We start from the raw sequence: 1,153,433 nt of genomic DNA, 5'->3' as shown, positions 1-1,153,433 counted from the left end.
ATGGCACTCACACACACACACACACACACATCCCCCTGCAGCCTGCTCTTTCAAAAATGGTTTCTCTAGCATAGTTTCCATAGCAACAGTCCAGTTCTTGTGTTCTGTTGTTTCTTCGCAGACAGAGAGCAGCTAATTTATCAAAATGAGGGTCTTTGATGATGAAGGAAGCTAAGTTCCAAGATTTACATAATGAAGGGATGCCGCAGCAGATCAGCTGCCTCCTCGTGCTGATTATTGCTTTTTGATGAATTTCGGTCCCCTTATGCCTCTTGCTAGCTCAGCTACAGCAGACTATTGTGTCGTTCATCAATCTATCCATCTATACAGGTCAGTCTTTGTCTCACTGTAGCCTGAAAATGTAGTCATGAAAACGTTGCCGGAAGGAAAGAAGGAAAGAGAAAATAGCCCATATGTCCAAGTGCTTTACTTGCAGATGTGGTGCATTTAGACCATTTAGACATGCTAAGAAGTTATATGTATTTCACAAAAAACAGCATTTGCGGCTTTGTGATGCAGGTGAAATGCTACTAAAATGACATAATTTTTTTCCCCAAAATGTTTATTCTCGTAAAATTGTGTTTTTTCTCATTCGATTATGGCTTTTTCCTTTTAATGTTTTTACTTTATTCTCATAAAATTACAGAAGTATTTCAATTTTCTATTTCAATTTTTTTTTTCATAATTAGGACTTTATTAATATAATGATATAATATTTTCCACAATCTAATTTAAAAAAAAATTACAACTGCTTTGTTTGTTTGTCATAATGTTACGACTTAAAAAAAAATATATATTTTTTTGGTAATATTTCAACTCTATGCGACTCTCGTAAAATTGTGGCTTTTTTTCTCATTAAATGATGACTTTTTTCTTTTAACATTTTGACTTTATTCTTGTACAATTCCTTTTCTTTTTACCATTTTTAGAATTTTCCAAACATTTCAACTTTCTTCTCGTAAAGTTCTTTCTCACAATATTATGACTTTATTCCCATAATATTTTTACTCTATTCCCGTAATATGAGTTTTTCCCAAAGTGACAACTTCATTCTTTTTTTTGTTACAAATTATTTTTTTCTTTAATATTTCAACTTTATGCTACTAAAATGACATTATTTTTCCTCATAACATTGTGAAATTATGACTTTTTTTGTTACATCATGACTTATTTTCTTAATATTTTGACTTTATTCTTGTAAATTCTTGTGTTGATGTTTGCTGTTTCTGGTGGGGTTATTTTTGTTTTGTTTTGTTTTCTTGTTAAATTATATTTTTAGACTCTGCCGTGGGTCGACGTAAAAACATCAGAAGGCCGCACTTTGGACACCACTGATTTAGACCCATTCCAGCACCCCTAAATTTCATCACACACCTTATAAGTACTGAAAATTTGAATAGTTTAACATGCACATAAAAAAGTGTAGAGGTCAAATTAAGGTTATAGTGCATTTTAGATTCATCCTGAAATTTTACCCAAAAGCCAAATATCCCAAACTGTGTACAATGAATTGTGTAATTACTTTGTAGCATTTCATCCAACTGAGAAATAGAGAATTCTCTACAATAACAGCAACATGGTTTGTTGTCATGGAGCTGTCGCATAGCTGTTCCTCTTTTGGCAGTGCAGTCTCTCATTAGCGCCCATGTTAGCGCCTTTGGATCAAGTTTAAGTGATAGTTCTATGACACGATTCAGTGGCCCAAAATATAGAGTTGACACACACATGTATTTGTTCTTGAAATTCTGTCTGTGGTTCCCTTCGCTAGTGGTTATTAGTTTGCACAGTCAGTCCTTGAGTTCCCTAATATGCGCCTGAGTTTGGCCGATCTCTCCATTATAAAAGTTGAATTTGAGAACGAGTTAACAGTGATAGAATTATCATTGCAGCTTTCACGCTAACAACTGTTAGTTTAATTGGCGACTCTAAATTGTCCATAGGTATCAATGTGAGTGTGAATGGTTGTTTGTCTATGTGTGCCCTGCAATTGGCTGGCCCGCCTGTCGCCCGAAGTCAGCTGGGATAAGCTCCAGCATATCCCCCCGAAAATGGATGGATGTTGATGTTTCAACCTTGTTTTAAAATTCAAATCCTAGGTAAATATAACTATTCATACTGAACTTTTCACTTACGTTCATTTGTCCATCAGCAGGTGCAAGACGCGTGCTGTGTGTGTTCCTGTGTATGTGAGTGTGCATATTGTATACGCCTGCGTGCACGGGGTTTGTCAATGGGGAATGACAGAATTTAATCACACCCGGACAGATGTGTGCAGTATTGATTTGTGGCTGGTTTGTGAGCACAGCTCCAGGCCCTCAGAGAGGGACGTAAAGCCCTCTATCAAAGCAGCCTCCTCCCAGGATTTACTACACAGCCACACACCGCATCCCATCTGTGTAAAGCACGTGGAGAAGTGTGAGTTTTCTTGTGCGGTGCAAAGGTGAATCTGAAATTATGCTTGTTCAACTAGCAGTCTCAGGGGTGTGCTACACAAAGCTAATGTGCAATATAGATTTTTTTTTTAAATGGAGTTGGCATAAACAAACATTTAGAAACAAGAGCAATCGGAGGCGGACAGACCTCCACCAAGGCCAAAAAAAATCTTGCCACCGAGCTGAGCAACAACTCACAACTGAAAAAGAATAAAATAACACTCTCTAGCACAATGTAGATCAGCACACTAGCTATATACATATTTCTTGACTACTAATAGGCTGTAGTAAACCACAAAACAGCAATGATTAATTTTTAATATATTTTGAAAAAAACGTGTAAAAGTGAAGCCGCAAAATTTGAAGCGCAAAGTGGCGATAGATCAATGGAAAGGCAGAAAAAAACGATACCGATATCTCTTTTTTTATGCCAAAACCTGCAGATAATATCAATCGGCTGCCATTATCGGACATCCCAAATTAAAATGATTGACAACATGTGAAACAACAAAAAAAGATGTCCTCAGGTTGGTGATAACTAAAATACTCCTTGATCAGCGAGCTTGCTGTTGTGTTTGCTAGTCCCAAGACTCTCCCCCACAAACTATAGTGATGCTGCTAACAAATAAACACATGCAGATGAAAACGTAACCTCCTGCCTTCTGCTTTGCACAAGTAATTAACCAAACTGGCACGAGGGGGCCACTTTTCAGCAAACAATGTATTGCAGTCATCGTGAGGGAGAGAAGATAAGAAATATTTCGCCCAGTGGAACTTTTTTTTTTCTTTCTACAGTCTGACGGCTGAAATTACATGACCTTTAATGTAACCTCTAATGTCAGTGTGATGCCACTCCCCCCTTGAAGCAATGTCTCCTTACCCATTTCCAGGTCATGCCCACGTCATACACAATCAGACTCTTGCACACTTTTTGATGCTCTCTCTCAGCAGTCCGTTTGGCTTCAAACGCCAAAAAAACCTGACACCTGCCTCACTGAACAACTCGGGGAAAAGAAGCCTTGTTTGAAGCCATTTCTAATATCCTCGTTACCACTAATCTGTGGGGAGTGTGAAGCGCAAAGTGAAGGAAGTTGGAGAGAATGAGGAGGCGAGTATAGTAGTAACGTTAAAGTGAGATTGGGGGAAAAAAAGAGCGAGACACAGTGAGTGACCAGTGAACTCGTCTCTGCTCTTTAATAGCTTCCCTGATGGACTGTGATTGGCTCATTAACCCCGCCTCTCCGGGGTGGCAACGCTGGCCCTGCTATATATTCAAACCACGTGCACACGCTCGGCCACACAGCATCCCACACACATGCAAACAAATATGCTCATTAACAAGGCAATGAAGTGGGCAAACGTTCACATATAGTATATATCTTCATTAGACACACCGCCGATGGATCATTACGCTAAGTATGCACTATGTCAAGCCTGAACGTTGAACAACAATGATCGCAGCGTGGCGCAGTGCCATGCAAAGTTCAAAGAACGGCCAAAGAACTAGTCAGGAATACACTAGAATGTGTACTTATATCATAAATAAAATCAATTAAAGCCAGTTTTTGGGTCTTAACCATAGTCAAAGATGGAAGTTGTTTTATATATAAAGCATTTACAGTCAAGCCTCGGTTTTCATATGCGCCAGTTTTTGTATGATTCGTTTTTTGTCAAATTTTTAACACTGTACTGGTTTTCATACAGTACTGCACGTAACAAACTAGTCAGTTTTTCCTGTACTGTATTGTTCCATGAAATCAAGTGCACCCTACAACTTTGAAAAAAAAAAGGGGGAGGAACACTGTTCAATTTAATCGCGCCAGGATGTACAGAAAGTTTAGAATAATTCTAATTATTACCTCCGCCAAGTGCAGCGCAAGCGCAGCGCAGAGGTTACGTTCTTGCCGGCATTTATCTGTCTGTCTTGTTTGTTTGTTATCTCCGCCAAGCGCAGCGCAAAGCGCAAGCGAGATAGGAGAAAGGACATTGCGAGATAGGACCATTTTTGGCGTTTGTGCATATAACTTCATATAGCTTCACAAAAAATGGTCAGAGCACTTGGGGGGAAACAAGAATACAGGCCAAGTTTCCAACAGGTTCTACAAAATATCAAAGACTGGTCGAAAAAATGACCCCGCCTGTCACCTGAAGTCAGCTGGGATAGGCTCCAGCATACCCCCGCGACCCTAATGAGGATAAGCAGGATAGAAAATGGATGGATGGATCATCCAAACAATGTAGGATTATTATTTTGGTGTGAATCACAATATGGGTGGAATTATGGCGGTTGGCGTACGTCTGCGCTCTCCGAGTTCTTCTCTAGTTTCGCATTGTTTTCTTCATGTAAAACTGTAATTATTGGCAATAAAATGTGTTTTGTGTTAATATTTCTGGATGTCTGGAAAGGATTAATTGGACTTACATTATTTCCTTTTGTAAAATTGCCTTGGTTTTTGTACGTGTCATTTTTTGTTGAACCTTCTGGAACAAACTAATAGCAGACGTACCACTGTACTTGTATCATAAACTAAATCAATTCAAGCAAGTTTTGGGGTCTTAACCAACGTCAAATGTGGAAATATGGAAATAGTTTTATATGGCGATACATGAGATTGGGTCTACGAGAAAATTACAATATGTTGCAATCTACTAATATAATTTTTATTACGTTACACTCTTCTGCACTCTGTATGTACTGTATGCTTCGGGCCCCATCTCCACCTACTGAAACAAAGAGATCGTATGTATTAAGAAGAGGGCTCACTCCGTTCAAGCTGTTGTTATATGGAACAAACGCACTAAGGTGCTGAAAACAATGCACAGAGTGAACTCCTCCTACTTATCATTATTATGAATGTTCTCTCTTTTTTTGGGGGGAGGGCTATCTCACCGTTATCTATTATGTGTTATCCTGACTATCACTGAAAACACGACATGGAATCCAGGAAGTGAACTACATGTACTGTACTAGATGTAGAATGGATGGGGGGTAGGATTAAATAAGCTTTGCTTCTTCCTACTCCTTTTGGACATGTGGAACTGTCAAAGAATGATTCATGAGATGTATTCCATTGTAACCTTCATGTTCAAATAAACTAAACCAAACCAAACCAAACCAAACCAAACTTGTTAAGAAGCGAGAGACGCAGAAAACAGAGACACTTGCACATGGCAATGTATTGAGGCTGGTTCATTTGCTGTGTGATTAATTAATTCATTTATTATAGTCCCAGGCCTAGTGCCCACGAGGCATTTTTTTTTCTGAACAAGAAATCTTGTCACATTTTAATCTTGCGAGATCTTGTGACACCTTTAATATAAAGCATTTGTCCAATTTTGGGGGGATTTTGACAAACAACATGTTAGCAACTACAATATGTCTTGTATATCAACTCTGCTAGTTGCTTTTACTGTTTTGTTTTAGAGAGAGCTGGAGCTGGCACTCTCATGGCTCATTGCTCAGTTAATTTGATGAATAGGGTTCACATATCTAAATGCCCTTACTGAAAAATTGCTCCAAATGAAGATGGAATGCCATAGGCCCTTTGTTGCATGTTGTATCACCGTGCTTTAAATTTCGGACACAATTTCAAACAACTCATCAGCATGGAAGCAGAAAATCTATGGACGCTGGAGAATTTTGCTTCCAGCACTTGATTATCAAAAATATCTTATGTGAAACTTGAAGTAGTGCACAAATACAATTAACAACGTACAGTAAATGTTCCCATGAAGTGCATTTTCCGGTACACTCAAGAGCCCCGAATTTGTGCTCTGACGAGTGCAAACATTAGCAGTCGGTGTCGGGTCCTCGGTTGCTTCATCACGTTGTTTCACACTGTCAGCGATTATAATGAACGGGAGGTCGTAAACCCTGATCTCTTGGCTGTGTTTTATGCTCGGGTCGCTGTTCAATTTATAACCTTTTGCATTTGAGGTTGGGAGCGATTAATTCCTCAGGCCAGGGTGGAAGTGCAAGGTTATAAAAGTTGTTGCTGGATGGTTAATGTCAAAGGCAGTTGGTCATGTACCAATGTGTCCCATTGTGATTACTAATTAGATGTGTGTTGTGACTTTGGGAATTTTAACTCAAGCTGCCTGCAACGAAATTAATACCTGTAATCCAGGGGTGATCAAACTTTTCCACAGGGGGCCGCATAGTGGAAAAATCAAAAGATGCAGGGGACACTTTGATAATTGTATATATATATATATTTTTTTTTATATTTTGTACAAACGTTCAACAAAATGTACAGTATAATTAAAGACAAAGATTTCTGTTATGATTTATTAACAGGGGCCGCACGGTGGTCTAGTGGTTAGCACGTTGTCCAATACAGGAACAGCCTGGAGATCGGGAAGACCTGGGTTCGTTTCTCCCCTGGGCATTTCTGTGTGGAGATTGCATGTTCTCCCCGTGTGCGCGTGGGTTTTCTCCGGGCACTCCGGCTTCCTCCCACATTCCCAAAAACATGCAGGTGAGATTAATTGGCGACTCTAAATTGTCCATAGGTATGAATGTGAGTGTGAATGGTTGTTTGTCTATATGTGCCTTGCGATTGGCTGGCGACCAGTCCAGGGTGTACCCCGCCTGTCGCCCGAAGTCAGCTGGGATAGGCTCCAGCATGCCCCCGCGACCCTAATGAGGATGAAGCGGTATAGAAAATGGATGGATGGATGGATGGATGGATTTATTAACAGTATCAACATTCAAGCTCTATTTTCCCAGGAGTTAAGCCGCACCCACTAAATTTTGAGAAGAAAAACAGATTTGTACATATATAAGCCGCACAAGTCCACGTCATAGAATGACATATTGTGGCACGCACAAGTCCGTGAGGACCAGGCAGATTTTTATTTGACAGGAGCCAATCATGATCTAGGAGAAAAAACACGAGGAGGTCATAACTGTATATAACAGTCTGACTCACGGTATCATCTTAGGTAAAGGGTAAAATTATCACACAGCAACTTAACACTCAAAAGGTAGCTAAGAAATATACAAGACAAGTTTAAAATAAAAAGCAGCTATTTTAAGTTCTTCCCATAAGGTATTTCTTCCCAGCAGAGCAGTTCATTATCCATGGCTTCTGGGGCACTGAAATGATTCATTCAGCTGCCTGTGTCCACCAGATCCACCAGAGGGAGCTCATGAGTTCACTGTTATATTGAGTAATGACCTCCTGCGACTGATGAGTTGACAAGCTCGTCATGAGTTCCGTTGTAGCTCGTAATTGGCCCCTGCAAAAGAAAGAGCTACCGTTTCCTCACTGACTCGCGAGCGGCATGGTATTCAAACGATTAGTAGTAGTCACAAGATTAGAACATGGTCATAAATTAGCCGGGCACCGCTGTATAAGCCGCAGGGTTTAAAGTTTAAGAAAAAAGTAGCGGCTTATACACCGGAAATTACGGAATATTTCTACCGTGTGCACCAGTAAAAAAGAAGCCGCACACCGCCAATGGCCCCTGACGGCACTTTGGACACTCCTGGACTAAATGAAGAAATGTGTTGTACTAAAACTATGCATTGGTTTGTGGCTGTTCAGCACTGATCCACAGACTGCTTATTAAAGTATGAGTTATTGAATGATTTGCATTTTACATTTTAAAAAAGTGGACGTGTTGCTTCAAAGCATGCAACTTGTCAATGTTGTGCGCTGCCAACGTCACTGCTGCTACAATAACAACAATGGCGTAAAACATTAGCTCTAAGCCAAGCCCCTGTGTTCAGGCTAACGATGTCTGTGTCCGGACTCGGCACACCTTCTCCCGGTGGAAGGGGAGTAATGTCGGCCGCTGATTCAGCCTCAAAGAATAATATATTGTACACTTGTTTTACCACCATAATGTGGGCTTTTTGTTTCAGTGAATAAAAGAGACGTACAGAAACAGATACGGATAGGAGCTTGTCCAATGGGATGTCAGCCTCTGCACACATTGCTACAAAATCCTCAACAAACTGGAATGCTCGTGCTTGTGGTTAAGGAAGATGTAGCAGCAATGCAATTCCAAACAGCAAACACAACACATTGTAAACAGTAGGTCAAACTGGTGTTTCAATTAAGAAGTACAAAACAGTTAAGTACATATTACATGCGGGCCATAGTCCATATGTTTTTAAACTTTGACACGGGCCAGTTGAAAATGGATCTCGGGCCACATTTGGCCCAACCCACTCTACTTTCTATCAAAACTCTATCTTCCTGGTCATGATCATCACTAGGAAATTCAGGGGACGATGCTTTCTGTCGCTTCAGAAACCATTGGAATCATTTTGACAGTACAAGTCTTCCATAATGATAAAAAATAATAGCATTTCAAATTATTTGCCAGTACAGCTTTGATGATCAATGTAGAAAAATAGAAAAATAATCATTTGGAAACATCAGATGGGTCATAAAAAACTTAATGGGCCGTATATAGCCCGCGGGCCGTAGTTTGCCCATGTCTGCACTAAGCGTAAGTGTAAGTATTTAGACGTTTTCTATACAAAAATTAATATGAGACGCAAATTTGATTTGGCCATGATGTCTTTGAAATATGAGAACTGAATCACATGTGAACAGATTATTAATGTGTGGCTATTTGTGAGCATAGCTCCAGGCCCCCGCAGAGGGACATAAACCCCTCAATCAAAGCAGCCTTCTCCTAGGATTTACTCCACAGTCACACACGGCATCCCATGTGTGGAAAGCACATAGAGGAGTGGGACTTTTCTTTATTCTTGCAGTGCAAAAATGAGTCTATAATGCAAGAGGTAGTGGATGGGGATGATCACATTGATTGATACAGTTCAGACCTTTAAGTAAACTATTGGTGTCTAAAGGGTGTGCAGGGGCCATTCTCGGCCCACAGCTAATTTTTTTCTTGGCCCTCGGCATATTGTGAAATAAAATGAATTCATTATTAATGAGATACATTATTAGATATTATATTAATTTGCTTTGTCACTAATAACACAAAGCTAATAAGGATGCCCTCGTTGGCATTGGTGCGCGGGTGAGACCTCATCAAACTGCACTGTGCCTCACACAGCAACAAGCTCAGTATGTCCACGGTGTGAAAGTATTAAGTTTTGCCTTGGATTGTAAAAATGCAATTTTAAATGACTGTAGTTTTGGTCTATGTGTGTAATCCGGCTACACCTAAACAGTAGCACTGACAAATAATACTACTAATAAGCATGTATTGTTGCACATGCTTTCCAGTGATCGCAAAGCAGCTGCACTTGGAAACAGCAAGCCAAATAAGATAACAAAACAGGAAACCACAAGAAGACTTAGGAAAACCAAAACTAAAGTCCAACCTGCCATGTAAAACATGACAAAAAGCACTGGTTATACAAGGAGGGAGTAAGACATCTTCCTTCAATACGTCACACCTTAGGAAGACTCACAATGCAGCATTTGTCTTATTTTGCACAATGTTTATTTGTGAAATCCATCAAATAGAAGAAGCATAATGTGTTCATTATACAACATTAGTTTGAGGGAAGAGCTGCTGTCGAAATCGGTATTGATTGATATTGGTATCGGTAATGAAGTGCTGGGCAATATCGGATATCGGTAAGAAAACTAATATCGAGCATCTGAAAAAGCTTTGTTGAGATAGCTTAGCTTATATTGACGTACACTGAATTGGTTTTCGCATCTTCAATGTATAAAATGTATCAAAGTGGCCCCCTTGCATCCTTTGATTTTTCTGTGTGCGGCCCTCAAAAACGTTTGGACCCCTTTTGAAATACACCATGTTGGCATGAGAAACACTTATCTGAAAGCAAACTTGCAAATGCTAATTATGATACTGTGGCAACATGTTTTTTGCACAAGCATCCTTTTATTTTGTTTGCGGGAGGCCAGTCAGGTGTACAAACAATAACTACACTTGACATTGATCAATTGTTTGTTAAAACGCAAAATGAATAGGAAATTTCTTTTCACTTGAAATTGATAACCCATTGTAGGGGGCGAGCCCTCTCAAAAAGCTCATTAACAGTTATTTTTCACCCACCATTGTTTTCTTTTTACTCTTTAGAACATTTGCATTAGAAAGTTAGTTAATCTGTGCCTATAGATTCTAATGTCACCCTACCGCAAGGTCCATTTACTCTTCATTTATGTATATTCGCTTTTATTGCATGTAGGGGAGCATTCGATTTTGTGTCTGTCACTGATTTCTTTTTAATGAACACCATTGATTTTTTTCTCTCATCAAATCTTCATTAATCATAATGAAACTGTGTGTTCACAATGGCTGCTGCATTCATAATTGGAGGAAGCCTTCACACCTCCCCCTCGACTGAACAAATTCCTTGTAGCATGTTTCACATTAGCAATTCGGTGCTTGCTTTTTTTAAGCGAACCATAATGCCGTCCAGGGGGTAAAAACATAGGCATGTCCAGCTGTGTGCACATGCATATATATTAGCACCCATGTATGATAGTATTTCTTGTTTTAAGGGTTGTGAGACTGCATGCATGTAGTGAAGGTGGGAAGCCACACCTGCTTCATTGCTCCAATGTTTCTCATGCAGCTCTTGTGGACTGAGAGCCACGAACAGAATGTATATGAACCACCATCTCACATTCTCCAAATGGAGTATGAGCTCGCAGTATCAGCACTACGGCTCCAAGTCGATCATAGTCTGCCAGTATGAAACACTGCATCATCACTGGAGTTGAATGGCCATACTTTATGTAAAAACCAGTATTGATAATGGTGGCTGCAACAAGGGAGGAGGTAATGGGCAAGGCTTGATGAAGTCGGGGAGATCCATTGAATATTTCACTGCATCTGCATGGCAATACACTGGTGGGGGCTTGCTACTTAAGAGGAAAGGTTGCTACCATATCAGTGTTTTTGCTATACATTCATTTATTTGTACACAAATAGATTTGGCGCTCCCTGTTCGCCTCTGCTCTTTATACAAATTATAATGGGACTGTCTGTGGAACTCAGCTTGTAAGACGTAGCAGGAGGGATCGGTGATGCCAAATTAGTGACATGGTTGCTATATTGAGCAAGTACAGTCGTCCCTCGTTTATTGGTTAATTGGCTCCAGGCCAAACCGAGATAAGTGAATGTCCGCAAAGTAGGAGTCACTATTAAAGGGATAGTTCAGATTTTTTGACATTAAGTTGTATGACATCCCCATCAGCGGTGTAGTCCATCAACTGTGACTTACCCGCACTTGGTCCTGTGAGCTGAGTTGTGGTCGGATTTCAGTGATGAGAAACATAGTTCCGGTTAATTATTGGTGTTACTGAAGTACAGAGTTTGGCTTCACAAAACAATATGCGTTCGAAAGACTAATACATTCGCATGACAAAAATGCCTCCTCGGAAAAATCTGATCTCACAAATCGCTTGGATTTACTTTCTGGGTGTCCAATGCTGTGTATGTGATGAAAATGGCTGCAGCCCTCGCATCTTCATCTGCTGTGGAACACATACGTAAACAAGATGGCTACGACATCGCGGCATCTTCGTCATACACACAACAATAGACAGCCGATAGCACTTATTAATATGACGTCGAGAAAGTAAAGCCGAGCTATTTGTGAGGTTTGATTTTTTTCAAGGAGGCATTTTTGTTGTGCAAATGTATTACTCTTTCGAACGCATATTGTTTTCAGAAGCCAAACTCTTTACTTAAGTAAAGATCTCCCCCATCTCAAAGCAATCACAGGCTTGTCGGACACATTAAAAAAAAAAAAAAACGACAAAAAGAAGCGAGAGACAAAATTTCATGTGTAGTGCTAAACATATTTGTTGTGCTGTTCATGTTTTTTAATCACTTTTTGCCTCGCACAAATGTATTCCTCTGTCCTACAGCGTCCATTACAATTACATGCAAATGCGTCATGGTCTAGTGTTTAGCTTGAAGCCTCACATTCCACTGCCTGTCCAAACAATTACTGGATATTTGACTGTCACTTTTCTATTTGAACATAGTCATTTGTGCCAATCCCTAGTTTCTTTGTGTACATGTTGCTTTGTGTATTCAGCAATGGAGAGTACACTTCTTCCCCACAGAAACGAGGTCTGATCCTTTGTCTTCCTTGAACCTCTGTTGAACTGTCCCTCCATTGTCTTTGCCAAGAACCCTCCTCACATACACCACGGGATGTTTCCCCTGCCGTCACCACCTCCCCTCCCCAACACCTCTATTGGCCAGCAAATTTAGCTCCTTGATGGCCTTCTGCACTGCGACACTTAGTTTCTGTCCATTGCCTGCTGCCTGCTAATCGGGATTGGTGGAAAAGAAATCATCACTGCGTCTGACACACACTGCGCCCCCTGAAGCCCACAGAAACGGGCCAAGGTCGCTTGCATCGCTCTCGCGCAACTGCTGCCCGCTGCGAACCAGCAGGAATTTGACACTTTAAAGGACAGAAAGATAAGAGAGGTCCCAGTAACTTCAGAAATCTAAAATACATGACAAAGGAAATAACTTTATTACTGAAATTAGCAACAAGAAACAAAAATGTTTGCAAAAAATGATGGCCACAAGATGATATTCCTATTTCCTCTTTTATGTTAGCGTGAGCTCTTAAGTAACCTATTTTCTGCTCTCTTCTTGATCAACACTCATTAATAATTCACTCTCACCCGATTCGTTTTGTAAGAAAAGCTTGAGAGCAATTCCCGCTTGTTAGGGATTTGTCTTTTCCACTAGGAACACATGACGTTGCTCAAAAAGGCCGGTCACCTGTCACTTCCCATACCTCGGTGTTGGCCTTACAATCTTAATTAAACATGAAACATATTTGGAAATGTGTTTGTCTTGCAGACAAAAGTGAACATCTACTTGTTACTTCCAACACATTGGTGTTAACCTTACAACCTTAAGCAGGGGCACTCACCCTGAGTTGTTTTGATGCACTGCCATTCAGCGGCCCATTTCTCCGCTTAAGTTGATGTTTTATGGAATGTACGCACAGGTGGACACAGACATACACAGTGACAACAAGATGGTTGTTCTATTGCTTTTGCCGTAATTGTCGCTGTCTGGTACGCCGCCATTTTTTCACACAGTGTTTTAAGAAATCACGACTTGTTTACCAGCCAGTGTTCACACATTTTTCATGCCAAGTGTCAGCAGTGCTGTGGGATTTTTGCTGTTTCACTTGGCAACAAGCAATTGTGTGCTTGAAACTGCCCGTCTATCTCGTCTCTCTCGTCTCTCTCTTGTTGAAGTTTAACACACAGCTGGAATGGGTAAAGGTGACCTCTGATGTTGGTACGCTATATCAGTGCTTGCAAAGTCCAGTTTATATGCTCCCACCCACAAGCTCATCTCTCGTTAACTGGCTTTCATCCATATGCTCATCTGTAAGCCCGCTCAAGCGTCCCCGCTTCCTCATCCAACCTTAACACGCTAACTGGATCTGTGCCCACTCCTCAGCACTGTTTCTGAGCCCACTTTGCAAGTCCCCTAATCTCCCTCTGGCTGTACACACCACTTTGTCACAATGATTTCTGATTAGGTGCTTAAAATGATTGTGTTTTAGTGCTGGAAGAGCATACAGAGATACATAATTAAGAGCTGGGTAGGGACCAAAAGGCTTTCAACTTGTCATTTCTTTTTCTCAGGTCTCCTCGGCATTGCTCTGCTGACACAGGAGGACACAGTGACTATGACCCATCACAAGACGAGACGGCGCACAGGCTTTTGCTCTTCAACGCATGCAAACTGACAGGTGCCAGCCTATCACAGACAACAACACAATGTAAAAGAAGTTATTAAATGCAGTCAAAGTATCATGAAATGCATCGATATTGAACTACAGGTGGCCATTACCATGGAAATGAAAATGAACATCATAAAAAGGTCAGACAGAAGAGACACAAATATCTTTTGGTCTCGACCACTCAGCCACGCAACGGCTGCAACCATCATCAAGGAAAAATATGATTGAATGCTAATGAATGCTAGATGGGTCATGGATTCCTTGCTCTGTTACAAGGAGATCTGGGAAGAGAAGAGGACGGTATCGTTCCAGACTAGCCTGGGGCAATATTTGAAGAAGGAACACTTTCCTAAAGAAATAATAATCGGTGACATTCATACCGCCTCATTCAACCCTCCCTTTTTCCCTGGAAAACGACCTTATTTTGCCTTTCTTTTGCATCGTCCTCCCATTTAAAGGAAAACTGCACTTTTTGGGTAATTTTGCCCATCATCCACAATCCTTATGTGAGACATGAAGACCTATGTCTTTCTCTTTTCTGTGGGTTCTAAAGATATAAAAACAGATAAGCCACTAGCTTCACCACACACTTGCCCGTAGTGCGTCAGCGCCGCGCCCACAGTGACTCAAACCACTACCAAAAAGGTAATGCTACATGCAGTATTCGAGCTGCCGCCACTGCTGCTGAGTTTGCGAGGAATGAAGTTCCGGTAATGCTTAAAAGGACCCAAAATACAGCAAAATACTGTAAGTATTACATGTTATCGTGAATGTACCTGTTACTAAATGGTTACAGCAAGTATATAAAACCTTGTTGGAGGTGGTTTTTGGAGGTGTTTTAATAGCGGTCTTTGTAGGCGGAATAGGTGTGTCCAATTACGTGATGTAATGAGCTGTCTCTTTTTATCTGTTTTTATATCTTCAGAACGCACAGAAACGAGAAAGACGTGTGTTCATGTCTCGCATAAGGATTGTGGATGATGGCCAAAATTCCCCAAAAAAATGCACTTTTCCTTTAAATAGTTTCTCATAAATTTCCCGTGTTTTAACTTTCATCAAAGAAAACTGCAAGTGACAAAGGTAACGGTGTATCCCCCCAACCCCACCCTGTGGACGACCAGAAAAGCCCCCAATAAAACCATAGCTTGATTAAGGACAAAAGGGCAAATACAAAGTAAAATATGTGTTTTAAAATACGTGAGACTCAAAGTCAGGAAGGGACTGAAAAGCTGTTCAAGCCCCTACAGGGCAGAGTTTCTGTCCTCCAATCTGGCTTTTTCGCAAAACAATAAAGCTGAGAGAAGACTTGGTAAATCAGGCGTAAGGCAGCAATCTGTTTCTTTCTGTTATCACAAGTAGGTCTAATCCATTACAGCCAGCGGGGGCGGAAAAGCAGCGGAGTATTCTTCTAAAACTGGATGTGGTTGTGTATATGTAGGATTACTCCAGAGCAGGATGGAGGAAAATTTTGCTTTGATTGATTGAAAATGTTTGGTAGCCAACATCATTGTACACATCTTGAATCAGCTCCTGCAGATGAGTCTAAATCAGTTGAGGATTGGAAGGACAATTTTCTTTTCTACTTCAACAGTAAACATGACTGAAATGTAATCATGTCTAACCAACATAGAGTATGTTGATGTACATTTAAGAGCAAGTAATTGTAGCTTTATCAATACAGTGGAGCCACTGATAGTGTGGACACAGGATAGACACAGGATGAATGAATGGACAGACTACTTGATGGAGAAGAACTGTACCAGACAACTTTATTGAAGATTCTGATTTGCAAATAGCACTTTTATACTTTTCTCATGTCAACTTGAGTAACAGTTTGTGGCAAGGGTTAGCATACATGTGCAAGACTTTACCCTTATGCAGTATATCAAGGCCTGGCTGTTCAACTTGAGAGCTACGATTTCCATCTGCAGAGAGCATTCTGTGTGTAGCTTCCCTGGTACACAGAAATTCAGGATATCAGCCACCTAAGTTTGAACACAAGCTTGTCCAAGTTTGAACACAAGCTTGTCCAAGATGATTCGCAACATCGGAAACAGTTTTTCCCAGAGGAAAAACTGGAAATCCGCTGCATTGTTCCTCTTCACACACAAAAGCTGCAAAATGCAAAAGACATGAGCAAAACATGTGCCCATAATTAATACCTCAATGCTTTTTTTTCCCAGAAATGTTGGTGAAATTGTTAGTTCAGAAAGCGCTAGTGCCTTGTACATAATGTTGCAGTGAATTTTGCACGTTGGCGACCCATTTGCCTTAGCCTTTTGTTTTAGGCATTTGAATTCCTGTCAACTTTCATAGTTTAAAGCAGCAATATAAGGGGCCCTTATCCTGCTGAAATGGATCCCAATGGGGCACTAAAGAAAGACAAACTACACATAAATAAGACATAACATAGAGTCACTCATTGCAGCATAGCATTGGGAAATTTCCTTGTTGTTTTTTCTTGACAGGTACTTCTAATGTAACATTACTGACACCTAGTAACCACAATAGAATGCTACATCTCACATCTTTGAATACATCTTCTGAATGCCTTACACAGTCGTCCCTCGTTTATAGCGGTTAATTGGTCCCAGACCACGATAATGAATAGGATTCAGTATTAATACAAGGAATATTTTTGTAGTTAGAGCATAGAAAACTTGTTTATCACTTTCTAAATACAGGTTTTACCGTTATTAGAGACCTGTAGACATGAAATAACACCCCTACAGTCACCTTTCCACTCCTATTATTCTTTTCTTAGACCACGTTGCGCAACTGTTATGCTCATGCTACGGGATCACTGCAGGGACACAAGAGACAGCCGCCGCTTTAAGTATAGCATGCTCACGGGGCTTAGCTTCCAATTTATTTATTCTAAACTTAAGAAAGGGTTTCAAACGGAGTGGGGAAGAAGGACAAAGTAAGAAGCCAAAAACGTAACACTTCTACACGGAATGGGAGGAGAACTTTTTTTCCACTATGTCTTGTCGGACATGCCATCTGACTCCATGGGTTAAGGTAATATAATGTCTCCTCGATGTAACGTTACTGACGCCTCATGACCAGAATACTACATATGACTTATCTTTCAATATTTTATGCCATTGTCAGCCATGAAAAGAGCAATCATTTATTAATAAATACATTTTTTGAAAAACCGAGAGAGCAAGGGAGCGATGTTTGAACCGCAAAGTGGCGAGAGATAACTGTATTTGTCGTTTTTATGCTTGTAAATAATTCAGGCCAACCATATGTACAATTTGCTTAAATATGTTTTTTTGTTTTTTTTACTAATAACAGGCCGTAGTCACCCCCAAAATAGCAATAATTAAATATTGATTTCTTTAGAAAAACGGACGACTGTATACATGAGTATATAAAGTTGTAAACGTATGAAAGAGCCTTTTTTTTTAAATAACTTTTTGTAAGACTTTTTCCTAAATACCTTCTTAACAAAACAGTTGAGGTCATTTGAAGTGTTAAGTACTGCTGCAGGAAGTGAAAGCTGAAAAGAAAGGAGATAAGTCAGGAAGAAATCGCACATGTGAAAACAATGGTAGATGTCACACTCACCTTGAAAAAGTACATTTTAAGAACAAACTCGTTTGGAAGGAACTAATGAAACTACAGCACCAGAACGCTCAGCATGATTTATCAAAAACACCGTCATCATTTTTACTCCACTTAACCAAGGCAACATGTACGAGTAATTGGATGGCAGCAAACCCCGCTCTGTTCCTCCAAGATCAAACTCTTCAGAACCGATTGTATTTCCACTCGTGCTGACGCACATTTGCCCCCGCAGAAGAACCCAGACAGAGGTTGTTACAGCAGGTTGCAACCTACATTTTATCAGCAGCTGCCAGCATTCGCATGGAGTCCACTTCACACGCCAACACCTTGATAAGTGATGACTATTTCATTGAACGTGCTCGTCAGACAATCAGAGATATGCGAGAGGTGTATTGCTCACGCCACCATTTGCATATGGATACATATTAATGTTCTCCACACACAATCAGTCGGCAAGCTGCATTAATATTCTTTCTGATTTCTATGCTGCCATTCCTGTCTTTGGTGCTATGGAAATATATCAAAAGTCACACTGAACGTGTGTTAATGCTTCCACTGCAAGGGTGTATTCCCCCCTCCATCCTTTATGCTCAGCCCGGTAGGAGGTCTGCTCCAGCCACGCATCCATGACCCCAAACTCTGGCTGGAAAAGGGTTCTGCGTCTCTGAAGTTCCTTTTTTTTTAATTGAATTATTGCAGTAATAGGAGGCTGTCTTCGCTCCCTGTCTTGTTTTTTTTCTCCCCCTCACTCCACTAATTGCTCCATTTTCCCTGCATCCTTTTCAGCGCCAACTCCATGCAATTTTCTGCTTGATGTGTCTTCCCATTTCCTCCACAGCCCCTGTCAACATTTTTACACAAACCGTCTCTAATATTTTTGCTCTCTGTATTTATTTTAATCATCCTGCCCTTTGTTTCCTGGCCACATACACACATATTAGACATCCAAAAGAGGCTCTTTTATCTCAATTCCTACATGCCGTGCCATTTACTATATTTCACTTGATGCTTTTTGCACCCTGAGATATGTTTACAATTTTCAAAACCTCACACAATAGACATATTGTACAGTGGAGACAGAACGTATCATTGTGCACAAAGACATCACTGTTTGACAGCGTTGTTACTTTCCTTCACTTACAAAAATCTGGTAAAATGTCTGCCATAGAAAGGAAAGTGTTACCAGCGTATGTCACCTGGAAGACGTCATGTGGTTTTGTGTGCGAGAGGTCGTTGTTAGGAATGCGTACTAAAAGTCAGTATCACAGTACGAAAGCGGAAGGAACTGGACCGAAAAACTAAGCAGCTATCCATGCCTCATTTTGCAGCTAAATTAATAACTCAGCCAAGTGCAACAAGTGCTTGAAGCTGTTATTGTGCAGTGTCCCAACAGAGGAACACAGAGCCCGACGCTCTTTTTAAACTTTATTGCCGACCTTAAAATGCCAACAGCAGTGCTCAGTTCCAACACCTCACACACAGCACAAAAAAAGCAGAGAAGGAAAGCCAAATCTGATAATTTCACGCAGAACTCCAAAAATGGACTGAAAAAAATTATTAGCACCTTATCAAGATGGTTAGAAATAATTATATTGCAAGCATGCAATGATCCTTTTATTTGTAATTAAAGTCATCTGTGGCAAAAAACAGGTGCTCGGTATTTGAATGAATACCTTTTTTGTTGCGTGTCTGAGTATACCACACTGCACATGGGGGAAAAGAAAAAAAGAGCAAAGAATTGTCAGAGGATTTGAAAACCTAAACTGTGGAAAAGCATGGACAGTCTCAAAGCTACAAGTCTATCTCCAGACATCTGAACGTTCCTGTGTCTACCGTGCGCAACATCAAGAAGTTCACAGCCCGTGGCACTGTAGCCAACCTCCCTGGATGTGGACGGAAAACAAAAATTGATGAAAGGTTGCAGTGAATAATTTTTCGAATGACGAACCTCGATCTATTTCCAAGTAAATTCCATCTCACTTGCTGACTAGGGATGGGTACCTGTCACATTTGAACCGATAAGGTACCGATACCCGGTACCTGGGAATTGGTACTTTTGTGTGTTTAGAGAGTTCCATTGACGTCAATGCAACCCGGACTTCCTTATATGCCCAGCAATCCTGCTCTGCTTCGCTCTGTTCACGGTGCTAACACGTCGAGTAATGACTCCCAGGAAATGTTTGTTCGGGTGTGCCGAAAGAGGCAAGCATCAGGCAGAAGTGGTTGGAGTTGCAGAAAAATATGCTCATCTGTCAACAGCACTTCACACGGGACTGTTTTGTCAACATGGGCCAATACGAAGCTAGACTATCTGCCAAACTGTTGCTCAAGTCTGACACCTTTCTAACGTTACTCGGCTGTGTTGAAGAGTCAGAAGAGCAAGCTGTAAGTAGCAACTTATCAGTGTGCTGCTTATTTTGTGTAAGTAGTCGGACAAAAGGGGTTCGGCAGCTGTCCGGAAGTCCTCGGGAGCACGAACAATCACATCGGATTGGGCTCGGCGGGAGGCTTACCTGGAGGAGGGCCGGGGGTGGAGTAAATTATATACACTTAGGAAAGCTCTGGAAGATCTAGAAAGCTTTCTGTGCAGGTTCTCGTGTGTAGCTGCTCTATAGGAGTCCAGAACTCAACACAAAGGCCCGAAAATGAGTATAATAGGTCCCCTTTAATGTATGCTTAAATGACATCTGCTTTGGTTCTTGCGGTTGTGGTGCTCCTGATAGCCATAGAAGTAAATCGCCATTGTGATAGATTGAGTTGACTATTTAAATACAAACTGTCTGCTACATAGTGAATTATTTTTTCATTTCTGGGTTGCATGTCATTGACATCTAAATTGTTGGAATGCAAACAAAAGAAATAAACATGTGACTACCGAAGCATTTGTAATTGGAATTGCTACAATTGTGCTACAATTTTGAAAAAATTATAAAAGTGGGGTATTATCTGACAGAAGCACAATGTTTTTGTCCATGACTGTATGTGCGACTTTATGCATTTGGTCCCCTGGCCAAGTGTGGATGCAAACCAGACTGCACTGAAGTGACCACCGAGTATCTTTTTAACATTTTTGGTCCTGACAAAAGTAAGGCTGTAAGTTTGAATGCACTTGTAGACCATCACTCTTGACTATACACTGTGTGCACAATTATCAGGCAATTTGCATTATTTATGATTAGTTTTATTATTTAGCACTAACAGTGCTCTTGGTCAATCCCGAATGTTAATAAACCCCAAACTTCAATATTTAAGGAAGTGAAAGTGAGGTTTTGGCTTTTGTTGAGAATATCTCTGTGTGCACAATTATTAGGCAACTCAAAGAAAAACAAAAATGTTCCCATCTCACTACATTATTTTCATTTTTTTAAAACTCTGAATGATAAACAAACACCACAAACTTTACACAGTTGTGACTTTTCCAAAAATAAATCGGTGACCAATATAGGCACCCTTCTTTTCAATAACATGGAAAAGCCCTCCATACATGGAGTCCGTCAGTTTCTTGATCATTTGACCATCAACTTTTTGTGCAGCAGCAACCAAAGCCTCCCAGACACTGTTCAGAGAAGTGGTCCTTTTATCTTCACTGTAAATCTTATGTTTAGGGGCCCAAAAGTGCTCAATAGGGTTTAGGTCCGGTCATGTCATTATTTTTTAAGACCTTTACTAGCTAGCCACATAAGATAGAGCATAAAAATCATCCATCTTCAAACTGAAAAGGTCCAACAAGCTCATCTTTGAATAATTCCAGCCCTTACCAGTACCCCACCTCCACCTTGCTGGCGTCTGAGTTGGAGTGGAGTTGGAGCTGGAGCGAAGCTCTCTGCCCATCATCAGTCTATAAAACTTTTGAAAAATCTGTCTTCAGATATTTCTTCGCCAAGTCATAGCCTTTCAACTTGTGTGTCTTGATCAGCGGTGTTCAGGTTTCAGCCTTTCTTACCTTGGCCATGTCTCTCAGCACTGAACACCATGTACCGTACTTCTGGACACTCCAGGTACATTACAGTTGGCGGTTTTCATGTTTTTCCTCTTAACACGTTTCTTGCGACCCTTTTGTGCACTTGCAACAAAACATTTAACGGTTCTGTGGTCACATCCTAATATCTTGGCAATTTCGGCAATTTCAGGAGTGCTGCTTCACTATGAAAGATGTTTTCCAGTTCTTGACTTTTCAGAGTCTGTTAAATCTCATTTCTGGCCCATTTTTCCAGAGGAAAAGAGGCTGCCTAAGGCCACACCCTCCCTCAGTACACACATGCACATCACTTGGTATGCTTAAACCCAACAGGCATTCAAGTTTATTCAGCTTGGGGTTGGAAAATATGCATAAAAATGACAATATGGTCAAAGTACTGACTTGCCTAATCATGCACACAGTGGATGTCTAATAACCAGTTGTCTGAATATCTCATTGCTTGGCTTTGTAAATCTGCATTGATCCCAGGGGTTGAAAAGTGCTACTCTTGACTTTTTTTCCTGTTTCTATACCTATCTCAGTTGGCACATCATGCGGAACAAATGTGTGTCCCTAATATCTGACACTTGCTGGTGATTAAAAATGAGTTTCTCTGAATGAGTTCTAAGATGCCCGCAGGCCAGATCATGCAGTACGCTAGGTCACACTGGCCAGTGGTGACAGTTTTTTGCTTATTAATTGTAATTTAGCCACCTTGTGTTTGATGCACTGCGGCTCCGACTGGCCAGTCCACTGCAGGCCGCTCCCCTCTGCACTCTGCTCACTCCTCTTTGCACAAGGCCGCTGTCATATGCGCTAAGGGCTACACTGACACCTGCTGGTCATGGATGGCACTTCAACGCAAGATTTAACCCATGCAGTGAGTGATGACTAGTAATAATGATAAAAATATGTTTGACAACTAAAAACTCAGCAGCTACATTCACATGGTGATATGGCCATTGGTCCCTGACGTTGTACAAATGTTCCATTATTTAGGAGTTACGGGGCAGAGCTAAGCATTTAAGTGTGGTTTAAAATGTCCCTTAAGACATTAAGTCATGCCCTATTTTATCCTCCCACTTTTTTTTAATCCATCATTGCCTTCAATAAATAACAAGACCGAGGGAGTCTGCAAAACAATGTTGTAGTTCTAAGTCTTTTTTTTATATATATATTATTTAGATGACATGGCTTGCTGTTTAAATATGGACTCTTGTTTTTAGTACTAAGTTGCTATCTCCATTCCCAGAAGCAAAAAAAAAATCCCTGTCTACCCCAGCAGCAGCATCGGTAGCTCCATACACTTTGTGTGTTTGTGTGTGGGTGTGTGCTCGTCTGCATCTTCACTCTTAACTTTTAATGTAGCAGTGAAGAGCTTTTTGCTCTGTGGGGATTATTCATCACTGAAATGTCTTTTGCACACCCCGTAATCTTTCCAAGCACTCATTTTCCTGTTCTCTCACTTTACACACACACACACACACACACACACACACACACACACACACACACACACACACACACAGCCCCTCCCACCAGGTAAATTAACATTATTGGCTCTGAGGCAAAAAAGTAATATCAACATGTCATCACAGGGTTTTTAATAATATCAGCAGGATTATATTGACACAGAGGATTAAATTGTCCTACACGGAATATTATGAATCCTCTGAGGGGATTGGGCTTTATAAATTGCTATTAACTCTTAATGCAATCCCATCTCCTACTAAAGGCCTATCACTGTCTCCTCTACTTATCCACTTATTAACATACTGTATTGGCCAGCTGACAGAAATCCACCACTTGATAAATAGGCTTTATTGATCCAGGAAATAGACCAAAGTGAGCTTTGCTTGTGGTTTTAGTAATGAGGGGGGCTAATGAGTGAATGTAAATTAAATTCTGGGCTGAACCCTTTTATAATTATTGACTAGATCCCACTGGTGAAGTACATAATTGCTGCATAGTTACTTTGTTGCAAGCGTCATATCGACCAGAGATGAATATTAATTATACTGGCATAACCTGCAATAATTGAGAAAAAGACATTTTGGAGAAACCGCACACTACTTTCTCTTACCTCATGGGTTTCGGGACTCAAATTGATTTAACACTTACGTCTAAATGATTTTCCTTGAAGGATATTTGCTATGCTGCTTTTTTATGCCGATGCTGCATTGTTGTTTTATGGAGACATAATGAGACGCTGGCCGATAAAGTGTATAATTTCCATGCTTTTGTTACAATGGAGAAGCTGTCTAGTCAGCTGGCCTTGGCTGACTCTTTTGGGTGCACGCCCAATGCTTGATGTAATGCATGGTTGCAATGATTCAGTTGCTTGTATAAAATATTAACACAAGGTGGAGCTCTTGTTGTCTAAAAGAGCTTCCTGTCTCCCTGATGCTCTCAGGCTCTCAGATTGCTGATCACTTACTGCTGATAACACACACAATGTTGAAAGTGAGGACTTAAATGAGTAGCTGGTCCGTTGCTTTTTCATTCTAAATCTTATTCATTCTGATGCATTCTCCACCCATCCATTTTTTTTATACCGCTTGTTTTCACTAGGATCGTGGATATGCTGGAGCCTATACCAGGCAGGGCACACTCTGGACTGGTCGCAAGCCAATCGCAGGTGTTCTCCTGATAATGTAATGCTATATGATCCTTGTACTCTCCATAAGTACACTAACTTGCACTGAAAATGCAGTAGATAGAGCTTGAAGAAATATTAGGATTAGGTATTAGGATTAAGGTATACTGTTTTATATTTGGAGGTGGGCTGGTGTAGGGTGGGTTGCTGGGCGGGGGCGGTAGATGACGTCATAGGAATAATTGGCCATGATCTGTGTGCATGTGATTTTTATGGACACTCTTATGGTCAAACTTTTTTCGGTTGCTTCTTTTTGTGTGTTTTTTTGTTTGTTTAATGTCACAAGCTAGATGGGGCTGCCTTGCTGGTGGGGGCTGGGGGGCAGCATGGCCTGCTGCTTGTTGAGGATGGCAAAAGTGTAGAAAAAGGCCAGAAAAAGTTGCTACATTTGTCACTAGTCACTTTTTTGAAAAAGACTATCTAGAGGGGTTTGAATACTTGCTAAACATGGGAACAAATCTGCTAAATTGGCAAGACTTATCTGTCCTGCACTGTCTTCTTATTCTCTGGCAAACCAGATGCATATGAGGTGTGTTAAGAAGCGGAATTACAATGCCATCTACTGTTGGGAGTTGGAATGACAAGCTAAATTCACAGAGTCCCATTATAATGTGTTTAGGGGCGAGGACAAACAGTTAGTGGCAAAACTATTTATGGTGGTCCATATTTATTCTTATTTATTCTGCCACAAATAAATGAATGTAGAGGAACACTGACATACAAAAATCCATCCATACATCTATTTTCCTCTGCTTATCCGAGATAGCAGTCTCAGTCGGGAAGTTGAGACTTCCACGTCTCCAGCCACCGCTTCCAGTTCCACCGGGAAGCCACCAAGGCGTTCCCAGGCCAGCTGTGAGACATAATCCCTCCAGCGTGTCTGCCCCGGGGCCTACCCCCGGCTGGGCATGCCCGTAACACCTCACCATGGAGGCGTCCAGGAGGCATCCGGACTAGACGCCCCAGCCACCTCCACTGGCTCCTGTTGATGTGAAAAGCACAAAGACAAACATGTATTCCTATTTCTCATTGTGTCAGGTGTGCTTAATATGTGTTCAATGTTTTGGTCTGTTTGGAGATGTCATTCCAAAGCATTTCCCTTTCAGGATGATCGAAATTCACCTCTACTGTACCGATTACCAACAACAGCATGTAAAAATTGTCTTTCAGCCAGATGGTTTGGTTAATATTCAGACGGGGGAGACCTGTGTCCTTTGTGTCTCCAATGGCTGGTTGAAGTTATTGCAATGAATCCATGTTGGCCTCACATACAGTTTAGTGTCACCTCCATTTCTACTACTATAATTTGTTCCAAACATGAGACGTTGTGGGACAAAATCAGGTGTTTGGGAACGGAGCCTTGAGGAGCTCCGTATTTCACTTTAGATAGCTTTAAGAGCTGCACTTGCCACCAATAAAACATTGGGGGTGGTGGACTTGGTATCAATTGAAAGCAGTGATTCTTAGTCAGGGCAGTGTAAATGTGGTGACAGCAACTGAAAGCAGTGTGGAAAGATTAATAGGCAACTTCAGTACTTATTGAAAGAATGGGGTGAACCTGACTTATAATTATTACGCCATCTTGGAGGAAGGTCAAAGATAAGTGGAATTAGACTTTAAAGTAAAACACCTGCGAGTTAGATGCAATGAATGTGCTAAAAGAGGCCAGGGGTCTTTTAGTTTTTCAGTGAATAAGAAACCAAATGATATCGGTAAACTGGATTTTTTTTTTGTTAGTTGTTAAAAATCCTGTCACTCTCTACTTTAAGATGAATTTTTTTTTTTTTTTAAAGATACACTTTATCAATCAGGAAATAGTCAAACGTGTGTTAGCTTGGTTAGCATTATCCTGCAAGGTTATGTGAGCAGGCAGTGGAGTTCAGTTGTCCACAGTCTGTTTTGTGTCTTTTTAGCTACAGGGGGGAAAATCCGGCAAAGCTGGAGCATCCCCGCCCCTCGACGGCCGCCTCGCTCTTTTCCCTTTCTGTGGCCTTCAGTGGTGTCCTGACCGTGCCCAAGTCATTTCAATCTAAATGCAAATTTCATCAGCCTCTCGCTAAAAAGTCTGATATTAGTATTGAAATCAATGTGTTGGCCGGACATGTCACTCTCAATAGCAGCTAAAGCGCATGTAGCAGCCCATTTTTTGAGAATGAAACTCACATGTACGTATTTCTCTTTTCCTTTCTTCTCATCATTTTTTTACCTCTGCCGAGGAGGATGTGTTGCAATTGTTTTGGTAGCAGTATAATGCAAAAACTTGTTCCTGCAAACTTATCCCATAGCAATAAGGGCATTTTTTTGACATTTTTCTTAATTTGCTGGAAAAACACGGAAAGGAAAACTGCAGTCTTACATGAGACATGAACACACATGTCGTTCTCTTTTCTGTGAGCTCTGAAGATATAAAAACAGCTAAAAAGAGGCAGTAAAGAATGCACGTAATAACATGCAACTATTCCGCCTATAAAGGCCTCTGAAAAAGCCTCCAAAAGCAACCAACAATGTTCCATTTACATATAATGTATGACCTGCATATTAACTAAGCTGCAGTGACGTTCTTATAGTTATTGTTATTAACACTGTTACGCCGAAGAACCACTTTACTGGTGTAGTGACACCTTGCCACACCACACCGGCTAGCTACTAGCTTCACCACGCGCTCACAGCACAGCGCTCACAATGACTCAGGCCACCACCGAAAGGTAACTTTGCCGCCACGATTGCTGTTGTGTTCTTCCTTTTGAGTTTGTAAAAATTAATGCTAGGTGTAGTGTTCATTTCTATGTTGCTATGTGAAATCAATGCGACCAGGAAAAAAGATCCCGTAATGCTTAAAATGACCAAAGTATGGCAAAATACTGTAAAATACTGTAATATTGAAAAAAACTGTAATATTACATGTTATTATGTTATTACATGTTATGAATGTGCCTGTTACTACGTGATTACAGCATGGATATAAAATGATAGAATGTTGTTGGAGGTGTTTTAATAGCTTTGTAGGTGAAATAGGTGTGTCTCATTGTTTGCATTAATTAGATGCCTCTTTTTAGCTGTTTTTATATTGGAAGGCAAAGAAAAGAGAAAGACGTGTGTTCATGTCTCACATAAGGATTGTGGATGATGGACAATATTAAAAAAAAAGTGCAGTTTTCCTTTAACAAAAATATACGTAAATGCAAGGTTTTTTTTCTACTATTTTTCTTACACCCAACTCAAAGATGTAAAACTTATTGTATGCACACAAATGGATTATTTCTCTCAAATATTGATGTGTCTAAATCTGTGTTATTGAGCATTCATAAATCATCCACCTCACAATTGTGGCATATCAAGATGTGGATTTTTGCACGGGTGTGCGTTAAGTTGGCCAAATAAAAGGCCACTCAAATGTTGCAGTTTAACTGGATTGGGAGGGGGTGGCCTATGGGGTCTTAAGACAGCATCTTGTGTTACCACCATTTGCCTCAAATACCGTACACGGTAATCCAAAGCGTCCCAAACATGCCCAATGGGTGACATGTCCGGTGTGTAAGCTGGCCATGCAAGAACTGGCATGTTTTCAGCTTCCAGGAATTGTGTACAGATCCTTGCAACATGGGGCCGAGCATTATCATGCTGCAACATGATTGGATGGTCGTGGCTGAATGGCACAACAATGGGCCTCAGGACCTCGTCACAGTATGGCTGTGCATTCAAAATGCCATCAGTAAAATGAATGTGTGTTGTGGAACCACGTGGCCCCATGGTGGTGGTGGTGTTATGGTACGACTAGAGCTGTGACGGATAATCGATGATTATTCAGACCGTTTAACTGTGTTTCAGGAGAAACAAGATAGTCACACACTATGGAAAAGAGCAGTTGACATTTTTGCCTCTTTCTGACATCTCGCGAAGCACACCACTGCAGAGATGTGTGCGTAGAGCGTGCCTAAGAACATTCCCACACAAAGTATGGGATTCATCCACTTGTACTTGTGCGTAGGACCATGCGTACATTTATGCACAACTCTTATCATGCGTACACACAAAACCTAGTGGTAGGACAGTGACACTACAAATAGCGATGGCTGTGCCTGTCCAGCGCAGGCCATATCACCTTGCTCCATGCTTCACAACTTGACCATCAAACAAGGCACCGCCCTTCCCCTCGGAGCAGACGAGCCAATGCCAAATGCAAAGCCTGCATTTTATTTCGTTTTTTTATTTGTTATTTCTTATTTATTTATAGGTGATGCACATGTAGCAGTCTGTGCCAGTGACTCCTTGATTTGCAGTAGAGTGTTTGTGATGATTGTCAGTTTATTGTTTATACTTCTCTACTTCAATTTCGGTGTCGGAGAAATTCTTCTTCCTCTCCCTCTTTGCTATGATTTTGATGAGGGAAGAAGTCCATTCTTAAAGGGATTGCTGCTAAGAGGCGGGAATTAAAAATGTGGTTTTTTTTTACTCCTTTTTTTAAAAAAAATATTGACTGATTAATCGGTTATTCAAATAATTGTTAGTTGCAGCCTTAGTGTAGACAGGTGTATGTTATGGACAATGTACGCAGGTGCATATTATTGATGGCATTTTGGCACAGAGATAATGAGCATGTTTGGGATGCTCTGCAAATGGTTGTCACACCAGGCTGCCGTAGAGCTTTGAGTTCAGCTCATGAAAAATGGGTGCTGCGCTTATATTTTTGTTGTGTATAATATACAGGTAGTTGGTTTACAGTTTAGTAGTGATGCACTGTGTGACTGTTTGGCCTGTGCGTTGCTGAGTGTCATTCTAGCGCTCATTGTCTCTTGGCGCCTGTCTCAATTCCTTTTCTGGCACCCTCTCACACCCCTCCTTTCTGGCCGTTTTTCCAAAAAGCCCTCCAAATAAAACCTCATTAGCTGTCCATATGTTGTGTTTCACCTCTGCAAGCACTCTTGCCCCTGTTTTGCAGCAGCTCAATGGGACTCTGTACACAAGACTAGGAGAGAAACCCACCAAAGATACACTTTGCACGTACACTCATCTCCTTCCTTTAACGTTCATCTTTCCCCTCTGCCTCTTCCATGTCCTCCATTTTGCCCTCCTGTGTCCTCTCTGTTGTTGCAGTCCACTTAGGTGAGGTGGGCTGGTGAGGAGGTAAAGGGAGGCAGAAAGTGGAGGGCTGTACGAAGAGAGGGGAGGTGCAGAGGCTGAGAGAGGAGTAAGAGCACCCCAGGGAGGCTGCGCTCTCGGGGTTGTTAACATGCAGGTTGCATATTTCTGAATTGCAGAGCAGCCTTATCTCGCCACGCTGGGTCACTGAAGCACTTCCTTGCTCTCTCACAGACGTTTGTGCATTCCTGAACGAGTGTGCATTGCATGCACGTCTGCATTAAGAGCATATGTGCACGTGTGCATGCCGTCATGTAAACATGTGGTATATGTATGCTGGGAGAAGCCCGAAACGTGAAGCTCTGATGGGGAGGGATTCTCTCTTTCTCTCTCTCTCTCTCTCTCTCTCTCTCCCTTTTTCCCCTTCCCTCTCTCTCTTTCGCGCACTGCAGCAAGAAACACTCATCAAACTGCAACACACATCTCACAGAAGCTCTGAGATAGAGCAGCAGCAGCAGAGCCCGGACCTCCTGTTAACACACAGACGTGACACAGCGACAGACAACAGCTTAACACTCTGCTCCCAAGCTGGCAATGCTCTCAGGTGGGCCACTAAGGTCTGCCAGATAAAAGCTAGCACCACAGGATATTTGTTCAGGCCAGGGTGTGACTCCCCGTGTCACTCTGTGTCACTTGCTTATATATTTCTATATGATATATCTGGTCTTTAGTGTTGTGTAAGTTTAGGATTCTGGCCTTTGCGCGTGTCCTTGGGAGGGCACATTCCACTCACAGCTGCATTACACGCTGGGCCCGCATCCTCAGACATGCACTGCACACTAAATAAGCATCCCTTCCTCGTAGCTTTGTCACGGTTGTTCCAGTGTGGCAGGAACACAATTGGCATATACTTAGTCGCCATCATCCAACAGCTCAGTGTCAGTGGAAGCTCCCATGATGGTTGTGCTTCTTTCATTCAATTACTTTAATTTCCACCACCACAAAGAGGGTCTGTTTAGATCAACATTGTGTTGTTTGGTAAGCAAGAATTTACTCAAGATATTCCAACAAAATATATCCGAAATCCGAGGAGGCTTCAGACTAGCGCTGTCCTATCTAGTCAGACTAGAAAGACTAGACGGGACGTTGAGCATGAATTGATGAGGCCTGCTCGGATGAGTCTTCTAAGGCAACCTGAACAGTCCAGTTGCAATCGATTCAATGCCCTGAGAATACAATGAGCTGGATGAATAAGAATATTCCCAGGCATTTGTCTCATGAATAAAACCCATGTCAATGATGTCAGCTATCAACCCTATAGTCATACGACATAATATTATATTCCCGCACAACACAGAATTACATGTTTGCCCCACTGATCTCATGTTATTCTGTCAACTATGTCAAAGTGGGCTCCCATGCGTGGTTGTCAATGTTTGACTGTGTAATGTGTGTGTCAGTATGTTTTCTGTGGTGCGTGAGAAGAGAGGGCTCCAATGGTGTGACCCATCCCCGGGGTCGCTTCATGACTGAGTGGTCTTGCACTTTGCAGATTCAGGTTCACAAACGCAGCTTAGAATAGATCCACTTTAGGTTTTAGTGAGCAACATTGCTCCAGCCTTGAATGGAACATGCAGTAACATGTTGGCGTTAAACCACAACATGTGCGTCCTGGGTCCTTGAAGAACACTTTACCAGAGGCAAGGTGCTCTGTTTCTGCTCAGCTGGCTTCACTCTTGATCTCTGCCCTCTGCAAACACAAACATTATAAAAGCTATACATTTACCCAATTCAGGGCAGTGTGGTTTCTCGGAGGTCTCTTTCTGCTGCTGTCAGGCCAGGCTAAAATCCCACGGTTACTGTGATCATGCACCAACACAAACTGTGCCAAATGAAGATTCGGTGGAAATTAAACGGCTTGCATCCAATATAATATAATAAAATCCTTGTGAGGGCTTAATTTAATTTTTGTTTTGTTTGTTTGTTTTATTTTCATTTTCATTTGCATTTGCATCTCAAAGGGATTCAGACATTTTAAGTAGTGAGTAGTCTTCAGTGGAATTTTTTAAGTTGAACAAGTTCTGTTTTGTTGACCTACCATTTGTTTAGTTTGATTGCCAAACATGTTTCCCTTTAGAAAACCATAGAAATAATCTGTTTATGAAAACCTTTATTAATTGTACAGGCATTTTTGTATTGAAGAAATAAATTAGTCATATATTTTCATGCTAACATATCATACACTTTATGAAATGAGTATTTTTTTTTCCACCATGTTTCTGCTTTGTAATAATTATGTAGTATTTTGTAGGATACAATAGTGTAGTCGTAAATTGGGGGGTGTTTGCCTGCATAAGAAATGGTTAACCTATAGGTCGTATAAGTCAGGGATCTCACAAGGACAGGCGCAGAGACCAGGAAGTTAGTTTATTCATTCTAAGGTAAGAGTTGTGGAGTCAGGTTATTGCAAGAAGAGTTTTAACAAGAAAATTCCAGAATGAGGTCCAGACGCAACCCCGAACAGGATGTGTGGCCTGTGATTGAAGAGAGATCAAAGGATACCCCCCACACTCTTGCTCGGAGGGGGACAAAAACTATTGGAAGAAAGAGGGGGTAGACATATTAGAGGACGGTCATCATACGCTTAGAGCATATGTGTCAAACTCAGGCCCTTTTCATCCGGCCAGCAGAACTGTTTGGAAAATAGCGTTGAGTTGGTCCGTGTTGGCCTCAAAAAACTATCTATGTAATCAAATAATATCAGCGTATCAGCTACTCCTCTGGCGTTTCAGGAGTTAAAGTGGTCACAGCCTTATACAGTGGTGTGAAAAAGTGTTTGCCCTCTTCCTGATTTCTTTTTTTGTGGGGGGAGAAAAAAAAACAAAACCTACATGGCCGTGTGAAAAAGTGAAAATATTGATGACACATATAGAGACTCCAGAGTCTAGTCTGAAGGACTGACAGGTGCAGGGTGAATCTTTTGCTGCTCGCTGAACTAGGGTCTAAGAGGTGCTGGGAATGAAGGGTTCTAACTGTTTTCATGCCGTTTTAGAGGCATATTTCCCCTTAAAATGCTGGTCATACGGCCCCTGAGAGGTTCAACATTAGAGGTCGCACTGTATTAAAAAGAGGATTGGATATGGCTTACAGTATACAGTCAAGAAAAGCCAATGCATTTACCTTTACCTTACATTTTCTTTGGCTTTTTATGGTCTCTGTGTTGTTGATTTGATCATATTTTACAATATCTCACAAAAATATGTACACCTCTCACATTTCAGCAACCATTTTTATAATGTCCTCACAAGGGAAAATCGTATAAAAATGAAACTTGGATATGTTTTCTGATGGAGAACAGATTCCGATCTTCATTTGTAAAGCCACACTTAGATGAAATGCCTATCCCAATTTGTCAGCATCCTCATATAATTTTCCTATTTATATTAGCGAATGTGTTACTTCAATCTCTATTGACTTGTGTTCTGCTTTTATTGGTTGCGTGCTTTCCCAGCCTGAATCATATCTCTTCTGCATGACTCGCTCATTTTGCTAACCAGCCCAAATGGGAGGCATCGAAACGATGGAATTCTCAGGGGGCGCTGCCGGGGGCAGCCGAGGGTCCGCATGTTCGCCTGACAGGACTCGTCAGGGGAGGTGAGGCCTCTAAAGTAAAGATTAGAAGAAGTGGGGGAGTATCTGTGCCTGTGCAATGAATTGCATGAGAGCTCAGTGAGTGACACGCTGAATAGCTGGCTGATTGACAGATTCACTGGCATAACAGCTTGAATGCTTCCATGGTGCTATGAGGTCCACCACAAGGCTTGGATGAGTAACAAGTCATGTATTGGCTCGCTGCGGACATCTTCTCCCCCCTGCAGCATCTTCACTTGGAGAAATGGGGAAGGAAGCACAGATGGAACAGGCAGAGTGACAGGAACATATTAAGAGACTGGATAAAAGGTTTTGGATGTTGCACCATGAGGAATTATGGCTTTGTGTTTGCACACATGCTGTAAATGTGTGTGAGTGCATTCACATGTTGCCATGTTTGTGGAACAACTGCAGTGATGTGTAATGGGCTTCAGGAGGGAGCTTAGTGCAGGGAGATGTCTGATTGAGTCAGGCTTTGCCACTGATCTCATGCCCGGTCAGGTCCGACTTCCCTCTCACTCTCCATTTCCCTCCTGTTTCACTGTTCTCTCCCACCACCATCCTTCTCCCCCCATTTTCAGTCTGCTATAGAGCTGACAGCTCGGTCCCAGCAGCGCACTAACCAGATTACCTGAAATCACCACTGTCATTATCCCGCACTGGGCCTACTGGAGCTTGAAAGTCACTCCCAACTTCTCTGCTGGTTAATAGGTGTGTGTGGAGGGGAGATTACATCCCAAAGGCAACCTGGTGTCCAACAAATCCGTGATCCCCGCACCCCCATTCCCTTTTCCAGACTTCCACACTAGATTTAATGACTAGAGACAGCTATAAGTACAGGTAGGTGTATCTGGAACATTTACAACAATGGTTGACAAGGTAAGATGATGTTAAGATGTACCTTTTGTCAGGTTGTATCTCAATTATTCAAATGCAGATTCAAAGCTTGTCAAATTCCAAATTGTATGGCCTCAAAGAGGTTCAACATTAGAACTTGATTGAACCTGATTGGGTATATGTGCTGTGTATATGGCTTACATTTTCAACAAAAACAAATGTAGATAGTTTGCTTTTGAGACAGGGACTAAACTGCAATATTAGCATTTTTGTCTGGATATGCACCGACTCTTTGTTGCTTCTTCATTTTCCGAACATATGCCAGTCCTACACAAAGTTTCATTGCAACTGGTAAGGTATTTTTTGCGTGAGCCGTCTACCTGTGGTGGCATTACCTCTGAAGTATGAGGGTTAAGCACTGTGGACAAAATTGCCACGAGTTACTGCTAGTCTGCTAGAATACTGTTGAGGTTCCCTTGACCAGAGCACAAAAAACCCAGCCAGTTCACCGTATGGTTGTCTGCCTTTCGCCTGAAGTAAACTGGGATAGGCTTCAGTTCTCAGCGTCTCTAAGTAATAATAAGAAAACATATAAGCAGTGAATCTGGACTCGTATACAATAAAGAACAACAAACCAATGCGCTTGATGTTGTTTAGTCGTAAATACAGACATTTGTCCATGTATTGATAGTTTTGTTGAGGTTGTTTGTAACTGTCACTTGTGATGCGGTCAGAATAGAGAAAAGACTGTGCCTTTACACAAATATTGCATTAGACATGTCACTTCAAATAGGTACTGGCCAAAGATGGACGTGTCCATTACCCCCGCCCTGTTAGAAAGAACATCAAATGGATACAGAAACAGCCAGAATCACCCAATGCGTACAAAACATTTAAAACCAGGATACTGTCCCTTTCAAAATACGCAAATAATGAATCATTTGCGGTGATTCAATGTAGAGGCCTGTGTATGTTTTGATCCAGAGTTTTTGAACAAAATTTCCAAGCTGATAATCAACATCCAGGATTGAATGTAATGGAAAGCAAAACCGAAACCGTTAGCAAGAAGACTATTTTGGGGAGAGATACTAAGGGCAAAATCTCTACTTTTTAAACACTTTTCCATTAGCAGCCAATTACATGGCTGAAAAATTGACCTGCGGTCGTTTTAGTGACCAAGGCTGACATTCTACTTCTCAAATGCCAGTCTGTTAATTATGCAAATGAAATGCTACAAGGCCCCTGTATGAATATATACAATACATAAACAGTTCCATATATTACAGAATACTGTATAATGTTTCAGTATTGTATAAAAAAATAAGTTTGACCACAAAACGGATGAACAGCTGGCTAAAATTAGGTTATGGAGGGAGTTTATATGTGCCGGTGTGCATTTCCAGAAAACATAGTGACACACACACTTACGGTACAGATGCATTGCTGTTAGCGAGGTTATTTGCAGTAGCATTCCAAGTCCGCAGACAGCAAAACGTCTTCTCAATTAGTTTTGACTGTCAGCAACAGTTTGAACTGCCAACACCTGCAGGACCCAAGTGGAATAGCAAGGACACGAACGCGGTTCGAGTGAGCAGTCGAGTCGTGTCTCCCAGTCAGTGTGTACAATTTGTGCGCTTCAGTTGTGTGCCTTGAGATTTGTCGAGTGATTTACTCTTACACGGTGAGTTCGAAAATCATACAGTGTGTGGTTTAACACATTAGTCAGATGGTTTTGTAAGTAATTAAGGGGATTAAGAAAGAAGCGGCAGGAATGTTTTTTTGTTTGTTTCAGTGTTCTGTAGCAAAAGAACCAAGTTGGAAAAGCTAGTTATCTCATGTTTTAAACTTTAACCTAGTTAACGTCGAAAGTTTATGCCAAAATTTTGCTTCGGTTTGTGTACATTTTCCGGTTAGCGTACAATACGCCACTCATCTTGTCATGTTAGCTTGCTAATACATGGAAACAGGAACAGGAAGTCAGCTCTTTTGCCCGTCAATGATGTCGTCAGTGGTTGACCCTCTTTGCTCTAGTACTTTGCTAACTAGCACAGTTACGCTGCAAGTCTCTGCTTTTTTGGTGATCACGGCTACAAAAATAACCCACAATGGACCCAAGGAAAGTTGCAAGTGCCAGCATTTAGAGAAAGAAGGTGAAAAACACCACTGCATTTAAAGAAATAACTCATCGCAAAACACAAAGGTGGTGTCCGGATGGATCTTGCTGCTACATCACTGTCTTATGTGCGTTTTGAATTGTTTTGTGCATTTAAAACTATGATTGTAAAACTGTAAAAACATGCTTTGGCTTTCTGGAACAGATTAATTGGATTTACATTATTTCTTATGGGAAGAAAGTTAGGTTAAGTTCAAGTCGGACTTTTGGAAATTGATTTATGACGCTAACCAAAGTTCCACTGTACTTGCACAGTTTAACATTCATCATTTTGCAAAGTACCTATTTTACAGTTTAGATTGGGTTTTCAAAAAATGAAGTCTTGTATGAACGGCTCTTTAGTCCGCATGGTGTTGTCATCATGAAATTGGTTTGATTCTGAAGCCTTGGGGGAGCTCAGTGCGATATTGTAAGAGTGTTAGGAGTCTCCAGTGACACACACGTCTCATCTTTTTCGTCTCTTCAGATAACCCGAGGTTCAATCTTCCCACCCTCTTCCCTACATTGTTGTCTGATTACTGTCTCTAAACAAGAGGCCCCAGCAATTAAGTGTGTGCTACTCATTCGCAGATGGATAATTGTTTTCTTTTTCACTTCAATAACATTGGCACCAATGTAGTCAGGTGTTATGCAGAAGGCATCGCGGGATAATATCACCTAAGCCTCAAGGATAGTTCATGTTTTTCTTTCCCCCTCTCCTTATTTTAATTAAAGAACAGCTTGTCCTCATCAGCAGGGCAACTGGCCAAGACAACATATGATTGGCTCAAGAAGCAACAAGTCTAGTCGTCTGTTGCAGACAAGCGAGCCAACCAAAACACACACTCACTGAGTCCTATGAATAACTCAATATTCAATGAAACTATTTATTGCGAGGCGTTAAACTTGACAAAACATACAGCCGCATGCGCCATGGTGCATTTATCCTGCAGCTTGGTGTGTTCCTGCAGGAATGGTTGCTCATTGAGGTGGAAGTAAAGCCTTGTGGCTCTTTGGAGACATGCCCTGCATGTTTTATGACAATGGGTGGCTCTGCACCGCTTTCCATTCTCCTCACAATTTAAAAGACTTTGAGGGGAATGTCATGACACAGTCATAAAACAACCTCCAAAAATGCCTCACGTAATCCCTGTTGTAAAATATCCCCTGCTAAGTGTTTTTTGCCTTGGTCCTGCTTAGCCACCATATATTCCGTAGATTACTCCTCACCCCCCTTCGACATACAGTATGTCCCACATGCCTATAGATCGGCCCTTTTCTCCCCCCATTGCATCTGCATCTTGAGAAAGGGAAGGGAGGTGAATCACCACCGGGAAGTACATATTTACTGCTTCCTCCGTCAGCTGGGGGCTCTCCTTATTATTGTGATGGATGGTGAGGGAAAAGGGGAGAGCGATGGCCCTTGCCTCCTCATCACCTATCCGTGAGCAGCAAGCAGCTCAACTGACAGTGAGGTAATTACGCCACAATTACAATGCGTGCACATGTGCGCAGGCATACACACTCCCGCCTTGCATAAACACCGCCCTGTGAAAACACCAGATGGGGTTCCCACTTCCTCTTAGCATCAGCAAGGGAATTATGTGTGTGTTTGTATTTGTGTGCATGACAGCAGTTTTGGGGATTGTGTTCACAGCACTGATTTTTTTAAGTATCCTCCCAAATAGTAGACCGAGTTCTTTTATTATTTTGAGCAATAAAGTGTTCCCTCATTTATCGCGGGGGATGGGGTCCCAAAATAGCCCGCAAGAAGTGAAGTAGCCATCTTTTTTTTTTTTTTACAATTTTATATATATGTTTTAGGGCTGTAAAACTCCTCACCATACACTTTACACACTTTTCTCAAACAGGCATTAACATTTCTCTTTTGTTTAAACACTCAAAAAAAGTAAAAACTTTTGTTTGAATTTTAATGATCAACCTACGAGGTTGGACACAAGAAATTATTAAGTGACTCATATGTATTTCACTCCTATGGCCGTGCATCTTGGTCCTGGCGCCGTTCCGCTGTATTGTAACGTTTTAGTATCCTGGCTAAAACATATTGCTCCTGTCGTCGAATTTTCCTTCGCCTCGTCCTCCTCCTCGAACCGAAGATTCATTTATTCTGTAATGGCGCCCTACAGCCGCAAGTTCTACCTTCCTTCAGCATGTCCACAAGTCCAACTTTTTTTGCAACGGTTAGCCTCCTCCTCTGCCTTTTGGGTGCGACCGCAGGTGCCTCTGACTGTGCAGAACGTTTCATGGACATTGCAGGTGTTGCTGGGGATAAACCTTGCAAAGATAGCACTTCAGACTGCTAGCGATGGAACATTTATGTAAATTTGGCGAGCCGAAGGCATTCTGTACTGCACTGAAAGACACGGAGGAGATTGGTTGACAATGGTGTACAGTCCCTTAGCCAATCAGGACGCAGAACACAATTCGTGGGTTCTCCCTTAGCCAATCAGTACACAGACACAACATATGGGTTCTTCCTTAGCCAATCAAGAGGCAGAACACAATGCACATTCATACACTGTAAAAAAAAAACAAAAAACAAAAACACACACACACAAAAATGTCCGTGAAACAGCGAGTCCACGAAAGGTGAACCGCAAAGTAGCGAGGGAACACTGTATAAAACTCGAGTAGGCACTCAAAAGTCAGGATTGCTAAAACAATGCGATCTCGAGTCACATGAGCATGATAATAATGTTTTAAATCTTACTTAACAAGCTGGATCACAAACAAACGCTGCCATTTTACTCAAGGTCATTGGCTTGCTGGAGGAGCTTGACTTGTCTTCTGAATTGTCTTAATTACAAGCATGAGTGTACTGTCGAGTGCCATGTTTTTGACTTGATGGCTTATTTTCCTTCTCTTTATTCATTTCTATCAAGAAAGTGTCCCTCTGGAACCTGAAGACTGACAGGAAGACCATTGGCTAAAATTGTGCCATTACTTCATAACGCTGCATTGCAATACCACTTTCCTGACTTATTGGGTGATTTGGGCTTGTTGTGCTTATTAACATTGTTCAAGGTGGTGCTTATAATTAATAACTGTCAGGAGAAGCAATGGATTATACAACTGTGTGTGGCTGTGTGCTTTGACTTTGTGGATCATTAATGTTACGCAAGGTGGCGGTCATCATTAATATGCAGCGCGAAGAATGATCACATTGTCCAGGTTGGGCGTGTATTCGAAAGTCCTCCGAGGACAACTATGATTATATCGACTCTAGAGCAGGGGCGATCAGCCATAGAGTGAACTTATTAAAAGTGACAAAAAATGAATATATCCTCAGTTTTATACAGTCCATCAAAATGTAATGTTGTACTCCACTATCCACATCATACAGTATTTAGGCCATATTTAACTGTCTATGCTGTATGGTATAGTATACATCAATGATTGCTGTATTTCAATGATATGAGGATTGCATCCAATGTGCCTGTTTATGCTGCCATATCAGTCATATCAGATTTTGTATCCAGAGTTGGAAGAGGCCTGATTCCAGACTAAATCTGATGCATATAGCAATGGAATGTGCCACAATAAATTCAGAAAATGATCAAATAGTCAAGAAAAGTGAAAGTAAAAGGTGATGTTCAAGGAAATCTTTGAAATGTATTTCAAAAAGATCCCATTTTGCATTGCTATCGGTGAGTGAGCAGTGAGGCTCTCTCTTGGCAGGTGATAGCATGAGAACACTTGCTAACAGGATCCTATCGGCCCCCTTTTTAGCCCACTACTCTTCTCGGGTTTACATATTTTATTGTCTCACCCTGCAAACGGCAGCGATTCTGTCTCTAACGTTACACAATCTACCGTAATTATTCCATTTTCTATTTGACTCTACCAAGAGACTTGAAGTATCTGACATACTCGCACACCTAGAAGATGGAAATATAAAAAGGCATAACCCAAAGAATAGTGGTGACCATAAAGTGTGGGATAGGTGTTTGCATTATGTTTTCACCATTTCATAGCCTCTATATAGGCTGATAGAGCAGATATTTTGTAGGCAGATACTGCATATATTTGAAATCCACCATTGGCAGAGTGAAACATTTAAAATTAATTCAAAATGAAGTGAACAGTGGGCATCCTGAGCTCACTTTCTCAGCAAATGTTGTTCGAAACAAGTCATTTGAAGGACTCTTGGTCCCATTAAACATTTAGATAGCGCCCCTTTCTGCACCTCCCAACATGTTGCCACCAATATGGACTTCCCAGCACTGAGTGGGTTCCTACCATGCCAACGAGGACACTGCAATCTGGTGCGGTTTTGGCTTTTGTATACTATTCAACCAAAACGGAAAGCTGCTTCCTCAGCTCAACTGAGTTCATTACTTCCTTGATAGAGATGAAGAACGTAAATTGTGTTTCAGTCCAACATTACCTCCTAAAGGTTTCAACTCAATGGATTTAGTAGAAACATGTCTCTGCATGCCTGTCAGTTTCATGGTTGGTTCGCTGGAGACACACATGGCAACATGCATGAAGCGAGCCAATCAAGCTGGAAGTGTGGACCCATTTCTTGCAACTGTGTGCATGTATGTGTGTGTGTGTGTGTGTGTGTATACAGTATGTGTGTGTTAATGAATTATGCATATTGATACCAAAGCTGGAGCATGGACATTTTCTTTCCATGAGAACAAACAAGAGAAATTATACACAGTGGAAGCGTGCAGAAAGTCTATAAATAGCAGCAGAGCTTTTTTAGCCGGGGGATGTGGTTGCATTTTTTACAGGTCAGACTATGATCTTCTCCCATAAGCCTCTGCTTTGAGACTTAACAGACATTCATCTTAGGGGTCATGGTGGCAGAGCAGAGGTGCATCATTGGGGGGATTAATAGGAGGGGGACCCCACATACAATGTTATATCTGAAAGTAATTTTTTGGCCATATAAAAGTATGTAAAAACTACCTTGGAATGCCATCCCACAACAGTGTGTGACCAGGCTGATGACCAACATGAAGAGGAGGTGCCAGGCTGATCTTGTCTAATTGAACCTTCGTCAATAACAAAAGCAGAATGAGCTGTTTACATAGGCGGTGAAGATTTGGCACATTTTACATGCGTGCGACATACATAGTTGTGCTCCCGCAAATGCACGTTTCTTAAAAATTGGGCATCACTTAAAAAGAAAGTAACCTGTATACAATGTTTTTGCAAGAAGCATTGTTGTGACAGTGACAGTGTGCACACTCCATCTCTGTTGGCAACAGTCAAGGGACCTTCTCAACTCACACAACACACTTCCAGTCTTCAAAATAAGACTGCCGAGGTCTATCTCTTGTTTACTTGTGTTAACAGAATAAGGGTGTCATAAAAAATAGTAAACAAGTAAACATCTTTTGTGAAAGTGTACTCTTGTATATATTCAAGTTGCATGGTTTGAAATGTATATACTAGTTGAAAATAGCCCTGTAACAAATACATAGTAAAGTTGATAAAAAGTTCATATCATTAAACAATTGATTGAGAAGTTCAGACATTTCATCCAAAAGGAACTCTGTTTAGCGCCGTCATTTAAACCATGCAAACTTTTACGACCCTGCCTTTTAAAAGCATCAGAAATTAAGAATCGTTACCAACCGGAATCAAAACGAGGAATCAGATCGTTCAAATTCACACGATGCCCAACCCTTGTCAGGACTAATGTCACAACACAGAGTGTTGGAAATCACAAAACTCTTTAATACCACACATAACTGCCAGGTTGCTGCAGAATCCTTGAGCATGTTCAAGGATCTGCTCCTACACTGTGAAATCCATTAGTTAACCTTACTTTAAAAAAAACAAAAACAAACTGCAAACCGATTGCCTTGAAAAAAACAAGTAAATGGAAGTTACTAGTTATAGTTGACCACAATAGTGGTCAACTATAACAATGGTGAACTTTTTTTTTAACAAGTTTGTTTTACTTATTTATCTGATTTGAGAATGCTATTAGATTTTACGGTAATCGTTTTTTAAAATTATTGTTGCTTTATTCTTGTATTTCGTGTTTTTATTCATGTATTGTGTGTTCTATGTACAGCATGAGTTACTTAATGTTGATATACTTATGAGTTCTGACTTGCGGAACAGAACTTGTTCATAACCAAGGACCACCTGTATTTAATTTTACATGCGCTGTATGTTTTTTTTTCCACTTTTTGATATGTATATGACATAAACAATGTGTGAATTTTACCACAATACAATATCAGTAGAATGGTTCTTTAAAAATACCGATTTGACGTGGGTCTGACGTTGAACAGCGTTGTCCATAGTGATGTGTGTCGTCCATAGTGATGCGTGGAGTTATAGTGTGTCAGTGGGCCAACTGAGTGATGCACACGTCCATGTAGTGATTGCTCGACATTCTACTCATCTCGCCTGCCATTTTTTCCCCTTGCCATATCCCAACCCTCCTCATCTCCCTCCTCTTTTTTTCTTCTTCCTCCATCCCTGCTTCCTCCTCCTCCTCCTCCTCCTCCTCCTCCTCCTCCTCCCTCTCCCCAGCAAGTTCGATGCGATCGGCTCTGGGCCCGTGAGTTCTCGGTGCGGGCGACAGCGCTGCTGAACATGGCGTCAGACGGGATGATTTTAACGAACCACGACCACCAAATCCGGGTCGGAGTCCTGACAGGTAAGACGAGAGAAGCGTTGTCTTTTTTTTTAATTCACATTATTTAGATCTGAACTCGACTGCATCTTGAACGTGTCCGGCTGCTGCTTGTGAACGCCTTGTATGTTCACGAAAAGAACCATCCACGGTAGGATGCGTGAAGCGTGTGCGGTGGATGTGGATGTCAAGGTGGGCTCGGCGTCGCTTTGTGTCCTCTCATGTCGAATCCTTGAAGGGAAGGAGGAGGAAGAGGCGCCCGGTTGATGTGCATTGAATAATTCATGTCCCGATCTACTTGTCAGAGCTGGAAATTACAGCTGAGCGTGTGTCGTTAAACATGAATGTGTGCAGATTGTTTTTTATTATTTCATTATATCTTACCGGATGGCACGGCATGGCCTGTGTCAAAATGACCATGTGTGTGCGGAGGTGAATGACAGTGCCGTGCTCATGACACATGTTGGCGGCTCCGGCTGGGTTTGGATGGGGCTGAACACGCAGCGTGGACGGTGGATGGCGTGGAGGGATGTGGATGTGTTGGATCTGTTTGCCGTCGGCCTTCATTTGTGCGTGTATTGCTTTGTCATGTGACCGTGGGTTTGTCTTGATGCCTTACTAAATTATATTTTTGGGGTGGGGGGGTGATGGGGTGGATGCACGATTAAAGCTGTCCACAGGAATATCCTCGCAACCCCCACCCGCCTCCCCCCACACTCCCTGCCTTTCTTGCTGTCCATCCTGTGTGAGGCTGCCTCGATCAATATTTCATGCAAGGCGAGATCTCACACATGCGACAGACTTTATTCCCCCACATGGATGCAGCGGTGGTGGTGGCTTTGTGTGTGAAGCAATGTGCTAATGACCGTGTCCTGAAATCTACCAGGGAGCACCCCACCGCCCCACCCCACCCCACCGCACCCCAACACACACACACCCTTACCAAAAAGAAGCGCCAGCACAGCCTTTCACCTCCTCCCAACCCGGTGAGAGACTGATGATGCTGTCCGTGGTGCTGAAATCAGGCTTCAGCACTGACCTTAGCATGCTACTCCTGCTGCATCAGCCATGCAGAGCAACCTCACTTCCTCGGTTTTGTTGTTGGAAAAGAAAATGGACATCACCTTTCCCATAGGCTGTGGTTTCAGTTATGCCACAATAACGCTTCGGTATGTACCTCGATTGTAAGGTCATGTTTCGATACAGTAAGGGTGCGTTCACACTCGTGGTTTCCTACTCTTGTCCGGACCAAAAATATTTTAAAAAATAAATACTTGGTGGTCACAATAGTGCGTTCTGGTTTGTCTTCACACTTTTCTTAATTAATCATGGGCATAAAGTCCCGCCTCAATTGGACAGCATATCTGACGTGTACATTATCCGACGACCTCATGCACTCAAAACAACATGGCGTCTTCCGGGTCACTTTCCTTTCTATGTAGGTTTAACTACTGTATTCACCATTCAGGGATTAAATGTAACTTTTATTTTGTGATGATATTTAGTCATTTTTCTGTTGGGTGTTGCTGTGCATCAGCTGGTTACACTCGCATTTGGTGACATAATACCTGGTGTTATGTTGTGTTGATGCAGTCGGCGTTTGCACTTGCCTCACTCAGGACTAGAGTCTGCTGCAGGCAGACCAAGACCTATTTCTCAGGCAGTCTCCGTGAGTCCGTTTTGTCCGGTCCGTTTGGTACAGGTGTGCGCTCACACTTGACCAAACAAACCATACTAGCAGATGAAACGGACTAGAGTGCGTTTTAACCGGACCAAAAATCACAAGTGTGAACCAAACAGGAAACAGAAAACCAAAATAAGAGCACAAAACAGGAAACGATGTGAAAACCAAAACTGAAGTCCAAACTGTCATGTGGAACATGACATAAACCGCTGGTTATGTGAGGGGTGAGTAAGATGTCTTCATTTGAGACGTCTTATCTAATATCACACCTCAGGAAGAAGACACACGCAGCGATTTGGCACGTTTTGTATAACTTGTATTGCATATTGCAGTATTTGTCTTATTCGGCACAATCAGTGTTTATTTGTGAAATGCATGTGGTAAAAGCCTAATGTGTTCATTACACAACATTAGTTTGACGGAAGAGCTGCTGTCTATATTGGTATTGGTTGGCGATATCAGATATCGGTAAGAAAGCCAATAACGAGCCGGTGTACTTCTTAGCTTTTATGTAAACAGCTTTAATGACTTTAACAATCAAAACATTAAAAAGTGTTAACTTCTGGCTGGTGATTCTTCAATAAATGAAATTCTCAAATAAAAATAATAAGAATATAGATATATAGCATACAGAAAAATGGAAGGAACTTTGGTACATTTTGTGCATGCTAAAACCAACCCAATGTAGGTCAAAACATTAGCATCTTAGTCTTTAACGAGCACATTACTGCAATATCTAACAATGTATCTCATTAATAATGAATTATTTTTATTTTTAGAATATGCTGAGGTCCACAAGCTGCAGGCCAAAAACTGTGTGAATGATTATTTGATTTTTAGGAAATGTACTGCTTTTGGTGTTTTGTTGGTTACTGAGTCCATTAAGCCACTTTTTCCTAATCCAAACCATGTTATGTTTGAGTTCTTTTTACACTTGGATGACAAATGTGTTAAGAAAGGGGATGTGGGACACCAGTCGCCTTGTTTTAGGCTTTCATCGTGCATCACTAAAATTAGGATTTGAGGTTTTATTGCATTTTTGCAAAGACATGGGCTCCACCAAGTAGGTTATTTTTCATTGCTTTCGGTGTCCTTGCTTGTTTTGTATTACTGTTTTTATGCTGTAATATCAATAGTTGTTCACTTGTTTTTACACTTGTATGACAATTAATACGTGGCTGAGATGCAAAACAAAACAAATCACAATTCCACCACCCGGAAGGGGAACATACCAAATCCCAGAGTTATAGGAAGTGATAACATTTGGACCAATCAGCACCGAGGAGTTGGGACATACGATTATCGCATGTCACCATCCAGCGACGTGCGAAATTCTTGCATGTGAAAGTTTGCGCTTGTTCGTGTCATGCGACGCGTGTCTTGGGAGAAGAGTGTGGTAAATTAGCTGTAACTTCGTTGCTAGTCACACAAATGAAGTTGACGTCAGAAGTGTCGTTTCTTGGCTTTACTTTTCTTCGTTACACAACATACATTCAACATGTGCGATTGTAACATTTCTTCCTGAACGACTTCTTCTACGCTCTTTTCAACCTTGCGAATTAGCGACACCTGTGGTCAAAACATGTCACTTCACATACCAATTATCACATCTATTGCACAACACTACCATATTCTTAACTACTGTATAATGCAACCATATTTAAATTAACTAAACACACACAAATATATACAACAGACCAATCAGCGGGAGTTTCATTGATCGACCAATGAGCGAACAGGATGCTAATCAGTACACTATACTTGCCGTGTCAGATTTCCCGGAGCTATTTGACATTTCTACAAAAAGAATATAGAGATATAAAAAAAAAAAGCAGCGGGTTGGGAACTCATTGGCGCCAGAGTAAACATATCTAGTACGTTTACATTAATTAGGTAAGTTTATCTTCAATACTGAGATCCGTTACTAGCAAGAGTCCTCGATCAACACCAGCCGCTTTCCCTCCTCTGAACAACTTTGATACCCCCAAATTCCCTCTGCAGACTCGTACCGCTCTGGATGTGACTGCGTCGCTCACCTGTGTAGCTTCGAATCGCTTGTCGCCTCTCGTGTGCATGGTTTCATACGCGATGGCGGAGAATTTCTCCAATCGCGGCCGTTTGTCGCCTCCCGTGTGTGGCGCCCATCACGTGGGGCGTGGCTTGCGATGTAGGAACAGGAAGAAGTTGGGATATAATGCAACACCTACAGAAGTTAGCACCCCCCCAAGTAGTACAAAACCAAGGCACACGGCGCCTTTAAGTTGTTTTTACACATGTATGACAAATGTGTTAGACAAGGAAGCACATGATTCCAATCAGCTGTGTGTTAGGTAGTCATCACGCATCATTAAAGCGAGGACTGTTAGCAGTGTTAATATTTTAATATGTGTGTAACAGTGGTGAGTTTCTTTTTACGCTTGTATGACAATTAAGGATGTGCACTATTCAAATTCGTGACTGCGTCACGCCTTTACCACGCCGCATGAAAGTTAGGAGTATTTGTTTTATTGCTTCTATGTCATTACCTCTGCCAAGGAAGTGTGTGATCATTGCTTTTGGTGTTTTCTTGGTTAGTAAATCGCATTACACCAAACCACTTTTTACTGAGCCAATTCAATTGATCTTGTTCTAGTAAGTTCGTCAACCTTTTTTTATGATCCAAATTAGGATTGATGGCCCTCGGTGGAGGTTTGTATTTTAATTGGTGCTGTTGTAATTCCTCAGTGTGGGCGACTGTTTGCCTTCTCGCTAACTGAAGGTTCTTGATATACCGGGACCTTTTTTTTAACACTTCATCAGTGGCAACGCCACATCAGAGGGGGTTAATTTCTGTGTGTATGTGTCATCAGTCACTCAGATCCCCCCCAGCGCATGCAGTGACAGATTGCCAGTTTGATCTCACTGCGCGGTGTTGACAATTTCCACATACATATGGCGACGTTGATGCACAAACAAGAGGCGTATTTGTCTTTTTGATGTTCTTTTGTGTATAGAGTAAGATGGCTTGCATTGTCAGCGGGAACAAGGCATGAAAAAAATGATGGAGGCATAGCAGTGCATGGTGGCATTGGGTTGACATGTGATCCTCAGCCCTTTGGTCATGGTCGTGGTTTGTTTGTTTTAAGACACGCTTAACAAGTTACGTTGAGAAACAGCACATGTTTGACTTGAAAAGTTCTGAATGGATTGGGATGAAATTTTCAGGAATTGTTGGAAATGTGATATGGGAGAACTGCTTAAATGTTGGCGGTGATCCTGATCACCGTCTGGATCCAAGAATTTTTTTAATGATTCTTTAACATTGCCAGATAGGACTATTTTCGGCATTTGTGCATAGAACTCCACAAAAAATGGTCAGAGCACTTAGGGAAAAAATACAGGTCCCCAACAGGTTATACTGTACAAAATATCAAAGACTGATCCAGGTAATGGAATAATTCCGGATAATACTGTATGATCCAGAATATGAAAAAATAGGGGACCTTTGGAAATTTCATCAGGAAGACAACAAATGAAGCTATAAACATGCAACAACCACCTTTACAAATAGCCAAGACACTGTGGAATCTGGAGTGTGCCGACTGATTTGTTGTATCTTCAAAAGCTATGGCGCTCGATCCAAAAGAAAACCGCCATTACGGAAAATGCGTTTTCTTTGTAACTACTGAACTATAATATTGACATCATCATGAATCCAATATGCTAATGGTATGTTTTCATGGTCAAGGAATCTAAATATGTAGATAAAATACACGTACGACGAATATTTATTGTGTAAATCACAATATGGGGGGAACTATGGCGCTCGGCGGAGATCTGTGCTCTCCGAGTGCTTTTCTAGTTGATAATTGCTTGTGCTTTCATGTACAATGTACATGTTGACACTTAACTGACACATTTAATAATCAAATGAGAGTAGAAAAACTGACAGAATATAGCTTTTGCCATGATCAAGGAAAAGAAAACGCTAAAATGTGTTAAAACAATTAAAGTAAAATAAAAATTAAAAGTTCTGTAAATAATAAGAGTAAATGAAATCAGAAACGTTTGAGTGAATGATTTATAGAAAACAAAATACAGTAATTACAATACGATTATAATCATGGCAGCATTTTATGTGGCCACTGTTTTTTGTGGTCTGCTGCTATAAAGTACAGTGGGACCTTTAAAGTAGCAGTCTTACAACTTGCAATTCAACTAAAATTGCACAAAACCCCCCGCAAGACCTTATCATAAGTATCACGGGATTAATTCATCAACATTTGTGTTGCTTTTTCTTTGGTGTTTTGTAGCTGTTTTGTACTTATTCCAAATGAAGAGCCATCCTCAACAAGAGGTGTTAAGAACATGTGACGATAAGAAAAATAGAGTCAGAAGTTATGCAAAGTAGCTTATTTATTGACCCAAATATAAGACGATCCCTTTTTTTAAAGACCTGTTTTTGGACAATTTTTTTTAAACTAGCCTAACCTTTGAGCCATTTTTTTCAAGTGGGTGTTTGTGTCGCAACTGCATCTCTCGAGGTCACTGGTATGTGAGTGACACAGCAAGAAAAGCACTAACTCGCTTGGGGAGAAGTTTGGCGCCACCTGTTGGTCTCATATCTACTGTAAATATAACAGTTTTTCACAGTTTTGACTGCTCCCTCACAGTAGGTTGAAAGATGGCACCAAATTTAACAGAATAGTCATTTCTATACTTCAATGATATGAATACAATTATAACTAAGTAATACATTCACCACATTCACAACAATGTGTCATAATTATCACAGCAACACCAGCAGCCATCCATCCATCCATCTTCTACTGCTTATCCGAGATTGGGTCGCGGGGGCAGCGGCCTAAGCAGGGAGGCCCAGATTTTCCTCTCCCCGGCCACTTCGTCCAGCTCCTCCCGGCAGATCCCGAGGCGTTCCCAGGCCAGTTGGGAGACATAGTCTCTCCAACGTGTCCTGGGTCTTCCTCGAGGCCTCCTACTGGTCGGACTTGCCCTGAAAACCTCCCCAGGGAGGCGTCCGGGAGGCGTCCTGACCAGATGCCCAAGTCACCTCATCTGGCTCCTCTCAATGCGGAGGAGTAGCGGTTCTACTCCGAGTTTCTCCCGGATGACGGTGCTTCTCACCTTATCTCTAAAGGAGAGCCCAGCCACCCTATGGAGAAAACTCATTTCGGCCGTTCGTACCCGCGATCTTGTCCTTTCGGTCACTATGCAAAACCAGCAGCAATGCAGTTAATAGTAACGATTAATGTAGAACCCAAATAACACCAAAGTGTACTTAGTTTGATCTGCTTACGTAGGAATCAGTGCGATTATGGTGCTAATTTTCGATACAATCCCTATGAGTGAGGAAAATCAGGTACAAAAATCCATCCAATCACAGCCTTTTTGGTTTGCATTGCAGAAAGATTTGGAGGGGGAGGAGCGAATGCCACTGCCAGGCTTAAGACTGGTATGTCACCATATGCAATGTTACGCTTCAGTAGTTAACTTCTTTACGCTTGCATGACACAAAAAGACATGCAAGATTGTTTTTTTTTGTTGTTGCTGTTTGTTTGTTCTTTTTACACTCATCAAAAACTGTGATTAACTTCTTATAATGCTTTCACTTTGACAGTTAAGACTGTTAAAAAAAATGTCTCTACAGTAAATAAAAGTTCTACGATGAGTGACGGTTTGACCTTGGAACAGATTATTTCTATTTCCATCATTTCCAAGTCTAAATTGATGGATCGCAGTTGACCTTGAAGGTTGGGCTTTATTCAGTTCCCCGCACAGCTCCTAAAAATCCGTAATCACGTTGCAAACAGAACACCACAGCAGCCAGTAGCGGTGCTCAATCTTCTTTCCTGCAAAGGTCAGAGGTCAGCTGTCCACCGTTGCATGCAGTCGCCAGGGAGGAGATGAGACCTCGGCTCCCCCTCCTCATCATTTACCCCACTCCTACCCCTTCAGGCAGGTGACATGGAGCCCAGGGGACGTCTCTGTTTAGACTCTGGACACGCAGTACGGGGGGGGTAGGTGTGCTTGTGTCGAATAATTGATGAATTTCACCGCGTGTTTGAATAAAAGGTCTGGTTTGTTTGCAAGGGTGGTTATGGTAAGCTTGAGGCAGGATAAATGCGATGAGCTGTGCTGTCACTTGTCAAAGATATCACACTGAAAATGTGAGCTTTGTTAGGAGCGAAATGGAAGCTTTTTACTTCCCTTTTTTCCTAGGACTACTTATGCGTGTGCGTGTTGGTGCATGGCTGCGTAATGCCCAGTGTTCTGTCTGCTAAGCTTGAGTTTTAATATGAGTTTTAATTGGGCCAAGTCTTAACTCCCCGGTCTGCCTCAGGCACTCAGCTACACATCCACTCACCTGATTTCCAAATGTGTTGGCCAGCACTTTATGTCGTGACTTAGTGGTGAAATGCAGCAGTGAACTGAGGCGTTCATATGCCTGTGATCTGCGGTCCCAAGAATGAGCAGCAATTTGAGGCCGAACATAATTCTTCAGGTGTAAAGTTGCCAATCTTCACGTACACGGTTACTAGATTTATCTTTTACCAAGTGCAACATGCGTGATCTGAGTGCAAATTGTGCTTCGTCGGTTTCCACCCACCATAGCGAACCGAATCACCACCACCCTACACACTTACGTCCTCCAGCAATGGTTACACTATGCGCGCCTCTCATGATTGTACAATTCCACAGAAAGACTAAGAAAGGTTGTCAAAGATAGAGACCTACGTCGTACCGTCATATCGGTTGACTAGATGCTTTCCCGAAAGGAAACAAATGTGACGAGAAAAGATACGTTTCAGGTAAAAATGCAGGCAATGTAACAATTTAAAATAGGGCTGTCAAATGATTAAACGTTTTAATCAGATTATAAATGACAGGACGGGATTATATATATTGTATTAACAGCTCCAAATGAACTGAATATGTCAATCAAGCTAAGAAAATCTCTTTGTCTAACACTTGTCTCTTTAATAGTAGCGGATCATTTGAATCACACTTTAAACCGCGTTATTATGAGCAATGAGGGGTTGCGTTCAATGACGTCACATCATTTAAGGTACATTTACTTGTTTTCAGTGTATTTTCCAGCATACTTAAATGTAGCAAATTGCACAATCGAATTAAGAGTTAGGTAGTGAGTGACAAAAATATCCACTTCATGTTTTTCTTTATCTTCCTGTTTATTTACACACACACACACACACACACACACACACACAAACACACGTATTATAAAGCCATTTTTTTAAATGTTCAGAGTGTCCCTGAATCACATCACTTCACATCACAAAGTGATGTTGCAGTTAGAAATCTGCTTGAACAGTTAAAAAGTGTAAAAAGAAGTTAACCACTGTTCATAATACAACAATAAAATACCCCCAACCCTCAATCCATCCATTTTCTATGCCGCTTATCGTCATTAGGGACCCCCAACCAATTAAAAAATAAATACATTAAATACATTTTTTTTTATTATTTCAAATTTACACACCAATAAAATTAAACATAAAATATTACAAGAAGAATGAATAAATAAATAGATAAATAAATACATAAGAAGAAAATCAAAAATACACCCCTAGCCTTTTCTATGTGATGACACTGCTTACTTCACGTAAGCTCTGGTGCATATTCTTCTTTTAACACTGCAAAAAAGTCACAAAAATCCAAAGATTTGTACAACCTCAGGGGCAGTGGCATATTTTTCATTGGGGTGTCCAAAGTGAGACCATTACTCACATAGGGGCGGCAATAAGTTGATACCTGAATTGTGTAGATGGTCAGTGGGGTGGCCGGAGAGTGCCCAGGGGTGGCCACGGCCACCGCTGGCCACCCCATCCAAAACTTTTGGACCGTCTATTAGGGCATTAATAGCTGAGCAGTGCGATGAGGACATGTTTTGAATGCATAGTTTTTGGATTCTGCTCACCATCAACGCGGCCAAACCCGTGCAGGGCATAATACGGAAGTGGCACTCCTGTTTTAACTCTAGAGTCCGTGGTTTACATGCCCACTCATGCTGCTACAGAGAGCTCCCAATATTAACAGGTTTATGTGCTGACTCACGCTAAGTCAAAGTCAACACGAGAACACTTGACCGGAGCCGACCAAAGTAATCATGGAACGTACCTACCGCTTGCAGCTCATGCAAGATGCGGTTTTATTGACAGCTCCTTCCCAAAATAGACAGCTTCTCTTCTGCTCTCCCACGGAAAGTTGTGTGTTGCACTGAAATGCGTCCAAGCGGAAACGGCGGTTAGGCTGAACTCGTGTTCTGCACTACAGAGCCGCGTTTGTCTAAACTGTCCCCCATCCGTGGGGGTGGCCACTAGGGTGGCCGGAGAGTGACCAAGTTTCCACTGTATGTGTAATGTCACTGTATATAGTGGGTGTGGGCACAGTAGTGTGTTTGTAAGTAAACTTCCACCCCATCCTCAAAGAAAGTGATATTCCAATGAGGAGCCATTGGATTGGGTTCTAACCCGTGTGTTTCAGTGTCTCACCATCTGCTTGCCGTTATATGCTGGTATTTTTATTTCTATCACCCATGGTTTTAACAGCCGAGAGAGGTCCCCGGCAGCACGTGGGCTGCTCTCCAAACTTACATGTTTATCAGAATGACATGAATCGACGGCACGCAGGCTTCCCCCAGACAACCGTGTTTAGATGGCGCCCTCAATCTCCTGCTCGGATGGATGTAATGCTTTGCCTCGCTGTCCAATTGGGTTGAAAGCTTTCACTTTGGTGAGGTCATCAGACAATGGAGAAAAATGAGTGAAACATTTCATTTGCTTTTACAGATAATTTACTCTCTGGCGTTTGTCCATAGCTCACCTTGAAACTGCTCAGATGATAACAAGGCGTACTCAAGCTACTACCGCTAATACTCATTTATCTTTGATACAGTGGTGTATCAGTTCAGAATGTTACCAGGAGATAAAGGCCTCTGACGTTGCACAAATCATGCAAAAAAATTGACTCTGTGAATGTGTTTAGCTTTTTCTTTGGCTTTTTGTGAGGTTTATATATTTTTACTCTTATTCTAAAGCCGCTTTAAGTAAACAAACTTGCATTCAAAGTCGTAAGACTCCAGACGCCGTGCATGTCATTACTTTTTAACAGAAAGTTTTGTATTTGTTATGTATCATTTTAACACATTGCAACTTTGCACGGAATCTAACGTTTAGTTAACTTATTGCATTTGTGTGACAGCTAAGAAAGTTACATTGGTACAGTTAATTCAAGCAACCCCTCAAAATGTCACTCTTCTCCTTTTGCAGTGCAAATTGCAGTGCACTCATTATGCAAAAAAAAAAAAAAAAAAAATCCTACAAAATGTCTTTGCTAAAACAAAAATTGGGGGAGTTGGAGCAAAACCCACACGTTGTAACATGACTTCACATGTCATAATCACTGTGGTAATATCCCCTCTTCGTTTTTGCTTCTGGGGACCCTCACCACGGCCAAACATGACATCATAGCTGGTTTAAAAAAAAACAAAAAACGCAAAGTGGATGTTAACATTCAGATCACAGGTGTTTTAAAGAAGCGTGGCTTGTATTTAAATTAGTGAGCCCAAGGCGTGTGTCTACCCACTGCCACGATTTTTGTTCCTCCCTTCTTTTTCCCCCCCGCTTTGACCCAACGCTGTGTGTCTGTGTATGCTTGAATCATCTCTAAGCTGCTACTGGGGTGTTTCCCTCACAAAGACATCCAGGCATCTGTTCAACAATATGCTACTTTGAGAATGGAACCCTTTCCAAAATCTCACTGAGCCTTTTTGCATTTTGCTCTAAATTCCGTAATTGGTGTCTGTGTCAACCTTGGTATGTTTATTTTTAGGCTGTAAGGATTATATGTTTGTTAGCACCAAACTAAATGTTAGTCAGAGACTTTGCAGGCTTCATTATAAATGTTGTGTGTCAACACAGTCGTGCAAAAAATGAATCACTATTTTCTTGCTCGGAATTGAGATCGCAATTCTTTGCGATACTTTTTTTCACACAAAGAAATCATCCTGTTTTTTGTATTATTATGATCATCATTATTGTCGTTGTCTTGTTCTGCTTTAAAGGAATTTCCGGTGGTCCTTCTGATGTTCTTCATTGGAGGTCTCAGTAGAACAGCTGATGGGGCACTTGTCTAATAGAAATGAATAAAAAGACTGAAAATATTCCATTAAGTCAAAAACATGGCACGCTCCCCTCACTACTTGAAAAAAATTGAAATTGAAACTGATTTTGATTTTTGAAAAATACATCACTGTATAGAATGTAAAAATAAATGTACCAAAAAAAATTTCATATTAAATATAATTATGATTCACTCTATAATTAAATTTTTAATATATATATATATATATTATTTTGATAGTTGAGATTCTGTTTTTTTCAGATTGAAATCTTATTTTTTCTCATGCTTTTTATAAAGTTTTCTTTCCTCACTTTCCACTTTTTTTTCCACTTTCAGATCTATGTTCATCTGCAACATTTACTATTTCTGATGTGGACGGTAAGCGTTCACCGCTGCTCACTAGCATTTGCCTTGTTTTCAACTATTTAATGTCCTTACTCAACACACCATGCACACTCACACGATTATAACTCATTTCTACGACATGCAGCCTGCATAAAGTGTTGAGTTGAACTGTTTTAGTTCCCTGAAGGCAACGTGATATTGGAGCGTCCGCAGCCTTTTTGTTAAGCTGCCTGTCACACACACTCTCACACACACACACACACACACACAATCTGGGCCAAAATTCTGCACGTGAAAAGAACAGAGGCTTGCTAACGGCAGTGCAGTCAGTGTGAGTCCTTGAGTAATTTCGAAATTAGATCGCATGTTAGTGTGAATGCAGATCACATTTTTTTGTGTGCGTGCAGCCATAGTGTCGTTACTGCTGTAGCAGTGCATAAAACACACATTGACCCTCTCACTGTGCACACACAAACACACACACACACATACACACAGCTGTCACAGTGGACAGCAGTAAGGCAGGCGGCCACATGAGCAGAATAAACAATCAGAATCGGGGACACACAAACAGAATGAGAATTATGTCTTCTCCGCAATTATTTTCCGTGCTGAATCAGCCAGAGTGCAGCGTAGTGTTGTTGTTGGGGGAAGATTGAGACATTCGCTCCTCCCGTTTTTAGCACACACCCATCATGCTCCCTATGAGCTCATCGTCCATGGACTTAATCCTCCCTTACAGTAAACAGGCTTTAATTGGAATGAGAGCTAGAACAAGAGGCAGACGGTATTTCAGAAAAAGGAGTCTCTTTCGTCTTGGCTGCCTGGAAAGCAATTCTGAGAGTGGACGTGTAGGTGGAAGAGATTTGGTTGGTTGCTACCCCCTTCCTGGCCCAGAACGCTGATACAGTCTGTCATTCAGATGAGGTGATAAACATGGAAAGCGAGCATTGCCAGCAAAGACGGCAACCGTGTTGGGTGTTCTTCATAGGAGGGCAAAAATTATCAAGTGATGCTTTTTAATGCCAATAGTGTGTTGGACAGTCAGTGCTGGATGTAGTTTTCCAGTGTTGGTGATGTAGACATTCATGGTAGCATCACTTTTTAGCAAGCAAAAATGGATATTGTCATTGCCAGGCAAGGATTAAGCTACACACATTTCTCATATGCAAATTCAACAGAAGATTAGATTTTGCTCACTGCGTCTTTTTATGAGGCCCACGAAAGCATGGAAATATTACAACACCAGACACACAATAGATGCACGATGTCTTTAAATGACAAAGAAGTGTACTGTTAGAGTAGTGTTCATCCCGAACTAAACTCAAACCCCAAACTACGTCTTTAGTGTTTGACCATGCAACAAAGTCACATCAAACAGTCCTAACAGGCTTCATCAGTTCACGCTCATGACTAGATAGGACTACTCTTCTATCTAGTTGCTCGGATGAGAGGCGTAGCAACTTCTAAGACATTCCGGTTGCGATCGATCCAATGCCCCAAGAGTACAATGAACTGGATGGATGAGAATATTTACAGATATTTACTCATGCATGATTTTTGATTGCTTTATTTGGCATTTTTGTGACATTTTTTCGAAATCATTGTGAAAGTGTGAGACGGGGGAGACGAAATTAATCGATTTTTAGGTCCTAGGGCGAGAAAGGAAACTGTCTGGGGTGAGCAAACGTAACAAAGTTTTAATGTCTTCTTCATTTTGCTTCGGCGTCACAGTTACTGATGTTAAAACTAAGGCTGCCAAAAAGAATGCGCTAACGGCGGTAAATAATTTAACTCATTGCGTTAACTTTTTTGGTGTAGTTAATGCACGCGCCTCTCTGTCATGACGGCGGACGGCAGCAAGTGAAGCGTCACCAAAGACGCACACTAACTTTTAACCGTATCTCCAACTCGCGATCTTCTGTCTGTTTTCAGAACAGCAAGGTGCAAAAGTAGCTTACGTAAGTAGTCTTTTATTTTCCACAACAAAAAGATGGTCCAATTTAATTGTGTAAGATAAAAGTGTGGTAACTGTACTGCGTTAGAAAAATGTACATCCAGCCTATAGCCTAGTTCAGAGGAACTGCATGCAAGAAACACGGCAAACAGATCAACTGATATTATGGTGTGTAGCAGGTTTTATTCGTGTTTTGAATTTTGAAACTGTCAGCACATACATTATATTAAATATATATAATTGTGTCCTTATTATCGTTCTGTGAATGAAATGCGCATATTGCAGACAGTATTGATTGATCATGATTAATTAATTAGTAAAATGTGATTAATCGGATTGCAAATGTTAATCATTTGACAGCCCTGACGAGAATCTGCTGAGAATCACCCAGCGCATGAAGCTTTGGTCATCCGTCATTAAAGTTACAACTGTTTGACGTTAACAACAGTGCGTCATTTACTTATTATTTATTTATGTTTACATTTGCATGGCTGGTAATTAAGGTGTACGACCTTGGAAAAATTGTTTCTATTTTTATTATAACATATGGGAAAATTTGTTAGGAAATGGTAAACAGCATTCTGGAACAGATTTTTTTAAACCTAAGTCCGCATAGAGAAAAATAAAGGATGCGGGGGCCATTTTGACACATTTTGTACATGAAGGATGCTGAAAACCAATCCAATGTAGGTCAGTATATGCCAATTTATTTGAACAAAGCAACTACATCTTATCTAATGAATTAATTTTAGTTTTTACAATATGCAGAGGTCCAAAAAAAAACAAGATGTGGGCTGAAAATAGTCACTGGGCCACACTTTGAAACCCCTGTCCACTAAAAGCAAACTCATGTAACAAAGTTATAGATTCTTCTTTCAACACTCCTTAATTATTAATCCTATCAGTTAACCTTTTGCCTCAGTTCACTTTTTTGCTTTATTTTAATCCAGAGTATTTTATTTTAAATAATGAAATGCATAAGGTGACTTTTATCCTTTACAGCTACACAGCTGTAAGTGTTCTGAGTAGGAGACCCTCCATGTTGTTCAGATGTTAATTACAAAAAGGTTAATTAATCATATGCCATTTTGGACACGCTGAGATCCCACCACTTCACTCTCTTGTTAGGGATGTGCTAGAACCATACATTTTGTGCATCACTTTCTACAACTGTCACATCTGTATGGAAAATAACTATTCCATCCTCAGGGAGAGAGCAAAGGTTACATACAGTCTGTGTTTTCGATCCACATCTTGCAATGTATGTCATGCATGAAGTGTCCTGTGAGTGGATACTTTAATCAGAGCTCCCTGCTGTACTTTAACAACCCCTTGATTTGAGACAAAGATGCTTTATAGTGGATTTTCACTGCATTGTTGTTATTTTTTTGATTTGAATAGACAGAGATGGAGCTTCCCCTCCTTTGTTTGGGTCAGTCCCTGGCGATAACCTGTGCAAAGGAGAGAAACTGCTGAGTGATTGCGATGGAGATTCAGATAAGAGATACGGCTCTTGGTTTCAAATGATGAGTTCCTCTTGTGGTTTGCTGCTGCTGCATCCCGTGTCCTGAGCTGAGGTGTTAATTAGACCTGGAGGGATGGAGGGGGTGAAGAATGCAGGAGGACGACAGTCAGAGGGGAAAAAAGAGCAGCATGCACTGCCATGCTCTTATCAGTATTTAAAAGGTGCTAGCAGTGGAAATCTCTTGTTGTGTGTGTCAGAGGAGGTCAGCTGGTTTGTCTGCATCATTTATCACATTCAGACTGGCGACTCATATCACCTTGCAATGTGTTCTCTCACAAGACAACACAGCAAAACGTCCATTATTGTGCTTGATACATTTTGTCTAAATTTCCCTACATTACAATTTATTTTAATTAATGTTCATGAAAACAAACAAAACAGTGTTTGACACATTCACGATTCAGCATTCACTGCCCCGCAAATTTGCAGGTTTTTTTTGTCAAATTTGTATATTTTTTCCTCCGAAAATAGGCTTTTTGTCCCACAGAAAACACATCTCATTCACCCTAAGTTTGTAATAATTTACAAATCAGTGATAATACAGGTAAATTGTATGGCATACATGTACCAGTGTTTAAAAAAAGCCCACGATTTTTACATGTAAACGTCTTTATGCTTCACTTTATGTTTTTTCATCAAGGGTTGCAGTTTCACACTTTGTGTGGCGGTCTTTGAACACACCGTAGTCTCTATGAGACACCAAAATGAAGCTTTTGAAAATGTTGCCTCAGTTTGCATACATTTCTCGGTTAGCATAAAGTATCTATCTATCGATCTATCGATCTGTCTATGTGTTTATCTGTCTATCTATCTAGCTATCTTCCGCTCATCTTGTCGTGTTATTAATACATTGCTTAAGTACAAGTGTGTTTATAACATATCTTTATCACAAAGGGTCCCTGTTAGCATTGTGTTAGTTAGTTGTCCCACAGCTCCGTTTCCTGTCTATAACGTCATCAGCGGTTAACTCTGTAGTTCTTTGCAAACAAACACAGTTACGCCACAAGTCTCTGCATTTCTTATGGATCATGGCTGCAAAATAACCCTACAATGGAGCCAAAGAACCTGCACAAATTTCCAGCAATTTGATAAAGAAGGCGACCAACACCCTTGAATTCAAGAAATAACTCATAGCAAACACGGCCTTGCTGCCACATAGCCATCTTTATCAACAATCATGTCTTCAATTAAGGTAAAAGTAATGTAAAATGTAGATCAGAAATCGGAGGAGAACGTCAACATCAAGCTAGCAGGAGGCTTTGGAAGGGGAGTGAGCCGTGTGTCAAAAATAGACATTGTCACGGGGAGCTCAATTACTTGTCGATTTTTTGCTGTTGGTCCGGGAACATAACCCAAAAAGCGGGGATTTAATGTATTTCCAAAATCATTTAGTGAAAGTTTCCATTGAAAGTTCTGGGTGTGATGTCTGCTTTGTCTCCCTGCGCTTGTGTGGGTTTATTCCTGGTTAGGGTTGGGCATTGCTTGAATTTGAATGATTTCGGTTCCGATTCCAATTCTTCGTTTCGATTCTGGTACTCGATTCCGATGCTTTTTAGAGGCAGTGTCATAAAAGTTTGCATGGTTTAAATGAAGGTGCTAACCAGAGTTCTTTTTGGATGGAATGTCTGAACTTCTCCATGAATTATACGATATCAACTTTTTATCACTTTACTATGAATTTCTTACAGCTATTTTCAACCAGCATATAAATATCAAACCATTCAACTTGAATATAAATGTTATAAAGATTATTTTTTATCGGAGTACACTTTCACAAATGATGTTTACTTTTTAACAAGTTTTGTTTATTTTGTGAACACAGGTAAAAAGTTTATAGCTCAAAGCGCTTCTTCGCTGGTGTTCTCCAGCTTCTTCTTCCTTGGTGTTCTTCTTCGTCGGTGAAGTGCGCATCAAAGCTAGGAATCATAATAAATACATTTGAACGATCCTGAGAGAATTGGTATGTCAGTCCCGGTTCCCATGGATGCTCAAGACTCGATGCCCAACTGTGTTCCTGGTGTGCATCCCAAAAAGATGATGTTAGGTTAATTGGAGATCCTGAATTATCGCACCCAAAGTCAGCTGGGATAGGATCCCTCTCACCCATGACCCAGAATAAGCTAACCAGTAGAAAAAGAGTCTGAATTGGGTGCGTCTTTTCTCTTGTCTAATGCTCTAATATCGTATGTCATGTAAGATCTCTTTGGGAGAGTACCTCCAAGGCGTCGTTTGATCATCGAACCCTCCTGGGATTCGTCATATTTTTGTTTTTCTGTTTGATCAGGATCCTGTAAACATTGTCTTTTGGAGAGAGGGTTGTGAGTTTTGTGTTCATATGTGTATTTTGTTGCGTTTCCAAATGCATAGACCTTAAAGAGACCAAGCAGAGTAAGATGCTTGTCACTGCATCATTTTCTTCATATTAGACTCAATTGTAAAGACTAAAATGGGGGTGTAGCGGTTCACTGACTTTGTTATAGCTGGTATGGGATTGATTCTAACTCAGTGGCCTAACCACAGTCACCCTACATGTGACTAGCAACTAATCCTGGTTGTAGTCCATTTGGTAGCAATGTTAATGGAAAATAAAATTGAACATTTTTGCAGTCTTGTACCAAATCTTACCAGATGAGCATGGAGGATTTTATAACCTTTAATCTACAAATTCGGAATCATTCTGAAGGTTATGTCAGTTCATCATTGATTGTACAGAACAGTGGTAATACCGTATTGTAATAGAGAAAGGTTTCCAATGTCAAATGGCCTAAATCAGTTGTTTGTTGAATTCCTACCTGCCTTTTCCCACCAGCTAGAGTTGCAATGGGGATTGCCACCGTTGCCTTCATAATTGACAGTAATGACTTCACTCACTCGATACATTAGAAACATTAATTGCTGTCATCAATTCCAAATCAATGATGATTAAAATCTAGTTTGCCTAATGCCAGTACACACCATGAGATGAGATAAACCTGTAAACACGTCGTCCCTCCTTTGCCTCACTCAAATATCTCCCTGTTTTTCCTCGCTTGCTATTTCTGTCACCATCGCCTCGCTCCTCTTCCTTTCTTTCAGGCAACCTTTCTCACTTTTTTTTTTATACCTTTGTTATCTGTCTGCACTCATTGCACTAGTCCATTTCTCCGGCCAAGAGAGGCAGCGAGCAGTAAAAGGGGAGCATGTATGAGTGAATAATAGAGGAGGCCAGAGTCTCCCTAACGAGGTGTGTTTGATGGCTGACCTTGGCTGTGTGTGTGCGCATGTGTGTGTGTGCGTGTGTATGTGTGTGTGTGTGTGTGTGTGTGTGTACCCCTTCAATTATTCAGAGTCATGCCTTTCCAGTTTTTACCCATAAACCCTTTCAGATTGTGGGCACCAGAGAATCAAATGTTAATACACACCCGCCCAAATGCACAAGCGACACACACAACAGCCGGTGTGACTGACAGGACAAAGCACGACTCAGCGGCTTTGTAGCCCTTTTAGGATCATTCATGGTTTGCAGGCGCGGCAGGTGTTTTCCAATCTGAGCACATGACATGTTGTGTTTGTGTACATTCGGAAGTGTGAGTCAGCATGTAGTTCTCAATAATATGACGCAACCCGGTGAATGTGTGAAAAGTTTAGTCACTAACACCAAAACCCAACGTCGAGTAAACAGTAATTTCCGGACTATTAAGCGCACCTGTCTATAAGCCGGTGGTGTCCATGTTGTAACGTGGGATATTTAGTACACAGAAAGATTTAATTGAATAATACTTTTTTCCAAACAGTGCGTCTAAAACAGCTCGTTAAACAGTAGCCTACCAGAAAAGTCATTCATTCCTCTTAATTCCTTCGTCACACACTTTGTTGTGTTGCTGTCGCTCTCTCTCTTTTGCTGTCGCTCTCACTGTCACTTTTGGCTCGAGACAAATTAGCCCTTGAGCTTGTGCTGTCCTCTTCATCACGTCCGGCCTTTTGAAACAAATAGTAGTGGTTTATACGCCGGAAATTATGGTAATTTACAATGGAATTATGTTTGTCTATATATGGGAATGTCATTTATAAGAACTTATGTTTGTTTTTCTCTTATGGAAATAATACCACAGCTGTAAATAAACTTATTATAGTCATTTTACACTTACAAGAAGCGGTAATATGGAACCCAGATTACCAATTTATACCGGTCTTCATGTATATATATTTAATAAAATGTTTATTTCTGTCTCCTCTCTTAGTTATGCAACTTAGCAGGTTTATAACACATTTTTCTTTGTTTTTCTCAAGCTGCTGCATCTCCCCTGAAGTCCTCTGGTGCCTCGCGCTTTGAAAAGCGCTGGCTTGGCTTCTTTTTCTCTGTTAGTAAATTCATATTTGCTGCTGCAGGTTTATATTTACCACAGTAGCTTGGAAGTAAATTATATCACAACTGTATGGGGAGTCTGAGAGCAAAAAATGAGGGGAAAAAAAACATTTCATTCCGTTACTTAAGTCATTTTAAATGTGACACTGTGTATATTCTTTACAGAGGTGAAATGCATATATTTGCATGCAACATGAGTGCGATGTGACATTTCATTTACAAATGAGTCAGCAATCATCCTAAGTGGTGAATAAGTATTATTACATGGCATGTATGCATCACATATGCGTGGCAGTGTAGCTCATTTCAGCTCCACGCGGATCTGCTTCAGTCATTCAACGTCACAGGTTTGATTCCCTGTCAGATCCTAAATGTGCTCATTCTCCAGGGGCTTCCCTCTTGGTTTCCCCTACCGTCCAGACTTGGGCATGTATGTGTGTCTTAGTAGGATAAGTGATGAGATGTGTGAAATAAAGCAAGTGGAGCACTCTATTAGGCAGCCCCTTGCCTCCAGGCCAGTCTACTCCTTTATCCACAATGGCTGGCAGTGGAGAGAGATGTCACAGAGGCAGCACTGGGGTCATGGCTGCCTGGAGTCTGATGGGTTTGGGGTTCCATCAGCGTCAGCAGCTAGTATTCGCCATGAGAAAATGGCTTGCTAAGTAATGTATGTATAATGTACTGTATTTTCCAGGGAACTTTGCAATTGTCTAACGGCGCCCCTGAGCAATACCGCTCATCATAAATAAACCTGGCTTGGTCACCGTCCAAGTGACACTGGGCTTATCAACCCAACTGATAGTAGATATTACAAACAGCTGCACACAGTTCCACTAGGGTAAAGGGGCTGCATGTTACACCCCACAGGAAGCATGCCATGCAAAATACACGCGCATGACAGGCTGCACGCGATCAGGCAGTTGTGGGGTTTGCATCAGCGGTTCTCAAAAATTCAACTACGTTAACGAGGCGTCTCTTGTTAAATTGCATTACCATAGTGCTGTCAACAAAGACTTATTGTAATAGTAGTGTAAAGGTGTCTATAGGGGTGTTATTTCATGTCTACGTGGCCCTAATAATGGTTCAAAAAATGTGTTTAAAAAGTCATAAACAGGTTTTATATGCTCTAACTACGAAAATATTCTATTTATTAATATTGAATCCTATTTCGCGGAAATTCCCTTACCGCGGTAGGGCCTGGAACCAATTAACCACGATGCACGAGGGACAAACTGTAGCGCCAATTCACAGCAGAAGTTATCTTAAGGCACATTAAACACGGAGAACTTGTAGAACCACACTCTTCATACATTAAAGACAAGCAACTGAGCCCCACATGAGCAAGCAGTTGGCAAAGAAGGCAAGGAAAACCCCCCCCTGGGGAAGAAACCTCGAACCGAACGCGGGCTCTGTGTGGCAGCCGTCTGTCTCGGCCGGTTGGGTTGAGATGCAGAAACACAGTAGAGGGACACAGAGAGGGATAGAGGGGTTGAGCAAATGGGGGAGGGATGGGAGAACAATGGACACAACCACAGCCGGATCAACAACAGTAATAGTAATAATGATGACAGCAACGACGGTAATGGTCCACTCCCAGCACTACCGTCACCAGCCTCGCCACAACCAATAACGAGCAGATAAACATGAAAGTGCAACGGTGTCCCTGCCGGCCGGTGCAAGTTAGGCACACATTGTATTGATGATCAAGTTAAGGTTAATGTATATCACTTTATATCACCACCAGTGACATACATGACAACCATAAGTGCAATTTCAGCATGAGCGTGTGCGCCTGCTGACATTGTCCAGAGGGTTGGATGTAATAAGGTAGCTGCGTACTGGCTGCTTCATTAGTACCGGGTCTGGGGTACACTGTGTCTGATTTTATGTGCGTGTGTTTTTGTGTGTGTGGGCATGTAAAACTGTGCATCTTGGGAAATAAGAAGAGTCCAATGGTTCATGCACATCCATATGCTCACAGATACACACACACACACACACACACACATATTACCACCCGCCCACTTGCCCATTAACAGACACATCAACAAGCGTTGTCGCGTGTGCCTGTTTTTGTGTATGTGTTAGTTGTAACTTTAATACATATGAGTAAATTTCCGCTGTGTGTTTGTGTCTCTCAGCAAAGGACACTTCAGGAAATAAGACAAAAGAGCAATATTGCTGCTTCACCACACATCATCTAAATGGCACATACCGCACAACTCAAATGCAAAATTGATCATTCATTGCATTACCTTGCATTCATTGGAAATAATCCATTGCAGCAATGTGCAGTGTATACATGCGATGTATTCCTGCAAACAGACTTGTGAAGCAAATGTCATTTTAGCTTAGCACCGTGTTTCATGTCGGACAGAGCACTCAAGATAATCTTGCATTAGCTGATTGGACCTGACCGATTGATTCATGCTGTATAATCCTTGGTTCCTCAGCTGGTTGGTGTCTGATTAGACCCGTCCACTCGGTGTCATGCTCGGCTGATAGATCCATGCTAATTTGCTTTGCTGTTGCACTTCTGTCCACCACTCTAACCAACATTTAGCTTTTGTGTGTATGCCATTTTTTATTTTAGACTGTCCTCACTTGGTACAAAAGTGTTGGGTTTGCTTTTTGTGCTGAGGTGACGTGGGGACGAGAGGATTGAAGACCTACTCCTGCCATTGTACCCTTCAGCAAGGCACCAGACACATTTGTATAGCTGAATTACATTCCTTGGTCATGGAGGATGTTAGTGCCATTTTGGGTGTGGAAGGGACAAATCTATTCAGTGTTTTTTGTGTAATCCTGCCTACTTTCTAACTAAGCAACATAAAACAATTTGTGTACTTTGCAATAGTCGGAGGTACTAAAGAATGAAGCAGGAGTTGTCTATGGGGTGACCTTCAGCAGAGTGTGTGAGTTTTCTCTAGACGTCACGCTCGGAAAAGCTTCATCCAGCGGGGAGAGCTTCGGCGTCATTGTGGGTGCAACGGAGTTCCACTTTGCTTTGTCCCGCCAATTTTACGATGATTGTCGGCACTGTGTTCCGAAACTTCAGCTGTGTCAGTCGGGCTTTTGTTTCGCCTCTTCAGAAGCTCGGCTGGCATGAAATAGGATTTGTGGACGGTGAGCGGGGGCCTGGTCACAGGGAGGGCAGCTGGTGAAACCACAGCAAGATGAGATGTTATGTGGCTTCATTGTAATATACTGCAAGTCTGATTGAGTGCCTTTATTTAATATCACCACACACGCACATGCACATAACTCATGTAAAACAATACACACAGGACAAGGAAGCAAACATACATTATATCATATACCGTCGCAATGACCGACTCGTATGTCCACTTTTTGATTTTGACTTTTTCTCATAATTGACCTTTCGGTAGACCAGCTCCCTGCAATGGAGCACTGCCAGGAAAGTGTCCGACCTCTGGGCTGAGTTTGTTCTGCTTTGTGATAGGCCAGTTATAGCATTTTGGGGACGTGGGTTAGCAAAACATCAAGTGGATTAAATGTACTGTTTAAACTGTGTAGCCAGTTTGTACGAACGCATCTTCCAAAGTGTCCAGGGGGCTGTGGGGATAGAGCATGGATATGGATGGCACAGCTCCGGCTCCATTTCCTATTTCTTCATGTTATCGGCTTCCATTAATGAAGAAAGTGATCAAGTACTGGTGGTGGGTCAGTACCAGCACCAAAACGCAAACAAAGGCGTTCGTTATACGAAATGACGCACATTGCGTCATGACGTTTGAACTGAACATGGAAATGTACACCCTCTGAATGTTACCTGTGCAGTGGACTGTCAGCCTGTCAACAAACACTCCGCACATTTGTGATTCAATAGTCATGGCCCTGCAAATATGTGTATTTTTGGTAAAAAAGAAATGTTTTTTTTCTTCAAATACAGGCTTTTTCCCCCCACAGAAAACACATTTTATTGACCATAAGAATGTATAAATATGTGATGATACAGGTATAATGTACACAACTTTAACATATATATATAAACATCTTTTTCCACTTCTGATACGATTCCGATATTGCAGCCTTGAGTATCGGTATACCAATATAAATAAAATATCAGCACAAGTTCTACCTACTTATATTACTTGTTTAGCAGCCTGCACAAGGGATATTACTCAAACAAAGAACAATAGTCAGCAACAGTAGGAATGCCCCATTTCCTTTTGATGTATCTGGTGTGTAGTTTTAACCACAATGGGCATAACGTAGCGAGGCTTGAAGTGCTCAATGAACCGTCATCACTACCAACATTACTCACTACCGACGGGCTGGCTCTTTTCTGTTACAGCCAATGGTTTTTGGAATCCTGTGGGAGCTTGTCATGCTTTGCAGATGTGTCAAACAGCGGTGGATGTTTCAGGAAGCAGTGGTGTTGCGAACATCCTGTTTCAAATGTCCGATGAGATTAGTCGTATTAAACTTCCCCGGTTCTGTGCAACCGAGGTAAACTTGTGCAAGTGTTGCACTCAGCTGCAATATTCAGACTTTAACGACAAATACTGCCACATGGCCGACATAGTTCCTACTGCTTAGTAAACACGCTAGCACACACTGTTGTTGTGATCACGTGGGTTCAGCATGCTGAATAGAAGTGCTGCTGGAGAAAAGTGCTGATGCGGGGTCCGGAATGGACAATATCTGAGATTTTAGATGCAGGCCGATGAAATCTGATTCAGTGACTCTGATCTCATCTGTTCATCATCTTACATTATCATTCATCAGTGAGGAGTTTACTTTTTTTAAATACTAAAATATGTGTAATAAGTGTAGGAGGCCTATTGAAGAGAGAAGGGGAGGGTTCTGGAGCTGAATCTAATGTAATAATTACAAAAGTCACTCTTATTGCAAATGTTGATCTGAAATCAGAGGAGAGCATCAACATGAAGCTAGCAGGAGGGTTTGGAGGGGGAGGAAGCTGCATGTCAAAAACAGGCATTTTAATGGGCGTCTCAACTAGCGTTTTTTCACCATTCGTTGGAACATGCAGGGATCGACTGCATACACACTACGTCATCGATATACCGCTCACATTGACGCATATGTTACATACACTCATCATCACACTGGCAGATATGTGATTCATTCATATTTTTATCCATATGGTTGATTGACGACTGATTTGGATCTGCGACTATTCCAATTCCATGTGTTTTTGTTTACATTGCCATGGGGCAAAACTCCAAGAAAAGTGGGAATTGAGTCACTTGAATCATGTAGTGCACATCCAGCCTTAGTGGACAGTGTGTCATGTCCAATAGGGGTTCTTTATCTGAGTACTGTCGGGCCAAACTGAGTGCATGACCCACAGACCAGCAGCCCGGCATTGATTTTGGATTGTCGCCTGACATGCCAACCTTGATTCCTGAAGCTATACTTGTAACCGTACCATAACCCTTGACCTCTGCCTTGGATCTTCCCTCTTATCGTCCCTTTGGGTGAGTGATCACTAGGGCTAGAAGGGCATTAATGTTCCTGTGTGAGGACGGTCAATACCTGATCTGATTAAACCTCAACAGTCATGTTTGACGACACACTCTAAAACCTAGCAAAGGAAGAGCTGTGTTACTCGCCATGTTACCCGCTACCTCCCGTGCTTCGATCTTTAGTCCTGTTTGAATGAGGTGCAATAAATGTGGGGGGGTATTCTCTGTGGAGTCACACGGCTTGTCCAAGGATACGGACCGGAATGTGTAGCTAAGCTGCGGTTGTTGTGGGTTTCCCTGCATCAGCATCTTGGAGGGATGTAGAAGTAGGTGGAAGGATGGAGGAGGATGGGGTGGAGGGGATTAGAGGATGTGGAGGGAGTGTAGGGAAAATTCAGAAGGGAGGTATTAGAAATGTGCAGCTGTATTGATGCCGGTGTAAGCACATTTCTATTGAAATCAATAGAACTGCTCTCAAGCTCATTTTGGCTTCGAACGAGAGAAAGGTACCTGGTGTACTAATGGAGCAGCTACAGTACATATAGCACACACACACTGCTGAGGTGAGAATACAAATGACTACAAAAGCAGGTGTGAATTAATTTTGCCTATTCTGTTCGTCATATCGTTAACTATGTCACCTTAACAGGCATTTTATACATGTTTATCACATCCCCACTACACCACAGGAGGTTAATAGCGACAAAAATGGACACTTCTTAATTCTTTCTTTGCTGTTGTCATGCACAAACAGTCCAGTATGACTTCTACGTTTTCTCCATCTTCAAATAGCATCTTATCATTTTCACAGTAACCTGCACGCCATGCATTCAGAGAACCCCATGCATATCTTGTAAAAAGCTCTCGGAAATACCTCAACACTGGCTTGCTGTGGGCTCTTTCCCATCAGCATGTCATACAAGGTGCCAAAAAAAGATGCAATAGCCACAGGAGCACAAACAGGTCACATGCATGCACACACACACACGCAAATCCCCACTCGTCTTTGAGATGATGCCATGCCGAGCCACGGACACATTCATCGTGCCTGTTGTCATTAGAAAAAACCCTCATTAAACACAGAGCCCATGATTTATGATTGATATTTTCAAGGGGGGTGGCGTGCATGTCAACCCCCTTCAATTCATTGATCCCATCGATCATGAAAAACACAGGGGGGCGTAGGTGATGGGCGTAGGCAGGGTGCGTTGTGTGTGCGTGCAGAGCAAACTGCAGGGCAATTCCAATCATGGCATGGGGAAATGATATTAAGGAGAAGGATGGTAGAAAGGAGTATAGGGTGCCGTATTCAAGGTCGCTGTATTCCCTCACGCTGTAAATAGTCTCTGGAGCTTTTCGCGTGGCTTCATTAGTAAGTGTCTTTTCAATATTTATGGCCTTGTTAATAAAACATCAATACAAGAGGCCTTTGTGAAGAACTGTGCGGTGCTGCAGTCTCAAACTTAGGCTGTTCGCTTGTTAAAGACGGTTGCTCAGGTGAGTAATGTGCAAGAACATGGAGGTGGAAGACTGCGGAAGGTCACAAAAAGGACATTTTTAAGAGAAAGGCTGGATTAAATGCTGTGCAAGGGACTCATTTGTGAGAGATGGCTAGTTAATTGGGATTTTGAATGGATTTTGCAATAGTGGGGTGCGCGGTAGTTGGAATGTGCTGGTCATGTGTTTTCAACCTTGCTCTTGTTTTATTCATGGCGGCCCAGTGGAGAGTGTTAGCTCAGGACACCACAGGGGTCACAGCGCTTTTTTGTTTCCTTCCTTCTGTTTCTTGCGACATACATTGCATCTGCAGTCCAAATATTGTCTCATACACTCACACTGTCAATATTACAACATAGTGACACTTCTTAGTTAACTTTATCCACTTAATTATTTCTGCCAAGTGGCAGTGCACCAAAGAAAAGGAAAGCCATCACCATGGAAGTGAAAATGAACATGAAATGAATATAAAGAACACATCAACATTGATAAAAGTAAGGAGTTGTTCTCTTTCTATCACTCTTTGATTCTTGTATGTAAACTTTTTATTACTGTATTTTATATGTCATGTCGACATCTGACAAAGTTGAAAGGTTACGATGTTGTACCTTTAGTGCAAAATCTACCCACTTGATTTACATTTACAGGACAGTATAATTAGACACCGTTTTGAGAAGCCGATCATATTTTGGCTCACCTGATAAAATTTAGATGAAAATTATACATAAAGTGTCAAGTTCATAAGTAGGCACTTCAAAACAATAGCAATCATGCTATATTTAAAGGAAAAGTGCACCTTTTTTTGGAATTTAGCCCATCATCCACAATCCTTATGAGACATGAACACATGTACTTTTATTTTCTGTGCGTTTTAAAGCTATAAAAACAATTAAAAAGAGCCACCTCGTTACTGCACGTATGGGACGCACTTATTCCTTCTATAAAGTCGTCTGAAAAAGTCTCCAAAAAGCGCCAACAACACTCCATTTACATATAATGTGACGTGCATATTAACCAAGCTACAGCGACATTGTTTTTATTATTATTAACATTAACATTGTTACGCCGATCGAACTACGTAAGTGGCACATTGACACTTAGCCATACCACACCGGCTACCTACTAGCCTGCCAGCGACTAGCTTCACCACAGACTCGCTCGTAGCGCATCAGCGTCGCGCTCACAATGCCTCAGACACTACCAAAAGGGAAGGCTATCAATACGCCAAGCCAGGAAGTTCCGTTTTTGCTTTGAAATACGCAAAATACTGTAAGTATTATATGTTGTCATGAATGTGCCTGTTACTACATGGTTACAGCATGTATATAAAACCATAAAACATTGTTGGAGGCGTGATGATCAACAGTTAACGGAAAAAGCAAAGGAGGGCTGCCAGGACACATTTTTCATTCATCATCCATTCTGTTTTTTGACATTTTTCTATCTCTGATTCTTGCCTTGACTTTCATCTGCTTGCTCCCTCCCCATATGTATTTTTATTGTTCCTTCTTCCCATCTTGCCCCGTCTCTCTCTCTTTGCCTTCAGAGTATTCCCACGATGCTCCAACCTCCCACTTCACCCCGCAGGTTCCCCCTCCTCTCGATCCAGTGTGAATTGGTGCTCTCTTAAGCTTGTCAGGGGTTCACTTCCAAATCAACCTCCCTCAGCTGCACTTGTCCATCCCAGCAACACTCCTCCTCCTCCTCACTCCCCACAGGCCTGCCTGGGACTCAGCTGTGAACAAGAGAAATGTCTGTTCCTCTTTGTCTTTCTGTCCATGCACATCTGTTGCGTGCGTGCTTAAAGTGGTTCTTGCTGGTGTGTCCAAGGTTCAGTATGGATGCCGGGTTTCAGTCGCAATGAGGGTTGGACTTGAGATGTTACAGAGGAACATCAAAAGTCAAACATAATCCTTTCTGTTATGCTGGTTGACATTTGGTTTGTTTCGAAACAATGAAATAGATAAATACATGTAAATAATCCTGCCTCAACAATCATAAAGCCTTTATCAACCATACTGGTAATTCTTAAAGTAGTCTTTTAACAATTTTAACAGTCACACAAGTGTAAAAAAAAGTTAGCCACCGTACAAGGTAAAAACGTAAAAACACACGTGTATAATATACATTTTTTTAACTAAAAATGTTGTTTCTGTACCTCTGTTTGACTAAAAACAACATTTTAAAGCGCAAAGAGTAAAAAATAAACAGGTGAATGTTTTTGAAAACACAGTCGTTATTTGATCTTGCATAAACAACTTCATGTCAAAAAATCCAAACTATCCCTTTAAGGAAATGCAATCAAAGTGTACAGTGTGTGTTATTTTAAGCATCAGCGGAGATTCATTACACTCAGAACTCAAATTCTCAAACCAAATATATGCAGGGTAGACTATTCAAATATGCTTTTGAGTAAGACTGGGAGGACAAGGAGCTGGTGTGTGTGGTAAGTCCGAAAAAGGTGCGCATTCACACTGCTCTACGGCAATCAAGCTTTGGCCCCCACCCTTTTCGTGTGCCATCACTTCATCATACAACACTGTAGCGCTGCAACTTCCTGAGATTTGTGGGTTATTTGAGTCATTGTGCTCATTTCTTACTGGGCATGGCGGAGGTTATCATTTATAACCGGCAAGAGGAGCAATCACATTAATTATATGACACCAGTGCGGCATGCGTGTATTTGCCAGTGCATGAGTAAGCGTGGCATGGATTTTTCCTTTGGGGATTATTTTGACTTTTTCTTTGTGGCGCAAGGTGGCGCTTATCATTAAGAACTGGCAGGAGGTATAATAGATCACAGCACCATTCAAACAAGCCAGCCGTTAAGTGTCAAGTGGGCCCGAAGTGTGAGTCCATCCTTCATCTTTTGCTCGCTAAACCAAGGTATTGTGACACCAGAGGTCTTCAGTATACTGCCAGCTTAAGTCTGAAGTCTTGTGTCATGTTTTCCACCAAACCTTTGGTTGACAAGAGGTGATAATTAGTGGCGATACAGTGTGGGAACGGTGCTATTTATTTATTGCCGGTTGTTTTCCTCCGTATAGTGTTCTGCATTGGCCGACACAACAGCAGTCAGGTGGAGTGTCGCTCTCCTTGTGTTATGTAACTCTCCCCCCAAAATTAGATCCAACTTCAAATAAATGAAAACCAAGCCGCTGGTTGGCTCCTTCCCCCCACAGATATAAATAGCATCCTCAAATCTTATCTAGAAACCGTGTTGTGGAGAGGAGAGGCTTTGAAACGCGGCCCGACGATTAGGATCCCATTGTTCCGCTCCACACCCCCTCCCTTCTCCCGGCTGCTTACAGTAAGCCGGAGGATCTGTGTGTGGATGCGACGTCTGAGCGTGTGCGCCTTGCACGTGTGTATGCATTCATCTGGATCACACGCTGATGGAGATGGTGGCCATGATAGCATGTGCGAGGTGTCGTGGGTTTGTGTGTTAATTGGTGTGTGTGCCGTGCTTCTGCTGCTTACCCCACTGATCCTCTCAGAATTAACAAGGTTGCTAAGATACATTGGGCTTATATTAGATTAGTTTATCTGCTGTTATTGCTGTTACTATATTTTACTCAGCACCGTGGATCCTTTATTAATAAATGCAGATGTTGGCGCTCCTTTCCTGTCCTGGTGTTGGAGGGGCTTTAGCATGGAAAGCCCTCCAGTTAGATGTCTACCCCACCCCATTACAATCTGGAGGCGGATCCATACCTCCATTTATCATTAAATCATTTAATCCAAGGCCTTGGGCTCAGTGTTTCTATTCTGCATAGAACAAGCCAGTAAAAGAGGAGACAAGAGGCAGTGATCTCACTTTGGCTGAGGCTTATTGGCGTAAAGAGGTGTTGTCCCTCCTACCAGCAGATGTCTGCTCAATCTAATGTCTGACCTCCATAATGGCTTCTCCAAGCTGGAGGGCCATTGGCGCTGCCGTTAGCAGATAAAGAACAGGAAACAATGGCAATACCAAGTGGACTGGTAAAACAAAAGGCCGCCACGCTCTACAGCCGTTCCATCCAATTTGCATGTATATTTAATAATGAACTTGTCACTTTTTGGACAAAACAGTTGTTGGGATGTTGGAACTTGCAAGTGCATCCATCATTATTTTAGAGAGGTCTTGCCAAAGCTTCAAAGCCTTACATGTTGATGCATTGGGGCAGCATGGTGGATGTGTGGTTAGCATGTCTCCCTCACAGCCAGATGGTCGTGGATTCAAATCTGGCTTTGACCTCTGTGTGTGGAGTTCTCCCATGGTCTCCCTGCGTTCGCATGGGTTTACTCCAAGTACAGGGAATCCCCGCACATTTGTGAGTCAGTATTTACGGCCTCTCAAATTTGCTGATTTTTAGTGTTTGGTTTTTTTTCGTTTTTACAAAAAGGGGCCGTTCTTTCTGCAAAGCACACATCTCATTCACCATAAGGCATCATTTATAAATATTAGGGCTGTCATAATATTTCCACCATGGATGAAAATTTTACTTCCGCAGTAAGAATTACGTTAAGCGGGCCTTACATCCCGATGTATGTGTTACCACATGCACGGGATCTGCAATTTTTGGGAAATTTGGCCAGCACGTAGAGGAAGTAAGGTATCAGAGGGGTTGCAAATGTGTCGTACTTATGGAGCAAGTGATTCGTGGCACCCACGTGCTTGCCGCTCGCCCTCCGTTGGTAGCTTTTAGGTTCGTGAGTGCGGCATGCGACTTGTGGGTGCTCGGTGCGCTTCATGTAATGCTGTCATACGTTTCACTTACTGGGGACGTACGTGTGTGAGCATCGTACAAGACTCGTGCAGCCCACTCACTTCGATTGCAAGAAATTACGTCTATCGTGACCGGGAGAACCAGAGTGTACAGCGGGAACAGTCGCCCGCCATGGCTGGGCAAGTCGCATTAATGTCGGATACGCTATGTGAGCAGCCGCCGTGCGTCCACAGAGGTCGGGAGAACCGGAGTGTAGAGCTGGAGGAGTGCCCCCCCCCCCCCCCCCCCCCCCCCCCCCCCACGGGAGGAGCCGCTGCAATGGCCGGTCAATGTACTGTTTGACTTTGTCTTTCTCTTTGTTGTTGTGATGTTTGGAGTGTACATGAGTGCCACTTCCTGCAGTCTGGTGACAATGAAGAAGGGTTGAACTAGAGACGTGCTTCTGAGTTGGAGATGCATATATGGTGTTAGAATTGCACTGCCGGTGGTCTGTTTAGGTCAGAATAAAGTTTGAAAATAGCGTCAGACTCTGTGTGACTGTGTGGGAACGCTGTGGCGCATCAGTCCGCCATTATAACTGCGTTAATAACTCTAATAATGAAATTAATTAGTCATTCTCTGGTGATAAGCTATCTGGTTGCATCTCACATGCCCAAAACATGCGTGTTACGGTAACTGGAGACTCTATACTGTCCATAGGTTTGAATGTGAGTGTGAATGGTTGTTGTGTCTATATATGACCCCGCCTCTCGCTCAAAGTCATCTCCAGCTCACCCGAATGAGAACAAGCGGAAAATAAAATGGAAGCATGGATGTATGAATGTCTGCATTGGTCTTTTCAAGAGCAGCAGTTATTAATGCCAGGAAGACAGACTAAAGTATTCATGAGATGTTTGACATCTCTCTGTACCTGACTATACATGCTGTTTGTGTGTAGTTAGTAGTTAGTAGTAGCATTCTGGCCTGCTATGAGGGAAAAAAGCCCATTAGGGTAGGACTTTAAGGAGATATAGATTGCTGACTGTTTTATGCCCTGGAAATGATTGAGTGGATACGACTTGGACTTTATGAACCCTGCCAGGTTGACAGCACATGGCTTGTAGAACTTATAACAGAATTAAGGATGGATTAAAAAACTATGTGGGGGTGTGTTTGCACCAGATATTTTTTAAGTGGAAACTGAACAGAACAGACATTTTGGTTGTTTGTTTACATGGAAGCAGCTTTTTGGAGCCTGAGAACAACAAAATACAACACAGATACAAATACAAATACAACACCGTTATTGTTTGTGTCTAAAGGACATGCACGGTAAGCCTGTACAACATTTTGTATTGATTCTTTTTGACAACAATGAGCCAAAATTTCCATTTACCATAATGCTTTTTACGTGCACGGAAAGAAAATACAGTTTATCTTGACACTCTTCGGACTGGCTGACTGACTTTGACATAGGCGCTTGTTGACATAGCCCAAATCGAAAGCGAAACTAACCATTGGTTACTTGTGGCTATGGCAAGAGACATGAGCAGGATGGACAATGATAAAGCATTTTTGAACCTACAGCAGTTTGTTGACATGGTTTGCCTCCGTTTGTGCATATTTTTATTTTGATTCTTCAGTTTTTTTTTAGTTGGAGTATTGTGTATGGTTCTGGGCAGTGATTCAGGGGTTGACCTACAGGGGGCAGCGGAATCTGGATGCTAATTAGAGCCAGCCCAAGAGAGAAGAAGAGTTGCCATGCTGCGTTGGCGACATTGACGTGTGGAGTGCATCTGTCAATAAAAGACAGATTTGTGCACAGTCATCCTGCCTCATTGTCATTCCGTCAACATGACAATATTTAATACTGTTATCTAACTGCGGTGATTTTGTCGTATGTCTTGACGACAATGACAAGCGTTCACACCAGTCTTTCTTTCAGTCGATGGCAATCTGAAAAAAAACCCAATAAATGTATGTAGAATCCAGGTTAATGCTGCCATGATTTTTTATTTCAAAGCTTGTTTTGCACTGAACGGGAAGCCACTGTGTGCACGTTTTAATGCTGTGTAACTAGACAGTAAGTATGTTGTGGCAAGCTGCTTAGCGATAATGAGAAAGTTGACAACACTATAACACATGCTGACATACAGTCATGGAGAAAATGATTAGACCACCCTTGTTTCTTCAGTTTCTCGTTCATTTTAATGCCCGGTAACTAAAGGTACATTTGTTTGGACAAATATAATGACGACAACAAAAGTAGCTCGTAAGAGTTTAATTTAAGCGCTGATATGTAGCCATTTCTATGATTTTCTTGATAATAACCAAAGCCACATAAGTTCTCGTTTCTTACTCAGTACAGATTGGTGTCCTGTCGCATTGTTTTCGACAGCGCTCGTATAAGTATAAGTATAAGCATAAGTTTGCCAGAAAATAGTTCTTTGTTTTAGCTGCTACAGTAATAATGTTGCTATAGCTTGGTTAAATACAGGTCAGTTATGTAAATAAAACTATGTTGGTCGTTTTCGGAGGGTTTTTTTTGGGCTTTGTAGTGGAAATAGCTGTGTTTTAGATGGTTTTCTGTCTTTAGAACGCGCAGAAAAGAGAAAGACGTGTGGTCATGCGTCACGTAAGGATTATGGATGATGGGCAAAATTCCCCCAAAAAGTGCAGTTTTTCTTTAAAAGCGAGCTCCTGTGTAATTACCAGGAGGAATTGGAAAGTGTGTCCATGTTTGTGGTAACTTTGGATTGTTCTACAACAACAGCTAGTAGGTTGGTCATGGTGCTGCATTAACGTGGACTTTTACAAACTGTTACTGTTGGCTTTTGTCAGCTAACATGATATCCGTCTTCCATTTCCTTTTGGTTGGAGTTTGGCAGTGACGCTGGTGGCTGTGAGAGTGGACCCGTGTTCACGTCGTTTCATGCTGTGCTCCTATTGGGTGGCAGTGAGGGGCATATTACCGTGAATGGTTAGAATTTGTAACTTTTATTGTATACTATGGGCGGTATCAGGACTTGTCATTATTTCCCCAGTTGATTAAAGAAGGTATAACAAAATATTTATCGGAGTAGATTTTGCCTCTTCAAAGCATAAATGCTGATTGCTACGTTGATTGATTGATTGATTTATACGTACCGATTGACATTTTGTCTCCCTGATCACGTTTTGCTATCTCGATGTCTTCCCCTGTGTCCTGATCTCCTCCGCTCCGGCATGGCTCAATAATTAACCCTTTAACAGCAAGCGTGAGCTCCTGTTTGTGTTGGTTTGTGCACATCTACATCTCATGTGTGAGCAATTTTGGCCTGCATCATGCTTGTGAAGCACCCGCCTCCTGCTCACCTCCCACTGCCGTTGCCTGGGGACATGCAGGCTGCTGCTCTCACATACGCTTCCAATCACAGGTAGCACCGATAGACATCAATTTGTTAATAGATACAGCCTGTTTGGGTATTAGAGAGGATCAAGCATCACACCTGTGCTATGTTGATTTACACAGACGTAACACGACTATGTAATTAATCTTTTATTAGGACTTTTGGATATTGTGTTGAATTGATTGTTGCTTAATTTTGAAGAAATTGAGGCAAAATTGACTGCAGTACTTGGCTGCAACCAGCAGAGATGCTGTTGATTTGCAGTCGAAAGAACAACATACACTCAGATATGGGAAGTCAAGCTGCGTCCTTGCAGACCTCAACTACGGCGGAGCATTTTTCTGCGCAATACAACACTGATATTGAAACAGGAGTTCAGAACATTCAAAGAGAGATTGCGCCTACCCTACTACTAAAAAAATAATGACTGACTGAGTGTTAATAGGAATTCAGTCAAATGTCCATCCTTAAATACACTTTTTACGATGATCACTGCAAAACAGGGAAAATGACCTACATACGGTATCTCTTTTCTATCTTATCTGTAAAAAAAAAAAAAAAAAAAAGCTGCTTATAGTGCAATAAAAACAAAAACATGTTATTACGTTAAGAAAGATCTATCCATCCCTTTTCTATACCCCAGGTGAGCTGGAGCATACACCAGCTGACTTTGGGCAAGAGGCAGGGTGCACCCCGGGCTGGTCACAAGTCAGTCACAGGGCACATGTGATCACAGACACCTATGGACAATTTGGAGTCTCCAATTATCAGTGCGTGCGGTGAGGTTCATGGCTGGTGAGGCACTGACTTTTTTTTAGTGTTAATACTGTACAGGTTAATACAATACTTCGTAGTCGCATTTTTTTTTTTAAATATCGGAAAAATATTTCTAAAGCAAATTATTCATCTGTTCATTAGTGGCTGAGGGATGTTTCCATCTAAATTGTTGCTATGGTGTTTCAGAAGATCTCTAGTTGTCATATTTCGCTATTATTTGATTGAGCGTTGCCCAAGGATTCAAGGGCATCGTGGCTGATGTTGAATCAAAAAAGTCTTTAACGAACAAAAGGTCTGTTCACACGCAGCGGCACGACACAAAAAATACCAAAATAAAGTACGAGTACCAAAGTAACAGCAAAGCCAGGAGGGTCCGCCAAGGCTAAACAGAAAACTCACCATGGGAGGTGGAAACAAGAACACAACTGCTTACGGGAACGCAAACAGGGTGCATCGAATCCAGGTGTAAGAGTTTCGGACAAACAAAGCGGCTAATCAAAGCCCCAGCTGAACTAAATAGAACTCTAATTACACTTCACAGTTGCGCGCCCAGCTCTCGCCTAACAAAAGTAAAGGTCATGCATATGGTGCTAAACAAAAGTAAATAAAAAAATACATTGCGGAACAGAGAAAAACTAAAACAAGAGTCCAACCTGTATAGTGTGACACTCAAAAATGCATACAGGTAGTAGGTGTTAGCTGTAGCTAAAGCAGTGGTTCTAAATCGGTGGGTCATGACCCAAAAGTGGCCCATTCTGTGTCGGTCGCGGATAGCTCGTCAGATGTTCTCAAGGCACCGAATGGATCGCAACTGGACTGTTCATGTTGTCTTAGAAGACGTTTTGTCTCGCATCCTAGCAGACTTCATCAGTTCATGCGCAAATACTCAAGTCTGGCGCTCTAGGCTAGAGCTGCAATATTTCCTATATGTAAAAGTTCAACTTATTCAACAAACTTATAAAGCACAATACTTGTTTGCAGTTATTTTCTGGAAGGTCATAGATGCATTGTGTTGGGTTGCATGAGTTGTAACAACAGAACTAAAGAGTCATAGAACGGCAGCACAGTCTTGACTCTGGCAGATGTCTGCCTGCCCTGTGCTGCGTGTGTCCAAGTGCTTGTCCAGCCATGAAGAAGAGTCGTCCTTTTAGCATCCAGCACAGGAAATAGTGCTCTCTAGAGTGGGTGAAGGGTCAGTGCAGTGCATGATTGCTTCACAGTTGCATTTTGGAGCCCAAGCTCTTGTTGCATTGAGAAGCAGGGTTCCCCTGCCCCGGATTTACCTAAGGACAGGAGGGTGAGCAAGGAAGGTGCAAGCACTCCTTTTTGTTTCTTCTTCTCCTGTCTTCATCTTTGCTTGCACACAATCACATTAATATTCCTTTGATGCCTCTTTCAACTGGAGCCACTCCCTCCTCTCCTCTCTCTTCCATGCTTACTCTTCCTCTCCCTTGTCTTCTTCCGTTTTTCTTCCTTTGCCATCGTTTAGAAAGAAGGGATCGCTTTTACTCAATTTCTACAAATTGTTGGCAGCGTGCAGAAGGACGGGATGGATGCAGTGGAGGCTGTTTCATACCTTCAGCCGGGGGTTTCCCTTGTTGCGCGCACACGTGGATAGGTGGCGGGCACACATGCCTTTGACAGAGCACGTTGATTGGTTCAAAATGGTTGCTGCCTCTTGTAGGAAAAAGGAATGGCTATTTTTAGATCAAGGGGTAGCTGGGAGAGAAAGACTGAGGAGGGCTATGTGTGTGTTATCTATGTGTGTGTGAGGAGCACTGCAGTCATGAAGGAGGTCCCCCCCCATTACACACGTTTACAGCATACGATGCTCCCCTTTTTCATCCCTCCACTTCCTTTGTCTTCCTCTATCTCTCCCTCTACCCTCTCTCGTTCCTTCTTTCCGAGCTGGCCTGGGTGTGCAAATGTCAGCACTCTCACATTTATTTGCCCACAGCAACGTCCTGCACATTCCTGTTTACCTCCACATCGCTGAGCCGCCCCCTCCACCTAAAAACGTCACCCTTCATTTTATTTTTCATAACTTTTCACCCCCCCCCACACACACACACCTTTTATCGCTTCTTGCCCACCCCTTTTCACACTGATTTAGCTTACCGCCACCCCTGCCTCTCATCTCTCTGTATAGTTTCCATCTTTTACACCATTCTTGCTTCACCTACCAGCTAAAAACACCCAACCCCCCCACCCCGTTCATGGATCATGGCACTTCACTGGAGCACCATCATGACATTTGCAGCCTCGTCTACAACTTGTTTTTCGCATCAGGTCCACTCCAGCATCATCATCATCATCATCAACCCCTCCCCCCGTCCCCAATGTGCTTGATTTTCATCTAATTTTAGGATATGTGCACGTCATGTCTGTTCATGTTTGGCACCCCACCTGCATCGTCCATCTCTTTCTGATTCTTCTCATCATATTTGTCTCCCGCCCTGTCGCACTTGATACGTTTGTGACCGTGTGATGACTCATGTGGCTCACACCTGCTCTGCAGTCAAGGGACCACTCTTTTGTTTTTTTAATGGAAGGTAGTGTGGGTTCACACCATCTTAGGCTGTACGGATCTTTTTAAAATCGCACATTTCCCCCAAAAAATGTCCATCCACACGAGTGGAGTTTAAAAAAAAATGTCTGTCCACATTAAAACACATTCAAAATAAAAAAGACACACACACACTTTAAAATCTCCACTTTGGCCGGAGTTTTCCAAAAGCATTGTTTTCAGAAAAATATGCCTCCTTAAAATATCCGTACGTGTGTGGACATGGCCTTAGTTTATTTTTAAATTTTCACATCCGATATGATACCAGCCTTGAGTATCAGCCCATACCAATATCAGTGTTGGTGTTCTTATATTCCATCCATCTATTTTCTATGCCGCTTATCCTCATTAGCGTTGCGGGGGTGTGCTGGAGCCTATCCCAAGCGAGAGGTGGGGTACACCCTGGACTGGTCGCCAGCCAATCGCAGGGCACATATAGACAAACAACCATTCACACTCACATCCACACTTATGGACAATTTAGAGTCGCCAATTAACTTAACATGCATGAAACTGGAGTACCCGGACAAAACCCACGTACGCACAAGGAGAACACAACTCCACACAGAGATGCCCAAGGGAGATTCAAACCCAGGTCTTCCCAACTTCCCGACTGTGTGACCAACATGCTAACCACTCGGCCACCGTGCAGCCGTGTTTTTATATTCTTAAAATTTAATTTGGAAGGAGTTGCATACGGTCCCTTTAATGCGGCCATGCAGCTTAATTTGCAGTAGGGTTGTCACAATAGCAGAATTTCAGTATCCATCCGTTTTCGATGCCGCTTATCCTCATTAGGGACGCAGGGGTATGCTGAAGCCTATCCCAGCTGACTTTGGGCGAGAGGCGGGGTACGCCCTGGACAAGCATTCACACTCACATTCATGCCTATGGACAATTTAGAGTCGGCAATTAAGTAAACATGCGTGTTTTTGGAATGTGGGAGGAAACCGGAGTACCCAGAGAAAACCGACACACGCACGGGGAGAACATGCAAGCGCCACACAGAAATGCCCAACGGAGATTTGAAGTCTTCCTGATATCCTGACTAACCACTCAGCCACCGTGCAGCCAGAATTTCAGTGGTGGATACCAATGCCTGTGAATTTCCAAGCTTCCTGATACTTTTTCGATATTGCGATAAAAATTAAAAAAAACAGAACCCATGTCTTTTTTTAATTCACAACTTCATTGAAAACTGTTTCAAACTGTGAAGTAAGCTGCAAATGGCCCACAGGCCGCGAGTTTGAAGCACCTGCTTTACAGTGTAAAGAAAAAAATCCACATTTAGTTCAAACATCAACTCAGATATTGTCAGAGATCATCTCATTATGTAACATATCATGACAGTGTCGCTACTTTATTATTTGAATATCTCCAGTATTAGAAGCATAGTACGCTGGATCTCAAGCCTGAATAACGGGCCATATCGCCAGGTCATGTATAACGTTACAAAAGCGACATTAAACTCAAACGTACTCACCTTGAATTCTTTAAACAAGTCAGGGTGTCTGTCTTTCAGGTGTTTTGCCAGGTTTGTAGTGTTTCCTTCTTAGTTTTGTAAACTTCGGACAGACTGTTTGCATGTCAGTTTTTGTGATTTCATGATTGCAGCACTTTCATCCACCTCGAATGCAAAGCGTCTCCACACGGACTCCTACTACCTGGCTAATCGATATGTGCTTGACTCGTACTAAGCCATTTTTTAAGGTCTTGCCCGCTCAGCAGTGTTGCCAGGTCTCGTGACAGAAACAAGCGACTAGCTCTCTGAAAACAAGCCCAAAACAACAGGGAACTTTGGAATTTGCAAGCGACCTTACAAAAAAAAACAAGCCCAAAGTCGCTTATGATAAACGGGCACTGCTGCTCAGTCGTCTCAGTGCTCATACACGTATGCTGGCCATGTCAGGTCCTCCAAGATCCAATACAGGTTGCCGATGGAAAACTTGTATAGTCGATACTGACGATACCTAAAAAAGCAGGCATTGATGTATTTTATATGGGTTGCTATTGACTTGGTAAGTATTGATTCTTGTGACAACCCTACTTTGCACTGAACAAGAAGTCACCGTGTGTACGTGTAAAACCGTAAAACCGTGTGTTTTAATTCTGTGTAGTAGCTATGTTCTTGTCATTGTTTCATGCTGCTTAGCAATAAGGAGGAAGTTACAATACTACAACACATAGAATCCAGGTTAACACTGCCATGCTTTTATTTTGACAATTTTTTTTTTTTGCACAGCGCAAAGTCACTGTGTGCACATTTTAATGCTGTGTAGATAGTAGAAGTTGTGGCAAACTGCTTAATGAGGAAGTAAACAATACTACAACACAAGTTGACATACACAGACCCTTTTTTTTTTTAAATAGAAATGCCTGTCTCAAATTTTATGCCGACAAAAGCGTTCGACCACGTATGTTGGCTTCCACCTAAGCGAGCACTTTTTAGATTATAGTGCACATTCAAGGTGGAAAAGGTTCTGAAATAATCATCATCTTGGTCTCATTGTTTTACATCACAGGGGTGTGTTGACCTTTTATAGCCACTGTAAATATACTTTAATTTCCCTTACGGGTTTAATAATGAAGGATAGTAATAAAACGTAATAGTGAAACTGAAAATGTTGCGTTCATGTGTACCACTTTCATGTGGTGTTGCTCGCACCAATGGAGTTGACCGTGTTTTTGTCTGGTGGAGTTACAGGTTATACAGGATCTTAATTGGTCTTTAACATGTTGTGTGGTGATTAAATGTTCTTCTTCTCTGTCTTTGTAGTGAGTGACAGCTGTTTTCGAAACCTCGCAGAGGACCGCAGTGGCGTAAACCTCAAAGATCTCGTCCACGATCCATCACTGTGAGTATGAGCCTGATTGACGATAATGACTCAGACGGCAAAGAAGGATAACTCATTCACGCGTCATTTTTTAAAGTTATTTCTTAAATGAAAATGACTTTGTGTGTGTGTGAGTGTGTGTGTGTGTGTGTGTGCACATTTGAGGGAGGAAGGTTTTTTTATGCAGGAATGTAACAAAGACACTAAAAATATCTCTTTAACACAACATGTCGGGGCTCAGTGTCGCCCTGTGGAGGGAAATTCCCAGCATGCTTGGCAACAACAAAAGAGCTGCAGAGCTCCTCTCTTTCAGGATGGCTCTGTGTGGCTGCAGGAGTCGTTAATTTCACAAAGAGGAGGTGAAATGTGCAATTGTTTTTATGAACAAGGATGTGGAGCGTGAAAAGGACCATGAATAAAAAAAACTATAATCACTATAAATGCAGCGTGTCTCAAATTAAAAAGATCCAACGCACTAAACTGCGCTTTCATGGCGGCGGGCATGTGCTTTAGAACACATAAAAGATCGATGGAAGAGTGACTAACACTTTTATTAATGATCTTTTTAAAATTGCATGCGCCACACATTGCCTTCTTAAATGCCACCGGTGCCAGTGACTCCAACCACCTTCTCTTGTTGCCTGGGTCATTCTCATTACATGCATTGATTTGCTGGCGCGAGGGTGTCAGCATCAGTGCAGTGTCTGTGTCTCCTGCTTGAGGGACCCTGAAGTGGTTCCTGCTTGTCACATCTTTGGCAGCAGGTCCACTTCAAGGCTCATGTACTTGTGTGTGACAGGGGAGTTGTGCCATGTTGTGTTTGTCATGCAAGACCGAGCGACAGATTGTGATCAGGAACTCATTATAGCCTCTTACACGGTTGTTATTATTATATCATAGGGCACAATACAAGGTTACAAAAAACACCAGAGAAGATTACATTTTAAATCTAGACATGCATTGGTAGTAGGGCTGCACGATCCTGCAAAAAAAATTACAGTTTTCTTACTTAGAATTGAGATTCTGTGGAATGGTTTTCACTCACACACAACACACACACACACACACACATCATGGTCAGAGCCATGTGTTTTCATTTTAAATAAATCACCCTGTCTTTTTTTTTTTTTACATAGTTCTCTTTTAAAGAAACTTGCAATGGTCAATCTGCCGGGAGGTCACAGAAGGACTTTTTTTTTTAAATAGAAATGAACAGAAAGGTACATTCAGTACATTCATGCATGTAATAATGCGATTGGTCCTCCCACAAACTGATGAATTATGTCCAGCGAACCCAAACGTGTAAGGAGGAAGTGTAGGTCGTCATGTCTGTCGGTGGTAGCAAGAGTGGAGTAGACATTCTTGAGAACAATCGTGATGCGCCCAGATGCTCTCCCTTCACGAGGAGGCCGCTCGAGATTGTACATTTTTGCTTCAATCGGTCACACTGTTAAATGAATCTAAGACCGTGAATTGACAGCCACTTCGGTGAGTCTTTATTTGACAACACGCTCAGACGTTGATTCCAGGACCACCCTCATGTTTCTCCTTTCACGGTTCTGTGGTTTTGTCTTTCACATTTTTCCTCATTGGAAGAAGGATCGCCATTTTGTCCAGCTCCTCCTCACGGATCCTGAGGCGTTCCCGGGCCAGTTGAGAGAGAGTCTCTCCAACGTGTCCTGGGTCTTCCCCGAGGCCTCCTACCTCCCCTGGGAGGCGTCCGGGAGGCATCCTGACCAGATGGCCGAGCCATGTCATCTGGCTCCTCTCAGTGCTCTACTCCAAGTCTCTCCCAGATGACAGTGCTTCTCACCTTATCTCTAAGAGAGAGCCCAGCCACACTGCATTTCCCGCTTGTACCCGCGACCTTGTCCTTTTGGTCACTACCCAAAGCTCACGACCATAGGTGAGGGTAGGAATGTAGATCGGTAAGTTGAGAGCTTTTCCTTTCGGCTCAGCTCCCTGTTCACCAGGCCGATGCAGAGTCCGCATCAATGATCAATGAGTGCTCATGAATAAATAATTATACATTTAAGAAAATGCAAAACACGGCAAATTTACTCAAAAAACTATGGCTTAAAAAGCCCTTTGCCAAGAAATTGGGCGCTTGGCCTGCTTGACGATCAGTAAAATAGCTGAAAGTCGGTGTTCTCAAAGGAGGAGCAACTAAATAAAAATAAAAAACAAAAACAAACTTTAACTAACTTCATTTACGTCAAAGGCAAAATGAATTGATGTTAAGTTCATGAGTATGCAGAGTTAGGAGTGAGCCGAAAACACCAGAAAGTTGGGTTTTTGCGGTTGGGCGGGGGCCCCAATTTTATTATATTATCTGAGGTGGGCTGACTGTGCCACACTTTCAAAACCACCGGATTAAAGCATTTTGTTTTTGCATCAATAAAAAAAATAATAAATTGGACTCTTAAATCTAAGTGTAGGAAAACCTACTTTAGATGCTCGCTGAAATGAAATCTTGTGGGAAATCCTCAAATCGTGCATGATGAGATTTCCAAATTTGTTTGATGTGTTTGATTTCCAAATTGTCCATCCGGTAACCCATTACATTTGAGATATTTTGCTGGACAGTGAAAAGTTACAATGTGCTACATTTTTGGCATATATGTGATGCAGCGTAAGGCTGGATTACAGATTGGAGACAAAAACCGAAGGGTTGAGCCGAGAGTTAAGTTGCACCCATCTGTTACCTTAGTGTGTGGATTTCATCACCGCACACACACAATCTTGGGCTTGATATGACATTTCAGGTGATGGGTTCTAAAGTCTGATTAAGATCAGCGATCAGTGAGTCATTATTTCTACTGATAGTGAGGGATCGTGGGGAGCACTGCAGAACTGGCCGGGTGCTTTTTGCTTTGTGGTACATCTGCTCTTCCCAATATAAAGCTAGCACACAAAATAAGCCCTAACATGGCATCTATTATAAACTATGACTACACTATCTTGTAGGATCACACACACACACACACACACACAATCAGATCGGCCAGTTTAGCATTCAAGGGCATCCAGAGGTTGTCATGACAAATGAAACCCAAAAGACACACACATGAGAGGATGTGCGTATGTCCTACTTTTTTGCATTCATTTTTATGTTTTGTCCTTTTTGGACAGATTGATGTTTTGCACATTTGTTTTCATGGAAACTCCTTCTTGTCAGGAGTGTTGATCTTGGCAGTTAAAGGCAATAATTTCAAATTTCAAGATATCGCGTGCTTTCTTGGTATGCAGTAAATATTATGTTATACATGCATGATACAATATTCAGTGATGATGTCATTGTCTAGTTGGCAGAGTTGGCCATGACGCAAAACTCAGTGACAGATAAAAGGACAGGTAATGTGTGACTTTATGTCATGTTTTTGAAGCTTATTTAACAACAGGAAATGAAGTTCTTGACTGTGCAGTAGTAGACACGTATGCGCACGCCTTTTAACACGCATGGACAGTAAAAAAAAAACATTAATAATGTGTCCTGGGTTCCTTGTGAGTGTACATGTTATTTTAGATCCAATATCTCACTGGAATACCCAGCATGCCTTGCAGGCACTTTGTAACTAACGCTTAAAGTTACATGTTGGTTGTTAGCGCTTAGTTGTTGCCCACATAGGATTGTCGTTCATTGTAGGTGTGTGTTGTGCTGTTTATTTTTTGGTCTTCACAGTGAGTACGACTGTTGTTCTGTTTGATGATGATGAGCTAGTTGTTTGCTATCACTTGTAAATTGAAGAGCACCTTCCTTTAGCAAGCTGAAGTGCCTCTGACTATGCAGTGACGATGCCATCTACTGGACAGAGTTGTAATGACAAGCCATTCAGTCAGTCTTATTATAATACAAGTATGATTGTGAGCGAGGGTGACCAGATAGCAACAAATCTAAAAAGAAATAAAGAAAATATAGTGACATATCTTTCTGTGATGGTCTGAATTTAATTGTGGTGGGCCGCCACAAGTAAATGGATGTATGGGAAACCCAATTGGAGGATGGCCAGTGGGATACATTGTAATTGTTTGCAGCCTTAAGGTAGAAATTGTAATACAGGTTCAAAAATATGACTTAACAGATACACAAGCATGGCTCAGCCCAAGTGTCCTTGGGAAAGATACTGAACCCCCAGTTGCTCCTGATGCTGCATCATCAGTAGGTAAATGTGCTAGCAGTGTAGCAGTGTAGCCTTGGAGGTGGAAAAGTGCTATACAAGTGAAAGACCATTTACCAAAGATATGTAAAAAAAAAAAGATGATTGAAATGGAATTCCTGTGTTTGGTGGACTATTTTAAAGCATGTGTTGAGTGGAAAAATGGGAATGGAACCCTTTGCTAAGCACTCAGAGCTCCCCCTCAAGTCGGGGGAAGATGTGGGTTTGTGCCCCTCCCCCATTCCTCCATCAGTTGAGAGGTGACCCCTTGAGAGCTCCCCTACATATGGATGGGCTGTAATGGGCTCGATGCCACTACGAGGATTGTGTGTGCGTGTGTGTGTATGTGTGTGTGCGTGCATGCATGTATGTGCCCTCACAGTGCACTGTGTGTGAAAAAGAAAGGGAACGTGAGACTGAGTGCCCTGTGCAGAGAGCTTGTTTATTATTAATAAAATCACCCTGGCAGATGGGTTTCATCTTAAAAGTGTCCCACAACCACTGAGATTTGCTGCGCACACACATGCACACTTGTCTCTCAGTAAGTGTACCCATAACGGTGTATCTCATGGCGCTCTCACTCTTTTCACTCTGTGTCTCATTCTGCCTTTATCCTCTCACACTGCTCGTCTTTTATTCATAGAAAGATTTGGACGTCCAGGCTTTCAGGCCGAGACTACTACCGTACAGACGACTTGACTGACTCTTTCTCCTTTTTCCCACATCAGGTTTTTTCCACACCTCTGGCGAAAAGACTGCAAATTGAGCGTGAACTTTGGTTGGTTTCTGATGCTTATAGTCTAGATGAATTTCATTGGTGGCAGATTACAAAGTCTACTGTTTCTTACACTTACACTACACATATATTCATGTCTTGTCATGGCGACCATGTTCTCACAAGCAGTTAGCAGGATACCCCATGAAAACGAAGCACTGTCATTCGTACAAGTGCTGCCAAAATATAGAGTGAAATCGCCGAGGTCGACAGTCATCATCACTAAAATAATCTTTCAGTGTTTCCCTTGCATTCATTTATTGGTGGTTGTCTGCCACAAATAGATTTGGGCAACGACAAATAGATTTGGCGTTACTAGTTCACCTTCGTTCATAAACACATTATAATGTAAATGTAGGGTGTTGTTACAACTCTGTACAATAGATGGCAGTGCAATTTTAGAACTATGTGTCATGGGTAAGCAAATGTACTGCAATGAGTGGAACACTGACATCTTAATGTCTAAATTATGGCAACGTGTACTGTAGCTTTTTCTTGAGCAGCGCTTTAATGCATGTCTGTGGAAAGTCGGCCATCTTTGTGGAATTGCCTACTTGCAGAATTCTACTTCTCTAGAGTCTGTTGCTAAGCAGAGCTTGTACAAATGCATTGTCCGTTACGTTGTTGGAAAATATCCAGTTTGTACCTCAATAAAGTGCTTAACTTTAGTCATTTCCTACCAAATACTTAAACATCCTCCATATGGCGTCATTTTGGTGATAGATATCCATGCATTTAGGTCACAGTTAACGTGTATGCTTGCCATGTAGTTAACTGCTACTTTATTTCATTCAAGTGCATAATGTAAAGTCGTGTTGCCCATAGGACTGCAATCTATTTGTGGTGTAATGTTTTGCGGGTGGATGATGTAATGGTCAAATTTGCCGAATTGGGCAGCAGTGGCTCAGAAGGCTTCGGAGGTAGAGCAGGTTGTCCTGAAACCGGAAGTTTGGCGGTTTCGCTCGAGTCACTGTTGTTGTGTCCCTGGGCAAGACACTTCACCCACCTTGCCTCCAGTGCTGCCCACACTGGTGTATGAATGTGAAGGAATGTTTGATGGTGGTCAGAGAGGCCGTAGGCGTGAAGTGGCAGCCACGTTCCTGTCAGTCTACCCCAGGGCAGCTGTGGATACAGATGTAGTATACCATCAGTGTGTCTTTGGGTGCCTTGAAAAGCGCTATTTGAAATCAAATCCATTATTATTATTAATTGGCCATGATGTTTTTGCAAAAAGTGAAAAAAACACATGAAAAGCAAAACAAATATGTTTAGAGCTACAGATGATATTCCTTGTGTCACGTCTTTTTTTTTTTTTAATGTTACAAACTTTGAGTGCTTTCATGTCAGAGTTCCAAAAATCTCTTCACTAGAACACCGATCCCTCCTGCTACGTCTTCTTATTCTCTGGAAGTGTTTAGTGTGTTGGGAAAACAGAATTCCAAACAGGTAGCACCAACTCTAAGTGTGACAGTGCAAATGTATCTGTGGCGGGCCGCCAGAAATAAATGAATGGATATGGGAAGCACTGTGAAGTGGTCCAATGCAATTACATTTCATCACTGTTGATCGATGTGAATGCGCACAGACACGTATTGACAGCTGAGCTAAATGTCGCAGGTCCAGTCAGCAACCTCCTCACCCAAAAATACCGTCCGTGATCGCAACAACAACATTCGCAAACATTCACTGGTGCACACAAACTCCCTCACACACACACACTCATGATGAACACCACAGCGACTAGAAGCTTCAGACAGGAGGGGTTGCCTAGGAAACAGTGGGAAGGAACCCTCGTTATTTGTGTTGAGCATATTTTCATTTGGGCTGAAACAGAGCGCCATAAAAACCCCAGGAGAGGGAGAGAGGTGATTTGTCTTGACAGCTCCTTTACTCTCCGAGGTGTAACACACATACACACACACACACACACACACACACACACAATATAGAGCGAGTGCTTGAGCACGCTCAGATCCACATAAACTTGCATACGTACAAAGATGGCCATCCTCCCTCCATAGCACATCAGTGGAAGTAAATCACTTGTGCCATCACTGAAATGTCTTGTCAGCAAAGGAGTGTGTGTGTGTGTGTGTGTGTGTGTGTCAATGTGTGTTTTGGGGGTGGGTTGCTCTTGGTTGTACCATGTAATGCTTTTGGGGGAAAAAAATGGACCTTTAAAGAGTCTCTTTTAGCAGCTGTAAGCTTATGTGTGGGTAAAAGCGTCTGAAAGGCTTAAAAATGAATGTTCCCAGAGTTGGGGGTATCATGGTGTTTAAGTGGCTGTCACAGAGGGGAAACATGATGCACTTCTCTTCCAAAAATAGCACACACTAAAAAAGGAGGGGTGGTGGTGGTTACATAAGAGGTGTCTGTGCAGAGCCTTCACCTTGAGCCTAGGGTTGTTTTGGGGGGAGGTGTCATTCTCAATGTGACCACAAGAGGTCGCAAGGGTTCGACAGCATCAGGATAAGCAGTTTCCTCTTCAGTGTCCTCTTCTGTCCTTTGGAAAATCCTTCTATGAGGAGATGTTCAAGGGCATCCTTTCTGGCCTGTCCTCTATTTTCTTTTTTCTTTTCAACACACTTTTGTGTTGCATCTAGGTTAATGCTTCCCCCATTGGTTCTCCACCTTGTACACATAAAGGTTCCTTTAGGGGGGCATTTTACTGTAACTCATTCAATCCCAGCCATTCACCGTAAGCGACATCATGGTGCACTTGTCTATTACTGTACTGTACTTGCTATATTTTCCATGTAATAATTTTAGGTTACCAACTAAAGGCCAATTTTGCTCCATGTTGGGTTTATTAGCGTCACTTCACTCACTACTCGGCCCTTCTTCCTGTTTATACTGTATTATTATGACCAATCAGAGAAGTTATACTTATTGTATGGTTTTGTTCTTTTTTCAGGTTGGGTGGTATGATTGTGGCCTACAAGATAGTACCAGATGAAATAGATGAAATCAAGGTACACCACCATTTTCACAGCTACAATTTTACACACGCGTGTCTAATGAGTGTACCTTGATGTACCAACAGGAAACTCTAGTGGACTGGTGCGATGAAAAGGAACTTAACCTCATTTTAACCACAGGGGGTACCGGCTTTGCTCCAAGAGACGTCACACCAGAGGTGAGTTCACTTGTTTTTTCATTGCAACGTTGACCATGTCTTTTTATTGCCGGGTTTATTCCGTTATTGAAACTACAAAAACAACATACAGTGGAGCCTATAAGGCCCAACACAATCAAATTGAATTTGAATTGTTTGGATTAAGAATCAGGATGGTAAAAAGTGGAAATACAAATTATGATATATAATATAATAATAGTATAATTGTATTACCTGTATGTGCATTTTTAGGTAGACATCTTGACATTCCAACAACTGCCGTACAAGTGTAAAAAGAAGCTCATTCATTCAGTCGTTCGTTTTATGTGCCGCTTAGTCCTTATTAGGGTCATCAGTTAACTGCTGTTAATATCGAAACATCAACACAGTTTTAAAAGTTAAGTCTTCACTTGGCAAATGTGGTTTGTGTTGCAGAGGCGCCTCATGCATTGCACACAATTCTCACAATAATGGAAAATATAAGTTAACCACAATTATGGTAATAGGCCCTTGGGTCCATTGCTATATAAATCTAAGTATTTTTATTTGCATTTTTCCATTATTTGGCATTTTATTACTAGTGAATGTTAAAAGAAACAGCACCCCCCCCCCCCCCCCCAAAAAAAAAAAAAACACACACACACACACACAAAAACTACAAAAAACAAAAACATATGGAGTGAAACCTTTGACGCCTACTCTCAGTTAGTGTCAGACATCATGACTGTTCAAAGTGTGCAACTTTGGAGGTCGATTTTACCTTGTCTGTCTTTAGAGGTTTCAGAAACGAAAAGACAGACAAATCTCTCCTGTTGTGTTTGTGTTCTGAATGCAAGCCATTTTTGCTGACACACACTTGCTTACATATTTGCGTGTGTGTGCATGCGTGCGTGCGTGTGTGTGGTGGCGATGATTAACATATAATTAGCCCCACAGTCCCTTGGGAAATAAAGAGGCTGAAGTCAAATCCTTACTGATTCTCTTTTTTTGCCGTAATGTGTCATCTTGTAAGCAATTAAGCCGCAATGGGTGGCAGGTGGCAGTACATTTGTGTCGTGTGTGTCGAGCACTTCTGGTATTACTCTTTTATGTTTTTTACTCGCTCTCTTCAGAGGTTATGTTTGATATTTGTTTTAGTTATCACAATACCATTTGCCGTGCATCCAGGATATAGGTTCACGGCCGAGACCAGGGATCTTGGCCTCAAAAAGGTGACCACTGGTGTAGAGTATCAAAAATAGGCATTTTAGGACTTTTTATGGATGCATCCATTATTTGCCATTTTTCACCATTTGCAGGGGATCTACTACTTGTACATTTTAAAAAACACAATTATAAATGTTATATATAATGGTATATCACCCTGACTGTATGCTTATTTGCTGTGCTTTAATATAGAGTATATACAGCCAGCTATGGCTACAGTAAGTGTTAATCATTAAAAAACATGTAATTATAGATTCTTTATTGTGTCTTACTTTTTCCGGAAGAACAAACTGGACTTATACTGCATGATTATCCTCCGTCTCGCACACACACATACACACACACTCAACTTGGCAGGAGCTGAGCTTCAGCAGTATCGCTGGCCATCATCAATCATGTCAGACAGCAGCAATCTTCCTGGAAGGAAAGAAAGAAGGGAAAAAAGAGGAGATGTGTACACACTGTCTGATAATAGCAGCTATCTGGTTTCACCCTGTACGCTGTAGTGGACCAACACATCTCTGTTTTACTATGCACATGACAATAAAACTCTTGAATCTTGAATCTTCATCTCCATGTGTGCTCACGGGGTTTAAGATACACCTTGTGACTGTATTTGGTCTTAATCGATAACAAGAACCTTATAAGACTATAAGACTGGTTTCCTCTGTGTTTATCTCACAGGAATTGGAAATGTGTAAACTGAGAAGTTACTTTTACAGTTATATTTTGAAATACTTGTATATGTCCAATGAGTTGTACTGTACTTATATCTAATGCATATCCTTCGAAACATCTCAAGGTCAACATAACTAAACCAGAGGTCCAATGCTTCTAAATGCTAAATTATCCATCCATTTTGTATACCGCTTGTCCTTACTAGGGTTGCGAGTATGCGTCAGCCTATCCCAGCTGCCTTCTGGTGAGAATTTGACAGAACATACAGTACAGGCCAAAAGTTTGGACACACACAACACAACTGATGGTCCCAACCCCATTAATAAGGCAAGAAATTCCACTAAGTAACCCTGACAAGGCACACCTGTGAAGTGAAAACCATTTCAGGTGACTGCCTCATGAAGCCCATTTAGAGAACACCAAGGGTTTGCAGCGCTTAAAAAAAAAAAAAAAAAAATAGACATAAAATATATCTATAAAATTTAAGACATATTTATAATTCTTTCACGCTTTTTCTAGTACATAATTCCACATGTGTTCATTCATACTTTTAAGAATCTACAATGTACTGTATATACCCTAGTAAGGACAAGTATAAACAATGGATGGATGGATAATTTAGCATGTTTTTAAATGATTAAAATTAATTTAAACTGACTGACATGAACCAAGGATTGCATTGCCGTAGAAAGCCGCAAGAGAGCGTTCTAGGCTTGTGACAACTATGTGCTGCTCCTGCCATTCTGTAATGTGGGATGAGATAGGGAGCTCGGTGAACTTGGTGAACTTGCTTACCGGTAACTTGTTTGTTGGACTTGCTGGCTTGTTATGTTAAGTAGCCTATTCAGCCTCCCAGGTATTGTCTTTATGCTATTGTACATTTGAATGTCATGTGTTACTGCACACCTATTCAGCCTGTTTTTTCGTGTGACTTGTAGTCCGGAAAATACGTTAATATCTCCTTTGCAGTATTAATTAAAACTAAGCATTATAAGCTTTATTAGCCTATGTTGGTGTGCCTAATATTGTGATTAGTAAGTGTGTTTTGCATAATTTTGTATTGCTGTAGTATATTAATGTTTTATACATTCAAAAGGAAAGTCACGCAGAAATGTAGAGCTAATCATTTTGTACTCAGTTCTCCTGAGAACAGGCTGTCCAATCGGTCAATCTTCCTGTCATCCAATCAGTGTCTTTACATGACAAATGATATGGACCATACATCTATCACCAAGCCCCTCCTTCAGTCCTTCCCCCTTCCCCCTTTGGTCCATCACACCCCTTCACTCAGTCCCTCCTACACTCCTTCCCTTCTCTCTCTTGAGTCAAGGCCCACAATACCCATCGGTGACTTGTCTTCTTTGAAGTCTTTTTTTTTTTCCTTCCCGCCCTCCCCCATGCTAATGGTGCATTTGAAGTGTCACTCAAGTCAAGGGCAACGTAGCGCACACACACAGCTGGAGGAGAAGACCATATTTCCTCCATCTATCTGGAAGCAATCCAGCGCCTCAAGTAATATAACATAAATGTATGCAGAAGGCCCTGCAAACTTCTGTTAAAGGATTAAAAAGAAATGAAGCAGTGACAGGGTAGTGCAGTAACCACCTCGTGTCTCATAAGGATGTTTAATTACTAGCTGGTAGAGGAATATGCACGGTTCCTCATTGATTTTTAAGATGGAATCAATCTTGGTAGTCAATGAACCTTGTAGATTGGGAGGTCATGTAAGGATTTTACGTCCTTGAGACAGCTGATAAAAGATTGTGTGGGATTGTAAATCAATATCTGAAGGTCAGATCGCCATAACTTCTTCATTTTTCTGAATTGTTGTTTCATTCTCTGTGTGTAAAATCTTCACTGTCTATGCTGGTAAAATGGTCATTTCTGATGTTGCATTTGGTGTTCTTTGGTGAACTGGATGACTGAAGTGTTCAGAAACAAGGAGAAACAAGACATATTGGTCATTTGCTGGTCAGCCTGGTCACACACTGCTGTGGGATGGCATTCCACTCCTCAACCAGGAGTCTTCCCACGTTAGGTTGTGTTGGAACAAAACTTCCAACTGTTAAGTTGCTTTGAGGTCAGAAATGTTTCTACTCCCAAATTCTGGAGCTGTAGTCTCTGTCATCTTGTAGGGTGGAGTTCAGTTCCAGACTGTGACAGTGGATTTTCACTGGTTGCAGAATCTCCTCTCACTATTTCTCTGCATTGAGCTTACATTCAGTGGTTGGTTCTTTCACGTGTCATTGAGCCTGACATTGTAACATTGCCAATATGTCTTGTTTTGTCCTGACTCCAATAAGCCTTCAATCAGCCAAACAAACACCAAACAGTAGTCCATAGAATCAGCGGAACACCTGTTTGTCACAAACACAGAAGATGTGACGCATTTTACACAGACATAACACACGTTTATACAAATGGTAATCATTTAAGGGGAATAAACATGCTTTCCAATGGCATGAAATGTATTGGCATACAACAGATGAATAATCCAATACAACCACACAAATGTACAGTTGTATTGCATCTATTTGTAAAGGTGAATCCACAGCAAAGGGAAACCTAAGATGCAGGCAGTTTGTTCAGCTATGATCCCACTAATGCATCGCTCCCTCTGTTCTGTCATTTCTCCAGGCCACTAAGGAGGTGATAGAGCGTGAGGCTCCGGGGATGTCGCTGGCAATGTTGATGGGATCCCTCAACGTCACACCGCTAGGCATGCTTTCCAGGTCAGAAACTCCCTCTCTTTTATTATTTCCTCCACAAAAGAAGTTATGTTTATTCCACACTCTGGATTTTAGGTGCCTTACCAAAGATTACATTTGATGAGAATGTAATTACAGTTCTCTGTCTCTGAAACTTGCTTTCACTGACTTGAGTTCGTTTGAGTCACTCACTGAAGTGAACTGGGTACTCGATTCACTTGAGTCAGTCATCACAAAGCGCATGTGCAGAAACTCGCACATGCACGTGAGTCAGTGAATTTCGACGCTTCGTCACGCACCTTGGTCGGGGCTCGTTTAAGCTTTTCAACCCGACTTTATTCACCACCGACATGATGTCATCTTAATACACACGCTGACATCACTCCTACTCCATGCTTAACACGTTAGCACACGCTGTTGTTGTGATCACATGGCCTCTATCCGGCTGTTGATGAATAGACGTGCTGGGGCGGAGTCTGTTCGTATCGGTGTGCCAATATTGGAGATTTTAGTTGTAGACCGACGTATTTGATACTTGTTTTTTTGCTGATATCGGCCCGATATCCGATATCAATATTGAAGTGGGACACCCCTATCTGTGAGTGAGTGAAACCCGGGTCTTCGTCAACCCATGAGTCAGTGAAACTTGAGTTTCCATCAAGCAAGTCAGTGAAACTCAAGTCTTCATCAACCCATGAGGCAATAAAACTTGAGTCCTTCTTGAGCACCCATGAGTCAGTGAAACCCACGGGCTGAGCGAGTGAATTGTAAATTTTGTCGAGTCTGTGATGCAGCTCGGCCAGGAAGGAATCTGTTTCTTTTTCCACGTGGTGAATACATGTATACAAATGCAGTAAGAGTAACAATTCCACAATTAATAATGGTTTTTGTTTTTAATGACTGATGTGAGTACATTAAGGAGTTAACGGCGACAAGCACCCGTGAGTCCCAATTCAGTAAAGACATTTGTGTGTTTTGAACGACTTGTTCAGGACTCGCACATCTCTATCTTCTCACATTTCACCAGAGCGAGCGAGTGGTTCATGCATGGTAGATATGAAAAAGTTAAAATTGTGGAATGGGTTAAATAAAGTTGCAAACCGCATTACTGCAATATTTTGTAATTAGAAAGGAAAATGATCTATTTACCAAAACATTGAACGTCAAATTTCGTGTTTGATACTGGCAAACATGATTTTCACAGAGTATCATTGCAGTCACACATGTAATTGTCCACGTCTGTGTGTAAACGCCATGAGTACAATATTTTGATTGTGTGTAAATGTAATATAACAATCTAATATATGTCAATACAAAACTTGACCAAAAATGTTTAGAAAGGCAATAACACTAACTCATTCAATACCAAAGACGTATTTATATGTTTTATAAAAAACAGACGCCCGATCCCAAAGACGTAGTTGCACGTCTTTTACGTTTCTTTTACGCGAGAGGCAAAAAGAGGTGATGACGCAACTGCACACTAATAGTTGTCACTGTTGGAGCAGTTTTAAGCCATAGAAATGGCCACAAGGGGGCAGAAGTGCATTTGATAAGAGCTAGGCATGGATCATTTGCATGTATTAACACACTCGACAGCAAGGAGGAAGTGGAAGAGCGTGGAGGAGCGTAGTGTGCAGAAGGGATGAATGTGGGATTGAATGAGTTCACTTACACTGGTCATTACCCCACTGGTCATTGATATGTATAAGCAAGCACACAATTATGCATCTTACATCAGTAATACTCAAAATTTGTCATATCTAGAATATGTTATGCAATAACCCAGTCCGATTTGAGTCAAACTATACATTTATGCTGACATAAAAGTGAAAATTGGATATGAAGAAAGGTGTGTGTATAAAACATAACATTATAATACATAAAAGGTGATTAGCATTACGTTCGTGTTGACTAGTTGTGTTGTCTTGGTACTGTATGTACACGGGAATATTGCTTGGTATTTGTGAGTCAGGGAGCATGTCTTTTTCTAACGTGTTTATCTCACTGCAAAGTTTAAATAGGGTGTTTTATTTGGCCGTGAGGACTGCTGTCTTCTTTTCAGCATATAAAACAGCATCTAATCTTCTTTTTCAAAGCATTTTCACTATAGTCACAGCTTGTTAATGTTTTTCAGTTTTCCCCATTTTCACAAACTTCCCACACTCAACATACAAGTCGGCATGGCAAATCTTGAAAGAGGCATGTGAGCTTGCCTTTAAAGCTTTCCGTTCCCACGCGCTGAAATTTGCTTGATGATATTTACTTTTTGACTGATTTCAGTTCGCTGCTTCTTCGACTTCCTCCTCTTCTCATAGGCTAAACCAGAGCGATGTGCTCTTTCAGGATTACCGCTTGTTGTCTGGGTGGAAAATGCAGACGTACTAATACATTTTATCAGGTGTAAATTCAGAAAATTGCAAAGATGTGACACTGAGAGAGAGACCAGTGAGACATTGGAGTCTCCCGAGACAATTGGGAGGGTTGGCAACTGCACAATGTGGTGCTCAAAATATTTCTTCCAAGATAGTTTTGTGCAGATATAATTAGAAGCACTGTACCATTTTTAGATTTAGCTACGAATAATTATTTTAGATTAGCTGTGAGGATCCGAGATGTATTCTTTATTTTGCTGGGGATCTATGTTTTGCTTTTGCTTGGAGTGCTCTTGTTCACTTCCTGCTTCCATGTTTCCTTTGTGTTTGCGTATTTCAGACCTGTGTGCGGTATCCGAGGGAAGACGCTCATCATTAACTTACCAGGAAGTAAGAAAGGCTCCCAGGTAGGTTGATGACATTTTACTGCATTGAAATGAAGTTAGAAATTGGAGATAAAGCATTTGGGGGTTATTTAAGATTCCAGTATATTTGTTTATTGATACTTTTCGGACTGCTTGACTATTGTAACCTTCTACTCATCATTCCTACCATGCTGACCTGTATACAGTAGATCCCCGCATATTAGTGGATTTATTTCCTCTGCTTTAAATTGTAATTTTTACAATAACGTAACGTGCTATCTGCCGGCGAAAAAAGAAAAGCGCTACAGCTTTGAGTCTAGCAGATGCCGCTGTCTCACCAGTCATTTCACCCAACATTTTCCAGCAGGAAGATGCTAAGACGTGACGTTTTGTAACATGCACGTTTTGTTAGTATACTGTACTGCTATATACTGTAAGCCTGTTATTTCTTAATGTGTAAAACTGAATTTAACATGCTTTTAATAACTGTGAGAGGTATATTATAGGTTTTAGAGCAGGGGTGCCCATTATGTTGAACGCTGTGTAGCTATTTACAACATACTACTCAGGAAGAACTATTGACGAGTTATTGACGAGTCATATTGAATTGAATTGTGAATAATTGATAGACATGTACAGTGTACATACATTTATAAATATACTAAATACATACTGTATATTCTCCATGTTCATAGCAGGAGGTAGCTCTTTTGAGACTTGGGTCATTTTAAAAGTAGCTCACAGGCGGAAAAGTGTGAGCAACCCTGGTTTAGATTATCCCAAGTAGCTTTTGATGGGTGTGTCCATTATTTGCTGGGGGGGGGGTTGCCATTCGCAGAGGATTTATTGTATCTAAGTTCTGTTCTGAGTAGAAAATACTTCAAAAGTTGAGCGCTGTGTTACTTCAGATTGGACTATTTTTGCAGTAATTGCACAAAACATTTTTGTACTTTTGCACCGAAATGTACGAGATTCTCTGGAGAACAGGCTCATCCAAGCCTGTTACTGTGTATACGCCATACAGTATACGTATGGATTTGAAAAGCGAATGTGTGTGTCCTTGTGTACTCATTGGAGTGATTCATTGACTGTATCTAGAAAGGCATGGACCACAGTACATGTGTGGGCTTGTGTTGCGTGTTTGTTTGAATGTCTGAGTCCATCCACTTGTCTTAATTTTTTTGCTGTCTGCCGTGGTGATGACCACATCCGTCTTTGTCTCATTGCACACCCGTGTCTGCTGATCGATTTTTACTATTGCTTTTAATCAATTACCTCCCTGCCCCACCTATCTGCTGCCATGCAAGCATCTTCATAAAAGCAAGACATTATCTGTATTATAAATAATTGTATTTTTAAAATACCATGAAAGTAATTGTTACTTGTATTTCTTTCATGTTCGTAAGTATGACCGCGGGACCATGAATCCTACACTTAAAGCCTTTGAAGCGTTGAAAAGAATTGGTTATAGATTTTGTATTTACATTATTGTTGTTAAATTTTCAATATAATTCATAATTGCATTACAGTCAAAGACATATCTTATGGAATGAAGTATGCCAACCGTCATTTAACTTTTCTTGGTATGCCATCACCAGTGTCGACAAAGACACCCCCGGTTTGCAGTGTTTCTTCTTAGGAAGGTGCAACAGTAAGAGTTCGAACAGGGTTTGATGATTATTTCATTTTTAGTAAAGTTCCTTAACTGAAGTGCAGTGTTAATAGCTGTAGAATGCAGCACCGTTCTCATCTCTGCAGAACAATGGCAGCACGCTGCTTTCATCTTTGTCCGTTTAGAGAGGTGACGTGTGCAAAAACAGGTGCCCCACACCTCGACGTCGGGGCCAGGCGACGGGGCCGCCCGATGGGCAAGTAGCTGAGGAGATCATCTGGGTCCGAGTCGCCTCCGCTTATCGGCAACACAGACGGGCGGAGTCGCACTATGTTCTCCGATATAGACTCTGTCTTATACTCTGTCGCCAAATGCCTCACCTTTTCATCTGCTTTTATGCAGACTGTCCCTCACTTGAAATATGTACAGTGTGGGAAATGGGACAGGGGTTTTTGCTAGCCTGGACAGGCACACACATACACACACACAAACTGTATTGCATCCCTAATCTTCATCACGCGTGCATGAGCAAGTGTACCATGGAATTCGACTTTATGGATTATTTCAAGTTGTTTTGTTTATCTCTCTTATGCAAGGTGGTGGTTATCATTCATTATAGGCGGCAGAAGCAATTACATGATTAATAGCACACAACAGGTTGGGCACTTGTGTGTGCTCATGCATTATCAATCACAAAGTGTAGCGTACTTGAGCCCATATCGGAGAGCTCACAGTAGTCAAACTAACCAGACAGAAGGTGTCAGCGTGGGGGTTTGACCTTAACGGCACAAATTTTCTCCTCACTTTGCGTCCGTCTGTCTTTTTGGTCCTGTCTGTCATGCAGCGGTCCTCTTCATCATCACCAGCCACCCTTGTACACCCGGGCTTTTTCCTCTTTTTTGCTGTCATGCTTTGGCCCTGCATTTACTTCACTGGCAGTATATCCAGGGATTCTGCTCTTTAGTGTTTTGGACAGTTACTCCCCTCCAGGACAAAGCAGTACCCAAAGATACCCAAGCTTTCAACGCAAGCACAAAGTGTAAGAAAGTTGTAGGTAAATACTGTGGATAAAATGACAAATACTCTGACCTGCTGGGACAGAAGAGAGAGACATAAATGCAGTTAGAGTCAAGGTCATATTTTTAATCTAGACTGCTTAGAAGACAAATGGTGGTGTGTAAACCCATTTGCAAATTGTGTGGATACAGTAAAGCTTTGGCTTGATTAATAATGTATATTTTCAGTGCTTAAAATATACAGGAAGATAAATAATTTCACAGATTAGCTTTTCTCTCAGCAGAGAGGAGAATGGAGTGTTTAGCATGGCGGAGCAGCCAACGGCACACTGACACATAAACTGAGCGACCAGAAAGCAAACCACAGAGGAAACAGTATGCTCAAACATGACTAAATGAATTAATAAATAATCCCTTTTTTGTATGTTTAAACTCGAGTCACAGTAGGAAACTAACCAAGTCCTTGGTAACTCATCGTAGACATGTCAGCTCAAACGCATGATGGGAAGCCCACACGCCTAAATGACCTTTCATAAATGTACAATCCTTTTTTTCCATTTCAATATAGTTATGGTTTTAGAGGGTTAATGATGTGTTGTGGCCATGACAGGAATGCTTCCAGTTCATCCTGCCGGCGCTGCCCCACGCCATCGACCTCCTGCGTGACGCCGTGGTGAAAGTCAAGGAGGCGGCGGACGAGCTGGAGGACCTGCCGTCGCCGCCGCCGCCTCTCTCGCCGCCACCCAACAGTTCGCCACGGCGTCAGACGGAGGACAAGGGCGTGCAGTGCGAAGAGGAGGATGAGGAGAAGAAAGACAGCGGCGTGGCGTCCACAGAGGACAGCTCCTCCTCCCACATCACCGCAGCATCCATCGCCGCCAAGGTACAAATGAACTGATTGGATTCTGTGGTTTTACAGTCATGGCCAAAAATGATGGGCGTGCCAAAGATGCCAATGTTTTTGTTATGTTTGTGACGCAACACTTTTTACAGCGCAGGAACTCCAAACAACAGCGCATTGGAACAAATCCATAGGCTGTTTTAATAGAAATCATACAAAAATATAGGGATTATCACTTGAATATTAATAGATTATTTGATCTGTGAGATTCTATGTAAACATAAGTAATATTCTACATGAACACGACAAATTCCAATCTCGTTTTGTAAGACATAGCAGTTGTACAAGTCTTTAATTGAATTTCTGCAAATTTGGATCAGTGTGTGATGCGGCGCAAAAATAACGCATTTTGCTGAAACTGCAGATTGTAGATTTTGCCATTAATAAATGACATTTGCGTGATTTTTCTTTTGTAATCACATCACCAGTACAATAATCCCTCGGTTAATTGGTTCCAGACCCAACCGTGATAAGTGAATTTTTCCGCAAAGTAGGATTCTTTAATTAGAAATGGAATATGTTCATAGTTTGCTAATGAACATTGACAACTAAAGCAACATGTAAAATGGGACTGGAACTGGACCTAAATGACACTTTTATTGCGAATGTTGATCCAGAATCGGTGGAGAAGGTTTAAGAAAAAGGACTAATTACCAAGTGGCTCGTCAGGGTGTGGCTTGTCACTCCGCCAGCAAGACGGAAAAGGTCTGTCATGACACTACACTGAAGGAAACTATGTATGTAGCGTTACCTACATTTTAGTGGCCAAACAGGTTTTGTGGGTGGGTTTTAATTTGGTGGAAACGGGCCCGTATGCCTCTTTTGATGCTAAAGGTTGCTGACCCTCAGTCTAGTTCAGTTGGAAAAATTTGCAGTTGAGGCGCAAAGCAGTTGAAGAGAGAGTCTTCTCATTCTCATCAACCGTCAGTGATTTGAAGTTATGTTAAGGACAACATGGTACACGTGTTGTTACAAAATGCTACAAATAGCACTTTTAAATGACGTATTTGCTCTTTTTCATCTCTCGCTTGCATCAAATGTATTTGTATCTGTAAATGTTAGTGGCACAGTTTCAATCACTTGAAGTTAAGCTATAAATATTCCATGGCCATTGATATACAGTATGCAGCGCATCTGTCAACATAACTTCATCATGTGTCTGCATCATACGGTATACCTGTGTGTTTTGTGTGTCTACATGGTGTTTGTCCTCCACGTGTTACATCCAGTAACTCTCCATTCCCATCATCGCATCCTCTTTGACAAAATAACATCCCACCTCAATTTCCAGTCACAAGTACATGTGGGTAAGATTCCCTCCTCTCCATACTGCAACAATCCTAGTTTGCCATTTCCATGTGCATCAGTCCTGTGAGTGCAGCTTTGACATTGTCGCATGTATGTGTGTGTGCATGCATATGGCTGTATTGCGTGTGGTACATAAATATGCACGTGTGTGTGACCTCAGATCCCAGACTCCATCATCTCGCGGGGTGTCCAGGTGTTGCCCAGGGATACGGCCTCTCTCAGCACCACGCCCTCCGAGTCGCCTCGCGCCCAGGCCACATCTCGCCTCTCTACCGCTTCCTGTCCCACACCCAAAGTATGTACATACACACTGCAGCGTCTCAGTTTTGCTAAAACAGCGTGACCTCTGCTGCCATACGCACCACAGTAGTTTGGGATGAAGCTGTTATCCAGGAAACCGTTACCATGACAACTGCCCATTCATGTTAACATTTAGCATTACTATCGTAGAATTTGACAATCCAGTCTTGAATCATATCATTAACTTGTGTTGACATGATCCACTTATGTGCTAACATATCTCTCCTGCAGGATTTAAACCCAAAAAAAAGCCGATGGGCAACCCCCCCGTTCTTGCTCTCTCTCCTCCCCTCTCTCTCTCTTTCACCTCATGTGTCAGTGTCACATCGCCATGTGTCTGGCGGACAGCAGGCAGGTGACATGGGAATAGAAAAGGGGGTTGCCATGGGAACGGGAGGACAAGGATGTCAGTAGAGGGAGGGAGAGCGGGTCATGCGACAGAAGGCAGCCACGAGGAATCTGTTTCTTTCTCCCACGAGTTTGTCGAGCTGTGCTAACCCTTTGCTATAAATGTTAAGCCACATGCAAGTGTTGCTGAAACTCAGCACTCAGTTTAACCCGTGAAGAGTTTTTTCACACATATGCCACAACTGATTTTTTTGCCCAAATTTGGCTCTGTCTTTAAAATGTAATAACTCAGTCATTTCTGAATACTTTTTTACTTTCGACCACTCAAAATTTTCAGTGGCATCAGACCTATCCATACATATATAGTTTTTATTTATTTATTTATTTTTGATACCCTCTATGTACAATAAAAGCAATAATGTGCTTTCAGCAAAAAACAATTATGTGTATATCTATATAAAAAAATTAATTAAAATTGGAATGTTTGATATGAATAATTAGGGCCTTGAATATGTTAAAAAATCACAACAACAGATTTTTTGTGGCATGCACATTTTTTTGACAATGGCAATTTTATGTTAATTACCCCATAACGCGTTTTTTTGTTCAAATATTGACAGACCCTTGGAAGTGTATAATTTCTGAATATTTTTTTTACTTTCAACCACTCAAAATATTCAGTGGCATCAGACCTATCCATGCATATATAGTTTTTTGTATTTATTTATTTTTGAACGTGAATGAACATGAACAATAAACAACTTTTTTTTTTTTCGAACAATTCATGCAAGTCGGCCTCATATGATTTCGTCATACTGATACGCCGCATTTCGAGCAGACATTGGACGCTCTCAGTGGGTGTGTCACAAAGTCCACACTGCTTTCTCTTTCGTGAAGGTCCAGGTGTGGCCTCTGCAGCATGCAAGAAAGCGTTTTGCAAGGTTTTAAAAGCCAAAAAGCTGTCTTGCAGACAAAAAGCTGTTTTATCGACAAAAAGCTGTTTTGCAGAGAAAAAGCTTGTTTTCCAAGGCGAGCCGCATTGGGAAATGCTCTCAAAACACCGCTATCCAATAGGAAGAGGGAGGGGGGGGGGTCAGATTCAAACGCTGGACCAATAGAAACATCAAACTACAACTCCCAGCATTCCCCCAAGCAGAGCCGCCATGTTGGAGTGACGCGCCGCTTACGCGCCGCTGACGCGCCGCTGACGCTGCAACCACAGACACGCATGCTCCGTGCATACATGCACAATTTTGCAAATAACACTTTATTTTGCAAAATAACTTCACCCAGCAATGCACACACACACACACGCACCTATTCTAGCAAGATGGACAGTTTCCATGACGTTCATTTTGCACGATTGGGCGCTCATTGCAAAGACGCTATTAGTTAGGCTGTGTCGCCATCCAGTGGATTGTGGGTGTAAATTCAAAAAAAAAAAAAAAATCCCTCTCTGCTGTTTTTCGACTCGCCACTGAATGGATTGAAGCGGAAATCACGGGAAATGCATGATAAAATATGAGGTTTTCAGTGCATCAAAAAATAGACATTATAATGGGAGTCTATGTGTCAAAACTTGGACTTTTGTAACGTTCTGGAGCATTTTTATTTTGCTCAGAGATGCAACACTTTACAAATGTTGGCATGGTGCCATTTTTTTTGTTTTTCATCTATTTCCAACCTGGGAGACCTTGAAGCAATCAAACGTTTTTTCCCCAAATGCTTTTCTCTTTAAAATAAATCTCACTGTCCAAAATATGGACAATAACTCTTCAAGGGTTAAAGTAATGCAAAACAGTTTAGAGTCATATGGTGGTATTTTTCCTATCTACAGTAGTTGTCTTATCTGCAATGTCTTGACTTTAGGGCTAATTTCCTTCTTTCCTTGTTGTGTGCGTACTGTTCACTTACTCATGTCTTACATGGTAGAAGGGGGCATAAGCAGTGGCTCATTTGCATGAGACACATTGGCTGCTCTGAACAGGGCTGTTTAGAAAGAACCTTGGCGTATTCTGACCAAAGCATAACAGGAACTGCTTTAATATTGTTTAAAAAACTGCATAACGTGCCCTTTGAGTGTGTTTGCATTCAGCCGTAATGATGACTGTGTTGTGTCTAACTGTGTTCCTAAAATATGTCCCTGTTCTTTCTCTGCTGTATGGGGCGGCAAGATATCAAATTACCGTATTATTCGCGCTCTAAGTCGCTCCGAGGTATAAGTCAAAGAAGGAGTCATAAAAAAATATATATATATTAGTCACACTGGACTGTAAGTCACATTTACTGGTATTTATGATGGAGCTATCATCAGTGTGAGCTTTTTTCACACGAGAAGAAGACGAATCCAGAGGCAGGGGACAATGTTTACACAAACAAGGGGACAAACCATCATTCCACCACATGACGCCTGGATGCATCCCTGTGCGTAGAAACGTATCATAGAGCTGTATTTTAACACCAAAACGTCATTTTTGTATTCAAAAATTCATTAAAACAGGCAGAAAATAGTATGTCTGTATTTAGTTAATCAGCGCCTGACACAGCAGCTGCAGTCTCCAAACTAGACATAATTACTGTCCTAATCAAACAACACTGCTGTTGAAAATACGACGTATCCCAAGTGCACAAAGGTATCATTTAATTATTGTTGCACATGACTTACAGACACAAGGCAGAAGCGTATTGGAAAGTATTTCGTAACAAAAAAGCGTCCGGTATGCTCTCTATCATTGAATTTGTGTGCCTAACTGGGTCACAACAAGCTCAACTCAGTCAATTACTACGGCTAATAAGTCTGCCAAAAAAAAAACATCCACCACCCCACTTTAACTTAAAAGCAGCACATTTAGTTAAATTATATATATATTGTGATACATAAGTCATACTTAAGGATAAGCCGCAGGATCAGCAAAACTATTAAAAAAATTGTGACTCATACTCCGGAAAATACAATATTTTTCTATGGCTTTTTTTATGAAGTATTCGAAAGTGGCCAAATTGTTGATCTACCTTCACTACCAAGTGGTTGTGTTTGCATAGAAAAATGCCAATCCTCAACCATGGGTAAATTGACCTGAACTGACTCATACCAACAATAACAACTAGACTGTATTGTTCCATTTTTGAGGTGGTCTGCCAGTGAACTGTTAAGGTACAATTAAGAACATTTGTACATACAGCTGATTCTTTTTGCCCTTTTTCATTTGTTTTCCTAATGCAGAGACTGGCGTGTATGATAATGTTATTATAATGTTACACGGGTGATGAGACATGTGATGCATGTGCTGGTTTAAGAGTGTAATGGCTTGAGGATGGCTGCTGTTTGCATCCAATGCTCTGCTTTCCCTGACATACAAAGCTATATACTGTACACCTGTCTTACCAATGAAGCTTTCAGATGTCAGTGACCTATTTTGAGTGGCCCTGCATGGCCCATTCACATGCCAACAGCATTAGTCAGCGAATGATGTGTGTGGTCATGTGTGCGTGGCAGATAACAGACAGCCGGAAGGCTTTTTGAGGTATAGCTAGGTTCATTTCTCTTGTTTTTTTTTCTTTAATCACAGCCACAAGCTGACATATGTTCTTTGAAAATCCCCACGTTGCAAGCGGCTGCTGACAGTGTGTAAAGAATGTCCCCAGAGACAGTGGCATTCAGGTTCTGTTCACTGATGCATTTCGTGTGCCACCTCGAGCTGTGGCTGTTTGTTACTCTATGCGGTGGCTTCAAGAGGCAAAGGTCTTAATTGTGTATCGCCGTCCTTGTGCTACGACTGCCAATGCACAAAGGCCTGACACCAGGGTCAGGCAAGGTAACACTATTGAAGGCCGTACTTAATATGTGCAAAGTTGCTGCTTTTTCAAGTGCACTCTATTTTGCATGTGTCAAATGGGCCCAGTCATGTAAAGCTTGTGTGTGTCTGTGTGCACATGCGCGTTCTTGTGTTCCTCCAAATGTAGTCTACAACCATGGATACACATGCATACCCGCAAGCACAAATATATGCTAAATAAGACATGCTTCAGGGAGAAAGTGTCCATTTTGCTGCCTAATGCACCGCACAGTGTACAAAATGCAGATATGAAGGATTACAAGCACTGCAGCTCCACAACCATTCATGTAAACCCATTTTCTTTTTCCGTCACAGTTTCTCTTCCTTGTGCACGTGCACAACAGAGCGCACACTTACATGCAGGAGACACAGGAAGGGGTGGTTGTGCCCTTCCACTCTCGTTAGCATTTAGCACAGTTACATAATGGTGCGTTTGGATTAATGAAGCATATGGGCAGATAGGGCTTGCACTCGGGATGGTAGACAGCATGTGGATACATTGTGTTAGTCATGTACAGGAGGACATACTGTAAATAAGGGCGTGTTTGTAAACCACGTTGCCATCCATGCAGTCATGATCTGACGCCATGTAGTTGTGATTGTGTCCCATATTTTTTATTTTGCAGTTGGGAGTACTTCTTGGGGAGTTCTGGTGGCTCCAGTATATGTACTGTATGTATGTATGTAACAGTAATGTATGCTGAATTTCCCCTTAAGGGAGGAACAACAGGTTGTTTTTCTTTTCCCATTTTACCATTACCACAAGAAGCAGATAGAGCCAACACAGTGGCGTTTTCTCCTTATGGGTTGATATTTAAAGTTAAATTAAAGTTTCTCACGAATGATGCAAACAAGGTAGCAATGAACACCAGCCTCTAATTGTCTGTGATGCTATGTTCCATTTTCTTCCAAGCGTGATTATCACCTACATACAGTACATTGCACAAGTGAAACCTCCATTTGAAGCCAGTTATGTCATCCTGCCCAGATATACATTGTCTGCAAGCAGGAGCAAGCCACTGCTACAAATGTGTAGAATTTTTTTATGGATAAATCATCCAACCTTTCCCATATAGTCTGCCACAGATAAGTTTGGACCGCCACAGATAGATTTGGCGCTATCTGTTCACCCTCGCACGTTCCAGGTGGTCCTTGGGTTACGTACGAGTTCTGTTCCTACACTGTGATGTAAGTTAAGTTTTGGTGTAAGTCAGCTCTTATACCTAAAGTATAGCTAAATTGACGCCCAAGTTACTCAAACTGTACACAGAACACATGAAGAACATATAAAATACCGTAATAAAACACAAAATACAACAATTCTGTGGAACAGTAATAAAATATAATAATACATAAATAAATAACATTAATAAATAAACGCCAATGCACTTATTTTATTATTGTATTCCACCAGGAGAAACCACCTGGAACTCCATTTTGATTGGCACCCATCCATCGCCACCGCCACGACTGTAGAAATTGTTTGTGTGAAGAACACAAGAGAAGAGTTTTATGTGGATCTTATTCAAATTTTGTGTGCCTGTAAAAGTACACGCGTCCTCAACGTGGGACAAAAATTGTAGCTTTTATGAAATTATGGCTGTTTTTCTATCAGCCAAATGCAACCAAATTCGTAAAAAATGTTTCAAACGAGTCATTAGAAGAAGGATTTAATGTGGAGGATGACATCTGACTCCAGTATGGCCACTTTGAAGTTACATACAGTATAAACTTAAATGTGCCATTAATGCTGAGCAACATGCTTATTCGGGTCGTCAACCATGTTTTTTGTTTACTTTCAATTGGAACACTTTCTAGGATATTTCCTACTCCCCAGCAGTCTGGAATGCAGCATAGGTTTGTTTCTGAGCTGCACACACAGATGGAGGTAATGGTGGTTCCACCTGTACCAAACCTAATAGTTAACTTGCTTCCCGCTGTCACTGTAACACCGTTAACGTCCGTACTCCATCCACTTACACTTCATCAAACAGGACGCCCCATCAGTTATCTTACATTTCACCGAACCGAGCCCTTCAAACGTGAACAGAACCCAAAGACTGTGCAGTGTTTTATTCCATTCATTTTGAATCATATTCCTGTTTCAGTATGTTTCATCAGATAATTACGACTACGCACGAGCAGTCTCCTAAGATCATAGCTTTTCTGCTTGTATGCACTCTATATTGTATCATAAAAGCTGCCAATGCAATGATAATAATGAACTGCATCATACTGAGAGATGTTTGTATAGTACACTTGTACACCACTGCAATCTACCACCACAATAGCTAACATATTGTTCAGCTGATGTCTATAAAAGTGTCAAACAAAACTGAATGCTATTATCTTGGCTGAATATTTGATACACGAGGCCACCTACTGTTTAGTCCGGTGACCAGGCCTGAGGGAGAGCTGTTTTTAAAGTCTTAAGACTTAATATTTTACGGTGTTATCGAGCAGCCGATTATAACAACCATGTGTTTAATGAAGACGTAAAAAAAATTACCTTTTCATTCCACCCACTTTATTCAGGGCATCCCACTCATGTCTTTAAAGATGGATATCCCTCAGGTCTGGGAACCCTGGTAGTCTAGGTAACTTCCTGGTACCCTGACTATAACTTCCACAGCATTTCTCTCATGCAGATGTTTTTGCAGTTTGTGTGCGTTTTTGGCATTTGTAGCATTTATTTTTGATCCTGCAGCATTTATGTGATGGCAACATTTTCAAGTTGCAATGTGTTTTATGGTGTTTGGTTGTAGATCATTTTTGTGTTCAGAGCGTTTGGACGTTGCTGCACATTTACCCCTGTCGGCCACCATCGTTTAATAAAAAGAAAAAGCACATAGGTTTTGTTGAAGAGCTGTGATGGCACATGTACAGTATCATAACCAATTGGCATGTGCCCAGTGGGATGCAATATAGTTCTCTCCAACCATGCATTTCTATTTATTAATGTGTTGTTTGGCTTTGGAGTAGAGGCCAAGGCTTATGTAAATCAGTTCCTCCCTTTCCTGCCCTAATATGGCAAGTGATTCAAGGTGCACTGGTGCAATTCAGCCCACGTCACTCGCATGACCTTAGTTGACAATTTATTTCCATTCTGGTCACAACCAGCGCTCGAACAAGGGCATCATGCACACCAGGTTGCAAACCAGCTAGCTCATGTACAAACACTGGCAAAAAAAAAAGCATATTTCAGACTGTCATTGCAATAAATGTTGCTTTTGTTCAAGTGAATCACGTTTTTGAAGTCACCTGTATTTGCATGCAAACACGCTTGTTGGATTTGTTGATTTTTATTCTATGATGCACGTGCTGCTTTTAAGTATTGTTTGCAAAGATAGCGTTTTCCGCTGAATGACGTACAGCTCATGTGATGTACTCTAGCAGAGAACATTTTCTAGGTTACTTAGGGAAGAATTCAGGGAATTCAAGCATTCAAAGAATTGCGAGTAGTCCTTGCAATGACATTCTTTATTTCACTCCGCCTCAATTACCCTAACGATCATAATTGCTTTGGCAAAGTAAATCAAATCTAGCATTTTTGGTGCTGATGATTTTTTTTTTTGATACAATTTCTTGTGATGCTAAATGATAATTGTACAAGAGTCAAAAACAATGTGACAGCCATGATGTGTATAGTCTTTGATGAAAATAACTACTGACAGAGGATTATTGATAGTGTGACAAGATCAGGCAGAAGGAAAGGGATTTCTGCATGGCCACTGTTAAAATGCCAACAAAACGAGCTGTTGCGTGGCTGTTTATTGATCCAGCATCTTATAATCCACTGGTGTTTCTTGTTACAGGCTCGAGATGTTTAGATGTTCCGATTGTTTTGTGTGTTGTGCCTTCCTGTTTGCTATGAAGACAAGTTGTTGTGCAAAAATGTGTTGACTCGTCGTGTCAAGGTTCTCTGTCTGAGGTGTGTTATTGTTTTTGTGTATGTGTGGCAATCATTTCATGAAAGTATGACTTCCCAAGGGACAATACAATAGAAAAGAAACGAGATCAACTTTAGAGTAGTCAGTGTACAGCTTGTCAAGCAGTATAGATTTACCATCCACTGAAAATGACGCAACACAAAGCCATTATGGTCTAAATGGCTGGCAACACAAGTGAATACCAAGTTTCATTTATGTAGTATTGTCTCTTGAGAAGACATAATTTAATTGCTGAAATGTGAGGGATGTACTTACTTTGGCGAGATACTGTAAACATCTAAAAACTCACTTTGCAGCGCAAAATGATTTATAGCCTGCGCATGTTGATTTACAGTGATTTTTAAATTGTTTTATTTTTTAACTTCCACCGTAGTCTACATTGGGGTTTTCAAAGTGTGGCACAGTTATGTAGGAACTACAAAGCAGTTCTTTAAGCCACTGTCACTCTCCACTCTCGCCTGGACTATTCCACCTCCTTATACTTCGGCCTTGAACAGTCCTCCACTCGCCACTTTACAACTGGTCCAAAATGCGGCTGCCTGCCTGCTTACAGGAACTAGAAGGCACAAGCACATCACTCCTGCGCTTCTCTCTAGGGTCGTGGGGGTATGCTGGAGCCTATCCCAGCTGTCTTCAGTTGCGAGGCAGGCTAAATGAAGTAAACTACAAATATAAGACATTCAGAAGATGCATTCAAAGACGTGATTAGGTGTAGTATTCTACACCGGTCACTGGATGTGACCAGTGTTACTGTAATGTTCGGTGAGACACACAAGCACCAGACTTGATCGCCGGAAAAGCAAGCTTTTATTGCAGGTTTGAATGAGCTAACAGGCACAATAATAATAACATAATAATCATAGTAATAATAGTCCTAATAACAATGGCTACTATTGGAACCGTAATCCACTCCAAGCTAAAACTCAACTCTGAACTCCCATTCATTCATCTTATTTGCTGCTTATCCTCACTGGGGTCGCAGGTATGTTGGAGCCTATCCCAGCTGACTTCAGGCAACAGGCGGGGTACACCCTTGACTGGCCGCCAGCCAATCGCAGGGCGCATATGGACAAACCACAATTCACACTCACATTCATACCTATGGACAATTTTGAGTCACCAATTAACCTAACATGCATGTTTTTGGAATGTGGGAGGAAACGGGAGTACCCAGAGAAAACCCAAACACAGGGAGAACATGCAAACTCCACACAGAGATGCCAAATGTAATTTCTAACCCAGATCTTTCCGATCTCCTGACTGTGTGGCCAACATGGTAACCACGAGTCCACCGTGCGGCCCAACCCTGAAGTCATATACAGTAAATTCATAGAAATGACAAATGAAAGGGATAAATGAGCATTTAACGTCACTTTTACCTTGAATGAAGACGTAATTGTTGACAAAGACACAATGTGGCAGTGAGAGCAACATGGACGCTACCCTTGTGTTTTGCTCTGCGTTATTTCTTGAATTCAGTCGTGTTTCTCACCTTCTTCATAAAAAATGCTGGCATTTGCAACTTTCCTCGGCTCCACTGTGGGTTATTTTGCAGCCGTGATAAAAAAGAAAAGCAGACTTGTGGGGCAACTGTGTTTGTTGCAGGCAACGGAGCTGACTTCCGTTTCCTGTTTCCAAGTAATAGCAAGCTAATAGGCTGCTAAGAAGGACGTCATATGATGAAAAATACATTAAGAACAGTTGAACTGACACACTGTATTGTAGTGTGAATTTTGTCGTGACTGTTCCACGTTAAATCCGAAAACCGCGGTTTCACTTGATAGTTCTTTTTGTATAAAACGTAAACATCCCATTCTGTGTACTTCGCATGCGCATGCAGTCAGTGAATGAGTGTGGAATCATTTAAAGAGCTAGCTTTCTTCTTACAGCTCGTGTCGTCACCCCTTCCAGGTTTATTCCCCTCTAGAAAGGATTCATAGCAGCCGTTACGTGCTTTTGTGTTTGCGCTGAAATAACGCCACGTTTGTTTTTGGGTCTGACGGTATTGATCTCGTTTGTGTCTTCCTGCTGTCTTTGTAGAAGTAGAAGAACTAGATATGTGTTATTGTCCTCTTGTCCCGGGCCCATAAAGTCGCTTGCTTGTCTCCTTGGTCGGCTGGAGGTGGAGGGGATTTATGAGATAGGAAAGGGGAGAAAGAAAAAAGGGATATAAAGCGGGAGGAGGAGAGTTAACGATCTAGAGAGGACAAGGCGGAGGAAGGAGTGATAGCAAGTGATGCAGATGGAGTTGGGCCTGTGTGTCTTTATGCATCTTTCAATCCAGCTCACCTCTCTTGGTGTCATCTCACATCATGGTGACAATGAAAGCGACGCAGCACACACGATAACGCCACCCGTGCACATCACAGCTCCACATGTGCTGCAAGAACCTCTTCTCTTCACCTCTCTTGCGTTTTGTCGTTGTCACTCTCCCTCCAGCACTGCTCTCGCCTCTCCTCCTCTCTCTCTCTCTCTCTCTCTCTCTCTCTTGATATCGCCCGCCCATACACACTCTTGCTGTAAAGCATGCGTGCGTCCTCCTGGTGCCGCCGAGCTCATTCTGTTGCGACTCCAGGCAGAAGATGGTAAGTGGTGGTCTTTCCTTTCTGCATAGCGTAGATTGTATTGACACGTTTTAGCAGATAGTTTTGTGCGCCTGTTTGTCATTTTGTAGGCTGTGGATGCGTTGCAAGGATGGCAGTGTTTGGTAAACACATTGAATACAAGTCTATGCTGGTGTGTGTGTGTGTGTGTGTGTGTGTGTGTGGCTAAATGTTTCTGATGATGGGGATGCCTGCAGGAGGTGATGCTTTCAGCCCCTGAGTGAGTTTAAAGAGGTATGAGGTTGAGTCAAGGGTGAAGGCACTTTATAATCTTCTAATGTGACCAGAAACTGGAGGCAAAAGGCTGAAGGCTGAGGGAGATGAACTTCGAACGCTTTATTTCTTGCTCATGCAATAGAGCCCGTTGATTCTCACTCCACTTTTTGCTTACCATAAATAGAAATGAGCGTCATGTTGATTAAAAATAAATAAAGTGTGGAAGCAGCACCTTCACAGTCCAAAATGGCTCTGATCAGCTGACAAGTGCAGCGACACCGTCATCAATATGAGCTTTATCAGTGCCTTTACGCACCCGCCGCGGTGTGTACAATTGCTCCGTTACATGCTTCATGTAATCTCGCTCCTAACTTTTGCATTCTCGTGTGTTTGTGACGGCGACCATTTCTGTCATAGTCGCACTGCCAGACTAGAGTTTTGTCCAGAATGTGACTTTTTCCACACACACATGTGCCAGATAGCTTAGCATAGCATTCAGGCAGAAAATGGACTGTTTATCTCCTGGGGTTTGTCACCTGTCTCATCATAAGGCAAAAACATCCCTTTCATAGAAACAAAACTCGAGCATATTTGTGGCGGCGTTACACAACTTACTTGAAACTAGTTAGAGGTAGTTAAATCACACATAATTGCTTTTTTATTGATGTTGTACGGGTCCTATGATGGTGTTTATGACCACCAAACGTGAGTCGGTTTTGACCTTGCAGGTCCTCATGGACATGATACTGCTTCCAGCCCGCACTCAGCTTGATGAGTCACACCACTACTTCACGTGGAAAAGAGGGGGGAAAAAAACAGGCTTTGCTACACGTCTTAAAATAAAGCCTGCAGCTCTGCCAACTATCTGTCAGTCAGCTCCAGTCGTGGGAGCTGTACGTTTTGTCATGTGTTTTTTATCAGCGATGTAGCTAACCTGTCTTAAACTGTATTGTTAGCGCCGTAGCTCGCGTTTTGTCAACCGAACAAATATAAGAACACCATCAACAGCTAACATATGTTAGCAATAATGGTGTAAGAGAACACATAGGAAAAAAATGCATATATTTTTCCAAATTAGGAGTTAAACTGCATAAAAATTGGCGTACATTTTTGTTTCGGCCTGTTCGTGTACATGTCCGTAGCGCGTCCACACACACAAAAGCAGTCTCAGAGAGGCAATCAACAAATGTAGTTATAATACGCTATACATTCAATGATAGCTAACATCAGTGGCTAAATCGTTATCATTAGCTGATAACAAATACGACTAATGCGTGTGTTACGTACTCAAAGCAGGAAGAGGGCGGGTGGCGTACGTTTTTTAAATTGATTGCCCCCCAGGCAGCCGCTCTCCATGACGTACCGCAGCTTTAATGTTACGTTGTTGTATGCGGCTTGTATTATGTTGGACAAGTGCAGAGTTACAGTACATACTGTATGTTAAAAGTGGGTGAAATACACACACACAGGCGCAGACAAACGCTTTAAAGCTACAGACACACAGCGTGCTCCTTGCACGGTTTTGTGAATAATACGTTTGAAGGCTAGTTTTGCAACCTGCTTTGAATACACTCTTGCGGGACCTGAAAAATAGAATAATACGGGACCTTTACAACGTTTCAGCTTTTCTCTGGTGGTGTTCTTTGTATTTTTGAAGATTGTAGTCATAGAGAAATGGTGTTAAAAGGTATTAAACATTTGATTGTATTGAATGTTTTATAAATTATTCATACCCATGACAATTTTGTGTAAACACTACTTTGCACCATCTGAAGAATCCTGCTAACTTGTAGCAAAGTGCCTTGCGGTCTTTTATCACTTCCTTCAGTCATTTCCAGCTCAAAGATGAAAAATGGCAAAGAAATGTCGCCAGCGTATGAATGCTTTCAAGCTTAACTCTGCATATTTCCTGAAAAACAATACTGTGTAATCATTTCAAAAGGACAGGCTGCATTGCTGGGCTCACACATTTCTTCCCATTTTATGCAAATAACCCAAACAATTTCGATTTACTTTTGATGCTGGGTATGATGTCATCTCATCAAACTGGAATATTTAGTCATTATTTAAAACAATCTGCAGCTGTGTACGATGTTAGTAATTTAACAATGCTAGCTAAATGTTAGAAGTTTTTCTTTTGATACATTATTAGAACAACCAGTAGACAGAAAAAAAGACTTTTGTGTCTTATTTTGGGTACACACACACACACACACACACACACATACACACGCACACACTCCTTGTCTGGCTCATACTAAAAAGACCATTTGGGTCAAATTGCTTTGGGCTTGAAGTCAAAATAACCGAATCCAGTGTCCTCATTCATGCGTGTGTGTGTGTGTGTGTGTGTGTGTGTGTGTGTCCATCAGCCTGTATGCGCATGTGAAGGACTTTTTTGTGTTTTATGACAAAAGTATGTGCTGTGTGATGTGTTTGCATCCTCCCGAAGAGATGGTGACCACTTGTGTGTGTGTGTATGTGTTAGCTTTGCATGCGTCTATGCGATATTACTCACGCTGTAGCAGTTTGCCTCGCAGCGGAATGGAGAGAGAGAGAGAGAGAGAAAATAGGAAGAATTCTGACTAGCAAGAGGTGGGAAAGAAAAAGAGGCACTGGAGGACAGACAGGAAATGAAAAAGGACCAGATGAGAGCGTCTGACCAGCTGGACCGAGCGTGCTCATTGGCCATGTGGGCTGATGGGAAGCGGGGGAGACTGGCGAGCGTCGTAACACGGGCCTGTCAAATCTGCTGTGTTCGCTCCCACTCTGTGCCAACGCTGGCAAACGCATTCAGAAGCTCATTAATTTCTATTTTCTAATTCCTGTCTAATACGGTGGGACATGGAGACAGCCATGGGAGGCCTGTGATGAATAAATGTGCTGGAGGATAAAGCACTTAGATGTGCCTCGTCAGCTTTGGTTATTGGTTTGCTTGGCTTCTGCACACTACTACAACGACAGTGCAACCTACAAAGCTGAACACAATGCTGTCAGTGATGCAGGTTGACTTGCTTATTCTAATAATGTGGAGTGAATTGATGCATTCTAGGCTCAAACTGTTAACTAGTGGCACTTTATGGATATTGCTATACAGTATATTCACATTAGCATACGCTACAGAACACTTATTAGTTCCAGCAATACCTATGAAATGCCACCAGGTAATAGTAGTGTACAGTATATGGGTCATTCCAGTTAATCCTTGCCATTTGCTTGTTGTAATGCTTTCATTTTTGTTGAAGTTGTTTCCTAGGCAAAGATCACCCATTCAAGCAACAGGACTGACAGTAACAGGAGTGAGTGTTTAGCACTTTAGCAAACAGATGAACTAAAGCCACATGGCATTTTCCCCTACAGCATGTTGACACTAAGCGCAGTGATGCAACAAAAAAAATTACAAATAAATTACATCCAAAAAATAATTTAGGTAACAGGACTGTGCTGAGGTTTTAAATATTATGAACTATATGAATATACAGAAAAATAAATGAGGTAACTTACTTTGGGCCTGCTGAGGAATTGAACAATGCAACGTCCTGTGGACTGTGTGACTTGTAAACTTCTTCAGAGCGGGTGATGTGTTCAGGTAACAGGACTGAGTGAAAACCCAAGGACACGACTGAAGCTCAAATTTTAACTAAATTGTTTTTCTTTAAAAAAAAAAAAAAACGCTAGTATTTAGTATATGTATAGTTGGGATTATTATTATACATTATTATTACATATTTACATCCAATTGTATTACATGGTGAAGTCTAACAAATGCAGTTTTTCCAGTATTCAAGGTAGTTTTAATTAATCTTTTAAATTGTATTTAATAAATATTCAATGATATCAATATGCAGGACACTTTGCACAATAGAAAATCTATTTTGCAGTTCATACCACTGTACATTTATGCATTTTATTTCCTGGAGATGGGAGATGGCACCAATGCAGCAGAAGGCATGGGTTTAATGCATCGGGAAGGGCATCCGACGTAAAAAGTATCAATTTCTTTGTGTAATGTATGTAATTGATATTTGACTTAATGTTCAGTTAATATGTACTGAGCAGCCGGATGATTTCCCAATATCACATTAAGTTCCATTCCCGGTTCTATGGTTATCATCACACTTTTCCACTTAGCCATTACGGGTACCCTTCTGTGGTGAGCCCCAGAAAAAGTTAGTAAACCAGGAATTAAATGAGCATCTGAAGTTTAGATACTCATTAAATCTGAATTCCAAGTGTCCCTTAACTTGTGATGCACATTTCTCAAGAGAATGATGATCGAATTCCAAATTGCTCAAGTAAGGCATGTATGACAAAGAAGCTTTCTGTTGTTGTTTGTTCATCTTTTTCTATGTTTTACGCAACGCAACTGACTGACATCCCGATGATTCCCTGCCTGTTTGATGCAGACAACTTGTGTGAATCTACAGCATTTTAATTAGAGAGGGGAGACGCGATTCGTATCTCTTTGACAGCCCCTCTTTATTAAAGCAATTTGTTATATAATCTAAAACGCTACTGTGTCATAATGAAAGGGTTGGTTTTAACTAATTGCTTTAGTAATAATTCATAATGAGCTTGCCTTTGGTTGCTGGCAGCTTTTCTTTTTGCTGGAAGAGAAGTGATATTTCTTCGTAGACGTGTGTGCCAGGGATGTGTCAGATTTGGAAGAAGATGGTGTATCGGGCTAGCATATGCCTAAAGGAGGCTGTGTTTATGTGCTTGTTTGATTTAGGAAAAAAAAAACGTGAAAGAAATGTCATGTAGCACCTGCCCTGGACGTCACACGTCTGTCAAAAAATGGTGACAGAAATGGGATCCGTCCAGCAATATTTATACTGAGCCATCTGTCGTTTTTATTAGGTCTCCTGAAACACAACCCCCAAAATATGTGTTTTCTCTCTCACATAAAGCACAATGTGTTCAACTGCTACAAAATCTAATATCTACCTCAGGATAATATAAGGGACATCCAAATGGCCATAGAGTGGACCGGAATGTGCAAAAACATGCATGATTTATTATATTTGTCTTTTTTGCGTTTACAAATTTGGTCACTCGATTAGTTCAGGGTTTTAAAAAAAAGGGATGTTAGAGCCAATACAGTTTGCACATATTTATGATTAAGGCTTAAAATACTAAGATGGGAGAAATTTGTTGTGACATTACAGCCAATCAAACCAATCAAATTTTTTATATGCATTATTATTATTATTATATTGATTTGTAAGTCTTATTTTATTTAGTATTTGTATATAAGATCCAAGTGGCCGCCTTGGTACATTTTGTGCATAAAAGATGCGCTAAAACCAAGCCAAAGTACAGGGTGCCTGTGCAGAACTGTTCACAATTATTTATTTTTAATTTAATATAGAGACTGTAAGTAAATTGTATGTAAATACATACTGTGTTTTCTTCTTTTTAATAATTTTAATGTGTTATATATATATTTATATACATATACATATATATATATATATATATATATATATATATATATATATATATATATATATATATATATATATATTCTTTTTTTTTTAAGTAATGGACTTTTAGCATTTTTAAATGATTTCATTTTATTACTTTTACAATTGAATGAAATTATTATTGATTGTATTATTTATGTATTTATTTATTATAAATTACACAGAACTTTTTTTGTAGCATATTATATGCATATTATGTAAGATATGCACGTATGCATATTATATTTATATGTGAATGTTGCAAGTCCGTCCTTTAGGTACACCCTTTATGCTAACCTCTCTGGACAAAACATTTTAGCTTTTGTGTCATTAAAAAGGCAAATTAGTGAAACATGTAGCAATATATCTCTAGTATAATGAATTGATTTTATTTTTAGAATATGCCAAGGGCCAATAAAAAACAATCTGCGGACAGAAAATGGCCTTTATGTTTTACAGGCATGTGTACTTTAAAAGTCATTTCGCCACTATTGCTTTAAGGTGAGTTTCTTATCGTAGCATGACATTCGGTACAATAAAACATGTTGGGAGTGACACCTCTCCATGTAGCTCCTACCTGCTGTCCTGACCTGACCTCCTCTGTCCTACCTTGTCCAGTCCTGTCCTGTTCTGTCTGTCCCATCTTTCGTTGCCTTTGTCCAATCCGAGACAGTCACACAGAGACCGATCATCCAAGATGTCATCCCCCAAAAGACAGGGGGCCCTTCAGTCTCTGTGTGCCTCTGTCCCCTCCTGCTCAACCCAGCTTTGGCTCTGATAACCCTCTTTCTCTTTTCCCCCTTCCTTTTTTTGTGGCACCAGGCGCGGCTCCCCTCCTGTTCATCCACCCTAAGCATTGCTGAGGTACTCCTGCATGTGTTTTGATGCATTGTTACAGGACGCCATCATTTCTTCTTCTCTTCTCGAATCACACTGCTTCCTGCCTGGCATGATTTCTTTCTTCCTCAATCCTTGAGCGCATGTGTGTGTGTGTGTGTGTGTGTGTGTGTGTGTGTGTGTGTGTGTGTGTGTGTGTGTGTGTGTGTGTGTGTGTGTGTGTGTGTGTGTTGGCTTGTTTGTTTACTCCCCATATCTCTTTCTTTTATTTTTGAAGATGTGAAATGTCTTTTTCTGCTACAGTCTAACCCTTGCCTTTGCTCTCCACCCTAACACAGCCTCTTAACTAAACATACATTCACCATCACTTAGCATATTCCTTAACTCCGTTCAACCTCAGGAATGGAGTTGAACACTGCTCGAACGATGTATTTGAACTAAGTGATTTTCTTCCCTCCGCGCCCGCACCCGCTCTCTCACACGCTTGGTGTTTGTGCTGCAAGCGTTTAGCAGCTCCACAGTGCCTGTTACGTTGGCCCAAGGCCCAGGGATTGTGATCCGTAGCTGATAAAGGCGTGACCGAGCTAACACTTGTCCAATCTGATCTCACAATCCATTGATCTTCTGTACTTGCACGATAATGAGAGTCTGGGAACGCCACGTTTTGTTGGAATTTAATTACTTTTCTATCACGTGCAGTATCAGGAAATGTAGAAGGTTAATGCCCAAATGCAAACTGCAGGTTTGATGTGTGAAGCATTACTTCCACTCCAGTGAGATTATAGTAAGATATCCTACAAGTATTTTGCTTCTTATAAAAAGTGACTACATAAAAGGGAGAAATATAAAGCCAGTGTAATACGCAGCAGTACTGCACAATGCACAAACATGGCACGCTTAGGCCAAATACATTTCATAGCATTCGTTTATTAGGCTCCAGCATGTGTATTTTGCGTTTTCGTTCTTTTTTTTTTGTGTGACGCCATCACCGAATGGTAACAGTGAGTCAGAAATGTGGTAAAAACGAGGTGACGATGCTCACATTTCTGTCCTGGCCGGTGCAATATTGCAAATAATAAAAGATGTACATTTTATGTAATAAATGTACCATTTTTGGACATAACTAAACCATGACATCTGCCAGGCTGGCACTTTTCCCAGCAATTATGGAACGCTACGCTGCGTTTGCTTAGTCTCATTGTGCAAATTCTGTCCTTTGATACACACACCTCCGTCCAGGCTGCTCAGCACAATATGGCTAACTCTGAAAACAAAAAGCAGAAGAAGCACTCAGGTACACCACATAGCGGTCAACTCAGATGCACGTTGGTAAACCTCACTCCTTGACACGTTGAACCCAGGGCTGGCTGAACGAGGCAGTTAAGAATGTTAGAAAAAGACACTTAAACCATCATGTGTACCTTTAATAAAACTTTTATGCAGGTGCCTGTGTGACTCTGTGTGACATTAGAATTACAATTGACCCATTTAGGGAAACGTCTTTGGAATATTCAATGTCATGAACTTGATTCAACTTTGGAGGTTTACTTTTAAATGAATTAAAATGCATGTATTAGTTTAAAAAAGTGGTGTGTAACTCATATGGCGTCCCATCTGTACACCATCAAACCAAAACACCCAGTATTGGTTCCTGCTGTCTTTTATTTTGTATGAGTGTGTGTGATTAGATCTGGTTTACATGTATGATGTGTGTGTTTAATATGAGCAACGTCTGTGTTATTCCAAGCGCTTTACTAACTGATAACGCTCAAAGACACAAGCGGACGTGCATGCGTGTTCCCTTCTGTGTGCGTGCGTGCGCGTGTGTGTGTGAAGGTCGCATGAACTATCCTGTGACTGTCCTGTGGCTTCCCACAGGCCTCACGGAGAGAATTCAGGGCTCACCTGGATGAAGTCATCACGCTCAAGTCAAGGTACTCTACCTTGGACCAGGTAAACCCCGTTAACCTTCTCTCAACCTCTTCTCAACCGGCATGCAGGCCACCGGCATCCCACATAGCACCTAACCGCGCTCATAACACACACACTGACAAGCAATTGCCTTAAGAAGCCTGGTACTGTACAGTAGCTATGTCATGTAATGCCTTCATTTAAGAAGTGTAGCACACTTTGGAAGAAAGCGTTTACTGTATGTAGCTGTGGCATCAGCAGCCTCAATGCACTTCCACTTCTATTAACGTGATCTGGAACTGTTTTATGCATTTAAGAAAGACTAGATGCATGTATAAAGTATCCAGCTCCAGGTTTAATGGAGGTGTTGTCCAAGGGGAGGCGTGTGTTTTACACCACACATGCCACGGGAAAATAAATTAAATACAACACAATTACATACACTGCCCTGCGATTGGCTGGCAACCAGTCCAGGGTGTACCCCGCCTCTCGCCCGAAGTCAGCTGGGATAGGCTCCAGCATATCCCCACGACCCTAATGAGGATATAAAATAGAAAATGGATGGATGGACAATTACATACACCAGGTAAAGGAAGTGGTGGATTTAGCAGCCCCTTTTAGCTGCCATATGTATCACCACCTTCAATAGTCAACAACACTGCTCCTCAGGGCATCTCATTCCAGATGCACTATGTGGACAAAAATATTTGGACTTAGAGGTCGAATGCCTTTTCCAAGTCCACACTTCAGCATGCTCCAGTACTCCCTCTAGGTTCTAAGTTGCTTTTTGACACCTAAGTGCAGACAACAGCCAGCTCCCGTCCCCCCACCCAAAGGCGGAGGGAAACTACCCTCTCCCTCACCGGGTTAAACTCCAACATACAGACCCTGAGCCGGGGGGCAACAAGAACTATCATAACTGCCTGCCTTCCCATGAGTGGTGAGCTCATTGGAGTGGGGCCTCTTCGGGCCACCAGGTGCTTGCCATCATGCCCTACCTCCAGGCCTGGCCAAAAAATAATGAATGTAGTCTGGTACATCTGGAAAAAGGAGCACCTACTACAGAAAAAAGAGAGCGACACAACTTAGTATATACATATTGTATCAATAGCGGTAATTGCGCTAGTATGATTATATTATAAGAATATCTGGAAGCAGGAGCACCTGCTACTGGGGACAGAGAAGGGGGGATTGGTAATATTTTTGTTGTACTGTACACATACAGGAGCATGGAAGTAGTCTTTCTCTTTCTACATTTTCAAGAATAAAAGAAAAAGGTCAATGAAATAAAAATGTAACAATATGAAAGACAATGAAATAGGAAGAATGCATTGATTGTGCTGTCCCGTTACTTTTGTCCACATAGTTTATCTCTATCAGCACTCATTTTCTTTCATTCATCACCCATTTGTTGTTAGTTATATCAGTTTTCTTTGTAGAATGTAGAACAGTTTAGTTTGAGCTGCTGTGAGCCTTTAGCTTCCCCCTTGGCGCTTGCTTGTCCCCCCCCCCCCAGGCTGTTGCCTCACTCCCCAGGGAGGGGAACTTGGCTGCGGTAGCACTTTGTCCCTCTCTTGGCCCCGCTGTACCGTTGCTCGCCCTCCAGCATTCTGTCGTCCGCTCCATCCCTCTACCTCGTCGTCTCTCCAAGAGCACTTCCTGAATTGTCACAGCCCTCTTCCTCTTCCTCATGACCATAAAGATAAATCTCCCCCTTTTTTGCATAATTTGTCTGACAGGCCCTTTATTTTTGTGCTGAGCTTAGCACCGCCGCGGTTACATCTCATCATTTCCTGCAGCGTCTCCTCAACTCGGATGGTTATTAGCGCTATCGATTTCTTGTGGAGCTTTGCCACCCCCGTCTCGCTGACCTGGCCAAGCTCACTGTTTTGTATTCTACAAGGGAGGGCAAATTTGAGGGACCCTTGAATCATATTCAAAGCAATGGGGCCCAATATCAAAAGTCATTAGCTTTGACCACAACCATTGTTGGGCTCTTTTTGCAGCAATGGCATGTAGAGAGATTCATATGTGTGTGCATGTGTGTGTGTGTGTGTGTGTGTGTGTGTGTGTGTGTGTGTGTCTCAGCATTGCAAACACACTCCAGTAGCCAGCAGTCAAATCACACACGCTCATACTGTATGTAAATAAATTCTTCCAGTGGTTTTGATTCACGTATCGTGTGCATGTTGCGAGTGTTCACATTTGCACTCCCTTCTGTCACTTTATTGATCGCTACAGCAGAAATCAGAGCTAGGGGGTTGCGAGGTACATTAGAATTAAGCGTGAGTGAAAGCGTTTTCTGACATCCTTCATCCTGCTTTTGCACTCATACCACAACACACTGTATTTGACCACCGTGTTCATTGTTCACATGTCTTATCCCTTGTCACCACTCTCTGATAGTGTAGTCTTCTGTATGGACGCTCTGTGTGTGTGCCACCACGCCACACGTGCCCCGAGGCTTCTTGCTGTGTCTTAGTTCTTGGTGACTGCATCACCTCCAGCTGCAGGACTGACTTCATGTTATGTAGCCATGAGGGATGTATCAAGTTGAGACACTTGTTTGGGGGACTTTGTTATCATGTTTAGAGAGCAGCTGAGTTATAGTGAGTCTGTTTTCCAATTGAATTGTTTCTGCTTAATCGTGTCACTGTTGGGACGCAACATGTGTGAGGATGTCCATCGCTGTCTTTATTTGTGCTTCTCAATGTTGAAAAAAATGTTATCTGTGTGTTGCTTTTAGTTGTTTTTAGTTCCCCTGTGTCGTCACCCTCCAAACCCCACCTCTTCATGCTTTTCAGGCGGTGCTTGTGTGGCTCAACAAAAATATAAATACAATAGATCCCTGCTTTTTTGGGTTATTTTCCTGGACTACCAGCAAAAATCACGAATAATTGATACGCCCATAAAAATGTCTATTTTTGACACATTGTATTAAAAAATATGAGTAATATATTTGGTTACAGAGCTAGACTCTACAGAGAGCCCAGAATGAAAGTACACAGAGTCTATATAGCGTTTGCCGCGCCCCCCTAGAAAGTGAAAGTTAAGTTTGTTCGCAAGAAAGAGAGGACAATGCACCTTTTATGTGCTTTATTTTTCATGAGTCGTATCTAAGTGTTGCGCAACTCTGATTGTTCTATGTGAGTGTGCGTCAAGAAGGCCTTCCATGCGAAGCTATTAGGCTGAAAATGCACTGAGCTAATAGACTGACTCTAAAGGTGTAATAATAATATTTTACCATACTCTGATTGATCAAAAAAGATGATTGATGTCACATATATAAATTTCACTTTTGCATCTCACAGCAACTATCGTGCGTTCAAGGACCGCCAAACAAAGTGCGAAATCTCAACCCTTGACGAAAAAACATTGTCAGTGTAGCACAAAGAATAAATACGTAAAAATTGCGTGCCTTTTTCACAGTATGCTGTACATTTGACCTGCATTGTCATGTGTTACTGATAAAGTGATAAATATCCCTCAACTGCTTAGGTGTTTATCAATGTGGGATTTCATACGTGAGTAGTAATTTCAAGAAAACAAAAACGTGTTATTAGACCAAAAAAAATAGTGTAATTTACAGTATTGTGCAAAAGTATTAGGCCACCACTAACTTTATTCATTTTTTGACACAGTAATACAGTAAATAGGACAAAAATACCAAACTTTGTAGAGATGTTGCACATGCACCAAGGAAGAATATGTCCATATTTGGTGAGGATGTGGATAAAGGTGCAAATACAGGAATATTATTATTACAGTTTGAGTCACTATGGAATCAAAGGGACAGTCCATGTATTGCTTAAAGGACATATGGAACACACTTGCACGGTACTGTACGTGAATACTTGTAGGTACAAAAAGTGTCAGAATATTATTATTATATTTATTGGCCTCCAGCAGAGGTTGGATTTGGATAAAAATGCAAAACTGTTTTTGAGACTTTATTTGGTAGTTTTATTGCAAAACCAACAATATACTGTGCAGTGAAGCCGCCTGCTCCTCTTACTCCTTCCCTTCCCTTTACTGTTCCATGTTTGTTGCTTCCCTCTATTGTCCTGCTAGGGTTGTCCTGTGTGTGTGTGTGTTATTTGTGTGTGCGTGTGTAGTGTTGTGGTTGCCAGGACAGATGCACTGATGCCTGTGATTCGATGCTTTATCTCCACTAGCTCCAGTGTAGGTTGGAGGGGCTTAAAGATGATCGCAGGAGGACCTTCAGCTCTCGAGTAACTATCCCGCCCCCACCCACCCCGCTGCCCTTTGCCTCACCCTCCTCTGAGGAGCGCGCAAAACAAACGCCCCGCTCTGTGTCCCCCTTTCTCTCTTTCTCTCCTTTCTCTTTTTACTCCCTCTCTGTTGTCCCACACCCTGCCTCCCTTGTTCTCATTCTGTCTGTTATTTCTTTTCTCTCCATGCAAAGTCTGTCTGTCGTCGTTGGCTTTGTCCGTCTGTCTCCGCGGTCGACATTAGTCTGCTTTCACTAGCAATGTCTGGTGTGTTGGATGTCTGTCAAGTAGATGCCATTAGGCCGCTGTAGTGGTCTTTATTGTTTCTTCTTTTCTTACTGCAATGTCTGGGCTCTGTAGTTTAGTCAAGTCTGTCCAAGTCTGTGCTTTCTATTTCTGTTCTTTTATTTAACTATACGGGCTGTTGGGCCACGTCATGCTCATTCTTGAACTTGCTGTCCCCTGACTTGTCTTACGTCTCCGTCTGTCCATGCACACACATCCCCTCATCCCACCCATCCTCCCGCCCACTCACCTTGGCTGTTTGGTGCCCGGTATGATGGCGGCAAGGGAGGGGAGGAGAGATAAAGGCTTGTTTTAGTTCAACAAAGACTTCTTAAGCGTGATTCATAGAGTTGACTTGACTCCACAAAGGCTTTGAATTGTATCAGAGTTGTTTTCGCAGACAACCGTTGTCAGCCTGTTAGGTGTTAAGAGGATAAGCTAAGTAATATTCATCAATTATTACTTGACAATGTTTATTTTACAGAAGCTCAGGTGTAAAACACAACAAACCTCTACAAAAACTTCAAATGTTGACACGATAATGTATTTCGCTTCTACAATTACTCACAGCAGGATCAACAGCAGTTGAAATTACAATTAAAAATTGAATTGAAATAACTAATACAGCCACAACTACGTACTATGTATCCATTTTTGGCACATTCGTTAGCCATTAATACCCTACTTTAGATAATATTTTTCTATTTGTATTTTTAATATTTTGTCAATATTTTTTAACATAGTGGAATCTCCTCAAAAATGTAACAGTAGGTAATACTACCTACTACCTCCTTGTATCCATTTTTACCACATTCATTTGCAACTGAAGAAAAGTACGTTATTTAAATATAAAAATTAAATAAGTATTAAAATAATTAAATAAAAATATTATTTTAGAGGGGGCACATTACTCATATAAAAACGTATATTTGTGGTATTTCAATAAGTGCTAAAATTTATTTCCCCTTAAAATGTATTTATTTTATTGTTATATATATATATATATATATATATATATATATATATATTTGTCAAAAATACATGTTATATTTATTTTATTATTATTTCATTATATATGCTTTATTATACAGCATATTGATCACATTTCATTTCATTTTAATTTTTTTTAATCTGTGTTTCTTACATCACATGGTAAGCGGCTTTATTTTATTTGTCCATCTTTTATTTTTCATAAAATGACTCATTGGTATATTGCTTCTACAAATGATATTAAATACTGTTATGATTAGGGACATTCATAATTACTTGGATTTTCACTGAGTCTGTCTTTTGTTTGCATATCTAATTAAAAACGGAGTTACTACAGCAAATTGGCAGCAGCAAGCTACCCCGCTCTCCTCCCCACCTGTCTTTGTAGTCAAGTGCAATAGTGCAGCCTCAATCTAAACTCGACACGACATTTCCACCACATTTGGATGTCACGCCGTGAACACATTTGGAATGTCATTCACTAATGTCACTCTGTATGTTGCTGCCTTTGTCCTCATAGTCCTCTTAGTGCAATCCAATGATAGTGTCACATATCATGTGCGCCTTCACCAACAATGATGATGATGCAGTAGTGCACAGTGTAAACCGCAGTAGGCTAGCGATCATGATGGAGATGCTGCCGTCTCCCAACAGCAGGACAAAGCGCACAGTGTATCGTGACATGACACTTTGTCATCACACGCGTGTCAAAATAGCACCACTGTTTATCTCCAATTTCCACTACTCTCTCTCTCCCTGTTTCTCTCCCTGCATCCTCTGTGTCTCTCTCTCTCTCTCCATCTCTAGGTGCAGTCGAGATGCAGCAGCAAAGAAAATATCCTAAGATCAAGTGAGTGCTAAGGTTTTTGATCACCGTAACTCATCATAGCACTTTATGGCCCGATGATTTGGTAGGATTTGGTCCAAAAAATTGTACAAATACAAGACTCTACTGGGAATATTAGTGATTTATTTGTGATAAATACATGCAGTATGTTCTAACCCAAAAGTTTGTCGCATGAATCTCACAACACAAATTACCCGTGAGAATAACTTGCTCTTTGCCACGGCGTGTACTCCTTGTATAGGTCTTATTTATGCTTGTGATGTGACAAGTAATGCATGATTTGTGGGTTTGTTACGCTGCGTTACGCGTGCGTGTCTCTGCCTGTGTGATGTTTTGCCAGAAGGTTGTTAAGCCTCGTGTCGAGCAGCGAGCGGAATGTGCTGCGGAAAGCGTAAGTGTGTGTTTAAAGGCAAGAAATTGGGTCAAGGGAAATCAGAGCATTGCGCCGATTCGTCGCTGTGAGGCAAACAAGAGCGGGAGCGGGAAGTATAGAGAGCAAGATTACATATTAGTTACACCGTCTTTGTTCTTTTTACCTTTGCTATCATTAGAAGGCTATTATTAGAGCAACATGGCTGCTATCAAGCATCTCCATCATCCACTCACTCACTCTGTTATTCTTATGTACCCAAAAATTTACCCAGGCTTACTCAAGTAGAAGATACTGGATAGAAGAATACAGTATATGTAGGTAGCCTGCATTATTATAACTACATACTGTATATCTTTTGCAACCTTTTGGAGTCCGGGGTAGTTTTATGTTTTTACATACTTTTGTGTTTACCTTTTATATTTCACCTTGAAAACGTTTTTTCTTGCCGTGTTTGGTTTTCTTGTATTCAGTGCAACCTCCCGTGTGTGACTGTGCAGTTCAGTACAATTTCATTTTGGCATAGTGTACTATCACATTGGGTGTGAAATCACCCCAAAAAAACTCACATCCGGTGTATTTTTTTTCGTTTTTAGTGTACAAATGTGTGTAATGAACCCTTCTCATAACTGAGAAATCAAATCAAATTCCAAAACTCACATGCAAATTTGGCAAACAACAAAGTTAAATGTAGAGAAATACTTATTATTTACCTTCCAACCAAGGGAGGCCTTAAGTAGTTACTATTTTGAATTATTCCCCAAAAAATAACCTTTTCATCCACCTCAAGAAATACATTATTCAGTGTTTCCCACAGGATTGCAATCTATTTGTGGCAGGGGTGGGCGTAGATAACATCAATGACATTTGTTTTTATTTGGTTTTTAGTCAATGTTGCACTGAAAGGTTTTGCACATCATTTTCGTTGTGCTCTGTACATGACAGTGAAGTTTCTGATTCTGATTCCGACATCTAATTTGCATAATTCCCCATGACGCACGTGCATGTCATTTTAATGGTCGCCGTGGGAGACAACAAGTGAGCAAAAATCGTAAAAAGCCAGATAAATATGTTGGGAAATAAAAATTAAGTTTCCTATGTTGCTTCACCCGCTGATCGTTGAGAAGAGCTAAAGGGCTTTTGTTTTATAGTCTCCAAAAGTGTCCAACACTCTTTTGAAAAACAGAATCTAGAGGTGTCTGAATACGAAATAAGAGGGGCGTCACAAGAGCTTGCGAGATTAAAATGTGAAAAGAAAAAAGTCTCGCCATAATCAATAAATAAATAAATCACACCATAAATGAAAAAGAAGTCAATAATTTTGCCGGCCTCCATGCATTGTCATGTACATGCATGTCTGTTTTCCTCGTCTCTCGGCTCCAAAAGGGGCAGGAAGAGCGTTCACTGCATTGTGCGTTGCTTCAGCACCTGGACGCTTCATAGAACAACAGCATTCCATAGAACAACAGAGTGAGACCTCTTGTCAGTCATACAATCGCTGTGTTTCTGTGGGGGGAGGCGGGGTCACAAGCACACACACACAGAGCTGTGCAGCAAGGGAGCCGTGTGAGGAGCAATGCAAGGTAATGTAGTAGAAATTAGGAGGAAAAATGATGATTGCCAAGCCCAAATCGGTTAAATTAAAGAGTTTGTTTGTCCGGTCATATTTTTTTCATTGTACTTTTTTTAATGAATTTTAAACTCTTGTCTCCTCTCGTTCGTGTGGACCCAATCCCGTGCATTGTCTCGTCTTGTGAGTTGGGTGTCTCGTGACAGCCCTACTAAATAATAATAAATAAATACAGCAACAAAGTCGCAAAGTTGGTATCAATTATCCCTCCTGCTTCGTCATCTTATTCTCCGGGAGACCGGGTGCATATGAAGTGTGTTAAGAAGCAGAGTTATGACGCTAGCTACTGTACGGCGTTAGAACGACAAGCTACGTTCACAGACAGTCCCATTATAATGTGTTTACGAGTGAGGGCAAACAGGTAGCTCCAAATCTATTTGAATGAATGTATGGGAAACACTTTCATTGAAGTGTCAGGCCTGTGTAGGAATTTCAAAGCTATGACGTACGTCTTCATGTCATTCGTCCACATGATGGCAGTGTTTGGCTTACCCTCCGCCCTTTTGGAGCGAGTGCCTTTCTGCGCCGAAAGCGCATACAAATGAGAAATACTGTGACGACACAATAACAAAACCACGGTGAACATTACTGATAATAAAATCTGTTTCTGCTTGACTGATACGAGGTTGTGTATTAATCAAAGTACTTTAGGCCTGATTTGTGTGTGTAACAATACATGAGACGAGCAGGGTCATAATTGATCATAATTGCCAGAGTCGGTGATGCCAACCAAACGCAAATCAGTATTTTATCCATTTTTTTTAAGTCACTCATGGGCCTAAAGAGAAAACACAGGCGGGGAATCAGTAGAGCTCGAGCATAATGTGATTTTATATGAAATTGTACCTTATTGTGATGTCTCACTCAGGTCACAGTGCTGTAGACATCACTAAGGTGGCCCGGAGACACCGCATGTCCCCTTTTCCCCTCACCTCCATGGACAAGGCCTTCATCACTGTGCTGGAGATGACCGCCGTCCTTGGCACTGAGATCATCAACTACCGAGGTGAGCACCGTGGCGGTTTTCATTTTGAAATACACACAAGCGGAATATGTGTGTGTAGAGTCTCAGTCATGCAGATCATGGAGATGGGTTGAATCGAGGCAGCTGGACTCTTCTTGTTTGTTGAAGATGTTCACCTTTAATCCAAAAAGATCTTCAGTTCTGAATGTTGAAGTGTGGAGTCACCCTATTTATGTCTCTGGTGGGTGTGTCCCCCGAGGGTAGTCACAATAGTGTCGCTTGTGTTGCTGGTGACCGACTGTCCTGCATAACAATATGTCGTTCGCCTGATTAGTGGCGAAACAACTCTTTAGTGGCCACTCAATCTTTGGGGGGGAGATGTCAGGACATTGTTGTAAGCAGATGATAGGTGATGGCGCAAAACTTCCATCCAGAATTGTTGTCCTCAACCTTCAAGCAGACAAAAAAAGTGTATTTTATTACTTGCCCTGTCGTTTGCAATGTTCCTGTGTGCCACCTGCTCCTGCTCCAGTAGGCTTGAATGTCTGCTGATGTAGCAACATGCTAACGCTAACTTCACATGACAGCTGGTAAACACAGTCAGGCATCTCGCTGAAGCAGCGCTTTGTACCATACACATACACACACACACACACACACACTTGCTTTAAGGGGTGTTATAACTAGAGCGGACACTCAAAACAACTGGGATATGAACTGATGCAGTGCGTAGCTTCTCATTTTTTGAACAACAATGTTGAAAAGACCCATCCTGTGGTCATGGAAAAGAAGGGTTGAATTTTTGGCAGGCATAAAGCAAGAGAAAACATCTAAGGAGATTGCTGAAACTACAAAAATCGGGTTCAGAGATGTCCAGCACGTTATTAAAAAGTGGAAGGGCAGTAGGGAAACTTTGTACAGTGGTCCGAATCAATATAAGACTTTGGCCAAAAATTAATGTAGTCTGGATAAAAATAAATGTTGTGGTATGTAACCTTCTTTTTTTTTTTTGCTCAAGCAGTGCATGCACATGGTCCTCGGCTTACGGCGTTCCAAGTTAAAGCATGTGTGGTTACTTACGCTCTCCCATAGATCAATTGAAAGCTTAATTTGGTCCGTACGAACTAGTTACAACGTGGCTTGCCATGGAAGAATACACTATGTGCTCAATATTGGCCGCACTTGTTTCAATCACGTGACCGTCATGAAGGATAAAGATTCTTTTTGAGCCCTGGTATCGCTACATTATATACCCTCCTACGACCTGGCGTCCACATGTGTGGACATCACATTTTTGGTTGTCAAAACTACAATGTTAAATTTTGGACTACAAGGGCCTGGCATCCACTTATGAGGACATTAAACTGCCACCTAGTGGTGGAAGAAGAGTGTAACCAAGCACATGTAAAATTCAAGATGGCTGACAACCCACCCAAACATTCAGATGGCTCCTCCCAATCCAAAAGTTGACCAGATAAAAAATTCAAACAAATTTCAGGGCTGATTCTTGCTCAGATATGTTTAGAAGTGTTCAATGTGTGTTGTGGAAGTTGAATTTTGCAAAAGTAAGAAAATTTGACGATTTACCATGCTGCTAAACTTGATGTACACATATGTGGACAGAGGGACTTAGTTTTGTTGATTTTGTTGAACATGTCCACAAATGTGGACAGAGGGAGTTGGTTTAGAATTTGTATTTTGGGATGATTTTGTTAGAAAACGTCATTTTATACAGTACAAACAAATATGGCATGTTTTAAAAATAAATCTATGTAGATTTGTTTTTGGTTTGAAACAAATTGGGTTTTTTTCCAAGAGCGTTATTCTCTGCAACAAGTAATGGAAATGCTGGGGTTAATTGGTGGAGACAACTCCGAGGTGGAGGATTTATCAGTCATCGATGATCCTGTGGGAGATGCTGAATATCAACCTCCTCCCACCAGCAGTGAGGAAGACAGTAGTGGGTGTGAGGACCACAGCCCTGTCAGCCTATCAGGGGACGCAAACGTTTGCGCAAGGAATACGAGGGATATCGGTCAGATCGTGACATTGCCACATCACGCACCCCCAGGCTTCGCTCTCAGACACCGCAGGAAGAGGCTGATGTCTCAGGCATGTCTCTGAAGATACAACACCAGGACCCAGTCATGTAGAACAGTCCAACAAAGGGTACCAAGTGGTTTGACAATAAACCAGTGTTGATGTCTACTGTACTTGCTCAAGAGCCAGAAGACACGTGCCAGAGATGGGACAAGAAACTGAAACGGTATGTGACCATCTCTCCACCATGTGTTATCCGTGAATACAACTCCAAGATGGGTGGAGTTGACCTTGTGGATAGAATGATCAGCTACTATCGAATGAGTGTCCGTACAAAAAAATGGACATTGCGGATGCTGATGCACTTTACCGATCTGGCTTTAGCCAACAGCTGGCTACTGTACCGCAAAGACCTCACTCTGAATGGCACACCAAAGAAGAACATCACGCAGTTTCTTCAGTTCCTCATGGAAGTGGCCATGACCTTCTTGGCTCAGAGAGACAATGACAACTCTGACTTTTCGGAGCAGGAAGATGACACAGAAGTTTCAGTCCAAGGGAAACAGCATCCAGTGCAGGCAGTGCCCCACATCTCATTCTGCAGGAAGGCTAATGCACATCTGCCAGAAGTGGTACACTCAAAGAACGCATCACGATGCAGAGCAAAAGGATGCTCAGGCAAAACTCAAGTGCAGTGTGTTACATGCAAGGTGTTCCTCTGCTTACAGGCAGATCGCAACTGTTACGCTGCCTTTCATACATAGGCATGAACATTTTCCCAAGGGGAAAAAATGTTGGAGCACTTTTGGTGTGCAAGTTTCACGTTTCACACCATGTTCAGAAATTGAAATGAATAGTTCAACAGTAGCAATGAAAAATATTTTTGAAGGTTTACTTGTTTTATATCTGTCCTCCTGCAACTGATAGCAGCACTTCATATGACTTGCGGAAAGGGGCACAAGTTGTTGCTTTGAATTTTGTTTTTGCACTTGGAAAAAATGCTGCTGTGTTCAGGCAACAAATAAAGTTTTGCACATCATTACTCAATTGTGACGTTATTGTGTTCACTCAAATTTAAAACGAATGTCCTCATATGCGGACATCATTTTTCTCAGAAACTACATCATGTAAAAAGATAATTCTTTGTTTTTACACTCATCAGGTCCCAATTAGCCTAAATATCAAAGAGAAAATAAAAATGCATGCCTTGAAAGAGTTCAGGTCTTAGGAGGATACTGTACTATATATGCGTGGGTGCGTGTGTGCGTTATAAGTGATACATATTTAAAAACAAAGCTTTGTGTTGATATTGCCAGGCTTTGGGAACCGAGCTCAGGGCTGGGTGCGTGCCTGGAGAGCAGCGAGACACATGGCCGTGTTCAATGGTCACAATGTGTGTCTGTGGGTCACCCTCCAGCAGGGGAGGGCACTGATGTAATAATGCATTTATTTTCCCTAATATTTTTGCGATTGTAGCGGAGAGCTAGGGCTGTATGTGATTTAAGCAAATTCACTGGAGCACCTCCTTCACTCCAGTAAGAGAGCCAGACGCAAGGGAACGTTTGATGGGCTTTTTTAACATACAGTTGAGATTTTCATCCAGCTGACTGATTTGACATTGATATCACGGCTGATGTAATGTCTGGTATCTTTTATCACAAACACAGACAGACATAAATGGCTCGAATGCGCCATTGGTCCTAAGAACCCTTAGCTGTCCTGAAAGGTGCCTCGTGTTACAAAACTCGACTTACGGTACATCACAGTCTAGGAACAGAACTTGAACATAACCCGTGGAGTTACTGTAAGAAACACCAAGGGTTGTCTTTTTGGGTTTGAAGATGAGGAAAAGAGTTGCATGAGGCATACACAAGGAAAGTTATCAAAAAAATATGTCTGTTTTTACGAATGATAGTGTTACTCTTTGTAAATAAAATCCCGTCAATCATCATTAGCTTTAATATATCCACTTACAAATGACTTCTACACTTGAAGGTGGCCTCAGAACCAGAGGATGATCCTGCCATTGTGCACATGGTGGAGGGCAATGGTGGCGTGTAGCACACGTGTGATGCTAGGAAGGAGTTCTGTTTCTTTCCTCGGCTTTATAGTGGTGTTTAATTGTTTTTAGGAAGGGGGGAGGGAGGGGGGGAGGGAGGGAGGGGGAGGGAGAATGTTGGATTTGCAGAAACACAGCTGGCGAGGCGACAGCGCGGTGAGGACGAGGGGATTTGAGAGATGAAATATTTAGACAGGCAACAGCTGGAGGAGCTACCCTGCTGGAATATTGTGTGTGTGTGTGTGTGTGTGTGTGTGTGTGTGTGTGCGGGTGTGTATTTTGTCGATGATAGTGTTATAACTCACATGTATGCCCTAAGAATGATAAATCGCCATGATGTAGAATTCAGTATTCTTTAAAAATGGTGGCCCCTGACTGTTAAAGTGACTGATCACAAGAACTATAGAATTGTCCAAAATGTAACATGGAAGAATTAAGATTCAGGGTGAAGGAGTCGGTCCAGCCCAGGGGTCGGCAACCTTCCCTCTCTTCCAGTAAAGAATAATAGTCTGGAGCTACAAAACATAGCACCAGCTTATAAACTTTGAAAACCTGTCATCTTTCTACATTGTACCTGTTACAACAACAGAATACAACAAACAGAAGTGCTGTGTGCTCGTACGTTGGTTAAACAACACTCGCTGACATGTGCAGCATGGTGAATTGACAGACGGTTCCTTTAACATTGCTCCACTAAACTCTCAATCAGTGGACGTACAGTATGTGGTCGACAGTTCGAGCCCAGCGTGTGCAGGCCTGGACTGCAAGGATGACCACTGTTACACAGTCCTACTATGAAATAAATGTGTATTTTTCTGAAAATGCTGAGTGCTTGTTTTGAAAATGTGCTCATTTTTCACCACATATGAAGCATATTGGCAAACAAAGGAATCTGTCCATCCATCCATTTTCTATACCGCTTGCCCTCACTAGGGTCGTGGGTATGCTGGAGCCTATCCCATCTGTCTTCGAGCGAGAGGCAGGTTACACTCTGGACTGGTTGCCAGCCAACGGAGTATGTCCATGCAGAATTAAACTCTCTATTTTCTTCTGAGATGTTTTATTTTTGGCATTCATGATTATCTTACCGCGGGGGAAAACAGATGTCTTGCCAGTCCCCCCCCCCTCCCCCGTACGCAGGCAGGCAGGCACTGCGCTCAGGCAAGCACACACCAGCTTCCCCTCCCATTCCCTTGCTCATCCAATCACCAGTCAGAATTCAGCCAGGGTGCATTCACGGACTTACAAATCATAAGTCTTTTCAAAAATGCTAATTTTCCCCACTTGGATGTTTAAAACATATTCAAGCTCTGCAAAGGGAGCCACGACAAGGATGCTGTGCTGCTGTGTGTATTTAAGTGTCAAATTGGATGCTGAGTACACCAAATTCATACATGTTGGCAGGTCTGTACTAATATTGAAAGTCCTCCCTGCCCCTCACGCCACCACAACAGTTCACCGCCCCCCCCCAATGGGGGCCCGCCCCACTATTTGAGAAGCACAGGTCGAGCCCAACCCCTGATTTACTAATTAAGAATGTCCCAGTCTACAGAGTGTACTTTTGTTAGAAGAGTGCAAATGTGCAGGTTATGCATGTACACTGCGTCACTGTGAGCCAATACAGAGAAAGTTGTAATCTGTAATGCAAATCCCAGTAATACACCTTTCATCACGAAACATTTCCCTTGGGTGGTAGGTTTGAAACTAGAAAGAAAGGATGCATTTTATCACACGCACCTTTAAAACTGTTGATGTACATTCCAAGCTTTGTGCTTTTAACGAGCTGTTTAAATAGTGCTGACAGAAAAGAAATACAGAAAATAAGCAGCCTCTATAATTGACATGCAGTTATTTAGTGTCACATGTTGAGCAGTGTGTGGATGTACTCTACATGCACTCATTGATATCGACGCTTAGATCTTCATATTAACGCCCACGTTTGCATGGAAGCTCCAAAGAAAATGAGAGAAAGTCTATATATAGCACAACACAGCAGCTTATGATATTTTTATTGCAGGGTTTTTCTTCCCCCTCCACCCACTCTACCTCTCATTTTCTGTCTTTCTTTAACTTCCTTTTTTCTCTATGAGCTGATGTTGTCTCAGCGCGTCGCCATGCTTAGTGTATGTGTTGCTCATTTACATTCGCAAGATGAAACAGACATAGCGTGGATACATCTAGATATGGCTTCAGTCTCTTTTAGGAGGATTTCAAAAAAACGTCAAGCCCAATAATTAGTAGACAATAAATTATATTTAATAATAATAGTAATAATAATCATTTTAGAGACAAAGCAGGCATAAATGTATTCATTTTCTCATGTAAACATACTTGTATTTGTTGTTTATCTACAGACGGAATGGGTCGAGTCCTAGCTCAGGACGTTTATGCCAAAGACAACCTGCCGCCATTCCCTGCTTCTGTCAAGGATGGTTATGCTGTGAGAGGTAAGAACAGTTGGTTCCTTCATGTCCCCATCATTTTGTGTCCTCTTAGCTTTCCTTGTGCATGTTGAGTTGTTTGTCAGGAGCATAACTTTCTAAGTACTCATGGGATCTGTATGTCAAAACACATTATTGACAAACCGACATGACAGGAAGCTTACTTAAATAGAGTAGAACAACTTAGATTGAGCGCAGTCTGTCATAGAAATTGTCTGCTTCTGTCCCCATCGTGATGCGGGGGTGTTGCAAGGGAGGGAAAGAAAGGCTTTATTAGAAGGAGGATGTCTCACTGCGACTGCTATGCTGTTTAGTTATCACTGTCAATTTCATAAGAGCAGATCCTTTCACATGTTCATCCTTGATGACAGAGCTGGCCCTACCCAAAGGGGCGCCCTAGGTGAGATTTTATATAGTGCCCCTTTCCATCAGCGATCTGCATAGAAAGAAATCGAATGGCATTGTTTTCACCGATGTCTTTAATTTGGAAGATAACATGCCACCCAATTTACTGACTAGCACTGACTAGATACAAAAACCAAATAAAATAACCTATAAAATAAGCTAATATTAATCTAATATTAATATTTTTTCCACACTAAAGTTACATTTCTAGTAGTTTTTAGAATCAGTTTTAGCTCTTCCATTATAAAAGTTTATCTTAATTACTAGTTTTAATATAATCAAATTAGAGGTGATTTAAAAAAAAAATTGGCGCCCCCTGGAGGCCATTGTGCCCTTAGCATTTGCCTACATTGCCTAATGGGCTAGATGGTCCTGCTTTATGATGGTCCGGACAGTCCAACAGCTTAGACCAAACATGCGGCCAATAATGGTGGCCATTTGTTCCATTTCTGATCAATTTCACTTCACTTTTCACTTTCACTTTCCTTTTCTTTGACGCACGCAGAAGATCTGCCTCTCGCCGGGGAGACATAATGGAGGTTAAAGTTAAAAAGTGAACTGAAAAGACCAAAAGGGGGCCATGCAACATGCGACTACATATTCTTTCTGCAGAACGCACTACTTCTCCTTTTCGCTTTGTACACGATTAATCATTTATCGGAGTACGTTGTAACACAGAACGTTGTTACTTGAGGACCGCCTGTATAGGCAATCACTCAAAAGTTTGGACACACCTTCTCATTAAATAGCATGAGAACGTGTGTACACATTTTTGACTGTTACTGTACAAGTGTAAAAATAAGTTTAAAATTGGTTACATTACAATGATGTACACAGAGGTTTTGTACAATATTTAAAATACGTTTTCTTTGACACCATACATGATGGTGGTCCACACTCATTTTTCCAGAAATTTTGGTTAAATTCTGCATTTCATGACCTCAGGGCAATTTACTTACAGGTACGCACACAACTGCCAAGCCACATCCGGACATCTCCAAATGCATTTACTGATGTACTGTATGTTGCAGGGTTTTTGGTATGTAGAGCAGCAAAACTGTTTTAGCTTTTTATACACAAATATCCCTGAAAGAGTGCCTTTTTGAATTTCATTTTAGGTGTTAATATCCCAAAGAGAGTTGTTATCAGGGGTTCAAGGGGAGCAACAACAGACCTGGGAAGCCGGAGAGAAGGGCAGCAGCTTGTTGGCTCCAGGCACCTTAAAAAACTCTTGCACAAAGCATCTGCTGTTAGCGCTAGCTGGTTGAGAAGGAGAGACTGTACACAACAGGTCTTCTCCGTGTTTTATGCATCTGTCCTGAGGGTCTGCAGAGGCATTCATGTGCAGAGATCCCAGTGCTTGGGTGGTGTCTGCGCACTTCAGGCTGGATTTCGTGACTTATGAAAACAAACATGCTGGCATGGTTTGGCCAGATTCAGGCCTGACTGCGAGACTTAATTATTAAAATAAAGTACAACACAATATAATGAAGTTTCTAATAATCTCACATTTATCTGACCTCTTTATCGCTCGCTCTGTAGCCCACTGAAAGAGAATGACTCAACTAAATGATACACGCCTACACTCCTAGTTTCAGGACGCACGATTGACTAACACATTTCTTGTTATTTCAGCGGCCGACGGCCCAGGCGACCGCTTCATCATCGGAGAGTCCCAAGCAGGAGAGCAGGTCAGCACTTAAAACCACACTTAACGTGCATATGCGTCCATTTTGCTCACGAAAACTCCCACACAACTTGCTCATAAAGTTGAAATTCATGTGAAGCTTGATCAGAGATACTGTACATGCACGCCAAGTTATAGTTGGAGCTGTAAGACAAGAGAGACGTTACGTGGTTTAAACCAGAAACTGCAATTGCAAGTGCTGCAGTTGAAATTAAACATGCAAATACATGCTATAAGTAATTTGACAGAAGCCTTCTTAAGCATTAGCTTACCTTTGGTTGTCTTGCGGAAAAATTCTAATATTTTGCAACAGCTAATGTAGTTTTCAAAAAAAAAAAAAAGTGATGGGTTAATACCTGTACTGAGCTGCTATTGAGCACAAATTACACATCATACTTTTTGGACACACAATAGCATCAGTTATTCACTGCTGTCAGAAACATTACTTGGAATGGAAGTTTTTTAATTGGCGTAATATGGAATTGAGGCATTCTAATGAATGGCTGATGACTGCAGATTTCAGAAAGATTACAATGACCTCACCGCCACTTGTTCTTGTGTGTCTTGGTGCAGCCCACCCACACGGTGATGCCTGGCCAGGTGATGAGGGTGACAACCGGAGCTCCAATTCCCTGCGGGGCTGATGCCGTTGTTCAGGTGGAAGACACTGAGCTCCTCCGTGAGTCTGAAGATGTGAGTCTGACTTTAATGGAAGGCAGTGTCAACCTCAGCCCGAACAGTGCCTACCAATGCCACTTTTCCACTGCACGGTAACTGCTTAGCTCAGGATGGCTCGATTAATGTAGGTGTGCCGCGACAATGCAATATGGATAAACCTCTGCTGGTCACTCATTGGTGGAGCATATTCAAGCCTATGGAACATTTGAGGATTCATGGCTAGAAATCACAAAAACAAATGTTAATGTTTGTTTAACATTAACATTCTGGGCCTGCGTTACACCCCACAGTCTCCACATGACTGCCGTGATCCCTTGCCTTGTTTCTCTCACCTGCCTCTCTAATACATTTAATCAACTTAGAGTAGACACTCCATTGTGTGTTTGTTATTGTCTCATTCCAACTGATGCTTTCAACCAGGGGGTACTATTTTGAAGTGGAAAACAACTACCTTAACCCCCCCAGGTGTGTGTGGAGTCAAGCTGGCATTGTACAGAGGAAAAGTGGCATAGTTAGTTAAAAAGGCTTCTGTGTTGTGTTGTAGTTCTGAAGCTGTCAGGATACTGTGGTGAGCCGTGTGGCGGTTTTAGCTATAGGCCACACGAGCAATTTCCCAGGGCTGCATTATCGAGGGGACGCCGCGAGGATGAGGGGGAAAAAAAGATTCATATTTGTTTATGCTCACTTGGCATCCTCTATTACGGGAAACTGGCGCCCCAAAGACTGCTGAGTTGAAGTGGATAAAACCAAACTGAGTCTCAAACATATTGTGGCAAGCTTGAGTCGCAAATGAAATGGTCAGAGCCAACCTTCAATTTGCTTTAAGGAAGTGCGCTTTTATTTACTCATAGCAGCTTAGCAAACATTAACCCACACAGCACAAAGGAACAGAGGGTCATCAACTTGAGCCACTATCTCACTCACCATGCAGTCAACACAAGGAGGTTCTCTCACAGCGCCCAATGGGGGCTATAACCGCTACTGTGTGACCCTATCAGCTGCTTTGTCTTTCAGGGCACAGAGGAGCTGGAAGTACGAATTTTGGTCCAGGCTCGGCCAGGCCAGGATATCAGGTTAGTGCCTGGGAGTGAAATGTGAATTTCAAAACACAGAATTGACCCTACACCAGTCATTATTGTAATTAATCTCATGTCAAATAAAAATGTTTTCCTAAAACTACAACTGTGCTGCAGTAATGTCTAATATGACTACAGCATTATAGAATGGGATCAGGTGGATACACAGGTTAATTATGTACCTTCTGCCATCTACAGTAGTGGTATAACATGTAATTGTTCTGCCTGTCACTATACATTGCTGGCATAGGTTGATGAAGAAAGATACATTATTTGTAGAAATTTGACACATATCGGCACACTGGTTGGGAATTCCTGTTTGCCTCCTTTTATACCATGTATACGGTTGTCAACCTTCAAGGCATTTTTCCTTGTGATCCAGGGCTCCAGACTGCGACTAAACGGTCACATTTTGCGACTAAAATATGAGACATCGCAAACAAACCTTTAATCTACTCACGCATGAGCTACCGTATAAACTTTGTCCCGTATTACTGTGAGAATGAAAAGCCTATCAAAGCGAGCATGTGTGATCGCTCAAGTTTCAATCGCATTCTATTGACTTTTCTACCATCTTTGTTTACACATTTTGCCTGGCTCCACTGTCTCTCTGGCACCAGCTAGCTATAGTTATCCACCTAGCCTCTGGTCCACGGACTCTTTTTAAAGTTTCACTGAATATTTGCCTAAACTCTTAGTATTTTTCTAAGTGTTCAATTCAGACATGATGCCGGTATTTAATGTCAAATGACCACAAAATAGCATAAAGAAAATAAGCATTTGTAAATCTTTGTAAATCAAGTACAATGGAAATGTTGGCAGTGCAATAAAACACAATATAGCAATAGCGCACCTCTCCTTTCTGTTTGTCAAAGTAGCTTTAATAGTGCTGGAAGTTGGATACACCTGTGTTGTCATAAACCTGGACAATCAATGAATACTATTTTACACAGGACAGATATGTATAAAAAATATATATATATTTAAATCGTTATTTGATTTGAACAAATATATAGTCTTGAACAATTAATTTCTCATGTACGGGTATTAGTATGACTCTTAAACAGGCATCAAATTCAATTCAGGTTTGTGTCAAGTAGTGCAAAATTTGTTTCACACATTTATAGACCAAAAAAACCCCAAAAAACCTGGTGGCTTTGTTGGCCCAGCTACAAGGTGTCCCTTATTTATTTTCACAGAAGTTGGCAACCTTACCGGTGCAATTTCCTATTTTATTTTATTATCATTTCGTTCTTTTTTCTTTGTTGCTGACAAACTTATGCTCCGCACTTCAACCCGGTGCGCAAATGAGCTAGTTTGCCAACCCACACTAACTCCTAAAGAGGAAGAAAGGAGACAAACCCCAAAGACGAAGAAGGCGGGCCGACGTGTGTGAAAAGAGGGCTGAATTGGAGTGAATAGTATTTATCATTAATACAGTGAAAATGAGAGGAAATGTGAATGTTAAGTTTGCAAGTCGATTCCAGTGTGCACCCCTAAATTTTCTGCTCGTACTTCGACAATTTTAAGTTAGGGGCCACTGTGCTCCTCGTGAGGAAAGTTAGTGTGGAGCCCTGTGATCCCTGAAATCCTCCTTCCCATCAGGCCTATCGGTCATGACATCAAGCGTGGCGAGTGTGTGCTGGCCAAAGGCACCCACATGGGTCCCTCTGAGATCGGTCTCCTTGCCACAGTGGGGGTCACAGAGGTGGAGGTCCAGAAATTTCCTGTGGTGGCAGTGATGTCGACAGGAAATGAGGTAAACGTTGACTTTGTTTCATTTTTTTATTAGGTGTTACGATTACTTTGTTTCATTTTTTATTAAGTGTTGGGAATTTCTATATCAGTGCACATCGCTGTTTGTGTTTAGAAAAAGGCTCAGCTGCAGAAAGAGTGTGCCAGTTGTTCTGGCAGCGTGCCGTCCTCATGTTTATGCGCAGTCATCGTTGTCTGTTTTGACCGCCGGCCCAAAATTCAGTGTATGAAGTGTTCAGTTGTTAGGAGCATGTTGACAAAAGACGCTGCGTGTCATTTAAAACATAGTGACATGTATTTTCACACACACGTTCTGAATAGAACAGCTTTAATTTTGCTTTACGTTTTTATGAACATTTCTCAAAGCGCATATTCATTGTGCTAAAAATGAGGCCGTTGTTTTTTGTTGTTTAATGTAAATATTTGTACTCCCATGTTTCCGTAGCTGCTCAACCCAGAAGATGACCTTCATCCTGGGAAGATCAGAGACAGCAATCGCTCCACCCTGCTGGCCACCATCCAGGAGCACGGCTACCCAACTATTAACCTGGGCATTGTGGGAGACAAGTATACCTTCATTTATGTTCTCTCATTCTTAGTAGGAAACCATCACTTTCCTGCTCTACATACTGTACTTCTGTGTGTGTAACCCTGTTGGTGTGATTGCTGTGTGCATCCCACAGCCCCGATGACCTTCTCAACGCTCTGAATGAAGGCATCAGCCGTGCTGATGTCATTATCACCTCAGGCGGAGTGTCCATGGGGGAGAAGGTACTGACACCAAGTGCACACATTCAGTCAGTGTTTTGCTGGCACCTTGTGGTAGATACTAAGTATTGCCACTTTAAATTGCAAGCAATGAAGATGAAATTATTGTTTCACTACAATATTTTGGTAGGACTACCTTAAGCAGGTGCTGGATATAGATCTTCATGCTCAGATCCATTTTGGTCGGGTCTTCATGAAACCAGGGTAAACAACAGCAGCTTCTATTAGGTGCTATTACATGTTGACTAGAGGCGGGTAAACACAATCCTACTTAACATTCTCTATATGCATTCTCTGTAGGCTCCCTACAACATTTGCCACACTGGACATTGACGGTGCTCGTAAACTCATCTTTGCCCTCCCAGGTAGTGTGTGAAGTTGAGAGAAAGACTTGATTTACTCTGTGTTCTATGAGGAGGTGGTCTTCATTTATCTCCCTCTCGCTGTCCTCTCTCTCTCTCTCTCTCTTTCTATCTGTCAATCTGTCCACACGTCCGTCTGTCCTAGGAAACCCCGTATCCGCTGTCGTCACGTGTAATCTTTTTGTCATCCCTGCCTTGAGGAAGATGCAGGGCATTTTGGACCCAAGGCCTACAATCATCAAAGCCAGGGTAAGCAGTCTGCATGGTTGTTACATCTTCACACATTAGACAACTCTTCTAAGTCTTTTTGGTGAAAATACTGGTAGCATATTATAAGTGGACTGTTCCAGTTTAGCTTAATTATCTAGAAGCAAACAAAATATATTAAATACTTATCAGTGAAAGATATGGAGAACAGGTAGCATTCTGAATTATAAAGTTCTGCTTCTTCCTACTCCTTATCGGACATGTTGAATTGTGTAAATTTTACCACGTAATGTAACTTGGTAAGCATGTCTGAAACAAATAAACAATACCATACCATATACCACACCATACACTTTTATGGCAACCGTGTTGTGCTCCATTCTGTATCATTATATAATAATATAATAATAATATAATATAATATAATATAATATAATATAATATAATATAATATAATATAATATAATATAATATAATATAATATAATATAATATAATATAATGTCCATCCATCCATCTTCTTCCGCTTATTTGAGGTCCGGTCGTGGGGGCAGCAGCCTAAGCAAGGAAGCCCAGACTTCCCTGTCCCCGGCTACTTTGTCCAGCTCCTCCCTCCCGAGGCGTTCCCAGGCCAGTTGAGAGATGTAGTCTCTCCAGCGTGTCCTGGGTCTTCCCCAAGGCTTCCTACCGGTCGGACGTGCCCTGAACACCTCTCCAGGGAGGCGTCCGGGAGGCATCCTGACCATATGCCCGAGCCACCTCACCTGGCTCCTCTCAATGCGGAGGAGCAGCGGTTCCACCCCGAGTTTCTCCCGGATGACAATGTGCAATGTAATGCAATGTAACGTAATATGCAACTATGCAAAGTGCCTTTTTTCCGAATGTAATTCAAGAAAAATAGCTGCCATTATTTTTTTTTTATAATTGGAGGATTCCCAATACGTTTGACAGAAACAAAAAAATTTAATATGTAAAAAATTTAATTAAAAATAGTTGAGTTGATACAGATACCCATGCCTTATAAATTTTATGAATTTTTCAAGATCATGGAAAGCTTTTGTGATTTTTACCTTTAATTTGATGATTATGATTGCAGTCACAATAAAACACAGCACAAGCATTTTTGGTAAAATAAAAATACTTTAATAATATAAAACAATATAACAATAGCAACAAAATAATATGATTATTCCTTTTATTCAAGCAATTATTATTTCAAGTCCTTGTTTTTTTTTGCCCCCATGGTCCTCCTGTGTCCAATAACTTATTCCCTGAGTTTGTAAAAAGAAAAAAAAAACACACACAACATATTTGTGCAACACAATAAAAAAACACACAAATATTACTGATGAAAAACATACTGTACATAGAAGAGAATATAAAAATATTGATCTCATCACACTTTTATTATATCTGATACTATGATGGTAAATTTCACCCTTCACTTGTTTCAAAATGTAGCATGTAGTAAACAGAAGTAAGTATCAGATCAAGCCTTATCAGGACACTGATGGTGTTGTTGCAGTTGTCTTGCGACGTGAAGCTGGATCCTCGCCCTGAATACCACCGCTGCATTCTGACATGGCATCACCAAGAGCCTCTGCCGTGGGCACAGAGCACAGGTAACATCAGAGGTGTTCCCCTGAAGGCCTCATGAGAGAGATGCTCCTTCTAGTGTGGCCGAGGTTTGTCCTTAGGCCTCCTTTTACACATACCTGCAACAGCTCACCGTGGCTGTCCAGGAGGCAGATCTAGTTCGAGATGCCAGGTGCAAGGTACTTTCATATTCATAGCACAAACGAATAATACGCTGATTCTGGTTGGCCGCTACCCCACTTGCCTATCATTCGTAACAGGAATCAAATGCTAAACCAGTGCTACTCAATAGACGGGCTGCAGGATACATACTGTACATCCACCAAAGCCTTCCTATGGCCTACCAAACATCACTCAAGTAATAACACTGAAAGTGTCCTTTATTTATTGATGCCATGTGGCCCTTATAGTGTCTGCTGAGAAAGTTTGTAGCTATTTAAGCCAAATTTAATTGAGGACCTCTGCTGTTATCTCCCCAAAAAAGCCCGACAAGGATGGGATTCAAACCCACACATGCAGAGCACAATGGATTAGCAGTCCATTGCCTTAACCACTCGGCCACCTCATCCCAGTATACCTTCTGCCACCATTTTGTTTGTACTCGCATACAGTAAGCTGCTCTCTGGTTCAGTGAGGATGATGCACAAGCACGTGATTGTTGTAATTCAGTCCTTTATTTCAGATTTTTTTTAATACACATTTTCAAGTACCGCAAAAGTATGTATAACTTTTGAATAAATCAATGTTTATTTCAGACAAGCTAGAATATTACAATGCAGAGTAGAAATAAGTCGATTGTGATATTAAAATCAATCTGTGGCTCTTAGACCCCTGCCAAGTCTGAATAATCCTTTACATGCCCATCCGACTTGTTTGATATACAAAAAAATCTAATTTTGTGGTCATATTGCAGCTCTGTTTGCCCACTGACCAACCTGGCCCTAATGCAAGTGGGTTAAGTAAAAACTGTGCTACCAAAATGCTACTCGACAAAGTTTCTTTGAAATGGTAGTAAAATAAAGCTTGCTAACCAATAAACTATCAGAACGGCCTGACATATTTGTATTTGTTTTTTCACTTTTATTTTAGAAGGCTACTTCCTTGTTTGTGGATGATACAGTATGCATACCTGTCAACCCTCTTGTTTTTGCCAGGAAACTACCGTATTTTCCCCTTATTTCCCGTTAAGCTCTCATTTAAATAGAGGGGATTTCCCTCATTTTTCCAGAAAATGCCCCTTATTTTCAAATTCAAATGTTGATAGGTATAATGATATGACTCACGACAACAGGACTGTACTATTTTGGATTATGGGACAAAGGACAGTTCCATTCTGGGTCAAAATGTCAAAATCTTGGGGGTTCCAGGCCTCTGCAAAGTTTAATAGAAATCCTTTTGATAGTGTTTGCCAAGTCCTGCCAACTAACAAACCAGGAACTATTCCAATATGTTTGCAAAAGGCAATATTTACTGTAGGTAGAGGTTTAGGTCTCCTTTCCCAGGTGCCCTGTCCATAGCTGGAAGCTGATTTGAAAGTCTTTTGTCCCCTGTAGGGAACCAGGTGAGCAGCAGACTGATGAGCATGCGCAGTGCCAACGGGCTCCTGATGCTACCTCCCAAAACAGAGCAATACGTGGAGCTGCACAAGGGCGAGGTGGTGGACGTCATGGTCATCGGACGGCTATGATGTCATCACCGAGGCGGGTGGAGAGTCGCCGTCGTTAATAGGGAGCGGCGGGAATGGGTGGTTCACGGTGCATGTCCACATATCATTGACTATTCTGTAATATGCAACGGCACAGCTAGTTTTTATTGATTTGGAGAACATGGAGGTATAGTCGACATCTTGATCACAGCCTAGATACATAAGAGAACATTGATTTAAGAAGATTATAGTATTTCAGAGAAAGAAAATATAACTTTTAATGGAAAAAAAATCTAATTATAAAAAGAGATTTATTCTGTAATATATTATTATGATTATTCTTCTTATTATTATGATTATTCTTCTTATCATTATTATATTAAGGCAACTTTGTTCCTTTCATTGCAATTGCTTTGTGTGTTCAATGCTAGACCTTATCTATAGCAGTAGCATTTTAATAGACAGCTGTAGGTGCCTGCCAGGACAAAAAATATATATATATTATTTTCTCATCTTTAGTGGAAAAAAAAAGCTCTAATCCTTTTTATTTTATTTTGACAATGAAGAAAAAAACTGAGGAAGACTCCAGATTTCCCATGGTGCTGCAGCTAAACAGGAAAAGGTGGGAGGGGGCACACGGAGGTCTTTTTCTCTTGTGTGCACCCATCAAGGTGACACATTTTCTCTTGTTAGTATGCATCATATTGGCTTCACAAAGAGCTTTGCTTGTCGTTTATCTCGTGAGTCTTGTTTATGTGCGCGGTGCCAAATGACTAGACGGGGGTGTGGGAGGGGGTGTAGGGGATGGTTGGAAGGAGGGGGGGCAGTGGGGTTTGTCACCTGGAGACCTGGTGGAATATTTGCTCCTAGAGACTGCTCACCCCCTCTACAACCCTCTTCCCAGGGATGAGCTTGGGGGGGGGAATATATTTTATTTGAGCAACTATTTAAGAAAAAAAAGCAAGAAAAGAAGCAGCTTCTTTAATTGCTGACAGCCTTTTTAACCGACTTCACAAAATTGTACAGAAAAAAAAGAGAACCATATTGTACAGATATGTGACCAGCACTCCTAAGGAAATTATTATTATAATTATTATTATTATTAAGCAACGAGGAGACATTGAACAACGCTGTACTATAAACATTTTCTGTAATGATGCTGAAACTGACGAAAGAGACGACGGTAATAAAAATCCTTGATCATTATGTAAAAAAAAAAGGTTATTGTTGGGTTCCTTTTTTAATAAAATATATCTAACAAACTACAAGAGAACTCGTTTTTGGGTTTGAGTTGGTTTGGGGCAGCCATCGACCTCGACTGCATGGGTCAAGACGAGATGGTGAAGGGGTGGGCTGAAAAAAAGCATGGAGGCTATGTACATACAAATACGGATGTTTTAAAAACGCATATTTTTCTGTGAGTCTCGACCTCTCAGCCACACAGAAACTTAGGTTTTAGTTTTTATAAAACAAGGAAAACTCCAGCTAGAGTGGGGATTTTCAAAAACTCCGGCTTCAGCGTTTGTGTGTGGACGGGTAAAACAAAGCTTTTTGAGTTGTGTCAGAAGAAATGTGTGACATTATCTCATGTTTTTAAAGCTTACCGTAAATTCCTATGTATGAGCCGCTACTTTTTTCTTAAACTTTGAACCCTGTGTCTTATTTATGGCTAAATTCTAATCTCGTGACATCTCCTTTACTTCAGAACTACTACTAATTGCCTAAATACTGTGACGTTCGCGAGTCAGTGAGGAAACGGTAGCTCTTTCTTTGGCAGGAGCCAATCACGAGCTATCAGTGGACTCACAACAAGCTTGTCAACCCACTGGAAACCACAGGAGGTCATTATATATAACAGTATAACAATATACCAGTCTGACTCACCGTGTCATCTTACTCAGAAAACTAAACTCATCACACAGCAACTTAACACTCAAAAGTACGCATTTATTGGGGTGCTGCAATCACGTCAGCCTCCCTGTGGGCTCCGCACATGCAATAAAAAAAAATTGTGATATTTTCTGGGCTTCATGCTGTGATTTAAAAAATAATGTGCATGTCTTCGTACGTTTAATACTCACTGTATTGATGAACGGAGGTGTTATAATGCACGATCAACTCAACTGTGGTTTATTCAAGCTTCTGATTGGCCAAAATGCACATTACGGCCAGTGAATGTGTTTTTAGGTGGACAGGGATGTTTTTTTAAACTGCACTCGTGTGGATGGAGATTTCAACACCAGTGTTGGAGAAATGTGCGTTTGTGTGAACATGGCCAGAGACTACTGCTAATATTACAAATACAGCCAAGCTTCTCAACCTGTGGTTTCTTGGAATTTGAACAATTTTCCCTTAGGACATTTAGAGAACAAGTGATAAACACAAACAACAACTAGCCAGGCAATTAGGAGTGAACTTGCTACCTGAATTTCCACCAATTTCTCACAATCACTGCTTTTCACAAAAAAATGTGTTTCTGAATGTTACGACCTTTGGAGCGTCCCATTTTTAGCTACCAATGTAGTACCAATAATACATCTGGTATGGTTGACATTTACATTTCTGGACGCTTCTGGCTGTCGGCTTGTACGGTGGCCAGAACCCACTCAAACTACATGGCCATAATTATAGACTCACAATGTCCCCACTTGTTTACCAGTGGTTTTACAGGACAGGGGAAATCCCCAGGCAGACAAACCTAAGCCAGCTCTAACTATAAGCTTGATAAAAAACAAAAGTTGTATATTTAAATATCGAGAGCGTGTCTACCCCTCACGGTTCTGCCCAAAAAGAGGCTGAAGGGTCTACTTTCGTAGAGTCTGGGAACCATAGTGGGTTTTATCCCTGCACATAAGGAATTGCAATGCAATGCTGCAATGGACTGTGACTTGGTTTCTTTTCAGGAAAGGTACGCAGTCAAGAAGGAGCTGGCGTGAGTGAGTGTAAAGAGAGAAGTGAAAGAAGGGATTACCCTCATAGAAAGTCTGCAAGGTGAAATGACACAGGATCCCATTAACTGCTGATGATTAATAGCACTGTGACATGAACTTGCTTCCAATTCATCCATGTGTGGAGCGTGTTGAGTCTAAGGGGATTAGCATGGAGATGATGCTATAATTTAACACGGATGTTTTCATATGCTCAAGTGCATTAAGCCTTCAATTATTTATTGGGCGGGGGATAAAACTGCCTGCAAAGATATAGAAGGGTTTTTATCTCTTGTGTGAGTTGTAAGAGGAGTTGCAATTAGCAAGCTCATGGGAAGCAAAATGTATTCATGCACTTTCAATGTATGCTACATTTTGTTTTTTAAGCCATATGTACAGGTTCATATCCATATATTAGAACATCCATCCATCCATTTTCTATACCGCTTCTCCTCTTTAGGGTCGCAGGGGCATGCTGGAGCCTATCCCAGCTGACTTCGGGCGACAGGCGGGGTCTATGATTAAAAATCAAATTTAATTCATTACTATTTCAAATCTTAATGTCATTACCGCTACAGACAGGACATGTGGCATCTTAATATGTACTGATGGGACTGAAGTTACTGCACATTTATGAAGGAGTACTTCCATTACTAATTCAATTATTTTTGGGGAAAAGTCACTAGTTGGTATAACTACTTTTTAAAAGTAATTTGCCCAACACTGTTCACTACACACAGCAAAATATATAAAGAATGCATAATTTCGTAATGTGATGATTGTACAGTAACTTACAGTTAATAAAGACTGATAAATCCCCCAAATTCAGTTGACTTTCCTGCGCAACTGCATTTTTTTTCCATAACATCAATTTAGAAACATTTTTCAATGTGGTTCAATGACATACACACCCCGGATTCTTGTAGAAAGTCATCCATAGCTATTTTGGCTGTTATTTTTCCTGTATGTGTCCCAATTCTTTTGACCAAACCGCCTTGGCGATTATGTAAATCCACGTCTGGCCAAGGAGTGTCGCTGTGGTGCCTTCCTGTTGCCAGGGAGACCACATAAAACACCTCCTGCACTTCTTCAATGGTTTCAAGTGTCCCAGCGGTGCCTGAATGCAACTCTTACTACAAGACGCTGGACACGGACAACCGGGAACCCCAAGACGGAAACAAATCTGCTTTTGTTGTTACGTTTTACTGTGGATAAAACGAGTTTTTGTCCAAGAAGCGGCGGTGGATTTAAACAAGGAGCAGGCGTTCCTTAAGCCGTATTCACGGACACTGAAGCGGTGAGTCGTCGCAGTCTGTTAACGGGGCAGCTACGTAGTTGACTTGGGAGTTAGCGGCACCGGGCTACTGAGCTAATTCTACTTTAAGGTATTTATTTCAAATAATGACGTATTTGCACACATTTAGACTTCTCTTATTAGCGTGAATGAATATGTTTAAACAGTTTGTTGTGTGTACGGTCACCAAAATGAACATAGCTAAATAGTTCTATGTGAAGGCTATTTAAACTAATCTCTGAGCAAAGCAGTCGCTATTTGTTTCATAGCACAGCTATGACTAATACATTTAAGACTATTTTAACGCTCTGATTGAATGTCGATTTATTACTTCGTGATAAAATCTATTCAATTTAGTTCAATCTGGCTACTACTTTTATTTTAATAAGTGTCAAATCTTTTGTGTTACAGTATGCTAATACTTTAGCCTCGTCTCGTGCACTTTTCATCACTATTTAAATGTACAGTACTAACAAATGACAGCGCTTAAAGATAAACTAAAGCATAACTGCATCAAAAGTAATTATATATATCAGACAGAAAGCAGAATTTCTTTCCTTAAGTCTGGAAAGTGATTGGGTCATACTGTACATACATTTTAGCACAGTGGAATGAATGCAAATGGACTATTTGTCAATCAACACGCAAGACTTAAGTCACAAACATGATTGTTTTTTTTTTAGTAGTCTCACAGATTGTAAAGAAAGATATCACACGAGATGGGGTATTTATTAGACATGTAGATTGAAAAGAAAGATATCACACGAGATGGGGTATTTATTAGACATGTGCACTTTAATTTATTCAACCGCATTGTAAATGACTTATTTGCAAAATGTGCAATACTTTTCAGTAGACTGTTGTGTCTTTTATTGGTTCATTGCAAACTCCTGCAAGTTTCTCGAAAGTACAAATGCATATAACTTACAGTCGTGTAACTTTTGTATTTGAAGGCATGTCAAGTCGGAATCATTATTTCACCACCTATCATGTGATCATACATCACCCTCCTGTTCAGGTACCTCGGCTGCTTGAGATATCCAAGGATTAACTAAGGCCGTGGCGACAGATGGCCATCTTGAAGTCTCCGCTGTTGTGTCAGCCGCCAGTCTAAACACAGATAAATGCTTCCAGAGCTTGGAGCAAGAGCTGGGGGGGGTGCTGGCCAGCCCTGCCAATTGTGATTAGCTGTGGGAAGTCAGGAATAGAGGGGGGAGGGCTACCATGTCTATGATATGAATGACTGTTTGACCTGAGCTTTTAAGATGGCCCTCGGTGTCTGTATGAGCATAGGATGGTTTCTAGTTAAACATTCCCGATGAAAGATCTTCAGCACGGTTGAAGATGATGTCGTGCACTGTGTCAAGAATGGCGTTCACTGCATAATATCAACGGTGGACGTATTTAAATTAAGCTGGTCATGACCAAGGGACAGTGGAAGACATGCGTACGCAAGTCGAAGACTGGATGAGGGATTTTAGGTGACTGAGGCCAGAGAGCTTTCCATGCTGAGAGTATAGATTAGCGCAAGGTAAGAGCAAACGTCAGCCTGGTTACTAGTGCAGCAAGTGAAAGGCTACTGTTAATACAATACACAATTTAATGTATATTAAAAATGATTCCTCATTTTTTCATACACACGATTCACAATGTTAGAATGAAATGCAGTCGTTTGAGACAACTCTTGTATTGCATTAGGTTGTGCAGGTGTGCCTAATTTTGTGGCTGGTACCGGTCCCCAACAAGTACTAAATTATTGAAATAACCCAGATTAGATGGCTCCTATGTTGGCTAGTATAGAATGCTTTCTTGCATTAGTTTTAGTTGCCTGAGAGAGCAAAGCAGTTGACCTTTTCTTACACATATTACACATACTGACATTTATTTTTGCACATATTTCAGGATGAATGTTTGCAGCAGGAACTCAAAGGACCGCATCCACTGTTGGTGTGAAATGGCCCCTGATGAGCGCAGTCTCTGCATCAGTTCCTCTTAACACCCAAAGGAGCTCAGCCAGCACTGAAGTGGTCTGAGCCGCATGCTAGAGGGGCAGGCATGATCACCTCCCATATGAACGGTTATGTGCAGGAGGGCTCTGCCAACCACAGGGAGCGGGCTGTGGACTGTCCCGGCGACGACACTTGCCTCGTCAAACCTCCACACTGCAGCGCCCACATGGAGAGGATTCAGCAGTACCAGGAGGAGCTGAGGAAGAGGAGGGACGAGGACGGCCGGGGGAAGCACGACATTGACCCCAATGCTTCGCTCAGACTCAAGAAGCTGTCGCAGAACCCCAAAGTGGGCGTTGACAATCCCACCTTTGAGGGGAAGGAGAATGCCGCCAAAGACGTACGTCACCAGGCTCCAGTTGATGGTGAGTTTGAGAAGAATAGACTATCCGACGCTCTTTGTTGGTGGGGGGAGAACCAGTGGTGACCACCAGAGAAGAATAGGAAGTTGTAAGCTGTTGGGAGAGATCAAACAAAAGGAGACGAAACAATGTCTTTTAAGGGGGCGGGAGTGGAAGTGGGTAATGTGTTGAGGTCAAGGAACCATATTTGGTCACAAGTTGAACACTGCCAGAAGTACTATATAGTAGTAGTAGAACCATGTGATTTCTCCCAGCCAATCAGTGAAGAAAGATAACCTTTTAAAAATGACAATAAAAAATGACTTGAATTACTTTAAAATCATAAAATAAAAGTATGTTCTACTGTTAGCTTGCAGAAAGATACATAATATTATGAGGACATAATTTGAACACAAGTATTGGGACACCAAGCCATTACTGTATGCTAACAGGAAGTAACATTGGAAGAACAGGAGTTGGTCCCCCTCAAAAAAAAGTATGCTGTTTTATTTAAAATAACCTGCACAACACCATCACTTTATATAGGAGAATACAGTCACGTAAACATCAAACATCTGTCAGAGCCTAACTGTGTGTACTGCTCCTCTGAATGTTCCTGTATCTCCATCTCCATCACAGAGCTGGAGGAGATGCTGCAGGCTGTGAAGTGGGTGCAGCAATGCCTGAATGATGCTCAGAGTCAGCAGGATACAGAGCTGCTACTCCAGCTGCTTGCAAAGGAAGACTTCAAGTGCGCCTACAGCATCTACACTGTTGTGTCCCAGAAGATGAACCGAGTGAACCCCACCTCGCCCCTCACAGTGCAAGCACAGGACCTTTGCTTGGAGGTAAGCATCATTGAGCTGTGTCCAGCAATTAGAAACACAGCCAGTAAGAGTCAACTAAGAATAATGATTTGGTGGTATAGTAGGTTAGAGTTAATACCTCTCCTATAATGTAAAAATAGGAAATTACATTAAATAAATAATTACATTTAAATGTAAAAAATAATAAATACATTAAATTAACTAATTTTCTACTGACTGAAATTGGAAACTGTCCGCACGGTGGTCTAGTGGTTAGCACGTTGGCCAACACAGTAACAGCTTGGAGATCGGGAAGACCTGGGTTCGATTCTCCCCTGGGCGTTTCTGTGTGGAGTTTGCATGTTCACATTCCAAAAAACATGCAGGTGAGGTTAATTGGCGACTCTAAATTGTCCATAGGTATGAATGTGAGTGTGAATGGTTGTTTGTCTACATGTGCCCTGCGATTGGCTGGCGACCAGTCCAGGGTGTACCCCGCCTGTCGCCCGAAGTCAGCTGGGATAGGCTCCAGCATACCCCCGCGACCCTAATGAGGAAGAAGCGGTATAGAAAATGGATGGATGGATGAAATTGGAAAATGAAAGATGGTAAACTCCAAAGTCTGATGGAAATATAAAATGGGACACAGAGACGCTTTGTACTTTCTCACCTTGTTTGAGTTCAGGTTATGCACATTTTTTGTGACTTTTGCACCGTAATGTTCCCGCATTAAATTCCCAGTTTTCATCAGCAAAATGTTAAAGGTCAGCATTCTAAAGGCAAACTGACAGTGTGTGGTTACTCAAATTCAGTACCAGTCAAAAGTTGGCTAGTATAGTATGTTCAAAAGTTTAGGTGGTGCTCTGCATCCAGTATGCTTTCATATGATATTGTCTACACTTAAACTTAAGGCGTTTGTGGCAGAGCAAAGGAGGTTTTGTCATAATTAGGTCTAAGGAGAAGTGAAATTGACTTTGATGACACAAACACAAGTAAGTCAGTCCTAAAGTAAAGCAAAGCATTAGTAATGGACTTATGTCCTTGCATAGTTGAGCCCGTGCCAGCAGACAGCTAATATGTATCCCGCCACACAGAGCCAGTCATTGTGTACATTGTAATATAGTTTCGCTGCATTTCACTCATGATAACAACAGGCCCTCCATTGGGGTTAGTGTCAGCTAACAGTCACACAATGTAATGTATACACATGTGGCAGAATCAGCCCTAATTCTGATGCAACTCAATTAGAGGCGTGTAAAGTTCATTTAAAGGGCACCCAGCAGCACCGCCGCTATTCCCGTCTTTCCATGAGACGACCCAGCTGAGCGGATCTATTTTGCTCTCAGACATGGCAACGCGTCGTCCTCCTGTGGACAGTAAATCGGCGTGTGCTCTCACCCACCGGGCACAGCTCCCGAAGCTCTTTAGCGACGCCTAATCGATTGAGCTGCGCCGTGTGGCCTGGCTGTGTTAGACGCTCCAATTGGGCCCTGGCTAAAGTAATCTCCCGGCAGCCTGCGATGCAGCACAGTGCAGCAAGGAGGCCAGGAAAAGAAACTCCAGCAGCTTACTGTAGTGTGGTTTGAGAAGCTGTACCACCGAGGAAGGGAGAAGTGCGTCACCTTGTGAAAGCTTTGATTAGTGTAATGAACACAACAGACTCCTAACAAGGGACCAAAGCTTTGTCCACACTAACATGCTTATATAATAATACAGGCACTCCTGCTTACCTGATGCATCACGATTCTTCCATGTGACACACCACAACTAAATTATTCAAGTGCCAGTGATCAAGATTTAGTGGGGAAGTGTGCTCCATCCCACACTTCTTCTGCTCATTAACGAAGTAGGCTTGCAGCATGATTGCATGAATATACACCTTGTTTATGCTGTGAGTCTTCCCAATGTGGGACTAATCCTATCTGATCTCAGGTCAGCTACCATTGTGAAAACACATTTTGAACTTGAAGGGAACCATGTGTTCAGACATGTGATATTAAAAGCACTATTTACAGTGCCCTCCAGAAGTATTGGAACAGTGAGGCCAATTGTTTTATTTTTGCCGTAGACTGAAAACAGTTGGGTTGAGCATCAAATGATGAATTTGAGACCAGAGAACAACAGTTCAGCTTTTATTTTCAGGTACAATATTTACATCTGGATTGGATAGCACCTGTTGTTTGAGTCCACACATTTTTCACATGAGAAAAAGCACTGGAATGTGTGACTAACGTGTGTTTTGTTGCCCAGGTATGTGTTATGACATTGTTTCTTTAATCAGTAAATAGCACGGAATGTCGACATGCGGTTTAAGATTGGGTAGGGTGGGTTTTGTCTTTGTAGACTGCATTTAGAGATGAAAATAACATGAACAGCAGAGAGCTGTCTACGGGTGAAAAAACAAGCGATCGTGAATCTGAGAGAAGTGGGAAAACGAATGTATGGGAAACACTGACGTTGTAGTTGTTTTTTTATTCAAAGAAATATCACAACCCTTGGGGCCCCCATGTTGCAGTACAATGATGTTAGTTGTTGCACTGAGCGATATCATGCTGCATTCCGGACTGCTGAGGAGCTTCCGAGATCCGACCTCAAAGCATTCCAGTTGAAAGTAAACAGAAAACATGGATGACAAACTCAGTGAGATTGTTGTCCAGCTCGAAGGTAAATTCAAGTCCATATGTTGAAAACGTGTACAGTTGGGTGTAAAATGTTTATCAGTACTTTTCGATCCGCTCAGTTTTTGTCTGACATGACGGGGAACTTCATCATGTGACCTCACCATGCTGTATGTGTGTGCTCAGGTCCAGAAGATCCTCAAATCCAGCCAACAGAGGGAAGGCTTGGAGCTCAGAGCTCTGCTAACAAATCCTCATCTCCAGGTCAGCTGCCTTATCATATCTTTCTTGAACCCGCAGTGTGAGTGTCACCATTGACTTAACCAGCATGTTTGCACCACAACAGTTGTGAAGGGTAGCCTGCTTGTGGTCTATTGACAGTGGTAAACATGCAGTTGTTGACAACCATGGTAAAGTAATACAGCCATCCCTCATTTTTCGTTGTTAAATGGTTCCAGACCCAACCTCAATGGAATATTTTTGTAGCTATGGCAAAGAAAACGTGTTTACAATCTTCTAAATACGTTATTAGATCCCTCTAGACATGGAATAACACCCACATAATCACCTTTACATTTGAAAATAAGATGACATAGACTCACACCTTCGCAGTTCCTTGTTTTTTTCTGAACAGCGTACGTCCTGCAGTGGCTATTACCTCATCAGTGTATTGTAATCCCGGATATACATTTGTATTATCCAATATAGCAGACAAAATTATTGTAAATAAGCAATTTAAGACATAAATAAAACTCCTGCCCGGGCAGTGTCACAGTAAATGTGTTCCCTAGGGGTCCTTAGTGGCGGGCGGACAGATATGTGGAGGACAAGAAGTGACGTCGGAGGTTCAGAGTTGAGTTTTAGCTTGTCGACTGTTATGGACCAGGCAGTAGCCTGTGTTATTATTATGAGTATTATGTTATTATTGTGCCAGTTGTAAGATCATTTAACCTGCAAGAAATGCCTGGTTCTGACGATCACGTCTAGTGCCTGTCTCACCAAACAATTACTGACACCTAGTGGCCAATGTATAATACAGTACTACATTCACAATTAAAATACATCCTCAGCTTTGTATTTGTATTTTAGTTCATTTAATTTGTTCATTTAGCCATTTTTATGCCTGAAAATGCTTAATTTAGACCGAGAAGTACAATTTGCTTAAATATGCATTTTTTTTTTACCAATAATAGGCCATATTCAACCACAAAACAGCTATCATTTATTAATTCATGGATTTTTGACAAACTGCGATAGAGTGAGGTCGCAATGTACGAACCACGATGTAGGGAGGGACGTACTAAAACTGTATTTAAGTAGGCTCAGCTAAGACCTGAGGTTACATGAGGCTTCCTCTCTGGGAGTGGGATTCACCAGCGAGGCTGTGTGTAATATCAGAAGTCCACTTTCCTTTATTGCAGGGAACATGGGAGTCCTAAGTATAGTACACAAAACCAATAGATGGAGACAGAAGTCCACTTTCCTTTATTGCAGGGAACATGGGAGTCCTAAGTATAGTACACAAAACCAATAGATGGAGACAGGTGTGTGTGTGAGTTTGACAGTGTCTTCGGTGCCTGATTTGATTGATTCTTACTGGCTGCTGTGTGTGCACAGGCGCTGATGCAGGCCCACGACAGCTTAGCAGTGCAGGAAATGGCAGAGGACAATGTGATTCAGTATCTTGGAGAAACAGTTAAAATGGTGCGGCTGCAGAAGACCCGTGACACACCACTGGTGAGACACCATCTCCGCACTGTTTGTCCATTGACGTGTAGGTCTTTTAAAGAAAATCACCTTTTCCAAGATCGCCATCCAAAAACCCTTTGACACATATGCCAAAAGATTTGAACACCTGCATGTGTCTACCACCAGGGCGCCACCGTGCGTAACGACATGGACAGTGTGGTGGTGAGCCGTGTGGTTAAAGGTGGGACTGCAGAGCGGAGCGGCCTCCTCAGCGAGGGGGATGAGATCTTGGAGATCAACGGTATATCCGTTCGCGGGAAGCATGTCAACGAAGTTCACGATTTACTGGTGAGGACAGGTTACCATTACAAAATAAATACCTACTGCCATTAGCTGCTGCTTTCATGTACTTCAGCGTTTGTGATATCACTCTCACTCCAGCAGCCTATAGATGTTTTACCAAAGCTTGAATACTAACAAATGCGCTTGCCAACCTGATATGAAAGAAAGCAATTAAGCTTATAATGCAAGTAAAATGTTTCACATATCATAGACACCATGCCTTCACAGTGTCCATCTGACGTCCTTTCTCATCTTTTCCATCAGCAACGAATGCATGGCACTTTGACCTTCCTCCTCATCCCGAGCTCTCAGATTAAACCTGCCCCACACAGACAGACTGTGGTAAGTCTGTAAAGAGTGGACATGTGTGGCCCGTCTGCACGCATGCATGCGACAGCAGCCATGACAGTGTAAGGCTCCTCCCTTAACTCCCCCTGCAGATGCACGTACGTGCTTACTTTGACTACGACCCCTCCGATGACCCTTTCGTGCCATGTCGGGAGCTGGGCCTGTCCTTCCAGAAAGGAGATATTCTCCACGTCATCAGCCAGGATGACCCCAATTGGTGGCAGGCCTACCGGGACGGAGATGAGGAAAACCAGTTGCTGGCTGGACTCATTCCAGGTAGGCATCAATATGTATTATTTAAATATCTTAAAATGATTAGATTTAATTTTTACATAATGAATTGCGGCAAGATGCTAATTAATAGTACCAAACTGCTCGCTCCTGCCCCTCCAAACGAGATTTGGTCCATGAGGACGAGACGAGATTTTAACATTAACATCAACTTTGTGAAAAGTACAATGAAAAAGTATGACTGGACAAACAAACTTTATTATTGAACGAGTCACAAAACAATGCAGATGTGTTTTGAAATGTTTACTGTTCCACAAATTGACGTCCAGTTTTAAGCCCCAAATATGCGTCACACACTATACATTACAGTATTACCACCTTATAAAATAAATAATTATAAAATAATAGTAACAGATAAATACATTTTAAAAATGCAAATTTGTGGAGCCATACATGCGAAATTGCGACTGTGCAGGGATCCACTGCACATGAACATTATTATTTACTCCGCTCGACTAGTGATTGAGGGAAATCCAAACAGCCCATAGTGGCAGGCAACTAACCAAACTCGATCTGAACTGTCCCAGCAGGAAAGCCCCGCCCATCTGGCACATTCAGTAGATTAAAACAAACACCTGAGAAATGAGATTACTCTTCGACCCAAGCCTGTGGGGTTTGCTAGAAAAGGAGGTTAATCAGTGGAAATGGAAAGTGGGCCAACTAAGACAAACTGATGGGAAATGGGAAATTCATCCATCAATATTCTATAACGCATTACCCTCATTAGGGTCGCGGGGGTACGCTGGAGCATATCCCAGCTGGCTTCGGACGACAGGCAGGGTACACCCCGGACTGGTCGCCAGCCAATCGCAAGGCACATATAGACAAACAATCATTCACATGGACAATTAACTTTTCCGGTCCGGGAGGTGGGCAAAACCCACCAAACATTCATCAGGGGTCCCGGCAGGACCCAAAGAAGGTAAAAAACGCCACTTTTCCGAGGGGTTGATTTTCACCCGTTTTTTTCAGTGCCGCGGCTGTTGCGAAATTGCATATTTTCAACTTGCTGAAATGACACTTTTCCGGTCCGGGAGGTGGGCCAAACCCCCCCAAACATTCATCGGGGGTCCCGGCAGTATGCAAAGAAGGCAAAAAACGCCACTTTTCCGACAGGTCGTTTTTCGTCCGTTTTTTTGTCGCAAAATCGCATTTTTTCAAGTTGCTGAAAGGACACTTAGGTTCATTGGCAACTCTAAATTGTCCAAACATGCATGTTTTTTTAATGTGGGAGGAAACCGGAGTACCCGGAGAAAACCCACGCACGGGGAGAACATGCAAACTCCACACAGAAATGCCCAACGGAGATTCAAACCCAGGTCTTCCCCATCTCCTGACTGTGACTGTGTGGCCAACATGCTAACCACTAGACCACCGTGTGGCCCGAAATGGGAAATTATTACATAGTATTTAAAAGGATGGTATTGGAAGGAGATGTTCAGCCAGTTCATGAATAAGTTCAGTTCTTGGTTGAAGTACAGCTAGAGAAATGTTCAAATCACGTTTACTTGTATACATTCACATGAACAGTCAAATCATTGTATTACTCAGGGAAGAACTTCCAGCAACAGAGAGAGACCTTGAAGAGAACGACACCAGACAAGAACCAAGAGCAGCAAGGTAAGAAGGTTGTATTGCACTGTGATGGTTACCAATCGACAGGATGAGATTTTACCAATAACTTCGCCCACCTTAACCGGACCATTTTTTTCTCCAGGGAAACGTTGGTATGTGAAAAAAGGCAAGAAACAGAAGAAGAAAAGCGCATCTTCTCTGAGCAAAAACAATGGTAAGTACTTTTTTCATCAACAAGCCTGGAAAGTAATTTCCTGTCTTAAACAAAGTCTTCCCTTCCCTTTCCGCGAGTCTTCTCACAGTTAAGTGCTGTCAGTCTGCAAGCATTGTGTGTTTGAATGCTTCACGAACTGCTACTTGCTACAGTTGACATGACCTCGCCTCTTCCTGGCTTAGATTAGTGCTGTCTTCATTGACAGGATCAGAGGAAGCACCAACAGGTGCCCAGCAGGTGCCTAAATGGCTTGAAGGGCCCTGTTTTGTCATGTGGTGCACACTGTTGTACACACAAACACATGTGCCTGGAGCTGCTTAGTGTACTTGTATGCTTCGTGTGCCCCGCTGTGGGTACAAAGCAGATTTTTGGCTAAATCTGCACATAAAAAGCAACAACAATGGGCATCATTCATGAACAATTTTGTGCAAAAATCCTATTTATACACTTCCTTTGTCCCCGTTTTGTCCAAAGTTGTGAATGCCAGTAGTATCTGTATCCTGTGATTGACTGGAGACACATGCAGGGTGTATCCCGCCTCTCACCAAAAGTCAGCTAGGATAGGCTCCAGCTCACCCGTGACCCTCAATGGGATTTGAAAGCTAAATGAATAGCGTAAAAAAACACATTGGTGAAAGTAATGATGTGGTACTTCTTTGATCCCAAACCTCAGTAGAGAGAGAGAGGTCGGTGGTCAGCATAAGTCACTAAATGTTTGACCTTGAGCCCCTCCGAATTGTCTCCTCAGACGGCGATGACTTCCTGACGTATGAGGAGATGTCCCTCTATCACCAGCCTGCTAACCGCAAACGCCCCATCGCTCTGATCGGTCCTACAAACAGCGGCCATGACGAGCTGCGTCGGCGGCTCCTCGCCATCGAGCCGGACAAGTTTGCAGTCGCCGTCCCACGTAAGTTCATTCAGATGAAACCCACTGCAACAGGCCGTGACATTTAAATGTCAAAATCTTTTCACAATCGTAGACACCACCAGGAACCCCCGACTTCACGAGCGGAATGGCCGCGAGTACCACTTTGTGAGCCGACCCGGATTTGAATCAGACTTAGCCGTGGGGAAGTTCATTGAGTCCGGCGAGTATGAGAAGAACTTGTACGGAACCAGCACGGACTCTGTGCGACACGTGGTCAACTCGGGACGCATCTGTGTGCTCTGCCTACACACCAGGGTAGGATGCTGTGCTATCCTCACTACTTAGCCGTATAGTGGAGCCCCCGCACATTCGCCATTTTTAATTTTTATTATTTTTTAAAATCCAAAAATAAGCAGAAATATTTTTCTGCAGAAAACACATCGTTCAGCATAAGCATTTATAAATATTTGATCATGCATGTACCAAAGTATTTTTACATGTTTATGTTTACGTGTTTTTTCGTCAAGTGTTGAGATTTTGCACTTTGGGCGGTGGTCCTTGAACGTACCATAGTTGCTGTGAGACCCAAAACATGTAGTCTATAACTTCTACACCGTGACTTCAGTTCCATCTGCTCATGGATCTTCTTACATTATCATTCATTATAGCGGGGAGTACGCATATACGTTTTATATTTTATAATGTCTTTAATAAGTGTGTGAGGCATTTTGAAGAGGGCTGTATCTTATCTAATAATTAACAGAAATTAGTTGATTTTTTTAATGAGTTTCCTTCGTAGGGTGTATGGACTCACCGTAAGAGATAGGGTGAGGAGCTCAGTCATCCGGGAGGGGCTCAGAGTAGCAGTAGTAGTAGTAGTTGCTTCTTCACTTTGAGAGGAGCCAGTTGAGGTGGCTCGGGCAGTCCAGATGCCTCCTGGACTCCTCCCTGATGAGGTGTTCTGAGCATGCCCAGCCAGGAGGCCCCGGGGCAGACCGAGGACACGTTGTTGGGATTATGTCTCAAAGCTGGCTCGGGAACGCCTTGGTGTCCTCCCAGTGGAACTGGAGGAGGTGGCCGGGGACTGGGAAGTCTGGACTTGCCTACCGAGACTGCTGCCCCCTCAACCCGGACGCGGATAAGCGGAAGAAAATGAATGCATGGATGCTATTTTTTTTTTTTTGGTAATTTTGTTTGTTTTGTCAACATTATTTCCTCTTTGACAGTCGTTGAGAGTGCTGAGATCCTCCAACCTCAAGCCCTTCGTCATCTTCATCGCTCCTCCTTCTCAGGAACGACTGCGCACCCTGCTGGCCACTGAAGGAAAGACACCCAAGGTACTAGATAAGTCTTCATCCATCGTATACATTGTGTATGTTCATACACCTTTATGTCAGCTCATGTTGTCATATTCAGCCCGAGGAGCTTAAGGAGGTCATCGAGAAAGCCCGTGAGATGGAGCAGGATTTCGGCCCCTTTTTTGACGCCACCATTGTGAACACGGAGCCAAACGAAGCTTTCCTGGATCTGCGCAGAATGATAGAGAAGCTGGACACTGAGCCTCAATGGGTTCCCACTTCCTGGCTATGCTAGGCTGGAAAGGGTAGACAGTGGTAAATTTGCACATTTTCCTCGTTTGTAGAGGAGGTGAACATTAGCACGCTGTGCAGAGATGAACTCAGGTTTCTTACCTTTCTTCTTATCTGTGTGTCTTTTGTGCGTCTGTTTTTTCCTGCTTTGTCATGTTGAGTCATTTTATGAGACGAATAGAAATATTTCTATCCTGTTATTAATATTTATAATTGTAAATACAGATTTTTTTTTTAGACAAAGATACAATATTTTACTCCTGAATTTAATGTCAAATTGATGTAATGGCACTCTGCCATTCATTACTAGAGAAAACCGCAGTTCTTTCTTCTTACCGTGGTCAGTATTATTTTGTTGTCTCATTCGTGCTGTGTTGACAGGCCTCAAAGAAAACGTGTCTATACTGGCTTGTTATCATTAAACTGTATATCACACGGCAAGCTTCCTGCTAGCCTGATGCGCCTTCATTCATGCTAACTAATGTGTGTTAAATGTAGCAGTGTGCTGCAAAATGTCTCGCAGGATCCATCCAGCTGCCTTTTCTAAGAAGGCGTCAACATTCTGACTTGTGGTGACTTGGCAAGAATATCAGGTAATGTTTGAATTGTGAGTATATCTTTTATTGAATGATATTGATATTGAGTGTTGAAATGTTTTTACAGCAACAATCTGGTCAGTGAGGTAACAACAATCCCAGAGGGACACACACACACACACTCTTGACTATTACAATTGGTTTAAGCTTTACAGCATGCAATGTGAGGAGCAAAAATCACCAACATAATCACAACTGACTTCATATTATATTTATATATCCTTATTTTACCTGCATTTCGGGCGCAGTGACGCTTCAGTTCTGTACAAAGACGAAAACATGGACACCAAAATCACACTTTCATGAGAGGACGTAGACGCGGGCCGGGAGGCACGGAATAAATAGGTTTAAGGGTTGCCTTGGCGACGAGGTCACTCAAAGAGCAAGTCTTCATCCGTCTCCTCTGTCAGCATGTTGGCGGGCTCCGCGATGGGGCCGAGCTTGGCCAGGCGAGCTGCAATCTCTTTTTCTGTCTTTTCTCTCAGCTGCTTCTTCTTCTCTTGGATCTTCTTCAGCCTAAGGGAGGAGACATCACACACGCTCAGAAGCTCACACTTGACCAATTAAGGATTTTTAGGCAGACCTGTAGAACTCCTCTCGTTCCCTCTCATCCAACTCGGTAATGATGTAAGTCAGGGTGCGATCGATGCGGGGGATGATCACTGAAAGTTGTGACAAGGAGCAGAATTTAAACATTCCTCCAAATGTATGATTTAAAATGTGTCAGATTTACCGTGTTCAATGGCGTTCACGCGGCGGTTGGTGATTTTTATGGCCTCATCAAGAGTGACAAAAGATGTCTGGGAACAAATATGGGTAGAAGTTGTTTTGAAGAGGGATAAAAATATTAACCTGACCTAAATAAAGCACAAACCATAACTTCTTTCTTACAGTGTGTCACAAGTAGGCTGTAGTAACTTCAACAGCATGTGAATTAGCAGTCATTTCGTTGAAACGGCACCCCCTCTCTGTTGGGAAGCGAACTTCACCAGCAGCTCTTGTTCATTCGTCACTAGCCATCAAAATTGGAGATACAATTTCTGGCCCGTGTTGAGATTTTAAGTACTATTATAAAGTAGGGCTGTCAAATGAATTTTCAGTCAGATGAATCAGTTTATAAATGAATGAATTATGATTAACTCATTCAATCCCAGCCATTTTTCAATAGACAACCCCTTCAGTACCGGCCATTTCAGACGATTTTGACTGATTTTGTGTTCTATGGTTATATAAAACATGGACTCTACCAAAAGAAAGCTTAGACTCTCGTCTTTCATCAGGAAAAGAAAGTTTGTTTCTACCTTTTCCCATTCTTTAGAAATCCGCAGTAGAACATAGGTACATTTCAGGAAAATATCAGTTCCCGACGAGAAAAGGGAAAAAAACAGCTTTTTGTGAAAAGATACATTTCAAGCATAGCTTTCACACCATTTTTTTGCTTTTGTGACAGCTCAAATATCTAAACAACTATACCACATCAACAATTCCAAAAACAATAATCGTTTATTTACAAATATAACACTATGAACTATTTACAGTTTTCACATTTGGAACTAAACTGTGTGTGCGTTCACGTGTGTTAAAATTTAAAACTTTTTGCAGGTTACACTCCCCCATGCTCTTCCACTTCCTCCTTGCTGTTGAGTGTGTTTTTACACGCAAAAGATCCATGCCGCGCTCTTATCAAATGCACTTCTGCACCTTGTGGCCGTTTTTATGGCTTAAAACTGCTCTAAACGTGACATCTTTTAGTGTGCAGTTGCGCCATCGCCTCTTTTTGCCTCTCGGAAAAGTCCCCTACGACCTGCTTTTGTTGCGCTGATGTTCGGAATTCGGAGTGTATGCGAATGCACCTTGTACAAGTTTGGTGTAGAAAGAGGAAGTGTTGTTCCGAGGAATAACGGGAAGGTATGTTTGCAGGTTGGAAACACATACATGGTGTTGGAATTACACTGCCGTTGATGTGTTAAGGTAGGCTTAAAGTCCATCTGTCGTCATAACAGAAAGGTGTGGCTTGCCATAATGTACATGCGTTAATTACTGTAAAAATATTGACATACTGTAATACTGGAATGAATGACATACTGCTGTCTGCTGTAAACTGTGTGTATCTTTGGACGAGCGCCCCCTACCTGTAGGGAGGCCAGTTCCACCAGCAGCTCCACAGCTCTGGCATAGTTCCTCTTCAACCTGGACAGCTGCTCTCCTCCTCTGGCCAGACCAGTCAGCTCATAGCCTGACAAACACAAAACAGGGCTTCAACTCACCACTGCAAAAACCTTTAATAAAAAAAAAAAAAATCAAAATTAGTTTCACTCACTGTCACCGCCTTCTTGGTAATGCTCAAAAACTGGAAGTGTTACACCTGAGAGAGAGAGAGGGAAAAAAAACACACCATTGTTGTTCTCCATCACTCAGCAATGAGGATAAAGATTGAGAAACTTTTTTTTAACCAACCTGCCACATTGTCTTTTTTGGCTCGGACCTTCACCTGAGCTTTGTTGACATTCTGGATGACAGTTGTGCTGCGGACGCAATTACACACGTGAGATTTTGTACACCAATAATGTCATTTTATAACTGTTTTACCTGAAATCACCAGCTGCAAACTTGGCTTCGGCCAAAGAGAAGGCCGCCTCTCTCATCACCTCTCCCATTTTGGTCTTCGTCTAATAGGGGGGAAAAAAAACTGCCATTTGATATGCGCTCAACAGTGTACGTATGGGTTACATACAAAAAGGACAATAAAAGTGCAACTGACCTCGATAATCTTGCGGAGGATTTGACGGAATCGCATGGAGAGGGCGTCTGACTTCTTCTTGAGCAGGTTGCGTCCTGTCTGTGCTCCTTTCATGCGAGCCTTCATGATGGTCTGAGCCCTGTAAAACAACAGTAGACACAATTCTCTCTGGGCGGTAGTGACGGTGACATTTTCACCCAAATACGTGAAAGATGTGGCCAGGATGACCATTAAATCACAAGTGTTTCTTCTCTGATGTCTCCCATTCTCAACACACACTAATGGGCTCCAAGAACCTGATTTGATGCACCCTCTTCTGGTGGTGACAGGGCACCAAAACATTACATTTGACCAAAAAGCAAGATCTACAGGTGTGCCTAAAAGTTTTGTGTCCATTTCACAAGAATTATGTCACCGTGGTTACACAAAATGTTATGAAATATATACTGGATAGCATACCGAGATGTAACGTGTAGGTTCTTTGCATGCCAATGCTGTGATTTAAACATTTTGTGTGTACCTACTCTATTGACCCAATTGTGACCTTTACATCGCCATGGTTACATGAAATGCTACAACATTCCAATGTTTGAGACACACCTAGCGACATAATGCGTGGGGCTTCTTTGCAAGCTGTGACCAAAAGTGTTAAGATATAATAAATGAGCAATAATAGCATTAGGAGCTATTGCTTTGCAGGCAGGGCCCATAATTACCCAAATGATCCAAACAGGATATGAATTAAAAATAAATAAAAGTCATAATGTCATCAAAATTGACAAATGATATTTTCAGGCCATGCTGTCACCTGTTTTCCCACTCAACTACATTCCCTGTGGTATTCCTTTTTAGAAATTTACTGATTTTTTTGCATCGTTCATGTTTTAGATGATATTATATTCACGGGACATTGCACCATATGCTAGCTATACAAGACTAACAGAGTGGAAGATAATGATTAGCCCTTGTAATGTTCTTGTTTCCTTGTCATTTTTACAAAGTGATCTAATTCAGGTGTTCCGGCAAAATAACTAAATAGCTAAAAAGTTGAATTTGCCGAATACAAACAATTATAAGACCTTTCTTTTTATGTAAGAATACGGAGTGCTTTCTAAAAAAAAAAAACCGTCACATGACAACGACTCTTCCGCTTTTAAAAACTAGAACGTAAATAAATCTAATTGCGATCACATTAGAAAGAAGAAATATGCAGACATAATAAGATCGGTATAGATGTAGTTAAACGCTAAAACGCTGTTAGCAAAAACAGGCTTACATTCTGGAGGGGAATATGTCGATCCTGTCTTTTCCAGACATCTTGTCGGCGTTCCGGTAATGATTTCTTGACACGAATTAGGATTATTTTCCAATCGGTGCTGTAAATGTCATAAAATGTTGTTTGTGAGGGATTACGGGTACAGGTTGAGATGATCTTGTCAGACTCTCCGGTCGTGTGGAATCAGCTGACCTCTTGTCACGTGACTCTAACAGCGCATGCGCGGGTGAGAAACCACCGACGATCTTTTTCCGGGTCGAAAAATTAGCGCAGCCGTGAATGTGAGCTAGCCGATGTTAGTTGTCTATTACTAAAACAACCACAGTGGCGACATAATAGGACATTTAAACACACAGTACAACACTTTAAGGTGTCTTCTCAGCTAAACACATGACAAAGGTGAGTTTGAAAGGCCGAAGCTGATGTTTAAGTGGCGGCGAGCGCTGCTAGTTAGCTGGGCTGGCTAGCTGCTTTCGAGTCGTGCATGTGCCGCATGTGAGCTGTGAGCCCGGCTACTAGCTTGATGCTAATAACGATACGAGCTACTGTATTAATTTTTAAAATAATCTCTGTTGGTAAATATGACAACACTGTTTTATGATTGATGCACAGTTTAAGGTTTGTATCTTTAGTGTATGTGACATGGCAAAATGAGAAAACATTACAGCTATCTTTTTATATTGCATCATCTTTTCTCTGACAAAAAATCCAATTGATAAATTACACAGATTTTCTTTACTACTTTTCTTTACTTTACTCTTTAATGTAATTCTTTTTGGCCTCCTTTTAGACTATTGCATATTTAAATAAGAAGGAAAATAATTGGCATGACGCTTCAACATTTAGGAAAAATGCAAGTTACTATTCCCTCATTTAAATGCCTGTTTGTATTAGCATTAGTGGTGTACGTATATATGCATTCACCTCTAATGCTCATGTTTTTGTTTTTTTTTCCTAAACATTCAATTGACATAAAGATGATTGGGAAAAAATATGAATAATCTGGTGCACAAAGGGCGGTGTTACATCAACAAAAACACAAGTGAATCCCAGCAAGTTTCCTTATGTTTTTGAACAGTGCATATACCTTTTTGTTGTTGTTGTTGTTCTTGCAGCGATGCCGGGCCTCAGTTGTCGATTTTACCAGCACCGCTTCCCCGAGGTGGAGGACGTCGTCATGGTGAACGTGAGGTCCATCGCTGAGATGGGCGCTTACGTCAACCTGTTGGAATACAACAGCATCGAGGGCATGATCCTCCTCAGCGAGCTCTCGCGTCGACGTATTCGCTCCATCAACAAGCTCATCCGCATTGGACGCAATGAATGCGTGGTGGTCATCCGAGTAGACAAAGAGAAAGGTAAGATGTTGGTGCTCTGTCCTTTACTTTTGTTTATTAGGATGGGAATGTCACATTTTCACCCATCAATGTTTTATTGTGCGTCCCTTACCTCAATGCAGCTATCTGTTTCGCAACCAAAATAATTTACACTACTGTAGAAAAACGTCACGGCACACCACCAAGCATGCCATGACATATTCTTTTTAGGAGTGGGGCCGATTGGTTTCCGATACCAGCATAATTAATGCGTCGGAAATTGCCGATTCTGCTTCCCGAGATTTCCGATCCACGAGCCACGTCTGTGCTTTAGTGTTGTCGGCTTGTTTTTGTTTACCAACGTAGCCAAAAGAGCATCAGCGAATGCAGCTGTCTCCGCACATGCACTGCAGCCATCATCCTCACTCAACACACACACATTCATGGCCACACTAAACAGTCGGACATCTACAACACACGGAATTACACAACGTCATACTTACCTGTATACAGTTTCTTACAGCTGCATTATAAAATCAACAATATTCTTTTGGCGTGGTTGCATATTAAAGCAAACAGATCTCGGGTATCCAAATTCAGGTATCAATGTGAAAAAGTCTCAGTGCATCCGTAATGTCAATGATGGCATTGTTTTCTGCCATCATGATGCCATTCTGCCATCTAGTGGAAGAGCATGTAATTGTCGTGCCTGTCTCTATACGTCACTGGTACAGACACATACAGACCCTTTCCAAAAAATTAGAATGTCATGGAAAAGTTGTTTAATTTCCATAATTCCATTCTAAAAGTTAAACTTTCATAGATTATAGATTCAGGGCCCACAATTTAAACGATTTCAAGTATTTATTTGTTTATTTTTACATAATTTGGGCTTTCAGCTCATAAAACCCACAAAAACAGGAATTCAAAAAATTAGAATACTGTGAAGAAATCAGCCTAAATTTTGCAGGGCATGAATGTTTTAAAGTGAGTGTCACACACTAATCATCTACTAAGCTCAAATCACCTGCACAGGCTTCCCCAGGTGTCATTAAATTGCTTCAGTTTGTTCAATTGTCTCATTTCGGTTCAATATGGGGAAGACTGCAGACATGACAACATCATTGATACCCTCCATAGGATGGGTAAGCCACAAAAGTTCATAGCTAAGGAGGCTGGTTGTTCAGAGTGCTGTGTCCAAGCATATCAATGGAAAGTCTAGAGGAAGGGCAAAATGTGGCAGGAGAAGATGCACCAGCAAAAGAGATGACCGTGGGCTTCAGCGGATTATCAAACAGGGAAGATTCAAGAATCTGGCAGAGATCCAGAAAGAGTGGAATGAGGTGGGAGTCACAGCTTCAAAAACCACCACATTCAGACGCATCCGGGAGATGGGCTACAACTGTCGGGTTCCTCGGGTCAAGCCACTTCTGAACCTGAGCCAACGTAGGAAGCGTCTCCACTGGGCCAAGGAGAAGAAGGACTGGACTGTTGGCCAGTGGTCCAAGGTCCTCTTTTCCCATGAAAGTAAAGTGTGCCTTTCATTTGGGAATCAAAGTCCAAGGGTTTGGAGGAAGACGGGTGAGGAACAGAACCCAAGCTGCCTGAGGTCCAGTGTGAAATATCCACAGTCCGTCATGATTTGGGGTGCAATGTCCGGTGCAGGTGTTGGTAAACTCTGCTTTCTTAAATCCAAGGTCACCGCAACAGTCTACCAGAATGTTTTAATGTAGAGGATCTGTATGGAGATGCAGATTTCATCTTCCAGCAGGACCTGGCCCCTGCCCATACCGCCAGAAGCACCAAAACCTGGTTTGATGCCCATGCCATCACAGTGCTTGACTGGCCAGCCAACTCAGCGGACCTAAACCCCATTGAGAATCTATGGGGTATTCTCAAGAGGAAAATGAGGGGCACCAGACCCAACAACAAAGAAGAGCTGACAGCAAGCATCAAGGAAATCTGGGCTTCCATAACTCCCAGGCAATGCCACAGGCTGATTGCTTCAATGCCACGTGGCATCCAGGCAGTGATTAAGGCAAAGGGATTCCCAACCAAGTATTGAAGATTGAAATATCGTTTTGAAAGTAGCATATTTTGATTGATTTGATGTGATCCTAATTTCTTTCTTTTTTCCTGCAAAAACTGAGAAGTAAATGGTGATTTCTTCACAGTATTCTAATTTTTTGAATTCCTGTTTTTGTGGGTTTTATGAGCTGGAAGCCCAAATTACATAAAAATAAACAAATTAACACTTGAAATCGTTTAAATTGTGGGCCCTGAATCTATAATCTATGAAAGTTTTACTTTTTAAATGGAATTATGGAAATTAAACAACTTTTCCATGACATTCTAATTTTTTGGAAAGGGTCTGTAGATGAACAAAAATACAGTATTTGTAGTAAACAAAGAAGAGTTTTTGTAGCAATTAAGTGAATAATTTCTTATGCCGCAGTAGTTGGACATCACTGCTCTAACCAATAGCAAGCAATATTGACATAATTATAATTATAGCCAAGTTACGGTGACTGTCAGTCAAACCAGGAAGTGGCATCACCATGCATCTCCACTGCTTTCCTCCAGGATACATTGACCTTTCCAAAAGAAGAGTTTCCCCCGAGGAGGCCATCAAGTGTGAAGATAAATTCACCAAATCCAAAACTGTAAGTGATGTTTCTCTCCAACTATATATTTTATCCTGTACAGGGACAACTAGGTTGTTTTGATATGTACACACGAGTGAAAATATAACAGAAGACACCAAGAGAAAATCAAAATCAAAATCACTATATACATTTCCACTTGGAATGATTCAAATTCTTCCACACTGGTGCTGCATAAAAAAAAATGTAATTAAACAGTGATGACTTATAATATTAGATGTGCTTTTAGATTTTCAATGAGGGTTTTTATTATGTTAATGTATCAGGGGGCTGCCAAGTTGCATTGTAATCATGCAGTTGCACACATAGTTGCGAGAGAGTAGGCTGGTTATCAGAGTATAAATAAAATGCCACATTGTACCGTCATGTATGATGTGTCTGCACAATGAAGTAAATGCATGACTTACTCGGGCAACACTTAATACTGTGAAGCTTGTGGATCTTCCTCCGTGATCAGGGTCATATTAGAAGAGACGTTTTGGTTTAGTAAAACAGTAGCACACAATTAGCATTATGCAAAAAAAAAAAAGGCATGAATGGAAGCACCAGGAGGTCTGCACTGTAATGAATGACATCTTAGTTGTACCGTGCATGTATTCACAACAATTCACTTTTTACACATTTTATTCTGAAATGGAATTCATTCTTTTTTTCCCCCCCTCAAAATTCCCTCAAAAACACACAACACCCCATATTTTTTTTTTATTTTTTACAAAATTATTTTAAAAGCAACTTTTAAAAATGAAGTGAGCCAACGTCGCTCTTTGTTTGTGGTTGCTGAGTGTCCGTTCAATAAATGCTGCCTTCCTGTAAAGACGACCAACTTGTGTGAGTGCAGGTGTACAGCATTTTGCGACACGTGGCAGAAGTGTTGGAGTACAGTAAAGATGAGCAGCTGGAGAGCTTGTACCAGCGCACCGCCTGGGTCTTTGATGAGAAGTACAAGCGGCCAGGATACGGCGCTTACGACGTCTTCAAACAGGCCGTATCGTAAGTATACTAGCTATTGTGATATATTTGGCTTTTGGACTTCAGTGCACAAACTATTTATTAGGGTTGTGAGCGATAAACCAATGTGACTGGATATCCTGTTAGACAAGCGAGAGATACGTTTGCATCGGTAGCAGCAACCTGGATGGGTAAGAATCAGCCACAAGTCCTTACATTGATTGTAGAGACAAGACTAGGTTGACAGTGTCTCTTAAACAAGGCGAGCGCCTGAGCTGCTGGCAAATGATTGTTGCGCATGTTCCGTAGCTTAGCATGAGTGAAGACAGCTGGAAACATTTTCAACACATCAGCAAAACATATGTACATTATAGTGATCTTATTTATTGTGTAAAACTATGACAGGAACAACATCAAATTAAAAGCACAAAATGAATACAGAGCCACCATCCACCAGTGAGCCTGGAAGGTTGTTTTTTGTTTTTTTTTTAGAGGTGCACCAGTCTTTATTATACTTATTGTTCTGTCATGCGTGTTTTTATTTTTTTATTTATTTATTACACTATTATATGGAATGCAGGAAGTGAACAATATGTACTGTACAAGATGTGGAATGGATGGGGGGTAGGATTAAATAAGCTTTGCTTCTTCCTACTCCTTTTGGACATGTGGAAGTGTGAAATGATTCATGAGATGTATTCCATTGTAACCTTCATGCATGTTCAAATCAAATTAAACCAGTGAGGTAATCAAATCTCACCTTTTATGCATTCCCACACAGTATCAGCATTTGGGACCAAATATGCAGTGAAAATTATAGTAGTCTATCTGTGCAGCGTGGGAGAAAGCATGTATATGTATCCCTATTCTTTATGTGCTGTCAAGTTCTACAAACTGCTTAAAGCTTAACACTCTTCCCCCCCCCCCCAAAAAATCTTGTTAATCTTGCAGTGATCCTTCAATCCTTGGCGATCTGGACTTGACAGAAGAAGAGCGAGCTGTGCTGATCGACAACATCAACAGGCGACTCACCCCACAGGCCGTCAAGATCCGAGCAGGTATGTTTGCAGTGTTGGCTTTTGTCAGCATAAGAGGGGGAGGGAAAGAAAATCACCCCCCATCTTCCTGCAGACATTGAAGTGGCGTGTTATGGATATGAGGGCATCGATGCTGTGAAGGAAGCGCTGAGGGCCGGACTCGGCTGCTCTACGGAGGCCATGCCCATCAAGGTAATATCACCATGTCATGTAACAAATGTTATTTATGTTTAAAAAAAAACAAAAGCTGAACTCTCTCAAAACAATGTGGCAGTGCAACCAATAACTGATGACGGTCAGCAGTTATTGGTTGGATTCGGGAGACTTGTAAAAAGCTCATTCTGTGTATTTTCCACACAAGATGTTGCTATAGCTGCTGTCCTATTTTTCGACATGAATAAGTAATGTGTGTGTGTCTTCAATGCAAACATTTACAGTGTGCTGTAAATAAGATGGGTGGTTTGTGCAGATTAATCTCATTGCTCCTCCACGTTACGTGATGACCACCACTACGCTGGAGCGCACAGAAGGCCTGTCAGTCCTCAACCAGGCCATGGCTGCCATCAAGGAGAAGATCGAGGAGAAGAGAGGTGTCTTTAACATCCAAATGGAGGTAAGCAAAGGCATTTTGTAGTATTGTCTCCATGATGTGTTCTGAGCTAGCATTGTTACTACGGTAACGTAACTGTCCTTCAGCCGAAGGTGGTGACAGACACAGATGAGACGGAGCTGGCCCGGCAGCTGGAGAGGCTAGAGCGGGAAAATGCCGAGGTGGACGGAGACGATGACGCTGAGGAGATGGAGGCTAAAACAGAGGACTAGAGTCTGTCCTCAGGGAAGACAATGATGTGGACCGTCAGTCCAGCACACATCAACTTTCACACTGCAAACATGAACTGCTATTAAAAGTTCGCGATTATGACTTTTAACAGAAGTTGATGTTTGCCTGGCTTGTCTCAGAAGGTTGTTGTCCTTGTCCTCACGGAAGGTAGAACGACACCATGCGCTTCTATTTTTAATGACATCACATTGAAATAATAAAGTCAAGCGGCGACCTTCAGAGTCCTTAGTATCAGTGATTGTGAACGGAATGCGCAGGTTCCTCTGTCATGCAGTGGCTTTTCCAAATGATAGTACTCTTGTTGGCTTATTTGCTATCAGTAGAAGTGTAAAAGTTTATCTCATTTAGGGCATTTCATTTCCTAAAAGTACTGCTGGACTGTGGATTACAAAGTTAAATAACTTTGCAAATGACTACAAAACAACTCAATTTTATTCAAATGTTTACCAATACAAAAAAAAAGTATCTTGTTAAAGCTAACATCCAGCAGTGGTTATGACAAATGCTTTAGCTGCAGGGATGTTGTGTAGTTGTATTCAGGGCCTCAGTTAACAAGCACTTTATCTAAAACTTGTTCCATGTATGCACACCCAAATCCATCCAGTTAAGCTACTTACATTAGCATGGCAGCACATTTTCACACACTGATGAAGGTAACGCTGCTGAAGAACTTCATCAAAAGAAGCAGATAAAAACAAATGGTCCTGGATGTAAATCAGCTGTTCCCTTCCAAATGATTTGATCAAGTGAAACTATTTACAAAAAAAAGAGAAGACAGTGAGTGTCTTTTTAAGATGATGAGCAGCAGGTTAGGACAAGTTGCTTTGTTTGGGGGGTGACAAAACCAACTATTATACAACCTGGAAAGGAAATGGTTATCTTTTGGTGGCTCTTTCAATTATTTGACCAACCCGATCTTTTTGGCCTCCGTTTCATAGATGAGTAACCTCCACATCTTCACAATGAAGACTTCAGCTTCTTCATCAAGAACCTACCAAAGGTAAAGATAATGATGACTGATGTTTCATTCACCTTGTTAATGATGAGGAAAAAAGCCAAGAACTCACCATAGCAACATCATCCAAGATGCCCTGTGGGGTGCTGTGAGCCATCACCTGAAAACACAAACATGAGTGCAGTCATTGTACACGTGTAACAAATGGCAGGAAGGGTAACAAGATGGATACCTTGGAGCAAACAAAGTCCACCAACGTTGGCTCCTCCTCTCCGATGTACTCAATGATCTTTTTATTGATCCAAGGCCGAACGCGTCGTTCCATTAACGTCTGCAGAGAGAGAGGAGAAACATTTCATGCAGTGAAACAGGAAGTCAGCAGAGTAAAAAGGTTGGGTCCTCACTGTGTCCACCATGGACCAGTCCAGCGGGTAGGAGAACAGGTCTGGCTTGGCTGTAGGAATCTTCTCAATCAGGCTCTTGATGTGTTTGCGCTTCTCTTCAGAGTTGGGCCCTTTGACTGCCGAAAATCCGGCGCCGTCCACCCCCAGACTCTTGTCGTCATCGTAGTCCAGGGGCACCAGCTTCCTCTTGCGTGGCTGTTCCTCCATTTCCTCCTCGTCGAACTTGTCAAAGACGCTGTCGACTGGGAGCTTCTTCCTCTTGCCGGCGTTGGGCTGACTAGGACTTCCTGTTGCACCTGCATGAAGACATGAACATGCCATCTTTTTCTATCAACATGAAGACAAGCTTTCTATGTGTTAATGGTAGACATTGCACTCTGTATGCATTATAAATGCAGCTCACCCAGTTTGAGACTGAGGCCAATTTTGGGTCTGTTCTCATCCTGGGGTAGCGCATCAGGAGGAGAGTTCTCGTGGGGAATGATGATGCCGCATGGCGACTCGTTGCCGGGTGTGTCAGGAGACACGTTGCCACTGGCCGATGACACGGAGGGCGCCGCCGTGATGGGCCTCATTGTGGGCTTGAGGCAGGGTTTCACTTCGGGGTTATCTTCGTCATCATAATCGTCATCTTCGCCTTCCTCCACCTCATCCTCTGAGCGGGCAGGGCCCGGGCGAGCCTCTGGTCTGTCTTGGTCCTCTCTGCGATCCCGGTGGTCTCTGTGGTCCCTTGAACCCCTATGGCGCTCCCGTGGCTCTTCGGGCTCAGGCTCGGGGACCACGGGAGGTCGTCTTAGACGCTCCTCCTCTTCCTCCTCCATCTGCACCAATAAAACATGCAGTACAGAGAGCACCGGTGATGCATGGTGAAGACACCACAATATGTGCAGGGAATGATTAAGTGACCTTCACAAAGACAAAACACATGCATGCTCTCTCACACTCCCACACACAAAGACATGAATTAGCAACACACCCTGCGTAGCTCTGCGTCTGGATCTGGATGTCCCTCGTCTAGCAGCCGCTGTCTGATCTCCTCCAGCTCCTCCTTCTCCCTCTTCCTGTCACGTTCATCCGCCTCCACCTCCTTCTCTCGGTCACGGAGGCGCTTCTGCAGTGCACTGCCCCTAGTGGTCACAGCGAGCAACGACATGCTTCAGAACAATAGCTGCAGTTTCCCTCCCCATCAAGTCTGACACGAGAATGCTAATGTGGGCCACAGAGCGTCTGGGGTGCCACTTTTTCGTTTTATGTACATATATATTTTATGTCACAAATGCAAAATACTAAAGACTAATTATGTTTCAAAAAATCCTCTGAATTGGACACTTAGGGCATCTTTAATAGAAATCCAGTATGTCATTCATTTTGTCTCTCTTAACTCAAATCAAGTAGACAAAAATGTGGAAAACAACTTTCTATAAAAAGGTAAAACTACACACACACACACGTGTGTTAGTATGTATTAAAATGAGACTGCTTTTACAAAAAACAATGGCCAATTTTAACACCCAGTCATAAACATATTCATTGATCAATATGTTTATTATTGTGGTGGACAATTGTGACTCACTGACAACTGCTTGTACTACACTACACTCTTCTCCAACGACGTTCCCCCTAATTTGTCCAAGTGTCTGAGCATACACACAAATGACCTGAGCTGTCCTTGGGACCTCTGCACACTGTCCAACACCTGACGACTGAGTAGTCCAACTTCCATTGTCATATTTTGTATATGAGTGGGTTCAAACAGACGGCAAGGCGTATTTCACAATGTAGCTTTCTTTCTCAAGCCCAGGCAAAACAAGCCATGGTCTCATAGAATTACCCTTTTGAGTCTTGTAGAAAGCCCCTAGCTTATTTCATTTTCTTCTTGTTTGACTGTCACTTTGTTTTGCAGCAGCCTGTTCTGGCTTCATCCTGGAAATTTACTTCAAATTGGTGCCATGTGTTTTATATGTTTGCTTTATTTATTGGCTTTTGTCTATAAAAAAAAACAAACAAAAAAAAACAAAAAAAAAACACACCTTTCAGTCCCTTCGCAACACAAACTCGGCGTAACACTTCCTGTATGTTTGGCCGTCAAAATAAGCAGTAAAACATTGCACAGTTATGCCGCACATTCAATCCACGTCTCATTCCAAAAACTTGCTTGCTACTTTGGGACATGTTTTTAGAGCAGCCCTTTCTCATTTGAAAAAGAAACATCTCACACAGTTTCAGCTCTTGTTCACACATACTGTACTTCGGTAGTCAGTGGCATGTACATCTACTACTACGTTGAGAAGCACGCCTGGTGGGGTTTGGGTCGCTGAGTCATTTTCGCCTGTTGTATTGTTGTAATGTATTGTTGTTGAGCAGGAAGAGGGTGGGATATGATGCTTGCAACACGTTACAAAGTAAGCACCCTCCGCAAGTACAGGCCCTTTAAATATAAGATATTTAAGAAGTTTTAGTTGGAAAAATTTCTGCAATTTGGGTCATCGCTTGTCATTGTGGGGCGATGGTGGGTCCCACAGCCAAACCACTTGAGAACCACTGTACTACGTAACGCGCTGTTAATGAATTGATTGGCTGTGTAAGTAAATACATACGCATCATGATCTTCTCCGCTTGTGTTCGCCTGTCACTCACCGCCTTGCTTTAAAAAATGGTAAAAAAAAAATAATTGTGTTTAATTTACAGTTCAGCTTGGATTTTATTTTCTGTGGCACATGGACTTGCTGTGCACCAACAACTGGGGAGCAGTGCGTGGCTGCGCAGGCGTGCAGCTTACACAGAACATTGCTGACAGCATTTGAGTTTGTGTACAAACACCGCATCGGTCGCCACCGACCTGTAATATTTGGGGTCATCTCGGTCATCATCGTAGTCCTCCAGGAACTCTTTTAGTCGCTTGCCTTCCTTCACCTGACACACAAATTACATTAGATAGAAACATCTTACGGTGATTCTTATTGCACATTTTCTGATAGATCTAATGACCTTTAAAAGTGAAAGTACAGTAAGAATATTGCTCTCACCATCTCTCGTCTGCGCTCATCTTCCCTCTCGGCATCTTTGCCGTAGTCTCGTGCTTTCTTTCTCTCCCTGAGCTCCCAGTTTTTTAGGCGCTGTAACCAGTGAATTAATATTTAAACCTTGATACTTATGTTTTTATTCAAAGTGTTGTACGACTGGACAGTAACAAAGCATCATATTCTCACCTCCTGATAGGCTGCTTCTTTGTCTCTGAGCTTCCTCTCCAGCCTCCTGCGTTCATGCACGTCCTCTTCATCCTCTTGCTCTCGTTTCTTTTCTCTGTCTCGATCTCGGCTTTTCTCCCTACGAATAGGAGAGTTAAAGCTAGCATTTTTCTAAATATGTGCTCTACTTTTATTCCATGATGGACTTCACAGTAGAGTGGACACTCCAAAAACATTTTATTGATGGGAATAAACGCTTTGTATGCCGTTTTCTTCTTAGAGTACATGATAATATTTGTATTATTCGTTTATGAAATTTTCTTTATAATATGGTGTGATATGACATAGAAGGGTGCAACATCATGTTGGATTCATTTTTTCCTAGATTCCCCAATGTTGTAATAGTGTGACTTTAATGGAAATTACATTTGGTCCAAGCATTTGATTGGCTAAAATGGCCTGCTGGTTTATTACATGCTTTGATTTGTGCTTGAACAAAAGCAAAAGCAATTGCAGTTGTTTTTTTTACACCCGGGGTAGACAATGATTTCCTTGTTATAAATTATATTTGTTTATAAACTTGCTATTGGAAATAGTTGTGAGCAGTGAAGGTGATTTTCTTTACCTGGACCGGCTGCGAGCAGCGCTCCTGTCTCGGCTGATGTCCCTCTCCCAGTCCCGCTCTCGTTCTCTGGTCCTGCGCTCGCGGTCTTTGTCTCGGTCCCTGTCCCGCTCTCGTTCCCTTTCCCTCTCCCTCTCCCGTTCCCGCTCCCTCTCGCGCTCCTTCTCCCGTTCGCGATCCCGCCGCTCTCTCTCCCGCTCCCTCTCCTTTTCTCGTTCCTTCCTTTCCCGCTCAAACTCCAGACGCTCCTTCTCGCGCTTGTCCTTCTCCTCTTCCAGTTTCTGTGGAGGAAAGCACAGGGAGGGTCATGTGACTGTAAGAGTGAGGAGAGTGTAAGCAATCAGCTTGCTGCAGTGCACAGATCAAGTGGTTTCCAGACTGTGAAGACAAGACTAAGAGCTGTCGTACGCTCTTTACTCGTCGGTGCAAACGGCTACACATCCAGCTTTACTTGTGGTATAAAGTACAGTTTAGCATAAATGGAACTGGAAACCACTTTATAAAATGATCAAAAGATCTGTGGAACACTGGCAACGAGAAAAAGGCGCGGCAAGACATATTGCTTTTTCTCTCTCCTTAAAAGTGCTCCTCTCAGCACAAGGAAATACAGAAACAAAGAACAGGCGTCAGTCTTTGCTTGAACTAGTTGTTTGGGACTTACAGGTGTCGAACTATGGACTCAGCCCTTCGCTGCCCCTACAAGCCTTTTAAGTTAGGCCTGGGAGGAAAGCAGGTCACACGGTATACAAGGGAAAGACATTATGGGATTGTGTCTTGCTTAAGCATCGTTATTAATGTCATCAACAACAGAAACAACCTTTTTATTCCAGTCAGCACATTGGATAAATTGCAAGAAAGGAACATCAACAACATTTCTGCACAGATAAATTTAAATATTGTAGAAGCGGTCTTACCCCTGCAGAAGTCCTCAGGGACTCTTGGCGACTCAAGACACACTTACACACCCATACATACACACACACACCTCAACTCCGCCTTTATGGGTATTACACACAAGGCTTTAAGGTTTTGAGTGGAGTTTTGCGATTACAGTGGGCGGGGAGGAATCATCCAGAACGAAAGAACAGGCCGTTACATACCATCATGCAGCTAGCTACAAGCAACCAGCTCACTCTAGCAGCTATGATGGACAAGCCTTGGGTCTAATCAAATGCTACACCGAGATACTTACAATGGAACAGAGGGAATATCATTTAGTACATAGATGAGTATGTTACTAAAAGAACATCACATCAATTATTGCACTTACCTCTTTACAACATCAGCCAGTCCTCCTTTAATAACAAAAGATGAAGTGGTAAAAATATATCCTGAACTTGAATTGTATGTCTTCAAATAGTGGTGCTGCCTCAATTAATCGCTAGGTGTGTTGTCCGCTTTAACAAATAATTATTGTAAATATAATATAAATTATTAACACTTATGTAGTTTTAAATATAGTCTTCATTCATTCATTCCTACCATTATAATTGGATTTTTTTTAATTTTTTTTTACACAAATGTATAAAATGAATTACTATCATACTAGATTGGTACAAAAGAAAGACCACTCCTTAAAAGCCTTACCTCTATTAAGCACCTGGTACTTTCTGCAGTTACTGTTATACAGCATCATAGTAAATGACAAAACTTCAAATGAAATGCCAAAATAGCTGCTGAAAGTGTTTTATTTCTAAAAAGATTAAAATAAAAAATAGAACACAAGCTTATGATTGCATGCTCAATAAAAACATTTAATATTAAGGCAGAGTGAGCCAGGCACTGACAGACCACAAGAGATTGAAGCAACACCTCAGAACATCACCACACACAAATGCACGTACCTTCAAAGTCTTCAGAGCAGCGTGCTGCTGTGGAAAGGGCACCCCCCCCCTTTACCCAGTAATAGTTAAGACTACAGCAATTACTGCAGTGGTTATTGCAAAAGGTTTCTGCTTTAAACATAACCATCGTTATGACAATACTTGTTTACAGAGGACTCGCAGGAGGTTGACGCACTCTTTGGCTTTCAGAAGCACCACCAATGGGCACAAAGTGATACTATGAGCTGGAATGCTGTCAAAACAGGCCAAAGTGCAGTGCAGTTGCCCCTCTGCCAGCCCTCAAGAGGGGGATGCCCAGTTTATGTAGAAAGTAAAGGAAGGCTCATACTTACATCCTATCCTCGCAACTTTTTCCAAAGCTCTGAGATTCATCTTGCTTTAGTCACCATATGATCACTATCATAATGGTGGGGTTTAATGAATAGATTAGCTTTTTAAGTAACTTTACATTGTCTCCATGCATTTTTTGTATGTGTGCGCGTGCGTGCGTGTGTGTGTGTGTGTAATATGTGCAGTATGATCACACCTAAGTAAATGTACTACTACACAAGTGACAAAATCTGTCCAACTATGATTTCTCAACATTGCACATGAAACATTACATGAACAATAAAGCATGTTCAAATGTGTCGCCATGTGTTTTAATGGCAGCCAGTTGCTCGTGCAGTTTGCATGTTGGTAAATGTGTCAAATATTGCTGAATGTGCAAGCTACAGGAGTGAACTAAATGATCAGCTGCTGTCCAAAACCTGTAACATCAACTAAAGAATCAAAAACTTATTTTACCTTGTGAGTGTCTCGAAATTTACTAATCTCTCTGGAAATCAGGTCTCTCTTGTCATCCTCCATATCAATTGTGTTCAAGTCATCCTATGAATTACAGGAAAGAGACGTTCTTGAAATAGCTCACACAATTTTTTATGCCAAGACTGGAAAGGTGTGTCAATCCACCTCTTCCTTTCTGTCCTTTTTTCTCTTTCGCCGCTGGGAATCATCATCTTGTGAAGGCGCGTTGAGCTCGTCCGCATACTCTCTCATTAATCCATCAATAGCACCTTTCACATTTTGATCCTTCTTCTTGGTTTCCTCATCCAGAACCTCCTCTTTATCGTCTCCATTGTCTGCATCTACCTTCTGCCAACACAAGAAGTGGGTTATTTAGGGTACTGCCAAGGACTGGTATTCCTGGAGAGAGAAATTAAAAAAAAAAAAAATAATAAATAAATAAATAAATAACATTCTTACCCCATTTGCGCTCTTCTTCTTGGCTTTCCACTCATCAAGCTGTGCTTCCGTCTTGGCGTCCACCTTCACGAGAAGGTTTTTGTCACCGATGTGCAAGTCATGAAGTAGCCGCAGGGCTCGCAAAGTGGATTCCGGCTCTTTGTACTCACAAAACCCAAAAGCTGCCCACAGACAAATATAAATGATTAGAGAAGGAAAGCTCAAATAGGTTTGAGAGGCATCAAAGACTTTTATCCTTCTGTCAGTGAAACAGCATGCACATACAGTAAGACCTCTCACGACAAAGGTCCCGGAAGTCTTACAGAGCCAAATTAGAGAAATATGACTAAACCCACAGAAGAAATCCTGATTCAAAAGAAGCGGTTAACTTATTTTTACACTTGCATGACAGTTGAGAATTGTAATGCATTAAGTCAACTTGTTAGTGGCAAACTTCAATTATGCTTAACAGGAAATGAGTAAACAATTGTTTTTAAGAGAGTTATCATACAGTGGTTAACATTTATATACTTGTTTGACAGTCAACAATGTAACAATCATAAGAAATGTGCGACATTATGTCATGCTTTTATGGTAGTGTAAAAAATTTTTTTTTTTTTTTAGAAAATATAGTGCCAAATCTATCTGTGGCTCGCCAAACTTCATTGTGGCAGATCGCTACAAATTAATGGGACAGTTTGGGGCTGGAACATATTCCAACATATTCCTTGGCTTTGTAAATCAAAACAAATTGGGCATTTGACCAGCATCACGGGAAAAAAAACTGTCATTTCTGTTTACCTTGAAGCTTGCCTGAGGCTCCCTGGACTCTTTTCCAGCTCAAGACTATTCCACATTTCTGCAACAGACCCAGGAAAGTTAATTTCCACAAAGGCCAACAAATACAACCATTAACGGTGGTAATATGACATTGCTCAGACTAATCAGTAAAAAGATATAGAATAAAACCCTGTCCCTTACCGCCAGAAGTTGTCGAATCAACATATCCGACGCTTTTTCGGATATGTTACCCACAAACACTGTGGTGGTAGGCCCACAGTCGTCGTCTTTAGCTCGGAGAAAAGCATCTTTCTTATGGACAGGAGGTTTACTGACCACAGGCAGAGACGACACCATTACAGGGGTGGGCGTCATGATGCCCATATGGACTGGGATCATTGGGGCTGATGAAACAACAACTTCTTTAATATTTAATATAGCATTCATATTTTTAAATCAATTTAAAAATAAAAACATTGATTTAGGTTCTTACCTGTAGGAAAGCCATACTGAGGGGGTAACCCGGGAGGGGGCAACAGTGGCCGGTTTAAATGAGGGGGGAACGACATCCTGGGTCTTGAGTCGAATCAACCTAATATCGAAATAAATCATAGGTCATGAACTTTTAATGTTCGTTCCAACTATTGAACATATGCGATAAACTAGACGCCAAGAATAAGAGTGACATTTTAATACTTTTGTGTAACGTTAGCTAACGTCGGTGAATCATTCAGCCGCCACATGCCAATTGTTGTGAACTGTGCTAAGGAAATAGACAAATAGCTGTGTCTAAAGTTCATTGGTTTAGTGCCACTTCGTTTCAATATATAATAAAACAGGCTGGCATGTTGCTTTCCAATAGGTTGTTAGTTACTAACTTATTCATGACAACTAAAACGACCGAGGGCCAAGCTAACAGCTAAAGCGATCATTAACCACGCCATATTAACCGGCATGGCTAAATGAGCTAAGCTAATATATGCTACAGCTAAGACGCGGCAAACAGTTTAGTTTAATGAATACTGGCGCAGATTAAGACAATGTGAGTATACGTACCCCAAAATAGGTGTTGTATGAGCGTATACAGGAACAACCTGGTTAATTTTACGTGCAGAATCCTTTCTAATGCACCTGTAGTTGGATTAGCAACAACAGCTAGTCACGGGCCCTCTTACACAGACGCAAGCGCCTCTTTGTAGCGGCAGTAGAAGAGCGCTTGGTTTATGTTTTACTATGTTCCCGACGGACGGAGCTTCACTGAGAGCAGGGCAGGAAGGTCTATTTAACTCAAACGAACGCACTATTATCTGTACGGTAATAGAGCCCAAATGTATTCATTTGTATTCACTGATGTGGAATCTGTGTGTTGTTGTTCAAGTTAAAAGCACGTTTTCCAATAAATAAAATCGTCAACCAGTGCCCTTTTGATCAATGGGGTGCATAACAAGTGAATTGCAGGTAGGTGCGTTCCAGTTGCCTCGGAAGTCGGCACACTCGAATTGGAGGCGTTGTCAAACTTGTCAGAAAGCCAAGTCAAAGACTTTGTTTGATGTTTATGATGTTTTATTGTTTGTCTATTCAAAGAACACACGAACAATCACAAATATGAAAGAATTACGTCCCTTAACATTGGTCATTGTTCTGCCCTTACCGCTCCTAGGTAACGAATTAAAAAGTTGCCTTAATTAACATATACCGACAATAACACGCCTAGGTACAGAAGTTGAACCGCACCGTAAGTAAACGATAAATGACAAATTTTCGTGCCGAACTTGAAGGCGACATTGGCCAGCCAGTATATACAGTATGTTTATATCTCAATAAGGTAGCACTGACATGCTGGGTATTTTTGTAATCGCCTAGTTCGAATTTATAATGTTAAGTACGATGCCTTATTGACCAATTAAAAACACCTATCCCGTTCAATATATTTATATATAGAATTCATTTGTGTTACTTGTATCCCAATAAATGAAAAATTGGAAATATTTGCAAAGAAATCTGTCCTTTTCAAAAATAAACGAACCCTGACAATATGTTTATTTGACCGTCTAATTGTGTCTTAAATAACACAAATCTATTCATTTGTTGTTTCAAAAAAGCGTTGATACTCCTTGCATCACAAAAAGGTTGCCATGGTGTTTGTGTTTGGAAGTAGCAGCTGGACAGCGAGGGCTGCAGTTGACAAGCATGTGACGTCACTTTTAGGCGGGTTTCTTTTTTTTCATGGTAGAAAGTGCTAGAACAAACGAAGCACACCCTTTTCGTTTCTCGTATCCTTCCTACAGATCAAAAAGATCCCGCTGTGTTTTTGAGCCTACCACAACATGAGCAAAGTCGTGCTTGTTTTTTCTTAAAATTATTATGTTATGATGATGAAATGAGTTTTGTTTCGACATTCATATTTAGGAATAACTCGTCTCCCTTAAAACGGTTTCGAAATGGCAAAACAGTCCTGATGCCACAAGATGGCAGCACAACATTCAGCACATATACCTCAATTTGCTTGTATAAAATGCACTCATTATATTGCAATGTAGTTTTATGTACATCATCTATGTATCAAATTTTGAGACTTTATGGAGAATTTGTCATATCATTTACAAGGCTGTCATCCACGTATAGTATTAGTTAAAAAGAGGGGCAATAGCTTGCACGCTGCACCGCGGATGGATATGACTTGCACGTCGAAACGCGTGTGTATAAAGATTCCGGTCTACTAAAAGGAAGTTCCTTTCCTTTTTCCTGCGTCAGAGAGCAGAAGGGACATTGTTTTGGTTGCATTTTATTCAAGAAAAACCCCACACAACAATCAAGGTTGGTAAAAAGGATTCCTCTAATTATATTTATCATAGTATTTAAACAAATTCGACCGTCATAGTAATGATGCGTGAGTCCCCTGAGTCACGATGATAACCTCAGCATCATTTGTCTGTTAAGTCACAATATGTCGCATAATGTGTATTTTTAATGTTGGTACACATTGTCCAGTCGTGTTTGGATGCGGCACTGCGGAGCGAGAGAAGGCCGTTAGGTCGAGCATTGGTTGCATAAAAGCAGGTGTGGTGAAAGATGGTGGTCGAGCTTGTGTAGCTAACCGTATTGATTGCATTATTAGCATTAGACAAGGACATACTGGAGCTCGGTCTCCATTTTCGCATATTATAACACTATCGTGTAGATTATACATAGTGTTCTGTCAGCTATTACATATACATCAAGCAAACATTTGACTAACAATCGTCAATTTAATGGCCCAGAATGAATGGCGAGCTTGATGCTATTGTTGAAGAAGGTAGTGTTTCGATAGCGAAAGCGTTACCGTGATGTATTGAGAAATCTGCGTATTATTTATAATGGCTGTAATTTTAAAGCATATGTCCTTGTGGTATATAAGCACGTGTTTGCTGCGGCCATTGTCTGCACAAGGACGCCATATTGGTTAACGGTTACTTCCGCCATCCGGCGCAGCGCGCTACTGACTGCCCACATTTAGCGAACATTTCCCTTAAGCACGTTGATGTTCCAATAACTGAGCGGCATTACAAGTGGCCACGTAAATGGCGTTGTAACACTTGTTGATCAATGTGCAGATGCCTGAAGAAATGCACCAAGAGGAGGAGGCGGAGACCTTTGCCTTCCAGGCAGAGATTGCTCAGCTGATGTCCCTGATCATCAACACATTCTACTCAAACAAAGAGATCTTCCTCAGGGAGTTGATCTCCAATGCCTCTGATGTAAGTCTGCAAAGCACTAACACGTTTTAATGCGTTTTTTGAATTAACATTATTATTCATAACAATGATTAAACCATTCACATCACTTTGTATTTAGGCATTGGACAAAATTCGTTATGAAAGCCTTACTGAGCCCACAAAGCTGGACAGCGGCAAGGATCTGAAAATTGACATCATCCCCAACAAAGCTGACCGCACACTGACACTCATTGATACTGGAATTGGCATGACCAAAGCTGACCTGATCAACAATCTGGGAACCATTGCCAAGTCTGGCACCAAGGCCTTCATGGAGGCTTTGCAGGTAAAGGAGTGGATGGCTTACATTTATTATACGTGTATTGTTGATTGCCAATAAGTGTAAGCCACTTTTTTCGTGACAATTTCACTAGCATTGTCTTGTTGTGCTGCATGCAATTCAGGGCTCCAGATTGACTGGTCTCATTTTGAGACCTTCTTATTAAGGTTAGGGGCCACTGTGCTCCGAGTTTAATAATAACAATAAAATTTGTCTGGAGCCCTACAAATTTAGTGTTTGTACAATGCTTGAACAAATATCTCCATTCACCACCCCAACTCAAGTCTGATGCTTACAATCCCATAAGACAAGCTTGGATAATACAGCATTTACAAAGTGGTATATTTCCACTGAAGACATTTTTAACGCAGACAAATCAAATCGGGTCGCAAAAGTAGCCATCAAGGAAAATATCTCCAAGTATTTGTATGTCATCCTCCAGCGACATCCTGTCTGCTTTAATATTTTAGCTGTGTAAGATAAAGCTGTCTTATTATTCATGAAGCCTGTTCATTTTCGGGTCAGCGCTAGTGGATTTCTGATTCTCCAGCATACCGGCGACCCTAGTGAGAATAAGCGGCATGGAAGATGGATGGTTAGTTCATTCTGGAAGGATTTGGGCTTGGGGGGCAATGGAATCTTATATAGTATCTTATATCTCCAATATAGTAGAAAGAGGACATATATTAGACATAAATAAGACTTAACAGACTCCGTTACCATTGAGAGTTTGGACAGCTATTGTCATCAGTGTAACATTACGTCTTGACTTCTAAATGCCGTATTTTTGTTTTAGCCATTATGGTTAAATTCTTAATTGACACAAAAATTCGACCCACAAACTGGCGAGGGAAGACTGTCTTATTTAGGTCTAGAGATTTATACATGAAAACTGGGTGGGCCAAGACAGGAATTTTTTATGGCAAATTTCAATCCCCACCAGTATTAAAATGTATATGAATGTTTGTTTCCCCAAAAATGCAGTGAAAATCAGTGTTATATTGGGGTCAATACAGTAATAAATGCATGGTTGTGAATATCCATTACTCTTTCTACTTCTGCATCATTTTTTTTTTTTTTTTTCTCTTTACTGTCACAGGCTGGAGCTGACATCTCCATGATTGGTCAGTTTGGTGTGGGATTCTACTCTGCCTACCTCGTCGCTGAGAAAGTGGTAGTCATCACCAAGCACAATGATGACGAACAGTACGCTTGGGAGTCCTCTGCTGGTGGCTCCTTCACAGTCAAGGTTGACAACGGTACGTGTCCAAACTCAACCAATGCTGACGAATTGGCCTGATTCCTGCAGCTTTATCTTGGCAGCTTGTTGGAACATGGTGTACTAATGGTTGCACAACTCCTCACAGGAGAGCCAATCGGCCGTGGAACAAAGATCATCCTGCATTTGAAGGAAGACCAAACTGAGTACATTGAGGAGAAGCGGGTGAAGGAAATAGTGAAGAAACACTCTCAGTTCATTGGCTACCCAATCACCCTCTTTGTAAGTATCAGTTTTGGATCCTGTCTGTCCAGGTCGCATGAAAGCACCCTCAATGACTTCTCAATGTCCCGCTTCAGGTAGAGAAGGAGCGCGACAAGGAGATCAGCGACGACGAGGCTGAGGAAGAGAAGCCCGAGAAGGAAGAAAAGGACGAAGCTGAGGACGACAAGCCCAAGATCGAAGATGTCGGCTCAGAAGACGAGGAAGACTCCAAAGACAAGGACAAGAAGAAGAAAAAGAAGATCAAGGAGAAGTACATTGACCAGGAGGAGCTGAACAAGACCAAGCCCATCTGGACCAGGAACCCTGATGACATCACCAATGAGGAATATGGAGAGTTCTACAAGAGTCTCACCAATGACTGGGAGGACCACCTGGCTGTGAAGGTACACCGACTAGCTTTCACACATTTGCCAGCATGAGGAAAATATGCTTCTTAAACTTGTCCTTTCTTTCTGCAGCACTTCTCCGTGGAAGGCCAGCTTGAGTTCCGTGCCTTGCTCTTCATTCCTCGTCGTGCACCTTTTGACCTCTTTGAGAACAAGAAAAAGAAGAATAACATCAAGCTGTATGTCAGGAGAGTCTTCATCATGGACAACTGCGAAGAGCTCATCCCAGAGTACCTGAGTGAGTATCTGACAATGTCCTAAAGTGCAACTGGAATCCACCCGGCTTCCGGAGGCCTAATGAAATGTTTTGTGGGGTCACCTGTAGACTTTGTTCGGGGCGTGGTGGACTCTGAGGATCTGCCCCTGAACATCTCTAGAGAGATGCTGCAACAAAGCAAGATCTTGAAGGTCATCCGTAAGAACATCGTCAAGAAGTGTCTGGAGCTCTTTGCAGAGCTGGCTGAAGACAAGGAGAACTACAAGAAGTTCTATGAAGGCTTTTCCAAGAACATCAAGGTATGGTGGTTAAATGCAATATTGTCACCTGCCCTGAATGCGGGAGATGTCAAGATTTTTAAAAAGCAACTGTTGTCCACGCAGCTGGGCATCCATGAGGACTCCCAAAACCGTAAGAAGTTGTCAGAGTTGCTTCGTTACCACAGCTCCCAGTCTGGAGATGAGACCACATCCCTCACAGAGTACCTCACCCGCATGAAGGACAACCAGAAGTCCATCTACTACATCACTGGTCAGACTGAGTTTTTTTTTTATGTAAAGCTCTTATGAGGAAATGCTCATAATTTACAAACTATTACTCTCAGGTGAGAGCAAGGACCAGGTGGCCAACTCTGCCTTTGTGGAGCGTGTCCGCAAGCGTGGCTTTGAGGTCTTGTACATGACTGAGCCCATCGATGAGTACTGTGTGCAGCAGCTGAAGGAATTTGACGGCAAGAGCCTGGTCTCTGTCACCAAAGAGGGCCTGGAGCTGCCTGAGGATGAGGAGGAGAAGAAAAAGATGGAGGAGGACAAGGCCAAGTTTGAGAACCTCTGCAAGCTCATGAAGGAGATCCTGGACAAGAAAGTGGAGAAGGTTGGTAGAGATGAAAATGCCTGAATTGAATATGCAGAAGAATGTGGTCTTCTTGTACAACTACAGTGGACTGTCTTGTTGTAAACAGGTGCCTAGTTGAACATAACTTAAATTGGTGAGTCACAGTGTGCCTTTTTTTGTTTACTGCAGAAGAGTCCAGAATGCAACCTAACTTAGAAATATCAGCTAACATTGCCAGAGTTTGACTTTGAACATTAAGGTTTGACATGAACAAATGTAGCTTCTGAGTGCAAGATGTTAGTGTTGGATTTTGTGAGCATTTTCTAACTTTGCATGATTTTGAAAGACTTACCCTGATGAGTGCATGTTCTGCGGTGTGAGACAATGCATGCTGAGGTCCTGTGGTCCATGTGCGCAGGTGACAGTTTCCAACCGCCTGGTGTCGTCTCCCTGCTGCATCGTGACCAGCACTTACGGCTGGACTGCCAACATGGAGAGGATTATGAAGGCCCAGGCCCTCAGGGACAACTCCACCATGGGCTACATGATGGCCAAGAAGCACCTGGAGATCAACCCGGACCACCCCATCGTGGAAACACTTAGGCAGAAGGCAGAGGCAGACAAGAACGACAAGGCGGTGAAGGACCTGGTCATCCTGCTGTTCGAGACCGCCCTGCTGTCCTCCGGTTTCTCTCTGGATGACCCCCAGACCCACTCCAACCGTATCTACAGAATGATCAAGCTTGGTCTTGGTAGGAACATGAAGCTTTTGTGTGGTTTTCCCCACTTTGACATGACCGTAATGTTTTGTTTTTTTTTTTTTTAGGTATTGATGACGATGACGCCCCTATTGAGGAGGCCACCTCTACATCAGTCCCAGACGAGATCCCTCCACTAGAAGGCGATGGCGATGATGATGCCTCACGCATGGAAGAAGTTGATTAAACTTCCCAGATTTCTATCCCTTGGCCTCACGTTTCAATTGTTCATCCTTTTTAAACTGCAGTAACTTTAAAATGGTTATTCATGTCGTATGGTGGACCAGTGTTGCTCTTGTCGTCGAGCATTTATCTGCAAGACCCCTTTTTTTTAAAGAAGCAGTTTTGTTTTTTGCTGTAAAAGTTAATGGTGACAGCACATTCGTTTTATCAAGTACCCTGTTGCACTGAGTTGTAAATGTTGGGAGTGAACATCGGAGATTGCTACATTCCGTCATCTGGTCTGGTGAAGGTTTGGATGGGTTCGGCAACACTGCACGCTGCATGGAGAGAGAAGACCAACTAAGATTCCTTTGCCCGAGTCCAGGCTTGTCTGTATTCCAAGTATTGTTTTGAAAAAAATAAAAGATGCAATACCTTAAAGACTTTGCTGTGTTTCTGTTACAACTGTTATTGTGACTGTCTTAGTATAGAGTTCTTAAAGTGACCACTAGGCGGCCAGCTTGTACTTGAAACCAACCAGGAAGGTTAATACGAATGACTTGCTCAAACCAGGATGACTACTAATCCATTAGCTAGTTTTAATGTTAAAGGAAATACGTGTTTCCTGGAAGGTGTATTTTGCGGTACAGCTTTGGAGGGGGTGGAATTTATTTTTTTCCTCTTAGAACACTACGCGTGGGAGTATGCCCCTATTCGTCAAGATTGTACATTCAGGGAACTAAAGTTGTCATCCAGAAACTACACAACCAACGCCCTCTAGTTTTTCCCTACAATTTAGAGAGCAGAACACTCATTTAAACACAATGTAAAGTTCAAGCAGCTTCAACTATTGAATGGTTAAACAATGTTTGACATCACAATTTAAAATGACTCATTGTAGTCACAATCATAAATCACCTACTGCGTAGCCCCCACGAACACAAGGGTGCATCCCTACTACTCACTGACACTTTGATAACAAAAACTAGTGAAGTGAATCTTAGTTATTAAGACTATCAAGTGTATAAAATGAACACAAGTGTAAAAAAAAAAAAACCTGTTAAAAACACTTTAAATGTTAACACGATTATCAAAATATACAATTTACAGTGTTAAACAACTTTTAACACAAGTGTAAAAATATTGAATTTGTAAAAAAAAAAAATTTTTTTAAATGTTATTACCATTTTAAGTTGAAGAAAATTCACTATAAAGTGCTACAAAAATCAACACTATTAAGTAAGAGTGTTACAAGATCCCATGTCACAAAATTTCACAAGATCAAAACATGACCAGATTTCTTATTCAGAAAAACCTTGTAGGCCTGGGATGATAATTAATTAATCACACAATAACTGAAAATTAGCTTGATAGTTTTGCCGGCCTCAGTATATTGCCATGTGCATGGGTGTCTGTTTTCGTCTTTCGCCTCCTTGGTTTCAGCATCTTGGCATGTTTGTTCCATCAAACAATGGCACGAACGGAGTGAGCCCTTTTGTCAGTCATACAATCTCTAAGTGGGTGGAGGCGGGGCCGCTAGCATACACATGAGGAGCAATTCAAGTTAATGTAAATTAAATGAGTAGATTAAAATATATTGTATACTGTTATATTTTTCTTTTCCATTGTACTTTTCGTAAAATCTTAAAAGCTTGTCTCGAGTATCGTCCCGACTCATGACACCTTTATTATTGTTTTAAAAAAAAACAAAGATTTAATATTATTATCAGCACTATTAAGTGCAAAAACATGCAATTATAGTGTTAAAAATCAACACTATTAGGTGCAAAAAAAATGTAACTGTTAGAAAACACTATTAATGTTATTTATTAGCACTTTTAAGTGCAACAAAAAACACTATAAAGTGTTAAAAACAAAAAAAACATGATCAAGTGTTAAAAAAGCAACACTATTAATGTTATTTATTAACACTTAAGTGCAAAAAAATTCACTTTAAAGTCTTAAAAAAACAACACTACAAATGTTACTTATCAGCACTATTAAGTGTAAAAACATACTACTTTGTTTAAAATTAACACTATTAATCGCACAGAAAATCACTAACACTTAAGAGCAAAAAAATTCATGATGTTAAAAAACGACACTTAATGTTTTCAGCACTTTTATGTGTAAAAATTATAATTATAAAAATTATAAAGTATAGTGTTAAAAATCAACACTATTTTTTGAATTCACTATAACGTGTTAAAAAAAAACACTATTGTTACTCATTAAAATGTTTGAGTGCAAAAGACTCACAATAAAGTGTTACAAAACAACATTGTTACTTATCTGCACTGTTAAGTGTAAAAATATACAAATATACAATATTCAGTCCAAAAAATCAACACTATTAATTGCAAAAAACCCCACTAAAAAGTATTTCCAAAACAATATTCTTAGTGTTATTTATTAACACTTAAGTGCAAAACAATTCACTATAGTGTTAAAGAAACATTATTAATGGGAGTTATTGACACCTTTAACTCAAAAGGTTTACTATAAACATTATTCATGTTATTTATTAACACCATTACTGTAAAAGACTAATTTTAAATGGTAACAAAAACACCACTATTAAAGTTATCACTATTAATGTTATTTATTAATTCTATTAAGTGTAAAATTCCTATTTAAAATGTTAAAAAGCAACACTAGCAATTCTAGTTTATATTACTATCAAGCGTATAAACAAACAGCATTAATAAAAATATACTATTTAAAGTGTTAAAATGCTCTCCCACCCACAAATACACTCATTTGGTGAGGGGGGGTTCCTCTCTGTTTCGTGTCACACCGTTTGGTAACCTTTGCGGCCCACGGTGTCTCGTCCATAAATGTCTGACTTGTAAAATGTCTTCACTTGTGGGAAGCGCGTTTCCTCGGTCGCTGAAAACTTTGTTTAAGGTACAAAAGTGAAAATCTTTTACGATAAATTTCCCCGAAACTGTTTGGCAGCAAAAATCATGCTTAAACTGGTCAAAGTGCAGTCCAAGGACAGTTTAGTAGCATACAGTGTCATGGCTGCTTACTGCAAATCACACAAAGCAGTAAGTATCAATGCATGATTTCTTCAGCATCTCCGAACCAATGAATCATCAAGGTCAGAGAGGCTCTACGAGGTGCAGAGGAGACAACACAGGCTCTGCACACTTGCACAGCATGGTATACTCTGGGGTAACACTGATAGTTGAGATGTGTCAGGAAATTCCCCAGCCGGGCAGCTGTATGACTGACAGTTGGGGTGGGGTGCGAGTTCCCGCACATGACAGTCAAACGCAGCCTTCAGATTGATGTTGAGTGAATCATTTATAACGCATGTTGAGGTTTGTGACTCAGCACACGGCTGTCAGTCCGTCTCTTAACAGGATTATAGTACTACCAAAACAAATAAAGGGAACACATACAGTACACATCACAGTGTGACCCATAGTAAATAATTTAGGTTTCCATTGACTTTTGTCATGGTATTACATACCGTATATTTAATATAATAAAAACCAACAGCATCTCAGCTTTGTGTTATACTGTAGGTGCCATTAGTATCACTATATTGCCGTGCCTGAAAACGCCGGCTTGGCAATACGACAGGCAATACGAGAACGATGACGTCACCGACCCCCCCCCGGCCGGCTCGTCGCTGTCACGTGACCAGAAGTGAGCTTTGACAAGCCGACGTAACCGAATATTTCGAGTGCCATGACTCACCGCAGTCGACATTCTCCCAGTATTTTCTTGTCTTATACTCCCAAAATGACGCACATGTAACTCCACGAGCTTTGGAAAGCTGAAGACGCCGGACTTGTGCGCAGCCGTTCTTTCTTCTTCTATGGTTCGGCGTCACGTGGTTCCGTCCGCATCTGTTCACAGCGCCACACATAGGTGTGCCTTGCGGATTACATCGTTATCCGTTCCCGTCTGGGTGTTACTATTTATTAATCCGGCACAGCACACAGTATGGACGCAACTTTTTTCACATTTTTTCCTAATATTATATATCTGCCTTCCATGAGCTTGGAGGACTCGATCCATATGTCTCAGCAATGACTCAAAAACCTAATTGATAAAATCATCTGGAATGGCAAAGAAAGCAGTCTTGCACTTCTACTCAGACTTCATCAAGAGTCATGGCTTTCATCTTCCAAACCCCCTCCTTCATCTAATCCCAAACATGCTCAATAATGCTCATGTCAGGTGACTGGGCAGGCCAATCCTGGAGTGACCGTCTTTGCTATCAGGAACTTGCATATGGAAGCCAAAGTATGAAAAGGAGCGCCATCCTGCTGGAGAATTTACACTTTCTTGTAATTTGGAGGTAATGGGCAGCAAAAATTTAAGGACAACCCAACAATTGTTAGATTTGCCAAGGCTCACAGATTGCAGAATTGTGCAATCACCCATCCATACTTATACAACATACAATACAATAAGACGGGGGAAGACAGGACAGGATGATTGGGCGATAAAAAGGGGGTAGAGGAAAGGGAACAACAAGAGGAGGAAAAATAACTAAGCTCCTATGGGGAGTACAGTGTGGGACTGGCAACATAGGCACAAATAAGCACACTTTACAACATGAACTCGAGACTTACGCCAGGGGAGGAGGAAAGGGAAGTGGAGGTGTTCCCAGCGCAGTACTGTTTTGTCCATTCCGGTCTCATGGTGTCATTGTAACTTTTTCTCTACTTACTTTCTGAATTTTTCCCATCATCCTTAATGCTTCAAATTTTGCTTTTATTCCACCTTTCTGACTTTATTCTTGTGAAATTTAAACTTTATTCTTGAAAGGTTAGACCTTTTTTTCTTGTAATATGATGACTTTATTTGCGTTAATGTTACTGGTCAGTTTTCCTTTTTGTTTGTTTTAGTTTTCTTGTTAAATTGTATTTCCACAGGCAACCAATGGCTCCTGGTGCCACACTTTGGACACACCTACCTTCGAATATTTGCTCCGACATAAAAATTGTGCAAATACTGTGAAAGGTGATTGCTGTGATTTGACTTTTGACTTCACATCCCAAATCTAGTCTAACACACACACACACACACACACACACACTGATCCCGCAGTCAACATTACAGTTCATTACCGACAAATTCATATAACAACACTTTTTAAGTGAATACGTTTTATTATCAATTCTGTCACCATTTTAAAGGGGAATGACACGGCAGCACTGCGCCTTGCTGTCATTCATCACAATCGTTCATATGGAGCAGTTCAACGCACACGACGCAGTACAACAGACAAAGGGAATATAAAGAAGATATATTAAGTGGATTCTAAAAGAAAGCTATGCTGTGAAGATTTTTTTTGAATTAACAAAAGAAAAACAAACTCCCAGCAGCATGTGTTTTGGTCACGTCAAGGCCAGAATTGCACCATTAGCGCATACTGTTTTTGTGACATACACTTACAGGCCACAACATTAGGTACACCTACACAATTCAGTGCGATTAAAATACAAGAACAAAACATTCGTCCCCAAACAAATATGTTAATGCTGATTTAGACAGAGGGGTATATTTTTTTTTTATAATACAGAGTGCTGAAAACATTGTTCAATTAATAGTATAGATGGGCTATTTCCTTCATTAACTATGAGGACAAATAATAAATTAATTAAAATTATATAATCGCATGGGAGGATCTTTCTCTGAATGTTCTGACCTCCTGTTTCCATGCCAGTATTATGGTGTTCTTCAGCGAATCAAGACTGACTGAACGGCGCCTCTGCTGGTCATAGCCAAGTAGTAAACTCTATTGTGCCTCAGATGCAGAGAAAACATTAGCAATCACACACTTTGAGCAATCAGTTAGTTGATTATTATACCATTCGTAAGTGAGCATTATTACCTTTTTAAAGGCAGAAATGTGAATACAGCTTTTGTTTTAGAGCTGCTCAGATTGTCCAAGTGGCCATTAAATGTATGCACCGTGTGTTCAAGCTATTTTTTTTCAGTTTTCTAAACTAAAAATCCACCCGCTCTCCACGTGTGGCTGTGAAAAAAAAAAAAAAAAATCTTATGAACATCTTCAGTGTGATTTCAATTAAATGCATCAATAGTCTTTAAAAATAAAACGCCCACACTCTCAGTAACTGGAAGTGGCCACCTGTGGTGGTTTGGTAAGAAGAACATCTTGTGACTGTTACGAGGCAGGTTGCGAAACAGAACCCTCGGAGGCACCTTGGGTTCAAACAAAATCCCTTTCAGTACCGAATAAAAACATAAAGCAGTGAATGTGAACAGTTCAAATAAAAACATACAAATTGACACAAAAAAAGCACCACGAAAAACGTGGTGTCAGTCCCCAGTTCGGTGCGAGCGCTACACATTCTGTGCGGGCGGCTGCGCTACCCCCCGGCCCGACTTCATGCGACTGCGTGCGTACACTCGCAGAAAGAGAGCTAGGAAAACTATGGCGACGCCAAAGCCGCCGACGACAGTGACAGTGTGGCCGTACAGGAAACAGGAGAGGAGAATGGCGATGGCTTGGCGCAGGGTCATGATGATGGTGAAGACGGCCGCGCCGAACTGGTTGATGGTGTAGAAGATGAAGAGCTGGCCGCACGCCGAGCACACGCTGAGGAGCACGGCATGGAAGGTGAACTCAGAGTGGCGCATCATGAACGCCAAGGAGTCAAACAAGGCGCCCTGCTCGAGCAGCGAGCCCACGGTGAAGAGACAGGAGAACAGGTTGACCCCAAACATCATCTGGACTGACGACATCTTGTACTTGAACAGGTTGTCCTGCCAGTTCGAGGTGAAGCTGTCAAAGACGATGTAGCCCACAAGGATGATCACGCCACTGAAGGTGGTGACGGTGGACGGTTGCTTGTTGTCAGTGCTGGACAGCAGGAACATGCTGACGCCCAAAGAGATCAATGCGGCCGTTAAGTACTCCCAGTACTCGTATCTCTTCCTGGAGATGACCTTACCCATCAGCATGACGGGAATAACCTTGGAGGCCTTGGCCAGGACTTGGGTGGGGAAGCTGATGTACTTGAGAGCCTCGTACTGACACCAGCTGCTCATGATGTTAGAGAGTGAGGCGAAGGAGTACTTGTACATGGGGGCGCCGTGGCGGGGCTGCTTGAACAGGACGCACCACAGGCCCGACACGGTCAGGGCCAAAATGCGGTTCATGAAGACCAAAAACTGAGAGTCCTTGAATTTCTCACCCTCCTCCTCTGGCGATGAGGCGCCGTAGGAACGGGTCATGACCCTCTCTTGCAGGACCCCCCATGTTAGGTATGACGCCTGGCAGGCCGAGACATCACAGGAAGCAGGAAAATGTTGTAAATGAACGTTTTAAAAGCGTTTTAAAGTTGCGTAAATTATCTTTTTATGATGTAACTGTTAATCCACATCTCCACCATTAACTAATATTAGCGTTTAAAAGTGAAATAAAGATATATGTAGATATACACAGTGTCCACTTCACCTCATACTTCCATGCAGGATTTACAAAGACTCATACATTCACAAGTTAATGTCTTCATTAAAATAACTTTGAAAATGTTCATTTATGTATTTAGTTGTCATTTGATATGACATGTTTTTAAAGCAGCTACATTGTTATATAAAATGGAGTTTAGTCCTTGTTTTAAGTCTACTAACGTGATGCATGTTTTGATTATTTCTTATTTTGTTTGCAGTCAACTCCCCCCCCCAACACACACACACACACACACACACACACACACACACACACACACACACACTTTTTAATGTTTGCTTCAGCATTTGTTTTTGAGCTGTTTGCAAATACCCAGTGGCTGTAGATGGAACTTTTCAATAGCTAGTAAATATGACTAATTGATATCGGTAAGCTGTTTTTGTGAATGAGCCTTTTGTTTAAAAACACCTCACATTAGCTTATGTAGTGTCACTTGCAGCCTAATGCAGCCACTTGTATAGTAGCATAGCATCAAATTCTGACCAAAATGCACTAAATTTTGATAAATAAGGCTAATTTTAATTGAAACTGTCCCTTAATGTTTATTATTGTGGTGTACAAACACATTCTCAAACTGAGCTGTTTCTAATATTTACATACCTAATTCAAAGAAAAATTGGTCAACTGTTTTCCAGAATTTCACAGAGCTTTGTAAAAGTTTTCCTAAATGAAGGAACATTGCTGAAAATAACTGCCAGTGAGATCACACTTTTGCTAAATCAAACATTCAACAACCCTGGCTGTGGCTGCGCAAATAGGATGGGATCATAAAAGCATTAGATGACACCTCACCTATTTAAGTTTACATATATTCTTATGTATTTAATGGGAGGGTCCTCACCTGAAGTCCAGCAGCACAAAAGATCAACCTAATGGCCTGTCTCAGCGACGAGCCGGAATCACCCTCGTTCCTGGAGGTGACGGACAAGTTATCCGGCAGACCCGCCTCTGTGCCAAACACACAGGTCTTGATGATGGGATAGAAGAAGCCACTACCTGAATAGGAACAAAGAACAAACAGCGTGAGATGTTAAATTAAATGTGGAAGAGATGTCACAGCCAAACAGACACTAGGCCACACCTGTCTCTAAGTAATTGGTGCGCTTCAAATAGCTTATGAGGAGGAAGCCGGGGATGATAATGGTGGAGTATCCCAGCATGTTGACCAGGAAGCGAAAAATCCACACATCTCGCCAGCCATCCAGAAGCAATGAATCTTCTTCGGCGGCAATGGAGGAAGGAAAGAGAAGCGACACCAGGGCAGGCCAAACCCTAGGAGGCAATCACACATCAGGACACATTGAATTAAAAGTGACAAAAATGACTACTTGCTACTAGGCATGGGCCGGTTACCGGTTTCAAGGTATACCACGTTATGAAAATGGGGCAATCACTTTTTCCACACAGGGCCAGGTTTGGATGTTTTTTCTCCCTTAATAATTAAAAGTTTCATTTAAAAACTGCACTTTGTATTCAGTCGTGTTGTCATTGACTAATATTTAAATTTGTTTGATGATCTGAAACATTTAATGTGACAAATACGCAAAAAAAAAAAATCTGGAAGAGAGCAAACACTTTTTCACACCACTGTATTATCCCAGCGTCTTTGAATACGTCTTCTGAATGCCTTATTTAGCTTAATTTAGGCAAAAAATACATAAAATTAGTTTTAATGTGCATATTTTTGTCTAATAATAGGCTGTATTCAACCACAAAAAAGCATGATTTGTTAATATATTTTTGGAAAACAGTGATAAGAGTTAAGCCGCGAAATTCGAAGCACTAAGTGGCGAGGGACGGCTGTATGTGGAAAAATACATTCCTTAGTATTTTCCTTAGATGCACGCAATTGCCCTCCCTTCCAACATATTAGGTAGCACTGATGAGTCAAGCACATCTGTGGTGAAACCCAAGCTAGCTCCTCGTGAATGAAGAACGTGTGCTCCATTGCCTTCGTGGCACAGGGATCGGATCCCATTCAGGGTGCAACCCTAGTGGGAAGAGAGGCCCGTGTGCCTGACTTAGACAGAGACCGTCTTTGTGCAAGGGCCTGGACTGCCAGGAGCCCACTGCAGCAAAAACCTGAACCTGAACAAGCAGCTGATTGCATGCTGGAATGCTGTGCACACAAAAAAGACTGAGAGGGAGGCTTGAACTGCTTGTGAAGGGCTCCTGTTCGCAAGTACGGCAAAAGATAATAAGGACAACATTGATTACATTCATTTCTCATAGGGAAGGAGCGCGCGGGCTTGAATAGACTTGACAATCCAGTAACTTTGTTGAAAGTGGACGCTGCGTAACATACACACCCACATTGCGTCTTCAGTTGCAATGTATAACTGTAACTAAAGCGGTAATATAGTAAAAACGGACTGTATCAACATAAGTGGTAACAAGCTAAGGGAAGAAAACAGAAATTGAGTCAGTACACTGTGACCGACTTAGCACTAGTTTACTGTTGTATTATGTGTATAGAGTCAGTACACTGTGACCGACGTAGCACTGGTTTGTATTTAAAGCTCTATTTGCTCCAACATTACCTCCATGAAAAAGATGACATTTTTCCCTTCGGTGGCCCGACACCTGGCGCAGCTCACACGCCGACTCACACACTCAGAATCTTCGGCTGAAACCAAACATAAAATGTGTAGATCAGGAAGACACAGATAAGGGAAACAGGTTTGTTGTCTGTGTAACGAGCTACTGCTAGCCTGTTAGCTTTCAACTTGTGCTCAAAAGCCGCTGTGATGACTTGAGCATGAAAAGAGCCCTCCTTCTTTCTCAACTGTGACGTCGATGACTGTGAAGCACAATTAACATAGCGCCCCCTGTCGTTCTGGAGGATTCATCGCACTATCGTCAAATCTGACGTCATCAAGTTTGCAGCGTATTAATAGAGTGCAAAACAACATGATACTGTAAATATTTTCTTGTGTTTGCTGCAAAATAACATAACACAGACTTTCTCTATTTGCTGTTATTTTCTAAATATTTTTTTTTACAAATTGTGTCTAAATGATTCCTCGCAGTTCATATAAATGTATATGTACTCGGGATGCTGTCGATTCCGAAAGCGATCATAAATGAGTGAACTCGAACTGCCAGGAGGCCCAAAAAATAGGTAATTAGTAATTAATTAAAAAGGGGGGGGGGATTTTTTTTCCTGCACGCACCTCTATTGGCTTATATATGAAAAAAGGAACCATATGTTAATTTAGACAATAACATATTTGACTTTTTTAAGAAAACATATCACTCGTGAAATTTGAAGAGGATGAGACATCTTCTTTAAGGAGACTTTGGATGTGAGATCGATATTTTTCATGGCATGTGTTGGCAGTTAAGTTCCACACGGCAGACATGTTTGCTTTTGGTGTGGCACGCCTGCGCAGTGTGAAGGAAAGTGGGCTGAGGATGTTACCCAAGACGTTACGGTAAGACACTACCCTGCACGCAGTGATCGCGACTGGCTGCAATAGTACGAGCCACAGGTGATCGGCTTTTGTCGGCATATGCCGATCACTTGCTTTTTCACGGAAATCGGTCAATACTGATGAATGGCCAATCGATCGGAGCATCCCTAGTACCTGTATGTATACACAACAGATTTGAGTTTTAAATCAATCGCTTTGCAGACAGTATATATATTTCTTACAACTATTGCAGCAAATGGAATTTATAAAATTATAATTACGAGAAGAACATTTACAAGAGGAAAGCCGAACTGATATAGTTGGAAAATTAAAAAAAAAAAAACAAAAAAACAGCAGAAATGAAAAAATACAGCTGTAATTTTATGGGAATTTTTACCAGAGTAACATCAAAATTTTAAGAGAAAAAAATAGAGAGAACAGTTGCAATTTTATAGAGAATAAACTTATAATATAAAAAATATATAATTTTAGTAACAATGTTGAAATAAAGAAAAAATACATTATAAAGTTATAATATACGAGAAGAAAACTTACAAGAGGAAAGCTGAACTGATATACTGTAGTTGGAAGATTAAAAAAACCCCAGCAGAAATGGAAAAAAACAGCTGGAATTTTATGGAAATAAAATCAAAATATTAAGAAAAAAAGTCCTAATCGAATGAAGAACAAAAGTCTCAATTTTACAAGAATAAAGTTGTATTATGGAAAAAAAACGTCATTTTTTCTTAGCACATCTCTATGTGTTGGTTTACAAAATATCAGTGGCCCTTGCATCCATTCATTTTTCAGTATGTGGCCTTCGCTGGAAAAAGCTTGGGACACCCCTGCTCTACAGTCTTCGTGGATCAAAGTTTAGTGCCACCCTTCGTCAATCTGACATGTGCAGTGTAATCAGACACGAAAATGACATTTGCTCACACGGGACGTGATGTGATCATTTTAAAATCCATTTTATTACAAAATAAATGAGCATAAAATTGCTTTTATCATCTAAACAGGCCAGTGCAATGAACCCTAAATAGTAAAGCAGAAATCTGACCGCCAAACAATTTAATGTCATACATTACAATTCCATATAGGGCTACGTAGCATTGTAATAGCTACAATGAAACACTTTTAATAAAGCAACCCAGCAAAATATAGCTCTGATGATGTTTGAGAAACAGGAAACTAAGCTCGATTTCTAGCAAAACTGTTGATGAGAAAGAGGTAGATGTGTGAAAAGATTTGAATGGATGTGCTGATAGAAAGTGACAGTAAGGAGCAAGCAGAGTGTATCGGGTGTATTGATTTTTCAGTGTTCAAATGGAAGATGGTGAAGCGGAAATGCACTTTAGCTTTGTCCTGGGACATAAAGTTTATGTGAAGCAATTGTGTGCCTATAGTACATATAAATACGGGTTCAATCAGAAATACTACAAATAGTTCAGTTCCGTTCAAATGGTTGAAGCCGACGTGATCCTCGGAGTCATCTTTCGGAGTCTGCGTTGCAGCTCAAAAGTTCACACCAACCACTGACCTCCCCGAGATCTGAATGTCATCAAATGGAAATAAAGCCAGAATCTGAAAGACACAACGTAGTATTACTTCAAAAGATGTTTGCTATGTTTAGCATGGTGAGTATACGTTACTATTACTTACATCACTGTTGCCATCAGCCAGGTCCAACGCCGTCTCGTCCTCCATGTTCCGCAGCATGGTGTCGGCGCCGGACTGGCAAAGGAGGTTGGCGATGGTGGCGTCCTGCCTGCCCACGGCCAGGTGCAGCGGCGTGCATCCGTTGTACATGGCGGCGTCCACGTTGGCCCCCCTGCTCAGCAGCAGCTTCACCGACGCAACGTCGTGCTGCTCGACGGCGAGGTGGAGAGGCGTTTTGCCGCTGGTTCCTTCCTGCAATGAGAGTTTGGTCAAGATACTTTATGCTAAACACTTAAATATAGTTGCTACATACTACACAACAATATTGAAATGTAACTCTTTCATCCATCATCTTTTCAACTGTTTAGATGAGGAATGAGATATTTATTGTGAATAAAACAAATTATCACCAATTTATAAGTGCTACTTGTATATCTTTTTGTATATTTTTATTAACATTGTAAATTCTGTGCCACACTTTCCCAGGTTTTTATTACAAACTATACTGCAAGGAGCACTTTTTCTTCTTCGTTAAACGCATGCATTTCTGCATCTTGATATACCATCTTCATCATTTTATACCAGTGGTGTCCAAAGTGCGGCCCGGGGGACTTCCTACGGCTCTTTTTTTTTTTTTTATTGGCCGGTGGCAAATTCTTTCCAAAAGTATAATTTAACAAGAAAACTTGGAACTTAACATCATTTTAGTAGCATACAGTTTAAATGCTAAAGAAAAAAAGACATTATTTTTTTAAAAGTCGGAATATTATGAAAAACAAACCAAAAAACTAACTTTTGGAAAATTAGGCTGCGGCGAAAGCTATTGTCTTAAAGTCAAAATAGTATGGAAATAAAGTAATAAAAAAATATACAAAATAAAGTCAAGAAATTTGAAATAGTTGGCAAATAAAAACAGCAGAGATGAAAAAAAAATAGCTGTCATTTTACAAAAATAATGTGAAGAATGTTGTATTCTAACAAAGTTGCACTTCCCGAGAATAAACTACAAATTAAACTCTACACTAAAAATAATGTGATTATACGAGCATGGAGTTGAAATATTAACGAGAAAATATTGTCTTCTTTTTTTTTTAAGCACAGTAAAACAAAATAAAGCTGTCACTTTTGGAAAATCAGGTTGGGGAAAAAGGCATATTTGAAAAAAAAAACAAAGAAAAAACAGCAGAAATGGGGGAAAAAAGAGCCAAAACCGAAGTTCATATTAATACGGTTTTTCACCTATGTAAAAAAGTTGAGAGGGAAGTTTTTTCTTGAATTTATAGAACATCTGAGCATATCTCAAAATATCAAAGTGGCCCTGGCATCCTTTCATTCAAAAGTTTGGACACCCCGTTTTTATATGAATAAATAATAAGTCTTCATGTCCACCATAGAAGACATTGGGAAATTGTTTAAAAATAATTACGTTACCAAAAACAAAGTTCCGGGGGTGCTTGCCACAGTTTTATGCTTGAATGTTATGTTATGCTTGAGTGTTCAAGGTCAGTGTTAAGCTTGTCCCTCACAGAAGGAAAAAAAATGCATTTTCAGTTGTTTTTTTTTTTTTTTTAACTTTTAGAGTTAAATTATTTTCTTTACAATGACAGATAAAATAAATAACAAATATTTATATAATTAATACATATCATATTTTTGAATATCTAAATTGATCCAGTAAGTTTCTTTTATAACGAAGCAATTTTTTGCACATTTACAATGTTCTGATGCAGACCACATTTCATGTTTTGAGGGGTTTTTTTTCAAATTTTCCACAAGCCAATAAAAAAAACAAACTATCCCCAGCCTGCAATTTGGACACCATCTCGCTAGATCGCTAGATCATTGGATTATTTCTGGCTGGTTGATGACTATTTCATGTGTGTGCTTAATGACATAACTTTCAGTGTAAAACCAGCAAAGTACTTTTAGCATAATCTTGCAAACCAACAACGCAGCACGACTGAGTTAATCAGATGTGATCCAGTGTGATGTTCTTGGGTGGTGATTTAAAGCAAGAGGAATCCCTGGGGTGGTTTCTGAACCGAGCACCCGGGCTCCCCTCCCTTCGATCAAAACCATATCTCAGAGCTAATTATGTACTTGGTGAATCCTGCAGCACCGCCGAGCCCAGCTCATATCGCTTTTGGCATTGCATTGCACAAGTGCAGCACATTTACATGCAAGGACCAGTAAACAAAGTGCGCAAGGGACAGTTGTAACTAAAAAATAAACAAAATCTGTACTGCAGGCCAATATTAGACACAAAGTTAACAGTTTGAGATTTTATCTCATGAACTCATGTACCAAAATGCCAGTGATTTTGCTACCGATTAAACCGCTGGATTTGCTGTTGAAGGGGAGCCAAATATTTAAAGATGACGTTTGTGGGGCATCAACGCCAGGCCACACTGGAGAGACTAACCTGGATATTCAGGTCTGCGCCCTTTTTCATCAACAGCTTCATAATCTGCTGTTGCCTGTTGAGCGCGGCGAGGTGCAGACAGGCGAGACCTGCAAGTACGTGTGTGCGTTTTGAGATGTGGAACATGCATGAGACAGGTAATGCAAGTGGCTTTCCCAAACACAAGAGAATAACAGACAAAAATAACAGACATGGCCGGTGAAGCCGTGCGGCAGACTTTTTACCTCACCTCTCCAGTTTTGGGTTTCCAGGACCAACGCCAGCTTGCTGGGGGAAATCTCACTGGTCATCTCCGTGGCGCACATCGTCAGGCCGTGGTGGCAGGCGACGTGGAGCGCCGTGTTTCCATCCTGGTCCTGCAGCTCAAGGCTGACCTTTTTGGCAACCAGACTCTTCACTACTTCTGCCAGGTTCAGGTAGGTGGCCAGATGCAAAGGGCTCTGTGGAATTATCAATTAGTAAGCAACTGCTGACATGAAGGACACAGTGAATGGCAGCGTTTCACCTACATTCATTTATTTGTGGCGGCCTGCCAGCACTGTATGTATGTATGTATGTATGTATGTATGTATATATATATATATATATATATATATATATATATATATATATATATATATATATATATATATATATATATATATATATATATTCTCTTCTTGAGTCTCTTTGCTCATGCAAAATGGTCCACAATTAAGATAGATTAAAAATAACTGATATTTAATCGTGATTAAGCAACCCTGTGATTCACTTTTAATCGTTTGGCAGCAATAATTTCTAAACATTTGTTTTGCTGTTCATGTTTTATTGCTGCTTTCACGTAAAGAGACTCACCTCTCCCAGGCACATGCAGTAATCTTCCCTCTGCATTTGTGTTTTTTAGCGTGGTCAATTTTAAAGATACAGTAGTTAACTCTGCGTATATGGGTTTAGAGCGGCAACAGTTAATTAACTATTTTGGTGATCGATTAATCGTTTTTTGATGTAAACATAGTCTGATTTCCTCTCAAATGTGAATATTTTTAACAATATTTGTAATATTTTTCTTAGTCATCCATGAAAGCAGAGCTATTGTCTCTGTGTTTTAGCCAAAACAAGATACTCACACTTATCAGCTCTGGCTTTGGAAAACAGTTATGGGCATTTTTGCCTCTTTTCTGATTTGTTGCGGCGCGGACCCAACCACTAACTGCAGGTGTTTGTTTCATATTAACTTGGTCCATCCATGGCCTAACCGATTACTCCAATCATTGAAACAAGCTTCAGATTAATCTACTAAAAAAATGATCGTGATTGTATTTTTGATTTCATTTATTGTTTCACGGAAGCTACTTGACAAACATTTAGATGTTTTATTATTTAACATTATTTTAATAGATTTTTCAAGCGGCAACCTGGTGTTTGTGCACTTATTTGCTCTGTCAGTTCAAATCTCCTATTTCTAGGATAACGAGGCGGAAATAAAAAATGTGTTTTTTAAAAATCTGATTTATATAAAAAAAACAAAAAATCGACAGATTAATCGGTTATTAAAATAATCAACGGTTATTAAAATAATTGTTAGTTGCAAGCCCTATATGGGTTAAGTGTGTTGAAATGTTACTTAGAAATTGCCAGTTAATGAAAGGTTTAGTAGTGGTGGCGACAGTTTAACCCTGGGACAGATTCCTGTGTGAAAAATCAACAAATTGGAGGTCAACCAGCGTCAAGTTCAAGTGTGAAATGTCTTAGAATGACTACTCAGAGGAAATTAGGCAAGCATGGTGGAGTGGGTAAGAGAAGAATGCTAAGTCTATGTCATAGGACTAAGTGAGTCATTGCTGAGTCTTTGCTTCTTCTGAGGTTTCCACTCACAAGTTCTGTCACTTTGCTCCATTTTCACTTTGGCTTCTACTACAGGCAAGAACCTGGTCTGATATCTTTAAGGATGGTAACAATTCACTCCCTGCGCGGTCCTATTTCTACAGGAGGAAGAGCACGGGAGTTTCCACTCAAAGCAACTAGTGAGCCAACACTGCAACCACCTACAGCGACTTTCCAAAGAGACTGCATATAAAAAGAGGAACAATAGTTCTCTGGAAGAACACAAAAAAACTACTTCCACAATCCACATGCCAACACAGCAGAGGCACAGTGGAGGCTTGCGGAGTTGTTGAGACAGGACCTACCTGGTACAAATTGTTCTGGATGTCCAGGACTTCTGAGGGGAATATTTGGATTAACTGCTGTGCGATCAATTCTTCCTCGTGGATGATGGCCAAGTGCAGGATTCTACACACAAAACGTATTTTTAATACAGGCATAAACATGTTACATGGCAGTCAGAGAGATTCATGACTTGCAGAATGGTATGATACTGTTTTGCTTATTTCAGTGGTGCCCAAAATTATCACAGACATTTGATCTGAAGCCATGTACCCCCTTACTCCTGCACACTTAAACACATCAGTGTCTGTAAGCACACACACACAAACACACATACACACACACACACACACAACAACTTATTCTAAATTATTTCTTGCCTGTGTAATTTAATCAATTATTATTTATTAGGGACATCCCGATCCACACTTTTTGGCTTGACTTTTTTTTTTTTTTACAAACTCTCTTTGGGCTCCATGAAATCGGTTTTATTTTTTTTCCAAAATTCCGTTTTTTTCTGTTTAAAATTTTTTTGAATTCATTTTTTTTACCTTTTCCACTTATTTTAGCAGCATAGGGTGTGTGCTATTTGGATTAGTGAATAAAATGCAAAAATCCTTACATTTATTGATGCAATACATCATTGGCCCATTTTGTCTAGTCATTGAGAAATGGATGTAGCTTAGCTAACAACAAACTGTAATGCCCGTGCTTGTGATTCAGGACGATGTAGTCACACATGTAATTCCAATTGCGTTATTAATGCAAGATATTTGAATGACACCCTTATGTTGTTTACACAATTAGACAAAGTGAGAGGGAAGTACGCTGCAGCTACGAGGCCGAATGGCCAATGTGAAACCAACTTCACCACGGTTCACCGTGGTCATGTACAGTATGCATGGTGCTGTTGCGTTTTCTTCTTCTTGCGGGTGGCGGGAGTCGAGTGGCAAACAGATCTGAGGAGCTTTACTGCACCAACCATCTTGGAGTGAGGCTCAGAGTTACGAACGTGGTACGGCAACCGGATCGACCGTGGCGGAAGCTGATATTATCCAATCTCGACAAATACAGCAAATCGGCCATCGATCCTGAAGATTGGATTGGGGCATTCCTATTGTTTATAATATGTGATATATCTATGATGGGCCGCACGGCCGCATGTCAGCTGGGATAGGCTCCAGCATACCCGCGACCCTGAGGATAAGCGGCATAGAAAAAGAATGGATGGATATTTATGATATTTTCAATATGTAAGAATTTCTTTTATTAATGTTATTTATTTAATTAAGAATTATGACATACAATTATGCTTATTTATTCATATAACCCACACAGAACAATGAACAACTTCCTGGCGTTCAAACGCACTGCGTAACTCTCAGTGTTAGGCTTTCAGACACTAATGTAAGGCTTTCAGACACTAATGTAGTCACGCTGTTTTCAATTTTCATTCACGTACCCCCATGACAATTTGAGTACCCTACTTTTGGAACCTATGGTTTTGTTTCGGATGATTAACATGCTTAACAAGTTACTGCAAGGGGACTCTGTTCAAAAGACACAACCAGATGACACAGGCTTTCAAACATGCCAAAACAAAATTCAATACTAAAAACACAGAAACCTCAAGACCCGAGGAGGAAGTTATAGCAAATTAAATGTTGCATTGTTGTGTCCAAAAGACAGGAAATGGAACCAAGCATTATAGCTTAATTTAGACTCAGGAACAAAACAAGAGTTCGACACACACTCGGGAAAATAGTTTAGCAATGTTGAATGAGGCAACACAATTATTTGCATTATCTTTTAAGTTAAATGGCTGTTTATGTTTGCTATATTCTTTTCAACTTACTTCCCTTTGACCTTTTTGAATAGTGATGTTTCATCACTGACATATACAAATAAAGCAACACATTGAATAATATATTGAGTGGTGACGAGTGGGTCGGCCACTCAACCAAACATCTGCATGAAGACTTCCTGGATTGAGTCAGCATTAGATTAATACCAGCTAAAAAAATCCCACAGAGGAAAGCTGAAGTCTGAAAGGTGCTCTTTAAAAATGCCTCTCCTTCCCCTCGCAGGTATTGATAGTTTACATGCAAGAGTGAAACCATGTGGCATCACAACTAAGATAGAGCGGAAACAAAACAAGGTCAGACGCACAACAACAATTGTGCAATTCTGCAAATACGTTGATTGCTGGAGTCTGCGACGTCAGTCAACGCAGTAGCAATGATGGACTTGCGCACAAGGCCTTACACGGCATGCGTGTTTCATTGACTCAAACTGAAAGGTGAAAGGCGGCCAGATGACATTCAAGCAGTCCCCTTGCAGGACAACAACACCGGATGGCAAGAAGAGAGACTTGTCCACTAATAAGCAAGATAACACAGAACCAGTACTGCGTGTTACCCTGATGAACAAGTTTCTTGGATGAAAAACAAGCCACGCCACCCTTACAGCGTCTACTTTGTCTGCACCGTGTGGGGAAGTCCAGGCCTGTCTCTTTCACTTCTGTTTTCTCAGTGAAAAGCCTCACAGCAATCTGTCTGCATACATGACAATGCCAAAGTTCACTAAATACATGAAATCCCCCTTCAAAACCAGCATCATGGACAAACTTGAGCCGCCTTTAATTTAATGTTCTCTCCAGGCTACATGTTTTACGTGACGTGTGGTTAGAGCTGGTAAATGCATCATTTACGTAAAAGTTAACTTGTACAGTGCATGCATATTCGCAGATACTTGGTCAAAATTTTTTTTTTTTTCCTCCGAAAATAAGCCAAACAGACAACATATCTCATTGTTAATAATTTGTAAATACACGACAATACAAGTAAAATGCACAGCATACAAGTACCGCTGTAAGAACGCCCACAGTTTTTACATGTTTATGAATTTATGCTTTTTCGTCGCACTTTGTTCGGCGGTCCTTGACGTTTTGTGCTATGCGATGCACAAGTTTGTTTTGGCTACAGAAGCACTAGCTTTGACAGTCAATCCGGCCTCAAAACCTGCAGCGAGGTGAACACAAGTTAATATATTATCAGTTCCATCTGTTCAGCAGTCACCTTACATTATCTTTCATTAGTGGTGAGCACCTATAAAGTTTAATAAGCAGTGTGAGGCATATTTAGGGCTTAAACCTGGATTGTGTCGCAAGTGAACAATGGCAACTGAACAGTGAAGGGGGAGTTGGAGCTGAATCAAATATAATAATTACAACAGCCTGTTTTATTCCAAATGTTGATCTGGAACAGATCAAGCAAGCGAGGCATTTGTCAAAAAGGCATTTTTATGCTCGTATCAATCACCATTCGCTAATGCCCCGGAAGGTAACCCCTGCAGCCACAATACCCATAATAAAGCTAGAAATAGCAAAGAAACCTACTGAGGACTACCATGCTTTGTATGACAGGATTCCACACAAATCCAACGCCTACTGAGCAGTAAAGGGTTGACCTTAGTGCCTCTGATTGGACGATGCTCAGCGATGATCAGTGACACTTCTATGATGCCATCTTTTATCTTTTTGTCAAGCACAAACAACAACAGCATCTCACTAAACAAGTCCAATCATAGGAGAAACATCATTTCCACGCACCATCATTAGTATGAGTGAGTCAGCATTCACTCACACTTACCGCTGGTTGCTTTTTATAAGTGTGTGTTTAATAGGCGCACTCATCCCATGCAGAAGCATGTAACAAAAAGTAAGGGTGTTGAGTAGAACTGCGTAGAGTTGAGTATCCTCTCACACTTAAAACCCTGTTTTCCCTGTGTTTTGAAAGTAGAGGCAAAATGTATTCGGAATTCATGCACTATAGTAAATCAAAAATATGCACTTATAATGGGAGTAAGTAAGACCAGATTGGTCCTGAGGGTAAAGAGTGAAGGCATATATGCAAATCTCGTACAGCACAGTGAGACTCCCCTCATGATATGACTGGGGCCTCCCCCCCAAAACACAGCTTTTCAGGAGCATATTTTGTGGTGTTTTCTGCATAGTCCAGACATTACTTTCAACGTAGGAAGTAAACCTCGATTCATTTAGCATCCGTACATAAGTGAAGTTAGCTTAGCAGGTTTGAAATAGTCTCCTCACCTTTGCCCTATTATTATTTGGAAAAGTGCAACGTGAGATTTTCTGTTTGCATCATTTGTTTGTTTATTCAGTAACAGCAATTTCACTTTTGGGTGTTAAGAGACCACTTGCATCGGTGCAAAGTGGGTGCACTGACCGACTCAACAGAAAGGATGCGGGGACCATTCTCAACATAGCGTGAATCTTCTAAAATGGCCAATCCAACATAAATATGCTAAATTATACAACTACCTGCATAGATGCAAAAACAATAATATTATTATTAGTAGTAGTGTTGTATCAACGTTTCAACTTTTTGATTTTTTCCCTAGTTGTGCTGTTGTTTTTTCTAGTTTAACTGTCCTTAACCGCATTTGGGACACCCCTTGTGCACACGTTTGGTCTTCAAAGATGTAGAAACACAACCGCATTTGGGACACCCCTGGTGCACATGTTTGGTCTTCAAAGATGCAGAAACACAGTAGTAAATTATGAATCAGAAACCTACGTGTCTCCATCTTCAGTTATAGATGTGATCAGGTTCTCCTCCGGTTCTGGGAGTCCAGAGTTCGCTGCTTCTCGCTCAAGAGTGCAGCCCTCCACTATGTCTGACAGGCTCTCCACCGTGAGCGATGCCGAGCCGTAGGCCGAATCCAAGCGCTCCTCCGCGTGGGGAAACTTGTCCCGAGGACCGCTGAGTTCGGTCCTCTGCTCCTCCGACTTGAGCATGGAGCGGTAGGACTCGATGCCCGAGTCCACGCGGTTTTCCTCGGTAAAGTCATCTTTGCGACAGTCGCCGCTCGCCATGGTGGTGGGTATCCCCTCACTAATTTCCGGGTGCTGTTAACGGGTCTAGAGGCGGGGGTCACCGTCGGAGACCGGGACTCCGAGGACAGCCTGAAGACCGTCGCTTGTAAAGAGAAGAACCGTGGGCACGAACGACGGGCTGGTGCCTTTCATGCCAATGGACTACTAATGTGACGTGCTACTGACTCCTTTCAAAGTTTCTACACACGCTGCGCTCATTACGAACAAGAAGCCGTTTGCCTGTCGTCAAGATATCCGGTAACGGCACCAGTTCCTCCGGGCGGGGAGCATAGGAGCAATGAAAGGCGAGAAGAGGAAGAGACGACATGTGAAGAGCTGAGCTGTTTTTGTCAGGCGGGGAATCCCCAGTCGGCTTGGATAAGGTGGGCGGATCGATACATATATCGATATTGCCGACACCGAGGATGGTATCGGTAAAGATGATATTGTTGATATTGTTATATTTATATATAGTTTACTCTAGGTGGATTTGAAGGGAAAAAGCCAATAGTATTTTTTGCTTTATGCACAATTGACTTTATTTTGCTCAAGCAATTGTATATAATAAAACGAAATGAGGGAAACATTGTGTTATATTCTTATAGTCTTATAATGTTATATATATATACATGTACATTGTTAAATTGTTCACAATTAAGTTGGTTGATATTTTTTCTTTGCCTAAATCTTTGTCCTGTATTTTTTTTAATTAGAAACATGATCAACAAATTATAGGCAAAATCACAATATTATTCAATGAGCTTTAAAAGGTTCATGTAAAAAGTATCAGTATCGGAAATACTGGCACTCTATAGGGGTGGGCCTTGCAATACACCATATTACAAGGCCACTTGGATTAGAACCTACTTTCCCAAAGTGGGGTTAGCGTACCCCTAGAGTTACGCAGACTGCCGTAGGGGGTCCGTGTATAAAAATCAAAAGCGGCTTGACTATATTAGCGCCGAACCCTGAGATTTATGTGCTCTAACGCCTCACGTGAACAGCCACAGCTGGTAGTACAGTGCAGAAGAAAGGTGACAGCATGAAGTTGTTCATTGTTGTGTGCGTTAGATGAACAAATAAGTAAGTTTGATGACGACATTGTGCATTCAAAGTGTTTAATCTTCAAGATTTAAATGAGAGCTGGCCTTCTTACATGGTGCTGTGATTAATTGGTGTGTTTTCTGAGCTGTATGATGTACAGTGGTTTTAAAAAGTGTTTGCTCCCTTCCTGAGTTCTTATTTTTGTGTATGTTTGTGACACGTGAATGTTTTAGATCATCAAACAAATTTAAATATCAGTCAATGACAGCACAACATGAACACAAAATGCAGTTTTTAAATGAAACTTTTTATTATTCAGGGAGAAAAGAAATCCAAACCTACAACCTACAGTTGGGCCACCCTCAGCAGCAACAACTGTAATGAAGTGTTTGCGATAACTTGCAATGAGTCTCTTACAGCGCTGTGGAAGAATTTTGGCCCACTCATCTTTGCAGAATTGTTGTAATTCAGCCACATTGGAGGGTTTGTCAGCATGAGGCGCCTTTTTAAGGTCATGCCACAGCACCTCAATAGGATTCAGGTCAGGACTTTAACTAGGCCGCTCCAAAGTCTTCATTTTGTTTTTCTTCAGCCATTCAGAGGTGGACTTGCTGGTGTGTTTTGGATCATTGTCCTGCTGCAGAACCCAAGTTGGTTTCAGTTTGAGGTCACCACCATATTTTACTGTTGGTGTGATGTTCTTTTTCTGAAATGCAGCGTTACTTTTACACCAGACGTAATGGGACACATGCCTTCCAAAAAGTTAAACTTTTGTCTCATCAGGCCACAGAGTATTTTCCCAAAGGTCTTGGGGATTATTAAAATGTTTTCTGGCAAAATTGAGAGGAGCCTTAATGTTGTTTTTGTTCAGCAGTGGTTTTCGTCTTGGAACTCTGTCATGCAGGCCGTTTTTGCCCAGTGTCTTTCTTATGGTGGAGTCAAGAACACTGACCTTAACTGAGGCATGTGAGGTCTGACGGTTCTTTGGATGTTGTTGTGGGTTCTTTTCTTACCTCTTATATAAGTCGTTGCTGCGCACTTGGGGTAATTTTGGTTGGCTGGCCACTCCTGGGGATGTTCACCACTGTTCCATGTTTTCACCATGTGTGAATAATGGCTCTCACTGTGGTTTGCTGGAGTCCCAAAGCTTTAGAAATGGCTTTATAACCTTTTCTAGACGAATAGATCTCAATTCATCTCAGTTATGTTTTAACATGGGGGGGCAATCACTTTTTCACACAGGTCCATGTAGGTTTGGATTTTTTTTCTCCTATAATAATAAAAAGTTTAATTTAAAAACTGCATTTTGTGTTGTCATTGACTAATATTTACATTTGTTTGATGATCTGAAACATTTAAGTGCGACAAACATGCAAAAAAATAGGAAACCAGGAAGTGGACAAACACTTTTTCACACCACTGTATATGATATATTGTTAAACTGTCTTATATTGTTGTATTCATATATTGTTAATTTGTACACAAATGCTGTTTGTTAATAAATTTTTTTGTTTACTTAATATTTTGTCTTTTATTCGGCTTATAATCATGATCAACAAATTATAGGCAAAATCACAAAATCATTTGATCTTTTTTTCAAGTCAATATTATCACAACAGTGGATCCTCTCATGTTCTTAGTTCAACGTTTTTTTCCATAGAAAACACATCTCATTCACCCTAAGTCGATAATAATACGTTATAGTACAGGCCAAATATACAGCATTCATACACCACTGTTTACAAAGCCCACAATATTTACATGTTTATATCTTTATGCTTCGTTGATGTTTTTTCATCAAGCGGTGAGATTTCTCACTTTGTTCGGCGGTCCTTGAAAGCACCGTAGTTACAATGAGTCGCAAAACTGAAACGTATGTATAACTCCTACACCGTGACTCCGATTCCATCTGTTCATCGATCATTTTACATTATCATTCCCTTGGGTGAGTTTTATAATAAAAAAATGACATAGTGTACTTACTAGAGTACACGGTATTAGTGGTAATTAAGATCACTAGTACCGTATTCCATTTGTATTCAAACATAGTCAGTATAGTCAGTGTCCTATAGTAATCAAACATTGCAATAATAATAAATATTGCTGCCCAGTGATAAGATTTCTTTTGTTGTTTTTAAATTAAGCATCGTTCTATTACTGAAAGCCAAGCGGTGCACACTTCTCATGTCCACACCTCCCAAAAGGCTCAGGAATAACTTCTTCCACTTATTTCCTGTTCCAGCTTGAATATACTTATTGTGGTTTGGCCTTTAGAGGGCTCACTCACACAGCCTTGCTAAAAAAAAACATATTTGACTGTCAAGAGAGGAAACAATATTGCTGCCAAGAGCCACCATCTGTTTTTATCCAGTTATGCTTACTTATTTCTTTTTATGCCAAGAGTCCATCCACTGTTCATAGTGTATGAGGTGATACAGTACACACATGAAACATAGTATACTGTGCATTATAATATTCTTGTTTATATATATATCATCATTCATTATGAGGAGTCATCCCACCTGTCATACAATCTGTTGACCTTCCTGCCTAACAGTTTATTTCCCCAAGATGTCAGAATCCTGTTATCAAACACTCTACTAGAGTAGACAGTAATCTCTCATTTATCGTGATTAATTGGTTTCCAGGCCCTACCATGCAGTGGAGGAAGTGAATGAAAGTATAGACAGGAATCCCAGCTCCATGTTCCTCACTGGTGTGACAAAAGAGGAAATAATTGATATTGTCAACAAATATAAGTAAAAACATCAACTGATTGTAATGAAATTGAAATGGAACCGATAAAAAGGTCATTAATGAGAACGCAGAACCATTGACGTACATCACTCAGTTTTCCTTTCAAACAGGTCAATTTCCAAACAAAATGAAAATAGCCCAAGTAGTACCGATGTTCAAAACTGGAGACAAACATGAATTTAAAAACTACTGCCCAGTTTTATTACCACAATTTTCCGAAATCATTGAAATGCTAGTCAACAACAGGTTAGACAAATTTATAAAGAAGAATGAATTAGAGCTGACATTTCAACATCGATGGCACTAATCACTCTAACCCAGGAAATTACCAACGTTAAAGACAGCAGAGAGCGTGCCCAGCTGCAGTATTTATGGCTCTAACAAAAGCATTCGATAGAATTCATCACAATATCTTGAGATATTGGCTTGATAGAAGGCGGGTTATAGGGGTGGGTGGTACGGGTCTCGGCCGACGGCCTGTATAGGCCCGGTACGACGGCGCTTCATTGATTTCACTGAGCAACATAGAAACCAACGCTACACCTAGAGTTACTTTTCCAAACTTGAAAACAAAAACACAGCAGCAGTGGCGACAGCTCAAATATGTAGCGTTATCTTTAGGTAGTGGCCTGAGGCGCTGTGAGCGAGTGTGCGGTGAAGCTAGTTGCTAGCTGACTAGTAGCTAGCCGGTGTGGTGTGGCGAGGTGTCACTATGCCATAACATAGTTCTTCAGCGTAACAATGTTAAAGACAATAATAATAACGATGTCGCTGTAGCTTGGTTAATATGCAGGTCACATTACGTAAATAGAGCACTGTTTTTTTTCAGAAGGCTTTATAGATGGAATAGGTACGTCCCATTACGTAAATTCTTAGCTGCCTGATACCTTTACAATGCACAGAAAAGAGAAAGACAGAGATTGTGGATGATGGGCAAAATTCCCAAAAAGTGCACTTTTCCTTTAAAATCAGCACGCACTTAGAAAACATCAAACATCTTAACGGGAAGTATTTGGCCAACGGGCTGTAGTTTGCCCATGTCAGGTTGTGGTCAACATACAATATGCATACCATGCTATACTAACTGCTTTTACCTCCTTTGTAATGTTCGGATGTGGTCTTAAAGTCTTTAATTGTATTCTTAGATGTTACTGTGGGCCAGCAAAAAGAGAGCTGCAAATGCGCCCAGTACCTATCTTGTAGCTGCGATGGTGACTTCTAATCATGAGCATTGCAGCAGGTCAAGCACGTGTACAGGTGCGATAAAAGGGGTTGGTTCGGGCTCGGCTGTGGCAGCTCCGCCCCGCCTCCAGCGTGGACGCGCAACAACGTGCACGCGCGTATTTGTTATCGCTACGGTGGCGTGGTGTCTGCTCACATGTGCCACCCTCTGTCTTCTTCTTTGTCTTCTCTCCCGGCGTCACTGGCTGCCATGGCCACTTCCTCGAGGCTTTTGTCATTTCCGAGCATCCCCTGAAGCGCTCCCGTCTCATCCGGCATCCAGACATCGCGTCTCTCTCTCGGAGTGTTTACCCGTGCCACGGTGCTCCACTTCCAGCTGGCACGTCCGCCCTGCCCACCTGGAACCTGGAGGATTTCCTTCAAGCCTTCTGGCTGCTCTCTTGGAGATGATGCGCAGATGGTTTCTCCATGTGTTTAGGTTGTGGAGCACCCCCTCCTCATCATCATCCCATCCCAAGTGGAGCTCCATGTCCGGCTTCTTTTGTCAACATGTCCCCAGCATCGGCTGCAGCGGCCAGTGAAGGCAGCACCATAAGCATCGCCCCTGAAGAGGACTTGGACAACAATCCCAGAGCTGAGGTGAGGTATTAAATGTTTGCATCCAAATGGGGCAAATTAAATCTAATTGGGGTGGCATATTGCATGTATAGTATAGTTTCCGTCATAATCTGGTCAGATTGTGGGGATCTAAGTGGTTTGATCACAAGTGAATTTTAAAGTGGTTTCCAAATTAGGTCCTCTGGCAGGTTGTAATAGGAGAAACACAGACGATACTCAAAACTGAAGATTTGAGATAAAATCCACATGTAATCATCAGAATCAGAAGCGGAGTGTGTTTGTGTTTGTGTAATCTTCAACCCTGCTAGTCACACTGCAGAATTGAACACAATGACAACAGAAGTTCGTCCAATAACTTCTAACCATGACATGTCCATTACACAAGAAGCTTTTTATGTAACAGAGCTGGTCTTATTATGTCAAGACAAAATGGCCATGAGTGTTGAGGGACTTCATCACATTCAGTGACCTCACATATTGTGGTATTGTTTTATATATAAATACTTTTTCATTAGCCTGTTTCAAACATTTTTTACTATATATTTTAGACATTTGATGCAAACACATCCAATTTCTGTTTGAAATCTACTTGGTGATTTAAAAAAAAGTAAATTTCATCTTAATTTTATGCATTTTCATTAGCCGGCTTTAAACCATATTTCCGTTCCGTACACACATACTATTTGTGACAAAATGTTGATTAAAAAACTGCACCATTTCTTACTAAATTTGTGCATTTTCATTTAATAGCCAGTTTGAAACAGACATATCTATGATATATGGAAGATATTTGATGCAAACACAAGCAATTTCTGTTTGAAATCTACTTGGGGATACAAAAAATGTATAATTTCTTACAAAATTTGTGCATTTTCATTGATTAGTCTGTTTCAAACAAACATATTCACTATATATTTACGATATTTGATGCAAACACATGCACATGTGCATTTTTATTTATTTGCCTGTTTCAAGAACATCTTTTATTTACAATATTCGGTGCAGACATGATGATAAGTTTGTAATTTGTACTCATTTTGTGCATTTTCATTTATTAACCTGCTTCAAACAAACATAGTATATATTTAAGATATTTGATGTTAACACATACAATTTGTTTAAAAAATTGTGATAAAAATGTCTAATTTCTAAAAAAAAAAAAAAAAGTGTGCATTTATGAATGCAGCATGGTTCAAACAAACACCTTTACTATAGATTCACAATATTTGATGCACACATGCAATTTCTGTTTGAAATCAAATTATAATACAAATTTATGTAAAAATGTATAATTTCTGACTCATTTTGTGCATTTGTGGGTAGAATGCAATCTACTCCATTCATACAAACACTACTGGCAACCTAACAAAAGGCACTGTATGCATTCTATCACATATTCCTATCAGGAGATTTATTATTTATTATTTCTCACGTAATTTTTTGTGGCACACTGTAAAGTTTGTTCGTTTTGTATGCATTTTATTTCACGCTGCAAAGGTTGCTACCAAACAACTATGTTTTTTGATATTCTGCAAATTTTAGAAATGGGAGCAGGAGCACATCATTTCAACCAAATCCATAAATATAACCACATTTCCTTTATCTGTCTATCTAGATTTATCTCTTTGTGTCCCTACACTTGCACTAAATATGTGTTCTTATCTGTTAGCCGTAGGGATGTCCGATATTGGCTTTTTTGCAGATAACCGATATGCCGATATGGTCCAACTCTCAATTTCCGATATCAACAGATACCAATACCGATATGTGTAGGGGTATTGTTTAAAATACATGAATTTGCTGATTATTATTTTACTTTCATGTTTTTATTTTATATTCTCGTTGTATTGCATTAAAACTACCCATAAAAACTACTACATAATGTGTGTGTGTGTGTGTGTGTGTGTGTGTGTGTGAATGTATAAACGAGAGGCATTAACACATTTCTTTGTAGAAGGGCGCTTTATGAAAGTACGGCTCAGCATTGTGGCGTCTACGTATATGGTTTTGACAACATTTCCTGTTTCCCAGACTGCTTTGCTGTGCTGTTGTAAACGGCTGCTAAGTTACATGTCCAGGGCTCACATTATTGTTGATTGTTCAGCATTATTCGTTGGTAGTGTCTTGTCTGTTATCTACCTATTACGTTGCTGCTCTTTCTTTAAAGACACCGTGAGTAATGGTAATCCCCGCAATTTCTATGGAGCTGCTAACTTCATTGTGAGCTCAGCTCTGTTGCTTGCTAAAAAAAAGAGTTACTTTTTCCTCACAGACTTGTGAGTCGAACAACATTACGACATGAATCAGCAATGTTGCAATTTTGTGATGTTGGCGCTAAAATCTATTTATCGGCTTTCAAGTGTAGGGAAAAAAAACGATACCGATGTTGGCCAATATCACATTTACGTGCCAATATCAGGCTGATAATTATCAGTGGCCAATATTATCGGACATCCCTAGTTAACAGGCTATTTTGCATTAAAACACCACTTTCCTCCTATCTATAGGTCCGATGAAGGTCATTTGAATAACCTGCCAGTGATATTCATACACTTAAAGCATATAACAGCTTATTAGTATCCCTGCTGCTTCACCAGAGGCCATAAAAGAGTAATGTGAGCCATAAAGTGTGTCATGTATTGATTGTAGTTGTACTGCATGCATAGATACCGGTAAATACTTCTTGTGCAGTGGGCTCATCATCTCAATGGGAGTTTCAAAGTTAATCCCCTTCACCTCTGTGGGGTGTAAAGGTGGAAGTGAGAATTATGAAGGAATAACATTTGTTATTTATGCTCGCCTGCCACTTGGAAGTGTTGCTGACACGTTGTATTCAATACATCAATGTGGAGTGACTGTTGTCCACTCATATGCAGGGTTTGACCTACGCACTGTCCTGTAGAACAAGATGGTTGGCAATAACTGTTTGCGCAGATGATTCTTTTCATCTTAAAACATGTCCGAACAAAGTCAGCTCCACCCATAGCGTCATGACTATTCAGTGAATTTGGAAAAAATCCTTTCTTGATGGGACTTTTGAGTCCTTGCCAGGTTTGCATGGCAGCTTTCCCAAAAAGCGTGACTAAGTCATGATCCAGGCATGGGGGCTTGCTCTTCCCTGAGGTGATGCAGGACGCCACCAGCTTTATGCTATAGTCCCACAGCTCCCCCGCATCCCCGCCTCCTCACAGGCTTGGCATTGAATATGGCCTTTAATTAGCATGCACACACTACATGAGCATTGACTTCATAGGAGCACAGGCAAAGTGCAAGCAGACAGACACGCATTGTACTTTTATCTCCAATGGGATTCTTTGACTTGATGGTGGGCCAGCCTCTGGATGGTGGATATGTACAGACCGTGACATGTGGAACAGCTCATGCATAAACTATGCCAAAGCACTTACAACACAGAATATTTTACTAAATATTTCATAGGCACGAGCCGCTGATTTTGAGTCATTTTTAGCTTCATACAGATATTTTGCTCCATCTATGTCTGTCAGATTATCTATTGTTTTTTTTTTGTTTCGTGAGGCTGAGTTACTGTATGTTTTCATGGTAATACTTTTTTTTGTTTTGTTTTTTGTGTCATTTAGATTGATGACATTTGTTTTGAAGAAAGGTTGAATCTGGCATTTAACGCTTTTTTTGCCTTTTTTCAGTGAGATATTGTTTCTGTAGAGCAGGGGTGTCCAAACATTTTCCCACTTATGGAAAAACCTATGGAAAAATCAAAGGATGCGGGGTGTACCTTTTATGTTTTTATGTATTTTAAAATTTTGTAAAAAGACTAAAAATTGATAGATATTTAAACACAAAGCTTATTATTAGTTGTTAGCATCAACATGTCAGCTTTTTCTTTTTACTTACTGCCTTTATGTCCTATTTTTCCCATTTTCGCTAGGGTTGTTTTCAATTTTATTTTATTTCCGAAATCTGCTGTGGGCCACATACTGTAGCGGATCGATATAATTTATAATACTTGGAAAGCACTGCTGCAGAAAAGTCCTATTTGTGTCATATCTTTGATCTGGATTACATTTGCTTTGTGCATCTGAAGCTGTAAAGCCAATGATCAACTTGATTTTAATGTGAAATTGTCATCATTAGTTGGTGCTTATGTTATTAGCTAAAAGGATGTCAAGTTTTATCCACAATGTCTACTGGGAACAATGGTTTTGTAGGTGGTATACCTGGGATCATGATAACCCTCTTAACTGTCATTGACGTTAACCACTGTATAATACGAAATAAAATAAAAGTACTCACCCTTTGAGGATGTGTGATGGAAACATGGCCTGGAAAGGAAGGGTTTGTGCAAGGGAACATTTTCACGTTGTCAAGTGTAAAAATAAGTTAACTGTTGCATAAACAACTTAAAATAATTGATTGCATTTGTATCTTCACATAAAGACAGAAAAGAGCCAAAGAAAAGGCAAAACACAGCAACATTTGGGGCAGTTTAGAGGTAGCACTGTGTGTGATTAAACAAGATATAAAATACCTGACCGTGGTTGTTTCCTCTTCTGTGTGCAGCAGCAACCTCAGAAACAGTCCCTGCTGAAGTCTTTGTGTCAGGAGACCCACTGGAAATGCCTGCTGCTCTCCCTGCTCATGTACGGCTGTGTGGGCGCCATGGCCTGGTGCCAGGTGACCACCGTGACACGCCTCTCCTTCGACAGCGCCTACAAGGGCAAGTCCATGATGTACCACGACAGTCCCTGCGCCAATGGCTACATCTACATCCCCTTAGCCTTCCTGGTCATGCTGTACGTGGTCTACTTGGTGGAGTGCTGGCACTGCTACACCAGGAACGAGCTGCAGTACAAAGTGGACGTGGACAACGTGGCCGAGCGCATCCAGAGGATGAAGCAGGCCACGCCGTGCATCTGGTGGAAGGCCATCAGCTACCACTACGTGAGGAGGACGCGGCAGGTGACACGCTACCGTAACGGCGATGCGTACACCACCACGCAGGTCTACCACGAGAGAGTCAACACGCATGTGGCGGAGGCCGAATTTGACTATGGGAACTGCGGGGTGAAGGACATCTCCAAGAACCTGCAGGGCATGGAGTGCTTCCCGATTACCAAGCTGAGGTTCACCAAGTGCTTTAGCTTTGCCAACGTGGAGTCGGAGAACTCTTACCTGACCCAGAGGGCCAGGTTCTTCACAGAGAATGAAGGCTTGGATGACTACATGGAGGCCCGTGAGGGGATGCACCTAAAGAATGTAGACTTTAAGGAATACATGATTGCCTTCTCTGATCCAGATCACCTTCCCTGGTATGCAGCACATTCCACCTTCTGGGCAGCAGCTGCTTTGACTCTCTCCTGGCCTTTACGTGTGCTGAGTGAGTGTCGAACCGCGTGCGTCCACTACCACGTGGAGAAGCTCTTTGGCTTTGACTATGTGCCGGTGACGCCTTCTGAGGAGCGTCCTTACTGCGGGCACATCCCACGGGTCAACACCATCGACAGCACGGAGCTGGAGTGGCACATCCGCTCCAACCAGCAGCTGGTGCCCAGCTACTCCGAGGCGGTTCTCATGGACCTGGCCCAGATCTCAGGCAGCTGCAATAACTACTCCGTTTGTCGGCGCTACGGCAGCTACAGGCAGAACTGCCAGCGTTGCCAGCGCGCCATCAGCAGCTCCTCCATTTTCTCTCGCAGCGCCCTGAGCATCTGCAACACGGCGAGCCCTCGCCTGCCCTTCAGCGCCAGCCGCTTCTCGTTGGGCCGCCTCTACAGCTCCAGGCGTAGCTGCCCGTGGAGGAGCAGTGGGAGCCTGAACGAGCCCAGCCGGCCGACGGAGAGCACACGGTGCCTATCGGGCCAGCCGGACAGGGAGGAGAGCCCTCCGGCGTACCAAGACGCACTATACTTTCCCGTACTCATTGTACATAACAATGAAGGCTGCCTCAACCACGACCATCGCTCTCTGCACAGGAATGGATCCTGTGTGGAGACTTCTCTATGACCTTTGACCCTGGACACGGATAAAGACAACACGGTTGGCTGAGACAGATCACAAACAAGACACTGAGTCAGGGGAAGCAAATATGATGTGATTGTTGCATAGGGTACACTGTGACTGTGGTTCATTTATCAAGACTGTCCTGTAAAGAATCAAACTACAAATACACATGGGAGTACTAAATGTCCTACTTTTTAGACTTTTGGCTTCTAGTCTAAATCAGAGGAAATGCTGTGGAACATCTATATAATCTCTTCTTTCCCTCTGCTGCCATAGTAAAACCTTTAATAAATGTACAGGGAATTTTTTTAAGTAACATTTTAACATTTTTGTAATGGTCATACAAGTAAAGACAAGTTAACCAGTATTAAAATGTAAAAACAATAAACAGCTGTAACATTGATTGCAAAGGCGTAATGTTGAGATGATTCACAGTCACAGATGTGCCTAACATTTTCACTTATGACACGGCCACTGTTAATAATAGTACAACAACACAAGAACAAAACATGATAACTGATGGTGATGCTGTAGTCGTGCTGCTTGTGGGAAACTCGTTAAAATGTGAGTCCATTCGTCATACTCATCTTTTGGGGGGGAAAAAAAGTGTTGCAAAAAAGCAAAGGTTTCTAAGCATATTTTCAGATTCACCTGTCGCCCGTGCATTGTTGTGTATGTGTTCCACAGCGGTTTTCATCCGCGCATGTAAACACTGTGGAACACATACACAACAATGGACAGGCGACAGCGTGCAGTGATACGACGGGAGAGAAAGTAACGCCAAGCGATTGATTTTTTTGAAGCTGGCATTTTTAGGATGCAAATGTATTACTCTTTAACGCATATTGTTTTGAGAAGTCAAAGTCTTTACTCAGGTGGTCCCACCAACTAACCGGAACGACGTTCCTCATCACCGAAATCCGACCAGAGCTGGGCTCACCGGACAAAGTGGGTGTGGAGGTAGGTACTGTAAGTGTTGATGCACTACACTGATGAAGGGGATGTTATACAACATGTCAAAAAATCCGAACTATCCCTTTAAGAGTATAAACAAAAAAAGGAGACTAATTCACTTTGGTTAAAAAAAATATTTTCAGATACTTCTTGCATTTTTTTTATATATAAATTGAAAAACATTTGTGTGCTTACCTGTGATTTGTATTTCCCTTCTCCAGGAGAAGTTCTGATTACCTCCTGGTGAGTTTGGGTTTATAATCCTCCATCTTGGCAGTCAAATTCATTCATTCATTCAGCAGAGCATAAAAATAAATTGAATGCATTTAATTTTCTGCTAGCTAGTGCTAGCTAATGCTAGCAAAAAAAAAACCAAACAAATGGCTTTTCCTCTGTGGAAGGACATCATGTGACAAGAATAATCATGTCATGCTTACATTAAAGACATTACACAGGCTGCAAAAAGTCATGGTGTATGATAAATGTTTTTGCAACATATTATTTGCGACATGCTGCCAAACGGAAATTGGCAGGCGCCATGAGGCAACTCAGCGTGCAATCAAACAGTAGGCGGGGCTTGCGCAGTAAGCAGAGAAGCCACACTCATTGTGGCCTCACCTTAGGTTTCTTCCTTCTTCCTTTGATTAGGAAATCTGCAAATTCAGCCTTTTTACTTAAGAAAATGTTAAAAACAATTGGAATCATCGAGAAATACACATACATTTAAAGAGCTGCCAGCCTGATAAATGCTGAACTATCAAGTTAGCAGAAATTGGCTTCGTTGCGATGACATTACACTTCCTGGCTTGGTAAATATAGCAACACAGATTATTAATAATTCAGCAGAGGAGTGCTAAAGGACACATGCAATACCAGCATTTCCTCAAGGCTTTCACACTGGCTGTAAACTGTTGTCTTGTATAAATACCAACCAAAAACTAATAAACCTTACAATGACAAACCTAACTAGTTCCAAACGTTACTTTTAATACTATTTCTTATTCCACCTACCTGTCTAATTAAGTGCCTAAAAATTGTGGTTACTGACAAACATGTTGTCCTCTATTTCAAATTAAGCACGTCATGCCTCCTTTTAAATGGTTTTGAATACAATCATTGATTTTGCTTCTTCCGGATGGTGTAATGGAGCTGTGGCATAGCTGGATGCTGCTTCTGCTGCTCCGGCTGCTGATGCATATCAGAGAGACAAGCAGAGAGCTGGCTCTCAAAGACGCTGAAAATAGGCAGAGGCCTGCGTTCACTGATGATAGTGTCACATGTAATAATACCAGAAGATGGCTTTAAAGAACTGAAAGAACACTCACAACTGCAGAGTGGATGTCAGTGTATGTTCAGTCTGATTTTCAAAAGGGAATGGTAATGGAAATCGGGAGTGCCGCAACTTTATAGAGACAGATATGAAGTAGGACAGAGCCCTTCAAATTAAGATTAGTTCTAAAGTAGAAGCCAGCGGAACACGTCAGCTCTTTAAGTGGATGTTATTTCCTCATTCAGTGTTTGGGATGTGAAACAAGCATAGCTGTTTGAATGAAGTGTGGAGGATCCTTATTAGCTATGATAAAATGTGAAGAAATTGGGCTGGAAAAGATGAACAATACTTTGGAGAAGTCAGTGTACAGCTTGTAGAGCAGTTTTTACAAAACACTAAGACATCAACACAGCCATTATCGACTAAACAGCTGGCAACACAAGTGAGTACCAAGATAATTGTGACTGTAGCATCATGTTCTGGGGCTGCATGAGTGCTGACGGTGCTGGGAGCTGCGGTTCATTGAGGGAAACATGAATTCCAACATGAACGGTGACATTCTGAAGCACGGCACAGAGCCCCTCCCATGGGAAACTGGACTGCATGGCTGTTTTCCAGCATGGTAAATGCACCTCCAAGATGAGCAAGTGCGAGCAAGTGGAAGGAAGGTGGAGAAACGCAAAGTGTCTCGCATCCACCAGCTATGCATCATGGAAAAGGATTCTGGTGAATTCCATGCCCATGATGGATCAAGGCAGTGCGAGATAATGGTGCTCAAAACTTGTACATTTTCACTATGAGGTGTGCACACTTGTTTTTCAAGCTATTTAGAGAATAATGGCAATGAGTGTTGAGTTATTTTTAAAGCATATTAAATCTATAGTACTATGCAGGCTGTATGTTGACTACTCTTAAGTTAATGTGAATCAAAGTTTTGTCCCTTGAGAACATCAAATAAAATGGTTAGTGACTGAAGGGTGTACTCACTTTTGTGGCTGATTCTACTTGAGCATCAATGTACAGTTGTTTGTACACAGTCCGGTTGCTCGTTAGACATAGTAACTGAAAGGTGTATACAGTCATGCATCCATCTGCAATGAGCTAGACCAAAACATTTTTTATAAAAAACTGAAGAGTCCAGTTATCCTGGATTCATAAAGCCCTGACCCTTTACTGGACCATAATTATTCAATCTGCTCATTATTTTCCAGAATTAACTGCAGTTTCTTCTTGTTCTTGTTCTTCTTGTTCTTCTTCTTCTTCTTCTTCTTCGTCGTCTTCTTCATCTTCTTCTTCTTCTTCTTCGTCTTTGTCTTCTTCTTTTTGTTCTTCATCTTCTTCTTCTTCTTCTTCTTCTTCTTCTTCTTCTGATTTTTGATGCTGTATACCCTGATGACGAGTTTCAGGTACGTGATGTGGGTCCTACAGCATAAGAAACAGAGGAGGGTAAATTGTAGCTACTGGGCTTTAATAAAGTCATTACTAAAAAAAGGCAATATGTCAGCATATTTAGTTTTACAGCGTTCAAATATACACTGAAATCATAGGGAATCAGCCATTAGACATTCGCACGACTTACTAAAAGTGCTGAAAGTAATGGAAATCGACATTGACATGTTTTTTCCACATCTCATGGATTGAAAACACATCCACATCCATTATTATGTCGAGCCCGTTTCCGGTGAACGTTGGCGTCCGCCAAGGCTGCCCTTTGTCACTGATTCTGTTCATAATTTTCATGGACAGAATTTCGAGGCGCAGACAAGGCGTCAAGAGAGTCCATTTCGGGGGTCTTAGGATCTCGTCTCTGCGATTTGCAGATGATGTGGTCGTGATGGCCTCATTTGCCTGTGACCTTCAGCGTTTACTGGGGTGGTTTACAGCTGAGCGTGAAGCTTCTGGGATGAGACTCAGCACCTCCAAATCAGAGGCCATGGTCCTCTGTCAAAAAAGGGTGGATTGCACCCTCTGGGTTAGGAATGTGGTCCTACCCCAGGAGTTCAAGTATCTTGGGGTCTTGTTCACGAGTGAGGGAAGGTTGGAGCGTGAGGTCAACAGGCGGATTGGCGCAGCATTTGCAGTAACGCGGTCGCTGGAACAGACCGTCGTGGTGAAGAGAGAGCTGAGCCCTCACCTACGGCCATGAGCTTTGGGTCGTGACCAAAAGAACGAGATTACGGATACAAGTGGCTGAGTTTCCTCCGTAATAGATAGGATGAGGAGCTCAGTCATTTGGGAGGGGCTCAGAGTAGAGCCGCTGCTCCTTCACATCGAGAGGAGCCAGTTGAGATGGCTCGTGCATCTAGTCCGGCAGGTGTTCTGGGCATGCTAAGTCGGGTGAAGGCCCCAAAGCAGACTAAGGACACGCTGGAGGGATTATGTTTCACAGCTGGCCTGGGAACGCCTTGGGTGTCCTCCTGGTGGAACTGTAGGAGGTGGCCGGGCACCGGGAAGTGTGGACTTCCGTACTGAGACTGCTGCCCCCGCAACCCGGACCGGGATAAGCGGAAGGAAATGGATGGATGGATGGATGGATAATATCCATGGTAAGTGTCCAACTTTTCGATTTAATACACTTGTATTCCTGTTGCTCTCATGTCTACATGCAGTTTACAGTTAATTACACAATGCAGATTCAGAAATGATCCGTTTGTTGTTGCAAAGAAAGTTTGTGGATTAGTATACCGTAAAGCACCGTGTATAAACCGCACCCGTGTATTAACCGCACCCCCATTTTTTTTAGCTCATAAATGCTTGCCAACTCTTTCATCTCAAATCAACATGCGTAAAGGTACTAAGCAATTTCAAAAAGAAGAATAAAGGAGAAATCTGAACTTCGGCATCTAGATCTTTAATATTATGGCTAAGCACAGATTAATAATAATAATAATAATAATACTAAAAAATCAAAATAAAGAAATTTGCAATTTTCAGAGATGTTTTGATATCTTTCACTGCTTCTCTTTTTCTCTATTATTATTTTATTACATTGCTTCAGTGTGAATTTGAATAAACTCCAACGTTGTATTGTATTTTACAACTGCAATGTTTTAATGGAAGCTTAGGTTAGCTTCAGTGTATATAGAGATCGTTTCACTGTGTGAAAATACAGACAGCCGTCAGATAAGTTAGTTGCATACACTAGCATTTTCAGCAACTGTACAGCAGAGGGCGCTAAAGTCAAAGCAACTGTCTGACCCACAGACGCTATTCTAAAATGGGCTTCTCGTCAATTTCTGTGTCTGGTCACAGACCTGTCATCGTGTATAAACCGCACCCCGATTTTTTGCTTCTTATCAGTGGAAAAAAAGTGCGGTTTATACATGGTGCTTTACGTTAAAGTATTTTTATCCAATTTTCATTGCATAGGACTAAATTGATGAATTAAAATCTACTACATTAACAAAAACTATGAAAATGTGTACAACTGTAAGGCAAAGCAGGCATTAGAGTTCAGATTTAAGATAATAATAAATGGTGGTATATCTACTGTACCTCGGTATCTTGTGTTTGTTGCTTTCCTTCTGATCTCTCATTGATCCAAACCACCCGATTGATGATAGAGGCGCTCTGCTCGTCGATCTCCGTCAGCCGGACATCACATTCTGTTAAGCAGCTGTTTTGAGATATGGTCTCCTCCAGAGCTTTTCCTCCATCCTGCACACACATTCAGACAAGGGAGAACTCAGTATCTGTATTTGGTGCCTGCTGCATATTGTTGTTCTTGCACCTTGCTTCATTAAGACAGAAATGGGGCATCTTGCACATTGCTGTCCCCTATGATAGACTTCTTTTTGAAAATAATGATGTCAAATGTGGAAAAAAAAACACAGGAAAAAGGTGGCACTATGCTGGCAAAAGAGGTAAAAAATGTAAGATGGGCTGACTAACTTTGTTCTAGTACGTAATCATTTTTCCCTGCGCCTTGTTTTAGCAAGGTGATCTTCAGGTGATCACTTAGACCCAAAAAGGGGAAAAATCTGCATGAAAATTGTGCCATAAGCTGGCAAAAGAAGTGGTTAAATGTATATTTTATGATATGGCCTAAATGATTGTATTGCAATTTAATTTGTGGGCATTCTTTGTGCTACTAGTCCTAAAAAAAACAAGCTTCACCCAAAACATTAACAAAATCTGCAGAAAAACAGGGTGCTATACGGGAAAAATATGCGGTTGCGATTGTAATTCTACTCGTCATGAAAGTGGGGCTGCATGATTCTGCAAAAAATGTGTATCACGATTTATGGACATAATAAAGACAAGTCAAAAGACCAGCCCGGGCAGTGGAGCCAACTCGCTCCTTGAGTAAAATGACAGCGTTTGTTTGTGATGCAGTTCCTTACATAATCTGTGTCAATTAGATATTACACTGCAGATCTTTTTTTGTGCAGCGCCAATGAACTGTGTAATGCAATTTTCACTTTTTGAGGTAACACAGAAAATACAAGACATTATTAATACAATTTTGGCAATATAGTGTTTCCCACAGGACTGCAATCTATTCGTAGCGGTGAGTTGCGAGAGGCAAGAGTGGTGCTTGATGATGTCATCTAATTTGCATAATCTGCAATGACGTAGAATTTTTATGGACGCTATGGGACACAAAAAATTTGCAAAAAGACATGAAAAGCCAAACAAATCTGTTTAGAAATGCAAATAATTTTTTTTTTCACAAGCAAAACGTTTTACACGCGGCTGTCGCGAAATCGCATTTTTTCAACTTGCTGAAATGACACTTTTCCGGTCCGGGAGGTGGGCCAAACCCCCCAAACATTCATCGGGTGTCCCGGCAGGACCCAAAGAAGGCCAAAAACGCCACTTTTCCGACGGGTCGATTTTCGCCCGTTTTTTCAGTGCCCTCAGCAGCACCGGTTTCTCGGTGGGAAGAGTTCTATGTGATTTCATGTTACAAATAGTAGCTGAAAGTGACGGAAAGGACAAGATTGCGGGTACAAGCGGCTGAAATGAGTTTTCTCTGTAGGTTGGCTGAGCTCCCCGTTAGAGATAAGGTGAGAAGCCTTGTCACCCGGCAGAAACTCGGGAGTAGAATCGCTGCTCCTCTGCATTTGGAGGAGCCAGATGAGGTGGCTCGGGCATCTGGTCAGGATGCCTCCCAGACGCCTCCCCGAGGAGGTGTTTAGGGCATGTCCGACCAGTAGGCGGCCTCGAGGAAGACCCAAGGCACGTTGGAGAGACTATGTCTCTCAACAGGCCTGGGAACGCCTTGGGATCAGCTCGGGAGGAGCTGGACGAAGTGGCCGAGGAGAGGGAAGTCTGGGCTTCCCTGCTTCGGCTTCTGCCCCTGCGACACAACCTTAGATAAGCGGTAGAAGATGGATGGATGGATGGATGGTCTCCAAAAGCACCCAGTAAGACCAGAAAAAGTTGCTATATTTGTCTCTAGTTGCTTTTGTGAAAATCATAATTTAGAGGTGTCTGAATACAAGCTACCTATACCGTCAAATCGCTAACATAGCTCCTCTTATTCTCTGGCAAACCCGGTGTGGATTAAGTGTAGCGTGCCACCACAAATAAATCAATGTATGGAAAACACTATGTTATACATGTTAATGGGCCTATTCAGATTATTATCAGTGTATTTATAATTTGTTGTTTTGGCGTATTTAAATTCAATGTCATTCCTTTTAATATCATTTAAAAGTAACGCATAGATAGTGTAATTACAGTTACAATTACAATTTTGACTCACCACACCCAGTTTGTTGCAGGAGAGGTTGATGCTCTTCAGGGTTTGATTTTTAGCCAGTGCTTCTGATAGAGTGATGGCAGTGGGCCCGGTCATCAGGTTGGCTCCCAGGTGCAGGTGGATCAAGGTCTCGTTGTTCAGCAAGGCCATGGCAATGGCCTGACCACCCTCGTCGCTCACGCGGTTGATGCGAAGGTTGAGGGACAATAGGGGGCAGTTATTGGACAGGGCGGCAGCGATGGCGTTGGCTCCCAAGTCTCGAATAAGGTTGTCGCTCATGTTCAGGATCTCTAGTTTGCTGGTTTGGAGCAGCTTGCCGACCGCCTTGGCCCCCCTGTCTCCGATGATGTTATGCGAAAGGTTGAGCTCTGTCAGGGACGGGTGGTTCACAAGATAGCCGACCAGCATCTTGCACTTATGATCATCAATGTGGCTTTCGTAGAGCCGTAAGACCTCGAGAAACATCACATAAAGGTGGATAAGCCAAGTATTTTTTAGCTGCACTGAAGCACATTAAACATGCATTTGTCTTGAAAATGTGAAGGAATACTTTCGGGCAAAATAGTTATAGCATTTCAAAAATATCTGCTGACATTTCAACTTGTAAGACTTTGTGCTACAAAATACAAATAAATCAACCTATAGGTGCGTCTTATGTGTCCTATGTCCATGGATAGACAGACTCTGGAAAAAAAAATTAATATTTTGTTCATTTTCACCCAAAATACACAAAAACCTACAGAAAAAAGGGGTGCTAGACTGGTAAAATACCTTCTTAATTATAAAAAGTGTTTATTTATATTTATTTATTATTATGCTTGAATAGTCATTACAGTGCATGATATGTGGCATTTAGAGTAACTATTGAATTTTGCTTTTAAAATTAGTATGGTTTTGTTCATTTGGATCAAAAATACAGCAAGATTTGTAGAAAAACAGTGTGTTATGCTGGTGAAATAAAAATATGTTAAAAATAACAGCGGTTACAGACAGTAAAATGTGGCATGATATTATGCACTGATTTTATTATTTTACACTAATTACATTTATGAATTTCATTCTATTAATGATTTTGGAAAATAAATAGTAAATAAAATGACTTACCCAACACTGACATATGTGACTATGCCCCCAACACTAACCCATTACAAAAGTAATGTACTTACAGTAATTATCGCTTGTGTTCAGTTTTAAAACCACTCGTTATTTTTGTGCAGTTATGCATATCAGCTGGAATAGTAACAATCATGCATGATGATGTTGAGAGCCGTTGATTAGTTGGCCCTTTTTCCTCATAACAAGAAGATAGTGGGTTCCATCTGTGGATAAGATGTATGCGTTGTTGGTGTGGAGGTCCAAGATGTGCAACTATGAAGCAACTATGCAGCCAACAGTCGATCTGAGGTCTTAGAACACATAATAAAGGTATCTCACAAAGGTTCCATACTTACCTTCAAGGTCTTGCAGGATTCAAGAGCCATGGAGAGAGTCTCGCAGTCTCGTTCCGCCATCTCAAACATCCTCCATTCAAAGTTCATTCCACACTGTTTGACCCAGTAGGTCAAGTGGAGCTCCTCCAGGCTGCCCAGCTTGTCCAGAAGATGGCGGAAGTCAAAGTGTTCCATGAGGACAGCGTCCGAGTCCGCTTCGCTCAGCAAGTCCACTTCCTCTCCGTGCTTTCCTGGCTTGGCTTCTTTGACAGGAGGGAGCATTTGGGAGATGTCCAGCCTCTTCACGTACCTCTCGCACAGAGGGATGAACTCTGTAACTGTCTTAGAGTGGGTCGTCTCCGGAATGAAATGCTCAATAATATTTTCCAGGTGTCTCTCGAAGAACATCCGCTTCCAGCTGTGGCCGTAATGAGACACGTCACAAATGTCCCACCGCTGCTCACAGCATCGCCTCCAGTAGATGCCATCATCAATCAAGTTGGCCGTCACAGGAAGGGGCAGAGATGTTGACAGTCTCTCCTGCACAAATTCTCTCTGGCTCGGTCTAAGCTCCTCATAGATGGGAGTTCCTGCCACACATGGAGGGTTTCAAATTACGGCATCTACTGGGACTAATGACCTAAGGTGGTAAAAATAATGGCATACCCTCAAAATTTTTCACAATACACTCTAAGCAGAGGTTTGATAAAAAGGGAACAAGGCCCAAGGACCAGTTTGGATTCTCAGCAATGATCCTCCTCAGTCTCCTGCTGTCCGCAATCAGGGTGCTTTGGCATCCAGTGTGTCTAGACATTATTACATTGAGGACTTCTTCTGTAACGTTACTGAAAAAAATACAATTGGAAATCGCATAAAGCTTATGTTAATCTAATTGTAATTAAATACAATTATGATGCACTGTATGTAAACATAATGCTTGGCAGTGACAGGCTTTTCTAGCCTTCTTGCTAACGTAAATCAGAGAGACTGAAGATCTCCCCAAATAGTTTCCAAAATTGTAAGGTACAATGTTATTCCAAAATGGATGAATACATTTTTAGCCAGGGATTTCATGATATCACTGTCTAATGACAAAGAGAAAAAGGATTTATTGAAATTCTTGCAACTGTATTAAAATTATAACACTTAAATGTGAATATCACACACTTTACTCACACTTAGGCAGCAATTAACAATCTCCAATCTTCTTGTGTATGATGCCACTTGCTTGGCACACCTAATTTGGAGCGGTTTCTCCCATTTTCTTTTTTGCTAATGTTTTCTGTAGGGGGAAAAAAGTGCATTTTTAATAGGTCTGTGACATAAAATGCTGCTAGGCACATACATTTTACGGCTGGCTTTACATAGCATAATATCCACATAAATATTTTTGCTGCCTTAACTTGTTTTTTTACCTGTACTTGTGTACTTGTGTACTTGTGCATGCATTCTATTACAATTATCCATACAGGATAATTTAACAATATGGCCGTAACAAATAACATCCCTATAACAAGCACATCCAGATAACAAGTTGATCACTTTATTAAAATAAAAACACTTACCTCGATTGCAAAAATTATACTTATTTTACTGTTTTGCAGTGCCAAGAACTAAAGATGTTTTTTTCATTTTACAAATAGCCATACTGCGTCATCAGTAACGTTATCTTGAATTTCTAATTTAGCCTTTATCATGGGGGTGATGCCAGTTTTGCAGTATACAAATGGACAGACACATCTGTGACACATAACGTGTGCCAAAAGTATAAAATACACTGTCGATAATTTCAGATATATTGGACGTCTCCATCGTTGGATAAATAAATTAAAGTGTGACAATAGTTGTATCGTACAATAAATCGAAATTTGTAGCAAAAACAGGCTTGGATTACATTGCTTATTTCTGCTGTTAATGGTTTTAATGAGTTACTCGTCATGCTAGGTAGCTACCTTGCTAACACACTTCTTGTTAAAAGGTAAGCAGAACTTTGATCAATGTTAGTCAAATACAGTGGCTGTTGCAAACATTAGCTGTGCTACATCTCAAAGGGGAATATCAACTAAAACAATTTATATTGGAAACCAACTGGAGGACATACCTGCAACGAACAGTCCCGTTGACACTTATTTCCATAACAACCGAACGCCGGCCAACTAAAAGCCACTAGCTAAACTAAATGCTGCCACCTGCAGCCCAAACCCGTCAGGCAGTAAATTGGCTGCAACACAATTCTTTGATTTTTTTTAAACAATATCACACAAAAACAACACTGTTAACTTGTTACACTTTTGACCTGAGAATATTGAGTCAAACAGCTCCAGCATTACAGCCTGAGAGATGATATGCACAGGAACATTTTTTATTCTAGATGTTGGAAAACAAACAAAAAAACAGGACAGACTCGTTTCTCAAGGACATCCTGGGGAAACATGACAAATAAGACCACTTCTTGTTCCAGTCTTCTGCAGAAAAATAAATGAATTAAGAGAAAACTAATTCAGGAACTTCTTTCAGGACTGCTGTGAGTGTCCATAGTCTTGACCACTTCTACTGATGCTGCTTCTGTTTCTGCTGCTGTCATCCTCATCTTGGATCACAATCACATGTGCAGAGTCAGCATCTGGCAAGTCAACAGAAAGAAATAATTTCACATTTACATTGTTTTTTTTTTTTAATTATTGGTGGTGACTTATCGTCACTTTACATTATCACAAAAAACACAAAGTCAATCATTTAGATGCTCACTAAGATCAAGTTTTCCAAGATTTGCAGATGTGCAAGTTCATCATGCAAGTTTCTGTGTGACCTTAGAGGTATACAGCTTCTCACCAATACTTTTGCAACGCGTTGTGTTACAGTTGACAAACAAATTAGTGTAATACTTAGTGTAATATATCTCATTAATAATCAATTCATTGTATTTTTAGAATATACGTGGCAGTTTTCTACAGGAGGTGAGGGTGCTTTATAATGTCACAGTACATGTTGGAATTATTTGTTTTACACTGAACCGCAGCTCCCCCAGTGTTGGCAGCACTTTTGCACGCTACCACCACGCTTCATGAGACTTCATGACAAGACACAATTACATTGCTACTCTAAATACGTGAATGTATTTCTAAGTTTACGTCATACAGACCTGGAGAATATATACTGTAATAAAAATGTTTGCTGAAATGTGAGGGATCTACTCATTTTTGTGAGATACAAAATGGGCCCCCTGAGAATACCAAAGACCAAAAAGAGCATTGTGTTATTGAGTTACTGGGGCCTTTGACTTGGTCAACTCTTAATGCACCTTTCCTCTCAGTGACCAGCATCTTCCGCCTGGCTTTCATATCCAAGCTCAGGTTCTCCACCATGCTGTCGATGCAGTTGTCCAGTGCCAGGCATCGGGTTTGAGACTTGATGGCCTGTCGGCAGATAGGACACTCCTTTTTCTTTTTGCACCACTGCTTGATGCAGTAACAACAGAAGCTGTGAGCACAGTTCAGGATGACTGCCTACAAATACCAACGAGAAGCATTTTAGTGTTTATGATGCTATGATTTGCTCACTCAAACATGCAATTAGGTGCTTGTGACTCACACCTCGACAAAGAGCTCAGAGCAGATGATGCACTGAAGCTCGTTTTCCAAGACCTCTGTCACTTGAGTGACAACCTCCTCCTTCTGGGCCCTGGCCTTTTCCTTCTCCTCCTAAGAAGAAACATGGAATGAGGCTGTACACATGCAAGGTCATATTGAAAACAAAACCGGAGTGATGACTCACCTTTGTTACTTCAAGTTCTTTGTTTTTGGCCAGGATAATCTCCTCAAAGCTTTTCCGAGAGTGAGCGAGTTCATCCATTACTTTCTTTTGCTAATGGTGTAGAGTGCAAGTTCGCAAACATAAATTCAGCAATACATGCATTAGGTAATCACATGTTTATATGTGGTCAGTTGGCTTCATGTTATTGTGTGGTGTTTACCTCCTGCAGGGCTTCTTCCAACTGTTTTTTCATCAGCTCCTCTTGCTGCTGTGTTCTCAGAGCCTTTAAATACACAAGAGAAGCAAAACAACAATTACTGCTAATACACCATGAGGAAATGAAGACTATTTTTCAGATTGCATATCATAAAAATGACTACCAAGGAGTCCTTGCATCTCATTTCCATGTACTAGTATCTGATGTATTGCTATAGCTATGGGTTCATCTCTGTTTGCTTTTAGGATTTTAGGGTAGTTTGGTTAGAAAAAAAAAAATTGAGAACATGAAATGTATCTGAATTTTGACATTTTTGTGAATAAACTACAATGAAAGTTTTTTTTACATTTTTGTGAATAAACTACAATGAAAGTTTTTTTTTTTAACTTTCTTTCATCACTACATGTTCTCTCACCTCTGGCTGCTGCACAGTTGCACGGAAGGATCTCTCTAATGTCTTCATTTGTTGCATCTTGGCACAGAGGCTCTTCAGCGGCCGTAGCAATTCCTTGACCTGCTCCTCTATGTACGGGTCAGTCGATTGTGGCCCACCCTCCAGCATGGCGACCTGCCGTTCCGTGTTATCCACCTGCTCCCTCAGCATCAACATGTTCTGGCTGAACCTGCGAGAAGGGAGAGCAGATTCCGTTGCTGCTGCATGCAGCCTTAAAGTGTGTGTTTAATACTGTGATCACTTACTAAAGCTAGCTGCAGCCCAATAATTAAAACTGATTCTAAACAGTAGCCCCAATCATACTAAGATTTAGCAACTTTGGCTTGTCACAGATATAACAGTAGAGCTAGCATTTATTTTGTCTGTGCTTTTCACACTACCCAGTGACACAGCAAAAAGCACTCAACATTTCAAGTTTCCAGGCTTGTGTGTCTAATGACAAACGTACGTCTGCAAGTTGTCTAGGTCACAGGGAGCACCTGAGGCACCACAGGTCAGTATGGTTTCTTCCATGTGTCGATGGGGAGCGGTCTGCTCTGTCTGGGGGTGATCGCAGTGTCGGTCGTGCATGACTGGAGGCAGAGGGCAAGACTGAGCCAATGACTTGTCTGCGGATGAGCAGCGGTACAGTTTGGACTTTGAGGTGGACGGCTCCACTTCTTCCGGGACCAACTTCCTCTTGGGTTTCTTGGCTATGTGGGCTACTTTTGTGCCCCCATTAGGTCTCTTTGCCAAGTTATGCCTAACTTCTCTCAGCGGTCGCTGCACAAGCGTGAAGTCATACTCCATATTGGACCCCACAGGCACACCAAGTTGTATGGAGTCTCCAAGTTTAAGAGGGTGGGCTTCTTCGGTGGGGATACGGCAGCCATTCACCCACACGCCATTGAGAGACTGCATGATCACAAAGAGAAGAGATATACTTCATACAGAATAAACAACATGGCTTTATTTGCCTATTCTGCCTCTCTTTCAGCTCCTCCCTTCAGGTGGGGTCACCACAGAGAGTCATGCTCTTCCATCACCCCGTTGCATCATGTCCATCTGCTCTTTGGTCTTGCTTTTGCTCTCTTGCTTGAGACTCTATATTTTCTTCTACCTGGTAAGTCCACTGTTCCTCCTCACACTTTTGTTCTATCTCAGCATCTTCATCTCTGCTTCTTGTCTTTTGTTTTGGGCTATCGTCTCCAAACCAAGCATCATTACTGTCCTGTTTTGACTTTCATTCCTCTTCTTTGCAGCGCATACCTCCACTTGTACTCACTACAAAGTACAGTACAGTGGCATGCAAACATCATAGTCCACGGAGATTCCTGCCTTACCTCATTTGTCAGCCTGTCCAACACTACTGCAAACAAGAATAGGCTTACATCTTACCGTGGGCGCACTTAATTCTTCATTTACAATTTATTAATTATTATGCAACATTAAAAAATACAGCATCTGTGCTCCACAATACCATTTCCAGTTGCACTCCCTGGCGAATTACGGATACACACTTCTGCCTCTCATTCGATTCCCGGCCAGGGTTGTGTCAGAAAGGGCATTCATGCAATTGACTCGCTGTGGCAACCCCTGACAGGTCAAAGCCGAAAGTGTAAAGTTCTCCCAACGAAAAAACATGTCCATCAAAGAGCATGTACATCAAAGAGCATGTACAAAACGCAAGCACCGACAGCAAAATCTACTTCAAATTAAATGGAGGAACCGGAGGAAGCGAGAGTACAGTACAGCACAATACATCAAGGAACTGGACATACTGTAAACCGGTGATTCCCAAACTTTTTACAGTCGCGTACCGCCTCAGACATTTGACTTGAAGCCATGTACCCCTACTGCTGCACACTTAAAAAACAAACCATTTTTACATTTCATTTAACTGTAATGCCACATGAAAAGCCCACTTTTAGATAGACTACATTCACAGCCTCTATTAAAACCTCATTCCCACTACTGAATACCTTTTTGTCCGTGACTGTCCAGTGTCCATCTTCCCTTTGAATGAAAGTACAGTGCAGCCTGGATATCATTAAAGGGTAACTAGGAGACAAGAGCTGATAGGTCACATCAAAGCCTCGGCCAACAGTAACCTAAAGACAAAAATGACACCAGTTACTTTTGAACACTCACGTTAATGCCACCAGTGGCGGTTGTAGATATGGTCATATGGTCCATTTGGGCAGGGGTCGCTACAAGGGATCCTATTTATTATGCTTGGAGCTGATATGCTCCTCAAGTCAGGATATGTGTTCACAGGGGCACCCTACAACATTAAATTGCTCAAAAATAACACATATTTCTGTCTTAATATTGTACAATATTGATTATATCCCAGGCCAAGAGTTTCAAACTCGTTATTTCACAACGAAAATGTGAACTAAATCCGAGCCTGGAATTGTAAGTCAGTATGACTTGGTTTTAGCCTTGAGTGCTTGTTGGGTGACAGTGATTATGACAGATGATTATGATTAAAGTGTCATCAATTTTTGTCAACAAAACTTGCAAGAGAGACTCAAAGTCAAAGATATCGGGTGCACAATTTAGAAAGTAGAGTAATAAAGACGAGGAGAAAGGGGCCAAAGATAAAAGGTACAGAGCAATGTCATCACTTTTATGTATACCATATTATGTATGTATGTATGTATGTATGTATGTATGTACTTTATTTATCCCACAGCGGGGAAATTTACTTGTTACAGCAGCAAGCAAGCAAGATACGCAAGTAAAGAGTAAAGTGTAAAGAATGCATAGTGACTACAACATGGTTCGGGTGGTGCAGGTGTTGTAGAGCCTGACAGCGGTCGGTATGAAGGACCTGCGGAACCTCTTATGGAATGCATGTGATAAGCTAACTGCAGTGCATTTGTGTATTGGATTTTAGTAACAGTAGTAGTTATTCGGTTGTTTAGAAACATAGCAGTCGGGGGGGGTGAGGTTGAAGGAAAGGGGGGCTTGGCGAGTTGAATTTGAAGGATTTGTGCAATGCAGAAAAATATTTTCCATTCTATCTATGTTGCATTTAACAGTTGTTTTGTTATTTACACCTATTCAATTATAATTGTATATATAATATATCTACAGAGTAAACATACAATTTTCAGTGTGTGGAGGGCTACTTAACACAGACACATTAAACAGCAGATTGTTTTGATTAGCGAGTTAGATGGCTGAGCAAGCTAGCAAAGTGTACCTCTGTGTTTTCGAACAAGCGAAGCCAGTCGGAATTCCTCCCGACTCTCATCAAACATATAACCTCTGTGTCCAAACTTTCATCTTCATCAGCCACAGAAGAGCCAGATGCGACTTTATCCATTTTATCCCATTGTGGAGGAGGTTCCCGTTGTTGCAACTTGCTGTTAGCACGTCGGCCCTGCCTTGCTGCCGTAGTAAGGAAGGATTGACACAGCTGTATCGTTGACATTTACTGCACCGGAAAAGGTATGTTAATATTTTCAAAATAAATATATATTAGTCGGATGTGCATTGATATTTTATTAAATGAAAACATATTTCACGTCCTATGTCTCCAATCGAATACGTCATGTATAATAATGTGTGTATACTAAGTACTTAGTTCGTGAGGGTGTGAGTTTTGACAGTGTACTGCCATTCGAAATTGATTACTATCGCAGTTACCGGAAATGACGATCGTAATATTTAGCCGCTTCCTCTTCTTCGTTACCTTTTTCTCCTTTTCTTATTGAACGTAAGTAGTCAATGACAATAAGGCATAATACATGTAAGTGTGGAAGTGCGCGATTTGAGACACAGCTATCGAAAACCGCCCGTATGGGCTACGCCGTTTATCAAATCGCGCGCATCCCGAGCACCAGGCGGGACTTCCGTTGACTTCCTTGCGGATGGGACTTTACAGTGAGCAGTCAGAAAGGGCTTGGTCCGGGTCTGGTCAGGGTGTTACCGGTGTGTGAGTCAGTGCGGCCCCCGGACAGCAGACAAACCGAGCGGGACACGCTGTAGCCCGAAGCACCGTAGATGAACGTCGTCCTCGGCTATGCTGTCCTGAGAGCGCCGCCGGTACCCGCCCTGCCATCATGTCTGATGTCAACAAGACTCTACAGAAATGGCACGCCAGTTTCAGAAAAGGCACAGACTTTGACTCTTGGGGACAATTAGTGGAGGCTATAGACGAGTACCAGATGTAAGTTGGAATTAAACATGTATGTACTGCCTTTTACATGCACACACACATGCATGCATGCAGCGCTTTCCTGCCCTTTGCAGCCCTGCATCGCTCCTCAGATGTACTGGGAGTCAGCGGGAGATCTCACAAGTTGGCCCCACAGCTGTCAGTCATTTCAGTGAAGCCTTCCCACCCTTGACGTGATGTGGCATTTGTTGCAGTAGATCACCGTGTGTATGTGCAAAGCTATTAATGCAGCATTGTGTTACATGCGTGACATGCTGTGCAGACATTCACAATATTCCTCAGAGTATTGAGAAATATCAGCCACACCCTCTCATTGTTATGGGTGGGTTTCCTGTGGTTTGACAGGAAATGCTTTCTAATAAGAAAAAAAGACCCATCCCTCAGGAAAAGCAAAATAACACGTCACCATCATTTCATCAACTACGCATCCTAAGTTAAAAACTGCCTAATAACAAAAGACTTAGATTGTGACGCATTTTCTGCGACCACCAGGGGGCGTTAAGGTGCGCAGAACCACACGTTAATATAAAGTTGTACAAGCTTTTAACATTGCGGGCGTTTCTTTTTGTTTAACTTAGCCTTGCCCGGCAACTGCAAAAAGAAGTTCAGTCAACAAACTCCTCAGACTTCACTGAAGACCAAAAGGTAGACAACTTAAGTGTTCTTCTACAGTCAGCATTTATCACAAGACTTACATTTTCTTTGGTTGCTATTTTTAGAAAACCTTAGGGAAGATTGCAACATGCCTGGAGATGAGAAGTGCCAGTTTGCAGGTTTGTATGAATATGACTAACATTTACTCCTAAGTGTAGCTATGTACAAATGATGTAGGTTTGCTATCTATGGTGCTTACCTCATGTGATGTGGTACGTGTGTTATGTTTCAGTGCACACAGGCAACAGAAGAGTTCAAGTTGGAAGACCTGAAGAAACTGGAGAGCAGTAAGTAACGCACAGTTGACTGATTCTCCTCATTCTAATGTCACTTATTCACGTCTTTCCTCCTTTTTCTGTTTAGTTATCAAAAACTTGCTGACGTTCAACAAAGAATTTCCCTTCGACGTCCAACCAGTGCCCTTAAGGTAACAACACCCTTCATTGTGAGTCCATATTTGAGCTTGCATTGCACAATACAGTAGAAGCCCCAAAGTTGAACTGTTGACTTCCAAGTTCCTAAAGAGTTTGGAAAGGAAATAATGTCAAGTGTATTAACTCCCAGGAGTCCAGACTTCAACCTGCACACGAGTCTTTAAATGGTCAAAATGGGCCAAGTAAAACCAAATGTGTGATCAACAATGTTCACTATGATTTTGTTATTGTATCATCGAGTGGTCATTTGTATGCAGTCTTGGTGCAGGAAGGCACCGCTTCAGAAGCGTAAGTAAACATGCAATGAAACGTTGACACCACTTTCCTATTGGTGGGGAAGAAACTTGTCAATCAGTCAAAACACGGACAGTCATTTGGTTGCAGAGGGAGAAGGGTAAGCAAACATTGTCATCGAGTGGCCGACTGGGACACATTATTTATTGTTTACATAGTAAATAGTCAAAATCAAAATAGTCTCTACTGATTGTAGATTTTTGGGTGATTTTAAGTCCCGTGTGTTAATAGTGTGTCAAAATGAAAAAAATAATTGTACTAGGGATGTCCCGATCCGATCTTCAGGTCTTTTGAAGATCGGTTAATATCGGCTTCCGCCACGAGATCGGGCCGATATCACAGTCGTAACGCTGAGCCACACTTCAACATGGTAGGTGCAGTAATGCGCCTCAAAGTCGGTTGCCACTCGACTCCCGCCACCTGCAAGAAATAGAAAACGCAACACCACGATGCAGACATGTCCGCGGTGTACCGTGGTGATGTTACTTTCACAACCGACGTTGGATGTTCGGCTCCGTAATTAAATACTGACCAGACCAAACTGATAGTTTGTCCACGATGAGATTATCTTAATGTAATTGTTTTGGCGTAACCTCACCAATTGCCGTATTTTCCGGACTATAAGTCACCCTTTTTTTTTTCATGTTTGGGCTGGTCCTGCGACTTATACTCTGCACCAACTTTTTTTTTTCCCACACCGACAGCCCCAAGAGGGCGCTCTAGGCTTGTGCGGCAATAACTGCTACACCCCATCACTCCTGTACCACTGAAAATATTCAATGTAAACATCAACTTATAAAGATAACTGAGAAAGAGGGAGCACAAATGCCCACAAAAAGAAAATAATATTCTGCAGATTACAAGCTGCAAGTAAAGTCTAGTGAGTGTAACATGTAACCATTTTCTCTCATCTTTATCAGAAGAATCCTCGCTCCTGGTGAAGAGGAGAACCTGGAGCTGGAGGAGGAAGATGCCGCAGCTCTTGCGGGTTCCACTGCAGCTTTTCCTCCAAGAGCTCCCGGTACGTTTACGCCGGCCAGTTGCAGTGTTATAATAAATGTACCAGCCCTTTTGCTTGCCTGGTTGTGTCCCAATGTCCAATGCCGTTTTGTGTTTTTCTGTCCTTTCTGTTGGCGCTGTGCATGGCTTCATCGCTTTTTCTTGCCTGCCTCATTCAGTCTTACAAGGTAGGATCAATGGATGAATAGATGGAGACTGTAAATTGTCCGTATGTGTGATTGACTGGTGACCTGTCCAGGGTTTACCCTGCCCCTCACCCAAAGTCAGCTGGGATAGGCTCCAGCTCATCCGTGACCCTAATGAGGACAAGCAGTATCAAGAATGAATGGATGAACAAACTGTGACATCTTTGTCCACTGCAGGTACCTTGTTGCCACGGTTACCCTCCGAGCCTGGGATGACGCTCCTGACAATAAGAATAGACAAAATTGGTCTGAAAGATGCTGGGCAGTGCATCGACCCTTACATGAGCATTAGTGTTAAAGGTAGTGAACTCCACTTTATCGCAATGTATCCTTTGTCTCATTTAGTGCCACTTTATTTTGAAAATCTGTTTCTGTGCCTGCAGATTTGAACGGGGTGGACCTGAACCCAATGCAGGACACCCCTGTGGCCACCAAGAAGGAGGACATCTACATTCATTTCAGCATGGATGTAGAGATCCAAAGGCATCTGGAGAAATTACCTAAAGGTAACATCTGATACTTTTAAAGCAAGCCAGCAGACAAATGCTTAGAAGCGATATCTTACCCAAAAGTGCAATAAAATGCAAGTAGAATGGACTTCTGCCAAAGGTGAACACAAAGTTTCTGCAGTCAGCAGCGTGCGATCTGGCTAGAGTGAGGCAGTAGATTGGAATGCCAGCTAATCATTCACGCAGGATGGTAAGATGACAGGACCGTACCATTTTTTTTTTTGGTATAGCAACGGTAAATTCCTCCAAAAAAAACTTTCTGGTTCAGTGACATGAAAAGAAGAATGCCATGTTTGTAATATGTAATGTTAGAGCTTTCCATGCAAATGCGGATGTTTAAGTGGTCCAAATATCAACTTCTCATCTCCAGGAGCAGCCATTTTCTTTGAATTCAAGCACTACAAACCCAAAAAGAGGTTTACCAGCACAAAATGTTTTGCGTTCTTGGAAATGGACGAGATCAAGCCTGGACCCATCGTGATCGAGCTGTGAGTCACCCTACACTACTCCCATCACACCGCAAATGCGCCGATTAATGCCGCTGTGCAATTTACGGCAGCAACTCCTACAGTTATCGGGGGTTATTGGGGTCTCTAGTTAGGTTGGGTCAAAAAACACTGGCATTAACAGCTGTGGCTGTAGGCAACCTCCCGGTGCATTTTAAAAAAAATGAATGGCAGCAAATGCATTGGAAGTATGAGGAGTCAGAATCCATCAGCTTTAACTATCTTTGCATGCGCTTTTAGATGTTTGTGTGAAACTCAATGTTGGCTGAGCAGTTTGCGGCTTGCCCCATTACAACATTGGTTCTGTTGCTGCTGTGTTGTGATGTTACCGAAAATATATATATATTTTTTTTGGATTGTAGGTACAAGAAGCCCACAGACTTTAGGAGGAAGAAACTCCAGCTTCTCACAAAGAAACCACTTTATCTCCATCTTCACCAAACCTTGCACAAGGACAGCTAAGACATACAAACTTGATCACAGAAGTCCAATACAGCTACCACTGAATCAGAATAATGTTTTTCCACAACTATATTAAGAAAGTAAAAGGGAACTGAGCCAAACGTTGGGCCACAATACAGTAGATCCCCGCCTATTCGCAAATTTCTTTGTTTATGGTGATTAAAATAGAAAGTGGTTTGTGGGGGTTATCCCCTCTGGGGGAAAACTTCTGCAGCTATGAATCCCAGGGGGGCGCTGTCGCACAAGTCAATTCACTCAACATGTTCCAGCAGGAAGACACTTTAACAAGATGCAATGTGTAACTGCACGTTTAAGTACAATACGGTAAGACTGTTTAATGTGTACAAATCTATTTCAAATGTGATTAATAACTGAGAGGCATGTTTTCCAAAACAGGAATTTTTTGTGATTTTTTTTTTTTTTGTTCGGTTTTCCACCACTCACTGGGTGTCTTGGAACGTAACCACCACAATAGCGAGGATCTCCTGTATGTGTCTTTCCTGCAAATGAGGCGCTTACATCCCCCCTTAGGCTTGCTGTAAAAACAGTGTTATGGTCATTTAGAGGACATGTTTCATGCTGCAACACTTATTTACACTAACCAGTTCATTGACAGTCTTCCTTCAAGCGTAGCACCAGGTGCTCACCTACAATATCTCTTGTTTGCGCTGTTGGACTTTGAAACAGAAATCTGCAAAACATTACAAAAGGCTGCCAAAAAAAGTGGACTTGTGTGGGATTCAGCACAGCATGGTCATGGAATCAAAAGGCAGACCTGTCCTGAGGCCAGTTGTAGGTGCTAAATTACCAGATTGGAATTTAGTATTCTGTACAATGCTGAAGGTAAATAAGTATTAAAGCTAAAAGGCAACTTTGAGAATATCCACCAAGTGTGACGCAAGTGTCAGCATTAACTCTAAATATATTTAACTTCCTGGTTTCAAGCTCTGCTTGCCCACCCACCAATTCTCATAATGATTAAATATCATTAATAAATTAAAATCAAATTGTATTTTACTGTTCCTGGTTCCAACTCCGCCCCCTTCTCCCCCAGGTTTCATAATCATCAGCCCTGTAATTTTGGTAAAATTCAGCCTAAAAAGTAAACTTCCCCTCCCCCAACTGTTAAATATTTATCATTTAATTTTGATATTTTCTGGTTCAAGCTCTGCCCCTTCACCAGATAAAAATATATATTACTAAGAATAGTATATACATTTAAAAATATTTAATGCTTCTTGGTTCAAACATTGGCTGAGCAACAAATATTAAATATCTTAAGCATATATCAAATATGATAAAACCCCTGGTAATTAAAAGCTAATTTGATTTATTTAAACTCTGCTTTAATTGCCCAGTTTATATAAAATACACAAATTAAACACAAAAAAGCCCTAACCCTTCATCACATTTTATTTAATTAAAATTACTACTTAATTACTAATTTAAAAAAAAATACAGCATATATAAAATAGTAATAAAACATGCTTTGCCCCTTCACCAATTTTTATAAATCAAAAAAAGTAAAATACAGTAATTAAAAAAAATTGTTATTGAAATAAATTTAGCCTGTGCACAAAGTTTCATACAGTTAGGTCCAGATGTATTTGGACAATGACAAATTTTTGTCTTAATATGCCACTAGTGTTTCTTTGTGACAGCGGATAACATCTAAGAACATTCTATGAAATTAAACATTTAGTTACACCTGTAGTGTGTTTTTACTTGTGTTTGCTCAACATGGACACCACGATGGATTCCAGCAGCGGCACTTAAATTGGTTCAGTTATTATGTCTTTATATTACCTTTATTTTCTACTTGTCATGTGGCATTTGTAGAGTATTGATAACAAACCTAATTTCAATGTCACATCATTAGGCATAAATGTGTTTCTCACAAAATGCAGCAATGAGTCAACAAAATGCAATGTGGTTTGCATGTTATATATTTAACCCGGATGTTAACCCCAGAATTTTTTTTTTTTTTTTTTTAAAGGAATGTATGTCTGAATTATGGTCTTGTGTGGTGTGTAAGAAGTGTTCATTTTTATTGCAATACTTGATTTTAGATTTTATTTTTGTAATGTTACAATGTCCAGGACTGTAAATGACTTGTAAGATACGCTAACAGATGAAGATGCAGTAACTGAATGTGTGACGTGTGATGGTATGCTTGGACTGACAAGACTGACGGAATTTTATCAAACATTCATTTCTAATAAACAGAAAAGGCATTTTAGGTAATGTGCATTGGCTTACTTTGTTCACTTTTTCAGCTGGCAGCACTCATACACCCTCTGCCCCATGCTTGACTGTAGGGAAGACACAATCAGGTATTTCGACAATAATGGCTATGTTGAGTCATTTTCCGTGGATAGAAAATCTAAGATACTATGCAAGCTGTACACTGACTACGCTACAGTATTTTCAAGTTTCAGTTCATTAGGATTGTCCCTTGAGAAGCTATCCTCGTTTTTTGTGAGGTGCTGCAAAATTCTTCTTGCAGGTGAACTGTATTCAAGTTAAGACCAGCGGTTTTTGTATTCTTTATTATTAAAAAGGTTCTACCAACATAGTAAAATAAGTTATACATCTGGCCATCAAATTACACATTTGCTTTACAGTCGGCTCCAGAGGAAAGTTTGCTTTGAGAAAAATGATGGTGGATCCTGAAATGCTTAAAAGCTAGCTAATCTCCTTCCTCCCTTTTTTTAAAAAATAATTTCCACAGGAAATGTCATTAAAAAAAATCTTTAAAAATCATTGCTATATTTTTCTTTTTAAAGAATGCAAACCCTCTGACATTATTGCACAATAGGATGTTAAAAAAAGTGGCAACCCTCTCAGCTCTTAAGTATATAGAATTTCCCACACGATCTTTGATGATGCTTTAATTTAAGGACCTTATTTTTATAAATGTCTCTGCTGTTTTTATTTCATGGAATATAGATGTAATGTTTGTGGCTAACAGGACAGCTTTATGGGGAGTGTTCAAGTTCACTGCCATAGTTGGTTGCATTTTTAAGGCTCCACCATGGCTGACCTTGCTGAGTCCTGAGAGGCCTCCTGCTTTGGGGGCGGGTCCTGACTGGGGCGAGCTCCAGGATGACCAAAGGCTTCACTGCGACCAGGGTGTGGCAGGACACCTGGAGGCAAGTCCATTGGAGGGCCCAGGTGGTCACGTGGTCCTGGGAAGCGCATGTCAGGAGGGAAAGGTGGACGCGGTCCCATGACTCCACGAGGACCTGCATTAAAAAGACAGTACAGCAATGAGATTGTGTTTCTAGTGTTATATTATTTGGCATTGCACTGTGTTAGGACAAAAGAAAAAGCACAACATGAATACAGGCGGAACATACCATGCAGCGGAGGCATCGGCCCAAAATGATGAGGTGGACGGAAATGTGGCGGCGGAGGACCTCGAGGATCAATGACATGGCCGGGACCAGGCCTAGGGTGGAATGTGTGTCCATTGGCGGGACGAGGTCCAAACTCTCCTACCATGGGTCCTGGTACAGGAAAACCAGGGTGGCCGTTGGCTGGCAGCGGGGGTCCAGGAGGAGGGAGAGGCACATTTGGAGGAGGACCGTGGGCTCCTGGTGTTGGATGGTAGAGAGGTGGCCTTGGAGGTCTGTAGGGCCCGCCAGGTGGCAGCCGGCCATGTGGTCCTGGAGGGAAAAGTGGATCATGGAGTCCTGGACCCGGTGGAGGTCCTTGACCAAGGGGGCCAGGCGAGTCTCTAATGGGTGATGCTAGGAAAGATCCAGGGCCCTAAAAGACAGAAAACGGCAAGTTGATGTGGTTCAACATGTGGTCAAGCAGGGGTGTCCAAAGTGCAGCCCGGGGGTCATTTTGTGTCTGCAGGTTGCTTGTTGTGCTTTTTTGCCTTGTCACCTATAACACAAAGCTAAGATGTCGATATTTTGTTCAGATAGCTTAGCATATATTGACCGACATATTAATTTTAGCATCTTTATTGTACAAAATGTTTCAAAGTGGTCCCTGCATCCTTTAATTTGTCTGTATGCGGCCCTCAGTGGGAGAACTTTGGACACCCGTGTGGTTATGTGTTTGGATCCAGATTGTCAGCTTCTAATTTATTAACTCAGGACACTATTTTAGGATACAGAGCAATCCCATAAAAAAAACCCACTAACCCCAAACCATGATTATTTGGAGAGAACACACGCACCAGATTGATTAAACCTCTGAAACACTTGCAAATGTCAACAACACCTTCATATCAAAATCGCATGAGCCCTGCAGCAGTTAGGTGTTGAAACAACTGTTGCTTGTTGTGGTGTTAAAAACACAACATGCAGCCAAGCCCATTAGGATGCACTATATCCAAGTGTGGTTAAGAAGTAGGGGGGTGGGGCGGGAGCAGCTATCAATCACCTTCACACCGAGCACAGAGACCCAAAAACAGCCTCTTTACTCACTGGCTCTGGACCCTCTTTGGAGGCGTCAACCTGAGTGTCGTCTGTTATCTGTGCATCTACTTCCTGCGTCTGCTTCAGGACATATAATACAAAAGGTAGTAAAGGCAGGCATGATGGATGGGTATTTCAATACATATCCCTGAATACTCCATGTTTAATTATGAAAAGAATCACTGTAATATGCTTCTTTTAGGAGTTAACACCTGGAAGGCACTCAGAATCAGTTTCCCGAAGGACTGCAATCTATCTGTGGTGTTGGGTTGAACAATGAGTTATTGACTTACAAGTGTTGTGTACACGGGCAATTTAAAAAAAACATTCATGATGTTTCCTGGGCTCAGTGTGAGCTGATTTTAAAGATAATGTTCAAATCATTGTCCATCTAATATCACAATATTGGTGAATAGGTGCATTTTAATTGTGCGATAAAGTCAGTTGTGGTATGTCCATATGACGTGTGTTATGAAGCAGATAGTCATCCCTTGTTTATCGCGGTGAATTGGTTCAAGACCTGACCGCGATAAATTAATTCTGAAAAGTAGGATTCAATATTAATAAAACTGAATATTTTCATAGTTACAGCATAGAAAACCTGTTTATGATTTTCTAAATACAGTTTTTACCATTATTAGAGCCCTGTGGACATTAAATAACACCCTTATAGTCACCTTTACACTCCTATTATTCTTTGTTTACACCATTTTGCGCAAACACTAATGCCCAGGCTATGGGATACTGCAGGGACATAAGACGACCACTGCTAATACCATATAGCAAGCTACCAAGCTAACTAGTTAGCCTCCAATTTATTTTTTGTCACCTCAAACGGAGTAGGGAAAAAGGACAAAGAAACCAAAAATGTACAACTTCCACACAGAATGGCAAAATATTTTTTTACCCTATTGTGTCGGATGTGCCATGGCTAACTCCATGCAGTGTTAAGCTATCATCTCATCAATGTTACATTACTGACAGCTAGTGACCAGAATACTACATGACTCTTATTTCAATATTTTTTGACTAAGAAGAGGCCATAGTCAACCACAAAACAGCGATCATTAATTAATCAATATTTTTTTAGATGCCACACACAGTGTATGTATGTATGTGGAACCTCACTCCATTCACTGTCCATTAGTTTGTTGCTGGTATACATGGTATTGCATGGTTATTATTTTTCATGTTTCATGCACCAAACTTTGCTGGCAACTTGCATGTAGTGTAATTCAATATTTATTTTTATAAACTGCTTATGCCCAACAGCAGACCAACAACACAAAGGAGGGAGGGGTGGGGAATAGGATGGCTTAAATTTTTTTTTTTATATATTGGAATGAGACTTACAGAGCCATCCAGGTTGGCGGGTGATGAGCTACGGGGGCCTGACATGTCTAAAAAGAAAAAAAAAAAAAAAAAGACAAATCTTCAGCAGCAGTATAGAGGTTTCAAAAGCAAACCACAGCCCTCCAGAGCTCAGCAACAGTCTTACCCATCCCAGGGATGTGTTTGTTGTCAGGATAACGACTGTGTGGGTCCGATGGAGGGCGTGGACCTGAGAGGCAGCAAGAACAAGATGCTGAATGATGAATAAATAATAACAACCTCTCACTGCCTGCACAACTTCTGGGTATAAAGAGGGCAGGCATTCCACAGTAGAGAACATACAATCTGACTCAACAAATAAACAGAATAAACATCACTACTCAAGGCCAAGCATCTTCATCCAAAATGCATTCACAATAAAAAAAAAAAAACAAATACTATGTAGGATCTTTGGAGAGAAGAGGGGGCAAGAGCAAAACAAATCTTCATGGGTTGAGGAAGAAAAACAAAAACCTGAAGAATTTGAGAGTGAAGAAAGGTCGAAGAGGAAAAACAGTGATGAAGGTTGAAGTGGAGAGGTGACCGGGCAAGGGAGTAAAAGCTGACGAAGGAATCCACTGGACTCACCATAGGGGTCAATTCTTCGACCCACAGGGGCAGAGGGAGGGCGCCTGGGACCCTCGATCATTAACGGCGGGGATGGCGCCCCCCCACTCACTGGGGAGGGCCCATATGAATCGCCTGTTGTGATCAAAAAATTGTAGAGACCTCCTTAAAGCTCAGGTCAGAACTTGAACCACACCCACAACTGAACGGGGCATATGGTTCTAAACAGTCTTGTAGACCAGGCAACCATCATGATTACTAAAATAAGAGAGTGGGTATGTGAGGCCAGCTCACCTTGACAAACGCCAGCAGCTTGTCCTGAGTTGGGTCTGAAGAGAGGAGCGCGTCGCTCATTCAGCTGAGATGTCAGTCCTGCCAACCTGTGAAGGCAGGAGCAAAAAAAAAACAAACCCAACTTCAATTACAACTGCTTTCAAATGCGTAAAAGGGATTCTTCTACAGCAACAATTGTTCCTCAAAGGAGGAGAAAAAGAGGGGAAATGAGAAATTAATACTGTCAGTCTAGGTTTCACTTACTTTTCACGCAGTTTTGATGATTCAAGTTTCTCTTGATTCAAAGCCCGCTCAGCGTTGCGAGCATTGACCTACGAAATCAAGTTAAAATTTAAATATTGACATGCAAGCCACATTCCTGAACAAACTGATATAGTCTGTACAGCATACCCAGTTTGAATGAGTTTTGTTTTCCTGTTCTTTAATCTAATAAGAAAAAAAGAGAAGGTAACATTAAGCAGGGATTTGGTGTGAAATATTTTAGTTTTAACAAAGAAAAAGAAAACCTCATTTGATTCTACCTGCTCCTTATAGACTTCCTCTGTCTTCTTCATCTGCTCCTCCATTTCATTAATACGCTGACGCAAGACTTTAACCTGCTCCTCGGCCTCCAGAGCTTTTCCTCCTACCTCGGACAGCATATTCTCTTTGCTGCGCCGCTCCAGCTCCTCCTTGGTGAGCCTCCTGTGACATCACAAGAACAACACGCTGTCAATAAGTGGCACCTTGCTCTCAACAGATGCCCGCAATCTCTGCAGTTAAGTAAATTAACTGTATTTTACAGAATAATGCAACTGCACTGCATCTGTGAAAGGACAGTGTGTGTTCATATGATTCCGTGTTAAATGTAATCTGTATCCTTTTCACATGTTTTATGACTGCAATGAAAGCATGAAGTAACTTACTGCTGCAGAGCATTTTCCTTCTGTTGGTACATTTCCACCATAATTTCATTCTTCTGCTGCAGGATCTTGAGCTGGTTTTCCACATGGCTCTTCTCGCTTTTGAGGGTTGCAATGGCATGTTCCAGTTCCTGATGTTTTTCTGTGGCACAAGGTTTAATTGTACAACACTGTCCTATATCACTTTGTTACAACATCCATGTTCTCTGTGAGCTACACACCTTCCAGAGCTTTCCTAGACTTTTCCTCATGAAGAAGTTTGGACATAAATCGGTCTCGCTCTTCTTCGATCACTGTAAGTGTGGTTTGGACCTGGATAGATGATCATGAGTAGTTTAGGACTCCACAAAACATTTACATTCGTAATCAGTCAGGCCTATGTTGAGTTTGGCTACATTACCCTGGAAACATCCATCATCTGCTTGATCCTGTTCTTTACTGCAGTCTTCTTATCTGTACAAGATACAAGAACACATTGTAACGAACTCTGTCCAAATTCCATTTTGTGTGATCTTCGCCTTCGCTGGACCTACCAGGTGCTACTTCGCCGTTCACTAACATCTTGCCATCACCTTTTTGCAACTCACAAGCATCGAGATCAGCCAGGAGTTCTGACAAAACCTGTAAGAAAATTTGTATGGTGAGCTAATTATTTTGTGGATTGACTTGTTGATTGCTGAAGCATCACAACAACCATGCTGTGTAAGAAAGTGCTGACCTCCACGTTGTGATCTTTGAGCACTACAGAGTCCTCCAGCTCTTTTTGGGCCTTTTGATAGACTTTAATCTGTTCACTGAGTGTGGTGTGTTTGTCCTCCCAGTCTTTTATGGTAACTTTAAGCTGGAAAATGAACACAATGTTGTTAAAAGTATTCAGAATTGCAGAGCTCCATCAAGGCCGACACAAAATCAATGAGTAAGCAACTCCAAGATCCAACAACCTTCATTTCCGCTTTATCCAAGGGAACAAAACGTAATTAAATCCAAAACAAGTACAACAAATAAGGTCTAATGCCGCTTTTCCATTGCGCAGTATTATATCGGTTTTGTGCATCCACTTCAAAATAGCATTGCGGGAAACTGAAAACTGTGCATTACTGAACGAAGCAGCGGAGTGACACGCTTAAATTTCTCAGCCAGGAGCTGTTCACTGTGGTATAAATTCAAACTATATTCAGTAGGAGACTGAGGGCAACAAGAAAAATCCAGACTACTACCGCTAAGAGACTGGAGTGTAATACTGCAACGTATGGAGCTAAGCCCCAACAAGAGCTAATGTAAGCATTTGTTTAGTTTTGTCATTTCTAGCTGTGTATGACAGTCCCATTATAATGCGTTTGTGGGCAAGGGCTAATGGGTAGTTCTATATCAAAAAAAAAAAACAACAAAAATATAGCGCCAAATTCAAATTTATTAGTGGCGGGCCACCACATACAAAGGAATACAGTGCCTTGTTTATGGCAATTAATTGGTTCCAGACACGACCACGATAAGTGAATTTCCGCAAAGTAGGAATCTAAATGGAATATTTTTGTAGTTAGAGCATAGAAAACCTGTTTATGACTTTTTAAATACTATTTTTTACCATTATTAGAACCCTGAAGACGTGAAAAAACACCGCTATAGTCACCTTTACTTTCCTATTAATTATTGTTGACAACACATTGCTCAACTGTAATGCGCAGGCAACAGGATCACTGGAGGGGCACAAGAGACGGCCGCTGCTTTAAACATAGCATGCGACCGAGCTAACTAGTTAGCCTCAAATGTATTTATTCTACACTTACGAAAGGATTTCAAACTGAGTGGGGAAGATGGATAACGTAAGAAGCCAAATACCTACCACTTCCACACGGAATGGGAGTGGAACTCCCCCCCAATATGTCATGTCGGACATGCCATGGCACAGCCATGACTGCAGTGTGTACGTACATCAAATGTAAGGTCATGTCTCATCAATGTAAAATTACAGACACCTATTGACCACAATACTACATAACTTCTCTTTCAATATTTTTTGACTAATAATGGTCCGTAATCAACCACAAAACAGCAGTCATTTACTAATTAATTTTCCAAAAAATGCGATAGCATGAGGGGGGCGATGTTTGAACCGTGATGTAGTGAGGGACAACTGTATATGTATATACTGTATATATTTTTTTGTTATTTTCTTTTCTTATTTTTTTATTATTTTTCATGAAGTCACAAAGACGTGGACAGAAGTGACACAAAATTACAATGAATGCAGAGCCATAAATAAAAAAATATGCAGGACACAAAAATTTAAACTACAGTAAGCCAAAGCAAACTTGAAACACTCAAATGGGTTTATGCAACACAAAAAGTTCTTACATTTTTATTTTCTTCTTTCAGGGTCGCAAGCTCCTTCTCAAGGCATTTGTGCTGAACATTCCTCGCATCTTCCCGGATCTTGGCCTCATCCAGGAGAACAGTAGTCTGAGGCAAATGTGTTGCATTTACTACACACGTTGAAATGAAATCTCACAGGATTAATTGATCAAAAGATTATAGAATTATTTGTACCTTAGCTAAGGTTTCCTGGACTTTCTTCCTGCTCAGCTGTAGCTTCTCGTTTGACTTCTCCAATTTTTGTATCTATTTAAAAGAGACCAGTGTGCATTGTGAGACAGCGAGTTCATTTTACAACACTGATAATAATGATTTATTTACCCGGTGTCCAATTTGTATTGAGTTTTGTTTTTCTTCTTCGAGCTGTTTTTGGTACAACTTTTTTTCCTCCGCCATGTGCTCATTCTGCTTTTCTGCCTTGAAAACCTGACTCTATTAAAAGTACAGAAAAAAAATGGATAGAAATTAAATGTAGTAAAGAGTAAAACATTTACAGCAGATCCCTGCTTTTCAACCACCCGTGAATGGCATAGAAATGCAAGAAAAGCAATTAAAACACCCACAAAAATGCCTACTTTGACATTCTTAAACGCAAACCAACAGGAGGTAATCAAACCAAATGTCTCCCTCACTCACGGTGCAACCAAACATAACATGTGGAACACACAAAGTAACCGCACCACATGGACTATGCTGGTATCACAATAAACACACATAACACACTAATATACATGCAAAACAATACTATTTTACTTCATGTTGGAGAAATGTGTGCGTGGGCTTACAAGCATGCCTTTGGGGTTATAAATTATTATAAAATAGTATTGCTTTGCATGTACAGTATATTAGTGTGCAAGTGTCTTTCAATACCCACAGCCGTTATGGTATAGTTACATTGTGTGTTCCACGTGTGTTACTTGGTATTTTTGGTTGCACCGTGAGTGAGGGAGGGAAGGAGGCTTTTGGGTTGATAAGCTCCTGTTGGTTCATGATGTGCGAGTAAGGGTGTTAAATATCAAGCTGAGTCACTGCATAAAAAAACACCTCAAGTAAGTTGAAGCTTGCCTCTGACTACTTTTTGTGCAACTCAAGCATAACAAGATTGATTTTCTACCAATACATGGCCCAATTATGGAGATTAAAAGCACAAAATGGTAGGTTTTCCCACAAAAATCTGTGAGTTTACCAGATCACTAATACTAAATTGCAAATGTTTAAGATCCACCGCATTGCTAATATGTAACAGAACCATCTTTGAGCATTACCTCCAACTGTTGCATCTTTTTCACTGCACAGTTAACTGTCTCTGCAGACTCTTTTTGACTTTCTTTCAGTTGTTCAGTCTAACAGAGGAAAAACACAGGAAAACAAAACTTACAAACAACAAAACAAAGCATTCAATAGATGAACATGGACGGACATTTCACCCCCAAGGTTACCTGTTTCTGGAGTTCAGACATTCTAGCCAGTGTATCATTCTTCTCATTTTTAAGTGCTTGGATTTGGTCAGCCAGTCTTTTTTCATCCACTGAATGGAAATGTATCAGTTAGCTATAAATGACTAGTTAACAGTGTGACTTATTTCTGGGAAGAATAAAACTTACCAAGATATTCCCTCTTATTTACCTGCAAATTTAAAAAAGAGCAATCAATACAACGTAATAATGCTACAAATTATGAATGACAACATTTTCTTGATTGGTGTATGGGGAAAATGTAGCATCAATTCATTGTTACTTTTTAGACCATTTGAATGGACTGGAATAATCTTTCTCTGAATGTCTGTTTTCCATGTCAGTGTTACAAAATAATTACTTTCTAGCAACATTTCATCATTTGTGCAAATTGCACTAGAAAAAAAAATCACACCTCACATTATGTCAACACTCACCACCAGCACAGTTTTCCAGAAGAAGATGGTGAAGGTCATGACTCCAACGACAGCAGTGATGATGACAGCCTGCCAAGGACAGCCAAAGAAGGTTTCCCCAGGCTTCCACTCATCTGGCAGCAGTGAAATAATCTGAGGACAAAAACAACTCTCTCATTAAGGGACTTCATTTCATCGAGGAAAAGAGAATAGGCCTGGGGATTACTGCTGAATGTGTGCCAGGGAAACTCGCGTTGAAGCATTAAGTGAATGAGTGGCTGTAGTGTCTTGCAAATAAAAATACACACAAGACGACACTTAGACACAAAGCTAATAGAGGTGCTTTTGAGTGTGGCATTAGAGCACCAAATGCTTATTAACACGTCAGCGGGTCATTAAAACATACTAATACATAATATCCATCATGGGTATAAGCCTTGTCTATGTCTTTTTATACTTACATGTTGAAGCTCCTTGAGAAGAATCATGTATAAATGATTCAGTTCCATGACAGAACGTGTTAGCATGTCGCTCTCCGTGGCGGTTTGTCGCATACAACCGTAACCCAACTAGCCCAAGTATGCTAGTTTGACAGATGCTAGCCTTTTAGCGCGTTAGCTAAAAATAGACGCTACAAAACAAAACAGCGTCAAAGGCCAACGTGTGCGCTACAAGTGAGACACACGCTAATAATACTACAACAAATACCGCAATGTCGAGGCGGTTTAATGTTGGATTTGTAAACGGTAGTTGGGCTACCGGCGATTATCAATACGAGTCGTCGAATCCCATTCGCTGTCGATCCCATACGACAGACTTGTTAGCCATGCGATAGCTAGCTAGCTCACGGATAGGTTACACTACGACAAGCGACACTGGTACAAAGATAGATAAAGGTTGCTGAAGAAATGACACGGCTGAGTGTCAAGATGGTTATCCCTGCCAGAAAAAGACCCAACGTTTATACTAATAGCTGCCTGCAAAGCACCGGCTGTGTTGAACTTCAGCCTTTCATTGCCAGTAAATAACACAGGAGGAGGAGGGCCATGAGGCGTTCAAGACAACTCGGAATTTTGAGGTGTTCTACACGTTTTCGTATTAAGGCACTCATATTAAGACACATTAACACCTGATGAAACCAGTTACTGTATGTAAATATTAAACATTGCTGTTTAAATTCAACATCGGTACAACAAAATGGTAAATTGAGGGATTAATGGCAACAAAAAATAAACATTTGTGTCATGTTCCATTGTATTGTTATTATAGATACGATGCAGTAGCTAACTAGAAGATATGGATTACAAAATTTGCATTTCAGCATGTGTCTATTTTTACTTTGACAAAGTTAAATTAAACTCATCGATGGAACACATGTCAAGACTTTAGCGCTTATACTTACAATAAGTGTCCACTCTGCAACTTTACTCCTGACCAATGCAGCAGCAGAGCACAGAAAAGCAAGTCCATCTGAGAGTATTCCCACTTCTTCGTCGTGAAATTCAGGTGACGCATCCATGGAGTCCAAAGATCCTGAATAAACCAATTTAAGAAGATAGCTTCAGCTGTACATCAGAAAGTGTTCAACTCCCCTCTACAGTATAAACCTAAATGGTTGTCATTGGGAGGCTCGCTACTATAGGATAATAAAAAAAAAGTAAACTGTTATTATATCTGGTTTAAATGAAAGGATAGATTCTTTGAATTCAACTCTCTCCCAACTACAGAAGTTGGATTTTATCATCCGTCTCAGAGATTTCATATCTGCAGAACACAGGTCACAATTTTTATTTTTCCGTATGTATTAGAATGGATGACAAAATGCAGATATTGGGTGGGATGCATTGTGGCCATCAATGACAATGCAATTCTAGTTTTACAATAAATATCTAATTTGATACAAGTGCTGTTTGGATTACCTGAGGGCGAGCTCTCCACCTCAGTGAGACCCATCTCTAAGGGATTTTCCAATGTGGCTTGCGGGAACTTTTGCATCTCATCTGACGAGCTGAAACTCGGCTGGTTTTCTTTGTTTTTGTTGAAGTGTCCGCCATCCTCCCCCACGTTAATATCCTGTGCGGCATGCGCTTCATCCACAACGAACTGCTCTTTTTTCATTTCTGTCGCATTTTCCAGAAGATCTGTGAGGTTGTCGTTGTGCTCCACCTCTGAGATGTTAGCTTTCTTCACTTCAACCATGTGAGGCAAATCTTCAGGTTTATCTGCAACGACTGACAAACGCAATAGCTTTAGAACAGAGGTCATATTAAGGGCAAGTACTGTATTTTTTGTCTCGTTTAAAAAAACAATAACATTAAACTCTGGTAAAGACTGGTAGTCTTATACTGGGGGGTCTTTATATATGGAAGTCAACAGGTGGAAGCCAGTTATTCACTTATGGGGGGGGGGTTGGTTGTATTTGGTTGGTTGCACAAAATACAACCAACCCCCCCCGTAAATCAGTTATTCATTTACAGGGGGTGTTGGTTGTATTTTATATTTTTGGTTGTATTTATGTTCTGTTGTTAAATGAGGTTTAGAAACATGAGATAATGTCTCACATCTCTTGTGATTGGGTTTACCTGTCCACACACAAAAGAGTGGTCGTCTTTTATGCAGGTTAGGGTTATGGTAAGAAAAAATATGACAAATTTGGATTAAAAAGCAGACCTACCCTGGTCATAATCTGATGCTTTCTTTGTTGCCAAAGGTGTGCTATCACTCGCTGCAGAATACTTCTGCCGCAGGTGGAAGGCTAGCTCCTGGAAGTCATCCAGTAGTTCTGTTTCCTCATCTAGCATGCCTATTTGCTGCTCATCGTCATACTTCGCATCTCGGCTGTCCAGCATCTTTTCAATTTCATCCAAGATGGTGTTCTCTGAGGTCTCCAAGATGTTCTCGAGCGCACCTTCCATGTCTTGCACTGTGCCAGAGTGTGCAAGACGGGTAGCCTGCAGTTCGATGTCCAGGTCTGAGAACATGGCCTCTACTTTGTAGAGATTCTTGAGCCCTAGAAACTTCTGAAAGCGCACCATCTTCTCTAGGCTGTAGTACCCTTGCAGCAGAGTTAGTCTCAACACACTGTCGCTGTATTTTAGCTCGGGAGTTGCGGGTGGACTCATCGCTGTTGACTGTTTTTTAGACTCTGCATCATATGCCTGTGACAAATAAAGTGCATTTTCATCTTCAAGTAGTTCTTCTATTTCCTCAGATTTCTCTTCATGCATCTCTGCATCTTTCTTATCCGCGTCAAGGGGTCCCTCATCAATAGGTGGCTCGTCCTGCTGTTCATTATTGTTTTCAAGACCAAGGAGGATGTAATCTCCTGCAGGCTTAGCCTCAGGTTCGTTAAGCGAATCGAAGGATTCCATCTCCTCTGAGGACACACCACGAATAGTTTCTGGAACAATTTCTGGAATTTCTTCTTGTATTTCTGTTTTATTTTCATGTAACACCTCCTCTAAATTGTACTTATGCTCCATTGCAATGGCGCTGTCGTGTGTATCTTCTTTAACAACCAGTGGATCCTCTTCCTTTCTATCCTCACTGCGTTCATCTGTCACTTTGTTAGGTAAGTGGTCCAGTGGTTCATTCTGTGTAATAGGATTGGATATGACTGTACTCGCTCTTTCTTGTCGTTCTGGCTCATCGGTGGGTTTTGGTGTTTCGTCTTGAAGATCCTCGTGTTTGACAGCTAAGTCATCAGAACTATCGTCAAGATCAAACAAGAGTTCCTCAACAATTGATTCTGGTGAATCTAGAGTCTCTGTTGCTTTGTTTTTGTCAGGGTGTCCAAATGCAGAATCTGTTGAATCATTATGGACTGAGTCTAGGTTTTCTGGTGCTTTGTTTTCGTCAGGGTGTACAACTGCAGAATCTGGCAAATCTCGAAGGATCGAATCAAGGTTATCTGGTGCGTCATTTTCTTCAGGGTGTTCAACTGTAGAATCAGGCGAAGCTCTATGAATCGAATGAAGGCTTTCTGGTGCTTCGTTTTCTTCAGGGTGTACAAATGCTGAATCTGGTGAATCACCATGGACTGTATCCATGTTCTCTTCTGCTGCTTCTTCTTGTGCTTCCTCAAAATCCTGAATCGTTTCTGACTCTGGCTCTTCCAAGTCATCGTCTTCTTCTTCTGAACTTGTTTCCCCGTCCGTCTTCACTCCACCAGTCACAGCTGAAAAAATGTCATCAAATAGTGTCGATGTGACCTCGTCTTCAGTTTTTGGTGTGTCATGTGTCGCCACAGGATTTTCTTCATCTTTGCGGGGAACAGAGGTTGCTTTGTCAGCCGTCTCATCTCCTTCAGAGAAAGCTAGCAATGGATTTGGTCTTATCTTGTCCGCATCATGTTCATCTTCAGAAAGATCCTCAAGCATTTCCTCCTGCTTGTATGGCGTGACATTCGTGGTGGACTCTGCATCTGTTGCGACGGCGTCGAAGGTCAAGCCAAAGGTAGTTTTTAAATCTAAGATTTTCTCTCCTTGAGAAGTCGAGAATGTTTTGCTTTCAGACACGAGATCGTCTTTGTGCTGAGAGTCCTCATGTTGTTTGCGGGCATCTTTGGCTTCATGCTTTTCTAACTCACTATCTTTAGGAAAAGAGGCTACGGTTGTTCGTTTCTCATTCTGTTGGTCTTCTGCAGCCCTGTCAGTGTCATCAAGTGGAGCTGATGTGTCAGGCACTTCTTCTTGAGTGGCGGGTGATTCATTTGCCACATTAAGTTCAGGCAAAGAGGCACTTTGATCATGTGGGACCATGCCAATATCAGCAGTTATTACATTGCTGTCAATCACCTCCTCTTCCTTCTCCTCTGGTGGCTCCTCTGGCACTTGGGTTAGGTCAGAATCACCAATAATTCCACTGTCACTCTCCTTAGATGAGGAGCCCAATAAGGAGTCTATCTCATAGTTGTCAAAGCGGTCAAATCCGGTGTCAAAACAGACAAAATCTGTCTCCTGTAAAGCAGACAGAAGACAACTGATTTCCAGCATCACTGCTTTTTAAACAAACTATATGCAAATAATGCACTGATTTCCAACCACTGTGCCTCTGCAAATTGGTGTGCCTTGAGAGATAACCAGGTGTGTCGCAGAAAATCCTCCAATTTCACTGAATTACATGTTAAATATTATTTATTTACTCCAAATGATGTGTCTTTGTGGATCTATCTATTGCAGCAATGTAAAGTGGAACCTCGGTTTTTGATGAAAATTACTGTCACAAATACGTCTTGGTTATTGTACAGACAAACAGTGCGCCTAACAAACAAGTCACGTGCCCAAACAAAGGATACACGCATTGGTGACTCAGTCTCTGTGAAGAATGGCTAGTGGTTCTTTTAGAGTTGAGACACTATACACAGATTCCGACCAGGGAATCCTTTCATCATCTTTATTGTGTATGTACTCTGTATCTGTCTCATTCCTACCTCCTTTCAAGCACTGTGCTGATGAGGCGTTCAAGTGCACTGCATATTTCTGAGTACTTTTTTATGGACTTTGCAAGCGCCAGAACTTTAATAAAGATGGCGAGAAACACTACTGAATTTAAGAAAAAACTCATAGCAAAGTACGAAGGTAGTATCTGAAACCATAGGATTGTAATGTAAAGGTTCCTAGTTCACACAGGTTGCAGGAAGAAAGGTTGAAGTCTTCAATAAAGGTAAAAATCATGTTAAATGTTCATTTATGCATTTAATTTGTTATTTGTATATATTTTGCTTTGTTTTCTGAGTGTGAAACTATAATTATACTCTATAAAATGTGTTTTGTGTTAATACTTTTGGGTGTCTGGAATCGGATTTACATTATTTCTGAAACTTTATTCAGTTTTCATACGTTGCGGTTTCCGTCTAACCTTTTGGAACGGATTAATGACGAAAAGCAAGGTTGCACTGTATAGTGACAGGCAGTATTCATACAACACTTGTGCTCTGGTGGTGTGGCGTGAGATTTTTCCAATGTAAAATATGTGCCTTGTCAGAATAAAGGTTGGGAAAAATTTAAATGATGTACTGCAAACAAAACAATGCATTGTGGTGTGACAATTTTAAAGCTCGAGGCAGTTTAAAATAAACATGTTCTACCTCTGTCGGAATTTCAACTTCTTTGTCAGTATACACATGGTTGACAGCAAGGAGGTCCATTGGGAAATAACCAAAATGGCTTCCAACCTGCAGACAAGAAGCACAAATATATCAACCCTACTACGACGGAGAGGCTAGTAACGGCATAGTTCTTTAGTAGAATATACTCACGCTCCCAGCCCATATGTCAGGTCTTCTTCCTGACAATTTGTAGTACACATAGACAGTTTCTGATTTCTTGAATGACAAGAAGCGACAGTCCGGTCCTGAGAAATCTTCCACTGCTTTCCCACGACATAGGAGCACTGAAAAACAAGGGTATTGGAAAATGTGTGTCGTTATTGATCAGCTTGTTTCCTAACAACATACATCACTTTCTATGAATCCCAATGTTCTCCCTTTTATAGACAATCAAAATCGATGGTTCAACAAAAAAAAGCGTGGAAGCTTTCCAATACTGGGGGAGGGAACACTGGTTCGAAATCCATCATATTATTATATTTAACATGCTAGGTAGACAATGTGGACCAACATCCAGATGCTCCAAATGCAGAAAAAAACAAAAACACACAAACACCATAAAATAAATGCAAAAGAAAAATGCTGCAATCACATAAACACCACAAGACTGAAAGTCAAAAGTCGGATTGAAAAGTTACATTCTTACGTATGTCTTTGATAAGCACAGTTTTGCATTACAGAGCAACCAATTTACGTAGCTAATGTTAGCGTAGCGTAGGTCTGGCTCCCCCGGCAGACTGGAAAACGTATATTTTGTTCTGTCAATTTGCAGCATTTCTGTCATAAAAGTTGTTTTTGCCGTTTGTGAGTGTTTTTGGCATTTGCAGCATTTTCCTGTTGCGTTTGTGTGTTAATCAGTGAGATGCATTCAGGGGAGGCAGGTGAGGCAGCGCCTTACCAGTCATGATGAAAAATAAAAAAAAAAATAAATAAATAATAATAACAAATACCATAAATAACACATATTAAAATTTCTTCATTGAACTGTGTTCTAAATGTATTTTCTGTATGACTCCAAACATTTTTAACATTTTCTTAAGTAAAATCGCTGATGCCGCGAGCGTGCCTGCCTACCGTCACACTGCGCATTCGACACCAAGTTGGATGATGGTGCCTGCCAATTTCTGTTTGTCAGCATCTCGCGAAAAATAATGCAAAAATATTTATTATACACCATGACATCATACAGGCTGTGTAATGTCTTTAATGTTAAGTGTGACATCATTATTATTGCTAATCCGACAATACACAGAAATGTCATACGGGAGGCAATTGCAGTACCGCTGCATCCTGGAGGGGTGGGGGCGTGCGTGAGCTGGAAAGTGCTTGTCACTGCCGTCCTTCCCGAGAAAAAGCTAGTGTTTTTTTTTTAACTTTTCGACAGCATGAGCACTAGCTATCAGAAAGTCAAATGCATTTAATATATTTTTATGCTCTGCTGAATGAATGAATTAATGATTTATTTTCTTTTTTCCTCTCTTTAATGAATTTGACTGCCAAGATGGAACTAGATGGAACTATCAGAACTAGCTAGGCTACGTGTACTTCAGTTCAAATAGCGACAAAAGGTAAGAACACAAATGCTTTCCAGTTAATAAATAAAAAATAAACCGGACTATGAATCATGTACATCACATCACGTCAATGGTGTTTATCGTTTTAGACAATTTCTGTGTTAGGACATTGCTTCGAGTTTGCCCCTATCGGCCACCGTATCTTTTATTGTTTCCTGAAAAGTTTCTGCTGAGCTTTATTTTACATCGCCGCAAACCTTCAGGTGACATTCCAAAGGCACTTGACTACAAAATGGAGTAAAATAATAAGCGAAAATAAAAATAAAAAACTCAAATTAGACCCTGATTTTGCTGACCATATATTTGTACAGTTCCCCCCGATAATAGCATTATCTGTGGTTGCGTTTAGCTATCTTAGCTTATGAAGTAAACAAAAAAGTTTACACTCGGTTGCTTGACAACATCCCTAACAACGTGTGTGCTAGTGTTAGCTGTTACTTGCAACGCTGGTGCTAATGCTAGTTGCTGTTAGCTATTGTTTAAGCAGGTATTTTTTGTCAACATGACTGACCGGTGGCTAATTAGCTGCTAATAGTAGCTAGCGCGACCCGGCCATCAAAGCAGGCCGAAAGCTGCCAGGCAACCGGCCAACGCAGAATGACCTTCACTCAGCCAACCTTGGCAAACTGGTCAATAATAGCAAAGTTGTCGCTGAGATAAAAAAAAAAAACAAACCCACCACCAGTCCGGGTTATCTCTGCTACAATAATCGACAGGCAACAGGTCATGCGATAAGGCGTAGTTTATGGCTAGCAGTGTAGGGATGGAGGAAGCGGCATCCCTAAGCTTGATGGTTAACTTACTGCTGCACTCCTCGTCCGCACATCTCTTCAAGTCGGAGAATCGCTTCTCCAAGGCTGCGGTTGAGATAAACTCAAATAATAGTAATAAAAAGCCGTTTCGGTAAAAGTGTTTGGCTGCCATGCTGGCTTGGTTCGGCTTGCTGGAGGGGCATGAGCACTGACTGACTGACTGGGGTGGGAACAGGGAGGCGACACGTCAGCACATCAGATCCGGCAACACGGCTCGGTTTTCACTGCACGGCTTCCAGGATGAATTTTGTCTGCTTTTGCTCGCTGATATCTATGAGAAACACACTGCTGCAGCGATAACACAACATGCACAAGGACGATGCTGCATAATTCAGGGCTGGTTGTTATGCAGGGGTCATTTTCAGAGATGTTCTTCACTTTATTCTTTAAGTCAAGGGTGTCCAAACGTTTTACAGAAATCAGTGGAAGCAGGGGTCATTTATCTTTTGTATTTATATGTGTATAATACAGCCTGCATCACTGCTTTGTGTTATAGAATTGTATTATTAGTTTTATTAGAATCATTTCATCTCATAATTTTTTCTCACTACTTTTATGTTTTTTTTTTTCTTTGTTTAATCATTTTTTGCCGCTGTTTTCTCATTTGATTGTATTTTTAGCATATGCCACGGGCCAATAAAAAACAAGCTGTGGGTCGCAAATGGCCCCTGGACCACACTTTGGACATCAACTTGTTTTAGGTAAAAGTTATTCATGCTACGTTTAAAAACAACAGGTTGTCCTCGGATTACGACGTTCCGTGTTACTGCATTCCGTGTTACAACGTTTTGTAGTTACAAACACGTTCCCATAAATTAATTACAAACATAATTTTGGTCCATCAACACTCGCCCAAGAACTAGTTGTGCCGGCAGAAGAGTACGAGCCACGCGCAGCAAAAGAATGTAGTGTGTGCTTCATGCTTGGTGGATGAATAAGTGTGTTCCTGCGCAGCCACACTGAGGAACAATAACTCACTTATTGGTTAACTTGCCACATTTGATTATATCCCAAGTGGGATGTGCCAAAAGAAAAGGAAAGTCATCATCATGGAAGTGAAAATGAACATCATAGCTCAGAGAGAGGAGACATGACCACCAATATTGGCCCCTCTTTTGGTCTCAGCCCCTCAACCACCATGAGCATCATTAGGATAAAGATGCTTAATGCTGAATGTTATTGAATGCTAGAGGTGTCATGGATTCCGTGCGCTGTTACAGGAGTTTATCCTTCCAAACTGTCCATCCTTCCATTTTCGACGCTGTTTATCCAATCACAGGGCACATATAGACAAACAATTATTCACGCTCACATTCATACCTACGGACAATTTAGAGTCGCCAATTACGGTAACCTAACATGCATGTTTTTGGAATGTGGGAGGAAACCGGAGTACCTGGAGAAAACCCCCCCACACACAGGGAGAACATGCAAACTCCACACAGAGATTCGAAACCAGGTCTTCCCGATCTCCTGACTGTGTGGCCACCATGCTAACCACTCATTTAGATATGTTACAACTTGCACAGTCTAACCTGAGCACCACCTCTACTCTATTCTCTATATCATGGCTGAAATAACCCTGAGGTTTATGCAAGAGTGAAAATCCCCCCCAAAACTTTGCTGTCCTGTGTCCATTTGCTTCACTGTCAGCAATCATCTATTGCAAGAGTTTTGTGTGTAGGGTCACAGTTCAGGAGAGGCGGCAGCTTGAGATAAAAAAAACAAAAACATCTTTTTCATGCCTGCTGAGCTGACTTCAGTTATGTCACAAAATGAATTGATTTCTAGTTCCTACAGAAAGCGAGTATCGACTGAGCAGAAAACTCCAAAAAATATGCTTCAGAAAATATTTTTTGGGGGGGCGTAGGGTTGGCCTCAACTGTATTATGTTGTCTGAGAGAGGCTCTTACACATAATACACAAGAAAGTTGATACAGTAAACACAGGCCTACTTTTGTATAAGACAATATGTAAACTGATTTCTAACATCCTCCAGGAAAGCCTCAATGTCCCTGAGATAAATTTACAATAATCTCTTTGTTCCAAACAACTGTTAGTATGAGGCAGTTTTTGGAGCAAACTGAACAAATACTACACAATACATATTGCGCATTTTCACACGCTGCCTCCAGGTGAAACCTGCAGGGGGCAGCATCGTGTTGCAATGTAGTCTTGTCCGCCTACAAAAATACCAGAAGAAGACCCTCGCTCGTAACAACATTACTCATGTTGAAGATGTCCTCAACACGAGGGATATAAGGCGTACTTTCATACGAATAACTGTTTGGTTTCTAAACTTGAATTTAATTTCACCAAAGAGCTCGTATCACTTTGTACAGGTAGGAGTAATTTCAGCTATGTTTCGAAACAAAAACACCAACTTTGCCTCTTCTGATGATGGTGGACAGCATCAAGCATGTTATTAATTGGACACGTTCGCATGTGATTTTTTTTTTAAAACATATTTTTTTTATTATGACCATTCTTGTAGTTTTATACGACAGAAATTTTGTTCTCTCAGGTGGAACTGCTACTCTGAGCATCAAAGGAAGGTGATAATAGTAGTCTGCCACCGTGTTGATGACGATGGACGATCTAGAACATGAGCTTTGGCCTCCTGTACAGTTAGAGGATTGTACCGATTCTTCTGACAATACGTCAGCAAAAGAAAGGAAAAAGCCAAGGCTTCCACTGGCAGATTCATTTTTTGTCGGTGAGCTGAACATACACTTCCAGTACGTACAGAACATACATAACCAGAGCTGTAATAAAAAATACAACACTGCTTTGATAGTAAACCTGAATACTGCTAACAAATGCAATGACACCGTTATTAATTTGCGCCTTCAGAGACAAAAAGGGAAACAGGCTTTCACCGATCCACAAGGCTTTGTCTGGAGAGGATCAGAGAGGCGATGCTCCATCACAGATGGCAAGAGGCAGCAGAATATATGGCATGGTACCCCCAAATGATAGAAGACACAACAGCCGGTTCGGGACACCACTACAAAGAGGTAGATTTAGTTGGTCACCCATAAACTGTGAAATACCAAGTTTTAAGGGCTTCGCGTGCAATAAATGCATGGTTATTGTATGAATTCTGAGATATTATTCGACTAATACACTTAATAGCAATGCCATACACTGCGTGCTCAAGCTTTACTCTCGCGATCATCATTGAGGATAAAGATCGTATATTTAATGTCTACCTGGATGTTGTAAGGATGACGAGGAGGTGGTCTCTTTACTGCAAAAACAAAACAGGCTACTGTCGGCGGCAACCACGCTAAAACAACATCGCAAACTTAACTGTCCTCTCTCCATGCAGCCGGCCTTTTCGGCCCGCACCCACACACACAGTCAGGCCTCATGTCACTTTCAAAGACAGTCGAAAATTAAAAAATCGCTACAGTACACATAACTGTCAGGTTGCTGATCCTCTGAAAGGGACAGTAGTGGTCTTATTATTGAGATGGAAAGGTTACTAGGGCTTTGGCATTTATTTATTTCATTTAATTATTGTATCTGTCACTGTATTTGATGTCCCCCATGTGTTCTGTGTGCAGTGCGAGTGACTTAGTAGGACATTAAGGTATAATTTAGGCGTAAGATCTGACTTCCGAAACTCGACTTACATCACAGTCTAGGAAAGGAACTCGTACGTAACCCGAGGACCACGTGTAACATGGTTGTTAAGGTTTAAGGCTAATAATTGTGTCTTTTGCTTTTCAGATAATTTGGAGAATGAGCACAGAAATCCTCCACCATCACCCCAACTCAAAGATGGATGACTACAATGTCATCTACGAGCGAATTAAACATTCTGGAGTTAAACATTACCTGATGGTACATCAACAACATTGCTGGGCACAACTGTCTCACACGTGTGTTTCCCTGTAAACATCCTCACCAATTGCGTTTTCAGATCTGTCTGGAACATTCCTTCCACCTAATGCTGCACGGCCAGATGGAGAACGCAAAGCGTCACCTCTCCATTGCTGAGAGTTGGCGGCATGGGAAAGAGTCAGCATGTCAGATTCAGATGACAAAACTCATCCAAGCCTACAAGAGTTTGCTCGATTTTATCATCTGGAGCGACAAGAAAAACGCACCCAGCAGCACCAGTAAGGCAATACACAGGTCAACACCCCATTGGATGTATTATTTAAGAAGGTGTATGTTACCCTTGCATTGTGCATACATTTATATGGTTAAACACTGCCACCTACAGGGTAAATCTGTTATTTTTAAACGAGATGATTGAGTGGTGAGAAATCTCATTTCTCCTTGTATTTAACATGTTGTTTATGCATTTTTAAAGATATAACCGACCCCCAGAGCAGCCAAGACCTGCATAACTATTTTAGACAGGCTTCAGTCAATCTAAAGGAGATTTTGAAATATCCTGGTGTCTGGGATACCTTCATACTGAGTTATGTTGAGGTATATATCTTCTTTTTACTAATGCATATACATTTTGGCTTCTGTTTAACACAATTTTTGCGTGTATTTTGCAATGTAAGACCAAATTCACGAGAAAATATTAAAATCCTTGTCTTTATTTCAAAAGATGCTGGAATTCAATGAGGATTACCAAGAGGCAGAGAAAGTCTTGCAAGACTATGCGTACGACAACACTTTCCCAAGTAATCCAAATGCACACGCCTATCTGTTTAGATACTTGCAAAGACACAACGCCTCCAAGAGAAAGTTGATGAACGTTTTGAAGGTACATCAACATGCCATATGCTGTGATGAGAGCCTAAATATTTGTTTAGGGAGCACAAAACTCCTATAGGACTATTCTTTTCATTGTAAGTCTTCCTTTCTTGTTTTTTTAGATCCTCCATAAATTAGTTCCAAGCCATGAGCTGATGTTGGACTACAGTTCCTTTCTGCTGGTCTCAGGTAATTAGATGTGAACATGCACGTAAACATGCTCCATGCATGACTCGAAGGCCACATAATATGGGTCGTACTTGACATCAAAGTTTACTGTTACTGTAGCCCGCAATCCCATAAGCAATGGCCAGAAGCACTTCAGCTTGCTTAAAGGAAGAAACTCTTTAATTGGGCAAGCAATAGCCAACACTGAAGTAGCAAGTGCAGTTCTCATACGGAAACAACAAGCTTCAGATTAATCGACTAAGAAAATGATCAGGATTGTATTTTTGCATACGTTTATTGTTTCACTGAAGCTATTGTATCGTATTGTATTGTATTAGTTGAAATCTTCCATTTCTGAATAAAAAGGCTGAAATTTGAAAATGTTTATCCAATTCATCGATTAATCAAAAAAATAATCAACCGATTAATCTGTTATTAAAATAATCGTGAGTTGCAGCCCTAATGGGAATAATAATAACTATGTTAACTCTAAACACATAACTGATGCAACTTTTCACAAAACCGCAGTCTGCCGCGAGGCATGCAAGGCATGCTGGGAAGCCGGAATCACTCCCAGCGATTTTATATTTTTATATTAGTTTGTTACATTTTCTTTCTTTCGGAAGACCCCGGGTCAGTTGAGTTTGAGACCCTTGATGTAGAGCAGAAGTGGAACTGTATATTGCTATTACTGAATCTGTGATCATTATACAGCCATCGGTATAATGTTGCCTCAAAGCGGGCGTCTGCATGAATCAACTTTGTATCGCTGATATCATGTTGTACTTTGTAGCACAAATTAGGTGATACGGAATCCACAGTGTCTCTGCTGGTTGCAGTCTTCAAGAGTCCAAGAAGCCATTAATCAACAATCATTGTCATGCAAGCGATTAATTCTGAACAGTTGGTAAATTAATTATCATGCGCATACTCCATTGTCTCTCTGTTTTCTCAGAGAAAAAAAGCAACACAAAGAAGGCTTTGGGGATCCTCCTTGATATGCTGGACTACGCCTGTTGGAGGACAAGCATGGACGTATGGGGAGGATTAAAATATGTTATTGATAAATTGCAATTGCAGTACGTATATGCTTTTAGGCTATTCTTTACTGCTAAGATTTACAAAGCAACTCATGTCGGTGTGGGTGTGAACTGTCAACTCCATTGTGTGCATGGAAACAGAGAGGACTGGACGGAGGTTGTTGCTGAGAAGATGTCTGCAAGAAAAGGATGGTGGCCTGCATTGCACTTCACAAGGTTTCATGCTACTGAAGATGCTGAGCAAAGACATCAGTTGATGGAAGTGAAAGCATCATTGGCCGAAATCCTCTGTCCAGGTAAGGTTTATTTGTTACTCAAAGAAACCATTCAAGAGTTTGTAGGACACTGAACAGAAGCTGATGTTCATAGAGAGTGTTAATAATAGTGCCTCTCTGAGGCAAAAGCCACACAACTAATGTGACCCTTCTTTTCGCGGGGGTTACGGCCCAAGAACCCCGGCAAACAACAGATGCATCCATAAGAAGCCTATAAATGCATATTTTTGATACCTATAATATGACTCACGGGTATTAAACGAACACATCTAAACATGGAATAACACCAGCAGGCTTTGATACTATTGCACCGAGCACTTAAACACTTTAGCACTCAAGTACTTTAACACCTAAACAATTTAGCAGTTTAGTACTTTGTCTCCCCCAAACACGTGGTTTTGTCAGGGACGCACGGTGTTATGCCTCCTGTTTATCTATCTGATTACCGTTTTTATGTCAACTCTTACTGTTATTTTACTAAACCATGAACCTGTCAGTGCCAAAACACAGAAATTAGCCTATAATCTTGCATCATTCATATGCGCTGGCCCTGTTTTTATTAAATAAATAAATGTACACATTTACATTCTAAATTCAGTTTTGTACTTGCAAAACGTGCACTTGCACAACATCACCTCTTGTCAATGCATCTTCCTGCTGGAAAATGTGAAAAGTGAATTCACTTGTGAGACAGCGCCCTCTGCTGGATTGATAGCTGCAGCAGACTTTTACCCTGCAGATCGTGCTATCACATCACTTTCGATTTAGGTTACAGTATAAAAAGTATAACAATATTTGTAATGCTTTATTATTAATACTTTAATAATATGGATGCAACATGTTGGCCTGATGAATATATAGATATTTCAAGTACTGCAGTTGCTATCACAGTTAAATAATGCAGGGAATGTTTTACATGAAGTCACTATATGTCAGTGTTGCATCGCCCAGCGTTTTGATTTATTATTCATTTAACCCTCAAAGGAAAAAAAAAAAGAATCTGATGCTTCATGAAATATTGATTGAACCATTTTCACATAAGGGAATATAAAAATAGGGTGGTAGCTGTCTCTAACACTAATCTGAAAGCAGTTTTGTTAATCATCAAAGTCATCCCAAATGCTCACGGGTTCCAGTAAAAAGCTTTAAAAAAAAAAATAACATAGATTACAATGTAAAGGATATACAGTTATGGTCAGTTTTTCGCCATGCTTGGGTGGAATGCAACCAAATCCGCCTAATTTACGCAGCCATGGCCAAAAACATTGGCATCTTCAGCATGTCTATATTTTTGGCCATGATTGTATATTCAAACTAAATTTAAAACATTATAGAGAATAAATTAATTAGAGATAAATTACAGCATCAATAGTTGTTAATTTTGTTCATTTATTTTTGTCCTTCCAGATATAAAGCTCACATATTCTGCCGTCCAAACAATCAATGGTGACCGGTGAGAGAACCTGAAGACCACAAATAATTTAGAGAACTTCTTGATTTGATTGTCAAGATGACTAATTTGGGAACAAGATATGGTAGTGTCCTCTCTGTCCACCAAGGGGCGCTCTCGCTCCGTATTTTACTTGAATCTGTGGTTGAGATGACAGCCTTTTCTGGACAGAACGCAAATTTAGCTCAGAGCCAGCATTCATGTGTATTTTATGGTTTTTGTAGCATTTAATTGGAAGTCTCCCTCTGTCCTCGGTTGACTTTTGCCGCACCATTGGTGCACACACACATAGCCTCTCCGTCAGCTCTGTTGTCATGACAGATTACTCAACCAACACAGACCTCTCAACAATCCAGCGTGCTTTAATTTGGATTAGCATGGCAGATTGTTGACAGGAGGCTTCTATTGTGCGGTAACAACAGCAGTTATGAATTAAAATGAAAGCTTTTTAGGACATGCTGATGAAATGGTGGTCAAGCTGCACAATAAATGTGCTAATATTTAGCAGACTGTAAATTATGGTGAATATCTTTCAGTGTAACTTCATCATTTGGATGACTGCATGTACTCCTGAGTCTTTTGTACTATACTGTGAAATAAAGTCTGCACCGAGCAGGATGCCAATTTAATAAATGGAAGTGTTTTGTAATGATTCTGCTTACTTGAGTCGGCCTGCCACAATGTTGGCGTAGCCGTGTGTGCGCGTGTGTGTGTGCGTGTGTGTGTGTGTGTGTGTGTGTGTGTGTTGCTTTGCAGTCATTACATAAACCAAAAGCCCAGAGCACTTGCCTGACCATAGACGCAGCTGCTGAAGAGATCTGGGAATACAAGTTGCATGTCATTTGAAAACTCCAAACAGTCACCACTGTGGATTGTGCCATGCTTGACTTGACATTTTTAACAGAAATTGCTTCACGTTAATATTGATTACCAAATTGCACTGGCATCCTTTGGTTATTGCCCTTGGTTAGCACAAATAACTATACTTTGATTGACTATGATTGTAAACCAAGTTGCACTTTTACTGAGAATATGATTTATTAGGCATATGGAATTAATTGTTGATTGAGCACAACTGTGGAAAATGGAGTGCAGTACTACTATGAGTGCAGTACCCATAGTATACAGTATACATTGTATGTACGTTTTAGTGAAACAATATCAAGCTGACACGAAAATGAATCATTATCAGCAACACAGCGACATTCCTTGTGGTGATATTCCAGTACAACATGGCCTGTAAAAAATTCATTTCTAAACGGGGAAAGATCGATTTTGCCTATCAGTCGTTATGTTAGACATGAACACACATCTCTCCTTTGTGTGCATCCGAAAGATATAAAAAGAGGCACAAAGAGGCACGTAATGGGACGTACCTATTTCGTCCATAAAGCCTTCTGAAAACACTTCCAAAAACAGCCAACAACATCCCATTTACATAATGTGACCTGTATAATAACCAAGCTCCAGCAACATTGTTATTAACATTGTTACGCCAAAGAACTACATTACTGGCGTAGTGACACCTCGCCACACCACACTGGCTAGCTACAAACTGGCTAGCAACTAGCTTCACCAAACACTCGCCCCCAACGCATCAGGGCCGCGCTCACAATACCTCAGGCTACTACCGAAAGGTAACGCTACTTATTAGAGCTTCCGCCACTACTGCTATGTTTTTGTTTTAGAGTTTGGAAAAGTTAATGCTAGGTGTATTACATGTTATCATGAATAAACCTGTTACTACATGGTCACATCATGTATGTAAAACCATAAAACGATTTAACTCTTTCAATACCAAAGATGTAATCCGGAACGCCCGATCCCAAGAATGTATTCATACATCTTTTATGTTGTTTTTGCATGAAAGGCAAAGAGGTGATGGTGATGACGCAACTCTCCACTAATGCATTAACATTTCACAGCACTTTTAAGCCATAAAAACGGCCACAAGGTGGCAGAAGTGCATTGATAAGAGCTCGGCAGGGATCACGTCAATGGAAGAATCACACTTGACAGGAAGGAGGAAGTGAGCGCATGGAGGAGTGTAGTATACAGAAGGTTATGCTTTGTAAGGAAATGTTAACGCATGCACACGCGTGCACACATACTGCAGTTCAGTTCCAAATTGTGAATAGTTCATGGTGTTATAGTTGTACATAAATAGTTATTTTGATATAAAACAACCCCTTTTTTGTGTTGTTTATGTTGATATAGTTGTCTAGATATTTGAGCTGTTACAAAAGCAAAAAATATTTGTCCATCCGTCCATTTTCTATGCCGCTTTTCCTCATTAGGGTCGTGGGGGTATGCTGGAGCTGGAGCCTATCCCAGCTGACTTCGGGTGACAGGCGGGGTACACCCTGGACTGGTCGCCAGCCAACCGCAGGGCACATAGAGACAATCAACCATTCACTCTCACATTCATACCTATGAACAATTTACAGTCACTAATTAACCTAACATGCATGTTTTGGGAATGTGGGAGGAAACCGGAGTACCCGGAGAGAACCCACGCACGCACGGGGAGAACATGCAAACTCCACACAGAGATGCCCAATGGAGATTCGAACCCAGATCTTCCCGATCTCCGGACTGTAACTGTGTGGCCAACATGCTAACCACGTGTGACAGTGAAAGTTATGCTTGAAATGTATCTTTTTCTCCCTTTTCTAGGACTGATATTTTCCTGAAACTTAACCATTGTTCTACTGCTGATTACCAAAGAACGGAAAAAGGTAGAAACAAACTTTTTTTTCTCATGAAAGATGGGAGTCTCATCTTTCTTTTGGTAGGCTCCTTGTGTATATAGACATATATAATGACAAAAATAATCTTAAATGGCCGGAACTGAAGGGGTTGTCTTTTGAAAAATAGCTGGGATTGAATGAGTTAATAGCGGGCTTTGTAGGCGGAGTAGTTGTGCTCCTTTACCTGCCTCTTTTGTTCTTTTTTTTAAAATATCTTTAGAATGCACAGAAAAGAGAAAGTCATGTGTTCATGTCTCACATAAAGATTGTGGATTACCGGCAAAATTTAAAAAAATTAGGCAATGTTGGGGGAAAAATGGGATCCACACTAAAGGGTCACACTTTTGACCAAATTTGGACATTTTCACTTTGGCATGTACTCTGTTTTGTTCCCCCTTTTTTGTGAGGTACTGTACATCTGACTTTGGCTCTGTCTTTCAGTACTGCCCCAAGAAGCTTAGGTGCCTGCAGATCATTCAAAATAAAACTAAAACTGGCTCACAGACTCTCATTGTACTGTACATCCTACATCCTCAACAACATAATAGTACTTCCTAATATACTTAATGCATCGCAGACACACACGTATTGGACTTCTGTCTTGTCCCTGCCTCTCATACTGTCAAATGAATGAAACAAAAATGTAAACCCTGACCTGTCCCTCCAGGCTCATGTTCTTTAATATCTAAGATTTCCACTGGACTTCGTGGAGGCTTCAGGCATGTGTCAACGAAGAACCCATTGAATTTGGGTACTTATTCAGATAAAAGACCACAATCCAGGATTATTCTTTCACACACTTAAAATAGTTTTACAGCATTTCCTTTCACTGCGGTTAAAAGATGAATCTTACTGATGAAATTCACACAGTATCCAGAGGACGTGTATCTATGAAAGTGTCATTTTAGTTTGAATGAATGCCCCAAAAGTCGTATAATTGAAATCACCCTCCTGCTCGCTTGACATTCGACGTTGTGCTCCAATTTCGGATCAGCATTTGCAATGAAAGCGGAAATGGACAAATGGGACCGGAGTTACGGTGTACGAGTTATATATGAGTTTCAGTTTTGCGTGTGAAGGGCCACTGAGCAAAACGCAAAATCTCAACACTTGACACAAAAACATTACCAGTGATGCATAAAGACATAAACATGTAAAATGTGGGCATTTCTAACAGCGGTACATGTGTGCTATATGTTTTACGTATATTATCACATATTTATAAATCATGACCGACTTATGGTGAATGAGATGTGTTGTGTTTGGGAAAAACGGCCAATTTACGGAGAAAAAAATGAAAATACTGTATATATGTGTTTTTTTTTAAAACAAAAAATCACATGAATCCATTGTAGTTTTTAAAATGTCTGTCTGTTACAATAAACCTACAATTAAAAGTCTGTACTGTTCATATCTTTGTAAGTGGGTTCAACTTACATAATCAGAAGGGGATCAAATACTTCATATATGTACTTTAAAAAATCTCAAATACCCACTGGAGTGCATTGAGAACCAGTGTCCTATACCAACAACAGTAAATGTGTGGAGTGAATTGATAAAAGATGCATACAAACTTGTCCTTTTTCCCGCCTTTATGGGTATTTGTATGTGTTGAACTATCAGAGCAGGTTCCAAGGAGAATCTGATGAGAAATAGTTGAGAAAGGAAGCATGTTTAATTCATTGTTGGGCCTAGAAAGGTGCTGACTATTTCTCTGTAGTGTACAGCGACATTAATTGAATTCTCCTTCCCCCTTGTACAGTTCCTCTTTCTCTACCCACATTGGGAAAAAAAACAGACAGTTGGTGCTCAGAGTCTCGCTTGGGCGGCTCAGAGGATTTGTAACCTAAAATCCAGTCGTACACCGTGGCAGCACAACATCTTAGCAACTGCACGACATTTGAAGTCGGGTTCGCCGAGAGAATGCGGGGTGCTAAAAGAGATATGGAGGGTGAAAATGTGTTAATTTAGCCTTGCAACTGGGGCTTAACATACTGATTTGTTTGCCAGCGCCGCACGCACAAAAAAGAGAAAGAGTTAAAAAGACGGAAACACAAGGCCGCTGTCAGAATCTTCTTGAAGACGCGACTGAAGATCAAACCAGGAAACGGAATCCAGCTGATGACAATCCAGCAGAAGTCAGCACTATTACGTCTTATCTTAATTGCATTGCTGCGGTGCAGTTATTTCATGTATAATTGGTATATTCCAAACATGATGGCCCTTGAACAAATCGCTTTCAACACCAGCAGATGCTAAGACAAAATTGCTTGAGGGGAGACATGTCTTGTGGAACTTCAGGGGAAAGGAAACAAAGATTCCCAAAATATCCCCTCCGTACTGGCTGTGAAGCTGAAAGTTGACAACCGCAATACCTTTGTTCTCCCAGTGCAAAAAATAGCTTTCAATAATGTATTGGAGGAGTAAAGACTGTGCTGATTTCTGGGGACAAGACGTGCAGATGTGGTCGGCTTGGACTAGAAACCTCTTCTTTGTGCTCTGCAAAGAAAAATGAACATGCCTGCAAAATGTAGATCCCGGCTTTGGAGCAGTGAATGGCAAACTAATGATATTTATAAGTATATTATCTTGTATGTTATATATATAGTTCTGTGAGCGCCCTCGCTAACAGAACGCTGACCGTAGACTGTAAAGGATGTAATTTGTTGCATGCCTGAGTGTGATAAGCGGCAATCTAAATCTCGGGACTTTCCTTCAGACTTCAGAATGCATTGCAAATTACAGCATGAGGAGATTTTTCAAAATTAAAGACAAGCACAACATAATTTTCAGGCTGGTATGAATGATTAAGATTCCACAAGCGCCAGGATTTGGTGAACACTTACGGTCTGAAGATTGTTGTCGAAGTTACGTAATCTTAACATATTGGATTGACAAACATCAGATGATATCATATTTTATAAATAAAATAGCGGCCTCTGCGCTAATAGATGCAATGCCTCAATTTACTGTCCTGTGTAGACAAATACACACCACACCTTAAATAAATCCATCCTGGTAAAGTATTGGAATATATGGATGTCACACAGTATAGCATTTACTGTACATAGATCATGTAAAGGGAGGATACTCTCCCACCACCTTTGTAATTCTTATAAAGCATGTGAGTCATGAACAAGTGTGAGCTTGTTCCCCCCACAAGCGCCGAGGTCTGTGCAGTATGGGTGGGCAGGTCGATTTAAATATAGATAGTATTGATACCAAGGGTTGTATCAGGATTGAATCGATACCAGTGTGATAAGTGATCGAGTTTCTCATCTATGTTTTGAAAATAGTCGTAATTTATTGAATAAAAGAATAAGGGAATCGTTTTTTTTTTATTTTGCTGGGCTGTGGCCGGTACGGTGGTCTAGTGTTTAGCACGTCGGCCAAACAGTCAGGAGATCTGGAAGATCTGGGATCGTAGCTCTGTTTGGGCATGTTGTCCCCATGCATGCGTTTCTCCGGGTACTCCGGCTTCCTCCCACATTCCGCAAATACGCACTTTAGGTTAACTGGAGACTCAAAATTGTCCATAGGTATGAATGTGAGTGTGAATGGTTGTTTGTCTATATGTGCCTCTCGCCCAAAGGCAGCTGGGATAGGCTCCAGCATACCCGCGCGACCCTAGTAAGGACAAGGAATGAGTGAATGCTGGGCTGTAATTTTGGGGAATGTTGCTGGAGTCAAAACAGTAATTATGTTATTGTACAAAAACATATACTGCAATTATGTCAGTGTATGAATAGCGTGTACACAAATACGTCTGTGTACATGTAGCAAGTGCAATAATATGTCAAAACATGTAATAACATCAGCAGGTTCTGGTAATGTAGCGCTTAGGCACTTTAGCACTCATGTACTTTAACACCTAAACACTTTAGCACTTTTTTGACCTATTGTTTTACTGTTTTTATTTATTCTTTTACGTCAAGCGTTATTGTTACTGCACTTAACAGCAATATATTTACATGAAAATACTGATCAACATGCACCGTCTCTGTCTTTCGCAGATAAATACACCTACACATATTCTCACATTAAAAAAATTAAAGGCAAAATCATTCATTGATTACAAAAAAATTTCGATCTCAAGAAGATATATCTGGCCTTGTATTTACTTGGATCGGATCGATATCAAATTTGCAGTATCTCTACCGCTCAGTGGGCGATTGTATTGTTGGAAAGACATTTATTTTGAGCGTGGGAAGCTGTTTGTCAGCTTCTTTTTTTTTCTCCCCCACTCATGTTTTCCTCTACCAGCACCTCCTCTCACCTTCTGTAATGAGTGTGTCTGATTTCACAATATTTTCTACTTCTTGGCTTAAATATCCATATTTATTTGTATACTATACTATATTATATTTTTTTTAATATGATCTACTTGGAATATTTTTTATATTATATATATTAATATTTTTTTTTTATATTTTTAATATTATATATTACATTTTAACCTGCACAGGAAAAATGTTGGGCGATTTAATACATTTTAGATGTAATTCCATGAAATGAACGACACTAATAGCTAAACTAATCATTTAAATGGTGAAAAAAGATCTTCCACTTTCAATGAACAACAATTTGCAAAAATAACTCAACAACTGCACTTTGGGTAAAACCTGAACTCTAATATGCAGAAGAAGCAGTTGGAACAATACCGCAAACTCATTGGCTCATTTAAAGCCTTTCAGTGAATCTGTCTAATGGTCACTTTTTATTGCCTGACCTCAATCAAAGCGCTGTTCTTTTGTGCCGGTTTTGGTTTACGCTGGCTTTTAAATGTGCTGTTTGTGTGTCTTTGTCTTGTGTGTAGCTATCTGTGTGTTGGGTCAGATTAACAAATGTTAAGGCCGGTGGCAGGCTGAATGACAGCATTAACCGGCGGACAATGGGAGCATGGGACAAAGGCCTTTCACGACCTGTCTGACAGCTTGTAGCGTTGATGTCATCCTCTGACTCAGGCTGTTGCCGCCGTCTCTGTCACACTGGACGCTCGGGATGGATGACATCACCAAGTGACACATCTCTCTCTCTGTCTGCTTGCCTTTTCCATTTTCCTTGCTTTTGTGGGGTCATTAATGACGTCATAAGCTTTCATGCATGTGGGCTTCTGTTGTGTCAAGAGATAAGAGCATTAGCTTACTCTAAGGAGACGAACAAGGAAATGGAATTTGAGTAGTTATGTCTTGATTGAGGCTTGAGAAGGAAAGTATGAACTATGATAATTATCGCTGAATATAATGAATATTAAATCAGAGGCAGGCAGTGCCTCAGAAGTAATAAATACTTCAATCCCATTTATGTGAATATTTTTCGCGTATGCCAGAATAGATGGTGTCAAACTACTTTTACAAAGACAAAAATGACCTTTCACGCTCAATAATGAGCACAAAAATGGCATAACACAACTTTCACACACAATCTGTGTCCTGCAGTAGACAAATTGAAAAGTAACATTTTCTCCACGGTGCATTTCTCTAATCTGGTTAACATCTGTCCACAGCAAAAACACACAATTACAAAAAATATATTGTGAAATATCCAAATGAAATCCCCAGAGCCATGCAGGAAACTCAAGCACTGCTCTCCCCGTTGCTACTGTACATGCATGACTAGTAAACTGTTCTTCATGTGTAAAGTCAGTGGACTGACATTTGAACGCACCCTTAATGGCAGGCTAACCTTTAGTAGTAGTGACAACAAATGGAAAGGACAAGGATCAAGCTAGGATGTGCACGTCAGTGAATGATGGATCATGCTAGCGCTCATTTACACATACATAAATGCGGAACATTCCGCTTCCTGGTACGTAATCTAATTTGTGCTGGGTCAAAGCAAACTAGGAATGTAAAATATCTTTACGGTAGTTATGTCGCTATTGGAGTTTCACGCTGCTTAGCCATAATGAGGAAATTGACGATGTGGATCCTCGCACATTGCCGTTCAGGATTTTGGTCAAAGAAATAATTACAAAAAAAATATTTTCTCTTCAGAAAACACATCTCATTACCCTAAGTTGATAATCATTTATAGATAAGTGATAATGGAGGTAAAATGTATGGCACACATGTACCACTGTTAAACACTGCACCACAATTTGCACGTTTATGTCTGTTTATGTCTGTTTTTTAGTCAAGTGTTGAGATTTCGCACTTTGTTCGGCATTAGTGGTGAGTACCTATACTTTTTTCCCAGGTCCTGTCCTGGCCATCCTGTTTGTTTTTTTTTAGAAAGTAATGAAAATGTCCTAGTTTTAATAGTTTTGCTAATATAGCTAATATCACATGAATCCCTTGTTTATCACGGTTACTTGGTTCCAGATCGGACCGATATTGTGTGGTTAGAACACAGAAAACCTGTTTCCGACCTTCTAAACACAGTTTGTAACATTATTAGAGCCCTCCAGACATGAAATAACAACCCTACAGTCACTTTTACACTCGTATTACCCAATATTGTAGACATAACTAACAGAAGATAAGCCATTGAGGACATAAATAAGACTCATACTTGTGTGTGTTGCTCTAAATGTCCAGACAGGAAGCGACGCAGGGGGTTCAGAGTTGAGTTTTAGCTTGTCGTGGGATACTGTCGCAGCAGTAGCCAGAGGTAGGGATTATTGTGCCTGAAATAAAATGATGCATTACAGTAATATTACTGACACCTAGTGACCAGTGTACAGTCCTACTATCTTTGAATTTTAGTTCATTAAGCTGTTTTCATGCTTGAAAATGCTTAATTGAGGCAAAAAATACGTACCGTTAGATTAAATCTGCATATTTTTGTCTAATAATAGGCCATATTCTACTATGAAACAGCACAATTTATCGATTGATATCTTTCTGAAAAAACATGATGGAGTGACGCTGTGAAATTCAAAACACGAAGTCAACAATTATAGTTTTTAATAATAATAATAAGAACACCGTCAACTGGGACTTGGTGATGAGCTGGTTGTCGACATGAGCGGGTTGCTCTGTGTATTTGTGCTTTGTAACACAGGTGTGATTTATAGCAGGAAAAGATCAAATCTGCAATGATAGATGGCACATCTGTTCTTCACTAAATCATTTTCTTTGCTATCCCATGTACCTGCTGTCCTCTCCCATCTTCCTCCGTCGTACAGGAAGTCAACAGCTTTAACCGAGGGAGTTAGCCTGGACAGAAGGTGGCTGACTCGACGGTGGAAGACGGCTTAAGGCAGCACAAGAAAAGCCACACTCTTAATAAAAATATTTTTTGAGATTGTGCAAAAAGCCCCTATGGGACAGTCCCACGTTCCCACACATGCAACAGGTGACCCCCGTCCTAGAGACAGTTGCTGTTTAGACATGATTAGCAACAGGCTTAGGGAGTCATTGTTATTTATATTTAAGCGCTATGTTTAGGTCAGCGATGGAGGCGTGGGGGGGGGGGCGCAAGTATTTCTGATGAGCTGCTCGGTCGGCTTGCGGTGAAATTTGCTATAAACCTTCTTGTTTATAAACATGCGCTTACTGTGGGTATAAATATCGCTCCGCATCATCCAATCCCCTCAAATTCATCCGTGTGTGTGATATGCTTCCATTCTGGGAGAAGGTCACGACTAAACTGGGCTCCCACCGCAGGCAGAATGACAATATTTGCTGTTCTGGAGATCATTATCTCACATTTCATCATAAATGAAGCATGGAATCAAGATATTGAGTGCGCACATGGCCACCGATCAACAGCAGTGGCTGTATTTATGCACAATAATTGTACAATATATGTGCAAGTTTACAATTTCTGATCATTAACTCGACAATATTTACTAGTTGCTAGGTGACCACTAGGATGATTCAGCCCTCCCCTCAGGCTAGGGGACATGCCAACGTGAATGAATAATACCCAGCAGGCCGGCACAACTAAATAGGTTTGTTATAAGTGCAGAGATGTTATGGTGAGGTGTAAACCCACCTCTATCTGTGGTGTGTCACCCGCCACTGAAAGCGGACGTACTTGTACTTGAAAAGTGCATGAGGATTATTCCACAACCTTCACATTTTATAATCATCGCCAAAGGGGGTTGTCAAAGGGACAGGCTTTAGACATGGATGAAGAGAAACAGATAAATGCACTCCATGTTGTTATGTAACCCGTGAAAGCCAGTAAATAATCGCAGAATAAATTACAGTCGAGCCTCGCTTCTTGCAGGGTTTACGTTCTACCAGTGAATTGTGACTAAATGATACACTCATAATAATGTCGCTTTTTGATACAAGGCTTTTGATACAAATTCAGCCATCACGGTCGGGTCTGGAACTAATTAACCGCGCTAAATGAGGGATGACTGTAGTTTGTTACACGTAATGATGGCAAAACCAAGATGGTGTACGAAAAGTGGGATGAAATCAGGTGGAAAATTGTACAAAAAGTAAGGCGGACATGTTTGACTGGTTAGTTTTCTGTTCAGTCTTCGTCCGGTCCCCATTGTTCGTGGGGACTCTTCTCCTTTGTACTTCATGCTTCTCTTGTCGCAGTATTTTGGGATTTGGCTTTTCGTCTTTCATCCTGATGGCCAAGCTTTTTATAATTTTTTGTAAATGAGCCCTGCCTGCATCCCAACCTCCTGTTTGCTGCATTTAGATTGACCTGGCTTGGCCTTTGTCCCCTCTTGAAGACCACCGAGTATTTATTTGAGTCTTGTCTCATGGGAGCTCGAAATGTTTTTCATGTTGCTCTCAGCTACAATATTGGAATGAAAAATACCCACTTAGATTTAGACTTTCAAGTCCTAAGACAAGTTTCGCTGTGCCTCCTGTGAATGGAAGGGAGCATAGGGTGACAGGCTGTTGCGTCTTTGGCAGAGTCTTTTGGTGGACATGTTGCTTTTCAAGCTGTTGGCTTTGCAGTAGGCCCATCTGTGCCATCATATGTCCCTAATATTCTCAGTGTTGATGCAGTGGTTGGCCAGATAGGATAAAGTACCGCAAGCTTGTTGATGACATATTAAAGACTGAAATGAGTAAACAGATTCATTTGAAATTCAGCCACAGTCCCCTTGCGTGTTTGCTAACTACATTGATGTATGATAACTGCTTTCCAGGGTTATATAATGTCTCCTCACGCTGCTCAAAATGTGACATTGACTCTGTACCTTGTCGGAGGAAGTGGTTTTGCGTTTCTTCTGGGCCAGCGACTACCACGTCAGCATCAGTCACATTTTCCATGCTGCGAGAAAAACACAAAAAGCAACCACTTGACAGTATTTCACTTCAACGTTTGTCATGATCTCATACTGGTGTGATCTCAAAGCAGATATGGAAAGCCACATTCTCTCATGCTTTCCACTGGCTGACATTTACATGTAAGTCAAGTCAGTCGGCTCGATGTGGTTTACGCTCGAAAAGAAAAAAAGGCACAAAATGAGATTTCTCCAGCGTTTGAAAATGAATAATGAAGTACTTGCAACGTCTGACAGTCTTCATCCTTTGCCTACTTCTGTCTCCGCGCACAACGCAGACATTCATCATGCTTTACAGTAAAGCACAGATGATCGGAGTGAACATAACAGGTGGGCGTATCGATGTAAATATTAATATGATCAATACCAGAGTGGTATCCCAATGATACAAACATTCATGACGTTGAGCATTTAGAGTTGAGACAACGTTGCAAACTAGTTGTATTTGTCAATGGAGACAACGTCAAGGTGTAACATTTAAGCAACGTACTGCAATGTTGCAAAATAGTTGTATTCGTAAATTGCCACTATTTTATTTTACTATTACTAGTATTTTATTATTATGACTAATTCTCTTTTGTCAAAAAAAACGAATCAAATTTGGAACATTATTTGAGAGGTGACCAAGATCCAACGTCAGAAGCCGACGCACGCTGTTTCAACGTTGTGTTTGTGTCGTTCGACGTCATGACCTAACTCAGCAATTTATCAACGTTGTTTCAATGTCGTGTGGCTACTGGGATCAGCATCGGACTAACGTGATGAGGTCTATATTTTTTTGTTGTTTTCTATGTTTATTTATACATTTTTGTTCAAATATATTGTGTATATTGAGATGTCATTACAGTGTAACCTCGCTTTTCGTCATGAATCCGTTCCAAAAGGTCCAACAAATGCATTTTTTCCATAAAAAAATCATGTGAAGCTAATGAATCCATTCCAGACACCCAGAAATATTAACACAAAACACATTTGATCAAGAATATAGTTTTACATGCAGAAAACAATGGGAAATACATATAAATGAAGAATGCAATTGACTTCTTTGGCGTCCTAGTGGGTTATTTAGCAGCCGTAGCCAATGAAAAAAAGCACCCAAAATTACGCAGTGCACTTGAACGTCTTATTAGCACGGGGCGCATGGCGCTTATTAAGAGGAAGAAAGGAAACAGAGGAGACTGAGTCTGTGGTGTTGTGGAGGCGACCCCAGGATGCGAGAGATGAGACCCGATTACAGGTAAAATGGTTCTTTTTATAATAACAGTAACTGTGCAGTGGCAGGGGTCCACAAAAGAGCCGTTCAATGACAGTTCTCCAACAAAGGACAAAGCTCACATCTGAACTAAATCGAAGCGTGACTGAAATTAGCCACGTGCAAGAGATAAACGCAAAGCAGGAAAACACAGAGCAAGGCAAAGCAGGAAGAACTACCAAAATAAGAGCATCGAAACAGGAACTTAGGCATAAAAAAAGGGAAAATAAGCAAACTGTCACGCAGACAAACCCCCAGGGTGTGACAGTGTGCGTTCTATGAACAAATAAAACACACCCGCACACACAATAAAGACGATTAAAGGATTCCCTGGCTGGAATCTGTCCATCGTGTCCCAGCTGTAAAAGAACCGTTGTTCATTCTTCACAGAGACTGAATCACCAACGCACGGGTACTTTGTTTGGGCACTGGATTCCAAGGAACGATACGTGGGGCAGATGGACTAGTTTGTTAGGTGCAACGATTGGCTGTACAAAAACCGCAACATATTTTGGGCAATAATTTTAATTGAAAACAGAATCCTACAAAAAGCAGGGCATATGAAAACCGAGGTTCCACTTCGTAGTACGTACTACCAACAGCGCTTTTAGATTTGTTTAGGTATTTTGCACACAATTGTATTCACAGTTCCGCATGTCCAAAAGGAGTAGGATGAAGCAAAGCTTTTTTAATCCTACCCCCCCATCCGTTTTACATCAATTGCAATACATTTGTTCACTTCCTGTATTCCAAATACGCTCTCTCCTCGTTCAATACATTGGAAATTAATGACATAATGTAATAATGCGATAAATAGTAGAAAAATAGTAGTCGAGTTTCAAATGTAGTCAAATGTCTTGTCACCATAACTACTTGATTTGACGATCCTAAGGAATAATATGAAATAGACATAACAAAACATAGTTGGATAATGGGTGAGTACTGGCAATGTACTCACGAAGGAATAAAGAGTAATAAGTGTAATAATTGTTTGTAATAAAAGGGAATCATTTCACTATTTTGGTGATATGTTTAATTTTCCTTATATTGTTGTCTTACATATTATTACATTGTTCACAAATAAGTGTGTTGATACAAATATTTGTCTAAAATCTTGTGTTTTATCCTGATTATAATCACGAGCAACAAATTCAAGGCAAAAATCACAAACGCATTCAGTGATATTGAAAAATGTTCATGTAAGAAGTATCGGTATTGGTGATATTGTCCCTGTTTTTACTTGGCACTCGAAAATCACCCCTCGATTGATGATTTCTCCTAACTCCTTCTTGCATCTTTATTCCTCTGAATGATAAACGTTCACATCATGATAGGAGGGCATTAGTATATGCCGCCAGTTTGACTTTTAGCTCCATGGAACCAGTCCCGCTGGCCGAACTGGTTGAATTTAAATAACTGCTCGGGTCATGCAAACATCTTCTTTAAAAGCAGCATGTCTTTCCCATCACCGCGACTATCGTTTCCGAATGTCTGTCATAAACCTTGCATTGATACTGAGGAACTGCTACAAGCGTGGCAATGGTGAGGTACTGTTGATCACTTGTTGGTCTCGTCGTGTCAAAACGTGAACGGCATGATGAAGAGGATTGTTTAAATATCAATTCCAATTGAAAGCAGACCATCAGCTCCTTGTTAGAGAACAGCACATTGTGCAAAAAGTACTGAAACACTGAACAGGACATGCGCATTCAGAAGTTTAGAGAAGGCTGCATCCAGATATCCCTAACTTTTTGTGAATAGTGTAATTGAAGTGGTCTGCTGGAAAGACAAACAGCTTTGTCACAATGCAGATGTTCCATCATACATTTGGATTTAGTCCAGATGGTAAAGTAATACTTTTCTTGCCATGGAAGGTAGATTCAGACGCAGGTAATTGAATTGATAAAGCTTGAGTCGTTTGTATTCATTTTATGCGTTCCAATTAAATACCCTATACCCAGCACAGTATAAACAAAATATAGTAGTACACAACAGCGTATGACACAACATCTTGTGCCTTACATTATGACAGAGCATTCGCTCTTCACACAAATTCATCAGGAGCTGGGAATCCAATCCGAATAGGCTTGTCCATTTATAAATAACTGTACAGTGCACTAATAATAGCAGCAATAATAAATGCCCTGCATTGTTTCAGGTTGCTGAGGCTAAATGGGGAGCTGAGAGTATATTTAGGGTCTAAAGCCAGCATGAGTCTTGTCATATGTATAACAATGTAGTCAGCCAAGTGGGCGCACTCATTGGCACTGCTGCCAAATACATCATTTCTTGTTTCATTCTCCCTTGAAGGTCCCTTGATATTTTTCTTTGTGCCACCTTAAAGATACACACATGAACTTTGTTTTACAGTGTGTGTACCATGCTGGAAAATATGCAAAAGAGATGGTTTGGTTAAAAGAAAAAAGAAAGCATGACATTTTCCTATCTCTGAAATGACAGATGAGACATGAAGAGCGGAATAACAATGTCAGGCTTTTCCTAAAATAGAACCTTGATGTATGTACAGTGCATTGCTTAAACATGACAGAAGTACCGTAGTACGTTTGTGGAAAGCAGATAAAGAAAAAAAAACCCATGAAAATCTGCATTTAATTATACTTACTATCCTGCCACAGTTGTATCCCCGCAAGGAGCTCACAGTTATGATTGTTATGACAAGAAACGTCTTTCATTCAGATTCCAATGTAACAAACCATTTTTTAATAACAGCAGACACAATGTAATCGCATGATGTCTCACTTGATACAAATAACAGCAGTGGGCTAACATGCACGTCATCAAAACACCGCATTTAGCAGCTCGGTGAAACAATGCAGTATGTTGTTTGCATGTATGCCTGCGGCAAAAGGGTGTCAATGAATTTGCATCAAACTGCCAATGTCATTAATGAACTGTCACAGGAATTAGATTTACAGACACTCTCAGTGCTAAACTCAGTGATTTAGTAACTTATTGTGTTTCGACGTTTAAGCATGAGCTGCATTCAAATATACAGGACTTTAGTATTATATCTCTTTTAGTTGTACATTGAATATTTGCTTGGCTTCTTTAGATTTGCTAAATACCAAATACATATATTGTGTTGGTTCGACACATTTGACACATGTGACTAAAAGGCAACAATGACAACAAAAAAGACATAAAAAAAATGAAAATGATCAAAACTCTTCTTATTGCCGTAGCTTGACATATGGGGTTCTGTTCAAAAGTCTTAGGCCGCCACTATTTTATTGTTTAATGGACTGTTTAACAGCAATCATGTTGCCACAGCTAAACGTCCAAACAATTAGCAGGATTGCAGTCATCGCTCGCGGTTCGATTATCGCTCCCTAGCAATATCGTGTTTTTTCAGAAATTAATTAATTAATTAATGGTAGCTGTTTCACGGTAGACTGTGGTCTATTATCAGTCAAAACATATTGAAATACAAGGGATATGTAGTATTCTGGTCTCTAGGCGGCAGTAATGTCATTACCTTACCTGGCACTTGATGTAGCCAGCCATGGATGCAGACTGAAAAAAAGGCTCTCCTCCCATTCCATGTGGAAGTGGTAAGTTTTTCTTCTTACTTTGTCTCTCTTCCCCACTCCGTTTGAAACCAATTCTTAAGTTTAGAAGAAATAAGGCTAACTGATTCGCTCGCTAGCGTGTTACCTCTGAGTCCCTGCAGCATAAGAGTTGTGCACTGCGGTGTAAACAATGAATAATAGGAGTGTAATGGTGACCATAGGGATGTCATTTCATGTCTTCAGGGCTCCAGTAAGGTTAAAAAACCTATTTCAGAACTGTTTCTTTTTTTGCTCTAACTACGAAAATAGTCCATTTATTAATATTCAATCTAATACCACGGAAATTCATTTATCGCGGTCGGGTCTGGAGCCAATTAACTGCTATAAATGAAGGACGACTGTACACTAAAAATACAAAACTGATTTCCATTAAAATAGAAAACATTTCATAATTACAGCAGAAGAAAAACTGAAATAATATTTGATGTAGTCAAATAGTCACAGGTTTATGCACATATGTATCAATACAGTAGTTTAATGTGCGCTGTTTAAATGCACCTGCGGAAACGCGGACTATAACTTTCAACATAATTTACAATAGCCCTATTTTCTTTAAAGCAGGGGTGTCCAAAGTGCGTCCCTGGGGCCATTTGTGGTCCAAGGCTTGTTTTAATTGGCCCGTGGAACATTCTAAAAATACAATTAAACAACAGCAAAAGTTAAAAAACAAGCATATCTACATGGGTTGGTTTTAGACTGTTTAAACAATTTCAAAATATCAAAACGGCCCTCTGGTCTTTTGATTTTTCAGTATGCTGACCTCAGCGGATAAAGTTTGCTTGAAAGTGTTGAGAATAGGTGTGGGTGGATCTGTCCGAATATCGATAGTATCAATACCGAGGGCAGAATCAGTATAAGCTTGATACTGTCATGATGAGCTCGACATCTTGGGGTTCTCTCCTATGTTAATTTTCACAATATCTGCTTTTTTGTGTTGTTGATATTCTTAAATGTGTTTTATTGTTTACAAACTCAGGGAATAAGTTCTTGGACACAAGGGGCAAAAAACTCAAAGATTTGAATGAAAGCCAAGAGTAGCTTTTGCATTACTTAACTAATTTTGCACTATTGCCTTGATTTTGCTCAATTAATTGTACTAGCACATCATAAAAAAGAACAAGGGAATCATTTTATCATTTGGTTGATATTATTACATCGTTTTATACTACAGGTATTGTATCTTAAATTAATTAAAAGAAATATATCATCAAAATATAAAATATTAAATTGTTCAGTAAGCAAGTTTGTTGATAAAAATATAGATTTTTGTGTTTTATTCTGATTATAATCAGATTATGATCAGAAATGAAAGGCAATAATCAAAAAATTCTTAAATGATCTTTACATTTGCAAATAAAAAGTTAATACCGCAGTATTGGCCCTGTATTTACTGTACTTGGTATCGAGTAGACACCACAAGTTTTAGTATTGCCAACCCCCAGTTGACGAGCAGTACACGAACGCACCGCGTCTTCTTTTCCAAAACGACGAAGCGGCACGTGAACGCACCGCGTCTTCTTCCTGTAGTCTGCTGACGTGGTTTCTGATTGGCTGCTTGTGACATCATCGCTGCTCGTACTTGAGGCTGAAGGCGGTTGAAGCCGCGGTTTTGAAGCGACACTCCCATCCTTCCTCCTCCTCCTCCACTGGCTCGGAACCAGACGCCCCGGTTAAACCCCTCCCACGGCAGGGCGGGACGTCACTGTACTCAAAAGATCACGTTTAATATTCATGAAGTCGCGAATTGGCTCCTACTCGCGTCAGTCCCGCTGCGCGACTTCTGTAGGCTGGCTCACTTCCTTCAACATTATATCTGGGCAACCCGGGTAAAAGTATAAAAAAAATGTTGCCGATCCACTGTACGTGCACCGACTGAATGGAGGCACCCCTGACACCGAGCGGAGATCGTACATTACTGGGCCAAAGACCGCAACACACACCGGTAAGCAGACATTCAAGGCAAGTTTGGCAATTAGAAGTTGTTACAAAGAATGCACTTAATGCATTCATTTCCGTGCATCCATTTCAATTCGGTTGAAATGCATTTAATATAAAATGCAACATTGTCCATATTTCTTTATTCATTCTGAACGCCACGTTTTATTCAAAGCACGTCCTCCTGCCGGGTTTTCTTCAATGAATTTGTCCATGAATGATTTTTGTGCTGTGTGCTGGAGGATGACCACGGCAGGGGAGTGTGCATGCATGGCTGGAGTCCTTACATAACATGCGCTTAAAACGCTTACATTATAAGGAACTGCCGTCCATCTTTATGACTCTCCACTTGTGGGGGGAGATAAAACTGCAGTGATGCAGTATTTTGGTTTTTATCTCGCCTGGTAAAAGCTTTGAACAACATTGCAGTAGCAGGAGGCTGATAATTACCTTGAAGTGACTCACTTTAAAGGCTGTTCATTAATAATGTGATTAGTGTGGGTGTTGCCACCTCCAGTGTTTTGCTTCAGCAGATGTTATGCACGGTGATCAAACAGAAGCAAGCAGACTGTGTTTATTCACACTTTTCATCTCACTGAAACTCGCAATTCTTCAATAATATCAAATATTTGCCTGTCTTGTGTCAGAGCGGCGTTTTGAGTTCTCCGTAAACGTCCAGCCCTCGGCCTCCCCATGCCTCCATCTCCTCTCGACGACAGAATTGTGGTGGCGCTGCCAAGGCCGATCCGACCTCAGGAACTCCAACTGCGACTGGACACCAGCTACCTGGACTCCATCGCCTCCACCAGCAGCGACGAGACGGTCATCAGCACCACCGTGGTGAAGATTCGGGCGACGGCCAATCTTGTGACGTATATGCCCTCATCCAAGGGCTCCACGCGCTCCTTGTCGTGTGGATGCAGCAGTGCCAGCTGCTGCTCTGTCACCACCTACGAGAAGGACAGCCCGAGCCTGAACCACGGTCAGGTGAGCGCCAGCAGCCCCAACCTCAGCTATGCTGGACCACCTATGCTCAGCAACCACGAAGCATTAAGCGCCACCAGCCTCGCCCCGGGCGCCGCCACTGTGAGAGTAATCCACCCCAATGAGCTGGCAAAGCGGATGACCTGCTGCCCCATGGGTCACCCTATCGGGCCGGTGCCGGTCATCATCGACTGCCGGGCCTTCACGGAGTACAACAAGAGCCACATTCGGGGGGCCGTGCACATCAACTGCTCTGACAAGATCAGCCGGCGGAGGCTGCAGCAGGGAAAAATCACCGTGCTGGACCTCATCTCCTGCCGGGAGGGCAAGGACTCATTTAAGGGCATCTTCTCCAAAGATATCGTGGTCTACGACGAAACCACCGCGGACCCCAACAGGCTGGGGCCCTCGCAGCCTCTTCACGTGGTCCTGGAGTCGCTGAGGAGGGAGGGCAAGGACCCCATTATTCTCAAAGGTGAGTGGATTTGTCAAGGGATGGCGATACAAAGGCATGATAGGCTGGAAATGGCAGCATATAAAGGGATAGAAAGTGCAATTTCATGGGCCTTAGTTTGACTCTGGAGGCACTAAATCATTGTAGACGTCTGGGAGCAATAAGCGCTTTTGCGGCGGTTGGAGCTTTAGTGGCAACATAAACCCTCATGAAGCCGTTAGGGGTTGCATAATAGCGTGCAGTGTTTGTGTAAGGCCTGTTAAACTTTGACCTTTATTGTTTTGCTCAGCTGACCTGGCCTGTCAGCTCTGTGATTGTCGTTTAATCACGCACACTGCAGCATAAACACCTCACGTTGTATAATATACTAGCTTCTGTATGATTGTTGACATAAATAAGAGTACAGTGCCGGATGGAAGCAGCAGCTGTTGGTTAAGGCAGTGTGTTGAGACGCTGCCATGTTTTCCGTCAGTGGCGTGTGTGTGTGTGTGTGTGTGTGTGTGTGTGGAGCTGGAGCAGTGTGTTGTATTAGGGGGCTGGGCTGTGAGTGGTCTCTCAACGCCCCTGAATCACTGTCTGGTTGTGTAAATGCTGAGATTCAAGCATTCGTACCGATGCTGTTAAGCATTATTATTCCACATAGCGTTGCCACGTCTCAACGGATAAGAACAAAATGTGCTGCTTGTGCAGGACGGGTGATTTATTACATTTCTTGGTCCAAACGCTTATTGGTAGCAACCTCTAAGGTCGAATGCGTTCATGAATGCTGCAAGACTTCCAATTTTTCCATTCGAAATGATAGAAAAACAATCCAAACTGTCGCTATTATAAAACCTTTAACCAGAAAACATTAACAGCTGTGGCTGTAGGCAACCTCCCACAAGATGGCAGTAACTTTATCTACCTTTGCATGCGCTTTAAAATGTATGCACGGATCAGCTGTCAGCTGTGTGAAACTTATGTGTGTTGCTGTACTGTTGTCTCATTGATGGTTTTAATGCTGCCTGAGCAGTTTGCACCTCATCGCCATCAAAACATCGGTTCTGTTGCTGCAGTGTCGTGCAATACAGTCGCAATCCAGCATTTGCGACCCTGCAAATTTGCAGATTTTTGATCAAAACATATTTTAATCTGTGGGCAAAATTGTCCAAAATTAGGCCATTTATTGGTTGAAAACGCATCTTATTCGCCCTATGTGGGTGAAGCTTGAGTTGAGCACAGGGAGGAGTCAGAGGCAAACTTCAATTTGCTTGAGGTGTTCTTTATATGCAGTCAACACACTTACCCATCACAACACAGCTTATCAACCCAAATGCCTACCCCACTCACGGTGCAACCAGTAATAACAACACATGTGGAACACATGTAACTGTACCACAAGAACTATGTGGGTATCAAAATAGATGCTGTAATACACATACACATGCAAAATAATGGTATTTTACACTAATTTATGATCCGCAAGGCATGCTGGGAAGCCCACCTGCACACTTCCCCAACAGGAAGTTACACAGCATGCCTTGCAGGTTATAAATGAGTATAAAATAGTGTTGTTTTTCATGTGTTTGTAAAGCTATCAATGTGAGTAATTGAGACGACCATAAAAAAGTCTATTTTTTACACTCTTAACACAAACCAACAGGAGGTCATCAAACCAAACGCCTCCCTCACTCACGGTGCAACCAAAAATAACACAACTAGTAATACAAAATGTAACTTTACAACCCACAGGGCATGCTGGGAAGCCTTCGCTCACGCTTCCCCAACAGGAAGTTACTCAGCATGCTTTGCGGGGTATAACTTTACATTTTGTGTTCCACATGTGTTATTTGGTGTGTTATTTTTGGTTGCATCGTGAGTGAGGGAGGCGTATGGTTTGATGACATCCTGTTGGTTTGTGTTAAGAGTGTAAAAAATAGACATTTTTATGGGCATCTCAATTACTCACATTTTTTTGCCATTCGTGGGGATCTACTGTATACCAGTGAAATAGTATTACGTAAAATTGACCAAATGTGTTTGTCGGAATGATGACTTGACTCACTTTTTAATCACATGGAATAGTCACACATCTTTAATTCCATGATTTTGTCCTCAGTCATGCAAATGTCCCACACTGCTTCCTTTGTCCACACTGAATTCAACCGCATAACGTTCCGTGCTTGACCCATTTTTGACCTAGCCTCCAACTAATTGAATATTCCCTATTAAAAGCCCCTGTGTAGGGCATAGGACCCTAGGCCGCCTCCATTTCTGACATGCACTTTCCTCAGAGGCCAAAGAGCTCCGTTCAACATTCGCTGTCCAAATCGCAGAGATGAGATGACAATTCAGACGGAGCCAAATGAAACAGGCTCTCTTGTGATTAACATACTGTATTTGCTATGTTGTCAAACATGAAATACATCATTACTGTTTTCTGCTTCATGCTCCATGAAAACGGAACCTTCCTATACATAAATGCTGCACTGTGCGCCTGTTGTCTGTGGCACGTAAACAGCAATTGTAGTGTAGTACTATAGATGTGGATAATAGAAACTGTACATATTTCTATTGAATTAGCTTTGTATTTAACTGAATCAAAACCAAAAACTGTCAAGAGAGGTATTCTTTTAATGTTTATCACTGCAATTTTTGTTTTTAGTTGTGTAGCGTGTGGGACAAAATATCGACATTGTGATGTATTGTTGTCGCTTTCGCTAATGGCATATATGACAGTGTCGAATATTGATAGTATGCCTGTCAATGTATTGTATTGCAATGTTTAGACTGTCTAATCTGTCTAAAATGGGGAGCTGTTCAATGACCTCATACTGAATCATGACGATCCTTGCACTGTGACCAATATGTGCACTGACAGTGTGTGTGTGGGTGTGTGTGTGTGTGTGTGTGTGTGTGTGTGTGTGTGTGTGGGAGGGGGCAGCTGATCTCCACAATGCAACGGCATCAGAGGCGACAGGTGCAAACCAGTTATTTAGAGGTCAAAAGTTCATTGCAAGCCATAAAAAAAATATTAAAAAAACTGTAAATTGTTTATGTAATCACAATTGTGGTAAATTCTTCTTCTAATTCTGTTGTTTAAACAAGACACAATAGACTTTTGCCAAGGTCGCACAATAATGCCTCCCAGCTTAGCGGCTAGTATAAAGCTGCATTCAAGACAACTGGTTATGTTCCAACCTGGAAAAATGCATTGGAACTCCGCTCAAGGTAGCAAAGAGCATAAAAGACTACATAAATGACCTTTTTTCTTTTGTTATACTAGATAATAAAACCATAAAACACAACAGGTTCTGCATTAAATCTGGTGCATAGACATCTTGGTTTGTTTGTATAAAAATTTACTACTAATAAATTTGGGCCAGTGAAACCCGCTCTTACTCATAAACACACAATAATGGGACTCAACTCTGTACTCATATGCACCTGGTCCGCCAGAGAATAAGAAGACACAGCATGAAGGATTAGTGTTGCCAACTACTGTATATTTAGCGAGTTATCTAATCGGACCCCTTTAGATTCAGACAAGTGACAACAGGCAAGCGACAAATCTAGTAAAGAGACTTTTGGAAACGCTGACATGATAGCACGTTCTATTTGTAAATACATTGTTATTTGGATGTAAAACAACCCCCTTTTGTGTGGTTTATGTTGGTATAGTTGTTTAGATATTTGAGCTGTCACAAAAGCAAAAAATATTTGAAAGTTATGCTTGAAATTGATCTTTTCACCCAAAAGTTGTTTTTCTCCCTTTTCTAGTCAGGAACTGATATTTTCCTGAAACTTACTTATGTTCTACGGCTGATTACTAAAGAACGGAAAAAGGTAGACACAAACTTTTTTTTCTGATGAAAGACAGGAGTCTAATCTTTCTTTTGGTAGGTTCCATGTTTATATAACCATAGAACACATTATTATGTGTGCCTTGAAAGATCGGTCAAAATCGTCTAAAATGGCCGGTACTGAAGGCGTAGTCTTTTGAAAAATGTCTGGGATTGAATGAGTTAATAGCATGAGAAAGTGTCTCCATACGTTTGACTGGTATTGTATATGTCGCATGGTGGCACTCATTTCATCGCTTGTGTTTGCAGGAGGCCTTAGCTGCTTCAGGCAGAGCCATGAGAACCTGTGTGAACACTCGCTGCACCTTCACGAAGGCTTGGACATGGGCGCAACTGCCGGCCTCTCGGGGGCGCTACCTCACACTCTGCCCTCCACCCCGGACATAGAGAACGCAGACGTGACGCCCGTCTTGCCCTTCCTCTATTTGGGCAACGAGCACGATGCTCAGGACATCAACTTGCTGCAGCGCCTGAACGTGGGCTTCATCCTCAACGTGACCACCCATCTGCCGCTCTACCACTACGACACGGGCCTGTTCATCTACAAGCGCCTGCCTGCCACCGACAGCAACAAGCAGAACCTTCGCCAGTACTTTGAGGAGGCTTTTGAATTCATTGGTAGGAAAACATATACGCATGTTAACATAATGCTGCATATTTACGTATGAATGAAAGTCTGTAAATATGTAGTGTGTGGACCAAGGAAGAACGAATTCAATTTGAATCTGACATTTTTTGTGCACCATTACCATCGTGCTTAACCTGTCCAGTATGTGAGAACACGCTGGCTAACAAAAGTCTTTGTATGAACTCGTTTTTGTTCAGTAAAAGAAACTTTGACACAATTTAGCCAATGCATTTTTAAAAAGAGATGTTTGTACCAGAGTAGTACTGACATTTGATAACCGCACACTGAATGTTGCGCTAATAACTTTTTCCAGTGAAAGGTATTTATACCCATATGTTGTGAGTTTGTGTTTTTTATTATAAGAATATTATAGAATATGTTAAGGAAAAAAATTCAAATATGAAAGGATGATAAATACCGACCTACAATAGCAGTCAAAAGTTTGGAGGCATGTTCTCATTTAATAGCATGAGAATCTGTCTCAACTTTTGACTGCTGGTCTGTATGGCAATTAAATAAAATGAATTAAAGCTAAAGCGGTCCTGTTGAGGACAATGTCCTCAAGTTGCATGCGTTCCAAATATTTTGCAGTCAAAGACCAAAGAAAATACAAATAATAACAATAATTTACTGAAATGCACGCTAAATACAGTTTGCATTTGAAAATAAGACACTGGGAGGTGAACAAGGCATGAAAAAGGGCCTAAAAAGGGAAAAATCCAACCAAAAAAACACAGGAAAAGGTCTGAGTGTGACTATTTTCAGATACAATCTAAACTACAACATTATCTGTCATTGGATTTGTTTGGCTGATTGTGTCACATGGGCAGAGGTACAACGCATGCTGTTGGTCTGTGTATTATTTTCTCTGTGCTTACAGTTACTACCGTAAAGACCAGAAAAACTGTGCAGGTTTATGTAAATCTGTAGTACTTCCCTAAAATGTATAATTGTTAAGCATCAAAGTAACGTAATGATATGTTTGGGTGTGTATAGAAACGTCTGGATCCTACGTTGACACTAATTGTCACTATGTTGTGGTTCCGTTGTTCCAGAGGAAGCACACCAGGCTGGTATGGGCCTTCTGATCCACTGTCAGGCCGGCGTGTCTCGCTCAGCCACCATCGTCATCGCCTACTTGATGAAGCACACCTGGATGACCATGACGGATGCCTACAAGTTTGTGAAAACCCGGAGGCCCATCATCTCCCCGAACCTCAACTTCATGGGCCAGCTGCTGGAGTTTGAGGAAGACCTCAACAACGGAATCACGCCACGGATCCTCACGCCAAAGCTGATGGGTGTGGAGACCATTGTCTGAAACCGCTCGCAACACTCACTGGGCATCCAGTTTGGAATGTGAGTAAGCCGCTATTTTCTTCTTTGAATCTCCCCACCCGTGCTCATCTTGGACTCTCTGGAGTGCCAAAGCTGTGGGTCAGCAAAGCTGTGTGGGTCAGCACTGATGAGAAATGCCAAAAATCCCTACTGTTTGGAACCTGGCCTGCGTCCCGGAGGAGGAGTGGATGAGTTAGAGATGTTGAGACAGACAGACAGAGAAGGTGCTTGGAAGAGTTCCATTTGGGACTGCAGAGGAGCGAGTGTGCGGATAGAAGATGTGACGGGAGAAACTCCGCTTTACACTGTGGCACACGTGTTGGCGGGACTGGCCAAACCAAAAAAAAAAATAAACAGTTGAAGACATGTCTGGTGTGTTAATGTTCTATTTTTATACAGGGGTGACCATTACAAGCCCACAATGGCTTACTGTGCAATAATTTCAACATGGAATGCAACCTTGATATTACGTGTATATATTGCTAATGATGAAGAAACATTTCCAGCTGAATATTGCTGTATTGTAATTATTACTGTTTGGTTCAGTACAATTATGTTTAGGTTGCATTATTATTATTAGGGATGGGCTTTGACCACATTTCCTTCAACTAAAAAGAAAATGAACGGAATGGGAGAATATCTGAATGTTCTGAACTCCTGTTTTTACGCCAGTGTTGTACTGAGCAAGGATACTGTTTCCCAACCTTTACTGAGCCAAGGTAGCAAAAATGTCATGGCACACCACCAAGCATGCCATGGCTTATTCTGTTGTACGAATGGCAACAAGCGGAGAGACAGGTTCATGATGTACACTGTCTGTCTGTTTTGGGATACGTTCCTTTTTGATAGCATCAGAAACTGTCTCCAAACTCTTCCACTAGTTAGCAGAAGGCACTACCAGTCAAAAGTTTTGGGATGCTTTATCATTTAATTGTATGAGAAAATGTCTCCAAACTTTTGATTGGTAGAGAATCAAGTGGAAGCACATTTAATTTACATAAATGATCATTTTCAGGCCAATTAAGTGAGATTGGGCCACTAATGTGCCGCTGCACAGTGGTTGGGAATCACTGGGGTAGAATGAAGCTGCACCTGGATGTAGTTAAACTTCCCATAGCTGACATGGCAAACTGGAGGCCATGTCCACACAAATACGGTTATTTTAAAAACGTGTTTTTTGTTTTGGTCATGCGCAAACCTAGATTTTGTCTTTAAAAATTGAGCTTTTGGAAAACACAAAAATTCCAGCATCAGATTTTTGTGTGTGTGGGGGGAGGGGGGCGTTAAAATGTATCTTTTTGCTTTGTGTCATAAGAAATGTGCGACCTTATCTTATGTTTTTAAACCTTATTTGACGACAAAACATGACATTTTTGGCTTGTGCGTGCATGCGTATTTTAACAGCCATGGCCGGTTAAAAAAAAAAATTCTTGTTGTAAGTGAACAAGGATTTTTAAGCTAAGTACATGTCATTGTGCATTTAATATCTCACTATTTAGATGAACAGAGGCGTTAAAATGCTCAACCAAGTCAGCTGTGGTAGCTTTTTCAGGATTGTGATTAGACAAAATGTGCGTTAATATGTCGACAGATATTGTTTTGGAAACGCCATGCAAGGATGGCAATTATTTAACACCGAAATGTGCGTTTTTTAAAAATATCCGTGTTCATGTGGTCATAATTGAGTGAATCAACAGCGCCTCTGCTGGTTACAGCGAACTAGTGCACTCAATTTTGTTTCAATTTCTTAATACATCATGAAATCAACAATTATATCGACATAACAGCCAACAATTGTAAATGATTACGCCCATCCCTAATAGTTATTGGCACAGATGACTGAGTGCATCAGTGTTTTTCCTTTTGCCAAAACCAAGAGAACCACAAAGAAAAAGCACTGAAATAATCAGTGACCATAACAAAACAGGGCTACTTGTGATTTAAATGGAACATAAGAGAATAACTTCACTGCCTGCTTTTCTTGTCTTTTTTTGCTCTTTGTGCCAGCTCTATTGTAACAAGTCCTTATTGTGTGTGGCTGTGTGGCCTAATACGTCTTCTGTGAGCGCTCTTCATTATCAGCCAAGCTGTGGTAATAACACATGGTAGCAGCGGTGAGATGCAGCCTCAAGCGCTTAAAGGTTGCTGTCCGGTGTGACCTTTTTAACTCTTGTTCTTGTTGACACTGAGCTACAGTCGAGCGAGCATTTTTGCCTTGTGTAGGTGCAAGGTGTTGCTGTCACGTGCTGTTTCTCTAGTGCCTCTTTCAATGCCTTAACGCTCGTGTCACCACCGGGCCTGTGCGCGGTGACATCACGCGCACATGAATGCAGACCACAATGAAGTCGTGTTTGATACAAAACGTACATACCACCATGAGTTAAGTAGAACCTCTTCATGAGAATCTAGTTGGATTTAGTACAAAAAAGTTGTGTAATGAGTAGAAAATGGCTTTTTGTGGGGTCGCATTAAAAAGTACAAAGTAGTTTTGACATACAGTGGTGTGAAAAAGTGTTTGCCCCCTTCCTGCTTTCTTATTTTTTTGCATGATTGTCACGCTTAAACGTTTCAGATCATCGAACAAATTGAAATATTTGTCAGTGACACACAACACAACTGAACACAAAATGCAGTTTTTAAATGAAGCTTTTTTGAAAAAAATCCAAACCTACATGGCCCTGTGTGGGGAAAAAAGTGATTGTGCCCTAAACCTAATAACTGGTTGGGCCACCCTTAGCAGCAACAACTACAATCAAGTGTTTATGATAACTTGCAATGAGTCTCTTACAGCGCTGTGGAGGAATTTTGGCCCACTCATCTTTGCAGAATTGTTGTAATTCAGCCACATTGGAGCGTTTTCAAGCATGAACCACCTTTTTAAGGTCATGCCACAGCATCTCAATAGGATTCAGGTCAGGACTTCAACTAGACCACTCCAAAGTCTTCATTTTGTTTTTCTTCAGCCATTCAGAGGTGGACTTGCTGGTGTGTTTTGGATCATTGTCCTGCTGCAGAACGCAAGTTGGTTTCAGCTTGAGGTCACCAACAGATGGCCGGACGTTCTCCTTCAGGATTTTTTGGTAGACAGCAGAATTCATGGTTCCGTTTCTCACAGCAAGTCTTCCAGGTCCTGAAGCAACAAAACAGCCGAACACCATCACACTACCACCACCACATTTTACTGTTGGTATGATGTTCTTTTTCTGAAATGCAGTGTTAACTTTTACACCAAACGTAATGGGATAGACACCTTCCGAAAAGTCCAACTTTTGTCCTGTCAGACCACAGAGTATTTTCCCAAAGGTCTTGGGGATCATCAAGATGTTTTCTGACAAAATTGCGCCAAACCTTAATGTTTTTGTTCAGCGGTGGTTTTCGTCTTGGAAACCTGCCATGCTGGCTGTTTTTGCCCAGTGTCTTTCTTATGGTGGAGTCATGAACACTGACCTTAACTGAGGCAAGTGAGGCCTGCAGTTCTTTGGATGTTGTTGTAGGGTCTTTTTGTGACCTCTTTGATGAGTCGTCGCCGCGCTCTTGGGGTCATTTTGATTGGCCGGCCACTCCTGGGGAGGTTCATCACTGTTCCATGTTTTCACCATTGTGGATGATGGCTCTCACTGTGGTTTGCCAACCTTTTTCAGACTGATAGAACTTAATTATCAGTCTGATAGATTTTAATTAATTTATGCGTTAATTATGCTTTAACGGGGAGGGCAATCACTTCTTCCACACACGGCCATTTAGGTTTGGGTTTTGTTTCTCCCTTCATAATAAAAAGTTTCATTGAAAAACTGCATTCTGTGTTCAGTTGTGTTGTCATTGACTAAGATTTAAAGTTGTTTGATGATCTGAAACATTTAAGTCTGACAAACATGCAAAAAAAAAAAAAAAAATCAGGAGGGGGCAAACACTTTTTCACACCACAGTACATAATGCCCTGAACGCAAACCAGAAAAATTGTGCAGTCACAATAATACTTTTTGTTGCCATTCAATGTGATTTTCCTACTAAATTCTTGGCAAACAAAAAAACACATGAATTGATCTTAATTATTCATACACAAGCCCACATTTGGATGGGAATGGGTCTTATCTTGTGAAAGTGGCAAAAGATTGTTAGCCGAGAGTGTTAGCCGATCCCAGCTGACTTTGGGCGAAAGGCAGGGTCCACCCTGGACTGACCGCCAGTCAATCACAGGGCACATACAAACAGGAAAGGAAAGGAAAAGGAAAGTATTAAAAGATACTAATTTCAATATATATATATATATATATATACATATATATATATATATATATATATACTGTATATATTTTTACACTTTTACAAAAACTTCCACTTGGCAAAATATTCAAACCCGTTCTCAATACAGGCATGTGAAATGTACGATATCAAAGAATACAAAAATAAAACCATAAAATGAGATATTTTGCTTACATTGAGCACAAATCACAACTGCATGTGTAAAAGTGACCTAAAGTAAATATCCCATTTATGATCAGACCAAATGAAATCAGTGAAGCAGACAGGTGTGTGCTCTAATGAGTCTTTTAATTAGTGTTGGGTGACTGTGCTGTGTCCAACCTGTTTTGCAACAAGATGTGTTACATGGTGATGTTGAAGGTGTCACATATCAGTGTATGAAAACCGACTTTTTTACTATACTGGGTACATATTTAAATTTTGCTATAAACATTAATAATAGCTACAACCCTGGACTGTTGAATGTTTCTGGGAAAAAAAATGTTTGCGATACGTCCGACAGGGCTGTACCATGGACTAGTGGTTGGCATGTTGGACGTACAGTCAGGAGATCGGGAAGATCTGGGTTTGAATCTCCGTCTGTGTGGAGTTTGCATGCACTCGCCAGGTACTCCGGAGAATATGCATGTTGGGTTAATTGGAGACTCTACATTGTCCATATGAATGGCTGGCGAACTGCCTGTCAAACCCTGGCCAAAGTCAGCTGGGATAGGCCCTAGCATACCCCCGCGACCCTAGGCATAGAAAATGGATGGACATTTGCGATCCACTTTTGGGTCCCAAACCACCAATTGACAAACACCACCAATCACTGCTCTAGATGAGGGGTGTCCAAAGTTTGTCCCGGGTTGGGGGGGTTCGGGGAGTATACAAGGAAGTGTATACTTAATTGTGTATACTTGTGTATACTTAAGTGTATACTTAATTTTCAAAATGCAAAAAAAAAAAAAGAAAATGGTGAATATATAATATGTATACTATAATAATATACAATATATTCACTCATATTTTGAACACAAATTTGTCTTTTGCCACTTTGTGTCATTTCCGACCAGAATGATCTCGCCAGGGCATGCTTGTCCATGCTGTCCACCCTGCCCCTCTTTCTCGTCGCTCTGCCGTTTGAATAGTCTCCGCAGCAATCTGCGAAGACAATTTTGCAACGCAGTCGGGTCATTCGAGGGGGGAGGGAGTGAACCTTGTTTTCCAGAAAATGTCCAAATGTAAATGTCAGGTACTGTATGAGCCAGGGAATACATTATTTTGGGCTTTACTCGTGTAACTGTGAAATGACAAAGTGAGCCCCATGACTATTAATGCAATTTAAAAACAATATGCACATGCACAAAGTTTACCCTTAAACTGCTGCATCTGAGTATATTCTCTCATTTTGTGCCAGTTAAAATGAATTTTACTTTCTGTTGCGTTAGAGAATTACAGTCCTGGAAATGATTCTACATATAGACTTCTAATGAGGAGACTTAATTGACTGAACACACCAGACGGACGTGCAGTCATCGCATACTGTAGACTGATTTATCTTTCATTGAAATTTGCATGGAAATAAACACATACTGTAGCTACAGAACAGGGACAGCATTAACACCATTTTTATCACACACCCCCTTGCTAAAAAAAAGGCCATCAATTTCAAAAGTCAGCGAGAAGATGTGAAGAGTGAAAACACACACACACACACACAGATACGTCAATAATCTCTTTTGGAAATCCGTGCTATGCAAATGAAAAGGTAATTTTGAGGATGTTTCTGCAACTCCGAAGCATGAATGACAGATTGCAACCTCAGTGTGGATGATGTTTTATAAAAATGTGTAAAAAAAAAAAAAAACGCGCTGACGTGTCCTCACATGTATCATTGTGTCTTTCGGTGTCAACTGGTGCTGTGCTGTAAGTAACCATTTGGCACGTTTGTAGCTTCTGCATTTATATTCAGCGATTACCCTCGGGCAAAAAAAAAAACCCAACAAAAAACTAGGAGCTTGCCATCTGAGCCAATGTTATTTACAAATAATGTATGTTTTCTTTGCTGGCTTTTTTTCATATGCACTGATCTATTCGATTGAACAATGTAAACAGTGTACTGTAAATTGCTTGAACAAAGAAGCATGCTAATTGCTCCTGGTGTGTGTGAAGGACTCTTGCAGTCATTCTGGTGCTGTCCGTCTTTCCCACAGCCTTTTTAAAATGAGTCCATAGCTAGATCTGTTTTGTTTATTGCGTTCCAGAATATTATATTTGATGTCTTGAGTCTCTGCTTTGGGCTCAGAGGCTCCATTGGAATGGGCTGTAGTGTATAGTTCTATATTTTATTTTGTTTGTGTTTCTTATCAGCATAAGTATATACAACATGTGAATATATATATATATTTTCTTTGTATGCGTACAGTATATCATGACTATTTTTGCACTGACCTATGGACAGATGGATTTATTTTTCTCCACAATGGGTGCTATTATAACGGAGGCCTTCTCCCTCACCTTTTTGCATGACTTGCTCAAAATTCAACTGGTTTGTCATCTGTCCTCCTCTTCTTCTACTCCTCCTCCTCCTCCTCCTTGAAACTGTTACCACTGAAGCACTGTAATTTTGTAATCTCTACTTGTAAGCTTTGAAAATAAACAGGGAGGCCTCATGTTTGGTGATCTGGAAGTCTATTTTCTACCCCAGAAAATCATTTCTTTGTTTTAATAACTGGCTTTGTTTTGATTGACAAAGCTTATTCACAAACTCATCAGTTTCGAAGGAGACTTTCTCATAAACGGAAACAGTTCCCATCTGTCTCAAGAATGACATCACTCTCTAAGCGGTCCTGTTCACTGCAGCCTTTTTTGGAGGCCGACACATGTACGGCTTTGCGTTACCATGATGGCGATCAAACGTGAACCATGGGAGAGACATGGCTTCCGGAGAAAGGACATTTCCAACCTACAGTGCTGTAAAGTATCTCACAAGTGAGGATACCCTTCATTTCAGTAACCATTATATTCTCTAAACAGGGACAACACTACTATGATTTTAATAAAACTGCTTCAGAATGAGGATAAGCGGCATAGAAGATGGATGCATGGATGCTTCAGAATGTCACGATTCATGTCTCCCTCAATGAACTGCAGGTCCCCAGTGCCGGCGGCACTCATGCAGCCCCAGATCATGATGCTACCATAACCATGATTGACTGTAGGCAGGACACAATTATCTTGGCACTCACTTGTGTTGCAACAATGGCTGTGTGTTGACTCATTTTGACTCAGTGACTAGTAAATCTGACTACTTTAAAGTATATCCGAGTTTCATGTCTATAGTGTTGTTCCATGAGAAGATACACTGTAATACGGTTGCTGAAATATGAGGAGTGTCCTCACTTTTGCGAGATACTGTTCCGTTTAGTCCGGCAGTCGCTTGCAAAGGAAGAAAATGGCAGATCGTCACCCGGCTAGCTGCCAAAATCATGGGTGGAGAAAGTCGATGTGGGCTTGATATTATTTAAACTAGCCCGAAATCTAAACAGCTTGCTTAAAAGACACTTTTTCTGACATAGGCAACTCAAAAATCGCACCTGATGGTTGGAGACGCACCCCAGAGATCCAAATATGTGTTTACAAGCAATAAAGTTTTCAACAATATAGAGTGGTACTTAATTTGTTCCAAAAAGGTCCAACTACAACCCAAACTGAGGCATTTTTTCCCACAGGAAATACTATAAATCTAATTAATTAGTCCCAGACACGCAGAAATATTAAGAAAAATACATTTTATTGGGAATAATTTTAGTTTTACATGCTGAAAACAATGCAAATTAATTATAAATGAAAAATAGATGGAACTTATTGTCAATGCAGACTTCACGTAGATCCTGGCAAATTCAACAGTGTTTCTCACCTTCTTTATCAAATTGGCGGCACCGTCTATGGGCCCATGGCTGGTTATTTAGCAGTCGCACAGACAGCGAGTTAGCAATGCCTAGGGTTTGTTTAGGCACTTGATTTCGCAAAACAATACAGTACAGAGCAAACCGACTGGTTTGTTCTGTGCAGTGTTGTACAAAAACCGACAGAGTGTACAAAAACTGAATGTTTGAAGGAAACTAAATCATAGAAACATTGGGGCATACAAACACAGAGGGTTGACTGTATCATCTTTCATTTACTCAGGTGCAACATTTGGTAATTCTACATTCATTTGTGTTTTGGACCCTCAAGCTTTGTGATTTGATTAACTCTGCAGTCTTTCATCAGCAATTGACAAGCACTCCAATAAAGCCTGCTCTACAGTCCCAGCCCTCAATAACAACAAAACAAATCTGACAGCATGTATTTTAAGAGAAAGCGATATCATCCTTGTGAAATGTGAGCGCCGAATGGAGTACGCGGCCAGACTCGTGAATGATTGCGCTCAACTCTTTTGGACCATGTGTCACGTCGCTGCGGGGCCTATATTTACTCAGGCAGTGGGGGTCTGGCCTAAGGGGTCAAGATCCCAGCATAGGAACAGGCACAAAAATAGTGGTTAGCGTTGCTTCTAATTACGAGTTGATGAGAGCCCCGCCTCATTAATCCTTTCCTATCAGCGCTGGGCAGGCTGGCAGCACCAGAATAGACCTGATCTTTCCAGCAAGCCTCTCGCATGGACGTATTAGGCAAAGAGAGCCTGAGAGGAGGGCCTACCTTTTCCCGAAACGCACACAGAGAGAGGTGCACGCATATCCACAAACACAAGTGTGTGTGCATGACCTCACAACCACAGAGGAGGCGGTGAAATGCGACAGAGGAGCTGTGTGAGCCCGAGGACGGCCGCACTGGTTATCATCAAAGCAGCTCCCTTTGTCACAGGAAGATGCACTCGCACGACATTGCACACTAAATGCCACTGCAGACACACTTTGCACTTCAACACGGTGCTGCTCTCGCAAAGAAAATATGACAAGTGAAAGCAAGGACATGAGACGACACATTCACCTGCCACAACATTAGGTGCACCATCTAATAGAAATCCAACTTTCAACAATGTGCCCTTTGCCCCATAAGGGCCACCATATTCAGGGAACTTTGAGGTTAAATCTAAAAAACTCTAGCAAACCCTGCTAGGGGTGGGTGGCTCGATGGAAATATCATGATACTATGGGTAGTATCAGTATGGGATTGATACAAGCATGATCAGATCTATATTTTTCAGTTCCCCACTATGTGTATTTTCACATACACAGTATGTTGGTATTAAGTTAGCTGAATAGTGCATAACGCTTTGATCTTTTTGCTTACACCATGGCCATCGTTAGTGTCCTTTGTAGTTCCCCTCCTTTCTTTCCTGCTGTGTGCCAAGCTCAATGCAAGTTTCGCCCTTACAACTGCCTGCCCAAATAAAGAGCAACTTCCTAACAAGCAGCTGAAGTGCCTCTGAACGTTGCTTCGGCAATATGAGATTGCATATTTTGTTATGAGGATTTGAATGAGAACCAGTCATATTTTTTGCTTTTCTTTAGTGATTTTGTTAGGGAATAGGGAAATAATTCATCTATCCATCCATTTTCTATACCGCTTCTCCTCATTAGGGTCGCGGGGGCATGCTGGAGCCTATCCCAGCTGACTTCGGGCGACAGGTGGGGTACACCCCGGACTGGTCGCCAGCCAATCGCAGGGCACATATTGACAAACAACCATTCACACTCACATTCATACCTATGGACAATTTAGAGTCACCAATTCACCTAGCATGTATTATTTAACTATTGCATATATTATTATATAGTATTGGGTATTAAAAGAAATTGTATAGCATTATTTAAATAGTTTTAATTCATAAATTGATTTGTTAATGCACTTTTTTTTGGTGTTTGCCTAGAATCTTAGTTTTTCATTGTGATTATAATCATTGTCATGAATGAAGAGCAGAATCACAAAATCATGAAATAATATTGAAAATGTTAAAGTTTTCGCCAATACTGGCCCTTCTGTATTCCCTATGGTATTGGCTCCACGCTTGCCTTTGCAGATATAATTTACATGAACAAACCTGTTAACATGTTTTTCCAAATAAAAAGGGTCCTAATACACCCACGCTAATAATGTATTCTAATAGATGTACTGTGTGTATCCTGCCTTTTAAGGAGGAGCTCCAACCTGTGCTTCCCCTCATTCAGCTCACACTCGGTGAATCATTCCCCCCCATGCAAGTGTGTGTGTGAGACACAAGAGTGTCAGACAGCGATACAAGCAGGGCAGCCAGAGGATGGCGAGAGTGAGACAGACAGACAGAAAGAGAGATGAGGCTCTTGGCCTATTTTACGCTGTACAAAAAGCAGCTTCCAGTTGGCATGACACAGGTCCACCGTGGCAATGTAAATATTCAGATATGGCATTTACACAGGTGCCGAAGGGGCCGAGAAGGATGAAAAGAAACAATTTTCGGCTTCTGCACAAGATCACATCTAGATCCGCTGACGTGAACAAGGGCTTGTTAGCGCACATTGGACCTTTGTGGTCTGTCATGGTTTTGTTTTTGCGTATTTGTCACTGCGCGACGCATAGAACACAACATTTCAGTGTGGTGACGCCCGGCCATATGTCATATAGGCTCAATGTGGAGCTATGCTGCCATGTTTGGGATTAGGTGGCGTGAGGAGAACCCCCTCACTCCCTGCCAGTGACTTTATCACAACATAACACACATCTTATTTATTTATGTATGCATAAACAGTGATTTAGCTACGAGCACTAATTTGCTTCATGATTCATGAGGTGAATGTACTCACGGAGTGCTGAGTGTAGCATTCACACGGTCGTCATTCTCTTTGCATTTACAGTATATTTTTCTTTGTGTATTACTGTATTAGAACACAGTATTTATACACAAGAAAAAAAGCCTGAAAAAGAGGAGTTGTCTTATAGTCCGGGTCTTGAGGTTTATACACGCAAACCAGAGTCAGAGCTTTTCGTCCTGTCTCTCAAATGCACCAGTGACCTGGAGAGATGCAGCTGTGACACAAATCTTAGATTCTGTCTTAAAAATCCATCTATCCATCCATTTTCTATACCGCTTCTCCTCTTTAGGGTTGCAAGGGCATGCTGGAGCCTATCCCAGCTGACTTGGGGCGACAGGCGGGGTACACCCTGGACTGGTCGCCAGCCAATGGCAGGGCAATGTCTTAAAAAATATTTTGTCAAATTGAGGGGTTGTCTTATATTTGGAGTTGAGCAATTTCTACATGCAAACTTAAATTATGTAAACTACCGTGACATGACACAAATTCTTTCATTTTGTTTATTTGGAGTCTTGAGGATTATACATCCAAACCAGAGTCAGAGCTTTTCTTCCTGTCACTCAAACACAACGGTGACCTAGAGAGATGCAGCTGTGACACAAATCTTAGATTCTGTCTTAAAAATATTTTGTCAAATTGAGGGGTTGTCTTATATTTGGGGTTGAGCAATTTATACATGCAAACTTGAGTCAGAGCTTTTCTTCTTGCCACTCAAACATACCAGTGACCTGGAGAGATGCAGATGTGCAGCTGTGACACAAGTCTTTGACTCTGTCTTGAAAAATCTTTTTTCAAAACAAAGGGTTGTCTTATATTTGGGGTCTAGAGATTTGTACATGCAAACCAGAGTCTGAGCTTTTCTACTAGTACTCAAATACACCAGTAACTTGGGGAGACGCATCCATGACATGGCTGGTGAGGCACTTACTCCTTTGGAATTTTTTATGTCAATACAGGTTGCTCATCTAGAGGATAAGCAATAAAAGAGGAGAATAATTCACTTTGGACACGCTCAAAACATTACGTATCTGATCTTAGGAGGATGCACTAGTTGCAACAACAGGCTAGCAAACATCCTTAATATAAGAAACCCTTTCACCCCAAGATGACTGAATAATGATACAGTGCATTGTTGAGTCTTCTTCTGCTCCAGATACATTATTTTAATTACTGGCCTCATTTTGCTTTAACGCCTCAAATCACACAAGCGTGCACACACATAACCAGCGTTGGTTCAGGCTTAAAACCTGAGGGGAATCACCAGGGGTACTCGTGTTGCATCATTTCACCAAATGACATGTCACATATGGAATATGAAATGTTGAGGCTCTGATGCAAAAATACAACACATGGATTTTGATATTGTTCCACAAAGAAGGGACTTTAATTACACTGATCATTAAAATGGCCTTTGCAGTTCTTAATTTGATGCTCCACTTCGGGCTAGTGCTCCAGATATGAACTTCCAGCTTGGCTATTGCATATTTAAAGGAACACAATGAGATTTAACATTCTTAGTTACTGTGTGTGTGTGTGTGTGTGTGTGTGTGTGTGTGTGTGAGACAGAGAGAGACAGAGAGGCACCCTCCCTCCTTCTTGTCATTGTATCTACTTTGTACATTGGGAAACCCCCCACAATACCAGTCTTCATGTTACATTCAAACCAACTATTATGTTGCACGGTGGGGGGCCTAACAAACCAAAACAACAATTCAGAACCCATTTTACTGCGTGAGTAATCTAACGCACACACTTTTTAAGGTGGATGGATGCTTGGATGCTTTGGTGTGGAAGAACTTGACAGTCTTGACCTACAGTAAACCCCACCAAACACCTTTAATGGGGTGTCTAGAAAGTCTTTCCAGCAGAGTTTTTACAGCTGTAAAGCGGGCTCAGTTTGCGTCTATCATCTTCCGTGGCCAGGTGTCCCAATACTTATGTCCGTATGCTTCCTTTATGGCTCTAGTGGGACAAATATAGCTTGAAATTGCTCCTGTGAGTATTAACAGATTGTGACCTTTGAGTAAAGCATGTATGTACGTACACACTGGACATACACATGGAGTGCATGTCCACATGTGATAACTCATAATGGCGCATAGTAAATCAGCAGCTTGTCATAGTAGTGTAGACGGTGAGCTGCAGGGGCAAAGTAGCGCCAATATTAGTGTCCAGACACGGAGGTTTCATATGTAGTGCCATGTAACTCAATAGGGCCATTAATTATCTTGGTTTCCTTGGTGACCTCGCAAACAGCAGCTGCAGCGTTTAATAAACTAGACTTGCAACTCAATCACAGGGCTCACCAGCATCAGTCTTATGTAGTTTTTTATCCGAGTTGTGTCAAGTTATGGTAGGTTTTTTTTCTCCACGCTAACTGGAAAGTCATTCAAGACTCTGTCCTTGAACGCGTCTCTCCTCCCTAAGTGTCGATTTGAGTCACTGCGCCTCCTCCACACACTGCTCAGGTTTTTATTTTGCTTTATTCATGCACAGAAAACACAACGTGGCAATAAAGGAAACGTCTCTGTCGAAGAGGTCGCAAGATGGCAGCAAATGGCCATGACTTAATGACAGCAATTCACGTTCTTATATTGCAGGTGTGTCCGAAGTGTGGCACGCGGACCATTTTTTATTGGCCTGTGACATATTGTAGAAATAAAATTAAACAAAAAAAAGGCACAATCTAAAGAGAAAAAGCTGAAATGCTGAGACTAATAATGACACAAACATAAAACATACATACTGTAAGTTTGTGTGTGTCTCAGTTTCCATACATTACTGCGCGTAACAAACGAGTCCGTTTACCCTGTACTGTATTGTTCCAGGAAATTGAGTGCACAAACAAAGGACTCTACACGCTGCTGACTCTCTGCCTGTGCATTTTCTAAATAACCCACCATGGGGCCAAAAAAGTTGCGCGTAGCGTCAGTTTGATAAAGAAGATGAGAAGCATAATTTGATCTCGCCAGTCTGCATCAATAAGTTTCATCCAGTTGCCATTTCTAATTATTTTTGCATTGTTTTCTGCATCTAAAACTACAACTATTTGACAAATAATGTATTTTTGGGGTGTCTGGAACGGATAAATTGTATTTACGTTATTTTCTATGGGAATAATTGCCTCATTTTTGGTTTTCGTTGAAACTTTTGGAACAAATTAATAACAAAAAACAAGGTTTGACTGTGTAACTTTTTTTTTTTTTTTAGCCTTTTTACAAAATCCAAAAATATTGAAAAATATCCAATTCCCCTAACCCCAACCCACCCTCACAAGTTTGGATGCCCCTGTTATAGCATGATAGCAATGTTTTACAGATCCATTTACAGTCCTCTTTTGCTGGACTGAGTAGAGGGTCATGAGGTACTGTGCAATGTTTCAAAAGTTAAAGCAAAGTATGTTGCGTTTCTTTACCTTCTTCACCAAAGTGTTGCTGCTGCCATTCAGAAAGCTAATGGTCATTAAATCTGCCAAATATAACATGACTAGCATTAAATGTGATACTGTATATTGTACAGTCACATAAGCAGATTTGCTGTGCCTGAGTATGCAAGATGGTGAGGATACGACCAGCGTCAAGTGACCATGATGATGTGGAAATGCACACACTATGGAGTACAGCAAAAATGTTACACTGATGTATTTTTCATAGTCTTTCCACCCCACTGTGTGCGCAACATCATGAGCAAAAGAAAGTGACAGTTGAACGCACAAGAAGCACATTTGCAGAACAAGACTTGAATGAAGTGATTGACATGGCATGAAACATACTGTATATTTCAACACACGAAATGCACATCAACTGGAGTGACTTAGACTCTTTCATTTGTTTTGGGTGCCATATTTTTTTTTCCTTCCAGAGAGGAGACATCAGTGGAGCTGAATCAGGGCTTTTATAAATAACTCAAACTGTGTTAGCACAACAGTACAGCTCAGTGATGCTGAAGCTTCCTGCCGCCTCGTGACAACTGCACACAAATGCAGGAAGCTGCTGCACTCTTGTGGACGATGTAGTGATGGGCTCTTGTGTTTTGCACCCTGGATGCAGACAAGCATCATCAAGGAACATTGTGCTCATTACTGCTAGAAGGATAAAGTACAAAAACACAGTAGGACCCAACTTAAGAGTGTTTTTCTACACAGTATCCCAAGTTTTGTTGGCTTCACATGTGGTTTTAACATTACTAGCGATCTGAATATGTGCCAAGAGAGCATTTTAATCTTGGCAGAAGTTATTGTCAAACTGTAATTACCGTAATTTCCGGTGTATAAGCCGCTACTTTTTTCTTAAACTTTGAACCCTCTGTCTTAGACAGAGGTGTGGCTAATTTATGGCTATGTTCTAATCTTGTGACATCTCCTTTACTTCAGAAATACTACTAATTGTTTAAATACTGCGCTGCTCGCGAGTCAGTCAGGAAATGGCTTCTCATTCTTTGGCAGGAGCCAATCACGAGCTATAAGTGCACTCACGATGAGCTGGTCAACTCTTTGGAAATCAAAGGTCATTACTCAATATAACACTCACAGTGTCATCTTAGAAAGAACCCTAAACTTGTTACACAGCAACTTAACGCTCAAAAGGTAGCTAAGAAATATACAATACGGGTACCAATACGAGTTTAAAATGAAAAACAACTATTTTAACGGCTTCCCATCATGCATTTTGTCCCACCAAAGCATTTCATTGGTTATGGCTGCCGGGGTGCTGCAATGGGCCCAGAGCCGAGAGGGAGGCTGACATCATTGCAGCACCCCAGCAGCCACAAGTCCCTGTGGTGGGAAGACTGAAAAGCTGCGATTGCAGCAGTCCTATTCAAAGGAAAGCACGTATCGCTCTTCTCAACGAACAGCAGGGCCCCCCCCCCACATCTAAAAGCTTTTCCGTCTTTTGACTTGTGCCATAAAAGAACACAAAAAGAAGTGACAAAAATAAGTTCATTTGTACTCCTGAACATATTTTGTTTTGCTTTCATGTTTTTTTGCCTTGCACAGCGTCCATTAATAGACAATTATTGCATGATTCTGGATGACTTTGAGTAGTGCAAGTCACCACTCTTGCATGCTAAATAAGTACATATTTCATGTTTATGAGTTGCCGCATGTTGATTTTCTGCGAGTGTGTGTGTATATTCTTGCCATTTGCTCTCCTTTTACCAGCTCTACTGACATGAAGAAACAGGGCATGACAGGCTGGGGGTGGCGTGTCACAGCAGGACAGAGGGACGCTGCAACCTGCAATAAAAGTGTCATTTTTCACCTCCTTTATAAACAGGTCGTAATGTTGAGATGAGCCATTGCCTATTATGGGCTCCATCAGTAAACACAGCGCGTTGGAGCTCTCCATGAGCGCCTGGGCTGAACCAATGACGAGCGTGTTGTGGGGCGTCTGGACTAGCTCGGCCCTTAGCAACCCAGGCAGACAACACGCTTGTTATGGTAGAGCCTGGGAACAGACGAGGGTCTAACACTTATCAAGCTGTCCTGTGAGGCACAAACTTTGCTTTCAGACTGAGGGGTTGGATCATGAATATTATAGAGGTTATGGGGTTATGGGACAGCTTTATTACTTTGACAAACACCATTTCTCCGTGGGGTTTAGGTGGGAGGACCAGACAACCATATGCCTTGATTGCTGTGCAAAAAGAGGCTGCTGAACTCTTTACTCCTCTGCGTGACTTTTGATTCACCCTTCATTGTGCACTTCACCAAATCTTTGAACCCAACAGTTCAGCCAGCAGTCACAGGTCCTGATTGGAGCGGGGGTGAAAGGCTGCAGGATATTGGGGAAATATTGTGACTCCCAATGACACACTTTGGGCCTTGTGAAACAATTATTTTTCTATTCATGCACTGATTTACAAGCGGCTGAATCAGCCTTCGGAGAGAATCATCGCCATAATGCACAAATGAAACAAGATCAAACAAATCCTCCCCTTTTTAATTCAAAAGACATCTATTAGTATGCATTTATATGTCTACCTACTTAGTATATGCTCCTTAATTGCTAAAATGTTGCCTGTCAAATGAAATTACCAAAATATTAGACACAGTATGATGCAGCTTAAACAATAAACATATTAAATACAGATCAAAAGACGCACTATTATCTCTGTAAAGATAGCGTTACAGAGTTTAATGATACAACTCTTTGGAAGCCATTGTACAGCATAAAAAAGGGACATACGCCCTCTTGTGCACAATGGGAGTATTGCACGGTTAATATGACCATATACAGTAGTTAGGTGACATAAGGTCCATACTCCTTTAGATAAATTAGGATTGCTGCACACTTCATTGTGTCATTTTTTGAATTATACCTATTTCTGTCTCGACTTCTTCTGGATTCCCCTGTGCTTGTAAACTACATTTAATAAAGAGGAATATCAATCTTAATGTGACACACAATGTGACCTGAGGGTCAGGTGAATGAGGTTAAAACCAGGACCTCCAGGGCTCCTGTACCCCCATGCAATTCTCGCATGTAAAACTGTGAGACGAACACACTCCCACAACACAAGACATCCTATGAAAATATTATCAGTCATATTTATTATGTGATAGAATGTAATTTCGTGCTATTTAAAAAAATATATTTTAATGACCACCTGGCATTCACACAAATACAAATAGGAATAACATACTTTAAAAGATAAAATAAAATAATGACATTAATTAAATAAAATGCAATTAATATTGCTCCAATGTTTCAAGGCGTGTGATTAAAATTTAATATAATATTGTACCTAATAATATTAATTATATTAAATACATAAATGATATTTTTTTTATTAAAAATAAAAATTTATGATAAAAAAATACATATAGTAAGAACAAAATAACTAAAACTTACATTGATGACGTGTCATTGTTGAAAGCTAATAATGGTCAATGGTTTGAAAATTCTTCTGGGTCTTCAATTGTATTTCAAGAGAGGTTACGGTGAGAATTCTACCTCTAAGTCATCATAATGAGTTAGAAGTAACGCTTTTGGGAGAAAAGCTCCACATGCACCCTTTTATGAAGGGATGTGTGTTTAAATCTACTGTCAGTTATGAACTGTTGTGATCATTCAGGGTTTTGTGACAGGCGCCGGACTCAAAAAATTGCAGAAACTCAACCCATCAGAAAAGTGTCATTTTCTGCCATTTTTGGTTCCTGCCGGGATGGTTTGGGAGGTTTCACCCACGTCCCACAGTAGTCCTGCTTACAGCAACAGATCATCAGTAGGGTAAAACTATCCTGTCCTGAACAAAAGTGCTGAAAATGAACCAGTCAGAAATGTGGCATTTTCTGACATTTTTTGGTCCAGCCAGGACCCCTGTTGAGGGTTTGGGGGGGTTCCCATATCGTAAAAGTGCACTTGAAGCCATCTGAAAAAGACATGATTTCGCGAACGCCACAGGGCTGAAAAAAGTGCCGAAAAGTGGCGTTTTCTGCCATAAAGCCATCTCCCGCACAGTAAAAGTGCATTTCTTGCCATTTTCCAGTCCTCCCAGGACCCCTGACGAATGTGTGGTAGGTATCCCCCACATCCCACACCAGAAAACTGTAGTTTCAGTAGCTTGAATTACTGCGATTTTGCAGAAAATTGACACGTAAGAAAAGTGGTGTTTCTTGCCATTTTCAGGTCCTCCTGGGACCCCTGATGAATGTGTGGTAGGTCTCCCCCATCTCCCAAACCAGAAAAGTGTTGTGTCAGCAGATTGAAAAAGTGTGATTTTGCGACAGCGGAGGACCTGAAAAAAAAGGGCGAAAATTGGCAGGTCAGAAAAGTGGTGTTTTTTTGCCATTTTCAGATCCTCCAGGGACCCCTGATGAATGCATGGTAGGTCTCCCCCATCTCCTGGAACAAAAAAGTGTAGTTTCAGCAACTTGAAAAAGTGTGATTTTGCAAATCCTGCGGACTTGGAAAAAAAGGCCAAAAATTCAGAAAATATTCGTTTCTTGCCATTTTCAGATCCTTCTGGCTCCACCTCTTGGACCAGAAAAGTCCAGAAAAGCAGCTTAAAAAAAGTGTGAACTTTGTGCGAACTTTGTGCAAAAATTGAAAAAGTTTGATTGTCAGAAGAGTGCCTTTTTTTTTTTTTTGCCATTTTCAGGTCCTCCCGGGATCCCTGATGAATGTATGGTAGGTGTCCCCCAACACCTGGACCAGAAAAGTGCCAAGAGAGCGACACACAACGGCAGTACCTCTTGGTACTGCTTGCTTATTTTTAAAATGGACAATAAAGAGACTCCACTGTTAAAACAACAGATCATCTTCACTGGCTGCGCAAGCGAAGGCTGCGGATGTCCTCCGTCCTGCTGTTCTGAGGACACCATGATGGATTTAACTGGCCCGCCTGCCAAATTCACAACTCTGTTCCACATTTCGGAGTGCATCAAAATCTGTCATATCGTTTTAACAGTTTTTCAGCTCAACCTTTTTCCATTGTGCTTGGATCCTGGAGCCACCTTGTTCCATTTCTCAGTACTTTGTTCAGCTGACATCAACGTCCTACTTAATGGATGCGAAGACAATGAAGGCTTTTGGGACAAGGATGGATTCAGTGACTAAGACAGCTGATAAAATGAATCTCGGAGTGGATGCTCTGATGGAAATCCAGACGTGTGTGTGCAAGGGATGATTACATCATTTCATCTGAGATTAATTACAAAAACAGTTTGAGAGCGAACGAGAGTGATTCATTGCCCGCGTCGATAATGATTTCTGTTTTTTTCCTGTGATTTCAGTGGAACAGAGAATGAGAGAAAAAGCTAATTTTAGGATAATGGTGGTCAATGAAGCAGAGTCATCAAACAACTAGACAAAGAGAAGAAATATTAGATTTTTTAAAATGTATTTATATCTCTCTGTTCTTTCACTGATATTGAAAACATAATTGAAAATTGTCTTTTTTGTCTTTTTTGTCCAAAAAAAAGCATCTTTACATGCACAATTTTTAAAAAATGATTTGGATTATTGCATGGATTGGAGTAAAACAAGCTTTTAAACACGCATGTAAACACCTTAATTAGATCGTGTTTGACTTTTTAAAAGTCACACTAACATATCTAGATTATGCAATTGGAAACTAGCTCTCTCTCTTGCATGTGTGTGCACACACGCCAGTCTCCACTGTGGGATGTAACCCAGAATCAATTGAGTCCAAGTGAGTTATGATTGTGTAGAAATGGCTAAACATTTGCTGTATGCACATTGCTAGTAGCTGTCCAAGCTATAATGTGTCAGTGCTCAGTGGTTGTTGCTTGTAGCTAAGCTAATATACCGTATGTCCATGTTCGGTGGATGTAACTTCAACTACGATCTAAATTGTTGCCGGGTCACTCATGAATGTGGAGAAAAACAGAAAACTGTCTACCAATCGTGGCTATCAGAAAGTAGGAGGAAGCCAAACGGTCGTACTTTGTGATGTAAAAAAGTAGCCATCACCCTGCGGCAACCTGTATGTGTTCTTTCTGTGCAAATTGCTAGCCATCCAGGTCAAGATGCTCGTCATAAATTGAATAGTTTTCAACAGTTGTGTCTGGCAGGTAACTGTTTTGCGTAATCACTTCAACGGACACATATAGTTGATAGAACATGTATATGGTAGAATCCGGTCTCATGCACATTTGCAGGTTTTGTGACAGAAACAAGTGACTAGCGCTCTGAAAACAAGGCAAAAACAACAAAGAACTTCGCCAGCGTCTTTACAAAAGAAACCAAACAAACCAAAGTCGCTTACAATAAGCAAATCTGGCAGCGCTGACCAAGATGCTCTTTTTATATGTGACACAATAGGTCAACTGCAAGGGTGAAACCTTTACCTAAACATAAGCGCCATCTAGTGTTTTAGGAGGCACACAGCCTATGACCAATAACTGCAGCGTATACTTGTATGCATACTGTATATGTAAATAGGGACGTCATGCTGATTCAGGAATATGACAGGTGCATGGAAACGTACTGAGTTTGTCTTACATTTGGTCACAAAGTCATTGCGGTTGTCATGCTTTTGCTGACACAAAAGTGTCATGAGCCCCTTTCACACTGCCCTCAAAAGCCAGCTGTTCTGTGTGAGCAGCACTGACACGGAATGGGGTGGTCGGTCGGGGATGGCGGTGAAGTTAATATTCTGGCTACGGGGTAGTAATAGTTGTGATAGAGGCAGGACCGAGGCAGAGCAAAAGTGCATAACCGTAACAATTTGATGTCCTCACAGAAGAAATCTGATACTTTGCAACGGTTTGATATTTTTGACTAAGAAAAGTACGGTAATTCCACATCCACATTTTGTGTGTTGTCGTGTTGCTATTGGCCGCGATACAAACAAGCCAAAGAATAATGATTCATATTTCAGCTACATGTTGTAAGCAGATGTCGTGTTAAATGTTGAGGGAACATTGACCCACCCACCAGAATAATGAGGCTGCGTCATGATCATGCTGGGTGGCAAGGCTGTGGCACGCCACAGGAAAGCATTACTTACGCATGGTGTTAATAGATGTACTTAACTTCTGAGTCCTCGTTGCTCTTTCCAATTAATCAATGCATCTGGAGCCACAAATCATCCACAAGGACCTTTCTTAATGATTTCTTCACCGGCGCAGGAAACAAGAGACTTAAAATTGACCTGAAGGCCCAGTTTGCACTTCCGTTTACTGCAGCATGCAAAACATCACTGCTGCCATCTCCTATTATGGCAGCCGTCCTCCAACACACTCCAAAACCTCAGTCTGTTCCCCTGTGCTATTTCAGCAGAACTGCAACTTTTATTAAATGAATTAAGTAATCGAAAAATCCCACCGCCTGTGTGTTACAGAAGAATTTCCATATTACAGCATGTGATACTCCCTGTTCACAGCACTCCTACGCAACCAATGCTAGGCCTTGGCCAAGCAGCCTGTAACTGGATAGGGAAAGGGACGGTACTGCTACAGCTACATTTCCGACAGAGGTGAGTGGTGGAGGTGATCACAAAATATCTTTTTAAAAAAAATTGGTCTTAGTGTAACAAATAATCTTACATAGGTGGTCCTCAATTGATGACATTCCACGTTACGACATTTCAACATGCTCGAACGTGCTCCCATAAATTAATTAAAAACGTAACTTTGTTCTGTAAACACGAGACTCGCATCACAGTGGAAAAATACAGGCCATGTGCAGAAAGAATACAGCGTGTGCCTGCGCAATTTACACTTGATTACGTCTCCCAAGCGGCAGTGCACCAAAGAAAAGGAAAGTTATCATAACGGAAGTGAAAATGAACATAAAAAGATCTGAGAGAGGGGACAAGCCCATCAATCATCATCGGCTGCTCTTTGGGTCCAAATCCTAAAGATTATTGAATGCTCATGAATGAAATATAAGGAGATCTGGAAAAAAGAAGAGGAGGTTATCCTTCTGGGACAATATTATGAGAAGGGATCATCTATTTCATTTAATTCTTGTATTTCATCTTTTTCTTACTATATTTTTCAATGTTGAATGAATTGGGTTCTGTCTTATATAGAGTTATATGAAGAAAACCTGTCTGAACAGCTCATAAACCCATAAGGACGGAGGACGACACACTTGACTTTCTGCACAGGCATGGGTTCGTGCATAGCTTGGCGACGGCTGCCAATAAATTTGGACGAGCTAATAGGCCGAAAGTTAGAAGCAGTAGAGGATAGTGTTCGAAGAATGTCTTACACTAGTGATATGCGGATCAATACTGAAATATCGATGCTCTAAAATCGATTCTCAAAACAAAATATCCACACTTTTGATACTTCAGTCATTTGAGGTAATGTGTATCATAAACAGGATCATAGAGGAAAGTAAACTATTGAGAGCTACAGGGAAGAAAACTAGCAAACAAAAGGCATCAACGATCGTTAGACGAGTCGTGTGCTACTGGCCGGAAGCCACTCGACAAAATTCCGACAAGGCGATGTGCAGTACTGATGAACAGTTGCCACAAATGTATTCTTGCAGTTATTGCTCCAAAAGAACCTTCCACCCACTTCAAAGAAGCTCAGTTTTTTTTGTTGAAGCGGCATTTCCCATTCTTTGTGGTTACTTTCTGCTAAATTCTTTGTAGCCTGTGTCTTTGTGGCCTGTGGCAATTTTCACAGTTGGAGGCAGTGAGGGCAGAACTGTCACAGGTTTGGCCTGCACTTGACCAACATATGATTGACAGCCAAAACAGCTTTTTGATGATAGCCACTGGAAGCAAACTGATTTTAGAGTCTAGCTGGCGTTGGTTTGGTTTGCACTTATGCCCCAATGTATAGAAAATCTGTTTATTCAGGTTTCTAACTAGATACACAAAGGCTGGATTTATACTACATGGCTCATTTTAATCCCATTTGGCCCAATTCAGATATATAGTAATGTGTAAACGTCTTAGACCACCACTGATTCTATTGTTTTAATGACAGTAATGAAAGTTGAAGGACACGCACACGTTTGTAGCATTACCTTACGAAACACCAGTCAACTTTTGCATTATAAAATAAAGAAAATTTTCCAGAAAAATAAGGGAAACAGGAAAAACAATACTGATGCTCCACAATAATTTCCACCAGCACCAGATTTAAACCCTAAATATGCCTCACACACTTATTAAATACATTTAAAGTTATAATGCACAGGTGCTCGCTACTTAGAAATGATAATGCAAGGTGATCGAAGATGTCAGAGCTAGTGCTTCTGTAGCCAAACACACTTTTGCATCTCAGCACAAACTATGGTGCGTTAAAAGACCACCAAACAAAGTGCGAAACCTCAAGGTTTCTTGAAAAAGCATCATCAGTGAAGCATAATAACAAACGTGTAAAAATAGTGGGCTTTCAAAATGTGTTGTGCAATTTACCTGTTTTATCACGTATTTATACATTAGTACTGACTCACGGTGAATTAGATGTGTTTTGTGGGGAAAAAACAACCTATTTTGAAATAAAAGGAAATCCGGGAATCCACTTTATATATATATATATATATATATATAAACATTACAATTATTCCCCTTTTTAATGATCACGAACCTCCCGTTTGTATCCCTCCGTTGTGTTATTGTTTATTATTTTTCGGTGAAAAGCCATGTGAGGAAATTACATGCATTTCCCAACACAACTACAAGCTATTTTCATCGAGTGAATCAAAGGGAAGAAAATAAGATGCACGCACACAAAAGGTTGACTGGATTATTTTGGCAAACGGTGAGTTTATTATTTCGTTTTATGGGGCTGGGAGGTGGGAGGGGAGCTTGTTTTGTGATACGGCGGCTCTGTTTGTGCCTTTGTGAGAAAGGAAGCGCGAGCAAGATCAATACATCCTCCCCGTAGATTTCCAGCGGTGTGTGACGTGCGTGCAGGGAAATGAGCTGGGCCGAGGATACTTTGCTTGTTATGGATTTGACATGAACTTGGCCCTCCGCCCCTCACAATGTGATGAATGTATTATTTAATCTTCCTGTCTTTGTTAACCTCTTTTTGGCAGTGAGCACAGTGGTTTTCTGCCTGTGAGTGGATGAAACAACATCTCCAGTTTGACCTTTGGGTTCTGATGCAGTATAATAATAGCCAGTAAATAAAGTACAACCTCTCCACTAAAGACACTCTACTGGAAATTGTGCTTTAATTTTAGGCACACGTGGGTCAGCACTGATTTCAATGAACACACTGGGTGCAGCTGCAACAATACAGGCCTTTTCAAGGTCATAGGAAGTCTAGGTGTGTCCTCATAGTTCTCTTCCATGCAATGTATTGTTACCAGACATTAAAATATTGTAACGCAATTTATTTTATGATAACACAAGTGTCACTTTGTGGGTGTCTGCAGAAACACATGCCTCAAATATGACAGGGTGAGGGTGAAGAAAAATTGCAGGACAACCTGATAGTAGGAAATAACAGCCATTGCAAGGTCAAGGCATGAACTCCAAAGATTTACTAAAAACAAAAAGTGACAGGAGGCATAAGACATTAGCGCAAAACGTATAAATGTACTTTGCAGCCTTGTCGCTATGGTGGAATAGTGTTTGGAATTATGTAAACATTTTATAAACAAGACGTGACTGTGGCAACTTTGATGAAGTTTTTCCTGTCTTTTTTCTCCTATGCCGGTACTATTTCGCCGGAGGAATAGCATCCTTTTTCAAAATATTTTTATACTGTACTTTCAAGCCAAATGCTTCTTGTATAGGTCTTCCTTCATAGCAGTCATCAGTGAAATGATCACTGCAAAGAGAAGTCAAGGTGGACATCCATCTGTCTCTCATTCTCTGCACTTGCTTCGTCCTGGTCTTAAACCTTCCCCTTTCGGAAAATAAAACAACCTTACAGTATCACTCGGATACTGTAAACATCCAGCTGCAACACGACATTTTGGCATGACTACTATTTTTATGAAAAATATCCTGAACAAGGTGGACGACATACCTTGAAAAACGTTTGCGTACTCTGCTTTAGCTGAGAGGTCAGTTCCGAAAATGAAACTGAACAGCGAGAGCTAGCTGGTCATGGGTGGCACCATGAACTATAAATGTAATTTTTGTGAATTTCCTGTTCACGTTCAAAAATTGAACAACGTAGAACATAATTACAAATAACAGGGTTTCCGCTACGTGTAATTGATTGTGGTGCACCGCCACTACAAAATAAAAGCTGCCACACCTTAAGGACTTACTGTATTAATGCATGCTATATAGATACAGATACTGTATAGCTTATTATTTATTTACGCACATATTGAACACAACTAGTATATTTTAAACTAAAGTGCCCTGTTGGCACTTGTGCATGTGTGACCAGATGAAAGTATGCGTCTTGTGCTGAGATTCACTTTGTTCCTTATTATCGTGAGAATGAAAAATAGTCCGTAAAATGTGTAGTCAATTGACGGCGGCTCGTCACAGGCTAAGCCAGCGTGTGATCACTCACGTTTCAATCTCATTCGACTTTGTGGCATCTTTGTTTACGCATTTTGCCTCTCACCGCCTCTCTGGTGGGAGCTGGCTAGCTTGGTGAGCTGGAGCCTATCCCAGCTAGCTTTGGATGAGAGACGGGGTACACCTTGGACTGGTCGCCAGTCGATTGAATCACAGAGCAAGCTGATTACACATTGCGCAAAAACTGTCACACTCTCACACACTGCATAACGATACAAATTCAACAAATTCTCACATTTCAAAATCGCACCATGTGGATAATGAAAAAACTCCAAAGAACTAGTACTGTGAATATTGGTCTGTTATGAGTACTGTGATTATTACCACATACCGATCATAATTACCACTCAATGCTTTGCATTATGCGCATAATCATTGAAATCAATGATAACTGAATTGAATCTCATAGATTGATTGATAATGCAAGTGTCTCGGTCACATTAGTCCTGCATAACTATGAGTTAAAAAGAAAATATAATCACCCCACAGCCTCAGTAATGACCAGTTCCACACCATTTATTGAAACGTATCAACCTTCAAATTTTATGCCTCTTCCTTTTCTTCCTTCAATTTTTGTCACAAAATATGGAGATACATGTTTTTTACTGAATGCCATGTAAGAGGATAAATGTCTTGTGTGTGTGTGTGTGTGCGCGCGCACGCGGAAAGAAGACAGGCTAAAAATAAACATCTTGCCAGCGGCCTTAGACAATGACAATACTCTTTGGAGTTTAGAGACGTCAGAGCTTTTGGGCAGACGCCAATTTTAGACCCTTCAGTGGGAAAGATCTCGGTCAGCTTGGGGTCACAGAAATTTCAGTCGACATTGAAATGAATGTGAGAAATAAGCCAGTAAACGTACACTTGAACACTTCAGACACCGAGGGATGCCTGAGGTTGACATCAGCTCTTATGATTTTATACTGCAAAGTGTTTATGGTGTTTAAATATGATGTGAAAATCCAAGTTAACTTTTTACAATAGAACCTCTAAGGTCCTACACAAGCTGGTCTGTTGTTCAAAGTAAAAAAAAAAAAATCCCATTGGAAATAAATGAGTAAATAAATTAGCTGTTGTCATGATAAAACCTTTATTATTAATTCCATAGGCTATGTTTTTAGTCAGTTAAGTATTGTATAATAAAACTAAAATAAAGTAAAACTACTCACGCTAACATGTAATACTGAAGCAATAAGTCACCTAGTAGGGTTGTATAGGTACTGCTGGAATGAACATGCGTGCCGTGTATGATACATGTATTTATATTAGCATATGCTTGGTAAAACTTGTGTAAAAGGTGTGTATGTAATCGATATTTGTCATTGAATAGCTCATATTGTACCGAGAAGCCACACTCTCTCCTGTGTTGCGAGTTCAGTTTTTAGTTCTGTGGTTATTATCACATTTTTCTGTTTACCATCACGGGCACGGGTGGCATCACACAAAAAATACATATATAAAAAAAAAGAGAAACGCACTTTATAATAATTCTTAGAGTTTGACTTAGCTGAAGTCTCATGTGTTGCCATGAGGGCTTAAACTACTGCAATTTTATTTTATTTATTCATTTATTTTTACTTGTGAGGCATATTGTTTATATACATTTTATTCTAAAAAAATTATAATGACATCCTCAATCCATCAAATACTGACTGACCTTTAAAACTACGTAATACCATGTTTAATGTAAAACACACATGCAAAAAAATAACATTTTGTAGGTTCTAATGTTATACTTATTTAGTTTTGCATCACTTACACCAGTGGCCCTCAATAGGCTGCCAAAGCTTTTCATTTGGCCCACCAAACATCCCCCAAATAATGTAAACCAGTCTAACTAGAGAAGTGCCGGTTCAGTACTTCCTCGGCTCTGCAGGGGGGCAACAGCGAGGCGTATGTGTCACACTGAAGCAGCAGTAGACGAAAATGACTTGTCACGATAATCAATAAAACTGATGAATCGAACAATAAATAAAAATGAAGTCGATAATTTTGCCAGCCTCTATAAATTGACATGTGCATGCGTGTTTGTTTTCCTCTCCCTCCTCTCTATTTTACCACACAGGCTGGATGACAAGAGGGCATGTTTCTGGGCGCGTTGGTTCTCTATTGGAATGAACGGAGAGAGTGACCCCTCCTCTCATCCATTCAGCCTCTTTGTCCTAGTAGGTGGAGGCGGGGCTGGAAGTCAACGCTTACTGAGGCGTTGGCGGACACAGTGAATATAAACAAAAGAGCACAAAATGGTGCACAATCACAGACGGTGTCGTTCATCCATTTTATTTTCATTGGGGTTTTAACTAATTTGATCAGGAGTGTATAATATCTTCATAGAAATCCATCTGGCCCACACAGTGTCAGAGAAAAATTCTGGCCCTTCGACAAATGCTCCAAATGCACCACTGACTTACACTAATGCATGAAAATCAAACACATGTGGTTCATTTGAGTTAGTAATTACTCTTTTCAGTCCAAACAGAACTCAAAAAAGTAGAGTATAAAGAAGATAAAAGGGAAGAAGTACTATATTATTGCTAATTCCAAAACCCAATGGCCCAAAGACAAAACTGTACTCATTAAGCTCTTACAACAGGAGCATGTTACTGAAGACAATAGACCACAAACTGAGCCAGGAAGCTCAGGTCCTTGATGATTTACTACTCCACCTCCTTGCTCACAGGGCAGACCTTTCACCAATCCACGTTCCATGCTTAAATGGCAATACAGTGCTGTCTAAATTAAAGAGCATTTAAGGGGGAACTTGAACAATGCACACCAAGATCTGTTCTACACATTTCTGGGAAGGAAGTGAATGTCAATACATATGTTTCTGGTTCTTTCTGCCCTCAGTGATCCATTATATGACAGTGAATCTGGAAGCAGGAGTTGAGAGGTCTCCAAAGTCCCATCACGTGCATGCCTCAACAGCATGCCCCCATCTGGCCAGGATACAGGAGGTTTGGATATGCTCAATGCCTCAAAGTAGGAGATGACTTAATATAGAAGAAGAAATCATCGCGTTGATGTTAATCCAAAGACTACATGAGAAAGAAAGCGGCAACTTTTCGCAAAAACCCGCGTGCCAAATGTTTTACTGTGTTTTACGGTATCTTCTCTGCTCAGTGGCCCCCAGGAGACCTTGAGATTAGCTAAAATGTGATGAGATGGTGACAAATATGCAACACTCTCTCACATGGACAATTCGGGTGAACAAAGAAGAAGTGGACTTGCACTGGGCCAAAAAAAACAAACAAAACAAAAAAAAGGAGGCCGAGTCAGGAAGCAAGATATCCATTTCATGGCCCGTTCTGTTTGCCCGCCACCTGTTAGACATGATCATTACCACAGTGCGAGGGGGCATAGGGGGCTAAGCCGGCCACATTTATATCAACAAGCTGAGATAAAACTGTCTAATTATCCCCCACGGCCCCCCTGGTTTAGCCCCCGGGCTCTCCTCATGAGGCAATTGCCAGCCGGGCTTTGGGCCAACAGGCTGGCATGTTAAAGCCCATCCTAATGACAGCTCTCTTTCAATGTCAGGGTGTCGTAAATGCTTTGGGCAGATTATGTACATTACAGGGGACTAGTCTAACTCAATGGAAGGTCAAGAAGCATTGAGTAGGTTTATGCATTAGCATTCACGTCACAAATCATAAACCAGCAGATTATCAACCCAAACGCCTACCTCACTCACGGTGCAAACAACAATAACATGTGGAACACACAATGTAGCTGTACCACATAAATCATGCAGGTATTGAAACACAGTTGCATCATGGTTCACTATTGCGTTAGAAAAAAAATTGTATTATTTAATAAATGCTCGCCGGTTTGTGGTTGACTATGGCCTATTAATAGTAAAAAAAATATTGAAATACAATGTGTACGTAGTGCCCTGTGATTGGCTGGCGACAAGTCCAGGGTGTACCCCGCCTGTCGCCCGAAGTCAGTCCAGCATACCCCCGCAACCCTAATGAGGAGAAGCGGCATAGAAAATGGATGGATGGATGGATGGATGGATGGATGGATGTGTGTATGTAGTAATCTGCTATCTAGGCGTCAATAATGACACTAAACATTGAACATGACATTTCATTACATCACCATCACACGTCCAACATGACAGAGTGAAAAGGAGTTCTCCTCATGTTACGTGTGGCTTTCTTCTCCACTCCGTTTGAAACCCTTCCTTTATTTCAGAATAAATAAATTGGAGGCTAACTAGTTAACTCGCTAGCATGCTTTGCAGCCATGGCAGTCTCTTGTGTTCCTGCAGTGATCCCGCAGCCTGCACATTAGCAATGTGGTGTAAACAAAGAATAATACGACTGTACTGGTGACTTTAGGGATGTTATTTTATGTCTACATGGCTCTAATAATGGTAAAAACAAATTCACTTATCGCGATCTGGTCTGGAATCAGTTAACCTCGATAAACGAGCGACGACTGCAGATGCTTTGACACTAATATACATGCAAAACAATATCTAACGTATAACCCGCAAGGCAGCTGGGTAATGTACTAGCTCTACTATCTAGCAGATAAATATAGCCTTTGATGGTAACTAAGCTTTATTGAGATTTTCAAGTATTAATTTCACTCGTAAGTAAACATGCTGCTGATGACCAAATGTCTAAATCTGTGTATTATGCTTTGCTGAGAGCAAATGAAGAGCCAACGTAAACACTTTGCACCTGTGCAAAGCTGACAATTACCATTACAGTTTTGACCGCTATAGATGGAATGCAACGGGTAGGAGCGGGGGAATCCATGTCCTCCTGGGAGGTAGCATTAAAGTCTTAATTAGGACACAGGGGGAACGATTCAAAGTACTCCGGCATGACGAGGGAAGCAGCAATGGATCGTCTTTCCTAGTTCAAGGCTAATTGCTGAAAAGGGATCTGACATGGATGTGCAGGGAAACACAGGGGGTATTTGGAATGATGATGTGAGGTCATCTCCACTGGTTGCCTTTAGTAGCTTGGAGATCCTTTGATTTCAAACTTTAAACACCACATATCTGAGTGATATCAGAAATGACTGTAAATTACCTAGCATTTCATGAAACGTCACAGAAAAATTGATACTGGGGAGTGGTGTTGTCAGTATATCCGCGGATTTCTAAAACGCAACCGGTGACAGAATCATCACTCAGCAAAAGCTGTAGCAGTGGCCTGTTTACTTCCAGGAATACAGTCGTCTCCGGGATCTGTGATGAAGCGGCAGCTGTGGCAGATATGATTACTACAACTGGGCACGAACGCGACGCAGCCTCGCCAAGTGCTTTGCAGCATGCATAGACTGAAAAAACAATACCACAAGAGAGGAACAACTAAAGCGATTGCAATTGCCTGTACATATGCAGGCAGACATTTAAACTCTTTATCTACCGTTGTGGGTAACATTTAAAGGCTAACTTTTCGTTAATTTGCCTTTATTCTAAAATTAGTCAGTACTGCTTTTGTATGCATTTGTTGTGCTTTTATATATTTTTTATTTTGTACCACTGACATGGGCATTCAAACAACAACAATTTTACTTATGTGGTAAAAAATACCAGAGTGCCCTTTAAGGCATGTCTCTGTGTTACAGCTGCATCTCTCCAGGTCACTGGAACGTGTTGGTGTAAATATCTATACCCTGAATATAAGATGACCCGGCCCCCACACTAAATGCTGAAAAAATACTATAAAAAGAATCTGACACGGTTGCAGTGACGAGATTATTTTGTGTATTTTAACCACTAAATTTCAGATTTCAGTATAAATATTCATTGTTTTCTACAGGAGTGCAATGTATTTGTGCTGGTGGGTTGGAGGGGCACAAAATGACATCAATTAGCATAATTGGCAATGATGCTTGTCCATGTAATTGTAACGGATGCTGGAGAAGAGAGGACTAATGTTGTGGTAGAGACAAACAGCATATGTTTACTAGGGCTACAACTAACAGTAAGAACCTGACACTCCAAATGAGGCTTGAGTGTAATGAGTAGTAGTTTATTGAAGATCAAGAAACATTTAAGTTTTAGATCCACGGATTCACGGCTGCGTAGAGCTCCACTACGCTCACAGTGTGCCGCGGGAGCTGACTGCTTTGGGGCAGGACGGACCTCTCAGTAGCACTCGCCGCTGCTCAGTGAACAGAAACTGCAGAACAATGCTTTTACTTTTAAGTCCCAAAATACCAAAAATCTTATCCGACGACGCCACAAAAAGTCACTACATTCGTCGCTAGTCGCTTTTGAGAAAATATGTCGCCAACAGGGTTTGGAATGTCACCGGATTTGGTGGTCAACTTGGCAACGCTGATCAGAAAAGAGGCAAAAATGTCAATCACTGTTTTCAAAAGTCAAAGCTGGGTGTCTAAAACGCAAAGATAATAGGTCTGCTTTCATAGATACCTGTAACGAAGGAATTAAACAATATTCACATTAGAGAGGCTGACATCAGAGGATATTTACATTTTTTAACCAAAAAACAATTAATCGTATACCAAAACAGTTGTCTATTAATTGATTAATTCGATTATCAATTCCTTGTTTAACTGCAGCTCTAATGTTTACAAATATAATTTAACTTTCTTCTTCGCTTATTTTTGTCATTTTTTTGTCATGTCACAAACAAGACTGAGCCACATGTGAGTGCTTTCAGATGAAGCAAAGGCCCACAACAGCACCCGCTGCTCGTTAAAAAGAGCGATACGTGCTTTCACGTCAATCCTGTAAGACCAGAAAAAGTCGGTATATTTGTTACGAGTCGCTTTTTTTGAAAAACAGTACCTTGAGGGGTCTGAATATAGCAACTAAGCCACTAAGTTGGCAACACTGATCCCTTCTGCTACGTCTTTTTATTCTCTGGCAGACCATGAGGTGTATTAAGAAGCAGAGTTACGATGCATACCGCCACCTACTGTACAGAGTTGTAATGACAAGCTACATTCACAGACAGTCCGATTATACTGTAATGTGATTATAAGCGAGGCCAAACAGGTAGCGCCAAATCTATATGTGGTCATCTAAATTGACCTAACATACTAAGTTCCCAGTAAGAAAATAAAGCTCTTCGTAGTCATAAATAAGCACCGCTGACCTAGGTCTCAGAGCCAAAATATAATCACTTTATCATGTGGTGAATTAACTAATTCACCACATGATAATGAATGGTCACAGCCATCTGAAACCAGGGCATTAAAATTTTATATTAACAAGGCACTGAATTTACCACAAGCTCCAAATCTGATTGATTTCCAGGATGACTGCACTTGCCACCAACATTTACCAAAAGATCCAAAAGTTATTTAATATCCGTCAACGAGTGAGATCAGGTTATGACGTGACTCTGATTGTTCTATTTTAACTGGCTGAAGCCTTTGTGATGGCTAGCCAAAATCCACTCACGGGGATACTTCTAATAAATGGTAGTTGCAGACTTTTTCTGTGAAGTTAAAAAAAAATATTTGTAATTGAAATAATTGTTCCAGATACAAAAATTTCCGGGCGGATTTATGAGACTGCGGTTCCTACTGAGAAACAATTCCCTTGAGAGTGTACAATCTTTGCAGTGTAGTCTAAAGCATGAACAAAAATACAAGTACTTTTCTTCCTCTTTCAAAGACATTTTGCCAGTCACTTTAAATCACATTTAATTTCTTTTACATGCTGATGTATTATTTATATAAGTGTTGAAAGATCTCAAAAATGCGGCCTTGTCCTTACCGTTTCCTTCATAGAAAGGAAAAGATCCCCAGCTTTGAAGCAGTTAGTGTATCGAGATAAAGTCTCCACATGAAATAGGAAGACAGGGTTCCACTGGGAGACACCAAATTGAATCTAAGGCTGTACCCGCTGGACCACAGGATATGCCTGCAAAATGTAGAAATATCAAAATGGTGAAACAGTCTGTTCGTGCCCATTCATATAAACTGTCTTGTAATGTTCTCAGGCCCTTGGGGGATACTTGCATGGTTGGGGAAAAGCTACAGGAAGAGAAGAATGGTTTTCACATAACTTCTTTTTTTAAAGCACACTACTGCTTTTCTCTCCTCCCTGCAGTTAAATGCTGTATTCCACGGGGTCCCGGAAGGAAGCAGCCCAGTAAATCCCTGCTGCTCGACTTAAAACGGAAACAGTATCTTAGGACAGGTGAAAAACTTAAAGATAAGTACGTCCAGGGCCCCTTGCCTTTTGTCTCCAGAGGGTAATCTTGCAACCACACAATGTAAAGGCGCAGGCGTTGAGTTTAAATTTAGCCAGGCGGGAAGCTATAATGATGAAATAACACTCGCTTACTTTGGAAAACAGAGATCCACCTGATTAAACATCATATGTTTAGGTTTTTTTAACAGTCATCTTAGTTTTCGGGCCAATTTGCAATGTTAAACAGTGCAAGTGTTACATTTAAAACCAAGAGGTTCTCTTGAGGGTTCAGGGGTGGTAGGTGGATTAGGGAGTCTTTACTTAGTTGAGTGTAATGGACTCAGCCGATGTGTGAACTTGTAAGGTTTTATTCAGAGGAAGGATGTTGGGAGTTCAAAGGTAAACAATGAGAAGGGCTTCAGAAGGGTGCCCATATGTTTTTTATGATTTAAGTTCAACTCAGGTACAGTGAAATCACAATTCCAAAACACCTTAAAGATCCTAAAAATCGGAGTCTAGACAAAACGTTTTGGAAAAGAATGCATTAAATGTTGTTCAAACTTTCGACTTGATTTTGTATTTTTTTTGGAGGATCAAACGGATCATTCTCAGCAAAATGTGTCGAGAGTAGAAACGTGAGAAGAGAAGAAGAATTCACTGGAAGTTACCATGAAATAAGCAAACCAGTTTCTAGCAGTTTCCAGTGTATCTTTGCCCAGTTTTATTTCTTTCAGAAAAATCTATCCGTCTATCTGCTTGGATAACAGTGTACATTTATTGTCTCCTGTCCCCATTTACTGTCAAATTAACTCAATACAGCCGTTAATGTCTCAAAGTTAGTGCACCCCTCAGTGAAAATATCCAAACTGGGCCCTATAAGCCATTTTCCCCGGTGTCATGTGAATACTTACTGTTACTTGGTCTCAGCTGTGAATGGGGAGCCAATGTGTTAAACTCTGTGTTATCGCTGTCACGCTGGTCACTGAAAGTTCAACATGGCAGCTCATGGCAAAGAACTCTGAGGATGTCAAAAAAAGAATTGTTGCTCTACATAAAGATATTCTAGGCTCCAAGATGATTGCCACTACCTTGAAAGTGAGCTGCAGCACGGTGGGAAAGACCATAGCCACACAAAATATTGACACTTTTGGCCCAATTTGGACATATTCTCTTTGGGGTGTACTCACTTTTGTTCCCAGCGGTTTGGACATTAATGGCTGAGTGTTGAGGTATTTTGATGGAACAGTAAATTGACACAGTTATGCAAGCTGTACACGGATTATTTTATATTGTGTCAAATTTATTCAGTGTTTAAAAGATGAAAGTTGCAGAAATGTGAGAGGTGTACTCACTTTTGTGATGTGTGGATGACTGTTGTATTAAGCAATGTTTCGTGTTGTTACTTATGTTTTGGTCAGTCGACTTCCTGTTTTATTGTTGTCATTCCTGTTGGCTTGATAGGCCTCGTAGCAAACAAGCCCTTTGTGAACAAAGGACTTTGATGCGGATCTTGACTGACTGGTGTCATGCATCTGTTTTTGTTGAGCACTGAGTGAGGATGTAGACTGCTGTGTTAGGGGTTTTGTGCTATCTAAATCGCCGCCGATTGGCTAGCCACATGCTTGTCACATTGTGTCAATGTTATATGTGTGTTTTTATGTTTTGCATTACATTTGTGGTTGATTTCATGTTATACTTTACTAGGCAAGACAGGTTTTATTTTTCCTCTATATGCATTATAAAGTTAAGAAAGTGTTATATTGTTTTTAGGTTATATATAAAATGCAATATCATGTGAGATAATATGAAAATGTTTTGCCCGTACAGTCCATTTGTTGTGATTTGTCATTTGTTGTAACCTTAAACAATCCCCAGTCTAGTACTTGTGTGGTTGCAGCACAACATGCATTTGCGAGACATGGAATTAAAGATGAATTGAAAATAAAACTAATGCTTGTGTCTTGACAGGCATGCAATTTAAAAAATGATGCGCTTTGAATTTAAACGATCTCAAGAGCTTTCCCGACATAGCCCTGTGCGACTGCCATGTTGTAGGTTAGTAATCACTGTCAGGGTGTGTCTGTTAAAGGGGATAAAACGTCCACCATCTGCTGTGCTCCAAGATGAATACGTGTGTCATCGGGTGTTGATGGTATCCAAAACATCACTGAGTGCTTTATGGAGCCATCTAGTCAAGTAATACACTGTCGAACAAAATATTTATTATTCAGTTGATAAGTGTGTGTAAATGTTCTGTGTTTTTCCTCTGCAGTGTCATACAGTATGAACCTCAATACCAGTCTCATCTTTAAGGGGAGTTCATTATTTTGTAGTTAAAGGAAATCATCGGGTCTCCGAGTGCAGATGAACATGTGTTTCACAATATTGAAACATCTACTTTGTTCTGAGCCGCTCATTTAGTTTAACTTTATTCAAATAAACACACTTGAGTGTTACCAGCTGGCTAACAGAACGGAAAATAATACAGTGGTACAGCGAATTGCTTCAACATGAAACTACAATTCAAAGCAGGAATCATATTCAGGCTATACATCTTCTTGTGTGTGTGTGTTAGATCAGGGATTTTTCTATATGCCAATCATTTGGAATCGCAAAACCACACAAATATGTAGAGTAAAATGAAAAAGGATGAGAGCAACAATTGCTTAACAAGACCTATACCAAATGTGTTAAAAAAACGGATGAAATAAAATAAAACTATGATTTGCAAAAACCAAAACATGCTATGAACATCTGTTATTCCTTGGATGCTTGGGGGAGCCAAAGTAGAGGTCTGCAGTGATGCACAAGCTCAATAAAATAGCCTAGACCCACAGAGGCATCCTTCTACTTGTCCACTGCTAATTCATTTGGGAACTAATAGTGAAAGACAGTGAGAGGGGTCATCTGAAAGACATCTGTAAACATGTCAGTAAATCACCCGCAGCGATGGCAGGGAAACTCCCCCACTCCGCAGAATCATCTTGTGGTTGGATGACTACATGGCCGATGGAGGACATTAAGATTATTCCCAGATTCTTCTTTTGCTCCCAACACATGATGGGAACCTTTCATAGATATTGTAAGTAATGGAAAGCCTTTAAAAACAAACAAAATTGTTTTACGAGTTGTGTCAGGACCACACCACCCGGTTGCACACCTCATAAACTAGCTACTGTGGGTGATATCCAGCTCAATAGTACAAGCAACAAGCAAACAGTATGGTCACACATTTCTTCCCAAATAAATGTTTAACACACCGTGATGACAATAAACATTGTGTCTTCACATTCCAGTCAATGCTCCAAGTAATGGTTTTTCATGAATTGACTGCCTTCGATCTACAAAAGCAAATAACAGCACTGAAGACTTTGATCAAAAAATAAACACAACTGTGGCTGTAGGCAACCAACTGAACAACTGAACTCCTCAAGATGACAGCTGCTGCATTTGAAATATCATGAGTCCGCATCCACCAGTTTTATCTGCCTCTGCATGCGCTGTAAAATATTGGCTGTTGGGGTGAAACCCATTCGTGTCGCACTTGCAGACCTGTCAACATGTACAATGTTGTTTTGCGTAGACAGCACGCATTTTTATCTTCAATACGCTTGTGCCCTTTGCTGCTCTCCGGGTACAGATTTGGTCGCATTTCACGGGTTTCAGCTTTGAGTTCAGTCTGTCCAAGACCTACAAAAGCAAGTGTGTCAAAAGTGCGGCCAGGCGGCCATTTGCGGTTGTTGACATATTAGAAAAAGGAATAATGTGTAACTAACCATGACACACAGCTTTGTCCTCAAATATATATCACATTCTTTAGCTGTAAAGCCCATAAAACTGTGTATTTTTGACACAAAATAAAAAATTTTCAAATAATTTTGCAAATTTGTGGGGCCATGAATGCTCAGTTGTAAATCTGCGAATCATCGACCGTATTATATCATGTCAGTTACTGTATATTTTAACAACCTGTTCTAAGAAAGAATAACATTGACTGGTTAGCGGTGCCTAAGTTTGTGCTCCGATGTCTTTGTTTTTTCAGAGCTAAAAAATTTTATTTTGTCAGTATTAGGTCAGAGATTCACAATTTGTGCGTCTACTCCAAAAAGTTTAAATCCTGCTTATGTTCAAGCTCTGTGCTTTAGTGCTTGCTCATCCCTGATTGCTGTTGAAAAGGTTTGAAAGGCTAGTTTGTGGGGGCTTTCATCAAAGGGTCAATTTGCATATTCAAACTTCCCATAAATCCACAGTTAATCTTGGGGATTTCTGTCTTGATGTTAGTAAAATAGAAGTCAATCTTTATGCATATGTAGTGGGTTTTTTTTAAAGTTTTTCTTCAAGCAGCAGACATAACACACAACACGGCTGTAAACACCCATAAAAAAATGCCAAATCATATATCAAAATCCATCTAATCCATATGCACTGACATATTGTCCTCATAAAATAATCACAACTGCCCTCAAGCACATTGTATCTTTAATCGCTTTAAAAAGGCTTCAAATACACTCCGAAAGCATCAAGATGAATTTATTGGCAGCGCTAATGTGAGTACATGTTTTTTTTTTTTTTTTCTGGTGAAAAAAGGGAATTTTCCTCTGCACGGCCTCGCCAAGTGCGGGAGGGGGAAATCAATTCCATTCAACTATTCGTCAACTCCCTTTAGAAACATTTAATAGTGATAAAATTTATGGTTCCACTTTCCAGAGGATATTGCCAATGAAGTTCATCTTTGCGAAAGTGGTTGTAAACGCTACCATTGTCTCCGATTTTGGGTTATAGTTCAAACTTTTCATGCAGTTTTAAGAATTTGTTAGTATATGTGGATGCTTATAAGCGTTTGTATATGTACTCAGCATATATACACCACGCTGTCCACATGGACTAGAAGATGGAGAAGATGCTATCCTCAAGCAATGACAGAAACAGATCATTTTCAGGAATCCACCTTAAGCACTGTGTTCAAAATGAACTTTCCATATGGCTGTAAAGCTTAAATGTTGCCCCAAGACGCATTACAGCATGAACACACGCTTGTATCATAAGTCTGTTTGCAATTAAAGCTTATATAAACTTAAAAACACTAGCAAAAGAAAGAAAAGTCAGGTCTTCCGACTTTGGGATTGAAAGGCAATTTAACAAGATTGAATCCCTCAGGTTGGCTGTCATTTGTACATTTTCTTGCAACGTTTACCTTGATTGCATGACTGTATTTAACATAGGTATTATAAAATCTGTGAGTCATAATATGGATTGCAATTCAGTGTGAAAGCCTTTTATTGGCCTGCATAGAGTTGCCTATAATAGAGTCATTAAAACATGGAAGAGGATTGCACATCCAGCATGGAAGAGAACATGGGAGTTCTAGTCGAAGTGAGTTATGGATCATCCAGGAGCAGTTAAGGCCAGCGATGAATTAACATGTACTTACATTTTTTTCTTTCCCTTTTTACTTTTTGACACAGGGAAGGAAATGTTCCTGGTTTTCTTCAGGATGTGCAATTTTCTTCTCTTCATCTCTCTTGAATTCTCCTGCTGAATCGTCGAGCCATCAAATTGAGCGTTTAAAGGCCTTTATATGGCTCCCTGCGGGGGCTTTCTCACGATGCCCGGAGGCAAATGTGCGGGGTCAGGGAGGAAAATCAATTCACAGGGAAGAGGGGAGATATTCCAAAAAACTTGGCAAAACTTCTGTAATTTAGTTTCATGTGGCTCATCAATCAATCACTTTATGCTGTAATTGCTGGGAAATTGTGTAAATCTTGTACGGACTCTTAAACAAGTACTGTCGTGAAAAGGAGAGGGTGACTCACTCAATAAGATCTAATGCATGTATATACTGCACATTTATTTTGCTTGGATTGTAATGGTGGTTTTCACATCTGATTATGTGAATGGAAAAAAAAGATAAATATTGTTGATTTAGGGTTTTTTTTCTAATTAAATATGAAGCAAGTTGAACAGATAAGTATGATATGAATCAATGTATTAAAATGTCCATGAATCTATTAAATTGTGAAATATAATTTGAAACACAGTAATGCCTTGTTTATTGCGGGTAATTGGTTCCACATCCAACTGTGATGAGTGAATTTCCTCAAAGTAGGATTGCTTCCAATCATTTAAATACGGTTTTTAAGACTATTCGAGCGCTCTAGACATGAAATAACACCCCTATAGTCACCTCGTATTACCCAATATAGTAGACATAAAAGAAATTAAGACATAATAAAGACTCACACATCTTAGTATTGAGAGAGTTCCTTCTTGTTGCTATTTCCTGTTTTGTGCAGTACTTCCTGTGGTGGCCATTGTCTTATCAAGGTAACATTACTGACACCTAGTGACCAGTGTGGAGTACTACATATCATCACGTCTTTGAATGCCTTATATTTGTATTTGAGATCATTTTGCCATTTTCCATCCATCCATTTTCTATGCCGCTTCTCCTCATTGGGGATGCGGGGGTATGCTGGAGCCTATCCCAGCTGACTTCGGGCGAAAGGCAGGGTACACCCTCGGCTTAGAAATGCTTCATTCAGACAAAAAAAAAATTGCTTAAATATGAATATTTTCTCAGTAATAATATGCGGCATTCAACCACAAGCAATTAATATATATTTTAATTTTTTTTAATTTTAAAAGGAAACTCTTTTTGATTGAATTTCATTGTGCCTTTTTGCTCTATTTTTCCCATTTTTGCTGTTTTTTTAGTGTTTAATTTTCATTCCACAAATGTGCCGTGGGCCAATAATAAACGAGGCCGGGGCCACACTTTGCACACCCCCGATTTAACCCATTCATTCATTACTCACTTCATGACTACTTTATTTATTTCATGCCTGATTTATATGTTTCAGGACCCTTTTTCTTATCTAATGGCATATTATTTTATGATGCTGCAGCACACTGAAAAACATCTTTGAAAGCATTGTGGAATGCAACATGAATCATCAATAAATAACACAATGACACAAATAAAAAGTTTGAACTTTGACTTTCACCACATCACCAATGAATTTTCCCAGACTCGGGACAAGCGCATCAACATTAAAGCATGCATCTGTCATATCCCAAGTGCATAAGAGCATCCTTTGTGAGTCAGGATGACATGAGATGATGCTGCTCAGCTGACAGGTGGCGGAAGTGATGATAGAGGTGTGGAAAGCCCCAAACAAAACAATAATTTATGAATATACTGTTGGTTAAGAATGAAGCACATACAGATTTGCTGCGGTAGAGGCATTAATTGGAGCATTCATTGTAGTTTAATATTTTGTGCATCTGTCATTGACTGGTTAGTGGCCCTGCTGTTGTGGATCGTGGATATGAGTTGAAATGTACACAACTTGGTGTTTTTCTTTCAGCTGTTAGCATGTGACTTTGTCAAATCCGACCCTCTCCTCTAAAGTCAGAGAGGACATTCGGTGAAGTGTCATAAGGTGCGACTGCCTGCAGGCCGAATGGGAAAAGTTCTGCTCCAAATGGGGTTCACCAGCTTAAATTATGAGACCAGAGAGTAATTACCTATTCCCACACGACAAACCTTCCAACAATTATGAGTTTTGCCTTCTTAACTGACTGTGTTTCCTGAAATTAAATCATTAAATCAAGTAGAAGCGATGAGGTCACACATGACAGGAAAACCCGAGGCAACACTCAACTACACTCAATTTCTGTCAAGACACACGGAAAATATTGTGGTGTAAAATGAGTTTAAGTCATCTTTGTTACGCTTTAAACTGTTATTTAACAGTGCATGTGTTGGGCTGTGCCACTACATCTGCAAAGTTCACTGTCTCAGAGGGAGCTGCAAAGTTTTATAAACTGGAAGTGACATCACATCCCTTCACCTTTGTAGTCCCCACCAAGACCATGACTGGGATATTAGCTGCCTGCCTACTACCCATGCCAGACACCTGCATTAAAAGAACTAATGCCCCCAACATTTTGGTTTACAGTAGATCATGGAGGTTACATTCCATGACCACCAGCAAATGGCAAAAAGTAATTGATACTGTATGCTCAAAAGAATGTCTATTTTTTGACACATGACTCGCTTCCCTCCTCCACACCCTCCTGCTAACTTGACCTTGTCCTCTGATTTTGGATGAACATTTGAAATTGTGGGCTTTTTTTCCCCCAACCGTGGCACATGTATGCTGTACATTTTAATAATGGATTAGAGCAGTTTTCAAGGTACCCAAAGCTCTTTACAATGAAGTGAACTCATTTTCCATTCACTCCTCAGTCACACACTGGTGGTGGTAAACTACATCTGTAACCACAGCTGCCCTGGGTCTGTCTGACAGTAGTCTGACAGAAACGTTGCCAATTTCACCTACGGCCTCTCCGACCACCAGACATTCATTCACATTCATACACCCGCGTGGGCAGCACTGGGGTCAAGGTGGGTGAAGTGTCACAACGACAGTGACTGGGTGGAGGGAGCGAGGAGCGAACCACCAACCTTCCGGTTCCTGGGTGACCTGCTGTACCTCCTGAGCCACTGCCACTCTATTTTACCTTTATTATCATGTATTTAGAAATTATTACTGACTTGAGGAGAATGAGTTATGTTTTCTGTGGAAAAAACAACTTATTTCCAGAGGGGGGAAAAATTATTTTGTAAAAAAATGTTGACTAAAAAAATATCTGGCTGGAATAATTATGGTGGAGGAATGAATAAATAAAAATCAAAGAAAGTTAAAACTAAATATGTTTTTAATGAATGTAACAGAAGTGCAGGTATAGGTATAGTCCCCACACCGTCACCGATTTTTATTTTACAGTTCCCTGCTGTGTTTAAGGTTGTACTGCAAAAAAGTCACAGATTTTTATATGAGAATTTATTAAAAACATCAGTTTCCGTCAGTAACCTGTTCCAAAAAGTCTGACAAAAAATGAAATGTAGGAAAGTAATATTTTCCCATAAAAAATAATGTATATCCAATTAATCCCTTCCAGACACACAAAAAGATTTAACATAAGAAAAATTACATATAAATAAAATGCAATTTATAAATAAAAATATAAAAAATAATTTTTCTGATCTGTGTGATGCATTGTTTGGGTCCAATTCCACAAAATGTACTAGTTTGTTGTGTGTAATGTTTGCCCGTACAACAAACAAGATGGTCTGCGTAAACTGAGATGACATTTTGTTCAAAAAAATTTTCGGCGAAAACCCAATTGTACAAAAAGTAGAGCGTACAAAAATCAAGGTTTCACTGTATAATGCTGTTTACCCTTTTCTTAAGTTGTGCTTCTAAAAAAAATCACTTTTTAAAGTTAGCAAAGTTGACATTAATATTGAAATATACAGTGCAATATTCTACATCATCCAACAACATGGAAATGCCAAATTTGCCTCCAAGAATAACATTTCCACTCTGAATTAAAGTGTGTGTACTGCCGTACGAAAGCAGACACATAAAAAGGTAGAAGGATAAATCCGTTGACACATCAGACCTGTGAAGAGGTTTCTTCCAGCCAGGGAGATTTTTTTCAGCCTACGTTTTCAGCCAAAAAGCTGAAGCTGTTCCTCATGCAATAGACAAGGTCAAGGAAATAATCTTTGATCTGTTATGGCACTCTTATAATTATTTGGACCCTGGAGGAGGAACTTTTCTTTGGCTTGGCTACTGCGAGCTAATATTTCACTTGAAAGATGTGAAAACCTAAAGAGCGGATTTGCTAGTAAATAGTAAAGTTTCTTAGAAATTCTTCCTTCTTAATTTATTATTCATTTATTATTTTGTGATTTATTGCAATGTATTTTTTCTCGCCGTTAATTGCTGCACTGTATGCCGGCATGAATATCAGTTTAGTATTATGTAGCAGTATTCTGAATATAATTTGATATAGAGTAGGTGCATTTAACATACAGTATACTTTCTTCACACATTCATAACATTTCATTTAGAGCATGAAATTCTCCTTACAGGCTGTAAAAAACCCCAACCTCTCAAACTCAAACCTCAAATACCCCTATGTATTTATCCAGCTATGTCATTTTCATACATTTACCGTAAAAGAAAATGTCCGTCCAGGACAAATAGATTGTAGGTATTAATGGTTGGGCTTCTCCATCATATTAGTCAAAGAAGAGAAGGCCGAGCAGTGACCCTAACATGAGTGTAGGAGGAACTGAAAAGTGCTGTTAAAACAATATACATTTATTCCTAAAAGCCAGGCTAAAAGTCAAGCCAGTGTTATTTCTTTCAATAAATCTCCCACAAGAGAACGAGCGAGAGGAAAACGCGATGTCTCATAATCCGTTGAACCCAAGTGTTTCTTTACGTGATGACTTATAAGAAAGTTCAGCTGCTATATAAGATGTCCCTCACCCACGTGTCCACTTGAATATAAGGGGAAATGGTGGTCAGCCTCGCCGAAGTGGGTGACCTCTCCATTGACATAGTTCTGAATGCAGCTCGAGATGACTTACTGCATCCACAGGCAGCAGAATGACAGCATGGCAGGTTTATAGGCAGGAGGAAATGATAGTAAAAGAATATATGCTTGTCCAAAACACAAAGAGGAAAAAAAGGTAAAATCACTGGCGGAGATGGTCCGAAATGTCTTAAAAATGTGTCCTGTGTGTCTGTTTTACAGTGCATATGCACATCACTTGGGATTTAAAAACGACAACTGGCTATCTTTTCATACACACATGCACCTTTACAGATGGAAAATATGATAAATGCTTGAAGGAGCTTTTAAATTGCTTATATAAACATTTTGTACTATGAATCAAAGCTGTGTTTATTGAATTTGAGACTAACTTTTTATGATATGACATGCACTTGTGGTTTTATTTTTGCAGGATTTTGAGATACCAACTTTGCACCAATTTAAATTGTGTAGCCCTACGCAAAGCACAGACCTCCACCTATTGCCAAATATACTGTCAAGCACAAATGTCTTCACATCCTGGCCAAATTTTAAATTAAAGCAGATTTCCATTTGTTGAATGGGTACCTTTTAGCTGGAAATGATTGTAATCAAAAGTTTGTAACTGTTATAAGCGGTCAGGAGAGGCAGGTGAGGCACAGCCTCACTTGTCATGATTAAAAAAAAAAATAGAAAAGAATCATAACATAAAATAAATATTCATTTGTCCATTGAACTCTATTATAAATGTATTTCCTGTATGAATCCAATCGTTTTTAACGTCTTAAGTAAAAATCACAAAATTGGCAAGCCCCGCCTACCGTCTGAGTGCCCACGGAGTTGGCTCACGGAGCCTGTCAGTTTGTGTTTGTCAGCATGGTCGCCTATAATATAAAGTTGCAGAAACATTTATTATACACCATGACTTTCTACAGCCCGTATAACGTCTTTAATGTAAGTGTGACATCAGTGTTCTTGCTAATGGGACAATAAAATGGACAGAATAATGCAGCTCACCGGGAGGTGATCAGACTTTTACAACAAAGAATCAGAACTTTTCCTAGTGAAGGAGGGTGCATGTACTTCATAAACAGATAAAAGGTAAGAACACAAATGTTTTTAAGTTTTCCATAAAAAATGAAGTGAATCCGTATCAACATAAAATAAACAAAATAATATAACATATAAGAATATAAAATAACAAAAAAATATATAAAAAAAATCAAAATCAGTCCCTCAGCAGCCATGAACCACACCGCACATCACTGATGATATCACTGGAAAACACAACTCTAGTCATATTACTTCGACATTTTCACAAAAATGTTAACTTTTTCATACCCTTTCTCAAAACAGTTTTACGCAGAGCTGCTTAAAACTAGGGAGGATTTTTTATTTCTTTTTTTGTTAGAATTACTCAGGTCAACAGCAATCAATCTGCGCCGTTTGCCTTTCAGGATATCCTTGAATGCGGTAGCCTACTGTTTAACTATCGTCAAGTATTGTGAGAAACATTCTGGAAAACATTTGTTGCACTTTTTAATTATTTAATACAGTAACTCAATAACAATTTCTTTAGAGCAAGCATACAGCCAAGCTCCTGTATTATTCTAATATGAACAATCTCTTTAAATTAAACAGAACATAAAAAGAGATGAATTGCGATTACATTTTTCAATTGTTAGTCAGGGTTTAACAAATACTGTCAGCCTAAGAGCCAATTTGATTCCTCCCCAGGACTCAAACATACCAAAATACAACATAAAATGTACAAAAGCTAATGGTAAAGAACCTAGACAACATCATTTTATTATAACAATGATGGATTAAACAGCTACACTTGCCAACTCTTCTGATTTTCCTGCATGGGAGACTTCCATATTTCACTGCCCTCTCCTGGCATTGTCCCCATATTTACAGATTTATTAGTTTGCGTCATAATCAACGCTACCGTTTCTTGAAAACAAACCAGTTGCACCAGATACTGATATATTTTAAAAGAGGAGGGATTTAAGGAAGCGTAAGTGAAAAATAATCAAACAAATTTTAAATCGGCAGAATGCTCAAATGAAAAAGTACTTGGATATTTTTCTCTGACAATTGCCGACTCAATAAACATTGACCCGTGGCACGTCTTGGGTCCTGACCCTACTCTAAAGAATGACTGCTAAAAAAGTCAGTCTGATATACTGTATGTTTTCTGACCTTTGCCTATCATCCATATTAGTATTGACACACATTTTATGCTAGCTGCCAAGTAACGATAAATGTAGTTGTATGGAAGAGATTATCCGTCGACGCATTTGACCCAAGAGACTGTAACTACACGTTTCTATCAATCAATTCAAGCTCGGAAAAGTACAGCACGGACATTTACGAAAAGTTCAAGTGATTGACCGTGCAAGATGCGATCACTCATCACAAATGGACCCTATTTTCCTTCTCCGTTTCCTCTCTCGCTCCTTCAGATGCCACGCATTCCTCTTTGTTTGCTCATACTCCTCCCTGCGGATCCGGAGCCTGACTTTCCCAAAGCCGATATTAATATCACAGGCCATTGTAATGGAGTTATTTTCATGGAAGCCCCGGAGGAAGTCACGTGGCTATGATTAGTCCCCCGAGGGCCCGGAGTCTCCATTAAGCTCGTTGTTTTAACTCCCATAACTATCAATGAAGTGGAAAAGCTGAGGAAGTAGCGATTGCTCGGGCCGGCTGGGGTGTTTTCTAAGCACCTATTTTGTTAATGGGGCCAGAAAACACCCCCCCCGAGGCACCCCCCCACTCGTTTTTTGTCTCAGGGAGTGGAATTATTCTTCAACTGCAGCTTGCAGAAAGAGCCTACACATGTGTGCGTTTACATTGACCCACCTCCACTGAGATTGATAGCAATGGGATCTGGTGGTTAACACACTGTTTAAGCTTGGGGGGGGCGAGGTACGGAGGGGGGGAAAAACAACATAAGGAAAAGCACAAGGACTCACACACACTCAGCAACTACACGCAAGGGTGATCTCCAATGCATCTGCCATCAGGAAGACGAGTTGAGTTAAGATGGAAAAAAAAAATAAGCGCTCTGGGATACGTTTGCTCTGTCAGGTTAGCACTTAAACACACATGAGTGAGAAAAGCAGACACTGCCACATGCATGCTTCCCCTCATAATTCTGTTCACCTTCTTCTTGACCCAAAAGCCACTGGGCCACTTTAGCACCGAGCCGCTTCCAAGGAAACAGGAAGAACTGGGCCGGCGAGGCAGTTGACAGCTTTCAGATGGACTATTGCAGATATCTGCCATGTTCAGAGACCCCAACTTAGAGGAAGTAAGGGCTGTTCCTATTCTCAGCAGGGGCGCGGTAAAGGGGGGAAAACTTAGGACAATTCCAAGGGCCCCTGACTGACAGGGTAAAATTATTTTGCTGTCTGGTTGTGATTTTTTAAAAATATATACAGTCAGAAAACGATTAAAACAATCTCTTCTATTTGGTAGCAACAATTAAACATCCACATTGACCGAAAATAAACTTCCGTATTGAGTGAGCACCCCCCCAAAACTACATGAAATGGTTTGGTCCACTACTAACTTCACAGTGCTTCATAACTGCAGCTTGTTGCCTGCCAGTCTGCAGTTGCAGCAAAGCAGAGTGAAATTATGCTGCCAGTGCCTAGTAAAATAAAGCCTAGATTAGCTAGCCAGTCTGCGCATCGCTCAAATTAACCTATTAGCTTAATGTCCACAATGAAATAAGCTAGCAGAGTGTTAGCATGTTGTGTTGGCCTACATCTCTCTCCTTTTGAAATGTTTAGCATGTATTGTCAAATCAGTTGTCACCACCCCATTTAACAGATTTAACAACAGATGAGTCAGTAGCAGCCCTGTCTCCCCATAACTTTACCCCTCCCTGTCCCAGTGAAGAAGGTGAGCAACACTGTGTTCAATGACATGTCAGTTAGTGTCATTGCAGGGAGACCGTGGGAATGACAAAAAAAGAAAAATACACATTTGTGATGACAAATTCAAACAATTTTTTTTCACATACTGATACCGTTTCAAATGTATTTTCTTGCTGGCAGATTTAAAAGTTAAGGTACTGTATACTTATTTTTTTTAAGTCTTTCATAAATGTTAAACATTTAGGAATTTTACAATGAAAACTAAAGTGCGACTGTAAAAGATGGCCGTTAGCACGTGTGTTATGTTCTCTTGCATCAAACAGTGATTCACATTCTACAGTATATGCCAACTTGCATGGACAACCCACTAGCAGTAAATATTATGCTGGTAGTGTTGAACAATAAGAAGCAAGATATTTGCAAACATGTAGAGTTGGAGTTATGTAAAGCTCTTGATGGGTTAGTTAAGGTTCTAGAGATGTGGCGAGAACAGCTGCCGGAGGGTTTTTTTTTTTTTTGTGATTTTTTTTCCATGGGGCCCAGAATTCCTGGCGGCCCCCCCCTGATTCTGAACCTAATTGTCAAAGGAAATTACCGTCTTGCTGTCAGCTAATTAAAACAACGACAAGACCAAATAAAACAAATGAATTTGTGTTGGCTTCAATGTTTTATTGCTTACATTTTCATAGAAATACTGTATGATAATGGCTTTGGTTTGCAGGTTAAGCGTATTTTGTTTATTATTTATTTAACACAGTATATCCACAGTGTGAACATACAAACTCCACACAAGGTTGTTCCAATGGAGATTTGAACCCAGGTCATCTGATTGTGGGGCCAGCATGCTAACCACCCGTCCACTGTGGTTAGTATGTCAGCCACACAGTCATGAGATCTGGAAGATCTGGGTTTGAAGACAACTAACCGTTCCATGAAGCACTAGTAATTTGATTATGTCTTAACAAGATAACTGATGTAAATGTGAGACATGTTTAGTTTGGGACCACATCTTTGCCAACTCAGCGATGCACATTTACTGCTGTCCAATAAAAACACATTACATTTGTAGCGTGAGAGAAGATGTAGTGTTGAATTAAATCCGAAACACTTTAGTTTAGGATGACACATTTTCCAATAAATGAAGGATTTGTTGAAATTGGATTAATAACAAACCATCCCACATGATGAATGTCTAAAAACAAAAACTGAATTTAATGTCATTGACGTTTGCTATGTTTTCATGGGCTTCCCTGAGTCAGACGTTTCCAAAATACATTTACTTTACTAACAAATAAATCTGGGGATCAGAGCAATCCCACTGTCATCATTATGGAAATAAAACATAAGCATTTACGCACATCTGTATGTCATCTATAGTGTCATAAGTTGCCTTTGTTCATGTCTAATTCATGTTGTGAGCTACATAAGCGGCCCCCCACATGTTCATTAGACACACGCAGCAGCGACTCTATGTGGGCCCCATCTGACCCGCGTGTGTTAAACACACACACACACATGCACACCATTGTTTTTTTTCGGGAAAATGGAAGATCCACATGGAGCTTGTGACACGGCGGCCCTCTGTATTTCCCCAGTCACAAAGACCAGAGGAGGCCGACTGGACCCTTTGCACATGAACTGGAGCAGGTGCAGTGAGCACGGGCTTGTTTTTCTTCAATGGCTCCTCAGGAAATCATAAAGCAAATATATTGCAGGAGGACGGTTTTCGGGGTGCCCTGTGAGCAAACTGAGAGGGGAAATGGATCAGCGAGTAGCCACCGGGGACAGTAAATCAACAGGCTAAAAGGAGAGCTGAATGTACTGTGGAGGCCCCGGGAGCCCAGCTCAGGGCCAGGGCCCTTGTCAGTCAGAACCTGCTTTTAATGTCAAAGCCAGCTGGAGCAGGACGCACACGCCTATGAGGAAATCATTGAGCTGCCAGTGTCAATTGCTGGTGTACCACTTGTGGTCATCATGCCACTACCTTTTTTTTTTTTTTTTTTAAACGTTCCATTTCAAATCTTTCCAATCTTTTTCGACAGTTCAAAGTGCGCCAAAGTAAGCTGTATTTTTCTCAACCGCCAGTACACACAACACTCGGGAAGATAGTCAAGCGTGGTCATTTTAAACGTATTTCCAAGTGAGTTTCATTTTCCAAGAGTGCAGTTGAAAATGTGCTCTTTTGGTGTAACGGGTCATCACTAATTGATACGTACTGCCTGTTTAAACTGCACTGAGGTTTTCCTTGTCACTGTCAATCACACACTCGCACAAAACACACACACACACACACACACGCACACACAGTGTTACTGCACTTGATTCAGTCATTATCAGTTGGGACCATGTGGCCCTCCATGCCCTCCTCCCCACTGTACACACACACTGGAAAACTTTTACTCTTGGCACGTTTACAAATTAGAGCAGCTGAGGTTTACTGCTACTTCAAGGGGGGGGGCACTCTATCTGGTTACCTTCTGAATGAGGCATTCTTATAAGAGCCGGAGACACGAGCCAGTCCAGCCCAATTTCTCTGATTGAGTGTTTCAACACATCATATAAGGAAACAGCTGTGCTACAAATTAGTGTGTTGTCTTTGACATTGACTAATGTGCTGCTTGGACACCGTAGAAACCCAGACGCTTTCCAGCGTTTGCTCAAAACCACCACGCTCACACTTTACGTACACACACTTTAAAAAAATTATACACTTGTCAGATGAGTGTGTAAGTTTCCATGTAGGGGATCGCTCCACTTAATCATTTGTCATTCTAGTTTTTGGTGCCAAAATGTGTAGATTGTTGAGTAATGGGAAAGCATTTAAAAGTATGCTGAAAGTGAACTTTATATAATGTTTCAGGCAAAGTAAGACAGCTACATCTATAATGATTTAAGAAACCTAAACCAGAAGTAATATACAGTATATACTACTAGCCAAAATTTGAGACACTTTCTCATATATACAGTAGTAGACCTTCTTTGTTTTAATGACAACGTCAATTGAACATAGACAACAATAAATAGTAGGACACATGTTAGCAATGGAATGTTTATCCCACAGGACTGCAATCTATTTGTGGAAATGGTGGGTTGTTGACGTAACGTACGTAACAACATAATCAAATCTAATTTGTATAATTGGCCACGACACATTTGCAAAAAGTGAGCAAAAACCATGAAAAACAAAGCAAATATGTTTAAAACTACCAATGAACATTGTTTTTGTATTATACATATACATATATATATATATATATATATATATATATATATATATATATATATATATATATACTGTATATATATATATATATATAATATATATAAATGTCACAAAACTGAGCAAACAGTGAGTGCTTTTAGATGGGGGAGGTGCCCAGAACTTGCTGCTCATTGAGAAGCGCAACACGTCCTTTCATTTCAGAGTCTCATATAGACTCTTCACTAGATTTGTTGCTAGTCGCGTTTTGAAAAACGGAGTATCTAGACGTGCCTGATTACTCGCTAAAAGCTACAGCAACAAAGTTGGGAAGTCACTGAGTTGGCAACACTGATCCCTCCTGCTCTGTCCTTTTATTCTTTGGCAGACCAGGTGCATTATAATGTGTTAGCGGCAAATCTATTTGTGGCAGTCCAATTTTATTTGTGGCAGGCCACCTGCATTAACTTGAGTTACATACCATTTAGTTGTTCATTTGTGTGTGTGTGTGTGTGTGTGTGTGTGGGGGGGGGGGGGGGGGGGGGGTTCCAGTCGTCCCTCGTTTACCGCAGTTCCAGGCCTCATAAACCGATAAATGAATTTCCGCAAGATAGCATTTAATGTTAATAATGAAATATTTTTGTCATTAAAGCATAGAACTTTCTTTCATTTTTATACCATTTTTAGAGCCATGTAGACAGGAAATAACACCCCGATAGTCACCTTTATACGCATTCCTTGTTTACACCACATTGCCCATGCGCAGGCTATGGGATCACTGCAGGGACACATGAGACGGCCGCATAGCATGCTAGCAAGCTAACTAGTTAGCCTCCAATTTACTTACTGTAAACTTAAGAAAGGTTTTCAAACGCAGTGGGGAAAAAGACAAAATAAGAAGCCAAAAACCTGCCATCACACTACCACCACCAAATTTAATGTTCGTATGATGTTCGACGTTACTTTTACACCAGACGTAATGCGACACACACCTTCCAAAAAGTTTAACTTTTGTCTCGTCAGACCAAAGAGTATTTTCCCCAAAGGTCTTGGGGATCATCAAGATGTTTTCTGTCAAAATTGAGAGGAGCCTTAATGTTGTTTTTGATCAGCAGGGGTTTTCATCTTTGAACTCTGCCGTGCAGGCCGTTTTTGCCCACTGTCTTTCTTATGGTGGAGTTATGAACACTGACCTTAACTGAGGCAAGTGAGGCCTGCAGTTTTTTGGATGTTGTGGGGTCTTTTGTGACCTCTTGGATGCGCTCTTGGGGTCATTTTGGTTGGCCGGCCACTCCTGGGGAGGTTCACCAATGTTCCATGTTTTCTCCATTTGTGGATAATGGCTCTCACTGTGGTTCGCTGGAGTCCCAAAGCTTTAGAAATTACTTTACAACCTGATAACTGATAGATCTCAATTAATCTCAGTTATGTTTTAACTTAGATTTTACAATGGATCAGAATGAGAATACAACATTCCCACACCACACTCAACACACACTCCAACAACTTGTAGAAAAGTGTGTGGAAGGGAGGGGGGCAACTGTGGAATTATTTTTTTGATGAAACCTGTTACGTCCCCCCACACTTTTAAGAACCACTGTTTTCAGGTCAATGTATGCTTCAGTTGTGCAGTTAATTGTTTGCAAAAGTGTTTGTGGCTGTTTTTTGAAAATGCGGGAAAAAAGGGAATTTTTTTTTTTTTTTTAAATGGGGGGCGGGGTAGACAGGTATGGATTTAAGAGGTTTTAAGTACAGTATTGCACAAAAAAAGTACATGTTGATTATGTTTTTCCAATTAATACATTTCCAGGAAATGACTTGTTTCACCTTATTTTCCAAAGGGCACAGCTCTTTACGGTTACACTAGAGCGCAATGCCAGTAAATAATCCAGATCCACTGTGGTCTTGAGTATTGCACATACACACGCACAGTTGAAGATGGAGGAGTGATTGTACAAAACTCACCAGGTATTTTGCAACTTAAACGAAAATCTTAAGCCTTAGAGAAGTGAAACTACTCTTGGTGTATTGCTACTGGAGCAGCTGGAGTGAGCAGGTTCCAAGGTTCATGTAACAGGGAAATAAAAATGGTACTTCCTCATTTTAATACTGTTATTTATATATTTTGCTCCTACTAAATAAAAAAACATGTCTACCACTAAAGTATAAGACAGCAGTGCGACCTGAAAGAAAACAAATGCATATAACTACTGTCCTGTCCACATTTCTGCATCTTTGGATCATTGTTTTAGTGGTGTTGGCCACTCATAATTTCTTCAGAAAGCTATAATGATACCACAGCATCTTTACTTCCCCTTTCTGACAATGACACATTGTGACCGTTTCCTGTTTTAATATTATCAGCAGAAGGGCCCAGCAAGGATGTACTGTTTACAGTATTAAAGTAGAAAAGTACATACAATATCGGCACCATACAAATTGTGGTGTACCCCATCACTTGACAAACAGCCCTAATGGCACTCTCAAAAGCATGCGAGCAGCCAAACCGCATATTTCATACGCTCATCTGCCATATGGTAACCCAATATCACTGCAAAAATGTATGTTTATAAATATTTCACTGGACTACCGTACACCGACGCTTACAGTTACACATCTGCCACCAGAAGCTGTTAAATGATTTGAAAGCTATGAGTGATAAATTGCACAGTTATTTTCACCTGCACTATAATTAAGTAGTTCCCTTCAACAAGTGGTGCAATTATACCAATAAATGCCAATGATGAATGATATTGTTTATGGGAGTCATTTCACCGTAGCATAAAATCTCCCCAAAAATAAAGTGGACTGCGAAGATTGAAAACAGGGCATCCGAGTCCAAAGAAATAGAAGAGCCAAGTACTTACTTGTGTTAGTGGTGAGAGGGAAGTCTAACTGGATCTCTAGTCACAACAATAATCATTCCTCTTGATCACCAAGCTGTTGGAACAATAGAGTTTATCTTGTGTAAATTGTTGTCAGGACATTTTGGAAACTTTCAGAGGTCATATTGACACTTGGACTGTCCCTGTGAACCGTCGCTGTTCAACCCATAACAATATTACAATGCATTTTTAATTCCATTACATCACCTTTGTAGATGCTGAAGAGTGGAAACTATTCAGTGAAATGATGCACGTTTCAGTAGAAATATAGAAAACAATATAAATCAATGTATTGGAAACTGTAGTGTGATGTGTATGGCTGTTCACTTTATACAATGTGCAATATTGTACCGACAATATTTAGTCTCCTGGGGTCAGATAATGCACAACGCAATTTTTTGGAGGAATTGATTTGATTTCTGTGCTGTTTGAGTAACAATGGAAACATCCCCCACGCTCCAAAATAAAAAAATGGTACAATGGTCCATCATCTCATGTCATCCTCGCCCTGTACAAAATACTGTACAGTAGAACGCTGCTTTTTGCGGGAGTTAGGTTCCGCAAGTCCATAAAAATGTCTATTTTTGTCACACGGCTCGCTCCTCCCCCTCCAAACCCTCCTGCTAGCTTGATGTTGACGTTCTCCGATTTTGGATCGTTTGCACTAAGTGTGACTGTTGTAAATATTCATTTGGATTCTGCTCGAGAGTCCTCCGCTTCTCTCTTCGATTGCCATTCTTCGCTCCCTCGTCACACAGTTCTAGGTTTAAACCCTAAATATGCCTCACACACTTATTAAATACATTTAAATTATACTGTGTATGTGAATTAGCGTGTTTTCTGCCTAAAAAAAGGGCTTATTTTCGCTTTTTTTTCTTTTTTTTAAACCAAAAATCAGCAAATTTGAGGGGCCGTCAACGCTGAATCACAAATGTGTGAGGACCCACCATCATATGATTTCCGTTTTTAAGTGAGGCATGTTGTTTATATGTTGAATTGTCATCTACTGCCTTGTTCTTATCAGAGTGCACACTGCTAACTGCAGGAATGGACGCACACAGAAAACAAATACGCTGATCTACAGTTTATTTTCCAACCTGAACGCCAGATATTTACTCTCATTTGTTGAGATGATCACATACACATGAGCATATGTTAAAATTCAAATGAACATACTTGTAGAAATGGACACGAAATGACATGAAAACAGCCAATTCCAGAATGGCATGAGCTTGAACAGCATAAGCAGCATAAGCACACAATTCACGTGAGAGAACCTCAGGACAATTAAACGTGAATAAATGTACGTGTGCTCCACTCCACCCCTGTGAGAGGATCTGGGAGTCCTTTATCACCTTCCTGAGCTGTTGAGCAAAAATAAAGTGGCCTCTGTTATTCTCATCAGCGACGCAATGAGCGAAGTCTGAGGGGATATCCTGTTGGCCACTTAAACACATTCATCCTGCTTGCGGTGGTTTTTGTGACACAAGATTTACAAAATGCTCCGCTCGCCTCCACAGCCCCCCTGTCACAATATTCTGTATTTAGAGCAATGGACCTCGGATGTTATGTTATTAGAGAAAACAAATAATAATAGAGGATCCATTTTGAACCGTGGAGAGCCAAAACCACTCGTTCTGTTCACAGTTACTTAACAGGATGGATTACTTTGTTTATTCTGGCACTTTTCTGCAAAAAATGTAGATATACAGTGCAACCTCCAAAGTCGAACACCCCGAAAGTTGTACAATGTGGAATTGAAGCTGTCTCTAAAGTTGGAGGAACCGTCAATGCTTCCATGAATCTCATGAGACTTCGGCTTCGGGTTGTTTTCCTTCGCAGGGATACGAAGGAAGCATTATGAAGACCATAGAAGTGAAAATGGATGCATCATTTGGTAAAATGAGACACGTCTGTGTCTGCTTCAGTATTATTGTTATTTGGCAGTGATGGGGAAACTCAATTCCTTTTATGAGTCACTCACTGAAGTGAATCTGGAGCGTTCGGGTCACATTGAAAAAAAAAAATCAGCGATTCGAGAATAAAGTCGTTAATTTACAGTACAAGAAAAAAAGTCGTAAATTTAGGAGAAATTCAGGAAGGAAGCAAACTTTCCTCTTACTTCAGGCAAGCTTTTATTTCTAATGTAGCAGCAAACCCCCCTCCACATGCTCAAGGCCAAAGGTCACATAAGTCCTCACTTTTCATAGACGTCTATTTCCTCATAATTTACAATTTTTTTTCTTATAAATTTAGGACTTTCTTCTAGTAAATTTTCCGACTTTTTTCTCATAAATTTACGACTTCATTCTCTTAAAATTCTGACTTATTTTTTCAATGTGGCCATAGTACTTAGGCACAATCGCTCAAGTCACTCGTTTAGCTCTCTAAGTGCCAATGAGTCAGTGAACCTCGAGTCTCCGTTGACTACTCATGAGTCAGTGAAACTCGAGTCGTTGTCCAGTACCCGTGAGTCAGTGAAACTCAAGCCTTTGTTGAGCACCGTTAGAGTTATGTGATATAAACAATATAAATTTGGCACATGATAGAGGTTTTCATTCTATCGCCCTGTCTTGATAACGCATGTTGATGACACAATCTAGCCGTGCCCCGCAAAATTGAGAGCAACAAGCTGTAACGAGTCATCAATGTAATGTAGCATCTTGGTAGAGGGGACTAGCTAGCGCGACTAAAGTATGTCCATCTATGTTGCGGAGTCACTCCTGTAAGTTGCTAATTCTCACCTCTGTGGCGGCAAATAAACAACATTTTCACAAGTACCATTATCCCTGTCAGAATGGCGAAGTGGCACAGATTAGCCATTAGCTTAGCATTAGCACCGAGCAAGTGAGAGCAGGAGAAGTAATGGCAAATGCTAAACTAGCTTGAATGTAAATTAGCGACAACCGAACAGAACCTCCATCCATTTTCTATGCTGCCTAATCCTACGTTATGAACAAGAAATTAGTAAGAAGTAAGAGTCAAAAGTCAAAAGTCAAAAGACCATTTCCGAAAACCTGAAATGACGAAATACGTTACCGCATACGTCAGCAGCCAAAGGAGGTTTTGAAATTTGAAACTGATCTACTGGCCTATAGTGATGGAAATTCCGGCTCTTTTTAGAGAGCCGGTTAGCTTGGCTCCGTTCACTAAAAAGAGTGGCTCCTCAGATTTTTTTTGTTGTCTCAAATTAATTTATTACTCAAATATGTGTATTGTGTAAAAACAGTTACTCATGTAAAAAACACATATCAAATATTTATTATTTAAATGGATTTATTTAAATCCTCAATGAACATGTTGTTCATTTCAAAGAGCAGGCTCTTAGGGCCGACTATTGGCCTAGCTTGGAAGCTAAAAAATAGCTGTTCCAACTGTACAAGCATTTATTGTCTAAACCTCAGTGAAAAAGCAGCATTTAAGCATACCCAGTTGCAGTGATATCTACATTTTCATATGTACGTTAAGCATCAATGTCAAAACCAAAATCAGTTATTGTAACGTTTGAGGGAACCCAGCTAGAAATGACCAAAATAAACACATGCTAACGTTAGCTTACCTTGTTGCTGCGCCCCAGCGCTGGACAATGCAGTACTGCACTCCTCAGTCTTTGCTGTACCAGTCTGTTGTCTTGCTACCATGAGTCTCCTCCTAAATGAAATATTACATAGTTTAAGTAGTAAAAATACAAGACCTTAATTATCCTTCATTAGTGTTCTGACTGATGCATTCACTACAGTCTGGTTTTTGCGGTTTCCATCGCCTCTGTACCTTTATGACGAAATGCATAAATGGTGTGGACAGTCTGACATCGGAACTAATTATTTTAATTGTAATGGAACGGTATGAAAATAAAAAAAACATTTACAATGAATAGTTGCGGAGATAAATATTTACAAAGCGACCCAATATCAAACTTATTTAATTGTATTTATTCGTGAAATAAAGTTAACAACACACACTTTAATATTATTCAACAAGTCAATGACTTAAGCAACCTTTTTAAGCCATTTGTGGGCTGCATAAGGAGGAACTATTAAGTTCCTGGAGTAATTCAGAATATCCACTAACCATTATTCGTTGTGTGGTTTCTCATTTCTGGAAAGTGAAAGAACTGAAAACAATCAGACTTTTAAAAATTGCACCCACATTTGTCTTTTATTGTGAAATGTAGCGCTATATCCTGCTAGCTAGTCTGACCATACCTGTGGTGAAGTCATGTCAAACCTTTAAAGCACTAGCATTAACATCAGAAACCAGAGGACGCCCTGTACAGGCCACCCAGGTTATTTTGGATGAAGCTACCTCCATTTTCCCTATTTGGATTTTACACAGGCGACCATCCCCGCTCAGTAAATCATTCATGTGGTTTTGAAAACGGATGCCGAGTCTCATATATGATGATTTCTGCCTCCAAGAGTTCATACTTGAATCACCCATCACGTACAAAGCATCGTCATCTCACCAAGCAGAGGTTCTGGCCAGTTGTCTCATAATAGAGATTTTTATTTTGACAACCAACCTTAAACGGTAGCTTGGCTCAAATAACTAATCCCCCTTCAGTACTAAATATTTTTTATATCTTCCATTTTCAAGACGTCTCCAAGCCGACCACCATTTATAGGAATATGTTGAGCAAAGGCCCCCACATGGGACTATTTTTTTGGTTTAACACAGTAAGCCCATTCATTCCCTGACTTGTTATTGTATGTAGCTTCATCCAATCTCCATAACTTTGATTTTTATCTCACTACCGTGATGATTCCTGCAGCACAAAGGGTGGGAGATGTTTCGGAAAGTACGATAGCAAATGCTAACTGGACGTAATACATGAACCGTGTGTCTAATGAACACCGCGTAGCTATTTTGACTGACATATGCTAGCAGCACTCAGGTTATGTACACCACTATCGTAGAATTATGTGTAATTATCTTTGCCATAATGAATATAATTCTGATAACGACTTTGATTACCTGTGGTATATGGTTTTGCTTTCATGTCAATGCCAACAAACAACTTGTCTGGTAGAAGTTCTGATGGAAAGACCAGAATTTCAAGCTATGTCCGAGACTGCAGCTTTGAATTGCAGCTAGCAGCAAGATGACAAGAAATTAAATAGCATTTAAAAAAAAAAAAAAACATTTCTGCGCTATGCTATTTGTCAGGCTATATTAAAAATAAACAGGATTCTTATTGGTGAAATGAAAGGCAATAATCACTAAAATACATTTAAACTCTATTCCTACACTTTATATAATAATTCATAGAATTTTCAGTGAACAACTTATAATGTTTGAGTTTGTGGTATGCTTTCACTTCAGTCAGCGTTGCGTGTCTGCGTGGACCACTCAGACAATAAAAATTCCTTTGTTTAAAACAACATCATTCAAGCCTTTGTGGGCTGCTTTGCTGAGCTGGGAGAAAGTTCAGCTTAAATCCAGCTGCGCTGTCATAGATGAGCCTGCTTGGAATGTGCCATTAAAGTCAAGCAGAGGGGAGCGTGTGCGTGAACATGTTTAGATTCAAAACCTCACCAGTGCATTAGGCAGAACGTAAACACTCGCAGCAGATGCACTCGGAAACCAGTCTGGTGGAACGCACTTGCGGAGTAACAATCATTGCAACAAACTGCAAAATGTGTCTATTTAAATTCATTCATCCATTCATTTTCTCCAACTTACAGTATGTTGGGGGTTCCTGGAGCCTATCCCAGCTGACTTCGGACACTGCAATGGTCTCCTGTCAATCACAGGACACAGACAAACGATCATTCACGCTCACATTCACATCCTATGCACAATTTAGAGCCTCCAGTGTCTCCTAATTGATAAATAGATTAAAAAGATGAAGGGTTAAGTGGATCAACTTTAGCACTGCAATCATAATTCCTCTGAATGGTCAGGAAATCTGTAAACAACAAACACCAAGACAGACAGGACAGAAAAGTCAAGTTTCCATACATAGCCTCTTGAGCCCAAAAGATTCTGGCAACAAGGCTCTGGCAAGGCTATATTAATAACATTGGTTCGTCACCATCACCACTTAAGTGCTATCCATCTATGTAACGCAACAAATGTCAGCTAAAAGCGCAGCAAAAACAATTTTAGGAGAATTCTAACCACAAACATTTAAATTCCCACGTCAAAAACAAGCAAACACTGCCTGTATCGTGAAGTTACAAGTTTTTCTCGTAGATTTACAAGAATGAAGTCGTAAATTTACGAGAAAAACTTGTAACTTTAAGAGAAAAACTTGTAACTTTATTCTTGAAATGTCTGATTTTTTTTCCCCCAATGTGGCCCTAATGCTCAGTCGTAACAGGCATGTTACAACTGAAGAGCTCCATTTTCCCTCTGACACGGTGACACGTAACATTTGGACTTTATTCTCGGAAATTTACGACTTTATTCTCGTACCTTTCTCTCGTAAATGTACAACTTTGTCGTAAATTTACGATTTTATTCTTGAAATTGCAGATTTTTTTCCCCCAACGTGGCCCTAATACTCCGTCGTACTTTCTGCTATGTTATATTTTTGAAAAAAGCCTTCCTTCCTACAAGTTGAGCGTGAACACAGAAAAAAGCTACTTAGCATTTGTAACTGAACCGAGACATGAATTCAAATGACAAATGAACAAATATTTCTTGTCGTTACTTTCCAAGGTGTAATACATAAGTGCAGTATCACTCATCATTGTGGCAAGAATGGGCTTAGTCACTTAACTGGTCTAAACATCAACAACAAGTGATTTAAGGCCCCTATCAGACACCGAGGTGTTTATTTAACTTAACCTTGTATGCTAGAGACGACCTGTTATTTATGCTCAGAGAAGATGCGAGATGTCTTCCGCCACGCTGAAATGCGACCAAACACTGTTGTGACTTAGTGTGATTGTTTGGGGTTGTGTGGGCGCGTCAGTCAGGTGGGTGCAGGTGGTGTCAGGCTAGTGAGTAACACCAACAGTGCTAAATCAGCTCTGACGCTCAACTAATCAGACGCTGAATGCACACAGACGTGAGTGCGCAACACAAGGTGGGTTGTGTGTTTGAGTCAACAAATGCTCTAAGGGATCAATACAGGTTTAAGCTGGTATTGCCGATCATGAACTTCACTAGTCCTTGGACTCTACTCAGTGGAACCTCCAGAGCCGAAAACAATACAGGTGGTCCTGGACTTACAAAGGAGTCGTGTTCCTGGACTGTGGTGTAAGTTGGAATTTATTCCTACATTAACTCTGAAGTCACTGATAGACAGGACACATGAACATAAAAATACAGTAATAAAAACAAATACAAGAATTAAATGATAGCGTAATATAAAAACTCCTTACTTTCATCCCTGTGGTTGTCTTGAAGGCCTGGCTAGTTTCTTAAATAACCTGCTCTACTCCTCCCACATCTCCTTGTAACAGTGCACAGAATCCATGACCCTCTTTCATTAGCATTTAAGAATCTTTATCCTTCATGAAAACAGTCAAGAATGGCCAATATCGGTGGGCGGGACAACTCTCGCTGAGCTTTTTATGATCTTCATTTAAAAGGAATATACACTGTATTTTCCTGCTCAGCATGAGGTACATGTTGTATCACGTATTAATTAGTTTCAGGCTCCAACTATCGCCACCATAAAACCTTAATCAACGTTTTTGTGCAGTGTATCAAAAGTATAAGCATTAGCATCTACTTGGTACAACTCGTTTGTGTGTATATAATTGTTAACTGTATGTAATTCAATTTCTCAGAAATTTCTCACATTGTCATCTGGCAGAGCCCTTTTAAAGTTGCATTAAGCTCCATTTCAGGTTCAGTGGTTATCATCACATTTTCTGACTTTATAGAGAACACAAAAACGCCAAAGAATAAGGAGATTTTATTTAGTTCATCCTAAAATGCTCACTGAGCTGAAGTCTCAAGAGATCGCATGATGATTGTGAAGCATATTTTTTAAATTCCTTCTGTGGTCTTTGGATTGACGTGTATGTCCATACATCCATGTGCTGCCTTCCTGAAGGCCATGAAAGTAATAATTCACTATTGCATATTCACTAATACTTGTCTGCTGGTCCTGATGGATGCCGACGGCTCCAGAGATGGACTGTTGCAGATAGGGAGTGACCAGAGAGGAGCCTGATTAAAAGTAGTGGAGCACGGCGGTAGGTGATAACCCTGATCCAGAGGTGATGAATCCACTCTGGACGGGCTGCTGTCTCATTAGGCTCTAACCTCAGCCAGGCACCGCGTGTCCAAATAAACGTTGAAACAATCCTGCTTTTATCAGCGGGATTATGATTGTTTTCCTTTCGGCGGCTTGACTTGTGTGGGCTCGTATGGAGCATCCTCCCCCTCAGTGAGTCTCTGTAAACCTGAGGTGTGATTCACCAGCCTGACTTCACTGTGTTTACACAAATCTGGGTCTATCTGCTTGAATTAATGAGACCAACAGCACCATTAGGCACGTAGTCTTCTGTGTGAAACCGTGAGGACAAGTTGGAATCATCTGCCCTTTATTTGTCATAACATGAACAGCAGAGTTGTTTAAAAGGCTGATAATGTTAAATATTGGCCTGAGGGAGGTGGTAGTTTACATTCTCACTAGAGTGGTCTTGATAACAGGCCAGAGGCAATATGAGCCCCTTTAAATATGTGCATTAGTGTAATTTATTGCTCTGCAACTTTGTAACAAAAAGCAGGCCGGAGTTCAACAAAGGAGAGAAAAATCTTGCTTATCTCATAAAAACAATGGCACATTTGCTGCCTAATAACCGCACAATGTTCCACTGGCCTCCTCCCTTCTGACCAAGGAGTAAGCAACTCCTCCGTGCAGAACTGAGTGATTTACTCCCCACGATTAAGAAATCACCACTGGAGTGGCGGAGAGGAGTGTCGGGAAGGGTGGGGCCAGAGATTTCATAATTCTCTGTGTATGTCTGGAAGTTGTCCGTGCACTGCGATTTTCAACCAATTTATGTCTAAACAGAATGACCCAGGGAATTAATGAGGCTCTGGCTGTGAGTTCCAGCACCAGGAAGGTCAAGTAAATCATAGTTTAGGGCTCCAGTCCTCCCCGCTCTGCTCCCTCCCCCTTCCAAACTCCATATCCTGTGATAACGCAAAGACAAGGGGCCTGAGAAATACCACCTCATCCACACTTGTGTTCATCCAGGAGGACATATTTTAGAAGGCAAGCGCCAAGCAGCAGTAAAGACTGCTTTTAGTTGAGCCTCCTAACTGATGGATGGAAGTGGAGCAGGCGCAGTGGGACAAGAGGTCACTGTCTTCATTTCACATTTCACAGACACGACTGTTGACGTTAGACACATTTCTCTCTCCAGAGGATTTTCTTTTTCTCTTCCAAGCCGGTGCTTTATTGGGACATTATAAAGCGCTTATGTTTGATTTAGCTGTGCCATTTCCCTTTGAAAGAATAAGTGTCAGGGCACGTACACACGTGGGAAAGGATGACATCATTAGGCATAATACCGTGTAACCCAAGCGAGCAACACCCAAGTAATGAGCACTGCAAATCAGTCATCTCGTTTTATGTGGAAAAATAATTTGTCTTTTCATTTGAGAGCTGTTAAATCACTGCGGATTTTATGCACGTGTTTAGTGTTTCATACTCGAGAGTTAAAAAGAGTGACAACGTTTTCAAACAAGCATGAAATTGGAAATTGGAGCACAGTTGACCACTCAGAGAGAGAGTTGGAGAGCGCCAACTGTTTATGTTCAGCTATAACCACAGTATTAGTACCTCTGAGGTGACTTCTCCTTCGAACGGTCTTCACACTGAAAGTATCAATTCAAAACAGATTCTACATCAAGACAAGAAAATGACACTTATTTACACCAATGTGCAAAACCGACTGAAATTCCTGGGCCAGTAGTTAGCACTTTCACTTAGGAGAGAAACACAATGACTCCTGAGCTGTGTCTCCATTTGCACGCTTCCATATTTGCAATTAGCGTGTGTTGGTAATGAGAAGTACAGCAAAATGCAGTGCGCTCAACACCCCCCCAAATGGTGAGCGTGCAGGGATGTAGCCTAACTTTGCCACTATCTTTGCCAAATTAGCTCAGGAGCGGAATATTCAAGTGGTTGCAGTTAATTAAATAGGATAGAAGAAGAAGACAAGAAAATGTCAGTACAATGTGTACTTAGTTCAGGACAGTGTAGGGTTGGCCCAAATCCATTACTTTTGTTGCACACTTTCAGGGAATGATAATCATAGTATTTATCCGCATCCACTTCTTCTTCTCTCCCTTTTAAATGTGAACTGCAATCTCTTTGGTGGTTTGCATTTACTCAGTGCAAACAATTTTTGGCGCTGCACGGCACACAGGTGGGGGTCCGTGATGACCAAATGAAGTCATTCACCTATAGGACAGTTTAACTGAACAGTCAACTTCTGAAAATGGAAAATCCACAATAAACCTGTTTCGGCTTTAAAACACATCGGAACCCCACCCCTCGTGAGCATCCTCTCGGCTGGTTAGATTACAGGCAACATGTGTCTGTGCGTGGTGTGGCCTATGCTGCCGTCTGCTGAGGAGTGCTGCTTCCCATCCGTAATGGAAGCCAGATGTCCTGCTGTCTGTTTAAGGATCATAATCAATAGCCTCACTCAGTTTCTTTTCCTCTCTCCTTGCAGACAGCTTGTTAGGAGGGGATCTGTGAGGGAGTGACGTGTCTGTGTTGCAAACAATTGGAAGTGTGTCAAGAGTAAGATGAACTAATTACATTTCCCACAGGAGGAGGAGAGGGCCGCTAGTGAAAGGAAGGGATCCCTCATTGCAGCCTCAACAAGCTACATGACACTGCAGGCATGTTCCTTCAACGCCTAGCAAAGGTATCATGGGGCTTTAAAAGGAGGGAAGGGGATTCCCATGTAGAAATAAAAAAAAGCTATTAATAAATAACCTGAAGTGGCAACTGAAGCAACTCCATTTGCTCCATAGCTGCTTCCTGGAGTCCAACAGGATCGCTTTACAACTCAATTCCTGATCTGGTGTCGAGGGAAACATTGTGAAGCTGATGATTTGAGAGAGAATGAGTTTCGTGTGCAGCGCAGGTTTAAAGCGGGCAGACGCAAAAGGTGTGGTGATTGGAGAGTGAAGATCGTGACCTCCAACTTGTGAAGATCACCGCAGGGATGCTGTGAGCCGTGAGGTCAACCATGTGTCAGAGGAGAGAAAGAGAGTGTAACACAGTAATGCAAGTCTGAATAAATGAGGTCGCATCCTTTGGAAGACCGGAACCATACTGTATTGAACATGGCATACCTCGGCTGTACGTCAATGACCACCTTTTGGAATGATGTGCCAAATTTAAATGTCACCTATTTTTTTAAAAAGTAAGTAAAAGTGAGTAAAGTAAGAAGTCTTCACGACCACATCCTGAAATAAAGCCTAGCGCTCTACCAACTGTCAGTCAGCTACAAACGTGAAAGCTGTAAGTTTGATCAACCTTTGATCACTCTCGCTTACATTGTGCTAGTGTGCTCACGTTTTTGCGCTCCCCCACTCCTTGATTTTACGTTGTTCATATGTGAAATGTGGCATCTTTATGCAAGTACGCAATAGACAAACACAGCTTGGTATTAAAGGCGTGTGCCCAGCAGGGCTTCCTAAAAGCGCTTTTAAACTGTCTAATTTGCAACATCGAGGCTAGATTTTGGGCAGCACTCTACACTGTTGTGGCACCTCTGAGACTTATTTAAAATAGTTGAAAAATAGCGTAATATGAGACCTTTAACTTTCTTCTTCGGGTGATTTTTACAGGTGATTACTGTAGCCGGTGGCTTAGCGCCTAGTTAAATACTGTACCATAAACAGTCGAGCACGCCGAGGACAGCCGGGCCTTAAACACAGTCGTAAAGTCACACAGTTGTAAGATGCATAAGTCGTAAATAGACGAACGCCTGGACACATGAAGGCGCGAGCTGACATGTAAATTTTCCCTCGTGGTAGATCAAGTGCAGCAGTGGGAATAAGTTCATTTCCTCTGATAAAGCACCTGGCTTTGTGGACGCTCAGTGAAGTTTTATAGTCAAATATGTGCGGATGATTAGTCCAGCTGTGCAGTGTCATGTATTCCTAAACAAACCCGGCGAGACCTGAACTCTCACCCCGTGCACATGTCGGTTACAGGGCTCGTGCTCTCAAATACGTGCAAACGTTGTGCACACAAAGCATTTTTACAGACCCGCCATATCACAAGCACGCCGTGGTTCTCAATTATTTTCTGTCATGCCCCCCCCAGGGGACAGACATTTTTTTCAGGCCCACCCCCAATTTGAAATATTATTGAGAACATGATCATATTTATTTGTCTGTACAAACCACTGTATGAGTTGCTGGCACCAGCATCGTTCAAGCATGAATAAAAGGCACAATTAATACAAACCAGCAAAGAGTGCATTTATGTAGAATACAGGAATTTATTGCAATTGATCTAAAATGGATGGGGGGCAGGATTAAACAAGCTTTGCTTCTTTCTACTCCTTTTGGACATGTGGAACTGGGAATTGTAATATGTGATGTGTTCCAATGTAACTTGTTTGCATGTCCAAGTAAATTTAAACCATAACAATATTGAAAGTCACCCCTGCCTATTACCCCCAATTAAAAGTGTTCACTATCTGAGAAGCACTGTATTAGAGTCTCAATGTAACCACACTGATGCAAATGACAACGGTGATTAGGATCTGTCGCCCGCATATGAAACTGGCAGCTAAATCGGTTAGAAGGAAGTTGAAATTACGGACATGAAACTGAGTTTTTATAAATCACCTGTTCACTTTTGCCTGGTTGCTGTGTTGCTGTGCAAATGCATGGCACTTTCACAATTGTTTTGATCAAAAGGGGCTGTAGAACACGACACAGTCGCATTGCAAAGGCCCCGGAGTTCCCTGCGCCTGGCTCTGTTTATTTTGGAACAAGAACAAGACAAACCCAAGTGACGTCTTATTTATTTTCCAGCTCTTGCCCTCTCCTCCCCTAACAAGCAGAGCCGTGAAGGAGAATTCCCTGATAATCCGTCAGTATCAGTCTGAAGTGTGTGTTCTTTAGAGTGTTGACATGGTGCGCATACTACATAATGGGGAGTGACCAGGCCCAATACAACACAGATAAAGAAAAAAAAAAAAGTGGGGAGCGTCGTCAGATAACAGGGTTGGGGGGCGTAGAGGGCATGAGCAATGAGCCGGGTGACATGTTTGATTGTGTTACTGGTTCCTCAGGGTGGTCCAAGTGCTGGAGGCCAGAAACCTCTCACACAATAAAAGAAACAATTTTGACTTTAAAGAACATTATACCAAATATCAGACACACGTGATGAAATTTCACGCAGTAAATTAACACATTTGCCCGTCAAGCATCACACTTTCTTGGTTGGTGTTCACATTTAGCCTGCATCTGCAAGCAATGATAAGCACCAAAAAGGGGAAACATGGGAACCTCAGACTAAACCCATCAGACTTGACCTTTATCTTTATGCAGGTGACTCAAAATTGCATCACACATCAAGGTTGTGTAAGACTGAAATAAAGTTTGCTTTTAAAAAGGCTCTCGACTGCCGTATTTTATTCAGCGCAATAAAGGATACACTAAGCAACTTAATCATACTCATCACTCTCTGCTATTTTTCTATGCATTTTCTTTTCTTTTTTTTTTTAATTGCTTAACTTTACGTTCAACTGTGTGCATATGACGCTATACTCACATTTTTTTTTTTTTGTCTTTCAGCTTTTCCCGAGAGACAATCGTAGACAGCAGAGCTCTGCTTTTCCCCTGGCTTACATTCCGGAAACATCAGCGAATGGCGAAAATCCATGAGTAATTGAGACGCCCATAAAAATGTCTATTTTTGACACACAGTTCGCTTCCCCCTCCCTCTCCAAACCCTCCTGCTAGATTGACGTTGACGTTTTCCTTCGATTTTAGATCAACATTTGCAAAACAACCCGGCTGTTGAAATTATTAGATTAGATTTAGCTCCAGAAACCTCCCCTTTTCTCTTCAGTAAACTTCACACACACACAAAGGTACTCACACTAATGAATTATAATCCAAGTTGATTGATGAACAGATGGAGAACCTATATAAGTTTCACTTTTGCGTTTCACAGCAACGGTGTATTCACGGACCGCCAAACAGCATACGAAATCTCAGCGCTTGACGAAAAAAAAACATTAGAAGTGAACCATAGACACATAAACATGTACAAAGTGTCGGCTTTTGTAACAGTGGTACATTTATGCTTATTTTACCTGTATTATCACAGATTTATTACATTATTGCCAGCTTATGATGAATGAGATGTTTTTTCTGTGGAAAAAAAAAAAAGACGCATTTTCAGAGAAAAAAATATAAAATGGCTTTTTTTTTTTTTCACTAAAAAGCTGCAAATTTGTCCGGCCGTGAATGCTGAATTGCAAATGTGTGAGGATACACTGCATTTGATTTTATTTGGCGGTTTTTGTTTTAAACCAGATGCCCTTCCTGATGCAACCCTCCCATTTATCCTGGCTTTATCCCGGCACTGGACATCTCCAATAGGTGGGTATTGGGGGACCAGGCCAGGACTCAAACCCACGCCATGTGCATGAAAGCCAGCAGCGTATACCATGACAGTAGCAATTTACGCACATACATTCGCTGTTTTAATTGCCTCACCATTTTGGTTTCTGTGCCTTTTCCTGATATGACTTTTTGTCTGAACTGCTAATAAAAAAAAAATAAATAAAAACTGAATTTAAAAAAAAAATATTTTATTGTTTTTTTGGGGGGCACACTAGAGTCGATGTTCTAACTTCTCCCAATGTTTTATTTGGTCTTTTTTTGTCTGCAAGTTGGCCTTTAAAAGTGGTTTTCCCAAAAGGGTCTTGAAAAAGAGTGGCCAACTTATATTCATTGTTGTCTTACATTTGGGTCAATACGGTAATAGGTGGGGAAAATATCCATCTTAGAAAATACCAGTGAACATGTGGACAGAGCATCACGCTGCAGGCAGTTCACCCAAGCAGAGAGAAAATGTGCTTTTGATGACAGCTCATGTGAAATATAAGAGCTTTTTTTTTTTTTTTTTTTTTACATCCTCTCTTTTTTGTTTACTTCTCAGTTGGCAGCCAGGGAGCGGCCATAATCCCCACCACTTTCTGTATGTTCATCACTCAGTAAATTTCGGCCTCTATGGAAAAAGGGCCTTACTTAATACCAATCTTCTGCACCCTTCACAAATTACAACCTTTACCTCACAAGTCAACAGTCTGCAGGCTGCAATAAAACGGTTCCTTCTTCCTGCACGCCACATTAAACCACATGGCGGTAGGTCGGAGGACTTGTAGCTTATAACTGATTGCTGCTGGCCATCAATTCTGAGTGTGTGGAGGCTGTGCATTATTTGAGAAGCGTGCTGAAAGAGCGCTTAAGTAGCGCTGTCCAGGTGGCGGCTTCTCCCAGGGATTCTCCCCCTGTGAGGGCCATCCAAGGAAAACGAGAAGCATCTGGAGCTGGCCACCCCACAGTGCCCCACTGTGCCGGGCTGGCCGGGGTCCGCAGCCGGTGCAGCAGTAGGTGAGCCTCGAGCCAAGGTGGAAGGGAGGGAACTCGGAGAGAAACCATGAAAAATGTGGAGCATGAAAATGTCTCCCTTGGTTTTATGGCAGTGCAGCCAAGCTTCCAAGAGAAACACATCTTTAAATTTAACTTGAGATGTATTACTTCTTTTTTTGTTCCACTCCCAACTACTGGCAAGGGCCCAGTTTTGAACGAGTCGCCAAGATGCTTGGCAACTGCAGCCATGTTAAAAAAGCACTCAATAATGTGGCTTTTTTGGAAATGTGGTGACAGCTTCTGTACGAGGGGCTCGGCTTACGGCGTCAGTGAACATGTGAGCTACATATGCAGCTGCTCAGAAACACTTCACTTCTTAGTCAGTTGTATGTTGAGCTGTCCACTGGATTTATCCGAGTACAGATTCAAGTGTTATGACTGAAAATGTTGTATTTTAACGGAAGAAAAATGGAATAAAAGCCAGAGATCCCAGACAATTTCCTTAAGTGAAATGGATATAAATGTGACTGGGTGACTGGAAACATCTTGGCCTGATAGCAAATTAAAGGTTCGGACCATGTAATGATATTTTGTGGGCCTCTGGAGGAAGTTATCCATCGTGCGGATGATTGAGAGCTCCTTTTAGACAGTCAAGTCATAAATCAACTTTTGATGGAACAAACATACCTCTGAAGGAAGAGACTGTGTTTCCAGAGCGTCCACGTTCACTGACCTGGCCTCAGCGAATAAATAAAATGCTCCATGGATGAGTAAGACATTTGGCTATAAACTAGAGCGCACATGATCCCAAAAGTGACACATCGACACGCGGCGGAGGCCTTTAGATATCGATTCATGTCTGAAATATTAAAAAATATTGCTCAATGACCTCATGTTTTGTGTTTTATTTTGAATGTTTCAAATTGACAGCAAACATGCGCTTCTATCTTCACACATTAATCGTCATACCCCAGCAAACCCTCCCGTTTTACCACGGAAACTCCCGTATATTGCCCCTTCTTTCCTGTCGGCCAGGGCAGATTTCAGGCAGGAGAAACGTAGTTCCGGTTATTTGCTGAGGTCACTTAAGTAAAGAGTTTGGCTTCAAACTGACCCCAGCAACTAACCGGAACTACGCTCATGGAACACAGTGGGGAGGTAAGTCACTGTTGATACACTACACTGCTCTGGGGATGTCGTACAACGTCACGCCAAAAAATCCAAACTATCCCTTTAAGAATAGATTGTTTGCAGCTGGGAGATGCCAGTTCTTTCATCCGTGCTTTAACTTGGACTTTTACTTTTTGGACATTTAATAGTTGTCACGTCTTGTAGTAGCAGGCCCAATTGTTTTGTTTTATAACAGGAAGTTTTCATGGTGCCTTTTTTCAGTTACGTTGTTGGGCACAAGGTAGGCATGGGCCGGTATGAGATTCTGACGGTATGATAACCTTAGGCAAAAATATGACAGTTTCACTGTATCACCGTAAGGTATTGCAGTATAATTACAGCTCATTTTAAAATATCTGTTGAAAAGAAGAGGGGGAAAAAACTACCTACTACCTCTTTCTGTTTTTAAACAATATAATAGAACATGATGGAAGTGGAGCATATGTGTTTAAAATAAATAACTGAATTCTTTCGAATTACAGTGGAACCTCGGTTAGCGTCCGCCCCGGTTTGCATGTTTTTCGCTTAAGGTCGACAACGCATGCCACAATTTCGCCTCGGTTTGCGTGCATTCTCCGGTTCGCGTACAATATGGCACGCGTGTTGTCGTGTTTTTAACACACTCCATGCGCCTCATCTGTGTTCTTAATGCATTTATGACAAAACGTCCTCTCTTGTTAGCATCCCATTAGCTAGCTAACAAAATGGAAACCGGAAGTCCGTTATGTTACGCCAAACACCTATGATGTCATCAGCGGCTGACTCTCAAAAATGTTAACACAAAAACATCTCTTTTATAGCTCTACATGCATAAAACAATTCTAAATGCATATACACCCCCCTCCAACACCTGCAGGTGTTCCCAAACATTTGGAGGGGAGTGTAAATGATGAATGAAACGGGTAAATGAACACTTAAGGTTACTTTTACCTTCAGTGACGACGTGACTGTTCCCACAAAGACAATGTGGCAGCGAGATCAAACACCACCACCTTCCTGTTTTCCATCCATCCATCTTCTATGCTCGTTGGGGTATGCTGGAGCCTATCCCAGGTATACTTTGCCCGAGAGGTGGGGTACACCCTGGACTGGTGGCACCTTCCTGTTTTCCCATGAGTTATTTCTTGAATTCAATAGCGTTTCTCACCTTCTTTCTCAGAATGCCGACACTTGCAACTTTGTTTGGCTTTATTTTCGGTTATTGAGATGAGATGTTACATTTGGTACTTTGGCGGACCCCAGATGCAGGGACCAAGAGGTGAGTGTTGTAACAAGTCTTTTAATTCAGTCCAAAAAGTTAAACATACAGCGACGAAGGCACACCATGGAATAGTCCAAACTAAAATGGAACTCCCAAAACTGGGCAGGAGGAGGCCAACGTCCAATGAACAGTTTGGGAAAGCAGTCCGAAAGGTGCAGTAGCAACTACAAGGAAAAATGGTTGGATAAGAAGCTGAACATACCGAAATGTGGAGCTGCTACAGCACTGTCGTGGGAGACACAATGGAACAACCCAGCAATGCTCAGCTGTCAGCAGTGAGCTTAAGTAGCCCAGCAGCAATCAGCTACAGGTGTGCCCAGCGGCACCGCCTCCTGCCAGAGTAGGGAGTTCTGTGGACAGGAAAAAAAAAAAAACCACAGAGGTGGAAAACGCAGGGACAAAATAATAGGAAGGCTCAGGTTCAGGGAGAACGGAACATGGGAAACACTATTGAATTCAAGAAATGACTCATGGCACAACAGGGGGTGGTGGTTGCTCTCGCTGCCACATCGTGTCTTTGGCAACAGTCGTAAAGAATCACTTTTTCAGTGGAAGCAAAAGTAACTTAAATGTTTCTGTGTATTTTGAATATCCATCCATCCATTTTCTATGCCGCTTATCCTCACTAGGGTTGCGGGTATGCTGGAGCCTATCCCAGCTGACTTCAGGCGAGAGGCGGGGTGCACCCTGGACTGGTCGCCAGACATTCATACCTATGGACAATTTAGAGTCACCAATTAACCTACCATGCATGTTTTTGGAATGTGGGAGGAAACCGGATTACCCGGAGAAAACCCACACACGCACGGGAAAAACGTGCAAACTCCACACAGAGATGCCTAATAGAGATTCGAACCCAGACCTTCCCAATCTCCTGACTGTGTGGCCAACATGCTAACCACTAGGCCACCGTGCGGCGCGTTTTGAATAGTTGTTTTCCAATAAATATTTGAATAAATATTCTCTTTGCAGAAAAAGCCAAAGCAAATTGTAACTAAATGCCATCGCTAAGTGTCTAATGTTACGTAATAATTTCATAGCATGGTGAATATGGAGGTCCACAAGCCCACAATATAGTTAAGACATTCACCACGTTGCTCTTTGTTTTGCGGGTCTTGTGATTGTTGTAGCAACAGAGTCATCGCTCAGTGGTTGTTTCTTGTTGTTCCGTGGCGGGTAAACAGTTTATACCACTTATCCTCGACTCCTGTCTTGTTCTGAATCACATCTCCACATTTGGTGACTCTCGACGTGGGTAACATGTCGACCAACGGCGCCGTTCGATGCTAATGAGGCAGCTAACCTCCATGCTATCTATGCCGCGACGGTTAAGTTGCCTGACTTCTGGCAACACAGCCCACGCCCGAGGTTTCAACACATCGAAGCCCAGTTCCAACTGCGAGGAATAACACAGGACGTGGCAAAGTATTTGCACTTAGCGTATAACGGAAATTTTTAGCGGTTTTGAAACCATGACTTTTTCATACCGTGGTATACCTTGAAACCGGTAACCGGCCCGTGCCCGATTGCGCACCATCACCTGTGGTCTCTTTGTCGTACTTTGTGTGACTCTCATTAAAGAGAGTTTAACTGTTTTTCGGCCTCACACCACTGCATCTGGGGGCCAGACCTACACAGCACGCACATTTATCACCACACCTTCTGTCTTTGCCATCACTGGTACCTTTCTGTGGTCGCATCTCAAAAAACACTCTTGGTGTCAAATCTTTAGATGCTATCAAGCCTCATGAGATTTTTTTTTGGAGTCTTATGATGACATAAAAGTTTCGAATTTCAGTTGAACTCCAAATTGTACCACTTTTAGTGTGTTTGGCTTCGGAGGTTCCACTGCACTACTTATCCCGGATCACCTCTTAAGTACGCCATTTTTGAGCACTTGCTGACTTACGTTATGGTGGTCTTTCCTCCAAAGACACGTCTCCATCAGCCTATCAAGCAGGTTCACAGATAAAGCCTCAAAGAGCCGGAGACGCCACTGCTTTTAGTCGCTTTAATCCCCTCTCCGAGACAGAAACCTCCCCCTCTCGGTCCACCAGAGGTCATTTGTTTTTACACTTTGCTTTTTTAGCCCAGAGTGTTAAAAATTGGTGACTCTGCTTTGCTTTCTGGTTGGCCTTGTCCTGGTTGCCAAGAGGGATGTATGCACGGGACAGCTTTTAATGGCGGCTGAAAGGCTGACATTAAATACTCACCAGATGGACTTTCTCCTGTCCTGCTCATAAAAGTTCTGAAGACAGTTCACAAATCACGGCCTCGCACTATTATGTTAAGCGTTTGGGTTGTTATTGTTATAGTACATTTGCAAATACTCCTGTAATTTATAGCTTTTCGAGGATAAGTGGGCGCTCAACTCACCTAGGCACCTTGTGTGTAGACGTTTATTTCGGTTAATATCACTTTTATAAAGAGCCCGGAACTGCGGCAGCTCAAAACCAGTTTTCAATAAGCTGCAAAGACGAAGACAAAAGCCATCACATGACACATCGCTGATAGCTTCCAGTATAGAATATCAGCTGTGTATGCGCATGACCCACAAAGCCAGGAGAGGAAAAATGAAAAGTGAAATTCAAGATGCGAAAGGAAAAACTGCGTCTTTCCGAGGGGGGTCTCGTCCTCTTTTTCCGGAGGAGTGGAAAGCGGACCCCGTGGCGGTGAAAGTTTGCGGTGGTCCGGGTTTGGGGTCACTCAGTCACTCACTCACTATTGATGCTGCCGTAAATACAGAAAAATACCAGAAGGATCGCAAATTCCTCACATGTTTTTTTTTCATTTTGTTGAAACAAATATGCAAAATAGGCCCTGTTTCAACAAAAGTGGATGTTTAAATGCTAAAATAACGATTATTAATAAATAAATGCCTTTCGTGTAGCACTTTTCAAAATGTGCTTATGGTTGTGATTTTCCTATTTGATTATTTTTAAAAGGCACAACCTGCGATTTTAAACGTGAAAACACAACCTTAATACTCTGAACAACCGATTTTAATCATGGCACCTCCACTTGTTTCTTTGGTCGTGGATTGTCCCTGTGAGAAAAGGGTAACGTGGCCATTTTAAACACAGGAAGTGAACAAACTCTGCTTCTTCCTACTCCTTTTCGGACATTTTGAATTGTGCAAGTTGAAGTGATGTATCTTGTTAAGAAAGAAACAAACGAACCTTACAAACGCACCTTGCAACAAATACCTGCACCGATGCGTAGTGCCACATTGCACAAGATCAGGAATATCTTATGGCTGGATTGCAGATGGCGGACAGCGTTAATCCCGACAGTTTCTAAATGAACCTGTATATAAGAGTTGGATGTCACAGCTGATGAAAAACAACACAAATCATAATAAGACCAGAAATGAGCCTCATTTAGGTGAAGTTGACATTATTAAAAAAATCAACAAAAGATTTTATTTGTATACAATTTGCATTCTGCTCATAGGGAATTTATATTTCACAGCCCTTATTTATTTATTGCATGCGATGTGCGAGAGCAGCACTATAAATGGAGCAGCTGTAGAATAGAGACTTGGAACTGCTTGGGTCAGCATAAATAAAATATATACTCATTCAGGCCACGGCTGCTATCTGGAGCCGTGAAATGTATACACACTATAAATTTCCTTTTTTTTGTTTTTTTTTACTGTGTGTGCTGCAAGAGTCTGATTTACATGAGCCTGCTTGCCTTGTTTATGCATGTGGAGATGCATATTTATACTTTTATTTATTGAATTATATATTTAATATTCATTTTGTGGTTTTTCCCCACTTAATTTAGGAAAGCATCATTTTAATATACTTTTTAAAAGAACAATAAGTAATAATTACTATATAAAAACCCCTGTTGTCGGCCTGCACGTAAAAAACTAACATCAATTATTGATTACTAGAAATTTGACCTACAAATAAAAAATAGTTTTCCACTTAAATAAGGTTTACGACGGTACTAAAAATAAGCATCCTTTTTCATCAAAAATAATGACACGTGCATCAGGAAAAAAAACAGACTTTTATTTACAATACTTTCAGTGCAAATGATATTAACAACAACAACACACAAAAAGACATGTACACTGTGTGTCCCGAGATTTCTTTTATACAACGTGAAGGGCAACAACATTTACAACTGCACATTTTATTTACGTGTTTTAAACCGTTTGAGGACAGCATCATGCACACTGAAGCTCTTCTGTCAAATTAAATAAACGCAACCTCAGCGGCTTCCATTGTGTCTCTTATGAATTGGATCCAAATAAGAGTCCAGGATCAATTGCGTTCATATTAGAAGCTGTGAAGAAGAGGAGGCAGAGTCCAAGTGCGTGTCATCCACGCCGCCGCTCATGATGACGCTGGTTTTGTTGTGCTCGCAAACGTCCAAATGTCTTTTGTCCTCTTTGTCCTCCGCTTCGTCGGACTCACACTCGCTGCGGTCCTCGCTGTCACACTCCGACTCGGCCGTCTCTTTCGGATCTCTGCCGGACTCGGGAGTCCTGTCCGGCTGCTCCTTCTCCTTGTCCTTCTGGGCCTGGGCCTCCTTGGAGTGCCGCCACTTCATGCGCCGGTTTTGGAACCACACTTTCACCTGTGGGCACACCGAGGATGCCACACGTTATACACTACTTGACCCAAACCACTCACATAAAAAAAAACAAAACGTTGAAAATCGTTAATATTTTATGCGCATTATTTACAAAGTGTGTACTGCATGACTTGCACATTTCAACCCTGCACATTTTGCATAAAATGAAAACAGAATGGCATCGCATAATGTACATAGGGAGGCATAATGTTTATTTTTATTGAATTTCATTTCTGTTTCTTTTACTTAATATTTTTTATTCTTATTTTATTTTTGTTTGGGATCAGTATAGGTCAAATATGCATTACTTGCGCCTTGTTTAAATTGTGTTCACTACATTTTGCACTCTATTTTAATACTTATTGTGCTTGTCTGCGATTGACTGGCGACCGGTCCAGGCCTCTCGACCGAATCCAGTTGGGATAGGCTCCAGCATCCTCGCGACCCAAGTGAGGATACGCGGCATAGAAGATGGATGGATGGACTTATTGTGCCTTTCTTGTATGTGTGCCCTTAATATAGTTTGCATTGATATGCAGTAAATGAACATTTTATTATTCCTAAAAAAAAAAAAAAAAAAGTGGCTTCCTGTATGCGAATAAAAACATGCTGCAGACTTGATAACAATTCAAACACGTTCTACAATATTTCATGCAAAATTTTGTTTTTAAAACGAGTCAATAATAAAACACCAGGACTTTAGTGGCGTTACAGTAAATTGGCGGATGTTTTTTGCAACTCAAGTTTTTCGTTTTTATTTGGGAGGTGTGAATTCAACTTAGTTGAAGTCGTTTTGTTTGTTGTTGTTGTTTATTTCTGCAAAATAACGTGACGACACATATGGTAATTAATTGTTAATGTAAATTAATACAGAAAAAATGCCAATCTGGGTTTGATATTCCACATTAGACTGATTCATGTTGCACATGGAATACTTCAGGGGAATAGAAGATGTGATTTCTCCCTGCCAATCAGCAACAACTACGTTTGTAAATAATGAAAAAGGTTTCTAATTAAATAGAATACTGATATATCAGTATTGCAAATACACTGATAATCATGAATTTATTTTTGATTTGAAAAAAACAATGTTTTAATGCGTGCCTCCAGGTTATTTTTATTGTTTTCGCAGCTAAACTTGACAAAATCAACATAATATAACAATGGCACACATGAAGTCAAGCAGACCTCCACCAAAGCCAAGCCATGTAGCAAATAACCAATTGGATGAAAAGTGTAAGGATGTGTGCTCGCTCAGACGAACTACCTTGTAAGCCAAAGATGTGTTTGTGTGCTATTCCACAGGGGGGTCATGACCTCATCTTACCTGAGCGTCTGTCAGGCCCAGCATGGCCGCCAGCTGTTTCCTATCCGGCTTGGTGACATACTTCTGGATCTCAAACCTCTTCTCCAGGCCTTTCCTCTGCAGGTTTGAAAAGACCGCCCTGGACCACGACCTCTTCCTCTTGTACGTCTGCGGCATTGTGTCTTTGGTGAGGACGGCGTATGGACCTGTGGGTCACCAAGACAAGACAGGAGGCATGGCGTTAGGGAAAAAAAAAAAAAAAAAGAGGTCCAAATAAACATTTCCTATAAACATTGATGTCCCTTTACAGTCCTATTCAAGTGGGACTACCTGGGAAGGTGTCCTGAAACTGATGCTGGCCTGATTGTCTGCCGCTGCTGCCTAGTGAACTCATCATGGAGGAGTCGTTCATCCCGGCCTCTATGGAGGAGAAGTACTGGCCGGCCGCTGGCTGAATGGGGATGTGGATGCCTGACTGACGGTTGGCGCTAACAATGGACGTGAGATCTGTTGTGTAGGACGAGAAATGGACTTAGTTCATAGCAAGGTAGCGGACAACTGCTGATGTTTCTTATAAAGGGCATGAAGTTCAGAGACGCTATACAGGGATGTCCGGGGGTTATTGAACAAATACAATTAAAAAAAGGGGGGGGAATAGAGCAGAAAGATACAATGTAATGAAGAAATGCTTAAATCTCAATATTAATCACACAAAGCGATGTCTTAAATGTAATTTAAAAAATAAAATACCTAATTAAAATTCAAATAAATATATATCAAAGTGGCCTCACGCATCCTTTGAATTTTCAGTAGTTTGGACACCCCTACACCAGTGCCCCTACACCTTCTGCACTACATTCTGACCTATGACCCCCTACTCTGTCACAATTTATCCCGAGGTAGGAGGCATTTTCTGTCCCTATCTATCCAGACTCACTTAACTACAGTACATAATGCCTTAACATGGACATACTGTATAAATACACAACATTAATCAAAGCAAAAACATGATCATAAAATACTTCAGGTGCTTCTTTAGGCCAATAGAGATGTGCTTACAAGCAAAAGCCATGTATTTTTACATGATGGCACCACTTCTCACTACGTCCATCATTTTCTTATGAAATAAAGTGCATGTTGTGAGAGGGTCTTCGTGTCTTGTCACCCCTCACCTCTTAACGACGTCTGTTCCTTCCCCTTTGCGTCAAAATCTGTGGACAAAATCCGATCAATTCCAAATTTGAGGTCCTTGCTTGAAGGTGGAGGAGCTTGCGGGGAGCTGAGCGCGCCTCTGGGCACAGAAGTCATCTGTAGTCCGTGTCTGTGGTACGGGGACGCGGGGCTCACCCTCGCCCCGTACACCGCCGCCTCCCCGGGCCCGACTGGTGCCGGCCGCAGCGGGGAGCCTCCGGAGGACGCCCGGTGCTGCTGAGCCTGCACGTGCACCATGAGGGCCGACGAACCGGCCATGTTCTCTGCATCTCCAGCCTGCAGGAGCTCTGCTATGCAAAACGATGGTTTCTTGGCGGTGTCCACTGCGAAGCCTCCTGCACAGTACGCAGACCAGAGGCTGAAATTGGAGGCGTAAAACGGATTGAGTCCGGTCGTGTACATCCCGGAGGTTTTTATGAATTCTCAGATGCTATGAGGAGACGGGCATGCAAAAAAAAACCGAAACCAGCAGCGTTATTGGACCTCTTGTTGTAAGACTCCTGCAACTCTGAAATCCAAACTCCACAGTTCCACTCCAAAGTTACTTCGTTGCTTTTGATTGGTTGCTGTGTCAGCCAATGGGGGCGTTGTATTTGCTCTCCTATGAGCTGGAGACTGGCGAGACGTTCATGGACACGACTTTTAAACACTCATTTTTAAACACCAATTTCACTTTGGAGACCATAGATAATAAGAATGGTACAATGCATATTTTGCAAAATAGAACTAATATTTAATACGTCAAATCCTAAGAATAGTTTATGATCAACCAGTTTTTTGTAGGCTGCTATATTTACCTCCAAAATAGAACCTATTTAAGTATTTTAGGATGCAACACAAATCCTTATTTCTTCCGGAGTAGAAGCAGGAGAAGGGTAGGGGTGGTGGTGGGGTGGCTACTTTATAATGACTGTTAGAACTTCCCTTTTTCAATATTTGTGCAACTTTATCTCGACGTGCAAGTTGCACGCTGACGCAAATCCGTCCCCATGCTCATAATAAACAGAGGAAATCTATTCCCCGCGAAAACGAAAACACAATTAACTTCAGAGGCCGCACTTCATCCGCAAGGACCCTCAAGATTCACACGCTGGGAGCTGGCCAACCTCACACTCCAACCCGCAAAAAAAACCAACAAAAAACCTCAACAAAACATGAGAATATCCAATTCTTTACATTTGTCCTCGCAGTTAATCAATTACGCACTGACGACGTCATGTTTGAATACAAGTTTATGCACCTGCCACTTCAAACAATAGTACACAACGTTATTATTGCTGATAAACTCCCATGTTTTTGCATGCATGTGTCCAAACAATAGCTTGTGAAGGCCGCATTCATTAGTCTTGATCCATAGTGCCGGAAGCGCAGATGACCCTGGCTGCCTCCTATCATGGTGTTTTCGAGTGACACTTTTCCGGGTTAATTTTAGAAATGACATGCAACGTTTGCCCTCCGCCGTGCAGTCAAAACAATCCATGGAAGAGGATGCAGATATTTCAGGTGCTGATGAGCTTTGCAGCGGGAAGCATAAAGAAAAAACAAAAAACAAAAAAACAACAACACACGGGCCTCACATCCCGAAACGCCACAAGCAGCCTCATAATAGCCTAATATGCAATGCAACGTAATGCATGTAATAGGCTGTCTTTACGTTTTCATTATTATCAGCGTGCCCTGATGTTTACGGTAAATTAACAAAAAACGAGGAAATAAAGGAAAATATTATATTGTTATTAATACATTACAATTAAATAAATAATGAATTACATAATTCATAATTAAGACATTTCTTTCATTACAAATTATGTACAATATCTTTGCATCTAAGATCAAATAACATAAGATCAACTTGATTTATCCCACATGGGGGCTGTTGCAAAATAAGCACATATTATTAATATTATTACAGCAGAAACAGGAAAATAAACAAGACTAAAATAATTTAAAAAAACTGAAAATGAAACTAAAAACAAAAAAAATCGATTCGAATTTTCTAATCATCAAGCAAAATCCTGTATTTCAATTAAATAAGTTCAAATTTTGATGCATTTTCTTGCACAAAATTTGATTTTGTGATTTAAAATGCACATATAGGTACTGTGGAGCAACTAAAAACTCTTCTACTTCCTTTCGGACGTGCAAGTGTGAACGTGATGTTCTTTATTGTAACTTTGTTAAGAATTTTCGAAACACACTAAACCGTGATCAGTATATGTTGCATCAGCCCCAGATGTTTAAAAAGTTAACTTTTCCTTTTTATAAGTCATGATTCAGCGACATTTTCTGCACAGTCACAAATGAACGTGTGGAGTTTTGCATATTCTTACACACTTTTTTTGCTTGTCACTGAAACATATTTTAGTTTCAATTAAGATGTTTTTTCAGTAAAACAGTCTACAGTGTTCCCTCGCTCCATCGTGGTTCACCTTTCGCTGACTCACTGTTTCACTGATTTTTTTGTGCTTTTTTTTTTTACAGCATATGATGTGGTTACAGTCGAGCCTGGCCCTTTAACAAGAATTGCATTGTGGGAAGTTGAGTGTTGTAGTTTGTGTTGTATCTCTATTCTCTCGCTTCTGTCTGCACCGCCCATTGTCTTCTGCATCCTGATTGGCTGCAGACCACTGTCAATCAATCTCCTTCGTGCCGTCTCCTGTTGTGGTCATGGCTACCAAACTAGCTAACCAGTGAGCCGCTTGCTAACCGCCAATACTGTAAACAATAGAAGAAAGAGAAGAAGCTAAAACACTCCGACATGAGCGATACGTTTGAAAAAAGATACAAAACGCTACAGCCGAACGGCGCCAGGGCGAGGCATGGCCAGAGGAGTAAAATATGCGTGAGTCACTTTATAATTTCTTGTGTCAAACCTACAAGGTTGATCATTAAAATTCAAAGGATATTAGAACTATGAGAGTGTTTAAACAAGAAAGAAATTTGCTAAAATGTTAACGGCTGTCTGAGGAAAATGTATAAAGTGGTATGGTGAGTGGTTTCACAGCCTAAAATAATGTGGGCTACTTCGCGGATTTCACTTATTGCGGGCTATTTTGGGAACCTATACGAGGGAACACTGTACGTCAAAAGTTTGAAGACGTTTTCTTATTCAAAAGCATGGGAAAGTGTGTCCAAATTTTGCCTTGTGGTGTATAAGGTGATTGCAAAACATCTACAGTATATAAAACTGAATAGAGAACGGTTCATTTTGGGTCCAAAAGGAAGAAGTATTGCTTTTCATGCTGGAATCCAGCTGGATATTTCACCTTTATTTCCCTCCTTTCTAAACCTGGTCTCCGTGGAGCTGTTAGATGAGCTCAGATTACTGCTCGAGCCAAACGTCTCCTTGAATAAGTACACTTGAGTTCGTCTTAGGCAATCACTGCAGCACAACAGGTGACATATTCTCATTGGGCTGTGGTCAACATCATTCAAGTGAATGGATTGAGTTTATCTTCTTTAACTCCATTTGTCCTGCAAAGATGACAGACAACGATGCTGTTGCAACGTGCATCCAGTGCAGCACGGTGAAGATGAAATGTCCAAACATTTGCGCATCACATGCATGCACACGGCGGCTGACGTTCACATGCTTAGAGCCTATTGTTGTGGCCTGATTGCTCGCTGTGTGTTTTTCAGGAAGTCTTATCGGGCAGAGGAAAAACTGAATGAGGGGCTCGCACCACGGCTCTTGCAGGATCAGAGGCTGGACAGAATCAAATGAGTTCCATTATTACGCTGAGAATTATTGCTCCCCTCTGTACGGCTCCTGCTCCAGCCAAGATTACTATTTCTGGCAATGTTTGCCTTAGGAAGGAACTTTCGCAGATTTAATGGGACCTGGGCCATTGTGCACAGCCTTCTGTATGGCACGCTGCCATCATCTGCACACAGGGAGAACTGAAGGATACTGAAGCCCATTCAAAACAAGGCTGTCCTATTTTTGACAGTGACCCTGAATGCATCTGATGCATGTCACCACTCTCAGGTTGACTTCAACTCAAATGATCTCCAAACGGCATCGTGTTGAGGTTAAAGGTCAGAGGAGGCCTCGTGACTGCATGCAGGCGTCAATAAAACTTACAGGAACCCGCAAAGATCCCTGCTCCGTGATCTCATTTTAGGTTCTCATAAAAAGCAGTGAGGCCATACTATAAATGTCAAAATGAGTAGAATGCAATTCAAGTCACAGAAAGAAAGAGAATCTTGTGAAATGTGTTATCTAATTATTATCTTTATGGCTTGGAACAGCATTTTCAAGTTGGATGTAGCCTGCTCTCCTTTGGGGGCCATCACGTTGGTTGAAACTGTTAACAGAGTTTTTTTCCGCTCAGCCCAGAGTCAATTCGGTTCATTTTTCTTTTGCCATCATTCAAATTAGCTTATGAGAGTACATGTTGTTGTTTGGATGTGATGTTATAAGATGTGTTTTTCTTTATTTTTCTCCAGCTGCTATGCCCCCGTGAAGTTTTCTGCTGCGTCCCAGGAGAGTAATGACCAAGTGGATTAATAACAAAATATTTTACTGTCCTCATGGAAATTTAGTAGGGAAAAAATGTAAAATATTAAAATTTTATTACATTTAACATGGACGATCTAGTCCGGATGCCTCCCGGACGCCTCCCTAGTGAGGTGTTTCGGGCATGCCCAACCGGGAGAAGGCCCCGGGGAAGACCTAGGACACGCTGGAGGGATTATGTCTCACAGCTGGCCTGGGAACGCCTTGGTGTCCTCCCGGTGGAGCTGGAGGAGTTAGTTGGGGACCGGGAAGTCTGGGCTTCCCTACCAAGACTGCTGCCCCCGCGACCCGGACCCGGATAAGCAGAGGAGAATGGAATGGAAAGGAATGGAATGGAAAGGAATGGAATGGACGATTTTAATTAACATCACCACAAATGTGGTAGACGTAATGCAAATTTGAAAAAAAAATTACATTGTTTTTATTATTTTCATAAAATTAAATCTTGAAATAATCTTTCAAGTTGTGTGGCAAATAACATCACACAGACGTCTTACTAACCGGCCCTTATTGAAATCATGTAAAGCTCTGCTTCTTCCTACTCCTTTTCGGTGCTGTGTAATCACGTGAAAGTTTTGAGATGATGCCGTATTCATCTTAACTGGTAAGTGAACAAGACACAGCAGTTTAAGTTGAAATGAGTGTCATGGCGCTTCAGGATGAACATCATGAGAGCTTCTTTTAGTGGCTTTTGACTCCTCCGTGCTCCGTCAGAGCCATTAAGTGGTCATTAGCTGGACGTCGGAGTGGTGCAGACTAATCACACTCACTCTGACCTGCCCTCTGCCGTAAACAAGCGAAGGGCTGCTGTAATGGATGCTTTTAAATATGATGGCGATGTGGTTGCATTTGAGCAAAGCCATCTGTTTATGTTGAAGCAGATTTAAAGTCGCCTCCAGTGCCCCCGTGTGCAAATGTACACAAGGTTAAATCACACATGCTGTGAGCTAAATAAGAGAGGAGGCTAATGGAAAAAGTCATAATAACAAACCGTTAGACTCGCACCTTATATGTAATAATATTACAACTGATGTACTCTGGTTCTCTAATAAGAATAATATTCTCTCTTTTTATGTTTGAAAGTCATGGAATGGAAGTCATTAGCTGGTTGCAACCAGAAGAGGCGCTGCTGATTCAATCTCAGACAACATGGGAAGCATCCGCATCGCATCCACATCCACGAAAACGGGCAGCATTGTGACACTGGCATGGAAACAGGAGTTCAGCACATTCAGAAAGAGGTTCTCGTAGCCCGTTAAAAACACATACAGTAGATCCCCACTTTTCACAGAGGTTACACGCTCCCTTCGATCGGCCACCGATCAGTGTCGGCACATAATCGGCACATGGCGACCAACGCCGATCACAAAAGCTCACCACCTCTGGCTCGTGCCACTGCAGCCTTCAGCCAAATCAACATTTGCTATAAAAGCGACAGAATTATTGGCTTGGATTCTCTTCTCTTCTCTTCCCTAATGAATGATACTGGTGATAAATAGAACAGACAGAATCGCTAGCCAGTCACAGCACACAATTATGGCGCCTTCAAGGATCGCCCAACATGGTGCAAAATCTCAGTGCTTGACGAAAAACATGATCAGTTGAAGCATGACTACGTAAACATGGAATGATTGTGGGCTTTCTTAACATTGTATGCTGTACATTATACCTGTATTAGGACGTGTGTATGTTGTATAAATGATTACCCGTTTAGGGGGAATGAGATGTGTTTTCTGCGGAAAAAAATGGCCACCTTTTGGAGATTTTTTAAACCAAAAATCCTCTTTTTGTCTCTGTGTTTATTTTGGTTTGTGTCTTTAGTTTGTACTATGTTAAATTGTTGTTTATTTTCAAAAGAAAATAGATTTTTTTTTACCAAAACTATGCAAATTTGCCGGGATGTGAATGCTGAATAATGGCTACGCGGGGATCCACAGTACATCCAAAAATTAGTTTATTCATTTTCCCCATTGTGTATTATGGACAATGCCGATTCCTATCAATAATTCTGGTGGACCAGCCTGGATGCTTCACACATTGTATTAGCACGTGACATTCTTGTCATTGTTGATGGCTGTGCATAGTGCTTGTAAATCATACAACTGTAGGGGGAGCCCTAGAAAAAAAATAATCTCATTTCTTACAGTTACTGTAAAGACGCCTCAAGCAAACTTTGTAAAATAGATCAAAATATGCTCAAAGATCCAACACAACGTAGAAATAGTCAGCTAAACTGTTCATTATTAAAGGAAACATCATCTTTAGATCAGGGGCAAACGCAGGCAACTGCCTGGGGCCCCGAGATTACCAGGGACAGACTCACATTTTGTAAAAATTCTACACAAAAAAAAGGGATGTCAAGGGCCCCAATGGCTTGGTTTGCCTTTCGATAAATATCTGCAAGAAACGCTCAACAAATGTTCATATAGAGACTTTTTGGGTCTCCTCACATCCATCATTTTATCCATCATCTGTTTAAGTCGTTCACAAACTTATTTCATGCTGAGGCTTTGTCTCGTGGGAGGACATGTCTCACTGGGACAATTTCAGCAGAAAGCAGCTACTGCATGGAAGCCTGTTTGTACAAAGTCCCAAGAGCTACTTGGGTTTATTTGCTTTATGTATTTTAATACTGCATACTGCGATCCAACAGGCCATAAAATAAATTCCCTCATCAATTTGATTCACATGCTTTGTACAAACTCTCCATACTGTATAGTATTTATTCGTGATTATAATCTCAGCACCTCATTCAGACCTGGTGCTAAGTTTTGACCCATGCACTGTAACTTACACTGCTTCCATATGTGATAACTTTGAATTATTATAGTTTTCTGATTTCCCTCAAGCTGCGCAGTTATTCAGTTTTATGACCTGGATAAATGTGGACAGCATGACGTTCTCACCTTCAAGCAAGATCCGGACAGCAGAGATGGAGGTGAAGTAGTTGACGTTGCATTGCCATCTAGCGGCCATCCACAGTTTCACAGGGAAGTGCTGCAACGACACACACTTTTAAATAAAAGCTCCTTCTAAGTGATTTTGTTTAAGATGGTGACCCACCTTTCTGTGCATGGCTGGGTCACGGGGGTCCACTCCTGCGCGGGAAGGGAAGCTGTCCCCTCTCCTTACGCCCCTGGGTTTGTGCGCATATCTGGCCATAGTGGGAGGTTCTGGAATGTGTCTTGTTGCTGCAGCCAGGTGGGGGCATCTTCAGTGGGGTCCCTTTCTTCCTGCGCTCCATAGATTGGGCGGGGGGGCCTTTGCTAGTTCCGGGCTGACTTGCTCCTTAGCAGTCCACTACTGACCACTTCCAGTGACAAACTTGCTCACACGCAGTACATGCTCAATGTCGGTTGATGCACTTTTTTGTGGGCATCATGCGTGAGTACGTGTTTGTCGAAGCCAGCAGGGTTCAAATCTTTTCCACTGAGGCCCACATATAGAAAAAGTGAAGGACCTGGGGGCCGCTACTGTAAGTCCTTAAGCATGCTCATATCAGTCAGTATTTTTTTGGCAACTAAATCACCTTTTTGAGGGCTTTAACATACTCAAAATTTACCAAATCTTGCGAGCACGTGTATGTGCATGCACCTTATAACACGCACAGGTGACAAAAAATAAAAACATGACTTTTCTGGGTCCCGGATGCCCCCCAGGGGAGGCACGTCACCGGTAGAAGGCCTCACGGAAGATCCAGAACACCTTGGCGAGACTATGTCTCTCAACCTGCCTGGGAACGCCTCCGGATCTGCCGGGAGGAGCTGGACGAAGTGGCCGGGAGAGGTAAATCTGTGTTTCCCTGCTTAGGCTGCTGCCCCGGCAACCTGACCTCATATAAGCCATAGAAGATGGATGGATGGATGGATTTTTCTGGGTGTGCGCTCATTTAAAAGATAATGTGTATGTCACAGTACATCTAATATCTCCCTATATTGATGAACAGATGCAATATAATGCGCAACCAAGTCATTTGTGGTAGTGCATGAGGTGTGTTGAAAAGCAGTTCCGATGCCATCTGCTGTACTGAGTTGTAACAGCAAAGCTACACAAACAGTCCCATTCTAATGTGTTACAGGGTGAATGAACAGATAGCACTATAACACTATGGAGTCTAGTGATGGTCCAAATGTATTCATGGTGGGCCACCACAAATAAATGTATGTGAAATATTGTGTGGTTATCGTTGGACGGCAAAACAATTCTTAATATTGTCTCCATTGTGGTTGGAATGTTTGCATTTTCTGTTGGCACTCAAACACGTATTAGCTGCATTAAATTATTGTCCAAAGTGCGGAACTTTCAAAATATACAATTTAAAACAGCAAAAAATTAAAAAATCAGCAGTAATTTTACAAGAATACAATCAATATTAAGAGAAAAAAGGTGTAATCTGATGAGAAAAAGTCAGAATTTTCAGAGAATAACCTTTTAATATTATGAAAAAAATATATGGAAAAATAATGGGTTTTTTGTTTTTTATGAGAAACAAACTAAAGATGTCCTTTCTGGAAAATTATGTTGGGGAAAAAGTTATAATATTGTGGGAATAAAGTCATTACAAGAATTTACAAAGATTATTTAGGAAGAAATTTGAAATATTTGTGACAAAACCTAACAGAAAAAATGAGCAAAGATTAAAGTTCATACTAATAGTACGCTTTTGAAAATATATTACAAAGCTGAGATGCAGTTTCTTCTTGAAATATAGCGTATATAAGTTCTTAGCATATCTACATGTGTTGGGTCCTAAACCATCAAATTTCTTTTTTCAGTATGTGGCACTTGGTGGAAAAAGTTTGAACACCGGTGCTTTAAGGCTTTGCGCACTATCACTATATATTGGCCATAAATCACTGTGTCATTGTGGCTAATTAACACATTATTCCTGCATCCTGTTTGAGGGTCATGTGCACAAATCCTAAGGGATTCTTTTGGTTTAAACTTTGACCTCCATTAAAGCATTACAACTGTCCTCAGGGAGGATGTTGGGCTGACTCAGGATGTGAACGGCCAGCAGGTGTCAGCTGCTGCTGTTAGCCGTGCGGTAATTGGACCCTTTTTTGGTTGTTAAGAAAGTTACTAATTGTACGTATATAACATTTGTTGACCATGACATGATTTAAATACTAGGATTTAATGACAGTTCCCTTTTTTCATTTACAGCAATGTGAAATGAAGTAGACACTCTGTTAATACAACTTGTGCAAATCCCTTATTCTTAGTGACAGACTCTTTCAATAACAGAAATCATTTCCCCCATAAAATAAACAATCATTTTAGTGCCTTCCAGTCACGGCAGTGGAATTGAATTTTGTGAACTCTTTGGCACGATCTCGCTGCTCAGTCAGCGTCATTAAAAAAATAATCCTAACAATAATAATTACAATTAAAAAAATGCGTTTCAACAAATTAAAAGTTCTTTTCAAAAACAGCACGGCAGTGAGCCTACCAGTAAAATCCACATAAAACATCCCACTGAGCTTTAAAATGGTTTCTGACTAGTAAGTTTCATGTTCTTTGTGAGAACATGCATTAAAATAAGGATACTTGGCTAAAAACAACATTTTAGGAGTCCAAAAAAAGCATAGTCTAAGAAGACCTGTTTCTAAAATGCAATGGGATGTTAAAATCTGTGTTTAGTAAAAAGGTACAGTGTTTTTGACTTAAGGATGTTGTGTGTGTGTGTGCAAAGTGTACCAGCTGCTACTTTAGCTCTCGTCAGGTGCCTGCACCGAGCCGTCTCCAAGCAGTCTCTCCCTTTCTCCTGCACTGCTCTCCTCCTCTACGCCGGCCAGCCCAGCGCAGCAAGGTATTCTGGCCAGTAGAGGGCGATGCAGTCCATTGTAGAGGGCTGTCCCCACCAGCAGAACCAAGAAACCCAGCACCTGGAGGCCGTGGAACTGCTCCCAACCCAGTGCCAGGCTCACCACCCAGATGACCAGCGTACGCAGGCTGTCCAGCACCATGCGTGTGGTTGCGCTGATCTCCTTGGTGACACTGATGCCGGCGAAGTTGAAGAAGGCGATGCTGACGGTGTTTCCCAGCAAGGCCAACAAGATGAGTGGCCGGTGACCGATTTGACAGAAGGCGTCCAGCGCGTCCTCCAAAACCTGTCGAGGGGTGTCGCTGAATTCGCCCACGTAGATGAAATACATGGGGATGAGCAGCAGCGACAGGACAAAGAAACCGAAGAAACCTGGACACAGAAAATGGCGTATAATCCATCTATTATCTATTCTGCGTATTGCTTGCAAGGTCACAACAGACGCTGGAGTCTATCCCCGGAGCAAAAGGCAGGCTCGCAGGGAGCTGGAACCTATCCCTCAGTCGTGCATCAAAAATAGACATTTTTGTGGGCGTATCAATTAGACGTAATCCCGGCAAAAAGTTGTGATCTACTGTATTGACTTCCTTTTCTGCGGTACTCTATAAACATTAGTAACCTGGTATATGTCAACACAGGACGTGAACAAACTAATAGTCATTGCGGAGACACGGAGAAGGGTAGGATTAAATAAACTCTGCTTCTTCCTAGTCCTTTTCAGACTTGTCAAATTGTGAAAGTGTAAACATTAGGGTTATGAAAGATAATCCGATGCGACCGGATATCCGGTTTGACAAGTGAGCAGCTTCCTGGATCAATAAAAATCTGCCAAAAATCCTTAAGACTAATCGATTATAGAGACATGCACCCGGTATTGCAAGACTTGCACCGAACAAATACGCACATTAGCACTCAATGTCATCATCCAATCTTACCTTTATGCATTCCCACATAGTATTAGCATTTGGGGCAAAATATGAGGTGAAAGAAAAACGGGGAAAGTACAGTGTACTGGTCTGTGTAGCATGGGAGAAAGTCAGATGGTGCGTTCAAGGACCGTGGAACAAAGTGGACCAGGTCGCTGCTTGCAACAAACAGCATAAACATGCAAACTGTGGAATTTCTAACGTATATTGTTTTTTTGAATAAAATAATGGGTAATATTTCCAAAATTGATATTCATTTACATAAAATTCAATGTATTTATTCACATTTTCTTAAGTGTTTTTTTTTAATCACTGCACCTGAAAGTTTCTCGGTGGCAGCGGACCCCTGCCTTGCAGCATGCTTGGGGATATGAAGTGCTCATTTATACATTTGAAAATACTGTAAGAACGTCACTTCTATTGAATTGGCTCATCACGTAAGATTAATGTCTACATCAACAAATGTAACCGTAGAATGGGATTGAATAGAATCGCATCAAATCATTGTTTTTAAAATATATCCTTTTTGAATCGCATCGTAACCAGATGTACTGTACATCCCTAGTAAACATGTGATGTTGTGACTTTGTTATGCATGTTGTAAATAAACTCAACCAACACCATTCTGCTCTTGAAGCTATTGAGTAGAAACCATTCTCAAATGTGAGGTCTTTGTTCTTAATATTTCACGGATGCACGTTTTATGTATCTGCTTTACCCTCAATTCCAACAGCCCGCAGAGGATGGACATCATGTTTGTACACAAACTTTTCCTCCAGCACCATCTGCACAGACACAATGACCTGAGCCAGGATGATCAGAAGGTCTCCTAAAAGACAGAAGAGAGGAATTGTGGTCCAAATTAGGATTGGGTTTGGAATTCATTGTCATACTTAATACTAATAACTAACTAATACTAATAATTTCACATTTTTTTCCCCACAGGAAATAATGCAAAGTCAATGAACTCGTTCCAGGGAAGTTAACAACTATACAGTAAAAGTAAAATATGAATCACCCTTGAAGACACATAACAGAAGCATCATACTGCCACATAACGGTGTTTTATGGACATTGCTCTAATTAATAGGTGTGGTGTAGTCTGTAATAAGTTTGAATGTGTTAGTTATTCAGTTAATTGTGTCGCTTTTCCTTGTTTTGTAGTAGCATGACAAAAACATTAAAACATCAAAATAAATCCATGAAATTTTGGTTGAACTACATTTTTTTGGTGTGTTAAACTTTGAATGTGTACATTTCCTAGTTGAAAAGGGTCAGCAAGTTTGCCCTTTCTTCTTATGTTCACAATTAGCATTACATGTTGATTAAACCTCTATAAAACATTTACTTGTACGCCACATTGTGGCATCAAATTGAGCATCATCTGCCTCACCTGTGATGACGTCACTGAGTTTGTGACTGCCGTCTTGGTGTCCACTGAGGAAGTCGGCCAGGCCCACTATTACCAGACCCAGGATGGTTGTGAGGATCCCCAGCCACTGACTGGCTAGCAGCCGTCGCCCCAGAAATGCCACAGAAAGTAGACCTGTGAAGATGATGACAGCGCCACGAAGCATCTGGAAGCTGGAGGCGCTGGTCATGCTGAGAGCTAAACATTCAGACACGGATATAATCAGGACATGTGACGCTGAAGGATGCAGTTATCGGACAAATATGAATGTTAAAAACAGGTATTATAAAAGGCTGTCATGACTTACCAACATACATGGTTGAGGTGGCCAACATGTCACACATGGCCGGGGGAAAGAAGAGGAAAGGGTTGAAGTTCTGGCCTGGGTTCATCTGGGGTTCGGGACTGCGGCGGTCGTGGCACAGTAGGATGTAGAAGACTGCCAGACAGCTGAACTCGCCCAGAAACATCCCCACTGCCTTGGTGAGAAACACAAAGATTAACAGGAAAGTCATTCCTAATCATACTCCACATTCCTTTTTGCATGAAAATCGATACAATTTTTCATAGTTTCATAGACAGTGAAGGGAATTAAGTACAGTGGAACCTTCTTTAGCGTCATTAATTAGTTCCAAAATGTCCGACTCTGATAGAAACGGACACTAACCAAATCAATTTCTCCCATAAGAAATAATGTAAATCTAATTCATCCGTTTCAGAAAGCCAAAAATGTTCACACAAAACACGTTTTTATAGTTTTGCAATGATAGTGTTATATGCAGAAAACTATTCGAAATGCATTAAATACATAAAAATAATGAATGAAAGGGATAAATGGACATTTAAGCTTACTTTTACCTTCACTGAAGACGTGATTCTGACTTGACTGTTCCCAAAGATGCAATGTGGCGGCGAGATCAACACCTTGCTCTTCAACACCACCTTCCTGTTTTGCTAGGAGTTATTTCTTGAATTCAATAGTGTTTCTCCTCTCAGTAACCCAAAACTGATCCACAGAAAAATAGAGAAACACTATTGAATTCAAGAAATAACTCATGGCAAAACAGGAAGATGGTGTTGAAGAGGAAGGTGTTAACCTCGCTGCCACATCGTGTCTTTGGGAACAGTCACGTCGTCAATGAACATAAAATTAACTTTAAATGTTCATGTATCCCTTTTTATTTGTCGTTTATATGCATTTAGAATTGTTTTGTGCATGTAAAACTAATTGAAAAACTATAAAAATTTGTTTTGTGATAACATTCTTGAGAGTCAACCATTGGTGACATAATAGACAAGCGACAAAGCTGACTTCCGGTTGCCATTTTGCTAGCAAACTAAGGATGCTAACAGGACATTTTGTGGTAAAAATACATTAAGAACACAGTGGGGCTCATGCGGTAACACGACAAGACGTGCCCCATATTGTACGCTAACCGGAAAATGTACGCAAACAGAGGAAACATTTTGTTCCACTGTATTTGATTTTCCAGTAGACTATGTTTGAGTATAAAATATATGCATTTTGAAACCAAGGCAATGCATTACCTGGACAAACGGGTGAGAGAATGCATGATCAGGGTCACTATTGCAGCCCGGTGCTCTGAATGTGTCTGCCCATCTGTTGGTGAAAAAAAACATTACATTTCAAATTTGTTCTTGCACATTTATTCTTGCAATATTCTGACTTTATTATTGGAATATTATAACTTTTTATCCAACCCAATTTAAAAAAAATTGCAACTTTATTCTTTGTTTTGCTTCTTTCGTATATTACAAATTTTTTTATTTACATTTTTCAGCTCCATGCTCTTTTTTTCTAAAATTCTTTAATAAATATACCATGCCACACCAATATAGCTGTTGAGGTTTTAAAACTCACTTTGAATTTGTTATACTAAATAGCTCATCTTACACAGAGATATTTTATCCCTTGCCTGGTGAAAAGTAGTTCATGTCATGGTGCACAAATCCACACAAAGTTTCATAGTCAGGCCATAAGAGGAAGCATGACCCATGTGCTGTCCTTTTCAATGTGCAAGACAGAAGAATGTGGCCGTGAAACGTGATGACGCAGCACTTCCCTCAAGCTCAGCTCCTCGCCACACTTCAGAACCTACACTTTGTTGCCCGATTCCTTGTGGCGCTTCCGTAAAAGTAAACCAAGCAAGGTGCAACGAACCCTGCAAGATTGTATCTTATCATGTGACTGTAGTGAAACTTTAGCTGTTAGTAGCAATATATGTCTGTCTGCAACATGACCTGCTGGTAAATGTCTGCACTGAGCAATGTGAACTTTACACATTGAGCGTGGATGCTGCTCGGCTGACACACCAACAATGGTCGACGAGTGTGAGTCAGGCAGTAGAAAGCTGACATTACACATTGTTGGGGAAGTAAAGAAAAACGGATTCGGTTCGTTATGAGATATTTTCATCTTTGTTATGCCTTTTAATTTATCATACTGATTATAATCCCTCATGATTTGGATATATTGTGTATATTGTGTTGCCAACACACATAATCAGACCACAGCCATGCAGGCATGCACGAAGAGATGTCAGAGTAAGATGGCGTGCTTGCTCAAGGGCATCTGAAAGCAGGCCTGGAATATTCAACTAGTAGTCAAAATGTTTTCCTGACATTTAAGGCTAAATAATACAGCTGTATTATGGTGTGTCTATGTGTCTTAATGAGCTCAATTTATAAGGACTCGGCTTAAAAGCTGGAAGGTGGCAGGTTTATGCTTCTCTATGGAAGCCCTAAAATGAGAAAATTGGGTCTGGTTGCTGGGCATGATAGGACTGGCATAAAAATAATCACAATATCAAAATATTGACTTGAATTCCTAGATTATGATTCTAAAGAAAGGTCCACTTTACTCAACAGCTGTCAAATTATATCTGATGTTGTCAAAACTTTTTGACAATTGTTCTTGTTGTCGCTTTTGGTATAATTAAATACATTTAGCACAGACAAGCTGTCCTCAGTTTACGACATTTCGTGGTTAAGATGCACCCCCATAAATTACCGTATTTTACGGAGTAAAAGTCACTTTTTTCATGGTTTAACTGTTCCTGCGACTTATACTCCGGTGAGAGGGCGCTCCAGGCTTGTGTGCCAGTATCTGCTACTCACTATCACTGCTGTACCACTGAAAATGTACAATGTAAACAAACATCAACTTATAAAGACAACTGAGAAAAACTGAACACTAATTCCCCCCCCCAAAGAAAATCATATTCTGCAGATTACAATGTTGTTTAGGCTATAGTTATGTCAATAACTGTTAATACTGTTAATGTGGTACTTACAGTACTTTATGTTTCGACCGAAATTGATATGAAATGTTACATTAGTTGTTAAAAAATATATTAAAATATAATGCCTGTCAGTCATTGCATGTACTCGTGACCTAACATGTTGAGTCATGTTATGAACACCCCATGCTGTCCATTATCCTGTTATTTCACCAGCAGAACTTGAGTCACTGTTGTTTAGTCTTCAGATAAAGATGTTTGAGTAGTGTTTCCCTTCTGGCTGCAGCCTTATCTTACTTGTCGATTCATGCACATGAGAAGGATTCATTAGCAGCGTTGTTAGTCTCTCATTTGTTAGCAGTTAGCATTGCATGCTAGCAACTAAGCAGTAGTTACTTGTAAATTACGATGAGTGAAAAATCATAATAAAATGAGCTCAATGACTACACTTTGCCTTATGACTACGCAGGACAATGTCTTAAACGAAACGCGGTATTTTGTGAAGTAAACAAAGACACAGTCCCTACATGGTTAGTTTTTAGCTAGCATCACTGTGTCAAAATAACGCTTACTTACTTCGCCGACAACGTGTTGATGGAGCCAGTTGTCAGCATAAGTCCCGCCAGGAATAGCTGGTATTTGGTCCACGCCATGCTGGAAATCTGAACGGGACAAACAAAACCCGCACGAGAGACCACTTTCAAATCTCCACTCTCCGTGGGATTCCAGCAGACTGTGAACGCCACATGACACACTCAAGAGTCAGGTGACCGCAGCTACAACAACACGCCCCATTCAGGGTGCGTCGGAACTCAGTTTGTCGAAAGGATCGTTAATTACCATACAATGACTGTGATAAAATAAGATTACAATGTTTGTATATTGAAGTTAAATAACATTTATATCACATTGTAGGCGGCAGTGTACATCGCTGTTATTTGTTTCAACTATTGTATGCAGTTTGAGGTGGTTACAGCCACACGTTTGGTGTTTCTATCAAATATACTAACATAAAATATTAACTATGGCCTATATATTCTCAACCCTGTAAACATCCATTCAAACAATATCCGGTCATTTACGTCTGTACGTCTGTGTAAAGATGAAACTCATTTTTACACAGAAGCCTGAATCTACCAAGATAGAGTTGCTGCCAAACAGCAGAGGGAGACAAAGACCACATGTAAGTGTTATTTAAGTGCGCGCACTTTTTCTTTTTTTTTTACAATTACTACAATTTCTACTTGTAGTAACATATTAAGTAATTAATTTGTTTCACAACCAATGGCCTGAAAGTATTTGAAGATGTGCGATAAAGTCAATTACAAGCAAATGTAAGGCAAAGTAAGCACACCCGGAGTGTTGCACATTTACAACTCTTTTCTTGTTTCACGCCTAAACATGATTTTGGTGACAGACACTTAATCACAAGTGCCTTTTGCAGAAGTGTCATGACAACTCTCTGTCAACTGCAGAACCTCTTTGCTCCCACTGCTTCGCACATCTCTACTGTCAAGTGCTGACGCGCATGCAAAAACTGTCATTGTCAGGCTTCAGACATGTCACATGACAGCTTCGTGCGACTGCTGCCCACCTTCCTGCACCGTGCTTTAAACAGACCTGACTGCAGTTACAGTATGCACAAGTGAACACTGCTCATGCAATGTTCACTTGTGCATACTTTACACATTTCACTGGCGTCGTCTCTGCTGTTATTTTAATTGCAAATTCAGCATCCCCCGCTCACGGATGTCATATAACTGCAACTGTTTTATACATTCTTTCCATAGGGAAACATATGCCCAAACCAAATAATACATAAAATATTGTCACGTCGCTCAAGTGCTTCCAGGTTTCCAGCATGCTTTGCGACACCTTTTTGTAAATAGTTTTTAGAATTACATGTTTAGCGCCACGATAAATTGTTGTTTATCATCCCCGTAGTACTAGCAGTTGCCCTGTGTGTGTTTTACTGGTTAGGTGTCCTGTGTCGCGTTTATCTCTTTTGTTTATATACATTTATAAAATGCAACTATACATCTATTTAGTAATTAGCTGCTAGCTAAAAAAAAAAGTATGATACCTTCTTTGTAGTATTGCGTATTATAATTATAATTCATTCATTCATTTAACCCATTAACCTGTTCAGGGTCGTTGGGCGTTAACTAGCTGTCAGTCACAGGCCTCATTAAGATAACCAACCATTCACTCTCGCATTCATGCCATCGATGAGTGCCATTTTAGTCTTATAATGTGGTATCAATTTGTGCTTTCACGTCACTTCCTCACAACGACTACAAGGCCTGACATGACAGGATTCTGGTTTGTTTACGTAATTATTCATCTGATCCCACAGGCATCCCTCATCACATTGCAGTGCATCTCATTAATGCAAGTATGTGTGTTGTCAGGAAACATCTGAGTGCTGTAGCTGTATTGATCAAGAGCAAACGGGTTAATTAACAGATAAATCAGCAGGATGAGTATTGCCATGCTTGGGCATGTAAATTGTATGGTACGTTGATTTCCCATGCAATACAATCAGGGACAATAATGCTTAAATGTTTATTGGCTGGATTCAATCAGCTTGGATTCAGTTGTTCATCAGGTGGATGGCTGTGATGAAGCCTGACAGACACATAATGGAGAGGGAGCTGTTTGCGGAGGAATACTGCCCCTAGTGGCCTTTTATGTGTATTGCTTGAATTCCTAGGCATTTGCGCAGCATGGATGATGATGGTTTGAACTTTTGAAACTATTGGTTGAACTCCAAATTGTTTGACTTTTGGCCGCCCAACTTTGGAGGTGACTCGGGCCGTGTCATTTTGACTTTGTAACAAAAAAATAAAACATACAGTCATCCCTCACTACATGACGGCTCCCTCACTCTATCACAGTTTTTCAAAAGTTCATTAATAAATGATTGCTGTTTCGTGGTTGACGGCCTATTATTCCGTGTGGAAGTGGTACATTTTTGCCTCCTTATTTTGTCCTTCTTCCTCACTCGGTTTCAAACCCATTCTGACGTTTAGGATAAATAATTTGAAGGCTAACTAATTAGCTCGGTATACAGTATTGCTATGTTTAAAGCAGCGGCCGTCTCTTGTGTCACTTAAGAGATGCCTTCGCAAAAGCCATGCATGCACAATGTGACGTAAACAACGCCAGCAGTGCTGTCAGAGTGTACGTCAATGTATGGCAGATGCATGTCAGACTAGCATGAATATGTCAATCAAGTGACAAACGTCACAATGCGTTTGAGATACTACGAGAACGGGGAACTTTCCCAATGCTAACGGTGAGTTATTATGTCTTATTATTGCTTATCATGTCTACTATATTAGGTAATAAGTATAAAGGTGACTATAGGGGTGTTATTTCATGTTTATAGGGTTCTAATAATGTAAAAAAAAAACATTTTTAGAAGGTCATGAACAGTTTTTCTATGCTCTAACTATGAAAATATTACATTTATTAATATTGAATCCTACTTTGCGGAAATCCACGTATTGCGGTTGGGTCTGGAACCAATTAACAGCGATAAACGAGGGACGACTGTATATATTGACACAAAGAGTACAGTAAAATGAACAATGGAGCAACAAAAATGCATTGCAAATAGGTAAGGCATACAAAACAGATGCTCAATAATATGTTGAGTCTGGACCACAATTAATAATAAAACAATGTCAGCCACTCCAACTAGTGCCCGATATGACCTATTACCTCACACAGTAACTTAACTTTAGGCAGGAAGTTGTTAAAATGCTTCATAACGCTGAGTAAACCTCGATGCATTTTAGGAGATGACAAAATCCTGAAGTGACGCGATGACGTCCGACCCTTGACCCACCGTCCTTTCTGTCTACTCCTGCTCTCCAACCATTATCTACTGTATCAGCAACACACCAGGACAGTTGTCGTGACCACGCGTGAGACACTCAGGGCCGACATTGGTTACGCAACTCGGTCTCCAGCAGTGCTAATAGCCAGGACCGATCCTCGCTTTCGACTCCGTGTGGTCAAAGGCCGTCAAAAACATGTCGCTTTAGAAGGCGGCTCACCCCCTCGAGAGGTTCTAAAGAGGGCCGCAATGTAGGAAGTCAGTTTGAGATGCCAAAGAAAATCGACCTCTTCAAACTCACCTGGTGTGAAAATCATCTTGTGCATTTTCTTCCCCATCAAAGTGTAGCCTACAAAGATGTTAGAAATGTGGGTTCGTGTTTTAATCTCTTTTCTCTCAGACGACAGCGATTTCAGCCATGTTTCCACTAACAGGCACCCCTCATTGCTGCATGCCAACGTGCAGTTTAGAGCACTAAACCCTGACCTGGCTTGTGTTCCCATTGTGGGATAATGATAACGGCATCAGCTTCATCAAAAGTCAGCATCTGCCTCCAGCAGCAGATCTAAAAGTGACACAGTGCTGATGTTATTTTGGTACCTCGGAGGGGAAATAGCGCCTAATTTCAAAGCAAAACACATTTGTGTATTTTAATGATTTATTTGAGCATTCTTCTTCCAGGGCTGAATAATTACACAACGTTCATCCTTCAATTAACTTTAAACCACACAGAGTCGCCGAACAAAGCGCCAAATCTCGATGCTTGATTAAAAGCGTCTGAAGTTGAAGAGCATCCGAGCGAAAAGGTTTGCAAACATGAACACATAAACGCTCCAGAAAATGCTGCCCCTAGAATTTCAGTGGAGAATTGCACGTTAAGCGCTCGCCCCTGGCCGGAGGGCTAGAAATGGCTCAAAATGCCGTCAGAAGGGCCAGTTTAATACCGAAACGTCGCTGTGGTATCATTCAGCCTTTATGGTGAATGAGCTGTGTTTTCTGTGGAACAAAAGCTCCTCTTTTTGGGACAAAAATACACTTTGACCAAAAATCTGTGAATTTGGGAAGACATGACTGCCGAATCAGGAATGTGCAATATACCTGAACAACGGTGCTATTTTTGCTGTCATAAAACAATTGTGAGAAGATGAATAGTCATTCCTGATGTTTTATTCCCACATTCCTGACACAAGCCTTGTTGTGTGGTTGGCAGCATAATCATCGCGGCTCCAATCTCTTCTGATCAGCAAGCTGTTGAGTGTCTTTTCAGCATGGCTAGGAGTGCAGGCTGTACGAGGCCTGGCAAATTCTCCTGCACATCATCTCGGAGGACACCTAATCACAAGTGACACCGGTGCAGCATTGCAGATATGACGCTAATCTCTGTGGAAGTCAGAAACATTTCTGAGCCTCTGAGCGGTTCTTTTAGATAAAACGGCGCAATTGAAACTGGGAGGAAAACTGCTATGTGATATCTCGTTCAGTCACGTCTTGACATTTTCCACAACCTCTACCTTTACGAATGCCAGTATTTTTTTTCCATGAGCAGTTATTGTTATTTTTATTTAATAAAAAAGTATAGCAATCTGTGAAAAAAAAAATCTTTCAAAAAGTAATATATTTTTTTTAAATAAAAAAATGTGTCTTGTGATTTTTCGGGGTGAAAAAAAGTCCTGCTTTTGAGGAGTTAATGTCAAATTCCCCACACAAACCTAAACACAACAGTCTGAGACCAGCAACTGCTGACCTAACATGAATTCATTGGGTAACACACTCATTTTAACACCAGTTCAAAAATGGCAAGAATTTACATTTTGTACGAAAGTGGCTTCAAAATGCAAAATGAAGAAATGAGAGTGGGAAAAAAACACATTTTATTACAACAACAGCTGAAATACGTAGGCTGTTCATCGGCTGAGCAAGCGTTTAAGACCAGAGCTAAAACAGAAATAAAAATGTGAAAAAATGCCTCAGTAATGCGTAGCTCTGACATTTTTGGTTTGGGCATGCTTGGTGCCGGTTCTTCCAGGCTAGTAAGAATGTTGCTCCAGGTGGTGAAGATGGCGCTCCCGGCTGTGCGCGGGCTCCTTTCCGGTTGGCGGTGGGGCCCGTTGGTGTGTGGCCCCCGGTGTCCGTCTGCCTTTGTGGGGTGTGATCTCTCTCCGGTCTCGGGGGTTGGTTGTCCTCCGGCCTGCCGGTGCCCTGTTTCTGGTCGGGCTTGCCTCTCCGCGGCCCCTTGCTGGTCTTCCCGGGGGGTCTGGGGTCAGTCTTGGTTCTGCCCGCCCCGTGCGTGGCTGTGTGGGGCTAGGCTTGCTGGGTGGTGGGAAGCAGTCCCTCTCCTTTCATACATTCTCAGTGACAATCACACGTTCACGCATACGTGCACATTTCTACACATGAAGACTTGCACACATACACCAAGACACCTGTACACGCGTACACATGATCACTCACAGTGCATACGTACTTCCCCACATCACTCATTCATTTATCCAGGGTGTTATTATGTTGTTGCTTTTATTACAGTGATGGTGATGTCGGAAATATGATTATAGTTGTTGCAATTGTGTACATGACAGTTATTGTCACTCTCTTCCCTATCATGGTTAATCATTTCATTACTATTATTACCACTAATATGCATGACTGTTTCAATGCAGTGTTATCACTGTGGCTGTTGCTGATTAGTCGTCCTGTTTGTTTCTGCTGCTCTGTTATTGTCGTTGCAATTGTTGTTGTTGCTGTTGTTCTTGTTTCTCTCTGTAGGAAAAAAAAAAGGTAAAACTGCAATCTAAGCGATACCAAACATGGTCCGTGTAACAGACGAACCCGAGCAACATCAAATCACGATAATTACAATTGAACTCGCAGCAATTCACGCGCCACACTTCAAAGCCAACGTGGCCCGACAACTCTTCTTCTGTCTTGGCCTGGCTATAACTGGCAGGCAAATGCCACAGTCTCCTTTCGCCCAATCCCGGAATCACAGCTCTAAACCAGGCGCCAGGGGTGTCCAAACTGCAGCCCGGGGGCCATTTGAGGCCAGCGGCTGTTTCTGTTATTGGCCAACGGCACATTCTAAAATTAGAATTTAACCCCCCCAAAAAAAACAGACATTGTAGAACCTTCAGCACCGCTTATTAAAATATTCCGGTAAATGCATGTACAGTATGATTAAGATTTACAGTATCTTCTCAGTAAGGCTCTAATAGTGTTTTAAAGAAGACAACTTTATTTAAAAAAATGATCTTCTTTATTCTATTTATTACCTAAAAGTATGATGAAAACCAGTATTTTCACTGAAAAATATGACTTTCACACTATTATTTTTCTCATCGTGTCCCTACTTGACATACTGTACATACTAACGTATCACAAGAGGATGATACACGATGTGCCCAAGTTGTTCAGAAAGCAAAACAATACATTATTATTATTTTTTGGCTGTCAAAGCAGCCTTTAGGCTTCAGGGTGGACACATGTGACGCAGCGTGCCTGTAGCCCTCTACAACAAGAGGGCGTTGCTTTTTTGGGGGTTGTGAACCTAATGTGTTGTGACAATGGAGAAGGCCTCCAAGAAAGGATGACTAATGATGACACAACGACAACATTAGAAGCTAACACTGCTGAGTTTCATTTGCAATTTATTGATATCAAAAAATTGACAGGCAAAGTGAAACAATTGTTTTTTTTCACACACGCAAAGTTGACACAATATGGACACGATATCGATCGTCATGATGAGACAACAAAGTGTCTTACCCAGTGGTTCCCATTCATTTGTTTACAAATACATTTGAAGCGCGACAAATGTGTTTGGAATGAATTTGTGACTTTTAGAGATTAAAACGGAGCGGCTCTCCTGGGATTTTACTGGTTTAGCGTGGCAAAGCGATAGCTATGTTCACGTGAAAGAACACAGATGTTTGTCCGATTTATTAAGCTGCCGTAGCGTCTGAGAGAGTTATGTATAGCTTTCATTTTTGCGTCTCATCGTGCATCAACTGTGGTGCATTCAAGGACCGCCGAACAAAGCGTGAAATCTTAATACTTGACAAAAAAAAAACAATATTAATGAAAGAAAGACATAGCGGGCTTTCTAACAGAGACTCTGACATGAAAGCACGTTTCGCTCTTCTCAACAAGCAGCGGGTGCTGCTGTAGGCCCCTCCCCCAACTCAAAGCACTCACGGGCTGCTCCATCATGTTTGTGACATAAAAAATAAGAAAAAGAATCGACAGAGAAAATGTATTTGTAGTTCTAAACATGTGTGTTGTGCTTTTCATGGTTTTTATTCACTGTTTGTCTCCCACAATATTATTCCTCTCCTATAGCGTCCATTACGAGTACATGCAAATGCCTGATGGCCAGTTATGCAAATTAGACGATTGCCACAAAGCTGACCGAAAGCTCTTGGTGATTTTTTTAATGCAATTTCTAAGAAAAGGGCTTACACTATAGCGTATACCCACAAAAGAGTCAGAAGCAAGTTTTATTTTGAAAATCGAGTGCATCCGCCTGTACCTCTGGACCAGTGGCGGAGCTACGTGGTGGCCAGGGGTCACCCCCACGGCTGGGGGCCAATTTTGACAAACGCGGCTCTGTGGTGCAGAACATTAGTATAGCCTAACCGCCGTTTTCCCTTGGGCGCATTTCACTGCAGCACACAACTTTCCGTCCTGCATGAACTAGGTAGGTTTCCCATGATTTACTTTGGTCGGTTCTGGTCAACTTTTCTCACTATGTTGGCTTTGACCTAAATTCTGAAGCGTGATTCAGCACATAAATCTGTTAAAAGCGGAAGCTCTCTGCAGCAGCGTGAGCGGACATGTAAACCAAGGAGTCTAGAGTTAAAACAGGAGTGCCAATCCACTTCTGTATTATGCCCTGCCGCCATCATGGGGAGCAGAATGTAGAAAGTGTGCATTGAAAACATGCCCTCGGCACGCTGCTCAGCTATTAATTGGTCTGATAGACGGTCCAAAAGCAATGGCGGAGCTACAGGGTGGCCAGTTGTGGCTGTAGCCACCTTTGGTCACTCTCCAGCCACCCCACGGGACATCTAGACAATTCAGGTATGAACTTATTGCCACCCCTATGTGAGTAATGGTCTCACCTTGGTCGCCCATAATGAAAAATGTCTGGCTCCCCCACTGCTCTGCACACATAACATTTGTCTCCGTCACGTGATTATGGTAGAAAAAAATAAGCCCACAAGTTAGCAAAGTGTACTTTGCCGGTGTTCCGGATTAAAGTAAATTTGTTTTTATTTGTTTCCATGTCGGTCTGTGTAAATATTGCTTTACACGTACTAAAATCAGTAAGATTGCTTTAGGCGTCACTCTACATGCTCCTGCAAGAATTCTTGCACATTCTCTTCTCAGCTGATGGGGTTGGAACATCTCAGCAAGTGCCAACAGCTTGTTTGGTAACAAAGCTGGCTTCATGTCTGAAGCCGTGCAAGCAGAATAATTACAGAGGATATGGGAGGTGGATGCTAGGAGGGGGAGAACTGTACCCGAGTCAACGGCAGCAGAGCTGGAGGTCACAGTTATGCAACAGCGCTAATGTCAGACCATCACATAAGATGATATCCTACAGTATTCCCTTTGCTGCATGCAGTTTTCTTTGAAATAAATTAACCCAGAAAAAGCCACAATGTAGAGACCACTAAGTATATATATTCTAATAAATGATATATATTAGCCATTCAGTTCAATCCAATCTATTCTAGTTTTTATAAACACACATTATTTGGCTGCATGTACGGTAAATCAAGCGCATTGACATAATAGACACATCCAGTCATAATAATAATCAGTGACCATAAATAACAAAAACATGTCCACTTTATGTACAGTACCAGTACCAATTAGCACAAATAGCATTAGGCGTATGGTGGGGGTGTATCATGTAACAGTGGAAGCTAGCAAGCCAGACTTGTTGCTTCCTGTGTTATCATCACTATAAGACAGTGACGAGCCTGAATGCAAGAACCAGCCAGCCTCTAATTTCTCATGTTTAAAATATGACCAAAATTATGAATAGATTGAACTATTGATTGAATTACATATAGATATGCATTATTAACAATAATATATTACATAATAAATGCATTAAAATGAGTATATTTTGTCCTGTATTGGATACATGAGAGTTTTACAGTATATAAATGATTCTTATCTAATAAAGATGAGCCATATCCATCCATCCATCCATTTTCTTTACCGCTTCATCCTCATTAGGGTCGCGGGGGCATGCTGGAGCCTATCCCAGCTGACTTTGGGCGACAGGCGGGGTTGTTACAATATTGCAAGCAAAATACGACGTAAAAAACAATTGAATGAACATAGTCTCAGCACCTCTTAGACACTTCTATCACAATATTTAAAATACAGTGGTACCTGGGTCAACATCCTCCCCGCTTAGCGCCTTTTCCGGTTAACAACCAATTTTTTTTTTGCAAAAATTTTGGCTTTGGCTTGGCTTGTTTAGCGTCCAAAATACCATCCGGTTTGCTTATGCCGCCATCTTGGATCGCGCGGCTGAGAAGAAGTGTTGCAATATTTGCATGCGCATGTGCGTGCCCCACCTAGTCTTTGAGCATGAACTTATGAAGCTCGTTCGGATGAGAGGCAAAACGTTTTCTAAGGCAACTGGAGCAGTCCGGTTGCCTTGAGAAAACTGCCTATACAGTTTACATCGGAATCATCATTTCTGGTTTAATGATTAATTTACTCACCCGATTTCGACTTGTGCACTTCTCATAGTGACAGTATTGATATCTGTTTTATTGCTTAACAGTGAAGTGCCTCAAATGATGAAAAAAACCCACATTGACTGAAAAACTACAGTATATGAAGTTCAATCTGTTATTGTGACATGTCTGTGCATAATAATAACTCGATATATCGCTGGAGAGACAGCTTTCAGCACATGAGACGACATTTCCTCTCCGTGTGATTAAGAGAGTGGAGCAGACCATTAATGGCATTCTCGGCTTGAGAGATAACGGTCCAGGCAGCCAGGCGTTTTTCCTGTGAAAAATGAGTAGGCCGAAATCCAACCAAATGGAACGCAGATGCAAAGGGAGGTGAACACCGCGCATGCAGACGTGACAATGCTGACAAAAAGCGAAGGAAGGCCATCACACGGCAATTCATCATTTACTCCTGCGAACATGGTCTGCTGCCTCCCAGAAGAGCTCATTTGGTTTTTCCTGGGAAAGAATGATAATTGATTGCAGGCATGGAGCTTAAAATGTGCATTGCTGATGAGAATCACGCTTCTTGTACCGCCAGGTTAGTGACTAACCTGTTGTCTTCAAAATCAGTCAATACCTCGATTTAACAGCTTGTTGGTTATCAGGTGTTTACCACTGGAAGCACTGAAGCTGGCGATAGATGCGAAGCGTGGGTATGATGTACGGCAGCAAGACCTCAGTAGCCATAGCTCCAATCCAAGGAAGTGCTCAGCCATTCATGCATGGACATTTCAAGTTTGTCGGACGTTCTCTTGCATGTGTACATAAAGCATGCAGTGGTGATTATGACTGCAATCAACTGCTTGCTCGAAATGTTTTGTTGTCGCACTCCCGTTTCTTCCTTTTGCATTGAAGAACTTAGAACTTCCTTAAGATCCAACATCCAAAATGTACATTCGATTTTCATCAGGAGTGAATGACAGGCACCCATTCACATTCGCTCCATCTTCGAGTGGGCACTGAACCCACACTAATCAGGAAAGTCAACCACCAGACCATCCATGATGACCGTATAGCCACACTCAACCGATAACAAGGACTGCACGACACGAACAATTGTTTTAAATCAAAATATTTTATTCGGAATAAAGTAAAAGCATTGTGGAAATGTACAGTATCGTCCCACACATTGTTGACTGAAGTCCATCTGTCAGAAGTATTTTGCAGATAACCAGTATCTTCATGTAGAAAAATAGATGTGTCAGAATTTCTTATGTGACGAGAGTACAGGAACAGAATAAGAAAGCACATGCAACAAATGACGCATAAAGCGATACAAGTCAATCAGAAGGACTGAAGGATAAAAGAAGGACACTGCTTGAAGACCTGGAATAGTCTGACATGTTATTTGAGCCAAGTGCATGAGGTTCAAACTCGGAGGCCATTTATCATTGAGTTGTACTACCAGTAATCTCAGTCATCAACAGCAAAGTGAATCATCGAAATGAAACCATTAGGGCACATGATTTATAAAACTAAATATAATGTGGCTTCTATAGAAAAAGAAACAAATGCACACTGAATTCCAGCGTTCTAAAGCATAAAACAATCTTCTAAGGTGCAGCAGTGAATTCGATATGTGGTTCTACTATGTACAAAGTGAGTTCACACGCAAGCGCTGCTATGCAAGAACACATGATGAGTAAATACAACTCAGACGTGGAAGAAGAAACCAAGATAACATAAATCAATCTGTATAAAACTGTGAGGTCTGATAGGAGTGGTGAGGAGGTCCAGTGATTGAAAACACAGTCGCTAGTGTCCCGTACCTCCACGACGTATGTGATTACGCACAATCATTTGTAACTTTAACATAAAGTATCTCTGTATCTCTAAGATGAAGCCTATCGAAATGGGCTTAAACAGGACACAAAGGAAAGGACACTCAGATTTATTTAGCATGTCTACTGAAAAACTAAATCTATTAAAGTGTCTTAATATGTAAATCTTAATGTGTAAAATATATACAACCATACTTTTTATTTGCAATAATGGAAACTTCATTAAAATCATTTGATTTCAGAAGGGTGATATTTACATGTAGTGCCGTGTGCTCCCTTTGAAAAACTCATCTCACAGTATAATTTGTCCATTTTTGCCCAACAATATACATTACAAATTACACAACTGTAAAATGTCAGGGGTTCAGAATAAGCTGTACATGTCGTTTACAGTAAAGGTTTCTGTAGTCTGTGAAAGAAATGGCTTTGAAACTCCCACTCTATCATTAAGCCTGACCCTTTTCACTAGGTTTTCACCTGTGGGTCAAGGAAGTAACCGTTGGAAAGTGTCAGAAGTGATTCAGAGCATGCTAGTCAAGTATGTGCCCTGTGCCCGTGTAAAACGTGCCAAATCTTTGCTGCCTATGCCTAACAGACTTTTCTGCTGTTGCTATTGACTCTTGTTTTGAGCTTCACATACTCAAAGGCCCTGACTTGCGCCAAAGGTGCCTCATTGTAATGTGATGGTGTGGCGTGGTATCTCCATCACTGGAAAAACGAGGCTTTCTATCATTGAAGGCGATCTCAGGGAGATATATGGACATCCCATATCTCCACAGCCCGGGACTAAACTTGATTCACCAAGACGGCAGCACCAGCCCACGGAGCGGTGTTGATCGGCGACAATCTCCAGAATTTGGTAGTAGAGAGACTGGGTGGCTTGCAAAGTGGGATCAGCTTGGCCGTGCTGTTTGCATTCGAGTGACCAACTCAACCGTGTTGTAATAACTCCCGGTTGAGGAGTGGAAGGCGTGTGACCGTGCTGGGGATGTGCCAAGCTTTTGAGCCTGTGTGTTGTCCTTCCGCATCCTCCTTATCAACATGCCTTGCTTGCTTCTTGCTACTGATATGACTTCAATCATCCAATCCACCAAAGACCGCCAATTAAGAGTCAATAGCAGCAGAAATAATCGTATGCAGTGAAGATCTGGCACACTTTGGATTCAATGCACATATTCTGCTGCTTTCCTTTACAAATGAAACATCATTGAAAAAGAAAATGAAACAGGTTACAAGGTGCTTCTCAGAGCATGCCGTCCTGTCTAGATCGAGCTCCTTCGTTTATTGAGTCTCCTGTACACGTTGATGCTGTGCAGACCAGTGGACACTGAGCTGATGCCTGAGTGGGGCTGCAGACTGCACATGCAGCCGTTGGAGTGGAGGGGGTTGGAGAAAGCCTCCCCCTGCTCCATGTAGCTGTCAGAGTTGGAGAGGTCACGTGGGATGATCATCGGTATGGAGTATTGCAGCTTCTCTCTACTCTTGTACCAAAGGCATGAGCACATGGACTGGAAGTGGAGCACCTCGGCATAAACATTACGCAGACCCCGGCTCGCGGCTCCTCCCCCGCCGCCTCCAATTGCACTCCCTCCTACACATCCTGACGCCGTAGAGGAAGGGGATGCTTGGTCCATGGAGCAGTGAATGTGTCTGCCTGCCTGGCCGTTATGAGCGAGTAGAGCCCTCTGCTCGGCATCCCTTTTCTCGTCCTCAGCGTTCATGGTCATGAAGCGCAGGACGGCTAAGTTGAGGAAGGCTCCAATCACAGCCAATCCCGTCAAGATGTAGATGAAGCTGAAGGCCACATAGTCCAGCTTGTTCTGGAGAGCGTGGTTGTTCTGCAGCGCCACGTAGTCGCCGAAGCCGATGGTGGTGAGCGTGATGAAGCAGTAGTAGTAGGCGTGAAAGAAGCTCCATCCCTCAAAGTGGGAGAAAGCCAGCGCCCCCACACACAGTGTGATCATGCAGGATATCAAACCGACAGTCACCATGTTGAACATAGAGACCTCAGTTTGTCTCATGCCAAGGCACTTCTTCAGGCGATGGAGAAGATACCTGACGAAGGTGTTAATCCGTTCACCCACACTCTGGAACATGACCAAGGTGAGAGGGATGCCCAGGAGAGCATAGACCATGCAGAACACCTTCCCTCCATCTGTGCTGGGGGCCGCATGGCCGTATCCTGGGGGACAGAGGGACACAGACAGACGGTTACTGGAGCAGAACTAATTAAACGTACTGCCCACAAGACAGTGAAGATGTAGGGAGGCACTCTGCCAAGAAGGCATTCAATCCTGGTGCAAAGCTGGTAGAAACAATTATTATTCTTCCAGCATGTCTTCTGATAAAATTTAAAAACTTCATTTCACAACGGCGGAGTGAAATTGGAGATGAGAATGCACAGCAGCGTGGCGGGAACGACATTGATGTTGTGTACAGGAGAGAGAGCTTGAATTATTCATTGACGATTGTCCTCAGCAGAGTGGCCCAGCTAATCAGTACTTTTGCACCTAATTAGCCCTCTGCATTTTTCGCAGCAGCTCAGATGAATAGGACACCAAAGGGTGTGTTACAAAATCAGCTCTTATTTTGTACTGGAGAGAGAGAAAGATGATGTTGTACCGCCATACACTCCTCATTTGGGCCATGCATTAGGATCATTTAGTCTGTCTGGTGCCATAGCTTTTGGTTTGGTTGTTCATCTTCATCATAGAAGCTGACCTCCAAAGTAAAATCAGTACATGTTTCTAGATATTACATGTTTAAGGTGGCAGTGGCTCAGGAGGTAGGGCGGGCCGTCCAGAAACTGGAAGGATGGCGGTTCGATCCTTGTTCCCTCCAACCAGGCACTAGTTGTGTCCCTGGGCAAGACACTCCACCCACCTTGCCTCCAGTGCCCATACTGGCGTATGAATGTGTGGTGGCAGCCACGTTTCCATCAGACTCCCTGAGGGCAGCTGTGTCTACAGATGTAGATAACCAACACCAGCGTGTGACTGAGGAATGAATCATGGCGCTTTGAAAAGCGCTATATAACATCTAATCCATTATTATTACATGTAAAAAAACTCGGTTTTCCACAACATGAGCTATTAAAAGGCCAAGGTAACTGGACTGGTGGCTCCACGTTGCTGCATGGTCATTTATAAATCACTTTATGATTTATTGAAGTGTCTAAGCACAAAACGTGCAATGAACACAATGTGACTGACGTAGCTCAGCTCAAAAGTCAAATATATAACTCGGATTTTTCCATTCACATCTTTCTACCTATTTTAAACACATAACTTACACACAAGCTAGAGGAAATATTGCTCGTGACAGGTTTTCAATACCATCCAACACAAGCTAACTAATCTCAAACCTAATGTTCCTCATATAGTTGCCATACTGTATGTGTTTTGTTACTCATCTTCCAAATGAACCTGGCATCTATTTGGGTTAATTAAGGCATTTATGTTGTGAGTGAAGCTTATTTATACAAATGTGTTTTTATCATTATGATTTTATAATGTTGTAAAATGTCCTAAGGGTGTTTTTCACATGACTGTTTTGTTTCACATGACATATTTGTTTGTGCAAGCTAGATCTTGTTGTCCTCAATCGCTGCACACAACAGCGTAAAAAAATGGGCAAAACACGAACCCTATTGTGTGATCTTGGCTATTATTTTTTGGGGGAATACACCTGTTTGTTTGACCCCAATCAGTCGAATTGACTTGAAATTCTCCCACAGCTCAATACACCCTAGATAACACTCACGCTAGCTTCAGTGGGTTTAGCCAAATCACCACGGAATTTGGAACACACCTTTGGGAGGCTGACAAGCATACCTCTGGAAAATTTGACCAAGACTGGTTGAACAGCACACATCCACAACACTCATTATTCACACTCCTACCGTCAGGCAGACGCTACAGGAGTTTGAAGTCCAGGACCACAAGGCTGGCAAACAGCTTTTACCCACAGGCCATCAGGCTCCTCAACGAAGCACTCACACACGCAACACACGCACACACTCATAGCACTTTATTTATTTATTTGTATTATTTATTGTATTAATGTCTCTTCTGTTTTTGTTGCTTAATTTATTGGTATTTATGTGTATGTGTTTATGTTTCTTATGTTCTTATTCTTTCTTGTGTTTTCTTTCTTTTCTTGGGAGAATGAACAGAATAAGATTTTCATTGCATGGTATAACTGCTGTTTTACCATGCACATGACAATAAAACTCTCTTGAATCTTGAATCTTGAATCTTGAAAACCATGGTCATCAGCAACCAACGGATGGGACTTAGCAACTAATCGTCCATAAGTCATTGCCCACAAAACCCACTGGGCGCTGCCACAAATGTCATTTATAGTCATGTAAAAAATTAGGACACCCCACGGCAATAATTATATTACTGATCAAAAGGAACACCAGACCCCCCCATCTACAACCCTCGGGAGTCTGTGGACGCAGTAAATGCAAACGCAGCATAATAGGTTGCATAACATGATGACCACACAACCAGCCAGACTCTCCCTTTCGGCTCACATCGAAAATGCATACTTCAAACGAGTCTTTAAATGGTGAAAGTCCGTCAAGTAGAAACAGATTTGTGATCAATATAATAATAGAATAATAAATTCTTGCAATTTTTCAACTGGTCTTTGAATTTTGATCATGAGCGCATATTAGTTGAACAACTGTTGACACTCCAACCTCTCTCATTCGGCTTTGCTGCAAAAGAAACAACATTTCCACTTTAAGAAGGCATGCCTTTGCATTATTGTTGTAAGCAAGTGAGCAGAACAGTGTGTACAGGTGAGCTGTCAGGAGATGTCAGCACCACCGTGTCACATGATTGACAGCTGTGCTCTTCACCAACAGGCGCAGGAGCCGCAGGCGACAAGCCCCGGCAGTGTGTGAGAGTGAGAGTGTGAGAGTGAAGAGGCCCACCTTCTTTCCTCTCATCCCCTGCCAGCCTGTGCTGCTACCCGCAACAGTGAAGAAGTTCTCATGAGACAGCAAGTCCCCAAGGCATCTACTGTAAAGCTACCGGAGCTGCTCCATCCAGAAGGATCGGACTCGATGGTAAAAATAAAAAAATAAATAAATAAGTGCAGCGCTTCATCAGTGATGCATAAAAACTCACTGAAAGGAGGGTTTTGATTGCTCTTGCCTCTTTTTGAAAGCTGTTTGTCTGCATTAATGCTTTGGTGTTTAAACACCTGTGCAGGAATTTGAGCAAGATGTACAGTAGAAGTTGTGGTATCATCCAATCCACGTCAGGCACCAGACTAGTGTGGAACAATGCCTCAACGGTGATCCCTGTAATTTACCAGGAACTATGCTTGATAGTGCCAGTAACGAGGGAATGGCTGCAATTATTTGCCCAATTTTCAAGGGATGGATGGAAAAAAAAAATATTGTTCCAAGTAAAAATACATTTTCCCTAAATTTGGCTTTTTCTTTTTCTTCTGCAGCCAGTAAAAAGGGTATCAAACACACTCTGCCGCAACCTGAGGCTGAAGCTTGTCTCATAACCTAATTTCTGTGATTATCATGTGAATGGGAATATGGAAACTGCATAACATTAGCGATAAGAACCTTTAAAAGACTGATTAGCCAAAACTAACAAGCCGGAGAGGCTTATAAATGTCAACGGAGCACAGGTGCACCATAGTCACCGCTCTCACCCCTCCTCCTCCTCCTCACTGCTGCCTCTCATTACTAGATCATTTAAAAACCCTTTTACATGAATGCCTTACAAGCCTTGAGCGAGACATCATTTAAGTGCCACTGCCAACTGTTTGTTATTTGGATATTACATCTTCAGACTTTAAAAAAATATATTCATTTTTAGCAGAATGGCCACATTAACCCCTTAGTCACCTGTTCTCCAAACTGACTGATCTGTAGCAATGCATGCTGTATTATATAATGTCTTGTGCTGCTTTAACCTTTCTGCTCTCGTTGTTACCACTTTGTCCCTCACGATGAAAGCTACCTTGGGCACTTTAAGACAAAACACCACTGACTGCATGCGACGTCTTCATTACTCTGATTAATTAGGCACCGCTAAGTGTGCGCTTTCAGATACATCAAAGAATGGCATCATTTGGTCTGCTTGGTCTCTAGCTCCCTTGTCATCCAATTAAATTCTCGTTGATCACCAGGCCCAGTTTGTTCTTGACATCAAAACGAGGTCCATAATCTATTTATCAAGCTGAGCACCTCTCAGGACAATTTGTTTTTCCAGGGAAAAATACTGCAGGAATAAAAAGGGCCACGAGGGAAAGCCAAACACTATAAAGTAATGATCAAACGCTGTAAAGTTACGAGAATAAAGCTGTAATGCTACGGGAATGACAATGAAATATAAGCAGGATAAATAATAATGTTAGGAGAACACAGCTGCATTGTTATAAATATAATGTTGAAATATTAAACGGATAAAGTCGTGAGAAACAACAAGCTTTCAAGAAAACCCTCAAACGTTTGTCACAAAATTAACCGCAAAAGTCAAAGACCAGCAGCCACCACCATGTCTTCCTGGAGACGTACCACGTAATAGAAACATGATGTATTCATGGTAAGTGTTTTGTTAATCTCAGACATGCGGAACAGAGTTACATCATGTTTACACTTGCACAAAAAGCAGTAGGAAGAAGCAGAGCTTGTTTAATCCCGCTGCCTCAGCAGTTATTGATAGCTTGTCCACTTCCTGTGTTATAATGTACCAGGTTATCATTTTCTCATAAGGAAAAAAAAAAGTCTAAATAATATGTTGTATTAATATATTTGAATTTCTTAACACACAAAACGAGGTCATTTTATGAGGGCTGTCTTTGACTAAGGATTCTCATAGTTGAATCTGATTTGTTAGATTTTGTCCACAGTCGACTAATTGTGGAATGCGCAGCTGATGGCGATCCCTACGAATAAACAGGTCTCATTTGCGACTTTTTCCACCTCAAAGAAAAAGGATAAAATACTCAGATAAACAAATAAACATGGCAGGTGTTCAATAACAGTACCTTAATTTATTTCGGGACACTTACTTTTGCAACATTTACGGTCGCTGACGGCAAGTGGGCATATTACTCGGGCAGTCTTCACGTGCAGGTGGGTTAGATAACACTTTATTCTCATAACAATAGGTTTGTGATTATTCTCATTCATCCCCGTCATTGTATTCTCAGGACCTTGAATTGATTGCGTCCGGACTGTTCAGGTCGTCTTAGACAACTACTGTCGTTGGCAGGCAGGGGCCTCACTCCACTGTGTCTTAATGACTGTCGTTTGTGTTTTCCGTGACAAAAGAGTGAAACCAGTCTTGGTTGGGAGTGGAGGAGTTGGGGTGGAGTCTTGCATCATCCCCTCAGACGAGAGCTGTCCTATCTGGTCTTTCAGCAAGAACTGATGAAGCCTGCTCGGATGAAACGTCTCCTAAGACAACCGGTACAGTTCAGTTGTGATTGATTCAATGCCCTGAGAAGCTCACAACAATAACGTGCACATTTGTTGTCATAATAATACAAACCACCGGCTTTTTTCGCACAAAATTACGACTTCATTCTACCTGGTTTAAATTACTTTGAACATGCATACAAGTTACATTGGAATACATCACATAGTACAATTCACAGTTCCACATGTCCAAAAAGGAGTCGGAAGAAGCAAAACGAATTTAATCCTACCCCCTCTCTGTTTCACATCAATTGCTAGTACATTTGTTCACTTCCTGTATTCCAAATGTCTGATTTTGAAATACGTACGAAAATGAGAAGGCAGTATAACAATATGGTACGTTTTTCTTTTCAATGTGGCCCCTAATACTCCTTTGTGCAGAAACACGTAATTAAAAGGGCTGATTTTATGCAGCGCCTGTCAGGATCCCTCCTCCCCTTCAAAGACAGTTCCTTCCTTTATTGCAGTGCCCTGTTGTATAACGCCTTTAAAGGCCCTGATGTGGAATCATCTTTGCTGCCATGCCTTAAAGGCCCATCCGGAGGAAGAAACATCACCAGATTGTTAACAACTATCTAGTGTGGGATTTGCCTTCTTTCCCACCTGCTGCTTCATGCTCTGCCCAGCCGTTCCTGCACTGCCCACCGAGAATTCCCCCCGCTCCCATTCATGTAGTCTGAGGCCCTGTCCACACGGGAACGCTTCTGAGATTTTAAAAAAATAATACAATTGCATCCACACTGTCCCAGATTAGTAAATAGTTGCATCCAGACGGAAAAGGATCACTGAGTGAAAACGATGTATAACACACACGCAGACGAAACCACGTGAGACATACAATACTATCGAAGAACGAACGAACGCATGCGCACAAGTCTGTTGTTTTCCGCTTTCCGTGCTCGTCTAGACTTACGACAAAAGTGGAATTATATGTGCGGCATTTTAGTATATTGAGTATAAAACAAGAAAATACGAGGGGAACGTCGACTGCAATGAGTCAAGACACTCGAAATATTCAGATATTATGTTGGCCTGTCGGCAGCGGAATGCTCGTTTCCACGAAACGACGAGCCGGCGTTTTCACATTTTCTCACTCTGGAAACCGTTGTCAAAAAACACCATTTCAGGGCAACCAGCACGCCGTTGCCGTGTGGATGAGAGACTGAAACGATCAAATACTTTGCCGTTTTCACCTGAAAACGTTTCTGCGTGGATAGCCTCTGAGTATCAATAAACTCTTGTCTTTTGGAGTTCAGTCCGCGACACCGAACCCACACACATGAGAATGATGATGGCGCAATGACAATGAGAAGCAAACATCTCATTCACCAATTGTAACAACAACCTGGGTGTTCAGTATCACAATTTCCCATTAGGATATCCAACCCACCGAGATATACCACCCTGAAACGTAAACACCAGATAACAAATTGCAGCAATTTGTTGCATATAAACGCAACCGCATGTATTTGGTGGTGCTCTTTGAAGTTTCGTAGCTTCTAATAGTGTCTTCAAAAGTGGAGATACCCTGTTGACCAGGAATGGCACGCTGTATAATAGAACAAACCACACGGCTCCACTCAAGACAAGAGAGGCAAAGGTGGAAACAGGAGCCCTCTGGATATTGTTGTCTGTGCATAATTGCACCAACATAATTAAAGGATAGAGCGTCTCATGTGGCTTATTGAGTTCAACACAAAGTGTTTACTGGTGAGCAAAGGGGGGGGGGGGACCTTATTTATTTATCTAAATACTCTTAAACGCCCATCATTTGACATCTTTGATTTTGGTTTCTCTCACAAATCTATCAACGTGTGTTATTCTTCATACATGTGTCCATAAGGGGACAAAAGAAGGACTGTAATGTCAACGGTCTTGTGCAGTCAGCTGTACGCCTGTATCTCAGGCATACAGGTGGCCGAAGCAGTGTGACGTCACTCTTAATCTACGTTTACACCATCTGGAAAAGGCTGCACATATCAGGGAATGTTCCATTCGACTGCACATAAACACAGATCGTGTAATCCCCTCGGAACAGGCTATCTTTGAGCGGCGGCCCATTCTTGCTTTTCCCCACAGTTTGCTTTTAAGGCCAACGACATCAGTACGCGACCCTTCCGACCGCAACCCTTCAACACAGTCAAAATTGTGAGTCAAAGATGACGATGAGAGTAGACGTTCCCACATGCAGATCCACAGACAGACGTCGTCTCTTAGTCACAGACACCCCAAACTCCAGACGACCCCGTCATTGTTTACTCTGGCACTTTAACACAACCTTGGTCCCCTAATCTTCCCGACATTACTCTCGTAACTTTTCTGACCCTGCTGGCAGCCGCTGCGTAAAGAGCATGTGAGTGAAAGCAGAGAATTCTAGGAACATCAGAACAAGTTTGACTATTTAGAGCCAGGAAGGGATAACAACGGTTACGGCACACAAACAAAACAGAACGTATTGCGCTGTTTTAATGACTTGATATGGTTTCAGAAGAGGACTAGTCAGCAGCAATCCAGCATGCATTAATCACCTGCAGTCTGATGTAACATCAGAGGAGACGGCACTTTGGCAAGGCCTCCGTCTGGGTTCACATTAACTCACTTACCCTGTGTGGGCTTTAAATTGAGAATGTGTCTGCGCAAACATCGCGGAGTTGACAAGATCGAATAGTAAATCCCGCAACATGAACACAAAAAACATCATCAATTCAACGAACCTTATGTTTTGCTCTCACCATTAAAAAAAAAAAAAAAAAACAGACCAATTTTGAACATGCTCTTCAGGTTCCTTTTTAGGGGATATGAGAGGAAAACTTGGCAGACATAAGTTTTCCATGAGCTCAGTGAGCGCGGCATTCCAAGTGGAGTGTGAGATCTTTGTGAGGGGGCTGGCTAATTAAATAAATCACATGATTTACGGTGCTGACACACACTGGATGCAGACTTGTTTTAAAAGTTGTAACACAGCTGGACTGGAATGGGGTTTGCATTAACATGGGTGGTGGTGGGGGGGCTTGCGGGGAAGGGTCATTGCGGATGGTAAGTCGATGACAAGTTCAGAAACCAGACTGGGGGAATGGGAACGATAAACAAGCTGTCATTTTTTAAATCTTAATTTCAATGGTACAGTTGATGGAAAATACGATAACAAAGAAGATATTAAATAACATTTTGAAGTCAGCCAGGACATCGTTTGTGTTTTTTTTAGGGATATCGTTTATGATGAAATGATTAGACCATGTTTATTTCAAAACGTGCTATATTGATGATAGCTTACGTTAAAATTTGCCACTCACATTGTTAGTGTTGGGTTTTTGAGCTTTAAATTTCAACTTCATTACTGTGTTTATTGGGTTTTTTTGTATAATGAGTAGGGATGTATAATGAGTTTGCATGTTCTCTCTGTGCGTGCGTGGGCATTACATTTTACATCATATTTTAGTGAGAATTTGGATAAATGTTGCCAAGATACCGTTCAAAGGTGTATGCTGCATTTGTACAACCTTTGTTGCGCTCTAAATTGGCCAAGCAGTGTTGTGTAGCGGGAGCAAACAAACGGTATATTTCTATATATTTAGATCTATTTAGACAATAGCAAATATTGAAGTCGTGGTCTTGTATGCGGGCTTTTAGGAGGTCAGCTCAAAGAACAGATGGATCTGTTTCAAGTGCTCCATTTGGGCTTTCAAAGTGGTCCTGTGTGGGCAGACTCGAGCGGAAAAAAGTGAAGAGAAATATGGAAAGAACATGTTGTGTAATATGATACTAGAATTTCAAATAGTTTCTTTTGCAACACTGCCAAAACATACAGTATGTGCAATCAAAATATACCGAACTAGTGGACCATCGCTGTAGTCCATGTGACATCTAAAAAATGTAACTTTTTTCCCTCGGTTCTTTAAATGCGACATGACGATAAAGTGGTATTGGACTTCATTCTCAGTCACAAATATCCCTTTTGATGAGTTGAGAATGGCAAAGGTATTTTTCAGTGGTACATAAAAAGCTGAGACACTCTCACATTTCGGCATGGAAATGGATCAAGTGTGAATGAGGAGACTATTGAATGAACACATGATTAAGCTCTCTCTGTGTTTTGGTTGTACCGCACGTGACAGTAGTTCGTCAGAAGCACTTGACCTAAAAAGCCAGCTTAGCGTCAACAAAGGAACAAAACCTCTGAGTCAAGCAACGTAATATAATACTCATTTCACGCCTTATGTTTTATGGAAATTCGGTGTGCAGAAATAGCGACCGCTTTGCTGTCTCATTCCTCTGGCTTTTCCTTTCCCTTTACTTTTATTGAGACATTTTCCACATTTGTCACGCTTTCCGTGTGTTTGCTCTGGGTTCTGTGGCCTGTTCACCCGTCTCTGCCACCTGATGGAAATGAGCTACTGTATATCCCTATGGACGGGTTCGGTGGCTTTTCGGGAGCAGATGCTGTCCTAAAGTGACATGCGCTGGCAATGTAGCCGGGCACATAAGACGCAGATCAGTTTACTCAGTGAAAGCGTGAATGCAATATGGAAAAAGGCCTGGATTAAACAGAGACACTGAGAGGCACACTGATAAACATCAGAGCCGAGTAGCACAAATTACATTGCCTACATTTAGTGGGAAGCGGAATTGGATGCATTATGTGCCCATAAACTTTTATCTGTGTGTGCTCTTACAAAACAATTACTATGCAAATCAACATGTTGAGTTCTAAGGTTAGGATGATGCAACATGCTATACATGCCAGTCAACATTTGCCTTTGAAAATAAGGGAAATGTTGTCAAAAATAAGGGAAAATGAGGGAAATTGTGAAGACTTCACTGCCTACTACAGTGCGTGTTTCACTGTCAGCCACAGCGAGGATGGTTTTGGCTTTACCGACTTTACCGACTACAGGATGCATTAGGCCGAGAGAGAATTTTTTTCTCATAATCGTTATAATACAGGAAACTATTAAAACGGGAGTAAAGAGGCTCAAATAAGGGAGTTTTCCATGGAAAACCGGAGGGTTGACAGGCATGTTGCTATACTTAAAGTATAAGCAAAGAATACCTCGATAGCTTTCCTCGTATTTGGGAAACATACATTTTCTATACCGATTATGGTGTTCAGATGTAGCCTGCGTTCCACCTGAGCTTGAACCAGAGTCTGCAGAATGACAGTCATGAGCACTAGCCATCCAGTTAAAAGCCAGAGCTGTTAACTCAATGTCCAGTGTGACTCTGAAGATGCCAGGTATCTTTCTATCAGCTGCACCACCTGGCATTTCTTACACTAATCCCCTTAATTCTCACTCTCATCCGGGTCACAACACCAACGTAACCCACTTGGTCCAGCCAGCCCCTGTGTTCCGCTCGGGCTTCAACCAGGGCCCACAGAATGAGAGTCGAGGCGCTAGCCAGCAAGCTAAAAACCCGAGCTGTCGAGCTGTCAAGTCGCTGACCAGCACGACTCTTAAGTCGTCGGAGTGAGGTTTGGCATCCGTTACACAGGACTACATACACACTAATGGACAACTGAGTCTCCGATGAACCTAAAATGCACGTTTTTCTACTCTCTACTAAAACCAAAGCCAGCACAGGGCTTGCATGCAAACTCCCCACAGAGGGCCAAAGCCGAAATTGGACATGACACACTAAGATGTATTTCTCCAAACTTTCATAGAATGACCATCCAGTTTTATCTGAGTGGCAGGTCGTCTTGACCCTTCTGTGGGGCGACCACAGCCTTGGGCGGTCCAGATGGCGGCACAGGCAGACATGGAGAAAAGCAACTCCACCTCCACTCAATCTGTAACTTCACCTTACAAGACCTGAGTCACGCACAAACGGAATATCCATCTGTCACGTTACTTCATATACAGTAGAAGGCCAGTTTCACTTTGACCTTATTATTGTTACAACATTGACGAAACTACGAACAAAGACACACCACTGGAAGCATGTTGTGTATAAAAGACTGAACAATTGTAAACTTGTGTGTTTGACTCGTTCATGACCATACTGTTCCACTCCAGCCCTTTAGGTGGCAGTAATGTATTAAAAAGCAGTTACCAAAATGTCTTGGGTTATTACTTGGCCCATGCAGCAAACTAAGTCATTCACGAAACAGTCATCCACAAAAAGGCTAAAATACATCCTCTCGGCACACTTGGCAATTTTGTCACTAGATCTGGTGACATTCCATCCCCCTTGACGACGTATTTTCTCAAAAGTGACAAGCGACAAATGTAGCGACTGTTTCCTAAAATTGAAAGCACGTATTGTTCTGCATTTTGTGTTCTCAATGAGCAGCAGCGGATGCTGTTGAAAGGTCCGGCCCGCCCAAAGGCAGGCACAAGCGGGCGGTGTACAGTCAGCTTCCGCGGCACACTGACCACATGTTTGGAGCTCTATGCATTGCAACGCATGCGTGAGCCGTGATGCCGCGGGGCTGGAGCCTGCTTTACACAGCGAGATCTAAAACGCAAACGTTTCTTCAATCTTCCGTAAGCCTTGATAAATAAGAAAGGTGTGTTTTTTGTGATTATACTTTATTGTTAGTCTTTTGCTACTCTTTATTTACAAAATGAAGTGGATTATCTTAAGTAGTAATTGATAAGCCTACTGTATTGCTACAGGTATGTTTACCGTGACGCTCAGTTGCTATTACGTATATTCACCAGAAGAGTGTGCTACTCGCGAACCAGACTGAGTCATGTTAATGTGAGCCATAGAGTAAACACAGCATAATCTGTTATTCGCTGTTTAGTCGTGCTAATTTTAAACAGTTCTCAATAGCCATTGTGTGGTCGGAAAACTGGCCAAGATAAATTATTAACGTTTTTTTATTTTGATGAAATGATGGCCAATTTTAAATTAACAAACCAAGAATTAGGTTTACTTGTACTTCTACAATAATTAAGGTGTTTTCACTCACTTTTTTGTCTCTCCTATGAGGTTATGCTTTTTTCCTACAGCGTATTATCATATGCAAATGATATGCAAATTAGACTGACATCATCGAGCGACTTCAGTGACTTCTTGGACACCCAATAGCTACTTTTCTTCCGGAAAAGTTGGCAACAGTGGTAGGAAATGAGCTGAGGTGAAAGTAGATTATTTCTCTCTTACCAAAATAGCAAAAATGCATGCTTAAGTCAAAACATGTGCTTTTCTTACTTTTCAGCCCCGGAGTCTCTCTGCACTTGAGAATAAATTTACATTTGAAATGTGATGTTTTTTTTACAATAAGCTCCGAGCCTGTTGTTTTAGTGCTTGTATATATTATTTTCCTGGATATTAAATGTGTTCTCATAAGCTCGCAATGTGATGGGGGCCCTCCAGGGTAAACACGACTCACCTGTGACTGTAACTGTTATTATCATTAGGGCCCCGTGTGTGACAGCCCACTTCATCCAGGTTGGCTTGTTGTCATAGTAAGCAGATGCTGAAAACAAATTGGAAAACAAATTTCCCTTGGAGACAGAATATAAGCAGGAAGGCTTCAGCCATTTGCTGCCGTCTGACTAAATCATTCCGGTGTTCTGAACCGCTTGGGGTAGGCAGGAAGCTAATAGAGCAGCACGGGTACCAGTGTATTGAACGCAGTCAGTCTCTAGGGACTGGGAGAATGTTGAAGGTTGGTTAAATGTGACAAAATTACTTCTGGATGTTCAATAATGAGACTCCTTTAGTGTAGTATGCTGAACCATAAAGATACTCGACGCTAAAATAGCCCTCAGTAGAATCCTGAAAGGCTGACACTCAAGTGGACTGCAGCAGTAAACCTTTCCACCACTCCGCCATCCCTTGTCTGTGTTGATGTACAGGGTCGTCATACTGAAACGTGATTTTAGTATGAGTAGATGCAGTTTGTTGAGCTCATTACTAATGAAGTTTGGACTCGGGACAATCACCATCGAAAAGTAATCAGCCATTAACCTGCTATAGATCCATCCAATGGGATGGAAACGTGGTATGGCGAGGCTTTTAGTGGTTTATGAGAGCTACTTTTACCTCGACGCTTTCACTTGTCAAATGTTATTATGTTATTATGCACTTGATCTAACATAAGCGTTTACCGAGCCTACGGTTATGATTGTGTCCTAGAATGATGTAGAGTAGATCCCCGCTATACGCGAGGGCTACCTTCCAAGACTACCCGCAAATGGCGGAAAACAGTGAGTAATTGACACTTCCATAAAAATGTCTGTTTTTCATACACGGCTCACTCCGACACCTTCAGACCCTCCATTGTTTTAAGTCCTTAATTATATGCCTCACACACTTATTAAATGTATTTAAATTGGATTGAAATCAACATTTATAGGTACTCATCACTAATGAATGATAATGTACGATGCTCAATGAACAGATGCAATTGGCGTCACAGCGTAGCCTTTAGTCTGGTGTCAGGCTAGCGCTTGGCGCTAGAGGCCATTTCTCCGAGCGGCGTCTACATAATTGACACTGCTTGCCTGTTATAATTCCAGCAACAATTAGCATTAATATGTTTAATTGCGGTCGCCTCACTGCAAGTTTTGAGCTTGTGCCTCATTCACTTTTGCATCTCGCATGGTGGGTTCATGGACTGCCGAACAGAGTGTGACATCTCAACAGCGTTATCGGTGAAGCATATATTGTAGGTTTTCTAACAGTGGTACGTTTATGCTGTACAATTAACACGTATCATGTATTTATCAATTATTACCGACTTATGGTGAATGAGATGCGTTTTTTGACAAAACAAATCACTAAAAACACATTTTTTGGATCAAAAATCCACAAATTGCTGAACGCTGAATTTGTGGAGATCCACAAATACACAATTTCATACACATTTTGAGCCCTGAATATGTTTGCATGCTTCACTCATTTTGTTGCATTTCGCCATTTTCAGATTCAAATTCAGTCTACGAAGCCTTTATTAGGCTCCTGTGTCAAGGCGCCAGCGTATGCCACGCCGGCTCGCTCCTCCTCTTGCGACTTGTTACGTGCACCTTCAAAAAAATCTAACCTCATGCTGTCACGAAGCTGGCCGTAAAGGCTGTGATCGCTCAGCTTTGTGTGTGTATGACTCGTTCATAGGGCTTACTGCCCACTTTCATGAACACCTTCTCCTCAGATTTGCAATACAAATGACTGTCATTAGTTCCAGCTCCAACAGCACCCTTCTCTCTTTAATTACCATAGTTCACAAAACAAAGACGCTAAATCGCTGATGAGAATTGTGGCTGTGCACGGAGTTGACGTCACATCACGCGCTCAACCCTGGCGAAGAGCTAAAAGGATCAAGACGGTGTCGGAAAGGGCGGACTGGTGATTTGGCAGAAGCATCCATACTTGAGCAACAGCAACCTCTGCGCAGGTGGAGTGAAAAGCTTAAAAAAATACATTTGAAATGGTTTTTATGACCAAAATACTTGTTTCTTCAAGGTCGGCGGGCCTGCGTTTGACATTGCTGTGACGCTGACCTTCATCAGACGCTCTTGCCTTAGCATTAGCCGTAAAATAAAATAACCAATGTCATGAATGTCAAGTGGTGCGAGTATTTGTGAGTTAAAAGCAAAATGTGTGCAGACAAACAAATCAACCAATAAATAATTAAAACAACAGCTCTCGCCCTCTGGCTTATGCACTTGGTGGAAGTAATTAACTGTTCCCCTCCGTCTTTGGACACGCTCAACACTACACAGCAAATGTCTTTTTTTGGGTGGTGTTTGTACTGAGGCAGAAAAACTAATGTAACCACGGCTCTCCCGTCATTGACATGCTCGGGAGACAGCTCAGTGCTTCTGCAATCATATCGCAACACAGTCAGCTGATATGAAGCCCCCCCACCAGCGACCCACCACCCTGAAAGATATGTGTGTGAGAGCTGCATTTCAAGATAATGCGCATTCCTCAGGGAGGATTCCTCTATGGTGGCTGTGCAACTGCGTATTTGCTTTTTACATCACAAAGAGGCTTGTTTAACTTGTGTTTTAAGCCTCCAGTCGTACAGGAGACACTAATATGTTGATTTGGCTTGGAAGGCGCCGCTATCTATGATAAATAGAATTGTTCTTGGTAAGAGAAAGGTTTATCCTGTGAGCACGTCTTATGTAAGGTGGGTTATTAAAGGCAGTTAATGACCTTAAAGTTCAAATGTGTGCCTGTGATAGACTGGAGATTTGCCCAGGGTGTCTCCTGCCTCATTAGGACATGCCCATATGCTGCCGCTGATGAGTTACATTACAAAAAATGTGTCTTTTTCTCAGCAAAAAAACTTCTCTATTTGATTCTGTCTTCCCACAGTCCAAATAATACGACTTTATGTATAAAAACACTCACCAAAAATATAACACTTTGGTTTTTTGCTCCCATTTTTCACAAGCTGACCTCATAGATAACATACGCCTGCCGCGGGCCACTCAATCCACAACAAAGGTGATAGCAAAAACTACCTTTTGCATTACGCCTTCAGCATTAAAATAATGTATATTTCCACTTAAATGCCAGATAAGAATATTCAAATATGACTTAAAACATTGCCCGAATAGTTTATGATAGCGACAGTTTGACCCTGGCAGAAACTACTTCCATTATTTCCTATGAGGAAAAACTTGACATCTGAAAAAGTGAAAAGTGTCAGTTTCTACTATACTTATAAGTACTATACTATTTTATACAAAATGCTACTAGATACTGTATGCTCAGCAGGAATCATACTCCTCTTGGCTGCTGTTTGCTTCCCATCAGCTCAATAATAAAACTGCAGGTTGTACTGAAAGCTAAGAGCTATATACAAGCACAGGCAAACATAATCCGCACATAAATTTCACATTAGCATTCAAACATTTCCTCTAATGAATACGCACAGACACTTTGAAACAACAGTAAGAGAAACCGATGCCTTTTAGTACCGTCACACACACACGCACACACATAATTCTGCACATTTACAAAACACAAAGGCAGCTCATATGAAGCAGCTCTCATGGATTTATAAATCTCTACTCACCGCATGTAATTGTGTATACAGGAGGTTCAATGACTAATGTACGAATTTCTTTTGGTGGGTTACATAATACTGTATATGCTATATATGCATACTAGGGGCGGGGGAAATAATTGATTCTTGGACACGTCGCGATGCGGACATTGACGATTATTAATCAATTCATCAATGTCAATATTCGATGCTGACGGAACGAGAAATAAGCGGAAGTGCCGCCCGGACAGTTTATGGTGGTGCACTTAATGACGGATGAACAGATGGAATCGGAGTTGCGGTGTACCCTTTCGGTTGGTTGTCTAAAGTTTCTCCAAGTCGCGTCTACATAATCCATAATCCCCTTGTGATTCCAGTATTATATTGACACGCGTTCACATCTCTGCAAGTTTTGAGGCCGATTTGAAGCCTGTGCTTCATTTACTTTCAGAGCATGGCGCAGCACACAACTATGGTGCGCTCGAGGACCACCGAACAAAGTCCGAAATGGCGAAAAAACAGTATCAGTGAAGCTTAAAGACATAAAAATGTAAAAACGAGGGTACATGTATGCTGTACATTTTATCTGTATTATATCACATATTTAGCAAATATTTTGTGGGTTCTGCATTTTTTTCTGCGAAAAACAAAACAATTCAAATTAAAAAAAAATATATATATTATAAACAATTTTTGGGGATTTTTTTTAATTCTCAACATTTTTCCTTTCCTTTTTTCCCTTTTGATGCTTTGTCATTATCGTGGTCATTATTTCTTTGACCCAACTACCACATATGTATAAAATGTTTCCCCCTTTCAATTGTTCCACTGTAAGCATGACCAAAATGTTTCTGTAAACCTTGATCTTTCCGTGTAAACGCTCTCTGACGGATCCAAGCATTGTTCCGGGAATCATCGCCAAAGTGTCTACACACGACTCACGTTCCCAATACCTTTCCTTTTCGGGCCACGAGAGGAGAACCATGGAGACAGAGTGCCATGTGAATAGCAGGACAGCTTCTACTACTGTACACACAAAGCTCAACCTTACACGCCTGGAGAGATGATCTTATCTTTGGACGTGATCAGGGAAAACATGAAAGAAACGAGCATACAATGCAAAAAAACCCCAATAAAATCAAGACAACCAAGCTAGAATAAACACATGGTGCATAACAGAAGCAGAAGCGGAAGCTTATACATTTCTAGTGTTGTCAGCATCTTCCTGGGGCACGGTGACATATGTTACTAATACATTTGAAATGGAAGGATGTTAAAGGACAACATTAAAGCTAAAAGCTCTTGGCTTATTCCAGGGCATGAGATCTTAGGTAGTCTTCGTTTCACATGAAAAAAAAAAAGCTTTTTCTTCATGTCCGTCATGCAGCGTATATTTATACCACAGGACGAGGTCAGAAGGGAGCTTCAAGTTAAACAGCTCTCACTACCGGACACTGTTTGCTTTGGTTCAACTCCAATCGCGTCCATGCGGCTGGATCGGGGGAGTCTAATAAATACAAATGTTTTGCTTTGTGAGTCAGGCAACTTTCCATTGAGGCAGTGGAGCATAAAGCAGACGTGTGAGAGGTAAACAATGGCGAGTCATGTGACTCACGTGAAGGCAGCTGCAGCATGAAGCACTTTCATCAACATTCATCAGGCTCAATAACGACCATTCACAATATCAGGAAAAGTATGATAAACTACATGGGGGGCAGCATGGTGGATAAGTGGTTAACGTGTCTGCCTCACAGCTTGGAGGTGGGATGTTTGAACCTCTGGTTTGCATGCTCTCTCCGTGTGTGTTTATTCCAGTTTTATCCCACGGTCCAAAACATGCCAGTTAATTGAAGACTCGTTTGTGTGAATGTGAGTGTTAATGGTTTGCCTATATGTGCCCTCTGGTTGTCGGGGGTGCACTCCACTTCTCACCCAGAGTCAGCTGGGATAGCCTGCTGAAATTGGGACCCTGAATACAATAAGAAAATCAATAAATGAATACACTACGATGAACATGCATTATAGCACAGAGTGAGTTTCCAGAAACAGGAAAATATAAGAGCGTCCAATGAGTGACCTGCAATAAAAACCTGTTGTTCTGGCGATCAAACCTGGTGTGTGTGTCTCACTCAACATTACAGTAACATTACTGACACCTGCTGACCAGTGTAGAATACTACATAATGAAATGGAATGCCTTCTGAATGCCTTATATTTGTATTTCACTTAAGTCTTTCAGTACCAAAGACATATTTCCACGTTTTCATAATCTCGAACGCCCGACCCCGACAACATATTTATACGTGATGCAACTCGGCACTGATGCATCAGCATTTCAGAGCACTTTTAAGTCATAAAAACGGCCAAGAGATGGCAGAAGTGCATTTGATAAGTGCTTGGCAGGGATCATTTCAATGGAAGAATCACTCATGACAGGAAGGAGGAAGTGAGAGAGCGTGGAGGACTGTCGAGGGTTGCAGAAGGTTACGCACTGTGGGGAAATTTTAACGCAAGCACACACATACTTCAGTTCCAAATGTGAAAATTGTTTATGGTTCATGGTGTCATATTTGTAAATACATTTGGATGTAAAACAACACCTTTTTGCGTTGTTTATGTTGGTATAGTTGTTTAGATATTTCAGCTGGAAGTTATGCTGGAAATGTGTCTCCACAAAAAGCTGGTTTTCTCTCTTTTTTTTTTTTTAGTCGGGAACTGATATTTTCCTGAAACTTACCTATGCTCTACCGCTGATTACTAAAGAACGGAAAAAGGTAGAAACTAACTTTTTTCCTGTTGAAAGACAGGAGTCTAATCTCTCTTTTGGTAGGGTCCATGTTTATATAACCATAGAACACATTATTATGTGTGCCTTGAAAGATCAGACATCGTCTAAAATGGCCGCTACTGAAGGGCTTGTCTTTTGAAAAATGGCTGGGATTGAATGACTTAATTTTTTATGCTTAATTTGGCCCAAAAAATACATAACATTTGCTTAAATATAGATAATTAATTATTAGATTAAATTTGTATTCATAATCGGATTCAAGCCCCAGACAGCGTGATTTATTCATTCATATATTTTGGAAACATCAAACAGTGCAAGCCGCAAACAACTGTACTTTAAAATGAGTCTCCCTTTTGCTATAATGGTAGGCACTCATTGTCACCAATGGATAAGGAATATAACAGAATAAAAACTTCAAAGTGCGGCATTAGCTTCCACTCGCCAAACAGTGAGCTTATGCTTTATGTTTATCTCGTTTTACCTATTTAACCTATTTTCGTCCAATTTAACGTACTATAACGCATCTGTAGACTTGCCTTGTTGCCTTGCTAATAATCCCGCTTGTTACATCCAAAACTGTAGCCGCAGGGTTGTAAACAAACAAAAACCCACACAGATAAAAACATAACCTCTTTGTAGGAGGCGAGAGAGTAAAATAAAATAGAATCAACGAGAGAGGGCATGAAAGTGTTTACTTGTGACGCAAACTTCATACTTTGTTTACAGTATGTGATATTAAACAACTACGCCCCCGTACAGTATGTAATAAGAGGGAAGGTCATTGTGGTGAAGTGTTGGTCCAGCCAGCCCTTCATCAATCAATGAGGATCAATATTGTTCTTGTAACTAACATCCATCAGCAACGTAACATTTAATATGCACTATAGTCTCCCCAAACACTGGAATTAAGTTGGAAATCATACAAAATCATTCAGCCACAAGGAGACAGACAACCTAAAGAAATTGCAAGTGTACCTTCGCAGCAAACATGGTGGACGCTGCACTGAAATCTGCCAGGATTCACCACGAAATGTCAGCCTTGCATGGACTCCTTCTAAATGATTGCAAAAACAGGCTGCACAGGTGTTACCCATACGCTTCACCAACAAAACAGGTGTGACCAGCCAACCGGCTCATTATCTCTCATCTCTCATGTGATTGAATAGAATTACCCGGGCAAACACTTGACAATGTATTATGAATCTCATATAAACCAACGGAGGTTTGCAGCTTTATTTTCAGATGCATTATGGTCATTTTTTATTACCCTACTGGCCTGGTTCATCCAAATAAACGTTTCTCGGAGTGGCCACAACTCAAATATTTAATCTTCATCAGTGGAACATGATGTTCTTTTCTTATATTTTTGCAGCTGCACATGCGAAACGGCCTTGGAGTATCGATTAATTTAATTCATTTTGATGTTGAGTTACTGTGAGTGGAAATAAACTAACTTTCTCCTGGTTTTGGCTTTTCAATATCAAAGTGTTGATCACACCAATAGAGGGCTTTTATTGTGAATGTATAGAATGTATATACTGTGGTATTTGATTTATTCGTTACTGGTAGTCTTTCTAAACTCCAGGCATGAGTGTCGTGGAAAGTTGCTGATCTTGACACAGGAAGTCCAAACAAGGAAACAGGATGCGAGGAAGAGATAAACAACCATGTGAAATGTAAAATCTGTAATGTAGAGAAACATACACTACTGGAAAAAAGCTAGCGCATTTTTTCAATTTAGGAATTTTGTCACTATATTTAGCGAGTTCTGTTTTGTAAAAAAAAAAAAAAGTGACGAGCAACAAAACCGCAGGCTTCTCTGGTCTTATTGGATACTTTCACATACTGTTTGTGTGAGTTATAGTGTAGCCAGGCCAGGAGCTGCCGTCATAGAGCTTACAGAAGTGTGAGCAACTCGTCTGCGCACGTTTAGATGCCTGTGCTTTGTGGCTTTGGACGTCGGACATAGACAGCTTAGTCATTTGGTCTTGGTGACTCCGTGACGTTCGTTAACCGCACAGATAAGAGCAGCAAAACTGTCATCCACGGCTTGTCCTTTTTTTCAAAGGTATTGTGACATTTCAAGGATACACAGACGCCTATTAGAAAAATGTGTTTTATAATGCAAGGGCTAATGTCATTTGACATCACAGTGAGCGTCCATCATAATTACGACGGGCATTCCCTCGCTTCAACATTGGGAGGAGACATGCCTTATTCCATTCACACTCTTGCTATACTGTTTGTCAAATCCTGTTTTATTATTCCTATTATTAGTGTTATTCCCATTAGTGTTATTCTAGGTTTAACTGCACTCGCTGCCCACAGCTCCAAAATTTCTGCAAGAAAGGCAAAATTGTATAACAAAATTGTATAACTTCCACTTTTACGCAAATATATTTTGCTTTTGTGACAGCTCAAATATCTAAACAACTATACAAACATAAACAACACAAAGTAACCATTTATTTATAAATTTAACACCATGAAGAATACAATTTTTACATTTGGAACTGAACCATATGAGTCCACACGTGTGCACGCGTGCATGCGTTAAAATGTCCCGACAATGCGTAACCTTCTGCACGCTACACTCCTCCACGCTCTCTCACTTCCTCCTTCCTGTCATGTGTTATTTTTACATTACGTGATCCCTGCCGAGCGCTTATCAAATTCAATTCTGCCACCTTGTGGCCGTTTTTATGGCTTAAAAGTGCTCTGAAATGTTAATGCATTAGTGGAGAGTTGCATCATCACCTCTTTTTGCCTCTCGCGCAAAAAAAAAACAACGTAAAAGACGTATACATACGATCGGGTGTTCGGGATTATAAAAAAAAGTCTAAATACGTCCTTGGTATTGAATGAGTTAAGGCAAAATTGACTGTATATTGACTGACACCAGCAGGGGTGCTGTTGATTCATGCTCAACTAATTTGTGTCTTGAAGAAGAACGTCAACTAAAGCCGACAACCAAGCAGACCCTCATCGTCGCAGAATTCCTCTTTGCAGCATTATTTTGAAAAATACACCACTGGCATGGAAACAAAAGTTCAGAACCTTCACTCAGATTCCGTCAACCCTAAATTGCTACCTGACACACTTTTATTTCGAGTAACTAAGCACCCAAGATACTTGTATGGCTCACAGACTCATTTGCATAGCATCTGGGTATTGCTATGATACGCCGTGATAAATTAACCTGCCATAGTCCTCAATTCATTTCTTCATCCTTGGCATTTCAGCCTTTCCCAGCATTCACACAGCGTTTGGAGTTCTGAAAAGCGCAGCCATCAGGGAGGCTATAGCTAGTTTAGCATTTGAAGTATCCATCACCCTCTGCATGATAGATACGTAGAAGTGGAAAGGTTAGCGAGTTATATTCTCTGTGCGCTCGGCCACTTACGGCGCGAAGCACCGGTGCTGAGTGAATAATAACAATGATGCTAATGCAAGTCATTACCATTAAACATTCAAAGCTGCCACCTCGAAATACGCAACCGCCTGAATCACAGTTAACGACAATATAGCAGGGACGAAGTTAACATGTTTTATTCAGCGATGGTCCACGTATAGAAACATTCAATTACGTGACCGAGAGAGAGCTGCTGCACGTGTCTGCTCTTTTATGGCACGCTTCACATTCATTCAGAGATGGGCTTCCACACTCGGCATAGTAACAGCTGAAATCTGGGTGGTGGCGTGGAAAGTACGTTCCAGCTTGCATCCTTTCCTCTTCTAATGTGACTAAGGAGTCTTGTTTGGCAGCAACAGGCACATTTTTCAATGAATCGTATCAACAAGAAGGCCCGACTCAAAATGAGTTCGCTGGAGATGATTCACATCAATAAAAAAACAAGCAAACAGAGTGCGTCAACCGGATGCTAATTCCGTTTACGAGTCTGAAATGGGTGATAAAGAGGCGTTTTAATAGCTTCAGCAATCAGACGAAATGTTCAAAGTCTAAATGCCTTTGACTGAAGGTCAGTTGCACTGAGGTGCCGCGGAACCTCTCAAGTCAAAGTCAGAACATTTTCTGGAAAGCATGCCTCAAAAGCCGCGCAAAACTCGGCAGTTCAAACCATCACAATGCACGACGTCAGCAAATTGCTGTGTCAGATTAATAAGCATCTAATTGTTGTTGTGTTCTGCTGGAGCTGCCCTGCTGCGCCGCTCTGCTTTATGTCGCAGTGCACTGCTGGTCCTGCCAGGGCGGGGCCACCTGCGCACACCTGAGAGCAATCATAATTAGGCCTTCATTAGCCATGCTGGGAGACTCACCTGCCGCCAGATTGTTAGCTTGTATTTACTCATTCTCTGCTCCACCACTGCTTCGCGTTGTGCTTCCGTGTGTGTAGCTAGCTTTGTGGACACATGAGGGGGGTGTACGACAAAAGCGGCTCAACAAACCCAGGCTTTGTGCTCAAGATGTAGCTCGACAAAACCTAACCTCCGCAATCAGGCTTAATTGGTCCCCTGACGGCGGTTATCAACTGACTTTGTCAAGTGCGCTTTTCGGCTTTGTGCTAAGTGCGCGTTCACGTGAAAGGGGGCGTTTGACGTCATATTATTCTACTTCCGCTGAAAAGTGACGCCATCCCAGCCAGTGTATTTTACAAAAAATGACTACGTAATTATTATGATTATTATTCTGACTGCTAAAAGCAACACTGTGATCGCCAATAAAGCGAGGAAGGAGCGCTGACAGAATGATGCTGAGCATGTAATAGGCAGGTTAACCCTGATTTATTTTACTAACACTGCACAACTTTGGCATTTTAACACTTACCAATTTAAAGCATAAATAAATTGAGCAAAAACCTTTTTTTTTAAATCTTTGCAGTATTGACGTGAGTACTCATGCGGTGTTGCATTTCTTCTAGCGTCTTCCCTCGTCTGAAAATCTATCTCGCTTATAGATGGATAATATCATCAGGGAATGCTCTTTTTTAAAAATTGTTTTTTTCTCCGTGTCCCCTCGGGAACCTCATAGGTTAAATAAATGGTGACGCCATCTCCGAGTTAGTTAAACAGCGAAACAGTGGCACTTTCATAGCCGATTTCAAGCTGAAAGCCTGGACGTAACCTGGTCGGGACCAGGTTTTGTATTTAGCCAATGGTGATAGAGCAGCTTTTTTAAAAGCGCTACCTTCGCTGAACACGCAAGTCAGGCTTTCAACTCAACACGGCTCGCTAACACACTAAAGTCGCGTCGCCGTATACTCCCTTGCTCTACTAGCATTCATGTTCTGCTTGGCATACTTCAGTAGCTCTTTTGCTACCTTGCATTTTTACTCTGCCGGTATTTTTGTTAGCTTCTATTCCTGCTTGGCTTTTTCCAGCAGTGCTCTCTGTTCTCTAGTTTAGCGTGGCTTTGCCTGGTAGTTTTATTCTGTACTTTGTTTTTGTAGGTGTTCCTCCACGCCGATGGAGTGTATTAAGCTTTTTATGTACACCTTGGGTTTCTGTCGTCTCTGCATTGGGGCCCAATCACTGCCTAACGCCGTTTTTAACACACAAACACCATCCAACACAATGATAATATATGATATGAATATAATATAGTATTGATATGATGTATGAATATTGAGCGAAAAATGAAAATGTGCCGTTTTTCTAATTTTTACAGCCAAGTGTATTAACAGAGACACACAAAAAAGTGCCTTTTCATTCCGCCAACTTTCTACTGGGCATCCTGCTCAAGTCTTTCAAGACGGGCGTCCCTCGTGCACATTACTTAAACTGCCCACCTTTCTCCTTTTTGCCGTTTCGCTCCTGCATTGACAAAAAGTGTTGCAATTGGACCTGTAATGTATGTTCATACTATGACATTTTCCAAGGAAAAAAAAATGATCAAAGAAAAGCTCATACAAACACACCAAACGCTCCAGAGCACATGATAACAACCAGAGGATACCAGCCTTCAGTCACCTTTCAAGTTAGTCTTCAGTACGGTCTTGGATGACCTTGAAATGCAAGCAGGGCAGTCATCGCTGGGGTCGCGCATGTGACACATCTGCCCGCATCTCGGACGATGCAAGGAAATTGTTTCCTTAAACAGGCGAGCCACCATAAGCCGTGTTTATCACATGAGCATCTCCACCACACATGATGCCGCCCCAATCGCTTTCCTGCTCCAACCTCATTTATTTCCCTCGTATGGCAATCCTCACATGGCCTCAACACTGGATGGACACCCTGAGCCTCCCGCTCATGCGTTCCTCAGTGGAAAGCAATGATTGATTGGGTGTTCTCCTCCTCTCTTTACCTAGGTTATAGCATCCAGAATGCTGGGGGGAAGGAAATATTCCACTTGGAACTTCCAAGGTCCCACCACAGTTCAAAACACAACCACTGGAGCACTTATTTAGAGGTTTCACCGATGTGGCAATACTGTCCTTAAAAATGACTTGACAGCAGGTCATGGAAGCATGATTTGGGTGTAGAAGTACTCACAACATCAACGCTGCGAGCCACCAGGCCAGTGGAACAGTGGAACAGCGGAACAGTGGAACAGTCAGGCTCTGGTGTTATCATTAATATGTAATGGCAGGTGTCTGCAGCCGCCGCAGGGTTCACGGTTACAGAAGACCTGGGTTGGGTTGATGTGCAATTAGCCGCCCATGTCTGATTGGGTTACAAGCCACATGTCTGTGCTGCGCTGCTCTCTAAGTACCTGGATAGGACATGATGATAAAACGGTGCTGAAGATAAAAAATATGAACGCAAAAATGCCGGGTGGGTCTACAATCGCAGTTTTGAGTCTAAAAGTTTAAATCACCAAGCTCGGTAAAAAGCCCGCAGGGACTTTGTGAGCTGGTAATCACAACAGCAAAAGAGAAGCAGCATTAACATTCGAGCATCTTCTAATTACAGCTTTTTTTTTTTTTATTCTGAGAAGCACCACTTCTTATTTTGGGTGCATTTGCATTTAAAGAGGCACTGCAGCTGCAGCATCATGTTTGACTTTAAGGTGACCCACAATGCTGCAATTCAACAAAATGCTGCGAGCTCAATAAGCTCTGACGTGGAACAATGTTGTCTATTTATAAAGGCGTCCTCTCAGCTCTCGGTTTGTGTGAGGCCGCAAAGACACGTCGCAGCATATTTGCATGCTTACATTTAATGTGGACACTGCGGTGTTGTCAACCTGTACAGTATGTACTACAGTATACTGTACGCTGGTGTAATGACCACATTTCATATCAAGTCAAGTTGTTCGTCCCACTCATTTGTTATATCTCTTTTTTGGTTTTTCAATCAGAATCTGAAAAACAGTAGATATACAGTTAATGTGAATAAAATTCCCAATGAATGAACATTTTCATCCATCCATGCATTTTGCCACTATCCTCATTAGGGTTGCAGGGGTATGCTGGAGTCTATCCCAGCTGCCTTCAGGCGAGAGGCAGGGTACACCCTGGACTGGTCACCAATCACAGGGCACATACAGACAAACAACCATTCACATTCACATTCATACCTATGGACAATTTAGACCCGCCATGCAAACTCCACACAGAAATGCCCGATGGAGATTCGAACTCTGGTCTTCCCGATCTCCTGACTGTGTGGCCAACATGCTAACCACTCATGAAAACATTTTAAAAACTGAACCCCCGCCCCAAAAAAACGTGTAGATAAATTAGTTAATTGGTTGATTTCATTCCCAATTTGTATGTTTTACTTCTCTTTTGAGCCACTATTGTTATTTTAGTATTTTATTTATCATGCTCTCTCATAAATTGTATTTATTTACACTATTCACACTACTTTGTTAGATTTGATTTCTTACAGCACTTCAACTAGGGTTGTTTTAAATATGCTATAGAAATCAAATTTGTATTGAATTTAGAAATCATTATGAGTCATTCATTTTTATTCTAAAATGTTGTATTGTCTTGTTCACATTGTATTGTCAGTTTGCCATAACACATGGAAATACTTATTTTACTTAATAATACATGAATACAATCAGTATACAAAATGATATGCAACTTTAGGAAGTTTTGTTTGTTATCCAACTCTGTACTGCTTCTCTTGCATGCCATAAATCACTGTAGTGTCCCCATGATGTGCTGCAAGTGGACACCTGTGGTGGTGTTGCAATGCACTGCATGTGAAATGCTTTAAAACAAATGCACGGTTCGATGCATCATATTTAGATGCGCCACCAGTCAAAGTTGACTAAAAAGGGACGATGCCTTACCTATAGTGGTGATCACAGTGATTGCAAAGTAAAAAGAGCCGGCCAATTGCCACTGCACGCCTGCTTTGTGCGGCTTGAGCTGCAGCACCACCTTCTCCAGATCGTCAAAGTCCTCCGCGGACAAGTTGAAGGTGTGGAGCAACTCGGCCCGGCGCAGGGCCACCTCTCTCCTCTGGCTCGTCTCCATCTGCGACTCCAGCGCGTCGAAAATCGCGGCGCCCACGATCAGGTAGGTGAAGGTGCAGATGATGAGGGCGAGGGTCCGCACGTTTTGCCTCTTCATGGTGCTGCGTGTCAGGGAGACGAGCCGAAAACGAGCGCGGGTCTGGAGGACGGCGAGCTGGGTTGGTTCATGGCTGTGCTGCTCTGGAGGAGCTCCGTGTGTACTTTATGAGACAGGAGCTGTCCATTCAGCACCACTCCCCTCCCTCCCCCTGCGCCCGCCACTCCTTCCGCACACTCTCCCCGAGTCAAACATGTGACCAGATCCATCATCCCTGTTTAATCCTCATTTCAAACACGGAGCGCACTTGGTGGGACCTCTTATTCTAGTGGGTATGCTCAGGATGAGGTATTCACACATCCACTGCTTACACCAAAACTTTCTATCCTGCACTACTCCACACTAAAATAACAATAATGTATTTTATCATGCATTTATACGAACGGTTTTAACTCTGTTGTGCACCGAAATGTTTTTATTTCCACTATAATCCACAAACAGACCACAACTCCCAAAATAAAATGTGTAATTGCCTTAGAAACATTATTACTTTTCAGTTATTGAAACTAAAATCTTACAAAAGGCGAGCGCATGGTCAAAATAAGCTATGCTGCACAATGATGCCATGGCCTCCCCTGTAGCTGGTGTGGCCAGGAAGGCATTTATGGCAGTGGTTCAATTTTTATATCGTAGAAAATCAAATTAAACAAGAAAAAACAGCAAAAATGGGGGAAAAAATAGCGCAAAAGAGTGCAATGCACAGAGAAAATGCTAAAATGTTGATACTACTATATAATAAAATATAACTAATCTTTGTCAAAAATGTTTTTGCCTTTTTTTGCCTGTTATGGCGCAAAATGAAATTCCCCCCATATAGCAGTTAGCAGTTACCACAACAATAAACATGTCAACTGAGGATGTAGCATTCCTATCTTTGCAAAGGAAGAATTGTCTATACATGTTTTTGTTATGTATTGCAAATGCACCTAATATGATGGACAGTGATTCTATACTTCCGAATTGGCTACTTTCAAAACAGTAGAAGATAAAAAAATCTTAAAAGTATTTTTGTTTATCCACATTCACTGCTATGACGACATTCTGCTTGTTTTTTTTGTTTGTTTTTTTCAACTGAAGGGAAACTTTTCCATCCAGTATGTGTGTCTCTCTAAACATGACTCACTCACTACCAAAAATGTCAGCGTGACTCCAAGAGTTTGCTCTGTGGGGATTTGGAGTTGCCCGGCATAGACTGCAAGCAACTACTTAAAATCGGAAATATATTTATTGTTAATAGAAGTTCATGAACTACACAAAGGGTTGCCACCACTCGAGGTGCGTCTTTCTTTTACAAGTCCAGTGATGAGCTCATTTGACCCTTTGGGGCCACACTACGTCAAGCTTGTTGTGCTTGGCAATGTGGAAGTGGGCATGAACAGTGTAAATCTGTACATGTGACAAGTCACATCACATTTGTTTGATGCATCACACATAACCCTGTCATTTACATCCACACATTAATGTCAGTCTTGTCTTGACAATCAGGGACTCTTAAATAAGAGCAAAGCTGGAAGCAACTCTGAAATTCTATCAACAAAATTGTGTTTGGTAGATTATTTCAATTTTGATACAATACATTTTATAACACAAAGCTTATTTCCCTTTTATATGATACACCATAGATAAGGAACGTGTATTTGTGGGATGAGCAACATTCATAGCCACTTCACGCTTCTAATTTTGCAGGGTCGCTATCAAATTTTAAGTATTTTTGCATAAATTAACAAATTTCAAGCATTAAAATTGCTCAGTGAACTAAAATACAAATATAAGGCATTCAGAAAACGCATTCAAAGAAGCTGTGATGATATGTAGTATTCTACACTGGTCACTAGGTGTCAGTAATGCTACCGTAATAAGCACCAGACTTGACAGCCGGAACAACGGGCTTTTATTGTAGGTTTGAATGATCTCAAAACGGGCACAATAATCCCTAACGTGCGGCCATCCACGCCAAGCTAAAACTCAACTCTGAACCCTAGATGTCACTTCCTGTCCACCTCAACTCAGCTCCCCTAGTACCAGAGACAGATTTAAAGCGACACACACAAGCACAAGTCTTATTTATGTTAAATGTCTTTTTTCCTCTCATTATGTCTACCACATTGGGTAACACAAGTGTAAAGATGATTATAGGGGTGATAGTTAATGTCTAGAGGGCTCTAATAATGTTAAAACCCGTATTTAGAAGGTTGTAAACAGGTTTGCTATGCTCTAACTACAAACATAATCCATTTATAAAGAAAGAATCATACTTCAGGGAAATTCATTTGTCACGGGTGATAAACGAGGGACTACTGTATATGCTCGTGTGTGTCAATGTAAAACGTGCTTATGCTGAACAGTTTCTTTCATTATTGCTATTGATTCTTGACCGAGTGCGGCAGAATTGGTCATATCTCCAAGATGACAACACACGCCACCCACATAGTTGTGTTTATCAGAGACGACACCTCCAGAATTTGGGAATAGAAAGAATGGAACGGCCTGCCAACAACACTTGGGCATACTGTTCATGCCAGAGTGACCAACACAACCATTTGGGCTGACTTGTGACAATCCCTGGTTAAGGAGTGGAGTGCCATCCCACTGCAGTGTGTGACCAGTATGAGAAGGAGATTACTGAGGTTGTTACTGAAGCTCCTGGCCATTTGTTGTTCCGCATCTAGACTTATTTAATTCAAACCTGGAAGATAAATTGTTCAGTGAATCGATTGTTCAATGAAGCATCATCTAAATTCACACTATGTCGCCTGCTCTGCACCTCACTGCCTCTGTGGCTCGCTGATAGACTGGTCTCAATCTTAAGTTCCACACCATGAGCCATGCCAAAAATAGCTCTGGCTTCAATAACCAGGTCAGTCAAGTCAACTGTGACTGAGCCCACCTAAATCCTCCAATCACATCCCGGGGAGCTGCAGGCACCGGCCCAATCAATACATTGATTAATCCACGACACTTTGATCAGAACTGTGGCCTTTCAAACACGCTGTGGCTGCCAAAGGTCGAGGGAATTAGATAGTGTTACGATACACTCACTTCATTCCAAATCTATCTTTATGCTTGTCAAAGAACTATACATGTGAAGTAAAGCCTTGCATTCATCAATTAAATGAACAGGACGTTGTTTTTCAATTGCAATGCAACACATTTGACAGATAAAAAGACTTAATTAAAGATTTCAATCATTTGATGAGCTTGGCTGAGAGATTTCCGCTTCTAAACACAAAAAAGGCATCAGTGTGGACGGCATGCATCATCACGCAGACCTGCAGGGCTTTAGGCTGCAGGCCAGCCAGTCCTCTATATCCTTCACTGCATAATCACCAGTAGACTCTCATGAACCACAACACTTCCTGCATTCGCTGACCCATCAGAACAGAATTTTCCGGTGGCAGGTTCTGACCCCCGGCGTCTTCAGTGGGGGATAAAGCCTGTACCCTCATTACTGCGATTTTGGAGAGACTGCAAAGTCAACACTAAACTTGGCGCTTGGTTGCTCTTTGAACCTGTGGATGTTCAGAGTGGAAGACCTTCATACATCACAGTTTCCAATTCCAAGAAGGGGCAAAAATATAGAAGGCAGTCGTTTTTCTTATAATTGACTTTTTATTTACATTTTTATAACAATTCCTAAAGGTTATTAAATTCTTTTCTTGGCTGTGTACACTGTAAAACTGAAATTAAGTTAAATGTCTGAAATCAAGATCTTATTTTTTCACTTTCTATGTTCATAAAGATGCTTGATATTGGATTTCTTACTGATGTACCGATATCCGATGTTGTCCAGCACTTAGTACGAATACCAATATCAGCCGATACCGATATATGCATCAGCTTTTCCCTGAAACTGTTGTGTAGTGAACACATTATGCTTCTTCTACTGAACGCATTTCACAAATAAACACGGTTTGTGCAAAATACGACAAATACTGCAATATGCGATACAGGTCATAGAAAAAGTGCCAACAACCTGCATGTGACTTGGAGTGATTCTTCCCGAGTTGTACAATTAGATTAGAAGTATTGAAAGACGCCTTACTCCCCCCCACCCCCTTTCATAACCAGTCTTGTTCTGCATGACAGGTTGGACTTCAGCTTTGGTTTTCTTTTTTGTTTCCTGTGTGGTGCGATGTCCAGCGGTTTTGCGGTAGCTGGAAAGCGGCGGTACCAGTTTCTCACTGGTAGTCAGCACTACGATTTAGGTGTAGCCGCATCACGCGCACAAAACGCCAAATGTAACGTTTAGGAGTCATTGCACATTGCATACTGAGCACTGTGGACACACTGAGCTTGTTTCGGAGGTCTCACTTGCTCACATCATTATGGGCAGAAAAACCAACACCAATATTATCCGATATCTCATTTTATGCCGATATACCTACAAATGTCCTTATCTTAAGTAACATGCAATGACATCTGAAACATGCTGTACGTTTTAAAATAACAGATGTTTCAGTTTTTGCTCTGTAGTTTTGGTATAACAAACTAACAAATGCATACACTACAACAACAAACAATTACTTTCCTGCACTTGAAATATGTCATAATGAACAGAACCAGTTCATTCTCCTCTCTGATATGTTCCCCTGTCCCATCCCATCTTTGAATCATAAAAGTAACTGTAAAAATAAATGAATAAATCCTTATCGGCCATAAAAAAAATCATTTAATTTGTGAGCAATCCAGTGGGAAAAAAATAATCTCATTTGTCTTGACAGCACTGTATGTGCTTTTAATATACGCACTTAGTATAGGTACATATACACACCACACTGCTTTTGCAGTCGTCATCAGTGCTGGAAGGGTCCAAAGGCTGACTACATCATGGCTGGAGAGCACATTACATAATGTAATGTGATGAGGACATTGTTAAGGCAAAGCCATGAAGACAGAAGCCATCCCAGAGTCTTCACCCCGCCTATTCCCAAGTAGCAAAGCATCCTGGGAGGGGTGCCCTTCAGCTTCCTACATCTCATTATATGTGCTTCAACATAGCCTGCAGCTTCCCGCTGACATTCAATTAAAGTCTTTCATTTTGTCATCATTTGCCATGCCTCCATGACTCTGGCAGCCCTCCCGCTGTCATTTGATAATTATTCCTAGCGTGCATCCAATTAGGTGTGATTCTATTTATTAGCTGTATTTATTGGCACCCCGATGGGCGAAGTACACCTGCACTTCTCTACTGGATGAAAGGAAGTGGCAACGGGAGTGGAAGTGATAATGGAGCTCATTTGGAATTCTAGGAACGAAGAGCTCCAGTCAAACGTCTGGCTGTTCAGATGGTTTGCCATGATTGGTGGTTCATCATGGTTCAAACTTCATTTGGGACTTGATTGCTTTATGGTAGAGAAGAGATTTTTCTCTTAGAATTACAGGATTTAGACATCTGTCCACATAGACAGTGAATATGCAGACCTCAATAATATTGTTGGGACACCTGTGAAAGAAAGAAAAATCCACAATCTTCAAAAAACTCGAAACTGACAAAATTAATGACAAAAAAAATAAAATACTGGAGTTTGCCAAGCTACAAAGCTTCTGGGAGACAAATCTGGGGCTGATACCAGTCAGACATGACCTAAACACCTCCCGAGGAAGGCGTCCGGGAGGCAACCTGGCCAGATGCCCGAGCCACCTCATCTGGCTCCTCTAAATGCGGAGGAGTAGCGGTTCTACTCCAAGTTCCTCCCGGGTGACAGTGCTTCTCACGTTATCTCTAAGGGAGAGCTCAGTCGCCCTACGAAGAAAACTCATTTCAGCCGCTTGGATTCGCAATCTTGTCCTTTCGGTCACTACCCAAAGCTCATGACCATAGGTGAGGAGGAGACACGTGATGTTCTAAAGCTGCTTTACGACGATCCGGTACAGCAACCGTATCACTGCAGACACTGCACCGATCCACCTGTGGATCTCCCACTCTACCCTTCCCTCACTCGTGAACAAGACTCCAAGATACTTGATCTCCTCCGCCTGAGACAAGACCTCACTCCAAACCGGAAGGGTGCAATCCACCCTCTTCCGCCTCGGATTTTGAGGCACGGAGTTGACATGTTCCATTACTGTAACATTCTGCTTATTCTACAGGGTGACATGGCTCAGGAGGTAGAGTGGTTGTTTTCCCAACTCAGTGTTTGGCACTTTGCTTCTTGTTCCCGCTGTCATCATTCAACTTATTTATACATTAAGTCTTCATTTTTACTTTCCAAGATTGACGTTACATTTTAGCCTGCCAAAAGCGATTGTATGTGTAATTTTATATTTATTTTTTTCATACTAACAGAACATTTACAGTGCGGCGACAGTGACCTGACGTCCCTATGGCTCCTGTGTCTTTGTCCTTCCTAACGAGTCATTCCCGCTGTCTGGATTACCGTCATCATCTCTAACGAACATTGTCACACATCTTTGTATTACATAAGACTTGTCTCTCCATATGAGCGGTGATTGCCCACCCCCCCGTCACCTTTTCTTCCCATAGATCTGCCGTCAACATTGACAGCGTGACCCTCATTAAGCATCAAGCCACAAAGGTCACAAATTCCAGTTTACGCATCAATTTTGCTAAAGCTGGAGCTACAGTGTGCTAAACATGAGGACACCGGGAGATGAAGACATGAGAAAAAAGATGCATGTAGATGAAATGAATGAGTGTATATGACCGATAGCTATTAGACATTGCAGCAGCGCTCTTACATCAACAAGTGCATTATAGGATCATCGGTGGCATCCCTTTGAAATACTCATAGTCTTGACAACTACGTTACTCTTGAGTTATTTTCACCAAATGTGACACTTCCTCGTCCCCGTTTCAGAACACGGAAAGCAGACTGAAGACAAAACACAGAAATAAAACATAAAAGGGTGACTGTGAGTGTGGCTGGCAGGCTACATGACACAATGTATACATACTGACTCTGTTTGCAGCTGCAGACGCAGGCCATATCTCCTCCACGCATGCATTTACACAGTGTGTATACACTGTGGTTGGGAAGTCCACAGCCTGCACGTGTGTGACACTTTGCACAGCGTGGATGGGACGGCCTGCTGTTGGGCTCACTGTTTCACTTTAAGAAATGCTTACAGTACTCGTTCCAGGGCATACAGTGGTGTGAAACAGTGTTTGCCCCATTCCTGATTTCTTAGTTTTTTTGCACGTTTGTCCCCACGACCTTTGGGAAAATACTCTGTGGTCTGACGAGACAAAAGCTGAACTTTTTGGAAGGTGTGCGTCCCATTCCATCTGGCTCAAAACTAATGCTGCATTTCACAAAAAGAATATCAAACCAAAAGTAAAATGTGGTGGTGGTAGTGTGATGGTCTGGGGTTGTTTTGCTGCTTCACGACCTGGAAGACTTGCTGTGATAAATGACACCATTCTGCTCTGTACCAAAAAATCCATCTGGCCATCTGTTTGTGACCAGTTGTGTTGTTATTGACAAATATTTAACATAACATAACACAATTTTTATATGATGTTATATTATACTATACTGTATATCCTCAGGCTTCATTCGGTTTTGCATGAATTAAAGAAAAGACCATAGTAAGTCAGTATTTGCATATATAATGATGTTATATAATGACATTTTATTTGTCTAAAGTAAGAATATACCTTCAGGGCTCATTCATGTCTGTGAAATAATTAGCATAAATCCATACTGTATATAATGCAATGTATATTGGCCAATATTGGTACCAAGCATGTAATTCAAAAGTGACTGTGGATACCTGCCAATCATCTTTAGGCAAAAAACCAAACACCGAAACAATGCATAGTAGGCAAAGTGTGGGAGCTGACTGTATGTTTACTGTCACTTTTTGTGTTAGAATATAATATCACATTTGTGCAAATTCAGTGGGCCGGGAAATATTTCTTATTCCACTGTGGCAAAGTTTTGATGGGAATATTTGCTTTACATATATTATTTGCGGAAACAATCTATGAGCAAACAGACATCCATGTATAAATCCACACCTGACAGAAGCTTTCAATACACGGTGCAGAAGATTGTGACATGTTGAATGAATAATTCAAGGCAAATGTACAAGTGACTACACTAAGTCTCATGGGAAGGATGCGACTGTAACCGTCAGCTAATGAATTCTTTAAGCACATCTTCCGCTGCTCATGTATCTGCATTATTGAAAAAGACAGCAGTCAGTCAATTCCGCTCTAGGGTAGGGTATGGCATGGTACTGTTTGTTACATTAAGCAACATCACGTGAAACATTTGCACAATTCAACAAAATAACAATCAAATAAGATTAAAATTGAATACAAGTGATATTAAATTGGAACAAATGGTTAATAATAAATAGAATGAGCTCGATAGAGTGGCGACTTTAAATAAAACAAGCAAATCATAAACACTGAGGATGAATATATAAATACTGGCGTCGAAATTTTGACTGAATTGCACAATTTTTAAGTAATAACTTAAATATATTGAGCAACAACTTATTGGTGAAAAATCAATGAAATGTGTTTATTAATACTGTTGAATTTAGCATAATCTGTGTTACTGTAGAGTTGTTGATTGTTGATTATTGTTGACTTCCAGATGACTTCCATGCCAGGTCATCATTGGAAATGAGAAGCTGTTCTCGTTAAATCTAACCTTGTAAAGTAAAGGTGAAATAAAATAAAATTTCAAAAACTTCAAGCGGCATCAAGTCCATAATGTCCTTGACGTAATCTTCATTATACTTTTCCACTTCTTTGATGGCCTCCTCCGGTCCTCCATTTAACCTGATGCAGATTTTGAAGTCCCAGCTTCCTTAAGTTGTGTGCCTTCTTGTTCTGTCAGGTGTACACGCATGAGGTTTGTGCCTTTCAGCTTGCTTCTCTGCCTGTATTCTGTTCGGTTTGTTGGGTGTTTGGGATTCCACAAGAGTCATATCGAAGTACCTGTGCTGTACAATAAAAAAAAGGCTCCGAAAGACCTTCCCAACTTGTGTAAATCTACATTTACTCTTCTTCACCGAGTTCCTTGGACTTTCCCGTTCTTCTGAGTATTGGTAAATGCAATGAGTAAATATTTTTTCCTGACAGAGCAGTCAATCCTGATCACAAATGAGTAGTTAATAGGCTTGGCCTTGTCAAATAAAAAAGCATTCTTGAACCTTCAGCGCCACTGCTTAAAGGATTTTGGTGAACATAAATGCACAGGTTGTATGTCAAACCTCAGGTTTTGTACGCCCCAGTGATTCGCTTCAATGTTTTTGTGCACCGTCTCTGTTGCACACTTCAGAAACTAGTCTGTTTGCCCTGTGCTGTATCGTTCTGCAAAATCAAGGGCCCATGTAAAGCAACCTATGTGTTGCTGAATAACCCGGTGAGTGCTAAATAACCCGCCATGGGGCCAAAAGAAGTTGTGAGTGCCGGCAATTTGATAAAGAAGGTGAGAAACACTATTGAATTCCATCTGGCCAGGATGCACGGGAAGTCTGCATCAACACTAAGTTCCATGACTCAACTAAACCACTAAGGGCCAAACATTAAGACACGTCCATGATGATGGTATGTAAACTTCAGAGCCCAACTTTAAGTGGTGAATACCTAAAGCCATGAATGCCTGAGTGAAGTTTTTGTCCCACAAATAGTAGGTTTAAATCACATTAATCTTAAATACTTGAGCATTCTTTGCAACTAAGCATGTTTTTGTATCAGCCTGTTCGTAAAGGAATTTAATGGGAGTTTTGTACAAAAAAAAATGGCACTCTTAATAGTAGAGGCATTTTTTCATGACTTCTAATAAGACATGATATGGACGTTGTACACTGTAATCCAGATGCTATGAAACTATGAAATTTTTGTTGTTAAATATAGCATTGTCATAAGTGCTGAGTTTCATGTTTGATTTAAGAAAGGTTATGAGAAGGAGGGAAGAACGTGAGGCGAGAACAGTAAGTGCTGCATGTGTTTCGTCCACATGGAAGGTCATATGTAGCCCAGCTGTGAGGCGGACACTCTGCTTCGAGACGTGACGAACAGCGGTTGGTCCGCCACCCACATTGTGAGCGTCTCATATCCCATCATCGTAAGGAAAACTACACATCGTGTAACACATAGTCCTCGCACAACCTTGCATGTTTTTAATGACAACATAAACCCTGATTTGGTTGCACAATGGGACCGTACACAAACACACACATTCACAGCGGGGCAAAGATAAACATGAGCTGAGGACAGATGACCCCGGGGATTGTTTGCGAGTCAAGAAAAGGCTGAGGTCAGGGGTCACGAGTTCCAGCGTATTATCAAGTGATCATGTGACGCGGCTGGATATGGAGAAAACCAGGCTGGACCTCAGAGAGCAGAATAATATATCTGCTTGCTTCACTGTATGTTCTGCTAACAGGGTTTATTTCACAGTAGAAAAACACATCTTTTACCACGTTAACAGTGTTGCAACATCGCCATCTTGTGGATGCCTTTAGCCACAGATAAAATTCAGTATCAGTATAGCTTCTCAAGGGTCCGACTGAACTTGAGAGCAGTGTTTCCCAAACTTTTTACAGTCGCGTTCCCCTTTAGACATTAGATCTGAAGCCATGTACCTCCTACTCCTGCGCACTTAAAAAACATAAACCTTTTTATCTTAATTAACTTGAAACATTGAACATAATTAATTGGTTAATACATTTTATAGTACTTCCGGTCAAAAATGTGTATTTTGCATGGTCACATTTTGATGACGTTTCACATGAGCACTGATAAATGAATAAGTGATCATCCTACATATCCACAACATATCTACAACATCAAACTGGAATGAATCCAGTTTGATGTTGGCATCCTTCCGTTTGAATGGCTTCAATTTGAGTTTCACTGCGTCTCCTTTCTGCTCCGCTCTCCTTGGGCCGTGAGGCGTTCAGGTACACTCGTAATTGTGAGTGTTAGGCAATAATTGTTTGTCCTTTTTATTCACGTACCCCCTATGACTATTGGTGTACCCCTGGGGAAACGCGTACTCCACTTTGGGAACCTAGGTTTGAGAGTAGTCAGTGTACAGCACGTTTAGCAGTTACCATCCACTGAAAACGACCAAAATACTGAATTACTAAACAGCTGGCAACCCAAGTGAGTACCGATATAATTATGTCTTGGTGACAGTCAAGCACGGTGGTGAGAGCATCATGGTCTGGGGCTGCACTGTGGAGCACCCGTTCACTGAGGGAAACATGAATGCGTGCTGTTTCATAAGTTTCATTGCTAAAATAATGTCCTGGGACATTACTTTTCCTTTCCCTCTTAAATGGTAGCTGAAATGTGACGGATGTACTTTTGTGAGATGCTGTAATTATCTCTCAGGGGTGCTTGTGTATTCATTTATCTATTCATTAAAATAATTTGAATAAAAATAAGCAGTTAAAAATAATTGCCGAAAAAAATCCTTAAAATAGGTAAATTGGGGTCAAATTTAAACCGGATCCAAAATTTTATCTGGATACAAAGAAACACGATGTTATAAAATAAAAATTCTAAAATAAAATCGTTTTAAAATGTGGCAGTACTCCGCCCTGGCCGCAAGGTGGCGACAACACTCAAATGCCTACATAAGTCTCGTCATTGCAACCTGAAGCAACAGCTAGCTAGGATTTTAGGCATGTCCCAACATAAATGACTGAATGAATGAAGTTGGCATTTAAACCCGCTACGGCCCACGGTGACATTTACTGGTTTTACAGTAAATCCAAATAGTGGAACTTCACATGGCGTGTCTCCCCGCGACTTGGGAAAACTTTGCAGACGTCAAAGAAACGAGGCGGTGCTACACTTGAGCCCACATCCCATTCCGCACTCTTACTTTTTTTCAACTCCACACTCACACACACAGACAGAGTGTCTGTGGCGTGGGACACCCAAGCGGCCGTCATGGAAGCTAAGCAGACAGAGGAGCAGTCGGTGTCCGTGCTTGGGACCTTGGAGCCGGAGAGTCAGATCACACAGAAGAAGAGCAACCGTTGTAAAATCATCTCAGGGGTAGGTTCACGCTTTATGAACATCCACTTCACACCAGTATACTCTGCATGTTTAAGGTTATGTTTTATTATAAACAACAATAATTCAAGCGCTTTCTGACTCTGTCATTAATTTACAGCCTAGGGGTGTTACGGGTGGGCGTGTCGATCCGAATGTCGACATCACAGGAGGATCGATATCAGGTCCAATTTAGCACGATGAGATCGATATTTTTCAATTTTCTTCTATGATTATTTTCACAAATATGTTTTTTTGTTGTGTTGTTCATTTTTGTAAATTGTTGATACTGTAATATTAATATAAACTATTATAAACTATATAAACTATTGGAAACATGGACTTGAGAGCCAACAGTAGTTTTTGCTTTTTTGTAGGTATTTCAATAGGGAATAATTGGATAATTGTTGATATCGTTACATTGTTGTATACTGTTGTACAGTGGAACCTCGGTTATCGCGCCAGTCCCGGTTAGCGTGTTTTTTGGCTAATGTAGAAAATTTTGCATTGGTTGGCATGCATTCTCTGGTTAGCGTCTTGTTGTGTTATTAATCCACTGCCTTCAGTCCATCTGCATTCTTATATATATATATATATATATATATATATATATATATATAGATATATATACATTGATCAGAAAACGTCTTTACTTGTTAGCTTGTTAGCTAGCGAACACAATGGCAACCGGAGCCGGTTACTTCGCCTGTCTATATGTGTATGAACACAAAACACGTTTTTATAGTTTTAGAATTATAGTTTTACATGCATGAAACAACTCTAAATGCATATAAATTACGAATGAAAGGACAAATGAATATTTAAGGTTAATGTGGCAGAGACACCACACGGACGCCACCCTCCTGTTTTGTCATGAGTTATTTCTCATATTCAATAGCGTTCCTCGCCTTCTTATCAAAATGCTGGCACTCGCAACCGTCTTTGGCCCCATTTTGGGTCAAATTATTAAGGTGGTGTCGGTTGATCGTGGCTTTGGGGATAGTCGTCAAGAATCACGTCTTCAGTGAAGTATAAGTAACCTTAAATGTTCATTTATCCCTTTCATTTATCGTTTATATGTATTTCTATGCATATCGAATTGTTTTCTGCATGTCAAACTATCATTGTAAAACGATAAAAATGTGTTTTATGTTAACATTTTTGGCTTTCTGGAACGGATTAATTGGATTTACATTATTTGTTATGTGAAAAATGTATTCAGTTAGCGTACCTTCTGGAGCTAATTAATGACGCTAACCAAAGTTCCACTGTATTTATCTATCATTAAGTTGTTCACAAATAAGTCAGTTCGTAAAATCATGATCAGCAAATTACAAATGATCCAATTACCTTGAAAAAATTTCAAGAAAAAAAACATTGGTATCGGCAGTAGTGGCCTCTGTTTTTACTTTGTATCGGGTCGATAGCAACATTTGTAGTATGGCCCATCCCTACTGCATGTGTGTGTGTGTGTGAACACGGAAACAAGATGTTGACACCCCAATGCCAAAAGACAGAGGCCAGGAGTGTCACCCCAGTCGGGGGTTAGTGTGGGTTCGTGGTTGAGGGTCTTTTTCCAGCTGCTGGTGAAATGCAGAGCCTCTTGTCTGCTTGGGATCCGGAAGAGCAAAGTGACAGGGGATGTGTTTATGACGCTATTCGTGACACTATTTTTCAGCAGAACTTGCAGTTTCAGCTTAGGAACGCTGACAATCCAATTATAAAAAAAAAAAAAAAAGAAAGAAAAGCAATCCAAGTGATCAATGTAAAACGCTGCCCTCTCAAAAGTCAATGACACGCAGTTTGAATGCAATTCTCAGTACGGTGCTGTGCAGTAGCACACTACTGCAAACCACAACCACGACTTGTTGCAATCCAAAATGAGCATTTTTATCTTAGTGAAGGCAGGATGTTTGCAACAGCTCTCACTAGACTGTGCAGGTATACCCAATTTGTCTGTTGCTTTTCTATCACGGAGACGTTTAGTGAGGTCACAGTCCGGTCAAAGGATCAGTTTGTTATGTACACAGGGTTGTTATACTGTACACAAGTAATGTTACCACATGCAGGTAGTTGCGTCTTAAAACGCTGTCCAAAGAGGAAAAAAAATAGCACCATATATTGTTTACTCTTTGTGGAATGAAGCCGAGCCACAAATATTCACGGGTAGGCTAAATCCGGAATGCACATCTTTGCTTAAACTAACCCTATGACTCTTTGAGTGTACTGCAGTACAAAAATACACACACTTTTACCAGCAGTTTAGCGACGTATCTTCTGTGAGCACCTTTTGCAAGCTAAATGGCATCAAAGAGTCTCAGGAGAAGCCTTGATTAGAGACATATGTGGCAAACTGGAGACTCCAATCGGGTGTTTCCTGAAATGCAACAGCCACCATGCATCTGTTTGTAATTCTAACACTAGTCCTTGTTAAACTGGACTCTTATGCAAGAGTTTGCAAAAAAACACGTGTTAAAGATGCAATAAGGAATAAACTATACTTAGTTATTTTGTGTTAGTTTTGATCCAAGGCTTTTTTTGAAATTATTAATTCCATAAACTGTCAGTAACTGCTCATGAGAGCCGGGTCTTTCGGATCTTTCAGCTCCCAAACGGCTTTTTTGTGAAGATTCTCTCTCTACTTTCACATAATGGTATGATCCTATATCCTCACGTGTGATTGGCCGGAAGGCATTGCCATCAAAGCAAAGTTCCGAGCAGAGCTGAGAGCGAGAGCTGAATGTGCAAAAGGAAAACAAAAATTGGGGCGCAGACTCTCACTCTTTGGGAATCGACTCTTCTGATTCACTACAAAGCATGTGTGGCAGGGTTCCCTTATTTACCTCTGCATGCGCTTTAAAATGATCATTTCGCTAACTCGCTGTTGGTGTGAAACTCATGCATGTGGCACTCGCCGTGCTGTTGTTTACAATGAACTCATAAGCACTATCAACTGTGGCTGAGCAGTTTGTGCCTTACTGCTATTACAACATTGGTTCCGTTGCTGCTGTGTTGCGCAATATCCTTGTTAATAAATGACCATGAGGTCAGTGAGGTATGTTTTCCATTTCGCTTTCTCATGCACTGCAGATTATTATTGAAATTTAAAGACGTTAAAAGGGAACGTGTCTATACTTCATACTGCCTCTTTAACATGTTTAACATTTAACATGGAAAGCACTTGAAAAATGAAATTACTCCGAGATCAAATCAGTGCTTCCCGTAATGCGAGCTCACTTTGACACTTTGAACACACCAAATGCCAAGAAGACCTACAAAATGTTGTCAAGTGTGTACCAAGTGCGTCTTCACCAGACAGGCTGTTTACTTTCACAGACCACAAAGCCTTGCAGAGGAGCCAGCTCACCCCCTTTATATCGTCCCGTATAGCGGCAGTAAAAGCAACCCTCACACCAACACAGACGCTGTGACCACAGCATATTTTCATACCTGTCTAGGAATTCTAGCCTGCTCTAAATCAGTCACTCAGGGCAGGTGATTCCCCAAATACTAAAAAACAGAATCAGGAGGGAATATTTGTCCAAGGCCATGGATGACACAACATTTGTTTACAAAGCAGTCCATCTTAACAAGGGCATGGAGATAACGACAGTTTGAAACCGACAAAAGTGTGTTTTTGAAGACTTGTTTGTGAATATTTAGAGAGCAGAAGTGAGGAGAGGCCAAAGAAAAGTCAAAATTGCCTGCATAAATGAACACAATGAGCTGCACGGTACCGTGTGCTAACGCTGTTTAATCTGCATTTACACAACAATAATAAATAACAATGGCTTGTTTTTATATATCGCCTTCTTACAAGGTACCCAAAGCACTTCACAGTGAAGTGAACCCATCATTCATTCACTCCTCAGTCGCACACTAGTGGTGGTAAACTACATCTGTAGCTACAGCTGTCCTGGGGTAGACGTGCAGAACTGTGGCTGCCAATTCACGCCTACGGCCTCCTCTAGCCTATTTTCAAATGCAAATGTTGACAGGTATGAATATAATCCTATGGTGGATTTCTAAAAATGACACAGCCATGCTAGGAAGTTTTGACAACACTGACTGGAATGTATCAAGCTATTTTATCAATATTTTTCCAACTCATCCATAATAAGTAGTGCAGTGCTGCAGGTCTGATGTGGCTGCACCAATGATAAAACTGGAGGGCTCTCCCTGACTGCATGAACTGATCTGCAAAAATCCCCTCTAATTATAAAGCCCCGCCCCCAGTATAAACCAAGCAGCCAAGCAAGGAGCTGCCTTCCAATTACAGGGGGGGCCAAAAGTAACATTTGAAAGTCATTTGTGGGAAAGATGGGGCAGATTAGAACATCTGGGTATGGAAATAAACGATAGCTCATTCTTAGTAATTATGGCTGAAGAGGTTCAAGTGGATCCCACTGAGTAAATACAATAACGTACGACTCCGCAAGGACAAATGACTTAGCTCACATTCTGTTATGACGAGCAAAGAGCGGCTTCTCTCACTTTTGGCAAAATACCTCGGAAGGGTTTGCTTACATGAGGATGACGAATTCGCAGATGTTACAGTCTATATGGCAAAGCTTCAACTTCCATCTGTTTTCTATGCCACTTATCCTCATCAGGGTATGCAGGAGCCTATCCCAGCTGACTTCGGGCGAGAGGCGGGGTAGACCCTGGACTGGTCGCCAGCCAGTCGCAGGCCACATATACACAAACAATCATTCACTCTCACATTCATACCCATGGACAACTTAGCCCACGCATGCACGGGGAGAACATGCAAACTCCACACAGACGGGGTTCGAACCCAGGTCTTCCTGATCTCCTGACCGTGTGGCCAACATGCTAACCACCGTGCGGCAAGCTTCAGCTTACATCGACTATTTGTAAACTGCAGTCAGGCTTAACAGAGGAAGTGAAACTATGTGAAATGCAAGGAAGAGCGCTTGCTTGATGACGTTCATGTGTCATGAGTGGTGGATTTGCGATGTATATTGACCAACATCATTAATATTACTGTAACTAATATCACTCATTGTGGTGCGTTGTGTGATATTGTAGGGACCTGGACCTTTTGTGTCCTATTAAGAGTGATGTCCAACTATTTTGTGTGGCTGTGGACGTGTCATGCAGAACGCTTGTGTGTGTGTGTGTGTGTGTGTGTGTGGCGTGAGTGAGGAGGAATGGATGCGGTGCATATGTGGAGACAGCTACGTTTGCTGATATTCTTCAAGCTACGTTTCTTGACAACAGCAAACCACAAACCTGGCTCATGGATCGACCTCCGGAGATTTCCGTGAATTCCGCTGTTATCTGAACCCCATACTGATACTGGATTGGATCAGACCCATCCCCACATTCCCACAGCAGCACGGTCTGCTCGCTGAGAAGAGTGATATGTGCTTTCGTGCCAGTCTCCAAGGATTCTTCATTAGATTTGTTGCCAGTCGCTTTTTTAATTACTGATTACTTGCTCGATATCGCAAAACACTCACTAAGTTGGTCCTCTTATTCTCTGACAGACCAGGTGCATTAAATTTGTTCAGGGAAAACCGGTAGCAAACCAAATCAATTTGTGGCGGTCCAAATTAATTTGTGGCAGGATGGATAAATTAAACTGCGTGAAAATTGTCGTGAATTTTCCTTTGGCCTGAATAAAATAACTGGCGTTCATGGCTGTCACTCACGGCTGCTGGTATTGTTACGGCCCCTAGGGTCCTCTTGGGGGCGCTGTCAGCTGGTTGGGTGACCTGCAGCACCTGTGGCGGCTAGGAGTCAGAGGTGATTTAAGACCCAGCTGCCAACTAATCAGTCTCTGCTTCTCATTCTCCAGCCTGGGAACATGCAGCAGGTCCTACTCCCAATTTTAGCTTGCTTTGTTAGTTTTTGTTGACTGTAGGTTTACACTCTTCAATACACATACACACTTCCAGGCATGCACACCCTACACTCTACATTTACTGATGTTCACTTACATTGTTTTATTATTTAGGTCATATTTGGATTAGGTTTCATTTGGCTTAATTTGGCCCGGTTTGGTTTAGTTTGCTTTAATCAAGTACTGTTTGGTTAACCGTGCATCCGGTGTGTCTCCTTTTGTTGTGGCCCTTGAGGCGGGTTGTAACACGTGCTTGGGCATACACACACAAAGAAGTAGCCTCAGAGAGGCAACCAACAATTTTTTTTTAGCTAAACTTTGCCAAATTGCTATCATTAGCTGACAACAAACATAACGAGTGCGTGGTGACATATACAGTAATGCTTGCGGTACGTTCAAATGTTGCACACGGTCCCTTTAACAAACACATGGAGAGAAGATTAAAAAAAAGTAGGATTGAAGAATGAAAACTTTGGAGTTTAATATATGCCGAATGCATATGAAAATCGAATTTCTTTTTTTTTTTTTTTTATTCCAGGCTCTGATTCTCTGCTTATTGTTGATCATCCTTGCACTGGCCTTTTCTCTGAGCAGCAGCAGCAGCAGCAGCAGCGAGAAAGGTAGGTTTTACCGATGATGACGCTTCACCGCGCAGTCTTTACTGCAAGGAATTTGAAGCATGTCTTGTGCAAATGTATCACTGTGCATAACGTTTCACCCTTGTTATATATCCTTGGCGTCACTGTGGCTGTTTAAAAAACACTCAACAGCTTTTGCCTAATTTAAAGGACTTGCTTGTCAACTGAGTAAGATTAAATTGATACTTTCTTTCTCTCTGAGGCTACAAATTTTTTTTTTTTTTTTTTTTTGGTTCCAAGAATGTCCCCGTTTGCCAAGATAAGTAATTGGAACACCGCAAAGGGGAGGGTCACCTAACCAAACAGTACTGAGAGAGTGGTGACATACAACAGGATACAGTTATCATAAAGACAGTTTGAAACTAGTCTTGCAACACCCAAACGGTTTGTTGTCCAAATCTTCTCGTGTATCTTAGCAGCTGCCTTGCTGACTGTGCAGCTGTCCCCATCCTGGGTGGGGTGCCTTCTCTGTTGTGACACCACCGTTTGACTGATACAGTATGTCCTATTTAATGTAGAATGAAAACCATATGGAAGGAATTACGACTTAACCACAACCACACCAGTGTTATTTTGGCATGAGACAGATCGGTGCATCTTTTGTGTGGGGGATTGTACAAGTCTCACAAAATTGCCTTCCTGGAAAACAAGTTCAAAAATAGAAGAAATGACTGAAGAAGGATTTCATTGATTCCGTTGCGAGAGAGTTTCCCCTCACCTACTCTCCACCACATAATCTCCAGAGACAGAAATGGGTCGTTTTTCATCCAAGCCGCACTACTGGTCTGGCGAGGTCGTAAGTTTCTCAGCAGCATGCTAAGAAAGTTTTTGTCACATGTCCAGCCAGAAGATGTGATCAGATGAGAAGCAACATTCCAGGAAATATCTTAAACACGTGGGCCGTATTCACAAAGCATCCTGAGGCTAAAAGTAGCTCTTAGTGACGTCACTCTTAGAAAAATCTTACAATTCCTTGGATTCTAAGATTGTTCTTAGAATTTTTCCTTTCCTTTTTTGCTTTTATTCACCAAGCGTTTTAGGTCTTGAGAGCTCCTAAGGTGGAAACATGTTAGGAGTGGGCAGGAGGACTTTTAAGCAGCCTAAGAGTCAGCAGTCACAGGAATGGCTGACAGCTGAGTCTGTCCTGCATGGTCAGTGAACATAACATTAAGGGTATCAATATAGTAGCCTCGTTTTAAGTAAAACACAATGTACATAATCCCAGTTTGAAAAGAGATAACCTCGTCCTAGATGTAGCTATAGTAAACATTATTCTGTATTATTTTGACCTCATGATGGGATCGTCTATGAATTGACCATATATACAGAAAATATAACCCAGACACTCCTCTTCATTTTCCAGGTGATGGTGAGCTCTGGCTGCAGTATGAGGCGGCGTCATTGGGAAGTGAAAAGCCACAGTGTCCATCAGGGTAATTATTTTGAACTTCTGGAATTTAAAGTGAACATAACACAGGGACAGCAGACCCTCCAAAAAGTGTAGATGTTTAGAATTCAACCAAAGTTTTGGGGAAAAATAAGTAGAGTGTGTATTTTTTGACACAATTACGGTACTTAGGCAGTATATAGCAACACTGGTAGTGTAGTGGTACACACTGCTGACTTTCTTGCAGTCGGTAACTTCTCTATACTTTGATGAAAGTAAAGAATGTTAAAATGTAACTTAAAACATTGCCTGTATGGGTAATGGGTAGTTTTTATTGTAGCAGTTTTCCCCTAGAAGTTGCTACTGTTGAAATGACGACAATATGGAAACCAGTCCGTGTCACGCTTGGAGCTTTCGCTGTATTCCAGTCTAAGCTGTCCTGCTTTCATAAACATCAGAGCCATGTTCATGTCTTTATGTAAAGTAGCCAGTTTCATAAATAAAAGCATTGACTTGCGGTATGAGTGGGGGCCATTGTTCCCATGCAGCAGGCTGTTTGGCAGCTGTGGTCCCAGAATACAAAAAGGATTGTTTTATCGCTGCCTCAGTTTTTTGTTTTTTAAGCAACTTTTTGTGGTGGAAGTGATGGTGTGGAAAAATAACTCTCTGTGGAAAACGGGGCTAATGACTCGTAGTACTCAGACATGTGTGCCCCAGACAGACTTATTAGAACATGGGCGGAAAATAAGCAAACTCCGGTTCTAAATGAAATGATCCGTGCTTATTTTTAAATGCAGTGTCGTCTTATTTCACATCCTCATTCCACTACGTTTTTGGCAAACCGCAGGCGTGATTTGTCATGTTGAGAAAATGCAAATTGGTGCTCACAAGTTATTAATGAAACCTTCCCCAATTCTTGAAGTTTGCCTGTTTGCATTTGAGTGGTCTGCGGAAAGATTACACAACATGGCAAAGCAGCAACATAGTTTACGGCAACCCAGTGTTGACAGTTTTTTTTTTTTTCCTCCCCCCCATATAAACTCTGCTAAAGGTTTTTGGGGTTTTTTGTACTTGCATGGGGCAGATGTCTGTGCTCAAGCGTCCTTTCAAAGCCATCTGCTAAGCTGTTAAAGGGGAATTTCTTCAGCAAAAATTAGTTTAGACAAACATTGCGTGTGTGACATTCAGCTGAAGAAGTGCTTGTCACATTAGTGGAAGACTAAAGTACACAGCGCTATGTTGACAAGTCAGGATAAGAGTGGAAACATCCCTTTCAACCACTATTTGGGAAGCACTGGTAAAGACTAAGTTGTGGCCCCAAGAACGACATGTTAGCTAATACGACACTGGCACGGAAATAGCAGTTCAGAACATTCAGAGAGACTCTGCCATCTATCAGTTGCAGCATTTCCTACTGATGTAAAGTTATTAGTGAATTTACATAGGCTAGCAAAGTTCGCAAGCAGGCTACTAAACACAGAACAGGACTATCTGTGAATGTAGCTTGTCGTTCCACTGTACAGTAGATGACTTTGTAACATTGTAGTTTCCTCAACACACCTCATACGTGCCCGGGTCTGCCAGAGAATAATCACACGTAGCAGGAGGGATCAGTGTTGCCAACTGTATTTTGCGACTATTCGGGCACCTTTTTCAAAACGGCGCGAGCAACAAATATAGCAAATTTTCCCGGTCTTAGTGGCCACTTCTAGAAACTAACATGAAAGTACGCATCACTCTTCTCAAAGCTGCTGTGCCTGTGCCACAAATAGATTGCAGTCCTGTGGGAAACACTGCATCAGTATCTTTTATAGTTAATACAGAACAGTACAGAAATCTTTGGTGAATTATCAGACAAATTTGTCTTCCTCTTGTCTTCCAGTGTTCTTAGGGTGACTTTATTTCTTCTTTTGGGGCCTCAAAGGGCTGTTTTGTGTTCTCTGTACACTGAGCCACTGTACTGTACTGCATTCCCCCCACACTACCTAGGCAACAATCACTAAGAGTCATAAGTCATGCTATGCAGTATTTATCCATCCTCCCTGTAACAAATCTATTAGTACACCGTTGAAAGCATCCTACTAATCTTCCTGCCTCGTGCCCAGTTTCACCAGGTCTCCCCTCATCCTGGTGTCCTTGGATGGTTTCCGGGCGGAATATCTGAAAGATCACGGCAGCCACCTCCCCGTGATCACCAAGTTACGTAAGTCACAAAAAAGCTCTTTGTGCGCCGTGTGGTTTAAGACGCATCCTGATGTCAAACATTGTGTTGCAGGAGCCTGGGGTACAACCACACCACATTTGAGGCCAATGTATCCCACAAAGACATTCCCAAACCACTACAGCATCGTCACCGTAAGTCTTGCCTGGGCCGTTCAGATCATGTTTTCACCATCTTGTGTACGATCGTGCAACTTCCTTAGACTTTGTAGAGGGAGGATGTACGGATGTAGGAAGAACTTCTACCTGCACTGCATTGTCCCCTCATCACTGCTGGGTTTCGAATCTACAAATAAGTCAAATTTGTGTTACTACTTTAATTGTTATAGGGTCTGTACCCGGAATCTCATGGGATTGTTGACAACAAGATGTACGATGTAAACCGGAATGCATTCTTCAGCTTGAAAACTGAGGAGAAGTTCAACCCGAAATGGTACCAAGGAGAACCAGTAAGTGATGGTGTGCAACCATGACGCTATGTGTCGTAAATGCTCTAATTATGTATTTACCTGACCCGCAAAGAGCACTGGGCATTAATTGGAAGGGAGAGAGGTTATTTCAGAGATCTGAAAACAAATTTTATATATTGTTATATTCTCTTCAGGTTTGGATCACCGCCAAGCATCACAAATTAAAAACAGGAACCTTCTTCTGGCCCGGCTCAGATGTGGCCATCAATGGGAGCTTCCCGGATTTCTACAAAATCTACGATAAGTAAGAGTGACACTATTTACACAACACAACCTCCTTTTCAATGCTCTACTTTAATGTTGTGTTACATAATATTGCTGTTTGCTGGTGTTCATGCACAGAAGCACCGCATTCGAGACCAGAGTGTCAACGCTGTTTGAGTGGCTGGATTTGGCGCAAGAAAAACGGTATCTCAGGTTTCCAACCCAAAACGGGCTGTCACGCTGCTCTCAGAGGACCTGACTGCTTAATGTGTGATTTTTAGACCTGACCTTTACACTTTGTACCTGGAAGAGCCTGACTCATCAGGACACCGCTATGGACCAGCAAGCACGCAGGTTAGGTATTGCTTGGACATGAAAGTAGTAGTGACCAACTATGCTGTTGCTTTCAACTGCAACACCAAAAAAGTTCTACTTATGGAAGGACTTGCTTGTAAAGATACGGCATTTGGCTAACAAATGATCAAAGTATGAGTTATACAGTTCTCTAAATTGACTGACTTGGCAGTGAATTAATATTAATACTATTATATTTTCAATATAATAATAAAAATGCAATTTTCTTAGTTATTAGCAGTGTTAAAGATTGTTACAGGTAAGTTTTCATGTTTATAAATACACACAGTATTTTCTTTCACGCTTCGTCAGCCTAAAACACTTACTATGACAACATCATGCAGATTGCGATGAAACCTCGCTAACGTTTTAAACTGTTTACTTCAGGTCATAGATGCTCTCAAGCACGTGGACCGGATTATGGGCACCCTGATGGATGGCCTGATCCAGAGAAACCTGCTCCACTGTGTCAACATTATCATTTCATCGGACCATGGTGAGTTGAGAACACAAGATAGGAAACCATAAACCGAGGCTCATGTGGGTTCAGCAGGCTGATTATGAATGTGGAGGCCTGACTCTGCTGCCATAACAACACCACTGCAGTTGAGCAGCCTAAATGAATGAACTTACTGAAATAAGTATGTGACCAGAGAGCCCAGAACGATGGTGTAAGTTGGAGGTCACCAACCATCGTGGTGCGAGCGGTCTTAAGTCTGTGTGGTTTCCCAGTTGTAAGACATCCAATGAGCCCGCACTGAAGCCTAGATGGCGTAGAGTCTGCTTCCAAATGTTTGACTTGGTTGACTCATTGCTGTCATTAACCTGTACTCGCATGCCAACGGGGAACTAGAAAATGACTGCGTAAACAAATTTCCCAGCTGTATCTTAAAATAGAAATGTAAATGCACCTCCTCGTGCAAGTACACAACCTACATTTCCAAAATACAATGCAACTGCTGGGCAGTGTTCCAACCATTACCTGTGTGTTAAAAAAAAAACAAAGCAGCCTATTTCATGTCATTCTGTATTTGTACACCAACTCGCCACAAGGAAAGGTAAATAGAATGCGGCCAGCAAATGATTACACAGCATGGCAAAGCATCAACATTGTTTATGGCAACCAAATGTTGTGACAATTTTGTTTTCCCATATAAAAAGACTCTTTACTAAAACCACTTTGCTAGAGTTTTGTACTTGCATGGGGCAGATGTCTGTGCTCAAGTGTCCTTTCAAAGCCATCTGCTAAGGAGTTGATAGAAGCGGTTCGGAAAGGGGGATTTTTTTTTTAAGGCAAAAATTAGTTCAGACAGTCGGTGTGACATTCAGTTGGAGATCTACTCGTCAGATCAGTAGAAGACTAAAAGTACGCAGCGCTGTGACAAGCCGGGATAAAAGTGGAAACATCCTTTTCAGAACCCTTCATTCGTTGTTTTGATTGAGACATGTTCAATTCAATAAAACTGCTGCTATGGCAACGCCCTTGTTACCTCTTCAAGAAATGGGCATATTCATGAATTGGTGGCTTTGTGTCTCGATTCAATTGAGACAAAATTGAGTGCAGTAATTTGTTGCAACCAGCAGTGGCACTGTTGAGTCAGTATAGACTAAATGTGGCCCGAAGGAGGACGACGACATGAAGTCGGCTAAATACGACACTGGCACGGAAATAGCAGTTCAGAACATTCAGAGGGACTCTGCCATCTATCAGCTGCAGCATTTCATGCTGATGGAAAGTCGTTGTCGAAGTTGGCAAGCAGGCTAGTACGTCAGCAGTGTTTTTACTTGTGGCGGCCTGCAACAAATAAATTTGGACTGCCAGAAACAAATTTGGTGCTACCACATTACCCTAGCTAATAAACACAATATAGCGGCAGTAAAGACGAAGGCGACGTAACTCGAATGCGGTCAGCAAATGACACCAGTTTAAAAACATGTAACATGGATGCAAAGTCCATTCATTGTCCTGTGATACAGCATGTTTACTTGTGCCATCACTTCGTATAACACTGCATTACTTAAACTTTCTTGACTTTTTGTATTATTTCAGATGTTATGAATTGTCAAAAGTGTCGGTTATCATTAATAACTGCTAGGAGAAGCGACTGCTTATATGACATATTTATTTTTTCAAGTTGTTGTGGTTATTTGATGCAAGGGGGCGGTTGTCGTATATAAGTAGCAGAAGAAGCGATGGCATTGATTAAACACAAGTGTCCCCTTCGGACGACCAGGCGTGACTGTATCAACTTTGGAACTGGGGTAAACGTATTAATACTCCAAAAAATGAATCGCTCCTTATCTTTATACCGCTGCTCCCTGTGGCAGTGTGAATGAGACCATTTCAATTTTGGGGCAGGAGGGGTGATGGGCCCATTTACAACCAAATGTGATGACCATATTTGTATTCACATAATCCGCTAAAGTTAATGGGTTCTATCCACAATGTTTCATGGCAATCAGGGTCATTTTTGCTCAATTCTGCTTACTAACAAAGCCAAAGCAGTGTTTCTTATAATTGACCCTGTAATGTACAGTATTTAAATAAAGTGACAAAATATTCACCATTAAGCTTTCTTTTTTTTTTCCCGTAGGCATGGAAGAAGCATCATGTGAAAGGGCAGTGTTTGTGTCTCCCTACCTGAAAAACACTGACGACTTTACTGTCATCCAAGGCCCAGCTGCTCGTATCAGACCCAGCAGCCTCCCAGATGACTTCTTTTCCTGTGAGTTCCCCCCACGATAACTGCCAACTTCCCGTCTCCCCACCCTAGCAGCATCCCTCACAGTGTCGGTTTGGTTTCAAGAGGCGCCTCTGACCTTGTGCCCACTGTGAATATTCTTTTGTTTCTCTCTCCCCCCGCCCCCTCCCGACAGTTGACTACGAGGGCCTGATGAAGAACCTGTCGGTATGCAGAGAATTCCAAACGTGACATTTTGTATTGAGAGAAGTGCATGAAAGATTATCTGCTTGTCAAACCAACTGCTATGTGTTGATCCTTCACGGTTTGTGTGTGTTCTGAAGTGCAGGACCCCCGAGCAGCAAATGAGGCCGTATCTTAAAGAGCACCTCCCCAAACGGCTGCATTTTGCCAACAACGTGAGAATAGAGAGAGGCCACCTGTATATGGAAGAAGGCTGGCAGGCGGCGCTGTAAGTGATCATTTGTACTAACTTAGGTGCTCATCTGTCCTTTTATGGACAACTTTGAACAGTCAATATATTGTATTTATATATGTATTAGTATAGGGGGCTATTAACGTGTCAAGAGTTCATTGCACATACAAGAAGAGGATAAGACTATTTTCAGGCATATTGGTTTTTGAAGTAACTAACATTCTTAGCTGTCATAGAAGTATAAAAAGAAGGCAGCCACTGATAAAACTACAAAGTAAAATTAGTGCTGTTGACAGGCTTCTGATTATTTTTGTAATGAAAGTCATTTTCCATCATGCTTCCAGCTACATGCTATTTACTTGAGCATCTGGTTGGTTCAAATTCATTTATGTATGCCAGTACTTCAGTCCTCCGAGGGGCGTAAGTTAAGGAGTGGGAGGCAGTGGGGACTATACTCATGAAATTCAAGGTCGGCAAGTCTGTTCGTCTTTGACTCTCGAACGATGCTAGTGCACGCAGCTCATACAGGGGTTTGTACACATTAGCAGGTTGTGAACATGAAAAAATTCAGTCCCCTAGGGGGCATGACCGAAAATAATTCTGAATCATTACGTAATTTATACCTGTCCACCCTCTCGTTTTCCCTTGGAAAGTCACGCATTTTGTCCTTCTCTCCCGTCGCTAATACTAAACAATGTAGTTTCCCTGCTTCAATGTTTCAGAATATTTTGTTTTCGGGGGGCCCCAAATCCCTGGCGGCACCCCCGTCTATCATCACACTTGCCATTTGTGGTATGCTTTTGCGGCGGAATCACAAAAAAATGCACCCACACTTACCAAATTTGCCCACAGTGATAATTTGAACTTAGTTTGTTATGATTTGTTTGACTTTTCAGGCATATTTTACCAGAGAGGTTTGAATTTGGATTTTGGCGTGTTCAACTGTTTTGGGTCAAGAAAATGTTTTATGTACTGTAGTTTGCAGTGAGCATAGTTTCATAGATGTTTTGTAATACTTTGGCTTCCCTGTTTTTTAGCTACAAGTATTAAATAGCTCTAACAGTGTCAATCAAAACTCAGCATTATTTAACAGTGTCATTTTTGATCCATGTATCGTATTGGAGCTCATCACATTGTGCTGTCCTGTGAGTGCAGCTTTCTTTAAAAGTACTTTAACTTTAGGACAGTAGATTCGTGATAAACTGCTATTTTGAGCCTAAAACTAAATATAGACTCATCTTTTGTGTGACAGAATTTCTTCTATTTAGCTCCTCGGATAAAATTAAGTTGAATTTGTGTGCAGAAACAGGAAGGAAATCAAGTACTGTACGGGCGGGTTCCATGGTTCAGATAACGTCTTCACCAACATGCAGGTGAGAAACACACGATGTTCCTTTAAATATCTGCTTTATAGACGTCAAACATTGGTTTATCAAGGTGATGTTAAATATCTTGATGAAGGTGCAATCATTTTATAGGTGGAGTTGCATTCCTTTTATTGTCTTTCCTGGAAATGAAAACCCCTGGTTATATTATTTCTATCGAAATACAGTAGCTAAATGTCGAAATATGGTGGTTTTTTAGTCTGATGCATGTCATTTAAAAGTCCCCAAGGTAAAATTAACCTTAAATGTTCATTAATCCCTTTCATTCATCGTATATTTATACGCATTTTGAATCGTTTTCTGCACTTACATATATAATGGTAAAATTATTTTTCAAAAAAAATGCAAAAACATTTTTGCATTTCTGCAACGGATTGATTGGATTTACATGATTTCTTATGAGGAAAATTGATTCGGTTAGCGTCTGGAACAAATGGATGACTCTAACCAAGGTCCCAATGTTTTTCCAGGCAATCTTCATCGGTTATGGTCCAGGATTTAAAAGCAGCACTGTTGTGCCTCCTTTTGAGAACATTGAACTCTACAACCTTATGTGCGGTAAGTGACACTTTGTTGTGTACTTTTTTTTTCCTCCATAAAAGCAACATTCTAATATATGTAGAGTGTTACTTGAGCAGCGAGCAATGATTTTAATGGAAATATACTGTATAGTTTTATAAAGTACAGATTTAAGTTGTTTTAACCATATTCTGAACTCTTTTGATACCTACTGTACACTGTCTTAGTCTTACATACTTATGTTGTCTTAGCATTGCTTTAATGAGTACATGTACTGTAGCTAGAACATGCATCTCATTCACCATAAATGTATAAATGCATAATAATACAGGTCAAATGTACAACATACATACAGCACTGTTAGAAAGCCTATCATTTCTTAGATGTTTTTTATGCTTCAGTGGTCTTTCATCAAGCGTTGAGATTTCTGTGGTCCTTTAATGCACCGTAGTTGTGTGCTGCGATGCAAAATTTTGCTTGGCTTTAATTTTGATCGCTTAAATGACCTGATGCACGTTACATGATGCACTCCAGATCTTTTGGGTGTTCCTCCTGCTCCAAACAACGGTACACACGGGAGTCTGAACCACCTCTTGAAACGTCCAGTCCACTTCCCTGTTCACCCTGCACAGCTCTCCCATGACATCCCCTGTGAGACCAGTAACCTCCGCCCCATTGCCGACCTAAATTGCTCCTGCCAGCCCAGAACAACAGATGAGGTCAAATGCTTCTTTTCTTCCACTCCTCTCCAGTGTATTTGCATGCCTGCTGTATATTTGAACTAATACACATTATACTTGCAGGAGGAACAGTTGAACAGATTAATGATTAATAGAAGTGATGGTGAGTGTTGTTTTTTTTGTATTAAGTGTACATTCATGATGGTTTGAAGACCGCATAGAAGATAACTAGAGTGTGTTATATAGCCCTTTAAGTGGCAAAGTCACAAAATAGGTACAAGCAACATTGCTGAACAAGCCATTTCTTCAAACATGGTCCCTTATGTAGTTAATACTTTACATCAGATGACTTTCAACTACCGTGCACGTGCGACAGCGGGTCCGCCCGTCAGTCCACAAGCAGCATATACTTTAGCCGATGCTTTGCTTAACCATCTTTGGGATGGCAGGAGGGGACGTGGTGGGTTGTCATTTGTGAGCGGGGGTAGCAGGAATATTGTAAAACAACAAAACGCAGGAATAGTGGCATGCGCGGGAGAGTCCGCGGCAAAAAATGCATTCCTAATAGATAAGACCCGAGAATACAATGACCTGGATGAATGATAATATTCACAGGCATAATAGATCTATATCAGGCATCTATAACTATAGATATAAAATATCCATCTACATGTGATAGCAGTGGAGGCAGCAGTGGTGCTCAAGATCGTGTGGGTGTGGACTATGATGGCTGGTTTTGCTTGGGAGATGAAGAGTATCACAAGTGGATGAGACATTTTGATGAGCCGGTATCGTGGTGACGCGGATCTGACAAATTCTGAGCCTTGCGACATCACAGACTTTGGGTCATACTGCTGATTTTTCTCATTTCCAGTATGCCTTTATCTTGAACCATTTTCAAGCTACAACCTTTTGATATGGTAACGTAAAACTGAAAAAAGACTCTGGCGCCTAAATGGTTAATGGTGCATCGTGCTAATTGGGCATTTGACTTGAGCAGTATGCTTTCCAGCATCCTCATGTCACCTTGTACTCAGTGGAGACTATAAAATGTTTTCCCAAACTTTCTCTGTAAGGAATAGCAGCCAAACCCTGCGGTTGAGTAAGCAAGAGCAAGCACCCCCATACATTAAGAGGGTTAGCAACTGCTGATGGCCTCTTTTAGCATTCCCGTAGAGATGCAATCACTCCTGCAGAATCTGGGGGTACAGGCTGCAAAAGTGGGTGGTCTTTTGGCTGCCACTTTGATTTCCCCACGTGCTATTGTGAGCTACAGATTAGTTCTGCTATGTCTGCTTAGGTTCTTGACATTTCTTTGCATTGAGTCCTATTTAGTTCAATACTCCAGTTTTGTCTGACATATATTAGCCTATGCATTGTTTAACTAAGCATTGTTCTTTGTGATGATTCAAATGGGGTGAATCATGCGGTAATTTGTTCTGTGACGGCGCTCGGAATTTAAATGACTCGTGTGTCAAATCAGTTTTCCCCATTGAAGTGAATTTAAATGCCATTCATCTGTTCCGGGCCCCCCAAAAAGCACCAATATTTTTTGGTTATGAGTTTTTAAGTAAGAAAATTGTACTTGTAATGTACTTACTGCAGCAAATCAGAGCTTCCTGCGGACTAGCCTCTGTCACGGTATCTTCTGTGAGCTGCTTCTCCAGGTGTTTACAAATGCTTTCTTCTGCTTCAGTATGGTGCAGATCATAGAAGTGCTACGCTCGTACTGCTCCGACAAGTCTGATACACGCAGACCTTTATCATGTTTTTCGATAATTTCTTTCGGAAATATACAACACGAGACACCGGATTCTGGGAGGAGGTTATCGCGTTCTTTATGCTAACTAGCGTGCAACTCAAAGCAATAAATCGGTCAATGGTTTTGTATCTCACACTTGCTAGTTGGGACACTTGTAAGTCAAGGTAGCACTATTTGATATTATAAAAACTAAAGTAATAAACTACTTTAGTTGTGCCACATTGCGGTTTGAATTTCACGTCTTCACTCATAATAAATTAATTACAGTATTGCTGATTTATGGTTGGCCCATTAGTAAAAAAAAAAAAATATGCGTGTTTAAGCAAACGTTATGTATTCTTGGCCTAAATTACACATTTTCAAGCGTAAAAATGGCTAAATGAACAAAAATACAAATACAAATATAAGGCATTCAGAAGACTCATTCAAAGATGTCAGGTGTATAAGAATTCTACGCTGGTCACTAGGTGCCACGAGGAAGTACGCTGTCTGGGGGGGGGATCAACAAGACACACTACCAATGCTAACATGTGAGTCTGTTATGTCTACAATATTGGGTAATACAAGTGTAAAGGTGACTATAGGGGTGTTATTACATGTCTAGAGGGCTCTAATGTTAAACACTGAGGTCAAACAGTTGTTCTATACTCCTAACTACAAAAATATGAATCCTACTTCGTGGAAATTCACTTATGGTCAAGTCTGGAACCAATTACTGTATGTGAGCAAATTCATACCTCCATTTGGGAAAACTCTGTAGATGCCCTGTGGACTACGTTATGGTTGTTTACAAGCCTGTCCTTTTAATTTAGTGTTAGAAGTTTGAAGTGTAATGTTTGTTTTTTTCTATTTTAGCTAAAGCTACCTTACGCCGCCTGCACCATCCTTTCGGCGTCCCCAGCGTCGTCCTACCAGACGCCACCTTTTGTCTGCTTCACCAGACAGACTACGTTATTGGATACAGCCAAGACCGTCACATGGCTCTTTGGGTGTCGTACACCGTCCCCCGTGTGGTGAGTGGGCTGCTACAAGCTGTCTTTCATCCCTAAACATAGCCATGGCGGGTGGTTTGGGTTTGGCTTCAGAGTGAATGAGGTTTTAAGGGTTTGAAGTCCTCCTCTAAGCTGCTGTTACTCATCTCCACAATCGTGTCGGCTCAAGTTTCTCTCACTGTTCTCATTAAATGGTTGAGTCTTTGTGTAAACAGTGACCTCAGGCTGAGTGAGTCATTCCACATTTGGGTATTGTACACCTTTTTATGTAAATACATTAGGCCAGGTAAAGGTGAGCCCCCAATATTTGCATCTAATGAATAACTGCACACAGCAACTTAAAGTGCCTGAACACAAACACAAACAAAATTTGGTCAACAAAGAAAATGGTTTGTACGTATTCGGATGAACGGATGTTAACTAAACTGCCGTTTTTATACACTTTTCTTGCTTTAGGTGTGTGTGGGTGGAGTCACAATACACTCCATTAGTTTGTGCACATGCAGTATTTACCACAGTAATGACCACAAATGTATACACATAGTTGTATAGCGTAAATTCTCCCAAAATGTGTTATATTAAGTGTACTTTAAAATTGTGTAATAACTCTGGGTCGGTATAGAAGGCCGTCTGGGGCGGAGACAGATGTGGACTCGGGTCTGGGGACCTCTGCAGGAGAAGCTATTTTGATTATAGACCCTAAATGTGGGTACCCCATCACTAGCTTTCTTGCTGTTGATTTTATCATTTGAAATTCTAATTAAAGACTTAATTAAGATATCTTAAACGTTCAACAATAAAAAATACCGGATGGAAGAACACATGACAGGAATAGGTCCATTGATTATCTATATTATTATTATAATATCTAATATTACATTTATATTATCTCATTGTATACAATGTTTGTTAGCTTTAACTACAATATACAGTATACTGTTTCTCCATTGTCTTTTTTTTTTTTAACCGCCATCTAGTGTTACATTCTTTTCCTTTTTTCCCCGATTAGAAAATAGGCCATAAACACAGTAAGTCAACAAATGATGAGTAACTGCCATGTTGAATTGTGCTGTTCCTAAATGTGACTTGTTAAGCATGTTGGAAGTAAACCCTGCATTATTTCCCATTTGTATTCTTAGCTTTATACAGTAGTTGCCCAACATGACATGTAAATATCTTAGATGCCACAGTAGTGTTCTCCCCATTGGGCTCATCCTTCGCACTGATCTCAACAGGCGCCATAGAGCGAGGTTAAACATTTTGCGTATCCAGCACCACCCACGGTATTGACACCCGGTTCTGGCCTCCCCAGCTATGTTGGTGGTGTCTCTCATTCCACGTGTTATTTTGGGCCATGTTTCCGCTTGTTTACTTGCAGGTGTCCAGTGAAACACAACTTGCAGTTGATTCTATTCTGAGCATGTGACCAATTTAGGTGTCTAACGTCTATGGAGTGACTTACTCACACACAAAGCAGCATTATGTGGTGATTTAAGCCGAAAATATTGGCTTTAAATCATTGATGATATGCAGGAGGCTTCCAAGTGTCAGTAGGGGCTTCCCTTTCTCCCCCCGCTACTAATATTTCCATTTACGCAGAATACAGGTTTCATCTCTGTCCAATATAAAGAATATTTTTTTTTCAGATTTTGAGGTTTTTTTTTCTTTAAGCCAAAACCGAAAGAAAGTGTTTTGCTGATATAGGCTTGGTCTTGGACCAAAAAAAAAATCCACATTCACTGGGGCAACATTTAATGTTAACATTTGAAGACAAAAGGAAAAAGCTAAAATGATATTTCAACTTTAAATGACTTATTTTATTTGTATGTGTCAGGCAGCCATCTCTCCTATATTCATCAGGCAATGTCATTTTATTTATTTATATATATATAACGACTTTTGCTCTTTCAGCTTAAAGTGTTTTTCTTGGCTCCATCTTTGGAGGCGTGTGTTCGCGTAGACCCTCGCATTCCACCGGCCACCAGCCAGACGTGTGACAACGCTTACGGCCTTCTGCATTACCCCAGTGAGTGTGTGTGTGTGTGTGTGTGTGTGTTGCTCACAGCTCCATCATCCCCTGCAGGATGCTGAATTAAAGCTGACATGTTTCATAGCTGTACTGTAATGTAATGTAATGTAAAAAAAAAAAAATCCACCCAATTATTCCTTTTGTTCAGGGCTTTATGAATCTGTCCTTTAGTCGGAAACAAGAATTGCAAGAGAAATACCTTAATTGATTAGCTTATTGATTCTCAGTTTATCTGCACAAGGCCAGAAGATGGTCATGGTTTTATTTGTACAATTCAACGTGTCCAAAACATAGTAGGAAGACGCAGAGCTTATTCAAATGGTAGGAGAGTCACAAACCTTTCTCTGATTTTCTTCAAGGTCTGAACGGTGATGGACCACTAACAGACTCACTCATCACAAGCAACATGGTGCCAATGTTCCCTGCATTTAAAGGTGAGGTTGTCCGACCACCTGTGTGATGTATGGCTCGCTGGCTGCACATCAGTGATGCAGGTGTTGAAATGAATGAAAACCGTTAAGAATATATTTTAACTCATAATTTATTTGTATCCTTCTCAGTGATCATTTATAGCACAAAGCGTCCACTTTGAGAGGCAGAGATAAAATGAAGTTATTTTGATGAAATGGACAATCTTAATTTAACCAAGAATCAAGTTTATTTGTAGTTCTAAACGCAATTAAGCTGTTTTTTTTACTCTTTGTCTCTCCTGCAAGGTTATGCTACAGTATTTTACATCATATGCAAATTAGACAAGGACTTCATCCAGCGACTTCTATGACAGCCAATAGCTACTTTTCTTACTGAAATGTAGGCAACAGTGGTGGGGCAGAGCAGAGAAGGCGAGAGGAAAACAGATTTGATCTAAACTACCGAAGGTGTCAACCTTTTTCACAGTCACAACAAAGTAGACACACGAGGGCGGCAGCACCGCTACTGTGAGTTTTAGAGATGACGCTGAGAGTCACTCTTGTCAGCACAAAGCTGTTAGTGTATTGTGACTATCTAGCCTAGGAAATAGAATTTTCTCATTCACATTTGTTAGTAGATGATAAACAATATTTCAAATCGCGTATATAAACATGGCTATGTAACTAGCAACTTACAACTCACATTTAGTAAAAAAACAAAAAAAAGGCAGAGCCCCAATGACTAAACAATCCTCTGGGTGTGTGATGAACGCGTTAAGAAGGCAAAAGTACCCAACAACACAGCTCTGACTAACTTTTCCCTGGGACCACCCAGTAAATGGAAACTACAGTGAAAAAATGTTGAATTAGTGTGGAAATGCTGACCCCGAGTGGCAAGCATGTGCTACTGCATGGCAAGGACACTTTCGCAACAAAATAACATAAAAACTCCACTACAGTTAAGTCCATTTAATCATACATACCATGTACTATTAAACTATAGCCCACATACTGAAAATGGTGTGGTTTTTTCCCTCCTAACAGATGTTTGGGTTCATTTCCAAATTTTCCTGCTTCCCAACTATGCAGAGCAGCTGGATGGACTCAACGTACTGAGTGGACCAATATTTGATGAAGACTATAATGGGAAAGTTGACGCCTACAAGCCATCCGCACCGTGAGCCCTTCACATTTTTAGAGGCTTTGTTGAATAAATGACTAGTGCAAGTAGTACACTGGAAATTACAAGTAGTAATTACCTGAATGGCAAAAAAATGAGCTGTTAACTGGGACACTTTAAAGTGCATGCAGGGGTAGATCAAGCTGATCACTTGTACTTAAATGCAGCTACTGCCATCTTGTGAACTACACCAGGAGGTTGCCTACAGTCACAGCGGTTAATGGCAATGTTTTTTTTTTTTTTGGACCCTGCACTAATTAGAGACCCTTGCGGTTTGTGCTTTAATAGACTACGCACCCAGTAACTATATTGTAGGGTTTTTTTTAGGACACACTTCCCAGAATTGACAGTTTCTTTCTCCAGGAACGAGGCCCACATCCCCACACATTTCTTTGTGATCCTGACCAGTTGTGGCAATTCCACACTGGGTCCTTCGAACTGTAAGGGTCCTCTTCGAGTTAGGTCCTTCATCCTGCCCCACAGAGCTGATTACACAGAGAGCTGCTCTGTGAGTAACGCCGTCATGTGTCAAACTCTTTTCAATGGCTGCACCTCTGAATGTGTCGTCCTCCCGTTCTCTTTAGAATGGCTCAGATTTCACGTGGGTGGAGGACTGGATGCAGCTGCACACCGCCCGCGTGCGGGACATCGAACTGCTGACTGGACTGAGCTTCTACCACGACAGGTTGTCCGTGGAAGAGACACTACAGCTGAAGACTTTTTTACACAGTGCTTGAACTCTTTACCGACTGTGTAATCAGGTAACATGTTTATCTGAGATTGTTGCACTTATAAAAATGATTTTTGTACCTACTTTGGTTGTAGAGTCCTATAATCGGGATATAAGATTGAGAAAGAAGAACCAAAGATGGACTGACGCAAACCTACAAAAAACATTCTGCTGAAATTCTGATGCCATTTGCATCCAAAGTTTGAAGGGATCCTGCTAAAGGATTGTACATTTAACGAGTCACATTGCCATACTATCTTTTTTTTAATACAATGTTTGTTTTAGTATGTAAATTGTGATGTAATATTTGAGTGTCTGCACATGTGTAGACCTTGGAATGTAGAGGTGAGTTTATTTGTTTTTTTTCCTGAACTGGTATAATCACACACCTTCCCTGAAATTGGGGCTCCATAGCAAAAAGCCCACCAATAGCGCCAGAAAATGATTTAAACATGATACCCTTTACAGTTTCCAAGAACATGCTGGGTTGGAGTGGCATTAAAAAAAAAAAAAAAAAAGTGTACAGCGCCCCTTCAGGTCACACACGGTATGGTACTGTTGTGTATATTCTTTCCATAATGCCATCTCCATGGTCAAACAGTATTACAGGTTTCAAATTTGTGTTATACTGAGGAGATATAAACACATTAAATGCAATTGTGACTAAATATTTCAAATGATATTCAACTTTAATCTCAGGTTTCACAAAAATATGAATTTTTACCATTTGGGAACTACAGCCATTGTTGGTAGAATTTGTACATTTTCAGGGGCTCAATATTTGCATAGTTGGCGTTATCGCAAATATAAAAGGCTTGTAAACCCTTTGCAGTCACGTGGGTGCCTGAGCATCTTTGCTTCAACACTAAATCACACTTGTGACGTAGACATGGGCTGTCAACCTGAGCCAATGCACAAATATTTACATTTTCCTTGGAAACCTGGACTAGATAGAAACCAGATGCCTTAGAATAATCCATCAGGAAGAGTAGGTATTTAATTGCATGACTTGATCCCACTGTTGAATCACTACTCTGCATTCAATAGAAATACATAACAGTACAGTACTGTACGACGGTTTTCGGAGCAATCGACTGAATGTGGCGGGGCATTAGCAAACTTGCACTTCTTTCATATGCAAACTAAATGGTGAGGTGATTTGTAAGTCAAATCAGTGATTTCTTATGTCTTGATGAACTCCCATTAAAAAAAAAAAAAAAAAAAGCACCCGCATTGGAACTGATGAAATGACAAAGGGTCCATTACAGTTGCCGTGTGTGTGTGTGTGTGTGTGTGTGTGTGTGTGTAATAGATGCACATACAGTAGATGAGGCTCAGCCAGACTTCAGGGCTTGCAGCACCGACTGTGGTACTCTGCTGATGTAGTAGTCGTGGTTTCTTAGTGTTGCAAGAACACCTGCAGAGTTCAGGTGCTTCACTTCAGCATCATAGCGGTATGCATTGTTATGCATGTCCGTCAGTTTACCTGGCAAGAAAAGAAACGGGATGCTTGTTAAGACATATTAATGACTCATTAGCGGCTGAATCCGAAATGATGTATACCTCCAACACAATGCAGAATAACTTCAGGAGCACACGTGTCCCACTTCTTGGTTCCTGGACTTGCAAAGACATATGCAGAAGCCTTCCCCTCAACAAGCTGAATGATCTGCAGACAATTTCATGAGACCATTGCATTTTTAAAAATTCATGCCAACTTAGCGACTGTCACTATATTTAGCGAGTATTCAGAAGCCTCTAGATTCTGTTTAAAAAAAAAAAAAAGTCACATTTGATACACACTTTAACGGTGTTATTACGAGCCACAAAGAGTTTCGTTCAAAGGCACCAAGTAATTTAAGTTAAATTAAGTTTTGAGTGTCGATGTATTTTATGGGATTTCCGAGCAATACTTGAATGCATGAACTCGTACCTCCATAGTGACGGTAACATTAGCGAGTGGTACGTTTATCCACTTATTGTTTTGCTTGAGACACCGCATACGCGCATAATAAACATTGTGATTTTCGGAGTGTCTGTGAATGCATCTCGTGGTCTCCTGTGACAATGAGGAAGAGTCGTTCCGAGGGGGACGAGAGATGTGTTTGTGTGAGATAAATACATACATGGTGTTGGAATTGCACTGCTGTTTATGAATTCGGGTAAGATTTAAGTTATAAAAGAGCATCAGACGCTGCGACTGTGTGGGACTACGCTTCCGTCTGCCGGCAAAACAGAGGGGTGTGGCTTGATAGGATGTGCATGTGTTAATTACACAAAAAAATTTGACATAAATAAATTAGTTCCCGCTGTTAACAAGCTATTTTTGACAGCCCTAAAAAAAACAAACACACACAAAAAGAAGCAACAGAAGAGAGTTGATTCTAACAATGAAACGTATCCTACCTTGTTTCCTGCACCGCCCACTCGTATAACCTCATGAGGTTCCATGGCATTAACGCAGTCTGTTACGAGCTTGTTGCTATGTGAACGTGTGGTTGTGACAATGCGTTTATCGTCTGGCACTTCCCGCAACTGAAATCCAAAGGCACCCACTCCGAGAATTCCCCACATGGTTCTTCCCAGTTTTGCCCCCGGCCCAAGCTGCAAAAGACAAACATCTTAAGCTAAACCACAAAGTGATGCGTGAGAGAAGCTGGATCGTTTAGTTTGGTCTGGACCTGGTAGTTGTAGAAAGGCTGGTTGATGACGCCTGCGATCGCTCTGCCTGCGTACGCGATTCCAATAAGCACAGTCACGTTATCGAGGAGGCCTGATGGCACAAAACAAGCACAGTTGACATAACATTCATGCAATTTTGTCTTTTTTTTTTTTGTAATGCACTTTACATTTCAAACTAATCTCAGAAAGATAACTGGAGAAAAAAAAAATTAACATTTTTTGCTATTTTTTTTCAAAAATAATAATAAAATACCCCATTGAACCAAATATAAGTTTGAAAAAAAGACTAGCGGTCTTATACAAGCAAATCAACATGCGGCGCCAAATGACTTCTCCAAACCAGAGCTTTTCTTCCTGTCACTTACACACACCTTGACACAAGACACGTAGGACAAATTTGTCTCAAAGGTTGGGCAAGTAAGTGATGAACACAAGAGGAGTTTTGGTGCCAATTTTAAGATGAGAAACTGTCAAAGCGCTAACAAAAAAAATGTAATGTGTACCAGTTATTATCCTGACATTAAACAAGTAAACATGAATTTGTTTTTAATTCTTTTGATTGTACAAGAACCTACGTTTGTTCATGGAAAAACAATGCTAAGTAATTAGCATATAATACGGAGGCTGATATGTGCATCAACTGTGGCTTTGTATCCGCTGTCTAGCGGATTAGCTCATTTTTATGATTTGTTTCTTTTTTTTTTTAATTCCAAAAAAGGGTACTAAAAAAGATGGGTCATCTTATATTGGGTCAACCATTTACTATGCCGCTTGTCCTCATTAGGGTCACGGGGGTATGCTGGAGCCTATCCCAGCCAACTTTGGGCGAGACGCAGTGTGCACCCTGGACTGGTTGCCAACCAATCACAGTGCATCATCTTATATCCCGGTCAATGTGATTCATAAAATAAATGAGGAAAGACTGATATTTACGTCTTCTGTGGTGACCTTTGATTGATGGCCCCGCAAATGACTTATATAGAATGATTGATAGGTGGTTTTGACAAAAAAGCTTGTTTCCAGTCTTCTGTGTTTTACTTTTAAGCCAGGTAATATAGGATTGTGTGTATATGGAATGTGACCTTACTCACCTTCAGTATACTCCTTTGTGCCATCAAGCGGATCCACCCACACAACTAGCTTAAAATTGAAAAAGACAGACATAACACAATTTAACACCAAAGCTCAGAGCTCCAGAAGTATTTATATAGTAAAAGAGTTGTAATGATTCTGCCTTGTACACCACCACAATGAATGCAATTGCCAATGAGGCAGCCATATTGTACATCTACTGGTTGTTACCTCTTCTTCTTTCACTCCACCATATTCAGCAGGACAGCGTTTCTTGAGGATTTCTTCTGCTTGGCCATTTTCAATCAGGTCCTCGGTCACCTCCTCAGCGGGAAGGTCCTACACAGGAGTGAGATGGTTGAACATTCAAATCAAAAGGCATTCTATGTGACGACAAAACATCTTGGGTGCACTCACCTCCTCGCCAATGATGGTTGCTTTGGGGAAGCGTCTGGACAGTGAAGCACAAATGCTTTTCTGTGCAAGTCTGTCCGCTAGTGTCTGCAGATCATTAGCGCCATCCTGTGGACAAAGTTGACAGTCTCAGTTGAGCTTGTCTTTACTGTAGATGCAATTCATTTGTACTTGTGTGGCAACACGAGGGTGGTAAGAGGTACGTTTTTAACAAAAGTAAACCGATAACGCCAGGTTGGGATGCTAGGTTCGTTGCACCAGTGAGGCAGAAGACGTGTTTTCAAGCATACAACGTTATTTTTAGTACAATTTGTTAAAAATACATTATGTTGCCGGGGGGAGAAATATTAATATTTTAATATCAAGTTCAAACTCAAAAACACTGCAAACCCAGAGCAAAAGCAAGAAAAAGTAAAATATGTAACAAAACCAAATATGTAATCTACACACCAAATAAGAGTCAAACCAATCACTATAACGAAAGTAGTAATAAACACAAATACACCACAGTCCTGGGGAAACTGGTCACGAAGGGCAAAACCATTTAATGGCGCCCGTCAACAAGATAAAATTTGCTATATCCTAAGGCAGGCGACAACCGGTCGTTTCCGCACAGGGGAGGCGCCGTGAGCATGGACGCCGGTGGAGGGCAGCGCCGGGACTAACCCACTGCCACGTCTGTAAGGTTTCCGTGCTGGAAAGGGGAGACCAGGCACCAAACACTCGTGACGACACTGTCAACCGCAGTACCGGGAGAACGAGACAGCCTGAAGTCAACAACTGGTTCCGCAATGCTGGTTGACAAAGTCCATCCTGCCACACTTGGATGCCCAAGACACATTCTAAAGTGATAACTAAACAAGAAAACAGCAAAAAATGGGGGGAATAGCAGTGGTTGGGGACCACAGCTGTAGTCAATGTAACAATTTCTCACCTTTTCCACAATGCCAAGTTCTCCACGGTGAAGCACCTTCCTCACAATGTCCCCAGCCTTTTCAGCCACAGTGTAGGCTGATGCCACCAAGCGAAGCACCACGGCTGGACTCCCAGACATTGCTAAATACAACACACTGGTTACTTTTAGTGTGTCAATTCAACATATTGTACATATAATACTCAACACGCTACATGACCATGATAATTGTGAAGTGTGTCCACCATTTATCCAAATAACAGCCAGAAAGGTTGTGTCAAAAGAACAAATTTGTCTGATAATTTGTCTGATCTGATATACCACCCAGACTGAAGCGAAAAGGTCTAAATTGACAGGTGAACTGTATGACAATGTAATCAAAGGTACCAGCTGGGTTACATCTTTAGCTAAACCGGAAGATAGCACGCCACTTGCGATTTAAGGGAAAAACACATTAATACACATCAGTTGCAGGTCTCAGTGGTAAAGTATGAAGAATACTTACTGGTATACTCACTAGTACCTGTACTACTACAGTCGCTGTTACCGTAAATAACCTTAGGAGTAGTTAGTGAAGTGTCACAGTTAGTGACAAGACAAGTACTGGCCGAGAGACTACGAGGGAGCTCCTCGAAAAACAGAAAAACTGCTAATTTAAAATCAATCTCCCATAACTTGCAACAAATGTCATCCTGTGATGATTGTATAAACCATGAGTATTACTTTGGTATCTCTATTATATATTATTAATGAGTCGATTACAAAACGAATGCGGAAGTACAAAGGGGTATCGCTCTCGCTTTGTTGTAAAAAAAAATGTAACTTTTCTATGGAAAGAATACAACGCTGCCCCTAGTGGACGTTTGATTTGCTTAAGGAAAAACATTCAAAGGATTACAACCGCTTTCTAAATAATTTGTGTACTTGTAATTAAAAATACGTCTGGAAACGCTATAATAATTATATTCTATTTCTAATTATATTGTATTTATTGATATATTTATTATTATATTTTTGTGTATATTATTATATTTACTATATTACAGAGTGTAGTATTTATATATTATTAATAATCTAAATCTATATTAATGGTAACATTTGAATTTGAGTGAAGCGAATGCAACTCTCCATTGTGTTGTTGCTGTATTATTAGGAAGTTTTAACTTGTATGTGTGGCATTTCAGTAGGCATTTAACAACATAATTTTAAGAAAAATAAATTTAACACACATTCCTTCAAACATGAAACAGCAATGGAAATAATACATTTAATGTGAAATCAAAAACAGTACAATCTACACACATTTCATCTGTTTGCCAGGGGTCTGTATCCCATCTCTCCCTCCAGCTGCTCTGCAGTAAGAGCACCCAACAAAGGTTGACAGTCTGGATTGAAGACGGAATAAGCGCTCATTTCTCCAGGTTTCCTCGCTGCAGGGCTACGCAGTCCTTCATACAGCCAGTAAAAGAGGGAAACGACGAAGAAGGGCAAGCCAAACTCCAGTTCTGCAAACATGCCAAGCAGGACCAGCCAGAGCAGAACTTTGAGGAACGTGATGCTTGAGATGACATATTTTTTTGAGGCCAGCCATCTTCCAAGAGCGCTGTCCAGCAGCCAGTCACTACCACCCTGCAGGAATAAAATACATTTAGCTCATGCAAACATTGCATTATTTACATTGGCCTGGATAGTATAAATTAATCAATTGCAATATATTTATATTTGATTATTTGTATTGATTACATTTGGACAGAGTAATCTTCTTGTTACAGGTATTCACACCGTCTCACCTCCATTTGTGAGTCCTGGCCTAGAGGGTGTTCTGAAGTCTCCTCTTTAAGTGGACTGTCATTTGTAGTGGTGTCCACGTTAGCTTTAGCAAATTGATCTTTATTATTAATATTAGGAGCATTTTCGCCCTGTCGACGTGCCCTAAACTCCGCAAGTTTCCGCTCCATTGTCAATAATCTTACAAATGACAGGCCACGCAGAAGAGATCACATTAATGTAATCTTCCTAACTTGCTCCACAATGACAGCAATAACCTATATCCTTGAATAAAACGTACTGAATCGGCCACTTTACCACGTTTTAGTGATATTTCTGTCGCTATCTGACGTTGTTTACTTTTCCTAGCACGGCTGTCTGAAAGGAGGGTGTACTGTCGCAAACGTCTGGTGACTGTCGTGAAAAGGTGCCGTTTTGCCACACCAAGCTTTTGGCTAGCGAGCTTGTTGTTGACGTTGTGGTGAGTTGCATTTTACTATGCTGCATTTTTATTGAGTATGCATCAGCTTTTACATGGTTAAAACGTCACAAGTTATTATCAAAAATGCGTATTGTAAACCACCGTAGACGCATCATAACCACACCAAATTCAACGTTGAATTAGGTGTGGGTATGAGACATCGACGATGGTTGCCACATAACACTAGCTCCTTTACAAACCTCCCTTTTACAGTACTAACATTAGCTTTACTATGAGTGTAACAATATGTAATAATGTTTTGCAACTGTTTTCATTGCCCATTCACCTGATTACGATGTTCAAAATATAATACAAATGTTATTAAACAGGCTCTTTTGTTTTCAGACATGGCCTCTGCCCCAGCACAACAGCCCACCCTGACCGTGGAGCAGACTAGAGGTGAGAAGTCACGACCCAGATTCATTTGTAGAACCCCATTGTGGAGCTTAGCGATTTTATGTACTTTTGCATTTACCATCATATCTCACCTTCCCGTGGTGTGTTGACACACAGGGTCTAAAATCACACTAAAACCAAACCAAGTACACAACGGATAACGTTCCCCAAAATTACTTCTGTCAGTTGGGCACTTGGTGGCACTGTTGGATTAGCTCCCTCTGCAACCAAATGGCCCCTAATAATTTGAATGACTGATGACAAGCTTTTTTCCCTCCATTATGGGGTGCCTTTCCTTTCCTTTTGCACTTAAACCGCTTACAAATGTGAGAACTAATGCGACGACACAATGACAAAATCATGGCGAACATTATTAATCATAACTCTGGTTTCAAGTTACACCTGGACCTCATGTTACTGAGGCTAAATAAATCGGTGTTTTTATTATCATGTGTGGCGTAGTGGTGCTCAGTGAGGTGATCCAGGCCTTCGCGGTCCCAGAGAATGCAGTACGGATGGAGGAGGCCAGAGAGAGCGCCTGCAACGACATGGGCAAGATGCTGCAGCTGGTGCTCCCCGTGGCCACTCAGATCCAACAGGAAGTCATCAAAGCTTACGGATTCAACAATGAAGGAGAAGGTGGGACGACCGCTTCACTTGAATGCACTTGACACTCCACACACGATTACCTGTGATGGGCTCTTTATTGCATTTGAAAGGCAATAGTGCAAATGGAAATCGTACCAGAGGATAAACATTAACCATTATTTTGCTTTTAATATCAAATAATTTTGGCGGTTTAATTGTGGGTGTGCCTCTCTTTTAGGTGTACTCAAATTTGCCAGATTAGTGAAGATGTATGAAACCCAAGACCCAGAAATAGCGGCCATGTCAGCAAAACTCAAGTCTCTCCTCCTGCCCCCATTGTCAACACCACCTATAGGTGGCACCATCCCAGCCTCATAGAACAATCCAAGTGCCTGCATCAAGTGAAGATTGTTTGCGATATCACCTTAAACATCATTCCGTATTCGCATTTAGAGGGTATTCTGCGAAACTAGTTTAGTGGGTAAAAGAAGGGTGTTGAGTGTAAAGCCACGCTTGGCTGTTCAGCGGATGAATCACCATGGTAACACCAGTTTATGTCCGGACTTTCACATTAAAATCGAATATGAAAGCGTTGCGGTTTCACAGTAACTCATTCAGAGATGGTCTCACCATTAATTGAGAACCCGGTGGACATGGGAGCAAGAACAATTTGAGCAGCACTGCGACGGGAGTGGCTACTTTGAGATCACACTGATTCGCTAGCATTCCCTGATGAAGTTCTCTATAAAAGATAATTATCAGCGGAGAGAATACACTACTTTTGCTCACTTTTCCACCCGCGCATGAGGTATGAAATGCAAATGAAATATTAACTCAGCCACTGTTTGCAGACGTACATGTCACAGCACTCCTTGCATGAGTACTCAGCCTGTTAGTCTTCTTATATTTGCTGGAGGAATAAGCACTCTGAGGCATCAATTAACTGGAAGAAAACCCTTCTTTATTCTAACAAAACAAAGGTCGCCACAAAACGTCAACACTGCCACTTAGTGGTCACAACAAGATAAAACATTTAGCAGTAAACTGACAAATAGACATATTTCAAACACGAAAAAGGCAGTTGCTGTATTTTATTTTTATATTATAATATAATAATCAGTGTTAACTTGCGCATTTACACGCTCAGCATTATTCGGCCAGCAGTGCTCCCTCGTTCTGGCAGTAATAATCCTTAAACTCCTCATAATGTTCCATAACAATGACTTGCTCATCTTGTGTAAATACGCTTCATTTTTGCACGGAGGTAGAATAATTTGACGCCCCCTTTTATGTGAACGCGCACTGAGCGCAAAGCCGAGAAACGTACTTGACAAAGGAAGTTGATAATCACCGTTGCCGTACCATTTACCACTCTGTTTGGGGAACTCTGGTTTCGTTCACCTGCATCTTGAGCACAAAGCCCGGGCTGGTTGAGCCACTTTCGCAGAATACCCCCTTAGTGTCCTTACCTGAAAATATCAACATTCAAGTACAGCCAAATGATCAGTTAATGTCATTTCATGTGCTTAAAAATGCTATATTGTTTTTTTGTTAATGACATACAGTAAGTATGGATTTGTGGTTGTATTTATCTACATTGCTGAAACATTTCCATTAACCCAATTTTCACATTGTTTTATATATATATATATATATATTTATGTTAATAAATGTTTTATATTCTGGTTCTGGTTGATGCTCTCAAACACAACATGTACTGCAGTGTTTCTCATATGTTCGTTTGTGGCGACCCGCTACAAGTAAATATGGACCGTCACAAATAGATTTGACACTACCTGTTCGCCCTGGCTGATAACACATTGGAAGGAGACAGTCTGTGAACGTAGATGGTGTCGTAACTCTTGCTTCTTATCACATCTCATATGCACCTGGTCTGCCACAGAATAAGACGACATTGCAGGAGCGATCAGTGTTGCCAGCGAGTATTCCGATTTTTAATTTTTAATATCTAGTGACTTTTTCTGGTCTTATTGGACAATTTTGGTTAACATGAAAGCACATATAGCTCTTCTCAACGAGCAGCAGGTCCTGCTAGGAGTGGAGTTGTGTTTTGGTGGCTCCTTCGGGTTCTTAAGTTCCTTAAAAAAAAACTGCACAGTGAATAGTGTTTATGCATATATACTATATATTTATATATATATATTACCTTTATTATTGCATAAAGTCTTCAGGCAACAACTTCATTGCTTGATGTTTAAAAAGGAGAAACACATTTTCTAAAATTTTCCTCACAGACAGTAAAAAAACAAAACATTTGAACAATAAAAGTGGGTTCATGTCTTTGGCTGCATGCAGACAATGAATGTGACAACCACAGCAGATGATGATACTTATCAGCTAAGATAAGACTAAAGTGCCCCATTCCCAAGAGAGTTTTCATTAAAGTGCTAATTTCCTTTAAACATAAACGTAGGTGCAAACCAGTGCATCGTAGCTTCACCAAAAGAAATGTGACATGAGTTCATTTTGTAATGTAAAAAGTACTTTGTGTACGGTGCAACAACGTGGCTGCTTGCCTTATTCAGTATGAGCGATTTTAAACAGAAAAGGTAAAACTAAAACAGCACTACGCAACCATGAAGGATCCATAAAAATGTTGCATAATAGTAGTTTTACAGTCTTATTGCAAACACAGGGTTTCGACGCAGGCAGCGGAGATGGTACCTCACTTCTCAAAATGATGAAATATGCTTTCCACGTAGCCCAGAACCTTCTGCCAGTCTGGACCATCTGACTTCAGCATCTCCTCCGTAGACTGCAAAAAATGATGATATGAAAGAGAGCAAGAGAATAAGCATTGCTGCAGGTGATTACAATTAGTTCCACCGGGCATATATTGTATTTATGCATCATAGAAACAATCAGTATGCAGTTCAGTGCAACATCTGTACTACTACTCATTAGAGATGCCATACATCTGACCTGTTTTCTCCTCACCCGAAACAAATCTCTTTCAGCATCATCCACCAAACTGAATGATATTGGCAAAAGTAATGAACACACTTATTTTATGCTAAAGACCCAACAACAAGGCTAAATCGCTCCCACTGGGAAAGCTTTCATTTCTAGATGACCTTTTTTTGGTCCGTTTTATTTGGATCACGATCAGACGTATTAGTAACGCTACTTAAGATCCCAACATGGCTTCTCTTTCTTGCATTTTTTGACAGATGGACAACATTTTTACATCAAATGTTGTAATATGGAGAAGAAGTATAGTGGAGCCATGCTTTCATCCACTTGTGTACAAGAACCGAGTGCACTTTCTCCATGCAGCATCCACCGCTCGCAAATTCACATTTTTGGTTAAAAAAAAAAGAAAAATTCTTTAATTTAAGACATTTTTTCCACAAAAGAACACCTCATATAAATACGTGATGATACAGGGCGGCAGGGCACGGTCAGGAGATCGGGAAGACCTGGGTTCGAATCGCCGCTTGGGCATCTCTGTGTGGAATTTGCATGTTGTGCATGTTCTCCGGCTTCCTCCCACATTCCAAAAACATGCACGTTAGGTTAACTGGCGACTCTAAATTGTCCATAAATATGAATGACTGTTTGTTAATACAGTATGTGCCCTGCGGTTGACTGGCCGACCAGTCCAGGGTGTAAGGACAAGGACAAGCGGCATAGAAAATGAGTGACGACACAGGTAAAATGTACATCATACCTGTACCACTATTAGAAAACCCGCAATTTCTGCACGGTTATGGCTTTATGCATCACTGATGAGTTTTTTTTCGTCGTTTTTGTTCTAGCTGCTCTTTGATCAGCTTTCATATCAATCATTAGTGGTGAGTACCTATCCATTTCCCACTTGAAATGTGTTCAATAAGTGTGGAAGGCATATTTAGGGCTTCATCCTGGATTGTGTCATGAGTGAACAATGACAATTGAAGAGAGAAGGGCAATGTTCTGGAGCTAATGTAATCATTCTAAACAGTCACTTTTATTGTAAATGTTGAACCAAAATCGGAGCACAACCGGTTTTCTAGTGGCGGCCGAAGACATTTTCACAGTACGCGTTCTTATTGTTTCAACAGCTTTTTTCATAAAAAAAATAAAATAAAATAAAAAATTAAAGCATAATTAAAATCTCACCAGAGTGGCTGTGATTCCAACAGACTCTCCCGTCTTAAAAGCAAGCTCCAAATTTCCTTTCTGGGGAATTAAAAAAAAAAGAAGGAGTTATTAAAAAGGTTCAGTTCATGGAATCTTGTTACAATAATATGATTGCCTCCTTCAGAAGGTACTGTGTAATGCATTACCTTGAGAGATGTACACATAAAAAGTAGTATTGTACCTTGTCTGCTGGGTTGAGGCTGTTGTACGGGATGTGAGTGGGCAGGTAAGTGTGATAGACCGCACAGAAGGCCAAACCATCCTCCCAACAGGTGCTGAAGTTTGTGATATCAATATTCTGTCAAACGTTAAAATACATGAAAGTTGCATTTTTTACTAAGGATTGAGTACTCGTATTCAGTAAAAAAAAAAAAAAAAGATGAAGTCTGATTTTGAACCTGATACCCTTGAGTACGACTTTGACACCAGAAGAGCAGGGAGTTTCTTCTGGAGCCACCGTGACGCCGAGGCACGGAGCGGACTCTGTCCTGAGGTCTACAAGTGTCAGCATTTCAGCATATTCAGTGCAGTATTCATTTTAAAAAAAGCCTTACGCAGACACTCTACTTACTTAATAGTATCTGAATTTGGGTTTTCATCCCGTTTCCCTGCAACAAATACATAACGGTCACAATCACACAAACGTGGTAACCCACAGGCCTCACTAGGAGTCATCATAGAATTTCTCACCATTACCTGCTTGTACTTGCACTTGCTGCACATGCTTCCATTTTGCCAATAGCATTCAATTTGAAGGACTGATGTTGTAATTATGACATTTTATTGCATCCCAGAGAGGGAGCAGGTCCTCTGTTGACTGCTGTCACACATGACTTTTGTGTGTGCTCACACAAGTCGCAGTATTATGTGGTTCTCGTCCAAATTTTGATTTCAAGTCAACAATATGTTGTCTGAGAAGTGTAGTCATGTGGGGAAATTACAATGCAAGCGATTTGTCAGTGCACCGGTCCATTTATTACCGTTTTGACCGAAAAAAGCTGTGAATGTGAGGAAACAGTTCATTCATTGTGCAGCTTATCCTGTTCATGGGAGAGCCGGAGCCTATCCCAGCTGACTTTGGGTGAGGGGGTACACACTGGACTGGTCACCAGTCAATCACATGACACATACACTATATACATGCGTGCACACTCACATTCACACCAGTGGACAAACATGCAAATCCCACACAGAGAGGTCCAGGCCGTATTCCAACCCAGAACCACCTTGCTGTGCGGCAGGCTAATAATCACACGCTCCACATTGATGCCCTGAGGAAAAAGTTGGGCATGTTAAAATTAACAACATGTCTAGGTCCATGTCGTACAGATCTGGACCACAGTTGACCATCTTGTGCTCCGAAGGCTTTAAACTCACCTGCATGAAAGCTAGAGCAGCTGTCCACACGTTTCAAACCGTGAGTCGTATTTCTCGCTCGTGTTGGCTCCTCTTTCTGAAATGAAAGTTAATCAGGGGAAGATCAGGGCTTTGGTCATTTCTTTTGCAATGAACTGAACCTGTTTTTACCTTGCATGATGGCAACGTTGAGCTCGTGTTGTTATTATTAACGGCGTCAGCTGGCAGTGGAAGGCGTGACATACTCCTAAAATGTCAAAAGTTAACAAGTTAAAAAGGGACATATCATGCAAAACTGACTTTTTAATTGCTTGTATCCAAATATTTGGGTCTCTGGATTTTTCAGCTACCATTTTTATGTTAACTGCCTACTGCAGAAAATGTGTCTTCCAAGCAAGCCACTCAGATTCTCCACCAAGACATAAGAATAGACCTAATTTACAGAGTTTCAGAAGCTTACCGGGCAAATCAGACTATACGGAACTAATATCACGTCAAAGCCAAAAGAAAAGCAGAGCTGCAGTGTTATTGGGTGCACAAATTGTTACACATCATTACATCATAGCAAAGTGGATGCATTTATTTATGATTGGGGGTCCCCACCATGGTTGGGAGCAAAGGGGAGCACTATCTGCTGCTGCAAAGCACCAGTGATTTAGAAAAAGTAAGTCAAATATGTTTTTGTCCAAATTTGATGGTTTCCCTTTCATATCATATAGCCAGCGGTCACCCAAGGAGCCCCCCACGACCGAGAGGCGCCTGCAAGGCTGCTTTTCATTCAGGTTTTCAGTTAATAATGTGTGAACACTAGAAATAAATGCATTCTGAAATACAAAATGTGAGTTGTGGATACCAGCATTCTGTTAATGTTGCGGTACAACAAACACATTCGCTTTGTTTTGGTTGAAATAAGCTATGAAAATAAATCTTTTTTTATTTAAAAATGTACACTTAATCTATGTGATCGGTAGGGGCCGATTTCACTCGTGGATGATCGGTACTGGCAGCATGAAAACCTGATCAGCGCATCCCTACTTGATGTTTTGTTTTTTTACATCAAACCTCCGTTTCAACGTAAGACATGCACAAAGCCGCTCCGTCACACTCATTCTTTCAACAGCTCTACTTCATTCGCTTTTTGCTCGGCCCTTACAGAGCAAACCTCGTCTGACAGCTACTGCAGGACACGAGGGCAGTGGATTATTTACATGAGGACAGGCTGCTCTGACTAGGCTGTTTAAAGAGGGATGTTCTTGATCATTGGTGTATTTTGACGGAAGCATGCATGTTGTCAAGACAGTAAGAAAAATGTATAAAATGTCTCCTGTAAAGACTATTGTAGTAAGTTTGGAAATGTCATCTACACCTACCAAGATCTTTCAGACAACATGACGATCTTCCTTGGCTCACTTTGACTCCGTCCTTCTTTTTTCTTCTCCCGTGCAGCCAAACTTCGAAGGTATCCTTCTGCTATACCCTTTCCTGTCAGCTGGAAGCTTTTTCCAGAAGTCTCATCATTAGTTTCAGGCTCCTCTTTTTGTCCTTTAACCACTGTCACTTCATCTTCCTGCGTAGCATTTTCTATCTCCATCCCTCGAACCTTCTCAGAGTCTTGTGTCTCTGGCGTTTCTCCGCAGGCTGCTGTTGTGTCTTCCATTTCTTGTTCACGCTGCTGCTGCACTTCAAGTGCAGACAGTCTCGTGCACACGTCTCTTTGTTCGGACCGTACACGTTCAAGCTCTCGCTCGGTCTCTTGCCGTCTGCTGTGGGCCTGAGCCAGCTGGTTCTGCACGCTCCTGTGTTTGCCCTGGAGCACAGCTAGGGCCTGCTCCGATTCCGCTCGCAGACGATCGGCCACCGACACGGCGATCTGCATGTCACACTGGAACCGATGCCATTCTAACCTCTCAGCCTGCCACAGAGCACAAAGAAAATAGCCCTTCGTGTATCAAGTTTTTAATAGCAAAACAGTTCTTTAGGATACATTTTGCAATCTAATGAGATCTGATGCAAGAGGTGTATCCAAAATGATGCCTTTTATGAAGTCTCATTTGATTGTGAAATCACTCCAGTCCTGTAGGTGGCGGTGCAAAGTGGTCACAACCACTACCACAGCTTGATCTGGATCTTAGCCCGTAAGGCTGGACGATATGGACCAAAACTCATATCCCAACATATTTAGCTTGAATATCGATATACGATGCATATCCCGATATTTTTACATATCGTAGCAATGTGATAGGACACCTGTTTATAATAGCACACCACTTTGCTTTTGCTTTCATGAGGAACGCAACAGGAAAAAGAAGCAAGCAAATGAGCTTTGTGTCGTGGCAGGAGTCGTGCAGCCGGCGCGCAGCTTCACAAATTCTTTGTATTCGAGTTTGTGAGTTTTAAGGTGGTGAAAAATATGTTTTAATGCTCTGAATGCGAAGTACCTTCACATTACTGAGCTACTGCTTTTTGGTTGCCGGCTAGTTCTTCCACCGCAGACGCCGTTGCTTCAACTGAGCTGCCGGCCTTCTGCTCGGTCCTTCCTCCTGCATGCAGGGATGTGGGAGATACTGGCAAATCCAGTCTATATCGATATGGGTGATATTGTTGTTTTGAAATCTTGCTTAAAGTACATATTGATATATTAATAATAGATATATTGCCCAGCCCGAGCCCCGAAGCAAGTCCAATTAAGACATTAGATGTTTAGTTGTTGTAAAAGTCTCGAGTCAGGTCTCAAGTCAAGGCAAGACAGGTCGAGTTAAGTCGGAAGTCACTGGCTTAACATTTTGAATCCTTACAAGTCATAAGCACCATTTAGTGTTTACCAAATAAAATGCCATTTTAACAACGTTTAACTTGGACAAATACAGGTTGGACTCACCTTCAGCATCTCTCGCAGGCTGTTTACCTCGTCGGTGAGTCTGTCTCTCTCGGCTATGAAATGTCTGAGCAGTTCTGACAGATCACGCAAGGAACACCAAAGACATACACAAGCGTGAAAAAGTGATTCATCATCAGTGTTCTAAATGATTCTCTACGCTAATGGCTGCCTGTCGATACAACTAAAAGAAACACTTTATATTCACCCATTCAAATATTTTCCTGTACTTTTATAATATTTACACACAAAGTTGTGCACAAGCATTCCTGCGCCAATGAAAACCCAAGATAAAAAAAGAGAAGGCCGACCTTCAGCTCCCATAGAAGTGCTGGGGCTGATGCCCAGTGAGGTCTTGTACCGCTCCACCAGGCCATGGAAGCTCAGGGACAGATCCTCTGCAGACGTCTCCGCTGCAGCCTGAGGCTCCAACCCGCTGTCCCTCTCCTGCCAACTCTGCTCCGAAGGCCACGCCCTGGACGCAGGTACTGATGACAGGCTGGGCAGACTCACCGCCCTCGCCTCTTCGTGTCCCGCTACTTCATCACTTATGTTTGTCTCTGGAGACACGACGCTGTCTACGCTTATGACTGCCCACTCGGAAGGAGGAGACAGCTTCTGTGCCCAGTCTGTAACTGCAAAGGTGGTGGCGAGAGAAGCGTGCGCCGCCATGTCTATTGAGGGTGTCTGCGTCTTGCTGGAGGAGGAGCAGACGGATAAAGCCAAGGCGGACAGATCTGCCTCTGATGGTGTCGTAGGAGCAGTTTGGAATAAATCTAAAGGAGATCCTGAAAGAGAGATGGTTAAATAAAAGTTCCGAGTCACTGCTTTTGCTCAATGCAGCACTGTGTCCTCTCCCTTTGTGCACTACCCTGATGCAGCAGAAACACTCTTAATGCCAATATCTGAGCTGGCACACACACACGCATGCAGGGCAGTGGGCTCCATGCTTCCACTCCTTGCCCTTGTGCTGTACTACAGGAGCTGCAGACTCATCATTTATCTTCTGTCAGCAATATCAGATAGTTTCTTTCCCCACAGGCTCACTTGCTCCACAGAGAAACAGAGTTTAAAATGAGCTTGAGTGAGGCCCAAAATAAAGATACAGTGGAACCCCGGTTTTCATCATTCATCCGTTCCAACAGATTAAACAAAAAACCTAAACCTATGAAAACTGAATCATTTTTCCTCCCCATAACAATTCATGTAAATCCAATCCAGTTTTACGTGCAGAAAACAAGGCGGAATACAGACACATGATGAATGAAATGGATAAATGGACATTTAACATCATTTTTACTTCTTTCTTCTTCATTTCTACTGAAGATGGCCATAAGGAGGAAGGAGAAGAGAGTGGGAAGGAAGAGCCACGCGGACGCTATTTCATTCTAGTCCGTGACAACTTTAACTTGAAAGAGTGGACGGTTAGAGCTGTATGCTTTCTCACGTGGACTTTATTGTCAACTTCAGTAGCAGGTACGATCGTCATTACACGTACCGGCCCGGCTCACAATCACTTATGTGTCTGTTAAACCACTCCTCCTTAACTAAGGAACCTTTACATTACAATCCTGTAGTAACACACACTACCTTTGTACTTTATAACGTCTTTTTTGAATTCAATCGTGTTTCTCACCTTCTTTATCTGCAACTTTATCTGCACCTGCAACTTTTTTTTTTGCAGCCGTGTTTAATAACAAAATAAAGGATAGATCCCTCTAACACTCGGAAATTGTGCAGTGCTCTTGAATGCCTCATCAGTGCACGGCACACACTGCTTATGGGGACGAAAGAAGACAGAAACAGGGTTGTTCGTTCAAATAAACCACACACACAATAAAGGTGAGAGTCTGTCTGTAGTGTCCTAACCAAAAAAAGAATCGCCATCCATTCTTCACAGAAACTGAGTCACCAACGTGTGGATGTTTTGTTTGGGTACTCCATTCCGTGGACTAGTTTGTTAGACGCACTATTTGGCAATACAGTAGAAGCACCAAAACATATTTTTAGCAATCATTTTTGCTAATGACACAATAAAGACATCGTATATATATATATTTTTTGTACTTTTGAGAGAAAGTTTAATGTCCAAAATAACTTTTTCTCAAATGTTAAGAATGTGCAGTTCATTAGTTGAATTCTGGGGCCTTGGTTCCCAAAGTGGGGTACGTGAATAAAAATGAAAAACAATTAGCGCTTAGCACAATTACACCTGAACGCCTCACTGTGCAAGGAGAATGGAGCAGAAAGGAGACGGAGCATGAAGTTGTTCATTGCTCTGTGTGTGTTATATGAACAAATAAGTAAGTTTGATGATTATTCTGTGCATTGAGATGTGCATGGATATGTATTTATATGTTCTATGTTTTATATACAATTTGCTGCATGTTTTGCATATAGTCATCCCTTAATGTAAACAGTTTAGTCTCGTTTCATTACGACCATAGGTCTGGTCATAGTGGCTGTGTCCAAAAATTGTGTCATTTTAGTGGAGTTGGCGTACCTCCTGAGGAGTGGCCGTTGGTATTCCCCATGATGATGCAGAGATTGATGACTATGTCTGCACAGGAGGGAGCCAATCTAAAATAAAAAATATTCACAAACAATATCACATTAGGACAGTTTGAACACGTCATCGTAAAAAAACAGTACATATTGACTGCCATTTTGAAACAGCAAAACATGTTATAAAAGTTTAAATACGGTGCATACCTTTAGTTATTGACTATATAGCAGTGCCACCTGGAACTAAGCTGCTACGAAATGAGAAACTATGATACATTTTAACACCCAGAAACGCTTAACAAGCTATGATTCATTGACATCTACAGTCTACAATCTACAGAATTGTAAAGTTGACCATCAACAGTCCAATTAAGTCCCAGTTTCTACGACTATGACACATTAAACATGATCACATGGATCAAATGCAATGACGCAATACATGCTGCACTTATTTTCCACATTGACTTGAACCTCTGCAGACAGCTAGCGCTGCCTTCCATCAAGCTACAGCGTGCTCTGTCCTGCGACCCAAAACTCGTCGTTTTGTGAATGGAGTTTTGAAGGACGCGTGTCCCCCGAACCACATAAGACTACCATGCCTGCCTGCCTGCCTGCGTGCACGCATGCATGCATGCATACCTGCCACAGCTGCACGTCTTCCGGCCAAGCGTCCAAAAGTCTGCAGGTTTTGCTCCGCCCACTCCGAAATCAGGCACGCACACGTCGAGCAGTGTTGATGACGCGCATTGTTCCTCAAATGTGCACAAAGCTTTGGAGGTGGAGGCGCCATCGAGAAGTTAACGTCAGTTCCCTGCAGCTGCATCTTCTTCTTCTCCTTTAAAGACAATGCGACAAAAGGAGGGAGGAACTTAAGTGTTGGCGCAGCAGACGCACATGAAGAACATGAAAAGTGGTGCAATATCTTATGTTCACGTGGACATATCGTATATGTTTAATTATTCACATTTCTAATATCGTAAAACATTTTAGTTAGTGTACTCATACTGCATATTCGTGCAACACGCGCAATGGAAACCAATACAAAAAACACTGCATTTGTATCTAATGAAGTTTACAATAAAAACATTTGAAAAGTTAGTACTTTAATTTCAATTACTGGAATTTTCCCCCCAAATTATGGCAATACAATTTGTCTGCATGAAGACAGCATGTTGCACCGTAATAATGAGGACTGTGGGGCCTTTTGAGCCAATCAGAAACCTGGAGAAAGTCAGTTCCACAAAAGGCAGAATATCACAAATGTTGACTATTAATATATACTATATATATACTATAATATAATGACTTAGTCCTGACTATCACACTTTAATTAAATGAAGCAAACAAAGTAAGCATAAAAAACAACAAAAAAAGCATACCTTTAGATCAGATTATATAACGTTACCAAAAAAAATGTTAAAAATCATGTGGCAAAAGGATCAACATCTTGAAAGAAGAGAAAAAAGCGTTTTCAAACCTGCTAAGATTATTTCAGTTCTAATGTTTCCATCTAGTGTCCAACGTTTGCAACACCTCGACACGTGGAATTACACTTAACAAAAAAAAAAAATAGTACAAAACGATTGAGGCTTTGGTTGTGTCACTTCTGAGTTTTTAGTGTGGCTAATTTTACAATCATGTTTACTTTAATTCAATGATTATTTGTGATTGTCAGTCAGTACCTTGGACAGGGGAAGGACGCAAAGGCATCTAAATATCGCCATCTAGTGACCAATCGCAAGAACTAATGCTTCGGCTATTTCCACCATTCTAAGTAGTATTTTTGTTTTATTCAATGTGCACATGTATTTAAAATCGCTAGGTATGGGTAGGTATGGAAATCGAAATGTTTAATCAGTTCAGACACATCCACCATCCCCAGTCGCTTCATGGCATACAATCACATTAAATCCAATTCAAAAGCTGCTTCAAAAAATACGCATTTTTAAAGGCATGATCTGTATTAACAATATCATGTCGAGTGCATCACATTAAACGTTGGTTCTAAAATGTTACTTACCTTTATCTTGCAGTTATATACCGTTCTTGGAAACACATTTTAACATACATATGTGTTTAAAAATAAATGCAATACATAACTATTAAAAGTGTGACCTAAAACTGCATTTTTTGGATAAAGCTCTCGTATTAGATTGCATATTTATCACAGCATGAATTGGGTGCATTGCAAGTCAAACGTAACCGCATAAGGACCACTTCCTGTACTGAGGCGAGGAGGAGGAAGAACCAGACTTTTCTATTTATAGTAGTAGCTAAGAAGTTGTGTCCTGCAAGTGAGTCTGCATCAACATCAAGTGTGGTTGCAGACTTTGGAGGGGGGGAAATGGCGTCAAACGTCTCACTGTTAGAGACCCGAATGCCACATCTGGACGAGTACTGGACTCCAGAAGGTCTGCAGATGGTTTGGGACTACTCTTCCCGGCTCCTCCACGGTGGCTCCATCATCGAGGGGGACCACGCACATGTTTCCCGCCGCGGGGATTACTGACCTCATCACGGAGACATGATCGTCGCTCTGTATCAGAAGTTATCCCAGGCAAGAAGTGACCTTCGCCGTGGAAGAACATACCAGCCATGAAGAAGGTGACGTACGATGACGTGCACGCGCGCACAGCTTAAGCACGTTGTTGTTATTGTTGTTGTCGTGCACACGTCTGCAAAACAATGTGAGTGGGTCGCTCCCTCTAACAGTGTACGTTGAAGAATATGGTGTCTGTACGTGTGTGTGTGTGTGTGTGTGTGTGTGGGGGGGGGGGGGGGGGGGGGGGGGGCTACAGTTCAAGCAGTTTGAATGGACCTCCCATTGTTCCCAAGGTGCCTCTCGTTTAGCAAATGTTTGCACTGGAGTGACTCAGCTGTATTGTACTATTAGCTGTCACACATATCTTCATCATGTGTCACAGGTGTTGCCATGGTTACTGAAGACCCACTGCTGTCTTTTCTTTGACAAGAATTCAGGTAAGATGTATGTGTGTGTGTGTGTGTGTGTTTGTGCTATAAGTCTAGCATGTTGTGAGCAAGATTTAAAATGATTGTCATTGGGTTACAATTTACGACGACAGAAAGTGGGACATTTGCACCTTACCTGTGAGTAAAGGTAAAGGAGAAGCCTATAGCATCTTGATGGCGGTGAAAGGGAGTCAACCGAGGGCTTTTCATTCACTGGCCATGCTGTGAGACGACTGTCCATGACTGCCCAAGAAAGATATTAATCCACATTAACAAAAGAATATCAATTGATGATATACCCTAATTTTCGGACTATAGAGCACACCGGTATATAAACCGCACCCACTAAATTAAAAAGAGAAAATATGATTCGTACATAAGAGGTTGCACCGGTCTATAAGCCGCAGATATCCACGTTGTAACATGGGATATTTAGTATCCAGAAGGATGTTACACAGAAAGATTTGTTTAACTTTTGATTAAATAAATATCTTTTTTTCCAAACAGCGCCGAACAGTGCGTGTAACGTGGCTAGTTAAACAGTAGCCTACCAGAAAAGTCATTCATCACCGTCTTCATCCTCCTCCTGGGACCTAAAACCACTAACGTCGTGTTCTTCATTGTCAGAATTGAACAACCTCATAATTCCTTCATCACACACTTTGTCAGTCTCTGTCTCTCTCTTTCATTGTCGCTCTCTGTGTCACTTTTGTCTCGAGCTGTCCTCTTCATCACACAGTAGCCCAGCCATTCGAAACCCTTTGGTGATAGTGGACTTTTTTGACACACTATAAACCTTGCAATCCTACCTCCACTTGATGTTCCCAGCATCACTCGATACCTCTGATGATGACACGTGAGAGCCTTTTTCTTTAATCATCTGCTGCAGTCTGAGCAGTCTAAACAGAAGCTGTAGTAATTTTACACTTGATCAAATTTACTTAAGATGTGTCAGAGATCTCTGCATAAGACTTCCAATTGTGATATTAGCTTCCACTTCACTCATGCAATTTTAGCCGCATTACTGTATAAGCCACAGTGCTCAAAGCATGAGAAAAAAGCTAACACATCGGAAATTACAATATTTGTTTTTGTCTGACCAGTTTTGTCATCATACAGTGGCGTAAAAAAATGTTGGCCCCCTTCCTGATTTCTTATTTTTTTGCATTTTTGTCACACTTAAATGTTTCAGATCATCAAACAAATTTAAATGACAAGACAGCTGAACACAAAATGCAGTTTTTAAATGAAACTTTTTATTATTGAGGGAGAAAAAACTCCAAACCTCCATGGCCCTCTGTGAAATAGCTAAATAACATAATAACTGGTTGGGCCACACTTAGCAGCAACAACTGCAATCAAGCGTTTGCGATAACTTGCAATGAGTCTCTTACAGCGCTGTGGAGGAATTTTGGCTCACTCATTTTTGCAGAATTGTTGTAATTCAGCCACATTGGAGGGTTTTCCAGCATGAGGCGCCTTTTTAAGGTCATGCCACAGCATCTCAGTAGGATTCAGGTCAGGACTTTAACTAGGTCCCTCCAAAGTCTTCATTTTGTTTTTCTTCAGCCATTCAGAGGTGGACTTGCTGGTGTGTTTTGGATCATTGTCCTGCTGCAGAACCCAAGTTGGTTTCAGCTTGAGGTCACCAACAGATGGCCGGACGTTCTCCTTCAGGATTTTTTGGTAGACAGCATAATTCATGGTTCCATTTATCACAGCAAGTCTTTCAGGTCCTGAAGCAGCTAAACAGCCCCAGACCGTCACACTACCACCACCACATTTTACTGTTAGTATGACGTTCTTTTTCTGAAATGCGGCGTTACGTACTGGAAATGATAGAGCAATGGTCACGTAAGTTGAATACTTTGAATGGAGACACATTTTTTTTGAGTGAAAGTTGAGTAGAAGTGTTTTCAAATTATCAGACGAAAGTCCCGAGTCATTGATGTCAAAGTCCAAATCGACTTGCAAGTCTTTGATGACATTGTCAAGTCCAAAGTCATCAAAATTGTGACTGGAGTCAAAGTCGTATGACTCGAGTCCACACCTCTTGTCACCATCCCCATGAACATGATGTCACTGATAGATGGTAAGAATGATTTTGTTTCTCTGTGTAGTTGGCAGAATAAAAGATGGCATAACCATTTGGATCTAAAACTGCAGTGTTCTCTTAAGAAATAAGTAGGATTTGTCATTTCAGCTTAAAGCTCTGTCTTGCTTGTGACATAAAAAAAACACAAAAAGAAATGACAGAAGAAAGTCCATTAGTATTTCTGAATATATTTGTTTTCCTTTTCATGATTTGCTCTTACTTTGTGTGTTCACAACGTTCATAAAAATAACATGCACGTGCAACATAGCCAGTTATGAAACGAGACGTTGACATCATCGAGACCCCGCACCCCGAAATTATTTTTATCACAATAATCACATGCAATGTTCATACCATTTCGTCTCTAGCGCGTTGGTGCTTAATTATTGCGTTGGCTGCTAAAATGCATTAAACAACAGAGTGCAGGGTTTAACCAAGACTGTAATTTACAGAGCTGTCTACTTCTCTTTATGTGTGGGTTTAAGTGCCTGACAAATAGTGCAGTGCATGATGGGAAAGTCTTAAACCCAGCGTGACCCACAAAGAGTACAGTGAATCAATGATACTGACCTCACATCAGCTTGAAGGGGGTGATGGCTGCTGCGGTTTGCAGGGAAGTTGGAAATACTAAATAGCCGATTATACTGGTGACACTCAGCAGGGGTCATAAAGACCAGAAAGGCATCTATAAAAACACACCAAGGGTCCTCCTCCTTTTGAACAGAAAATTCTGGCTTACATCAGCACAAACATCGGCCGGTAAAGCCTGATCAGGCTGATATCAATTGGGACAGTGATGTAGTGTTTCCCACAGGATTGCAATATACTCGTGGCAGTCGTCAGATTTGCATCATTGGCCATAACACATTTGCAACTAGTGAGTGTTGTTATTCTCTGGCTGACCAGGTGCGTTATAATGTGTTTATGAATGAGGGCTAAAAGGTAGTGCCAAATCCATTTGTGGTGGTCCAAATTTGTTTGTGGCGGGCCACCTCAAATAAATTAATGTATGGGAAAGCTGTGTCACCCACTTGTACCCTGACGACAGTAAACAAGCGACACGAATGCCATAAATTCCTGTCTCGATCTTAATCCATGCTGCCTACTGATTCTATTCCATTTCTGTTCCACTGAAGTGACAATTCTCCCTTCACCAATCGATGGGGAAGCACAGGACCCCCAACAAAAGGTGTCCTAGAAATAGGGGTGGCACGAGTCGGGTGGCCTTTTCTGTTGTCTACCCGAGCTGTGGAACACTCTCTCCCCCCTCATGTAAAAACGGCCCCCGCAGCTGAATGCTTTTAAGTCTCGTCTTAAAACCCACTTTTATTTTCCGGCGTTTAACTCGGAGTGAGTTGTGTGGTCGTCTACCTATTTGTTTTTATTTATTGTTTTTATTACTGTTATAAATGTTTTTGTATTTATTTGACTTGATAGCTTTTAGATATTCATTTGTACTTTTTAAAAATTGTTTTATTAGCACTTTGGAAACTGTGTTTATAAAATGCTACATAAATAAAGTGGACTGGATTGGATATTTTTGGGAACATTTACAATACAAACGCTGAAAAATGCTCGGTGGAAATGTGATTACGTGCATACTTTTATAACATGGGAGTCAAACCAATTGGCCAAAATATTGCAACTCATCAGGGCGTAATGAACTATTACTGTCCAACGTTTACAGTATTACACAAAAGTGAGCACACACCCACATTTCAGCAACCATTGTGTTGATGGTAAATGCATGCCGCTATACAAGCTGTCCACGGCAACACGACCACGGCACATCAAAGTGTCATCCCTATAGCATTGTCCCTTGACAAGATATACTTTTAAAAAATGCTCGGTGAAATGTGAGGGGTGTACTCACTTCTGCGAGACAATGTATTAGTAAATAAATATTTAACTTTTCACCACAGCATCACCCCAGTCAGATTGCTCGCATGTAACCCTGGCTACTGCTTACAGCCACTAGAGGGCATGTTTGAGCGTAATATGACATGCTCACGTGAATGAAGCAGCTGCAGAATGTCATTGAATTTTAATTTTTAGATACAATATGTGTTCATTCTCTCTGTGTTACAAGTGAAGAAACATAATGTCTTGGATTATATCTGAGGTATAATATCTGATTTAGCACTTTCTTTAGTTTATGATTGAGTGTACGGTATATCTTATTGTCATGTTAATTCATTCCATTATTACCTTACAAATGGGCTGACGGTAGACTTTTGGTCCGTCCACACATCTGAGATGATCTTGAGAGTTCATTTTATGATTTTCCTGGCTTTCTCAGGAAAAAAATGCTCACAGCAGATAGGGGGAAACACTGAGTCTCAATAATTATAATAATATAATTAGCATTTTAAAATTATAGCCTTTTTTTAATGCAGCGCAATGTGGCGACTAAAGATTGTTCGAGTGTGCCAGTGGAGTGTGGGGGAGAGAAGGTGAGTCAAGGTGCTTATCAAGCACGAAACGTTTCAAAAGGTAGTGGAAGCATGGAGCGAGTTAGAGGAGACATAATGCAGTACTTAGCTTTGGTCTTCAATGGATTCCACACAATCACGAAAAAGCCACCCAGGCTCGTCATCTTCATCTCACAATAACTGTATACACTTTTTTTTCCTCACCCACTTTTTTCCAGCTCAGCCGTGTTTCCTTTTATCGCCTCCTCACTTTTTGTTCCTTTGTTGGACTTCTTGAGTCACCCGCTCCAATCTGAAGCAATTTATATACAGTGGTATCTCGATTTTCGTTACAGAAGGTCAGACAAAAACTGAAACATGAAAAACAAAGTAATTTTTCCCACAGGATATAATGTAAATCAATTAGTTCCAGACACCCAAAAAATATTTAAAAAATACATTTTATAGACAATCATATAGTTTTACAAGCAGGAAAAAAAGAAAAATGATTATAAATAACAAATGAAATGGATATATGAACAACACTTTTACCTTTATTTAAACCTGTCACGATAACAAATTTTGCTGGATGATAATTGTTGGATAAATTATTGGCGATAAACGATATTATTGTCAATAATATTTTGAGACCATGCTTACACTAATATAATGACAATATATGGCATAATAATGCGAGAGTACACTATCTAGAGCAAGAAACTTTAATTTAAGTATTTAACATTATAATTGTAATGTCAAGAGGTTTTAAATAAAATAAACAAAAAAGTCTGGGACTTGTGGGAACGTGGGTCCGTGGGTTAAAAAAAGTTGGGGGGCGCTACCTTACAGGATATCGTAGTACCGCGTAGACCAAGTATCGCCAATCACCGGTGGAAATGTACTAGAAGTGATGTAAGTCAGATGTATTGCTGAATATGTATAAGAATATGAGGGGACTTGTACTGGTAAAACACAGTTATTCAAAAAGAATGAGCTGATTTCATGACGCATTGCTTCAGTTCTCAAGCATAGTCATGGGATGACTCAGTGACCATTTCAAAGAGGAGCTCTGTAAGTTCTGAAGTGGTGTTGTTCCTCCAGTAGCGTTGGTTGGAAGGGGGCCCAAGGCCTTGCTCTCTGTGCTTGGCCTGCGAGATCCCCAGACTTCACTATGTGTGTGTTTTGTTTTTTTTTTGTGGGGGACATGTAAAAGATCACCTTTATGGTCCACCCCTACCCACTAACCTTGATGACTTTACACATCGAATAACAGCGATCAACTCACGCTGATACACGTCTGGGAGGAATTCTCTTATCACATCAATGTTGCCTGTGCTACAGGTGGTGGCCGCATTGAACACTTGTAAGACAGGAAATGCAACTTGTTTGTGAGTAGAATACTTGTGACTTGGCTGGAGTTTCGTATTGCTTTTCCTTAAAAAAAATACTGCGTCATGAAATTGGTTCATTCTTTTTGGATAAAGCCTCGTTCACACTTGGACACATTTTGTCCCCATAGTGGTACGCAATTGTGCGTGCCAATGAGGAAATTGGTTGTAAACAGGTGTGAAGTATGTGTAAAGTGTGCAGAGAAATTTGTGGCACGCATAATTTCCATGAACTGGTCGAGAACGCAATGTGAACGCACTGCGAACGCACCGCAACCTATGCCTGAACAATGCGGTGAGTGCGTATCAAAGCGTGTCTCGTTCATATGAATCTGTGATTTTTTCCCTCACCTCTTGGAATCAGACGGAATTCTCAAGTAATTTCTATATTCTTTTGGATCTGTTTTGTTAATTTTTCTTAGTAACTAATCATAATTCCCAAAACAATGTCTTCTAGACAGCAAATTCCCTCTCGCACACAGTCGATGTCTCTTAGTTTGCCTCCTCCTTGCTCTTCACGCATTCTCAGTACAGTATTCCCTCATTCTATCGTGGTTTTGGCCCTTTAAGAATAATTGCATTGTGTCTATCTCGTCCCTCTCTTGTCTGTCTGCACCGTCCAATGTTTTCTGCGTCCTGATTGGCTGTAGATCATTGCCAACAAATCTCCTTCTTGCTGCCATGTCTCCTGTGTTATCGCCAGATTGCTAGCTTGTGAATGAATCTTTGGTTCATCTGCAGGAATATTTTTTAACAAGGATACAAAATCACAACAGTACAGCGGCGCCAGGACGCAGAGGCACGGTCACAGGAGTGAAATATGCGCGAGTGACTTAATACCTTCTTGTGTTGATCATTAAGATTGAAACGTAAGTTTGAACTTTTCTGAGAGTGTTTAAACTAGAGAGAGAAATGTGAGAAAATGTTATTGCCTGTCTGAGAAAAGTGTATAAGGTGTATGATGAGTATAATTGTAAAAAAAAAAAAAAACAAGTTGGCTACTTCGCGGATTTGACTTATTGCGGGCTATTTTGGGAACCTATCCACGAGGGAACACTGTACTTGACAAGGTGTCAGTGCGCCAATGTGCACCGTTATGTGCACCGTTATCCGTAAACACAACACAAACAGTGCGCAAACTAGTCTTAACACTTTTCAGGCGCGCCATAAATAAATAAATAAATACATGACACATACTGCCACGGCAAAATGCGTGCAAGTGTAAATGCCGCTTCACTCTGGACTGTAGTCACAGCGAGCTTACGGGGATCGTGGCTATTACTTAATGTGTTGGAGTTCCCCTGCCTCTAAACGTCTGCATGGTGCATCACTAGCGAGTCTATTGCTCTACACGGGTGACTGTGATTCAACCCCCGACATGGCACATACTGTATTTACTATCAGTATTGTATTGTTTTTGATACTGGCTCTCACGGTGTTGAACTAATTTGTATGTACAGTGATCTCCAATCACAGGTGTACACATAACACTAAATACTTGCGAAAAACCCAGCAAGATCCAGTCTTGAATACATAAACAATAGCATACCTGATTTGTGTATTCTTTAAATTCATCATTATTTCTTCACTGATTGACTTTACCAATAGACAGAATGTTACAGATCAGTTGCTACATTAAGAGTTGAGCATTTTTGTTGAGTTATTTTCAGTTATAGAGGTTTGATGTCATTTATCATGAAGAATTTATTCCCATTTTTCTGTGTTGGCCTTGCGTTCGTCCTTGTTTCTTCGATCTGCTTGTCGTTTTTTTTTTTTTTCTATCACAAGAACAGCATTCACATTTCTCTTGAGTACTACTTGTACTCAATCAGAATGCCAATGAGTTGTACTCACGACCTCAAATCAATATGGTCAGTTTTTTTTTTTAATAAAGGATTTATTCAATTTTAAAATGGCCTCTTAACCTAAAAGTATGCTGTGCCGTAGGACACAAAAGAGGCTGATAAAGAAAGGAAAGCATGACGGCAAAACTTTTGTGTTGGTGGACTAAAGTAATGATTCAGAAAATGATTGGTCATGTAAAAGACACCCACCTTCTGTGTACGCAAGAACAAATGACACACTTATATGCATATACCTTGGCCTGTACCGATAACAAATCTCGCTGGATGATAATTGTCCTACAAATTACTGTCGATAAACGATATTATTGTCAACATTATTTTGACACCATTTTTGTCACTAATGTAATGATAGTACGACATAATAATGCGAGTCAAAAGCAATAAACTTGAATTTATAAAAAGTATTAAGCATTGTAATTGGAATGTCAAGAGCTTAAATAAAAATAAATCAAACAACATAATTAAACAAACATAAAAAGACAAAAAAACATTGAAAATAAAATGGACTCAGTCTATTTTAGCAAAAATTGCACTTAAATCCCAATCAATCATAATATTTCTGATTTTGAATCAGTGTCACTTTTGTTACAGTCCAAGACTAGATGCCTGAGTCACCTCAACTGACTCCTCTTAATGCTAAGGAGCAGCGGCTCGACTCTGAGTTCCTCCTGGATAACCAAGCTCCTCACCCTATCTAGTGTGAGTTCAGCCACAAAGTCATTTCGGCCGCTTGTATCCATGCTCTTGCTCTTTCGTCAGTGCCTAAATCTCAGGACCACAGGCCACTGTAAGAGCGACCTTTGACTTCTGTCTCAGCTCGACGATCCGGTACAGTGACAACAATACTGCAGAGGCTGTGCCGATTTGCCTGTCGACCTCACAATCCAGCCTTTCCTCACTCTTGAACAAGATCCCGAGATACTTCAACTCATCCACTTGGGGCAAGACCTCACTGCCGAACTGAAGGGTGCAATCCACCCTTTTCCGGCCACAGGTTTGGAAATGCTAAGTCTCATCCCAGACGTTTTGAAGTGAACCACCCCAGTAAACGCTGAAGGTCTCAGCTTGATGAGGCCATCAGGACCACATCATCTGCAAATAGCAGAGATGAGATCCAAAGTCTCCCTAAACTGGACCCCCTAGACCTGCCTTGGCTGTGTCTAGAAATTCTGACCCCGAAAATTATGAACAGAATCGGTGACAAAGGGCAGCGTTCCCCGTGAACAGGCTTGACTTGGCAATGCGAAACAGATTTTTTTCGCTTTTTAAAAATGTTTTGTTATTTGGGAGTAATGCAAAAGCTGAGTCACTGATTATTAATACATAAAAGCACAATACAAACAAGCTACTTGGCAGATTTCGTAGCAGAACTGTATAAATCTAACTTTTCAAAGTCACTGAATGTTGTACTGAACTGCATACTAAGAATTGGACAGTGACGGTATTGACACATTTTCTTTGCCAATCTTTGGCATTCTCTTTTGTGGCGTCATATCAGCGACAGTGATGGTTTGAGACTATGTTTGAAGCTTTATTCTGCTGGATGTGACATGACAACTCCAGTCAGGACAGGCCCACACGCCACCAAGACGTTGAGAAAATGTCCTCAAGCCTTACGACCAAGGGGTACAAGTCAGGCAATGGCGTCAACTCAGAGAGGGCACCGTGTGAGAAGAGACGTCAGCATGCATGCTGATGGGGGATGAAGCGCATGGTGCAACAGAGCTGCAGAATCCTGAATCCGTCAGGATGGAGAATCCACATCCTTGTTTTGTGGTGATGTGTGGGAGCCTGTGAAACAAGCAGCTCGCACTGCTGCAGTGGAGGAGTAAATGCGGAGCCCAACAGTGCTCCAGGTGATCCACAGCAGCCCAGCCCGGCACACTGCTGCCTCCTCAGCCTTCCCTCTCCTCCTCCTCCTCCTCCTCCTCTTCCTCCTCCTTCTCCTCCTCCTCTTCCTCCTCCTCTTCTTCCTTCATCTGTCTGCGCTTCATTTCTCTGAGGGCTTTACAAAAAGAACAGAAAAACAGGAGAAACCCTGCTTTCCCCCTCTATGTTCTCTGATGTGAAGCACCTCTTCTCGGCTGGCCGCAGCTTCCCAGTCATCGTGTGATGACACACAGCATATGTGCTCCAATGTCTCCGCAACATAGGCTCGCTGCACGGTAAGACGCACTCTTGCAGTTTTTCTGCTTTGTTATTTCCAAAAGGAAGATTTTCTGTGAAACCGTTGCTGCCTTGAGTGTGTGAATTTAACAGGTAGACGACAAGTTGCCTCAGAGGGATGGCTGTGATATCCTCACAATGAAACAGTCCGATTAGACACAGCCTTCAGTCTTGGCAAAATTCTCATTCACAATGTCCATACGGGTTGTGTGTGTGTGTGACACAATCTAGCAGGGTGGGAGGGATTGCCCCAGAATCAGCCTTCTCGATGGGCAACAGGGGGATATTTATCTCAACAATGTGGCCAAACAGCTTAACATCAATCATTCTGCCGCGGATGGAGGCAATATCTACGGCAGCTAAACATTGTCTTATCATTGCATTGTCTTACCCAACAATATTCATCATTATGTAATCATTTTTATTGATTTGGTCTGGGCCGGGGGTGAGCAAAAAAATCTATACTCTCAATTAATCGTGACTTGTTTTTCATTGACGGAATGAATTTATGATGATGAGAGAAGTGAGAGGGCATAACAGTGAGATGTGGTCAGGGAGATGAAGAGGATAGTTGGGGGGCACTACTCTACATCATGCTGGCCACCTACTGAACTATGTCATGTGTTGCTTCTGGCAGCTCAAAGTCTCATGTGACCTAATGACGGTTCACCACATATGCCTACTGTATATCCAAATTAGCAACGGAGTTAAACGGCTACTGGAGTCATAGCGAAATCCTGCCTCCTGCTGTCTGAGAGGGCTTCAGGCTTTTTGGATTGCTGTGAGTGGGTGTCTTAGCTAAGTCACTCGTAATATAATAATGCATCACCCGCTCATCCCCATGAAAAAAGAAAAAATGTAGTGTTTATGCACTGCAGGACAACATCAATATGGCAATGTATCATACACTATTGATACACAAAGGGAATTCTACCGCCAATTTCTATACAGCTTAGTACCTCAAGGGTCCTCACATTAATATTGTGTGACGCGTACCCGGTTTCCCTCCAATATATTGATCATTGCTTAGTCGTAAAGTTAGCCCTCGCTCATAAACACATTATGATGGGACTGTCTGTGAAGGTCACTTGTTGTTACAACTCCGTACAGTACATGTGATCGTAACTCTGCTTCTTAACACCTCATTCGCTCCTGGTCTGCCAGAGAATAAGAAGACATCAGTGTTGCTAACGTCGCGGGTATTCAGACCCCTCTAGCGACAATTATCATGGCTTTTTTTGGCCTTATTGGACACTTTTTGAGACTAAGATGAAAGCAAGTATCGCTCTACTCAACGAGCAGTGGGTCCGTGTGAGGGCCCTCCCGCCATCTAAAAAGCACTTGCATGCAATTCGTCTTGCTTGTGACATAAAAAAAAAAAAAAGAAAGTTTATTTTTATTTCTAAACATTTGTTTTGCTTTTCATATTTCCGGCTCAGTGTTTGTCTCTCCCGCATTGGCCAAAAAAACGACATGCACATGTGTCATAGGAAGTTATGCAAATTAGACGATGACGTCATCTACGCCCTCTCTTCTCATGCAGTGGAACTTCTAAAGTGAATGCCTCAAAAGCCGTCTAATTTGGACTTGCTTGGAACAATATCAACAATAGTCATACATGACGTTACATCCGTCAACAGACTTCAGCACAGGCAAAATCTGGAGGATTTTTTTCTGGGGGATTTTTTGTGATGCCGCCACAAAAGCGTACCAGTGATGGCAAAGAGGAAACGTACAATAAACATATAACCGGAAATGGAACGTAATTGCGGCGATGGAAAAGGTCTGGCTCAGTACACTAATAGCAAAATAATGAATTCAGTGTCAATAAAAGGCATTCATGGTATGAAATTACACAGTAGATGCGTAAATAGCATGTAGCTGACAACATAATGGCTAAGCGTATTTTCTATTTCACAGCTAAAGTGCACTTTATGACAACAAAGAAACCACAAATCTCAAGCAGTGTTGTCACGCCACCTGTGGACAAGCACAATACTAATTAATTACAGCAATACTGATTAAGGGCCGTGACGTGACAGCATCACTCTGCAAAACACCTTCTTGTTCCTTCTCCGTCAGGCGTCTTTCAAATGGTGAGTAGTTTTATTTCACTTTAGTTTTTTTTTTTTTTATACTTTTAGCAGAAGTGGGAGGAAGCGTTTCGCAAGTCCAAGTCTAGTCTCAAAACAAGGCAAGACAGATCGAGTCTCGTCTCAAGTCTACGCTTGAAATTTTCGTGTCCTTACAAGTCACAAGCACTGTTTAGTACCATTTTACCAATGTAACAATCTATATAATACAATATACTATACAATGAATGCATTTTCAATTGTTTTATTACTATTAAAGTCAAGCTGCCATAGAATTCAGGATTTAGTCAGTGCAAACCAGTACAACAACAAATAAACTTCTGAAGACGCTAAAGAGATATTTATTTTACCGAATTAACTTTGTGTGTGCATGTGAATAACATTCTACCATGCTCCAGCAGTCTGGCGCGCACAGAAATGTAAGCCACACCCTTGTTTGTTCTTCACCCGATTGGACGTTAATGGATGCATTGGATGTGGCAGATTCTGTGGGGAAATGAGTTGTCTTGCTGGAAATAAGCTAACAATGGTCATGTTAGTTGCCTGCTTTCAATGGGGGCACATCTTACGGAACACTGAAAGTCTCAGTCATCAGACTAAAGTCGGGAGTCATTGATGTCCAAGTCCAAGTTGCAAGTATTTGATGATATTGTCATTGAAATTGTGACTTGAGTCCACATCTGTGACCTTTCCCATACAGTGATTAACTAAACTTATCTTCATAAGTACAAAACAATGAAAGATTTTAACATGTAAAACATTCGTTTTTTTATGTAAAAAAATGCTTGGAAGTCAACCAGCATCATGGAACACATTGTGTTTGACTTTTGAGGTGGAAGTCACCAGCGTGTGTGACCGAGGTGGTTATCATGGACAGCATTTCAGAGAGTCTGAGCTCACTGCAGCTCGCTGGCAGCTTTTCACTTCTCTGATCCCCCAGAGGCTACATAAGCATCCCCAAACGCCTCGTTGAGATGGCTCAGGGAAATTCTTGGAGCTTTCTGCAAGCAGCCCCGAGAGGCTAAAAGGGACTTCTACTGTGCAATGCCATTCCTGGTAGGAATGCAGTTAGTGACTAGATAGATAGGTGCTCAGTTGACAGCACTCCTCCACCAAGGGTAAAAAAAAAAAAAAAAAAAAAGGTGGCGTTCCACATTTGTGTTTGTCCATCTGACACTTCCTAGTCTAAGGAGGATCAAGTAAAAATGTACAAATGGCCAAATGCACATTCTATGGGTGCTGTCTTTTTCGTGGACAATGGTGCAACATGTTGGGACGAGACACATGGGACGCCAACATTTCCATAGTGGGGTGGGAAGAAAGGTTTGCGCCATATCTTAATGGGTTCTTCATGTGCCTTTATGGAATTTGTCCGTGTAGTTTCTGTGTAATCCTAACAGTCAAACAATACTACCTCATAGAATTCATTCATTCATTCATTCTCTATGCCGCTTGTCCTGACTAGGGTCACGGGGGTATGCTGGAGCCTATCCCAGCTGACTGGTCACCTTATACAATTTCCACACTCAAAACAGTGCCTAACCCAGTGTTTCTTGACTTTATTGAGCCAAAGCACACATTTTACATTAAACAAATCACACCACCAAACAAAAATGTCACAAAAAGTGACTTGTATGAATGGCAACAGGTGGATAATCAGGCTAATTATGTCCCTGTTTGCCATTTAGTGGAAAAACATTGAATTGTTCTGCCTCTCAGTGTACGCCGCTGGCATACAGTAGCTTGATGAACCAAGATATTTATAGTTAATAAATAAAAGTTCTGTGTCTAGAGTGGTGGTGACTGGGCGTAATATCACACTTCAGCACATTCAAATATATGTGTCAGTCACTCCTTTTGTGCGGTATCGCTTGCTTGCTGAGTAAACACCCCTTTGGCTTAAAGTTTGAGTTTAAGATCCACCCCGCAGTGCATCCGGTTATGGCGACATTTTCATCTTGTCAGACCACGTTTGTGTCACACAGCAAAATAGCAACCACAAAAGCTACCATTCAAGAGTACAAGATGTGTTCCCCCCTAAACCGACAGTGCTGTGATTTTTTTAAATTCATCTTTTTCAATGTGGAAATGACTACTGAGTACAGCATGTTCAGAATATGAAATGGTGTCATATCAGTAGTATGGATCCTATCACAAGACTCTGTTTATATTCACCAAGGCTATGTTGTTTATTACATTTTGTTAACTGAACCCACGTTGGCTGCACGGAAGTAAGCCGAGTGAACCGCGACACCATCTGCGGCTAAAACACAATCTCTATACAGTGGAACCTCAGTTTGCGGATGCTTTCGGTTAACACTGAAAATTTACGCCAATCTTTTGCCTCAGTTTGCCTACATTTTCTGGTAAGCGTACATTATAGCGCACCTCTTGTCATGTTATTAATACACTGTGTGAGTCCAACCGTGTTTTTATCACGAAACATCCTTGTTAGCAGCTTATTAGCTTGCTAATACATGGAAACAGGAACCGATAGTCAGCTCCGTCGTCCATTTATGAGGTCACTGGCGGTTGACTTTGTAGTTCTTTGCTAACTAACACAGTTATGCCACAAGTCTCTACCTTTCTTTTGGTCACGACTGCAAAATAAACCAAAATGGAGCCAATGAAAGTTGCAAGTGTCAGCATTTTGATAAACACTATTGAATTCAAGAGAGTAAAACAGGTGGTGTCCGAGTGGATCTTGCTGCCATGTCACAGTCCTTGTCAACACTCACGTTAAATGTTCATTTATCCCTTTCATTTGTCATTGATATGCCTTTTCGAAGTGTTTCCTGCATGTAAAACTATAATTACTCTAACTTGACTCGTTTACAGTATGTTTCGGTTAGAGTCGGACCCTCTAGTACAGATTAATGATGCTAACCGAGGTTCCACTGTATCTGTACGTCAGATGTTCTGTGAAAAAAGAATAGTTGGATGCTTCCATTTATCAAACACACTCAGTGTGTTTATATCGTTGTGCAGCGGCTCCCCGCATGTCACAAATTTGCAGATTTTTGGTCAAAACATGTGATTTAATTTTTTTTTCTCCGAAAACAGGCAATTTTTCCCGCAGAAAACACATCTCAGTCACCAAAAGTTGGTAATATTTATTTAATATGTCATAATGCAGGTAAAAGGTACATCATACATGTACCATTGTTAGAAAGCCCACAATTTGTTGATGTCTTTATGCTTCACTGATGAGGTTTTCTGATCAAGCATGGAAATTTCGCGCTTTGTTCAGCAGTCCTTGAATGCACCATAGTTAGCACCATGGTGTGCTGTGACTCGGATTTCATTTTATTATTGATCATCTTGCATTATCAGTGTGTCAAAATATACATTTTGATGGGCATATGGCTTCCTTGCATCTTTTTGGTGGTGCTTACTGTACATGTACTGATGGATAATATCAGCTAATTTCGTCCTACCATCTATTCTAAAGTTTTCTGACTAGCTGGTCTTCAATTTCACGGTGGAACTGACAAGATAGAAACATCCAGAATCCTTGATTCCCATTTTAATCCTTGCACGTGTTCTTTGGAACATGACCATGTTAGGTAGTGAGCAAGGACGTGTGGGTGTAGGAGTGAGTGGAAGAGTGAGTTTGAGAGCGCTCATCGGAGTCAGCCTTCTATTGGAAGCAAAGTGTACAATTGATACGATTGGTTATGTGCTTAGATCATACATAACCATTCTCCAGGGCTTCTTTGACCCACGTATGTACTCTAAATATGGATTCCAGAGGCGGAGAAGATAAGACTCAGTAGTATCAGCCACGTCTGAGTGTCACCTGCAGCTCCGTGGCTCAACCTTGAATTTCTCACTGCAACATTTATTTCTTGGCACTCCAGCTGCCTGTCATTGTCACCGAACATCTGCCAAAAAAGGGGCTTTCCTGCACAACACCTCCTCTTGCAGCACATGCACCACGGAGATAGCCTCCTAAACTTGTAGACTCCCTTCACTTTTGACTCCAAGGTCACAAATCAGTTTGAAAAAAAACTGCGAAACCTCATTTTTCATCATGATTCCTTTCCAAAAGGTCAGATAAATACCAAAACGTACAAAAAACTAACCTAACCCATAAGAAATAAGGCAAATCCGATGAATCTGTTCCAGAAACATATTTTATGGAGAATAATAATTTGTTTTACGTACAGAAAACAAAACAAATACATATAAATGACTAATAAAATGGACATTTATCATCACTTTTACAGCAAACAAAGGATGAGTGGAGGGAGTGAGGGAGGGGGCGGGATGCTATTTCATTCTAGTACGTTACAAACTTAACTTTAAGGCGTGGATGGTTAGAGCTGTATACCTGCTCGCTTGAACTTTATTGTAAATTGTCCGCAGCAAGTACAATCATCATTACACACACTGGCCTGGCTCACTTTCTGTCATGTGTCCCCGTTAAACCGTTCCCCCTGCAACCTGTGTCAACTAAAGAACCTTTGCAATACAATTCAACTGTAACAGACGCTACCTTTGTACTTTACCACAACTTCTTTCTTGAATTCAGTAGCGTTTTCCCACCTTTATTAAAGCTCTGGCAGCTTTTTTTTGCAGCTGTACTAAATAAAAAAATAAAAATCACAGATTTCTGTAACACTCAGAAATACAGAGTACACTTCAATGCCTAAAAAAAAGGAAGGAAAGAGACAGATATAGAGTTGTCCATCTTTGTGTGTGCGTTCTATGAACAAATAAACTACACACACACACACACACACACACACACACACACATAAAAAGATGATTAAAATATATGTCTATTGTGTCCCAACTCTAAAACAACCACAATCCATTCTTCGCAGAGACTGAATCACCAATGCGTGGATACTTTGTTTGGGCACTGTTTGGCCGTATGATAACCGAGACAGTCTACGAAAACCGAGACTTACAGTACTTGTGGCAGCAATTTTAATCGATAACCGAATCCTACGAAAACCGGGGCGTACAAAGACCAAGGTTCCCCTGTATCTGAAATGCTTTCTTCACTTGTGGAGGTGTGTATATGATTTTTTTCCGAGAGGAAAGCCCCTGCACCCAGGTGTGCATGTGCGCACGTGCATGTTTGAGGAGAAAAAGCTGGTACAATTAATAATGGAATCAACCTCCTGGTGTGTGGTGTTATTCTTTGGCTTCCCTAATGAGAACTAGATTCATCTTCAGTCTCTGACAGTATGCTGAGCGGGAAATGTTGCTCTCCTGCCTGTTTCCATGGAGATGCTCATGGAGCTGTAACACCCCACCACCTTACCAACCAATACCCCCCCACCCCACCTCCTTGCTTCTGCTGTACATACCATCCAACAGTGCGGCTTCATAAGCAGGATCTGGGCCAGCGTGTGTGTGTGTGTGTGTGTGTGTACGGGGGGGACTATAATGGTTCGTTAAAAGATATTTTCACATCCGTGTGTGACATTGTTTGCTGCGCAAGTGTGTTTTTTCTCATGTTGTGGCTGATAATTGGTGAACGTGTGTGAAATCATAGATGTGTGTGTGTTATGAAGGCAGAATTATCAGGAAATCTTTGCCATCGACAGTCCATGAAAGCTAATGTACCGTGTGTGTGTATTTGTGTGTGAGATTTTGAGTCAGAGGAACGGCGAGGATGAGGGTAAAGCTTGTCATGAGGAGAATGAGAGGGTAAAGAAGGTCAGGAACAGAGACAGAGGAAACGACAAATAGACGCTTGACGTAAAGGATGCAGAAAACTGTAACATGTTGCAGAAAATATGCATTTGGATTAGTAGTTACTGTATTTGTCCCTAAAGGCAGCAATTTAAAGTGGAAAATCCGATGTAACAAGCTAGCTCAAACCAATCCAATGTAGGTCAAAGTACCATAAGCAGTGAGATATATAATTTTGAATGTTACTTTCAGTATGGCCTTAATCTTCTATTGAAATGTTCTGATGAGGGCTGCGTTTTGTTTAATATTTAGGAAATGCCTCAGGGCCAATAAAGAACAAGCTGCGAGCCGCAAATGGCCCCCGGGCTGGACATTAGACACCACTATTTTATGCATAAAAGAGCTACATTTATCCAGATGCACTAAAAACGTCAGGTGCCAGTGGGATTTTTCAGGTGAAAAATGCACTTTCTCTCTTTGTCGAGGCGGTATATAAGTGCACATTTTGCGGTAGTCAAAAAAGCTCAAAAAACTTTGACCACAAAATGACCACATCTGATAAGCCATAACGGAGATAGGGTGTACTCAATCATTATTTGGGACCAGCGTAGGTACACTCCTGACCAAAATTTAAAAAAACAGTTGAAAAATTGCAATAATTTTCATTTTGCACCGTTGGTTTTTAAGGAGGTTCTAAGTAGAGCTTCAAAACAAAATGTGAGAAAAAAAAAATTGAGAAAGCAATTTATTGCAAACAAGCATTAAAGTGAAATAAGTTGTTCATCAGCTGTTCAAAAGTTTAAGACCACAGTCTTTATAAGCCAAAATATCGGCAAAAATGCGGATTCAATGTCATTTTCTGTCAGGCATTCACAGTGTCATGATCTCTTGATGGCAAATGTAAGAAAGCTTTCTGTCTTTGAACGCAGTTGGCTTGTTGAGATGCAAAATGACAGTTTGACAGTCTTTTGAAACTTCTTCAAAGATCCTGATGGTTATGGAACAAAAAAGTCAAGTGGTAGACCCAAAAAAATGTCACGGACCCTGAGCCCGAGTATCCGAGTTTTTACCTGTCCAGACTTGTTATCTTTCCTCAAAAGCCTTCATATCAGCAATGCTACCATGAAAGTACATCTGAGACCGGTACAATCAAATGCATTATGATTGGTTAACCGGAGTAAAAAGGTGAGGTTTGAATGTCACATTTATAGTACAGGTGGTCCTCGGATTACAAATGAGTTCCACTCCTAGCCTGTGATGTCAAATCCAAGTCTGCAATCAAGTGAATGTTACAATTACATTCATCAGGTGGCCAAGAACCGCATCCGCATCCACATATTAAAATGTTACTGATGCTAATGTCTGCTGTGTGTGAATAAGCAACAGCTTACTCACAATAGCAACTCCGTGAGGTGATAATATGACAATGTGCAAATAATATGCCAATTCATTCATAATGGATGCATGTTCAAACAGTGTGGGCACACAACTACGGAGAAAATAAATGATGTATTTCCCTGTCCAGTGCTATTTCCTGCTGAATACACATACTTACACACGCAAACCTTCGACATGCCACAACCTTCTGCTCCCATCACTTCACCTCTCATTCTCCACATCCTCATCGGGATTATTGCAACATTTTAGGAGATTCATACAAAGGAGGCCCACTCTGCCAGATGATGTAAAAATAATCATAGTGGTTTACAGTTGCTTGGATACACCGAGATGGCAGAGAAAACACTCCAGCCAGGTCATGTTGTCTCTGTCACCACGACAACCGGAAATTTTTGCATCAACCGATGAACTGCCGTATAAGCTGTGCAGCTGTGTATTTTTCTTTAAGGTGATGTAATTTATCGTTACAGTGCTGCTCCAGTGTGATGCTCTGCATATGTTTTGGAACACTTGTTTAGCCATTAAGTGCATCTCTATGTAGCCTAATTAAACAGTTGCTTGAAAAACTTAAATTACCAATATACAGCAGTAATTGAGACGCCCTTAAAAATGATTATTCTTGACACTCTAATCAAGCCTGCAGTCACCGTACCTAACATTAATTTGCTTGAGGAAGTGCTGCCTATTTGCAATGAATTTGCTTGACATTTACACCCTTAATCACACAGTACAAACCAACAGGCGGTCATCCAACCAACTGCCTCCCTCACTCACAGTGAAATCAAAAATAGCACAACAAGTAACACATGTGGAATGCAGATATCAGAACAAATGGTGAGTTGGTGAGTGGCCTAATGTGGCCTAATGAGTGGCCTAGGCCTAGTGGCCTAGTTGGTGAGTTCTTCTTGAAATCCGAATGGGCATGAGTGAGTGAGTTTAAAAAAATCATGTCTTTTTTCTTTAATAATTCTATTTTATGCTACTACATTTTTGTCATTGCTGTTTTTTTTTTTTTAGTTTTCTTGTTAGATTATATTTGTAGAATGTGGTCCAGGCCAAAAAAAAAAAGCTGCCGGCCGCAAGTGGCCCCCAAGCCGCACTTTGGACACCCCTGGTCTGCATGAATTGCACGATAAAGCTGCCGAACGGGACAGGTTAAAATTTGTTAATGCCAAAGTGTATTTTAAGCAAGAGATGATGTGTGTAGTTTGTAGAAACATGCCTCTACAATAAAGATTTGTACACTACAATAGCAAGATATCGGTTTTAAGTCGCCATTTTTCCGCGCAGGCTGTGTAGTGACAAGCCCTGTTATCACCATGTGCTGCTCTGATGCCAGGGATCTTTGAGAGACTGACTGTGACCTTGGGGGGAGGCCAAGCCGACTGGGCCTGTCTGGATGACATGGGCACTTGCAGCCAGCTGTCCCTTAGTTTGGGAGCAACACGCGCTCTCATGAGTCAGTGACGGCTCTTTAGATCAAGTGCTTACATCATGCTGTCATTTTTTGGTTGCTAAAAAAGGCAATTCAAGTCGTTTCTGCTTCATTAGGCCACAGAACAGAAGCTTAGCTTTTTGAAGAGGTATGGTCGAAAGCTTAATCCCCGAGTTTCCAGTATTTGTGACCATTTTCAGTTTGTATGCACTCACGATGTTCTTTGACACTGTCATGTCAGGAGAAATTATGCTGAGTTTTTTTTTTTTTTTATACGCTACAGAGAACATTACACCCCTTCATTACACCATCATGGCTAATGCCTGTAATGACCCATACTCCAAACCTACTCTTGTTCTATTCAGTTCTACATCCTTGACATGAAGCCCAGGAAATTCAAGTTGAAGAAGGAAATCTAAATAACGTATGAGTTCCGTTCCAACACTCTCTGTACTGTAATGTACTGTAAGTCGAGCTTTGGTGTAAGCCGGATCTTAAACCTAAATAATACCTAAATGAACTCCTATGTCACACCCACTGTACACAGAACACATGAAGGACATACAATACAGTAATAAAACACTAAATACAAGAATGAAATGAAAGAGTAATAGAAAATATAAGCCAAAGCACTAGTAACCTTTCCATGTCTATAATAAGACCACTACACTGCTTTGTTCTGCTGTCGCTTTCATAGGAGCAGATTCTTTAACATCCTCAAGGATGCTGTATCGACCTGGTAGTTATGTGTAGTGTCTTGTAAGCTGCGCGGTGCGGAATCGCGGACTGATCTTGTGTTCTCTGCGCAGAGGAAATCCTTGCTGCGCAACAAAATAAAATCTAGCCAGAACTGTAAATAAAATAAACACATCATTTAATTCTGTACCATTTTGCAATGCAACGCTGCGATATAACACAATGACGAACCCCGTCCAGCCAATGATAAGAGCCTGTTTGCACGTGTTTACTCACGCAGGTGGACTGGCTGTCGCAGTATGTGTGAACAGAAGAACAAGAGTTGAATAATATGGGTGAGATTTTTTCTTTTGTGGATGGTAAAGGGCTGCTCTGAGACAGTTTACTGAGTGAAAAGTGTGGACTAAATGAGTGGCTTAACCGTGCATTGAGAAACATTGAGGGAACCAACCATGTAACCACCATGCAACGTTAAAAAAAACAGAAAAACTTTCCGCTGCAGCCAAGGGGCCAACAGATGCTCAAAACCAAACCAAAAAAAATGTTTCTGGAATGAAAAAGCTAAGTTTTCATAACATTTTGGTACTGAGACGTGTCAGAAAATATTAGAAACAGAGGCGAAGCAAACCTGTAATATAATCAGAAAAACCAAGCAACCCTGCTGTGCCACCTAGATAGATACCATTTTTATGTCAGTTTTGAAGTTATATAATAAATCATGAATAATTTGCGTTGCCTGTGCTGTTTTTATGATTTGACAACAAAAGAATGCATCTGACAGGATGTGAGAATATGGTTGTGTTCCTGGTATGCAGCCTACCTCATATTGGCTTTCCTTTTAAAGGCTACTGGAGGGGAGTTGGGAAATTTAAGGACTATATTGTAGAAAATCACCGACTGAAAAGCTAATAAATCACTGAACTAAATATATGAATAATAAAAGTGCTTTGTCAGTTGCTCTGGCTTATAGCAGCACTGCAGTGGCGGCCAGTTAGTCATGGTCGATCTGTTTAGGGCCAGCAAAGACGAGGGAATTAACAGTGAGAGAAAGGCGTGGATTGTTACAGCTTGCCTGCCAAAGTATGCAAATGGTGTCAGGGGAGAGCTGAATGTCACCTCAAAAGATGACACGGACTTATTGGCATGGACGTGTATTCATGCAAACATGAGTGAGCGGCACAACAACAGCGTTTGTGGTCTTCTTGTGTTTTGATTTATTTCAAGCTCACAACCCACATACTCACATGCCTGAGGGGACATTTGACACTGCGGAAGCACAGACATTTGAGATTTATTTTGGCATCGTTATAAGCAGACAAATTGCTACACTGATGCTCAAAGCCTGCACTAACAGTAGTGTGCTGTCTAATAGAGCATCGTTCAACATCACATCTAAGGTGTTGTGATTGCAGTAAATCCTTGTGTTGGCCCCTTCTTCGCAGGAATGTGAAGTCAACTTCACCTACAACAGACATCATTGCACTTTTTTCAGACTTTCAAAATCCTAACGATGAAGTGAACAAGCCACTAATTGGTCTGCTGAGGCAGAGGTAGTCAAATTCCCAAAACATAAAGAGAGAGAAAATAAATCCCTTCCTCCTCCTGCAGTGAAATCACTATAGTATAACTCCCCTGAGGTCGTTGTGTAAACAACACAAAAAAACTTTCCAATTTGACTCACCATCAAGCATGGCATCACCTTACAGTATAGCCAGGTCTCAGTTGAAGGGGATCTATTATGCTTTTCCTCTTTTCTGACCTATAAATGTTGTATTCTTGTGTTAAACGATGCCAGGTAATGAGATTTGGAAGTGGAGACCTGAAAACAGTTTTAGACGGCTCTGCACGCTGTTTTTTTTTTTTTTATCACAGAGTTCGACTGATGCCAATGCAACACAGACTTCCTTATATGGGCATGCCCAGGCAAACACTCCCCCTGCTCTGCTTCGCTCTGCTCTGTTTACCGTGTTAGCACATATGGCTCCCAGGAAGTATTTGTTCGGGTGTGCCTAAAGAGGCAAGCATCAGTGGTTGGGGTTGCTGATTCCCGTCCAGGAAGAGAAAAATATGCTCATCTGTCAAGGGCATTTCACACGGACTGTTTTGTGAACATGGGCAAATATGAAGCAGGACTATCTGACAAACTCTTGCTGAGGTCCGACGCTTTTCCAACATTACTTGGTCGTGTTGAGGAGTCAGAGCAGCAATCTATAAGTAGCAATTTATCAGTTTCATAACTGTTTTTTTAAGTAATCAGAGAAAAGGGGTTCGGCAGCTGTCCGGAAGTCCTCAGGAGCGCTTGGGAGTGTGACCAATCGGGAGGCGTACCTGGAGGCGGGCTGGGTGGAGTAAATTACATAGATCTTTTCGGCGGGAGGCAGGAAACACTGCAGGAAGAGATGCAGAGTCTGGGAGATCTAGAAAGCTGTCTGTGCGGAGCTGCTCTATAGGAGTCCACTTTAAGGAATAGTTTGAGCAATTATGCATGTTTTCCTTTTATCTACGGCTTTTTCCAACTTTTTTTGGCAAGATTTTCTCTGAAAGAAGAATGCATGACACGAGTGATGACATTCTCCACACAACAGCATGCTTGGCTAGTTCAGTACATCCGTGACCTGGAATTGTTTTGGACTGCAAACATGCAATTTTCAACATTTTGCTTTTTCTGCATGGAATGCGGCTCCACCTAAATAGCAGCGCTGATTACTACTAAACAGGTACTGTCGCACGCGCTTTCCAGCGATCGCAAAGCAGCTGCACGTCATGCTGAACAGTGAACAGAACACCAAAATAAGAACACAAAATGCCTTTCAAATGTCGTATTCTTGCTCTACATGATGTGGAAGTCCCATATTATGAGGCTGTTGTGTTTTGAAGTTATCAATCGTTTCATTTTTTACTCCTAAATCTCTTGAACGGTCAAGTTGTCGACTTTCAAGAGAGTTCGACAGTTTCTCACGTCACAACTGTAGGAAGTCCATGTATGGCAACTTGCCGCTTGTGCAGCGGTAGGCGCTGCTCAGCACTGTTTGTCGCTTTTTCGTCAAAATGGCAGCCAAAAAGTGTTTTTTTGGGATGTAAAAATTGTAAGAATTTGACCATGGAATGGATGATGTCTTTTTTCATTATTTCCTGTGTGAAAAATACGTCCAATCGAAACTGTTTGGCCTAATAGGCTTACTGGATCAGAACAGAAAGAAAGCCTGCGTTAAAGTTTTAAAGCAAGTTTAACCAACTAAAAATGTATGTGCATCAACCCCGATGGAGCATTTAACTTGCCCTTATCTCTCAGTTATGTTTCAGATGTCTCACTGAACACAGCAGCCATGTACGGTTCAATAACTACGCGGCAGGATCATTTATCAACATGACATATTTGGACTTTGCCGAGTATTTTTCAGTGTTGACAAGCAGTAAAACTGTTTCGACTTAGATTTGCTGTCTAGTTTCATTCTCTTCTTGAAAAAAAGTACAATATTGTTCAATCTTTCAGTCTCTCTCCTGACATATCCGGTGTTGCCTGGCAACAACTGTCTTTTTTTTTTTTTTGTGAAGGGTACCCAAACGCCCGTGTCTTTGAAAAAAAAAAAGGCACAGTAAAGGCTAAGTTCTTTGAGCTCCGACTGTGGGTGTTTAAACCGAAATACTCGCTTGTGCTCCTCAGCAAACACAGTGAGGAGTGTGCCAATCTTTTTTTAAGGGTTCATCTAGTCCAAAAAATATGAAAATATGAAATATGAAAATGAATAATGATCCCTTTGTGAAAGGATAAAGGGAAAGTTTGATTTCTCCACAAGATTAATGGGATATTATGCCTTTGGGTCGGAAATCAGAGGCACGTTGCTACAGTGACATTGTAACCTAGTGCATAAAAAAATATTAAATGTAACTGTACCAATGTTGCATGTTTGAGTACAGTGTATTACAGTTGAACACACATGAGAGTGTGTAATTGCTGCAATTAGGGGTCTTTTAATATACCAATCAAACTAGAGTCCATGCAATACAGTTAGATTAGGCATAAAGTCATTCAGTCATTTAGCCATTCATTAGCCACTGTTACCAGCCAGGCCAGCATGTTGCATGGATAATCATAGAAAAATGAATAAAACCCATCATAATCTTTTGTTATATTGTTACTGGCATCTACTGTATAGAAGACTTAATTATATATTATATATATATGTATATTAGGGCTGTCAAAAATTGGCTGTCAAAAATTGGTTGTCACCGGCGGTAACTAATTTATTTCATTAATTACGTAAAAATCTTTAGCGTAATTAACGCATACGCCTTAAGGCAAGCCACATCTCACTGTTATGACGACAGACAGCAGCACAGTGTAGCTCCCCACAGAGTCACACAGAGTCTGACGCTCTTTTATAACTTTAATCTAACCTGAACACATCAACAGCGGTGCAAATCCAAGACCATATGCGTATTTCCAAATCACAAATGCCTCTTTTGTCCCTTCGTCGTCAGAACAACACTTCCTCATTAACGCTACACGGCCGCGAGATACATTCAGGGACACCGCGAACATCACAAGAACGTCTTTATTATGCGTCTCAATAAACAGAAAGACAAAGAAAACCAACAAGTGGGTATTCTTATCACTCACTTTCTAACTCTAAATGAGGAAGTACAATTTGCTGCATTTAGGTGTGCTCGGAAATGCCAGAAAATACACTCACAGTCCAAATTCAACTTTAATGATGTGGTGTGTTTGAACGCAACCCCTCATTGCTCATAATAACATGGTTAAAGTGTAATTCAAATGTTCTGCCACTATTAAATAAAGTAGTGTTAGGTTAATAAAATCATTTCAAATGTTGATTAATCATGATTAATTCATTTGAAACCCATGATTAATCTGATTAAAATGTTCATAATTTAACAGCACTAATATATACAGTATATATATATACAATATATATATATATATATGTATGTTATATGTAATAGTCTTAATGATTGCAGGTGCACCCATTCTCCCCTGCAATAACATACGGCCACCGTATTGATAGGTTCATTACTTAGTCACCATCCCGGTCTAATAACATGATAATGGATTCAGAACAGCAGCTGATCCTGCTGTAACTGTAATTATCGCCACATCCTGCTTTTACTTTCATTAGCAGTCCGTCTCCTAACAGAAAGCTCGATGAGGACACATTTATGACGTTCTGGAATTGTCCTTACACACCGAGGGAAGAAACTGCCAGAAGAACTGACACACGTGCCACTGCTCTCCGTGGCTTCATTCATAAACTCAATTACACTGAAACGTGCCGAACACCCCACTTGTGGTTAAGAGGGCATAAACAACGAATGACTTGTTGCACAAACATGTCATTAAGGAGTAGAGGTTGACAGTCTTTTGGTCTACAAAGGGTGGGGTTTACACGATGGAATACAGTAGTGTAATACATTTATGCCACTGTGATGTCCTGACTGGTGCTTTATTTAACATTACAGGCCACTAAAGTGGGTGATCTATGGCAGTAATGGTCAAGAAAGGCTCCTTATTATTAGCGATGTCCGATATAATGATATCGGCGCATGAGTGATGATGTGCTCCATACTGCTACAAGCTTCCTGGCTCAGTATGTCTGCGATCTGGCATTATTTGCAAGTTATCCCTTTGTATTGTAACATGCAATTTTCGTGTCATAGTGTGTCCCAATCCGGTATTGATTCCGATACCAGCAAAAATTGGTTAGATTATATCAGGCTGCATAAAATCTCCGATATTGGCACTCCGATACAAGCAGTGCATTCTGCCCCAGCACTTACATCCAGCAGCAACGTGATAATAACAATGTGTGCTAATGTGTTAATAGTAGCAAGAAGTAGAAGCGATGTTGGCCATTTGTCAGTGTTTTTCATTTTATGTCTGAAAAAGTGTGCAACCCATGACCCAAAATGGCACAGAACTGGGGAAGTTTAATACGACCAACCTCATCACGCATTTGAACCAGCATCGCAAAAAAATGCATGAGGCACGTTGTCCGAAACTTTTGCATAGCGTGAGAAACTCCGAAATGAATGTTAGTTTGCCGCTGCCTATGTTGGTATTGGTTGATATCCATCCATCCATCCATCTTCTATGCTGCTTATCCTCACTACGGTCGCGGGGGTAAGCTGGAGCCTATCCCAGCTAGCTTCGGGCGAGAGGGAGGATACACCTTGGACTGATCACCAGCCAATGGCAGGGCACATACAGACAAATAACCATTCACTCTCACATTCATGCCTATGGATAGTTTAGAGTCGCCAATTAACCTAACATGCATGTTTGTTTTGGAATGTGGGAGAAAACCCCACGCACGAGAAGAACATGCAAGCTCCACACAGAGATGCCCAACGAAGATTCGAACCCAGATCTCCTCAATCTCCTGACTGGTTGATATCAGTACCTGAAAATGAAACTAGGTTGCCAGATGAATGGGAAGATAGATAGACATCACCTTTGTATTGACTATATTGCACAGTCAATAATGCAAAAGAAGTCCTCATTTTTAATGCATTTAATCTACCCAAACACATTCAAGTTGCACTGCCTGATTATTTATGCACATCGCGTCCAGATTCCTGAAATTATTCTGATAAATTACTTTCCCTGCGGTAAAATCAATGTGTGGCACACTCAGGCATAAAACAAACCCAGTTACCTGCCCTCCTATGGAAAAAAAAAAAGGTTTCCGCACTTTATACCTAATGTTTACTTTATGAATCATGCATGTGAGAGTGGAGTACGTCTCTAATTCATTTCTTTTTAACTTTGTAACCATGGCGTGAAATGCAAAAGAGTCATGGGTAACATACATCAACCAACCACAACACTGAATACTAATGCACTAAAGAGAATCATGAATCTGGCCTTTACAACGCAATGGTTTGTAACGTTTTTAACTCTTAACTTATTATGATGCAGTGCACCTCTACACAACTACAAACTAGTCATGCAATGATGAATACAGTATCTGACAAAAGTGAGAGCATCACCATTTTAATGCCTGCATGTCGTCTCAAGTAGTCAGTGTACAGCTTGTACAGCAGTTTAAATATACTCGCCATTGAAAATGACCATTATTGGCTAAGTAGCTGCATCCAGTTTCATGGTGTGGGTATGCACGAGTGCTGCCAGCCCTGGGGAGCTGCGGTTCATTGACAGAACTGTGTCGTGTCATCATGGAGGAGTGGAAGAAGATTCCAGTAACAACATGTGCAGCTCTGGCGAATTCCATACCCAAGAGGATTAAGGCAGTGCAAGATAACAGTGGTGCTCACACTAAATATCGACACTTTGGACGCAATATGAACATGTGCATTGTGAGGTGTACTGACTTTTTACTGTAACTATGTCTTTGGCATCTGCATCACGCCCGAGTCTCCTGAGGAAGCTTACTTGGTGGATCTCTTTGACATCTAACCATTTTCTCCGCACGGAGATGATTATAAACTTAACAGAAACCTGATCTTTTGGATCACTCTGGCTCGACGCGTCAACCAAAGTTCCCTTGATTTGCCATTGTGCTATGTTCAAGGCTAAATGGCTAAAATGGCCTCATAGTTGTGGTTACCTGCTGCTTTGCATGCGCTTGACAACCTGCTCGTACATACTAATGACAACCTGGCTGTTAGTGTGGACTTTTCTGTGTGGTGCGTGAACTTCTTTTATGGTAGAGAACTGCTTTAAAACTGTTTTGCGTATTTGACACCATGTAATTTTAACCCACTCATGTTATTGGGACATGTCTGTCAACATTTACATTTGAGAATAATGCTATTTTTCCAGAAAATAAGGAAAAGCAGCGGTTGGGAAAAACCTGACCTCCTATCACTATTGTCACCTGCATTGCTGTGTTCTTAAATATTGAAATACTACATTACCCAGAGGGCTTAGCGCTGTACACCAGAATAGGAAAATGGTATACTGTTGTGTGTGCTATGAGCTAAAGATATTGTTACACGTTGCTGTTCCTGGATTGTCTACACAAGAAACAAGTGATGTGTGCATCGACACTCAACTATCAATACCTCTGATACCAGAGCTTTATTGACCAAAACAGATCCCCACTCAAACAGTGTGGCCATCGTCTTTATGCTTTTTGTGCTCATTTGTCATTACATAAAGGCATAAAGTCTGAATTCAACAGTCATAATAAACATTTTTTTTTGGAAAAAACTACTAAGAGTTGAGGCAAATATCCTTCGACCCTTTGGTGAGCTACTCAAAATCAGCTGGTGAGATAGGAGACCCCTGTGATAGTATCACCATCATGAAGCTGGACACACTACAGTATGTGTTTATGCTCATAATACGATGACTCACAAATAGTGTTTAGAGGACAAGACATAATTAGTATAATGACAACAAGAGAGCAAAATTGTTCAGTGACGCTAACGTCACTAATGCGATATACTGTACACTTGTAGCTTGTGAATTAGTTTTCTTTCTCATAGTAGTTCTTCATCACTTATTTTAATGGTTTTTATTGGTTTCCTTATTGTCTTTTTTATTGTTTAAAACATCATTTTTACATCATATTTTATGATTTTGTCCTCTGTTTTTTCCGTTGTTGTATATTAGCTCGGCTATGTTGTAAATCACGGCGCTAGCTCATTATACTTCCAAGTTTAACATAATGACAGTTGTGTATGCTAAGATTTGAAATACACTGCTTTTTCAAATTTACCAGACACATTCGGTGCATTTTCACAATCGAATCGGTATCGCCGATACCAGACTCAATTTTACTCAGTAGGATCGGGAAGGAAATCGGTGGTGTCGCACATCACGAAAACGAACATAACATGTATTTTAATTGGTGCGCGAGGGGAAGGAACGGCAAATATGGGACTTTCCTGGGGAAAACGAGAGGATTGTCAGGTATATATCAGGATGGTAACTGACAGTCTATCCATAAAATTCTTCATCCTAAAAAAATACACTTTGACACAGGTCCCCTCCCCCCTTCTGTCCTTCCTATCCGGCGCAGTAAGAGGAAGACAGATGAATCAGTACATGACTACACAGGCCGATTAGGAGAACAGTCTACTTCTGAATGTCCACACATGGAAACACCCTTGAGTCCGAAAATGATGGCATTGACAGAAGCAGCAAAAACATTTGAAAATTGTTATCATCCATCTTGAGCTGCAAAACAATTGCTATTACTGCCCTTGGATCCTTATGGTAGGAATCTGTTTATGTCCTTCAAGATCTGCACAGACGTACTACATACAGTATTTAGCGAATAGACTGGCTGACGAGAACATTCGTCATTTGTGAACTGATCATAGCGAGCAGCTAATAAGCAGAAATGCAGCTCTGCTAATGATGATTAGCATTTGAGTGCAGCAAAGCTATGAAGTTCAAATCTCTCATCAGTGCAAAATAATGTTTCCTACTGAGCGTGATGGAGGTTAATGGGACCGAGGCTGCAAGACTGACAGGCTGAGGTGTGTGTAAAAATATTGCCAAGCGGTGTGGCAAAACACTTGGAACAATTTTTCTTTTGGGCAGCATCAATATTGAATGGGTTGCCACTAGCCATTTCATTTTTTTTAATCAATGCATCTGTCTGTAAAAGACAGCGTGAGTCACAGTGGATCGTGTGTTTTGTGTCAATGTGGACGCCTTTCCAGCTGTATTTTTCACTTTCACTGCCGCTTCTCAATGATGGTATACACATGCCAATGCGCTTGGCACAACTATTAAAACTAATGCAGTATGTTACAACGGCACTGGAAAATGTGTTTATGAGGATTATAATTTGCCGTTTCAGTTGGATGTGTTTGAGATTTATTTTATTGGAAGCGGGGATCTGTGGTGCTGTACAAACTTTACTAGGGTTTATGACAGACGCTACACTGCATCTTGTGCACTCCATCCATCCATTTCCAACATGGCTTCAGTGTTATGGTAAGGCTTGATGGACTCCATCCTGGAGTGGCTGCTTGTCATTTGTAGAACTTTGTGAACCACTACACTATCAATGGCCCGCCCACCTTGCCTGGCCAACCCATCCATTTTCTCTACCACTTGTCCTCATCAGCATCACAGGTGAGCTGGAGCCTATCCCAGCTGGCTTTGGGCGAGAAGCAACGAACACCCTGGATTGGTCACCAGTCTGTCCTGTTACCACACCTCATGCACACCTGGTCTGCCAGAGAATAAGAAGATGTAGCAGGACGGATCAGTGCCGCCAACTTCATGACATTGTCGATATACTGTAGTTAGAGAGTAATCAGACCCCTCTAGATACCCTTTTTAAAAAAAAACAAAATCAATGAGAGACAAATCTAGTGAAGAGACTTTTGGGGACTAAAACAGACAGGCTGTAAAAAGGGTGAGATGTCACCTGGCATTTAACTGGTTTAGAGTGGCAAAGTTAAAGATGTTTGTGTTCAAGTTAAAGAACACAACAGTTTGTCTTCCATTTTGTGGATTTAATCACCTGTGGCAGTGTTGGAGAAACATTATTATATTACATTATGCATAGGTTTCACTTTAGCGTATCATAGCACATAACTATGGTGTGTTCAAGGAGCACCGAACAAAGTGCGAACTCTTAATGCTTTGACAAAAAACATTATCAACGATACAAAGACATAAACATGGGGAAATTGGGGGCTTTCAAACTGAAGCTCTGACATGAAAGCACAGATCACTCTTCTTAACGAGCAGAAGGTGCTGCTGTGAGCCCCCCCCCCATTTTAAAGCACTCACAGACGGCTCCGTTTGTGACATTAAAGAAAACAACAAAAAGAAGCGACAGAGGACAGTTAATTTGTAGTTCTAATCATATTTGTTGTGCTTTTCATGGTTTTTACGCACTCTTTATTCCTCGTTACTCACCCGTTATTCCGAAAGAGAGAGAGACAACGTTTTATCAGAATTAGGACGCCGTTCAATTCTGGCACGGATTCACCAAGCGTTGGATTGTTCACCCACTAATAGGGAACGTGAGCTGGGATTAGACCGTCGTGAGACAGGTTAGTTTCACCCTGTTGATGTGTTGTATGACGAGTTTAAAACATCTTTCTGTGCACTAAATATCCCATTTTACACGTTTCTATATTTCTGAGGTATAACGTGTCAGTGTAGTTGCTGTGTGATAAGTTTAATGTTGTTTGTAAGATGACACCATGAGCCAGACTGTTATACTGAGTAATGACCTCCTGCAATTTCCAATGAGTTCATTCATAGCTCATGATTGGCTTCTGCCAAAGAGCTGACTGGTCATCACAGACTCATGCGCGCCACAATATGCCATTTTATGACGTGGATATGTGCGGCTTATACACCGGTGTGGCTTATATAAGAACACATCTGGGTTTTCCTTTAAATGTAGTGGGTGTGGCTTATACAATATGGGACATGCAAATGCGTCATGGTCAATTATGCAAATTAGACGATGATGTCATTACATCACACACAGTCCGGTGGGAAACACTGTACTGTACAGACAAATAAGCATTTACACTCACATCCATACGAGTTACCCAATTTACAGTCTCCAATTAACCTAACATGCATGTTTGTGGACACATGGAGAACATGCAAACTCCACACAGAGATGTTTCAACAGAGATTCATTCTCCATTGTGCTGACTGTTATATATCCTACTTATACAATAAAGGTTGACAGGTTTCAGCATACAGCAACTGAAGCGTTCTTCAAGGGCAAGAACGTTTACAATCCGTGTAAAATACTACATTACTAAAGAACAAAGCAGACTATGTCTGACTGTGGTTGTAGTACCTAAGGCAGTGAAGCTATTAACTTGTACAGGAAAGGAAGCCAGGGTGTGATTGCAGGACAGGTGTAGCCTCAGACGCAATGATTTATATTCCATAGTGTACTGTATAATGCACTCCCTTCATACTGACACCACAAATTGATTTCTCGGGATGTGATAATTACATTTCAGCAATTCAGTGTCATTCATCAGCCAGTGAATTGGAGCAATTACAAGAACGATCACAGCTAAACCCCTTCAGGCATGTTGCCCCCGTGATAATGGCAGCATGGTAGAACATGTGGTTAGTTCATCTACCTCACAGAAAGGGTTGGGTTGGAATTTGCATATTCCTCGTGCTTGCAAAGGTTCACTTCGGGTAATCCAGTTTCCTCCTACAGTCCAGAACCATGGGTTTTAGGTCTAAACTGCCCACTGGAGTGAATATGACGAGGACATTTGAAAGGTAACTGCCTATTTTAACATATTTAAGGCGCGCCGTCATGGGGAAGCAGCCATAAGTTGTCCTGCCACAACTCTCGACGCTTCTCGTGCACTGAACAAAGCATACGGCATAATATGTTTTTGTAGACATGCTGGTTCATTGTGTGGCCTTGCGGCAAGAACTGGGACGATGCCCCTCACAACGACAGCCCTGAAACTTTTCTGACACACTTTGCGTATGCGCCCTATGATTGGTGCTGTACAACCATACTAGGGTGTATGGATGAACACCGCATAGCTAACATCTTGTCCGTGCCATCTATTTGCAATATGCCATCAGGGTAATGGTAAAGGCTAGAGCCAATCCCAGCTGACTTGAGACGAAAGGTGGCCTAACTTGCAAGCATGTAGTATTACACAGTAGACATAATGTATTAAATCCTTGTCTAAATATTAAAAGCAGCTGCTTAACCCACCTACGTACAAATGCTAAAGTGTACCTGATGTCTCATTACTTGAACTCACATATTCTTTGTTGAGTATGACTCATACAATGGAAACATTCTGGATGAGCAGTTTCAACATTTACTCCTTCAGCTTGAACTGAGACGACTTCATACTCTTAAATGTTCTTACTTTACCTTACTAACCTTATTACCTGATTAAGACACGATATGTCTCAAGCCAGTCTTTCTGTGACGTGTTTGTGTGACCAGACAGTAGTGCAGAAGGCTTTATGGACTGATGCGCAGTGAGTACTGATGGATTGTAAGATCCATATTTGGCCATTGAAGGGCGTAGAGAAGAGACAGGCTGTGTCCAAAGTGTGAGGCATCACTGTGGCAGTCGGCGTCTGCCTTCTGCACAGAACAGCGGTGGGATGAAGTGGGCGGAAATGAAATGGTGAATTCATCCTGTGCTGCAAATTTGAATATGATGTTGCGAGATCTAGCACTCATTCCACTTATGTAACGTTTACTGCAATTCCTGTCTGTGTATATGAGTCCAAGCTACTACTTTTTAAGCTCACGTTTTCTCCCAGTGATGATACACTATGATGACACACACAAAGATGCTCCGTAATGTCCAAACTTCATCTTAACAAGACATCATTCTGTCCTTCCTGCATTGTGGTAGCAGTTTAGGGAAGGTCCTTTAATATAGGATGATTGTAGTGTTGACAAACTTGTCAACACTATCAACACCGGTGATAGTGTCGTCCGTGTGTTCTGCGTGGGAGCAACGTCAGTGTTAATTTAGGTATTCTGACTTAGACTAAAATTCGACTTACAACGCGTCGTATGAACAGAACTTGCTCGTAATCCGAGGACCACCCGTGTCTGTTTCTGCACATACAGATTGTTACGGACACTACATGGCTACAACACCGCACACCCACTGAACTTAATGGTGATAATACCAACACATCACAAACACACTATTAACACCCACATCTTCTGGCAAGGATGATACTTTCCCTACATTTGTTTCTACATACAGTAGCTGGTCACAGGGAAGCTGGAGTCTATGCCAGTTCACTGTGGGTGAGAGGCGCGTTATACCCTGGACAGACAATTGTTGACAGGCACATTCACAATTTTAGTGTTCAAATAAGTACCAAATTGACTGTCAATGTTGGTGTATCCAACGCCTCCCACCAACCCATATTGTGTTTAGTTTTTTTTTGTGGTTATTATAATATTGGCTGAGAAAAGTGTATGTTGTGGCTGTAGGTGTATGCTGTGACTGTCACAGTATCCTCAGTAAGCAAGGATAATTTGCATTTATTTACTTGTTTAAGTCCATGATAAGTCTTACACGCCATACAAAGGTACCTGGTAACCACATCCAGTTTTTTAGTGAAATGCACTGGTTAGGAAGAGTGTCTCAGCGAGTAAAGATGATCAAGGACATATGCTTTGTCAACAGCGATCAATAAATTACCATACAGAAAACATTTTTCACTGCCATGATTCATGCTCTACAGTTTGGCTGCCTGTTGCGTTGTGCCTCCCTGCGGCATTTTGCTAGCTGTGTATTGGTGTGGAGGAGGAAGGCTTCATTTATGCCAAGTTATGCAACCATCTTGGGAAATGCACGGCCAGGAGACGACTGTAGCCTCGTTACACAGCTTTAGCAGTCAGCAGCACACTAGTTTCCCTGCAGAGCAAAAGAAGAGCATGCAGTGAGGCTTTCCCCTCTCCTTTTTTTTCTCTGCTACACTAGCAATCATGCCACCTCCCCCCTCTGTGTGTGACATCTTTCTCAGGATGAAAGTGGGTTACAAGCTGCATCAGGTGCTGACAAAAGCACATTTAAGGTAGAGGGGAAATAGCCGATGGCTTTTACACCACACAATAGCTGTTGCGTAAGTTGTGAGGCAAGAAATCTCACATGCGTGTTCTGGAAGCGACAGCAGGTAATTCAAAATGCCAAATACACTATAGCGGTGAAAGCATTTGGATATCCGCAGGAAGTGAAAATGGAATACAACAGGGAATTGCACGGCCCCTTTGCAGCTATACAGTGGATCCCCATGCGTTAGCGATTCAGATTTCACAGCCCTGCAAATTCATAGGTTTTGGTCATCATTTTTTCACACACACATTGGTAATCTATTAGGAGGTGATAATGGAGATAAAATATATATAATCATGAATCATTACCAAAATTACAACAGTCACGAGTGAACAATTGCAACTGAATAGAGAAGGGGAGGGAGCTGAATCTAATAATTACAACAGTCACTTTTATTGCAAATGTTGATCTGAAATCAGAGGAGAGCGACAATATCAAGCTAGCAGAAGAGTTTGGAATGGGGGAGGAGTGAGAAGTGTGTCAAAAATATTTTTATGGGCGTATTAATCACTTATAATTATAATTAACTTATAATTAACGATATGGAGCACCTACAGTAAATGGTCTATCCCAGTGGTCAGCAACCTTTAGCTTCAAAAGAGCCATTTGGGCCCATTTCCACTAAATTAAAACCCACTTGGAGCCACAAAACCTACTACCTATACATTTATTTTTAGATTTTAACACTACATACAGTACATTGTTTCTTAAACGTACTGCCACGGTTATTTTCTGTCTTCCTGCTCCTCCTGGTAGAGTGACGTGCCACACCTGTTGCTACCTGGCAATCTTAAAATCACTCTTTTCCCCAGTTTGGTGCGGGATGATTCTGTCCTGAGCCATTGTGTTCCCACAAATCTCCTTCTCCGCCATTGTTGTCAAGTATTTTCACGGTTCAGTATTTTTGCGCCCACACTGTTCCGGATTAATAAATAGTCACATCGGGAATGGATCGCTGGGTGAATACGATGGCGCACATACGTGTTCCTACGTGACACACAGACGAAACCACCTTACACACCAAACTACAGAAGAACAAACGCTTGCGCATAAGTCAGTCATCTTCTGCTTGGCCGGCTTGTCTAGACTTATGGAGAAGTGGAATTACTTCTGCGAGTCATTTTGGAGTATGAGACAACAAAATATCAGGAGAATGTTGAATGGGGTGAGTCATGCCAGTCGAAGTTGTTGACTTGTGGGCTTGTCACGTGACGGCAACTGGGTGGTGTCACCGTTTTCATTAAGTAGCGGTTTGCTTGTCTACATGGAAACAACAACCCGGCGCTATCAGATTTTCCCACGCTTGAAGCCTTGAAGCCATTTAAAAAAAATACTGTTTCAGGCCATCCGGAATGCCGTTTCCATGTGAATGAAAGCCTGAAACGATAAAATACTTTGCCGTTTTTACCTGAAAACGTTACCGTGTGGAAAGCCCCTATAAGAGCCAGAACCCTGATCTATCGCAACATGCATCCCTCCATTCATTTTCTATACAGCTTGTCCTCACTAGGGTTGCGGGTATGCTGGGGCCTATCGCAGCCGTCTTGGGGCGAGGGGCGGGGCACACCCTGGACTGGTCGCCGGCCAATCGCAGGGCACATATACACAAACAACGTTCACACTCGATTATATCCCAACAAGACAGATAATCTGTATAGTGCATTACAGTAATATTTCTTCCCGTTTTCTGCATCCACATTCTCTTTTCTTCTACATGTTCCAAATCTCCTCTCACACCACAAAGAAGTGCAAGTTTGTGCAGAACATTCCAGGTAAGGCAGACCTACAGGCTCCAAGCCTAGCTGAAAAGGAAGGTCTTTGGGGTTCTGTACGTGACTGAGCTTAAGTACTTTTCAAAAGCCTGAAATGGGTGCTCTTTTGGAATCTTAAATTGTGTGGTCAGATGGAAGTTCGCTCAAACAGACACTTGACAAAAACTCCACAGGTCAATCTGGGGGATGATAGAGGCTAACTCTGCTCTATATCAGCTTATTGCACAGTGAGAGTGGGCGGTATTGTCCAAGACAGAGCTCACAAACCTCCCCTCTCCTACTTCTCTTACTGCCTGCAGGGCATCCAGACGCAGCCAGATGACACAAGTTTGTTTTCCAGCATCCGCTACCTTGATGTCACCTCCTCCGCACACATAATACACTACACTGACCACTACGCATTAGCAAATACCGCAGCCAGTCTGCTGCAAATATTTAATAACCTGGACCTCCTTGGGATGCATGTATTTTTGCTGTTATTCGAGAAAATGAAATGTTGAAGTTGACGGCATGTGCGTCATTAACCTCTTGTTCTGCTGGGAAATATGCTCCAGGGATTTTCAGTTTACTAATGAAGGTGATAGTTGATATATACAATACTTAAGCTAAACACTCAGTAGAAGTGTTTATCCATCTGTCTGTATTTTAGTCGGACACTCCTTGGGTTATGGAGGAGGACAACACAATAGGAATCATACTACAATTTTTGTACATTTGAGTTTTAGGTGGATCTTTTGGAATGGATGAATCACAAAAATTGAGACAATTTCTTATTGTGTATCATTATCACTGGAAGGTGAGGAACATGTGACACACCGAGCAAGAGAACACTGACGTAATTTAGGCCAAAAAAAGGTAAAATTTGCTTAAATATTTTCAAATAATAATCGTCCATATTCAATCACGAAACAGCATGATTAATTAATTAATTAATAATTTTTTGAACAACTGTGATAGAGTGAAGCCCCAAAATTTGAAGCCCAAAGTGGCAAGGAATGACTATACTACAAGATACAAGTATTTATATTTCATCAGACACTATTAAATGCTGATCATGTTCCATAAAAATGAAAATATAAGCAGAACATTCACGAGTATTTAGCACTTGATTTTTTTTTATTTGTTGCGTGCCTCCAAATTTAACCTGAACAAAATGCCAAACAATCTGCAATGCAATACGCAGAAGATCGTCCGTATGGCAAAATAAGCGCAAGTGGCTTTGTCCCATTTTGCACAGTACTGTGTCCTTATCCTTTCCTGTGTGGCTGGGTTCCACCCCAAACAACCTTGAAAATCCTGTTACAGAACTGAGGTTTTTCAGCAGTGGTTGCCATGACAACTGTGCAATTTATTTCTGGCTCTTTTCAAATGGTGTGTGAGATCAGAGATCCCGAGCATTATGTAAGACGGAGAGCACTGTTCTACACCGGGGTTTCCTGCTGCAGAGGAGAGAAGTAATTAATGAGCTCATGGTGCAGGTAACACGGTGGGAAGTTGGAAATAGCTCATTTGAATTTACTACCCACCTTGTAACCACTCGATGGTGGTCGGAAAAGTCACTGTTTTCATCTGGAGTTGCTCCTGATTATTAGTTCTAGCATATTGTTTAGATTTTTGGGAGTTTGACACAGAACATTATAATTCAAGTTGACACATTTCATGTCCAAATGTCTCGTACTAAAAGAAGGTAGAATTAAATAAATACTTAGCATTTCTACTTCAAAAGATTAAACATCATTTTGATACTTTTGGAGACTCATTTGAAACATGACTTTGTTAAAAAAAAAAAAAAAGAATAATTGAGGAATCCAGCTTAATGCACTAAAAGGGGTTGTGCACATTTAAAACAATACGTCAAATGAAAAAACTACAGCCTCCTTACTGTTTTTCTTACTTTTTGGTTTTCTTTCTTTCTTCTCCAAAACAGACCAAAAGTTTACACCTTGGTCCCGGTCTCGAAAGTTCAATGAAGGCAGACATCTTCCTCCGGCCAGGAACATGAAGGGCTTATCGGGCAGCCGCTCCCAACACCAAATCCCTTTACCCCATGGCCTTGACTATGACCCCCATGTGCATGACCTCCATGGGCACCATGGCTCAGACTCCCGTCACTCCTCCTACCTGCTCAGTCCAACAGAGAGCTGCCCAATGGACTTCCAACATCGCTATTCACCACGCAGTTCCATCCATTCCGACTGCATGATGATGGCCCCGGTTATGATGCCTCCCGTCCCCGCGTCTGACCATATCTCCAGCAGCACCTTCCCCAGAATGCACTACAGCTCTCAATATTATGACTCCGCCACACGGGATGACTGCGTCGCCATCACAGCCTCTGCCACATCACCGGCAGTCGCCGCAGCTGCAGCTGCGGCCGCCGCCTCCTCGCACCACGCCGGCACCAAGAGCAATCGCCTACCTGCCAACCTGTTGGACCAGTTTGAGAAACAAATGCCACTACACCGGGATGGCTTCCACACATTACAGTACCAGCGCACATCCACTACCGCTGAGCAACGCAGCGAGAGTCCAGGCCGCATCCGACACCTCGTTCATTCTGTCCAGAAGCTCTTCACAAAATCCCACTCCCTGGAGGGATCGTCCAAGATGAACGGCACAAAAGGCGACATTGTAGGAGGTGGAGGAGCAGGGAGTTACTATCATCACGGCCATCAGCCTAACAAACATGGTAGCAAGAGGAGCAAAAGCAAAGAACGTAAGCATCGCTCCGGCGGTTGGTGGAGCTCTGACGACAACCTGGATAGCGACAGCACCTACCGCACTCCCAGTGTCATGTCACGGCACCACGGAGAACACGTCACCCACTGTTACCCAGATTCCATACATGGACACCACTTTGGAGACCTGTCACTCAAGACCTCCAAGAGTAACAACGATGTTAAGTGCTCAGCGTGCGACAGCCTGGCCATGGCGCCCGAAGGTAAATTCATGAAGAGGAGCTCCTGGTCTACACTGACAGTTAGCCAAGCTAAGGAGGCCTACAGAAAGTCATCACTCAATTTAGAGAAAACCATGATGCACCCAGACCTCAAGCCTTCACGAACCTGTCATTATCTGCAGGTGAGTGCCACCAGAAAAATACGCAACACATAATAAATGAGAGAAGCCGCAGGTCAAATCGAATGCAATGAGTCACAAATGTTAATAAAGGTCTCCCAAGGCAGAATATTATTGGTAAAGTGAAAGGGAGAATGCATAAGGACCTGAGCATGACCAATTTGACAATGACTGAGATCAATATCTAAAAATCCCAAGCCAGCTTCCTTTGAATAAAACAAAAATCATGCAAGTGATGTATTGATTAGTGATCCAGCAAAAGAGGCCTTTCGGTTTCCTCTGTAATTTCTATTTGTCAATTACAGTGTCCATGACATAGAGCGGCCAATATATTTAACCAGGATTCCCTTTTGTGTGTGGACTCCTCTGGGAACTATTGTGTTTTTCATAGCTCTACTGAGTGAATCATTGTCATGGTGGCACTGAGAACAAAAAGCTACCGTACCAAAGCGTCACAACCAGCAGCGAGTTCCAGGTTCTTTCCTAAAAAATGAAAAGGAGTGCAAAAATAGAAAATGCTTTGGATCTCCAGTGTCTCAAATGTCTGCAAAAACACATTCAAAAGCCAAGTGTGTGGACTCCTGCCTTAGGTTTACTATTTACCACTCAAATAAGTGCAAGTAGTGAAATGTACTACATATAAAACACTATACTTTTCACCACGACAAAGTTGTTCATCCAGAATATCCTGCAAAAAAAGGATAGAAGGGGAAACCTAATGACATTGTGGTGCCTCAACCCATCCATGATTCCTGGCCATGATTTAAAAAAAAAAAAAAAAGTGGTTTGAATATCTGCATGCACATCCAGCTGAAGACTCCAAAGTAGCAGCCGTTGAAAAATCGTCAATACAGCAGCTCTCTCAAAGGCGTTTAACAGGCTTTGTGTGTCAGCTGTCAGAGTACCTCCAGCTGCCACCTGGCCACATTTAGCTCGTTCTCATGAGAATCTGGTAGGACTTCTGTCAAAAAGCAACACACAGTAATTACTTCTGACATAATTTTAGGGTTAAATAAAATAGCTGTGATTTTTTTTGACTGTATGTATGACGTTATACATGTTCAATGCAATTAATTTTCAGTGGAGCACTGCATTTGGAGTCAGAGTTTACAGGTAGAGTCAAACATGTTGAGTTTTCACACTTTGTTCAGTGCTGCTTGAAAGCACAATAGTTTTTGTGAAAGTGAAAGTGAAACATATTTATATTTGCTAGTGGTCCGGAATCGTAAAAAGTGGGGGGGATCTGTTGTGTCACAGAACCCCTTTGGATCTTAAATTTTATGTCGACGAAAGCAGTCCGCGACGTATAGGCACTTTTTAGTAGTGATAACAATCCAGTGGACCGAGACTTGATGAGCTCTGTGACATGAGTTGTTGACATAAGTGGGACCAACTTAACCGGGCTCAACTGTAGTAAAGAAATCTCAACGTCATATAATAGAGGAGAAACATATTTAGTTTAGCTACACTTTTCCCAAGATAACACTTCACACAGAAGCGATAAATTGTCTGTATTTTCATACGGTGGCCTTACACTGTGTGTTCCTGACTTTCACGCCCAGCTCAGGCTCGTCGTCAACCGAGGAAGTGTCACACGACTGAAAATAAGAGTAATCAGCCACTCGTCTCAGTGCAAAGGCAGACAAGCTGTATGACTGGGTAAAGTGAGTCACTGTTAGAGTATTATAGGGACAGTGCTGTGCCTGGAGCTATTCCACTGTGCAGTGGACTTACTGCTCCATGTGCACCACACATTGATGCTGATGTTTCCTGGGTCAGTACAGTACAGTGTGTGATCCAGTGTGTGATCCAGTCTCATCAGTAACGGCCCCAGGTAATTAAATAGACATTTGTAGTAGTATACCACAGTTACTTAGGGTGAGCCGTATGCTCTTTACAAAACACACCAATCTTATTAGACTTAACTCCCAATCACATCCCGGCACCTGCATTTGGATATCTGCCAATGCCGATACTATTCCAATATCAAAGCTCTGTTTGCTTTAATATTATTATTATAGCATCTGTAGACACGAGGAGGTGACACATCACAGACAGTTGCACAAGACAGAACTCTTAACAGCTCACGTAACTTCCGGATGGCGACATTATCATTATTGTTGATTTTATATGTTGCTCTAACAAATTCCTCTCTACAGGAAAGTATGATATTGTAGCAACTCTGACATTTTTGATAGTGTTAAGACTTTGTGATGTCCAGCTGTTCTGTGTGGTCATGAACGCGCCATGAATCGGTAGAGCGCTTGTGTGTGTGTGTGTGTGTGGCGCAAGTGAGTTCATGTGTGGCGACAGCTATGTTCGCTGATACTCTTGGCCACATTTGCTGATGACACGAAAACACAGATGCGGCTCATGGATCGCTGCACATGATATCTGCAATTTCCGATACAAAAATTACACTGGTATAGGAACCCGATACTGAATCGGATCGGCCCCATCTCTACACTATTTTCTCGTGTATCTGACCACGTCCTTTCAACTTACAGGGTTTATACAGTATGTACAGTCATGAAAAAAAAATATTGGACCACCCTCTTTTCTTGTTCATTTTAATGCCTGATACAACTAAAGGCAATTTTATTTGGACAAAAATAACAATGACAACAACAATAGCTCATAAGATTTACATTTTTTGCTAGTACAAACATAAGTGATTTTGGTTATCATCAAGAAAACGATGCAAGTTGTTAGATATCAGCTCTTCAATTCAACTCTTATGAGCTACATTTGTTATCATCATTATGTTTGTCCAAACAAATGTGCCTTTAGTTGTACCAGGAATTAAAATGGATCAACAAACTGAAGAAACAAGGTTGGTCTAGTCAATTTTTCCATGACTGTACTTCCCCAACTTGTGTTCACAAAAGGAATGAGATATAAGTGAATAATGAGATTAATAATGGTCATTTATTATTGATCCTTGTAAAATTAAATCTAAAGTGCCTCATGGCAGCCAAGTGACAAGTACAAACTGCTGCACGACATTTTTTTTTCACAAATGTGGCAAAATGTGTTATCGATACACTTCAGTTCAACTCTCACAACTGAGTGATCCGACCGCAACGATTCAACACCAGCCAAAAGCGATGCTTATTAAGACGACAGTATACCCGAAAACTCTGTATAACTGTATGAAAACCGTATGCCTGTATCCCAGATATTACAAAATGAATAAATGTTTACCATTTAAAGATTGTGAAATGTTCACCAAGAAGCAGTCAACTAAAAATGCAAATGTACAGACTGACGCTTCATTTCTGGAAAACAAAAACGTTTACTTTTCGCGTTCCACTTTAGTTATGTCCTTGCCAGCACCGTTGCAAAAAGTGCCTTATTACAGATTCAGATAGGAACTGAAGCAGACTGCGTCGAATTCTCATGGGAGTGCAGAGAGAAACTGTTGTGTATCAGTTAAATGTTCTCTTTACAGCAAAACCAGCAAGAGCTTATGCAACTTATGTCTGAAACAGGCTTCACACTCATTTGGCTAATTAGGCCGCATTGTACTTGCAAATGATATCGCTAGTTGCCCAAACAGGTCTCATACTTGGTCTCATTGAGGGAAATTGCATCTATGCTCTATTGTTCCTTAACAAAGTATACTAAATAGGCTGAAATGCGGGATTCATAGAAGCTCATTCTTGCCCGCTAGGTACCTCAAGATGAATGGGGTGGATACCCCGGCGAGAAGGATGAGGAGATCCCATGTCGGCGGATGAGGAGCAGTAGCTATGTCAAGGCTATGGGAGAGGTGGATGATGATAGTGGCGATTCTGAAAGCAGCCCCAAAACCTCCCCACAAAAAGGCATTAGGCCGGATGCTCTCATCCTCAAGTCGGCCATGCAGAGACCCCATTTCGACTCCCAAAGGTAGGTCAGGTTCTGTCCATGTGTATCACTTTATGCAATGTTGTGTTATGAACCAATCAAGCACGTATTTGCCAATTATATTGATTAGTAGTTTAAAACGTTGTTGTGCTGTGTCCACCACCATATAGGGTTTGTATGTATCGTACTAGGGATGCGTACCAAACTTACCCACCGAAAACATATCCGCCCAAGCCAGTTTTCCCATGGGGAAAAACTACACATGAAGATGCAGAGCTTTCGTCCTGACAGTCAACACTCACTGACATGTTTGTTTGACAACGTAAATTCAAATGGAACCTTGCAAAATGGAATGCGCTCACAGAAAGGGAACGCAAATTATACGTCACAAACGCCAATTCCACCACTTTACAACAGTGTTCTTCTGCATGTCACAAAATTCTGTAAAAATAAAAAGGCATTGAGATTGGGCCTCATTCACCAATGTCTTCCTAGGAATCTTCTTCGATTTTCTTGTAAACTGTTCTTAAGAGGGTTCTTAAGAAAACTCTATGTCAGATTCATAAAAAAAAAACCAAAAAACGGAGAATTGTTTGCAGCTGTGTTCTTAAATTGATGGATCCTATCTCCTCGTAAACTGCGTGTGCAGGTGAGCCGAATCAACATGTGATTAGCATAGGTAACAGCCCATAAAAGGGCATGAGACTGCAGGGTCGTGAACAGACGCAGATTTCAAAATGGAGATACTGCTGGAGAAAATCTGCCACAGGAAAAAAAGAACTACTGTATTTGGGTTGATAAACATATGCATGTAGACATGTATTTGCATATGGTTTTATTTAACGTGTTTATCTAGGTGACTGTTTTCAGGCAGTACAACTCTCAAAAAGCCAAATGTAAGAAGGCAGGACGGAGTTGTGCATCTGACATCCACTTCTATTTTTGCTGATATCCTCACAATGGGGTCCTTCTGTGGGGCCACTTGTCACATTGGCAAATACATTAGTTATGTCTTTACAGTATTACAGCGTTTATTGTTGATGTCCGATGAAAACCTACCAGTATCTTTAGGTACTTTTAACATTAGATTACCCCGTGTTCTACTGCATGTCCTGTTAAAACTACGTAGCCAAACAACCATAACAAAAAACATGCATAAAGTCACAACGGTATGACAGTTTTGTGATATATTTATTATGTGACAAAACTCAAAATTACCACGAAAAATGCCATCTGCTCGTTTAAATACATTTGTTATTTTATATTTTCCTATTTTTACCAGCTGAGATGTCACGAAAAGCTTCTAAAATGTAGCACTCACCCACACACGCAGATGGAAACAAGCTGCATAGGGATGGTGCATCAGACGCATGTGCTGTTAAATAATGATTTTGAACTATATGATTTCTCTATGCTTTCCGATGCCGTTTTAACACGGGTCCCTGTCGTTAAGCTCAAGTGCACCGAACTACACCATAGTTCACTTTCAAGAAGATTGAGTGGTCTCGGTCTCAGGTTTCGAATGATAGTGTCTACACTTGCCAAAGAAACCATATGAACATTATTATGCAATCCCAGACGTGAACCACCAATACAGGATACCCCCCCATCAAAACCAGGCAATATTACTATTATTATTTATTATTACACCCACTACAGTATCCTATCAGGTTGACTTCAATAGACTCATTGTCTTCCATTACCAAATAAAATGGTTTTTATTTGACACTCCATGCGTGGCTTCTTCTCCATCCTTACCCCCTATCTTTATTCAGCCCGGGGTACCGTTTGCAAACCATGAGAGATATGCGGGCCCACCCGAGTGTTACGCTGGCTCCTGCCACCACCTTTCATCATCCGCCGCCCTTCCGCTCTCGCAACCAGAGCTACATGCGCGCTGTCAGCACCCTCAGCCAGGCTAGCTGCGTCAGCCAGGTGAGTGGTAAACATGCATGTTACACGGAAGCAATTTGCAAATACTTGTATCATATGAACTGCTTGTGTTTGTGGATGTTTGTACAGATTTAAACACTGAGCGAGCCATACTGGAGGTCCACTGTTGGTTGTGTTCTGCAGACTGAAATTTCGTTATTTGACTGAAATTGATATTTAGCCGTTACCTCCCTGTGAAATATCACACACATACTTTGAAACTGCTTGTTTTCTGATAACGTTAACGTTGATGATCTGTGAACAGTTGCAGAGAGAGTGCAAATCTGCATGTCTGGAGGAGGCCGCTGAGACACGATTAATCACTCACTTGTCGTCACGGCTTGACAATTAATTAGCTTACTAACATGTCAAAACAGCGGCTTGTTACTTGCGTCAAGATGAGATTAGTGGCTAGGCACAGGGGCTGTGAGACGAAGCTTCATGATTAACCACACATCAACATTTTCAGGTATTTCCCTTTTCATACGCTGCTATCAGTTGCTATCGAGACTGTTCTGGAGCTCCTTTGGACCCTGGTGGTTGCTACAGTAAAAAGATTTGTGACACAAGTCCAAGTAAGAACAGGAAAATATCATTTGTGCAAAATCTAAAACAATGGTTGTACAAATCAGTTTGCATTTGTGGATGCTACGGCCTACATTATTAGTGAAAGTAAAAAAGTGTGAATCAATGACACTGAAGAATAGTATAAATACAGTGAAACCTCGGTTAGCGTACGCCCCGGTTAGCTTATTTTTTGGTTTAAGTCGAAAATTTAGGCGAAAAGTTTGCTTCGGTTCAAGTACATTTCCCGATTAGCGTACAATAGCGTCTTGTCGTGTTAACACGTTGCATGAGTCCAACTGTGTTTGTAACGTATTCGTCACGGAACCAGAAATAATTTTCTCCCAGTTCCGTCGCCCTTCTATGACATCATTAGCGGTTCACTCTGTAGTTCTTTGCTAACTAACACTACAAAATAACCCACAAAGGAGCCAAAGAAAGTTGAAAGTACCAGCATTTACCTAAAGAAGGTGATAAACACTACTGAATCATCGGTTTTCATGAGTGATACATTCCAAACATTTGAGGAAAACCGAACTGTACAAAAACCAAATAAACAAAAAAAATACATTTTATAGAGAATAATTATAACTTTGCATACAGAAAACAATGGCAAATAAATGACAAATGACATGGATAAATGAACATTTAAAATGGCTTTTACCTTCATTGAGGACTTGTTGGCGATTTCTTTTTGCTTCGCCAGGATGGAACTCATTGTTGATGCGGACATCCCCGCCACATCGGCAGTGCATGCGCCACTTTCGTACTTTGCACTCGCAACTTGGGTTATTTTGCAGTTGCACTTGATTTTTTTTTTTAAAAAGCACAAAAAACAATGGATTACGCAGCATTTTTTGGATGAACGTCTATGGTGATGTGCACTCAACAAGAAGCAAACAAAGACTGAGTCAACAATGCGCGTGATGATTTGTTTGGCCGTTGGAGTCTGTGAAATAATACGCAAACGGACAAGTTTGCTGTGTACAATGTTTGGCTGTACAAAAACTGAGACAGTGTACGAAAACTGTAGACGGAATTTTGATGACAACTGAAAAGTAGGGCGTACGAAAAGCGAAGTTTTACTGTACTTTAATGGTCAGTTGACTAATAAAATTAAATATATTGTTTTTCACACAGTTAAAATGTGTAAGTGTGTATGATTCCAATTCCAGCATGTCCCCGTCTGTGATTAGGACAAAAAGACAAAATAACACTAAATTTGTAACAGAAAAGAAAGTCAATTATAATAATGTATATATATTTTTTTAATAAAAATATGCATTAGTTTGGAAGGAAAAGGTTGTGTAAAATGAAATATGTTGTGCAATACAAAGTGACCATATTTCTGACTGTGTTTTGCTCTGTTTCATTTGATCTTGACATTCCTGCTGTTTAAGTTGGTTCGGAATTGTCAGTGGCATGCCCTTATGCTAACGCTCCTTCATATTTGCTGTGCAAAGGGGAAGAATCAAAGTGAGAAAGAGAAAGGAAGAGGAAAAATTAAGGACTGCTATTCCTGTTTTTGTCTCTCAGGTGAGTGAGACTGAGATCAATGGCCAGTTTGAGTCAGTTTGCGAGTCCGTTTTTAGTGAAGTAGAATCCCAGGCTATGGAGGCCTTGGACCTGCCGGGTTCGTTCCGCACTCGAAGCCACAGTTACCTCCGTGCAATACAGGCTGGTTATTCCCAAGATGACGACTGCTTGCCTTCAATGACATCCTCCACTGTCACTTCAACTCTCAGATCCACAACAGGTAAAACAATAAACCCGTTAAGTGAGAGAGGGCCTAGACCACATATCCTCATGCATCCTATACATGCGCACAATCTTGACATACCTACATATGTACAGTGGGGAACCCTTGAATTTCTTGAGATGCCGAGCTGTTTTTTCTCTGGATGTTTTCTTGCATTGCCCTGATTGCTTAGATGAATTTGCTTGCGTGTCAGTTTGCACACTCCATGCATCATTAGGTTATGCTGTTGCCAAGCTCTAGTCAGGCAAAAGGGTGGGAGGGTTTCACACACTTTACCACCACACAATCCCACAACATGGCACAGGCACATTACAAGGCATGTCTAAAAGGAAAAGGCCCTGAGCATGTGAAACTGTGGTGTTCTATGTACAGTATACACAATGTGTTGTCAGTCTTAGGAGGGATGAAGGGTGGCATGGGCAAGGGGTCAGGGACTGGTAAGGATGAAACATATTTCCTCAGAGAGAATAAACTACCTGTACCTCCCTCTGCCCTGTTGCACCTGTATATTAATATATAATCATGTCATTGACAAAATACCAACATAACTTTACATTTTAAGGTAAGTTAACAAACATATACATGCTGGTTGCACAAAAGAACCATTGAGAAGTCAAGGATGGCATTGAGTATTTGACATATTGCTGTATTGTGTTGCATGAAATCTTTGAAGACAACTTGCAGTCCAAATTACCTCCAGGACCACTGGCTAACCGAACTGGTTTGAGATAATCAAACCCCTAATGATATTTTCCAATTTCAGGATTCTGGTATGGTTGTGTTGCTCTTGAAGTGCATTTCCACAGCTTTATGCAACACAGTATTTGCAATATGAAACGATAGGTTTGTTTGTGCAAGCAGAGAATTCCCTCACTAAGTGGATTTGGTGTTTGCCGTCAAGAGTAAAGCTATGAACCCTATTGAAACATTTTTTTTTTCTTTAACTATGTGCACTTCTGAATGCCTTACTTATTTTTTTTATTGTTGTTTACTTTTCTGTCAATTCCAAATGTTCAATTAGGATTTTTTTTCTTAATCTACCAACTTTGAATTCTTCTCTGTGACAGAAGCACTGAGGATAAAGGAGTGTTATCCAATCCCACCGTCTTATTTGCTGAACTTGAAACAGGCCAAACAAGTCATTTTTGAAGACTGCCGTTATGCATTAATCAGAAATTGGCAACACAGAGGAAGGGCTCCCCTGGTTGTGCTTAGGTCCGTATGTCTCCTATGATGCACTACTCGCACTGTTCCGAGGGAATAGTGACCTAGACATTAATGTTACCTATACTGGCTGGGACAAAGATCGATTCCTGCAATCAAGTTTTTGATGCTAGCATACGGACCTAGTTTATGTCTGAACTGTAAGGGGTCTGTGAACATATCCCCCTGTGAGGATAGTGGGAGGGGAAGGGATCCCATGCGGTGCTCTGTAAGGGCAGATGAACAGCAAACCCCTCTCCATTTGACCATCCATCTCTTGAAGGATAACCAGGGGAAAAGAACAACTGGAGGCATCAGTGATGATTTTTGCAGGTATTTTAATACTGAAGCATACATATATCTATGTATATGTGTTTGCACTGCCTTCTCAGTGAAAAAAATAGCTATTAACTTGTAGAGCTTTGTTGGTAGAATAACTCTGTTATCTTGAGCAAACAACTCACAACAACTCAGATTAAATTTCCTCTTAAACCCGTGCTGAATCAACCACAACAGCAGCAAATGTAACACTGACTTTTGTGAGTTGTTTGCCATGCCGGTATTACGGGTGCGTAGACATTGGTAAACATAAATGTCTGAGAGATGTATACTTCCAAAAGGTCGAAATGTTTTCACCTCGCAGTCATAGACTCGCCATTGTCTCAGATGTCTCACATGTGAACGTTATCTCTTTTTTTTTTCTTCCCATGAAAGTGTGGCGTTTTTTTTGTAAATGGCCAGGAGTGGCAAAGTCTACATCTCGGCATTGCGTCTGTCAGCTGTCTTTGACTGTGGGATTGCAGCTCTCCCTTGTGTAGCCCTCAAAGTAGGGTGGGGAGGTGTCAAATCAGTCACCTTGGACCTAATATGTTCAATAGGGTTCATAACTGCTTCTTGGTCCAGCGGGTTGTGGATATTACACATTCTTAGCATCTTTTCGTTTGCACAAAGTGGCACAGTCACTGAGAAACATTTTGACAAATCAATTCTCAAAGTCGACGATTGATGAGTTGATGATGTTTGATTCCACTCTTTTCTGTGCTGTGCAGTGAAAAGATGGGAAGAAGCTCATTATTCTTTGACATGACTGAGAAGGCAGTGTAAAAACATTGGGAAAAGCCTACACTATGTGAGTTTTGTTTGGTAATGGTCTACACAAACGTGTACACAAACCGACAGCACCTTTTACTACCACCTATTACCACATGTCTCCATAACTGGAGAACCATTGGGTTTTATTGTGCATGTGTCTGGAACCACCTTCTGACTCACATATTGTATGTTTTCCATAGATATGTGTAGTAGATGCTTTCATTGACAACCCTGATGAAATCACACTCCAGCTGTTCCTTTCACCTTCCATTTCCCTCTGTTTGTATATTCAAATCTTTCTTCCAGAGGGATATGATATTGTGGATGCAACGTCATTTCTAAATGACGACATGATAGAGGACGATGACGGTGCCAGCTCCTCTGCTTATGCAGAGCTGGAGAGGCTGGAGAGAGAGACGGCGGCTGCTCGTAGCCAGCACAGTACGAGCTCCACCGTAACGGCCATCTCGGTGCCTCCAGCAACACCACCTTCATACAGGGTGCCCAGTGCCTCACCCATAGCCACCACTGAGCCACCGGTCCCTCAAGCGATCCAGGCCTTCAAGGAATCTGCAAATATGGTCGCTGCCTTCAACATGCAGTGGAAGGATGAAATCTCAGCCATGCGGTACGAGCTCGCAGAGCTACGGCGAGACGTCTGTGGGGAGCTGAAGACTTTCAACAGCAATTTCTTCAACTTCACTCAGTGCTACAATATGTGGACATTGTGTCGGGAGCCATGCAGCGACAGCACCACACAAACAGAAGACAGAGTGTCCATAGGAATCCAAGCAGGGTCCAGCTGGTCCATTCGGCATAATTTGGAGGACAAGTCAGTGATGTGTCAACCCGAACCGGCACCCTTTAGTATCATGGATTTAATGAACCCACCTCGAATTGAGATCATAGAGGGAACCCCCGAGAGCACACCAGAGGGTTCAGGCAGTCCTGCAAGCCCGCTTCCAATAGAAGACTTCCCATGGGAAATAACTAAAAAGCAAAGGGTCCCTAAACCGCAGGAAATATGTGGCCACACAGGCGGTCACAGAAGTGCCAGTCTTGAACTGTGGTGCAGGAAGTACACCAGTGGGCCCATGTCATATATGTCTATGTCATTCTAATCATTCCCATCTTTCACACTACAGGCATAGATGAGCAAGCCATGGTAAAACCTTGTATTACATATAAAGGCTGTTGTTCGTCCCTTTACTCTTTGCAGACACAGTCTGTCATCTGTCAAACAGGTAACTTAAGTTCTTTTAACAGCCTTGGAATCCAAGAGACCGCTTGTTTTTTCACCTTCAGAATGAGGTGACGCGAATGTGAGCAGGATGGTAGCTGATCTTGAGATCAACAAGTGCCGACGAGAGCAGCGTTGTCTTTCCTGAGTTGTCTTAAATAGCCAACAGACAAAAAAAATTGTACCCTCGCAAAAAGCTGAGGGTCACTTGACGCTAAAACTCAATCAGCCATTTTGAGTTGCATCTAAACTCATTGTCATTCCAGTTTCTCTTCATGTAGAAACCCTCTCTTGAGCACCTAAGTATACTGTGAATAACTTTACAAACCCTAAAAACTGTTTTCTATTGAATTCATTAAAATGATGACATTCATTTTTTAAATAAAGTTTGCTTTTCAGTTATTCTAATCAAAGCCTTCTGTCTCGATGGCCTTTGGTTTTACTCATTTTGTAAGCACATTTCGAAGATTTCTAACATTAAAAATGTTTCTGCTGTTGAAAACAGAAAATATAATATGATTACTGATATACAAAAGATAATAAGGCTACAGGTGGTCCTCGGGTTATGAACAATTTCCATCCCAAAATGTGTTGGAAGTGAAATTTCTGTATAAGTTGGAACTCATACAAAAAGTAAGACTTAAGTCACTCACACTGTACACATGTAGACATAAAATACAGTAATAAAACACTAAATACAAGAACTAAGTGAAACGGTAATAAAACATTAAAAAAAATAAAAACGCTACTTAATTACTGTCGCTTTCATAGGAGCAGATCCTTTAACATGTGCCAGGATACTGTAGCGACCTGGCAAGTATGTGTAATTTGAAAGAGTTTGTGAGTCCCGTCCTGTCCTGTCTGTGAGTCCTGACTGTGGGCAATGACTGCGTGGATGAGGGAGGACGGCGGTCCCGTACAGAGAAGACAGTTGACTTTGCTGATGTTGTTTTGGCGTGGTTACGGCCGAAAGTAGCCTGTTTTGTTTTTGCAATAAAGAAATTGTCTATCGACCACCTCCTCGCCTGCGTAGACATACAATATGATCTTTATCTTTAATTATGGCGAGACAGTCGAGTGTTGAGCGTAGTGTAGCGGCACAAGAGCGGCACATGGTGTATTCTTGCACCCTGACCTCTCCTGTTGTACGGACCAAAATTACGTTTTTAAGTCATTTATGGGAGTGCCTTCATAACCACAAAACGCTGGAACACGTAACATTGTAAACAGAGGACCACCTGTAATGAAATTAACAGTCCCGTTTAAAAAAAAAAAAAGCCTCACTCTGTAATAGGGTTTATGACACTGTAGCTTGAGGTTATGAACCTTCAAAATGAATGAATTTAAATGATGAAAATAAGGACGGGTCTTCAAATTGATCATACAGCATAAATGTAATGGCTTCAATTCATCCGAGCACAAACTACTTTTATGTTGTATCCATGTATTTGTATTTAATGTACAAATTTGTAAATAGACAAAAGCTTATATTCAATACATGTACTGGTTACAGTTATAAACATACTGTGTTGAATCAGCTGTGAGATGGGTTAGTGAAGAGTAGTACATCTGGTTCCAAACCAACCACAGCACCTTTCTTCTCTTTGAGGCCTGCCGCCATTTATTTCATCATGTCCATCACTTGGTTGGTAGCAACGATCGCTGAAGTTTTGGTGAAGAGTCACAACAATCTGTTTGGTTTTATTTGTTTTGGTGCATGAGCATACACATTTTTAATTAGAAAGGGTAGAGCTTCAGCCAAATTCTAACTCAACTGTCCTGCTGCTGAAAGATTGGTCCCCAACCATAGACAATCAAAGCCGCTGAGGGTCTCTACCTCGCCGACAAGTCCCCAGAGGTGCAGTATGGTACCAGTGAATGTACTAACACCGCCCCACTAGTGATGGCTAAGTTGGGCTCCTGACTAACCTTAATGGGTCTGAGTCACTGTTGAGTTTGTCGGCCAAGACCTCGCTTATACATATAACAGTAGTAGCCTGTTAGTCACTCGCATTCCCTCCATCCACTCCATTGTCCCATTGTGCCAAAATGGTGTACCAAAGCTAATAACGAGGTCCAAGGAACTGAGGCCGAAAGCAACCATCTCCATGTTTGTAAGCACTTATTTCTGGACTATCACAGGATCATGAAATGTGTGATGTATCACAGTCCTAAGTGAAATGTGAACCTGTCAAAGAGACTACTGAGCTGCCTTGAGAGAGAACGGAGCTTCTTCCCCCTTTGTGCGACCAAAAGGCAATAGTTGCAGCAATTTGTATGTAGTTTTGAAAGTAAGTCTGTACAAAAGAAAAAGTTGTTACAAAGTTATACAATAAAAAATGCAGACATTCCACGGAGGGATGGGCGGTATAATTGATGAACTGATCGTTAAGTATTGATCGACTGTGTAAAACTGTTGAATAGTTGACTCTTGAAGTGACTGAATTTCCAATGGGAGTGCACCACTCGGCTGCAACTAGCAGAGGCACTGTTGATTCAGTCTGCGGATTAAAGAAGAACAACACGCTCCACTGAAACAGAAGTTCAGTATTCTCTGCTAACATTAATGGGACTGTATGAGGCGGATAGGTAAGACGTAACGCACGCACGCTCATCAGTACTGTTTGTTGTCAGATAATGATAGCGAAGTGGCTAATTTATCACCAAATTTTAGCTATGAAGGAATGAAAAGCCTATCATAACCACACAATGACTCCAAATCGTCGGTCGCTTCTCCGTGACTGCTTTTTGCGTATGTGCACCCACCACAGACATGTATGTGAACACCAGACAGTGACAAGTGAGCCATGAACGCCAGTTATTTCGAAAATTTATGACAATTTTTCTGCGGTTTAAATTATAACTGTTAAAAATGTAAAATCTGTTTTTTTAAACCACCATTGGTAACATATGCTATCCGGCGGTTATTCCGTTGTTTTGGTTTAAAAAAATGTAATTTGAAGCGAGTTGCATACATTTCCTTTAAGAGAAAATATTTTTAAATAATTTCCTTGACTGACTTGATTCCCTTGACTGAAAAAAATACTGCTCAAGTAATCGATTGGGTTGTTTTTAAAAACCATATTTTTATATTAATTATAGGTGGGCGAATACAGTGCTAAGTAAATAGACTGTGTTTCTGATACTGATACCATACTGCAGGTAGAATGAGGGCTTGACTGTCTTGTTCTGTAGACTGAATCAACAGCACCTCTGATGGCTGTAGCACAGTATCGCACTCCATGTTTCCCCCATCTGCAAAATTCTTAACAATAAATAAATGGATTGGTTATTTTCCCCAATCCTGGGGAGCAGCATTTACAATATGATTAATTCAGTTCTTGGCATTGCAAGATATCTTTTCTTGTTATGTATGGCAGCAGAAGGGTGTGTAGATGAGCAAAACATGATTCACTGTTGCATTGCCCACATTTGCAATACTGAATATTTTTCATTGTTTGAAAAAGAAAAAAAATCAATAAAAAGGTGGGTTTTTATTATTGAACTGAGGGCATATGACTGTGAAAATATTTAGCTTATAAAGATTTATTATATATGTACACATATACAATATGTTCAAAAATGAAAAGTTATTCAAGGGAATTGCAATGGCATTTCTCTCATATTTTTCTCCCTTTGCTTGGGGAGTGCAAGGTAATTTTAAGGTGCTGGCTAATCATGATGTCTCCAATCTATATTCATTCATTCTATGCAAATCCTTGGTTTTTGGTGTGTTTTTCCGTCATCTAAATATATGAATTTGCTTGTGAAGGCTCGTTTCTTTTGGTGGAACTTTCCTTCATGATTATGTTGTTATGAAAATGACTTTTTTTTGGTCTACCACAATCAAATCCTTAGATGTTGAATTTCTTTTGTAGTAGCATCGTATACTCAACGTTTTTTTGTTTTGGTTATTGTTGATTGCAAATGCTGTGTAAAATCATATTTTTCTAAAACGATGGGATTTCGAGTTATCTCAGTTTCATCTTAGTGTCATGAGTTTTTCCAAAGAATGTAAATGTCCCTTGATATAAGTGAAGAAATGTAGCAAAATAAGATGGATTGGACGATAAAAGATTTTAGAATGCAAATATAAAAAAAGAGACACACTTAAAATGAGAGAAAATTGACAAAGTGTATTATTTTTCAAATGAATGATATAACCATTTGTCCGAGGTGTGCTCGGTTTATCCATCCCATTGGATTTGTTTGGGATTCCAGTGTTTCCCATGCATTCATTTATTTGTTGCAGCCCGTAAGCACTATTGCTCTTCTCAACAAGCAGCGAGTGCTGCTGTGGGCCCCTCCCCCATCTCAAAGCACTCACAGACGGCTTTGTCTTGTTTGTGACATAAAATAAAAAAAACAAAAAGAATAACCCGAACGCATAAAGTTCATTTGTAGTTGTAAACATATTTGTTTTGCGTTTCCTGTTTTATTGCCCAGTATGTGTCAAAACCAATCAAAATTTGACGATGATGGCATTACATGATCCCCCCCCACGCCCCAATGCCACAAATAGGTTACAGTCCTGTGGGAAACACTGGATTCTGTTGAGATTATGTACCCAGAGATCCAATGAAACAACTGTGCCACATATGTGACATCCAATTATTAGGGCAAACACTTTTGGATAGATATCATTTGCACTCAAAACTCCCTGAATTGAATCCCTTGGTTCTTGTCCTGTATTTTATTTAAGAGGAAACGTGCTTCTCTGTTTTGCATCAGTCATGACGCAATTTTCAGGGATCTCAGACTGCAGTGTTTAGTCAGAATCAGAATATGTCCATGTCACAAAACATCCTTTTTGAACACAATTGTTTAGCGTGCATTTCTTAGCTTGTGCTTATTTTGTATATGAATGAAACATGTACGTAACACTTTTGCTTTCAAATTCGGTTTGCTTGTTGTGGTGTTTTTTTTTTTCTCTCTCTCTGTGAATTCTTATTCCAACATTTTCTGGCCTTATGTATTTTTCATAAATTGATATAAAACACTGGATTAAAATTGCTCTCATTATGTTTATGTTGATGATAACAGAATGGGGGTCATAGCTTTACAATGACATCCAACAAGGAAGTTGCACACAGTGAGTTGTTTACACCAAAATACATGAAAACTACAACGCATGAGAACGTTTTCACTTGAGCTTTTTCTACGTGTTTTGCTTTTCGGGCAAGCTGTCATTTTTTTGGTTGGTTATTATTTCCTTTTTCTTTTATTCCCCATTTCAGGCGCCCGTAGCTTAGCTGGGGGGCGTAGAGAGTACGGTAGGTCCGGTAGGGAACAGCTTTATTATTTCTTTCTTTTCTATGTTTCATACATTTTGTCTGACTCATTGACATTTTTCACTTGGTAGAAATGAATGATATCATGCTCGCTCGAAGAACTTGAACTGTCTTTATCATGATTTCACATTAAAGTCAGTGGAATATTTGTGTGCTAGTACTTGATCGGGAGGAGTGTGTGTTACGAGATAACGCCAAAGAGCAAAACAACTGGTAAACAAAAAAAAAAAAAAAAAATGGAGATACCTTAGTAGAAATCTGCACTATATCATTTAATTCTGAAAAATACAGCATACAATTTATAGATTCCATTCGACTTAAGTTTTTATTTGCATTTTTTTGTTTGTTTCTTTAAAATTCCATTAAATCCTATTGGTTTTAACACAAATTCTCCATGCCTCCATTAGAATTTATTTGAATAAACAGTAGAATCAATAAGGACACTAAACTGTATCTTTGTCTTTGAAATATACCGGCACGCAGCATGACAGGTTTTGTTCCACAAACCAGCACAAAAATCAATGCTCAGTGAAAAGAACTTTTATTGTGGCATTTACTACAGTGGGCCCTCTAAAGTCAAATATCCTGGAGATTGTATCATTTGGAAAACAATCAATATTTTGTGGAAAAGCACACCTTTTAAATCCAACATGTTGAGTTCCAAGTACCATGATACATTATGTCACAGAGCAGGTCAATGTACTAACTGAGTATTATTCTTTTATTCTTTAGCTTTCTGCTTCTTTATTCCAATATATGTTTAGCAAAAATGAATATACAGTGGATACTTGCGATTCAGCATTTGTGCATTTTCGATATTGATATTTATTTAGGCCTGTCACGATACTAATTTTGCTGGACAATAATTGCCCTACAAATTATTGGCGATAATCGATATTATTGACAAAAACATTTTTTGCTGTTTTTTTGCAATTTTTTGCTGCTAGTACTGGGTCTGTATATCCACTCACGAGGAGCCCCACCTCCACGTACTGGGACAAAGACTGACAGGAGGGTTCACTCTCTCTGTTCATTCCACTATAGAACCAATGCGCACAGACACATGCAGAGTGAACCCTCTTGTCATCCAGGCTGTGTGGTACAGAGAGACGAGGAAAACAAACAGGCGCACATGCAAATGTCAATTAAATAAGGCCGGCAAAATTACAGATTTTGTTTTCTTTTATCGTTTGATTAATTGATTTATCGTGACAGTATTTTTTGTTTGTGGGAAAATCCACAAAATCCATTTTGTGTTTATAATCTCCATAATTAGGCCTTTTATCATCTAAATTGCTCAACATTGGCAAAGCTTGAGTTGCACAGAAAGTAGTCAGAGGCAAACTTCAACTTGTTTGAGGAGGTGTTCTTTATATGCAGTGAATCAGCTTGATATTTACACCCTTATTCACACATTACAAACCAACAGGAACGCATCAACCCAAAAGCCTCCCTCATTCACGGTGCAACCAAAATAACACAACACGTAATCTCGACTGGTTTGGCTGTGTGACCCACCATCACCCCTTAAATGACAATTGGAATTTCTGAACTAACTTCGCCACTCGATATCCTTCCTCTCCCACTCAAGCGTGACAGTCACCCAGAAACATGGCATGCACCTCATGGCAGCGTAGCAAGCGGACAGTGCAGACAAGAATGTGAGGTGCATTCACAGACATTGGGTCATTATATTACTTTTTAATTTTTTTTCCCCACGCAAAGACCTTAAAGCCACTGAAAACGGCTCTGCGACCTACTTTGGGTCCCGACCCACTAGTTGAGAACCACTGATGTTACACATGTGGAACACACAATGTAACTGCACCACGGGTATTGAAATAGGCACAAAACAATACTATTTTATGCTCATGTACTGTATAACCAAGGCATGTTGGGAAAGTGTCTATATCATGGTGCAGTTATATTGCCAGTTCCTGACGTGTTACTTGTTGTGTTATTTTTGGTTGCACTGTGAGCGACGGAGCCGTTTGTTTTTTTGGGGGGGTTTTTTTCCTGTTGGTTTTTGTTAAGATTGTCAACATAGACATTTTTATGGGCGTCCCAAATGCTTGCAGATGTTCGGCATTTACTGATACAACGCGGGGTGTTTTCAGTATATCGGAAGTTATGTGAAATAAGTGGACTCACATTCAGAGCAGTATGACTCCAGCATCAACAGAGAGGGTTTCACTGTTTTTGCAGTGGTTATTTTCTTTTTACACTTGCGTGACAATTAATAATGTTAAAAGTAGGGATGCTCCGATCCATCGGCCATTGATCAGTATCGGCCGATCTCCGTGAAAAAGCGCATGATCGACATATGCCGATAAATGCCTTTCAACGCCAATCACAAAAGCCAATCACCTGTGGATAGTACAATTGCAGCCTGCGGCGATCCCTGTGTGGAGTGTAGCGTCTTGCCTTCACGTCTTGTGTAGCGTCTTCCTCCCACTTTCCTTCACACTGCGCAGGCGTGCCAAAACAAAACAAAACAAACATGTCTGCCATGTGGAACTTACCTACCAACACCATATGTTTGGCCTAAATTCATTAATTCATTTATTTGATGTTTCCTTTTCTCATATCATATAGCCAATCACAGGGCTGCAGCCAGGAATTCTGCGCCTCATGTAATTTTTTTTTTTTTTTAATCATATTGCCCCTCCCCGTTTTATTAATTATTAACTTTTATTAGTAATTACCTATTTTTCAGGGGACCTTGGAATTTTCCTGACTTTTCCCCCTTATACGGCACCCCGGCCAATAGCACTCACCATGAATAAAGTGAAAAATGTATAATTATCCATTTGATCGGGTCGGCCGATTTCACTCATGGATGGTCGGTATTGGACTCGGCAGCATAAAAACCTGATCGGAGCATCCCGAGTTAAAAGGTTAGTTGCTTGAGGCGCATCAGTGACATGAATTACATTAGCAATACAACAAGGTCATTCAGCTGGAGACTGTTTAATTATTTTAATAACTAATATTGAATGTAATAGTTTGTATTCCACTTGTTTGACTTAACAACGTTAACTCATTCAATCCCGGCCATTTTTCAAAAGACAACCCCTTCAGTATCGGCCATTTTAGACGATGTTGACGGATCTTTCAAGGCACACAGAATATTGTGTTCTATGGCTATATAGACACAAAGCCTACCAAAAGAAAGATTAGACTCCCGTCATTTATCAGAAAAAAACGTTTCTTTCTACCTTTTTCCGTTCTTTAGTAATCAGCAGTATAACATGTTGTGTCATCACTTCTTTTGGTCTCCTGCGCAAAAAAACATAAAAAAAAAATGTATGAATACATTTCGGGCTCGGGCGTTTGGGTTTAGAAAAACGTATAAATACGTATTTGGTATTCATTGAGCTAAAATGCAATGTTTCAAATTCCAGGCAAATGAAATGTTGACTAGCACCCCAGGACAAAGGCTTTAAAGGTTCCATTGTAAACACCTTTTTTTTTAGGAATTGAATGAATGAAGTTTTTCATCACTATGCCAATTTTAATCTGCTACGCCAATGATTGTTCTTGTGAAGGATTATAGGGATATGCAATCATGATGTCTAGAGCATATGACCTCTGACAGGGTGCCAATAACTAGTATTATTTTTGCTCCCTGGCTCCCCCTTAATTTGATTCAACCACTTTGGCACTTAGGTCTGTGATAGTGCAGCAAAGTATGTACACATGCTGCGCAAATCTCTGAACAGTGGCATTCCCACTGATGCAAGAACTAACAAAACGTGAGGTGTCCTGGCTGGTCCACCCTTATTTAAGGCCACTCAAGTAGCTGATCAAGGGTGGCCATGCTTTTATTATGAGCCATTGTTTTATAATAATGGTTTTAAGGCCGCTATGCTAAAATTTAAAAAAAAAGTTAGCCTCATCAAAGGTGGGTATGGAGACATTTTTACCTTTTGGGAAGCCAAACATCCAGATGACAGGATAACAATATCATAAAAAGATGGATTATTGAGAAGATCGCACGTACTGCAGTCATTGATTTGTATTGGTTTGCTGTGATAGAGCACACATGTAAGGTAATTCCACCTTGCATCCATGGGGGCATCACCACTGTATGTATATATGTATGTGACCACCAGACAACATGCTTGTTTTATTGTGCAACCAAATTGGCAAAAAAAACAACTACCAACCTTTGGGATGTAGGAAATCCAGCAGCAGAATCATGCACACCTTCAGCTCCTCTGAGATGTCCTCTGTCAGATCACTTATACATCCCTCCATCAACTCAGCGACCACTCATCCATCTCCATGAACCAGCTGTAACAGAATGGTCAATAGGACATGATGATTAGCACAGCCTGTGACAACAAGCAGAGAATATACATTACTCAAGCAAAGTCATTGTAGGACGGTTTAGTCAATGTGAAGCAATACAATTGGAAATGTCAAGCTATGCAGCATTTTTGGCTTTTTTAAAGCCTTTTTTAGAGACATTAGTAATAGGACTTTGCCCTGTTTCCACCGTTTGGTATGGTACACAATTTTCTGCTTCCATTATAAAAACTCTCCCAAACTATAACCTGCAGTGTGATCACTTTTCAGCACACATTTCTCTGGATTTACATTTGTGTGAGTTTAGTTTAGTTGGTTTAAACATGATGCTCTCCACTTATTGGGCAATAGAGATTCAGTACTTTTGCGCTACAGGCGGTAACTGTGAATTACCGGTGGACATTATAATGGGGCCGTGTCGTGTCTTAAACAACTGAAGCAAATAAAGTGAATAATCCAACCAGCAGAGATGCTCAGTGTGTCCCCTGCCATTACTGTATATTGAGGGAGGGGCGCATTAATCATGAAACACGTCTTTATTTTGTGCATAAATACAGTATACTCACGAGCGAGTAAGCATAGTATTTGTTTTCATTTTGTGGATTACCGTAGATCACCGCTTTTCGCAGGGGTTGTATTCCGGCAACAGCAGCGAATGGCAAAAAACCCGCAAGTAACTGATATGCCCATAAAAAGGTCTTGCTGACCACTTCCAAAATCTCCTGCTACCTTGACCTTGACGTTCTCCTCCGATTTTGGATCAACATTTGCAATACAAGAGACTTTTGTGATTTTTCAGAGGATTCCATTGTTCACTCGTGACTCAACCTGGGTTTAATCCTCAAATATGTCTCAAACACACACGTTTTAAGTATAAAATATACCACTACCACTACCGAGCCACCACTACAGCACACAAGGACTGCCGGACAAAATGCGAAATGTCAACGTTTGACAGAAAAATTCAAAGTAAACCATAAAGACACAAACATGTAAAAATTGTCAATTAGATTTGATTTCTGTGGGAAAAAAACGGCCTATTTTTTGAGACAATTTTTTTTTTTTTACGGGGCCCTGAATGCTGAGTTGCTCAGTTGATATCTAATATGAAAGGTGGAGGCTATTATCATATATAACTGGCAACTAGAATTCACACTACAGTCATTTGATGTCATGTGTCAGTGTTTGTCACAAATTCTTCGATTAGAATTTACCGATCGGAGCCAACCTGAACTGTACCGCTTGGTGGAAACATTGCTAAATCGGTCAAATCACTAAAGTTTAACTCTTGACGAGGTAAAGGTTTCAACTTTAAAAATATTAGGAATTAGTGCCTGTGAAACACTCCTAATTTCCCAACGAAACATTTTTTGTGGTAAACCTTTTTTTTGTCAGGGTGATTTTCCTCCACTAATCAGTGATGGTATCGCAGACTACACAATCAGCATATTAACTCACTGCTTATCAAGCTGTTTGGCAAAGCGCAGAGATTAAATGTTTATCGCTAAAGGATTAGTTTTAGTGGTTTTGAGGCTTTGGAAGCCTAATATGTATCTTCATCATAATTTACATACATAGTTGTCCCTTTGTCCCTGCAAAGATGAAATGAGGCTTGATGGCAGGATTAGCAGAACACGGACGCTACACAATCACTCTGGTCCATCTCCAGCCCCCATGCCCATGCACAGCTCGTCAGTCATTGCACGTCATTAAGCCACGATCCGCCCTGATCTGCGTCAGAGCAGCCTCTCACCAGCCTCTCTGCCAGCCCCGACTTCACAACTGTGGCAAAGACGGCGTCTGGCACGAGTGGACGGAATCGCATGGCGAGGACAGACTGTTAGAGCAATCACACTAAATCTTAACGAAAATTGTAAAAACAACGCGCAACGGTGATGGTCTGTCACGTTAACTGCGTATACGAGTCCTTGTAAGTGACATTGTGTTTCTATAGTACACGTATGCAATCTTAGTGTACATGAGTAGAAGTAGAAAAAGTGGGGTTGTTATTTAAAGTTGATAACTTGCTCCACATTAAAAATACTGTATTATGTCTTCAATGAGGCAGTCCAGAGGTCCCAGTTTGTTCTGTGTTTAATTTTTATTGACATGTTTGGAATGCATTGCAAGATTTCTACATTTAACTAGATTTTATATTTGTCTTGTGTATATATATATATATATATCTATGTACATTACGATGACATGTTGTTGTCTGTTTTGAGATGCATGAGTAGTATGGATTGCTTTCTATAATTCATCATAATACATGGGCAACACATTTAAGTGCAGACATAAATACGTTGATTTTGATCACATACATTTTTGCATTCTAATTTTCTACAATGTTCGCCTTTTTCAATATTGATAAGTGGATTAAACTGTGCTAATTTGAAAGAATTGTTGCCCAGTGTATGATGATATTGCCAGCAGCAGAAGAAACACAGGTAAAGCTATGAGCTACACACTAATTAGTATACAGCTGCAAAGCTAGTCATTAAATTATTATGTCCTCTTCATGTTAGGTCACCCGTAAAGCTCATTAAACAAAGAACTGTGCAGTAAATCTCAAGTAACTGTGTTTCTTTCTGCCGGCTTCTCACTGATTTAAAAACTATGGTTGCAAGGAGAAGACGTCAATATTTGCTTTAGAACTCAAGTCGAGTCTGTATGTAAATGTAGTCCCAGTGTGTGTGTGCGTGTGTTTATCTGTTTCACGCTTGGACGAGCCTCCAATAACTGGTTGTGCTTGGCTCTTACAGGGATTCAGTTTCGCCTCCCTACTTCCTGCAGTGTGGACCGTGCTCAGCCACCACCAGGTACCAATCAGTTGCTGTCTTTTAGCTTTACTTTATGCTACCTGTCGTACTGTACATCTTATACACTTACAGGAGATGTATGAAAGAGTATCTGGGTGGTAAAATCTGAAAAAAACAAAAAATCTACAGATTCCTGAGAGTTTTAGTTAGACTGTATAATCAACTTTGTGAAAAACCACACAGATGAAGTAGGACATTGGAGAAATTACATAGCATTTCTGCTATGTAAGTGCAGTTCTGTTGGGGTATGAGTTACCATTTTTATCTGTCAAAAAAGCAAAAGGCAAGGTGGTGCTCAAGTTCCGTTCTTACAGACTCATCCTACTGTTTATTTTGCTGTTTATTCATAGTTTATACAAGTGACATATCTCCAGTTAATTAGTGCAAGAGCGTTATTCTATGTTGCTATTCTGTGGGTGACATTGTCTCCACCTTTCTGACAAGACTTGAGTCATGCAGCCTTGAAATGGCAACAGGTCATTGTGGAGAAAGAGATAATGACATCAGAAGCAAGAGTAAGGTTGTTATTTTGTCTTTAGCTGCAGGAGGGTGTCTCCGTGTCTGACCTGTGGCAGACTAATGTGGGTTACTTTGGAAACTGGTCAAAAGCTGTCTCCGGAGAACTGCCATTAGGATGTGTCCAAATAATTGTTTTCATGTGAGGATTGAGGATTCTCACTCTCATCTTATTAGTACTCGCAGAACATTTTAGCCATGAGCAACACACACATTGGATAGCAATGACATTCAGGTTGATTTATTCCTGACACAACCTTCAGTGTTGACCGATCTATGCAGCAAATTCAAATACAAGTATGCAGAGCTGGGTGCAACAAAGGACGGGATACAACAACCAGGCTTTTAGCTGAATTTTTGAGGACTTTTGTACTTTAAGTCTCTTAATGATGTTGTGCATTTGAGGGCCCTCAAGGATGACATACGCAAGAGGGTCGAAAGATCTGAGGTACAGGTAGAATTACTTTCAAAACTGGGATGTATGAGAAAACTATGCTACGTATGAAGTCCTTGCTTTAGTAGTCGTCTGCGTGGTACCTAAGCCGCTTGGCACCATTCTACTCCACGCTTTCCCACTGGGAAAAACAGGTACTACAGTTTACTACCAGGTCTCTAGTACCAACCTTCCAAGCATGCAGAGCAGATAGTACCATAAACCACGGACAGTCACAAAATATTTGTTCCTGTTGTGTCAAGTACCGTTTGAGGATATCCATCCATCCATCCATCCATTTTCTTCCGATTATCTGGGTCCGGGTCGTGGGGGCAGCAGTCTCAGACTTCCCAGTCTCCAGCCACCTCTTCCAGTTCCACCGGGAGAACACCAAGGCGTTCACAGGCCAGCTTTGAGACATAATCCCTCCAGCGTGTCCTGGGTCTGCCCTAGGGCCTTCTCCTGGCTGGGCATGCCCGGAACACCTCACCAGGGAGACCTCAAGGAGGAATCCGGACTAGATGCCTGAGCCACATCAATGACTGCTCTCGATGTGAAGGAGCAGCGGCGCTACCTGAGCCCCTCCCGGATGACCAAGCTCCTCACCCTATCTCTTCTAGCCACCATACTGAGGAAACTCATTTCCGCCGCTTGTATCCGTGATCTCGTTCTTTCGGTCACGACCCAAAGCTCATGACCATAGGTGAGGGTGGGAACATAGATCAACTGCTAAATTGCGAGCTTTGCCTTCCGGCTCAGCTCTCTTCACCATGACGGTCCAGTACAGCGATCACATTACTGCAGACGCTGCGCCGACCCACCTGTCGACCTCACACTCCAACGTTCTCTCAATCGTGAACAAGACCCCGAGATACTTGAACTCCTCCACCTGGGGCAAGACCTCACTCCCAAACCGGAGTCTGAGGATACACGGTTAGAAATTAAAAAACAAATACATGCCGTGCTTTGCTCTGGGTACTGCAGTCTACTTTGACGTTGTAGTCTACTGTATGAGTGAATCTTTCCAAACAACAACAAAAAAATCTATGGTTGTCATGTTAGCATATCCTCACACTTAAGACTGAAAAAGATCGACATGGAAAGCAGTCTTTCGTTTCTAACATTCAGCAGGTGGCAAAGAAGTCTGTAACAAATTCAGTGCTGAATGGATGTCAGATGGGTAGAAGACGTATAAATAGACAAGGTGGTGTTTCATATTGCCTGAGTCACTGAGCTCTTTTCATTTTGGAATCCACCCACTGTTTCTTGCAGCGCTGCAGCCCCCTTCAAGCTGGAAGAAAGTCAAGTCTGTGATCGGATTTGTCTAAACAGAATTCCTGTGGTTTTGTTGCACTTAATTAGCTCAAATCCAATGAAGTCTGCGTTTGTGTGTGTTGAGGGCTGCAACTGCACCTGTTCAGACCGATGTATGTGTTTTAGCAGGCAACAGATTGCCTATTTAGTCAGTAATCTGTATATTTGACTGTGTATGAATTATTGCATGGGTGTCAGAATGCGGAACATTTGGCAGATTTTGTCTGGAAAAATGTTACGACTATTGATTTATGTTGAATTTCTTTTACTAATGTCGGAATTCCATTTAGTCCATACCATCTGATTGCTGAACATTAGATTATTAGATTACATGTTTCAGAATTTTTACATACAAATTACGGATTTTAAGTATTGTACTGATATTATTATTATTATTATTATTCCTGTAAACACATGCTAACAATTAATTTGACTTAAGAAAACTAACAAAAGTCTTGTGACACGCATTTTAATCAGATGTTTAGCGGATGTGGAATGTCTTCCCAAGAGAGAGGAGGCTGGGGAGGGAGACTTATTTTCTCCACTTCCTGGAGGTGTAATGGCTAGCTGTCCCACCACTGTTGTTTATATCGAGTACTCTGTCCTCACGAATTTCCTAGAATGTTCCCTTGTGAGCCAATTAGATGACTAGAAATCCAGAGAAGTTGCATGTGGATGAATCAGCACCTGATAGGGGAGATCTCCTCTATTAGCCTTCATTTCATTTCCACCAATAACCGCAGACATTTAGCAATCTGCTGCTTTGCCACTTATGGAACGTCCGCATCACCTCAATGACCTTTTCCCTGCTAAAATACACAAATGATCTGATTTGCCATCATGCTTTTCAGTCACTTGCCTACAGTTTTTGGGCTTTTTTTCAATTTTAAGTTCTGCTTTTATTCATTCTCTGCCCTTGTTTTGCCTTGTCCTCGTCCTGTCATCCTGCTTGTGCTATCCAGCGGTCTCATATCCTCCTAGTTACAAGAAGACTCCCCCTCCTCCTGTGCCCCCACGTGCCACCACCAAGCCTCTTATCTCTGTGACAGCCCAGAGCAGCACCGAGTCTACCCAAGATGCCTACCAGGAGGGAAGGCAACCACGGGGCGGTCTATGGACCACTGACAGCCTCGGACGTCCCATCTACAGTTCCACAGACAGCTTGGATAGCTCCAAGGCAGTCACGATGGCCATAGAGTCTGCGGCGGCCAAGAGGCACGCATCTTTGGGCAGCCACACCTCCATCCAGACATGTGACAAAGCAGTGTTGGTATCCAAGGCGGAGGAGTACCTCAAAACCCCTCGATCCTCTATCGGGATACAGGTATATAGACCGTAGAAGAGTAGTATTAGGGATGCAACTAACGATTATTTCTCAGTGGATTAATCTGGAGCTTGTTTCAATTATTCGAGTAATCGGTTAGGCCCTAGATGGACCCAATCAATATGAGCTAAACACAAACAGTTAGTGGTTTGGTCTGCAACATATCAGAAAAGAGGCACAAATCTCAATCACTGTTTTCCAAAGTTAAAGCTGATGTGTGTGAATATTTTGTTTTGCCTAAAACACAAAGATAATAGGGCTGCTTTCACGGATGGCAAAGGAAATTTTAAAATATTCACATTTGAAAGGCTGAAATCAGAGGATATTGCCATAAAAAAACATTACCAAAATAGTTGTTAATGAGATAATTAATTCATTCATTTTTGCAGCTTTCTGTATGTTCCCTGCCTGCCAAATACACGTTGCAACCAATTAAAGAAGCCAGTATACTATTTTAATAACAATTTCAAGTATTTACATCTTATTCATTGGAACCTATATTAGTTTCGCTACACTCAGTCTGAATTAGGGATGTAAATCTGATAAAAGTTCCTTGACCGGCAGTAGGAAATATAATAATCATGTGATGTTTCCGCATTCTTAACAAGATGGGTGAATATTCTGAACTTCTGTTTCCATGAAAGTGTCATATTGAGCAAATTAATGCCATAGTGGAGGTCTATGTGGAAGTAGCTCAACTTCCTGTAGCTGAGTATGTTTTGGTCTTCTAAACAGCACCTCTGCTGGTTGCAGCCATGTACTGCATTCCATTTTACCTCAGTTGCTTCACGATGTAATTTATCGATTTAACACCACTGAACGAGACATTATTACACTATCTGATTATGATGCACATCCCGAACCTCCACCACATGCCTAAACCTGCAACTGTTTATCCATAGAGTTGAGACGCTTTGGATTTTTTAACCTGCATATCATTGTTGTAATGTCATAAAAGTTCAGTTTAGATGAATTTCATACCAACAATGTCACCAAAACGCCAATACATAACCACATTTGCTTCGGCATATTAATATAAATCACTCCAAGAGTTTGTTTGTATATTCTGATTAGAATGTCTCAACAGGTGGAAACTGTGACAGACTCCGAAACTGAAAGTAAAGGCCTTCCTCAATTTCACTCAATAGGTATCCAGGTGGAGGATCACAAACGGTATGTGGAATTTTTGTTTTTCAAATCTGCGATGTTGATTCACTTTGACTTCATGACGTATGCACACTTAGGCGAGGGCGGATCAAGCGTTCCAACAGTGTTACCACTGCAGTGCAAGCCGACATGGAGCTGGAGGGCTTCCCCTCCATGGAAGACAAGGGTCTGCAGTTTGGTGGGGCTTTTGGTCGGCACTCTGAACCCAGCACCCCCACGCAGTACGGGGCTATCCGCACGGTGCGCACACAGGGCCTGTTTAGCTACAGGGAGGATTACCGGGCCTCCAGCGGGCCTCCCAGCCCACAGCCTGAACCGTGGCTGGCTGAACCCAGCCTGGAGGCCACAGAGACGGGCCGAGTGTCTCCTCTACGCAGGGATGGCGGCTGGTTCATGCAGCTTCTTCACAATGAAACCAAAAGGTTGGAGGGATGGTGCAAAGACATGGAGAGGGAGGCGGAAGAGCATGACCTGTCGGAAGAGAGTAAGCATCCTTCTTTTGTTTGGCGTAACTTTACCCGTTGTGGGGGCCGCACAGACAGTACAATGTACAGTACTGTAAATAGGAAGCATCAGCTACATGTGTTACTTTGAGAAAGGATGGACATAATCATCGATTGATGTGGCTGAAATATTTTCAGCCACCTGAAATTCTCATAAAAATAGTAAATAAAAAAATATATTGATGAATTAACCAGGAGGAATTTGCTGAATTATGAAATTGTTGATTGATCACATTTTGAGTCATTTGAGGAAAACCCTTGCTTAGTATTTTCTGCCGCCTAAAAATGTAATAATAAAAAATATTTTAAAATAAAATAAATAACTAAAAAATGAAAATAAAAATTTTATTAAAATATAAATGTATCATTTAATTAGTCTAAACAATTTTGACAAAATTTTTTGAATTTTGTGATACCGACTGTAGATTCCTCGTGTCTTGAAGTTATTAAGAAAACCTACTTTGCTAATAAATGGCTAATTTTTTCTCTAAAATTTACATTTCAAAATATTATAATTATCAAAATAACAATTTATATTATCCACTAAATGATCATGAATAATTGTGTGGAATTGATTACAGATTAATCATGTCTTGATGCAAGAAGAAAAAAAATAAAATAAAAATATTTCTCAATAAATTAATAATAAATTTATTGTTCGGGACTCACCAATTTTTTTTATTTTCACCAATAGTGTGATATTTATTGCCTAATATACCATTAATAATTCGGTTGATTATGTGGAATTAATTGTTGATTAATCGTATTAAATGAGGAAAAACACAGATTAAAATTATATTTTAAAAATGAAAATGAAACCAACAAATTGATTGTAAATTTGTCCCATAGTTGATCGAGAAAATTAAGTTAAATGTCCATCCTTAACCCCTACAGAGCATTCACTATGCTTGCTGTCTGTGCTGAATGGAAAGACCATCTTACATTACACCTTGACTTGAATTGAGTCGTAGTGAGTGACACTACTCAAGATTGTCACTTTTCTCTGTGTGTGTACACGCAGTTCTCGGGAAAATCCGGAGTGCGGTGGGGAGTGCTCAGCTGCTAATGTCCCAAAAGTTTCAGCAATTTTACTGGCTGTGTCAGCAAAATCTGGTGAGTGATTGGTAACACAACCTTTATGAACTGTTGTAAATCCCATCTGTATCAGACAACATGCTATTAATTTGCTTCTTAGAAAGTTGCATTATGGGTATTATGGGTCTCTTCGCCTGAGCTTGGAAAAGGTGTTCAGCCTGACTCGGCTCTTGTTCGCCCTCCAGAAATAGACCGCAGAAATCAATAGCGAAACGGTCCCTCCGCTGCTGTCGAGCCCTGAGGAAACGAAAGGGGAATTCCAATCGGAAGGAGTTGAGCCCTCCATTAATGCACATAGGCAGCAGTTTGAATTGAACCTCAGAGTCTGAATAATGGACTGCCACTCCATCTCGCTGCTTTGTCCTCATGTCACCGCTCCACACCAAGGCCTCCTGTGGTGTCCTGCCTGCACTAAAACACCCCTTAAGAGTGCCCTGTTACATTGTCAGGGGCATCGTATGGGAAGGAAAAGTTACGATAATTCCAAAAAATGGTTAATATGTAAAAAATGGGGGGGGGGCCAATGTGATGGGGCCTGTGTCCATTGTGTACATTCTACAACAACCTCACACAACATCTAATAGGAGCAAATAACGCTATAAAATTCTGCTTTTGTAGAGTCAATCATGCTAACTTTTGAAGGGTATTCATTTAACAATAATGTATTATTGTGGGTGCTGCAGGCAGTGGGGTAGAAATGTACATCCATACTGACAAGAAGTGTCTTTATCTTGTTTTTTAGCTCACCTCATTTAGCTAGAAGCGAGTCAAAATGTGCCATATTAGAATAACTGCCATTACTAATGACGTTTCATAAAAATCAATGAACACAATTCAACAGGTCCACGCGCATCATTAAATAATGATATTAAATGAAAGTACTATACTTACCAGGCTGTTGAGTTCAATGACTGCTGTTCAATTAAGTGTGCTTCTCAGTTACAGCAATAAGTCATATTAGTACACTAGTATAAAGTATATCCACGACTAAAACCCATTTTTTATCACAAAAACCCGAAATAACAGACTGATACACTACAGGTGCAGTTTTGCTAGCTTTACAATTTCACTCTCGGAGTCCAATCAAATAACGTCGTCTTTACCCGGATATGTCTGGGACGATTCTTGCTATCCATTGGACGATGCACATTCAAGAGATTCAAGAGATTCAAGAGAGTTTTATTGTCATGTGCATGGTAAAACAGCAGTTATACCATGCAATGAAAATCTTATTCTGTTCATTCTCCCAAGGAAAAGAAAGAAAAACACAAGAAAGAATAAGAACATAAGAAACATAAACACATATACATAAATACCAAGAAATTAAGCAACAACAACAGAAGAGACATTAATGCAAGTAAATAATACAAATAAATAAATAAATAAATAAAGTGCTATGAGTGTGTGTTGCGTGTGGCGTGTCTGAGTGCTTCATTGAGAAGCCTGATGGCCTGTGGGTAAAAGCTGTTTGCCAGCCTTGTGGTCCTGGACTTCAAACTCCTGTAGCGTCTGCCTGACGGTAGGAGTGTGAATAATGAGTGTTGTGGATGTGTGCTGTCCTTGATGAGGTTGTGTGTTCTGCGTAGGACTCTAGATGTATAAATGTCTTGCAGTGAGGGGAGGGCTGCCCCAACAATGTTCTGTGAGGTCTTGATCACCCGCTGGAGTGCCTTCCTATCACGTGTTGTACAGTTACCGTACCAAACAGTGATGGAGGCGGTAAGGACACTTTCGATAGTGCATCTGTAGAAGCAACTCAGGATTTTGGTGGACATGCCAAATTTCCTCAGTCTTCTCAGGAAGTACAGTCTCCTTTGGGACTTCTTCAGAATTTGTTGGGTGTTGTGAGACCAGGTGAGGTCCTCGCTGATGTGTGTGCCAAGGAACTTGAAGGTTTTCACCCTCTCCACCTCAGTCTCACCAATAAACAGGGGTCTATGCGGCTCCTTTTCCCTTGTTCTTGGGTCGATGATCATCTCTTTAGTCTTATCTGTATTGAGAAGGAGATTGTTATCACGACACCAAGCTATGAGGTCCGCCACCTCTCTTCTGTATGATGTTTCAACACCACCAGTGATCAGGCCGATGACTGTAGTGTCATCCGCAAATTTAATGATGCTGGTGTTGTTCTGGGAGGCCACGCAATCGTAGGTGAAGAGCGTGTAGAGGAGTGGACTCAGCACACACCCCTGTGGGGTCCCAGTGCTCACAATTCTTGAGCTGGATGTGCGGTTGTGGACTCTGACTGACTGGGGTCTGCCTGTGAGAAAGTTAAACACCCAGTTACAGAGGGAGGGAGACAGGCCAAGTGTGAGGAGCTTATTTGTGAGTTTGTGGGGGCTGACTGTATTAAAAGCGGAGCTATAGTCTATAAATAGCATTCTGACGTATGTGTCCTGGCCCTGACATGTCAATCGTTGTACGCAGGCCTTTGATTGGTTACAATATCACTTGGTGTGTGTACACAGAGATTATTCCCCACTTTGCGTTATTTCCTTGTCTATTTTATAAATTACATTTTTTTCTATCAAAAAGACATGTTCTGACCTTTGTAAAACAAACAAGGAAGACAAAAACTACTTGTATTTTAGCATCTGACTTTTTCATTTTACTTTAATTATATTTATTCATTTGAATGTATTGTTTTGACATTGGTATCTTGTTGGAGGGCTTCAATACGCCCCCAAACCCACTTTTGTTTCATTTTCATTCATTCTTTTCAATAGGTACAGGGCAGTTCAGGTTCTGAATGTTTAGAGGCAGTAGATTTATTTTCTTACATAGTAACACATAGGGCTGCAGTTTTAACAAAGGGGAGAGCAATCAAATGAAGATTGTGACACAATCCCTGTGACACACTTAATTTTCCCTTACAGTCGTACACCTTGCATACTGTATATCATAACAGAATAGTATCATAATATGTGTGGAGATGCATGTGCACATTTTAGTGCATATGCATCAGACTTTAACAGGGTGGTTAAAACCTACTTTGTGTATGTGTGCTGCTGTTTCTTGGCTGATTCAGGGTCACGTCTCACCCCACAGATAATGGCGTGATGAATTAAGTCTCTCATTGGCTGTGACAAGTTTAGATTGCTTGGATTGAAGAGGGTGTCTGTATGGACTGAAGCAAAAGCATGATGTCAACAAAATAGAAAAACATGGACATTGTGGTACTTGGGATACCTTTGCAACATTTTGATATTCTGATTTACTTGTACTGTATACTGCAATGAGTATCAAGTCATTTTACTGGAAGCCTTCACGAGTGCTGTGACGTATACTATTAAGCACTATTGGGGCTGCACTGCCCCCTCGTGGCAGCCCTGGCAAAAGCCATTAAAATGCATTCTCTCCATAAGGTACACACAAATTGTGGTTGGTAGATTTTGAAATGTTAAGATATTGTTTATCAACTATGTATTTGTTGACAAAAATCAAGGACCCCAGCGCCATGCCCAGACCCACTTCTCAGGACCTGGCTGGATTCTGGGACCTCTTGCAGCTTTCCATTGATGACGTCACTGCCAAGTTTGATGAGCTGCAACAGATCAAGAACAACCAGTGGCAGATGGTGGAGAGTCCGGAGAAGAAGGTAAAAACACATCAACGTGCCAACAGCCAACCATCCCGCTTCTGATACCATTTGTCATGGAAGTCTAAGGAGTAGTATTTTAAAAAGATGTACACCATTGTGATTAACCTTCATCCATCATGCTTCACCTGTTCAAGGGTCCTTTAAACTGGGAAATGGTCCTCATGCCTAACCATCCTACTTCTGACACCGTTTAACATTAATGTATCCTGAACCAGATTTAGTCTTTAAAAATTGTTTTACTGTGAAGCATTGAACCAGTGTCTAGGCTCACTACCGCACTTACCCCTTCAGAGGGGGTACCTTGTTCCTATCTGCGATACCTGTTGTAAGGTCCCATTGCCAACCATCCTACTTCTGATGCCATTTGTCATGGAATTCCATCCTGACTCAAATTCAAACCTGGGTCTAATGGGTTGGTCAAAGTATTATAGTACCATACAGTGCACATCACTATGCCCTTATCCTTCCCAAGGTTCAACAAACTGCTAAACATCCCACTTCTGACACCATTTGTCACAAATATCTGTGGAATATTACTATAAACTTAGATGTAAAGCCAAGAAAAACCTATTCTCTGCCCATCTACACATCAACAAGATTATAAAGAGAAGAGTCATTAGAACAGAGCCCAAACTTGTGTGAATGGAAGATTCTATACTATACAATCACACTACCTGCCCCTCCTTGTCATCCTAGTGCTTCATCAATTATACTTAACCTGTCCCTAGATCTTTCAAATTGGGGCCTGGGCCTAATCATCCCACTTCTGACTCCATCTGCCTAGGAAGTCTAGAGTATTAGTATCATCAGAAAAGATTTACAAGAGAAAAATTGCCACAATGACCCTAGTAGTCATAGTACTGCAGAATGCATATCGCACTAATCATCCCGCTTCTGACACCGACTAACAGAAGTCTCAAGAGTAGTACTCTCACTAAGTTTAGTGTTTCAAAGTGTACTGTGAGGAAGTGAACTGTACCATGTGGTGAAAATATGGACAATTTCCAGAATTATCATCTAGAGTATGTCATTCTCTTACCTGAGGAGCGAAAGTGGATTCCTGCCCTTACCAAGAGGCCTGCCAGGGGGCGTGGCGGCGTGATGCGGGAACGATCCCTGGACCTGCAGGACCGCCAGCGGCAGGAAGCCCGCAGACGGCTCATGGCGGCCAAACGAGCAGCGTCATTCAGACAGAACTCAGCCACCGAGCGGGCCGACAGCATTGAGATCTACATCCCGGAAGCTCAGACCAGGCTTTGAGGTCCACGGATTCATGCTTGATCTCCTGTTTGTTTGCCGTCTTCAGCCAACACCAGTTCGCAGCTGCCATTTCTCACTTTCTGATGTTGTATGTTACACAACATTTCATTCATGGGGGGAGGGGCTTGCTGGAAGATTTCTACAACAATATGCAACCCTTCAGTTACCATTAGCACATGAGGACATACTCCTCCTCTAAATCACCATTTAATTCCTGTATTCTTTCATATTAAATAACCCTTTACCACAGAAACATACTGTGTGGTAGCGAAGTTCAAATCCCTAAAATAACTTGGATACATTTTTTTTAGGGAAATCAAGGAAAATAAAACTCATTATCATTTCTATTTTCATCCATTTGACTTTAGAGTTCTAACGTCCCATTTCAACTTTACATACAAACTGTATTTTTCGCTGCTGGATGTGTTCCAATTGCAAAACAAATGTGTATGAACTAAAAAGGTTTGAGGGTAAACAACAACAACAAAAAAAAAGTATTTTGCGCCTTATGATATTCATGTTTGTATTTCCAAGGGAAATGTAGTTTATGAAGCTCATGTGATAATGTTGCAGTTGAACTGCAAAGGACACTTTTTTTTTTCCTTCATGTCATTCATTTTGCCCCTAAGGCCTCTCATAGTTCAAATATTGTGATAAATCTAACTGATTTACATTACAATCTACATTTAGTATTGATGCATTGTTGGTTGATTTGGGGATGCTTCTACGCTGCAACATTTAGTTCAGTTTGAACAAAAAAAAAAAAAAAGTCATTCAGTCGTGAAAAGACAAGGCGCAAATGACACGAACACCGGTCAGTTACTATAGTAAATGGTGCTGCTTTTTACTCTCCAACTCTTGTCCTTAAACCAGGCCTATGTGCACATATACACACACGCGCGCGCACACACACACACACACACACACACACTCAAGGACTTTTTAAACAGAGATTTATCAACATGGTGCCCCGTCCTCTGTCTCTGCGGTGATGTGTGTTCGATTGTGACTTTAGAAAGGATCATCTTTGCAATGCTCTTGGCCCTCGCTCCTTAGTTGACTTTAACATAGCAGCTTTACAATCATGTGCATGCTACACTGGGTTCTCACAAGGAGAGTTGTGTCTGTGTTGTTGCCGTGGCGACTGCAGATCAATGTACATAGGTGGACCAGCCAGGAACACTTACATGCACCACGTTGGCTGAAGTGCATAGCATCACAAATTTAGGGCTAAGCCTGCAAGCAAAAGCAGAACAGTTATTCCTTAATGTTCCTTTAATGTAGGGGGTGTCCAATTTTTTTTTCAAAACTTAAAAGATGCAAGGAGCCACTTTCAGGTTTTTATATATTTTTTAAAATTCGGTAAAAATGCTAAAAAAAAGTATATATATATATATATATATATATATATATATATATATATATATATATATATATATATATACACACACACACACACACAGTCATGGATAAAATTATTAAACCACTCTCATTTCTTCAGTTTCTTGTTCATTTTAATGCCTGATACGACTAAAGACAAATATAAAAGTGACAACAAAAATACCTCATAAGAGTTACATTTTTTGCCAGTACAATGCTATAGCTATTCATGTAAGAACTTACGTGATTTTGGTTATTATCAAGAAAACCATAGAAGTTGCTAGATATCAGCTCTTAAATTAAACTCTGATATTTGTTATCATCATTACATTTGTCCAAAAAAATGTACCTTTAGTTGTACCAGGCATATATATATATATATATATATATATATATATATATATATATATATATATACTGTTTATTTAAAGACAAAGCTTTGTATTTATTATTTTTTTCAGATTTTTCTCTACTTTTCGCTGTCTTTTTCCCATTTTACTGTTTTTAAAATTTTATTTCTGCAAAAAAAACAAACCATGAGCCACAAATGTCCCCTGGGGCCACACTTTGGACACCCCTGCTTTAATGTCATTTATACAGTTTGGGTTTTTTCCTGCTTTGGCAAAGCAAAATATCACTAATATTTTTAAAACATGCCCCGCCCCCCCCAATAATCAATAATCTAGTGAGGACAAGCGGTACAGAAAATGGATGGCTAGATGGATAAATGAGGATGGAGTTAAAGAAACCGTATGTTAAAAAAAACAACAACAACAACAAAACAGCAATTTTCACGATCATAGGGAGGCTACACTCATTTGTTATATAAATTTACCATCATTCATTCATATGAACCGCAATGGCTGGAGGTCAAGGTTGTGCACACCAAACTCATCCAAGCATGCCTTTATGGACACTGCTTTGTTCACGGGGAAATGTTTTCATATTGCGGGATGGATACAATTCTTTTTGTATGCTGGTGAAATAAGATTATTGGAATCTTTCTGCCAATTTCCAATTCCCTTTGGCCTTAAATGCAACACGAGCATTGAGAAAACGAGATTGCTTTAGTAAACCGGTGTTTTTTTCTATTAATTCTAATCCCGCCATCGTCCCCACTAGGCAAAGCCACTAATTGTGCTTTTATTCACTTAAACTCGGTGGGATACGTTGTGGTCATCTACCATGATGAATTTCCTGTAGTTACATTACAGGTTATGGGCGAAAAATCACATGTTTTTCATTCAGACTCTCAGGTTTCTTCTCGGGGTTGAGTCTAGTAGGACATTAGTTTACAGTCACAATTATATCGTATTTCAAGTGACTTGTTAAGCCAGGTGGTGTATTTTCATGCCACGTGTAAGGGTAGAATACAGTATCTTAAATCTACCATCTAATCTCTCTGCAGGCTTCATCAGATGGTGTATTTACGCTTTGTTTTTGTACAATTAGAATTACATTACGTACAATTATAATGTTAATAAAGGGCATTTCTTCTTTTTTGATCTTATTTACGCTGTTTAACTTGAAGATAAAGAGCAGACTGGCTATATAGTTTCTCTAAATGCTGTTTTTTTTTTCCTTTTTCACATTGTGCATGTTGAGTCGAGGACATTTCTCAAAGTCAGTGGTTCTGAAATAGTGGAGCAGGCCCCCCTGTGGGGGCGCGGTGAGGTTTTGGGGGGGGGGGTTAGTGGCAGGGCGGTCTATACTATATGGAATATCTTCTTTATTTACGCTTTAACAGTGCAACTCATGCAGTGGTTTGTACAAATGAATACATTAATAATACAAGTTCCAAGAGTATTTCAATTTGGGGGTGGCGTGTGAACAAATTTGTCCCTTTGGGGGTTCTTATCTATTGAAGGTGAAGTGAAAGGTTGAATTTATATATCATACAACATACTTAAGAGAGGCTTTGGTTGTTTTTTTTCCTGCGTCACGACAGCAACAAAATATGAAAGCTTGGACAAAAACTACCTACTACAAGCAGATTTGTGTGTTGCGATGTGTGGAAGTGAAGAATGAACGTTTACGGGGTTTTAGGGCCCAAAGTTGGGTGTGTATTGGTGTAAAAAAATAATAAAAGACACCCCTTGAGCTAACGTGTTGTTGCGTGCACCATCACACTTTACTGGTATCATGCGGGGCTATTCTTTAATCATGGTACTGCTTGGCACACATGAACAAATGAAAGCCAAATATATTTGCTATGAGAGGGGCTTTGGCAACTATGTACGTGACAATTCCTCAGGTGCCTTACAGTGTGATGCTGGCAAGATGTGAATGTGCGTGAGGAGAACACTTCCTCTTTCGCATTACAAAGGGCTGCAAACTGGGCGCGAGTCACACCGATGACTTTCGGAGAGGAGATCCAACACGGGATGCACGGCGTGCACAGCTAGTTTTAAAAGTTTCACTTGTGTATCTTTTATTTATTTATTTATTGTTAGTAAAAAAAAAAAAAAAATAATCTGGACAAAGAGGAGCTGCCAAAAAGTGCAATAGTTGTCCCACACAAAGGCTGGAATTACACTACAAGGTTCAAGTGGCCCAATTCTATTGGTTTTAAGTGTTTTTAAGTTTGGCTGAACACTGCAAACACTAATTTGATGACAGAATTTATGCTGAAAAATTCAAATTGTCTCACATCCGGTGGGGAGTGTTATGGAGTGCAAACCAAAACAACTTCTCCCCCGAGTGAGTCAGAGGTTTTCTTCCTGTCACTCACACAAAGACCCGCATGCTAATTTTAAGACAACCAGACCAATGAAGCAGATTCGTCAAGCTGTCAAGCAGCTAAATAATATATTCTTTTTTAAAATGTATTTACTGTAATCAATCAGCAATTTCAAGATTTTTTTTTTTACTCAAACTTGAAAAAAGGGGTTGGAAACCCTGCATTTTATTCACGCATTTACTCCAGCATTTACAGCCTCGCAAAGTCACAGATTTTTTATAAAAAATATACATACATCTTATTTTTACAAAAATAGGCCATTTTTGGGGGGACAAAAAGCACATCTCACCCACCCTAAGTCGGTAATAATTTCCTAAATCTGTGATAATACAAATGAAATGTACAACATACAATGTTTGCATGTTTATGTCTTTATGGGTCACTGATACTGTGTTTTCATCAAACGCTCAGATTTCGCACTTTGTTCGGCCGTCCTTGAATGCATGATATTCGCTGCAGGACGCAAAAGTGAAACCCATACCGTAAATTCCGGTGTATAAGCCGCTAATTTTTTCTTAAACTTTGAACCCTGCGTCTTATTTATGGCTAAATTCTAATCTCGTGACATCTCCTTTACTTCAGAACTACTACTAATTGTCAAAATACTGTGCCGCTCGCGAGTCAGTGAGGAAACGGTAGCTCTTCCTCTGGCAGGAGCCTATCAAGAGCTATCAGTGCACTCACAACAAGCTTGTACAACCCATTGGAAATTGCAGGAGATCATTATATATATATCACAGTATAACAATATAACAGTCTGAATCACCGTGTCATCTCACTCACAACACTGAACTCATCACACAGCAACTTGACACTCAAAAGGTATACCCGGCAAATATACCAACATGTACCAATATGAGTTTGAAATGAAAAAAAAAAAACAACTCTTTTAAAGTTTTCCCACAATACATTCCATCTGAACAACGCATTGATCTTGGGGGGTTGCAATGACGTCAGTCTCCCTCTGGGCTCTGGGCTCCTCTATTGGACAGAGGCAGCATTGCGGCGCCATCCATCCATTTTCTACACTGCTTGTCCTAAAATGAAATGCTTTACTCAAATGCATTATGGGAAAACTTTATTTTTTAAAACTTGTATTGTACATGTTTGTATATACCTTGAGTGTTAAGTTGCTGTGTGATGACTTTAGTATTCCGAGTAAGTAATGACCTCCTACAATTTCCCAATGGGTTGACAAGCTCGTCGTGAGTTTTCTCATAGATCATGACTGGTGCCTGTCAAATAAAAAACTGTCTGGTCCTCACAAACTCGTGCACACCACAATATGCCATTTTATGAGGTGGACACATGCTGCTCATACACCGTGTGTGCTAATCTGTTTTCTCCTCTAAATTTAGTGGGTGCAGCTTAAACATCGGTGGTGAGTACTTATACATTTTATAATTTAAATGCGTTAAATAAGTGTGACAGGCATATTTAGGGCTTAAACCTGTCTTGTATTGCGAGTGAACAATGGCGATTGAAGAGAGAAGGGGAGAGTTCTGGAGCTGAATCAAATCTAATAATTACAACAGTCCCGTTTATTGCAAATGTTGATCTGAAGTCGGAGGTTCATGTCTACATCAAGCTAGGAGGACTTCTGCCATTCGCTGGTGGTCCTGGAACATAATCCCCATGGATAGCTCAGATTTTAGTACACAATTGGTTTAACAACAGTGGTAAATCAGAACTAAAAGAGGTAAACACTATTTAAGGGACACCTGCTTTTCTTCTGTTCACAAGACCTTGCAGTGTCATCCCAGCCTATGTTACCTCACAGTGTCTTCTTGCAAACATGACGTATAGGAGGCATTGTTGGGCGGCCATGCTTGCATACTATGCAGTGTGTGTGTGTGTGTGTGTGTGTGTGTGTGTGTGTGTGTGTGTGTGTGTATGATGAGGGGTTTAGATGTGCGTCAGAAGCTGCTTTGAGGCACCAATCACATTAAGTCATAGACGTTTGTACAGGTGCTCAGTCTATCCACTTTAGTTCTGGAATTTTCTTTATTATTGTGACAATCACACACACACACTTACACTAGACAGAACCCTTTTTTCTTGCCCCCACTCTACTTTGAATTTTCTCCTTGTTTACGCACTGCAAAGATGTCCTTCTATCGTTTTGCTCTCTCTCCTCATAAACGCATTGATGACACCTTCACAGCTTTATCTGCTCCTAAAAGCAATAAGCTTCTTTGACATGGTTGACACGGAGAACGCTACGATTGTGATGTGTGTCACACACCACTGCACTGCTTCCACTTGAACGCACCACTGGGAGAAAAAGTGCTCCTTCCACTTGGTGGCGCTTTTTTTTTTTTGTTTGTTTTTTTGTCCATTTAATGATGATTTATGAGGCGAGAGAGCAGTCACACTGTTGTTTGCCTGTGGTGGAGAAGTGTGTCGTGTTGTGGACGTTGGTGGAAAAACTAAATAGTATTAATAATCATTTTTAAAAAAAGAAAAAGAAAAAGGCCTTTTATAGGTTTTGGAACATTTGACGGCATTTCAAGGTGGTTATCTTAAATCTATTTTGAATTGTTAGATATATGGGGATAAATATCAATGCCAAATATTCTGTATTTGTACAAAATTATACATATATAAATATATAATATATGCCTAATTTGAATGGAACTATTTTACGCGCTTGACCATGTTTTTGTTGTTTGGAAACTCCTTTTATGATTTTATAAGCTCTTCAGAAAGCATGCAGGGTAGTGAAAATAATGAATGTATTATTTAGTGTTTCATTGCTGTTCAATATTACGGCATTTTACAGATCGGTTAATGTTTATAAGATTCATTTGAGATTTCCTTTCAGGGTTTGTTTACCCCAGTAAGATTTCTTTTTTTTATGCAAGGTTTGGACTCAACCATTCATTTCTGTTCATATTTTTTTTCCTGCTTTGTTATAATGTGTTTAACAGTATAATTTGCCTCTTTACTGACATCTATCATCTGTAAATAAAGATGCTAATTAAACTTTTTAAAGAAAGCAGCAGGGCTCTGACACATACTGATTTTGCATTCTGGTTTTTGTCGTTAACAGAAGTCTGGATATTGTAGCATATAACCACTTTGTCTTTAAAAGGTATGCACGTCGCTCCAAATTGCATTTTTTTAAACTAAAAAACGAACACCTCCAACGGCTATCATACAGTAATCCCTTGTTTATCGCCGGTAACTGATAGATTGGTGAATTTCCACAAAGGCGGATTCCTTTATGAATGGAATATTTTCAACCTGTTTAAGAATAAATATATTCTCTTTTTAATATTAGAGCCATCTAAACATTACATAACAGCCATGCAGTCACATTTACATTTATATTACCCACAATAGTAGACATTATCAGAGAAAATTAGCCATTTAAAAGTTTACCTTGTAGGGGAGCAGATTCGAGGACGGACAGGAAGTGACGTCGGGGGTTCCGAGAAACTACAAAATGAACACCACCGCCGGACACCATATGTTACCAATACAGTAATTCCTTGTATGGTTGAAAGGTGAATTTCCACAAAGTGGGATTCCTTCTTTATAAATGGAATATTTTAGTTATGACGTAGAAAACCTGTTTAAGTATATATATATATATATATATATATATATATATATATATATATATATATATATATATATATAATGGCAGACAGAGTTGAGTTTTAGCTTGTTGTGAGCTATGGCCGCAACAGTAGCTTGTGTTATTATGAGGATTATCATTGTGCCTGTTGTGAGATAATTTAAAGCTGCTGTAACAACAGTTACGTCTCATTCTAGTAGAATCCAGGTAATAACTCGCTCCAATAATGCAATGTCCAGACAGATCACGTTCTTTTTTTACATATAGGTTCTGTACAGGTATTGTCTCATCAATGTAGCATTACTGACATCTAGTGACCAGTGTAGAATACTACACATCACATGTTTTAAGTGTAGCTTCTGAATGCCTTATATTTGTATTTGAGTTAATTTAGCCTTTTTATGCTTAATTTAGGCCAAAAATACATAACATTTGCTTAAATACGCATATATTTGGACTAATAATAGGCCGTAGTCAACTCCAGAACAACTATGATTTATTTAAGCTGCAAAATTTGAAGTGCACAGTGGCGAGGGATTACTGTACCTGCTTTACTCCCCACTCATCTATCAGCATGCACTGCTGCGCCTCCACAGTCCACGTTGTCAACTCGGATGTTATGAACTGCTGAATTATGGGCCCTAAAAAGGTACAAAAGGCAAAGCATTGCAATATTAAAGTTGTAACGTGTGGAGCCTTACTGTTTGCTATCAATTACATGCGGCAGTCGTCTTCAAAGTAGTGGTATTTTTTTTATTACAGCAAAGAAACCAAACATTACAGACAAGAAGAACTATGAATATCTTATAATTTTATATTCAGACCGGCTTCGTAGCAAACGTTTCTATCATGGTCGTTACTTCACTTTTACTGGAATGCTGGATTCCTTAACTCGCTGTTGCTCCACATCTTTTCTTTAAAAAAAAAAAAACAAACAAACAAAAAAAATGCAGAAAATAAGACAATTTCGATTCCACCTATAGAATAAACATTAAAACGTTCTGTGTACAGGCGGCAACAAACAATTTCAAAGCCCGACGTTTGTTTTTCTATGTACAAACAGAACTGATCTAACATTTCAGCCGTCAAGTTACGTCTCTACTGTACAGTAGAGCCTTTTAAATGTACTCTTCACTGTCTATTTACAGCAAACATCCCCTCATTCTATTTACAAACATGTTTTTTTTTCTCTGAATGAAGGTTGTGCAAAAACAGTAAGCACAAGTCAACGTGAAACATTGATCGTCCATGAGGATGCATTCAACGTCTGCCGTCATAACGCGCGACAAAATGATCAGGCACAATAATCGTTTTGTTTCACTCGTTAAGCCTGGGATAAATACGACGCTTATCCCGTCTTTTTCTGATGATGCAAAAATACAGCACTGACCACGGAGGAAGTGATGTTTGCACAAAATGAAAAGCACAGGAACATCACAGACTCATTAAGTGAAAACAAGACAATACTACAGAGTAAATACTGAAACAAAAACAAAACAAAAAAGTACCGTAATGCTCCGATATACAGCTCGGTTCTTACACTCTCCTCTGCTGACGGGCCCGTGACGTCACACTTTCACCCCACTCGGGTGTCGGTGGCGTAAACGTGGAGTGAAGAATGATTGTTCTTACAAGCAATGCAAGTAAACAATAAATACAAACAATGTGCTTTAACCTTATAGACATATTTACACCAAAGTCTTTGGCTTATGGAGGAAAACGCACGCAGCTACGACACAACAAAATCATAGAAAAGACAAATAGGTTGGTTGGCAAGTCAGGATGCAGCATTTAGTCCTTACACCTTTAAGGAGCTCGTCAGCTGGGATTTCTAATAAGGTGTTCAAATTGAAAGAGTCCCGGGCCCAGCCCTCAATTCAAACTGAATAAAGTGTTCACCGTTAACTGCTCAGGGTGCAGAGAAGACTTCAGTCCATCTGCACAACAAAGACATTGAGAGAAAATCAACTTACACGTTTACACATTAAAAAAAAAAAATCACATTTTGTAAGACTATTAACTTCTTCATGACATGACAAATGTAAAAACCTAATAATACTCAACATGAAAACGTTTATTGTCAGTGTCGACATGACAAGCACACCCAATTCATTAACATTTTTTTCTTCTATTTATGTATTTTGGCTCATATAAAAAAAATAAAAATAAAAAACTTAAAATGATACTGCAGAACTAATCTAAAAGTTCTTGTACTAATTTGCAGTGCTGGGGAGGCCCCTTGAGGGCAGGTAGGAGTACTGCAACTCTGGTGAGGGACTGAACATTAATGCATGGCCCCAGCACATTTAGGGTCCAAACTGGCACTCATGAAGCTGTACAATAAGAATGGCGAAGTCCATCCAAAGTCCGCTCCTCAGTGCACCACCACTAGGTGACGCTGTGGCGTGGTTTGTGAGGAATGACAGCATGCTACGCAAGAGGAGGCGAGGCCTTTTTCCCCCCTCCTCCTCTGTCGTTTATGAGGACTCTATGAACTCCAGGGCCAGGTCGTAGCAGAACCTGTACTGCTCCTGTCAACACAAACAGCAGAGAATTCATACTTTTCATGGTACATAACACTTACAGCTGTGGTAATAATGACAATAATGCAATGTTATGCCAACCATATACAATTACATCTATTACTAAGCAATATATTATTACTTACAGTAACTTACGTTTGTCACATACTGTGTATATAGTTACTGTAAATTAACGCTTCTATTCAATCTGAATTAGCGCTGAATCGAAAAACACCGCCAGCTGTGGCTGTAGGCGACCTGATTTAGTTGTTATTAACGCCACAAGAAGGCAGAAGCTCATGAGTATCATGAGTGATCAGAATCATGCCGCTTTATCTACATTCGCATGCTACTCTGTACGCAATATGCTTCCAAGCTGATTACATTCCCAAGTCTTGTTTCGACTCACCGGAGTGTCCACCATATTGGGCTTGCTGTTCCTCAACGTTTTGACGGCGTGAAAGACGTCAACCACGCTCTGCCTCTTGGCCATCTCACACACGATGCTGCTGGCACAGAATACTCCACTACGGCCTCCTCCGTTTCTGCAAAACACGCACACACAACCAAAGGAGTTAGGCAAAGTGCTAAGACTTCTATGGAATGTTTGGCGTGCACTCACAGGCAGTGGACGATGGTTCTTCCCTCTCCCTCCTCCCCCTCACGTTGCCACTGGTCCACCTGCAGGATGAGCTTGAGGAAACTTCGCTTGGAGGCCGGGACCTCCCTGTGTCCCGCCCAGCCCAAGTACTGGAACTGACGAACCATCAAGTAGCCTTCCTGAGGCTAACGCAAGCAATGGATGGAGACGGCATATATGAATGGATGAGACTTAAACTAATCAGTACAGCATGTGAAGACTCACCCTGGTAAGGTTGCAGACTCTGAAGAGCCGGCTGATCACATCACAGTCCATTGAGCAGGACATACATTCCACCTGGACGGGCCCATAGCGCAGCATGCCCTCTTCTGGCCAATACTGGGGACAACCCTGCAGAATAAGCACACATATTTAGGGTTTAAATGAAAAAGTGACTTTTGAATGATGCTGTATATCTCTCGAGCTTGGTTATGAGCGCCAACTGTGAGAAAAATCTATCATCTCTGTCACTTGCTTGCAACTTGCTCCACGTTTGAGAAGAAGAGACATGTTTTGGGTTTAGATGACGTCATGAAGGTAAAACTTCAATCCTCATGGACATGACACAGGGTCGCCAAACATCCTGTTTTCACCTGCCTGTCCTGTTTTAATTATGTGTGTATGTTTGGTCTAAATAAACAGAAATACAAAGGAAAATCAATAAGTGGGTATTCTCATCACTCACTTTGTAACACTTCATGCAGAAGTGCAATTTGCTGCGTATGCCAAGAATATACACTCAATATGTGAATTCAGCTTATCTTTGAACTCAACCTCTCATAGCTCATAAAGACAAAGTTAAAGTGGGATTCAAATGTATTGCTGCTGTTAAAGAAACTAGTGTCAGGTAAATAGATTTTCACATGTGCTATCCTTTAGCTTGATTTAAATTTCCAGTTCATATCTAGCTGTTAATGCATAGAAATATATATAATCCTGCCCTGTCACCTATCTTTCTTTCAGTAAAATACAGTAAAAATGGACATCTTTGAGACATAGTTGCAAATGGTGATTAATCATAATTAATTAATGCGATTAATCAAATGATGATCAGATGGAAATGTCCTGGTTTTCATTGTTTTACACTGGGCCATTAACCTGACCAGCACTAGGGCGATCTGCTGCATATGACGTAATCCCTGAGAGGCTGCCGTGTGAGCGGCTTTTTAAATTAGTGTTGCCAAAAATCCAAAGAAAAAGCACAACATACTAATCCTCAGACGCTTGCCGAGTTGATGTCTCTGAAAGAAACTGAAAACGTCATGCACAAGTTCTTGAGACTATGGAGGGCTAATTTTTCCCCAAAACTCGCTGTTTTTAGCGCTTTTTTTTTTTAAAACAGTGTATGAACAGTGCATTGTGTTCTGCATCCTGATTGGTTAAGGGACTGTAGACCATTGTCAATCAATCTCCTCCATGCCTTCCTGTCCAGTACAGAATGCGTTAGCCTTGCCAAATTGACATAAATGTCTGATCGCTAGCAGTGTGACTCTGAAGTGCTGTATGTTTGCAAGTCTTATCCCCGACAACACCCACAATGTCGACGAAACGTTCTGCACCGTCAAAGGCACCTGCGGCCGCACCCAAAAGGCATAGGAGGATGCTAACCGCCGTACAAAAAGCTGGACTTCCGGAGGAGGAAAACACGACGACAGGAGCAATATGTTTTAACAAGGACACAAAAACGCTACAGTACTGCCGAACGGCACCAGGGTGAAGAGGAGTGAAATACGTGTGAGTCACTTAATAATTTCTGGTGTCCATCCTCATAGGTTGAGCATTCAAATGTGAACTTTTTTGAGTGTTTCAACATGAGATAAATGTGAGAAAATGTTAATACCTGTCTGAAAAAGTGTAGAAAGTGTATGGTGAGGAGTTTCACAGCCTTAAAACATATATAATAAAGTTACCTACTGCGTGGATTTAACTTATTGCGGGCTATTTTGGGAACATATCCCCCGCGATAAACTGGAAAACAATTTTCTGAATTTTCAGAGTATCTTATTGCAGAGCAGAGTGTCCTGGTTCTCGCTAATCAAAATATGGTCACTCTACATGACATAGCCCACAACTATATGATGAACCCGGCTTTTGGAGGAAAGCTAAGCGACATGGGAGCTGTAAGTTCATTTAGTTGTTCTTCAGCAAATACATGTGTATATACAGTGTATATAAAAACATGACTGTATGTAAAAAGTGGTGCACAAAATTAGTAAAAAGCGCTTCTCGTCGCCACACTCTGTCGGCAGATGAAGACAAATACCTGCGCTAGGTCGATTTCATTGAGCATCACCAGACTGGTGCATCCATAGTCGTACACCAGGCGCCAAAAGTCTTTGACGGTGTTGGGCAAAGGATGCTGAGTGACGATGAAGGCAGCGGGTTGTCTGTAGCTCTGAAAGTAAATCAAAACAAGCAACATCAGAGGTTCCGTATTAAAACGGGAGCTGATAGGAGACACGTTCACGCAGGGCGGGGTTGGTCGACAACAACACTGGTTCGAATGTTTGGTCGCATGATCATGCAGTGGGTGAGGAGCATGCTTCACATACACAAACACCTATGAGTGTCAACTTCCAGTCCATTTCTCAATTCAGCTCTGACAATATCAGGAACATAAAAGAAGCATGTTCTAAGGAACTGACTGAAGTTGACGGTGGGATTAATACGCAGTGACACGTGTGGCACGGCTGTCAATGACTTGTGGGGTCTAACATGAGATGACAAAGACACGCGTGTGTATGTGAAGGAGGCTGGGAGGGGTGGGTGGGGGTTTGGGGTGGGTCGGGGGCTTAGTGGGGGTCAATGGCAAACATGAAACTGGTGGCGGAAAGACAGCGAAGCCATGAAACAAATCCAGTATTTGAAGTGAAACCTCATTACCTGGAACTCCTCTGACAGCTTGGTTAGAGAGAGGCCAAAGTGAAGTTTAACTATAACTGGGATCTGAAGGGTTTTTTTTTTTTTTTTTTTTAAACAAACTGCACTGATGTCCATCAGACGTATCACAACCTCACTACCTTTGCCCTAGATGTTAGGTTTCTTTACTCACCATTGCAAATAATACATGATGTGCTGCACCCACTACAAATACAAGTATGTTTCAGGAGACGACAGAGGAAAAAAGTACTATATTTTGTACACAACATGATGGTCACTGTGTCACTGTCATTTATCCACAACACACCCAAATGATGTATGCCCAGCTCAGGTCAAATTGTAAGATATTTGAGCCATTTATTTCCTAAATACAGTTACTTTTCGTCCACATCCTCCTGCTTTCCCATGAAAATAAGCTGCACAAGTTTCCCTCGCAGCTGTATTGTTTCTATGACAACAAATGCCAGTAAACCCAAACTATGGCTGACAATGACAGGGACAGTTGGACAATTATATTTTTGTCATAGGCCACTTTAAATGATGCTTGCGCTGCATCTTTTTCCTTTAAAGCAAAACCTGGATTTGTCTCTAGCTTTCTTGTGCTTAAACCACAAACACAGCATCACACAAACAGGGAGGGGAGACTGTATGTGTGTGTGTGAGTGACTGAATAAACACGTGCATAAATAAATAATTTGCATGTACTCTACTGGTCAAAGGTTTTAGAAAAACCTCCATTTCCCAGGGAAGGATCTTTGTCCTATTTTTTTTTCCACTTGACCCTTCTAAAATGTTTGACCAGTAGTGTCTTCATTCATGTATCACACGTTTTCAGGTATTTAGTGTTATTAAGTAGTATTTAACAGAACGCTAATGTCAAAATCAGTGTTGCTAATAAGTCTTTGCGCAGAATGAACTTACGTCCATGAGAGCGGCGTTGATGTAGTTGCTGCTTTCCCCATCTATCGTAATGAGGAAGGGGAGGCATCTGTCTGGAGGAAGGCCGTCCATAAAGCGGTTCTTGTCCTGGTTTCTAGGCAACAACGCAATGCTGCAGTCTTCAGGCTGAGGCTGAGGAGTCACGGAGTTTAATGTCTGCAGGACGCACAGGGACAAATCAAAAGATAAGATGCGGACACAAGTTCACTGTGCCCTGAACGAGGCTGCTTATTTGCATGACTAAGATGAGGAGGTTCAGTGGTGTTGGAGTTGTGGACTTAATTGGTCTGCGGCCAAAAAGTGAAGAGAGAAGTGGTGCTGTAAGTTCTAGTTTACACTGCTAATAGCTAAAATAACCTACAAGTCCTTCAGAATAACAATGATTCAGGTTATACAGTCATTCCCCATGCAGGCATATTTGCGGCAGCCCGCCACAAATAAACAGATTTGGCCCTAACTCTCTTTTTAAATTATTATTTGTTTTTAATTTGGTGCCGCCTCATCAACCTTGCTCATAAACACACAATGGAAGCATGTGTGTCTTGTGGTTACAACTCCATACAGTAGGTGGCATCATAAACCTGCTTCTTAACACACCTCATACTCACCACATAACACATTCATCGGCTGTCACGCTCATTTTGGCCAATCAGAAACAATCACTACAGTGCGATATTAGATGTAGACTCGTGTGTACATTATGTTTAAAATCAGTGCACATGTACACGGAGTCCAGGAAACATGAATGCTTGCGTGTCAGAAGGCGCATGCACGTGCATCTACAGCTGCATGAAACCAGCCACCATCTGTAAGTCAATAACTTCATGTTCTGTTGTTAAATAAGGTTTAAAAACATGAAACAATGTTGCATATTCCTAGTGAAGCAAACCAGAAAGCTCAGTTTTACCTGTCCACACACAAATACGGGGCCGCATTTTTTGAAAATCTTCACTGGAATTTTCCAAAACCTCAATTTTTAAGAACAAAAATGTGGACAGGAGGCCAAAACACATTAAAATATACCGTACGTTTATAAAATACCCGTATTTGTGCGGACATGGCCACTTATGCACCCCCTAGCAACACGACACCACACATAGTCGTCAGTCCTGTGGAAAACACGGCTACAATCATTTTAATTTCAGGTTACCTGGAATTCATCCTTCAGATGTGACGAGTTGGTCTGGGAGTCGATGCGGATCAGCTCATAAAAGGCCGCTTTAAATTCGCAGACCGGAATGGCCGTTTCTCCGCAGAGACAAGCCTCTAATATGGCATCATGGATGAATATGTACTGCTCCTGGAGAACGTAGAACAGGATTGCATTTTACCACAGTCGGACACACACACACACACGCACACTAAAGGAGGTCATATAACAACTTGTCACATGCAGACAACATGAAGCACAGTTGGAGGCGAGCAAACAAACACTGAGTGAGGGGTGGCGGATGACAGGTGGCGTCATGGAGGTGATGAATGACGACTTACTTGCGCTACGGGTTTCCAAGTTAGTTCTTTGGACTTAACCTTTCACCATGTGATGGAGGCATTTAAAATTTGGATTAGAGCATTTAAAGTTAATTACATTTCTAACATTAAAATAAATGTCTGTTTTATGAATAACCACAATTATAACAGTGCCCACTTCAATTTGCATCCGAATTCTATGCTCCGGAGAATACTGCTTATTGAAATCATTGCAAAAAACTGCAGGTGCAATTACGTTTTTGTCTTTCTTCTACCACCAAATGGCAGCAGATTGAGTTTGCTAACAGAAGACAATCCTTTTTTACACAACTGGTACTCTAACTTTACCTATGGGTCTTTTGTTTACACCATCCCGCAAGAGTGTGCTGTTTTATCGCCAACTTAACAACAAGTTTACAACTTAAAGTTATAGATAAGGGTGAATAATACTGTAGTAATACTGTAGTTATCTATCGATTAGTATGTCGCCACGTTGTTTATACGTGTTGTTGTTGTCGAATGCTTGCATTCACGGCACTTAAGTGAAGTGCGGAGATGTGGCAACACAAACAAACAAAAAAGATGAAAGGTGGATGGGTGGGTGGATGGATGTCGTCCCTTCAGCTTATACCAAGTCCACGTCCAGTGAGTTGTTTCCGTGTCTACCCTAGCCATGTTGATGCAGATGGATGATGGGTAATGCAGTCACCTCAGTCTGTACCATGTTGATCCTCCTGGACCGAAGTGCCTTGACACAGTTGTAGATGTCGACCACGCCCTCTCTCTCGGCCATGTCCAGCATGATGTCGATGACGATGAAGCAGCCTGTGCGTCCTGCTCCAGCACTGCAGAGAAAATAAACAATGAGATAAGTCTTTGTGAGAATGTACGCTGGTGTGCATGTGAAGGCGTGTAGAATTGATTTGTACCTGCAGTGGACCACAATAGGCCCAGCAGAGGGCGGATTGGAGATTTTAACTCTGCGGATGAAGGAAAGCAGTCCAGTGGCGTGATACGGAACTCCGTGATCAGGCCAGCCTGTGAAGTGAAACTGCTTGACTTCTCGCACCTCGTTGAAACCGCGCTGAAGAAACAAAGCATAAGAATGAAAAATAGCATTATTACGAATATATCATTAATATCTTGAGACCCAGCAATGCATTTTTGCCCTCTGTAAGGGACAAGTGTTTCAGAGCCTTATTACCTCTGCCAGGGAGGTTAAGTTTTTGCTGTCTTTTATCTGTTTGTTGGTTTGCACCGTTTGGATCCAGGAATTTTTTTAAAGGATTCTCGAGATAGGACCATTTTTGGCAGTTGTGCATACAACTCCACAAAAAAAATAAATAAATAAAAATAAAAAAATGCAGGACACATTTCCAACTGGGTACTATCATCGAGAATAGGAAAAAATGACTTTTTTCATCATAGGAAGACAACAAATGAAGCTATAAACATTAGAAAACACCGTTATATATAGATAAGACACTGTGAGTGTGCCAACGGGTTTGTTGTATCGCCAAAGGCCATGGAGATGGATCCAGAAGAAAACCACCATTACGGAAAATGCGATTTTTGTGAATAACTACTGAACTAACATTGATATCATTAAGAATCAATGTAGGACTAATGTAGGACTAATATTTATGGTGTAAATCACAATATGGGGTGGGGGGGACTATGGTTATTGGCGGAGGTCTGCGCTCGTCGAGTGCTTTTCTAGTCTTAAATGCAAAACACTGTGGGGATGGTCCAATGAAATAGAAGATCTGTCTGTCCCTAAATGTCTGCCATGCATACCAGCCAGCTAAGTTGAGTGTTTTTTGAAGCGGGTGGTAACAATTATAGAATTATGTAGTATAATTCTGCAGTTGTTCACTGTTAAGAACATTGATTATAAAATTTCGCCATATTTGTAATTATTTAAATGCAAACATGTCTTTGGTGGGTGGGGGTATGAGGATGTTAAATACCAAAATGTAACAAAATAATAGTACTTCTACTCACCCTCTCCAATGTAAATGTGCGCACCACGTATTCAGCAAGCGGTTCCACCTCGACAAAAGTCACCTTGAAGTCACCGTACACCTCAGCATCATCTGGCCAGTACTTGTAGCACTTGACCTGGATACACAAAAACAGTCAAAAGAAACATTGCATGTACATTGGAACAAGTGGGAGAGTACTGAGCAGCATTGTGAAGTCCAGGCAAAAGGGAAAGAGCAACCTACCCTTCCAACCTCCACCAGATTGGTTACCATGACAATACAGGCCGACTGTTCCTGCCACACCATCCTCCAGAAGTCATACACGGTCTCATGCACAGGACCTAACAACCCAAAACAGTGCTTTTAGGACTTCTCTATAATAAAACTATGCCTCATAAATACCTTGTAACTTTAGTTTGTTGTATAAAATGTACTTCATCTTACCTTGAGTAGCAATGTAGTGGCTTGGTCTCTGATAGCCCTGTGAACACGTAATATGGTGATGCAACAAATTCGTATTAGGAAGACTTTTTGATCTTTTTTGTCAAAAGAAAACATTATGCAAGATCCCCATGATTCACTGTACTGACCCAAATATAAGACAACCCAGAATATAAAACAGCCATTTTCATCTTTTTTTAAAATGTAATGTTTCAAATGTAATTAATTGTTTTAATTACAGCAGTGAAATAAAAACTGGGATATTACAACCAAAACATGTTTTTCACTTTATGATGCTGCTGCTTCAACATTGTCTGAAAATTGGCATCACAGCTCCCCTGTTTGCTAACTTGCACAACCTTTGAGACATTTTTTGAGCCTGTGTGTGTGTGTGTGTGTGTGTGTGTGTGTGTGTGTGTGTGTGTGTGTGTGTGTGTCATAGCTGCATCTCTCTGAGGTCAGTGGCGTGTGTGAGTGACAGGAAGAAAATTGGGGAGAGGTTTTTCCGGGTCAACACGGCATGTAGAGGACTTTTTGGTATGTTAAATGTATAACAGCAGTGTCTTGTCAAATTCGATACCTGTGATGAAAGTGGTCACATTTACAACTGTCAAGTGTGCACTTGGCAATGGCAACACGTGATTGTCATGTCCAAACGGCATGAGACATGGAAAGGGAGTGTAACACATGAGCACAGTAATAACAGTGCAAAGCGAGTAACACAAAGTAGGGGCGAGATGAGGTGACAATTTTCATGCCGGCGAGATCCCAAAAAAACCCTCAAAAGCGGGGAAATAGCCTGGCCCTGAGCGTTTGACGCCTGGTTGGGTGCATGGATGGATGTGTCAAGTTTGAGGAGCATGAGTGGAGGAATCCACAGTGATACTTACATCCCTGTACAGCCAAATCTACAGGCCAAGCCACAGGCAGAATAGAAGGAGTGGAAGAAAGTAGGAAGGACGGAAGGAAGGAAAGAAAGAAAGAAAGCACAATAATGTCAGTGAGCGTCAACCAGAAACAGAAAAGTTGCATTGACATGATGGAAGTGTATGAACACAGCATGCAAAACAAAACAAAAAAACTAGAATGATGTAGAATAGAAAGCGTATATCCCGCTATTGGTTCGAGAAATGTGGCTACATTTCTGATTTTATACAGTACAGACAACACATCCATTACTGTGGCGTTATGACTTCCCTGTGCTTTTTACATGTTTTAGCAAGCACAGTCCCGTGATGTGTTAATGTAAAAGTTGATGCATCAGGAAATACTCCACTCTTCTAGCTCTAATTCGAGTTAACGGAGTGGCAGCTAGGAATACAATGAGTAGATTACAAAAATAAAGATCACATGAGAACATGGCTGTAAAAGTGACAGCGGGTGGAAAGATGAAGCTGATGGAATAAAGCAAAGATAAAAGTGAGGTGCGTCTGCTGTGTAGGATGAATGAATGGACGGACAGATGGATTCAATGCATCACTTTCATGCACCTCATTAGTGAAAACACATCTTGACAATATATTACTACTATACAACTACTTATCTAAACTAGTTCCAAGAATTTGGGAGCAGAGACTCTACAACAGAGGTTCCCAAACTTTTCGCAGCCGGGTACCTCTTCAGACATTTGACCTGAAGCCATGTACCCCCTTACTCCTGCACACTTAAAAACCTTTAGGCTTTTTTTAATCTTAATGAACTTGAAATATTGCCATAATTAATTGGTTAATTCATTTTGTAGTAATTTCGGATTAAAAATGTGTATTTAGCATGGTGACATTTTGATAAAATATCTTTTATTCCAGTCTGATGTTGGCATCCTTCCGTTTGAATGGCTTGCATTTGAGCAACACTTTTTACATCCACTCACTATGGCTATGGTTTAAGTCTATGGTTTGATACCAAATTGAAGGGGAAGGTTTAACAATCACTATAAAGCAGTATCTGAGGCACAAAAATACAGTACATACACTCAAAGATAAAGCCTCATTTTAGGGGGGAGTTCCCAGTTGCAGTGACAGGATTTGGAACACCAATATAAATAAAATATCTAAAATTAAACACATCTTAATGTACAAATTAATAATCACTCGGCACACTTGTACTTGTGAGTGTTAGGCGCTGCTTGTTTTTCATTTGAATTCACGTACCCCCGGGACAATTGGCGTACCCCACTTTGGGAACCAAGGCTCTACAATGACTCATATCCCCCCCTTGTGGTGCAAACTGGCATAACAAGGATAGAAAGAGGCTAAGCAATCATTGAATAGTGTTTTAGTTTAGTGTGTTAGTCACACACGTTGTTTCCATAATATGTATGTAAAATTTAATACTGTAATAATGTAGATGTAATATAGTCAATCAAATTAGAATACTAACAATAGACATCTTCAGAAATGAATGGATGGATGAAAAAGTTGAAAACAACAACACCCAAAAAGACAACACTTGTTGATAAATGTTGTGAAAATGGTGAAATGCATAAAAATGGGGCAATGGATGACTTGGAGATGCAATTAAGGTATAGAGGCCTGACATACGAGCGAGGGAGTGTGGTTTCGTTGGTTTCTTTGGGAGCCAATAGTAGCATTCGATGCGTTTCCACTTACATCGATGTAGTTGGCGTTGATGTAGTCGGAGGAGGGGTCGTCTTCTATGGGCTGGAGAATGACCCTTGAATGATCATCTGAAGAAAGAGACACAGGCACAGTGTGGGACAACAAAGAGAAGAGGAAACAGCCAGCGTGAGACAGCGAAACCATCAACACAGCCACACTGTTCCCGACCATTTCTTCCTTCCTCCATTTGCCTGTGAACGTAACAATCCAAGAAATACAACCTCATTTTAAAATGAGTTGCTTACATGCTATAATGTTGCCATAACGGTTCTTGGTGCGGTTTTGCTCCTTCTTTGCCACATCCCAGGTGGCTGACTGGCCTTCGAAAAAACTCTGAATCACCAACAACAGAGACAAAATAAAACATAGAATTAAATATGACAGGCTTCCTTGTAAATATCACAGTTGTGCACGATTAAGTCAGATCATTCTTATGAGACACTAAGTATCAAAACAATGGATACAAAGGTAGTAAATATGAAATCTTGTCCAAAGTGTCTCAGAAATCACACAAACATGTGACAACTATTTTAACTAGACCTGTCAAAAATTGTGCGTTAATCACGGTAGCCAATTTATTTCATTAATTACGTTAACATTTTTAGTGATATATATACGCATGTGCATCATGTCAAGCCATAACTGTCTGTTATGACGGCAGATGGAAGCATAGTGTAGTGAGTGTCCCCACACAATCACACAAAGTCCGACGCTCTTTTATAACATTATTCTGACCTGAACACATCAACAGCAGTGCAATTCCAACACCATGTACTGCATGTACCTCCCACTCACAAGCACGTCTATAGTCCTACTCGGAACGACACTTTATCATTGTCACGAGACCGCGAGATGCATTCAGGGACACTCCAAAAATCACAACAATGTTTTAAGTATGCGCGCCTGTATGGTCTAAATAAACAGAACGACAAAGAAGAACAATAAGTGGATTTTCTTATCAATCACTAACCAAACTCTTACTGCGGAAGTACAGTTCGATGCTTTTAAGTATGCTCGGAAATCCCAGAAAGTAGATCTACGCTCAAAATGTGAATTCAACTTAAATTACTTGGAGTCTTTGAATGCAACGCTTCATGGCTCATAATAACACGGTTGAAGTGTGATGCAAATGTTGTGCTACTATTGAAGAGATTCGTGTTCGGTAAATTGATTTTCCAGACATGTGAGCCATCTTTTAGCTTGAGTTACATTTCCAGTTCATTTAGAGCTGTTAATACATAAAAATATATATGTAATTGCATCCTGTCATTTATCTTTTGTATCATTTATCTTTTTGTTCATAAAATCCAGTAAAAATGGGCATATTTTACACATAGTTGCAAATGGTGATTAATCATGATGAATTAATTTGAATACTGTGATTAATTAGATTTTTTTTTTCCCCATTTGACAGCCCTAATTTTAAATTATTTGTAATCTTTATATGACCCCCACCCCAAATGTGCTTATTCTCACCAGGGTGTTTATTGACCTTAATTGGAATCAGGCGATAACTGGAGAGAGGCTGTAACTGCCAAAATTTGAAAACTCATTATAAATGTATTATAATGTTTTAATTGTTCCAACTTTAATCATTTTGACACTACATTTTTAAATGCATTTATCTCATTTTATTTATCTATCTGCTCATGGAGTGTTTATTTATCTATTAAATGATTTGGGGGGCATGAGAAAGTGGAAAGGAAAACTAGCTTTCTTTGACCACATCAGCATTTATCAACAAGTATTGCACAACACAGCAGCAACAGAACCAGTGTTTTTAATACCGGTAAGCAGCAAACTGCTCAGCCAGCATTAGTACCGCTGATGACGGCATTGTAGAGTACAAGTACAACACGTATGACTTTCAACAGCTGCGTAGCACAACTCATATATGAAAGTACATTCTGAATAGCGGCTTCAATTAGAGAATTTGCAGTCCGTTATTGTGCCAACTTACTTCATACTCCTCCTTAAAGCCGTAGCTATCGGATGTTTTCATCAAGTTGATGTGTTGCAGAAGGTCAGCCACTCTGATGGCGGGGTGGAGCTGTCCCGTCTGATATGGTGATTCGGTCCCTTCACAGTGATAGCGAGGAACGTCCAGAAGCCTGCTGTTCTCCGCCGCCGAGGCACTGTGGTTCTCATCTGTCAGCGGGAGGAAATGATGGATTAGTTAAAGTCAACTTCTATGACCTTTGGACAGCTCCTACAAACAATGAACAGGCTACTTTCCACCCCTAAGAAAAGCAATGTTTGTATTTGTGCACCTACCTGTGATTGGAACTACATTTCCAAGCAGCACAAAAAGAAGAGCAAAATGTTAAACTGGCAAATGAGTGGATTTGTCAGAAAGAGTTGATGTTTTCAGGGGTACACATGGTGAATTATCCCAGAATGGTGGGGGAATGGCAAAAAAATAAAATAAAATAAAAATCGATCCCTCATTTTTGTTCATATTATTACAAAAAAAGATGATTTTAAAGAAACAATTACATTGTAGGTAGATGGATGGATCCATATCAAGGTGAACATCTATGATTTGTTTTCTCTGCATATATGGCGAGATGTAGAAATAGTCCTATTATTTTATTTCTCAAGGAAGAATGCTGATATTTAACATAATAAGAAAAGTGAATACCGTATTTTCCGGACTATAAGTTGCACTTTTTTCATAGTTTGGCTGATCCAACGACTTATATTAAGGTGAGACTTATAAAGCACAATATATACTGTTAATATCATTTAACATGTGCTGCCTTTAAGTTAAAGTGGGGTAGTGGTTGTCTTGGTGGTTTGTCAAACCTCGTGGCCACAGTGAGTTCAGTTTGTGACACGGTTAGGCAACCAAATTGAATGATACAGAGATTGTTTTACGGAATAAGTTCTAATTTGCTTTGGAGACTGTGTCTGTAAGTAATGTGCAACTATAATTATATGATACCTAAATGTATTTTAGACAGCAGTGTTGTTTAATTAAAACACTACAGTATGTCTAGCTTGGAGATTGTAGCTGCTGCGTCAGCCACTGACTAACTAAATACACACATTCATTTCCAGTCCCTTTTAATTCATTTGTCAGTACAAAATTGATGTTGCGGCATTAAAATATGGCTGTTTGATACGTTTCTACACGACAGGATGCATCCAAGCGTCATGTCACGTATTAAAAGTGTCTCCTTTGAGGATATTCTGACATTTACTGAACAGGTAAGTTTTTATTGTATCCATGTACTTTAAAAAAAATGACAAGATATTACCATTCAAGGCCCGCATTTGTGCGCTGGGAGGGATCAGCGGGTTTGCAGTGATTGACACGCAGTATAAGGTCAAAGCTTTGGGGTTGCCAGACAACCAACTGCTTCGTCTTCGCGACTGCTTATTAACTGACACTGTTTATTTCATCCACCCGATGCTTTTCTTTGCTCTGTGGACATGTTAGCTCATTAATGACCGCTAAGGTTTGTTATGCCCTCGTCAGGCAAATTAACCGTCAACATGACCTGACAGTGGCTTTTAATTCGCTACTCCCCAGGACCCCTACTACTCTGTGACGTGATTGGCAGGGACAGACTGTAACAACATCTTTCAGTCCGAATTAAAGGTTACGGAACGCTTGATCAACACAGTTTGGTGCTGGTGTTTATTTTGGAGGCCTTGAGGCTATGTTACAATTGCAGTGATGTTGCACTGTCAACTCCAGACTTGTCGACAATGAATCAAAACATCACAACTTACGACTGGATCGTGGCAAAAACTAAAGCTTTCATGAGTTCAGCACTGAATAAGTCACGTGGGAATAACACAGATGCAGGATGCTCAAGCTGGCCAGAATGCAGCAGCAGCAGCACGGCAATGTTTCCTCCTCTCTTTGAGCATCCGTGTCTGTTGCTTTGCGGGACGGGGAATTACATGCCTCTCAAAACAAGTCAAAACTGTGGAAATAATTAGGCCTCTGAGGAGGAGGATTGTAATTACACTGACGATCAAAAATGCTCAGTGGGAAAAAGAAATTATGGTGAGAACTAGGAATGATTGAATCTGATGGATGAAGAGCTTGGATGTGATGTGTTTTTAGGACTGGACAAGTTTTGCACAAGGCTATTTTATACTGTATTTAAGTTATTGATAAGCCAAACTATCCACCAATGCAGAGATGACGACTGAGATGGAGGATCAGGCATTTTAAATGAAAATTCCTGGTTTTAGCTTTCAATTAGGACTTGATGACACATGAGAACATACAAGACATCTACAAACACAAGGGCCCTTCCATGGGGTGACAGGTTGCTATGGGACATTTGTTGGTGGGGAATGTGACATGTTCAAACCTAAAGGGGGTCTCACCTAACACAGCAGTGGGGACCAGAGGATCGTTGGGCACTGCGGGGAGGAAGCACCATGAGAAAATGTTCTAAATTTCCCGTATGACTCCAGAAAAACAACTCAAAAATGAGAAGGAATTTTAAGCTCTAAGCCAGTTCGTGGCCTGTTTGCACTACACTTTCTCACAGGTTACTCTTTTTAGAGCTCTAAAAAGAAAATAAGTCAAATTTGGCTGAAAAAAACGGATGACTCAAGCTAAATGAAACCTTAAACACAGAGGCAATAGAAGAGTTGTGATTTTGTGTGTGTGCGTGTTGTGTTGTGATTGTAAACGAGTCAACGTACATCTGTTGTTGTGGTTGTGAGAGTCCATGAAGGTCACCGTCATGGGGTCCTCGGCATGCAGAGTGCTCTGGTCCGCATAGCTGCGATCCATGGCGTTCACCATGTGCGTCATTTCCTGTCGGGTTGTTCCGATGGCGTCCTTACGCTTCTTTGCGAGCTTCCTGTCAGGAGGAAAAAAAGACAATCAAAGTCAGGTGACTTTCAAAGTAATACATAAATGTCATCAGCTGACCTGCAGACCACGACCTTACTCGGGTTTGTCTTGCATGGAGACAAATAGGGATGTGCATAATAATCCTTTGTCAATGAATTAGTTGATTGTGTCTAGCGTGAACTACTGACTGTCGCCAGCAGAGGCACTGTCGAGTCAGTCTCGTCTAGTTTGCACACTACATCTTTCACGGGACAAATCTCCTGTTCATTTTACCAATTACATTGAAACAGGAGTTCAGAACATTCATTATTTTTTTTGCGCTGTCAATTAAGAAAATATAGTCAAATGCTCATCCCGATGCTTAATTACTTTAGCATGAAGTACATGCTACAAGGTCTGCTTTAGAGCAACAATAGCAAAGCTGGGGGCTGCAGGCGGCTGATTCAAGATGCAAAAAGGAAAAGGAAAAGAAATGTGGAGAGGAGAAAAAAGAAGAAGGGGAAGAAATAAACAGGCAAGGATGGCAGATGACAAATAGTGAATGGCAGCATGTGCCGGGCTCAACTATAGGAGCAAAGGGAACGCAGGCTTTGACCTCAGGTTAGTCAAAGAAAAAGTCGTCAGAAGAACGCTATTTAATGTAGTGGTACTACTTTTTTAATCTGACAGAAAAATCCCAGTGGAGTAAGGCAGCAAGCGACACCATTTACTAAACACATAATTGATCACAGGAGTTGTGTTTGGGGTTAGGACATAAATAGCCGGTCGAGCATTAAGGAACATTTTAGGAGAGATGCATCTTAGTAGGACACCTTACTTGTCACATAATATAGTGGAATAAAGAAGTATTTGAGAACGTGCACAAAGAAAGGTTTATTTTTCAAATAATGGGAAGTGCTGCCTGGAGAAGAAAAATAACAGCTATGTATCGACAGACAGTGAGGTATGATTCTTGGTTGCTCCAATCCCTGCGACCTAAGGAACAATTTGGAGGACTTTAGAGGACTTGTACTTCTGAGCATGACAAAGCATGCAGGAAAGTTATTGCACACAGAGCCATAGGTGTGTATCAGTTCAGACATGTTCTCACTTGATTAGAATTACTTTTTGAAATTGACCTCTACAAATGTGGTTTAGCTTTTGAAGAAATTGTATCCAAAGTTTGCGTAACAGTTGCCAGACTGATAGAGTATACGGCTCTGACTTCTTCCTAGTAGACAGGCAGGAAACATGCTGCGTGTTTTTGTTGTTGTTGTTGATATTTTACCTCATTTTCCCTCAAAATACACCAACTCCACGGCTAAAGCCACAGACACACATGACACACACCCACAGTGCCACACCCCTAGTACCACCGAGCAAGTGTTCTTATGGTTTTGCTGCAAAGTCCTGGATTTGAATTAGGGAAGGACAAGGAGAAGATGGCTGTGACCACAACAATAATGGGTTTTTTTATGACTATTAGACTGGTATTGATTTGTGGTGGCCCGCCATGAATGGTTTTTGTGATGTTATGAAGGAAAAAATCTTCCTCCTCATGAAGATGATCCCCTCTGACCTGTCCCTGGCGTGATAAGCCCGCCCCATGGACAGGTATACGCCCACCACTTCATGGAAATAGATTTGTTATAAAAAAGGTACATCTTAAAATAAAGCCTGTAGCTCTGCCAACTTCCTGTCAGTCAGTTCTTGACGTGGGAGCTATGAGTTAGCTATGATAGCCTAAACGTGACTGCATTGTTACCACTGCAGCTCACATGCCCAAGTTGGTTTCCTCCTTCCCGACTGCTTAATGTTACGTTGTTGTATCTGAAAGAACGGCAACTGTTAACTTAGACAAGTGCTGAGTCCGTGTATGTAAAAAGTGGATAAAGTGCACAGTGTTGCTTGTTCGAGCAACACACTCTGACAGTCACAGATATGGACAAACGCAGCTCTTTAGCATTATAAGCTACAGACACAGAAAATGGCAGAACTGTCTAAATTCCAGCATCCAAATAGTGGGACCTCTGAAACTTTTTGAAAAATAGCATAAAACAGAACCTTTAATGTTTGTTCACACTTTGGTCACAGCCAGTGAGAGAAGACAGAGAAGTGTAGAGGAAAAAAAAAAAAGTAGTCAAACCACCACAGAAGCAACCGACCCACAATAAAAAGGCCTCCCCAAAGAGGGCGCAGTGGTTCCGATCCACTGTCAGCAAAGAGTGTCCATGATACCTGTGACTTGATGGGCGGATGGATGATCACATGACTACATGCACACAAAGAGCTACAAGTCACAAGTGCAGCATTCTTTTTTCAAATAACACACTCGGGCCAGGGCCGGCCCACTTTGGCCTGCTGTGCTCTGGCCAACTTGGGCCCTTTGGTAAGATGTCTACTTCAGAGCGACTTTGGAGCATGTAGAGGACACCGGGGCTGAGGGGCAATTCACTTTCAATGCAGTCCTTTTTGACCAAATGTCTCGAGAGCGTGAAATCGGTGCATGTGATGCTGATTTTCATTCATTCATAACAGATTTGAATGCAGAAAATGCAGATGTGACTGTGGCGGCAGTGAATTGTCCCCCACCCTGGCAGGGCGTCAATGAGGATGGCTTTGGCTGGTCGGTCAGAGTTGAAAATGTGTTTTTGTCTTGAAAAAAGTATACTGCATCTTTAAAAATAACAACATCTAGCCACTATAACCCAGTAAGATATCAGCAGCTGGACACGCTGATTGTTGGGGTTGTCGTTTACTTACAGGTAATAAGAGTATGAATAGTAGGTCCTCCTGGGGTTGTAAGCCAATCAGAAAGCAAAGAGACATAGGGATCATGAATATGCAAATGAGGACAATATTGTCCTGTCCCAACCAGCAACAACAGAAACAGAACAAAACATCTTTGGGTTACTACAGCTTGAGGGTCATGCAAAAAGGTCTGGTTTTATCACTAAGGGCCAAGTCTAAAACACTCTATGGAAAGACTCAAGTAACTAACAACACAGAAGTGACTCTTACTCTAATAAAACCGCTCACATGATATTGTTCTCTGCCATTATCTATCCTGGCTATTACATTTTTACCGACCTAAAGCTCACTTTTTGTCAAGCAAGCGTGATATGCCGTATTCCACCATTTTAAAGATGCAGTATTGCTCAAAGTTGCAAAAGGTTCGGTGACAATGGATTTTGATCTCCCCACAAACCTTTACTGTATGAAAGAGCTGCTAAATCAGCGGCCACCGCTTAGTGTGAGAAAACCAATGTTTTCAAAATGAGTTTGGTGTATCAGGCTGACCAATTAACAAACACTCATGAACCACACACAAAAAACCTAAACAAGCATACAGTCGGCCTAATGTGTGCATCGACATTTATCGTTTCTTTCAACTAACAAGACTCCTATGGTTGGTATCTTTGAAGCTGCATTCGTACATTTGGAGCTTGGCGATGGTTCAATTGCATCACAGCAGGAAGACACGATGCCAAGTACACCCGCAACACACAGAATAAACAACCCATCTCTCAAAAGATACTTGACTTTTTAATCCGCAAAAAAAATCTCATCCTCAAAAAGGGACGGGTTGATGTGGCCTGTGTGGATGTTGCGTATCAGAGAGGTGAGCACCAAATGGCATAGTTGCTCAATAAATGGCAATTCCTTTCAAGCAAACCTACAGCAAAGGTTGTTTTGGGGGAAAAGAATGCATTCATTGATGAAGTAAATTGAAGGCTGGTGCCGAGGGTTCATTGTTGCATGATTTTATATTTGTTATTTGAGTGAGAATGTAATTATACTGTATGTTATCAAGCCTTTTATTAATGTGCCCCCACCCCCCTTGGTTACCTGAGCAAAGCATTTTCTTAAAAAGGTCACAAGAGGAACAATTTAATAATCTCACAGATGCATGCACGTATACGTATGCACCCTGGTACACCCAGTTTGTCTTTAGCATATCTGTGTAGTGTGAGAAAATGTAGTAACCCCCGTCTAAAAGCAGGTATTTTAAGAGTAACAGACTAGCAGTAATGCAAGGGTGTATTCCGGTAAAACTGTTTTATTATCAGTGTGACAGAAGTTTGTAAATAATGCAGATTTTCTGCTTATGGGTGGAAATTCAATGTTTACTTTACTCCTGCAAAGACATTTAAAGTTGATTCATACCTGTCAAACTCTCACATTTTCCCCGGGAAACTCACGTATTTTGCACTTCTTTCCCGTCAACCTCCCGTTTATAGTTTTCCGGTAAATTCCTGTGTTTTAAATATCATCCAAAAAAAAAATGGTACTGCAGGCAGTGGCGGAGCCAGAAATTTTTCATTGGGGTGGCCAAGGTGAGGCTATCACTCACATAGTGGTGGCAATAAACTGATACCTGAAATGTGCAGATGGCCAGTCAGCCACCATTGCCCACCACGTAGCTCTGCCACTGACTGCAGGTGGCGATACTGACAGTATCCATGCTTGAAACACAGCAATCAGCGAGGATGATGGTGCAGCGGGCAGTGGGCCCTCCCGCCTTTCCACCCAGGTACTTTGGATGTGGGATGGGGGAGGTATTTCACTTATTTTCCAGAAAAGTTTGAAAAGAATTCAAATGCAATCAGGTGTGGCTTGACCATTCCTGAAAAAGGGTTGCTGCTGTCCAGTGACAATATGATCTTCCTAACTTGTAGCTGCGTTTAGTGACCGCATGGTGGCGCTCTGCACTAAACAGTTACAGTTGGAGCGAATTCATTTCCTCAGCCACTCAGCTTCTTGTTATTGTGCTTTGCAGGCACAAACTAATATGTTATTATGTGTAATTATGCGCATGATTGTCCTTGCATGTGGCATATTGTTTTCTGAAATGTCTTGAATTAGTTTTTTTTGTCTTTGTGGAGAATTAATAATTCTAATTGTTGTAAATATGCATCAACATCACTTGTAAACCCCTGCATTTGTAATCAAAAGAATGTCATGATGACGACTGAATACTATAACACACACATAATGCAACATTATGACGCCACCGTACTCCGTGAGCTTGAGGAGTACTCTTTAACGAGTCTTGCACCAAGACTTGCTGTCAAAAGATGTAAGAAAAGTGTTTGGTGATATGGTTCTACAGGGAGATCAACGTTCATGGTGGATGAATGGAAGATGGTGTTACTGCAGCAAATAGTGGTCCAACACAAAACACGAGAATGCATTTTTGTGTGTGTCTCCTCGTTCGCCAAGTGTGCCGGAATTCGTGGTGATCTGTGCGGGGTTGCCACTCACCTTTTCTTGACCAATAAGATGGCTACCAGCACCAGCAGTATGAAGACCAGGACTCCGGCGCTGATACCGGCAATCTTCACCACGCGGTCCGTCTGTTTAGCGGGGTCAGGGATGACTTCGGGCTCCTCAGTGGCACCTTCCGCAATAGCGACAAGTCATCAGTATTGTGCTTCTCATTTGCGAGCTTTGTTTTCAGTCAATAACAGTTATTTCCTGGTTAGCAGGAAGAAGTGTCAAGATTAATGATCATCTCGTATTCACAGGAAGCAAAAGTTTTTTATTGTTTTGGGGTTTTTAAAAAAAAAAAAAAAAAAAAAGTAATCAGGCTTATTCTTGCTTTATAAATGTACACCTCACGTTAAAGCAGCGTTAACATCAAATAAAGGAACATTATCTGGGTTGGAAAGATTCAACCTAAATTTAAGAGAAATGTTTTGAAAATGTGTGTGCTTAATATCAAGAATGTAATATTCTCAGATGACTATCATTATAAACGCCATGGCAACCGTCATTCATGATGCAAACACAGCTGAAAGCTCTGTCTGGGGATCTAATACAGTTCACAGAAATATTTTGAATGGTAGCGACGTCAACAGCATCTACGCATATAGTATAGAAGTGAGAAATACTGCTAGATGGCTCCAAAACTCATGTCCGATCCACTGCGTGACCATTTCAAGGAATGCAGCAAAAAAGGACGCTTAACAAGTACATGCTGTAGAGGAGTTTGCATCCTGTTGATCACAAAAGCACAAAGCATCTGTTTTGATGCGCCTAATCTCTACTTACTGATCTCATAACACCAGAAACGTTTGTACTGCAGTATAAGGACATTAGTGTATTATGATAATCCAAATAATCCAAAATAAAAACGCGCACAAAACTACATTTCACGGAGTATATCCGTCAAAGCGTAATCCACTTCCAATGCTAAATATCAACAAGATCAACATAATCTCTTGTTCTTTTTATCTGCCTCTGTATTTGTAAGCATATTATTTTTGTTCTAAAACGTTTCTGATGCTGTGATCTTTGGAAATGCCCCAATGCGACCCCTGGGATATTATGTAATGTTATTTTACTACCATTGTACTACAAAGTCAGACTGAAAGTTGAGGCACAGACTGTACTGGACGACGGGATTCTTGCAAAGAAGATTAAACAATGCCTCATGCATACAGTGTAATACTCTGTGGTTCTTTTTGGGGGAGGGGTCTTTTCCTTCACCAAATAGTTCTATGAAGTTGTCAAAAAAATAGAGTTTGGATTTAGAGTGGATTTAAAACACATTTATACACGCTATGTTAGTCCACACAGTCACAGTCTGGAGATCGAGGAGATCTGGGTTCCATTCTCCCTTGGGCATCTCTGTGTGGAGTTTGCATGTTCCCCCCCGTGCGTGTGTGGGTTTTCTCCGGGTACTCGGTTTCCTCCCACATTCCAAAAACATGCATGTTAGGTTAATTGGCGACTCTAAATTGTCCATAGGTATGAATGTGAGTTTGAATGGTTGTTTGTCTATATGTGCCCGCCATTGGCTGGCGACCAGTCCAGGGTGTCACCTGGGATCGGCTCCAGCATACCCCCGCAACCCTAATGAGGAGAAGCGGCATAGAAGATGGATCTGCCAAAATAAATAAGGGACACCTTGGTGGCCGGGCCAACCAACCCACCTGTTTGGGTTGGGTTTTTTTGCCTTTAATTGTATAATTTGATGCCTGTATTAGAGTAATACAGATAGATAGGAAATAATTGTTCAATAACATATATATTTTTGTTCCAAATAACACAAGAGAATAAAATAATTATTTAAATATCTGTTTGGTGTGATGACCGCTGGTTGGTTTGTGTTAAGAGTCAAAGTAGGCATTTTTAATCAGTCGTCTCGGATTTACATTTACTTTATTAATTTAACTGTTGGGGATATTTCTTTAAATGTTCTTAAAGCTGACCGGATTGACCCTAATATAAAATGGTATTAAGGTCGTCTTATATGTGGGGGCAAGTGATTTATGCATGCAAACCAACAGGCGGTGCCAAACGACTTCTCCCCAAGCGAGTCAGAGCTTTTCTTCCCGTCACTCACACCAGCGAGGATGCAACCGCAAAAAAAGCTCGAAAAAGTAGATCAAAGGTTGGGCAAACGAGCATATGACGGAGGAGATATAATGCTAATTTTAATAAGATGGTGATCAATGAAGCAGAGCCAAAAAACTGTCAAGCATTCAGGTAATACAGTAGATCCCTGCTCTTTGTGGGGGGGGGGTTCTGTTTCAGACTTACCAGCGACTGGTGAAAAAGGGAGACGCCCGTAAAAATGTCTACTTTTGACACACGGCTCCCCTCCAAACCCTCCTGCCATGTATTCGATGTACTGATGGATTTATGAACCTGTGACAGCGTCGGCACGTTATACAGTATATAAGTGTTGCTTTCGCTTTGCTTCGCATTCAACGACCACTGAACAAAGTTGCAACATCTCGACGCTTGGCAAAAAAAAAAAAAAACATTGTATGTGTAAAAAAGTGTGGGGTGGTGCATGTTTATTGACATTTTACCTGTATTTATATTACGTATTTATGCATTCTTAGCAACTTAGGGTGAATGAGATGTGTTTTCTTCAGAAAAAACAGCCTATTCTCAGGGGAAACAAACTGTCTTGAAAAAGAGTGGTCGTCTTGTATTCGGGTCTATACAATATTACTTCAATTTTGGGATTAACCCAGTTTCACCTTTGTTGTACTTTAGAGGACAGAGTGTAGTTATAACAGAATGTAAACAATATTTATAAGGTTCCAAGTCTGACCTCATTATGTGAGCAGTAGCTTTTAATTTCTGTAATAACATATCCAGGTCAGTACACTAACACTCACATACAACACAAGAGAGAAAAGTCCCTGAGGCAGCAATGACAATACACAATAGCCAAGATGACCCAATAGGACCACCAACACTTAATCCTCCCTCCCGGATGCACGCTCCAATGCACACACACTTGCAGACGGGCAAAGGGAGAAAGGAAGGGACATGTCGTCTGACCTCTGCGACCATTAGCGGTGCCTTTCTCCTTTATCACTGCATGAAAATCTAAATTCTGTCACCTCACTCATATTTCTAACTCTTCAGGCTAAAAGACAAAAGGGGGCAGTGGCCTATTTAAAAGCCACCCGTTAACAGTTGCAATATGATAACTCTGCTCACATGAGCGTTCCTGATTGTCCTTTTATTTAACAGGAGAAATAAGACACCGTTCAAAATGGCATGGAGCCCCCACTTGGGGACATTAAGTAGTCCCGTTGTGAACTTGCATGCGCGTGTCCATGTTGTCCTGGTCAAACTAAGCCAGGGGTGTCCAAAGTGCGGCCCCGGGGCCATTTGTGACACGTAGCTGTTCTTTTTACTGGCCTGCGGCACATTGTCAAAGTATAATTTCACAAGAAAGCTGAGGAAAAAAAAACAATAAAGTAAAATAAAGTATTAGAAGAAAAAAGTTGTTATTCACGAGACAACGTCGTAATTTTACGAAAACAACGTGATGTTATGAGGAAAAAGAACGACGTTTTAGTCGCCAAAAGTTGAAACATTAAAGAAGATTGTTTTAATTGTTTTTTTTAATTTTTTATTTTTTTTATTGTTTTTAATGTCGTAATATTATGAAAAATAAAACAACAAATAAAGCTGTAGTTTTCAAAAAATTAGGTTGCAGAAAGAGTTATTATATTATGAGAATAAAGTCAAAATATTATGGGAGTAAAGTCCTAATTATGAGAAGAAAATGTACATGAAGAATTTGGAAAGAGTTGGGGGAAAAAAATAAATAAAACAGTAGAAATGGCGAAAACAGCTGTAATTCTACAAGATTAAATCAAAATATTAAGAGAAAAAGTTGTATTCTAATGAGGAAAAAAGGCTATAAAAAGAATAAACTCAATCTTATGAGGAAAAATAATGCCATTTTAGCAGCATAGAGTTGGAATATTAAAGAAAAAGACATAATTTTTTAAAAGTCATAATATCATGAGACGCAAACAAGACAAAAGTTGCAATTTTTTGAAAATTAGGATGGGGAAAAAGTGAAAATATTATGGGAATAAAGTCATAATATTAGAAAACGAAATGTGTGAAGATTATTTAAGAAGAAAGCTCAAATATTTGGAAAAAAAATGGAGAAAAGCAAAGAGCCAAGTTCATACAAATAATATGCTTTTTCATCTGCAGTATATCACAAACCTGATATGCATTTAGTTTTTTTCTTGAAAAGCACATAACTTCTTAGCAACACGTGTAGCTACATGTGTTGCTTTGCAAACTATCAAAGTGCATCTTTTCCTTTTTCAGCATGTGGCCCTCGGTGGAAAAAAGTATGGACACCCCTGAACTAAACAGAATGCAGTGCTTGATGAACTGCTTTAAGACAACAATTGTATCCATAAAGACTCAATGTGACTTTCCAAAACACTAAGCATTACGTCTGGTCCACTAGTTCAGTTGGAATAGTTTGGCTTTTAATCTGCTGTGTTTTCTCTTTTACAATGTCACAATCAGAGAGGCCATCTCATGAAAATAAATGGATTTATATAATAGATGAATCGTAATGATTGCACCAGGAGCCATATTCTAGTGCCATGCTGTCCCTGACTCCGCTAACTCTGCTCCATAACCTGGCCTTTATGGTACACACACACACACACACACACACACACACACACACACACACACACAAAAATCAGCTTTAATGATTCATTCTGCAGTCATTAAAGCTGATTGTATTCGAAATAATGTCCCTTTTTACAGTCTAGTTTAACAATCCTTCAAGGTCTATCAGGGCAAAGCGAGGTCTGTCAGTTTAGTGAAGGGTGTCAATACTTTCTATTACCATCACACGGCGATAGGATGTGCACCTGCTCCGACCTTCCCAGTTCGACGTTTTTGTCATTAAAATCTAAAATCTACTGTATCACTACCAACCATCATGTTTCACGTAGAACAGGTCGGGGCTGCAAGAGTGTGTGTTCATAACTGCGGCGTCCATCTGCCTTGTATCTATCTGCAGAGTAATCACTAGTGTTGACGTCTCATTGTATTTTATCCATTTACCCATTTTTTTTAACATGTCATGACTGTTTACCCACAGGATAGTGGATTTCACTGAAAACACTGCCATGTTTTCCACCCTATTTATCCTTTATGTTCTTCCTCCAAACAACCCAGAGCCATCATCTATTTATGAAATCTTTCCTCAAAACAACTGGATGTATTTCGAGGTGCATGAGTGCATCTGTGGGGATTAAATAAGCACCTTTTAAAAGCAGTGTATTAGTCTGTCAAACATATGGCCCCAGATAAACACATCACATTTAGACTGTGTGCACACTGATCCTTTCTGTACATGCACATACAAACTAGTATTACGGTATATCTCTTAATAATCCTGATGTAGCTGTGGGCTCTTATGGAACACTCCACTAACTAAGAGGATGATAAGTTGTTAACACAGTTCAGAACAATCCGTTATTAAAAAGAGAAATCCTTAAGAGTGAGAAAAACAACTAAATACAGCGGATCCCTGCAGCATTCACAGCCCTGCAAATTTGTGGCTTTCTGGTAAATTTTCATTTTGTTTCTGTTTTTTCCTGGCAGAAAACATATCTCAGTCACCATGCAGTATGTCGGTAATCATTTATGAATACGTGACAGTACGTGTACCACTGTTGGAAAGCCCACAATTTTTACATGTTTATGTCTTGATGCTTCACTGATAACGTTTTTCGTCAAGCGTTGAGATGTTGCGCTTTTTTCGCCGGTCCCTGAACGCACCACAGTTGTATGCTGTGATGCGCATAACTTTGTTTGTTTACGGAAGCACTACAGGGTGGGCCAAAAGGAGTTACCCATCGTTTTTTCTGCACTATTCAAAAATGCTTGCAGACAAACATGACACACATTGAACACAGTTTCCATACTTTATTGTCAACCACCAAAAAGATTTACATCTCAATATGGCCACCCTTTGCCTTTATCATAGCCTGGAGACGACCTGGCACTGCCTGGCATGAGCACCGCACTCTCTCTGCATCAAGTTTTGACCATGATGTCATCAAAGCTTTCTTCAAAGCGGTGACACTGCTGTGATATACTCTTGAGACCTCCCTCTCCAGGATAGACCAGATCGCAAAGTCCATTGGGTTGATGTCCAGACTTGATGGAGGCCACATGTTCTTGTCCCAGAAGCCAGGAAAGTGCTCCTTGCACCAGGTTTGTGTGACATTGGATGTGTGAGCGGGTGCACCATCTTGTGTGAAAATATACTGGTTTCCAAACGCATTGGTACACCATGGCAACACGTTTTCTTCAAGCATTTGAATGTAGACCTGGCTGTTCACTTTCACACCCTCCTGAATGAAGACCAAAGGAGATTTTGAGCCATCAGATGCAACAGCAGCCCACACCATGACTCCAGCTGGCTTCTGACGACGGAAATGAGTTCTGCAGCCTTCTGGTAGGTGCTGTGTACTATGTGCATAAACCCTGTCATTCTGGGAATTGACCACTGCCTGAACGGTGAAGATCTTCTCATCAGACCAAACCAGGACTTTGTTTGCGGCACTCTGGATCTCCTGCAGCATCATTTTCCCCCTGTGAAGCCGTTTTTTCTTTGAAGCGGCTGAAATTAGTTGTCTGTGTTGCATTTTTAGTGCTTTCAGTCTAAGATCCTGTTTGACAATTCTTCTCAATGAAGTTCTTGAGATGTTCACTTCCTTTGCTGTTGCCCTCATGCTCCTGCGAGGATTCCTTTGGACTCTCTTCCTCACCATCTCAACAACCCTTTTGGTTCGGACTGAACGTTTTCTTCCAGGGATTGGCTTGCTGGTGGTCTCGCCAGTCTCCTTGTATCGTTTCATGACAGTGTAGACAGTCTTACGACAAACATTCACCTTTTCATGATTTCCTTTGTCAGTCCAGCCTCCTTCAAGGCCACAATCTGGTCACGTTTACCCTTCGATGCCATACTCGACACTCATTAGGAGTAAACAACTGAACTTTGGTACATCAAAAGCTATACCTTTTGAGAGAAACTATCCAAAATTTTAAGTTTCTAGGACAAAACCTAAGCGAACACGATAGAGATATGCGATGGGTAACTCCTTTTGGCCCACCCTGTAGCTTTGAGAGTCAATACAGCCTCAAAACCTGCATCGAGGTGAACACAAGCTCAAATCTTATCATAAGTCGTTACTGGAATTACAACAGGCAAGCGCTGTGGATGATGTTGATGTGGCTTACTAGCCTGCCGACTAGGCTAAAGACTACACCTACGTGACTCCGATTCCATCACTCATCTGACATTGTCCATTATTTTATACTTTAAATGCATTTCATAAGTGTGTAAGGCCTATTAAGGGCTTGAACCTGGATTGTGTTGCAAGTGAGCAATGGCAATTGAAGAGAGAAGGGGAGGGTTCTGGAGCTGAATCTAATCTAATGATTCCAACAGTGACTTTTATTGCCAATGTTGAGCCGGAATCGGAGGAGAACGTCACAGTCATAGCAGAGATTGGGGGCAAGAGGCGAGACAATGGTTTTTCGTCATTCGCTGGTGGTCCCAGAATCTAACTGTCACCAGCAGGGATCTATTATACACCAACTTCATTCCACTGTACCACAACTGAACATAGTGGTACGGTGATACAAATGTGACTTTCACGATGGATTACCTTTAGTAGCCAGCCTCAGACACTGTGTTTTAGTTTCCTGAAGAAAAAAAACGGCATTTAAGTCATGGGTTCACACACAAAACAGAACATTAATCAAGAGAATTAAGAACGAATAAAGTTGCTATGTGCAACTTGGTTGGAATAAGCTTGTGTTCTGAGTATGAGTTGTATTGTTGATCAGTTTGTATCAGTTCATAAGAAATGGTAGAAAACTATGACATGAATGTATTATTGTTGAGTCAGTGCCTCCTTAGCTTTGGCCACCATAAATTTAAATACGTTTTCCATACAGCACATCTATTTGCTTGCTGCAGAAGTTGGCACATAGGACTTTTAAAATGTTCATTGTGTGCCCTCATGACGACATAGTTACCCGCTCAGTGCTGCTAACAGCTTGAAGGTAGATGTTGTAGTTCTTCCTTGGAGCCAAAGGAGCGTTCCAGAAACCCTGCGGATTAAAAAGAAAATGACCGTCAGACAACGGCTTCACTCACAACCTGGATTTTAGTTGATGCCTGTGCATTTCCTGCATGTGTATGGGTTTAAGAAGCATGCCTGATATGTCCTGTTGTCTCCAACGGTGAACGGGAGGGGCTCTGGGAGGTTGCTGGGTGACAGCTGAGCAGCATAATAATATGGAGATCCACCAGTAGATGCACTGTGGTAGGAAACTGGAACCTGCGAGAGAAGAGAAGAGAAGAGAAGAGAAGAAAATAAAAATAACATTATCTTTAGGAGAGTGGGGATTCAGTGGTCACTCAAGCCAAATCCTGAGCATTTACTGTAAAACAATTTATCTTAGAAAGGGAGTTCACTGTGTGTAAAGAACATTTATAATGACCTCATAACAGTCAGAGGAAGCTTGGCGACGTGTTCGCTGGGGATTCACTTCCTCCACCACAATTTGGTAAGCACTGTAAAAAATAAAAAAATAAAAAAGTAAAAAGTAATACCCATGCATGTATGCCATGACACAGACTATCAAGTCTTTTTGACCTTCTTGATCATGACCTTATGTCTATTTAACTGCACTGTTACATTTAGCAGTACCTCATACTAATGAGATGTGTTGAAATGGAAAAAATAAATGTTTATATACTCTATTATCCATGCCTAATGCTGTATTACCTTATAGGCGCTCCCTTAGCCTGGGCTGGTTTCAACAGAACGGTGATGGTCGTTGCAGTTTCGTTCAGGAAGGCCTCTGAGCCATCGTACTCATCTATTGTTGGGGCTAAAGAAAGACAACAGGTTTACATCACAGTTACGAGCAACGTAACACTGTAGTAAATGTTCATCTGCTGATTTTTTTTTTGTATCGACTACCTGAAATATTAGTCGTCACATTGAGTGTGGTAGCAGGACCAAATCCTTTCGAGGTGGATGCTCGTATGGAGAGCTGGTAAGTGACCCCTGGGTGGAGCTGGGAGAAGAGGTGATGGGTGGCGTTAGAGGGTAAAGACACCGTGAGCCCAGGCCGCTGCAGAGGCACCGATGGGTCGAAGGAACGCAAACCGCTGTAGCTGATCTGTGGTGGAGCAGAGACAAGGTTTTAAATGTAGTTCCATCATCTTACAGTCTCTTTTGTGTCATAATATTTACAAACTCTTATTGCTGGTGGCTACCTCATATTGTATGATCACGCCATTGGGCTCCGATGGTTCTTTCCAGTAAAGGAGAATTCTGTCCTCAAATGGTGTGGCTCGTACTGACTGAGTGGGGACTGGACCTGGAACTGTTAACGCAAAGACACAAAGTTGCACACCGACTATGAAATAGATGGTAAAATGTGCTCCCTAATAAATGCATACAAGTCACAGTGGCTTTCCTGAAACTTTCCCCAATATAAAAAGGGATAGAACTTGTTGGGCAGCTTTAATTAACATTCAGAACTCATAAATGACACACAATTGTCCGATTGTCCAATTTATGTTCTTTCAGGTACAATTCATACTAATGTACCTCATTTGGTTGTTTATTGGAATTCAGGGTGTCTCAAAATTGTGTTACTCTCACCTGGGCCAAACATGTTCCAGTCATCCCTCGTTTATCGCAGTTAATTGGTTTCAGACCAGACCACAAAAAGTGAATTTCCGCAAAGTACGATTCAATATTAATGAACGGTCAATTTTCGTAGTTCGTGCACCGAAAACCTGTGCATGACTTTCGAAATACGGTTTTTAACTTTATAATCCTGTAGACATAAAACGACACCCCTACGATCACCTTTACACTCCTATTATCCTTCTTTTACACCACACTGAGCAGGCTACAGGATCACTGCACGGACATAAGAGACAGCTGCCATTAGCATAGCAAGCTACCGAGCTAAGTAGTTAGCCTCTCCAATTAACTTATTCTAAACTTAGTGTTTCAAAAGGAGTGGGGAAGGAGGACAAAGTAAGAAGCCAAAAACGTACCACTTCCGCACGTAAAAGGAGGATAACTTTTTTCCACTATCATGTCGGACATTTCACGGCTGACTCCAAGCAGTGTGAAGATAATGTAATATAATGTAATGTCTCAGCAGTGTAACATTACTGATGCCTAGTGACCGGAATACTATATATAATGTGTCTTTCAATCTTTTTTGACCAATAAGGAGCCATAGTCAACCACAAAACAGCTACCATTTATTAATACATTTTGGAAAAAACGTGATAGCGAGAGAGTGATGTTTGAATCACAATGTAGCGAGGGGTGACAGTATCACTAAAAGTTCAATGTTGTATTTTTCTGTGAGCGTAGCATCTAGACAGGCACACCAAGAGTTGAAGAAAGAGGCAGAAAAGTTGCATATATCGCACCATCTTCATCAGTCTGGATGATTGTTTCATCACTCTCTTTTCTTCCCTCTGGGTTGGTCAAAATCATCTTCAGACTGACATTGGTGTAAGGTGGCAGATTTCCCACGATGTGGCGTGGTGCTGCAATGGGAGGAAAAAAAGGGAAAATAAATATCATTTATCCTATATAAAATGGAATGTTTCGTATAATAAGTGCGCCAATTAATGTCTCTATTCAATTAACTGCCAAAAAATGAAAATTATTTCCAGGGTCACCAATTAGTGCATCGTTAAAAAAAAAACAAAAAAAAACAGGCAACTTCCTGATTTCTGTTTTTTTTTTTTTATTAACTCAAGATGGCAGTAGCTGTATTTAAAGTATCTTGAGTGGTCAGTAATCAGCAACTTTATCTAGCTCTGTAGGCGCTTTAAAATGTTGGTGTTGGTGTGAAGGTCACGTGTTACACTTGCCATACTGTTTACAATAATCTCATCACCAATATTAATAATGGCTGAGTAGTTCTATTCTTATTTTACTTTACACAGTTGTTGCTACAGTGCTGTGCAATACACTTTGCGCCAGCGCCACTTTGAGTTACCTTTTTCTTCCCATTTTCTCATGCAGTCTACCTTTATTAAAGTTTAGAGACATATTTGAAGCAACAATGGCTTCTCCTGAGTGTGCGTGATGTTTTATCCATCTTATGATATGATAGTTGGAACGACAGCTGTGTTTATTTAGTCAACACCAACTGGAATCCATAAAAATGACATGCAAGTGCATCGTGGCCAATTATACAAATTAGACAATGACATCATTTAAAGCCAAAGTGGTCATCATGGGGCACAACAGGTACCTTTTGGGTCCATGTCGAGGCAGTCAGCCTTACTGCGGTTGTTTGCCGTCATGTAATGATAGCAAATGGTGACGTTAAAGGTGTGACAGCGGGTGATGTTGTAACCTAACGATTCCCAGTCCACTGCTATCAGGCGGGACCTGGTCTCAGCGATCTTCAGCCTCTTGGGAGTACGCATGGGTTCTACAGAGAGAAACATACATAGGGAAATGAAAAGGTAAGCAAGAGTAAGCAGAAACGTATTTCCATTGCTAGTGCTAGTACATTTTACTACAAGTTGTAAATAAAGTATGGATGTGACCAATAAAGAACTCCTTTCTGCTCAGGCCTTAAGTAACTGGATCAATAGGACCCCACAGACATCTACTTCCTTACATTGGTAGAAAATATTTAGTCGGTAGGCTTGAGTGAATTATGTTAGCAACATGTGCTTTTCCATTAAGGGCGGGACTGCAATTGTTACCCATCGACCTCTAAGGAGCTGCCATTCTGTTACTAGCACATCAGACATCCCCTTTATTTAAGAGGCACTACTACTCACTCAGCACTTCCCCACCAATAGAGCAATGGTTAAAAGACGATTTATAGTTGTGCACCACAGCAGTTCCTGGCATTAACGGAATTACATTGATGGATCAGACACTTTTGAGTTTTCAGATACAAGTATTCTAAAATGCATTGTAGTCAAAAGAAATGGTGACTTTTCGTCACTTTAACCAACTTTCCGGCTGACATTCCTGCAAAAACAAACCTCAGCTCGCTGTTAACTTTTTCACATCCCTGCCATGCAGGTCTTCTCTCCCTCTTAGAGGAGACAGCGCAAGGACACAAACTTAGCAATTCCATTGACAAGCCATTATCTGTCCATCGCTCACCACACACACACACCGGCAGACACACTATTATTACACATAAATATGTGGATGTGTGTGTGTGCAGGTTTACGTTCACAGTGCCCGGAGACAACCTGGTGACACTTGCACAACGTGTCTCACGGGTTTGGCGCAATCTCGGTTTGACCTAAGGTTAGGGTTCCAATTATCAATGGCTTTATATTGAAAGAGTCTCTATGACATTATTGTAAATCAATATAAATCTCTAATGTGTCGGCATTACAGACAAACAGCGTGTGTGTGTGTGTGTGTACCTCAATAGGAATGAATAGTGAAGGGCAAACATTCTTCACACACATTCACAGACAGATATACATAGGGCTACTGTGTTTTGACATTTACATTAAATGGTTTACTAATAGCAACACAAAGACGTGAAAGTAAAGAAGAATGGAAATAAAAAAATACATAATGATGACAAGTAACAAGTAGCTGGCTCATGTAAAAACCTCTTCATGGATGGGTGACATTTAAATAGGAAATCCTTCCTTTCATTTCGTCCTTTTTGCATATTATTATAACAACACAGAATTAATGCAGAGACTCAAGATGTGTCACAGACAGTGTGAGGAGTCATGGCATTCCAAACATTTCCAGTTTCATACACGAGGTAATTCTTGAGTGCTTTTCCAGAAAAAACAAAAAAATAATTAAAAAAATAACCAATTAACTAGTAACGAAAATGAATTACTTTTTAACGTAATTTGCCCAACATTGGTCACAAACAAACCCTGACGCAAAACACAGACTTCTAAAATGGAAAACTGCTATTTTCCGAGACATAATGCTGCTCATCCTTGACGATTTCATCAAAGGATAGAAGAGTTAAGTCATTTAGAGAGAAAATTAAACTGAGACAGCAGGGAGCAAAGAAAAGATAGAGAGTAAAGGGAGAGAAAGAGGAGCTAAAGATGAGAGCGAGGGGGGGAAAGGAAAGCAAAACAACTGGAGGAGGAACACGGAGAGACGATAACTAGTCTGGAACGTGGCCAAAGTCAAGCGGGACCTGGTCCAATGGTAAACCACAGAGGCTGCCTTGTCCCTTTCCCCTCCTCCGGTAAAGAGACAAACGGCTGGATTCATGTTGGAACTAAAAGGCTTTGTTCTCCACAGTTGGAGCTTTGAACAACAAAAACAATACCAATAAACACCAACAATAACACCAAGGACAGCAGGCGTCATATCAGCCCAACCCAGAGGTTGGTATTAAACAACAGAATACAAAAGCGGCGGAATGAGACTAAATGAAATGGAACCACACAAAAAAAATCGTAGCGAAGCCAAGATGTTGTAGCCAGAGGAACATTGAATAGAAAGAAATGGCTTTGAAAAAACAGGGAGTCAAAAAAACCAAGGAATAACGGGGGAGGGAGCAGCAAGGGTTGACAGGAGATGCAGCTAAATCTAAGTTAATCTGTTCAATTAGTTCTTGTTAATCCTTCCACTGCCAGGAGGAAGAAAGACATGAAACTGCAGTCATTCATTCCGTCTTAGGTCCTCACTTCTAAACATCTCTGCGGGCCTTAACGCACATGGACGATGCAGAACTGCGCTTGAACTATTAATTGTGAGGTTTCCCTCAGCAGGGGTTGATTATCTTATCTGTAATTAGGACAGCCTTCAAGAGTTTAAGACATAGAATAATGACTCATCAGCTGAGATGAAAACACCATGATAGTTACAAATGGAATGCTCATGAATAAGTAAATCGCTTTTTTGACATCAGATGTGTTTTCTGATTAAATAGTACACAACAGTTTGTCATTCCGAAGCCATGCAGAAAATGGCTCGTGTGTCTTTTGGATGTTATTTCAAGGGCCTTCCACTTAAAGCACCCCACTATGACAGAGTGTGTGTGTGTTTTCTCAAATATAAAGAAGCACAATTGATATATATTGTGTGCTCCCTATATGTGGGCTTGTGTGGGCAGATAGGAGACTTCTGTGATTCCAGTTTTCCATTTATCCATGTGATGCTGAGCTTGTGCAGCAATAGCAGAATTACTGCAACTCCCCAGAACTTTGTGTGTGTGTGTGTGTGTGTGTGGGGGTGTGTGTGTGTGTGTGTGTGTGTGTGTGTGTGTGTGTGTGTGTCTCTCTCTATACCTTCTAGCGTGGGTTTATGTCCATGCCCGTGTGTGTGTTTGAGAGTGCGTGACAAACAGACCATGAGGTTTTGGAGGGTCAGGATATGGATTAAAAGCTACTTCATCTCTCACACACACACGCGCGCACACACACACACACGCACGTCTTCTCTTCAACTTGATTATTTTTCACCCTTCAGACAAGAGCAATAAATCACCACAGAGGAAAAATCGAGAACAGTGGGGAAAAAGAAGAGAAAGGAGCAGATAGAACATGTGCAGAGAACTGGGTTGGCTCTGTGCTATTAAATTAATTAATATTGATCATATAGTCGCATACATTGGATTTATTTTCCAAAGTGTTTTGCATCCCTTCCCTTGAAGATTATGTGTTAAATATTCAGTAAACTACAGGTGGTAGGATCAGACAAACTTAACCAAACAGAACGCAAAGGCATCATTACCATTTAAATAACATTTCTGCCGCTCTATGTGTATCAGGAAGCACACATGAGACTACACACAGGTGTATTTAAGTGTGTGTTTGTCAGAATGTGCATGAGAAACTGCGGGACATGCGTTCAATATTGAATCCAGAAAGTGGGCTGTTTAACATATGGAACATGCTGCTCTATTTCATGTACTCTTTCAAAGTTCTGATGAGAGAAAAAAGAACGTTTCAGTCAAGTCACTACTAATAATGACAGGCAGGTGGAAGTTCATAGTACCTCTATAAGGCTGTACGATTCAGAATTTGTCCCAGATTTGCAGGAGAATAAAATGCAAGACACCGCCATACCTCATGTAACCTCAGTTCAGCGAGCAGAGGATTCATTCCGCTCGCGTTTTGCTTTTTCTTTGGCTTGTTCTGCATGATTTGATTCAAGCACGAACACTTGTGTCACATATGGTGGTGGCACTAGATCTCATGAGATTTAAACGTGATGATATTTATCATTTATAGACAATAACAGGGCAGCCAGAAGTTTATCAGACTGAACTACGGCATCGCTACTGTGACTGATAACACATGTAATATGGAAGTGGCAGCTTGCGAGGCAGGATTGGAACTACAGTAAATATTAAATGCTTTACGCACACTATAAACCATGCAGTCCAACCTACCTCGGTGTTCCCAGCATCACTTGTTTGCTCGTGACGCGTCTATTTTTCCATCGGAGTTCAACAGCTGCCGCGGTGTGAATGTCGAAGCAGCAGCTGTAGTAATTCTACATTTGATCAAACTTACTTAAAATTTGTCAAATCAAAACACGATCGCTGAATAAGACTTCTATCAAAACATGATACGAGAGTCTATTTCACCACCTCCTGGTAGCGCACTCTAAGCATCATGGAAACTGTAGTTCTTTTAGCGTAACCATAAAAGTAATCTACTGCAATCGGCAATCTATCTCACATGTGTCTTTTTAGAAGTACACGTTAACATAAATGATTAGTAGTAGCAGTTACAACCGCCGTCGTTATTTTAAACTTAGCATTTTTAGTTTTTGTTTCAACTTGTGGAAAAAAGTGCAACAGCGAACAGGGTTTCCCCAAGGATTTTTTAAAGCCGTGGTGGTGGGCTGCATGGGAGGAAGGACTGCCGCCGCTGTGTTGTGCCACTGCTGCCAAATAGCTTTTTTTTAATGATTTATTTCTTTAACAATTAGCCAAACATGAACCGAGAACGTTGCAAATTGTTAATTTAATGGCAAAATTGCTGAGAGCACTGCCAACATTTAAATGACACTTTATTTAAAAAGCACATCTCCACTCAGTGTGCTCATTTGTCATTAAATACAGGCGTCATGTTTGAATACAACACTTACAGAAACACTAAGAGGTGAAGCAAATATTCTTTGGTGAACTACTCAACATCAGCTGGTGAGCTACTGCGAGCTTACGTGCAACTGTTGGAGACCCCTGTGATAGCGTCACTGTCTAAAGCTGCACACGCTACGGGGTTTCAGGTGCACAACTTCGACACACAGCTAGTGTTTTGAAGACAAGCCAGAAGTGACACTTTAGAAACGTTGTGATGGTAATCGATGATTGGTGTATCCCATGAACGTAATAGCCACTTGCTAGTTGGATGCGGCCAGCCAGGCTTGTAAACAAAAATGCCGGAAAGTGGAATGATACTGAAACATGAGCGATCACACACGCTGAAATAGATTGTAAATAGATTGTAAATCGACTACACATTTTACGGGCTATTTTTTCATTCCCTGATAATAAGAAACAGAGTGAAAGTCAACACAAGTATTGTCCCGTGAGCTCGGTGCATCGTGACATCCCTACCATTTAGTGTAACTATCATTCTACTTGTATGACCGTTATTAAGAATAATAAAATGTTACTTTTCAAACTTGACAATATGCTTCAAAGTTACTACGACTGCGACCGTTTGACCCCTGACCCTCCTAAGGAGAAAATGTTACCTGTCAAACCTTCCGTTTTCCCTGGGATACTCTGGTATTTTGCCCTTCTTCCCGGCATTCTCCCGTTCCTGCATTTTTCTTGTATTTTTTTTTTTTTTTTTTTTTTTTTACTTCCATGGGGAAAAAAATCCTGTCTTTTATGGCTGGCAGTGGGAGCAGCACAGATTCCGGTCCACTCGGCAAACATAGGTGCACCATCAGGTGATCAAACACCCTGTTTTGTCAGGACCTGTCCTGTTGCCACGTCCTGGCAAGCCGCTTGTCACGTGATTCAAATGAAATTGACAGCGCGAGACAGATGGATGGACATGAAGACATCAAAATATAGTCACAAAAGGCTTATTATCCTTTCAGGTTCCACTGCATTAGTAAAGTGAGTGGATAGCGGAAGTGACAGGCTGGTGCAATAGCCGTGAGTCCTCAGAGGTCTCATTGCAGCAATGGGTAGTTCAGATAAGGGTTAAAGTTAAATTGTGGCTATAACCCATCTGTAGATCATAAAGTTGCTCCATATACTACGACTATCTTGATGCAAGGGGAAACCCAAAAATGACCTAAGAAACCTGTAATGGAGTCAAACGTTGCATCGCTGAGCTATTGTTCTTGCTACGAGCTACAAGAATGGCTTCTGCTTAGCGAACAAAGAGCTTCATTGGGAATTCATTACTCCATTGTGCTGTGATGGACTGATATCTACGCATTGTGTGGATTACAATGAGTTACCATCGTTTGCACAAAACTGTGAGTGACGCGAAGATTAATTTCCACCCTGTCAAAAAGGAAACTGTTCAATACACAAGTCGCACGGAATAAGTCCCTCACTTTCAATAAACACAGGCAATGAAACAACACACACGCACACATTCACACAAACATGGTTTGGCAGACATCAGTCAGGCCCCGCAGTTATGAATTTTCATCTCTTTTTCATTTTCCTTCGCAAGTTTCATCATTCCGCCTCTCGCCACGTCCATTCTCTGTGCTCCTTCACTCTTGTGTATTTTCATCATCTCCCACCATTGCCGCCTCACTCTATTTCTCATTGCTTTTCTTTGGAGTCCCCTCTCGCGATGTCCCACTCCCTCAGGCCAGCAGTGTTTTTATTTCACACGTTTATTTCTACAAATGTCAGACAGAGTTTCCGCCCTCTGTCTATTGATCCGCAGAGAGGAGGATATGAAATGAAGGCAAGGGGAGGGATGAAGGGACAGTAAGGGGTTAAATGACTATTTTTTTTTTTATTATGTATTGTTTTATTGTTTCCTACCTGCACATTTGGTCCGCGTAATGAGCGTCGGCCCGGGTTTGCCTGTCCCGCCCTCTCCCGGTCGCGTGAGTAAGACCCTGATCTCGTACTCTGTATCTGGGTCGAGATGCCACAACTTATAGTTGGGTGAGTTGACGGCATGAGTCTCCGTCCAAGTGCCCGATGTCATGCGGTACTCCACCTAGAGGAATAGATGTCATTTTAAACTCTACACATTTATTTTTTATATAACCATATTAGTGTTGGTATTGGTATGCACACTACACACAGTAACTTTGTGGATTCGTACATTAAAAAAAAATACAGAACAATAAAAGAAGCTGCGATCAGTTTGAATGGGACCAAATTTGGTCACGATCAGTGAAATTGGTGGCAGAGACTCATTTTTGTAACATTTAGAGGGGGTGTGATTTTGGGGGGAGGGGTTCAAGTTGGAGACATTTGACATTTTTCACCAGGACTGACGCCCCCAAAAATGTGAGAAAAAGAACAGAATAATAACATAGCAGTCCCAGTAGGGGTGACAATGATAGTACACACCTCTTTAAGTATAATAGGACCATCTCCAAAGATGGAGTTGGCATTGAGCTGAATCAGCAGGTAGGTAGGGCCAACACCGAGCAGCTGGGGTGGGGCTATAGGGTGTGGAGGCTCTGAGGAGAGAAAAATAACAAGATCAACAAAAGAAGACCCACATGGGAATGATAGAACATTGATAGAAGACTGAAACAAGGTAAAAAAAAAACAAAAACAAAAACAATATGACAGTCTCGGGGTGTGCTGTTGTCGCAGTAATAAAAAGTCTAACAAATATTCAAAAGAAGAGCATGCAGAGAGCACAGCCCTCTTCAAAGTCAATGGGTGCAATTGATATTTTGTTCTCTTGGATCCAAAAAGAATTTTGACTCTGCAAGCACAACAAATTGCAACCTGATAGGATACAAACTGACAGCGATAGAAGTGTCTAAGCATGTTTAATTGGATTTGTGTTCATTTTTATTTGTCAAAAGCATTTTAACAATGTTAGCAATGTGTAATTGATGAAAGTGTACTACTTGATTGCAACCAGCAGAGGCGCTGTCAATTTAGTATTGTGCTCAACATAAAGAACAAGATGTTAGCTATCAGAAGCTGCATTAGAGCAGTACTTCTCAAATAGTGAGGCGGTGAGGTGTTGGAGGGGGATGAGAGCCAAGGAAGTCACTTTAGTCTCGAGGCAAATTTGCCACTTAGCTGGAGCTATCCTCTTCATCACGCAGTAGTCCAGCCTTTTGAAACCCGTTGGTGATAGTGGACAGTTGGTAGTCCGAGCAGCCCAAACAGACGCTGTAGTAATTCTACACTTGATCAAAGTTACTTCAGATGTGTCAGAGACCGCTCGGTAAGACTTCAAAAGGTGACTTTAGCTTCCACTTCACTTGTCCACGTCACTACTTCCTGAAGCTGCACTCAAGCATCATGGGAAAAGTTTGAGGAAAAAGTAATGCCGGAAATTACGGTACTTTTCCTAGTTAATATCTGTCAAAAGCCCGTGACTGAAGGAATAAATTAGAACAGCTATGCATTAAAATTGACAATGAACATTGTAAGGGACCTTCTATCTTAATCATACCAGTATTTCATGGTGTTTAAAGGTTAATTTAAGGCATGTCTACCATACATTCCTTCACTCCTAGTATACAGCGTATAATCCCATGCTACATTTTATTTATAAAGTCAACTTTCAGAGGCAGTTTGCAGCTGTTTTATGGATTAGTTTCTTTGGCGTGCGTAGAATTATAATGATCACAGCATTAAAGCAACTTTTGGAAGCTGCATATCATCAAAAGACTTCCACCTTAAGCAGAAAGCGCTCGGATGCTTTTGTTGGGGAGCGGCTATGAAAAAATGCCAACGACAGTCGCGGATTTGATCGCCCCGTTAAATATATAGCATTCAGCGGTCAAAACAAACACTCAACGGCCTCTCCATTTTGGACACCTGCATTATCTCACGTGATGTAACAATTAGCCTCTCTCTTACTAAGTTTCTATTGACACTGTGAGAGACGTATTCATTTAATGTAAATATTACTGTCCTTGATTGGATGTGTTGGTTCATGGTCAGCACGTTGATGTCTATGTAAAAGCAGATGAACACATGCATTTCACCCTCTGTAAATCAAATAGATTTGATAGATCTGTCCTTACAATCTATAGAAGCAGTTTTGCAGCCTTATCATGAGTAGTTTCTAAATTGTGTGCTTATTGTTGGGTGTGCGCGTGCGTGGGTTTATTGTTCCAGCACTACTTTTAATAACATTGTGCATTGCCATCACTTTTCCCATCCCCGTGTGTGCACATCTACATGTTTGTTTGCATTGCAGTTAGTTAGTTTGTGTGTGTGTGTGTGTGTGTGTGTGTGTGTGTGTGTGTGTGTGGAATGTGGCTTGTCAGAGAGAGAAGCGTCTTTTTAGCAACACATGAAACACTGTAGTTTGACAGTGCGCAGGCTTGAATTCAGATAATGAATGTTGAAACGGGTTCAGAAAACCAATGACGTCAACAACGTGTCAGCTCGCGACGCCGTCAAGTAAAAAACAACATGGTGATTAAAAAGTGAAAAACAACCGGATATAAAAGCAGGGAGATGAATACACTGGTGTATTAAAACAGTTCAGTCTTCTGGCAGCGTGTGTGTTCATCTAAATGCAAGTTTGTTTGCTCCTTATAAACCTACTGAATATCTAAAACATAAATAATAGACGAAAAATAAAACAGTAAGGCATGTAAGTGGGTCATCATGTGACTCCAGAGAAATCATTGCTGAAGTGGGCTTTCTTGCTTTTGATTTTCCTTCTTTTTTCATGATTTGACATTTGTACAGTTGACCTAAAAACGTAAGAAATCATCAATGGGGTTGTGATGAGATGGGTTTGTTGTCACCATCTTTTGTATTATTAATTGCGTGTGATTCGCTTTTTGGGGTCAAAAGGAAATGATATTAAGTAAACAAATCCTGGCAAAATGTCACGTTTGTGTCGATTCTGGCACAACACATGATTCATTCAATGAGACTTGGAGAGAAAGAAAGGGCATACGGATGGAAAGGAGAACCTTCCTTCAGTCTTTTGGCTTTTTTTCTTTCCTTCCTATCTTTTATCCTTAATTATTGCCTATTTTGTGATTGATTCCTATTTTTCTTACTATTATTTGTTTTGATGATAATGATCATCCATCCATCCATCCATCCATCTTCTATGCCGCTTATCCTCATTAGGGTCGAAAGGGTATGCTGGAGCCTATCCCAGCTGACTTCAGGCGACAGGCGGGATACACTAGTGATAATGACGATGATGATAATAATAATAATAATAATAATAATAACAACAATATGTACAATCATAATACAAAATATTACTTTTATTCCTACTATTCCATATTTTATTCTTCCTTTCTTTTGATTTCCTCCTGCTTTCCTTCATGCTTTTAAAATTAAATATTGATTATTATTGGTCATTATTATCAGTACTGTAAAAGGTAATATGCTATATTATATTATATTAGTGTAATATTCAATATTTCATTCATTTCCTTTCTTTTTTTTTTGATCGCCCTCTGCTTCCCTTAGTGTTTAAATTAAATTGAACAATAGCAGCAACAATAATGATAGTAAAATATAATAAATCATATATTTTCATAAAGTTTGTTACTAATTTAATAACAATAACAATTAAAAATAAGAAAAGGCAAAACAATCAATAAGGGGGGAAAAGGAATTCGCCAAAAAAAGACAGCAACAAAGAAAAAGGTGAGTAAGAAAGAACACAAAACAAGCAGCAAAACACAAAAGGAAAAAAAAATCCAAATGAATAAATAAAAGGGCAGAAGAAAATGACATTGAAAAAAGAAGCACTAAAACAAAGACCATAAAAGTGGTATTAAGGATGAAGGAAGGGCAAGAATTAAGGAGAAAAGAAAGCGAGGAGAAAAAGCAGAAATTGTGTTGGTGACCAAAGCCCAGTAGGCATCGCCGTCCAACGTCAGCAACCTTGTCAATAAAGTTTAGTTTTCCACAAAGCACTGCTGACATCGCTATAGAAGCACTGGAGGCCATTTGACCTCCACAACAAGCCAGGATGTGTGTGTATAGCAGTGTTTTGTGACACTATCAAGAGTCTCTCCACTTTGGAAGCACCTGGAGCTCCAGCTGTCACTATCAGTTCAACGACTCAGTACGTTTAAGATGAGGAGAGTGAAAACAACATTTTAGAAGTGCTCCATTACAGGTTTAGGACGGTCGTATGGATTCATGTGTGTTTGTATGCACGCATGCGTGTGACAGTAATATTGCAGGAGCTTTTTAGGCCATGGCTTGTCTGTAATGCAAGCTGGCATTGCTGTAAGTGTGTGTGCGTGCGTGTGTGTGTGTGTGTGTGTGTGTGTGTGTGTGTCATGATGATGTACTCTGTCACTGTGGGAACCAGAGGGCAAGACTTTGAGCTCCACTCTGACCATACAACTCCTGACAAACGCTAACGTTGACGTGCACACTGAAATGCACTGACAGATTCTTTTATACTTTCTTATTAGTTGGTATCTCTTCCAAACACATGACGACGTGACCTACTACATCGTGTTGTGGTGTGTGCTGATACGTCACGAGTATAATAAACATTTTTCCTCCAAAATACAACGCAACATTGTAAAACATGATAGAAAAATACAATAAGCGTGACTGCTAGTGATATCAACGTCTTCAAAGGAGTATTAGCTACACTGGAAAAAAACTTTTCCAGTGTAATAACATTTTCTCCCTTAATTTTAATAGTTCTTTTCGTTGTGGCCCTAGTACTCCTTCCTAACCTTCAGTGCCTGCGGGACACTGAGATTTAATTCACAATTTTGTAATTTTTAATAATCAAAACGACATTGTTTTATATATTCATATACATTTTTAGATATTCAGGGACAAAGCAAGCGATTCATACTGAAAATACTTTTGAGCTCAATCAAAACAAATCATTGACGAATTGATGTAAAAGCAGTCAAGATGATATTTGTCGTTCTCCCTGCTTGTGAAAGAGAAAAACACCTCCAGGAGTGATCTGGGAATCCCAAATCAGATCTCTCATCATGCGTTTGTGCTGGTAAAAAATGTCTTCTTTGCTCTGATCCTGACAGACCCAGCACGCACAGGGGGGAGCAGTTAATGGCACATCTCTGTCATCTACATAAATATCAATGGACTGGGCCTGTGTGTATCTGCTTGCAGGCAATCTCACATCACCCAGTGGACCAGTTTCAGCCTCTGAAAATGAAACCTGGATCAATGCCCTGCTGCAGAACATGTTTTATGTATCCAAGTCATATCTGGGAATGCACCTGCATTCTCTTCTGCTGTTTTCTCAGATTAGCAGATACATTTTCCTAACGCAACCCCCCCCCCACCAACAACTCCCTCTGCTGATTTCACAATGGCATATATATTTAAATGTTGAATGAATATTAATATAAAAACGCCAAGCAAACACGGCAGTGGTGGGGCTTAGTTCTGTCCATACAGTGTTTGTCCTGCATACATATTAAAATTCCTGCATATTTTTAGAGGCAAAAAAACCAACATGTTCAATATTTCTTTGATTTCCCTCCGCTTCACATCTTGATGTTTCTAATAAATAAACATGAAGTGCGAATGAAGCTGCTATCATTTCTTCATTGTGATACCTTTGTCACATTCAGACAGGATTAATATTCTTTTTTTTTTTTTTTGCCTATATCCCACAGAGCTGCAAAAACATCTTTTCACATATTGGAAGAGCACGTTGATTTCGAGCGTACAATGCATTTAAATAGGGCTCGCTGAACCCTGAATGTACTTTCATCAGGATCCTCATCTAGATTGGTGGCATTCATGACTGAACAACTGTCTCCTGCTGTGACAGGATCCCTTATTTATTTGTTTATTACTGCTTTCATATTTTACAGGGGAAAAAAGATGAAATAATCACTATTCATGCTACATAAACATCAACCATTCGTGTTTTCAGTCTAAATGGCCGTGTTTGACGGCCAAATTTGGAGAGTCACACCTTGCTCACACAATACTTAGTACAGACATACGCTCATGCAGACATATAGTATGTACGAAATGTCAATGATTAGAAAGTTCTAGAATTGATTTCTTTTCCCCAAAGTGTGGCACAGCGAGCCTCCCCTCCACAGAACACCTCAGCCCGTTTACCCTCTCACCGCTCATTTTGCCTTTTAAAAGTTTTTCTTTATTTTTCTCAAGCGGCCTGGCGTCCCCTGAAGCAGTCTGACACCTCTTTGAAAAACGCTGCTCTCGATTATTCAAAAAGAAGGTTGTGTTTCTTCACACCTGTCCTAACAGATTAGGGATGTGCATATTTATACTACTTTTAAAATGAATGAAAACAGCTTCATTAATGGCTGACTTTAATAGTACACAACATCTCACAGGGTTTTATGGCATCTGCCCAAGGTATGATTTTACACACGTTTCAGACTTGTAGTCAACTTAATCTTGCTTGTTGGCACATTCTAAAATACAATTAAACAAAACAATGGGGAAAAAAAGAATAACGGGCCAAGCGTACTGTGTTTGGGCCCACTTCAAACCTAAAAATCCAACACTTTATCCAGTGTGAGTGCTCTAATACACGCTCAAGTTCGACACGCTTCACCTCCTTTGGCATGATTGGAATGGATGGGCCAGATCACAGCACAACTGTATGCACGTGCACTTGCACGCATGAAACGTAACCAAGTCATATGATGCCTAATGCGATCGCTTCCTGCGGGTTCTTAATGATAACAGACACATTTTACAATGAAAGGAAGTAAAGACTCAAAATAATCCACAAGTAAAACCCACGGCACACTCCCTCACCAGCGACTACGTTGGTGTGTGTAATAAAGACGTGTCATTTCATCAGTCATTAACGCCAGCTGTCACCTTGCGCAATAAAAACAATCAGAACGGCTAAAAAATAAAACTGAAATTAATCCACAGAGTCAGGGAAATTGTAGTAATACAGCAGTGTGGAAGTGATGCAACAACAAATGGGTCAAAGTTCGAATGCTTCGTGCGAGCGGGAGGTGAAATCCCGCCCAGCACACGACAGAGCGGTCTGGTGCGAGTATGCTTTGTCAGTTTATATTCATAGTATTCGCTTCGGTGTTGGTTTCGCCTTTCTTCCTCCGCTTCCATATTATATGCAGAATAATAAATATGAGATTGTTCCTCTGTTTACATATGCACACATTGTCCTGAATCTGATATGGGTATATTCTTTGGATAATGAGCTGACTATCTACATTTAACGTTTTCCTCACCCTCTTCTCGATGTCTGTTCTTACCCGCCTCCTGCCTTTCTGTCACTCTCGTATCCATTCCATTCTGAATCGCGCTCGCCTTTACCCCAAGTGCTTGTGTGCCCCCCGCTCTCTCTCTACATCTCCCTGGGAGATGATTTGAATATGTGAGCTTTTCAATGTGAATGAATAAAGAATCTAGTCACAAACACACATTGGTGACACCTTATTAACCACATGTCAACTGCACGTGACAGCTGAAGTGCACACAGACATGCATGTGCACGTGCACACATGCACACACGCACTCCCTTTCCGTGTGTGTCAATATTGGATTAGTGCGTTAGTGTCTTAATAGTTTGGGAAAGTGATCAAATTTGACATTCACCACTTTTGAATTTGTATAATTCTTTTTAACACTTAACATTTTCCTAGTGATCACGTGGATCTGATCAGATGTAAGCATACGCAGGAGGTAGGTTACAAGTGGCACCAGTCGACTACATTTCCTCGATCAACTTTTTAAAATGGATTTAATGGGATGGGAGCATCTCTGAATGTTCTGAACTCCTGTGTCGATGAAAGTGTCGCTCAGCTTTCCATAGCTGATGTCAAGTTGTTGACTGTAAACTAATTGAGACGACAGTAGCAGTGACTCCACTGGCTACAGCCAAGTACTGCATCCAAATTCTCCTCCATTGATTCAAGACACGACGAATCAACAATCAATTCCACATAATTGAGCAAACTGTTTGGATTGCTTAGCCTTGGTGGAGGTCTGTGTGAGTGTGTGGTGTGTCAGGAGTTGGATACAAACACAAATGCGTTTTCGTCTGTGTGATTTGAGACCTCAAACATCAATTTTCAACAAGCCCTCACCTCTGACGATAAGACCGGCAAAGTTGGACACCCCGGAGCCGCGCTCTGACTGTGTGACACAGCGATACAGATCTTGATCCTGATTGGTGACTTCGTTGAGATGGAATGAGGCGGAGAATCGTCTGTGGTTGATGTTTTTCCTCTGAGACACGGGAATATCTTCTCCGTTTCTCCTCTGTAGCGTGGACATGGAAGAGGGCATGAGGGTTAACCATCTTGCTCAAGGTCTCACGGCAGCACACACACACACACACACACACACACACACACACACACACACACACACACTTGTATGTATCATATCTCACTGGCAGCAGGTTTGAAGGTCATGACTACAATAGAGCTGGAATGAAATCAGCAGCTATTAAAGTCTTAATCGTATTAGCTGCCAGAATGTATGGCCTGGGGCGCGTATGTGTGTGTGATTTTACTCGTTATATAAAGTACGGTGAAAGGGTTGTGTTTACTTTTCGTTCATTTCCAACATCTATTGACCAACATGCCAGGCTTCCTTTAACATGTTCAGGACATTTGCTTTCAATAAAGTGCGTCTGTTAAGCCACACAACTGCTTCTGTTGTTGGTGGTGTATGGATGTTTCGTGCACTCCAGCGTGTGTGTCTTTACCTGAAGCCAGAGTTTATTGTTCAATGTATCTCGTCCGGTGGCGATGCATTGAAAAGTGGCGTTCTGACCGGCGTTCACCTCTACATCTCCAAGACGCAGGAAATGAGGGGATTTATCTGCAGAAAATGAACAGATTTATAGGAATATGCACCTGGTTGTAGAGTTTATAGCTCAGCTCTATGTTCATTCAGTGGGCAGTATGACTTAGACAGGTACAAACAATGTATACATTTTGGAACATTTTGTAACCCGCAGCAATATGTTCACTATTACTACGATTAGATTTTAGAGGAGTCAGAAGAAGCTAGACCCAAACATTGCCACTGGCTGGTAACATCGTTGTCACAATGTCACAGCTTCTAATACTTAAGCACCACGCTAAGGTATGGAATAAGCCTTCTGAACCCCCGAAGAGGCAGTGTGGCTATTTTTATTCTAGGGATGTGATTGCAATCATAGATAACAGCTGAACAAACACACACAAACCCACACTAAAAGAAGCGCACACACACAAACCTGTGTGTCCACAAATGCAGCTGTGAGAATGAATGCTTCCACTGTGGAAGTTATACTTGCCGCTTTCTATTCAGTTTCTCCTATCTTAATATTCAGACCACTCCCAGGTCACTTCACTGATGTAAGAATTTGAGACATTTTGACAGCCTCTAATTGGGATGTGTTTTATACATTTTAGCTGTATGACATTAACTCAATAGACTATTAGAAGTCGGGCCTTGCTGAAACGTGTCACCGCTGCCACGAGACACATGACCAAACGGGGATTTAATTGCCGTCATTCCTATATGTTTGCATCCTCCAGACGCCTGTCGACTGGCTTTCGATGAACTCACGTGAGAGTTTTAGGAAGAGGCCTCTGGTGGTGCGGAAACACCAAGGAGAGAAAGAGGTTCGGAACGTAACATGAATTTAAAAACGATCGCAAACCTCATCACTTTGCTGTCAGCGCAAAACAGGACAGCCACTGTTCACTGCGTGCGTGCGTGCGTGCGTGCGTGTCTGTTTCAAAGAGAAAGAGAGCTGAGTGGTCAGAATCTTCTCTCTCCATGACTGACCTAATACCGTTTCATTTCCCGCTTCACTCTCTCCGATTCCCCCCGTCTTTCGTCTCCCGTCTCACACTCTTTGACTCCTGTTTTATTTATCTCGTTTACCTACTACAACTTGGTGGCCCCCCACTTGCTGCTTCCCTCCTTCTTTGAGTCACCTTCTAGTCATTCCCACTTATCTGTCCATTCAACTGCGACAAAAACCATCCCCGGTTCAGTCTAATTAGTGGCCAGAGCTATAAGCGTCTACTCAGCGAACTAGGACTAATTGCTAGCATGCTAATGACTCACCGCATGGGTAACTGAGCACCTGAATGTCATCTATAACGATGAAGCCGGCTTTCCTGTCCGAAATCTCTGCTTCAAATATAACCTGAGGACAAGAAATAACAGGGTTAGCCTTTTATATACATAACAGAGAAGAGAAGTCAAAGCAACTGAACTTTAAAACACACAGACTAAAAGGTGCAGTGGATCCACAAATGTTCACAATTTAGCACAATTTCACAATTTAGTTTTTGGTCAAAAATATTTTTCCTCCAAAAACAGGTGTTCTTTTTCAGTAAAAATAAGCATTTAATTTGGTTTATGCCGGAAATAATTTATAAATACTTGATAACACAGGTAAAATTCACAACATACATGTACCACTGTTAAAAATGGCCACAATTTTTACATGTTTATCTTTATGCACTTATTGATCATTTATTTTCATCAAGCATTGAGGTTTCGCACTTTGTTCGGCGGTCCATGAACACACTGTAGTCATGTGCTACACTGGCAACACCATGGCTCAGATTCCATCTGTTCTTGGATCACCTTACATTATCATTCATTAGTGGTGAGTACCTATAAATTTTATACTTCTAATGACTTTAATAAGTGTGTGAGGCATTTTTAGGGCTTAAGCCTGGATTGTGTTGCAAGTGAACAATGGCAATTGAAGAGAAAAGGGGAGGGCTCTGGTGCTGAATTTAATAATCAGTCTCTTCTACTGCAAATGTCGCTTTTCGCTGGTGGTTTGAGAAGGTAACCCCCACCAAAGAGCGGGGATCAACTGTACACATGCACTTGTGGCACCCCTATGAGTTGTACTCAAAATGCTTTGGAAGACATGTTAGATACAGATATCCTCAGTTTACAGTACATAGTGTTATAACCTAGTGTTATAACCATTAGCCAAATAGGTTTCCCCCCCCGCAAAAACGTTTTGGTGGCCATGTTTTCCTAAAATCTTTTTACAGACTTGTGCTTTTTCCAATTCAGTGATGATTCGACAAAACACGATAAAGTCACAGTGGGTTGTTCTCTAGAGTGCATTGAGCTGTGTCAGGAATTTTAAGTAAATCAAATTTTTTACAACTTTGGGGTATAAATAACAGCACATGCAACACAGTGTGGGTGCCGTTTAGCTGAATGTTCCACTTTGTGTGCGGCGGTTCAGAAGTATAGGTTATACAAATGCATACAAAACAATAGGACACGACAAAAACAAAACACACACAGTAAATAAACAGCTGTAATTGTAATTGCATCTCTTTGGTCACTATTTACATTAGCTGTCAAAGAGACAGAGCTAGAAAAGTTGCAGCAAGATGAAGTCCGCACGAGCCCCGAGTGCGGTACAGATAAGAACATGATGACCTGCCGGGTGTTTGGATTCATATATTCAGTCCAACAACCCTCTGAGATTAATGCTTCTTCCTGTTGGACCACAGTAATCTCCTTTGGTACACATAAAATGCCTGACAGAAAAACTAATAGAACGCAAGTGAGGTTTGGAATGAAGGCCGCATACTGTACATATGCTCCTCATTCCCACTTCCATTCCTGTGTCATTGCTCTTTTCCCGTTTCTTTTCATTCTCTTGGGTTTATTTTTGCCAATCGACATGAATGCGGGCACACTGTAAAGCCGATGTGACCTCCTCGTTGACACGTGTCTACAGAAAAGCTGATTGGCTGGTTTCAAGACATACTGCTCGTATCATACAGTCGTCCCTTGTCACATCGCTCTCCTCTACCTCACTCTCTCAGTTTTTCAAAAATGAATGAATAAATGATAGTTGTTTCGTGGTTGATACAGCCTATTAGAAAACACCATGCATATTTACGCAAATTGTACGTATTTTTGGCCTAAACTAAGCATTTTCAAGCAAATGGGTAAATGAATGACAATACATATAGCATAAGGCATTCAGAAGACATATGTTGTGTAATATCTGTGACGTGCCAAGGGGCCTGGGAAGTGACGTGTGTTACGTCAGCTAGTTAGAGATGACTGTGTTTAGCGGAGTGTTCGCCGTGTGGAGATTGACATTACATTGATGAGCCAATAGGCACTGCAGGAAGTACGCTGCTGATGCTAACACGTGAGTCTTTTATTTATGTATATTCTATTCTATTCTATTATTATGGTGAATGATATTTTCACTGTTAGTAACCTACTGATGACGCAGCATCAGGAGCAACTTCTTACCCAAGGATACACGATCACGGGAGTACGGAGGATCGAACCTGCAACCTTCAGGTTGGGAGACGACTAATGACTCCACCACCTGAGCCTAAAATATGAATACATTATTATATATTACTGCAGTTATTACTGTATAATTATTGCAATTTTTATTTCAAAATAGATTAAATATCACAATCATCATTGAATTCATTATAAATATTAGAATGTATTTTTTTTAATAAATAATACATTTTCTTTATTACCCTTACCTTCCTTCACTAATTATTATAGTGAGGTGTATGGAGTTCATTTCAACGTCGGTTAATGCTACCAATTGTACACGTTTTCATTGTGTTTCTTTGGAGAGGAGCACACAATTGAACAGATGAGAGACAAGAGAGAGGATTAACCGGTTGTTGTCATTCATCAACCGTAAAAGCATCCATGAACTGTTTACCCATGACATGTTCTACCCTCCCCTACCAATCTATTCTGTCTGTGCACTCATCATTCTTCCCGCCAACTCCAACGCCAGCTCCACTCTTAGTTGGTACCTTTACGGCATTCCTTCTGCAGAAATAACGGAGTTGTAGATTTTGAATAAAAATGTCAAACCAGGCAAGGATAAGGATGTCGCGTGGGTTCACGGCTGTCTGGGTTATTGGCTACTGTCAAGAGCGAAACAAACCTAACATTATGAATTCTGAGGAATTCCAAGCCGTCACTTTGATCACAGAGCAGGCCGTAGGTGATGGTGTTAAATCCTGTAATTATATTGTAAATAATCTGCAGGAATGAAATCGTAGAGAAAGTACTTGGTCATGACAATGTGCAAAAGTCTACCATTTTTTTCCCATTTTCATACTTTCAAAAAATGTTTCAGATCATCAAACAAATTTCAATATGGGTTAATGACAACACAACTAAATACAAAATGCAGATTATAAATGAAACTTTTTATTAAGGGTGGCTGGACATTCTCCATCAGAATCACTGTGTGGTTTTTTTTCTCCCTGAATAATAAAAAGTTTCATTTAAAAACTGCGTTTGGTGCTCAATTGTGTTGTCGTTGACTCATATTTAAATTTGTTTGATGATCTGAAACATTTACGTGTGACAAACCTCATCAGGAAGGGGGCAAACACTTTTTCACACCACTGTATATACAGTAATTTGTCAAGTAATAAATAGCTCAAATAAATAAATAAATACAAACCCCATCTTTCTAATCATGGCTGCCGTATGGGTGTGAACGTACACTCCCTAGCCTCATTACCATGCAAGCTTAAGTGCTAACACAGAAACATGTTTGAACACGAGAAGATAGCGTCATACCACTACCAAACCAAACCCGTTTTCTTACACTGAAAAAAACGCAATATGCCCTCAGCAAACAAGGAATAATTAGGTTCAATTAGAACATGTTGACACATGTTTTTTTTTTTTATGCTGGCCATCTCCTCTCACAGTCACCGAGGGGGGAATGGGCACCAGATGGGTCCTTTGGAAGATTCTTCCACCCTTCGCTTTACAGTGGTGTTATGTGGTCCCAAGGCTGTATGTATTCATCAGGCTGTGTGAATGTGTGCCTGCCCTGACACTCATCTGCCACATGCATGTCAACAACACCCTACCACTACTGAGACACACACAGATTATACAGACTAAAATTGCACAACTATACAATACGAGAAGTTGTCAAGTTTTCACATGGCATCAGCTAAAATAAATATAAGACATAGCGGCAATGTTCAGAATGATTAACATACACACCCTCGCACACCCCATGATCTCTCACTACGTCTTTCTTGCCTGATCGTCACCTCCTGAGCCTCAGTCAACACAAATAAATCAGTGGCCTGCCTCACAGCATGTGCATATTTGTTTCTGACGCTGTGTGTAATGTTTAAACTACAACACAACAAAAATATACGTATAGGACATACCCTTCAATTAGTTCATTCATCAATCAGAGTTTGGGCTTTTCAAAGTGTGATAAGACACCAGAAGACTTAAGGGGATGTGCAGCAGCTTCAGAAATTTAAAGAAAAAATGTGTTTTTCAAACCTATGCTGAATTGAGTTGTGTTTAAAGGCAAAATTTATTGATTTTTTTTGCAAAAGAGTATACGGTGGGTGGAAAACGCCACAAAATATGCCCCAGAAAATCTATTTTAGAGTAAGGAAGGCTGAGGAGGGAGACTCATTGTGCCACACTTTGAAAACCCCTGGGCTAGGTCATTTGAGCCTTATTCAGACTGCCAAAGACTATGTTTTGGATATCACAATGGCATTTTGCTTCACTTTGCAATTGTGGAGATTCAAGATCCAGTTTGTGTAACAATTGAATGACCTCGCAAATTATTTTCTTCAGGATAAAAGAATTTATACAGGCACAATCAAACAATCGTGTAGAAAGTCTTTACAGAAAAGTGAAAGCCACAAAGACCAACACAATATTGTGCTTCACTTCCTGTAGGTGTATATACTTTGTCCTTAGTCGTATGCAGTACTTCCTTTCTAAATTTGGATATCTGCTGATACCGATAGTACTCCGATACCAGAGCTCCATTTGCTTCAATATTATTATCATTGTAGTGTCTGCAGAAAGTGGTGGTCGATCAACAATCACTTTATTGAACAAAACAGGTTACTGTCTGTTGCAACCCCGCCAAAATAATATCAGAGAATATAGCTAGACGAATCAGTGGATCAGCACATGCAATACCCCCCCCCCCCCCCCCCCCCCCACCACACACACACACACACACTCAGCCAGACACTTTCACGACTTCACAGAATTCTTAACATCGCACATAACTTCTGGGTCACTAAGTCTACTGGAGAGTATGATATTGTAGAGACACGGGTGTTTTTTGTAGTGTTAAGCGTTTGTGATGTCTGACTGTCACGTGTGGCCATGAGCGTGTGCGGCTCGAGTGAGGACGACGGCTGCAGTGCATGCGTGGAGACAACTAAATTCGCGGATACTGATACTGATAACTGGATGAGATCGGCCCAATTCCTACAGGAAATAGTAGGGAATATACTGAATTTTAGAAAACCAAAGGCTCAAGAGGGAGCTCACCTGGTATTCATTGGGCCAGAAGGTGGAGACGGCGAGTTCGGCCTTCAGCCAGTCTTTACCTGTCAAGATACATCAGTGAGCAGATGTGAACTGTTCACTTAGTGTTGGAATATTTCAAAAGATAAGAATGTGATTGGTGCTGGAGTTGTTACCAGTGTAGGAAGTTACATTCCAAATAGGGTTGGCCAAGGGACCCTTGTTAACCTACAGTCATAAAAAATGAAAAATGTTACATAGAGGTCAGTACAGCTTTTATGTGGCACTGTACAGCTCCAGAGAAACCAACAAGATGGTGTCAATTATTTGTAGTAAGTGTGATTTCAAATCATTCCACATATTATACTGATGATTTTCTCCTTCAATTCTTTCTCTTCCTTAAAAGTGGCACGAAAGGCAGCATTATCATCCTGTAGCACCTCGATATCATCCTGTAGTACTTTGATATCATTGCACAATGCCCCTATTTTCCTCCATAGGGTTTTTGACCTCCATAAAAGTGAGGTCAGGCAGCATTATCATCCTGTAGTACCTTGAAATCATCCCGTAGTAGCTTGATTTCATTATTTATATCTTTCAAAGAATCTGTACCTCTCGCTGGTCTGAGTTCAAGTTGATGGTGTGGGCAAGCTGTTCTGATCCCCGAAGTGTAGTTGGGGAAAGCGCCAAAATAGTTCAAAACTCTAGAAGTAACGGTAGAATTCTTGCCATGATTGTCCTTTCCAGTCAACCACAATAAAAATGGCTTTAATAATGTTAAAAAACGTATTTAGAAGATCGTAAACAGGTTTTCCATGCCATAACTATGGAAATATTCCATTTATAAAAAGGGAATCCTACTTTTCGGAAATTGATTTATCGCGGCAGAGTCTGGAACCAATTAACAGTGCTAAACGAGGGATTACTGTAATATCATTTGTAAGTGAAATAAACATTGCTGTTTTCTGTACCTTGACCAGGACATTGAGGGTCCCAGGACTGGAGCCATCAGGGCTGATGAGTTGATAGTTGAAGTCAATACAGTGGGTGTCATTCTCCTTCATCACCGGCAGTTGAAACCTGGCCTTCTCCCCAACTTCATACTGAGAGACATCCACATACATGTAGGAACCTGGGAACAAGATAGGGGGTTGTCTTATACTCTATTCAATACGGTAATCTGTCCTTTAATTCATTGTTAATGTTAATTCTGTTGAATATGCAGAATTGATTGTTTAGTTATGTCTTGAAGTGACTGAAGACAAATACAAATACAAACAGTGCCCAAATAAAATAATTTACAGATAATTGGTAATTTTCCTCACTGTTGAGTCAAGAAATGTAGTAAAATTCCATTGTGGCCGTGGTCTATATACACATCTACAGTAGTTAAGTGTTCCAAAACATACATCACGTGGCGGTGCTAACAGAATGACTTTACACCCAATCCAGATGTTTTAATAATCAGCTTAAACCTAATCAGATGCTGTGCCGGTGAAATATGATGATATGCGATACTTACACTCTATAATCTCCAGTTATGCTGTACCACATACATACAAAGTAGGCCGAAAAATACCACTAGCAGAATATATACACAATACTTTTATTGGAATATTGGCTAACTCATCCATGCCTTCACTGGAAAAAGATGCACAATACATAATGCTAAATAATACATATTATCTGTGCACCATTTATGTAAATACAATACTCCACTGTAGCCAGTTAATTGTATTTGACAGTTAGAATATACACATTAAGAGTGCTACAATTGACTGTAGAAGAGTGATGATTATCCATCATTGTTCGGCTAATCTACAGTGAGAATATATTGTTCTCTGTAGAATAGAAAAGGGCAAACAGTAGCAGATTTTCAATTGGTGCACAAAAACACGTCTGCATTGCGACGCCCCCACACACACTGTATGCCAATCATTGGTCCTTCTCGTTTCATCTCTCTTCTGCACACATACACACTGACAAGCAATGTCTATCCTTGGCACAATAATCCTTGCATTTTGAAAGTCCCCAACAGGAAGCAATATGACTTCATCCAAGATGGACGACAGCCACATGGACCAAAAAAAAACCTTTCTGGGAAAACTCTAATATTAGTCTATCTTACACAGACACACAATAGATGTCACTGCTGTTCCTTCTGGTATCAAACTGATACTGAGACAGTGACATGAAGTGGATTTAAGATGCCAGGGCTGTGTGGCAGCTAAAAATACATGTATCAGTCAGAGCCCCAGTTATGTCAAAACGTACAACATGGCAAGATATAACCTTTACTTAATCATATCATTGCCAGGTAGAAAAAAAAATATGGAAACTTTTAAATCACTAAAATCAATAAGTGGATTAATACACCTGGGGAAGACATTCCCAAGATACTGCGCAAAACTTCAAGGTTTGTAGACAAAAAGAAAACGAAAATTGCCCTAGCAATGCTGTATAACAAAAAAAACGTATTTGTAGTCGGAAAAAAAATTAAACAACCTTGCATGACAAAAGCCCTACAAAATCAAACTAACAACAACACCTGAAATCTGCCAATTTCTAAGATGGCTGCAGTCTTTGAACTGCCGACGTCTAAAATGGACACTAATGGAATGACGACACAAAAGTAACAAGGCTAAAAATACCCCTGAGACAGACTTAAGACCTAGATATGTCACATCAAAGCGACAACTGCAGACTTTAGACAGAAGAAGCCTTTCTTCAACATAACGTAACATCCTCCTGTTGGTAAAAGTTATGTTTTATTTTATGCAACCATTCAAATTGCAAGCAGTTGTAGGAAGAAAATACCCACAATCGTGCCATTTATCAAAAAAAATACTTACGTTTTAAGACAGGTTTTTCAATAATGCCGAGTGGTATGTAAAAGTAAGTGATTACTGTTTATTTTTCCTGGTTTGTCACATTTGGACTTACTTTGTTATACGTCAGTGTACAATGCTACAGCCTTGAATGGACAAATAATGAGCTCTGGTGCAGTTCTACGCCTGTTCCCATCCTCCTCGGCTGCTGACAAATGGAGACGTGAGGAGAATGGCAAGCCAAAGAGGTTTGAAGTGGAGCTCGCTGACAACATTATGAGTCAAGAGTATCTACTTTAGTCCGCTGAATCACACAGTCCCAGCCCGTGAATGTTCAACTGGCACCAAGCACACTGCCAGCGTAGCGCCTAAACCCCACAGCAGCGAGCTTGTGCCAACGCCAACCCCCGTGGCGATTACATAGATGAGTTTTATCTCAATTGCAAAAACAGCCAAAACCCTCTCCTGCAACTAACAACTGCAACTAACAACTAAGACAAATCAGTGTGGGTTTTAAGCATCAACGGTACAACTGAACTACCAAATGACTGTAAATTAAAAACACTGAGTCCAGCTTTTATTGTGTAGCTTGTATTACAGCTTGTTTTGTGTAATGATTGAACATTTGTATCAACAGAGGCTTGCAATTATTCCTCTGCATCTCTGCAACTTCAGGGAATTGGAACCTGACCAAAACTTAGGGGGAAAAAAAGTTCCACAAAACTTCTGTCATTCATGACTTTGTGCAATACTGTACTTCAATTTGCCGAGACTTTAAAAGCATCAAAGTTCGGGTGTGTTCTGCCTTTTCTGGGATTTTTTTTACTTTTTAGGAACGTTCATTGAAAAAATTTAACACTGTCATGCATTACATCACGCACAATGTCAGCGTACAACATACAAACATCCGATTGGCGAGTAGGCTTGGGCGATCATTTTTATATTTACCGGTATACATTTTTCCAATGATAAAAAAAAGACTCATACCGGTATAAATGGTCATTTAAAAAAAAACGGAAAAACGCAGAGTTGACGTGTTTTTCCTGTGACTGCGCACTGTATCGACGCATTGGCGCATCACGTCTACCACAGCATGGTCCAGCGGTGGCGGAGAAAGCAGAGCAAACAACAAAACAACAAAAGAGAGAAAATGAGCATGGCCGAAGGCAGAGGAGAAGCAGCCGAAGAAACTGTGGCTACACAGGGAGGTTCCTCTGTAACATGAAAGTGGTTTGGTTTCGATAGAGCAGACATCTTTAGTACGGACATGTGACTAGCCGAGCGACTCGACCATATATTAGACTCTACGTCTACTACCTAACTAGCGACTGAACTTTGAAGTTGTCCTGTCTCCAGACGTTTTTTTTTCAGGAGGAACACACAGGTGAAAACATCATGAGTGAGGACTATTTTACGACGACCACTATTTTACCACTAATGCTAAAATATGCTAGCCTGTGGTGGTGTTCTTATATGTATTGTTTTTTTTAAATGTAACGTTGAGACAGTTGCAAACAGACCGTATACCTAATTTACACTAGTATCATAGCTCAGAATGTTAAGTTAAGAAACTTAAAAGTTGCCTTTACAGTGAATAAAGGCTGTTTTCACATGAAAACGTCTCAGCAAAAGTTGGTGGACTGCAGCTATTTTATTTTGTAACAGTTGGCTGTTGCATATAAAAGTGATGAGGTTTTGCTCACACAGCCTCGAGGCTCTGCTGTGTTTCTGTTATGCTCTTTTTGCAAAACAAGGCCTTTAATGTTTAATTGGTTTAAGACTGGAATATAAATTTATTGTGGGATTAATATTTAATTGTTGGAAAGCAGTATTTCACGCAGCCCAAAATGAAAACACAAAGTAACCGATCCTGTATTTTCCCTACACTTGATAATGACATTCTTTGAAATTACCAACCCAGGAAGAAATCTCAAATACTGGATCTTTCACCCCCTCAAGCAAAACATGTTTTGCAGCCGCAGCACTGGTGTTCTACACACTTTATATTATCGTACTATCACTTAAAGTGTTAGTCTATGTAACCATACCTTTAGGCGAGACTCTTTCGCAAGCAACATCTCCAAACCATGAACCGACTCTGCCAACCGAGCGCTCCTGCACTGACTAGCTTCTAAATTCATGCAAATACCTGTTAACTCTCGGGCTCGGCATTTAACCTCTTGAAATGTCCCAACTCTTCCCTGTCAACGAATTGACACCACTTCTGATGATATAAATAGCACCTTACTGGACAGGGTTCTTCAAGACAATGTTTGCACAATCATGCACCAAAACACACATGATGATAAGCAGCAGAGATAAATAACATCGCATTGTCATGGTAACAAAATCTTAATCTTCCGCAGCAGAGGTGCAGAGAGGCGAAAGCAGCGAGGATGAGAGGTGAGAGAGAGTAAATGTTAAAGGCGAGGAGAAAATCATTTCATCAACAAGAGCTTCGACCCAACTTTTGCCGTGTTTTGTGTTCTTGCACAGAAGGCTGCAACTTCTAACAACGCCTGCATAGTTTTAGTTAAACATGTTGCTTTTAACATTGTAAAATAGGCAACCTTCCCTGTTCCCTCCTTTTGATTAATGACCTCCTGTTCTTAATTAGACCCTCAGCCCTGAGGCAGAAAGATTTAATTCCCCCTTCATCATCATCATCATGGAAAAAAATCCAACACAATTACGGAGGAGAACGAGGCAGGCTTTGAGTTTGGATTGGATAACAAGCGAGGAGCTGACGGAAGATGCTGTAGTATTCATCTCTCCATCGGCTGTATATAGCTTTAATCCTGCTCGGGGTCACACAAAGCTGGAGCCTATCCCAGCTGACTTTGGGAGAAAGGCGGACTACACCCTGGATAGGTTGTGACTGTACGTCAGCTGAGTGAACAAGGACACAATGAGAGGCCTAATGCTGTCCTCGTGCAAGACCAACAGTTCTTGGCCCGCTTCGGTCTGTTTTACAAAAACCCAACCCCTAGAGTTATGTCGCCGTGCCCACAGATCCCCTTGATGGACACCATTTATTTGTCAATAGAGATAAAGTAGTTGTGTTATCAATTATGTGGTCTGTCTCATCAGTTTAAATTGATATCTTGAATTGATACCTATTTCAAATGTACACGTCATCCTCTTGATGTAAATTCTTAGATATCAAAAATAATATTTTAAACAGCTATCTGCATGGATGTACCTGTAGTTACTCTTGTTTGACACTGACTCATGAGTGACTCCGCTGGTTGTAGGCAAGTAGCGCACTCCATTGTGTCACAATTGTTTCAAGACGCGCCTATTTAACAATCACTTCTGCACACCTGACTGTAGGAGTGGCCGATATAAATGATACGCAATAAAAATTCGCCTACGATAGAGATTTGAATTCTATTGCAGTAATGCATGTTGATGATGCAACCTAGCCGTGCCCTGCAAAACTGAGCGAAAAAGTGCAACACGTCGTCAATGTAATGCGGAGCTGTAGCTACAATGACTAAAGTATATATGGAGCCGCCCATCTAGTTACTAATCCTCAGTATCATTATTACTCAAAGAAGACGAGGAATAGCGATGCTAAGACAGAGAAGCCATGCTAACCGGTAAGCTAGCTTGAATGTAACGTTGCCAAAAAAACAAAAAGTGCTTAGTACCCTTTGACACAAGTCTACCTCGCGTTACAGCGGAAAGAAACCAGCTTTGAACAGGAAATTAGCAAGTACAGTCGTCCCTTCTTTGTCGTGATAAGTGAATTTCTACAAAGTAGAATGTAATGTTAATAAACACAATCATTTTTTTGGAAATTTCATAGAAAACCTCTTTGATTTTCTAATTATGGTTTTTACCATTATTAGAGCCCTGTATGCATGATATAACACCCCTATAGTCACCTTTACATACCTTGACTTTGTCTTACACAAAATAGTAAGGCAAAGTAAGAAGCCAAAAACGTACCACACTTCCACATGGAATGGGAGGAGAACTTTTTTTTTCCCCAGTCTATCACGTCGGACATGCCATGGCTGATTCCATGCAGTGTGAAGGTAATGTAATTATATAATAGGTATCGTCTCGTCAGTGTAGCATTACTGCCACCTAGTGACCAGAATACTACATGACTTGTCTTTCAATGTTGTCTGAGTAAAAATAGGCCATTGTCAACCACAAAACAGCGATTATTTATAAATTAATTCTTTTTTTTTTTTTAAGAACCACCATAGAGTGAGGGAGCGATGTTCGAAAAGCGATGTGGCGAGGGATGACTGTACAGTAGATTAATAAGCGTCTCGAAAGAGAATAATACAACAGTTACACAGAGCAACTACGCTGTGAGCGAACGCCTCCGAGAACCGCAAAGGTTGCAAAACGTTATTGCATACGTCAGCATCCAAAGAAGGAGCCTTTGTAGCCTGCAACCTGTTTAGAAATAGTTCTACTATAATTTATATGTCAATGAATATATCATGATATATATCGTTATCGCAAAATAACAGGTAATTTATTTTGCCCATCCCTATTCTCAGTGATAGTTACCCTTGAAAAGGTTAAGACCAGTTTACTTACCTTCCTATACTGTGGCTTAAAAGAGAGAAGTTGACAAAATACATCTAAAATACATCGAGTACAATCGCTCACCTTTGGGCAAGTAGGGGGACACGTATGGCACTTCCTGGGTATTGATGTGTGTCCAGTCAAAGTCATCATAGGGATCTTGTTGGTAATCACACTGAGAGAAGCCTTCATCAAACATACAGCTTCCTGCAACAAGGAATGGAAACAAGCTTGGTTGACCTCACTTTAAAAAGAAAGCATAATGCCAATGTCACGGTTGGCATAATATAAATGAAGCAGGTTATGATGACATTGACTAGACTGAACATTTCTGGTATTGCACTTTTAATACATCTGTTATTTTTGTTGTGCGTGTGTTGGAACTGATAAATAAAGCACCAGGAGTCCAAGTTCCAACAGTCATCCATCAAGGTTAGACACAATCACCCCTGACTCAACCGTCAGCAGCCTTCAGCTGATCATCTGAGCCCATCACCACCACCTCTGGGCACGCATGTGTGAGCTGGCCGCCACAGGCCCCGCCCTAACAGGAAGTCGCACTAATACAGAGAGACGCCGCCTGTCCCTGGTGGCCAGCAGAAGCAATCAACTCGCGATGATATGTGGCTTGTACCGGCAATGTTGCTGGTAGGAATTTAGCATGGCGATTACTGCTAGCCATCTGATTCATTGACCCCACAGCTAGGCATGGTTTGTGCTAATAACATGGCAAAGAAAAGCCCAGGACCATCTGATGCAAGTCTCTAATTGTCAGCTGGGACGAGATGAGGCTTGTCTTGGCAAGCAAAAGCAATATGAACAAATCTATTTAGCCCTCTATAAATAATATCAAAGACAGTGGCACTACATCCCTATACCAATATAAGGAATCACCCCTTCATCCCAAAATGCTGTCATTCGAAAGCTGGTTTCATCAAACCAAGCGAGCGAACATGACAGCTGATGATTGATTAAATGGGTAATAACTTTAGCTCTGCAGATGATAATGAGCCATTGTTCTCCACAAGATTAAAAAACGGTTGGGAAAAATAATCATGCAAATGATCTGATTGTGTTGGCACAGTTTCATGTAAAGGCCGAGGCACACTTAAAAGTCTGGAATGCTCACATCTAACAGTTCAGTTCGCTGCAGCTGGGTACAATATGGTAAACACCGGGCGTGTAGCAAGATCTCGCGAGATTAAAGCGTGACAAGCGTTCTCGTCCAGAAAAAAAATGCTTTGTGGGCACCAGGCCTGTGACAATAACAAATAAATTGTTATGTAGAACAACGGCATGAACAGAGTGAGCCCTTTTGTCAGTCATACAGTCTCTTCGTCTTGGTGGGTACAGGCTGGGCCGGTATCATATGCACAGAGTGCAGAAGAGTGTAATGTAGAAACGATATTAGTAGATTGCAATGTATTGTCATTTTTTAAAAATGTTTTTATTTTATATATTTAGTCATTGGTGCCCTGCGATCGACTGGTCCAGGGTGTACCCCGCCTCTTGCCCAAAGTCAGCTGGGATAGGCTCCAGCATACCCGCCACCCTGGTGAGGATAAGCGGCATAGAAAATGGATGGAGGGATATTTTTTCATTGTACTTTTCTTAAAAGTAAAGTTAAAATCTCATCTTGTTCTTGTGGGCGCAATCTCATGTGTCGTCTTGTCAACTGGTCTCTTGACACCTCTTGTAAATATTTATGACTGCATTGTAAACGTTTGCAAAATATCTGATCTGAATTGTCCCCCTTTTTAGTCGCGCTTTGTTTGGGTGCCACTCAGAGTGGTACATGTAGCCACGCTTGTGGAGAAAGACGTCCGTTGTCCAGGTACAAGACAAAGTAATCGTTTTCTCCCAGTAGTTCCAGAAGTTGAGAAAGCAGTGTTAGTTTTTGAGTAAAGTCAGTGCACTGCATTCACTGCACGGTATTGCATTCATTTTCTTGAATTTAAACAGGGGTTATGATCCAAACCGGGCCGCATGGTGGCCTAGTGTTAGCATTTTGGCTTCACAGTCAGGACATCGTGGGTTCGTATCTCTGTGTGGAGTTTGCATGTTCTCCAGCTTCCTCCCACATTTCAGAAGTGTGCATGTTAGGATAATTGGCGACTCTTATGAATGCGAGTCTGAATGGCTGTCTATGTGTGCCCTGCAATTGGCTGGCGACCAATGACGCATGGTGTGCACGCTCCTCACCCAAAGACAGCTGGGATAGGCTCCAGCACACCTGTGACCCTAGTGAGGACAAGCGGTATAGAAAATGGATGGATGATCCAAACTATATTGTGGCGAACTGAACTTCTTTGTGGAAATGTGGCTTGTCTTGTTCACAATCTGAATACTTTAGTAACAAAGATGTATTCCAACAACAACAACAACAACAACGGTCTTCTTCCAATACCCCAAACCACAAGCAAAATGTGATCCATGTATCTTAAAGCAAGCCACGACAAAGCACTTCCAGCAACATAAATCTCTAAGTATTCGGTTAGAGCTGCAGCTACCTGTGTCCTAGAGCGAGCCGCAGCGGTCGTGATGGAGAGCAAAACGACAGGCCTTGAGATCCCCCACTGATCTGAGCTGGAGCTACAGTGGGATACCAAGAGGAGACAGCCGCTGCCGCAGGAGAAGCAAGTTAACGTCAAACTAAGTGACTGATTTCGGCTGCTGGCTGTATGGCTGGCTGTGACTCACAGCCTCAGAGATGCATCGGACCACATTCCTTTTGGCGTTCTTCTGAAAACCAGCCTCTCTCCGTGCAATTCCGTTCAGTTCCATTCAATTCTTTTAAGTTTTTGTCACAGCGGGTTACCTCCGCACGTGACGTGCAGAGGGCATGCAGTGCGGCTCCGACAACGCACATTTTATCGAATTTGAACTTGGAACTTAATTCCGCTGATATGTGTGTATGTGCGTGTGTGTGGAAAGGACTTGATTTTTTGTCCCCCACAGTGTGTGTGTCACTTTACATCTTACTGTTTGGTAGTTCCCTGCATGAGTGGAAACAGCAAAGTGTGCACACCATGCTTCGTGTCATGAGAAATCCGTAGCAACAGCAAGTGTCTGTAGACATTACACACCTTGTGTATGTTAAGTGACGGATGTTTATTAGTTACAGCTTCACAATGTTATGTACTACCGTAGGCTCCACTATTTGGGAACATACAGTAAGCTTTATCTCTTTAAAAGGCAGACATTTTGACCAATATTGTGCATGTGCAAATTATGTCGCCAGTGATTGTAGTTCAATACAAAGCAACGTAGTTCTCAAGGGTCTGCTTATGTTGTCACACACTTACTTGTATCTAGCATGTGACATGCGGAGACGTTGCTGATTAAGAGTATAATAAGAAACAAAAAAGAGAACCAGTTACTGTCGTTGAAAACTTTGTTTTCAAATACTTCTTACTCTCCTATTTGTTTTATAAAGTGAAAAATATTTGTGGTCCTACTTTTTATTCGTATATGAAGTACGGTGTGAATATTAAAAGGGTGACTGAAAATACATTTCTGGGGATCGTAAATCAAAAATCACTCCATACTCATTACTGTTCTCTGGTATTACCATATCTAACTTATTGTGTCGAGATATGGGGTAATAATTATAAAAGTAATAATAATAATAATAATAATAATAATAATAATAATAATTCGCTAAATGTACTGTCAAAAAAGTTAAGATAATCCATAACGCCGCATATAGAGAACATACAAATCCTGTATTTCTAAAATCACAAATATTAAAATTTCTGATCTGGTGAATCTGCTTTTCTTCTCTATGGAAGGACGGCAGCGACAAGCACCTTCCACCTCCCGCATTCCCCCGCCCCTTTATGGTGGGATGGAGTACTGCAGCGCCTCAGCATATGATATTTCTATGTATTTTATTGTCCAATTAGCAAGAACTCTGATGTCACACTACTTATGAAAATGATAAAAACGATTGGGATCATACAGAATAAACAAAACAGAAACATTTACAACAGTTCAATGGCCAAATAATATTTATTTTATGCTATTACCCCCCCCCCCCCAGGTGAGGTGACAGGTGAGGTTCTGCCTCCTGTATCATACTACATAAAGAGTATCTAGCATGTCAAATTGTTACACAAGAAGGTAAAGTGAAGTACCAGATGTTTGGGGGTCTGCTAAATTCCCACCAACTTAAACTTTACAAGGGCTTGTAAGTCCATTATAGTCACCATGTAGACGTTAACCTTGTCTGCCTGCCACCTGATGCCGCTTATGGACAATTATCCGACTAATTCGCTGAGAACAGCTGTAGACAGTAAGGGTGAAACTAAACACTGAAATTTAAAGATATAGTACTATGATAAAGGCATATAACAGCAACCTCACTGTGCAGTGCGTGTATATATATGCAAATCCAAATACGTGTATTTAAAATGCTTGTGCGCATAGCTTAATGTAGTAGTTTTAAAAAAATCATATAGGTATATGCAGTATACGCACAAGCTCGTGTCCAGATGGGTCATTATGGCCCCCCCTCTACTCCATTCACAAGGACACAGAGTGAGAAACATGACTGCCCTGCTAATCACTTTCTAATCAGCTTCTGTGATTGGCTGCCTTGCTAATGGAATAATGGTGACTCATTTGCATAATAAAATAATTAGAGGAATTTGATAAAGGCTCAAGGGCAGAGGGGGCATCACACACACACACACACACATAATTGCACACCAGAGTGACAAAGGATAGAATGTAGCGTTGGCATAAACCTTGTTGAAAGGCAGCAGACACATTTGTCCCTGTCACTCCAAATTTTTGCGGTTATTTGCAATGACCCCACCCCCAAACAGTCGAACGTAAATGCTTCACTGTTCAGATTTTGGTTACTTCCAAGGGAGACTCCAGAAAAGCTTGGACAATGTTAATAAGTCACATCTAAGCTTGGATCACAATGATCCAGTAGCCAAAGGTAAGGTTTATAAAAGGTAGGTTGGTTGAAAGACTGTATGGAAGGTTGTGCAAGAGGGGTATTCTAATTAGCCTCTACCTATGTGGTGTACAGTAACATTAACAAAAATTAGGGGTGTCCCGGTCCGATAATACCGAATAGCAGTCCAATATCAGCTAAAAAAAAAAACAGATTATATCGGCCTGCCTCTAAAATCTCTGATATTGGCACTCCGATACAAGCAGTCCAACCGGGGGAGTTTAATACAACCAACCTCACCAACCAACTTAAGTGTAAAGTCTGAAGTCATCAGTGAAACCATTAACTGGGCTCATTCAGCACGCCTCCGTTGATCGATGAAGTGTGATATTGTGCGGTGAGGTGCAATATACAGTCTTTGAAAATGTATTTTAAATTTACATTCCGAAGGCTAAACTTGGAAATAATTCCAGACCACCGTGAACATGCTAAGCTAGTGAGTGTGTTGCTGTGTGGCGCACAACGTCATTGCAAGCACACAAATATCATAAATCGGCAGAAAAAAACGATAAGCCACATCTAATTTTTAGGCCAATACCGGAAGATATCGGTCTACATTCCTAAGTGGTGGTGCATGAGCCACGACCCTGAAGTCAAGAGAAAAGCATTCTTGATGTGAATTTCCACAGTAGTGACTTGCTTTTGTTTGCTTGTGTGCGTCTTTGTTTTGCAATCTATGCTGACTGCAAGGGACACTAATAAAGTTGCCTTATTTACTCTGTGTCATCTTTACTTTTTTTTGTTATCTCCCCATGTCTGAGAATAGGTGAAATTAACCTGAAATGATACAAGGTGACATCAGAGAAGCTGACACACTCCCACTCGCACTCACAGACACCCTCTCTCTCCTTTCTGTCACGCTTCGGTGGCCCTTGCAGCACAATGCCATCAAAGCCCGGACCCCATATACACACACACACCTCGCCTGGTAACCATATACAGGACCAACCACACACACAAATACTTGTACACACGACTTGCACTGAAACACACAGACACATGAACACACTCAGAGCTGGAGTTTAATTGGAAGTGCTGAAGGCTGAAGAATTTCTCCTTCATCTCACAATGCTGTAATTGAATCTGAGGTTTGTGTGTGTGAGTGTGTGTGTGTGTGTGTGTGTGTGTGTGCGCACACAAGTGTATGAGTGTGTATTTCGCTGATTCAGGAGTTTGCATTGAATGTGAAAGAGCAACGTGTGTTTTTCCTTAAGTACCGAGCCTGTCCTTCCATCCCTGCCAATCCTCACCTCTCGCGCCGCTCCTCTCTTAGGGTTTATGCCATTCTTCAACACCAATTCAAACTCTAGCAATTTGGAAGCTCTCCATCATTTGCAATAAACGGCTGAAAACGTGACTGGTGCTCTATTCAGGGTAGCCATGACCTCCTTCACCGCATGTTGCCATTTTATTCACAACAAAATCTACAATATACCCCGAGTCGCCATCCTTTAAAATGCTTTTGTCAGAAAATAGTCGGCATTTTGAGCGTTTAAATTGTCAGACAAAATTTTATGGAAATGTCTGTGAGGCGAAAGATGTGAATGTAGGACATGTACCAAATACGTGTTCTGCAAACAAAAAGCGAGTTACTAATGACCCATCATCACAATAATTAAAACAGAGCGGAGCGGAGTCATCACTAGACACCACAATGGGCCTCATTGAGCAAAATGTTTGGCTCCGTATGGAGTGCAAAAGATTTAAACCCTTTATTGGAAAACAGCTAAGACAAACATCCTAAGATTGCTCTATGATGGCCTCTCAAACATAACCGTTTTCAGGCTTTTATCAGGATGCACAGTAACTTCAAATTACTGGCAGTTAGTCCACTTTTACAAATGAAAACAATGTATCAATCATGTTTTTTGTGTTTGATGTGACTACCACAAATTGCAGCTACTTTGTCTGACTTCTGACTAAAGATACACAAATATCAAAAAAGCAAATTGATGTTTGATGTTGAGAACAAAAATGGGCAACAATTGGACTGAAATGAGATTTTTGTTTTTAATTATGAACAACCCCTGTGTTTGACTCAGACAGGATGGGTGGGTTGTATGGCTAAGTTTTTATGGGGGGGACAAAAAAAAAAGAAAAAAAATCAACCATAATCAGAATAGACAGTCACAAGAAAACAACAATGTAACCCACCGGACATCTTACAGTACACCTCAAGTGGTTCTACCAAACTAAGTTCTTCTTGTTAACATAATTCCATATTGCATTCAATCTGCCACTCAACCATTCAGAAATCGTGACGGCATCTGTTAAGTGTACAAGTTTGTGCTGATCCAACTGAATTTGAATTTTTAGCCCGTGATGGATGTCTGCATTTCATTGAATTGCATTCTGGTTCAATTGAATATGGTCGCATCTTTAAACATTCTGAATTACTTTAACAGCCAAAGGTAAACCCTCTTTGGGGATTTCTTTTGCAGTCTACAGGTGCTCCTCAGTTTACTGTGTTCTCTGTTACGTGACGTTTCGTGGTTACAAACACGACACTACCACTGTCGCGAACATCATTAAGCATAAACATCGTCTTATAACACCTTGCCTGACGTAAGGATGACGAGGAGACTCGACACATTCACTTTACTGCAAAAACAACATCAGCAAACTCAACTGTCCCCTCTGCATGCAGCCATCCATGACCACACCTGTCATGTTCACGGCCTCAGAGAGTCAAAAATCACAAAACTCTTTAATACTACACAACTGCCAGGTCGCTACAGTATCCTTGAGCACGTTATAGGATCTGCTCCTATGAAAGCGACAGTAAGCAGGTTAGTGTTTTGTTCTGTTTTACTCATTCACTTCTTGTGTTTAGTGTTTATCACTTTATTTTATGTCCTTTGTGCGTTCTGTGTACAGTGTCAGTGACTAAAGTGTTACTTTTTTTAACTATAAATTACAGCACGTCAAAAGAATAGAACTCGTTTGTACTACCTGTATTAGTCATAGTATATAAATTGTGTCTTTATATATCTTAAAAGCACAACTAGCAGTGGTGGACAACTACGATAGTGACACTTTCAGCTACGAGTCACCTCTCGCTGGCACTTTTCTTTCCTTTTCATGCTGACATTTAAGCCACTTCAAATGCCGGCTGTTTGACCGACAAGCAGGCAGATAAGGCAGGGGACTCGAGACAGGAAGTGGAGGATGGAGAGTGTGCTTGCCGTTGACAAAAGCCTCTGTTACTCGGCCATTTCAATGTGGGAATGCAACACCTCTGTAACGTCGGTGCAAAAGAGTGCAAAAAAGATTGTGGGTAGTGAGGGTTATCTCCCATCCCACTTAGTGCTTTAGTATCCATGAGTGAGTTCACCCGAAAGTCCAGAGGGAGTCAGATTTCACCCATTCTCAGGAAATGTGATCCATCTTGCTCACTTAATCAGCGTGGTATACATGTTGGAACTAGAATTGCTGCTTCAACATCTCACCGTAAAATTCAGGAGGGCATTGTGAAATCTGAGTGTTTTGCCAAGCATTTGCCACTGTGCCAGAGAGAGCTGAAACTGCAAGAGACAGCAGATGACATCACTCAACGACGAGTCCATAAACCATCTCTCCAGGATCACAGGCTATGTCAACGTGTGTGATTCAAAACAAGTCAGGGGACCCATGATTACGCTCTTTGGCGGCACTCGCTCACTCGTCTCAGACCTGAGAGCACAGCTGGTAAGTTAGTAGCTAAATCCCCAAACGACAAGTCTGAACTGGCTACTTTCCTCCTCCCCTTTACCGCACCCTTGACCTCAAAATGTGGATGGCTGACTCAGTACCGACTCTGGGCCCGTTTTAGCTTTTGCTGTGTCAAGTCAAACTGAAAAAAAAAATAAATCAGGAAACAATCATTTATCCTGACTAATCACTTTGACGTGCATCTGTAACAGTGACTAAAACTCATAGCAAAATTATCCTTGTAATTAGTCACAGAGATTGAGGACCGTGAAAGCATCAACCCGATGTGGACCGTTCAAATTGTCAAACCTCAATGTCAGCTTGTGGTAGATTGCTGGCTCCTGTCACATACCGCACATTTACGTGATAAGCATCTATCTTCTCAAACCTCGGACACCAAACCTTTCTGCATGCTCCCTAATGGCTCACCAATATGATGAAATAATGCTTCATCCATTGTAGAAGATTCGAATAGGCCAATCACTGAGCAAACAGGATGCAGTTGGTCTCTAAGCCAATTGGGCTAGAGCTGAGGTTTTGGACTGAAAAGCAGGTCTGGTGTGGATGAGATAAGAGCAAAACAAACACACATTAAACACCAACCCCCACAGACAGGAACACACTGAAATTGAAATACAATGTAAGTCGGTATAAATGGCCGCTGAAAGGGGAAAATTGCGGGATGGGGGGGTAAGTGGAGGTAAGTTAGGAGAAAGGTGCGGTGAGGTAGAATCTTATCAGGGGAAAAATATAACCCATGAGCTTTAAGGCGGTTCAATCTGAAGCAGCTAGCCTAGCAGGTTGTGGAGACCGGTGTCACGCTGAATTGGCGAGCTGACCTCTCCAATTGACCGGCAAGTCAGTTCAAAAGCTGACTGATTTACTGACTGAACGGCTGGCGGGTGGGATTTAGTCTATCCTGTGGTTGTGCAGCAGAAGCATTTCTGTTGTTCCGCCTGTCCAGCCTAAAGCAGTTCTCTGGACAGACATACAAAGAACAACCTGAAACAGCACTTACACTGACAGTGAGAGGACAGTAGCAGAGGCAGGAGAAAACAGTACACATAAAATCATAACAAGTACAACATCCAACTTAAAAGAGGTAACTGCACCAAAAATAAAAATTTGGGAAATGTTTGTTGGACATCTGAGACCTATAAAAATTAAATAATATATATATATATCCCAAAGATGAAAGATATAGTGTCAGGTGAGTGCTTTCATCTGTGTTTGTGACACAGTTCTGTCGTACAACAAAAGATAGCTCGCGATAGCATTTAGAATCCTGGTGGAAATGTACTTTTCACTCAGAGCACAGAAAAAGACCAGCAAACACAAGTGATGGAAACCTCAGAGACTCAAACAAAGAAAACAAATACAAGAGGGAATAACAAAGATTCAAGCAGTCCAGACATGAAGCATCTCACCAGGGTCTTCTGAGTTAAACACATAATAACGACAATTTCTGTCAGGCTGTCAGATAGATGGCCTGGCAGGGGTTTAAAAAGCGCTGGCAAATAAAAATCCAATTGGATTTCCCCAAGTGGGGCAACCCTGTTTCTAAAAAAGGTACACAACAACATAAAAACATACCCACTTGAAAAAACAAGTTACTGCTTATGAAAATATACTCAATATAAACTTAGTTTTGAGAAGCCATACTTCATAAAATGCTACCAACGAAGTCAAATTGTGGCTATTGGCCAAGGTAACAGATTAATACACGCTTTTGTCTTAAGGTGTTTTTCATATTCTATGCACATGATTATCATTAATCCATTCCAGTAGGTCCAACTCAAACAGAAACATACTCGAACCAATCCATTTTTCCCCTAAGAAATAATGTGCATCCAATTAATCCGTACTGGAGACCCAAAATGTTAAAAATTTTAATAGTTTTAGATGCAGAAAACAATTCAAGATGCATATAAATGCCAAATAAAAAGGATAAATGAACATTTAACGTCCCGTTTACCTTGATTTGAGACGTGACCGCTGACAAAGATGGCGATGTGGCAGCGTCATCCACTCTGATACCACCTTCGTGTTTTGCTTTGCAGTGTTTTTTCCACCTTCTTTATCAAAACGCTGGCACTTGCAACTTTCCTTGGCTCCGTTGTGAGTTATTTTATAGCTGTGACCCAAAAGAAATGCAGAGGCTTGTGGCGTAACTGTTAGCCGCTGAGGACGTCAGACGTTCGACAAAGCTGAAGGACAATGACTTCCGGTTTTGGTTTCCATGACCGCAGAGATGTTTTGTGATAAAAAATACCTTACGAACACAGTCGGATTCACGCAATGTATTAATAACATGACAAGCAAGTGTCATATTGTACACTAACCAGGAAGTACACACTAACCGAGGCAAAAATCTTTGTGTAAATTTTCAACATAAACCAAAAAAATACACTAACCGGGGCGTAGAAATGAGAATGTGAATGCTATGACTTTCTGTTCCATCTCTTTCACCTGGCCACAGTCTGACACATAATTGGAAGGAGGCCCACCTTGAAAGTGTGGTGGAGAAATACTGAAACAGGAGAGACATGGACTGAGAGACACTCGGGAAAAAGGGTTAAAAGAAATACAAAGACCTTGACTACCCCTTCCCTACAGTGTGTGTGTGCGTGTAAGTGTATATGTGCTAAATGAGTATTGGGAGTTGTAGTCTCTTTACAATAGCTGTAACTGGCCTGAGGACAGCTACTATTACATTTTACAACGGGGAATTACTGTACACGACTGATTGTGTGTGCGCATGACTGTGTGTACGTAGTATTGGAGAAAAAAAAATGTAGCAAGACCACAGCTGTTTATTTGGTACTTGTGTCCTTGTAGGAATATGAGGAAAATTAAAGGTAATTAAAGGCGGCTGTCATTCAGGAGAGAAGCAGTCTTGGCAAATCACATGAATTGACCTTGATATAATTAAGCGTCAGCATTTGAATGCATGACTCGCTGGGTAGTGAGTCAGGTAAGGGTGCGTTAACGACAGTGGGAGTGGCTTTGCGTGTGTGCATTGTGAAATCCAAAGGCTCTTAGGATGAGTTGAACCGGTTTCTAACTCAAATTCAGGTTACACAGCATTGCCTCAGGCACAGACACACACACCAGACAGTATTGTTAACTGAGTCCGTTCTGTTTTTTTGTCTCAGCCTGCCCTTACTGAGGCCAGTAGACAGATATAAATGGTCAGATGAATTAGTGGATAGTTGCTAGTTTAAATTTTTTTAATCACTGCATATTCGAGAACCAGTGGTTCTCAATTATTTTCTGCCAAGCCCCCCTAGGGAACAGATTTTTTTTCCCGCTCTGTAGTCAGAAATTAGCTACCATTGGGACGTAAAATGTGCCAGCCCTGTCTCTTTTTGAGCCGTGGAAAATGTTTGGCTGAATGTATGCTTATTTTGGCTTATTTTGAATATTAAAGAGGTGTTTGAAATTGCCATGCAAATAGCTAATGCTAATTGCTACCATGTATATGGGCTTTTTCACGTAAAATAGCAATGAGCGAGAGCAGCTGTTTTATTGTATTTTGTTCATGTTGAATGTCACAGAGTCACAATTTTGTATCTTATACTGTAAGTCATATTTTACATGCGTTATTTCTGTATGTTCAGTTTTCAAAGTAAAGGCTCAAACTCAATTGGAGTCTTTATTGAGATCCTATTGTCTGTCTTCTGACATAGCACAGACTAAACATGAGCCGGGGGGCAGAACAACACTGGCAGTGAAGGTCCCCGTGCCCCTTGCCCTTGGACTGTGGGAGGAAATCGGAAGAAACCTACGCAAGCAAAAGGCAGACATGCAAACTCAACACAAAGCTAAGATTCAAACCCAGAACCTTCCTTTTATGAGGTAGACATGCTAACAACATGCTACACCATGTTGTCACTATGAACCATAAAGTACTTACTTTCTTTAGTGTTTCTGTTTCGTCTTTGTATCATGAAAAAAAACAAACATACAGAATATCCTCAGAGAGTGGCCTCCTCGGAACACCTGGTACCTTCTGTAGTTGAGTAAAACCACACCCCATGCCACTATGTGAAGAAATACAGTACTCTTTAAAATCAACATGCCTCTCCTGTGTGGAACAATTTAAGTCTTGTGGTTAAATAATGGCGTCCAAATCCCATTAGAGAAGAATAACCATTTCAACTTTGCTAATTAAACCGCTGCACTTCTATTTGCAATACGGTTATTCATTGTGATGTTAGTGTTGCTTTTCCAAATTAGATTAACACTCTAGATTATTTTATTATCAGCCTCTCTAATGAGGGAGATAGGGGCTGAGAGTCGGAATGTTGTTCCACATGCAAGCGTTGCAAAGAGAAAAAGCACCATGGAAACCAAGTGAGAAAATGTGATTCTGTGTACTGTATAGTGGCCTTGCTGTAAACAATGATGCCGGTCCCTCGGTTAGGCATGCGTATTTATATCTCGCCAGTGCTGAACAGATATCGCCATCACTTGTACCTCAACTGACAGCCGAACATTGTCTCCTGTGAGCAAAAAGTTTCCTGACCTTCACAGAGGAACCACACCATTGATTTGAGGATAGCAATGCACAAATGGCTCCGTGGCGGCTTCATACAAATGGTGCCGTAAAAACTTTGTGAACGCTAATTAGAATTAAAGAGCTGCAATATTCATCACTTGCTGAGTGATTGGCAACTTTAAAAACAAACCAAAGGCAGTGAAAATATTCGATTTAGGGGCGTCTGCCATGATCCCGATGTGTCCATTTCATGGGGAGTGCAAGCAGTGATTTGGTGGCCTACTGCCCCAGGACATCAGACCCTGTGTCCCTATTCCTTCACAAACATAGACTCTGCCAGGAGCCCTTTTTATATTATACAAGGGCATGTAGAGGAGGGCATCACTGGAGCATGTACACACCCATTCCAGCTCCTTAAGTCCTTGACACAGACACTGAACATGCTACGCCAAAGTGGCTACACGCAAGTGGTTCCCTGAGGTTCTGTCCCATTTTGTATCATGTACAAAAAAAACTGCAATTAGAAATGCAAGGTCAGAAATGACCGCTGGGTCACTGCTGACCACCGGACAGCCTCCTAAATTGTACCATAATCAATCAAGTCCAATTAATAAGATCAGTTAAAATGATACCCTTCGCCTCCGTTTAAATGGCATTGTATCTACAGGGGAAAAAATGACATAACTTCTTCAAAAGTTTATAGAGAAACCATTTTGACCCATGTTAATGTACTGTTACAAACACACAAAACATGTGTTGTGCACTGCAGCGTGTCAACAATGAATCCAATGCATTCCCTTGGTTCTCCCAGTTGACTACAATGTTGTAGAAACTACGAACCATTGCAAAACTGCTTCATATTTCGATACAGAAAACGCTGCTTGTGTCCCTCTTCATGCTTTCAAAACTTTCCCACAGCACTGTCTTTCCTGGCATTGTCTCTGACACACATACATGAGGCCCATCTTTTTGTACAGATACATTCACAAGCCCCCAGCCCCATTGTGGCACGTCCAAGCCGAATTACGTGCCAAGTAATTACCGCTGTTTGTGTTTGCTCTGCGAACTGTTGGGGACCTTGATAATGGAAAACAAGTGCAGACTGGCCGCATTGTCATAACCCAATCTATTAATATATGTCCATGATTCCTTCCACGGCTACGCCTCCTGATCATTCATCTCTTCCTTGATAATCATAATCAACCTCAGTCCTCATATTCTTTGATTCATCTACCATGACGGAGAGGCAGATTCCACTGTAAACTGTGGCATACGTTACACAACGACAACAACAATCCCTGCTCTGTTAGGTTGTTGACGTGTGCCAGGGCAGAATACAGGAGATATAAAAAAAGGTCGAGCTCTCTTCACTGAAGTGCACACTCAGCCAAATCGAGAGTCCGGCCTTTTTCTTGCTCATGTTAATGTAAGTAATCCAAGTGGACAGGATGCTTTGCGGGACACTGAGAGAGCGAGTTAGAACGGCAGAGAGACAGCGAGAGAAAGACAGGAGGCGAGTGATCACCTGCTTTAAATGTCCGCTCCTTTCTTCCTACTGGGAAACAATGACACAAAGAAACACTGATGATTTTCTACTAATTTCCCCCGAGTCCTGGAATCCGGAATCCTCACACTTTCCTTGGAATATGATGTACAGTAGATGCAGTTTGCCAACATATACCCACCTTTTATAGGATGAATCTGGCCGTTAAAGCTTGATCACCCTATGATGCATGGAGCTGCAGTTGGAAAAGATGTAACAAGAAAATATATATGGGTGCGTGTGTGTTTGTGTGTTGTTGTGCCATGCCCACAAGACTTAAAGCCGATACAGCCAGGCCAAGATGTGCATGTCCGTATGCACATATCTCTCTGAATATATGTGTATGTTTGTGATGGTATGCCAAGGGCGTAGAGAGAGGAAAAACCCACTCGAACAAACAACTTGAAGAGCAAAAAGCAGCTTCCTTGGACTGAGAATATGTAGCCGTGGGCAATGTGAGTGTGGATGTGTATGCGCATGTCTGAGTGTTGGCCTGAGGCAGTGTGACTGTGTGCGCCGAGTGGACTCGGAGAGAGTAAATGTCCAATATAAACATGCCAGTCTTCTTGTGAGAATACACTGTCCTGAATCTTACCTTACTTATTAAGCAGCATACAGGGTTCACTAACCAGTACTAAACCCCTTAAACCTCTCTCATCAACCAACTGTATTGACTCACACTGTACATAAAAATTGTATTTTTCCCCCCAAAAACAGGCTGAAAAAGACAGGTCATCTTACATTCAGGGTCTAGAGGATTATACATGAAAACCAACAGGCCGTTTCCATGCACCCGTGTTAGCGGAGCATTGTGCCAGACACATTGTGCGAGAGAGGAACAGTGATACAGGGCCGAAGATGCATTTTCTCTTGTAATTTCTGCATGCTTTTTGCTGCAATTTTAACACTGCTCCTTGTCTCTGATCGGTGCAGCGTTCACAGCAGAGTGCTTCACGGCTCACAATGGCAGGTGTGCTGCAATGACGGCCTTCAAAGATTAATAATAAAAACATAACTAAAACAACGTTATATTGATCTCCCGCCGTATTCCTGCGCACTGTCGCCTGTGCATTCTTGTGTATGTGACAAAGACACTCGCATCTTATTCCGCTGTGGAACACATATGTAAACAAGATGGCCGCGGTGCTCCGCCGTTGAAGTAGATGCGAGTGTCTTTGTCACATAAATATAAAGCAGAGCATTTTGTGGGGTCAGATTTTTTGAGAAGGCATTTGTATGCAAATGTATTCATCTTTTGAACGCATATTGTTTGAGAAGCCAAACTCTTTACTTAACTGTCCCCAGCAACTAAACGGAACTACATTCATCACAAAAATCTGAGCAGAACTGGACTTAGGAGACCAAGTGGGGGGTAAGTCGTTGTTAATGGACTACAATGCTGATGGGGATGTCATACAACTTCATGTCAAAAAATCCGAACTATCCCTTTAACGGTCATTCAGGTCAATAAGGTAATTCCCAAAGCAATATAGTCGTCCCTCGCCACTTAATGGCCTATTTTCTCTGATTATATATACTATATTGGGTAATACAAGTGCAAAGGTGACTATAGGAGGCGTTATTTCTTCTCTAGAGGGCTCTAATAATGTTCAAAAACGTATGTAGAAGGCCATAAAAGATTTTCTATACTCTGACTATGAAAATATTCCATTTATGAATAAGGAATCCTACTTCGCTTCGCGGAAATTTACTTATCACGGCCAGGTCTGGAAGCAATTCACTGGAATAAACAAGGGATGACTGTGATTCCTAGCAAATAACAGAACATTTGCATTGTTACATATATAAAAGTCAAAGTGCTTCCATTTAAAAAAACAAACGACCTAATCTCACACTGTGCTGCACACACCCACACGTCAGCACGCTCACTTGTGCCATCACTTCATGACAACTCCGCGTCCTATTTGACACATGTATGTGGTGTAGCAGCAGTAATAATAAAAGCTTGCAACACTGGTCAAGTTTCAGAACTGTATTGGGGTAACCCAGCATGCGACTACTGCGTATGTATTGAGGCCCTATAGCAGCCAGGCTGTGCTGGAATAAGGAGTGTTAACTTTGCATTTAGAGTAGAGCAAGCCAGTAAGCCGCAATGCCATACTATGCACACTCCCCATGTATCAAACACACACTGATCTTTAGAATATTAAAAAGGTAAATCTGTCTATAACAGCAGAAAGGCTGAATGGAGCACATTCCTCCATGCAGACTAAAGCTGATTCCATTATAGATAAATCTCATTTATCTATCCAATCTCTCTCTCCTATCTGTCTGTCACATTCTATTTCTCTCCCTTTATTCCTGCCAATGTGTGTCATTTCCCAGTTTCGGGGCTCCTGCACTCGCCCACATTTTTTTTTAAAACTTCTCTTAGCTCCTTATCCTCCAATGCTTCTCCATTTGTGTCGCTTCAGCTATCCGTGTCATCTGTTGAATGTAATTGGTAAGCATATATATTGAGAGGAGGAACGACACTGGTTGAGAAACGCAGTCGAGAAATGCTGGAGGGGGGAAATAATAGAACACAGAGAAAGAGGGAGTGAGAGATTAAAAAAAAAAAAGGTGCTGTGTTTGAAAACGGAGTCCACCAGAGCAATCACAATGAATTCATCTCTCGTTCTCTCTATTCTTGCTTTGGGTCTCTGTCTTCCCCTCTGATACAAGCTGGCCTCAGTAATACAATAAAAGAACTTGGTTTTGCTCTGCATGTGTGCGCGCGTGCGTGCGTGTGTGTGTGTGTGTGTGGGGGGGGGTTGACAACTCTTACTCCCAACTCTCTGCCTCATCATTGCACTCTTCCACTGAGGTGTGTTTCAATATATCACCCTGTCACACACACATGCAGGCACACACACCTAGTCAGTGTCTGCTTAATAAGCTGTATTCAGAGCTCCTGGGTTTATAGAAGCTGAAACTGCACAAAAACTGGAGTCTTTTCTTTCCTTTGGAGGTTCTGTATGTATTTCCTCTTTCTTCTGCTTTCAGTGCAGTGTTTTACTTTTTACCATATTTCATCTTTTTCCTCTATTAACATTTGGAAGCTCACTTTTCTGGTTGAGACACATTTTATCTCAACACTTCTTTCATAAGTTTTCAGGCATCGACAAGGCAGAGATAACACAATGTAGCAAAAATACTTGGTCCAACTATGTCACACACACTTGTGTGAGGTCTGCATGTTCTTTGCTGTGTCTCACTCGTCTCCAAGCTGACAAACTATCACACCGCATGTGAGGAATCTGTCGCTGGTCCAAAGCTTGTCAAACATGGGTACATCTGACGGTGAGGAAGCAGACAAGTGTGGAAAAAGAGCAAAGAGGGCCGGTGGGAGGAGAAGAATGGACACCTGGACGAGTCCTGAGGCTCTGCAGGGAGGTGGGGAGGAAGGAGGATGGGCGGAATGGTGAGGGGATTCTCCCAGCTGTAACCTGTGTGTATGTGTGTGTGTGTGTGTGTGTGTGTGTGTGTGTGTGTGTGTGTTCCATATGTGCACTAGTGCTGCAGGAGTTTAACAGGGGGTCGTAACAGATGGGCGCACACACACAAACAGAGAAAATGACAGATTCCACCCATTGGCAGCATGTAACCACTATTCAGCAGTTCTGCACGCACGTTCTGCCACCTTAATGCTGCAACATATGAGCAGAGTTTATGGCACGAAGACTCAATCAAGATTTTCCATTAATACCCTAAATACAGTGGAATGGATAAAGTTGAACGTTGGGCATCTCTGTGGAATTTGCATGTTCTCCCTGTACATGCGTGGGTGGGTTTTCTCCAGGTACTCCGGTTTCCTACCACATTCCAAAAAGCATGCATGTTAGGTTAATTGGCGACTCCCATTGTCCGTAGGTATGCATGTGAGTGTGAATGATTGTTTGTCTATATGTGCCCTGCGATTGGCTGGCGACCAGTCCAGGATGTACCCCGCCTCTCGCCTGAAGTCAGCTGGGATAGGCTCCAGCATACCCGCGACCTTATTGAGGATAAGCAGCATAGAAGATGGACGGACGGACGGATAAGGTTGAACACCAGCCATACAACACCGTTTGAAATTTGACCAATAATTATGTTAAAAACAAAACGTAGGAGATCCAGTGAACATTACACAAGATGCATGACGAGTAGTTGGATTAAGGATTTATTAGGCGATTTGTTTTCCCCCCACGGTGGTTAACTTGTTTGTACAGTTAATAAAGGTTTAATGAAAGTGACAGTTTGACACTGGGATAGATAAGTTTTATTTCTATTTTTTTTCCCCATTTATCCAAAATACGGTATCCACTATGCAATATTTTAGCCCTTTACTGCAGATATTCAACGACGACATGAACATTTAAAAAAAATTAAATGTCACAGAAAATCTAATGGTATACACTTTTTTTTTTTAATAAATCGGAACTATTCCAAAAGAGAGACTCAAACATACAGTGGTTGATCTTTGGGGCATCACATGCAATGTCTTTTCTACAAAGCCACTTTTTCTTCAGAGTGGATCCTCCAAAATCTCTCCGGCAGCAATTGTGTCAATCTGTGCCCATCAACCTCTCGCTCGACAGACACACGGATAAATCACACACACTTCAGAGCAATTCTACTCGACACATCATTCCTCGCCCAGTAAACGAGATCTTTGTGTATGTGTGTGTGTGGCGCTAGGTGATAGGGTTAATGATGGTCATTAAGATTCATCTCAGAGTTCACTACTAGCAAAGCAAAGCACAACACACACACACACGCAGGTCTGTCAGAGAGGAGCATCTGACTCTGGCCTGCCATTTAGGCTAACTGAAATCCCTGCATGTATAATGAATGCAGCACCCAGGGAACAAAGTCAACAGGAAGCAAGTATCACATACAGTACATGCATCTCATTTTGTTTTAAATTCGCATTTGCTTTCTCTCGGACCACCTGCTGCCTCTAGACAGGAATGAAGGAAAAAATAAACTTAGGACGGGATAATGGCTAGAGAAGGCAAAGAGAAGCAAGTAAATGATTGTTTACTTGACATAACGGCGAGTGTTTCTTAATGAGTTAATCCCTTCCTTGCCCACAGGTGACTGTCAGACTATGAACTGCTTTAGGTCCTTTAATTCTAATTTCTACACACATAACAAGACACATCATCTGTAAACATAGCAGCTAATTAACACCTGCCAGTCTGACCCGAATGAAAACATCATATAATTAGCCACAACACACACACACAAAGTTGTTTCTTTCCTTTAAACCCAGGACTGAAAAAAAACATCAACTCAAAACTAAGTACAGGCGGTCCTCATTTGATGACGTCTTGTGTTATGGCGTTTCGTGTTTGTGACGCACTCCCATAAATGTTTAAAAAGGTGCTGTCTGTCATGGGTAGGTACTGCAATGAGGGGTGCTAGCGTTACAACATACTATATCCCGCCATCTTGTTCAGCACCATACCTGATTTGGATTGCTTCTCTAAGATTGCGCGTGTGTGGTGTAGAAAACTCGACTTACAATGCCTGCGTAGCAGCATAACTCGTGCTTAGGAAGAGGCATCCTAGCCAAAGACACGTTCTGTTGTCACAACAAATGTGATTAAAATGATTTGAATTTGAACACAGATGACCAGAGTAGCCAGCAGAGTGGAAATGTCTGCTGCTAAATGTGCTTTGAAAAAAATAAATATGCTTTTGTCCGCGTCTATGATGCTCTCTCAAGTCTAACAAGCAACTAATATATGCTGTTCAGTTGGCTAAACAACATTAGAATAATGTATTTGGCTGTCCGGTTTCTCTTCTACTACTAGTGAGCATCCGCGCCCATCCACAGTGCATTAAGCAGCGATGCAGGTTCACTGAAACTGCATTTGTGCGTCCGCTTCATAACAAAGCATGACTAGTGTGCGTGTCAGTGAAAACGTGAGTGATCGGGTTAATGAGCAAGCAAACAAGAAGGAAGAGAGAGAAAGAAGAGGTACAGAGAGAACAGTATTCATTTCTTTTTTCATAAAATTTCTCTACACTTAAAGAAATTCTATGTTCCAGCAGATAGTAAGATCATTTTTCTAATGAAGAAAAAAACAGTGAGAACAGAGCTGCAACAAATAATCAACGAACCGATCATTAATCGAGTATCCAATAAATCAACAACTAGTTTGGTATTCAATTACACGTTTTGGATTTAAAAATGTAAATTTCCTCCAATTTTGGCCTCTCAAGTGTGACATTTTTTAATTACCTTCATCATCCACGAAAGCAGACCGATTATCTTTGTGCTTTGGCTAAACAAGATATTCACACACGTCAGCTTTGACTGTGGCAAACAGTGATCAACGTTTTTGCCTCTTTTCTGACATGTTGTGTTGGTATGGTCCGTCTAGGGCTGGGGTGTCAAACTCTCGCACAGAGGGTCAAAACAACCCTCTCACCAGATTAAATGTTTCCCAGCATGCTTTGCTGTAGTTCAAATGATCATTTTTGACTGTCTTATGCCTCTTTAAAGCGTTATTTCTTACAGACAGGGTGTAATAGTTTTAAAGTGGTGTCACTTTTAGTCGTGTAGTTAAACTATTGTTACTTTGAGCCCAAATCTACCGTGGCCACTTCAGTTTAGCAACGCTACCGGAATAGTTGAAACTAAGCACGTTGTTTGTTGTGGCCAGCAATACGGCCCAACTTAATGCCAGTTTCCAAACAGTTCCGTGGGCCACATCATGATGATGTGAAATGATGTGGCGGGCACATAAAATGACAATTGGCCTGAGGGCCTTGAGTTCGACACTTGTGGTCTAGGGCCTAACCCATTACGCGATTAATCTGAAGCTTGCCGTTTGGATTAATCGACTAAGAAATCGTTAGTTGCAGCCGTAGTTGAGAATGTTCTGAGCTCCTGTTTGGATGCTGTTGTCTCACTGAGCATAGGAATGCTGACCAAATCGGTGGTGATATTTGTCCACAGATGAAATCAAGGGAACATACTGAAAAATTTCAGATCCATAAAATGTTCCACAAATTTTGGGTAAAATGAACAAATCCCGATAAGTTCCTCATTTCACTGATACTGTATTTCCTGGCAGTCTGGGGAGACTCGACAGTATGAAGACTATTACACATTGAGGTGAGTCATGGGTTTACAGGACTGAAGTAGTCATTTTACCCTCCACTTCATTTCGCTGGTTAAACAGCTCCTGCCAAAAGCAAAAGAATGTGAAAGAGAAACATACCCCCTGAAAGACAAACAAACAGACCGCAGAGTAGACATGTGCAACTCTCTCTAGAGGTTTCCAGGTAGTTAACAGAGTAAGCAAATACACCTATGAGATTGAGTGTCAAAGTTCTTTTCTCAGGAGTGTGTGTGTGTGTGTGTGTGTGCACATGAATGTAGGCTAATGATTAGAGATTGGGCTATGCGTATAAGCCAACTAAAGCCTGCTCTGTTTTCCAGATGTGTGAATAGAGTTGAGAGAAGCGGCTGGCGTGAAAGTTTGGGTTGGGGGTGGGGGGGCTGTTCACCCTATCAATCCTGCAAATTCCCCCTCCCTCTCTGTGCAACGTCGTTATCAGCAGATATGGAGTAGGCTCAGGAATGAGAGTACAGCTGCAAGCGTTTATTGTGTCACTTTTCTGAGTTCTTGCATAGTTCTTTATCACACTTGAAACAGCTATTGCTTCCTCTCCCACACACTTTTCTTCTCTGCCTACCTCTCTTCTGAATCATATACTCCCATTTCGCTGTCCACTTCATAAAGAATGCGGAGTGCAAATATGTGTCACTCAGTTCACAGCCAGGAAAGCACATCTATATCTATTTCGGGATGAACATTGCATGCCACCAATTAGAATCTGAAAAATACAAAGATATGTTACAAATTAAAATCGGTCATTTTGAATGTGTTGGTTAGGTAGGGAAAAAAAACATCGGCAAATGTTAAATGCAAAACAGCTGAAACTGTGAACCAACGTCAAGGCTTTATTCAAGCTGAAGGTTAGCTGCATTTATGTTATGCACACGCCATTTCTAAAGTTGATGTGTAATAGGATAGTTACAAGTGTATGTTATTCCTCGAAGACCTTGAAAACCAATGCACAAGCAACCTGCTTACAAAGTGAACAAAAGGACAAAACCTTGGGAACACACTGAAACCTGTTTTCAATGGTGCATTGACCGTTTAACTGCAGATTATTTCGCTATAAACCAACACTACACAATTAGAGGCTCATAACCTGACCTAAATTAACACACACAACAAATCCTTGCATTCTCCACATCATAAGAAGTACGTGTGAAATGATCAAGTTTATACACAATGATTGCAGATGTTCACGTTCTTGTTGGATCAATTTTCAGTCTCAGGTGGTGTCAGGGTTATGCAAGCCCTTGGTCTTGGTACTTCACACAAACATGCACATACACAGACTGACAAGGACACACACAGAAGCGTATGGTGAATGCAAGATGTACTTGACCATGGTAAAGTACAAGTGGTTCGTTTGGGGCCAGTGCAAGGTAAAAGTGTGGCTAACTTAAACCACATGTGGCTCCCACTGTTTCACAGTCCACAAGTATGAACGCCTTTGAAGTGTGTGTGTGTGTGTGTGTGTGTGTGTGTATGTGTGTGTTTGAGTAACAGAGCGATAAGGCACAAACTTAGGAAGCGGGTGCTTTTTAGTAGAAGCTCCTCTATACCACAACGGGATGTTTTAATCCTCTGTAACAAAGCTGTTTGCTATTGTGCGCAAACACAAATGACTTTCCCCAAGGCTTCTGATTTGAAGCAATTATCAGCATAGATAATGCCATTTTGTTGCTGTAAAAATGCTTTTATGTGAAGTTCTGAAAACACTGGTTTCCAAACACACACGTACACTGTGTATGGACACAGGCAGAGGCGATTGTTTGAAATAATTTTGTGAGATACAAAATCACTTAAAAATAGGGGCCACACTGTGATACTCAACCTTAATTAGATACAGAGCATTTTTTCAGGTTTATAAAAATCACCCAACTGCATATTACTAGACATTTTAAGACAGAGAAGAATGAGAAGAATTTCCAAAAGCCATGGAGATAAGATCACAAATGCTCTGAAGCACAGAGCACTTGCATTTTTTCTACCTTCAGCATAAAAACAGTAGGTCTAAAAATCAAGGTACCTAACTGAAAGGCCACTTAATGTTTTTCAGGTTGCCACTTATGTGTTTACAAGTAGACAGTTGCCTTTCATTCAAAACCCAACACACAGACTACAATTGTCCTGTTTCAGAGTTGTACTCAACATCATTACGCACACATCCAACATTGGCACTAACCATACAAGACAATCCTGAGTTGAGGGAGCAAAGTGTGTTTGTGTGTACGTGTGTGTGTGTTTATTGGTGCATGTTTGTGAGACTGAGTGCAAGAGACATCTTATGTCATGGGGAGGCATCGCTGTATGTGTTAACTCTTAGTCCAACAAGACAGCTCCCTTTACGTGCAAACTCACACACACGCGCACACACGCACACTCTGTTTACCTTTGGTGCAATTCTAACAGTTATATACAGTTACACAAATAAATAAAGCTGTTGGCTTTTATAAGACAAGGGTCTGGAACCCACGGCTCCGGCGCTGCATGCGGCTCTTTTCCCCTTCTGCTGTGGCTCCAGCTAGTTTATGCTTCTGTGCAGTCACAACGCCGTCTGTTCTAACATCATCATCATGAACCTTTCAAATTTCAGCGTCGGAATCAAGTGTGTGCCGTGCAATTCTCCTCCAAAGTGTTTTCTGTGGGCAGTGTTTTCTGGTAAGTCAACTCGGCGAGAAACCGTGATGCTAGACAACCATTTTGCTTGTTAGCTTTGTTTGCCGTTAATGAACAATGGCACCTAAAAAAAGTGACATGGAGATTGGTACTGGAACTGGAAGTAATTGATGTGTTACAAACTTTTATTGCAAATGCTGATCTGAGATCGGTGAGGAAGACTTAAGAAACATGACAACAGCTGTGGCTCCGCCAGAAAGACAGGAAAGCAACGTAACAATACACTTAAGGAAACTATATATAGTATATAATGTGACTTTCATTTTAGTAGTCAAATAGGTTTTGTTGTCCCAAGTGTGTTTTCATTTGGTGAAAAGGGCCCAAATGGCTCTTTTGATGCTAAAGGAGGTACATTTTTGTCTGAACTCAACGCCAAGACCAATCAACGCATACCAGAAGGAGTTCAAAACGGCAACAGAGAGATAACGAAAGGCAAAATGGGAAAGACCTTGGAGAGAGATATTTGGGTGAGGAAAAACTGAGAAGGAAAATAATGTTCCTTGTGTTTTCAGTCATTGAAGAAGCAAAAAAATAAAATAAACTTATAATATAGCAACATTCTGTCACACATTCGTTCTTTTCTGCCTTCATGAGAGCAACTTAATCATCAATGGGTTTTATAAACCACAACATATGGGAAGGTTCTCGTGTTTGCCTTGTTTCGTTCCAGGAGGATTACCAGGATATCTGAATCTCCATGTTGCACCCGTGTTACCCACGGAGTGACCTACTTCACAATTCACACCATTTTCAACTTTAAAATAATCTGCACAGTTTATCCCTGTAACACAACACCATTCAGTCCGGATTAGGCCTAACGAAATCCCCGCCCTCACTCTTGTTGGCAGAGGAAGCACAGAAACCGGGGACTAGGGAGGAGAAGAAAAGTGGGGGGCAATGAAGGTGAAGATGTAAAGGGGGAGGGGCAGTAAAGTAAGTAAAAAGTACACAAGAAAGGGAGGTCAGTCTGTTGTGTTGTTTGTTAGTGAGCCATAAAAGCCTAGAAGAATGGAATGAGTGATTCTAACCTGTGGGAGTTGAACATGGATGTGTGAGGTGAGGATAGCCCACCAGACACAGTGGAGTCAGCTCAGTTTAAATATCACAGTGGTGTGGATTCTTCTATTAGGGTTTAACTGGTGTATGTATCAACAGAAATGAATATTCAAATGAAACATCTCAGGTTACCGACAGTACAGGAATTTAACCGCGCAGCCTTGTCTTATCTAATTCTGTGGAAAGATCTCTCTCTCTCTCTCTCTCTGGGCATCTCCATTCTTTTGTATGTCTTGCGTGCATGGAAAAATTCACAGAGAATCCTGGAATCTGGAATCTTTCAATCAAACAATCTTGCAGGCTTGTATTTGGACAAATAGAATCAAAAGACAGTTTCCCACAAGCATGTTTATGGTGCTTTCACTTTAAAACAGGCTGGAAGAAATATGGTGGCAGTATCGGACTTTCAGCCTGAAACCCGAGACAAAGCTATTGTTTAGTTTGATGGATGGCTGGAAATCAATCTTAATGTTTGCAAGTGAGCAGTCAGTCACCATTAAGAAACAGAACAAATAGAAACCTTTTTTTCAATGAAATCACAAGTGCACCGTTACGTTCTTAGTATTTAACTGTGACTCTGGCAAGAACACTAGCATTTAAGCATTTTTTTAAGCACAGACTGCAAATAGAGGTCGTTATTGTAATGGTCACTCGCTTGTTGGTAGACCTTTTCAGAACCTGAGGCATCTAGGCCACTGACAGAGACACGTTGTGCAGCGCCAGCCTGTTACAAGTGATGCACTGCAGGTTCGTGGACATGTGGAAGATCACCGTCATCCCGAGCATGTGTCTGCAGTCAACCTGCCATCCAATGACAGTTGGGCTGCATGCAGACCAGGCAGGACAGTGTTACAAAAGGCAGGAAGACAGAGTGGTTTAAGGAGCATGAATGGTCTGTAGAAGTTCTCCAACTGAGCTGTTTGAGTACCTTATGATCACCCTGACACCTTACTCAGACAGATGATTTAAGTCAACTAATCTCTCATTTATAGCTCAGGAATATCTGCTTGACAATTGAAATCCTTGGCAGCGTCAACAGAGAGAAGCCCAGAATTGCGTTGATATGAAGATATAAATACGGCATAGAGATGATCATCTTAATGGAGCGGTCATCCGACTGTAAACCCTCGATTCACACAGAAAGGGTTTATATATCTCGAAAGCTTTCCAGCACTCTTAAAACCAAATCAGCTTAAAGAGGAGAGCTACTGGACATGAATGTAATGACAGCAAGAAGGGGGGGCTGAAGAAAAACATCCCCTGGGATTTTCTCATGACTGGGATCAGGAAGATCAGGAGTCTATGGTATACCGAGCATAGACTGCTTATGGCTACTTTGGTGTGGGTGTGGGTGTGTGTACGTAATGCTGCTTCTAGACAGATGTCCTCCTAACTGGACTAATGGAAACCACTTCAGCCAGTGCCCATAGCCACATACAGAGACGCACAAAAGAGCCCTTTGGCGGCCACCTGAAGCCTGTTATAAAGAGGCTGAGTCTAGCAGACACATTTTTAAAGGCGCACACCAACTGTCACATTTACTCAACATCCACAAAACAAAGTCCTAGAAACTAAAATAAATAGACCTTTCATGGATGATTTATCTCCCTCTTGAACAAATGCTAATGCCGCCTGCCAATGAAGAGTTTCTTATCTTGGATTGTCTAAATGATCTTATTTGAAATGGCAATTCTTGAGGAAAAATTCCTACTGAATTGCTATTTTTGGACAAACTTTAACGTTGATGGTGTGATGATGTGTGACGATGTGACCCAGCTCCAGGACTAAAATCTTGAGTTAGTTAAACTAAAACCAAGTGAGTCATCACATTTCCCAAAATCTGTGGTTGGTTTAACCTCAGTATCAAACATTTGCCGAAAATACAGGACACTGCTAGAGTTGGGTTGCTGTCACAACCGAGGAACTTCATATTTGAGGTTCTAAGCGTTGGCTCTTTAGAATAAATTCCCAGGTTGACTTTTAATAATTTTGATAGGATTCTTACGAGCTAAAAATAAAAACATGGAGGGGGGGAAACAGAATTCTTAAATGTTGAAACAAGAGCTCTTTGCTCGGATTAAATCCTTAACAGGCACAAAATGATGCTAAAAAGGAACAAAAACAGAAAGATGAAAGCATATTTCAGCTTTTAAATACGGATACATCTCCATCCAACAAATTACGTCCACTTTCAGACAAATTGATTTGACAAATCTTTTCCTGCAACAGTGTTGACTTTCATGACTCTTGCAAATACAGGCGAGCAGTTCCACTAAAAATCCATATTCTCTGGTTGAGTTGAAATCTACTAAGATTAGTTGGAGCACATGTAGGACCTGCCAAGGGAACTTGTCCTGCCTAATGTGAACTGACAGAATTTCTGCACAGCGGCACTTTCATTAGGCTCCTGTTGTTTCTGTATTAAATGCGTTTCAGAGCAGAGAACTACACACATAAAGAGATGAAAATGAATAGATCAACTTTAGTATTTACAAGACGGCGACTTTGCATGAAACGAACGGGGAACATTTCCTTTGATTTCTGCAAAGTAAAAATGTTAAAATTGTCCATTTATAGTGTAAGAGTAAAACCTTGTGGGAAACTGCTGCTACACCTCGACCACCCCTCGTCTGTCTGGGCTGTGCGAGGAGTCTGTGGTTTATGTTACTAAGCTGTCACTTTCACAGTGAAAACCAACTCCCAACAAGCAGCCGCTGGGAGTGTTTGGAGTGTGAAAGAGTAAGACAGAGCGGGAGGAAAGATAGAGGATATGTGTGAGACGGAGTGGAAGGAGGTAGGCCTTCCTTAGACCCTTTCAAACAGCTGCTACAGGCCAAGAATGCGGCGCCGCTGTTGTGCTTCAACGCTCTTGATAAAGTGCGAAAGAAATAGAAAGACGAATTAGCCTACTCAAAGTAGGAGTGTTGTAATGATGGGTGCGCTGGGATGGTGGAGGCCCGGGAGAGGAGGAGTTAGACTCAAGTCATTTACGGTAATTTGGGACCAGCCTCAGCTAAACAAACAGCACCTGGACACTTCAAATATGCCGTCAAGCTGTTTAACTACTTACTGAGCGCAACACATGAAGGAATGCCAGCACACACAAATGGTGAATAGATCTACAAAGATAGGACCTGACCTGCAACAGGTTTGGTCAAAAATAATTCCATTGTGCAGTCAAAAATAATTCCATTGTGCAGTGCTAAAACTTCCAGTCAAAACCTAACAGAGAAACTTAAAAAAATAAAAATAAAAAAACAACTGTACACCTTCATACGCACTCACCACGAAAACATGCAAATTTTGGAGAAAAACAGATGCCCGCTAGTGTGGCTGTGAGAAAGTACGATGGTAAGCCTCACTCCCTGATGCCTTAAGAGTCACGATGGGCATCAAGTTGACAGCTAGAGCTTTTAGCTCGATGGCTAGCGTTCGTGACTGTCACTCTGCAGACCCTGGTGTGAGCCCAGTTGGAACACAGGAATGGCTGGACGAGGCGGGTTACATTGGTGCCATGACCAGGATGAGAGTGAGGTTTTTGGGGGGTGAGATTAACGAGTGCCAGCCAGTGTGGCTGAGCGGATGTACGTTAGTAAACCTCACTCTCTGACACCTTAAGAGTCGTACTGGACTTTGACTTGACAGTCCGGGCATTTACCTTGATGGCTAGCGCTCTCAACTGTCATTCTGCCTGGTTCGAGCACGGGCAGAAAGCGGGGCTGGCTGACTCAGACGTGTTACATAAGGACTTCTTAAAAAAAACGGCCTCATTGACCCGGGTGATGAAAGAGTTAATTGACAACAAAACTTCCAAACATCACCGTGTGCTTCCACCGTATGATGTGTTAGTAATGTTCCAACACACATTGAAGATGTCCGACATATAAATTGAATGAAATGGCCGTTAAGTTGAATGTAACCGACAGTAAAGACATCACAGATGGAAAATGGGATGACAAAAAAAAAAAAAAAACACACACACACACCAACCCCATCAAGACAACTAAGGGACTTCCAATGTTAAGGTGAAGATGACGAGCTAACTATGATGGTGACGTGATGCTAGGCTATTGGCTGGCTAAGTGTAACTCACCCTTCTCAGCGCGTCCCATGTGAGCTGGGTCCAAGGAAGCAACAGAGAACAATAAAACAGAATTAGATACCGTATATAGCATGCACATATTGCATACATTTGCATTTTAAACAGATACATTAGCCACAATGTGGTGCTTCTGAAACAATACACAAGTTACTCCCAAACATGAAGTGAATTCAAGAAAAACGTGAAAATAAAAAAAACATCACCTTATACTCCGCACATATTTGGCTGTAAATCTTCAAACTGAGTGAGCACAGTCTCGTATGTGTTCCCGTACGCCAACTTAAACCAACACATGGCTGACCTCAATCTTTAACCTCTGCTTCCCCTTACACTTGTGCTAGCCCTTAAAATATTTACGTCCAAGTCTGTCATCACCTGCTGCTGTGTCTCCATTTCTAATTGACACCATTAGTCAGGAAATGTGTTTCTACCATCACAAAATCGTCTACAAATGTTTTGATACAAATGTCTGCTGCGCCTACCCTGGGGCACATTATTTGCATGAGGCATTTTAAAAACAGGTAAGCAAAGAGTACATTTGTTTCTACTAATAAGTACAAGTTACATTTTGCACAAAATCCAACCAAATTCTTGCGGGAATAGGCTCACTATCTGTATTTGAGTGTTCATTTGCGCACACTGCAATGTAATTAATCAGTCGAGAGTGTTGATTACTTAATCTGTCATTAAGCAGCCATGTGTGGAAGGGACTGTGCGCTGGTTTTTGGATGCGTATGCAGTGCAGCAGTGACTTCACGCTCCCGTGTACTGACAGCTGTGACCTGAGCCCAACAGGGCACCAAAAAGATTGATGACACTGGACGAACACCATCATCCATCAATGATATGCTCTTTCCAGGATTCTGATCTGTTGCAAACATGTCTCTTCCTACATTTTTCTAGCATGCTCACAGTTTACTTCCGGTGTTCTGACGAATGGTTAGCACCCACCATGCTCCCTTCCAAAAGACTAATCCCAGACAATAACGCAAGTTACCATACCCGTATTTCCCATTTGAAACCCGACTTTGGGAGAAGTATCAAAGGTGTAACAGAAGTGGGATGGTGGATTTGTAAAACAGGAAGAGCAGAAAGCTGGAACAGGAGAGTGACGATTAACACCCTAGACGCCCTTCTCCTGTGCTGTTGTGTCAAAAAACATTGCTGCCCAAAAATTCTTTGAAGTATATAGGGATTCTGTGACTGCAAACACACACTTAATTTCCTGCTCCACTGGGTCCTGTGTGAAAGGCACAGACTGAACTTTACTTATAAATCTGGACGGCTACAAATAGATTTGGTGCTACCTGTTCACGCTTGTTCATAAAGAAATTAAATATAATGCGCATGGTCTGCCAGCGGAGACAACGAAGCAAAAGGGATCAGTGTTGCCAACTCAGCGAGCCCGACATGAAAGTACGTACATTCGTCACTCGCTTCATCGCGGTTCTAACATCATTCCCTCACTCTATCACGTTTTTTGCCAATGGTCACTGTTTTGTGGTTGACTATGACTCATTATTAGTCAACAAATATTGAAAAACAAGTCATATGTAGTATTCTGGTCACTAGGCATAAGTAATGACACAAAACAATGATGAGACATGACATTACATTACCTCAACACTGCATGTAGTTACCTATGGCATGTCCGACATGATAGAGTGAAAAAGAGTTCTCCCATTTCGTGTGGAAGTGGTAAGTTTTTAGCTTCTTTCTTTGTCCTTTCCCACTCCGTTTGAAACCCTTCTTAAGTTTAGAATAAATACATTGGTGTCTAACTAGTTAGCTAGCTAGCATGCGATGCTTAAAGCCGTGGCAGTCCGTGTCCCTGCAGTGATCCCGTAGCTTGCTCATTAGCAATGTGGTGTAAACAAACAGGAGTGTAAAGGTGACTCTCAGAGTGTTATTTCAAGTCTACAGAGCTCTAATAATGTTTAAAAAAAAAACATATTTAGAAAGTTACAAACAGGTTCTCTATATGCTCTAACTACGAAATATTCAATTTATTAATATTGAATCATATTTCGTGGAAATTCACTTATCGTGGTAGGGTCTGGAACCAATTAACTGAGAAAAACGAGGGACAGCTATGTATCGCTCTTCTCCATGAGCGATGCTGTGGACCCGCCTCCACCCAAAACCACTCCCAGGCGGCTCTATTGTTTATAAAATTTGACGATGACATTACAGCACCCCCCACATTTGCAGCTATTGTTGCACATTTTCAGCTTTTATGGGTCTTTAAACCTATGACCATCCAGTCTTCATGCCTTATAGAACAAGTTTCCTTAATTACATTTGCTTGCCCTTGAGGTCCACTTTGAAAATACTGATTGGTTTCAATTTGACCAAACTTGCACAACTTTTTGTGGCTCGGAGGCGACATTTTTGTATGACACACGCTGGGACGATATGAAAACCTGAGTAACATCTTGTGCTAGAGACTGTAAGGTCACCGTCTTTGTGATTGCTCCTTGTCCATCTTTCAATGCCAAACCCTTCCATTCATTCAAGCACACAAATCTAATGAGGGATTAGCTAATGAATTCTGAGCAGATTAATTACACTTTACACACGCGCGTGTGGGTGCCTGCAGACCCCATCCCCAAACTGCTGAAGAAATGAGCTAGTGCTTTTTTTTTTTCCATCAGCAACCATATTGAAATCCATAGATGTGCTTCGAGCAGAGAAACGTCAGGTTTGAGAAGCAAACATTAAGGGAGATCTGCGTGGCAGCATTACTTTTAACAAGAAAATGAATAAAACAGTTTTGATTTGGCAACATTTTACATGGCCACAGTAGATTGAGGAGGGATTTTCATAGGAATCGAAATGAGACGAAAACATTTCATATTTCTCTTTGTATCACTTTACTACAGAGGGCTTAAAAGTACCACACTCGCTCTTTAAGTGACAGCACACACACACACACCACACACACACAAAGAGGACATGACAGCAAAACACACAGATGCACCCCTCCTGCCGTTTTCACAGTCTCTTGAGTGGAAGAGATGCCCACGGCCAAGAACCAATGGTTGCATGTTGTTTTCTTCCTCCTCCTCACTCTCCCTTCCTCATGTCTTTTGCTGGGAAAACAAATTTTTATTTCATCTTCCAAATGGTGCTGTAAAGTCATTTTAATTAAACCAACTTTGTACTTGCACTCAAAATATATATATATATTAAAAAAAACATGATTTACAATTATAATTAAACCGGCTCTGATGTGATGTTCAGCAGCAGACGTCTAATTTGTCATGAGAAGCTAATGGAAAACAATTATTTCACTTCATTAGGATTAAAGACACCACAGCGCGGGTCACTGCTCGCTCCCGAGAGGTGACGCGTTTAGAAAAGTTGTCACATCGACATCCAGTCAGTTATTGACATTGTAAAGGCAAGCGCGACAGACACGCTGGGCCACATTTATTACTCAGAGCGTGGAGGTGATAAGCTGAAACGAGGCTGCAGCAAAGCAGCGTTGATAAGCGCAGACGCCACAGAGACCGGTTCTCATAAAACACCACCATTTATTATAGCATAATTTCATTTTGAGCATTATAAATGAGGGGAAGTAGAGAATAATGCAGCTAAATGAGACCAGTTTATAGAAAGGACATCTGAACAATCCCAAAGTGATTGTGGTAATATATGACAGTTTTCATCCCTTTTCAACTCGTCCTTGCGTGTGTTTGAAGGGGAATGAGAGGATGAGCTGCACAACTCACATTTCTGCTGTCAGTCACTATTTAACCAGTGAAAGCCCTGCATTTCGATTGGAATAAGCACACGTTAATGACTGCGGTAACTTTTTGGACCCAACCAGAACGTGATGTACCAGTGGGCATCACTGTACAATGCAACCACAGACTTTGATTTACAGATCACAAATGTTGTCTTGCACCTTCTTTAACCACATTGACGGCCCACCTCCAGGCTATGTAAAGCAGCATCTCGTATTTACTTGCAAATTAACAGCACTCGCATTCCCAGAGAGGCCTCAAAGAAATTCCACACATTTGTTGCCCTGCAGACCAAATGGCCCCAAGGGAGGGGAAAGAGGGGAGTAGTTGGTGGAGGGGATAGAAGGAGGGGAGGGGGAGGCAATAAAGCTCTGAAGAATGGGTAATTAATGTGTAATTTTTATGCAAATCACGAAAGAGCCGGGCATTCTGGAGTACACTTTCTTGCCCCTTCACATGCACTCTCTAGTAATGTCGGGCACATAAATCAAGCTAGGTGGGTGCACCGTTTCACACAGCTTTATGTGGGGTGAGATTGGAGGTCAAATACAGCACACCACACATACGACAGAAAAACACACCCGTGCAATCCTGGAAGTCAAAAACTTGCTTTTTGGGCGTTTTTCAGTGCAACGTCGGAGGTGTAAAAAAAAAAAAAAAAGTTGTTTTTCGTGCACTGTCAGTGCAGATGCATGCTTCTTTTAAATCATGTGAGAGTTTTGCACAAGCAGTTCTATATCTATCTGCACAGACTAGCACAAAAGGATTGGTGCTTTAATGCAATCATAATTCCAAAGAAGTTTGACACTTATTTTAAACACAGCGGCTTAAAGTTGAACAATTTCGACAGGAGTTCAAACTGCAGAGCTCCGATACAGTATGGAACATGACACATATCCACCAAGTGAGAATATGCACGCAAATTGTGGTTTGCTAGTGAAAGAAAATGCGTCCGCACAGTGCACACATTGTCTGTATTATAACATGTGACGCATCTTTATTCCCCAATGATCCGGGACAAGCTTGCCGATCATCGGAACTCGAACAACACGTCTGCTTTTGCGATTCAGACACTAAGTGAAGCAGTCTGTAAATAACCGATATCGATAACACAAGTCGTGGGTGATAATGAATGAACACAACCAGAACTTTTTCCTCCTCCGTTTACGCGATGCGTCTGTGTGCTCAATCCTGCATGTTCCAACGTTCAAATACAACGGATTGAGGGGGACTTTTATACAGTTCTAGTTAAAAAAAAAAAAAAAAAAGTGACAAGAAAACGAATAGACACGGTTGGTTTGTGTAAAGTAAGCAAAGAACTGCCTACTTGGCAAACAGCCCAAATTCAAACGTGAAGCGAACCATTCATTCGTTGCAAAAATGTCTATTTTTCCCACACATATAATGTCCGTTTTGACATGTTGTGTCATTTGATGACATTTAATGGTATTTTACAGACGGTAGAAGAAGAACGGCGGTTGTTGGTAACTTTTCCTGCTCCGCCTCGAACACACCTGGCAGGAACTCGCTTGATTGCAAACAGGAGTATTCACTTAAAACGTACGACGAGACAAGCATACAAAAACCATTCTAAATGCACAATTTTGCTTCAGTTTTAGCCTACCTGGTGGCATCTGCGCGGAGACATCACCAACAGCCGAGATCAGGAACAAGAGTCCCGGCAAAAGAGAGAAAAGTGTATCCATGTTTAAACCACCGTCCAGACGAGAAGTGTGGAACACTTTCCCTCGCACTAAGTTGACTTTCTTCTGTGAGTTTGTCCGTCTTCCAGTGTCTCTGCGGTGGGCTGTTGGCAGTGTTTTAGTGATTATTCCTCCTGCCGTAGCCGAGTCGAGCGCTCCATTCTCTCCTTTCTTTTCTGGCTTTTGGCTTCCCAACAGGCTCACAGGACGCCGTATTTTGAGTGAGGCAGCGGAGCAGAGGCGCCTGCACGCGCTAGAGGGCGTGACGTCACACAGTGAGAGTTGACACACTATCAACACTTCCTGATGCTAAAAGCAAACCATATTAATCATAACGTTCACAAAGTGTTTTTTACACTGCTTACCCTTTGTCTCGAGAATGAACAGGGAGGGCATGTAAACTCCATAACGACGTCAGTTCTTCCCACAGGACTGGAATGTATTTGTGGCGGTTTGGGACGACTGTTAGAGCCGGTTCTTTGACGTGAAAGAGTCGTCGTTTTTGTCTGTTAAAGACAGACCACGGTGATTGGTACAAATGTGTGGCGCCACGCTCAGGTGGGGGAGGTACACACACAAGCAAGCTGAAAAGTCGAACAGAGGTAGGTCTTGTCTTTGTTTTTGTATTTGTAATTCGTTTTTTGTTGCAAGCAGTTCCACACTGAGCATATACTGTAAATAATAAACATTTGATGCAATTATGTTATGTTAATTTTTTACATGTATTTTGGTAATACATTAATTTAAGCAACAAAAGAGGCATTTGGGAGCTCAAAGAGTCAGCTCTTTTTAGAGAGCTGAGCGAAAAGAACCTTTAAAAGAGCTGAAATTCCCATCATGAGTGGCTGTGGGTGGAGTCTAATTTGCATAATTGGCCATGATGCATGTGCATGTCATTTTGATGGACACTGGGTGACAAAAAGTGAGCCAAAAAATAAAAAGGAAAACAAATACGCTTATAAATACAAATTCATGTTAGAGTCTCCAAAGTCTTCAATAAGACCTGAAAAAGTCGCTATATTTGTCGCTTGTTATATACACTCGCTAAATCACCCACCATCGAGACCACTGCCAAAACCATAGACCACTCAAAAGTGGCAAAGCAGCAGGAGTTGGTGGAATTCCACCTGAGATCTGAAAGCATGGAGGTCCAACACTACACCGCAAGCTCCATGAACTCCTCGTCTGCTGCTGAGAACAGGGGAAGCTACCGCAAGATCTTCAAGACGGAGTCCTCATCATGCTGTACAAAGACTAGGGAGAAAAATCAGAGTGGTCCAACCATTGGGGGATCACCCTTCTGTCCTTCACTGGTAAAGTCCTTGCCAGAATACTGCTGAACATGTCTGTACCATCCATTGCCGAAGAACATCTTCCAGAGAGTCAATGTGGCTTCAGAGCCAACAGACGTACAATAGACATGGTGTTCGTTCTTTGTCAACTCCAGGAAAAGTGCCATGAACAAAACAAGGGTCTGTATGTAACATTTAAAACAAAAGCCTTTGACATTGTCAGCAGGAAAGGTCTGTGGCAATTCCTGAGTGTCTCGGCTGTCCCAGATAATTCCTCAACATGGTGATCCAGCTGCACGAAGACCAACGTGGCCCACCATCATCAAGATCAACAAGGAAATTGACAACAGACCGGCAAAGGCGAACAGCACCTTCGGTAGACTCTATAAGCTTGTGTGGAACTATAAGAGCTTGAAATGCAAGACCAAGACCAAGATCAGTGTTTACGGAGCTACTGTGCTCACTACTCTACTCTACAGCTCTGACACCTGGACCACATACCGCCGCCACATCAAACTGCTTCAGCATTTCCATCAGCGTTGCCTTCACACCATCCTTAACATCCACTGAAGCGACTTTGTCACAAATGTCGAGGTCCTCAAACAGGTTGAAGTTCCCAGTATTGACGCCATGCTATTGAATAACAGCTTCGGTGGGCTGGGCATGTGACCCGGATGGAGGAACATCGCCTTCCCAAGACCGGCAACTGAGACAGAGGGGCACCAAAGAAAATATACAAAGACTGCCTCAAGTAGTCACTCAAATCCTCCAACATTCGCTGACAGCCATCGCTGCCGTGCGGGACGGTTGACACCAGACAGTCAATACAGCTGTCAAACTTTGAAACCATACACGGTGGAGCCCTTAAAGAAAAACATCAGCAGAAAAAACAGAGCTGCTGCTGTCCCAGGGTACCAAAACCCTGATCAGACCTTCAAACGCCACCATTGCACTCAAACCCGCCTGTCCCGGATTGGCCTCGTCAGCCATGAGCGGGCCTGCAGTCAACATGGACATCCCCCTTCCTGATCTTCGTACATGAAGCCAAGCCAAGGTAAGTTGGCAACACTGATCAGTCCTGCTGCGTCCTTTTATCCAGGAGCAGAGTTAGAATGACATGACTTAAATCAATGTACGTAAAAAAGAAAGTAATTAACATACAAGTAGTAGCTGTGTAGCCTGTTCAGATGCAAAAACATTTTGGGCTTGATTATGACGGACATATTTGTATGATTACTGAACTGTGATCATACACTCGGCACAAATGTTATGGATACAATGGCTTGTCATTAGGATGACTGTTAAAGCTTTGGAACATACCTCTACCCTTTTGGCCTCTTCAAAGCTACAAACACTTACCTTGAAGCCCAATAATGAGCACTATGGAGTACCTGAAGTACCGAAAAAATTGCCACTGCTTTAAAACATAGTACCACCTAATACTTTTGATAAAAATCATTGCTCTCAAGTGATCTCTTCACTGCAGCACTCCAGTTGAAGGATGACCTTTACATTGATTACTTTAAATGTCAGAAAGCTGCATTCAGCGCTATTAAGTCATTTTATAGTTCCTCTCTGAATTCTATGTGCATAATTATATCATTGCTAACACTGGCCGTACTTTATCGGCACTTTCCTGCTGAATAAATAAGTTGCCTGGGTGCCACCAATAGCGGTGACAGCGTGTCAGAGCAAGGTTGACAAAAATATTCTCTGAATTCTTGCACTTTTGTGCTATAAATAAAGATGCTGAAATGTAGGGGAAACAACAGTTAATATAGTCTGAGTGTTTTTATTCCCCCTCCTCGATGTAGAAGGTGCTCTTTTTGGTGTCAGGAATGTTAGCATAGGCAATCTTAGTCTGGATCTAGAGGAGAAATACCTAATGAGGTTATTACAGCAGCTGCATTGCAAGTGTGCACTGGTGATTTGCTGTTCTTCCACTGTCCGAGCAGTAAATGTGAATTTCTGGCCAGCAAATTAGCCTGTTTCCCAACCGCTATGTATCTCTCTTGCATTGTCACTCTTGTGTGGCAGTAAATATTGTGTCTCTGCTGAAAATGACTCAATAAACAGTCGTTATTGTCTAAATAGCTGGCAAAGCAAACGAGGAAGCAAAATAATCATGGTCTGTGGTTGTATGAGTTCTGCTGGCACTAGGGAGCTGCGGTTCATTGAGGCGAATTGAATTCCAACATGCACTGTGACATTCTGACGCAGAGCATGATCCTCTCCTTTCAGAATGGCAGTTTTCCAACATGGCAATGAGCCCAAACGCACCTCCAAGATAACAAGTGTCTTGCTGAGGAAGCGGAAGGTGATGGAGTGACCAAGTGCATCTTCAGACCTGTTGAGGAAGAGACCATTCAATGTTGGCGCAAAAGCAGATTTTGATGGAACCATGTCCGTAAGAAGTAGTAGATACCAAAAATAAGTACCAGATTCTCTGCCCCCAGACATACGCCTCTTAAAAGGCCGTCCCTGAAGTCTCTAGTCTATACTTTGGTTGTTTGTGTGGTTTGTGAATGGTGTTGTTTTAGCATTCAAACATATAGATAAACATATAGACATAAGCAGCATGGGGATGTTTGTTTGTGTTGCTGAATGTAACCGCTGTGACACATTCATTAAATAACGTTTAAAATTTAATTAAATATGCATTTAAAAAAAAAAAAAAATAGGCCGAAATCAACCACAAAACAGCATGCTTCTTTAATTTATATATTTTTGAAAAACCGTGATAGAGTGAAGCCATGAAATTCCAGGTGCGATGTGGCAAGGGACTCCTGAATGACACTTTTATTGGGAATTAGTTTCTCTTTTTGTACTGCAATGATCAAAAATGGTATGGTCTCATTGTTTAGCATAGAGACGAATACGCCACTTTATAGGCACCCTGTCAGGAACAATACTGTAACGTCGCTAGGAGCACTTCCTGACTCCCAGTATGCTTTGCTGGACTGCTTTGTAAATATGACCTGTATAATGTTATGTAAGTTGTTGTTTGTCATTCCCCACGGTATTTGTAGTTGGCGGAAAAAAAATATGTGTTTCTGCTTACCTGTTGGTGTTAAGTCTGCTGTATAGTACTTATCTCTTTTTTTTTTTTAAATCTTTGCTGACACCATGGCCTTGGTTTGTATTCTTTTCATTCGTATTGTGTGCCAAGCTCATTGCAAGTTCCGTCCTGACAACTGCCCGCCCAAACAAAGAGCAACTTCCTTTCAAGCAGCTCGCTGACTTGTGAACGCCACAGTATTTTCGCGTTTGAAAATGCTATTTTTCTGCTTTTCAAATCCAGAGTGGGTCTAATAACTGAGCTTTGTTCTCAGAATTTGGGGAAGATTTGTGTAACCTAAATCAGAGCTGCTTTCTTTCCAGGTCAGGATTTGACAAATGATTCTAGAATAATATGAGGAGAATGTGCTTTCTTTAGTAGATAAATCCGAAGTGCTGTCTGTTTGGGTCGAACCATTTTGCGTCTGTGTGTGAAAGATGTGCGCTGTTGACGTCCAGGCTCAAGGTCTTTGCGGTAGTACGGAACAGCTATGTGGAAGTGTGTTTATATTTAAAAGAAAGATGAGGGGAGACAAAGTTCGTGTTTGTCGAATCTTTCACACTCAGATCTCAGGTATGCAAACTGGTGTAGGAGTGTGTAAACACACATGCACGGAGATATGCACCTTTACATACCTTACATTCTCACAAGAAGCCAGTTTTGCAGCTCATCATTTAGCAAGCTTTTGTACAAGACAGATGTTAGAAACCCGTCCAACCAACGAAAACTGGAAAAAAAACAAAACAGACCTGCTTGCAATCCTCTAAAGTGAAACCACTTTCAAATCTGCGCACATGAAGGTAGAGTGAACCTGCTATGGCTATGCACACAAGGCATGAAAGACACTATCCTCTACAAACAAGCATAGCATCATCTCCCAGTTTTGCATATACAAACCATCCCTTGTGTTGTTCTGTTTTTTTTTTTTACATATTTTATTGTCCTGGCCACTTCATGCGGGCGATTCCCACATAGGAAAGTCAGCCACTGGGACACGGGATTAGTCCACACTTCAACTGGAGCCAGCTTTCCCACACTGGTTGCAGTGCTCTCACATTCAGCCAGGACATGGTTGGTTGTGTTTCAGTCAAATACATGAATTCACAAAAAGCTGCCAACATTCTTTTAAGTAAAAATGTTCCGGGACCTTTTATTTTGCTTTAAATACAAATGTGAGATAAACGGGTACTATAGAACTGTAAATAGATGACCAAGGTTTGGAATTGGGACACAAAGTAGGTTTAAGTAATGACAGGTATATGGAAAAATGCAAACTTACGGAATGTAGATTCTTAGCTGCATCTTTTTTGTTGTTGTTGCTGTTTTTATATCTTTAGAATGCACAGGAAAGAGAAAGGCATACAGTACGTGTTCATGTCTCACATAGGGATTGTGGATGATGGGCAAAATTTTTTAAAAAAGTGCGGTTTTCCTATAAATCTTTAGGTATTCAGCCTCCATTATAGCCCCATTTATAGAAAATCAGTATTATAAATTGAGAACTTGAATGGGTGAGATGGAGCCTATCCCAGCTGACTTTGAGCAAGAGGTATGGTACACCCTGGACTGGTCGTCAGTCAATCACAGGGCATGTACTGTACAGTATCAACACTCACATTCACACTTACGGCCAATGAACCTATTTTTTGGACTGTCGGAGGAAACCAGGGTACCAGGAAAAAACTCACGTAAGCACAAGGAGAACATGCAAACTCCATATTGAGAGGAAGCTGGAGTTAGGAAATAGATCAGGCATCTCCCAACCTGTGGGTGTGCTACTAGTGTTGTCAGTAGGTGATTGAGAAGACAAAACAGCTTTGAGTACCTTGAAGTTCGGAAACTTCACCAAACAAGTGATAGCCCGTCTCAGTGTTACATAAGGTCGAATTGCGCCTAGTGGTCTTTTGGTCCACACAAGCGTAGAAGCCCATCCTATTTGTGTGTGTGCTTGTGTTCCAGGTCCAGCTCAGCCAGCAAGCTTTGGGCAATGCCCACTTGTCTCTTCAGCCGTTGCCATGACGATGCCCACCAATGCCAGGCCAACACCATATGGTTGCTATGGTAACTTTAAAAAAATGTTTTGGCCAATTCCGGTGAGCCAGGTGTATCTGCCAGCTGGTAATGACAGGTGGATGGTGGGAGTGAGTGTGTGTTGTGTCTGTTTTGGAGCCGATAATCCCAAACAGTGAGCCTCCAGGAGACTGAATAAAACAGGGCACAGTGAACAGCACTTGTCTTATAAAAACAGACAGAATAGAGCTACTGATGTGTTTTGACTGACTCCCAAACACTGATATTTACAAGCATCCGCGCATTATTGTGTAAAATCCATGATCTGATTGTGATCAGCTACTGAGAAATGTTGATGCCAGCAACTGGCCATTTGGTACATTTGGCCAGTAATGACCTTGCGTGTCTGTGATGGAGGGCCAACCACCCATCTGTGTAGCTTAGGTTATCTGTCACTGACCACTGATGATCCCAAACCCATATAATCCCAAACCCATATATCTTTGGGGTCTGAACGATGACCTTTTATAATGTATGAAAGCATTTGTTGCCTATTTGAATTTGTTTCCTCGTCTCAGCAGCAAAATAATCTTTTGTACCTCTTCCAATGGTGCACTTTTCCTTGTATGAGTCAGCAGAATTGGTGTCTCTGTAGTAATAGTGAACAATGCCCACTGAAATGACATTGTTTATATAGTTATGACTGCATAATAATGCGCTACATTTCACTGTTAGTAAAGGTATAACATAGTTATAGTAATTAATGAGATTACCCTTTGCTGGAAAACAATAATGGTGTTTTTTTAATGGTGTTTTAATTGTATTATTTATTACAGCCTATGAACGCTGTTAGAGGCCGAGCCTGGCCCTTTAAGAAGAATTGCATTGTGGGAAGTTGAGGGTCTCCTCCCTCGTTGGTCTGTCTGCACTGCCCATTGTTTTCTGCGTCCTGATTGGCTGTAGACCAATCAATCTCCTTTGTGCACTGCTGCCATGTCTCCTATGCCATTGCTAGCCTGCTTGCTTGCTAGCTTGTAAATTAATCATTGGTTCGTCTGCAGCGATATGGTTTAACAAGGATACAAAAGCTCAGTTTTACCCATTCGGACTTTTTGGAAATCTTTGGTCAGTTTTCTAAAAGCTCCATTTTTAAGGAGAGAGGCCTCACGCATAGAGAAATATGCATTTTCAAAATATCCATATCCCTATGGCATCCCCCAAATATAATTGTAGGTGAAAAATTGCACACTTATTTGTTTGGATGCACTTTATTAGGGTGGGTGTGAATGTGAAATTTAATGCGATTCCGTCGTCTGCATTAGTAAATGTACACTTTGCTGAAGACGTGTTACAAGCGCAATGCGAAAGCGTCTTGGCCCCCCATTGTTGTTTTTGGCAAATACCGTAAATTCCGGTGTATAAGACTCACGCATGTATATAACAGTATAACAACATAACAGTCTGACTATGAATACTTTACTAAGAACACTCAGAACACTGAACTCCTCACACAGCAATTCAAAAGGTATACCAGACAAACATGTACCAATACGAGCAAGTAATGAAAAAATACAGCTCCTTTAAAGTTTTCCCATAATGCATTACGTCTGACCAACGTATTCATTGGGCATCGCAATGACGTCAGCCTCCCTCAGGGCTCTGAGCTCCAAGCCTCTCTAGCTCCCTCTGGTGGACCGGGGCAGGATTGCTGCACCATGCATCCATCGTCTGTGCTGCTTGTACTCCAATGAAATTGCTCCAACAAAATGCGTTATGGGAAAACTTTAAAATGTTTTTTTTTCTCTTTATTTTAAACTCATATTGGTACATGTTTGTATATTTCTGAGGTATACCTTTTGAGTGTTAAGTTGCTGTGTGGTGTGTTTCATGTTTGTAAGATGACAATGTGAGTCAGGCTGTTATATTGAATAATGACCTCCTGCAAATTCCAATGAGTTGACAAGCTCCTTGTGAGTTTTTTCATAGCTCATGATTGGCTCCTGTTAAGTAAAGTGCTGTCTGGTCCTCACGGACGCCGTTGCAGCTTATATACCAGTATACGCAAGTCTGCTTTTTCCTATAAAATTTAGTGGGTGCATCTTTTACACCGGAATTCACGGTATAGTATACCCAAACTGAACATTTAATCAATTTAACACATTTTTAAACACAGAAACAATAGCGACCTTGAGGCCTGTTTTCATGCTTATAACAGTATATTGTAATTCAGGCATCTTCGTCATTGCTGTGCGTGGATACAACCCGCCCCCACAATCGCCATTGTACAACAACATCAGATGGCCTAAAGGGGTAAACCTAAGTGTAAGGACTAGATAATCATGTTTTTATGTGTATCACTTGTCACAAACAAGGACAAACATCTCCACTGCATACATGCTAAAGCTCTTCTGCTGCAGCTATAGAGGCGCCCGTCTGTCCAACTGATAGTGATTTATCATAATAAGTCTTCCCTTGACCAGCTCTGTTGACATCCTCGGCGATACAACGATACATACTTATCTACAGTAGCAGGACAAGGTTACCTCTGGAAGCAATAATCTTTACGTTATGGTGGTCTAGTGGGAAAATGATTTGTTTTCATGACTGTAATAGCGGATAAAACAGTGAGTCAAGCAGAGAAACTCTATTCCTATTTGCTACTTTAAATGATTTCATTATCAACCTGTCACTGAGAGACAAGCACCCCAGAGGCCAAGTTTTCGTTTTAAAAGAAAAAGTATTACACACTTGTCAAACGCAATAACAAAAAATATCGGTAAAATGACACTTGACTTCTGATGCATAAAATCTCTTCAAGGACTTGTTAGAGCAGAACAATGCAAGAAATGAATTCTTGTTTATATGTCATAAAACAATGCAAGAAATGAATTCTTGTTTATATGTCATAAAATAAACGCAGTTGTCAAGCAGAACACATTGTTCTTGGAGTTTTATAGTGTACATTTGGACTACAACATAGTAGCTTTTTTCCTGACCCAGGAGCAACACTGGTAAAGATATTACTTTCATTACATGAAGACCTGCCTCCTTTTGGTTCCAAAATGTAAAAAAAATAAGTATACACAGCGTTGTTAGGCATGGTGAGTTTTGCAAGTGCAGACAAACGTGCCTCCAAACTCCTCCATCCTTCCTCTTTCTGGTTGTGTTTGCCAAGGGTGTTCACTGCAGGAAAAATGATGTTAAAGGGGTAGTTCAGATTTTTTGACGTAAAGTTGTAAGACATCCCCATCAGCAGTGTAGTGTATCAACAGTGGCTTACCCTGCACTTTGTTCCGTGAGTGGAGTTCTGGTTGGATTTGTAGTTCCGATTAGTTGCTGGGGTCACTTAAGTAAAGACTTCGGCTTCTTAAAACAATACGGGTTCAAAAGAATCATACATTTGCATCTCAAAACCACTGCTAACAAAAAAGGCAGACCTCTCAGTCGCTCGGCGTTATTTCGTTTCTGTTTGTATCACTACGCGCTCTCACCTGTCCATTGTTGTGGTTTGAGTTTGACCTTCTGGAACGGACAAATATACCTGACAAATATACAAACATGTACCAATACGAGCAAGTAATGAAAAAAAATCTAACTCTTTTAAAGTTTTCCCATAATGCATTACGTCTGACCAACGTATTCATTGGGGCGCCGCAATGACGTCAGCCTCCGTCTGGGCTCTGAGCTCCTCTGGCTCCCTCTGGTGGACGGAGGCAGTATCCATCTATTGTTTATGTATATTGTCCTCCAATGAAATTGCTCCAACAAAATGCATTATGGGAAAACTGTAAAAATTTTTTTTAAAAAGCTCATATTGGTATATGTTTGTATATTTCTGACATATACCTTTTGAGTGTTAAGTTGCTGTGCGATGTGTTTCATGTTTGTAAGATGACACTGTGAATCAGACTGTTATATTGAATAATGACCTCCTGCAAATTCCAATGGGTTGACAAGCTCGTTGGAATGAATTAATGATGCAATACAAGGCACTTGTGTGTGTGTGTGTGTGTATATATATATATATATATATATATATATATATATATATATATATATATATATATATATATTATAGTAGTATAGTATTGAATGTTCAAAATGTAATTCAGTGTGTGTACATGTTAATGTTTTTAGTTTTTTAGAAGTAACTTTGGATATGAAATGTGGAAATTACAGAAATGCACACAAGATTATTTTGGGACACATTTTAGACCTTTATTGTTAAGTTGTCCTAATCAGGAAAACATTTACATTCACAATACCCTGTGAATATAAAAACAAGTTCAAAGTCTGTTTATGGCATTTACTTTCACACAAACCAAGCCTCAAGCGCGTATTAAGATAAAAGACGTGGTGTTTTACTATTAATTTATTCCTCAGTGTTATGTTTGTCAGGGGCTTCAAAGGTTTTTTTTTTTGTAATTTACTTTCATATTTTTGCTCACACAAGATGACCATTTATATTTAATGATAAAATCGTTGTCCAAAAGTGCAAGTTGCAGCTTCTTTTTGTATCAATTTGCAACAGCAATGCGCCACAGTAATAGTAATGGTATTTGTGATGCGGGTATGATAATTACAATACACTTGACAAGGATTTGTGATGAAGACGTTTACTGTTGTCGTCACCTGGCAACAACTTGTGCATGGGCACGATGACGTGAGCTGGGTGTGTTTATTAGAAAGCAGTAAATGCCAACAGACTGCAACATATCATATTCACTGCTCTCATATCATATCATGTCTGTCTCCAGGCTCTGTTTGATGAAGCTATCCCCTTCTCGGCTTCAGCCGAAGATCTCACAGTGCTGATTTCCTTGATGCGCTACATCATGCTTTCTAATCTATCTAATCTTTCAAATCACAGCCGTCTGAGAGTGGGGATACAGAAGACAGATCAATGAATGGAATGATGTTTTTATAACTGCGAGCGCTAGATGTTAGGACATCATACACCGCCATGAAAGCCTCGGTTGAAACACACGGGAACGTCGATTTGGTAGGACAGGAATGTGAAAAGATATGCTGGATTTAATACATGAATTAACAGAATTGTGTGAAAATCAATGAATAATTGGCACGTCATTCACATTGACTGCAAAACTGTCAGGCCCGTGTCTTAATTATAATGAATATCTTCAAGCTAAGAAAAGACAACAATACAGTGGAACCTCAAAGTCAAACGTTTTTAGGAAAAACAACTCAAAGTCACACTAGCATGCATAATATAAGCCAAGACTTCAGTTCAGCGAACATTAAACGACTAAGTCATTGCTTGTTAATTGTTTTTTGCCGCTTTAAATGACACCGATATATGCTTATCATAAGCATTAGTAATGGGAAACTCAAATTTGAATGAGTCATTCACTGACGTCGTCGTTTGTCTGCCTTGGGGCAAAACAACTCTTACCCTGTAATGAAACAAGCTTTGGGGGACGAATGTCTCCAAACAGAGGAGGAGGTTCGCACCATTACTTATCGTCTGCAGCAGTTAACAGCAAGCTGATGCTAGGTTAGCCTATCCCCTGAAGAAAAACGAAATAATCAAACTGACTGACAGATGGGTGGTTGGCAGAGCTCCACACTTTATTTTAAGATGGTAGTGAAGCCTGCTTTTCAAAAATAAAGCTGCCCATGGGGAATCGGGCTGTTGCATACTTTGTAAAGTCCTGAGACTACAACCAATATTATCTGAGTAACTGTAGCACATTTTACCGGTAGTGATCCTGTTTTGTCAAATGATCTAATTATGTAGGCAAAACTGTAATTGCTCTCTGCAGACATATTGATAGTTATTCTGAAAATTTCATAACAGGACGCTTCCCCATAGATCAAGTGATGTATCACGTCCCAAATTTGGGGTCAGAAGGTTTCTAATTGACATTAAGAGTGTGCCAGAAAGGACAGAGCACATGAAAAATCACAGCAGGCGTCAGGTTTGTTCTTGCCAGGGGATGTGTGTGCGTGTCACCATGGACGTGTGTGTGTGTGTGTGTGTGTGTGTGTGTGTGTGTGTGTGTGTGTATCCTCCTGTGGAGAGAGGAGGTACATTTATATGAGACGTTTTTTGCTAAAGGCGTGGTAATTATGGCAGTTTTTAATAACTATGCTTTATAATCATTTGGCTCTGATGATGCATGAACACACACACTCACACACATGCAAATACACATAGCAGAACAACACACATTATCATCTCTTGAGGCACAAATGAATTCAGATGTGATAGGCACTGGAGCTTAACTAAAGAAGATGGGGGAGATGGATGGGTGGATAAGAAGGCAGGAAGTTCAAGAGACAGAAAGGCGGGAAAACTTTGTTTTCGCTCGCACAAAATAACCACTCTTGCGTGGCAATATTTTGTGCTGCTTCGATCATTTCTCATCAATGTGTAATGTGGGAACGAATGATAACCGCTTCAACAGACTCTCAAACACAGCTAAAAATATCAAAAATGTTTTAAAACCCTCTCGGCTTACATTATACATATGTTTATATTATCAATCGCATTGAGTCTACTAAATATAATTTTACTGCATGATCGTCTTTGTTCTTTTTTTCCCACGTGTAGTTTTTTTTCGTTGAGCCAAAGAATATTTAGATCCGTCTCGGGACTTTAACTCTCTGTATTTAGAAAGCAGTGCAAAACAAAGAATCATTTTCTTTACATGTGAGCGTGTCTCATAGAGAAAAGGGAATAAGTAGTAAAAATAGGTTAAAAATCTGAATAGGTTACAAAAAAATGTGCACCAAAAGTATAGGAAAAAAATCGCAGCCACTAGGTATGACTGGCCAGTAAATGGAGACATATTTTCACAAATTAAAACAGTTCCAAGGCGTGTTTTGGTCAAAAGACCCCAAACATTTCAGCACACTTAAAACCCTCCATCCTTTTGCGGTGGTCGTCCAGTAACTAGAGGGTTGGTGGTTCAAACCAAGCTTCCTTTATTCATCCCAGTAACTTGGGCAAGACATGTTAACCACATTTCCGTCAGTTTGCCCTCGTGCAGCCGTGGATACAAATGTAGATTACCATGACCAGTGGAGTAGATGAATAATGAGCTACAGTCATCCCTCGTTTATTGCGGTTAATTGGTTCCGGACCCGGGATAAGTGAATTTTCGTGAAGTAGGATTCAATATCAATGAATGGAATATTTTCGTAGTTAGAGCATAGAAAACCTGTTTACTTTCTAAATACAATGTTTACCCTTATTAGTGCCCTGTAGACATGAAGTAACACCCCATAGTCACCTTTACACTCCTATTATTCTTTGTTTACATTACACTGCTAATGCGCAGGCTACAAGCTCACTGCTGGGACACAAGAGACAGCCACGGCTCTGAGCATAGCATGCTAGTGACCAAACAGGTTAGCCTCCAATGTATTTATTTTAAACTGAAGAACGTGTTTCAAAGGAGTGGGGAAGAAGTACAAAGTAAGAAGCCCAAAACTTTGCACTGCTGCAGCCTAAGCAGGGAAGCCCGATCTTCCCTCTACCGGCTACTAAGTCCAGCTCCTCCGGGCGTTCCCAGGCCAGTTGAGAGACATAGTCTCTCCAAAGTGTCCTGGGTCTTCCCCAAGGCCTCCTGCCAGTCGGATGTGCCCTGAACACCTCCTGACCAGACGCCCTGACCAAATGCCCGAGCCACCTCATCTGTCTCCTTTCAATGCGGAGGAGCAGAGGTTCTACACCGAGTTTCTCCTGGATGACACTGCTTCTCACCTTATCTCTAACGGAGAGCCCAGCCACCCTATGGAGAAAACTCATTTTGGCGGCTTGTACCCACAATATTGTCCTTTCGGTCACTACCCAAAGCTCATGACCAAAGGTGAGGGTAGGAACGGAGATCGACCCGTAAATTGAGAGCGTGACCTGAGAGATCACGTTCAGAGATTCACTGGGCTGTGACCTTCAACTTTCACTGGATCTGTTCACCGTTGGGTGTGAAGCGGTTGGGATGAGAATCAGCACCTCCAAGTCCGAGTACATGGTTCTCGCACAGAAAAGGGTTGCTATCATCTCCGGGTCGGGGAAGAGAGCCTGCCCTAAGTGGAGGAGTTCAAGTACCTTGGGGTCTTGCTCACAAGTGAGGGAAAGGTGGAACGCAGTATTGGCAATTTCAAATACGTGAATTACTCTGGTATCAGAACCCGATACCGTTACTGGATCGTAACCTGATGCCTTCGCTTGATTGGCCCCATCCCTTGTTGAATCCAAAGTATGAATAATTTATTAAATCAGAAGCAAAAATCAATGTATCAGCACGAGTACAGCATGTCGTATTTATCAATAAACATTATGCCAGCTCAGACACGTCAGAGTGAGTCTATAGTTAGCTTTTGTTACGTTTCTGATCCTCGCTCCTCGTTGAGCTTTCGGTTTGCGAGTTGAAGCAGGAAGCTCCCTTTCTCTGCTGCTCACAGGTTTAGACAGGTACTGAGCGAGGCAGCGCTGAGTGAATTGGTTGCTGAGATGGGTCATTAGCTTTTCGCCCTCGCCATCGATCTGCAGCAGGAGAGCCAGGGAAGAGAGAGAGTGAGCGAGCCCCAATTGACGCCGCCGTGGCTTTTTAAATTGGGAGGTGGTGAGAATCAAAGAATGAATGGAGTAACCGATACAGGATTGGCCAGGTTAAATTGATGAAAGTGTCCAGAGTGCTTTGTTTTAACTTAATGTCACAGGTCCAGTAAGTGTGCTTGATAAGGCGGCCATGACGGTTTAGTCACTTTCTCGCTGAGCACAATACGACTTATGCAGAATCTATAAAACCGGCAAACAGGATTATTTTATTCTCACTTTCCTCAACTGCTGAGCTGTATTAACAAACTATTTCAAGGCGCAAGACGCCTGGATGTCATTCTAATTAATTCTATTGCAATTTTCATGTTGAAAATTTAATAGAACAGTACTCTGGCTGAAAGCTGGGAAAAGGCCGGGATAATTCACTTAAATTCAGCTTCAAGTGTCATTTTTTTCTTCAGTTTCATAATGTTTAATTGCCTCCTCTATGGTCTCCCCTTCTGTGACTTCAGCAAGCACTTTCTAAACTCATATTGCCATGAAAAATGTGCTCTACGTCTTTCATTTCAGCCTTTTATGCAACCTGGGATAGAAATTCCTTGACTAAAACACATCAGTCCGCTCCACTCATCCCCAGCAACATCTTCCCGATCTTAATGAGCTGTGACATCACTCTCTTGCTGTTCTAACGGACTGTGACATCACTGCAGTCGTGTCGCTTGATTAAAATGCTGGCAGCCTTCAGGAAGTCGAAATAAGATCCCAATCCAATCACGGCTCGACTTAATGGCATTAGTAGCCGCCATTGGCTTGCTGCTTGCGTCGTAACCTGATTAGTGTTAAAGTAGTTTGATGTTAATGAGATTTGCTCTTATTGGTGTCTGATCACATCACATCACTTATGCATGTGCACTCACACACACGCACGTACACTTAAGCAAAGAGGTGTATCTGCATATGTAAACTTGGACTAAAAGCACACGAGCAAAAACTCCATTGCATCAAAATGACAACAACGGCAAAATACAGCTAAATTCTGTTTCTCTTTATGTTTTTCCTGTATTTTACTTATTTTTATGCACAGCCCTTTGTTTTCAACTGTGGTTGTGGTTAAAGTGCACAACCACAGTTACCATACTAATAAAGTTATACCATACATGTCATACTACGTACTGCCATACTAGTTCCAGTTTTTCAGAGGGGAAAATGTTTTGGGGAAACAGGACTGAGTGAAAACCCAGAGAACTAAAATGTAACAATTTTTTCAAAAATGTAACTAAATTGAAAAATTAACTTAACCAGTAATTTCCGGTGTAGAAACCGCTATGGCTAATTTATGGCTAAAAGAACTACAGTTCTCATGATGCTTACAGTGCAGCAAATAGTGAATTGGACGCTGATATCACGTTTTGAAGTCTTACGCAGTGATCGTGTCTCGATCTGACAAATGGTTTTAAGTTTGATCAAGTGTCAGATTAATCCAGCTTCTGTTTGGACTGCTTGGAATTCGGCAAACGTTGACCTGCGATGAAAAAAGCGTCTCACGTCTCATCATTGGCGCTAACGAGTGACGCTGGGAGCGTCGAGTGGAAGTAGGATTGCAAGATTTATAGTGTGTCAAAAAATCCGCTATCACCAACGGGTTTTGAAAGGCTGGAATATTGTGTGATGAAGAGGACCGCTCAAGCTAAAGGGCTAATTTGCCTGAAGACGAAAGTGACACAGAGAGCAACAACAAAAGAAGAAAGGATGTTCAATTCTGATGCCGTAGAAGATGATTTTAGAGGTTTTAGTTCCCAGGAGGAGGATGAAGACGGTGATGAATGACTTTTCTGGCAGGCTATTGTTTAACTAGCCGAATTACATGCACTGTTTGGCAAAAAAACATTTATTTAATCAAAGGTTTAAAAAAAAAAATCTTCCCGTTTAACATATTCCATGTTACGACATGGACACCTGCAGCTTATAGACAGGTGCGGCTCATATATGTACACATCTTTTTTTCTCTTTAAATTTAGTGGGTGCAGCTTATATAGTATATATTATCTATCGTCTGGAAATTACGGTACAGTTGCAAAAAAAACTAAATTATTCTGAAGCATTTCAGTGGTTACATTTATGGTAAAGTAGTCACATTTTAGGAATTGGGGACATACAATAAATGCTGTTTTCTTGTGTTCAAGGTAGTTTAAATTAATCTCAAATGTAATATTTCTTAAATATGCGATCAGATCAATGTGCACCACACTTATCTCAACAAAAAAAATATTTGAAAGTTAATTTTATTGTGCATTTATACATTTATTATTTCCTGGGGACGCAGATGGCACAGATTCGGTGGCGTTTCATGGAACTTAGTGATGTAGGTTTATCACGGTTCTTATGTAAAATGGACATTTACGTTGGTAAAATATTGATTATGGACTGTACAATATATAAGACGTGCTTCTAGGGTTGGTGTTCGGCATATTTGAGCTAAGAGTAACACAACTGTGTGTGAGTGTGTATGTGTGGAGGTGTACGATTCCTTTCTACTCTTTTGTGAGCTAAAATTCCAACTCGTCTTTTCACTCTTTCTGATCCCCGTATAATTAATCAAGCATGCAATTATAGAAGAGAAAGGAAAGAGAGCGAGGTAGCAGTCGAGGAGAAAACTTGCATGTAAAACTATGCTGTGGGAGCACGACAAAATGGAAAAAGGCGAGAGAGGAGATGTAGAAAGAGTGGGTTTCTCTTGAAAGGTGATAATAAGGAGACCTTAAAAGAACAATGAAAGTGTCACACACCCCTCCTTACTGCACCTCCACACCGTCCCCGCTCCGGCCTAATGAGAGAGAAAGTGAAAGAGAACGACATGTCGAAACAACGCCGTAGTTTTGTCGTACGCCTTTCCTCCTCCTTTCCTTTCCTGCCACCCCACTTCACCCGTCTGCCTTTATTGTTGTTTTGTCTCCAATAAACACAAGTCTTACTTATACTCACCCTCGCCAGCCGCTTCTGCTGCTGCTTTTTCACCCAGACTCCATTATCTGCAACATTAATTCCAGCTTGTTATCAAAACGGCAGGTTTTGATCAGACGAGAGTCTCCACTCTCCACCCACTCTCCGCCAATTGAAATATCACTTATTGTGGTAATCATACACACTTTGATATCAAAACCAATTGTATTGTCCCAGACAAGTTTCATTATTCTCCGGCTGCCCTCATTACACAAAAGCGCTCTTGTGTTGAGAGGACAGAACGTGTAGGTAGAATCAAATCTGAGTTTTATGGCAATAATATAACGGCTTCATGTACTATTTTACAACAATTGTAAATAATAAAATCCCACAATAGTGTATTCAAAGGGTTGGAATACGACATTTTGCGCATCTGTAGCTTTAATGCTAATGAGCTGTATTTGTCCATGCCTGTCTCCGACAAGAACGTATACGTTATCAACACTAACTCGGCACTCTGTCCAACATAATTGCCATATATCAGATTCAACAACGTAACATTAAGGAGCGGGACAAGACACAAATGTTAGCAACACGAGCATATCTATGGGAGCTAAAGTGCTAACATTATAATAATCCCTCATGTATCTAAGTTACCGTAATTGGTTCCAGATCCGACCGTGATCAGTGAACTTTTGTGATGTAGGATTCTTTATTTATAAATGAAATATTTTCATATGTTAGAGCATAGAAAACGTGTTTACGACCTTCTAAATATGTTTTTTTTAACATTATTAGAGAACTCTAGTCATGAATTAACACCCCTATAGTCATTTTTACACTCGTGTTACCCAATGTAGTAGACAAAATAAGCCTTTTAAGACATATGTAAGACTGGTGATCATGTGTGTTGCTATAAATGTGTTCTTTAGTGGAGGAGAGTGAGTGCGGACAGGAAGTGACATTGGGGGTTCACAGGTGAGGTTGAAATGCTGCAACAGTAGCATGTTTTTGTTAGGGATTTTTAGTAGGGATTATTGTGCCTGTTGTGAGATCATTCAAATTTCTGGTGCTTGTGGATGCTTCTTAAAGCTGTCCTCTGTCCTCTACATCGGGGTAGGTCAGAGGCAGGATCATGTCCATGAGTAAGGAGGGTTTTTTTATATGTCATGTAAAACCAAAACTTCAAAACCTACGGTTTGAGGGCTGTTTTTACATATTGTTTGCCTAAATTAAGCATTTTCACTTTCAATGAACTAAAATACAGATATAAGGCATTCAGAAGATGTATTCAAAGATGTTGTGATGATATGTAACATTCTACACTGGTCAGTAGGTGTCGGTAAGGTTACATTGATGAGACAATAGCCACCGAAGGAAGTACTGTACAGAAACAGGAAGTGAAAAAGGAACTAGGAGAAACTATCCCAATGTTAACGTGTGTGAGTCTATATTATGTCTTATTTATGTCTATTATATTGTGTAATATGAGTGTAAAGGTGACTAAGGGGGTATTTCATGTCTAGAAGACGCTAATAATGTTAAAACCATTTAGAAGGTCATAAACAGGTTTTCTAGGGTCTAATTATGAAAATATTTGATTGAAGTCTCCCACTCTTCCCGTGGAATGAGACAATGTTTGGGCAGAGATGTCAGGACATTGTTGTAAGAGGACGATAGGTGGTGGTGCAAACCGAGGAGACGGCCTTTCTAGTTTGACGTAAATGTCTTCGTTGTTCTGCCATGCGTTTGTATAAGGGTTCCTTGGTCTCTCCAACATAGAGGTTTAAGATACAACAGAAAACAAAATCCAAGTATTGATACCTTTAAGAACTGGTTATTCCATTCAGAGTTTATCATCTGCAAGCCACTTTTGCATGACTGCAGTTATGCAACCAGACTGATAACAACACAATTACCAAACGATAGAGGCACTTTGTGTTTGTGTGTACACAGCAGCTGGGCAATAAAAGAAAGAGTGAATTAATTGTCACACATCACATCATACAAATGACCGATTAATAACCACTGGACTGCTCCTCTGACATTTTTGATACAAACATAAAGACACACCTACCTTGATGAGAATATTCATTAAAATAATTAATTCCTTTGCCCTCGTCCTTAACCTTGAATTATCTCAGCAAAGGGTCTCGTATTTTCTATTCTTTACCTCTACTCATTGTGCTTGTCCTCATCAAGATAGATGGACACATACGTTGGAACATGGGCTAGCGTACGCCCTGTTAGCATGTTTTTTGGTCAACATTGAAAATGTCACTCAAAATTTGACCTCGGTTAGCGTACATTTTCCGTTTAACGTCCGATATGGCGAATGTCTTCTCGTGCTATTAATACACCGCACGACGCCATCTGTGTTCTTAATGTATTTTTTTTAATCACAAAGCATCCTTGTTAACAGCCTTTTAGCTTGCTACTACATGGAAACAGGAAGTGGAAGTCAACTCTGTCGCCCGTCTGTGATGTCATCAGCGGCCGACTGTATTTCTTTGCTAACTGACACACTTACGCCACAAGTCTAAAAAATATTAACAAAAAGACAGTTGTTTTTTTTTTTATAGTTTTGCAATTATACTTTTACATGCATAAAACAATTTTAAATGCATATAAATGATAAATGAACATTGAAGGTTACTTTTACTTTCATTGAAGACATGACTGTTGACAAAGATGTGGCAGCGAGATCAACACAGACACTCCCCTTATGTTTTGCCGTGAGTTACTTCTTGAATTCCGTAGTATTTCTCACCTTCTTTATCAAAATCCTGGCACTTGCAACTTTCTTTGGCTCCATTTTTAGAAAGGCTAAAGATGGTATCCATGTTGATGTCACTGCCACATTATCAGAGATGCGCCGATGGATCGGCCACCGATTTAGTATCGGACGATTTCTGTAAAAAAAAAACACGTGATTGGCATATGCCGATAAATGCCTTTCAAAGCTGATCACAAAAAACAATTGCTTTGCGGCGGCAACATGACAATTCATGTCACGACAACACACACATGACATGAATGTGCATGTGTGCTGTGTCACGTAGGGTTCCCAACACCCGTATTGAGCCACAAGAATCAACACTAGTCTGTAAAACCACAATGGTTTGACATTTTGTTTTTAAAACAAACAAGGAACGCGCATAGTTTGGCGCTCTTTTGTGTCCCACGGGGAAGTGGATATTACGTCCATCGGGTAGGTACTAACTTCTGTGTGTCTATACTAATAATGTCCCGTCCTCCAAACGCTATTTGTGTGTTATTGTTTAATGAACACATAACTATTTGCCAGGGTTCCTCGGAATTGTCTAATGGCGACCCTGCCCGATAGCACTCATGATAAATAAATTGAAAAATGTACAGGTCATCCATGTGATCGGGATCGGTATTGGCCGATCTCACTCATGGATGATCAATTTCAGAATCTGCAGCATAAAACCCTGATCGGAGCATCCCTCATTTATATGCATTTTGAATTGTTTTCGGCTTGTCAAACTACAATTGTAAAACTACAAAAACATGTTTTGTGTTAACGTTTTCAGCTTTCCGGAACAGGATTTACATCATTTGTTATCGGAAAAATGGATTCAGTTTGAGTATGTTTCAGTTAAAGTCAGACATTCTGGAGCGGATTAACGACGCTAACCAAGGTTCCACTGTGCTCCTACTTTAAGTCATTCTGTTTAGGTCTTATGTGGAAGGTGATGGTTATCATTTATAACATGTGGGAGGGCTGACCGTATTAATATAATGACACGTCTTGAAAATGTATGTTAGATGTACTTGAAAGTGTGTAGGTCACATGTGTCAAACTCGTGCCATGGAGGGCCGAGACGCTGCAGGTTTTCTCTCCAACCTTCTTCAGCAGGTGATTTCATTGATGAGCTCCTTCCCTCAAACTGAAGGTGTTGATCATTAAAATCACCTGCTTTAGTGACTGGCTGGAAAGAAAACCTGCAGTGTCTCGGCCCTCCATGGCACGAGTTTGACACCCCTGATGTAGTGGGTTATGATTTTTTTGAGTACTCCTACTATATGGTGGTTGTCATTAAGAACTGGCAAAGAGCAATCACATTACAGTCACTCGACAACTCGGGACCAATAAGCGCATGCCTTTTATGTAATTTAATGCAAAAACTAACAAAACGTTGCGATTAATCATGATTAAACACTCTTTTACTGACGACTACTTATTTGTATGCGTTTGTTTCCATAACTCAAAAAGTTGCGGTCAGATTTGTAGCTTATTGTGTCAGAATTACAAACCTGGCACTGATTCAAATTTGGATTGCTCGGCCTCGGTGGCGATGCCATAGCAGCATTAAATGATGTTAGAAGTAACAAATTAAACGACTTGGACTGTGTTTTAGAGAGAGAAAGCTGAATAAAAATAGTTAGAGACTGACGCAAGGATGCACGGGGATTGTGTCTATTGTTTTTTTCCTCCACCACAGAGGGCTCATTGCCTCTAATCCATTTAGGCACAGTGGGGTAGCACTCACACATACTGTTGTGTATCTGTTACTTCATATCACGTTACACCGACTTATTCGGTTTTAGCGAAACATAACCGATCAAGACTTCCCAAACCTGTGCTCCAAAACCGAGTCTTCTTCCTGGAATTGCGGAGAGTTCATGATAAAAGATTTATGTCACCACAACAAGACCATTATCTGGAGAACACACACACAAACATCATGTGGTTCCACTTAAAGAAAATCAAATGGGCACCCGATATTCATTGTGGTTGTCATTGTAGCATTGTCTGTTGTTTGAATAGCAATAATTAATGTTCTTTGTGCTCGTATGAAGTGTCTTTTTCTCGCCATTATTCATTGCATGACTGTCGTCTGTGTTCTGTTGCTCAGCCGTATGACCGTATTTTCTGCAGGGAAGCAGCCAATAAAAAATGAACCAAACATAAAGCGAAAGAAATTAATTGTTTCTGCTTCGGTTCAGAAAAAAATGTGCTGGTTTAATGAATACATTGTCAACTGTCATTTATTTGCACTTTGAAGAAAAATATATTTTTAAAGTATAAATGCATCTGCAAAGAAAGGGATGAAAAAATGGGAAACGACAGTCTCGGTCAGGGGGGTCCGAAGTGCGGCCCGCGGCTTGTTTTTTTATTGGCCCATAGCACATTGTAGGAATAAAACTAAGCCAAAAAAACCCCCGAAAAATGGGAAAAATTGAGCAAAAAGGATAAATGTGAAGAGAAGTAGCTGAAATGTTGTTACTGATAACTATAAAGCAAAGTTTTGTCTTTAAAAATATATAACTTTTTTAGTCTTTTTACAGCAATAAAATACATACTGCAATTGGCTGGCAACCAGTCCAGGGTGTACCCCGTCTCTCGCCCAAAGTCAGCTAGGATAGGCTCCAGCATACCCACGCGACCCTAGTGAGGACAAGCAGCATAGAAAATGAGGGAATGAATGAAAAAAGTACATAAAGGTATCAAAGTGGGCCCCCACATCCTTTGATTTTCAGTATGGGGCCCTCGGTGGAAAAAGTTTGGACACCCCTGATCTAGATGGACGGTTTTAAGGTTTAAGTCTCACAGCCAACATGATTGAAATACTAACAATAATACAATAATAAACAACTGTTCCTAATGTGATATTATTGGATTTAGTAGGCTCTATATAGACTGGCTAAGCTCACATATCTGAAGCAAGCTTATAGATATAAAGACTCATCTAAACCCTTTGTTTTTAATCTGAAAAATGCATACATAACCGTGGCTGTCCAGTTGTCTCGGATTTCGCCACTTCACTCTATCATGGTTTTTCAAAATATATCAATAATCATGCTGTTTTGTGGTTGAATGCAGTTTTTTTTGCCTAGATTAAGCATTTTCAAGCATAAAATAGCTAAATCAACTATATTACAAATATAAGGTATTCAAAAGACGCATTCAAAAATGCTGACGTAGTATTCTACACTGGTCACTAGGTGTCAGTAATGTTACTGTAATGTTTGGTGAGACACAAACGCACCAGACTTGATTGCTGGAACAACAGCCTTTTATTGCAGGTCTGAATCATCCCTCAACAGGCACAGTAATCCCTAATAACAACACGGGCTACTGTCACCAAAGTAACCCACCTTAAGATAGAACTCTTCCTGTTCGGCCGCCACTCATCCACACATTAAAAGCAACACACACGAGCAGGAGTTTTTATGTCTTAAATGGTTTATTTACTCTTATTATGTCTACTATATTGGGTAATACGAGTGTAAAGGTGACTATAGGGGTGTTATTTCATGTCTAGAAGGCTCTAATAATGTTAAAAACCATATTTAGAAGGTCTTAAACATGTTTTCTGTGCTCTAACTAAGGAAATATTTCATTTCTAAATAAGGAATCCTACTTTGCTTATCACAGTCGTGTCTGTAACTAATGAATCGCGATAAAAGAGGGATTACTGTATATGGTAATTCTTCATGTTTGTCTTCATCAGCACATCAGCAAGTCAGCTACAAGGAACTGTGTGTGTCTTTAAGAGGCACAGTGACTATTGTATGAACTGGAAACTCCGCACTCATTAGTCAACATAATGGACAGAAAAAGAGTGGTAGGAGAGCGCAAGAGAGAGGCAGTGTTGGATCTGTGGGAGTGTGTCTCACACTTGATCAAGCAATATTACCTCTCTAATAGATAAAGTATAAAAAATGCTGAGGTGTACTTTTCCCGCCTCTCAACTGGACCATCTATCTCACTAACTGCAGCAGCCTGTGGAAGCTGCTATTTCTACAGGAAATTACCATAGAGGCTTTACTTTCCTATAGAATGACCACATTAGCCTTATCTCTAATAGAAAGCACACTGCCCGTTTCCACGCTATAGCTTTTTTTACTGTTTAAAAAAAAATAACAGTTTAGTTGAATCGTTTGTGGGATCATTAAATCCAGCAACTCCTCTGGGAAGTCTTGGACCCAAGAAACTTTAGAGTTCATATTGAAGGATATATATATATATATATATATATATATATATATATATATATATATATATATATATATATATACACACACACACACACACCACCCATTCCAATCAGGAAGACCAGCGCAGTACTAATTAACGTTAAGGAGATACTATATAAGTACTACAATGGATGGTGCCGAGACTTACTGTTTAAACAAAATGATAAAAATAAAAACAAATTGAATTTATAATGTAAACCGAGGTACCACTGTACCCGGTGGTTCTGTTGCTGTTGTGTTGTGCAATATACTTGTCAATAAATGACCATGTAAGTAAATATAATATTTCCCACTTTCTCATGTGCTCCATATTATTATTATTATTATTATTATTGTTGGAGTTTTTTCAAATGTTATTGTTTATTGCTCCCAGAATGACAGTAAAATATCAAATATCACCCTAACACTATACGAGTATCTTAAAATAATGCACTGGTACGCCTAGATTTTCCATAATATAACAGTACACCATCATCATCAACTAAAATGTTGTGATATTATATATTCCTTCATATGGACACATGTCCCACAGTTGGAGTGTGGGAACAAGTAGACACTTCATGATAGGAAAACCTGACACACACGCACACACAAACACACACAAGGATCATCCAGGGTCTTGCTAGTGAGCTGGATTAGGTCAACAGATGCAGAGAAGCAATATCACTAATGACTGACCCATAACACACACACACACACACATGTGGCATTGCTGCTGGTATGGACTCATACAGTATATGTGTCAGATGTGCATGCGGTCTGGGTTTGATGCTATTAAGTTTAATCATCGTCTGTCTGTCCACACCACAGCTGGTGAGCCATAGAACGAGGTATACTAGACTGGACCGGCTCATAAAAAAACTGCAATGAAACAATGACGTTTTATTGTTTTATTGAGCGTGTTATACAATGACAACTGTTTTAAACACATACAGCCATGTGCAACACATTATACACGACTCACAAAAAGTTAGTGATAATTGGACATGTCTATTTGAAAGTTTAGAGGTCAAATTAAGTTCATCTGTAAAGGTTTTAGTTCATTTTAGGTTTGTCCTGAAATTTCACCCAAAAATTGAATATCCATAACTTTTTGTGAGTTGTGTTGGGCGTCTTGTGTTACGAGGTTTTGTGGTTATTATGTCACGTTCTCGTACAATGCGTGACCCCATGATGCAGAGGCAGAAGCAAAAAGGGACTTTAACATAGAGCATTTGAAGCTTTTGTTTTGGAGTATTAAGAAACAAGACAAGACAACAAGACTGCAGTTTGAGGGATAGGGGGGATCCAATCTTTTATTCAACCACTGTTAAATAGGGCTCTAAACGATAACAATTACGTGGCATTACCAGAATTTATTCCTTATCTGGACGTCCTTCCATCTACGGGAAGCGGGGCTTTTGGCAGGAGTAACAGGTACACATCGCACTTAAGGAATTTACCAAAATATGCTGTACAAGAGCAACCTCAGATCAAGTTGACCTCTTCTTTAGTGCAGTTCTTTAGTGGAGTTCACAGAAAGATTCATTCTACAATATAATTTCCCCCTTTGGGGGTCCCAGAACCGCCAAAACAAACGAAAATGTCCCTTGTTTATAGCTTTGCGTCCCTATATCATTTCAACATGGTCGTTTCTTGAAATGAGTTTGCGGATGAAATTCATCGCAATGCGTGTTCATCCTGACGAAAAGGGCATAGAGGGAAAGGGAAAGTGTTATGTGCAGCGGTTCCTCATGGGGCAAAGGGGCAAAAGGAGAGTGAGCAATGTTTTAGCTCACAGTATCACCTCCCAGAGGATTATTGTGCCTCTGTAAAAACAGTCTCGGCCATCTTTAGTCCCTTTCTTCCATCACCCACTGATAATCCGCACGATCTGATCTGGAGGGACTCTTTGTGATGAGGGGCTTCCTTCGCCAGGCGCGCTTGAACAGAAAAGTAAAGGCAGCTGAAAACAGAGCAGAACAAAACAGGAAGTGGAACAAATAACTGGAACAGAGGCAGGAAGTAACAAGCCGCCAAACACAATTTTGATCCGTAAAAACACGGGACTTGCTCGGGACCTAGTTACAGCACATCCGGCGAAACAATACGCACAACAGTGCAAGGATGCAGTGTGTGCCTCGAGCACGATTTGTGTGTGGTTGGGCAGATACACCAAAGAAGGATAACATCGCTGATTAGTTAACTTTTTGGCCAAGCGCAAGTGCGCCAAAGAAAAGGAAAGTCATCACCACGGAAGTTAAGATGAACATCATAAAAAGCTCTGAGAGTGTAGAAACCGTTCTTGGCCACAGCGATAAAAGGCACACATATTCATAAACATTAGTGGCTCCTCATCGTGAATACAAAATACTCGTATGTACTATCGCGTGTGTTGAACTCTACAAATACAAAAAAAGAGGTTAAGGCAGACGCACACTCAATATTTCAATAACACAAAAAAGCGATGATTTTCTGCCGTTTGGAATTTATTAAGTAACTCTCTCTTCTGGCCAGGCGTTTTGAGAGCAATTCTCCTGCTGAATGACTCCCCTCTTTCACTTGACCTTTGTCCTGACAATTATTCATGATTCCCATCCCCCTACTGGTGATCAGAATCGAGTTAACCTCAAGGTGAAAAATGCCTATCTGGTTTCAAATCAACTTTAATGGTATGAGTCTGAATACATTTCAGGAGCGGGAAATGAAAAGCTTTAAAATACTAAATGCTGCCTTGTGTTACTTACATTAGTATATCTGCTGTCGTAAATATGTTAAGTGTTCAGTTTTTTTTCCAACCATCAATCCGAGTGAGTTTATTTCTGTCTTCCTGATAAACAACTGGAATCCATGCTAATGGTTAGTGAATTTAGTGATAATACAAAATGAATGGAGAAATGTTTAATTTGTCATACTATCCTTATATTGTGGTTTGTGGATTATTTTTTATCAGTGTGTTGCCAGAGCCATTTGGCCCATAAGGCAATATAGGCAAATACTAAGGGTGCAGTGGCCTCCAGGGGGCGCCAAAAATCAGGGAATTTAAAAAAAAATCTTTAATATAAGAATTTACATCAGTTTTTCTTGCTTTCATAGTTATCTAGACTTGTGGTAGCTGACATGGAGAAATACCTGAGTGTCTCTTAGGGGCTAGGGGCGTTTTTCAAGTCAACTAGTGAGCAACCATGACACTCATGGACAATTAGCGTTCTTTGTCACTAGTTAACAATGGCAATCAAAGAGAGATGGGGATTGTTAATGGAATCAACAGTCACTTTTACTTTTACTGGACGAGAAAGCGTTTGCGAAGGTGGACTTTACGCTCTCCGAACAAGGAAATAAAACCAATCACAGTCTTTACTGTCTGTGCGATGCACGGTTACATTGTTTTAGAGGCGTAGCATAAGATGCTGCCTCTGCGCAGAAGCATATTTCAGGCTTCAAACATCAGTACCAGTTTTGATCTCCCCCTACTGGTAGATGGTAGTAATTACAAAAATTTCCAGCTTTATTTTTTCAGAGTGTTTTTAAATTGGAAAATAATCTGAGAACTGGAGCCTCGTCCGGCGCAATGCAAGGTAACGTAGAAATTAGGAGGGAAAAAGATGCCACAGGCCCCGTGTGGGAATACTAATGAGTGACGTGAGCCCATCAACACGATCGAGCCAGTATGCCGAATTTATTCGAAAGTGGTAGCAACATAAAAGGCAACAAAACGAATATATCCACTTCAAACATATCCACCCAATCCAGTTTTCCCATCTGGAAAAAAAGCCTTTGTCCCAACAGTCAACACTCACTGAAACATTTGTTTAGCAAAGTAAATAAAAACGAAACAGCGCAAAATCCTGTGCACTCACGGAAAGTAATCGCAAAAGAAATACTGCTCTTTAATACAGTTGAAAAGCCAGCATTTCAAGAAATGCTGCAAATGTGTGACAGACAGTATGTGATAGTGAAAGTATTTGTTCATTGTACTTTTCTGACAATGAATGTTATAATCTCATCTTGCCTCGTCTCGTGGACTCGTGAGTTGGGTGTCTCGTGAGACCCCTGTTACTTACTACTGTCTCTCCTAAACATGTTGCCAAAATTATATTTCCGAGAACCGGGAAACTTTTATAACGAGCAACTTTTTCAGCCTTTAATGCCACCATGGTTTTTTGTCCAAGCTAAACAAAAGTGTGCCAAATAATAGACTCGCTGTAACCACTGATCACGCACCTATTATGCTGGGAAAACCCGGAAATTTAAAATACAATGGCACTACCTCTTGAATGTACCACTGACACCACCGAAAGTACAATCATGTTTTCTGTAAACAATCCCAAAATAAATATAACAAATGTTTGTTCTGTACTGGCATTTCTATGATGAGATATTCTCCACAGCTGCTCACCCGTGGGTCAAAGGGATTAGATATAACCCAAGCTTATTATGATTTTTAATTACCATAATGCTCTCATTATGATGCCATGCAATATTGTTGTTTATATTTGTTTAATTCATCAGGGTTAGCAGGAAATAAATTCATATTTTCTGTGACGTCTGAGAGAGCTGGGGTTGAGCCAAAGAAACGACAAAGTAAGTGTGAGGATGGCTCAAACATGCGAGGTGGTAAGTGCAGCAACCAATGAATGTTTGACCAACCCATTTTTTAAAGGATATGGGTGGGATGAAGAATCAATTTGGGGGATTTGGGAAGCTTACTGCAGTCTCTGGCAGTGTCACAGCGGCGTGGGTTACAGCCAAAAGAGTTATGAATGATGACGAAGACGAAGAGGAGGAAAGGAAGAGGGCTGGAAATGGCTGGAGCTGTGGACGGGTGGGCTTAGATAAAGTCAAGTGTTGCCAAGGATGGATTTGCAGATGAGTTAACTTGAGAAATGAGTATGAACTGAAGTGACGGACCAGTAGGATGTAAATATTTATAACTGCCAGCTCACTAAAGTGGTTATGTTAATGTGCGCGTCAGCAGCTCACCTGCAACGTGTTCACAAAAAAATAGTAGTATGATACATGACAACCAAATTGGTCATTTTTAGCAACGGTAAACGGCAAAAACATGGTCAGACGCTATGGAAGCTGAGTAAATGAATGCTAACACTAACAACACTTAATAATAATAATACTAATAGAAATGATTATAATAAAGGTGGTCCCGCACGGTGGCCTAGTGGTTAGCATGTTTGCCACACAGTCAGGAGATCGGGAACATCTGGGTTCCGTGTGAAGTTTGCATGTTCTCCCCGTGCGTGCGTGGGTTTTCTCCGGGTACTCCGGTTTCCTCCCACATTCCAAAAACATGCATGTTAGGTTAATTGGTGACTCTAAATTGTCCGTAGGTGTGAATGTGAGAGTGAATGGTTGTTTGTCTATATGTGCCCTGCGATTGGCTGGCGACCAATCCAGGGATAGGCTCCAGCATACCCGCGACCCTAGTGAGGATAAGCGGCATAGAAGATGGATGGAAGGTGGTACTGGCACTGTACACAGAACACATGAAGAACATATGAAAGACCGTAATAAACAAAAAATATATAGAATTAAAGGAAACAGATAGAAAAACTGTTACTTTTATCCCTGTTGTTTCCTACCTTGTTAAAATATTGTCTCAGCCTAGGCCAGATCTGCTTGTAACAGTGCACAGAATCCATGACCCCTCTAGCATTCATGAGCATTCAAAAATTTATGTTGTGACAGTCGAGCGGTATGCACCAAAAAAGAGGCCAATGACGTTTTCTCCTCTCTCAGCTTTGTATAATGTTCACTTTCATGGTGATGGCTTTCCTTTTCTTTGGCGCACTGCCGCTTGGGAGACATAATGAGGTGCAAGAATTCAGTAAGCGACGACATTCCTCCTCAATGTAACGCTGTATTGCTCCGCCGCACGCTGTTACGACTCTAGTTCTAGAGCAAAATTAAGTTCTTAGCCCATTCGTAACCAAGAAACGTTGTGGAGTGCTTTTCCAGGTACTCTAATGCTGTTATTCTCACGTACTGAAATAAACATATGATACTTCAAGTGTTGGGCATGCACTGTATATACTGTAGCTCTAAACAGTAAGGTTAGCATTGAATAAACATGAAAGGTGTCCTGGCAGGTCCGTTTATATTCCATACTACTACAGTAAAGTTGGTTGCAATCACAGAAATCATCCTTGTTACTGGCAAGTAAAATGACATTAATGTTCGCTTTTTTTCTTTAACCTGCATGCAGCATGCAAGTACAAAAAGCCTGAAATTGATGATAACTACGCGAGTTGTATTGTTCCCGTTTTCCATAATTCCTTATGAAAATGTGACCTGCAGCTCTACCTCTTTATGGTAATATCGCCTCACTCAGTGCAGCTGATGTGAAAAGGCATAGAAAAGATGACCACATTAGCCTCGTCCTGACCTCGCCGTGTGACATATTGCATGCACTTGCACCATCTCAAGTGTCTGTGAGCTCTGAATATCATCATTTCTCTTTTGTGTCTTTCTGCGTGCTTAATTAATGCACAACATGAAGAAAATGTAAAAGATTTCAGAAAAATGACATCTTTTTAGCCTTATTTAAAATAAGACGTTTAGCTTTCCTACTGCCGTCTGTGATTTCAGAAGTCACAAAGTTTGCACTGGGCAAAGATCTTCTAAATGACAGGAACATTCTGCTCTTCTCAAGGACCTAGTTAACAATACAATCAAAGATTCTCTAAGTTACAGCACAAATCTGCTGTTTTTAGTAATATGTTGTTTTAAGGACCTATTTAAGAAACACTAGTCAAAGATCATCTGTATAACAGGAGAACACATCTGTTTTTAGGAATGTGCTGGAAAAATACAAGTCAAAGATCCTCTCTATAGGTGAAGAGCTCTTCTTTTGAAAGACCTACCGCAACAACACTTGTCTATGTAAGAGGACAACTCCGCTGTTTTAGGAATCTGTTTTAGATTTTAGAGGAATTCATACAGCATTGTCTGCAGAACAGGATAGCTGCATGCATACAAGCAATGTAATTGCACTAAACAAGACCAGTGTTGCCAACTTAATCTGGCGACATTCCAAACCCTCTTGGCGACATATTTTCTCAAAAGCGACTCGCGACAAATCTAGCGTGTTTTTCTGGTGTCGTTGGAGAGTTTTCTGGTATTTGGGGACTTGTGAAAGCACGTATTGTTCTGCAGTTTCTGTTCTCACTGAGCAGCAGTGGGTGCTGTCGAGCAGTCACAAGCCGTCAGTGCACCGTCAGCTCCCACGGCACACTGAGAGCACAGTGGAGCTCTACGCATCCATGAATCGTGCATGGGCGAGACGCGATGCCACCGGGGTGGACCTCACCCTGTTTTACAGAGCGGGATCTAAAACGTAAATGTTTCCTAATCTTCATTAAATGACTACTTATTACCCTCAATCCTCATTCGGATTCAGTCACTTGCCTGTTAGTGTATCAGAAGGCGTGATGGGAGAATGTTGTGTGATAAATGAAACAAGTAGTCCTAACTGCAAGATAAAAGGCGGAGGCTGGAGGTGAGTACGGATGTAAATGCTTGTCGAGATTTTGAGAGGTGCTGGCTGAGATAGAACATTAAAATTATTGTATTTTCTTGAAGTGATGGCCAATTTAAAGTTATTTGTAGTTCAAAATGTAACTAGTTGTAAACGTCTGCTACGAGGTTATGCTTTTTTCCTACAGAATCTGTTACAACAGCATATGCAAGTAAGATGCAAATTATCCGATGCCATCATCTAGCGACTTCTAGGTCAACCAATAGCTACTTTTCTTACTGAGGATTTGGCAACAGTGACCACAAAAGACCACAAAATCAGATATTTCAATTACAGTAGGTATAGATGACTAAAATATTGCCAAATTTGACTTCTCTCAACGGTATTCAGAATGGAGGTACAGTTGTATATTACGTATTTTAATGTCATTTTTGACTTGCTGTCTGCGACCCAGAACCAGTGCTCTATATAACCAAAAAGACCTGCCGCAAAAACACGAGTCGAAGATCCTCTATATAAAAGGACAACTCTGCTGTTTGTAGGAATCTCACTGATCAGCTTGACGTTGACATTCTCTTTCGAACATTTGCAATAAAAGTTGTAATTACTAGATTAGATTCAGCTCCAGCCGTCACCTTCTCTCTTCAATTGCCGTTGTTCACTTGCGACACAATCCAGGTTTAAGCTCTAAATGTGCCTCACACGCTTAAACAGAATTAAACACATTTAAAGGTACTCGCCACTAAAGAATGATAATGTTAGATCATCCATGAACAGACGGAATCAGAGTCACGGTGCATCACAACTACGGTGCTTTCAAGGACCAAAAAAAACATGACCGGTGGAGCATTAAGCCATAAGCATGTAAAAACTGTGGACTTTCTAACAGTGTGGAAATGATTGCAGACTTATGGTGAATGACACGGGTTTTCTGTGGAAAACAACAGCCTTTTTTGGAGAAAAAGCCTCTGACTGGCAAATGTGTAAGGATCCGCTGTTGTATGTTTGCGAAGGCATATTTATTTGATACAGCTGTTGTAGCTGATACGTTTAAAAGGACTTGAGTCTGTCAAGTTTTCTTCATGACTATTTGATCCCTCCATGCTGTTGGAGCATACTGTATAGATTATGCATAGAATACGGGCAAGCGCGCTCCCGTGCAGGCATTATGAATAATAGGCTGATGGCACACCCACACCCACACCCACACTCACACACGAGCGCAGTGTCTTAGCGGGCCAGATGTGGGGAGGATTAGCAAAGTTGGCAGTCAGCACAAAGCTCCTTATCCACTGGAGTTAATTCACTTACGTACACCACGTCTCTCTGACTGTATCTTTGTCTTCCTCTTCACCTTTGAAACTGTTGCTTTTCCTCGCTTTCTCATCATTTTCACGCTGTCTTTGCCCTCCTTTGCTTCTTTCATTTCCAGTCGCAATTTGTTTTGAATTTTCTACCTCCGTCAGCTGAAATTTGTCTTGGAAAGCGTCCCGTGCCTCTGGCCGTAAAAGCCTTCTGCTGATGAAAGGTGACATTACTAATGAGGCGCTCTCCATCTTTGAAAATAGACTAAAGGTGACTCAATGTGATTTTTTGAAAACTATTTTGAGGCTACTTAACGTTTATATCATTTCCAATTTAATCCAAATTTTTGCTTTTTATTTGGCTTTTTGCTTCTTAGTCTAAAAAAACGGACTAGCCTCAATAAGAATACACACCGAAAGTATTTTCTTTTATTTATTACATAATTTTTTGTATAAATTTGAGTATTTTTTACATTTGCAGTTCATATAAGCATATCAACATACCATAAGAAAATGCCTAAAAGATAACCCTACATGGCCCTGTGTGAAAAAGTGATTGCTGATGATCAAAACGGGACTTAACTGAGATTAATTGAGCTGTATCTGTCTGGAAAAGGTTATAAAGCTATTTCTAAAGCTTTGGGACTCTAGCAAACCACAGTGAGAGTTATCATCTGCAAATGGCGAAAAAATGGAACAGTGATGAACCTTCCCAGGAGTGGCCAGCCAACCAAAATGACCCCAAGAGAGCGACGCCTCTTCCAAGAGTTCACAAAAGACCCCACAACAACGTCCAAAGAAGTGCAGTTGCCTCAGTTAAGGTTAGTGTTCAGGACAAAGACAAAGACACTGGGCAAAAACAGAGTTCCAAGATGAAAACCACTGCTGAACAAAAAGAACATTAAGGCTCATCTCAATTTTGCCAGAAAACATGTTGATGATCCCCAACACCTTTGCGAAAATACTCTGTGGTCTGAGGAAACAAAAGTTAAACTTTTTGGAAGGTGTGTGTGCCATTACATCTGGCGTATAAGTAACACCACATTTCAGAAAAAGAATGTCATACAAACAGTAAAATATGGTGGTGGTAGTGTGATGGTCTGGGCTGTTTTGCTGCTTCAGGACCTGGAAGACTTGCCGTGATAAATGAAACCATGAATTCTGCTGTCTACCAAAAAACCCTGAAGGAGAATGTCCGGCCATTTGTTGGTGACCTCAAGCTGAAACCAACTTGCTTTTGTTTACTTTTTTTTGCACAATTGCTTAAACAGTTGTATGTATAAATGTGTACAAAGTGTGAATCATTTTATCATGGTCATGAAGCATGCATACGCAGTCATGCCCAAGTCCAGCATGGTAGGAATAACCTAGAGTGGATTTATTGACTTCCTAGCTCAATAATGAGTATGATCACACCGAAGAGCAGTGGACATACTTGGATCATTGACTGACAGCTGCAGTGACTGCCATGCATCAAACACAGCATGCACAAAAACAACTCACTGTGCTGCCAATGCTTATCGTGTGCCTAATTGGCCCTGGTGGCGTTCTCTACAATGACCCTTTTGACCTGACCTCCGCTGATGTAGCACAAAAGCCCAAATGTAAAAGGAACCCACCATCGAATGCAAACATGAAATGTGAGATGACTATTAAATAACGTGCTTTAATCAACCTCAGCATGTACAGTAAAGTGTGTCATTTATCATCTTAGATAATGGGAGGATCATTTTGGGGGCGACTGCGGCAGTGATAACAAGATATGACGCGTCAGTAAACACAGAGGTCACCGACTAACGGCGTAGATGTGAACATTGATTATTTTTTATGTGGCTTCTGAAAGAATCAATTACATTTTAAGTGCTGTGATGATTAAAATATGACCGTAAAATCAACTGTGCAGCCATTGTAGAAAAAAAGTACCACCGCTAAGTGCACCGCTTTCTCCGTCGCATTTGATTTTGTGGTTGGCGCTGACTGGTCACTAGGTTCATCTCGCGAGCATCATATTTAAAAATGTTCCATATTCATGTGTTTTCATTGTGATGCTGCAATTACACGGTCAATGTCATAAACCCCTGGGACACAGTCGGTAGCGGCACTCCTGATAAATGAAGCGGTTTATGATAAATAAGTAGATAAACCTTGATATTGTACCGTGTGAGCTGATTTTGAGGTTGCCGGGAAAAAAAAACACTTCACAGACTACAGAATCCATTCACTGTGGCGCTTTATTCATAACATATCAGTTTTTTAATTACTAATGCGCTTGTGAAAAGTCATGGCAAGGCTGGCTTGACACCTGACTCTTGAGAAAACAAAATAATTTGATTACTGCCACAAGGCTCTTCATTGTTTCCTGTTTCCAGATTTTTTTTTCGATTAAAATAAGTATTTCATCACAAAAAGCAAGGTCTTTCCATTCATGTCTTTGTAGCGTCAGAGCAAAATTTGTGGAGAAGTGTTCCTTTATGACAGCAAACAAAAAAACAAGGCTAAATCCCAATGGAAGGGACACTGCCTGCTGAGACCTCGTCTTGCAATGTTTTTTTTGTTATGTGGCTACTTGTGGTATGAAAGCTGGATGGATACCTGGAATGGGCTTTAAAAACAATTTGAATACTGACTTATGTTTATTATGTATTTGTTTGGTCTTCTGGCAGCATTAAAAAAAACATAAATAAATAAAAATGAATGTAAACAGCGTAGCGATGTGACGATTGCTTTCTTAGTGAATTAATTTGAAGCTTTGTTTCAGTGATGATACATTTTTTTGGTAAGCATTGAGATTTTTCACTTTGTTTGGCTGTCCTTGAATGCATCGTTACTCTGATTCCATCTGTTTGTCATACATTAGCGCTCATTAGTGGTGAGTACGCTTGAAAGTGCGTTGAAGAAGTGTGTGAGGCATATTGAGGAGAGACGCTACGACAGTCACTTTTATTGCAAATGTTGATCCGAAATCGGAAAAGAATGTTAACGTCAGGCTATAGCAGGAGGGTTTGGAGGGGGAGGAGCGAGCCAAGTGTCAAAAACACATTTTTATGGGCGTCTCGATTACTCGCGGATATTCGCGGGTGATCTTGGAACAGGATCTATACTGTATTATGTATTCATATTTTCTTAACACATCATCTCGTTTGTTTCATTTGATACATTTTTTAACGGTATTTTTTAATGGAAATAATTAAGATTATGTTGCTAAAAGTGTGAAGTACTGTAATAGATGTTCAAAGCAGCTGTTTTACTTTTTACACAGAATTTTACACGGAATATGTCATTAAACAAATAATAAATTCAAGGCTTTCTTTAATTGGCTCTGATTTCTGCTTTGCTCTTCTTCTCCTAGTTCACATTTTCAACGTGATGGTTTAACCAGTGTGAAAGATATGTGTCTCATTGCGTCTTTTCTTTGCCTTTCGAGTTGCTTCTTGGTTCATTTCACTCCCACAATGGGTTACATGCACATGGAAAGATGTTGAACCAAAGCCAAGTAATGACACTCACTCATACACGCATGCTTTCAAACAGTGGCTATTGGAGGGAGAAACATTAGCGTGATCATGGAAGCCCCAAAATCACCCTGAAATGTTCGTTTACGCCCAACAAAGACTCACAAAGCTGCTGTCAGTTTCAGATTCAGAGTCTTGCATTTATTTTACAGTGTGATTGATTGAAGCAACAATGCACAATCTCGAGAACATCCTGGTGCATCATGGCTGAGCTAAAAAAAAAAAATGTCTGGTCGACTCACATTCTATCTTACAGGTGGGGGGTTTTCCTTAGATAATCTCTTTTGGCTTGGTTCCCATGGCAATGCATTAACATCCGAGTGTAGTGGTATGGTGTGTCTGAGGCTTTTAGCCTGACCATTTACAGTTGTATCCTATAGTTATACGTATAATATATTTTTTGAGTAATACTGTACAGTATATTCCTTCAGTGTTCATATTATGAGATCCCCCACTGCCTCAAACACAATAAGAAGTGTAAAAAATGGATTGAAATAGATGGGTATTATTATTCGATTACAAATTCATGCTGAGCTGTCATTTAAGCATAACGCACAAAAAATGGCCGATGTTATGGCACTAATTATCCCAGCGTCCCCGCGTCGAAACAGCAAACAAATCAGTCTCTCCATGAACAAAAGTCGTCGGGATGGAATTGTAGGCGCAAGTTAGAGACATTATCTTACGGAAAGGAAAATAACTCAGGCAAAGGAGCACACATGCACATGTCTACATCTTCCTCTCAAAATGAGATTTGAACATTTTGACAGCTTAGTTAATGGAAAATCCATGGCAGTGACAGATGAATCCATAAGAAAAACATATGCTGCACTTTTCCTTTCTGTTATTCATCAATTCTCTGTTTACGTGGGTCTTCCCCCCCCTCGTTTTTACTTCAACTAAAAGAGTTGCATGTCACCATAAAATGTCGTATGCTTGGCTCTGCCGTGTAATCTTGCGTGATGCAATTTGAAGAAAAATGCCAAGTTTAATAGAACACAAGCAAAGACACTGGTCATGTAACTATACTGTACATTCTATGCAAAACCAGTCTGAAAATGCTAACGCTAACGTGCTGATGCTATACAGGGTTTGTGTCCCCATCACCGAGGCAGAAGTAATATGCACTGCGAACACCAAAACACGTTTAAGATACACTCTTGATAATAAGCAATAAATAAGCAATAAATAAAGTTTGAATTGAAATAGGCTGATCAAAAGTTTAAGACCATATTTCAAAATAACCCTTTGTCAGGCAGGCATTGAGAACTGCAGTGTTGTCCTGTTGAAAAAAGCCCAGTCATTACCACACAGACGAGGGCCTTCAGTCATGAGGCATGCCCCCTGCAACATCTCCACACACCCAGATGCTGTTTGACGCCCCTGCACAACATGAAGCTTCATTGTTCCATTGAAGGAAACAGCACCACCTCTGCTGTACCGTGCGGAAAACATCTCAGGTGGGATGTCCTTGTCATGTCAGTAATGTTGCCATCAGGACCGTCAAGGTTCCATTTTTTCTCATCAGAGAATAAAGCTTTCTTCCACCTTTCAATGTCCCATGTTTGGTGCTCTCGTGCAAATTCCAAACTGGCAGTTTTGTGGTATTGAAGGAGACGAGGCCTTTGAAGGTGCTTTTAGTTCTGAAAACCCTCCTCTCGCAGATGCCGTCTGATGGTTATTGGACTGCACTCGGCACAGGTAACAACCTTAATTTGGGCCGAGGATCGTCCTGTGTCTTGACGGACAGCCAATCGAAACCAATTCTTGCAAGTTTTCAACTGGTCTTAAAATTTTGATCAAGAGTGTATCTATAAGGAAACCAGGAGTTGCTGTTCCAAGATCAGTGTGCTTAATCATGCCTCTGGCCATACTGCTGCCCTGCCGCTTGCTAACTGATTTCAGACCAATGTCCACCCACAGCCTGCTATGCTCCCTGGCCCATACACTGATAAGCCCGAAGAAGTGTTCGAGTGTCAGTGAAGTAGGATCCGTTTCATCAGCTTCTCGTTTGTGATGTTTACTTACTTTCAGTCTGTTGGTGATGGTGTACTATCTGAGTCGGGTCAGGAGCCGGTCTTGGTCCCATCTGTCTCTCAGCAGGGACCCAGAGGAGTTTGTTATATCTGTGGGCGTCAGCATCTTCTGATCTCCCTACCTCCTCTAGAGGGCAGCATGGAAGACAGAGATCATTTTAACACCATGTTGTGCTGGACACACTTTTTGGCCTGTATCATGAAAACAATGTTGCTGAATATCTCATGCAGTCATTGATTTCCTGTGGTGTTTCCTGTTCAGGGTTATGGGTGAGCGAGAGCCTATCCCGGCACTGGCTTTGGCTGAGAGGCAGAGTATATCCTGGACTGGTCATCAATCACGGGGCACATATGGAAGTACAACCATTCATGCTCAAATTCACACCTACGGACAATTTAGAATCTCCAATTAACCTAAAATGCATGTTTTTTTTCAGTGAGAAAATGGGCCACTGCAGCAAAATGGAGACTGTGGAGTACATTACTGCAGCATCCACTCTTTGAACCAGACTATCCAGGTACCAGATTTATATACTGGATTATATATGATAGATACAATGGAAAAGTGTCAGTCACGGGTTGCGTTAAAGGCAGTGGAAATGGATTAGTGGTTTCGAAATTTTATGCAGGGATTAATTATTTTCTCATTATTTCTAAAGTAAAATGAATTCAAAGTCCAAACAAACGAGTACGTGGAAAAGCCTCCTGTATTGGATTAGGTTGGAGTTCTGAGGGTGGTTTGTATGAACAAAGAAACAACAGCTATGAACAAAGTGCTTGCAAGTATCGGCATTGGAGTGAATGATTGTTTTCCTCCTCCATTAGGCTGTGTTGACCTGGGGTGCAGAGGCCGGTGAGGTCATCACAGACAACATCCCTCATGACCTCTGACCTCTTCTCAGCCTGTGTCTGCTGGCTAAAACCCTGCTGTCTGTACCCTCTGCCATTCTACTCTTCTGCGGCGACTGTCCACACCTGAACGCTGGTGACACTAATGACGAGGTGAGCGCTAATGACCAACACTGATGATCGATTTTCAATTCAAGACGACCCCTTTTGTTCTTTTTATGTCCTGCAGCCTACCCTGCTTCAAGCCATGTCCACAAGCTGCTTTCTTATTACTGATGACGTCATACCTCCGTGTTGGTGCCCGAGTTCTCTTTGCTGATGGGTTCGACAGGCACTGTGACAGGCACCCCCCACACCAAACCAAACCACCGAGAGACGATGAGAGGTAATCATCACCAATGGACATCAGTGTGAACAAGGAAGTGGTGATGTGAGTGTGTGCGACACATTCGATTGGTTGGACAGTTGACGTGCACGTTTGAGGCTACTCCGGGATCAATTTGATTGCCAAAAATGTACAGGGAAGTTGTGAGGTGGCACAGAATTTGTGGGGAATTGCACAGTCTCACACAGCTAATGAAGCTGTTGAGGTAGGTGAAAAAACTGCCAACATAAGTCCTCCCCGACAATGCAGGCCCATTCCGCTAACACCAAGAAAATATGTAAGGAACTGAGAATAGAACACACCAGAGGACAAAACCTTTGTTGTTCTTTGTACAAACAGGCAACCAGGATCTTCCCTGTGTGGTTACAAGACCATGCTTGAAAGAACCAGAAGAACCAATCCGATGTAAGCCTGACAAAGCCAGAGCAAAGCGCAAAGCAACACCAAGATGCCCTGAAGGAGGACAAAAGGAGAGGAAAGCTAGAACTGTATAACTGCAATTACTTTAAAATACACGTTTCACACAGAAGCTATAATTGCTGTTATGATGATAAGTGGAAAAACAATCTTCACTGCAGGTGAAAAGGAGAGAAGGATTAAGGTGAAGGGCGCCGATGAATGAAGATGGACGTGGAATTTGGTTAGAGGATGAGGAGATGAAGATATATTTGGCGTAAGGCCCAGAGAACTCCAGCATGCAGGAGCAGAGGAAGGAGGAGGAGCGCTTTGGCTCTTCACCAAGTGACTCCCAGGGAGAACCGGTGTGCATGTCGAAGGTACAGGTGAGAAGAAAAGGAGACAGAAGAGAAGGAAGGGGAAGAAGAGGCTGGACCTTTTGGATGCAGGGCGGGAGGTTGGAGGAGGAAGATGAGAGGAGGGCATGGAGCTACTTTGATGGAGCGTGTGTGTTGTGGATGTTGGAACATGCTGATGCACAGGCTCGCTGTGAGAGCTGTGGTAGCACATCACACGGCAGACATGCGCACATCCACATCCAACTTTGATGTGGGAAAACGGAACCGCTCGGGAAGAAAGCGGCTCGTGGAAGGATCTGACGCTCAAGTGCGCGATGACCCCCCCCCGCCATGGCCACCACCGTCAGCCTCCTCCCTTCCTCCTTCCCTCTGTCACTTCTACTTTCTCTCTGTGATCCTGCCAGTTAATTCCTAATTGGCTACTCTGTGCACAACCTGAAGACGATTCCAATCACAGCAAGCCTCAGAGACCGGGAAACGAAAATCCCTCAGTGGCTCTGAAGAAGATGCCGATCTGAGAGATTCTTTTCAACTCCAGCCAGTAGCCAGACCCTTTAGAATCCATTCATCCACGCTACGATGATCAAAATGCTTTACATTCATCTTCACAAAATATAGAGGATTATACAGTCTGGGCTTCCTTGGTGGATGACTTCAATTACTACCCTTCAGCAGTCATATGCACAAGTGACAAGTGATAGCTTTCCTCATCGTGGGGGAATTGTGGGACGTCGGCAAAGCAGGAACAGACAGGTTTTACTTTTAATTAACAACAGGCTCTGTTTATTCAGGTTATATCCCCAAATGCAATCAATTGTTCCACTAAACTTAAAATCAGCGAAAACGATTAAACGCTATATTTGCTAATGAAGTGTGGCTACAAGCAATGTGCGTTTTCTGTTGATAAAATATGTGTTTAAATAATAAGAGCGTTTGTCTTTAACGGTAAGAATGCGAATGATATTATTGTGGTTGCAGTTTGGCTTGGTTGCAGCTTCCTAAAAACTACTGTAAATATTGTGTAGCAATATTTTTTTTCCCACTTTAAGCAAGTAAAATAAAAACACGGACACAAACACACACACACACAAACACACACACACACACAATTATTTGTCAAATCTCACATAGTGACGCGATTACGCAAGATGCCCGTGCAGAAAACAATGAGAAATTTTGCTGCATGCTTTGAATGGGAAAAAGAAAAAAAGAAAATGTAAAAATGAAAATGGAAAGCCAGCTGTCCAACTGGAATAGCTGGAATATTAGTTCACGAGAAGATAAAACTGGGCTCCAAATTTTTTTGTCACTACCAACAAAAGAAAAAAAAAAAAAGAATGGCGCAAAATGTCGTACATTATAGCTATCTAATTTATCTTATTGATTATGTATTGTGTAAAACTAAGACATGAATAACATCAAATTAAAAGCCCAAAATGAATGCCGACCCGCCATCCACCAGTTCAAGTTCCAGCCAAGTTTTTCCAGAGAGATGATTACATGGCTGTTTGACATGTGTGGTAAAAGGCAGTGTGCTAGCATGAATTAACTTGCGAAAAATGTGCACATTAGCACTCAATAAGTCATCAAAACTTACCTTTATGCATTCCCACATAGTATCAGCATTTGACACCAAATATGAGGTGAAAGAAAAATGGTAAAAATACAGTAGTGGTCTATCTGTGCGGCGGGAGATAAAGTTAGCACACGCACGATGGACGGATGTAACAGAGAGAATCCGGCCACTTTTCAAAATAAAACATAAAAAAAGAAATAATGGAAATATTTTTTTCTTTCTGTGCGGCCCGGTACCAAATGACCCACGGCCCGGGGGTTGGGATCACTGTATTAGAGCACCTTTTATGAGCTGAATATCATAGAAGTGATGCTAACGCTTGATAACAATCTTAATGATGTACTCATTGTGATGGGAAGTATCACTGAACCAAATCATGTTACCTGCTTTAAACTGTCTTATGTACATTTGTATTGGTTGCAGATGCCCCTAATAAATAAATACGTAGCGCTCTATGTGTCCTAGAACAGATATGAAGATTTTTTTTTTTTTAACATCGAGTCTTGTAATTACGTTTTACATTTTAAAAAAATCATCACACTCGAGGTCAGTTTATTTAACTAACTCAGGTCTGACATCTAAATCTGTGATGGACAAACTCATGAAGAAGCAGTGGGAATCCAAACCAACTTCCATCCTATTCCCAAATTGGCAGCCTTAAGAGCTTGAGAAAGATTACGCATTTCATCTTGCCAGCGATTTTGCCCCTCAATAAGAAACTTTATTAAGCTGGCACACAGTGAGTTATATTGGCACCAATAAACCGGCAGCGGAAAAAATCATATTTTCTGTTTAATAGGATATAAAGCTGTTGTTCTTTTTTTACATTTGAGGTCATTCGTCAGCCCTTCAACAAACAGTCATACTTTTAATACGCACCTTTTTATGGGGCTTTCAGCCACCACAAATCCTCAATTACAGCATTTTAATATAATATGTTATTTTAGTAATAAACCAAACACGTAAATGACTTTCATATAAAGCAAAAAAAAATCCTTTACATGTATTATGCATGGACAACTGTGACATCTTATTTTCAGCTTGATTCCTTGATGGACCATGAGTGCATGTATATGTCATCCTTGTTTTCCACACACACAGTTCTCCCTAATATTGTCCTTAAAGAGCTAGGAACACAGTTTCATCACACTACAGTTATTCACGCAAGAGCACTTTAACATGAGTGCCGCAATTGAGCACGCCTCAGAATTCATAGCATAATAAGCTATTTGCATTACGAACACAAGGATGTGCAATCTAGTTCATGCTTTATTTGATTAGAAGCACTGCCTGCGTACACGGCACCACATTGTTCAGTCATATTTAAACAGTCGGAGCAGATGAAATGCGGTGCACGCTTAAGGATGCCTTTTCAATGCAGAGTGGAGAACAGAAGCCATTTGTATTCGTGCATTTGTATCCTGCAAAATGACGCCAGCGTAGCAGTAGACTTCTGCCGTCACCTTTGTTATTTTGTATATAATGTCAATACAAGGAACTGTCACATTTCTACCTCATATAGCCATAAATCAAGTCATACTGGTGGTGCACTGGTGGAAAATGAACGGAGTGCGGTTCCTCTGGCTGATGAAGTTAGCCTGTAGTAAACTTTAGGCGGTGGTGAATTCATTAATTTTGTCAGTTAACGATGAGCTGTCACCATTTGCATTTAAAAATAAGGGACATTTTCTGGAAAATAAGGGAAATTGTGTTCTTTCCACCTCTGAGGGCCGCATACATAAAGTGAAGGATGCGGGGGGCTGCTTTGATATACTGTATTTTGTGCATTAATGGTGCTAAAACTGTTCCAATGTACGTCAATATAGTCTAGGCTACCTGAACAAAACATCTTAGCTTTGTGTTACAGGTGACAAAGCAAATTAGTGTCATATCTAACAATACATCCCATTAATAATGAATTCACTTTATTATTAAAATATAAAATAACCCCCAAAAATGGCTGACATTGCCACAACAACAACAGATATATATATATTTCATAGAAAAAAAGTAATTCCAAATAATTGCCAAGTAGCGTACATGTTGTGCAGGAAATGAGGTTCAAAGAAGCCAAAAAAGAAGAGAATTATAATTGAAGCTGTAATTAGTTAAGAAATGCCAGTGGAAAAAAATCTGTTTGTGTTTCTGCACAACAAAAAACAGCAATTAAGCAGAAAATTGTGGGAAAATGTATTTTTGGTGTTTTTGTTGCTCTCTCACCTGAATGATTTGCTATGTTCTAGCCAGCTTTGCAAGATGTGATGGTTGGATTGAAAAGTCTGGTTCCTCGAGCAGATGGTGCTTTTTCCGCCTTTTGCAAGATTACTTCACCTCGTTCGCTGGCCTTTCCTTTCTCGACGGGTCGCTTCTTCTGCTTTGTTGTGAAAGCGGTTAATGTTACTGTGGGTCCAGTAGGGGTTCTCGTTGTTTTGGTTGAACGGTGCTGGTGGATCCAACAATGACAGGTCTGGCATCTACTTCCATTGGAATTCAGAAGGCTTTGTTTTTTTTATTCTAGTGTCATGGAATTTCAGTCTGTTGTCCTCTTCGTAGGTTCTGTTCAACCCATCAGTCTGGGTCGGAATATGCATCTCTAGATCATCCTGAACAAATCTGACGGTGAAAAAGCATTTTATTAGACGTAGAGACATTAGTATTGTTATGTTCATGCTATATGTCATATAATGCTGGTAATGTTACAAAATAGACCTCACGCAGGACCACAGAGACCCGGCAGCACACCAGGCCACCCCGGTGCTCCGAGCCCAGGGAAGAGAGGCCATTTTCAGCCTTACTCTCCGCAGGACCAGCCTCTGTGCTTCTGGAGGAAGACACTGGGCACACATGATGGTGAACTGCACACATACTAACTGAAAAGCCATCATGAACGTTAATGTCGTGTTTTACGGTGGTTAACTTCTTTTTACGCTTGCAAGACGGTTACTAACGATAAAAAATGTGATATTTGATGCACATCATTCTCTTATCAATCATTCTTAAGAAGTAGTAGTAGTAGTATTTCTGCCTAGAACAAACAAGGGTCATTTTGTATTGTAGGTTTCGAGATATATGCATGCAAACCAACAGGTGGTGCCAAATAACGTCTCCCAAAGCCAGTCAGAGCTTTTCTTCCCGTCACTCACACCCACCAGTGATCTGGATAGATGTAGCAGCAACTGTCGAGTACCAAAGAATATTTTCTTATTGACATTTATCAGGTGTTATTTCACAGATACTGAAACCATGATTTAAAAATATTTTTCCAAAAATGGGTTGTCTTGTATTTTGATTGCGTAGGTGCGGTCTAGCTAGCAATCAATCCAGAATGAAGGGAATGGTTAAAATGTCTTTTATTGTGTCAGCATTGTACCATTTACTAACAGCGCATAATGTATTTTTTGATATGTCAAATGTTACTAAAAACTGTTGTTAAAGGTTTCTGACAGCCACAATTTGACATTGTCATGGAACTGATTATTTTTGTTAGTTCCAATATTTCCTGTTGGAATTTTTTAAATTAAAATTCTAATATAGGTCATTATTGTGATGGATGGGTTTTTTTTTTTTGCTAACGTTGTGATTTTGGAGATTTTTGTTGCCAATTTCTCTGTAAAAAAGTCTTCTAATGACAAAATTCAGGCATATTCAAGTGTTGGTTACCATTACAAGTTTTTCTGTCTTTCTGTTTTACCTTTTTTAGTGTTCACATAATTGGGTGTTCCAGTATTTTTACTGCAAATATTCCAAACATATTTAATAACGGTTGCCTGTGTAGGCACTCGCTTAGTCAGAGTGCGGTGAGTTGAGCAGGGCAGCAGGAGGAGCCCTAAAACAGTTGTACTGTGTCAAGTTAGACGAAAACTTTTCCTCCACTACTTTTTTCTTTGTTGCAGTCACATTTTTTGCGCCCTCTCCTTTTCCCGTGAGCTGTTTTGTCCATGAAAGCCAAAGCAGTTTCCGATGCAACATTTAATTTAATGTTTCCCAAAATTGTTTATGCTAGATACCAGCAGCTAAAGTTAATTTAAGGGTTGATTTAATGCCTTTTAGTGAATGCAAATGTGATCACCAACGTGGAAACAAAACAGTACTGAATGAGAACACCATTTCCATATGTTCCCTCTGTTTCCCATTCAGACCACGAGGGGAAGGAGGAGAGAGAGGAGGAGGAGGAGTGCAAAGTTCGGCTGAAGTCCTGTGCTAGTGGCAGCTCACAGTCGCACGCCCTCAACTTCACACGGGACAACCATGACGGGACTCCGGCTGGTGCTCCTCACCGCGTTGCTATGGCAATGCGGCCACGCGCAGCAGAGAGGTGAGTAGCTTGTCGGTAAGCGAGTCCATTAATGATTACGTCATTTGCCCTAATGCGCTAATTGGTCAACAGCCAACAACTAATCACAGCAAAACAGGAAGTAGAACTCTTAATTTTTCTGTGTAGATAACACGTTTTTTTTATTTGATTAGTGCTGTAAGATAATTAGCTAGTAGCAGCATTTATCTGGACAACCCATGAATGTGTTGAGTTTTTTTTAATCACTCATGTTTGGAACAGTTAGGATGAGGGTTTTACCCCCAACCTACGGTGGCCGATAGGGGCAAACGCGCAGCAATATCCAAACGCTCCAACACCCAAAACACACAAACACCACCATAAAACATAATTGTCCATGATGAAATCATTCATAATGTGTCCTGGGCTCCATGCAAGTGCGTGCTCAGTTTAAAGATAATGCCATGCCATGCCATTCCACATCTAATGTATGACCACACTGTAGCGCAGTGGGAGTTACTGCTGGAGTACCCAGCATACCTTGTGGTCACTTTGTGAATAACAGGTTTGCGTGTGGTTGTTACCCATGTAAGATGGTAGTTTGTTGTAGCGTGTTGTGCGGTTTATTTATTTTTTTTGTTGTGAAGAGTTTTCGTTCAGATGCTAAACTTAATAAAGAGGTAAAGTCAACAATTATCGTAATTACATTCTGAAAAGGTTTGAGAACAGCCTGAAATGTCCCCCATTACTAAATTACTGTTTGACTAACAGGGGCGCCGCCAGGTATTCTGGGCCCCATGGAGAAAAATCACATTGGACTCCCACTGTGCAGCTGTGGTCATCACATCTCTAGGACCTAACTAACCCATTAAAAGCTATTTTTATACTATTTGACTCTGACGTTTTGGAGCAATATGAATGCCTGGAAGACAAATTGTTTAACAAATAGTTAGCGCAAAAATTGCGATTAAAAAAACTGTCCAGGTATGGGATCGCTCCCACGCTCTCTGCGTTAAAAGGCAGCTCTATCATTACACCACCAGGGACTGACACGTGAGTGGCTGAACGGTGCCTTTTTCATTGTGGCAGAGAGCACAGTGTCAGATTACTTGTCTTTTTTTTCTCCTCTCCTGCCTCGAGCTGACTTGATGCTCAATGATGCTCAACCCTTTGCGCATTTGCGGAGAATGCGCCCCCTTGTGCAAAATGGGAGGCCCCATGGATCACGGGGCCCTACACACGGTGCATGTTCTGCATGTAGGGAGGGGTACCTCAGATACCATTTCATCTCTAATCACACATTTCTAGTGCTGATCGTCAACTCCAGTATATGCTCTAACAATGGCCAATGTTTACCTTTTTTGTCCTTAGCATACACGATCGTGTATGCTAAATTTACTTTCTCTGTCGATACCAAAAAGAAGCAAGACAGAGTGGCTGACAATTGTTATTTTATGACTAGAACTTAATTTTTGATTAGATTCAGTGCTCATGAACAAACTTTGCACTCAAACTTATGGTTCTGGCTTCCATAGAGAGTTCCATAGAGAGTCGTTAAGGGTTTGCTTCACGATTTGACATGCTTTGGGATGCTGTTTCTGGAAATGCTTCAAGCCCCTACATTGCATCGTCATGCAGGCAGACCCCTCCCACAGATCTGAAATGAAATCAAATCAATTTGCTTGGTATCGTACCAATGGAGCTCGGTGAAAATGTATTTGGTCTTGGTTGTAATTTTCGGGTAAAGCTCAAATCACCTCGCAAAACGTGGCTGCTCTCGCTTTGTGTTTTTGTGGAGCTGTGAAAGATCAATTTGGTCTACGACACAGGTACCGCTGGTAAACTGCATTGATGTCTTTTGAGATTATGACTGACTGGAGGGGGAAAATGCCCAATAATATGGGTCGAAATATTCCCAAACAGAAGACAGTGAATATATCTATTGGATGCTACATGCCTTATAATCTCAATACAAATGTAAGCGATTGCCATGCTTTTTGCTATCTGTGACTCACGGTTCTTCAGTGCTGCTGCTGAGGGATGCGACTCTTTGTGCACGCGTGTGGCATTGAGAAAATAGCCTGACCCGTCCATAAAACAAAAAAATAAGACATGAAAGGTTGACTCTGGCATGTAACTGCGCCCCAATTCAGAGGCTAGTTTTCGGGTGATCTCCTTTTTCGTTCCTCTCCTTCCCATAATGCAGGGATGCTAAATGGTTAGCATTACCAACGTTACATCATTTGACACCATTTTAGGTCCCATACAGTCGAATATATCATGCATTACATACAATATTGCCCAATAATCTAGGGGTATAGTCGGCTGCAAAGGATAATAGCAGTCTATTCTCAACAAATGAGAACATTTGAGACTTTGAATAGAGACAGTCATCACACAGGGCATTCAGCCCCTGAATGGGAACACACATCATATTAAAATGGCCATATTGTATTCCCACACTCCCAAAGATTGCAATCTGAACTGATCTTACAAAGAATGTTTTTTGACACACTGTTCCCATAAACTGGGCCGCACGGTGGTCTAGTGGTTAGCATGTTGGCCACACAGTCACACTCTGGAGATGAGAAGACCTGGGTTCGATTCTCCCTTGGGCATTTCTGTGTGGAGTTTGCATGTTCTCCCCGTGCGTGTGTGGGTTTTCTCCGGGTACTCCGGTTTCCTCCCACATTCCAAAAACATGCATGTTAGGTTAATTGGTGACTCTAAATTGTCCATAGGTATGAATGTGAGTGTGAATGGTTGTTTGTCTATATGTGCCCTGTGATTGGCTGGCGACCAGTCCTGTACCCCGCCTGTCGCCCAAAGTCAGCTGGGATAGGCTCCAGCGTACCCCCACGACCCTAATGAGGAGAAGCGGTATAGAAAATGGATGAATGGGTTCCCATAAACTTTGTTACTGAGAAATTAGGGGATGTGGGTACCAAGTTATGAGATGGTGAGAAATTAGATGGGTGGAACCGGCTGATGGAATGACCGACTGACACTCTGGAAGGTTGTTGAAGTCCATGTTACTGGTGGACTGGCAGTGTAGCAGTTTTTCATTCAGATTCATGGGATTCAGGGTTGAGTAGAACTCAGGGTTTGTGTGTGGACAGGTAAAACAGAGCTTTTGGGTTTGTGTCATAAGAAATGTGCAACATTAACTCCTGTTTTTAAAACTTATTTCACAACACAATGAAGTTGTTGACTTACGTGTGTTGGTTTCATTTCAGCAGCGGTAGCACATGCGCACATGGGCGATTAAACACATTCATCTTATGTCCGGGCTCCTTGTAAATGGGGGCTGGTTTTAAAGATAATGTACACGTCACTGTGCATCTCATATATCACTGTATTGTAGCATCAAGGGGAGTTAGCACTGGAGTACCCAGCATGCCTTGTGGGCACCTTTTAAATAACAGTTAAAGTTATGTGCTTGTTGTTCGCGAGTCGCTGTTGTTACCCACATACACTGGTAGTTCTTTGTTGTTGTGTGCTAACTTACCTGCGCTTGCTACAAACGTCCTGTATGGCACCATAGAGGAATAGTTCGATTTTGGAGACGACTGGGCCGAAATGTAAACTCCCTGAGATTAAAAAGCAAGACATACTGTATTACCAGCCCACTGACCAGCCATTGTACCTCAAAAGATACTGAATGAGCTTGCAACACGAGATGAAAAACAGCCAAAATACATTTAAACATGTTTATACCACTTTGCGAAATTGGCAAAATTTCCAGGTCATGTTAGTCACTTTGGTGTAATTGAAGGTGTTACTCTTAAGTCTATTTGTAATGCTAAAATTAATTAAAAAATCGTCTATTCAAAGCAATTACTGATTTGTTTATCAGTTTATGTTAATGTAGATTTCACCAAGGTGTGCTGAATGACTTGCAAGTTCACTTGAGGCATCGCAGTGAGTGTGATGTGAATCCAGAGTGTGTGTGTGTGTGTGTGTGTGTGTGTGTGTGTGTTTTTTTTTAGGCCATTAGAGAAATCAATATTTTCATGAGATGAATCCATCTCAACGTTATGTTTCTGAAACATGTTGATCCCAGTCTGCTTTGTTAATGTGAAAAGCAGCCGCGCTTAGCTGGATGGGTTTGATAGAATGCACCCGTGGGAAATCTGTCAAACTTTCACAACTTGGAAAGCCAAACTTACAGCAAGTAATTCATGTTTTTCTTACAAATAGAAGAGAATCAACACATCGGGAGGGGTGGACGGGCCCACTAAATAAGGATGTTTGTGTATTAAGGTAATGTAACTCTGTTCTAATTAAAGGCAACCCTAACATCTCTTTTAAGCCGAAATGCCATCTGAGAAAATGAGCAGCAATAAAAAGCAATGGTAAATGCTTAGTCTTTACTTTGCACGGGGAATTGGTCACTTTTGCACACCGGGTTTATTTTTAATCATAGTTGTCCTTACAACTGAACTAGGTCAGGATATCTGTTATTTATCCTTTTAGTGAGTTACGAAGGGTTTTTGTGGCTTACCAGGGTAAGTTTCCGGGGCCTTCTTAGCCATTGTCATGACCCGGAATAGAGCATGTCAATTGGACCAGTCGCCCGTCAATCACAGGGAAACATATAAACAGACAACCATTTATATTCACACATGCAGGCAATTTAGTGTCTCTAATTCAGCTAACATGCGTGTTTTTGGACTGTGTGCACACAGACAAATCTGGTTTGAGGTTTCAACCCAGAACCGCCTGGCTGGTGTGCTCGGGCAGGGGTGTCCAAACTTATCCCAGCGAGGGCCGCATACGATGAAATCAAAGAATACAGGGGCCACCTTGATATTTTACATTTTGTAAACCAGCCCATGTAGATATGTTTTGTTTAATATTTTAACTTTAATAACAATTTTGTAGTGTTCTCATAGTATTACGACTTTATGCTTGTAAAACCATTTTTTTCTGTTAATATTATGACTTTATTGTAACATTTTGTAAAGTGACTGCTCTTTCTTACACTTCTGTTATTGTTTTTGTTAGTTTTCTTGTGTAATTGTATTTTTAAAATGTGTTGAGGGCCGCTAAAAACACAGCCGCGGGCCAAAAATGGCCCCCGGGTCGCACTTTGGACACCCCTGTGCTAGGGTGACCTTTACTGTACTTAGTTTTACTGAAAACTATCTATCTAACTATCTATCTATCTATCTATCTATCTAGCTATCTAGCTATCTGTCTATCTATCTGTCTGTGCCCTGCTAACAGGTGTGTGTTTGCATGTGTGGATTAGCACACTGTTTTGCGTGCTAAAATTAAACGTGTGTTAAGTTCGAATAATAGGGCATCCTTCCTGTCAAAGTGTCACATTTCAAGGACTTCAACCCTCAGTGTTGTTTGGTTTAAAGCGTGGCGCTGTATGCATCATATTTTCTTCGGTATCATTGTTTGTTTGTGTGTGTACTCCAGTCACATGTTAATATTTCATTTGGCCTTTTCTCATTGGGCCTGTGCCGCCACCTCCCCCCCAAAAAAACAAAATCTAGAGCTTTTTCGTGTGTGTGTGTGTGTGTGCACGCCCCTGTGTGAGTGCTGTGTAGCTGTTTTGTTGTCAGAGCTGCACTGATAATGCTAAGGAGAAAATCAATAGTTAATTCTACCAGGGACACAATAGCTGCTCTGCCCACCTCCACCCTACCTTAGAGAGAGCGAGAGAGAGAGCGCGAGAGGAGGCGGGCATGGGTTGATGAATTAGTGAGTATGTGTGTTTGTACATGTGTGAGACACTGAGGGTGTGCGCCTGCATCCTGACTGTTGACTGAGAAGACGCATATACAATCGGATGACAGAATTTTGGAAAATAGTAACAGTCCCTGTTGGAGTCGGCACACATTCTTTAATTTAGGCCACATCTCGCTTTAGAAGAAAAACAAATTCCCACGAGTCTCCGATGTGCACCACGGTGTAAATAGTGGAATTTCACACAACAAATGCCTAATTTATATATTCTGTGAGGCCGCAGTCTAAGCTGTTGAGAACCAGCAGCAAAAGTGACCTATCTTCATTCCCAATTCCAACACAGTCTTCCCCAATTTTCCTCCTATTTTTCATCTTAATTCTATAAAAATGTGTAAATGTATGTTATGAACGCGCAGACACAAGCCACACAAGGTATGCAGTAAGTGGAGCATCTCTTGTTTGAACTGACTCAATGCAATACAACATAAACAGTTAAAGTATCTTGTTTCAGAGGTGGTTTAACACTGTTTTCTTTGTGCAGGACTTTTGTTGCACTCTCAGTATCGGAGCGTCTTGTTATTTTCTTTCACTCGGTTCAATGTTATGTATGAGTAGCTGAGGCAAGCTCTCCTCTTCCATCTCTTGAGAGCTACCTAAACATGGGAACCATCCATGATTCTTGTTACAGACTGCAGCATATTGTAGATAATATAATATCATATAATAATAATAATAATATAATAATATTGTCTTGTGCAGTCCTGGGGTTTGTCCACATTTTCTGCATTCACAGGACCCTTTTTTATGTCTTATGTGATCTTTATCTATTTATTTTACACTCATACTATGAAATAAAATGCATCTTTTGTATTTTTTTTAACATAAAAAATACTGTCAATCATAGTGACATACTCTATATACTGCAGAGACTCATTTTTCCCTTTTTGGTGGTCCCAGGACCACCAGGGAATGGCGAAAAAAAGGCGAGTAATTGAGACACCCATAAAAATGTCTATTTTTGATACACCTCCTGGCTTGTCGTTGACATTCTCCTCTGATTTTGGGTCAACATTTTCAATAAAAGCCACCGATTGTTAGATTAGATTCAGCTCCAGAACTGTCCCTTTCTCTCTTCATTTGCCTTTGTTCACTCGTGACGCAATCCAGATTTAAGCCCTAAAAATGCCTCACACACTTATTAAACACATTTAAAGGATTACATGTATATGCACTCCCCAGTAATGATTCATAATGTGAGATGGTCCGTGAACAGTCATCTACCAGTCAGTAGAGTTAGTCCAGACATGGTTCTCCCTCACCTAAAGGTGGACTTGTAGCTCTTAGACTTTTGGGATTAGTTTCTGTGACCTCGTGGCTAAAAACGCTGGATGCCTGACATGCAGATGTACGACCTGTGACCCTTGGACGCAGACGTGCACACGCAGGTCTGCAGCTGCAAGGAGTTTAGAATCTCTCTCTGTCTTTCTCAGTGTTGTTCTCCCATCTCTCTCTTCCCCCTTTGTGATCTTTCTCGATGCTTATATTTTCCTAAGGAGCTTCCTGTGGTAACACATGGTGTCAATAATGAGCCCCCCTACACACACACACACACACACCCCTTCCCCTCCTCCGATGCTGAGCGTCCTATATCCCCTCTTGTCTACTACTTTCCTTGCTTTGCCACTCTCTCCATTCGTTCCATGGCCCCCTGGTTCTCTTCCTTATTGTCTTCTTTTACTCACAAATGGTACTTTTGCAACACAGTTTGATCACATCAGAGCTGCCTATATATAGATGTATTTAACAGCAACATCAAAAATGTTTCACTGATGGATTTGCGTCCCATTTCCACATTTCCAGCCATCAAAAGCTTTCTGTCTTCTGTGTTGTACCATTTCATCACTTTACTCCCCCCCCCCCCCCCCCCCCCCCCCCCCCCACACACACACACACTACTCATCTCTTTTCTCCTCCTCCTGAGCCGCCTCTCTTTCATCTTGAGTCAAGAGCACGGCTCACAACCTCTGCAGCCGTAGCCGGGATCTGCGTTTGGCCTCACTTTGTTTGTCTTTTGCTCCTTCACCACTGCTTTCTGGAGGTCTTACTGGTTTGTTCCAGTTTAAAGCCCTCTGATCCACCGCGAGCACACTGAGCGCAAGCTGCCTTTTACACGAAGAATAACTGTCTGACACAGGCAGTTCAAAGACAGCTATAAAGCCGGACCCCGAGCTCTCCTTTAGGTTTTTCTCGTCATGTTGAGATCAGTTTAACATCTATTGATTTCAGTTGTGGTTGCTTCCTCTAAAGCTGCTTTTATCAAAGACCATCTGAAGCAGGGGTTCTCAGTTATTTTCTATCATGCCCCCTCCCCAGGGGACAGCATTGTTTTCAACCCCATCCCTGAATTTAAATACTGTAGAATCGATGTATTTATCTGTACAAACCTCGAAGAAATGCTATGTTTATAGTCCTCTCTGCCTCTCATGCCCGGCCGATACCTCACCACAACCCCCCAGGGGGGGCTGCGCCACTGTCTGAGAAGCACTTTGGATTCCTCAGGGATGTTTTTGATTTGAATTAAAAATGATCAGGATTCAATCAATCAACTTATAATGAAGTATTTGTATAGTAATCCAGTGTTTCTCACCAGGCTGCAAACTATCTGTGGTGTTGTTGTCATTGCCGAATTTACATAATTGGCCGAGCTACATGCACATGTCGTTTTTATGGATGGAAAAAAAACATAAAAAAACAAACAAATATTTTTAGGTGTACCAATGAAGTTTCTTCCTTCTTTTTGCGTGTTTTTTTTTATGCCACAAGCAAGATTGAACCACCTGGTTGTGCTTTTAGATGGCTCGTTAACTGCTTGTTGAGAAGACCGACATGCTGAAGACCGACTCACCAAAAGTGTCCAACAAGACCGGAAAAAGCCGTTACCTATGTTGCTAGTCCCTTTTTCGAAACATAATCTAGAGGGGTCTGAGTACTTGCTAAATAGGCAACAAGGTGGCCTCACTGATCCCTCCTGCGACGTCTTCTTATTCTCTGGCAGACCAGGTGCATATGAGGTGTGTTAAGAAGCAAAGTTACGATGACATCTAGTGGACAGAGTTGGAACGACAAGCTACGTTCACAGACAGTCCCATTGTACCAGCAGAGGTGCTGTTGAGTCGGTATCAAAGAGTTTGTGGTCGCAAGAAGAATGACGCTAGCTACGAGAATATGGGCTACATACACCCGGATCTCCACCGTGGCAGCATTATTCTGAGCAATGAAACTGAAGCAGGAGTTCAGAACCCTTAAAAACACAAAAAGGAAAGGAAGGAAATGTAGTCAATCGCCCATCACTAGCAGTGACTACCTTTTGATTGTCTCTCTACTAACATTGGCCATGCAGTGGTTCACATGTCAGACTTTCACACACCTGGCATGAGATCAAGTCCCACTCATGCCCCATGATTGACTGACGAGCAGTCCAGTGGTAAGTCTGGCTTTCATCCTAAATCAGCTGGGACATGCCCTAGCTGAACACAACCGTGAGAAACACGGTCCGGATGGACGGATCAGGAAGCAGAACCCCTAGTTTCCCCTGAACGCAAGGTCTGTGGGCAAAAACAAGACCTCAACCCCATCAAATATCTCTGGGATGCACTTGAACAGCGATTGTGACCCCCACAGATACAGTCCAAAATCTTGTAGCAAGTCTTCCCCCAAAAATGTAAGCTGTTATCCCTGCAAAGGGCATCCAACTAAATATTTCCACTTTGTGTCGGTGTAATTGCCAGATGTTGTATGGCTTTTGTTCATGTTCTTTGATGGTTTGGATATGTTGCAGATTTACTGTAGACTCATTAGTTCACTTCCCAACTCATGTGGTAAATGCTAAAAAACCCCGCAACATACCAGTGTCCTTATTTTTGACAGTGTCAGACTTCCAAAAAAGTCCAGGTGCGCCCTTACTGCGGTTCCCCGAAACGAGTTGTATACGTTTGGTTGGTTGCAACAATTGAAATGTGTTTAGATCGTGTCTGAAGAAGTCTTGCAAGGACTCATAGCAGTTAGCAGTTACTCCTCCCACGCATACTTCTTCAACACATGGTCACAGCATGGTTTTTGGTGTATTGGCATCACGGGAAGAGATCCTTCGAGAATGTCTTGGAAGGTTTGTTGTTGCATCTGTTGGTTTGGTGTGTGTGTGTCCAGCTGTGATGATTTTATTTTTTTTTGTCGTCACCTTCACTATTAAGTTAAACTCTAACCTCTCACACTGGTGATCTTTGACCCTTAGGGTTCACCCTCCACTACCTCATGTTATCATGACCTAACCCCACCGTGTGGTCATAGTCTGAATGCCCAATACAGAAACTTTTTAACTTGACTTGATTTGCATAGCCTGGCACCGATTTATTTCAACAAATGCACAAAATTTGCTTACTCAAGTTGCTGTTTTTATCACTCTTTCAGGATTATTGTATCTCATCCAGATAAACTAGATTTATGCTTGTTTATCTGCAGTGTCCACCACAGCTGTACAAACCACAAATCATAGTTTGAGGTGGAACATGTTGACATTCTGTGTTTGAATCGCTATGCCATGACCTACTAATTGGAACTCTGCTGAACAAGAAAATGCACGGGACTGCGTCGAGTTTTCAGTTTTTATTTAAATGACTTCCCAAGTACATTTCTGAAGGCAGCAGATAATGGAATAGAAAGTAAATTGACGCCAAGAAAAGTCATCAGAAAGGCCTCGGCACCCGTTTGCTTATGAATGGAAACGCATGTTCTTTGATAAATATACCTTAAATGCTCTCATTTATCTTAAGCATGCTTGTGTTTCATTCGAATCTCCGCTTGGCCATCTGTGGAGTTTGCATGTTCTGCCCGTGCGTGCGTGGGTTTCCTCCCGCATTCCAAAAACATGCATGTTAGGTTAATTGGCGACTCTAAATTGTCCATAGGTATGAATGTGAGCGTGAATGGTTGTTTGTCTATATGTGCCCTGTGATTGGTTGGCGACCAGTCCAGGGTGTACCCCGCCTCTTACCCAAAGCCAGCTGGGATAGGCTCCAGCATACCCCCGCGACCCTAATGAGGACAAGCGGCATAGAAAATGCTTGGATGGATGTTTGTATTTCTTTCATTGCAGAGCAGCTAATTTGTGGCTTTTTAATGAAAATGACTTTTTTTCACATTTGCTTTTATTGAATCACAGCCCCAAACCCTCTAATAATCCTCATGTCTGGCTTTACTGGCACATCTGTATGCAGTGCACATGGACACTTTGCAGCTCGCCTTTAAGATAGAAATGCATGCACATACACACACACACACACACACACACACGCTGAACGATAGAGCAAACAGAAAAGCCATTATTTTCTTGCTGAATGTTTGTGTGATTCCGCTGATAAGACATCAGAGAGAATAAGAGTCTATCAGAATGGCCGGGTTGGTCATAGGACTTCTATACACAACACTGTGTGTGTGTGTGTGTGTGTGTTTGTGTGCATACAAATAACTAAGACAGAGGAAAATACTTCCAGAAGTGGGTCTAAAGAAGCAGAAAAAAAGTTGCCGTATTTGATTTTCCATTATTCCTGTAGCTTTTCTCACCGATATTTTGTGTATGTGTGTGTGGATAAGACGCAGCGAGAGGGAGGTCTATATTCTGAATTTCACATTTCCATTAGGTTTTTTTCTATTTCCATTATTGTGGTCCAAGGCAAACCCAGAGAGGCTAATGCAGAGCAAATGTTCACATTTGACAAAAGATGAAAAATGGGAAAATATGTGTGTGCGTGTGCTTGCACACAGGGATTTTGCAGCGCTGCAGTAATAGACTAACTGCACCTGGGAGTAAGGGTGTGGGTCTGTGATCGCACAAGGTTGTGAGGGAGTCCTCAATGTCACTTTTCTGTTGAGGTGAATTTGCTTTATTAATTATGATACACCTCAAAGGGAAAAAACCCACTGAGGTCAGCTAGTAATGATACTGACTAGAGAGAGAGCTTCTCCAACCCAGTGTTTAATATCACCGACTTATTTTGATGTTTTTCCTCTGACCTTGTTTGGATCTGTAGAGGACAGCTGACCTAAGCATTCGGCCTGGCCCAAAGCTATCACTGTGGGTGGTCCGTCAGCACATTTATTCCTCGAATAACCCTCTGCTCTGTTGGTAGAGCAAATCAACACGCTCATTGTTGTTAATAAAGAACCTTTGTTAGTTTACTTGTCTTGCTATGCTCTCGCTGTGCTCCGAAATACATGTTTGTGTATCAAATCAGCTAATTGTGTTGAGAACCAATGGGATGATATGGTTTGTCCTGAGAGCTAGGAGACACATGTCACTGTATTGTCTAGGACATGACTTTTACCGCTACGGAACAATATACTTACTGGTATATACTAGAATACGTACAAAGTTATCTTGAGCCACGTCAGTAAATGTTGATCAGGCTTGCATATCCTCAGGGTTTGTCGGTGGGATGGCGATAGGTGCGTCAGCTTCATATATCGTACATAAGCGACACAAACTGGAGATGTATGAGTCATGAATGAGTCATTCAAAAGTTTTTACTGAATGTCCCTTAACTTGTTCACTTATGAGTGCTCGACCCGTGCTACCACTAGCTAAATAAAAAAACAACAACTGTGTTGCTAATTGTACAACTGTTACTCTAACTACATTTCGAGTTCAACTGACTCACAGGTTGACAAAGACTTGAGTTTCAATGACTCATGGGTTGACGAATACTCGAGTTTCACTGACTCACGGATTGACGAAGACTCAGGTTTCACTGACTCGTGGATTAACGAAGACTCGAGTTTCACTGACTCATGGATTGACGAAGACTCCAGTTTCACTAATTCATGAGTGCTCGACAAAGACTTGAGTTTCATTGATTCATGGGTTGCCGAAACTCAAGATTCACTGACTCATGGATTTGACGAAGACTCGAGTGTCACTGACCACGGGTTAACAAAGACTTGAGTTTCATTGATTCATGGGTTGACGAAGACTCAAGATTCACTGACTCATGGATTGACGAAGACTCGAGTTTCACTAATTCATGAGTGCTCGACAAAGACTTGAGTTTCATTGATTCATGGGTTGACGAAGACTCAAGATTCACTGAATCATGGATTTGACGAAGACTCGAGTTTCACTGACCACGGGTTGACAAAGACTTGAGTTTCACTAATTCATGAGTGCTCGACAAAGACCTGAGTTTCATTGATTCATGGGTTGACAAAGACTCGAGATTCACTGACTCATGGATTTGACGAAGACTCGAGTTTCACTGACCACGGGTTGACAAAGACTTGAGTTTCTCTAATTCATGAGTGCTCAACAAAGACCTGAGTTTCATTGATTCATGGGTTGACAAAGACTCAAGATTCCCTGACTCATGGATTTGACGAAGACTCGAGTTTCACTGACCACGGGTTGACAAAGACTTGAGTTTCTCTAATTCATGGGTGCTCGACAAAGACCTGAGTTTCATTGATTCATGGGTTGACAAAGACTCAAGATTCACTGACTCATGGATTTGACGAAGACTTGAGTTTAACTGACCACGGGTTAACAAAGACTTGAGTTTCACTACAGTAATTCATGAGTGCTCGACAAAGACCTGAGTTTCATTGATTCATGGGTTGACAAAGACTCAAGATTCACTGACTCATGGATTTGACGAAGACTCGAGTTTCACTGACCACGGGTTAACAAAGACTTGAGTTTCACTAATTCATGAGTGCTCGACAAAGACCTGAGTTTCATTGATTCATGGGTTGACAAAGACTCAAGATTCACTGACTCATGGATTTGACGAAGACTCGAGTTTCACTGACCACGGGTTAACAAAGACTTGAGTTTCACTAATTCATGAGTGCTCGACAAAGACCTGAGTTTCATTGATTCATGGGTTGACAAAGACTCAAGATTCACTGACTCATGGATTTGACGAAGACTCGAGTTTCACTGACCACGGGTTGACAAAGACTTGAGTTTCTCTAATTCATGGGTGCTCGACAAAGACTTGAGTTTCATTGATTCATGGGTTGACGAAGACTCAGGATTCACTGACTCATGGGATGACGAAGACGCAAGTTTCACTTACTCACGGACGCTCGATTAAGACTTGAGTTTGAGCATTGTTCAATTGTTTTTCAAGCAAATAAGAATGGAACATTGAAGGTGTATGGTGTCAGTTAGAAAAAAAAATGTATCGGCCAAAATTGGAATCTGCAAGTCAGGCTTTTTCCTTATTGGCCAGAAAATTGTAATTAGCGCACCTCTAGTGTTTATGTATGCTCAACAAGCGACACGGACTAATAAACAAAGCTGCTGCATGCAACCCAGCATGTTCCCAAACAACAGCCATTAATGACCGTACAACAGGACCTCAAAGCTCTGACTTACTGTATCTTCGTTTGTGGATGCTTTAGTGAGTTGGCTGAGCAAATAACATCTGACCCTCTGGGAAATATCTTGGGGTGGGTTATACTCTGAGCTTTGAATTAAGTCCTGCACACCCAGGTATTAAAAAAAAACAATGCTGCAGTGACTTTAATGTCAGCATTATCCTTCTACCATAACTTTCTTTGGTTGTTGTTTGGTTCGTCCAATTGTGGCTCAAATGAATGACTTTTTGCCTTGACGGAATATGCACTGAAATTTAAATTAAGAACGTTTTTCTTCCCTGAGAAATTAAGTTTCTGTTCACCTCCGACTTACTGGCTGCAGGAATGAAAACTTTTTAAGGTTGTCATAATTGACGTGTTAATGCAGATTAATCTATCATCGTTTATCCGTTTAAAACTTTTCATGCAATTGACCTACCTTCGGCACAGGATGACTCCAAATCCCTGGAACATCCCTGGCAGCGGCAATGAGAGGCTGCAGAACCAGAGAACTCAATATGGACGGTGCTAAACAGCACATTTAACCTCTCAATGGGAAATTTGAGTGCAAAAAAAACCCAATGACGGAACAGTTAACCGACATGAAGTATTATGCACACTTTGCAGGAGGGAGTTTTTGTTTCACAGAAACACCTCCAGCTTAAAATATCCCATGCTTTACGTTTTTAAGCAATGGTTAACGTGTCGGCCTTATTCTTTTTTGCTGGTGCAAAATTAAAGACGAATAATATATATTACCGTAAATTCCAGACTGAGTGCACCTGAATACAAAGCCGCACCCACTAAATTTAAAGATAATTTTTTTTTGTACATATATAGGCCGTATTTGTCTCTACAGTAAGCCACAGGTGTCAACATTGTAACATGTCATATTTACACAGAAAGGCACACTATAAACCTTGCAATCCTACCTACACTACACGTCACTTGTTAACTCTGATGAGTGAGACGTGACATGCTTTTTTTCCATCGGAGTTCAACAGCTGCCATGGTCCAAGCAGTGCAAGCAGAAGCTGTAGTAATTCTACACTTGATCAAACTTCGTAAAGACTTGTCAGATCAAAACGTGATTGCCACGTCAAGACTTATTAGCGTCCCCTTCACTACTTCTTGAACCTGTACGCTAAGTATCATCGGAACTGTAGTTCTTTTAGCCGCATCATTGTTAAAGCCGCAGGGTTCAAAGCGTGTGAAAAAAGTAGTGGCTTATAGTCCGGAATTTATGGTAATAATGATGTGATGAGTCAAAATGAAACCACAGCAACTCTATCTTTAATATGATTTAAAATGTGAATCGTTTGGCAGCACTTGGGCCGCACGGTGGCCGAGTGGATAGCATGTGGGCCACACAGTCAGGAGATCGGGAAGACCTGGGTTTGAAGCTCTCCGTGTGGAGTTTGCATGTTCTCCTCGTTCATGTTCCAAAAACATGCATGTTAGGTTATCGGCAACTCTAAATTGTCCATAGGTATGAATGTGAGCGTGAATAATTGTTTGTCTATATGTGCCCTACGATTGGCTGGTGACCAGTCCAGGTTGTACCCCACCTCACGCCCGAAGTCAGCTGGGATAGGCTCCGGCGTACTCCCGTGACCCTCATGAGAATAAGTGGCATAGAAAACAGATGCATTGCTGGATTGCTTGACAGCACTAATTATTTATTTTGAAGTTAGTGCATCAATTCATTTGTCTCAAGCCACTACGCTTCTCCCAAAGTCTATTAGCGCCGGACACTTTGAAAACCCCCGCGTTGTTGAACACTTGATGAAAAAATTGTATTTTATTGACTGTCCAGCCGAAAGTGACGTGAAATTGAGCTAAACTGATGCAGACTCTGGCGGCCTCAACACAGTACTGACAGAGAGACCTACTATGAATACCTGAATGTTCTGTCTGCTCCACTTTTTCCCATCAGTGGTTTGGCCTTCACAGAGTCCAAACCTTAACCCTCACTGAAAATGTTTAGGACATTCTGGAGAAATCCTCACACGCCTCACAGACTTTCCCTTCTTCAGTACAACATGTTGTACGCCATTACTGCGGAATTGCATAAGCTAATCAAAATAATCACAGGGAAAGCGTGTTGTATTCAAAGTTGATGGCGGTTCAACAAAATATTAGTTCGAGAGGTTTTTTTTTTTTGGCCGGGCAGTGTGGTTTGTCCGTAATGTAGTTTGTGCAATGCAAATATTTCATCACTATTTCACAACAGACTGGCGTCTGCCGTGTGTCATCATCGGCTTTCTATACTGGAAGCAATAATAATAATAAAAAAAAAACTGTTCTGGACTTTACTTGCACTACTAGTCAGTACTTGGCACATGCTCAGCGTAAGGCATTTCTCATATTGCACATACCTTCCAGGGACTGAAGCTGCTTTTTGAATGACTTCACAATACAAACCTGTGTTGTAATCGGGGATTGGGGGTTTCATCTCGTTCCTTGGGCAATGCTCGCTGTTTTTTCTTTGCTCCCCCTAATAGTCTCCCCTGTCTATTTGTGTGCGTGTTTCCTTGCTGAGGCAGCAGGACTGCACCGGGGGCTGGCTCACAGTCCTAACTGGTGATGCATGAAGGAATCAGTGCTCCAATAATGAGCAGAAACTTGTATTTTTTTTCGAACTGCATCGAAAAGGGATGCAAAATAGTTTTTTTTTAATGGGCTACTTTGTTCGTCTTCATTCTCATTATACACTAGTGAAGTCTAGCTGTTTGTTCATCCTGTCATCCATATCTCATTTCAAATTTCACTCTCTTTGTCCATCTGTCACCCTTTTCCATTTGCTTCATCCACATGTGTTTTTTTAATCTCTTGACCCTCAATCTCGTCTCTCCTTTTCCCTTCTGCTGCCCACAGGGGCTCATTCATAACCGGTACCCATTACCCACCAAGCTATTAGGTTTGCTAACAGTGAGATCCATTGGGTGAAAATCAATGTCTATCCAGGGAGCAGTTTGTCCGTAGTGCCACTGTAATGAATGCTGTGCGCGCTGCCGCCTCACATGTGCAGCGGACACACACTTTTCTTTCACACACCAGTGAGCGCACACATTGACACGGATGAGTGTAGCAGATACTTTTTGTCGACTTAACGAGTGCACTTTAGTGGAAACACTTTGCAACTGTACTGTTCTCTTAAAACTCACACATGTAGATACATCATTAATGTCGTGTGATGGCTGGCTTAACTCGGTTTTAGGAATTTGTAGCATTTTAACATTTCAAAGATATTATAATTAATTGAGGTGCACCTCTATAGTATTGGGAAGGTCACATGTGTGAGATACTGTATACCACATTCCACATTCACTTTGTAATGAATTCCATATTGTCAAACATACATTTGAGCCACGGTCATTAGCCTGAACATTTCCCCTGTCAGGGCAGTGAGCGGAAGCTTTGGAGCAGCTAATAGCAGAAGTGTAGTCATCAGTGGTGCCCAAAATCCGTGAGTCAGCATCCTGCAGTTCAGTTCTGTCATGATCAATAGCCATCTTTTAACGCCGCGTGAGAGCTCAGCATTAAAAGCATTGGACGGTGTGCCCCCTCACAGAACACTTGCACTTGTCGTAGCGTTCACTGAAAGCAACAATATGTAGTGGATTAACCTTATGATGGCGGGTTTATCATCACTGTGCTGGTGTCATAAGGAGAGTTGCATCTTTTTTGGATCGTCACTGCGTTTTACATCTGATGTTGCGTTGGCACGAGCATCAGTGCTCACTAATTATTGTTCCAAGCTGTGTGCAGTCCTTGAACAAACTTTGCTGCATTCTATCGTAGGCTGACATACAAGCTGTAAAATGCTCAAGTTAATTGTTTGATTTTCCAGTTGCAAACACCAAAGTGTCAGCTAACAGAGACTAATTGTGTTGCAAGCCCAATAAGTCTTTTCTAGGAATGTTGCGTAGAGCCACTTCTTCTTCCCTAGCAGAGATCGACTGCGTTTGTGTGGATGGACAGTCAATATTCCACATGATTACTAGCTCGTCCTCCTCTACATACTTTGCTGATTGTACCCCATGGACTCTACCACTCAATTCTTTCGTCAATTGTACACTTGGCTGTTTCATGTGTTGTTCATAAGTCAAGTGAATGGACAGCAAAACAAAACAAAAAATGAGACCGGGAAGTTTAAAAAAAGAGAGGAGAATGAGAAAAGTAAAGAGGAGATGAGAGCTGCAAAGACAGAAATGAACGCTATTAACGTTGTTGCCTGTTTGTTCTGTTCGGTCTCCCCGGTAATTCTGTCCACCGCAACGCTCATGCACGTCCATCTGGATTTCCAATTACCCACAATCCCTTGTGACTACGCTGGCCGCATCTACAAAATGATGTTATTTCCTGACCTGACAAATACAAAATGCACTCATTCGGTCTGACCAGACCTGCAGCACACAATGATGTCCAAAAACACAAATGGAGCACTGATCTTGTAAAGACCCCATGTCACAGCGGCTTGGTTGTCCATGCAAACATGACCTTTTCTTGCCATTGCTCTAATGGAAGTTTTGAATTATCAGAGTGCGCTTGTTTATTCCTATTCAAATTCAGCAGTGTCATGAGGCATTCATGATTCGCCAGTCTCACCCTGGGAGGTGGCAGAAGAACTCATGGGACGTGCAGCAGTTGAAGAAAAATAAAGAAAAACTAGAGTTCATTTTTCTTATAAAAGGCAAAATGTATAGATTTTATAGTTCCTACAGTCACTGAGTGAATAGAAAACACCACAAAATATGCTTCAGAAAATGAGATTTTTTGAGGGAGTGGGGAGGCCCTGACCAATTCTGTAAGGGAGGGGTGTCCAAACTTTTTCCACTGAGGCCACATACTGAAAAATGAAAGAATGCAAGGGTCACTTTGATATTTCGTAAAGCAACACATATAGATATGCTAAGAAATTGTGTACCGGTATATGTATTTCAGGAAAAAACTGCATGTCAGCTTTGTGATATACTGTAGTATACTGTAGGTGAAAAGGGGTATTATTAGTATGAACTTCAGTCTTTGCTCTTTTTCCCCATTTTTGCTGTTTTTTTTTAAATTTATTTTCCAAATATTTTCAACTTTCTTCTAAATTTTCTTCTTGTAATATCTACTTTATTTCCATAACATTAGAATTTTTTTCCCTGACCTCTAAAAATTACAACTCTAGTTTTTTTATTTATTTGTCATAATATTACAGCTTTAAAAAATCTATATATTATATATTTAAAATATCTATAAATAAAGTGTATATAAATATCTATTTCTGTTAATAAGCAATTATAATGCTCAAAGTGAGCAATTCCCTCTCCCACACTGTTTGTGCATCCTTTTTTCTAGTTTATGCCTCCTTCCTCCTCTTTCTGCATTTTCTTTCTGCAGCTGTAAGATAATATAAACCTATTTTTTTTTTCTGCAATGAGAGCATCTTCCCTGAAGTTCAACGTTATGTAGGTCCCCTGCAAATAGAGGAATTCATAAAGCGAGGGGTGATTTCTGTTGCGTGGCGGGACCAAATAATGCCACGAGTGCTTCACGGCTACGGGAAGTGATGGTGACACTGCATACCCATGCGGGAACAATGAACGTCACACGTAATATTGTCATGCGATACAATAAACAATACTTGAAAAGGTGTAAATAAGTCATGCGCGAGCCAGTGGCGGAACTAGGGGGTGGCCAGGGGTGGCCGTGCCCACCGCAGTGGCCTCCCCCATGGCTGGGGGACAATTTTGACAAATGCGGCTCTCTGGCGCACAACATTAGTTTGCCTAACTGTTGTTTCCTCCTGGATGCATTCCACTGCAGCACGCAGCTTTCCGTGTGGAGGAGCTGTCTATAAAACCGCGTTTTGCATGAACTGCAAGCGGTAGGTCAGTTTTCCATGATTACTTTGGTCGGTTCTGGCCAAGTTTTCTCACTATGTTGACTTGATTCAGCACATAAATCTGTTAATAACGGAAGCTCTCTGTAGCAGCATGAGTGGGGATACGAACCAAGGAGTCTAGAGTTAAATCGGCATCCACTTCTGTATTATTCCCTGGGCGGGTTTGGCGGCCATGATGGGGAGCAGAATCCAGAAACTATGCATTGAAATGTCCTGTGGCCGTGGCCACCCCTGGTCACTTTCCAGCCACCCCACTTGCCATCTAGACTATTCAGGTATCAATTTATTGCCACCCCTATGTGAATAAAGATATCACCTTGGCCACCTGAATGAAAAATTCCTGTCATTTCTTGTCATTTCGTGCCAATGCGCACCATTTTTGGTCATGAAATTCGTACCAAATGCGTAATTTATGCTTAAACATAATGTAAACATTGCTTTTACGCAAAAACGGGCCCATGGGCTGAGAGTTTGAGACCCCTGCCTTAATCTGTTTTTAAAATAGACCTGAAAGGGTTTAATGTCGTGTTGTTTCAACTTCTGATCATGGATTTGTTATGAGCCTAAACACCCTTGAAGCGCCTCGTCGGCAGCAAGGTTAAGTTCGTAGTAGCGGAACATGAGCGTTCCACATACATGCTGCAGTTGATCCCTGACTTTATCACCAGGGAAGACTTTTAAGTTCAAGTCAGAGCAATCAGCAGTGTGCTGAGCTAAAGATAAATGCCAAAAGTGATATTGTCATTCTTTGCCTGTGCTATGTATTTGTCGGACTTGCGAGCAGGACATAGTGGTTGTAGCTATGAGAAGATTAGATTCTTCACCCGTAATAAATCTTTACTAGGGCCAGAGATCAAGTTGCTCTCTCCTGTAAATCTACTCAATGGCATGTTTTCATTACCAAGCCCAACATATTCCCCTTATCCCCCCCAGACTGTCTAAGTGTGTATGTTTGTGTTTTTGTGCATATGTGTGTGTGTGTGTGTGTGTGTGTTGTAGCCTCGGTTGATGGTTGAGTAAGTGCCCAGCAAGGCTAGCGCAGATGAGTTCCCTTTTAAATCATACATGTGTATCTCAGAGGTGCTTTGGGATGATTTAACAATGTCCTCATCATTGCGTCGTCAGGTACGCTCTCTCTCGCTCTCTGTTTGAGTGTGTGTGTGTGTCGTAACATTGCTTGATAGATTTACTACCCGCTGTCCTAAGCTCGGTTAAATCACTCCAACCACTTATCCAGGAGTAATTGTGCATAAACACTCTTGCGCTGCTTCATTTTTTTAAAGATTAGAGCAGATTTTTTTCATAAAGACTTTCCAATACTGAATGAAATTAGGTATTTGATGGATTGGCCATTATTTTCTTAATTTTGTAGTTGTTTTAAAGTGTGTAGCTTAGATCATTGACTTCACTGTGCGCATTCTTGTCTGCAACATGAATTTAACTGCTAAGAGCACCATAGGGCATCAACTCCTCTCTTGCGTGTGTGTGTGTGTGTGTGTGTGTGTGTGTGTCTTTGTGCGAGGGGGATTAACTGTCTATAACTTGGTGGTTTTCCTGTTTAGTCTGACTTTATGACCGTCTGGAAGAGGACAGCATTTACTCAGATCAGTCCCACCACAAACACACAAAATGAGAGTGCATGTGCAGATGAAGATGGTATGTTATGTTTATTAGTTATTTCCTATATTTATTTATATTGTATTTAGAACAATATGTATATACTTGAATATTAAACATCCACAGCCAACATTGTTTCCCATTGAAATTATAGTCAGTTTGTAAAGTAACATTTTAACCTTCTTAACTTAAGTTAATCACTGTTAAAATGAAGACATAAAAACACTGAAGAAAAGGCAACGCGAAGGTGATTTGTCATGCGGATGCAGATCGAGCCTTAATTGTTTTCCAGTGTAAAAAGAAGTTAAGCACTGTAAAACATAAACACTTAGAATGTGAGTCATCTTGCAGTTTGTTCCCGGTTCTTCTTTTGGACCAGGTGCAGTGCTATCTAGGTTTTCGTTATCAACATGTTCCGAAAAGTCCGACGTAAACCAAAACGTAGAAAACCAAGGAATATTTTTTCCATCGGAAATAATATTAATCCAATGAATCCATTCCAGACGCCCAAATATATGAACAAAAATACATTTTATAAAGAATAGTTATCTTTTTACATGCAGAAAACACTGTTAAAATAATTATAATTGACAATTTAACATTGTTTTCACCTTTTTTTAAGACTCTTGGGAGCGAAGACGCCGATTAGTGGAGAAGGAGGAGGGGAGGGAATAGCGATGAGTTCTCGCCTTCTTTATGAAATTGCTGGCACTTGCAACATTCTTTGGCCCCATGGTGGGTTATTTAGCGGTCGCACTCAATGAAAAATGCTCAGACGGTGAGTCGGGAGCGCGTAGGACACTTTCAGCACGTCAGACGGACACGTTTATTACCTGCAGTATTCTATGAATCTCGAGGTAAAATTTGGGTGAAAATTTTCGGCGAAAAAACAAATCATATATGAAAACTGTGGTGTTCCAAAACCGAGGTTTGCCTGTATTGCAAAAAGGCAGACACAGAAAGCAAAACACATCCGCAGAGTCGGTCCTTTTATGCTGGCGGAACTGAGTTCTCCGTGATATGGTCCTCTGTTGTGCATGACGGCGGCTGGAACTCGTTTGTGAAGAATTCTGAATTGTAAGACTTCACCCATGTTCGACTTTAGCAGTCACAGTATGCTACGGAATGCCGGTCATTCCGTAGCGAGTCCAAACTTTTGACTGGTACTCTATCTGAAGTAATCAGAGGCCTCTTTTCCTGTCCTTTTTAAAAGTAATGGCACTACCATGCCATCATTACTGTGCTAATCACATATCACGATCTAGCGTGGGATGGTAGTGTGGAAGGGACAATAAGATGAAGTGTGAGTCAATGGAATGAAATGTACTTGGGGAAGAAAAAAAACATGGCTGGGAAGTGGGATAGGGAAGTATCCTGACCTTTCTGATCCGCCCACACTCATTCCACCATTCTTTCACATGTGCTCTCTGCCTTTACTTTGTTTGTAGAATAAATAATTAACGGCAGTATTTCAAGGAAGGCCGACTGTTTGCTCGAGGTTTTCATTTTGGAGCCTCATTTCTGACTTGGAAGGGGTGCCGAGGCAGGAAGTCATAGAGAGAGAAGGATGTTGACTTAGTTTTCATTTCTCCTGCAAGCCTTCGAGGTAGCGCAACCACCGGATATACGGTAGAATAAGCGACACACAAATAAAAAAAGAAACATTTAAAAAAGTTAAATTCAAAGAAAATAAAATGTATAGGTACTCACCGCTAATGAATGATAATGTAAGATGATCCATGAACTAATGGAATCGGTCTCTCATCTCTATCAGTGATATCAATCGTGATGATTGGACACCACGTAATTTTGAGATGTCAATACATCATTAGCTTAATAATGCAGCTGGTATGTATTAGAAGCTAAACAGAAGACGTCGAAGGTGCTTTCCACTCGAATTAACGGGTGTGACGGCGGCTGACGTGTAAGGTAACGATTGTTATTTCCAAAGTTCCTGTTCTTCATTGATATTATCCGCGTCGCAGAAACCGTGTGCGTATTTTGCAAACGGCACGTTGATAATGACTTCCACTGCAAAACATTCAATCAATCAATCAGCCGTCAATAAAACCATGATATCCCTGTCAGGTTTTTGTCTCCTTTGTTTTTCCAATGTCAAGAAAAGACCAAACGTCCTCGAAGATTCATTTATCATCACTGTACCTCAAGTAATGTAAACATTCCAAGGAATTCCATGGGATTTCGAAATATATTGCACATAGAGTAGACCATCCTTGTGAAGATCTCTGCAGGCTCTGAGAATGTGACATATGCAAACTTCACTTTTGCGTCCCACAGCAGCTTATGGTGCGTTCCAGGACCGTTGAACGAAGTGTGAAATCTCAAGGCTTGATGAAAAAACATTATCAGCGAAGCATAAAGACATAAACATGTACAAATCGTGTTTTTTTTTTTTGACTGTGGTCCATGTATGCTGCATATTTTACTTGTATTATCATATATTTATAAATTATTACCAACTAAAGGTGAATGAGATATATTTTTCTGTATAAAAATGGCCTATTTTCAGAGGAAAACATTGTTTTGGCCCAAAATCTGCAAATTTGAGAATGCCCTGGGATCGATTGTACTTATGTAACCTATAATAATACACATTTTTACGCAAGGAAGTCAAAACTTGAGATCTTGGACAGAACCCGAAATGATGGCCTGACATTGCATCCAAGCACTTCTTTACGCTTGCCATAGTGAAATATGCCAGCTTCTGGACACCGCTAAAGACCGACAGAGGTGGAAGGACTTGGTGTACTGTCCCTCATCTGCTACGCCCCTATGAACCTTCTGGTCTTGGGACAACTACAACTAGAAGTAGAACAAAGTATAATGACACAGGCTGAAAACACAAGTCAGTAGGCAGACATTGTATGACTTTGCCCATTCATTGTATCAGGATAATTGAAAAATGGTCGGGGGTAATATATTTTATAATTGAGGCTTTTATCTTTTTTCTGAACCTTTAGATCATGACTCTAATCTGATGTTACCAGCTGTTCTACCACTGTATTTGTACCTTATTACACTTCATGAATAAAACATGCAAAGCTAGTTATAAAGAATAAATGTAGCAATGATGCACGGTACTAATGAGTCGTGCTGTGTTCAGTTGGCTGCAGGGATTTAATGAAGCGACTGGATGTTGTCTATTACGGAACAGCCAAAGCAGCTTGTGTGCTTCAGACACAATATGATCTTTTTTCTGACGCTGATATGTAAGCATATGCTGGCAGAGACCCAGCTTCAATCCAATAGTTTACTTATACTGATCAAGATTTGGTTTGAGTGACATCGATTTGACTGAGAATGTTGGCAGCAAATGCATTTTTTGTGGCTGGGAAAGTGAAGCGGGGTTACTTTGAAGCGGACAACTTTTTTTAATTTTGTAGTTTGGATTTGAAATACATCTTTTGTGACATCTGCAACATTTCTGACATGATAACAGTTTTGGCTTTAGACCTGATGATCGGGGGGAGGGAACACCACACACCCTTGCGTAGAAAGATGGGGAAGACGGGAAGCTGTCAAACCTCTTGTTCACTTCTTCACTCTAAATGTGTGTCAAGTACTAGTGGCAAAACTGAAGTGACAGCGTTTACATTTAATCAGCCACCATTAAATCCGTGATCAGCCCACAGTGGAGTTTTCGGAGTATGCAACCATGGAAACAGGAAGCAAAAATGTCATTAACTCTGGTTATATTCCCCAGATGGTTTCACTTGAATGCATTCAGCACTCATCAGGAGATATCATATGCAATCTCACCTACTGCAAATTGTCTAACTGGTGTATAAGAGGTGTGGTAGAACCTACAAGGAGATACAATAGGACGCAAAAAGTGCGTTTAGTACACCAAGTAATCCGCCGATTATAGCCATTAGAGAATAATAGGTAATCAGCCAAAAGTTGTCCTATTTATGCCGATTTTAACACTTATTTTTCACTAATAGTATGCAGGTAATATGGTGTTTTTCTTACAAATGAATCAAACTGGAGAAAGAAGAAACACACACTGTGTGAATGAGTTATGTTGCAGTCGCTGTCGAAGTAGCGTTGCAGCCGCATTCAAGATATCTACCAGCTAGCCTACCAGTGCAGAGTGCAGCATGGCTAGCATACAGCATAAATCGCTCGCTAGCTCGGCGCCATCACAGGTGTGCCAACGTCAGGCTGAGCAGTTACATCATCACAGGGAAATCAGGGTGCCCAAAAACAATTTTTACCAGAAATACAAGGACTAGTGACGCGCATTGTATTTAGAGGCAGGTGAGGCAGTGCCTCGTTCCAGTGTAGACACTTGAATCAATGTCGCTTGTGTTCTCTGTTTTCTCTTAAGTAACTCTAATAAACTGAGTAACTGAGAGCATTTTTGGGGGGGATGACAGCTAAAAAAAATCTTAAGTTTCCAGGAAAGAGGGAAAAAAAAGGGCAAAACATGGGAGTTTCCCGGGCAAAATGAGAGGGTTGACAAATACAGTCGTCCCATGCTATATCGCGGTTTGAATATCGTTCCCCCACTTTATCTCGACTTTTCAAAAAAGAATTAATAAATGATGGCTGTTTCATAGGTGACTATGGCCTATTATTAGTCCAAAAATATTGAAAGGTAATTTATATGTAGTATTCTCGTCACTAGGCACCATTAATGTTGTGAGCCATGACGTTAGATTACATTACCTTTCACACTGCATGGAGACTGGCTACTGAGCCAGCAGAGCCGGGCCGACAAAAAAGGTTCTCTTCTCATTCCGTGTGGAAGTGGTGAGTTTTTGGCTTCTTTGTCCTTCTTCCTCACTCCGTTTGAAACACTTTAATTTTAGAATACTGTAAGTACACTGGAGAGGCAAATTAGTTCGCTCGGTAGCGTGCTATGCTAGTGGCAGCCATCTTGTGTCCCTGCAGGGATCCTGTTGCTTACCAAATGTGAAGTAAACAAAGAATAACGGAGTGTAAAAGTGACTATAGGGTGTTATTTCATGTCCTTCCTTCTTCGCGGAAATTCACGGTCGCATCTGGAACCAATTAACCGAGATAAACGAGGCATTGCTGTCTGTCTGATCAAAGTATGTCAAACTACACATCTACTCTATACTCCCTACGCCAAATTTGTCCCAAGATCGGCAGATTTTTTTTGCACATTTTGCTCAATCAGCGAAAAAATAGCCTACCATGATACCCCCCGTATCCTGCACATATGCAAAATGTTGTTTATGGAAATGTGGGCATTTTTCATGGAATTTCCTATGAAATTCTCGAGAGACCACATTGAGAAGAGAGGTTATGTTAAGTGGTTTTCTTTTTTCGTGTATGTTAGGCAGTACTGACAGTAGTGCCTCAATCTCATGTAAATGACCTTGCTCCTCAGCCTTCAGATGTTTGCATTCATCTGTTTCCCTTCCGCTCTGGTTATGATCCAGTCCAAATGATTTGGACATTTGCATTCTGGCGTTAGTCCTCTGAGAAATGTCAAGCTTTGCATGCGAGAAACATGCGTATGCTATGCAGAGATCAGAGGGGTTATGGTGTATGTTTGCACATATCTTTGCGTGGGTGACCTCAGTGGTGTGCTTAGTACCTCAACAATAAACAAATATTGATTCCGTCATATTAGGTTGCTCTTAATTTTATTTCCTGGCAACTTTGGTCACTGAAAAAAAAACTTTTTTCTTCTCTAAGATCTTAAATTTAATTATCTCCACCTTGAAATGACAACACCGCATTTTATCAAGAGCATCATTTAATTAAACAGGTAAATTATTGAAAACTTTTGTTCCAACTATAATCCTTGATGCTCAGTCTATTTATTCAGATAATGCTTTGTTGTCTTTAAGCTCTGCGCTATCTGTGTGAATATCTTGAGGTGATTGTCTTGTCCTTTAGGAACAGGATATTATTTTTGTTCTGTTTTTGTTTAACAGATAGTGTCCCAGGCAGCCATTGGTGAGCGACCAAAATAGCTTCAAAAATATAGTTGCAGCTTAACCCAATGGGAAATTATTATTTTCTGAGCGTGACAATAATAGACAGTAATCTGCTTAAATCTGTCTGACCGTCTTGCAGTGAGAACGCCAACGTTGAATGCCCCTAAAAGTTGTACACGTGGTAGCTGAGAGTTTACCTCAGTGAAAATCTGAAGTGAGTTTTATTTGTGAGTTTTTTGTGATGACAAAGAGCAAAAGTGTGGTCATGACCAAAGAATCGGAAATACAGTGGAACCTTGGTTGGCGTCATTAATCCGTTCTAGAAGGTCCAAAACATACTCTAATCAGTTTTTCCGACAGGAAATAATGCAAATCCAATTAATCTGTTCCAGAAAAGCCAAAAATGTTAACACAAAACACGTTTTTATCGTTTCAAATGTTATAGTTGTACAAAACAATTCAATATGCATATATCCATCCATCCAGAGAAGCCCAGACTTTCCTCTTCTCGGCTACTTCGTCCAGCCCCTCCCGGCAGTTCCTGAGGCGTTCCCAGGCCAGCTGAGAGACATAGTCTCTCCAATGTGTCCTGGGTCTTCCCCGAGGCCTCCTACTGGTCGGACGTGCCGACAGAGTTGACTTCCAGTTACTTTCCATGTAACCAGAACATTTTGTGATAAAAATACATTAAGTACACAGTTGTACTCACGCAGTGCATTAATAACACGACAAGACGAGCGCCTTATTGTACAATAACCAGAACATGTACACAAACCGAGGAAAAGGTTTTGGCATACATTTTTATGTTAACCAAAAAACATGCTAACTGGGGCGTACAGTAACCAAGGTTACTTCAATTTGTGGCAGTCTTGGGTTGTGGGGTCGGGAGATGGTGAAATGACGTCATTGTCAAATTTGCATAATTGTCCATCAAGCATTTGCAAAAGGTTAAAAACACATGAACAGCAAAACAAATGTGTTTAGAACTTCAAATGAACTTTTTTCTGTTGCTTCTCTGGCTCTCTCTCAGTGCTTCTATAGCGTGGAGGGGCCCACAGCAGCACTGCTCGTTGAGAAGAGCATTACGTGCTTTCATGTCAGACTCTCCAAAACTCTCACTAGATTTGTCGGTAATCACTTTTTTGGAAAAGATTATCTACAGGGGTCTGAATGCTCGCTAAGTTGGCAACACTGATCCCTCCTATGCTCCGTCTTCTTATTTTATGGCAGGTCAGGTGCATTATAATGTGTTTATGTGGCGGTCTAAATGTATTTATGGCGGGCGGCCATGTATGGAAAACACTGCATATTCAATTGGTTAATATGACGACCCCTATGAGCATCGACAGTGGCTTGTATTCTACTTTAGAGACAGTACTTACCCAAATAGTGTACGATACTGCTGTATGATCACTTCCTAGTAAAGTCATCCTTGTTTTTCCTCCTTGTGGTTTTCGTCTATACATTTATGCTTGCACACAATTTTATATGTAGATGCATTCCCATCCTCCATACGTGTGTATGTAGGTGTGAGGATAGAGAATTATAGTAGTCTCATCCTTCATTCCTCTCCCGGCCCTGACCCTTTTAAACAACACTCTATCGTTCTCGGAAAATCCTTCCCATCCATCTCGTCGTCTTCATCAATCTCTCCATATTTTCCTCCAGCCTGTGACGCTGAAGTGCTCAGGATGGAGGGGCAGATGGAGAGGGAGGTGCAGAGAGAGATGATCCCGTCCTTTCCAACCTCCTTTTTATTCCATCATGCTTACATCTAGCCCCAAAACTCAACAATAACACATCCATCACACACACACACACACACACACACACACGCATGCACACTGAGGAGCGCATACACACAATATGAAGACTCATCCTCTCCCGTGACAGCAAAAAACAAACACTGTTTCCTTTCACAATATAATAAAGAAACCTTGGGGGCATTTTTGCTTTAATGCAGATTGAGCTCCGGTACTATGATGTCTTGTTTTCTAGTGACGATACCGAGCCAATGGCATGACTCACTCTTCTCTATTTCATCAACTTGTACCAATGTTTTCCTCAACTTATTTTGAAACACACTTCCACTCAGTAAATGAAGGCTCATTAAACTTTACTATACACTGAATAGTTAAAGACACACAAATATTTAACAGTGCATAGACTGATAATAAAGTGACACACGGGCAGGTTTATTACTATGGTATGAGACAATAGTGTGTGTGTGTGTGTGTGTGTGTGTGTGTGTGTGTGTGTGTGTGAGGGCGCTGTAGGTCTGAAGGCAAAAAGCCATTGTGTGTATGACATTCACTGACTCTGAAATCCGATCCCTGTCTTTTGCCAGTCCTTTCTCTTCTCTGATCTTTTCCAACTTTTGTTCGCCGTGAAAAGAAAGAGTTTGCTATCTTAGCCAAAGTTTTTTCCATGATAACAAAAAGTGACATTTAGAAAGTGTTGCCCTGACCGTCTACACCGACAGAAAACCAGAATAGGAATTAAATAAAGTTCCACTGACTTCTCAGTGTGTTGATTAAAAAAACAAAACAACAAATAGCTTCAGTTTGTCTTCTTCTTGAATATCCGTTCAGTTTCTTATATTCGGACAAGTTTTATTTATGTATTTTTTAAGTACGGTATATTAGATGGGGGTTTTAGCTTAACATGTTTCAACTGTCAATCTGTCTTTTTCAGAATTATAAAACACCATCTAATATATCTAAAAAAAATAAATAAGAAACGAGACGTAGATGTTTAAACATTTCAAAATGATGGATTATTATGTTTAAATTGTGGACTACAAGTAGATAATACTCATTTAATGTTATCTCATATAACACGTTCTCTAACCTGCTGACCTGACAAAGGAATCTAAATTTAAAGATGAGGTGCACTCAAAACGTGATTATTTTTTGCAGTGTTCAATCACGGCCACATCATAAAAAATATGTAAAAAGGCAAATAAAACCTTCAAAACATTCATGCCTGTGATAACAATCGTGATGATTGGACACCACGTTTTTCGATATTAATACTTAATTAACTTATCTCATTCAATACCAAAGACGTATTTATACGTTTTTATAAACCCAAACGCCCGATCCCAAAAATGTATTTACACATCTTTTACATTTTTTTGCGCAAGAGGCAAAAAAAGAGGTGATGATGCAACTGCACACTAATGAATGTCACTTTGAGAGCAGTTTTAAGGCAAAAAAAAACGACCACGAGGTGGCAGAAGGGCATTGGAAAAGCTCGGCATGTGAATTTGAATGGAAAAAACACACATGACAGCAATGAGGAAGTGGAAGAACGTCGGGAGTGTAGCGTGCAAAATGTTACGCATTGTAGGCAAATTTTTACGCATGCACACGCACACACACGTGCACGTGCATGTGTGCACGCACACACACAGTTTAGTTCCAAATGTGAAAATTGTAAATAGTTCATGGTGTTATATTTGTAAATAAATTGTTATTTTGATGTAAAACAACCTTTTTTTGTGTTGTCTATGTTGTGGTATAGTTGTTTAGATATTTGAGCTGTCACAACAGCAAAAATGAAATCTAGGTATGTAATCTATTTCAAATGTATCTTTTCACAAAAAGCTGGTTTTCTCCATTTTTTAGTGGGGAGCTGATATTTGCGTGACCCTTACCTATGTTCTACCGCAGATTACTAAAGAACGGAATATTAAAAAACATAATAATCTGTGTGCCTTGAAAGATCCGTTAAAATTATCTGAAATGGCCGTTACCAAAGAGGTTGTCTTTTGAAAAATGACTGGGATTGAATACGTTAATAACGTTCACATGGCGTAATTTGGCCCCATAGCTTCTTGCTTTGCAGCTGGTGTGTGTTAGCAGCAAAACTCAACTCCAACTTCTCAATTATCTTGTGCGATCTGCAGCTAAAGATACGGTAGCATTGAGTTGTCACTGACTGCGACAGTATTTGATAGATTTGAGTGTGAGAACATATACTAACGATGATTTGGATGTCTCAGATGCTCTTCACAGTACAACGATGTTGACATCTGCTCAAACAGCTGTGCTCAGCTGGACACACACACTTCTCTACTTCTCTTCAGGTTCACACATTCATCCCGTCTGTTTACGACTACATGTCTATGTCTGTTTATGTTTTTTTTTGTGTTCTTGCACCTGTTTAAATAGAGCTTGGCCTCAGTCCAGACTTGGATATCTGCTGCTTCCTAGTGCATTTCTTTAAGTACGAAAAAGACACATACAGTAAGCTGTGTTAGTGAAGACAGGAAATATCACTGTTAAAATGCTGTCACACTTGCAAGCATTCCAACTTTTGGATTCAATATAAAAGAAATTATCACACACCCAATTTTTGACCAATGCATATCACCTATTCCAAAAAAGGGTTAATCAATGGTTCATCAACTGTAGATGATGATAAATGATACCAGAGTGATCTATACGTATAAATAGCCCCAACCTTGACAAATCATTTTTGTACCTTTAATATGTGTTCACCACCAAAGAGAAAATGTTCATCTCAGGGAAAGAAAAACGCTTAATTAGTCATAGAAGTTGAAGTGTTGATTTTAGCAGAATTAGGCAGTAATAATAAAGTATCCCAATGAAGTACTTGGATAGTCCAACACATTCACAGCTGTATGTAATTCCCTTTGTTTTGTTCATTGCAGGGTTATTCCCAGCAGTTTTGAACTTGGCCTCCATGGCGGATATAACAACCAACGCGACATGCGGTCTGTCAGAACCGGAGATGTTCTGCAAGCTCGTAGAACACGTGCCAGGTCAGCCTGTAAGAAACCCTCAGTGTCGAATCTGCAATCAGAACAGTGTGAAGCCATTTGGTAAGATGCCTACACAGTCTAATTAGATTAGAACAAGTCTTTAACAAGTCAGTGGACCAGGACGGCTGTGTTTCTGTATGTTTACAGAGCGGCACCCCATAGAATACGCCATCGATGGGACTAACCGTTGGTGGCAAAGTCCCTCCATCAAGAATGGAATGGAGTACCACTATGTGACAATAACACTGGACTTGAAACAGGTAGAAGACACTCTTTTACTTTCACAATACCGTCTATTGTGGTTATGCCTTCCTCAAATTTTGGCTTTACATTACATTCCGTCAACTAGGCATCCATCCATTTTCTATACCGCTTATCCTGTGCAGGGTCACTGGGAGCTTGAGTGTACCTCAGCTGACTTGAACAAAAGGCTGGTTATGCCCTGAATTGGTCGCCATTCAATCATAAAGCCAAATAGGGACCTCACTGCAAACACAAAGCAAGATGAAATCAATGTCAAAACTACAGTTTTTGATGAACAAGATTTTTTCTTCTTCGTTATTCATCTTATTTTATTTTAATTTACCCTTTTTTTTAAATGTTTTGTTTTTTATTATTATACACGTAAGTGCAATTTTTTTCCCCTCTTTCTCTCTCCAATACAACACAACTACTTGACTACTATGTATGATTAATTGCCCCCCCCATATTTATGAATAGTCTTTTGTTTGTGTACAGCCCACTTCTCATTCTCATTCATTGCACAAAATCTCCCTTAACAAAAACCTTTTAAAACTTAACAAAAATTACTAAAGACTTAAAAAAAAATCCATATTGTAGTCAATCATTCTTAACTTTATGTTTTTTTCTGAATATTATGACTTTTTCCTCTCCGAATATTTGTTTTTTATTCTTGTAAAATTTCTGCTTTTTTTGGTTTTGCTGTTGTTGTTTTTTTTTGTTTTCTTGTTTAATTGTATTTTTAGAATGTGCCGAAGGCCAATAAAAAAAATTAAAAATCTCGGGCTGTAAATGGCCCCCAGCCCGCCCTTTGGAAACCCCTGATTTTTAGGCATTTTGCATTGTTTTCTGCATGTAAAACTATAATGATTCCCTGTAAAATGTTTTCTTTTTCTGTTAATATTTTTAAATGTGTCTTGAACAGATGAATTGGATTTATTAGATTTATTGTTTCTTGTGGGGAAAAAAAAAGTTTTTTTTGTATGATTTGGCTTTTGATGAACCCTTGGGAACATATTAAAAACCAAAACTGAGGTGCCGCTGCATTTTAGTTCTTGTAGTTCATGGTATTGTCGGCAGGCCAAAAACAACCAAACATGGAACCAACCACATATGTGGATAAACATCTGACGTGAATCCGACAATGTAACGTGTACGTGGAAAGACCGTAGAGACACCCTCATTGCGATCAGTACACCTGTGCTAAAACGTTTAATAAAGAAACCGCTAGCCTACCGGTGGCGTAGTGTCAAGGTCACCTACCTTTTCAACCGATGTGAAGACCAGTTTGTCCATGACTAAGTAAGTGGAAGTTAATGCTTGTTTTCATCCTCGTTGCCCAGAGTTGTCACTTTTGTCTGGTTACCAGCATGTGGTTGATGCTGGATAATGGAATTGGGCAGTGTATAAATCCTGTCTTGAGCTGCTACTCTTCAGCATCAAGCATTTGTCCCTCCCTTTTCAAAGCAAGTTCTAAAATCAGGTCATACTCCTCATACTTGGTCAGTGTGACCCTTCCTGTTCAGTGGCCCTCGCCTTCCTCCTTTGTCCCAGTCAAGCTTTCATAGAGATGCACAGAGAACTGATTGAAGATTGATTATAACAGTTGACTGCAGGCTTGGCAATTGACGACGACCATCATCTTGCTCCATTTGTCTTGCACCGATTCTTTAAAAGCTTTTTAATACCGGGGACTTTTATCCTCGGCGACCACCTACTGCGATGACGCTGATTTGCAATTGTCTTCTTTTTGCAACGCCGCTTTTTTCTCCTTAGTATGTGAGGGCTGAGGTTGCAGGGAATTGTGTGCTGTGTCATGCATTTTATATTTCTAATACATTTTTATCCATATTGATTCCAATTCAAGGCATCAAAATATTGTTTTCAAGCTCTTCCCCTACCTTGACAGATGTGGCCTTTGGGGCAATCATGACGGAGCCTCGTCAGCCTGTCATCATGCGATGTAACCAACAAAATAAAGTGAACATTTCTGCTGCCTCTGCGGCTTAAGCTTGTATTTTAGCTGCCAGCTCCAACGCCATTGAAATAGAAATCAGAGGAACAGCATGGAGGAGGTTTTTTTTTGTTTGTTTAAAACACTCTATAATGTATCATCCTAACCTCCTTCTTTAGAAAAACCCCATAATACAGTAAGCCTTTCATTAATTTCATATAATTATGCTTTTAGAATGCATAGCAAGGCATTGCTTCAAGCATTGTGTTCCAAGGAGTGACTCAGTCTTCTCTGATTATGAACATTACACATTCATGTAGGCTGTGAAATTGCTAGTCCAAGGGCTGTTTACCCCATGTGGTATTCAACTGTTCAACATAGCAGCAATTCAGGTAAATTGCGGTTATTAAGGAAAAATGTCGGCCAGGTTTACTCATGGACGGTTTTGATGGACGCGGTCTAATCACATACAGGCTATATGCTGATTGGGGAAGAGGCGGGAGGGGAGACTGGCAGAGCAATTGGGATCCCGAAAGCGGCTGCCAGTCAAAACATTTTTAATATCCACACTTTCTGAAAACTAGAGATGTGAGTCACAAAATGAGGTCTTTAATTTTTTTTCAAATGGACCATTTCTCAGCTCCAAAATGAATAACTATAATGTGACCTGGTGTGGTTCAACTATATAATAGTTTTAAGGTTAGGACCATTTCCTGGGAAATAACAAAACATATTAGTATACTGAACATTTGCAATAAAAATAGCTGTACTTATCGATTGGATTCAACCCTATTGAACACGTCGTAAAGTATAAAGTACAGTAAAGTATAAAATGTATGAATGATTCTGTAAGATGATCGATAGAACAGAGTGACTCGAAGTCACGGTGTGGAAGTTATTTAATGTATAAGAGTCACATTTGCGTCTCACAGCAACTATGGTGCGTTCAAGGGCCTTCAAACAAAGCGTGAAATCTCAACGCTTGACAAAAAAACATTATCAGTGAAGCATGCAGACACAAACGTGTAAAAACATTCACAGTGGTACATGTATGCCGTACGTTTTACCTGCATTATCGCATATTTAGAAATCATTATTGACTTAGGGTGAACGAAATGTGTTTTCTGTGGAAAAAAAACTTATTTTTTGGAGGTTTTTTTTTTTTATAACAATTTTTTAACCCAAAATCTGTGAATTTGCTGCTGAATGCAGCTGGCTCTCAAGTATGTGGGGATCCACTTTATATCCAAGCTTCGTTTCTATAGTATTGTCCCTTGACAAATATGTACAAAAAATATTTTTTGACGAGCAATCCACGAACGTAATATAACTCAGCACATTGAAATAATAAAAACGTACGTTGATTAAAGAATTCAGGTGCGACTTCGATATCGATACATACAGTGCATATCATTTAACACATGCTGCCTTTCAGTTAAAGTGGTTGCCTTCTTCTCATCCGTCCATTCAACGTATCCTCACGGGGGTATGCTGGAGCCTATCCCAGCTGACTTCGGACCGGTCGCCAGCCAGTCACAGGGCACATATACAGTAGACACGCTCACATTCATACCTATGGACAATTTCGAGTCGCCAATTAACCTAACATGCATGTTTTTGGAATTTTAGTACCCGGAGAAAACCCGGAGATGCCCAACGGAGATTCGAACCCATGTCATCCCGATCTCCCGACTGTGTGCTAACATGCTAACCACTCGACCACCGTGCGGCGGCTTCTTCTCATGTGACTTTAAAATGGTTTGGAGCGGCACCATGATAGCCATTGATACCGGTGAATGCGACTTATAGTCTGAAAAATACAGTGCTTGGTTAACTGGGCATGTGTTCAGAGATGTTCTTATTTATTTAAAATGAGCAGAGTTGAATGAAAACTTTTTGTTTTGGGGGTGGCCTCCAACGTTTGACAGCAACTTGGACCGCAGCAAGAATGTGTGCGAGATTGCAGCATCTGGTGTTCTGTGCAATCAAATAAAGTCTATTTAAAAGCTTAAGGCCAAATTCCAACCAAGCTAGCTGTGTTGGCACGTATACATTTTTATATGCCTTTAGTGTCTTTTGGCAGCCCAAAAGACGGACTTAAGGAGATTGGATTTCAAATGGATGTTTTGTCTTCCACTGTGCACGCACACATCCACACACGCACACACGCACACAGAACATTTCCCTCTTTAATCTGTTTTATCCGGAGGCCTCTATCTCTCTATGTCTTGCTCTTCTGCTGTCTCGCCATTGAAAACCCCCAAATAAAAACACAATTTTAGTGTCATATTCTTCCATGCGCACAATACTGCAGCATTCCAATAGATTTTTTTGTGTGCAAACAGAGCGATAAGGTGGCTCCAGTGAATATCTGCTACTTTCTTGCTTGTGCTAAGTTTGGCAGGAAAGGAAGTTGGATGAGTCACACGATTAAAAGTGGGCCAAAAGCCTCTTTATTAGTCCAGTGAGATCTTAACACATTTCCACTTGACGTGACGGTACATTTTTAAGGCTCCTGCATACCGGCTCTGTCTAGTGGCTTACGCACCTGTCACATTATTTTTTTTTATGTCAGAACTCCCAGAGCACTGTCTTCTTTCTTTTAATTTATCACGGTGTCTCTCATTTTGTACATTTGCTTTTTATTACAGTTCCTGTTCCTGTTTCTTTCCAACTTATCAAGCCAAAGAGATTGTAACATGTGTCCATCACTGATATTTTAAGGCCAGCTGTTCCTCCAAACGGTTTGTCCAACCCTCATGGAGACAACATGAATTCCTCACAGTCCATTTAATGGCAGGCAACCCAAATACACTGGACGCGGACTTTAAATGGTCAGATGGAGCTGCAAAACAATCCTTTTAAGTGCTCATTTGGCTCGAACGCTTAAATAATCTGGCAGGCGCTATATTTTGCTTTCATAATGTACACATAAGGACTGTAGTAAAATGTTACATGACAATGAAATCCCTTGTCATAACCAGACATGAACACTTCCTCGTTGTCAGCGGCGACTATTCCTGAGATAGCATCAGTGGAAAAAAAACAAGAACAGATGATTTCATCTGGGAACCCCTTTTTTCTTCGTTTTAATAAGCGCCTCCAGATGTGCTCTGTTCTGTGTTTCGAACAGCAAAAGGGAGAATATTCAAATCTGAAGGTATTCTTTACCTTTTTATCTGCCTTTATCTCTCCCTAGTAGTACAGTCGCCAGGTGTTCTGTTCTCCTGATGTTGAATGCTAATAATCGTCCATTGCATTTGTGTGAAACAGTAAAGAAATACAGAGTTGGTCCAACTGGTTCCCCTCTTCTTGGGAGGCTTTCAGTAAATTGTTGGAGTGTGTGTTTTTGGAGTTTTTTGCAGAAGGCTTTATAGGCGGAGTACTGTAGATGCATCCCATTGCGTGCCTTCTTAGCTGTCTCTTTTTATCGTTTAGAAAGCACAGAAAAGAGAAAGACGTGTGTTCATGTCTCATGGAACGTTATAAAAAAGTGCAGTTTTACTTTAACATCGCGGCAGCTGTTGAACTTGAGCAAACGAGTGACACTGGGAACACGGAGTGCATGTTGGGTTGCAAGGTTTATAGTGTGCTCAAAGCACCTAATGCATGGTTCCAATCTTGCATTGTGCATTGCCACTTCTGTATTTAGATATATTATCATTCACAGTAGCAATGCATAGCTGACAGTCTGATAGACGTCTGGCTGCCTTGTGTTTGCAAGACAGCTTTTCTCGTCAACGAGAAATATTGTCACGTTGAAATCTTGTGAGATCTTGTTATACGAGATCTCGGGACAAAACGACTGTAGGTACTCACCACTAATAAATATTAAATAATATAAAACGGTCCATGAACAGATGGAATCTGAGTTAAGATGGAGCCTTTAGCCTGGTTGTCAAACTTGAGCTAGAGGCTAGCAGGCTAGAGAAGGCGTTTCTCCAAGGTTGCCTGACTTATGATAATATACTGACTTATGTTCAACCTCTCTGCAAGTTTTGAGGTCATAAACTTTTGTGCAAACAAACTTTTGCACAGCTATGGTGCGTTCAAGGACGACCAAACAAGTTGCAAAATAGCAACACATGACGACAGTGAAGCATAAGAGCTTACTAACAGTGGTACATGTATGCTGTACATTTTACCTGTGTTATTTAGAAATTATTACTGACTTACGGTGAATTAAATGTGTTTTCTGCTAAAAACGGCCTATTTTCTGAGAAAATAAAATACAATTTTTTAAAAAAATCACAAATTTGCGGGGCTGAAAATCCCTCAACAGACAGCTATTGTAGCTAAAATGAAACCTTACACCAAACTAAGCACAGACAGATGTATACACAAACGCTTCATGTACCAGCATTATGATAAGTTCCAGTTACACTTGTTGGTGATTCTTACAGAATCCTTTTTGAAACCTTGTCTATCCATAGACGTGAATGCACACACCCGATACCCTGCCTTTGGTGTGAGCACATGTAAAAGTGCTCTTTGTCAGGGCTGCTATTCGGTTACTCTGAAATGTACTCTCTCTCGCCACACACAGTAGCTGCTCTAATGGCTGCAATGTGACACTGCCTCCCACATAAGCGGAGAGACTCATTTACAGTTGTCAGTGAGAGTATTTTTGGTGTTTAAAACATTAAATGAACACTCAAGGGTATGCACTTACATGTGTGTGTGCGCGTGTTTACTTTTCGCTACTTAAAACATGTTTATAATGCCGTTTCATTCAACTGGGAAATGTGGAGATCTCTTTAGCTCAAGGTGGCTTTAACAGCGTACATCAAACCTGGAAGCTCGCACTTTGATTTCACGGAGGCAAACCCCTCCATCAGACAACTCCATTTTAAGTACTGGTCTCTTCTATCTGCACGGAAATATTCTATTAAGCACCACAACTAATGGTCATCTTTCCTTGAGTGAGATATAGTGATGTGTTTAAAAAAATGTTTCTTTTTAAGTGTGCCACTTTGACTCATTCATCTTCTTTATGTTGTCAGGTTTTCCAGATCGCCTATGTGATCATTAAGGCCGCCAACTCGCCTCGCCCGGGTAAGCGTTTTGCGACATCATTACTATTTAAACAGCCTCACACATTCCAAACGTTCCCCATTCCGCTTTGATTATGACATGAAACTCGGACCACGTGTGTTAGATGCGGTAAAAGTCGCAGCGTTTAAAAGTCATTTTAGTGAATCTTGGAGCATTATGTTCAATAAACTTCATATGCATATCCATATTCTGTATTACAGTGACCGACAGGGGCAGACGTGCAGCAACGGCCAAATGCTACAAACACACATCCGGGATGAAAAACAAATACATAATAAAAATGCAGAAAATGCCAAAAACTCACACAAATCCCAAAAACAGCAACAAGAAGTGAAGAGGTGGTATGGAAAGGTTCATTTACCTTTATAGCTGTAATATTTTACATATATTTGTATACTGTATATATTTATATTATTTTTATATATTACAGTACATATATATTTACATAGTATATACAGTATATATATATATTTTATACATTATAATATTTATGTTTATGTTAGTTTTGTGTGTGTTTTTGGCATTTGCAGCATTTTCCTGTTGCATGCGTTTTATGGTTATTGTGTGGTTTTGGTTTAGGATAATTTCTGTGATTGGAGATTTTGGACGTTGCTGCGCTTTTGCCTCGGCCACCGTCATACACGCTGTATGTAACCACAGTTGGTTAAAGCAGCAGCAGTTTGATATTGATTATATTGATAACAGATTCTGAATTCTTTTGAGGCAACAGTGGCCTGTAAAAAGGAGAATAGTCTCTAACAACTAAGTCTGCAAGAGTGGTGGACCAGCCAGGACACCACTCACTTTTTTTTTAAGGCACATTCCCTGACTTGACTTATTTTTCCTAATTTTCGGATAAACGAATTTCCGCTATGTAGTATTTCTTATTTATAAATTGATTATTTTCCCAGTTAGAGCATAGAAAACCAGTTTACAACCTTCTAAATAAGATTTTTAACATTATTAAAGCCCTCTAGACTTGAAATAACATCCCTATAGTCACTTTAACGCTCGTATTACCGAATAGAGTAGACATAATAAAAGAAAATAAGACATATAAGACATACTGTAATATAGGCTCACACACATACCCCTACCCTATGTTTTGTTTCATTTGTTACGCTTACTACACGCTTATATAGTAATAAGCTTACGCACACACACAGTTCTTACACACAACCACTAACCTGTGAAAATAATAATAATAATAAACCGTGAAATAAAGTTGTTTTGATGTTGGAACAACAGGGAACTTGGGAATTTGCAAGCAACTTTACAAAAAAACAAACTAACAAGCCCAAAGTTTCCTATATATAATAAGCGGACACGGCAACACTGACGTGCATACACGGGCCTTTGTCTTTGAATGCGTTAGTACAGCATGACTTCTAAATGCCTTATGTTTGTATTTTAGTTAATTTAGCCATTTGCTTATGTTTGAAAATGCTTGATTTAGCCCCAAAACACATGAAGTTTGGTTAAACCTGCATATTTTTTTACTAATAACAGGCCATAGTTAACCACAATTTTAGATTTTTGAATGACTATCATTGGAAAACTGTGACGCCGTGAAAGCTGAAGAGTGAAGTGGCGAGGGACGACTGTACTCCATATTCATGACAATGCTGTGTATTTCAAACTGTACTGCATTTTCGGTGTATTTCAAGAACATTCAATTCTTATTTCCCCGCTTAATCACAAATTTACAACCAAACCATGTACGTCTGCAGGTAACTGGATCTTGGAGCGTTCAATAGATGGTGTGGCCTTTGAACCCTGGCAGTACTACGCCATCACAGACACAGAGTGCCTGACCCGGTTCAACATGAATCCAAGGACAGGACCTCCATCGTACACTCGAGATGATGAAGTTATCTGCACATCCTTCTACTCTAAGATCCACCCCTTGGAGAATGGAGAGGTAAAGATGTTCAAGTATAACCCGTGTTCATACCCCTTTCCACCGGATTGTACGGCTTCCCACCTGATTGGTCAACTAAAGCTTCTGGTAAAACAGGACTAGAATAGAAAGAACCCAACATATCCCTTTTCCCAACTTAAACTTGGAACAAGCAGCGACACGCTAAGCAAACGATTATCATCCGATTATATTCAAATCACTTTAAGAGCTGCTAAAGCTGTTACACTACCAGATATTCGACAAAATCATTACAATCAATGAATGCAGTGAAATAATAATGACAATAATTATTTATCAATTCCTTTGCAAAGCACTCTGTGTCCTGTTGGTACAATATAGCCTACAGTATGTCGCGCTCACCTGATATCAACTGACACCATCTCCAGCAAAACACTGCATCCATCGCTGAATCTGTTTTATGTTTCCTATTTCTTGCCCTCGAAGCTACCGCCGTCCCGAAGATCACTTGGGATTTTTGTTACCTTACACTGCAAGTTATTACACTGTGCACACACGATTAAATAATAATCACCAGAAGGGAGTCTAGGTGTGCAATACAGGCCGAATCAACATGGTCAAGGTCACTGCTCTGTGGCGGAACGTACAGAACCAATCCAGTGTAGGTCAATGTATACGACACACTTTAACAGATATAGAGACAAGAATCTCAGGTTTTACTTATAGGTGAAAAAGCAAGTCGTTATTAGTAGTAGTGTTGGTATGACAGTACCTTGCAACATTGTTACAGCATATTGGTGGAACAATGAAAAACAATCAAAAATATCCCCGGGCTGGACTTTGGACACCCCTGCATGAAGTAGTGTTTCCTTAACTGTTTCGTATACGTCTGAGTCTATAATCCATATTTTGTGCTAGTGGACACAAAAGTGAAATAGAGTGTTCCCTCGCTGTATCGCGATTCACCTTTTGTGCAATTTTAGTGCTTTTTTTTCCCACACGCATTGTGTTCTGCGTCTTTATTGGCTAAGGGAGAACCCAACCCTTGTCTTCTGTGTCGTGATTGGCTGTAGGCCATTGTCAATCAATCTCCTTTGTGCCGAACTGCCGATTGCAGAGACTCTGAACGACACTGCACTCTGTATGTTTGCGCGTTTTCTCCTCGACAAAACCCACAATGCCGACGAAAGGCAGAGAACGATGCTAACCTTTGCACAGAAAGTTGGACTTCTGGACATCCTGAAGGGAGGTAGACGTTACGCGGCGGAAGGGCGGTATTTACGAAATAAGTGACTCTTCGGTTGGAGGAGGAAAATACAACGAGAAGAGCGATATGTTTTAACAAGGATACAAAAAGGCTTCAATGAAGCGGCACCAGGATGTAGAGGCATGGTCAGAGGAGAGAAATACCCGCGAGCCACTTAATAATTTCTTGTGTCAAACCTCGTAGGTTGAGCATTAAAATTCAAATGAAGGTTTCAACTTTGAGTGTTTAAACAAGAGAAAAATTTAAATGTAAAATGTTATTGCCTGTCTGAGAAAAGTGTATAAAGTGTATGGTGAGGGGTTTTACAGCCTTAAAACATATAGAATCATTGTAAAAAAAAAACAGAGTTGGCTACTTTGTGGATTTCACTTATTGCGGACTATTATGGGAACATATCCCCGGCGATGAACGAGTGAACACTGTATTGTATCTGGAATGTTTGCTGTGTTGTGTTGTCATGGTTTTCCTGAAGCAAGGTACTTACCTTTACCGTGAACCAAACAAGTATTTTTCAACATAATTAAACCTGTCATTATTTCAGGCGGTGTTACATTTTAACATATATAAGTGTTGTAATTACGGGAAGAAGGGTCGGCTGTTATTAAAAACACTTTCTCACCTAAGTTTACACTGTTAGCTAGCTACAATTATGTGTTCGTGTGCATGGTAAGAGCAGAGAACGGCCCTGCGATAACTGACTTTAATGAACTGAAGCCTTCAGGATACACACACACACACACACACACACACACACACACACGTACATTTCCTGCACAGGCCTCTAATTGTAGTTGCCTGTCTGGAGATGTGTGCGCATTTCCCCATGGGTGCAAGTGTTTGTCTATTGTGTTTGTCCTGTGTTTTTGCGTGTGCATGCGTGTGTGTCCTCTGGGGGAGCACCGGAGGGGGTGTGAGCGTGGAGATGTCAAGAGCTGCAACTAACGGAGGAGTATAAATGTGTGAGTGTGTGCATGCGCGCTTGTGGTTGACAGCTCCCGAGCCGTCTGATCACAGTGCAACCATAATGAGTCAGAGGCGATGTGTCTCACACACACACACACACACACACACACACACACACACACAAAGCCGCCGTGCCGCTCATGTGTTCACACCTACACAGCCACATATCCTTCATTACTTCCAAGTGTACAGCTTGCAAGTGTCCCCCCACCACCACCACCACCACCATACAGACTTTTGGCACAAATGAGGACTTTTTGGCAGATGCCAAATGTTGCTTTTGGCCACGTTACTGAGACGAGCTGACAGAGCCGCTCCTCTCGCTTACTTTGTGGCTGCTTTTTGATTACCAGTGTTCCCAGATATAGAGTTACTATATGTACTCATTCTATACACACAAACTCACGTAAACAGGTCGTTCCGTCAGTGCTGTGACTCTGATTGTCCTTTCGGTTTGGTCAACTTTCGAAACGAAATTTTCAACTGAGATAATTTGGAAGAATTCATCTATTTTGTTGACGAAAAGCTACTCAACACGGGTTTAGAATCCAATCAAGTCAATGGAATTATAACGTACTCACGAATTATAATAATTATATATATACAGTCATGGAAAAAATCATTAGACCACCCTTGTTTCTTTAGTGTCTTGTTCAGTCAAAGGTACGTTTGTTTGGATAAATATAATGGTGGCAACAAAAATACCTCATGAGAGTTTATTTTTTGTGGCAGTACAATGCAATAGCTATTGACGTAAGAACGTAAGTGATTGTGGTGGTAATTATCAAGAAAACGATTGAAATGGCAAGATGTCAGCTGTGAAATGAAAGTCCTGTGAGCCATTTTTGTTGTCATCATTATATTTGTCCAAACAAATGTACCCTTTAGTTGTACCAGACATTTAAAAAAAATGAGAAACTGAAGAAGCAAGGGTGGTCTCATCATTTTTTCCAGTGTATAATTTCATATATGTATATATATATATATATATATATATATAAATACTGTATGATTGCTGCTCAGCTCACCAGTTATAGAAATCAAGAGAATGACTCGAATAAACCACAAACTCTCACGTTTCGCTCAACTTTTGTATGGCGGTACTAAGTGATGTGCGGTGAGGTTCATGGCTGGTGAGGCCCTGACTCCTTTGTAGTTTTTTTTTAATGTTAATACAGGTTGCTCATTAAGAACGTAACAAGAAAAAAAAAGAATAATTCCCTTTTGTTAAAATCTTTGTTTTCAAATACTTCCTGGTTGCATGCGTTTATTGTTTTTATAAACTGAAACACATTTGTGGTCTTATCTTTTATTTGTGTACACTAAGAACATGCGCACAAACCTTCTCCAGGAAAAACTCTCCAGGATAATTTGTTGTAAAAGTCTGATCACCTTCTTTTGAACTTGGATATGTAATCTTCCATCTTGGCAGTCAAGTTACCTCATTTATTCATCAGAGCAGAAAAAATAAATAAACATAATAATATCTTTTATGCATCCGACTTGTTGCTAAATCTAGTTGTAGCTGGTTCTGCCGTCTAAAAAAAAAAAAAAAAAGGCTGGCTTTTCCTCTCTATGGAAGGACGGGAGTGACAAGCACTCTCCAGCTCACGCAAGCAGAGGTAGAGTACTGCAGCGGCTCAGTGTATGGCATTTCTCCGCATTGATGTCTGATTAGCAAGAATAACGATGTCACACTTCCATTAAAGACATTACACAAGCTGTTGAACGTCATGGTGTACAAAAAATGTTTCTGCAAACATTGCATTGGCATCCACCATCCAGTGTACTCAGACGGTAGGCTCAGCTTTTGCACTTAAGCAGAGAGGAGAGATTTGCTGCAGTCTCATCTCAGCTTTCTGCTCTGGATTTGATCGGGAAACGTGCAAATTCAGTGATTTTTACCAAAGGAAAATGCTTTTATCTTATGCCAGAGCAAAATAATGAACAAAGTCTAGGAGGTACAGCTAGGTCTAACATAAAACTCAACATGGAAGGTGGAAGCAGGACCGCAAACCAAAAGAGAATAAATACAGGAGACTGGAATAGTCCTGACAGAGAGGCAAGGTTCAAAAACGTCCAATGTAACAAAGCAAAGACAATGACCTAGCGACAAAAACAAGGGTTTATGAAGCTCAGTTTTCCTTACAGTCCATATTGTCTGTTTATTTTTACTGAATACTCCAACATTGGTACTGGTACCCTTCTGTGGTGGCTTCACATAAAATAAAAACCAAAGAAAAAGCAAAACACACTTGTGAAAATACAGTATAAAAAATAAAATGCAGTATTGTTGAAAGGTGCTAAATGGTCCCTTATGTTTTTTTCCCCTGGCTTTACTATAACTGTTGTTTCAAGTTATTTTCAGCTTGCGGAGAGACGTTTCTTGCTCCAGCCATGGTGTGTTCTGGCTGTATTTTAGAAGCATGGTCTCGCTAGAAAGGAATAACAGTGTGTATGAGTCTGTCTGTATGCCAACGTTGCTGTCGTCTGCACCCCCCCATCACCACGATTTTCTTATCACAAGTCACTATAATCCAATTGCTCTCTGTGTTGACATTTTGCACAAAAAAAATTCTAATTAATTTGAAGCAACCTCCAAAAATTAATCAGAGTGTACTTTTTGTAATATGCATCTAATGACAATCTTTGGAGATGAGTTTTGGTTGACACTGTTGGATAAGGATTTAATACATGAACATGCTTATTAATGTGGTTGTGGTTTGCAATGGACTGCTTAATACTGACAGCTATTTCTGACAAAATTATAACATTTTAGTGGATGTCACTGTCCTTTTCCCTCCTACCAGTCTGTCACCCAAGAGACTTCTCACCTCTGCCGCTATCTGTCACGCAATGCACCTTTAATGTTTGCCTTGAGTTGAATTCTGTTGTTCCATGTCAGTATTTATCCGTCTTCCCTCGTATAGATCCACACTTCTTTAATCAATGGCCGTCCCAGTGCAGATGACCCGTCCCCGACCTTGCTCAACTACACCTCCGCCCGCTACATCAGATTGGTGTTTCAGAGGATCAGGACGCTCAACGCCGACCTCATGACCCTGACCCTGCGGGACCCCAGGGATATCGATCCCATTGTGACAAGACGGGTGAGGCTGACGCGCGCTTGTTCATTTTTTTCCTCTTCTTCTTGTTTGTTTCTGTTTTTTTTCATCTTCACCTTGTATCGATACAGTCAAACCGCAGTTTATGTACCCCCCCAATTCTGATATAATTTGTTTTTCATCTAAAATATTTGTTTTTGCCTGGGTTTTTGTACAGTATTGCATGTAACAAACTAGTCACTTTGCCCTGTACTGTATCGTTCTGCTAAATCAAGCGCTCAAACAAAGCACCCTAATCCTATGCATTTTGATTATTTCCTCTTTTTGTCAAACCTTTTGGAACGAATTAATTGCAAAAACTGTGGCACCAATGTATATGTCGATAAAATCCCTAATGTAATGCTTGTATCATATACAGTGCAAACGTATTTGGTCACCACTCATTTTATTGCTTTAATTAACTTTCTACAGCTATCTTTTTGACGCATTAGGACAGAAACAGTTAACAGGATTACACTAATAATCCAAAACAGATAGCACATGAGAAAGCTAAATGGGCTAATACAGGAATTGATTATTCTTAATTACATTTATAGTGCATTATTATTATTATTATTATTGTTATTGTTATTGTTGTTGTTATTATTATTTCTCTCTCTCTCATTATTGCCAGTGCTTAATCTCATAATGTCCCGGTCTCAGCCTGGGACCTAAGGGTGTTGGAAGCCCATGAATGTGTTATTTCATGAATAGGACCCTATGTGGGCTGTTGAGAGGAGGGTAATCTTCTGGAGCTCGTAAATATTAATTTTTACAATACAAATACTACTTGTTATTATCTTATCAATCATTTTCATTTTGGATTATTTGAGCATCAGAATGTCGTTAATGCACAATTGGTCCGCAAAATCAATTACACAATGTTAAAATATAATGCAGCGACCAAGGGCCAAATCCCATTGTGGCATATGCGAAGAAGATCCCTCCTTTTTCCATATTTCTATCTTATTCTACTTATAATTCACTCAGTCTAAAACATCTGTTTCCTCAAACGCAACTAACTTTATCTTAATATAATGTCACCACCAAAGTAAATGTCAAACCAATGAACCCCAGTGCTAAACACAACATGAGAGGTGTCCTGGCTGGTCCAACAACTATTATGGACTGCTAAAGGTCACTATGACACAGATGTTATTTTTCATTACAGGCCAATGTATCATCTTTTTTGTAAAGCTCTCACTGTCCAGTCAGTTCATACATATTTTTGTTTCAAATTAGTGACGTCAGCACATGCATAAATGTTTGTCCTTCTCTCGTTGTTTCTTCACAGTACTACTATTCCATTAAGGACATTTCCATTGGAGGAATGTGTATATGTTATGGTCACGCAAAGGCCTGCCCCCTCAACACTGCTACCAAGGTAAAAAAGCTGCACTCTCGCATTTCAAGGTAACATGGCCTTCTTTAGAATGTGGAAAAGAAAAAGTACCCTCAGGCTTAAGCTTGTTACATGCCGCCTTTATATCAAACCTTTGCTGCATTGTCGGCAAGGGACACAGGTGTTGTCTACCATGATGGGTCTGTCCATCGCTTGATACCAGACACCTGATCTTTCGTGCATTTTCTCACACGCTCGTGGTCTGTTGTCTTGCACACGGCCTCAGGCTGAGACGTGTCTTACTCTGATGTGACACAAGTCTCTTTTCCTTTCAAGGTGATGAGGTCATTGACTATAAGTGATGTCATTTGTCTTTTCTATCACTCGCCCAATATAAGAGAAATTCAGATTCCTAAGACGGCCAAGGAAAAAGTGTATTGAAAAGGTTACGCTTCATAATTATTGTCGATATTAAAAACACAGTACTGTGCCCAAAAGTCAGCTGGGATAGGCTCCAGCATACCCCCTGCGACGCTAATGAGAATTAAGCGGCATAGAAAACGAATGGATGAATGGAAAACATTTTAGGAAAACAGTATAAATGTGGACTCTTTTACACAGTCACTCATCTTTGCAGTTAAGTCCTGGGCGGATATACACAGGGCAGATTTGATGGAGACCTGTAAGCTGATTTGTTAATGATTGTCTACAGAACATCTGCTAGGATGCGTGCTCAGCACAAAGGCAGCCTGAAGCCAAAGCTGGAGTGTTTAGTCTCAGATAAAAGGGGAGCAAAACCGACTCGTGCCAAAATTACCAAACTTGGCTCGGACTTGGCTATTGTACTCCGTTCAATCTGGCAGCCTCTCCTCATCAAGCAATTTACAGAAAGTACTAAATTGAATTACTAAGCCTTCATGTTGGCACAAGTCTTGCACTGGAGCACTGTGATCCAACTGTGTTATGATTTCCTTTCTCTCAGGAAGGTGGTACTGAACCCATTTGTTACCAACTGATAATCTGGAAAGGGAAACAAGATCTTTTATAGCACTCTCCTGTGGATACATTATTGTTAGACAGGCCACTTACAAATACTGGTAATTACATTTTGCTGTCATTTATTTGAACTTTCAGGCATACGCTGCGATGCCTCATGAAGATGCATTTCATTTACTGTTTGTGATAAAGACATTAAAAAGCAATGCAGACATGATTACGTCTTTAGTCAACTTCATAGTGGATAAAAAGCCCATTACCTGATATGATAAGCACAACATCACCAGTGTTTCCCCCAGGACTGCAGTCTATCTATGGTGCTGCAAATAAATGAATGTATGGGAAACACTGATCACTGTTTAAGGTTCGACATTGTCAAAAATGGTTCTAATTTCATTTGGTTTGGGTTATTCATACATAAAGGGTGTACTGTATTCGCCACTTAGTTTGTATTAAGCTATAGAAGATAACTTCTTCTACACTTTGACATTCTTAGGTGTTTGATGGCTCGACACAATTGCAACAATGAATCTTATTGGTGACAAATGTGTTTTTGTGCAGAAATTTAGCTGTGAATGCGAACACAACACATGTGGAGAGAGCTGCGATCGTTGTTGTCCCGGTTACCACCAGCAACCCTGGATGGCGGGAACCTTCCTCACGCGCCATGTTTGTGAGAGTAAGTAAGCCGTAACGCAACAGCTACACACAAAGCAACTGAACTGAAATGCAGCCTCAGTGCACGCAGGCGTGGACTCAAGTCACGGTTTTGATGACTTTGGACTCGAGTTGACAGTATCATCAGGGATTTGCAACTCGAATTGGACTTGACTCGGACTTTAGCCTGATGACTTAAAAATACTTACGATTTTCAGTGAATGTGTCCCCATTCAAAGCATTCCATTAACATGATTGTTGTTATGTCATTTCCAAACAGACAACATATTTCCCCTTTGAATCGGCCTCACTGAATGCATATACATGTATTAACATCCAATCAGATCTAAGAACAAACAACGGATGCACTGACTAAATCCTGAATGCTATGTCAGCATTCTTTTTCTGTGGCTTGTCACGCTGGTGTTGTTTTATTTTTAAAAATTAAACAATTCAAAATGCATTCATTGTATTTGTCAAATGTAATAGTTTGTTACATTGTTAAAATGCTATTTCATTTGGGAGACACTAAACAGTGCTTTTGACTTGTCAGGACTCAAACTGTCTTGTTTGGACCTGAGACTTGACCTGAGACTTGAGATTAAAGACTTTAATCCTACTTGAGACTCTTCCTTGAGACTCCCTTGCTCCTCTTTATTGCAAAAACAAAACAGGTTACTGTCGGCCAAACCACACCAAAACAACATCAGCAAACTCTACTGTCTTATTTGTACGCAACCGTCCTCCCCTCACACACACAGTCATGCCACGTTCACATCCAGTCGGAAATCATAAAACTCTTTAACACTGCAGTACACATAACTGTCAGGTCACTGATCCTGTGAAAGTGACAGTAATAACCAAGCAGTGTAGTAGTCTCATTATCGAGAAGGAAAGGTTGTGAGTGCTTTGGCTTTTATTTGAATTACTGTTTCATTCCATTCTTGTTTTTGGTGTTTTGTTACAGTATATACGGTATGTCTTTCTTGTGTTCTGTGTACGGTGTGAGCGGCTTAGGAGTTCAATTAGGTGTAAAATCCCATTTACACCAAGACTCACATTGCAGTCTAGGAACGCAACTCATTCGGAAGACCACCTGGAAATAGAAATCTGGTCTTATTTAAAATAAATTCAAATTAGTTTTTTTTTTGTTGTCCATATACACTGCCAGTCAAAAATTTGGAGACACTTTATCATGTTATTATATGAGAAAGTGCCTCCAAATTTTGGCTGGTAGTATATATGCACTGTAACTGTAGTCTTTTCTATGGAGTCATGAGACCGGAAGCTTCAATCTTCTTCCAGTCTAAGAGTTTTCCACCAATAAGCCCAAAACACTCTGACACACTGACACAACACCACTAAGTCTATAAAGGCTGTTCGTAAGAGTGCAAGTTAAACGCTGGCTCATTACAATATTAAAGGAAACATGACATGAGTCAAGAGCATTGTGTCACCACCTTTGAGCTCCTTGTTATAAGTGATCTAAAGCTGGGGGTGGACAACCCGTGAATGGATCCAAGCAGCCCACGGGAATGCAGCAGAAGTGGTTGCCAGACGTAATATAGTGGGAAGCTCAGCAGAGTCTTCACAGAGCAGTGATGCCAACTCTTGAGATCAAACCCACAACCATGGCCCTCTATTGATCCTGAGATCAAATCAGCCATGCTCTTTGCCTCTGCTATTATTCCATCAGGCAGATCCATGACCAAATAGTGATGAGCACTGTAGGCCTGATTGAGTATGCAAAAGCAGTGGGTGGAGGGTCCGAGCTTGCTAATAACAGGGCTGTGATGTTTGCATTTATGTATAAGCCAACTACAATGGATGCAAGTTCGGAAGAGTGGGTGGAGGGTCAAAGCCCCGGGAAATAAATTACTTTTCTACTGTACAAAATTACATGCCGCACATTTCCATATTGTACGAGATATTTGACACCTTTCCGTTATAGTTAAGCAGAGTAGTTGTCATGTGTTTGATGTATTGACTTAATTCTTTCCTTGTGCGTTAGACACCCCCCTCAATGCAACAACCAGAGTTACTTCCAGTTCCAATGATATTAACAAGAAGAGAGAAATCAGAGAGAAAAATAAATTAGTTTTGCCTTAAAACATAACTGAAGTTAGCTTAGACTTGTTGTGAAGAACATCTGTATTTTTGGGTGGCCCGCCTCATGCTTTCACAACCACTGGTTTAGATCATTGACTGTAACTGCATGCACATACACACAGGTATTATTAATAATAAATTCAATTAAAAAAATCGACGAATGGCTCAAAAATCCCGAACAAGTGACGCTATAGCCGCTATAACAATGTCGATTTTGGCCAGTCAGGAGCCTGAGGGACTGTTTTTCCCAAAAGCTTGGGAGAATTTTGGGGGAAAAACGAATCATGCCGGTGGAATATAAAAAAAAATAAAGCCAAACAAAAGGTGCATGTAATAGATTTGTCATATCAAGTAGAAAAAGAAAGAAAGAAAGGAAAGGAGATATTTGCATGGGGGGGAAAAAGGGCAAAACATACAGAAATATACCTCTTTCACCCCCATTGCTCAGCAGTTGGGATGTTTTCAATAGCAAGCATCATTTATTAATTGATGTTCTCCTGCATATCCTCAGTATGGCAAAGCAAACCAGCACTGATGACTGCAAAAGAAATAGTATTGTGTACTGTGTAACCGACTTCTGTATGTGCAACCCTTCCATCTGTGCTTCCCAGAGTGCAATTGCCATGGGAAGGCTGAAGAATGCTACTTTAATCAGACTGTAGCAGACCTATCACTCAGCCTGGACGTCCACGGCCAGTACCAAGGAGGCGGGGTGTGTATTTCTTGCCGTGACAACACAGATGGTATTAACTGTCAGAGCTGCCTTCCCGGCTACTACAGACCTGAAGGGGTAGGTTGCTTCGAGTAGCATTCGGTTGTGTGAACGAGCGAGTTTTAAATGTTTTGCGTCTCGTAAAGGTGAGCGCTGAAGAGGAAAACCCCTGTGTGCCCTGCTCATGTGACTCACACGGCTCTCATGGGCAAACGTGCATTGAGGACTCAAGCCAGGCGACGCCAAGTACGCAGAAATGCTTTTATATCTCAGTCTCTTGTCTAATCTGATGAGAAATATACAGGACAGTATCTAGTCATATTCATACATTCAATGACAAACTTAACTTAAAAAAGCTAAAAAAGCAGACAGAACAGCCAGAAATGCTCAGTGCGCTTGAGCTTGAGATTACTCTAGCCTCCTGAACTGACTTCCAGGAGGTTGTTTTTTGGACATTTTCCTTAGTAATGCGTATTGAACTAAAAAAGACATGCAGTAAATTGGTATTGATGAAGGTGTTCGATTTGGCCAAAAATAGGACTTTTTAACCTTACCGCTGTTAAGATGCACACACCCTTCTTCCATTTTTTTCATGTGTGTGTATTTGTGTGTGTGTGTGTGTGTGTGTGTGTGTGTGTGTTTGACTGACAGCCCAGCCACCAGGGTCATGCCGGTGTAAGGAAGGGTTTGGGGGTCCACGATGTGACAGGTAACACACACGCACGACAGGCACAGAATGTGACAGGTGAGCTGAACCTTTCAGCTGTTGTCCGTTCCAATTAGTGTTTGAAAATTGCCCCAAAGTTCTCATTAAGACTTGTAACGATTTACTAATATGCTGTCCTTAAGAAGACCCTTAAAGCGCTCTAAACAATGACGTTTTGATTTTTTTTTCTTCAATTATATATCCCTTCAAAAGGTCATTAAGCATCTGTTTAAATTGCCTTTACTTGCTCTGGTACCATAATGGCTTGTTTGTGTAACTGCTTGTTAGGTGTTTTCTCCTTGGTGGAATTATTCACAATTATTCTAATGTCACCTTAAATCAAGTCAATCAAGTGTCTTCCCTTTAAAATTCTTACCTAACAATTAAGGCACTGTCATCTGCTTTTTAATGGGCAAATCTCTGTTTGTTGTTAATTACGTGTAATGCTTCCTCTGAGATGCTTGTTTACCTGCCGAGCAAAGTCAGCGCTTTGTTCTAAACTAGAAGTCCTCTGACAGTTAATGCTTTGAGTGCATGTGACTGTCAGGAGAGTTGACCCCCCCTGACCGGCCAGTTATGGAATGGCCCTTTTTTTAATACTCATCACCTCCATCTTTTTTGTTATTAAATCCATTTGTCTTTCAGGTGTGCTATTGGTTACATGGGCTACCCAGACTGTCAGCGCTGTAACTGCAGCCTGGAGGGAAGCAGCAACGCTGACCCGTGTACATCACCCTGTGTGTGCAAGGTCAAATACACACGTAATAACTATGAAGACCAAGTGGTGTCCATTATAGCCTGCCATTGTTCTATTCAACGCAAAAACATCGACATAAGTCACAGATAAGCTCTGAAGCTTGAATGCTTTTAGTGTTTTTACTTGTGTTGTTAGGAACGACGGGCATTTGACTTTATTTTCTTGATAGACAGTCGCGTGCTATGAATGTTCTGAACTCCTGTTTTGATGCCACTGTCATATTAATTGGTGAAATACTGCCTGGAGGAGTTGTGCCATAGTTGATGTCATTTTGTTCATCTCAGCGGCGCCTATGCAGCGCAACCAAGTATTGCACTTCTTTGTGTTTCAGTTGTTTGAAGACGCGATTAGTCACCAACCAATTTCACACAATCGACCAAACGATTAACAGTCAAGGATGCGGCACAAAGATGTTCTATGAGTTTTTCTTGCTTTTGTATAACTTCCTGTTCATAGTTTTTGATATTGTTTATTGTTTTATAATAGGTAGGCATTTTACAAAAACAAAAACTAAACTTATAATAATTTATAGCCGAACCTGCCAACATGTACTCATTCTTCGTACTCGGCATGCGTTTTGACCCTTAAATACGCTTGCATGTTTCGTTGTTCTCCACGTATGCATTTTGTTGCGTTTAGTTTGTGTCTGACAGCCCACTTGGAGTTAAACTTGAATTACGTAGTGCGCTTGAACGCTTTATAATGTAAACAATGCATGGACCACTTGTGAAATGTCTTCAAGGTTTGTTATAGTGGGTTAAAAGAAGTATATATTGTATGATATTGTACAATAATCATATGTATTATTCACAGTACGATTTTTTTATGCATTTATATTGTATGAAAACCTGTCCAAAGCCAATAAGTAAGGCATACGAAAACCAAAGTTTGACTTTATATCTCCGCTAGGCTATGGGTGATAAAGCACGTTATTGTTAGTATTAGTGTTATCTTGTAAATTTAAACATTTGAATTTTTTCTTGTGACATTACACATTTTTCCTGCTGATCTTTTATTTTATTGCAGGTATTTTCATTTTAATTTTCATACTCATGCTTTGTAATGTTCTGATGTGGGCCACGTTGAATTTCATTCTCAAAATATTCCGCAGGCCAGGAAACAGAGCTGTTTGCTATAAATGGCTCCCAGGCCAGGGTTTACGCGCCTCCTTTTTCGAACATAGGCTGCACTTCTGCCTCGTGTGGCTAAAATTATTATTACACTTACTATGTTTGCCCTTGTGTTTGGCAACTATGTAGCAAAACTGTTCTTTCTTCTATTATAAAGTCATTAAAACAGCAAAAACAAAGTGAAATTCCTGTTCCCTACAGGAGAATGTGGAGGGAGAGAACTGTGACCGCTGCAAACTGGGCTTCTACAATCTCCAGCGCGACAATCCACGCGGCTGCGAGAAATGTTCTTGCATGGGCGTAGCGAGCCAGTGCTCTGCCTCCACGTGGGTTTATCAGAATGTAAGAAATGACACACAAACTGTGATTAGGATTATCTGGCTTTCTGGGTTTCACAAATAAACATTGTTCCACATAGAGTGGGGGCGGATGAATCCACTGTGGGGTATTTAACTTCTTTTTACGATGCGAGTAAAGACGCAGACAGCTGGTAAGTTAGATAAGTGAGGTTGTTATTACAGTGGAAAGGGGGATGGAGACAATAAATGGAGACAGGGATGAAGTCGTTGTAGCTCATCTATACTTTTACAAGTTTACTTTGGTTCAAAGGTCAACAAATTGCATGACCATCACAGTCAAACACGCTAAAGAAGAATCCATTGACTTTAGCAATTACTAAAACTACAACAGTAAGTGCAAAATAAACAAGAATGGATGCGGACAGAATGAGGAGAGGAAGAAGGAGAAAATAAGACGGAGCAGAGAGGTGAATGGAGAAAAACGGTTTTTGACTGACAGGCAGGCGGGAAAGGAGGGGAGGGTGGAGATGCTGACAGGATGACAGCTTTGATTCAGACACTGATAGCATTCGTGTGTGTGTGTGTGCGTGCGTGTGTGTGTTTGTGTTCAAAAGGGTAAGCCAAGGTCAGGTTAATTGCAGTGACAGATGTGTGTCTGTTTGAGGTGTTACACACACACACACACACACACACACACACACTGACAGTCTGACATGTGACAGATGTGCAGAATCTTTAAACATCCTTTGAGTTAAATTCTGAACTCGTCAGACCCTTGCATGGGTTATTAACATAAGCAATATGGAATTTAAAGGAAAATATCAACAAAGTGTCCTCCTGAGAAACAATGCGAGTAGTCAAAAGTAGTATTAGTAGTAGTACGCACCCAACATGGGTTTATGGGAATAAACATCTTCAGCAATTTAGGCAAATTCATGAGGTGGGTGTTGATGATGGTTCACAATTCGGTGCCACTTTGTGACCTTCGTACCTTACTAATCAGCTTTTTTCAATGGCTCTTGCACAGGAGAGCATTCTGACTGGCTGGCACCTCAGTGGAGATTCAGGACGGAGGGTGTGGCCAATCCACAGAGACACACCTCTCTATCTAAGTGTCCACCATGCAGATGTTGTGGACAACCTTGGCTCTGCCTACTACTGGAATGCACCTGAAGTATACCTGGGAAACAAGGTGAGAAGAAGACATATTGCATGCTGTAGATACAGCAGAATCTTTCATGGATGCGGGACCATCATGTATAGAATTAAGTAAGCCTAAATTTGATTACGTTATACCTAAATTATACTGAAATTAACGCCCAAGTCACTCACACTGTACACAGAACACATCAAGGACATATAAGATGCAGTAATAGGAAGATTAAATACACACATTAAACAAAACAGTCATAAAAAAGACAGAACAACTCCTTTTTTTATCTCTGTGGTTGTCTTGCACACTGGGGGGCACACTGGAAGTCTCAATAATGAGACCACTAGGTTGATAGTTATCACTGTCCATTTCATAGGAGCACATCCTTTCACATGTTCAAGGATACCATCCTTATCCTTGATGATGGTCACGTCATTTGAGCAACTTCGAAGGGGCATGCAGCCAATTTTAATTTCCCCACTGAGTGTTTTACATGTCTAATTCCACTTCACTTTCCTTTTATTTTACTCGCTGCCCCAGAAGAGTATGCCTAATGCCTAATGAAGTGCAAAAAGTAAACTAATATAAGCGATGTTATATTTACATCGTGTAGCCGCGAATGAAGCACAAACTGCGTAGTCCATCTGCGGCACACAACATTCTTACACTGCAGTGCAGCTTCAGGAAGTAGTGGCATCGAAGCTAATATCACGTTTTGAAGTCTTACGCAGCGATCTCTGACACATCTTAAGTAAGTTTGATCAAGTGTAGAATTACTACAGCTTCTGTTGGGACTACTCGGACCGCCAACTGTCCACTATCACCATCGGGTTTCGAAAGGCCGGACTACTGTGTGATGGAGAGGTTGGCTCAAGCTAAATGTCTAATTTGCCTCGAGACGAAAGTGACACCGAGAGCGACACCGAAAGAGAGAGAGAGAGAGAGAGAGAGAAAGAGAGAGAGCGAGACTGACAAAGTGTGTGATGAAAGAATTATGAGGCTGTTAATGGTGAGGTTGAAGAAGACGGCTTTAGTGGTTTTAGTTCCCAGGAGGAGGAGGAGGATGGCGATTAATTACTTTCTTGGTAGGGTACTTTTTACCCAGACATGTTACACACACTGTTTGGAAAACATAATTATTGAATAAAAAGTTCTAAAAAAATCTTTCTGTGTACTAAATATTCCATGTTATGACTTGGAACACCTGCAGGTTTTAGACACGTGCGGCCTATATATGTACAAATCTTTAAATGTAGTGGGTGCGATTTATATACCGTTGCGCTCTATAGTCCAGAAATTATGGTAATTACAGACCCTGAAGTTTCTATCGTAGACCATTCACCTGGCAAGGAAATTGAATAGAGGCATTAATTGGAGCATTTACATTACTGTCTGCTTTATTGTACTGAGCAGCCATGACAGGCAGCCTGTGCCATAGCCTGTTCGATAGTCATTATCACATTTGTCTAACATGACCAGATGATGGTGGTTCTAGCTCTGGACTTTTGCACCACTCATTTTGTCAACATCTGTGGAGAAATTCCAAAACCGAGCACAGGTTTAGATGCGGTTGGTAACTGCTATTTTTGCATAGCCCCTTGGCTTTTGTTTTGTGTGATGATTAGTTCACCAGCCATAAGCGACGTGTTCTTTTGGGTTATTTTGTACTGTCTCCATTGCAAGATTTAAGGAGTGACAGTCATATGTGTAACACCTGACCCAGGGCTACATCATTAAGACAGACGTGCACAAACAAATGGGCTTGTGATCTAAGATTGAATCCTCTAAAGCGACCCTGTCTGGTGAGAACATATCCTGCTGTGCTGCTCGCACCCCCCCTCCCAGCGCTTCTTCTGTGGTTCTTGCCTCTGCTAATGTCATCTATTTGAACGTGTGCTGCATTTTCTTTTGCCATTGTAGCAATGATTAGACTTTAACACTTGAGCTGGCAAATAGCTGGAGTCCATGCTTATGAAGTGGAGTTGTTGCACTTCTTCCACAGCAGACTGGCTGTGATGTTTGTCTGGGTGTCATGGCTTGGAGGAAGAGACTGCTGCTGCTGCATTTCATTACTTCATCGCTTGCAGGCCCGGCTTGTCGTTTCATTTATTTGTCTGAACTTCTACCCCTTCATCCCTCCAACCATCCCTCCATCCTTGTTTCTCTTCATGCGCCTCCTCCCCTAACTCACCCTGTCTCTCCAGGACTCCCATTTTCTCTCCTCCTGTTTCTAAATCATTCTTCTTCATCTCCCTTCAGCTCCTTTCTCCTTCTGTCTGATTATATTTCGCCTGTTGAGCTCCACAATCAACTTTATTGTACTTGCGGCACACAAACACAGACACAGCTTTATTCTTTGGAAGTTTCCACCACTTCAGCCCTACACTGTACCGGTTGGACTGGTCCACTCCAGGCATGCACACAATAAACTGTTCAGACTTTGCCATGTGTGGGATTAATTGATTATTGATTGATTAAATGTGGCTTAAAGCAATTGAAGTAACATGGAGTGCACTACAAGGCATGCTGGGTAACTTAATGTTGGGGTTGTGTGTGCCACGTGTTACTTGTTGTGTTGTTTTTTGTTGCAGCGTGAGTGAGGGAGGCATTGGGTTTGATGACCTCTTATTGGTTTGTGTTGTGTAAGTATGAGTGTAAAATTTCATTGTTTATAGACAACACTTCCTCAAGCAATTAGATGTTATGTACAGTAGTGCCATAAACATAGATTTATGAGTGTGTCAAGCATAGAGTTGCACCAAACTAAACACTGAAAATGACCACACACTCCCTACTCACCTAGAACCAGGTGTTAACATTGTGTTGTAACCCTCAAGCTGCCTGCCTGTGATAATGTCAGCAAAATGCCCTCGCTATAATGGTTTCCAAACTAGTACACACAAACAGACTGGATATGTACTTAGACGCCACAAACAAACACGCACACTCATTCTCAGAGCCTTATCAGCCAGATAATGATGTATTTTAGAGGCACTGCAAACAGCAAAGCAGAACGGATGCATCTGAACATGGGCAATAAACAACTCTGACTATTCTGCGTTTGTGTGTGTAGACAGTATGAAAAAGTGATTATTTGCTTCAGTCAAAGATCATGTTACAGAGATGCACAATGTGACATGACACACACACACACACACACACACACACACTACGGCATATTACGTTAGAGCGTGTCATTGGGAGTGACAGGCTGTGTGTGTAATGACATGCTAGCCATAGCTTTACGTACATCCGAGTATGTGTGTGATAATGCCCTAAATTCATGCATGACCTGCTGTGTCGTTCACGCCAAGGATGCTCATTGGCCCGTCAGTACGCTCGGTGGATGCTCATTGGTCCAGAAAGCATGTTCCACTGAAGCTTATTGGGTATTTTATTGCTTGTCGGGATCCATGGACTGCTCATTTACAAGAGTAGTCTCAAAAGAGCTTTGTTGTGTACTTAGATTACGTCATTAAAAAACAACGACTGTTGGCTGCATCACCATCTATCCACTTCTGCTTATCCAAGGTCGGGTCACCGTGGCAGCAGCCAAAGCAGGGTAGCCCGGACTTGCTCGCTCCCCGGCTACTTTGTCCAGCTCCTCCCGGTGAATCCCGAGGCATTCCCAGGCCAGTTGTGAGACATTGTCCCTCCAACGTGTCCTGGGTCTTCCCCGAGGCCTCCTACCGGTCGGATGTGCCCTGAACTCCTCCCTAGGGAGGCGTCAACACGAGGCATGCTGTGAAGCACATGCACACACTCCTCCAGCACGCTACCATTACTTATTTCACGACGAAAATGATAATTAACAAAAATGAGTGGTATGTTCCATGAGTGAAATCGGCCGATACCAATACAGATACTGATCACATAGATGAAGTGAATTTTTTTTAAATGTATATATGGTGAGTCCTATTGGTCATTAGGGTATGCTGGAGCCTATCCCAGCGGACTTCGGGAGAGAGGCGGGGTACACCAGCCAATTGCACATAAAGACAAACAACCATTCCCACTCACATTCATACAATTTAGAGACACCAATTAACCTAACATGCATGTTTGTTTTGGAATGTGGGAGGAAACCGGAGTACCCGGAGAAAACCCCCGCACGCCCAAGTGGCGATTCGAACCCAGGTCTTCCCGATCTCCTGACTCTCTCCTCCAACATGCTAACCACTCGGCCACCGTGCAGCCCTAACGAACAGCAATGGAAGCAAAACAATTCAGTGAAACAATATGATACACAGATGCAGCAGTGGTTCTAGCCTCAATAGTGCCGTGTTACAGACACCCCTTCAACTAATGTGGTAATGTTTGCTTATTTGATCACATCAAGTAATAATACAGCGCCATACTAGGGATGCTCCGATCGATCGGCCACTGATCAAAATCGGACGATTTCCGTGAAAAAGCATGCGATCAACCTACGCTGATGAATGCCTTTCAGCTCCGATCACAAAAGCCGATCACCTCTGGCTTGTACTTTTGCAGCATACAGCATGTAGCGAGCGTCTCCCGCCCACTTTCCTTCACACTGCGCAGGTGTGCCACAACCAAAACAAACATGTCTGCCGTGTGGAACTCACCTGCCGTTTGTGAGAATGGCATAAATTTTGCACCCTGCGAAACATCCCATGAAAAATATCTTGCCGGGGTAGCACATTAAAAAGCTTTAATTTAATAACAAACACTTGACGGAGTATGGTGAGTTTTCGAGGCTCACAATGTGCTCATCAGTCAAACGGCAGCTAATGTCGTCAATCCTGGACACCACTCGCCCGTGTGTGCGTGACAGTCAGCAGTCTAAAGCAAATAACACGAAAAATAATTGAATTCATCGTACTAGATGACCAGCCTCTGTCAGCTTTTAAATTTTTTTTTTATGATTACCAATTGTTTGGGCCCCCTGGCAGTCAGGAGGCCTTGGAATTGCCCTAACATTTCCCCCCTTATACAGCACCCCAGAGGATAAGCGGCATAGAAAACGAATGGATAGATGCTGTTCTGTAGACTGTAGAGAGGTACTTTTGCAGTTTAGCACTCAGCACCATGCGAGGTATCAGCGGTGTTATCGGGCTTCAGTCAAATAGACTAATTGCTTCCATCCACCTTGTACCCAGTTACACAAACAGATTCACTGTCACTCCAGATAAAGGCTGAAAAGCAAGAACATTCCTCTCTTGTTGGGAAGCTGTGACAGAGAAAGACAGATGGAGGGTAGTGGGAGGCAAAAGCAATAGATGAACAGGGAGTGTCCTTGCTAAAAGCCGACATAAAATCCGCTGAAAGCTAACACAACTAGTCAAAGTTTGTCAGCTCTCTCCAATCTCTTTTCATCATATCTCCTGCTTTGTTTCAACAACATCCCTAACACATGCAGAAATATGTTGTGCTCCTGTAACATATCACGGGCTGATAAATGAAATCACTTTTTTTTAATGGAGAACATATTTATCTGCCTCACAAGCTGTAAGAGATTGGATGTGTGAGATGTTTGTGTGCAAGCGTCGCTCCTAATCTGGTCACAATGGCATGAGATGGATTTGCCCATTTCACTTTCTTTTCTCCTCTCTTCCCTCTTCATTTTTTCCCCACTTACATGGGTGAAAAGATGCCCTTACATCAATCACAGCAGATTTGTTCCGCTTTTTGTCAACCAAATAATTTGCTGTCACACACACACACACACACACATTTGTGTGTCTGTAAAGTGTGCACAGGGCCCTGCACATTAATCCCATGGTGCACATGGGAAAATAAGTCATTACTTCATGACGCTATTCACAAATATATTCATCACTGAAACATAATGAAACAGGATTTGGAGAATGAAGACTTTATTTTCTCTGAGATTAGGACACAATCTCATCTCTGACTATATAGTTTTCCAAGTCTGAAAGAGGATATGATTACAGTACGTGTGTCCGTGAACAAGTCATTATGTGAACTTCATTACAAATAAGGCCGTATTGTAATTGTACCCCATTTATGAATTTGTTTTTTTAATGACTGACACAGGTCACTGTTTTTATTGTAAGACTTTCAGGCCAAAGGACTTCTCATCATGTGAAATTTTATACAGTCAAACCTTGTTTACCAATGTTAATTAGTTCCAGACCTGACCATGATAAGTGAATTTTTGCTAAGTAGGATTTATTATTTCTAAATGGAATATTTTCATAGTTAGAGCATCAAAAACCCGTTTACAACCTTTGAAATGTGTGTTTTTAACATTATTAGTGCCCTCTAAACATCTCAAAAGTCACCATTGCACTTGTATTACCCAATATAGTAGATATAGTATGTAAGTAATAACATAATTATAAGAGTAAATACACAGTTTAAGACATAAATAAGACTCATGCTTGTGTGATGTTTAGTAGGGATTATTGTGCCTGTTGTGAGATCATTCAAACCTGCAATAAAAGCCTGTTGTTCCGGCGATCAAGTCTGGTGATTTAGTGTCTGACCAAACATTACAATAACATGACTGTCACCACAGTGACTCGTGCAGAATACTACATCAAAGTCTTTCAATGTGTCTTTTGAATGCCTTATGTTTGTATTTTAGTTCATTTAGCCATTTTTATGCTTGAAAATGCTTCATTTAGGCAAAAAAATACATAACGTGCTTAAATATGCATATGTTTTGACAACTAATAATAATATTCAACTATGAAACATGATTTGTTAATTCATATATACTGTTGCTGATAAACCGTGAGGGCCGCATGGTGGATGTGAGGTTAGCATGTTGGCAACACAGTCAGGAGATCGAGAAGATCTGGGCTTGAATCTTGTTTGAAAGTTGAAAGTTTGACAGTTAGAAATGTAGGTCAGTGCTTCTGGTAATGGTTTGGCGGCACACCACTGAGTTTCATACACAGTAAATCTGTGTCTAAAATCACTGTAATTGTCCGTTAATATATGGCTCATGTAGTGATTGTGGCACATATTCCATCATATTGTCCAACATGGACACAGCCTTGGCTCGTAAAGGGATTTATAACATCTCTCAAGGAATTACTGGATGTATTATTTTGGCATTTTAACTGTGATTAACTCAGAGGCAAGAAGCGAAGATGATAGGATGTAGAAAAGAAGTCATTTGAACTGAACCTTGCTTAAGTTTGTGACATAGCTGTTCTATCTTATTGGTTTCCATTTAAGTCCAGGTAAAACTGCTTTTACTGGAGACAGTTTAGTGGTAAAACATGTTTGTTTTAACATACAGGATGTGTATTAATGTTCCCATGTGGGAAAGGAAGTCGCTCGTAAACAAATAAACAGACGGGGGCTCTCTTTCTGATGAAATTATGTGCTTCTTGTTCTTGTAAAATAGGTCACAATAACACTTTAACTTTCTAAAAATACATAGATGTATTCAAAGCAAGGGTGCTCTGGTGGGGGCTCAGGGGAAGGCTGTGTATTAGGTGTGTATTAGTACACGTCATGTTGTCGTACCCATAACGCACACTCCTGAGCAACGACAATGCATTTCATCCCTAAATTTTGCATATCTTCATGTCTCTCCTCCATCCTACTTGTTCTATTATCTCACGTGGTCTTATGCAACCATACACCCTCATACCAACGACACATATTACACATAAGTATTTTTTAAGTGTTGCTGATTAAAAAAAAGCCGTGGTTATATTTGAATTTATGAAGAAACAAGTAGCCATGCTTCCGTTGTATGGACAGCAGTTTTTTGATTGAGGTTTTGACCGCGGGAATGATACCTTCTTCCTCTTTATTTCGGTCACCAGGAGTTAATAACAGGCTCATGAGCTCTCAAGGGGGAATCCCACTGATGTCTATTGTAGCTGCCAGTGTGTGAGTGTGTTCTATTGTTCTTTTGTTTCTGTCCCCTCTAATTCCACTCTCCCTTACCATGCTTTCAGATTCCTGCTCTTTTCTGCTTCCCGCCGCGGCTTCCTTTTATTTCCTCTCCCCAGTAGAGAGATCTGGTCATTAGGTTGCCATGGCAAAGAGCTCTGATTACTTTCATGATGAATGTCTGAAATTGGAGCAGTTGTGCGCATTGCAAATGTGACTTTTGATTTTTGTTGATTTGCATTTGTTGACATGCAGGAAGCGTTCACACTTGTGGTTCGGTACTTTGGTCTGGATTAAACATGTCAAGAAAAAAATCCTTGGTGTGCACTTTGGGCAGATCGCGTAGCCCCCCAAGCATATGAACATGTGTAAAAAGTAAGGACACATCTGGGCATCTTTCATGTCATGTAACTCAAATGATGTGATGTAACACAAAATGCCGTCAACTGGGTTCAGTGTTTTGGTTACTTTTATGTTCAGTTTTTTTTTTGGGTTTCAGGAAAAGTTAATAAAATATACTTTTAAAGCACACCCTTGCCGCATGCAGGAGAGGGAGCGAAAGGACCAGAGAGACAGCATTTTACACCGACACATTTTCTCGTACATATTGGTCATTTCTGCGTGCTTTTTGCTGTCATTTCAACACTGGTCCGTGTCTTTGATCCAAGAAGTCTTCACATTTGAGCTCAAGTTAACTGAACCACGTAGAGTTCACCTGCAAGCCGGCCGAGAACCAATCTTGTTTGGTGCACACCACAGTTCGGACGATCGCAATCACACTTAAACAAACGATATGCACAACAAATACAACAAATCATCATTTATTCAGCCATGGCCAAAAACACTGGCATCGTTGGTTTGCCAGGATTTTTGACCAAGACTGGAGTTAAAATGTTTGCTGATTTACAAGTACAAGCAATTTATCTTCTTGCTTTTACATCATTAAAGGCCAAATGAAATATTTTATTCTTAATGTTGAACATATTTGGCTTGCATATGTTGCTGTCCAACTGAAAAAAGCCGTAGAAACACTTCCCTTACAAAAAAAATACAGCGTATCCCTGCATATTCATAGTATTGCAGTGTTTACAACTGTGCAAGTGAGCAGAGTTCATTTTATTTCATTTGTTTTGACGCGAAAATAGGCCTTGTTTGAAAGCACGTCTCACTCAACTCATGTCGGTAAAAATGTTGAAATACGTGATAATACTGGTATAATGTGCAGCAGTGGCCACCACCAGCTCAAGATCCCTGGTCTCGGACACGAACCTGCGCAAGATCTTCTAGTAAGAAAGTAAAGAAACTGGACTGAGCAGAAAATCACAAAATGCGCTCCAGAAAAGGGGAGGCCTCAACTTTATTATGTTGATATCATGAAGACAATACAGTTTGAACATGCAGTAGCATTAGTGTGTATCCTTGCGTCGGCGTTCACACAATTAGTAGGCAATGTGTCTTCTTGTGTTGTGCATTTAGCTTTCACAGTGCTGCGATTGAGTGTCGACTCCATTAGATTAGGCATAGGCCATTCATACTGGAGGGCATGCAGGTTATTAGTGGAGCAGCTCATGCATGTTAAGTGTACTGTGCCTTTAAACTATGATTTTACTGTCTTCAACAGTCCAAATCAGCAAATGGGGGTTAGATAGAGAATAAGTGTTAGTCAATAAAATGGTCAGTACAATGTGTGAGTGTGTGTGTGTGTGTGTGTTTTCAGTCAGCTGTGAAATGGGTGATTCCTCCTCCAGGTCTAAGAAGGGAGGGCAACGGATGATAGAGGTTTATGGAGGCATTAAATCCACCTTGATACTCCCCCTCTCTAACTTTCTTCGTCTTAAGCTCAGTTTCTTCAGTCGCTCTTTCTCAACATTGTCCCCTTCTGTCTGTCTGTTTTTATGGTGGTATTACTCCTTTGCCGCACTCCCTCATGTGACTGTTGAGGTTGCAGAGAGGGGAATAAATTCTGCAGTCGTGCTGACACAGCGCTGTGCAATGCGCTGTAAAGCTGATTCCATATAGTTGACAGAAATACTCACACTCTTTCATTCCTATTGTGTTTATACTGTATATGAAGCTTGGTGACTGGAAAACCATCAGTCACCAGTTGTATTTTGGTAGTTTTACAACTTTGAGGCTACTGCCATGGCTTTGAATTGTGTTATTGATGTGTATCACCCTCAGAACAAGTCTGTCTTTTAGCGTCAGGCATTAAACCAAGCAATACCAATTATTAACTTTCCTCATGGATAGGATTTAAAAGCATATTTTATTAAAAAACATCTAAAGATCTCACTGTGTCTTCTTTCAGCTTTCTGCCTATGGAGGGAGTGTGGTCTACACTGTGTCCTACAGTACAGATCAGCAGGAACAGATGGCTATCAGAGTCACCTCAGAACCTGATCTTATCATTGAGGTATGTTTTCACATGTCAGGTGATGCTCCTGTGGATGCTGTGGCCCTGCCAGGGTGGACACATACACCTAAGCAGTAGTAGGAGCAGCAGTCGTAGTCGTAGCAGTATTAACTCTGGATTGGCAGACTGGGGTCATGGTCCTCCTTTTTTAAAAATGAATTTTTTTAAATCCAACTATTTTAGACCCACATTTGCATACAGTGGGATATTGCATGAGTAAAATGTTATTGTAGCTACTGGGTAATCCATTCTGCAGCCTTATTTAATAACTCCTATTAGTCTTTGCACCTTTGCAATAAAAAAAGAATGAATGAATAGCTAAACGCTGCCTCTATACTGCTAGCAGTGATGTGATGTACTATAATATAGCACCAATTGGCAGTAGCTTGTGTGTGCGCAAAATGAGCAGGTTGTGTCGGAAATGTTGATGGTCTTCCTTATTAAAAAAGTATTTAATATTTCATTGTCTACAAGTTGTCTTCAAAAGTAATTAAATAACATTTATATTTCAAAAAACAACAGTGTAATTGTATGTGCTTTTAAATATCAACTCAAAAAGAAACAAAATTATGGTAGGGATTATGTTGAATAAGATGGACAACCATGGAAGACAATGGAAAAGAAAAGAAGGGTTGACAGACAGAACTAAATACGTAAGGTGATTAGAAAGACTGGGCCTAATTGGATAATTAAGGACGGAAGGATAAAAGGAAAGAAGGCAGGGGTATGGAAAGCAGACAGCAATGAGCTGACGTTATTTAAAGATGTGTCAATGAGAGTGACAAGCTGGGAGGAGGAGGAGGAGGAGAAAAGGAGGAGGACAAGTGTCGGTCTTGTTGTCAACAGAAAGCCGCTACAAACGATGACAATAACGAACCACCTACATGCTGTCAAGCAGCGCGCTCGCGCTTCACTGTCTCTCTTTCAGCTTCCTCCCTCCCCGTTCTTTGTTTGTCTAACGGCAACCAACAAGAATGAAGCATGAGAACCGTCGATAATGAGTTGACAATCATATCTGTTTAGTTTCTGTGTTGATTTCCATGTCTTTGTTTTTTACCTGCACACTTTTTTGCTGACCATAAACGCAACGTTGACAACATTAGGTACACCACACCTTCAACTATCTAATTTAATCCATTGCATTAACACTCAGTGTGTTGGTTTGCAGGCGTCTTTCTGTTCTTGGAAGATAATATCGCTACCCCGTGGTCCATCAGTCACATTTTTGCAGTTTCCTTCGGAAAAAGATTTAGTAGATTTTGTGCAATCCTGTGATTTAACCAACCTATCATCAAAAAAAAGGCCAGACCGCAATCAAACCGTACAACCCACCCAACCTACCAAAACAATGACCAACAAACCAACCAAACGACAAATCAATTAATCCAATAAAAAAAAGAAAAAAACTCCCAGAGCACCCAAAACAAATCAACAAAGAAAACAAATAAGTAGTGGTGCTCAAAGCTGGATTTCTTACCAATATCCACTAAGACAACATTGTCCAGCACTTAATTACTGATACCGATATCAACTGATCCCAATATAGGCAGCAGCTCTTCCCTCACACTCTTGTCAGGTCACATCAGGTGTAATGAATGAACACATGATGCTTCTTTCACTGTGAAGCCACTGGATGCATTTCACAAATGAACAGGCACCAATAGCTACTTTGTTTTTTGTTCCGGTTGCTAGCGTTGACGTTAGCATCAGTGCCCTCATGGTACACATGCCGAAACATGGCCTACAAACCCAAACCAGGACAAAAATACCCTAAAACACCCCCACGACTAACCAACAAAACACCCAACCAACCCATAAAAAGTAATAAAGTAATGGCACTGTTGACAGTGGCAGTCAAAGTTATCATGGTTTTCGCAGAGTATTGTGAATATATATGTATATATTGGGTTTACATTATAGTTAATTGTACAGTTGACCTTTTCCTCAACAGCTTTTCTTTCCTTCTGTACCTGGGTTCATACAGTATAAATGCAGTGTATGTGTATAGATCAGCACTACTACCGCTCCATCTCACTGTGCTGCCTCCTCTCTCAATTAGTTTTTATTTAATGGCTTATTGGCACGGTGGGCTTTCATTCTCCCTCTCCATCAGCAGTTGTCACTCTGCGTTAACCACTACATGCCATCGATCTGTTCTCAACAAGAGATCGTCCAATACCCAGGCTTGGCTAAATTCACTTTTTATTGAGTCTGTTCACAAATATCGACAGAATCTGCAACTCTTTTTCTAAAGATGTTGCCTTTTGTACGCTTTGGTCTTTAAATGACAAAAAGAATGACATTCCTGTGTCTGATAGGGTGGCGGGGTCAGGATTATGGACAGACGGTACGGCCAACCTGTGTACCCGTCCTCGCCAAGCACCAATCGCATCACTCTCCTTCCGGAGAACTTCCTGCTGTCTGAGACCGTTCAGCCAATCAGTCGCAGGGACTTCTTGACCGTGTTAGCAAACATAACCAGAATGATGGTCAGGGCCTCTTACAGTACGGAACCCAGTGCTGTGTACAGGTAGGAAAAACACTCAATGCCTCCATGCAGCAGTTCTTATATAAATATGGCTAATTATTCTATAGTTAGACTATCATGCACTTATCCTTAATGTGTCAGGTGTTCTACAAGTTGTAAAAGTTTTCTGTGTGTGTGTGTGTGTGTGTGTGTGTGTGTGTGTGTGTGTGTGTGTGTGTAGACTCCACTTATTCTCCATGCAGGTAGGTCATCCTTATGCCAAAGGAGAGAGGATAGCATCAGCTGTGGAGGTGTGCTCTTGTCCTCCTGGATATGCTGGGACATCCTGTGAGGTAAACATCCACACAAAGTACATGCATTTTACATTTGAAAGGAATTCTTCTGTTTTTACCTTACGCAAAACAAAGGGGCCATTTTGCGGGCATGCGCCTTGAGTCAGTTGGCTATAGTTCATAGAAAAATATTCAAAATGCTGCACTCTGTATTATTTTAAAGTACAGAATGAATGAATAATGGCTACAGTGTGGTGCTCTGGGGAGCTTGGTGTGCTGGTGAGATGCAATGCAGGTGTAAGCCATTGTTATTGTTAGTATTGTTATTATTCATGTTAGTAATGGTAATAGTAACGATTATAGGTGGTAATAATAATGATAAAGATTTTTGTAATTTATTTTTATGTACATTTTGTGCTGTTTTTTGTTACTGTTGATTTAATGCTTTAAAAAGAAAAACAAACAAAGATGATTTTATTTGTATTGTTATTGATATTATCATTGCTGTTGTTATTATTGTTGTTTATTATTATTACCCCTCGACCCTATTGGGGATAAGCAGCGTAGAAAATGGATGGATGGGTTATTATTATTTTTTTGGTGTTTGTTTGTCTTCTTTTCTCGATTGTTTTGTGTGGATTTTTATCTTTGTGGGTGTTGTGGAGCTGGAACTGGGGTGTAGTTGGGGTTGTTGTAGACCGCACTCCCTCCATAGGCAGAAAGCTCAAGGAAGACACAGTGTGATCTTTAGATATATATTTTTTTATCAACAAGCGGTCAAAATGAGTTTTCTCCGTGGGGTGGCTGGGCTCTCCCTTAGAGATAAGGTGAGAAGCTCTGTCATCCGGGAGAAGCTCAGAGTAGAACCGCTGCTCCTTTGCAATGAGAGGAGCCAGATAAGGTGGCTTGGGCATCTGGTCAGGATGTCTCCTGGACACATCCAGCTGGTAGGAGGCCTCGAAGAAGAACCAGGACACCTTGGAGAGACTATGCCTCCCAACTGGCCTGGGAGCGCCTCGGGATCCGCCGGAAGGAGCTGGACAAAGTGGCCGGGGAGAGGGAAGTCTGGGCTTCCCTGCTTAGGCTGCTGCCCCCATGACCTGATTTCAGAAGAAGATGGATGGATGGATTGATGGATGGAAGGACATCGGACTAAAATTGTGGATACCTCCACAGCTACTCTACTTCTCACTCCCCACTTTGTTAAATCACACATCACTTATTCCACTGTCTTCCTGTGTTTTTTAGGGTTGTGTTGCCGGATTCCGTAGAGTGGATGGACATCTATACAATGGTGTGTGTGAAATGTGTCATTGTCATGGACACGCTACACAATGCCACCAGATCACAGGTCACTGCCTGGTAAGCTCATTTACTTTACCTACCTGCTTGACTTGTATATTTACTATCAAAGATAGGCCACTAAAAGGCTACTTTTGCTTTCGGAACTCACAAAATGTCACAGTACAGCCACTATACATATATATAGTATATATTTTTAGACAGAATATTGAATATTGATTTGACTGCGCTTGTATGCTGTACCATTAACTAAGTATCCACAGTGATATTTTTTGATGTCTGACATTGTTATTCATGTTGTGAACTGTCAGCCTGTAGGAATTTCATTGATTTTCAGATGAATAATTGTCAGATGCTGTGGATTGCGCTCACATGTTGGTCGATTACTGAGTCACAATTCACTCCACCACACTATTTGTAGAAAAGATTTGTTGGATATTGATACTATATTGTGTGTATGTTTTTTTTAAAACATGACATTGGTATTAAAAATAGCAGTCAAATCTAAAAAAAGGTAACACCAAAAGAAGAGACTGTTACTATAAAGCCTAACTTATTCAAAAACAAACTGAATTATATATCACATGAAAATGAGGAAAAAATTTGGGTGGAGGGTGGTTGATGTTTGTGATGAGATTCCACCACGGTTGAGCGGTCCGCCGCGGAAATACTTCCCCACACAAACGTTCCTTTTCCTCACGACGGCAGAATTTCATTCACCTCATGTCAATTTCCACGAGATTCCGCATTTAACAGTAGATTCCGTTTTTATTGGCCAATTTTGCGACTCCGTCCGCGATTCCGTTAACGTGTAAATCATAGGGCCCTATGAATGGCAAAAACAAACACAAGTAATTGATACGGCCATGCAAAAATCTATTTTTGATACATGGTTCGCTCCAACACACAAATTATTTTACAGTGGGCGTTAGATTAGATTCAGCTCCAGAACTTTCCCCCACTGTGTTGAACACAAGACCTACATTACGCAAAATGGTGGCGCGTACACACAGCAAAGCCCAGCGTCTCTTCCAGATTTACAGTTTTGTAGTTATTATTTTGTTAATTCGGGTCAGTTCTTTCGGTTTAGCATTTTATACTCATCAAGAGCTTTGGGCTTTGGTTTTCCCAGCGCCAACAATCTCATCCCTGAGATCTCCAGAATACTGGAGTCTACATACTCCACACATAGCCGGGCGGAAGAGCTTATTGGCAGCATCGAGAACTTAAACGAAGGCGTGAAGGAATACGAGCTCAGCTCAAGCTAACACCACAAAGACTCATCATATTGAGCATTTTCCTCGCTCATGTTTGGTCTGTGGTGAATGAAATGGTCGAGCTCCGACCCCACGTCACCCACAGTAAGATACTTTTGGACTGCAAGGTCATGATTTTCACCTAAACATGGCTAAACAGCAACGACAACACTCAAGGATTAGTCGACTACGGACAAAATCTAAAAAATCAGATTCAACTATGAAAATCCTTTGTCGAAAACAGCCTTATTAAACACCGAAGGTGACCTTTTATCTTATAGAAAACGTCCAGTATTTCATTCCATAGTTTACCTGTCTATAATGAGCTTTTTAAGTCTTTTCAACTTCACTGTAAACATGCATTAACACAAGATTGATATAGAAATAGAAACAGAGCAATCCCACTGGAGAGCACCATATGCTGGCCATTTGAGGAACAGCAGTTTAAAGCATGTATATATTCCCCATACACACATACTGTATCATCTTGGCCTATGGGAACATTACTTTAGGCTTGAACTACGCACACACACACACACACAAACACAGCCGCTATCCACTAGTGTGTTGTGAATAGGATGGAACACACACACAGTGGCAGATTGGTGCGTGGTTTCTTTTTTTACTCGTTCACAAACACACCCCGCGAGAAAGACATGTTGACAGTTAATCACTCACAGAGACGTACACGTTTACATATTCATAAGCAGTGATCGGCAGAGCGATAGATGCACAAAGCTGAGTGACTGAATATTCCTGTGGCTCTGTAGGTTAACGCAGCGTGTGCTTGTGTCAGCAGCGAAGAGATATTTGATTTCAGGAGGAAATGCATTGGAACATGGCTGACACGCACGCGGTACACACAGACACACTTCTGTGTGGTAGCAACTAGCAAAGAATCCAGCATTATGCATTGTTTTTAAGTCTATGACTCTCAGCTCTAATCATATGTGAGGAAACCATTTTCCAAATAGAATCACTGCCATGCTTGACTTCCACTAATACGGCGATGTGTTGCTTGATTATGAAGTACATCGCATACAAAGTTCTGGCTCATCTCATTGAGCCGTAAGTGCTTAGTTACTATAGTAACACAATATGATCTGATGTTCATCCCGTACCACTTCATTAACCTTCATCTCCCTGGGTTTGTTTATCCTTTTGCTGTCGACCTTGTAATAATTTCATGTAAAAACACGTGTAATCCAAACATCCGTGTTACTCGTCCAGGATTTTTTTCAGTGTGCTTATGCTGCTATTTTGTGAGACTACACATCTAAGTCAACAAAAAGCATTTTTTTGGTCGTTTCTTCCGGATTTCACCATAAATCCTCCTTTTGGCATACCACTTGACATTTCTTCTAATAGTGGCTGCTCTAATAAACGCCATGCCCCAGTATATCCCAGAGTGTGGCATCCACTTGGATAAATAAACACATTGCCAATAAACGCCTTGTGTTTTCACCTTTGGAAAAAAGGTCTGTAATATAATATTGCATATTATAATATATCCATACATCCATCCATCCATCCATCCATCCATCAATCCATTTTCTATGCCGCCTATCCTCACAAGGGTCGCAGGTATGCTGGAGCCTATCCCAGCTGACTTCGGGTGAGAGGCGGGGTACACCCTGGAATGGTCGCCAGGAAATCGCAGCTATTGCGTTATTATTATTAGTAGTAGTAGTAGTAGTAGTAGTTGTAGTAGTATATATATTGCAATATATATTGGTTTTATTAATTAATTATTCATGAAAAGTAATAAAATAAGGTTATTTAAATAAAGTAATTTCAATAAAAGCCTCCACTTTCAAACATGCCTTAACAAAAATAATAATAAATAGAATAAAATAAGGTTATTTACTGTAAATAAAGTAATTCAAATGAAAGCCTACCCTCTAAAAAAAAGTGCCGTACCTCTAAACACATGTTAATCTCTGTAGTTGAGTAAATAATTGCCAACAATCCATTGACATTTTGCGTGTTGAATTTTGCAGCTTAATGCCATCACAGTTTTTCAAAAATATATGAATTAAATCATTTTTGTTTCGTGGGTAAGTATAGCCTGATATTTGGGGAAAAAATGCATATTTAAGCTAATATTTTAAGCATTTTCAAGCATAAAAATGGCTAAATTAACTGAAATGCAAATATAAAATATGAGGCATTCAGAAGGCCCATTCAAAGACGTGATGATATGTAGTATTCCACAATGGTCAGTAGGTGTCAGCAATGTTACACTGATGAGACAGGGAGTCGAAGTAAGTACGAGTAGAAGTAAAACAAGAACAAGGAACTCTCCCATTGCTAAGATGAGTCTATAATTATATTTTCTTATTTTCTGTCATTATGTCTACTATGTTGGGTAATGCAAGGGTCTGGAACCACCGTGATAAATTAGGGATTACGATACAGAATATATATACTTTATGTATACAGTATACTGTATATATATTACATACAATATATTACCTATTTCAGGACATTTTTAACGGTATTTAGCCACAACTAAATCTAGCCCATTAGTTAAGACAAAATAGTGTTCAGGCTGTTGAAGTGTCCTTGGGCAAGATACTGAAGATACTCGTGACTAAAACAACCCATTTGTCTCTTCCAGGACTGCTCCCACCACACCACAGGCCCCCACTGTGACACCTGCCTACCTGGTTACTACGGCAACGCCACCAGTGGGTCAGCTGCGGATTGTCAGGCTTGCGCTTGCCCACTCAGTCTGCCTGGTAACAAGTAAGTTATCAAGACACCGGGGCTAATTGTAAACATTGTCACCGAGCCACTCCATCTATCCCTGCTGACCCTTCTGACCCCCGTGGCACTCAATTGCTTCTCCGACCTCTCTGTCGTCACCCTCTTTTCCTCTGCTCGTCTTTTGTGTTCTGCAAAGGCATCACAGACACGGCAGCCGCTTCCTGGTGGCAGCACACGAAATATCACCACAGCAGTTGGTGTAAATGTCATCACTGTTGGTGGATCGCAATAAACTATGCCAAAAAAACCTGACACAGCTGTTGATTTGAGCCTCATTAAGAAGTTAAAACCTTTTTGGTATGCTGCCTCTTCTCCGGTAGGCTCAAATGACAGGTGTCTGGTTTGAGAAAGCATATATCACACCATTGAATGGATAATTGTTTGATTAAATCCATATCCTCGCCTGTTAAAGGTCAGGTTTGCATACAGTTGGCGATGTTGCTCAAATTATTAGATAAATATGTATTGATGTGAATGTGAATTATGATAATAGTAAAAAAGTAAAATATCCTTGACGGTGCCTTTTATATTCAAAAAAACCTTTCCTCTACTCCGTGAAAAACTCCCTTGAGCATACGTTTTTCTAGTTTGCTGCTCACACCAGACTTTCTCACTGTTTGGCATAACTGAAGTTAACATAGCAGGTTTTAAAAATATGGTTTTCTTTCTGGAGGTCCACCCCTCCATTAAATCTATTAAAGCCTATTCATCTTCAAAGAGCCGCCAGTAATGTTTAGACCAGGGGTTCTCAGCTGGTCTCACCCCGGTCGGACGCCCAATCCCAAAAACGTACTTACACATCTTCTACGTTTTTTTGCGCAAGACGCAAAAAGAGGTGATGATGCAATTGCACACTAATGCACGTGTCACAAGGTGACACGAGTACATTTGATAAGAGCTCGGCATGTGAATTTGAAGAAACACGTGGAAGTGGAAGAACGTGGACGAGTGTAGCATGCAGAAGGTTATGCATTGTAGGGACATTTTAACGCATGCACACAGTTCAATTCAAAATGTGAAAATTGTAAATAGCTCATGGTGTTTTATTTGTAAATAAATCGGTATTTTCATGTAAAACAACCCTTTTTTGTGTTGTTTATGATGTGGTGTAGTTGTTTAGATATACTATATGAACTGTCAGAAAAGCAAACAAATTGTGTCGAAGTTAAAGTTATGCTTGAAATGTGTCCTTTTACAAAAAGCTGGTTTTCTCCCTTTTTTAGTCGGAAACTGATATTTTCCTGAAACTTACCTAAGTTCTACTGCTGATTACTAAAGAAGGGAAAAAGGTAGAAACAACCTTTTTTTTCTGATGAAAGATGGGAGTCTAATCTTTCTTTGGGTAGGTTCCATGTTTATATAGCCATAGAACACAATATTCTGTGTGCCTTGAAAGATCAGTCAAAATCCTCTAAAATGTATGCTCGTGAACGGGTTGTCTTTTGAAAAATGGCTAGGATTGAAAGAGTTAAACATGACACTATTCAGAGAGTTAGTTGCAGCACACGTTGCTGGTCTTCATTGTGATATGATAGTCATACAAGTCATCGTGAACTGACTTTATGCTATTGTCAAAAAAAAGCAGCCTTCAGTTAAATATTAATGCAATTAGTACATTAAAATGGAACATTTCACGCGTTTTGTTAAGTGCGAGAGCTAGGATCCACACACTCTCACACGCACGCATGGGCAGCAGCAGCTGGGAATTTTCATGATGTAGTTGTGATGCGTTTTCTTGCAGCTAAAGAGAGACACATCTCTTTTTCACTCTCTGCAGCTTCCTGTTAACCTCCCCCTGCAGTAATAATAGCCTGGAGGTGCTAGGCTTTCGGGCCCCTTAAAAATAGCCCTCTATTCCCTTGCCCTATGTCCACTGAAAGCTGTCACTCAAGCAGCCAGACTGGTTCACTGAGCGCCAATGTCAAAGATCTTATTAACAAGAGATGTCTCACACAGGGAGCACTGTGGTGATTTGAAGACAGTCAATATTAATCCGTTTAGTATTTCTGAGTGGTCGTGTTTCATTTACACATGGGCTCAATTACCGACATCCTAAGCATTACTTTTCTGTCAATTACTTTATCTTGCCATCGCTTCTACTTCCATCTAATAATTAGTATCAATTCTGATGCCAGTTTTTTTTTCCTGTCATGTTTCTTTGTAATTAATTTTTCCATTCTTCATGGCTTGTCATATGATTTTCTATTTGAGTCACACATTATATTATGAGCATAATACAGTCGGCAGCCACCTCATTGGATGCACCCACATTGACCACTGAACACCAATACAGGAGCTGAAAAAAAGCTTGCCTTTAAAAAGCTAATTATGCTTTAATTATTAATAAATGGTTACAATTGTGGTTGCAGTTCGCCATACTGAGAGCAATTTAAATGCTTTTGGCTTTTTAGCTTTTAGCAGTATGACAGTGGGAAAATTATGCAATGCAGTTGAAACTACAGCAACCAGCACCTTAAACCAGTGGTTCTCAACTGGTTTGGCTGCGGTACACACCATCACCGCTCATTGACAAGTGGCGACCCAAATTGTGGATTTTTTATCTTATATTTAAAGGGGTTGTTTGCAACACAACGTGGGCCACTGCTGTGAGACGCTGTCCTCTCTTTATGGCGCGCTCTTGTCCCGCAGATATCTACGACTGTGTGTCGTATGAACGGCATGTTACGTCTCCACTGCATGTCCTTCCCCTCCTGCTGAAGCTTCACTAAGTCGGTCGCAGCAAGCGAATAGCACAGACAAGACTGTAAGGTGCATTCATGGACATCGAGTCATAAATAATTTTTTTTTTGACCCGCGACTCACTGAAAACGACTCTGAATGTCTGATAATATCAGCTGGGCTAAGATATCGAATTATATCTGTATCATTTTTTTCTGCCGATGATAAGATTGGTGCAAGAGTGAGACCTCATCAAAGTACACTATGCTCCACAGAGCAACAAACTTATACACAGCATGTCCGTGGTCTGGAATTATGTCCAAGTTTGGCCTTCGGATTGTAAATATATGTGCTTTTACATATATTCATATATTCAACTCTCATTTCTATAGTATTTTTCTGAAGATATACTGTGGTTGCTGAAATGTGAGATACTGTACACACATATATTTCTGGTTTTATTATTATTTTTATTTCTACATGGTCCCAGTCAAAAGTTTGGACACGATAACTTTTAAATGAAAAAAGTGTATCCAAACTTTGGGCTACTAGTGTATATTTTTCTAATTTAATGTAATTGGTGTTTATGTGGGCGTCTCAAATGTATACAGTGAGCCAGCTCACATTTAGGCAGTCTGTCAGCCAGTCAGCGTGTGAGCCAGTCTGGGCTCGGAACCTGAGCCAGCAGAACTATCTATAGTTTATGGAAGTGGGCGGGTGACACTCCCTCGCTGTGTGCCTTACTCTCGGGGTCTTTTACTCATTTAGGGTACATTTTGAAAGGAGGACGAGTGATTTAAAACCAAAGAGTGCAGCAATTTCAGTGTGTATGAATGTGAGGACTTAAAAAGTAAAAGTAGGGACACAGGTGTGTGCACAAAGGGACCAACAATGGCCTTAACCCATTTGTGTTCTCTTCTCCTCATCCTCCTCCACATCGGCCCTCTTTCTGCTGTGGGACAACGTCACGGAATCCATCTACAACTTCGACAACAACTTCATCGTCCCGACAACCACAAAAGTTTCAGTCCAACGTGCCGCCTCAGTGAGGAAGGCGAGCTGCTGTGTGACCGCTGTCAGCCTGGATACACAGGACCACGATGTGACAGGTAATTCACACACACAACTTCAGTTCATGAGGTACACCTGCACAATCAAACACACCTAAAAAACACAATAATGCTAGTGATTGACACAATCAGAGGGGTATTAACTAAACGTGTTTATTATTGTGGTTATAGTAGTTTGCAGTGGTGCACTGCATCATACTGAGACGTGTTTCTAATTGCTTGCTTATACAGTATATTAAAAAAGTGGCAAAATACAATATTGGCTCTTACTGTATAGTTAAATGATGCCTCTACTATGCATTTATTATATATGATATGGTTAAAGACTTATATGCCAGGTATTTGTTGCTTCACAGTTTGGAAAAATCCTTACTTAATCTGAAAATAGCCCGGTAGTTCATCATCTGTTTGTCTTTTAAGCAGCCGACCCTTTAAAGCTGCAGTTCTCCTAATTGGACAGCTTCTGTAATCCTTCCCTGCCACTACTTTGTCAGCTTTGTTGTCATAAAAAAAAAAAAAACCTCTTTGCGAGACATCCTCAAAGATAAAGTGAAAGTTGAGCAGTAATAGTGCCATGCTTGGAGCTTCCACCACACACAGACAAAGACGATGGAAATGAACGAGATAGGACTCTCCGGACATGAATATTAACGTTAACATCCACATGATTGTTGTCTTTCCTGATGTTTATCTGTATATCATATCTTTGTGTCTCTTTGCTAGGCTCATTTATTAGACTGACATCGTTTATCATGAACTGTTCGTTTTTGTCCTGTTCTAAGTTCAGGATGTCACGGCTCGATGACAAGTGGCGAGTAAATATTGACCCGCACCGACCTCACTTGGTCATCATCGGAGCCGTGATGAAAACATGGTAAAGTTATGAGAAAGACACTTCATGTAGCAAAAACGTATGACTAGCTTACGAGGAAAAAGTCAAAGCTTTATGAGAAAAAGTCGAGTTTTAGAAGAATTTTATTGAAATTTTAACAAGTGAATGTCAGAATTCCCACACTAGAAACCTGGCATATATTCATAAAACCACGTTATTTGAAATATTGAAAACAAAAAAATCTGTATAGAACACAGTCAGCCTTATTTTTGTAGTATTTTTGTGCATGGCGTCCCTCTGCATTTATATATTAATGAGTCAACATTTTTTTTATGACTTATAACTACAGTAGGCGAAGGTATCGTTTTACTTTGATTCAATACTTGTACTTTTACCTGGTGCCAAGTGTCAGGGCCGGCGCTTAAAAGGTGCCTCGTCAGTACGTTTAAAAACGGAAACATAATTTTTTTACAGAATCTTGTGACTTGCAAGTTGAACAGAATAGTAATTTAAATACTTCAGTAATATAAATAACTAATTAATTAACTAAGTAACTAAGTAATTCAATTCAACAATATGAAATACAATTTGCGTTGTCATGATTGTCATTAATATGACAGCAAAAGCAGCAGCAAAACAGAAGACAGGGCTAAAAAAATGATCTGCTAGCGTTTCTGCTGGTGATGTTGAGAATCCCCCTGTTTGTGAACGCACCTTGATCGCCTTGACCGTCATTGGTTGATAATGCGGAAGTGTTGTGCTGCTGTTGTGGACAGCGCCACGTAGCCGTATGGCGAAATGCGTGTGCGATGTTTAATTGAGCACTACTTTTGGCGTATTATATATATTACAAATAAAGTTTAAAAAGAGCGTCGGACTCTGCGTTGCTCTGCTTCCACAATATCAGCTTCAAGTGTTTCAGGTGGCTGAGTCAGCATTAATTTAGGCACTGAAATGAGGCACCGATGTCCACTTAGTTTTTCGGTCTGGTTACTACTGTTAATGTCAGAACCAATTTGTTTCGGTGCCCATCCCCTGCTTATAACCGACATTAGTCAGAGGCTTAATCATTTTCCTTTGCTATTGAAGACGATGTTCAAATAATGAAAAACTTGATTTTTCTGAACGTCACTTTTCCTTCCAATGTGATTTATTCCAATTTGTGTCATACAATTCCTGAAAAAAGCAACCGTCTCCAAGCTCGTTACAAGTTGCATTTCTGTTTGGCCGTCTGTTGCTACGTTACCATTTAAAAGGGAGGCGCTCTAGTGGGCCCAAGGGCCCCTGAGCTGGCTGGCCTGCATAGCCGGCATGCCTGGCCGTGCTGTTCACAGCAGAATCTCTAAGTCTGCCTTTTAGTCTTTTTATAAACGCCATCAGCCGTGGGGCGAGACAAACTGACTCAGTGTCATTCCACGCTTTTACTGGCGCGAGTGGCATCAGCCAGCATTGACAAATATGGACTGGCGCTGAAAGTGTGAGCGACCCTATATGTAGTGGAATTCAACCGTTTTGGTTGGGAAAAAACAACACATGATTTGAACAATGTAATTAACAGGCTGTTAATGCCAAATGGATTCAAATGGAACATGCGCTTGTTGGATGTAGCCGCTGCTCAATGGCAATAACAATTATCACCAAGGTTACTCCTTTTATTTAAGAGCGTATGCTCAAAAATGAAAATGAAAAAGTATTCGATGTTGTCTAAGTCTATTGATCTCTGTTATGCGACAGGAAGTTCGTTCATAATTGACGGCAAACAACCTTGAGCTTCACAAAGTACCAGTGTGAATCATTTTCTTCCACAAAGCTATGAAAAGGAAATCAAGGCCCACCATACTTTCACGGTCTGTGGCATTCCAAGGTGCTTTCACGCCAAAAGCCTTTTTGTGCGTTTATACTGTGGTTCATTCTCTCGTTTCCTTTCTTTTTAGCTCTTAAGATCCTACTATATATATGTCAATTCAATGACAATCTTATTGGGCGAGGCTTTTTCAAAGAATACCTGCTCATCTAAAAATAAGAACTCCAGGTTTACAGGATGTAGTTTACCTTTCAGTTACCTTCAGTATCTATCCCTTCCTGCACCCAGAGGAGATGGTCAAAGGCACTGTAGCCTGCTTAAAGGAAGAGGCTCTTTAATTGGGCAAGCAATAGTCAGCACTGAACTTGTCACACATTGAAATGAAGAGGGGTCACGAAGCAGAACACGACTGCAATCACAGTCCCAGCATAACATGTAACAGGTAAGGAAACACACAAAGGGCAACTACTACTACTCTGGGGAATAATAAACAAAAAAACCCTAAACATGTAACTTGAGCAAGTTTTTCTAAACAAGTTCCGCAAAGCAGACTGGCAAGGGTATCAAAGTATATTTTTGATCACTTATGGCTAAGGTGTCAGCTTCTGGTGGTGTTTGTTGACAAGTTAGTCTCTCGGTTGGGACTTGATTCTGAATACTTCATGCAGCCCAGACTCTACCTCAAGCGGTTAAGTTAAGTTTGAGAGCCCTGCTGTGGACCGAAGCAAAAACACCCTCAGATGACATGCAAACTAAAAGTTAAATTAGTAAAATTAGTGTTCATTCATGCGTGCTTGCACTTTGTTCACATTGTTTGTGCTTAATGCAAACCTTCGTTAATGTTTCCAAATGAGATGAGGTTAAAAGATGAGAAGAGAAAATACATGCATTTTATTGCGGTTCCGTGACGTGAAGAGACGCTTGTACAGATGAAGTCGTCACATGCACCTTCTGTCTTTGTAAAGAGAGTCAGCTGACAGATAAATTGGCTAAACGTCCTTGCTAACTTGCGCTGCGCCATTACGATTTAATTTACCATAAAGGTCAGAATCCAAATTTTCAGTGTGGCTGGCTTGATTGCACATGTTGGGGGAAAAAAATGGATAGCTTCTTTAAAGGTCATCTGTTTTGATGGTGCTATTTCTAACGTTGTTATTCTAAACGTTAGTGACTCATGTAACCTTAAAAACATAGATAGATAGAGGCTTCTGCCATTTCTCAATTCATCCCTGGGTACACTTGAACAAATAAACACTTGTTAAATAGCAGGTGGTGCCATTTCGGTAGCTGTGATTACCTTTACTCTGGTCACCTTTTCACAAGGTGTTACCGTTTGGTGCACTACAACCTGATTCAGTTAATATTTCCACTACAGGTGAGTTGGCAGGATGTCAATAGTGTATAAATAGTTTGACATCACAGCAGCAGGCACTCAACACAAACCCTCCTTGCCTTTAGACAAACCAACTCAGGTTGAAAAAGATAAACTTAGAACAAAATACACATCAGCATGGTCTTACGGCCATGCAGCAAGTGCAAACGTGAATATGAAGTATTGCCCTTAAGGCAGGTGCATCTCCAATAAGTGTCAGAGACTAAAGTAATGTACAGTTGTTTCCTCTTCCAACTGTGCTGCATTATTGATAGGATCCAACAGTAAAAGTACACAACAAAAGACTAGTATAGTATGTGCAGTGCATCTCACCGGAGAGAAAAAAGGTGAAGGAGTTTTGAATTGAGTCTACGAGAGCATAACAATATGTTTTAGAACGAGAAGCACGCTGTAGCAACGTGCTCGGAGCCCGTGACACGCTAATCACTGAGGTGGTGACTCCCTGAGAGGCAGCTAGTGTGCTGCGGGAGCTGACTGTGCACTGACCCCTTATGACTGCTGTGAGGCAGGGTGGCCCTCTCGGCAGCAACCGCAGAACAATACGTGTTTTCACTTTGAAGTCTTCAAATACCAGAAAAGTCTCCCGCTCACGGCGGGAAAAGTCCCTGCATTTCATAAAATAAATCCCTGGTGTAACATATCCTGTAGCCGGTAAAATCAGGCCTTCAAAATAAAGGCACACAAGAAAACAATTACATGGCTGTACAACAGAATTTAACGTTTTTTACCTTATTTTTGGGAAATTGTCCCTTTTTTTCAAGTGCAAATGTCACTACAAAAGTATAGGCATGTGTGAGCGACTCCTTTTTCCTAAAAATATTGTCATTAATTTAAAAATCATATTGTTGCATACATATTTGACCAAACCCATTCAAAATGAGGTATAAATGCTCATACTCAAAAGCAACATAAAAAATAGCCACCTCTACTGTAGTATTCAACATTTCTTTCAAATGTATGTCAGAGATTATTGACTCTGGAAAGCTCTAAATAACAATATTGGCTGTTATGGACTCTAAAGACAAGACCAGGTTCACCTTATTTCCAAACCTGACATTAAATGCTTTTATTAGAACATATCATATAACCCTAATCTCTCTCACTCACCATCTTAACAGCTCAACTTCCTGGCCGGTAAGATGGTTCTGACCACGTGTAGGCACACTCCTCCTTCATTTCTTAAGTCGGTGCTCTCACTTCCTTTGGGGTTATTTTGAAATGATCCACAAAACAAGGAGAGAACAAAACAGAAAGTGGAATACAATAATATATAAGACAAAAAAAAATTTCCCACTCTTAATTTTTATCATGCTGGAAAACATCTTTTTCTTGAAGGCGACACACGCATACATACACACATACAAAACCTAATAAACCAGCTCTATTGAGTACCACTGGGGGTCAGTGGTAATAATGGCTGGATGCTCTTCACTCTTCGCTCTTTGTCCTTTACCTCTCCAAACTCAATTCTGGCTCCAATCTGAAGACCCTTCTCCTCCCCTCTAGTCCACCTCTAACTCTCTTCTCTCCTTTCAATATCACTCGTCCTTTCTTATTTCATATCAATTCCCCTTTCAGCTGCGTCCTTTCAGCGGATTGTCATGGCACTCTTAGACTCGCTTTAATTATGACGCAAATGAGAGGAACAAATATTGGAAATGTGTTACAGTTGACACTTGTCCCGCACTTGTGTGTCCTTGCACTCACTCGAAGCGACACATATTTTTCTTTCCACATTAAACAAAGCAAAATGTAAAATTCCACGTTGGATATTTGTCGAGATTACAAGTTGATTTACAAGATGAACTTCAGTCGTTAATCCATCTGGACGCTGCCTCCTAGGTGTGCCAACGGGTATCACGGCCAACCTTCGGTCCCAGGAGGCTCCTGCCAGCCCTGTGATTGCCATGGTAACCTGGACCTGACTACACCTGGCAGCTGTGATCCAATCACAGGCCAGTGTCTGCACTGTCGCCAAGGTTATGGCGGTGGGACATGCGGCAGTTGCGACAAAGGTTACTTTGGCGATGCCATCACTGCAAAGAACTGCCAGCGTAAGTTTTTACATGTACTTTTTACTATGGACTAATGTGGATAAAGCACAAATACAAATATAAAGCAGAAATACAGTATCTCACTAAAGTGAGGACGCCCGTTATATTTCAACAACCATTTATTTTTGTCACAGTACGTATATAATCTACTATCGACTGCAAATGACTCAACATACAGGCGTTATTTTGTATAGCTATAGCTGGCAACACATGAAGCATGCTGGTAGCGTAATGGTCTGGGGTTGCATGAGTGCTGCCTGCACTGGGGAGCTGTGGTTAATTGAGGGAAATGTCAGTTCCAACGTGTACTGGCCCACCTGGAAGTTTTCCAACATGATAACAAGTCCAAACACACGGCTTTTTAGACAATAGACAGTGTTGACTTATTTTCAGGGCCGTGCGGTGGCTTAATGGTTAGCAATGGTTAGCATGTCGGCCACACAGTCAGCAGATCGGGAAGATCTGGGTTCGAATATCTGTTTGGGCATCTCTGTGTGGAGTTTGCTAGTTCTCCCCGAGCGTGGGTTTTCTCCGGGTACTCCGGATTCCAAAAAGGTTAATTGGTTAAGGTTGGGGTTAGGTTCATTGGTAACTCTAAATTGTCCATAGGTATGAATGTGAGTGTGAATGATTGTTCGTCTATATGTGCCCTGCGATTGGCTGGTGACCAGTACAGGGTTTACCCCGCCTCTCGCCCAAAGTCAGCTTGTGTAGACTGGGCTGGGATAGCCCCCAGGACACTAATGAAGATAAGCGGCATAGAAGATGGATGGACTTATTTTCACTGGGCTGTAAATATAGACTGCTGTCTAAGCTGTACACTGACTTCTCTATATACTGTATCGTAGTTTCATTTCTCTAGTATTGTTCCTTAAGAAGATAAAATAATGTTTTTTGAATTGTGGGTTGCCCTGCGATTGGCTGGCGACCAGTCCAGGGTGTACCCCCCCATCGCCCAAAGTCAGCTGGGTTAAGTTCCATCATACCACCGCGACCCTAATGAGGAGAAGTGGTACAGAAAATGGATGGATGGATGGATGGATGAATTGTGGGTGGTGTACTCACCTCTGAGATACAATATAGACATTTTAAACATAATAATAAACAATCACTGCCACCAGGCTCAGTTTTCTGTCTGCCACTGTTGATATCGCCTGTACATTTTGATTGGTCTGTGTGAGGGAAGTGACATTAATGAGTGCTGTGGTTTTTCAAAACTATTTCCACCTGAAAGCCCCATCATCGCAGTGGAGGAAAAAAATCACCAGGCTGAAGGTGTTTTTTGCACTTAGCACTTGGAGTGCTGTCAACAAAATAGATGCTGCCAAAGTCTAAAAGACATCTCGTGTCCAGAAGCCCATTAGTTTGAAAACAACCGATGATTTTGCTGCTATTGCCGTTTGTCGGCAAATACAATACCTTTTGCTTTGTAACATGGACTCGTGTTAATACTGTAGAGCTTTCCACTGGATAATTGCTGTAGTGATAAGTATATTTTAGTTGACAGCAACCCTAATTGATGCATGAAGTATTTTCATTTCCTGAAGAGCCACATCTATCCATCCATCCATATTCTTCTGTTCATATGAGGTCGGGTCGTGGGGGCAGCAGCCTAAGCAGGGAAGCCCAGACTTCGTCCAGCTCCTCCCGACAGATCTCAAGGCGTCACAGTCATAGTCTCTCCAACATGTTCTGGGTCTTCCCAGAGGCCTCAGACCGGTGGGACATCCCCTGAACACCTCCCCAGGGAGGCGTCTGGGAGGCACCCTGGCCAGATGCCAGAACCACCTCATCTGGCTCATCTCAATGTGAAGGAACAGCGGTTCAACTCCAAGTTTCTCCCGGATGACAGTGCTTCTCACTAAGGGAGAGCCCGGCCACCTTATGGAGAAAACTCATTTTGTCCGCTTGTACCCGTGATCTTGTCCTTCACATCACTAAAGACATAACAATTAGAGATGTTCAATAGTGTGTTTGTACCAATATATAATATAATATCCAGCATGGATACCAATATAGGCAGCAGCTCTTCCCTCAAACTAATGTTGTGTAATGATGAACACATGATGCTTCTTTTACTGTGATGCCACACATTTCACAAATAAACACTGTTTATGCACAATAAGACAAATACTGCAACATGCAATGTAAGTTACAGAAAAAGTGCCATATTTATTTTAAAGCTATAAGTAAAGTATGAAAGTCTAGCCTAGACAAGTGAAATTATAAACCCAGCTCATTCAACACGTATACCGTTTCTTATTGTGCTGCAGATACGCTGGCTGCTGAAGTGATTCTTCCTGAGATGTGATGTTAGATTAGAAGTATTAAAGAAAGACGCGTTACTCACCCCTCGCAATGCTTCACACTCATTACAAATTGCTAATTACTACGGCTACGGCATACTGAACTGGCGCGCTTGTTGCTGTGTGGAGTACAACGTCATCACTCGTGCACAAATATCATTATCGTCAGAAAAAAAAAAACAGCAGAATGTTCTTCTCATACAGAAAAGCGTTGGCTACCTTCTGTTTTAATTTATGACTTCATTTATGACTTGGTGAAGAAAAATGAGCGTGGAATTTGGGCCCCCGGTCCTAAGATTTCTGAGTAAACGTAGTGAAATGTAGGGAAAAAAAGCCTTCAACAATCGTTGAGTTTAAATATTTGATAAGTTCAACTCATAAAACTCAATCAGCCAGTCCAGGCTGTACCCTGCCTCTCACCCAGAGTCAGCTGGGATAGGCTTCAGCTCATCATGTAGTGTAGCTCGTATTCATCATATAAGACTACAAAAAGTAATACAGTGTAGAACAAGCATAAAACACACCAAAGGGTCTGGTATAAAAGCTCTCAATCTCCATCCACATATCCCACCAATTGGATTTGCGGCTCAAAATGGGAAATGTCTATGCAAAAAAAACAGACTGAAACAGAATTGTACATTATGTTATGATCCAATAGTTTCTCAATAGGAATATTATTGACAGTGATATTTGCTCTATGAAAGTGACATCATTAATCCAACTACTGAAATAGTCAGCACACCATCAGGAGTGTGTGCTGTGCATGTTGTGGTCAGTGTGTGTGTTGTTGTGTTGCACGGTCGAGTATTGGAGAGCAGCTGTGCAATCCGCAAAGGTGTGATGTCGGAGCGGCCCACTGGCTGCCAGATGTGTTCAAGAGTGAGAACACAAACTCCACCTGTGCAAAGGGAGACAAAAGAAGTAGGTGCAGATACAGATGTGCAGGTGCTTGTCTGTGGAAATTAAGATCTGCGTTGGGAAAGAATGGCAGGGAGCGAGTACACACCCTGCAAAGAGCGATAGACGGGCTGTCCAATCAGGAGACAGATAAAGCAGAAAGGCAGCTAGACAGTCTGACTTTTACTATTAATGCGTGTTTGATAGTTCATTGTTCTGTAGCTGTTTTCCCTCTACCCGGCTAAATGGTTATTGATTAATCGGCTTGATCTATTGCACTGCTCCAGTGCTGATTGGCTGCTCACGTCTGGAAGATGGAGGGTTGTTATTGATCCTGTGCAAATGACAAAAGACCAGCAGGAATTATTAAAAGACAATAACTCTCTCCTTCTGTCTCTTTGCCTCTCCTTATCGCTCCAAGTCTTAATGAATTTTATTGAGTGGTGTGCGGAGTTCAGGTCAAGTCCATTTGCCTTCCATTACACTGCAAAAATCCAGTGCTTTTTGTTTGTTTTGATGTCATTCGCAGCCATTTCGGCCTGACGTGCCTGTGATAGACGCATAGTTTAATTAATTATGTCAAAGTGAGTCCGACATCAGAGAATGAGGCTGAGGATGTATGTGTGTCGGTTCAATAATAATATCACTATTTGACTATTTTTCACATGAGGAAAGGTCTTCTGAGGAAAAGAGTGGATCTGTAGTAATTCAATAATGTAATAAAGGTTCCTTCCGTCCACTTAATGAAGGTTCCGCAGACACTTCATAGATCAATAAAACCTTAGGAGATCTTTTTGAAACCTCACAATTCAAACTCTACTCTTTCCCCATGGCCGGAGGAGTCCTGTGTGCTGCAGAATTTAAAGCCCAAATCGGTTCTTTATCTACAACAAACCAGGTGTCAGTGTACAGTATTGGCCCAGTTATAAGACAACCCTGACTATAAAGGCAACCCGTCTTTTTCAAGATGCTTTTTTTCTTATATATTATATTTCTTAACTGCTTGACAGCTGTTTGATGACTATGTTGTATTCATTACCATCATCTTAAGATTACCATCATAGCAACTTGAAGCACTTATTTCCAGTGTGTCTCTGTGTTGCAACTGCTCCAACCAATCTCTCCACATCATTGGTGTGTGCGCAAGTGACAGGAAGAAAGACACCACCTGTTAGTTTGCGTGTATAACTGTCAGGACCCTAAATATAAGACAGCCCGTCTTTGGGTTTGAATCTCCGCTTGGGCAACTCTGTGTGGAGTTTGCAGGTTCTCCCCGTGTGTGCGTGGGTTTTCTCCGGGTACTGCGGTTTCCTCCCACATTCCAAAAACATGCATGTTAGGTTAAGTGGCGACTCTAAATTGTCCAAAACAAAAAATAATGCTATTAAAACTCAAATTGTGCTATTTGGAAATAGCAGAAAGGACATGTATGACCAAATACAAATAGACGGAGTGGACGTTGAAATGGTGAACGAAAATACATTGGGAATCATAGTAAAAAAATTATCTGGAAATCTCACATTAAAAATAGACAACATAAGGTGGCGAGAAAGATGGCAAAATCTATTCTTGATCAAAAATCACGCCATACTCTTTACTGCTCTCTGGTATTACCATATCTAACTTTATGTGTAGAGATACAACAAGGCATTACTCTCCTCTGACCAATGCCACTCCTGCCTTTCTTCTGGTCTCTGTAGTCCTTTAATTACTTAAGTTTGTTATTTTAGTTTTAATTAGTTTTAATTAGAACTATAATCACACTGTAAACGCACTCTCACTCTGAGGATCTCCTGCTGTTGTTGTTCGCAGAAGGGTTTTTCACTCGCTTCCTGAAACTTCTGCTGAGGGAAGAATGCGGGCACAGTATTTGGTCTTTTGTTCATAACCCAAATCACCTCCACGCGAAAATGGCGAAAACTCAGACGCGGATACTTTGGAAGTTGTTTGCTTCCACAAGCAATCTCCCACTGCTCCCTCCTCTTGCTATCAGTGGGGAAGCACTAAGGACTGACATTTTTGCCTTGAGACTGAAAATTGCAACCAATGGCTGCACAGTGTGGCTACATAGTGATACTCACAGCTTTTACTGGAAACTCAACTAGAGACTCAGGGGGGGAACCTATGTGTGAAACTACGTGAGGACTGTTAAATGATACACATTTTTAATCACATTAGTCACAGATTCTAAATATATTAATAATGATTAATCACCTTTTACTACTATGTCTGAAATTTTTACTGTATTTTATTCACAGAAAGATACATGACAGTTATATATATTCAATATACTGTATGTTTATTTAACAGTTCCAAATGAACTGAAAATTTGAATCACGCTTAAACATGACTGGTGAGATCTGCTGGATTCATAGCTGCATAGCTCCTTCTCTTGCAAATAGCGCCATCACCACTTTCTATTAAATTGACCATTTTTGAAAAATGGTTTATTTACAGCTCAAATACAGAAAAGTGAATAGACGGGGATTTATTGTATACAATAAATAAATACACAACAAAATAATGTCCACTGTCAAGGCCAACTCAGACAAAAAAAGACCGCAAAAAGCCCACATTTTAGACCACAACAAGGCTTGCAATGTGGCCACTGACAGAATGGAGTCCAGATGGTCGCCCAAAGGGTGAAGCGAGAGGGGCGAGAGACTGTTTTAGCGAGTGTGTGTGAAACAGTGTTTATATGTGTATGTTCTCTTGTCTGTTTTAACATGCTGTGTTCATGTTCATGAGTAGGTGTAGGCATGTACTCATACATACATAAACGCCTCATTGCATTTGAGCGTGAAGCCCGCGTTACATGTGCGTGTTTCTTTCTGTGTGAGTGTGGACATCTGTTGTAGCCCTTTTTTTTCCATCACTTTCTCAGCCCACACTCAGGTCCGTCCTTCTGTCTGCTTTGCATCTAACAGGAGACGAGCGTGTACATGTGTGACCACCTTATTTCCTAAGACGCAGTGTGTTTTTGTTCGTGTGTGACAACCTCGTGCGCCAGATGGGCGCTGTGATGTCTGGGCTTTTAATTGCACTTCTAAGAGGTTGATTGGCGTGTGTGTTTGTGTGTCTTGTTACTTCAGTATATCTTAAAGGGATAGTTTGGATTTTTTGACATGAAGTTGTATGACATCCCCATCAGTATTGTAGTCCATTAAGAGCGACTTAGCCCTCACTTGGTCTCCTAAGTCCAGTTCTGGTCAGATTTCTGTGATGAAGAACGTAGTTCCGCTTAGTTGCTGGGGACAATGAAGTAGAGTTTGGCTTCTCAAATCAATGTGTTCAAAAGATGAATACATTTGCATCACAAAAATGCCTTCTCAAAGAAAACAAACCTCACAAAACGCTCGGTGTTATATATGTCTCCCGCCGTATGCCTGCATACTGTCGCCTGTGCGTCCATGTGTATGTGACGAAGAAACTCGCATCTCGCTGTTAATGGACAATGGGGATGTCATACAACTTCATGTCAAAAAATCCAAACTATCCCTTTAAACGCACATGATTTAAATAAAGTTGATAACGCGAATGGCATTCAGTCGAACACAGACCTCCACCAAGGCTTAAAAATCCTAATCCTAACCATTGTAGACATCCGATTTGTCCAGTGACAAATCAGCATTCATCGAAAAGTCTGCCTTTAACAGCACAGGACTTAACCAGAAACCCAAGTCATGGCATGAAGAGTCATGCATGCTGACATGCAAAGTTGATGGAATTATGGAAGATTTTAAAAAAGGTCACAATAAAGATCACCACAAGGTTAATATGCTTGGTGACTTGTAACCAGCATGAATAAGACATTGAATTGCTGCATTACAGAAAAAGCGATAGTTGTAACTGTAACTGCCAACACTGACCGTAAATGGAATGAGTCATTTTAAATGGAATCTTTTCTTTTAATAATGAACATTATTTGGCCTTGAAATTGGATTTAATATAGAATTTGCTGTCAGTCATTAAACGCAGAGCAATTATTTCACATTGCCACAAAATAGTTCATGTTGGCACCCAATGCTTCTTTCATTTGTCATACAAAATATTTGACAGAGGAATATAACCTTGATTTGTCATTTGCGCTCTTTTAACGCATAAAGTAAAGCTCCGAAAATGTATTTGACAAGAGAAGAGCTGTGCCGAGGACGATAATAAAGTGGACGTCAACAACTAATCCTCGAGACCACCTTAAGTGCTTTAAAGCAGTGTGAAGTGAACCCTTTAAATCCAACATAATTGATGCAAAATATGCCTCTTCTCCTCCGGTGCAGCTTGTCAGTGCCACGTTAATGGCTCTGTCTCGGAAGTCTGCAATAAGGAGAACGGCCAGTGCCTGTGCAGAGAAAATGTGGTCGGACGGCAGTGTGATGGCTGCATGGTAAGTGTTTTGACACATGTTAATAACACTGCAGAGTCACAATGTTTCCTGTGGTACCATTTTTATGATTATTTATGCCACCTTTATGATGTTGAATTACATTTTGTTATAGTTGTGCTATTTTACTTTTGAGTATTTGTGTACCAGTTGTCATCCACCCTTGTACCTGTTCCATCCTTTTCCTTTGTGTCTTTCATGACCATTTTTTTTTATAATGAACTGCTTTGTTTAAGACGAAATGATGTGCTGATTTGTAGTAAATGTTGTTATAAATTTGTAATAAATCCGTGATAACTGTCCTGCTACATATACTATGGGTACAATGTACAGTAGCTACCGTAGGCTGCAGGGTCATACATTTCTCACCAAATAATCCGGAGGCAGCAGAGTCGAGCCGAGCATTTTTCTTGGGTGAATTAATTTACATTTTAATTATTATTAATTTTTTTAATCCATTCATTTATTCATTTGCTATGCTGCTTAAACCTCACTAGGGTCGCGGGGGTATGCTCGAGCCTATCCCAGCTGACTTTGGGCAGGAGGCGAGGTACACTCTGGACTGGTTGCCAACCAATCACAGTTTTTTTGAATGTGGATATGTATATGCAGGGAAATGGATAATTACATATGGTTTCTATATTTTCTTCTGGCTTTGAATTTGTTTCTGTACAGAATTATTTTTTATATAAAATGCTACTTTTTTATATTCACCCATAGAGATGCAATGTACAGTAATAGCCAATAGTTTCTTCTCATCAACACCATGAGCGTCCCCATACTTTTGACTCATACGATATACGTATGTGTATATGTATTACATTTTATAATAATAATATTTTAACATTCTAATATTACAGTTGGTAGTTAGAGCCAAACTAAATTCAAGTGACCACCATCATTCAGTGTTTGTTGGATTACTTTTTTAACACCAATGTGATCTGTGTTGTGATTGGTCCAGCCTAATTGGTGGCGGGATGCTGAGCGTCAGGAGTGCACGGCCTGTCGCTGTAGCCATTTTGGCTCCGTCTCTCAACGTTGTGACGCTGAGGGCCGCTGTATCTGTCGGCCGGGCTTTGCGGGCCGGCGCTGCGACCAGCGTCAGCGAGGTTACGAGAGACGGGAGACGCGGCGCCCAGTGGAACGCGTCCCTGTGGAGACAGTGCAGCAGAGATGGGGCGGGCCGTCTCGCACGGGTGGTTGCCCTAGGGGGGCTTACAGGCCCAGTACAGGGGTAAAAAACTGCACGGGAATGATGGAGTGAAGCATGGGCGTGTGATGTTTGCAAGCCTTTAGACGGAAGAGTAATAATATACCTAATGAAGACGTTGCACAGTGAACATCGTACCATGCCAAATCAGTGCATGACAACCTGGTGTGAAGTGCATACTAAAGATTTTGGTTGTCAAATACCTTAAGTGTTTTTCATTCATTTCACTTACCATATTTCCTGCACCTTCAATGACAATGTAGTTGACTGGTTTCCATTCATAGCCTGGCCCGTCTGATAACCCAAAAATGCCTGGTGACATATGAGCTTTACACTTGAAATAGTTTGGAAGTCTTGCCCTCCACTTTACAACCCCTCTCACCTTGTCTGTTTCTTTTTGTCTCCAGCCTCAGACACACGGCATCGCCACAGGTGGACACTGCGTGCCGTGTCACTGCAACTCCTTTGGTTCCAAATCGTTTGACTGCGACGAAAACGGTCAGTGTCGGTGCCAGCCAGGTGTCACCGGACCTAAATGTGACCGCTGCTCACGAGGATTCTTCAACTTCCAGGAGGGAGGCTGCACACGTAAGCAAATACAAACAGTAGGATAGGGGGAAAAAAATGCAGTTTGAATCTGAAAATTCAAGTTTTAATGCTAACACAACCTGGCCCAGACTGGGTCATGCTCATCCCGCCTCGGTCCAGTCGCTACTGGCTCTCAGGGTCCATCAGGGTGCTCCAGGAAGAGACGCATGCAGGCCAGCAGGGCCGCCCGAGACCCAAATCGGTCAACCTGCACGAGTCCTACTCCAGTGCATGTATCGCGCTCTGATGGTGTCGTTCTCGTTGGGTAGCAGTGGCTCAGGAGGTTCAATCCTCACTGCCTCCACCCTGTCACTGTTGTTGTGTCCCTGGGCAAGACACCTTACCTACCTTGCCTCCGGTGCTGCCCACACTGGTGTATGAATGTGAATGAATGTTTGGTGGTGGTCAGAGAGGCTGTAGGCGCGAATTGGCAGCCGCGTTTCTATCAGACTACCCCAAGGCAGCTGTTGATACAGATGTAGATTACCACCACCATTGTATGACTGAGTAGTGAATGAATAATGGGTTTATAATGATTATTATTATTATTATTGAATTTTGAAAACTATATAAGCGGATTCTAAATAAAAAGAAATGCACAAAAATCATATTTTTTATAGTACAAGACGTTTGGCCCTAATAAGGCCTAACCTAAACCTATGATGTTATCAAAGCACTGATGTGATGTTTTAAGGAATTCACTGCACTCGCACTGCTCTACAGCATTCAGGCTTCCATGTGTTTACATGTGCCATCACTTCATGAAAAAACACTGTGTTATTTTCCTGACTTTGTGGCTAATTTCTCTTGTGCAAGGAGGCAGTTAGCATCAAATACTGGCGGGAGGAGTGAATGCATTGATCAAACGACTCCTCTACATACTGTAGTGCGTGTGCATGTGCTCATGCATATACAATCATCACAATCACCTCTTCCAGTGTTGCGGTGTCACGTTGGACATCAGTTAGAACCAATATTGGTATTTGACACTGGTGTATTGATACCAGGTCATATGCGATATTGAAACAATGCAATGTGGTATTGATATTTTGTCCCACTCTTACTTAAAGGTTAAACAGCACTTCTGCTGGCACTACCCAGGCTGTGTTCAGACTATTTCTAGCCTCTGTCATTATACTTGGGTATGTTTATATGTGAGATGCTCACATGTTTGAATCACCCACCCTAAATAGTTGGCACTGCAGGCAGCAGGTGCCACAAACTTTGTTTGTGCTGCCTAAAATGAGGATTAAGAGTGACGACTATATGAATAGCTCTCCCCTCATATCTCCTTATGCAATATGTCAATGATGCCAACCACGATTGACAGCCAAGAACAGGCAGGAGCAAACACAGCTTGCTTAGTGACACCGTCAAAACGGATGATAAGCTTGGGATTTACTTGCTTTGGCTAGTCTTTAAATTTGGGGGGATTAATAGTCTGTTAGTGTTTATTTAATGTTACGGCTAATTTACTGGAGACGGAATTAAAATATCTTCCAGCCTCAGAGGATGTGAAATATTTGCAGAAAATATTTTGAACTGAAACAGTGACACTTATTACACATGAACCAGGGGAAGATCATTTATTATTTGCTGTATATCAAGAATCCTTGTCTATCAACATATTATTTAGTAGAATAACTTACAGTAGTTCCATAAGGGCAACCTTATTTCCCAATTGTCTGTTTTTTATATAAAACCTGACATCCAGTATTACTACTTTTACTAATAAAATGTACACATTACTGCAAAGTCTAATGAGAAAACATGAATGGATTATTAGATATTAGGCTCAAATTCTTCTCCTCTGCTGTGTTACAGCGTGTCTCTGCAGCCACGTGGGAAATAACTGTGACGCCAACACAGGACAGTGCATCTGTCCTCCAAATACGGTTGGCGATAGGTGCGACCGCTGCGCTCCGAACCACTGGGGCCATGACATCATGACTGGATGCAAGGTACCGTGACAGGAACTGTGCAAAAGTCACCACGAATTTGATAGTTTTAATGACCTTTTTCACAGCAGTTATTTTGATGCAACACAAAAAAATAACAAAACCTGTATATCTCAAAATTTTGGAGAGGAAAGGAAGAATACAATAGAGAGGAAAGGAAGAATACAATATATTTTGGAGTGGATTAAGGTTCAAATACGGCTAATACATATTGCAGTGAAACCTAATTTTTTTGTACGCCTCAGTTTTCATAGAATTATTGTCACCTCTGTCTCGGTTTTCATACACTTTCTTAGTTAACAAACTAGTCAAGTGCCCAACAAAAGCATCCATGCACTGGTGACTCTGTGAAGAATGCATAGTGGTTCTTGGGGAAACTATAGACAGATTCCGGCCAGAGAATCCTTTAATAATCCTTATTATGTGCATGTGGGTGGTTTATTTGCTCATAGAACACACACAGACCAACAACTTTGTCTCCTTTCAGACACTGCGCTACTGAGGTGTGAAGGTGTACTGTGTATTTCTGAGTGTAAGAGGAATCTGTGCTCTATTTGAAATTAATTACGGCTGCAAAAAAAAAGTTGGAAGTGCCAAAACTTTGATAAACTGTTGAATTCAAGGAAAACGTCATAGCAAAGTCCAAAGGTCGTGTCTGTTACAATAGGATTGTTATCTAAAGGCTCCTTAATTAACAGTTACAGGGCAATGGTTTAACAGCAACACATAACAGAGTGGGCCAGTGTGCGTAATGATGATTCTACCTGCTGCTGAAGTTCACCATAAAGTTCAAGTATACAGCTCTAATCGTTCACTCATTAAAGTTAAACGTGTAACGGACTAGAAAGAAACAGCGTCCACACGGCTCTTCCATGTGTTAACAATTGAGCCTTAGTGGAGGCCTGTGCTCTGCTAAGTGACATTTGAACTATATGTGATCATTACAACATATCTATTGGTGGACTAAAACTTCTGCACAGTACTCTACTTCATCTGTAGTTCATAGTAGCTTCACCACTTTCTTCAGTTTCACGTTTGGCGCCACTGGGGAGCTCTTGATCGACTGTCTCTACATTGTAATTGTGTTGTTTGTGTGCAGGAGTGTGGCTGCAGTGTGGTGGGCTCAGTGACCCAGCAGTGCAACATCAACACGGGCTGCTGTCTTTGCCATGACTCCTTCCGAGGAGAGAAATGTAATGAATGTAAGCTGGGCTACAGAGACTTTCCTCAGGTAAACTGGACTGTACCATTAACATGGACTCATACTGTGCTTCTTCTACACCTGAAAAAACATGACTTCATTGTCCGATCGGATTCAAATGATAGCAGAGGAGGGCCTGTGTATGTTTACTAGTGAGTTGTTGAATTGAATGACAGCAAATGTTGGTGTTCAAGTGAATTTTGAGCTGCCTTAACAGTGTCTGTGTTGCATTCGCCACAGTGCACTGCGTGCACATGTAACATCTTAGGGTCAGACAGCGAGACGTGCGACCTGGAAAGAGGAATTTGTGCCTGCGCAGATCGAACTGGGAAGTGCAGCTGCAAGGTACATATGTCACCTTGTGGGAGACTTTGCTTTTGCTTGTACTTGTGTATATGTATGATATTTGGAGGCATTTGCCGTATGCACAATGTTCAAGAAACGGGAAACTTTATTTACATCTGTGCGTATGTCTTTGTTTGTTTTTAAGGAAAATGTAATCGGAAACAACTGTGACCGCTGCAAGCCCGACACATTCGGGTTGTCTGTGCAAAATCCGCTGGGCTGCAGTAAATGTTACTGTTACGGCCTGACGCACTCCTGTATTGAGGCACAGGGACTCATCAGGATGTGGGTGAGTACCCGATTTCCGGTACTCTCAAGTGCATGTTAACATATAGCAGTGCTTCTGAAATAGTGAGGTGTGTCCACCTGGGGGCGGGGGGTGCGGTGAACTGTCAGGGGGACGTGAGAGGCAGGGAGGACTTTCTATATTAGTGCAGACCTGCCAACATGTACTGTATGAATTTGTCATACCCAGCATGCAATTTGACTCTTGAATACGCTTGCATGCTTCGCTGCTCTCTCATTTTGTTGCATCTTCCTGGTTTCAGTTTCGAGTTCAGTCTCTACAGTTTAGATAAATAAATAAATATTATCCGTTTCTCAATAGTATTTCAAAAATCGGGGAGGGCGCGAAAACATTTCTGTCCCCGACTGGTGGCATGACAGGAAATAAGCCTAATCAGGGCATTTATTTAGTCAATTACAGACTGTTCATTAGGAGTAAGGTGCTTCTAAAGTTAAATGATGCACATGCCTTTGTTTTAGAGAATAGGATATCTGAAACATGTAAATGTCGGCCAACAGTTTTTCATTTGGCAGTGGGTTCCATTTTTTAGGCACAATTCAAGCCCTGTATGTACCTGTAAAGGTTTGGTATTGAACACATGTGGAGTTATCATGACATTGAAATAAGCAATCTCCTACATGTGATTGGATTTATTATTTGTCATTATGTCCTAGCTGTAGCACCTTAATAGAGTTCACATCCTTTCTTTCCAACCAAATGCACTCATTAACAACACCTCACACAATATCCTCACATCAACACTATAGGCACACACAAGCAAAACGAATCCCAGCCTCGGCCGATGAATTTATTTTTAAAATCACTCCACTCAGCCGTATCTCACAGTCAATGATGAGCCAGTGATATTATTCGTGGAGCGCTGAAATGAAAACAAATAAAATGAGGGGACAGGGAGGATGAAAAGCACTTTGATTTACTCCAGACTCTCAGTAATAACTCAAATATTATTCACACATCAGACAGCAATGGACCGAGTGACACCAACGGTTACTGCTCCTGCAAACACTTTTACGTTTATATTACTTTGACTTTGCATATTATTAAATGTGAGCTACATCAAGTAGTCATTATTGCCTCATAGCCAGTAATTTTTGTGTGAACATTACTATTTCAGTCTAACATGACAAGCCTTTTTTGGGCTGTGGGGCAGTGCTGATTGAGCCTAATGAACAACACAAACATGTTGCCAGGGAAGAAGACGATGATAATGATGATGATTATCATTATTATTTGTTTATTATAGTTTATTGTTTGTTCATTTTAAAATGTACTTTTTGTGTTATTTAAGTGTTTTCATTCATTTTTCATTATTTAGAATTGATTTTTAATATGTTCAAATATATATCAGTATCATTTTGATTTATTTTTTATTTTTTTTATAATTTTATTTTGTACCTGCACGGACGTGGTAATAGAGCCACTGCTTTTCTTTAATGGTGTCTCTCCATTTGATCTGATATGTACACTTAAACAATAAAACACATTAACGTTGCCTCCTGCATTGTAGTTAACGCTGAGACCTGAGCAGACAGTGCTCCCCCTGGTGGATAAATCTAACATTGTTGAGACGAGAACTGGAGTGAGCTTCCAGTACCCTGAGATCCTCGCACACTCCGAGCTGGTCACCACTGTTCTTTCCGAACCTTATTATTGGAAACTACCACAACAGTTCAGAGGCTCCATGGTAGGCTGCTGATTTTTATTTCCTCCTCGTGGATGTTTTAGTTAGAATAAAAGTAATGTGTGATCATTCATCAGTTGCCAATGTGCTTCTGCTAGATCACAGCATACGGGGGAAAGTTGAAATACGCAGTCTACTATGAGGCCAGAGATGAAACTGGTCCCTCCTCGTATGAGCCTCAGATCATCATTAAGGGCGGTCCTAACCACAACATTGTGATGACACGCCACGTAGCAGGACTCCAGATTGGTCAGCTCACACGCCATGAGATTGACATGACAGAGGTACGTGAGAGCGTCACTGACATGACTTATAAACTTTGCTTAAATATGTTCTATATTGTTTGTACTTATGTTCTACTTTGAAAGCGAACGGTAACTTTGTAAAAATTACATATAAAGTGTGTGGCGGGAAAGATTCCACACATCGGTTTTCGGAAAGGAGGCGTTTCCGAAAGTGTCGTCGTACCAGACAGTGGATGTTTACAGTGATTTTAACAAAGGTTTGAGCGATGTGTCAAAAGGAGGAAGAAACATCTGGCGATGAAATACATAAAACTTGCAGAACAGTGAATTAAGCCGTATTTATTCAAACCACCGACCATGAAACTAGCGTGTCTGACGAGGACGAGACAAGGAGATGAAGAGAATGGTAAGCGTAAATTACTTTGGAGTTGCTTATCCTTCGATTATTGTTTTAAATCGGCTTCTTAATGAGCGTAAAGGGGTCTTTATAACCTTTTTTGGTGAGTATCTTGCTGCCCCTGCTGCATATATAGGTTTATAAGGTTTATACCGTACCTTCAAGCCAAATGCTTCTTGTAAAGGTGTTGCAGTCTTCAGTGAAATGAACATTGCAAAGAACAGAATGCGAGATGATGCGTCCATTAGGCTGTTGTTCTCTGTAGTTGCTTTGTTGAATGTAGCCATAAACGTTTGTCTTTTGGAAAAGAAAACAAACTTACTGTATCACTCGGATACTGTGAACAGCCAGCGGCAACACCCCGATTTGATTTTGATGAAAAATAAACTCAGCGAATTTGACGACCCGCGCCTGGGAGCCTCTGGTTACGCTGCACCCATAAGCATATACGCATTCACCGACGTCACTTCTGGAAACGCCCCCTTTCCGAGGCCGATGTTTGCAATCTTTCCCGCCATGCATTTTAAATGTCATTTTTACAAATGTACTGTTCACTTTCAAAAAAGAAACAACGTAGAACATAATTACAAACAAAATAGAACATATTTAAGCAAATGTGATAAATCATCTCAGTGACCCTTTATGTTTTTTATCACCAAAATGTCCGGAAAATCCGTTCTGGATGTGACTTTATTGTGTAAATGTTTTTTGTTTTTTTGTTGTTGCGTGTACAGCACGAATGGAAGCGTGCAGATGGACTCTTCATGACACGCCAGGACTTCATGGATGTTTTGTTCTACGTGGACTATATCCTCATTAAGGCGTCGCATGGCAACCAGATGAGACACAGCCGGTAAAACGCATGCACGGAGATCACAAACACAGGCCTGCAATAAACAAAAAAAAACATCTTAGTATTTCAGAGATCAGTCTCACTGTGGCGGAAGAAGGCACACCCACCAAGGAGAGTGAGAAGGCCAATCAAATCGAAAAGTGCGCCTGTCCGAGTGGATATTCTGGACTGTCCTGTGAGGTGCGTCCACAACCAACCCAACCAAACACACATGCTCATTGTAGATATGATACAATTCCGCCAATACAGATTTGTCACCATCCAGTCACTCAGTTCATCCCCTGGAAAAAAAGACCTCTAACTTCTCTCTGAGGGAGAAACCAGCCACATTTCAGCCACTTGTACCCGTGATCTTGTCCTTTGGGTCACTACCCAAAGCTCATGACCATAGGTGACTGTAGGAACGTAGATCGACCAGTAAATTGAGAGCCTTGCCTTTTGGCTCAGCTCCACCTTCAGCACAACGGACCGATGCAGAGTCTGCGTCAGTGCAGATGTCGTGCCAATCCGCCTGTCGATCTCGCGTTCCATCCTTCCTTCACTCGTGAATAAGACCCACAGGTACTTAAGTTCCTCCACTTGGGGTAAGGATCTCATCCCTGACCCGGAGATGACACTCCTGGAGCTACACAGACAGTCCCATTATAATGTGTTTGTGAGTGGAGGCGAACAGATCGTAAAAAGAACATTTGCCAAATTTATCTGTGGCAGTCCAAACTTACAGACAAATTAATGAACATATGGGAAACACTGCCAAAAATCAGTTCCTGTGGCCTTCAAGCATAACACCAGTTAGAGCTTAGCAGGTTTGAAAATAGGTTTTCTTTATTTTTCTCAATCTGCTGCAACTCTGAAACTTGTACATACTGTATACTTGTACATAAACGAGTAGTATGAGCTCAACAGAATGTCCAAATGAAACTGCTGACTTTGTTTTGCTTTGCTGAGCTGGGATTAGACCTTTCTGTACACCTCCTCTATGCCATTGTCATTTTTGTCAAACCAATTCGCTTTCAGCTCTTAAGCCACAGACAGCGGCGAAAGCGGAGTGAGCCAATCTTTAGTTTTAATGAGAATTTCGAAGAAAGGGGTTATGATGCACAGAAGCAACAGCTCCAATTCCACAAGGTGATGGAACCTCGGAGTCGTCAATTTAGCAGTGCCGGCAAACTTGTAACTATGTTTGGGTTTTTTTTTTTTAACTATATTACTCTGCTGCTGGTTACTCAGAGTGCAGTGAACCATCCATCTTTATTGCCTGACAGAATGCCAAAAGGAAGCCAAATAATAAAGCGTAGCTAAACTTAAGAAACTTTTTTTGGGCTTTGCCAACAGATGGGCATCCTATTTGTAGCTGCTGTCGTTATTAAAGTATTTCTAAAACGGGTGTTTAGCGCTAGCAGAGGGAGCAGATGGCTTTTTAAATGGCCTTCATTAATTATTGCTGAACACACAAGGAGGGAGAGTTACCTTGCTTGTGTATGTGCGCGTGTGTGTGAGTGTGTGTTCAAAAGTTACTGAGGGGAATAACCCTTAATTGGCTGTATGTGTGTGAAAGAGCGAGGTCAACAGTCGCCTTGAGAAATAGCAATTTGGGATAATTATGAGTCCATGAGTGCTGTTGTCTCCGCTCTGTGTGGCTTCCATTATCATTCACATTTTATTATGACTGTGGGAATACATGCGCACATAAAAAAAAAGATCTGATAGGGCCTTGTATATCTCTTGCCGCTGCTTTGTTAAACCTCTATTCACGTTATCTCTCCCTGCTTTGTCTGTTCAGGAGTGTGCAGCAGGCTTCTACCGTCTCCGCAGTGGCTCACATGCATCTGCTCCAGCCTCCAGAGTTCCCACTGCTGCAGGCATGGGCAGCTGCGTTCAGTGCCAGTGCAGCGGCCACTCAACCACCTGTGACCCTGACACGTCCATATGCCAGGTAAATTTCCATGTGTGTGTATGTGAGCGAGAGTGAGGTGAGACTCCGCCGCGAGAAGCATCATGCGGGCATATGCCAGGTAGCTTCTGGAAGAGACACAGAAAGGAAGCTTAATTAGCCTTGCCATAATTAACAACCCTGGTGTATTCATATTTCATATAATGTCTTCTGTCTTGAACGTGGCCCAAAGCTACTTCAAGGGAAGAGAAGATGCAGCTTAATTTGGACACAAAATGAAGTAAAAGCTGTAACATAAAGCTGAGTAGTGGTGTCCATGTTCACCTAATTATCTACAAGGAGTATTTGTTGTGCAAACAGCACTAACAACAACAATCATTACCGTCATAAAGAGCGTGCAGGTGGTCCTCGGCTTCGTTCCAAGACTGACGGTTTAGCGTAAGTCGCTCACACTGTATCCAGAACACATGAAGGTCATATAAAGTACTGTAACAAAAAGAATTAAATGAAGCAGTAAACCTCCTTTTCTCCCAGATGTTTTGTAACAGCACACAGAATCCATGACCCCTGTAGCATTAATTAATATTTAGTAATCTTTATCCTTCATGATGATCGCGACAAGGGGAGCAGTTGGGACCAAAAGAGAGGCTAATGTTGGTGGGCGTTCCTCCTCTTGCTGCACTTTGTATGATGTTTATTTTCACTTCCGTGCTGATGTCTTTCTTTTTGCAGGCCCACTGTCACTTGGGAGACATAATGAAGTGAAAAAAGTTAACTAATAAGCGATGTTGTCGGCGCTCATGGCGCACACTGCGTCCTTGCCGAACTAACTAGTTCTCCAGCGAACCTCGTGTTTACGGACCAAAATTACGTTCTTAGTTACCTCCGCCAAGCGCGGCGCGGAGATGATTTTTTTTGCCCGCGTTTATCTGTTTGTTTGTTTGTGTTGAAAATAACTTGAAAGGTTCTGAACGGATTCGGAGGAAATATTGAGGACTTGTCAGAAATGCGATATAGAAGAACTGATTACGTATTGGTGGTGATCCGCATCACCGTCTGGAATTTTTTAAAGGAATCTTTAACATTGCGAGGTAGGACCATTTTGGGCATTTGTGCATAGAACTCCACAAAAAATGGTCAGAGCACTTGGCAAAAAAATACAGGACAAGTTTCCAACAGGTTCTACAAAATATCAAAGACTGATCCAGATAATGGAATAAATCCGGGCACTATAATCCAGAATATAAAAAAATAAGGGACCTTTTCGACTTTTCATCATAGGAAGACAACAAATGAAGCTATAACCATGCGACACACGCCATCATACATAGCCAAGACACTGTGGGATCTGGAGTGTTCCAACGGATTTGTTGTATCTTCAAAAGCTATGGAGATAGATCGAGAAGAAAACCGCCATTACGGAAAATGCGATTTTTGTGAATAACTACTGAATTAATATTAATATCATTATGAATTCAATATGCTAATGGTGTGTTTTCATGGTCCAGGAATCTAAATACGGAATGTTGTAAACCGAGGTCCACCTGGACAATACAATTTATGTTGTAGTACAAAGCACGTAGAAGAGAAAGGAACCATATTTGAATTTAAGAAGCTTGAATTTAATCCGAAATAGTGAAGAAAGGCTTTGTGATTGACTGCTGACCAGTCCAGGATGTACATAGCCTGGGATAGGCTCCAGCCCATCATAAACCGTAGAAAATGAGGTAAAAAAGGTTGTTTGGCTTCCAATCTAAACCTCTGCACATTCAAATGAACAAACCAACCATGACAATATAAACTGTAGCCTACAGAGTCTTATTGAGAGCTAAAAAGATGTCAGCAGTAAAAACCTTCCGCAGTTAGGGAGCCTCACTCTATTCACTTTTCACCTGTCCACATTGTTGGCATTTAAAACAGTGTATTTTCTCAAATAATGGCCGCCCCTCTAATGTACCGTATTAGTCACCGAGTGCATCATTCACTTAAAACAAATATATGCCTCCCTCGAGGAGACGGGTAACTGTAGTTACCTGAGTTCCCAGACGCTATCGTTCACGTGTAGACATTAAAGTGGTAACTTGAACAGTGAAACACATAATAAGACTCTCAAATTAACCGAATTCCCAGGGCAGTATTAACATTGATCGTACGATGTGTGAAGACAGCTTCTTTAATGTTGCTTAGCGTACCAGTAGACTGAAAAAGGCTTGCTGTGCAGTGTTCCAGTCATCCACATGCATGATGCGTTCTTTTCTCCAAAATATTCCGATTTAATCTCCCCTTTCACTTGGCATAAATTGTACTGTACTTTATACTACTTTAACCAACCAATGTTGTTTTATTTACGACATACATTTGCTCTTAGTGTACTTTTTGTTTCAATTTCTACTGCAGCGGGCCTGAATTCATTGCACCCTCTGGTGGTTGGCACTTGGTAGTAAAAGCTTTTGGTTTCTTTAGTTGCCACTAACTTAAATCAAAAACACTTGAAAAATGAAGAATCAATTGTCAATTGTCCAAGTGTGGTGGTCCATAGCAATTATTCATTCAATTCAAGCGTTTCCTTCAAGCTGATGCTCGCTCACATGGGTTGCCTAGAACCTTTGACCAAAGAGTCTGTAAAACAGCACCACACTTCCGGCAGGATGCGAGTCCCTATAAGTTCCAGGTCAACCTGTCACTCCTCCTCTTAATGCAGCTGCTGCTCATCACCTTGGCCGGCGTGCCTCAATTGTTTGCTTGTGCTACAGTGATCGATTGGCATTACTGCACTGATACGGTTGTCTTTCTTGCGGTAAACCATCCACTCAGCGGTGGCTTTTGTCCAGCTGTTTACTGACGTTTGTCATGTTTAATGGAGGGAGAGAGGCAAGCAGGCAGACACTTAAGGAAGAGAATTTAAAGACTGTTCTACAAATCAGATAAGTTCACAAGTTGTGTTTCATTTAAAATCATAATTATTGAGGTCTTAAGTTGAGCTATACGACAAACGGATGAGCTATGTATATTGTGGTATATTTGCTTATGCTTATGCTTCAACTGAAAAAAGTTATGTGTGATAGTTGTTTTTTCTTAAAACACAATCATTTTTGTTTTGTTTTACTGCCCTTTTTATCGTCCCCGTTGTTCTTTCTTTTTTCGTATTTTTTCAAATCTCTCTGGTGCCTCGCAGCCATTTTTCTTTCCTTGCTCAATTTCATTGTGCTTTCCATAACAGCGTCATTACCATTTCCTAACCGAGTTGGCCAAATTGAAAACGCTAAACGAGTTGCTTTCTGGGGTAATTAGCAGTAACGAGGAACACAGGAAGTTAATGGAAATGACTTGCCTCGTTAAGAGGCTACTTCCTGTTGCAACTGATTGAAGTTGTTATTTCAACAAACAAAGCAGCCACGTAGAACATGAACCTACAGGGGTGGTATGAAAAGGAGAAAGCTGAGTGTGTCGGTAACCACAATATTAGGGACACCTATCACCTCTTATCCATTGGTGTTGCACGCCACCTGTAAATACAGCCATACGTAACATAAATCGACATTTTGTGTATAACCCTTTTTTGGATATGAAAACATTTCATGATGCACGGTGTGTGAAATCAGAACTGCTCATAAAAGGAAGCTATTTAAACTGTAATGTGAGACAGTCAGCTCACCACTGATGCACGTGCTCACAAAGCACCTTATCATGCAGAATGGGGAAGGAGTACATTTTCTGTTTTGTTAAAAAAAAAAAAAAAGTACAAACAAGAAGACCTTCAAATGTGGTGGAAAGAAATAAAAAAAAAAACATTTTTTGAGACTGCTTTGCCCAGCTGCGTCCAATCTGCAGTGACTGGACCTTTTCAATAAGATTTGATAGCATCCATGACCTTGTTTTTTTTTTTTTTTTTGAGACATCAAAGCATATCATATAAATTCCTATACATCATGCAACATAGAAGTTGAAGTTAGTTGAAGTTGAATTTATTTTAAAATGTATTTCACAAAATTCAGAACCAAGAACAGACATTTAATCTGGAAAGGCATCGACACAATAGCACACAGGTGACCGGTATGTTAACGGCACACATTGAAAGTTATTCAACTGCACAATAGCAGAACAAATATACCTGAGAGGTTGGATAGGTTAAATTAACATAACAAGCCAGTGAGTCCAACAAGCAAGTTACCGGTAAAAAAGTTCACCGAACTCCCAATCCCATTCCACATCACTGAGTGGCAGGAGTAGCATATAGTCACAAGCCTAGTGCGCCCTTTTGCGGTTGAACAGTCAGTATGAATTATGCTAGGAAAATATGGTTTGTTAAAATGGCTTATGTCCATTTGATTTCACTAATATTAGTATACATTAGTGTCACACTAACTTCCTATGATTATCTGCTCAAGGCTAGAGGCCTCTTGGCTCCAAAACAAGTCCTCCATATGCTTATCACCTGATTCAAATAGCTTTGGGTGTCTAGACATTTGAATTTGGCCTTCATCACCTCTGTCCCTCACAAGATCACCCCTCCCCTTGCATAAGTTGTTACCTATATTTCAGCATGAATAGTCATCTGTTCAGGTTGTATTGATTTGTCTCCTTGTTACCTGTCATTATTCTCAAGTAACTTCTCTTGTCTCTCATCTAATTTGAAGCCAGCAGCAGATTTTCCTTTGACAAATGAACATTTGTCAACAAAGTTGCACCTAGCTATAAGTCACATGACTAGCTAAACTATGAACAAAGTGCGACTTGTAGTCCCGAAAATACGGTGATTCTTTACAACTTTTAGGCTGTTGATGAGGGCGCTGCAGTTCATTAAAAAAGTAAGAAAATGTTGTTTTATGGACACACGAAAGATCCCTATAGTTTTCGGACAGTAATATTGTGTGTTTTTGTGTGGGTGCTGTAAAGTACTGTCAGGACAACACAGAGGGCGATCAGTGTGAGCGTTGCGCTCCAGGATTCTACGGTGTGGTCCGAGGGTTCCCTGATGACTGCAAACCTTGCGCCTGCCCCCTCACCTACCCTGGAAACAAGTACATGCTGTCTTCTTTCCAAAATACATATTCTTTGTTTTCTATGTTTGTGTAAATAACTGTATTGCCACTCCAATAGATGCTGTGACTCTGTGTCCTTTTCCTACTTCAACAATTTAATGCCTCACCTCAAATAAACGACTCTTTTATCCCCCTAAGGAAAAAAAATTACCCGACAATTCCACTAGGTGATTGTAATTACTGTACCTGGACTGGGACATTACAGTTTAGCATAATGATTGTATTTAATTTGGTTCGTTCATTTTAATAACAACAATGCAATCGCACGGTGGAAATGTGGTTAGCACGTCCATTGGTGTCATCCTTGTTCTCGCTGCAGTTGAATCAATAAAGCATCCCCTGCCACACTTTAGGGAAACATTGTAGATGCTTAAATGGCATTGTCAAATTAATTTTCCACCCTGACGTTGTGAAATGTGTCTCTTTGTGTAGTTTTAGTCCACTGTGTGTAGCGGAAGGCTTTGACGACTACAGATGTACGGCCTGTCCTGAGGGATACGAGGGCAAATACTGTGACAGGTCAGAAACAAGCTTTTCTCATATCGTTTGGCATATGTACTTTTTATTTACAATTGCTGCATTATTGCTGCAATTCTAGAGATTGAGAGTTTAATTATTCTTATTTTGTTATTATTGTTTTACATGTGAATCAACTTGTTTCCATGTTATACTATTTTTCCGTTCTAACAGTTCCTACAATAGGGTATTCAAAGTGTGTTGTCAGTTTAAAAGGCAGTTAAAAAGAGTCTGAGAACACGACACCGTTTTGTGTGTCTGTAGCTTTAATGCTAATGAGCTGTGTTTGTCCAAGCATGTGTGACTCATAGTGGTACAGTACGTGCAATAGATGGGATACCGACGGTTATTTTAAGATGTGTAGTGAAGCCTTTTTTTTCCTACAAAGCCGGCCCCCGGAAAGTGGCGGGTGTCTACATGGGGCGAGCTCATCTAGCGCTTACGTGAACATTAAATGTCAGCTTTGTCATTAACCTCCTGCAAGAGACGCCTCGTTTTCTTTCTGTGTCCAGGTGTTCCACTGGTTACCATGGCAACCCTCGAATGCCTGGTGGTCGATGCGAGGAGTGTAAGTGTTCCTTGTGGGGGGCGTTGCCTGGACCATGTGACCCTGTCACTGGCCAATGCCAGTGCAAGGTCGGGGTGTCTGGGAGGTCATGTGACCAGTGCATGGACAGGCATGTGTGTGGACCATCTGGGATCATCTGTAAGGATTAACACACAAAGCACACCTTTTTACACTTTGCCGTCCTTAAAGTATATTTTTGCTGTCCTTTTTCTGATGTTGAGATGCGTGATTGAGTGCATACAGTAGTAAATGGCCATGAAGAGAGTGCAGATGAAAGCCTAACCTCTCAGTAGGTAATAAATGGAGATCTAGTCTATATTAGTGCAAACATCTTAGTGGCCTCACTTGAAATATGACTAATTGATAGTAAAATAATCCTCAAGTTCTCTTTGGCTGCTTTCCAACGTCAGAAGCCAACGCAAAATCCCAAATTGCAACACGGTGTGCCCACAGGCGTCCTCTGTCTCTCGCTTTCTTCCACTCCAATCTATTCTCTGCGGGGGCCGACCACCGAGCACAATGTTGCCATTTTTATTTTATTTTGCCAAACAAGTGCAAATGAGTAGCTTTTCCCCCCAGTTGCCCTGGGAGACGGGGGGGTGGTCCGTGGCAGAATTGAAATTCCAGTCATTTAGACAATAATTTCAATGTCATTTGGAGCTCATTTAAACATAATATGATCATAATGGCAGAGCCAATTTGGTACCATTAGTATTTCTCCATGTAGGTGTGTGTGCAGCAGTGAGGGGGAAAGAGAAGGTTGTAAGACAGATGCTGATGTGGAATTGCTGCTGGCTGGTCACAGAGGTGATTGCTTGATGTGTTCAGGTGCAAAGTGTGCGTTCATGCATTAGCTGTGCAAGTGCGCGAGTGTAGCCTGACACCAAACCCGTTGCCCCGTCGCCTCCAGACCATAATAACAAGTCCTAATGGGTCACACTGCCTAAGGCAATCAGATGGCTAGTCACTCGCTCTGTGCTGCGCCTTGTTCTAGCAGAGGACAAGGGTGGGTGGAACCACCGAGGTCGAACACAACCTGTTCCAGTAGGCTGTTTGTTTGTATTTTTCAACAGTTTTCCCACTGGGAATAATAAAAAGATAAATGAACACCTCCAAAGCTTTTTAAGTCATAGTTTATCATTCTTAACCACCACACAAGTGAAAAAATAAGCTAACCATGTTAGTAAAATATTAGTACTTAAAGTACTTAACACCCCTTATTCAGGCTTGTCCTCCTTTTGAAATAAGTGTTGCAAAAAAGCCACAGAAACTAAGAAAACCGCAGTGTGTGACTTGCAATTCTCCGTCTAAACCTTAAGGGGCAGTGTTTTCAGCGTGCGCAAACACATTAACTATTTAGCTCCTGTGTAGTAGTACTGAACAATGGCGACTGAAGTGACATTTAGATCATTTTTGCAGCTGGAACTCATGTTTTTGACACAACAGTCACTTTTATTGTACACTCCTCAATTTGCTCCATTGTTTTGGCAGACTTTTTGGCGTGTTTCACGGGAGAGACAAATGGTGTACAGTGTTCCCTCATTTATTGCAGGGGATAGGGTCCCAAAATAGCCCTCAATAAGTGAAATCTGCGAAGTAGCCATTTATTATGATATGATATGATGCTCTGCGTTCCGTGTCACCATTTACGTGACGTTAGCATTTTTTGGAGGTACACATCAAACGCTGCCGGAGGGTTTGGAGGGGCCGGAGCCAGCCAATGTCGTTTAAAGAGAGAGTTCGGATTTTTTGACATGAAGTTGTATGACATCCCCGTCAACAGTGTAGTGCATCAACAGTGACCTTTCCCTTACTTCATCCCGTGAGCAGAGTCCTAGTCAGTTTTTGGTGTTGAAGAAAGTAAAGCATTTTGCCTTTCAAAACAATATGCGTTCAAAAGAGTAATACATTTGCATCCCAAAACCGTTTTCCACGAAAAAGTCACAATCACCATCACTCGTGTGACTGCGCGCTACTGCCTGTCAACTGTGGCGCTGTTGTCCATTACTTGTAAACATGATGATGTCTTGTGTGACTTTCGAGTCATGGGATTTTTAATCGTATGTCCTCAGGTGCTTTCGACTTTAGAGGTTCCGCTGTATCAAAAAATAAAAACTTGCTTTAAACAGTCAAAACTATTAAGGTAAATTGCAAAAAAAACAACCACTTTTACCGTCTCTCTTCAATTTGCATTCATTGTAATATTTTTAAATGAGGTCTATCCAGGCTGCAATTTAAAAGACCTCCGGGCCACTATACTCCAAATATTTAATTTGCCCAATAAAATGAGTCCCAAAGCCTGACCAGAGATAGGCTGGATGCAAAGTGACTTGTCAGACATTAAAATGACAACATCCAAAACCAGCAGCTCACATGAAGGTAAATAATCTTTACCAGGTGGCATTATGCAGCTGCATGTTGTGTGTTATCTGCAGTGCGCAGCATGACTTTAATAAAAAGCTAAACCTCCATTCAGTCGTTCATTTTTCACCACACATAGGGTCACCATATTAGACACTATGCACTTATCATATCTTATACATACAGCTACCATATGTGTCAATGAACCAGTCATAGTCTTATCAAAAAGTGACGTTTTTGTGCTGAATTAGCTAAAAATGACACATTCAAAGAGATTTCCCAGTCCTTAAACTCAACATATTAAATTAAGACATTGGTTGTTATGTAAATCAGTTGAGCATTTTAGTGTATGATTTTTACATGAGTGTGTGTGCATGTGTGTGTGTGTGTGTGTGTGTGTGTGTGTGCTCTGGTTCTGTCAGAGATTGATAGAGTACAAAGTGTTTCTGTTTAATTTGTCTTTGATTTCCCCTGTCAGAAATTTTAATTTCAGCAATAAATCAGCCCCTGGCTCTATGGAAGGGAAGACAATTTCTACACAAGCGCACACACACACACACACACACACACACACTGCACCGCATGTGTCTGAATCCCCTGATGTGCAATTTATGTATGTGTATTCTCAGCTTGCAGTGTGCGCTCGTAACAGGTGCTTTTTACCTCTCTGTGCTGTGCTATCACACACCGAGGGATTCAACTGATAGTCTCTGGGAGAGTTCCAAAAGGTTGTGACACTGTGACACTGTGTAAATACAATTACAAATCTACTAACTGGCAAACCATTTGTATTCTAAAGTATATTTTAAGAGTAAACACATTGATGCTTGCAGCACAATTACAAATATGGCTATTTTACACACACAACACATTATTTTAATTCCAATTCTTGACTGATACACAACATCACATGTTCAACAGGTGATGAGTTGTAACTGTAGGAACATCAGGCCTGCAAAGAAGAGCTATCGGGCCACATTGAGAAGAAAACTAATGGTTGGAAAGTCATAATTGTAAGGAGTAAATGTTTTCCGCATAAGTCCAGCAGCTTTATCCACCCCTGCCTGCACTTTAAAGTGTTGGTTGCCCTACTCAACAGTGGGTGTTACACTAGCCGAACTGTTCAATGCCAGTATTAAAGCCGGCTGAACATTTTGCTCCTTAACGCTATTACAACATCCGCTCTGTTGCTGCTGTGTTATACAGTATACGTGGTAATAAATGACATGGTGGTCAGTTTCCTTTCCACTTTCTCATGCTCCCCACACCATGATTAAGGTTGAAAAATAAGCTAAAATATAGGAAATAACAGCCTTTATTTAATTATCGTCTGCTTTACAATAGGCAAATAAACACCTAGCTATAATTAGAGCATTTATACAGAATAAATAAATACATAAATTTGATTCTTATTAGAATTTTATATTATTTATATTACTTTTTCTTTCCAATGTGGCCCCGAGTCTCTTTCTTGCTACATAAAACTGTTTTTTCTGTAACGTGCTGAACTGATAGTCACCTTGATGTGTGCATCCACAGCGTGTGATGACGAGTGCTCGGGTTTGTTGATCAGTGACATGGACCGTCTGTATCGCATCATCACTGATGTCACCCTGACTACACCCCTGCCGCCACCGTATAAGATTCTGTATCGCTTTGAGAACATGACTGAAGAACTCAAGGTACCTCCCGTCGCTGCGGAATCTCTTTATAAACACCAGCTTGTAATGAAAGTATAAACATGACAGAGATGTTCTTTAGTTGGATCTTATTCCCGCGCCTTGCTTCCCTGAGCTGCAAGGGCCAGAAGCTTGAGCCCTGTGTCAGACGTCAGTTGTCTGTTATACCTCCTTCACGTCTCACTTTCTTTCCTGCAGCACATGCTGTCACCGCAGAAAGCTCCAGAGAGATTACTGCAGCTGGCTGACTCCAACCTGGGATCACTGGTTGTTGAGATGGACCAACTACACAGCAGGGTACGCACGATTTAGTGTTGCTTTTGGCCCGACTCGAGTCAGTTTGTCTGCCTTCTTGATGCTCCCTAGCTTTCTTTCATCCCTGTCTGTCTCCGTCTCTCCATCACAGCATGGAGAAAATGTTCCTTGGCAGGCATTGAGATCATAGTTTAAGGCACTTACTCGCAATGTGTGCAAAGAATCTTAAGATAAACAAGTCAAAGCACTTGTACAACAAGCCGAGGTTCAGCGGGAAAACAAAACTAGCTCTCACTGCGACCTGCTGCCTGTTGATTGACATACGATTGCAGCAGTGGAACAAATGTCTCTTTAAGCCAATTACATTTTCATTTTCTGCAGCCACGTGCAAGTGGTCCAAACTTGTGACAGAAGCGTTAGTAAAATAACAGCTTTATTCTAGCTGTTTTAATTTTATTTACATTTTTTTAATTGTATTTAAATATACTGATTCTAATCCCAGAAGGGAAAATTCAATTTACACTCTCCTGTTGTAACGTCATTATTTATTTAGTCGACCAGTCCAGAGTGTATTCCGCCTCTCGCCCGTAGTCAGCTGGGATAGGCTCAAGCGTACCCCCGCGACCCTAGTGACGATAAGCGACATAGAAAATGGATGGGTGGAAAAACACAATTATGTTGTCCACATTGCATTGCATGTATACAAGCATGCCTTCACTGGCATGCTCACTCACACACCTGCAGCACGATGGATGACAAAGCATGATCCTGTTGAACAACAATAATTACCTCCTTGTTGCTCTGCATGTGTGTGTTGTGAGGTTGTGTTTTTCTGTACATAATTCATGTAGGTAGCAGCACAAGAGTGTGGATGTTGACAATAATCACAAAGCTAAGAAAAACAAAGTGAACATACACAAAATCAAACATTGATGCATGTCGGTCAATCTTTATTTGACAAGTAAAAGTCAATAACCCCTCACTTATTCAACATGTTTGCTGTTTTTGTGCATGTTGTGTACAGGCCACTAAGGTGTCCGCTGACGGAGAACAAGTGGAAGACGATGCGGACAGAATTCAGAAGCGAGCCGAGGACCTGGAGAAGTTTATCAGGGACACGCTGCTGGGAGCTCAAGGTAGCACACCACACACACTGCAAAGACAGCCATACTTGAAGGAAACCCAAATTATATTAAAATAAGACAGCTTTTCTTATTTCAAGCCAATGGGGTAAGCAAAATTTGCTTGGCTAGAATTCTTATACCTAGAATATTTTTTGTGTGACTTTTAAGAATATAATGAGTCCTAAAATAAGCAAGTTGTTCTTAATCACACAGCTAGATTCAAGTCATATGTTCTTATTACTAGGTATGAGTAAGCCAAATGTTGTTATAAGATGCTTAAATTGAGATAACATTTGCTTTTATGAGGCTAGGTTTAATCAAAGTGTGTGCGTAATGTGCACATTCTAGATGTAGGAGTATTATTCTTTAAGAGAGATTATCCTATAGACAAACAACCATTCATTTTTAGAGTCTCCAATTAACCTATGATGCATGTTGTTGGAATGTGGAAGGAAGCCAGAGTACACCGAGAACACCCACGGGGGGGACAAAGTTCCACACAGTGATGGTTGCCTGATTGCGGGGCCAACATGCTAACCACTCGGCCACCGTGCAGCATACATCTCTTCATGTCTGCATCTTAGTTCTGTAGATTACTTCTTCTCCAGTATGAGCTTTTCAACAAGCATGAAGCAAATTATATAAATGGAAAAAAATGTGATTGCATCTAAAATTCACTTAATTTAGGAAAACCTATTGTCATAAATACAATTAATTCTTTTTTGGCATGATTTGCATGTAAATTCATTTAGGAACTAGATGAAAAAAGAGTAATATTTTCTTTTTACAAATTTTCATTTACAAAGAGTTTATGATGAGATTTAATATAATAAATCTCGGTACGCTCTATGAAATTTGCTGTGCAGCCTCCACACTTGTCCGAAATCAGCAAATCTTGAAGAAATGGTTGCTTAAAATGGGGCGTTTTTCTTTTACTTTCTTGAAATGTTGTTTTTGCAGTGTAGATATACCGTATGTTCTGTGTGTGAGTCCGTTCTTAAATTTAGAAAGTTTAGAAACGAGTTTTATTCTTAATTTAAAACAAATATAGACGATTCTGTTGTTGAAGAATAATCCAAATACGGTTTTTAGCTTGTTATTAGAAAAAAAGAACTGTCAAAAAATACATCTTCATAAGAATTGGCTAGCTATACTTATTTATTATTTTTCTTTGTGAAAATTGCGAGACAAGACATTTTTTTCTTTTTTAGGAAACAAACGATTGCTTAAAATGGGACTTTTTTTTACTTCCTTGAAATTTTGTTTTTTCAGTGCGTGAACAGCGATCACCTGGCTTCCATTAATTGTCTCTGTGTGCACGGATGACTGCGTTTGTCGCTCCGCTGTCTCCATATTGGGTTACGTTATACACTCCAGGGCCACCTCATTAGGTACATTTGCAGTTTCTAACGAGGAGCTGTAAACAAGTCGCCCGTGTGTGCTTGGATTGCGACATTTTCAGGGTCGGGAAACAATTTCTTTGCCAAATAATGTTCTTGTCTTAATGTTAACATACAGTAAGGCAGCCATATTGAAAGAAAAGTATGGCTGTTTCAACTTCACTTCACATCCACTGTTACACTAAATTCCAAGACCCTCTACTCTGATGCTTTTACAGAAAATGGTGCTGTAAAACTTGATTGCTGCTGCAATAGCTGCTGTTATAAAAATGTTAGGTGGTCTGGGGTGCAAAGAAAGTGATGAAACTTTCCTCTCCCTGTCGGTGCTGTAAGCACTCTGGCCCTCTGCCTGATGACTGCGTGATTACGGCTGTGTGTGAACGTGTGTGCAAGGAGAGGTGTGCGTTGGCTCCCGATGAATGATTGAGAGTAGCAATTATGGCCGTAATTAGTGGCCATTGCACACACACACATCGACTCAAAAGCCGTAGACACTAATGCAGGAGTGCACAAATAGTACAACGTCATACTCACTTATGGATAATGAGGCAAGAAAATACTGTACACACTCAGTGTGTGTGCGTATGCCCGTGTTTACCGGATACCGTAATACAATTCCATCCACGTTTTAAGTGTTAAATTGGCTTTTAAACCGCAGCATGTAATTATACGGCTGTGACACGCAGACTCAGTGGCACGTGCATACACACATGCAGTACAGCTGTTCATTAGCGTGATAGCGCTTTGCTTCTGTCTTGGCTCTAATCACATCATGTTTACATTTCAAATGAGAAGAAGAAAAGCTGTATTGGCGCGACTGTGCACACCCACGCACACACACACACACACACGCACACACACAAGTGTAAAGTTTCAACTCGCTTTAATAAGATCCAGTTTAGAGACATAGCAATAGAGTAATGGGCCGCCATCATACATTCCTCATGTTATGGATATGTGATCTTCCCTCACACACAACACAAAAGCACCGACACATGCCTCATTAGCATTCATCCCAACTGCTTTTTTTATTATTTCAATCAATCCTCGTTTACCAGTTTGTCAACAATCGTTTCGGATTCTGTGCAAATATGGCTTCAGACAAAGCTTTGAGTCATGTTAAACTAGATCATGTGTTATTAAATGAGGTGATGGGGTTCTATTTTTTTCTTTCATGTTTGAACTACAAACGGAGCACACTGGCCCATTAGGCAATAAATGCAAATGTTAAGGCCGCCGTGCCCTCCGGGGGGTGCCAAATAATTTGGAAAAAATTCACCTTTGCTCGCATTGGTTCAGATGTAAATTTGTTGCTCATGTTTTGCAGTTAGAAACAGAAACAAAACCAAAATAATAATGTCTTTATCGTCATTGTACCAGCAAAGAACAGCTTAAAATGTATTCATTAGGAAATCACTATATTACAACATACATATTCAAGAACAAAAAATGCTTTTAAAGACAAAATCAAAGACATAAGAGATTGCATTAATCATTTTTTTTTATTTTGTTATTTTAATTTCGATAGCTGTGAAATAACTGATAGTCTGCAATGAAAAAGTCATGTCATAGTTATTATTTGCCCGATAGTTGTTTGATGGCTCTGCATCGCTGATCACCATTAGTTTCAGATCAACATCATGAATCCTCTTCTGTTGTTTACCAATTTGCCCAACCTTTGAGACACTTTTTACGAGCAGGTCTCTGTCTCTGAGTCACGAACACATCTCTGCAGGTCATTAGTGTGTTTGTGTGTGTGTGTGTGTGTGTGTGTGTGAGTGTGAATGACAGGAAGAAAAGCCCTGATTCGCTTGGGGAGAAGTGTTTTGGTGCCACCTTCTGGTTGGCATGTGTATACCTCTCGGAGAAAGAGACGGAGGAAAGGCTATTTTTGGAAGGGAAATCCCTCTCCTTAAGGACTTATTAACATTTTTGATCATTTGATCATTCGTTTGCAAAATTTGCTTCCTTGATTTCTTCCCTCTTTGCCAGGATGGAACTTATGATGCAGACTTCCCGTACATCCTGGCAAGACCGGCCGCACGTACGCCGCTTTTGTACTGTGCTACAAGTTCTTTCTTGAATTCTATAGTGTTTCTCACCCTCTTTATCAAAGTGCTGGCACTCGCAACTTTCCGTTGGCCCCGTGGTGGGTTATTTTGCATTTACGCTCAATAAAAAACACGAGATGCTTTGTTTGGTCATGAAAAGATACACGGGAGACTGACTAGTTTGTTACGCGCAATGTTTGGCCATAGAAAAACTCAGATGTATGAAAACCGATGAAATTTTTTTGAAAACTGAAACATAGGATGTACGAAACCTGGAGTTTCACTGTATTGACCACTGTTGCCCTGTCTCTCTTGTGGACAGCCCCCTGGAGGTCGTCGCACAATTTCAGTTGTTTCTATGTCTTGACTGTTCCAAAACTTGAATCTTCGTTTGGTGAAGCCATTCTTTGGTTGACTTAAATGTATACATGGGGTCTTTGTCATCCTGAAAGGTGAAATGCTCTAAAGCTACCATAGACTCTTCCTCCACAATGACTTTAACTATTCTATAACCACTAAACCTCCTTTTTCAGAGTCACCGTTGTTATCAAATTCTGTTGCACTTTTGGATAAAGTTTACTGCAAAAATGCTGAGAGCGTAGCGCTATCTCTTCCTTGTGCCCAGACCTCCAGTCCAAGGCTGACGAATTGAATCGGATGCTGGCGCGCAAAGATGGAACACCAGACAAAAGTTTGAAGCAGATAAAGGAGGAGGTTCAGGCCATGCTGGCCGAGATGAGGAAAAGGCAGCTTGGAGGGAAGAAGATCATTGCTGAGGAGGAGATGGAGTACGACTACGCACCAACACACACATATTCACAGATCACATTTATTTTATTTTTTTATTTTTTATTATTTTTCACAAGCACAGACCAGTAAATATAGTCTAAGCTAACATAATTTACAGTCAATGTTTCTTATGCATACATTTATTTGTGGTGGCCTGCCACAAATAAATTTGGACTGCCACAGATAAATTTAGTACTACCTTTTTACCAGGTGTAGGTAATCTGGTGTTGTCGTGGCAATGACATAGACATCCTCCTTATTAGAAGTGTACAGTGTGCCACAACAAAGACTTTGAGGCTTTTACATATACAGGCGCCCCTCGTTCATTGCGGCCAATTGCTTCCAGGCTTGACCACGATAAGTGAATTTGCACTAGGATTCAATATTAATAAATGGAATATTTTCATAGTTATGGCGGCTTCTGATCGTCTAAATACCATTTTTAACATTATTAGAGCCCTCTTGACGGCAATTAACACCCATATAGTCACCTTTACAATAGTTTTACCCAATATAGTAATATAATAACAGGAAATAAGACATAAATAAGATAACGTAGACTTAGACGTAAACTGTCCCTCAGTGTTTTTTTTCATCAATGTATTTTAATGGCTAGTGGCGGGCAGGCAGATGTGTAGAGGACGGGGAAGTCATGTCAGAGGTTCAGAGTTGAGTTTTACTAACAGTAGCCCGGGTTATTAATATGATTATTATGTTATTATTATTGTGCCTGTTGTGAGATCATTTTACCTGCAATAAACGTCCAGTGCCGTCCTCGCCGAACAATTACTGACACCTAGTCACCTATGTAGAATACTACATTCACAGTTTTTAATGCTTCTTCTGCCTTTTATTCATGTTTTAGTTAATTTCGTTAGTTCATTTAGACATTTCTATGCTTGAAAATACTTCATGTGGGCCACAATTTGCTTAATAATAGGACATATTCAACCACGAAGCAGCGAGAATTTATTCATTAATTAATTTTCGACAAATTGCGATATGGGACGTGATGTGTCAACACTTATTATTGCATTACTTTAAATGTAGTTAATTTTTGAAGCAATCTTAAATCAAGTCATAGCCAAGGCATGTCATGAGATCATCTGCTAAGAGGTAAACAAACATATCCCAAGTGAACACATCCCACCTTTCTACCCCACTTTGTGCTGATGTAGTCTTTCTGGCTTTTTCAATCAGTAATCTACTGTCCTCATCCATCCATCCATCCTCCTCTCTCACTTTATCTCTTTACCACATTAAATGTTGACGAGGTCGATAAGTTAATTAAAACTATGGCCGCAGGGGGAGACACAGACATAACGATGCTTGGATAAAGCAAGGGGGTAGCAGAAGAAAGACTGACAGACAGAAACCGTCTACTGGATTGGGAGTTGCTATGAAAAGCCCAGTTGGATAACCTTGTCCAGTTTCGACGCAAAAGTCCCATTTTTTGTCATAAATTTTATTCCAATTATTCAGAATGCTGTAATTACTTGTTTATCGTGGTTAATTGGTTCCAGGACCCGACCGCGCCGATTGAATTTCTGGTGGAAAAAAGTAGGATTCAATATTAATAAATTGAATATTTTCATAGTTAGAGCTTAGAAAACCTGTTTATGACTTACTAAATACATTTTTACCACTATTAGAGCCCTCTAGAATGAAATAACACCCCTATAGTCACTTTTACACTCATATTATCCAGTATAGCAGCTATAATCAGAGAAAATGTAAGACATGAATAAAATTTGTGCTCCTTTGTGTTTCAATCAATGTCTTCCTGACGTGTGGACAGGAAGTGACGTTCGGGTTTCAGAGTTTAGTTTTAGCCCGTGTTATTATGATGATGAGGATGATAATGACTATTATTATTATGTTACGATTGTGCCTTTTGTGAGAAGAATTATAAAATAACAAAAGCCTGTCGTTGATCAAGTCTGGTGCGTGTTACTAGTGACACCTAGTGGCCAGTGTAGACGACAGTTCATCAACATCTAATATCGCCCTAAACTGTATTTGGATTTAGAACATTTTTATGCTTGAAAATACTTAATTTAGGACAATAGTATGTATAATATGTAGCATTAGTAGGCCATAGTCAACCGCAAAATAGCGACCATTTATTAATTAATTCATTTCTGAAAAAAACGCAATAGAGTGATGTTCGAGTACAATAGCGACAGCATCTCTCTTTGAAACCTTGGATGACCCATTAAACTTAGTATAATAACTTTCAATAAGTACAGTATGTGTGTGTATAATATAATATGTTCCTCCCTCCAGTCTCACCGAGCAGTTATTCCTCAAAGTGAAGAGGATGTTTGGTGATCCTCATCAGGCCACAGAAGACCTCAAAGCAGAAGTACTCACAACTCCAAATATTAACCCTTCAGATTGAACGTCCCACAGAGTAAATGAACAATTACATCATATTTCTATTAACAATCTACCTTCCAAGATAAAAGGGAAGCTGTCGGACCATGAGAGCAAACTTCAGGAGGCCCAAGATCTTCTTCACTCTGCTCGTGGAAAGACCAGGCTGGCAAGCTCTCTGGGTGACCAGAACCAAGCTAACCTCACAATCTTAGAGGTACGCATATATCACTTCTTTACTCCTATTTTTAATACATGGAAGCATAACATTATGGGTCTGAATTGAAAATGTTTTTTATTCATTGTCACAGTGTAATTGTTTAATTTTACTTATGTATGTCTGGATGTATATATTTAAGTAAGTAAGTATTTATGCGACCAGGTTCTCTCCTATATTAAAATCACATTAGTATAATAACATTATAACTTGAAATTAACACTCTTTCATTATTTTAATGTGCATCTAAGTTTGTACCAAGCTGCACTCTACTCAGAGAAGTGCGAACTCAAGTGCAACATTATCTCATTTTTGTTAAACTTATTTAACAACAAAACATTTTGACAAAACATTTCACGCAGGGGTAGACGGCTTATAACACACACGAACAATTACAAAAAAACGTTCACAACGTGTGTGTTGATTTGAAAGATAATGTAACGTATTTTCCGGACTATAAGTCGCACCAGCCAAAAATGCACAATGAAGAAGAAAAAAAATCATCTATAAGTCACACTGGACTATAAGTCGCATTTTTGGGGGGATATTATTTTATAAAATCAGAGACCAAGAACAGACATTTTATCTTGAAAGACAAGTTATAGTAATAACAATAAAGTGGAGAAGAACAGGTTAAATAGGCGTCTGTTCACGTAATGTGACTAGGCGGTATGTTAATGTAACATAAACAGTTACTCAGATAACTATAGCCCAAACAACATAACATACTGTAACTAGTTTACTTGCAGCTTGTAATCTGCAAATATGATTTTCTTCCTCCTTTGTGTTCCGTCTTTCTCAGTTGTCTTTATAAGTTGACGTTTACATTGTACATTTTCAGTGGTACAGGAGTGTAGCAGATACGGGCACGCAAGCCACGCTGTGAACAAAAACAATGTGAACAAAAACATATATGTCGCTCCGGAGTATAAGTCGCAGGACCAGCCGAACCATGAAAAAAGTGTGGCTTATTGTCTGGAAAATACGGTACACATGATGTACTGTACATCTAATATCTCACCTTATTGTTGCACCAAGAGAGTTGCCGCTACAGTACCATGCCTAGGGGACCCTCTGTAAATAACAGTTAAAGCAGGGGTGCCCAAAGCACGGCTTGTTTTTTTACTGGCTCATGGCACAATAGAAATAAATTGAACAAAGTCAAACCCAACAAAGAATAGCCTTTTTACAAAATTTTAAAACATGTATAAAAATATCAAAGTGGCCCTCCGCATCCACACACAATTTCACATAACTCCATGTATTGTAAAGTCCTATTATATGATCTGTAATCTCCCATTTTACAGAGAAAACATTCTGCAATCCTTGGGGTGAAACAACAAGCACAAAAGATGCTTGGAGAAGGAGAACACCTTCTGGATGAAGCAAACCAGCTTTCAGACAACATAAATAAGGAGTTAGAGGTACTAAACATGGCTATTGGAAGAGAGGACGGCATAGGTATCTACAAGTTGTGTCTCTACTTTGAAGGACGCGGAGGAGATGAAAAGAGACCTCGATCCGCTTCATGAGCAGCTGGATGACAAAGTCCGTCACCTCACTGACGGTCTAGGTGGCGGCAGCCTGGCCGGTCGTGTGCGCGCGGCTGAGGAACACGCGCGACAGCTGAATGAATCGGCCGCCATTTTGGATGGGTAAATGCGGTGCTCATTTTGCAGGATTTGTCAATGCAAAACAGAATGAGAAAATAACTCATCCTTTCTCTTTTTTTCTCACAGAATTTTGGCCGAAGCTAAGAATTTGTCTTTCAACGCAACAGCTGCTTTTAAAGCATACACAAACATTAAAGCCAATGTTGATGCAGCAGAGAAAGAGGCCAAGACAGCCAAACAGAGGGCATCAGAAGCACTGGCAATGGTAAGAGAATGTACATTTAACACGTACAGGTTTGTTATGCTACGAAAATATTCCATTTGGAATTTAAAGAATCTTACTTCACTTATTTCACTTATGACGGTTGTCTGGAACCAATTAACCGTGATAAATGAGGGATTACTGTACAGTGTTCCCTTTCGCGGATTCACTTTTTGTGCTTCTTTTTTTTATTACAGCGTATGAACGCTGTTACAGGCTGAGCCTGGGCTCTTTAAGAAGAATTGCATTGTGGGAAGTTGAGTGTCTATCTCTTCCCTCTCTGGTCTGTCTGCACCACCCATTGTTTTCTGCGTCCTGATTGGCCATAGACCATTGTCAATCAATCTCCTTCGCGCCGTCCTGCCATGTCTCCTGTGTCATCTCTAGCTTGCTTGCTAGCTTGTAAATGAATCTTCGGTTTGTCTGCAGCAATATGCTTTAACAAAGATACAAAAACGCTTAAGTACAGAGCAACGGTGCCAGGACGAAAAGGCACTGTCACAGGAGTGAAGTACGCGTGAGTGATTTAATAATTTCTTGCGTTGATACACATGAACGCACAGGCGACATTGCGCAGGGATATGGCGGGAGACACATATAACGGCAAGCGTTTTGTGAGGTCAGATTTTTTTCAGAAGGCATTTTTGTGATTCAAATGTATTCATCTTTTGAACACATATTGTTTTGAGAAGCCAAACTCTTTACTTAATTGTCCCCATCAACTAAGTGGGACTAAGTACTTCATCACGGAAATCTGACCAGAACTTGACTTAGGAGACCAAGTGGGGGGTAAGTCTCTGTTATTGGATTACAGTGCTGATGGGGATGCCATACAACTTCATGTCAAAAAATCCGAACTATCCCTTTAAGGTTGATCATTAAAATTCAAACGAAGGTTTGAACTTTTTTGAGAGTTTTAAACAAGAGAGAAATGTGAGAAAATGTTATTGCCTGTCTGAGAAAAGTGTATAAAGTGTATGGTGAGGGGTTTTACAGCCTTAAAACATATATAATCATTGTAAAAAAAAAAAAAAAACAACAAAAAATGAAGTTGGCTACTTTGCGGATTTCACTTATGGCGGGCTATTTTGGGAACCTATCCCCCGCGATTAAACGAGAGAAGACTGTACACACAAATGTTCCACTCCGACATTGAGGTACTATACTGTATATACTCAGTTCTTCACACATGAACACTATCTAAGCAAAAACAAGAGTGCACCCTCAGCAAAGGAAACGATGTGTGTGAGTTTATGTCTTGCATGCGGTTACACAATCTTACACTTCTGTACAGTTTGCACTTTCCATCAGTCACGGCTTAGTGATTCTTCTTCCTCTTAATGTTTGTGTGTAAATTCCTACTTCAGCACCTTCATTTTTTTTCCATTTCTTGCTTCACTTTCATTCTCTCATTTTTGTTACGTTACTGTGTTGGATTTCCCGTACTCCCATTCGCTGCTGCCTTTGTACTTTGTGGCCTCCTTGAAGCCACAACACATTCCAGGAGACTGCTCCGGCTTTGGTTTGTTTGAATGTTGATATTGCCCAGTGTGAAATAATGACTTCAATGGTAGAATTTATTTTCACCACCATAAAACCTTTAAATGCTGTACAGACGTGAAGATGGGAGGTTAAAGGTGTAGGAATGGTGTGAAGAGGTCCTGATGTCATCTGAAAAGCTTTCTCAGAATGTCATTTAGCAATGCAAAGTGGTCAGTCATTGAACAGAAAGGTGATATGCAAAAGACTTCTCCTTTTTTTAAGCTGGACGAAAGCTATTTAACACCATTTTCCATGAGTGACTCCCAGATCTTAAAGTGTCACTGATTTATTTTTCTATTTTACTTGTGTGTAGGCTTTAGGCCCAGAGATTCCTATGAAGGAGGAGGCTCAAGGTGCCCTTCAGAAGAGTCTTAGGCTGCTGAACCAAGCTAAGCAACTTCATAATGATGTCAAAGGTAATATGTGTGCGTGTGTGTGTACTGTGCACTGTGCAATGCAGCAGAAATGGTGCAGATTCCTATGACCTATTAAAGCTGTCAATTGGCATGTGGTATTGTTACACAAGACATGTGTAAGTTATACTCACTATAATTATTACTGCAATTGTTTCATGTCACCTATGAAATCATCTTTACTCTGTGTGGGTGTGGGTGGGTATGTGTGTGTGTGTGTGTGTGTGTGTGTGTTGTAGATAATGCCCAGAGTGTTTCTGGACTGAAGGGCCGAGTTAAAGCTGCAAAAGACAGAACCAAAGACCTGCTCAAAGCTATCAATGGAACCATGGCAACACTCACCGCTATCCCCAATGGTATGACTGCAGAAATACACTGCGTGTGTGTGTGTGTGTGTGTGTGTGTGTGTGTGTGTGTGTGTGTGACTATGAGAGACCCAAAGTGACAGTGAATCAATGTAAGCGCATGAATGGAGCTCAGTTGCTCTTCTAAACTCAACTTGACACATGTCAGTGCTCAAAGGTTGTGGAGCCAGTATGATAGACACTATTAGCCTTGTACCAGCTCGCTCATAAAGAATCCGATGAAACTACTGGAACGCATCCAAAACTACAAATGCATGACAGTCAGAAATGAACCCAGTGTTCTCATTTTTAACTTCGAATCACTTTGAGCGACTCCACAAGTCTAATCATTAAACATTCTTCAAAACTTACTGTACAAGTAGGGCCTGTTTCTCTTTGCTCGTTAAAGCCTTATTATATTTGAACGACATCTCACCCACAATGGCCGAGATAGACGAGGTGCTAGTTGGTGCTCTTTCAGTCACAATTGTCATTCTACTTTAGACCTTTAGGATTGCTTGACACTCCTTTATATCCGTACCGTATCCATTGTGCTTGGACAGTCAAATGTTCCACCACCATTTCTGGCGTCTATACCACCACTACTGAGATGTTCTGTCTCCCCACTTCCCGGAGAAGACAGAGGGGTGGATTACACGTCAGATTGAGGACCTACCTGGATTTACCGCCCCCTCAAAAGAGTAATTCATTGCTGACTGGAGCCATAGCAGCGTGAGGCGACGTTGATCTGCGGCGATCGCTGGACTACAGCTACCGGTGGCTAAGACAGGTTAGCTCCGGAGCCGGCTTCACACTTCCGCATCGTGAGGATCTCCAGACGAAATCGTGCTCAAAACTTTCTCCTCCATGGCAGGACATCAGGAGCTCACTTCATCTGGCTCTTTTTAACACCAGATCACTGAATAACAAGACTTTTATCCTCAACGGTTTTATCCGTTCTAACAAACTTGACGCAAACCTGGCTCTGCCCAGGTGACAACAGCGCTTTCTCCAAGCTCCTCCCCCCAAACTATGTTTTCCTCAGCATGCTACGACCAGCTGGGAGCTGTGAGTCACAGTGTTTTGTACTCGCACTGTCCAGTCCGCTTTTATGTGCTGTGGTTTATCGTCCACCAAAAATAAACAAAGACTTTATGAATGAATTATCTGAGTAAAGTTTGATAATATACTGATCTGTGGTGACAAGCCACAAGATTCACACCTCAAACGTGGCTGAATGAAAGCACTCGCACCCTGAATTAATTTAAATGTGAAATAGTTTCTTTCATTTTTAATGTAATTAAATAGAATATTTAATAGCTATTATTAAATGATATATCCATCATTATATTTTATATTTTATTTGTATTCATTTAATTGCATTATTTCATTATTTATTAATATTATTTAATACATGCATTTGGTGGGTGGGATCGATGATTTGATTGGCTGAAGTGCAATGTGAGCCACGCCCATATGCTTAAAGGCAGTGGAAGCAAAGAAAAGGAATGGTGGTAATGCAATACAGTGTAGTAAAATATGAGTGTGTTATGATTTATCTAATGAAATATAAAATCTACAGTACTAGAGAAGAGAGATTTGTTACTTTAGCATTGCTGTAAAAGCTAACGATGACTTGCTAGCGTGCTACAGTACTGTAGCGATGGATAAAAAGGTTTCAAGTAGTGCACACCCTTTATTCCATCTAAACTATATGTTTTTTTACAATGGTAACTGTATTAATCTTGTTTGGCAGACACAGCAGCCAAGTTAGCAGCGACAAAGGCTGTTGCCGCTGACGCTAATGCTACAGCCTTAGATGTCCTGGAGCGTCTTGCGGCCTTGAACCTTCAAATGCATGACGTACAGAAGAACTATAGCCAATTGGCGGACACGGTCAGCGAGGCCAACCAGATGATCCAGGACCCTGAGAAAAACAGTAAGTTGTGTGCTACTTAGGAGTAACTAACATTTTTGAATAAATGGTTAATAATGTAGCACTATTTTAATTGAAGACCTTGCACTGATTTACGATGGACCCTCACAAGTTTAATGTTGAACTCAGCAGGCGAAAAAAGGACAAATACAGTACAGCACTACCTATAAGACATAAATACAAACTAATAAATGAAATTAAGGCCAAAAGTTGGCTTGTTTTTATCTTTTACACTGAACAGGTGACTCTTTAAAGTTCTTTTTGCACTTATATGACAATTCATCATGCTAGAAGACAGTATTTTTGATAAATACCTGCAACATTTTTAGACTTGATTTTGCACCACTAATTTTGTGCTGCTCTATGTACAGTATTAACCTGTGAGTGCCATGGAGGGTTTCTTCAACATATTTTTGTGTTACTTATTCACCAGAGATGAACTTGACATGCGTTTCTTTATGCAAACACATTTTTATGTTGATATTCTTGTGTTGTGTCTAAGAAAATATGAAGATGTTGGTAAATTATGAAAACATGAATCTTATTAAAATGTTGTTTTCTCTTTGTTTCCTTTCCCTTATCCCCACAGCTATAAGTATGTATATATTTAATTTACCTTCATATCAGTGGTGCCCCAATACCATTTTACATGATAATAATTAGCCTGTATCTGAATGATTTTTTTCATGCTTAATCAACTCAACTGCTAAATTGCCACGATCCTAATTTGCATACACAGAATTTGATTAGAATAAGAGTATTGGAGCACCATTTACTCTTTTATCAATGTCTTTACAAGCTGTAAAGTCAGCAGTAGCCGCTCCTAATAATGCCTCGGCTCTGCTCGAGCATGAGCTCTATGCACACTACAAAGCATGGACTTCTTTCAGTCTGCCTTCCTCCAGTATCCATTCAAATAAATACTATAGACAAGCTTCTCTTTGAATGCTGAGCTACACTAATTGATTGGCTCTTTCTCTTCCACCCCCTCGCCTTTCTTGTCTTTTATTCGTTTTATTGCCTTCCGTCTCTGTGTTAAATCAATGACTGAGTGATTCAGCTGCTTTAAATTTTCCTCCTGTCGTCGTCGCTCACTGCTTCCCTCAGCTGTATGCAACTATTTCTCTTTTACGCTTATGGTATACAAACTATCTCGTCTTTTTAATCAGTCCATGCTGCAGGGGCTAAAGTGAAGGATTTAGAGGATGAAGCTGACAGGCTGTTGGAGAAGCTGCAGCCAATCAGAAAACTGGAGGACAATTTGAGGCGAAACATCTCTCAAATCAAGGAGCTCATCAACCAAGCCAGGAAACAAGCCAACTCGGTAAGGAATAAAAGTTGTATTTCACTTTGGCAGCTCATTCAAGTGACATGTGAAAACTTGACTGTCACCCCCTTAGATCAAAGTGTCAGTGTCATCAGGTGGTGACTGCCTTCGTAGTTACCGCCCAGACATCAGGAAGGGCAGGTACAACACCATCATCCTTCACGTCAAAACCACCACGCCCGATAATCTGCTCTTCTACCTCGGTTCTGCCAAATATGTAAGTAGAATTAGTTAACAACTAATTGTTGTAAGTCAAATTAAACGAAAGAGTGAGCTTCCTGTCAGCAATTCAGCGTCTTTGTCACAGTACGTGGAGGCGGGGGCTAGCTACGTAGCGATTGAATGCACTGAGTGCCAGCTAGCAGTTAGCAAGCAAACGCTAATATGAATCAAAGCACAAAATCGATAGTTTCTAAGCCGAATGTCATAATATTACAATATTACATAATATTACAAAAAGAAAATTTCTGAAGAGGAACTTTTTTTTTTTTTTTAGAAAGGAAATTCAAATGAAAAGAAGTCATTTTGATTAATGTACTGAGTCTTTTAACAAATAAATACATAAAAAATATAATTGTTAGACATTATAAGCCTCTAACTATACCTACATGAAGATAAGGGATGGTGAATGTAATAAATAGTTAGGTTGTACGTATATGTTAGTTCATGTAATATTAAAACTTTTTTTTATTGCGATGCTCCACTCTAAATTGTGTAAGAGTTATCATATTTCAAAGATTTGTGCATTCATCACTGCACATATGAAGAGAAACCACCCCTGAGCGAACTACTGATGATCCCAAAGTGTGTTTATAAGTGTTGGCATGCTTACAGTATGTTTGTGAGTCCAAACAAGCCTTGACAATTAACAGCTTTTGGTTGCTATCTGCTTTTAGGTTGATTTCCCCTGAGAAATCACAGCTTTGCTGCATTTGACTGGGAAGTCGTGATCACTAATGCTTATGTGAATGTGTGTGTGTCACAAAAATTCTGCATTAGTGAAACATTCTGTATGAATAGCTGCGTGTGCTCGTGTAGTCACATGCACCTCTAACATTTCACTAATAGTGTGTAAGGCTGGCTGAATAACGACGACACGGCCCTGTGATCTGTGCTAATGAATAATCGCCATTCCTCCGGGGAGACAACAAAGATAAGACGACGTGTGTGAGTGTCTGCGTCTTCAAATTTGACTCCCTAATAACCTCTAAGTGTGCATAATGCTATATGAATAATAATAATGCTTAGTGTAAGTGTGTTCTTCAGCGGCATCTAGATGAGAGCATATGCGCCAAAGCCTCTCATTATTTTTTTTTGCACCTCATACATAATAATAATGATATTAATCAAAACACAAGACTGAGAAAATCGGCTTAAAGACGCACAGGAGTTAAGGTTCTAAAATTGCTCCTTCACTGGCCCTGCATTTAAATATTTTTTTATTACATTGAGATTTGCTGTAAACAATTGTGTTTAATTGTATTATTTTTAATCTAAAGTAAAACAGAGTAAGGTTTGTGAGTAACTGACAGATAAGGAGATATTTATACACTTTGTGCACAATTATTGGGCATTGTTAGTTTTATTATTTAACAATAACAGGGCTCTTTGTCAATCCAAAATGTTAATAAACCTCAAACTTGAATATTTAAGGAAGTGAAAGTAAGGTTTGGCTTTTGTTGAGAATATCTCTGTGTGTACAATTATTAAGCAACTATTGGTGTGCAAAATTATTATTAACTCAAAAAAGCTCCAAAAATATTCCCACCTTACTACTTTACTTAAATTTTTTAAAAGTCAGAATGATAAACAAACAACACAACCGTAAAAAGAACATGCAAAGGGGTGTTGACTTCGGAGTCCTACTAATAATATGGTAATTCATCGTTTAGAATAAGTTAAAACCAAAATGAAATTATGTTTTTTTCTGCTTTTGTTAAGTGACATTCTGCTTGTCTACTTTCTCAGGTTGATTTCTTGGCCATAGAGATGCGCAAGGGCAAAGTGTATTTCCTTTGGGACGTGGGTTCAGGTGTTGGAAGGGTGGAATATCCCCATCTAACCATCCATGATGGGAACTGGCACAGAATCGAGGCTTCTCGGTAGGACAGGTCAACTCCGTGTACTTTGTTTAGTGTGTTTACGATGTCACTTGCACGTGCTCTATCATACTCTTTCGTTTTGAAACCACTAACAATACAAATGACCCCATTATCTATTTCATACCGAAAAAAGTATATATTATAGGTTTCTATTTGTGTAAACACACAAACTGTATCCATGGAGAGATACAGTTCATATCACAGCAAATGTGAAAATGCTTGCAGCCTTTAGATAAAAAAAAACAAAACACAGGTTAAGAGATATAAATTAGATAGATTGCCTTATAAACTCTACTTTGTAAAAGTGAATCAGATGGAGAAACACAAGGCAGTAATCAGAAAAACATGTCAGCAATCTCATTTTAAAATGTCCAAATTAACGAAATATCACTTTATTCACCACTAGACTGTACAGTTTTTTGGTCACTAGGTAAAGCTTTCACTACTTACAATAATTCAGTGCATAATCCGGTGTTTTCATGTGAAAATATAGAATGTTTTCAGTATTTATCATCACGACTTTCCATGTTTCAGAGTTCTGTTTGCAGTACTATTCATGTGACTTGAAAAAAGTCCAGTTTAACCCAAAATTGAGCTGAACTTTCATCACTATTTTCTACTTAATTCTTGCGGGAACATGATGAGTGGTGTCATCTTGACCCGGTGACACGCACTCAACAACATTCAGAAATAACAAAAAAACCCAATAGAAGGCAACCACAGAACATTATTTCTTTCATGGAAATGGGAAAATCACATAGTTTCACTTGGGAAATCAAGTCTATGCAACCTTGTCAACCTGTGGCTATTGCATCACCTACAGTGTCATCAGCACAAGTGGTTTCTCTCGCCTAAGACGGAGATAGTTGTGCATGCGGGCCTTGACTTTCCATTGGGGAGATTTCCCAACTGTTTCCCCGCACGATGAAACAACAAATTCAAGTTGGCAGATCAATTTCACTGTACATCTCAGAGGTCCCGCCTGCTGGAAACCTGTCTCCGCAATCGCTTTGTCTCATTCATCTTTTTATGCTGCCAGTTCATAAAAGCTGATTTCATGTGACAGAACAAGCTCGCTCATAAATGTCCTCCAGGAAATGCGCACTGGCAAATAAAATTACTTCCTAATTTCTGTCTGTCTTCTTCGGTGTCTCCAGTAACGGATTGAATGGTACCATATTAGTATACCCTCTGGAAGGCCCAATGGCCGGCATGGTGCCGATCCCGAGCAGCGCCAACTCCCCCACGACGTATAGCATTCTGGATGTGGACCAGAATGCCTACCTGTTTGTTGGTGGAATACTCGGCACAGTCAAGGTAACTTTCCCTTGTTATGTCTTTAAAGCAACATGAAGTGCTATTTTTTTCATCATTATTATTGTCCTGTGTCTTATCTTTTAGAAAGCGGATGCTGTTAGGACAACAACGTTCACAGGCTGCATGGGGGAGACCTTCCTGGATGGTAAACCTGTTGGACTTTGGAACTACAGAGAGAGACAGGGAGACTGTAAAGGATGTGTTGTCAGGTAAGAAGTAAATTAAATCTATTATTGTGCAACTAACAGTATCTCACAAAAGTGAGTACACCACTCTACTATACTACTATTCTACTATAGAAGTGAAACTTGGACATACTTTATATATTGATATTAGTTACTTTATATATATAATAGCTACACAAGTGATAACTGTGTCTAAAGTCAAGCATGGTGGTGGTAGTGTCATGGTCTCATGGTGGAGGGGCGCATGAGTGCTGCCGGCACTTGGGGAGCTGCGGTTCATTGGCAGAAACACAATTAACCATTGAAGAAAATCTACAAAAATTTTAGCTAACAGACCTTTTGCAGTATTTATGATGTTTTGTATGTCAAAATGAACACTTCCACACCAAGATTTGCAGCACAAACCAGTTAGGGCTTTGATTCCTTGCACTCGTTGATGCCTCGTAGTGAAACGCAGTAATATCACCATTGCTCTAAGACAAAGTAACAACGCAATTTAAGGCTATCCTTACCTAATTCTCACAGTGATATGAAGTTGGACTTCATTGTTTCATTGTGTTCATTGTGTGTTTGTTAGCCCCCAGACATCATATGGTGAAGGGACTGTCCAGCTGGACGGAGAAGGCTATGCCGCTGTGGGACGGCCCACAAGATGGAACCCGAATGTTTCCAGCGTTACGTTCAAGTTCCGAACATTCTCCTCCGAAGCACTGCTTATGTATCTGGCAACTGAAGACATGGTATGGAAGCTAAGAGTCTAGATAAGGGTTCTACAACAATGACTGCTTACATTGTTTTTTTTACCCCTATATAGAAGGACTTCATGTCTTTGGAGTTACATGGGGGCATGGTGAAGGTGAACTTTGACCTTGGGTCTGGTGTCGGCAGCGCCATATCAGCTAACCGCCAAAATGATGGTCGCTGGAAATCTCTCACCATGTCTCGCAACAAGAAGCAAGGTAAGCACAACAGCAGTAAGAGATGTACAATTATTATTCTAATACTCTAATAAAGTTGAAATATTCCTCTGGATTATCTTTGGGTTCTGGTCCATTTTTGTTCATGTCTTGTGCACTGTTTGTACAGCCACAGTGACCATTGTGGACATTGACACCAGTGCCGAGGAGAAGATAGTGGCCACATCTCAGGGTACAGCCACAGGTCTGAACCTCAAGGAGAACCAGAGCATTTACTTTGGAGGTCTGCCGACCATTGGAAACTACAGGTAACAAGTTAAGATGGCTGAGACCTGATTTAGCACCAGCCGTTCAGGAAATCATGAAAATATATATTATTAGTTCCAGGGTGAACAAATTAACATTCATACAATATATAAATACGTTAATAGAGCATGTCTTAACTTTAATGACAACATATTATATTATTACAGTTGTTAATTGTATAGATAATAACAACACAGGCTTTTTATGGCTTATCAAGCCGCTTCCCAATCAAATTCACCTGTCAAAGGATTAAGTTAAGAGCAAATTTGAAGTTATTTAATGATGAAAGATTTGTGCTAATGTGATAATGTCATGTTTTGTTTTAACAGCATGAAATCCAGGTAAATGAAAATACAAATTCAACTATACAAAAACTGCAAATCGTTCCCTGCATGAGGCTAGTCACACTGATGCTGGAGCACCATTTAGCCCACAATGTGCGTGTGTGTGCGCGTGATTGTGTGCACAGTATGTGTGTGTTGGCCCCTAATGGCTGCTGCTCTTTCACGAGGCGGCTGAAAATCACCTTCTGCCCTTTATACATCTGGATGTGTCATTTGTCCTTCCAGCACCAACAATGTGGCATTTCTGACATTGGTGACTTTTTGTATTGTTGTTGGAATTGCATTCAAATTGTATTTGGATGGGAATCTAACAATGGTTACCAGTTCCCAGTGGGGTAGCAAAACGCCAATTTGTGCAGTGCTAAAAAAAGCAAATGCATTTACAGATGTAATTAATGATAAATTGTAATAACAAGGACAAATAGCATATTCACATAATGCTCAGGCTGTTATAAAGACACTACTAATTAGGGGTGTCACGAGCGCTCACAAGATTAAAACATGACGATATTTCTCATTTTGAGAAAAAGTGTCTCTCTAGAACAGGGCAGCCAGAAGCCAATCGGACTGTAAACTATGGCATCACTACCGTGAATGATAATACACGTAATGTGGCATTGGCAGTGCACGAGGCAGGATTGGAACAGCATATTAAGTGCTTTACACACACTATAAACCCTGAAATCCAACCCACCTCAGTGTTGCCAGCGTCAGCTTCAGCAAGTATGTGGCTGTTCTTTCCATGAAGTTGAACAGCTGCCGCCATGTTGCTGTCCAAGCAGAAGCTGTACTAATTCTACATTTGATCTAAGTCAGTTAAGATTTAGCAGCTCAAAACACATAGATGTTCGAACTTGTCTGCTCCATTAATCACCGAGCGGTTCTGATCAATCACCAATCACCGGTGTAAGTTAATTAAATGCAAGCGGTCAGCAAAGGTGAAGTATCCGCTGCGCCGGCGAGCAGGAGTGGAGCTCCACCTCGGATAGTGCAGAAGTATCGCCTTGCAACGCCGTATGGAATAACCTTATTGATATTGGTAGCAGCAAGCTTCCTAATAACAGTTAACATCTTATCGATCTAAACCAAAAAGTACTGTACAGCTACTGCTAAGAGAATCTAAGAACCTGGCCCTGATGCTTTTACACCAGATTAAAGTGCTAGAAGCAAACCCACCAATCCACACTTCATAATATGTATTTATATAGCATCATATACAGGGTAAATATACATTATATTGTAATGACAGCTGTACAAACCCCTCCACAATGCAACCCAACCCCTGACCAGCGACAGAGCCAAGAAAGCAGAACTTGGACACACTCCTCCGTTGTCTGGCAACACGTCACTTTCCTGCCGAAACACACAAGTGTGTCCAAAGTGTGGCCCAGGGGCCATCTATGGAATGTGGCTCATTGCAGAAATAAAATAAGTGGAAGAGCAAAAAGGCATAATGTAATTAGAAAAAGCTAAGATGTTGATACTAATAACTAATAAAAACACAACTATTTGTCTTTAAATATATGTATAATGTTTATTTTTCATTTTTCTAAATATAGCACTTGGCACAGGGGACTGTGGTTTTAATCCTATTCATGGTAAATGGCAACATATTATCATTTTATCATTTTTTTTAACAATACTGGCCCTCACAATGTCAAGAAAAATTCTGGCTGGTCAAGCCATCACTGAAGACCCAGGTACCAAATGCACTGCCCGCCACTGATAACTACACATCAACATAAGTCATTAGTAGTAGAAGCTACAACTGCTGTCATTATTTTAATTGTTATAATTTTTTGTTTGTGGGGAAAAAAAGCATCATGCTTAGGTCATACTATGCAAAGTTATAAAAGATTTAAAAATGTACCTGCATGGTTTTGTGTCTCAGTTAAAGAAAAAAGTCTTGTTGTCCAGTCCTATATTTTGTCATTGTAGTTTTCTTAAAAGTAATGTTATAATATCGTCTTGCCTCGTTCTTGTGAACCCAATGTCGTCTATCGTATCGTCGCGTGACCTGAGTGTTTCGTAACACCCCTACTGATTATACACAAAATCTTCAAGGCTGTAATATTTAAGAAATGATCCAATTACATTACGCTTAATCTTAAGAGATTGCAAACTCTGATGTATTCACTGCAAATGATTCTAATGTCTTTATAGGCCGGAGGTTATGCTGAAGCGATACGTTGGCTGCCTTCGGGAGATTGAAGTATCCCGAACTCCATATAATCTCCTTAGTAGCTCAGATTATACTGGGGTTACTAAAGGGTGTAATGTAGAGGTAAGACCTTTATTTCTGTACAATACAGTGTATTTAAACCCACACTACATTACAAAGGTGTGCTTGCACTAATATTGTGTACATACTGTATTTACAGCACTGTCTCTTTAATAGGTTTGATATGTTTATGAAGTAGAAAATGCAAGAAAAATTAATTTTATGTGATTTTATGGCAACCCTAGATCACGCACTGGAGTGGGGTCCAGAGTTGTGTGCAGTGCTTGTACAAACTACAGTCTAAGCACCAGCTTTTTATACCTTTCTCACCGCGCTTTCAAAGTACAATAAGACATTGACTTGCAAAATTTCTAATACAGAGATGTCCTTCATGCATGTTTTACTTATAAGATGCACAAATACCGACTCCACAATGGAGTTTTTCAAAGTCATTCAAGGCATTCATCGGGGTTTCTATCCACTAATGGAATTTATGTGTACACTCAAGCAGCCTTTGTCTGTGTACAAAGGAGTTGAAAAGCCCGGGGTTGTGTGTAGTTACACTTGGGGGGGTTATTACATTCCCCTCAGTTGTTTGTCCAAGGTTGTCTAGTCAGCTTTGTGGCATTTAAAAGTATGGATATTTTCCTCATGTGTATGACATTGCTTTTTGTCTGATAGAACCTGTACACAGTCAGTTTCTCCAAGCCGGGATACGTGGAGCTTGATGGGCTGTCGCTGGCTGTCAGCACTGAGATCAGCCTGTCATTCAGCACTTTGGTAGACACCGGTACCTTGCTGTTAGCAGTGGGCGGGGCTCCGCCCATCAACCAGCAGGTGAGCGTTCTACTATTTTATTCAGACTCTACTGGGTCAGTAAAATATGGGGAAAGGAACTAAAACTTTTTCTCCTGAAGAAGTTAGCATAAATGTTGCCTGAGCAGCAGTTTTATCAGAACTGGACACCATGTCTGAATTAACAGAAGAGCAAAGAATAGATATGAATAGACGATGCTTGTTTTTTTTAGAGGACGAACATGCAAAATGAGTATTAGATGTGATTGTTAATAGCAATATATAATTCATTAAACAGATGAAAGTGGACAGACTAATCATTTGTCTTCTTAATATTTATTGACAGGTTTTTCCACAGCCTTGTTGGAAATCTGTTGGAAATACGTTTTTATTTAAACTCGAGTTGTCTGTTCTACCTCAATAACAAGCCGGGATCACACACCCCTACCAATTTCATTGACATGATATCTTCATGATATGAAGAAGTTATTACAAACTGTGTAATCCTGTCCACCACAGGTCCGTGACAAAAATGTCATCTCTCAGAGGAAGCGCAGACAATCAGGAGAGGTGAGTTCATAAAACACACACACACACTTTGCTTACGCTTTTCATAAGTGCATTTTAATGAGATTTGCTTTTGTTGCATTTTTTTCTGAAACACAAGATGGACATGGATACCAATCAACATGCACATGCACACATACACACACACACACACACCCAGCACCTATTACGCTAAGTGTGTGACTTTACCATAGTTGCATCCTAATGAGATTTCAGTTGGTTGTTGACAGTGCTCATTACGCGCAAACACGCACACATGTATCACTACTGTATTCAAATACAGGTTATGAATAATGTAATGGCAAACGGTTTGGGAAACAATCATTGCAGATTCCAGGAATTTCAACATTCTGAGACCTGAATAATGACCTTTATAGGTCAACTTTACATTGCATGTGGCGCTAATTAGGATACTTTGGCATCTCTCAGGGGAGTCTGGGGGTGTTTCGGTCAACAAGACACACCAAATTGTCTTCTGTTAAAATATCACATTATAGTTTAATACCTGTTTTGTTTGTGCAACAGTCTGATAGTACCAATAAGCGGAGTAGGAATGTCATTGTGAACATGTGTGTATGCCTGTTTTAGCATAATGTGGGTGTGGGTGCACGTGTGTTTTAGCTGACGTGAATGCAAAGTGTGTGTAAGGACAAAGGGTTACCTCTGGTTTATCCATCATTACTGGTTGTTGGGGGCATAAATCTATTTTTACTAACAACACTGGAAGGCATGGTGTGTGCGTTTGCAATTTGTGTGCAAGTGGGTGTATATGTGTGTGTGGAGAGGTTAAGCGAGGTTAAGAACACCATCAGCTCAACTTGGCCCTGACTAATGGATGTGTAAGAGCGGGACAGAGCGGTGGCGGCATGTGGAAAAAAAGAACAAAAAACAAAAGATGGAAGGGATTTAGAGGTGAAAGTGAGGATGGAAGGGCGCAATGAAAGAGGACAAATAACGCAAGAGAACAATTGCATAGCAAGGAGACAACATAAATACTGGAAGGTAGCCAAAGATAGTGACAGAAAAAACAACAAAGAAGGTGGAAATACATTTAGAAAGTATGAGGTGAAGCTAAAAAAAAACAGGAGCAGGTATAAAATGAGAGAATGTCTTATATCTATGGACCTTGATAGTCAAAGTTAGTCGTGATCTGTCATGCATGTAGAAGACATACCTCCAAACAAGCTCCATCTATTTAATTCACTCATCTTCATTGAAGTGTGCAGTAATTGTACTTTATTTTTCCACCAGCACTTCACGTACGACTGGTGTGCATTTGCATAACTGATCTACTATAAAATAGATTGTACTCCACAACTCTAGGGGGAACGCTAGAGCAAAAGCTCCACTGGTAGCCATTATACAGTAGAACTCTCTATTAATACGGCCGACATGCACAAGTTGACAGAGTGAAAACCATCCAGTCATGTTAACATATTGACAGGGAATAGTTCATAGTAACGTTCATTTGAATTGCACAAAACAGCACAAACGTAGCACTAAAAAATGAGACTCAGTTTTGAGCGGGGTGGGGGGCCAACTTCACTCAGGTCACAGTATTTTTTAGTGTTCAGGTTTCATCAAGCATGTCAGTGTTTGACTTGATGCTTGTGTGTGTCCGTGTGTCCTCCACACAGTGAAAATGTATGTTCATGTGTGGTAAAGTGTGGGTCTTCTTTCAGATTGTGTGACATGTGTCTTTGCTCCACTTGCGTGTGTGTGTGCGTGTGCCAGGCAGCACAGCGAAAGGCATGTTGTAGCTACATCTCGGTTCAATTTGTCCCCCGACCTCAAATTGAAATTCCATTTTCAAGTGGTAAATTGTCTCCCACTTCGCCCTCTGGCACACAGTGAATTAAAATTCAAATGAGCCTGACCTTGCACCGCTGCTCTTCACCACCTTTCTCTCTTCATCTCTCTCTCTTGCTGTTCTGCTCCCTGCCCTCTCATCTCGTCCCCCTATTATCCTCTCCTCAGTGTTCCTCTCATCTCTTGTTATCCTTTCCTCCGTGCTCTCCACTCCTCTGCTGCCTCCCCAATTTCTCTTTTATATACCCACACTCGTATCCACTCTCCCCTTTGCCTCTTCTATCTGCTCTTCAACCCTCATACCTCACACTCTTCTACCTGCTGTGTTGCTTCTTGATCTGCTGATTTTGTCCACAAGCGTTTGCAGTCAATCAATGTTGTACACATTGGCATGCAAGCCCGGGCTATTTAGATGGAACATGACAACTGAGATTTCCCTCAATTTGTTGACACGGTAATCCAACTCAGAACTCAACTGAACTAAGACCACCTAGAAGAAATGCTGGTGTACACAGCTTGGCGAATTATCGACAAACGTACTGAAAAAATAACGATAGTAAAGTGACTCTCCTCTGCAAAGGTCCCAAAATATTGTAGCATAGTCTACTAAAACACAAGCATTATACAAAAGTTATACAGTGTAACTCTGTAAGTCAGTCCTGCTTATGTCACTAATCCGTCTGTGGTAAGTCAGTGTTGACGTACACGGTCAACCGCTTTTCTCAACATCAAATTTTAGATCATTACAATGAAAATTGTTCTGTATATTTTTCAATTTGTTGTGATATTGTCATCTTCCTCATTGTTGCTAAGCCACAACATAACTACTGTCAGGTGCACACAGTGACTTCCTGTTCAGTGCAAAATAAGCTGTAAAATAAAAGCATACAGTATTAACCTGGATTCTGCACCCAGTCATTTATTTTTGCAGATTTTTGATACTACATACTATACTACAGAGTATAAAATGTTGTAATGCTGGCGGAATGATGATGAGGCATCTACAAACTGTGTACTGTGTACCTTACGGCAAGATGCACTCCACACTTAAATGTGGGCAACGCGGCTTGGGAACTCTTCTTCTCCTTTGGGCTGGCTCTAACTCGCAGGCAAACGCCACTGCCCTCTATTGCCCAGTTCCTGAATCACAGCTCAGAACCATATGCAATACTCCCTTTTGGTACAATATCCCGTGAAATCAATATCCACAAATGGAGGAAAATCATGTCAACAAACCGCCACAGGTTCAAAAATAATCTCCCCTTCTCCTTATGTCTCTGACCAAACTCTCTTGTAAATGTGAAAGTAATTAAGTTGAGATAAGCGGTTTCCACTGTACTGATTCAGTATGTTTAGCAGTTAATAAATTATACTTCACAGGACACTACCGTAGGCTTTAATGTCCTACTGCAAAAACACCAGTCAAAGATCCTCTACATCAGCAAGTAAAAGCAATATTTTCGTCATCTTCCTTCTTAGTTTATACTCATTACACTATTATAAGTGAAATATCAGATTTTGTGGTATTATTTACTGCAGCTTTAATTTTGTATGCAATGCCGTTATCATTTTCCTCATCATTTCCTTAATAAAATGCCTTAACAAATGGACATTGTCCATAAAAAGTAATAATTTGTTTGCTTTGTTTGACTTAATGACCGTGGGTCCCAGGATGAGAGCATTTGAGAATGCCCTGCTCAATATGACAGGATCACATTGCATTGTTTGAGGACATACTGTTAAAACCCTAGTTAACTGCGAAACACTGCTCAAAGATCCTTTATATGACACTACTGCTATTTTTTAATGATTTTATTAAATAGATTGTAGGGTCTAACGACTTCTCTGCTTAGACCTTTCCACTCAGCAATCTTAGACAAATTGTCTCTTTAATATGTGGTTAAGAGGTCGACATCAATGTCATTCTTTCATACCTTTGTGAAATTTCTCCATTTCATCTCCATCATTATTCCGTGTCTCTGAGAGTATTGCATGCGTGATCTCATGGCTTAATGAGGTTTATTTCTCTCCCCCTCCCACAGCCCTATCTCTCAGTGATGCTGAACAAAGGCTCCCTGGAGGTTCTGGTGTTTACAGGCAGCCACAGTGTGCGTCGTGTCATTAGACGGCCCGAGCAAGGCATCTTGAGTGACGGCAGAGAACACTCGCTGCGCATTGAGAGATTACCTGGCAGGTTAGTAATTGAGGGTGCGAAGCGGGTTGTGAGGTCATACAGTGCCGTGAAAAAATTAGTGGCCACCACCAGTTGCATGTTTTCACAGAAATCATTTAGACACACACTAAAACTCCAAAATCCGATTTCCACCCAACTTTGTATTGGTGGCACCGAGGAATACCACATTACATTTTCAGACCTGCCAACATGTAGCATTTTTTGTACATGGCGTGCATTTTGACCCTTGAATAAGTTTGTATGCTTCGCTCCAGATATTCATTTTGTTGCATTTTGCCAGTTTCAGTTTTCGAGTTCAGTCTCTGCTCGTAGCACCTCCGAAAAAACCCTTGAGCTGTGGACCGTTAAGACTTGTACTATGTTATTTTTTGTCTGTATCGGAGATCGTCATAGGGCGGACAGCCCACCTGCATGAATACCTCCTCCGATTTCCAATCAACATTTGCAAAAATTACTGTTGTAACACGTCGATGAGATCCAGCTGCAATAACACTCCTCTCTTCTCTTTAAGTACCATTATCCACTAGGTACAAAGGAAGCGAGTTAGCTAAATGGTCTACGAGAGTTGTGGTTACTCACAGAGTTGACGTCACGTCACGCACTCAAACCTGACAAGGAGCTATTAAAGTCGGGGTGTGCAGCCCAGGGGCCATTTGCGACTTATGGCTTAATGGTTATTGGCAGCATTTTGTAGAAATAAAATTAAACCCTGGAAAAAACTGAAAAAATGGGACAAATAGAGTGTGTTGATATTAATAACTAATAAAACACTTTAAATATTATATATTTATTTATTCTTTTAAGCCTTTTTACAACGCTACAAAACATATTGAAAAAATAGATTAAAAAATATGTTATGATGTGTTATTTGTTATTTTTGTAATCCCTATATCCCTTCAAATTCCATGGAAAGTTTCTCATTTTGAAAATTCACATTCAAATGAATTCAATTGTCAACCCTAGTGGAGGCTGACTTGAATGTTCTCCTTTTCCTGACTTCCTCTTCACTTTCTTTTGCTTTCACTCTCTTTTGTCCTTTCATCAGATCTTTTGCAGTTCAAGTGGACGAGGAGGCGAAGAGGGAGGCGGCGCTTCCAAATGACCAGCCAATCAGCTTGCAGCGTGTTTTCCTGGGTGGTATTCCTGCTGATGTGGAGCAGACTTCTAACAGGGCCAACGTCCCATTCCAGGGATGCATATGGAATCTCATGGTCAACACTGTGTAAGTAGTATAATACAGTACACAATACTGAGGCAAAAGCACATTGTCAGCACTTATTTTTGACATTCCTTGATGTTTGTTGAGGCCAAGTTGATGGCATCACTTTACTTCATTAGACCTGAGATGTTCACCTCGACCTCTGCTGCAGCAAACTCCTGCAGGGCAGCCTTCGTCACGATGAGGACGATAAAGCCGGTGTCTCTTTGCACCCAAGCCGCAGTAATAGAGCTGTCCGACACCATAAACATATTCATGATTTTCATTGTGCCTGATTGTCCATCTCTCACCTCACTTCACCCCTATTAACCCGTCTCCTCGCGTTGTGACGTCTCCTCTGTCCCCCACTAGTCCTCCGGGGTATTTGTTCATGTATTTTATGTATTGCAATCAAGCACCCATGTAGATTTAGCGTGTGTTATACTGTGCAGATTAACATATTCATTAATTTTGCAGATAGAGTTGATCTGAATGTGAAAGGCATTTCTGATGGAGCATAAATGTGTTGTGAGGACGTGCAAAGCTGCATATGCAGGAGCTGCACATGTTTTCACTAAATAACTGAGGTGAAAAAAAACAGACCGAAAAATGAATAAGAATGCAGTAAAAAGAGATCATAACAACGAGGACAACAATGTGTCAAAAAGGGACAAAGAACAACAATGTAAGAGAGTTTAGGTTCTTATACGGTGTATCTGAGTAATTGTTTGTTCAATAGTTAAGATTTCAACAGTTTCTCATTGACACATTGTCATTCAAAAGGCTTTTTTTGAGCAGACCTTATTAATGGTAACTGATTGACAAGTTTAAAGAGCGCCAGACCTCTTGCCTTTTGCTTTATATCTCTACATTCTTTTGTGAAAATGTCAAATAGCTCCGGGAAAACTGACATGGGAAGCATCCTGTCCGCTCATTGGTCAATCAATGAAACTCCCGCTGATTGGTTCTCGTCTGGGCAAGTTTCCGTAACGGATTTCACGTGTCGCTTGGCTGGACGGTGACACGCGATAATCGCCCTATTGCGCAGGTTCCAATGAAAATGAATGGAGTAGAGGCGATGTCACCCGTACTAGGGATGCTCCGATCAGGGTTATATGCTGCCGATTTTGATACCAATCATCCATGAGTGAAATCGGCCGATACCGATCACATAGATTAAGTATATATTTTTTAAATGTACTATTGGTTATAAGATATGAAAAAAGGAACCATAAAATCAGCTTCATTTAGACAAAAACATATTTGACTTACTTTTTCAAGAGAACATATATATATATATATATATATATATATATATATATATATATATATATATATATATATATATATATATATACATATATATATATATCGGAGGATGAGACACCTTCTTTAAGAAGACTTTGGATGTGAGGTTGAGTACATTGGTGGAGCTCTAGCAGGACTTCCAGTAGCACGTTTTTGAGTTCCAAGTGAGAGAGCAGCCGGCGAACCCAGTGTCTTCCACCGCTGACGAAGGATTGTCATCTCATCTGATTAGTTCAATGATTTTTTGGGTTATTTGCTTTAGACTTGTGACTGCCGCGCACATGCAACTGTTACAATGTACATTTTAATTTATTTCTGAAGATATTGCACAGGCTGAGCAAAAAATGAAAGTGTGCCACTAATGGTGACCAGGGTGTAAGTACATTATTCATATGTATACATTTACTGTAAAGACAAATCTGTTTTTATTAGTATCAACATTTTAGCTTTTTCTAGTTACATTCTACCTTTTTGCTAAATGTTTCCACTTTTGCTGGGGTTTTTTTAATGTTATTTCTGCAATAGATGGCACCTGTGCCACACCTTGCACTTTTATTGAAGTAATCTTAAATCACACGACTTGTCCCTCTCGCAGCCTCTCAGACTTCTCCCAGGCAGTGTCTTTTGACAATGCTGAAATCGGCCAGTGTCCCAACCTCGCCCCGCCCCCTCTTCCACCTTACCAGCCAGAAGAGGCTGAGAAGGAAGACGTGATTAAACAAGAACTCCCTGCACCAACGACTGTGCCTGTGACATCACCCCCTGGACTTCCTGCTGTGAGTAGTGGAAACTTAATCACACTCTTTATATACGAGGGGCTGTTTGTTATTAATGTGAAAGTAAGGAACAAAACATGTGTTGCTATTGGAATCCCCCTATTTCCAGTCCTAACAAAACACAAGATGTGTCCTGGCTGGTCCACCAATATTGTTACAGGTAGCACCACATGTAAAAATCCCACACAGCAACGGTGAACACATGTTCGCCTCTCAGTCACACCCCAGTTTCAGCGAGATGTAATGCAGCCATGGCCTTGCTGTGTTAGCTTAGCGCTCCATCACGCCGCACTTGTACAACCCATTAACTGTTCTTTATTGTCCCTTTAGCCTTGAGCCACTAAACTCCATCTCTGGCAACCTGTCGTGCAGTGTGAAGTCACGGTGATGTGCAAGCTAACTGTGCATGACAGTGCTATGCTTTATGAGCCTGCCGGAGCCAAACCAGACACCACTGAAATGTAGCCACAATGTTAAGGGATGGGTAGACAGTCGACACATTACTATGGACAGCTTTTGTTGAAGTTCCCAAAAGATTACATTCTTTCTTCAGTCTGCTCTTATGGTCGTGTTGAACAGTTGAAGCCGCCTTCACAATAGTGATTAACCATTAACCACTTTGGTTCAAAGTTATAGCATTACGAGGAAAATTCAACATTTAAAGTAAGTTCAGGGTTGAGCTGCATTGCACAATAACCAGCATTGCTTTGGCTGCTGCTGATTGGAGTGGCTATGATGTGCTTCTCCAATTCTGGCTTCATGGCTACCATTCATCTCCTCCTTCCCACTTCCGAATGACTGATAGGAGGCCACGCCCCCTGCTGTACCTGCTGCCACACCTACCGCTGCTGCAGCCCTGCCCACTGCCGACACGGTATATCTTCTCACACACACCTGGACACTTTTCACATCACGCTGCATACAAAAAAAACACTTATCTTACTAAATGTGTGAGAATTAAAGCTAAAAGTCAAGGTCGAGATCATTCGACTTTAACATTAGATGCACGTGCACATCATGAGATCCAAAAAAACTCTGCTGTTACAGAATAATAAAGCTCACAATATTACATAATATTATACAGTGGCGTGAAAAAGTGTTTGACTCCTTCTTGATTTCCTTTTTTTTGCATGTTTGTCACACTTAAATGTTTCAGACCATCAGACTACACAACTGAACACCAAGTTTCAATGAAACTTTTTATTATTAAGGGAGAAGAAAACTCCAAACCTACATGGTCCTGTGTGAAAAAGTGATTTCCCTCTAAACTTAATAACTGGTTGGGCCACCCTTAGCAGCAATCAAGCGTTTATGATAACTTGCAATGAGTCTCTTACAACGCTGTGGAGGAATTTTGGCCCGCACATCTTTGCAGAATTGTTGTAATTCAGCCACATTGGAGGGTTTGTCAGCATGAAGCCTTTTTAAGGTCATGCCACAGCATCTCAATAGGATTCATGTCAGGACTTTAACTAGGTCCCTCCAAAGTCTTCATTTTGTTTTTCTTCAGCCATTCAGAGGTGGACTTGCTGGTGTGTTTTGGATCATTGTCCTGCTGCAGAACCCAAGTTGGTTTCAGCTTGAGGTCACCAACAGATGGCCGGACATTCTCCTTCAGGATTTTTTGGTAGACAACAGAATTCATGATTCCATTTATCACTGTGATTCGCTGGAGTCCCTAAGCTTTAGAAATGGCTTCATAACATTTTCCAGACTGATAGAATCACTTTTTCACACCTTGTAGGTTTGGATTTTTATTCTCCCTTAATAATAAAAAGTTTCATTTCAAAACTGCATTTGCGTTCACTTGTATTGTCATTGGCGTATATTTAAATTTGGATGATAATCTGAAACATTTAAGTGTGACAAGCATGCAAAAAAGTATGAAATCAGGAAGGGACAAACCCTCTTTCACACCACCTGTATTCATGTCAGGCTGACATGACTCTGCCACACATAGACACTCCCAACACGACTGCTAGCATTGTGCACACCACATTGCGCACCGCTTATGCACAGACTCTGGGATCTCTGAAGTCACACAAGAGACGGCCGCCATTTTGAGCATAGCAATATACTGAGCTAACTAGTTAGCCTCCAATTTATTTGTTCTAAACGTAAGAATGGATTTGAAACTGAGTGAGGAAGAAGGACAAAATAAGCAGGCAAAGATTTACCACTTCCACACGGAATAATAGGCCACAGTCCACCACGAAACATCATTTATGAATTAATTAATTTTTGAAAACCTGGGAGTGAGGGAGCAATATTTGAACCGCAATGTAGTAAGTGATATATATAAAAGGACAAAGCATTGTGTTTTCTATTTTTTTGTTTAATGTTATTTCTTCAACGTGCTGTAGGCCAATAAATAAAAGTAACTTTGGGCACCCCTGGTTTAGTGGAAAGAAATATGCCCTTTTTTATTGCATTATACCACTACCTGAAGATGACATGATTTTAAAAAAAGGTTTAATTTTGTCTTTTTAGGTCTGTGTTTTTATCTTAGAAACACTTTAAAAAGACGGACCTGGTGGTATTCAGGGTGGTCTCATATTGGGATAATACGGTATCATATCTCTGCACGTGTCAATCAAACTTCTTCTAGGTGGATTTTTTGATGCACAGATGGAAACGTACTTAAGTTTCCCACACTTACTTCCACCACTGCTTGCTCGGCATGCCCAGTGTTAGCGTGGTTTTTAACCAGGCGAATGGCCATTGACCAGCTTCACCTGAGCAGCTGCAGGTCAAGTGGAGTCCGAGTGTGCTTGACTGGCTGTTGCCAGACCAGAAGAGACACGCTTTAAATGGCAGAAGCATAGATAGATATAAATCCTGTGAGGACAATTAGGCATAATAGAATCATCTCGCATGTTCTCTGCTTGCGCGGTTCCAACTCAAAGACTATAATAAGGTTAAAACAGTATTAAGGAATGTAATGAGTGCCCACTTACAGTAGTAAGACCAACAAGGCTTTGTGCGGCCCTCTCTGGAGTAATAAAACATTTGGGCTAAAGATAATAACTCCTAGTGGCTGTAAGAGTTGCTCATTTGAACCTTATAATAAGTCTGTTCTCTGGAGAAAAGCAGGTGGCAACACACACACACTGCGTACACACTTATACAAAATCCTGACTTAATGACTTGACATTCTATCAGTGTGACCTCCAAGCAAAGACTAGCCGCTCTGAATGGAGGACCATCTCCCCATTGTTAGCCTGATGGAAAGCCACAGAGGGGACGAGAGGAAGCGAAAGGGAGAAAGAGGAGAATAAAGCAGGATAGAAGGAGAAGACGAGGGTACCGGCCATTGAAGAGCGGGAAAGAACTCTTTCTGAACACAGCGGCTCGCGCCTTTTGTTGGCTTAATGGAAAGCCGCAGGAGAGGTAGCAGAGGCAAGAAGAGGAGAGGAGAGAGAAAAAGCTTCTAAGCGAGCCACGTCTCCCTTTTGTTCGATAGAAGGCAGGGTGAGGTTGGGACAGAGAAGAAAGGGAGAGGTTGAGGAGGAGCGGATATGAAGACAGAGCATGATAAGAGGTGAGTGTCGGCGGTAACAAAGCAAGGTCGCCATGCGGGGAATGTCTTCACTTGAAAGAGAACAAGAGACGAGACGAGATTAGGGCACACACTCAGATAACGTCTCCAACTTTTGTCTCGTAAGAGCATGCAGATGGGAGGATAGGAGAGAATGGAGGTGCAAGATCACGATGAGGTGGTCATGATGGGAGGGAGAGTGGACTGGAGCGTGGATGAGACTTGAGGAGTTAGTTCAAGTTAAGTTCAGGGTCACATGTGAGCTGGAGCCTATCCCAGCGGACTTTGGGTGAGAGGTACACCCTGGCACATACAGTATAGACAAACAACCATTCACACCTATGGACGTTTTGGAGTAGACAAAAAGGAGAGATATGATGATAACCATGCAACAGGAAGCTTATCGTGACGTACACGCATCCGTTCAATACGGATAAAGCCACAATAATTCAACAATCAATAAGAAAAGAAGAAAATAGTGTTTCAAAGCTATTCAGTGCTTGTCTTCTTTTTACACTTGCATGACAGTTAAGGATCCCTTTTTAGTCCTTTAATGTCACTGCTTTCATTGTCACTGGAGTAGTTTTATTTCAGTTTTATATCATTACATTGCACAGCCGTTAACTTATTTTTACACTTGTATGACCTTAAGAATGTTACTTAATCGCAAAATTGTGTTTATGCAGTTAATCAAGGTTTTATGACAGAGTCACTGTTTAATGCTGGAATAGATTTTTTTCCCATTTCCATTATTTCCTATTGGGAAAAAGAGGAGAGAATAGCAACATATTTTGTAATTCCGTTGCAACACTGACATCTTCTGGCCACATACTGAAATGCAATTTGTAAAATCACCCACTGGAGTTGGTGTGGGTTTCTCACAGTTGAGAAAACATTTATTCTATACCTAATGTGGAAGAGTGAGTGAGGTGTTTGTTTTATCTAATGAAACCAAACATAATATGACACAATAAATAAATAAGTATTTCATAAATAAAAGTAATAAGACGAGAGTGCACACCTCAGACAAGCACCATAATTCACACCAAAATAATAATCCTACATTTTTTTGGATCAGTCTCTGATATTTTGTAGAACCCGTTGGAAGTTTTTCCTGTATTTTTTTCCAAGTGCTCCAACCATTTTTTGTGGCGTTATTATGGACATATGATGAAAATGGGCCCATCTCCTTTGAAAAAATTCCTGGATCCAGACGGTGATCCAGATCAGGGTTTTCCTTGACACGGTCGGCGTGCTATTGACATAACAGGTCATGCTTGTTCACATTATCAACTGATATGTTTTGGTGCAATCTCCAGGACTCGTGTCCCTCAGCCGTAGCACCAGTGGCTCTGGAGAAGTCCTACCAGTTTGGACTGAGCAAGAACAGCCACATGAGCTTTGCTTTTGATGACGCCAAAGTGAGAGAAAGGTTGGTAATTAAAGGCAAGAGAAAGTGCAGAAGTTTAATGTATGCACACTTAAAGTACATTAATGTATATCATTAAGATCCATGCATTATTCATACATGATTAAGGTAAATGATGACAAATGCTCTCGGTGTTTTAAAAAAAAAAAAAAAAGGTGAAAAAAACAATGCTGGACCTGCACTTTTATTCAAACTTGCATTGATTCTTTTTTTCCCAAGGTCAAAAGTATTTTTTCTTGTAATCTAGCCTGACCTTCCTCAAGGAGATTGTGCCATTCTAGGTATTCTTTTATGTTTCAGGTTGATATTGGAGTTTGAACTGAGAACCCAAGAAGAGTCAGGACTTGTTCTCTACATGGCCAGAATCAACCATGCTGACTTTGTTTCCATTCAGGTATCATCTGCTGCACTCAGGCTCAGACATCACCCATGATCATGATATCCCCCCCACATGGCCCTGTGATATTGACCAACACTTCAATTGTCTTTCTGGTCATGCAGATCAAGGACGGACAGGTGTGCTTGGGTTACGACCTTGGTCATGGGAACACGTCTGGCTGCGTTCCCTTCTCCATCAATGATGGCATCTGGCACAAGGTGGGGCAGCTTCTCAGCTATAGTTACCATCTCTAACTGCTAATGGAGTATTACTATTCAAAAAGTACTGCTTAAATTCAGTTCACCGCTGAATGAATACCTTCTAGTCCACAGCTGTAGCGCGAGGCAACGTCCTGATGTAGTTTTTATTCAATCCACCAGATGGCAGTAGCTTCATTTGAGGTATCATGAGCTGTGGGGGTGTCCAAACGTTTTCCACTGACGGCCACATCCTGAAAAATGAAAGCATGCAATGGCCACGTTGATATTTGTAAACCAGCACATGTAGACATGCTAAGAAGTTCTATATATTTTAAGAAATACGTGTGTGATATACTGCAGCTGGAAAAAACTTGTTCTAAATATGAACTGGTTTTTCCTCCATTTTTGCTGTTTTTTTATTTGGAAATGTTTTAATAGTTGGAAAAGTAAACAAAAAATATATATATATTTTTTTTAGAAATGTTTTTTATATTTCTATTTTCTTATATATAATCATAAATTTAGAAATGTTTTAATATTTGGAAAATTACAAAAATGTTTTTTTTTCCAAATATTTCAACTTTCTTATATATTCATATATTTATATTTACTGTTTGTGTGTGTATATATACAGTATATATATATATATACATATATATATATCTTTATAAATTTTGTCCTCATAATATGTGACTTTATGATTTTATTCCCATACTATTTTGACTTTATTCTCATAATATTATAACTTTTTCCCTAACCTAGTTTTCTAAAAATTACATGGTTTTTTTTTTGTTTGTTTGTTTTAAAACAATGTATTTTTTCTCTAATATTTCATCTGTATCTTACTAAAATGACGTTATTTTTCCTGATAATGTATGCAAATAAATACGATAAAATAGTAAGTTTTATTCTCATAAAATAGCGACTTTAGTGTTCTTTATTTATTTTTTTCTTTTTATTCATGTAAAATGACATCTGGTTTTGCATGTCTGGTGTATTTTTTTTTTAATGTTCCAAATATTTCAACTCTCTTCTTGTAGTATTATGACTTTATTTCCATAATATTTTGACTTTATTCTTGTAACATTATAACTTTCTTCACAGCCTAATTTTCCAAACATTACAACTTTATTCATGGCTTTGTTTGGTTTTTCATAATAGGACGAATAAAAATAACTTCTTTCTTTAACATTTCAACTGTATGCTACTAAAATGACATTATTTTGCCTCATAAAAGTACATTATTCTCGTAAAATTGTGACATTTTCTCGTTAGTGTACAACTTTTTCTCTTTAATATTTTGACTTCATTCTTGAAGAAATGCAAAAGATGCCGTGAGGGAGGCATTGTGGGCGTCAACAGCTTCATTCATTCATGTGTTGTCAGATCCGAGTGACTCGCAGCAAGCAGAGGGCTCTCCTGGTGGTGGATGGACGATACAGTAAACAGATGACCAGCCCCAAAAAGGTTTCTTATCATTTATTATTATTTTGCTTTTACTTTTAAATGAAACTTTTTATTATTAAGGGAGAAAAAAAGCCCAAACCTACATGGCCCTGTGTGAAAAAGTGTTGGCCCCCCATAACTTAAGTGAGATTAATTGACATCTTTCATTTCAGTTTAATTGAAAAAGTGCATTTTGTGTTCAGTTGTGTTGTCACTGACTAATATTTCAACTTGTTTGATGATCTGAGACATTCAAGTGTAAAAGAACAATTCCAAAATCAGGAAGGGGGCAAACACTTTTTCACACCATCGTATGAACTTGTAGTGGTGTGGGACCAACATTCAATTCCCTGCGTATCTTCCAGGCTGACCTGTTAGATGTGGTGGGAATGCTGTACGTGGGTGGTCTCCCACACAACTACACCACCAAGAGGATCGGACCGGTAACACACAACATAAATATGCCACCAAACGTGTATTATGGGACAGTTCTAATATGTCCAACTCCCTGCCTCCAGATTCTTTACAGCATCAATGGGTGCGTCCGTCGCTTGAAGATGGTGGGTGGTCCTGTCAGCACGAAGGCGGCCGCTCCGGGTGAGAATGAGTGATTTTATGTCAACACTTTAAGGCTTTTCGTAGTTTTGTGTGTGTGCGTTCCTTCATTCTATGCTGTTTTCGCGTCCGTTTGGCTAAGGTCGTTCCGAGGCGCTCATCGAGGACTTCAAGCTCAACATGGCGACGCCGACGTCGAGCCGCATGGTCGGAAGATGCTTTGCTGCGACTGAGGCGGGAACTTATTTTGATGGCACAGGCTTCTTGAAAGCAGGTGAGATGCGACCATGCAGCAACATTCGTGCAGCGGACGGAGAAAGCCACATAAGAAACTATTGTTTTGTGATTTCGACTTGTCTGCACAGCCCCACACTTTTCAATTGCATTTAGGTCTGGGTTCTGGCTGGGCCATTCATGCATGTGTTCACCAGCAAAATCTAACTTTCCAAATAAATATTGAACTAATAGTTAATCATGTTTGTCTTAGGACGGTCCCAGGCTGTGAATGTACACTTTTTTAGGGGTTTATGTGTGTTAAAAATGACCTTTTGCACGTTTCATGTTGATGTGGCACATGTGTTGTATTCCTGTGCAGTGTCCACCTACAGAGTGGGTCTGGATGTGTCCATTGCATTGGAGTTCCGAACCAGCAGAACTAATGGTGTCCTTTTGGGCATCAGTAACCAAGGCAACGATGGACTGGGGCTAGAGATTGTTGAGGGCAAGGTAAGCTGTCGTATAACAAAGCAATGCAGCAGATAACCACACGATCCTTCTCCGTCTCTTCTAGCTGCTTTTCCACGTTGACAACGGCGCCGGACGCATCACGGCGCAGCACGTACCCGATGGCGACGGCTTCTGTGACGGACAGTGGCACTCGGTTGTCGCCAACAAGGCTCGTCACAGAGTGGAGCTGGTGGTCGACGGCAAGCAGAGCCAAGCAGAGAGTCCCAACGTGCGGTCCAACACCTGTGACACCAACGATCCAATCTATGTGGGAGGGTACCCAGGTGGGACTCTAATACGCCAAGTGCTTCAGTTTAGATCAGGGGTGTCCAAAGTGTGGCCCGGGGGCCATTTGCGGCTCCATGCTGTTTTTCTTTTATTGGCCCACGGCACATTTTGAAAATGTAATTTAACAAGGAAGGAAAAATCAGCAGTAATTTTACAATAATTAAGTGAAAATATTAAGCAAAACCAGTAATTTAACAAGAAAAAGTTGTAATTAAAAATATTAGGAGGAGGAATAATATTTTAGTTGCATAAGGTTGAAATATTGAAGAAAAAAGTCAACACATAACACAACCAATAAAGTAATTTTTGGGGAAATTAGAATGCGGAAAAAGTTCTAATGTTAGGACAATAAAGTCAGAATATTAAGAGGAAAAAGTTGTATTTTAGAGAGAAAAAAGCCTCAATTTTACCAGAATAAACCTAAAATATTATGAGGGAAAATGATGTCATTTTAGAAGCATGGAGTTGAAAAATGTAAGAAAAAAATACATCATTTATTTAAGTTGTAGTATTATAAAATACAAACCTTTTGCTTTGGAAAATTAGGTTGTGGAAAAAGTTCTCATATTAGGAGAATTTAAGCCAAAATGAGAGAAGAAAAGAATATTTACTGTTATTATTTTACTAGAAAGAAAGAAAAACAACAGCGAAAATGGGGAAAAAAAGAGCAAAGTTGTTAGTAATAATATGCTTTTTCACATATCACAAATCCGAGATGCTATTTTTTCTTGAAATGTACATCATTTCTTACCATATCTCCACGTTGCTTTACAAAATATCAAAGTCACCCTTTCATTTTTCACTATGGGGCCCTTGTTGGAAAAGGTTTGGACACCCCTGGTTTAGACTGGACACATCCCAGCAGTGTAATCACCACATGTTGAAGTTCTGCATTGTGTCTCCCGTACCTCAACAGAGGGTACCAAAAGTGGTACACGTCCGTTATTTTGGTATTTGTCGCTACACAGCGAACGCAAAGTCATTAATGGTCTCTTTTGCAGATGGTGTTCGCCAGGCAGCTCTCTCCAGCCGCACGTCCTTCAGAGGTTGCATGAGGAACCTGAAGATCACTAAATCCTCAAAGACCATGGAGGTGCACTTCAACAAGGCTCTGGAAGTCAAAGGAGTCCAACCACTCTCTTGTCCCGCCATGGCTGCATAGCCACTTCCATGAAGCTCCCCGCCCTTGTCCTTCGCCATGTGTTCTTAATGGCGGCTCATGTTAGAATGTCAACAACCATCCGGAAGAGTTGAGTCTGGCCAATGAATATGTAATATCTACTAACTAAAGTGTAAATGCACTATTTTGTGATCGGTCCACTTCACCCGGCATCTTTGAAAAGGTGCTCGCAGGCAATTCATCAGGTAACCTTCATGCAGTCCATCTGTGTTTTGACTGAGCCATAAATAATAATGAAAAATGTGTATTGATATGACCATTAGTATTGCAATATATGGCTTCATTGTATTTCAGCAAAAACTACAAACATGTCTCCCCTTCCTGTTTTCGCTTCATTTCTTTCTATTTGCTACTTCTTGCTTCTGCCATTCTTTAAAATACTTCCTTTGTTAACCTCTGTGCACCTTTCCTTTATCGCCACGCTGTAAATGATCTTAATATGAAGGCCGAATGCTGCTTGTGTGTTGCTGTGTTGGTGAAGTACTTTCACTACACTTTTTTAAAAGGTGCTACTTACATCAAATAAAAAAGGCTTCACTTCATTTTTCACTTCCAGTCATTGATACTGACAGGCTAGATTGTGGTTGCAGGTATACCATATACAGCATTTTTACATCCACAGTTCATCAGAGTGGAATCATCACATTTTTTGTATTCAGTTAAGTTGCTGTAATGTAATTCAAAACACTCCAAGACACGAGGTCCTGGCAGGAAATTAGTTAGACTGAGTCTATGCTTAAACTGAGCATACAGAATTCGTTTTTAAACCAATGTTTTCATCGTTTTGAAAAGCTATAGCTATTGTCAAAACACTTGGACTACGCGGAGTGAAAAGAAGCGTGATTTTTTTTAGCCTATCAGAAAAAAAACGTGAAAAATTATGATCTTACATAACAAATGTAAAATATATATATATATATACTGGTACACATATGATTAAGTACACATTTTTTAATTGTTACCTGCTTGCAGATTATAGCAGCGCCGAATTCTGCAAGGCGGCAATAGACTGCTACAACTACAACATTAAAAAAGATATACATTAATTTCTGTAGAAAAACGCTGCTAAGGAAAACAGGCTAGTGTAGCAGTTTGATTTGGCGTAAATTGATTCGTCATGCCAGTTAAGTGGGGCGCACTGATGACGTCATGAACATGCGACTATGGTGGTTAATTTAACGGAGCCTGTCACTCCAGATCTGTTTCGTGAGTTTTTGTCCTTCAAAGAGTGACGCTACACCAGCAATAAACTACTATAAAGTAGAACATTAAAATATATATATATATATATATATATATATATATATATATATATATACGTTGCTGAGATCAATTTAAAAGAACTGGCAAAGTTGCATTTCTAATACGGGCCCTGTAAAGTTATGAATGAAGGCAGCGCTACTGACAGATTCCAGAAGGGGGCGGTATTGCTACAGAGACTGCATCTTTTAAACCTAACCGCACCTAAAAGTTGGTGTATCGGCAATGACTAAAACGGTCTGTTTTTGCCGCACCTCTTTGTACACGTTATATTCCCACCGGTCTTTTGTAGAAACACGTGATTGAATCCGAGAGAGAGAGCGAGAGATGTTCAAACCGAAACAAATATAATAAGTAAGAATAATGAGCGATGTCTTTCTTGTGCATTCCTCTTTTATTATCATCCTCCTCTTACATGAGGATATTTGGAGAGCCGCCCACTATAATCAAAGCTGAGGCTGCATGAAGTCGTGGAATGTTTGGAAGATTTCAATACACTGGAACATACTGTATCATTTCAAGTATTACAGCCATTTTGTTTGTGAAAACGATCAACATACAGGGCTTAATCCCACAGTAACCCCACCTCATCATTTGTGCTATGTTCCACCTGATTCGTTCGGAGTGGGCCGTGTAGAGTTGCTTGTCAATCACAGCATCCCTCTCCCATCGCCATGGTGATGGATGCAGACGTCCTTAACACATCTAACTACAGCATTCATCTCTTTTCCAGCCAAGGCATTCTTTTAGTTTACATCACTTAGAGTAAATGGATAGCTTTAGCAGCTAGCTACCGTATAAACATGAGTTGATCCGAGCTTGGTACCTTGCAAGAGTACCGCGTCTTCTTCTTCTTCTTTTTTTTTTTTTTTTTTTTTTTCTCCCCGGTACCCCGCACTCTCAGGCAGCGCTGTCCTGGTGTCAGCTCGGGTGATTTATTGCATGCTGTCAGCCTTCTTTGAACTCATCTGGGGAGAAGTTTAAAGCGGGGCGGTGGCGGTCCAGTCCGGCAGTTGGGTGCTCTCATGCGCCTCCTGAACTCACACCCCTCCCACGCACACGAGATCCTTTTCCAGCTCTTACGGGTGACGATCCATCCAGCTCTGAGTCCAGACCTCGTCAGGACGACTGCATGAGGCCTGTCAGACGTTTGCCAGTCAGCGATTTGCCCTGGTAAGAACCAATTGAACAAAGTTGATGAAGACGTTAAAATGAACGGTTGATTAAAGACTGTGTACTCGGACTGCCTGAGGTGTTGACACACATTCCTTGGATATCTGCTTTAATATTCATGCACACAATGCACAGAGCAATTATTTGCTACATAAAGTACTGCAAAAAGCACAGATAATTACACCTTAAACAAATATGGGAAAAAAGTGTTTCTCCTCAGAGAAATTACATGAGTTGTGTATCGGTGGAATTAGACACAAATGGATCTAACAAGATCCAACACAGGCACACCTGCGTTAAACGTATTAATGCTGGGAGATTTCATCTACTTGGTTCAAAAATCGGAATTTTATTTTTGTTTTATTGTATATTAATTAAACAATGATGTGATGTCACACTGGAGGCCATCAGATTGCTCTGCTTTCGTTTCTATGCTTCCAAATTCACCACTGTTTACCTGGTATCCAGGGTGTATATGATAGTGTATGATAAGCAAAATGATCACATATGATACGGCTTTCATGTGCGGTGACATATTCATCAGTGCCAAAGTACCCAATCAGTGGAAATAGATGCAAATAAGAACATTTGTAAAAGCTGGTTTTTTTTGGTGTTGGATTGGACCTCAGTTGGTTTCGTGCAAATGTTAGGATGAACACGCTGCAGCGGGCACTCACCACACTGCGGGTGAACTTCTCCAGTGAGGTGCGTCGGCCCTGTTCTGTTTCCAGCTGCAGGAGGAGAGTCAATGATGAATATCATTAATATTACGCACACTGTAACCGCCTTTTATGCATACCGCATTGCAAGGAGTCACCATGATCGCCATTATTTACACCAGTGGTCGCGATCTACCGGTAGATCGCGTAAACGTCACTTTGTAGCTGACATTAAGCTCCCCTCCAGATTCGCTCCTGCTCCCCCGCGGCGTTTCAAGCTACACACGGCGATGCGACTCCTTTCACTTGTAGCGGCTGGTTACGTGTATGTGATGGCTTTGCTTTGCGTCATGAACTCCACTACAGAAATCGGTGTTTTCTACACGTCCGCTCCTTGAACCATTATTTCATGACAAAATGGAAAATGCGGCCGTTGCTGAAACCTTTTGAATGTGTTGCCTTGACTTCGGCTGCACTGTCTTTTAAATTCTTGTATATCAGTCATGTTTGATAGCAAATGCTAACTGGATGTAATACTTGAACTATTTTGACTGACATACTAGCAGTACTCAGCTTATGTACACAACTATTGTGGAATTATCTCTATTGCCATATTGAATACAATGATGATATCCTGTAAACTTTGAAAATGTGCCTGTGAAATACAAGTCATGAATAGCTACAAGAGTATTTTGAAGGCTGGAAAAGCGTGAGCGCCCCCGATCTACCGTATGTAGTCCACTCACTGCAATGACAGAGGGCCTGAAAAGCAACAACGTACTTTCTTTCTCGCCATCAGCAGGTCCTGGTAGACGTTGGAGCGCAGGAAACGCGTGTAGCTGTCGCTCTTCATCAGCTTGTAGATGTGATCCTGAACACACACCAGGCGAGAGATACGCTTGACAGGAAATAAGATGAAGCGCAAACGCATGATAGTAGACGTCTTCAAAGCGCAGCACACCTATTAACATCCGCACTACATTTTATTTTATTTTTTTTTTACGTGTGATGAAAGCAACATTCATTGCTTTACACCAGGGGTGTCCAAACTTTTTCCAGCGGATGCAAGGGCAACTTTGGTATTTTGTAAAGCAGCACACGTGGATAAGCTAAGAGGTTGTACGTGCAGCAGTTCAAGAAAACACTGCATCTCAGCTTTGCGGTGTAGGTGAAAATGCTCATTTTTTCTCTTTTTTTCTCATTTTTGCTGGGTTTTTAAAAAAAATATATTTTAGTTTTCTTCTTAAGTAATCTTCGTAAATGTTCTTGTCGTAATACTACGACATTATTCTCATAACATTTAGGCTTGACTGCCATAATATAAGAACTTTTTCCGACAATGACAAGTTTATTGTCTTTTGTTTGTTTCTCATAAAAATTGCACGTAAAAAAATAATTGCATGTAAAAAAAGAATGTATTTTTTCAGTAATATTTTAACTCTGTGCTACGAAAATGACATTCTTTTCCCTCATAGTATTATTATGAGTTTATTCTTGGAAAAAAAAAAATTTTTGTTAATATTTTGACTTTATTCTTGTAAAATTACTGCAGTTTTTTTTTCATTTCTGCTGTTTTTTTAGCGATTTAAACTTTATTCTTGTACATTTTTTCCTCATAAATACGACTTTAATTCCATAATATCTTGACTTCATTTCCATAATATAATAACTTTTTCCCCAACCAAATTTTCCAACAATGACAAGTTTATTTTCTTTTGTTTGTTAGTATCGTATTATTAGGAGTTTATTCTTGAAAAAAAAAACGTTTTTTTTGTTAATATTTTGACTTTATTCTTGTAAAATTACGGCTGTTTTTTTTTATTATTTCAACTTTCTTCTTGTACATTTTTTCTCATAAATATGACTTTAATTCCATAATATTTTGACTTTATTCTTGTAAAATTACGGCTGGTTTTTTTTTCATTTCTGCTGTTTTTTTTTTAACTATTTCAACTTTCTTCTTGTACATTTTTTCTCTCGTAAATATGACTTTAATTCCATAATATTTTGACTTTATTGACATAGCTTTTCCAAAAATGACTTGTTTTTTTTCCCCACAACATTATGCCTTTAAAAATAGTCTCTTTAACATTTTAACTCTATGCTATTAAAATAAAAATTAAAGTTATTTTTCCTCGTAATATTACTCATAATAAATGTTATTCTCGTAAAATTATTACTTTTTTTCTCATCAGACTACAACTTTTTTCTCCTAATATTTTGACTTTATTCTGGTAAAATGACAGTGAATTTTTAGAATTTAGATATTGTTGTTTTTTTTGTTTGTTTTGTTGTTAAATTATATTTCTAAAATTTAAAAAAATTAAAAGATTAAAAAAAAACAAAAAAACAACCCGGACCGTACTTTGGACACCCCTGCATTCCACAATGAGTAAGATTGATCACCATATTTTTCCAAAAATACCATAAATAATAATCACCCATCCATTTTCTAAGCCGCTAATCTTAATTAGGGTCGCAGGGGTATGCTGGAGCCTATCCCAGCTGACTTAGGGTCCAAATTCCTGTCCAATTTTGTCTTGCACACCTGTGCATCCTCGTAGCTGTATCGTCCAGGATCTTTCAGATTCTGGCTGGTGCGCTCGTAGCTGTGAGAGTCCAGATTGATAGAACTGGGAGCTCCCTCGGCCAAAAACTCGGCCCAGATTTCCTGCGCCCTCTGTGCTACTTCCTGCTGCGGAATCCTCTTCAGGTCCTGCACGGCCAACCAGAACCTACATGCACAGCAATGAAGAGAAACTATTAGATATACTGTACATCTCCAAGATTCGTTATCAACCTAAACTCACCGCAAGTTCTCAGAGCTAAACTCTGACTCCAGGAACTTGAGGAACAGATCACGTCCTGCTGGGTCCTTCAGGGCTTCCTCCAGCGAGAATCCCCACTTCTTCACCCTCTGCTGACCAGGCTCCTTGCTGTGGAGAAACGCATACGCAAGAATAAGGGAGTTGCCTTGGTTTCCATCATCGCGCCACCCGCTCCCAGTCCATCAAAACGCTCACATTGTCCTTTACAGCACACACTGGAAGTGGCGCGAGGTGATACGATTTCCATTGATTAAGCAGCGCGACCTCAGAATTTCTTTTAGCGCTTAAGAAAAGGGGCCGTTACTCCGAGTAATTACCAGTAAATATCCCGCACTGAGCTTTATGGCGCTGTTAAATCTACCGCAGTGACCTCCTTCATCGTGCACCACTGACACTCACTGACTGCAGAAAGCCGCTGGAATATTTATTTGAAGAATACATCCCTTTATGTCTGCGCCGTGACAGGAAAATGAAGACGTATTTGTTTGGCGCGAGCGCCTCGCGTGCGTACACTGCAGAGGCGGTCTTTCAAAAACACTTTTAGACGTGCTGCGAATATCTGCCCGTGCAAAGAGCGAAAATGGTCTGGGGGAAAAAGATCTTTTAAAAAATGATCATACTGTTTAAAGTAGGCTTTGACATACCGTGCACTATCTTGGGTACGGACGCTATTTTTAGTGGCATCAAAACACAACACTTTGTGGCAAAATTGGATTTTGAGTGATTTCTTAGAGTGATTTCTTATTTTTCCGTTTTTGCCACACTTAAATGTTTCAAATCATCAAACACATTTAAATATTAGTCAGTGACAACACAACGGAGCAGACAATGCCGTTTTTAAATGAAACTTTTTATTACGAAGGGAGAAAAAAATCCAAACCTCCATGGCCCCTGTGTGAAAAATTGATTTCCCTCTAAACCTAATCACTGGCTGGCAATGAATCTTTTGCCCCACTGATCTTTGCAGAATTGCACACAGCAGGTCTTTCAGGTCCTGAAGCAGCAAAAACCAGCCCCAGACCATCACACTACCACCACCATATTTTACTGTTGGTATGATGTTCTTTTTCTGAAATGCTGCGTTACTTTTACACCAGACGTAATGGGACACACACACCTTCCAAAAAGCTCAGCTTTTGTGTCGTCAGATCACAGAGTATTTTCCCCAAAGGTCTTGGGGATCATCAAGGTGTTTTTTGACAAAATTGAGACGAGCCTTAATGTTGTTTTTGTTCAGAAATGGTTTTGGTCTTGCAACTCTGCCACGCAGGCCATTTTTGCCCAGTGTCTTTTTCATGGTGGAGTCATGAACGCTGACCTTAACTGAGGCAAGTGAGGCCTGAAGTTTGTTTGGATGTTGTTGTTGGGTCTTTGGTGACCTCTTGGATGAGTTGTCGCTGCGCCCTTGGGGTCATTTTGGTGGCCACTCCTGGGAAGGTTCAGCACTGTTCCATGTTTTCACCATTTGTGGATAATGGCTCTCACTGTGGTTTGCTGGAGTCCCAAAGCTTTAGAAATGTCTTTATAACCCTTTCCAGACTGACAGATCTCAATTTAAGTTATGTTTTGACGAGGGGGGACTTTTTTCTCCCTTAATAATAAACAGTTTCATTTTAAAACTGCATTTTGTGTTCAGTTGTGGTGTCATTGACTAATATTTACATTTCTTTGGTGATCTGAAACATTTGAGTGTGACAAAAGTGCAAAAAAATAAGAAATCAGGAAGGGGGCAAACACTTTTTTTTCACACCACTGTAAACCCAATACAGTTAAACTGCACAAAATGGATGAATGAACTGTTTGTGCGTACCTGGCCTCCAGGTCCCAGAAGGAGGGGTCATCACTGGTCCAAGGGTTGGATGGCTCCTGTGGCGTCACAAACGGGTCGTACTCCATGTACTGCTCAGTGTAGCTTATCAGACTGACATACGCATCACACAAGACAAGGAGCATTGGTACCCTTACGTCTCAGTGAATCTGCTAAATAACGTAGGAAGAAACTGTTCAATTTGATCAATAAATGTTTAACGCTTTATGCAAACGCAATGATTATCATAACAACACTGATTCGTCTTAATGTTACTCTCATTGACTTCAAAAAAATAATAATGTGTGCTTGTAAATATAAGAAATAATAGTTTTAAAAAAGGCCTATTATTATCATAATTAAATTAAATTAAATTAAATTAAATTAAATGTGTGTTTGTAAATATAAGAAATAATAGTTAAAAAGGCTTATTATTATCATATTTAAATTTAATAAAATTAAATGTGTGCTTGTAAATATAAGAAATAATAGTTAAAAAGGCCTATTATTATCATAATTAAATTAAATTAAATTAAATTAAATGTGTGTTTGTAAATATAAGAAATAATAGTTAAAAAGGCTTATTATTATCATATTTAAATTAAATTAAATTAAATGTGTGCTTGTAAATATAAGAAATAATAGTTAAAAAGGCCTATTATTATCATAATTAAATTAAATTAAATTAAATTAAATGTGTGTTTGTAAATATAAGACATAATAGTTAAAAAGGCTTATTATTATCATATTTAAATTAAATTAAATGTGTGCTTGTAAATATAAGAAATAATAGTTAAAAAGGCCTATTATTATCATATTTAAATTAAATTAAATTAAATGTGTGCTTGTAAATATAAGAAATAATAGTTAAAAAGGCCTATTATTATCATATTTAAATTAAATTAAATTAAATGTGTGCTTGTAAATATAAGAAATAATAGTTAAAAAGGCCTATTATTATCATATTTAAATTAAATTAAATTAAATTAAATTAAATTAAATGTGTCAGTAATGCTTGTTTCTTTTTTTTAACATACTGTATATATGTTTTTTTTTACATGTACTTAAATATTTATACACCCAAAAATGGAGCTGTACTGCTCTGTACCCGTGCAAATGTCAATACACAACTCTATTGTGTTCTATTAATATATTCTATTGTGCTAAATTCTGTTCTATTTGTACATGTTTCTAGCCATGACACAACTTTGAACTTTGTTGATGTATTTCTGTGGAGTCTTTTACCTTTCAGCAACTTTGGACATCTTCATGCAGTGGCGATCGAGCTGGGCATTCAGGAATAAGATCTGTAGGTGGGAAGAAAATGGAAAATGTATGCTTGAAAAACATGAACGCATCGCATGAAGATAAGAATGATTTTAATGAACGGTAACACTCTTCTGGTAAAACAGTAGAACAGACCCTTTTTTCTGCATACCTCTTTCTCCACGTCCTCCTTGGTGCCCTTCCTGGAGTGGTGTGAAGGGGTGTGGATGGGACTGCGTGACTGTGTGCCCTCCTCTGCCAAGCCATACACTGACTGGCCCATTGGAGGATGATGATAATAAAGACATTTTACTGACACTTCTATATGGAGCAGTGCAACATTATGGAGGAAAAAATAAATGTTTGCGTTATGCCTGGAAAAGCATTGCTCAAATTCATTCAAATAAAATAAACAATGCGTACAAAAATGTGCCATAAAATAATCAAAGTTGGTGGAAGGCAAAAATGTGCGCAGTTATCAGCGCTTTGTCTTATTTTCTCTTCTTTTCTATCCCCTCCTGCTCCGGTCCGGCTGCTCCGAATTTGCATAACAATAAACATCAAATAAAGGGGAAGAGTATCTTACACTTTTTCTGTAATCTGCTTATCATGTAAGGCCATTTACATCAACAATACTGTCTTCCCCCCACCCAAAAAAAGATTCATTACCTTCTTAACTCTGTGAGGGTTCTTCATGCGTCGGCATTTCCTGATGTCCATCTCTGTGGTGTTGACGCATCCAGGCTGTGCAAGACACAAACACGTGTCTGAACTTTCCTCATGTGATGCAGAGAGAGTGCATGATGGAAAGATACAGCGGAAGACTCAAAGAAGGAGGTGTGAGATAAGGTGGGTAGCAGTAGCTGTATCAGCAGTAGCAATCCCACATGCACACACACAGGCTTACCACGGGTCTGTGGACGTCCCAGAAGGCTCTCTCCTGGCTGTCAAGTATCTTCCTCTCGGTTTTATCTTTTTTCCTGTCAATCCTGTCAAGGAGATCAGTCAGCGTGAGCACCCGAAGCTGTCCTTCTATCAGCATTAGATGAGGCGCATGAATAAGAAGTGGAAGGTCAGGAGGATAAAGTGGAGGTTAGAAAGCCAGTGAAGTATGTGTACTGGGACAAACAACTACAATGGGAGACTTCATGTGTCACTTTGGTATCGGGAAGACACCATAGTATTACTATTAATAATAATAAATAATAATAACATTTTAAGTGTCAAACCATGTTTTTTTTAGATTATTATTTATTATTTATTTGGATTATTTTATTTTTCACTAAGAAATCGATTTGTTTCCAATGCATTTTTATTACTCCAAAACATGCATCGAAATAAATTAAATGTAAAAATTCATTTTAATCAAAAAATCACCACAATGGCAGGGATGAAGACAATCGGGTCAGCCGGCACTGCCAACGAGGTGTCCATTTTTATTTTTTTTCAGGCCACCCTATCACTATTACAACATTGGTTCTGCTGCTGTGTTGTTCTTGTGAATAAATGACGATATGGTCAAACAGAGTTATGCTTCCACTTTCTCATGCACGCCACATCATTATTAAAATGAACAAATGGATTTGCTTTATATAATGAGTCGGAAATAACAGCCTGCGTCCAATTAACACCCGTCCTCCTTGCGGTTTTGGCGGTTATAATTAGCGCATTTCCTTCATACCTCACAGGTAATCTACCATGTACCTTCATAAGCAAACTGTCCTTTATTGACTTAAATTACGTCACTGCCTGCATTGTAGTTGCACTTGTTGCCGTAGTAACAGAACCCACTTACTTGACCTGGGCCTCAGCCTGCATGTAGATGAACTCCCACTTCCTGGCAAAGGCTCTCTGGAGCCTAGCGAGGTTTTCCTGTTAAACAAAGCATAGAGGTGCACACGATTGTTATTGTTATGCATAAAAAAATAGTGACAAGTTGAAAAAAATATGTGCAATGGGCACATTTGGTACCAACTACCAATACAACTGAACTGGCCTTGACTGCTAATACATACGTACCATAAAATGTCACCATTTAAAAGTATCAGTCTTTCTCTACGTTGCAGTTTAGATCTGTCATGGTCACTGTGACCTTTGAGAGGTAACCCGCAATGGACAAACAGATCAATAAATAATAGGTTAGAGGAGAAATCCGGTACCTACCGCTTCGTAATCCGCCAGCTCCAGCCTCGTTTTATTCTGCATGGTCCGCTTGCACAGATAGATGGCTGTGGGGGCAGACAGGGGGGATTGATTTTTCAGTGCGCACACCGATGTATGCGTGTTATACATCACCCCACCTTCCACTATGTAACCAGTGTGTGCTATCTGTTGCTTATTAGGTGAAGTGTGAAGAGTGGGTGAGCCTCTCAGCTTCAGCCATGTGCATCAGGCTGAAGGGCAGCGAGTGAAATGATGACTGTGGCTAATCCTGCTGACAGTTACTTGTGATGTTGTTTTTTTGTCATCTGGTATATGCTGTGTTCGCTCAAGCTGCGCTCCATTTCTCTTGTGCCAACATTTGTCACATTTTAAAATGTTTTCCATGACAAACCATGCATGTAATTTGCACGTATTTTACAACACACAGTACACTGTCTTGCACCCCCCCCATTCCACCTAGGTTATCTATTGCTATCACCTGCTTGGAAGCTTTACTTATCATCTTTACTTAGTTTTTATTTTAGCCAGAACTTCTGGTGCAGTTTCTGCAATCAGCAGTGTGTATATTTTAATATTTTAATATTTTAAAGGGGCCCTAATTTGGGTTATGAGACAATTGAGGCAATTTCTAGACATATTATTCACATGTCTAAGAGAGCGGTTCTCAACTGGTTTGGCTGCGGGACCAACCATTACCCCTCAATGACAAGTGGTGACCCAAATTGCAGTATGAACTGCAGCATCGTCTGCTTATGGTGCGCTCTTCTCCAGCAGATATCTGCAAGTGTGCGTCAGACGGACGGCACGTTGTGTCTCCATCCGATGTCATGCCTCTCCCACTCAAGCTTGACAGTCGCCCAGAAACACGGCATGGACCTCGCGGCGGCGTAGCAAGCGAATAGTGCAGACAAGAATATGAGGTGCATTCACAGACATTGGGGCGTTATTTATTTATTTATTTTTCCCATGCAAAGACCCACTACCAACGGAAAACAGCTCAGCGACCCACTTTCTCACCAGTTGAGAACCACTGATCTAAGACGTTTTATTTTATTTTGTGAGGGCAGGCAATCAACATGAGTCACAATTCATATGAATAATGAAATAATGCTTACCATAGTCCGTGTTCTCAGGCTCCCAACAATTAGAAGGCCAGAAATAGGGAGCCTATGGAAGAATACAGAGCAAAAACACATGACTCATTATCACACAGTGTGCATATAGGCTGTACTGTATACTTTCATGTTATAGCATCACAGGGTTTTTATAAAAAACACCACCGACACACTTTGACTTACATGACACACTTAAATTGCAATGCTTTTTATGTTGCGTGTTCAGTCAAACACAATGTTGATTTTTGCATTAACTTAAAAACTCACATAACTCTTTCCTTGGATAGCAACACGATGTGCTTTTTATGTTACAGAAACTGTTACAACCGAATGAAACACTAACAACATTATCATTGGCTGGCACGCAGGGGCGGACTTACCATTAGGCAAACACATGCAATCGCCTCGGGCCCCAAGATTTCCAGGATTCCCCTAACGTCCCATAAAAACTGATCATTGATTTTTTTTCTTTAATTCAAAGTACAAATTACTGTTTTAGTGCTTAAAACTACATCAAAGTGCCTAATCTATAATGATTGTTTCAACCACTCCCCCCTCATTTCTCATGCAGTGGACTACGCCATGCTACTGCATGTGCAGATTGATTCAGGAAGACAGTAGGAAAAAACAACCTTGTCGGTGCGGGTTGGAGAAAAATTAAGTGAGCGGGCGAGAGGAAAACGTTTTTTATCCAAACTACCAAAGGTAGTTTTTCACAGTCACAACAAACACACACATGACGACAGCAAGAGCCAGACACTCTTGACAGCAGCAGCGCTGATATCGGTGTCAGCCACGGAGGATGCAGCTCTACAGATGAAGTTGAAAGTGACACTTTTCATCACAAGTTGTGAATATTAAAGTGGTAAACTACATTAAATGTTTCTGTTCTGAACCTATTTGCCACTGCTCACATTGAAGACCTTAAGTTGAGGTTACAAGAAAGCCTTTGTCAGGCTGTGAAGGGCCCTAATGACTGGGTTTGCCTTGGGCCCCCAAATGACTGAATATGACCCTGGCTCCACACCACTGTATCTTAATGACTGTTGTTTTGCACCACAAAAGAGTGAAACCATTCTTGTTTGGGTCATTCTTGTTTCCCCTTCTACCTATAGGATAAATACTTTGGATGCTGCACCCTCCCCTCAGACTACAGCTGTCCTATCTAGTCTTTGATCATGAACTGATTAAGCCTGCTCGGATGACAGGCGCAACGTCTTCTAAGACCACCTGAACAGTCCAGTTGCGATCAATTGAATGCTGATGAATGCTGATGAATGCTGATGAATGACGATATTCACAGGCAAAGATAAAAAAAATGTTTCAGAATTTAGACTTAGACTTAGACTTTATTGATCTACAAGGGAAATTGTTTGGTTAGAGTAGCTCAATTGCGGAAGAAACTGAAAAACACTCCTAAATAAAATGTAGTGCAGTAAGAATAAAATATAATAAAGTAAAAAAAATATAAGATAAACAAGATTTGCATATTTACAAGTAAATACAGGTTTACACTTTATACAAGGGAGGGCAGACAGTACAGCGCAATAATGTTGTGAACGATCTTTTACAGACAGGTGAGGTATTGTAGAGCTGGATGCCGTGTGGAATGAATGAAGTGCTGTAGCGTTCACTGTGGGAGCGGAACTGGAGGTGTCTGTTGGAAAATTAGCTTTGCTGCCCCTCTATTGTCCAATGGAGTGGGTGGCTGGGGTTGTCCATGATGTCCAGTGTCCTCCTGTCTCTCACTGTTACAAACGCCTCCAACTGAGTGGACATATTTGTTTAGACTTGTAGTGTTCGGAATGGCTAATGAGAGCCATGACAGTAAACCCAAAATGTATTTGTCTGTACCTTTCGCACCCAGCAAAGAGGAATACTACTGTTACCGTGTGTGCTTTCACGCAAGACCACGTGATCCCACAGTCAAACTCTTAGATGTACAATTTATCGTGTTTTTTTTTTATAGACGCTGTGAATAACTTCAAAAACTGACAATGCAGAACATTTGCACAGAAAACAAGCTGAACTAAAACATGTTTCACCTCTGTTTCTGCATCATGCTTGCTGGATTTTACTGGTAAAAGCACCGGTCAAAACTTCTTGCACGAAAATGTACCCTCCAAACTTTTAAAGAGATGACCTTTTCAGTAAAGTACAGCAAAATTACCTTGTGCTACTTTCTGTACTGTCAGGGTGTGATCAAAAAACACATTTGCCGATGTAAATGAAACATATTCCAAATAGCTGTCTCCAAATCTCCTGTATGAAAGGCATCCTCGGGCTTTGCAAAGGCGAGGGAACATTGCAGCCGCATAATAAAATGAAAGGCGCAGAATACACAATGGCAGAAATATAATAATAGACGCTCTTCCTACTGTTTTCGTGTTTTGGCATAGCACAAGTGCTCTTATGCAATAAAACATGCTCTACGTACAGTTGATATTTGTGTTGTCTCTCGTGGAATGACTTATTTTGCCTGTAAAATGAAATTCTACAGAAGGGTTATTATCCTTAAGATGCAATAACAAGCAGCTCTCCTGCTTCTCCCCTTTCCACACTCTTGTCTTGCCTTCCTCTTCACTTTGAAGCAGGGGAACCAAGGTCATCGAACAGCAACATTCACTGTCGTCAGGTTTAATTAGATCGCCACCCGAGCACCAGTGGAAATCCGGCTTTTCCAACAAGTCAGACGACACAAAGATCATTGTAATCTTTCCATGTGCTGCCTTTCCTGCTGGAGAACATTGTTTCCTTTTTTAATTAGGATTCTCAAGATTAAACACTCCCGTAATTAACACGTGACCACAACACCACTAAAGTCTTTGCAAATCATGTGAAACTTACACATCCACATTCCTCCTGCTTTTGTCCCTGATGGGACTCTAGTGTTCCTCCACGGCTCCGACATGTCTTTAGCAGGCTTTTTGTAGCCACCAAGTAGCTCGACTCTAACCCAAACCCGCTTTCCTCGTTCGCTTGATGAATATTTGATCAGATCATCATTCAATTTTAATAAGGTCACTGGATCCTAACATAGACGTGAGGGAGCGGTAGATGGTGGACAGGGTATTTTATCACCACCGACATCAAGATGGGGGTGTGATTCCAGAACGCAGGAGCTAATCTTCATAGTTATCTGGTAGGTCAGGTTGAGTGCTGTGACCAAATATTTTTGTCACCCATCTGAGAAAATGTTTTGCATTTAAACCAGCTCAGGTGAACTAACCAGTATGGAACACACTGGATGGCAAACTGAAAAATTAAGAAAATCATCAGCTGCCACATTTGTGTCTGTTTGTCCATATTTTACGTAAGCAACATATACAACAGATCTCCGCTTTTCTGCTGGTTATGTACCTGGACCACCAGCGAATGCTGAAAAATAATCCAGCGAGTAACTGATACAGCCATAAAAATGTACAGTATATCACTGAAACACAGCTCGCTCTCCCCACTCCAAACCATCCTGCTACCTTGACATTGACATTCCTTTCCAATTTCAGAACAACTTTTCCAATAAAAGTGACTAGATTCAGCTCCAGAACCCTCCCCTTTGCTCTCGAATTGCCATCCTTCACTCACAACACAAGGTTAAAGCCGTGAATATGCCTTACCTAATATAATATATGCCTCCTTATACACTTACTAAGCACATTTCAAGTATAAAATGTATAGGTACTCACCACTAATGAGTGATAATGTAAGATGATCGATGAACCGATGGCGCTCCGGTGTAGCCAGTCACAGCACAGCAACTACGGTGCGTTCAAGGACTACCGAACAAAGTGCGAAATTGCAAAGTTTGACGAAAAAACATTTTCAGTTAAATATAAAGAAATAAATATGTAAAAAATGTGGGCTTTCTAATTAAATTATGAGCAACTGATGGTGAATGAGAAATGTTTCCTAAGGAAAAAAGGGCCTATTTTCGGAGAAAATATTTTTTTTGGATCAAACATTTGTAGAATTTCGGGGCAGAGAGACTCCAACTCCAACATTAACACCAACATTTAATAAGTAATGTCCCACCCCTCCTGCTAACTATAGCAGATTCATACAGCGACAACTCTATTGTGTTGTTTCACTGTGCTGAACTCACCGGTGGGGAAAGTGTGAAAGTTATTATTTAGAGTGGTTCTGCTTATTTTGGGCGCTTAGCAATCATGCGCATGCATGCACATGTCCAAGTTGGCGGCCTGTGCATGAACCTTTTAACGTGTATTGTGCTTGAACACGGCATGCAGCGCTCACACTAATCTGAGCTTTAGGTGTTCCAATTGAGTGCACCTTAAATCAACAGCCAACATCCAAGCGTGCTTTCAAATTAAATGACACTGCACTTTAAAGTTGTACTTCCCTGTGCTCACCTGAAAACGGTAGAAAGTGCCGTCATCCTTCAGGGAGAGGACATGGTCAGAGATGGGGAAGAGGTATCCCTGAGCTGCAATGAGACTCCCAATGTGCATGGCCTCAGCTGGGGAAGAAGAAGGGATAGAACAAGGAGAACGGACAATTCTTACAATATTAGCAGTAATGTATTCAACTGGGACGGTTGCGGAAATAAAATCCGTAGAGGGAAATCCAAGTAAAACATTTAAGGGGCACGGCTGGAGGTCAGTCAGCTCCCAGCAAGTTTATCCTTCAATAACCTGTTGTATCTTTTCGAATAGAAAGTTTTCAGTATACCCACACAGTGACTGAGTGCAGATTATAAAAAAAAGAGCTCTCCTCTCCTGTCACCATCCCTGAGGGTCTGATAGCGTCTATATTTAGCTGCATACTGCCAAACCACATTTTCATTTAGTTGACGATAGAAGTAAACAGTATATGCAACGGTACAACGCCTTGTATATGAAGACAACAGTTTATTCAGGAAATATGTGAATATTTTAATATGTGCAAATGTGTTACGTGTGTAATTTCATGGGCTACTGATACCGTATATGTGCTGCAAGCTCACAATGTTAGCCAACTAACAAGCGCTGAGCTATACAAAAAAATAATAAAAGTCTGTAATTCCTCACTTAATTGGTTTCCGCGGTTAATTGGTACCAGACTGGACCGTGAATTTCCGAGAAGTAAGATTCAATATTTATGAATGGAATATTTTCGTATGGCCTTCTAAATACGTTTTTTAACATTATTAGAGCCCTCTAGACATGAAGTAATACCCCATAGTCACCTCTACACTCTATTACCCAATATAGTAGACGTAATAACAGAAAATGAGCGATTTAAGACGTACATAAGACTTGTGCTCATGTGTTGAAGTAAATGTGTTAGGAGTGGACAGGAAGTGAAGTCGAAGGTTTTAGCTTTTTTGTACCTCAAATCTACAATTAAAGCCTGTTGTTCCAGCGAGCAAGCCTGATGCTTGTGTGTTTCACCAAACATTACAGTAACATTACTGACACCTAGTGACCAGTGTAGAATACTACATATCATCGCAACGTCTTTGAATGTGTCTTCTGAATGCCTTATACTGTATATTTGTATTTTAGTTCATTTAGCTATTTTTATGCTTGAAAATGCTTAACTCATTCAATACCAAAGACGTAGTTATATATTTTTATAAACCCCAACACCCGATCACAACAAAATATTCATACAACTTTTATGTTTTTTTGCGTGAGAAGTAAAAAGAGGTGGAGGACGCAACTGCCCACTAATGGATTTCACTTCAGAGCAATTTTAAGCCATAAAAACGTCCACAAGGTGACCAAAGTGCATTTGATAAGAGCTCGGCAGAGATCATGTGGACGGAGAATCACACATGACAGGAAGGAGGAAGTGAGAGAGCATGGAGGAGTGTAGCGTGCAGAAGGTTACGCATTGCAGAGAAATTTTAACACACGCACACATATGCGCACACGCGTGCACACACATGCAACCACATAGTTCAGTTCCAAATGTGAAAATTGTAAATGTATGTTATATTTGTAAATAAATTGTTATTTTGATGTAAAACAACCCCTTTTGTGTTGTTTATGTTGGTATAGTTTGTTTTCACAAAAAGCTGGTTTTCTCCCTTTTCTAGTCGAGAACTGGTATTTTCCTGACACTTACCTACAGTATGTTCTACTGCTCATTGGTAAAGAACTAAAACAGGCAGAAACAAACTTTTTTTTCTGATGAAAGACAGGAGTCTAATCTTTTTTTTGGTAGGTTCCATGTTTATATAGCCATAGAACACAATAGTCTATGTGCCTTGAAAGATCAGTCAAAATTATGTAAAATGGCCGGTACTGAAGGGGTTGTCTGTTGAAAAATAGCTGGGATTGAGTGAGTTAATTCACAAAAATAAAATACGTAAAATGTATCTATTTTTGGAAAAGCGTGATGGATAAGGTATTATTGGCTCTCTAAATATAGGCTTTTGTGTTTTCATTAAATAAAAAGCCTGTTTTGGACAAAACTTACAAAGTTTCCAAAAAAAAGAGGTCTCACATGAAATGTTGCATCAGCAGGTATGGGCATTTAATAAATTGGTTCTATAAATTATTTGTAATTGTCTGTTTTAATGCCATTGTCATATTGAGCTGAATAATGCTGCCTGAGACTGAGTAAACAGTGCCTCTGCTGGTTGAAGCCAAGTAGTACACTCCATTTTTCCTCAAAACACAAACAATTCCGCACATGTGACTGAATTCCAAACACTCAATTACGATGCCAATCCCTCTGCAGCAAACCACACTTGTTTTCTCATTGTTTTGTCATTTTCCAGAACATACCTGGGTCTTCGATGGACAGGTTCTTCATCATCCACTGTACAATGTCTGTACCTGAGACAAACACGCACGCATATAACTGTTACTTTATGCAGCGTAGAGCAGTTTTTCATAATAATTCAGATTTCTCTCTAAAAGCATTCACACCTTGTCATGATGCAGACAAACCAAGAAAGGATTTAACACATTGCCGCAGGAGTGTAACACCTACCAGCAGTTATTATTTCATGTGTCACCAATCTACCACACATGCATTTGATACCTCTATTTGCCCTCCATTTGCTCGCCCTGTGTTCCCAGGGGAGCCGCTGTTAAACTCTTCATCATTTATTACATTCCTCGCCCTGGGCTCCCGTTGAAAAAGGTTTGCGCTGTTCCTCTTAGCACACCCATTCTCTACTACAGTGCTTATTGATAAGATCTGCGTATTAGGCTAATGCATTTTGCACACGTGCAAGGAGCTGGACAAAAAGAGGAATGCTAATGGCTTTTTGTCCTTTCCATCATTTGTTGGCGGGCTGTCACAGCCCCCGACTGCTACCCCGATGTATTGATTGAGCTTTATCGCTTGACGGCGCTACAGCCGACAGGCGAGGCGATCCACATCACTTCCTACCTGCCACATCCTGTTTCTGTGAACAATGTTTTTATGCTTCTCTTTTAAATGTTTGATTTATTGTGACATTTGGAATTGGTTTCCACACAGCTCATATGACTCCAGAGAGAAAGTGAGAAAGGGGGAGGGCAGTTCTCCACTAGATTTTTTTCTTTTTATTAATGAAATACATATTCCATATTTAATACAGATTAGCAAATTCAGTGTTCCCGCAGGACTGCAATCACGTTGTGACGGTAGGTCTGAATAGTCGCTAAATATAAGTTCAGTTGAGGACGTTGATCCCTCCTGCTACATCTTATTAGTCTCTGGCAGATCAGGCGCGCATGAGGCAGGTTAAGAAGCAGAGTTACGTTTACTGACGACAAGCTACATTCTCAGAAAGTCCCATGATAATGTGTTTATGAGTGAGGGCGAACAGGTAGAGCCAAATCTATTTGTGGCGGTCCAAATTTATATATGTACATTATGAATTAATGTATGGCAAGGGTATCCAAAGTGCGGCCTCGGGGCCATTTGAAGCTTGCTTGGTTTTTATTGGCCCGTGGAACATTGCAAAAATAAAATTAAACCAAAAAAACAGCAAAAATGGGAAAAAGAAGCTGAAAAGAAGCTGAAATGTTGCTACTAATTAATAATAAAACAAACACTTTGTCTTTAAATATGCTGTGTCCAAGGTTTTTTTTTTTTTAGCCTTTTTCCAAAATTAAAAAAATACATAATATTTTTGACGGCCCTCTGTGGATAAAGTTTGGACACCCCTGGTGTATAGGAAACACTGAATGTGTTCTAGAGGGCCCTAGTTTGCCATGTAAACAGACTGATCCTCTAGGTTAGTGACAACTGAGTCCTATGAAGTCTGCCTAGCAACACGCGACAGTGTATGAAGGACTATTTGGGCGAGGGATGCGCCAATCGATGCGATTTTTGGGGAAAAGTACGATGCCTTTCTATGCTGATCACAAAACCCCTACTATTGCCTGCAGCCTCCATGCAGGTCTGTATGCTCATACTGACATGTTAAAATTACAACACTTGAGTTTTATTACACTTATTTATGCAATATTATGACTTCTCCAGGAATATAAGGCTTTCTTTGTTGTCATTTAGATTTTTCTTTGTATTTTTACTATGGTATTGTTATTAATATTGCTGTCAGAAGAGAAATTGGAATTTTTAGAAAGAGTAGTGTACTTTTCTGGTGTTATAAAAACACAACTGACACACGCACACACACACACTAACAACCTCCTACACTAGCAGCTGCACTAAAAAAGCAGTCGGGGGTTGATTGCCTTGCTTAAGGGCACCTTGACAGTAGGAGGAGAACATTACTCATTCTATTTCCACGCTCAGATTTTCTTTTGCAAACATTTCATCGTACGCTGTCCTCCCTATTTCACCTCTAGCTAGTCAGCCTTTTTGCACTGATTCGTCACAGACAAAAAAAAACAAACAGCCTGTTATCAACCGTTTTTATCTCACTAGATCTTCTCAAGGGACAATGCCAGAGTAATGAAACTTGGATACACTTTAGAGCACTCAGTGTACAGCTCGTAAAGCTATCCTCTGAAAATGACTCAACATGCAGCTATTGCCAAAACAGCTGGCAACATAAGTGCCTACAGTCAATCATGGTCATTGTCTGGGGCTGCATGAGTGCTGCCGGCACTGGGCAATTGCGGTTCACCGATGGAAACATGAATTCCAACACGTACTGTGGCATTCTGAAGTACAGCATCTGTCTGTCTATCTATCTGCTGCATTCCCTCACCTGCACAGCTTACCTGTGACAACACTGGGGATTTTTGTCATGAAGCTTTTGACCGTTCTGATGGGAACACCCTCCGTCTCATCCTGGATGTGAGTGATGATGTCTTCAATCTGCAGACAAATGGCAAAGAAAGAGGCCATTAAACCATAAGGAAGGATATAAAAGACACAAGACATAATGAATTAAAGAGGTAAATGAGTGACAGTGGCGTGCATGTTTATTTCATCACCTTTAGTTTACTCTTTCACTTTCTTGGTGATGTGATTCACTTTCATACCTATCAATCCTCTCGTTTTCCTTGGGAAACTCCCGTATTTTAATAGTTTCCGGTAGTTTTCCCTTATTTTAACTTAATAAATCCATAAACGGTATATGGCCAGTACAGTTTCCCGTATTTTCCAGAACATTTCCCTTAGTTTTCACATGTTTTCACAAATGACAGGTATGCAAGTTCTAATGTTCAAAGTAAAATATTTTTTACCAAAATCAAAAACATAACAGCTGTGCAAACTGTTATGTCCTCACCACTTCTTTCCACAGATGCTTTTTTCCACTGGTGTCAAAGTGTGGGATGTGAGAAGTTGGTTACTTTGGATACATAAAAAAAACACAAAAGACTGAGTTGTGTATGTATAGCGTGCTTTTCTTCCCACACAATGGAACTGAAGAAGCCAATTAATAAGTGAGTATTTTTAGTACAACACAAAAATCCCTCAATCACTGCATTGTGCTGTCGTCCATGTCCTTCCACCATTCATTTTTAGATCATTTCAGCAACATGACAACATTTCTATGTATGTGTGAACAACACACACACCCACATTGGGTCAACAGCTTCACAACAGAAGCACTCGAAGGCATATTTTAAAAAAACAAACGTATACATGCACCAAAAACACACATTTATTTTTATGTTACATACAAAAGGACCCCTTTTGGGAAGTTAATGTGTGATAACGTTGGACTTGCACACCTCATCAGGTAGATGACAACATTTTTTACTGTGGTATATATATGCTATATGGTAGGGATGTCCGATAATATCGGTCCACCAATATTATTAGCCCGATATTGGCATAAAAATCGGTCAATATCGGTATCATTTTTTTTTGCTATAATGAAAGCCCATGAAGCGCCAAAGTCGCAACATTGCTGAATAAGCTGCTAATACGCCTCATGCACTTAATACTTTACACCAGGAGATGGCGGACATCTCTGTAACTTCAATTTGAGCGGCATTTGTGGGCTTTTCTGTGCAGAGTTTGGGAGTTTGTGGACTTGGCAGTAGTGATGGAAATTTCAGCTCTTTCTAAAGAGACATTTTTTTTGGCTCGGCTCACTAAAAACAAGTGGCTTCTCAGATTTTTTTGCTGTGTTAAATTACCAAATGATGTGTATTGTGCAAAGTGAATTAACAATTAACAATGTAAAATACATTAAATCAAATGTTTACTATTTAAATTGACTCATTTCAGCCTCAATGAACAGCTACAAAAACAGAATGTTATACATATTATAAAAACAAAGACCCATCTCAACAGATAAATTAGGTCAAAATAGGTCAAATCTCTTCATACAAATTTCTCACGAACAAATCGGCTGTATGAGCATCGTGTTTTACCCGAAGCCCCTCCCCCTGCTCAGTGTGGACACAGCAACGGCGCCAAACATCTTGACCAATGACACTCGCCTTTAACAACAAAAAAAAACAAATTCACAAAGGAAGAAACTAATTGGCTCCCACCGACGCAAACCGAAGCCTGTTCTTAGATCCGATTCGTTTGCGAGCGACACATCAGTACTTGGCAGTGCGCATGCAGCGTGTGCTTGAGCCGATGCTTTGCTTGCAGTGTTGTTTGCAGCCACGCCGAGAAGCTAATAGATTGACTGACCTCCAACAGAAATTCACATTTCCAGCAGCTCTGCAAAAATGTCACAAAATAACCACAATCACAAAATAAAAACAACCAAGGCAAGACATGAGAGATAACAAAAATAAAAAAAAAATAGAATAAGAATAAATTACAAGAATAAATAATAATAAAATAAGTAATATAAATAAAATAAAATATTTTTAATTTTAAATGTACCATATCGGCATATGGAATATCAGCAAAAAAAGCCCATCTCGGACATCCCGATCCTTATGTGGTTGTATAAGAATGAACAAAAAAGAACATGGCAGCAGCAAAAAGCACATCCATTTCCAAGCAGAGCACAGATGTTTCCATCCAGTGTGGAAAGTCCAACTGACAGTCCTTCTGTTCCTACCACGGTGACTGCTGTCATCCTTGTTAGAAGAACACTTCCTGGCTGCCCGCCATTGGCTAGCGCACACTATCATGATATCGTTCTGACAAGACTTGGATGATGTTATGAGCAGCTAGCAGGAATTTATAAAAGACCCCTGACCTAATTATTGTTGCCTTTTTGAGGACAGGATGTTCTGTCCATGAATTGCAGGGAATGAGATCCATCTCAGCTTCCAGTCTGATCATTATGGCGAGACGAAACCATGATAAGTAATGGCTCTGTTTTTGAATCGTGTTTTATGTTCAGCAGAGTAGGTGCACATTTCATCGCGTAATCAGCTGCATTTCAAACTCTGCAGGGCACAGAATAAAGTTGCCATATTACCATAATAAAACTGCATTTGTCAAAATAGTAAACGTGCCGCTCTATCTTTCCGTACCTGCCGTATCCACCAGGTAATACCACTGAATATTTGTTAAAAACACTTCTGCCTGATGACTAAGCAAAGCCAACAAAGAGGTGATTAACTCTGTGTTGTTCTTTCTCAAGAACACACACATTTACACACACACACACACACACACACACACACACACACACACACACACACATCACATCGAATCACATTAAACTGTTCATTGTTTGTCAAACTTGGACTAAAGATACCAACCAAAAGACAGATGCACTGTACCTTTATATGATTACATATACAAGTATGTACCTGTACGTACACACAGCTATAATTTATTCTGGTATAATTTAGATAGGACTACATTTTCTCCTAAAATTATACTTTTTATGTAAAAAACACAGCGTTATCCCCATATTTCCACTTCATTTTTCATAAAACTACAATTTTATTCGAGCAATCATAACGACAATAATAAAATCTTCCCTTGATTATTTGTCATTATATTTCCATTTTATTTTTGTCAAATTCTAGCATTTTAGCAATAATAACAATAACAATAATAATATTAATGTTCACTTGAAATACATATTTTCTCATATTTCCATGTTATTCTGATAATACTGTATTACGATGCTACTCTAGCAATAATACAATTCATCAAATGTTCTCTTGAAATGACATATTTTTCTCATAATAATTCCACTTTATTCATGTAAAATGGTGATTTTTTTCACATTAAAATTACAGCTTCAACCCTATAAAATTGAAAATGTATTCTTGTCAAATTACATAATAAATGCATAATACTTATTGCATAATCAAATTACAATTCTATGACAATTTTCTTGTTAAGTATATTTTTTCTTCTAATATTAATACTTTATTCTTGTAAATTGTAATCTTGTTCTCTAAAATGCGCAACGTTATTCTTGCAATATTCCAACTTTCTCATTAAACTATGTTTTCATCTCATAATTTTCATTTCTTCTTGCTAAATTATGACTTTCCTCTCTAAATATTTCGAGTTCATCCTCATCAAAATTACACATTTTATTTTTAGGATATTCCAACTTAATCACTGTAAACTGTATCTTTTTTTTTTCCCAAAAAATGATGTTAGTCTCCTTGTAATATTTGAACATTATGGTTGTAAAATGTAGAATCACTACTCTATTCTTGCACAATTTCAACTTCTCCAAAAAAAAAATGTCTTCTTTTCATAATATTGCAGCTTCGTTCTTGTAAAATAGTGACTTTTGATTCTCCTCAATTGAATTTACATTTTGAATAAGGATTTCAAAATTCAATTGTGTCATTAAATTGTCAAAATGATATCCCTAGTAGTCAAATAGCTGATCATTTTAAGGGATTTTCCAAATCGGTGAGACTGCGTGGAGCGTTTTTTTGCTGTGGTTGAACCTGTGAGGTACTTGAAATCCCATTTGCCAAGTCTGAGCATGCAAAAGCCATAATAAGCATAGCTGTTTTAGTTGTGCATCAATCCGCAAAGCAACAGTGATCACTTTTGTATTCCTTCCACACCATGACAATTAGCCTTGGCTGGCTCAAAGGTCTATTTGTGGGAGACGTGACTGACAAGACCACTGTGGCTTGTTTTTGAAGGCAGGTATACAACCTGCTGGGAGGAAATGTCAGTGTGGGGCCTCGGGGACAGGAATGACTGCTCAGACGTACATGGTGAACAGATGCTGACAGAAAAGATTCACACACACACTTTAACAATTATGTCACCTGTTTATTTAGTGTGGGAACGCGCGTATTACATTCTCTGTATTTCAAGCTGTTTGCTTCAATTCCTTGCATGATCACACTGCACTTCCATCACAAAGTCATGTCGGCCTTTTGTAAAGGTTGCAACCTCAGGGCCAAAGGAGTCCACTGACGAAGGCTGAGAAGGTTTCAATAGTCAGGTGTTTCCAAAAAGAACACATTGTCTAAGTTGTATAATAATATTAGAATTGTTTCAGTTCAAACTCTGGGAACATAAAGTAGAAAGCATTCACTGATTTAGGCCGCCCTTTTTTTGTTCTCCATTTGCATCTTCTCGGGCTCCTTCACAATCGAGTGCGGAGACACACTGATTGCATGTCCCTCTGTGCTGTAAAAGTGGCAATCACACCTTGATGAGAACGTCAAGATGACAGAAGGTCTGGCAGATCTGTAAAAGTTTTATCCTACAGTGCAAAAAATTAAATCTAAGTAAGATTGTACATAATGTAAATCAAGCTTAAAATACTGCATTTTTTCGTACTATGTTGTAAAATGTAAAATGTAATGTTGTCAAATCTGAGCTATATTACTTAGAATTACAATAAGAAGTACAATAACCTCCCAACAGGACAAAATGCCATTAGTAAAAATAAAATATATTTTCTTGATTTCTGCATTCTTTTGTTCATAGAAATAGAATCTTGTGTGTACATTTAATAATTTTTTTATCTTTTACTTTTTACGCCTGTTTAACACTTCGGTCACTGGTTGCCGTTTTTTAAGAAGCGCTACAGCAGAGGCTTGGCTTGACTGGAACATGACTTACTTTATTAGAAAATAGTAAATAAAAGTGTGAGTAAAACTACTTTGCATATAATAACTATTTTGCATCACAGTGTCAAATACAACGGAGTATGAGGGCCACATTGAGAAAAAATTCCAATTTCGAGAATAAAGTCATACATTTACGAGAAAAAAAGTAGAAAATTTACGAGAATAAGTTGTACATTTACAAGGAAAAAGTCGCAATGTTACGATAAGTCGTGAATTTACGAGAATGAAGTAATATTACGTGTCAAAGTGTCATACGTGTCAGAGCGAAAATAGAGCATAGCGCTCAGGAAGGAAGGAAGCTCCTCTTGCTTCAGGCTTTTATTTAGAACGTGGAAGCAAAACAGCAGTTTTGTATCCGTGTTAAAACATATTGCTCCTGCCGTCGTCCTCCTCCTCGTCCTACTCCTTGAACCGAAGATTAATTTAGCTGGTTAGCTTCTTCTTCTTCTTCTTTTTTCTTCTATTGTTTATTGGCGGTTAGCAAACAGCTCACACAGTTAGCTAGTTTGCTATTGACTATTGACCACAACGAGAAACGGCACAAAGGAGATTGATTGACAATGGTCTACAGCCAATCAGGACACAGAACAAAATGGGCGGGTTCTCCTTTAGCCAATAAGGACTGTTGTGGCTCTATATCTAGCCGGCTATTGTCTACTGTGGGTTCCTAATATGCTTGTACAGGCATGTAAACACATACTGAGATGAAGTACTGTAGGTCTTCAACTCTCACATGAGTATACAACACCCTCTACTGGTAGCAGTGGTAAATACAACAACAGACACATACAACAGAGCACCGATAGATCGCTCTTTAATTAAATGTGTATCAATTCAGTTCTGATAGTATAATACTAATTAGTTTCCAGGGTGGTTTGCATACATACGGCGCCATGATATTAGTGCAAAAAGATGGTAATGCCACATTCAATTGAAAAGTCTAATGTAGAAAATTAGCTATATACAAGCGGGGGTAATAGCATTACCATGCCATCCATAAAAGGTCAAATAGTCTAATCAAAAAGTGATTTCTGTAAAATGAGTGTGTGTGTGTGTGTGTGTGTTTGTGCAGGAAGACACATGGTCTCAAACCTTTTGCACACACACCAAATGAATTACCATTCATCCAGAGTGGGCGTAATGACTCACAGAGGAGATGGTGATGGTCTTCCTGCGGCAAATACAGGTTTATGTGTGAAGGTCAGATGTGAAACCTCGTCATGATGAGTCTTACTGGTTTCGGCCCAGTGCGCCTGGAAGCAGCATGGGGATGTGACTGTTAATGGAAGTGTAATGACAACAGGATGGCTTTTGCACACTTGACTGCCAGTACGTTCCTGCCTGACAAGCGAGGCGACATCGTCCCAGACAAATTTATGACGCCCGTCACAACTCCTGACCGCCGAGTAAGTTTATGCCACTAAAACAAATTGCATCGTTTTTTCCACAGCTACAGCCAATCAAAAAATGACCTAGAGTCATAAAATTGCTTGGGCACCAACCGCATAGGTGTGCTGATTTTTCTTCCCATAGTCATGTACTAAACCATAAAAAACAGTCTGCATGATTCATCCATCCATCCATTTTCTATCCCACCTGTTCTCATTAGAGCACAGGTTTGCTGGAGCCTATCCCAGTTGACTTTGGGCGAGAGTTGCGATTGGGCATGGCAAAGCGTGGCTCGAGGAATTCCACGTTTGGTAAATCCGGCGTCTTGCACTATAGAAAAGTGGTGGTTATCCAGTGCGATACACATTTTCCGAATGCTGGCTTTCACCCTGGGAATTGGAAGTATTGAAGGAAGAAGGCTTGGTTCTGCCTCGCATAACCGTCACTTTTCAGTCATTGCAAATTGCAAGTTTAATATCCGCAAGACACACCGCGGATATAACGTTAGTCAGGAACGAGCAAGCTTGTTACTAGCCACACGGTTGTTTACACGTTTCAGATGCGGTTTGATGAGGTCATCATTTGTGCGCCAGAAAATACGGGAGCCCATAGGCCTATATACAGCATTTTTAAAAACGGTTTTCATTATAATGAAAAAAAAACCTCATACCGATATTGGCTGTTTTTATGCATTATACATTTTTATGCCAATATCTTGATAATATCGGTCGCCGATATTATCGGACATCCCTAATTATGACAGATTTAACTTTGCGTACCAATTACTACTATGTATGTTTTTTTTTACAGTTGTTAAATTAAACTTCATGTTTAAATGTCATGTTTCGCATAACAGTTTGGTTTGTTTTTTCTCAGTTTCTGCCATTTTTTATGTTTCTGTGCTTTTATTTTGTTGCGTATGTTTCCTGTTTGGACTGAATGGTTCACGTTTACTCTGATTAGAGAGAGCTGTGGAGAGCACCTGTGTATGATTGTAATTAGCGTTCTAGTTAGTTCAGCTGGGGCTTCCGCTAGTCACTGGTTCATTAGTTTTCCTTGGACTATGGTTACTGTTTCCTGGACTTATTCTCATTTTCTCGCGCGTTCCTGTTTCCACCTCACGTAGTGAGTTTTATGCTTGCCTTAGCTGTACCGCCTAGCCTTCTTTGTTACATTGGTACTTTTTGTGTGTCGCAATGCAGCATTTTCCTCAACGAGCCATCCATTATCATCCTATCTCTGCTGTCTCGCAGCCAAACAATGCATGACTTACTCACTTTCAGACATTTAATGAATTCTAACTTTATGACAGGCTGTTTGCACCCAACCTTGCAAGGCTAATTACTGGCTTGTCAAGCTAGCATTTAGTGATGGCACTTTCCTACTTGTTCATCTGTGCAATCCCCTTGTGGTATATTTTTCCCCTCTTAAAAGGACCCAAACATCTATGTTCAAATTAAGAAAGGTGGCATTTGTTCTGTTTAAAACAATCTATTCCTATTACAATGCGGTACAATTAAACCGGTGCCAAGCAGGATCTAACATTTCTGACCTGGCGTGATGCGTCAGTATAAGACCTCAGTGTACCTAGGTGTGAGTTTTGCTTTGTCTTGGGCTTTTTTGCAGCTTTCTTGCCACTACTGTATTGCCAAACATTCGCAGCAGTCGTGCCTGACATGTGAAATAAGGGGACGATGCACATAATCACTTGTTCTAAGTTAAACTATTTGAATGTTATGTTTATTTCGGACACATGGCTCGCTCCCCGCCCCCTCTCCAAACCTCCTGCTACCTTGATGTTGACATTCTCCTCCGATTTCACATCGACATTTGCAATAAAAATGACTTGTAATTATTAGATTAGATTTAGTGCCAGAAATAATGATAATATAAGATGATTGATGAACAGATGGCATCGGAGTCATGTTGTAGAAGTTATGTTAGTTTCACTTTTGGGTCTCACAGCAACTGTGGTGCGTTTAAGGATTGCTGAACAAACTGCAAAATCTCAACACTTGACTTCATTATCAGTGAAGCATAAAGACATAAAGCATGTAAACATTGTTGGCTTTCTAAGAGCTTGTACACGCAACATTTTACTTGTATTAGGACATATTTATAAATTATTACCAATTATTTTCAGGCCTATTTTCAGTGGGAAAAAAAATTAACAATTTTACCAAAAATATGCAAATTGGGCTGGGAATGTACGAATGTGCGGGGTTTATACCCTCATTTTGCCGTTCAATTCTTGTATATACATTTTAAATTGTATGTATGACAGTGTACAATATTAAAAAGTTTCCTTTATTCCCCGTGTGGAAAATTATTTCAGAATCTGAAAGAATGATTCCTAATGGATTATGCTCGACCTCAGATGATCCACTGTATTTGTTCACATTGCTACAGCTAGGTCAGTGCGTGGCAAAAAAAAAATGCTGAAGGCAACAACAATATTATCATATTATGTTGAGTCCATACTGCTCAATCAACCAAATATTTTTTTTTCTTTTGGAAATAATGGTATTTTTATTTAAAAATAGGTCACAGAGTTGATATAGAGTTTGCTGTCTGGCCGAAAGCCGGCCCGCCAAAGAGAGCGAGAATATGAATTGAGGCCAAACACTCCCTGGGCAATAATCGATTGGGAGAAGTTTTCATTGCTCCCAGCAAGGGATGCCACAACATGGCTGACCTCGCATCTCAAAGCCAAACACATCCATACCTGGCAGAATGTGAGTAATCATCACAGAGGGAAAGGCTGATTATTTTCTTTCCTCCGTGCAAGGGAGTCGAGCCATCCGCTCTGCCTACAGCAAAGTGTGTCATTACTGTGAAATCAAATAACATTTTAAAGCGTGTTTCCTTAATGAAACTAACACGATGAATCTTTCCATCTTCATTTATTATAATGATCCCGGCTTAATGTGACGTCTAGGTTTCTCGTTTAGCTCTGCCTCCTCAAGTGTCACATTCAGACAGGCAGCTACAGGGGAATGGAAACCGTTTCAGACGTGAGTCGATTTCTGATTTGTTCAAATTCTGAAACTAGTTTTCCCACTGGAAGTAATGGAAATGGAAATAATCGGTTCCAGGGTCAAACTGTCAATGTTGTGACACTGTAATATCATGAAGCGTCATACAAGTGTGAAAAGAAGTGAAGCACTATCCATCCATCCATTTTCTATACCACTTCTCCTCTTTAGGGTCGCGGGGGCCTATCCCAGCTGACTTCGGACGACAGGCGGGGTACACCCTGGACTGGTCGCCAGCCAATGGCAGGGCACATATAGACAAACAACCATTCACGCTCACATTCATACCTATGGGCAATTTAGAGTCGCCAATTAACCTAACATGCATGTTTTTGGAATGTGGGAGGAAACCGGAGTACCCGGAGAAAATCCACGCACGCACGGGGGGAACATGCAAACTCCACACAGAAATGCCCAAGTGAGAATCAAACGTGAACCACTATAAGCATGCAAACTTTTCCTGTCAAACTTTCCTATTACCTTCTGATATTTGGTGTTCCACTTGTCACAGTAAAGCCAAAGAAAAAACTTAATGTGCAGTAACTGTTTTCCCAAATATTTCCATCAAATTCCAAAGACCTCCAACCCCTAGGGGTACAAGTGGAGACCAGATGCAACTAACTGTAGACTGGATCCTGCTAATTTGCAGGATTAAAGCCAATGAGGCCAGACACAGGAATAATAACCGATGACTCAATCATTAAGATGAATCTATTGTGTCAAACTGGCCAAACGGAGTGCAATATGTGGCCGCAACCAAGAGGAGTGTTGTTGATTCAGTCTCAACTAATTTGCGGTCGAAAGAACAAAAAAAAAGACATCTATGGGAAGTTGAGGTCCATCTAGGCCCCCTCTCTCACAGTCATCTTGTACGCACAACAGGGGGGACAGAGAAGTGAGAACAAGGCCTGAGGCCCGCCTGAGACATCAGTAGCCTAGGAAGAAAGAACTCTTTGGTTCTTCCTTTTCGATGTATTCTCCTCATATCTTTCACTGGGAAATACAAGATCTTGAAACACTTGAAACTATTGGAGATGTACGAGAAACTGCAGGGGGGAAGCTGTCACTGTCAGTGAGCTGCCAGCAGAGTCAACTGATACAGAGTCTCTACTGTAAAATATAAAGACAAACCATAAGTAGTTTCAGTGGCGTTGTCATACAACAATAGGTCACCAAGCAACAGGAAAACCACAGTACGAGACTCTTTTTTGAAATATCATGACATCACTACTACAGTATTAACAAAACATTTTTTTAAATTAAAGCAAATCAAAGCACAAACGTAGCCAGCAAAAGGCGGTATCTTCAACAATGGTAAAGGGCTAGTAGTCCAGCGCCATCGTTTCTATTGCAAAATCATAGCTTTAGCCCTCCGGTCATCTCTGGCAAACTGTTTGCACAAGCCCCTTGCCCAGTGCGCCGTACTGATGTTGGTGTTTCAGGTGGATGATAAAAATTTGATGTGTTGAAGCTTGATTTTTTTGTTTTTTACCGCCACCGGGAATGGTTTGCAGAACATTTGGTGCCACAAGCACGAGAAATGTCTTCCTCTGAAACAGTGTAGAAATCCCACTCGATTGACGCCATGTTTGTTTACAAGTGGCTTTGCACACGTCACAGGCAGGAAAAAAGAAGCGCTTGACTTGCCTCATTGGAACGTTTTTTTTCTTAAATTGTTGTTTATCAAAGCTATGTTTTAATGGCATCCAATTTATCGGTATGATGTCATAATTCCTCATTTATTTATCATGCACTCCTACTGTTATGTTTTTAACTCACTTTTTGCAAATGCATTGTGTTACGTGTTAATGTTAGCTACACATGCATTGGTCCTGTAGTGTGTCTGTTCTTGTTGGTGCGGAGACTCAAAGGTCAAAGAGTCAGATCGTGTGCTCTTCCAGCACATCGTGCAACGCAGCAAAGTGTTAACATCCTCAGAGGTCCAATTAGAGAGGAGATGTGGGAGCTGTTTTGCCACACGACCTTCCGTAATGAAATCCAATTGCAACACCTGACAGAGTATATACTCTACCTTTATTCATTCCAGACAGCTTTAAACGGAAGCAAGAAACATTGCAAATAATGTATTGAAGTGTATTTACTGTATGATCGCTAATAGGTGATAAAGATGTCAAATATAGTTCAATAAAATAAAACTGTACTGATAATGCAGATGCAGTGACCTGGACTGCACCGGTTATTTTTTTAGTTCACGGGGCTCAAGCACTACATAGGTCAATAATGGATTAAGAGGCTATATTTTTCTTTATTCACATTTCACAATCAAATCACTCCTCTGTATTAAATATAAAGTATAGATGGATAGATAATGCAGCGAAATGGAAGTTGATGCCAGTGCCATCTGCTGGGATTTAGTGGGGCACTACACCGCTTGCCTTTAATAGAGAGCTGCATTGTTCATGGCAATGTCAATGTGCGTCAAAAATGATGAAATTCTTATTTATTATTAGTATAGCTTTTATTTCATTGCATTTATACAATGAATAAAACTTTATATTCAATTTTTTTTATCTATTACTTTATCTTGTCCACTTGAAGGGTTGTTATTTAATCAAAATCAATCTTTTCTTGGATTAATGGGCATCAAAGTGACTTTGATGCATCCTGAGTTTCAGATCTTTACAATCATTTTCATATAAAAATAGTTCTATCACAGATGAAAATGTAATGAAAGCTGCAGGATCTCAGCTAAAGCCCACACAAGACGCTTTGAAACTGACTCTTGCTCTGTTATTAATAAATATGCTATCAAGCCAGCATGAACCTCTGTGATAAAAGAACCAATTGTGAGTCCTGCACGGTAAAATGGTCTTAAAATCACATTACGCTTCTCCAAATGTGGACATCAATACATTTAAAGCAATGTAGAAAATACTTCCAATTTATAGACCAATACATCTTTTAGGGCTATAAATGTTGACCCTCGAGGCGGACATCCATCGATACTTATCGTTAACAGTACATGTTAGTCAGCAGGGATTGTGTCTCGGGGGGGGGGTTGGTCAGGTGGAACTCCAGGATCAACAACCCAGAAGCCTATAAATCCAAGTAGGGTGTGGAAAAAAAGAGTCAATGTTAGTGTCTGCCCAGGAATGACCGGCTCAGCGGTTTTCCAGCTTCATTTATTTGATCCCATATAGACTAATGGTGCCTGTTTGTATAGCAGCTTAAAGCCTCAAAATGGTCCCATGGAGAAATAACCCACTGCAGACTTTTACATCTATACTGTATTCAACCATTTGCGTCATGCTTGGAAACTGAATCCATGAGACGACGCAAAGTAATAGACAGCTCTATCTTTCCAGGGGTGAAACAAATGAACTAAGCAGCAATCCAATTATTGGCGTTAGTATTCAAGGTAGAACAACAGCAGCAACGCGGCTGGAGAGACCTCATATATCTGCCTCGCATCCAGGACCGCCATCGATTGCACTGATGGCCCCCTGGGAGCTCCTGGCTGATAGATGGCGGAGAGGCCAGACATTAGTCCTCCAGCACTCTTTATCTACTAGGCTCCAGGACAGGCCTATTTATTCCATCCCCATCACAGCCATATCCTTTCTTTCCCCCCTGTCAGGCCGTGGAGAGCAACACATCCATTGGTATTGTCATGGTGGAGATTGTAGCGCTGCCAGGACTTTTAAGCCATTCTTGAGGGCACTCTGGCAGCAGCCCATACATGTGCACACGTTGCCAACGAATAAGGGTGAAAATATGGTGCAGTGCACATGAGAGGCACTCTGCAAATGGTGAGTGAGGAGGGCTGGAGGATGCTCTTGTCCAGGAGATGACATTTTGGAACTTGAAAAGCATCAAACAGACGTCATTAGCTCTTCAGACAACCCCCGGTGAGTCATTAACATGTTATTCCATGATTTAATGACTCTAATGAAGCAACAAAGTGGCCGTGGAGTCACATTCACACAACACTCCTCATCAAATTTGTAAAAGTTCATTTAAAACTGGAAGCTGAGGTGAGAGGACTTCATGAGAGCAGGCGTAAAAGAGCAGGGTTAAAACCTCTGAATATAACAATTTTGTTTCATTCAAGGTTGAAAAACCCTTATCAGGTGTACATACCAGTGTTTCACACAGGTCTGCAATTTATCTGGGGTGGCGGAGGGAGGGAAGGGTCCTGGATGATGTCATCATGTCATTTGGATAAGTGACCATAACACAAAACAAAACTGTCATAATAAATGTGCGATATTATCTTATGCTTTTAAAACGTATTTAACAACTGGACAGTGGCGGAGCTGCTCTCCGGCCCCCCCACTGGCCATCTAGACATTTCAGGTATCAACTTATGTGTGTAATGGCCTCACCTTGGCCACCCCAATGGTAAATTTCTGGCTCCACCGCTGCAACAGATCATTTTTCTTTCATATTTAAACTTTATGCTACTAAAATGGTGTTATTGTTCCTCATAATATTATGTTATTCTCGTAAAATTACAACTTTTTCTCGTTAGATTACAATATTTTGACTTTATTCTTGACAAATTACTGTGTTGTTGATTTTTGTTTGTTGTTTTTTTTTTTTTTTAGTTTTCTTGTTAAATAATATTTTTAGAATGTGCCGCGGGCCACAAATGGCCCCTGGGCCGCACTTTGGACACCCCTGATCTACTCTCTAATATCATGACGCTTATTATTTTATTGTAAATAATCACAGCTCATGCACAACCCTGCTACCTCACCCAATAAAGAGGAAGTGTCAGTCTTAATGAGAATAGCGATTGGATAGCAAGCCAAACGTAGATGAGGCCCCATTCACAAATTAGGCTTGAGCAGCCAAGGAAAACGTTCATTTTGGAAAGTAATTTCTTTCTTCTAGGTGGAGGGAGATAGCGGCACGCCATTAGCAGGCAAAGCTCTGGACTGTTATTCCCGTGGGGCTGCTGGACAGGAGATAAAATAAACTCTCTTTCACCTACTCTAATACTTGCGTTGTCCATTTGTCGTCATTTAAGGTGTTTTTTAGTGTCAAAGGATGGATGGTTGTATGATTGTAAAAAAGGAGATGTTGGACTAATAAGTGCAGAGCTGAGGCTGAGAGAAGGACAGGTCTTCCTGTATGTCCAAATGTCAGGAAGGGGAATGCAATCTTGAACACAGCAGACGAAGAGGGGAGTTTCACTCACCCATTGACACGATCAATTATTTACGGTTGCGTGCAAAGATTCATGAGGAAAATGTATGGGCATCTGGACGCATGGTGTGGGCTTTAGTATGACTAATAAGAGTCAATACAAGAGCTATATCAAACATTCTGCCTTTACTAAGTAAATACTGCTCTGATTAGGCTTTTGATTGACACTTGAAGAGATGTATTACTGTGTTGATTCAAATTTAAGAGAGTATTTTTAGAGTTTGGTGGCGCCTTCTCGTTCCAGAGCTTTTCTTCCGGTCACTCACGCATACCAGCGACCTGAAGAAATGCAGCCATGACGCAGAGACACGCTCAAAAAACGTTGCTCAAAGTTGGGCAAGTTATCAAACAACAGAGGAGAAGTTATGATGCTATTTTTTTATATATTTGTATTTATATTCTCATAAAATAAATGATAGAACTCTTGTATTGGAGCACATTGATTTCACATGTCAACAGAAAGGAGACGTCCTACAATCTGTGCTGAGGCTCGCTCCTCCCCCTCCAAGCCCTCCGCGTAGCTTGACATGCACCTCCTACAAAATCTAACTTCCTGTTGGGCTGTTTGTGCATTATTTCCAGTACCTATACGACCCTTTCAGAGGGCATGCAGGCCACCTGCGCTTACGCCTACCCTCCGATTTCGGATCAACATTCGCAGTAAAAGTGAGTGATGTAACACATTGATTAGTTCCAGCTCCAATAACACAATCAGTCGCTCTTTAATTTCAATTTTTTACCAGCGACGCAGGAAGATAACAAGCTAAATAGTTGATGAGTGTCATGCAGGTTACTCACCGTCCTTTCCCGGATAGTGGTGATATTTAAAGATGTCAAAGTGATAAAGTAGAGCAATGGGAGACTTGTAATCATTTCACAAGGATGTTTAAAGGTCATTATGATGCAGCTCATGCCACAAACGAGACCTTTTGGTTCAGTAAACTATACACCATAAAGCCATATACAGCGTAGCGACATGGACATGAAGTCTCGCGCTGTTTTTTTTTGTTGTTTTTTTTTTAGAACTGTCCTCTCCAGCTTGTGTTGCTGTTGTTACTACCATAGTGTCAGCTAATGGGCTGTGTACAGCTCATATGGAACAAATGCTTCAATCTGATCTTCATTTCTGCTTGCAAAGGAGACCACAAAATCCCAATCAGCTTTTCAGCACAATGCAATCACTTCAATATTAGACATTGTAATAAAGATCACTCTGAGTTTGAGTGAGTAGATTTTGGAAAGCAACATTTCTCTGCATTTGCTTTCCACTGCATATATGCATACTGTATATTATTTAGGGCTGTCAAATGATTAAAAATTAGTCAGATTAATCACAGTTTTCAAATTAATTAATCACGATTAATCATCATTTGCAACTAGGTCTGAAGTATGCCCATTTTTACTGTATTTTAATGAAAGAAAGATAAAATAGTGGACAGGATTATAATATATTTGTACGTATTAACAGCTCCAAATAAACTGGAAATTGAATCAAGCTAAAAGACAGCACACATGTCTGAAAATCTATTTAACTAGCTTCTTTAATAGCAGCAGAACATTTGAATCACACTTAAACAGTGTTATTATGAGCAATGACGGGTTGCATTCAAAGACACCACGTAACTTAAGTTGAATTCAAATGTTTTGAGATTATTTTCTGGGAATTCCGAGCATACTCAAATGCAGCAAATTGCACTTCCGCATTAAGAGTTGCAAAGTGAGCGATGGGAATATCCACTTAGTGTTTTTCTTTGTCTGTCTGTTTATTTCGACCACACATAGACGCATAGTAAAGATGTTGTTGTGTCCGAGTGTCTGTGAATGAATCTGTGAATCTCGCAATAGTAGCATGACGAGGAAGTGTTGTTCCGGTTTGTTTGGCGTTGGACATACATATATGGTGTTGGAAATGCACTGCTGTTGATGTGTTCAGGCCAGAATAAAGTTATAAAAGAGCGGCAGACTCTGTGTGACTCTGTGGGGAGTTACACTGGGCCGCCGTCTGTCGTCATAACAGAGAGGCATGGCTTGCCATGATACATATGCATTAATTACTATAAAATCTTTAACATAATTAATGAAATAAATTAGTTACCGCTGTTAACACGGGCAGCACGGTGGCCTAGTGGTTGCCGAAGTCAGCTGGAATAGGCTCCAGCATACCCGCGACCGCCGTTAACGCACTATTTTTGACAGCCGTGATATTATTATATTAATACTCATTCTTTGTGACATTTGTATTAATCAGGGTTGGAGGGGGGACTGGAGACTATCTTCGATCTTGGACGTCATCTCTGTCAATCATGACACTAGATTTAATACGTGCACAGGTTGCTGCACCGCATTATTTCCATGCATTTTTTCAGGTTTTTAATCATCACCTATAGTGTAGTGGTTCATTTGGGTGAGTTCAATTCCCACTCAGTGCCAGCGTGAATGTGTGTGTGTCTATATGCATCCTGTGATTGATTGGCAAACAGTCCAGGGTAAACTCCAGCTCACACATAGTCCTGACCAAATTAATGGGTTTTTTTGGCCTCAATGCAAAGAGAAAGTTTTGGTTAAGGATGAACACAAATGTGCCAAGGGGGAATAAAATATCAGCCACGTGCCACATTTCGGCCACCCCTGTTTTAATGGAATGGGAGAATAGCTCAGTGAATGTTCTGAACTGTTCTTTCTGTACCAGGGTGGCACTGATCAGAATAAGAAGCTGTAGTTCAACTTGTCCATGGCTGACCTCAAGGTCTTCTTCCAAATGCAAACTAGTTAATACGGAAGCAACAGCGCCTCAGCTGGTTGCAGCCAAGTATTGCACTATATTTTCCCTCTTTGAAATTCTTATCAATTAATCTAATCAGATTTTTCCCAAAAATTATGAAGAAATTGTGCGAGGAACAATAAAAGACAAGTAGCTATCTTTGGTATTAAAGACATTAGGAAGGTCTATCAATCCGTCAGCACATTTTTTCTTGTTGTCTGAAGTGAGAATCGAGTGTCATCTATCGACTAACACTGAATAAAATATCTCCAACTCTCTTTTCCCCGCCCAACACCCCATTTGAAAACCTTTCAACGGAAGACACGGTTCCAACAGAGAAAACAACATAAAGAGGGTGGTGGAGGATGACTCACTAAAAACAAGTAAAGGATGCTCGGCCGCTATTTGCAACAAAACGCTGACCGATCAATAAAAACACACATTTGCCAACACTGGGAATGTTTCACAAAAGCCAATGAAAGCTGTGGCTGTTGAATAGATGAATAGATCTGACACTTTATGGTATCAGCAAACTTATTTGGGAAGTTAAGCTTGCGTTCAAAACGGAACCCACACGCGTCACTATAGAGAACAATGTGATTTCTCCAATTATTCTGTGAAAGACGTTTAACATGTCTCGCTCCGCATGAGGTTGGACTCTTGACTTGGTTTTTCTCTGTTCCGCCATTATTTCCCGTTTGCTGCTTTTACATTTGCAACCCGTTTGTTTTATCTCTGTTTTAACCTTGTTTTTGTTGTGACTATCATTACCTAGCTGTTGGATGCATTCCGTTGCATCTTTGTTTTCTCTGTGTTTTCTGTTTCCTTGCATTATGCTCCTGCTCGGGTGCATTCCTGTTTCCACCTCCCATGGTGAGTTTGTCAGCCATCGCTGAACCTCCTAGCCTACTTTGCTTCGCTCTGTGTGAGCTGATCTTTTGTTGGTAAAACACGTAACACCACCATGTCTCTGCATTTTGGTGTAAAGCTTAATCTATGATTTAATTAACCAGAACATGACAATGCACACATTTGCATATGATGTCTAAAATATAGTAATCTACCTATGACTTCATAATAAATGTAGTATGTGCTTAAAGGTACAGTGGAACCTTGGTTAGTGTCATGAAATCGTTCCAGAAGGTCCGAAACGGACGATAACCGAATACATTATAGTCATGTTTGCGCATGGTGGTGTTGTGGCGGCGACCCCAGGATGCAGAGAGCAGGACCCAAGTGCAGATAAAGGTATATTTTTAATAATTGTTGCAGTGCAGGAGAAGGATCTGACTACAAAGAGCCGTAATCTTGTCAATGCTCCAACAAACAAGAGGAGCACACACCTGAACTAAATAGAAGGAACTAAAATTAGCAGCAGGAGCGAGTGATAAACAAAAAGCAATGCAGGCAAACACAAAACCGGAAGAACTACCAAAATAAGAGCCTAACAACAGGAACTGACGACTAAAATGGAATATAACAAAACAGTCACACAGGTAAACAGACAATGTGTGACATTTTTTTCCCATAACAAATAATGTAAATCCAATTAATTTGTTCCAGAAAGCCAAAAATGTTAACACAAAACAAATTTGCATCATTTTGCAATTATAGTATAACATGCACAAAATGTATATAAATGCATGTAGATGATGACTAAAAGGGATAAATGAATATTTAGGGTTACTTTTACCTTCATTGAAGACATGATTCTTGATGTGACTGTCAAAGACACAATGTGGCAGCGAGATCAACCACAACCAACTTCCTGTTTTGGCATGAGTTGTTTCTTGAATTCAATACTGTTTCAAAATAAAATGCATTGGCCTCGTAGCTTTTGTCCTGCATTTTCACGGCAACCCTGCACCAGTGATAATACGCCAGCACCTCTTGCTAAATCAAAAACGAGACCATTATTATTATCATTAGAATGCAAAAACAAGATGACAAGACTCGAGCTCAACGGTAACCTAGCAGACAGCTTAATTAGTAAGCAAATGCCACAGTCATTGTGCAACACAGTGAAGCGTGATATATTACCAAGCCATTAAAGTTACTGTTGAGTGCTGCAGGTTAATTGGATAACTTTGACACAAGAAGACAAAGCAGCTATTTGAAAGGGCGGAGGAGGGAGCTGTTTCGAATGATTAGTTAAGCAGGTAAAATGGTATAAAACAGCTTTAGACTAAGCTTGACAGTACAATGGCTAATATGATGGTGAAAAGAATCTCCATCATTGCCATGGCAACCCTTGATCACCTACTTGTGGCGATTAATGAGCTGAAATCCTATCTTTGTTTGTCAAGTAGGATGTTTTCACAGGCGTGGGTTTGTTTGTTTGCGTTCTGCAGTACTTCCTGTCTGCAGTGATCAATAAAACGGATGGATGGATGGATCCTTGATGTTATTTACGATGGGTGGACGCTTCCAAGTCGGTGTCAATAGTACTATTACATTTTAGTCAGAAAGTGACACCATAAATTATCATAATGAAATATCTTCTAATTGGTGACATTGAAATCAGATCACATCTTATGATGAAGATGAATTTGTAATGTGTCCACGTAATGCTAAACCAGTACTCATCAAGATACCTTTAACATGAAAAATGCCGGTTAAACAGACAGGTCACTAATCCTTAAGGAAATTTGCAGTACAGTCGTCCCTTGCTACATCGCGGTTCGAACATCGCTGCCTCACTCTATCTTGGTGTGTTTGCTGTTTCGTGGTTGACTATGGCCTATTAGTAGTCAAAAAATATTGAAACACAAGTCAAGAGGCAAATTGGAGAGGCTAAGTAGTTAGCTCGGGAGCTTGCTATGCTGGCGGCGGCCATCTCTTATGTCCCTGTAGTGATACCATATCCTGCATGGACAGCTGTAAATGTGGAAGCTACTCACATTTGGTGCCTGTTAAATGGAATTCCCTTAACTCAGTTGACATGTATAACTCATGTGACTTGGGTTTCTGTTTAAGTCCCGCTTCCCTGCCTGTCATTGGCTGCATTTGCAGCAAAATAGACATCAATAGCAGTAGCTGTCCCACTTTGGTTGGCATTGTGGGAAGTAGACCGAGGCGACACATATCATTTTTAACAACTGACTTATTTAAATTGATTATTTTTTAAAAGTTAATGTCTGATTGTTGATAAAAGGTCATCAGTATATTAAGGTTGAATTCTGCTTTTATTTAGGTAAAAGTAAGGCAGAATAGCGTAAAACATTACAATTCAGATACAGTAATACGTATTACAAATACAAATACTTTAGAATGACAGTACAGTACAGTAACCCAGACTCAACTCGAAGTGAATTTCAACAAAGTAAGATCCTTTCTTTATAAATGGAATACTTTCGTAGTTACGGCGTAGAAAACCTGTTTACAATCTTCTAAATATGTTTTTTTTTCAGATATATATACAATTGTGTCCTGTAAGTTAGCTTTCTGTTCATAAAATACGGTAAAAATTGGCACATCGTTGCAAATGGTTATTAATCATGATTAATGAATGTGTTATCATTTTTTTATACCATGTATCGCTTTTTGTCCACATGCTGTTTTATGCCTGCTAGCATCTATCCATCCATCCATTTTCTATACCGCTTCTCCTATTTAGGGTCGCGGGGGCATGCTGGAGCCTATCCCAGCTGACTTCGGGTGACAATGCCTGCTAGCATTGTACTGCAAAAAGAGATTACTTCCATCATCTACAACTTTAATGAAAAAAGGTTCACATAAGAGTGACCCCTCTCTTTACATTCTTGCTCTAATTCAGTAATGTCCGTCCTTCAATGTATGTGTGCGTGTGTGTGTGTGTGTGTGTGTGTGCGTGTGTGTACGTGCGGACTAAAGTCAAATAGAGCTTCTAAGAGTGACTTTTGAATCCCAGCAGCTTTGCGGCTGACTAAGTGTGACGGCAAAGACAGACTTTCTGCCTTTTTGTTTCCCTGGCAAAAATGAAAGAAAGTCCTGACCTGCCAATTACTGAGCTGAATTGTGCGAGAGGCGAAGAAAGGAAATAAATCATAGCCACTCCATCTCAATAAGAGAAGTCAGCAGTAAGACTGAAATTAAAACTCTGAAAAACCGACCAATGACGTCTCATGTCAGATGTGTTGAAATGGACAAAAAGGCATCTGTCTGGCTTCTAGCTATTAAAGGCAACCTTATTGCGATAGATGTGTTTTAATAAGAATGAAAGTCAGTTTTTATGTGTCCTGCTGACCCAAACGATATTGGACAGTCGTTATTTTCTGAAGTTTGAGGCAGAGATCATCAAGTTAATCAGATTTTGGATAGATGTTCCGTGAGTGAGTACACCCTTCAGATTTTAGATTTCAATTTTGGATATATCTTAAAATAGTCAGTGTACTCCTAGACATACTTTGCAAAAGTTGAACCGAGACACCTGGACTCTTCTTTGTTGAAGGAGTTTCACCTTTAATCCAAAAGGCTTCTTTGGTTAAGAATCTTTAAGTGTGGAGTCACCCTATTTATGTCTCTGGTGCATGTGTCCCCTGGGGGTGGTCACAATAGAGTTGCTATGGTTGTTGCCCGCTGTGGCTGGAGTATGACCCGTCCTGCATAACAATAGGTCAATCGCCCGTCAGGTGACATAGCAGCTCGTTAGTGGCTACTCTTCCTGTGTAATGAGACAGCGAGAGATGTCAGACCACCATTGTAAGCAGACAATAGGTGAAGGACGCCATTTATGTCAAACTGGAAGCGTCTACAACAAACAGGAAGAGTCCAGTTGCCTTGCTTCAACTTTTATGCATGACCTGGATGACTGAGAGTCTACACAAACAGTATAGATTTACTATCCTCCGAAAAGAACTCAAAACACAGCTATTATTGTCTAAATAAACACAGCAGAATAATGCAGACGGATGACTCCCCTGGCCAATACTTGATCCTGACTGAGCTTTAATGAAATCTTGAATCTCTTTTTTGTAGGTCTCAAAATATGTGTCTTGGGAAATTGCAAATATCCACACTTAGATTAAATAAATGATCTGGTGTTCAAAAAAACTCCTGCAAGGTATTCACCTACCCTGCACTTCCTTCTGAAAAACACTCCATTTCTCAGACTAAGATGGAGTGCACACTTTGGCTAGTCAAGAGTTAAATTAGCAATCTTATTGAAGCAAAACCATGACAGAAAACAGGAAAATGCACTGAAAACATCTCGTTGGACAAACACATCACATGTGCTACTATGAGGGTTGGTGAAGGGTGGATTACTTAACGGTCAATAACTATGGGGAATTGTATGAATGCCCTAAGAATGTCTACAATGTTTTGCTTTAATTAAAAATTCAAGGACTAGATGATGAAAGAGTCATGGGAGGCTCAATTATGAGAAGCGACATAATGAGAATGTGAATATTAATGTGGCGCAAGTTGTTTACAGAGAAGTGCAAGTTTTAGGTATGAACTGTAGGGGGGTACACCCTAGACCAAGGGTGGGCAAACTACGGCCCGGGGGCCACATCCAGCCCGCCAAGCGTTTGAATCCGGCCCCCTTCCATAGTATTGAATTTAAACTTTTAACATGCAAGTTGGCAACATGACTTGCGAGTCGTCAGAGTCTGTCAGTCTGAGACAACCAAGTCAACAAATACAGTATGTGACACGCAACGTAACCTACCTACTGCACTGTCTGGGACGTTCACATACTCTTTAATAGTCAATGTTTTATCGTTCATAGTTCATCTTGTATAGCACACATCCTTTATTTGTGTACATACCGGGTGTCTTCAGTAAAAAAATAAATAAATAAATAAATAAATAAATGAACATTCACTTTTGTTATTGGATGTGGTCTGATGTTTAAAGTGCTGCTGAAAAAAAAGGACACAAGCAGATGTAGCAGATTATATGCCACTTTTACAGATAAAATAAGACAAATAATTCCAGGTGGACTGTAATATAATTCTAAACTTAAATTAGTGTGCGTGTGTCTAATATATAGTCTGGCCCCCCGGCCAATTTTGTTAATTCAATGCGGCCCGCAATTCAAAAAGTTGGGAAAAGATTCATTAATTAATTTATTTATTATTAATTTTTTTGATTACTCACAGCTTGCTATTCTGACTCTTCAACACGACCAACTAATGTTGGAAAGGCGTCGGACTTCAGCAACAGTTTGGCGGACAGTCCAGCTTAGTATTGGCCCATGCAGAGCCTTCCAAAACTACATTCAGGGCTCACTTATAAATGTGCAAACCTCATTATCTGACGCGCTGACATCGTTTAACACAAGAATACAACATTGTAACAACAGTTATAGGTCAGAAAAGAGGAAACGCATAATAGGTCCCATTTAAGTGTATTTTGAAAGCTTCCGGCATGGTGGTTGGGGACCCCTGCTCCACCCTACTGAAACATACAGCCAAAAATCCTCATTATTGCTCCTCCCTGATGGATATTGATCACTCACTTCCATACAAGATTATCTGTCAGTCTGGTTTCATCCCTGGACCATCTCAGCTCTATGAAATATTAACACCCATTGTGCACTCTAGCAGATCAAATGGGAGTTAAGTGCTTAAAACTTTAGCGCGTTGTAGTCTCTTAAGACGTTTAAGTGTCTCTCTAAGGCAGACACATCACCAAAATGTGATCAGCGTTTGTTTTCTCCATTCTTAAATCCCCCAAAGCAATAAGCGCTCTCTTAATTGTGAAAGCTTGAGTACTTTATCTCCTGCCAGGGGTTACAGTACAAAGAGTAGAATGGTATTTGTGGACTAAACTAGCCCATGTACATTAAATATGGAATTGATCTGTAGAAGCAGCAATGATGAGAAAGAATGACGGGAAAAAAGCAATTATTTAGAGAAACACATCACAAAAAAAGACAAGCATCATATAATTGAATAGAGTGTTTTGTAGGGATCAATTATGACTTAGCAGGAAACACTGTAATGCTGATAGATGGCCTGATGCCTTCATCTAATGGGCTGGATTTAGAGGAGCTGGATTCTCCAAAATCTATACTTATATGGATTTAGTCTCGTCCATCTCCTATTTTTATTGGCAGTGGCATGCATCTCAAGTAGTGCCTAGGTAGGTACACTTCTCTGCACCTTGTCTTGTCTGCAGGATGTGACCCCCAAACTTGATAAAATTGTCTGGTCTAGTCATCTTGTGACAAAGCATGTCCCTGCATGCACATAAAGAAGTTTCTTGCTTGTTTGTACTGCATGTCTGGCCTTGCTTTACGTAATGTTGATAGTGACAGAAAAGCTCTTATGTATTAAACATGTAATATGGGATCAGTTTTAACCGCACAGGTATGCATCAAGCAGCAGATGAATAACAATGCACGAAGACGGGGAGAAATATCACAGGTGCATAGATCGATTGTTAAATGATTGTTATTCATGTCACATGTGGCCTCCATGCATGGCTCCAATATTATGTCAACACAAGTGAAATCTGTGGTGTGGGGGACCGCAGAGTCTGGAAATAGGAATACTGGAGTCCATGATAAAATATAAAGCGTAATTAATAAATCTAATAATAACTTATTAGCATACTGTCAGACATCGGTATGGTATACAGTTTACCTTGATGTTTGACCTCACAACAAAATCTCCCATTAAGGCTGTTAATTGTATTGAAGTTACTATAAGATGCCCCTCCCACTTTTGGCCACACCCCTTCCTATCCACTTACAGTATACCCAGTCGAACCTTGTTTAGTGTGCACCCCGGTTGCATGTTATTCGGTTAACGTAAAAAATGTACACCAAAATGTATCCTCCATTTGCGTACATTTTCCGGTTAGCTTTCAATATGACGCACGTCTTGTCGTGTTAAACAGCGTGAGTCCAACTTTGTTCTTTATGTATTTTTATCACAAAACGTCCTGTTCGCATCCTTAGCTTACTTACAAAATGGGAACCGGAACCCGAAGTCAGCTATGTAGCCCAGCTATGATGTCACAACACAAAAACACATTTTTATAGTTTTACCATTATAGTTTTACATGCATAACGCAATTCTAAATGCATATAAACGGCAAATGAAAGGGATAAATAAACATTTCAGGTTGATTTTACCTTCACTGAAGACGTGACTGATCCCAAAGACACGATGCCACGATGTGTCAGCAAGATCCACACCTTCTGCTGCAACAGCACCCTCCTGTTTTGTCATGATCATATTCAATAGTGTTTCTCACAGGAAGGTGCTGTTGAAGTGTTGATCTCGCAGCTGCATCATGTCTTTTGGAACAGTCAAGATCTGAATCGTTTCTTCAATAAAGGTAAAAGTAACCTTACATTTCATTCAATGTTCGAACCGTGGTCCATTACTTTTGGCTTTTTGGAGCGGATCAATTGTATTTAAATCATTTCTTATGGGAAAAATTCATTCGTTCAGCGTCCGTTTCAGTTAGAGTCAGACCTTCTGGAACGGATTTATGAAGCTAACCAAGGTTCCGCTGTGTTTACTACACTTGCTTCAGTTACTGATAGTCTGTCCAGGATAAGCTTCTTTCTAGTCATACTTGTGTTTATTGAGATGACTCATAAATATGGACACACTATTGTTTATTGTCAGCCAGTGTAATATTTCCAAGCCTGGCCAAACTGGAGGATGATGAGAGGAACTGCATGAATGGGCGACTGCCTCGTTATTTCTCACAGGTGTCACTCGGTTGGGCTGCAGCTCCTCAATAATGGCTGCAGGTGTATTTATTTACACTTGAGCTCACAAAATATTAACACCATCCCGTCAGCTTTGTAGCCTCTGTCTTTCAATATATAATGCGGCGCGTGTGCAGGTTCGTTGTGTAGTTGCAGCCCTTTTGTTGCTGCACTCGCCTTTGTAATTCCTGCCAAAATTTACATTATGTCTCATTACAACCCAGCCTTGTGTTATTGTTCCCCGACAAAACAATATGCTAATCCAGATTAGTCGATGAATATGTGTGAGATTAATTAGGGATTAAACAGTTTGCTTTTGGGACAAGGCCACTGTGTTCACAACAAAGAATTACGCCGCTACAAAACCTGGATGAACAACAAACTGTTCTCCCATCAGTCGTTTGGCTGACTATTGTTTGTGTGTGAGTCACCATCTGCATCATCAGGAGTTCTCAAATGCAGTACACACATAACACAAACCATGGGGGCACTTAGGCTCATTTTAGGAGGGTTAATTTAGGTGCACCTAAAGTTCATCTCAGCACCCCTAAAAATACCAATGATGGTAGTAGTAATTGTAAAGCATTCTATTATTTTCACTGCCTTTTAACCTGGACCGCAAAATGTGTTTCTGGCTAAACCGGCCAGTTAGAATCCATACAAGGCATGGAGGAAAAGGCTTCTTGAGACGTCATCTGTACTTCTGTGTAGAAGGTGTCGGACGTTTCGCTCCTCATCCGAAGAGCTTCGTCAGCAAACTTTGCTGACGTTTGCTGACGAAGCTCTTCGGATGAGGAGCGAAACGTCCGACACCTTCTACACAGAAGTACAGATGACGTCTCAAGAAGCCTTTTCCTCGATGGACAACTCCTGTACGACTGAGAGCCTACACAGACGCATACAAGGCATGCACTGCCGGTACTACAAGTCCCAGAATGCACTGCAAGAGCTGCTGTTATCACATACCTGTAACTGTCCCTGTTCTTCTGTTGGCAGTACAGTCACTCATTACCATTTATGTACTTCTATTTAACTCAACCCTTTAAAACGGCTGGTCTGTGAACTGTTGAAATGTCCATGGTCACAAATTACTTCAACCTACATCCACCTTTTACTTTCATTGCGGGCCCATAAAGAACCACAGCAATCTTGATATATTGTCTGAAGTCTCGCCAAGCTTGCACGCCGACTCCCATCTGCACTTTCATTTACAGTCACCTCACACTCATACTCTAAGAACTAACAAGAGTCAAAGTGTTGACGGAGAATCAAGGCCGAACGGCTTGTTTTGACACCTGCTGTCAGTATGCACGCCATAAAAACATACACCGAATGCATCAATAAAGCCAACTGGCTGCACTTTGAGAGAAGAGCAAACAAGAGGAGCACACAGAAGCCTGAAAAGTGATTCAGATCAGACTCATTCAAGTGTGACTGCTTGCAGTGTTTCTATTTGGACTATGGGGCACTTTATGTCTGAATAAACAGACACATACCATTTTTTTTTTTGCATTTGTCCTGCTCTCTATCTAACCTCAAAAGCAGAAAACAAATCAACCTACCAGTGTGTCCTGACCTTACGCTGGAGACTTAATGTACAACCTCACCTTAACCACAAGTGTGGGGATTATTGATTCAAAATCATAAATACAGCACTGAAAGCCTAGGAGGATTAGTCTGGATTAGAACCAGGAGGTGCAGGCAGCCAGAAAACGAGGGTCTCCTCTATGTACTTCTTGGCATGTGGTAAGGAGAAAAAATGTATTGAAGATGAGACCGAGGGCAGCAGAAATATGGACCGCTGCAGCAAAGTGGAGAGAGTTTGTCATTTCTGTCATTAAATATTCCAGTGATGGGGGTAATGACAAGTCTTCTCAACCAATGAGTGACCAGCATCTGATCGTACCTAATAAATGTCATTTACAGTGTTTTCAAATGACACTAAGTGGTTCCACAAAATTTGTGCCATTTGCTTGTTGTAACTCTCTTAAACTCATCTTAAAATCTGATAATACACACTCTGAACTACTCAAAATATGTATTGACCCATCTCATGCAACCTTATGTATCCTAAGCCGAAGATGACTGGTTCGAGTAACAGGACTGAAAATAACGGGAGTGAGTTTTTAGCATCGAAGTATAGCCACATAGCATTGACAATTCAAGAGAAAATGATATACATGTAATGTGTGAATGTAGTTTTTGGCTTTCCCATGACCAGAGGAGCTGAATGATGCAACTTCCTGTGGACCATGTGACATGTAGAGTAGTCGCAATTTTTTCAGAGGGGGTAATGTGTTAGGGTAGGGGTATTCAAAGTGTGGCTCGGGGGCCATTTGCGGCACACAGCTTGTTTTTTATTGGCCCGCAGCACGTTGTACAAATAAAAAACATTTTTCAAAAACATAAAAAATGGGAAAAATATAGCACAAAGTATAATTAGAATAAGGAGAAACACAAATATGTCATTTCATAGTACAGTGTAATTATAGGAAGCAGGGACAGGCTTCAAGGTAGTTTAAATTCATCTTTTACATTGTATTTATTAAATATGCAATCAGATCAATGTGCACGCTACTTGGCTCAATAAAAAATGTATTTTGCAGTTCATTTCATCATGCATTTATGCATATTTATTTTGGGGGGGCGCAAATGGCACCGATTCAGTGGAATGGCCCAAATGTTAAAAAACCTACCACACCGCAAACAAACTGCTATGTACTAAATAAAGCTTGCGGCTTCCTATTAAATCTGCAACCTCTCATTGCTGCTGCTATTATTTTTAGCTCTGCATCTGACTGTGTAAAGAATCATTTGGTATTGAAAGGTGTTTCAAAGTTATGACAACAAGGGAAGTGAAAATAGATCTAATAACAAGAGTGAAAGGTGGACTTTTAGGTGTGGATTTGCCAAAATGAAACAGGAAACTGCTTTTGTCTTAGCGGAAGTCACATCAACGGTCCAAATTATGACACCAACCAAATGAACTGCCTTTATTTTAATGTTGTTAGGGTTAATGCTTGGGAGGTGACCAAATACAGCTCACCTTCCAATGTATTACAAGTGTTGATTTAGCCATATTGTACTGAATAGACAGGACAGTGGGGAGTAAAGTCCGACTGCCACCTCCCCATGGTGACTCCCGGCAGTAGCGAAGCCGGGACATGCCTAGCAAGCTGACGTTGGATAAAAAAATTAGCTCAAGAAAAACACAAAAAACCTCGAAAAGGATGGACTATCAGGAAATTAACGCAGTGAGCTTGGACCAAGACTTCTGGATATGTACTGTAAATATTGGAATAATAAGTGCAGGTACGATACGGTGAAAGACAGAAGAAATAGTGAAACTCGTGAAATGTAAATGTTACAAGGCTTAAACAAGGCTTAAAGAAAAAAAAAAGTTTATAGAAAAGATAGAAGATCATGGGGGTCACACTAAACATACAAAGTTACAAGGTGACTTTCATCCAAGCGTTTGCTCCCCAGCAAGGCAGAGCGCGTGGTGAGAAGGAATCATTTTCCAAACAGATGCAAGACACATTGGCTAACATGCCAAATGAGAGTGATGTCATCATCATGAGCGACACCAACTGCCATGTCGGCACCGAACCTGTTAAAAGACATTATCGGCAAATTTGTGGTTGGAAAAGAAGTAAGCAGAGGAGAGGAAGGAGAAATGCTCATCGACGTCTGTCTTAGAAACAACCTCTCCATCATGAACACCTTCTTCAACCATGAAGGAAGCCATTAGTATACAGGCCACAGATTAGAAAATATACGTGCCGGAAAAGAAGAAAAAGGTAGCCAGGAAAACTACAAAAGGTAAACTTTAGAAGCACAAAACAACAATCCAGGGGAAGCTCGCAGAAGAGAAAGAGCTCATCAAGGCAGAAAATGTCAATGGCCACTGGAGGAACTTCAAAAAGTGTGTACAGTCCGTTGAAGAACACACAGTTGGGCTGACAGTTGAGGGAAGGTGAAAAGGAAAGGAACAGGCTGGTGGACAGAGGTAAGACAGGAGAAAAGACGCATTGTGACTCAGTATTTGTAAAGAATGAATCGTGGTTCTTTTAGAGCTGGGACATTATAGACATATTCCAGCCAGGGAATCCTTTAAGGGTGATTCTCTTTCTCTTCTCCACCAGCGAGGGTGCCGTCACTTTGAGGGGCATGACACACTGACTACTGTACAGTGGTTTGAAGCTGTAACTATATAAAAATATACTGCAAACACATTGAATAAACAAGGGAAACAGATATAAATACTTTCTTTGTGTCTTTTGTTGAATATAGGAAGACTATATGCAAATGAGCTGACACCTGCATTGACACCCAATGTGAACCTCAGAGTATTTCCAGGTTTCCCAGTTTTTTTCTTTAAAATACCAAAATTGACACTGAGTCAAAATCAGAAATATGGCATAGTGTCCATGATATACATTACGATCCAATTTTATACTGACAACGGTTCACAGCTGAGTGTGAAGCTTCTGGGATGAGACTCAGTACCTCCAAATCCAAAGCCATGGGGTGCATTGCACCCTCCGGGTTGAGAGTGAGGTCTTGCCCAGGTGGAGGAGTTCAAATATCTCGGGGTCTTGCTCACGAGTGAGGGAAGGCTGGGGCGTGAGGTCGACAGGCAAATCGCCGCAGCAGTAATGTAGTTGCTGTGCCGGACCGTCGTGGTGAAGTGAGATATGAGCCAGAAGGCAACGCTCTCAATTTCCCGTTCGATCTATGTCCCCACCCTCACTTATGGCAGACCTAGGACATACTGGAGGGATCATGGCTCACAGCTGGCCTGGGAACGCCTCGGTGCAGAAGAAAATGGATGGATGGATGAATGGATGTCACACTTTGATAGCCCTTTCAGGAGAATGACCCATAATCATCCATATTGTGTGTGTGTGAGTGGTTTATTTGTTCATAGAACACACACAGAACGATGAACAACTCTGTTTCTGTCTCCTTTCTTCCTCCTAATAAGCACTCTGCGCCCTACGCTGATAAGGCGTTCAAGCGGAGTGTTATTTTCTGAGAGTAAATAAGCCACCATGATGCCAAAGAAAGTTGCAAGTGCCGGAATTGAATCAAGAAAGAACTCATAGCAGAGTGCAAAGTTAGTGTCTATTACAATAGGATTGTAACATAAAGGTTCCTAGTTAACACGGGTTGCAGGGGAAACGGTTTAAAGGAGATGCATTAAAGACAGTGAGCCGGGCCAGTGAGTGTTATGATGATTATACCTGCTGCTGAAGCTGACAATAAAGTTCAAGTGAGCAAGCATACAGCGCTAACCGTCCACTCGTTAAAGTTATGTTTGTAACTAGAATGAGACGACTCAAACGACAATTTAGCCTGAACAGTTTGGTGGAATTGGTACCCAAAATTGAGACATAAGATATTGTTACAAGTTTTCTATGAATGTCAGTGTATCACATTTGGAAGTGGCGGCTGAAGTTAATGATCCAGCATGATGTGTCACATCAGTAAACTTGAGCACGATGGTGAATTAAATAGACGGAGACGAAACATGTGATGTGGGTAATAATCCTTTCATCTTGAAATTTGCAATTTAAACCCCTCCAATTAACCTCTCCCCGCTGCCTTGATTTGATTAGCCTGCTGCTTCCTACCTGCTCAGTTGTGATGAGCTCTGCTAGGATATCTGCAGGCAGGTGTGCTTAGTCCTCACACTCACACACAAGTGACTTTAGAGGGTAATTTGTTATTTTTGTTCATTTTCCAAAATAATTTTCTTCCAGCAGTGTCAAAATAAATGGAGAGGGATTGAGACAACTACAAAACAATGATGTGTACAGTTAAACTTGGTACAGTCTCACTTTTTCATGCATGGGCACCCAAGCTAGGCGTGTCATATAATCAATGCAATCATTCTTCTCATCAAATATTAATGACGACAATAGAACAAATCCATATCATCCGCAAGTACACCGTTTTTTTTTTGCTTGTGCACCAGCACACACACATCCCCACACAAAAATAAGTGGGTTGACAATGTGTCGTATAATCCAGTGATTGTCACCTGGTGGGTCACGCAGCCGTTTTCAGCAGGTGGCAGGTCTATGCCTGGGCAAAAAATAATAATAACGCAAAGCCACTATGTCCGTGAATGGTGCGTGCCAATTTTATGAGCGATTTTGTTGAGCTTGAGCGGGAGGGAAGGACATTGAGTGGGGACTTGACCTGCCGTCCGTCCGACACACAGCTGCAGATATCTGCTGGAGAAGAGCGCGTCTCATTGCTGCCGTCCCTTTAAAAATAAGATATTTGAAAAGTTTGAATTGAAAAAATGTCACAGTTCTGAGCGTGGATGGTGGGTCCCGCAGCCAAACCAAATTGAGAACCACTGGTACAATTCATTTTCATTATTATTCTGTTCAACAGTTGCTTATGAAGTACCACCTTGCACAATGGAAGTAAACATAGTGGCAGCAATGCATTGTGTTATGAAGTGGTGATGATGAACTGCACTCTTCTTTTATTTATTTTCTATTAAAAGTTATGTTTTAATAATAAGAATAATAATACAAAATAAAATGTAAAAAACTGCACCCTTCAAAAGAATGAACTTTCCCTTTTATCCATGTACCAATGTGAATTCAATGGTTTTAAATTGTTCTATACCAGGAGTCCTTTGGGTTGCTATCATGACAAAACTACAACGACCACCTGAACCAAGCCGCCCAAATGACACTTACTGCCAAAAATGTTCCACCCCAAAGTAACAGTAATTCAGCTAAGCTGCAGTACTTGGGCTCTAAAAAGCTCAAGAGAGGCTCAGCTGGCTGTGATTTGTGTTCTTGTTCACCAATAAATATCTCGGCAGTGTGAAATTGGCTAATAAATATCCTTTGGATTGCAGTCAGTGGGCATGACTTGAATTTTATGAGTCCGACTCAAAGGCTGAAAGCTATAAACTAAGTTGTCGCTGCCTGAAAAGTGTGCAATCTGTGTTCCAAGTTAACAAAGTTCAAAGTTATTATGGTAAATCCATTTTCATTTGGGACGCTACACACACTTACAGTGGACCCCCGCATATTCACGATTCCGCATTTCATGACCCAGCAAATTTGCATAGTTTTGATCAAAATAAAGTTCCGTCAACCCAAATGCCTCATGGTGCAAACAAAAATGACAAAAACAAAACAAGTAACATATGGAACACACAATGTAACTGTACCACACGGACTATGCAGGTATGCAGAAATTGCAAACTAATATACACTACAAGTAATAAACAATACTAGCACTTATAACCCGCAAGGCATGCTGGGATGCCCACGCGCACGCTTCCCCAACAGGAAGTTACCCAGTTATGTTTTGCTACGTCAGCATGACTACCTGTAATTGTTAAGACATACAAAGTCTTACATTGAAGGTAAACATAATAGTAATGCTGTAATAATACCTTCAAAGGAATGCATTCAAGTTTTCTCTCCTCTGAGAGCAGAACACAGATCAGAGAGTTGGAATTGATTTATTTTTTTAAATGATTGATCCAAACCATTACTCGCAGGGAATAGAAGAAGCATAATGGTCCATTACTTTTGAAGGCGATGGCTAAATGATTGGCATGAGATCAATATTTTCTCCATTTAGAGACCTTGTGTCATTCACAGTGAGGAAAAGGCTAATTATCATAAGCCAGTCTTGGAAATGTACTGTTGCAGCTCTCATTGTTGAGCGTCTGCTCTGCATCTAACCTAAATCCCTTTAATAACAAAAAAAAGTCAGAATTTTATGATTTTTACATCCAATCAAATGTAGAACACCCTGTGATTGACTGGCAACCAGTCCAGGGTGTACCCCACCTGTCACCCACAGTCATCTGGGATAGGCTCCCTCCACCCAAGACAAGATAAGTAGAAAACAGAAAACGAATGAATGTAAAGTGCAGAGTAGATATTTTTGAATGGCATGTGTAGTGATGAATGTAAATCCTATGTTGTTTATTTGCAGTCAGGTCGGCTGCAAACTGCAAAGCAACATGCTAGTATACGGATGTCAATCACAGGAGCCCAGTATATTGATCAGGTGGTGCAAGCATAATGATATACAGCTATTCCTTCTTAGATTTGTGCACATTTTGGGATAAATGGATTTATTTTTAGTTTTTTTTTAATGAATATCTGACCGTTACATGTAGCCACAGAGAAGTAATGCCAGCCAGCTTGACTATCATCTAGTCCTTACACATTCTAGGTCGAAATCAATCCCGATTTTGAAAAAATAAGCGTCTCACTACCAGAACGGATCATTTGAGCCACGCCTCGCAACGCTGGGCACAGCAACGACAACAAGTGGTGCATGTAATGCCTGCCTGCCAGGTCTGGTGAAACACGATTAACCATGATTGTGTATCACCGTTCAAGAATGTTCTTGATTGTTTGTAAAGGAAGATGAATCGGTGAATGTCAAAAATGTTGCAAAGGCTGCAAATGCAAGTTGTTCACTTACTGCTGTATGTTGACACATCCTGCAGAAGTTTTGTCCCAGCAAAGGAGGGGAGGGAGCCAAGCATTGTTAACTGTGGTGTTGAATGCACATAAACACCCTACACATACATACTGTACGAGTGGCACCAAACAAGCCCCACAATGGGGCTTTTCAACCTGCCTTCTCCAGCAGCAGCAGCTCATGGGACTATGGGAGCGGGCATCTGTGTAAATGGCTCTACAGCTGCTATTGTCAGTGTGTAAGGGGAAGAAAATGTTTGCGCTAGGCTGGAATACACACACGGCTGCACAAACACACTGGAATACCAAAATCTTTCTCTGTCTCACACACATGCACAAACAATACACATATAATTCAGCAGTGGTGGGAAAAGACTTGTCAATGTGATGTTCACAATATAGAGGCTGTATGGATGCAGGACACATCCTCTTAATAAGGCAAGCAGGCAGGTGGGTTCAAGTGGGGAAAGAATAAAAATAGGACAAGGAATGTGGAGAGGATGGAGAGGTGGAAGAAAGAAACGCTTGGAGGAGATGAATGACTCCCTGTGGGCGAGCGCTATCACTCCTCATTGTAATTATTCTTCAAGCACTGACGCAGTATCAGGTCTTATCATCGGCCCCAGTTTAACCTTTCAACTTCAAAACCCGACCCTCCATTCTCCAAATGTCAGTGTGTTTATTTAGGAGGCGGGGCGGGGGGTGAAAACGTACACTAATTATGACTAGAGCTTGTTAGTTTGCGTCCCAAAGCTTTTTAAATTGGGAGCGTGATTTGCATATTCCTTACCGACTCGTGGTCGTGGATGATTGATGACTCATCCGGCGAGATAATGGGACAGCGGTCCAGGGCATGCATATTTCATAGCCAGGCAACCTTTCATGTAATAGCAAATGTTGGGAATCAGTGGCTCGGTTATTATTTTAAAGTAGAAGTGCAGAGAGGATGCTGGGAAAATCTTAACACACCGGACCACAAGTTAGTTGTTTTTGCTGCGTAAGTACCATACATTACTATTTTTACTTTAATGGGCTTGCATTAGCTGAAGCAAACTACACTACAACTACTTCAAGTGTATTTCATTGTGTTGGATTCAATTTTTACATGACAGTCATGGCACAAGTGCCCCTTTCCCACTGCACTTAAAAGCTGACTTGTTTTCTGGTCTTTTTCCGTGACATAGAATAAGGAGTTGAAGTGGACAATTTTCCAGCATCGGGGGGTAAACTGAATTTGTTGGGTTGAAAGCAATTGCTGCTGTCTCACAAAGATTGTATACAGTGGATCCCCACATTTATAGTCACAACACCCTAAATTGGCTGATTATTGGTCCAAAAAATATATTTTTTATCTGCAAATAGGATGTTTTTACTGCAGAAAACGGACCTCATTCACCCAAAGTCTTATAAATATGTGATAATAAAAATAAAATGTGCAGCAGTTGACTGTGTTTAGCTGAGTGTTAGCACAGTTGGCAGTATAGAAAGCAAGCGTCGTTGGTGGAGAGTGCGAGTGACTGCCGTGTACTGTGGCCGGCGGAAGCCTCTGTGTGAATGTTCACTGAATATGTACTCTTTGCTCGTTAATAAAGTGACTAAAGGACATCGCAAGTCTCTCCTTAACCACAAGCAGCGGCATAGCAGTAGTATTGTACACTGGTCGTTGCCAACGACCGAATCTATGTTATGTGTTATTTATGTCTAAAATGTCTTATTTTCTACTATTATGTCTACTATATTAAGTAATACGAGTGTAAAGGTGACTAAAGGGGTGTTATTTCATGTCTAGAGAGTTCTAATAATGCTAAAAAAAAAATTATTTAGAAGGTCGTAAACAGGTTGTTTATGCTATAACTACGAAAAAAATCCATTTATAAAAAATGAATCCTACTTCACGGAAATTCACTTGTCACTGTCGGGTCTGGAACCAATTAACTGCAATAAACAACGGATTACAAATGAATGTGCGATCTGCTGTTAAGATGCACTATTTTTGGTAGCATTCTGTATGAAAGATAATAGATAATAACACAGTCGAGCACAGACCTTCTTCAAAGCAAAACCATACATTCATGCAATATTCAGAAACAAAGGAAAATTCCCTGCCCTGAAATTTTAACCAAACTGAAATTTTTCCTGGATCCACACTGTTATCCGGGTGTGCACCAATATTTAATTTCTTTGTCCATGTCCTTCTACTCCACAAAGTAGTTTTTGTGTCATCCTGCTGGGTGATGATTGACAATGATTAGCACACGACAGACTAACGTCACACCAAGTCAGGCTGACTCCAGAAAACGACCGCGTGCAGTGCTTTCGTGTGTCTTGCAGCATCTTGCTGGTAAAGGGCAGATTTGACGACTGTATCCCCTTTCTACGTACTCCCGCATATGCCCCTTTTCATGTAGTGGTGATGAAAACAACCTGCTTGTCGGAGGCAATAAACAACGACCATAAAGTTTACTGTCCCCCACCACGATGTGCTGCTCTCTGTTTCTTTTTCATTCACCTGAAGTACCCTTTACTCCAGCGGAGCCTCATGATTGCAGCTACACGGAGCTCTGGCTGAGATGCGACAACATTGCCTCTAATTCCCTCTCTTTCAGCCCTCCTCCTCACGTCTCCTTTAACTCTGCTCTTTGCTTTCATACTGCATTTCTGCAGTCTCCCTTCATTTCCTCTTCCCATCGCTTTCTTTTTTCCCTAACCCCCCAACCCAGACTACGCCCCCCCCCCATCTACAACCTGAAGCAGCAGGAAGTCATTAATCAAAGCCGACAGTCTTAGACCCCCAACGTCTTACAACAGCCATGATACAGTACACGAGCGATCGTACAATCATTTGTGGTAAAGTCAAATGTCGCAAATGCTGCATGTTGCGCTAGCTAGCAAAGTCAAAGTCAGTGTAAAAGCACTAAAATCGATCCGTTTTTCATACTTATGGACAAATTAAAGTCTCCATTTAACCTAACATGCATGTTGGAGGAAGCCGGACTATGCTGATTGCTGCGCCAAGTAAGTACTCCGAGTATGAGCAGCGGTGGTACTGTAGTGTGATGTGGGGTGACCTCCATTACAGGAAAACAAGGGTGGTCACATCAATGAATGCAATCTCAGTGCAAGATGAGATTCTGTAAATGGTGGCACCTGAATATCGACCATGTGGAACCTAACTCCACCCCACAAGATGACAAAGCCCGCCCCAGAGAGTGGTATTTATCTGACTATACCTGTAGAATTTGGCCATAAAAATACGGGAGTGGCTTGCCCGACACTTGTGATATCAGTTTGTAGTGACCACAGCAACCATGTTGACTGACTTCTGGTTGAGTAGTAGAATGCCATCCCACAGCAGTGTGTGACCAGGCTGGAGGCACAAACATTGTGTATGGTTCTTCCACATCATTTCTTGTTTTGTTTCTCCCTTGTTACTGATAAGATTTGAATCAGCCAATCCACCAGAGAACACCAACCAAGAGCAGAATAAGCTGTAGGCAGTGAAGAGTTGACACACTTTACATGAGCGCAGCGCAGCTCATCCCACAAACACATGTTCTTTACAAATGGGGCATCATTTAAAAGGATAGAAAATCTTTCCAATGCTATAAAATGTTTTAGCAACAGGCATTGTTACATATTGTTGGGCACCAATGGAAACCACGACTAACATTCCGATTTTCCCGGCGTCATTCATATTTTTTAATCCGGATTCATGGTGGAGAAATAACAGAGTGCCCCGTCCTTGCTGCACCACGTCGGACTTTAAGCAGTCAGAATCAGGGAAGGCAAACAATAAATTATGTCTGTCTCCTGCCAATGTTACCGTGGGGTTCAGGATGTCCAGTGTTGCGATGGAAGTTCGGTGTAAATAAAGAACGAGAGCTACGGCTGCAGGAGGGATGTTTATTATTTACACGTGCACAGCTTGTAGCTTTTAGCAACAGTCAAGAGACCTTCGCAACCTCACACAACACACGTCCGGCCTTCAAAATAAGAACACTGGACACCACATCCTGTTTACTTGTGGTAAGAAAATAAAAAAAAATAGCTTACACCAGTGCTTCTCAAATAGTGGGGCGGTTCCCTCATGGTGGGCGCGCAGTGAACTGTCAAGGGGGGCGTGAGAGGCAGGGAAGACTTTCAATTTTAGTGCAGACCTGCCAACATGTATGAATTTGTTATACTCAGCATGCAATTTGCCTCTTGAATACACTTTTATGCTTCATTGCTCTACATTTTGTTGCATTTCACGGGTTGCAGTTTCGAGTTCAGTCTGTACAGTACAGATAAATAAATAGATATTATCAGTTTCTCAGTAGTATTTCAAATATTTCTGTCCCGCAGTTGGGGCATGACAGAAAATAATTGATAACCGCTGGCTTACACCAACATTGAGGCAGCCAACAAAGTACACTAGTGCTAACACAGTAGCCCAACTTAAATATCCAGCTAACATTTGCTTGTGTACTTTTAACAGACAAATCTTTTAGAAGTTGTTTGACTGATATTGTGCACCCAGGTTGCGCATGTTAAAGTGCCTGCAGCATCACACACACGCACTACCACATAAACAACTAGCAGCATATGTGGAAATGTTTTTTCATGAGCTTTTCAAAAGTAAACCATGTTTGTGAACGTGTACTCCTGTGGAATGAAACCTCATAACATTTCTATTCAAGTTGCATGGTTTTAGATTTATATTTAAGCTATTTTCCAGCTATTTTCCAGCACAAATGTATGACAATAAAGGAGGGCAATCTAGCATAAAATATTTTGTGTGTAATAAATGTGTTCTCCTGGAGGCTGCTTTGTCAATTTGTGTCAACATGCCTCCATAGTTGTTGCCTCAATTGCAGGCTCAGTACAACAGCACGCTGTAAAAATGTGAATTATTCAACAATGCACTCTGTGAAAAACCTCAGTAATCATCGGAGTCTTTATTCCTACTGAAAAGTTTACTGCTAGATGGCAGCCGATTAGAGTTGCTTAAGGCTATTTTTCCTTCATTCTCCGCAGGCTCCAATGATGAAAATATGTTTCAAATTGTGTTTTTACCCTCCGTCCGTCGTTTTATAATCTCCTCGCAATGCTTTTTGTTTGTGCGCTATAAATAAGTAAATGTGTGCAATTTGTGCCTGCTGAGGGAGCAGCGAGACATACGGCCATTACATTACCGGTGGTATTTTCTCGCTCATAGGATGGCAAACATGGTGTGCGTCACAGTTCATCTAGCATGACGGCGGGTGCTGACTGTCATGTGCCTGCGTCCATTCACAGGCCAGCGGTTACTTCCAGAGGTGGCAAGATTACCTTTGGAATGGAGTCATGTTTTGTTGTTGTTCCCTTGCTTGGCTCTTGATTGCATTATGCTCACATTAAGTCCCATAGGGGAGGCAGCCTCTTGTGTTGCACAACACATTAGGAGGTCTGTTGTTCAAGAAATTATTTTTACTGCAAAATAACAAATTAATAGAATTTTAAAAAATATATATCCGGAGCGAGGCCGCACAGTGGCTGAGTGATTAGCATGTTGGCCACACAGTCAGGAGATCGGAAAGACCTGGGTTTGAATCTCTGCTTGGGCATCTCTGTGTGGAGTTTGCATGTTCTCCCTGTGCGTGTGTGGGTTTTCCTCCCACATTCCAAAAACATGCATGTTAGGTTAACTGGCAACTCTAAATTGTCCATTGGTATGAATGTGAGTGTGAATGGTTGTTTGTCTACATGTTCCCTACGATTGGCTGGCAACCAGTCCAGGGTGTACCCCGCCTCTCGCCCGAAGTCAGCTGGGATAGGCTCCAGCATACCCCGCAACCCTAATTAGGATAAGCGGCGTAGAAAATGGAGGAGTAGATATATCCGAAGCTGGGATTAAACCCGCGCCCTTTGCCTTAAAAGGTAGCAGCTGTACCATTACACTACCAGAGACCGACAGGGTGCTTTATGCTTTATGGCGGCGAGAATGCGCTCCTACCGCAAAATGGACCCTACGCACAATGTTCTAGGTGCAGGGAGGGGCGGCGGAAAAAAATGCTTTGTTTTATACACAAGCCAGTATGGTTCTTTGTATCTAGCTCAGACAAAACTGGTCCTAACCCTCCCTAAAAACTGATTTCCTGATATAGATAGATAAATTGTAATTACTGAGAAGTGACAGGACTCCATCCCTTCAGGTATCTACTGTGCCAGAACATCTAAAGTGCAATGGAGCTAAGGTACTGTACATACATTTCAACAAATATGGCAAGTATGTACCAGTGATGGCAAAGTTGATGATAAAAGCTTATTGACTTTGGACCATATCCAACACAAGACGCTTTTCAACCACACGCGGAAAAAAAAATTATCATTACCTGCATGTGCTAATAATGACAAAAACTGACAGAGGACTCTCAATCCTTTTAACAGTTGCTCAAACTTGAAAGGAACTCCACACTATCTCGATGTTTTGGTTGCTGCTCTGCACTCCCGAGAGTCGTTTCTGGAGTCTCGTATCAGAGGAAAAACTCACTAAGCACAACAAGCAGACCAAGCTAGCCGAGCACTGATCTGCAACTGCTACAGAAAACCAGACATTTCCCTCAGGGCGCCGATAAGAGCAACACTCCGGCTACCATGCACCATGGGCATTCATCAGACTGTTAGGAAGTGATATAAATATTTGCTTGGTATACAATCAAAGTTTGTTGCAACAATATACAGTAAGTGTATACTATAGTACACACATAACCTGAGTTGCCATGTGATGGATTGATCGTGATCATTTATAGCATTTCACACTATGCACATAACACAATGTATTTAACCGAACTTTTTAGTAGTACAAGTATCACCCACCAAAAAATACTTTTATATATGAGAATGAATATAATACAATTAATATAATACATTTTTTAATAAATGTGATTTTTATTTACATGATTTATCATGATTAAGTGCCACCCCCACACAAATTTAAACATCAATAATGTATTGCTTAAAATCATACCTTTATTAGTACAAACCTGAATGGAAAGGCAATACTTTAAGTGGTGACCCAATAAAACCAGACCAGGGAACCATTTTGCGTTCCAACCTAAGTTTGGAAAACGTATAAAAGCTCAAAAGTTGCATACAAATAAACCCACACAGATGAAAACATAACCTCCCTGGTTAGAGTTCTAAATAAAGAATGTGCCACCAAATACCATCCATACAGCATCCAGGCTGTGAAATGTTGAATTATATAACATCTTGGCAACTTTTCCTCACAACTTGTGTCAGAATACTGTATGGGACAAGCGATGAGATTGCTGAGATTTCTCCCACTGTGAGCTCTCAGCAGCACAATGTTAGCAATAATTGATCACAAAGGAAAGCTTACTTTTCTGTAGACAATCATGTTAGGCGAGTCGTCATCCGGGTCCACGATGCTCAAGGACCTCATGGACAGCAGAGGCCGGGTAGGCGTCGTCTGGACATCCTCTTTCAGGTCTTCAACCTCATCATCAGCCTCTGTCGACCCAGAGGAGCTCAGCTGCTCCTCACTCTGCTGCTGCTCCTCTTCTTCCTGCTGCTGCTGTTCATGCTGCTGTTGTGGTGCCTCAGCCATCTCCTCGCCTCCTTTCAGTCCCCCTCTCCTCCTGTGTTAAGTTATCCTCTCTTCTTTACCAGCGTTTCAACTCTCGTACTTCCACGCTCTTACATCAGGGCTCGGTTGCTGACAAAGGAGGAGCAAAAGGGATGAATCAGACTCAGGTATTTTTAGATGTTTGTAGCTCTTTATAAGGCAAAGAAACATATTTGGTAACTTAAAGGAACTACATGCTTCATTTAAGGTAGAGTGGTCCCTCACTCTATCGTGGTTCACCTTTCACAGATTCGCTGTTTTTTTTTTTGCGGGTTTTTTTTTTAATTACAGCGTATGAACGCTGTTACAGGCGAGCCTGGCTCTTTAATAAGAATTGTATTCTGGGAAGTTGAGTGTCTATCTCTTCCCTCGCTCGTCTGTCTGCACCGCCCAATGTTTTTTGAGTCCTGATTCGCTGTAGACTATTGTCAATCAATCTCCTTCATGGCGGTGTCATCGCTAGCTTGCTTGCTTGCTTGCTAGCTTGCTTGCTAGCTTGTAAATGAACCTTCGGTTGGTCTGCAGCAATATGTTTTAACAAGGACACAAAACGGAACGGCTGCAGGACGAAAAGGCACGGTCGCAGGAGCAAAATATACGTGAGTGACTTAATAATTTCTTGTGTTGTTGATTAAGGTTGATCATTAAAATTCAAACAAAGGTTTGAAGTTTTTTGAGCGTGTTTAAACAAAAGAGAAATAAGAGAAAATGTTATTGCCTGTCTGAGAAAAGTGTATAAAGTGTATGGTGAGGCCTTAAAACATGTATAATCATTTAACAACCGTAAATAATTTAAATGGAAAAATATTAATGTGCAGTAGCACATTAATGGCAATGTGTTCATTAGTTTAATTAAATGTTTAAATTTAGAACATTTTGATAAAATAATCAAAGGTTTTAATGTATTTTTTTTAGGTTTGTATTGTTGATTTGTTTAATTTGTTATACTTACATTTTCTCTTCAACATACAAAAAAATCAGTTGCTATAATTCACACCAGATTTACGGGCTGTCCAGGAAAAGTTCCATTAAAAATAAGAACTGCAAAGCACAATTAAAAATACAAGCCTTTCTGTTGGACATATTGATCCAGTATGGTGCCTAGAGGCAGCATTGAGCTGTCTGGCCCCCATCATATTGTGTGTGTTTTAGTTGTTGTCTTACATATCGATTCACACGAGTGCGCACAGTAACAGGAGAAATAATGATGACCTCTCTGGTGCAACAAGACGAATATTGTTGATACCTGGAGCGATTGTGACCAACTTCACTAACAAAATGCTAAAATATTACTTCCAAAAGGTGCCATGTGCAGTAGCCTCTAGAGCCCAAAATATGAGGCTATGGACAATAGTCGGTAGTCATCATCACTATTCACATACAATACATCTAAAGGCCGTGTCACACCTTGACGATTTAGCCAGCGCATGCCCGACGTGATCATTTTGATGGCATACTGAACTGTCGACGTTTTTTCAATTTTGGGCGTATACATAGCGTATTCATAACGAGTTCGACGTATACATGACGTATTAGTAACTTATATAGAACGTTTCTATAACTTATAGACAACTTATACCAACGAATGCATAGCGTGTTGCCGACGTTCACAACTTATGCCCAACGCCAGTCTAACTTATGCAAACCGCACGGCAGCGTATGGCCGACGATCACGTGCCATAGCCTATAAAAAGGCTGGCACTTGATGACTCAAATCATCGCAGTGTCAACATCACCATCATGCTGAAGAAAATTTCGAAGACCGCTGCCAAGAAGTATCAGGGCAGTGACATATTATCTTGACGTATTACGACTTGTGCGTAACTTACAAATAACGTGTGTGAACGGGCGTCAACGATCTCATAACTTATTGCCCGCGTATGCGGGACGTATGAATCATACGTTGACATACTTTATTGACTTTATTCCCGTAATATTACGACTTTTTTCGTGTAAATTTACGACTTTATTCTCGTAATATTACGACTTTTTTGTTGTGAATTTACAGCTTTTTTTCTCGTAAATGTACAACTTTATTCTCAAAATCTCAGATTATTATTTTTTTCATTGTGGCCCAATGTTCTTTTTTTTAAAAAAAATGTTTTTGTGTTTGGGGTTAACACTGCCATCTGGTGGTGTTGTGCCCACATAGGTGTGCTTTCCACTATGACACACCCTCTACAGCAGGTGGAGAAGTGCTATTGGTGATTTAAACTCACATGGTGTATTTTGGCATTTCTTTCTCCCCCTGATGGCAGCCGGCTGGCAGAAACGCTTTGGGACTAAATAAGGTCCATAAAAAAAATAAAGGCACTTTAACAGGGTTAGAGAGTGCCTTGGATTTTTGCAGTTTTTGGTGAAACCCATTCATCAATTTTAAATTTGGAGACACAATCTCATTTCTGCTGGCTGTACGCTTTCAAATGACATGTCACACCTTCAGCCAGCCTTACACGCACATTTATCAGGAGCAGCACGAGAAACTTAATCATTTGTGCCAAATTGTGTTATTTAGTTTCAAACATTACTCACATACTGTATGTTATTTTGCACTGTGTAAATCAAGTTTTTACACTTGACTTACACAAATTATTTCCGATGTTTTTATGATTGATTGAGTTTTACCACAGTGTCTCATACAACATTTTATTTTGACAGCAAGAACATCTATGGAGATTTTTAGATGCCATGGGTAACCTTATTTATTTGGATTTGTGTCATGAAACATGGTGTAGAAGGTGCTCCACTTTCCTCAATGTTTGACGTGCATAACGTATGTGTGTATGTCGATATGTGCATGTCTGTCCAGGTTTTTTGTGCATGACTGACAGGTATTTAGTTCCATGTCATCTGGTTCTTTAGGTCAATACGCTCATCAGACAGCTGTTTGTGCATCACTGAACTTGTGCAGGATCTAATGAGATCCAGTAGACACTATCAAATGCCCTGGTGCCTTGGTTAATGTCATTAATCCATTGAAAACTAAAACGGACTCTAACCAAAGCAAATTTTCCCATAGAAAATAATATACTGTAAATCCAATTAATCTGTTCTAGACACCCAAAAATGTTAACACAAAACACATTTAATAGACAATGATTATAGTTTTACATGTAGAAAATGATGCAAAAATAATGACAAATGAATGGACAACTGAACATTTAACATCACTTTTAATAGTTTTGTTGGGAAAAAAAAAACGAAAAAAAGCATCTATTAACAAAATAACACAAAATAAACGCATTATTCTGCTGCAACCGCTATTTTAAAAAATTTAAAAAATATATCAAACTCAATAACATTGTAGAACCAATAAATATGTACCTTGCTGTTTAATATAGAAAATGGAAAAAAAAAAAAAAAAGTGTGACGTCGTGGAAGCGCGTGGATACCTTGTTTGGTGACATGTATCGCAAGATTTCGCGTGATCCAAGATGACGGCGTAAACAAACCGGATATTTTGGACGGGCCAGCAAGGGGGACAAGGCAAGCTAAAAATTTGGGTTGTTAACCAAAAAACTTGCTAACCGGGGGTGGAACGTTAACAGAGGTACCACTCTATTCCAATACTGAGTTTTGATCGACACTGTCATTGGATTTTATTACATCTGATGTGATGCTTTAGCATGCACAAGTTGACTGTAGCATTGCTCCGTGTCTGCAATCACACATACAGCCCCCCTGATGCGGGGTCAGTACCACCAACATGCTCTGCCACCTGCTTTTGCATATAAATGAAAATGTCCGGGTTGAGTACTTGTGTCTAGGTGGCCGTAGTGATTCAGTGAGGACACATCTCACCCGTCTGTATTGTTGCTCTAATTGCTTTAGAGCAACGCTTTAGGCAGTGCAGTGGGAAATGGTGGTTAGGCATAAAAATGGGCAAAAAGCTGAAGATTGATTGGGTATTACTTCAATACGTGTTTAAAGATGTCATCTTTTGACTTTAGCACGCTATGAGGGAGATTTTTCACAAATATATGACATTTTAAGGAGTGTACGTGGAAATAAACTGATCATTTAATCATTTTTTATTTGCCGACATGCAGATTATAGTTCCATCATCACCTCAGAGTGCACTTTGAGATGAAAGTTTCGGGAACAACCTTCATATATCTTCACCAGCGGCTATGATGACAGCAGCCTTATGCAGCATGACATTTCTTGCAGCATCTTTTATAAAGACTGCAACATCACCTAGCAGCCTGCATGAAAATACGGTTAGCCCTAATTAACCAGTACACTTGTTTAAGAAATTGCAGTCTTAGTCCGTCTGTTTGGTAGTTAGCAAACGACTTCCTGGTACATGGAAGATGATAAACACACGGGTGGAACGTTCCTTTGATGCTTTAGTGACTCAACTGGTAAAAATTGAATTCTGTATTTGCCAAACCCTCACCAAAATGTCATGTCACCTTCCTCGGTCCATCCACTAAATCATTAAATGTCCTCCATTAAATGATACCTCCTCTGACGCACCCCCATCCAGATGAGCCCACCTCTCCTGGAAGACAGCTTTGCATAATGTCAGGCTTCGCTACGTATCCTAAAATAAAGCTTAACTACTGTATCCGTCAGTCAGCTACAGACGTGCGAGCTGCTTCTGTTTTTCTTGAGCGAATAGGCTAACTTGGCATGGTAGCCTGTTACAATGTGACTGTAATGTCAGCACTGTAGCTCACATAGCGATGCTAGAGTGGCTACCCTTTGTCTTCACTCCTTGATGTTGTGTTGTTGTATGTGATATATGGCATCTATTAAGTGTACATAGTCCCTCCTTACATCATGGTCCGAACATTGCTCCCTGATCACTGTGTCGTGGTTGAATACTACTAATAATAATATAATAATAAAATACTAATAATATGGTCTATTATTAGTAAAATTATTAGCAAATTGTACATATTCATGGCCTAAATTAAGCATTTCAAGCATAAAAATGGCTACAAGAACGAAAATACAAATATAAGGCATTCAAAAGTGTAATACGGTATCTGTGACTTGTCTTCTTGATGGCTTGATTACCTTTCTTTCTTCTTCTTTAAGGTGACAGTTTGACTCTGGAATCAATGATTTGAATAGTATTCCCATAATTTCCTATGAGGGAAAAACTGTTTTGAAACACAAACCACCATCCTGGAACAGATTGGATGACCTTTGAGGTTCCAATTTAACAACGATACATGTGAACTGAAATTAATATTGTGACAATAAAGTTACACACTCTACACTGCGCACCCCATTCACTTCATTTGGAAGTATGAATGGGTATGTAGAGCTGTCACAATGCTTTTTTTTTTTCTATACAGTGTATCTCCACTTATTTTTCCTCCACCAAACCAACATTAGACAGTCACTGAAGTCATTTTCCTCATCTTTTGTTCATTTCAGATGAGCTAAATTTTAAAAAGAGGCCACTTGAGTTCTTCAGAAGCATGGATGTCAAATGTGTCCATGATGGTACCGGTGCTGAGGAGGTTACCTATCCACATGGGGACACTTATATCCCCTGAGCATCAGCCAGTGGTCTCTCCATTCTCTGAGGACCACTCCGTAAACACACACAGCCACTAGCTACAGTCTTAATTTAGACTTCCTCTGACACACACGCACACACACACACGGAGGCTCTTTCTACATGAAACTACCCGACGCATGCATGTTAACGTACACACACAATAAGTGTGTGCATGTAGTTGCACATGCATGCACACCTCTGTGCAGAAACACTTGACGAAGCATCTTGGGAGCTCAAATCCCAGGTGAGGGGAAACATCTGCTACTTTGCACACGGACACACCTGCTTGTACCACACACGCACGCACGCACACACGCACACCTATAGAAAAAAACAAGCAGTCTATCACTTCTAAGTTATACTGTAGTATTGTTAGCACGGTGAATGGGAGTAGAAAGGTGTGTCACCTTCTTACCTCAGCAGGGACCCTTCTTCTCCTTGCATGCAGCCAATATAAAAAAACAGCTTGGCAGACCCTCCAAAGACACGCCAACACTGAAAGAGAGTGTGTGTGTGTGTGTGCGTGAGTGTGTGTTAGAGCAAGAGCGAGAGGGAAAATGAGAGAGCAAGCGGGGAGAGAGAGCTTGACTGTGCATGTGTCTGAGATTGGTTGGTGTCTGTGTTTTCATGGAGAGAGAAGAGTGAAATATAGAGTGTGTGTGTCTGTGTTTTTGCGTGTGAGAGAGAAGGAGAGATTTAAGCAGGTAATACAGGAGGTGAGGTGGTTTTCCTCAGTTTAACTCTCATCGGGACCAAAAATAGTACAACCTCTAAAGTCAAACGCCTCTGAGGACCCCCATCCATTCATTCATTCATTCATTCATTCATTTTTTATACCATTTATCCCTTCAGGGGCTGGAGCCTATCCCAGCTGACGTTGGGTAAGAGGCGGGCTACACCCCGAACTGGACGCCAATCAATCACAGGACACATGGAGACAAACATTCACGCTGAGTGGGAACTGAACCCACGCTCGCTGCATGGAAGTCAGCCAGGTGAGCCACTACACTGTAAGTGACTAGGAGTCACTATTTTAGCAGCGCTTTGTGGAGGAATGCTCCTCGAAAGACACATGAAACTGCATGCACATCACGTGAGAAGACCCTGGTTTGTGTTTTTCACATCCAAAACCCCAGTGAATGGCGAAAAACCATTAATAATGGACCATAAAACCCTATAAGAACATCCATCTTGTCAAAGCATCTTCCTGCTAGAGAATGCTGAGTAAAACGACTTGTAAGAAAACGCCCTCTGCTGGATTGATAGTTGCAGCACTCTTTTTTCCCCAGCAGAGAACGCCATCAAACCACTTTCTATTTAAGCTATTGTAAAGCAAATGGTTCCAATTTAAAGCAGAAAAAAAAATCTACTGTATTAGCAGCGATAAAGAAATGTTTTTACACTTACACCACACACGCATTGATGAAAAAGCTCACCACAGCACTACAGTGGTACCTCGCTTCTCCTTGTGCCAAAAGGTTTGACGAAAACCGAAACAGACGAAAACCAAGGCCTTTTTTTATGGGCTGCCGAATGTAAAAGTTCAGCTAGCTAATATATTTTGAATATTTACCTCACTTTTCTCACATTGAGCTCATTTTCTTCACATTTGAGGTAGATATTAATTGGTGAAGGTAAATGTTAAATTTACATCACATATACTCATTAGGGTTGCGGGGTATGCTGGAGCCTACCCCAGGTGACTTCGAGAGGCAAGAGGCGGGATACACCCTGAAATGGTCGCCAGCCAATCGCAGGGCACATACAGACAAACAACAATTCACGCTCACATTCATTCCTGTGGACAATTTAACATGCATGTTTCTGGAATGTGGGAGGAAACCCGAGTACACGGAGAAAACCCACGCACGCACGGAGAGACCATGCAGTGAAATATAAATGTTAAATATAAATATTAAATATAAATCTAATGATATATGTAAATGGAAAACCTAAATGTATTAATTCATTGAATGAATGAATAAATCTAAATGTTAAATAACAAGGGTTACATTTAAATAATAAATGTTTCATCTTAAATGTGTAGAGCTTCATCACGGTTAATTGGTTCCAGACTCGACCGCGATAAGTAGGATAGTAGGATTCACTATTGATAAATGGAATATTTTCACAGTCAGAGCCCGGTAGACATGAAATAACACCCTTTACACCACATTGCACAACACTGATGATCAGGCTACGCTATCACTGCAGGGACATGAGAGACGGTCGCCGCCCAGAGCATTTAGCAAGCTGTAGCACTTTATTTGCTCTAAACTTAAGAAAGTGTTTGAAACGGAGAGGGGAAGAAGGTCAAAGTAAGAAGTCGAAAATGTAGCACCTCCCCATAGAATGGGAGTAGAACGTGTTTACTCTGTTACGTCTGACATGCCATGGCTGACTACATGCAATGTTAAGGCAATGCAAGCTAAGGTAACGTCTCTTCAATGGCACATTGCTGACGGCTAGTGACCAGAATGCTACACGGCTTGTCTTTCAACATGTTTTGACTAATAATAGGCCATAGTCGACCACGAAACAGCGATAGAGCGAGGGAGTGATGATCGAACCGCGTTGTAGCGAGGGACGACTGTACTTACGCTTAAACACGAGAAATATACCGCCAAGATTACGATGCCTGGTCTGTTGCAAGAAAATAACATGGAAAAATAACATATAAAATAGGGAAAATAGTCGGAACTGACCCGGTAACGCAAAATAATGTTCCACCCATTAATGCGCTCAACATCTCCGCGAGACAACGCGTGTTGTTTAGCCGTCACACTCAATAAAAATTGCCCAGACTTTGATTCAGCAACACGCAGGGTGCTTTGTTTGGGTTCTCTGTTTCGTGGACCAATACAGTCCAGGGCAAACGTACTAGTTTGTTACATGCAATAATGTACGAAAACCAAGACAGTGTACAAAGACCAAGGCAACATTTTGGCGTTCGAGTTCATGCATAAAGTGGATAACGGAAGGGTCCTTCTTCACCTTTGATTGATCAAGGCGTGCATCTTTTACCCTTGTCCTTAATGGCGGAGCTTCACTTCCTTTCTTGCACACACGAGGCTCAAGCAGATGGACAGCTGAGGGCCTAAGCGCTCAGCTTGTGGCCGCTTTTGGCTGAGCAACGAACTACATCAAAGCTTCTGATGCAACTGCAACAACTGAAAAGAAGGAAAGTGGGCCCTTGTGGTTGCGCGCGGGGGGGGGTTACCACTGTGTGTGTGTGTGTGTTCCTATATGCAGCTACACGTGCTGCAGCACACAGCGTGCTGCCCTAATTCACCACATTATTACTGTATCTTAACACTTAACGTTTTTTTTCCCCAGATTTTCATGAGCAGTTTAGTGCACACATGGAAAAAAACAGACGTCAATAAGCTCACAAATCCGTACACACACTTAGCAGTTAACTGTCATTTGATACTAATGGATCACTCTGGCCTGACAATACACACACACACACACACACACACACACACATGCATGACTTATGGATGGAAACTCGAGCCTCTACAACTGCATTATTAAGCATGGCTAAACAGGAAGTGAAGATCTCAAATGACTTGGGTCTAAGTTAGATTCTAGTTTACACACTCACAGAGCTCCATGCAGCACATATAGACTTAACTGAAGGGGTGGGCGGGGCTTAGTGTCAGGTTAGCTGAGCGGGCATCCTCGTGCATCCATTGGAGGCCAAGACAGACCGTTTCCTAAAGCGTTTAAGCAGGGGTGTCCAAACTTTTTACAGCGAGGGCCACTTTCGTATGTTTTAAAGCGACACATGCAGGTATGCGCAGACGTTATACATATTTTTTAAAAAACGGCATCTCAGCTTTGTATTAGTATGAACTCCGGTCTTCGCTTTTCCCCATTTTTGCTGTTGTTTTTTTCCCAAATATTTAAAATTTTAAAACTTTCTGCCCAACCTAATTTTCCCCAAATGACAACTTTATTTTGCTTCTAAAATTATGTTATTTTTCCTCATAATATTACAAATTTATTCTAGTAAAATTGTGGCTGTTTTTCTTATTAAAATACGACTTTTTTCTCATAATATTTGGACTTTATTCTTGTGAAATTACTTCCAATTCTTGTACAATTCCCCAACCTAATTTTCCAAAAATGTAAAATTTGATTTAGTTTTGTGTGTTTCTCGTATTACGACTTTAAAAAGAAAAAGAAAATTCTTTAATTCAACGTTATGCTACTAAAAAGACGTTATTTTTCCCTATAATATTAAAATATATATTGTTATTCTTGTAAAATTACGACATTTTCCTCGCATTTCCCAATTTTCCCCAGGCCGCACTTTGGACACGTTGCTTTACACAAACCTTTTTGTTCAAATCATTTTTCATTTTGTGGATAAAAATGTTTTGGGTGGGATATCACGCTTGCAACACGTTCGAAAGTTAGTGCCCTCGAGGCAGCCGCAAAAGTGTTGCAAACAAGCCTTTTAAATATAAGATGTTTGAAAAGGTTTAGTTGAAAAATGGCCGTGATTTCTGACGCCGCTTTTTTAGGTGGTTTAGGTAGCGTCTTGCTGTTTTTACAACAGTGGTTAACTTATTTTTACGCTTGTATATCAATGACAATTGTTAAAACATGAAATGTGACATGGAACTGCAATGTAAGTACAGTACCTTTCCATTACAGAGTTGTTATTAGAATTGATTACAAGTCTTTTGTTATCTGTGGTTAACTTCTTTTTACACTTTTTACACATGCTATTACCGTATACACTCCTGTACGTTGATGGCAATACTGACATTCACTTCCTAAATCTGAATTCCGTATTTCAGAGGGGAAAAGAAGCAGCACGGTCGATATTAAAGTTCAAATGAGTCAAACACTGAAGTTCAAGTGCTGTCTTTCGTAAATGTGCAGAATCCTGCGGCTCGCTCTCATCTAGGCTAGAAAATCCTTCAAGTGATTCAGCCCCCACACTTTCCACCTGTACCAAAGATGACTAATCCATGACCGCCTCCGCGCTACACCTCTCTTCTTTCTGCACCGCCTCTGAAGTCGTTGCTGCGCTGACCTCAAACCACCTGGCATCTGCAGGTTGGATGACTGAAACAAGTACAGGTGACAGCATGGATACACACTCTAATTGCTAATTAGCGTGCGGCAGGCAACACATGTCAGTGTATAATATCAGTGTTTGGCATTTAATACTACATAAAGATATTTAAAGAATTTTCTTAGATTTAATTCCACTATTATTCAATATGATGTAATATTACCTTACCTGTACCTGCAATCGGCTCTCACAAAGTCTTCCATGATAAGTGATAGCATCCGCTTCCTCTCTTTTGCTGTTGTTGACGGAAGTAGCGTTCGTTGCTATGGGCTCTATGAAATCAAAGCGTCCAGGAAGAAAGCTTCAGAGTGGCGTGAAAAAGTGTTTGCCCCCTTCCTGATTTCTCTTTTTTGCATGTTTGTCACACTTAAAAGTTTCAGATCATCAAACAAATTTAAATAGGAGTCAATGACAACTTCTCACTTCCGCCATCCTTACCCCGCCCCCTCCTCAAGCCCAAGGCCAAAGGTTACATAAGTACCCCCCTTTCACAGCTGTCTCAGGCAATGCCTGGAACATAACGTTCGGATTTTTTTTTTTTTTAAACCACTTTTTTGTAAATTTACGACTTTATTCTTGTACATTTTCAACTTTATTGTCGAAATCTTAGATTGTTTTAATGCTCCGTCGTAATGGGCACCGCCTGAGACAGCTAGGAAAAGGGGGGACATATGTGACCTTTGGCCTTGGGCAAAGGTAATATTACAATGTTTTTTCACTGAAATTTACAACTTTATTTTCGTAAATTTACGACTTTATTCTTGTAAATTTTCAACCTTATTCTCGTACATTTCTGACTTTATCCTCGTAATATTACGAGTTTGTTGTTGTAAATTTACAACTTTATTGTCGAAATCTTAGATTGTTTTAGGCATGTTTCAGGCATCGCCTGAGACAGCTAGGAAAAGGGGGGACTTACGTGACCTTTGGCCTCGGGCAAAGGTAATATTACAACTTTCTTTCTCGTTAATTTACGACTTTTGTCATAAATGTACAACTTTTTTCTCCTAAATTTACGACTTTATTCTTGTACATTTTCAACTTTATTGTCGATATCTTAGATTGTTTTAATGCTCCGTCGTAATGCGCATCGCCTGAGACAGCTAGGAAAAGGAGGGACATGGGCAAAAGTAATATTACAACTTTTTTTCTCGTAAATTTAAACTTTTTTTCTCGTAAATTTAAACTTTTTTTCTCATAAATTTCCGACTTTTTTTTCCCCATAAATGTACAACTTTTTTTCTCGTAAATTTACGACTTTTTTTTCCCCATAAATGTACAACTTTTTTTCTCGTAAATTTACAACTTTTTTTCTCGTAAATTTACGACTTTTTTTTCCCCATAAATGTACAACTTTTTTTCTCGTAAATTTACAACTTTTCTCGTAAATGTACAACTTTTTTTCTCATAAATTTACAATTTTATTGTCGTAAATGTACGACTTTTTTTCTCGTAAATGTACGACTTTATTCTCAAAACCTGAGTTGTTTTTTTTTCCCCTGCGTGGCCCTAACACTCCGCCGTTATCTGCAGAGCAGCCGGACATCGAGGAAACAAATCCACACGCCAAACAAACATGGAGTGGCACAAACTCATGATGCCATTTATTTATTTCAGAAACTTGAATACTGTGATCACTGCAAATGTCTTTTTCATACCTTTACATTTTACATAGACAAAATAGACACAGGAGTCAAAGAGTATCTGTTTTCTGATTACATCACATCATGACTTGATGAAACCCTCCTATCACTGCCAGAGCATCACTACAGGATGAGCCATTCCAGGCCCGCTCGTGTGATCGTTGAACGTTTTTAGGGAAAGAAATAACCAGGATGTGTTTGTTGTTGTTTATTTTTTAATTAGGAAAAGTCTAGTACCTCCCCCTGTTGGTCAGAACTCGCAATAACATGAAAAGTAAAGCTCAGCAAAGCACATTTTCATAACAAGATTGCACGGAACAGATGGATCATTCTCGCACTCCAAAATATGTAAACTCCATTTGTTTGACAAAGAGGTTCTTTACAAAATGGAAGGTTAAAAAAAAAAAAAGAAAAATATATGTACGGGATTAACTAGAACGCACGAGGTGACAGCTTGGCCAACACTTTCATGGCACACTTCATCATTCAGACATTTTTCAGTTATATGACAAAAACTAGAGCACTTTGCATGTACAATAAAATATGGAATGTTACCAGGGGCTGAGATACGTGTCAGGTTTTTTGTTGTTTTTTTTTAACTACCTGTGTGAGCTCCATTATCACACTAAGGCAATTCAACATGGACATTTACAACCAATTTTGTGAAATTAGCATCTATTTTTATAGCGATTCTTAAAACAGAACCTTTTCCTTGTTTAGTTTTACTTCACTCAAGCGTACAATTGGATATATACTGTAGGTTATTGTAAACTTCAAATCGCTGTTGATAGTCTACGTTGAGAACACGCGCCAATGTGCCATGTTGGAACTTACTTCACAAGCTAGGACAAATGATAACTCTTATGTAACTACCAATGCGCGTGTACCGCCAGCGCCCACGTGCATGCATCAGGACCGAACGTTTGCGTTGCAGCTCGACACCTGCTGAGGGGAAACTACCGCACCCACCTGAATGTAAGCTGTTGTCTCATATTTAGAGCGTTTTGCGCACGTAAACCAACATAAGGTGTTGTGTGACTTCTCCCCAATCAAGTCAGAGCTTGAGCTCGTTGAGATAGTCGCCATATGTTTAACGTGAAAGGCACCCTTGTTTCCACTCTCACAGAATTGATTAAGATGTTCGTATTTTGAGGGTTACGTACTGTTGTTGTGTTGTCTCTTATGTAGACATTTTATGTACATAATGTGGCCAAAAATACTAATGGCTTTAAAATTATAGCAAACAAAATATATATTTTCTTGAATGGGTTGCAGTTGGGAGTAGGGTTGGGCATCGAGCATCGATGGGGACCGGGACTAACTTTACTTTCTATGTTGCATGGCTAGATTGTTAGTACGGTAGATCCCGCATTTGCACCCCAGCATGGTTGCGGATTTCAAATGTTTTTTTATGCTAACTTTATGCTAACTATGCCCACATGACAGATAGTTTCAAAAACGCACATTTCCCTCACTTCTGTGTTAAAAAAAAAATCTCCATCCACACAAGTGGAGTTTTAAAGAAAAATATCTGTCCACATCAAGATCTGGGTTTGAATCTCAGCTTGGGCATCTCTGTGAGGAGTTTGCGTGTTCTCCCCGTGCGTGGGTTTTCTCCGGGTACTCCGGTTTCCTCCCACATTCCCAAAAACATGCATGTCAGGTTAATTGGTGACTCTAAATTGTCCATAGGTATGAATGTGAGTGTGAATGGTTGTTTGTCTATATGTGCCCTGCCATTGGCTGGCGACCAGTCCAGGGTGTACCCCGCCTCCAGCATACCCACGACCTTAGTGGGGATAAGCGGCATAGAAGATGGATGGACGGATGTCCACGTAAAAAGACGTTCTCAGGCTCTCATGTGCATTTTGGCCAATCTGAAAACTGAAAGGAGCAACTACAGCCGACTTGGTCACGCGTTATAATGCATCTGTTCATTAATGTAGTGATATATTACATCAGGGGTGTCCAAAGTGCGGCCCCGGGGCTATTGGTAACCCGCTGCTGTTCTTTATTGAGCCGCAGCACATTCTAAAAATATAGTACCACAAAGAACAACAGCAAAAAATAGAAAAATCAGGACTAGAAAATAGAAAAATCAAGAATAAAGTAAAAATATTAAGAGGAAAAAAAAGACTGCTAACATGAAAAAGTCGTAATTTTACGAGTATAACATCGTAGTATTCCGAGGAAAAATTGCATAATTTTAGTAGAATAAAGTTGAAATTTTAAACAAAAAACAATTTAAAAAAAGCTGTAATATTAAATGAAACAAACAAAACAACAAAAAAAGTGTAACTTTTTGAAAATTAGGTTGCGGAAAAAGTTTGAATATTACTAAAATAAAGTCAAAATATGATGGGAATAAAGTCTACAATAAGAAAGTTGAAATAGTTGGGAAAAGAAAAAAAACATGTAATTTTACAAGAATAAAGTCAAAATACTCAGGAAAAAAGTCATATTCTAACGATTTAGAATTTTAGTAGCAGAGTTGAAATATTTAAATATATATATATATAATTTTAAAGTCATAATATGGTGAGAAACAAAAGAAAAAGTTGCAATTTTTGGAAAATTAGCTTGGGAAAAAGTTACATAAATAAATATTATGGGAACAAAGTCAAAATATTACAAGAAGAAAATGTATTAAGTTTTTTTAAGAAGAATGTTGAAAAAAAACAGCAAAAATGGGGAAAAAGGGCAAAGTTGTTATTAATAATATGCTTTTTCATCTACATGACACGGCTGAGAAGCAGGTTTTTCTTGAAATGTAAATAACTTCTTAGCAGATCTACAGTGTTGCTTTACAAATGATCAAAGTGGCCCTTGCAAACTTTCACTTTTCAGTATGTGGCCCTCGCTGGAAAAAGTTTGGACACCCCTGTATTAGATGACCAATGACGTGCGCATTAACTGTAAAATCAACGCTCGCCTACATGGAGCCCAACACATGATGTGTCCACCACGGGACGAAATAACTTCATGCTCTGTTGTGAAATAAGTGTCAAAAATAACACAGATAATGTCACACATCCCAAATGACACAAACCAAGAGCTCCGTGTTACCCATCCACACGCAAACACTGATTCTGAGTTGATGAAAAATCCACTCTGGCTGGAGTTTCCCCACAGGCTCAGTCTTTAAGTACAAAAACATACGTTTGCATGAGGACGAGAGGCCACGACACATCGAAAAATGTTGTAAGAAAGTATCTGTATTCATGTGGACATAGCCTAAAATAGAAAGTGGTTCCATGGTGCGATTTGCAGGGAGAGGGTGGAGGAAAAAAAGTGTTGCAGCTCTGACTCCACCAGAGGGCACTGTTTCACAGGTCACTCAACATTTTCAAGCAGGGAGATGTTTGACAAGGCATGAAGAGATGATGTTGTGAAACTAAATGCTTTTCAAAGTACAATACTGTGTACTTTACCATATTTCTTGACATTCTCATGGATTTACTGTCGTTTCATCTTGCAAGAGGGAAAAGAACAGCTCATTTGATGACACGCTGCATGTAACTGAATGCAGAAGGACAACAATTTAGGAAGATTTTCTACAAATACTAGTATTTTTTTTTATTATGAAAAATACAACTGTATGTCTGTAGATGACCACAATATAGCCTGCCAGGCCCCCTGCCATTGTGAATACAACACAAATACTAGACTTGTGTTTGTGTGTTAGCAGGTGTGTTTGTATGCGATGAAGAGGAGTGTTTCACTTTCATGTGTTGCCCAGGTGCTGTTTCAAAGGCACGTTGGGGGAGGAAATGACCATAGTGACTGTAGGCACAGCTGGATAGACTGATGTACATTCACCCTATGACCTCACACACACTATACATAAACACACACACGTTCCCATTTTTTAGTACTCAAAGATAGATTTAGTTAAATAACCTTGGAACTTTTCAGAGCATCCTCACGTTCACCGACCTGAGGGAAAGTATCGAAGTGAAACAATGAGCACGGACAAACATAGAGCACACCTAATGTCAGCTCCCTTTACCCAAAAGTCAACCTCTGATTGTCTAAAGCTGGCTGACGACGCTCCACCGTGTTTACGTGGGCCTGCCTGGCGAATGCTCGAAGAGGAAAATACACTAAGTGGCGGCACATTAAATAACCATGACAGTTCCACTGGTCATCACTAGAGGGCGTTGAAAGCAACACAACAGCAGGCTCGAGCACCACAAAATACAACATAATACGTAATTCAAAAAACAAAACAAAAAAGATACTCAGGCGTTAGCCAGGATTAAGAAAGAAAGCCATTAAATTATATAGTTAGTTTTTTTTCTTGAGGAACTAAACACTGATGCCAGTTGTACTGTGCTAATAGAGCAACTTATTTATTGGAATTATAATACAAGGAAATAAATAAACCCTTCATAGTCATCCGTCCAACAAAATTGTTCATCTTTTGCCTCTTTTGTCTTTGTTAGCAGAGAGGGGATCGAGGCTCCCGTGCAGCAGTTTTGTGTTAATAGGAATGTATTTTCTCACATCCAACTAAGGAACTCTCTCCTGGCGTCTTCCCTATTGCTTTAAGACACAAAGCACTCCGCGTAGAAGTCTGCGGTTTATGGCGTTGGCACCTCTGCCGATGGCTTTTAAACATATTCCTATTGAGGGGGGAGGGGGGGCTTGTCTGTGCTGTAGAGACGGGTTGGGTGTTATCACTCACTCCACTCCCCCAGAGGAGATAACATTGAAATAGACAAAAAAATTCCCTTCAGTGCTGAGTCATGGCTGAGAAACAATCAGTCCCAGGGATCGTTCAGAACAATCTCCATTTTGGGGCGTAGGGAAAAAAAAAAAAAAAAAAGCTTCATCTTCGCTCTCCATTTATGTGGAATGAAAAGCCCCCCCCTCCCACAGTCCGGTGGGTGAGCGGCTCATTAGGGATTGTGTTCCAGTGAACGGCGAGTGGTCGGGCCTGCAGAACTCTTACATTGTCTGTGCGTCGGAGGGAAGAAGTACACTGAAGCCTCTGCTGGGTTTCATTTGGCGCACACACACAAAATCCCCTTCTTTCAAAGTAGGCTGAGAAAAAGAGAAGAGCACTTCTTCACAGCCGCTGTGGAATCAAGGCAGGAGGGTCAGTAGATGGCTTATGTTCACTTTTATCAGAACTGGTGGACGTCGCTTCCGTAAGGGGGGGCATGGATTCCCTTTCTCCATGTGACAAAAAAGACCAGGGCACAGCAAAATCTGATAAGAGCTAAAAATATTTGCTGCGCATCATCCTAACAGGTCAAAATACGCCCCCTAGTGTTTTCACACAGTTTTGTGTTTGTTTTAGTTTTAACTGGGAGACACTTGTGTCTTCTTCTGTCCAGAGGGCGCCTCAGTTCATGTCAATGGTGTTGAAGACCCACTCTGTGAACTTCTTGAGCTTTGCGGCAGAGGATCGAGACTCTTCCTGAAGCCTCTGGTTATCCTCCCAAAGCCTCTTGATCTGAGCCTGAAGTCGCACCTTCTCATCTCGCTCCTGTGAGTTTCAAACAGTTTCAAAAGTTTCAACTGGTGAGTTATGTTCAAATCTTGGTAGATGACTAACAATTGTGCAGCAGAGGATCTGACTACTTGGGCTTTCAAATCAGCAGAGCGCTGCTCTCAAATAGAGGATCTTTGGCTTTGCTCTTGGTTTAATTTCTGATTTTTATGACTATGTTTGCCATTTAGAAGTAGGAAAGGCCCCCAAGCCCAAGCACATGTGGACCCTAGGACAATTTTGTTGAATAGTCCTGATCTATTGTGTGTAATTCAGGAAGAAATGGTAGATCTGAATGTCAAAAGCATTAAAATAAAGGAGACTGGGACATCTGGATATTATTTATATAAAAAAAAACAACATGGGAACAAGGGGAGCTATTAAATTGAGAGGGAAAGATTTGAAAGCCTGAAACAAGTGAGCAATGGAAACACCTTTTCTGGGAATGTTGTGACACAGACTGTCACTGAGCCGGAGCGCCTTTATTAAAGTAATAAAGCAAAGTAAGGGATTCATCCTACAAGAGTGGAACTCATGTACAATATTTATGTATTGAGGTGGACGATGTACAAATGAAACACGGAGGTGTCTCACCTTTTATGTACGTGGCCTAACAAGGTAATCCCAACATTACAGAAACTCTGGAAAAATGAATACTTTCTCTTGGTAGTGCAGTTTGGGAAGCTAAAAAGCACTTCCATTTAATAGACAGGAACTTCAGGCCCGAGAGCAGAAACCATCTTTCAGGAATTAGTCTTCCCCGAGGTTGACATTAATGAGAAACAATAAGTTTGCACACCTGCATACGTTAGCTGCTACTGAGTACCAGTAGTTTATTGTAAGCACAAAAATAGCAGCATCATTTATGCCATTTTAAGCCATTATTATTTTAATAATAATAATTATTATTTTAATAATAACAACCGAATTTAGGAGGTGGTTGTATTTCTGTATATATCGTATGTACTGTGTTTACTGTCATTTTGTTTTACACGCTGCGGCTTAAACAATGATTATTTATGGATTTTTACGGGCTAATGAGCTGCTACTACTAATCATTTATGTTGGCGTGTACTTACGTGAAAACACATGTAAAATAGATTGCAGCAGATTTTGTTTACACTAAAATAACTACTACAGTTCCCATGATGCTTAGAGTGCAGATTCGGGAAGTACCTGTAGTGAATTTCACCAACACTAATATCAAGTTTCCAAGTCTTATGCAGCCATCGCATTTTGATCTAACAAATCGTAAGTACGTTTGATCACGTGTAGCATTACTACAGTTTCTGTGTGGACTGCGTGGACCACAGCATTAGCTGAACTCCGAGCTAACACTGGGAACACAGGGGAATGCAAGGTTTACAGTGTGCGGTTCTAATCCTGCCTGGAGCACTGCCACTTCATTTGCTTCCATTTGTGTCATCATTCACGGTAGTCAACGTGAACACCTGCGACTTACAGAAAATGTTTTTCCATTTTAAATTCGGTGGGTGTGGCTTATATTCATGTGCACTCAATTGTCCGAAAACGGTATGTGATGGACATGCTTAACAAGTTTCCTTAAGGGATATCACGTGTACACTTGCACAGTGTAACATGTCTTAAAAGGAGTAGAGCTTATTTAATCCTCAGCAGTGACTGATCATTTGTTCACTTCCTGTGTTTCAATGTTTATATGTTGTATGTAATATGTGTGTATTACCTTCTTGAGGTCCTCTTGGAGCATCTTCACCATGGCCTCCAGCTTTGTCACCTTCCTCTCCAGGCCTATGTGACCCTCACTGTGTGAACAAGCATTGATTGATTTGATCAGTTTAGTTGATTCAGAAGAACAAATTGTTAAGTTCGTGTCACCTAGATGAGGGCCGTGACATGGGGGCAGGTTGTAGCTCTATGTGGGGCTGCTGAGGGCTGGAGGCACCGCTGCTTCTGTGGTTTGAATCCCCAAACACATAACTTCTCTGGACTGGAAGGACACATACAACATCTTAAAAGTGCACAAAGGCTTCAAACCGGTATGACTATTGCTGGTGTCTACCATAGTGTGTGTTTCTTTCACTCTCAAAGGTATTAGCCACGTCCACAAGGTGTGTCCATTCAAGGGGGCTGTCCCTGTCAGAGGATGGGAGGGGCATCAGCTCCTGTGGCAGTGGCCCACGATGACGCTCCACCAAATCCACCAATGACGTGTCAGATGCTGAAAGGTCGCCTACAAACAGGAAAACAGTGATGAGCCGACACGCATTTCATTGGCGCCGATCTCCTCCATTTGTGTTACCGTGCAGTTTGACGCCCAGCTTATAGGAGGGTCGTCGAAGGGGCACGCCCCGGGTGGTGGGTGAGCGCGGGAGAGTGGAGCAGCTGAAGAGAACATCGGCTCCGAGTGTCGGCTCCACCACCGAGTCAGTCAGGGAGGGAAGGCGCTGGCCACGGTAGATGCTCTCGTCCGACAGCGTCCGATGGAGCGAGCGACGGCGGCTGGGGGGCTGGCTTGGTGGGGACTTCTGTGGATGCTTTGACAGGAAGTATTCATCTTATGATTAAATTAATTGTGAAACCTAAAAAGGTGGAGCCTGGTAGCGCTAGTAACAAACTTGTTCAGGCAAAAATAATGTTGCCTTGCCGACATAGTGAACACATTGAAATAAGTGTAACCTTAAAGCCTCAAAGTCATCATCACAGGCACACTGGCTTCTGGTTGGTTTACAAAACATAAAAGTGGCCCTTGCAGGAAAAAAGTTTGGACCCCCCTGATTTAGCGCATGTATTCATTTGCATGGATTCTCTAACTGATGACCACTTTGGAGTCATTTTAACAAGCACATGTACCATTACCTTGTCCTTATATCTACGTGGTGGCAGAGGGCTGTCCTGGGCACCATGCCTCTTCACATCCTCCTCTACAGTAGACTTGGCATGAGGCTGTGGCGAGTGCATGTCCCTTAATGAAGGCCTGGCTGCAGGGGTTGGAATAACATCCACCCCACTTTCCACTGGGGACTTCCTGATGGCACACGACAGGCATTTGTTAGCAAAAAGATGCAAAACTTGCTCTAAGACAGCCTTGGGTATTATGTGTAATTTGCTCTACAACCACAAGGGGGGAATCAAGCCACATAAAAGGGAGGTCAAGGCTTCATTTCATATATGAAGCCCATCCAGCCTTTCTCTGATTCAGTGAAACGCTGATCATGTGGTCTGTGTTTATGATCACTACAAGTTGCATTAGAATATAGTATGATATAATGGCAGCATTAGCTCTCCCTAACTGGAAGCTTGCTGAGTTGATCTCCCACGTAGCTTTGAGCAAGAACATCCAGGATGCTTCAGATTCTCACGTATCAGTGTGGATGACGCTTTCACTTTCTTTACAGGGCACCATCATTATTAATCATAGTGTGAATGAAGTAACATTGTACAGTAAATGCAGGGCTTCCGCCACATGTAATTGATAGTGGCGCACCGCCATGACAAAATAAAAGCCGCCACACCTTAAAAATGAGGGGCTTTTTAAAACAATGTTAAGTAATATATTGTATTAATGGATATATATGTTAAATATTGTAAATACCTATATAGCTTATTTACAAACATATTGACCACAATTAGTTTGAAAACAAATTAAAATGTAATGAAAATGTTTTACTGATCTTTATTTTGATAAACATGCACTGGAATCGTCTGATCGCTCATGTTTAAATCTCACTCGACTTTCTGGCATATTTGTTTACACATTTTGCCTGGCTCTCACTGCCTCCCTGGCGCCAGCTAGCAAGGTCGTTTTTGTCCCGCGGGCGAGCTACAAGTGGCTATCACGTTCATGGGGTACATGCTAACTTACTTTTTTAAAATGTCACAAAACAATCTTCATTATGTCATCAATATAATACTTATGGCTTGTCTTCAAAACGCTAGTTGTGTGTCTAAGCTGTTCAACATAAACATGTAGTGTGTCCAGCTGATGTTGAGTAGTTCCTAAGATTATCTGCTTCACCACCAAGTGTTCTATTCAAACATGACGCCTGGCTGTCACATAAAACACAAATAGCCCAGCCCAGTTCTGTATTCATGTTGTGCTGGTTGTTGAAAAAAAGTTAAATAAGTTAATAAATGAATAAATAAATGCAGACGCAGCAGCAGCACAACACAGTGGTGGCAGTCCTCCCATGCAGCCCACCACCATGGCTTCAAAAAAATCCTAGGGGAAACGCTGATTAAACGCCTCCTCAGCTAACTTGGCAAACCTCTTCAGGTAAATGGTTTGTGTGAGCGACGAGAAGAAAAGCTCTAACTCAAGTCCCCAGTTGGTCTATCAGTTTCTCGACCCCGTATGTAAGAGATTTTTCTAAGAGAAAACAGAACTTACTTGCGCGTGTCTCCAAAGTCAACGGAATTAATGGTGGAACCAGGCTTCCTCCAGCCTATCAGGTACTTGGACTGAGCTCCCTGGCGAGGGTAGAAGCTCTTTGGTCCAGGCGACACCGAAGACTGGGATGACGGGGATGTGGTTGAAGATGATTCATCTCTAGGGGAGCTAAGCCTTGTGTGGACAGTAAAAAAAAAAAAAAAAACACCAAAAAAAACTGTCAACAGCAGCGCAACAAACTATCAAGGAACTAAAAAATCGTGCACACAGACTAACCTTGAGTGGGAGCCGCCATCACTCAGACTGAAGGTGCTGCTGTCACGAACAAGGAGATGAGTAGGAGGGCTTCGACCAGTACTATCCAGGCTCCTTTCTCCTGGAGGACCTGGGGACTCAGCAGCTGCAGGCGACCTCTCCAGCATTCTGCGTCCTCCTTCTGTGGGGCTGTGCCATGGCGATCGATCCCTGCTCTCTCTACCCCCGCTGGGAGCCAGCAGGGAAGTGGTGCTGCCGTGATGCGAGTGCGGGTGGTTGTGGTGCGAGGCCCCGTAAGAGCTGGTGTCGATGCCGCTGTCGGCCGAGGCGCCCTGGAGGTACCCTCCACCTCCTAGGCCGTTGGGTTCTGGGTCACCTTGGTCCCCGCTGGAGCCTCCGCCGGCCCCCATTTCGTACCATTTATCGCTGTCACTGTGACCCCCACTGGAAGCCGTGCTTGATAGAGTGTTACTGCTGGAGTGTCCAGAGTAGGGACCATCCGACTATTAGAACAAAGTAGAAAGACAGTTGATGTTTGGTATATTTAGCAAATATTCAGATCCATTTAGATTGTTTGTTTTTTTTTTTCCAAAAAAAGCAATTAGACTTTTTGTGGTCTTATTGGACACTTGGAGACTAAGGCTACGTTGACACTGCAGGGTATGATGCCACTTGGCAATGTGAACGCAAAGTGTCCGGGAAGTGACGCACGTGCGCAAAAGCTCGACATCCCAAGCTTCTGCCGTGTGTTTCCGGAAGTACAGACTGCCTTGATTTGTGCTCTCCTCGGCACGTTTCAAGGATTTTGTGCAACGGGAGTCAACATTTTCTTAACCAAAGGATTAAGATTAAGAAGAAAGAGGGCAAGGCTTTCGGCTGTGGCAGTTTGTGCAGAACTTGCTGTGACGTCTGTTCCGAGGAGCGTGTGGGTGGATGTTGGGACTTTGACGTGAGGCGCTTCACCGACACTTTTTAAAAAATAATTTTCAGTTTCTTGTTCATTTTAATGCCTGATACAACTAAAGGTACCTTTCTTTGGACAAATATAACAATGACAACAAAAATAGCTCATAAGAGGGACATTTTTTGGCAGTACAATGCTATAGCTATTCATGGGAACTTAAGTGATTTTGGTTATGATCAAGAACACCATGGATGTTGCTAGATATCAGCTCTTAAATGAAAGTCTTATGAGCTATATTTGCTATGATCATTATATTTGTCCAAATAATGTACCTTTAGTTGTACCAGGCATTAAAATGGATCAATAACTTGAAGAAACAAGGGTGCTCTAATCATTTTTTCCATGACTGTATGTGATTTCGCCGTTCGGACTACAATAGCTTGGATACATATCGGATTTACATCCACATACGAATGAGGCCTGAGTCACGTTTGACAAAAAATAGAATTGTATTGTTCACACTGAAAATTAGATGCGGGTAACACGTGAGCAAAAAAATCGGGATTGACCTGCAGTGTGAATGTAGCCTAAGACGAAAGCACGTATTTCTCTTCTCAACAAGCAGCAGGTCCTGCTGTGGGCAGAATGCTTAAAAAGTACTGATGTTACAATTTGTGCAAAAAGCTGACCTGACTGCTCTTCTTAGGGGATAGGTGGATGACCTGCTCCTGTCTTTGGATGCGAGGTCCTCCAGAGTAGCCTTGCCCAGATTTAGAGACTGGTGCCTCTGCAGGGGAAAAATAGCAGGACATTGAAAACACCCTGAGGCTCGACCAAGACTTTTATGCTGTGTGTTTTTAATGGAGGAGTGCAATTTTTTGCTACAGCCATCATACTTTGACGACACTCTTTTCATTCTGCCTCTGCTGTTTCTATGAGAAAAAAAAATTCTGATCACTTGTCATTCAACTCAACATACATCACAAGAAAAAGTGTCCCTCGACAGTCCCTGCTGGGCTTGTTCTGGGCAAGCTGTGCCCAGAACAAGCGTGTGAATGAGCGTGTTTGTGTGCGTGTGCACCGAAGTGAAATACTCTGGAAAATGTGACTGTTGTGTAATTGTCCACATCTTATGCAACATGACCTCCAGAAGAGGCATATCAGGATCACGGTAACACAACCGAAACCGCAATGGGAACTATCACAACATCTGCTCAGATGAATTTACAAATTTGGACACCCTCTCTTATCTCTCTTAGCATTACTATGCACACAGTTTTCTACGCACGGCTGCCCACAGGCGTTTCTGTGCTCATTAGAAATGGCTGACACGTGCGTGTCTGCTTGTTTGTTTGAGTGCAAATGCAGTCTGTGACTACTTGTTTTGTAATAAGACTTGCCATAAATATCTTGCAAAGGTCAGCCTCACCATCCACAACCCTAAAAGACACTGAATATTCTCATTCGTCCCGGTCACTGTATTCTCAGGTCACTGAATCGATCGCAACTGGACTGTTCAGGTTGTCTTAGAAGGCATTTCGCCTCTCATCCGAGCAGGCTTCATCAGTTCTGAACGGAGGGGGAGGTCTGCAACACCACCTTTCTCTCACATGCAATGCTGTCCTTTCATCCCTTCCTAAAAGAGTCAATCATTTAGCCTCTAACAAATAAACAAGGCACAGCCGCCTTGGTTCAGGTGGGTCCATGACCATTATTACATCTGAAGGGAATACTAATGAAGGTGATATCACCCAAACGACCATGGTTGGAGGACAGAGGCCCCACCCCATTATATCCTAGCGACCGTCATTTCATTACACAAAAGAGCAAAACCTGTCTGGACATGTTTGGTCCATTAGAGAGTAAATACACTGGATCTTGCACCACGTTCTCAGACTCGCTTTGTCCTATCTAGTCTGAACAGTGTTCGTCCCACCTAGTCTTTGAGCATGAACTGATGAGAGGTGAAACGTCTAAGACAACCTGAATAGTCCAGTTGCGATTGAGTCAATGCCCTGAGAACACTTTGTCCCACCTGAACATCCACTAGAAGAGATACAGTACTGTACAATGTACTGGAAATGTACTTAACTGTATTGTTTTAGTGAACTATTTCACAGCAATCATTAGGAAGCAGTGAAAGAGTCGATAGAATACAAAACCAATATCCAGCAAACTCTGTGGAGGGGCGGCACATGGCCCAATTCATTCAATTTAGTGAGGATCTGGAGCCAATGCAGGAATTCATCATTACAGTTTGAGTCACTATGGCCTCAAAGGAACAGTTAACCCCCCCAGAATCTTAATGGCACCCTATGGCTGTTGGTCATCCTCCGTGCACCAGGAAGTAGCGTGCTAAACAGATGGACAAACGTGCAAAGACTTTTGCACAGTATTGTATAATGTCTAATCAAAATAATGGTGTCCACCATTAGATGAGTTGCTCTAGCTCTCCAGTATAATGACCACATACTGTATGATCACAATGCAGCTCAGTGGAGTGCAAACCTCCGGCGAATGCCTGCATCTCCAACAGTGAGAACAAATTCCTAAGTTTGCACTTTTATCCAGATGCTCACCAAAATGTATGCATTCTTCCATGTGCCACATTATTACAGCTAAGTTTGATGGAAACTCTAGCTGCTATTTGCAACATGACTGCTAGTGCTGGTGTTCTAAGACTTGAACGAATGAATGCATTTTATGGAAATGATCAATTTACTCAGTCGTCCAACCCAATGTATACTTGTCTGTAAAAATAACTCAATAGTATGCATTCCTCTATGTGACCTGAGCTATATTTGGACACACAGTCAGGCCACATCCTGATAGATTATGACTTTTAGGTCAAGACGTTAACAACGGAGGACCAGAGAAGTGCACAATGCTAAACCACAGTCGGCACAGCGGACCATAAAGAGCTGGACACTAGACTGAACTTGCAAAGCCTGAACTCTTCCACCCCAAAACAAGAGCTTTAAACAAAACCACAAAATGAAAAGATTCTGGCCACTTTCTCTGTCATTGTGAAGGTCAGCACCGGGTTGAGAACACAAAAGTAAGCTGGTCGACATTCCACTTGAGAAAGGTCCAGCAGAGAATCAGACGGGTGGGCAAATGAGACTGGAGTTTCATTTCAGTGGCTTTGACTGACCGGCATGGACAGAAATAAAGCACATTTGCAAAAGCTCTTCTATGGGAAAATGTGTACAAGTAAATGAAAGCAGATGTACAAGAGAGGGGAAAGGATGAATGAGACACAAACGCCAGTGGTGGTGAAATCAACAAGAGTCTTGACAGAGGAAAGGGAGGGAGGGGAAGTCACACACGGAGTCGGTTAGCCAACTGTGCATGGGGGCAGGAAGAAGAGGAATTCCCCCCCCCTTGACATTGCCAAATCTTATAAAAGAGACAGGTGAGCAAGAGTTGGCTTTTTTTTTTTTAGATCGCATTCTTTCCATTTTCTGCTTGTCTCATTATCTTGCCACCTTTGCTGTTTGCTATTGAGACCTTCACTCTATCCCCCGTCTGAGCCTAAGATGCACAAGTCGCACAAAAAAAAAGACACTTCTACAAGTAGATACCCGTCTTTGCATATGATGGAAGTCAAAGGTTTTAAAAATGTAAAAACAAAAAGCTTTCAGTGAGCGTATCCCTGCATTCCATGCAATTCTGCAGGGCATGAGTCAAGTTTCCTCACATTCCTGTGCGCATATGTAAACACAAGCGTGTATGCATAGCATAGAAGAGTATAACTGCAGATAGAGCAATCCATGCTTTACTGAAGATGTCTGCACATTTCTTTTAAATGTTTTAAAAGAAAATGACATTTCTACAATGTAAGGACCTAATTTCAACATGGTGGTTTTGAACTCACCTGTTGACCCTCGTTCTGGCCCTCCTTCTTCCATTCCTCTCGGCCAATTGGGCGTCGACTTGCCACCTGAGCCGCCCTCTCCGACGACCTGTCTCTCATTGGACATTGGAGAATGGCGATTGCCTACAAACCTGGTTAAAAAAATAGATATAATCAGATATTATAAAGATATAATCAGAAAAAAATAAGATATATTACACATAAATCAGATAACAGACTCACAAGTTAGCAGTTCCTTGTTTTTTTTTCTTGATAGCACATAACCTGCAGTGGCTATTGCCTCATCAAGGTATTGTAATGCCGGCTTTCAATGGCTTTCCACTCATATTACCCATAAAAGTAGACATGAGAGTAATAAGTCATTTAAGACGCAAATAGAACATCATGTGTTCCCTTGGGGACCATAGTGGTGGGCGGACAAATGTGTGGATGACCACAAAACAGTGGTTATTTATTATTAATGAATTTTGGTAAAACGCGATAGAGTGAGGGTGCGATGTTTGAACCTCAATGTAGCGAAGGACGACTGTATACATTTATAAAAGGAAACCATCAGGTGGCGAGCTTTTCCTCCTGTCACTCACATGCGCATATACTTGGAAAAATGCAGGCCTGCTGGAAATGATGTGTCTCAACGGTTGGGCAAGTTCTCAAACAACAGCAGAAAAGTTATGACGCTAATTCAGATAATGGTGCTAGATAAGCAGAGCGGTCTTATATTTGCGTCCATACGGCATATGCTTTGTATAACAAACCAACTGTGTTAAATTCAATCCAGATTCTCATTGTGGATATTTAATAATACAATAATGAAGTGCCCTCCTCGGCATGATGATGAATCCACTTCATAAGAGAACAAAACAGCAAACATTGGGATGTTTGAGGGTATACTTCATCACAATAATGTGTGACCATCTTTCTTACTGCTCTGGCATGGACTTCTGTCTCCAGTGAGCCGAGCTGCCGGAGGCATCGCTGGAACAGGACAGGTTACTGGGAGAGCTGCGATTATGAGGAGAGCGTCCCAGAGCCATCGAGGAGGCCAGACTGTAGCTCTCGCTGCCTGGAGACATCCTGGGGAATTAACACACACACACACACACACACACACACACACACACACACACAGTCTGGATGATAAATATACAAATATGTTTCTGATTTGAAATCCAACGAAGTCGTCTGTGCGTTTGCAACATGAGTACGTTGTTTAAACAGTAGGTCTCACAATATGTTGTAATTATTTAGAGCAGCTCTATTCAACTGGCGGACTGCGAGCCAACTCTGGCCCACCGGTGACATCACACCAGCCCATAAGTCTGTTCTGTTTACAAGTAGAAAAAAATGGAATCCGGAAAAACTGCAGCATTCTTGCAGTAGTCATTATATTATATTCATTCTTTGAATATTTGGTCTTGCAATGGAGCAGGCCTTCTCTGTTAAATAGACAATCATAACCTAATCGAATTGAAGACTATGATACCATTTAAATAACAAAATTTGACTTGGATCTTCATATGTAGCACAGTTACGGTTACTGATACGGTACTGTGGCAGTACCGTCATTTCCGGTGTGTAAGCCTCTAATTTTTCCGCTCTGAACCCTAATGTTGCTTATTTATTGCTAAAACTACAGTCCCCATGATGCTTAGAGTGCAGCTTCAGGAAGTAGCGAAGTGGACGTGTTGAATAAACAGAGCCAGCACGTCTGCTGCAAAAGAGTACAAGTTTTTGTGAGTTTTTGTCTCGTCGAAGAGACGGCCTGCATGTCGGACGCTACACTATCACCAACAGGTTTCGAAAGGCAAAAGGGACAACTCAAGCTAAAGGGCTAATTTGCCTCGGGCAACAACAAAAAGGAGAGAGACTGACAAAGTGTGCGACAGAGGAACGATGAGGCTGTTCAAATGTGAAGCGGACGACTTTAGTGGTTTTTATTTCCCAGGAGGAGGATGAGTACAGCGATGAATGAGTTTAACCAGCCGTATTACACGCACTGTTCGGTCCAGTTTGGGAAACAAAAACATGTATTTTATCAAAAGGTTCAAAACTCTCTGTGTAACATCTATCTGTGTACTAAATTTGTAACGTTACAACGTGGACACCTACGGCTTATACTGTAGATAGGTGCAGCCTACATACAGTATGTACAAATCTTTTTGCTCTTTAAATTTAGTAAGCACGACTAATATACCGGTGCGCTCTGTAGTCCAGAAATGACGGTATATCTTATCTGTGTACAAATAACAACCTCCACTGCTTTGTGTTTATTTTTACACCCTCTTCTCTGTGCTAGGTCTTCTCTCACGGCTGATGTGATTACACAGAGGAGTACTCTGTACCTCTTGGTGTCCATGGGGCGTCCATCACTGCTGACACTGCGTGGGATGACCGCTCCCCTCTCCAACCTCTCAGCTGACAGGGTCTTGCCCACCGAGCTCCCCAGGCTGATGGCCCTGTTGGGAGTGTGGGGCTGCGGTGAGGCAGTGAGTGACTGCTGGGGGCTGCTGGAGGTCCTCTGCCACTTGTTGTTGTTGCTGCGGAAGGGGAACTTGTATTCGAAGGAGCCGCTATCATTGCTGCTACTCTTGTAGTCAGCCATGGGCATGCGGTAAAGCTCTGAACAGCCTCTGTCAAAGCAAAAGGTCACAGAAGACAACTTAAAACGTGTCTCTTAGCTGCGTCAATGTACTCCGTTCGTTTTCTATTAGGCCTCTTTTCATGATGACACCATCAAACTATTGGCTTCTCTTATCGTCCAATACATGCTAATAGTCCACCCATTATTGTGCACGCACATCATTTTTACTTGACATTTAACTTGTGAACAGCCTCCTTCACACCTACCTGCGTGGAGTGGCGTCATCGTGCGGTGGGATGATCGAAACACGCACGCTCACCGAAGTGCGTAACAGGTCAATCATTTGCTCGTGAGTCAGTGTTGCGACAGCGACTTTGCAGATTTCTACCAAGCGACTTCCCTGTCGCAGCCCTGCCTGCCATGCGTAGCCATACGGCTCCACCTTGCACAAAAAGCAGCAGTGTCACTATCAGCTCGACTTCCTTCATTCAAATTAGAAGGAAATACATGAGAGTTCAAGGGTGTTTGGAAAGATAAGGTAAATAATTCAAGCCTTGGCATGAGAAAAGACAGCGTTTTTGTGCAAAACGAACCCAGATAGAAAGTGAGAAGGTGAAAGAGACGATGAAAAGCAAGAAACAAGTATGAGAACTCCATTAACTAGCGAGACCAGTGTGAGATATTCAGAGATTAAGTAAGGCTGAAAAAGGACACAGTCTCATGTTACAGAATATGAATTAGTTACCTCGGCAACAATGCCTTCATAGTTCACATGGAAGCCAAGCTGTCCAAGGCCGTTTCGACGGAGCGTCATCTCCGATGTATCACAGCCCTTTGTCAGGAACTGGTCATAAGAGAGGAGACGGGAGGAAAGACCAAGAAAACACAAAATGACTTAAAAAATACCGCAGACAAACTTGCACATTCATCATGTGGCTAAATGACGGAAGCCATCAACTCCTACACATTTCACATTTCAAAATCAAAGACTTTTTGCATCATTAGAGCTGCAACGATTAATGGATCAATCAATGATTATCCAATTAATCGGCAACTACAGTCATGGAAAAAATGATTAGGCCACTCTTGTTTCTTCAGTTTATTGATCCATTTTAATATAATGATGATAACAAATATAGCTCATCAGAGTTTCATTTAAGAGCTGATATCTACAGTAGCAACTTCCATGGTGTTCTTGATAATAACCAAAACCACTTAAGTTCTTACATGAATAGCTATAGCATTGTACTGCCACAAAATGTAACTCTTATGAGCTATTTTTGTTGTCATTTCAATATTTGTCCAAACAAAGGTACCTTTTGTTGCATCAGGCATTAAAGAAACAAGGGTGGTCTAATAATTTTTTCCATTACCTTATTTTGGTATTCAATGGTATTCAATTTTTTTTTAATTTTTTATTAAAAATATTAATTTCAGCTTCTCAAATGTGAATATTTGTTAAGTTCCTTAGTCAGCCATGAAAGCACACCTATTATCTTTGTCTTTTAGGCAAAAGATAAGCTTTTTATCAGCTTTTACTTTGGAAAACAGTAATCAACATTTTCTGATAAGTTGCGGACCAAACCACTAACTGCTTGTGTTTGGTTTCTATTGATTAATCAACTAAGAAATTGAACATAAGTTGCAGCTCTAGCATCATACAAATAAATTATGGAATTAATCGTTAGTTTTCATTATTCTCAATTTGTATGCCATCATCTTCATATCATTTCTAGTAGATTATAGCTAGGTAATGTAGCTCATACAAAAGCTTGGAGGAGGATCAGAGCAGAGGGCTGGCCGTCCAACTTATCAATCTTTCCTAATGTTTTCTTGGATGTGTGCTCTCACTGCCTTAGCAAGCACCTTAGAGAAACAGATCCATCCATTTTTTTTATTGTATAAAATCAAATTCCATACTTGCGTAGGGGCCAAGCATGAACCTGGTATGTTTGTCATTTTCATGTTTTCTCGGTGAAAGCTGTTTTTGCAACCTTTGGCATTCAAGTAGCGGTGGGGATAAGCTGCAAAGTAGCTACGCTTCTTCTAATACCCGCGACCCGCCGCCCTTGCAGGACGTTTTCAGCAGTTGACTGGTGGGGCAATTTAGTCCTCACTAGCTGAGTAAAAAAAAAGGATGGTTCTGGTAAGAGAATACCATGCAAAGTAGCTATTAAGTAGTTTTTGGCACACCTCTGGCAGTGGCTGTGATAGACTTACTTGGGAATATTAAGCGGCTAATCTTCCTGCAAGACACTCCCAAATCATGGCAGAAATGCAACGGATGTACGGCAGTCATGCTACAGTGGAAATGCTCTACAGTTCCGTACACGCTCGGATAAATTAAAAACGTAATTTAGGTTTGTAAAGACAAGATTTGCTTAAGAAATAGCTACAGTTATCGGCTGCACCTGTCTCAATCGCTCAACTGTAGTGGTCATCATTAAGGATAAGAATCATATTGTGACATAATCTGGGTATTGTAAAGATGACGAGGTCGACCAACAATCTCTTTATTGCAAAAAAAAAAAAACAGGCTACTGTCGTCTGAACCACGCCAAAACAACATCAGCAAACTCAACTGTCCTCTCCGCATGCTCCTCGGCCCGCATCCACACACACACACACACACACACACACACACACACACACACAATCACAGAATGTCAGAAAACACGAAACTCTTTGACACTACACATACTGTAACTGCCAGGTCGCTACCGCATCCTTGCGGATGCGCGCAAAAAATCTGCTCCTATGAAAGCGACAGTAATAACTAAAGCGGCGTTTTTTTTTTTTATTATTGTTTCATTTATTTCTTGTATTTAGTCTTTTTACTCCCATATTTTATGGCCTTCATGTATTGTGTGAGGTATGAGTTCCGACTTACACTAAAATTTGTCTTCCAAAACGTTGCAGGATGGAATTGATGCGTAACCCTTTGCTTTGCAAGAGAAACATTATATTCTTCAAACAAAACAACAAAAAACACCCCACCAGTTTTCTACTGATTGCAGTTAATCATCTTCGATTAAAAAAGCCGACTAAATTCTTACGAGAATTACACGTAATAATTGTAGCACTGCAACGGCACATGCTCTTTTCCCTCTTCTCCCAGCATGCACTTCTAGTGTTAGCTGTTCTTGAATATCAGCTTTCAGGCTGTTTACGAAGAGCAATGGAGTTGCAGCTTTCTGCTCCCTCCAAAGCCAAAGTTAATGAATGTTGTTGAACTGCAGAGCAAATTTCCTCAAAGAGGTAGGCAGCAAATAAGACGGCAGGTTTTGGGGAGCTGTGCTCTTTATTTGTACACTTGTTGACACTGCTCTCACTCGTACCGACGCTCTTGCAACAAAATGCAGAAAATAGATTTTGGTCTTCTTAAAAAATAGCCACTAAAAATAGAAAATAATACATGAAATTACAACAACTTAAACAGCAATTCTATGGCAAGCATAGGACGTATGAGTAATAAGATGGTCTGAGCCTCACATGCAGACCCGTGATGCATCTGCAAGCGGATGGACGGAGCATCACTCATTGCAGACGTGTTTAATCCACTACAACAAGCGTTATGTCAAGTTAATATGTTTTCAAATTTGACATTTCAACGTGAACCTTTGCAGATAAAAAGCAGCACCTTCTTTCACCTCGTCGTCATCTCATCACACACCTCAGCATTGGGACTTGAGTGCGAGTACGGTGTTCGTTGCTATCCTTTTGTCTGTCTCACCCACACGTGTGCTTTCTTTTGACCGCCTCCACTCTGGTTGGCTCGGGCGCTTTGGTACGCCAGAAAATCCATCCCCTGGCATCCATTTTAATCTCACTCTCATTCGAGTCAATTTTGACACAAAGCCCCATTATGACTATTTAATCATTAGTCCTTGACATACTATCATGGTCGGTGTCGTGCATTTCCTTAGCCGTTTTTGCTCAACAACGAAGTTCCTCTGCTGCGGTGCAGCTGCTACTAAAGTGCAGCACATGACCGTTCCATCAAACTCATTACTAACAACATCCGGTAAATACATTTAGAGCATAAAGAAGTAAGAGTGTGACAGAAAAAAGGTAACGTAGGTGGTCCGAGGCCACTTCCATACCCTGCCTCTTGCCCTGGAGTCATGTAAATGATGAAAAGATGAACACCAGATGTACTGTATAATGTAACATGAAGGTGAGAGACACTTCTGAGCACCGTACTAAATCAAATAACATCGTGCATGTGTGTGGGTAGCACGACGATAGGGGAATTAATGTGTTCTAAAGCACTGAGAATTATACAAGACAACACTTTTTTCCCCCCCGACCAGTTTCCATGGCAACGGCTTGTGAAGAGCCAGAATGGCTTCTCTGTAATGTGTAGGTGTGCCAGTTATTAGGAGCACGCTGTCCAAAGGTGCTGCTGAAACTCCCCCAGTAGAGCAGCGAGACGCGAGACAACAGCAGCGTCATGTAGAGACGAAATGTTAGCAATTTGCAATGTTGCCTTCAATTGTTCAGGAGGAGCATGTTAGGTAGCCGGTACGGTAGTAAGTCATGTTATACGGTGTTTCCCACAGGGTGACGATCTACCTGTGGCAGAGGGTTGCATAACTGACCATGAAGCGATGCTTTTTAAAACCTCTGACTTCGTGTTTGTGTGTGGATGGGTAAAACACAGCTTTTTGGTTTGTGTCATAAGAAATGTATCTCATTGTTTTTAAACACAACATGAAGTTATTGTCGTACGAGTGTTGGTGTCATGTTGTGCAGTGGCAATGAATGGAAATGAATGTACTAATCCTAATATAGGGATGAGCCTGGATGTAACTTTATAGACCCGTTTTAGACCCTAAACAAAGGCCTTTTAAAAAAAAGCTTAGCTGATTGACAGTTTGATGGCTCTGTTTCACTGATAACAATGTCTTCAAATTAGCATCATAACTTCCCTTGTTGTTTGCCAACGTGCCCGACTTTTGAGCCACTTTTTTGCGAGCGGGTCTGTGTCGAGGCTGCATCTTTCGAGGTCAGCGGCGTGTGTGTGTGTGTGTGTCAGGGGGAAAAAAGCTCTGACTTGTTGCGTTCGTTTGGCGTATCATGCTGGTTCGCAGGTATAAAGCTCTGCATACATACAATATAACATGACCTGTTGGAAAAAGGCCTTCTTGTATTTGGTCACTACGGTCTTCAGTGTGCCATGTCTGTGCCTCAGGACTCAGCACTTCTTGTAATGCTTAAAGTTGTGCTTGTACACAAAGCTTACGCTACTGTAGTGAATGAAGCTCATGCAGGTGATTAATCCAGTTCATAACTTTTGTAACATAGGCTATTAAATTAGTTTCAGCTGCAGACTGAACAGAGTAAGGGTTGTTTCTAATTTCATGAGTGTGTGTGTGTGTGTGTGTGTGTGTGTAACATCTCACCTCCAGACGTTTGAGCACCTCTTTGAAATCCTCCGTGTTATTACTGATACTCCGTAGCGACACACTTTCTCCACGCTCATAGAAAATCCTTAAAGATGCCGGACTGCTCAGCGTCCAGCCAATCACATCTTTGGTGGCACAGTTGAACACCACGGCTTTGACATCATGGTCCAACAATATGAGGAAATCATTGGAGATGGCCAGAAGGGCATCGATCTCCCCCCCACTGCCATGATCCTCCGCGTGGACCGGCCAGGTAATGGCCCCAAGACTGCGCAGCTCAGCTCCCGCATACGGACGACTCTTTTCCTTTTTCTTGTGGGCCAGTGAGATAAAGGGGAACTTCCCGGATGGGTCAATGGGCGTGCTGGTTGTATGCCTCTCGGCCAGGTCACGCAGGTACTCCTGGCGTGTTCGTGTGGCCATGGCGCGGAATTTGTGAGACTTGTGGGCGGCGTTCTCTGCATTGATGACCTTAGCGAGGAGGAAGTCCCGGAACACCGACGACTTGGGGAAGGTAACGCCTTCTGGGATCGGTGGTCCAAATGATGGCATGTCTTTAGACCGGGTGACTGCCACGCTGTAATGGGAGGAGCAGAACAGGTGGGGAAATTACACATATTTACTTGTGGCTTAAATTGATGTTGAATCAAAAATGAATAATCAGAATGATCAGTTTCTATGGCACTCTTCTAGGTACTCAAAGACACTGATAATAATAATAATAATAAAGTAAAAATAATAAATCACATGTTTAAAAATATATAATATACATTTTTAAAATGTATAACATAAAAAATAAAAATATATTACAATGGAACGTGCGACACATTTACTCGCCAGAGACATGAAAATTGGTGATAAAGAATTTTTTAGCCTACGGCAGTTTGCTGACATCCTTTTCCCCAATTGGTGCATATTTTGATTTGGATTTTTCTTTTTTCACAGGATAATTTATACTCTTATCTGGGGAAGCACGATATCTTCTTTCAAACCGACATCGCTAACTTTGTGCTTCTCAAGACCGAAACGGTACCGATAACCATTTTTTAGAGCTACGTTTTTTTTTTGGTTTGTTTTAACTGTAGTTTGTGCACACCTGGAGGTAAAAGGACTTGAACACATTCGGATTTGACCAACTGTACCTGTTGATTTGGCTCACTCAAATATCACATCACTACTATCAGGAGAACCAGAGTGTGGAGCGGAGGAGCCAACTGGCGTGTCCCAGCAAGGTGCACTATATTTGGGCACATGCTCTGAGTAGCCGGTGTGATGCCACAGAGGTCTCTGGCAAACCTTCTGTACTTTTCAGACGCTGCGGCGCTGGCGTTTCAGGTGGCTTATAAGGTTTTTTTCTGTGTACTTGATGCCATTTTTCCCCTCATCGCAGAAGCGTTTGGTACAACTACCGTAGCATGCAAAATATCCTCGAAAAGTGAATGTTTGTTTACAAGTGAGCTCAGGGGAAGTTACGACGGGCCGTTAACGTCACAAAAAAAATGGAGCCTTTTTAAAATGACCAATTATCTGAGCTATGTTTTTTTTATCAGATTCATCAGTATAACGTCATAATTCCCTCATATCGGCCCGATAATTATCGGTCCAATAATTATCGTGCACCCCTACTCTTAGCAAACAGAACTGCTGCAGATCTTTCTTCCGGTGGCTAACAGTCTAAAAAACTGTACATGGGTATATTTTGTTAGTTGTTGTGGTCGAATCCAGATTAATACTGCCATGATTTTATTTTGAAGCTTACTTTGCACTGAACAGGAAGTAACGTTGCTGTTCTTTCATGCTGCTTAGCAATAATGACGACGTTGAGAATACTACAACATGCTGACACACACAGGACAATTTTTCGCAAAAATGACCCCTTTGGTTCTAAAATTGTATTTAATTTTTATTAAATAAATAAATTATTTTATTTAATCAGAAAACTGGTACACAATAATCCTACAGCTGTGTATGATATTGCATATGTACCATAACATAACACCAGATGTCAGCTCAAATTAAACTCTTAATAATCTTTTCAATTACATTGAATCTGTAGGGAAAATTCAAAGAGTTGTTTTTTTTTTATTATTAATTTTTGTCTTTTTTGGGGTAAAAACGCTGGTTTAAAGAAAGCTCAGTGATGTGGACAGATTCCAGTCTCCCCCGGTAGGACACAATAAGACTCCCAAAGTACGCAATCACAGGAGCCAAAACAAACTAATGCTGGCACAAAGCATGTAAAAACTAAATATAGTACTCCTTTTGACGAGTTTCGTTTTTGGTCTGTAACCCCTGTTGTAACTGCTCGCAATCAGCCCTCTCAACTCTCACTCAGACCCTGCCGTCTAAGGATGTTTTCCCCGGCTGGTATGTCAGGAACTCAGCTGAGCAGCCGTTGGGAGGAAGAAGAGAAGAATTAACGGAGACAGTCTGCACTTCCACAAAATCTACAATTCATGGTCAGGAACATTAAGAAACAGCAGCCCTCTAAATAGGACGTACCTAAATCGGCATCACAATGCCCTCCATCATCCCAAAAGGTGCTTTGGAAATAACAGACAGAACCCCGGCGGTCATCCGTCCTTGTCTCAATCTCTTTGTGAGCAAAATGCTCCAATTACAGATTCCCTCACAGGTAGAAATTGCCAGGTGACACGGCCAGGTCCCTGAAGTCGTCATCCCACACACGCTTTGACACGCCTGCTGACATACATCGGCTCGCATGTTGACACCATGAATCACCTTGTCTAATAAGCAGCTCAAGCTAATATGTCACCCACATGTTTCTAAATAAACCTCTGCCACGCACTGTTCTCCTGGGATTGGATTATACGTGCAAACCGCTCTTTTCCTACAAGAGGAAGGAAACATTTAGGGTGCAGATGGTGAACTAGAGAGTAGTAAACACTTAGTGATAATATCACAACACCATAATAACACCCTACAACTAAGATCTGGAATGTCAAATGACATTTCTATACCTTTCCCAACATAGCAAGTACTATTTATGTACAAAGAATAATGGCATGAGTAGTGTATTTCCTCATGTAGTGATTGGGGACTTTTATTAACTGTACTGCGGGGGTAAGGTGTTTATTATGGGTGAGGCCTTTAAAGATACCGTATTACTTGCATATACAATGCAAAGCCAAGTGGGCAGTGGGCAGCTCATAGTGCCGGAGATCCGATCTTGTGTCAACGACTTGGTCATGGAGACTGACTGAATTTAACCTTACATGTTTTTCGTTTTTAATAAATCCCCTCTAGAAAGGTCCAGAACCTCACTAAATATTTTAGGGGCACTCAGTCCCGTCATTGTCAAGGTGTTATTTTTTTTCCCCAATCCATAATTTTATTCACATCAGCTCTTCAGCTTTACGCATGCCATCTCTGCTCGGCAGGAAGTTGTGGTGAAGACTTCTTCCGCAAGACACAGGGGTGTCATTATGAAATCCAGTTCCAACCCTCTAGTTCAATGTTTCCCATAGATTTATCTGGCTCGCAGCAAATACATGTGGCGCTACCTGTTTGTCCATCCATCCATCCATCCATCTTCTATGCCACTTCTCCTCATTAGGGTCGCGGGTATGCTGGAGCCTATCCCAGCTGACTTCGGGCAACAGGCCGGGTACACCCTGGACTGGTCGCCAGCCAATGGCAGGGCACATATAGACAAACAACCATTCACACTCACATTCATACCTATGGACAATTTAGAGTCACCAATTAACCTAACATGCATGTTTTTGGAATGTGGGAGGAAACCGGAGTACCTGGAGAAAACTCACACACGCACGGGGGGGGAACATGCAAACTCCACACAGAGATGCCCAACGGAGATTCGAACCCAGATCCTGCCGATTTCCTGACTGTGTGGCCAACATGCTAACCACTAGACCTGTTAGCCCTTTTTTAAAGTGGAACCATCATTAATTCTATTTGAGCGGAGGCCACAATAATTATGACATAGAAATGTTGCGGGCACAAAGCAATTTACACGTGTTTTGTAAGAACGCGACACATGGCAGGGTATTTTCAAGAGGAGTTTGTGCAGATACTACATACAAAATGTGACCTTTTATTGCTTATCCCTCTTCATCATTACAACTATCACTCAATACACTCAACTGGAGCTCTAAAAGCACTTGTACTCAAACACCTGTGAGTCAGCCCGACCGAAGACCTGTGACTCACACACGGCAAAGTGAAGGGGAAGGAGAGAGTTCAGCGGCAGAAGTATGGAGGAGAAGGCATGGCGAGAATGACCATTAACTTGAAGGGTGGCAGTCAGAGAGAAGGACGAGAATGCGGCGTGGCAGAAATTGTTACGCTGGCGAGGTGACCTCGTGGTCGCCGAGGCGCGAAGCTTGCCAAAACCGGATCAGAGAGGCCACTCTCCCGTGGCTTCGGCGATTTTCAGTCTTATAAATTTATACCGTGTGGGCAGATGCACACTTCCAATACCCACAATCTGCTGCCTACTGCGCCAGGGCAAAAGAGAGAACATGTCAATACCCACAGCGGTGGGAGGCGTACATGTGCGAAAGGCTACACGTGCACGTGCGTGTGTTATATTTACAACCGCTCTTCCATCATCAAAAAGATGATGTTAAATTAATTTTCACTTACGGACACTGAATTCACACTGGTGAATCACAGAAGGCATGTATAAAACAGGATTCGCTCAACTGCGAGCCTCCTCGTTCATGTGTGTGCGTGTGTTGTTGCTAAGTAACGATGCGGCACCATGGGGTGCAATTAAGACCTCACACAATGTGCGCAGATAGCAATTAAAACACCCATTAAGAGATAGGCAAGGGAAGAATAACCAAGAGAAAGATAAGAGACAATGACAGAAATATAGATAATAAGACTCAGAAAAGGAATAACCACAGCATGTGACGCCTTGCAAATCATTTTGAGGGCAGGATGTCCATCAAGTCTTAAAAACGACTCCTGGTTGATCAATTGTATTTTATATTCCACATCTGTGTCAATGTGGGAATAAATCAGGAGGCATAGAGAGTCCTTACTGTCTTGCTGCGATGTCATGCGCATCTTTCGGAGACAAAGAGTGGAAAGAATACTATTTCAGCAGTGATTGACAGTCGTTTTTTTTGCTAAAAGTATAATAAAGCTGTGTCTCCATATTGGAGTGTCCCGATCTGATACTGATATGGGCCGATATTGGCAAAAAACGACTATTTTACCATTATTACAGCCCGCTAAAAATGAAAGAAAAAAACACCCCAATAGTCACCTTTACACTGGTTTTACTAAATATAGCAGACATAATCATAAAAAATAAGCCATCTTGGATATAAATAAGATAACGGACTCACACATTAGCATTGACAGCATACACTGGACATTCTGGTGGCTGTTGTCTCATTAATGTAACATTACTGACACCTAGGGACCGGTGAAAAATACTCTACTGCCGCTGTTCACGGCACTTCAATTGCTTTATTAACAAGCAGAGAACGCAGGCAGTGGACGTTCACACAGGAGCTGCTGTCGGCCAATCTCTACAATGCTAACCTGCTGCTAGCACTCAGCAAACAGTCAACTCGAGCCAGCTGACTCTAGCCCTGCTTTTTAAAAGGTGCACACAGGGTCACAGATCCTGTGTTACACTTCATATCACGTCTTTTGAATGCCATGTATTTGTATATTCATTCATTTAGTCATTTTATGCTTAGAAATGCTTAATTTAGCCCTTGAATGTGTACAATTTGCTTAAATACGCATTCTTTTTTACTAATGATATCGGACAATATTCAAGGCTGCAATCGGAATTGCATCCAAAGTGAAAAGCTTCCACACTTCCAGTGTGCCTAGCTTATGTATGGAAGTGCACAGACTGAGACACATCCAAACTATCCAGTGGGTGCAAATAATGAGTCGGGTGCAGCTTCTGTTGACAGCCAATAGAAAAGCCCCATCGTGCTGTCTTTAACCAAGTGTGGTCCACCATTTTATATCGTGTGGCTGTGGATTCAGAGCAGCTCACCTGTAAGAGGTATTGTCGGAACAGGGACTGTGCGCCCGCACAATCACAAAGACATGTTGGAAGTGTGAACGGATGTTTTTGGGGGTGAAGGGGAGCGCCCCTGGCTCCTGGAACACAATGGTGACGATGTCATTCCCGATGTGACGCTTCCGCAGCAGCTAGAAATGTTCCAGAAGTAGAGAGCAGAGTTAGCTGCACTGTCGGGATGATCTTTGCGACTGCCAGACAATTGTATGTACACCATACTTACTTGTTGTTTATTGTTAGGCGTGTAGGGAAGCATGGTTGAAACATGGAACATGATCTCATAGTCCTTATAGGTGGTATACAGGGAGTGAGTGCCTGTTGAGTCAGCTGAAAGAAACAATTGACTGTGAAATTGCCCATCCTTCTCCACAAAACAGCAATCCCTACAGTAAAGTAGACGCAAGTGTAAGCTATTACACAAGTAGATCCATTAAAAAACAACTGTCAAACTCAGTAGGATTGGGTTTCCTCTTAAACGGTTCACTTTTATAATAACAGACGCAATGATGATGAACTGTAATGTTTCTCCGAAGATGCCATCACCGACTCTGCCGCTAGCTACTAATAGACTGTGGCAATAAAGTGCTAATAAACACCTCCATCGACTTCTATTCAGGGAACAAATCAGTCATAATGATTCCAACAGGGGGTGATTTATAGGCTTCGGTTGAATTGACATCAAACTGAAGGACAGAGAGGAGACTCGGTCTGCAATGAACAGAATAGCTTTCATCAAAAAGAGGCTACGTCCACAAAAAACACTCCTGATTCCAAACAGCACTTTTAGTTGGTATTGTGTCTGAGTGGTGCTCTCTGCACCCAGCATAAGAGGATCACTTATTCATCCAGGTACAGCCACGTGCCAGATGCGAACAACACCAATTATTGATGACGTACTTATTTTTAGAAGCCAAATGCTCTCCAAGAAGAGGGGCTAAGAGTGTCTGAATGTACTCCTACACCTCCATTGTTTCACACGTACGCATTGCTGGCATTTAGAACCCTACTTTTGTGGCAGCTTATTGAACTGTTTAGATGTTTGGGCTGCGAGGACCCACTTCTTCTGAGCCATTAGCGACACACTGTGAACCATGGATGATGATGGAATGCAGGCTGAACACAACTCATCGATAACTTTTGCTTGTTTAGCCCATTAGTTGTTTTCACGTGACATATACCTGTAATATAACACTTAAATATACACTTCATTATCTGACGGGATGTCTTTGAGGCCAGTGGTTTGTTTTTCAGAGAGAAGATTGTAGCGCCGCTGCTTGAGGTGCGTGCTAACAGGCAGTGTGCTAGCATGAATTAACTTGAAGCTGTGCACAGAACAAATATACACATTAGCACTCAATAACGTCACCAAACTTTACCTTTATGCATTCCCACAGAGTATCAGCATTTGGGAGCAAATATGAAGTGAAAACCCCCTATAAAAATACAGTATAGTTGACAATCTGTGAAGAGTGGGAGAAGGCTAGCGCACGTACAATGGTGCGTTCAAGGACTGTCAAACAAAGTGGAACACTCGCAACAAACAACATAAACATGCAAAAACTTCAAACTATATTATTTTTTTGAATAAAATAATGGCCCATATTTCCAAAATTGCGATGCATTTAGTTAAAATTTTCTTTAGTTATTTACAAATGTTTTTTTTTTTTGTGTGTGTACTTTTTTTTATCATTGCACCTGAAAGGTTTCCTCGGCCCAGTAGGGCCCCGCCCATGGCCCGGTGGTTGGGGACCCCTGCTTTGGGCAAAAGGTTTTCAAAGTGTGGCCCAGTGAGGCACCTGTCAGAGAATATAACACGGCTGGAGTCCTACGTCCTAAAAAAACGATTTCCTGGAGTGAATTTTGTGGTGTTTTCCGCTCACTGCAGAATCTGTTTACACCCTCAACACAGAAACTAAAAAGCAAAGCAATTCATTTTTTCCAATTGCTTTCGCATTTTTCTTTACTTTTCTCAAGCTGCTGCACCTGCTACACTTTGAAGATGTGCTTTATTTTGGCATGCATTGTAAGTACATACTCTTGGTGTCCAGCTGGGCCCGGTATTTGGAGAAGCCTTTGAGTCGAACCCTCTCTCCCAGAAGATGAAGGAACTCCTCCAGTGCGGGACCAGTTGATTCATTGTTGTACATTTCTTCCTCGCTGCTCTGGCCCGCCATGCAGTACATCACCCCCACTTTTCGCTGGAAACTTAGCTGAGTCCGGAAGAATACAAGACAATATTTTCAGACTGCACAGTTTGCGATTGCGGTGCCATTTCCGAGAAAATCTGACATTTTTCAGGGTTTGGGCTTTTAATGATTGCATCAAAAAGCATCACGATCAAAGAATGCGTGACATTAACGTGCCAGTACAGCACATGAGTCGGGTGTTCCATAGACATATTGCTTTGTGCTTATTACGGTTTAGCAAGGCACCGAATGCACGGCAGCATTAGGTGAATTTAAAAGCACTTTTTCCTTCTTCTTACCCCCTGCTCGTCCAACTTCATCAACTGCTCGGTGACCTTGGGTGTGTTGAGTGCCAGGCGCAGGCAGTGAGCGTTCAGCTCGGGCACCAGGTACTCCAGCACCTCTTTGAGGGGCAGTCCTCGTGCTAAACCGTGTTTCGATGTTGACGGCACGGCGTCTTCAATGATGGAGCCACGCAGGGTGTTTAGCTGGACATGACAAAACCAGACAAAAAGAAATCCAATTTCACACTATAAAAATATATATACGCATTATCTGAAAAGCACCCCCCCCCATATATATTAGACTATGGGAGTGTCTGTGTCCAATTTCAGTTGTTGCCGTTCACACTTGTCACATTTGGTTCCGTTAAAACAAAGTCTGGTTTGACTGCTTCGCTAGTGCAGTTTTTTCTGTTTTTTGCTGGTCAAGCATGAAAGCTGAACCGTGTAAGCACCAAAATCACACTTGGATTTCCGGTACCGGTACCGGTCCGTGTGCGGGGCCTACCCCCACACCCCAAAATAATTTTGTAAATAACTACATCAAATTGTATGTGCACGCATACCATACGACATACTGCAAACTCCCTAAGTTTTAAGTGGAGAAGCACTGTGAGTGAAGAGAGGACAATGCCTCACCTCGGTGGACACGGGGTCCTGGCTCTTCAACATTAATGCATCCCACTCACTCCCACACACACACACACACACACACACACACAGGACTACATCTATACCTACCCAGTTCCCAGCACTGAAAATAGCAATTAGAGCGACAAGAGGAAGGCAAGGGGAGAGAAGAAAATGGAAGAACACATAGCACGTGGACTGTACGTCATCCCTAGAGATTCGTAGGGCTATTAGAGCGTGCTTCAAAATGAAAGCAAGGCTTTTTCCTCTTCCACACAAATACCTTTGGCACTATTTTTGTCTTGTTCAGTCGCGAAATGGCACAGCTCCGTCGTTCAGCAGATGACGACTGAGAAAGACGGTGGGTGGGTGTTTGTCCTGGGGAACGGGGACGAGCTCTATGGCTCCTATGTGTCATTATCTCCCACTGGAAGCTATAGCCAAATTCATAATACAATGCTAAAACTATGAAGTAGTGTCAGCTAACAGACACAGTGGGGGCTGGAGGCTTGAAAAGCAGACAACCCAGGGTTTGAATGCTCCAAAACATTATGTACCGACTACTGTTGAACAAAATAAAGAGGTTGCATCCTCGTGCATGTGCAGAGAAATAACAACAAACAAAATAACGCTGGGCTCATGCAATTTAAGTAAAAGAAAACACAAAATAATCATGCATCTCTCAATTTACCTCACTGGTTCTAAAAATGACCCTGTAGTTGTACTGCTGGCCGTGTTCCTTGTGCTCCTCCACCTTCTCCCTCCTGAGACTCACTGCCACCGGGCCCAGGTTCTCATCCAACCCCAGGTAGTTCCAGTGTTCTGGGGGTCAGGCACAAATTGGAACCACGTGACAACAAAAGCAAGCAAACTGATCGACAATCGAATACAATCGTATTGTGCTTACCTCGAAGGTAAAAGTGCTTTCTATAGTAATAGGCTCCGAGGTCAACATGTTCCACGATATACCGTTTGGACCGGTCAGCGTGTTGACTTGGGCCGTCCTTTGGGGCCTCCAGGACTGCCACACCGGCGTTCGTAAAATGAGTAGTGAGAGTAGCCTCCAGCGGTCCTTCCTCTGGACTACTAGTAGAATTGCTTGAGCTCCCACCACTGCCAATGCTGCCTTGCTAAAAGTGTCAAGACAAACAGGAAAGTCCTTCAACCGTACCATACCATAGCGGTCACCAGGAGAGGGTGATTTCCCGTGCTTCCGAACTGAAAATAGCTACAGTATGTACTGTAAGACCAGCACATTAATGAATGTTGAGTCACAAAGTAACCTGAAGTATGCGGGTAATGATGACAGTAAAAGTACCTGTTTAGCTGGAGCGATGTTCCTCTCACCCTCTCCGCCAATCTCATTCCTGAAACATGGGCAGCTGAGCACAAGGTCGTTGTTTTTGTCATCACCTGGGTCCAAGGCCGGGTTGGTACCGTGTCCTCCTATCCCTTCTTTGCTCAGCTCCTCTTGCGAGCCGCAGGGTGACCCGTACACTACGCTCTGACTGGAGGAGAGGGACGACGTGGCCGAAGCAGCAGCGGCAGCCGAGGCACCCGTAGTGGTGTTCTTGCGTTTGGCTCCTGACTGCCGGCATTGGATGACCTCATTGAGGTCAAAGAGTAACGAATGGATATCAAAATGGGCAAAGCCCTTTTGGCACATCCAAGGTTTAGGAGGGGGCGCACTGTCGTCACCTTTCCCTCCATCCTCAGCATCTGACCCAGCTCTCGATGTGTCACCTTCTACTTTCACACTGCGCAACTTGCGGAATATTGACTCTCCACCGGTCTCTGACTTCGACCTCCTTTTCAAATGCTTCTCTCTTTCCTTAAGTCGACTGGCAGGACTACCTCTGGCTGGTCCCATGGGGCCATCTGGCAAATCCAGAGCAGCCTGTTTCACAGGGGCTACAGTCAGCAGCTCGGTTAATCTCTCTGGGGCTGGGCTTCGTTGATCGGGGGCCTCAGACGACTGGTATCCTTTGAGCATGTCAAAAAAACTCTCCCCTGACACACCATGTTTGTCTATGGATGAAGTGCTTCCATACTCTCGGTGCATGGGGGTCCACCCAGAGAAAGACCAGCCCTCATTACCATCGCCGTCCAGTTCGCTAATTGTTATATCACTGTTACTACGCTGTCGGATGCGTCTCATACCTTTACGAGGTGACCCCAAATAGCCATCCGGCGACAAAAAACGATTGTCCTTTCCTTTCATTTGCATCTTGTTCTTCAGTGTGTTCTGGATATTGCGGAGCATGGATGAGTCTTGAGGACTGATGAGATGGCCCAGCTTGGCTGACAAATTGCTGTGGGCTGTGACAGCTGAGACAACCCCTCCGCCACTGCCACCGCTGCCACCACCACCACCACCACCACCTCCACCAAGTCTTTCTCGATCTCCACTTCCACCACTTCCCGAAGAGCTGGTGGTGGTGGAACTGGGTGAGTCAGTTTCCACTGTGATATGCCATACACCTCCGCCCCCACCATCTTTTCTAGGGGGCCAGTCGGCCACACGAGCCCGGACTCCCATCTTGGGGACGCCAGGATTAGTGCCAGTGGTGGAGGAAGAAGAAATATGAGCGCTCTCGCTGCGGGGTGGTGGTGCGCCTCCATTGGGCAGACGCAAACGGCGAGTATAGAACTCATCGGTTGCTGGCACCGAGCCCCCAACAGAGCGTTCTGTCTGGGAACGCTTGAGACTGGTCATCGTGAAGTTGGGGTTCAGGGAAATGGAGGGCACAGGTAGGAGTGGGGAGTTTCTGGATTTAGATTGGGTTCAACATAATGCTCACTGGTAGCGAAGTGACGAGAGGGTCTTAAGGACACATTTGGCTCTGCAAAATGAGTGAGAGAAAGGAAAACCAAAGTGAGACCAACGGACATTCAAGACTCAATCAAATTGCAGTTTTCCAAATACCCGCTATATCACACACAAAAGTATGTACTGTACTGAGCTGAATACTAGACGACCTCTCATTTTCAAGGCGTGACAAAATGAAGAGGCATGTTACGTCTGAATGGAATGCCCTCCAGGTGATTCCACCCAAACACCTGTTGTTGGCTGGCTGAGGCCCCACTCCATTTGATCTGAACCACTTGTTGGCACCACAAAAGGTGTGAAACCCTTCTTGTCTGGACATGCCTCTACTTTTAGAGGATAAATACTTTGGATCCTGCACCAACTAGGGCTGTCCTACCTAGTCAGACTAGTATCGCCCCACCTATTCATTGAGCACGACCTGATGAAGCCTGCTCGGATGAGAGGCGAAACGTCTTCTAAGACAACCTGAACAGTCCAGTTGCAATCAATTCAATGCCCTGAATATCCAATGACCGGGATTAATGAGAATATTCGCTGGCACGACAAAATTTACCTTTTTTATTACTATTCCTACCTATTTCCTAGCTGCTTGGTAGTTGTTTCATAACTGCGTCACTAAGTGATCACTGATCTTACAATTAGCGTCATAACTCCTCTGTTGTTTTCAAACTTGCCCAAACTTTTAGTCGCTTCTTTGAGACTGGTCTATGCATGACGGTTACATCTCACTAAGCCATTGGTGTGCGTGACTGACAGGAAGAAAAGCTCTGACTCCCTTGAGAAGTCTTTTGGCGCGGCCTGTTGGTTTGCATGAATACATCTCTAGAACCTGAATACAAGACGACCCGTATTTTTCAGCATAGAAAATCATTATTTTTGCTGAATTTGAGATCATTCATAATCCAGGATCAGACTACTTCGGTGTATTTCCAGACAATGTTATGACTGTATTACTTTCACGGACAGTATAAGCGGTCTGCTGTGGCATTCAAAGTAATATGCCAAACACTGCAGCCTTATCAGTTGTTTTTACAGATCATTGACAGGAAGAAAAGCTCTGACTCCCTTGAGAGGTCTTTTGGCACAACCTGTTGGTTGGCGTGAATAAATCTCTACACCCTGAATATAAGGCAACCCGTATTTTTCAGGTCGTTTTCTAAGGACAAACGACTTATAATGAGGTCAACACGGCAATTGCTATTTGTCAATGGCAGAAACTTGATACATACCTCATAAAACAAGCGGCAGCATACAATACTGTCTGGAAATATAAAAACTGGGGAATAATGACCTCTTTTACCTGATGGAGACTTGTTCAAAGAGGTCTGTTTCAGCTGTGGCTTGCATGAAGCAAGCAGCGTTTGAAGTCTAGTATCTACAACCTCAAAGGTGACTACTGCTCATTTTCTGTCAGGTGTTGGGAATGCGCATCTGAGCGAGTGGGAGATTTCCATTTACACACAAATACTGCATGGAAGTGTGTTGCGGGTGTGTTTGATATGCTAAAAAATAAGCCTTTAAGGTCTGAAGTAGCGATAGTATCAACTCAAACGACTTCAGATATACAGTATTTAAAATGATCTCCGGGGTTGAACTGTAAGTATGTGAAATATCACTATTTGCCATGTGACTATTTACAGGATCGAGTTACACCACACATAAAACATCATCAACTGAATCTTAAAACTGTAATCAGGCTCATTTGTATGTATTCTCTGAGCAAAGCCATGCTGAGACAAATGCGCATTATGTCATTTGTGGTGTCATTACTGTTATTACGGTGATATCACTCCTTACGCACACTTGTTTTTGGCCTCCGTCCAAGGTTGTACCAGTATGAGCATCAATTCAACAAGCGCAATGATTCATGAACACCTGAACATGACAACATATGTGAACTGGATGACTGTTTGACAGGAAACAATGACAGGAAACAGAGTCAGAGGGGGAAAAAAAACAAGACGACCCATAAAATCTGAGCGGTTAACTGCAGTTGCAAATCGGAACGCATGTAGCATAGAAATATTGCTTGATTAGAGTTGGGGGACTTGTGAAACAGTATCCTTTGCTGCATAGAAAAACAGTATTTTACTGAATTTCAGGTAATTCATAGTCCAGGGTCAGACTATGTTAGTGTAATTACACACAATGTTATCAGTGCATTGCATTTACATATAGGGCATGTACGTATCATAATCTTTTGTTGTAGTCAAAGTAATATGACAAATACTGCGGCCTTGTCAGTTGTTTTTCTTACAAAAAAAAAAAACATTCTTACAAAAAAGTAAGAATAGAGGTTACCATTTTAGTTGCTAGTTCATCACTGAATAAGCTGGAATGCAGAAGCCAGAAACACAAACAAGGCAGAATGACGTCAATTAAAATGATGGAAGAAGAAATGATTTAACCACCAAGAGTGCGTCACACAGGGTGCCTAGTGTGTTCTCCTTCTGCTACACCACACCTGTTTTACCAGAATAATATTCGCGCACTGATGAGTCCATTTTGTCTCGTTGAAATCACGTCTTCAAAGAAGTGCAGCCCATTGACAACAGGAAGACAGACGGGGTCTGACCCATCCACTTTGTAGTGAGAAAACAAGGCACTTAAAGTCTCAACACATAAAGAAACCGATTCCTCCCTCTTGGTGGGCCCGGCAGTCATATGTATGACTAAGAAGGGATGACTCAAACTTTGACGTCTTGCAGCCAAGTTACAGCAGAGCAAGTGACACTAATGAGAACCTCGAGATTAAAAACAACGATGACCAGTAGAGCTGCAATAATTAATCAATGATTAATCAACTATGCAATTAAGCAACAATTATTTTGGTATTTGATTCATTGGTTATTAAATAATATCAATTACCTCTGATTTCCGCCTCTCAAATGTGAATAATTTTCAATTTCCTTTCTCATCCATGAAAGCAAGCATCCATTAGTCGTAACAACAACATTAACATTCATCATTAATCGACTCAGAAAATAACGGTGAGTTGCAGCCCAATTAACACATTTTGCTGGACGATAATTGTCCTACAAATTATTGGCGATAATCGATCTTGTTGACGGCATTTTTGCGACAATTTTTTCATTAATTATATGGCATAATAATGAGAGTAGATCATATCAAAAGCAATAAACTTTAATTCCTCAAGAGTATGTAAAATTGGAATTGGAATGTAAAGAACTTTTAAATAAAATTAAACAAACAACATAATAAATTAAACAAACAAAAAAAGAAATGAAAATAACTGTCTCTTTTAGAAAAAAATTGCATTTAAATAAAAATCATAATCAGAATAAAAAAAACAAAAATAGACCCTGTCTCTGTTAAGAAAAAAACACTCCAATAAAACACACACATATGTACTGTAGTTATGTAGTGTATTGTTAAACTAACGTAGCGGGTCATATTTGAGCTGGACCACTAGCGAAGTAAAATGCAATTTTTCTGATTTCTTCAACATGTCTGCTTTCACTTGGTTATACATTTGAAGAATTTCTGTTTGTGACATGTACATGTACAGTACGTTCTCCCAAGTAATTTGTACATCTGTCAAACATTTCTAACATTTCCCAAAATGTCTTTTCAACCATATTAAAAGGTTGCATTTATTTTGTAATGTAGCGAGCGACACTGTCGATGAACGTGCAACATTTTGCGCTCTTTCGCTTATGCCGACCAAACGCCTCAGTAAGCGTTGGCTGTCGGGACGAAGGCTCTGCTGCACCTCCAGTGGTATTTTTTTCCCCCAGTTGGGAAAACTGAAAAAGATGGTTGTGTTTCAAGTGTGCATACAAGTTGGTCGCGTTCCCCTTCTTCTTCGCTACGACTTTCGAACATATGCGACATATCGGTTTGTCAGTGTTCATGCGCTCACCTTGTTCATTCTGTTTAAAAACGAAATATTCCCACACTGGGGCCGTGGCACTCGCTTCTGAGCCTTCATTCATGCTTGCGTATGCTGGCTCACGAGGCTAACTTGCTGCTAGCGCTCTGTAGCCACTCACTAGTAGCCCCGGCTCCACAAAGAGGCTGAATGAGAGGAGGGTTCACTCTTTCCGTTCATTCCATTATAGAACCAACGTGCACGGACATCTGCGGAGTGAACCCTGTTGTCATCCAGCCTGTGTGGTACGGAGAGACGAGGAAATGAAACACACATGCATGCGTGCGCGTCAATTTATCAGGCCGGGCATAATTATCGACTTCATTTTTTAAAAATCCTTCAATTAATCGATGTATCAATTATCGTGATAGGTCTACTAATGACCACATCACGAGAAGAAATGATGAAAAAGTTATCTTTCCTTTTCATAAACGTGTCTTGGATGTAAGCATTGAAAGTAACTACGATGTTTTCAAAGTGAGGAAACACCCGACAGCCGAAGAATTCTACACCCAATGCACATATTTGAAACATGTCAAGTCAAATGGAAACGGTAACTGATGTTCTTAAAGCTATCTGAACGCCACACAGCATTTCATCTCAGCTTGTCTGAATGCAGGGGAGGAAATGGATAAGACGATAAGGAAGGAGGGGGGAAAAAATAAATCAAACATTATTCTCTTTGAAAACGGCAAAGCAGCAGACAACCCAAAGTGACAGAGTTTCAGCTCAGAGACTTTCAAAGTGAAAGTGTAATTGTGTGGAAAGATAAACGTGCTTTGCTGTTTTGCTTTTCGCCTGCTTCTGCAGAGCTGATTGGTGAGGTAGGGCTTAGACACCGGATGACTGAAACCCAGTCAACCTCTGATTTGCTCAAATTAGAAAACAAATTTCAGAAACAAAACTTTATCAGACCTTAGTTGAGTGTGTTCCCACCGATATTGCTGGAATGCCTGCAGTTTTTTTGTTTTTAAATCACAGCCACTGTTGAATCTGGCCCTTCTTTTAGAATAAGCGTCGCAAAAAAAGCCAAGGAAAAAGCAATGCTGCCTGAACAGCATTCTTGGGAGTTAAGCTGAGCTCTTGCGCCTGTTGAAGGTCCGTCTTTTGGAAAAGTTGGAAAAGTATGTTCCAAAAAAAAAAAAAAACACCAAAAAAACAAAGACAAAGCAAAACAAGCCTAGTAATAATCCATTCCCCCTTGATTTCATTACTTTTTTTGTCCAATTTCAACCCGCACAATTTCAAGGACATCAGACTTTGGCAGTTCAACTGCTTATTTTAGGAAAAACTCATTCAGACGTCGTCTTTTCCAATGCGGTGTGCAAGAGAATATGAACATCCTGATGGGAAATGTCTGATCATCCTACCTGGAGGGTGATGCACAGCTCTCCTTCTTCTGAGGCTAGCTAAATCTCTTCCGACCACCCAGCTGAAAGGAGAAGAGAACCAAAGTTCAAATGGCAAATTCTGCCTGTGGCTCTTTCACTGACTACTAAATAAATCATTTTCAGAATTGTGCACCATATACCTGGACTGTGTCACATTTCAGTAAACATCGTCCAAAGTCTTTATGCAGCATATTTATTGCTATGTGCCAGTGGACAAAAGAGCTGATGATGACAAAGGGAGAGGAACAAAAAAGTAGGGCTGGATTTACATCAGAGTACCACTTGTGTGTTCGAAGGCCACAGTGTGCAACAATGACACAAATGGCTACGGCGTCATCTCAGTCCTGTTTGATCAAGCACGTGGAGGCTTTCATTGTTTCCAATGCAAACAGCTAAAAAATCGTCAGTGTACCACAGAAATGCCAAAACATTAGAGTTTTTTTTTATCCTGCTGATTATTTTCACCATGCGCAGAGACTGTTACATTTGATAACCGCCAGCTCTAACAACAAAAATCAATAGAAAGATTCCAAAATAATACAAAAAGTCAAAATGTTAATACGACCATGCGATAGACAGAAGTGACACTGCAAATGAGATCAGTAAAATACGGACTATTTTTGTTTTCAAAAAAGATGAACCTCTTCTAAATGTTACGTGGGTCTACGGGAAAACAAAAAAATTTACTTGACCTTCGGAGGGATCCTAAAAAATGTGCTTAAAAAGGCAAATTCATCCACCTAATTACAATCACAGAAGACTAACATGTGAATGCACCAAGGAGTACAACAATTGAAGGCAAACGCTTCAGTCAGCTGTGCTCTGACAAGCAGCAATGAGCTGGTTCCCCGCAAGAGCCTCCTCCACACAATCACCAAAGAGCCCTCTAATCTGTGCCAATCAGGTGGCGCTTAACAGCCGTTTTTTGTTGCACTGGGCTGCAGTACATGCAACCCCCCTACGCGCACACCTCCCCTCATTTCAACAACCACTGCAGACCCTTGCTGGTAACAGCTAAATCAGGCATGGCACCGAGGGTGACAGAAATAGCAGAGTGGTGAATAATAGAGAAAAAGATCTTTGGTGTAATTAACAAGGAGACAGGGAGATGCTTTGGAGAGAAAATGAGATCGAGAATAGGGACTTGAGATGAGGATAAATAAAGCGGATAGGGGAACCATGCATAGAAGAGTATCACAATTAAGTGAAGGCATATGTGATCATCTCCATTAGGACGTAGCGGAAAAATTAATATCTAAAACCCTAAATAAAATCTATTTCATCAAGAGTTGTGCAGTTGGGTAATAGTTGGGGGGGGGAGGGGCCGGCGAATTATTTATTTTGACTATGTAAACCACGGACTGCCACATCTGAAGTGAGATGCTGATTTCCAAAATGGCACATTCTGCGTGGGAATGTGAGTTGGAACAACGCTGCCGAGAGAAGAGGAGTGTGTAGGACTGGAAGCAGCACGCTCTTCACTGTACAGTACTTGTGTACTCTAGATGATAAAAGCACAAGCTGACACAAGCTGCATGCGGAATAAATAAGATGAACCATAAGGAACCAAGGAGATGTTCTCCACCCTCTGCAACTCGCATTTTGGATCCCTACTTTAAGTTAAAAAGTATATACTGTAGGTACTGTTCAGAAATAATATATACAGTATACCTTATCTCACAAAAGTGAGCTACCATCTTATGATATATTCTCAAAGACAATTTATAGAGGAGCTTAGAGTAGTCAGTGTTCAGCTTGTTAAGCGGGATAAATTTACTATCCACTAAAAAAAAATACTCAGCACATTATGACTATACTACTAATATGGTGTACAAGCTTAAGACCAAGTGTGTGATGAAAGTAAAAGATTCATTCGGGAGGCTGTCACTGATGTCATGTCGTGTGGAAAACAGTCTCGCTTCCTGGCTGTTCTGCAGCCATGGGATCTGTCTCAGGAAGCACATCTCTGCAACTTCCTGCTTGTACGGCAGGAAGCGACAGGTTGCACATGGAGTGGGTGAACCTGTCAAACACTCCAAATCTAAGTGGGAGGATTTGTTCAAGACAAAAAATGCAATAGTTCAATAAACAAGGGCTGATTTTCTGGGGTGTTAAGAAGTGTCAGCACTAATGCATTAACAAACATTTTACAATATTCATTGTTATTTAACATATCTTCTGTTAGTCTCTTGAAACTCAGGGTCATAAGAAGCCATGCGACCGCTCAGTTCTGGGCTGTCCCTTCATCTCTCACCGACATTTCTACATTGTCCCTCGATCAACTCACATCCTCACATTGCACAAATGTTTTCCTGTTCCTCTGTATGTCTAGAAAGAGTGAGTCTAAATAGCTTAAAATATTTCCTAAAACATCAATAAACTTCACAGCAAACCCCTGCAACTATCCACTTTGTAACCAACACTGTGTAATATAACGACTCCAGATGAATAAAGAAACATATAATATGTTAGTTAGACTCATGCATAATTGCTGCAAATTCAATACTTGCATAAACATCCTCATGCATTAAAAACAATGTTGCAACACAACTTTCAGTTCAATATTGTCGATGCACATGCTATGTAGTCGCATGCGTCCTAAAAGAGTCATTTATGTACAGATAGGGTATTCAGAGTATGGCAAAGTGAACCTTCCCTCAGAGACTACAACAGTCGGAGCCTCCCACACGCCACAAAAAACTGTTCTGTTGCATATTATGCAGTTTTCCGCTCACCCGAGACGCTGCTCTCTCAACGTGGAAACTAAAAATCCAATCACTTTAAAAGGGTCACCGACATGATTTATCAGCTTTGCTTAAATATGTTATATATTCTTTGTAATTATGTTCTACATTGTTACTTTTTTTGAAAGCGAACAGGCGGAAGCTGTGACAAACTCGTTGTCGCAGCAAAGTGTCATTTCCGGAAGTGACGTCATCCGGGTGACACCGCTCGGCTACACAAACATGGCGGCATACGAGACGGCGGGTGTTTACAGTGATTGTAGTGAAGATTTGAGCGACGTGTCAATTGTTTTTTGAGGAGAAAAGAAGGGAGAAACATTTGGAGATGATGTAGAGAACTTGCAGGACATGACTTAAACCTAAAGACATGGAGATGAAATTGGGCGCCTTCAAAACAGAAAAAGGTGTAAATTACTCTGGAGCTGCTTATCCGTCAACTGTTTGAAATCGGCTTAATGAGCGTAAAGAGGTCATTATAGCCTGATTTAGTTCATATTTCATCGCCATCGTGGCTGCAGTGACTGCCGCCACCACCACCCTCTACTGTCAGCATATCACTGTGAAAAGAAGTTTATATAACATGTATGATGCTTTGCAGCCTTGTCGCTATGGTAAAATAGTGTTTAGAATACACTGTACAATATGTAAACAAGACATGACTAACTCTGTTCTGTGGCAACTTTGAAGTAGTTGTTGTTTTTTTCCCCCCTGTGTAGCGGCCGGTACTATTCCGCCAGTGGAGTAGCATTCTTTTTCAAAATGTATTTATACCGTCCTTTCAAGCAAAATACTTCCTGTAAAGCTGTTCCTTTAAAAGCAGTCATCCGTGAAATGAAGAATGCAACAACAAAAAACTTGAGATGTGCTTCCATCTGTCTCTCGTTCTCTGCACTTGCTTCGGTCATTTTTGTCTTAAACTTTCCTCTTTTGGAAAAGAAAACAAACTTACACTGTCATTCGTGTACTATAAACATCCAGCAGCAACACGATATTTTGGCATAACTACTATTTTGATGGAAAATATACCGAACAAAGTCGATGACCTACCTCGAGAAGCGTTTGTTTACTCGGCTATAGCTGAGAAGCGTCACCCCGATGACCTCACTTCCGTAAATGACACTTTGCTGCGAGCTGGTCATGGCTGCCACAATGAACTATAAATGTCATTTTTGTGAATTTACCGTCCGCTTTCAAAAACGAACAATGTAGAACATAATTACAAACAATACATAACATATCTAAGCAAAGCTGATAAATCATGTCACTGACACTTTAAGCTTTTAAACATAACTGAATTTAGCAGATATGAAAAATGTTCTTTCTTTTCTTTTCTTTTTTTCATACTGCTGCACCTCCCCTAAAGTCTTCTTCACATACCAGGGGAGGGCCACCTCACACTTTGAAAACCTCTGATTCATATCACTGTATCTCAACAAACTAAAGCAATGTGAAGTCTCTAGATTAAACTGTTGAGGTTTTCAAGCAGTTTCTTGGTGTTCTTCAGCATTCGCAAAAAAATGAGACCCTGAGAATCGTCAAACTTTCAGCCTCAGATGTTTTAGTGTATAAACATTCAAATACATCAGTAATATTGCGCTGAAGCATGTTTATGAAAAGATAAGACCAGAGAAGCTGCAGACCCACCCCAGAGCAATCAGATTTTTACCATTAGTCACGGTGAAAAACTGTGTGTGTGTGTGTGTGTGTGTGTGTGTGTGTGTGTGTGTGTGTGTGTGTGTGTGTGTGTGTGTGTGGGTGGGAGGGGGGTGCCTGAAGAGAAAGAGAGCGCATTTAGTTCCCTTATGTAGACACTGTAGCCTTTCAACGGGCTGAAGCAAAAGGGCACATTTGTATAAAATAGGGCTTAAATCCAACTGTGATTTACTTCAATTGGGGGGAATGTTCAAATTCAACCTCTGAGTTACAGTCGTTGTACTTCCACAGAGTCAAATGAAGTAGGCCTTGAGGATCTTTGACAAATTGATCAAATAAATATAAATAAAACATGTTTAAAAAATGTTATTGATGGCCTTACATCTAGGGGTGTCCCGATGCAATATTGATATCGGGCCGATATCTGCAAAAAACAAGTATTGTATTCTATCGGCCTGCATCTAAAATCTCTGACACCGGCGCTACAATGGAAGCAGTCGGTTCCAGACTCCACCCCAGCACGTCCATCCAGTGATTATAACAGCACCGTGTGCTAACAATGTAGCATGAAGCAGGCGTGATGTCGGCCGCATGGTGCTATTTTTCATTAAAGTCTGAAAAAGACATTGCGGCTGGGTGCAAAACTTGTCATGCACAAGTTTGCCGTGGTGGCACAGAAACAGGGAAGTTGAATACAACCAACCTCATTGTGCACTTGAAGCAGCATCCCAAACAACAGCATGCAGCGTTTATTATTATTTATTGTCCAAGGCTTAGTGCCCACGAGACGAGAGATTTTCTAAACAAGAAATCTTGTCACGTTTTAATCTCACGAGATGATTATTTTTATTATTTATTTTTAATTTCATTTTTATTTATTGTAAATATAATTTCTACAACACTCTCCTGCACTCTCGTGTGTGTGCTAGCGGCCCTGCCTCCACCCACCGAGACAAAGAGGCTGTATGACTGACAACAAGAGGGCTCACTCATTCATGCCGCTGTTCTATGGAAGGTGCTGAAACCAGTGCACAGAGTGAACGCTCTTCCTGCCTGTTTGGAATCAGGAGCCGAGGAAAACACACACGCATGCACATGGCAATGTATTGAGGCCACCAAAATTTCAGTTCATTTTCATTTTTTTTGTGTGATTAATTAATTAATTTATTCATTTATCATCATCCTAGTGCCCATGAGACAGTTTTTTTCTGTACGAGACATCTTGTCACATTTAAATCTCGCAAGATATTGTGACACCCCTAATGGATACCATCTTACACGTGAACAAACACACAACATTATCAATGACTCAGCAACCAATGTTATAATGTCCTCAACAATGATTATAAATTGATGTTGCTTTTCTATACCAATTGCCATTTAGTCACTAGCTCTGTTTTATGAAAGCGCTGCTGGAAATGAGAGCAGCAACAATGAGGACAATATGGCCCAACTGTCAATACCAAACAAGCAGTGCTGGACGAATCCATTGACCAACGATTCAATCATTGTCCAATCAACCAACCCGAATGGAAAGTAGTGACCCGTTACTTTAAGTTCATTGTTAAATGTGGCGACATATGGCTGTAGACAGAACTGCGATATTCGAATCGAAGCACAAATTTGACAGGTAGGGAGACGTTTTTGGCCAATTAGAGCGCTATGAGGAGGAGCGGGATAAGATGTGCCATTGAAAAAGAGAGTAGGATGTGCTATGATTGCAGCAGGACTCGAGAGGCGCACGCTCGTCTGCGCCTACAGCGAGAGTATTCGATTGATAACGAATGGGCCAGAATGAGGTGGCAGAGAGAGGGACAGATATAGATAGGGGCAGATAATGGGTGGAGAGAGATTGATTCCTCACTCAATGTGAGAGCATGTGGGAGGAGATGATACACCAAGACAGCAAGTGGGAAATAGAGCGACGGACGTAAGAGGAAAGCAGTCACTCCATCAAGTTAACCATCCCTTTATCTTTAGTACTTTTCATGCAAGCATCCTAACAGCACATGCACTGAAGCACAACCAGCACTGAGGGAACAGTCTGTAATAATAAAAGCACTGCAAGCAGCGTCTCGCTGCACGCAAACACATCTTATCTAGCACTATGAGACTTTTCAAGGACATGCATCATTTACTTGGGGCAATAGCGTTTGATAGAGAGGTAGACATGCTTTAACTACTGCATATTCTTCACATCGCAGAAACAACTAATCCAATCCAACTATTCCATTTCCTCATCAAATTAATACAGTGGACCTCCGCACATTCTTGATTCAGCATTCCTGACCCTGCAGGTTTTTGTTTGAAAATAGTGACTAACTCATGGGCTTTCGCCATTCCTTGGCGGTCCCGCGAACCCCGGGGTTCTACTGTATGTACATTTTAAAGACCCAATCACCTTTCCCTCAACTTTCAATGGAATTACAAGCCGCCCATTTTCCCCATTTTAATATGATCTGTCTTTCTTCCCAGTTTTACCATCACCTGGTTTCTCCCCTATCCATCATCCTTGTGGCTCTCTCTCACCTCTATACTGTATACTTTTGCCAATACAGTACTGTCTGTTTCTATGTGTAGATGAGCGTGGGAGGAGAGTAGAGCAGTCTCGCTGGCTGGAGGAGGAGGTGAGAGATAAGAGAAGAGAAGCCAGGGAGCAGAAAAAATACTTTGAGGGTTTAGAACAGCATTTATCGAAACAAAACATGCTGTTTCTCCCATCTCATGGATAAGGGCCGCCTCCTTTTCAGTACAAGCACACACAACAAATGAAATGTATTCAACGAGTGAAAAGGGATTCTATTGTCATCAATGGGGAAAATGCCAAATGGTAAATTCAGATTGGAGACAAGTCTGCAAGTAAAAACATATCAAACATTTATTCCTCACTTTTGCCATACAGGGCCTCAATTAAGTGGAACCTGTAGAGTTGAACATGTTGCACATTTCCGGAAAACACCTTTAAAGTTGCATAAAATCTCCATGTTAAAACCACCCAGTAGGCGGGTGACGTGGCTTCAAAACGACATAAGACAACATCGCAATAACGATATACATTCCGATGCAGGAAAAAAACAGACATTTAGCAGTAATTGCAGTTTACAGGCTACAGTACTTATTTGTGCACAGTTTCATGGCCATCAATTTGTTGTTCCATACAGTGGAATTCAACCCCACGCTGGCTGCGCAAAAGCTAGCCATGTGAACCACTACACAATCAGGAACTGAATGCAGGGGCAATAATATGACGAGGCAGCTACTCATTAATGTGATTTCACATTTACAACCCGTCCTCTGAGGGCAACCATGACGTGGATGTGGCCTGCAAGAAAAAACAAGTCTGACACCTCACCTCATAATATCTGCGGCACTTCCTCTCCTGGACAGAAACCACAGATGCACCCTACCGTCAAACCTCAGTTTTCGTACGCCCCAGTTTTCGTTTAAAAAGATTTTCACCCAAATTCTGCCTCGGTTTCGTACAGTGTTGCATGTACAAACTAGTCTATTTGTATTGTATGATTCCGCAAAATCGAGTGGCAATATAAAGGAAGTTGATTGCCAGCACTTGCATCAAGAAGGTAAGAAACACCATTAAATTCCTTCTCCGGCATTAACAGTAAGTTGGCATTAACAATAAGCAGCATTGTTTTCTGCATGTAAAACAAAAAATTATTCTCTACTAAAAACATTTTTTGTTAATATTTTGGATGTCCGGAACGGGGGAGGGGCCGCACGGTGGCCTAGTGGTTAGCATGTTGGCCACGCAGTCAGAAGACCGGGAAGACCTGGGTTCGAATCTCCGTTTGGGCATCTCTGTGTGGAGTTTGCATGTTCTGCCCGTGCATGCGTGGGTTTTTTCCAGTTTCCTCCCACATTCCAAAAGCATGCATGTTAGGTTAATTGGTGACTAAATTGTCCATAGGTATGAATGTGAGTGTGAATGGTTGTTTGTCTATATGTGCCCTGCGATTGACTGGCGACCAGTCCAGGGTGTCACTCGCCCCAAGTTAGCTGGGATAGGCTCCAGCATACCCCCGCGAACCTGGTGGGGATAAGCAGCATAGAAGATGAATGGATGGATGGGTGGATTACATTATTTGCTATGGGAAATATTGCCTCAGTTTTCATACCTTCCGGTTTCCGTCATACTTGTTGGAACAAATTAATCATAAAAAGTAAGGTTTTAAAGCCCAAAATAATAAATCTGTATTAGAAGATGCAATTACATGATAATAATTGTAAAGACAATACAGCCTTAGGCGAAAAGCTAACAATCAGTCTGATCAGCAACACTCAACTGAGATGCAATATTTGAAAGAATGACCACTCTAACTGGGGAAAAAAGCTATATATATGTTAGTAAAAAGTGCCCTAGTGTGGCCCTTTTCACTTCTAAAGACAACATCATAGCGGGAAAATCCTAAAGCGTTTAATCAGTGTTGGAAGATAACACAAACTGGACGCAGTTGGTTTTGGACAGCAGACAGAAAAAGAAAAGGACAGAGAAGAGCAAAGCAGATCAGAGCTGTTAGGGCCATAATTTGGGTTGGCAGGCCATTTCTTTGGCACAAGACAAGTAGAGTGAAATCTCTGTTAATGGGTTGTGTCTGTATAATTCTGCCTTTTAACTTTGGTGATTCGTTGTTTCGAGGTGTGTTCCGTCTATTAAAGGCAGGTATCCCACACAAATCTGATCTACAACGGATTAGGAAAGCTAAACCATCTGTTCATTTCAGCACTTCTCAGTGAAGATTTGCAGCGTGGACATGAATGATGATGATTTACATACCAGAGTTTAAATGAATGGTTTGACGTTAAAAAAAAAACAAAAAAAGGAGCTTGAGATCAATCATTTCAGAACCTCTTCCACATTAAAGTGAACAATAGCTGTGAAAAACAATGGCAAAGATCAAAGCGAGGGAAACATGAGCCCCAGAATGGCACTCAGTAAAAGTAGAGACCTCCACCAAGGCTGAACAATGGTAAACATATGACTTGTTTGCTTGAAAGATCATGATGTACCAGGCGATACTGCTCCACTTCAGTCCTTTAGATAGTAGTAATGAATACTCCAAAGTGTGCTCCAGCTGCCAGACTCACTAACCTACTTGGCCCCAGCACACGCAGTCTGTAACCCAACACAATGTTAGAGGTTCTTCCTTCGCCCATGTGTCATCCCTCTACAAAGTTAATAAGTAACAATTAAGTAATAATGATTGAGTTTCTGTGTGATCCTGCTCACTAATTAACTAACTAACACAACACAACACTTTGGCTCAAGGCACTAAATATGCTTTGGTCTTTGAGTGAAGAAAACATGGCAAAACAGTAACGTTTCTACAAAGAACTGGATGTCCCTACAAAGTTGACGAAAATCCTACAAAAAAACATTAAAAGTGGGAACACGTGCTGGAAAAATGATTCATCTTTCGCTTGATTTTTACATCATCAAAACCAAATATTTGAACAGGGCTTTTTATTTCTGCTGTATGTATCTGTTTATATACGGTTAACGTTTGTGTCCGTCTGAAAAATTAACCCTGAAGTCTTTGATTAAAAAGAATGTGTTTCTTGGCAAGAGTCTATGGACATCTTGACAATGCAAATCATGGCCGGGCAGACTGGATTCGGAGTCAAGCTCAAGCTCAAGTTGCAGGTCATAAAACAGATAGTGTCCAGATGTTTGGCAGGACTCAAAAATGCAAAGGGAACATTTTCTCTTGCTCCTCAGCTACTGAAAATACTTCTGGATTTTTTTTTTTTTTAAAGACCCTCTACTTTGAGGGTGACACTTGGCACCAAGTCCAGTCATCTAGTAATTGTGTGAAGACCACAAAAACCCTTCTTCTCTAGAGAGCATATCAAGGCACCAATTATGTCTTTGCAGTTAATATACTTTATATGGATCAGTAAGTGGTCATCGTGGCAGCCGCTTCTCAAACCGCTTTCTTAATCCAATCCACTTTATTTATATAGCACATTTTATAAACACTGTTTCCAAAGGTAAACGCAACTTTAAAAGATTTTGGCAGTGGCACTTGACATGAACTTCGAGGCATCAAGACCCTGCGCTAGCTTTATTTTGAATTAATTTTACGTCAGTTTAATGTTGATGGTCAACTCACTGGACACACAAACGCCCCATCCCAACAACGTATGTATACGTCTTTTTTGCACAAGAGGCAAAAAGAGGCGATGATGCAACTCGGATTTCACCTCAGAGCAATTTTAAGCGATAAAAACAGCCACAAAACGGCAGAAGCGCATTTGATAACAGCTCGGCAGAGATCATATGGACAGAAAAATGACACATGACGGGAAGGAGGAAGTGAGAGCATGGAGGAGTGTAGCGTGCAGACGGTTAGCCATTGTAGGGAAATTTTAACGCATGGACACACATGGACACAGTTCCAAATGTGAAAATTGTAACTACTTCATGGTGTTATATTTGTAAATAAATTGTCATTTTGATGTAAACAACCCCTTTTTGTATGGTTTATGTTGGTATTAGTTGCTTAGATATTTGAGCTGTCACAAATGCAAAAAATAGTTGTGTCAAAGTGAAACTTATGCTTGAAATGTATCTTTTCACAAAATGCTGGTTTTCTCCCTTTTATAGTTGGGAACTGATATTTTCCTGAAACCTACCTATGTTTTATTGCCGATTACTGAAGAACGAAAAAAAAGTAGAAACAAACTTTTTCATTCTGATGAAAGATGGGAGTCTACTCTTTCTTTTGGTAGGTTCCATGTTTATATAGCCATAGAACACAATATTCTGTGTGCCTTGAAAGATCATTAAAAATCGTCGAAAATGGCCGGTACTGAAGCGGTTGTCTTTTGAAAAATGAGTTAATGAGTTAAAGTGAGTTAATAAATGAATGTAATCTTCCCCAATAAAACACACTTTCTCTTAATAGGCCAAAGACGGTTTTCATTGCAGTTAGGCAAATATATTTCACAACAAAAGCCCAAAAAAGGACCTCGTTATTATACCTATTAGGACGCATCCAGTAGATGCGTGACGATTAGGGTTTGTCTTGTGCTTTGACAAGACAAAGACCTTGCAAAGCATTAAAATGCATGACCTCAATAAAGTGTGCAATAGGTTATGATAAACACAGACACTGTTGTAGTGTAACGTATGAATCCACACACGCTTCAGCACGTTCAGAAGAACTTTCTTTGTCCATCCAGCCTCCGTTTTGGTCTTATTGTAAAACAATCATGATTGTCTTGGCCGCAGTTCTCTTTAAGGTCTCAGCTGCCTTATTTTCACATTCCTCTGTCATGGGGACACAAGCCTTTTCTTTCCTCGCTCACACAAGTATTCCCTATAGGGAAAACAGACTGATACAGTCGCTGTATCGTACCGACTTGTCCCGCAAATCTTGCTCAGAATGAGGACACGCGGATATAAAAACTATCAAGTGAAAAACTTGTTTTTGCTTCTTTGCATTTTTGGAAAGTTCTACTGACAGATGGCAATAATCTGTATTCACACAGAGCTGAGAACTATTGTGATTTCTATGTGTACCCCATTGAGCCCGATGTGTTTATAGGACCCTATGATTTCCACGTCAATGGCAGTGCGGGCGGAAACGCGGAATTGGCCCAAAAAAAAACGGAATTTGCTGTTAAACGCGGAAAGCGACATAATGTCAATGAAATTATGTCATCGTGAGGAGAAGGAACGCTCATGTGAGGGAGTACTTCCCCGGCGGACCACGATGGATCCGCCCCCTCCTGAACTAAACATGTCGAAACGGCGGCCTGAAACACCAGCGAAAGTTGGCGAAAAAAACGTGGAAACTCTTCTCTCCTCTCTCCTCGTGAATGGAAGCTAGCTGGGTTAGCATGGTTTAGCAGAGCATGCTAGTGCCACTCAGGCTGGGTGAGTGTTTATGTTGTGTTTTACCGCTTTAACGTAAGCGAGTGTTGTACAATGCCCGCTGACATCGTCAGGTTCGGAGTGAAAAAAGATGAGAGGCACGTTTAATCTTGCTCCTCTCTTCCGGCCTTCAAAATAAGAGCGCTGTTCGCCGTCTAATTGTGTAAACAAAATAAGGGTGTCACGTCTTAAATCACAAGTATGGGCATTACAGTTTGTTGAAGAATTTGTAGCAATGTGTGCAGAGGCTGACATCCCATTCAAAAAGTTCGCCAAGCTGCATCCACTTCTCAATTACTGGGCAAAATTGTCCAATGATGTATTGCATCAATAAATGTAAGGATTTTGCATATAATTCATGGATATTTTATTCACTAACCCAAAAGGCACACACCCTATGCTGGTAAAATAAGTGTAAAAAGGTAACAAAGGTAACAAAAAGGGGAAAAAAAAACAGATTTCATAGTGTCCAATCTTCATTTATGATGATGGACAGTGTTCTTTGGTGCAGTATACTTATGACAGTTTTTATGTGGCAATAATACTTGCAATGCAGCGAAAGGGGAAAAAAAACAACATGCAAATCATCCAAGCACATAATTGAGAAAGTGTGGCATGGAAGATCAGTGTGACTAAACAGATCATTCACTATGATTCTTAATCGGCTGAAATTCAAGGTGAGGCAAATAGGAAGAAAATAAATTATCGGGAAACAAAGACAGTCGTACTGAGAAAAAGACTAGAAATAAGACTATCATGTGTGTGTCTTCAACACTGAGCACAGGGAAATCCCACATATTGTAAAAAGCATGACTGCATGGGACACTTCCCTACCTCCCGAAAAACAGGTTTTCCGGAATATATTTTGTGTATTTTATTGAAGGGGTGTCCCGGTCCAACATTGATATCGGATATCCATCCAATATCAGCAACAACAAGAAACAAGTACCCGATTATATCAGCCATCTAAAATCTCCAATGTCAGCACTCCGGTACAAGCCGTCCATTCCAGACTCCGCTCCAGCACTTCAATCCAGCTGTGCTCGTGATCACAGCAACGGCGTGTGCTAACCTGCTAGCAGGAGCTATGTCAAAGTCCAAAAAAAAAGCACAGCCAAGTGCAGAGCCTGACATGAACAAGCACCCCCGCGGTAGCACACAATCAGGGAAGTTCAAAACGACAAACCGACTTGGTCAAACCTTTTCTAACCTTCCACACTGCAAAATAAGTCAGAAAAGTGTGTATGATTCATATGCTGATGTCGCTTCAAATTGTCGTCGTATCGGCCAGGCTGCAGGCCGCAATATAAGAATTGTATCGGAAGTGGAAAAGTTGCATCAGGTTCCTGCTCAATGCAGACTCTGCTTACTCGCTCACTGTGGGAGCTAAAAAATGAATTTTGCCTTTGACAAAACTGACGTGATCGTAAAATGGATGTATTTCTTTATTTTTCTCAAGCTGCTGCCATTCCCTTTTTTAAGCCTTGCAGAGCCTCCCAAGGGGAGTCTCACAGCACACTTTAAAAAACTCTGATGTGGCTGATGGCGCCCTGAGCCAAATAGCAATTTGAACAGCGAAACAAATGTAGGTTCACTTGGTGAAAAGTTTTACTAATATTTTTTTATTGTTTTAATCAGATTTATTCTTGCTTGTGGTGTTTTTTTCATGAGAACCGCAGACTGTTTTAATAGCCGGCTTCAGAGTGGAAGGATCAACACAAATGTGCCAGTCAAACTTAAAAATTTGTTGCGATTTCAGTCGGACACCAGCCCGAAAACTGTGTATTCTCTCGCACCACATAAACCTGTGGACCGTTTCTTTAACTGACATTTTAATTGCATCCTGTTAGCGCCGCAATGTGGGGGGGGCCTTGATTTTGGTTCAAGCCCGACATTAAAGACCGTACCGAGTGCGAGCACTCGCCCGCAGTCGTGTGAAGTACTTGAACATGCCTCCGCAGCTATCTCACTCCCGTTAATGTGGGTAGGAATGTGTGACGCCTTTTGGGACCAGTGTGGCAAAAGCTCGATAATAACAGTTATAAATCAGCGCTATGGCATCTATAGTCTCAAAGCTAATAAAACTCATTTTCCACATAACACCCCCGTGACAAAAACACTGCGTTGATTCTTTTTCACTACTATTTACACCATACACACACACCAACTACTCTTCCTGTTTGGTCACATAACAGCCTTGTCATACTTTCTGTTTACTTACTATGATAAAGCTGGTTTAATCATAACTTAGTTTGTGGAAGAAGACGTATTGTATTCCTCATCTTTCAAAATATCACATTCCCTAAAGCCTGTGCTTCTCAAATAGCGGGGCGGGCACCCCTGGGGTGGCGTGTTGTCGGGGGGGGGGACGTGGGAGGCATCGAGTACGTTCAATGCTACTGCAGACCTACCAACATGTGCAAATGTATCGTACTCAACATGAATACGTTTGTATGCTTCACAGCTCTCCATTTTGTTGCATTTTCCTGGTTTCAGTGTCGAGTTCAGACTGAACAGTACACATAAATAAATAGATTTTATCAGTTTCTCAATAGTATTTCAAATCGGGTGGCGTGAAAACATTTCTGTCCTCTGGGGAGGGGAATGACAGAAAATAATTGAGAACCACCTAAAGCTGACAAATTTATAATAGACCCAAGTCGGAAAAACACTACAATCACTGAATTAAAATGCTTAAAAGCTCTTTCCTCTGATTGTATGTTTTCAACTACAATGATTATGGCCGGCCTTTTTTGATCAGCAATGATAATCGCTAATCAAATCAAATCGAATCGCAACCCTGTGAATCGTTATCGAATGGAATCATGAGTTGGTTGCAGATTCCCACCACGAGTAAGAATATAACCACACACCCTTAGCCAACTCTGCAATGAAAAGGAACACTGGTATTGATAAGCCTCTAAATAACAAGTGGAATCACATGATTGACAAGTGCATGTGTAATGGCCGTGAGAAACCGTGACTAGCGTTTCCTTGGCAATCACTGTTGTAAGGATGCTGGGGGGAGGATAGGGCTGCAGGCAGCAGTGTGACACTTTGACAGATGTGAGTCTTTGCATGTCTCAAAGGGGCGGGGACAGAAGGGCTTTTGAATAAAAAGGTCCACTGCTGAGCTTTCTGAGCAGTGGCCTTAGACCCGCAGCTTAGCCAATGAAAGGGTCAAGCCATTACTGCATGACTATAGGCATTTGGGCCTTTTCCTAGCAAAACAAAACACTTGTAAGTCGGGGGTTGGATGGTCTTGAGGTTCCCGCTTCTAAAAATGTGATTGCTTTATACCATTTGGCCTTATATGGAATCATTAAAGTGGAACTATAACAGTGAATTCCCAAAGACTGTGCGAGGTGTTTTTCAACAAATAACGTATCTTTGTTCATGTGTGTATTCCGGAAATCGACAGTGACAGGCAAAACAACCAAATGCTCTTCCACTCCGGGAATTACAGACTCAACCTGTGTATCCACTTTTTGTCATTCACACATCAGACACACATCATGACAATAAAACTCTCTTGAATCTTGAAATCTTGAATCTTGAATCTTGAATCAGAAGTCATGACAAGTTTGGTTGTGTGAGATTTTCTAACGTAAAATGAGCGTCTTGGCTGGTTGGGAAGGTTGGGAAACACTGCACTACAATAACCATCATACTCGAAGGTTTAGTGATTGTACTTCAGGGCTTAACAATGCAATTGTGCTGTCATGGCAACGCTGCCGGAGCTGTCATTTTGTGTTTTGCCCATTCAATTTCCCAAGGATCAGCGCTGCCGACTCCAAATAATGTGTCGGCTCCACGTTAATCCGCTCATTGACCTGATCCTTAATAGTGAGTTTACTCAGACAAGCGCAGGTGAAGACATTTGTTCACTTGGCTCGCATCGTTTCACCCATGGGCTAAACAACACAGCACAGCTGGGTGCATCAAATATTATGTAACACAGCACCACCTCCGCAGGCCCTGTTCACGCCACCCCTCCTCCTACTCTGCCTCCCACTAGTGCAGAATTGGCTATTGGCAGGCAGAGGTGCTTTGTTAGATGACAGCGCTCCACTACTGGCACCACCTGAGCAATGCCTCACTTTTGAAAGTTCTAGGATGAGCCTGGTGTCTATTATCATTTCATAGTTTTAAACTAGCAGCTATCCATCCTTTTAAGTAGAAACGAATCAAACATAATAAACCGTACAAGACAAACATTCTATTCAAGTAACAGCTTGTCAAAGTTACTACAATCAGCACAAAACTGCGTGTTCCCATGTGATTTTACATATATCAGATGGGTGCATCCATCACTTGTCCCTGCAACAAATTTTGTTACCAAGCAATAGTTTCCCAAAGTGGAACTGCACTTGTTGCCTGGCAACATTAGTTCATTGAATCTGAAACCAATGGCGCTTTGAGCGCTAACCCTTTAGACGCTTCTCGTCTGTATAAAATGAGGTTAAATTAAAAACGGATACTTCATGTTCGCCAATATCTAATTAGATCTCAACTCCCTCAAGTTGGCAATCATGGACATTAACATAAGCACTTTGAATTGATACCATGCAGAACTAGCTTGCCCTTGATGGAAGTGTCTCGCAATTTTGACATGATGGTGCACTTTCCCTGTTAAAGCCACAAAATCATACCCAATCTCTTGGGGGTTTGCTTCGTTGGTGAAATTAAAAATGCTTTCAACTAAAAAGGTATTGCATTTACCATTTACCGACTTCACTTCAATGGGCCATACCAGATTTTTTGATTAGATACAATACTGATTACTTTTTTGCCATCTTCTTCGATAACGATAACTTTTTTGGCCTTTTTTTATCCCATTTATCCCAATTATTGTGGCCACAATAATTGTGTGAGTGCGTTTTCAATGCATTCACACTATAATATTCTCCGCCGGAGCTTGTCGTGATGCAGTCATGCACACAAATTGAATGATACATAGCATACTGGACGCTTTTTGTTACAGAATACTTTTGAATACGCTTCTGCCTTGGAGACTGTGTCTGTAAGTAATGTGCAACTATAATTATATGATACCTCTGTGGATTGAGAATTGTCGCATTTGAGAAAGCAGTGTTTAATTAGGACGCCAATTATATTCAGCTTGGAGATTGCAGCTGCGGTGTCAGCCACCAACGAACTAAATACACAGATATGATTTTAAAGATATAGTTTAAATAAAAAAAAAAAATCAGACCTCACAAACGCTCTGTGTTACCTTCTCTCCCGTCGTATCGCTGCACGCTGTCGCCTGTCCATTGTTGTGATTTTGAGGTCTGAAGTTATCCTAAAAGTTGTGGAAATGACACATGCTCTTTTTTCATGCATTGACTAGCATCGATATGTTATTAAACTTATTGATTCTCGTGCGACACTCGTGTGAGTATCGATGTATCGATACCCCAGAAGCAACACGCCCATCACTACAAGGAAGCGACTTGGAAACTCGACAATGTGAACATACTGTACCATATTGAGACTAAGCGGCGAATGAAGAAGTGCTTGTCATTGCTTGAACCTTTTCTCAATAGTGGCGGTTTTGTGAAGGACTACTGGGCTGTGCACAGTCACTTCATTATACAAAGAACCCTGTAGGCACAGGCACTTTACCTTAAGCCAGTGCTTTTCGAATAGTGAGGCGGGCTCCCCTGGGGGGGGGCCCGGTGAACTGTCGGGGGGGGGCATGAGACGCAGGGAGGACTTTCAATATCAGTGCACACCTGCCAACATGTATGAATTTGTCGTTCTCAGCATGCAATTTGACTCCTGAATACGCTCTCCATTTTGTTGCATTTTGCTGGTTTCAGTTTCGAGTTCAGTCTGTACAGTACAGATAAATAAGTAGATATCAAATTGGGGGGTGCGTGCAAACATTTCTGTCCCTCAGGGGGGGCATGACAGAAAACAACGGAGAGAACCACTGCCTTAAACAAGCTTGCTGTCTTTACAAGGCAACACGAGAGCACTCAACCGCCTTTCTAAGCACCAGCTGACTCCAAATGAAAAACAGCAGCTCGCTTTAAACTCCATGTCCCACAGCCATAAAACCACAGATAGAGGCACTACCTCACAGCTGGAGAGACCCTGTGGAGGCATTAGTGAGAAACTGCAAAAAATACTACTGGGCTAGACTAGAGCCCGACCGATTTATCGGCGGGCTGTTTGATCGGGCCGATTATGACATATCACCGATTAATCAATATCTGTGAATATGTAACCGATATATTAACTTTTTTTTGCTGCGTGGAGTGTGTTTCTGCCCGTGTGCACACAGAAGAGCAAGGTGCCGCTCTACATGCCTCATTCACGCGGCTGCAGAGGAGCAGCAAAATAAACTACATGTTTTTACGCCATGGTAGGCTGTGACTTGGTAAAATAATATAACACTACACTATAGTGCCATGCTGTCAGGGGAACATTCTAGTTTTTTTCACTCTGTTTTTCACAAACACTCGGTGGCTCGTAAATATGACTGATATTGTTAAGATGTTTTTGTGAATAAGCCTTTTATAAAGACATAATGTATTCGTTTAAAAACACCTCACATTAGCCTGTGCATTAGCACTTTCAGCCGAATGCAGCCACTTGTTCTTATTTTAAAATGCTCAACTATAGTATCAAATTCTAGGCCAATTACCAAAATGCACTAAATGCATATATTTTCATTATACATTTCATTATAGACCGAGAGGAAGAGTAAGGTCTGGAGCCACTTCACAAAAGACTCAACATGAGATGCTACATCAAATTTGTGGCAATGCATAAAAGTAAATCACAAAGAGGCATGTCCTTAGGTTGCCAGTCTTATTAATTAAAGCTCCTTATTTTAATTTAGCAGTCTTCTGCTTCTTTGTGTTGAATCGTATTTTGGGTATTATTAGAATTTATGTTAATTTACAGTATATATCCTGTGTATCAATGCTCTTATTTCATATATCATCCGATACAGTATATCGGTTGTCGGCCAATATGTCGGATATATATGTCGATATATCTGATATATTTTCAGCCCCCAACATCGGTATCCCATAAATCCCAAAAATCCCATATCGGCCGGGCTCTGGAGTGGATTGATGGATGACTTTTTAAAGCACTTTAAAATTATAGAATGACAAACAATCTTGAATCTGGGTAACAAGGAAGTGCGACTTAGTGGGTTGTTCAGAAATCAGATTTGCCAAGAGGAGGAGGGGTGATTTTGCAAGTTAAAAAAATGAATGACCAACAGATGTTATTGTTTAACAAATGTAAAATATATTCGTCATTTACAAAGTAAGTAAGCTACGAAGCTCGTGCGTCTTAATTATGCCAACTGGCAAAAAGCAGAATGTGTATTGTGTATGGGATATTTCCCTAGAAAAATGTCAAACAAGATGGTCTTATATTTGCAGTCTCTTGAGAATTATTGATGCAAACCAACAGGCAGTCAAAGCATTTCTTCCTGTCACTCACCTGCACAAGTGGCCTCAAGTGTATGCATGCAAGGGGTTTCTAATCAAATAGTTTTGAGTGAGTTGATCCTCCAGTCAGACTAAAGTGTTCACATGTCGTTTAAAAGTCTGGTTTCAGGTTTTCTTTACGCCGGTAGTCAACTGGTTCATGATTTAATTCACAAGCTGGTATTGGAAACATAGCCCATTGAACTGGATTCCCTTCCATGTGCATTCCTTAATAACCATTAACCAGATCAGCCCTGGGTAAATATTTAAAGAACCTCTGCAAAAAAAAAAAAAAAGAGGCTAAATACACATGAGAGGAATGGGAACACACATGAATGCATAGTGCTGGTAAGCGAGAAAGTTAGCGAGGAGCACTGATTTTATTGTTCTTCTGCATACCAAGCTTAAAGGACGCTGTAAACTATGAGGTCATCCCTATTGTGTGCACACTGCACTTGCATACATTATGCATGCCATTGCCTCAGCAAAAAGCGCAATTCAATCAAAGCGGTCATGTGCTTTTTGTCAAAAACCCCTGGCTTCTACAGGAATATGAGATGCATTAAATGTAAGATTTTGGAAAATCAGCCTGGCTGGGGCATCACCTGTATGCCAAGACGCCCCCTCTCCTCCTCCTCTTGCTGTCAGACCAGCAACAGAAAGTTGCAGCGAGCACTGCATATCATGGCCCGCCACTTTCCTGTTGTGGTTTCAACTTCCACCACCTGCAAGGCAGATGTTGAAGACCTTGACATTGTGACCTTATTTTTTCTGGTATAGACACTTTCTTCAACTCTACTTATGAACAGTTGCATCAAAAAAATAACCAATTTTCAGCAGTTTATGCTGTCAAACCGAAGAACATCACCTTCAAATACACACTGTGGGCGTGCGGGGGAAGGTTTTAAACCTTCCATAGGACTAACTTGCAAACAACACATCCATACTACTACATAACAATACAAAGCAGCACCACGTTACCTCCTAACAAGTGTCAGAGAACACAGCAAGGGGTACATTGCTATCTATGTCTCGCATCTCTGGTTCGTGCGAGCACAAGGAAAGGCTACAGAGGGTTCAGCCAACAACCTGTTGTGGCTGCATTCAGTAAATCAAGACAGATTTGCGTGTTTTCCGCCGCTGGCACAGACCTCCCTGGGACCTACAAACCCAAGCAAGCAGTCTTTCATTACGAGGCATCTTTCCCTTGGCACAAGTAAGTAAGAACACACAAGTTTTATTAGCGCCTCAAAAAGGTGGCATTCATGAGTTCAACAATTACATAAACTTTATTTGGAGCTTCCTTTTCATAAAACAGGTGGTCCTCCTTTAACAACGTTCCGCGTTACGGTGTTTCGCGGTGACAAATGCACTCCCATAAACAATTAAACCCCGTACAAAAAGAAAAAGTGAACCAATTATGTGCATATGCATGTCAGACTCCAAATGGGCTACAGTCACACATTATGCAACAATTAGTATAGACAGGGATCACGAAGCAGCGTAGTGGTCTCATTGTTGAGATTTCCTCCTCCCAATAAGCCTGTGCCTCCTTCCTTTGCAACGCCCCTTCCAGCGCTTAACACAAGCACAGGAATAACAGTAACGAGTTGTTCTGTCTTTTTTTTTTATTATCGTTGTGTTTAATTCTCGTATTGAATCTTTTTATCACTGTATTTTATATGTCCCTCGTGGTTTGTGTGTACAGTGTGAGTGACTTAGTTGTCAATTTTGGTAGAATTTAGGAATAAGTTCAGACTCGCTGTACACTAAAAGCCAATGTACATCATAGTCATAGGAACGGAGCTACCTGATGACCACCTGTTTTGCACAGCAAATTAGGTACACTTGTACAATCCAATGACATCAATGACTTCAACTCTAAGTCTGTCATAGAGTTGAAGAAAAAATATCTATAGAATGGAACACCATTTCCAACCGAATTTGTAGCTATGCTGCCACACAGTCAGTGTTGCTGATGATGCAAAAGACCACATGTTTGTATTGGTTTTGCTTTGTTCCTCTGCTTGCTAGGACATACAGGTACATAAAATAAAGTGGAAGTTTTCACAAAAAGAAACGCAGCAAAACACTTTTCATTCCAAATGAATGTAGCATTCTCCGAGTCGCCCGTGTCTCAGATGGACTGCACCGAAACCAACCACAATCAAGTCGAAACAACCCCATGTGCAAAAGAGCTCACGAATCTACCACACGGTGCGGACCCCTGAGCTAACAAACAACATGTTTTAAAAGCATCCAATGTCTTTTTTCTTCAGCAGATTGGGGAAAATAAAAGTAAATTAATGCCAATGCAGTAATACCACAGTTCAGACAAGCACAAAGAACATAATCTCACCATTCTGGTTTGCTAAAACAAAGCAGCTGCAATAATCCACCAGCATTTGAAGTTTAAGACTTTTTAGCTAAGGCTACAACGGGCAACAAAAGGAAAGTTTACTAATCTACAGTATGGCACCTGACATTGACAATAGCATTAAAAATTCAAAGCTTGCTGCTGAAGTCTGGAATTCCCGACTGACGAGTCAGAATACGTTCATGAAAACAAACCAGTGAACTAAACATATTTGTTTTGCTTTTCATGTCGTTTGCGCACTTTTTGTCTCTTCCACCACATCAATAAAAACGACATACACCAGATAGATTGCAGTCCTGTGGGAAACAATAGCCAGCCTACACTGATTAGGTTGCAATCCATGGAAGTCCAGTGTTACATGTAGTGTAGATGCATTGTCCTATGGCTCTGCAGCCACAACGAGACATCTGCAGTCGTCAAGCACGGACAGAACAACACCTCTTGCTCCAACACAAGGAGCCAACACCACGACAAAGTGATACAACAAGGAAGATATTTCAGAGTTCTGTCTGGATTTGGGAAACAGATGGCGAAGCAGTTGGTGAGAATTTCAGCAACACTTCCATAAATGTTGGACTGTATGAGAGAGTTACGCTTTGACAGACTTACTAGACCAGAATACTTTTGGGACTGAACTCTGATGTAAGCAAATGTACATTTTAGCGTTAGATAGTTATCTGGTGCTTTTTTTTTTGTTCATCTTGTACTTTTTGCACAGTTGCTCACATCATTTGAGCATTGTTTTCATAATGGGGAAGTGGGCTGTCCTCTGGATTACCCGTCTCTGCAGTATGTTCCTTCTGTTTATTTCGCCACTGAATAGCGAGTCTAACTATTGTATCACCTTTCCCCCCCCCCGGTTTTGTCTCATCTGTCACAACACGAATCTTAGCCTGTTCTATGAGCCACTCCGTTTTATGTGCTCAAAACCATTCCTGCATCCCTTCTTTTGGACTCAATAAGACACAGATGACAAAAATATGTGCACTTTGGCTATGACCCTTTTTTTAAGGAAGCGCTGTGCCAAAGGACAACTGAGTATCATATAATATGGTATAATATAGTGACGACCTGCGATCAGATTGTCAATTTATTGCATGCTAACATCATATTAGTGCTGGCTTTCAGCATTTTAGCCTGTGCTCATGCAAAAAGAAGCTCCGCATCCACAAAGTTGCTAGTAGATATTCTAGAATCGTTCTGCAAAATAAATATTTTCACGCAGGTCTTTCCCAAGTGAACAGGTGGCACATATTTTAAGCAGCACCATTTAATAAATGAAATCTTAATTAAAAAAGGGAGTGTTCGTGGAGATAGGCTGAGCAAAGTAGACAGGAATGATGACAAGGTCAGAATCCTGGCATGGCTTCCTCGACAGGAAGGAAGCAGGATGAGGAAAGACTCTGTTGATGATGGTTGAAGGGAATTGTGGGAGGTGGAGAGGAAAGGAGTAGCAACAGCAGTCGCACAGCAGGAAAGAAAAGAGAGCTGGAAATACGATACGAGTATATGCGACATACACATTATCGGATCACCAACATTTTTTGGGCGGAGAAGATACATTTTCTCCTGCTTGCATGGATTTTCTCTAGTGTCCTCCCACGGTCCAAAAACATGCACATTACACTGACAGACTGAATGTGGGTGTGAATGAAATGTGTTTGTGCCTTGTGACTGACTGGCAACTAGTCCAGGGAGTAGCCCACCTCTCATCCGGGGTCAGCTGGGATAGGCTCCAGCAAACTGTGACCCTGAACAGGAAACGAGATGAATGAATGAATGAATGAATGAATGTCTAATGTGCTAATTCAGCTTTGTTTCTCTGTTGTATTTAGCTGGAAGCAACATAGAACAATGTACCCAGTGCAAACTCGAATTTCTTGTACAATTTTGAACATTTCGCTAAAAATACCACTTTTTAAGTGTCACAAAAACAAACCTTGTGAGACTTCACACACCAAAGTTTACATCTTTTTGTTATTTATGCCATAACGAGGGTACCAGTGACGCCAAAGAGTTACAATGTGTGACAACAGAACAACTAATGGAACATAATGTAAGAGAGGAAATGTGATGCATTTCTGGCTAAGTCCAGTTTCTCATACGCCCGCCACGATTACATTTGGACTGCCACAGAAAGATTTAATGCTTCCAGTGCTATAGCGCTAACTTTGTTGACCCTTGCTCACTTTTACATTGTAACAATGCGACTTACCAGCTTGTCGTTACAATTTTCGGCCCGTAGATGGCATTGTGACACTGCATGATCAATACGACAGGCTTCTATTTCCAAGCAATAGCCAACAACTAGCTTGACCCTTCGTCTGCAAACCAATATACAGCCATCAAACATGGTGCAAACCCCAAAAATAAACAATACAACACGCAACAGCTAAGCTAGCACACAACAACAATGAACTACCATTCTGTGTGGGTAACGACGACTAACAAAAAAACACGTAGCTTTAATTGTTATGTACAAAGTGCCTGCAAGGCATGCTGGGTACTGTGCGCAAGGAACTGCAGCGTAATGGAGCGATGGAAACGTGGACTGGACTTCATGGGTGAATCAACGTTGCATCTTTTCAGGGTTTTTTTCCTCTTTATTAACGGAAAGACAATATACAGTGGCACATGTGTGGGACACCTGATGCTAACTTTAGAAAAAACTGCAAAATACTCAGTTTTTGTAGTATCATTGTGAAATTTTAAAAGGGATTTAGGTAAGGACATGTTTTCATTGCTGGGGACCAAAAAACGCTTGTTAGCTTTCAAAAGAGTCCAACATCATGTATCTAGTCCAAATGGTTAGGGGACAGCTTTACATTTACATTGGGTACGACTTTTTAGTAGGGTTAGACAAAAATTGCAAAGAGATTCATGAAATACAGTGGGACCTCGGTTAGCGTCCGCCCCGGTTAGCCTGTTTTTCAGTTAAAGCCCAAAATTGAGGCTAAAATTTAGTCTCATTTTTTGCTTTCTGGAACAGATTAAATGGATTAACGTTATTTGTTATGGGAAAAAATGGATTCAGTTAGCATCCATTTCAGTTAGAGTGGGAACTTCTGGATCGAATGAATGACCCTGACCAAGGTTCCACTTTATATTATCAGATATTACACAAATTTGCGTTGTCACCTTTCACACAAAGCTAAGATGTTGATATTGACCTACATTGGATTGGTTCGAGCACCTTCAACGTGAAAAATTTTCAATGTGGACCTCGTATCCTTCAATTTTTCTGGACACGGACATCGATGGAAAAGGTTTGGACACCTTTGGTGTACGGTAAATAAAGGTTTTGTGATGGTGACGGTTTGACTCTGATTCCATTATTTTTAAAGGGAGAAAACTGATTCTAAATTTGGTGACATCATCCCGCAACAGCCGGTCTATTTAGAAGAAGCTTTTTGTATGAATGGTGATCTAACCAGGGTCTACCCCGCCTCTCACCCAGCTGGGATAGATTTCTTTGGGAGAAGACGTCTTTGAATGGTCCGGTGAGGGCATTTCAACAGGGGGAAGCGGCTTGTATCCGTGTGTGCTCGTGTGTAAGCCCCCTGTTGGGCTGAAAGTGGTTGCCTGAGGACAGACTCCACAGGTGGAGATGGCAGCATTCACAAAACAACACAGCAGATTCCGGGGGTCTGTACCCCAATCAGGTGTTTTGTGCAAATACTAACATATGAAGAAATGGATGCAAACAAAGGTCACAGTAACTTCATTGATCACTTGTTTTTGTGCTCCTGTATCCCCTCCATCACTTGAATGTACAGCAGTTACATCATCAAAGCTGAACTAGCCTCCACAGACGACCATTTTGATTGATTATCACATTGCACATAGTCCCATCAAACCAACACTGCAGCACATGCAACAACAACACAATCACGAATCCCATCACATATGCAGATGCTAGCTCCTCAAGGGAAAGGATGGACACAGGAAAGATTTACATGGGCGGCTGCAGCAAGACATCCCAATTTGCTCTGATCTGATAGTCACTCTGCAAGGTTTCCTGTTGCTCTAAAGTAACGGTGAGTCGCCGTTGTAAGTTTCGGCACATATTACAGTTAAATATAACTAGTGAGATATGAGAGCGGCGTTGTCATTCAACAACCTCGCAGAAGCAGGTAGCTGTGGTTTTAGGCTGCGAGCTAAACTTTTCCGCTCGGTTTAGTCTTAAGGAAGCGTGAAGATACCCGAATAAGGACGACTCAACGAAGCGTCACCTTTTAAAATGTTTGCGTTAAAACGTGTAAGGCGGTATTCAACTCACCTCTTTCATTCACAGCACATTCTCATCCCGTCGTTCGTTAAAGAGAGGGAAAAAAACACACCCTCCCTGATGTTCATTCAAAAAAATAAGACTTCCCGGATTTGTACACTTTGTGTCTTCTGCCAGCCCTGTGTGGCGCGCGCGCGCGCGTGTGTGTGTGTGTGTGTGTGTGTGTGTATGCGTGAGCGTCTGCCTTCCTGTCGTTTGTTTGAATCAGAAGTTCATCCAAAGTTGCAAGAGGTTCGCTCCGCCTCTCGCAACCGATGAGGTCACCGCCCCTCGGTCCACGCGAACTCTCGCGAGAACAATCGTCCAAAGCTGAGCTCACCCTGTAGTCTCGCGATATCACAGAACAAGGCCAGGCGAGCGAGTGAGAGAGAGAGAGAGAGAGAGCGAGGCAGCACGTTGCTATGGCAACTTAATCCTCAAGCAGCTGGAGTCTATGGGAGAAGTTTGGTTTACTATTAGACGACTTTAAACTACTGACTGGATTTATTTATTTATATTTATTCTTAAAGATGCTCCGCCCATTAGAATGTCAAACCAATAAGAGACCAGCAATGTTTGTACGATGGGCAGCCACCATACACGATAAAACACCATAAAACAAATACAACGGGGGAAATGCTGAAAATTAAAAATGCCGTAATCATATGTAAGATCAAAAGAAAAATGGTGCAAATGCCAAAAACAGACAAGACACATGAGATAAATGTCGCAAGCAAACCAAAAAAAAGTTTGCCAAACCTATGCTACGCTAACATTAGCTAAGTAACCCAACAGGGGTGTTCAAAGTACGACCCGTGGGCCAAATGCGGACCGCAATCCACTTGTAACTGGCCCGTATCGAAGTCTAAAAATATAATGGACCATAAAACATGCACTTAACTGTTTTGTACTTCTTAGTTTAAGCACTAGGTGGAGCTACTGTGTTCCACAAGGCAGCGTCTCCACATAGCAAGAATCCAAGATCGCGGAATAAAAACTGTTCCAGGTAACCATGTTGGTGAAACCACAGACCACTTTGATGAAGATTGCAAGCGAGTGTTATGCCCTATGGATAAATGTGTAAATATTTCCCAAGCGGACTGCTCGTTCATGGCGTATTTCCTCACAAACCCTAACCTGAAGCGGCCACAGTCACTAAACGATCCATGCCGGTAACAAGATCCGTTCTGTGCATGTGCAAAAACAGTCTACGGCAACTTGTCGACCGTTTGATTGGTCAACTTGCAGCATTTCTCTCATTAGGTTGTTTACTGTGATTGCAGCATTGCAACATTTTCCTGCTGCGTGTGTTTTATGTGTATTGCTGTGCATTTGCCCCTGTAACAGCCAGCTGTGGATCCCTCCCCCGTCTAAAAGCACTCACAGGGGCTCCGTCTTGCTTGTGACATAAAAAACCCCCACAAAAAGAAGCGACAGAAGAAATCTTTGCTTGCTTTTCTTGTTTTTGGCTCCCGTTTTGCCAATTACGGTACGCACATGAGACGGTGACGTCATCCACGGCAGCCCACCACCACAAATAGATTGCATCCCTGTGGGAAACACCGAGATGTTTGAACATTTTTTGTGCATGTGCTGAAATGCCCCCAGTGTCGATCAGACAATTTTTTTTTCTGCATGTGTGAAAAATTACTTGAATGCCACATCATCATGGTTGCAGCTTTCAATTTTATACTGTCAGCATGAATATTTCATCAAATAAAGAACAATGCTCTGATTAAAAGGAAGCTCAGTCGGCACTTAGAATTGAAACGCCGGAATTCATCTCCCCCTAATCCCACATTAAAACATTTCTTTTGTATTTGTGCCCTCTAATTTAGTGTTCGGCTTCCACCGACTGTTGCGTTTTGCATCATTTACTCGCATTTTCCCTGTGTACTATTTATGTGTGTCTTCCATATATGCATTGATTAGTCTTAATTGTCATATCCTGGGTTATGCAACAGTGTAATAAAGGAAAGAAGATTAGCATCATAAAAACCCCACTGGTTTCTGAAGCTCTGCGGGTCTTAACACGACCCACCCGTTTCTGTCAAGGGGCGGATATCTGTGTAGGTGGTTGGAATTGTTCTCTGGTGAAAAATTGCTCCCAGGGGATTAAAGCGAGTAGCCTAATTGGGTTAAGGACAATATGAAATTCAATATGGATTTAAGCACAGCGAACACACCTCATCAGCAACTGGTGAAAGGTAAACTATCAATATAGAAATGTAAAGAAACTGGTTGAATGACTGCAATGTGTTGTTGTATCATTGAGTCATATTACTTGTGTCCAATGTTCTGCATAATATGAGTGCATTGTTCACAGGACACAAAAGAAAGACACTATAACAGGGGTGGGAAAACTGCGGCCGGTGGACCACATCAGGCACCGTCAAGTGTCTTAAGGTTTCCAAATTCCTTTTTTTAAACCTTTAACATCGAAGCTGTGTCCGACAACTTATTGCAGCGCTATCGTGGTACACTTGACTCGGACCAGAAATAGTCAGAAGCAATCTGTAGCTTGTACAAAAAGACGATCCAAACACAACACGTCAACACACAAGCGATGCACAACGTGACCTACCCACTGCACCAAATAAATATCTACGCAAATACCCATGCCAAAATTACACCCATATAGTCCTGCCGCAAGGCATGCTGGGTAGCTTGTGGTACTCCCCCAACATTTTGCTGTTTGTCGCATTTTCGCTTGATTGTAAAATATGTCGAGGAGGTCGTCAGGGAAGTAAACAAGGAGTGACGTTGACATACGCTTGACAGCCAATGTTTTATTGGTCATAGCCTTTATTGTTGTTGCTGCTGGACTGCCCAGCATGCCTTGCGGGCACTTGAACATAACAGTTTAAGTTACGTGTTATGTTTAGCTGTTGTTTATCACCCACGTAGTAGGAATAGTTGATATATGTGATGGGATGAGTAAGTATGTCGTTCTCTCTGATGACCACCCATATATGGACGCCCCAAATTCTTGAACCCAATGTGGCCCACGGGTCAAAGTTTGCCCACCCCAGTACAAAACCGACACAAACATAGCTTATATTGTTTGGCTTTAAAAGTCAGACTCGGTGGTTGAATTTCCCCCACTGTGGATTATTTGATCTTTACTCGCACATCTCGGTATTAAACCTGAGGTTTTCGAATGCGATGGTGACGGCTGTCCGAGAAACGTGTTTATGAAGACATCACACACCACCTCTAGATTAGACGACCGCAGTCACCCAGAGAGGCAGAGCGGTGGAATTCCTGTCTGTGTTGCCCCTGGAAGCAGGGGGAACTGAAAGAATGGAAGCCATTCACAAGGCTCCACTCAAGCGGCACTCCAACACTAATGGAGATTGACATGAAGAAAGGCGACAAGTTGTTTTCACATGCGCCGGCTCTTTTCTACCCCATTGCTAAGAGGCGTAATGCAGACTTTTGGGGGGGGGGACTTCAATGTGATGCGCTTGTTGTTTGTGTGTGGAGTGCAGACAAGTGTGTCTCATTAGGAGCGTGTGTAATTACAATTGTGTTGTATTGTCATTGTGAGGATATTCAATCAGTTGGCAGATCAGCTGACATTTGAGGAAGGGTAGGAGAGGAAAAGCAGGAGTTCTAGGAAACAAGCCGCATTGACCCGAATATAATTATTTTTCTTTACTCTAGTAGAACTTACCACAAGTTTTCTAGGTTTTTTTTTTTTATAACACATACAGCGGAACCTTGGTTAGCTTCATTAATTCGTTCCAGAAGGTCCGACTCCAACCGAATCACTTTTTCCCATAAGAAATAATGTAAATCCAATGAATCCATTGGAGAAAACCAACAATGTCAACACAAAACTGCTTTTTTATAGTTTTACAATTATAGTTTGGCATGCAAAAAAAAAAACATTTGAAATGAGCCACAATTTGGATAAAGAAGCTGAAAAACTACTGAATTGACTTGAATTCAAAGAATAACTCGTGACAAAATAGGAAGATGGTGTCCGTGGGGTGTCTCGCTGTTACATCGTGTTTTTGGGGAACTCACACATCAAGACTCAATCTTCAGTGAAGGTAAAAATGACCTTAAATGTTCAATTATCCCTATAAAAAACTGCTTTGTGTTAGGACGGGCTACATAGCTGGCTTCCGGTTACGGTTGCCATTTTGTTAGCAAGCTAGCTTCTGTTAGAATATTTTGTGAGAAAAATACATTAAGAACACAGTTGGACTGTCGCAGTGTATTAATACGTATATTGTATGTTTATAGTGTATTGTACGTTAACCGGATAATGTACATTAATCGAGCAAACCTTTCTACATTAACTGAAAAACACGCTAACCGCGGTTCCACGGTATATAATACCAGGCCTCTTTGTGGTAGTGTACTTTATATGAACATGCTGGGAGATGTTTTCACACCGATACAGAAGCTGAATACCGTCTACCTACTGAAGGAAATAGGGAGGGCTTTGCATTCTGACACCAATATGCAACTTCACCCTTTCAAATGCCCCAGAAGCCCCGTGATCTGAAACTAATCCATACAGCCTGCATGTACTGTATTTTTGTTTGCAATTGCAAGGCTACTAAACCATAGCGGATTAGATTACACATTAGATAGCATGTGTACATTTTATTCTATGCACATCCCTCCCGGCAAGTATCGAAGCTGGAGAAGGAAAGGATTTGATATCAAGCTAAACTAATTATCAATTCAGCTTGGCTGCAGGGAATTATAAGTCAGATAATGCATGCATACATAAAAACAGCTTTGCTTTCTTCAATAATGTGTACGTATGTATTTTTTTGCAATAGTTTACTACAGTGGAACCAATTTAGAAATTCATCCAAAGCTTTTGGGGAAAATATGCCCCAAGTCGCACAAAACATGAAAGTATGAGCCTACGCTGTGTTAGAATGTCAAGAGAAAAATATAAGTTGGGCAAGAATATTCTCCAGTGTCGTCACATGTGTTGTCACTATAAAACTGACGGTGCTGCGTTTTTAGATTTCACAGTGAACTTATTTTTACGCCTGCAAAAAGGTGAGGCAACGGGATTCAATTTTTCTGAGAATATTTATAAAGTTTCTACCCTGGAACAGATGATTTGTGTTTAGAGTAGGCTTTCCTGTGGGAAAACGGTTTTGAAATAACAACAAATTGTGGTCACCTTAGAGCAGGGGTGTCCAAAATGCGGGGCAGGGGCCTTCTTGTGCTCGCAGTTCCACAACCATATATTCCATGTATGCATCTTCAACTCACAAACAGCATCGACACAACACTTCCTCATTGTCACTAGACGACCGCGAGATGCATTCACGGGCACTCTGAACATCACAACGTTTTTATTATGAGTGTGTGTGTGGTCGAAATCAGTTGTCCCTGACCTTTTTTCACCCACGGACCGGCCTGTGTTCCCACAAATCTCCCGTGTACCGGGGGGGGGGGGGAGTTCATACATTACAGCGATCTAATTTATCTTATTTATTGGGTACTGTGTAAAACTAAGACATGCACAACATCACATTAAAAGCACAAAATGAATGCAGACTCACCATCCACCAGTTCAAGCCTGGAGTTTGTTTTTCCAGAGAGATTATTGCATCGCTGTTTGACGTGTGCTAGCATGAATTAACTTCAGACAAATATGCACATTATCACTCGGTAACGTCATCAAAACTTACCTTTATGCATTCCCACATAGTATCAGCATGAGACCAAATATGAGGTGAAAGAAAAACGGTAAAAATACAGTATAGTAGTCTATCTGCGCGGCATGAGAGAAAGTTAGCGCACGCACGATGGTGCGTTCAGGGACCGTCGAACAAAGTGCAACAAACAACGTAAAAATGCCAAAACTTTGGGATTTGTAACTGTGTATTATTTCTTAATTAAAATAACGCCCCTTTCCGAAATTAATATGAATTTACATCAAATTTGATGTAATTATTTACAAGTGTATTTTTTGTATTTATCATTGCACCTGAAAGCTTCCCGCGGCCCAGTGGTTGGGGAACCTGGTCTAAATAAACAGACATAAAAAGACGAAGAAAAACAGTGCATAGATACCCTCATCGCTCACTCACGTAACTCTTACTGCCGGAGTACAATTTGCTGCATTTCATTTTGCTCGGTTGTCCCAGAAAACACGTCGTACACTCAAAAGGTGAATTCATCTTTAAATGAGGTGGTGTCTTTGAACGCAACCCCTCGTGCTCATAATAATTAAAGTGTTATTCAAATGATCTGCTAATATTAAAGAAATGTGTGTTAGGCAAATACATTTTCAGACATGTGTCTTTTATCTCGATATACATTTTCAGTTCATTTGGAGCTGTTAATACGTACACACCGAATGGTGATTAATCATGATGAATACTGTGACTAATTTGATTAATTTTTTTAATCATTTCAGAGCCCTAATTTCTAAACATATTTGTTTTGCTTGTCATGTTTTTCCCCTGACTATTTGTCTCCCACAGCATCCATAAAAATGACACACACATGGCCAATTATGCAAATTAGACAATGACATCATCTTCAAAACCCAACGAGATCGCAGTCCTGTGGGAAACCGAACCATAATATCAAATATGTTGGTGTATTACGTCAATGGTCAGGACGAACTCAAGCGGACGGTCCCGTACGGATTAGAGAAAGTCCGTTACAAGTCAGGGCGATGCATTCGTTCTGAACTCCTTCTGTCCTTTTAAGACTGCACTAACGTGGAAACATCTGAAGCGACTGTCAACATCTGCGTCTCTTTGTAGAGTGGAAGAACTTACTTCCAGACGTGTTTGGGGAAAAGGAAGAGGCATATACAGAATTCAAAGTATTCCTCATATGGCACTGCATGAACACACACACACACATACACACACACACACACACACACACACACACACACACACACACGAGAAGAGAGCTGGAGCAATGTGACTCACTCTGGTGTGAAAGCACAGCGCAGTGGTGGGAGGATGACATCACAGCACCCTGCAGAGGGGGAAAAAAGTACTCACATAGATATATATGTGCACACATATATAGATATATACTGTAGGTACACACAGTGTATATGTGCACACATATATAGGTATATAGTGTAGGTACACACTGTCCCACTCCTCCATCATATACATACGTGCACATTTTCTCACGGAAAGTAACAAATATTGCCTTGAGGAGACACTGCAGGTGTTATGTTGAGGAGTTCCAAACTCACATGGGTGAGTGAGCCCGAGCCAGGAGTTGGCCGAAGGTACGGCTACGCTTTGACGGGATTTAGTAGGGAGTGGGGGGGGGGCCGCTGAGGTTGGAAAACGAGACAGTAGAATGCAACAGATGTGGCGAAGCGTCATCGTGTTTTCTGAACAGTTGGTTTGAGAATGTGCCTTCAACGTGGCCACTCCCCTCCTGCACCTGCAACGACAGCTCAAACATGTCATAGATAAATAATAACGTACACGCTCCCCCCCCACCCCCAGCATCCACACCCCCACCACAGTGCATTCCACATCCAAGTGAAAAGAACACTCTCACGCTCAGCCACTCTAATGCGATTGCGGAGAAGGCGGCGAGATTAGAGCTTGATCTCAAAGACAAGTTGCTGATGCGGTGATTCACCACCCAAAGCAGATTGTGTGTCTTCTTTGGCAGAGTGGAACCATCCATTTTTTTGTGTCCAAACTGACAAACACGCGGGCTTTTCTTTTGTCCGCCGTCCTGATTCTCATAAAGCACGCTCATCAGCAGATAGTCTTGTCTGACACGAGCAATGTGTGACAAAATCGGGCTGAAAATGTACTAAAGAACAAAACAGACGCGCGTTTTACACAACATTAGGTACACCTACACACGTCTATTGAGATCCAACACAGCTGCATGCAACAAAAAATGGGACGAAAATGGGCAAAATGGATTTGTGTTTGCCTGCGAGACCGTGATGGGGCGGGCGTTTCTGCAATCGGTGGCGTGCGTCCTGACAAAAACGAGGCAGTGGATGACTATTATGGTGAAGCACCACACAACCACCTTCGGTTGTGTACATACAAAACCTTGTGTTCTATGTTGTTAACGTACTTGACAATCTTGCTAAAAGGGACGTATCGGTTTGAGAGATGCGGTCATATTGTTTCAAAACCTTGCATAAGAAACTATTAGAGGGAAAATCCATCAGATTTTCTCTTGTTGTTGTTCGAAACGATCCGCTTGTTCCCCAATTTCTTCAATTTGCACACTTCATTCAGACACAACTATACAAGTGTACAGGAGACGGTATACAGCACACCCACACTATTTTGTGTCAAAGCGTGATACGCAGTCTATTCTGAGTCCATGGGCTGGTGGGTACAAGCTCTGTCTGGACTGGACTTGGCAGGGGGTCCCAACAGTTAATTAAAGCAGTGAATCAGGTATTTGAGGATTAGGAGTGGGTGCGTAGCGTGTGATGGCACGTCGTCATCGTCTCCTGGGAAATACAGGCTGTGGACACTAATTACATTTCCATATGAAAACGAGATTCATGTTTTTGCCTGTATGTTATTTGTACATGAGGGAGTCAGGATAAAAATAGTACCGCTTATATCAGGGACCGTCATGACAACATTGATGATATTGATGACACAAAAAACACTATTTGGAGCTTTTGGGTGTGTTTTGTGTGTATGTACTGTATATGGGTATATGTATATAGGACAGGAATGAAGACAGATTACTGCCATTTTGGATGCCCGTCCCAGTTAATTATGATGTACTATAAAATGAAAGATAAAAACTATAAATATACAAGCTTGTTTATTGAAACCTACTTAGTTTTGACTTGTATGATTACTACATATTTTTCCATTAAAATAAAGAAATAAATAAGTGCAAACACGACTGGTTTATTACATAAATAATGCAGAAAATAATCATAAAAATAAATAATAAACTAAATAATAAAAAAAATATATTTTAAAAAGTTGGTCAAACAGACTAAAAAATAAATCATGAATTGTACTTAGCATATTTGTTGTAGTAAATCAAGCAGAAACAAAATAAATAAATATAATGAATAATACATAAATACATAATTATACTCGGACAAATGTAACGCGAGCAATTTGTGAGGTCTGATTCTTTTCGCGGAGGCATTTATATGATGCAAATGTGGTACTCTTTTGAACGCATATTGTTTTGAGAAGCCAAACTCTTTACATAAAGGGATATTTCTGAGTTTTTGACATGAAGTTGTATGACATCGCCATTAGCATTGTACTGCAATAACAGCGACTTACCCTCCTCTTGGTCTCCTAAATCCAGTTCTGTGATGAAGAACGTAGTGCCTCTTAGTTGCTGGAGACAATTAGGTAAAGATTTGGCTTCTACTTCCGCGACGGAGCGCGGCGGCCATCTTGTTTACGTGTATGTTCCACAGCGGAAGAAGATGGGAGCATCTTCAAGACACATTTGTGAGGTCGGATTTTTTTCGAGGAGGCATTTTTATGATGCAAATGTATTACTCTGACGAACGCATATTGTTTTTAAAAGCCAAACTATTTACTTAAATGACCCAGCAACTAAGCGGAACTACCTTCCTCGTCACGGAAATCCGATCAGAACTGGACTCGCGGGACCAAGTGGTGGTGGTAGTACTCCGCTGATGTGGATGTCAATAAATCCGAACTATCCCTTTCAAACGTCAAAACACTCAACCTTAGCTTTGACAAAAGTCGTGCAAAAGTATCAGGACATGTTTAATTCGTGTAATTTACAGTCTTATCTTCTTCTATTCTCACGTTCGCATTCATTGTCCAAGGAGCCCTTGTAGTGACTGGGCTTTAAAAAAAAACAGTTGTTTCCAATCATGACCCACACTGAACTATTGGCTACACACGTGACGTCTTCAACTGCATCATTCATGGAGTTGTCATGTTAGCTGTCAAAAGAAATTAATGGATTGGTGCCGTCTTTTCATGCATAAGCTGTAGCGAGGGGGGAGTGTATCAAGTAGCATTAAATAGTGCACTAAATGTACTCAGTTACCTTCCACGCTGCTGTGTGGACATGCGTGGGTGATGTGTGTGTGGTGTGTCATCGTGCACGTTCACTTGTGATGCTGTGTGTGTCACTCAGTCTTGGTGCTGGATAGCAGAGCTGTCATATCAGTGCAACATGCATATTCATCGCTATGCTAATGTCACACCGAGCGCTTTAATGAGTTGACAGCATTATCAACTCAGACGAGGTGATGAACAAAAACTGTGCAGCTTTCTGCACACGGAGAACACGGTCCTTGTCAACTAGTTATACAAACAACACTTTTTCCATTCATTTGGGTAAAATAGACCCAGGGAGTGATAACGTACAATGTAGCTATTCGTTGCTGGAAGTGTCATGTGACGTTTAGCTGAGGAATTTAATCAATGGGGCACTTGTGTGTTTTATCTGCCATCTAGTGGTCAAGTTAGGGAGCTACATACATTTGGCTTGAACCAAAATACTAGTACCACTTCTTATATTTAGCTGTGCAAATAAATTGCATTACTATTTCGACTAAATGTAATATTAAGTTTGATGTTATTCGTTTTGTTATAGTATGTATGTATTTATTTTACCGTACACTTTAAACTAAACCTTTTACATCTTGAGTTACTCTTTTTTGGGGGGTTGTATGTATTTTACTGTGCACCTAAAAATTAACTTTATTTCCGCCCTTTGTTTTTCACTGTGAATATTTGCAATAAAGTACTATTCCTTTATTTGTAGTTTATATGTTGAGTTTATAATTTTTTTTTGTTTATAGTGTTGCTATTTTTAAATAGATTTTTTTTAAATGGTCTTTCCTGTTTTTTTCCATGTACCTGAAAATTAAAATCTTATATATATATATATATATATATATATATTTATAATCTTCCCCTTATTTTAGGTATATATTTTGGCTTTAATAATTGCAGATGTATTGTAATTAATTAATGTTAATTTTATTATTGTTCGTATGTGTTGCCATTTTACAATTTACAATCTTAATTTATTGTTTTGTTTTAATTATTTGTTTTCTTGTTAGATCTCCATTTTCCCTTTTTTTGTTGTTTTTCTATTTAATTATTTTTTTTTAAACTTTGCATCTGTCAGTAAACTTGTTTTCTTCTATTTCATTATTTAGTTTTTGTTCTTTTTAATGTCCTTTTTTACTGTGCACTTGTCAATGAATGTACTATTGCATAGGTATTGATTTTTCTTTTTCTTTTTTAATTTGTAAAATGTTTTATTTATTTATTTTTACATTGCACCGATGTTAACTTCCTGGCTTTTTCCCCCCTCAAAAGTACGACGGAGTATGAGGGCCACATTGAAAAGAAAAAAAAATTGTAACTTTCGAGAATAAAGTCGTAAATTTACGAGAAAAAAAGTCACAAATGTAAGAGAGGGGAAAAAAAGTCAGAAATTCATGAGAAAAAGTCGTAAATTTACACGATAAAAAGTCGTGATATTACCTTTGCCCAAGGCCAAAGGTCACATAAGTCCCCCCCTTTTCATAGCTGTCTCAGGCAATGCCTGTTACGACCGACTATTAAAATAACCTGAGATTTCGAGAATAAAGTCGTGGATTTATGACAATGAAGTCATAAATCTACGAGAAAAAACTCTTAATAGTCCGACAATAAAGTTTTTTTTCTCGTAAATGTACGAGAAGAAAGGAAATAAGCACGTCATCTCTCTAAAAACAAATACACACCATTGAAGCGTCTTAAATCTGCAGGTATTTACTCAAAACATGTGACAACGTCTCTTCAAGAATAATATGCTGCATTCTGCTAATTGAATGTAATATATTTCCACAAATACAAGTAAAGAAGGAAGAAATATGTCCTTTTTTTGTTTTTTTTTAAACAACACAGCTGCATTATGACTCTGACACCATTCAAAAGTTAGCATTTGAAGAATACGAAAAGGATGCAGACAAAGTCGATGGTCATTCTGTTTCCAAGAGGCATCTCTGGTTGAATAATAGAATTGAAATTACAGCCAGCTGATTATTAACTTCACTGAAGTTGCAATAAAAGAAAAAATCCTGTGCAAAATGCTCACTTGTCTCCAGGAACATGGACGTCTATCTATGCAGTTAATACATGAAATTATGCTTGTTGTTGTTATATGAAATATATATACTGTACAGTGTTATGCTACAAAGAAAGATAGTAAATCATAAATAAATGGTCAGGGGTGACTGCACAAACTGGGCAGCAATAATTCAAATCGAGCCACAAACCCTAAATAGCACCCTCTGTGGTATCTTTCCAGAATTACACCAAGAAAGCATAAAGCATTTACTCACTTAAACGGGAAGATTAAGGATGCTTAATGTTGATTTTCTCTGGTGGGGGAAAAAAAAGATAAAGTGTGAAAATCCAGTGGTGAACCATTTGTAGACGCCCCCTAAATTCGAGACTGGTAAGTAAGAAAGCTGTCTTAAGTGCTAACAATACCCCGACTGCTGATGGACAAGGAAGAAACATTCAGTCCCACGGAGAGATGTTTGTTTGTCGATTCACAGCACTACGTTTTGTCCTTTCCGTCCTCAAAAGCGCGTGGTGAAGACGGATGTGTCCTCTTGTGTCTTAACACCAGCAGCCTTTGGCCTGCTCGGCGGACACGCGGTCACAAAGTCCCTCCTCCTCCTCCAAAGCGGCCAGGTTTAGTTCATCGTTCACAGACATCCTCAGAAGATCCAGGTCCTTCTTGTTGGCCGCCAGCACCTGCTCTGCCAGGCGAGTAAAAGTCTACAAAAACAAAAGAGAGACATTTTGGAACCCTTTTTCCACCAAATGTAGTCAGTGTGGGAGCCTCACCTCTGTGATGTTCTGGTTGGTGAAGGCACTTGTCTCAAAAAAGTCCATTCCGTAAGCTCTGGCCAGCTGCGGGAGAGAAACACGGATGAGGCTTGATGGACGTTTGAAAGCAAACGGAGGGCGGCAAACCTTAGGCCCCACCTTGACTCCTTGCTCCGTGGCCACCTGCCTCTTGTGCACCTCGTCCGACTTGTTACCCACCAGGATCTTCTGGACCTTGTCTGGAGCATACTGGAGGTCATAACATATGAACGTGGTCAGACTGGACATTCGATCACATGTTTACACTTGCACGATTCTACAAGTCCAAAACAGGAAAGGACAAAAGGAAGGAGAAAAAGAACAGTAAGTGTCAAAAAAATGTAAAAAACAAACAAACAAACAAACAAACAACAAAAGTAAATAATAAATAATAAATAATAATAACAAATATCACATATAAGAAATTCAATAAATTTAAATAAATACAAACTAAAAATATATAATCCATAAAAGTAATAACGACATGAATAATACAAAACATAAAATACACTACAAATATGAATAATTATAAACATAATAAACACATTAAAAATAAATATTAATTAAAAATAAGTACAGTAAATTTAAATAATAAATATATATTAAACATAAATAAAATAAAGACAAATTGTAAAAAAAATAAATAAATTAGTAGCTCAAACAAATATACATTTAAAACAGAAATTAAAAAAACATAATAAATACATTAAAATAAATACACATTTAATAATAGGTAAAGAACACCTAAATTAAATTAAATTATCTAATTAAATGAATTAAAATTATACATAAAAACATGAAATATTACATTAAATTAACATTTTTAAATAAATGAAATATAAATAACTACAGGTAAAAAATAATGAAATTCATTAGTGACTCAAACTAATACACATTTAAAAAATAAATAAACAGTAATTAAATACATTAAAATAAAATACATTTGAGTAAATACAAATTTAAAAAATAAGCAAAGATACATACTGTGCATTGAATTAGGTAATTAAAAAAAATTACAATTCTAAATACATACATAAAAAATAAATACATACATACATTGAAATAAATACAAATTGAATTTTAAATAATACATTCAATTAAGATAAATTAACATTATTAAATAGATGAACTATAAATGCATAAATCATATAATAAAATAAATACACATGAGGACAATTGAATAGACAGGCAAGAGCCAGGAAGTAACACAGTCTAGTCCCTGACTAGACTCCAAATACACAATAGTTGCATTTACGTCATTTTATTTGTGTGCCGCCGCTCACCTCGTCCACGTCGCTGGCCCACTTCATGATGTGTTGGAAGGAGCGCTCGCTCGTGATGTCATACACCAGGAAAATTCCCTAAAGAGTGACGGGAAGGGATTTCCAGATTTTTAATTAAAGCGATGCCTCTGAGCGTAGAGCCTAATAAATGGCGTATCGCTGGCCGGAGGACGCAGTGAAAGGAACGCCATCTTCCAATTTCATTATCACTTTCCGGTAAATAGAAAATTCAATTCCAGTTGATTGGACCTTGTGTGCAGCCTGCAGGCAGGCACACACAACTCCTCGTTCTGGAGATTAACATCAAGGCTGGTTTATGGTCTCCAATGGAGAGTCAAAAGCGCCTCCTTACAGCACCAGTGTGAGCATCTTCTCATCAACACAATCTTCATTATCATGCAACTCTTGTGCTTAAAAAGCAGCTAACTGAGTCACCGATTCAATGTACTGTAAGTGTGTTCCTCCGGGTTAAAACCCATAATTTAACATTTAAAAAGAAGAGATACTATACTGGAAAATGCTAAAGAAGTACTATGAGTACTACTACTGTACCTGTGCTCGCCTATAGTACTGCTTGGTGATGGTCTGGTAGCGTTCCTGGCCTGCAGTGTCCCTGGGAGAAACAACAAACACCACACAAGCTCATGCACAAACAGCGACACACAATCCACACATAAGTATTGGGACACCTGGCCGTTTCACCTGCAGCGGGGGTGTTCAAACTTTTCCCACCAAACTTTGTTTTGCAAACAGTTTGTCAGGAATTGTTCCGACGGGAGGCGGGGTTGAATTTTGAGTTCAGAACAAGCTGAGGTGCGGTGGCCCGTCAGTTTGCTCCGGGACGGACTTCGGACACGCCTGACATACGGGAAGTGAAAATGCAAGATGTTTTTCTTTAAAAATATATATGGCTCGGGTGGGCCGCACGGTGCTCTAGTGGTTAGCATGTTGGCCACACAGTCAGGAGATCAGGAAGATCGCATGTTCTCCCTGTACGTGCGTGCGTGGGTTTTCTCCGGGTACTCCAGTTTCCTCCCACATTCCAAAAACATGCATGTTAGGTTCATTGGCGACTCTAAATTGTCCATAGGTATGAATGTTTGTCTATATGTGCCCTGCCATTGGCTGCCGACCAGTCCAGGGTGTACCCCGCCTGTCGCCCAAAGTCAGCTGGGATAGGCTCCAGCATGCCCTAATGAGGAGAAGCGGCATAGAAGATGGATGGATGGTGTCCAAACCTTTCCAAGCAGGGGCCACATACGGTAAAATCAAAGAATACGGGGGACACTTTGATATTTTACACTTTGAAAAGCAACCCGTGTAGATAGGCCAACAACTTTATTCATTTTGTTTTGTGTTTCTAATATTAAAATGTATTTTATATTTGAACTTTCACAAAAATGTGATTTTGTTCTCATAGTATTACAACTTTATGCTCACAAAACAATTTTTTTTCTCTTAACATTATGACTTTATTCTAATATTTTGTACAATTCCTGCTCTTTTTTCCACTTCTGTTGTTGTTGTTTTTTTAGTTTGATTGTTCAATGTTATTAACATGTGCCAAAGGCCGATAAAAAAATCAGCCGCGGGCCGCAAATAACGGACACGCCTGATATATGGCATATTTAATTGGCCTTAGCCTTTTTTCCAAAAGGATAAATATCAAAAGGTTATCTCACGTCCATCGGTGAAAAATACTGCCGATAGAGTGTAATGAGACGATACAACAGTGTGGCCTTTGCAAGGAAAGTAATATCCGATAGTTTATAGATAGAAAGAACTGCTTTTGCAATAACACACACAGCACCGTAGACGTGTTGGGAGGTCGTACCATATCTGGATCCGCACTTTGATACCATCTATCAGCAGCGTCTTCATTTTGAAGTCGATCCCTGCAGGAGACAGAAGATGAGGTGTGAATACCGTACTGTACATCCTCGTCGGACACGTGCATGTGGGTGAAATCAATGAAGCCACCACGTCTTCTATAGCCAGAAATAAGCACTAACAGATATAGCTTTGTAAGTCTGCAATCAGCCTGTTAAAAGGTCCAATAAATGACTCGGTGAGCTGAGGCGTCGATGCATGATACGTACATGAGAGAGAGGAAGGCCAAACCCTGGCTAAAGGGAAATGAAGATATGGTTAAGTGAGGGTGCCTCTGTTTGATTCAGTCACAAAAAGACACACGAATTACATGCAAAAATCTCTAAGGGGTGTCCAATTGAGGCCTGCAGTGGTCGTCCATGCGTCAGGAAGTTTTTACAAATTCACTGAAAACCAAACACAAAAATGGCACTAAATTACTTTTTTCACTTTTGTGAAAGGACTGTGTTGTTGTTTTGCTGTTAGAGTCCAAGGGAAACTCTTTTCCTTGGAATAATGAATGGCATGAATGGTCCTGTCATTTTATGTGGGACTTGATGAACCAGGAAGTGGCCTGTCTTACAAAGGGACAGAAAACAAACAGAAACATTTCATTTCTTTTTTTTTTCACTTCCATGAGAGCAATTTTTGAAAAGAAAAAAGGTTTCCCCTGCCCCAGAAACAAAAATGGTGCAGTCCTGTCATTTTCTGTGGTCCTTCATGAACCAGGAAGTAGCCTGCTAGCTTACAAAGGGGCATAAAACATAGAAAAATATGGTGTTCAATGATTTTTTTCACATCCATGGGAACAATTTATGTTCCCTTTGTGCTGTTAAGTCACAGGAAAAGTGTTTCCCGTGCTCCAGAATCAAAAACGGTAGAGTCCTGACATTTTTGTAGTCCTGCACGAACCAGAAAGTAGCGCGCTATCTTACAAAGGGACAGAACACAAACAAAATTATTTAATTTATTTTTTTACTTCGATGGAAGCAATTTATTTAAACACTTTGCTTTTTGAGCCACAAGAAACCGTTTCCGCTGCCCTGGAATCAAAATGTTGCCGTCCTGTCATTTTATGTGGTCCTCCATGAACCAGGAAGTAGCCTGCTAGCTTACAAAGGGGCATAAAACATACAAAAATATGGTGTTCAATGAATTTTGCACATCCATGGGAGCAATTTATTGAAATATTTTTCTGTTTGAGTCACAAGAAAACCGTTTCCCTTGTCCCGGAATCAAAAATGGTGCAGTCCTGTCGTTTTCTGTGGTCCTCCATTAACCAGGAAGTAGCCTGCTAGCTGACAAAGGTGTATAAAACATCCAAAAATATGGTGTTCAATGATGTTTTTTCAGACCCATGGGAAGAATATCTGTTCTCTTTTTGCTGTTAACTCCCAAGAAAAGTGTTTCCCGTACTCCAGAATCAAAAATGGTACAGTCCTGTCATTTTTGTAGTCCTACATGAACCAGGAAGTAGCGTGCTATCTTACAAAGGGACAGAAAAGAAACAAAAATATTGAATTTATTGATTTATTTAAACACTTTGCTTTTTGAGTCACAACAAAACCGTTTCCCCTGCCCGAGAATCACAAATGGTGCAGTCCTGTCATTTTATGTAGTCCTCCATGAACCAGGAAGTACCAGGACAGAAAAACATGCAAATATCAAGCACAGCGGAACAAATTCTTGCTTTTCTCCCCTGACTAATGCCACTAAAGTCAATAAAAAGTAACCACAGGCTTCTTCTAAAGACCACGGTATTCCCTGAGAAATCAATTATCAGCTCATCTCAGTTAACCTGACACTCACACACAAGTGACTCAGCTTGCATGACACGATCCCACTGAGGCTCCCGAGTTCAATGGATTCATATTTTCATTGCATTATTACATTTAGAGCTGCATTTCTGCAAATGTGTGTACACTGCAAAGGGCAGGGCAGAGTGTGAACACGCTTCAGTTGATTGACGGCGCCGCAGCTCACTGACGTTGCAACTTAGCTCGCACCATATTAGGATGTAAAGTCACCCATGCGGACTGCAGTGAAACAAAGAATGAGATAAAGCCAGGGAATCCCAAATATATCGAAATGACCGAAAGTCTACAGGATTTCAGGATACAGCGGGGGGTCTTTTGCATGTGAATTCATTAGTCAAGTGTGTGAAACAATGAACGTAATCAGGGCCAGTCTTCTGCGGAAGCTTAATAAACACTCCACTGTAACAAAGCGAACAATACAGCAGACTGCATTTAATGGAACATGGCACGGCTTCGTAATCAGCAGAGTGAAGGCCTTGACTAAATGAAGGGGAACAAATCCCCAAAGTGACTTGTGACAAATGAACTGACCGTGTTTCACCATTCAACACAGATTAGGTGGTGACATTTGTCAGCGTGCTGCGAGGAAATGCCAGCACACGGACGGACGACGGATGCTTCAGTTCTTCGGGAAGAAGGTTTGGCAGCCACGACGTTATCATTGTTTCTGCTTTATGTCACCGTGAGGCAGCAGTCAGGCGGTTTTACTCTTCATTAATGTGGCAACCATCAGTGTGGACTAATTAAGTGTCACATTAACTCACTATGTCAACACCTATGGGGAGAATCAATAGAAATGTACATGGAATCGGTGTGTCAGTGCTTAGCAGAGGCGGGAGAAAGTCAGTGTTTTGCGAGTCTCAAGTAAAGCCATGCAAGTCCGAGTGAGAGTCAAGTCTCAAGTCAAGCCGAGACAGGTCGAGTCACTCTTATAACATCTGATCAATACAATTTAAATATACATTTTTTTAAAACAGAAAAAGAGCGCTGACACAGCATCCAGGATGTAGTCAGTGCACAGAAATGTAAACCACACCCTCGTTGTTTGGGCTTAAACCTGATTGGACGTTAATCGATGCATTCAATGAAGCACTTTACTCAACACGCTCACTGAAAATCGTAAATATTTTGAAGTCAGACTAAAGTCAGAGTCAGGTCCAGAGTCACTGATGTCAAAGTCGAGTCGCAAGTCTTTGACGATATTGTCAATTCGAGTCCAAAGTCATCAAAATTGTGAATCCAAGCGACTGGTAGCTCACATCGCAGCCTGAAAACATGAGAAAACACTCGGCTTCTGTCTGATTCGCTTTCCGAGGGTCTTCCCGAGGTCTTGACTCAACGTGTGGTTGCCAGGCAACCGGCCGGGCCCCAGCGTTACCCGCCTTACTACCCAACGAAATATAAAACATGATCAAAAGTACAGTATAACCTTCAACAGGAAAAAAATGATGCAATTCTCCCCCTCATTGCCATTTTCCACTCACGGACTCTTGTGGCAACTCGGAGTGAAGGACCAAGGCCGTGACCCTAACACCACCGGGGTCACCACTGCTTATTTATCTTACGGCTACAAGGCGGGACTGAGCTCGTGCTTTATAGCTGCTGTGACATGCAGCGAGTGCAGATGAAACTAAACGACCAGCACTACATCATCCTAGCAGCTGCTCTTAATCGCAGAAATGTGCCCTACGACGCCAGAAAATAGAACTACTTGCTGTAATATGCATGATTAGATTACATTACAGTAATCCCTCCATATCAAGATTCATTGGTCCTCGACCCCACTGTGATGTATGAATTTCCGTGACGCAGAATTCCTTATTTATAAATCAAATATTTTTGTAGTTAGAGGACAGAAAACCTGTTTACAACCTTCTAAATATGTTTTTTAATATTATTAGAGCCCTCTAGGCATGAAATAACACCCCTGTAGTCACCTTTGGACTTGTATTACCCGATATAGTAGATCCGAGACTCTTCAGAGCTTGTGTGTGTTGCAATAAGTGTGTTCCGGGTGGGTGGACAGGAAGTGGCGTCAGGGGTTCAGAGTTGAGTTTTAGCTCGATTACGGCCACAACAGTAGCAATTGTACATTATAGCGATCTAATTTATCTTATTTATTATGTATTGTGTAAAACTAAGACATGAATACCATCAAATTAAAAGCACAAAATGAATGCCGACCCACCATCCACCAGTACAAGCCTGGAGTTTGTTTTTCAGAGATTAACTGAACTCAATAAGTCATCAAAACTTACCTTTATGCATTCCCACATAGTATCAGCATTTGAGACCAAATATGAGGTGAAAGAAAAATGGTAAAAATACAGTATAGTAGTCTAATTGTGGGGCATGAGAGAAAGTTAGCACACGCACGATGAACATGCGTCAAGTGAGACGGATGTAACAGAGAGAATCCGGCCACTTTTCAAAATAAAACATTAAAAAAAATGAAATAATGGAAACTCTTTTCTCTTTCTGTGCGGCCCGGTACCAAATGACCCACGGCCCGGGGGTTGGAGACCACAACCTTTGAGACTCTGGGCTCCACAAATAACATCACGAACAGGAATCGAACCTGTGCGGGAAAACCCCATTGGATTTCAAGTCCAACGCCTTAACCTCTCGGCAGGTGAGTGAGTTTCGTGGGTGCACACCTTTGTAAAATTATTTTTCAAGTTTTGCTGCTGTTGTTGTTTTTGTTTTTTTTTGTTTCTTTGTTAAATTATATTTTAGGCCAATTAAAAAAAAAAACAGCCAGGGGCTACACTTTGGACACCCAAAGATTTGACCTCATTAATTTCTACCCCATCACTACTCTGCATAAATAAGCATTGAAATATGTATAAAAAACAAACAAGTGGACCACCCTGATGACTCTGCGTCACTGGAAGAGGAGGGCTGCTTGAAATATTACAGGCTCCTGAAAAAAAGTCCCACTCGGGACTATAGATGCTTGCTATAGATGCTTGGCTCCGATCATTTAATCACGTGGCTGACTTTCTATACAAGTGAAAAACCATTTACCATTGGAGAAAACAAACCGTTCCCCACAATTCATTAGCAGTGACCTTGCCTGGATAATGCATTCTCTGTCTTCACAATAAAAGCTGTTTGTCCATCATTTCCTGACTTATATTTCTCCCTGGGGCCAGAGGGATCTCTGTACTGTGTCACCTCTGTGTTACGAGGCAATAACTGCGAACCGCGTCACGCAACAGTCACTCCCTGCAAACAGCAGAAGGACAGGAGGCATCTTATATTATTACACAGCAATACGCCATTCGCAGTTGGCACTCGGCACGTGAGTGAGATGTGTCCCACTTTCAGAGACCTAACGCCGCAATCCCCCCCCCACCAAGAAAAACCGGATCGGTTCTTTCAGAACATTTTTCAACAGCTGCACGCAAGCTACACCTTTAGTTCTGTCTTCAAAATAACAATTCATGTGCATCATTTTTAGATAGGTTGCTCAAAAATAAAAAATAAAAAATGCAGTGAAATCGTGTGCACACATAAGCACTGGAGCTTGAAAAATATCTTTAAATAGGCCTCGGCTAGTGTGTTGCATGCTGGGTGCAACCCTGACCTGCCTTTTCATTCATTGGCAGGGCTTGATTGCAATCTATTTATGTTTTTATGTCGCTGAAGGACCATTCAACAAAATACCGTATTAAGATTGTATGCGGTTACTTGGTCAAGTTAGCTACAAGGCAATGACTCGTACTCTTACTGATTTATTAGACCCCTTACAATGACATTATTAAATTGTTTACACATTCATTCATTCATTTTTCTATTCCGCTTAATCCTCATTGGAGTCGCGGGAGTATGCTGGAGCCTATCCCAGCTAAATTTTAGGCGAGAGGCAGGGTACACCCTGGACTGGTCACCAGCCAATCACAGGGCATAATTGTTTACACGTTAAAATTTAAAAGACTGCTAAAATGAATAGAGATGCTAGTTTGCACAGGCAACAGCAATAACAGTGGATTATTAGCTATACACATTAAATGTGCACTTAAATGCCTAATCTGTACTACATATGAAGGACGTGTGCCCTAAATGCAAATCCTCCACTGGGTTAATGGTTATGAATTGTATATAAAATGTTGTTTAGCTCTGAATTTAAAATGTTTTTTGTTGTCACAAATGGCATTTAGAATGAATGGGGGTGGCTATAATTCAGTCTAAACCTTAATTTTCTTCCTCTGTATTAACTATAAATATGCACTGGGATAAAAACGAGCTACCTGATAGACGCAAACTCCCCAAATGCATTTAATAATTTCAGCAGCCGTCATATTAAATCAACATTTGCATCATAATGTTTCTGAAATGTAATCCCCGCTCTGTATTCAACATAAAATATGTCCTGTGGGGATGCCAACTGCCCCTTAAAGAAACTTTCCACTGTCAGAGATAGTTTTAAAATGCATTTTTGAAAATCAGTACGCACCTGTTAAAAAGACAACAATATGTGTTCACGCTGTACATTTGCTACACGTTATAAGACAGCTGAAATGATGGTGAGCACACTAACCACAATAATGGAGCATAGGAAATATAGCAAATATTTAAGCTTACCAATGGTTGAAATGTGCGATGGATGAAACTCGTTGTCGGTGAATCTGCACAACAAACATGTTTTACCAACCCCGGAGTCTCCGAGAAGCAGGAGTCGGAAGAGAACATCATACTGCTTAGCCATGGTGTTGAATTAAAGGGGGTGTGTGGGGAAGAAGCTAACTCAGCTAACTCAGCGTTGAATGGTTCCCTCCCCGCACTCCAGCCATGTCTGCTTAAATTTCCAGCGTTTCTTTTTGTTTTGGTTGAGAAACAAAACAAGGATGCTCAAGCTTCCTCCAAGGCTGCCTCCTGCCTCCCTCCAGTGGGTGCGGTGGACCACTGTCAAGGCCACTGAAAAAATACAAAGACTTCCGGTTAATCTTGTATGTGAACAACGTAATTCTGCATAATGAGCACAAGAATTGATAAAACGATACTATTTGTACGGTAAGTATTTTAAATGTAAGTGATGTAGTTGATGAGGCGTCACGTCGGTAGGGCGTGTTTATTGTACAGTTGAACTACTATTTAAATTTTATTTTGAAAGGCAACTCACTCTTTATCCGGTTCTTTTGTTACTTGAACGGCACCTGCGTTTGAAGTAAAATGATTTATTTACGGTTTTCTTCGACGAAAAATGTACATAATGTAACATCCCAACGTAATACACAATACTCATTAAATATTGGAAGCTTTACCCCCTTACATTCAACAAAGCGTATGATTTCGAGAGAGTAACAACTTTGCACGTCTATGTGCCACCGCCGAAAAAATGACAGCGACCCATTTTTGCCTCCTTGGAGACGCCGTATTTAGTAAGAGACGTCACTTCCGCTTGCTTCAACCTCAACGGGAAGTGGGCATACTAGTGTGAACGTGAGCGAACCGTCAAAACAAACTAACGCACTTCATCCAAGCTGACTTTTCTTTATCACTATGGACGGTGTACACACTCCTCTGCGGTGTTTTCGGGATGGCCACCCCGCTGAGATGTTTGCGGATGACGGGGTGGAAACTGTGACTTCACGGGAGCAGGTGAGGAGAAGATGAGATTAGCCGATTTAGATCATGCTAATGCTAAGTCTTACTCAGAGGAACGTCATGTACTTGTGTGAATGTCACAATATAGTCTCAGTCAAGCGTCTATATGATGGTAACGATTGGGTGTGTTTAATGAGGATACTGCATTATGTGGATCATAGTGAGTGGGGCGTTAGAGGTTGTGAAACAGTGAACAGTGAATAAGGCGTGACCGAGTTAGAAGGTTCATTGCTGTTTTGCGTCTTCTCCTTTGGAACAGAAAAAGGTTGAAAAGAGCATTGAAGAAGTCATCAATGTTTACAAGCAAATCCACAGCATACCAAAGTAAGTACCTCCTACTGTATTTCATCAGTGTCTCCAAATGTCTGTTTCAGTAGTTATATTTTTAAAGGTAGAACAATAACCATCTCTGCTCACAGTCACACCATATTTTGAAAATGTCACATAACCTGTACTTCTTTACTTGAATGCAGGCAGATACAGTACGCTATTAGTTTGCTGCTGCCACCTGTTGGTCGTATCGTGTCATTGCAATTGCTCATTGTGTTGAACTATCAGTGGTTCCCAAACGTTTTACAGTCCCGTACCCCTTCAGACATTTGACCTGAAGCCATATACCTCCTGCTCCTGGACACTTAAAAAACAAAAACGTGTTTAAAATCTTAATTAACTTGAAATATTGAGTGTAATTAATGGGTTAATTAATTTTATAGTAATTCCGGTTCGGGGCTCCAGCATACCCGCGATCCTAGTGAGGATAAGCGGCATAGAAGATGAATGGATGGTAATTCCGGGTCAGAAATTTGTATTTAGCATGGTGACATTTTGTTAAAGTTTCACATGAGGACTGATAAATAGTTAAGTACAAAAATGCTAACGATACAGCCAGCGATAAAGTCTCATTTTCAGGAGGAATCTCCACTTACTGCACTGCGCTGTGCAGGGATTGGAATACCAATATAAATTAAATCTTCAAGATTAAACACTCTTAATGCACAAAATAATCAAATTTACTTATGTGTTCATACAATACACAGAGAACAATAAACAACCTCACGCTGTGTCTCCTTTCTGCTCCGTTCTCCTTGTGAGGCGTTCAGGCGCACTCGTAATTGTGAGAGTTAGGCGCTAATTGTTTTTCATTTGGCATTAGATCGTATGAGTGTGACTTGAGATTGATTGCGATTTTTAACTTTTTTTTGTGCAGCATTCCGTCAAAAGTTAAAACAATATGTGCTTCCCGGTGGATAAATAAAACCCAAGAAGAGTCATCTTCTATGTTGCCATGACAACGGACAGGGTGGCCCTCAGCAGAAGCTGTGACGCATCTTGATGTCGGAAAAAAAATGCATTTCAAACCTAAAGCGCTCCAATTAGTCTGCTTGTCCGAGTCATTTATTTACATTATTACACAAGGCAATGTAGCACAGAAGCCTATTGTATCCTCTATATTCAATTATTATACATAATTCCAGTGTGATGTGGGGACAATGACTAGCATTCATGTCAATTAGGCTGCCAATTCTCAGCCTGACAAACTGGCGCAAATTGACAGGTCATCCAACTGTGCCGCTCTGCATCTACTGGATCCATTTACTGCGATTATCACACATTAGCAAGCGCCGTCGTCGCTGTCTGCGTTTAATTGCAAGGATGCATCAGAAGTGGTGTATGAATCGGCCCACGTGTTCTCCTGTTAACTTTGTCGTGTCTCTCAGTGGGCTGACTCATCTCATTTCTATGACAACTGCCTAAATCTGAGCATCACAGAGAAGCATCACAACCTTTTCTTTTTTCTTTTTTTTTTTTGCAAATGTCACTCAATTATAGTGTGGGGAAGAGTCAGATTCATTTTAGAGAATATGATAAACAAGGTCCAAAAGTCCTGTTTTAAAGTACCTACAACCCTTTTGAAGTATAATGAGTGGCTATCATCCAGCGGCTTTATCTACCTTTGCATGCGCTTTAACATTTTGGTTGCACTACTCAGCCGTTTGTGTGAAATTCATGCAGTGTTTCCCATACATTCATTTCTTTAGCTTTGGCGCTACTTGCTTGCCCTGTACATAAACACATTATAATGGGAGTCTGTGAATGTAGCTTGTCGTTCCAACTCCGCACAGTAGGTGGCATCGTAACTTATTAACACACTTCATACGCACCTGGTCTGCCAGAGACAAAGAAGACGTAGCAGGAGGGATCAGTGTTGCCAACATGTACAACTCAGACCCCTCTAGATTATGTTTTTCAGATAAGCAACTAGCAAAAAAACTAGCGAGGTTTTCTGGTCTTATTGGACACTTTGGGAGACTAGCATGAAAGTGCGTATCGGCCATCTAAAAGCACTCACAGGCGGCTCCGTCTTGCTTGTGACAAAGAAAAACACAGAAAGAAGCAACAGAAGAAAGTTTGTTTGTATTTGAACAGTTTTTGTTTTGCCTTTAATATGTTCTGGTCGCTGTTAGTCGCTCCCATAAAAATGACAAACACGTGGCAAATGGCCAATTATGCAAATTAGAGGATGACCTCATCAAGGCCACCAACCACAGATAGATTGCAGACCTGCAGGGAATACTGTCGTGCGTGTAATGCTGGCCGAGCAATGTGATCCTCACCACCATTACAATATTGGTTCTGTTGCTGCTATATTATACAATATAGTTGTTAATAAATGACCATGTGGTGAAAGAGAGCCGTCTTTACCTTTCTGCTTTGTCATGCACTACAAATCATTTTTAAAGTTAAGAAATGATGTTGCATATACAGTACAGTGCAGGCCAAACACCTTCTCTGCCTTTTCTTTATTTTCATGACTTTACATTGTAGAGTCTACAAACTATGAACACATGCATGGGAAATAACTCTAAATATGTCTTATATTTTCAACATATATTTTATAATATTTATTTTTGATAGCGCCGCAAACCCTTGGTGTTCTCTCAATGAACTTCATGAGGTAGTCACCTGAAATGGTTTTCACTTCATAGGTGTGCTTCGTCTGGGTTACTTTGCCTTATTGATGGGGTTGTATTGTGTGTCCAAACTTTTAATGAGTCTTGACACCGAGTAAATAACATGCCCCGTCCTTTTGGCAGTTTATGTGAATAAACGCCCCATCAGTTACAGTATCCAACCACTCCTTGTCTCATGTTTTCATCCACAGGCCAACTTTGTTGCGGGATCAACACTACCAGTATCTCAAGAAGGGCTTACGGCATTTATCAGACTCTTATGAGGTGAAGTACAATCACACTTCCACATTACTGTGTGTGTGTGTGTGTGTGTGTGTATTAGTGGCCTTGAAGTTAAAGCGCAGCCTTTTAGAAAATGCTGCAGTATTGAAAACAACGTGCTCTCTGCTCTCGTCCTGTCACATTGATGAGATTGTCACTGAAGCAGATGGAAGTACAGTACATGTAAGGCTAATGCTAAGTAGGAGCAACAGACTGTGTGTTTCCTTGTATTTGTAATGACCTCTCTGTCTGCTGTGTATTGTCATCAATAGCTATAACTGTTTCCGGTGTGTTTACATCCGTGTAGTGTCTGGATGCTAGCAGACCATGGCTTTGCTTCTGGATTCTTCACAGTCTGGAGTTACTAGACGAGCCTGTCCCCGCCAACGTGGCCTCGGAGTGAGTCACACGCACACACACACTGAGCTGCTTGTTGGCAAGCACAGTGACGCGACCACAACCACTCTAGTCAAGCCAGCTATACTACTAAGGCATCCACTGTAGCATTCTTGTCCTAAATAATGCAGTAGCCGTTATAATTTTCTTGCAACGGCATAAGTGAGATGAATTTTATTGTATGTCAAGTTCACATGGACATACAATAAACAACAGAACGGATTGCTAGAGAGACAAATGCTGCTGGGGTCATAGCGTGCAGTCATTTCCTGCAAATTAAATATATGGGTTATAGTATGCTTGGATACACTCAACTTTGGGGTTTAATAACAGCGCCACCATGTGGTGTATCAGTCTGAAAAATAATAACACAGGCAACACAGTGGGAGTGCATGTTTTGACAAAATGTCACCCTTTTGTATGCAATAGTTCAGGAGTAGAAGACTTTGCTTTTCACACTACTGTATATTCATTTAGACAGTGCAGTCCTACTTTCATGCATTGTTTTGCCAGTAGAAAGTTTTGTGGTTACTGCCAGTCTAAAGTACCTGTGCCAACACTTCTGGCACTTGTGCTCACATACATACACACACACATACACACACATATTCTATGGCCAACCCATCCTACCAGCTTTTGTTCAGGTCAGAAGAAAGAAGCTAAAGCTCAGTTTTCTATCCAGCTAAGTTGGCTGACAGCATCTTTGCAGTTATGTGATCGCTGGCCATGGCCAAGGATGAAAAGTAGCGACGTGAGGCTGGAAAGTGACTGAAAGAGCCGTTAGGATGGTGTGCGCTCAGTTCCACCTCCACTCTCAAACATCTTCACTGTTAAGTCAACTGGTCTGCTTCACAGATGGATACACTCCAGCTCAGGCCACAGCTTTGCTTCGAGTTTGCCTACTTACATCATGTCACGCTTCCTGGTGTCTCCTCTCCAGTGTGTGTCAGTTCCTGTCTCGCTGTCAGAGCCCAACGGGAGGCTTCAGCGGCGGCCCGGCACAGCACGCCCACCTGGCGCCCACGTACGCCGCCGTCAACGCCCTCTGCATCATCGGCACAGAGGAAGCTTACAACATCATAGACCGGTATGGGTGCTTGGATCTGGTGCACATAGAAATGCGTTACCGTAATGAGCGTCATGTTTCCCCTCTCCAGGGAGAAGTTGTTAGATTTCCTATGGTCAGTGAAGCAGCCAGATGGCTCCTTTGTGATGCATGTAGGAGGGGAGGTGGACGTCAGGTGAGAGGCCAGAAGATGGCGCAACCTGCCTCCCCAATTCTAACTTAGAAAACCTATGAGTAACGACTACAAAGAGTATATAAATATGTGTACTTGTACAGGAGTGCGTATTGTGCTGCTTCTGTTGCATCGCTCACAAACATCCTCACTCCCAAACTCTTTGAAGACACCACTGACTGGATCCTCAGGTACGTCCCTATGGAATTTCTGTTCTATTTCTTTATGCTTGCTGCCAAGCCTACCTTTGTGCTTTTGCGCCGTGTGCAGGTGTCAGAACTGGGAAGGCGGGCTCAGCGGGGTGCCAGGTCTGGAGGCCCACGGCGGGTATACGTTTTGTGGCACTGCTGCGCTAGTAATCCTGGGAAAAGAGCACATGCTGGATCTCAAAGCCTTACTGGTGAGGAACCTGGCACAGTTTTATGCTTGTTTTTTTTTTTTTTGGCACTTTCAGGTATGCTGGGAGTGTACTAGCCTGAGTCCTAACAGCTACAGAGAAGGCAGTGTCATTATTTGGGGCCGTTTCCTGCTCTTCTGAAAAGGAAGAGATAAGACACAGCTGTCATATGTAGATGGACACCCGTGCTAGACTACGCCACAGAAAATGACACTCGAAGAACCTCTAAGGTTGACCACAATCCGTTTGTGGATGCATTTCTGCCTCATTGCAAAACACAATTCCCCAGTGGAATTCGAAATGATCTGTTCCGGAGTCAAACTACAACCGTACAGGTGTTGTCTCAAGTGTAAAAAGACGTTAAGCACTGTTAAGAGTAAAGCTTAGAAACAAAAGGGTCTTTACGCATCTCATTTTTAACCTTCCGACTTGTCTCACGAGTTTAAACAGAATTTAACCTGTCAGTCGTTCCTCGTGAGTGTAACAAGAAGGTAACCAATCTCAACAGTAAAGCATCAAAACGCGGTGTTTCCCACAGGACTAATCTATTTGTGGCAGTGGGTTGGAAAGCAAAACAAATGTGTTTAGAAATACAAATTAACTTTCTTCTGTTGCTTTTTTTTCCTCCATATTAACTCATGTCATAAGCAAGTCTGTGACAGCTTTTACACAGGGCAAGGGACCCGCTGCTCGTTGAGAAGAGCGAAGTTCACTCGTTAATAGTAAAACCTTAAGTGCCTCATGGATTTTCTTTGTCATTTTGTTTAAGTGTAAAAAGAAGTTAACCACTGTCAATGGTAAACCAAAAACAAAGCAGCCGCACGTCCTTCTCACCCTTTCTGCTGTGTCGTGTCCACAGAGATGGGTTGTGAGCAGACAGATGCGTTTTGAGGGAGGCTTCCAGGGCCGCTGCAACAAACTGGTGGACGGCTGCTACTCCTACTGGCAGGCTGGACTCCTGCCGCTCCTCCACAGAGCGCTGTTCAAAGGAGGTGACCTTTCACTCAAACCCGTAGCACCGCCCACCGGGATCTTTTTTAAAACAATTTTTAGTGTGACCGCCTCGTCTGCACAGGGGAGTCGGAGCTGAGTCGACACAGGTGGATGTTCGAGCAGCAGGCCTTGCAGGAGTACATCCTCCTCTGCTGCCAGAACCCAACAGGGGGGCTGCTAGATAAGCCTGGCAAGTCAGTACTTACATGAACACACGATTAACACAATAATAATGAACAAATACACTGACTGCTTCTGCTTGTCTCGTCCAGATCTAGAGACTTTTACCACACTTGTTACTGTCTGAGCGGCCTCTCGATAGCGCAGCATTTCGGGAACATGGACAGCCATCATGAGACCGTCCTGGGCAAGGAACAGAACAGATTGGTGAGGCTGCAGCACAGGGAGGGGTGGATAGGAAATGACACAAAAAAAAGCAACTGCGCACTCACAATGGTGAGTGCGCAGTGATGAACCCTTACCACCCTTAGCGGAAAGGGGGGGCTCGCAACTGGGGTTGTTGCAATCCTCAATTAAAAAGGAGAGAAGAGGAAGCGGGTAAATATTGTGATTGTCATGTCACGGTAAGTGTGCAATGACAGCAATGGATTTGGGACAGCACTGCGCCCTAAGGAATAAAGTGTACACAGTAGACTTAAAGTACAGTGTTCCCTCGTTTATCGCACGAGATAGGTTCCCAAAATATCCTGCAATACGTGAAATCCGCCAAGTAGCCAACTTTGTTTACAGTTATTATACATGGTTTGAGGCCGTAAAACCCCTCACCATACACTTTATACGCTTTTCTCAGGCAGGCATTAACATTTTCTCACATTTCTCTCTTCTTTAAACACTCTCAAAGTTCAAATTTCATTCGAATTTTATTGATCAATCTACTAGGTTGGACGCAAGAAATTGTGAATTGACTCTTAGCTGCTGCTTCTTTTATTGTTTATTGGCTGTTAGCAAGCAGCTCACACAGTTCGCTAGTTATAACAGCGATAACAGTGGTCTACAGCCAGTCAGGACGCAGAACACAATGGGTGGGTCCTCCCTTAGCCAATAAGGACTGTCGTGGCTCTATATTTAGCTGGCTATTGTCTACTGTGGGTTCCTAATATGCTCGCACAGGCACGTAAACACATACTCAGACTAGGTAAGGCCGCACACGTCTTCAACTCTCACGTGAGTATGAGTATACTAACACCTTTTACTGGTAGCAGTAGCAAATACAATAACAGACACATGCAACAGAGCACCGATAGGTCGCTCCAATACACCACAAGGACGCAGAACACAATGCGTGTTCATACGCTGTTTAAAAAAAAAAAAAAGAAAGCAAAATTGGCACTTTAAAAAAATCGTCAAAAGGTGAACGGCGATGCAGCAAGGGAACACTGTATTCATTTACCAGTTGTAATAATAGACTGTATAAAAGGTAGGAATCAAACCCACAATACATTATTATTACAATATCAATTGTACTATTATACAGAGGTGGAGCCCCAAAGTTGAACATTTTTTGCAAAATGCGCCTCAAAAGTCAACCGAAACTTAAAATCATCATCATGCAGCATTTCAGCAAACACCACAAGACAAGAATGAACTCCACAAGTGTGTTTGCCTTTTTTGTTTTCTAATGTGATGCCACCACAGAAGGGTAATAATGATGGCAAATAGGAAAAGTGATAACAACCATAGAACCACAAATGCAACACTGGAAAGCATCTGGCTGATCTGTGCTATACGAGCAATACAATGAATAAATACAAATGGCGTGCACACAATTTATGTGAAGAAGATGCTAACATAAATAGGATGTAGTCCTTTTGTATGCAGACAGTGATGCCACTACACATCCCACTTTAATTCCAAACTAAAGTTGGGGGTTTAAATACAATTGTTTAACCTGCATTCTCTACAAGAGACACCAGGGGGCCAGCAGTTGATGAAGGTAGGTGCAAACTGATACAGCAACTTGCAGGTTAGGTAGCACAACTACATTGTACAATAATGGAGTTTTCATCCACTTGAAATGCGGGATACACGGTGGTCATCTACCACCAGGCCTCTAGTTTGTTAATAATACGATGTTTCATGGTGTTTTTTTGTAGCATGATGGTCTGAAGGACTTCTTTTCAGGGTTACGTTTTGATGCAAATGGAGAACGAGAGGCGTTGACAGATGTGAGGCGTTTGGGTGGAGTTGAGAAGTGAAGTAATTGAAATGAGAAAAGCGTGGCATGTGGTTTCGCTTAAAAGACATGAATGGCACCAGCTGTGGTGTCGCTCGCCGTTTCCTGTTACATCACTGCCACCTTCAGCCTGGCTACAAAGTGCGTCTCGAACGCGTAGAAAACAGCAGCCTCACGTGTTACAGATCTTACGGACATTTTGTGCCAATCAGGGTTTTTTTTCTCAAGCTATTTTGGCAGTTTTTAATGAACATAGGCCACATTTGCCATTTTCAATTGTCATTTCTGTTCCTGCCTAAAACGACAAAGCTACACAAAAACATTTGTTCCTAATGAAAAAAAAATATATTATTTTATATTATAACCTTTGAGAATACTATTTTTATACCACACTTTTCTTCAACGAATGCAATCTGCTACAAATTCAGTTGGGACTACTGGTTGTCATTTTTCATTTGTCCACCAGATGTCGCTACTTTTCCCCATTCAAAGCATGCAGAAGCATTCCGCAACTTGTAGTGCTTTCTGCAAAATGCGCCTTGCTAATGAAATAAGTGTCAATAATGAGGTCAGATAATTGTGTGCATGTTAAAAAAAAAAAAGTTACTGGTTTCATTCCCCCCCCCCCAAAAAAAAAAAAATAAAATTGGATCTGTGCATTGTAGCCTTTAAATGGTTAAAATCTCAAATATAATTGATTGTATATTTCAGGCTCATGTAGTTTAAAAGATCTGACTTTAAACTGGGGTAAAAATGTTTTTACAGCATTTCATCACTTGAGTGTGATTTTTTTTTCCCCAGTGACATTAAAAAAATATTAAAATCAATTATTGATCTGTCTCAGGGTCTTACAAAAAATAATGTAAATACATATAAAATATATTTTATGGAACTGTGGCATTAAAAATTCATACTTCATATATATTTCAGGCTGAGGTAGATTTAAAAGATTTTGAGAAGTTAAATATTTAATTTACAGTAGAAAAAAATGATTACTATTGGCATTTTTTGCCACGTGAGTCTACCAGTCCAATCAAGATCAACTTAAATGGCTTTGTGGTAGTGTTGAAATAAGCTTGTACCTGTCCTGCAACCTCCAAAACCACCATGCTTTTTTTCCCCCTCCTCTCCTTCTGTAGGCTCCAACTCATCCCGTTTACAACATGTGCCCAGAGAAGGTGGCTGAGGCTTTGCAGCACTTCCACCGGCTGCCTGTACTGACACGGAACTCCAGCGACGACAGACCGTCTGATGCCGCCTCAGCAGACTCTTAGGTTCTAGTTAGGTCCTTTGTGGTGACGTCAGACGGGTGCGGGAGCACGACTGGAAAAGCAGCAAGTAGTGGTCAAGTCGTTGGTTGCACCCTCCGGTGAGAGGAGGCCTGGTTAGCCTCCCAGTCAGATACAGTAATGCCTTTTGTTGTACCCTGAAATAGAAGCAGGTTCAGTATGATTGAGGTTAATAAAATATTTGTATTGCACTGAATACTGTGGATGATCATCTTTACAATACTTACATGCTTGGGAGGTGAACTCTGTTCAAGTCATCACACAACTAAAGAACTGAAAGAAGTGTGTTAAAGGATAAAATAGTTTATTTTATAGTCTCATAATAAAGGTAGGCCTCAACTTGCAAGACAACTGTTGGCAGTATGTACAACATACTTGTAATTTCCATGGAATGGAATCGGACAAAACAAAGACCCGGTACACTAATTATAATCATCCTGAATGGAACTCATATGGAAACAATATAGAGAGACACTTTTCCTAGACACGCAAAAAAAAATGCTTCCTTTCCCCCCCCCACGGGGATTCAGCAACATCGATTTTGGACTTTGTAAAGCACAACACATCCACAGAGGGGCTGGATTGGCTACTTTGGAACATTCCTGTTTAAGTGACATCTTCCGTGGCCTGTGAGATGACGACTACAAAATGCATAACATACATTTGAGCTTGAAAACATCCAATCAATACTCTTTTTTTGTTGTTTTTTCACTGGTCTATAAAACAAGCTGCCTAATGTATTCAGCCACCTAAAGTCATTCACTACTTCAAGCTAAAGGACAAAATACGTTACAAGTTTAGGAATATTCTCATTCAAAACATCAATTTCTTTTTTTTTTCTTAACAAATGTGTCACCGCAGAAAACATCTGCAATCCAGTGGGCCTGAGGTGAGCGGGTGTCACTAACATTTTGCCTCGGAGCATCGACATTCTTTCGTGGAAAAGCTACAAATGTACAATTTTTTTTTAATGCTTTTTAAAAACTTGTCCAGGATGTTTAATTTAGGTGTTTAAGTTCTAACCAGGCTATTTTTTATGTTGGGTAACAAAATAAACCAAAAATATATAATATAGCAGTGCTGAGGAGTATGTCTGGTGTGCACCTGCCCCTCCCACACACAAACCCTGGGAGGGGGCGGGGCTACCTAATGGGAACGTTTAAAAAGTCCCCCAAGTAGCCGAGCTGCCTCTTGTTGGGTTTTGGGTTGTTGCTAGAAGGGAAACAAAACAGGGGTGGGTGGGCAAAGTGTGGGTATTGAAGAACTCCACCCTGTTGACCTCCCCTGTCTTACTGTGGGAGACAATGGTGGTAGCGGTGCGGGGAGTTCTGAGGGGGGTCATGAGTCTCCAGTGCAAGCCCACCAGGTAAGGGGGAGGAGTAAGAACGATGGGTGTGGTGGTGGTGGTGGTGGTGATGGTAGTTGTGGTGGAAAGGCTTCCTCTCCTTTTCAAAGCGCCAGCCGCTGTCTAGCTGGCCTCCACGCGCAGCTTCTTGCGGTTGGGAGGCTCCTCGGGTTCCGACTCGGAGCTGGAGTCGGAGCCGCCGTCGAACGCGGACACGGCGCTGCCTTTGGGGTTGGTGTAGAGGCTGCTGTCGGACGACGAGTAGTTGGTCTGGAGCTGCGCCGAGCCCTTCACTTTCTCCAGAGCACGCACTACAAAACACAGCAAACATGGAGGAACGCCAGTCGCTCACTCATCACTTCTTCATTACATGCTCTTGACCCAAATATACGACCACTCAACCCTCACTATATCACGGTTCGAATATCACTCCCTCACTACATCACGTTTCCCCACGCCCCGTGTTTTTTTTAAAATCCTACTTCGTGGAAATTCACTTATGGTGCGGCCGGGTCTGGAAGCAATTAACCGCAATAACCGAGGGATGACTGTACATTTTTCCTTGTAAAAAGTCTGCAAAAGACGCGTTGTCTTACATTCCGGATGTAGAGATTTACACACGCAAAATGTAAAAAAAAAATTACAACACTGATGACACAAATAATAGCAGCTAGCCTGGCTGCGGATAGGTAGCAATCAGCCTGGGTGTTTTTGTATGACTCAAGACATTTTCCCTGAATTCTAAGACATTTTTTCCCCAAAATCTTGGTGGAATTTCACATTGTACAACTTATGGTCAGAATTAAAAATAAAAAAAATTAAAAAGTCAATGTATGTGTTAAATACTGACAAATTACAACTACACTACCAGTCAAAAGTTTGGAGATGCTTTATCAGCCTGACACAAGGTGTCCTGGCTGGTCTACTAATTAAGTACTGACCTGAATATTTCCCCTGGGAAAAAAAGTCTGAAAAAGATACGTCGTCGTATACGTGGAGAGCCGAAATCAATGAATGCAAACACAAACATATCCTCCCCGATTGAGTCAGAGCTTCTCCTCCTGGCACTCACACACACCAGCGACTTGTTGGGCAAGGCAGCAAACAACCGAGGAGAAGTTAAGATAATGGTGACAAATGAAGCAGTCATAATTGTCAATCTTGTCAGCAAGGGAATACTAAATTATACACTACATTTTTTGGATTGAAAACATGATTGAAAAAAATGTATTATGTCATACAAACTATTCTAAAAACAGCTTTTAATGTAAAAAAAAACAAAAAAACAGGAGTGGTCTTATATTGGGGTCAATACAGAAAGAAATAGCATAAACAATGCAATACCTTGCTGCTCCAGCAGGGCGTTCTGTCTCTTGAGATCGTCGATGTCCTGCTGATGTGTGTGATTTTTTCGCCTCATGTACTGGATGTACTCTGTGGCTTTGTCTAGGATTTGAGCTCGAGACGCCTGTTTGGTAGACTGCTGTTAGTGACACATGCAAAAGTTGGGAGAAGTGACGCAGGGGTGCAGAGAAAAATCAGCACATTTGACACAAACACAAGCAAACACACACACACACACACAAATCAGCTTCTTCAGTGAGCACACCAGGCTTGCACAAAAATTCCAAATGGAACTGAGGATGTCTACCAAATTCAATTCAATTCCATGAACTGGAATTGAGGTTGCCAACAGGAAGTAGAGTTGAAAATCCAATTGATATTTTTAGTGTATTCCAGAATCATGTTTTACTGTTATTCCGTACATTCCAGACTATTTAGCATATTTTATAGAAATAATATTACTATGAACCTCATGTACAAATTATATTTGACTGACAGCAATTTTCCATCGACAATTATAATCTATAAAACAGATATTTAAAAAAAAAAACTGCACTTTTTTTTCAATTTTGCCAATCATCCACAATCCATCAGCATGAAAGGAAAAAACGTTAGCATGAGGGCGCTAACGATGCACTTCATGGGACACACCTATTTCGACTACAAAGCCCTCTAAAAACCTGCAACAATGTTTTATGGTTTTATATCCATGCTAGGACTATGCAGTAACAGGTACATCCATGGTAACATGTGATACTTTCAGTATTTTGCCATATTTTCATCATTTTAAACATAAGTGGAACGTCTTTCCCGGGTGCATTGACTTCACATAGCCCCCAGTCATTACACCAGCACGACTTGGTGGTGTAAATGAGGAGCTTGCCAAGCCACGCCGACAGAAATGAAGCGTTTCTAGTGCACTGAGTGGTGGCATACAGTGCTACCATTGATGAAAAGGCTTGGGTGTTTACGACGAGGGGGACCTTTGCATCACAACCAACGAAGAATTTTTAGCGCTAACAAACCTGGCAGGGATAGAAACTTTCTTCCAGCTACCTAAAATAAAGTGGAAAAGAAGTAAGCCTCCGCGATATTGACTGTGACACATGGAGCACATAGCAGATGATATCAAAACACAGTCCAACTAGCTGTGTGCAAACAAAACATGGAATGTGGGCTCAGACTCGTAGTTGTTCATGTGCTTGTTCCCGTTTCCTAGTCAGTACAGATTGGTGTCGCATTGTTTTGGAGTGGGCTCCTACCTCTCCGTAGTGGCATGAGGCGCTGTGTCACTACGCTGGAAAAATAGTTCTTCGTGTTAGCTGCTACAGTAACAATGTCACTGCAGCTTGGTTTACATACAGGTCAGTTATGTAAATACAACAATGTTGGCATTTTTTTAGTTTTTTTTTTTTAAGGCCTTACAGTCTCAATAGGTGTGTCCCATTAGGTGCATTGTGAGCTCCCACATGCTAGCTGTTTTTTTAATCTCTTTTTCTCTCTTTAGAAAGTGCAGAAAAGAAAAAGCATGTCGGCATGTTTCACATAAGGATTGTGGATGACAGGCAAAATTCCCAAAAAACGGCAGGAGTCCTTTAAAATTCTTCCCGTTACTTGGCTATTAGGAATTGCAATTAATTTAATTCCACTTCCTGAACATATTGGGAATATAAACACTCAGTGGCCAAATGGTTAGCTTGTTGGCCACACAGTCAGGAGATCGGGAAGACCTGGGTTCGAATCTCCGCTTGGGCATCTCTGTGTGGAGTTTGCATGTTCTCCCTGTGCGTGTTTTGTCACATGTTAGGTTAACTGGCGACTCTAAATTGTCCATAGGTATGAATGTGAGTGTGAATGATTGTTTGTTTATATGTGCCCTGCCATTGGCCGGCGACCAGTCCAGGATGTACCCTGCCTCTCGCCTGAAGACAGCACCCCCGCGACCCTAATGAGGAGAAGCGGCATAGAAAACGGATGGATGGATGGATGGATGGATGGATGGATGGATGGATGGATATTCCAATTCAACATCCTGTGGGGTGGAGTCAATTCAATTCAAATTCCAATTCTTCAAACAAACTGAACTGAAATTACAAATTCGGAATTTTGCAGAAGCCTGGAGCAAACAACAGCTTCTACTCAACTTTTCAGAAATTGCTAAAAACACTTTCTGGTTATTAATCATGCAGTGGATGCTACCTATTGTTACCTATTGTTATCATCTCTATAAGCAACAATTCTTTTCATCTCAACAAAAAGCCCTCATTGTGACACATTAAGTCTCATTTAAGGCTGGATTTACACCGCTGGTCTTTATGTGCCCTTTTGTCTATTTGCTTGTATCCACATTTAGTCACCACCTGAAACAAGCCGCATACACATGTCCCATGCACGAGTAAACAAGAGTAACAACATCAGCAGCAAACATGGCATAGTGTTTAGTTTGGCCTGGAATGACATACTAATGACATAATTGTCAAATTTGCATAATTGGCTGTGAGGCATTTGCAAAAAGCGAGTAAAACAACAGGAAAAGCAAAACAAATATGTTTCAACCAACAAATGACTGAGACTGTCGGTGCTTTTAGATGAGAGGGGGGCCACAGCAGCACTTGCTGCTCGTTAGGAGCGATACGTGCTTTCATGTCAGATTCCCAGATACTAATCAAAGACTCGTCGCTTTTTATTTATTTATTTATTTATTTTTATTATTTGACTATCTGGAGGAGTTTGATTACTCCAAGTTGGTAAACCTGATCCCTCCTGCTACGTCTTCTTACTGTCTGGCAGACCAGGTGCATAATGTGTTTACGAGCAGGTATCTCTAAATCTATTTAAATGAATGTGCCCGTCTTATGGTAAAAAAAAGGCTGATATTTGATTGATATCTGAAGAGACCAAGGTCTGATTCAGATCCGAGCATGCCCTATTCAAGGGGTCACCCAACGTTTTTCCTTGTGAGAGCTACTTTTACAAAATGAAAATGGCCAAGAGCGACTCATTTTTGTAACATTTATTTCCAGAGCTTATTTTAAACCCAAACAAAGCGAATATGCTTGTTTTACCAGAACATGAACAAAATGCTGGTGTCCACAACTCACATTTTGTATTTCAGAATGCATTTCTTTCTACTGTTCTTTCATTAGTAACTGAAAACCTGAATGAAAAGCAGGCTTGCGGGCACCTCATGTGGTCGTGGGGGGCTACCTGGTGCACGTTGGTGACCCCTGCCCTGTTCACTGATTTCTATCCCAACTGGGCTACATGGAAGGGGGAAAAAACAAAACTGGCTGTAAATCCAGCCGAACACAAGAAGCTCTTACAACAGGGTCCCTCAGGCCATGTCCTCACAAACATAGGTATCTAGCAACATACACATCACGTCCACTTGAACACAGCTGCTGTGTGTGCTTTTTTGTCTTCCATCCACATTCAATCTGTGTTTTTGTTCCAATCAGACTTTTTGAGACTTCGCTTGTTTGGCATTATTTGGAGTATAATAACGGTTATGTTAAAAACCGACCGTCGTCATTATTCCTTATCACCATTGATCTCGTCCAGCTATTGTCCCCCCCCCCCCCCCACCCTACCCTCTGTCCCTCTGCCAAGCCTCTATCTTAACGCAACATGTCGAGGCAGATGGTCGCTCCACACTTGGATCTGTTTGATGTTTCTTAAGAGAGGGTTTTTCCATGCCTCCGGCACCAAAGTGCTTGCTCATGCGGGGCTCAGTAGTCTGAGCAGCATGTGCCTACACCAGATCCATAAGGAACATGCCTTGAGATAACCCCTATAGTGAAGTGGCACTATAGAAACAACATTCTTGTGCGTTATGTTGTGATGATGATGGACACTTCTCCATTGAAGTGTACTTCAAAACTTATGTTATGAAGTCATATATCACAACAACATAATAGTCGTCTCTCACTTATTGCAGTTAATTGGTTCCAGACCCGACTACGATGGGTGAATTTCCGCCAAGTGTCTTTTTTTTTTTCTCCCCTGGACAGCGTACTTCCTGCTGTGCCTATTGTCTTGTCAGTGCATTGTAATGGCAGCTTTAAATTACACTCATATTACACAATTTAGTAGACTGATTACGCGTAAAGAAGCTATTTAAAACATAAATAAAACTCTTGCTCGTGTATCACAGTAAACGTGTTCCCTAGGGGCCCTTGGTGGCGGGCGGAGAGGTGTGTGGAGGACAGGAAGTGACATACGTTCAGAGTAATAAATAAATGACTGGTCTAGCGATCACGTCTCGTGCTTGTCTCTCCGGACAATTACTGACACCTAGTGGCCAAAGTTGAATAATTAGAATGCTTCTTCTGCCTTACATTTTAGTACATTTAGTTAGTTCATTTCGCCATTTTCATGCTTAAAAATGCTTAATTTAGACTAAGAATAAATACAATTTGCTTGAATATGCTTTTTTTATTTTATTTTTTTTTTTACTAATAAGAGGCTGTATTCAACCACAAAACGATCATTTATTAATTACTTTTTGAAAAACCACCATAGCTTGAGGGCGCAATGTTCGAACCAAGATGTAGCGAGGCCCGACGGTATATGCCGAGTATTACAAACAGGCTTAAATACACAGCATTATATTGATAATTATATTGAGGAATGAAGGTAGCCTTTAACACAGCATCACTGTGTGTATAACCGTATACGTGTGGTTCGGCCCTAATATTCATTGCACTGCTCGATCTGGCTGTGCAATGGTTCCCAGGGACATCCGAGGCAGCTCCCACAGTAAACATCACTCCCTCTCACAAGTATCCTCCAACTACACCACCCACCCAACTGGTTTCCAGGGGAGGGGTGCTCTCGTAACGCTCTGTCAAAACAGGAAGTGAGCAGCGACATTTCCTAGTAATAACTTCCTGATGCTGGCCCAAGTAGTTGACATGCAGCTTCCACCTTGTGCTCTCCATTCTTACTATACAATATATACTATCCCAACGCCATTATTTAATACTGAACACACAGTGAAGACAAGAATAATAATAATAATAATAATAATAATAATATATACATCTTACTCTGGTGCTGTTTCTGTACCATTATTGAGGCTACCAACCTTTTCTCCCTGCAGGGCAGGTACAGAGTCCCGGAGGCTGTGAAAGCTGTCTTTGATGTGGTCCCTACGCTTGCGCTCCAGCGCATTGTGGTGTGCCCGTTTGTCTGCCTGCAATGAGAAAGTCACAAGGCCTTCAGCCGGGCAGCACAGCAGCGTGGGTAGACGACGGCAGACGTGCGGCGCTCGGCCAGCACACACACCCCGCCTGCTGCCTAGTGCCACTCGGCCTTTAGGTTTCAAGTGGGTGTTGTTTTTTTTTTCATCACGGAAAATTACCATGGCGACTGAAGGGGACAATATGCTGAAGGCTGCCTTGTTAGTGAGGGGGAAAAAATCTGCATGATCTATTATTGAAATGTAAGACACAAACCTGCTCTCAAAGCAATTCACTTTAATATTGTAAATCACGGGGATGGGCTAATGTGTACTGCTTCTAATAGGACTAGGGATGTGTGCCCAACCTTGGCATCGTTATGACGCTGGTGGTAACTGGTCGGAAAAACTCAATAGCTATCGGCGCAAGTACTGGAGGGTGATATTGTGCAACTAACGTCTCTGTTGCTGTCCACATGAACACACAACACTTCCTTGTTATGCACCAATCACAGTCAGAGCGAGGTGCTTTCACAAGCACCGGAATTCTGAACACAAGCACGTCGTTACACTTCTCAACCAATACACGACTAATACACTTGTTAAGCTTCCCGTTTAAACACTGGCACAGATGTCAGTATTCTGTTGCCAAAATTGTCACACTTTATTTAAAATACAATTTTTACGACAAACTACAAAGAGCAGTCAAAGTTATTTCCTTAGTCGATTAGTTGGAAGCTTGCTCTTTCGATGAATCGAGTATTCGGTTATGCCGTAGACCAGTTAGGGCCGCATACGGTAAAATCAAAGGATACGGGGCCACCTTGATAGTTTACATTTTGTAAACCAATCCATGCAGATATGCTAACAAGTTCGTAAATACACAAGACTTGAGGGAAACTGTACTTTGTCCACATGAGGCGTGGATGTTGAGTGGCCATGTTCAGCCATGTTATATATATTTTTTTTAAATTATATATATGCATTTAATATTTTTTCAATTATTTTTTTAAACAGCCTGCATCTCAGCTTTGTGTTCTAGGTCACAAAGTGTATGATTACTTTTTCTCCACTGCTCCTTTTCCAGTTTTACAAATACTTCTACTGTCTTCTTGTCATTTCTTTCATAACACTGCCTCACTCACACAACATTTTGACATTATTCTTGGAATATCACAACTTTTTCCCAAGCTAATTTTCCAAAAATTGCCACGTTGTTCTTTGTTTTGTTACTAATATTGATAATATGATGTTATTCTAATGTTTCTACTTCATTCTCATAAAGTTACTGCTCTTTTTCCATTTTTCTTGGTGTTTAAATTAGTTAGTTTTCTTGTTTAATTGTACTGTGAAATATGCAGAGGGCTGCAAATGGCCCCCGGGCCACACTTCGGTCAACTTTGCCCTAGAAGGAAAAATCAATACGAACCAAACCACAAAAGTTGGTGGTTTCAGAAAAGGGGCAAAAATGTTGTTCACTGTTTTCCAAAGTCAAAGATGATGTGTGTGACCATCTTGTTTTTGGCCTAAACCACAAAGATAATAGGTCTGCTTTCATAGATGACTAAGACATTTTTTAAAAAATATTTACCATTTGAGAGGCTGAAATCAGAGGATCTTTACATTTTTAAATCTAAAAACAATGAATCAAGCACCAAAATAGTTGACGATTAATAATTGATTCATCAATTGTTGCAGCTGTAAATGTCAGTGTGGTTGTGAGCCTATTTCACACCGCAAAACAACATTTTGAGCCTTTATTCAACGTTCCTTTCACACAGAGCGGCAAAGCGGCGTACTGTCGGACAGCAACAGTTGCTTTCAACACAACAGGGCGGGAGAACAGAGTCTGGAGTGATTCACTTCCACTATTTCCTTTCACAGAGGTGGCGACCTGCCTGTTACACACCTGATACTACCACCAAAGCCGGAAAATTGCCGCGTCGACTTTGTCGCTCACCCCATTTCGTGTCACTGGAAACTTTGAAGGACGTCTGAAGGGCATTGATGTTTGTTAACCACCACACCAACACTCAAATACACCGCCACCCCTCCACCTCCCTGCCCCAAATACACAATCAGAACCGTAAATTAACATGGAAGACTTAAGGTAAGCTAGTCCTTGCTTATACATTAGAGGAGACCTAATTTGGTTACAATACAATTACTGAAACGGAGAGCTCCAGTTTCTAATGGGAGTGAGCTGTAAGCAATGCACAGCAATGGATCACTGTCTGAATTGCTCAGGGCACACCCTGCAATACCTGACAAGACGCAACATTAAAAATCTCACAGTTTGAGGGCAAAGGCACATTATGGCTGCGGCAATCACATGATGCAACGCCACGTGGGCTAATCAGCTGCTGCTGTACTTGTTTTTTGGCCGAGCCATCGTGACCTTGTGTTGGCTCTGATTCTGGGTAAATCTGCGCTGTCGCTAAGCTAAAAGTAGTGCTCGTGTGACGCAACAAAAGGCAAACAAAGCACAAATGAGAGAACATCTCGATATGAGTATGAGCGCGAGCGCGCGCGTGTGTGTGTGTGTGTGTGTGTGTGTCATGCTTGGTGGGTAGGGCCGTCAGCTTTTTCCATTTTCAGTGTGAAATTACAATGACTCCCCAACCAGGAACAATTAGCATCAATGTCATGAGGCCATAATTAAAAACAGTTGTCTACAACTAGACCATCACACACAACGCCTATCTTGAGAAGGCCCGCGAACAATCTAAAAATCACAAATTCACGGCACGCTCAATTGCGTACTAACAACAATCTCCTTTCATTAACCCTGACACAAACGCACGCATCCTCTTGATGGCGTGTCGGACGAGGCTGGCAGCCATTTTCATACTCAATGCGCCGAAATGTGAAACAGTTGTGGGCGTGGCCAAGCAATGGTGGAAAACACCTATTTTTGTCGCTCATTGTATAAATCTTGTGCCTTTGTTTCCAATTTCGCTGCAGAAATGTCAAGTTAAAAACACTTGTGTGCAGTAATCACTCGTTTGTGATTAACTGCTTCCAGACCGTGATTAGTGAATTTCCACGAGGTAGGATTCCTTATATATAAATGGAATATTTTCATAGTTAGGAGCATAGAAAACCTGTTTACGACATTCTAAATACCTTTTTTGACATTATTAGAGCTCTCTAAACATGAACTAACACCCCTATAGTCACCTTTACCCTCGTATTACCCAATATAGTAGACATAAGAAGAGTAAATAAACCATTTGCTGTTGCTATAAATGTGTTCTTTGGGGAAGCAGTGTGTTCAGAGTAGAGCTTCATCTTGCTTCCCGTGTTTTTATTTGGGATTTTTATTAGCGATTACAGTGGAACCTTGGTTAGCGTCATCAATTTGTCCACCCAATCAATCCTTTCCAGAAAGCCAAAAATGTTAACGCAAAACACATTTTTATAGTTTTACAATTATAGTTTGACAGGCAGAAAACAATTAAAAATGCATATAAATACATATAAATGATGAATGAAAGGGATAAATAATACATGAACATTTAAGGTTACTTGAAGATGAGATTATTGACGACTGTCCCCAAAGACAGCCATTTTGTTTGCTAGCTAATAGGATGCTAACAAGGAAGGACTTTTTCTGATTATATACAAAGATGGGGCTCTTGCAGTGTATTAGTAACACGAGAAGACGTGCGCCATATTGTTTGTTAACCGGAGAATGTGGCAAACCTAGGCAAAATTGTGAAATACATTTTCTGCGTTTACCAAAAAAACACGCTAACCGAGGTTCTACTGTATTTTGACTGTTGCGAGATAATTCAAACCTGCCTTAAAAGCCTGTAGTTTGGGCGATCAAGTCTGGTGATTGTGTGTCTCACCGAACATTACAGTGACATTACTGACACCTAGAGACCAGTGTGGAATACTACACCACCGTCTTTAAAGGAAAACTGCACTTTTTTTGGAATGTTGCCCATCATCCACAATCCTAAACACACGTGTTTCTCTTTTCTGTGCGTTCTAAAGATATAAAAACAGCTAAAAAGAGGCAGATCGTTCACGCACATTATGGGGAACACCTATTCTGCTGACAAAACCCGCTCTTAAAACACCCCCTCAAAACTTCCAACAACATTTTATGGTTTTATATACTGTACATGCTGTAACCATGCGGTAAACAGGCATATTTATGATCACATGTAATACTATTTTGCAACCGTAATAGTGTAGCATAGCAATAGTATTTTGGTCATTTGGGCGCATTGATTTCACATAGCAACATAGGAAAAAAAGGCTACATGTAGCGCTAACGGTCCCAAAAACACAGCAGCAGTGGCAGCAGCTCCAATATGTGGCGTTAACTTTCGGTAGTGGTCTGAGGCATTGTGAGCGAGTGTGTGGTGAAGCTAGTCGGCTAGTAGCTAGCCGGTGTGGTGTGGCGAGGTGTCACTAAGCCATAACGTAGTTCTTGGACGTAACAATGTTAATAACAACGTCGCTGTAGCTTGGTTCATATGCAGGTCACATTATGTACATGGGGCATTGTTGCCGTTTTTTTCAGTAGGTTTTATAGATCCACCCCATTACGTACATTCCTAGCTGCCTCTTTTTAGCGGTTTTTATATCTCTAGAACAGACAGAAAAGAGACAGATTGGTGTGCACGTCTCACATAAGGATTGTGGATGATGGGCAAAATTCCAATATACTTGCATTTTAGTTCATTCAGCCATTTCTATGCTTGAAAATACTTAATTTAGGCAAAAAATACAGAACATTTGCTTAAATATGTTTTGGCTAATAATAGGCCATATTCGACCACAAAACAGCATCATTTTTTTTTTACTTAATATATTTTTGAAAAAACGGGAGTGAAGCCGCGAAATTCGAACTGCGAAATGACATGAGACGACTGTACACGTGGATAATCACAAACACACACAGGAGACTTTTAATGACAACTAAAACGTTGAGGTCAGTGGGCCGTGCACTTTGTATAATAATACATACTAGCCGCTCTCACTTTTCACTGAAATCAATGAATGAAATCCCCTTACAAATCTTGACTGCAGACACCGCATTTCAGTTTAGTGAAACACTGTAATCTCATCACAGGCTTTATGGTTCTAGACTACGGCAAAAAGCATTGAAAATAGAAATAATCAAGCCATACAGTGTGACTGGAGTATTAACACGTCAACCAAGGGGAAAATAGTGCTTTGGTGATGCTGGTTTGCAACAAAACTATGGTATCCGACTATACTCAAAAAAGGGGATTTTTTTTGGGGGGGGGGCGCAAAACGCAGAAAACGTGAAAGCATATAACTCAAGGGCGGCTACTGCTGAACTAATAATGTAGGACTGCAGCACTACAGTACGAGGCAGATATTACAATGACTGCACTCGAAACGGTCTAATTTAACAAAATGGACTATTAGGAATATTTATTAATGGTTGAAAACTGCCCTAAATGTCGACACAATCATCTCTCTGTACTATGAACATGCGACACGTGACGGGTGCCTTCTATGCGGCGGTTTGTAGCTCAGCACATTCGTCACCATGACAAACAGGTGTCCGATTACCATGCCGCCACTATCAGTCTGTCATTTTCCCTTTTCTCTCTCTCTCTCGCTGTCTCTGGCACCGCACGCTCCCTCCATTCTATTCATACCTGACTATGATGCATTACATAAGTGCTCCAGGTGGTGAGGGGAGGAAACAAGAGCTGGGAATTCTTCGCTACCGATGGCCATCGCACATTGTCCTGCGGACAGCGTGGAGGTGCTTAGAAACCCCTGTTCCAAAAATAAAGTTACAAATAAATATGTTGTTTTCTTACACGGAGGTTGCATGTTAGTGGAGAAAACGGTCCTCTTGTCGTAAAGATGATGATAAAGCTCATGAATTACTGATGCTATTTCAAACTACTTCACGGAAGTTTTGCAAAGGGGATCCCCATTTTTAGTGCAGATTCTGTCCTTTTTGTTATTGCTGCAAGATCCTTTTTACCTTTTCAGCATGCGCAGGGTGTGAGCACGTGGAAAGGACTATCATTTGGTACTGATCCACATGAGCATTGTCCTGCTGGTGGAGGTCTGTGCTGGATGCCGTTGTAGTTGGTTGATGTCTGAATGCGGTGTAGCTTAGAAACCCTTTAAAGCAGGGCTGTCCAAAGTAGGACCCGGGGGCCATTTGCGGCCAGCGCCGGTGATTTTAATCGGCCCGCCGCACAGTCTAAAAATGTTATTTAAGAAGGAAACTTTAAAAAAAACAACAGCAGCAGCAAAAATGGGAAAATCAATCAAAACTCAAAATATTAAGAGAAGAGTTGTAATCTAGCAAGGAAAAAAAAGTCATAATTTCTTAAGAATAAAGTCATAGTATGAGGAAAAATGTCATTTTAGTAGCATGACGTTGAAATATATATATATATATTTTTTTTTATGTCAAAACCAATAAATAAAGTTGAAATTTTTGGAAACTTAGGTTGGGGGAAAATTTCTAACATGGGAATAAAGTCAAAATATCAGGAGAAAAGAAGTTGAAATATTTGGAAAATTATACAAAAAAAAAATCAACAGCAGAAAGAAGTAAAGTCAAAATATTACGAGGAAAAAAATCGACTTCTAATTTGAAGAAAATATGAGAATGAACTTGTAAAATTAGGAAAAATATCATTTCAGTAGCAATGTTGAAATAAAGAAGAAATACATTATTTTTTTAAAAAAGATATAAAGTTATAATTGCAAGAAGAAAATTTACAAGAGGAAAGCTGAACTGAAACAGTTGGAAAATTTAAAAAAAATCAGCAGAAGTGGAACAAACTGCTGTAATTTGACGAGAATAGTGTCAAAATATTAGTCATATTCGAATGAAGTGCCAATTTTACAAGAATAAACTCGTATTATTACAGCTAAAACGTCATTTTAAGTAGCATTTCACCTATATTACAGATATGTTACAAAGTTGAAATGCAGTTTTTTCCTGAGCTACAGACAGTATAGCTTCTTAGCATATCTAATGTGTTGGCTTACAAAATATCAAAGCTTGCATCCTTTCATTTTTCTGTATGTGGCCCTCGCTGGAAAACGTTTGGACACCCCTGCTTTAAGGTACGTTACACACTACTACTACTGCGCCAGGATTTTATTTTACTGCAGTAGTGCAACAGTGAGGCTTTCAGAACGAACGCATGCAACACTTAGTGGTATACAGTAATTTGAATGTAAGATGTTTACTTAGATGAGACCAGAGATGTTTGCCGTTTTATGTGAGAACGAATACCACTCTGTGTCATTCTCGTCGATGGACAAATAACAAGCCGGATGTGTTTGTTGCTCATAAAAGGGCTGACAGTCAATTCCAGGTGTTAACAACAGACATTACATCAGCAGAATGTTGGCATGTCATATTTACTTCTACCAGGCTACGTTTGTTGGTAAATGGTCTTTCACTTGTACAGCGCTTTTCCACCTCCAAGGTACTTTGACACTGCTGGCACATTTGCCTCCTGATGATCAGGAGCAACTGGGGGTTCAGTATCTAACCCAAGGACACTTGGACGCCATCACGGGAGGATGGAGGATCGAACCCGCAACCTTCAGGTTGGGAGACGACCACGCTACCACCTGAGCCATTCCGCCCAAGTCATATTGGTAGCAGTCATACAGTATTTCGAAACGGACCAACATTTAGGTGAAAAATACACCTCACTTAGGCTCAGGCAGCATCTAAAGCATTAACTCCCAGAGTTAGCTTTGCTTTTTCTTTGGGTTTTAGTGTTTTTTTGTCATTCCACCACAGAACCAGTGATAAAGAAGAGGAGTGACGATGACAACTGAACTAAAAATGTAATTTTTTTGTGACTTAGCACTGGCATAACCACAACAAATCTGCTGCTCGCTTCTTTTTATACTTGTATAAAATAGATATTAAATATTTGAAGGTCCCTTTCAGTGCCAAAGTCGCAAAAATTGCAACAAGCAACTTTGCCGGAGTTAACAAACCATAGCTGCAAATACGTGCCTCATGTAGTTACTACTTTACACCAGGAGATGGCGGACATCTGTAGCTTTAATCTGAGCAACATTTGTGGGCGTTTTTCTATGCAAAGCTTCGGAGTTTATAGACGATGATCACCCGTGTCCCTGTGGGCAGCGAGTCCGCTCGCCATGACAGTCCCCAAGCAGAACATATTGGAGCCGATGCTTTGCTTCACCGTGTTCGGGGTAGCAGGAGGGGACGTGATGGGGCATTGGTTTCCGCACCTTGTCACACGTTTGTTCCATAGAACAACAGCATGAACAGAGTGAGCCCTTTTGTCAGCCTTACAGTCTCTTCGTCTGGGTGGGTGGAGGCGGGGCCATTCGCATACACACAGAGTGCAGAAGAGTGTAACGTAGTAAAATGTAATTAGTAAATTGCAATATATTGTCATATTGTTTCATATTTTTTCATTGTTCTTTTCTTGAAAAAGAATGTTAAAATCTCATCTCGTCTCGTTCTCCGAGAACCGAACTCGTGTATCGGCTCGTGAACCGAATGTCTTGTGACACCCCTAATACCTATGTGTGCTATGGTGCTAACATTGCAGTGGCATTTTAAGAACAACATCATGCTAGGTTTGCCTATTTGCTGACGTGTTAGCTGGGCTCCTACTTTAAAGAAGCCTTTTATATTGTGGATGTCCCGATCCCATCTTCAGGATCGGGATCGGCTGCCGATTCACTGTATTTTGAAGGTCGAATAATATTGGCTTCCGCCTCAAGATCGGGCCGATCCGGTTGCCGTGTCACGTTCGTAACTGTGGGCCACACTCCAACATGGTAGGTGCGGTAGTGCGCCTCAAAGCTGGTTGCCACTCGACTCCCGCCACCCGCAAGAAGGTGCCATTGTGTGGGGAGCTCGCATGCAGTGGTGGAGCTACGTGCTGGCTGTGGCCACCCTTGGTCACTCTCCGGCCGCCCCTCTGCCCATCTAACATTCGGGTATCACCTTATTGCCACCTCTATGTGAGTAATGGCCGCATGAAAAATCTCTGGCTCCGCCCCTGCTCACACGGGAAGCGCTGCTATAACCGCTGCTTGTTTACACTAGGGACCGTCAATAAATTACTATTGCGCTGAAGAGAGTTTGTAAAAAATAAATAAATAAAAAAAACCCCAAAAACTCATATTCTAAATCACACACCAAATTGATCTATAACCATGTCAGAAGATTAGCCCTATCCTAAAAGCATTTTTCACAGCCATTTTTTCCAATTTTATCTTTTATTGGATTAGGGACATGACTCACAGAGGCTTGTTACAAAAGCCAAACAATATTGTTGGTCATGCTGTGTAACAAAAAAAGTAAACTCAGCCATACGCTGGTTGCATTATTTGTAATGCTTTGAAGAGATATTTTCATAAACATATTCAATTCCACAAATTCATGTTTGTAACAAAAGCTTATTGGAAAAAAGAAAATGATCGGTACTGGATCGGATCGGCAAGACTACAAAAACTTTTTTTTTTTTTACATAGCTGTCCTCTGTGAATAGTGGGAGCGATGGGGCTCGCCTAGCTAGGAGCTGTTCAGAGGGGGTATCATGTCCATGACGTCATGACGCAACTTCAAAAGCAACCGTTTGAGCGCCTCATCTCTCAAAAGTGAGGGAGACGATAGATTTTTAGTCTTCAGGGACACATACTACTGCCACAACATCATTAAAATGTCAATTTTGCATAATGGGTGACCTTTGACAAGTGCGACGCCTACAGTGGACCACTACATCTCCGTCACGTGTCATTTTACTTCGGTTTCAGTGGTTGACTTCTTTTTACACTTGCTGCATTTCATTTTCCAATTGCTTTGTGAATTAAATCTTAATGCCAACCCTCATGCATATTCATGAGGCACATTTTCATGCAGGTATTTGGTCAATTTACAACGGGAGGCTTAACATCATGCCTCATTCCCAATATGTCTGCAGAACTCAGTTGACTGCGTCGTGCACCCCCCCGCCCCCCTCCCCACCACCACCACTATGTTGTGCAGCTAGCTATACGTCATTCATTTAGCCTGCCAGCCCCTCGGTGGCCTGTGGAGAAGACGGCTCTAATAACAGGCTGCAACACAAGAAAACATCCCGGCTGCAGCCCTTTTCTGACACGAAGGCTTATCCGACATGCAGGCTGCATCTCTTCGCTCTGCAGCATCGCCATGGATGCAGTAATATGTAAAACTAGTCGAGATGACCTAGATGTGCAAGAGGAATCCCCGTCGTGTCAAGGAAACCACCGAGATGCAACTATAGTGCCTGCACACGGCTATATAAAACATGACTCCATTGGTTACATTATTATCAAGAGAGTAAAAAAGGAATGTGCAGCTTGGTAAAGCTTTGGTCTAAATATAGCTGCCGTGTTACCGTGTCCCTATGGCGGCGTAAAACAGGATGGGGGATACCCTGTCTGCAATGCACTAACGCGACCATCACTGTCATTAAAATGCATGCAATACATCAATTCACATTTAACCTAGCTTGATCATATGACCAAGTGCTTTCACATTCGATTTTTAAAATCAGCCCACACACGTCCCACGCCTTATTATTAAAAGCACACACATAATCCGTGCTTTTGGGAAATAATTTTGCAACAATATGAACCCAGTGTTAATAATGAACAAATCCCCCCCCCAGTATTACGCACCACAGAGTGATATCTCGGTGAGTCTTCCTGCAAAAAAACAGAACAAAAAGTACAATTGTAGCCATAATTGTTTAGCAACTTATCTGTTTGCACCGAAGCTGCTCCATTTGTTAAACAATACAGAGAGATAAATGCCTTTCATGTTAGAAAAGCAGCCTTTTAAATTACTTCAGACACAACTACTTCACATAGACCAGAGAGACAAGCACGGCGAGCCAGCTTATCCGTAGCTAACGCTAGCTGAGCAGCTACTTCGGCTAAAACCAACACAAAGCCGAATAAAAGCGGTCCAACAAGGGCGGAAAAGAGTGTCCGTACTCACGTCACTATCGACTTCGATATCGTCGTTATCACTCATTCTTCGACAAAATGGTCAAGTTTAAAGGGACGCGTGGCTTAAAAAAACAACATGGATCGCTTTAGCAGCCAAGCGGCGCTCTAAACAGGCAGACTGCTAGCAACTCACGTTCTGTTTGGACAGTAAGGAGGCGGACTGTCTCCACGTGACTACACTCCACACGCCAGGCTACCGCTTTCCACCGCGCATGCGCCGAACCCCGGGGTGTTGTGGGTAATGTGGTATTTTTTGCAAGCTACACCTTGAAATATTGCGATACTTGGAACAACTGGTGATTTTTGCTCACATTAAAATGATCAGCTCTTATAATCAAGCGTATTCTTTGCTGTTAAGCTTATGAATTGCTCATATATTACCGGACTTGATGTTCATTTTTGAACTACAACTCCCAGGACATATGTCGAGTTTACCACAAGCCACAACGCCCTGTTTGTCCCACTGCTTTATGGGAAATGTAGTTATTGTTATATTACTATGTCATGGTGCTAAACAGGTCCAGGGCAGAGACACGTGGAATAGTAAAACACTTCTCACTGTGACGTGGAACAGCGCTACATTGAACACAAAACATGCACTAATCCAGTCATTTATAATCAATGTCAATCTCACTTGCAATTGACTGCTTCTATTATTTAATTATAATAGATGTTTTTTTTAGAAGTTACATGAAAGACACAGAATTCTAGTATCATTTATCCCAAATTCATCATTTGTTATCTAATAATTATGTATTATTTAAGATCTTATCTTTCTAATCTGTGTGTATTCATTCCAATGTGTCTGAGAGTTGTATCTACAGTATATACATATCGAAATTGTCTAAACATTATACAACGCTTATGTCAATTTTTTACTCCTTTATGTATTCATTTATGCTTTTATAAACCATGAATTTAAGTTTTGCTGCCGTGCATTCTTTATTCCCTCTTCCCCTATTCAAAAACAACAACATGTGGCAACATGTGAGCAAGTCAACAGGTTAAACACAGGAGGTGAACAAGCTGTCATTAATTGGTCAAACATAGAGAATGGGTCGGATCAGCTATGTTGAATTATGCAAGTGTAAACATGTGATGTATGTTCAAAATAAAACCAAGCATTCGGGGTGAGTGGGGGTTGGTTGGTTGGTTGTAGGACACATTGTGAATAATCTGCTGGTCTTCCTTTTTGACAAAATTGTGCGATAGATAAGGAGCTTACATTGTGGATTAGTTTGCACAGCCAGCTCAGTAAATGTGTAAAAAAAACATGAAAGCAGAGGCTTCATCCTTTCCCCCCGCAGGTCAAGAGGCCACAGCAGCTGTCGGCGACACACTGCCCTTCAAGACCTTCCATCGGTGCTGACCTATTCTGTATTATTTCTGCATGTAAACACTTTTATTTACCTGCTTTGTATAATTATGTCCCGCATAGGCAGGTGTACAGGCAAACAAAGTCAGCCTATTAAAGGTTCGCAACACAATAGGGTCATGCTTCAATAATGCATCTGCTGCATCTGCTGCATGCGGCAAAGCCTTCGTGGCAGTGCGATATCGGTGCTGCCGTTGAAATTGCCTCCTTTCCAGGAAAATATGATCATGAGTGCTCAAAACAACAACCTACTTGCCACACCCTTGTTCCTAATCTCGCCCCTCAAAGTGAGTTCCGCAAGGTCTTGGCCTAGCTGGCCTGCAGGGTGCTCGGAATTGATGCGTCGGGTCTTGAGCTGAAGCAGGAAAATAGTTAAAAAAACTGAGGCATGTGATGCAGAAAACTGTGATTATCGCATGCGGAGAGGCTGATCAGTTCACACACAGCCTGCCGCCACCCCTCCCCCAAGTCCTTACAGGGCTTGGCCTGTTTAACCAGTAAAATGCCCTCCTTTCTGCCCCCTACCCTTCAGCCTTCTGACTGGGAATATGCTTTTTTTGTTTAGTCCTTGCTATGGTTGTCCATGCAGGCTCACTTAAAAGTAGTGGGAGTCAAACTACCCACCATTATTATCCCCAAATACAGTGTATACGGTGACTTTATCATCGTCCCGAGTGTGCTTTATTCTGTCGCTTCAACTTTATACAGTCTTATAAGAATATTGACTTGGAGTCAAATAAAAAAAGGGCAACGAGGACGTGTTTAGCGATATCAAACAACACAAAATTGCATTATTTCCAGCCGTATTAGCAGTGTTAAAGAAAAGGAAGGTTTTGACGAACAGTTCACATATTATTTGAAATGTATTTAAGGCTACATCCCAAAACGCATGAGAAGTACCTAAAATGCAGTGGTAATTATTCATAGATGGTGTATTTGGGAGCAAAAATTCTATCAATTCACAGTATATACCGTACACAGTTTGATGTTATTTTTAATCAAGGAAAAAATGCTAAATAATTGAAACAACATACAGCAGTGTTGACAGTACAATTATTTCTGGTAGGACTGCTACCATTTTTATTGTTAATATTATTTCTACTATAAAAAATGGAAGTAAAAACACTTATTTATATTATACTATGTTATATTTTGGAAAAAATAAATGTGTATTCTGTATGTAGTCATTGTGGATTTATTATTATTTTTAATTATAAGGAGCCGCAATGAAAATGCAATAATATTATTATTATTATATTATTATTATTATTACACTAATACTACAGCAACTAAAACAACTCTATTATTGCATTAGATCAGATTTGTTTTATAGACCCACCACCAGCGGGGGGCAAGCATAAGGGTCTGGACCAGTACGTGCTCGGTGGTGCTCGTGTGGCTTATTATCATGCCCCTGGCTCGCTGCCTCTGTGTTGGAGTCATCCCTGGTGAACGAGAGGGTCACTTCCCTACGCCTTCGGGTTGGGGAAAGGGTCCTGACTGTCGTTTGTATGTACAAGCCAAACGGCAGCTCAGAGTACCCAGCTGGAGAGCACCCCTGCTGGTGACTCTATCGTTCTACTGGAAGACTTCAACTAATTACTACTTTTTTTCTCAGAAATTTACGACTTTATTCAAGTAAATTGACGACTTTTTTCTTGAAATCTCAGATTCCTTTTTTTTTGTGTGTGTGGCCTTATGCTCTGTCGTATCAATCAAAACACATCAACAAACACACATTTTAAATACAGGACAACAACGGTATTAGAATGAAGTCCTTTCATGTCAGGTGACACTTGCATTAATGGCGCATGAGTCGTCCAAGATAAGGCATTATTAGACTCACAAAGTCACCTTCTCTGTGGACGCCTTGCAGCTACACGAGCCACAGAAGTCCTTCCTTTTCCTCGGCAGATTCAAGAGCAGGCAGCACATGAAAGCCATCAGGAACCTTGGCCGTAGAATTCGAGTAACAGTCTGTCAAGCGTGGCCACCTCATGCCGCGTTTGTTCTTGGCGCTGACTACTGTACCCTCCTGCTTGCCAATCGTGGCCATTATACTCGACGCTACATTCAAAATGAAAGAAAAAGCAATCCTCGTTAATAACCACTGACGTGGGCTGGATCATTTTGACAGGATTACACGAAGAATGGTTCACTTTCACGCACACGAAGAGAAGAGAAGCGAAAGGGAAAAGGAAAATGAGAGAAGGGAAGAGACGAAAAAAGAAAAGAGGAAGAAAGAAAAGAGCCAGGATACAATAAGATCATATCAGATAAGTTAAGGGAAAAGGAAAAGAAAACGGAAAGGAAAAAGAAGAGAATGAAATAATAACTGCACACGGAGCGGCACCACACACAAAAAGCAGTGTCAATAAATTGTCAATAAAGTGTCAATAAATATTTCTTCAAAGTGTCAAACTCGGTCCAGCAATGGCAAAAATGCGTAAGAAAAGGAGAAACAGGAAAGCAGCTACAAAATCAGCAGGTGCGCTCCACAGCGCCCTCTAACCAGAGTAAAGGTGAAGCATTCAGTCCAAACAGGGAAGAAACTGAGCAAAAAAAAAAAAAAGCACAGAACCAGAAAAAACGGCAGAAACGAAGAAACATTCAAACCTAAAGCCCAAACTGTCACGCGGAACGTGACACTTCCATCTCCGAGATCAACAAGTAATGACGCTCATGAGATATGCAGACCACCGATGCTACAGATGTGCACTAGATGGCACCTGTGCTCAACCACAACCTGCACTTGTCATCAGCGAGTGACATAAAGGTCACTCTGCAGAAGCAGTCCTAGATTGAGTCTTTGGCAGCAGGGGAGAGAAGAGGCACCTGGCAGGTAAACGACACAATATATGTCTGCGTGAGCGTTTGTTTGTTTCCTCCACATGGGACTATTGCTTCGTTTTGTACGTGACCTCTGAGAAAAGGTGCGTAATTGTTTCTGTCACCACACATGATGGTGTGTGATTTGTGTGTTTTTCTATTTTTAAGAGTGTAAAATGTTTGTGTTTTTTTAAGTCATGTTTGTGCACAGTGCAGATGTGCGTCTGCAGGGAGGATGTGGTTGCCAATGATGGAGATGAAGGGGGGAAAAAAAGCAAAGCCACGTGGGGTTTTACTACAGTATAATATAAAACTATAATATGTACGTTGTGTTGTTGACACATGATGCATGCATTTTGACAATATTCCCATATTGATTTATGCTACATCCATGTGTACAATAAATATAGAGTTCTGCAGCAGCAAAGTGTAACTACCGTATGCATTGATTATTAGGTTAAAGGTTGTCAGCGCCATATACTGTGTACTATGAACTGGTGATTAGCGGGCTGATGGAAAGTGCTGCTTATCGATACAACTGCGACCTTTCTTACTTGCGAGTTATTTTGAATACTCTGCCAATGTGATGGTGATATGGGATATGGAAGAACTGATTACATTTTGGGGGTGATCCGGCTCACCGTCTGGATCCAGGAATTTTTTTTAAAGGATTCATTAATGTTGCGAGATGGGACCATTTTCTGCATTTGTGCATATAGCTCCACAAAAAATGGTCAGAGCACTTGGAAACAAAAATACAGGACAGGTTCTACAAAATATCAAAGACTGACCTAAAAAATGTAGGATTACTATTTGGGTGTGAATCACAATGTGGAGGGAAACCATGGCGCTTGGCGGTGGTCTGTTTTATGTGTAATCATTTGGTGTGTTTTTTTTTATTATACAGCAAACTATACACTTTTTTTCATCATCCACATATATGGATTTATTGGGCAAGTAACCATAATTGGAAAGTTAAGTGCGTACTTCCCATTTACCTAATAATAACACAAATAAATAACAAAAAATGAGTGTACATGTGCTGAAATACCGTACAGTACATAGTGTATTTATTAATATGAATTAAAATGTAGGATAAGAAGCAGTATGTGAGAATTTGAAAACAAGGAAAAGCTGAATGACAGTGCCGCGTGAGTGTTTGTAGAGCGTATAAGGTGTCCATGAGGGATTAGGCATTTATTAGGATGCAAGACTACCACTATTCATTTTTATAATCATCTTTAGAATTATATGAATTGAATAAAATGTATGTTTTCAGGCCAATTTTTAGCAGCATTTGCCCCAAAATGTTCCACGATGCGCACAGCAGCGCTTTGCCTTTGAACAACACCGTAAACATCAGCTTTACAGATGCCACGTCTGCCCTTCACTTGTGGAAAACATGTTTATATGACTCAGAAAATGAATGAGGGCACGGCGTCTGTTCGAGGGGCCTGTACTATCTTAGGAAATACTGTATTATCACGATGGACGTGAAATACCAAGTCCAAAATAAAAAGTGATGTACTGTACTTCAATCATTGTTTATTTATAGAATTTGTATGTAGATTAATGAGTGTTCATATATAGATTATTGTGTATGCTGTTGGTTTTGCACTAAACTGACTCACTTGTCACCTCCTGGTATCATGTGTTGTAGTCTATGAGACGTTTGAGGACCTCACCATGGAACACATTGTGGGCCGGATGTCCGATTCCAATCCGATGCAGAACGAGAGCATGCTGCCCTTCAACATGACGTCCGCAAACACCAGCGCTGTAGTCTTCGAGTCCTTTTTGTCGCCCGTGCTGGACAAAACCATCAACATCCTGATGGTGATTGTCTTATTCATCACCATGGTCTCACTGGGATGCACCATGGAGGTGTCCAAGATCAAGGTGACGTCGTCAGCCTTAGTTGAAGATGCAATACACAAATGGTATCGTGTTAATCGTTGTGTTTGTGTTCTGCTTCCAGGGTCACATCGTGAAACCTAAGGGTGTGGTAATTGCGGTGGTGGCCCAGTATTGTGTCATGCCTCTTACTGCCTTTTGCTTAGCCAAGGTTAGTATGTTGTACACAATAGGCCTGTTTCAGATCATTAAACAAATTGAAATATTAGTCAATGACGACACAATGGGAATGATGGGAGGACATTCTCCTTCAGGATTTTTTGGTAGACAACAGAATTCATAGTTCCATTTATCACAGCAAGTCTTCCAGGTCCTTAAGAAGAAAACAGCCCCACACCATCACACTACCACCACCATATTTTACTGTTGGTATGATGTTCTTTTTCTCAAATGCGGTGTCACTTTTACGCCAGATGTAATGGGACACATGCCTTCCAAAAGGTTCAACTTTTGTCTCGTCAGATCACAGAGCATTTTCCCAAAGGTCTTGGGGATCATCAAGATGTTTTATGGCAAAATTGAGATGAGCCTTAATGTTCTTTTTGTTCAGTAGTGGTTTTTGTCTTGGCACTCTGCCATGCAGGCCGTTTTTGTCCAGTGTCTTTCGCCGTTGGGCTGTAGCGTTTTTGTATCCTTGTTAAAACATATTGCTCCTGTTGTGGCATTTTCCTCACACTGTAAGCTTCTTCTGTTTACAGTATTGCGGGTTGGCAAGCAGCTCACGCGGTTAGCTAGTTTGGCAGCCATGATCACAACAGGAAACGGCACGAAGGAGGTTGATTGACAATTGTCAATTGTCAATCAATCTCAGGACGCAGAAGACAATGGGCGGTAGAGAGAGCAACACCGCCGCCTCCTAAAGCACAGAAGCACAACACTCAACTTCCCACAATGCAATTCTTCTTAAAGGGCCAGGCTCGGCCTGGAACAGCGTTCATACGCTGTAAAAAATTTAAAAAGCATTAAAATTGCACTAAAAAATTCGCAAAACAGCGAGTCCGCGAAACTTGAACCGTGTTGGAGCAGGAGACCAACATATAGTAAACACCACTGATTCCTAATATTTGTTGTAAAGTAAGATTCACAATTACGTCATACAGGCCTTCCAGTTGGCTGACATGACAGCTGTTGTGGTTCTCATCTGTGGGTGCTGTCCAGGGGGGGCGCTCTCCAACATCCTGGCCCTGGCTCTGCAGGGGGACATGAACCTCAGGTACACACACATCCATGTGCATTATTGTGTATATTTCTCAATGAAGTTCAATAACCTCCAGCGGCCGTCAAGTACAGTCAGTGTCCTTCCCGGTCATCATTAGAGTTGACTGACCTGCTGATCATAAAACAATATTATCACATTCGATTATCATATAACATGGCAAACCCCTTTCGGCCATTCACCCTCATAGAAGCAGGCGTGTCCATCATCCATGTGCTGTATGGCGGAGTGTTATTCTGCACATTCCTCCTCTATCTGGGGGATCTTATCTCGTCCACAGCTAGGGAACGTGGTGTGAAAGAATGGGCTTGAGGTGCTAAATTAAAAGGGAAAAACACCTCAACACAATCTGTACACGACACAAGAATGGGCTACATACTGTATACTGTGACATAATGATGCTGAATCTTCAAAGGTCGCATTGTGTTACGGCTTGAAAATACAGCCATGTGACGGCTAATAACACGTGTGCATGGGCGGATATACTGTCATTAACAAGGCCATCGTCTATCTTGTTAGGGCCTGCAATATTCACCACACACTTAAAAATGCAAATAAAAGAATGTACTGTATTGTTTTTATGGTCACAATGCAAATGGTCAAGTCCCATCTGCCTAATAATAATGTAAACAAACTAGAAAACTAATACAAAACAACAGAAAAAATGAAGAAAAAAAGAGTAGTTATGAAGTACATGTGGTGGAAATATTAGGAGGTCATAATATTAAAGGGATAGTTTAAAAAAATCAGTGCGACAATGCGCATGGACACGTTGGGAGACAAATATAACGGCGAGCGATTTTTTTTGAGGAGGCATTTTTATGATGCAAATGTATCACTCTTTTGAACGCATATTGTTTTGAGAAGCCAAACTGTGACCCTGCAACTGAGCAGAACTACGTTCCTCGTCATGGAAATCCGACCAGAACTGAACTCGCGGGACCAAATGGGGGGGGTTGTACATCACTGTTGATGTAGTACACTGCTGATGGGGATGTCACACAACTCAATGTCAAAAAATCCAAACTATCCCTTTAAGGGGAAAAAGGTAGTAATATGCCGAAAAAAAAAAAATGTAAGCATAAAGTTGAATTGTTAAAGAAACGGAGGTTATTTTGTAATGTTATGACAAAACAGGGGAAAAGAAATAATGAAGTTGCAGTTTTTGGAAAATTAGGTTGTGAAAAAGTTCCAATATTACGAGAATAAAGTCAAAATATTATGGGAGTAAATCACAATATTCAGAGAAAAAAATTAGAAGAAAATTGAAAGATTTGTAAATATAAACAACAGCAAAAATGGAAAATTGAGTAAAATATGCTCATTGTCACCTATATTTTAACGTCTTAGCTACACGTAACTAAAAGTGTCAGAGCTCACGCTGCTGATTGCAGAAACTGCCGCTCCTTATAATGTGGCTGAACAAACAAAATTCAGAACTCATCAACAGTTCAACCTTAGTGAAGGCTTGAACGTTTGACTATCAACCTATTTGTTCTCCTCCTCAGCATTGTGATGACTTCCTGTTCCACCTTGTTGGCTCTGGGCATGATGCCCCTGATGCTCTTCCTCTACTGTCAAAGCTTCGACAATCTGCAGAACGCCGTGCCTTACGTCGACATCATCGTGTCGCTCGTCATGATCCTGGTGCCCTGCGGCATCGGCATCCTCGTCAATTACTACAGGCCGCGCTACGCCAGGATCATCACCAAGGTCAGTGCGCAAAACGCCAGTGATTAAGTAGTTCCTCAAATAGTGGGCAATTTAGGAGTCATCTATTTGGGATGAGGCAGTTATTTTGTTCAAATATTTGACTCACCAAGTGATTTATTGACGCATGGCGTCTATTCAAGGAGCTTTATGTACTTTTTTTTGGCAATTGCCCTATTGATCACAAACAGACACATTTCCATAATAAAACATAAGCGATTCAAGTATTTCTTCAAATAATTCAAAAGGTACCTGGTGCTTATTTGAAACAGGTGCCTATTTGATAGGAGGCCTTTGGTAAGATGTTTGAATTAGTACACTATAAAGTAAACAGTTACTGTTTCCTCAGGGGAAAAAAAGGAGTCATCTATTTGAGGAGAGGCATTTTATGGTTCAAGTGTTTGACTCACCCAGTAAGTTATTGCGGTATGGCATCTATTGAAGGTGGTTTGTGTAGGTTTTTTTTTTTAAATAGAAAGACTAGTTCAACACCAAGAGAGAAACTTCTTAATATAAGAAATACAACATAAGAACTTCGAGTATTTGCTCAAATAGAGGCTAACTACAGAGAGTATCTGGTGCTTATTTGAAGGAGGCATCTATTTGATAGGGGGCCTTTAGTAACATGTCATAATAACGAGTTACCTATTCCTCAAGGGAAAAAACAAGAGTAATCTATTTGGGCAGATGCATTATTGAATTCAAATGTTTAATTCACCCAGTAACTTATTGAGGTACGGTGTCTACTGAAGGTTTTTTGTTATTTTTCCTTTTTTTTTTTTTTTTTTTTTTTAGAAAGACTTGTTGAACACAAAGAGACAAATTTCTTAATGTAACAAATACAACATAAGGAAATATTTCCTCAAATAAAAGTACCTGGTGTTTGGGGCGTCTATTTGAAAGGAGGCATTTTGTAACATGGCTGAACTTGTACACAAAGCAACCGAGTGACCTTTTTCTGAGGGGCATAAAAGGTGTCTCCTTAGGACAGCGACTATTTGAGGCATGGCGTCTATTAGAGGAGAGGCCATTACTCATTGGTCATTAACATTGGGGGGCTGCCATATTTGTTTTCTGTGTGTAACTTCCTGGTTCGGACAGCTCCATTTGAATTATCGGGTGGAGTGTACCATTCAAAAAACGTATGTGCCGTCTCTTCTCAGGTAGGTCTCATCATAATGTCGACTGCCGCCATCGGGATCACCATCACCGCCACGGCAGCGATTGGCGTGGGCATCATGGCCGTAATGTCTCCTTCTCTTTTGGCAATCGGCGCCGTCATGCCTTTCATAGGCTTCACATTCGGCTACATCATCTCTACCATCTTCAAACTTAGTCAACCGTAAGTTAGTAAACTGCTCACAGCCACTAGAGGGCACATTTGCATTTCCTCTACAGAGCTATTATACTGTATGTTGTGATGTCTTAACCAGCATAGTAGTCCCACATTACTTCCTGTCATGTTTCCATAACATATGAATTATTGCAGGGAGCGAAGGACTGTTGCTATGGAAACAGGCTGTCAGAACGTCCAGCTGTGCTCAACCATTCTGAAGGTGGCCTTTCCGCTGGATGTGATCGGCCCACTCTTCCTCTTCCCGATGTTGTACTTATCCTTCCAGCTCTTTGAGGCCATGGTGCTCATCGTGCTGTTCCGGTGTCATCAGAGGCTCACGAGAAAAGAAAAAGGTAATACGGGACATTATTAAGACTAAGTATATTATTTTTCAGAACTGGCTGGCCCAGTGGCCTCCGGGGGGCGCCAAAAAAATCAGGAAAAATTCAGGATTTCATCATGGCTTATCATTTACACACATATTGACCACAATTAGTTCAAAAACAATTTAAAATATCATAAAATGTTCCACTTTGATAAACATAAAGCACCGTAATCGCCTGTCTGCCCTGTTGGCACTTGCGCATGTGTGGCCCAATAGACGTTCATAGTCCGTCTTTTGGATGCGACGATCAGCAATAACATTTATAAGGCCATGAAGGTCAACGGGTTTAGTACAATGTCGAGTGAGGCACCCTCTAATTAGCCATTTCCTGCCTGCATTTACATCGGGTTTTACCATTTCAGATAGATATCTTTTGCGTGACCTAAGAAAACAATTGAGTCATAATTCAAACTGCTGTTTGTCCAACAGATGTGTACCAGCCTGCTGTGACTGATGATGGCCTGAAAGCTAGTGAAGGAACTGTATGACGGACAGGTCTAACTCCCACCCTCACTTCCTGCCCATGAAAAGGACTTCTGTTCTACTTGATCAGTGTTGTTTACTGAACATTTGCATAATTAAAAGGGATTTTGCAATATCTAACATGCTCATCATACCGTGACGAGTGGAACATTGTTAAGACCATTTTAATGAGTCCAACATAGTCTTTTTTTTTTTTTTTTACTCAAAACAAAACCCTTGCATACAAAAGTTTGCTCCAAACTTCTGTACATTACACTCACACGCACAAACACAAAACACTACTTTCAGAAAGTGCATTAAAAGAAGAAACACTCGCAACAGACATGACTCAACTTAAGTCTTACAACAAGGCCTGACGTGAATATCGAGTGTGCCAATGAAACCATCATTTCACATTCCCTTTACGGTGTCTGTTTGCACGCGGATGTGTTCCTAGGATGACTGCATGCAGGGGAATATGTGATACATTAAAACACGGTATAGATGTAACGTAAAACGCTCCTATACGGTCTGATATTATGGCGCCCAGGACAAGCGAATTGCTGCACTGTCTACAGTTACATGCCCCTTAAATAGCAGGGCAAATACCTTTGGTTGGTCTTACTTAGCAGACCGCCAGTTATGATGAACACCAACTGGGTAACAAGTACATTTTCTATGTAAACTCTTGGCACTGGATGAGTAAAAAAACATGGAAGATATATTGAGCAAATAATGTAAATTACGGGAACAAAGAAAAAAATGGTTTGAAAGACAGTCACTCGAGAGGAGATGAGAGGAGAGAAAAGGAGAGGAGAGGACAGGAGAGGAGACGAGAGGACAGGAAAAGAGAGAGAGAGATGTGAAGACATTGTGAAATGTGGCTCAATAGGACGAATAACACATAACTTAGAAGTAGTAGGCCACACTATATATCAAAAACACCCAATTGTCACTGAAAAAAAAACAAAAACATACCCCACATCAAAGCATGATATTTTTGTCGAGCCAGCAGGCAAAACCCTTCAAATGTATTCTGTATGTACTGTTAATGGCTCCAATGAGAATCTAGACGGCTCTTAGCGCTGGCTATCAGTGGAAGGTGAGCGTGAACGAGAACGTGAGCGAGAGGCCGAGCCTTTCTCGTGAGGAGGAGCAGGGGGCGGGCTTGCAGACGCGCTCGTTTGTTTGTTTGGATCCACTGACTTGGAGTTCGGGGAGGCCGCGTTGGCGATGGGGGAGCCGCCGCGGGAGCCGCCGCGGGAGCCGCTGCGGGAGCCGCTGCGGGAGCGACTGCAGGTCTTGGCTGGGCTGCAGGAGCGTCTGGGACTGCCGGATGCGGAACGATCGCGGGAGCGGGAACGAGAACGAGAGCGGGAGCGGGAACGGGAGCGAGAGGAACTGTCCGACTGCGAACGACTCCTCGACCTGCAAAAGTGTGAAGAGTAACTAAGCAAAACAATACTTAAATCCATGAAGTTACCGCATATTCACACAATATACAACCCAATTTAACATTGATCACAACATGCAAAAATGGATACCTTCAGTGTGAACATGTCCCAAGTACAGCATCGACCCCTTAAGATTTGTTGCATGCACATGCAAACCAGCAGCCTAACACTGGCGCCAAAGCGCTTTTCCCCAAGCGAGTTAGAGCTTTTCTTCCTGTTGTCACTCATACTCACACACACAGTGACCAGAATACCGCCATTTTCGGTGTATAAGCCACTACTTTTGAAGTCTTATGCAGCGATCTCTGACACATCTTAAGTAAGTTTGATGAAGTGTTGAATTACTACAGCTTCTATTTGAACTACTCGGACTGCCAACCGGCGCATGGCGCACCACTGATGCACAGGCTATGGGACCTCTGAAGTGACACAAGGGACGCCTGTCGCTTTAACAATAGAAATCTACTGAGCTAACTGTTAGCCTCCAGTTTATTTATTCTAAACCTAATAATAGGTTTGAAACGAAGTTGCGAAGGACAAAGCAAGAAGCCAAAAACGTACCATTGCCACACGGAATGGGAGGAGAACTCTTTTCACTATGTTATGTCTGGCTCTTCATTGATGGCTGACTTAATGCAGGTGATGTCTCATCAATGTAACATTACTGACACCTAGTAGTGACTTGTCTTGTCTTTCAATATCTTTGGACTAATAGGCCGTATTCAACCATGAAACAGTGATCATTTATGAATGAATACATTTTTGAAAAACTGCAATGTAGTGACATAGTGTTAAATGTAAACATCTCTGACCGTGTCCATTGAAACGGAGCATTATTATCTTTGTAAGAGTGGAAAATGTGAGACATTTGTTGTATTGGATGTAATTACATTGTGCAGGTGTGCCTAATAAAGTAACCATCAATAAAAAGGCATGTCCCACTAATAAATGTGAACAGACAAACTCACCTCTTCTTGGCTGCCTCAATGAGCTTGATTTTCCTGCCATTGATTTCCTTTCCAGACAGTTTATCAAGTGCATTTTGCAGGTCACTGTAAGAGGCAAACTCAACCACTCTGGAAAGATATCAGTGCTATGTTAAAAATTTGTATTTACACCAACAACACACAAAGAAGATTAGAAAGGCTTACCCTTCGTTGAGTTTAGGTCGGTGTGCATCAGCAAATGTCACCTCTCCAGCTTGCCTCATGAAATCTTTAAGGTCCTACACATGCAAACACTGGTTACCTTGGGGAGAGACTCAGGGCACAATCACAGAGAAAGGACTGATTTGCTCAAAAAGGAGAGATGGTTAGATTGTGACTACTGAGGCTACATGAGGGGGCCAAGAACCTCAAACCTACCGACCGGTTGTGTCTCCTGACTTTTAGGACCAAAACAAAGCAAAGGTTAGCAAATTTGGAGTGAACCAATGGCCTATCAGCTTTGAGATTCTTCAGCCGCCCTCTCATTAAGACAACAGAGACCATCTGCATGAAGTGAACTGCAGTGGCGCTGCTTGGGCAGAATTTGGCGCAAAGAGCCCCATTTGTGTCAGGGCTTCGCGCCGGGGCCGCCCCCGCCTCGGCACCCTGCCTCAGCAAAGAGAGTGAACAGGGTGGAAGAGAGGAAACTACTACCTGAGAGCGAAACCCTTTGGGGTAACAGCCGATTATATCCACGGGCACCTGGGAGGCATTCACACTCTCTCTCTCTCTCGCGATGTGCGGGAAGACCAGAGGGGGGTAGGGAGGGGGTATATCGATCGATCGAAGCCCCTCAATTTAACGAACCATCGATCAACACGGCCATCGACTCTCGCTCTCTCCTCTGCTTTCTCTCTGCCAACTCTCTGTTTCCTCTCCCTCGCTCTCAGCCACACACCAGGCGCCCCCTGCCTTGGACAGAGGGCGTTGCGAGCGAGCGAAGGGGCCGCCAGCGCCCCTAGTGGGAAGCGAGCGCTCACATGACCAGCAGGCTTCAACTAGTAGAAGTAGGACAGACTGGCTGACACCACAGGCTCAACCCAGACAGAAGGACCCAGAAGGGGTTAACTCCACCATAAGCGAGCTCTTCCATATGACACAACAGTCAGGCTGGCAAATAAAGGGGTGAAGAATTGGTTAAAATTGGAACACAGGAACAAATGACTTGTTTTCTTCTTATTATAACTTAGCCACATTATATCAGGTTTAATTTGGACTAAATCTAGCTTTTAATAACATCAGAAAAAGAAATAGCAATTTGGTTACCAAATTTCTGACAATACAGCATTAGAATAAATACTATGGAGGCTAATGTTTTGTGTTTTGGTGGAATTAAACTAACAAGACATAACTTGTGGCAATACTGACCTGCCAGCTGACACGGGAGGACAAGTTCTCTACAATCAGACGGTTCTCAGTGCGCATCGGAGGCGGGTTTCGACTGAAAGAAAGCAAAAACCTCAGCAAAACTGAGAAAAATACAAAAAAAAAAAAAACATTTACAGAATTTGAACTGGAGTGCTAGAATGGGATACCTCCGATTGCTCTGAGAGCCGCGACCGTAACGATCAGAGAAGCGGCCTCCTCCACCACCGCCGCCGCCACTGCTCCCTCCTCTTCCTCCTCGGCCGCCCCGCAGACGCACACGAGCGTGCTCTATGGTCACCCTGGCGTCACAGAAAACAAGAACACAAGATTGAGTTACGAGAATTTGGATGATATTTAATAAGAGGGCTTCATTGGGTACACCTGCAGAGATGATTTATTCCGCCGGGCGTAAAAACGACAGGTATTCATTTTTTTATGTTTGATCTTTTTGAGTTTGTATTTTTTGCAGGAGGGCCGCACGCATGCTGGCCACACAGTCAGGAGATTTGGGTTTGAATCCCCTGTGTGGAGTTTGCATGTTCTACCCGTGCATTTGTGGGTTTTCTCCCGCATTCCATAAACGTTCATGTTAGGGTAATTGCCGACTCTAAATTGTCCATAGGTGGATTGCCGTTTGTCTATATGTGCCCTGCGATTGGCTGGCGACCAGTCCAGGGTGTACCTAAGTCAGCTGGGATAGGCTCCAGCATACCCCGGTGACCCTAATGAGGATAGACGGCATAGAAAAATGGATGGGATGGATTTTTTTTTGTTCATTAATAAACTTTGCTGACCGGACTTTCCCGCCTCCTGTGACCTCTTTAAATATGTTATGTTCCCCCGGGTCGTAACAGTTGGCTTGCACGGTTGCTTGCACCCACCCAAAAGTTAATACATTTGCGCCAGACGTCGTTCTCACTCACCCGAGACAGTTTCTCATGGGACTGCTGTGTTTTTGTGGCCAAAATGTGAGCAAAAAAAATATGAAATGCAAAAGAAATTCAATGTCGCTCCTTTTTTTTTGCTTTGAGATTGGGGAAGGGCCCGCAGCAGCACCCGCTGCTCGTTGAGAAGAGCGATACGTGCTATTTACGTCACGACAGTCGGCCCTCGTTTATCACGATTAATTGGTTCCACCCCGACCGCTAGTAGGACATAATATCTATAAATGGAATATTTTCTTGTTAGAGCACTGAAAACCTGTATAAGACCTTCTAAAAACATTTTTTAACATTATTACATTAGTTTTTACTTTAAACTTAGTAGGGGCACAATACTACAACACCTCTCGGCATGACGCAGCGTCTGCTACAATCTCAGAACAGTAATAAACGCAGATATCATATTGTTAATGAACAACTGCCAAGTATTATTGACTATGCAAACAGAAGTGTTGCACCCAGATCTGTTTATATTCTTGTATTCCATTGCTTCCATTACTCGCACGTAACTAATGTAGCAGCCAGCGACTGCATCCTGTACTGTATACTGAAGGAAACTACTCACCTTTCATTACAAAGTTCTTTGCCGTCAAGTTCATACACGGCGTCTTCAGCATCTCTGGGGTCATCGAACTCCTGGAAGAAGCAAAGGGCACCACGTGCAGATTATGATGGTTATGAAATATTGGGCTTTTGCTTGTAGTAATCCTGAGTGGGAGAGCACACACTGTCGCTCTACAGCACTCGGGACAGCTTGTTTGGAGCTTTACAATATTAACGAACCAAAGCAACGGGCCATACTCTGCAGCCGCCGAGCAAAATCTTTTTTTTTTTTCCTCTATAGGAGCCTCTCTCAATGTGGGGGTTGCCAGATGATTGTGGAAAAACAAAATTAGTATTACATTACACAGCTTTTAGGGAGGGAGCATGGAGGGAGTGTGCTGAAAATCCGTGCTTTAGGTGTGAATTTGGCATATCGAGGTTGAGGGGGTCATGAACATTGTGAACACCAATGCATGTTGGGTTCGAGAAACACTGCTCTTTGCAGCATGACCCTATGTTAAACAAGCTTTGACTTTGTCAAAAAAAGGAGATCGCCCCCTGCTGGTGATCAGAAAGAATTCAAGTAGAAAGGATTCACATTTGAAAGCGGCACATTTTAATAAATCTGTTCGGTGTTTATTAAATGCAACTAGAATGTCATTCATTGTGCATGTTAGCGTTCTGTATTATTAGGTGTGCATTTCCCTATACGTCACTCACCACAAAGCCAAAGCCTCTCTTCAGATCAATGTCCCGGATGCGGCCGTAACCTCTGAAGAATCTCTCCACATCCTTCTCTCTGGCAGAAGGGCTTAGCCGGCCGATGAATATACGACATCCACTCATTTTTTAAATCAGTGATCCTACAGACATTAAAAGATAAATGAATGTGCTTTGCCGTGATATCTGACGGAATACAGTTTATTGGAATAGTGTCATTTAGAAAGCTGGCGAGCGCGGCCTAAGTGCTACGCTCAAACAAACCGCGACAAACCATACTACCGGTTAGCTAATGTGCTATATCACGTTTAAACACAACAGCCATTAATGCAATAAATGCTTCCAACTCTACTTACTTTGACGTTGCGTTCAGAGTGCTATCTGTTTGCCTGTCTGTCGGTCACCATAGACGTCGAATGCTAAAACGAAACAAAATGGAGTTTGTGTGCACGCCTCAAGCCAAACTGTACACAAACCACCCCACGTGACACTGCAGAAGCCGGAAAAACACGAAGAGTCGAAGTTGGATTCGGTTGCTCGATTAAACGTGTGTCGTTTCAATGACTTGCCACTAGGTGTCACTAAAATACAGCATACGATGTTATTACAAACAGGAAATTCAAGGTGATAAATTTAGAATAAACTGTTGATATTTTAATCACAAGCATAAAAATAATCGACTTTAGACCCATCTGTTTTGTTTTGGCTGGATGTGGGACTGACAGGCCAGTAAAGATTATATCAGTATTAGAGATTCTCTATGTATGTTCATTGTAGTAAACTACAACACAGGCTATTCTCTACTTACACAATGTTTAAAAAGTGTCTGAAATAAACTTCAACGAAAGACGCATCAAATACATTCAAAAGAAAGCTTTAATTAGAAAGTTATATACACACTGTAAAATTAAATTAAACTTTTTACAAATATTAAATTACTATTCTCACACCCACTGCCATGTACAGGGGAAGATCAGAAGCTGAAAGCATTCAAACCAAGAATCTAAATGTGTACTGTTATTTTTCAGGGAAGGAACACTGTACAACAGTGCCTCTGAACACATCGTTTTTTTTTGTTTCACCCCATAATATTTTAACACCAGGTAGCAAAAGTAAAGCAATAATGAAACATATAGAGGCGCATAAGAATCATCGTTGTTGTCATCACAGCAGCTGAAAAGCAAGGGACAGAAAAGGACGGACGACAAAAGAATGACTGACAAATAAGCAATTGTATGCATAGAATAGAAAACAACAGAGTAAGGCCTTTGGGGAAAAGAGAGAACGTTGCGATGGTGGAAAGCAACCAAAGCGTATGCTTTTAGATAATACATGGAAAAAGAATGTACAGGTCTAAGGCAACATTCTGTTAGCAATAATAATAATAAGAGCCACAAAAGATCAAGATACATCACATGGGGTTTGATTGAAAAGTAATTCTTAAGACCTTTTGATAGTGCCAATAACACAGGACAACATAAAGCATGATTCTTTTGGCTTTGGAACACTATGGGGACAACAAAATGTATTTATTTCACTGCAACCAGTTGCAGTTATGTCAATAATGCGCCGGTGTGGTATTTTAAGCCATTACTCCAGAGAGATGCCAGTCAGCACAAATGATGAATATTGATTCATAAATACACACGGTCGTGTGCTTGATGCATTGCTGGATTGTTCACGTGACTTTCCGTTTCCCTATATGTCAGGCAACACGGGATATTGGGGAGACAGCCTATATAATCTGAGGAGGGGCTGTTACGAGGCCAACTAGATGGAGGACATGTCCTTCCTGCAGACACACACACACTCAAGTCAGATTCACCAAAGCAAAGCAAAGCAATAAATTCCGTTGTTTCAAGTTTAGTCATGACCAATCGGCCGGATGGACAGCCCCCCTTCAGCTTCGAAATAAACTGATATATGATCATGTCTTGCTTCTTGCATACAAGGTTGTGTCTTCATTGCTCCTTGGAAGCCAAACGACAATCCTACTCATGCGAAAGAAGAACCCCATGTTGGGTGCAGCAGGAAAGAGGAAAGAAAGCTCTCTTCTTGGTTCCAGAAGCAGGTCTAAGGAAAGAGTTGCAACCTGCGCTTCTCATCTGATGCCATTCATCCATTATTCTGGATGCCGAGACAGCTAAGCGAGAGAGACACACAGAAGAGGCTTCATGCTTAATTCAGAGTGGGCCACGGTGCAGTGACAGACATCACTTAAAAAAAAAAAACAAACATGCAGCATTCACAAAGAGAGCCACAACATCCAGCTGTCACAACTCTTCAAGTAGAGCGGGAAGACAATTCAGGATGCCGTGGTGCCATGAAGACACTTCTTAAGCTTTCTTGTTTTTAAACAGAGTTGATAAAGTATGTACTGTGTTTAATACAAAGGATTTTTCACAAGATGGCATCACTTCGTCTTTGCTTCGAGTTGGATCCTGTGGCGCTCCTGCGATAAGTACTGGCTGATGGCTTTGCTCTGCGTTGGTAGCAATGGCCAAAGATGTTCTGCCGGGGAATAGTTCTCGTTTCTGTGTCTGCTGGCCCTTTGAGGGTGTTTTGGGGAAGTGGGGTTGACAGCCACACTCAGTCCTGGTCAGCAGAGAGACGGGGGACTGCTGCAAGAACGTTGGCAGGCTTCATGCTTCCTTCAACAAGGGAATATCTGCAGGGATATACAAAAAAACATTGGAAGTGAGTTGCGATTCTAAAGTCATCTTGCAATCCAGCTGCTATATCATCACTAGTTACAACTGGCAGTAAATAACAAAAGCCACCTTTCCACCAAGTAGAACAGTTTGTTTTACTGTAATTACTAAAGGCTGTGAAAGGACCACAAAAACCTAACTATACATTTGTGGCATTCAGTACAGTGGTAGGAGAGACACTGATGGGGATCTACCGTATTTACTTTTTGTCATGTGTCTATTAAACCATTTGATCATGGTTCAGGGCTTCATTTTATCCAACAGGAGACTGAGGGCAGCCAGAAAAAGAATGGCTACAGCAAAGTGGGGACTGTGGAGTATAATTTTGCGGCATACTAAGCAAAGGCAACAGGGTTAGTTACTTTTAGCATATGCGTATATTTTTGTCATTTCTAGCCTTGTATCAATGAGTGACAGTGGTCACCCGTATGGTATCAGCTAAGCACGCATCTGTACTGTACTGTAAATAGTACCTAATTATGACAGTGGAGTACGTCATTAGCAAGTAGAGTAGGTACCATAGAGTGAAATTGGGGCATGGTTGACACTTCATCCCACCTACATGACACATCTCGGAAACGCAAGCAAGATCAGGGTTCACCTTTCCAAACTGTAGCGTGGCAAATTTAACTAAACTGCACTATCTGGTGGAAATGCAGGTATGAGAGGAATTGGGTGTTTGGCCTTACCATCAGAAAAGTCATCTGCAGAGGTGACAGAGAGCAGGCTGTGCTGGTCGCTACTCTCAGAGTCTCTACGTAGAGGTAGAGGGGCTGCACAAGCACCCCCAGGGTGCTCTCTAGCCCACGATGATAAAGAAGAAGATGAAGAGGAGGGGGCCTCATGCACAAGCACCGTCTCTGCATGATGGTGGGAGGGAAACGAGGATGAGGTGGATGGGAGACACAAGTCCAAGTCTCTATGATGGTGGCTTCGGCTAGGGCCTTGGCCTCCTGTGGCCCCCTGAGGGAGCCCCTCGGACAGAACGATCGGGACCCTGCACTCAGGAGGAGCCGGGGGAGGCGGTGGAGGAGGAGGTGGGCCCGAACCGTTTCCATACACAGCCTCTTCGTAGGAGGGCAGTGCCACTTGAACCCCCTCGACCATGATGGAACCGGACTGGCCCGAGACGCCTTGCTCCCTCCTGATGGGCAGACAGACAGAGAGAGCGAATGTAACAGGCAAGCCAGACATCACAAAAGCAGGGTCAAGGTGAAAGGCACTGTGCAGCCATGTGGGTTGAATACCACACAAATGGGTGAAGGCAATCAGCAACGACTGTACAATCCCTTTATTTATCCTTTTATTTTGCAGTCGGCACTAAGCTATCTGGCCGGCTTCACAGCCAGCAAGTGTGCTAATGAGCACCAGACCAAATCACTCTGGCCTCTGATCACAGCCACAGAAAAGACAAAAGGCGACGCTCACATTTCACTTTCCTTTCTCGGGCATTTCAAGAATGTTAACTTGCCCAACAAGTCGTTAGGACCTTGTGCTTTTATGTTAAATATAACTTTAAACACACCTTCAAGGGCCTATCTGCTGTGTCACTGTGTGATCAAATTACAACCACTAAAATTTTCGAGCAACAACTACACTGCCAGCTTCTAGGTGGGAACAGGTTGATAAAAACAAAACAAAACATGTTTAAATGTGTCCTGATTTCGTCAAAGATTAATAAAAAAAAAAAAGAGGTTGAAATCCACGCTGCGGTACAAAAAAAGTGATGGGCAATGTGACCTGGAATAATGATGGCACTTTATTTAGCAGCTTTATTGCAGCAATCTGTTGGATGAAGACAGCTTTACTGGGAACAGATTTGCAGGCGAGTCCATTAAGGGACGCAATGCAAGGAGTCAGACTGAATGTTTTACCAGGTGTTAGCCTTGCTTTATCTTTTATATTGTATGTATATATATATACAGTATAAGCAATGCTTATCAGGAGTGTGAAGCAATGCTTTTCCGCTTTCTGATAGGCATAATGTGCAATTCTGTGCTGGTTGCAAGTAGAAATAAATCATGGTTGTGAAAATGTGTTATCTGTGAACCAGCAGCAACAATAATCTCCAGCATGAGAGGGGCTTTCTATAGTCAAAGTACTTTCCTCTAAATAATTAACAGTTATTTTAACGGATGTGCTGGTAAGACATTGGATTCCTGTACACAGGGAACTGGACAGTGTATATAGTTGTTGTATATAGTAGCGGTGTAACAATACATGTATCTGTATCAAACCGTTCAATACACATGCGTACTGAACTGTGACCCCTGTATCAAACAATACGCAGTTTCATATTTATTTTATCAACTTCTGACGGCACTCTGTGCTGAAAGCTCAGTGCGTCTGCGATCAACTACTCTGGCTTAGGTTGCATTGTCAAGCACAGAGCCACTGAGCTCCGCCTCCCACATTCATACCATGCTGAACATGTTGACAAATTAAAAAATGTAAACCATTTTGGCAATTTCAATAAAATTCAAATTAAAAAAGGCAAGGTCATACATTTTTTGTATCGAAAAAATATCAAACCATAAAACAAACGTATTGAACCGAACCGTACATTTTGTGTATCATAGCACCCCTACTATATAGCGTGTCCATCTTACCTGCTGTGATGGAAAGACTTGAGTTTTGGCTGCACGAGAACAAACAGCACGACTAAAAGCAGGATGAGCGCCACCGAGCTAGCAGTGGACGCCACAATTGACAGCGCTGGTATGCCAAGGGGAGAGCTTGGCTCCTTGTCTACGGGGCAACAAAAAAAGATAAGGGGCAAATGAAGTCAATGACCCAATAGGATACCTCACAAACACCCTGTTACCTCAGTTGCTGTTACAAACCTTGCGTGAGACGGCAGCTAATCTGCATGGGAGCGTCCCAATCACCGTTCAGGCAAGTGAGGAACTTATAGTCTCCTTTCAGAGCGTAGCCTTCGTCGCAGAAGTACTCGATGACTGTCTTGTGGATGAGGTGGTGGCAGGAGGGTGGGTGACAGCGGTAGCCGCCATTCTCGGGTTCAGTCGGGGGCGAACACACTGGGGAGACAGCAGATTGTCATTCTCACCATCATGACCCACTGTACAGGAAAACTGGAGTGCTGTCTGGGTGAAATATCCCGCTGGTTTACAAGGACAATCATATATATGTGTGTATATATATATATATATATATATATATATATATATATATGTGTGTATATATATATATATATATATATATATGTGTGTATATATATATATATATATATATATATATATATATGTATATATATGTATATATATGTATATATACGTATATATACATACACATATAACCAGCCTGTGGCGCTGTGAGCAAGGGGTGTGGAAGAAAAGCTTAAAATGTCCTCGTTTGCATTTCCATGAACCCCAAGCCGCCCTGACTGCTCACCGTTGCTTCTGACGCAGCGTGGCTGACGGGACCAGGATCCAGCATTGGCGCAAGTGATGCTGGTGGGTCCGTCTGCAGTGTATCCAGGCTCACAGCCATAGGTCAGAACAGTGCCCGGGGGAAAGGAGTCCCTGTTGGCCTCGGTCTGGTTAAGTAGGTCTCCATGTTGCACATCAGAGGGCTGCGCACAACCTACAGAAAAAGGTGTCGGGGGTCGAAATTAGTTGGATTGGATTTATTTCATGTGTAACTTTTCAGTATATCTTCTCAAGGGAGAATGAAACTTGGATGTACGGTACTTTTGAGTAGTCAGTACACTGCTTGTATAGCAGCACAGATTTACTATCCATTAAAAATGACTCAACACACAGCTATTATTGTCTACAGTGTTGGCAACAAGTGAGTAGCAAGATATCTGTGTCTTTCCTCCAGGCAAGCATGCAAGCATGGTGGTGGTAGCGTCATGTTCTGGGGCTGCATGAGTGCCGCCAGCACTGGGGAGTTGTGGTACAATGAGCAAAACATGAATTCCACCATGTACTGTGACACTGAAGCAGCGCATGAGCCCCGAATGCACCTTCAAGATGACAACTACCTTGCTGGGGAAGCCTGAGGGTGAAGGTGATGGACTGGCCAAGCACAGGTGGCTTTTGGATTACGTACGAGTTCCGTTCCTGGAGTATAATGTAAGTCAAGTTTTGGTGTAAATCGGACGTTACACCTAAATGAACTAAGTGACTCACACTGTACACAGAACACATGAAGGACATTAAATACATAAGATACCCACACAACACAAAGTGTCCGACTTCTCTGTGATCATCACGGAGGAATGCAAAAGGCTTCCACTAACAACCTGTGCAGCTTTGAATTTGATTTAAGGCAGAATTCGATGTCACTTTTTAGCATTAGCATTCCGAGTCAAACAAACAACAACATTACATTAACGTGGATTGGCTTGAATTCTGCAGATAGTACTTTATCATGATGCTGAAAGTATACTGGTCTCTGTAGGCTACCACCACCATGTCAAATAACTTTTCACCAGCAAACTCAGTCGCGTTGACAGGTGGAGCAGATAATTAAAGCTCAGGGGAATTGTTCCTTGAATCTAGGCTACACAACTCGCCCGTGCAAAAGGGAGCGGCACTGCATCAAAATGGCAGGTGTGGTGGAGACCGCCCCTGCTGTGTGCCAAAGGTGACCTCAAGTCCCTTCACATGTGACAAGGCACGGCATATTAGATACAGTTTCACCTGATTAAGTGCGCATTAAACTGTCTTTGTTCCACTGTAGCGTGACACATTATCTCCTACTGCGTGTGGCGGCTCTGAAGCTCGGTGCCTGCCAACCAAGACAAGATGAGGCTGATGAGCACACAAACACACACACTCGGAGCTGCAAATCTGGTGTTCAGTCGAGTGGGTCTGACTTGATATTCGAGCACCTGTGTAAACGGAACGACAGCAGGACGACTTTACTTTCGTTATTACTCATCTCAAACTGCTGGATGTTTGAGAGGAAACATACAGCGATACTTACATCCAATGTTCCCTCTAAGCTGCGCACGTGCACAGTCGCGCACTGCACTCGCGTTCTCAGCGCACAGCAAATCCATGCATCACACAAAATACAATCCAACCTGAACTGTAAATGAAATAAACACATTGCGATTTATTCTGTCCCATTTTGCAATGCAACTCAGTGAGTGACACGGAACAACAAGCGGTAACAACATGTAACACAATGACGAACACTGCAACACTGTCCAGCCACCAATAAGATCCTGTTTGCACGCATTTCCCTCTGCAGCCAATCAATTCATTAACAGCGTGTTACATAGTACACGTCGCTGTTTTGCAGGTTAGCGTATAGCTAATGCTGCAGCGGAGTTAAAAGCGCTAAATGCTAAAGAAAGGGCTGCTTTATAAAAACATGCTGCAAAGCCAAAGTAGCAGGTGAGTTTTCGGAGTCAATGTGTGGCGTAAATGTGTGCTCATAATAAATAAAATGATGATAAAAGGTGCAATGGAACACACACACACCAACACATTGTCTTTCTAAGGCATGTTTACAAGTTAAAGGAACAACTATCAGTGCAATTTCTCCTCCTACTTCCTGGACTATCTGGACTCTAAACCGGCAGTGCAGGATTGTAAGCAAATTGTACCCAAAGGCATTTTCATCTCTAATTTTGATGTCCCTGTGTACTAAAAATAGAAGATTAAAAGATAAATGCCACAAAATAAGCAGATACTATCTACTTATACATGTAGACACTAATCCTCCTATTAAAACAGTCTTTAAGTCTCAAACATAAACTGATAGTTTGCGCATAAATGGTTTTCATTCAACTCCCTTCTAGTATGACCTGTGTAATTGTTGTTTTCAATGCTCAGTAAAGAGGAGAAGGTGCTAATGGGATCAGGAAAGGTGATGAATTGATGACCCCATGTTGTGAGTCAGCAGTGGGTACCAAAAAACCCTCGGGGGGCAGTTTCTTCCAAACAAAACTCCAAAGTAATTACATGGCTGCCTTTGCTAAATGTAAATGCTGCTGCTTACTGAAAAACAAAAACATGGTCATGTTTAACTCTAAAGGGGAAAATGCTGAGAAATGAGTGATATAAATTTGTGATAAAAAATATGTTCTCTTTAGCTGTTGTCAAGTTTTTAAATATACTGCATTGAAAAGTATGTTTTTGTTAAGCCAAGAAGGAACACCCTGCATTAACAGATGACAATGCTACCTCCCTCAGGGCGGAAAGCCATGCACACAGATCATTTCACAGAGGTTAGTGGGTGCAGTCAAAGCAAACCCTGAAGCCAGGAAAAATGTGGATTCATTTTGAAACTAGTGGTCCTTAAGAAGCCCAGTCAGCCAAGCTTCCATTCTCATGCCAGGAAAGGCTTGTGCTTTTAGACAGAGACTCTGGGGAGCAAATGTCATTATCGTGCAGGGCAATTTAGCCCAAGAGACCACATCACATGAATTCATAAAAATGAATACACTTCCAGTGAATTGTAACGCTACATTGAAGACCGCAATTGCAGGCATATGTGTGGCCTGTCGTCCGTGTGTTTAATGCGTGGAAAGATGTACAAAAAATGTATAGATGTGACCTACAAAAAGCGTCCCGCTGGCATTTTAAAATCATCGGGGACTCTTAACTCATTTGGCGTGTTTGGATCTGCAGACACTTTGTTTCTGCCTACTGTGGTATTATGCTTTTTCTACCTCTAACTCCTGCCTTACTGTACCATCATTTGCTGGCCCTTCAGTCACTGTTGTTGCATAACTGGACGATATACATCAATCATCATAGCAGCATTATTAGTTGGTTGCCATGGTGCACAGTTACATGGTAATCATCACACACAGCAGCATGGATTACCAGTGGGACCAGTTTATCCCAGGCAAGGAAATGTCTAATTTTCTGTTTTTAGAGTTGTTGATGGGTTATAGCTTAGAACAAAAAGGAAAAGAAAGCAAAAGTATGTAAACCAGTTGCTTTACCTTTTTACAATGGAAGGAGAGAGGTTACACAACGGTCTCAATTAAATTAGTTTCACTACCAAAACATTTGACACCCTAATACAAATCATGGGAAATGGTAATGATACATGCTACTGCCTTTTGTGCAGACAGCGCGGGTTTGATACGCGGCCAGGTGTCCAACACCCAGCTATTGGGTGTGTCCAGGGCCGGTCCTAAACCTGGACAAGTGGAAGGGTTGCTTGCATCAGCAAGAGCATTTGGGGTAAAAACTAAACCAAAGAAATTATGTGATTGACTCTCTATGGGGAAAAGCCCCAAGACAACAACAGAAAATGTCTATGTACTAGGGCTGTCAAAGTTAATGCGTAGATTTACAACCCTACTTATTATTGATAAAATCCTCTATCTGCGATTAATTTTGATTATTTATGCATTAACTATGGGCATAATGTGATTAAATATTTTCTGCGATTGACAGCCGTAGTATGTACTCATCAGCTATACACAGAGACAACGGGGTGGAGTAAGGTATTATTGAAGAGTGAAGCACAGCCGCCCTGTGGAGAAGCTACAGACATGTTGAAGCACATCAGCCAATACTTTCCTTTCTGAGAGAGAGGCGGTGGGCAACAATGGGGAGATTCATGGGCAGCTAGCAACAATACATACCACATTTTGGGTTAGCTCTAAACCACAGTGTGGTTGCTACATATGCCAACGTACACCAGAATTACTGTACCTCAATGTACTGATTTGTACCTTTTCCACTGCCTTTTTGTTCCCTAGCTGTGCAAGGTAAATACCCACTTGTGAATATCGGTAGTGGTTCAATCGCTCCCTCTTCTTTGTGTGAAGAGTGGCTTTAAACACAAAAGGGAAGAACACTAAGCAACACCAAAGCGTCTCTCACTCCACCCTGGTTTGTTCCAACAAGGAAGGGAATGAGTCACATTTAAACAAAATGTTCTCGCACTTGTCTGATGTCATCGGAATGAACAAGAGAGTGTTTTCTTGATAAATGCATATTCATTTTATGAATTATAAAAATGCCCAGGGAATGTGTGCGATTGGCCATTGTTGTGAAGGACCATATTCCAAACAATGTGCCGCTCACATCGACTGGTAACCAGTCCTTAGTAGTGGTATAGAAATGGATGAATGGATGCGTGTGCTTTTGAACAGCACTTCCGTATGCATCTTTCTCATAAAAGTGAAGTTGAGAAGAAAATCTCCTGGGTCAGCTGGCCAGTGAGTTTAATGGTCAAACGGTTTGGATAAACACATTATGGGGGGGACAAAGACCGGAGGACTCATGAGGATGATTCCTAAGCCGAACATCCTGCGCCTTAAGGCACCGGAGGGGACATACAGGAGGGGGGTGTTAAAATCCTCCCGACTTATTCTGAAGTGCCTGCCTGACTGTGAATATCTCCCTTTCCCCATCTGTTACCGATGGCACTAGCCTCCTCAGAGCTGGGGGGGGGGAACACGGTTGGTTGGGGGAGGAGGTTTTAAAACGGTCTTCCCCCAAGGCAAATTAAAATTGTAATTATCCTCTATTACAAGCCGCAACTGCTCTTAAGCAGATCAGATACTGATGACTTCTGCAGCCAGCTGTTTGGTCGCTTTATTGAACAATAGGCCATAAATGTGTGTGTGTTGTGCGTGGAGTGTTGACAATCAGGGGAATTTGTGTGCAAGGGGGTGGCGGTGGTGGTTGGTGGGCTGGATTAAGATTAAAACCAAGGGGATGATGATGCTCTCTTTGGCCTTGTAAATATGTTTTTTTGTGTGTTTGTTGGCCTCTCTCCAGCAATGCAGTTGTTTTCAATGAAATTTTCATCATGTTTTGAAAGAGGTTATTCCCCCCCAAGTTTGTGAATTTATCCTACTAATCCTTTGGATTTCTAGCCATGCTGTTGGAATTAGAGCGCTGTACAGTGCAGCATTGTGAGATGAGGGAGAATAAGGTTCCCACGCAATTTAGGAAAACAAATAACAGGCATCTTTGGTCATTAGCGAAGATTAGAATATTCTGTGCTCACATGGACAACTAATGACGGATCATTGGAAGGTCATTTTTTTCCAACGATTGTGTTGAAATTTGAAATAGTGAGGATACACACAAACAAAGTGTGTGTGAAATAGTGGACGGTCAATGTTCAGCCAAGCATTACACCAGCTACGTCATGTTTACCCATATCACAATAGGACACATATTCATCAATTTACAACAGCTGGATTGCGTGAGAGACAAAAAAGGAAACAAGTGCATGGGAGGGAAAATGTGGAAAATCCTTCTAAAATGCTGTTTTGTTTTCCAGTCGCTCAATGGAGAAAAACCTGAAATCATCTTTCTGTAAGAAATACAGTTGATCCATCCACTAGGTTACAGCGGAGGACAAAGGGAGGAGGGGCATTATGATAATAAGGGAGGAACCGGCACATTTTTATACAAGGTTTATAACACTGTGAGCGGAGGTTGAAGGGTGTCCCATGGCACATACGTAACCAGAGGCAGTGAGTTACACCTCTCTTTGTTATATCAAGACAGCCAAAAATGTTTAATAACATTTACCAGAAACTTCAGTTCAACAGCTGTGCTTTTCCAGAGAAGGCAATCTCTCCCTGCAGGTGATGCAAGCACGCACACAATACATCCACCCAGGGAGAAGGAAGTCTCTAAACAGACAGAAACATCCCCCACTCCCCCACCCATCCGCCCTGTGGTGTTACAATGCATTTAAGCGAGCCACGTGTGATGCTATTACATCCTATTGTTCCTGCCCACAGAGGGACGGGGCACAGCGTTCCTCCCTAAAGAACAACAGACAGTTTTGCATTTGAAGGGTCAGATATGCATGTGAGGCCAAGCCGTTGAGGGCAAAGGGAGGGGGGCACTATTGTGTGACCCCACTCTCCAAATCAGCACACACACACACTCTCTCTCTGACCTGGTGGAACAGATGGGATGATGTTAGTGAAGGCGAGCAGTGAGTCCCCCTTTGCTCTTCTATCATGCTCACCACAGAGGACAGCTGGGAGGCAGACATTCCTTCTTCTCAGCTTACAGGGGGAAAACAAAAGAGTGTGGGGACACCCTCCTCCTTTGTACATGTGCATGTGGTGCTGCACAACACACAAGCCCCTCCCAAACTGTCAGCGCAACTGTGACAACTGCAAGCTGATCACATTTCAGAAGGCAGAATCTGCCAGCTAGCAGAGCGTTGAAGGTGAAATACAGCAAGATAAACTGGACCCTGCCTCCCCAGTCTAGCACCTTGTCCAACCAAGTCAACCGAGACTGGTTGGATACTGACAACTGAAGATTGTTTACAAGAAATATACAAAAAGAATAGTCTAATGTGGTGAATATTAGACTTTTATTAAATTCAATAGCACAGCACATCCACAAAGTTATTAAATGGATGAGTCATAATGTAGAGCTGTTTATTTCTCTTACATTTCCACTATAATAAACACCACATAAATACTGTATGACGTTCCAAAGAGGGTGAGCTCTTTAAAAAAAGAAAAAAAGACTGCACCCCTTATCATCTTTGTAAGGGCAATGATGGTTTGCTGTGCTGACTGATTGTCGCCCTTCCAAAGAACAACTGCTTGACAAGCACGTGAACAAATGGCAACATCAAGTCTTTATAACCCCTCCAACACACGAAGAATACACTGCTGAGGAAAGTGCTATGCAGCATGCGAGACGGCAGCTCTGCAACAATTGTTTCCTACTTCCAACATGCAGCGTATATTTCCTTTCAGCTGTTTGTCCCTTAAACCAAATGATGAACACTTTACATCCCCACTTTGATGATTTTCGACCATTTGTCCTGCATATACAGCTGCCCCTAATTACCTTTCGGTTTGAGTATCGCTCTATCGCGGGTTTTCAAAAATATATTAATAATAAATGATGGTTTCATGGTTGACTATAGCCTATATTAGTCAAAAACTATTGAAAGACAAGTCATATGTAGTATTCTGGTCACTACTAGGCATCAGTAATGTTACACTGATGAGACACTACCTGCATTAAGTCGGCCATGGATGAAGAGTCTGACACAACAGTGAAAAAAAGTTCTCCTCCCATTCCATGTGGCACTGGTACGTTTTTGGCTTCTTACTTTGTCCTTCTTTCCCACTCAGTTTCAAACCTATTCTTAAATTTCGAATAAAAATAAATAAATAAATTGGAGGCTAACTACTTAGCTCGATAAACTGCTACTGTATTGTTAATGAGGCGCCCGTCTCTTGTGTCACTTCAAGATCCTGTAGCCTGCACATAAGCGGTGCATCATGTGGTGTAAACAAAGCTAGCAGTATTGTTGGAGTGTACGTCTACGTATGGCAGATTAATGTCTGCCATAACGTCTGTTCATCAATAGTGAGATATGTACCATGACCTGCACATTATCTTTAAAATCAGCAAACACATTTTTAATTGCCCACGTGTGTTACAACTACCGCTGCACAAAATTAAACCAACACCCGTATGTCAATAACTTCATGTTCTGTTGTTAAATAAATTTCTTATGACACATCTCTGATTTACCCGTTCACACACAAACACTGAGTCTGAGTTTTTGAAAACGTCCACTCTGGCACACACAGATAGATTGCGGTCCTGTGGGAAACACCGCTTTGTTTTAACAAATCAATTTCAAAAACTGAAATGTAACATACATGGTTGTCAAGAATAACTTTTTACAGATGTTGTAATAACAAATAAGGTTTTAACATCGGCACCAAACCAACACTCCCATCTCACATGCTGGTTCAACTATGAGGCGTGAGAGTTGACAGCACAAAAAGCAAACAGGATGTAATAGAGACAGGAAATTAACAAGACGTCGACGGGAAATACTAAATGTTGATTAGGGCATACAGTATCTAAATTAGACACTCGCATAAAGCACATGGCAGATGTAAAAATTCAAGGAGTGTAGCCAGAACATATCAGTGAAATACATGGCATAAATGGAACATGATTAGAGGATTAATGTGGTTTGTTCCAGCTTCTTATTTTCAGCATACACAGAAAACATACAAGAAGGCCAGACCGGAATAGTCAAAGCAGCCAGTTCCAGGGAACCAGCTGCATACCACCTCCTCACATGACAGCAATCAACAGAAATGCAGCAAGATAGTGCATGTACGGACCAGCCCTTCCCCTCAGCTCATAATCAACCTGTCGGACAAGTGGTTCATTTCACGTGCAGTCATCTGACTTTAGTGTGTGCCCTGATGCACTATGGAGGGCTTCACTTTAAATGAGTAGGCAACTTTTTATGTTAAAAGCTTCCAACAAAGCTGATGCCTGACTAAACCTAAAAGCTATATGGAAGGATTAATCGATCGCTAATGTAAAGAACATTGTGCCATGGAGGGAATTGAATCTTTTAAAATGGACACAATGCAGTTCTGTAGTAGTTTGAAATACACTGTGCATACCTACCTACCACAGATTAGTTTTGTGGGTCATTTAATGTCCACTCATACAAAATATTAAGCTCATTTGAGCAAGGATGGGAGCGCCTAAAAGCAGCAGAAGTAGCTTTTTGCATGTCGCATTAGGATTGCTCAAGGCCTTGCAGAGTGTGGATGTGCAAAATATTCAGTGTCAGTGTCTGGTGTCTTACGTAGGCCGATAACTTGTTTGAACAGGTTGCTAATGTTGACATACAGTGGCATCTAACACCATACTGCTAAGGTTACAGTGAGCCTGTAAAGCACATGCTAAATGGAGGATGAAATGAGTCTCAAACCGATTTTATCTTAAAAAAAAGAGGAAAAAACAAGACCACACAAAAGAGAAAGCCATAATGACAAACAACAGAAACATAATGACAAGTCTAAGAAAAAAGACCAGAGGCAAGCGCAACAGAAGACAAGAGAGAGGCTGGGGGATATATTTAGCAGCTCATTAGTCAGAGAAGTCTTCTACTCAGCAGGCTGATCCCTTAGATGACGCCCTTTGGAAATTATTATGACTGCCTGGTGCTTCAACCACACACAATTCACCAGAAAACAATTTGCAGACTAACACTGCATAGCCTTCTCCTTCCCTTCTTAATATAGGGAGCCACTAAAGCACCCACCAAAAACACATGCTGCACAAGATGCCTGACAGGCACACCAAATTCAAACATGATAAAGATTATGTTCCAAAAATGGCATCTTACAGCAGCAGGTAACCAGCCATAACGCCCATGTGGGATCTGCAACCAGTAATAGAGCTGTGTGTTCAAAGTGAATGAAATGATGCATATGACACCTGTTCAGGAGCAATATCTGTTTCCATGGAGCATTTTGTTGTCTGCAGAGGTGTTTAAAAGGTTCCCTTAAGGACTCCGTTGGCTGGGAGAGCTGTTAAATGACATGGGATGCGAACAGAGAATGACTGCTGAAGTGATAAATGCACAGTGAAAGAGAGAGGCTGAAGAATTGAACCAGACTGCCCTTAATGGCCTCTGGTCCCACCTGGGTAATTGCCTTAAAAAGGTAGAAATGAAAAAGACGAGAGACTTGGGGGGGAAATAAAGGGTAGGGCTGTGTTCGCTGTAGTGGTAATTGCATGCTGGTGATCGAGTGGAGCTACAGCTTGCAGTGGTTTGGCCTGTGGCTTCCAACACCCCCCTGAAAGCCCTCTTTGTTCTCACATTTCAGAAAGCTGGCCGGTAGTCAACATATTGCCTTACTCCTGCATGCCTGCAAACCGCCAAGCTAACAGGACTTCAGGGAATAATCCTCCACAATTAATTGCCAAGGAACCATCGTCCCTAGACTTCACCATTTGTAAAAACTGCCTTCAGAAAGGACTCGAAGACTTGCGCATTGTATACAAACTTTTTTGTCTGGCCACACAATAGAATGTGTTGCTTTTCTCAAGGAAGTAGGGCATAGCTCATTGAGATATTTTCCTCTGTGGGTGAAGGAATGATGAGATGCGAGCCTCTGCAGACTACCGTGTTATTAAAAAGAGGAGGGAGTTGTCAAGTCTTTCCATGAACAAGTCAAGATTGAAGGAAACACTCTTTGAGAGGACACTTGCACACCAGTGTGAGAGGCCATGGGCAATAGCGTCTCCAGTGCATTTCTCAAAAACAAATTACAGAGCATATTGGAAAGGCCATGATCCAGCATCTTTCCCACCCTATGACGCCACTTTTTGCACAGTCCCAGGCAAAACCATTTCCTGTTCTCACAAATGAACATATACTGTATAAACATTAGAGATGCACAGCCCGCAACAGGAGACTTCTGGTCGTCACCAACATTCCCCAACACATCTGCAGCGCCATTTCAGAGAATGTTTTATGTTTATATACTTAACCGGACCCTTACAAATGTGTCTTTGCCTCCTGACAGATAACGCTGTTATAGCAGAAAACAAGGCATTTGATCACTTGGATAGACCCATTGATTCACCCAGTTGCGTCTTTATTTCTGCAGCTCTGACTCACTGTCTAACCCCGCTTCCTGTGTAACAAACCACAACGGTTAACTGCTGGATGTCAGCTCTACAAATTCATCCCATTTTGCAAACCATAAAAGTAAAAGATCTCGTGTTACAAGATCTCGTGACAATCAAACATGGCAAGAGTTCTTGTTCAGGAAAAAAATGTCCGGTGGTCACTAGGCCTTGGACGATAATAAATGAATTAATTAATCACAATAAATGATAATTAACTTGATACATTATGCCGGCCTTAATATCTTGCCATGTGCACGAGTGTCCATTTTCCTCGTCTCGCCCCCAAACAGGCAGGAAGAGGATTCACTCTGTTCATTGGTTTGTTGTTTCATAGAACAATGGCATGAACGCAGTGAGCCCTTTTGTCAGTCACAGAGTCTTTTTTGTCTCGGTGTGTGGCGACGGGGTCGATAGCATAGACCCAAAGTGCAATGTAATAGAAATATATTGTCATATTTTTTGTATGTTCTCATTGTACTTTTATTAAAAGTAACGTTAAAATATCGCCTCGTCTCGTTCTCGCGGACACAATTCCCTCATAAAAAGGGTATCTTCACATACCAAACTTGTTGTCCGATGAAGATAAAATTATCTGAAAGAGTGAAACACAAACTCACAAATGACAACCTGCATGTGTGGGGCTCTTTCATGCAAATGCATGATAGAACAGTTTAATTTCCATTTCTGTGCAAACCGCACATGTGTTTGTATGGGAGTGGAATAAGCCTTTCAGGAGTGACGAAATTTCATATTCATGAAAATGTCCAGAGCTATCTCCATCCCTGAAATCTGTCAAGGGATTACCTGTGTGAATTATGTATAGTGAGATGGAGGCCATCATTAAGAACATCATCCAGACTGCACTGTTCACTCTCATCTGACATTGTTACTGGGGTATTAAACTATACCACACCTCTCAATACCATGTTTTCCTTCTAAGCGGTGAGCCCTCACATCGTTGTGTATCATCGTGGTATTATTGTTATTATGCCGTAAATGTGGTATGTCAGAGTCATAAATTGCCTTAGATGATAACCTGGCGTGTTGTCATCTTTGTCCTTTTTAACCAAGTGATGTGTTTGGATGAGTCTTTCAAGCTGGGGTGTCCCAAGGGGAGGACACAGACTGGCCAAAGGCCATCTGACATTCACCAGGCGAGCACATACTCAACCATAGCCTGCTTTATTCTGTTCCATATGGTATAAAGTATTTTGCCATTTATTTGATAATTGTTTATATGCATTAGAGAAATGCAACTTTTAGGAGTAGACACAGCAGCGGCGTAAAAATATGTGTGGAGTGCAAAAGTGTGAGAAATCAATTGCCTCGCGCCACTTTAAATAGCAAGACTTAGGCGACAAATCTAATAATATTTTAGATTAAAATGACAATTACCATTGGAAAAATCCAAGTCATTTAAAGGGCGGCTGTCATGTGTACTGCACGGATCTGAGCGCACTCACACAGCACGTGGCCTGGGGATTTAAGGATACATTTAGCTGGACTAGCTTAGCAGTGTATTGGACCCTGAACGTGAGCGCCAGAGCTGCCCCTGTGGGCTCAACATGAATCATGTGTTACATAAGAGAGACGAGAGACTTGGGTGCCCCTCCCTAACTCTTTCCATTGTGTTGTTTGCACACTTATGTATTCAAGGTATTTCGGGGAAGAAAAAAAAAAAGAACCTATTAGCACTTCCAGCACACCCTACAGCTTGAAACACATTTAAATTCACACATACATGGTCGCCATGAACCTAGCAGCAAGGACATCTGGCACATTTCACGAGCAGGCTTTGTGTGTGTGTGCAGATGGCGTGTGCTTGTGTGTGTAGGAGGGACATCAGAGAGCTGAAGTGGAAAGGAAGCTGGCACAAGCAAATGGTTCCAAGTACGTCAACATTGTATTTTTTGTGCGATATGAACCTGTAGTGCTTGATAAAAGCAGATTATATTAACTTCGAAGCGTAAAACAAATCAGACCTCAGTAGACAACATTTGATGATGATGAATAAACTGTTTTCTTCCCACTGAAAGAAGAAGAAGAAAAAAAAAACTTGACCTAGAGGCTGGTGCAGGGTAATAACAAATGCCTGCTCGCTCTGCTAAAAGCTCTCGGAGGACATGAACTGTCATAACTGATTAAAACCTTATGACAGCAACATGACCGCAGCAGACAACATTATCTCGCTGCTCCACTCAATATTGGAGGGTACTGTTGTGAATCATTAAGGCGATGAACAGACCCGTGGCGTGGGAAGGACTGCAACCTGACCGACCCAAGGGTAAAGGAAGCCAATTTAATCTGACTGACCTGCGAGACAACGCGGAACCCAACCACAACTGAGTCAATAGAACCAGGCGAAGATAGCAATTTACTGCATGTGCACTGTGTAAGAGAACGGGTGGGGAGTTAGAGAGTGTTTGCGTCTTACCTGATGCGCGGCCATGGGGGAGCACAGTGAGGAGGAGGAGAAGTGCAGGGAAGGCCAGCCTGTGGGCTAAGGAAGAAGAGGAGGAGGAAGGGGCTCTCGTCTGAAACGCTACCATTCCATTGCACATGTTTTCCTCCAACAACCAGCGAGAGTCCTCTACGGCTTAACCTGCTCCAGCAAAAGTGAGAGATGGGAAGGAGGAGGGAGAACATGGATTACTATCCACATTCAGCATCACATTACATAACCAACAACAACACAGAGACAAGAGAGAATGGGGGGATGCTATTAATGGTTGGAAGCCATAGTGACATTGAAAACGGCTTTCTCTGCACATCACCAGTTACCTGATGAGAGACTATTTGAGTGCCCATCGCTCTCGGTTCGGAGACACGGGCAATTTCGATTCAATTACGAAAGTGACCAATGGCGGAAACAGCAAACAAAAAAACTCTAGTCGACCTTCTGTCTGTGCTCTTGGCTTTCAACCAAGATCTAAATAAACCGGCCGTTAATGCTCTAATGGAGATGATGCAACAGGAACACACATCCATGCTGCTAATGAGCAAGTAGCATTACAGGGGGAGACTTGTGGAAGGTAAGTAGGTATGGATACTAAATCTGGCACTGTGCAGTGTTAAATGATGACATGGCATGGTGTCATGAGTGCAATATGTTTGTTAATCAATGGGGTTGTGAAAACCAAATACAGTATCCCACAGAAGTGAGTGGACTCCTGACTAGGGGTGTCACAACATCTTGCGAGATTAAAACCTGACAAGATTTTTTTTTTTCCGAAGAAAAAAAAAAGTCTCATACTAGGCCTGGGATGGTAATAAATAAGATAATATATATTTATGTATTTTTTCATTGTACCTTTCTTAAAAGTAATGTTAGAATCTCGTCTAGTCTTGTTCTCGTCGACCCAATGTCGGGTATCGTCTCATCTCACCCCTAATCCTGACATTTCAGCAACCATTTTATCATTACGGTATAGTTTGTCATGAGACAATGCATACAAATCAAACTTGAATATACTTTAGAGTAGTCAGTGTACAGCATGTTTTTCAATAAAGATTTACTACCCACTGAAAAAGGAGTCAACATACAGCCATAATTGTCTAAACGCTGGACACGAGTGAGTACCAAGATAATTATGTCTTGCCTACAGTCAAGCATGGTGGTGGGAGCGTCATGATCTGGGGCTGCATGAGTGCTGCCAGCACTTGGGAAACTGGTGCACAGGGCAGTTTTTCAACTTGATAACAATCCCAAACACACCTCCAAGATGACATGTGCCTTGCTGAGGAAGCTGAATGTGAAGGTGATGGACCAAGCATGTCTCCAAACCTCAAAAGTGCCCAACATCTATCGCCTCTGTGATGTCATCATGGAGGAGTGGAAGTGGATTCCAATATCAACTTGTGCACCTCCGGTGAATTCCATACCCAAGAGTACAAAATATTGACACCACATGGGAACATGACCTTTTTGTAGCCTCGTGCTACCATTTTTAGCAGTGTTTTGACTGGTTACTCTAAAATGTAAATGGGGAAATCCTGTTTCCCTGAACATGCTGAGAACTGCACCGAGCGGAAAAGCTGCTGTAAGACACCTGTGAAAGCAGGATTTACAAAGATTGACATAGGCACACAAATACACTCTTGACAAATCTCTCTCCTCAGTACCAACTTAACCAACATGGCAAAATCATTTGTTGGGCTCAAAGTATCTTTATTGCAGTGGTGCCTACTGGTGGCTTAGCTGTGTTGCTACTGAGAGATTGGAAGCACTATGTGCGATTTGCGTGGGGGCTGTCAGACACCGTACCCTCCAGAGAGAGAAACTGGAAGACACACACACCCGCACATACACACACGCCTGCAGAGCTAATGGCAACTGTAATGGCAAGGTTACAATACGGGGGCAGAGGACATGATGGCAGATCTGCTGCGTGGCTGCTGACAGATGACCCTGAGCCACTTTGATGGTGATATTATTGCACATGTATCAAGTGTCAATGTACACCTTGCTTACAAATAAAAATGCTTGCAATGCCAATCTCAGGGTGGTGAGTGTAGAAATGCGTCCAACTGCGATGAGCACTCTCCTGAATCGATCTCAGCATATTTGATTCAAGGAAGCTGAAGGGAGTTTGAAGGGAGCGTGAAATTTCCAATACGCAAACAGCAGGAACTGCACCCAACCGCCCTCGGTCTTCATAATGTCCCAGATGGTTTTATGGCGAAGCATACCTGCATGCCGTGCAGGTCCGTGGGAGAGAATGACTCAGACCAGATTTGGCAGGTCACATTGAGCCAAAGGGCATAAACACATGCAAGGGGGACTGACGGTATATGTTAACGTATTTCTTATTCACCTATGAGGGAGATTCCAAATCTCAGTGGGGATTACAGATATACTTGCGGCGAAAAGTCTTTGAAAAAAATAAAAATAAAGGACAAACTAAAGTCAGACGGAGTAAAAAAAAAAAAAAAGATATTTGGCTCAAAAGATTCTGCTGAGATGGCGTTTCTAATGAGCTCCTGGCTGAGCACTTGCAGAGGTCAGAGTATTGACCGGCTGGTATGTTTGCAAAGTGGAAACTCAAGCACAATTAGGTTAATTGCTTACAGGGGAATGGAACTATGCAACAAAGTATGATAGTACAGTGTTCCCTCACTACATCGCGGTTCACCTTTCTCAGAATTTTTTTAAGTGCAATTGTGCACGTTTTGTTTAACAGCATATGAACGCACATCGTGACCTGCGTCCTTGCGGTGTATTAGAGTAATCTATCGGTACTCTCTTGCATGTGTCTGTATTTACTACTGCTGCCAGTAGAGGGTGTTGTATACTCATGTGAGAGTTGAAGACGTGTCCCGTTTGTCTCAGTATGTAAAGAGCCACAAGAGTCCGAATTGGCTGTAGACCATTGTCAATCAATCTCCTTCGTGCAGGACTGCCTATTTCCTGTTACATGCTGAATGATGGCAGAAGTTACGCAGCTGTAGGGCACCTGGAAGACTGCAAATGAATCTTCGGTTCATGCAGGACGAGGAGGAGGAATATGTTTTAATAAGAATACAAAAACGCTACATCTTAACAGTGCCAGGACAAGCCATGATCAGAGAAGTGAAATATGCGTGAGCCGCTTAATTTCTTGTGTCTAATCCTGCTAGTTGAACGTTAAAATTCAAATGAAAAAAATCTATTCAATCTATTCAATGGACAAAAATCTAGTTGTCTACTTCACAGATTTCACTTATTGCGGGCTATTATGGGAACCTATCCCCCGTCATAAACAAGGGAACACTGTATTGCACTTTGAGCAGGGGGTCAAAAACTACACTGGCAGGATGAATACAAATGCTAATACATTCATACCTTTTGCATTTTGATGGTTCTGGTGGTGCAACAATCATATGGGAACATTATGGAAGGCCTGGCGAAAGCATCATCTTTACAGTATTGCCACCTTGTTTGTTTCGATGTGCAAATGTAATTGACCAGCATTGTTTCAGTCAGCCGTACAGGAGCTATATTGATGGAGCATATCCCTTGACAATAGAAATGCAACACATTCTCTTTGAACCCACAATATGTCTGCTGACAGCACACTGACAAAATAGTCTATACATGAAAAAATAGACTGTCTTGCCACTGCATTTAAATAGTGCTGTCATGCAGGTTCACACAGGGTGGCATCCATAACTAAAGTATTCTGGGTGTGGAGAGAAATTTGCAGCCCTATGCTGTCATTTAGGATGTGGGATTTGAGCGTTAGATTAAAGTGCTTGAGCTGCATTATAATGTGCTCTCTACATCTCATCTAGCGCCTGATAACAACACGATTTTCTTCCTGCATAGGAATATGAATGCAGAGTGAACAGAGACATAAAGATGAGCTTTAGCTTGTATATGTTTTGTCCAAATGGGACAACCTGCATTACTGTAACACTGTAGTCATGTGTTGCTACTGCGTTAAATCTTATTGCCTTCATCACCGACATCACAATGAAAATTATATACCAACCACACATTAGAGGCTGAACATAATCTGATACAAGATTTTTGTCACCATCTACGTTTGGACTGTATGGCCATTTTTCAATAGAACATCGTGGAAATAAAACTAGTCATTCAAGGAGCTCCTGACTGTGAAGCAGACATGCTCAATCTTAAAACGCTGTCCCTTTGATAAGTGATGACTAGCTATTCCCTTTATATACTCCTATTAATCGATATATTTAATGATTAATCTGTTTAAATAGCCTTGCAGATAACTACTGCATAACAGTCTTAATACGTCTATTTATGGTAGGAAACCTAAACAACTGTCCACTTCAAACCCCAGCCTGACAACCAGCAGGCCGTTACTGCGGCTTTTCAGCTGCCTGCGGCTCCGTGAATGCAAAGGGATCCAAAGAAAGTAGCGGCACAGGCATGTGTCCACGGACAGAAAGCACTCATTGTGCCAAAGAAACAGCCGAGAAGATATTTCCATCCAATAGGCCCCAGTGCTACTGCAGCTGGTACAGGCTACCGGGGCCTGTGGAGGGAGCCCAGCGTCACAGCTCCCTACATTGCTTTGTGGAAAAGTGTGACCTGCACATTGCATCGAGAAATGCATTTTATTCATTCATTCAGAAAGAATGTAGTTATTTTTTGTTATTTATTCTAAATACATATGTTCCACTTTCATTGTGTTCTATTATATGCTTTGACTTAATTATTTTTTCTTTTCAATAAAGATATTTCAAAATAACACATTTTAGAGCTGTAATTATAACAGCGTGAAAGCGTGATATTTTTGCCCAAGGTTATCATACCGTCAAAAACGTATCACTCTGCTGATAATTATCGGGCCGATACGAGAAACTCTGACATCATATCAATAAATCCGAAAATAGTTCTGATAACCGATAATTTACAAAAACGCTTGAATGAGGTGAGATTACCGTATTTTCCGCACTATAAAAGGCGCACTTAAAAAATCAAAAATCGACGATGCGCCTTATAATCCGGTGCGCCTTACATGTGCACTGAGTTCCAAAATCTGTAAGAATTTTGTTGTGCGACTTTGGTAAGCGCTCCGCTTGATTGACTGTCGGACCATTTTCCACTGACACGGGGACGTAATACGTACACTACGTACGCTGGCAGCGATAAACCAATCAGACAATAACAAATCTTCTCTCACAAATCCATCAAAGTCCTCATCTTCTGTATCTGAATCTGTATCTGCGTCCTCATGTGAGAGTTGAAGACATGTGCAGCTCCACCTCGTCTCAGTGTGTATTTATGCCTGTACGAGCACATTAGGAACCCACAGCAGACAATAGCCGGGTAAATATAGAGCCACAACAGCTCTTATTGGATTAGGGTGTTCTGCGTCCTGATTGATTGACAATGGTCTACAGCCAAACTCCTTCGAGGCGTTTCCTGTTGTGGTCAATGGTGGCTAGCAAACTAGCTAACTGTGTGAGCTGCTTGCTAACCGCCAATAAACAATAGAAGAGGAAGAAGAATGTAACCCCTACGGAATAAATGAATCTTCGGTTCAAGGAGCAGAACGAGGAGGAGGAAAATACAATGACAGCAGCAATACGTTTTACAAACATGTGCCAGGACCAAGAGGCACGGTCAGAGGAGTGAATACGCGTGAGTCACTTAATCATTTCTTGTGTCCTACCTAGTAGATGGATCATTAAAATCCAAACAAAATATGAACTTCGAGAGTGTTTAAACAAGAGAGAAATGTGAGAAAATGTTAATGCCTGTCTGAGAAAAGTGTATAAAGTGTAGTGAGAGGGCTTTTACAGCCTTAAAACATATAGAATAAGTGTGAACAAATAAAGTTTGGTACTTCGTGGATTTCACTTATTGCAGGCTATTTTGGGAACCTATTACCCACAATAAACGAGGGAACACTGTTACCGCGATAAGCGAGGTACGACTGTATGTGGCCCTTAGGAGAAAAAGTTAAGACACCCTTACTCTAAACTCAAAAGGTACTCGTACAATTGAGAAAGAGACCACTCAGCCAATGTCAACTCTGTGCAAGTGTTTTTCTTTTTTTTTTTTTACTATTGGGATGAATGCGAGAAGGTAAGAGTATTTATTGGACTCAAACTCAAAGCACTAAAACTCTGTTGTCCCGTGTTGTCACAAGGTTAGGTTTAGTGTTTTATTGTTAGTTTTTACACTAGTGTGATAATTAAGTGTGTTCAAAAGCACCATGCGTGAGACATTGAGAATTATAAACTTGTTGTTAGTCTTTAATGCAGAGACTAAAAAAAACAACCTTGCACGTACGGTTCAGTAGGACTTTATAATGGTGGCAGTTTGAACAGATTAGTTCTATTGACTTCTCACGGCATGTCAGGAAAATCTGAAGAAATAGCCAACTCAGCATAATCAATGGCTTGAATCCAGTTGTTGCCGATTTAGGGGCTGTCTCAACATCAAATCATGACTAGTATTTACCCCCTACAGTAATCATTTCCATCCTTGAGTACGGTAAGTGTGACGTTTTTGCGTCCCACCCGGCAAACAGGAAACGACTGGAGGATTTATTGGAACAAAAGCAAGGGTGGGATAGGGCAGTGCCGGGGAATATATGAGCAGAGACAACCACTCCAAAGTCAACAGCACATCAGTCGTCTCAGGAGTCATCTCTAGCGCCTCCACAGCAATGCAGTCAGTAGAGCACAGTCACACGCCAGTACACGTGAACATGTACTGTGAGGTATTTAAACAAAGAACCCACACACGCACAGAGAGAAGCACATACTTCTCAATGTTGGAAAACAAACAAAGGCTTAAATACATTTATACATCATCCAGCTATTTTAACAGACTGTTCCCGAAGAGTTCGCTATACAGTATTTAGAGTACATTGTCATTGTTGACACAACAATACATTACTAATGTACTGCTACCGAAGTATTGGGTCGAACTTGTTTTCAACGTGGGCCAAAGTCAAGGTACCAAGCAGAAATACAACTATTGTATTGCTCATTTGATGACAAAACATCTTTTTGTACCATGACAATGAGTTCGGAAGAACTACGATGGCATGCAGTATACGTTTTCTCTTGTTAAAGAACAAATACATTTAGGAAGAAGTGTGAAGGGTCCTTTTAACGGCCACTATTTCCACGTTTTGGTGGCCACATGAAATTATGTGACGTGCAGGCCTTGATTTTGACGTTCTTTAGGGTAATACGCTAGTAATAGTTATCGGTTTATCGTAATATTAATAAATGTACTTCATATGTAAATTAGAAATATGAATAAAACACCGTAACATTTGCAGCCAGCAGTGTTCAAAATAATTATAAATACTGCTTGTGTCTGCTTGTGGCTGAGGTGAATAACAGCAGTTTGTCAAGTTTATAAATGGGGAAACAACACTCTCTAAGTGTTCATGTTAATTTTGCTATATTTTTAATCGCAAATACTGCATATAATTCCCAGTTGTGACGAAGCAAATAACGACAGAGTGGAAGGGGGGAAAGGGTGGCCTTTTTCAGCTGGCCAAATAAGAGCGACTTACCGACAAAAGGTTACCAGCAGCGAGTCCCCACTCTCCCTTCTCACATTCGAAGCATTAGCTAGGACCCACGCGACGGAGAAGATGTCGAAATAATAGACAAAAAGGTTCCGTCTCTGTCGTCTCCGTTGTCTGTTTTCCCCCCCCAAGCTGAGGCTCCGTTGTTCCTCGTCCTCGCCGCTTCTTTATTGGAGGTGAGCGGAAACACTCACTGTGTGAGAACTCGACCAGCTGCCTCGCTCTCGCGCGGTTTCCATGGCTACTTCGTGAAAAGGGCGGGTCCTAATCTGTCAACCCAGCCGCAGATGGAACCTTCAAAGTAAGAGCATTCTATTTTGGTTGGTGAAAGAGACGAATAAGAATATGAGCGATTAAAACACACAAATGAGTGACGTATATTTATAGTCGTACATATTTCCAGTCTAGTTTTAGACTTAAAAAGGCTGAATCGTACCATTGTAAAAAAAAAAAAAGTCCCATCAATAAATTACAATATTGTGAAGGATATTTAATTTCAGGACTACGATACTAGTTGAAGGTTTGGGAAAATTTTGCAGCTCATTTGCTGATTAGAGCATGAACCCGTAGTTTACAATACTGGACGTCATAAAAGGGAATAGGGGAATTGTTTGATTATTTGGCGAAATTGTTCCATTCTCTTAGCTTGCTGTGTTCACATATTATTCAATTGTTCACAAATAATTGTTAGGAAAAATATTTTCAAGCAAAAGTATCAGGAGCTGTATTGGTATCGGCAAAATGGCCTTTTATTGACTTGGACTCGAATCGATACCGAAATCTTTAGTATCGTTCACGATACAAGATTAATGGGACTCCTCGTTTGTTTACATTTGTTTCGGTGTCACATGCTGCTATCTAGTGGCTGCTTGGAGAACATATATGTACAGTGTACATGTATATACAATTGTCACGTATCAACATTTTTTTCGGAAGATAATATTATTAATAAATTAACAAATATTAATACATTTTATATTATGTTAAATAAAAGTTGTTACTAAGTTGTCGAGTCTGCATTCTGCAATGACCATTGCCAATCGGGCGGCTTCATTCTTCCGGGTATGTTCCAATGCCAATTAGCATTAGCACTATATTTTTTCTCTCACTTGAAATGTAAGTATACTTCCTAGTTTCACCCCCTTTGTTTTGTGATAATGTGATAAACGATAAGCAGATAAAGTTGTCCGTTGCTGACAAAAGCAAATAAATAGTACCGAATAAGACACCACCCCTTCTCTATAGGGTGAAATGGTTCCTTCCGGTAGCGTTCTGCTCAAAGCTTTCGCTTTACAATCTTATCGTTTTATGTATTTCCCCAGGTACGTTTGTAAATCTTTTTTTTTTTAACGGAAGTGAGTGTGTTTAGGAGACTTACAAAGCGTGTCTAAAGTCATTTTCAACACGTAGAAAGGCAACCTTAAAAACAATAACTTGGAATGTTCTCTTGTTAACCAAAATCAACAAGCATGAATGACAACTAGACTTTCTGTGCAACGTGAAGGTGAATTGTAAGGTGGTTGAGACTTGTCTGAGCTATTTAGTTACTTTTTGTAGACGATCGTGAACTGTGTTACCTTTCACCCAGTTAGACATTCGTGGGTCTTTGTATACACTTGGGCATGACTAAAATTCCCCTTTGCAAGAAAGGAGGCGTTATTATGCAGCCTTCATGAGAATTAGATAGACGTTTTAACTATTTATTAGCATATACACTCATAACATGTTCTTATTAATGCTGTTCATTGTCATTTTGATGCAAGCAGCTCTTATGGTAAAATTGTTAATAAAATCAGACATATATGTGCATTGCATCCCATACAGACAAAAGGGAAAGTCCTCATAATCCTTACTGACTCATACAAGAAGATCTGACATGTTTTCTGCCTACGTGCAGATACATGCCCATCTATATGTTCAAAGGTGTAGGCCCCCATTCATAAGCATGCATTCATCCAGATTTAAGATTTCATTTTTTCTCCCGTTTAATGTGATGATGTAAAAAATCATTTTGAGTGTACATAACATAGTGTAAATATGTCATTCACCACAGCTCTTGAGTATTTTCTGCTAACTTGACATGAGGAAAGCTATACTGTATTATTAACATGAGACATGTTGATTGCCTTGACAGATGCTGTGGCGATATCGCCGAAAGCAACATTGGTGAGTCACGAGAACTGAAATGGCTTCCTCTCAGATCCACCTAAAAATCCTCCCCAGTGTTCGCTGTCTGGCAGACAGACTTGTTCAAATGAGAGTGGAGGGTCTCGCTCCCCACAAACCAGTAGAATTAAGGTCCAGGCTGGTTGATGACAAAGGGGTAGTTTTCAAAGCGTCTGCCCTCTACAAAGCTGATGAAACGGGCCTGGTAGACGTGAGCAGCGCCCCTTCTCTGGGAGGGAGCTACACCGGAGTGGAGCCCATGGGTTTGCTGTGGTCCATGGCGCCAGAGACTCCACACAGCAAAGTTGTGAAGAAGAATGTGCTGAGCCCGACCCTAGTTGAGATAGCGGCACACAACGGCGACACTGGAGAACTCCTTGCCTGTGAAACCAATGAGAGAGGATACATGATGGAGGGCATGAAGAGAATTCCTGTGCAAGAGGGAAGAGTGCGAGGAGTCCTGTTCATCCCTCCAGGTGGGTCTTTTTTACCGTACTTCCTCAAATCGTGGCAGGAGGCGGTTATTTGCTGAAGTACAGACTCTATCAGGTGTTTATTTTGTGTTTGTTGGTTATGTGTTACAATGGGAAGTACAGTAGATCCCCGCTATTCGCATACGCTAACATGAAGAAGGCGCAGAAGCGTTGGTTTCTGAGGCGAATGCCACAGAAACCAGACACAATGTGGGCACATTTCGGTCGCATGAACACCGACGACCGACACGGACAGTTTTCTCAACCGGGGGAAAAAAAAAATACCTATGTAAGTGCCTCGGGCAGGGGAGCCTTCGTCCCGACAGTCAACGCTTACTGAGGCGTTTGGTCTGCAAATAGAAACAAAACAGTGCAAAATGGCGCACGCTCACAAACAGTGTGAGTACGTACATTGCAAAAACATACATACATACAGCTAACTTATGTGTTAAGCTAACGCCTCACACAGCTACACCGTACACTATACTTGAGTACCATTTAGTGGTTCAAATGTGAAGTAAACCCCCATGACAAATAATGAAAAAATGGTCTAAAAAAAAAGGTTGTCGATATAATCGATTATCAACGATAATTTGTAGCACAATTATCGACCAGCAAAATTTGTTTTTGCGACAGGCCTAGACACATCACATTTGCAGTTACTATCCACATGTCCTTTTAATTATTGGTTCCCCATTAATAAACCAGTCCAGAGCCAGTTTGCCTTTTCTTGGTATTGAATTCATTGAGGTACACCCTTGACACCTGCTACAGTGTCTCACTATTTACAGAGTTCTCTGCCGTGGAAATGCTAACTAGATCACGGTATCTGGTCCCCATGCGAAAACTGTAGCGCTTACTTTCATCAAGGTAATGGGTAGAGGATCTATTACAGCTGAGGTGTTTATTTATGTGGTTAATTGAGTCATGGCATCCATTAGAAGAGAGGCAGCTATTTTTAAGCTAGATTAGATACAACTTTATTGGTCCCTTGGGCGTGGCCCCTCAGGGAAATTAAATTTAAGGATATATGACATTGCACCTCCTTTGATTTTATTTCTGTACATTTTTCAGGAAAGGGTCCATTCCCTGGAATTGTGGATTTATATACCTTAGGTGGAGGCCTCAATGAGCAGAGAGCCAGCCTCTTGGCAAACAAAGGTTTTGTTGTGCTGGCGCTGGCCTATTATGGGTATCAGGATTTACCCAAAAAACCCAAGAACTTGGATTTGGAATATTTTGAAGAGGCTGCAGTCTATTTACAGAATCATCCAGAGGTTAGTTAATTCATAACGAAGGAAGTGGAAGATTTAAATGTGTCATAAATGTCTCCATCTACTGGGTATTTAGTATAGAACTTTGGCTCGTTGATCCAATTCTATCTCTTTGCAGGTTCAAGGTCCCGGCATAGGCGTCATATCAATGTCTCATAGTGGCGCTCTGGCTTTGTCGATGGCATCCTTTTTCTCGGGCATCACAGCGACTGTCTGTATTAATGGCTGCAATGGAAATACTGTGATTCCATTACACTACAAGGATATTGTGATGCCGGCACTGCGACCTGCCATCTGGAAAATTCGCCTGACAAGATCTTGGATTGTTGATATTCGTAATGTCACGCCAGATGCAAGTCTGATGAAAAACAGAGCGTCTTTGATTCCTATAGAGCGTGCCAACTGCCACTTCCTGTTTGCCGTTTCGGAAGACGACCGCAACTGGAACAGCGCTTTTTTCGCCAGGCAGGCCGCTGAGATTTTGAGGAGTCACGGCAAGGAATCATTTCAGGTGGTGTCTTATCCTAAAGCCGGGCACTTTTTGGAGGTTCCTCACACGCCATTTTGCCCGTCTTCCTTCCATGCGGCAGTCGGACGTGCTGTGGTGTTTGGTGGGGAGCCAAAAGCCCACTCGGAGGCTCAGCTGGACCTGTGGGAGCGAGTCCAAGAGTTCTTTAAGAGACACTTGAACAACACCAGCACTTCATAAGTGTGTTCCAGACAGACCCATTTAGAAATCTCAAAACATGAGGAACACCCCTCAGCATAACCCACTATGATTAACCAAAACCAGATTAAATTAATGTAAAGCAATGATCGTCTTCATAACCACACTTATTTCAGAAATAGTTTGTGTTTTTGACATTGAATAACTCTTTAATACGCTGTAGTGTCGGCTCTTATTTATCACTCACCAGTCAAACAGCTGTTCTGTACTCAGAGTTAGCCAATCAGATCACAGCATCTTGAGACGTGGTGGCAAGCCAACTCATATGATACACTTCCTTCTGTGGAGACTCCGCCTTTATTTGTGTGTATTTGAAGTCATAAAATCAATAGTTGGCTGGAATATAGTGAGTTGAAGTGTGTGCTCACCTCCACACTTTACAGTATATGCGTCTATTATGAATATTGTTGTGCTTAAACAAGGTTAATTACCCTTGCCAGCTCAACTTGAATGCTAGCATTCATTTGAATAGCACGTTTACTTGTACAAATACCTCATTTATTTTGGTCCTTCATAGACAAATTGATGATATTTTAGGCAGCTAATTAAAAATACAGCAGGACTTCGACATTACCGCCTTAAGGTTGTACAATCTGGAGGAAAATATGCCTCAAAAGTTGCACAAAAAAAGTTTGATTTGCGTCGCAAACTTCAGCAAATCTCACGGAACTTTGTCGTGATTTAAAGAAATGACTCCAAAAGTGTATTTTGCCTTTTCTTTGGCTGTTTAAAAATAATAATAATAATTAATAATTAATTAATAAATGATTGCTGTTTTGTGTTTGAATTTGGTCCATTATTGCTAAAAAAAAAAAAAAAAAAAACATACATGAGCAAATTGTACATATTCAAGGCCTAAGTTAAGCATTTCCAAGTATAAAAATAGCCAAATGAACGAAAATACAAACATAGGGCATTCAAAAGATGTGATATGAAATGTAATGCGGTATCTGTGACTTGTGTGCGCCTTTAAGAAGCAGGTCCTGGGATGTAACGTGTGTGATGTCAGCTGGCTATAGTTGACTGTTAGCTGAATGCTAGCAGCAGGCTAGCAGTGTATAGAGATGGGATTTATGGCTCTCTGAGAGGAGCCAGATTTTGGTGACCTGTTCCTTTCAAAGAGCCGTTCAAAAAACTGGCTCATTTTTATATTTATTAAGTTTCCAGAAGCCAGCCTGGCCTTAACTCGTTTTTGTCTTGGAAATAATCACTGGGAGTTTGAAATATTGATTATAAACCTATTTGACGTGTGGGTTAAATTAAGGCTCATCTGCATACATTGTAAATATTCCACAGGGTGGCGCCATATCACTCTGCTTTGACAGTGACGTCACTATTTTGAATAACCCTTTGTACAAATTCTGTGTGTGTGTAAACCATGACTTGAACACGTATAAACATAAAAAAACAAAGCAGGCTACAATGAATTTCCATGCAAAACAGCTTTTAGGGCAAAGATTTCCACATAAGAATATTGTTAATAATAAAGAACAACAAAACTACACTCTGACTGACTCTCCTCCTCCTCGAGGAAGGGGCCATTTATGTGTTTCTGTGTTGTTGTTGGGTGTTTTTGTTTTGTTTTACTGGCGCACTCACGTGAAGGCAGCATGCAGAACGTGGTGTGATGTATTTGCATATCTAATAAGCACCGCGGAGCTATGCTGTGCTCCTCCCCATGTAAAATTTAAAAAAAAAAAAAGAACGGTTCATAGCTGCGATTCGATTTCCATCGTTCATGTTAACAAGCCGTTCAAAAGAACCGGTTCGTTCGTGAACGTCACAACACCAGCAGTGCAGAGCGTGGCCAACAGCAGCTCCTGTGTGAATGTTCACTGTATGTGTTCTCGGCTCATTAACTCATTCAATCCCAGCCATTTTTCAAAAGGCAACCCCTTCAGTACCGGCCATTTTAGACGATTTTCACTCATCTTTCAAGGCACACAGAATATTGTGTCCCATGGCTATATAAACATGGAACCTACCAAAAGAAAGATTAGACTCCCGTCTTTCATCAGAAAAAGAAAGTTTATTTCTACCTTTTTCCGTTCTTTAGTAATCAGCAGTAGAACATAGTTAAGTATCGGGAAAATACCAGTTTTCGACTCGAAAAGGGAGAAAACCAGCTTTTTGTGAAAAGATATATTTCAAGGGGTTGTTTTACATCAAAATAACTATTTATTTTGCAAATATAACACCATGAACTACAGTATTTACAATATTCACATTTGGAACTGAACTAGGAGCGTGCATGCGTGTGCGTGTGCATGCGTTAAAAATGTCCCTACGCTGCGTAAGCTTATGCATGCTGCACTCCTCCATGCGCTCTCACTTCCTCCTTCCTGTCATGTGTGATTCTTCCCCTCACGTGATCCCTGACGAGCTCTTACCAAATGCACTTCTGCCACCTTGTGGCTGTTTTAATGGCTTAAAGCTGCTCTGAAGTGCATCAGCGGAGACTTGCGTCATCACCTCTTTTTGCCTCTCACGCAATAAAAACCTAAAAGACATGTAAACATGTTGTTGGGATCAGGCGTCCAGGATTCTAAAAACATATATAAACTACGTCTTTGCTCATGAATGACTTAATAAAACGAATGAAGTGCATCGTGAGTCTCTCGTTAACCACGAACAGCCGCTGAAGAGTAGTATTCTACACTGGTCTCTAGGTGTCAGTAACGTTACATTGACGAGTCATTAGCCAAGTGTGAGTCTTATCCTATTTATCTGTAAGATGGCTTATTTTCTATAATTATGTCTACTATATTGGGTAATACAAGTGTAAAGGTTGACTATAGGGGTGTTATTTCATGTCTACAGGGCTCTATTAATGGTAACAACCATACTTAGAGGGTCATGAACAGGTTTTCTGTGCTCTAACTATGAAAAGATTCCATTTATTACTATAGAATCCTGCTTCACGGGAATTCACTTGTCACGGTCAGGGTCCCATTAACCGCGATAAGCGAGGGACGACTGTATTTTTTTTTTTTAACAGTTAAAAAAAACTTCTCGTTCGTGATCATGATTGACTCCAGCTGGTGGTTTCTCTTCTCATTTATGTCTAAGATAGATTATTTTCTGTGATTATGTCTACTATATTGGGTAAGACAAGTGTAAAGGTGACTCTAGGTGTGTTATTTCATGTCTACAGGGCTCTAATAATGGTAAAAATCGTAAAAAAAATTTTTTTTCAAATATTCTATTAGTTAATATTGAATCCTGCTTCACTTATTCACATAAATGAGGGACGACTGTATATGCAATGTTACTGGCAAAGAGGAGAAATACTTGTAGAGCTGAATATTTAATGTATTCCTCCGTAGTAGTAAGCATTATGCATGTCTTTGTTCTGGCTGCTCAGTACAAAATGGCTAAATCAACAGAGTGCACACTATAATAACATAAGGAGAATGGACGCTACGAAGCTCACTGTCTCATCCCTCTCTGTCAGTACAATCATCAAAGTACAGCTAGACATTTTTAAATTTGTTGACACTCGAACGTAAATACTTAAAACCTTACATGAGGTGTCACAGCAGCACAAATGCTGTGTAACATGAAAAGAAAGAAACCCGAATCCAAGCCCCGTCATTTGGGCGGAGTGTTAAATCACTGTCATTTTGGAGTGAAGGAGCACATTGCTATAGCTTCCTTAGAATGTGTGCTCTACAAGCTCAAGCACATATCGATCCTGCTGCGCTCAAAAGGTATGATTTGCATTTGCTTTGTTTTTTCGTGGCTTGTGCGGTGTTTTGGATTCTATTTATATTACATCTGATCAACTTCTCTTGGGCATAGAAACATTGTGTGACAGGCTGTAACCTGTAATGGTATTCTTCTGTTGAGCAACCTACTCTTAGACTCTTTTTTGTGGGCTTGCATGAGTTTCTGTGTATCTTTTCTGTTGTCATGTGTCAATGTTTACCTTCTTAAGCATTACTGTATCTATCAATCACAGTGTAATGGTTAAATATTGTTGGGGTTCATATACAACGTGCCAAAACCGTTACCTCTTTTAACGATGTTAACAGCTCATGGAGATCATTTTACGATACTCTAGTAGGGACCTACAGCTGTGTCAGACGTTTACATGCACTCACGATGGGCATGAGTGTCATTCAGTGGTGTGAAAAAGTGTTTGCCTTATTCCTCATTTGTTATTTTTTTTGCACATTTGTCACACTTAAATATTTCAGATCGTCAAACGAATTTAAATATTAGTGACAACACAACTGAACACAAAATGCCGTTTTTAAATGAAACTTTTTATTATTAAGGGAGAAAAAAATCCAAACCTCCATGGCCCTGTCGTGGAAAAGTGATTGTCCCCTAAACCTAATAACTGGCTGGGCCACCCTTAGCAGCAACAACTGCAATCAAGCGTTTGTGATAACTTGCAATGAGTCTCTTACAGCGCTGTAGAGGAATTTTGGCCCACTCGTCTTTGCAGAATTGTTGTAATTCAGCCACATTGGAGGGTTTTCCAGCATGAGGCGCCTTTTTAAGGCCATGCCACAGCATCTCAATAGGATTCAGGTCAGGACTTTGACTAGGCCACTCCAAAGTCTTCATTTTGTTTTTCACCAACAGATGGCCGAACAGTCTCCTTTAGGATTTTTTGATTAACAGAAGAATTCATGGTTCCATTTATCACAGCAAGTCTTCCAGGTCCTGAAGCAGCACAACGGCGCCAAACTGTTACACTACCACCACCATATTTTACTGTATGAATTTTTTTTTTCTAAAATGCGGCGTTACTTTTACACCAGACGTAATGGGACACACACCTTCTTTTGTTAAACTTTTGTCTCGTCAGATAACAGAGTATTTTCCAAAAGGTCTTGGGGATCATCAAGATGTTTTCGGGCAAAACTGAGAAAACCCTTAATGTTCTTTTTTTGTCAGCAGTGTTTTTTGTCTGGAACTCTGTCATGCAGGCCGTTTTTGCCCAGAGTCTTTCTTATGGTGGAGTCATGAACACTGACCTTAACTGAGGCAAGCGAGGCCTGCGGTTCTTTGGATGTCGTTGTGGGGTCTTTTCTGACCTCTCTGATGAGTCGTCTCTGCGCTCTTGGTGTAATTTTGGTTGGCAGGCCACTCCTGGAAAGGTTCACCACTGTCCCAAAGTCCCAGAGCTTTAGAAATGGCTTTCTAACCTTTTCCAGACTGATAGATCTCAATTAAAGTCATGTTTTAACAGAGGGGCAATTACTTTTTCACACAGGGCCATGTAAGTTTGTTTATTTTTTTCTACCCTTAATAAAAAAGTTTCATTAAAAAAAGACATTTTGTGTTCAGTTGTGTTGTCATAGACTAATATTGAAATTTGCCCAAAAATGCATTTAAAAAATAATGCAGCATCATTCGTCGCTTCCTAAGTGTATTTTGTCATTGTCCTGAGTATCTTTTATTTCGTTCAACCTGTCTCTCATGTCGTTCAACCTGTTAAGAGTTAGTTTTGACGGTATTCATGGTATTCAAGCCAGTGGTCTGTAATTAAACAGACTTGTTTTTGCTCCTTTAAAGACAAATCACGATCGACTGCAGCTACATTCATGCCCATGATGAGTGTATGTACTGTAAGCTTTGCAACTGTACTTTATATATTGTCTTGTGTTTATTTGTGGTCATGTTTTGTTGTCCCGTGCCTTGACTGACGAGCATGCACTGAAGATCATTCATGTGAGTCATGTTCCTTGCCTTGACAGATGCTGTAGCGACGTCACTGAAAGCGAGTTTTGGAACATTTCTGAGTCACAAGAACTGAAATGGCTTTCTCTCAGATCCGCCTTAAAATCCTCCCCAGTGTTCGTTGTCTGTTTGACAAACTGGTCCAAGTGAGAGTGGAGGGTCTCGCTCCCCACAAACCAGTAGAATTAAGGTCCAGGCTGGTTGATGACAAAGGGGTAGTTTTCAAAGCGTCTGCCCTCTACAAAGCTGATGAAACGGGCCTGGTAGACGTGAGCAGTGCCCCCTCTCTGGGAGGGAGCTACACCGGAGTGGAGCCCATGGGTTTGCTGTGGGCCATGGCGCCAGAGACTCCACACCGAAAACTTGTGAAAAAGAACGTGCTGAGCCCGACCATAGTTGAGATAGCGGCACACAACGGCGACACTGGAGAACTCCTTGCCTGTGAAACCAATGAGAGAGGATACATGATGGAGGGCATGAAGAGAATCCCTGTGCAGGAAGGAAGAGTGCGAGGAGTCCTGTTCATCCCTCCAGGTGGGTCTTGGTTGCTTCGTGACACTCCTCCGCCAGTATTTCTACCCCCTGATTTGACTTTCAGTTCTTTTCAGGAAAAGGGCCATTCCCTGGAATCGTGGATTTATATACTTTCGGTGGAGGCCTCGGTGAACAAAGAGCCAGCCTTTTGGCAAACAAAGGTTTTGTGGTGCTGGCGCTGGCCTATTATGGCTACCAAGATTTACCGAAAAACCCCAAACGCTTGGACTTGGAATATCTTGAAGAGGCTGCAAACTATCTACAGAATCATCCAGAGGTTAGTCGATTTCTAAAAGTATGTGTCAGTATCGTGTACACGTCCACCAAAAAGAAAGATCTTAATCATACAGAACTTCTGGATCTGCGTGTTCATTGTTAGGTGGACATCTTTTGCACTAAATTTGAGTCAAAGTCATAACTGTTTCCACTGGATGTTTTTTGTATAACCCTGATAAAGTCGCACATTCATTAAAAGAAATTAGGTCTTCCAAAAATAGCACATTACTTGCAGTCACTCATTTATTGAATTAATTACTGGGTTTGGGCGATACGGACCTTGGCATGTATCACAATATTTTTGGGATGTATCAGGATATGATGATATCATTAAATTCAGCGGAGTCTTGCATAAAACGCTACAAACCTTACACGACCCTTCGTGATGAGTCTGATTCAAATGTTCTGCTACTATTAACGAGACTAGCAAATACATTTTCAGACATGTGCGCTATCTTTTAGCTCGATTTGCATTTTCAATTTATATAGTGCTGATAATACATACAAATATGTATAACTGTGTCCTGTCATTTATCTTTTTTTCATAAAATATAGCAAGAATGGGCATATTTCACACATAGTGGCAATGGTGATTAATTATAATTAATTCATTTGAAAACTGTGATTAACTTTAGTACATTTTTTAATGATTTGACAGGCCTTATGTAAATATTATATGTCTTCTACAGGTTCAAGGTCCCGGCATAGGCGTCATATCAATGTCTCATAGTGGCGCTCTGGGTTTGTCCATGGCATCTTTTCTCCCAGGTATCACAGCAACTGTCTGTATTAATGGCTGCAATGCAAATACTGTGATTCCATTACACTACAAGGATATTGTTATACCGCCACTCCAACCTCTCATGGAGAACACGCAAATGACAGAATCTGGGATTGCAGATATACGTACCGTCATGCCGGACCCAACCCTGGAAAGAAACAGAGCGTCTTTGATTCCGATAGAGCGTGCCACGTGCCACTTTCTATTTGCTGTCTCGGAAGACGACCACAATTGGACCAGCGCTTTTTTTGCCAAGCAGGCCGCTGAGCTTTTGGAGAGTCACGGCAAGGAATCATTTCAGGTGGTTTCTTATCCGAATGCTGGTCACCTTCTGGAGGTTCCTTACATGCCCTTGTGCCCATCTGGGTTCCATGCAGCAATAGGGAGTGCTGTGGTGTTTGGTGGGGAGCCAAAAGCCCACTCGGAGGCTCAGCTGGACCTGTGGGAGCGAGTCCAAGAGTTCTTTAAGAGACACTTGAACAACACCGGCACTATTTAGGTAGCGTGCCGTGTATCCAAGTCTGGTTGCCAACAATGCTCATATCCTGTACAATTTGAGAAGCGTTTGAAATTATATTCATTGGCAGTTATGAGCGTTGCTGAAGGGGTGGTGGTTACATTTAGTCATTTACAGGTGCAGTCATAAGTTTACATATACTCATCATTGGAATCAATCTTATACTGTATACTGTACTGTGTGAACCCTTCTTTTTCCAGGTTCAAATGATTATGCAACATTTATAGTCAAATAAGAGACGTTTCTTTCATGTTAATCCCTCGTTTATCACGGTTAATTGCCCCATCGACTGCGATAAGTGAATTTTCGTGCAGTTGGGTTCTATAGTAATAAATTGAATATTTTCATAGTTAGAGCACAGAAAACCTGTTCATGACCCTCTAAGTACGGTTTTCACCATTATTAGAGCCCTGTAGACATGAAATAACACCCCTATAGTCGACCTTTACGCTTGTATTACTCAATTTAGTAAACATAATTATAGAAAATAAGCCATCTTAGAGATAAATAGGATAAGACTCACACGTTAGCAAAGTTACTGACACCAGGAGACCAGTGTAGCATACTTCTCTCCTGTCGCTGTTTGTGGTTCAGGAGAGATTCACGATGCGCTTCAATCGCTTCATTAACAAACAGAGAACACGTGCAGTGAACATTCACACAGGAGCTGCTGTCGGCCACTCCCGACACTGCTAACATGCTGTGAGCACACAGCTAACAGTCAACTGTAGCTAGCTGATGCCACAGATGGCCCTGCTTCTTAAAGGCGCACACAACAAGTCACAGACACTGTATTGCACTTCATATCACGTCCTTTGAATGCCTTATATTTGTATACTCGTTCATTTAGCCATTTTTATGCTCGACAGCGCTCAATTTAGCCCATGAATATGTACAATTTGCTAAAAAATGCTTTGTTTTTGCTAATAATAGATCATATTCAACCATGAAACAGCGACCATTTATGAATACATTTTAAAAAAACTGAAATAGAGTGGGGGTTTTGTCATTGTTATGAACTACTGTGATTAAGGGTGACAGTTTTATACTTTAAAAGCAATGGTATTGGTTTTGTATCGCTAAGAAGATTTGTCGTATTACCTACTGTATAACTGCTTTGCTGTGATTTATAACACTGTAAGTGATTGTGTGTGTTTATGGTACATTTTGGGATGTTTGTGGCTGTTTCGGGTCCAAAAAGACAAGCAATCCACTGGTTGCATGTATCAAGTTGCAGCTCAATACAGGTAACCCATTCAATGGGCAGAGAATCTTAAATAAAGTGCACGTTTAGTAAACTGATGATTTGCGTGGATTCAGTTTTAGTCATTTTGTTTGTCGGCCCTCTCGAATAACATCTCACCTGAATAACATTTATCATGTTAACTGCTCCTGCGTTCGTGCGTGCGCGCTATTTTAGTCGTTTTCCCAAACGAAAGAGGAATGTCACAAGAAGTTGCGAAGGAACACACAGAACAAGGTGACAGTATTTCACCCAGCAGTCATCAAGTCAAGGTACCTGCACCATCCACCGACGGCCAGCTTGTTAAAAACACGAAAAGTCTGGAGTGCAGTTAATCCGTCTACTTCCTGGACGTGTTGGATGCTACCAGTTTTGGGGCTTGACACAAAAAAAGATATTTAAAGACAAAGCTTTGTTTTATTATTAGTATTAACCTTTTAGCTTCTCCTCTTTACATTTTGCCTTTTTACTCTACTTTTCCCATTTTTGCTGGGTTTTTTGGCTTCGTTTTATTTCTACAATGTGCCACGGGCCAATACAAAACAAGCTGCGGGTCATAAATGGCCCCTGGGGCCGCACTTTGGACACCCTTGGTTTATACGAAACTGTATAAACATATAATAGGTGATACTGAAATTAAACAATATATAAATAATTAGAATGTATTCAAATGTGTAATCATTTATTAAATTGGGAAATATATTTTTAAACAATCATTTTTTGAATATATAATGTATTAATATAATATAATTAATTAATATAATGTATATATATATGTACAGTATATATATTTTACACATATAAAATATGTATTCATTTTGTCAGAGAAAAAGTGTATTATTATTGTTATTATCAACTGTTTTTTTTTTTTACAAATTTTTTACAAATATTTCAACTTTTCCATGTTTTTCTCATACTAGTATGTTCTCATAATATTTTGACTTTATTATCATAACATTATCGCATTCACCCAACCTAATTTTCAGAAAATTTCAACTTAATTCTTTTTTTGGTTTGTTTCTTATATTACAACTTTTTTCCTATAATATTTCAACTTTGTGCTATTTTTTTTCTGTTAAAATAATGACTTTACTCCCTTGATACTTTGTCTTTATTCTTGTAAAATTACCGGGTTTTTTTCCCCATTTTTGCTGTTGTTTTTTGTGTTCCGAGGTCAGCAAAAAAAAGCAGTCGCGGGCCGTAAATGTCCCCCGGGACGCACTTTGGACACCCCTGATTAAATGGGATAATATATGTATTGGTAATGAAATAAGTACTTTATTAAAAAGAAATGAACAATTAATGAACGATTTAATCAATTATTTCCCACCATTATTTCGTTAAGGTCACGTGTTGTCATACCACACACTGTAGGTCTTTATTAAAAATAAAAAATAAAAAGCATAATAGCACTGTGTTCTCTATGCGTTGTTCTAACGAGACATCCATTGATCGTTTGGGTTGCCACCAGTGTCTGCTTGTCATTCATGAAGGAGCTTCTGATGCCAAAAAAAAAAGAGGCGGAGCCCCCCTCCGGTCAATTCTCCGTCATCCTCGTCCCCTCCTCCACTTTCACAAGTGTCACGCTGTAACGTATGCATTCTCTGGGGGATCTCCTCGCGAGCCAGCCGACCAATGGGCGACCCGTCACGGTGTAGCAGCAGTCTGACAGCCAGCGAGAGAAGGAGCGAGGCGATGGTCTCGGCGCCCCGGCAGAGCGCTGCATCCACGGAATGGACGTTGCATGGGAAGCAACGGTGCAGCTTTGGAGCACATGGATGTATGCGACTGATTGATCACATAATGCGTTGCTGTGTTTGCTCTTCATCATGTAATAATGCAGCGGTGATGTGTGGCGATGCCTTGTCCATCTTATTCCACTCACTGCGACCTATTTTTTTGTTGGTTTGTTTTGAAGGCAGTTTAAAAATGTTCCAGTGGAAGATCCACCAGCGATCATAAATAAATCAATCAAATAAAAACACTGGACCACGGTATGGAGAGTGGGAGCTGGGCTGCGATGGTGGGGGACGGTGCATCCAATATGACAGCTGCTCACATCTGGCTGAGTCTCCTCAACTCCTCCAGCCCGCCGACCCGGTGGGGCAGCAGTCCATCTGCCCGGGGAACCGCACCGGAGGACCAGAACCGCCTGATCCAGGAGCAAGCTTACCGGGACTTCACCACCACCCTCCAGGTTTTCATCCTCATTGGGTCTCTACTTGGTAAGTCCTCACTCTGTCTTTCTATCAGTCTGCTTCAAATTAGTGTCACTCTTCCGTAGTCCCCCCAAAATGTGGAAAAGACATCTTTTGCATGATTTCATTCCATATTTTCATGTATGAATTTTTATAACCCTGCCTAAAAAAGAAACATAATCACAACATTGCTGAAAAGGAGGATTACGCGTCAGATGTTATTTCTGATTCACTCATCAAAACTATAAGCAATGTCTTCCGTCAGTAAGCCAACAAAATGTTGTGGTCCCATGCAAAATGTGACCCCTTTTAAACCGCAGTTTGCAGTTAATTCAAGGGCATCTCTGACGTGCAGTCGTTTTACGTGTCTTATCGTTTTCAGACGCGAAACAAAGGATTCCTTTCCAAGCCGAGTGGTAAGGTTGAGCCATGTACTGGATGTTGTTCCACTCGTCCTTGTCAACGCCTCGGAAAACATTTCAACATGTGGTGCAGCTTTCAAAAAGAAAAAAAAAAGAAAAAACGACAGTGCCTGATTGCCGGACTTGTGACGCACATGCTTGATATATTTCAAAAACACAGTGAGAGTAAGTAGTACTCCACTTTCAATAACCAACCGCTTACTTATGTGCAGTAAGTGATGGCCCCTGGCCCCTGTATACTGTTCAAGGACAAGACTGCAATATCGAGTGCAACCTCCAAATGTCTAAAATCGAATGTCCAAGCAACTAATGTAGTGTACAACACAGGGGAGTCCAATCCTTCTCCAGCGAGGGCCGCATGGTGAAAAATGAAAGGTCCGCTTTGATATTTTGTAAAGATATGCTAAGAATTTATGTATATTTCAAGAAAAAGCTCATCTTTGTGATATAGAGTGAGCCTGAGTGAGTATAAGCATCTTTTTTCCCCATTTTTGCAGTTTTTTCCCCCAAATATTTCCATTTTCTTCTTAAATAATCTTTGTAAATCTTCTTCTTGTAATGTTATGACTTTATTCCCAAAATATATTGACTTTATTCCCATCATTTTATAGCTTTTTCCCCAACCTAATTTTTCCTAATTTTTTCTTTAATATTTCAAAAATGACGAATTAATTTTCCTCACAATATTATGAGTTTATTCTCAAAAAATTGCGTCCTTTTTTTTTGTTAGAATATGACTTTTTTTTCTCTTAATATTTTTTTTTTTACTTTATTTTCATAAATTTGCAGCTGTTTTTTTCTATTTCTGCTGTTGTTGTTTATTTTATTTATTTAATTTTTTACATTTCCAACTTTCTTCTTGTAAATTCTCTTCTCCAGGCCACACTTTGGACACCTCTGGTACGACATCACGCAGGGTGCTGTTGTATCAAAGGCTTCCCCGAGCACATGTTCTGCTTTTTCTTTGGCTTTTTTCGTAGGGGATCTGTGTCATCACTTGTTGTCAAAGTAAAGGGTTTTATTGTTTTCATGCTTTTCTACAAACAGCGGTGAAATGTAAAGCAAAAGCGTTTTCCCGTCAATTAGCACATACACAGGTGCTGTGAAGGCGAACACGCCGTAGCTCGCAGAAGTCGCAGGAAAAAAGCGCTGACAGGGAGTGGGAGCGAAAATGCTGCCATCACCCAGTGTTGTGTCACACACGCAGAACAACTGTCGTTTGGATATGTCTAAATTAGTCATACCAACATAAATGTCTGACTCTCGGATTGGTTTTTCTTTGTTTAGGCATCATTTTGTTCCACCATTATTGCTTTCGTTGGACATTCGTATTTGCCTGGACTTGTGTTTCGCTTTGGACACTTACTACTTGTCTACTCCCCGCTGGTATCTCCGTTAAGACCTTTTCCCGTTTCCTGGATTCATTCCCCCTTTTTGGGTGCATTTCCACCTCCCATGGTGAGTTTTACATGAGACCTAGCTGTGCCTGCTAGCTTTTCTTCGTTTTTTTCCTATTTGCATTTTTGGGTGTTGTGCAGCTCCTGTGAGCTTGCGTTTTGTTTAATAAAAGACCTGTCACCATGTCTTCACGTGACGTAATAGCAACACATAACAAATATGTTATAATAATCAATTTTGAGCTGTTTTGTGCTGTAAATAGAAAACGGTTCACATTTGAACTGTCAGCTAATGATGGAAGGTGAGGGAGGAGCCATTCATTTCGGAACCACGGCCACAAACGTGATCCTGCCGCCCTGTGAGGCACCAGATGCACACGGACGGCAGACGCAATTACCAGGTCGCTCTCCTGTCTTATCTTCCTGCAGCCCCTGCAGACTGAATAGGCAGCCATGATGAAATACAGTCAGTCAATGGGATGCCCAAAGTGACAAAAATGGCCCTAGCAACTGTGAATTTCTGACACCTGCTCCTGCTGTGCAGGGAGGGAGGCACAAAAACAACCACATGAATCCATTCAAGGTCCTTGTTGACTTTTTCATAAACAGTCATATACTGTATGTGTGCCTACAGCCTGTTTATGAGCACCAAACATAAGAAAAATCTATCATCTCCCTCACTTGTTTGCTCCATTTTTGAGAGATAAGGCGCTCAAACATTCGCTTTGTGCTCACGGGTTTCCATGATGTCCGGAGAGAAAAACTGCCTTTGACTCACCCCTGGCTAGATGAGCCTGCCAACACTTTACCGAGGACAGCTTTGTTAAAAAAAAAAGAGAAAAACAGGCTTCACTGCACGTCTGAAAAGAAATACCGGAGCTCTTCCAACTATCTGTCAGTCAGCTACAGATATGGGAGCTGTGAGTTGGGTCATTTTGTTGGAGTGCCTTTCAAGGTCTGATGTGTTTTCCTCTCCGTGGCTGCACTGTAACCCGTTTTTCATCAGAAACGCGTAACACTTTGTCGAGATTATGCTTTTTTCGTGTCAGCATGAGGATACAGCGAACACATTTAGAGCAACTGCCCTGTCACAATAACGCATTTTGCCGGTCAATGGAGAATTGCAATTTTGAAGAATTGCTAATTGATTCATGCCCGTCAACAGTTGCATTTGGTAATAAGGTCAGGTTTCTGAAAACGAAGGAAAATGGTGGTCTTTCCACCAATGTTTTCAGCAGCTGGCAACTGATTCAAACCATTCCAACTTCAAAATGATCAGCTCATTCCGGACATCTATTTTACAAATTCCAATGTTCCAAGATTCTCATTGAAATGGAGAACCGTGACTAGGTCCGCCATTCTAAACGGATTCATTCCACTTTCTTTTTAAATGTCAATACATTGAAGGCATGTGCATGAATGTGAACATGAGCACCCCATCAAATAAAGCCGAATTCCCCACATGAATATCCTGAAAAGAGTCCCATAGAACCCATACTAAAATCCAAGCAGCTAATGAGGCCCACCAGGCAAGTTTGGATACCGGGAATGTTCTGATCTCACTTTAAAGCTCTTGTTTTTGTTCCCGGCTCCCCACAGGGAACGCGACAGTGTTGTGGTGCACCTGCTCTACAAACGTCTTCAAGTCGGTGACCAATCGCTTCATCAAAAACCTGGCTTGCACGGGTATCTGCGCCGGCTTGGCGTGCGTTCCCTTTGACGTGGCACTGGGCTCCAGCCCTCGGTGCTGCTGGTGGCTCCACACTCTGCTGCTCTGCAAGGCCATCAAGTTCCTCCAGAAGCTCTTTTGCTCGGTCACCGTGCTCAATTTCAGCGCCATTGCACTAGACAGGTCAGTTCATGTTGGAATTAAAAAAAAAAAAATCTTCCCCTCAGCTGCTCATAACCGCTGCGACCATGAAAGGTGTTTATAAAAAGGCTGCCTGGGTGCCTCCCACTCGCTTTGTTCAGTCTGGAAATACACCTGAAAAAAGGTGAAAGGTTTAATAGTATTCAACTGATGCTTTACGGACTAAATTGCTTGACCAAGTCAGGTAACGTGCGTCACCTGTGAACAATGGTGCTTTGTAATTGCAGACATCAATGCTTCCAGCTCTATTTTTGCAGGCCCGAGTTGTTCATGGTGAATCATGTGTTGATGTGTGGAAAAAGTAGCCTGAAATGACTGCACTTGTCCACATATCGTACATTTCCACATACGGTAATCCCTCGTTTATCGCGGTTAAATGGTTCCAGACCAGACCGAGACAAATGAAGTTCTGCAAAGTAGGATTCCTTATTTATAAATCAAATATTTTTGTAGTTAGCGCATAGAATACCTGCTATAACATATGGTTTTTAATATTACTAGAGCCCTCCAGACATACCATAACACCCCTACAGTCACCTTTCCACTCATATTACCCAATATAATAGATAAAATTAGATAACATATGTTATTTAAGACATAAATAAGACTCGTGCTAGTGTGTGTTTCAATAAATGTCTTCCCGACGTGTGGACAGGAAGTGATGTCGGGGATTCAGAGTTTGGTTTCAGTTCGGCCACGTGTTATTATTATGATTGTGATCACGATGATGATGATTATTATTGTTATTATTCTGCCTGTTGTGAGCTAATTCAAACCTGCAATAATCATTGTTGACAGCGATCAAGTATGAGGCGTGTGTAGAATACAGCTCATCAATGTCTTGTATTGCCTTAAACTGTATTTGGATTTTTAGTTCATTTGGAACATTTCTATGCTTGAAAATACTTAATTTAGGCCAATAATATGTAAAAATTGCTTAAAATGCATATTTTTTTTACCAATAATAAGCTGTAGTCAACCATGAAGCAGGGGTCATTTATGAATTAATCCATTTTTTAAAAACTGTGATAGAGTGAGGGTGCGATGTTATGTATTCACCTAAATGCCTAAATTAAGCATTTTCAAGCATAAAATGGCTAAATGAACAAAAATGTTAAGATGAGACATTCAAAAGACGTGCTATGAAGCGTAAATACACTATCTAGGACTTGTTGTGTGCACCTTTAAAAAGTGGGGCCGGGGAAGTGACATGCGTGACATCGGCCGGCTGAGCGAGAGCAGCAGGTTTGCAGTGTAGAGAGTGGCCGACAGCAGCTCCTGTGTGAATGTTCACTGCATGTGTTCTAGGCTTGTTAGTAAATTAATCGAAGTGCATCGTGAGTCTCTCAGCGGAAGCAGAGTAGTATTCTACACTTGTCTGTAGGTGTCAGTAACGTTACATTCTTCAGACAAAAGCCACCAGGAAGTACGCTGTTAATGCTAACCTGTGAGTCTGTCTTATTTATATCTAAAATGGATTATTTTGTATTATTCTGTTTAATATATTTGGTAATACAAGTGTAAAGATGACTATAGGGGTGTTATTTCATGTCTACAGCGCTCTAATTATAAAACAATGCACACCTATCAATTGATTTCAATACAAAAATGGAAAAACTGGATTTAGTTGAGAAGTTTGTCCGCTAACCTCCAAACTGCAGGCAGGAAGATACCGTACGGCTTCTCTGTTGCAGCTATCAAAACTATCCAAACGATGAATTATTTATTGTTATGGTGGGTGTTATTACTGTAGAGAGAGTACATACGCTACCATGGGTCTGCAGTGCAGCTTATGAACAAGGCTGATGAAGAGACAATCCAGTCCTCCTCTTAATTGATTTAGCTGACAATGAAGCAAAGACAGGGGGATGAGAGGTCACTTACACATGTATGATCTGTAATGAAGATGTGCATGCTGCGCTGCACATTCATGGGTTATTGAGATGCTATTTATTTTGTTTTCATGAGCATGTTGAGGAGTATTTCTCGTGTCGTGCACCTATCACAAGCATTCAGGCTTATTGATTAACAATAATGATAGTCATGTAGATTTCACAGATTAGTAGAGGTGAGCCTCACCTCTAATTACCTGACTGAATGGAGGCTTAGTTTCTTTTTCTGTTTTATTTCATAGATTCTTATTTAGGCCCTCAGCTCGTCTGTTATGAAACCCTCAAACAAGACAGAGGCAGTAAATGGAATGGCTTCCAGTGGATGGATGGATGGAGGGTAGTGATGTGTGATACCACTGATTTAGTTCCCGATCCGATACTCGATACTGAGTAAAATTCCGGCCAGTATCGGTGATCCTGATATTTTCTGCAACTTCACCTAATGTGTCTGATAAATTTGAAAAAAGTAAGAGTATTTGATATCATAGCATAAAGAATCCAAGACTTTAATTAATTCATGAATTAAAGAAATTATTATTTTAAACAAATTATGAATTTAAACAAACAAATCATTTAATCAAATTAATAATGAATTTAAGTTATTCATATATTTATTTTAAATCCTGAAGTATATTGAGGTAGCAGGGTGATATACAATATAACCAAGCAAAAATACAACAGAAAAAACGGAGGACAAAATCGTATAAGATATGTGAAAATGGTATTTTAAACAATAAAAAAGGAAATGAATAAAATAATAAAACCATCACAATAAATGGTTAATTATTAAGAACTACTATAAGGATGAAAACTTCATTCACAATTTGCACGCGGCTCCGTTTATGATTGGTCATCCTTTCAACAGACCAACGTTTCAGACATGACCTCAAATGACTGAATTGTCCAAAGTATCGATATTTTGTTTTGAGAATCAAGCATGAAGACGGTATCACACTCGGTTCGCGAGAAGAGACGACACACGAGATTGGGTCGAGGAGAACGAGACGAGTACAATAAAAAAAATCGAAAAACTATGTGATAATATATTGCAATCTACTAATTGAATTTCTACGACGTTACACTCCTCAGCACTTTGTGTGTATGCTAGCGGCCCCGCCTCCACCCACCGAGATAAAGAGACCGTATGACTGACAGAAGGGTTCACTCCGTTCATGCCGTTGTTCTATGGAACAAAGGTGCTGAAACCCTCTTCCTGCCAGTTTAGAGGCAAGAGACCATGAAAACAGACACGCATGCACATGGCAACACATGGAGGCTGGCAAAATTGTCGAGTTCATTTCCATTTGTTGTGTGATGAATTAATTGATTTATTATCGTCCCAGGCCTCGTGCACACGAGAAATCCTGTTACGTTTTATTCTCGCAAGATCTTGTGACACCCCATTCAGTATCGATCTGCACATCACTAATGGATGGGCTTGCCGTGGTCCTGCCCGAGATCTAGTCTATAAGAACGTCTGAAATGTGGAACTATTAGATAGGAACCACTTACATACAAGGGGAGGTATCATCGCATTTAAAAAAAAAATAGTGGCCTTTCCCCAAATAGACGCCTCCTTCTCCCCCTCAAGATAAAAACATGGTCAAAGAACATATTGTTCACACACAGAGATGAAAAAGTGAAGTGCTGATCCCAGCAGGGCCTGTTGCTCATTAAAACAGCAGCACTAAGCCAAGGCACACAAACAATCTCACGCATTGATTAAAGCGCGGTCGTAAACGAGTTCCCAAAAGATGGTCTTTTGTCACATGGAGAAGGAAATTTCCAATCTAGTCGCCTACTAGCTAGTTTTCCAGTGTTGTATGCGTCTATTTTAATGTTCGGGGGGGGGGGGGGGGGGGGGGGGGGGGGGGGGGTTGCACCTTTAGGTTAGTTCTGCCCAGTCCCCCCTCTCCCCCCTCTGCCCACTCTAGACAGACAGATAGATACTTTATTCATATCCAAGAGTTGAATCTCTGCCTTTGTTCTTTAGTTCGCCACCTGTCGGTTCGCATGTACAAAGCGCTAGACGAGTGATCCCCAACAACTGCGCTGAGGCACATTAGCGTGCTGTGAGAGGTCACCACTTAATTGGTCCATCCATCCATCCATTTGCTGTACCGTCTTGGGTATGCTGGAGCCTATCCCAGCTGTCGAGAGGCAGGGTACACCTTGGATTGGTCGCCAGCCAATCGCAGACTTAATTGGTCCAAAAATGATTATTTATTTACTGTAAATAATGTATTTTTGTTCATATAGCTATAAAATAAATAAAGGTCCTGAGCACTACATGAGGAAATTCGGTAGATTCCTTTTGTTTATACCATAAATTCTGGACTATAAGACACTACTTACAAACAAACAATGACGCGACTAAAATAACTACAGTTCCCATGATGCTTAGAGTGCAGTTCCAGGTAGTAGTGAAATGGACGCTAATGTCACGTCTTGAAGTCTTACGCAGCGATCTGACCTGACCTGATCCTATCTGTTTTGATCTGACCAATCTTAAATAAGTTTGATCAAGTGTAGAATTACGACAGCTTCTGCTTGGACTGCTTGAAAAACGCAGTTGACATCCCACTCATCTGAGCTAAGGAATGATGCTGGGAACACAGAGTGTAGGTAGGATTGCAAGGTTTATAGTGTGTCCTTCTGTGTAAATATCCCATGTCAGAACATGGACACCTTATAGACAAGTGCGGCCTATATATACAGTAGGTATATATAGACACAAATTTTTTTCTCTTTAAATTTGGTGGGTGTGGTTTACATTCAGGTGTGCTCAATACTTTGAAATTTACGGAACTTAAGAGAGGCAGTGTCAGTATAACATATGGTCATTTGCCCTTTGTGTCTCCAGATACTACTCCGTCCTGTACCCATTAGAGAGGAAGATCTCGGATGCAAGAGCCAGAGATCTGGTCATTTACATTTGGGTCCATGCCGTTTTGGTGAGCCTTCCTGTTTTTGTCCTGACCAACGTGACGGATGTGTACGTCGCATCGTCCTGCACAGACGACCACGGCAACTCCCTGGGGCGCACGGTGTACGTGTTTATCTACAACATCACCACCGTCATCCTCCCTCTGGCTCTGGTCTTCTTCTTCATGCTGCTCATCCGCAGAGCTCTCAGCGCCAGCCAGAAGAAGAAGGTGATCATCGCGGCCTTGCGGACTCCACAGAACAGTATCTCTATCCCGTATGTGTCGCGGCGAGAGGCAGAGTTGCACGCCAGTCTCCTGGCTGTAGTGCTGGCTTTCTTTGCCTGCAGCACCCCCTATGGAGCTGTGGTGGTCTATCGCACCATTTTGGTAGATGCCAAAGAGCTGCCTGTGTCATTGTATCTCACAGCCTTGTGGCTACCTAAGGTGTCCCTGCTCACCAACCCTCTTTTATTCCTGATTGTTAATCGCTTGGCACGCCACAGCTGCCTGGAACTGCTGTCCAGGATCCACAGACGCTACAGCCGGCGTAACGTGGTCAGCACGGGGGGTCTGGCTTCTCTCGGGGCGGAAGCTGTGATAGGGGAACCCGTAGGACTGGAGACGGCAGGTCGCTCTGGAAGCCAGCTTCTGGAGATGTTCAACATTGGCCAGCAGCAGATTTTTAGACCCTCTGAGGAGGAAGAGGAGCATGTAGCGAATGAGATTCCTCCTCAGGGAAAAGAAGGACCCAAAGAGGACAACAAGAGTGGGTCAAGGCAAAAAGGACTTACAACACAGGTTATCACCAAAAACGATTTGTTGCAGGGACACGGAGGTGGCCTCGCCAAGGAGTGCCCACCTTCAACCATGGCATCACGCTCATCTCCCGTCCACACGTGCGCCTATACGTCGTCGTCACAGGTGGCACCGGCTACGCTTCCAGAAACGGAAGACCCCACACACTTTGGGTTTGGACCCTTTGAGCTGCCGCCACAGTGGTTACCTGAGACCAGGAATAGCAAGAAGAGGCTGCTGCCTCCTTTGGGTAACACTCCCGAGGAGCTGATCCAGACCAAGCTGCCCAGACCACGACCCGAACGGCGGATAAGCAGGAATAACAAGGTCAGCACTATTCCTGCTGTGGACCCTTGAGCTCCTTCAGGTGGACTCTGATCTGCAACGCTAGACAGAAGTTATTATGTGGACGTTTTTCTTGGACTGACTGTTGGTGAAGATGAGACGCTTGGTTTCACCAAACCTGTTTACTGTTCACTGTTTCTCAGCCAACAGGCCAGAGGTTTTCAATGTGTGAAGCGTGCTCCCCCTGCGAGATGCCAGAAGACTTCAGCGGAAGTGTAGCATAAACAAACAGAGACTGGGGTGAGCAGAAAATGACTTTTTCAGGGAGTAATGGAAGGGAAGCTGTACCACACTTTGAAAACCCCTCGTATAGACACGTCACTCTCTTTTTCTGGAGTTATTGTCATTTCCTTTTCCGGTATTTGGTAATGTAATAAAACTGTAATTAAACAAATTAATTAGAAGATAATAGTGTTTGGTTATTTGCCATCTGTATTGGGTAAATTATTCACATTGGAAATACAGCTGTCCCTCGCCACTTTGCAGTTCAAATTTGGCGGCTTCAGTCTATCACAGTCTTTCAAAAATATATGAGTTAATAAATCATGCTGTTTTGGGGTTGAATACGGCCTATTAGTCAAAATGTATGCATACTGAAGCTGTTACATATTTGTTGCCTAAATTTGTGTCAGTAATGTTCGGTGCCAGACTTGATCGCCAGAACAACTGGCTTTTATTGCAGGTTTAAATGATTTCACAACAGGCAAAATGATCCCAAATAAAAACACGGGCTACAGTTGCGGCATAGCCCACGCCAAGGTAAAACTCAACTCTGAAACCCCTGCGTCACTATATTTGGACGAGTGTAAAGGTGACTATAGGGGTGTTAGTTCATACTGTATCTAATAATGTTAAAGAACTTATTTAGAAGGTCGTAAACAGGTTTTCTATGATCTAACCTACTTTGCGGAAATTCCCTTGTCACAGTCGCGGAACCAATTAGCTGCACTGTAACAAAAAAAACATCTTGCAATTTGTTACCATAGTTATTGAGCTAATGAGTCAAGTTAACACTTTGACTTGCAAAATGTTGACAAAACACACAAAAAAATGTTCAGTCAACATTTACTACTGTTTTGTTCAGTGAGTGTAAAGTGAAAATTTGAGACAAATTATCTTGACTTCAGTTCCGGTTTTTAAACGTCCTGTCGTCGCGCATGCGCCGTGAGCAACTAAGGCAACGTTGATTCTTTCCATGGCACGCGAGGTCAGGTAACTGATGGTTTTATGTTATCATTGGCCCAATTAACTACAGGGTTTGGCTGTCTCAGTCGATTTTATGTTCAAAAGTCTGCAGAAATCCCACGTTAAAAGAAGTGAAAGTTAGCTTCAACTATGTGAAGACATACATGCGTTGAGGTCTAATAAACGCTTGTTGTGTAATAATACGCCGATAATATCAGCGTATCGATACCTTAAACTCAATTCAGAACAGTTGAGAGTGTAATTAGGAGCACAGTAATGTTAATTGTTAGACAAGTTGCGTTTAATTTAACGTGCCGTGTCGACCAACTGTTCATCGAAGCTGGACACGAACACGCAGCAACATGAGAATAAGCTGGTGGATGAAATGCTTTAACACCTCATCCCTCCGGCTGCAGAAAAAAGGCACTTCGACGAAAATGATTGACAGTGTTATCGTGTTGGGTGGATGCGCGTTCACCAGCTGCTGCGTGCACGCGGGAGCCAAAGTCTATTAACCAGAGTAGTCGTGTATACGGCGTGGTGTGGTTAAAAACACGTGGGAAATAAAAAAACGTGGAATCCTAAGGCCAGTATAATTTACTACGTCTCCAGAAAGTGAAAACTGCCTTCTACACAAGTCCTGAGCAGCACCAGCTGCATACAAGTGTTTCTGCACAGGACTGCGATCTAGCTGTGGCAGTGGTTGAAGTAAGACTAAAGAGAAGCATGAGAAAATTCAGTGTAATCCTCGGTACAGAGTAAATCCAGGGCTTGGTATGAAATTATAATAATTATACACAGTACAGTTATTTGATTATGTTCATAATAATGTTACTAAAACAATTGTGATTTCATCAAGAGGCAAAGCACAGTGCTATAACTTCCATGAAGTAATTGTGATACATTTGTAACATGCATTCCATGTTAGAGTACTATGCTTATAATCATTTAATACATTTAAATAAAATAAAAATTGTTTGGCCTTTCAATCCACTTGGGATGAGTGATCGAACTAACATTGCATTCAATACTTATTTCACAAACGCAAGTTAAAAAAAAACACATAATCTAAAATGCATTACAGTGTAGGAAATGTAGTTTTCTTAGTTGTCTTGTCCTCTTTGATACCTAATGCTCCGATCAAGGTTTTATGCTGCCGATTTCGTGAGATTGGCCGATACAGACCAATGGACCAATTAACTGTACATTTTTACATTATTGACCATTTTAGACCATTCCAAGGGCCCCTGGAAAATTGGTAATTGTTAAAAAAATAAACGTTTGGGCGGATGAAGTTCACTGTGGCCACTTGCGTTTGTGATTCCTGGGTTTGCATATGATGTAGAACTACACCTTCAAAAAGCAAACAAGGACTTTCAAGAAAATGGAACTCTTCTTACATTACCAAGAGACATGAAAATGGAAGTGTTGGACACCACAGCTCACACTGTTTTTACTTGTAAGGCTTATCCAACCAAACGAGTTAGTCTGTGGCTGCTGCTTTGATTGAAAAGCATCCTTGTCTTAAGGATCAGGGCCCAGAAACAGGCCATCACAGCTGGACTATGAGCATAAAATATAAGATGGGGAACTACCGCCAGAAGCTACGATCAGCCGGTTGCTCAGATGTCACCGTGAATCGAAAAAGAGCGAGTAAAGACCCAAGACGTTTGAAGAAAACCAAAAGATGCGAGGTGAATTTCCACCCAGACAACCCAACTAGCCAGACTGATTCTTCCCTGCAAAAAGAAAGAGAAAAAGCCATGAAAATGCTTGTACAACAACTTGGTGATCAAGTAAGTACCCTAAGCAGTTTAGGCTACTGCTGTTGATTGGAGCTCACACTTTTTTTATCTTTTTTTTCTTTATTTCTCTGTTTTAGACGTGTGATGTACTCACCGTTAAGAAGACGGCAGCTCTTAGAGGTCTGCCCGTGTACATGAAAGAAGAAACCGGAAACTTCATGAAGACGTGTCTGGTGAGTAGATGGACTCAATATGCATAGAAGTTGTTTTTACCTCAATACCAGTCAAGAGACGTAAGATACGTATATAGTCATGAGTAAAAGATATATGGGTGTATTTAAAAAATGTACTTCCCATGTGATGGGTCTGACTTGGTAGTGTGAACTGCTAATGCAACTTAACCAAAGTACAGAATTGTATCAGACAGGACTTTTCTATCTTATTTGTTTGCACACCCTGGTGTCGAACAAGTTTTTTTCTCCTCCAACAAAACAAAATTGCAATAAGTGTTTCCCGCAGGTCTGCAGTTTTACTGTGGTGGGCGTGCTAGATGACCTCATCGTTGTCTAATTTAAAAAATTGTCCATGACGCAAAATGAATTGTGTGTGGACAGGTAAAAGGAAGCTTTTTGATTTGGGTCATGAGAAATGCGCAAAATGATCTCATGTTTATTCAACAGAACATAAAGTTATTGACTTGTGCAATTAAAAAAAAAAAAAAGTGTAAGCGTACGCTGATTTTAAAGTTACTGTACACATCTAACATCCAATAAAAACAAACTCCTTATTATCAGTTTGTTTAACTTTCATTTTAGACTTGGCATAACAAAAACTTTGAAAGTTGAATGAACTCAAAAATGCTTTGCAGGCAGCTGCTTAACTTTTTTAAGTTGATTCAACTTTTTTAAAACTGTGCACCCTTTGAGAACCCGTAATACAAATTTACTGGTATTTAACTGTACAAAACGCTGCCAACCTTCAAGACATTTTATGAGTGTAGCCTCTCGACGTCCCTCCACGACCCTCACAGGGGGGCCAGTTTGTTTTATGCAGCAACCACAGGAAACCAAACCCACACCTGAAACATCATTAATCTCACTTTACTTTTTGTTCGTTTTTGATTTGTTCATGTCTTATTACATGAGCAAATACAGTGAGCGAACATGATAGATAATGGTGGAAGTAGTTGTGATACCATGTGGAAAGTGTGTTGTAGAGAGCAGCACTGCATTTGCCCTCATATGCACTTGATAGGAAATATT

The 1,153,433-nt window shown here is 41.1% G+C and overlaps 35 protein-coding genes, 1 long non-coding RNA gene, 1 other non-coding gene and 1 pseudogene across 126 annotated transcripts in view; 17 read left to right on the top strand and 21 right to left on the bottom strand.

The window, feature by feature from the left end:
* The first annotated feature begins 42,362 nt into the window (after positions 1-42,362).
* On the top strand, positions 42,363-152,857 carry gphnb (gephyrin b). Of its 2 annotated transcripts, XM_054761961.1 has the most exons (25): positions 42,363-42,685; positions 83,807-83,885; positions 91,711-91,768; positions 91,840-91,932; positions 96,433-96,527; positions 99,219-99,285; positions 102,482-102,754; positions 104,241-104,375; positions 121,621-121,662; positions 123,514-123,588; positions 127,722-127,778; positions 129,861-129,903; positions 132,769-132,906; positions 139,318-139,410; positions 141,445-141,500; positions 142,070-142,189; positions 143,189-143,247; positions 144,856-145,009; positions 145,451-145,572; positions 145,689-145,776; positions 145,904-145,977; positions 146,074-146,138; positions 146,281-146,384; positions 147,867-147,963; positions 149,491-152,857. In XM_054761961.1, exons 1-25 carry the CDS (start codon positions 42,622-42,624, stop codon positions 149,622-149,624), a joined length of 2,385 nt encoding a protein of 794 aa, XP_054617936.1. In that variant the 5' UTR covers positions 42,363-42,621; the 3' UTR covers positions 149,625-152,857. The 2 variants fall into 2 exon arrangements, with proteins under 2 accessions (XP_054617936.1, XP_054617937.1); XM_054761962.1 differs by lacking the exons at positions 121,621-121,662; positions 123,514-123,588; positions 127,722-127,778.
* On the bottom strand, positions 148,424-148,505 carry trnas-gcu (transfer RNA serine (anticodon GCU)). Its single transcript has one exon. It is a non-coding gene; the product is annotated as a tRNA-Ser (tRNA).
* A 2,999-nt stretch (positions 152,858-155,856) lies between the features above and the next one.
* On the top strand, positions 155,857-166,967 carry pals1b (protein associated with LIN7 1, MAGUK p55 family member b). The gene is made up of 13 exons (XM_054761964.1): positions 155,857-156,177; positions 156,793-157,001; positions 159,764-159,841; positions 161,195-161,314; positions 161,453-161,614; positions 161,873-161,950; positions 162,049-162,232; positions 163,799-163,867; positions 163,965-164,036; positions 164,785-164,946; positions 165,020-165,222; positions 166,134-166,244; positions 166,324-166,967. Exons 1-13 carry the CDS (start codon positions 155,859-155,861, stop codon positions 166,498-166,500), a joined length of 1,944 nt encoding a protein of 647 aa, XP_054617939.1. The 5' UTR covers positions 155,857-155,858; the 3' UTR covers positions 166,501-166,967.
* Positions 166,968-167,092: 125 nt separating this feature from the next.
* Positions 167,093-171,325, bottom strand: atp6v1d (ATPase H+ transporting V1 subunit D). Its single transcript, XM_054761972.1, has 9 exons — positions 171,109-171,325; positions 169,854-169,971; positions 169,682-169,761; positions 169,550-169,617; positions 169,413-169,457; positions 169,225-169,328; positions 167,826-167,892; positions 167,676-167,754; positions 167,093-167,608 (listed from the first exon to the last, which is right to left on the bottom strand). The coding sequence occupies exons 1-9, from the start codon at positions 171,147-171,149 to the stop codon at positions 167,464-167,466; spliced, it is 747 nt and encodes a 248-aa protein (XP_054617947.1). The 5' UTR covers positions 171,150-171,325; the 3' UTR covers positions 167,093-167,463.
* Positions 171,326-171,334: 9 nt separating this feature from the next.
* eif2s1b (eukaryotic translation initiation factor 2, subunit 1 alpha b) lies at positions 171,335-185,643 on the top strand. Its single transcript, XM_054761971.1, has 8 exons — positions 171,335-171,507; positions 172,224-172,466; positions 175,008-175,087; positions 175,926-176,077; positions 176,987-177,093; positions 177,167-177,264; positions 177,542-177,685; positions 177,769-185,643. The coding sequence occupies exons 2-8, from the start codon at positions 172,226-172,228 to the stop codon at positions 177,892-177,894; spliced, it is 948 nt and encodes a 315-aa protein (XP_054617946.1). The 5' UTR covers positions 171,335-171,507; positions 172,224-172,225; the 3' UTR covers positions 177,895-185,643.
* rbm25b (RNA binding motif protein 25b) lies at positions 178,328-187,517 on the bottom strand. Its single transcript, XM_054761960.1, is given in 15 exon segments — positions 178,328-178,904; positions 178,981-179,028; positions 179,101-179,199; positions 179,273-179,568; positions 179,676-180,093; positions 180,249-180,399; positions 182,112-182,185; positions 182,299-182,388; positions 182,482-182,599; positions 183,086-183,363; positions 185,713-186,060; positions 186,172-186,332; positions 186,952-187,009; positions 187,132-187,349; positions 187,424-187,517. Coding segments are annotated over 15 exon segments (2,526 nt in total). The 5' UTR covers positions 187,500-187,517; the 3' UTR covers positions 178,328-178,811.
* Positions 187,518-189,579: 2,062 nt separating this feature from the next.
* Positions 189,580-195,267, top strand: hsp90ab1 (heat shock protein 90, alpha (cytosolic), class B member 1). Its single transcript, XM_054761963.1, has 12 exons — positions 189,580-189,747; positions 190,524-190,667; positions 190,765-190,971; positions 192,065-192,224; positions 192,333-192,466; positions 192,544-192,852; positions 192,928-193,093; positions 193,181-193,371; positions 193,456-193,603; positions 193,677-193,945; positions 194,325-194,658; positions 194,733-195,267. Exons 2-12 carry the CDS (start codon positions 190,524-190,526, stop codon positions 194,849-194,851), a joined length of 2,181 nt encoding a protein of 726 aa, XP_054617938.1. The 5' UTR covers positions 189,580-189,747; the 3' UTR covers positions 194,852-195,267.
* Positions 195,268-198,840: 3,573 nt separating this feature from the next.
* slc35b2 (solute carrier family 35 member B2) lies at positions 198,841-205,096 on the bottom strand. The gene is made up of 4 exons (XM_054761970.1): positions 204,829-205,096; positions 203,370-203,560; positions 203,130-203,284; positions 198,841-202,089 (listed from the first exon to the last, which is right to left on the bottom strand). The coding sequence occupies exons 1-4, from the start codon at positions 204,846-204,848 to the stop codon at positions 201,157-201,159; spliced, it is 1,299 nt and encodes a 432-aa protein (XP_054617945.1). The 5' UTR covers positions 204,849-205,096; the 3' UTR covers positions 198,841-201,156.
* Positions 205,097-206,638: 1,542 nt separating this feature from the next.
* nfkbie (nuclear factor of kappa light polypeptide gene enhancer in B-cells inhibitor, epsilon) lies at positions 206,639-217,186 on the bottom strand. Of its 2 annotated transcripts, XM_054762575.1 has the most exons (6): positions 216,526-217,185; positions 211,951-212,053; positions 210,012-210,222; positions 209,783-209,871; positions 207,364-207,612; positions 206,640-207,285 (listed from the first exon to the last, which is right to left on the bottom strand). In XM_054762575.1, the coding sequence occupies exons 1-6, from the start codon at positions 216,822-216,824 to the stop codon at positions 207,217-207,219; spliced, it is 1,020 nt and encodes a 339-aa protein (XP_054618550.1). In that variant the 5' UTR covers positions 216,825-217,185; the 3' UTR covers positions 206,640-207,216. The 2 variants fall into 2 exon arrangements, with proteins under 2 accessions (XP_054618551.1, XP_054618550.1); XM_054762576.1 differs by lacking the exon at positions 209,783-209,871 and having other exon boundaries at positions 206,639-207,285; positions 216,526-217,186.
* A 4,739-nt stretch (positions 217,187-221,925) lies between these two features.
* Positions 221,926-232,145, top strand: tmem151ba (transmembrane protein 151Ba). Of its 2 annotated transcripts, XR_008567026.1 has the most exons (3): positions 221,926-222,446; positions 226,965-229,364; positions 229,580-232,145. XR_008567026.1 is itself a non-coding variant. In XM_054762245.1 (2 exons), the coding sequence occupies exons 1-2, from the start codon at positions 222,276-222,278 to the stop codon at positions 228,405-228,407; spliced, it is 1,614 nt and encodes a 537-aa protein (XP_054618220.1). In that variant the 5' UTR covers positions 221,926-222,275; the 3' UTR covers positions 228,408-232,145. The 2 variants fall into 2 exon arrangements, 1 of the variants encoding a protein (XP_054618220.1); XM_054762245.1 differs by having other exon boundaries at positions 226,965-232,145.
* tcte1 (t-complex-associated-testis-expressed 1) lies at positions 228,108-239,910 on the bottom strand. Of its 2 annotated transcripts, none has more exons than XM_054762247.1 (7): positions 239,867-239,910; positions 238,942-239,047; positions 238,432-238,610; positions 237,787-238,355; positions 236,339-236,788; positions 234,124-234,285; positions 228,108-232,050 (listed from the first exon to the last, which is right to left on the bottom strand). In XM_054762247.1, exons 3-7 carry the CDS (start codon positions 238,577-238,579, stop codon positions 231,829-231,831), a joined length of 1,551 nt encoding a protein of 516 aa, XP_054618222.1. In that variant the 5' UTR covers positions 238,580-238,610; positions 238,942-239,047; positions 239,867-239,910; the 3' UTR covers positions 228,108-231,828. The 2 variants fall into 2 exon arrangements, with proteins under 2 accessions (XP_054618222.1, XP_054618221.1); XM_054762246.1 differs by lacking the exon at positions 239,867-239,910 and adding an exon at positions 239,331-239,469.
* Positions 239,664-245,609, bottom strand: rnf8 (ring finger protein 8, E3 ubiquitin protein ligase). Of its 3 annotated transcripts, none has more exons than XM_054762249.1 (9): positions 245,380-245,609; positions 244,151-244,279; positions 242,638-243,083; positions 242,151-242,358; positions 241,739-241,801; positions 241,540-241,629; positions 241,359-241,466; positions 241,067-241,181; positions 239,672-240,388 (listed from the first exon to the last, which is right to left on the bottom strand). In XM_054762249.1, exons 1-9 carry the CDS (start codon positions 245,500-245,502, stop codon positions 240,279-240,281), a joined length of 1,392 nt encoding a protein of 463 aa, XP_054618224.1. In that variant the 5' UTR covers positions 245,503-245,609; the 3' UTR covers positions 239,672-240,278. The 3 variants fall into 3 exon arrangements, with proteins under 3 accessions (XP_054618226.1, XP_054618224.1, XP_054618223.1); XM_054762248.1 differs by having other exon boundaries at positions 239,673-240,388; positions 241,067-241,271; positions 245,380-245,608; XM_054762251.1 differs by lacking the exon at positions 244,151-244,279 and having other exon boundaries at positions 239,664-240,388; positions 241,067-241,271.
* Positions 245,610-245,889: 280 nt separating this feature from the next.
* On the top strand, positions 245,890-252,740 carry aida (axin interactor, dorsalization associated). 3 transcript variants are annotated; one of them, XM_054761763.1, is made up of 10 exons: positions 245,890-246,348; positions 246,936-247,002; positions 247,077-247,130; positions 247,244-247,298; positions 247,375-247,438; positions 248,660-248,760; positions 249,122-249,244; positions 249,328-249,450; positions 249,824-249,941; positions 250,322-252,735. In XM_054761763.1, the coding sequence occupies exons 1-10, from the start codon at positions 246,242-246,244 to the stop codon at positions 250,419-250,421; spliced, it is 912 nt and encodes a 303-aa protein (XP_054617738.1). In that variant the 5' UTR covers positions 245,890-246,241; the 3' UTR covers positions 250,422-252,735. The 3 variants fall into 3 exon arrangements, with proteins under 3 accessions (XP_054617738.1, XP_054617739.1, XP_054617740.1); XM_054761765.1 differs by having other exon boundaries at positions 246,245-246,367; positions 250,322-252,736; XM_054761764.1 differs by lacking the exon at positions 249,824-249,941 and having other exon boundaries at positions 250,322-252,740.
* On the bottom strand, positions 247,555-270,886 carry mia3 (MIA SH3 domain ER export factor 3). Of its 5 annotated transcripts, XR_008566950.1 has the most exons (32): positions 270,718-270,886; positions 268,491-268,624; positions 268,320-268,406; positions 264,906-267,189; positions 264,151-264,462; positions 263,634-263,764; positions 262,253-262,384; positions 261,966-261,987; positions 261,801-261,889; positions 261,627-261,704; positions 260,683-260,793; positions 260,536-260,607; positions 260,344-260,448; positions 258,707-258,829; positions 258,522-258,609; positions 258,389-258,441; positions 258,210-258,300; positions 257,992-258,130; positions 257,608-257,770; positions 257,477-257,512; positions 257,330-257,397; positions 257,087-257,172; positions 256,814-256,927; positions 256,353-256,415; positions 256,208-256,254; positions 254,864-254,935; positions 253,781-254,192; positions 253,465-253,666; positions 252,681-252,733; positions 251,024-251,112; positions 249,126-249,165; positions 247,558-249,055 (listed from the first exon to the last, which is right to left on the bottom strand). XR_008566950.1 is itself a non-coding variant. In XM_054761758.1 (30 exons), the coding sequence occupies exons 1-29, from the start codon at positions 270,836-270,838 to the stop codon at positions 252,694-252,696; spliced, it is 5,475 nt and encodes a 1,824-aa protein (XP_054617733.1). In that variant the 5' UTR covers positions 270,839-270,886; the 3' UTR covers positions 249,079-251,112; positions 252,681-252,693. The 5 variants fall into 5 exon arrangements, 1 of the variants encoding a protein (XP_054617733.1); XR_008566953.1 differs by lacking the exon at positions 256,814-256,927 and having other exon boundaries at positions 247,555-249,055; XR_008566952.1 differs by lacking the exon at positions 254,864-254,935 and having other exon boundaries at positions 247,566-249,055.
* On the top strand, positions 269,826-278,996 carry taf1a (TATA box binding protein (TBP)-associated factor, RNA polymerase I, A). Of its 4 annotated transcripts, none has more exons than XM_054761759.1 (11): positions 272,927-273,068; positions 273,251-273,442; positions 273,580-273,743; positions 274,462-274,575; positions 274,655-274,853; positions 275,051-275,172; positions 275,300-275,458; positions 275,571-275,637; positions 276,572-276,695; positions 276,798-276,952; positions 278,339-278,996. In XM_054761759.1, exons 2-11 carry the CDS (start codon positions 273,310-273,312, stop codon positions 278,386-278,388), a joined length of 1,287 nt encoding a protein of 428 aa, XP_054617734.1. In that variant the 5' UTR covers positions 272,927-273,068; positions 273,251-273,309; the 3' UTR covers positions 278,389-278,996. The 4 variants fall into 4 exon arrangements, with proteins under 4 accessions (XP_054617737.1, XP_054617734.1, XP_054617736.1 ...); XM_054761761.1 differs by having other exon boundaries at positions 273,251-273,464; XM_054761760.1 differs by having other exon boundaries at positions 272,933-273,442.
* A 17,888-nt stretch (positions 278,997-296,884) lies between these two features.
* On the top strand, positions 296,885-311,441 carry dusp10 (dual specificity phosphatase 10). The gene is made up of 4 exons (XM_054762421.1): positions 296,885-297,123; positions 297,764-298,575; positions 302,646-303,014; positions 304,080-311,441. The coding sequence occupies exons 2-4, from the start codon at positions 297,810-297,812 to the stop codon at positions 304,343-304,345; spliced, it is 1,401 nt and encodes a 466-aa protein (XP_054618396.1). The 5' UTR covers positions 296,885-297,123; positions 297,764-297,809; the 3' UTR covers positions 304,346-311,441.
* Positions 311,442-380,842: 69,401 nt separating this feature from the next.
* hlx1 (H2.0-like homeo box 1 (Drosophila)) lies at positions 380,843-384,421 on the bottom strand. Of its 2 annotated transcripts, XM_054761958.1 has the most exons (4): positions 383,887-384,421; positions 383,045-383,221; positions 382,736-382,920; positions 380,843-381,411 (listed from the first exon to the last, which is right to left on the bottom strand). In XM_054761958.1, exons 1-4 carry the CDS (start codon positions 384,326-384,328, stop codon positions 381,106-381,108), a joined length of 1,110 nt encoding a protein of 369 aa, XP_054617933.1. In that variant the 5' UTR covers positions 384,329-384,421; the 3' UTR covers positions 380,843-381,105. The 2 variants fall into 2 exon arrangements, with proteins under 2 accessions (XP_054617933.1, XP_054617934.1); XM_054761959.1 differs by lacking the exon at positions 383,045-383,221.
* A 9,142-nt stretch (positions 384,422-393,563) lies between these two features.
* Positions 393,564-400,620, bottom strand: slc35f6 (solute carrier family 35 member F6). The gene is made up of 6 exons (XM_054761871.1): positions 400,446-400,620; positions 398,158-398,230; positions 396,917-397,088; positions 396,592-396,807; positions 395,917-396,027; positions 393,564-394,644 (listed from the first exon to the last, which is right to left on the bottom strand). The coding sequence occupies exons 1-6, from the start codon at positions 400,520-400,522 to the stop codon at positions 394,157-394,159; spliced, it is 1,137 nt and encodes a 378-aa protein (XP_054617846.1). The 5' UTR covers positions 400,523-400,620; the 3' UTR covers positions 393,564-394,156.
* A 10,910-nt stretch (positions 400,621-411,530) lies between these two features.
* kcnk3a (potassium channel, subfamily K, member 3a) lies at positions 411,531-442,038 on the bottom strand. Its single transcript, XM_054760970.1, has 2 exons — positions 441,660-442,038; positions 411,531-414,437 (listed from the first exon to the last, which is right to left on the bottom strand). Exons 1-2 carry the CDS (start codon positions 441,940-441,942, stop codon positions 413,518-413,520), a joined length of 1,203 nt encoding a protein of 400 aa, XP_054616945.1. The 5' UTR covers positions 441,943-442,038; the 3' UTR covers positions 411,531-413,517.
* On the bottom strand, positions 414,343-483,745 carry bpnt1 (bisphosphate nucleotidase 1). 2 transcript variants are annotated; one of them, XM_054760972.1, is made up of 10 exons: positions 483,463-483,745; positions 482,979-483,100; positions 482,048-482,152; positions 481,862-481,969; positions 481,651-481,699; positions 480,559-480,650; positions 480,284-480,481; positions 479,441-479,546; positions 479,200-479,363; positions 414,343-414,437 (listed from the first exon to the last, which is right to left on the bottom strand). In XM_054760972.1, exons 2-9 carry the CDS (start codon positions 483,096-483,098, stop codon positions 479,212-479,214), a joined length of 930 nt encoding a protein of 309 aa, XP_054616947.1. In that variant the 5' UTR covers positions 483,099-483,100; positions 483,463-483,745; the 3' UTR covers positions 414,343-414,437; positions 479,200-479,211. The 2 variants fall into 2 exon arrangements, with proteins under 2 accessions (XP_054616947.1, XP_054616946.1); XM_054760971.1 differs by lacking the exon at positions 414,343-414,437 and having other exon boundaries at positions 454,576-479,363.
* Positions 453,590-481,881, top strand: enpp1 (ectonucleotide pyrophosphatase/phosphodiesterase 1). 5 transcript variants are annotated; one of them, XM_054760967.1, is made up of 24 exons: positions 453,590-453,934; positions 460,339-460,420; positions 461,802-461,871; positions 463,931-464,028; positions 464,101-464,180; positions 464,375-464,494; positions 464,650-464,759; positions 464,858-464,923; positions 465,001-465,073; positions 465,461-465,569; positions 467,668-467,799; positions 467,951-467,982; positions 468,099-468,226; positions 469,494-469,563; positions 470,046-470,133; positions 470,629-470,813; positions 470,898-470,937; positions 473,392-473,549; positions 475,440-475,554; positions 475,917-475,991; positions 477,012-477,144; positions 477,511-477,655; positions 477,732-477,908; positions 481,344-481,881. In XM_054760967.1, the coding sequence occupies exons 1-23, from the start codon at positions 453,827-453,829 to the stop codon at positions 477,882-477,884; spliced, it is 2,370 nt and encodes a 789-aa protein (XP_054616942.1). In that variant the 5' UTR covers positions 453,590-453,826; the 3' UTR covers positions 477,885-477,908; positions 481,344-481,881. The 5 variants fall into 5 exon arrangements, with proteins under 5 accessions (XP_054616942.1, XP_054616943.1, XP_054616939.1 ...); XM_054760964.1 differs by lacking the exon at positions 481,344-481,881 and adding an exon at positions 477,973-481,321 and having other exon boundaries at positions 453,591-453,934; XM_054760969.1 differs by lacking the exon at positions 481,344-481,881 and adding an exon at positions 461,471-461,589 and having other exon boundaries at positions 453,895-453,934; positions 477,732-481,321.
* A 465-nt stretch (positions 483,746-484,210) lies between the features above and the next one.
* Positions 484,211-488,117, bottom strand: saysd1 (SAYSVFN motif domain containing 1). 2 transcript variants are annotated; one of them, XM_054762754.1, is made up of 2 exons: positions 487,986-488,117; positions 484,211-484,586 (listed from the first exon to the last, which is right to left on the bottom strand). In XM_054762754.1, the coding sequence occupies exons 1-2, from the start codon at positions 488,103-488,105 to the stop codon at positions 484,263-484,265; spliced, it is 444 nt and encodes a 147-aa protein (XP_054618729.1). In that variant the 5' UTR covers positions 488,106-488,117; the 3' UTR covers positions 484,211-484,262. The 2 variants fall into 2 exon arrangements, 1 of the variants encoding a protein (XP_054618729.1); XR_008567066.1 differs by lacking the exon at positions 487,986-488,117 and adding an exon at positions 484,748-487,968 and having other exon boundaries at positions 484,440-484,586.
* Positions 487,992-583,453, bottom strand: LOC129172722 (cytospin-B-like). Of its 8 annotated transcripts, none has more exons than XM_054762748.1 (17): positions 583,415-583,453; positions 575,690-576,049; positions 574,041-574,593; positions 561,737-561,863; positions 497,708-497,903; positions 497,067-497,143; positions 494,875-495,351; positions 494,567-494,640; positions 493,059-493,600; positions 491,860-491,935; positions 491,710-491,785; positions 490,904-490,940; positions 490,731-490,827; positions 490,514-490,630; positions 490,312-490,371; positions 488,875-488,965; positions 487,992-488,083 (listed from the first exon to the last, which is right to left on the bottom strand). In XM_054762748.1, exons 6-16 carry the CDS (start codon positions 497,095-497,097, stop codon positions 488,876-488,878), a joined length of 1,677 nt encoding a protein of 558 aa, XP_054618723.1. In that variant the 5' UTR covers positions 497,098-497,143; positions 497,708-497,903; positions 561,737-561,863; positions 574,041-574,593; positions 575,690-576,049; positions 583,415-583,453; the 3' UTR covers positions 487,992-488,083; position 488,875. The 8 variants fall into 8 exon arrangements, with proteins under 8 accessions (XP_054618723.1, XP_054618721.1, XP_054618728.1 ...); XM_054762746.1 differs by lacking the exon at positions 487,992-488,083 and having other exon boundaries at positions 488,818-488,965; positions 574,041-574,176; positions 574,521-574,593; XM_054762753.1 differs by lacking the exon at positions 487,992-488,083 and having other exon boundaries at positions 488,818-488,965; positions 490,514-490,607.
* Positions 509,571-583,486, top strand: LOC129172721 (disks large-associated protein 2). 5 transcript variants are annotated; one of them, XM_054762740.1, is made up of 13 exons: positions 509,571-509,962; positions 539,487-540,640; positions 544,311-544,528; positions 546,262-546,421; positions 548,519-548,738; positions 557,514-557,549; positions 564,641-564,697; positions 567,923-568,284; positions 569,372-569,457; positions 569,529-569,935; positions 570,976-571,067; positions 574,495-574,647; positions 575,695-583,485. In XM_054762740.1, the coding sequence occupies exons 2-13, from the start codon at positions 539,558-539,560 to the stop codon at positions 575,908-575,910; spliced, it is 3,090 nt and encodes a 1,029-aa protein (XP_054618715.1). In that variant the 5' UTR covers positions 509,571-509,962; positions 539,487-539,557; the 3' UTR covers positions 575,911-583,485. The 5 variants fall into 5 exon arrangements, with proteins under 5 accessions (XP_054618715.1, XP_054618718.1, XP_054618714.1 ...); XM_054762739.1 differs by having other exon boundaries at positions 509,572-509,962; positions 557,514-557,558; XM_054762743.1 differs by lacking the exons at positions 548,519-548,738; positions 557,514-557,549 and adding an exon at positions 548,446-548,518 and having other exon boundaries at positions 575,695-583,486.
* Positions 583,487-584,351: 865 nt separating this feature from the next.
* On the bottom strand, positions 584,352-683,636 carry ptprk (protein tyrosine phosphatase receptor type K). 24 transcript variants are annotated; one of them, XM_054760850.1, is made up of 43 exons: positions 683,482-683,636; positions 683,038-683,369; positions 677,656-677,679; positions 648,094-648,216; positions 641,602-641,762; positions 640,807-640,858; positions 640,655-640,713; positions 635,402-635,483; positions 634,044-634,159; positions 633,418-633,592; positions 625,763-625,875; positions 625,223-625,403; positions 618,536-618,718; positions 617,700-617,819; positions 616,518-616,627; positions 616,219-616,420; positions 616,021-616,126; positions 615,734-615,806; positions 615,448-615,570; positions 615,266-615,340; positions 614,893-614,929; positions 607,178-607,313; positions 604,676-604,705; positions 601,780-601,940; positions 601,456-601,491; positions 599,383-599,394; positions 599,069-599,256; positions 597,354-597,453; positions 597,031-597,176; positions 595,381-595,398; positions 594,494-594,530; positions 594,293-594,390; positions 594,069-594,185; positions 592,994-593,148; positions 592,774-592,909; positions 591,745-591,894; positions 590,577-590,750; positions 589,659-589,676; positions 589,039-589,170; positions 587,001-587,126; positions 586,758-586,921; positions 586,545-586,680; positions 584,352-586,144 (listed from the first exon to the last, which is right to left on the bottom strand). In XM_054760850.1, exons 2-43 carry the CDS (start codon positions 683,117-683,119, stop codon positions 586,091-586,093), a joined length of 4,521 nt encoding a protein of 1,506 aa, XP_054616825.1. In that variant the 5' UTR covers positions 683,120-683,369; positions 683,482-683,636; the 3' UTR covers positions 584,352-586,090. The 24 variants fall into 24 exon arrangements, with proteins under 24 accessions (XP_054616825.1, XP_054616828.1, XP_054616834.1 ...); XM_054760853.1 differs by having other exon boundaries at positions 592,786-592,909; XM_054760859.1 differs by having other exon boundaries at positions 597,100-597,176.
* Positions 683,333-885,343, top strand: lama2 (laminin, alpha 2). 5 transcript variants are annotated; one of them, XM_054760840.1, is made up of 77 exons: positions 683,333-683,718; positions 722,537-722,792; positions 723,100-723,276; positions 723,353-723,508; positions 729,977-730,154; positions 762,346-762,516; positions 762,604-762,716; positions 769,654-769,705; positions 771,436-771,626; positions 776,745-776,924; positions 778,213-778,302; positions 779,818-779,935; positions 782,634-782,812; positions 782,881-782,980; positions 783,386-783,443; positions 784,086-784,188; positions 785,529-785,669; positions 786,654-786,818; positions 796,930-797,034; positions 799,353-799,564; positions 799,743-799,854; positions 801,043-801,156; positions 804,973-805,100; positions 808,823-808,909; positions 814,742-814,953; positions 822,434-822,540; positions 823,499-823,771; positions 824,155-824,335; positions 826,160-826,296; positions 827,393-827,524; positions 827,735-827,839; positions 827,985-828,128; positions 829,654-829,830; positions 829,926-830,111; positions 831,204-831,322; positions 831,385-831,502; positions 833,106-833,258; positions 838,113-838,237; positions 838,691-838,777; positions 839,287-839,480; positions 843,243-843,385; positions 843,581-843,679; positions 844,662-844,773; positions 848,838-849,000; positions 851,288-851,366; positions 851,463-851,594; positions 852,902-853,018; positions 853,086-853,249; positions 853,334-853,472; positions 855,325-855,427; positions 855,664-855,780; positions 857,525-857,707; positions 858,874-859,028; positions 859,105-859,248; positions 861,000-861,133; positions 862,291-862,450; positions 862,535-862,659; positions 863,213-863,375; positions 863,450-863,594; positions 863,722-863,860; positions 866,366-866,486; positions 867,105-867,260; positions 867,738-867,788; positions 871,637-871,788; positions 872,834-873,010; positions 874,890-875,070; positions 875,876-875,944; positions 879,928-880,040; positions 880,338-880,431; positions 880,539-880,634; positions 882,003-882,083; positions 882,428-882,505; positions 882,581-882,659; positions 882,760-882,891; positions 883,213-883,343; positions 883,408-883,627; positions 884,633-885,343. In XM_054760840.1, the coding sequence occupies exons 5-77, from the start codon at positions 730,088-730,090 to the stop codon at positions 884,791-884,793; spliced, it is 9,744 nt and encodes a 3,247-aa protein (XP_054616815.1). In that variant the 5' UTR covers positions 683,333-683,718; positions 722,537-722,792; positions 723,100-723,276; positions 723,353-723,508; positions 729,977-730,087; the 3' UTR covers positions 884,794-885,343. The 5 variants fall into 5 exon arrangements, with proteins under 5 accessions (XP_054616815.1, XP_054616814.1, XP_054616811.1 ...); XM_054760839.1 differs by lacking the exon at positions 823,499-823,771 and having other exon boundaries at positions 683,339-683,718; positions 839,287-839,342; XM_054760836.1 differs by lacking the exon at positions 823,499-823,771 and having other exon boundaries at positions 683,340-683,718.
* Positions 718,065-723,253, top strand: LOC129172631 (vesicular inhibitory amino acid transporter-like; annotated as a pseudogene).
* Positions 885,344-886,446: 1,103 nt separating the features above from the next.
* On the bottom strand, positions 886,447-954,607 carry rgs6 (regulator of G protein signaling 6). 7 transcript variants are annotated; one of them, XM_054760873.1, is made up of 18 exons: positions 954,466-954,607; positions 948,287-948,622; positions 906,217-906,313; positions 903,817-903,867; positions 901,453-901,559; positions 897,083-897,134; positions 895,968-896,032; positions 895,600-895,676; positions 894,712-894,793; positions 894,474-894,548; positions 893,977-894,078; positions 893,784-893,845; positions 892,542-892,652; positions 890,714-890,839; positions 890,452-890,638; positions 888,685-888,774; positions 887,922-887,975; positions 886,447-887,241 (listed from the first exon to the last, which is right to left on the bottom strand). In XM_054760873.1, exons 2-18 carry the CDS (start codon positions 948,512-948,514, stop codon positions 887,191-887,193), a joined length of 1,617 nt encoding a protein of 538 aa, XP_054616848.1. In that variant the 5' UTR covers positions 948,515-948,622; positions 954,466-954,607; the 3' UTR covers positions 886,447-887,190. The 7 variants fall into 7 exon arrangements, with proteins under 7 accessions (XP_054616848.1, XP_054616851.1, XP_054616850.1 ...); XM_054760876.1 differs by having other exon boundaries at positions 954,458-954,473; XM_054760875.1 differs by lacking the exon at positions 954,466-954,607 and adding an exon at positions 948,758-948,981.
* On the top strand, positions 948,196-966,610 carry LOC129171843 (uncharacterized). Its single transcript, XR_008566847.1, has 3 exons — positions 948,196-948,660; positions 954,903-955,045; positions 966,128-966,610. It is a non-coding gene; the product is annotated as an uncharacterized LOC129171843 (long non-coding RNA).
* Positions 965,397-1,036,726, bottom strand: sipa1l1 (signal-induced proliferation-associated 1 like 1). Of its 6 annotated transcripts, XM_054760842.1 has the most exons (26): positions 1,036,582-1,036,726; positions 1,034,529-1,034,725; positions 1,034,251-1,034,299; positions 1,000,906-1,000,967; positions 994,132-995,656; positions 993,721-993,943; positions 993,505-993,635; positions 992,202-992,390; positions 991,752-991,926; positions 989,940-990,043; positions 989,690-989,847; positions 983,674-984,253; positions 979,014-979,112; positions 978,535-978,710; positions 978,030-978,317; positions 976,612-976,761; positions 975,688-975,818; positions 972,500-972,597; positions 970,928-971,409; positions 970,652-970,825; positions 969,121-969,289; positions 968,564-968,798; positions 968,324-968,494; positions 968,140-968,251; positions 967,988-968,066; positions 965,397-966,279 (listed from the first exon to the last, which is right to left on the bottom strand). In XM_054760842.1, exons 5-26 carry the CDS (start codon positions 995,527-995,529, stop codon positions 966,136-966,138), a joined length of 5,466 nt encoding a protein of 1,821 aa, XP_054616817.1. In that variant the 5' UTR covers positions 995,530-995,656; positions 1,000,906-1,000,967; positions 1,034,251-1,034,299; positions 1,034,529-1,034,725; positions 1,036,582-1,036,726; the 3' UTR covers positions 965,397-966,135. The 6 variants fall into 6 exon arrangements, with proteins under 6 accessions (XP_054616817.1, XP_054616819.1, XP_054616818.1 ...); XM_054760844.1 differs by lacking the exon at positions 1,034,529-1,034,725 and having other exon boundaries at positions 1,036,582-1,036,661; XM_054760843.1 differs by lacking the exons at positions 1,034,251-1,034,299; positions 1,034,529-1,034,725; positions 1,036,582-1,036,726 and adding exons at positions 1,021,280-1,021,399; positions 1,027,331-1,027,571.
* Positions 1,036,727-1,038,855: 2,129 nt separating this feature from the next.
* rab15 (RAB15, member RAS oncogene family) lies at positions 1,038,856-1,051,163 on the bottom strand. 2 transcript variants are annotated; one of them, XM_054762499.1, is made up of 8 exons: positions 1,051,072-1,051,163; positions 1,049,717-1,050,049; positions 1,043,278-1,043,338; positions 1,041,996-1,042,056; positions 1,041,444-1,041,521; positions 1,040,281-1,040,370; positions 1,040,140-1,040,205; positions 1,038,856-1,040,070 (listed from the first exon to the last, which is right to left on the bottom strand). In XM_054762499.1, the coding sequence occupies exons 2-8, from the start codon at positions 1,049,838-1,049,840 to the stop codon at positions 1,039,909-1,039,911; spliced, it is 642 nt and encodes a 213-aa protein (XP_054618474.1). In that variant the 5' UTR covers positions 1,049,841-1,050,049; positions 1,051,072-1,051,163; the 3' UTR covers positions 1,038,856-1,039,908. The 2 variants fall into 2 exon arrangements, with proteins under 2 accessions (XP_054618474.1, XP_054618473.1); XM_054762498.1 differs by lacking the exon at positions 1,051,072-1,051,163 and adding an exon at positions 1,050,255-1,050,288.
* fntb (farnesyltransferase, CAAX box, beta) lies at positions 1,050,523-1,060,675 on the top strand. Of its 2 annotated transcripts, none has more exons than XR_008567038.1 (12): positions 1,050,523-1,050,733; positions 1,050,999-1,051,063; positions 1,053,903-1,053,975; positions 1,054,280-1,054,371; positions 1,055,309-1,055,455; positions 1,055,526-1,055,609; positions 1,055,711-1,055,797; positions 1,055,877-1,056,006; positions 1,056,863-1,056,995; positions 1,057,079-1,057,186; positions 1,057,269-1,057,383; positions 1,060,330-1,060,478. XR_008567038.1 is itself a non-coding variant. In XM_054762477.1 (12 exons), exons 1-12 carry the CDS (start codon positions 1,050,635-1,050,637, stop codon positions 1,060,462-1,060,464), a joined length of 1,272 nt encoding a protein of 423 aa, XP_054618452.1. In that variant the 5' UTR covers positions 1,050,524-1,050,634; the 3' UTR covers positions 1,060,465-1,060,675. The 2 variants fall into 2 exon arrangements, 1 of the variants encoding a protein (XP_054618452.1); XM_054762477.1 differs by having other exon boundaries at positions 1,050,524-1,050,733; positions 1,057,079-1,057,190; positions 1,060,330-1,060,675.
* A 91-nt stretch (positions 1,060,676-1,060,766) lies between these two features.
* max (myc associated factor X) lies at positions 1,060,767-1,086,915 on the bottom strand. Of its 8 annotated transcripts, XM_054762493.1 has the most exons (7): positions 1,086,738-1,086,905; positions 1,086,568-1,086,659; positions 1,085,241-1,085,468; positions 1,079,019-1,079,045; positions 1,068,255-1,068,362; positions 1,063,169-1,063,307; positions 1,060,767-1,062,135 (listed from the first exon to the last, which is right to left on the bottom strand). In XM_054762493.1, the coding sequence occupies exons 3-7, from the start codon at positions 1,085,433-1,085,435 to the stop codon at positions 1,061,948-1,061,950; spliced, it is 657 nt and encodes a 218-aa protein (XP_054618468.1). In that variant the 5' UTR covers positions 1,085,436-1,085,468; positions 1,086,568-1,086,659; positions 1,086,738-1,086,905; the 3' UTR covers positions 1,060,767-1,061,947. The 8 variants fall into 8 exon arrangements, with proteins under 8 accessions (XP_054618468.1, XP_054618465.1, XP_054618463.1 ...); XM_054762490.1 differs by having other exon boundaries at positions 1,063,169-1,063,292; positions 1,086,561-1,086,915; XM_054762488.1 differs by having other exon boundaries at positions 1,086,561-1,086,910.
* A 4,660-nt stretch (positions 1,086,916-1,091,575) lies between these two features.
* srsf5b (serine and arginine rich splicing factor 5b) lies at positions 1,091,576-1,097,094 on the bottom strand. Its single transcript, XM_054762487.1, has 8 exons — positions 1,096,947-1,097,094; positions 1,096,591-1,096,733; positions 1,095,893-1,095,963; positions 1,094,554-1,094,685; positions 1,094,387-1,094,459; positions 1,093,184-1,093,257; positions 1,093,001-1,093,108; positions 1,091,576-1,092,006 (listed from the first exon to the last, which is right to left on the bottom strand). Exons 2-8 carry the CDS (start codon positions 1,096,714-1,096,716, stop codon positions 1,091,658-1,091,660), a joined length of 933 nt encoding a protein of 310 aa, XP_054618462.1. The 5' UTR covers positions 1,096,717-1,096,733; positions 1,096,947-1,097,094; the 3' UTR covers positions 1,091,576-1,091,657.
* Positions 1,097,095-1,098,452: 1,358 nt separating this feature from the next.
* Positions 1,098,453-1,123,939, bottom strand: susd6 (sushi domain containing 6). Its single transcript, XM_054762486.1, has 7 exons — positions 1,123,696-1,123,939; positions 1,116,135-1,116,302; positions 1,102,713-1,102,904; positions 1,102,145-1,102,339; positions 1,101,911-1,102,049; positions 1,099,991-1,100,445; positions 1,098,453-1,099,258 (listed from the first exon to the last, which is right to left on the bottom strand). The coding sequence occupies exons 2-7, from the start codon at positions 1,116,259-1,116,261 to the stop codon at positions 1,099,233-1,099,235; spliced, it is 1,134 nt and encodes a 377-aa protein (XP_054618461.1). The 5' UTR covers positions 1,116,262-1,116,302; positions 1,123,696-1,123,939; the 3' UTR covers positions 1,098,453-1,099,232.
* On the top strand, positions 1,116,191-1,129,908 carry LOC129172580 (acyl-coenzyme A thioesterase 5-like). Of its 7 annotated transcripts, none has more exons than XM_054762483.1 (4): positions 1,116,191-1,116,732; positions 1,125,845-1,126,352; positions 1,127,424-1,127,626; positions 1,127,742-1,129,908. In XM_054762483.1, exons 2-4 carry the CDS (start codon positions 1,125,896-1,125,898, stop codon positions 1,128,330-1,128,332), a joined length of 1,251 nt encoding a protein of 416 aa, XP_054618458.1. In that variant the 5' UTR covers positions 1,116,191-1,116,732; positions 1,125,845-1,125,895; the 3' UTR covers positions 1,128,333-1,129,908. The 7 variants fall into 7 exon arrangements, with proteins under 7 accessions (XP_054618458.1, XP_054618460.1, XP_054618457.1 ...); XM_054762485.1 differs by lacking the exon at positions 1,116,191-1,116,732 and adding an exon at positions 1,124,763-1,124,772; XM_054762482.1 differs by lacking the exon at positions 1,116,191-1,116,732 and adding an exon at positions 1,124,777-1,124,826.
* A 1,875-nt stretch (positions 1,129,909-1,131,783) lies between these two features.
* Positions 1,131,784-1,137,432, top strand: LOC129172316 (acyl-coenzyme A thioesterase 1-like). The gene is made up of 4 exons (XM_054761924.1): positions 1,131,784-1,132,060; positions 1,134,062-1,134,578; positions 1,134,653-1,134,855; positions 1,135,544-1,137,432. The coding sequence occupies exons 2-4, from the start codon at positions 1,134,122-1,134,124 to the stop codon at positions 1,136,132-1,136,134; spliced, it is 1,251 nt and encodes a 416-aa protein (XP_054617899.1). The 5' UTR covers positions 1,131,784-1,132,060; positions 1,134,062-1,134,121; the 3' UTR covers positions 1,136,135-1,137,432.
* A 1,512-nt stretch (positions 1,137,433-1,138,944) lies between these two features.
* gpr176 (G protein-coupled receptor 176) overlaps positions 1,138,945-1,153,433 on the top strand; it is a 16,778-nt gene continuing 2,289 nt past the window's right edge. The window contains exons 1-6 of one of the 4 annotated variants that reach the window (XM_054762634.1): positions 1,138,945-1,139,175; positions 1,139,314-1,139,620; positions 1,143,012-1,143,264; positions 1,148,038-1,151,885; positions 1,151,956-1,152,222; positions 1,152,309-1,152,404. In XM_054762634.1, the coding sequence (XP_054618609.1) occupies positions 1,139,392-1,139,620; positions 1,143,012-1,143,264; positions 1,148,038-1,149,253 (1,698 nt within the window). In that variant the 5' untranslated portion in view covers positions 1,138,945-1,139,175; positions 1,139,314-1,139,391 and the 3' untranslated portion in view covers positions 1,149,254-1,151,885; positions 1,151,956-1,152,222; positions 1,152,309-1,152,404. Of the gene's footprint in view, positions 1,139,621-1,143,011; positions 1,143,265-1,148,037; positions 1,152,223-1,152,308; positions 1,152,405-1,153,433 lie in introns of all 4 variants that reach the window. The other 3 variants (XM_054762636.1, XM_054762633.1, XM_054762637.1) reach the window with 3 other exon arrangements.

Source organism: Dunckerocampus dactyliophorus, chromosome 19, assembly GCF_027744805.1.
Source record: "Dunckerocampus dactyliophorus isolate RoL2022-P2 chromosome 19, RoL_Ddac_1.1, whole genome shotgun sequence".
Taxonomy (NCBI): domain Eukaryota; kingdom Metazoa; phylum Chordata; class Actinopteri; order Syngnathiformes; family Syngnathidae; genus Dunckerocampus; species Dunckerocampus dactyliophorus.
Note: the sequence above shows the minus strand (reverse complement) of the source record. Positions and strands in the feature narration are given on the sequence as shown.

Coding starts and splice junctions, on each gene's coding strand:
- gphnb (XM_054761961.1), top strand. CDS start 42,622: ATGGCGTCAGACGGGATGATTTTAACGAACCACGACCACCAAATCCGG. Junction 91,933..96,432: donor CAAGAGACGTCACACCAGAG/GTGAGTTCACTT, acceptor TCATTTCTCCAG/GCCACTAAGGAGGTGATAGA. Junction 104,376..121,620: donor CTTCCTGTCCCACACCCAAA/GTATGTACATAC, acceptor TTGTGGCACCAG/GCGCGGCTCCCCTCCTGTTC.
- pals1b (XM_054761964.1), top strand. CDS start 155,859: ATGATCACCTCCCATATGAACGGTTATGTGCAGGAGGGCTCTGCCAAC. Junction 161,951..162,048: donor CCCCACACAGACAGACTGTG/GTAAGTCTGTAA, acceptor CTCCCCCTGCAG/ATGCACGTACGTGCTTACTT. Junction 162,233..163,798: donor GCTGGCTGGACTCATTCCAG/GTAGGCATCAAT, acceptor TGTATTACTCAG/GGAAGAACTTCCAGCAACAG.
- atp6v1d (XM_054761972.1), bottom strand. CDS start 171,149: ATGTCTGGAAAAGACAGGATCGACATATTCCCCTCCAGAAT. Junction 169,762..169,853: donor TCCTCCGCAAGATTATCGAG/GTCAGTTGCACT, acceptor CCCCCCTATTAG/ACGAAGACCAAAATGGGAGA. Junction 169,329..169,412: donor TTACCAAGAAGGCGGTGACA/GTGAGTGAAACT, acceptor TGTGTTTGTCAG/GCTATGAGCTGACTGGTCTG.
- eif2s1b (XM_054761971.1), top strand. CDS start 172,226: ATGCCGGGCCTCAGTTGTCGATTTTACCAGCACCGCTTCCCCGAGGTG. Junction 177,265..177,541: donor CGGAGGCCATGCCCATCAAG/GTAATATCACCA, acceptor TGGTTTGTGCAG/ATTAATCTCATTGCTCCTCC. Junction 177,686..177,768: donor TCTTTAACATCCAAATGGAG/GTAAGCAAAGGC, acceptor ACTGTCCTTCAG/CCGAAGGTGGTGACAGACAC.
- hsp90ab1 (XM_054761963.1), top strand. CDS start 190,524: ATGCCTGAAGAAATGCACCAAGAGGAGGAGGCGGAGACCTTTGCCTTC. Junction 190,972..192,064: donor CCTTCATGGAGGCTTTGCAG/GTAAAGGAGTGG, acceptor TTACTGTCACAG/GCTGGAGCTGACATCTCCAT. Junction 193,094..193,180: donor GCTCATCCCAGAGTACCTGA/GTGAGTATCTGA, acceptor GGTCACCTGTAG/ACTTTGTTCGGGGCGTGGTG.
- slc35b2 (XM_054761970.1), bottom strand. CDS start 204,848: ATGTCATCTTTTTCATGGAG. Junction 203,561..204,828: donor ATGTCATCTTTTTCATGGAG/GTAATGTTGGAG, acceptor ATTGCCTCCTAG/GGTTTGGCCTGCCCTGGTGT. Junction 202,090..203,129: donor TTTGTGCTGCTGGACTTCAG/GTGAGGACCCTC, acceptor TCGGCCTGCCAG/GCGTCATACCTAACATGGGG.
- nfkbie (XM_054762575.1), bottom strand. CDS start 216,824: ATGGCGAGCGGCGACTGTCGCAAAGATGACTTTACCGAGGAAAACCGC. Junction 212,054..216,525: donor ATAACTGAAGATGGAGACAC/GTAGGTTTCTGA, acceptor TTTTGTGTGTAG/AATCCTGCACTTGGCCATCA. Junction 209,872..210,011: donor GGAAACCCAAAACTGGAGAG/GTGAGGTAAAAA, acceptor ACGTACTTGCAG/GTCTCGCCTGTCTGCACCTC.
- tmem151ba (XM_054762245.1), top strand. CDS start 222,276: ATGTGTTTAGGTTGTGGAGCACCCCCTCCTCATCATCATCCCATCCCA. Junction 222,447..226,964: donor ACAACAATCCCAGAGCTGAG/GTGAGGTATTAA, acceptor TTCTGTGTGCAG/CAGCAACCTCAGAAACAGTC.
- tcte1 (XM_054762247.1), bottom strand. CDS start 238,579: ATGTCTAGACACACTGGATGCCAAAGCACCCTGATTGCGGACAGCAGG. Junction 234,286..236,338: donor CCTGCAACAAACTGGGTGTG/GTGAGTCAAAAT, acceptor ATGTGTGTGCAG/GATGGAGGAAAAGCTCTGGA. Junction 232,051..234,123: donor AACAAACACAAGATACCGAG/GTACAGTAGATA, acceptor CTTATGCTGTAG/GACCCACATCACGTACCTGA.
- rnf8 (XM_054762248.1), bottom strand. CDS start 245,502: ATGGATAAAGTCGCATCTGGCTCTTCTGTGGCTGATGAAGATGAAAGT. Junction 241,630..241,738: donor TGGAAGAAGCCCTGCAGGAG/GTAAACACCACA, acceptor CTACACCATTAG/CAAAAGAAAGTAATGGATGA. Junction 241,272..241,358: donor GCTCTGAGCTCTTTGTCGAG/GTGTGAGTCACA, acceptor TGGTATTTGTAG/GCAGTCATCCTGAACTGTGC.
- aida (XM_054761763.1), top strand. CDS start 246,242: ATGTCTGATGTCAACAAGACTCTACAGAAATGGCACGCCAGTTTCAGA. Junction 247,131..247,243: donor TGAGAAGTGCCAGTTTGCAG/GTTTGTATGAAT, acceptor GTTATGTTTCAG/TGCACACAGGCAACAGAAGA. Junction 249,451..249,823: donor TCTGGAGAAATTACCTAAAG/GTAACATCTGAT, acceptor TCTCATCTCCAG/GAGCAGCCATTTTCTTTGAA.
- mia3 (XM_054761758.1), bottom strand. CDS start 270,838: ATGGCAGCCAAACACTTTTACCGAAACGGCTTTTTATTACTATTATTT. Junction 264,463..264,905: donor AGCATCAGATTATGACCAGG/GTAGGTCTGCTT, acceptor TGCGTTTGTCAG/TCGTTGCAGATAAACCTGAA. Junction 258,830..260,343: donor TGAAAGAAGAAAATAAAAAT/GTAAGAACTTTT, acceptor TTCATTTTCCAG/CTTAAAGTTACCATAAAAGA.
- taf1a (XM_054761759.1), top strand. CDS start 273,310: ATGACGATGGACGATCTAGAACATGAGCTTTGGCCTCCTGTACAGTTA. Junction 274,854..275,050: donor AAACGCACCCAGCAGCACCA/GTAAGGCAATAC, acceptor GCATTTTTAAAG/ATATAACCGACCCCCAGAGC. Junction 275,459..275,570: donor AGTTGATGAACGTTTTGAAG/GTACATCAACAT, acceptor TTGTTTTTTTAG/ATCCTCCATAAATTAGTTCC.
- dusp10 (XM_054762421.1), top strand. CDS start 297,810: ATGCCTCCATCTCCTCTCGACGACAGAATTGTGGTGGCGCTGCCAAGG. Junction 298,576..302,645: donor GGACCCCATTATTCTCAAAG/GTGAGTGGATTT, acceptor TTGTGTTTGCAG/GAGGCCTTAGCTGCTTCAGG. Junction 303,015..304,079: donor GGAGGCTTTTGAATTCATTG/GTAGGAAAACAT, acceptor CCGTTGTTCCAG/AGGAAGCACACCAGGCTGGT.
- hlx1 (XM_054761958.1), bottom strand. CDS start 384,328: ATGTACACGACCGGACTCAATCCGTTTTACGCCTCCAATTTCAGCCTC. Junction 383,222..383,886: donor GGAACAGACGTCGTTAAGAG/GTGAGGGGTGAC, acceptor CCTACACAACAG/ATCTCACGTCCATTGTTAGC. Junction 382,921..383,044: donor GTTTCAGGACACCTTCCCAG/GTAGTCCCACTT, acceptor GGTGACCCACAG/GTCCATACGCCGTCCTCACC.
- slc35f6 (XM_054761871.1), bottom strand. CDS start 400,522: ATGGCGTGGACCAAATACCAGCTATTCCTGGCGGGACTTATGCTGACA. Junction 398,231..400,445: donor ATCAACACGTTGTCGGCGAA/GTAAGTAAGCGT, acceptor TTTCACCAACAG/ATGGGCAGACACATTCAGAG. Junction 396,028..396,591: donor ACTCAGTGACGTCATCACAG/GTGAGGCAGATG, acceptor TCTGTCTTTTAG/GAGACCTTCTGATCATCCTG.
- kcnk3a (XM_054760970.1), bottom strand. CDS start 441,942: ATGAAGAGGCAAAACGTGCGGACCCTCGCCCTCATCATCTGCACCTTC. Junction 414,438..441,659: donor CACTGTGATCACCACTATAG/GTAAGGCATCGT, acceptor TCTGTCCCCCAG/GATACGGCCATGCGGCCCCC.
- enpp1 (XM_054760967.1), top strand. CDS start 453,827: ATGGAAGCTAAGCAGACAGAGGAGCAGTCGGTGTCCGTGCTTGGGACC. Junction 460,421..461,801: donor CAGCAGCAGCAGCGAGAAAG/GTAGGTTTTACC, acceptor TTCATTTTCCAG/GTGATGGTGAGCTCTGGCTG. Junction 477,145..477,510: donor GCCTACAAGCCATCCGCACC/GTGAGCCCTTCA, acceptor TTCTTTCTCCAG/GAACGAGGCCCACATCCCCA.
- bpnt1 (XM_054760972.1), bottom strand. CDS start 483,098: ATGTCTGGGAGTCCAGCCGTGGTGCTTCGCTTGGTGGCATCAGCCTAC. Junction 482,153..482,978: donor AACTTGGCATTGTGGAAAAG/GTGAGAAATTGT, acceptor CTTTGTCCACAG/GATGGCGCTAATGATCTGCA. Junction 479,547..480,283: donor TGGGCGGTGCAGGAAACAAG/GTAGGATACGTT, acceptor AATTGTCTGCAG/ATCATTCAGCTTGTTGAGGG.
- saysd1 (XM_054762754.1), bottom strand. CDS start 488,105: ATGTCGTCTTATTCTGTGGCAGACCAGGTGCATATGAGATGTGATAAG. Junction 484,587..487,985: donor TTATCAGCCAGGGCGAACAG/GTAGTGTCAAAT, acceptor TTATTCCTGCAG/GGTGGTAGTGACTGGCTGCT.
- LOC129172722 (XM_054762748.1), bottom strand. CDS start 497,097: ATGGGGAATACCAACGGCCACTCCTCAGGAG. Junction 490,372..490,513: donor GCCTCAACCCAGCAGACAAG/GTACAATACTAC, acceptor TTAATTCCCCAG/AAAGGAAATTTGGAGCTTGC. Junction 488,966..490,311: donor TTGGAATCACAGCCACTCTG/GTGAGATTTTAA, acceptor CATTTTTTGCAG/TCTACGGAGGAGATGCTGAA.
- LOC129172721 (XM_054762739.1), top strand. CDS start 539,558: ATGAAGGGCTTATCGGGCAGCCGCTCCCAACACCAAATCCCTTTACCC. Junction 557,559..564,640: donor TAGAGAGTACGGTAGGTCCG/GTAGGGAACAGC, acceptor TGGCTCTTACAG/GGATTCAGTTTCGCCTCCCT. Junction 571,068..574,494: donor GGCTGTGTCAGCAAAATCTG/GTGAGTGATTGG, acceptor ACAAAAATCAAG/GACCCCAGCGCCATGCCCAG.
- ptprk (XM_054760848.1), bottom strand. CDS start 683,119: ATGGATACACTTTTCTCTCTTTTGCCGGGACTCTTGTTCCTGATCTCG. Junction 634,160..635,401: donor GGTGCTCAGTTACCCATGCG/GTGAGTCATTAG, acceptor CATTTTCTGCAG/ATAAATCCCCTCATTTCCTG. Junction 607,314..614,892: donor TCTGAGGCTGGCTACTAAAG/GTAATCCATCGT, acceptor CTATTGCGGAAG/GTGCCACTGAGGAGCCCGAA.
- lama2 (XM_054760840.1), top strand. CDS start 730,088: ATGACGGGACTCCGGCTGGTGCTCCTCACCGCGTTGCTATGGCAATGC. Junction 829,831..829,925: donor AACAGTTCAGAGGCTCCATG/GTAGGCTGCTGA, acceptor TGCTTCTGCTAG/ATCACAGCATACGGGGGAAA. Junction 875,071..875,875: donor CACCCCCTGGACTTCCTGCT/GTGAGTAGTGGA, acceptor AATGACTGATAG/GAGGCCACGCCCCCTGCTGT.
- rgs6 (XM_054760873.1), bottom strand. CDS start 948,514: ATGGCTGAGGCACCACAACAGCAGCATGAACAGCAGCAGCAGGAAGAA. Junction 903,868..906,216: donor AATCCCCAGTGTTGTCACAG/GTAAGCTGTGCA, acceptor TGTTTGTCTCAG/GTACAGACATTGTACAGTGG. Junction 887,242..887,921: donor AGAAGTTCACCCGCAGTGTG/GTGAGTGCCCGC, acceptor GGTTCTTACCAG/GGCAAATCGCTGACTGGCAA.
- sipa1l1 (XM_054760842.1), bottom strand. CDS start 995,529: ATGACCAGTCTCAAGCGTTCCCAGACAGAACGCTCTGTTGGGGGCTCG. Junction 978,711..979,013: donor ATGAAGGCATTGTTGCCGAG/GTAACTAATTCA, acceptor TTTTTGTGCAAG/GTGGAGCCGTATGGCTACGC. Junction 972,598..975,687: donor GCCAGAACGAGGGTCAACAG/GTGAGTTCAAAA, acceptor TTTCCCCTGCAG/AGGCACCAGTCTCTAAATCT.
- rab15 (XM_054762499.1), bottom strand. CDS start 1,049,840: ATGGCTAAGCAGTATGATGTTCTCTTCCGACTCCTGCTTCTCGGAGAC. Junction 1,040,371..1,041,443: donor GGGCCAGCGACGTGGACGAG/GTGAGCGGCGGC, acceptor TATGACCTCCAG/TATGCTCCAGACAAGGTCCA. Junction 1,040,206..1,040,280: donor CCACGGAGCAAGGAGTCAAG/GTGGGGCCTAAG, acceptor TCTCTCCCGCAG/CTGGCCAGAGCTTACGGAAT.
- fntb (XM_054762477.1), top strand. CDS start 1,050,635: ATGGACGGTGTACACACTCCTCTGCGGTGTTTTCGGGATGGCCACCCC. Junction 1,055,610..1,055,710: donor GGAGGGGAGGTGGACGTCAG/GTGAGAGGCCAG, acceptor GTACTTGTACAG/GAGTGCGTATTGTGCTGCTT. Junction 1,057,384..1,060,329: donor GCAAGGAACAGAACAGATTG/GTGAGGCTGCAG, acceptor CTCCTTCTGTAG/GCTCCAACTCATCCCGTTTA.
- max (XM_054762488.1), bottom strand. CDS start 1,086,704: ATGCACATGGATGTGTGTGTACCTGAGGTTCATGTCCCCCTGCAGAGC. Junction 1,085,469..1,086,560: donor AACTGGAAGGCCTGTATGAC/GTAATTGTGAAT, acceptor TCTTCAACTAAG/GCTGACGACGTCACCTTGAT. Junction 1,062,136..1,063,168: donor CGCCCTGCTGGAGCAGCAAG/GTATTGCATTGT, acceptor TGTGTTTTGTAG/TGCGTGCTCTGGAGAAAGTG.
- srsf5b (XM_054762487.1), bottom strand. CDS start 1,096,716: ATGAGTGGATGTCGTATATTCATCGGCCGGCTAAGCCCTTCTGCCAGA. Junction 1,095,964..1,096,590: donor AGAGAGGCTTTGGCTTTGTG/GTGAGTGACGTA, acceptor TGCTTCTTCCAG/GAGTTCGATGACCCCAGAGA. Junction 1,093,258..1,094,386: donor CCTCCCGTGTCAGCTGGCAG/GTCAGTATTGCC, acceptor TTGCATGTGTAG/GACCTTAAAGATTTCATGAG.
- susd6 (XM_054762486.1), bottom strand. CDS start 1,116,261: ATGTGCAATGGAATGGTAGCGTTTCAGACGAGAGCCCCTTCCTCCTCC. Junction 1,102,340..1,102,712: donor ACGCTGCGTCAGAAGCAACG/GTGAGCAGTCAG, acceptor CTGTCTCCCCAG/TGTGTTCGCCCCCGACTGAA. Junction 1,102,050..1,102,144: donor TAGCTGCCGTCTCACGCAAG/GTTTGTAACAGC, acceptor GTTGCCCCGTAG/ACAAGGAGCCAAGCTCTCCC.
- LOC129172580 (XM_054762483.1), top strand. CDS start 1,125,896: ATGGCTTCCTCTCAGATCCACCTAAAAATCCTCCCCAGTGTTCGCTGT. Junction 1,126,353..1,127,423: donor AGTCCTGTTCATCCCTCCAG/GTGGGTCTTTTT, acceptor TACATTTTTCAG/GAAAGGGTCCATTCCCTGGA. Junction 1,127,627..1,127,741: donor ATTTACAGAATCATCCAGAG/GTTAGTTAATTC, acceptor ATCTCTTTGCAG/GTTCAAGGTCCCGGCATAGG.
- LOC129172316 (XM_054761924.1), top strand. CDS start 1,134,122: ATGGCTTTCTCTCAGATCCGCCTTAAAATCCTCCCCAGTGTTCGTTGT. Junction 1,134,579..1,134,652: donor AGTCCTGTTCATCCCTCCAG/GTGGGTCTTGGT, acceptor AGTTCTTTTCAG/GAAAAGGGCCATTCCCTGGA. Junction 1,134,856..1,135,543: donor ATCTACAGAATCATCCAGAG/GTTAGTCGATTT, acceptor TGTCTTCTACAG/GTTCAAGGTCCCGGCATAGG.